This window comes from Pongo pygmaeus, chromosome 11, assembly GCF_028885625.2.
Source record: "Pongo pygmaeus isolate AG05252 chromosome 11, NHGRI_mPonPyg2-v2.0_pri, whole genome shotgun sequence".
Taxonomy (NCBI): Eukaryota; Metazoa; Chordata; class Mammalia; order Primates; family Hominidae; genus Pongo; species Pongo pygmaeus.
Window position 1 is genome coordinate 81693051 of NC_072384.2, and position 1143439 is coordinate 82836489.

At 37.0% G+C, this 1143439-nt stretch overlaps 5 protein-coding genes, 1 long non-coding RNA gene, 2 other non-coding genes and 1 pseudogene across 26 annotated transcripts; 4 read left to right on the forward strand and 5 right to left on the reverse strand.

Annotated features, from left to right (window-relative positions):
* Positions 1-5150: 5150 nt before the first annotated feature.
* On the reverse strand, positions 5151-13331 carry LOC129031580 (keratin, type I cytoskeletal 18-like; annotated as a pseudogene).
* A 23543-nt stretch (positions 13332-36874) lies between these two features.
* PPP1R1C (protein phosphatase 1 regulatory inhibitor subunit 1C) lies at positions 36875-188788 on the forward strand. Of its 3 annotated transcripts, XM_054479003.2 has the most exons (6): positions 36875-38121; positions 39758-39818; positions 113322-113359; positions 115598-115658; positions 174690-174784; positions 186369-188788. In XM_054479003.2, exons 1-5 carry the CDS (start codon positions 38041-38043, stop codon positions 174776-174778), a joined length of 330 nt encoding a protein of 109 aa, XP_054334978.1. In that variant the 5' UTR covers positions 36875-38040; the 3' UTR covers positions 174779-174784; positions 186369-188788. The 3 variants fall into 3 exon arrangements, with proteins under 3 accessions (XP_054334978.1, XP_063503740.1, XP_054334980.1); XM_063647670.1 differs by lacking the exon at positions 186369-188788 and having other exon boundaries at positions 36876-38121; positions 174690-176869; XM_054479005.2 differs by lacking the exons at positions 36875-38121; positions 39758-39818; positions 186369-188788 and adding exons at positions 102542-102717; positions 103197-103243 and having other exon boundaries at positions 174690-176869.
* Positions 188789-197419: 8631 nt separating this feature from the next.
* Positions 197420-676057, reverse strand: PDE1A (phosphodiesterase 1A). Of its 15 annotated transcripts, none has more exons than XM_054478972.1 (16): positions 589698-589887; positions 589357-589467; positions 316710-316823; positions 291777-291959; positions 286100-286166; positions 282687-282803; positions 281678-281818; positions 275529-275629; positions 263218-263343; positions 258991-259092; positions 258738-258858; positions 246378-246459; positions 243864-243984; positions 243292-243479; positions 204449-204565; positions 197420-200399 (listed from the first exon to the last, which is right to left on the reverse strand). In XM_054478972.1, the coding sequence occupies exons 2-15, from the start codon at positions 589455-589457 to the stop codon at positions 204492-204494; spliced, it is 1638 nt and encodes a 545-aa protein (XP_054334947.1). In that variant the 5' UTR covers positions 589458-589467; positions 589698-589887; the 3' UTR covers positions 197420-200399; positions 204449-204491. The 15 variants fall into 15 exon arrangements, with proteins under 15 accessions (XP_054334947.1, XP_054334950.1, XP_054334943.1 ...); XM_054478968.2 differs by lacking the exons at positions 197420-200399; positions 204449-204565; positions 589698-589887 and adding exons at positions 227015-227371; positions 232526-232609; positions 675863-676057; XM_054478970.2 differs by lacking the exons at positions 197420-200399; positions 204449-204565 and adding exons at positions 227015-227371; positions 232526-232609 and having other exon boundaries at positions 589745-589887.
* Positions 676058-786379: 110322 nt separating this feature from the next.
* DNAJC10 (DnaJ heat shock protein family (Hsp40) member C10) lies at positions 786380-850268 on the forward strand. 2 transcript variants are annotated; one of them, XM_054478981.2, is made up of 23 exons: positions 786380-786436; positions 787305-787654; positions 789373-789535; positions 791335-791385; positions 797891-797973; positions 798177-798308; positions 799155-799248; positions 800330-800407; positions 801830-801873; positions 805564-805701; positions 815827-815916; positions 816769-816882; positions 819109-819223; positions 823199-823326; positions 823613-823729; positions 826561-826662; positions 827894-828049; positions 829275-829408; positions 830410-830463; positions 830733-830880; positions 834466-834585; positions 847080-847184; positions 848871-850268. In XM_054478981.2, the coding sequence occupies exons 2-23, from the start codon at positions 787451-787453 to the stop codon at positions 848880-848882; spliced, it is 2382 nt and encodes a 793-aa protein (XP_054334956.1). In that variant the 5' UTR covers positions 786380-786436; positions 787305-787450; the 3' UTR covers positions 848883-850268. The 2 variants fall into 2 exon arrangements, with proteins under 2 accessions (XP_054334956.1, XP_063503744.1); XM_063647674.1 differs by lacking the exons at positions 786380-786436; positions 847080-847184.
* LOC134737698 (uncharacterized) lies at positions 811710-815767 on the forward strand. Its single transcript, XR_010122855.1, has 2 exons — positions 811710-813036; positions 815065-815767. It is a non-coding gene; the product is annotated as an uncharacterized LOC134737698 (long non-coding RNA).
* A 57394-nt stretch (positions 850269-907662) lies between the features above and the next one.
* FRZB (frizzled related protein) lies at positions 907663-941056 on the reverse strand. Its single transcript, XM_054478982.2, has 6 exons — positions 939940-941056; positions 932436-932483; positions 916174-916239; positions 912106-912310; positions 911652-911715; positions 907663-908659 (listed from the first exon to the last, which is right to left on the reverse strand). The coding sequence occupies exons 1-6, from the start codon at positions 940415-940417 to the stop codon at positions 908543-908545; spliced, it is 978 nt and encodes a 325-aa protein (XP_054334957.1). The 5' UTR covers positions 940418-941056; the 3' UTR covers positions 907663-908542.
* A 6645-nt stretch (positions 941057-947701) lies between these two features.
* Positions 947702-947810, forward strand: LOC129032345 (U6 spliceosomal RNA). Its single transcript, XR_008501336.1, has one exon. It is a non-coding gene; the product is annotated as a U6 spliceosomal RNA (small nuclear RNA).
* A 50489-nt stretch (positions 947811-998299) lies between these two features.
* On the reverse strand, positions 998300-1111574 carry NCKAP1 (NCK associated protein 1). Of its 2 annotated transcripts, XM_054478984.2 has the most exons (32): positions 1111100-1111574; positions 1098059-1098076; positions 1096887-1096997; positions 1076392-1076484; positions 1076133-1076189; positions 1075284-1075426; positions 1075110-1075200; positions 1068939-1069076; positions 1068078-1068126; positions 1062238-1062394; positions 1059369-1059425; positions 1056232-1056328; positions 1055767-1055873; positions 1054219-1054351; positions 1051813-1051894; positions 1049875-1049933; positions 1040712-1040857; positions 1038173-1038305; positions 1035646-1035765; positions 1030927-1031066; positions 1029930-1030061; positions 1026551-1026769; positions 1026231-1026361; positions 1025851-1025948; positions 1015433-1015526; positions 1008728-1008810; positions 1008188-1008268; positions 1004155-1004248; positions 1002193-1002309; positions 1001527-1001636; positions 1000222-1000311; positions 998300-999229 (listed from the first exon to the last, which is right to left on the reverse strand). In XM_054478984.2, the coding sequence occupies exons 1-32, from the start codon at positions 1111205-1111207 to the stop codon at positions 999113-999115; spliced, it is 3405 nt and encodes a 1134-aa protein (XP_054334959.1). In that variant the 5' UTR covers positions 1111208-1111574; the 3' UTR covers positions 998300-999112. The 2 variants fall into 2 exon arrangements, with proteins under 2 accessions (XP_054334959.1, XP_054334961.1); XM_054478986.2 differs by lacking the exon at positions 1098059-1098076.
* Positions 1111575-1136880: 25306 nt separating this feature from the next.
* LOC129032271 (small nucleolar RNA SNORA77) lies at positions 1136881-1136992 on the reverse strand. Its single transcript, XR_008501285.1, has one exon. It is a non-coding gene; the product is annotated as a small nucleolar RNA SNORA77 (small nucleolar RNA).
* Positions 1136993-1143439: the final 6447 nt, after the last annotated feature.

The following is a 1143439-nucleotide window of genomic DNA, read 5'->3' on the forward strand; positions in this document are numbered from 1 at the left end:
CTTGAGTCAGCTACTCAACAGTTTCCTTTTATCTCCTCTCTGCCTCTGGCAGGGTCAGCTTCTTCTGAAGCTGGCTCTACTTTGTAGTCACAAAATAGTTGTGTCAACTCTCAGAGCAATGTGGAGAAGCACATCTATGGAGGAAGAAGCTTACAGTCATGGCTGAAGTTGAATGGGGAGCAGGCATGTCTTACACGGCAGGAGCAGGAGCAAGAGAGTGAGTCGGGAGGTGCTACACGTTTTTAAAGGATCATATCTCAGGAGAACTCACTGTTTAGTGCAAGGACAGTATCATGGGGGATGGTGCTAAACCATTCATAAGAAATCTGCCCCCAAGATCCAATCACTTCCCACCAGACCCCACCTCCAACACTGGAGATACAATTCAACATGAGATTTGGGTGGTGACACATATGCAAACCATATCATATGATCTTTGTGTCAGGGACTAGCATATGTGCTAAAGATTCTACATATGTATTTCTGAAATGGTCCAGCATATTACTGCCTTTGTTTGAGAGTTTCCCTTACCAGAGGATGGACTTATTATAGCTTGTTTGTTTGATGAAGTTGATTGGATTAAGAATAGTTATTTGGTCCAGATTAAGCCAATTATCTTCCCTATGATTTTTTTTCACTGTATTTTAAAAATACCGTGTCTAGAAATTTTGAGGTGGGATTCAAACTAGTCAGTTTCTGCTGGTGTGTGGGAGCAGACCAGATATATTCCAAAATAGAACACTAGAAGCTTGGAGTGGCCATTTTTTGTATGTGCACAGAGAAACAGGATGGATTGTGAGCAGAGTTAAGGTAGTATTTGGGCCCAAAGAGGGAAAGACAAAGAAAAGCGTCCTTGGTTCCTGATGACTTTCACATTCATGGTTCAGCTGCACCTTGGGCCCATTATCTGTGCAACAGGTTTTTCAAATGAGGCACAAAGATAAAGAACAGTATAACAGATTCCAAGGAATAATTCTCTCTCCCTACCCAATGCCTCATAAGCTAAAGTGGGGTGCTAGACTGCCTGTGCATGATTTGCTAAGGGATAACAAGATGGTTCTGTCAGCATGGTCATGTACCCCAGCTAGTATAACAGGGAAAATTGGGAGAACAGAGGTTTTTGTGTGAACTTTGAATGGTCTCCTCTGCCCCTCTTCATGGAAATAGCAGGATGCTTTATCTCAGCTCAAGCCAATGAGTGGGGCTTCATGGGGACCGTGAAGAGATTTTGATATCTGTATCCTGGAGATTAATGGACATAGTTAGTAGTGTTTAACTTAAGTCTGAAAAGTCTAAAGTCAAGGGATATAAAAGGAATCCACTGGGGCACTGGGAGTAGGCTGCACTTCCACTCAAATTGGCTCCTGGTAAAAAAAAAAAAAAGAGAGAGAGAGACCCTCTCCTCCCCTAACCCTGCAAAAGAGAGTTGACCTGGGGTTATCTTAAAACAGAAACTCCTAAATGACTACCTCAGTGGGTTGTATACATGAAAAAATAGTGTGTTACTGGGTGCTCGAAATGGAGCTATCCAGAAGAAGGCATTGCCAAGGTCAAAGAAACTGCATAGCAGATCGTTAGTGAGAAGCTTTGAAGAAGCAACAAAAGTGTCCAACCAAGAAACAGTCAGCAATGCATCTGCTGTCCAGAGAGCACCAAAGCCACATTTTATCAGCTGCATAACCCAGCTCCTTCCTCTGGTCCCTCTTTCCTTAGTCTGACTTTGGAGAAGCCAGAGCCGTGGCTTACACAGTGTGGGAGGAAGCAGAGTTAGGAACTTAAGAAACCAGCCACATCCCCACCCCACCTTAAGCCTCCATTCTGGGAATGAGGAAAGCTTGACACTGAATAAGAGTTTAGATATTCTATTTCTTTACTGAACTGAACTCTAGCTTCGGTATTATTAGAGTAGCTGATATGTTTAATGCCAAAACATTACCTAAGAATGAATACACCAACTATGGACTTTATCTATAGTTTTATCTTTAATAGTGAGAAATAATACATCATTTTCTTTTCACATTTTATCACTGATGGAGGTATCATATAATCATATTAATGTATCTGCAGGGTAGATGTTATCTTAGTAGGAATTATTTTCTTCCCTCTGTAATTAAGGAAACTGAGGCTCACAGAGTTTAAGTAAGTTTCCTAAGGTCCCACAACCAACAGTCAAAAGAACAAGGCTATGAAACATGAATGTTTCAGCCAAACAGTCATTCCCTTTCTGCATGCTGCACTGAACCTCAAGGACCAACAAAGAACTTGAGAATTCAAAGTGGGCAAGATTTTATCTAATTCGGGGAAACAAGGAGTGTTCATGCAAGGGGAATGTTTCATGAAATGGACTTTCAGGATGAATAGGTTTTTAGCAAACAGAGATAAGAGGAAAATAATTCTAGGACAGAAGTGACTAAACTAAGAAACTGAGGCTAGATATGGTGTAGTCTACAAACTGTGGTAGTCTAATCTGGATACGTATAAGGTCAAGGAAGGATTAGGGAAAGAGAAGTCTGGAAATACTGTGGGGCAATAGAATGGTAATTCTTTACTTTTTACCTTTCTCTTCTGCAACTGCCTCTTTCTTATTCTTTGAGAAAAAAAGGAATATATCCTTTTCATGTGATTGGAAAGCAGAGATTATGTGCTAACACCTCACTTGGTATAGGGAAAAACTGCAAGAATTTTTTAGAGAGGTGGACCTAGTTTCAAATCCATTACTACTATAAGAATATACTATTTCCGAAACTCAATTTCCTTGTCTGTAGAGTAAAAAAATTACTCCATAGTACCACAGTGGAGGATAAATAAAATAAGATGAATATGATACAGAATTATAAAATAACTGTGTGACCTTAAGCAAATTACAAATGTCATGTCTCTGTCCCTCAGTTTGCCCACCCCATTGTGTTGTCAATGACATGTTATATCACTGTTTGAAGTACTTCACAGGGAAGATTTTTTTTTAAAGCAAAAAAAGGTATTCTTATAAATGCTCAGTAGATGTCAAGCTTAATTTTGTATGTGTCCAAAATTAAACCTTTCATTTTAGTTACATAAAAATGTCCTTTAAGTGAGGGTAAGAGAACATTTAAACTGAAAGTTATATATATTAGGCCTGAAATTTTTAATGGCCTTATTTAAAATGAATATAAAGGTACTTAAGGAAGGTAGTAGTTGTAGGCTTTTCTTAGGAAATCAATACTCATAAAACTCACGGTTGGAAATGAGAATTAAAAACCACAATGAGTTTATTTTAAAACATGTAGTCTGTCATCTTTATTTTCCCTTTGGATTACATAGTGTTTATACCCTGAGGTCTATTTATGTTGCTGCAACTCTTTCACTGACTTTGAAGTGAACTTTGTATGGTGCTAGAATCAGAGCATTAGGGCTTAGAGATCATGTATTCCAACCCTCTCATTTAAAAAGAGTAAATTAAGGTAAGAGAGTAAAGCAAATTTCCTCGATATCTTTGTTTCCTCTGAGATGTAAAAATCTCCTGTTGTTCTCAACCACCAGGCTAAGTTCAGTGACAGCAACAGTCATCCTAGTTCAGCCCCTAATACGGCCCTTGATCCTCCCCTTAACCTAGACAGTGCCTGGCACTTAGCAGACACTCCACTTACAGTTCTGGAAAAAAGCACTTATCTCTGAGCAAAGTATTTTACTCTCATTAGAAACTATCTGGAATTCCTGGTATGGCTTAGGAGACTAATCACTGATAATAAGTAAATAAATAAATAAATAAATGATAAATTCCTGCTGTTCTTCTCCCAAATACATGCCTCATGGAGTTGCCTGCAGGAGAAACAGTTCCACAGCAAATCAACACCTGCAATTTAAAGGATTCTGCTGTTTCTGGGTGTGATGGCTCATGCTTGTAATCTCAGCACTTCGGGAGGCTGGGGTGGGAGGATTGCTTGGGGCCAGGAATTTGAAACCATCCTGGTCAATATAGCAAGACCCTGTCTTTACAAAAAAATTAAAAATTTAGCTAGGCATCGTGTTGCCCACCTGTAGTCCCAGCTACTCAGGTGGCTGAGGCATGAGGATTGCTTGAGGGATTGCTTGAGCCTGGGAGGTCAAGGCGGAAGTGAGCTGTGATCACACCACTGTACTCCAGGCTGGGTGACAGGGTGAGAGCCTCTCTCAAAAACAAACAAACACACAAAAATGAGGATTCTACTCTTGTAACTTCAAACCAACAAAAATAAGGATTCTACTCTTATAACTTCTCACCAGCAGATTCATTTAAAACCATTATTTCTTCTGTCCAGAGCATCCTAATACATGCAACGGCTCTCATCCAACTGGCAAGCACACAGATTTACTATCAAAGTTTAGTACCTGTTGGTCAGAAGACTGCCTATTTCTTCTGGGTATCTCTTCAATGTTCCAGAAAACAAATTTCATTTATTCTTATAAGTCTGACTGTCCCAAACAAAGTTACTGTATGTACAAAAATCTGTGTATTTCTTTTGGTGTGATTCAGATGCAAGCAGAAATTAATTTTATTCATATTGTTGTCTTTAAGACTGTGTGGGTTGGAGAAGGATTCATAGACAACGAAACAGGAAAAGATTAAGTCAAACAAAACAACTTAGTGGTTTTGTAAATTTGGAGGCTTTTGTCTGAAGCGAGATAGCTAAAGCTTGACAAAGGCTTCCTATGAGTGAGTAGAAGAAGAGACAGCTCTTTTCCCTCTTCATTGGGGCAAGCACCATAGTAATTACATTTAAAGGACACCAATAGACTGTTTTATTAGAACCAGATAACTTTCTGGTGTTTCTCAAATGAGAGCAAGGCACCTCCACGGAATCTCTTTCATCCGTTTTCAAATTCTACCAAGCCCAGTTCCTCTGCAAACTTCACCTAATTTATGTGTGATCTACAGCTGTGGTTTACAAACTGAATTCAGGTGGCCAGGCAGGGACCCCTTCCCCCGCGTCCCCCATCCGCTAACCGCCTCCCGAGACACACACACACACACACACACACACACACACACACACACACACACACACACACACACACACACCCCGCGCGCGCGCGCACACACACACACACACACCTCGCCCCACCACCCCGACCTCCACATACATTCCCCCGACCCCCTCCAGCAGTGAAGTCTAAGAGCACCGCGGAGTAATTTAAATTTTCGAGGGGAAGCACAGCGCCATCTGTCGGACATCATGCCAATTACTCTTGTTAAGTTCGGACCTGACGGTTACTTTAGACTTTGAACTGCTAGGTACTCCTTTTGGCCTAAGGACACAGTGAAAAATGTACCGAGACCTTAGAAAGCCACGAACCAAGAAACTTCAGAAACCTCTGATATCTGATCAAGAGTTAAGAGACGTCAGAATCATCACAACTGACAAAAGGTTAGGAAAAAATTCCAAACATTTCTATTTATTTCCTACAGACTTCCCCATTATATTTTTGGCTGCCTAAACAGAAACAGACATCCGTGATCAGGAGCTGGGCTCTGGCAGTTAGCATTTTATTGCCATTTTACTGGTTATGAACTCTTTCTATGATATCTTCGTATTTATATGAATAGATAGATGATATGTACCAGTATGTATGTGTTTAAAAAGAGTTTTTTTTTTCCCTAGGCATGTCTCCATACATAAATATTTTTAAAAGTTAAAAATGTGGGTTCCATGTTTCAAAATGGCTAGGACAGGAGCTGTGGAGTTCTCAAATCCTAATTGAGGGCTGTCTCAGGGAAAGGTGCTGATACAAAAATCAATCTCATCCTAGCTGACCTCTGTCAACTTTATAAGCTCTTTGATGACTTATTAGTCCATTTATAAAACAAAGAGAATAATACAGATGTTATTGAGGTTCGTGTTTATAAAATATTCTAAGATGGCCAGATGAAAAGTGTGACTCACAGGAAATACCAAATCTGAAATAAATCACTCTTCTGAGTCACAGCTAATACCTTTCAATGTGATGGAAACTTGATATTTGAAAACTCCCTTGATTAGATTCCTGTTTTCATCAGCTGTACTTTTCCTATGAAATTTGTTTACATATTTCTTTCCTCTTTACCATGCTTTCAAATTGCTTGACATTTATAACTTGAAAGGGGACCTTTGAACAATTACTTAAGGGAGACCGGCACAAACACAGTTTTTTTTTTCCACCAGGTAAAATCCATGTGCGTGTGTTTAAATGTAATTATCGTTTCCCTTTTGATTTTTGTCAATCAAGGAAATAGATGTTACTAAAATGTTTGGTTGTTTTATCTCATCACTACCAACAAAAACTGTTCCATTAGAATCTGTGAGGCTTTCTATTTTAGAGTGTTTTCTAGGCAATATGTGGTAATTCAAAGAGATCAAAGTAAATGTCTCCACCTCAATTCATGCAAGCCTTGATAATAATATACTTTCAAAACTTGTCCATTCTAAAGTAACATTTGTCTACTAAGCCCTTTTTTGGGGGAAATTTAAATTAGTGGGAGGACCTTATACACTATCTTTTTCATAAATAACATTTTTCTTGATTATTAAGAAGTAAATAAAATGATCTTCAATTCTAGCACACAGAGATAAGCGCCATTGAAACATTAGTGTGCTTTGGTCTAGTCTTTTGTCTATGCATGTTTTAATATTATATACTTTTAAAATTTTATTCATCTCATTTTCTGTTACAGTTTCTTTTTTATTAAGTTGTGCAGGTTTGTTACATAGGTACACATGTGCCATGGTGGTTTGCTGCACCCATCAACCCGTCATCTACATTAGGTATTTCTCCTAATGCTATCCCTCCCCTATCTCTTCCCCACCTGCCCGCCGCCACCCCTGCCGACAGGACTGGTGTGTGAAGTTCCCCTCCCTGTGCCCATATGTTCTCACTTTTCAACTCCCACTTATGAGTGAGAACATGTGGTGTTTGGTTTTCTGTTCTTGTGTTAGTGTGCTGAGAATGATGGTTTCCAGCTTCACCCATGTCCCTGCAAAGGACATGAACTCACTCTTTTTTATGGCTGCATAGTATTCCATGGTGTATATGTGCCACATTTTCTTTATCCAGTCTATCATTGATGGGCATTTGGGTTGGTTCCAAGTCTTTGCTATTGTGAACAGTGCTGCAATAAACATATGTATGCATGTGTCTTTATAGTAGAATGATTAATAATCCTTGGGGTATACACCCAGTAATGGGATTGCTGGGTCAAGTATTTCTAGTTCTAGATCCTTGGGGAATCGCCACACTGTCTGCCACAATGGTTGAACTAATTTACACTCCCACCAACAGTGTAACAGTATTTCTATTTCTCCACATCCTCCCCAGCATCTGTTGTTTCCTGACTTTTTAATGATCGCCATTCTAACTGGTGTGAGATGGTATCTCATTGTGGTTTTGATTTGCATTTCTCTGATGACCAGTGATGATGAGCATTTTTTCATATGTTTTTTGGCCATATAAATGTCTTCTTTTGAAAAGTGTCTGTTCATATCCTTCATGTTACAGTTTCTTTTGGTAATTTTGATTACCACTCACTCCAATTAAGTCAGTCATGTAATATTTAACATATTTTTGCATGTGTTAAAAATGGCAATTTAAGATTATTTTAGATACTGTAAGTAAATTGAAATTGTGAAGTATAGGTTTAAATGTATTATTTTTGAAATTTCCATCTGAAATGTTACATAATTTTGTTTGTTGAGTCACTCTGTAATTAATTCTAAAGCTCAAACCATGAGCTGTTCACACTGTTAAACCTTAAAATTGATTTGGGAACCAGAAAAATTTCATCAGCTGTTTTAATTTAAATAAGTATGCATGTGCTTTGCCACTGGATAATTGTGCTAACTCAGGCCAGGTGCAGTGGCTCACGCCTGTAATCCCACCACTTTGGGAGGCTGAGGTGGGCGGATTATCTGAGGTCAGGAGTTCGAGAACAGCCTGGCCAAAATGATGAAGCTCTGTCTCTACCAAAATTACAAAAATTAGCCAGGCATGGTAGTGCACACCTGTAATCCCAGCCACTCAGGATGCTGAGGCAGAATTGCTTGAACCCGGGAGGTGGAGGTTGTGGTGAGCCGAGGTAGCGCCACTGCACTTCAACCTGGGCGACAGAGTGAGACTCTGTCTTAAAAAGAGAAGAAAATATTGTGCTAACTCTTATCAAGCAAGCCCTTGAAATTCCACTCAATTCATGAAGCCATCTCAGTTTCTTCTGGGACAGGTAGTAATTTACCCATTCTCAACCATTTAGAAATATTGTAAGTCCCTTTAACTTACTGAATCATAACAGATATTCATTCCATTGTTTATACATAAAATTGCTAAATATTAGTTAATGGGTAGTCCTAGATAAAATTTGTGAAGTTAGGGTGTCTTCTGCTCAAAACTGTTTCTGTTTTGAGTATTCTTTATTTTCTTCTTATGCCCAAATAATCAAAATCTGATAATGCCCATAGCATACCTTAGGAATCTGTCTCCCATGCCCCACTCAGCTCCCCTTTCCCGGCAGGGCTTGTACTTTGGACTTTTCTGAACACCACACCTTACCCCATACTCATCAGCCAATGTTGATTCTTCTGGTGGCTGAGGGTCTTGTTGGATGACTGCATTGCTAATCTTGCCATTGCATTTCGCTAAAGTGCAAATAATTGATAAATGATTCATGAGTCATGCCTCCCAGATGTGTACTCATTTAATTAATGGAAGGCTTCGAAGGCTTAATTCCTAAGAGGGACTGAGCAATAATGAAAGTAGATTGAAGTATTTTGAAGGGTAGTGAGGGAAAGAAAGCTACACCCATGTGATAACTGGGTTTCCAATATAGCTGTTTTCAGTCTGATTCTCAGAGGCTGACTTTGATATAAGAACATTTGAGCAGGAGATATGCTAAGGAAGTGCTCCCAAGAAAAATCAGTAGGTGCTTAATGGAAGCAGAACAGGGAAGTGGAAGTAGCTAAGCAAGGACTAATTTCAGGTCAACTCCCTTTCTCAGCCCAATCCTGCAGGGAGTTGTGCAAAGGAAATTACATTTCTGAGTTTGTCCTGGCTTGAGGAAAGGGAGTCATTTTCCATAGCTTTCCCTGTGGTGGCCATAAACTCCCTGGCACTTCCTGCTGTAAGTATGGCCAAAAAGGCTGTAGTAAACCAAGGACAGTCCCCTGAAGATCGAGACTGTGAGCTGTTAGAAGTACAAATACAAAAGCTGGGGATGGGCATAGGAATCATAAGGAGGATCCACAGGGATGTGGATGAAGCACCATCTGTATACACTGCAATGGCATGAACTTGAGAGGGAACAGAGTGGTTGAACAATATCTATGCAGCCATGAGTTGGGCAGTGGGTCCTTCTTCCTGAAGGTAATTACAGCACCAGATCAAGATATAGAATAATACGAGTACCCCAGAAGTCTTTCTTGTACTCACTTCCCATCAATATACCCCTTGAAAAGGTAACCAGTACTCTGATTATACTTAGTTTTGCTTGCTTTGTAGGCTTATGTAAATAAATCATACACTATGTAATCTTCTTTGTCTGTCTTTTATATCTGACTTATTGAGATGCATCCACACTGTAGCATCTAGAGGGTGGTCATTCTTTTTCATTGCTGTGGAGTATTCAATTATATAACTGTTTCACTATTTATTCTACTGCTGATGGGTGTTTGGGCTATTTCCAATTTGGGGCTATTATGAGTAATGCTGTTACAAATTTCTTTTAAGTGTATTTTGAGGCACAAACGTTTGCATTTCTGCAAGAAATGTGTAAATACCTGAGAGTAGAGTTGACTGCATAGACTACACATATGTTAAGCTTTAGTATAATAGATATTGCCATATAGTTTCCCAAAGTGATTATAGCATTTTAACTCCTACTAGCAGTATGTGTGAATTTCAGTTACTCTACATTCTCTACAATACTTGGGAGCCTCAGTCTGTAAATTTTAGTCATTCTAAATGCATAGCTTGTTTTTTAAACTGTCAGTAAATTGAAAACCTACAATTAAGAATTTTGTAGAAATTTCCCTTGATATTAGCAACCTCATTTTAAGAAATGCCAATATTAGTAAATAACTATCCTCCCCACACATATGGTAAGTGCTAAATATTATTATTTATTTACTCAACTGATAAACTTGTTTTTTATTTTTAAGCATTTGGATCTGAATCAACAAGATGTCTCTTATATTGTGTATTGTGAGTAATTAAGGGTTATGTCTATTTAAATTTGCTTTATACAGAGCAAAGTTTCATGCTACATAACCCATCAACTAGTTAATACATATCTTTAAAAAACATTTTAGGTTGGCTAGTCTTTAGCCTAGAACTTTCTAGCTCCAATTTAATATTAAGACATTCCAGCAAAATATGTGGGAATATTTTGACATCTGTGTGTATGTATATAATAGGAAATGAGTCATTTTAGTGTCAGCTGTAAAAAAAAAGCCACATTTTAGGTGTATAAGACTATTTTTAAAAGTTGTAATTTTCTGTAGACTGAAACCTGATAGCAGGTGAGAGAGAGGTGGCTGTCTGTCCATGCATGGACTGTAATTGGAGAAAGCTTTGAGCATTATGCCTGTCCTCCAATATCATTGTCACTATATATCATTTTACTAGTATGACTTTAGCTTTTTAAGTGTTTTAGGACTCTGCAGTATCCAGTTAATAATGTTTTTAACTTAGGTAGTAGCCATGCTGAAAAATAAGAAGCCATTGTAGGAGGCTCCAATGATCTAAAAAAAATTAGGCTTTTATTAGGTGGCAAATTTGTTCAACCATGTGATTTTTGTGTTAATTTTTCTCCTTATAACTAAAAATGTCTTACAAAATAAAAGGTAAATATTGCCTCAAAAATTGTGGATACCTGTATAAAGTATCTGCCCTCAATCCTTATCAGCTAACACCTGCTTTATAAATAAATACCTTATCAGAGATTTGTAGAGTTAGCTACAGAGTAAGTCATTAAGAAGTGGTGGTTTAAAGAAAGAAAACCAAAAATTATAGTGGAGAACTGTCTAGAGGGAAAGAAGATCTGTTCATAAATTACAGAAAACAACAAAAATTTTAAAAATAGGAAGTTTTTCACAATTTTTCCAAAGCCTGCCTCTGCTCATTTTAGGATGAGCACAAACCATATGGCTTCTATCTGGAGGCACTGTGAGATCAATGCTCTGGTGATGTCTGTTGATTTCCAGTATCAAATTTATAGAAGCATACAGTGAGTAAAAGAGAAAGAATCTTGGCAATTTTGTAGTTTTTGTTCTTTCATCCAAATAGGAGACCTGGAGCTCTGCAAAGAGTGAAGAACAACCTCAATGTCACATGAGACGTTTTCCATCCTGCATTTCCACCAATTTCTCCAAACACCTCTCTTTCCCCCTCTCTTCAACAGTTTCTATTAATGTTTTCCATTAACACAAAACTCAGAATTCTCTCTGCCATGGGCCCTTGTGTTTTTCGATGTTTGTGTCCTTGTTTATGCAGTCTCTCCACTTACAGGCAACTGTGTCAGGCAGTGGGGACAGCTGAAATGTTGATGCTGCCATCTGGGAATCACTTTCTTGTGGGGGTCACTCATGTAAACAAAGAACACTTGCTCTAAAGTACAATGTAATCAAATCATGAAAATTATGAAACAAAACATGCTCTAGCTCCCCTTCTGTGCCTGTATGAATTATAGAAATTCCATTGAAATGCGTTGAAATGATAGCAAACATTTTAGTAGACAATTCCGTAACATACCCTGATTTTAAAAGATGGACTCAGACCAGAAATTTTGAGTGATTCTTGGAAGGTAAAGGGCAGATAGAATCACTTTGCTGGAGAAATCAGAAGAGGGACAATTGCAAAATAAAGTCTGTAACAGGAGCGTGTGTCACATCATCATAGCAGTTTTCTTGTCTTCCTTCCCTCCCTTCCTTCCTTCCTTCCTTCCTTCCTTTCACCTCTGAACTTTTTATTGACCTCCTGCTCCCCAAAGGGTACCCTGCTTCTGCTGGCTTGATGTCTTAGAACTTTGGTGTCATTGGTCTCAGACACCACTTTGCCATCCGTTATCAGGTGCGTGGTGGTCTTTGGATGGATTGCATGGGGTTGCTGCTGTCCAGGGCATCACCAAGATTGAAGTCCTCATCATCAAGCAGGCGGTGGTAGATGGCGCTCTCAGCCTCCAGCTTGACCTTGATGTTCAGCAGAGCCGCCTCCTATTCCCCGACCTGGTGCTGTCCCTCTGCCTGGCTCTGTGCCATCTCTGACTCCAGGTGTAGCAGGATCCCGTTGAGCTGCTCCATCTGCAGGGTGTAGCGGGCCTTCACCTCCCTCAGGCTGTTCTCCAAGCTGGCCTTCAGATTTCTCATGGAGTCCAGGTCCATCTTCAAGGACTGGACTGTACATCTCAGCTCTGTGAGTGTCATCTCAGCATCTCCAACCTTGGTGGACTGCGTAGTGACCACTGTGGTGCTCTCCTCGATCTGCTGAGACCAGCACTTGTCCAGCTCCTCTCAGTGCTTTCCAGTCAGCTCATCATATTGGGACCGGATATCTGCTATGATCTTGGCAAGGTCCTGAGATTTGGGGGCATCTACCTCCACGGTCAACTCAGAGCTGGCAATCTGGGCTTGTAGGCCTTTTACTTCCTCTTTGTGGTTCTTCTTCATGAAGAGCAGCTCCTCCTTGAGAGCCTCCATCTCTGTCTCCAGCTGCAGCCAAGTGACATTGGTCATCAGTGACCTTGTGGAGCCCATGGATGTCACTCTCCACAGACTGGTGCATGGCTAGCTCTGTCTCATACTTGACTCTAAAGTCATCGGCAGCAAGACAGGCATTGTCGATCTGCAAAACGATGCCGGCATTGTCCACAGTATTTGCGAAGATCTGAACCCTCAGGTCCTCGATGGTCTTGAAGTAATGACTCCAGTCTCTGACCTGAGTCCCTTCTTCTCCAGGTGCTCCCGGATTTTGCTCTTCAGCTTCTGGTTCTTGGTCTCCAGCCTCCTCACTCTGTCCAGGTAGGAGGCCAGACGGTCGTTCAGGCTTTGCATTGTCTCCTTCTTATTCTGGATGCCTCCCATTCCTGCCAGACCCCCGGCCATCCCCGCGGCCAGGTCCCCGGACCCCATGCCGCCCCGGAAGCTGGTGGAGCGGGACACTGAGATCCTGGAACCAGAGCCCCCGGCGCCTGCATAGACGCTGGCCGCGCAGCTGACCCGCCGGGCGCCGTCATTGGGCACCTGGACAGAGGCCAGGAACAGGTAGTTGGTGGAGAAGATGGAGCGAGTGGTGAAGCTCATGCTGTCCAGGGAGGAGAGTGAGAGGACGGGACTCAGGCTTTGCCGACGACCGGTCATAGCAGTTTTCTAAGGAAGCTGCAGAGAAACATCAAGCTCAGATCCAACAAAGCAAAGAGCGGGAGGGGCCCCTGGGCCAAGTATCAGGGCAATACATTAAAGACTTTATTTGAATAATCTGGGTCCCTCCCTCTAGCCTCAATAAGCAGCTGTTGACCCCAGCAGTGTTTACTCCAGAATGAAGCCTAGAGGGGTGTTTGTTTGATATGCAGTGAGTTTTCCTAGGAGAGTCCCTTTTGTATGAGGCTGTGGCTGGAGATAAAGGAAAGCAGAGCCTGAGCTAACCAGGGTCTTTCACATCCACATGAAGACAGGGGAAGGAAGGAGAATCACTGATTCCCTTTGTCTGCAGGACGCATTTGAGAGGGGGGAACTCTGAAGTAGGAGTTCAGACACAGGATACTCCCAGAGTGGGTAGTATACAGGGTAATATACAACACACAGCAGGGCTGGGGATCCCCAAGACTCTAAATAAAAGTTATTTGTACACCCTGGAGGTTTCTCAGTCTGGCCTCCTATCAAACATTCAAGGCAAGTTTCTATATTCAGAGCTTATATTCAGTGACAATAAAAGAGGGTCTCATTTGATCTGATGAAATACAATACAAACATTATCTAACAATTCCGTTTGATAAAGATCATTATAAATGGCAACCCCCAAACCATAAACTTGCTAAATAAATTTAGGATAAAAGCAAGTCATTAAAAATATTTAAAAGATCCAAAATGTTTCTGAGTAGCATGAATAGAAAAAACATTATCCACATTTAAACATACCCTAATATAATTTCAGAATACCAAGGATAAATACGAAATTCAAAATGTTGGCCGGGCGCAATGGCTTACGCCTGTAATCCCAGCACTTTGGGGGGCCGAGGCGGGTGGACCACGAGGTCAGGAGTTCAAGACCAGCCTGGCCAACATGGTGAAACCCCCTCTCTCCTAAAAATATAAAAATTATCTGGGCATGGTGGTGCTTTCCTGTAATCCCAGCTACTCAGGAGGCTGCTTGAACCGGGACCCGGGAGGCAGAGGTTGCAGTGAGCCAAGATTGGGCCACTGCACTCCAGCCTGGGCTACAGAGCGAAACTCTGTCTCAAAAAACAAACCAACAAACAAAAATCCAAAAGTTTTTCAAGAGAAAAAAAACCCAGATTGCTAATGATAGAGTTCCCGTGTTGAAAGTGAAGGAATAATACTGAAGTTGTGAAAGACAAAAATATTAACTTAGAGTTCTTTTTTGCTTGTTTTTTTAATTTTAATTTAAAAAAAATTTTCATGAGTACACAGTAGGTGTATGTATTTATGAGGTACGTAAGATATTTTGATACAGGCATACAATGCATAATAATAAACTAGGAGTAGATGGGGTATCCATCACTTCAAACATTTATTCTTTTTTTGTGTTAGAAAAAATTCAATTATAACTTTTAGTTATTTTAAATGTATAATGAATTATTGTTGACTGTATTCACCCTGTTGTGCTATCAAATACTAGATCTTATTTATTCTATATAACTATATTTTTGTACACATTAACCAGCCCTACTCCCTCACTCCACAAGTACAGGTCCCAGCCTCTTGTAACCATTATTCTGCTCTCTGTTGCAATGAGTTCAATTGTTTTAATTTTTAGCTCCCACAAAAAATGGAGAACATGCAAAGTTTGTCTTCTGTGCTTGCCTTGTTTCACTTAATTAACGTAATGACTTCCAGTTCCATCCATGCTGTTGCAAATGACAAGATTTCATTCTTTTTCATTGCTGAATAGTGCTCCAAAGAAAATATGCACCACAGTTTCTTTATCCATTGGTTTTTTGATGGACACTTAGGTTGCTTCTAAATCTTGACTATTATGAATAGTGCTACAATAAACATGAGGGAGCATATACCTGTTCAATTTACTGATTTCCTTTCTTTTGGGTATACACTAAGCAGTGGAATTACTGGATCATATGGTAGCTCTATTTTTTAGTTTTTTAAGGAACCTCCATACTATTCTCCATAGTGGCTATACTAATTTACATTCCCACCGATCGGGTACAAAGTTTCCTGTTTTGCTACATCCTCAGTAGGATTTGTTATTATCTGTCTTTTGGGAAAAGAAAGCCATTTTAACTGGGGTGAGATGACATCTCACTGTAGTTTATTTTATTTATTTATTTATTATTTATTGAAACAGAGTCTCACCCTGTTACCCAGGCTGAAGTGCAGTGGTGCAATCTCAGCTCACTACAACATCCGCCTCCCGGATTCAAGAGATTCTCCTGCCACAGCCTCTGGAGTAGCTGGGATTACAAGAGCCTGCCACCATGCCTGGCAAATTTTTGTATTTTTAGTAGAGACAGGGCTTCACCATGTTGGTCTCAAACTCCTGACCTCAAGTCATCCACCCACCTTGGCCTCCCAAAATGCTGGGATTACAGGCATGAGCGATCACACTCGGCCCAACATCTCACTGTAGTTTAGTATGCATATCTCTGATGATCAATGATGTTGAGTGCCTTTTCATATACCTGCTTGCCATTTATACATATATCTTCTTTTTATAAATCTGTATTCAGATCTTTTTTCCATTTTTAAATTGGATTATTAGATTTTTTTTCCTATAGAGTTGTTTGAGCTCCTTATATTTTTGTTATTAATCCCTTGTCATAAGAATAGTTTGCAAATATTTTCTGCCATTTTATGGGTTGTCTTTTTACTTTGTTGATTGTTTCCTCTGCTATGCAGAATCTTTTTAACTTGATGTGATCCTATTTATCCATTTTTGCTTTAGTTGCCTGTGCTTGTCAGATATTACTCAAGAAATCTTTGCCCACTCCAATGTCCTGAAGGATTTCATCAGTGTTTTCTTTTAATGGTTTCATAGTTTGGGGTGCTTGATTTAAGTCTTTAATCCATTTTGATTTGATTTTTGTACATGGCAAGAGATAGAGGTCTAGTTTCATTCTTTTGCATATAAATATTCAGTTTTCTTGGCACCATTTATTGAAGAAACTGTCTTTTCCTCAATGTATGTTCTTGACACCTTTGTTGAAAATGAGTTCAGTGTAAATGTGTATATTTGTTTCTGGGTTCTCAATTTGGTTCCATTGGTCTGTGTCTGTTTTTATGCCAGTAACAAAAACCATGCTGTTTTGGTTACTACAGCTTTAAAGTATAATTTGAAGTCAGGTACTGTGATCCCTTCAGTTTTGTTCTTTTTGCTCGGGATAGCTTTGGCTATTCTGGATCTTTGGTGGTTACATATAAATTTTGGGATAGTTTTTTCTATTTCCATGAAGAATGTCATTGGTATTTGGATAGGGCTTGCACTGAATCTGTAGATTGCTTTAGGGAGTATGGACATTTTAACAATATTAACTCTTCCAATCCATGAAGATGAAATATTTTTGCATTCTTTCATTTCCTCTTTATTTTATTTCCTTAGTGTTTTATAGTTTTCGTTGTAAATATTTCACTTCTTTGGTTAAGCTTATTCCCAGGTATTTTATTTTATTTTGCTTGTAGCAATTGTAAAGGTAATTATTTTTTGATTTCCTTTTCAGATTGTTCACTGTTGGCATATAGAAACACTACTAATTTTTATATGTTAATTTTGTATTCTGCAGCTTTTCCGAATTTGTTTATGAGTTCTAATAGGTTTTTGGTGGAGGCTTTAGGTTTTCACAAATATAAGATTATGTCTTCTGCTGAGAAGGATGATTTGACTTCTTCCTTTCCGATTTGGAGGAACTTTATTTCTTTTTCTTATCTGATTTGTCCCTTGTACTTCCAGTACCACGTTGAATAACAGTGGTGAAAGTGGACATCATGGTCATGTTCCAAATCTTAGAGGAAAGCCTTTCAGTTTTTCCCCATTCAGCATGATACTAGCTGTGGGTATGTCATATATGGCTTTTATTGCATTGAGGTATGTGTCTTCTATACCGAGTTTTTTGAGTGTTTTTTTTTCATCATAAAAGGATATTGAATTTTATCAAATGCGTTTTCAGCATCAGTTGCAATGATCATATGGCTTTTGTCCTTCATTCTGTTAATATGATGTATCACATTCATTGATTTCTGTATGTTGGACCATCCTTGTATTCCTGTGAAAAATCTCTGTTGTTCACGATGAATGATCTTTTTAATGTGTTATTGAATTCAGTTTGCTAGTATTTTGTTAAGGATTTTTGCATCGATATTCAGAGATATTGACCTGTGATTTTCGTTATTTGATGTGTCTGTCTAGTTTTGATTTCAGGGTAATAATACTTGCCTCATAGAATGAGTTTGGAAGTATTTCTTTCTCCTCTATTTTTCAGAATAGTTTGAGTAGGATTGGTATTAGTCCTTCTTTAATTGTTTGGTAACGTTTAGCAGTGAAGCCATGGGGGATGCTTGGCTTTTCCTTACTGGGAGACTTTTTATTATATCACTGATCTTGTTCCTTATTATTGGTCTTTTCAGGTTTTGAACTTCTTCAGTCTTGGTAGGTTATAAGTGTCTAGGAATTTATCCATTTTTTCTAAGTTTTCCAATTTATTGGCATATAGTTGCTCATAGTGGTCTCTAATCATCCTTTGAATTTCTGTGTTATTTGTTGTAATGTCTTCTTTTTTGTCTCTGATTTTATTTATTTGAGTCTTCTCTCTTTTTTTGTTAGTAAGTCTGGCTAAAAGTTTGTTGGTTTTATCTTTTCAAAAAACCAAATTTTCCCTTTATTAATCTCATATTTTTTTGGTTTCAGTTTCATTTATTTCTGCTCTGATACCTGTGGGTTTTTTTTCTTGTACCAATTTTGGGTTTGGTTTGCTCTTGATTTTCTACTTCTTTAACAGGCATTGTAAGGTTGGTCATGTGAAGGTTTTCCACTTTGTTGATGTGGATGCTTATTGCTATAAACTTTCCTCTTAGTACTGTTTTTGCTGTATCCTACAGGTTTTGGTACATTGTGTTCCCATTTTCATTGATTTCAAGAAATTCTTCAACTTCCTTCTTAATTTTTTAATTGATCCGCTGGTCATTCAGGAGCATATTATTTAATTTCCATGTGTTTGTAAAGTCCCAAAGTTTCTGTTTCTGTTGTTATCAATTTTTCTTCCTTCCTTCCTCTGTCCCTCCCTCCTTCTCTCTCTCCTTCCTTTCTTTCTTTCTTTCTTTTGTTTCTCTCTTTCCTTTCTTCCTTTTCTCAGATGGAGTTTTACTCTTGTTGCCCAGGCTGGAGTGCAATGGCACATTCTTGGCTCACTGCAACCTCCTCCTTCCAAGTTCAAGCAATTCTCCTGCCTCAGCCTCCAGAGTAGCTGGGATTACAGGCACGTGCCACCATGCCTTGCTAATTTTGTATTTTTAGTAGAGACGGGGTTTCCTCATGTTGGTCAGGCTGGTCTCAAACTCCCAATCTCAGGTGATCCGCCCGCCTCGGCCTCCCAAAGTGCTGGGATTGCAGGCATGAGCCACCGTGCCCGGCCTGTTATCAATTTCTAGTTTTACTCCATTGTGATCAGAGAAAACACTTGATATGATTCCAGTTATTTTTTTAATTTATTAAAACTTGTTTTGTGGCCTAACATGTTGTCTGATCTTGAGAATGATTCAGGAGCTGAGGAGAAGATTATGTATTCTTTAGTTGTTGGATGAAATGTTTTGTAAATATCTATTGGGACCAATTGATCTGTAGTATAGATTAAGTCCAAAGTTTCTTTGGTGATTTTCTGTTTAGATGTTCTGTCCAGTGCTACATTGGGGTGTTGAAGTCTCCAGCTATTATTATTATTATTATTATTTTTAAGGGTAAATAATTTTTGTTTGGCTAAAAACAAAATAAAAATCTCTAGGATTGTATCTTAAAAAGGGATATTTGCTTGTTAATTATTTAGAAGTTCTTATGAAAAATGAGTCAGTCTACTTTTTAAAAAAAAAAAACTTTTTTTTTTTTTTAGAAATATTAGCATTTTTATTAAAAAATACTCACGGGATTTTCCAGAGGCTAAATAACATGCAATCACATAATTGTTCTGAGGGTTATGGATAATGGAATATGTGCTTGTACATTCTTGTTTTTATTTTTTAATTTTTTAATTTTTCTTTTTATTATTATTATTATTATTATTGTTATTATTATACTTTAGGCTCTATGGTACATGTGCGCAATGTGCAGGTAAGTTACATATGTATATATGTGCCATGCTGGTGCGCTGCACCCACCAACTCGTCATCTAGCATTAGGTATATCTCCCAATGCTATCCCTCTCCCCTCCCCCCACCCCACAACAGTCCCCGAAGTGTGATGTTCCCCTTCCTGTGTCCATGTGTTCTCATTGTTCAGTTCCCACCTATGAGTGAGAATATGCGGTGTTTGGTTTTTTGTTCTTGCGATAGTTTACTGAGAATGATGATTTCCAATTTCATCCATGTCCCTACAAAGGACATGAACTCATCATTTTTTATGGCTGCATAGTATTCCATGGTGTATATGTGCCACATTTTCTTAATCCAGTCTATCATTGTTGGACATTTGGGTTGGTTCCAAGTCTTTGCTATTGTGAATAATGCCGCAATAAACATACGTGTGCATGTGTCTTTATAGCAGCATGATTTATAGTCCTTTGGGTATATACCCAGTAATGGGATGGCTGGGTCAAATGGAATTTCTAGTTCTAGATCCCTGAGGAATCGCCACACTGACTTCCACAAGGGTTGAACTAGTTTACAGTCCCACCAACAGTGTAAAAGTGTTCCTATTTCTCCACATCCTCTCCAGCACCTGTTGTTTCCTGACTTTTTAATGATTGCCATTCTAACTGGTGTGAGATGGTATCTCATTGTGGTTTTGATTTGCATTTCTCTGATGGCCAGTGATGGTGAGCATTTTTTCATGTGTTTTTTGGCTGCATAAATGTCTTCTTTTGAGAAGTGTCTGTTCATGTCCTTCGCCCACTTTTTGACGGGGTTGTTTGTTTTTTTCTTGTAAATTTGTTGGAGTTCATCCATCTCTCTCTTTAACGCTAGTAATATTTGCTTTACATATCTGGATACTCCAGGGTTGGGTTCATACATTGATAGTTGCTATATCCTCTTGCTAAAATGGACTCCTTTTTCATTAGATAATGACCTTTTTGTCCTTTTTATAGTTTTTGTCTTGAAGTCTATTTTGTCTAATATAAGTATAGTTACTCCTATTCTAATTTGGTTTCCATTTACATGGAATGTCTTTTCCCAACCCTTTATTTTCAGTCTATGTGTATTTTTATAGGTGAAGTGTGTTTCCTGTGGGGAACAGATAATTAGGTCTTATTTTGTGATCCATTCAGCCACTCTATGGCTTTTGATTGGAGAGTTCAGTTCTTTTACATTCAATGTTATTATTGATAATGAAGGACTCACTACTGCCATTTTATTATTTGTTTTCTGGTTGTTTTGTGGTCTTCTCCTCTTTCTTTACTTCTTTCCTTTTAGTGAGGGTGATTTTCTCTGGTTTTAAATTAAATTTTCTTTAATTTATTGCTTTTTATTTTTGTGGATCTGTTGTATGTTTTTTGATTTGAGGTTACTTGAGGCTTGTAAATATCATCTTACAACACATTATTTTAAACTGATGAATTCATAATGATTACAAAAACAAACAAGCAAAGAGAAAACTAATAAAATCTGTAGATTTTAACTTGATATCCCCCTGCTTTTTAACTTTTTGTTATTTCTATTTGTGTCTTATTGTACTTCTTATCTTCTTATCCTTCCAACTTTGTTGTAGTTATTATTTTTGATAGGTTTATTGTTTAGTCTTTCTACTCAATATATGAGTAGTTTACACACTACAATTGCAGTATCATAATATTCTGTTTTTCTGTGTACTATTACCAGTGACTTTTATACCTTCAGATAATTTCTTATTGCTATTAATGTCTTTTTATTTCATACTGGAGAACTCCTCCCTTTAGCATTTCTCATAGGACAGGGCTAATGTTGATGAAATCTTTCATCTTTTGTTTGGGAAAGTATTTATTTCTCCTTCATATTTGAAGGATATTTTCTCTGGTTATACTATTCTAAGATACATATTTTTTTTCTTTTAGCACTTTATATATGTCACACCACTCTCTCCTGGCCTATATGCCTGTATGATTTCCATTGAGAAGTCTACTGCCAGATATATTGGAACTTCTTTGTTTGTTATTTGTTGTTTTCTTTTTCCCTCTTGCTACTTTTGGAATCCTTTCTTTATCCTAGACCTTCGGGAGTTTGATTATTAAATATCTTGAGGTAGTCTTATTTGAGTTAAATCTGCTTGGTGTTGCATAACCTTCTTGTACTGGTATCTTGATATCTTTCTCCAGTTTTGGGAAATTTTCTGTTATTTCTTTGAATAAACTTTCTACCCCTGTCTCTCTCTCTACCTTGCCTTACAGCCAAAAACTCTTAGATTTACTATTTGAGGCTATTTTGTAGATCTTGTAGGCATGCTTCATTGTTTTTTATTCTTGTTCTTTTGTCTCCTCTGACTATGTGTTTTCAAACAGCCTGTCTTCAAGTTCATCAATTCTTTCTTCTGCCTGATCAATTCTGCTATTGAGACTCCGATGCATTCTTCATTATGTCAATTGCATTTTTCAAATCCAGAATTTCTGTTTGATTCTGTTTAATTATTCCAATCTCTTTGTTAAATTAATCTGATAAGATTCTGATTCCTTCTTTGTGTTATCTTGAATTTCATTGAAGTTGCTTAAAACAGCTATTTTGAATTCTCTGTCTTGAAAGGTCACATATCACATATCCCTCTGTCTCCAGGATTGGTCCATGGTGTCTTGTGCCTTATTTAGTTTATTTTTTTTTCCTTTGAGGTCATGTTTTCCTGGATGGTCTTGATGCATGTGGTTGTTTATTGGTGTCTGGGCATTGAAGGATTAGGTATTTATTATAGTCTTTGCAGTCTGTTCTTATCTGTACCCATCCTTCTTGAGAAGGTTTTCAGGGTATTTGAAGGGACTTGCATGTTGTGATCTAAGATATTGGTCATTGCAGCCATATCTGCATTAGGGGGCACTCCAAGCCCAGTAATGCTGTGAATCTTCCACACTCAGAGGTACCACCTTGGTGGTCTTGTATAAGATCCTGAAGAATTCTCTGGATTACCAGGCAGAGACTCTTCTTTTCTCTTACATTTCCCCAAACAGAGTTTTTCTCTCCATGCTGAGCTGTGCAAAGCCAGCACAGCCCTGGGTCTTGACCAAGGTCCATGATAACCACTGCTTGGCTATCACCTATGTTTGCTCAAGGGCCTAGGTCTCTACAATCAGCAGGTGGCAAAGCCAGCCAGACTTATGTCTTTTCCTTCACGTGGCAATTTCTCTCTGGCCATGGGTGGGTCCAGAGATGCTGTCCATTAGCCAGGGCCTGGAGTCAGGAAGCTTAGGAATCTACCTAATATTCTATTCTACTGCAAATGAGCTGGCACCCAAGCCATAAGACAAAGTCCTTCCTACTCTTCCATCTCCTTTCCACAAGCAGAGGGGCCCCCTTCTGTGGCCACCACTGCCCCAGTTCATGGAGAGTACTGACTGGCTACCACTGATGTTCACTCAAGACTCAAGGGCTGTTTAGTCAGCTTGTGGTGAATGCTGCCAGGCCTGGGCTTTCCCTTCAGGCCAGTGGGTTCCCCTCTATTTCAGGACAGGTCCAGAAATGCTATCCAGGAGCCAAGGCCTGGAATCAGGAGCCCAAAGAGCCCACCTGGTGATCTACCCCATTGTGACCAGGCTGTTTCCATGCCACAAGACAAAGTCTCCTTTACTCTTCTGTTTCCATTTCTCAAGCAGAATGAGTCTCTCACCACAGCCACGACAGCTGGGAATGTGCTAGTCACACCTGAAGCCAGCATGTCTCTGAGTTACACCCAAGGCCCACAGCAAGTACTGCCTATCACTGCTGATTATTCAGGCCCAAGGGCTCTTTAATCAGCACTTGGTAAATCCTGCCAGGACTGGGTCCATCCCTTCAAGGCAGCAAGTTTCCTTTTCATCAAGGGTGTGTCTAGAAATGTTGTCCAAGAGGTCCTGGAATGGGGGCCTCAGGACTCTGCCCGTGGCCCTATTCTACTGTGGCTGAGCTGATATCCAAGTTGCAAGACAAAGTCCTCTTTAATCTCCCCTCTACTCTCCTCAAACAGAAGGAAGGAGTCTCTTTTGGTGCTACAAGCTGTGCTGCCTGGGGTTGGGGAGTTAACATAAGCACTCCATTGGCCACCCCAGCTGGTGTCTCACTAGGTCACGTTCCCTGCAAGTTCCCTCACTCCACACTTAGCACAGCACCAGACCTTGCCAAGGAATTGCAGTCCTTGAGGCATAGATTGCCTTTCAGGTTTATTTAGGGCCCCAGAGTACTGTAGGCCATGGTCTTGAGGCTTGGTAGAACTCAGGTTCTGACTGCTGGGATGGATGATTCCTTTCTGTCTAGGGCTCATATAAATGCTCCCTCTACAGGTGCCGGCTTAGTTCTGCCTGATGTTGCTTTCTGTTGTGCCAGGGCAACACTGAGTTCCAATGCAGTCCCACAATCCCTTTGCTCTCCTTTCCTCAAGTGCACAGATTCTCTTGCTGCACCACATGGCCACCGCTGGGGGCTGGAGAAGGGATGGTGTCTGCAATTCAAGAGTATCTTTACTACCCTCTTCAGTGCCTCTTCCAGTGACATAAACTTAAAACCAGGTATTGTGATTGCTTACATGATTTTTTGGTTCTCATGAAGGACTTTTGTGTGAATAGTTATTTAATTTGGTGTTTCTGCCAAGGGGACAATTGGTAGAGACTTTTATTTGGCTATCATTCTCTGTCTCCTCTCTCAATCTAGAGTTCTTTACTCAGCCAAATTCACTAATGTGGGAAGGGAAAGAAAGTCATTTTTAGATATTCAAAGTCTTGGAAAGTTCAATACCTATAAATCATTTTTATAAAGCTTACTAAAGAATATACTTCAGTAAATCAGAGAATAAATCCAAGACAAAATGTGTGATGTAGGAAAAATGGCAAACAAATAAGAGATGATTTCACTGTGGCAGATGAATGAAGCCTGTGGAAAAGGTCATGCTGAGCATCTTGTTTCTTTGGAGGTGTATGTGGACAATAAATGTGTGTTCATCCATTATATAAATTATTAGTGTAATTACTTTTTAATAGGACAAAAAAAACAATATATCAACAAAGTCCAGAGGATGGAGCAGCAACACACTTGGAGAACATTTTAGCAGAAGGGACATTTGAACTTTGTCCTAAAAGTAGAGATGTTTGCCAAGTAGCAAACATAGGGTGGAAGGGTGCTCCGAGTCACTGCAAGTGACCATATGTACAAAGTGAAAGGACTTGGGTTATTCAAGAAAAAGTTCAGTGGTGATTACGGGGTGCATGGCCTGAGGTGCACCTAGAAAATAAAGTTTTAATTTCTATTTTCTATAGAGTGCCAGATGATGAGCTAAATTGATTTCCTTATCATACTTTCTTAATTACCTACTCCTATCATTCATTTTGTTCTATGACTCATTATTTGTACTGGAAAATAAAGCTTAGCACATTACAACCTGCTAGAAATTTCATGTTCTTTCTGAATTAAGAATTATCTGTTTGCTTCCAAACTCATTATGCATATATTACACAAGCAGTATAATGAGTCATATGTTACACTTTTTAAAACTGGATCATTAAGAAATCGTAAGAAAAGATGTATAACAGTTCAAAATCTCAAGAAGCAGAGACTATGGGATGGCACTGGTGATCCCCAAGACAGGTTGCTGTGGCATAAATATGATCAGTAATCAACTGTGACTCATAGGCCAGACCAGACCCACCCCAGACCACCATGACCAAGACACAGAGGCAAATGCTCTCAGACAGTCAACATAGAGTTCACGTTCTTACCAAGATATTTGCTTTTACTGGAAGTGACTCATCCTAATCAGGAAATTATTTTATTTTTAATGCTCCGTTATTTGTAGATATGAATAAGCCTACATTCTGCATGGAAACATAGGTAAGTACTCAAGAACAGCTCTTCTGGAGAGTTTACTCAGAGCCAAAAGATTGCTAAACTGAAGCAACATAAGGCCAAAACTTGAAATCATTTATAAAGAACTTATTTTTGTTTAAATAGGGGACAATTGGTAGAGACTTTTATTTGGCTATCGTTCTCTTGTCTCCTTACTCAATCTAGAGTTCTTTACTCAGCCAAATTCACTAATGTGGGAAGGGAAAGAAAGTCATTTTTAGATATTCGAAGTCTTGAAAAGTTTAATACCTATAAATCATTTCTGTAAAGCTTACTAAAGAATATACTTCAGTAAATCAGAGAATAAATCCAAGACAAAATGTGTGATGTAGGAAAAATGTTCTCTGTTAGAACTCAGAGAACATATACAAAGTACTAAATGTGTGTATACCATTTACATAGCAGATAGGGAGGTAAGCAGAAGAAGCAAGACAGGAGAGAGCTGTTTGTCAAGTTTTATAGTGATAATAAAAAAGGCAAAACGATGAATATTTCAGCGTCAACTGAGAGCTGATCATTTGTTGAAGATTAAAGGCAGAAGAAAAGGGACTTTTGGCAAAACAGATCTTTCTGTAACACTGTTAGTACAAAAATCAATTGGCTGCCTTTTGCAGAGATGTTCTAATCAAATACATTTCTTGAAAAAGTAAAGGCATACTCAGGATGAATACAGCATGTAATGTATGGCCCCACTGACATCTACATTCTATGAAACTTTCAAATTATATTTATATTTAATTTAAATTTACATCCCTGTTTTCTTTTTTAAAAAATATTTTGAAAAGGTTGTCTAATCAATCACTGTTAGCACCAACTTTTTATTTCTGGGGATTGATTAATTAGTTTGTGGGTTATGCAGACATTTGATGACTTGTTTTTTCCTTGCATCTTGCCTTTTAAACATTATGTTAAATAGTAGCATTTTACCAAGATTGAGAGATAAGAGTTGAAATTTAAATCAGTCGATTATGCTACCTTGGAGTATTTATAAGGCTTTATATAAGGATGGGTAGAGACTATAAGGTAAAAAAAAAAAATAGGTTAAAAAAATCATTAAGGAAAGAGAAATGGAACCAATATCTAGAGTTGACTTAAATCATGTATTTGCTGTTTGTCCTCTTTCCCACAGGAATCTAAGAGATGGTTGTGAATATTAATTAAAATAACATACAGAAGATTATACTCTGAGAATATTTCTTACTTGATATTTATCTATGTTACATAAATTCCAAATTGGATTCCATAGAGTATATTTGAAGGTGCAAATGAATTGAACAGAAGATGCTGTTAAAACATTTCACAAAACAACCAGAAATTCAATGAAAGTATCTTAACTGCATTTTAATATTATCACAGAATATATATTCTAGTCTTGTCACAAACTGTAATTGGAAAAGACTGTGATCATACTCCCCTGCACAAAGATTTGGTATCCATTCTGAGATTGGATTCTTCTAGAATGAATATGAATCTGAAGCATCTCCATGTCAAACTTATATACAGTGGGCCCTTCCTGGAATTGAGGAACTCAGATTTTCCAATTGTGCTATGTGATTTTCAGAAACAATTTGAGAATGTTCAGGTGTAAAGGCGTGAAATGGAGAAGACAGTCACTTTGGGTTGGAAGACACCCTCTGCCTGAGAACTATAAATCAGAACTCTCACTGGTTTCCAGAGAAAGTGAGAGTAGTTAGGTAGCAGTAGCTGCCTGGAACTACCTGATTTTCCACTAGCTATACCTGAACATCCTTTAAAAGGTTGTACATATTTTAAAGTGCTTCACCATTATTAGGAGTGCAGTCTTTCCTGTCTTCAATCATTTGTAATGTCTCTCAATAAAGGCAGTACCCAAAATGCTTTTCCTGATACCTGCAAAATAAATGAAAGGAGTCCACTAAAATTCTGGTGGCTGTCAAGATTGTGTCAGATATCAATCATATGGGGTTACAAGGCACTGACTTAAGGGACTCTTAAAACCCTGCTTTGAAAAATTATAATATAAAATTTTGGGGGTAATTTAGATCAATGCTCCTGATGAAATGTTTTGAAGAACTAAACTGGAGACAGTATATCAGCCTGGTAGTTATTTGTTGCCTTTTTTTTTTTTTTTTTAGAATGTTTTCTCTCTTCAAGATTCTCTTTTGAAAGACATCTAAAAAGGTAAGACTGGGCAAGACTTTGAGAGGATTTGTTCTTTCAAGTCTTCCCTGATTGATAACTATTGCTAGAATATAGTTCATGCTTTGCCTACATCAGTGATGGTGCATAATACTATTTATATTTTGAATATTTCCTCTGAGTAGAAAATGTGAAGTTCATTCAAAGTTATGGAGCTTCATCTTCGACCGTGTTTATTCTCTCTCTTTTTTCTCTCTCAGACAACACATTCATTTATTCTGTTTTAACTATGTAAAAAAATAAGAATGTGTTGCACTTGTTATCCATAGCTTAAAGAAAGAATTAACAAAGCTAAACCAATAAAATAATAGCTATTTAACAGGAAGCTATAAGAAAACACTCTCCTGGTCCTTTCTTTTTTTATTTTTTATTTTATTATTATTATAATACTTTAAGTTTTAGGGTACATGTGCACAATTATTATTGTAGTTCATTTCCATTGTATTACATATGTCAAGTACAATGCATATTGAAAGGCCCTCTGTGTACCTATAATATTGCTCCTATAGGTAAATGTAAGAATGTTAGGAACAGTGTTCTTTTGCATTAAGTAAGGGAGGTAAATTCAATATGATTTTGGAAATAATGATCTCATCCAAAGTAGCTTGTCCTTCATTAGAAGACAAAGCATGTTTTTTGAAAAAGAGCTCTATTTTAATTTCTCTGATTTAAGAGAGGGTGTGAAAAATCTTTTTCTGCATCGAAATGCAAAAGAACTTTAAAAATATTATTTAAAATTATCTTTGTTATTCTGGCAGTTAATTTTTTATTAAAAAATTCAAATGTGCTCATTGTATAACATAGAAAATCATAAAGAGAAAATATATAACCTATAAACTCACCATCCAGAGACAACCCCATTAACATCTCAGAATATGTTCTTCCAAACATTTTTCGCACATCACACACAAAAGTATAAGTAAGCGTGTATGTATATGTCAGTAGGTGTTTAATGCATGAGCACATGCGTGTGTATATATGGATACAAATCTATAATGAAATTATACTAGATACAGCTATACTATTTAAACATTGTGTGAAATTTTTGAAAATTATTTGGAAACCCTACCAACAACAGCGTTCTAGAAGTTACTCTGAATCCAAACCAAATAAAATCTTATATTATAACATTATTTTCTTCCATTGTATTATCAAACTATTTAAAATGTGAAGAATTTTGCAAATGGGTTATTTATTCATTTATTTATTTATATTGTTGAGTAAGAGGATCATACCTATAATCTCCTACAAAGGCTACTGGCCTACTGTTCAGGAATCCTGAGTAATTCTCCTCACCTTAATATAAATTTTATCTATATATCTGTATATCTATATCTATATCTATATCTATATCTATATCTATCTATTCCTCACTCCTCTCTGTCTCCTGAGTATTTTAAACCTCTTTCCCCACTGGCTACCTCCTTGCAGCCCAGGACATATTCAAGTCTGGTTCATCTATAAAATAAATCTAAAAAGCTCCACTCCACTCTTGCTCTTGCTCTCTACTGTAAGGTCCCATGTTTGAAGGAGGCTTTCTTTTAACTGTCAAGGTGTTTTTTAAAGAACTTGCCTAAATTATGGGCCAGGCACAATGGCTTATGCCTGTAATCCCAGCACTTTGGGATGCTGAGGCAGGTGGATCACTTGAGGCCAGGAGTTCAAGACCAGCCTGGGCAACATAGCGAGACCCTGTCTCTACTAAAAATACAAAAATTATCTGGGCATGGTGACACATGGAGGCTGAGGCATGAGAATCACTTGAACCCAGGTGGAGGTTGCAGTGAGCCGAGATTGTGCCATTTGCACTCCAGCCTGGGCAACAGAGAATCTATGTAAAAAAAAAAAAAGAACTAGACTAATTTTTTTTTCACCTACCTATTTCCCACTCTTTCCCTCAATATAAATACTAGAATTCAATGGATAATTTTTAGATGTTCGTAATTACATCCTCTGTAGTTTTGACATGCTGATCGCATGTTTCCTAAAGAAACTCTCTTCAATCTTTATTTCCATGTTGTTATTCTTTCCGGGTCTTCTTACTCCTCTGATTGTATTTGTGTGTGTGTGTGTTTGTTTCCACTTTGTTCTCTCTTTTCCCCCTTAACATTTGGGTTTATCAGAATTCTATACTTTTTCCTTATCTTTGCATTCCACAAACTGCTTGGATTAATTTATCTATCCCCATGTCTTTTAGGGCTTATTTGACAAGGGCTCATATATTATGTGTATATCTTCAAGACAGACCACTCTTCTGTGTTATAAAATAGAAAACTGTAAGAATAATACTAATGATTTTAAAAGTGCCTAACAGGACATTTTAAAAAGTGTGGTGGCTCATGCCCATAATCTCAGCACTTTGGGGGCCAGCAACCATTTTTTATGTCCGTAGTTTCTGTAGGTCAAGATCCAGGTAAGGCAAAGTGAAGATGACTTGTCTCTGCTCCACTATGTTGAGGGCTTCAGTTGGAACTCTCACAACTGGAGCTGACTCACGTGGCTGGGGACTGGAATTACCTGGAGGCTTCTTCACTCACATGTTTCATGGGGTAGCTGTGATGACTCAAAGTCTGGGCTCCACTGGGGCTGTTGACAGGGATCAGCATGTGACATCTTGTATTAGTCTGTTCTCATGCTGCTAATAAAGACATACCTGAGACTGGGTGGTTTATAAAGGAGAGAGGTTTAATGGACTCACAGTTCCACATGGCTGGGGAGGCCTCACAATCATGGTGGAAGACAAAGAAAGAACAAAGGGATGTCTTACATGGCAGCAGGCAAGGGGGCTTGTGCAGGGGAACTCCCAGTTATAAAACCATCAGATCTTATCAGACTTATTCACTACCACAAGAACAGTATGGCAAAATCACCCCCATGATTCAATTATCTCCACCTGGCCCCGCCCTTAACACATGGGGATTATCACAATTCAGGGTGAGATTTGGTGGGGACACAGCCAAACAATGTCACCTCTGCATGTGACTTGGGCTTTTCACTGCATACCTCCTGGGTTCTGAAAGGCATCATGACAGAACATTTGGAGAGCAGGCAGACGGAGCAATGCTGGACTGTTTTTCTTTGCACCATGATGTCTGGGGCATCAGATCAGAAGATTCAAACAGCTGGAGATGACTTGAATAGCTAGGGATTAGAATGCTTTGGAAGCTTCTTAACTCACATGGCTGACACCTGGGCAAGAATGACTCACAGGTCAGGCTCAGTTGAGGGTGTCCACTGGAGTACTCACGTGTGGTCTCCATGTGGCTTTGCCTTCTTCACAGTGCAGTGGCTGGTTTCTGAGGGGGAGCAGTCCCAGTTGGAGGGACTGGAGAGGGGAGTTACACGGGAACTGAGTGGAATGAGCATGGCCTTTTATGACCCAGCCTAAGTAGTCAGGAAGCATCACCTCCTCCGTGTTCTATAGTTTACAGATGAGTCACTTAGGCCAGCCTAGATTTGAGGGGAATTAGACTCAAGTCCTTGGTGGGAGAGTAGTAAGGGCCATTTCAGAAAAATATGTGGAATGAGAGAGATTGTTTCTTCCATTTTTGCAAAAATAGATACCCCAATACCCCCAACTGAGCCTAGCTTTTGAGTCATTCTTGCCCAGGTGTCAGGCATGTGAGTAAAGAAGCCTCCAGAGCATTCTAATCCCTAGCTACTCAAGTCATCTCCAGCTGTTTGAGTCACAATTATGCGATGTGCTGAACAATTTTCATGAATTACCTGTTGGAATCCTTATATCAATTCTATGAAATAGTTAAGAGTTTTATCCTTATTTTAAATTTTAATGTTCACTAATTTTAACAATGAGAAAATGTAAGGAGTATTCCCATCTAGATGACATACTTGGACGGACCCAAGTTCAGAGTAATTGATTTTTTGTTGTTCTACATATTATCCTTACATTTTATCATTTAGTGAGTGATATAACCCCATATACTAGGCTGCTAAATCTGAATTCATAGTTCATCGTTGTTCCAACTCTCTTCCATTATTATCATCCAATTTCATTAAATAACTATATTCTATCCATCTCCCTCTCCATTTTCACTGCTATTACTTTGTTTGAGGCTTTTTTTCATTTCTTGAGTAGATTTTTATACATCCTCAGATAATCTTGTCTCTGGTCTTGACCCATTCCAATCTACCTCTACATGGGCACCACAGTGATCATTCTTTTAAAAACCTAAATCAAATTACCATACTCTCTTATGTGAATCTCTCTAGTTCCTGTCATTGCCGTCAGAGTAAATCCCGCATTTCTTTGCATGGGCAAGAATGACTCAAAAGCTAGGCTCAGTTGGGGGTATCAACATATCTACTTTTGCAATGAAATGTGCATGGCATGCAATGTTGTCATTTCTTCCTCTAGGTCAGGGATTGAGTGAAGATAACTGGGTGTGAATAGAGTGTACATAGTGTTAGAGGCGATGGAGCCTGTCTCTATGTAAAAATCACTGCTTTGCATAGAGAGGGCAGCTCTGTGACCTTGTGGATATGAGGGCCCAGCTTTGCAAGACTTTCTATTTTATTGAGAAGCTGAATATCTTTATTTTGGTGTATTTTTGTGTATTTTAAACGTGGTAGCAGTTAAAAACAACAACAACACCTGTAGGCAAATAAAAGAATGTCTGTGGCTCACAGTTAGACATCACCCTCCTACCCAGGTCCACTTTCCACTTCCTATAACTCCTTTTGATCATGGCATCACCAGCTCTATGGTGCTTATTTTTATAAGATTCTGCCTTCTTCTGTCAACTGTATGTTCTTCAGAGGTTGGGATCTTATTGTATTTGTGTTTGTATCACTGTGTCTGTCATAGAATGAGATACTCAATAAATATTTGTTGGATGAATAAATAATATTTATGAAAGCATTTTGGAAATGAATATATTTCTAGGTAGACTCAGCAATTACAAGTCCAATTTCATTTAATAATCATCTCTCCAAAACAAAAAGCAGGGAGAGGTTAACATTAAGCTATGGAAATCCATAAAAGTGAAAGTTACCGAAACAAATGAAAAGGGAGACAGGTAGACAAGGGGTGAGAGCGAATTCCAAGTCTTCCTCAAGTTATTCCTGTGCCTTTGATGGACGTGAGCTAAAGTCTTTTTAAAAGTCTTCATGGACTAAAATTTCTAAGGCTCCTTGTCCACACTGGGCTGTGATTGACTTTGTCCCCATGACACTCCTATTCCTGGGCTGTCCATTGAGCTGTTTCCCCAAAGTGGCATCAGTAAAGACCTACAGTGCTTCAGCTCTACAAATCTCTGTAGCTCCCTCTCTCTGATGTCAACTCACTGCTATAGCATCATGGCTAATATGGACTTGCTACAAACTCTTCATGGGTTTATGGCTTTCTTTAGTGAAACTGCTTCAACAACAATAAAGATTAAACATAATTGAGTGACTACTCAGGAAAATTATACATGAAAAAATAGTGTCTGCATGGTTAGAGAAAAAAAACACTGAGTATTTATGTAACACACTAATAATTCTTCAGTTCAATTCAGCACTCATATGCACTCTACTGGTTGATATGAGGATTCTACAGTAAGTCAAAATTGTTAGAGTTAGTGAAGATGAGAACATGCAATCACAAAACAATTAAGGAGAAGTTTTAAAGAACGCAGTAGGCACCAAATAAATGTGGAATGAATGAATCATTGATGTTTGCCTTTAAGCATGATAGAGATTGCAAGTATTTTATACTTAAGTGCTGTGGGAATTCAGATTTTAATATGAGATTGCAATATAGTGAGCTTAGTCTGGTAAGGCTTCTTATAGCTGTAGATCTGAAAAAAATATCATATTTAAAATTGCATGGTTGAACTTATAAGACATTCTAAAAGAGTTAAAATATGGCTAATAATTTCCGTGGGGGAAATTTAATTTAAATGAGTACTTGGAAAGAGTGGTTCATTTCACTTATATTACTGGGATTCGACCACATTTTATAGATAGGCCTCTTTGTCTCAATTAGGTATCAATGGTTCAGTAATAATTTAATATTAATATGAAGGTTTTGGAGTACTGCAACAGTTTACATTGAATATAATTGAGATAATTCTATGAAAGCCCAATAATATTGTCACTCTCCCATGCATCTGTTTTCTTTGCTGGAGGAAATAAATGAAGTTACAGCTAGAATCGAAGGAGGACATGCAAGGGAGTGCATCTGAAATGTGACTGCCAGCATTTAGGTGTTAAATAGAAGAGACAGAAAATCATTGCATTAGGGCTAGAAGTCTTTTCGATGGACTCATATCTAGATGATATTGTATTTTTTCTGCTTTTGTTCATTATCGTACTACCAGCATTTAATGTAGTCATATGTAATAAATATTTGCTTTTATTTTTGATGGCATTTAGTTAGCCAACCAATTGTTAAACAAAGTCATGTCTCATGTATCTGCATATCTTTCAAGATTCATCAATTCAAGATATTTAAAACAAAGCCTTGAATAGAAAATACATTAAAAAGTTTAAAAATTTGCTTTTCCCTCTCCACCCCTCTCCTGTCTTCCCCTTTCTTTCCCTTCTCTTCCCTCAAAGAAAGCACTTGTTAATATCAGGTAACAATTAAAAAACAAGTATTGGCAGTTATCAGATAAAGAAAAATAACTCTAAAAACAGTCATAAGAATTATGTGTCTATGGTATTTGGAGGCAGTTACTATGGCAAGAAATACAGCAAGGTGTAGGGCTTGAAAGGGTGAGCCATAGTCTTTTGGAAAATTCAGTTTATTGGAACACCTTATGTTTCTTGATAGTATTAGATAAAGCCTAATTGGACTTATTTAGTAACTACTAGATGACCAGCATCTTGCTTGTTATGTTTATGTTTAAGATAGGATGGGATTTGCAGTCTAGGAGAAGAGGCAAAAGAAACACATAGGAAATTATTATAGAATAACATTAAAATATATATAATTAAATATCGGGAGAGGAAACAAATTGAGTGATTCTTCTTGTGTAGAGAATCTGAAGATCTCTTTCTAAGGAGGTGGAATTAGAGGATGGATATAATTTGGGTTAAAAAAGGGAGGGGGGAGGCGGGATGGCTTCCGGGAGGTAGGGGAGGCCACAGAAAGGCTGGTGGTGAGGTGAACTGTGGCCTGTGTGAGGGTCTTGAGGAATCACGCAAAGTAGGGCAAGATAGATATGATAGTGTAAAATTAGGAAGGCCTAATGGCCTATTTTCCTAATGTTTTCCCGTCTTTACTCCCGTATCACTTACTTTGAAGAGAGACTATAGTTATTGCTTGCTCTAGAGGCCTTTTTAATCTTTAATGATTGAACCCATTACTTTTAAAGAGCAAGGGAGAGGATTCCTTTTTCAGTCAGTTTGGTGGTACAACATCCAAATTTAGGCTCTCCATTCTATATTGATATCTAATTTGCAATGATTGAGTATCTTGATTAATGGTATCCTAGTCATGCTACTTGCTTCTCTTTCATTCATATACCATGTCATCTTAAGATCTTTTACCATGGAATTGATGTGGTCAGAACCTCTAACCAGTGTGGAGATTCTGTTGACTTCCACTGACTTCTCTACAGGCCTTATATTATAGTGGCCATCATGATGCTGTTGTGATTAAAAGCCCAAGCCCTGTGCAAAATTGTCTGGGTTTGAAACTGGGCTTTGCCATATATGTATATATATATTTTAGCTGGATGACCCTGGACAAATTACCTAAACTCTCTGACTCCCAATTACCTAATTTTAAATTGAAGATAGTAATAATATCTACCTCAAAGAGTTGTTGGAATAAATTAATGCAGATAAAGCACTTAGAATAATTCCTGGCACATGGTATCATATAAGAATTAATTATTACTGTTGTCTCTAATAGGGATTAAAAAAATGTGCACCTAATATTTAGGAAAATTATATCTCCCATGCAAACTCTATATTAACATTTTTTAGATTATTTTAAATTTAAGTTGCATTTTAAGTAGTTCTTGGAGTAACAATTTAGCTTTAAAAGGACTTCAAATACCTTTTATCACAATCTCTCCTCTAGTGCCATAGCAAAAGGCCTGGTGTGGAGTAGACTATAGTATCTACTCAACAGATATTTGCTACGTGAATAAAGTTGCAAAATACTAAACATTCAAAAGACATGTAGGTAGTTGTTATGATAAATAGAGTTATGCTTGGTTCTTTAAGAATACAGAGGTGAGTTTAAACCCAATGTGGAAAACAGTAAATCTACAAAGGCTTCCTAGAAGCAATGATACTTAACTGAATCTTAATGGATACACAGGAGTTGGCCTCATAAAAAACAAGAAGCTTAAAGGATCTAGGTAGCCCATTTACAATATTGTCTCTGATCAACCTATTCAAAATAGGGCAATTAGCTAATGAGAACCATTTTGTTGGTATTCATACCAAACACATATATGAAATTTCACTTTATCACCTATTATTCGAAGTGGAATCAAATTATTCCAAGTAGATAGATATTCTTAGTGATTCTGGTTGAAAATGTGTATGTTTAAGCCTTTTGAAAAATCTGGCTGAAAGAAAAATAATAGCTATCTTTTATTGAGTGATTCCGTGCTGACCTTGTAATGAGCTCTTTTCAGGAACTGAGTAATCTAAACCTCACAAGAAGAAAGTTCTCTTACTGCCCAAACTGATAAACTTGGTAAGTAGCAGAGCTAGAGCTTGAACTCAAGGTTGCCAAGTGCATGTTCTTAATTACTACATTATGTGAAGTTTTGGATTAACTAAAAATACTCTTGTCTTGTTTTCCTTTTATATAATTTGAAGATATATTCAAAGAAATAACTTCATTAATGATATCAATTTAGATTTTATTTCTGGAGACTTTTGTAAACTGTTATATAAAATGTAATTTATAAATTTCCCTTCGACACTACATGGATAAACTCATCACAAGATTTCTTGCTAGTCAGCACTGTTCTCCACTAAAAGTGCTTTCACATCCACATCTTTGCTGTTTCCCCTAGTGAATATAGAAAACTACTTCAATAATGCATATTCCTTTCTATATTCCTTCAACAGAATGTTGCCTATTTAAATCATTAAGATGGATTCCTAGTACAGAATCAGAATTTAAAAAATAAAAACTTCAATTGTAAATACCTGGAATCATAATCAGTGTCTAAATATATTAAGTAAATCCAAAAACATATTTACAAATCTAGTATTCATCACATAATGCCTCTCAAGAAAGCAGAGATCTCAAGTTCTCTTTTCCATTAAAACAGTTTCATTTTCACACTTCCTTCACAAAAGTATTCAAATGCATGAAGGCCATCTGGCTATGTTACTACCTCCCCTTTGACATTAACTAATGTGGCAATCAGGCTAGTGTCCCACTGTTCCCTGACCACTAGCCAATATCAACCCTCTGAACATCATCCACTTCATGCTTTTTTCAAGTCCTTATCTTTGCATACATCTCTACGATTGACAACAAGCCACAATGTTGACTACCATTAGGTTTCTACTAATGTTTTCCAGTCATTTCTGTATTCTTCCAAGTCAGAGAATGTAACTGGCTCCACCAGGAAATAAAATAGAGGTCATTGAAGCAGCAGTGACTTCCAAGCTGTTTGCTAAATTTAGCAGCACAATACTTTCCACTCTAATGAAAACTGTACTACAATTTTAGAATGTTGGAACAGAATGGGACTTTAAAGGTCATTGAGTCCAACCCCCTCATTTTTCTGATGGAAGTGTGGAGGCCTAGACATAGCCAGTAATTTTCTGGAGGCCACAGAGCTTGTTAATTATGAAGATGGAACTCGAACTAAGATCTGCTCAGCCCTGCAGTAATGCTGCCCTCACTACACCACGGATGCTCTGCCTCCTAGGATGAGTTTAAACTAACCAGATCTTATAGCATAAACATAGCTGATATTATTGGTTGTGGCTTACCCTCCATGGCCATTCAACTGTTTCGTGGCTGAATGTGAAATAGCAAAGGTGTCTGACTTATAAGTTGCTGAGAGAAATGATTCCATACCCAAACCCTGCCCCCAACTCTAAAAACTTCCTGCTTGATGTTCATCAATAATGAATGGCCCATCCCTGCAATACTCAGAGGGAGCTTACATTGCACTTTTGAGCAGCCGGTTAGTAATGTACAGTGTATAGAGCCCTTCTTTCAAATCCCAGGGCAGTGGGTCCTTCAAGGCTAGCATTGCATTTTCAATTAGCTGCTGAGTGAATGCTTGGCATGTGTATTAGTGAAGAGGCACACAATTAGCGTATTGTTCCTTTCTGTATTGTGCTGAGAGGATCCAAGGGATTGGTGGGGGAACCGGCAAGCCAGGCACCACCGTGGATGTTGAAGAAGGGGGTTACTCAAACCTCGGCATCTTCACTTGCTTGCTCTGGAATTACAGCTATTTATTACGAAGCACTCTGTGTGGCTTAGTGGAGTGTGTCTGAGGAAACACATCCCGGACACCACTTAGGGTTAGTCTTTCTGAGCTCTTCACATCTCTGACTAATTATCATCATTACCATGGAGCCCAACAGTCCCAAAAAGATACAGTTTGCTGTGCCTGTATTCCAGAGTCAGATTGCACCTGAAGCAGCAGAGCAGGTAAGTGAAATTGCATGGGGAACCATTCCTGTACCTAAGATAATATGAACATGCATTCTTGTTATTAATTGAAGGGTTCTTTACCTTTTGATTTTGCTAACTGTGACTTTCAAGATACATAATCAAGAAATAAGTTGGTTTTTATACATACTTGTATTTCAATTGTATTGGGAGAACTATTGTCTAAAATGTAACACTTCATTTGATACAAAATTAGCACCTCTGAGGGGAAAATGGCTTTGTAAGCAATTCAGATATGGATTCATAAATCTGTTCATTTTTGCTCATTAAAATAACAGTTTCAACATTTAGAGCAACTTTTAAAAATTATCAAAATGAGCAACATTTTATTTCATTTTTTATAAAATAAAATGATTGATTTAGCAATAAAATCATTAAATCCTGCAATAGTTTGAGACTATAGGCCTAATACTTTATTTTCATATGTTTTTTTATTGTGGACACAAAACAATGATTATAAGTTTATATATTACAGCTAGGATTTGTAGCTTTTTGTACAATTTTAAAATCGTTTTGTTCAGACATTACAAACAGTATTTTAGCATTTCCTAGATTCTTTGTCCATGTCTAATATGGGTTTACATCTGTATCACCTTTCATATTCAGATTTACTTAGACTCTTGATGCAGTGGCATCTCTTAGAACTGCAACTGTGAGGAGGCAAAAGCAAAGAAATTTATGAGGACATCAACCTAATCCATTCATTTCTTAAAACTTAAATTATTTTTGAATCCTTTCCCAAGTATTTGATATAAAGTCTTACAAATAATTATTTAATCCATGACTCATAGTGTTTCAGGATGTTTTGAAGTCTGAGGTAGATGCACCTAGACTCAGGCCAGATAAATGTAACCTTGAACATGTGTCTATCCATGCTGAATGGGATGTTGCTTCTATCTTGGACAGAATGTCATTGATAAATTTTATTATCTATCCTACTGACACTTACTTTGGGAATTTACCCATAAATGAATATAATACACAAATAAAGGATATTATATTCAAGGGATTCTGATAATACTATGTTCCTGTAACTCTTAAAATGAAAAAAAAACTTTAGAGTTTGTAATAAGTTACATATTCTCATAAGATCCATATTTATTTATTTGTTTATTTGTTCTCAATATTATACTAGGAAATAAAAAAGTTAACAAAATTAATTGAAATTCAAAGCTTATGCTATTAATTTAACTCTGGTACCTGCTAGAAATAGGTTTCCAAGCTCTTCCTTATCCTGTTTAAAAATAAGAGTAATGGATCTTGAAAGCATCACCAATGTTATAAGGCTCCAAGCGAGCCACTAACATTATCAGGTCAACCCTGCACCTTCACTGTAAATTAATTTTCTGTTGTATCATTCAATTGTATATAATTATTTCTTTTCCGTGGAAATGTAGCTTTTTGGTCAAAGAGGGTGATACTTCTATCAGACAGTTCAATTCTGTGGCTTTCTATTATTTCAAAATAAAATTAGTGAGCACCTTCCATGTGTCCTCCAGAAGTTTGCTTTTGCCTGTGGGGAGAAGATGAGGGTGAGACAGCTTTGCAAGCTGCAGAGTAACCTGGAGAAGTGTCTGATACTCACTGATATTGGCTGGGCTTTTGTCATTCACAGATCAGGAAAAGAAGACCTACACCAGCATCACTTGTGATTCTCAATGAGCATAACCCCCCAGGTAAAGAAGCATGATGTGTTTCACACTGATGGAACAGAATGGAATTGTTTAAAGAACATCAAAGTACATGTCATTACTGAAAAGTTTCAATTTAAGATTCAGTTAGCAATACTCTAAAAAGCTAATCTATAAAACGGATCATAAACAGAATCAGAAATAAATATTACAGGAATCATCCCAAGCAACAGCCTGTATTTCCTCTAGAATATCATGAGTGATGATATGCTATGAAATGTTTTGCTAGCACTGGCTGTCATATGTTCAGGTGTTTGTATGGAACCTGGATCACTGCTTCTTAATGAGGCTGGTGGAAAGCTGTTTAACTAGGTTTTGAAGCTCAAATTACAGCCCTAGAGATGCTTATATCTTTACAGAGTAAGGTTTTTATATGGAAAAGGTTGACATGGGGTGGGCAATGACCCAGCGTTGGCTTCAGCTTTGCTGCTGATGTCATCTCTGAATAATGCAATTGACAAGTAACCAGATCAATTTTCAGCACTGCCTATTTGAGAGCCATTCTGAATGGCTGAATCCATTTGTTGAGGTTTTATTTTCCATTTCCTGTAAAAACAAAAGCTGCATTATTATTCCTGATAAAAGACTATGATCTGTAATCCACAAACATTATTTACTTATTGAGCGGGGTGATTTTTAGTCTCACATTTAAGTGCTGCTTCTGGATATACAAGTAGGATAGGAAAGGTCATGGCATTAATTTGTAACCAGGCAGAACTTGGTGTTGGATTTTTTTGCAGGTATAAACAATAATGGTGGACAAAAGGAGTTTAAACAGTGGAAACATAATATGTCTAATAATAGACTGTAGTGAGTGATCTAAGAATACCAGGGTGAAATAGTCCTTGACTTTTTCAGACTCTTTTCTAATTAGAGAAACATATAAAAAGAAAGTAAACTAATAGACTATTCATCATTTAGCCCAAATCCAAGAAAATTTTCAGGTGATGGAAAATAAATAAGCTAATTTATTTCTGTTGAAAATGAATAATTATAATTTGATCCTATAACTTTAGAGTGCCATTGCATTTAAAATTATTTTCAAATATATTATCTCAATAAATGTTAACTTACTTATATTTGGTTAAATAAGAGGTGCAAATGATATGTAATTATAGTTTTAAAATAAATACAAGTAAGAAGATAATGAAGTCTTCTCGATTTGGGGGGTAATTTTATGGCAATTTTCCATCACTGCCTTGCTCACAGTAGCAGACAGACACTTCTGTAATGTCCTAAAACTTTCCTCCCTATGCCTGCCTTGAGGTGTACTGCACAACTTGATTTCCAGGTGTTATATCTCCTGGAAAGCAGTTTTCAGAGGTCTATAGGCATTGTTGCTGTTTGAACATAGTGAAGTCATTTAAGTGACCTTCATCCTCTCATTTGAACTCCCAAAATAGCAGCTACATTCTCTTGAGTGCCAAAGATGTGCCATTTGGATGAGGAAAGTGTGTATCAGAGAGGTGAAGTGATTTTTGTGGCTATTCCACTAGAAGTGATGGATTCCAGAGACAAATGCAGGTAATTCTGATACTGAAGCCCATACATTTCCACTGGCACTGGCTTTGAAAATATCAGTTTGCACTACATGGTGAAGGCTTTGTAATGTGACTAGTCATTCAGGCCCTATAAACAAACAAATCCAAACAAAGTAAATCCATTTTCTGGACCACTTATCTTAGTAGATTAAGGAATTGTACTTAAATATCCCTGGGAATGAGATTCAGTTTTTCTCTAGAAACCTTTTTCTTCTCAGATCTCCCAATTACTAGATGGCATTGTCCCTTTTCTCTAATTGACCTCATACTTCTCTTTGTTTTTTAAGCACCATTGGAGACAAATTAGATGCAAATAGCATCTCACAGAGAACTACTTTATTTTAGTACATCGCCTGCCTGCATCTTCATCCCCCTTTATGGAAACTAGAATAGTCTACAAAGAATTAGTCAGCTTTTGGCTGTGTATAGGACTTGGATAAGTGTGCATGGCAACTAGAGATTTTGGACTAGTGATGGATTTTTGTAGTAAAACCCTTAAAAGCTTATCGTTTTCCCAGTAAAAATGATCTAGCACCAAGCTTACTGGGGAAATAACTCTGAAGATAAAACAACAACAACAACAAATAAACAAACAGCAAAAAAAAGAACACTAAACCAAAGCAAACTTGGATACTGGGCTTAACTAGCCATGTGATGTGATCTTGGGAAAGGGATATCTCCAAGCTTTCTTTTTTTTTTTTTTTTTTTGAGACGGTGTCTCGCTCTGTCACCCAGGCTGGAGTGCAGTGGCGCGATCTCAGCTCACTGCAAGCTCCGCCTCCCGGGTTCACGCCATTCTCCTGCCTCAGCCTCCCGAGTAGCTGGGACTACAGCCTCCCGCCACCACGCCCGGCTAATTTTTTTGTATTTTTTTTTTAGTAGAGACGGGGTTTCACCGTGTTAGCCGGATGGTCTCGATCTCCTGACCTCGCGATCCGCCCGCCTCGGCCTCCCAAAGGGCTGGGATTACAGGCATGAGCCACAGCGCCCGGCCTCCAAGCTTTATTTTCTCATCTATAAAATAGTGGTCATAGTGTTCTTTCTTTCAACCTCACAGAGTTGTAGTAATGATCAAAAGAGTTACCATGAACATGCCTTGAAAATTGCAAAGTGCAACAAAGATGAGGTGTCATTAATTGATGTGTTCGGGAATACAATATTTGCATGTGATATTTAAGAACACATATATAACAAGAAAAACAGAATCTTCATAATCTCATCTGTTCTAAATATTTCTGCACTATCCAACAGTTTCTTTTCCAAACATTATCTGAACACTCTCTATCAAACAACAAAGCAAATAAGAGTAACAACAAAAACACTCATAAGTGTTAAATGACCATTTTTAAGCAACTGTTTCTCCTGTCCCCCAAAAGCAATATGTTGTTTGAAAAACAAAAACTGGGTGCAGCTGTAAATCCTGGTAAAACTAAACAAATCTCTTCAATTCACTGAAATTGGCCAGGGAATAATTGGCTGTTCTTGGACTCACCTGTCATTAATGCTGTTTAAAATTCAAAACCCTGTAAATCTTTCTTTATTGTCAATTAATAAAGCAAAGAAAATTAAATTCTTCATTATAGAAAGATAAGTAATAAACCATTCCAATTCATATGACAAGATCAGTGTACTGCAATCACTGTTAAATAGATTAGACACAGCTTGCTTTTTTTTTTTTTAAACCTTTGAAGTGTTTGCAGGAAGAGTAAATTATAGGAGTATTTGAAAGAATGATTATATATATTCTGTTTATATTTTGTAGAGGAAAAATAGAAAGATATTTCAAGATGTATATTCAGATTTTTTGTTTGCTAGTTCATCTATGCTGGTCTAAACACATAGATGAGATAAGCACCTAATTAGTTGTATTCTAGGGGCAGCATAGTGTCCCATCAGTTTCTTTCTAACAAATAACTTAGAACTCTCAGCAGTAGAAGCACTATGTAAACAGATAGTTAATCTGTTAAGGATATATCACCCTCTGGCATGGGTTAGTAGATCAGTTTAACTCAAAATAGTGGGAAATGAAACTAAAATTTTTGAATTGAAGGCATGAGTCTAGGAAAGTTTAATAACAAAGGTGTGTCTTTAGGGTAGAAAAAGTAGGAACAATGTATTTGCTCCTAGGAATAACTCTCAACAGTCAGGTGGCAGCAAAAAGATACTGAAAAACTGAGATAGAGGAAGTAGGGAATCGCCAAAGATCCCTATATTTCATCTTTTTCAAATGTTTTCTGGGGCTACCAACATGAGTGACCTTTGTAGCAAACTGCCTGTCTGTACTTTCAGTTCCTCTTCTGATTAAGGGCCTCTTTATGATAAGCTCTCTGAAGCTACACAGGAGAGCATTATTATCTATTCTTATACTGTGTACTGTTTGCTTTTACTTTTGTATAATCTGTAGTGAACTGGTTTGGTTCCTATATTTTTTTTTATCTAGAGAACTGCTTATGCGTAAATCCTCTCTATAGGGAAATAAATGGCAAAGATACTTTCTGTAATTTATTCCATCACATCTATAGATATTTTAAGTCTACTTAAAAACAAGTAATGTCTTAAATAGACTTATGAAAAGACTGTATATCTGGCTACCAGCGTTGAAATCTAGAGTTGGAAAATAATTTCAGAAAATACCTACTTTAACCACACATCTTCATGACAGACATACATAAACCAACCTAAGTCTGTGAGATTCACTCCATTTTATATACCTCAGAGAAGAATCCGTAATTACCTGGGGTTTTCAACTCCAGCTCTGATAATTTCAGATGTTAGAAAATGATTTCTTATACCAAACTTAAATATAAATTCCCCACTTTATTCTAAAATAACTCTTCATTTGTTCTCTGCAATAAAAAGTCATTTTCTCACCTTTTAAAAAATACGAATGAATGATTATTTTCTTTTATTCCCAATCTCCCTAAGGGCTTTAATAAACTCTATCCGAATTCTCCCTATTGCTCTGCCTTTGAAGCCCAGAGCTGGACACAGTCTTCCAGTAAAAAGCCAGCCTAGACCAGGTCTTCTGAATATTAAAGTTTGTGGCATCCATTGTTTTCCATTTACCATTAAGCAGAGACAGTATGGTTACAGTTATATTTAATGGACCTGATGCCTATTAAACATGAGTGAGCTGTATGAGGCCTGGAGATAAGTGCAGATTTGGGTAAGTACCCAGGAGTTTTGATGTCATTTAAAAGCTCACTGTACATCTAAAAAGTGGAATCCGAAACATAAAGTAAAATAGTTTTTTGAGTATATTTATTGAACTTCCTATCATAGCCAAATTTTGGGGAAGTCGACTTTATCTTTGACCCTTTTAGTGTCAAATATCCTTTGAAATCAAGAATAAAAACAAAGGTTGTTCTCACATGCCTCAGGTTCCCAAAAGTTAGTTAATAGGAGACATAAGAGATATATGATACTAAATGTCATACTATCTCCTTTCAAATTTGATAGCAGGCCTGGTCATTAGAGAGAACTGAGATGTGCAATTGCTTTGGCTATTCATTTCCAGAAACTGAAAAAGAAGCCACAGTTTATACTGTATGTAGCATATTACTTTCTAAATGAGGCATGCATTTCAGGATTCTGAAACTAAGTTAAAAAAACTGAGATTTTGAAGCCTCTAGATTGGATTCCTGAGACATTGGATGATAGCTAGAAAATAATGCTGGACTAAGATTGAATTGTTCAAAACACAAGGGGGCTCCAGAAATTTCTGGTGATTATTTTTTAATCCAAAAATAACAGGAAGTTTTTCAGGGTCAACAAAATGAAAGTAGAAATTTATTTCCATTAAGGCATCACATGCACAAAATCTCTTTTCATGGAGACCCTCTATTTTGTAAAATGAATGATTGTGTTGTCAAGAGAAAATTGGGCTCCAGGGATCATACTGAGAAGTTTCTGGGGACTCTTAAAGATAAGTAAGACATTATCAGGCCCAGATCTTGAGGTACCAGCCACCCCCAGGGACCTCCAATTAAATGTATTCAAATAAATGCTATACTGGCCCATTGTCCACATACTTATATTGCATTTTAAATGGTCTCATTTGAATGTGGCTGTAATTCATTTGAATCCACAATCCTTGCTGATTGCTCAGCATTTATTTTGCTTTGTCTGTATTAATGACAATATAATACAAAACAATGGTCCAGTGTTTGAAGATCATTGAAGTGTTAACTAGTATTAATTTTTAAGAAATTGTCAAAAAAACCTATTTATTTCCCTCAGCATTTATTTTTATGAGTTATTGAATGCTGAATGATTTTTTTAAAAGTTACACATGTGGCTTTCAGTGATTCACGTACTGTATAATTAATTGACTTATTTTCCCTTAACTCTTCAGTATGTGCAGCCAAATAGCCCAATCAATAGGAATAATTGTGAGCCAAAGATGAGGTTCCAGTTCTTGATAGTGACAAGGCTTGCTACATTGTAAGTTTTCAAAGTAACTTGTCCAATCTTCAAATTAAATGAAAAAAAAAATGAAAGGAAGCTGCATTTCTTACTCAAAGATGGCCCAGCTTTTTTCTAATCCAGATGATATTAGTCATCGGCAAATAGTTTTCCCAAAAAACAGTAGTAGTGGGTAAGAAAAAAAAAAGATCTGTAGTACCCCCTAATTCATCAGGAGAGGAATATACAATTGTGGAAGTATTATGTATCCTATATTGTAGTGTTGGTTTAAGCATGCCCTGTTTGCCAATATAATTTTTGCGGAATATGAGTTCTTAAGATTTTTTTTAAATAAGCATGCTACTGATGCTTAGGTTTTTCATAAGGTTATGAAAAACATTATTGCAAATAATTGACATATTTGTGGCCAATTTGTGTTTGACCAGAAATGAAATTCATATTCCAACAGTATGTAGAAAGAAAAAAAATTTGAGGATTGAGTATAAAAATCTTTTAGAGATATCTATCAAATACTCTTGTTGCTCAATTTTGATTCCACTCCATTTTTATTCACTTCTTTTCATACATCATCTCTGTTCTATATTCTGGCTAACCTTTATTTATTGAAGCAGTTCTCTTATGCTGACTCTTAAGACTTAGTCTAGACTGACTCACTTGCATAAATCAGTCTCGGTCTTTTTCACAAACTTCTCTTATTTAAATAAACTTCCGCACAAGACTCACTTAAATTGCAAAAGATTTCCCTGAATAATCTGACCCATTGTCTGGTCATGTTAGTCTAATATTCTTCTCTTAGCTTCTACTCTTAAAGCTGTTTATCGGTTTATACATTCAATTTGATTTATTGAGTCCTTATTCTAAATCCTTTGGGAACATGTGGTCTAGGTAACAGAGAATATTATGTCTGGATGTACCATGATACAATTGTAATAACAGAAATCCCTGTTGCTGAAACCACAGTAAAGCTAATTCTGGCCAAGGCATAGAGGCATTTATTTATTATGCTTCCTAGTCTAAAAAGCATTTGCATGACTTATTTTGATCTTTGGGCTTTAAGCTATGAAGGATTGAGGTCAGAGCTAAAATTTTCTGTTTATTCCAACTTACTAGTAGAGTAGATGTTAAATGCCTGTGAACGATTCAAAGTCAATCCTTCAAACTTTTTTGGCACCAACTCTGATTAAAGCACAATGTTACTCTTCTAGGGGATAAAACAGGTAAATTATCAACCTTACCCACATGGAGAAACTTATCTGAGACATATTTACAATCTGACATATGTATTTTTATAGTAAAACCAATAGTGTATGCCAAAAATACAAAATATATTTCATTCAGTAAAGAAGTGTCTGTCACAGGATTTTTAAATGTTAGATTAAAATGTTGTACAGTACACAGACTAGATGCCCGATAAATGACAATGATTATTTTGGGGAGGCAGACATGTAATACTTAAGAGTAGAGGCTTTGGAATCACTCAGGTCTGGATATAAATCTTAGATGGCTGTTTACTGCCTGAGTTTCCTCAGAAAAATAGCGCATCCTCCTAAGGCTCAAGAAGCCACATGAGGTAGTTGGGCTCATGTGTCATCAAAATGCATGTGTTTTCCCACACCACTAAATATAGAATACATTAATTTCAAAGAACTCTAGTCTGAGTCCATTGAATAAATAGGTGTCTGCGTAGTAATAGACACAGATGACGTCATTGTCAGTTGTTCTGGGTAGCTTAACAGTTGTTCAGTTTCAAATCTGATAGAAAAAATTACTAACAGTTCTTTCTAATTGCTTCTAGTTGATAGTCATATTCCACAAGATCATAAATTAGTGGACCTCTAACAATAAATCTAGCTAAGCTGTGTGCTTGATGGAAAAAGATTACTTCTAAATTTTTTTTTTTTTTTGGAATTATTCAGGAGCAAGCCCTGGAGCCTTGGGATTTTTCCATCTTTTCTCTCATCATTTTCTAGGCATCACTTCCACTAAGTAGTGATCTGACACAGTTTCCACAATTCCAGACAGAATTTACCAGGGGCTTAAGCAGAAATGCCCCGGGACCTGGGCAGGTGACATAGATGAGAGCCTGGGCCCTAAGGACAGTAGGCTGTGATGGGGACTGTAGTCTACTTGGAGAATACAAGCTCCATCCAAGGCTTTCAAATTAAACAGATAGAACTACAAAGGACATTGAGAAAGCACTATAACAGGTTGGAACACCTAAGTGGTAAGATTTTAGAGATACTGGAAAGTATCTCCCTAAATTACTTTCCATACTACCTGAAATCTTACCTTTTGCAGTTGTTGCTATAACTTCTAAAACACAAGTACTCTGAAGATATAACACACTGAAAAATTGCCTACTTGGGGCTCAGGAAGGACCTGTGAAAGCCAGAGGTGGAGGGAAAGGCATGTCCTAAAACAAATGTCCCAGCTATGACAATCAGGGGGCTCAGAATTCACCTTCTCCCTCCCAGTCTGTGTGCGGTCTCTGCGCTCTCCATAATCATTCGAGTCCCTTCAGATCTTCCCTAATACTTCAAGGGTTCCCAGCACATGTTGGAAAATGTTACACCTATATCTGTGAGTCTTCTCTGGGCTTGGGTAGAATGTTATCTTTGAATTTAGCTCAGTGACTTTACTTCATTTAGAATAATTTGATATAGTAAAAATTAGTGTTTAACAAAGCCATTTGTGAAATAAGTTGCCAAAATCCACATCATGAAAGACGTATATTGACGATCTGATTAGAACACAATTACAATTTGACCTTGGTAATAATGCTGAGGAAAAAAAGGACTGTGCAAACTAAAAAGCTAGAGAATTTATAATCTTTCATGTTTTTTTTCATTCTCTGGGAGCAATTTTCCATCATTACGGAAAACAATTTTCAGAATTACACTCTTTACATATAAATACATATTGACTTGCTTGTGAAAATAGAACTGGATGCACAACATAGAAGAATGAGAAGTTATTTTGGAATCCAATTTTTAGAATACTTTGCCTCAATGATGCAATATCATTTTATGCTTTTTCCCCTGTCTGATGATAAATAACAGAGTATTACAAGACATATACACAGCCGGGCGTGGTGGCTCACGTCTGTAATCCCAGTACTTTGGGAGGCCGAGGCGGGCAGATCACGAGGTCAGGAGATCGAGACCATCCTGGCTAACATGGTGAAACCCCGTTTCTACTAAAAATACAAAACATTAGCTGGGCGCGGTGGCGAGCGCCTGTAGTCCCAGCTACTCCGGAGGCTGAGGCAGGAGAACGGCGTGAACCCGGGAGGCGGAGCTTGCAGTGAATCGAAATTGCGCCACTGCACTCCAGCCTGGGCGACAGAGCAAGACTCCGTCTCAAAAAAAAAAAAAAAAAAAAAAAGAAGACATATACACAAATATTTACATGCATGAACACACGTACACATGATGCACACAGAGGTAGATATCCAACAGTATGTAAAAAAAGACCCCACGTGGACTGCTTAACCAAGTAATAAATCCATATCCATTACGTAACCTGACTTACAAAAGAGGCCTGAACCTGCCAAAGTGTCTTGAGAAGCTTTGAAAATTCAGGTTTTAAATGGAATAAGCTAATAATAATTTTTTGTTTCTAACATCTTGAATTAAAAACCAATAGATTAGAAGCAAATTGTATTATTTTAAAATCCAACCTTGAATAAAAAACATTGAAATTATTGGCATGGATTCAAGTAATGAAATTGATTAAATTATTTTTTAAAAAGTGAAAAGAGTATTTTAAAGAATAAATTGCATGTATTGAATATTAACAATACTTTAAGATTATATTCTCATTTGAGTAGGTTTCATATGCCCATTTTCATGATTTACAGACAGAAGTATTATAATTAGATGTAGAAATTGAGCTCCTCCAGCTACCACCTGAAAGTCAATGTCTAACTAAGATGCATCATCCGTATTTGAAGACAACTTTTCAACTATTGACTTCAGCATTACAGTTAATTTTATCCCCATTTTTCTAATCACTAAACCACACAATGTTAGGATCATCTCTGGCTCCTCTATCTCTCCTTCATGCCTTAAATATATCAATGTTTTTTCTGTTAACTCTATTCTATAGGTTGAACCTGTCCTATGTGTTTTTATTGTTTCTGCTGTGTCTGTGACACATATTGCTTTATTCTCAACTCACACAGTAACTTTCAAACTAGTTTTCTTTGACTTTAATACTGGGAGGCCATTTTGTGCAGGACTAAGAGCCCTAACCTTAGAATCAGTGAACATGGGTTTCATTCGTGGCATGAGTAAATGTCTGAGTCTTAGTTTCCTCCTCCAGGAAGCAGGGATCCTGGTAACACTGGCATTGGTTGTGGTGCTGGAATCAAATGAGATCATGCATGCTGGCAACACTATTGATGCTAGGCTCAGTCTTTGCCCATTCTGGTTTGTGTGAGAGGCTTTTGGCAGACATAATTATATGATATGTGATCGACTATGGCAGCTTTACTTTCATAATTGATTTGTCATAAGCTCTGCTTTGTAGCCTGTGATTTACCTGCCCTAGCTTGTAATTAGTTAAGATAAGGCACCTGGAGTCTTCTCATGAATAGCTCATCTATTTCATCATAATATACACATCATTCTCATTCCTTCTTTTGAATAAGTCAGCCATTATAGAATCTTATTACACAAATTGTTGACAACTGCACTAAAGCTGAGGCTTGATTAAAAGGAAACGAACAGAAGAAAGGAAGATGATTGTTAGATTATGGTTAATGTTACCATTTAACTTCCTCCTTTGTTTTTGTGGAGGGCTCATAAAGCAGAACACAGGAACCTTGTTTATTTGCCATAGAGAACTTCCTATTTAAAATAATTTTTCAAAATGTGTAAAGATTTCCCATCAACTAGGAACAGGCTTAAGCTGGATTTGCTTCCCAAAACACTTTTAAGAATATCCACTCTTTCTTTGTGAATTTTAAGCACTTCTCACCTGCCTCCAATGGTTAAAAGGTTTTCAAGAAAGAATGCCAGAGACCCACTCACCATCACATTTCAGTGAAGCAAAACAGCATGAATGATTGGACTAAAACGGATCATCTCAATTTCTACCACAGGTCATTTTACTTGGTGAATAGCCCAGAGTTCCTGCTTCACTTAGCCAATAAAGGACAATTTTTTACTTAAGGATCTGGAGATGTCTGCAAATATTTTCACACATTCTAGATCTACAGTACACAGCCATCATTGGAATCAAGACAAACACCAGCTGTACTTTTCATTTAGACAGTTACAGAATAAGCAACATATTCAGAATATATTTTGAAACATGTTTAGGACACAAAAGAGAAAAAATGCCTCTAAGCTGCAAGTAAAATAATTTAAAAAGAAAAACATACCAACTCAAAAGCAAATTTAAAGGGGGTTACAGAAACATGTCTTACTTTTGGTAGATTTATAGTTTGCAAATCCATTTGCTCTATAATACATGTCCTTACAAACTCTATCAAATGAATATTTTAAACTCCATTTTACAGAGAGAGGGTGATGGATGAGCTGTTCAAGGTCAAAAGAGCTATTTCAGTAAGTAGGTCTGTAATGTACACATAGGTTGTGTAACCAAGGTCAATGTACTTCCTACTACATTAATAACATCTTTATTTCTGTAAATAAGCAACACAACACTCTATTTTATTTGTCCTTTTCATGGAATAAAATATAAGCAAGCTCCTCTTTGTAGCTTGGCCACATGAGATTCTGTTTGATATAATATATCCCAATATGTATTTCATCTTTATTCCAAAATGAGTTGGTTTTGAAGTGGTAGTTCTATACTTTTTTTCTTTCTCTTCTTTTGTATTTATTAGTTAAGAAGACTGCTTTGGCGTTGTTAATACTAAATATTTTATTCTATAAGCTAAAAACCAAAAAAAAAAGATAACCACATAGAAAAAAAAATATCATCCATTATTCCCTCTTAGAGTTGAACCCTGTTATTCATTCATCTCTGTGTTTGCTTACCTATATATATCCATTTATTTAAAAAAATCATTATCTTGACTTAAATCATCATTAGTTGCAAGGCTGAGGGACATCTGGATTCTAGTTAACTCAAAACATGACCGATTTGTGCACATACAGTCATCTCCTCTTCCCTTCCATTTTAGTTCTTCTTGTCCTGTGAGACTCAGATCAAATCCCCCTTCCTTCATGAAACCTTTTTGGACCACTCCAGCTAGAAGGTTTTGCACAAGTAAGCATAATACGTCATGATACCAAACCAGGCTTGTTCTGCCAGCTAGCAGTAAGTCAATCATTGTGATGGTGGCCTTTGCAAAACAGAAAAGATTTTATTCACAAGGCTGCTGGGAGAGTAAATGAGAGAACAAATCTCAAACCCACCTCCCTGAAATCAGGGCTTGGTAGTACTTATGGGATAGAAACGGGGTTGGTCTAAAGTGTGGGGAAAGGTGATTGGTGGGTAGGAAAGGTGAGATCATCGGGATTCTGTCCAAGTGTAATCAATCTACATGGCTCTTCATAGGATACATGTTCCAAAAACAGTGGCATTAGCATGATCTGAGGGTGCAGTTTTTGGCCTCCTGACATCAAAAGGTCACGTTTTGGGCAACCAGGCAGGCCAAGTTGGAGGATCGGTAATCTCAACTAATTTGAACTGGACAAGAGTTTGCCCCCTTGCTCCTGAAAAACAACTTTTAGCAACAGTTACCATAGAGACATACACATTAGAGATATTATCTATAAGGAAGCTAATGAAAGTTTAGTTATGTATTATTTGGTTATGTGACTTTTAGCTATCTAGGTTTTAAGACCAACTAGAAGTAAGCCATTAAAAGCAAACAAGGCAGGTTAAGCTTGGTGGGCTTAATCAGGTTAGCCCTCGGTTTCAGTGATTGGATCCATTAATACATTTGCTCCAGTTGATTGCTCAATGCCTTTCTGTCACCTGATAATGCCCTGAAGGAATAGATCTTGGAATTAATAAAATGTAATGTGGATGGAAAGAAGAAAGATCCATGTATATGAGGCCTTATAATTCCTCTCTGGATAGGATGGCTGCAAATAAGGCTCTGAGGATGGAGCAACCCTCACTGTGGAAGGAAAATAGAGGTCATTAAAACTAACCTGAGTGTTCCATGAGGTTTATTCTTGTCCTCCCAGTTCACAGGTACCTACACTTGCTGATGCATAACTCATTGGATTATTATGAGCTCCTACATAAAATATTTATGGGCATAATTTAAAGTGGCCTTTGAAGCACAAAACACAGGCTGAACGAAGTTTTGGAATCATCTCAACAAGAATGAATTTTAGTAGTAGAAGACTTGTGCTGGTTGTTTCACTGTTTTAATATAGATATGCTTTGAGGTAGGCATCACAGGTAATTAGTGACTGCAGATGCATAGACAATTTTGCATAATAATGATTTTGGGACTTCTTGAGTTTTAGAGGACAATTGAAAGACTGAGCGTGTTTTGTTTAATGACCAATTTTATTCTTTTGCTGTCTTTAAATTATTCACATCTGATTTTAAAGTGTCAATAAAATAGTAATGCTGGAAAACTGAATACACAATCAATTTGGCTGCTTTCTTATAAGAGTATAGGAGCTCAAGAGTCCAATTCAATGCCATCAAATAGTAACCATCTCTGTCCTACTGGATGGTCATATACTTTCCTTCTATGTTAACTTGGTATGTGCCCAGATAAATAGGGGCTAGATTTTATTTTCATTTCCTTTGAGTTGTAAAATAAACATTTTATCCAGTAACTGTCCTTAAATTATTTCCTTTGTTAGCAATAAACTATTAGGGAATAGTTAGCAACCCTACAGTCAGTACTGAAAATCAAACAGTTCATTACATATTAAATGCATTTAAAATTATACAACTTCACTCCAAAATCCATTTGATGTGTTTTCTGGTAAGATTTCTATGTAAGCAGAACTTAATGATTGTACGAGAAATCATTTTAGAGTGGACTTTGTACTATATCCTTCCTTTCCCTCACCTTATACACAAGGAATCTATAGAAACAACTTACTTTTACCCTACTGAATTATTTGCAGTCATATATATATATATATAGCTTCACATTACAACATTCCAGCTGCTATATTATTTTCTGACTGAGTCAGATAAGATTATGTTCTACGTATTTCTGTTATCTGGGTGCTTATTAACATGTGTATCATTGTGGACATATTGCTGTTATATTGCATAACAATGAGCTTATAGCAGACACCAGCTCCCTTTCCTCATTTCCAGCTTAGAATGTTGATATTCTTCTTAGCATTTTTTCCTGACATACTAAAACCCACTTTCTATCAAGGTATTTTTTTTTCTTTTCAGTATTAAAATTTTTCTGTGTAGCAGCTAGAGTTTGGAATTGTCTCATTGTTTTTAGAATTATAGGTCTACCTTTCACTCCAGTAAAAAATCTGAGAAACTTTAGTATGAAATTCCTTATGAGGAAATAACTTTTTAAAGATATGATATAAATTTGAAACTGACATAAAATAAATTGAGAAGGAATAAAAAATGATTACTTGCTCCAAATTTTGTACTCTAAGAAATATATGTAAACTGAAACAAAATAATACCAAACAATAACAACATAAACAAACTTTTGTTTCCACAGAAGTTATTGGATTTATGTTTTTATTAATAAAAGTTATTATGTAATAATGAGCAAGATTCCTTGGGCTTAAACTAGAATGTTTGAATCCCGGCTCTTTATTAATAATCTTGGTTAAATGTCTGATAAAGAAAAAAATGGCTAAGACTAATGCACCAAAATGATATTTCAAAGAACTGAAAAACAAAATATTAGAGGCTTTTCATGACATTGTTTATTAATATGCTTCATGATCTAGACTGATTTACAGGCTTTAAAATCTCCAAATTTAAGTACTCTAATACCCTCACGAAATGCCATCAAACGTTTGAGAGCAGAAAGATATATTTGAAATTTGTGTTTATAAGATCACCCCCTAGTATCTGTACATAGTCATTCTCACCTTCGTCTTCCATAGCTGGTAGAATCATACCACCAAGAGTGATGCCATAAAACCCCCCCAAAAAAAACCTGAAATCCCCCAGAACTGTCATCAACTATTATATTGGGAGAAAATTGACCTGTATTCTTTCCCATAGTCAAGCAAACCGCAGGGAGTTTCCTTCAGCAATGGAGGTTAACAACATTCTGCCAAACTATCAACATATAGGGGAAATGGGCCTACTGAATTATAAAGGAGTCACATAAATTGTCCGTTTTTAAACTACTGTGATAAAGATATTTGAAATTTGTGCTTACATTTGAGATCTGCTCTGCATAATCTTGCCTCATCTTTTCCAAACAGTAGTCTTGTATTTCACTATCTTTGCTCACCCATTGCTCCTACAACTGTAATGCTTAGATTTCTTAGCCTGAAGAAATACAAAACCTGTAAATCTACTTTACTTTATTCTTAGGCCTGGATCTGCATCTCTGGCCAGACTGGCTAATTGTCTTCTAACCATTTCTACCTTAAACCTTTGATAGATTTTTTTTTTCTACTTAGAATGCCTTCACAAGTACCCTATTTTACTAAATACTTGCGTTTTTTAAGATACTCAGATTCCATTTTGTTTCATTCATTTTTGGACAAGGACATACAAGAGATACGTTTTCTTGCAGCTCAGAGCTGAAAAAATATCACTAAGTAGAGTACAGTTAGGTAGCAGTTTATATTTCTGAATTTCCTACATTCTACCAAAAGTGGACATAGATCAGTCTTGTAGCATCTCCAAGCTAATAAACTCAATAGTCAGCCTCTATGATTTTTGTTCAATGTGTGTATGTGTGTGTGTGTGTGTGTAGTGTGTGTGTATGTAAAATGGACACTACCATTTGGACTTTGCACAAATTTAATTATTAAAAAAAAATAGTAGCCTCCCAAGCTCCCACTAAAACCATCCCCTTTTCATTAACTTTGAAATAGATTGTTTCATAAACAAATCAGGTACACAGTAAAATTGATAAAAGCTTGAGTAGGAACACATAGCCCAGTTTTGATCTCAGCTCTATGCTGGATTACTTTCCCCAGGAATTTCAACTGATGATTAGTCAGATTCCACTTGACCATTTCCAGTGGTTAGGATTTTGGCTGGTTTTGAAGCACCACGGCTCTGACTGGAGAGCTCTAATTGTTGGAAAGGCGTGCCATATACCTAGTTAAAATATCTTTCCTGAAGCTTTCTCCTGTTAGTCTTGGTCAGTTCTTTTAAAAGATCTCAGAAAAAGTGTAATACTTCTTCCAGTTGAATACCCTTCATGTGTTTAGGGGCAGACATCTCATTTGCTCTCAGTCCTGTCTTATCTAAAATTTGCAGGTATGTTTAACTTTACAATTATGAAATATTTTTAGATGTCTCATTATTCTACTCCCTAGCAATACACAGATTTTCAGTATAGCACCAAAATTTCATTCATTTAACAGATAGTTACTGAGGCCAGGTAATGTGCTGAGTGTGAGGATTCACAATAAAAGGTGATGGAGTTTGTGATGGCAGAAATATAGGATGGTTTAAAAGCACACAGTAGGAACACATAGCCCAGTCAATGATAGGGAAGGTAAGGAAGAGTATGCTGAAATCTTTGGGTGAAGGCAGGGAAGACTATCCAAGACACAAAGAAGAGTAGAGGCAAAAGCCCAGAAACATGACAAGGCATTAGAGATTCAGTGCTATGAATGGAGCCTGTTATGTGTGGCATGGTGTGCCATTAGGTGGAGGGTGGAGATTTGGCAGGTGCCATGTTGGCAGGCATTGTAAACATCTCTAAAGAGTTAGGATTAGGAACCACGAGATCGTTTTCAGCAGGAAGGCTCACAAGCAGGAGGGCTCACATGTTCATTTTTTATTTTAAGAAGGTCCTTGTGGCTGCAGATAAACAAACCTGAGTGCATAGAAATTTAGTGAACTTCATGATTTATTGGATGGCAAAATTGGAGGTGGTGATAAGAAAGAGTACTGGAGTACTGAATTAAAGCTATAGATGCTGGGGCCTTTTCTAACAAGACAGAAGCCATTTGGGAGAGTGGGGATGGTAATGAATTCAGAATGGAACCCATTACTCTAGACATGGTAGATAAAATAGCCCTCATTCTAATCTCATATGAAATATTCATAACATTCCTGGAAGTAATGGCTCAATAATGGAGCTGCTAGCATTATAAACTAATTTACTAGATGTTTTTAGAGTAAGCACAATGTGCTTATTAAAAACAGAGATGTTTACCTAGTAATTATTACTTTCATAACGTTGGCAATATATATACTATAGGCTCAATATAACTATCTTAAAAACAATTGCTGCTCTTAATCATTAAAATAAATTTAATTAGACATGTACATCATTAAGTAATTTAGATTAGTTACTCACATCTACTGATCTGCTGAGGAGTCACTGACATGCTGCCAGAAAATCTGGAGCATGGGGTGTTATCTCCGCTCTGACAACTGCTCCACATATAGGGGTTCTAAGGAATAGCTAATCTTAAAATGTATAGCCTCAGTTCAATATATCCATTCATATTCAAAGTCTAATGGGAGCAACATTTTTCATTCGTCTTTGATGAGTTTTATATCTTTCATTTTCAATTTTTAGGAAAGTGAGCATGTGTGACTGAACAAGTTATCTAAATATGGTTTTGGAATTTTGAAGATTTGTAAGTTAGAAGTAGCAAATTGTTTCTATCTGTAACTAGGGGCATCTGTTGTATACAACATAAACACATATTTTGCATATTTGCGTTATTTATACAATTATTTTCAAGTCTCAAATATAGGCTTACTACACTCTCCATTTTCTTATTCTCTTCAGTGCCAATCTTAGAAAAATTACATTGCTTGCCAGGTAGTGTGGTATAACAGAAGAGGTTAATGTTGGAACCAAAAAGACCTAGGTTTGAATGTCATTTCCTAGGTCTGTCACTTTAAGCAAGCTACCCAATCTTATGAGCTTCAGTTTACTCACATGTAAAATGTAACTAATAATGCCTACTTCATAGGGTAGTTTAAAAGATGAAAATAATAAATAAAAATGTTTGGCATTATGGCATCACAGTATTAGAGCCAAAAGTAGTCACAGTAAATAAAACATTAATAGTTTGGAAGCTGTTGAAACAAAAAGCATATTCTTTTTTCTTTCCTCAGCTGGAGATTCTGCCAATCTCATCATTGCATTTGTTAGTTATGTTTGATGGTGATTTTATGAATTGGGGGATGAAGGGTCCCCAAAGACCAGTAGTTGAAATTAAAGAACTAGCAACTTAAAAGTCAATGAAAGAGAATTTGGGTTAATTTTATGTTATTATCTATGATCTTACTAAATATAGACTTCATGATATATGGAAGTGAGGCTTTGGTTATAAAAGATCAAAGACATACACTTTGATCTTCACTAGAACCTTTGAAGACTCTTAAAAATATTGCCTTTTTATGTCTTAGTCAGAAAATAAGGATTAGATGAGAGAGACTAAATGTGGATTTAAAGTTAATCGGATCTGCATATAAGATATACAGCATTGATGAAACAAGATTTCCTAAGAAGAAAAAGAAGTGATACTTCAGCCAGTTTGTCCATGATTTCTGGTGACACACATTGGTTCTCAGGCCCTAAGGATTAAGTGTTGCTGCTGAATGTGGTTACAATTTTTAGCAAAATCACATGGGTCAATTGAAAAATCTCTAGCCTTGTTTTCTGGCTGATCGGTTCCTTTTTAACAACGGTCTTAAGTTTTAAGCAGTTTCTTCTTGTAAGGCAGATGTGCTGAAACGTGTGTGAAGCCATGTGCCATTAGGATTATAACACAAAGAAGTTGAAACACAACCCTGTACATGAACAATTATTGAAGTATTTGAGTTATTACAAAACAGCAAGAATCCTAAAGTCTTGAGCAATTATCAAAGTGACAATCATGGACATTGTAATGTTAGGATTTCAACTGGTTAATCTGCCTTCTTACTGCTTGTTGATAGCTTTCAGAGTATTCATCATGTTGGTCTTCAAAATGAAGATGTAGTACATATTTCCTTGTATAACTGGTTAGGTTATTTTATATATTCTCATGTTTCAGCTATAAAAATTGTTTATTGGTTTTTGTTTATTTATGCGGAGGACATAAGGGAATACTTAAAAAACTAAAACAATAATAGCTAATCTAGATTTTAATCTCAAGTCCGCCATGATCTAGCTAGATAAAGGGCTAATTGCCTCATGTCTTTAGAGTTTCATTGTCTGAATCTATGAAATTAAGAAGTTTGATGAGATGACATTCTTGATACTTGTGTTGAAATTTAACAATTTTAGTTATTGTTGAACACACACACACACACACACACACACACACACAGGTCTATGTACATATACACTAACGTACCGCATAACTGATTTCTTATGATGTTTCATCATTCTGTGGTTGTATATTATGGCTTGCTTATTTTCTACAATATCAATAACAATACTAACATACTACTAATTCTGTAGTTACATTTTATTCTACATTTAAATTATATTTAATATCCAATTGAAATTCCATTCTAAGCCTAACATTTCAAGACACCACTTGAATGTCGATCCCCAAATCTGTCTTGTACATAGTGCCTTATTTGGAATTCTATGCTTTTGAGAATAACGCCACATTAAGGCATATGGTGGTGGAATAAAAGAGAACTAGATAGTAGTGGATTTTGTCCTGACTTCCACTAACCAAGTAACCTTAGTAAGGCAATTTGTCTTTCTTTTCCCAGGCCGTGTTTTCCCCATTAGGCAACAGAGGCAAAGTGCCTGGAGACTAGGAGTTTTATCTGGACCTATCAAAAAATGTAAGGCCTGAAAATTTTCAGTGCATTCAGTATATGTAAAAATGTATCAAAATAGAAATCAAGGCTGGGCACGGTGGCTCACACCTGTAATCCCAGCACTTTGGGAGGCTGAGGCGGGTGGATCACGAGGTCAGGAGATCGAGACCATCCTGGCTAACACAGTGAAACCCCGTCTCTACTAAAAATAATTCTAAAAAAATTAGCCGGGAGTGGAGGTGGGTGCCTGTAGTCCCAGCTACTCGGGAGGCTGAGGCAGGAGAATGGCGTGAACCTAGAAGGCAGAGCTTGCAGTGAGCTGAGATCGCACCACTGCACTCTGGCCTGGGCGGAAGAGCGGGACTCCGTCTCAAAAAATAAATAAATAAATAAATAAATAAATAAATAAATAAATAAATAAAAATAAAATAAAATAGAAATCAGTGCCTTTGCATAAATGTCTATAAACAGATTACATTTAGTGTGAGGTATAAGTGAATTGTATTATGCTTGATATAATATGGGATAGACCCCTCAAGGTCATTGCCAATGTCTTTGGTTAAGGCAAACTGGTAGAGAGGGACAGACTCAATACTTTCAAAGGACACTCCCATCTTTAACACTTCATCATTATATTCACTGTTTTAAAATAATGCTTTTATTATCATTCTTGATGGCTTACAGTAAAAAAAAAAACAGAAAATGGACTTTTCTGATAACTGTACTTTGAAGGTAGTAATGTAGAGCAAGAAGGTTTTGATGTGAGATAGATGTGGGTTTACATCTCAGTTTTACTACTTAGCCATCGAAGGATCCTACAAAAGCGACATAATTTTTGTGAAATGTAGTTTCTTTTTAGAAATTTTATTTTTATGGGCATAGAGTAGATGTATATATTTATGGGGTACATGGGATATTTTGATACAAGCACACAATGTGTAGTAATCACATCAGGGTTAATAAGGTATCCATCACCTCAAGCATTTATCATTTCTTTGTGTTACAAATATTCTCATTATACCATTTAACTTATTTTAAAATGCACAATAAATTATTGTTGGCTGTTACCACCCTGTTGTGCTATCAAATACTAGCTCTTATTCATTCTCCCTTTAGTCCCCACTATCATTCCTAGTCTCTGGTAACCATCATTCTACTCTCCATCACCATGTGTTTGTTTCAATTTTTAACTCCCACAAATAAGCGGGAACATGTGAAGCTTGTCTTTCTGTGTTTATTTCACTTAACATAATGATGTCCAGTTCTATCCATGTTGTTACAAATGATAGGCCCTCATTCTTTTTTATGGCTGAAGAGTATTCTATTGTGTTTACATACCACATTTTGTTATCCATTCATCTGCTGATGGACACTTAGATTGCTTCCAAATCTTGGCTATTATGAATAATACTACAATAAACATGAGAGTACAGATATCTCTTCAATACACTGATTTCTTTTCTTTTGGTACAAATTATCAATGGGATTACTGGGTCATATGATAGTTCTATTTTTAGTTTTTTTCAGGAACCTCCATACTGTTTTCCAAAGTAGCTGTACAAATTTACATTCCCCCAGCATTGTATGAGGGTTTCCTTTTCTCCACATCCTCACCAGCATTTGTTATTGCCTAACTTTTGGATAAAAGCCACTTTAACTGACATGAGATGATATCTCTTGGTAGTTTTGATTTGCATATCTCTGATGATCAATGACTTTGAGCACCTTTTCATATACCTATTTGCCATTTGTATCTCTTCAGAAATGTCTATTCAGATCTTTCGCCCATTTTTAAATCAGATTATTATGGTGTTTGCTTATACTGTTGCTTGAGTTCCTTATATATTCTGGTTATTATCCCTTTGTCATATGAGTAGTTTTGAATTTTTTCTCCCACTCTGTGGGGGTGTCTATTCACTTTGTTTGTTGTATCCTTTGCTGTGCTTTCTAACTGGATATGATTCTATTTGTCCATTTTTGCTTAGTTGCCTGTGCTTGTGAGGTATCATTCAAGAAATATTTGCTAAGATCAAATCCTGGAGAGTTTCCCCAATGTTTTCTCTTAGTTTCATAATTTGAGACCTTAGATTTCAGTCTTTAATCTATTTTGATTGGATTTTTGTTTATGGTGAGAGATAGTGGTTTAGTTTTATTCTTCTGCACATGGATATCCAGTTTTTCCAGAACTAATTTATTAAAGAGACTGTCCTTCCCTTGTTATACGTTCTTTTCACTTTGGTCAAAAATGAATTCACTGTAGGTGTGTGGATTTGTTTCTGGGTTCTCAATTCTGTTCCATTGGTCTGTGTGTCTGTTTTTATGCTAGGATCATGCTGTTTTGGTTACTATAACTCTGTAGTATAAAGTCAGGTAATGTGATTCCTCCAGTTTTGTTCTTTTTGCTCAGGATTGTTTTGGCTATTCTAGCTCTTTTGTGATTCCTGTAAATTTTAGGATAGTTTTTTTTCTATATCTGTGAAAAGTGTCATTGGTATTTTTATGGGGATTACATTGAATTTGTAGACTGTTTATTTCTTTTTCTTTATTTCTTTTTCTTATCTAATTTCTCTAGCTATGATTTCTAGTACTATGTTAAATAACAATGGTGAAAGTGGTCGGCCTTGTCGTGTTTTAGGTCTAAGAGGAAAGCCTTTCAGTTTTCCCCCATTCAGTATGATACTAGCTGTGGATTTGTCATATATGGCTTTCCTGTGTGGAGGTATGTACCTTCTATTCCCAATTTCTGAGGGTTTTTATCATACAGGGATATTGAATTTTATCAAATGCTTTTTCATCATCAATTGCAATGATCATATGGTATTAGTCCTTTATTTTATTGCTATAATGTATCACATTGTTTGATTCGTGTATGTTGAACCATTCTTGCATCCCTGGGATAAATCCCACTTGGTCATGATGAATAATCTTTTTAATGTGTTATTGAATTCCGTTTGCTTGTATTTTGTTGAGAATTTTTGCATCAATGTTCAGGGATATTGGCCTGTAGTTTTCTTTACTTTGATGTGTCTTTGTGTGGTTTTGGTATCATGGTCCTTCTGGCCTCATAGATGAGTTTGGAAGCATTCCCTCCTCTACTGTTTTTCACAATAGTTTGAGTAGGATCAGTGTTAGTTCTTTAAATGACTGGTAAAATTCAGCAGTGAAGCTATTGGGTGCCAGGCTTTTCTTAGTTGGGAGACTTTTTATAATGGCTTCAATCTCATTACTTGTTATTGCTCCATTCAGGTTTTGGATTTCTTCAGGGCTCTATTTTGGTAGGTTGTATGTGTGTAGGAATTTATCCATTTCTTTAAGGTTTTCAAATTTATTGGCATATAGCCATTCATAGTAGTCTCTAATGATCCTTTGAATTTCTGCCGTATTGGTTATGATGTCTCCATTTTTGTCTCTTATTTATTTGAATCTTCTGTCTGTTTTTCTTCATCTGGCTAAAAGTTTGTTGATTCTGTTTATCTTTTCAAAAACCCAACTTTTCATTTCATTGATCTTTTATTTATTAATTTATTTGTTTCAATTCCATTTTCTACTGCTTTGTTCTTTATGGTTTATTTTCTTGTACTAATTTTAGGTTTGGTTTGCTCTTGCTTTTCTAGTTCCTTAAGATGCATTGTAAGGTTGGTTATTTGAAGTTTTTCTGCTTTGTATGTAGGCACTTATTGCTATAAACTTTCCACTTAGTACTGCTTTTGCTGTATCCCATAGGTTTTGGTATGTTGTGTTTCTATTTTCATTTGTTTCAAGAAATTCTTCAACTTCCTTCTTAATTTCTTCATTGACCCATGGGTCATACAGGAGCATATTATTTAATTCTGATGTGTGTGTGTATAGTTTCCAAAGTTTCTCTTCTTATTGATTTTTAATGTTATTCCACTGTGGTCAGAGAAATATTTGAAATTATTTCATTTTCTTTGAATTTGTTAAGACTTGTTTTGTGGCCTAACATATGGTCTATCCTTGATAATGATCTATCTGCTGAGAAGAAGAAGGTGTATTTTGTGGTGATTGGATAACCTGTAAATATCTATTAGGTCTATTTTATCTATAGTGTAAATTAAGTGTTATGTTTCTTTGTCGATTTTCTGTCTGGATGATCTGTCCAATGCCGAAAGTGGATGTTGATGTCTCCAGGTATTACTGTATTGTGATTTATATCTCTCTTTAATAATATTTCCTTTCTATATCTGTGTGCTTCATGGGTGGGTGCATATATGTTTACAATTGTTAAATTCCCTTGCTAAACTGACCCCTTCATCATTGTATAATGACTCTCTTTGTCTCTTCTTATAGTTTTTCTCTCAAAGTTTGTTTTGTCTGATATAAGTATAGCCTATATTGTATGTCATTTCTGGTTTTTGTTGGCATGGAATATCTTTTTTGATCCCTTTATGTTCAGTCTATGTGTGTCTTTATAGGTGAAGTGTGTTTCTTGTAGGCGACATAGTTGGGTCTTTTTAAAAAAAACCTTTTAGCCACTCTATGTCTTTTGCTTGGAGAGTTTAGTCCATTTACATTTAATGTTATTATTGGCAAGTAAGAACCTGCTATGGCCATTTCATTATTTGTTTTCTGGTTGTTTTGTGGTCTTCCTTCAGTCTTTGTCTTCCTTTCAATGAAGGTGATTTTTCTCTGGTAGTATGCATTAATTCTTGCTTTTTATTTTATGTGTGTCTTTTGTATGTTTTGTGATTTGAGATTATCATGAGGCTTGCCAATAACATCTTATAAGACATTATTTTAAGCTGATGACAATGTCACACTGATTGCAAAAACAAACAACTAAGAAACAGGCAAAGAGAAAACTAATAAAAACTGTAGATTATAACTTCATACACCCCCACCACTTTTTAACTTTTCATTGTTTCTATTTATGTGCTATTGTACTTTCTATGTATTTAAAAATTGTTGTAATTATAGTTTTTGATGGGTGCATCATTTAGTCTTATTACTAAAGATATGAATAGTTTGCACATCATAGTTACAGTGTCATAATATTCTGCATTTTTCTGTGTACTTACTATTTCCAGTAAGTTTTGTACCTTCAGATGATTTCTTATTGCTCATTAATGTTCTTTTCTTTCAGACTGAAGAACTTCCATTAGCATTTCATATAGGACAGATTTGGTGTTGATGACATCTCTCAGCTTTTGTTTGTCAGGGAAAGTCTTTATTTCTCCTTCATGATTGAAGGATTTTTCACTATTCTAGGGTAAAAGTTTTGTGTTTTTTCCCCCTTCAGCACTTTAAATATGTCATGACACTCTCTCCTGGCCTGTAAGGTTTCCACTGAGAAGTCTGCTGCCAGATATATTGTAGCTCTGTTGTACGTTATTTTTTTTTTCTTTTCTCTTGCTGCTTTTAGGATCCTTTCTTTATCCTTGATTTTTGGGAGGTTATTGTCTTGAGATAGTCTTCTTTGGGTTAAATCTGCTTGGTGTTCTATACCCTCCCTATAATTGAATATTGATATCTTTCTCTAGGTCTGGGAAGTTTTCTGTTATTATTACTTTGAATAAATTTTCTATACCTATCTCTTTCATCACCTCCTCTTTAAGGCCATCAACTCTTAGATTTGCCCTTTTGAGGCTATTTTCTAGATCTTGTAGGCATGCTTAATTCTTATCTATTCTTTTTCTTTTGTCTCCCCTGATTGTATATTTTCAAATAGCCTATCTTCAAGTTCACCATTTCTTTCTGCTGCTTGATCAGTTTTGCTATTAAGAGACTCAGATATGTTTTTCAGTATATCAATAGAATTTTTCAGCTCTAGAATTTCTGCTTAATTTTTAAAAATTATTTCAATCTCTTGTTAAATTTATCTGATAGGATTCTGAATTTCTTTTCTGTGTTATCTTGAATTTCTTTGAGCTTGCTCAAAACAAGTATTTTGAATTCTCTGTCTAAAAGTTTACATATTTCTGTCACTCCTGGTTGGTCCCTAGTACCATATTTAGTTAGTTGTCGAGGTCATGTTTTCCTGGATGGTCTTGATGTTTGTTCATATTCTTTGATTTTTGGGCACTGAAGAATCAGGTGTTGATTCTGGTCTTTGTAGTCTAACCTTGTTTGTACCTGTTCTTCTTGAGAAGGCTTTCCAAGTATTCAAAGGGCATTGAGTGTTGTTATCTATTTGGTCACTGTAGCTGCATCTGCATTAGGAGGCACCCAAAGCCCAGTAATTCTGTGATTCTTCAAGACTCATAGAGGTACTGCCTTGGGGGTCTTGTTAAAATCTGAGGGGCTTTCCTAGATTACCTAGCAGAAGCTCTTGTTATCTTTCATTACTTTCCCCCAAACACACAGAGTCTCTCTCTCTCTGTGCTGAGCTGTGTAGAACTCTGGGAGAAGTGACACAGGCATCCTGTGGCCACCACTGGGACTGCACTCTTTCAGACCCAAGCCAGCACAGCACTGAGTCTTGCCCAAGGCCCATGGCAACCACTGCCTGGCTACTGCCAATTGTCACTCAAGGCCCAAGGGCTCTTCAGTCAGTAAGTGGCAAATCCAGCCAGGCTGATGTCCTTCCCTTCATGGTGGCAACCCCTACTCCATCCCAGGGTAGATCTAGAAATGTTGTCTGGGAGCCAGAGCCTAGAACATGGAACCTTAGTAACCCACTTGGTGCTCCTTTCTACCGTGGCTGAGCTAGCACCCTAGCTGCAAGACAAAGTCCTTCCCACTCTTCCATCTCCTTTCCTCAAGCAGAAGGAGACTCTCTTCGTGGCTACCACTTCCCCAGGTCCATAGTGAGTACTGCCTGGCTACCACCAATGTTCACTCAAGGCCCAAGGACTCTTTAGTCAGCTTGTAGTGAATGCTGCCAGGCCTGGGTCTCTCCTTTCAGGGCAGTGTGGGCTCCCATCTTGCTCAGGGCAGGTGCAGAAATGCTGTCCAGAAGCCATAGCTAGAATCAAGGACCATAGAAGTCCTCTTGGTGCTCTACCCCATTGTGACTGAACTGGTACCCAAGCTGCAAGACAAAGTCCCCTTTAGTCTTCCCTCTCCTTTCTTCTAACAGAAGGAATCTGATATGGTTTGGCTGTATCCCCGCCCAAATCTCATCTTGAATTGTAGCTTCCATAATTCCCATATGTTGTGGGAGTGACCCGGTGGGAGATAATTGAATCATGGGGGCAGTTTCCCCTGTACTGTTCTCGTGGTAGTGAATAAGTCTCATGAGATGTGTTGGTTTTATAAGGTTCTCATTCTCTCTTCCCTGCTGCCATGTAAGATGTGACTTGCTCCTTCTTGCCTTCTGCCATAATTGTGAGGCCTCCCTAGCCATGTGGAACTGTGAGTGAATTAAACCTCTTTCCTTTATAATTACCCAGTCTCTGTTATATCTTTATCAGCAGTGTGCAAACGGACTAATACAGAGTCTCTCCCCATAGGCACTGCAGCTGGAATTATGTTGGGTCACACCTGAAGCTGACACAGCACTGGGTCTCACCTAAGGCCCATGGTGAATACTGCTGGCTCCAGCTGATGTTTATTCAATGCCCAAGAAAATGTCAGTCAGCAGGTGATGAATCTTGCTAGTACTGGTTCCTTCCCTTCAAGGCAGTGGGTTCCTTTCTGGCCCAGGGTATGTCTAGAAATGTCATCCAGGAGCTAGGGCCTGGAATGGGGGGTCTTAGGGCTCTGTTTAGTGCCCTGTTCCACTGTGGCTGAGCTGGATCTAAGTCACAAAAAAGTCCTCTTTATTCTATCCTCTCTTCTTCTCAAGCAGAGTAAAGGAGTCTCTCCCAGAGCTGCGAGCTTCACTGCCTGTGGTTAAGGGATGGGTGATGACTCAAGCACTCCTTTGGCTGCCCCAGCTGGTATCTCACTAGGTCATTTGCACCCCATGTGTGCTGGCTCCGAGCCCAGCACAGCACTAGGACTTGCCCAGGAATTGCAGTCTTTGTGGCCTAGATTGCCTTTCAAACATACTTAGGACCCCAGAGTGCTTTAGCCTGTGATGGTGGGGCTAGCTGAGTCTCAGGATTCCAACCACTGGGATGAGTGCTTCCCCTCTGGCTAGGGCTGGTCTAAATGCCCCCTCCATGGGCATCAGCTGACTTTTGCCTTGTGTTGCCTTCTGTTGTGACAGGACAGCGCTAAGTTCCAATGCAAAGACCCACTATCTCTGAACTCTCTCTCTCACAAGCACACAGATTCTCTCTCCCCACCATGTGGTCACTGCTAGAGAATGGGGGAGGGGTGGCATCAGCAATTCAGGCCTGTCTTTTCTACCTTCTTCCATGCCTCTTTCAGTGATATGACATTAAAACCAGAGACTGTGATTGCTCATTTGATTTTTGGTTCTTTCTTATGAAGTTGCTTTCTTGTGTGGATAGTTGTTCAATTTGGTATTCCTACAGGTGGGGAGGGGATGACTGCTAGAGGCTTCTATTTGGCCATCTTGCTCTGCTTCCTCTTGAAATGCAATTTCTTTATCTGGAATATAATGTAGTATTATTCACTTTATGCAAATATTAATATGAAGATTAAATGAAATAATAGTTATTGGCACATGGTAGTTGTCTAATAAAAGTTTTCTTTTTCCTTCCATTTTAAACATGAAAGTCCATTGAACTGGTATTTTTATACAAGTAGTTATGCATATATTTGAAAGACAAACTGATTTCTAGTCTTTTCTAGCTGAACTATGATAATACTACAGCTTCTATAAAACACAGGAACCATTTAGTCAGAATACACATCTAATTTTGTCCTTGTTTCTGATAACAAACTGTGAGTCTGAGTTCCTGATTTTATGGTCAATTGTACTTATCCTCCTGTTAGCAACTTAAAAGTGGTTAGACATCTGTTTAAGTTTTATGTCGTTTTTATAGGGTAGGCCCTAAAGTATCTAATTTGTGTGATTCATAGCCAAATTTCCAATTACAGAAGTAAAGTTTCAATCTTATTTTAATCCATAATCCAAAAGTAATTTTTCCTTGTCATCACAAATTCATGATAGTATATAGTTTACCCATCTTTGAAGAGGTTGAGCCATCTTTGAAGTCTTTGCCAAATACTTGGTAGGCCAACAGGCTTTATAAGTTTCTCCTAACAGTAGACATTCTAAGTGAATCAACTATATCTTTAGTGCATTTATTTATTTATGCATGTATTAAGTATACATTTAGCAATAAGTTAACTGATTATAAAAATTACATTTCTGGAAACACACTCATATATGTATGTATATATATATAAAATCAAAATTTATCAATACATTTTAGAGTTATTAATTTATATTTGGGGACTGGTCTAAGTCCATATTTTAACTCTATAACCACTACCCAGCTACCTTTTCATATTGTTAAATCACTATCACCAGAATTTTTTAATTCACTCTAATTTTTATATAACTTACTTCAAAATTTATACTTATTTCTCCTTGCTCATTGTTTTTGCTTATATGGCTTGAGGTTTGTATTTAAACAAAAAATAAGTGATTTTAGAGTTAGGTAAGAGGCTAGCAGTACAATTGCACAGTAAAATGTTAACATTTAAAGAATATAGAAGTGAATTGAAATAATTTTTCACTTATTCAATCAATTAATAACTATGAAGCACTAACTACATGTTCTAGGTATTGTAGATGCAGTGATAAAGAAAACAATTTATTCTGTGAGTTTGTGTTTTGTCAGCAAGAGAAATAAATTAAAATGTATAGTGCTATATTTGGCAAAATGCATTCATTTACTTCCATGTATTTAATAGGAGTTTACTGCAGAACACGTTGTTTTCATAGAACTGTCATACTATACATCCATTGTTGTCTGAAAAGAGATGTATGATGATAAAGCTCTAGATTTCTGGGATAAGTCAACAAAGGGAAAAATCATACTTTTTTGTTTTGCAATGTAAAACAATGTGCTGTTTATATTGAGGAATGATCATTATTCTAAATTAATGTCAGATAAAAGAACATGGTTATAATTTAAGTTATAGTTTGAGACTTTATGTATTATACATTCAAACTAATCAATAATAATTATTTCTATTGATTTCCTTCAAATTTTATCTTTGTGATCCTGTCTTCTTAAATATTTAAAGCAAAAAATGGACAGTAATGTGAAAAAACTTTATACTATAAAGCTCTCAGCTCTAATGATCTACCTAAACTAAGACCAAATAAAAACATTGAGAGTATAATTCCTAAGTCTAGTTTCTATGCTGGATGTGTTAGGATAAACCAGATCTCTGATTAGTGAGCTTATAAACTAGTTTAAGGAAACAAGACAAGGAAATTAGAACAGCTAACAGAAATGAGAAACAATATAAAGGAGCTGCAATAAGTAGATGATTCATTATTTAATGATGATGTCAACAGTAAATGCTGTAAGTGTTTGGAGGAGTGAGAACTCTAAGAAGATTGATGTTTTTAGAATTGACTTCATGGAAGAGTTGGAGTTACATTCCAGGCATAGCTTGTGGAAAATCATGGAGGGACACCCTACAAAGTTTAGATTGTTCAGGCCAGTTAGACTAGAGCAGATGGTTAACACAGATCAGTGAGCATTTAGGTGTGTGGGGACCAGAGGGTTCAGGATGAATAATTCTGAATTTCTCTTGCAAAATAAAAATTATTGTCATTCTGTGAGCTAGAACATGATGTGATTAAATGAGGTTCAGTCTTGCAGCATGCAATTTGAAATATGGAGTGGCATGAAAGTCAGTTAGGAGACCAGTGGAATAGTGTAGGAACGAATGATAAGAATCTGACTGGGGGATGGGAAAGCAATCGATTGAGAAAGACTAATTTCTGAGGCATTGAGAAAAATGAATCAAATGATGACTTGAATCATTGATTGGCTAATGAGTATAAAATGAGGATGATGAGAGAGTCAAGCAGGACTCTTAAGTTTGGATAATTGGGGAATTAGAAACCTGGAAAAGGAAAATACTTTTGTGGTGAAAATTAAGTTAGTCATTTATGAAAGTATAGTGAACATATATATCTATATTATAACATATTAAACACAGATAGTGAATGCATCATTACATTACTGAGATGTTATTATAAGTATATTTATGCCATGAAAAAATTCTTATACACAACTCAACTTCCAAAATAAGACCAAATATAGACATAATTTGAAAGAGTAAAGGTTTGTATCATTATAGATATAGCTTGAAGTTATCTAAGTCTTGCCAATCTGTGGAGCTAGATGTGGTCTTATTTACAGTAATTCCTGAAGTTTCTTTGCATGGTAGCCATTACCTGCTAATGTGGGCCCTTCAGCCCCATGCAAAGTACTTTCTCTCATCAAATATTTTTGCCATCCCTTGGGTGGAATATCACATGTGTACAATTTCCCATGATTTTTACAGCTCTACTGGGCACAGCTGCTACAACTTCGCACCTTTTCAACCAGAAGGCACGTATTTTCTTAGTTGGTGGCCACCCTCAGCTCTGAGCCTGCTGGTGATACAATGGTACTATGCTGTTTGTTCAAAAATGATTATTCTTTTTATTAACCCTTTAGAAGTGTCCCAAAATACTTAGGGCAAGTTTGTTACAGAGAATGGGTAAGTGTCTCATTCTGTTTTTTACTTATAGCTCTTTTCCCCATTTCTGAAGAGAAAATGAGTTCAGGGAGGTTAAGTAATGAGCCTGATACCATATAACAAATCAGTGGCAGAGCTAGAGTTTGAACTCAGAGATCTGATCACAAATCCAGTGTTCTTAAACACAAAATTTTTATGAAAGACATCCAGTTTCATAAGACAGCATTGAAATAAGCTCCAGGGATCAGATCCAGAAGTTTATCAAATCAGCAAAACATATTAAATAGAAATTCCTGAGCTGAAGCCAAGCTTAGCAACTAATTTGATAAAGTGTTCTTCAGAGTAAGCAGTGGCATATAGATCCATCTCTGTAACAGCGACTTGAGAACATCAGATATACTAAATAAATGAGATGCTTAAGAAATCAGTTCCCTGAAACTGCAACTATTTGAAACTGGTTTCAACCAGTTAGCTATTTGTCTGACATTTAATATTGAAGCTTCATTAGAGACATAATTAGTTTTCAGAGGAGCATGAGATTGCCGATGACTGTAAAGATTTAAAGGACTACAGTGCCCTATGTGTATTTAAATTAAAGTAGATCGTTGTGATTTGGTAAGCTATTTTACTATATTTAAAAATATTCATGCTGTGATTCCTGATAAGAAAGATCTGAGGTAAACAGATTATATGTTTTAATTCACACATTATAACTGCATAGAATTAGATGAAAGAAGAGTAATATCTTAGATAAAATATGTTATTAGACATGTTCATGCATTCTGGAATTGGGGGTTAGAGAATGAGAAGGACTGTGTAACTTGTACTTTCCTATCCCTTTGTCTTTTTGAGAGCCACATGAGGATTCTCTTTGAGCATGAAGGACCTAAGGGTAAAGGTAAATGTTTGCAGAAGCCTAGAGTAGAATAAGTCATTCCCTAGAGGCCCCTCATATTTTAAACACTGTTTTGCATCTGTTTCCCTGACAGCCTCAGAAGAAACCACGACTTTTCTCAACATGAAGTTTCTTCTAATGTTCTTCGATTCTTTTTCTCTTCTCTTTCCATAAGGGTTTTAAATTCCTATCCTTTCTGGTATCCTGATCCTCTCTTTCCCTTCTGCGTTCCTTTCTTCTGCTTTTTAAAGTGAGTAGAAGCCCATATCTTAAGAGGAAGAAAAAGAAAATACTTTTGTTCTGACCTTCCCCAACCTTTTCTATATGGTATTTGATTTCTTTCTGGCTGCTTATAAGTCAGCTTTCCAAAGGTTAGTCTGACTTTGTTTTTGGATTCTCATTAGTCGCTGAACCCACTTCAATTTGGCTTTATCTAAATCTCCTCTCTAGAAGGTCACTTTATCCAAATACACTTGTCTGTGCTTATCTGTCTTGATATCTAAGCTTCTGTTGAAAATGCTGACAGTTTTCTTCTTGAAATTCTCTCCACCCTTTGTTTTCATGATCCCACGCCCTCTTTTTCTGTAATAGCCTGGGTGACTTCTCTTTCTCAATATTGTTGGCTGGTAGACCCTGTCCCTCCTACCCTCTATCATGGGAAAGAATGGGCTGGAGTGTAAATGAATCTTCGGTAATTCAGGCAGAATCTAGATGGTTGTCTCTCACGCATGTGGTAGAAAGAGTCCTTAATTGTTTAGGAAGAAGTGAGGAGTAGACCCTTGTGAAGTTTCTTTGGGGTATAAGAAGCTATTCATATGGCCCAAGTCATCAAATTTTATGGTTATTCTTTCTCTCTCTCTCTCTTTTTTTTTTAAATGGAGTCTCGCTCTGTCACCAGGCTGGAGTGCAGTGGCACAATCTCAGCTCACTGCAAACTCCGCCCCCTGGGTTCACTCAATTCTCCTGCCTCCGCCTCCCGAGTAGCTGGGACTACAGATGCGAGACATCATGCCCGGCTAATTTTTGTATTTTTAGTAGAGACAGGGTTTCACCATGTTGGCCAGGTTGGTCTTTATCTCTTGACCTCGTGATCCTCCCGCCTCAGCCTCCCAAAGTGCTGAGATTACAGGCGTGAGCCCCATACCCAGCCAAAAAAAAACGGTTATTTTCTTAAGATTTTAGATTCCTTAATATAAGAAAGAAGATGATGGTAATTTCTCTCTGCCTTTTAAAAACTGCTCCTGAAAAGAAAAAGTATCAGACAGAAAAGAGCTAAAAAGGTGAAAGGAAGGCAGGTAAAGGAGCAGCTAATACGGTCTGGAAAGTATCAGGATATATTTATCCTTTCCTACACAAAACAGAAAGTGGTCATTTTAAAGAAATGAACTAACACTTTAGACATTACAGCTAATCACCTGACACATTGCTTGATACTTATCTGTGAGGCAGCCAGAAATAACAGGGGGAGGAGAGACCCCAGTAGAAACGCTCTAAGCCAATAGGGCTACAATCAGAGTTAAAAAGCAAGAAAGATTCTAAAATGCATTGGCAATGAACCACTTATGAGTAGATATTTCTTTCAGTCATGATCTAAATTGTATGTTTTCTTAAGAAATGTCAAACTGAATTAGTACCTAGTGTTTACTTAATTTGTGCTATTGTTTAAATTAAACAAATAATTTAATTAAATAAACCACCACATGCTGTAAGACATAAATTGATGAAAATTTTTTGGTTAACACCATCTTCCCCTGAAGTCAATTTGCATTTTCAATTAAATTAAAAAATACTTAGTGAGCATAGGCTAACCACTTTGCAAGGCTCTGGGGGGAAATCAGAGATAAAGCAAAATTCATAAATCTGGGTATAGACAATTTAATAAAGTTGCCTTCATTCTTTGTGAAATTAAAAAAGTAAAACCTGTAGGAAAGTAATAAGATAAAAGCTAGCAGCACCAAAAGAGGCAAACCAGTAAATCTCAATGCCATGAACTTTAAAATGTGGCAGTGAAGGAAAGAAATAGACTCTATCCCAACTCAGAGTGGCTATTTACTCCTACTCCATCCCCACACACATACATAGCACAAAATAATCCTGTGAATTTTTATTTAAAACATCCAATTTGAAAAGACTTTGATTAAAGGTGATTTCTATACAAATTTCCAAATCTTACGGGAGGAACTATTAACCACTACTGTAGAATCTCAGGATCTTAGTAGAAGCCTGAGAGACCATTAGAAATCATCATGGCCAGGCTTCCATAATTAATGAGAAGAATAAGTGTATCTCCCTTATAAATAATGAATGTTGCTAACAGGTGGAGTGAACCCTAATGCAAGAAATTTAACAATATGTTGAAGAAATGTCAGAGCCAAGACCAGTGATGCCCTCCTTCCCCACTCATCCTTAGACATATGCTTAGGTTGTGCAAAAGTGGATGTAGAAATACCCAATTCTCACTTGTAACTTGTGGTAAGAAGATAATAAATTAATGTGGAAATAATATCAAGAATGATCTATAGTTTATCATATCAAAATATAAAGAAACGGAATAGCAACTTTATAAATATAACACATAGAGACAAATGTAAAAAACTACAATGTAGCTTGCTACAGGCAGATTAAGTAGGCAAAATGGAAAAATATATCATGCAAGAAACAGAAAAAAATTTACTCGTCAATCCTCAATGATGCAAAAATACTGAGTAACGACATGACTCTCATGATCCCACAGCTAAAACTTCAGATGATAAGAAGAAACAGTGAAATAAAATGGAGAGAATATACCAAAATGGTACCACTACTGAATTGATAAATAAATTACAAATAAAAAGGAAAATATAATAGGCAAGCTAAAAGTGAAATTACTGATCTGGATGAAAAGCTTGAGTTCATGTGTAGGGAAAAGACATGGAAACAACTTGAAAAAAAGAGTGAGGGCAAAGACAATCCAACATAAGGACAACTGGTGTCACCCTTGACACCCCCGCCACCAAAAGAAAACAACAAAAACAAATCATATAATATCAAATTTTAAATTATAATACTGGAGTTGAAATGACATTGATGATCCAACAACAACTTGCTTAGTGTGCTTAAGATAAAATATTATTATTAAATTATTGAGTTTTTGTTTTGAGACAGGATTTTCCTCTGGTTCCTCAGGCTGCAGTGCAGTGGCACAACCATAACTCACTGCAGCCTTGATCTCCTGGGCTAAAGCAATCTTCTCACCTCAGCTTCTCACGTAGCTGGGACTACAGGCATGCACCATCATGCCTGGCTAATTTTTAATTTATTATTTTTAATTTTTCTTTGTAGAAACCAGGTCTCACTGTTTTGCCAGGCTGGTCTTGAACTCCTGTGCTCAAGCAATCCTCCCACCTTGGCCTCTCAGAGTGCTGGGGTTACAGGTGTGAGTCACTGTTCCCTCCCTGAAATGTAATAATAATTATTCAGATGTACAGGCATAAAAAGCAAATTTCTCCTTCTCATAATAACGCTAAATTACAGAATATGGTAGGAGCAATATCCACACGATTCTAAAGGAAAGTGTGACCCTAAAACCTAAAGTATAATAATAATAATAATAAAAGAAAGAAAAAAAAAAAAAAAAAAAAAAAAAGAAAGTGTGACCCAACATATATTTAAACCAGACAAATTATTTTTGTATTTCAAGGTACAGATATTCTCAAGCATGTAAGAATTAAAAACAGTTTTCTATGAGGCTTTCTAAAAAATAATTAATGATGAAATTCAGCTAAATCTGAGCAAGTTTAAAAAGGACTCAGGATGAAGAAGCTGTGATACAAACAGTATTTGTGAGTATATATCTATCCTTAGAATTAAGGTTAAATAACTATGTTTTGGAAGAGAATGTAAACATTATATCCCAAAATATAAGAATTAGAACCAACAAATTTAAGGGTTACAAAAACAGTTTGAGGAAAAATTAAACTACTAATTTTTAAAATATTTCAGAGCACAGTCAATTGATAACCACTACACTTGAAATATTGTTAAAATAATGTTCTCTATTTTTTTCATAATGTAAAATTATCTTTAAAGAGCTGTTACCTCTTGGTGAAGAAATATTTATTTGAAATTTTCTAACTTCTAGAAATGTACATCCCTATCTTTTTGTTCATTAAGTTGAAAAAGTATTATAGAACCTTTAAAAACTAGCACTATCTTGGGAGGCTGAGGTGGGCAGATTTCCTGGGCTCAGGAGTTCGAGACCAGCCTGCAACACAGTGAAACCTTGTTTCTACTAAAATGCAAAAAACTAGCCAGGCACGGCAGCATGAGCCTGTAGTCCTAGCTACTCGGGAGGTTGAGGCAGGATAATTGCTTGAACCTGGGAGGCAGAGGTTGCAGTGAGCCGAGATCACGCCACTGCACTCCAACCTGGGCAACAGAGCAAGAATCTGTCTCAAAAAACAAGCAAACAAACAACAAACAAACAAACAAAAATACTAGCAATATCGTGGATAGTAGAAATCCATTAAATTAAAAAAGTAATATATTCTTCTATATGTGTTTATGTAACAAGAATTATCTGGCATAAGATTCACCTGATAATGATGATTATATTTGGATAGTAATATTGAGTGGCTTTCTTCACTATAGTGGACTGTTTTGCTTGAATTTTAAGAAGTGGACATTATTTTTATGTGAAGAAAAAAGTCGTTAAGTTGCTAAACATTCGGATAAAAATGTTTGGAGGCAAAAATAAAGTAAAAAAATTTAAATCATTTACTTAGCTTAGTTATAGCCTGGCGAATTTGTATTTATGACTTAGGATATCATCATTTCTTCAAACACATTTTTTAAAAGAATTCAACAATATGTTAAAGGAGAAATCAAAAGCCTTGCTGTAATTACTTAGGCATGATTTGTATTACAATAGCCTCATTTCTTATTTTCTTATCAAATATCATTTTAGTCCCATTGCAATATAAACACTGATACAGCTCTTTGACCACACACATTGTTTTCCCATGATCAACAGCTGGTGAAATGTTTTACTAGAAACTTCACAATTTATAAATTCTATGATTTATGGTTTATATATTCTACTATGAGTAATTCTACTACTTAACCAAACCTACCTAGAAGATTTTGTTAAAAGAAAAAAAGATTGATATTCACTTAGGAAGCATGTATGTATGATAAAGAAATTGTACCATATCTTATTTTTTCCACATTCCAGATCATAGCCCAATCTTAAACTTGGGAGATTGTTGGAGAGAGTTAGAAATTTTGGTGCCCTTTCCTGGGGAAGTCCCGTGGGTATCAGTTTAAAGTTTAGTATTTATTTTTGCATTGGTAGAAGGTAACTTGTTCTTTCTTAAACATTTAAATTTGTGGTTACAGTGATGTAATACACCAACAAATCATAGCAGATAAACATGGAAACTGGCCTTCTGAAATGTTCATAGTTCAGCCAAAACTCAAGGGGGCCATCCCTTTCAACTGAGCTAACCCAATCTAAAGAAGAGTTAACATATTGGTTTCATCAGAACTGAACATCAACTATTGCATTTGTTTCTAGACATGGTCAACTTTTTCACCTCTTTCAAACCTTGCTTTAATGTCAGTCTCTCAATGAGACCTACCCTGACTACCATATTTAATTTGCAAACCCATTACTCTGCTCTACTGATTCGTTTTTCCATAATACTTATTACCATCCAACATACCATATAATTAACTTATTTATTGCGTTTATTGTTTATGTCTCCATTACTAAGGGGAAAAGATCTTTGTCAGGTTTTTGTTCACTGGTATATTCCAGGAGCCTAGAGCGCTTTCTGATACATAGTGGGCCCCACCACATACTTATTTTTGATGAATTTATTTCCATTATGTTCAGTGTCTCCATTCCTGCTGAAAGGCAGTATAGTTAGCAGTGTGGGCTCAAAGTTAGACTGCTTGGGTTCAGGTTCTAGTTCCACTACTTACTAGCTGTGTGAGCTGCCCTGGATTATACAATTCCAGAGCTTCAATTTTCTCATCTATAAAAATGTTAATAATTCCACTACCTATTATGAGGATTAGCATAGCATGACAGGATGAATAATACCCAACATACTAAGTGCTCGATAAATATTAATGCTTTCTCCTTAAGTTAGCAATATATCCAAGTCTCTTATTTTAAAAACAAAACTTCTCTTGAGCTCTCTAGGCATTACCTCATCTTCTGCCCTTCAGAGACAAACTGCTTGAGAGAGTTGTTGCAAATTCTTTATCTGTTATTTCTTTTTAGCCTGTTGCAGTCTGACTTTACCCCCAAATTCACTCCACTACAATTGCTTTGTTAAAAGTTAGTATTAATAATTATCCAATAATTGCCAAATCCAGTAATCATTTTTAAAGTCCTTGATCCCTCTCTACTACTTAACATTGTTAGCTATGTTAACTTTCTTGCAATTCTTTTCTTCCTAGATTTATGTGATGTCCTCCTTTCCTTGCCACATCTTGCTATGCTCCTAAGTTTCCTACCACACAAACACTGATCTTTCTAGAGCTTGTAATACCTATTCTCCTCATGACACCTATACTTACTCTCTTAATTTTATTTACTCTCATAGTCTAAAACTGTCAGTCATATACGGATAACTTTCAAATCAGTGTCTTGAGCCAAAAATATTGCCTGATCTTTAGATGTCCATGTTTAAAAATCAGCTGGATGTTTAACTCTGGGTGTCCCAGAGGCATATCAACTTAACATGTCTAAAAGTGAATTTATGACTTCGTTTAACTTTCCAAACTTGCTACCTGTTATGTATTCTTTATTTTATTTTTTATTTTATTTTATTTATTTTATTTTATTTCATTATTATTACACTTTAAGTTTTAGGGTACATGTGCACACTGTGCAGGTTAGTTTCATATGTATACATGTGCCATGCTGGTGCGCTGCACCCATTAACTTATCATTTAGCATTAGGTATATCTCCTAATGCTATCCCTCCCCCCTCCCCCACCCCACAACAGTCCCCAGAGTGTGATGTTCCCCTTCCTGTGTCCATGTGTTCTCATTGTTCAATTCCCACCTATGAGTGAGAACATGCGGTGTTTGGTTTTTTGTCCTTGCGATAGTTTACTGAGAATGATGATTTCCAATTTCATCCATGGCCTTACAAAGGACATGAACTCATCATTTTTTATGGCTGCATAATATTCCATGGTGTATATGTGCCACATTTTCTTAATCCAGTCTATCTTTGTTGGACATTTGGGTTGGTTCCAAGTCTTTGCTATTGTGAATAGTGCCACAATAAACATACATGTGCATGTGTCTTTATAGCAGCATGATTTTTAGTCCTTTGGGTATATACCCAGTAATGGGATGGCTGGGTCAAATGGTATTTCTAGTTCTAGATCCCTGAGGAATCACCACACTGACTTCCACGATGGTTGAACTAGTTTACAGTCCCACCAACTGTGTCAAAGTGTTCCTATTTCTCCACATCCTCTCCAGCACCTGTTGTTTCCTGACTTTTTAATGATTGCCATTCTAACTGGTGTGAGATGGTATCTCATTGTGGTTTTGATTTGTATTTCTCTGATGGCCAGTGATGGTGAGCATTTCTTCATGTGTTTTTTGGCTGCATAAATGTCTTCTTTTGAGAAGTGTCTGTTCATGTCCTTTGCCCACTTTTTGATGGGGTTGTTTGTTTTTTTCTTGTAAATTTGTTTGAGTTCATTGTAGATTCTGGATATTAGCCCTTTGTCAGATGAGTAATTTGCGAAAATTTTCTTCCATTTTGTAGGTTGCCTGTTCACTCTGATGGTAGTTTCTTTTGCTGTGCAGAAGCTCTTGAGTTTAATTAGATCCCATTTCTCAATTTTGGCTTTTGTTGCCATTGCTTTTGGTGTTTTAGATATGAAGTCCTTCCCCATGCCTATGTCCTGAATGGTAATGCCTAGGTTTTCTCCTAGGGTTTTTATGGTTTTAGGTCTAACGTTTAAGTCTTTAATCCATCTTGAATTAATTTTTGTATAAGGTGTAAGGAAGGGATCCAGTTTCAGCTTTCTACATATGGCTAGCCAGTTTTCCCAGCACCATTTATTAAATAGGGAATCCTTTCCCCATTTCTTGTTTTTGTCAGGTTTGTCAAAGATCAGATAGTTGTAGATATGTGGCATTATTTCTGAGGGCTCTGTTCTGTTCCATTGATCTATATCTCTGTTTTGGTACCAGTACCATGCTGTTTTGGTTACTGTAGCCTTGTAGTACAGTTTGAAGTCAGGTAGCGTGATGCCTCCAGCTTTGTTCTTTTGGCTTAGGATTGACTTGGCGATACGGGCTCTTTTTTGGTTGCATATGAACTTTAAAGTAGTTTTTTCCAATTCTGTGAAGAAAGCCATTGGTAGCTTGATGGAGATGGCGTTGAATCTATAAATTACCTTGGGCAGTATGGCCATTTTCATGATATTGATTCTTCCTACCCATGAGCATGGAATGTTCTTCCATTTGTTTGTATCCTCTTTTATTTCACTGAGCAGTGGTTTGTAGTTCTCCTTGAAGAGGTCCTTCATGTCCCTTATAAGTTGTATTCCTAGGTATTTTATTCTCTTTGAAGCAATTGTGAATGGGAGTTCACTCATGATTTGGCTCTCTGTTTGTCTGTTATTGGTGTATAAGAATGCTTGTGATTTTTGTATATTGATTTTGTATCCTGAGACTTTGCTGAAGTTGCTTATCAGCTTAAGGAGATTTTGGGCTGAGACAGTGGGGTTTTCTAGATATACAATCGTGTCATCTGCAAACAGGGATAATTTGGCTTCCTCTTTTCCTAATTGAATACCCTTTATTTCCTTCTCCTGCCCAATTTCCCTGGCCAGAACTTCCAACATTATGTTGAATAGGAGTGGTGAGAGAGGGCATCCCTGTCTTGTGCCAGTTTTCAAAGGGAATGCTTCCAGTTTTTGCCCATTTGGTAAGATATTGGCTGTGGGTTTGTCATAGATAGCTCTTATTATTTTGAGATATGTCCCATCAATACCTAATTTATTGAGAGTTTTTAGCACGAAGGGTTGTTGAATTTTGTCAAAGGCCTTTTCTGCATCTATTGAGATAATCATGTGGTTTTTGTCTTTGGTTCTGTTTATATGCTGGATTACATTTATTGATTTGTGTATGTTGAACCAGCCTTGCATCCCAGGGATGAAGCCCACTTGATCATGGTGGATAAGCTTTTTGATGTGCTGCTGGATTTGTTTTGCCAGTATTTTATTGAGGATTTTTGCATCAATGTTCATTAAGGATATTGGTCTAAAATTCTCTTTTTTGGTTGTGTCTCTGCCCAGCTTTGGTATCAGGATGATGCTGGCCTCATAAAATGAGTTAGGGAGGATTCCCTCTTTTTCTATTGATGGAATAGTTTCAGAAGGAATGGTACCAGCTCCTCCTTGTACCTCTGGTAGAATTCGGCTGTGAATCCATCTGGTCCTGGACTCTTTTTGGTTGGTAAGCTATTGATTATTGCCACAATTTCAGAGCCTGTTATTGGTCTATTCAGAGATTCAACTTCTTCCTGGTGTAGTCTCGGGAGTGTTTATGTGTCGAGGAATTTATCCATTTCTTCTAGATTTTCTAGTTTATTTGCGTAGAGGTGTTTGTAGTATTCTCTGATGGTAGTTTGTATTTCTGTGGGATCGGTGGTGATATCCCCTTTATTGTTTTTTATTGCGTCTATTTGATTCTTCTCTTTTTTCTTCTTTATTAGTCTTGCTAGCGGTCTATCAATTTTGTTGATCCTTTCAAAAAACCAGCTCCTGGATTCATTAATTTTTTGAAGGGTTTTTTTGTGTCTCTATTTCCTTCAGTTCTGCTCTGATTTTAGTTATTTCTTGCCTTCTGCTAGCTTTTGAATGTGTTTGCTCTTGCTTTTCTAGTTCTTTTAATTGTGATGTTAGGGTGCCAATTTTGGATCTTTCCTGCTTTCTCTTGTGGGTATTTAGTGCTATAAATTTCCCTCTACACACTGCTTTGAATGTGTCCCAGAGATTCTGGTATGTTGTTTCTTTGTTCTCATTGGTTTCAAAGAACATCTTTATTTCTGCCTTCATTTCATTATGTACCCAGTAGTCATTCAGCAGCAGGTTGTCCAGTTTCCATGTAGTTGAGCAGTTTTGAGTGAGTTTCTTAATCCTGAGTTCTAGTTTGATTGCACTGTGGTCTGAGAGACAGTTTGTTATAATTTCTTTTCTTTTACATTTGCTGAGGAGAGCTTTACTTCCAACTATGTGGTCAATTTTGGAATACGTGTGGTGTGGTGCTGAAAAAAATGTATATTCTCTTGATTTGGGGTGGAGAGTTCTGTAGATGTCTATTAGGTCTGCTTGGTGCAGAGCTGAGTTCAATTCCTGGGTATCCTTGTTAACTTTCTGTCTCGTTGATCTGTCTAATGTTGACAGTGGGGTGTTAAAGTTTCCCATTATTATTGTGTGGGAGTCTAAGTCTCTTTGTAGGTCACTCAGGACTTGCTTTATGAATCTGGGTGCTCCTGTATTGGGTGCATACATATTTAGGATAGTTAGCTCTTCTTGTTGAATTAATCACTTTACCATTATGTAATGGCCTTGTCTCTTTTGATCTTTGTTGGTTTAAAGTCTGTTTTATCAGAGACTAGGATTGCAACCCCTGCCTTTTTTTGTTTTCCATTTGCTTGGTAGATCTTCCTCCATCCTTTTATTTTGAGCCTATGTGTGTCTCTGCACATGAGATGGGTTTCCTGAATACAGCACACTGATGGATCTTGACTCTTTATCCAATTTGCCAGTCTGTGTCTTTTAATTGGAGCATTTAGTCCATTTACATTTAAAGTTAATATTGTTATGTGTGAGTTTGATCCTTTCATTATGATGTTAGCTGGTTATTTTGCTTGTTAGTTGATGCAGTTTCTTCCTAGCCTGGATGGTCTTTACAATTTGGCATGATTTTGCAGTGGCTGGTACTGGTTGTTCCTTTCCATGTTTAGTGCTTCCTTCAGGAGCTCTTTTAGGGCAGGCCTGGTGGTGACAAAGTCTCTCAGCATTTGCTTGTCTGTAAAATATTTTATTTCTCCTTCACTTATGAAACTTAGTTTGGCTGGATATGAAATTCTGGGTTGAAAATTCTTTTCTCTAAGAATGTTGAATATTGGCCCCCACTCTCTTCTGGCTTGTAGAGTTTCTGCCGAAAGATCCACTGTTACTCTGATGGGCTTCCCTTTGTGGGTAACCCAACCTTTCTCTCTGGCTGCCCTTAATATTTTTTCCTTCATTTCAACTTTGGTGAATCTGACAATTATGTGTCTTGGAGTTGCTCTTCTCAGGGAGGATCTTTGTGGCATTCTCTGTATTTCCTGAATCTGAATGTTGACCTGCCTTGCTAGATTGGAGAAGTTCTCCTGGATAATATCCTGCAGAGTGTTTTCCAAGTTGGTTCCATTCTCCCTGTCACTTTCAGGTACACCAATCAGACGTAGATTTGGTCTTTTCACATAGTCCCATATTTCTTGGAGGCTTTGCTTGTTTCTTTTTATTCTTTTTTCTCTAAGCTTCCCTTCTCACTTCATTTCATTCATTTCATCTTCCATCACTGATACCCTTTCTTCCAGTTGATCGCATCGGCTCCTGAGACTTCTGCATTCTTCACGTAGTTCTCGAGCCTTGGCTTTCAGCTCCATCAGCTCCTTTAAGCACTTCTCTGTATTGGTTATTCTAGTTATATATTCATCTAAATTTTTTTCGAAGTTTTTGACTTCTTTGCCTTTGGTTTGAATTTCCTCCTGTAGCTCGGAGTAGTTTGATCATCTGAAGTCTTCTTCTCTCAACTTGTCAAAGTCATTCTCCATTCAGCTTTGTTCCGTTGCTGGTGAGGAACTGCATTCCTTTGGAGGAGGAGAGGCACTGTGCTTTTTAGAGTTTCCAGTTTTTCTGCTCTGTTTTTTCCCCATCTTTGTGGTTTTATCTACTTTTGGTCTTTGATGATGGTGATGTACAGATGGGTTTTTGGTGTGGACGTCCTTTCTGTTTGTTGGTTTTCCTTCTAACAGACAGGACCCTCAGCTGCAGGTCTGTTGGAGTTTGCTAGAAGTCCACTCCAGACCCTGTTTGCCTGGGTAACAGCAGTGGTGGCTGCAGAACAGCGGATTTTCGTGAACCGCGAATGCTGCTGTCTGATCGTTCCTCTGGAAGCTTTGTCTCAGAGGAGTACCCAGCTGTGTGAGGTGTCAGTCTGCCCCTACTAGGGGGTGCCTCCCAGTTAGGCTGCTCGGGGGTCAGGGGTCAGGGACCCACTTGAGGAGGCCATCTGCCCTTTCTCAGATCTCCAGCTGTGAGATCTGAGAGAATCACTCTGAGAGCTGGGAGAACCACTGCTCTCTTCAAAGCTGTCAGACAGGGACATTTAAGTCTGTAGAGGTTACTGCTGTCTTTTTGTTTGTCTGTGCCCTGCCCCCAGAGGTGGAGCCTACAGAGGCAGGCAGGCCTCCTTGAGCTGTGGTGGGCTCCACCCAGTTTGAGCTTCCAGGCTGCTTTGTTTACCTAAGCAAGCCTGGGCAATGGCAGGCGCCCCTCCCCCAGCCTCACTGCCGCCTTGCAGTTTGATCTCAGACTGCTGTGCTAGCAATCAGTGAGACTCCGTGGGCGTAGGACCCTCCAAGCCAGTGCAGGATATAATCTCCTGGTGCGCCATTTTTTAAGCCCGTCGGAAAAGCGCAGTATTAGGGTGGGAGTGACCCGATTTTCCAGGTGCCGTCAGTCACCCCTTTCTTTGACTAAGAAAAGGAACTCCCTGACCCCTTGCGCTTCCTGAGTGAGGCAATGCCTCACCCTGCTTCGGCTCGCGCATGGTGCGCTGCACCCACTGTCCCACTCCCACTGTCTGGCACTCCCTAGTGAGATGAACCCAGTACCTCAGATAGAAATGCAGAAATCACCCATCTTCTGCGTCGCTCACGCTGGGAGCTGTAGACCGGAGCTGTTCCTGTTCGGCCATCTTGGCTCTGTTATGTATTCTTTAACAACCAACTAATCTTCAATTTTTGCCCATTTTGTCTCTTAAAATATTTCTCAAATGTGGCCCACATCTCCCTTACGACCACTGCTTAATTCAGGTCCTTATCATCTCCATTCTTTTATGATAACCTTGTCTCACTCTTTGTGCCAACTTTGCTGTTACCCTTCTCTTTTCCAACAGTCACATTCTTAAAATACAAATCTGACCACATTAGTCCTCTATTTATGAAGCCCTTCAAAAATTTTCTAAGAAGTGCAGAAAAAGGTCCAAGCTCATTTGTGTGATATTAAAGACCTGCTACAATATTTCCTACTTACCTTTTCAGTCTCATCCTTACTATAAATCGCTTTGAACTGCTTCTAGGTACCAGGATGCAGAAAAGTTTTAGAAATGTATCATTGTATTCATGATATTCTCTGTTCCTGCAAAACTCTTCTGATATTTCAGTGGCTAATTCCTCCTTTGTCAAGATTCAGGTTTAGAATCAAGAAGGCTTTTTAACTCCAGGCTATAATGTGTGTCTTCTAGAATGTTCTAGAACACGTAGTGTTTTTTGACCCCATAAGCACACCATAATACATTTATTTATTAGTTTATTCAATCAATGAAATATTTTTGAGTGCCTACTATATCTAGGAAACTGCCCTATTCAGAATAGAGGCAAAATCATTTTCTTATACATTGTGCTATTTAGGACAGGAAGACAAAGTTAAATAAATCACTACACAAATGTTTAATTTATGATAATCGTGATAAATGCTATCAAGTTGGATTAAAAGGTGGCATCAGAGTATATAACAAGACAGATGTAGCTTAGTCTAGGTGGTCGAAGAGGGCTTAGTCATGGAATTAATATTTTCAGTGCAAAATAGGGAAGAGGTAGAATGTATATTTTTTAATTAGAAGGAAAAATATGTTCAAAAGCCCTGAGGTGGGAAGAAGAATAACGTGTTTGAGGAACAAAAAGAAGGTCATTGAGACTGGAGAGCAGAGAGGTGGCAGAAAAAGCAGCATGACATGACACATTGATCTTTTTATATTAAAACTGTTTCTCCACAAATAGACTATAAACTTTTAAGGGCAGGACTGGTTTGACTGATGTTTTAATTACTCATACCTATTCGAATTAATTCTGGTCAATTTAAGTAGAAGGCTTAAATTGGAAGGATGTAAGTCAGAAATGTGCGAATGTCAATAAGTGGGCAGGCCACAAGTAGATCCAGGTATCTAAAAGGCAGTCTCATCAAACTTATCCAAAGAGGAAAAATGTAACTCCTCAAAAGTTATTAGTTGCTGTTGGAAAGAAAATAGGAGGGTAGGCCACCAAAATCAGCAAATGTTCACATCATTTATCATGGTCCTAGGCACATATTAGGAATACAATGAAGGTTTTGTGGATTGAACTGTACTCCCGTGCCTCCTTACACACCTTTAATGCACGTTTAATGCACTACATTGTGATTATTTTGGGTCTGTCTCTTTTTGAAAGAAAGGACTGTGTCTGATTGCACTTTTTATTCCCAATACCTAGTCCAGTGCCTGGCACCTCCTTGTTGCTCAATAAATGCTTTGTGAGGGAATGGGAAGTGACTATATGTCCATGTGCACATCTGTTAAATAGTTCTGTAGTCTGACTGTGAATCTGGGCTCTTCATCGCCACATCACCTTGCTTCCTCCCATCCCCATCATTGAATAGAGTGCCCAATTCACAGTGAAAGTTTATAGCATGAATGAATGGCAAAAATGGTTGTTATTATACAAAGTTGGTTTTACATTTAAATGCCTAAGTAAAATATTTTTTCACAATATTTCATCAGCTTTTAGTAACTATTTAATTCTCAATTTTTCAACTGTAAGCCTCTAACGAATCATGTAAGTGCCTTACTTAAAAGAAATTGCCATGAGGAATTATGTATAATTTGTTTCTTCATAGAAAAGGATTTGGCATTTGATATAGTTTGGCTCTGTGTCCCCACCCAAGTCTCATGTTAAGTTGTGATCCAGAGTGTTTGAGGTGAGGCCTGTTGGGAGGTGATTGAATCATGGGGGAGGTTCTAATGTTTTAGCACCATCCCTCAAGTGCTGTCTCATGATAAAGTTCTCATGAGACCTGGTTGTTTGAAAGTGTGTAGCACTTCCCCCTTCACTCTCTCTCTCTCATGCTGGCCAAGTGAAGATGCACTTGCTTCCCCTTTGCCTTCTGCCATGATTGTAAGTTTCCCGAGGCCTCCTTAGCCATGCCTCCTGTGCAGCCTATGGAACTGTGAATCAATTAAACCTCTCTTCTTTATAAATTACCCAGTATCAGGTAGTGCTTTATAGCAGTGTGAGAACAGACTAATACAGTATTCTTGCTACCAACTCTAAATACCCTAAGGGGAAAAAGCTTAATTGTTTCTGACTAATCCTAGAATGGTTATACTATAAAGACTCATGCTATGCATGCTATACTCCCTCATTTCATTGTGCGTTTATACACACACACACACACACACACACAATTTGCTTTTTCACATACAGGGATTGTGACTGAGCAGCAGAAGAGAAAACGGGCTCTCCAAAACAACTCCTTTCAACAAAGTGAGTTAGAAGGCTGAAACTACAAATTCAACCTGAATTTGATTTCAATTTATTTGGTAACACAAAAGGCCCTTTTCCTTCTTACAATCTCTGTAACTCTATTTAGATAGTCTCTCCTCTTGAGGACTCAATTGGTCTGCTTTGAACTGGTTTCAAATCCTGATTTCTCCATTAATTACGTGACTTGCTTCTTGTATTGCCTGTAAATGGAGGCTGATAATAACCACTCAATAGTTTTGTTGAGATTAAATAGAATATAACATGTTAAAATGCTTAGCACAGTCCTGATACAAACTAAGTACTTATTAAATAGTAGTTACTGGATTATTACTATTATTATTTGCTGCTTATTTCATGTATATAACTAAAATGCACAGACATTTTTAAACATGAAATTACTACACAGGTATACTAATACTTAATTCTGTTTTTCTGCATAAATATAATTTTTAGTATTTAGATAGTTAAAATAACTAAAACATTTATCTAGGTGATCTCTAAGGTATCTCTGCATTCTACTATCAACATTTCATAATTCTAAATTTATTGAGAATAGAAACAATGTTATTCTTATAACTTAACCTGATATATACATTCTCTCTGTCTCTCTCTCTCTGTGTATATATATATACACACACACACATTACTTTTAATATGTGTATATATATATATATATATATATATATATATATAAATAAAACGTAATGGAAAATACCACAATTACTTTTGCACCAACCTAGTATGTGTGTGTATGTGTATGTATAATACCTGTACTATTAAATGACACATTTGTAAGTTGTAAGTTGCATTTTCAAGGTGAACTCACTAGAAGCCTGGATTTTTATCCTACCCTTCTGTTATATTAGCATGTTTCAATAAAGATAAGACCTTAGATGTTCAGTTTTTGGAAACAACACAAAGGTAAAAAAAGGAACACATAACAACATGTGAATTTCAAAGAGAGAGTGGGTTTGTAGGAATTGTATTAGAGAGGCTAAATACCAGAACAGATTGAGGCTTGAAAATAACATACCATTAAACATATACATAAAATAGCTTTTAGATTCTCTAGGAGCAAAAGGAAGGGCATTCCCAGTTGCTTTGTTACAATGCCAAAATATTAGATTAAAAACAAAAACAAACAAAAAAGGCAGAGGTCGTTGACTCATATTTCTTTCACAGTTTTCTACAAGAAAAATTCTCCTCCAAGTGAGGATGAAATATAAATATTGTTAAAGAAGACTTGAATCTAAGTTCAGTAATAAAATAAGAGAGCTTGTTATTTAGCTTTCTAGGCTCGGGAAGCACTTTGGGAGGCCAAGGCCAGAGGATCACGAGCTCAAAAGATTGAGGCCATCCTGACCAACATGGTGAAACCCCATCTCTACTAAAAATACAAAAATTAGCTGGGTGTGGTGGTGCATGCCTGTAGTTCCAGCTACTTGGGAGGCTGAGGCAGGAGAATCGCTTGAACCTGGGAGGCAGAAGTTGCAGTGAGCTGAGATCACGCCACTGCACTCCAGCCTGGTGACAGAGCAAGACTCCATCTCAAAAAAAAAAAAAAAAGTGTAACATCAAGCAATTAAAGAATAGCAATTATAATCAACAAGCTATTGATGGCAACCTATAAACGTACAGGTGAAATAAATGAGCTGCAAGTAATCATGACGTTTATGAACAAGAAAACATCAGAGTTTAGAAACTATGAACTGTTAATTTCACCTGAATTTGAAGCAAAATCTATTACAGACATCTCAGTAACCTAAAATGTCATTTCCTAGAAACAAGAGTAGGCTCATTAAAAGCAAATCACTTCCTCACAACTTTATTTCTACACTTTTATTAGATTATTCTATTAATTGATCAAAGTCATGCTGAAACCACATATATATCAGTAAGATATTTGGAAAATATCTCGTGATATCTCTATATTTACTGTGGAGAATAATTAGGTTATAATATTAATATATTCAGGCAATTTATATGTATTTTATTTTATATATATATAGAATATATATATATATTTGAGATAAGGTCTCACTCTGTCGCCCAGGCTGGAGTGCAGTGGCCTGATCATGGCTCACTGCAGCCTCCACTTCCTAGGCTCAATCCATCCTTCTACCTCAGTGTCCCGAGTAGCTGGGACTACAGACACACACTACCATGACCAGCTAATGTTTTGTGGTTTTTGTAGATATGAGGTTTTACCATGTTGGCCAGGCTGGTCTTGAACTTCTGAGCTCAAGCAATCTGCCTGCCTCGGCCTCCCAAAGTGCTGAGATTATAGGCACGAGCCACTGCACCCAGCCTTATTCATAATTTTTAAACTAACTATACCTATAGATTAGTGGATACATGGGCACCTGGAGTAAACTATCTTAGTGGTTTTCTTCTTCTGTCTCAATATTTGCATCCTTATATTTGTTTGATATTTTTTATTGACGACTTTAAGTGAAGTCTTGTTAATGCCCCCAAACTGAAAAGATGTATGTAGGCATTGAATGGCAGGATCAAAGCTGAAGAGACCCTGACAAGCCATTTAGATAGGTTGAAACCCTTCAAGATTAGCTCTATCAGGGAAGAATGTAAGATCCTGTTTTTAACTAGTTAAAGTCGACTGCATACAGAAGAAAGGAAAAGGGTTTTTGTGAATCAAATCCATGGATTTAAAAAGGCAATAGGCTGTGTGTGCCTAATGTGTTTGGCAGCTGATACAGTCCTTCATGACATTAAGAGAGCTATGACACACCCTCATCAGGAATGTAGTGCTCAGTTCTAAGGATCAGCTTTTAAGAGTCATCAACTGCCACAAGTAACAAGGATGTGGGCAGAAGCTCCAGGCAGGTAGATTTTAGCTTAGAATAGAAAATAATTTTCTAATTGTTATTTAATTTCATTTTTTTATAAGAGATTGTTTCAAAAGTCCTTAATTCACTCCCTTTTATTTACACTGTGTAAGCTGTTATTGAAAGTCTGTTAAGACACACAGAAAGGATCCTTGCTTTGAGTACAAGTTTGGAGTAGATGTTCTTTATGTTCTTCCACACAATTCTAAACTTGTATACTCTTTATTTGTCCATAATATTGCAACATTCACTTTTCAATTTATGTAAGTATTGATCTCCTTTTCTATTGTTGCTATTAAGCAGAATAAATATTTCCACTAGGATGAGAAATATGAACTTGTTACTGGCCTATTTTGAATTCCTTTCCTATGTTGTCATCTTCGATTGTTCCATATAATTTTGATTGAAAGTGTCATAGAGGTAATCTGCCAATGGTACTGCTCAAACCAGCTTCCTGTTAGAGATGTCTCATTTTGTAGCTTTTGGAGTATAAGTGGGTTTTGGGTTGTTGTTGTTGTTGTTGTTGTTTGTTTTTTGAGGCAGATCTCACTCTGTCTCCTGGGCTAGAATGCAGTGGTATGATCACGGCTCACTGCAGCCTCGACCTCCCCGACTCAGGTAATTCTCTAACCTCAGCCTCCTAAGTAGCTGGGACTATAGGTGTGTGCCATGATGCCCAGCTAATTTTTTGTGTATTTGTAGAGCTAAGATCTCATTATTTTGCCCAGGCTGGTCTTGAACTCCCAGGCTTAAGTGATCCTCCCACCTTGGCCTCCCAAAACACTGAGATTACAGGTGTGAGCCACCACTCCTGGCACAAGGGGTTTTTGGTTACGTAGACGAATTGTGTAGTCTGAGATTTTAGTGCATTTGACATCAGAGTAGTGTACATTGTAACCAATACGTAGTTTTTAATCCCTCACCCCCCTCATGCTATCCCAATTCTGAGTCTCCAAAGTCCATTATTTCACTCTGTATGCCTTTGTGTACCCATGGCTTATCACCAATTATCAGTGAGAAAGTACAATATTTGTTTTATTCATTCCTGAGTTACTTCATTCAGAATAATGGCCTCTAGTTCCATCCAAGTTGCTGCAAAAGACATTATTTCATTCTTTTTACAGCTGAGTAGTATTCCATGGTGTATATATACCACATTTTCTTCATCCACTCATTAGTTGACGGGCACTTAGGTTGGTACCATATCTTTGCAATTGTGAATTTTGCAACAATAAACATATGCATGTGGGTGCTTTTTGATATATTCACTTCTTTTCCTTTGGGTAGATACGCAGTAGTGAGATTGCTAGATCAAATAATAAATCTACTTTTAGTCCTTTGAGAATACTCTATACTGTTTTCCATAAAGGTTGCACTAGTTTACATCCCCACCAGCAGTTTTTAAGCGTTCCCTTCTCACCACATCCATACCAACATTTATTGTTTTTTGACTTTTTAATAGTGGTCATTCTTGCAGGAGTAAGGTGTATCTCATTGTGGTTTTAATTTGCATTTCCCTGATGATTAGTGATATTGAGCATTTTCTTCATATATTTATTGGCCATCTTTATATCTTCTTTTGAGAGCTGCCTATTCATGTCATTTGCCCACTTTTTAATGGGATTATCTTTTTTTTCTTGCTGATTTGTTTGAGTTCCTTGTAGTTTCTGAATATTGGTCCTTTCTTGGATGCATAGTTTGCAAATATTTTCTCCCATTTCATGGGTTTTCTGTTTATTCCAATGATTATTTATTTTGCCATGTACAAGATTTTTGGTTTAAATAAATCCCTTTTATATATTTTTGTTTTTGTTACATTTGCTTTTGAGGTCTTAGTCATTAATTCTTTGCCTAGGCCAATGTCTTACAGAGTTTTTCCTAGGTTATCTTCTAGAATTTGTACGGCTTCAGGTCTTAGATTTAAGACTCTGATCCATCTTGACTTGATTTTTATATATGGTGAGAGGTAGGGACCCAGTTTTCTCTACATGTGGCTTGCCAGTTTTCCTAGCACCATTTATTGAATAGGGTGTCTTGTCCCTAGTTTACGTTTTTGTATGCTTTGTCAAAGATTATTTGGTTGTAAGTAACTGGCTTTATTTCTGGGTTCTCTATTCTGTTCCATTGGTCTAGGTGTCTACTTTTATACCAGTACCATGTTGTTTTGGTAACTATAGCCTTGTAGAATAATTTTAATTCCTGTAATGCGATACGTCCAGATTTGTTCATTTTGTGTAGGATTGCTTTGGCTCTTCAGGCTCCTTTTTGGTTCCATATGAATTTTAGGGTTGTTGTTTTCTAATTCTGTGAAAAATGATGTTGACATTTTTATAGGAATTGCATTGGATGTGTTTTAATCTAAGTTTCTTCACAATTTTAAAAAATGGAATATGTCATCGACATTAGATATGAACTTCTTATGAAGCACTTCTCTTACTAAAAATTGTTCCAGGCCTGGTGCGGTAGCTCACGCCTGTAATCCCAGCATTTTGGGAGGCCAAGGCAGGTGGATCACCTGAGGTCAGGAGTTTGAGACCAGCCTGGCCAACATGGTAAAATTCTGTCTCTACTAAAAATACGAAAATTAGCCAGGTGTGGCAGCTGCTGCCTGTAATCCCAGCTACTTGGGAGGCTGAGGCAGGAGAATTGCTGGAACCCAGGAGGCAGAGGTTGCAGTGAACTGAAGTCATGCCATTGACTCCAGTCCAGGATGACAACAGCGAGACTCTGTCTCAAAAAAAAAAAAAAATTGTCCCAAATGTAGCCACTTTTGGTATATAAACTGTATGAGCTAAGAAAATGCAATCAAAAAAGGTTAAAAATAAGAAAAGAAAAACAAAAAAATTATCATAGTAGACCAAAGGGGTCATATAACATACGTCCATATGTTCTTTCATGTGTTAATATAGTTGCCCTTTACCCAGCAACAAAATGTTATCATGTTTGCTTCCTTCTCCAAATTGATAACCTCTGTTTATTCTACTTTTGGCAGCTTTATAGTGCTTAAAGTTTAATTTATAATGTATTTATCTACATTCCTTTGATCTAATATGTGGTTATTTCATACATGTGTTTGTATCCCATTTTTCCAACTATTTTTTGAACTTCTGGTAATCTGGGTCAGTCATACTTTTTCCTTTTCTGTGTATGTAACTCCTTCTCTTCCACTTATCTGTCAGTATATGTTGTGTTTAACACATCTTACTCATGCTGAATTGTGATAATTGAATTATGTAGTTGTATTCACTGAAGAAGATTTTCTGGAACAGAATAGAAAGTATGACTCCTTTTTTTACTCTACTTATTTGGTAAAATTTCAATTAACATTAAAGAAGAATAAATACTTCTTGATCTTTGTTCAATGAAGTTCAAGGATGTGTTATTTCATGTCACAGATAAATATGAAAAATGAGTGACTTGAAGTCTCTGGAATGCAGGCACTGGAAAAGGATTTGGATGGAAGTACTTTATCTGGGATGGAATTCCAGAAAGCAAGAATAAGTGAGAGAAGGAGTAAATAAAAGACTCATTATCAAGGTCATTGCTGTGAAATGAAGGCTTGACTATGTTGGGACCTCCTAAGATGCATCTAGCCTACCTTGCTGGGGCTGCCCACCTGAAAACAGGAGGCTGAAGTTTTCACTCACTGGCTTCAGTCCTCTAGTGGTTGTGAACTGTCCCTCAAGAGCATTAACTTCACCTGTACTTGATTCTTCTAGGGTCAGCGAATGCCCTAGGGAGAGAGAGGAAAGATGCACATGGCATGAGGTCGAGGTGGAATGAAGTAAACAAGAACATATTCATCCTCTGCTACAATAGCAGAATTGTAATGCCTTATACCTTGGTCTGGAATGTTGTGTTCAGTTCGATGCACCAGCTTTTAAGAGGTGGCATCAAGTGATGAGACAAACAGGAAAACGTGGTACTGAAACCAAGTCACATTAAAAGGTACCAGGGAAGCTGGAGGTATTAGCTTTAAGAGAAGAACAGAAAATGAGATAGGTTCAGTCAACTAGAGATGATTGTGAGCCTTTCTGGACGCAGGGCATCTGAAATATCTGCTACAATAAGCATCCTTAAAAAACTTGAACAACAATATTTGTTTAAAAACTTTCTCCTTAACCTTAAAAAATATGTAAGCAACTGCAAACAATGAGCCACCAGAAAATTTTTTAAAAATTGACTATTAAAACATAATGGCCAAACATTAGAAAAGCAAAAGAGCACACAACTCAGCATTTTTGCTAGTTCAGTACCACAGAGTTATATTTAGATGAATGTAAAATGCATTTGGTCAACCACTTCGTATTCAAATTCATGTGTGTGGAAGTAAATTTGATCCATCTGTTTCTGAATTGTTTTCTTAAACCACCAAAATTTTATTTTACAAGAACAGATTTCCAAAGAGTCTTGTGATACCCTCAACTTCCTGCCAAACCTCCTCAAAAGGTCTGAAATATGGTTATTATATACTGAACTCAAAATACTTATTTAAAAACTTTAATAAGCAAAATAACAAACAAAAGGACATCTGATTTATCTGCCATAATGTTATTTATGTTGAAATCGAGCATAGAACATGAAAAAAATAGGAGAAAGCTCTATAAAGTATCTATTTTTTTTTTTACCACATATATGCCCAGACATGGTATGACACAAATAATCTATGTAAACAGCACGCCACGTGTAAGCAGTTTACACATGTGCCACCCATGTAAATGTGGAGTAACTGATCCAGGACAACTTCATGCCTACCCTGAAGAATACGCTGACGTTAAGTTGTGTAGGTTACCATGAGGTTTCCCCTGGAATCCTTGGTTTCTCTTGTGTCTTTTTACAGGCCTCTTCCCTGCAGTCTATTCCTTATTTGTTGCTATTACTCAGAGTTGCTACCTTGGCCCTCTGCTTCTCTAGTTCTCCACCCTCTTCCTGGGCATTGTCGTCCTCTCTCATGGCTTTATTGACCACCTAGGTGCTGAAGACTCCTAAATCTGTGTCTTCAGCTCTGCTTTCACTACTGACAGTGACTATATCTGAATTCCACCCACTTGGATAATCAATAACTACCACAATACGAACAATCCCATGAACTCAAAATCTAAGCCAGAAACTGCATGTAATGTTTGACTCACTTTTCCTGTCACCTGTTCCCCCACCCTCACCCATGTCGAGTCAGTGTGCAAGTCGAGTCCATTCTCTCTCTTAAGCATCTCTCGCACCTGGTCCAACCTTCATCATCCATCACCTGAATAACTACAATGTCTTCCTAACTGAGCTACCTGTATCCAGGATGGACTCCTCCAATTCATTCTCCACATAACTGTCAGAATGATCTTTCCACGAAAGAAATCTGGTCATGCCTCTTTCTGCTTAAAACCCTTCATTGGTTTTCCATCACTTTTGGAATAAACTACAAACTTCTTCATACAGTTTCAAATCCCTGAATCATCTAGTCTTACTAAATCTTCAATCCCTTCTCTCTGAACTCAGCCCTGGCATTTTATAGTCCAAATATTTGAGCTTTTTCTAATTTCTAAAAAACGTCATGCTCTCTCACACCTCAGGGACATTCCCACAAGCTGTTTCATCTGATGAAAATCTTTTCTCATCTCCAGTCTTACCCCACCCAACTTCCTTGCCCACTCACCTTTGCTGGCCATCCCAGCAGCAAGCTTATAAAGATTTATTTCCTTTAAGGAAAAAAATGGTAACATAGATGCCCCTGATACATGCTCCTCCCACACTCCGTGCTTCCTCTATTGCAGCCTTTATTTATCATACTGTACTGTGGTTGCTTTTTAATCATCTGTCTTTTTCAATAGAGTTTAAACTCCCCAGGAGGGTTGGACCTCAGTTCCTAAAAGGATGCATAGCACAGAGTATATATGCAATAAATTATTGTTAAAATATTGGGCACATTTTGATCCGTGGTGACAGACAGCCTTATATATAAGACACAGATTATCATAGGCATTAGTCTGCAAACTGCATTTAAATATGTTTTTATTCTATTTTTCTCCTTTATGACCATTATAAGAAAAAAATGGTTAGTTTAAGGCTTATACAAAGATAAAGTTCCTTTTCCTTCATCTTTCTGTCTATCTATAGATATATGTATATTCTGTTTTCCTATCTGAACTTGGTGCCAAACATATTGAGCTGGTATCTTGTTACAGGTCTGTCCTTTCACAGTTCTTCCATATAGCTACTAGAAATAATCACTGCAGTTTAGAACACACTGTGAAACCCTCAAGTAAATTACATTTGAGACAAGAAAACTGAGAAACTGCATGAAGGTTAAGATTTTCGGGATAGGTAAAAATACCAAGAGCTGAAAACAGAATCCAATTACACAGATATTTAATCCTTCAATCTTTAAAACTCAATAAATAAAGCATTGCTTTTATTGAGGCATGTTATTTAGGATGAAAAGTGAATGTTTATTTCAGATGATCAAGTGACAAAAACTAACTTTTATATTTTTCAAGTCGATAAAAAGTTATAGAAAGTGAAATAGGATTTTAAGGGTATTTTTCCATTGACCTCTCTTTCTGTTAGTAACAACAAAAAAAAAAACTTCCATTGATGATAGGATGCCTTCAGTTGATTAAGCCATGAAAAGATTACCACTTTGTTTATAATCATCCGTATGTATTTAATGTGTACAGTAACATCTTGTGATTTTAAGAATAAATTTTCCATCTATAACTAAAAAATAAAAGTTTTCCTCTTGTTATACAGAATTCTAGTTAAAGAGAATGTTGCTTTATTTTATGTTATTTTCATAATGGTTGGTTTACTCATAATAGTGTTACTCGGATACAATTATTTTGAAATTTGCAATGGTTATATCTACACAGTTCAAAATGCAAAAGGGTTTGAAAAAATAAATTATTCATCCATGGAAGATATAAAATAGCATAGCTATAAAATAAGAATATGACATAAATGAGCAATTCTGTGATTTGGCAATTTGATCAAAGCAGAAAAGCTTCAAAATTATCAAATGTCCAATCATATTTGACTTTATAGGAATACACTGAAACCTAATTTTATTTTACCTTTTACTGCATATATATTTAAAATATACAACATGATGTTTTGATATACTTACCTTAATATACATATACATAGTGAAGTGTTTACTACAATCAAGCAAATTAACAAACCAAGTATCTCATATAGTTACTTTTTTCTTTCTCTCCCCTCCTACATTTCTTTCCTTCCTTCCTTCCTTCCTTCCTTCTTCCTTCCTTTCCTCCTTTACTTCATGGTAAGAGTACCTAAAATCTACTCTCTCAGCAAAGTAGCAGTGTGAATACATTATTAACTATAGACCTCCTGTTGTACATTAGTTTTCTAGACTTACTTAACCTATAATGCAACTTTGTACTTTGACCTATATCATCCCATTCCCCCTGCCCTTACCCTGTCCCTAGTAACCACTGTTCCACTCTCTGTGAAACCCAATGTTAAACATAGCTTTGCTTCAGTTTTTCTACATGAATGATAATCCCCAAATTAATCATAGAAATTATTAACTAGCAATTCAAAGGCAAAGTGGCTCACGCCTGTAATCCCAGCACTTTGGGAGGCTGAGGCAGGCAGATCACAAGGTCAAGAGATCGAGACCTTCCTGGCCAACATGGTGAAACCTCGTCTCTACTCAAAAAAAAAAAAAAAAAAAAAAATACTAAAAGTAGCCAACGTGGTGGCATGCGCCTGTGATCCCAGCTACTCGGGAGGCTGAGGCAGGAGAATCACTTGAACCCAGGAGGTGGAGGTTGCAGTGAGCCGAGATTGTGCCACTGCATTCCAGCCTGGCAACAGAGCGAGACTCCATCTCAAGAAAGAAAAAAAAAAAGAAAGAAATACTTTGATAATAATTTTAAGTTGGACAATCATGGCAAGTAATTAAATGTACAATACATAAAGAAATATTTTACAAGTTTACCTTTATATTCCAATATCTTCTCTAGAAATGAAAATCTATTACATGTGCTCTGGCTGACTAATGCAAGTTACAAAGCAGATTTAGTAAGTCACTGTCAATGTTAGCGACCTATGTAAAAAAAAAAGAAAACATTTCTGTGAAGTAAAAAGAGAACTAAATATTTCAAATAGTGGTAAGCAGCTAATTCTATTCCAATTCCAGTGCCTCTCAAAACCATCTTTAAAGTGAATGCTCTCAAAATTTCCTGTCATCATCATTCAAATTGTTAACCTTTGAATAATTTTCTCATGCTCACCTCAATTATTTCCCCTACTTCTACTTGTAAGGAAATTGGTCATAAGACTTTATTTGGGGACTCTGATGGGAATACTTTCGTGATATCTTATGTAGAAAAATGAAATATTAGTGTTTTAAAATGACTAATACCTAAATTATTCAAATCCTATTTAAAGGAATCTATAGATCAAAATGACATAAAAATATATTATTGGGAAAGGATTAAATGCACATTGAATAATTACATCATTAGTTTTCCAACATTGCCTAAAACATCTAATAATTATTTCTAATCTGTGAAAGTTATGTTAAAAGTATGTTTACAATCAGTTCTCTACTCAAAAGAAGATATTTTTTTAAAAAAACTAGAATTACTGGAATAAATATTGCTGTTTAAACTGATGACATCCCCAAAGAAAACCCATCCATTAAGTGAATCAACTTATTTTTCTGGAGCAAACATGGCAAATTCAAACTCCAAGAAGGCAGAAAAAAATGTACCAGTGATTGAAAAATCACAACTGATAAGATGATGCAATAGTTCTTTGGCTCTCATATAAAATGGTTGTGTGGTGGGATAAAATATGTCTTATAAGAGAAACTAAGTTCATAAAAACTGAGAATACTAATGAAAAGCAGACTCTTGAGGTTTCAAATAATCTTCTTTTTCTGCTCTTCTTTTACTGTGCTTGGAAGTGGCAGCAGAAATTATGAAATATAAGCAGAAAGGTAGTTTGGAAGATTTCCAACCTGAATCACAAGACAATTACTAGTTGAGAGTTCTTTTTGAATAAATCAACATAATCCGTCTTGTGTTTTCTTTGTCATTTCCACCACTATTTCCACAGAGAATATCTTATACCAGGTTCTTATTGGCATCCCCTAAAATGGCTCATTTTAGGGGGTTCAGAGAGATAAAAATTTATTAAGTAATGGGTTATGGTCCCACTTTCATCATTTAAAATGGAAAGCTATAAATAATATTGAAAGAAAAATACAGCTGTGTGAATCTTGGCACAACAGAGTAAAACTATTCTTACCATTTTCTTCTTTTCCCCACATTCCCCTTTCCAGTACATATAACTTTATTATTCTGGTGGTTTCAGTTTGGGCCCCAGTTTTGACTAACTCTAAGAACTCAAAGAAAAACACAACTGAAACCACTACCGAGTGGCTTAACGTGAAGCCCTAAATGATAGGCCTTCAACAGAGCCCAGCAAAGGGCTTATAAACAGAGCTCATTTTGGAAAGGAGGAGAGTTTGATAAGTCAGGAAGACAGGCTTCACTGTAGCTGGCTTAGGAGATTTTTCATAGCCCTACTACATTTAGTCTTACTAAAAAGAAATTATAATTCTAATCCTCTGCTATAGGTAAGAAATACATGATAGATTTCTCTGGCATTTTGAACAGATTGATTTTATGCTAGAATGCTAATAACCCAAGGAAATGACAAATATACATGCAAAATGAAATTGAGCTGTGCCTAACAATTTCTTTCATTTCTCTTTGATTTATTTCCATTCAATTCTGAAGGCTCATGGGTCAATGATAGTTTAGAATTAGTAGATCTAAAGCCTTCTATGGAATTTTGTTTTTGTCCCCTCCTTATATTGTTCAACTGTAGATGACCTAGTCAATAGTTGTAATCCAAAGGTCACTGTAAAGAAAGAGATTCTACCTTCAAACATGTTAGATACAGTCTACCGCCCTACCACCCTGAAAGCAACCCATCTCATTTGATCTTGGAAGCTAAGCAGCGTTGGGCCTGGTGAGTAGTTGGATGGGAAACATGTTGGACACAAAAATGGAGAATCTGCTGAAATGTGATAATTGAGATTTCACTGTTGTTTTCAGAGATCTGATGGTAAATTCCTTCGGAGACTGTCAAAGATAGCACCAAAGTCCTTATGATTAAATCTCTGAGGCAGGCCGGGCGTGGAGGCTCATGCCCGTAATCCCAGAACTTTAGGAGGCCGAGGCAGGTGGATCACCTGAGGTCATGAGTTCGACACCAGTCTGGCCAACATGGTGAAACCCCGTCTCTACTAATACAGAAGTGAGCTGGGTGTGGTGGCGGGCGCCTGTAGTCCCAGCTACTCAGGAGGCAGAGGCAGGAGAATCACTTGAGCCTGGGAAGTGGAGGTTGCCATGAGCCAAGATCATGATGCCACCACTGCACTCCAGGCTGGGTAACAGAATAAGACTCCATCTCCAAAAAAAAAAAAAAAAAAAAAAAAAAAAAAAATCTCTCTAGGGCACCTCAAAAAGAGGAACACAAATTGTTTTTCTCTGTTGCTACTTCTCTACAGAATTATTTTTTTCCCACAAAATAGTGCAGGAAAAGATTATAAACAAAAGCTAATGAAAATATACTAAGGTTTTGAATAGTGTCCCAGTTTGCAGCCTTGGCTGAATATAATCCCTTGGCTGCAAACTGGGATACTATTCAACTTATTACACAGAGGGGTGGAACATCAAACTGAGAGATATGCTAAGCATTCTTTCAGGCCCCAAAACATGCAGGGGTTTACCTTTTCCTCTGTGAGGCAGAATAGGAAACTGATCATGTATTCCAATAATAAATTGTGCTAGGAAAGTCCCAATTTTAGTTTTAATACGATTCAGTTTACCTCTGATTTGTATATTTTCTAGGCCTTTCAACTAATGGTCTGTGGTCTTTGTATTTTTTAAATTTACGTTCTGTTTCCAAGAGATTTCCATATTATTTATTCACTTACCCAGTATAGCTTCAGAAACTCTCAAATGTCTTAAGGCAGAGACAAATTGCATGTTTTAATTCCCTGAAGTCTTCAATTTCATCACTCTAGTATTACACAATTGCCAAAATATCTTGTGGATTTTCTGTTCTCCTGTAGTGGGGCTCTGCCAGAGGCCAAATTTGAATAGTGAGCCTCTAGCTCTGAATGTCTCTGCTCTCTGTAGTTTTCTTTGCTTTGTCAGGTCTTGCTGTCTTTTATAATTTATCCTATTTTTATAGTTCTGTTAAGCAATATCATTGGCCTGCTGTAAACCGATCCATACTACTTCAAGCAAAACTTCCAAATTTAATATCAAGGCAAGTTTTTTGTTTGTTTACTTTCCTAGTTTTATATAGATTATCCCCTATAGTTTCTACTCAGTTTTCTAGTAACTATTCTCCTCTCACAGCCAGGCTGTCAGTGGCTGTGTCTCTGATGCTAATGCTTGATTTCATAGAAGTTTATCTTCACCATCTGTTTATACCACCTTGCTATCTTGCACTGTTCTTTAAAAAGCCTAATTTTGGTCTTTAGGACTAAATTATCTCTCAGAACTCCACTCCATCTGCTGACTTTATTTCAGTTTGGATACAAAAGTGCTGCCTCTGCAGCCCACTCTCCACCCTCCAAGCCTCTGCTTGTATATTCTGTTCATGTGTTAATTCTGAACAGCATATCAGGACTACCTGCTCAGATGCCAGCCTTACCTGGATCTCTGATCCTAGTGTCACACTCTAGCAATAAGTCATCCACTGATTTCACAGCCTTGCCTATTTATTTGATTCTTCCAGATCCTAGCCAAATTAAACACTAATCTTACCTCAGTCATATCTGTTCACCTGTCATCCACAAGCCAATACTTAAACTTTGGCAAAAAGCAGAGTATAAAACACATGCAAAACTGACAGGAAATTTCAAAAGAAAAACATTTTAATATAGAAGATTTTTCAACTTCATTTATTAATCTCAGTGTACTCTGCATACATTTCCTAGAGTATGAGTCTCAGAACACATTGTACTACAATTTCATCCAGATTTTTATTACAGCAGTCAACATTTTCTCTTGAGTAACTTTAAAAAGAGAATCAAACACATCCTGCCTTCAGACAAAAACAAAACGACAGCAGCAGCTGAGCCTCTCATGATCCAGTGAGATACACAGGCTGGATGCCTTACCTGAATACTTTGAATTTCATGGAGGAAATTGATGGAGAAAGGTGCGGTATTTGTTTTAAGCACTAACTCAACAGAAGAGTAAAAGAAGTGGGGAAAGAATATATGCATGATTGAGACTTTTATTCTGCAATCTTATTAGTGTTTTTTGTGCAAAATATGTTCTTAGTGCCTCCTGAAAGATAGAAGAAAAACTTAAATGCTAACCAGTGTTTAAAGTCTGTGGAATTGTAGCGATCACTCTCTTGTTACACATTAAAGGAGGTGGAGAGGTAAAGAATCAGCCTCCAGTAATGCTTACCATGACAGATGTAATACTGTAGTTTAATGAATGACTTTTCCAGTACAGGCCTGTACAGGGAGAAGTGATAATATTCATAAGGCTTAGCCATGGTTTTTTCTGTTGGCTAAATATTACCACCACATCAGTTACAGTATTTTCATTGATAGACATTTAAAAAAGAGAGTCACGAAATAACTTTATCACCATACTTCATAAACTTACATGGCCTCTATTTTTCAGTTTAAACTTCAGTGTGAAAAGATGTGGAATTTTCACAGCTGTGCTAGGTGAGTCCCACTGCCTTAGAAAACAATTAGACAACACTTCCTAATCATAAATTTTACTCACACATTAGAGTGAATTGTGATATTGACATAATGACCTCTCTATATTTATTCCCACTCTTTAAATACAGTTAAACCATTTGTTTTTTGATATTAAAGTATATATGAGATGTTTTAGGTTTAGTGGAGATTGAGAGTTAATATTTTACAATACCCTGTTTTAAATTGTGATAATACTGGTGCACATCTGTAATCCCAGCTACTCAGGAGGCTGAGGCGGGAGAATTGCTTGAACCAGGAGGCGGAGGATGCAGTGAGCCGCTGAGATCACGCCGTTGCACTCCAGCCTGGGCGACACAGTGAGACTCTGTCTCAAAAAAAAAAAAAATCATGATAATACAATGATTAATACTTAATATTTTTGACAAAATTATTAAGCATCAATTGTAGATTGATGATTTTTAAAAAATAAATTTGATAGAAGTTAAAAGGTATCAAATACCATTGTATCTAACAAAAATGCTAGCAATATAAATAAAAACTTAGCTTTTAGTTTTTCTTTGTTGCTCCAGGTAATTCAGGAAATTTCTCTAACCTCTTTCCTAGGATTAGTTTTCAAGGACGGAATAAAAGTAAATCATCAGATTTAAAAAGTGTCAATGGAATGGTGAGAAAAACACGTATCATTGAACACAAATCTAGTCTCTGTCATGGAAACAAAAGAATATTGGGAAATCTCAATTTCCTTTCTCCTGTTAGAGCAGACATGCTTGTCTCTATCAGCTAATAGTTATTTTTAGACAATGCCAAAGGAATGCCTTGATAAGTGAAATAATCAAGTTTATTTATTTTGTGTGTCATATCATCCCACACAGCGATGGTAGTTTTGTGAAATTTAATTCGATTTCAGTGAATTCTACCTAACTAACTGGTTTAGGATTGCCCATAATCCTACTTTCTCCTCTGACACTCACCTGCTTATGTATCTCACATTAATATGACAAAAGTGAGGCCATCGCCCCAACACAGCAGGCTGCCACTTCACTGCTCAACTTGCCCTGTTGTAAATTAAGAAAAAGATATTATCCACTTAATCTTAGGATTAGTATTTGTGTTTTAACCTTTTGTTGTAAAATTAATCGAAATCACAAAACATACAATTTTTATTACCATGTTCTAATATTTTTAGTAAAATAAAATCATAATTTATTGACAGATGACTAAAATAGACTGACTTCCTGTCAGCTCATTAGAATAGCTCCCAAATGAGTGAGCCAAGAAAAAAAAACACATATGTTTGAATTCTAAACAAAATGTAGTAATATGTTTCCCTTTTAAAAAGAAATTTTCTGTTTCTTGGTACTCACCAAAAATTCAGAATGAGGAGGAAATTGAAGTTATTTTGGAACCAAGAAAAACAGGCTTAGTACACAAAACAAAAGTGTATGTTTTTAAAAGAAAGGACTTTTAGGTTGATAATTTCGTCCATTCAAGTAAGATATTAGTAAGAAAAACAAACCAATTCTCCTCTTAGAGTAGGATAAAATTAGCTTTGGAAACAATTGTCTGTAGTTTCCTCCATCTTCCATTCTGTTTGAAGATGTATAATCTAGTTGTGGTGAAAAATGTTTTCAGCTAAAGGGTTTATACAATGTACAAATATTTGTTTTATTCACTTTGAGTGAATAGTTGATCTTTTATTTTTAAACACTCTGGAATATATAAATATAAGTTGATCTTATTCATTGATAAAATAAAGGTCATTGTAACTACTGATCTTTTTCAATTGTCTGAAAATGGCTGTATTTTGTCCTTTTTGAATACAACTTAGTGGGTAGAAAAATAGTTTTGTTTACTTCCATGCCTTTGCCTTTGCCATTTGTTATTGCAGGTGAGATTTTTCCACAGTTAATAATTGTCCTTTCTAGCTCTCGTTACCCTCGAGATTTCTCTTTAAATGTGATGTTATAAACTTTTACTTCCATGGTCTGGGCGTAGAGTTGTTTTCATTAAATTTCTTGGCATCTATTTTATTTATATTTATGTATCTCTTCACTTACAAAACATTTTCTAACATTTCTTTTATCCTCTCATTCTAAATCTGCTCTTTTATATGATTTTGCAGATTTTTATTTATTTATTTATTATTTTTATTTATTTATTTTTTTGAGACAGAATTTTGCTCTTGTTGCCTAGGCTGGAGTGCAGTGGTGTGATCTCAGCTCACCACAACCTCCGCCTCCCGGGTTCAAGTGATTCTCCTGCCTCAGCCTTCTGAGTAGCTGGGACTACAGGTGCCTGCCATCACGCCCAGCTAATTTTATATTTTCCTCTGGGATTAGTGCTGGGATTACAGGCGTGAGCCACCGCCCCCGGCCAGATTCTTAATCTCTTCCTTATGTCTGTTTACCTTTGTTTCATGTATTTTATATCTTTATATTTTGGTATTGGATTTGGGTAAATTTCTCAGTAACATTTTTAATTTATTAATTTTCTCTTAAATTATTTCCAATCTTGAATTTTTGTTGTCATAATTTGTTTCTTTTAACTTTTAATTTGGAAATAAAAGATTCACAGAAAGTTTTAAACATAGCCTGGAGAGGTTCCCGGTTCCTTTCACTGAGTTTTCTCTAATGGTAACATTTACAGTACAATAACAAAACCATGAAATTGACATGAGTACAATGTGTGCTTATAGTTTTATGGCATTTTATCACTTATGTAGATTTGTATACCTACTATGGCAATCAAATAGAATTATTCCATCACCACAAAGATCTCCTTCTTGCTACTACCTTATATTTATACTCACTCCTTCCTCCTCTCACTATTCTTGATCCCTGGCAACCACTAATCTCTTCTCCATCTTGAATAACAAAATGTCATTCAAGAATGTTATATGAATTGAATTACACAGTATGTGACCTTTTGAAATTGGCTTTTTTTTTTTTTTCACTCAACATAATGCCCTTGTGTATAGTTAGGTTATTTTGATTTTTATCCACTGTGCCAATGTGTGTGTGTGTGAGTGTGTGTGTGTGTGTGTGTTTCTTTCTTTTTGAGACAGGGTGTTGCTCTGTCACCCAGGCTAGAATGCAGTGGTATGATCTCAGCTCACTGCAGCCTCTGCCTCCTGGGTTCAAGTGACTGTCTGCCTCAGCCTCCTCGGTAGCTGGAAATACAGGTGTGTGCCACCACCCCTAGCTAATTTTCATATTTTTAGTAGAGACAGGGTTTCACCGTGTTGGCTAGGCTGGTCTCGAACTCCTGACCTCAGGTGATCCACCTGCCTTGGCCTTCCAAAGTGCTGGGATTACAGGCATGAGCCACCACACCTGGCCCAGTGTGTTTTTTAATTGGTTTACTTGGACCATTTATATTTAATATAATTACTGCTATGTTAGGACTTACATCTACCATTTTAGTTTTCCAGTTGTCATTTTGTTTTTAGTTTCTGCTTTATTTTTTTTGTCTTTGCCTAGGTTACTTGAACATTTTTATAATTCCATTTTGATGTATCTATAACGTTTTTGAGTGTATCTCTTTGTATGGATTTTTAGCAATTGTGCTATTATGCATACATACTTATTACAGTTTGCTGGTGCCAACTTTTATCAGAGTAAAGTATAGAAACTTCCCTCTAAGTGTCTTTACTTCCCTCTAAGTCTCTTTACCATCTCTTACTTATGTGATTGTCTTAAATATTCCCTCTATATAAGTTGAGAACCATAATTTTTTGTCTGCTTGGCAAACATAATGTAGACAATTCAAGAGAGGTAGCAAAATCTATGATATTTACTCACATATTTGCTTTTTTCATTATTCTTCTTTTCTTCCTGTTGTTCTAAGACTCCTTTTTTCAATCCTTTTTCTTCTGGTTATAGAGGACTTCCTTTGCCATTCATTTAGGGTATATCTGCTAGTGAGGGTATATCTGCTAGTGACAAATTATCTTGGTTTCCTTTGTCTAATGGTGGATAAAGAAAAACTTTATTTCTCTTTCATTCCTAAAGGATGATTTTACTGAATATTGAATTCTACAGTTGATAGTTCATTTTGTTCGGTACTTGAAAACTGTTGTGCTGCTTCCTTCTGGCTTCATGATTTCTCATGAGAAATTATGCTTTCTTCTTCATCTCTTTGTAAGTCCAAAATATATGCATTTTAGAGACATTTTAAAACTGCTCTGATGTTTTCAAATCGCTCTGATGTTTTCATTTCACCTGGAAGAATTCATCTTCCACTTGCTTTTTAAGCGGTATTCCTAAAAAAGAATTTTCCTTTTCTTCTTATGTTTTGAAATTTTAATTTTCAACTCCTTGTGAATGGGAGTTTTCTCTCCTTTATGCTCATTCTTCCTTATTAATGTTCTTGAGTCTTTCTTTATTCAACACTATATACTTTTCATCTAGAATGAGATCCTAATTGGGACATCAAGGACTCCTGTTTTATGATGATACTAGAAGTAAAGCAGAGGCACTTACCTAGCTTGTGGTGGCTTGTTCTAAAATGACCACTTTCTCCCGTCTCGCTAGATACACAGATGAGTGCCTTTCTCACACAGATGAGAGAGCCCTGCTTCCACTTCCGGGCAGCAAGTCTGGCCTTTGTCTTTCACGCGAAGTCAGTTCTGCTGAGAGATTAGAAGTTCTAGTTGCCTCAGTCGACTTCTGGATCTAAAGACTTTCAGACCCCATGGTTTCCAACCTGCTTATTGCATTTTGCTTTTCTTGTATTTATGGTCCTTGGAGATGTTTAACTATTTTTGACTGTGGCTTTATCTTTTTAGTCATCTCTTTTTGTATTTAATCTGCCATTGCTATTGCTTTTGAGCAGAAGAGTCTTCAAAGCATGAACTTACAAGACTGTTTTTATTGCAAACCCTCCAATTTCCACTAAACTGACTTCTTCCCTCACATTTCCAAAATAGCTGCCTAAAATGAAGATTCAAGTGACCCTCTGTTATCTAAATTCATCAAAAGTCTGTATCTTTGAGGTTTAGTCTAAGAAATTGAGTCTCTTCTTACCAAAGCATTCTATATATGGGTCAGTGCTCTTTAGCAGCCAATATCAAGAATAAATCATTCCTTTCCATGGTTTTAGTTATTGTCTAAGGCTAGTTTCTGTAAAATTATATATCTGATTTGACCTTGCCTACCACTTATTTTTAATTTGTCTTATACATATTGTCCTTGAAATAGATATCTTCCCAATCTCTAGAAACCAACAGAAGGAAGTCGTACCTCCTTATTTTTCCTCTAAGATTCCCTTTGAGCCACTTAGGCAATATTTATAAGAATTTGAGTGTCTGTAACATTTGAACCTAGTACATTGATTTTTAAAAATGGAAGTAATGGATTCTGCCTTAAAAAGTTTGCAAACCGAACACTTAAAAATTGTTAAAAGTATTTATTTAGCACCTACTATGAGCAAATAATTGCACTACTATTGTAATTTGGAATGCAGAGAAGCAGAAAACAGATGGTCTGGTTTTATGAAACATAGGCATTAAGATAAATTTATTTGACAGGTTGTTATTGTGTGTCAGCTATGCTATTGTGCTCAGAGATGTGGAAAAATCAAACATAGAGGATAATCCTCATTCTTTTGCTGGTTGCCTGGGGAGATAAAAACACTAATGGACATGATATAGGGTATATGGTGATAAGTTCTATGAGACAGGAGTAAAGGAAGTGCTGTGGGTGTTGGTTGGGGAAGAGATGAGTTCCAGTTGAGCATAGGGGAGACATGGATTGGGAAAGATTTCCCAGAGGAAATGCCATTTGAACAGAACTCTGAGGGATAGCAGTATTTGGTATGAGGGCAGGAGTTTTCTGGATATGGGGAATAAATGCACAGAAGCAGCAAGCTGGGGGATATGTATAATCACACAGATACTAGTGGTATTTTATTTTATACTTTGTTCCATTATCTCCCCACATTCAGTCAGTAAGTAAATCAAGGTAAAGTGCTCCCATTATTATGGGCTTATCTGAAAATTGTTTAACTCCCCATTTTTTCCTCTAACACATTTTTACTTGCATCAGCTTTCAACAACTTCAACTAAACTTTGAAATATTCTCTTTGTAAGCTCACTCTTGCCCTTCCTTATACCTCTTTAATTGGCCCTATATAACACTTTAAAATGATATTTTCATGACCTTGTTTTTAGTTACATTGTCTACTTTCTAATCATGACTCTCTGTTGCTCTTCAAAATACATGCAGAGTTCTGACAGCAAGAACCAAAATGTACTCTTAGGGTGATTTTATTTGTATTTAGTGATTTTTTATTTTTCAAGCTTTTATTAATGGGCTTCATTTTTTCAAAGAGTTTTAGATTTACAGAAAAATTGAACAAAGGGCACATTGAGTCCCATGGAGCACCTTCTTCACACATAGTTTCCCTATTCTTAATATTCTAAGTCATTACTATTTAATTGTTACAATTAATAACCCAATAATGATTTTTTTATTAACTGAAACCCATAGTTTATTGAGATAGTTTTATAATGCCCTTTTTTCTGTTCCAGAATCCCATTTAGGATACCTCATTACATTTAATTATCATGTCTCCTTAGGCTCCTCTTGGCTATGACAGTCTCTCAGACTTTTCTTGTTTTTCATGGCCTTGACAGTTTTGAAGAGTACTGGTCAGCAATCTTGTACAATGCCCTTGTATTGGGATTTATCTGATGTTTTTCTCATGACTAGACTGGGCTTAAGGGGTTTGAGGAGGAAGATCATTAATACAAAGTCTCGTCTTCATAGCATCATAGCAAGGGATCAACACGATTTATGACTTCTGTTGCCCTTGGTCACCTGGCAGAATTAAGTTTCCCACCATAAAGATATTCATTCCCTCCTGCTCCTTTTCCATACTGCACTCTTTGGAAGGAAGTTATAGTCTGTACTTAAGGAGTGGGAAATTGTGCTCTCATTTTTTCATGTTTTTATTCCTCAAAACAAACTTATGAGAAAACGAGGAAGGCAGAGTAAGAATTATTATGCTTCCTCTTTCCCGTTTCACACATGAGGAAAACTCTATAATTCAGGAATTTTACATGGCTTAAGTGTGGTCACGACAGACAAATGGAAGAAACAGTGTTAAATATTATGTATGCTCTACAGTGCTTTCTCCAAGACAGATTTTTCTGCCAGCCTCAACCATGGCTCTTTAGGCTTTCTTCAGTGTTCTGTCTCTGCATTCTGCCCATTTCTTAGTTTTTATAGTTCTCATTCTATTATAGTTCACTTTTCCTTATTTTTTGACCATGTTCTTTTTGTTTCCTTTGCTCTTACACTTCATTTTTGTAGGCACTTAATTTTTTATTACAACTAGTTTTCCAAAATTGAATGAGATCTCATTGACAAAGACGAGACGCTGGGTGTTTGTAGTTCACATGTGTATCCACATGCATTCTCAGTTTGTCCTGTTCCTTTCATGAATTTAAATATCTTAAGAGCATTCTAACTAATCAATACTCAAAACAGAAATTTCTGTTTCTATCTTCATCTTTAATGGTGACAATATTTCTTAAAATGTTATACTTAGATGAGTTTTACATTTTCCTCCTAAACCAAGAAATTTCTTCTTTCAGACTAAGTGGTCCTTGAGAAATGGAGAAATATAGACAAGATATGGCTGGAATAGCTACAAAAGCCTCTTTCAGAAAATTTATAGCTTTTGATTATGGGTAATCTGCTAACACACTGATTTTGTTCAACCCTACTCCAAAATAGTATTTTTTTTTTCTGGTTTGATGAGAGAGCTAAACAATATTTGAAGACAGGGGTATATTCTTATGTTTCATGTGGGATCTAGTTTCCTAAAGACTTCTGGGACTGCCAATGGGGTCAGAATTTGAGGCCCTGAGAAAAAAAAAGGAGACATTATTAAGAACATTTTGATGTTTTTGTGTAAAGAGCTGGCAAGATTTGCATATATTTTGGGAGTCTTCTCCTTTGGCTATAACTTCCTTGGTACAAATTAGAGAGAAACTACATTTGTGGTGGTCTGTTGTCCCATTGCATGTGCTGATGAGCATGGTGTGTGTGTGTGTGTTCATGCGTGTGTGTTTATATGAGGTGCTTGGGAAGCAGAAAACATTAACCTCCCCAATTTAGTAACAATCTATTAAGAAAAATAGAAATATACTTAAATCAGTGAATCTCAAGAAAACTATGATCTGTTATTGGCTTCCCTTGTACTTTTGTCTGAGTCAATTTGACCTGGAAAGTTAGTTATTTAATTTTCACTTTTCAATTTCAAGACAAGAATATACGACTGAATTTTTTTAATCCTTGCCTTCACGACATAAATAATTGATTTAATCAGCAGAACTCAACAACGACAACAACAACAACAACAACAAAACAAGTCTTTTTTCATTGAAATATTTAACAAGTGAAGCCCTCATAATTGCCTTGGGAAAACACTGTTTTAGTGGACGTTTTAGTGAGACAGTAGGGAAAGTAAAAATCTGAATGATCAGATCCCATTGTGTTTCTAAAACATAAAGTTATAGGTCCTGGGTTGGATTTTGTAAACTCCTAATCAAAAGCAAAATATTAAGGAACCCCACTGGCATTTAATCATCCAATGGATCACAGTACATTGTTACAATGGATCATATTTGATATTTAATAATAATGTGATAGCAAAAAAATAGTGCACATTGATAGACAGGATTGTTCAATTTAGTATATTCATAGCTGCCTGAAAACGCCCCACATACTTACAGTTATTGCATCAGACACTTGTGATTGCCATACTAAACTGTCTGTCCTCCCTTAGATAAAGAAAGTACAATTATCAGAAGTTTCCATAACTTTTTAACATTTAGTAAGCAAGATATCAGATTAGAATAAACAATGGTTCCATATACTATTCCCATTCTAGCTGTTTAGCTAGTTTGTCCTCTTACTATATGAAATATCAACTTCAGGCATGGTTGGATTTATAGAGAAATTCTACTACATATATGTATATATTTGTGTGTGTATATATATATATCTCCACATACATATGTATACACTGCTTTTTTGTTATAAAAGTAATACATGCTTGTTATAAAAAGAAAAGCAGTACAGATAGGGATAAAACAGAATGTGTTATTCAATCACCCCAGGATAACTACAGTTAACATATTGGTAGTCGTCTATGCATATATATATCACTCTATCTACATATATCTATCCTTTATTAAATAAAAATACCATTCATTTAGTTTTGAAATGTTTTTCACTTATATAGCACGCATTTTCATGTCAATACAGATCTACATCATTGTCTTTAAGCAGATATTATTTGATGAACTTCTCATTCCGTTTTTGGATCATGGGGTTAGTCTTTGAGCCTTGGGCCTAGCATAAGGATCAGGAAAGAGGAACTAGGTCAAGAAGCCAAGAGGCAGATGCCATACAATGTAGGTGACAAGGTAAAAAAGAAACCCAGCCCAGAACATCTTCCTGCTGTGGAAGGGGCATGTGTAAGCACCTCTTCCTCCACCTCACCGTTCCTCACAACCCTTCATACATAGCACAATCATAAGAAGCCACCCAAGCACTGTCGTAAGAAATATTTGATGGAGCAATTAGTTCTTTCCAGATACATATATAGAGAGGGTACTGCCTTCCTTGTAGTCATGGTGATTGGACTGAGTGGGAAAGGAGATTTGATTTGGGTAGTGACAAACTTGAGGAAATTTGACAAAGGCTTTCATTAATGTATAGTGGCAGAGGAGAGGGGGTTCCTGACACCTTAAGTGTGAGGCTGATGACACCTAACTTTGTTCTAAGAGTCACTTCCCTGGTCCCCTTTCTGGACTCTGGGCTGAAAGTTGAGAAATCTGGGATGTCAAGAGGAAAGGTTTTTCTACACCTTTTTTAAACCTTTGGGAGAAATTTATATCAAAAGGAAACCACCCACCTCTGTCCTCCTCTCCTTCCTAGCTGTAAGTTGTAGTTTTTGTATAAGGCAATTATTAAATCATTTTTATCTGTGTTGTTGAAAATGTTAATATATATATTACAAGAAAAAATATTACATGCCTAATACATTATACCTACTTCTCTTACAGAAATAGATGACAAGAGGGTGCCCAACACACAAGGGGAAGTAAGTTTTTAAAAATATTTTGTATAAATGTGTTCAAATCAATTAAAAATGCAAATATTTGCTTGATTTGATGTGATATAAATAATATGATACAACTATAATAAAACTTTAGATTGCTCCTTCTAACTGAATAAACAGTAATATAGTGTCATTAAAATCTCTGCCTCTCGGTTACTTTTATTCTCTACCTATGTAATGCTAACCCCTGAAAAAACTTTTAAAATAAAACATCACTTTTAATGTCAAAATATGGTATTGACAACTTCAATTTATTGAGTGATTATATATGCACACCACAGGCTAAGCCAAGTAATGCTGGAACCCCAGAGCAAGGAGATGGGGTTGGAAGGATGACACCTCTTACAGGGTCTTCTGGTATGTGGAGCCAAAAGTCTGAGGCCAGAGTCTAGGGAGACTGAAGTCTCCAAAGCCTGAGTAAACAGATCCAAGGGGTTCACCTAGAAATGTACTCAGATTTAAATTCAGCAGGCTGTCTGAACACTGTCACTCTCTATTCCCTCCACATACATGTGTAGGAGTTTATATAGAAAATAGAAACCAGGAGAGGTTAGGAGAGCATATAATATAGAATATATGAAACACAAAGTGAATACATAGTTCCCAGAAATGAAATAAATATTGAATAGGATGCTGTGCAGGGTTACCTAATCAATTCCCTTGATCGCAGGTGTAGGCATACAGCAATACTTAAAGAGAAAAATGTAGAATGGACAAAATATCAAATAGTATATCACAAGACTTTTCTGAAAATTTTGTGAGATAGTAAAAGTGGAAATGCTTTGAAAACTAAACTCTTACATACATATAAATTAGTTTTTATTAGTAACTTTACACTGTGTTACTAAACAACAACAATAAAAAAAATTCTATAGATTTAATTTTCTATTTGATCTTTAAATATGTGTATGGAAGTAAACATTAAAAATCCCTAAACTGATTCCTTCTCAAAACCAGCCAGATGTGACTGAAACAGTAGAAGTGCCCCAGAAATGTCAATCACCCACATATTTAACATTAATGTAGAGTCACCCTGTCTACACCTGTGCATAGTATGTAGGTATCACAAAACTCTATTCTGGAGAAATTTGCTTATACTATTTGCTCATCTGATATAGATTTGGTAACTGTTTTGTTGAAAGGTTTAGTTTTTAATTGATTGCTTTTGCATCAGATAAATAACATCTTGATGATACCTTTGAGGGCAGTTAATCTTTAGCAAGCACAAGGAAAGAGGCCTCAAGCTCTATTTACAACTTTGTAAAACAGTTTCTAGTTTAAACTTTGTACATTATGTTCTTCCTAATGTGCAGAGCAAGCCTGGAACAATCTTCAAAAAGTATGTTGTAGCTATTTACACTTGAGCTTTTCAAAGCAAAAATAATTGCCACAGATGCGAAAACTCATTGATTAAGACCTGTACACTTGCCACATTAAAACATAAATCAACATGCTATTAAAACGGAGTCTTTGGCATTTTCCGATTGGGGGTTAGACCATGTAATTTATTAAATGAATAATATGTATATCCATTATATAGAGCTCTGTATCCTTATCTGTTATTTTGACCCTGAAATAAGTTCTTATTTTTGTCATTTTGAAATGCAAAATCTCTTCAATGACTTTATCCTGATCCAATAATGCTTAGGTAAGAGTGTCACATAACAGTTTTATTAGGAAAGGACTTATCTTTTAAACATATGAAGAATGTTACCTCAACATTATAATTCCAAGTAAATGGAGGTAATAGTTGAACACGTCAATTCAAAAGGGTTATAGATTGCTATTACTTTCCAAGGATCTTCATTGTCCCTCTTGAATCACTCAATAACCCCACGAACAGATACTATTATTCCCTGGACATAGCTTTTGGAATATACTTTGCCATGGAACTCAGACTGTTTTTCTCTCAAATGAAAAGGATTGGTGTCTCTTTTTCTGTTTCTTTTTAAAATAAATTAATGTTATTAGGTGGGAAAGTAAAATGATTTCAAGGCTGCTGTGAATGAAGAATTTTATGATTAAGTAGACCCTACAACTCCATATATCTCTTAAGTCTGTGATATCACTAACATGTGCATAATTTCTCATTAATTAGATTCTATGCATGGCAGGGAGAAATCAGAAAGCTTTTCATAACATGTATTTCCCTCACAGGTCTGATGGCATCGTACTTTGTATCCAAATCTAAGGCTTTTACTTTTTTCTCTTTCTCCACAGTTACAGAATGCATCCCCTAAGCAAAGGAAGCAGAGTGTGTACACACCACCCACCATAAAAGGTACTGTTCAAGTACTGTTTTGGGTTGTCATGAGTGCTGAATCATGGCTGGTCGGCCGTCTGTTCTCTAGGACCACACATCTGATAATAAGCTAGATCCAGTCTCAGCTCTGCAACTTAGTGTGATGTTCAGTGAGACATCTTATCTACTTAAAACTTAGTTTCATCAAGACTAAAATATGGGGTTGAAAAAGAAATAACTAGGGATCTCAGAATTTCAGTCTAGAAATTCAGAGTTTCCAAAATAATGACAAAGATTTTTTTTTACCCTTATTCGCATACTTCCTTAAAGAGATTTTTCCAGAAGCCCTAATTACTCTTGCCAGTGTTGGCAGATGATTACCATTTTTCTCTTGGCTAAAGCAAAGCAGAATAACTTGAATTTCAGGGAGACTGAGGATGAAGTGTTGCCTCATTGTCTTGTGTCAGGAGCAGCTCTAAGAAACTCAATCAAACCAGCTATTCACTGTACATGTAACTACTGTTGAAACAACAACTAAGAACCTAGTTCAGATTCTGAAATTTTCTCCAGAATTGGAACTGCTAAAAGAAGACCTATCAGTATCTTGACCAACATCAGTTCCAGGGAAAGCATCTTTTATTTCTCACACTGAAATGTTCTTGATTTGAGGTAGAGTCTGTCCAGTCTACTCTCTCATGTTTTTTCCAGTCTGGTGCTTGGGCTGTGGGCCCAGTGGTTGATCATGCTCAAATTTGTCCAGCTCAGTTTCAACTGCATGAGAGGCCAACTGAGCAGCTTCCTCTGGGGTTTGGAGAGAGGGCTAAATTGGGAGTGAAATTTCCCACTCTGTATTTGCTCTAGATTTGGGGCCTATTCAGGGAGGCGGGATATAAATGAACACATTAATAGCTACTTTCAGTAAACTTCCTTCCATGCAGCTATAAAACACCATGTTTGCTTGTTCATAAGACTGCAGAACATAATACAATCATCAGCATTGTAGTTTATTCCAGGGTAATTATTGAGACTACTAGGCATCTCTCTCTCTGAAGATAAGTTTAATCATTTTAAAGATATTTTCTGCATTGTAAATGATTTTGTATTTTCAAGACACATCAGTTTTGGCATGAATGGGCAACAAGGAAAAATATATGTTCACTCATGTAATGATTTCCTCTGCTCTATTTTAGGTTCACTCAAACTAAATAAAGTAATACTGTTCTCATGTCCTCAGAGAATAATAGTATTATTTTTAAAGGAAAATCTTAAACTGAAAGTCTCAAGGGCCCATGATGTTCATTATACTTAGTTCTCAAATATCAAAAGAATGTGGGATCCTAACATTTAGAGAAGTTAGTCCTATTACGCATTTTTTGCATAAAGCCTTATACTGTCAAGTCTCCCCGAGATATTCATTTAATGATAATCATTTGTGGTCGTAAGTTAATGGCTTGAGAAAGCACAGTAATTGTTTCAAGAGGATATCAGGGTATTACTACAAGTCACATAGGTTCTCATTTATAATCAGTAAATAACTTTGGAAGTCCCCTGCTTATGATAAAAGAAAAGAGAAAGCTAAATGCAAATACTTTATTTGGTTTACCTGTCCCTAAGAGCTAGAAATAAATATTTTAAGACAAAATGAAGCAATGGTAACATATGGCACCTTGTGAGCATATTAAGAGGCTTCAATTATAAAAAAGATGAAAGAACAAAGGAAATGTTATTAAGATCTTAAATATAATGATACAATTGCTCTGAACTGTATAATTCTTCAAATTGCAGTTGAATGGAACATGCAATTATTGAGTGTAAAAAACATTTGCTGAGGGCACCATGGTACATGCCTGTAGTCTCAGCTACTTGGGAGGCTGAGGTAGGAGGATGGCTTGAGCCCAGGAGTTGGAGGCTATAGGGCACTATGATCATGCCTATGAATAGCCACTGCATGCCAGCCTGGGCAGTATAGTGAGACCCAGTCTCTAAAAAAAATTCTAAAAAGAAAAAAAGAATTTGTACTCACAGATTCTTGTTCTACATCTTGTTGTCATTTGTGAATTTTTAAATGACAGATATCTAAATATTTCAAGATATCTATTAGGTCTTTGTCTCATGCTAAATTTTCTTTTTTCCAGGTTGAAATATCTTGATGTCAGTATTACCTGTTATTTAGTTATTTTGCCTTCATTCTTGATCTTATAATAAGCTCCACTTTGCCTATATCATTCTAGAAGTCCATCATTCAAAATGAACCTAATGGTTAAGTTGTGTTCTGATCAGAAACTTGTGGAGACTTCAATTATGCCTGAAACCTCCTTCAACCCAGATACTTTAATTCTATTAATGCAACCAAAAATCTTATCAGCTTTTTGCGGCAGCATTACACATTGTTGGCAAATAGTGAGCTGACTATAAAATCAAAATGTCCAAGTATTTTACAGGTACAGCTTTCCATATTATTCCCCATACTGATGTCTTAAATTTGTTTATATCAGAAACTAATAGAGTACTGTCATCCCAATTGAATTGCCTATGTTGGAGACAGATTGTTACATTGGCATGTTATATTTTGTATCCTGACTCTATTATTCATTCTATTTTCAGCTATCTCAATTGTGTGTCATCATAGATAAGATAAACCTATTTTGTTATTTTTATCTGATCCATAACAAATGTATGAAACAAAACACAGCTAAAAGAGAGTCCTGCAGCAGCCCATATATCCCCCTCTAATTCACATTGATTCCCTTGTCGCCACCATTTAACTATTTATCAAATAGACTTATTATATCAGGGTTCCATCCCTTCATCAGAGGTTATCATCAGCACTCCTATTAGATAAATTGTTGTATTTCAGATACCTTGTGCTAACCATGAGTCATAAATCTATGATATATATTGTGCATAAAAATGACAGAATTTGAAGTTTGCATAGAAAACAGACTTTTTCATTATCTTGTGTAATATCCTGTTTCATGATTATACACAGAAAGTTCAGATTATCAGAAAAATGACAGCTGATGACTAATACCCATGTACACTTCTCTGGTGTTTATATGGTGGTCAGCCCTGTAATTTACAGAACAGCCAATTAAATTATTGTTGGAGTGCTTGAATCATGTTTTCAGAAAAGTGGATTTGAATGTTAGGACAGGAAATGGCTGACTCATTTCTATCCCCATTTTGTGTGTGTGTGTGTGTGTGTGTGTGTGTGTGTGTGTGTTTTACTGGAATGCAAATGCCTTCTACTGAAGAAAGCAAAGTAAGTGCTATTGATTTAAACAGAAATTTGAACATTAAACGAAGCAGCTGACTTAAAAATGACTTTGTAGAGCAGGGCCTATTAGTATTGCATTACCATTCTTAATGCATAGCCAGCCAGATTTTTCATTTACTTCTGTAAAACATCTTTTTCCTCCCATTCTTCATAATTTCTTGTAAAGACTTCAGTGTCTAGATATTTTTCTTCTAAGTCAAACAGACTTCTGATATGTCAAAAATACATTTGAATGCTTACAGCATTTTAACACTGAAGCCTTTTTTTTTCTCCAAGGATGGCTATGATCTCGATTTTTTTTTTCAACCTCTTCTCATAATAAAGAAATAAATACAAATACAGAATAAATCAGAGAGCAAATCAACCTGGACCGATAAGAAGGCTAACATGGATTTTGGAGGGTGGAAGATGAAAGTGGCAATAATGGCAAGAATAAGACGTACTTCAGATCACCAACTGAAGCATGATCTTCCAATCAGGGAAAACTGCTGATCATGGTGATTTCCTAGAACTCAATATGAAAGGACATGGACTTTGGCAGACAAGCCATCATGGTTCCAACCTCAATGCCACCACTTATTAGCTGTGCAACCTTCAGAAAATCAATGGGTTGTTCACCCCAGAAAACAACAACAAAGAAAAATATATTCAAATATGCTGGATGTATTTGGGAAGTAGAAATGAAGATTATGACCCAAGACGCACAGTTAAGGCAAGCCACATATGCATCTGCAGTGGGAAGGGTAAAGGGAAGTTTTATTGGCACAGATGGAAGTTCATGTAAGCTGCTTGGAAACAGAGTTTATTAGTTTCGGACACTCAGAGCCAGATTTGGCATTAGTTAATTGCCAATATAATTAAATGGCAATTTAATTACATTGCTGGACATACCTGTCCAGTAATGGCTGCAGATGCCATTACTGAACCGGTATTCTTTTGAGAACATCTTATCTGAATTGCAGTAGTCCTAAAGAAAGAATTTCTTGGGAGGTTATTTTAGCAAGTCCTTGAGACAGTCTTTATCTCAGCCATACAAGCATGAACTCCTCCTTTTGGCTTTTTGCTTTAGTGTGTTTGGGCCTGACAAAAAATGATTTCATCCTAGTATCTGCAACTTTCACAGGATTAGCTTGTCTCACTTCTCTCATGGGGAAAATGAAAGTGTTGTTTACCACATAGGATTGCTGTAGGGACTGAATGAAACAAAATGTGTAAAGAAAATGCTTAGATCAGGCACACAATATGTGGAACTATTTTGAATAATTATTTGAGCCCTGAATTGAGAGTAGCGAATACTCCTCCTCTGTTTCTGTTTCACTCTGCAGCATGAAGGAATGATTTTGAGAGAGACAGAGGAGAGGTGAAAGGACTTCCAGGAGAATAAAATAGCTTTGTTCTCATCCCAGTGAGACTTGAAAAGTCAGGTTTAAGATGCCTAGATATAAAATCCATGTGGATTACCACGCTTGCAACATTCACTCCACTTTTATTTAGCACCAAGCCTCAGGTAGGTGTGTGAAGTTTATCTTCAACATTTTGCTTTCTTTTAAACAAATGTGGCTTTTCCCTCATTTCACCTAGCTCCGGTCCTCAGACATCATGTCCCTTATTTTCCAACTATTATAACATTCCTGTAAGAGATACTGATATTTCAATCAATAAGCCTTGCAGTTCAAAAAATCTGAAAAACAAAATGATAGCTGATGTTGACTTTTGGGGTGCTATAGCAGATTATGCAATAAATATTTCTTGCCAGAGGGATGAGAAGGAAATCATCACACCATATAAATGCAGCCTACACTTAGGCAACGTAGGTAAATTAACCATGACTGTATTGTAATGTGACCAGTTCACTCTTCCTGATTTCAAACCTCCTTATAATTACGACTCAAAAAAACTCTCAAAAGGAATAGACCAGCTGTAATATCCTGTTCTCATTACCCGTCGCACATTGAAAATTGAAGGCAGGAAGAGAAGGCAGCAAGATCTCTTAGCTTCTCATCAGGCCATCTCCACCACACTACATTCCTTTTATAAACACTCCTGTCCCTCTGTGGGTGTTCTTCAGGTATTCATCACATTTGCCTTTCTAAATCTTGGCTTTTTTGTTTGTGCTGGCTCAGTTTGTTTACTGTGTAGGGTGGGGCTTATTTATGCAGCTCAAGAAACATTTTGACAGATTTCTAGATAACAAGGAACATTCTAAATATACACAAGTCTTGCTTTCTTTTTTTTTTTTCCCAAGTATGCTCCTATTTCCAGACACACTTCCTTTGCTTCTCTTTAATTTCTTCCACTGAGTTTTATGCTCATCTTTCCTCACATCTTTGGATGTGGAGGGTGGAGTCAGGTTGGAGAAGAAATTTGAGAATGTACCTTTCTTGCAAGTCACTAAGATGTCTTTTTTTTTTGGAGGTCAACATTGAGAGAGAAGGAAGGAGGAGGAAAATACCAGCAAGTATGAGTGAACTTCATCTTTTACGACATTGTCGTGGATTATTAGGTTAAAAGGTCTAAAAGATCTTGAGATAAATAAAATTGAATTGCAAATTTAAAATAGAGTCCAGTAACTTAATTAATCTCATGTGATGCCACTTAAACATTTGAAAAGAAGAGCACCATTTGTCAATATGGTTCCATTCGTCTATATATATATTTACCTATTTTAAAATTAATTAATCTTTTAAATTTATATTTCTCTGTATAAATAACATAACAGCTTTTAAAATTGCTTTCTATTTGAGAAGCAGAGAAAAAGATAAACTTTTGCATTGGGTTTGAATAACTGAATCAAGAATCAGTTTCTTTAAATATTTCCCAAATAAGCAAATAGCAACATTCAATTGTGTAAGTACTAATAACACACTGCCACAATCACATATGAGCCTTTGCCATGTGTGGAACGCTGCATTAAAATGGTGTGGATGCAGAGGTGAAAAGCAGAGCCCTGGCCCTGTGGGACACCAGTCTGGAGGAAGCAACATACATAGATATGCTGGATAGAACATAGCATGGTAAGTCCTTTAATAGGGATTTAGACAAAGACATCTGGAGATGGGAGGAGACTCGCCATAGGCTTACTGGACAGGAGGGTAAGGCCACTTTCAGATCACAGAAGGGACAGTCATATTTACACATAAGTCTGGACAGTAAAATGGACTAGGTCATGGAAAAGCGGAATACATGGCTTATACCATGATCATTCCTCCTGCTCATGCACACTTGTGAAGCATTTAAGATGATGCTGTAATGTGGACAGTTAAATTCTGCATGGACCTCACAAAGAACTTTGCTGCCATGCAAAGACTAAATAGGTCTCATTAATGGGACTATGTAGATAATATCAACTTTCCAAAGCATTTGAAGTCCTTGTTCATTTGATTCCAATTTAAAATTTCTGCTTCACATCTTTGTCTTTCTTCCTCATAATATTACCTTTAAAACAGAATAAATCCCAACCAAAATTACATGTTTTAAAGTTAGATTTTATATTTTAGAACAGGTTTGGATTTGTAGAAAAATTTTGAAGATAGAACAGAGAGTTTTCATATACCCCATATCCAGTTTTCCCTATTATTTATGTCTCGTATTAGTATGGCACAGTTATAATTGGTAAATCAATAGTTGCATGAGACAGTTCTCGCATTGCTATAAAGAAATACCTGAGACTGGGTAATTTATAAAGAAAAGAGGTTTAATTGGCTTATAGTTCCACAGGCTGTACAGGAAGCATGATGCTAGCACCTGCTTGGCTTCTGGGGAGGCCTCAGAAAACTTGCAGTGATGGCAGAAGGTGAAGGGGGAGCCAGCACTTTCCATGGCTGGAGTAGGAGGAAGAGAGGGAGGAGGAGGTGCTACACAATTTTAAACAACCAGATCTCACAATAACTCCCTCACACACAATCAAGAGAACAGCACTGAGGGGGTGGTGGTAACCCATTCATGAAGGATCCACCCCTATGATCCAATCACCTCCCACCAAGCCCCACCTCCAACACTGGAGATTACAATTGAACATGAGATTTGGATGGGGACACAGATCCACGCTTCATCAATATGTACACGTTGTTATTAACTAAAGCCCATATTTTCTTGGTATCTGTTTAGTTTTTTCCTAATGTCTTCTTTTCCGTTCCAGGAATCTATCCAGCATACCACATTATGTGTGGTTTCGTGTCTCCTTAGGCTCCTCTGGGATGTGACAGTTTCTCAGATGTCCTTTGTTTCTGATGACCTTAAACGTTTTGAGGAATACTGATTAGGTATTTTCTAGAATATCCCTGTACTGGGATTTGGCTGATGTTTTTCTCATGATTAGATTGGGGTAATGGGTTTTTGGAAGAAAGACAGCAGAGATAAAATAACATTTCATCCCATGATATGAGGGGCACATACTATCAATATGGCTTATCGCTGTTCATTTTGACCTTGATCACCTAGCAGAGGTAGTAGTTTTGGAGATTCTTCACTGTAAAGTCATCCGTTTTTCACTCCCTTTCCATACTGTACTCTTAGGAAGGAAGTCACTGTGTGTAGTACCCATTTAAAGAGTGTGAAGCTGCACTCTACTTCCTTGAAGGAAATGTCCTGTACACACATAAATCGTTTGAAATTCTTCTGCACGGATTTGTTTCTCCTCCTCCATTGATTTATTTGTTCATTTATTGTCATCATTATGGACACATTGATATTCATTTTATACTTTGGATTATAACTCAATACTATATCACTTATTTTGTTGCTCAAATAGTTCCTGTTTTGGCCTTTGGGAACTTTTTCCATTGACTCATGTGTCCCATTGACATACTCCATTAATGTCAGTGTGTTGGTTTGTTTTAGCATATCTTTACTTTCCGGGACTACAAGATTCTCTAGGCTCATTTTATGTATTTCTTGTCCCAGTCCTAGAATCAGCCTTTTCTCCAAGGAGCTCTCAAATATAATTTTAATTCCTATTTGAGTCAGTATTCTACGAAATGTATGTTTGAATAAGCATGTGGTTGCTAAAAATGGAGAAATCTATCTCCTTGCAAAAATGTGTGTACACCACGTCCATTAATGTAGGCGCTATCAGTATGCTAAGGTGTACGCACTCCACTCATACTAATGCTAATAGGAGTTTCAGGAAGTAAAAACAATTCCTCATTACTAGAATAGGCAGACGCCATTTTTATGGACTTGCTCTCCTTTGTTTTATGCCTAATGGAGTGTTCCCTGATGTTTTCTGAGATGAGATTTGTATTATCCCTTTATAAATGTGGAATTAATAATAGATTGGCAGCCTTGACGCTTAGCTGTTTGCTTTACTTAAATCAAAGATTTTTAAAAAGATGTTTATAATACCTTATAGTTGTGTAGTGTAGTTCTTCAACATTTACAATGTGCTTTTGTATAATTATTTGGCTTTTATAGAAAACTATGAAAGGTAACTAAGATAGTTTATTTTGGAGGAAAGTGTGGATTACAGAGGGGCAGGTTTCCCATGTTAAGTGTCTTTCTCCTTTACAAAACTAAGCCATGGCCTGAACCTTTTTTTAGGGTGTCCTATGAAGTTTTGTTAGAATAGCAACGGGCCTCATTTTTTCCATTTGCCCATCTGTCCTGTTTGCCCTAACTAAAATACAGAGACCATGCAACTTTATAACTTGATGGAAAATTTTTACAAGATCTTTTTATACCAATGTTTTTACAAAATGCTTAGTACCTTTGTTTTTAATAATTTTTGTATTTTAAACTCGTGTTATTGATCCTTATGTAATAACAATTTTGTACTCAAACCAAGCTTGCCTTTAATCTTGTCTCTCTCCAGCTTCTCTCCCTCTCCCAGACAGCTGACCACACAAATCTGACTGTTTTGTTTTAGATTCCTTCAAGGGTTCACTAATTCCTTTAGAGTAAGTCCCTGGAAATGATGTACAGGGCTCTTTATGACCTTGCCTCTTCACTCCTGTCCTGCCTCGCCTCCGGCCACAGCCTTCTTTTTTCCATGCTGCAGCAATGCTGAGCTGCATTCAGTTCTTTGAAAATAATACGTGGTTTCTGCCCTCTATGCTTTTGTTCTGCAGTGTTATTTACATAGAGGCATTTCTTTGTCTGCCTTCCTCCCAGTTCTAAATCCTTTTAGCTGTGCTTCTTTGAGACTGAGAATGCATTTTATATACCTATATAGGTGATATCTGTAATTCCTTCTAGCTAGACTGTGGAGCCCTTGAGGGCAGGGCCCATGTCCTATTTGTCTTCCAGGAGCATTCTGATTTGTCTTCTATTTGAATTTTAGAAGACTCCTAGTCAATGGTGAATCAGTGAGTAAATAATCTTTCTGATTTAAAAATAAGCATACCTTGGCTTAATTTTAGCCACATTGAACAAAATTATAAATTCATTCACTGACTCACACCTTCATTCTAGACTCTAATAAAATGCTTACTGTCTATCTTCCAGGTAATTTATTAGGCTCTTTTAGTTCAAGATAAGCTAATACAGTCCCTGTTTATATGAAAAATGTTGTCAAATGAAAAAGAAAGTTATTTAAAAAATACTTGTAAGTTTCCTGAGATTGATATGGACAACGACATTAGAACACAAAGAAGGAAATAGCTGGCACTTCCTGTCACAGCTAGGGAAGACTGTACAGAAGAAATGAATGGCATCTGTAAGTTGAGGGATGAGTGAGATTTTGCTAGAGAAACATCAGGGGTGGATTCCAGAAAGAGGGTTTGGCAGACCTGAAGGCACAGAATGTGAATGGGCACATGAACTTTGAACACTGTGGGCTGGGGGCAGAACCTGTGGAGGAGAAAACACTGAACAGATGCAGGGGACTTGTCAAAGGTCTCCTGTGTCCTGTGCACAAAAGTTGGGATTGTATCCCAAGACAGTAGAGCACTTTTGGATAATTTTGAAGATTGCTTGACACATTGCCATATTTCTTGTGAGTGCTTTGAAGATTTGGGACCAGGGCAAAACGACAAAGTAGTTAAAAATTCTTTTTTTTTTTTTTTTTTTTTTGAGACGGAGTCTCGCTCTGTCACCCAGGCTGGAGTGCAGTGGCACGATCTCGGCTCACTGCAAGCTCTGTCTCCTGGGTTCACACCATTCTCCTGCCTCAGCCTCCTGAGTAGCTGGGACTACAGGCGCTCGCCACCACGCCCGGCTAATTTTTTGTAGTTTTAGTAGAGATGGGGTTTCACCGTGTTAGCCAGGATGGTCTCCATCTCCTGATCTCATGATCTGCCTGCCTCGGCCTCCCAAAGTGCTAGGGTTACAGGTGTGAGCCACCACGCCCAGCCAAAAATTCTTCTATGATAAGTTGTATTTGCCTCAGTTTATCTGCTTGTTTCCAGTGCTCTTATTTCTACAAGAATGGACAACTGCTAGCAGCAACCTTTCTTTTTCTTTTGTGCAGTTAAACTTTCTAAGTAGTAGCTATGACTTTGATATGCCAAAATACTCATCATATTATCTTCCAGAATAGATCAATTGAAATCCCTGTAAAATGTGTTAAAATATAAAAATGTCAAGATAAATTGAGAAATTGGTTCTTAGTGGGGCAAACTTAAGATAAGATTACATTCTTCACAAACTTGTCCTGGTCTATAAAACTTGTCTAAACATTTTCCCTCCTAAAACTTTATATTCTTGCCTGAAATTCAAAAAGGAGCCTGATCTGCAAGATAATTTTAAGAACAGTTTTATTAATTCCTTTCTCAATAGGTTGTCATGACAAAATACCCAACACTTCAGTTGTGGCAGAACTAGCTGCACTCTTTCTGTTGAGTGTTTTCTGTGGGACAGTAAAAGATACCAGCAATGCTGTCAAACAGTATACAAATATTTATTAAACTTGTACTCTGTGCAACATTCTGAGATCTGTGTTACTTTAAACAAATTAACTACCAAATTCTAAACACCCTAGGTCAAATTTTGAGGAAGGTTTACAGTTTTGGATTTTTCATTAAGAGAAAAATACCAAGTAGGACAAGAATGTTCAAAGGTTAGAGTTTCAGGAAATTACTATGTGCACAATATAAAAAGTATATGATAAGCATTGAATTTATGATCTATATTCTACATTGCATCCTTTCCGGTATAATTACCAATAGGAGCTATGTTGTACTTTCATTATCCTTGGTAGGTATACTGAAGCTATCATTTTATTCTTTTTTATGTATAAATTTGTCACATTTTATTTTCAAAACCAAACTTAAAATTATTTTAATTGACTTCCAACAGGCTATCTTAGGAAAAGATTCTCCCATGCTTTCATCCATGTAATACCCACAAGGCAACTCAGTTCCAAATACAGCTGAAGCTAGAATTGTGATAGAGCCTCTGAGAGCTTGAAATGGCTATCATTTGCCTTCTGAATCTGAGGCCATCAGCAGCCTATTACTAAATATTTAATTCTTAAAAGCCACTTGGTCCTCTTAGACCATGGCAGTCTAAGAACAAATGAAAAGGAAGTAGGAAGTAGAAGTAAGGCACAAGATGGCTGCAGGAGATATGAGAGCAGGCTGCCTGATGAGCAGAGGCGGAAACACATAAAATTTACACACCATCACTGTGTAGGACAAAGATGATCAAAACAATGATTCAGTCACTAAGAAAATAATTGCACTATTTCTATTGTAATGCATATTTTAAAAGGCAGGAAAGTGGTTTGAATCCCACTTTTCAAAAGCATTTTTAAATTCTTCTTGACTATTAACTCTATGCACTACTCTATGTCCATTTCAGGTTAAACTATGAAGTCTGAGCATCTTCAAATTTTGGAGTTTCCTTTTGGGTTTCAATTGATAATCTTGAGATGATAGGCTTTGCCTCAACTTACAGTACTTCTGTGAAAAAATATATTTTATGTATCAAAAATTGTCACTGGATGATAATGCTCACATTATGTAAAAATAGGTCTCAAAACATATTTTTGTATGGCAAAAAAAAAAAAATTAAAGTAGTTTAAGTGTATTTTTTAGTATATACTTATAATGTACTATTTTATCTTTAAGTTTTACATTTAATCCCACAGCTTATTATGTTGATTTTTGTCTTGAAAAAGTTTACTCTGTGATTGTGGGAATTAGTCTGGATCTTTTAGAACAGTTCTTAATATCTCTAAAGTTATCTATAAATCAAGGATTTTGAACGTCTTTTTTTTTTTTTTTTTTTTGAGACGGAGTCTCTCTTTGTCTCCGGGCTCACTGCAAGCTCCGCCTCCCAGGTTCACGCCATTCTCCTGCCTCAGCCTCCTGAGTAGCTGGGACTACAGGCGCCCGCTACCACGCCCGGCTAATTTTTTTTTTGTATGAACTTCTATAATAGAAAAAAGGGACCGAAAGAGAAATCCTCTCCTTCTGTCTGTTCATCTTTTTTAAAAATGCAAGCCAGAAGTACTTGTTCCTGCCTTTGATGTTATTGGAGAAATAATATATGTAAAAATCAGGGGAATGGAAGGAAAGAGCATTGGATCTGTGATTTCGTACACTGCACTCATTTATGCTTTAAGTCCTGAAGGTTAATGAAGTCAATCAGAACCCCCCCCAAACCTCCTAACTCTACCATTATTCCTTGATGTAATTCCCTCTTTGTGCAATAAGTTAATTAGTACTTTTACAATAATTTTCTTCAAAATACTTTTCTATTAATCTTTCTCAATTATGTATGCCTGTAGTATCTTGCTTATGCTATTTTCTTCAACATTTTATTTTTTTCCACTATTAACAAACTTAATTGGATTTTAAATAACACGTCTGTAAATCCTACCACGAAGAAATATGGAAGAGTGTTGTTTGCCAAAGATTCTCAGCCTGTCTGATATTGATCCCTGTATACTCCTTTTTACCAGTCTTACTCATCCTAAACTTTGTAAAAATAATAATGGAATTAGTTTTTCTTTGGGCCTTTCTTAGAAGATGGTAGGCAGTGTCATTTGATTATTATTAATTAATTTTTTACAGTTACTTGGGCATACAAATGTGTCCTAGACATAATGAAAACTTCTAGTCTACTTCAAATTTTTAGAAAAGTACTACGTGAATACTGATTTGTGTAAATGAAAACGAAAACTCTCTTTTATGACCTCAAAGAACCTCAAAGAATGGCAAAATAGGTTTCAAGTTTCAGGTGTTTAAACATTGCTACATTAAACTGTTTGTTTTAAAGTAACATAAAATGTCATAAACTTACTTTTTTTGGATTAAGATACATTTTGTGAGAGCTGAACCATGATAAAAAGGAGAAACACCTGATAGTCTTAATTTTTATGTGAATCAGTTTTAATTAACATATAACTGTTTTGAAAAATATCACAAGGCCTCATTGGCAATGTCAAAGCTTTGTTTCGTTTTGTTAAGATTAATTAATTGGTGAATCACCACATGTCCCATGTTTTACTTATAAGGCCAAACCAAAGAATTCTTTGCATCTATATCAGCATCCTTAGCTTTTCAGACAGGCGTTTTAATCTCTTCTGATCTCTGAGATAAATATATTTTTTCATGTAATTATATAATTACTCAATAGACCAGAGCAGATCCCATGGAGCCACTGCAGTGTGTGCTGTATAAATAATGTTCTGTTCTACCCCTGATAATTGGCCAATAGAGCCTCCTAGGAGAGTTTTTATCCCTTAAATAAACACTACATAGGCAAGGAGGGTTGACTCAGTATTTTCTTCACTGGCCATGAAACCAGAAGCGCTTAACACTCAGTGCTTATTAGATCATTTTAAAAAGAACACAGTGCTTATGACCCTACAGCTCCCTCTGCTGGTTCACAAAGTTTAAAAAGTACAAGTAGAAAATAATGTTTAAGAAGCGGAACCCTTGCCGGGCGTGGTGGCTCACGCCTGTAATGCCAACCCTTTGGGAGGCCAAGGCGGACGGCCTGAGATCAGGAGTTCGAGACCAGCCTGGCTAACATGGTAAAACCCCTATCACTGCTTGAAAATGCAAAAAAAAAATTAGCCGGGTGTGTGGCGCACACGTGTAGTCTCAGCTACTCCGGAGTCTGAGGCAGGAGAATCGCTTGAGCCCGGGTGGCGGAGGTTGCAGTGAGCCGAGACCGTGCCACTGCACTCCAGCCTGGGTGAAAAGAACCAGAGCTCCTTAGGAGAAAAATGTGTCATTTTTGGTATGAAATGGGGTTAAACTAAGGGAATAAGCAAGAGAAAGTCTTCTTATTTTTATGATTATTAAATTGTGAGCCACCTTACTCACCATCTGTCTTTAATCATCCAAGCATTATGTATTCCTGTCGTGTCTTACTTTTTGCAGTAAAAAGCAGGCTCTAGATAGAGCAGGCAGATTTTTTTTTCAGGACAACCCTAACCAAAGTGAGCTTCATGAGTCTATCAGCCCCACATTAACAGCTCTATTCCTTCATAAGGCAAATTATTATTCATAGGGGTCCTTAAGGTACCTTTACTCCATATGAAGGAGTGGCAAATGTAAGACGTAAAGAAAGGAACATCTTCTTCAGACTGACCAGTTAAAATCCTGTGCATCTCATCTTTCTGGTATTGATAACCACCTTCATTTGGTACAGGAAAAATAGCAGAAAGAAGGAGAACTGGAGTAGGAGAAACGTGGGCTTGAATCCCAACTCTGACAGTTCAAATCTGTGTAGTCTTCTTCCAGTTTTTTAACCTTTATAATCTTTCTTGTTCACATCTATAATTTGAAGATAATCTCAGAGAGTCATGTGAGTGAAAAATAAAGTAATATACGTATAGTGCCCAATATGTAGCAGGTGCGTTTTAATTGTAGTAAACACTACTCCTGAGAAATCTGGGTTTCTGCCCCAACCAACAGAATGACACATAGAATGTCAAAGAGAAATCATTTCCCTTCCAAACATTCTGAAAGTATGGCCAGGCAACATACAGTCAATCATATAAAATACATAGTTTTTATTTAAAGAAGTCAATGTGATGTGACTTTTCCATAGTTACACAATCTACAATCAAATTCTATTTATCTTTTGATATGGAGACAAGATCAGAAATATAGTTGACTCTACAGAATTGTAGGTTCCAGAAACCATTAAATCAGGCTATAAAAGAAGCTATGTAAACACTGTATTCTGATGAAGAGGATTTAGATAATGAGTTGTAGAGGTTGTCATAGATTATTACAAATAAATTCATGTCTCTGATAGCTCCCTATTGCTACTTACATAGCAAATGTGTTTATTTTAGTATATTAGGTTTTGACAAGACAGTAAACAATGGTTTTATAATCTAATAACTAGATAAGGGAAAATGGTTTGAGCCTAATGTCTTACATATTCTGAACAACAGTTTGCCTTCAGGTAATGCTGCGCTGTGTCTTGTTCCCTATACACAGGTTAGGTCATTCTTTATTATCAGGTAATAAAAAATAATAGAGGAAGTATAAGTAGTGGCTAAGTGCAAAAATCTGAAGCCCGAGAATCTCAGTTTGAATTCTAGTTCCATTTAACTGTCTGACCTTGAGAGAGTGGGTTGGATGCCTCATCTGTGCTTCATTTTCTTTGCTTCTAAAATGGAGGTAATGAAACTGTGCACTTTGTATCAGTTTTCAAGGACTGCCTTAATAGATTCCCACAAACTTGGTACTTAACAAAAAAGAAATGTTTCCTCTCACAGTTGGTGAAGCTAGGTATCTAAAAATCAAGGTATCAGTATGGCCATGCTCCCACTGAGGGCTGTAGGGAAGATTCCTTCCTTGCCTCTTCCAGTTTCTGGTGGCCCCAGGTGTTCTTCAGCAAGTCCTCAGGTGTTCCTGGGAGTGGAACTCGTTTCTGTCTCACTCCTCACGTGGCCTGCTCTTCTGTGTCTCCGTGTGTTGTTTCCTCTTCCTATAAGTACATCAGTTATTGGATTTAGAATATTGGCTACTTCATCCTGTCGGGCCTCATTTTAATTACATCTGCAAAGGCCTTATTTTCAATTAAGGTCACATTCTGATGTTCCAAGTGCACATGAATTTTTGGAGGACACTATTCAACCCAATACATACCTCACTGGTTTTGAGGATTAAATAGGTTGCTGTACATAAAGCACTAGAACAATGCCTGTTGCAGAAGTTTTAGTTGAGGTGACTTCTAAAATTCCATGTATAGTTCAAGCCATTTCCAGTTTCACCTAAGTTACAGATGTTCCATTGCATATCTTCTCGACAGCACATCCCCCAATAGCCTGCTCTATCTTAAACTTAAGCCATCTAAAACTGCCTTTATGTTCATACCCAAACAAAAACCAGAGGATCCCCCAATTCCTGTAAATGGTATCACTATCCCCCATTTGCTCAGATTCAAAGCCTCAACATCATTTATAACAACTTCATCTTCTTTGTTGCCATAACTAATCAACATTTTGGTCCTGTAGAGTGGATCTTGAGAGAAGTTCACTTGTTATAGTCTCACTTCTCCTTTTCCAGGTCAGGTTCTCTTTAACATTCACCCTGATAAAAAGCAGAATAATACCGTAACACAATACATCACATAATACACATACACACATATTTCAGATAGAAACAGAACTATATTTCCTTTAATTCAGACTATATGTCTATTTAATGACAATGAGAAATATGAAATATCCAGTAAGTTGGCCTTATTTAGTGGCTCTGCATACAAACTGAGTCATTGCAGAAAAGGAGAAGCTTTAAGGGGGAAAAAAAGGAAAATATTAACTGCTTCTAACCCACAAAATTTAAATAAAGCCATTTTAATATGCATTGATTATGTTCAGCCATTTTATAGCTCTGGCCTCAGTTTTCTTATTGGTAAAATACGACCTTGAGAAAATTATTTAAATTCCCTAATCATAAAGATACCTACTCATAAGGTTTTCATAAAAATGAAATGAAAAAACTGTATGTAAAATGCTTCAGTATAGTACTACGTCTCTCATCCATGGTCAAGAAATACTAGTTATTAGATATAATTTTAGCTGATGCTAAATTCTTTGACATCAACTCTTTAAAACTCTTGCACTTATTTGGTTGCTGCTTCATTTGATGATTAACTTCGTTTAAAGCATATTTCCAGGTTTGATAGCATTTTAACAAGAGTGTGCGGTTTGCGCTCAGTGTGTGCAGTTGTTGGGAAGAATTTGGTTTCTACATCTTTAGCTGCTATTGGGCAAATGGAGAGGTAAGTAGTGTACTCTTTCTGAGCATAGTGCCAACTGGTGTCCATATTTATACAAAAGGGGGTTAAAGGGAACGAGAAAGAGCACACAGTAAGCGTTCAACAAATAGCGGCTATCAGTATTATATAATTTTTTTTCAAGTTTCAGTTTCCGGGTGAATACAAATGAGGGCCTTAACCTCTTTTCAGTCTTCTTTCAAAGAGAAGATTCAATACATTGCAGTTGCAGAAGTTATAGGAAGTAGCTAAACAGAGAAGAGTAGAAAATTGTGATAGAAAATTTGAAATCCTTATATTTCTTTTGCTAGATTAATCAACATATATTCAGCACCTATTGAGTGTTGATTCTGAAGAGCATTGATCAGATAAAAGTGATCATTTAGTAAAGCAAATGAGAGAACCTTAATTCTAAAGTACAGCTATCAGAGTTAACTTAGAAATGAACTTTGATAACTTCTGGACATCTTTTGTAAAAAAAAGTATTGTGTCATATTAAAATATGTCATAATAAAAACTCCTGCACTTAGCAGGAATTACATTAACTATGTTTAATGTGTGTGGTTGAAAAGCCACTTCAGCCACTCATCACATACACCTCATATCCTGCCTGCATAAAAGGCTGTGCCCATTTCACTATGGATATAGATTTGTTTATCCTGCATATTACCAATTCCTTATGTCCACATATAAAGTCATAAATATCAGGGAGAAAAGCTTCATGTGCAGAAACTTTGTAGTTAATGGGAAAGCAAATACCAAGTTCTGACTACATACCTCCCTATGCCTATTCTTTTTTTAAAAAAAGTCTTTTTTATTCCTGAAGCTTAAAGAAATAAACAAAAGCTATTACTTTGACAAAGCAGACACCAACATAATGAGATTTGAGCAGGATTATGTATTTCCCTTTATCTACCACTCTGTTTTCCATAAGGGGACACAAAGACATTTTTTGCACTTAATCTTGTAAGCCAGTTAGGAATTCTCACTTCACCCATGCAAAGAATAGAAACAAACTCATAAAGCAACAGATGAATGCATGCATGTGAAATTGGAAGTCATTTGCATTTAAAGTGATAGAACTTAGGTAATCAGAGGGGATGCATTTAGGATAATATTTTCTTTCAGGACTCAAATTTCTCAAAAGAAAATATCTCACCTGGTTTTGAAGCAGGTTTCAAATTATGTTTGACAAACATGGGACATCGTCTCTAAAGCATGTGTGCACGTGTCTAGCATAAAATCAAGGTTGGAAAGTTACCCTGAAGGTCAAACAGGCAAGGTTTTCTGAGTTTCTGCTTGGCCTGGTAAGACAGCCTTGGTTATGGAGGAGGCCTGATTCTGAAGACTGGGTCAATTCTGTCACTCGCATTTGTTTACTGCCCTGCCCTCGCTGGCTCTGCATCTGAGTCGCGGAAAAACATAGACTCAATAAGTACTGAATATATGTTGATTATTCCAGCAATAGAAATATAAGAATTTCAAGATTGATCTATTTTAATAAAAGCACTGTTAAACATTGAAGCCCTAAGTAATATTACTAGAGGATCTCCCTGATCAGCTATAACATACAGACAGAAAGGGCATCCTTTCCTGTGTTGCCCCAGACCACCCTTTGACTTGGTCACAGAAGGATTCCAGTTAACAATACTTTATGGAGCAAAAAGGTACCTGTTGGGAAGCTGCAACACTTGGTGGAGTCTAATAATACCCAGCGGGAGACCACGGTACCCGCTGGGATAGAATCAACACAGCCCAACTGGAATACAGATATTTGGGAACACTGTTAGATATGTATACTCAGAAAAGCCTTGGGACATGACCAGAGCATAATAGATTCTTAAAGGGGCCTTAGGTGAGTCCTAGAGTCAAAAAGAGGTGTGAGGTATTTGTAATATTAGAATCTCATAAATTCTCCAGGCTGCTAAAGTCTAGAAGTCAAGTTACAAAAGAAAGATTAGATTATTGTCATACTTTCAATTGTGTACAAGTTTTTGGTTTGAGTCTTCAAAACAAAGAGTTGAATAATTAGGTTGAAAGTGAATTTTTTCATATATATTTATTTTTATTTCAATAGCTTTAGAAGTACAGGTGGTTTTTGGTTACACGGATGAATTGTACAGTGGTGAAGTCTGAAATTTTGATGCTTCCATCATACAAGTGCTGTATATTGTAACCAATATGTAGTTTTTTAGCTCTCACTCCTCTCTCATCCTCCCCATTTCTGAGTCTCCAATGTCTGTTATACCACTCTGTGGCATAATGTATACCCTTGTGGACCTACAGCTTAGCTCCCTCTTGTAATCAAGAACATATGGTATTTGGCTTCCCATTCCTGAGTCACTTCACTTAGAATAATGGCCTCCAACTACATCCAAGTTGCTGCAAAAGACATTTTTTTCTTTTTTAATGCCTTAGTAGTATTCCAGGGTGTATATACACCACATTTTCTTTATCCGATCATTGGTTGATGGGCAGTTAGTTTTGCTCCGTATCTTTGTAATTGTGAATTTTGTGCTGTGATAAACACGTGTACAGGTGTCTTTTTCCTATAATGACTTATTTTCCTTTGGGTAGATACCCACCAGTAAGATTGCTAGATCAAACGATAGACCTACTATTAGTTCTTCGAGAAATCTCCATACTGTTTTCCATAGAGGTTGTACTAATTAAAATTTCCACCAGCAGTGTATAAGCGTTCTCTTTTACCACATCCACATCAGCATCTGTTACTTTTTAACTTTTTAATAATTACCATTCTGGCTGGGGTGAGGTAGTATTTCATTGCGGTTTTAATCTGCATTTCCCTGATTATTAGTGATGTTGAACATTTTAAAATGTTTGTTAGTCATTTATGTATATCCTCTATTGAGAGCTATCTATTCATGTCATTTGCCCAATTTTTAATGGGATTATTTGTGGTTTTTTTATTTTATTTGTTTGAATTTCTTGCAGAGTCTTGTTACTAGTCCTTTGTTGGAAGCGTAGTTTGCAAGTATTTTCTCCCATCCTGTGGGTTGTCTGTTTACTCTGATAATTATTTCTTTTTCTGTGTAGGAGCTTTTTAGTTTAGTTAGGTCCCATTTATTTATTTTTGTTTTTGTTGCATTTGATTTTAGTGTCTTAGTCATAAATTCTTTGCCTAGGCCAATGTCCAGAAGAGTTTTTCCTAGGTTTTATTTTAAGATTTTTATGATTTCAACTGTTAGATGTAAGTCTTTAATCCAACTTGAGTTGATTTTTGTATGTGGTGAGAGAGAAGGACCCTGTTTCATTCTTCTACATGTGGCTATCCAGTTTTCTCAGCACCATTTGTTAAATAGGGTGTCCTTTCCCCATTTTATGTTTTTGTATGCTTTGTTTAAGATCAGTTGGTTGTATTTGGTTTTATTTCTGGGTTACCTATTCTGTTTTATTGGTCTATGTATCTACTTTTATGCCAATACCATGCTGTTTTGGTTACTATAGCCTTGTAGTATAATGTGAAGTTGGCTTATGTGATGCCTCCAGATTTGTTCATCTTACACAGAGTTACTTTGGCTATTCATTTTCATTCTTATTAATTTAAGGATTGTTTTCTTAATTCTGTGAAAAAATGATGTTGATGTTTTGACAGAAATTGCATTGAGTCTATAGATTGCTTTGGGTAGTACGGCCATTTCACAATATTGATTCTTCTAATTCATGAGCATGAGATGTATTTCCATTTGTTCGTGTCACCTATAATTTTTTTCAACAGTATTTTATAGTTCTTGTAGAGATCTTTTACCTCCTTGGTTAAGTATATTCCTAGGTATTTTATTTTATTTTTTGGCAGCTATTGTTATAGATTAAATTATCGATTTAATTCTGCTTGGTCATTGTTGGTGTGCTACTGATTTGTGTACATTGCACCATATAGTGATACTGATTTGTGTACATTGATTTTGCTGAATTCATATCAATCTAGTATTTTGGATGGATCTTTAGGGTTTTCTAGGTATATGATTATATCATTAGCAAACAGAGATTGTTTGACTTCCTGTTTTCCAATTTGAATGCCCTTTATTTCTTTCCCTTGTCTAATTGCTCTGGCTAGGACTTCCTGAAGGTAAAACTTATTTTTTTTCTTATCTATTTTACTTTGCAAGTTTTCCCTCTGTACATCCATCTGTATACAGATAAACACACACACTAGTCTCTAAAAAAGTAAAATGTTATGAATATTCATCCTTTAATTGTAGAAAATGTGTAGTTACCAATTTTTTCCTTAAATGTTTATCAAAAGTGTAAGTAGCTTTACCCTTCAGCCCCCATTCGAGTATAAACATGAATATGGGTGCCAAAGATGGTACTTCTAGAAGATAATTAAATTCTGGTTCAATTTACTTTAGACAAAATGGGAAATGTCTTGTCTTTTGTTGCCTCTAGCTTTTCACACTAAAAACAAACCCTAAAGAATTTGCTGCATGTAATGTTTTTGCTGCCTAAGGCAACTGTCTGCTCTGGCTGTACGACAGAATCTACTCTAGTTATATTTGTTGAAGTTCAAATATTTGTAGTTTATTTTCAATGAATAAATGACATTGCAACATGCCACGGGGGTAACTTTTAAAACGGGCGGGTGAACAGGGAACAGATAGGAAAGCTGATCACATAACACACATGTTTGTTCTACTTTGCCCTCCAGAATATCTTAGTTTTCTTGTCAAATGGAAGTGTATTGATAAATCCATAAGAAAACCCCTAGATGGATCATAAAGTAAAAAATGTTAAATGATATCACAAAATAACACAGAAGAAATATGGATACTAATCAGATATTAGATCTGGAAATATAAATACATTTACAAAATGTATTTAAAATATAAGTGCAAAGTTAAGATTTTATAAAGAAAAAAACATGAGAAACAGGATTATAGATACCAAGAGAAAAATATTCCAATAGCTAAAACATTATTGAAAGATAAATGACAGACTAGAAAAGAAGTAGAAAAAAAATGTTATCATCATTATATCAAGAGCTGTCATAAGTTAAGGAAAAAAATACTAACACTTTCAAGGAAAGATGAATAAAAGTTGTAAACAGGCAATTTATAGAAAAATGATAGTGTTCTCAAAATAAAAAAGTTAAATCTCATTTATAATTGAAAAAATATAAAGCAAAGCAGTCTACTAATTTAGAATTTTTCTTTAAAAGAATCATACTCAAACTTTGTAAGAGTGTGGTAAAAGATACACTCATACATTGTTACAGAAATGGAAATCGATACCACTTTTTCAAGAAGCAGAAAAACGAATGACCTCTTGTTATAGGATTCTGCATTTATGAATCTGTTATAAATGTGATGTGAGGAAATTGCATACCATAAAACATTAAGTGAAAAAAGCTGGATTCATAATTACCTGTATATTTGTATTATCTGCTGTATGATCTCAATTTTGTAGAGAAAATGGAAGAAAATACAGCAAATATGCACAATAGTTACCAGTATGAGAGACTGTTTGACACTAAGATAGGAACTGAAGAATTAAAACAATAAGGCTCTATATATGTACATTATATTAATGAATACATATATGTATCCATGATATGAAACATATAAATTCATTAATTAACACAGTAACCGTCTATGTAAGACCCGCTGTATGATTGGTCTGACAGAGATCTTAAACTTAATACGTCCCTGACAGAAACCCAGATTTTCGTCTGTCCCCTACCAGTCTCTTCACTACAAGGGAGAAAATACCAAAAAACCCAAAAACACTTCTTTCTCTCAGTTAATGGCCTCTTCATCCTTCTAGTTGCACAGGCCAAACACTTTAGTCTTTTTTATATTTCTTTTTAACTCTCACATTTCACATCCAAGCTACCAGGAAATCCCATTGGCTCTACCCTCAAAAAAATATACAATTACTTCTCACGAAGCCAGCTTTTATCATTGTTGTTTGAGCTGTCGATAGTTTTCACCTGGACTACTGCAGTAACCTCTAAATGGGCCTGTAGTGTACAACTTTGTACGCTGCAGGTTATTCTTAATACATCAGAGTGATTCTTTATAGTTCTCATAATGCCTGCAAGGCCCAGGAGCTACATGTAGCCTGTGACCTGTTTGACCTATTGTCTGCCATTCTCCCACTAGCTTGCTCTACCTGAAGCACCTGGCTTCTTTGTTGTTCCTTAAAAATGCCAGTCACCCACTTGCCTTTAGGGTCTTTGCACAACTGCTGAAATTCCCTTCCTCTGCTCTATATTTTCCCATGCTACTTTCATCTTTTTAACAAATTTTATCATTTACTTATTAATCACATATGATGCTTATTATCTGGACTTTCCCACTAAAAATAAACTCCATAAGGTCAGGAATTATTGTCTTTTTTTGTGTGCATATTCCAGTATACCAAAGCATGCCTGGCACACAGTAGGTACTCAGGAAATATCTATTGAGCGAATGAATGGACTCTGAGTGACTGTGACTATAAGCTCCTTGAAAAAGTGACCATGTCTGTTTTGGTCATTAATGGATCCCCAGATCCCAGCACACTATTTAGCACTTGGCACTGAATAAATGAAGAAGAATTAGACGTAGGTTGTTCAACCATGACACAACTTTTGGTCAGAGTCCATAGTTTATAATATCATGTATTTTTCTTTGTTGCTAAAAATTGGAAATACTTACAAAGCTTTATAAGCTACACAAAGGTAATGCATAATATTTAATGAGCTCTCACAGGGCATAACCATAGGCTAGGAAGTGGGGCGATGGCATTCTAGTGCTGCAAATGATGCAATGAAAATGACCTGATCCAAATGCTGTCACCATCTTCCAGAAGAATGATCTCTTGCTGGCTTTCTTTTAAGTAATAAGATTATTTTTGATAGCTTTCAGTAGTTTTTTTTTTTTAACTTTTGTGGAAGTTTCCCCCCGACTTTTTATTTTGAAAAATTTAAAGCCTACTTCCACTTCTCATCTGCAGACAGACACTGCATGGTATTTAAAGCTTTACAGGTAGATCTCTTAGGTAATTGCCTTGAATGTTTCCCTCTGTGGTTTGCTGAGATACCCGGTGAAGATGCAAGCAAATCTTATAACAATTCTCCATTTCCTACTCAGGCACTTTACTATCAGTAGATTTTGAGCTCAATGGTTTAGGCTATTAAAAACAAATACTTCTAACATGTTCTTGGACCTCTTGCTGTGAAAATCTTCTAGTCAATGATTAAATTTCAAGAGCCTGAACCATCACTAAACTAGTAACCGTTGTTGGATAAATTTGGGAAGAGGTTTGTTGATGCTCATCTAAGCAGCCCCATATGTGGAGTTTATTTTTCTCCTTGGTTGTCAGAGTTTGTGGGTAGCAGTCAAGGCGATGGGGACATAGAATGAGGCTGTAACCAAGGAATACATGTTGGTGACTTCCATGACTGGTAAGAGTTTGGCAGTGAGGCAAGGCTAATGGGGGGTTTGGCAGTTTTCTTATCACTTGATTCTTTTTGCCCTGGAAAGTTGCATCGGTATTCCAACTACATTGACTATTTCTTTTTCTCTACTTCTTAGTAATGTGTTCTTCCCTTAGTCCTATGTGTTTGGTTTAATGTAATTAAGACTAATACAAACAAATTTGCTAATAGGATTACCAGTAGCAAGCACACTATAAATATGCTTAGCCTAAATGAATCACAATCATTCGCTGGTGCACGCAACATTCCTTATTCAACATTCCTTATTCAAATTCATTTACTCTATCTTAATAAAATCCCAGTAGGAACTAGAAACTCTAGGCCTTTTAAACAGAGTCAGATAACCTCAAATGCTAGAGAGGAAGAATAAATAGAAATTTGGACCTTCTTTTATCTAGACAGCCAGGTCAAACTGGCCCTGTGCAGGACCACCATTTATTTCTTGGTTTTGTAAACTAAATCCTGTGATTACAGTGGAAATCCAGCTCTGTTCAAGAATTTTTTTCAAAGGCATGTCCAGCTGGAGCCAGACAATTCTGAAATAGATCCCAGCTGTTTGGATTATCTGAACCCGAGAATAACTAAATACTGCCACTGAAAGCACTATCAGTAATAAATTCTCGTTTGAAGTTGTAGGTAGCTAGAATGCCAAATCCTTAAAGACCACCCCTACTTAGCAGCAGCTTGGAAACGGTAGTAAAAGGAAGAGATTAATTCTTACTTGTGGTTTTAACTGGCCCAACTACCACAATCCATTTGGTATCTAAAATTTGTTCCAAGCATGAGCATGCTTAGATGTGAATATTTCAAAGCTGGAAAAGCTGGCCCTTTTCTAGGAAATCTTCAGATTTTTCGAACTTTGAGTTAAATGTTTCATGTATATCTTCAATAATCGTAATTGTTTATGGATTGTGTATTTTGTGTCAAATTTAACTTCTTTATCTTTTTATAAATGCAAGCAGATATAGATATTTCCATAGCTAAAGTCTCGTTTTCATTACACAGCACAAAACAAGTATTATTTAAAACAACAATATTCAAAGAGTAACATGGTAGATAACTAGAGGGTAGTTTCTTTTATTCACAATAATCATCACTACACTGTTAATTAATCTGATTGTATTTTGTCTCAGTTATATGCTTTGTTACTAATAAGATAAATAACAGTACATATCAATTTCTAAAAATTAGGTTTTATAATTTTGTTCTCCAGGTAAATAAGCCTCGTAAGTTTTACTCTGTACTTATCATTATCTTCTAACGGCACAAATATTTTAAAGCAATTTTAATATATTTAAATATATTCAATTTGTAAATGCTTATAATATATTATCTTTTTATACTTACATATTCATAAGTAATATATTTGTATTTGGTTTTCACCTGATAAGCCTAACCAAAAGCAAATCGTTTCAAATATAAATATTTAGTCTCTCAAGAAATAGATTGATTTTCCTTTAGTATACGTTCTGTATATTTAATTTGTTCATTCCTATCTATGTAGAATTAACAAACCTATCCTACAAAAATACTCTGTGTACAGATGAAGGCTGATTCTAATTGGGCAGCAGTTTGGAACTAAAGCCAAAATTCATTTTATTACCTGATATTATGTCAAACTACAGTTAAACAATTCTCTTGAACTATAAATTGTGTGTGTGTGTGTGTGTGTGTGTATCAGAGAGAGACAGAGAGCAAGACAGAGAGAAAAACTGAGAGAGAGACAGAAAGAGATGAAGCTATGTAGTTTGATATGCCTTCTTAAAATAAGGCTGTGGGGAGGTAATTGGTAAAGAATGTTTTCCCAATCTTAAACAAGTGTAAATTAGGTGATATTTTCTATTTATAACAGGTAAAAACCAGACAAGAATTTCTTTCTGCTACAACTTTCTGAACAGAGCATTTAAAACCTTTGATGACTAATTGAGTTCATTTTCTTTAAATGCTGTGCTTAATATTTAAGCTACATCTTATTTGAAACGTTAGTCTAGGATAAATAAATAAAACATTCCAGATGCAGTCTTCCAGCAATGACATTCCAGCAATTTCCCTGAGAATAAAGTCAGAGAATATTCCAGGTTTTGAATGTCAAGTGTTGTCAGATGATAACTGGTAAGTTTTCCAAAACATCTAAAGTTTCAAACAAAAACTTTTAAAAAGCTTTTTCAAAAAAAGAAAAGAAACCAAACTCTCCATTTACACATGTACAGTCTTCACAGTTGAATGAGAATATAAACCATTGCTTAAAAACATAAAAACTTCAAAGTTTGAGAATAAAATAGACAACCTACTTCCTAGGGCAAGTGGAATTGTCCACAAGTCCTACCTTCCTTTCCCAGAAACAAGTAATCAAAACTGTTAACCAAGACCAGGATTAAAAGAGAATAAATGAGCTAATAGTTTTGGACATGTTGAGTTTATAGTGCCTGTATTGGGGAAGGACTTTTCTTCAACCTTAAAGAAGTAATAAATTACCTTGAGCAAATAATTTCACTTAAATCTAAGTAGGAAAAGCAGAAAAACAGAGCACAAAGGAGACTGAGAAGAAGAATTAATCAAAAGTAGTAGGGAGACTGCCCCACACCCAGAAGAATTATATCTCAGAAGCCAAGGGAAGTCAAATATTCAGGAAAAAGTGAATGCTTAACAGTAGCAAAGACTGAAATATGATGAAATATTAAAATGTAAGAAACACTAGTTGGGTTAAGTGAATCAAAGTCTATCTATAAACAATTTCAGTAAAGAGATTGGGGTGTAAGTCACACTGGATAGGTGGATGAGTGAACAGGCGGTGAGAAAGTGGAGCCAGCTGCAAAGACAGCTGTTTTTCTTAAAAAAAAAAAAAAAAAAAAAAGGTAAATACACTAGTAACAGTAATGTGCAGAGTTAAAGGATGTTTTTATTTGCTTGCTTATTTGTAGGATAGAAGATACTTGAGTTATGTTTTGTAAACTGAAGGGAAGAAGGGAGTAGAGAGGATACAAAGAAGTTCTACAAAACCCTGAGGAGGAGTTAGGATGTATATGGACATCCCACCCGGCACCATCAGCACTTCCAATGCCCCCATGCCCTGCTTGTTTTTCTTTGCTCTGTAGCACTGATTACCTTCAATAGTGCTATATACCTCACCTATTTGTTCCAATTATTCTTTCTCTCACTTACTTTCCACCCTCAATCTCCTTTGGGATATTCTTATTTCCCACCATTTCCACTTACCCTTTAAATGCACCTGACTTCCCAGGCCTTTATAAAGTTCACAGATCTTTGTCTTTTGTTCTTTCATATATTTTAAGCACCTAGAGCATAGTGACACTCAATAATTACGTGTTGAATAAAAATATGTTGGATTGTAGAATTTAAAAAAATATAGGGATGAGTCTGAAAGTCTGCATTTTTTTACCTACAAAGCAGGAATAATTAAGCTGCATGGAAGGAGGGCTAAAGAGAGTGTATCAGTCCATTTTCATGCTGCTGATGAAGACATACCCAAGACTAGGCAATTTACAAAAGAAAGAGGTTTATTGAACTTACAGTTCCACATGGCTGGGGAGGCCTCAGAATCATGGTTAGCAGCAGACAGAAAGAGAACTTGTGCAGAGAAACTCCCATTTTTAAATCCATAAAATCTGTGAGACCCATTCATAATCATGAGAACAACATGGGAGAGACCTGCTCCTATGATTCAACCATCTCCCACCGGGTCTCTCCCACAACATGTGGGAATTATGGGAGATACAAGATGAGATTTGGGTGGGGACACAGAGCCAAATCATATCTTTCAGCCCCTGGCCCCTCCCAAATCTCATTTCTTCACATTTCAAAGCCCATCATGCCTTCCCAACAGTCTCCCAAAGTCTCAACTCATTTCATCATTAACTCCAAAGTCCACAGTCCAAATTCTCATCTGAGATAAGGCAAATCCCTTCCACCTATAAGCCTGTAAAGTCAAAAACAAGTTATATACTTCCTAGATCTAATGGGGGTACAGGCATTGGTAAATACAGCCATTCCAAATGGGAGTAATTGGCCAAAACAAAGGTGCTACAGGCCCAATGCAAGTTCAAAATCCAGCAGGATAGTCAAATCTTAAAGCTCCAAAGTGATCTCCTTTGACTCCATGTCTCACATCTAGGCCACACTGATGCAAGAGGTAGGTTCCCATAGTCTTGGGCAGCTCTGTCCCTGTGGCTTTGCAGGGTACAGCCTCCCTCCTGGCCACTTTCACAGGCTGGCATTGAGTATCTGCAGCTTTTCCAGGCGCACAATGCAAGCTGTCAGTGGATCTACCATTCTGGGGTCTGAAGGACGGTGGCCCTCTTCTGACAGCTCCACTAGTTGATGCCCCAGTAGGGACTCTTTGTGGGGGCTTCGGCCCCACATTTTCCCTCTGCACTGCCCCAGCATAAGTTCTCCATGAGGGTCCTAACCCCTGCAGCAAGCATCTGCCTAGACAACCATGCATTTCCATACATCCTCTAAAATCTAGGTGGAGGTTCCCAAACCACAATTCTTGACTTCTGTACACTATCAGGCTCAACACCATGTAGGAGCTGCCAAGGATTGGGGCTTCCACACTCTGAAGCCACAGCCTGAGCTCTTCCACTCCTTTCAGCCACAGCTGGTGTAGCTGGGACCCAGGGCACCAAGTCCCTAGGCTGCACATAGCATGGAGACCCTGGGCCTGGCCCGTGAAACCACTTTTTGCTCCAGGAAAAAGGCTCCAGGCCTGTGATGGGAAAGTCTGCTGAGAAGACCTCTGACATGTCCTGGAGACATTTTCCCCATTGTATTGGGGATTAACATTCAGCTCCTCATTACTTATGCAAATTTCTCCACCCAGTTTGAATTTCTGTTCAGAAAATGGGATTTTCTTTTCTATTCCATTATGAGGCTGCAAATTTTCCAAACATTTATGCTCTGCTTCCCTTATAAAACTGAATGCTTTTAACAGCACCCGAGTCACCTCTTAAATGCTTTGCTGCTTAGAAATTTCTTCTGCCAGATACCCTAAATCAACTCTCTCAAGGTCAAAGTTCCACAAATCTTTGGCAAAAGCAAAATGCCACCAGTATCTTTGCTAAAACATAATAAGAGTCACCTTTGCTCCAATTCCCAATAAGTTCCTCATTTCCATCTGAGACCACTTGAGCCTGGACATTATTGTCCATATTACTTTCAGCATTTTGTCAAAGCCATTCAACAAGTCTCTAGGAAGTTTCAAATTTTCCACATTTTCCTGTATTTTTCTGAGCCCTTCAAACTGTTCCAACTCCTGCCTGCTACCCAGTTCCAAAGTCTCTTCCACATTTTCTGGTGTCTGTTTAGTGGTGCACCACTCTACTCATACCAATTTATTGTATTAGTCCATTTTCACACTGCTGATAAAGACATACCAGAGACTGGACAATTTACAAAAGAAAGTCATGATCTTCAGTAGGCTAGTCATTATTGGACTTACAGTTCCACATGGCTGGAGAGGCCTCACAATCGTGGTGGAAGGCAAAAAGGAGCAAGTCACATCTTATGTGGATGGTGGCAGGCAAAAAAAGAGCTTGTGCAGAGAAACTCCCATTTTTAAAACTATCAGAGACCCATTTGCTATTACAAGAACAGCATGGGAAAGACCTGCCCCCATAATTCAACCATCTCCTACCGGGTCCCTCCCACAACACGTGGGAATTATGGGAGATACAAGATGAGATTTGGGTGGGGACACAGAGCCATACCATATCAGAGAGATTTCAAATATACTGAAAATTAAACATTCAGTACAGACTGGTCCCCAATATGACAATTTTTCAACTTTAGCATGGTGGGAAAGCTATATGAATTCAGTAGAAAAAGTACTTTAAATTTTGAATTTTGATCTCTTCCCAGGCTAATGACAGGAAGTACGATAGTCTCTTGCGATGCTGGGCAGTGGCAGTGAGCTGCAGCTCTGGGTCAGCCATATGGTCAGGAGGGCAGACAACTGACAGTCTAGAGTGAACTGTGTTGTGATACGACTTTGCCCAACTGTAGGCTAATGTAAGTGTTTATGCTGGAGGTTGCACTTTTTTGAATTGCAGACAAGTAAAAAATCAGACCTCGTGATGACTTTGAGCAGTAGAATATATATAACTCCCACATGCTTAGCGTTCCAATAATGGAACAGTAGGCATAAATGGATTAAGGTAGACCAGGCTAAGCTATGATCTTCAATAGGCTAGGTATATTAGATGCATTGTTGACTAGTGATGTTTCAACTTACTATGGGTTTATCATAATGTATCCCCATTGTAAGCCAAGGAGCATCTATGTATAGATCAAAGGTCATTCGTGGAAGCTCATGAACCCCATTTAAGAAGTGGCATGTTGGCCAGGAGTCGTTGCTCATGCCTGTAATCCCAGCACTTTGGGAGGCTGAGGCAGGTGGATCATGAGGTCAGGAGTTGAAGACCAGCCTGGCCAACATGGTGAAACCCCATCTCTACTAAAAATACAAAAAAAAAAAAAAAAAAAAATCAGCTGGGTGTGGTGGCATGCGCCTGTAGTCCCAGCTGCTGTAGAGGCTGAGGTGGGAGAATCACTTGAACCCCAAAGGCAGAGGTTGCAGTGAGCTGAGATCGTGCCACTGTATTCCAGCCTGGGTGACAGAGCGAGACTCTGTCTCAAATAAAATAAAATAAAATAAAAAAAAGGAGTGACATGGTTTACTTACCCTATATAATCTTTTTTAAATTAGCTGCTATCATTAAACATTATTTAACATGACATTTTAGATATTTGGCTTGTCTCAGAAAGTAAGAAGATGTAGCCATGTGGTCGTCATTTGCAAAGTTCCCACCATTCATTATTGTATCCCTAAACCCTAAGTTTAATGTCAGTTGTCTTTTATTATTAAGCTTGCACTATTGTCTTTTAGTGTGGCTCCTTTATCACTTCTGTCACTCCCTTTGCCTCTTTATGTGGTAGTGTCTATAATCCATAATATTGGTAGTTTTCAATGTATAAATAAGTTGTCTTCCAATGGGGCTGTAGAGGAGAAAAAGTAATATCTTTTCCTCACCCATCAGACGGGTAGTAGCTAGCCAGAAGCAGTGGCTCATGCCTGTAATTCTAGCACCTTGGGAGGCCGAGGCAAAAGGATCCCTTGAAGTCAGGAGTTTGAGACCAGCCTGGCCAACATAGTAAAGCCCCGTCTCTTAGTTGGGCTTGGTGGCCTGTGCCTGTAGTCCCAGCTACTCAGGAAGCTGAAGCAGGAGAATCGCTTGAATCCAGGAGGTGGAGATTACAGTGAGCCAAGATCGCGCCACTGCACTCCAGCCTGGGCGACAGAGCAGGACTCTGTCTCAGACACACACAAAAAAATTCTAAAAAAAAAAAAAAATGGTAGTAGCTGATACCCCATAAGGAAAGACAGATTAAAAAGACAAAAGTGTAATACATTTATTTAAACAAAGTTTTACAAGCCTTCAGAAATGAAACCCAAAATTCTAGAGAAAGCTGTGTATTTTTATGCTGTCTGATGAAAGAAGTAGGTAGTTGTGGGGAAACATAATTGCACAAAAAGGGCTATAATTTAATGGTAAAAACTGGGGGAAATTTAGCAAGGCTTGTTTGTTCAGATTCTTTTTGGCTTCTGGGTATAGGGTGGGACTTCTCTGGATTGAGGGTCATATGACCCTACTTTCAGGCGAGGAAGGTCGGAGAATTTCTTTATGACCATGTTTCAGTGGAGAAAGGCTGGAGAAAGTCAGAGTGACCTTGCTTCTGTGGATTTCTGATTCATTAAGGTGCCATCTTTTGGGGTATTGTATTCTGAGTCCCTACACAGCTTTCCAATGCCCTTAGAAATAGATTAAATTTCTTAGCTTAGCTAATCAGGCCCTACATGATCTGGTGGCTCTGACTCCTGTGACCTCCCTTCGCAAATCTACACCTGGCTTTAAATGCGCTCCTATTTTCTATCTTCAATGGTCCTTTTTCTTGTTCTTAAATAGGCCAAGCAGCTTTCAGCCTTTATATTTTCAGTTCACTTTACTGGGATTCCCTTCCTCCAGATGATTAACATGGCTGGTTCCTTTGTTATCTCCCAACAGTGAGAGTGAAGGCTATAGTTCTCTTTCTGCAAAACCCTGATTCCTGTCCTAATTTTGCCACCCACACACACATTTGTTATCAAGTAGCTCCTTCTGTCAAAATCATGCAAGTTGTTCTGAAATTTCAATACAACTCAGCCTTCTGTCCTTTCAAGTTCTTCTAACTTCCATGAAAAGCTTGCTCAAGAAACAGCTGACAACTTCTTGGTGGCAGGATTAATTTAAACTTTTAGTCAGAATCAGGTGACAAAGACTGCACACAGAACAGATTGGAATCCTAAAACTGGGTTGCGCTCTGAAGAGCATACACTATTTACTAGACTTTAAACCCATTTATGCAAATGCAAGGGTACCCATTCGATATGTCCAGCTAACAGACATATCTCTGATACCACTCATTTCTCCAAAGAAAAATGATGTCTAGCACACTATATGCTAATTAATAAACTTTCTGGTCTTGATTGGAGTTACAAATATTGCTCTTCTGGAGGAGGTTTTTCATTAGAGTCCTTTAAATGTTCACTAACTAGTCCTCGAGTGGTAGTTTTCATTAATGTACTTGAAATATTTACCTACCACCCCTAATGTGCTAGGTTAATACACAGACTCACTCCTGAACACATACACTCACACATCACACATTGTCTCTTCTGATGTGTCTTCAAGTAAGTTATAGAAAACATAACAATTGGGAATCACTCCTGTATAGAACAAATGAGTGAGAATCCTCCCACTGCTACCCCCACCACCAACAACCACATACACACCAGTTCTAAGTGAATTGACAGGGGAATAAAAACAGTTCACTACTGGGATGGGGACTAAGAATCATTGGTTCACCCCTTTAGTCTTTCCATGAAACTGGTGAGATTTAAAGAAATTGTTTCTGGCACCTCCCATTTAACTTGGAATGTATTTCGTTACAGAAACAAGGCCTGTCTTAATTTGGCTTGAAATGGATCTGTTGGTTGTGCATTTCTGTATCTTTATGTGTTAAGTAGCTATTTCAGTCTTCCCAGAATGACTCTCATAAAACCTAGATTATGTTTCTCCACTTCTTCTCTTCCTGCTCTCTCAATAAATCATTGCACACAGGTGTACGTGAGCAATTTATAATATACTGATCATTTTACAGAATAAACTGAAGAGAGGGTTTCATATCAAATACTCCAAACAAACTCTTCTAAAATCATCTTGAGACATCTCTCTTCTTTCAGGTCTCTTTTACCTCCCATGTGATCAAACAAATGTTTTTTTCTTCCTCTTTTCTTCCCCCAGACACTGCTCAGCTTCTGCTCAGTCCTTCTCTTCTTCTCTTCCAAAAGAAGAGATTATTTCACACGTGTAATAATCCTACCATTGTCTCCATATCCCAGATGCCAACTGATAACAGACACCCCCAACCCCTGGCGTCCACCATGAACAAGTTTATTGAAACAGCAAATGTGGGTCTTTCCTTCTAGATGATTTGTATACCAGCAGCCTAGAAAAAAAAAAATCCTCATGTTGTTGCATTTGTACTTGTAGAAATATAGATTGAGTTCTCTACACCACATGTATTTTTGAAGCAGAAACTCATTTTAATTTGGAGATTTCTTGATTAATGGAAACAAAAAATGCTCATTAACTTTGGATTTTCTTCAAATATGATGGACGTGGTTTCTTATGATGGTATTTCATATATAACAAAAAGGCACAAGCTGTTCTGTCTCAACACACACTAATCTAAAGTTATTTATGTAAAGAGTATTAAGAACAAATATCTAAAATAATTAAGAGATCACCACAAGCTTTCTAAAATAATTTTGTTGAAAAAAATGAAAAATGTGATTCTAATAATCTACTTCTTCAACAGATGTAATCTGTCTCCCTACATTCTTCTGGTGATCATATTTTCCAGAAAAAAAATCAGAACTAAGAATATTTGTAATTTTGTAATAATATTGGTGCAAGAAGTAGTTCAGATATTGGAATTCCTGGGACATTTCCATAATGTATGGGAAAAATACTTTAGAACACTTGAAATTAGTACTGTCTTTGAAAAATGTCTGCCTTATTCCAAAGTAAGCCCTACAAATAGAAAACAGGAAGCTATCTAAATATTATGATCTAAGGGACAGTACAAAGTCCTATGCCTTGCATTATCTTTACCTATCATAGTCTTTCTCAATGCCTGGACTAAAATTGCCATTACTTGAACCTTTCTTCTCAGGTATGAGAAAGTAATCTGTATTCTTCAGAAAAATGTTAAAATGTTTACCATTTTTTATGGCAAGGTGATGGAGAAGGTCACCAAATTAGTAATAACTTGTGACTAGAAGAATTAAGATCCTGGCAGAATGATAAATTATACCGTGGGGTGGGGGAAAACCAGATTCGAATTCAGGAACTTTGAGTTCCAGTGCTAGCTGTGACGTTGACTTGCCAAGAGATCATGGGCAACTCATGTAATCTTCAGCAGCCACAATTTCTCCAGTTTTGGAATACAGTTAGTAGCAGTAGTACTTCGCAGTTTGATTTTTGCCTTGAAAAATTGAAAAGTGCTTTAGAATCAGGAAACTAATAGGGGAAGCAGAAGGGAATCGACTTTGGGTTGGCTAATACTAATCATAAATATTGATAATATAGAATGACGGTGCAAAGGAAAGAAAGAGGATGAAATTTCCCAAGTCATTCCTCCTGCCCCCAAAAGACAGGTTAGCTGTCTCATGGGGAGGCTGAGGTAAGTCATGCTTAAACAAAACCTTACTCTTACCTAGAATTGGCTGTGATCATAATGCAAGGATAATTTAGGCAAGTGGGAGAATACAGATAAACAACAACAATAAAAATATGTATGCCATCAAGAATTATAGAATCATGGATCCTGGTTACTTATATTTTCAAAGCCAAATTGAAATAATGTGTTAGATAAGGAGGAAGCTCAAAGACTGATTTATTGGAAGATTTAAACAATTTTTCTTTGCTATGTTTCCCTAGAGATTTTAGGAAATTGCTTTTAAAGTCTTGTGCTATCATGTGTGTCAGTATCTGATACAGTTTTATCCATAATTTACTAAAGGAGTAAATTACTAAAGGAGTAAGTGGCGCAGTGAAAGCTGGCCATAAATGCTTAGGGCTTTGTAGTATTAATATTATCGCCTCAGGAACCAAGGAAAGTATGAAATCAGCTGTGAAGATTTTGACCTCTGACCTGCAAGTCTATGATATATATCCCTCAAAAGGTGCCTTGTCCATAGGGAGACAATTAGTGACTTAAAAAAAAAAGTCCCAAACTTTCTCTATTACCTCAGTTGTGGTACCAAGTCTAATGTTTAGATGTAACTTGAAAGATACTCCTGAGATACAATGAAATATTTCCCATCTCTTTTTCTTAGTTCATCATAAGTGTCATTCAGAGTTAAGGATACAGAAGAAAAAAGTACTTCAGTTGCCTTTCATTTCCCTTTTCTGTCTTCCATCTCAAAAGGAGATTCCAGGGAAGATATAAGACAGAGAGCGGCTGGGCGTAGTGGCTCACCCCGTAGTCCCAGCACTTTGGGAGGCTGAGGCAGGTGAATCACGAGGTCAAGAGATTGAGACCATCCTAGCCAACATGATGAAACCCCATCTCTACTAAAAATACAAAAATTAGCTGGGCGTGGTGGTGCGTGCCTGTAGTCCCAGCTACTTGGGAGGCTGAGGCAGGAGAATCGCTTGAACCTGGGAGGTGGAGGTTGCAGTGAGCCAAGATCTCGCCACTGCACTCCCCGCTAGCAACAGAGCAAGATGCCATCTCAAAAAAAAAAAAAAAAAAAAAGACGGGGAGAATGCAAAAGTTAGGACACTTTGACACATCAAAAATCAAGTACAATTGGCTTAGGCAAAAGGGAAATTTATTGAAAGATTACTTGGTCACTTCCATTATTAAGGGAAAACCAACTTCCAGGAAAGGAAGGAGGCAGCCTGCTGAACCTCAGGAAATAAAGGCTGCCTCTTTCCCATTCCCTTTGTTCCCTTTGTTTGCCTGTCTACTTCAGCCTCCACACCAGCTGCTGCCACCTTCAGTAGGAAACACGGTCATCAGGAGCAAACAATATCTTATACCATCTACAATTCAAAAACTCTGTAATGATGACTTGGTTCTAGACAGCAAGATCATGGAGGAAGGATCGCGATTGTCCCAGTGGTCAGAGGACAAGGCTACATAAGAAGCAGGCAGGGCTGATTGTTTTCCCACGTTTGGGGTCATGAGGAGAGCAGTTCCTGAAAGAAGGGGAGTGGGGAAAGTAATTCCCTATGAGAAAGGGAAGGTGGAGAGCACTGCTGAAAGAACTAAACAGTAGATCGCCATCATAAAGAACAAATTAGGAATATCTAGGGGATAATGTTACTTGGTGAGAAATAAACAATCCTTCCTTAGAAACTTAGAAAATTATACCCTTTATTTCTGCCTACTTCAAATTATGTTCTGGTAGTACCATTGGTGAATTTCCCGAGCAGGCAGCCTCCAATTGTAGAAAAGAATTGTGTTCCCAAAATTGACTTGTAAGGAGTTTGGATCTGAGAATACGTAGAAACAATGCTACCAATGGTGTTTTTGCTTTTAGGTCGGTTTATAGCAGCAGAATCCTTAATATGCCTAAATTATAATACTAACAGTCCATTTCAATGTCACCAAATATCCATAAGAGAATCTTTCTCAAGAGTCCAGCTTCTGAGTACCATGAAATACATTTCACCTCCTAGTGGTGATTTCTTTTTACTGCATCAGGTCATGGTTGGGTAGATGAAGCATGAAAGGGAACTCTGCTGGGACTCCCAGGAAGCAGCAGTTTATTTGCTTTCTGTGTCGCTTTCTGATGCAGAGAATATGGAATAAAAGGCTGACGACCTGTGTTGTAGATTGAGTAACTGCTTCTTGCTCTGTGACTTCAGAAAACAAGACTTGGTTTTCACATCTGTAATATGGTGTTGGTATGTGTACGTGTGCATATATGTGTGCTGGGAGCCAGGTGGACTGCCTTTTAAATTCAGCACTACCTTTTAAAGTTCTTTCCACCCTAAAAAGTCATGCTTCCATGCTGAGAAAAGCACTTTCTCATAGCCCTGTTACTGCTGAAGGGAAGGCTGCCCTCTGGGCCGGTAACTAGGTGGGGAGGAGACTAGAAGAGAGCAGTGCAGGAAAACAGGCTGCACTCCTTCAATGTCTGCTGATCTACATGAAGGCCTCCCTAGTAAAGCCAAGGGGGGTTTCTCACCACTCTCCTTTTTTGAGGTTCCCTGTATTAATAAATGAAGGAATGACAAAATAGGATTGTAAAAATTATGGAATTGTGAATATTTTCATTTGACAAATTAGCACAACAGAAATTATGATATAATTGAGCTACTAAGAATAAACTATAATATTTATAAAAAATCATTTATGGTACAATCTAAAGTAGTTCAGTAATTGGGTGTATGTGTGAAGTTTTATGAGAGACATGGAAAAAATAGTCAATAAATTTGTCTGTTATTGTATATATGAACTCACCTGGAGATAGCATCAAAGACCTAATTTATGGTCACTTTTGTATGAAGCCCTAGTCTAAGGGTCCTTCTAGTAACTTTTGTGAGATGCCCTGTTCCCTCATGTTAGTAAAGTTGTAGACTATTTCTAGTTAGAGTATCAAACCAGAAATAACAGTGCTGCACATTCTCAATGATCTCATTTTCCCTAATCATGTGATTGGTTATCTTATCAATTCGAACTTTTTCTCAGAGTAGTTTCTATCATTTGAGGAAGAAATAAAAGAATAAATATCCAAATAAAGATAACTAGACTAGCTGCACAATTACTTTGGGAAAAAAATTGAAATGATTATAAATCATATGCAGTGTGATAAGTCATGGACACAAGTTCAGGATAATTATTCCTCTCAAATTGTGGATTTAAATGAAATTCAATATGGGATTTTGAAAATACATCAATTTTATCAATGTTTAAAAAATTTTGTAATACAAAGATGATTTTTTTTTGTGAATGTAATGTAATATATGTATGCTGAAAGTAAGGTTGTTTTCCCTATCTAGAGGAGTATTTGAAAATTTAAAAGTAATGATATTTTATTAATTTTCTTATTTTTGAGGCAGAGTCTTGCTATGTTGCCCAGGCTGGAGTGCAGTGGTCCACAATCATAGCTCACTGTACTGCTGGACTCAAGTGAACCTCTCACCTCAGCCTCCCGAGCAGCTGGGACTACAGGTACATGCCACCATGCCTGGCTAATTTATTTTTTTGTAGAGATGGGGTTTTGCCATGTTGCCCAGGCTGGTCTCAAACTCCTGGGCTCAAGCAATCCACCTGCCTTGGCCTCCCAAATTACTGGGATTACAGGTGTGAGCCCCGCTTCTGGCCAAGTCGTGATCTTAAAGCAATTCATTTATAATGTCTAAATGTTGGGTGGAGGTTCAGATTTTGTTATTTAAAAAAAAAAATCTCAAGTTAGTGATACCTGTGTTGAGAAACTAAGTAAATTAAACACATTTTCCCCTAGTTATTAAATTTGAATAGAGTGGAAATAACAAAAAGTTATCATTTTAAGCAAGAATTTTGGTTAACATTTTTTCTCTTTCATGTAATCTGTATGAAATTGCTAGTCCTTATAAAAGTTGAGCAATACATTGCTCCTTTGCTTTAAGTATTCTTCAGAAAATTTTGTAAATAGGAAGAATTAAAGAAAAGGTATTAGCTTATCTATGGAGTTTGTTAAAATCTGTGTAAAAAGAAGAGAGGCTGTGATGTTACATGTGGAAGACAACTAAAACAGACCAACTGTAGGGCAGCAAATGAAAGAAGAAAGTAGGTCAGCGAGCCGCCTGGCGAACAATAAATTGCTATTATTTAAAAGGATGGTCAGAGAGTAAAACTGCCTGTGAACAAGAATGCTTAAGTGGACAATGGTAAATCTGACAGAAAAGCAGAGTCAGAGCAAAACAATTGCAAAGCTCAGAGTGTAAACTGCATGTCCTCAGGTCAAGCAGAGGATGAAAAGCAGAACAATCTCCTCATTCAAGAAACTTCCTGGCGGCCAGCAAGCTGAGTAATGAGAAACAAACTGAGTGGAGGCCTTCCACAGAGAAAGTAGAAGCAAACAGCCTCAGGATATGGAGGGAATCGAGCAGATTTTGAGACTATAAACTCATCAGGATTCACACTTTCAATAAAAGAAAATTTTCAGTAACAGGAGAATCACTGAGGGGAACAAAATACTTAATCAAATCCATTGTCATCACTTACTTGTAAAAGCCATGGACCCGATGGGATTAATTAAGTGTGTTTGGTGATCAGAGAGCATTGTCAGGGAAAGCGCCATTCCTTATTTTCATTTTTAAGATTTATTGTGCTTTTTCTTGCCACTAGGTAAAATTTGAGAATCATAATTGCTATGCAAGTATAGACTGGTAAATTAAAATAGTATAGGAAACCAAGATTAACAAACTAACTCTAGACCAAAACACTCTAACCCTTTTCTATTTATCACAGAAGTACTGTAACCACTCAATGGGCTCATTTTGCCCACTGCCAAGATACAGCTAATTTATCAAGACAGAGGAAGTGCAATAAAGAACTTAATTCACATGGAGCCAGCTGAACAGGATACTGGAAATTTATTATTATTCAAATCAGTCTCCCTAAAATTTTGGAGAATAAAGTTTTTTAAGGATAATTTGGTGGGTAGGGGGCCAGGTAGTAAGGAGTGCTGATTGGTAAGGTTGGGATGAAATCATAAGGAGTTGAAGCTGTCCTCTTGCACTGAGTCAGTTCTTAGGTTGGGGGGCCACAAGACCAGATGAGCCAGTTTATTGGGTGGCACCAGCCGACCCATCAAAGGCAGGATCTGAAAAAATATATTGAGCACCAAATTTAGGTTTTACAATAGTGATGCTATCTCTAAGAGCAATTGGGAAGGTTTATAACCCTGTGTCCTCTAACTGCATGACTCTCACACCGTAATTTCTAATCTTGTGGTTAATTTGTTAGCCCTGCAAAGGCAGTCTGTTACCCAGCTAAGAAGGAGTTTGTTTTGGGAAAGGACTATTATCATCATTGTTTCAAAGTCAAACTATAATGTAAGATCCTCTCAAAGTTAGTTTGGCCTATGCCAAAGAATAAACAAGGATAGCTTGGAGGTCAGAAGTAAAATGGAGTCAGTTAGGTCAGATCTCTTTCACAGTCATGATTTTCTCACTGTTACAATTTTTGCAAATGCAACTTAGTATGATTTAAATTGATTGGGCAAAAGTTCCCTCATCTGAAAAAGGTTTTACCGGGTTGAAATTATTCATACTCTGAATAGGGGATAGCTTTAACGAAAGTGAGACTGAAGTCAGTTCTTAGTTCATTTAAAATGCCTTGAGCATCTACAGGGTTCAGGTATTGATCTAGCCTCTGCTGATCAGTCACTGAATAAAACAATATATTGGCTCTGATTTCATGGTGCAAACATTCAGGGTAGGGGTATGCACACATACCATAAGTCCCCAAATAAGTATAATAACATAAACATAATAAACATAGCAACAGGGAGTGATAAATGCTCTGAAGAAAGGGAAAAAATGAAACAGATCATAATAAGGGGATAGAGAGTAAGGGAAAGAAGCACAGGATGTTTTAGATGGAATTGTCAAGGGAAGCCTCTCTGAAATGGTGACATTTGAGCTGAGACCTGACTGGTTGAATGAGGTGAAGGAAGCCACATGGGTCCCTTGGAGGAGGAGAAACCCAGTAAAGAGCATATAAGAGGACAAGGCTCTGAGACTGGAAGAGATCTTCAGGTAAAAGATCAATGTGGCTAGGCAAGTGAGAGGAGATTTGAAAGGAAATAAAGTCAGGAGACAGAACAAATCATAAAGAATCTTAAAATCTATGATAAGGAGTTTGAATCTCATTCTTCGGACAATGAGAAGTTATCAAAAGTTTTCATCAGGGGATTAATGTAACTTGATTTATTTTTAAAAAAGATTACTCTAGATTGTTTGTGGAATTGACTTTGGGTAGGAGAGAAAGTAGAACACCAGTTAAAAGGCTATTGAGTTTCTCTAGGTGGAGATTAGTGGTGCATTGCACTCAGGTGATAATGCTGGAATTAATGAAAAATTTTAGATTTGGGATATCACTTCGAATGTACAAACTTCAAAATGTGATCATGGATTGGAAGAGAAGTATGAAATGCAAAGAGGACATACATCGGGACTGATAAATTTTGGAGAAGAGTAGGTTAGTAGTGGGCAGGGCCTTGTTTTGTTTGTTAGTTTTTGTTTTTTGTTTTTTGTTTTGAAGAGGGGACAGAATCAAGATCATATTTTGGATACACTAAGTTTGAGATGCCTATTAAACATCTAACTATCAGAATACAGTTTGGCTATTGAATACGTGAATCTGAGTCTAGGTGAAGGATTGGGACTGATGCTATACAACTGGAAGTCACTGCTTTATAGGTTATAGGTGACAGCAAGTTATCTATCAATAATTACTTTAAATGTAAATGGATTAAATTATCCAATTAAAAGACAGAGTGGCAGAATAGATTAAAAAACAAGATCTAAGAATGTACTGCTTACAAGAAACTCACTTTAACCTAAGGAAACACACAGGCTGAATGTAAAGGGATAAAAAAGAAGTTCCATGCAAATGTGAAAAAGAGAGCAGAAGTAGCTGTACTTACATCATACAACATAGGCTTTCAATCAAAATCTATCACAACAGAAAAAGATTACTATACAACAATAAAGGAAAGGGGTGACTTAATCAAGAGGAATATAACAATTGTAGATACATAAATACCTAACATTAGAGCACTGAAATATATAAAGCAAATATTAACAGAACTGACAGAGAAAATAGACAGCAATACAGTATAGTATGGGACTTTTATGCCCCATTTTTAACAAGAAAATCCAGAGAGAATATAAATAATGAAATAGCAGATTTGAATCACACTGTCGACCAAAAGGATCTAACAGATATATAGGGAGCATTCCATCTAATAATAGCAGAATATGTACTCTTCTCAAGTGCACATAGAACATTCTCCAGGATAGATTATATATTGGGTCACAAAATAAGTCTCAACAAAAATTAAAAGATTGAAATAATATCAAGTATCTTTTCTGATCCCAGTGGTATGAAACTAGAAATCAATAGCAGGAGGAATTTTGGAAATTCACAAATATGTGGAAATTAAACAACACATTCCTTAACAACCAGAGGATTAAAGAGGAAATCAAAAAAGAAATAAAAGTGTATCTTGGGACAAACAGAAATGAAAACACAACATGCCAAATTAATGGGATGCAGAAAAAGCAGTTTTAAAAGAGAAATTTATAGCAATAAATGCCTACATTAAGTAAAAAGGAAAAAACATTCAAATAAACAGCTTAACTTTACACCTCAAGGAGCTAGTATAATAAGAATAAACTAAAGCCAAAGTTAGCAGAAGGAATAATATAATAAAGATTAGAGCAGAAATACATGAAATAGAGACTAGAAAGACAATGGTAAAGAGCAACAAAACTAAAAGTTCATTTTGGGAAAAAATAAAATTGACAAACCTTTATCTAGACTAACCAATAAAAAACGAGAGAAGCCTGACATAAATAAAATTATATGTGAAAGAGGAGATATTACAACTGACGCTATGGGAAAAAAATGATCATAAAAGACTATTATGAACAATTATATGCCAGCAAGTTGGCATGTAACTGGATAACTAGAAAAAATAGATAAATTTCTAGAAACCCACCGAGACTGAATCATAAAGAAATAGAAAATCTGAACAGATTAATAACAAGTAAGGCAATTAAGTCAGTAATAAAAAGTCTCCCTTCAAAGAAAAGCCCAGGACATGATGGCTTCATAGCTGAATTCAACCAAGCATTTAGAGAACTAATACCAAACTTTAACAAAATCTTCCAAAATACTGAAGATGAGGGAACACTTCTAAACTCATTTTAAGAGACCAGCATTAACCTTATACCAAAGCCACAAAAGGATGCCACAAGAAAAGAAAATTACAAACCAATATCCTTGATGAACATAGATGCAAAATCCTCACCTAAGTACTAGTAAATCAAATTCAATAGCACATTAAAAGGATCACACATTATGATCAACTGGGATTCATGCCTGGGATGCAAAGATGGTTCAACATATACAAATCAATAAGTGTGATACACCACATTAACTGAATAAAGAATAAAAATCATATGATCACCTCAATAGGTGCAGAAAAAGTATTTGACAAAATTCAACATCATTTCATAATAAATGGATGATAAAACCACTTAACAAATTAGGTATAAAAGGAGTATACCTCAACCTAATAAAGACCATATATGTATGACAACCCCATAGCTAACATCATACTCAATGGAAGACCAGGAACAAGACAAGAGTTCCCACTGTCACCTCTTCTATTCTACATAGTACTGGAAGTCCTAGCTAGAGCAAGTAGGCAAGAAAAAGCAATACAAGTCACACAGATTAGAAAGGAAGAAGTTAAATTGCCCTTGTTTGCAGACAACATGATCTTATATATAAAAAACTCTAAAGACTCCACCAAAAAATTGCTAGAACTAATAAACAAATTTGGTAAAGATGAAGGATACAAAATCAACATATAAAAATTAGTTGTATTTCTATTTACTAGTAGCAAACTATCTGAAAAACAAATTCAGAAAACAATCTCTAACAATAATAAATAAAATAATAAAATACTTAGGAATAAATTTATTCAAGGGAGTCCAATATCTGTACATTGAAAACTATAAGACATTGATTTAAAAAAATTGAAGAAAACACAAATAAATGGAAATATATGCCATGGTCATGGATTGGAAGAATCAAAATTGTTAAAATGTTCATACTACCCAAAGTTATCTAGAGATTTAATCAGCCTCTATCAAAATTCCAAAGACAATATTTACAGAAATAGAAAATACAATCCTAAAATTTGTTTGGAACCACAAATGACTGTGAATAGTCAAAGCAAACTTGAGAAAGAAGAACAAAACTTGAGGCATTACACTTCCTATTTCAACATATATTACAAAGCTAAACAAAACACTATGGTGCTGGCATGAAAACAGACACATAGACAAACAGAAGAGAATAAAGAGCCCAGAAATAAGCCCATGTGTATATGGTCAACTAATATTTGACAAGGGCACCAGGAATACACAATGGGGAAAAGATAGTTTTGTCAGTAAATGATCTGGGGAAAACCAGATATTCACTTGCAGAAGAATGAAACTGAACCGTTATCTTATACCTTGTATAAAAATTACTTCAAAATGGATGAAAGACTCAAGTGTAAGACCTAAAGCAGTAGAATTTATAAAAAAATACAGAGGAAAAAAGCTCCTTGACATTGGCCTTGGCAATGATTGTTTTTGGATTCAACAGTGAAAGCAAAGGCAACAAAAACACACATTAAATAAGTGGGATTACATCAAACTAAAAAGCTTCTGCACAGCAAAAGAAATAATCAACAAAATGAAAAGGCAACCTACAGAATGGAAAAAATATTTTCAAACTATCTATCTAATAAGGAGTTAACATCTAAAATATGTAAGAAACCCATACAACTCAATAGCAAAAACAACCAAATAACCTGATTAAAAAATGAGCACATTTTTTTCAGAGAAGACATACAAAATGGACAACAGGTATCTGAAAAGGTACTCAGCATCACTAATCATCAGGACAATATAAATTATGCCTCAAAAAAGCTGGAAAAAATTATAGATTATATTTAAAGCAATGATACTGGATCAGATCACATAGGGAGTTAGTGTTAATAGATAATACATCCAGTAACCAAGCCCTGGGAATGTTTGACATGAAGGGATAAGAATAATTAAAATTATCAGGCCGGGAGCGGTGGCTCATGCCTGTAATCCCAGCACTTTGGGAGGCTGAGGCGGGCGGATCACAAGGTCAGGAGATAGAGATCATCCCGGCTAACACGGTGAAACCCCATCTCTACTAAAAATACAAAGATATTAGCCGGGCATGGTGGCGGGCACCTGTAGTCCCAGCTACTTGGGAGGCTGAGGCAGGAGAATGGTGTGAACCTGGGAGGCAGAGCTTGCAGTGAGCCGAGATCGCGCCACTGGACTCCAGCCTGGATGAAGAGTGAGACTCTGTCTCAAACAAACAAACAAACAAACAAAAAACAGAAAACAAAAAAGCATGATTAAAATTATCTAGCAGAAAAGACAATGTGTAGCCAATGACATAGGTGGAAAAACAGGATTGTTTGGTCATCTTAAAGTTAGTGTTTCAAGAAAGAGAAGTGTTCAATTGTGATGTAGCTGCCAATAAATGGATGTGAAACTGACCAGTGGATTTCCTTAGATGCATTTTGTTGGAAAATTTAACAAGAACTATTTTAATGGAGTAATAGGCATGGAAGTCTAACTGGGTTGGGTTAAGAAAAGGTTTCAAAGTGACAATCTATTTAGTACACTATAAGGAGTTTTACTATGAAAGGGAGAAGAGGCAGGGGGCAGTGTCTGGAGAGGAACATAGAGTCAAGAGGGTTTCCTGAAATGGGAGATCTTAAAACATGTTTTCGTGGCTTTAGAAATATTTTAGCAGAATGGAAGAAACTGACAATGCAAAAGAGAGTGGCTAAAATTTTAGGAGTATTCTTTGAAAGGGGAAGAGATATTGTAAGAAAAAAATGAGGGGTGGAAAAAAAACGAAGGTTGAATCTTAGGAGATAAGGCAGATATATGGGTGCAGATTCAAATATATTAGTAGATTTGGCCAGGCTGATGTCATTTCTTTAATGATTGCTTTGCTTTACTATGTAAAGTCAGCTGAGTTTGAGGAAGGTATGGGGATGTTGAAGATTTGAGTAGTGAATAGCATTCTGAGACAATTTAAGACTGATTTAAAGAGGGAACTAGAGTAGATTTTTCAGTAAATGTTGAAGCCCACTTAAAAATTGTGGTCAAAAATTTTATGTGACATCAGTCAGCGTAGTTTTAGGCTTTTGTCAGTTGTGCTTCTCCACTGGGGCGCAGGCATTCTATAATTACAGAGAGGTGGATTTTTATCACAATTATAGGTTTGTCAGATGAGTACCACAGAAGAGAGAAGGGCAAAGGTGTGGGAGTCTAGGTAAGGAAGCTTTATAGTGACGGGAGAGGGAATGGGTCATCTTGGGGGAGACTGAAGTCTTCAAGAATGATTTTAGGAGTACTGGTATAAAGAAATTTAGGGAAGTGCTATGATCTCCAGAGAATTTGATATGATCATGAGGTTGGTAGATGACTGCATAAAGGAAAGGAAGATTTGATATAGTCTGATAGCAGGTGCTTCCAAGAAGCTGAATGTTTCATTGGCAGCAGGAGAAACTCAGTGGCTGTGTTTTAAATCCAACTGAGGGTGTATCACAATGGTATTGAGGAGGATGGAAATTTCCTATACACAATTCAACGCTATGGATGTATTAGTTTGCTAGGGTTGCCATCACAATGTGCCATAACAACCACAACTGGGTGGTTGAAGCAACAGAAATGTATTGTCTCACAGTTTTGGAGACCAGAAGCCTGAGACAACGGTGTCCTCAGAGTTTGTTTCCTCTGAGGGCTGAAGGAAAATCTGTGCCATGCCTCTCTCCTAGTGTCTAGTAGCCTCAGATTTTCCTTGGCTTATGGATGGTGTTCTCTGTGTGTTTTCATATCATTTCCTTCTGTACAAAACTGTCTCTGTGTTCAAATTTCTCCCTTTTTTAAGGATACAATTGATACAGGAGTAGGGCAGGAAAGTGCTGGGTAGAGAAGGGCTGTGTCCCTAGCAAGGGCTCTACCCTCAGGCCTGTGCCCAGGGGACCTAAGTGAGGACAGGCACTCCTGCTTTCAAGCCCCAATGTTGCATTTTCGAAGACCACTCTGGCCTGCCACGGCCCCATCTTGTGCCTATAAAAACCCTGAGATCCTAGCGGGCATACAAACAAGCAGCTAGATGTTTAGAGGAGCAGAGGAGCAAAAGAGTGCACGGACAAGCACCAGCAGACGCTGTCAGGACATCGATGATGTAGACACCAAGGGGAATTTGGTTGAGGGTGGTGGTGGGAGGAGAGCCCAGCCACTGAGTGGCCTGACTCCAGGGGAAGATTCCTTCCCACTCCATCCCACTTCTGGCTCCCCATCCATCTGCTGAGAGCTACCTCCACCACTCAATAAAACCTTGAACTCATTCTCCAAGCCCATATGTGATCCGATTTTTTTTTTTTTTTTTTTTTTTTGGTACACTAGGGCAAGAATCCCGGGATACAGAAAGCCCTCTGTCTTTGCCATAAGGCATGGGGCCTAACTGAGCTGATTAACACAAGCCACCTGCAGACAGCAAAACTAAAAAAGCACACTGTAATGTGCACCACTAGGGCTTCAGGAGCTGTAAACACTCAATCCTAGACCCTGATGTGGGGTTGGAGCCCCACGACTTGCCGGCCTGCATGCTCCCCATAGAGGTTTGAGCAGGGGGACACCAGAAGAAGCAAGCCACACCCCCACTGCATGCCCTTCGAGGGGGATAAGGAAAAACTCCTCCCATTTCACAATCATTTTGGACTAGAGCCCAATCTTATGACCTCACTTTAACTTGAGGAACTGTTAAGACACTATTTTCAAATAAAGTCACATTTACAGATACTGAGGGCTATGAATTCAACATCTTTTTGGGGCACACAATTCAATCTATAACAGTGGGCTTTCCTTAAATTCTTCCAATGGTAATACATTGCCAGGGGAAAATGAACTTGCCAGAAACTTTGGTAATCTTTATTAATTTTTAGAATTTGTAATCTTTCAATATGTCATGGTCTGAGCAAAAAATGACTTTTAAATAAAGAGACATCAGAATTTGCATGATTCCAATGAAGTGTTTTTGCCCAGAGTTCTTCTAATCTAGGTATTAGAATGCTTAAAATTCATCAGTTCTTTCAGATTAAACATTGTCCCCATCCTTGCCATTGTTTAAAATTCAAACATTCTTGTCTGAGAGTCATTCCTGCCTTATTTTCCTGGAGATGTCATGGATATGAGAAAAATGTTTATAAAAACACTTTTAAAAATACAAAACATTGTAGAGACGGAATGAAAAACAAATTAACAAGGTTTTACAAGTGGTGAGACCTAGTGTTGGCCTACTCCTCACCTTCTCTTATGCAACTGGACACAGCTGTATTGATGGTCTTATTTTGAACTCATGCCTACAGAACCTCTGGTGGGCACTTAGTACTTTCTGACAGGCACACTACTTTCCTTAGTTCATTCTCTCTTCCACTCTCTGAGATGTCTATTACAGTGTATCCTTTCTCTGCAAACCTCCAACGCATCCTCCTCTTTCTCACTCTTATGTAATGAGCTTGCTTTCTACTTTGAGAAAACCAAAGCCATGGGAAGAGAACTTTCGGACTCCCACCGTGAGGTCTTCTCGCCTACCACATCTGTTCCTTTTCACAGCCTGCCTTTCTGCTTGCTATTATAGGTGAACGTTTTGTGCTTTTCTCTAACAGCAACTCCTTCAGTTGTGCAATATAGCTATCCCCACCTGTATCCTGAAACATTGCTCTAGAAATTTTTCCGTCTGTTCTCTATGTCATAATTTTCCTCCTCTCTATGGGATCATACCCATCAGCATACAAGTATCCTCTATTGTTTCCTACGTTAAAAAATTCCTCTTTGGTTGGAAATGTTTGTTATCTTGCTTGTAGTAATGATGTCATAGATGCTAACATCTGTCAAAACTGATAAAATTGTACACCTTGAATATGTGCATTTTATTGTATTTCAAATATACCTCCATAAAATAGGAAAAAATTCTATTTGACCTCACTGTTCCTATAGCTAATACAGTATTTCTTAGCTCTCTCTTGCAGCAGAACTCCTTGGAGTAGTTGGGTACATTCACTGCTTTCATCTCTTCTCTTTTCATTCTTTAACTTCCTTCCAACTGGGCTTTCATCCCCTATCACTCCACCGACACTGCTTTTGTCTAGGTCACACAGGACTTGATTATTGTTAAATTCAAGAGCCTATTTTCAGTCATCATTTTATTTGGCATCTTAGCAGGTTTTGACACAGTAAGGTCATATCACCTATAAGTATACTCTTTATTTGCTTCATTTGCATGCTCCTACACTCCAGGGTTTTCTCCTGTTCATAAAATGCTCCTGGACAGTCTTCTTTTTCTGTGCCATCCTGTTCTCTTTGCACTCTTAATGTTGGAGTACTCCAGGGCTCAGCTTTTGAACATGTTTTCTTCTTTACTCATTCCCTTTCTCAGTGATCTTCAACTGTTTAACGCTTTTAAATGTTGTCTACATAATGATGACTTCCACATTAATACCCGAGCCCAGAATTCTCTCCTGACTTTCAGACACATAATAACAATATATTCATTTGGGTATAGATTGTAAATATCAAATTTACTATGTTTGGCATCAGATATTCCATATAAAATTTTCTTCATCTAAATCTTCCCCATCTTAGTTAATGATGATTCCATTTTTTCTGTTACCTTGGCCAAAAACTTTGGTAACATACTTGACTGTCTTCTTTTTCTTATAATCCATATCCAGTTTTCCAGCAAATACTATTGATTCTGTCTTCCAAGGTTTTGCAATTATTAATAAAGCTGCTATAAATATCTATGTGCAGGTTTTTGTGTGGACATCTGCTTTTGATTCATTTGGGTAAATACAAAGCAGTGATTTCTGGATTGTATAGTATGTTTACTTTTGTAGGAAATTGCCAAACTCTCTCTCAAAGTGGCTGTACCATTTCTCATTTCTGTTGCTCCCTGTCTTCGCTAGCATTTCTCAGTGTTTTGTCAGTGTTGTCAGTGTTTTGGATTTCAGCCATTCTCATAGGTGTGCAGTAGTATCTCATTGTTTTAATTTGCAGTTCTTAATGAAAGATGATGTTGAACATCTTTTCATATGCTTACTTGCCATCTATGTATCTCCTTGGCTGTTCAGACTTTTTTTTTCCATTCTTAATTGGATTGTTTGTTTCCTTACTGTTGAGTTTTAAGAGTCCTTTGTATGTTTTGGATAGTAGCCCTTTTATCACGTGTGTCTTTTGCAAACATTTTCTCTCAGTCTATGGCTTGTATTCACATCCTTTACATTGTTTTTCACAGAGCAGATGTTTTAATTTTAATGATGAACAGCTTACCAGTTTTTTTCTTTCACGGATTATGTCTTTGGTGTTGAACCTAAAAAGCCATCCCCATATTTAGGGCTATCCAGGTATTCTCCTATATTATTTTCTAGGAGTATCATAAATGTGTGTTTTAAACTGAAGTCCGGATCAATTTGGGTTTTTTTTTGTGAAGAGTGTAGTATCTGAATCTAGATTATTATTTTTTTTTTGCATGTGGATATCCAGTTGTTCAAGTTCCCATTTGTTGGAAAGACTGTCTTTGCTCCATTGTATTCCCTTTTCTCCTTTGTCAAAGATTAGTTGACTACATTTACATGGGTCAGTTTCTGGACTCTCTATGCTGTTCCATTGTTCTCTTTGTCTGTTTTTTCACCACACACTCTCTTCATTACTGTAGTTTTATAGTAAGTCTTAAACTAAAGTAGCATCAGTTCCCCACCTCCAGAGGTCCCTTCAAGTTCCCACCTTAGCTGCTGGCCAGATTCAGCCACTACTGGGCATATTCACAAATTATCTCATTGATGATGACTGAGAATCAGTTGAAGTTGTAATATTTGTGCTCCATAAAAAGCATATTGGGACTGACATATATAACTAGAATGCAAATTTATTAATTCAAAATAAGAAATGTCGTCGTCAGGTGAACATAAGACTAGCCTAGTCAGTGCCTTCTCTCCTAGTAAGCAAGCTGGTGTTCTATTGCCCAGCAAGTTTACTACAATTCATAATAATACAGAGTATACTTCAAGACAGCTAAAAGACAGGATTTTAAATGTTTTTACCACAAATAAATTATTGATAAATATTTGAGGTAATGGATATACTAACTACTCTGATTTGATCATTTCAAAATAAATGTATGTATCAAAATATCACTCTGTACTCCATATTTATATTAAAATTGATAAACAATATTAAATTATATATTATAATTTATATATAATATAATTTATTATATTAAATTTAATTTAATATAATAAATTATATTAAAATTAATAAAAAATAAAATTTAATAAGGTTTATTATTAAAATAAATAATACATTGTTATATGTTAATTAAAATAAAATATAACTTTAAAAACTGATATATAAAACCAGAATGTTAATTTATCAATTCAAAATAAATGACTACTCTCAGGTGAAGACAATATTACTCTAGTCAGAGCCTTCTCTCTTTGTATGCTAGCTCTGTTGCTATCAGAGGTTTTCCTTGGTGAGCTCAGAGTCAGAGCTGGGTGATTGAATTATGTGACTGGGGCATACACTGGCAACAGTCTGTGGAAGCCTGTGGTAACCATTGCTTCAATAGAGAAGTACCCTGCCCGGAGGACAGAGCCTTTAAAATGCCAGCACAGGATGTTATTCTCTGGACACGGTAAAAGAAACACACACAACATTTGCTTCTGTGGCTGTAAATGCAACTCTCTTTTTGTTATTTTATTTTTAATGCTTTCAAGGCTAACCACTGACTCCTGCTGATCGATGCATTCTTTATTTTAGATATGCTATTGTGTTCAATCAATTGCAGTTAAGTCTTGCAGGCTAGGGAGCCATTCTGTCTCTTTCTAAAGTGAAATTGCCTAAACATTGTTTAGCTCCATTATGTGTAGGCTTAGAAATTTAACTCTACTTCTAAATTCATGGGGAATGCATTAGCTTCAGAAGAAAAATGGGTACTAGAGGGGCACATGACTGTGGAGGGCAAAAGTGGCAATCAGTCTATTAAAGTAATTCTCATCCTGGGCCAAGCAGCAGAATCCTTGTGACATTTTTAAAAAGAGAGAGAGAGAGATAATACAGATGTGGGCTCTTTACATTTTGATAAGTGATACCATATTACTTTCCAAAGATATTGTTTGAATTAATATTTCTAATATTAATATGTAATAGTACCCTCTTCCCTACCTTCTTAGTATTTACTGCTAAACCTTTTATCTCAGCTTTGCTATTGGGTAACAGTTTTGGTAAAATATAGGTAAAAATATACAAAACATACTTATGAATATCACATAAACATGTTGTCCCTATTTCCATGGATGATGAAGAGAAAATCATATTGCACGTTTATTCTTCTGCAAAGAAATGATTCCTTAAGTAATGGGGAGTTAAGTGATCATGTGTTGATTTGCAGCTTATATAAATTGGCAAGTCATTATATTAGAACAGAGATTAACTGTGCTGTCTACGTATAATTTACGTCAAATAAAGTAGAAAGGGATACATTTATGGTGAGTTCAGGAAATAATATGCTTTTAATTTTGAAATAAAATCAATATATCCCTTGTTGTCTGTGACCCTCAGGGTATTAATGTATCGTTCTTTATTATAAATGAATGACAAGAGGATTGAACAATTACAATAAATACAAAAGCATTTTGAGAAACGTGAAATCAGAGAGATGGTGGACCTTTACTGAGGGACCTTTCTGTTTTATATTATAGATTAAATATTATAGATTAAATTATATTGAGTCATAAAATTATAAATATATATAACTATACATATAATTATATAGAAATTATATTCCTAGCATCATTTTTGTGATAAACTTTAGAGTGTCAATACTCAAGGAACCCTTAGAAAGCCATCTTTCTAAGCCCACTGAAATCACTCCTTTGTATATAGGAGGATTTCAGAAAACCAATGCCTGTTAAATCTATTTTGCAAAAAGTTTTTGCGATAGGCACCAGGTTTGCTGTTTCCCGTAATCTAATGAGTATATTGCTCAATAAATGACAGTCCAAATTACTATCCATCGACTTGGAGCTCTTCTTTTCATTATCAGAATTTTCCTAATGCATCATTTGTTTTACTGATCCATAGCACTTCTTCACTGAATTAGCTTCATTATATGCACACCATCACCTTTTGGCTGACCTTCTCATCGGATTTGTAGCTATTTCTTTTTCATGCTCAGGACACAGTAGGGGCTTTATGATATTTAATGCATACTGCTTGATGACTATGTCTCATCTCTACAGACTAGACCACAATATTTTTTTCTGTGTTTCCCAGAGTTCAGTCCAGGTTTGGGAACTGATCTAAATGCTATTTCTAACTTGGTTTTATCCTGGGAGTGTTCCTGGGCAAGGTTAAATTCTATTATCTTTCTGACTCCAAATTCTATTTAAAATAATGACAACCACAATAACAAAAGGATTGAAAAGTTATACTGAAATCTACCCATGATGTAAAATCCTCTGATAATGAAAAGGGCCTCATGATCTTGAGTCACCATAGTTTTCTCAAATTCTAAATTTCTAAGAAATCAATAACAGTGGAAGATTAGTTCCTAGGAACCCAGGTAAAGAGCCCCCAATAGGAGTTAAGGGCCAAAGTTTGTGTCCCAGCTCAGCCAATAACCACTGTGGGAATTTAAGCAAGTCATTTTACCATCTGAAACTGTTTCTTCATCTTTAAAGAGATTAGAATTCAAATTCATAACTACTTGCAGATCAGAGACCCCTCTGAGATTCTGCTGAAAACTATTGACCTCCTTCCCTGAAAAAGCACAAAAACACTATAAATAGAATTCTAAGAGGGTCAGAAGCTCTTTAAAATCCACCCATAGATTCCCTAAAGGACTTTAGAATGATTTACAATGGTCTAAAATATCTAGTTGAAAAAATAAAATAAATCTATTTACATTTGCTACTCCCTTTGTGAATTGGTTTTAAAATGTGTGTTTGGGCCATTATGTCATTTGACATTGTAATTACTTTTTTGTAACTTATAGTACTCAAAACAGAGCTAATTTTTCAATAGTACAGAATATTTCCTTTGTGGATTAATAGCATCCTAGGATCTGCAAGGTTACTTGTTCACCCTGCTACTTAATGCAGGAATTATCTATAACCTGCCTCAGAGATAAAACTATAGCTTTGACTTGAACATGTACAGTGATGAGGAACTCACTCATTTGTTTATTTCTGGGCAAACATAAAGAATTTGGAAATTTTCTTTTTTATATTGAGTTATAATCTGCCTATACACATAAATGTCAGCCACTGACCCTATTTCTGCTCTTGGAAGCTACATAGATTAATTTTATTTCCTTTTGCAGTATTTTAGGAATTCAAAGTCAGCCTCTATTGTCCTCTATTAATTTCCTCTGTGCTAAATATTCCAGTTTCTTCTATAATTCCTCCAGAAAAGTGATGTCATAAAACTACCTTTTATCTCAATTCCCTTCTTAAACTAGTCCTCTTAAAATGCAGATGAGAACTAGGCAGCATGTTGCAGGAAAAGTCTGACCAACACGTGGTTAGAGAGCGGTTCCCTTTCTTGTACTGCCAACTTCGCCGCTAGGAATACCACCAACACTGCCAGGAACTCTGTGCCTAGAAACACCAGGTCAGGTGAAATTGTGGTCACCTAAAATCCCTAACTATAATTAATTAAGGTTGCCCTTATACTCTTTTTTTTTTTTTTAGAACTAAATTAACCTTTCTAAAAACAAAAATTCTGTTGAACTCTACCTTAAATGCTTAGGTCATCATTCCAGCTCTTGGAAACCTTTACTGACTTTGCCATTCATGTCGTCTTTTCTTCCAAATTTTGTGTTATCTACAAATGTAATGAGCCTCCTGTCTTTGTCTTCAAATTAATTGATTAAAAATATTGACCTGTGGTTTGCCAAATATAAACCTCCCTCTATGGATTCAGTATTCAAAATTCTTCACTCAGTTACTTCCCAACTTTGTTGAATCCACATTTAACCATTTGATCTACAGAATAGAGAAGAGAATAAGTATTATGTTCTGCTTGGGGTCAAAATTTATTTCTTTTCCTTTTCTTCTTTTATTGTCTGCTTTCTTTTCTTCATTCCTTCACATTTTCATATGGCATATCCTTGTCTTCTACATGGTCTGTTTTCCTGTGTGCTCATTTTGCTTCGAAGAAAAGAACCTTCAATGTGTTTTTTGGGATTCCTTGGCCTTCTGCCCATATGCAGCCCTAGCTGAGTCTGCACTTGCTCCTGAGGCTGATTGCCCTGTGCCAAGCCTCAAACCCTGTGCAGGGGAGGGATTTCCCTGATGCTTATTAGCATCTGGCAGAGGACAAAGCTCTGAGAATTTCAACAACACCCCCAGACCAATTCATTTTCATCCATCTCTAGAATTACATCAAATGTAAGTCTCCTCAAACATCAAATGGGGGTTTAAAGAAAATTAAACACAAATTATATGTGTGTTTTGGGATGCAGGAGATGTGTAGGGAGAAATTATTACATAGTCCTCAGCAGGCTTCTCACTTTAATCTCAGCATTATTGCATCTATAATCAGAAGAATATTGATGACAGGAAAAGAGAGAGATTGTCTTGAAGGCTGCTTCAAAGCACACATCAACCAATCGCTCATTATCCAATTGAAAGATGGTATTAGAGTAAACTGCTTTGGGAATCAAAGAATTTGTGGTAGATATTCTGCTGAACAGCTCTGTGGTAACATGTCACCTGCTCCTGCCTCATCAAAATATTTCACCTGGAAATAGTAACGCCACAATTGTATAGGGCTAACATTTGTCCAAGCGAGTGATTTTACTTTGAAAAAGGTTTGGCTTTTTCATATAACTTTGTGACTATTATTATTATAAAATAAATTAAATGTGGATCAGGGTAAACAAGCAGACCTATTCTCAAGTGTGGAAAGTGGGTGATTAATGGATTAATGAGTTAAACATCTTAATTACTGATTTTTTCCTTTATATTTAATCCCCTCACTTAGACAAATCAATAAGGACATTAGATTATTACCTCTTATTTAAAGAATATTATCTCAAACACAGATTTATTACTCTGTAGTTACCTTGTGAATGAAAAAGATGAGCTCTGGAGTCATTAGAACCTTTGCAAACCTGGCAAGATATAGTCAACCTCAGCTCAGGAAGAAGAGTGGCAGGTGGCTGAATGATTACTGTGTCTTAATATTTCAGAGGGAACCCCAAGACCTTGGTGCCAGGTTAATTGGTACTTCAAACCTATGATAAATCGTAGAGAATGATGGAAAGTTTGAGTCAGCAGCCAAAAAGCTAAAGGTGAAAATGAATCAGTGCCTCTTAATAATGGAACTTTATGACTTACTCATTCATACCCTCATTAATTCATTCAGTATATATTGAGAGACTATGATGTGTCAGAACTTCTCTTAGCATCACAATACTCTTACAACCTTGTACAAATCCTTTATCTTCTCTAATTCTAAATTTTACTAGACAGGTGTTTACCACAAGGAGTTGTGAGGTTTAGTTACTCATGTATGTAAGACTCAAGCAGAGTGACTGGTTGGACACTTAATAAACCCTCTTCCCTTTCCCTGAGCACTGAGACAGAGCTCTTTTTCAGGTAATTTATGATAATGTGAGGTGAATTCCATGTCTTAGCAACAAATTTCTCCCTACAGTCTTAGATCAAGAAGAATTGTGAGTAATGTAAGTTTTCAGATGAAATTAAAGTATTTAAATATTATTACAAGCGATAAAATATTTTTGCAATCCATGAAGTCCAAGGATGTCACTGTTTGTCAAATAGCACTCTGAGGCTTGCTGACAGCTGTACATGCAAACTTACACATTTCTTGAGACTCTTTGTTTTATAGCAAACATGAGGAATGACTTCCTTTCATTTATCAATTCTTACTAGAGTGTTTTTAGTAATACTTAAGAAATCTCATAAACTAATTTTATAAGATACAAAAAAGTGTAAAATTTCCCACATTAACTATCACTATATGCAGAAAGTTTCAGCTACTCTGAAGTCTTAACAGAATAGACTCGAGGGAAATGAAAGATAATTTTGTAGATTGAGTGTGGTTGTTGTAATTGTCTTCTGATTTATACTCTAAATTTGAAATAATTTTGAAAAAAATCTAAAGATAGATTATTGTGGAACTGCCAAATGCATATACCAAATTGTTACTTCATTAATTCAATCAATCATTTAGACAATAAATATTAATGAGTACCTACTGTTTGCTAGGCACTGTGCCTGGGACTCCAAAACGAAATTACATATTTCTCAGCATCGAGGAGTTTTCTCTGATGAGAAAGAGACGTAAACAAATACAGTTCTATAAGGTAATTGACAATAGATGTTCTAAGAGCAGGTGGGAATATGAGAAAGTCTATCTACATGGGGAATTGGGGTAGCCATCAGAGAGGAGGCAAGCTGACACCAGAAAGGTGAGTGGGAGATTATCACGTGTGTGTGTAGGATGAAGATGTCTGGCAATGAGAACAGAATAAGAAAAGTATGAAAGCCTGAGGGAGCCTGGAGTGGCCCGGGAGAAAAGTAGGTTAGTGTTGTTAAGTGTAAATTACCCTGAAAGCAGGAAAGGCTGGTGAGAAATGGTAGAGAGCCCAGATTATAAGAGCCTTGTATAGCAGGCAAATGTATGCCAATGTTTTTCCCACTGTGTAGGTTGTGGGGGAAGTTATTGAAGAATTTTGAATAGAGAAGTTCCATAATCACTTTGGTATGTTTAGGTTCTGAAAGAAGATTCACAATATTGTGATTGTTTTGTTGTTTATAAGTTACAGAAATGGCACGCACACCCTTTTGTTCCTAGGGGTTTCAATAGTTCTCATTGTAATAGAATTGAGGGATGCCAAAAGCAATATTTGAACTAAGTGATACATTAGAATTACAATAAGAATCTGTGAGCAGATTTTTAGTTAACAGGTTTTTAATAGGCTGTGATGCAATCCCTAATGGAGAAGCTTTAATTATGAAAGATAGCCTGCCTCTAATGGAAATTCAGCTGGGTATGTTTTTATTGCTCAGTGAATTAAAAGGTTTATATAGGATTACATTGTTAAGATTCTTGGAGAAAAACATATAAATACCAAATGAAAACTTTCCACTCTTTATCTTTTGCAGGAAAGCGGTTAATATTCCAGAAATGAAAATCATTTAAATTTTGCATAATTTTTATAATTTCAGGGGTTAAGCATCTGAAAGGCCAGAATGAATCAGCGTTCCCTGAAGAAGAAGAAGGCACCAATGAAAGAGAGGAGCAGCGGGACCATTAATTACTGGTCTGCAGCAAGAAGGCTTCTTGGAAATAACTGAACTATTAACTTTTCTGAGTATACCATGGAATTCCACTGCTTGGCTTCCAGAAGCATCCTCCATCTCTGCACCCTGCACTCATACAGTAGCTATGCACATCCTGGAAGTCTCCTTGACTGAACTTTAGAACTAAGTACACATAGTTCCACATCACTTACAATTAAAGAATAAGCATTTATTTTACAGTGATTCTTCTTTTTAACTATGTAAAAATTTGCAGATGTGACTGTTCTAACTTTAATACTGCCAGAGCTTAATCCTTGATGTCTTACTGATAAGGTTTGCATTCTAACAACACATGTAAATAACACCACTTTAAGAGTAAAAAATAAATATTAAACACATTTAGACATAAGTGTGTGTGTGTGTGTGTGTGTGTGTATGTGTGTGTGGGTTTAACTTAAAGAGAAATATCTAATAAAACTTTTAGCTTAAGATTTGCATTGATCATATTTCTGTATCCAGAACAGAACACAATGTTCATTTTTAAAGAAGAAATGCCAGTTTTCTTGATTCAATACACCACAATATTAGATACTAAACATCTTTTTCCCACCAACAACACATTAATGGTTGGCTATAAAACTACAGAATTCTCTTCATTTTCTAAGCTGCAAGGTATATATTTCCCAGCATTTTCTCTAGTTATTAAGAAAGAAGAATGATAAATCCAAAAATCTATGCCAAATCTTCCTACCCCCTTTTTTAGCTATTACTTGAAATTTGAGCCATCTATTTCCTATTGCATTTTGATAAATAATTAGCAGTTTATAAATCTTCCATATCATAAAATAAGAAATTCCATTAATTCATGCATATAGTCATTTATTCATTAATTAAACAAATATCTTTTATGAGCTTATCCCTGGGAAGGTACTATGCTGGGAATTATAAAAATAAAAGAAAGATACTTTTACCCCTATAGAACTGGCAGAAAAGATAAAGCATTAGCATAAAGCAAGATTTTATATGATAGTGTATATTTATTGAATATGGCTTTTTCATAATTTAAAGTTCTGGGCATTTTGAACAATTGTAATTATACATTATTTGTGAAGGCAAAGTATCTAAACTACAAAATTTAGGGGGAATGGAAGAATACTCAATTTGGTTCCTTAATAATATTAATGAAATTCAAATGTATCATGGATAAAAAATAAAAAGATTTCTCAAAAGTCAGTAAAGGACAAATGAAGGCAGGAAGAAAAAATCAAATGTGTAATCCACTGTGGGATCTTAATATCAAGATTCAAATACGTAAAATGATTGCTTTTAATTTTGAATATGAGTTTTGTAATGTAGAAGTTAAGAGAGTTTTATGGAGCTATAAGAGAATGCAGTGAGTTGACAACCATTTTCCTTAGTATTTTTCCCCAAGAAAATAAGTGTGAAACCCATTGATAAGCATACCACATGTATAAATGACTATTCTAGATTCATCTCTCTCTCCTTCCTTTCCTTTCTTCTGTCTTTCTCCCTCCCTCCTTCTCTTCCTTTCTTTCTTCCTTTTCTCTCTCCCTCTCTCCCCTTCTCCCTCTCCTTCTCTGTCTTTCTCCACCCCTCCCCTGACTTTTTCTTTTTTTTTTAATTATACTTTAAGTTTTAGGGTAATGTGCACAACATGCAGGTTAGTTACATATGTATACATGTGCCATGTTGGTGTGCTGCACCCATTAACTCATCATTTAACATTAGGTATATCTCATAATGCTATCCCTCCCCCCACCCCCCACCCCACAGCAGGCCCTGGTGTGTGATGTTCCCCTTCCTGTGTCCGTGTGTTCTCACTGTTCAATTCCCACCTATGAGTGAGAACATGCGGTGTTTGGTTTTTTGTCCTTGCGATAGTTTGCTGAGAATGATGGTTTCCAGCTTCACCCATGTCCCTACAAAGGACATGAACTCATCACTTTTTATGGCTGCATAGTATTCCATGGTGTATATGTGCCACATTTTCTTAATCTAGTCTATCATTGTTGGACATTTGGGTTGGTTCCAAGTCTTTGCTGTTGTGAATAGTGCCGCAATAAACATACATGTGCATGTGTCTTTATAGCAGCATGATTTATAATCCTTTGGGTATACACCCAGTAATGGGATTGCTGGGTCAAATGGTATTTCTAGTTCTAGATCCCTGAGGAATTGCCACACTGACTTCCACAATGGTTACAGTCCCACCAACAGTGTAAAAGTGTTCCTATTTCTCCACAGCCTCTCCAGCACCTGTTGTTTCCTGACTTTTTAATGAATGCCATTCTAACTGGTATGAGATGGTATCTCACTGTGGTTTTGATTTGCAATTCTCTAGTGACCAGTGATGATGAGCATTTTTTCATGTGTCTTTTGGCTGCATAAATGTCTTCTTTTGAGAAGTGTCTGTTCATATCCTTCGGCCGCTTTTTGATGGCGTTGTTTGTTTTTGTCTTGTAAATTTGTTTGAGTTCATTGTAGATTCTGGATATTAGCCCTTTGTCAAATGAGTAGATTGCAAAAATTTTCTCCCATTCTGTAGGTTGCCTGTTCACTCTGACGGTAGTTTCTTTTGCTGTGCAGAAGCTCTTTAGTTTAATTAGATCCCATTTGTCAATTTTGGCTTTTGTTGCCATTGCTTTTGGTGTTTTAGACATGAAGTCCTTGCCCATGCCTATGTCCTGAATGGTAATGCCTAGGTTTTCTTCTAGGGTTTTTATGGTTTTAGGTCTAACATTTGAGTCTTTAATCTATCTTGAGTTAATTTTTGTATAAGGTGTAAGGAAGGGATCCAGTTTCAGCTTTCTACATATGGCTAGCCAGTTTTCCCAGCACCATTTATTAAATAGGAAATCCTTTCCCCATTTCTTGTTTTTGTCAGGTTTGTCAAAGATCGGATGGTTGTAGATATGTGGCATTATTTCTGAGGGCTCTGTTGTGTTCCATTGGTCTATATCTCTGTTTTGGCACCAGTACCAGGCTGTTTTGGTTACTGTAGCCTTGTAGCTGAAGGAAATAGAGACACAAAAAACCCTTCAAAAAATCAATGAATCCAGGAGCTGGTTTTTTGAAAAGATCAACAAAATTTATAGATTGCTAGCAAGACTAATGAAGAAAAGAGAGAAGAATCAAATAGACGCAATAAAAAATGATAAAGGGGATATCACCACCGATCCCCTGACTTTTTCTTTGTTAAGCCAAAACTTTCTGGAATTTCTATACCACCTGCTATGACTCTGTTTATTTCTCAAGTTTCTCGCTACTTAAAACCTGATTAAGGCCCTTATTTGTTTTAAGTGATTTTGAATTACTTGTGTTTGGAAAACATCTCAATGCCCCTTGAGAGTATTTGAGACACCCTGAGGTGCTAAACATAACATTGCCCTTCCGTTTCCTTGAACAGATGCTTTTAAAATGCTTTTTCAAATGGACTCAGGCAAACAAAAAGAAACCAAAGCTTTTGCTGATTTTGTAACATCATTTAGGGTAATATAGAGTATAGCTTCTGATTTTTCTGTTTTGTTCTCCATTTCTAAAAAAAAACACAAAGAAATCAAAATTAAGAGCATAAGTTTTCTTTGGGAAATGGTGGTTTCTTCCATTCTGTTCTCCACTCTCAAAACACAAAGAGAATTAAAAGCTTAAGTTTTCTTTTGAGAAATATGTTGACTTTCTCAGAAATTTGAAGGAAACCAGTTGAGATAATGGCTTTTCACTTTACTTTTCACACAATTATAGTTTTCAAAAACATTTTTTTCTAGAAGCCAACTTGGCTTCAGTTTGGCAGAATGGGCAAAGAAACTGACCAAAGCAAAACAAAACAAAAACTATATTTCCCAGACCACATTTATAGTGTAATTGTTAGTAGCTGGACTTTGAGTCATTCTGACTTGGATTCAACTCCAGGCTCTACCAGATTTCAGACTCAGTTTCTTCATTTGTAAAATGGGTACAATCATACCTAACCTGCTGGGTTGTTGTGAGGCTTAAATGAGATAAGACCTATAAAATACTTAGCCAAGCTTAGTGAGCATTTAATAATTGGTATATATTATTATTATTAGAGTTAGAAAGGACCTCAGAGGCCTTCTATCTTAACTTTATCTACTTCATGATCCTCTTCAACATCATGAACAAGTGATTAATCACCCCACTTATTTTATTTTTTATTTTTATTTATTTATTTATTTTTTGAGATGGAGTCTCGCTCTGTCACCAGGCTGGAGTACAGTGGCACCATCTCGGCTTACTGCAACCTCCACCTCCCGGGTTCAAGTGATTCCCCTGCCTCAGCCTCCCAAGTAGCTGGGACTACAGGTGCCCACCACCACACCCAGCTGATTTTGTTTGTTTGTTTGTTTTGTATTTTAGTAGAGATGGGGTTTCGCCATATTGTCCAGGGTTGTCTCAATATCCTTACCTCATAATCCGCCCGCCTCAGCCTCCCAAAGTGCTGGGATTACAGGCGTGAGCCCCCGTTCCCGGCCTACCCTACTTATTCTTGAATAACTCCAGTTCCAAGCCAACCAAAAGTTCCGATTGTTCTTCTGTGTGTTAAACTCTCCCCTTCTACACGTTTCCTGCTTCTTTGATTCATCTCTGAAAACTCCAGATATTAAAGAACATTCTGATGTCATTTCTTTGATAAAATGTCATCAGTTCCTCCCAAACTTCTCTTCTCCTCCTGGCCACTCACTTTTGGATCCTGTTTAGTTGTTTACACTGACTCTAAGAAAGGCTCTGTCAGGTGAATAAGTTAGGGGTTATTTTTCTATCCTCTTATACGTAAGGAACAGGCAGAGTGTGGCAGAGTCGGGCAGGATTCTTGACTAGAGTTATTTCTATTGGACGATAATTTTGTAACCCTTTATTCTTCCCAGAGTTATCCAAGGTAAGGGTATTTATTAAAAAAATTACTCACTAATTTTTTTACCATTCACTTTGTGTTAATTTAATATATGCCAATGTTTTATACATTATGGAGAACAATATAATTTTAGGTTGGCCAGGAACAAGTTCTTTTTTTTATAGTTACAAATATGATTATAATATGTATTAGAAGAAATACATATCCAGGAACCCCAAATCCATGGTTCCATACCTATTATTGCTTAGGATGAGGCAAGTTTAAAGTGTGAGTATATTTTAGGTTTATTTAAAGAAAAATTTAGTAGAAGTGGTACCCCCAATCAAAAAAGTAATATATAATTGAACGAAAGTTTGGAAGCACTAGTTTTTTTTTTTTTGAGGAAATGATAATTTTATTGGGATTGCTAGCTAACTACTTTGGTTCTGTAGGGACAATGCACCCATTTTAACAGATGGAAGAATAAAATGGCATGATGTGTGAGATTTACTTTTAAATACGTAAGCCAAAACAGACATAAAGCAAGCAAGAAAAAAAAAGAAAAAATATTGTTAGATAAATCAAGTAGGTGAAGTGTTCAAGAAACTAGGTCAGTGGTACTGTGAGATGTCCTACATTCTGGAGTTGTCTCTGTTTTTTCCTGGCACTATTTATTTATTTATTTTAGTTTATTATTATACTCTAAGTTCTGGGATACCTGTGCAGAACCTGCGGGTTTGTTACAGAGGTATACACATGCCATGGTGGTTTGCTGCACCCATCGACCTGTCATCTACATTAGGTATTTCTCCTAATGCTATCCCTCCTCTAGCCCCCCGCCCCTTGACAGGCCCCAGTGTGTGATGTTCCCCTCCCTGTGCCCATATGTTCTCATTGTCTAACTTCCACTTATGAGTGAAAACATGCGGTGTTTGCTTTTCTGTTCCTGTGTTAGTTTGCTCAGAATGATGGTTTCCAGCTTCATCCACGTCCCTGCAAAGGACATGAACTCATTCTTTTTATGGCTGCATAGTATTCCATGGTGTATATGTGCCACATTTTCTTTATCCAGTCAATCATTGATGGACATTTGTGTTGGTTCCAAGTCTTTGCTTTTGTGAATAGTGCCGCAATAAACATACGTGTGCATGTGTCTTTATAGTAGAATGATTTATAATCCTTTAGGTATGTACCCAGAAATGGGATTGCTGGATCAAATGGTATTTCTGGTTCTAGATCCTTGAGAAATCACCACACTGTCTTCCACAATGGTTGAACTAGTTTGCACTCCCATCAACAATGTAAAAGTGTTCCTATTTCTTCACATCCTCTCCAGCATCTATTGTTTCCCAACTTTTTAATGATCACCATTTTAACTGGCCTGAGATGTTATCTCATTGTGGTTTTGATTTGCAATTCTCTAGTGACCAGTGATGATGAGCTTTTTATCATATGTTTGTTGACCGCATAAATATCTTCTTTTGAAAAGTGTCTGTTCGTATCCTCTGCCCACTCTTTGATTGGGTTGTTTTTTTCCTGTAAATTTGTTTAAGTTCCTTATAGATTCTGGATATTAGCCCTTTATCAAATGGATAGATTGCAAAAATGTTCTCCCATTCTGTAGGTTGCCTATTCACTCTGATGGTAGTTTCTTTTGCCGTGCAGAAGCTCTTTAGTTTAATTAGATCCCATTTGTCAATTTTGGCTTTTGTTGCCATTGCTTTTGGTGTTTTACTCATGAAAACTTTGCCCATCCCTATGTCCTGAATGGTATTGCCTAGGTTTTCTTCTAGGATTTTTATGGTTTTAGGTCTAACATTTAAATCTTTAATCCATCTTCATTAATTTTTGTATAAGATTTAAGGAACAGGTCCAGTTTCGGCTTTCTGCATATGGCTAGCCAGTTTTCCCCAACACCATTTATTAAATAGGGAATCCTTTCCACATTGCTTGTTTTTGTCAGGACTGTCAAAGATCAGATAGTTGTAGATGTGTGGCATTATTTCTGAGGCATCTGTTCTGTTCCCTTGGTCTATATATCTGTTTTGGTACCAGTACTATGCTGTTTTGGTTACTGTACCTTTGTAGTATAGTTTGAAGTCAGGTAGTGTTGTGCCTCCAGCTTTGTTCTTTTTGCTTAGGATTGTCTTGGCTATACGGGCTCTTTTTTTGGTTCCATATCAAGTTTAAAGTAGTTTTTTTCTAATTCTGTGAAGAAAGTCAATGGGAGCTTGATGGGAATAGCATTGAATCTATAAATTACTTTGGACAGTATGGCCATTTTCATGATATTGACTCTTCCTGTTCATGAGGATGCAATGTTTTTCCATTTGTTTGTGTCCTCTCTTATTTCCTTGAGCAGTGGTTTGTAGTTCTCCTTAGAGAGGTCCTTCACATCCCTGGTAAGTTGCATTCCTAGGTATTTTACTATCTTTGTAGCAACTGTGAATGGGTGTTCACATGATTTTGCTGTTTGTCTATTACTGGTGTATAGGAATGCTTGTGATTTTTGCAAATTGATTTTGTATCCTGAGACTTCACTGAAGTTGCTTATCAGCTGAAGGGGTTTTTGGGCTGAGATGATGGGATTTTCTAAATATATAATTGTGTCATCTGCAAACAGAGATAATTTGACTCCCCCTCTTCCTATTTTAATACCCTTTATCTTTCTCTTGCCTGATTGCCCTGGCCAGATCTTCCAATACTATGTTGAATAGGAGTGGTGAGAGAGGGCATCCTTGTCTTGCATAAGACAAAGTTTTCAAAGAGAATGGTAGAATTTTGCCCATTCAGTATGATATTGGCTGTGGATTTCTCATAAATAGCTCTTATTGTTTTGAGATAAGTTTCATCAATACATAGTTTATTGAGTGTTTTTAGCATGAAGGAGTGTTGAATTTTATCAAAGGCCTTTTTCTGCATCTATTGAGATAATCGTGTGGTTTTTGTCATTGGTTCTGTTTATGTGATGGATGATGTTTATTGATTTGTGTATGTTGAACCAGCCTTGCATCCTAGGGATGAAGCCCACTTGATCACAGTAGATAAGCTTTTTGCTGCGCTGCTGGATTCCGTTTGGCAGTATTTTATTGAGGGTTTTCACATCGATGTTCATCAGGTATATTGGCCTGAAATTTTCTTTTTTTGTTGTGTCTCTGCCAGGTTCAGTATCATGATGATGCTAGCCTCATAAAATGAGTTAGGGAAGAATCCCTCTTTTTCTATGTTTGGAATAGTTTTAGAAGGAAAGGTACCAGCTCCTCTTTGTACCTCTGGTAGAATTTGGCTGTGAATCCATCTGGTCCTGGGCTTTTTGGTTGGTAGGCTATTAATTACTACCTCAATTTCAGAACTTGTTATTGGTCTATTCAGGGATTTGATTTCTTCCTAGTTTAGTCTTGGGAGAGTGTATATGTCCTAGAATTTATCCATTTCTTCTAGATTTTCTAGTTTATTTGTGTAGAGGTGTTTATAGTATTCTCTGATGATAGTTTATATTTTTGTGGGATCAGTGGTGATATCCCCTTTATAATTTTTTATTGTGTCTATTTGATTCTTCTCTCTTTTCTTCCTTATTAGTCTGGCTAGCAGTCTATCTATTTTATTAATCTTTTCAAAGAACCAGCTCCTGAATTCATTGATTTTTTTGAAAGGATTTTCATGTCTCTATCTCCTTCACTTCTGCTCTGCTATTAGTTGTTTCTTGTCTTCTACAAGCTTTTGAATTTGTTTGTTCTTGCTTCTCTACTTCTTTTAATTGTGATGTTAGGGTGTCAATTTTAGATCTTTCCCACTTTCTAATGTGGGCATTTAGGGAAGCACTGGTTTTAAATATTGTCATAGCAAACAACTTAAGTGTAAGTATTACAGAGTGCATTTAATTGTGATATAGATTTATGCATTCATAAATAAACCATGTATATTGTATTTTTTTAAAGTCTTTATATGTTTTTTTGGCCACTATCAAAAAGCAAACAGTTTAATTGCAAAATGAATAATAGAAAAAGCATGTCTACTTACATTAAAGTGTCTATATACATATACAATTTTTAATATTTGCTTTCTCTGAGTAAGCAGAATGTAAAAGAAATGCCCTTACTTATTCTCTAAGTCAGTGATTCCAAAAACCAGTCCTCAAAGCTCCATTGGTTGCATTAATTAATAAGAAATGTCTATGTTGCAGAAATGTCTATTTTGTCTATGTTAAAATTACATTGTTAGATTTTATAACATCATAACATTTTGAAGAACTATATCAGAGAAGAGCTTTATAAAAATGCTACAGGGAATGTTTGGTTTTAAATGACATTTTAAGTGAGTAAACATCTCATGTAATACGTGAGATGCAAACCTCTCACATAATTCACACAGCAATGCAGCATTGTCCTGTAAATTCTGAAATAATCTACATGAATGATAGGTACCTGATGACATTTTGTAAGGAGGCTACCACTCAACCGTAGGTCTTTCCTTGACATTTATTTTGTGGACACAGACATTGTGTGTAGGGGTGCAGCCACTTCCCCTACTGAATATAATAATATATTTCATGCAGGCAATGGAGACTTGGTCTATAGAGGGAAGATGAACAAGAGAGTGGATTAGAGAGAAAAGTAGGCAAAGGAGGGAATTTGTAACTTGGAGACAAGGGAAAAATTCTTGATGAAGTAAATTAAAATGACATTGGATTCATCTTTGTTTTTAATTTCTTAGGCTATAAACATGACTTAACAGGGTTTTCCCTTTTCTCTGAATTTCAGTAACAGTGAAGCTAATTTGAAGGAACGAACACAGTGAGAATCCCAGCAGTATATAAAATTACCATATTAGAATCCTGAAAGTAACAGAATATTAGAGTATATTCAGCAAATAATTCTCCAGACAAAGTGTTAACTTACAAGGCAGACAGTTACCAGAAGTCCAGCTGAACTTTGGTGACATAAACTTGTAAGGTTTGTGGAGCACATTACCATGACTTTGTTTTCAAGAGGTGAGAGCCGTCTAGAGGCGCTAGCATTTTCTGAGCTGGAAAATGAGTCACAGTTCTGGTCTATGTCCCTCATTTTACAGGTAGAAAAAGTGAGGCCTAGAGAATTTTTCTTCAAATTTACACTTAGAAAGTTCAAAATTGTGTCATGTAGAAAATTATTTGGCAGCAAATAAAAGAAAAACCAGCAAACAATGGTGCAGAGGTATGTTTATGTCAAGAAATAAAATGTCTAGGACTGGAACAGTGAATCAAGACACCAGCAAGCAACAGACAATTTTCATTTTTCTTAACATTCTCAAAGTTGTAAACTCACATCTCAACCAAGCTGCTGCTCCAGGCATCTGTTCGGTCCAAGTAGAAAGAACAGTGGGAAGAAAAGGGGAAGAACCAATAGCAAAGAAGCAAAACTTTTTCAGAAACCTTCAACTAATGTCTCGTGGGCCAGAACTGTGTCACCGGACTATCCCTTGATGCAACGGTGTTGGAGAAAGTAAATATTTTTAACCAGGTGCCTTGCCACATCCCAGCTAAATTAGGGTTCTCATCGTGAAAGTGAGCATAGGTATTTGTTGAACGTTCAGCAGTATCTGATTCCCAAGTGAACAGAGTTTTGGGATTTTCTTCTTCCTTAAGGCATTTAAATGAACCACAGACTATTCATATTTGTCAAGGAGTTAAAAATATTAACATTCTGTAGACATTTTTGCCAATTAAAAATGCATATATTAGGTAATACGGGCTGGATAGAACCAGTCAGATATTATTAACTATTCTATGCTGTTTTTCATAGGATTATTTGGTGAAGTTTTAAAAGGTATCCTTTACAAACACAAGACCAAAATTCTAGTTCATTATTAATAAATATGTATGAATACCTATGACATGCTAAACATTGTTTAAGTGCTGGGGATTCTAGGTATTAATAAGATAGTGAGAGTCCTTAAACTCATAGGTGTATATTTTAGTGTTTGAAGACAGTCAAATACATGTAAACTAATAAAGTAATGAAATCATTTCTGATAATGATAAATTTCTGGAAGGAAATAAAATGGTAATATTGCAAAAGGTAGCGTCTCCTTTTTATCAAAGCTGTGTGACATTGGGCAAGTCTTTTAACCACTCTAGAACTGAGTTTTCTGCTTGGTAAAACGTGGAGAATGATACAATAGAAGATCAGATAATCTTGTCAGGGCTCCTCTGACTCTAAGATCTGTTTCTCCTTTCTAATTTTCTTTCAAGAACTGCAGGCAAGTTGTAAAGGAAAAAAGAAGAGATGGGAATAGACAGAAAGCAGCAGTGTTATGAGAATATGGGCTCAGAAGAGAAAAGATCTGTGTGCTTGTATGACAGCCAACGGAATAAAATTGCTTGAGTTAGAAATGCACGAACACACACATGCATATGTATGTATGTGTGTATGTATGTATGCATGTATGTATGTAATAAAATGAGCATTGTAACCAGTTGATTTCTGTCTTTTAAAATTTCCCTTCAGAAAATGACCTAAATAGTGACGATCAGTTTTTTGCTTGTTGTTTGTTTTTAAAATTTAGAAGTTCTTCCAGGAAAACTTTCCTCTTACGAATCACTAATTGGATAATTGACTCTATCCTAACCCCCAAGCTTTGTTGCTACTAAGTGCTGCATACCAGATTTTTCCCTTTACAGAGATTTACATGACATGGTATTAAATCCTCTGGAAAGTTTCCACTGTGTTCTGAAGTATTTTCTTTTTCTCCTCCAGGTGCAAAATGAGTTGATAACAACCAGAAGTTGACTTGTTAGTGCTGTGCTTCTACTTGAGCTTGGAAAAATCCCAACACAAAACAAACACCACCTCCGATCCCATCATGATGCCACGTTGCTTTCTGCTGGATTACCTCCTGAAGCACTTTAGATATTTTATACATAAGTATTGACATGTTTTTCAGAAGCTGTTTCTTCACTTATTGCTTTTTTCTAATAATTTATATTACACCATTTGCCAAGTTCTTCCCTTTGGTTTTAGTTTATTTCTCTCTACAATTAAAAAAGGGATGTTGAGTTTAGGTAAATTTTAAGTGATTCATTTTTAGTTTTTCTAATTCTGGAATCTGAGCCTTCTCTTACAACAGGGAGTCTTTCAAGCACTTTTTTTTTGTTTCTTTTTCAAATTCCACTGTGTTTATTTATTGCCTTGTTTCTTTTTCAAATTCCATTGGTCTTGATTTAATTTAGTTCCACAGATTTTATTGATAGTCTACTACCTGCCAACTACTGAATTATACAGCAGACTTATAAAAATAAAAAGGCTATTTTATTGTTATTGCCATCCTGCTAGTAAAGATTTATTCAATTATTTATAATTAATTAAGTGGCTTCACCTATGTTTCTCTGTTAATAATCACATTAAATATGTATGACAGGTAGGATTTATGTTATAGATAAGAAAACTAGAGTCCAGAGAAAATAAGTGTCCCCAAATGAACCAATAATCCAACAAACGCTTCCACTAACTAGCTTCTGACCTGTTTGAGTTGTGATAGATTTTAGAATAAAAAAGCCCATCCTCCATAGGAGCCATAGACTTTTATTCTTTCTTATACTCTCTTATATATTGACTTAGAGCTAAACTTCCTCCAATTCAGACATAAAGCATAGGCAGATACTTTTGCTAATGAGGCTAAGCTGGGAAGAAAACCCTGAGTTCTACTTTAATTCTTGGGCACTGACTTCAAACTAAGATGACTTATACGAAATAAAAGAAGTAAATTTGAAACTTTAATAAAAAGAGTATATGGTTCATTTAAAAATGTTTCCTATGTCTAAATCTATATTTTAAAAATAACCTTTATCATGTAAAATGAGAGAATTGCTGAGTTTATGACAATCTTAGGTATAACCTTTTCTTAAAGAATAAGGCATCAATCTTTAATTTGTTTCCCTTTCTTGATTTCTCATAAGTTGCAAAATAAAAATAAAAATAATTTCACAAATTGTTCATTATTATTATCCTCCCTACTTGCCCCAGGATTTAAGTACTAACTTTTACTTCCTACTCTTAGACTTTGTATTGCCAAAGAAATAAAAATAATATGAAAAAGCATAATCACCCAGACCTACATGCGGAATTGTGGATTATGCTGTAGATATTAGATCATTGAAAGGAACAATATGCTACTTAATGAGGAGCCAAAGACAACATTCTACCTGCTGCTCCCTTCAAGCTGAGGAATGAGTTTAATTGACTTCAAAGTCCCATTATTCTCAAAAGTAGCAAAGGTACGACATGGCTTTGCATGAATCAAAGGAAGGGAACAACAAGAACTTAAAAAAATAGTTTGCAGATGGTTGAACATCTCTTTAATAATTAGAGAAGAATATCTTTTCTTTCTTTATTGTTTACAGAGACCAACATTTTTCAAGGCCTTGCAGTAGATGAGTGAGTCTCCTGTTACTTTCTCCTGCAGCATATATTCTGTGAATGTGTTTTCCTAAGCAGACTAATTATATGTTGCTCTCTTCTTTTACCCTAATGAAACATAGATTTTTCTATTTTGAATTTGTCACTTGTTTGTTACATTTGTCAAGTGTTTTAAATATTGCATTGGTCCTTTATTTGCTTTAGAGAACACCCAATAGTTTAAAAATTAAAATGACATGAAGGTCAATTCTAAGACAGGAATTATACTACTAAATCCTGGACTTGCATATGATAACAAGCTTGAGCTACACATTTTTTATTGTCAGAATAAATGGAATATATAGGAAGGAGTTAATTGGAACCAGTTAGTACCTAAATGAGATTTTTCAAAGTAATTTTTTTGTCGTATTGGCAGAACAGTGTTAAAAAATAGACATTGTCATCATAAACACCCACAACTATATCTGTAAAAGATAATTTAATGCAATATTCTGGGGAAAATACAGTTGCCAAAATTAATCTCCTTGTTTTCTTTCATTGTGCAATGTGGAGTGAAATTTTTTTCTATTGAGCAGTGTGTGTGTGTGTGTTTGAGTCTGTAATTTATATATGTGCTTGTATACATCTCTATATACACATGTATGTGTATGCAAAATATGTATATATACACATATATATAAAATGTGCACTAAATATGTATATCTGTATATTCATAAAATGTTTTGCTGTACGGAAATAAAAAAGAAGCTTTCTAAAGGAAAGATAGAGAAGAAATTTAACTTGATTTCTATTAAATTAAGCACAGAGAAATAAAACTTTACTAAAGAGCCAGGTGCGGTGGCTCAAGCCTGTAATCCCAGCACTTTGTGAGGCCAAGTCTGGCAGATCACTTGAGGTCAGGTGTTTGAGAATAGCCTGGCCACATGGTGAAACCCTGTCTCTACTAAAAACAAAAAAATTAGCTGGGCATGGTGGCATGTGCCTTTAGTCCCAGCTACTCAGGAGGCTGAGGCAGGAGAATTATTAGTCCTCAGGGTGGCTAGCAGGGCCTGGGGAAGCTGGAGCTCCTGGGGTGACTGTCCCTGGCAGAGCTGGAGGTTGCAGTGACTGTCCCTGGAGTTGGAGGTTGCAGTGAGCCGATATCACGCCACTCACTCCAGCCTGGGTGACAGAGCGAGACTCCATCTCAAAACAAAACAAAACAAAAACAAAAAAACCCTTTACTAAATAAATACCTCCCAAAGTTATAATTTCCATATTCTTGTCTGTTAGGGAGAAGCCAGGTGAGAACGGAAGAGGACATCCAGAGTAAACTGGACACAGTAACAGAGGTGAGGAGGTCCTCACAAAGGGTGCCTCCGGTGAAAAGAGAAAGATAGCCAGAGGGAGAGGACCCAGGGGAAGGCAAGGCCAGCTCCTTCCCTCTCCCTCTCTGGCCACACAACTTATTCTTAGCAGCTTCCTGTCCACTGCTGCTAAGTCATTTCCACATGAACGCGTCTTTTGCACCACGGGTATTTTCCTTTTGCCCCCATTTCTGTCTGAGGAAAGGTTTGATGGTGATTTCAGTGTTGACTCACTCGACTTTTAGACTGCATCTGACTTACCATGCTTGGTGAATGAGTCTGTTCCTCTCACATGGACAGTTTCCACTTATGAAAAGTCCCTTCGTTTTTCATTTCCTCTGCAGAAAGCTTGTTTTGCTAATGAAGAGTCCGTGAAATTGGGGGAGTTTGCTGCTGTGTGTGTGTGTGTGTGTGTGTGTGTGTACGTGTACATAGTTTTCCTCTTTGAGAAATTGCTATTGTTGCTTCTCAGTGCACCTGGATGTCTGATGATATTTTTTATTTAACAAGCAGTCTAGGAAATACAAAGGTTACTGTTATTTTATCTTTATGTTGATATTTTTCTCTTTAATATTTGCATTAAAATTGTTCCCCCAAATAGAATATCTACATGATATAGCAACCAATGAACAAATCAACATATCTACCTACACATACATATACAAATCTATATATTAATCTCTTTCTGTATCTAATTAATATACACATATAATTTAGCCTTTCCTCTCAAGCAAGGACATAAGTGGTAAATTAATGACAATATAATCTTTACTATGGAATGGCTGGTCTACTCTGCATGGAGCAACCTCTCCATCATGTGGACTTTTAAGATATTGCTACTAAAGTTAAAGCCATGCTATGCTCTTGAAACTGTAAATATCACTTAATTTTAAAAGAAAGGGATGAAGCTCTAGGTAGGTTTTTATTTGTATAGCTCATATTATTTCTGTTTTTCTGTGTGTCAGGTGATATTCTCAGCACCTTATATAGAACATTTCACTTAATCATTCCAAAAGTACCTATGAGATAGGCACTTTTATTATTTCCATTTTATAGATGAAAAAATTTAGGCTTGTCCAAGACCACAGCACTGGTAAATGACAAAGTTAAGTCCAAAATTGAACTGAAGGCCAAATTTCACGAGATATCTTGGGTGAGACATTTCTTGCCTCAAGTCTTCCACATACAATGTAACAAATTTAATGGTATCTGGATAAATACAAAATAATGTTATTTTCCATTCATCAAGGGCCAAACAATGGGTCAGATACTGTCTGGACCCTTTAAATATTCTTTGTCATTATTTTACCATTCTATAAAAGTATTAATGGTTAAGAAATGTCTTCAGATTAGAAAATGTTACAGTTAGCAGCTACCAACCACCAATGACTAAGAATTAGTCATTATTGTTCTAAATCCTGTATGGTTCCCATTATTAATTGTCAAGGCTGTAGGAAATCAACTAGGAAATGTGAACTTTTCTTCTTAGCAAAGTTTAGGATTTGCTGTTATGAACATATCTCTACACCAGCAGACCCATCTCCCCAAGCATACAGACAAGAGAGAGATGAAGAGATCTTACTGTTTCTCTTACATGATTCAGGTTTGCTTTTAGTATGCTGTTAAGAATTAATGCACTCCCCATTTGTCTGCTCTGAGAAAAAAAAACATAAATGGCTTTTGGGATTTTGCAGATCTAAAGTGCTTGAAAAGTGAGTCTTATTTTGACTAAATTAACTGGAGATGTTATCTGAAAAGGACTGACTCAATCACATACCAAGCAAGACAAATAATAATACACTTTTCCTTCCTGACTTCATTCATTTATTCACATCCATTTATTCAACAAATATTTACTGAACATTTACTGTGTGTAAAACTTAGTGCTTTTTTCCCCAAAAATCTAGCAGCAAGTGTATGATAGAGAGCTGCAATTCTCTCGCACAGAGGGATAGCAGATCAGTGTTCATCCAAAGAGGAGATGGAGTTCTGGTTAGAGGAATGAGAAGAGGCTTTGCGAGAGAGAGGGCAAATGCATAGATCCTTAGAGGAAGGAGGGACAGTGACAGGTAAAGATGACAAAGGGAGCAGCAAGACAGGCAGAAGAGGCACTCAGTGCAAAGGCATCAGGAACAGTGAAAACCGTAATGAAGGCTAGACTGAAAATGGGCTGGGTTAGGCTGTGAGGGGCCTTGAAAATTATGCTAAGGAGTATAAGGTTTACCTGCTGGCCAGTGGCTCTCAAAGTGAGATCCCCAGTCTACCAGCATTAGCTTTGCTTCAGGCCCCATCCCAGAACTACTGAATCAGAATCTCTGGGGATGGGGCTTAGACTTCTGTAGTTTAACAAACATTCAAGGCCATGTTGACGCATGCTAAGGGTTGAGAACCAGTGATGTAGCCAGGCCTTCCAAACGGATGTGTGTACTGGGAATGAGTGTTAGGTGTGCTGGAGATAGATAGTGACCTTTGCAGTCCTCAGGGTGGCTAGCAGGGCCTGGGGAAGCTGGAGCTCCTGGGGTGACAGTCTCTGGCAGAAGCAGCCTCATTCTTTTTCCTAGGGCACCAAGTTCTTTGATAGTAGTGCTGTGCAGAGCACGCCTGTGGGCCAAATTTGCCATGTAGCCGGTCTTTGCATGCTCTCTCCCCACCAGCTAAGAATAGTTTACACTTTTAAATGGTTGTGAAGGAGAAAAGGAAGAGAAAGGAGAAGAATCAGAAGAAACAGAAGGAGGAGGAGGAGAAGAAAATGATGAAGGAGGAGGAGAAAGGAAAGGAGAAGAGGGGGAGGAGGAGCAGCAGGATGAAGGTGGTATAATGGTATGTGGCTTCCAAAGCCTAAAATATTTACTATCTGACCCTTTACAGAAAAATTTTGCTGACCTCTGATGTAGACAAGGAGAAATTGTTTTTAAGAAGAGGAGAAATATTTCCAAAGAATTCATTAGGGAGATTTAGCATAATAACTGTATACAGAAAAGACAAAGTAAAAAGAGCTGGAAAGAGAAGCCAAATGTTCAACGCAGGTAAAGTGGGAAAGACTTAAACAATGCAATACTCTTTGATTAGAAAGAAGAAATGAGTCTATAATCCTTATAGAAATTATATGCTTTAACTTTAAATGGACCCAAGCACAATGCCATGGCAAGGTTCTCAACAGCTGAAGAAATCGTAGATTCTGTCAAGTTCAGCAATCTCTTGAAGTTTGGTTTAGTTTTCAAAGAGTAGAACGATGCTGAGGGCATGAACTCTGAAATCAGAATCCCAAGCCTGCATCTTCCAGGATGGAAGACCATGAATGCATTGCTTCTCCTAGCTTTGTCTCAGTCCTCCTCTCTATAAAATGGATATAACAGTAATATTTATCTCTTAGGATTGCTGTGAGAAATAAGTTGGTAGAGACACTTAGAACTTAGCAGACTTATGTAAGCACTCAATGAATTTTAGTGATTACATGTTCAGATATAAAAACTGTAATTACTTTTGCACCAACCTAGTAGGTTTGCATCACATAGCCAGGAACAAATGCCAATATAAATGAACAAAAAATAGCTAACACTAAAGTACATGAATCAATAGGCTCTAAGTTCCTTACCTCCATCAATACACTTACTTCTCGCAACAATCTTAAGAGGTAAACCCCAAAAGACTTCAGGAATATATAGCTGACTTCAGCTTAACAAATTCAATAAAAAACAGTCAGGCTATGTCGTGTGCAAGCTGTGTTAGGCTATGGGAAAACAAAGTAACAAAACATAAACCCCTTGACCCCATGGAATGTCTAGTCTACCTTGCCGACTAAGCGAAGAATGCTATGTAGATGCTATCTGTAACAACAACAAAATGGAGTTTGTTTACAAATAAGAGATTAAATGCATATTACTTTTGTAATCTGAGACAAATATCATTCAAACTATCATTTAAAAGGCACTGTAGCTGTCACTTGCTTCCGTTTCTCAGTGGGAAAATTGTGATTTCAACGAGTGGAGCAGGAGTTAGAAAACAAGGAGTTTAGAAACTTGAAATCTCTAATTTATTTTATGTCTTTTTTTTTTTTTTTTTTTTAATGAAATGGCGTCTCGCCCTGTCACCCAGGCTGGAGTGCAATGGCGCTATCTCCTCTCACTGCAAACTCCGCCTCCCGGATTCAAATGATTCTCCTTCCTCAGCCTCCCCAGTAGCCGGGACTACAGGCACACACCATCAAGCCCGGCTGATTTTTGTATTTTTAGTAGAGGCAGGGTTTCATCATCTTGGCTAGGCTGGTCTCAAACTCCTGACCTCATGATCCGCCCGCCTTGGCCTCTCAAAGTGCTGGGATTACAGGTGTAAGGCATTGCGCCCTTCTGAAATCTCTAATTTAATATTTCATCTGAAACCACCAAGTTTTACATGCCCACACACACACTCATACACACAAACACACACACATGCTAAGGTAAAATTAATCCATGCTTGATGCACAGGTATATTCTTAATTCTAAATAGACATTTTTATTATCACTTGTTCATATGCATGTATGATATTATTCATCAGAAAATCAATTTTTAATAATGAACTCTAGTGCACTTTAATACCTTTTAGAATGAGTACATTAAAAAGGACATATTTTATATCTGTATTTAGGTAATAATTTAGAAATGCTAAGATGGAATGCCAATGAAGTTGAGGGTAAAAGTAAACATTTCATCAACATCCAAAGTCAAGGATTTTGAAAAAAAAATTTTTTTTTTTAGGGAGTATGTGATCTCTAAAAGATAATTTGTAGGATAATATCTATAGAAAAAAAGTTTGACTTGGAAAAAAAATACATTCCTGCTCTTCATATAAACTCTCACTCACTACAGATCTTCATAATATTAATTTTTTCTTCCACATATACGAGATCAGGAAGATTTTATATATATGTGTGTGTTTCTGTGTGTGTGTATACACCTCAGCTGTGTATCTCAAGATATAATATCAGTTAGTGGCTATTACTATTTACCTTCCAGAAATTTATTAATCATGCCTTGGGTCTCTCTGTTATCTTAAAATTTAAAATTACAGCACATAGATTAATACTACAGCCCCTCGGTTTTGTACCTCCTCACAGGCTTAGTCCCCGTTACCTTTGGAGCATCTGACTTCTGAATAGGTTGGTGCATGTCTACCTCTGTGCTTTGAAAGCAAGAAACACCTGAAGGCATGACATTGCCACATTAGCAGGGCTTTCTGAGCCTGGCTTTGCCTAGAGAAAAGCTGAATGTTGTGAGTTTTGTATTTATTTAATTTAAAAGTCCTTCAGGTCAGGGGAGGTTCCTGAGAATCCTATGGGCATGCTTCGGCCTCTTCAAGGTGCAAATCCCAAACAGAAAATAAGACACCCACGCAAGAAACAATTACACTGTCGGTTGGCTTATGATGGGATGTAAATACAGGACTCAAAAAGACAGAAAGTTGTACCATATGCAGAAAAATTTGCCCAACCAAATTCAGTTGCCCAAAGCCAATGCTTCTTCAGGAAACCAAAGAACAAATGTCATCTCACACACTGCCCATCTTTTTCCTTTTCAGTTGTCTCTCATTCCTACTGCCTAATACGAATCTTTTTCTCACTGTGTGGCTCGCCCCACAGTTTCAGATGGAATGAAGTCTCCCAGCTACCCATCCTGCACACTCTCTGGGCTTATATCACTGTGAAAATACACCCAGCTCCCTTTCCTTCTATAAACCAATATCAGCTCCCTGTTTTCTTTTTTTTTCCCTTAGTATGTTTCTGAATTCAGATGGCTTGCTGCTTCCAAAGTGAACACAAACTCTTTTCCTTCCACTCTAGGCTTGGCAATTAGCTCTAATGTTTAATGTCCTCTCCCTCATCCTACCCCATACATTTCAAGCGTATTCGCCATAACTTTTTCTGTATTTTAAGGTTTTTAAAAAAGCTGACAGATAAGAGTGAAACACATCGAACTACGTTTTTAGGTTAACAGTTATGTATTTATCACTTGTGCAAGGTAAAGTTGCCTTTGTACGCTATATAATTCAATTGCAATATTTGATAAGCCAATGAAAACAGGATCAATCAACTATGTTAATGCCTCTTGTAAAGAATTTTGCTTTCAAAGATTTTTTTGCTGTAAAAGCCATATGGTCATGCTCACACATTTAATGTCTTTTTCCAAGACTTAATGTCTTTCCTCCAAGTCCTCCTCTAACTATTCATGTAAGGAACCACATTTCATCAATACAGATATATATACTTCATTAAATGACGCAAGAGCCTGAACCTTTGGCCTTTGTTCCATGATGTTTGCTGATAGATCTGAGGAAGGGTACAGGAGTCAAAAGTCACTTATTAAGAACCTCTACAGTGAAGAAAAACAACCTTGTATTTAAGTGGCTAGTAGGTACTTAGAATTCTCTCCATAGTATGTAATTACTGTCTAGAACAGTGATTTGTATAGAAATCACCTAGTTATCTTTGTAAAATGCCAATTCCAGTTTAATAGAAACCTGAGATTATTTTTAAGAAGTTCACAGGTGTGGACCACATTTTGAGTAGCAAGAGTCTAGAGTGAGGACCAGTGGTTACTTTTGAAAAGGACATTTTACAGTCATATATTAAGTATGGAAAATGGTTTCTCCCATCTGCAGAAATAAAAGACACCTTTTCTACAGTAATACATGGTTAAATTGGTCACCAAAGCACACACAGTCCTGCTGTTGGTCACTGAAAATTTTTCCCTCTCATACTGATAGTTTTTAGGGACAAGAGCCTGCAAAATGGAACAAAGAGTAAAAAAGGAAGGTAATGAAGATCATAAGTAGAAAAAACATGACAGATCCTACTCCGGTGGCCAGAGGCAACCTAGCCTAGTGGTTCTGAGTCAGATTCCCTTAGACTTCAGATCTCGTTCCTCTACTTACTAGTTGCTTGACGTTACACAAATTATTTTACCTTCCTCTGCCACACTTCCTTACCTATAATAAGGAATAACAATACCTTACAGAGTAGTTGTAGGAAGTAAAACAGATAACGTAAGAAAATAATATAATGCACTAGTATGACTACAATAAACTAAAACTACATGATTATACTCTTTAATTGTCAGAGATAAAAATATATCAACTGAGATGCAAAGGAAACTCTCCAACCTTCACACATATTAAGAAAATTATCTAGAAATTAATTAATGTTATTAAGGGATAAAAAACCCCAACTAGAGCTTTAAACATAATGTTGGCCCATATATAGAAAATGTATCTTAAATATTTACAATCACCTCCAAAGAAATAAGATTAATGTAACAATGCAGGACATTATTAGGTGTTTGCTTTTTAGACTCTAAAATATACATTGTCTTTATTGTCTAGGACTTGTATTAAATGGTAGAGAAGCTTTGCCGTATTTAGATAAACATTTAAACAGAGGACAGAAGGCTTAATATAGTATTGCTTCCAAAGGAAATACGTGTTTTATATCTAAATAATATTTCTAAATATAAATATGGACTTTCATATTTAAAATATAGCCTTTGAAAGCTTTTTGATATTAGGTGGAAATTTATCATGTAATCATACTTAAAGTAAAAAATTCAGCTAAGTGTCATATATTTGATGACCAGTTAAGTTTTTACATCTTCTTCTGGAACTCATTGGCTTCATAGAGACACAGCCTAAGGTTTCACACATACCATGCCAGTTACTCTTAATTCAATTAACTGAGACTCACTGGGTCTTCACCTTGACTCAACACTCTTTGCTACTTTATTCTTCTCTGGTGTTGCCTTATTCACGTTGCTCTTCTTCACAGAGCCTTTCCTTCTGCTGTGCTTCTGCCCAGCCCCACGTGGAGGTTGTAGAAAGAAAACAAGGTGCCAGAGAAACATAGAACCAAATCCAGTGTGGAGTCTGCCAATGGAGACCTGCATGGCCTTGGACAAAGCTTTTTCTCTGAGACTTGGTTTCCTTTGTTCATATCAACACCACTTTACTGGATTATTGTGAGGATTTGAGACAATATTGTTAAGCATTTACATGGAGGCCACACATGGAAAATAGGCAATGTTTATAAACTTGTTTTTATTTACTAAATGCCAACTGATGCACCACTTAGTCCTGAAAGCTCTGAAGACAGAAGCAGTTTTTTACCTCCTCAAATATACATAGGTGCATTTTATTTGCAACTGGTTACTTTGTTATGTGGCATTCTAGCTATTATGTATAAATTATAGTCTGTGTAGATTATCTCCTTTATAAGACTTGAAATTTCTAGAGGAAATATTTCCATATTCATATATGCATCATGCTTCCAGCCAGGAGCTTATGAATAATAGGTATAATAATAAGTAATTCAATCAGTATTTATTTAATGGAACAAAAAGCACTTTCTTACCAAACTCATATCAATTTTTAAGTTGGTCTCCTTTGGGTTTCCCCCAATTTCTCCAACTTTTCAATGCCTCACTAAATTGAATTGCATAAAACACCAAATGTTTCACAATGTTTTCCCTCAAATATGATTTATTTAGCAATCACATGTAATAAGAAACACAGAAAAATACAGCATAATAAAAACACAAGAATTGTAGGTTGTCATGTTAAAAATTAAATAAAAGAGGTTTCGGTTAAATGAAAAGGCATATAAACTGCAAGATATATATGTTGGGGAGCTGAGGTTGAAAATGCAAAGCAGGACATTCCCGGTGCAACAGGCTAACCTATCAATCCCTCTCTTCAGATGGCCTCAACAGTAATGTTTGCAGGAAGACATGCACAGATAACCTCCACTCTGACTTTCTACTAATTAGTGCTAAGTAGTAGCTGTCTTACAGAGAGGAAAACAAAGGAAGGAATAAATATGAAAGCTTAAAAGAAAAAGAAAGAAAAGGAGGGAGTGTAGCAGATAGAAAGAGAGAGATGAGGAAAATAAGTACAGCAGTAGCATGACAATTCTTCTGAAGGAGTAAAACTGTTTTTTCTTTTTTTTTTTTCACTCTCTCTGGAAGTTTGGTCACAGTGCTTTATAAGTTGCATAACCTGGAAAATTAGGTTAAAGCCCATATACAGAAATTGATGAATTCTTTATATTCCTCTACTTTTTAGTAATAAGGTCTTATAGATCTTAAAGTATTAATAGAAACAAAGTGGATATGCTTCCTATGACATTTAAGAAGTAGTATTTCTATTTACTTCTTTGAGAGATTCTACAGCTTTACTGAAAGACAACTGGCTCAAATAGGAACAATAGTAATTAGACTCCCCAGATAGATTCTATTTTAAATGCATGATATTTTCTAGCTGGTAAATAGCTTGCTTTAAAAAGACATTAAAAGCAGTAGTTACAGTCTCTCCATAAATAGAAATAAAAAGTCCATTTGAAAGGACAAAAAGTAACCATGATGTACATATCTATAAATGTTTTCCCCAGCACATTATTATAGATCAATCTTACTCCTTACATTTAAAATATCAATTACATCATAATGTCTATAATACAATTCAATTATTTAGCTGTGTTTTGCACAAGAGTCAGGTGAAACTAAAGCTAAGGATCTATTCACAGAACAATTAAAAGCATTTTATACAGCCTACATCCAAATATATCTTAAATTACAATGATGCATACTAAATATGCATATAGAATATGGCTTACACATTAAAAGAGATCTAAGTTGTGAGTTATAAAATCTCACCACTTAGGCTTAAAAGCTTCCGATTGTACCCTTTTCTAAAATATTGCTTAACATTGTGGAACCCAGGAAGGAAGCAGGTGCAGCAGAAAACTCGTTAGGATGGATGGATCCTCCTTTGCATGATTTAATTTATGGCTACTCTTAATTCTTTCCAGCCAATTTTTACCTTTCACAAAGATAAATTCACTGAAGCTCACAATCACTGCAATGCTTGTACAGTGAAAAGTTACAACGTCTAATTGTGCTTGATCTTTCTTGTCAGCTAACAATGCATAAAGGTAGTTTTTCAGCTTTAAGCAAAAGAAAGGCTTTGCACATGCTCAGGCAAAACATGACAAGGAAGCAGGGCCTCTGAGGGCTGCAGTTTGTTTCTGTGTAGTAAAATATAAAAGTCACATCAAATAATGTTATCTGTACAGAAAAGTGTGGGTTTTCATTTTCATAGACATTTTTGAACACACACACACACACATTCTTGTCTCTTATCTCTTGGCTGGTAATATATTTTGTTACATTCTGATGGGATAAACATCCCATTGGCAAATTTCATTTTCCATTCTAGTGTCTGTCTCCACCAATGGTTGACGGTCTTGTTATCATGAACTGTAGATAGCATGTGACTTGCTTGTAACCACACCCATGGAGGTAATGCATTCGTGCTTTGAAACCATGGGGATGGACGCAGGCTGGTCCATGGGTTCAGAAAAAGGTTTCACTGCCATTTCCCGGTATGAGAGTTTACAAAGGTGTTCATCAGGTCACCTAGCTGGGGATCTAATGCTCCATTGTTGGACTGTAGCATTGCTCTGATGCTTCAACCAGCTTCTCAGCATCCCACCTGTCACTCTGTTCCCATGCATTTAAAATAAGAAGGACAATCTAAATAGTCTATTCCCCAGCACAACAAAAAAAATTTTTCCATAATTTTGTTTTTGCTTCCTTTTATTTAAGACCTTGAAAAATTTATAGTTATAGCACTCTGTGTAAAACAGTGCAAGGAAGTAAATTTTAAAATACCTCATCTTCTGCACATGTATTGCACAGTCATTATGACAGGGTTCAAAGCAAGAAAAATTAAAAACTGACTTTTGTCTCAAAAATTTATCTGGCTTGATTGAAGAAGGCCAAATTGTGGAGGGAAAGAAATGGCAGAGGCACTGGCCAAAAACTCTGATAAAAACTTGAGTGTATTTATTTGGCCAGAGTTACTAGCTCAAAATTTATGTTCTTCTTAATTCCTTGTATAGGAGTCAATTAAAATGGCCCAATCCAATTCTATGTTGAAAGAAGAGCCATAGCTTTGTGGAAAGTTGAGAATTTAGGATGTTTTCATGCTGTTTTCATTGTCCTGAAATAAAATCCAAACGAAAATATGGATCAGAGAAGAAAGAGTGGGGAGTGGTTGGGCGCATGCTAGTCAAAGAGTACAAAATTCCAGTTAGATAGGAGGAATCAGTTCAGGGGTCTACTGTAAAACATGGTTACTGTAGTTAAAAACCAATGGATCATATTCTTGAAAACTGCTGCTAAGAGAGATTTTAAATGTTCTCCCCACAAAAAGAGATGAGCATGTGAAGTAATGAATATGTTAATCAGCTTGATTTAGCCATTCCACAATTTCAAAAAAACATGTTGCACACCATTTTTATCTGTGAATTTAAAAATAAATAAATAAAAAGAAAAGAAAACATAGAAACTGAAGGTCATCACTTAGTCATACACAAGTATCAATTACTGTGTGGCAATTCACATTGCACTTTACATACCTTGTCAAAAATAAGGGCTTTCTTTTTTAAAAATTTTTTAATTAATTAATTTATTTTATTTTATTTATTTTTTTTTTTTTGGTGAGACGAGTCTCACTCTGTCGCCCAGGCTGGAGTGTGGTGGTGCGATCTTGGTTCACGGCAAGCTCCGCCTCCCGGGTTCACGCCATTCTCCTGCCTCAGCCTCCTGAGTAGCTAGGACTACAGGTGCCCGCCACTACGCCCGGCTAATTTTTTATATTTTTAGTAGACACGGGGTTTCACCGTGTTAGCCAGGATGGTCTCGATCTCCTGACCTTGTGATCTGCCCACCTTGACCTACCAAAGTGCTGGAATTACAGGCATGAGCCACCGCACTGGTCCTGGCTTTCTTTACTATCTTTCTAATAGATAGTGGTTTTATATCAGTTGGAATTTCTCTTCCTATTTCTGCTCTGGGTGTGTGTGCGTGTGTTTGTATGTGTGTATGTTCAATTCCAGTAACAACTCTGGTTCTCTAGATCAGATAGGCATACGGGCCTGTCAGGTAACGTAAATGAGTTAAGTGGGCCAGTGTGAGTGTAAAACAACTAGACTCACAGGGACTGTAGTCAACTAAAGAACATAAGCCCTACCTAAAGACATTCCAAAAGATATTTTAAATCAGTGTGAAAGTCCAGGCAAGTCTACTGACTAAATACAGCCCACAAATCATCAATATTGATCTCTTGCTGGATAGCACACTCAACGTTAAAGAGTAGACACCAGTGGTGATAGGGAACACTTTCCTCCCAGTGGGTAACAGGTCTGATAGTGGCTTGCTTTGGAAATGCCAGAAATACCTGACATATCTTTCAAGAAAGATAATGTGATAAATGATATGCCATTAGCTTTTTAAATAATAAAGCAGCCTGGGATTATATATCCAACCATTCCATTTTATTTCCTTCAATAAACAAAAACATAAAAGAAAAATTTAAGCAAAACAAAACACTTTCGTGGTCTAAAATCTCTTAGAAATGATGGCGAAATTATACAACAATGTGAAAAGTAGATTTCAAGGGCTTTTTCCTTGTCCTAAGTGTAGTGTTGCACATTGATTTATGAAGTCTCAACACAGCACAGATTTAACTAGAGCTCAATATTTTCTGGGAAATTGCCTCACAGTGGGACCTACACATTGAGAACAAAGCAGGTAATGGCTTTCAGAGACATGGCCAGGCTGCGATAACATCTACATTTTCTGTGATGGCAGCCAGCAAAGAATTAGCTATCAGTCACAAAGAAGGTGTGCTAAATTTGCAACAGAAACCCTGCAAGCCAAATCTGACCCTCAGACTTATTTTTGTCTTGTCCACAAAACATTTCAAAAAACTTTGAGCCAATAGGAAAAATTGGAAGAGTTTACTTTAAGAACTTTCTTAACCACTAGAAACAGCTGGCAACACTGGGCCCTTACTCCTCCAGAGTAAAAATCTGCCAGAGCCAAAGAGTGGCTGGCTGTAGCCTTCAGATTGGGTGTGCTGTGTCCTTTCTGTTTCCAGGACTGATCACTGCCTGTTGTCTCCCAGACACCATGCCTGAGTCACAGTTGCCAATTGTCACCCCTCCTGTTGTTTTTAGACCTTACTCATTTCCCTCATTTAAAAGACCTGCTTGTTTTGCGAAGTTATGTGAATTTCTGTCTGAAGTTTGAGTAAAGATATTCCAACAATTAAACTTTGCACCAATTAACTTTGACATAATTCCTTTAACATATACTGTAGGACTGTATCAACTCAGTTGCAGTAGAATTCTATTGAGGTTACATAATTAGTGAACATACAAAATTTATAAGGTGCTACTGAAGACCACATTTCCTGGAAGACTGTGCACCAAAGGCAGGGCTTTCTCAAACTGAGAAGGAAGCTAAATAATTTAACTGGCCTTGACAGAAAAAAAAAAAAAAATTGCCAAATCATCTGCTCGGGCTTAAATATTATATTTAGTTTGAGCGGGCCGCACACTGTTCTAGCCTTGGGGTTTTTTTAGTTGAAAAATGCAAAAAGGGGCCGGGTGCGGTGGCTCACGCCTGTAATCCTAACACTTTGGGAGGTCAAGGCAGATGGATTGCCTGAGCTCAGGAGTTCAAGACCAGCCTGGACAACACGGTGAAACCCTGTCTCTACTAAAATACAAAAAAATTAGCCAGGCGTGGGGGTGGGCGCCTGTAGTCCCAGATGCTTGCAGGGCTGAGGCAGGAGAATTGCTTGAACCTGGGAGGCAGAGGTTGCAGTGAGCTGAGATTGCGCCACTGCACTCCAGCCTGGGCAACAGAGTGAGACTCGGTCTCCAAAAATAAAAAAAGAAAAATGCAAAAAGGTACTTCATATGCAAGATGTTCACCACAGGGCCTGACACTTTATTGTTGCTATTCATGAAACTATTCTTATGAATAAAAGACAGTCTTACAACTAACTGTCTTTGTAACTCAAGAATATTGAGGAAGAAATTATTTTAAAAGCAAATCACATTTTAACACTTTCATATCTAAAGTAACAGCTGTGGAAGTAATAATAACAACATCTCTAAGGTTTGGAATGGTACCCTAAGCATCTTCTCTTGCCCCAACCCACCACCCCCATAACAGGATGTGTTATAACACTTGGATTTTGTTCTTTACTTCTTATTTTTAGTAGATATTAAGACATCTCCATTGTAAATACACATCCCTCCTTTCTAACTGCCCATATCTCCGCCATTGGTTCAAGACAGTGGTTCTCAATTTTAGTGGACAGAAATATCAACAGACTGGCTTATCAAAAATTCAAATTTTCAAGGCATCACTCCCAGAGTTAATAATTTGGTAGACTGAAAACAAGCCCTAGAAGCTGAATTTTTAAAAAGAGAACCATAGATGCACATGTTCACAGATTTTAACGAACATGATATTTGCTTTATAATATGCACTTGCTTTGTTTTAATTACTGGGTATAAACATATTTTTACATGAAATAAAACAAGAAATCAGTCTAAAACATTTATATTTCTTATATGATGTGGAAAAAGAAAGGAGGATAAAACATCCCCATGAACGTATTTTTTATTATTATTATTATTATTATTATTGTTATTATTTTGAGATGGAGTCTTGCACTGTCACCCTGGCTGGAGTATAGTGGCCTGATCTCGGCTCACTGCAACCTTTGCTTCCCAGGTTCAAGCAGCAATCCTGCCTCAGCCTCCCAAGTAGCTGGGATTATAGGTGCCTGCCACCACACCCAGCTAATTTTTTATATTTTTAGTAGAGACGGGATTTCACTATGTTGGCCAGGCTGGTCTCAAACTCCTGACCTTGTGATTCTCCCGCCTTGGCCTTGCAAAGTGCTGGAACTACAGGCACGAGCCACTGTGCCCGGCCATTTTTAAAATTATTTTTAAAGATTGAAAATTTCAGTTCCAGTAAATGTAATTTTTGTTGATTAACAAATTAAGAACTATTTGAAAAGGTAAATATTTAAAGTTTACCTGTTAAGATTTTGTCTCAAAGGATTGATGATAGAGATTAAAAAAAATCTAGGAGGGCATTTAAATAAGATAATTTCATCTATAATGGTATTCTGCAAACCATTTATTTTAGAAGTTAAGTTTCTGGTCTATAAAATAAAATTACCTGTCATGTTTAAAATGACAGAAGTCTTTAAGGTGTTTCGGGCCTATGAATGTGTCTCATCATCTTTCTCTTCAGCATTTACTAAGTCTTCTGAGTTCTTATGAAGATCAGGTTCACCTAAAAACATAAGGAAACAAAAGCAAAACAAAACAAAATAAGGCTTTGGGAAAAACTAATAAGGTTAGGAGACTGAAGAACTTTGTAAAATGTTGAAGACTGAATTTTACAATGGATTTTGTGGCGCATTTTTTCAAAGATACCAAACATTTTCCTTTCAGCCTGTGGATCTACATAGTATAACAAGCTATCTTCTGTTGGTTACATAACTTTCTCAAGCTGTGATTTAATATGAAAATACAGAAATAAAATAGATGAAACATGTTTAAACATCTATTAAATCCCATGTAAAAAATCATGTTTTTTTCTGAATATTTTTAAATTGGAACAAATTCCTTTAACTAAACCTTCTAACGATCAATGTTTTTTTTAACCATACATTGCTTAGTTGCTATGAATATTTAAAAATGAGTATGAAAGGATAGTAGTGTTTAAGATACCATCTGTCAAGACAAACTAATCTTGGAATCACTCAGTTTCCATATAAACTTTGAAGAAAAATAAAATATTAGCATGGAAAAATCTTTCAACATTTCTGGAGAGGTTGTAGAGAATCTATGAAAATAGAAGTATAAAGCAAAATATTTAGATGAAAGAGTCTTATTACATAAGTAACAAAGTAAACAAAATAAACAGAAATTAATTTTTGAGTCAATTACTTGAAATATCTTGATAGTTCAGGAAATAGTCATATACAATGAAAGGTTCTTTCTGTCTGAAGTTTGAGTAAAGATATTCTAACAATTAAACTTTGCACCAATTAACTTTGTTATGATTCCTTTAACATATATTGTAGCATTGTATCAATTCAGTTGCAGCAGACTTTTGTTGAGGTTATGTAATTAGTGGACATACAGAATTTATAAGGTGCTATTACAAAACAATTTTGTCTTTACAATATGGAGGGTGGGGACTTATCTTCTCAGCCAAGATCAAAATTTCAGGTAGTCTCATTACTTTCCTGATCATTCTTAGAGAACTAAAAACATCCTGTGATCACATTAAGTTGCCAAAATCTCAAATCAGACAATAGAAGGTCTGGTCTCATGTAATACACATCGTCAAACAAAGATAAGACTCCTTTCCCACCTTGTTTGTTACAGAACCCAGAAATGGTGTCTGTGTGTGTGGAGGGGGGTGGGGTGTGTATGGTTGATGTTTCTCTCATTTCTTGTTTGCTTTGCCTCCACTGGCTACTTTGGACTCCTGAGCAGGGGAGAGAAGAAGGCTAAGAGGAGCAGAAGTGTTGTAGGATGGCTTTGCACTCACTAGACCTGGCAGGCATTTACAGCTGCCTTTATTTTCTGTGAGCACAGTCATGGGCTCTTAACAGAATTCTTGCCAAGGACCGTGGCTTTTTACCAGGTTGGTAAGACCCATGAATCTCTGGCTTCTTTACAATGTCCACAGCCCCTGGAAATTTGCTGGTACATTTCCAGCTTGTGTCTGCTGAGGTCCCATCAACTTTCCAAATGTGGGTGGGTACATTTGGTTCACATGACATACTCTTGAGGCATTTGTTTCCATGAATGACTGGAAGAAAAGCTGAAATCTACACAGCCTTCTCTCCTTTGGCTCACCTGCCATCATTTAACTCTTTAGATCTCTCAGGTAAGGAGCTAGATTCCATTCTCAATATCCTCTTAACTTCAATCTCTCCAAGGGTCTTGGTGAAGTTCTCCTCCCTTAGTTTGAGGTGAAGAAGGAAGCATTTCTGCACTTTTCCCAATAGCAGAGAAGTCTTTAAAGAAATCGTCTTCATAAATCTTTTTTTTTCAAGCTCAGTAACCTGACCTTTTCATTTGTTTGAATTGGAAAAGGGTTTTATGCATCTTATTACTGAGTTTTGAATCTTCTTTGAAATTCTTGTCTCAAAAATCAGTTTTTTTTTCTGACATCATGTTAGAGTCTTGGTTTAAATTCTGATTTAATATTCTGTTACTTAAGACTAGATTAGAACAGAACAAAACAGTCTAGAATAGAACAGAACATAGTAAAAAGAACAGACTGAATTACAAGAAAGAAATAGAAGTAATTAACTAATTCACTGATTCTCAAAATTTTTTAGAGAACTTTTCATAATGGGTAAAGGCCATTACTAAGGCCATCCACCACCAAATTATTTATCTTATTTCTAGTGGATAAAGAAATCAGCAGTAATAAAAGAGTAAAAGAAAAAGAAAGCAATCAAATGGTAACAAGGCAGCAATTATAAAAAATAACAAATCCCCAGATGATACACATATTATACCCAATAATAATTCTGTACATGTGATTAGCAACAATTAAAAACCATGATGAACTCAAGAGTTTTGTAGCACTGGAAAAGGGTCTTCCTTGAAAACTAAAATTCCAGTTCTTTTCAGGAGTAGACACACAATTGCCAAGGAATTTCACGACAGCCAGATAGCAGAGTCCTCAGCAAATCCAAATTACATTATTTTAGTTGATAAATCTTTAGTTGTAGGCGCCTTTACAATTAACCTGGGCAGTACTACTTGTTAGTGACCCTTAGTCCTTCATAAAAAAGGAAGTCATTCTGACATATCATTCTCCCATAAAGAGGAAATAATTTGCATTTTCAATCCGTTAAAGATCATCTTAGATGACCTTTATGGCCCAAGAGTGTACCATATAAAGGCTTTGAGAAACACCCATGTACCAAGGTTATGAATGGTTTTGAATCATAGGCCCCTCTTGTAGTCTGGTGAAGCCTACGGCCAGCTTTTCAAAGTACAATTTATAAATAAAATAAAACATATATGATTACTAAGAATTCTACTTAAAATACAGTTATCAATATATTTAGGTAAACCTAGTGATGTGCTATAGTGTTATATATGCTTCATTAATGCATTAAATTAAAAGATCTAATTGAAGGTCTACCTATGTAGTTTTGAAATAATGATATAAAATGATACTTCAAGGTCACTACACTAAATATAAGTGTATAATAAGTATATAATAAATAGATATATAGTTCTATTGATGACAAAAATACCATAAATGTTGATATGTATTCTTTCCTACAAATAAAGAAAATGATAAATTTCAGTTAAAGACTAGTAAAAAGAAATCCCTCTCTAAGTATTCTGACCCTCTCTATACAACCCTGGATTAAAACTTGATCTAGTCTAACTTCATTTTTCAGGCAAGAAATAGGCCCAGAATAATCAGTTGACTTTCTGCAACGCAGATCATAAATAGACAACCTGAAGTCAAGACAGTTGGCTTTTAATTCACTGGTACTTCAAGAAGACCAGTAACGTCACCTTTGAATTTCATTTTACTGAAAGGATTTGCAACGTCATATATATAGAAAGCTGCTCATTAGAAATGAATGCAAGTGGCCTGCTCAAAGAAATTACATATAAACTTGTTTGTCAGCCAGGAAAAACAGTGAAAATAAAGGAACATCAATAATTCTGTTCATTTCAAAGAGTTCATCTCAACCAGTTTCAAAAGTTCAAATCTAACAAAGTAATTTGTAAAATGATAGAAATTTTACGGGTTTGCTTTGTAAATAGAGTCTCAATTCTTCAAGGAGCAGGGAGGGGATAGTTGTTATAGGAGAGACAGACTTACCAAAACCAACAGAAATCCTCTAAATTTAGCTAATCTAGGCTTTTAGATTGCAATTTGAGCTCACTTTTACCATATTAGAATCATAATGTGTTAGACTCCTGGTGCTGTGAATAAGACTTGCAAGGAATTACACCAAACACACTATCAAGTGGATATTAGAGACTTTTATCCTCCAGTCAGGGTCTCACTATCTGAGAAATAACCTGTTAGGATAAATTATCATACAATTGAAAATATACCAATAATAATCAATACTTTGTGAACACCGACTAGGTGGCAGACACTATTCTAAGTGCTTCACTCACCTCACTTCCCTGAATCCTCACAGCAAACTTACTATTATTATTTTTTGAGACAAAGTTTTGCTCTTGTTGTCCAGGCTGGAGGGCAATGGTACGATCTCAGCCCATTGCAACCTCCGCCTCCTGGGTTCAAGCAATTCTCCTGCTCCAGCCTCTCAAGTAGCTGGGACTATAGGCATCTGCCACCACACTCAGCTAATTTTTTTGTTTTTTGTATTTTTCATAGACACGGGTTTCACCATTTTGGCCAAGCTGGTCTTGAACTCCTGACCTTCAGGTGATCCACCTGCCTTGGCCTCCCAAAGTGCTGGGATTACAGGTGTGAGCCACCACGCCCGGCCCCCCTCACAGCAATCTTATAAAGTAAGGTTGAACAATTGTGGAAGCTGAGACATAGCTTGAAAGCTATCTGCCCAAAGTCTTAAAGCCAGCAAGGGGCTGGATCCCTCTGACAAAGGACAACCAGAATCTTGGCCTCTAGTTTGACTGTTTCCCAAGCTACAGTCATGAGTAACCTACCCTCACCAATTCTGCCGTATTCATATGCCACCTATCCTCTCACTTACCTAATATTTTTCTTTAAATAGACTTTAAATATACTCCTTTAAAAAATTAGTTTTGTTCTCAATAGTAATTTTCCTACCACAGAAATAAATTTGTTGTTCTTTTTGTATTTTTCTAATACCTCAAATCCATAATTAAAAGATCATTTCTCATGTAGATATAAAAAACAAAATGATTTAATAGCTTATTTTGCACTCATTATTTTTGACATATCTAGCCCAACAATCCCTGCATGTAAGTGGGAAAATCATCGTTATGATTTTCATTTTAGAGATGAGAAAGACATGATTAGAGGGGTAACTGACTATTCCAACGCAAAATAGCCTAGGTGAATTTGGGAGACAGAATCACAAGCTATTCCTCAGAGCAATGCCCCAGTTAATGTTTTAAATTTAACAGCAATAATAAATGGTGTTTGAAAAATACCACAGAATTGGTTTGTGCAGTCTTTTCAACAGAAATACTAGCTCTGAGTAACACTGCATTCTTATTTTTTCATGAGAAGAATATTACCTTTGCTATGTATAATAGTATTTCCTTAAGCAGGCACATCTCAAAGTTGCTTCAGTTTTACTTTTAGACCATTTATATAGTTTATGTTGCAGATAACTAGAATAAACTGGTGATCAAAGATTAAAGTTACAGTCATTGGAGAAATGTAATGTAGGATAAATCAGATATTCTGATTTTAATTGGTGTTTTGGCATCCATATAATGTAGTTTGCCTTACATGCTGGGAAAAAGAAATCTATTTTAATACCAGGGGAAATACTTTCCCTATTTTTTTCCTCTTTTTTTTTTTTTTTTGAGATAGAGTCTCACTCTTGTTGCCCAGGCTGGAGTGCAATGGCACGATCTTGGCTCACTGCAACCTCTGCCTCCCAGGTTCAAGTGATTCTCCTGCCTCACCCTCTCAAGTAGCTGGGATTACAGGCACCTGCCACCACACCCAGCTAATTTGTGTATTTTTAGTAGAGACGGGGTTTCGCCATGTTGGCCAGGCTGGTCTCGAACTCCTGACCTCAGGTGATCCACCCACCTCAGCCTCCCAAAGTGCTGGGATTACAGGCATGAGCCACTGTGCCCAGCCTATTTTTTTCCTCTTAATTTTAATGCATTTGGAGAAGAAGCAGTTGTATGTGTTCTTTCACTTTGCAGTATGCAAGAAGGCAACAGTAAGAGAAGAGAGGACTGCACACTAGGCAGAAGAAAAAGAAGGCTGTGAAAACAAAATTCCACTTAATTCCCAAATGTGCTAGTTCCAACCCTGTAAAATTAGAGAAAGTAATACCTTAAAGTGTTACATAAGATACAAATCAAGAAATAGGTAAATTACGTATTAGTTCATTAAAGAAAAACAGAAACATCTGATTTCGAGGAAAATACAACAATTTACTTTAGCAAGCTTTAGACTTACACCCAATGCATATGTGCTAGGCATCTAGCTATGTAGAGAGTTTTACAGGTGATCTATGGAAAATGAAAAATTTATATGTATATTCATCTGCAAATCAGTGAAATTATACTCAACTTGGGGAAGCTAATACCTTGTCAGATAGCCAGAAATCTTAGTGCTTAAGTTACACTGAAATAGTTTAACAATGTGGGAGGTAGTTCAGTTGGCTCCTTGAAAGAGTTGTCTAAAATTGGGTCTAAAGGTTGTATATGTTTTGTTGGCACACAGGTAAGAGTATGCTCTTAGTGAAGGGATGAGGAGGTACAGTGGAGTCTGAGCAAAGGCAGGGGGTTGAAAAGAAAAATGATATGCCAGGAAAGAAATGAAGCCCAGTTGAGAAAACTACTGTGAGCTCCTACCCACTGGTTGAAGCAATTATCTCTCCATCAGAGTGTCATTCTTTTAGAGGAAGGCTCTGACACCTATTAAAATGTTATTATTCCTAGAAGGGAACTGTGACTGAATCGCAGATCTTCTTAAAAGAAAGCAGGCTCTGAGAGCAGGGAGATGATAAGAATGCACAGGCATTGATTGAAGGTAGAGAAGTTCGGGTTGGCAACGGAGAGAGAAGCTCTGGAGTAAAGTTAAGACCATTCAAATCACACTTTATCTCTTGTAAAGAGTAGCAGGAATCAGCCGTGGAAATGATCAGATTTGGCTCGTAGAGGCAAGTTGATGTGAAAGGCAACATGGGGCTGCTCTGATTTCTCAATTAGGATGAAAAATGGGATGAAAATTGAGTCTAATGTTGGAGATACTGAAGGGTAGGAGGTTTGGAGGCAGGTAAGGGATGAGAAATTACTTAATGAGTACAATGTACACTATTCGGGTGATGGCTGCCCTCGAGTATGAGAGATGTGCCAAAAATTCACATATTCTTTATCTTTATAGATAGGACAAATTAACTGTAGAATATTGATTTTAACTATCTACCTAAGTGAGTTTCAAAAGCTAAAACTTGGAAAAAATAATCTGTAAAATGATGCAAACATTTTGGCTTTCCTTTAAATAATCTGAATAAACTATTCTGGTTGATTGTTTTCTTTGTAAAGCTGGATTAAGAAAATAAACAAACAACAACAACAACAAAACAAACTTCAATTGCCTTTAGTAAAAATGTCAATACATAAATCCATTTCTGTGCCTGAATGGAGAATGTTGAATATGATTGAATTTGTTTTGATGATGACAATAATGTAAAAACAAAAACAAAAAATCCTGAGGTGCATTGTTCTAAACATAAACCATTAATTTTCACTCTCCTATACATGTACACTAGATATATACATGTCAAATAAACATGTATCATTCATCCTTATTATGAATGGCTCTAGGAAGTTGATATGGTTCGGCTGTGTCCCCACTCATATCTCACCTTGAACTTAATAATCCCCACGTGTCAAGGGCAGGGCCAGGTGAAGATAATTGAATCATGGGGGCAGTTTCCCCATACTGTTCTCATGGTAGTGAATAAGTCTCACGAGATCTGATGGTTTAATAAATGGGAGGTCTCCTGCCTCTTGCCTCTCTTGCCTGCCACCATATAAGCCACGCCTTTGCTTCTCCTTTGCCTTTCCTTTGCCTTCTGCCATGATTGTGATGCCTCCTCAGACATGTGGAGCCGTGAGTCCATTTAACCTCTTTCTTTTATAAATTACCCAGTCTCAAGTACGTCTTTATTAGCAGTGTGAGAACAGACTACTACAGAAATCATTTAAAAATCAATTCTTAAATTTTCTGGTTTGTTACCATTTCTCAATTTACAAGTTAAAAAATTAATTGAAGGATCTACTTTCAATGTGGAATTTTATAACATAATACTACTACTAACAAATTATTTTTCAAGTTGCTCAACTTTAAGAATGTCAGGAAAAAAAAATAAGGCTTTCATATTATGTAATTTTACCACTTATCTGAATTCTCTCACCTATAATTTTTCATTGTTCTTGTTTTTTTAAAATGGGCCCAAACATGAATATAAAAATATGTCAGATTTTAATTCTGCATTTTTTTTTTTTTTTTAAGACAGGGTCCCACTCTGGTTACCCAGGCTGGAGTGCAATGGTGCCATCATGGCTCACTGCAGCCTCCACCTCCTGGGCTCAGTTGATCCTCCCAACTTCAGACTCCCAAGTAGCTGGAACTACACAAGCATGCCACCATGCCCAGGTACTGTTTTATATTTTTTGTAGAGATGGGGTTTTGTCATGTTGCCCAGGCTGGTCTTGAATTCCCGGACTCAAGCAATCTGCTCACCTCGGCCTCCAAAAGTGTTGGGATTACAGGCATGAGCCACCATGTCCACCCGGGAAATTCTGGCTCTTTATGCAATAACCTTAAAATGATGCAATACACAACCACATTTATATTTTAAATTCTTCTATCTGACTAAATATGGACTAGATATATACATGTAGGATAAACATGTATAATTCTTCTTTATAATGAATGGCTCTAGGAAATTGATATGGTTTGGCTGTGTCCCCACCTATATCTCACCTTGAACTATAATAATCCCCACGTGTCAGCCAGGTGCAGTGGCTCACGCCTGTAATCCCAGCACTTTGGGAGGCCGAGCCGGGTGGATCACCTGAGGCCGGGAGTTTTAAATCAGCCTGACCAACACGGAGAAATCCCATCTCTACTAAAAATACAGAAAATTAGCTGGGTGTTGTGGCGCATGCCTGTAATCCCAGCTACTGGGGAGGCTGAGGCAAGAGAATTGCTTGAACCAGGGAGGCAGAGGTTGCAGTGAGCTGAGATCGCACCATTGCACTCCAGCCTGGGCAAGAAGAGAGAAACTCTGTCTCAATAACAATAATAATCCCCACGTCACAAGGGCAGGGCCAGGTGAAGATAATTGAATCATGGTTGCAGTTTCTCCTATGCTGTTCTCCTGGTAGTGAATAAGTCTCATGAGATCTGATGGTTTTATAAATGGGAGCTCCCGTGCACAAGCTCTCTTGCCTGCCGCCATGTAAGCCATGACTTTGCCATAATTGTGAGGCCTCACCAGCCATATCAATAATCTGTCTATATGTATTTTAGCATGAAGTGTTACTATGGCTCAAATTATCTAATCATAAGTTATCTGTGCAGGAAATAGCATAAGAACATAACTTAGGAGGAATAACTTAAGTTTATAATTATTAAGAACAATATTAGTAGCAACAGTGAAAACAATAGTAAACATTCAGAAAATGCTTACTATGTACCAAACACTGTGCTTAGTGCTTCACATATTTTATCATCTTATCAACTTTTTTTTTTTTTTTTACCCAAGGTCATACACCATCTAAGTGACAGAGCTGGGCTTTCAACCCCAGAGCCATGAATTTTATTACTAAATTGAAGAGTTTGGTAACACGGTGCTAAGGCCTTGACTCAAAGGGGAAAGTATCTATTGATTGGAAAGGGCGGGAGCATTCCTAGTCATCTGGAAAAGCACAACAGTGAAGTTTCCAGTTGGGAAATGTGGAGTAAACATGACATTTTTCATCTTCCTTCTCTGACAAGCTACTAGGATTTGAAATTCAGTTCTTCAGGGGTGGCTGAGTAGTGTGGTAGTAAGAAGTGTGAGTAGCATTTGTAAGAAATAAGATTATCTTTTTACTACCATTCTCTGCGATAAAACCAGCAGTAGAAGATAATCTAAAAAGAATCCAGTAGCAAGGCCTGCACAAGTCCTATACCCGTGGGGATTTCAAAGTAAAAGGCTGCTAATACCATAAAGGAGAAATAATAGACATTGGGACTCTAAGAATAATGAGAAGTTATTTTATTTAAAATCTAGTATAAATATATAACTGAAGTAAGTATCTATGCTTAAAAAATCAAAAGATGTAGAGGAGCACAAACCCTGTTATCATTTTTGTTTTGATGAATTTTTTATTTTTTTATTTTTATTATTATTATTTTTATTTTATTTTTTTTTTTGAGACAGAGTCTTGCTCTGTCACCCAGGCTGGAGTGCAATGGTGCGATCTCGGCTCACTGCAACCTCCAGCTCCCGGGTTCAATCGATTCTCCTGGCTCAGCCTTCCCAGTAGCTGGGATTACAGGCACACGCCACCATGTCTGGCTAATTTTTGTATTTTTAGTAGAGACAGGATTTCACCATGTTGGCCAGGCTGGTCTCAAACTCCTGACCTCAGGTGATCCACCTGCCTTGGCCTTCTGAAGTGCTGAGATTACAGGCGTGAGCCACTGTGACCAGCCTATTTTGATGAATTGTGACTCTCCATCCTGAAACACCATGGCTAAGCATCCACTGTAGAACTTAAAAGATCTCAAATTGTGCACACTTTGCATATTCAAACATAGCAAGAGCTATGAACTGTTTCTAACCTAGAGACTGCAAATATCACAAGTTTCCATAGACTCTAAGACCCAATTTTAGTGTTTATAATCAACAAACTCTTCAATGGAGAGCGCACTTCTTTGTATGAGTTTCCATCTAGGGAGGATGCGAGAAGAGTCAGGAAAGTAAGTTTCTTTTGATTTTTGTCTCTTCGTTTTTTTCGTGGAGACTAAACCCACTTACAATCTTTACCAACCTAAATAATATTCACCATGTAAGTATCTGTTACAGAAGAACAAGTCATCAAATGCTGGTGGTATGCATAATCCAAAATTCTAGGAGTCTATAGATATCCCTGATGGTATTCTGTAAACACCGTTCAACAAATTTGTAAACTGAGTTGAATTGGAGCTACCAAATGCCCCCAGAAATAAATGTTTTTCCATCCATCTTTTAGCTTGAAGCCACCAAATGTTTAAGAGGCTTTAGAGAGTTGGTAGTAGCTATGTTGATTGGGCCTAAGAATCAGCCAAGATAGAAATCAATTCCACATATTCAGCTATGCTTTAACCTGGGGTGAGAAAGGCTCTTGGGTTCTTACAAAAGTCTTTCCATGTTATTTCTTTCTCTGCTATGTACATGTCGATACCTAACTTCGGCTGGCTATGATGGGGGGTTATTTAATGGGATATGTGGAGAGAGCTAGCTTCATCTACTTATAGTTTGCGAACGTAGTGGTGGAAGGAATTGCCTCCCTTGGATGTATATGCAAGTTGCTCCTATTGAAGTAAACTTGTAAATTCATGCTTTAAAATAAAAGCACTTTAAGCAATTAGTGACAAAGTACTTTACTGATCTACAACTTTCAGTCAGGACTATGGGAAGCAGTAGAATCTCTAATCTGTAAAGACTCATGTAACAGGTTAACTGTCCTGATGGAGGCAAACTTATTTAATATAAGTTGTGGGTGTTTTATTATCTTACATCAAATTACATCGAAACTATTCTCTTACTCTTGTTGTACTGCCTTTATTTGATGAAGTTTTTGTTTCTTACTGATGTATTTGGGTTTCTCTGAATCAGCAGACATGCCTTCATATTTTATAGAAGTCTCATCTAAGATGGAAGGGTAATGTGGGAACACAGGAGCCTTCTGAATGAATCCCATGTCCAGAGTGATGAGTTAATATCTTTGAGTTGATATTAACTTGACTGAATTTCTATTGCTAACTCTACAAAAATTTCCTGACATGAATCAAAATTAGTGCATGGCTTCCAAGACCACTCACTACCCAGTTGTCTTGCTAAAGAATGGGCCTTGGTTATGTTTTGAAGATGACACTGTAATAAACTTTGAGCATCGGATTCTTGTAGGTTTTCACCATCTTCCCATGAAGACGTACTGAATCCTACCTTAAGAGATCTTTTAGATCACTTTTCCTTACCTTTTCACTTTGCATAATTTTTTCTTTGGAGAAAGAACAAAATACGGAAATTAAATACATATGACAGAGATCAAATACTTTAGTTATACATTTTTTGCATGATTACTGGGAATTTCCTAGATTCCTATCATTAACAAGAGAAAGTTATATTAGCCAAAGACTAAATAGCAGTCCTAGAAGAAGTAAAATTAGGGAAGCTGAAGAGTTTGGGCTGTATACAGTCTAAATCTAGGCATACTTTAAGAGATAAAAATTAAAATGGTAAAAATCCCTTCAGGAAACAATTGAATTGTCATAAACCAAGTTTACTGGATTAGCTAAAGTGTCCTCTTTTTGAGAAAATTTAGGTTTACAGAACATTCCTTTTTAGAATCCTTTTTTCCCCCAAAGGGTTCTGTGACAGGTATATGAAGTGGCAGAATCCTTAACAGAAAGTATTTAGATAAAGATGATCCATTTATAACTATATAGAGTGAGCAGCTGTAGTAACCATTCAGAACAAGCTAATTCCATTGCTTGATTTACTCATCAGAAAACTAGATGGATTTGAGAGATATTTGGGGATAAACTTTATAGACTATCTTGATAGGTTAATTAAGAATGGAAAGGTGATAGAAATCACCTATCAAGATAATTCATCATACAGCAGTTCACTCAACTGACTGATGGACTGCGCCATTGCATGTTTTGTCATGAGTTAAGCATAATCTTATATATATCGAAATCATCTCAAGCAAGGAATATTTTTCCATAGTACACTTCTTTAAGGAAGCTTTCTGTAAAATATCCATTCAGTCTCAAGGAACATATGTGAGCTGAGAAGAGTAAGAATTAATGTAGGCTGAATGCATTGGCTCATGCACTTTGGGAGGCTGAGGAGAGAGGATCACTTGAGTCCAGGAGTTCAAGTCCAGCCTGTGGAACATAGTGAGACCACATCTCTACAAAAGTAAAAATTTAGCCAGGCATGGTAGTGTGTGTCTGTAGTCCTAGCTATTCAGGAGACTGAGGCAGGAGGATTTCTTGAGCCCAGGAGTTTGAGGCTGCAGTGAGCTATGATTATGCCATTGCACTTCAGGCTGGGTGACACAGCGAAACCCTATCTCAAATTAAAAAAAAAGAACTATTGTAGAAAATGCCAAGTTCTTTTTTTTTTTTTTTGAGTTTTCCAATCAATTTATTTAGATATTCTTTTTTTTAGTTATACTTTAAGTTTCAGGGTACATGTGCACAACGTGCAGTTTTGTTACATGTATATACATGTGCCATGTTGGTGTGCTGCACCCATTAACTCATCATTTAACATTAGGTATATCTCCTAATGCTATCCCTCCCCCCTCCCCCCATCCCACAACAGGCCCCGGTGTGTGATGTTCCCCTTCCTGTATCCATGTGTTCTCATTGTTCAATTCCCACCTATGAGTGAGAACATGAGGTGTTTGGTTTTTTGTCCTTGCGATAGTTTGCTGAGAATGATGGTTTCCAGCTTCATCCATGTCCCTACAAAGGACATGAACTCATCATTTTTTATGGCTGCATAGTATTCCATGGTGTATATGTGCCACATTTTCTTTATTTAGGTATCTTTTCTCTAACAAAGTTTTGTAGTTATCCCTGTCAAAGTCTTGTATACCTATTTCTAGATCTATTCTATGTACATTCTTGATGTTTTGATCCTATTGTAAATGATATCGTTTTCATTTACTGTTTGATGTGTTACAGAGAAATACAATTGATTTCGTCTACTGACTTGAGTCTTAGAATCTTACTAAATTCTTGTACTAATTCTAACAGTTCATCATGTATTCTCTTGGATTTTTAAGTACACACAATCAATATTGATTTTCTATGTTCATCTTGGAACTGGCCACCTTACTGAATTTTTTTTATTAGTTCTAGTAATTTGCCTTTCAAAATCTTGAGTTTTCTAGGTTACAAAACCAAAAAAAGCCCTCATATTAACTTATAATTGTGAGGATTCTGTTTCTGGCTGAAGACACTGTTAAGTTAAAGAAGTATGGAGTCACACTACCTGAATTTGAATCCCAGCCCGTTATTTACTATGTAACTTTAAATAATTTGCTTAATCCTCTGTACCTTGGTATAATTAATTATAAGCTGCCTCATAGGGTGGTTGTAAAAATTAAATGAGTTTATACACTTAGAATTGTGCCTGTCAAATAATGAGCACTCAACTTGTGTAAGCTTTTGCCATTTCATTAGTTTCCTAAATTCCTTTATAAATTTTCTTTCTAAATTTTCACTTATTTATTTTTTCTTATTTTATTCTGTTGGCTCCTTTTCTGATATAACATTGAATCATAGTGGTGCTTACACACCTCATCTGAAATTTCAACACTTTGAAACATTTCTTTCTAGTTTTTTTTTATAGGCATGTTGTTTTGTTTTGCTTTTCATGTTTGATGTATCTGAAATCATCTTTGACTGGACTTCCAAATCTGGTGGTAAACTATGCAAGACAGAGACACTTTTCCAAAGGAATGTCTTGTTCAAACTATATTATTCACATAAAGATGAAAAGTAATAATGAAACAATTTGTTTTTAAACATCAAGATTTGTTTGTGAATGGAGACACCGACCCTTTTTCCTTCCTGCAGATTCATTAATGTAGTCTTAACAAAGAGGTGGTCTTCATTCAAGTAATAAAACTTTTTAGGATGTTTGGAATGAGCTCAGGGATATTCGTAGCCACAAAGGGCTGTTGGCCAATTCTTTTTAAAGACAATATCACATTCTTGAGCTTTTAAGTTTGATTAAATTCTTAGTAAGCTAGAGTATGTCTTCAAGTTAGAAAATGCCAAGTTCTAAACACTTTATATGTATTGACTCATTTAATCCTCCTAACAGCTCTTGAGACAGAGACTATTTTTGTGATCCTCACTTTATAAATGAGCAAACTCTGAAACACAAAAAAGATTAAATAAATTGTCCAAGATTACATAACTAATAAGTAAGGAACCAGAATTGAACAAGATAGTCTAGTTCTAGGGTCCTAGATCCTAATTGTATATTATGCCCGCTCCCTGGGTGTAATGTACTGCCTCTTACGTTTTTGGCTTTTCTTAGTGTGATGATTAATTTTAGGTGTCAATTTGATTGGATTGAGGGCTGGTGAGGTACTGATTTTGGGTATGGCTGTGAGGGTATGTCCAGAAGAGACTGACCCATGAGTTAGTGAACTGCGCCACCCTCAATGTGGGCAGGCACCATCCAATCAGTTAGGGATGTGGGTAAAGCAATGCAGGCAGGAGAAGGGAGACATTCGTCTTGCTCAGCTTTCTCTTTTGGCCTCTCTGTCTCTCTCTTCCTGAGTAGACACCTTTTATCCTTTGCCCTTGGACACCAGACTCCAGGTTCTTTGACCCTTAAACTGAGATGCAGTAGCCACCTCCTGGGGCACTCTAAGGCTGTTGGCCTCAGAGTGGGGCTGCATTCTTCGCCTCCTTGGTTTTGAGGCTTTCAGACTCAGATGGTCACACTACCGGCTTCCCTCAAAGCCATGCTACCAACTGCTTCTTCATCTTGCAGACGGCCTATGGTGGTGAGACTTTGCCTTTGTGACAGTGTGAGCCAATTTTCCCTAATAAATTCCCTTTCATATATATTCTATTAGTTCTGTCCCCCTGGAGAACCCTGACTAATACAGACACTGATGCCAGGAATGGTTCTAGAGGAACAGTATTTTTAAAATGAATTTCCTTAATTGGTTTTGGGATTTCTGGAACTGACTCTATAATCTGATTAAACCTAAATAGTCTTTGGCGTGAACTGCTTATAGAGATACACAAAATAAAGGCACTTGATGCTCCTAATTCACCACTTTCAGGAGGTAAGGAGTTTAGTGACTCTATGTATACCTTCAAACTCTTGTGGGAAACCAAGGAATGATAATGAAGTTAGTTGGATGCTCTTAATATCACTGGACAAAGTGAGGAAAGAAAAAGATAAGTTCAGGGATTCCAACTCCCAGCTCCAGATGCACACACATACCCTAAAAGTTTTTAAGTATGTCCTGAAGGAGAGTCTCCTCTTCTTTAGCCATAGGACTTAAACTGCTGAAAATCAAACACAAGCCTTCAGCATGCCATCGGCTGAGTTACAAAGAAAGGTGAACTCTCAGCCTTTACTGGTATCTAGTGTTAAAGTGAGGACGTTTGTTGGGGGAAAAAAAAATGGAATTATCTAAATGGGGATGGGGATATGTGGGATGACCCTGATGGAGCTGGGGGCATTGAGCTCGTAAATTCTGAAGAGTATTTTTTGCCAAGGTGAGTGTCCTCTCCACCCCCAGAGGCAGTGGCACCCCCACCCACAATGGTATCTCTTTTCCACCCCTCTCTGGGATTAACTGCATTGCCGGAAAAAAGAGTAATGGTCTCCCCTGCAGCAGTTGCAGGGCAAGACAATGCTGATTCTCCTTGAGACCCACCCCTACCACCCCTCTTTGCTTCTAAACCTGTAACTAGACTCAAATCCCAGAGGGGAGGTTCAGAGTGTGACCCACAAGGAGGTGCACTATACTCCAAAAGAACTACTTGAGTGTTCTAATTGATACCAGCAGAAATCCAAGAAACATGCGTGGGAATGGACATTAAGGATGTGGGATTGTGGTGGAAGAAACAAAGAATGAGGCCAAATTTATTGATATGAGCCCACTAAGCATATATTCTGCATTTATTATTGCAGCTCAAGGAGTGAAAAAAGGCACTATAAGTTTATTTGGCTGACTGGCTGAAACATGGATCAAAAAATAGCCCACCCCATGAGTGAGCTGGGGATGCCTGATCTACCTTGGTTTCATTTAGAGGAGGGAATTAAAAGGCTTAAGGAATTTGGAATGCTACAGTGGACTTGTTACATAAAACCTACTCACCCACACTGGGAGGGTCCAGAAGATACACCTTTCACTAATATTTTAAGAAATAAATCTGTGAGGGGAGCACCAGCATCCTTAAAGATCTCTGTGATTGCTCTTCTCTGCATTCCAGAACTTACAGTGGGAACTACAATCACTCAATTAGAAAACAAATGCAATGGGAATAATTGGATCCCTGGGTGGCAGGGGCCAAGTGATGGCACTCAAATGTCAAAGGCAAGGTGGGCATAGTTACTGGAATTAACAGCAGAGGCAAAGCAACAATCAGAATAGTCTGACTTGTGTAGACCTCCAGCATTGGCTAATTAATCATGATGTTCCTAGAAGTAAAATAGATGGGAAGCTTACTATGCTCTTACTTGAACTGTAGAAGCACAAAATTTCTGAGTCAAGTGAACAGAAGTCTAACTCGAATCATGACAACAGGGAATCACTGCCCCTCAATCAATTTCTAGACTTGAGCCAGTTTACAGACCCAGAGCCCTTTAAGTGAAGGGGAGACCAGGTCCTGTTGAGGAAAGACCATGGTGCACTACATATAATTTATACTGTCAATCTTTCTCCTATACTTCCCCAAAGGGACCTCTGGCCTTGTATCAGGGAAATGAAAATAATCAGACTTTTCAGGGATGACTGGCCACTGGCTCTGAACTGACATTGATTCCAAGAGACTGAAAACATCACTGTGGCCCTCCACTGCAGTTATAGTAGAGGTTAGGGGAGTCAGGTGATTAGCTCAGGTCCAGTGGTCCCCGAACCCATAATGTAGTTATTTCCCCAGTTCAAAATGCATTATTGGAATAGACAGACTTAGCAGCGGGCAGAATCCCCACATTGGTTCCCTAACTAGTGGGTGAGGATTATTATGATAGGAAAGGCCAAATGGAAGCTATTAGAACTGCCTGTACCTAAGACAATAGTAAATAGAAAACAAGGTAGCATTCTTGAAGAGTTTGCAGAGACTAGTGCAACCGTCAAGGACTTGAAAGATGCAGAGGTGGTGATTTTCATCATATCCCCATTCAACTCTCCTACTTGGCTTGTACAGAAGACAGATGGATCCTGGAGAATGGCAATGGCTTATTGTAAGCTTAACCAATTGGTGACTCTAATTGCAACTGCTATACCCAATGTAGTTTCATTCTTGAACACATTAACACATCTGGTGCCTGTTATGCAGCTATTGTTCTGGTAAATGCTTTTTCTCCATACCTGTCCATAAGGCCCACCAGAAGCAGTTTGGTTCACTGGCAAGGCCAGCAATATACCTTTGCCCTCCTACCTCAGGGGTATACCAACCCTTCAGCCGTATGTCATAATCTATTTTGCAGGGATCTTGATTGCTTTTCCCTTCCACAAGATATCACCCTGTTTACTTCATTGATGACATTATGTTAATTGGACCTAGTGAGCAAGAAGTAACAACCACTATGGATTTATTGGCAAGACATGTGCATTGTCAGGGGGCAAGAAATAAATCCAACTAAACTTCAGGGGCCTTCTATTTCAGTGAAATTTCTAAGGGTCCAGTGGTGCAGGGCCTGTCGAGATAACCCTTCTAAAGTAAACGATGAGTTGTTGCATCTGACACCTCCTACAACTGAGAAAGAAGCACAATTCCTAGTGGACCTATTTGGATTATAAAGGCAACATATTTGGGTGTGTTACCCTAGCCCATTTACTGGGTGACACAAAAAACTTCTAGTTATGAGTGGGGTACAGAACAGGAAAAGACTCTGCAACAGGTCCAGGCTGCTATGCAAACTGCTCTGCCACTTGGGCCATGTGACCCAAGAGCTCCAATGGTCCTTGCTGTATCAGCGGCAGATAGGTATGCTGTTTAGAGTCTTGTGGCAGGGCCCTACAGGTGAATCACAATAGAGGTCTTTAGGATTCTGGAATGAGGCCTGGCATCATCTGCAGATAACTACTCTCCTTTTGAGAGGTAGCTCTTGACCTGCTACTAGGCCTTAGTAAAAGCTGAATGCTTGGCCTTGGGCCAGCAAATTACCATGTGACCTGAACTACCTACCATTAACTGGGTGTTATTTGGCCCATTAAGCCATAAAGTTGGGGAGACACAGCAGTATTCTATCGTCAGATGGTAGTGGTATACACATGATCGGGCTGAAGCAGGTCTTGAAGGCACAAGTAAGTTACATGAAGTAGCCCAAATGCCCATAGTCCTCACTCCTTCTATACTGCCTCCTCTCTCCCAGTTTGTACTATGCCTTCATGGGGAGTTCCCTACAATCAGTTGACAGAGGACAAGAATACATGGTCCAATGGTTTGGCTGGATGGTCAAGGACTTGGAAGGAACATAATTGGAATATTGATAACACAGAAATTTGGGGAAGAGTTATGTGTATAGACCTCTCTGAGTGCGCAAAAAATGTAAAAATATTTGTGTTCCATATGAATACTCACCAAAAGGTGACCTCAGCAGAGGAGGGTGTTAATAATCAAGTGAATAAGATGACCCATTCTGTGGATAGCAGTCAGCCTCCTCCTCAGCTACCATTGTCATTGCCCAATAAACTCATGAACAAAGTGACCATGGTGGTAGGGATAGAGGTGATTCATGGGCTCAGCAACGCGGGCTTCCACTCACCAAGAGTGATCTGGCTACTGCCTCGCCATAGACTGAGCACTCACAGACCAACAGTAAGCACTCAGAGACCAACAGTGAGCCCTAATATGGCACCATTCCACAGGGCAGATTGATTCCATTAGACTACTTCCATCACAGAAGGGGCAGCATTTTGTCCTTACTGGCATAGATACTTACTATGGATATGGATTTGTCTTCCCTGCATACAATGCTATTGCCAAAACTACCATCTCTAGACTTATGTAATGACTTATTCACTGCCATCCTATTCCACACAGCATTGTTTCTGACCAAGGAACTCACTTCACAGGGAAAACGTGCAGCAATCAGCTCATGCTCATAGAATTCACTGGTCTTAGCATGTTTCCCATTATCCTAAAGAAGCTGGCTTCTACAGTACCAGCTAGGTGACAATATTTTCCAGGACTGAGACAGATTTCTCCAGAAGGTTGTATATGTTCTGAATCAGCATCCAATATACGGTACTGTTTCCCCCATAGCCAGGAGTCATAGGTCCGGGAATCAATGGGTAGAAATGGAAGTGGAACTACTTACCATCACCTCTAGTGACCTACTAGCAAAATTTTTTCTCACTGTTTCTGCAACATTATGTTTTTCTGGCCTAGTTCTGCAGGGAACTTTGTTTCAGAGGGAGGAATGCTTCTACTAGGAGACACAAAAATGATTCAACTGAACTGGGATTTAAAACTGTGACTCGGCTGCTTTGGGTTCCTCATGATTCTTGAGTCAACAGGCTAAAAAGGGAGTTAGGGTGTTGGCTAGGGCATTTCATCTAGGCTACTAAGGGCGATTGATTGGCCTACTGCTCCACAATGGAGATAAAGAATAGTATTTCTGGAATACAGAAGGTTCCTTAGAGCAGCTGTTAGTATTACCCTGTCCTGTGATGAAGGTCAATGGGAAACTACAACTACTCAATATAGGCTGGACTATGAATTGCCCAGACTCTTAAGGAATGAAGGTTTGGGTCACCTTGCCAGGCAAAGAACCATGACCAGCTGAGGTGCTTACTGAAGGCAATACAGAATACAGAATGGGTAGTAGAAGACATGTATGAATACCATATACAGCCATGTGGCCAGATACAGAAATGAGGACTGTAATTTTTATAAGTATTTCCTATTTTGTTAAGAATACATTTGTATGTATATTAACATGTCTTAAGCAAGTATCTGTTTTCTTTTTCCTTTATCATGTAACATAAGATTTATTGACTTAATATCAGCATTTGAATATTGTTAATTTTATATCAGATTTGAGTTGCAGGAGATCAGAAGAGTAAACAACACTCATGAATTTTATCCTTTCTTCTGAGGATGGGATTAGTACATGTCAGCTTGTAAACAGGATAGTTTTACCATGTTGGACAGAATTATGACCTTTTTATAGTCTTCATTTGGAGATTAGGTGTGGTTTAAAGAGGTGCATACTGGGTGCCAAGCTGGCAAGGGGTAGACTTGTGATGGGTAATTTTAGGTACCAACTTGACTGGATTGAGGGATGCCTAGATGGCTGGTGAAGCATTGTTTTGGGGTGTGCCTAGGTGACTGTTTCCAGAGAAGATTAACCCATGAGTCAGTGGACTGAGAGAGAAAAAGACCTACCCTGAATATGGGTGGGCACCATCCAATCAGCTGGGGGAGCAGCTGGGACAAAGCAGGTAGAAAAAGGGAGATATTCAGCTTGCTCTGGCTTTCTCTCTCTCCCTTTCCGAGTAGGAAACTTCCGTCACAGAAGGGGCTGTTTATCCTCCTTCCCTTGGACATTCAGCTCCAGGTTCTTCAGCCTTTGGACCCTGAGACTTGTATAAACAGCCTCCCGGGAGGGGGGTGGTCTAAGGCCTTTGGCCTCAGGCTGGGGCTCCACTGTTCACTTTCCTGGTTTCTCAGCTTTTGTATTTGGACTGAGCCAAGCCACCAGCTTTTCTGGCTCTCCAGCTTGCAGATGGCCCATCATAGGACTTTGCCTTTGTGACTGCATGAGGCAATTCTCCCTAATAAATTTCATTTCACATGTATTTCTTATTGTTTCTGTCCCTCTGGAGAACCTTGACTAATCTGATGATATTTTATAGCCAAGTTTTCCACCTCCCGTGAGAAGGCAAGGCGAGATAGATGAAATAAATATACTTATTTGTGAAAATACATTATTCAATACTGGACATCAGCCATTCTTAGCTAATTAATTATTGGAGTGCTTCTACTAGTCTAGCATAGTTAACTATTAAGTAAACTGATAACAGTGAAAGATGATGTAGGAAAGCAGCTCTTAAAAACCAGACTTTTTCCAGGAAGAAATAACTTAGCTAACCTTAAACTGAATTATGTAGAAAACAAGTCAATTTCAAATCCAACAAAAACAGTACAGTAAACCGTTTATGTTCTGAGAGACCAAAATAAATAGCCACTTATTAACTAAGATGAACCCTAAGGTTAAGGAAACAAAAGTTACTTCCAGGTTGAGTGTTGAGAGCTTGACTGTCATGGAAACTTCCTAAATTCCTATGGCTATAAGAAAAACCACATTCTTGCTAAACTCCCTAACAATAGGAGATATCAGAAATATTGCAGACCCTTCCTAACTGATTTATAGCCCACACCACTACAACTTTAAGAAGACTGAGGGCCAATCTTACAAACATTCTTTACCGAGAAGTAACTAAAGATCTCAAGCCAGTTTTGGCCAGTTTACAGAGACTGTCCACAAACTGTCTTTGTATCCTATGTTTCTTTAAAAGAAAGAGCCAAATTCTTCCTCATTTTAATGCTAAATCCTCACCTCAAAATGAACATGGGATGTACATTACATATATGTTTACCCATTAGGCATGTGCTTGACTCTGCTCATAAATATGTATAGCTTTTTCCCCAAACCTGCTAAATATGTATGCCTCTATTGTGTAATACAGACTCTGTGAGGCATAAAAACCCAACTACCCTTTCCCTCTTTGAAGAGAGAGCATCTTTGGTACACACTGGAGACTGTCTCTTCCCAATTTGCAAACTGATATTGCCAGTAAAACTCACCTTTCTACCATTTGGACAACCTGGTGGGTTTTTGGATGATACATTTCATCCCTGCCATTCACTCTCACTATAATATAAACATGTTTTCAAAGGTATCTATCCCTTAGGACAAATGGTAGAATTAATGTAAAAGATAATTTTTTTTTAATTTGCACTACGTTTTTGACGTTTTAGAAAAGGGACAACCTAAGGTGAAAACAGGTGGACCAAGCTTTATTGTAGAAATGACAAAATTAGCAATTAGCTGCTCAAAGAAAATTTATTGGCACTCGGTAAAGACAAATGCCACAAAATGCCATTGAAACAGATATCTGAAAGCACAAGGTGCTGATGTAGCCACTAGATGAATCTGTTTGGTAGCAGTTGAGCCCAGTGAATTAAGGAGTTTACAGCTGTTATTTATGTGGCTCATGATGCTTATTGAGCAATCTGCAAAAATAGATTCCCTGTCTCACACAGGAAAGGGTAGATTTCCAGCAAGCATAATCAAAATCTCCAAGTCTTTTGGTCAAATTAGAGCTGCCACCATGCACGAGGTTTTACTTAAAGGTGTTTACTGATGGATAAACTCACACTTCTGTGAACTGGTTCTTGCTTCTGAAAAAAAAAAAAAGGGTACTTATTTTAATAATTTAGAGAAAATGCTGTAAAGAAGTTATGAAAAAAATGTAATTCTCATTTATAATCAGCCATGATTGTAAAAAATTACTGTGGTAAAATTATGAAAAGAAACATAATTGGCATATTTTCCTTAATTTTTAATATACTTTGCTTTTGCTATTAAAACTTTTGTGATTCTTGTATTCATCAGTGGTGATCTTAAGATGATTCATTTTTCTTTATAACTCAACTTGAATTGTTGCGTGGATTCCTATGGAGTCCAACTCGTTGTTATCAACTAGAGCAGACACTCTCAGAATCTAATGAGAGATTATCTTGAAACCTATTACTATTGTCTGCTAACAAATAGTATGCAAATATTTGGATGTAGAATTTTATTATGTAAAGAAATGATATTCTGTGATTTTATTTTCAAAATAAAAAAGAATAAAATCATGTTTCCTTTTCCTTTATCCACAGAAAATATCTTTCTCTTATTAAAAAATGTTGAAATATGCTAACAACAACAACAAAATTTCTGACTGAATTACAGACCTGGAAGGGCTAATGCTGTCACATAGGTTATAACATGATTTTCAGGTGGAATTGTGCTCTATCATTCCTTAATCTCCTGAAATGGCATGAAGGAAATTATTAAGTCTTGTGTGCTTGTGTGTGTATGTGTATATGTGTGTATATCTGGCAAGTTATAATCATGCCCAATATAATGCTATTTTTTGTAATTTAACATAAATATCATAAATAATTTCTTTAACTCATAAGCATTTGGTAAACTCATAAGCATTAAGATGAACTATAGAAGGACAATTTTGGCTACATGTGGGTTTTAGAACAACTCTAAACTGATTGAAATTAGGTTTCTTCTCTTTACTATTTACCAGACTTTATATTGATTCCATCTCCAGTTTAGTAGAGTTATGGAAATACAGTTTTAAGGAAAGAATATTGTACATTGAAAAAAAACATACTGAAACATAAATGCTGAAAGTTATACCATAAGAATTAGTTATATTTATTTATTTGCACACAAATGTGGCATGGATTTTGTATATCAACACAATAAATGTCATAAGCTCTGAGTGATACAACTAAAATAATAGTAAAGACAGTATTGGCTAAAATTGTTAATCATAACAATGAGATATGACACAGAGAAAGAAAAAAAATCTATAATACTCAATAAGGACCATCTGCTAGGGTTCCCGTTAAACAAATGGGAGGGAAAAATTGCATACCTTGGATGAAGAGGATTGGTGGAATCTTCTGGAAATAACTTCTAATATCCTGACTATATCTAACTATGAGTAAACATCTGAGTTACTCCAGGACAGATGAGCTTCACAGACCACCCCTACTTTCAAATTTAGTAAAGAGTACATCATCTGATAACTCATCTTCCTACCAACCCAGATCCTTTCTTGTCCTAGTCCTGCCCCCCTTGGGAAAACATTTTATCATCACCAAGTCAGCTAATAATCTCTATGGGAATGCAGGCATGCTCCCTCTACCTTCCTTCTTACTTTTGTCGTCCATGCAAATACAGTGGACAGGAGACACACACACACACACACACACTCTCCCTCTCTCTCTCTCTTTTTCATACACACACATACACACACACACACACACACTCACACACACGATATTACTTAAAATATCCTTAAGTTCCGCTGCTGTCAGAATCCTTCCATCAGTAGATTTTGAGCACTTTTTGCTCTGGAGGGAAGTTTAGAGAATTTAACTAAACCAACCCATCATAATTAACTTCTAGAACATGATACAGGTTACTGGTTTTGAATTTGGGCAAAATAGATGAAAAGCCCCACCTTTTCAAAAATTAATTTTGTGACATTAGACAAATAATTTAGGTTCTCTGAGTGAGCTTCACTTTTGTCAGACTAAAATTCTTTCCTTGTAGAGTTAGCTGTAATTTATTTGGTATAGATGGTCAATGGGTGAATAAATGATAAAAAATTTCACTCCCAAATTCATAACTTTCAACATTTAAAAATAAAAATATCTGTGAGATATAACTAATCTTATGAGCACATTTGTAAGCTCATTGGATAAATTGTGCTGAGATTAAACAGAAGTAGATTTGATGAAGCAATTATGCTAGTCTTTGGGGTAAGGTTTCACAGGAAATTCTTTCCTCTTTCTGTCTTTATATCCTACCGCATAGCTATATCCTATGCGCATAGCTATACCATATAATTTTATATCCTACCGCATAGCTATACCATATAATTTTCTGTGTGCTATATGAAACCGTGAAAAGAAATGAGAAAGTTAGATTCATTTGTAATACATGTATACACCTGTGATGCTGGAGACTTACTTCGCTGCCTTAGACCTAAGTTCTCACCTTGGATTTAGATATGATAATATCTAAATTGTAGGATTATTTGTCTGACTACACAGGATAGTGATTTTAATAAAACTCAGTGTATTTCCTGGAACATAAAGATGTAGTGAGTAGAATATGAATCTACATTTGATTTGGCATTAATACCAACATAATTACAAAGATAATTTACCATACATAATATACAATATTGCATTTTAAGATGTTTCAAATATAAACAATATATAAAGTTTAATTAGTGAACTATCATAATATATTAAAATACTATGTTAATCATAAGGCAAATTTGATCTTCTAATAATGTTAATACTTTCCCACCAATTTTAAATGTTTCTCTTACTTCTAGTGAAAAACACTTCTAGTTTTGTTTTTAAATTTTTTAACCAGTGATATAAAACCTATTCCCATTTTTTTGTTTCCTACTGAGAAAATTTATGAGCTTTTCTAGCAAAAACATAATTTAAATAAACCGTAAAATGTTAAAAATATAAGCAACCATCTAACTCAGTAACTCGTGAAATTTTCTAATTACAAATATAGGTCATAGGTACAGTGATTAAGATTTTGAAAAATGTCCTGAGGGTAATGAGGAAATTAAATTTTTATAGGCTTTCTAATGAAATTGAAAATAACAGACAAACCATGATTAACCCAGACAATATGCAGTATTGCATATTATGTATGGTACGTGATTTTTGTTTGAAGAACTATAGATGTCATTTTAGGGAAACCATCAGGCTTTTGCTTTGTTGAATTGATTAATCTTTTGACCAGAACTAAATTGTTCTGAAAAATTGGGAGTATTTTAGAAGCAGAATGAGAAGAGAGATGGATAGAGACCTGGAATCAAGAGGAACGGAAGCCTATAGGTTTTGGAGAGAGAGGAGATGAGTGGTGACAAAAGAAGGGATTTCTGTTTTTCAAGGTGTAAGGTTAAGACAACAGAGCTTCCAATAATTTGGAAGTACTTTCAGTACTTGGAGCTGGGCTAATTATTGGGGGTATACAACAAAGTCTTGAGTCTGTCTTTGGTGTGAGCATTACACTTGAACCCAGTCAAATTCTGGTCACACATCAAACTCCTGCTAGATGACAGCAGCACCAGAATGAGAGAACTGTCTCTGAGAGCTGTTCCATACCTTGTACCCAAAGACTTAGCTTACTCTGCCCCATCATCTCTGTTCGACAGTGCAATGTCCAACCCAATACTCCCTTCCCCATTATTACCTCTACTTCCCAAATTTCCATACTTCTTGTCCCAGAGTTTTCAGAAGCCACAAAACTCCCATGAACTCTTGCATGCATTACTCATATTGCAAAGTACAATTAGAGCAAGTGACTAGGTTTGAGGTATCAGAAAACATAGCAAATGCAGACATAAAACATGAGGAGAAACTTTTGGGGAACAACCCTTAAGTTTAGTTTGCCATTTTGTGACTTATCAGATTTTTAAGGTCATTTAGCTAACAAACAAAAACATAGTACAAAATAGTGGATAATACTATGTCATTTATGTGGACTCACCATTAATATCAGACTTCCACAAAGTGGAGCCAACTTTCCTCTAATCAACACTGACAGAGCTCTTACCTAGCCCTGAGTAGGAGGCACCAGAAATCTGATGCTGAACAGCCCATGAGTTCTGCTCTCAAGAAAAAAAGACGATAGGCATTTGTTTGCACTGGTACATAGGGGGTCCCTGTAAATATTTTTGTAATGACTTAATTAGTGGTTCTCAACCTTTTGTCAAAATCCACAGTTTTTACATTTGTAACATACTCCAATCATATCTCATAATACACAGTGGCTCTCATTGCATAGAGAAATGGTGCACACACCCAAAGCAGAATGCCAGAACCTCGATGAGGCATGTGTAGTTAAATGTCCTCTCCACCTTCACTCTTACTAGAACTCTAATTTGGGTAGGCCTCCTGCAAATGCATTTCTCACTTCTTATTTTGAGAATGCAAGGTAGAATATGATAAGCAGTCTAACTACACTACAGTATGAAAGAGACAGCTATGTTTATAAAACTAAATGATAGGCTTCTTGGAGAAGATGGCATTTTAATTGAATCTTGGAAGACAGGTAGGATTTTAATAAGCAGAATGGAGGAGAGGGCCCAGTAAGAGCATTCTATGAGGAGGGAAGAACAAAAGCAAAGGTAGAGAGATAGGAAAACATAGGCGTAGCTAGACTTCCAGTTGTGTGAAGAGTAACCTTATGTTCCAGGACTAGTCATGACCTTGTCCACTGATCTTCCCAGGAGTAGAGAGCAAACATTCCAGGGTACAACAGTATGAACCAAGATATAGATATCATGCGGGATAGACACAAAGGAACTATCCCATCCCTAGATGGATATAACTACAAAGGTTCCCATTGCCATTTCCTGACTTCAGCCTGCCAAAGTGAAGCTGGCTCAGATTTAGATCTGTATTTGGCTTGTCCTGACCATGAGCTGGTATTTCCTGCTCTTCCCCTACATGTCCCGTTGCACTGATTTAAATGCACAAAAGTGTTCTACCGAGACCTTCCTCTGTGAACTGGAGAAAGCGCATGTTGAACTTTAAAAAAATCAAGTAGTCCAGATGATGCTGATAGGCTGCCCAGGTTGAAAACTTTTGAGTTATACCTTTGTAATAAAGGAATGAGTGAATTAATGGATAACACACAAGCACACACTCACCATTCAAACAATTATTTAAGCTCTTCTAGGGTTAAGTGACTCTGAATATTGCTTCTTAGAACTTCATGATTCTTACCTTCTGAAAGTTCCACTCTATCAAATGCATACTCCTGCTCTATTGTACTGCTAACATGATGTAGAACATGATCTGAAGACAAAGCTGAAGAGGTTAAATTTGAAATAGGAACAATAAAGGAAATATATAATATAATAATTAATTTACTAATAATTTAAAATATATAAAATTACTAACATGATTTCATTTAAACTTCTAATTACATTTTCAACCATAATTAGAGAGAGAATGATAGCAAGCTCTAGTTTTTCTTTCTGAAAGACTTTGTTTTCCTCTGTTTGATTATTTGTCCCTTTTGAAATCTAAAATGTACACGTATATTCTCTCAGAATTGCTTAGGATTCAGTCCTGGGTACTTAGAAGTTATAACGTAAAGTGAGGTATGCTTTACATGAAGGGTTTTGATTAAATTAAAAAGATAGTGGAAAGGAATAGCAAATATTTTAAGAACACATACCTTATAAATACAACTTTTTAAAGTAACTCAATACAAAGTAACATTGACATGTTTTTGTTACTTTCAAAAAATCAATTTTTACTTTCTCTAAGCAACAGATGTGGAAGAGTGATGCCCACTGGTGAGTACTAATAGGCATTGCTGGCAAATAAAAAAATGTGCTCAGAAAGCTCACAGAGACCCGTGAGATAAAACTACAGATAAATACCACAGGGGAATGTAGGTCTTTGAGAGTCACTGCTCTGTAACTAGTTGGGGTGGGGTGCCAAGGCTAACACTGCTATTCATTCTCCTTGAGCAGCTTGTTATCTAGCAGTCCTAAAGGTGATTTGAAAATAGTCACTGAAAAAGCCTCTCTAAGTGTCCACAGAATCAGAGTTTGGGAATGGAGCCTGAAGCCATTCAGCCTTATTTCCTGATGACGTCCATGGACGCAGACCTAGGTTTTTCACAGAGAAGCAAAGGAGGAATATAAAGGTGGTATTCAGATTGATTACTTATTTATTGTTCCAATAACAACTTTTTCACATGCTCTGAAACCAAAAGGAAGACTTGGCTTGATTCAAACTGTGATACTTTCCAGAAGGAGCAAGAGAAACTCTGAGAGTCAATCAGGGGAGGGTAAAACAACTGTTTCTTGCATTTATTTTTAAAGTTCTCTGCATTACACACTGAACAGAAAGAAGGGCAAATTCACTATTTATACTCTGTTACAGTCCTCAAGTTTTTAAGCTGGCTTTTATAATCCTTTAAGTATTTTCTGGGAATAAATAGTTTAAATAATTCAATTAACACCTTACGATTGTCCTACATGTTGCATAAAACAGAACAGGCTATCTCATTTGTTTTTTATTTATTGTATTTTATTTTTATTATACTTTAAGTTCTGGGATACACGTGCAGAATGTGTAGGTTTGTTACAGAGGTATACACGTGCCGTGGTGGTTTGCTGCACCCATCAACCCATCAACTACATTAGATATTTCTCCTAATGCTATTCCTCCCCTAGCCCCCCACCCTCTGACAGGCCCTGGTGTATGATGTTCTCTTCCCTGTGTCCATGTGTTCTCATTATTCAACTCCCACTTATAAGTAAGAACATGCTGTATTTGGTTTTCTGTTCCTGTGTTAGTTTGCTGAGAATGACAGTTTCCAGCTTCATCCATGTCCCTGCCAAGGACATTAACTCATCCTTTTTAATGGCTGTGTAGTATTCTATGGTGTATATGTGCCACAGTTTCTTTATCCAGTCTATCATTGATGAGCATTTGGGTTGGTTCCAAGTCTTTGCTATTGTGAACAGTGCTGCAGTAAACATACGTGTGTATGTATCTTTACAGTAGAATGATTTATAATCCTTTGGGTACATACCCAGTAATGGGAATGCTGGGTCAAATGGTGTTTCTAGTTCTAGATCCTTAAGGAATTGCCACACTGTCTTCCACAATGGTTGAACTAATTTACACTCCCACCAACAGTGTAAAAGCATTCCTATTTCTCCACATCCTCTCTAGCATCTGTTATTTCCTGACTTTTTAATGATGACCATTCTAACTGGTGTGAGATGATATCTCATTGTGGTTTTGGTTTGTGTTTCTCTAATGACCAGTGATGATGAGCATTTTTTCATATGTTTGTTGGCCACATAAATGTCTTCCTCTGAAAAGTGTCTGTTCATATCCTTCACCCACTTTTTGATTTTTTTTTCTTGTAAATTTGTTTAAGTTCTTTGTAGATTCTGGATATTAACCCTTTGCCAGATGGATAGAGTGCAAAAATTTTCTCCCATTCTGTAGGTTGTCTGTTCAGTCTGATGATAGTTTCTTTTGAAGATAGTTTCTTTTGCTGTGTGGAAGCTCTTTAGTTTTGTATAAAATGTAAGGAAGGGGTCCAGTTTCAGTTTTCTGCATATGGCTAGCCAGTTTTCCCAACACTATTTATTAAATAGGGAATCCTTTCCCTATTGCTTGTTTTTGTGAGGGTTGTCAAAGATCAGATGGTTGTAGATGTGTGGCATTATTTCTGAGGCCTCTGTTCTGTTCCATTGGTCTATATATCTGTTTTGGTACCAGTACCATGCTATTTTGGTTACTGTAGCCTTGTAGTATAGTTTGAAGTCAGGTAGCATGATGCCTCCAGCTTTGTTCTTTCATTCGGATTTCCCCATAATAAAAAAATGTCTTTTCTGTTGCTCAGTTTCCTCCTGAAATATGTCTTTGACATTATTAACCATACTGAAACACCTCAATGGATATAAAATTATGCATTTAATTTGTATCACATGATTCAGTTCCATCACACTAAATCACTTAAATTCAAAGAAAAAATAAGCTTCTAATCTTTTTTTTTCTGTAAAGCGATGAAACATACTTGATAAATGTTCTTTGAATAATAGTATTTTAAATACACTTAATTTAGTAATCACATATTGTTTTTCATTTCTCTTCCGAAACAACTACAAAAGCTTATTTTGTGTGTCTTGATGAACTGATACTGTGAATCATTAGCTGATCTGGTTTTGTTTCTACTTGTTTGTTATCACAGGCTCATGCCTATTTAGACAAGGAGACACAGGGGTTGTTACTAAGCTACCCCAGAAACAAAGGCATCTATCCTTTGTCTTCAAATTCAAAAGCCACATCCATGCATGGCTAAAAGGTTTTTGGAAAATACTTAATCAAGTTCTACCTTCCCACCCATACTTCCAGAGGAGATCCAGGTTTCTTACTCCCTGGACATGGATCTAGGTTTTCCCTAAGAGAAGCAAAAAGGGGTATGAAGGTGCCATTCAAATTGGAGGAGGGAAAAGTTTAACTCCTTACCTTTCCAGTGACATATTTTTCACCCCCTATGAAACCAAAAGTAAGGTGTAAGGGAGAAAAGAGTTGGAAGATTCAAGAGACTTAGACAGTTATAGTCTGAGACAGGACCTGCTCTCTGAGTTTGGCCATCCCTGTGCATTTTGAGTTATTTCCGAGGGAAAAGCAAGAAAGAATTCTGAGAAAAAGTCAGGGATCCAGGGGTTAGAGAAGATCTTTGTCATGTTCCCTTATCCAGCATTCTGAACAAGGTGGGTGTTCTCAGCGTGCCAGGAATAGAGGAGGGGTGGCTGTGTAGAATGTCAGGACAGGAGAGCCTGAGAGAGCACCTGCAGTATTCAGTCAACCCCAGTGACTCTGTGATGTGAAGACCAGCCTGTCCTTCAGCTCTGAGAAGTACAATGAGAAGGAGAAGAAAAGAGAGCAAGCAAGCTGTGGAAAGCAAAGATGTGAGGGCCTGCTGTGGGGAAGCAAGGGGTCAGAGTCAGAAGGTGATACAAGCCAAAAACCAATGGGGGCTGTCTGTCTGGAAAGATGAGAAAGAGGCCAGAGGTCAAGCAAGGACCTGATGCTCATCTGAAATCCATTAATACCACAACATTAGTCCCCAGGGACTGCAATGCCATCTAAAGGAGGAGGAAAGAGAGGTCAGAAACCGTGGATTGACCAGGCTTACTCTGATTCAGTCAAAACACTTAAATGATAAGCTTATATTTTCTTCAAACAGGAAGCATGGGGACATAGCTAGAAACTATGTTTGGTCACAGAGAAATAATGACGGGTATATTATTTATGCACCTGATTTGTGGCCTAAGGATATGATGTGTACAGACTTAAACAAAACACTAATATTTAAAAAATATCTGCACAGTATTTGGATTTTTTTTTCTGTCTCATGTTTTCTGCAAGATCCAGAAAACTCCTGCTGAAACAGAACAACATTTGTGTTGTCATGGATAAATTTTAAAAAGCATCTTGTTGAGTGGAAAGCAATTCATAAATGAATATATATGACACAGTTCCATTTATACTGTTTTAAAACAGACAAAACTAAATTATACATTGTTTAAAATTATACAAAGAGGGATAACAGCTAAAAAAAAAAGAGTGATTATCACAAAATTCAAAACAATAATTGGCTCATGGGTGGGAGAGAAGGAAATAAATGATTAGAGAAGGCATAGAGAGAACTCCAAGGGCATGGCAAGATCATATATTTCATATTTTGGGGCCTAGATGGTAGGTTTTCTACCTCTCTCCTTCCTTCTTCCCTTCTCCTCCTTTCTCTACCCCCTCCTCTCTCTTCCTCCCTCTTGCTCTCTCTCTCTCTCTTTCTTCCCCGCCTACTGCAGATAATCATTTGAATTTCTACTTTGTGCCAGTCTCTGTTCAAAGAGCTTGGGATACATCAGCGATGGAAACAAACATCCTTATTTTAATGAACCTTATTTTTAAGGGGGTGAAACAGATAATAAAAATGAAGCATAATAGGTCAACAATCTCTCCCTGCTCTAGGACTAGGGAGACGTTTTTGCAATATCTGTGAAATAGAGCTTAAGGGTTAATATGATGAGCAAACATCTGGAATTCTCTTCAAAGCCCTGATGCTTAATTAATATTCCAAAGCTCTAAACATCATATGACCTGCTTATTTTAATCTCAATGCAATTGTAATAAAGAAACTTTCATCTTCAGCGTATAAGACTAGAAGTGGTAGGTACTGGAAAATTAAAATGGTAATATCTGATACTCAGTGACTTTAAAATTGATCACTATGTTAGTAGATGTATTTTGATAGCTTATCATTGTTTCATTTTTATGCAATATTTCATGTATATGAGTGAATTATAGATGCATATATAAAGCACATGTTAGACATAATCATAATCATAATGATAAAATGAACTTTTGTGTGTCTAGTGCCCAATCTAGGAAGTAAAATTCTACTTATTTCTAATAATATGAAATTTTGGGTTGAAAAATTCTTATCTTTAAGAATGTTGAATATTGAATATTGTATATTGCCCTCACTCTCTTCTAGCTTGTAGGGTTTCTGCTGAGAGATCTGCTGTTAGTCTGATGAGCTTCCCTTTGTAGGTGACCTGACCTTTTTCTCTGGCTGCCCATAACATTTTTTTCCTTTGTTTCAACCTTGGAGAATCTGATAATTACATGTCCTGGCATTGATCTTCTCATGGAGTATCTTAGTGGTGTTCTCTGTATTTCCTGAATTTGAATGTTGGCCTGTCTTGCTAGGTTGGGGAAGTTCTCCTGGATAATATCCTGAAGTGTGTTTTCCAACTCGATTCCATTCTCCCAGACTCTTTCAGGTACTCCAATCAATCGTAGCTTCAGTATCTTCACATAGTCCCACATTTCTCGGAGGTTTTGTTCATTCCTTTTCATTATTTTTTCTCTAATCTTGTCTGCATGCCTTATTTCAGCAAGATGGTCTTCAAACTCTGATATCCTTTATTCTGCTTGATTTATTCAGCTATTGACACTTGTGTATGCTTCACGAAGTTCTTGTGCTGTGTTTTTCATCTCCATCAGGTCATTTATGTTCCTCTCTAAACTGGTTATTCTAGTTAGCAGCTCCTGTAACCTTTTATCAAGGTTCTTAGCTTCTTTGCATTGGGTTAGAACATGCTCCTTTAGCTCAGTGGAGTGTGTTATTATCCACCTTCTGAAGTCTACTTCTGTCAATTAATCCATCTCATTCTCTGTCCAGTCCTGTGTCCTTGCTGGAGAGGTGTTACGATCATTTGGAGGAGAAGAGGCATTCTGGCTTTTGGAATTTTCAGCGTTTTTGCACTGTTTCTTCCTCATCTTCATGGATTTATCTACCTTTGATCTTTGAAGCTGATGACCTTTGGATGGGGTTTTGTGGAAGGTCTTTTTTGTTGATGCTTTTGTTGTTGTTGCTTTCTGTTTGTTAGTTTTTCTTCTAACAGTTAGACCCATCTTCTGCAGGTCTGCTGCAGTTTGATGGGGGTCCACTCCAGACCCTGTCACTTAGGTATCACCAGTGGAGTTTGCAGAACATCAAAGATTGCTGTCTGCTCCTTCCTCTGGAAGCTTCAGCTCTCTTGTATGAGATGTCTATTGACCCCTCTTGGGAGGTCTCTCCCAGTCAAGAGGCACAAGGTCAGGAACCTGCTTGAGGAGGCAGCCTGTCCCTTAGCAGAGCTGGTGCACTCTGCTGGGAGAGTCCCCCTTGTTAGGGTCAGCTGCTCTCTTCAGAGCCTGCAGACAGGAAAGATTAAATCTGCTGAACCTGCGACTGCAGCCGCCTCTCCCTTCAGGTGCTCTGTCCCAGGGAGTTGAGAGTCCTGTCTGTAAGCCCCTGACTGGAGCTGCTGGATTTCCTGCAGAGATGCCCTGCCCAGTGAGGAGGAATCTAGAGAGGCAGCCTGGGCACAGCCGCTTTGCTGCGTTGTGATGCATTTTGCTTAGTCCAAACCTCTCAGTCTCCTTCACACTGTCAGGGGAAAACCGCCTACTAAAGCCCAGCAGTTTGATTATTTTGTGCAACATTGTGTCCTTCATTCCTGTGGTGATTAGTTAAATTTTAACAGTTTTATACTGTTCCATAATATGTACATACTACAGTATATAAATCAATTTTACTGTTTCTTCCACTTTATTTTGCCGTCATGAAAAATGCTGCTATGAATATTTTAGACATGTCTTTGATGCATATGCACAAAAGTCTCTCTGGGGTAAAAATACAGAATCAAAATTGTCGAGAAGTATGGCACATGCATCTTTAAATTTCCTACAGAATGCCAAATTGTTCCATGAAATGATTATATAATTTTACCTATACACAAATAATGTGTAAGAAAACCAAAAAGCCTGGCATCATTCTTGATTCTTCTCTTCACTTTGTTTCCTACATCTAATCTGGTAACAAATCCTATCAGTTCAGCTTTCAAAATATCTGTATATCCAGAATCCAGTCTCTTTTTGCTTACCCTCCTTCTACTCACACATACTGCCACAATCTTTACATATCCAGAAATTATATACCTTCTCAACCATTACTACCTGGTCTAAGCTTCCATGTGTCTCCTGGGTTATGAACAACAGCCTTCTTTCTGATCTCCTTGTTTCTATTTTTACTACCCAAACAAAAGAACATTTTCCATTCTGTAGCAGAGTAATCCTTTTGAAACCTCAGTTCAGATCAATCAACATTTTTTCTCAAAACTCTACATTTGGTTTCCTGTCTTTCTCAGGCCAAAACCAAAGGTCAGGCACCACATTCCCCACCCATCACATTGCCTACATTATTCCCAGTTGTCCAATTTCTTCCTGCTTCAGTGCTCTTCTTGTTGTTTCTGGCATGTCAGGCAAGCTCGGCCTCCTAGATAAAGTGGTAGCCAATCCCATTTAAAAATTTGCTACCCCCCACCCTCCCAGACCTCTCCATCATTCTCTTTCTAACCTCCATTGTGTATTTATTTAAATTATTTCTTCCTCAGTGAAGCCTTTCCTTACCAGTTTACTATATAGAAATTATCCCCAATTTCCATAGTAATTAGATTTTCTTAATATGGAATGTCTTCATTTTTCTTTATTTCCAAATAGTTTTGCTGGATTTAGAATTCAGCATTAGGGACACCCCTAGTTTCTATATAGTAGCCCTGTAACCCTTATTTCTAGAACACATGGCAGAAACATAATAAATAATAGTTATAGTAATAACAGCTAACTCATATAGCGCTTAGTACTCTAGACACTTCTAAGCAAATTATATTAATAAACTCATTTAATTCTCTTAAAACCTATGGTGAAGAGGAATACGTCCTGCTATAATGATGTAAAGAAGTTGAGTTTTTTCTCTTCATAAAAAAACAAGTGTAAAACTGGACAGCATTAATAAAAACAACTATTCGATGACTCTGGAAATCAACCAAAGGGACATAATAATTTGAGAAACATTTATTCTTAAAAAATTTTTGGACATTCAGGTAAAAACAGCAGGAACCTATGACCTTCTTGCCTGAAGTTACTCCCACTCCTCCATCTTCCTCTCCAACTCTGACCTGGGAATGGAAGCAAAAGCCAACTTTCCTGCTGGCTGTGGTAGAATCAACTTGGAATGGGAAGGCGGCAAAGTAATTCTGGTTATTTGAATATAAAATGGTGAATCCACTTAGACTAGATGAGAAAAGCCCCAAGCTTTGTCAGCCTAAGGTTGGGGTCCAAGTTGGAGTAAAGAGTAAACCAGCAAGATTTAACAGAAAAATCCTAGAAATTAGAGAGCCATAGAAAGGCCATTTATACTCAGTTTTAAAATTGATTTCAAAAAATTCAAGTTTTTAAAATATGTTTTTAAAATTAAATAATTTTGAAGAATTAAAGGAAAATATGCTAACAATGAATGAAAATATAAAATATCAACAGAGAAATAGACATTATAAAAAAGAACCAAATGGAAATAATAAAATTGAAAAAAAGTAGCTGAGATAAAAAGTTAATTCAGTGAAATCAATAGTAGGATTGAGATGGCAGAGAAAGAAACAGTAAACTTGAAGATAAATCATTAGAAAGCAGCCAATCAAAAATGAATGAAGAAGGAAGGAAGGAACGAAAGAGGGAAGGAAAGGAAGAGAAAAAAGAAAGAAAGAAAAAAGAAAGAAAGAAAGAACAATTAAAGAAATTGACAGAGATCCAGAGCATCCAGGACAATTTCCAGAATCCTAATTTATGCATAACAGGATCCTCAGAAGGAGAGAACAGAGAGAAAGAGGCAGAAGAAAAACATTGAACAAAATGACAGAAAGCTTCCTAAACTTGATGCAAATTATTAATTTATGGATTTAATAAGCTCAATGAACACTAAGTAGAATATTGAAAAAAAAAGACCTAGATATATCATCATCAAATTGCTGAAAGTCAAAATAAAGTCTAGAAAACAGAAAGAAGAAGATAAGACTCAGTACATGCAAGGAAGCAACAATACAATTTATTTTTGGCCAACACTATCAGAAACTATGGAAGCCAGAGGGAATAGAATTACACATTAAAAGTGCTAAAAGAAAAAAAATCATTCAACAATTCTAAATCAAGTAAAATTATTCATAAATAAAAGTAAGATACAGACATTCCTGGATTAAGAAAATCTAATTGTTTGTCAGCATAACTGTGTTATAAGAAAATACTTAAGGAAGTACTCCAGTGTGAAGAGAAATGACACCAAATAGTAGCTCAGACACACAGGAAGAAATGACGAACATCATAATGGTAAATATGTGAGAACATACAAAAGATTGCATATATGAATGTGTGTGTCTGTCATCTGTCAAGTTCTGCAGGAATTAATGTGTTATTTCTGGCTCTCTAGTCTATTCCTGAGGCCCATCTTATTATCTCTGTATCACAGCCACACTAACTTTATTACTTCAGTATAAGAGTAAATTTCGATATATGGCAAGTGCTCCTCCTTTATTATCCTTCAGGAGTGTCTTGACTATTCTTAGGTATTTGCAATACCATATAGATTTTAGGATCAATTTCTTAAATTCCATGAAAAATGTATTGGAATTTTCACTGGAAACATGTTATATTTATGGTTGACTTTTGGGATAATTGAAAACTTTTCAATATTGTGTCTTTCTGACTATAAAAATGATTTAACACTCTATTTTGATCTTATATTATCCATTTTAAGAAAAATAAGTTTATTCCTGAGTATATTAAAGCTGCAAAAAGCACAAGGAAAAAAATTTCTGGCTGAAAAAATAACTACAAAAACCCTGGAGTATTTTAAGAAACTTCCAAGAGGCCATTGTGCAGGGAGTGTAGTGTATGAGGGAGACAGAGCTGTGGGAATGAGTGTGAGAAGAGGCAGGGGCCAGATCTGGATATGAAAGCTAATTCCTGCATGAAAGATAATAACTGTTTGAATACCGACTCACAAACCTACTAAATGGACTAATTAATTTGAAGCAGCTAATATGTCAGAAATAACTATAGCTACCTTCCCATGTGATTGCTGTGGTGGTTGATTACTAATGAGTTCCCCAATTCCTGTCTAAATTCAGAGTCAAAAAAGCAACTTAGTGAAACAGAAGAAAAACACACCCAAGTCTCTGACATGAAGTGATAATACACTTAATGCAACACAAAAGCCACTTGCCAAGTAAAATCCAGGCTGGAAAGCACCTCTACGAAAGCACAGGAGTTTATATGGTACCACAAAGTTTTGTCACCATTTCATTATCTCATCTTTCAGTATCCAGTTTGCCACCACCCACTGACACACAGATCTGCAGCCCATGTGGCACAAACAAACCAGAACCTCTTCTTATCTAATAAACGAGCCAACTTTCTCATGAATGATCAAAGAGTAACCAAATTCTCAATACCATCAAGGGCTTACATATTCTATAGAAGAAGAAATCTAGAAGAAATAATTCAGACTCTTAGAGGAGAAGTGAAGACAGAGAGAGATGGCAGTAACGCCTCATAAACAACACTACCTTGTGCAGCTAACTCTTTCCACCTCTCTTTGTTCTGCTGAATGATGTCCACCAGGTTGTTCTTGAAGCTCTTCAGGTCCACTGCTGCAAGGGAGTAGTCTGGGGAATAGGACCCATCGCTCATGGAGCCTTTTGTATTTGATCGTCTTAGTGCATCAGCAATGTGTAACCCCACAATGGTGGCTGAGCTAACAGTAACAACCAAAGAAAACAAAAAACACCATCAGGATATGGGGTGAACGAGGAAAACCTGAAAAACTTTACAAAACTGACTAGAAAAGCAAGGTAGTAGATGCTCAGTCCCTGTTCTGAGCACGTGGCAGCTGCTAACCTCCTTTCTCTCCCTCCCCACACTGGATTATCCTTAGTACACACCTTAGTATTTCATATTTTGTGTATTAAACCTCAGTTCTCAAAGGCAGATGCAATATAATATAACGCCACTAGGTGGCAATACTCCCTAATCTTGTGAGAATTCTCTTCCTAGATGTGAGAAATATAGATAATCATTAAGGAAAAGGTTACTAAACACCACAAAGATGAAAAATGATGCAAAAAAGAAAATATCATACCTGCTTGCCACATAGGAAGAAGTTTCGGCTTTTGAGGCTTCCTCTATAAGAGGAATAACAATTTTCTCTGTTGAGTCTGTCAGAAGAGAAAATGTTGGCTCTACTATGAAATCGATGAAACCTACAAAAGCCAAAATGAAAAGACAGAGAGAGAGAGAAATAAATTCAAGTGTTACAATGTCCTGAATTCTGAAATCAAAAATAATGAAGAGCCTCTGACAATCCTGGGATAGCGAGAATCAACTAAAATATTGGTTCTGCTTACCCTTTGTATTGTTTTAATCTAATAACAGTCTTTAGAGATGGTTTAACTGCTCTATAAAATAATACTTGAAGCCACGGAAGTGACACAATTTAAGCTTGCTAACTCAAGTATATTGGCTTTTCTATTTACTATTCAGCCTTATATAATATACTATTGCTAACAATACATTTAGATCCAATGAGAGTGACTATAGTTTCCTCTCTCAACACCAGGGATCATTATCCTTTTTGAAAGCACATCATGTGCATTTTGGATTTCATTATTTACTAACAAGAAATCATATCTAAGCTCCAAAGAAATTAAATAATTGAAGGTTTTTCTCAGGTAACAGGAAGACAATTACTTTTTGTTACTTACTATATCAGCCAGAGCTTTCTGCCAGTGTGTTAATATTTCAAATTGCTGTTTATTATTCTCTGGATGTAAAGTATTAGTTCACAGCATGTGGGTGTGTTCTGTCAAATCAGTGAAGAGAAAAGTAACATCTCTGGGAGACAGCATTAATCCCACCACTTTGAGATGTCAGTACTGAATGAAGACTTTTACATTTAAAGTACTCATCAAGATAGAAAATGACACACAGAGAAAAGGGCATTGTCCTCTGGGAGTATTTTCCATCCCGTGTTTAGGCAGAGGAGGAGACAACAACCTATTCTAAGGTCTGTGTACATGGCAATATCCCAGATCCCAGGACTGCTGTGGGTGCCTCAAGTCAAGAATTGTTGTTGGAAACACAGCTGAGAGCAATGGACTACCACCTGAATATAGGAGACTAGCTGGAGGGAGGCTTTTTAAGTGACAATGTCCTGTAAAGTATGCACATTTAAAGATAGTCCATCAGATGCTTGGATAAAAGTAATTCACATTTCAAGTAACTGGATTACTTATAGTATATAATAAGGCATGTTTTTAATTTAATAAAACTTCAGTAGTTTTAATGGATGCCTTCAAGTTAAATCAGTGTTAATTGACCACCCAGGGTACTATTTTAAGTTCTATGTTCTTTTTTTTTTTTTTTTGGAGATGGAGTCTCACTCTGTTGCCCAGGCTGGAGTGCAGTGGCACGATCTCAGCTCACTGCAACCTCTGCCTACTGGGTTTAAGTGATTCTCGTGCCTCAGCCTCCCGAGTAGCTGGGATTACAGGTGTGTGCCACCATGCCCAGCTAATTTTTTGTATTTTTTAGTAGAGACGGGGTTTCACCGTGTTAGCCAAGATGGTCCCGATCTCCTGACCCCGAGATCCGCCCGCCTCAGCCTCCCAAAGTGCTGGGATTACAGGCATGAGCCACTGCACCCGGCCAGTTCTGTCTATGTTCTTAAATGCCTGAGATGTGTAGACTGTCAACTGGGGCGTCACCTCTACTAACACGGCAGCAATTTGCATTACAGCAACAAGCCTCAGAAACTTCCATTCTTAGCTTGCCACATCAGATCCTTAGCCTGCCACATTTACACTTACTAAGCAAGGACAGGCACCTGTGTCATGGTCTCTAGAAAAACAGCTGTTGAAACTTGGATGGGAAAGGGGGAAAGGGGAAAAGGTCAGAGCAGGCAGCTTTCCCCAAAGCTTTGTGATGGGTGGTGCTGGAGCATAACTACACAGGTAAGAAGTGATCCTTGTGTTTATTGATCATATTGTTCAGTAACAAAAATGCTGGCTCAGGGAATAATTATTACAAGTATTTGAGCCATGCAACACATGTTTTAATAATGGACTGGACTTGAAGTCCCAAACACAAATACAGATGATAAGAATGAATGTGGTTGGGAGCATTACCATTTTGCAAATTTCCTGTTGTTGGTTAATCTATTCACATCATGAGAGAATATTTTTCCAAATGAAATGTGCACTACTATATTAAGCATACCATGGAAACTTAGTGATAGAACAAGTGCACTAATATTTTCATTGAGTTGACCTATATGGAAAGAATTAAATTACAGAAAACAATAATCAGCAACAAAACAACATAAAACAGTCTCCCACACAAGAAAATTTTATATTTTGTAAAAGGATTACGACCATGATAACAATTACATTTACTAATGTTGCTTTATTGAATTCATTTTGTGAAAATGCTTCAATAATTCTTATTCAGCACCATATAGATCTATTTAAAAATCAAATGTATCATGAATATGGAGTGAGGTTTTCATGGAAGTTACCCCTTTGAACAACATCATTTACTCATTTGAAAACTGACAAGCACACACTCACTTTCCACCATCACAAATCATCAGAATTACCTATTTGTGACTGGGCCACCATGGTTGACTTCCGATCACAAAGTGGGGAAAATGGAAGCCCTAATTCAGCTTCTTTATCTCCCTGGAGAAAGAAAAGCATGTTAATATAGACTTGGGTTGGAGTAGCTAAAATAATGAGCAACCTAAGACTTAAAGCCTAGAAAAGCCACATCTTTCATTTCTTAATTAGCAATACTTTTTTCTTATTTATAAAACCGAAAGCTATAGTCCAAGTTTATGTAATTTTTCTTGGATGGTCTCCATTTGGGGACATTTTGCAGGAAGAAAAATGATGAATGTTTTCAGTACCTGGAGACTTTGCTTTGGCATTACAATCCCTTGACTTTTAAGAAACAAATGTTTGCTTTTGAAATTTTCCAGAGTCACCATAAAATACCTAGCCATCTTATGTGTTATCTGACATTTAATTAACAATCCAAGTTAATTTATTTATGCCAAGTATATCAACAGAACTTTAGTATCAAAATTTTGTGACAGAACTGTTTTTCAAAATTAAAAGTATATGATGTGAAACACCTTTCTATCCATTAAGCAAGTTTTATTAAATCTTCCACAACATATAATGAGGAATTTCTTCAACATTCTTACATTCAGTGTGCATAAACTTATTTTAATGTTTTCTTCTCAGAGAAAATTGAAATATCAATTTTTTTAATTATTTGATCTCATCTAAAATAGATTAATTGAGCACACATGTTAAAGAATTCCATTTATATTTGGGTTTTACTTCATGAGAAGTAATTAAATTTTCATCTTCTAAAACAAAGGTTGTTGTTCTGGTCAAACCTTTAATATCACAAGGTTTATTAAACTTTGGTTCTTTCCTTTGCATTAAAGGGGATGTGCTTATGAAAGAAAGAGGAGAGGATGCTTCCTTGTTCTTGTTCATTTCAATTTCCTGGCCATTTGAAAGCACATTTTAGGTTCTATTTTCTCCTAATTTATTGGCTGTATACCTTCATGAGCAACACCAGCCTTGCATCATAAGTCCATAACTTAGGATAAAATACGTAACGACTCCACGTCCTTTCACTCTGTTTCCATTAACATCTTCCTATCCTAATCTTTACAACATCATGTCAACATGTAGCTTTACAACTTTTTGAGAATATCTTCTAGAGTAGTTCCCCTAAACCATGCCTTTGATTATGAGAGTTATAGACAGAAAGTCTGGAATCAGAATTGTTGGGGAAAATCTAGATATGGTCATCAAAGAAGTAGGAAAATTAGTTACAAACACGAACATTTCGCTATGTCATAACTCAGAGAAAAGAAGGAATAAGAATTTCTGTGACCTCTGCCAGTAACTCCCCTAATTCTTCTGGATAATAATAACACTAATTCCATTTGAAACTGTGATTTATACTCAGCTTAAAGGACAGATGGAAGGGAATTATTAATGCCACTAGTCTTAGAGTCAGAAGATACAGTCAGCTGAATCGCTGCTGTCTAGGGGTTATTGCTGTTACTTCAGACATAGCACAGCCTTTGCTGAAATGAATTCTCCTTATCTGTTACCTAATTTTGTGATTTTGATTTACTTGTTTTAGGGATAAAATATAATAGATGTAATAGTATCTATCCTGAAGTTATCTAAGATTATTTATATGAAGCATAAAGAGTGCCTGACACTTAGTAGTCATTAAGTTTAGCTAATAAGAAACATAATTTAGGTCAGGCGCGGTGGCTCACACCTGTAATCCCAGCACTTTGGGAAGCCGAGGCAGGTGGATCACGAAGTCAGGAGATTGAGACCATCCTGGCCAACATGGTGAAACAACATCTCTACTAAAAATACAAAAATTACCTAGGTGTGGTGGCATGTGCCTGCAGTCCCAGCTACTCAGGAGGCTGAGGCAGGGGAATCGCTTGAACCCAAGAGGTGGAGGTTGCAGTGAGCCGAGATTGCATCACTGCACTCCAGCCTGGGTGACAGAGCGAGACTCCATCTCAAAAAATAATAATAATAATAATAATAATAATAACTTATAATAGCAACAATATGAATGCAATATGTACAAATTAAAGGTATTTATGTCTAATGCATACACTGAATAGTTTTAAAACACAGGAAATTGAAGTAGTGCTTAATTTAGCATGTAACAGAGAGGCATCAGCTTTTTCTCCCTCTTTATTTCTAGCAAGGAATTGACAAGAAAGGATTTCCACTTTTGAAAGATTAGTTTGTCTGCAGTATGAGAGATGACTTGGGGTGAGTTGAGGATTACTCCTTGGCTTCCAGTGTGAATGGAAAGGAGGAGTCTGTTGGTGCCACTAATGGAAACCAGATGATCTGGGTGGGGGAAAGATTTGAATACTATTATGGATTTGGTTTCTAACATGTTGAGGATAAGGTGCAAGAATAATGTCATCAATCATTTATGTTAAAATATAAATACTAATATTACTATTGATGAAATAAAATAGAAATAAAGCTACCAATAGGCTTTTGGGAACCTGATATTAGAGATGCTTATTTAACATATGCAGATACAACTGCGTTTTATTCTTTTGTGTATTTGTTAGGTTGGTGCAAAAGTAATTGTGGTTTTTGCAATTAAAATTGTCAGTAGTCTTAGAGTCAGAAGATTCAGTCAGCTGTATCTTTTGCAATTAAAATTGCAAAAACCACAACTACTTTTGCACCACCCTAAATATTACAAGATTGTATCTATTAAATGCTGCTAAGCTACATTTAACTTTTTTTTTTTTTTTTGTCAAGATGCTGCTATCTGGTATTTAAGGACAAAAATGTAATAGATGTATTTTTATACTCTGTGGTACAAGCTCTTTGGCCCCAAAATGGTAACTTTGGCCTGAGAAAGGCATTATGATGATTTACTTTCTTTTTTTAATTTTTTTATTTTTTTGAGACAGAGTTTCGCTCTTGTTGCCCAAGCTGGAGTGCAATGGCGCAATCTCGGTTCACTGTAACCTCTGCCTCCCAGGTTCAAGCAATTCTCCTGCCTTAGCCTCCCGAGTAGCTGGAATTACAGGTGCCTGCCACCATGCTGAGCTAATTTTTTATATTTTTAGTAGAGATGGGGTTTCACCATGTTGGCCAAGGTGGTCTCGATCTCCTGACCTCAGGTAGTCCACCTGCCTCGGCCTCCCAGAGTGCTAGGATTACTGGCGTGAGCCACTGTGCCCGGCCACTTTCTTGAGCTACATTTTATAGAATGTTGAATGGCAACATATTTCCTATAGGGCTTAGGCATTTGACAGATATATGCAGGGATGACCTTCCTACAGATGGAGCAAGAGATTTTATATTCTATTTGCTTCCTGTATCCCACAATTAATTAAGAATATTAAATTTTCACTGTCAAAGCACATTGAATGCTAAAGTACATTAATTATTTAATTTATTTATAAATATTTCAAAGTGTTATTTACTCTTTAGGGTGAATAAAGGCCATGAGTGCAAGATTAGTGGGGGCCCTGTAGGTAAACTATGAAGGAACTAGAACTCTGTATAAAGAGAATGTTAGAATCTCTGAGTATAGATTTGGCCACGTTTATAATTTCCTCATTCTGTCCCAGGACAGGGAATATTTATTTTCCATCAAGGTAAAAGCAGAGGTCATCACAATAAGCACTGTGAAAGAAGAGTTTATATTTTTCTTAGAGGTTTCGCTGTCATTTGAGGATGCTGCCTTCAGGGGGCCAAAATACACTTTTAAAAATGAGGAGTAAGTAGAAAAACTGGCCCCATCGAAATGGAAACTCAAGGCAGCCTGAGGTTCTCAGGCCCCACAACTTGTACCTGTCTTTACAATTCCCTGGAGATCCTTCAGGTTTCTTCTCTGAAAGCCTATAAGAGAACTAGTAATTGTTTTTAAATGCTTTCCTACCATTGTAAAGTGCTCTGACAGCCATTAATAAGGTATGAAATCCATTGACTTAACAGCACCTTTTTGTTGTTGTTGTTTGTTTTTTGCATTTCTCTGAAACCAAAAAAATTTCTACAGTTTTGCTTTGTTTTTGTTTTTGTTTTTTTCTTGAGAGGAGTCTCACTCTGTCGCCCAGGCTGGAGTGCAGTAGCACGATCTCGGCTCACTGCAACCTCTGCCTCCTGGGTTCAAGCGATTCTCCTGCCTCAGCCTCCCGAGTAGCTGGGACTACGGGCACCTGCCACCATGCCCAACTAATTTTTGTATTTTTAGTAGAGACAGGGTTTCACCATATTGGCCAGGTTGGTCTCGAACTCCTGACCTTGTGATCCGTCTGCCCCAGCCTCCCAAAGTGTTGGGAGTACAGGCATGAGCCACCGTGCCCAGCCAGTTTTGTTTTGTTTTGTTTTGTTTTGTTTTAATGAAGAAGATAAGACAGGGTAAAGTACAGAAATCTTGAGAAAACTCTTCACTGAAACTTCAATTTTAGAGAAAGAAGCAACGTCAATAATAAATATGCAGGAAGCCCCTGACCACAGGGACAGGGGCTTAGGTCACACTCCTCCTAAGGACAGCCTTTGGAGACATTCTAAGGCTGAGGGTGAAATCTGACAGACCACTGGTTCTATAGAGAATTTGATTGGGAGAGGAGAGGAGGATGCACTAATTTAGCCTTATTTGGAAAACTTAAGGAATTTAGGCCCTCTAATTACCCTTCTTTACTTCTTCTACAAATGGGCCCTTCTAAATTCGAAGAACACCACGAAAAACATTTAAGCGTTTAATAATTACAGCAACTAATACATTCACTTTTGGTAAAATATTGGTCTGATATAACTGTATTTCTGTGAATGTTATAAATATTTTATGGAATATTAGAACCCCTGGTGTAATCGGTGTTTATAGTGCTTTTATGGCTCTTGAAACTAAAAGCTTCACTTTTTTACATTTAAAGTTATCTTGGCTCATTGCTACAGTTCATTTCTGCAATTTTAGGGGTTATGTTTATGATTTCTTTAAAAAGCCAGATCCTTGGCTGAGAATGGACTAACTAAGTACATTTGTATTACTATGGAAAATGAAATTTATTTTGAAATAACACACTTTATACTACTTCTAGCAACATTTAAAAATAGAGAGGCCTGACTGTATACAATTCAAGGTAAAGTAAATATTTTGACCTTTCCTCCCAAATAACTTGCATTTCTAATTATTTTTTTCTTCTTGGCCAACAAGGTAATAATGATTAATAAATGCAGATTTTGTTCAAATATAGATTTTTTTCGTGTGTCACAAAACAACTAGTTGAAGAAGGGAAAAATTCATGTAGTTATTGTTATTTAGTTTAAAATACAAACACAGTTTGATGGAAGCGACTATTTTTGTAAAAAAATTAACTGCATTGACTTCTTAACTTGCCAACCTGACATGTGTGTTCAAGAGGGGAATAAAAAGCAAAAACCTGTCTTCTTTTACCAATGATTACTTTTTTGGCTGGTATTGATCTCTCTCTCATATCAGTCATAGTTAAAATAAAGCAGCATCCTCCAAATCTACCCATTACTGTCAGTAGAAGCAACTGTGTTGATCTGCGTGAAAACTCGAGGAGACATTAATCGTATTAATAAATATCACAGGCTTGTTGCGAAAATGCCTTGGAAATGAGAACCCGCTCTACTGCCTTTTACCATTAGCGGCTTATTCAAGAGTCAGAAATCAGCGTTTCGCAAGACTGCAAATTCTGGATACAATTCTGATCTCTGGCTAGTTTCTCATGGCTTTAGAGGGTGAAACTAAAGTAGTAGCACTAAAGAATGGGATAACGTTGATGGGATTTTTAAGAATAATACAAATAGCTTGTCTTCCAGAAATACACAGCATTTAAAAAATTCTTAGTGTCTGTTTGAGTCCATTTAAGTAAAATGAGTTTGATAGACAAACTAATAAGAAAATGATTTAGAAGTCAATGTATAACAAAATTTCTCCGCATTTTTCTGAAATATTCACACACACACACACACACACACACACACACACACAGAGGAACTTTTCTTGAAAGGTTGCTCTTGAAAAATTCTAAAAATCAGCTCTTTCCTTTGCTACTTTTCTGATTTTTTGAATTTCTACCCAGGCTCTAATTTTGTTCAAACCAATAGAAGGAATTGCAAGTCTAGCATTACATTCTGCAGAGCAAAAAGGAAAATACTTCTCTTAATTGGCTACTTTTTAAACTTGATGATTGCGTTGGAAATGTGCTTTTAAATTGTGCCCAGATCTTTAGAAATTCAGCGTTAAGTAACTATGAAACAACAAAATACTTCATAAGCAATGGTGTAGTATACTGATAGTTTGCCTTGGAAAGTATAAAGCTTAAGATAGACTAGCAGGATAACAAATACCACCAATTCCTCACATTTGAAGCCCTCTTACTTTTGTTCTATCATTTTGTTCCCCACAATCATCCTGGGAAGTAGGCAGGATGGGAAAAGGTAAGAAGGTATATGGAGACAGGGAAGGGGAAGACTCATGTCTCCCACTACTGGAAGAATGATGAAGCTAGGGCCTACCCTTGAGTTTTCTGAAGTCAAGTCCAATTATCTCTCTAATTTGCATTATTAGGCTTCTTATGTTTGACCAATGTACATAAAATACAGTCTTTAACAAGAAACACAAGATGTTTACATTTAAACTAGCTGAGCACCATGATGAGCTCTGGACAGACCTCCTTTGATTTACCTCAAAATCTCTAGCACAGCCAGTGGAATTTAAGACACAGTATTTAGATTCTTAGTACCTTCCAAAGGAATGAAGACACACATTTGCAAATTGCTTTGTAAAAGTGCTGTTTTCACTGTCTGAGATGAAAAACCCAGTTACCTTGGCTAAATGCATAGCAGAATGGTATCAGTACTGTGGGTCTGATAAAGTGATAGTTTTACAGATGGCTATGTGAGGATGAACAAAAATAAAACATACAAGAACCATTGTAGTCCTGCTAATTTCTAGCACATCTGCATAGATACACAGACACAGTTCAATATCTTACGTCAAATCAGAGCAATGCATACAGCAAGGAGTTTCATGTTCATTGCTTATTTACCTCCAAAGGTGTACATTATGCAGTATGACTAAGAATAAGTGAGAGTAATATGGGATTTATTTAGTTAGTTCAATGCAAGAAAACATTTTACCGGTTGGAATCAATATCATATTTCAGTGTAAGTTTCATAAAGAAAAACTTGTTTTGCTTGAAAGACATATTTGTTGGCAGTACAAACTTATTTTGACCTTTAACACCACATTTTTCTGTTTTGCTGCATATGTTTCTGAAGGGGATTTGAAAATCATTTACTTTTAAAAATCCAGAAATTGGTGAACTTTCAAAAGATCTGAACTCAATTTCATTGAATTCATTAATCTCATGATCCTGTCAGGTATTCTTTGTCTGTTTTGAAATCAGTAAAACAAAAGGATAATACAAATCGTGATATTATTTGGAGATCTAATGGTAATCTTCAGGAGTCTCTGGGATTTTAGTTTTGTTTTTTTTCACAGTAATTTTTTTAGGGTCTTCTTTAAGTCAGAGATGAGCTACCTTCATTATGATATACTCTTTTTAAAAAAATTAAAGGGAAATTTATGTGCAAATCTGAAGTGTATAAACAGGAACACTTGTATAATACTTGATTAAGATATAGAGCATTTCCATTACCCCCAGAAAGTTGCCTTAACCTCGTCCAAGGAATCCTAACCCATATAGGCACCTACTGTTCTGATTTCTATCACCATATATTAATCTTGCCAATTTTTGAACTTCATATAAATTGGTTTATAGTATGTATTATTTTGAGATTTATTGTCATTTGTATCATTAGTCTATTTTTTATTGTTGCTTGATATTCCATTGTATGACTGTACCATGATTTATTTTTTATCCATTTCTATTTTTGATGAATATTTGGACTGTTTCTAGCATTGAGTTTTTGTAAGTAGTATTGTAATGACTACTCCTATATAAGACATTTGGTGGGCATAAACACTCATTTATCTAGGGGTAAAAGTGCTGGGTCGTAAGGGATATTAACTATCCCTTCATATTAACTTCAGTAGATGATATCCAGTAGTTTTCCAGAGTGATTGTAATAATTTATCCTCCCACCTGTGATGTATGTATGATAACTCCAGTAGTTCCTCATTTTTGGTAACACCTTATATTGTCAATTCTTTTAATTTTAGCCATTCTCATGGGGCTATATGATATTTCATTATGGTTTAATTTATAATTCTTTGATAAGTAAAGACAATGAACATACTTGTATGTATGCATTACCTACTTGTACATTTTCTTTTATAAAATATCCGTTCAAATTGGCCTGATTTTCTTTTTACTATTGATTTGTTGAAGTTCTATATGCAATTGGACACAAGTCCTTGGACAGATATTTGTAGTACAAATATTTTCTCTCAGTCTATGGTTTTGCATTTTCTTAACAGTGCATTTGGAAGAACAGAAGTTTTGAGTTTTGCTTTTTTCCACTTCATTTTTTTTTTCTTTTATGGGTAATGCTTTATGTGTCTTCTCTAAGAAATATTTACCTACCCCCAAGATTAGAGAGATCTTCTCTTGTGTTTTCCTCTAAGATCTTTATAGTTTTAGGTTTTGTGTTAAACTCCTTAATTTTGAATTAGTTTTTGTGTTAAGGTGTAGGTAGGGGACCAGTTTCCTTTTCTTCCCATATATTCACTAATTGCTGTTCCATTTCCTTTTGTGGAAAGACTTTGCTTTCCCCATGTAGTTGTTTTGGTGCCTTTGTAAAGATCAAATGACATTATCCATATGAGCCTGTTTCTGAAATCACTCCTCTATTTTAATGATCTATTTGCCTATCCCTATGCCCTATGCCAATTACACAGTGCCGTGATCACTGTAGCTTTATACTAACTCACATAAGGAGGAAGTCTAAGTCCTCCAACTTCTTTAATCTTTTTCAAAATTGTTTTGGCTGCCTTAGACTCTTATATTTCTATACAGATTTTAGAATCAGCCTTTCAACTTCTACAAATAAGCCTGTTACAATTTTTGATAAAGATTATGATAAATTTATTAAAAATTTGGAAGAATTGACATCTTAGAAATACTGAGTCTTTCAGTCATTAACATAATATATCTCTCCATTTATACAGGTCTTAAAATTTCTCTCAACAACATTTTGTGGTTTGCAGTGTGGAGGTTTCATATACATTTAATTAAAGGTTTCCCCGAATATTTTATTATTTTATGGTGTTATAAAGTATACTGTTTTCAATTTTTATCTTCAAATTGTTTGCAGCTTGCATACAGAAACACAATTGATTCTACAACTAATAAGCTCATATATTAATTCTAGTAGCCTTTTGTAGATCTCTTGAGGTTTTCTATGCAGATGCTCATGTTTCTGCAAATAACAGTTTTATTTATTTTTATTCAAAGTATACTTTGTTTTTTATTACCTTCCTACACTGGCTAGAACTTCAGATGCAATGTTGAATAGAAATGGTAAGAGCACCTATAATGATCTTAGAATAAAAATGTTCAATATTTCATCGTGAAGTATCACATTAGCTATAGACCTTTGATCAGGCTGAGAAAGGTCTTCTACTTCTAGTTTACTAACAGTTTTTATAATTAATGTCTGTTGAGTATTGTCAAATGCATTTTGCACATCTATAGGGTTGATAATATATTTTTTCCTTTATTTCCTTTAATATGGTGAATTACCTTAATTTTTTAATATTAAACTGACTCAAGTTATGATATGATATGCACTTTCTTACTAAATTGCTGGATTTGATTTGCTAAAAATTTTAAAAATTAAAAAAAATTTCTCCTTTAGTTTTATGACAGATGTGGATGTGTAATTTTCTTTACTTGAAAAGTCTTTGTCAGGTAATGTCGAGAATTATGCTGTCAAATTTTCCTCTTCCTCTATGTCATAAAAGAATTTGTGTAAAACTGGCATTACTTCTTCCTGAAATGTTTCAGAGAATTCTTTATCTCTCAATTGAATTGAATATTGAGAATTGAAATCAGAAATAAGAATTAAAGTCATCTAAGCCTAGAGTTTTCTTCATAAGAAGAGTTAAGGTACAAATTCAACTTCTGAAACAGATACATGAATATTCAGACTACATGATTTTTTTCTTGTGTCTGTTTTGGTAATTTATATCTGTCAAAAATTTTGACAATTTCATCTAAGTTTTCAATTTTATTGGCATAAACTGTGCATAATATTCCTCATCCTTTTGATGAATATGGGCTCTATAATGATATTCTCTCTTTCATTTATAGTTTTTTTCCTCTTTTTGATCTTGCAAGTAATTTCATTACTTTTTCAGAGAGCCAACTGTTATCTTTATTAACTTTAGTTATTGTTTGTCTTTGTTCTATTTCACTGTTTTTGGCTTTTATATTTATTATATCCTTCCATCAACTTATTTTGATTCAATTTTCTTAACTTCTAGCTTCTTAAGGTGAAACAGATATAACCTACTTTATTACATGTTTGTTTTTTTTCTAATATAAGTATGTAAAGCTATAAAATTTCCCCTAAGCACTGCTTCAGTTGCATCCAACAATTTTCAGATATTATGTTTTCAAAATCATTCAACTTAAGATATTTAAAAATTTCTTCTTAACCTGAAAAATCTTTGTATCTCTTTATGTTTCTGTTTTTGCATCTCTAATGTCACAGGGCTATTCAGAAAGATCTCTGGTTGATTGGTTGAGTATATTATTATAATTTTTAATTGACCATAATAAGCAGTTGACCTTTAGAATTTGGTAGTTTTTTACATTTAGTGTATTTTTTTTTAGCAGAAAGTAAATTATTAAAATATTTTTCAATACTATTTTTAGGACCAAAATATTTGAATTTAGAAGACGCTACTCAGTAACTTTCTATAGGAATATAAATTGCAATATAAAAATGAAACCACACATTATGTCCATCAACAATGGGAGACAGAAACCTGAGTCATCCAAACATAGTAATATATTTGGTGTTTATATCTTCAGAACAGGTATAAAATTAATGAACAAACTTTCAAAATAAAGAACAATTCTGAGAAATGAAATAATCTGAAAATACAGAAATAAAAGAACTTCTCTAAGTGGGACTGTGATATAATAAAACAAAATTATCTGATATTCATTCCCAGTTCTGGCACAGAGCTTCAAAAACCTGTGGAATTTCATGAGTGATAGGAGACTCTATGCTAATGAGGCAACTCTGGGCCTATCCCCTAGATAGTTTCAGCATAAGGCCTGGTCACCAGAAACCAACCACATGATTAGAAAGTTGGAACTTTAAGCCAGCCAGGGGATATCTGGGAAGGAAGCGAGGCTGGAGATTGAGTTCAATCGCAAGTCCAGTGGTTTAATCAACCATGCCTATGTAATGAAACCCTGATAAATACTCTGGACAGGAAAGCTCAGTAGAGCTTCCTGGTTGGTGAAAACATTGACAAGGCAGGGTGGTGGTACTTGCTAACTCCACTGGAAATAGCAAGGAAGCTCTGCATCCAAGACCCTCCCAGACCTTTCCTTATGGGCCTTTTCATTTGGCTCTTCCTGGATTGTATTCTTTATAATAAAATTGTAATTGTAAGGATAGCACTTTTGAAGTTTTGTGAGTCATTCTAGCAAGTTACCAAACCTAGAGAAGGTTGTGGGAACCACTGAACTTGTAACTGGCTGGTCAGAAGTGCTGGTGTCCCACAGCCCCATCTGCAGCTGGCATCTGAAGTAGAGCCAATCTTGTGGAAGACTGAGCCCTTAATTTGTGCAATTTGATGCTAACTCTGAGTGGTTAGCATCACATTTGTATTGCAGTAATCCAGCTTGGATTGTGGGGGTTGCAAAACAGGGACATGTATAAAGAAAAGATGTGTACTTGTGGCAGAGAACACCAGTCACAATCCTTGTCCGGGCTTGTTTCTGACGTAACATTAGATTTTTGTTGTTGTTGTTGTTGCCTATTTCAGTTAGGCATGTGGCCACCCAGCTAAAGCAATATTTCTCGGCCTCCATTAAAATTCTGGCCAACAAGATTTATGCAGGACTGTTATATATCCTCATCTACTCTTTTTATTATGAAAGCTATTTGCTGTCTCTGCTGTGGCACTTACGTCTTAACAGCAGATAACAATTCTTAGCTGCTTTTATTTTTCTTTCCTGAGAGTAGCATCTGAGATCCAAAATTTGAATCCCTTTAAAACATGTATCACAATACATAGACTTAATACATTTTTCTGATAGATTAATACATTTTGCTGAAACCCCCAAGAATGTGTGGTGGCCAGCTGATAATAGTAAGTCACAAGCCCTGGATTCCATACAGAAAAGGTGTACGCTAATATGCACAGTCACTATTTCCAAAAACATTTGCACAGAGTGTGAAAGAGGCACCTGCAGGAAAAACTCCTCCATTAGGGCCATGGTCCACCGATAATGCAGCTTCCAGGATTTGGCTGGGTGGCTGATGTCTGCCGCGTGGAGAATCAGGGACATGGTTTTGGCTCTGTCAATCCTGTCAAACCAAGGACATGCTTATATTATTCAAAACAAAGGAAACAATTACAGTCTTTTCTGAGGCCAAGCCCCTGGAACTTTAACATGACAAAAAAAAAAAAAAAAAAAAAACCCACAAAACAAAACCTACCCTTCAGGCTGCTGCAAACTGTTTCTTATATTTTTAATTTGCTGGAAGTGACCTGACATGTCTGTAGATAAAACCATTTCAATCACTAGGTTCCGAAGATCCCTGCAGAGTCACCAAAAGGAGAAAGGTTCATTCAGCCATTTATTGTTCTGAAGTGGAACATTTCAATAAATAATCACTCACCATGTTTTATTGTTCTCAGTGGATATGAACACAAAAGATGCTACTTTTTAAATGTGAAAGTCCACACACAAGTTTGATATTATTTTACCTTTTAACTGTCATGGATCTAAGAAGTTGCCAGCAGCAAGAATGGCAATGATGTTCACACCTCCCTGAAGAGCTAGTGCTTTCCCTTCTCACTCCCACAACTCTTCTGCAGTCATAATTCCTAAATATTATTATTTTTAATCTGAAAGGAACTTTAGCCATTTTAAAGAAAAACTATTCCAAATACAGTATTATATAGTATTTCAATGCTTTGGGGAAAAAAAGTAGTCCAGTGGGGCCTGAGACTATTCTAAATCCACATGTCAACCAAACTAAAAGGTTTGATGTCTCAGAGAAGAGATAGAGATAAGAAGGGCATGAGATTTCAAGATCCTCTCTGATCCTTCTTCATCTTGCATTTTTAAACAAAACTACTACTATTAATAAAACCAGTGCTATTCATTCAGTATTTATTCAGCAAAGCGCTGAACTGTAAGGATTAAATGTCTTCATATAATACCGATATTAGAATACTTTAGCAACTAGTTGCTTTGTATGTATACAAAGACATTTAATCCTCCTAACAATCCCTGAGGGAGCATTAATATCTCCCCCCAAAGGAGACTGAGTCACCCAGTCACACAGCTGGTACATGGCTCAGATAAGATTCAACCCAAGAGTTCCCACTTCCAAAGCAGACATGTGGACCACTCCTCTGTGCCAAGCTTCCATCATAAGAACCCCAGAGAAACCAAGAAGCTAAAGTGAGTAGTGATTGTCTGTTTAAGCTTTTGGGATCTGACCCCACCTAACATAGATAGAGCCATTGGTATTACTGACTATTTTAACCAAGGCACTGTAAATACAATAACCATGTCACAAAGCCTCACACTTAGTAGAAAATAAGGCACCCCAGCAAAGCCTTGCATGTTCCACAATTCCTTGTTTGCTCTATACAGATAAGTTAAAAAAGTCACTTGTACTGGAAAACATATTTCATTTTCATTGTGTGGTGTGGCCAGTAGGATAAGCCGAACCAAAAGTGTGAAGGAAACTTGAATTATGATCTTGCACACAGATATTTTACTTAAAGATGATATAATCTATTCGATTGTTCTTTTTAAAAAACTACATATTGGCCGGGCATGGTGGCTCACGCCTGTAATCCCAGCACTTTGGGAGGCTGAGGCGGGTGGATCAGGAGGTCAGGAGATCGAGACCATCCTGGCTAACACAGTGAAATCCCATCCCTACTAAAAATACAAAAAAAAAATTAGCCAGGCCTGGTGGCGGGTGCCTGTAGTGCCAGCTACTCGGGAGGCTGAGGCAGGAGAATGGCGTGAACCCAGGAGGCAGAGTTTGCAGTGAGCCGAGATTGTGCCACTGCACTCCAGCCTGGGCGACAGAGCAAGATTCTGTCTGAAAAAAAAAACAAAAACTACATATTGATGGTTCTTGCTGAAAATCATGAGCACTCAACATTTCTATTGAATTTTTAGATGGAAGCCATGAGAATCAATACTTTGCTTACTTACTTTTATTCAAGTAGTAAGGGAAAGGAAACTATTAATAAAATTATTCTCAATTACATTTTTTTCGCTGAAAATATGACAAGACCCATATTTGAAAAGCAACTGAATAAGAACATTTATGTTAGCTAAGGAAAATGAGATTAGAGTTTAAGGAAATCAATAGAATCTAATAGTGTATTGTGCTTTGCATATAAATGATCAGTAAATGCTAGAGGTTATCAATAACCAACTAATAATATGTCAATAATTAGGCAAAATAAGAAAACATTACTTAATTTATAAAATTTTCTTGTGAAAACTTTTAAATTAATGCATTTATTTTTACTGAAAGTGCTTTAAGAAATAAACAGATATGTAAACAGAAAACATCAGTCTTTAAGAAGATATCCATATTTTAATTCTTAGTAAAATGTTATTAAAGGTATAGTATCAAATAGGTATTTTATAGATTTTTGGAAAGTGTTGAATCTACTAAATTCTAAAATGTATATAATATGTACACTATTTGTTAAAACAATTCTATAAAAACATTCAATTAAAATGACTCTGAAGTTACCAAACAGAAACTTAGACAATTACAGCAATAAACTATTAGAATAAAATATTTAAAATGGTAAATAACAAAATATAATAGGAAATAAAATCATACTGAAATAGCAACAAAGTGAACTTTGAGGAAAAAAGGTTTATTTCTTTGAATAACAACAAAAATTAATATTATAAAAATTATCTATGGGAATGGTAATCACTGTTTAAGAAAATAAACTAATACCCTAGATGTAAATAATCTCTCTTAGGCTTTAGGAAATATCTCAGAACTTGTCTGCTTGTTCCTACCTTTGCCCATTCAATCGCTACATAGCCCAACAGTGGTCTCTTTAAAATTCTTTCACAGTTAGATCCTGGCATTTCTAGACTGTAAATCCTCTTGGACTACTATTTCCTGCAGAATACAGTTAACCCTTGAACAACGTAAGTTTGAACTGTGTGGGACCACTTGTACACATATTTTTTCCCCTCTGTCACACCTGAGAAGCAAAACCAATCCCTCCTCTTCCATTCTCCTCCTCAGCCCACTCAACATAAAGACAGACGATGAAGGCCTTTTTGATGACCCACTTCCACTTAATAAATAGTAAATATATTTTCTATTCTTTATGATTTTCTTAATAACATTTTCTTCTCTCTAGTTACTTTATTGTAATAATATTGTATGTAATACACATAACATACAAATTATGTGTTTATCAACTTTTATATTATTGGTAAGGCTTCCTATCCAGAGTGGGCTATTAATAGTTAAGTTTTTGAAGTGTCAAAAGGTATACATGGGTTTTCAGTTGAATGGGGGTGCCCCTAACCCCTGTATTGTTCAAGGGTCAACTGTAAAATGAAAGGCCTGAACTGTGTCTCCAAAAGAAAGTTCCACCTTCCCTCTACCTGACAGCATTTTCTAGAGTTGCAAAAATGAGCCCATATTTCTTGAAAATTTGAAAAAGTGCTCACAGGAGATTTAGGCTTATTTTAGACTCTGATTTTTATCTTTTACGTTTTTTAATGTTTTTATTGTCACTTTCCTTTTGGATATTTCTTTTTACCTTGATTTAAAAAACAAAAATGAAAGCAAAAACCTTTGATATTTACATTCAATTGGAAACCTTTTCTAGTCAATTAAATGACTTTTAATAAGATTGTTGTTAAAGATAAATATAGGCCTTTTTCTGTTCTTATTATAAGTGAGTTCCATAGAATATTAGGGACATATACTAAGAAGATTCTATGATTAATGAAGTTCATATATTGAATTGATTGTCCTTTAGTTTTATTTGTGAAGTCCAGCAACCCTATTGTCAATTGAAGGAGATGATAATGACCAAAGGATCAAGAAAAAGAGAAGAAAGGGTATACAGAGGGATGGGGGTACATCTTGTTATTTTTCCCTACATAGCAACAAGTATCAATATACCATGTAATTTTTTTCAAGCAAACAGATGCTTTGGACAAACATGTAAGATTTCCTCTGCACTTGGGTCATTTTAGTATAGTGGAATTTTTTTCCCACATGTTTAGCTTTTTGCTTTTAAAAAAACCTTAACTCCACATCTTTTAAAAAAACAATATATGAAAGAATGAATATAATGCCAAAATTTTGAATTTATGTAACACCCCATATTGATAAAAATTGAGCAGAGCTCCATTCCAGAGAGTGTGTAATTATGTATATAAAAGTATTTGTTGTGTTGTTGTGGTCTTATTCAGATGTATGGATGTTGAGCTGACCTGGAAATACTTCAGGTCCCTTTAACACAGTCTGGCTCTGAACAAAGTCCCTAAGTACTAATCCTTCTCAGAGTCATCCAGTCGACAGTAATTAAGTTTGTAATATGGGGAATGCATTGACTTTCATCTTTTTTCTTGACTTTAAATCACATAATTTATTCCTTTCCTGAAATTAAATTTCCTCTAGGTTTTCTCTGAAACTCACCTCCAGTCATCTTTGGATAAATTTATCAAGATATTCATTTCTTCTTCTTGCATAAGTCGATAAGCTGCACTCACATGGTGATTCTCAAGGACAGAGCGATCATTATACAAAATGGCAACATCTGACCTAAGAATTAAAAATAAAATGCCCAACAGAGGATTTCTTTAGACATCATGAATATCTAATAAGACTTACTCAAGTATCAAGTCATCTGACTGGTAAACATCCTATAATTGAACAGTGAGAATTATGGAAGTACTTAGTTTCTTTTATTTTTTACTGTATGATATTTTAAAATTTTACATAAACTTTATTTATTAGAGAAGTTTTAGGCTCACAGCAAAATTGAAGTTGGTACAAAATTTCCCATGTACTTTCTTCTTCCACACATGCGTAACCTCCCCCATTGTCAACATCCCCAACAAGAGTGGTATTTTTGTTACAATTGATGAACCTACATAGACACATCATTATCATCCAATGTCCGCAGTTTACATTAGGGTTCACTCTTGCTGTTGTACATTCTATGCATTTAGACAAGTGAAAAATGACATGTATCTACTATTATAGTACCATACAGAGTAGTTTCTCTGCCCCCAAATCCCTCTGTGCTCCACTTCATCCCTTTCTCTCCCCTAACCCTGGCAACCACTGATTTTTTTCACTGTCTCCATAGTTTTGCCTTCTTCAAAATGTTATGTAGATGGAATCATACAGTACATTGCTGATATGGTTTGGCTCTGTGTCCCTACCCAAATCTTATGTTCAATTGTAATCTCCAGTGTTAGGGGAGGGACCTGGTGGGAGGTGATTGGATCTTGGGGGCAGACATCCCCCATGCTGTTCTTGTGATAGTGAGTGAGTTCTCATGAGATCTGGTGGTTTAAAAGTGTGTAGCACTTTCTTCTTTGCACTCTCTCTTGCTACCATGTGAAGATGTGCTTACTTCCTCTTCACCCTACCATCATGATTGTAAGTTTCCTGAGGACTCCCAGCCATGCCTCCTGGATGGCCTGTGGAATTGTGAGTTAATCAAACCTCTTTTCTTTATATGTTACTGAGTCTCAGGTAGTTCTTTATAGCAGTGTGAGAATGGACTAATACAGAAAATTGGTACTGAGCATGGGGTATTGCTATAAAGATACCTAAAAATGTGGAAGCAACTTTGGAACTGGGTAATGGGCAGAAGTTGGAACAGTTTGGAGGGCTCAGAAAAAGAGGAAGATATGGAAAAGTTTGGAACTTCATAGAGACTTGTTGAACGGTTGTGACCAAAATACTCATAGTGATATAGACAGTGAAGACTAGGTTGAGGACGTCTTAGGTAGAGATAAGGAGGTCTTAGGTAGAGATGAGGAACTTATTTGGGACTAGAGTAAAAGTCACTCTGGCTATGCTTTAGCAAAAAGACTGATGGCATTGTGCCCCTGCTCTAGAAATTTGTGGAATTTTGAACTTGAGAGAGATGATTTAGGGTATCCGGTGAAAGCAATGTCTAAGCATCAAAGTGTTCAAGATGTGGTTTGGCTGTTTCTAAAAGCCTATGCTTATTTGCATAAAGAAAGAAATGACCTGAAACTGGAACTTATATTTAAAAGAGAAGCAGAGCATAAAAGTTTAAAATAGTTGCAGCCTGACCATGAGGTAGAAAAGAAAAACCCATTTTCTAGGGAGGAATTCAAGGCTGCAAAAATTTGCATACATAAAGAGAAAGCTAATGTTAATAGCCCAGACAATGGGGAAAATGTCTCCAGGGCATTTCAGAGACCTTCATGGCAGCCCCTCCCATCACGAGCCTGAAAGCCTAGCAGGGAAAAATGGATTCGTGGGCCAGGCCTAGGGCCCCCGCTGCTCTGTGCGTGCATCCTGGACATTGCGCCCTGCATCCCAGCTGCTCCAGCTCCAGTCGTGGCTGAAAGAGGACAAGGTACAGCTTGGGCCATTGCTTCAGAGGGTGAAAGCCCCGAGCCTTGGTGGCTTCTACATGGTATTGGGCCTGTAGGTGTGCAGACAGTAGTAATTGAAGCTTGGGAGCCTTTGCCTAGATTTCAGAGGATGTATGGAAATGCCCGAATGTCCAGGAAGAAGTCTACTGAAGGGGCAGAGGCCTCATGGAGAACCTCTAGTAGGGCAGTGTGGAGGGGAAATGTGGGGTTAGAGCCCCCAAAGTCCTCACTGGGGCACTGCCTAGTGGAGCTGTGAGAAGAGGGCTACTGTATTAGTCCATTTTCACAATGCTATAAAGATAGTACCTGAGGCTGGGTAATTTATAAAGGAAAGAGGTTTAATTGACTCACAGTTCTGCATGGCTGGCGGGGGCGGGGGCCTCAGGAAACTTACAATCATGACAGAAGGCAAAGGGGAAGCAAGGCACATCTTAAATGGCAGCAGGAGGGAGAAAGTGCAGGGGGGAAGCTGCCACTTTTAAACCATCAGATCTCGTGAGAATTCCCTCACTATTATGAGAACAGCATGGGAGAAGCTGTCCCTATGATCCAATTACCTCCCAACAGGTCCCTCCCTCAAAACATGGGGATTACAATCTGAGATGAGATTTGGTGGGGACACGGAGCCAAACCATATCAGCCACTGTCTTTCAGACTCCAGAATGGTAAATCCACCGACAGTTTGCACTGTGCACCTGGAAAAGCCACAGGCACTGGACGCCAGCCAGTGAAAGCAGCCATGGGGACTGTACCCTGCAGAGCCACAGAGGTGGAGTGCCCAAGGCCGTAGGAGCACACCCCCTGCATCAGCATACCCTGAATATGAGACATGGAGTCAAAAAGATTATTTGGGGGCTTTAAGATTAAATAACTGCCCTGCTGGGGTTCAGACTTGCATGGGGCCTATTGTCCTTTTGTTTGGCCCAATTTCTCCCTTTTGGAATAGGAGCATTTACCCAATGCCTGTAACCCCATTATATCTTGGAAGTAACTAACTTGTTTTTCATTTTACAAGCTCATAGGCAGAAGGGACTTGCCTTGTCTCACATGAGACTTTGGAGTTGGACTTTTGAGTTAATGCTGGAGTGAGTTAAGACTTTGGGGACTGTTGGGAAGGTATGATTGGTTTTTTGAAATATGAGCAGGACATGTGATTCAGCAGGGGCCAGAAGTGGAATAATGTATTAGTCCGTTTTCAAGCTGCTGATAGACATACCCAGGACTGGGCAATTTACAAAAGAAAGAGGTTTATTGGACTTACAGTTCCACATGGCTGGGGAGAGGCCTCACAATCACAGTGGAAGGTGAAAGGCAAGTCTCACATGGTGGCAGCAAGAGAGAGAATAAGAACCAAGTGAAACAGGTTTCCCCTTATCAAACCATCAGATCTTGTGAGACTTATTCACTATCACGAGAACCATATAGGGGAAACCGCCCCCATGATTCAATTATCTCCCACTGGGTCTCTCCCACAACACATGGGAATTATGGGATTACAACACAACATGAGATTTGGATGAGAGACACTGAGCCAAACCATATTATGAGCCAAATGTTGATTACAATTCAACATGAGATTTGGGTGGGGGACACAGAGCCAAGCATATTATTTGATATGGTTTGGATCTGTGTCCCCCACCCAAATCTCATATTGAATTGTAATCCCCAGTATTGGTAGAGGGACCTGGTAGGAGGTGACTGGATCATGGGGGTGGGTATCCCGCTTGCTGTTCTCATGATAATGAGTGAGTTCTCATGAGATCTGGTTGCTGAAAAGTGTGCAGCACTTCCCCCTTTACTCCCTCTCCTGCCACCATGTGAAAATATGCTTGCTTCCCCTTCACCCTTCTGCCATGACTGTAAGTTTCCTGAGGCCTCCCAGCCTCCCCAGCCATGACTTCTGTATGGCATCTGGAACTATGAGTCAATTGAACCTCTTTTCTTTATAAGTTATCCATTCTCTGCCAGCTTTTTATAGCAGTGTGAGAAGATAATACGACTGTGTTCTCAAATTGGTTCCTTTCACTTGGTAATATGCATTCATGTTTTCCTTCATGTCTTTTCACCGATTGATAGCTAATTTCCTTGCAGCACTCAACTTTTCTTGTCTGCATATACCACAGTTTATTTATTTAGTCACCTACTGAAGGACATCTTGCTTGCTTCCAAGTTTTGGCAATTATGAATAAAGCTGCTATAAGTATCTGTGCTATAAGTTTTTGTGTGAATGTGTTTGTAATTTTTTTTGAGTAAATACCAAGGAGTGCAATTCGTGGATCATATGATAAGAGTAGTTTCAATTTTGTAATATATTGGTAAACTGTCTTCCGAAATGGCTATACCAGTTTTCATGCCTACCAGCAATGAATGAGAGTTCCTGCTGCTCATTCTCACCAGCTTTTGGTGGTGTTAGTGTTCTGGATTTTGGCCATTTTAATAGATGTGTATTGCCTATTGATCTATTTGGTATCTCATTGTTTCAATTTGGGTTTCTCTGATGACATGATATAGAATATCTTTTCATATGCCTATTTGCCATTTGTATATCTCCTAGCTGAAGTGTCTGGCAAAGTTTTTGGCTCATTTTTAAATTAGGTTATTAGTTTTCTCATTGTTGAGTTTTAAGCATTCTTTGTATATTTTGGATAACAGTGCTTTATCAGATGTTCTTTGCAAATATTTTCTTCCAGTCTGTGGCTTGTCTTTTTAGTCTCTTGATAGTCTTTTGTAGAGCATAAATTTTTAATTTTAATGAAATCCAACTTATCAATTTATTATTTCACATATTGTGCCTTTGATATTATATTTAAAAAGTCATCACCAAATCTAAGGTCATCTAGATTTTTCTTCTATGTAATCTTCTAGGAATTTTGTAGATTTTTCTTTGAAATTTAGGTCTGTGATCCATTTTGAGTTAATTTTGTAAAAGGTATAAGGCCTGTGTCTTCGTGTGTTTTATGCTGATGTGACAGAATACCTGAGGCTGGGTAATTTATCAAAAAAAAAAAAAAAGAAATTTATTTATCACAGTTCTTAACTGGAAAGTCAAAGATCAACATGCTATCATCTCAGGAGGGCCTTCTTGCTGTATCATCAAATGGTGGAAAGCATCACATAGTAGAAAGGCAGAGTGCAAGAGAGCAAACCCTCTCTGGCAAGCCCCATTTTATAATGGCATTAATTTATTTATGAGAATAGAACACTCCTGACCTCAATACCTTCCATTAGGCCCCACCTTCCAACCCTGTCACATTGGGGGTTATGTTTGCAACATATGAATTCTGGGAAACACATTCAAACCATAGCAGTCTGTGTCTAGATTCTTCTTTTCTTTTTGCTTTTGCATGTGGATGTTCAGTCGTGTTAGCACCATTTATTGAAAAGATTATTTTTGCTTCACTGTATTGCTTTTACTCCTTTGTCAAAGATCAGTTGACTATATTTTTTGTAGGTTCATTACTGGGCTCTCTACTCTGTTTTCATTGATCTATTTGTCTGTCCTTTTACCATACTACACTGTCTTGATTACTGTGGTTTTTTTAGCAAGTCTTAAAGTTAGGTAGTGTCAGTCCTCCAACTTTGTGCTTCTCCTTTAAAACTGTGTTAGCTATTATGAGTCTTTTGCCTCTCCATACAAACTTTAGAATCACTTTGTCAGAATCATAAAATAACTTGCTGGTATTTTCATTGGGATTGGATTAAATCTATAGAGGAAGTTGCGAAGAACTGACATCCTGACAATTTTGAGTCTATCCATGAACATGAAATATCTGTCCCTGTATTATTTATTTCATCAAAGTCTTACAGTTTTTCTTATAAAGGTCTTGTATATGTTTTGTTCCATTTATACCTAAATATTTAATTTTGAGTGGTGCTAATGCAAATGACATTTGTGTTTTCAATTTCAAATTACATTTGTTTATTGCTGGCATATAGGAAAGCAATTGAGTTTTGTGTATTAACCTTGTATTTTGCAACCCTGCTATAATCACTTACTAGTTCCAGGAGTTTTTTGGTCAATTCTTTCAGATTTTCTACATGGACAATCATATCAATGCAAACAAAGATAATTTTATTTCTCTCTTCCCAAGATGCATGCCTTTTAATTCCTTTTTCTAGTTGTATTGCATTAGCTAGGACTTCCAGTATGATACAAAAATTAGTTGTGAGAGGGGACATCTTCCCTTGTTCACAATCTTAGTGGGAAAGCTTCAACTTTTTCACCATTAAGTATGATGTTAGTTGTAGGTTTTTTATAAATAGATACTTTTCTGTGAATTATTTACTTTTTAATTGACAATTAAAATTATATATATTTATCATGTACAAGATGATGTCTTGAAACATATATATTTCTCTCTCTATATGTATACATTTATATATATACACACACACACATAGTGGAATGGCTAACTCAGGCTAATTAACATATGTATTACTTCACAATTTACCATTTTTTGAGGTGAGAACACTTAAAATCTACTCTTGGCAATCTTTTAGAATACAACACATTGTTATTAACTCTAGTTGACACATTGTACAATAGATCTCTTGAACTTATTTATCCCATCTAACTGAAATTATGTATCCTTTGACCAACATCTTCCTAAATTTTACCTCCACCCCAGTCCCTCATAACCACAATTCTACTCTAGTATAGATATTCTTTATCAAGTTAAGGAAGGTCCTCTATTCCTACTTAGAGTTTATATCATAAATGTGGGTTGGGATGTTTTGTAAAATGTTTTTTCTGCATTTATTGATAAGATCACGTGATTTTTTTTCCTGTACCCTGTTGATGTGGTAGATTATATTAATTGAATTATGAATGTTGAGCCAGACTTGCATACCTGGGATAAACCCCACTTAGTTGTGGTGCTTAGCTTTCTTTTAATTATCATTATTATAGTTTAAGTGTGTTTATGCCTTTTCCTTCTGATTTATAATCCAGACACCTGCAAAATACTCTAGATATATCAAAGAGAATAAAATTACCTAATGTCTTATTCAGTCAGTGAATGAACAAACTCCTTTGTACCCATTCAAGAGTGTTGATACCATCCCTTTTCCTTTAAACTAAAATTACTTTGGGTAGCAGGTGAAGGGGATGATGAAAATCATTTGATCTATTTATGATTCTAGTTTTTTACTCTCTTATAATGTTGTGATTAAATTTTAATGTTATAGATCCTTTTGCTTTAAAATTAAGATGGAAAACCATTTTTAATGAAAACTTAAAATGTATGCTTCATCACCAATTTAAAAGGAACATTTTATTTTTAAAATGATGAATACATCAAGGGAAGGCTTTTATTTCTCACCTGTCTGTATTTTAATATAATTTCATTATGAAATAAATTGGTATACTTCAAGTTGCATTGATGAATTTGGTATTCTAACTTTAAGCTTGAAATATTTCAAGCATTCTCAGATCTGTGTAATGGAACCTGGGCTTCTCCTTCCTCTATCCTCCTAGGCTGCCAGATCATTATGCAAGTGTGGAATGGAAGCAAAATCACTATCTTTGATCTCTTAAAATGGTGAACTCATTCATATAAGTTGGCAAGTTGAATACTGACAACAACAAATATAGCAAAAAAGAAAGTCAAGTTAAAACTTGTAGCAAGTTTGCTACCACTTACCCAACACCGAGGCTTCTCTCGCTCTCCTATCTCCTGGTAGATACTTAACGCTGTCAAGTGTAAAACTGCCTCACTCCAGACTTACTGTTTCAGGCTTTTCAGTGGGTAAAGTCCTAGTTATAACCTAGCACTGGTCCTGCCACTGAATATTTATGATAGAGTAGACAAGGACAAAATAAAAAACGAAAGTTCCCACTAAAACAACACCACCACCACCACCACACATGGATAGCTATGTGAGATGATGGATACATTAATTTGCTTCTGTATAATAATCATTTTACTATCTATCTGTATCTTATAATATCATGTTATATACCATAAATGTACACAATAAAAACTATTTAATAACAACAGAGAAAACAAAAACTAAAGAAATCTGGCATTTTATACAAGCAGCCTGTTTAAGATCTGTGTCTGATAGTCTGCCAGATAAACCAAGCTTTATTATTCATCCAACATATGATAAATGACCTACCAGGCACTATTACTTTCTTTTTTGTTTCTAGCTCTATCATAAAGATGAAATAACATATATCTTTAATAGCACATATTTCTAAAATAGATTTCCGTTTAATAATCTTAGTTAAGGACTAAAAAGGATTTAATCAATAATTATACCTCAATATACAGAAATATGAACTAGCAAAGCATATGTATAATTCTCATTGAAGAGATAATTGAAGAGATATTTCCCAAGCAAAACACTGTGTGCATTTCTAGAAGTTTGCTGAGATCATGGGGAAAGCTGTGATTTTCCAGTAACATTTGCACTATATGGCACCAAATCTAGCCATAGCAGATTTGTCAGGGTTATTACATGTTATGACTCCAAGTATCACCATCTACTCTTTTAGAAACAAGCTAAAATATGTTTTTGAACCAGATTTAATTGTAGCAAAGTGTGTATGATTTTGTCTCATAAAGCTAACAAGGATGCTGAGAATGCAGCATGGTCTAATGTTTGAGATGGTCTTTGACTGCTAAGAAAAGAACAGACTCTGAGCAACATCCAGTATCCATGGTAACATGTAGCCTGGCATTTTCTTTTCACAAAGAGGAAATTATTTCCATTTATTTACACTTTCAAGGATTTCATGCATTATAATATCTGCATTGAACTCAAATCTAGCCTTGCCCTATGTTCGAAATCGCATTTTAGTCATTTTGTATTATGTAGTAAATTAGTTTCCAGATTGGAAAAAACACTCTCAATCCAAGTAACAATGAATAATATAAAATAAAATAGAATTACTGATATAAATGACATATGACCTTATTTCTTCTTGGATGAAGGCAATATTGAGAGTTAAAAATCATGTTATATTGTTGCATTTTGGTCATTACAACATTTTGGTTCATAGAATTTTCAGGTTCATGTAGAATTAATTCATTAAATGGTTGACCCTGTTAGACAATTTTTTCCCATTTTTATACAGAGTTTTAAAATATAAATTGTAAAAAATATGATTCTGCTTTCTCCTTCTCTGGTTCCATCTACCCTTTCTCGTCCTCCTCTTCCTTGCCATCCCCCTTCTTTCCTCCACCTCCTCCTCCTCCCTCTCCACAGCCAAATGCATAAGTAAACCAGGACTCTTCATCCAGTTGCAGATAAACAGTAAAAGGAGAAAGCTAGAGTGATGATCTAACACTGCTGCTGGAAGAGGCCAGCCCACTGGCCTTTACTTTTCAAAGTCGAAAGGGCAACTGGCATTCACTGATAACAAATCACTTGCTTTCTTCTCAAACCCCTAGAACTGTTTTCCTGTATAGAACTCAGCTCAGTGATGAGTGATCTTTAATTAAAATCCTCCACGTTGTGGATCCAGTGGATGTAGAGAGCCTTTGTTAAGCAAAATGATCTGCATAGTCTTGTTTTCCTTTGACATTAAATACAAATAAAAGCAAAAATCTCCCTATACTCGCAAATATGGGTAGAAAAATAACATTCCTGCTACATAACCAGACTCTGAAGTTTTCCTTTTCCCTCCAAGCTGTATCAATCTCTGGGACCCTGGGGTTTCCTCCATTCCAGGGACAGACAGAATGCCCTCCCCAACACTTCACTGTTTGAATTGCAACTCTTCCTCTGTCTCCATCAAGGGGTTACAATGTGTAAGCCCACCCCATTTCAGGCTTTAACAGGTTGGAATTATCATGTGTCCATCTCTGGCCATGGGAGAAGACTTGTATAAGAAACTGGATTGACAGTGAGTGTCCCTCTCCTCACTCCTCGATTCTGCCACTGCCATCACCTGACCAGGTGCATATAGACAGGTCACTTTACCTCTCGAGGTCTTCATTTTCTATTTTTAGGTGATGGAAATCAGACCAGATGATCTATACTGTGGATCTCACTCATCTTAGGGTCCTTTAAGTTCTAAACTGTCTAATATTTTAATAAACTTGCTATATTCCCCACATCAAACAATAACTCCCACATTTGGAAAATCAGTTGTTAAAAATATGTACATATATATTAAAAAACCAAATGAACTGACCACACAAGAGCCTGCACATGTATGCTTATATCAGTATTATTCATAAGTGCCCAAATTTGGAAACAACCAAGATTTGCTTTAATAGGTGAATAGATAAACAAACTATGGTATGTCCATGCAATGGAATAGTTTTCAGTGATAAGAAATAAGCTGTCAACCACGAAAAGACATGGAGGAACATTAAACACATTCTTCTAAATGAAATAGCCAGTCTGAAAGAACTGTATACTGTATTAGTTCAGCTCTATGACATTTTGGAAAAGGCAAAACTAAAGAGACATTAAAGACACCAGTGGTTGCCAGGGGTAAAGGGGCAGGAAGAGAGGAATGATAAATGAAGCACAGGAGACTTTTAGGGCAGTGAAACTATTGTGTGTGATACTGCAATGGTAGATACATGACATTATACATTTGTCAAAACCCATAGAACCCATAATGCAAAGAGTGAACCTTCATATAAACAATGGACCTTAGTTACTAACAATGTATCAATATTGGTTAATCGATTGTAACAAATATCTCACACCAGTGTAAGATGTTAATAACAATGAAACTTTAGGGTAGCAGGAGGAAGCATATGGAACTCATGCAACTCTGTACTTCCTGTTCAATTTTTCTGTGAATCTAAAACTGCTCTAAGAAATAAAGTCTATTAATTAGAAAAAAAAATCCAAATGTCCAACAATGATAGACTGGATTAAGAAAATGTGGCATATATACACCATGGAATACTATGCAGCCATAAAAAATGATGAGTTCATGTCCTTTGTAGGGACATGGATGAAATTGGAAATCATCATTCTCAGTAAACTATTGCAAGGACAAAAAACCAAACACCACATGTTCTCACTCATAGATGGGAATTGAACAATGAGAACACATGGACACAGGAAGGGGAACATCACACTCTGGGGACTGTTGTGGGGTGGGGGGAGGGGGGAGGGATAGCGTTAGGAGATATACTTAATGCTAAGTGACGAGTTAATGGGTGCAGCACACCAGCATGGCACATGTATACATATGTAACTAACCTGCACATTATGCACATGTACCCTAAAATTTAAAGTATAATAAAAAAAAATCAGATTTAATCTTTCCTCAACAAGAATGGAGATTTATGCAGCGGTTCAAGAGAGACTTCAGCTCTTAACATATATCTCCTTATTAAGCATCCTGACTCGTGAAAGAGCATCCTCTCTAGTGAAAGAGAAATTTCAGGATCCCACACATATAAAGCAAGTTGGATCCTGATGGGGCCTAGAACAAATCCTGCTTCTCAGATACTGACTTCTGTGCCTAACTAAAAAGAGCTTAGGGTAACTCTCCGTTATAGACTGAATTGTGTCTGCCCTAAAATTCATGTGTTGAAGCCCTAACCCTCAGTGTGTCTGTATTTGGAGATAGGGCTATTAAGGGTGTAAATAAAGTTAGTGAAGTAACAAGAGTGGGTCCCAAGTCCATTATGACTGGTGTCCATATAAGAATAGGAAGAGACTAGGGTGCATGTGCTCAGAGAAAAGACCATGTGAAGACACAGCAAGAAGGGTGTTGTCTGTAAGTCAAGAAGAGCAAACTCAGAGGAAACCAAACCAGCTGACACTGTGATCCTGTACTCCCAGCATCCATAATTGTGAAAAAATAAATTCATGTTGTTTAAGCCACCCATTCTGTGGTATTTTGTTATGGCAGCCCTAACAGACTAACATACTTCCACTCTGGTATTTGATTTAAATAACTTCCATTGTAACCATCATCAAATAATTTCATTTTATAGTTATTTTAAATGTAATACTTCATGCTGGCCTGAAAATGAGATTTAATTTTTGGATTTTGTTTTCAGAAGTACAATTTTATTACTTTCAAATACATAATGACACCAAACCGGTACCTTAAGCATTATGTTGCAAGATTTGCCTCAATGAATAGATGTCTGACTTGTGTGGTAGTTCACAGTGTAAGTTCTGGGCAGAGACAGATTGTCTTAAACATTTTTGTGTTCTTTAAATTGCTAGATATGCCACAAAACACTAGACACAAGATTCTTAAAAAATAGTAGTTAATTGATTCAAGTGTTAGCAGCTTAAGAAATTTTGCTAAAAATTCATTAAACCTGTTCTTATTAGAATCTTTATTATTTTTTTAAAATCCTCTTAAGTAAGTGATATGCAGAAAAATAAATTTCAAATTTTAACTAATGAAAGTTAATACTTTTTCAAACTTACCTTGTCTGAATGTGAAAGTTGTTTGTTGTCCCTGTATGCTCATAATCATGAATGGCAGCAGCAAAGACCATTGCTAAAATTTCCAGTTCAGTGAGCCAGTGCTAGTAAATTACAGAAAGAATCCATTATATTCAAGAAGTAGATACCATCTTTCCTTTCTTTGAAAAGGACTTTCAGTGCACCCTGTTTATGTAATCATACAAAATTATTTTTCATTTCTTTTAATTTGTTTCCTATTTTACCTCCACTAATTGTGCAAGATGGATGCTTCATGAGGTCAATGACTGTTTCATGGCATATAAGTTCAAAATTCAGAATATAATTGTCCTTGCTAATTGAAAAAGGAGTAGTTTTCTATGATTTAAAAGGTGAACCCTAACTGGATTTTGAATTTACAGCCATACATGTTTGGGTTCTTCTGAAATCAATTACAGTTTGGTGATTTTTAACATACAGCTCATACATTATTAAAATGTCTTTTAGCCCAATTGTTGTAGAACAATCTACTATGAAAAAAGATTTCATCTAAAAATTAAAAATATTCACTTTCTTACTAGAGAAACTGTACTTCATTTTCATGTTTAGAGATTTAGAAGTTTCTGAAATTCACAAAATTTTCTATTCATAACACATAAAAATGGCCGTGCAATTAACTTCAATAATGCTAAAAGAAAGAATAAATGCTTTCATGTAAAAATCCATGACTATCCGCTTTACATACATTCATCTTTGTTACTATCTAGATGTTTTAACAAAAGTTCCCTGCTATTATTAGTTCATTTAGAAATAATTCAATAGTTTATTCATCACTCACATTTTGTAAAACCCTTATACTATACTACCCAATATGGTAACCACATGTGACTGTTTAAGTTAAAAATAAAGAAAATTAAGTAAAATTAAATTTACTTTCCCAGTTACACTAGCCACATTACATATGCCCATTGGTCACATGTGAGAAGTGGTTACCACATAGAACAGCACAGACACAAAACATTTCCATCACCACAGCCAAGTTCTACTAGAGAACACTATAAATAGATGGCACTTGATGGTAGGAATGCGGAATCCAAAATGCTATGACGCTTACTCTGAGTGGTCTTATTCTATACACTCAAAACAATAAAGGACTTTGCAAAAAACAACAGAAAGAGATCATGTAAACTATATGCACACTTGATAAAAGTTTGCAGAATAAAGATGCAATTTAAGAGCATAGACAGAAAGGCTAATTGGTGGCAGTAGATCTTGGGAAAAGAATGGAAAAAGGTTGATAGTTAAGTGCAAGGATGGAGACAGAAGAATTTTAAATAGAAAGAGCAAATGTAGAATCATACTATAGGGTCTGTATTAAAATAGAATTGTCAATAGTACAATTGTGTTGCAGAATCAAGTGAAGTGTAATTGAAGAATATGGAGAGTATGGAAAGAGTTAATGGATTAATTTGATGAAAATTGATTAATTTAGATTTTGTGTAAAAGGTAAAAGAAAGCCATTGTAGGTCCATGAATCAAAAATGAAGGCAGTGACAATTGTTGAATCTCATAGGTACCAAAGGTATAATCTTATTAATCTTAGCTCCCTTCACATAACCTATCATGATATTTGGCACATATTAGGAACTTAGTATTTGTTTGTTAAATTGCAGTTAGCTAGTTTTGCGTTAGAAAGAGGCAACAGTGGTAAGAGACCATGGAATCAGTCCTGGTTTTAAATCTCTGTTAATCCTCAGGAAACTAAGTTATTTACCCTCTTAGCTACAGTTCTGGTGAAAATGGCATTAGTAATCTTTCCCCTATGGGATTTAAGAAGAAGTTTTGAGTTAATGTATGCACTGCGCCTATCATGTCTTGTCATATGGTAAAATAAAAAATAAATGGCATTTTGCTAGGAACTTACTATGTTAAATGCATTGATTAAGGCATTAAATCTGGGAAACAACAGCTAACATACCATTAGTGATTGTAATTCATGTACAAATGCCTCACAACTGGATGAGTGAAGCAGAAATAATTTTCAGAGCCAAAGGGAGTTAATATAACTAGCTGTTCTGTGTTCATAGACACATTTAATTGTGAGTCATTAAAAGGAAGAAAGTTACCTTATAGAGGTCTGAATTGGGATTGATCCTCCAATGTTCCCAATGAAACTATGGAACTAAACACCATGAAATGAATAGCAATTGAAGTTAAACTAGTTTTGTACCCTAGAAACCCATTGTTTTACTAAAGAAAATGGAAAAAAATCACTTATTTAAATTTTTGAGTGGGTTCAAATTATGTATTTATAAATATAGCTGTGGTTTTAAAAATGGCAGCGTTCATTATCTACTATGATAACACAGAATATAAAGTGTCAATAGTAAAAAGAAATTAAATTAGAAAATCAGAGATGGAATTAATTAGTGATTGACTCATAAATATTTAAAATTATTATCTTGCTAGCTGTGAAAATTTATTATAAATACATTTCCTGTTTTTGGTTCATTTCTGCCTCCCATAAATAGTACTTTCTCCACAAATCCCCCTTACTTATTTCTGCACTATGGACTGTATCATTAAGTTCCACTACAAACTAATAAAAGAAGAGAGAAACACTAAACTTTCACACTTAATTTAAAAACACATCTACTTTGCATTAGCAAAAGTAGAATTCTGGACTGATTGTTAGTTCCTTAGCTGCTGATTCATTTTGTGTGGGTATCAAAAAAAATTCTAACTCAGAAAACAGGTGCTTAAATTCATAGATTTTATAAATGACTCCTGAGGGCAAGCCAGAGAGAATGAGGTTAAATCCTGTCACTCTTCCCAACTACAGCAGTGGTCAATACAAATCCAAGGTTCTTCTGATTCCTAATAGGCAGAAATAAAGGGTTAAGAGGATAAATCATGAGCAATGCAACACTGTATTTCATCAGAACTGTAGGTTATATTTTGTCTGAAGAAATGCTCAGGTTGGCTTACTCTAGAGCGGGCAGTCATCAACTTATAAGGAGGTATTGACTGCTATTAATAACATGTATTATAACAGAAACAAAGGAAGGGAATTAACATTAACTGGACACTTTAGTTAGGTGATCTCATTTAATTCTTGTAACCACTTTATAAGATGGTTATAGGTAAATATTTTTATACCTATGTTGCAGATAACAAAGCTGAATCCTAGAGAAATGGATCAACATGTCAAAGGTCACATACCTATCTAGCGGCAGAGCAGGAATGCAAACCCAAATCTGTCTGATTTCAAAGTTTCTATTTCTTCAACGGATCAAAATAGCATTCATTACATAAAGAAGGCAATATGCTGAACACATTCTTCTAAGGTTTCAAAAGTAGAATTTCTAGCTAATTTTAGTATATGAATGGGTAGAAGCTAATAGTTTTGACTTAGGACTTAAAATGTAATTTTCATGTCTGAATTACTCAGGATGTGTGAGTGTGTGCCTGTGGGATAGAAAAAGTAAATATGTGTATTATACAAAGTATATATGTGTATTATATAAAGGGTGGGGAGAATTTCAAGTCAGAAAATCACATTTATTTCTTGATTCCTTGTGTATCTAAAAACACATAATTAACAACTCTTCTAGCCAGAATCTATGAGGTTTGACGCTATTTTTCTCTATTCCTTTGAATAGGCTGAAGAAGTTTGCTGTAAGTTACCAGTATAGAAAATTGGCATATTACAATTAATTAATTAAGGTATGTTAATAGCTATTATGTTTTAGGCACTAGGTTAGGTGCTTTGCAAATGTTTTATTTACTCCTCATTGCCATCCTATAAGGTGGCTGGTATTATTAACTGCATTTTAGTGACAAGGGAAGCAATGTAGAGCTAGCGAATTAGAAAGTGGTGGGGCATGGTTTTAAACTCGTGTCTGACTGCTTCCTGAGTCCACACTCTCTTTCCTCTACCAAACAGTATCATATTGGAAGCCATTTATAAGAACAGAATTTCCACATAATTTGTAGAAAGATGTAGTGCTAAATGTTCTGTAGACTGATCAGAGAAAAATGCAGTCATTCCAAAGTGTGGAAGACTGTTTCTGTGTAGTCAGTGCACTAAAAATTCCAAAGGAACTAGATTTAAAATCATCTCTCCTCCTTCTACTCCTAGTATTAGAGAGAATGCAGTGCCAGAAGCCCTCTAATGCAAATGTTTTCTGGCTAAGGCCCTTGCATAATTTCATATTCAAAGAGACATTTGAAGGTGGCTTGACAGCACTTTATAAAACATTTGCTCCTTAGCAAATGGACTGAGTTACTGCACATCACTGTCACCATGGCGCAGGACTACAAACGAATCAAGTGACAAAAGGAGAGAGACAGGGGGACAAGCAGGTGTATGAGCATCAACTCTCCTCGGCATTGTCTACTCCCAGACTTGAGGGCGTCCCTTATGACATTAACAAACAGAAGGACAATGGCTTAATTGCAATGCCTTTCAGGAATGGTCCTTAAAACATCTTGCAGATGACAACATGCATTAGTCTCCTGACAGTACTGGGCTGCTACTAGAGTGCTTCATAAATGTCACACAGATAGGGCCATCCTGAAATAGCAGGGCATCAACTAAAACACTAAAGTAGGTGACCCAGTCTTCTTTATATCAAATCTGAGGGGTGAGAAAGAAGTAAAGAGTTTTTCCTAATGAAAATTTCTATAAAGCTTTTTTGTTTCAAAGAACCAACACATTCATATACATGAAATTTAATAGGTAGTCACCTATCACTACTTTTTAATGTAGACAAAACTTGTTAAAATAACTTTCCAAAAATTGTCAAGCTGACAGTGTAACCTAGTTTAGACAAAATAGTCAATACATTCATAAACTCATGTTGTCTTCCCTTTCTCCATCTATGGTAAAATTTCTCATTATTCTCTTTAGTTCAAATGTATTTTCTTGGTTCTGGAAAACACTAAAGGTCTACCACCAGACTATTTTTGTAATGGACAAATTAATTGACGAGTAAAGAGCCCAGTGACACATTTTTGCTAAAGAATGAATAAAATCAGAAAGTTACATTTATATTTGGTAAGTCATAGCTGTCTCAGAAAGTGACTATGTGATCTTTGCTAACAACTTTAACTTTCTAGGAGTCATGCCAGGTTGGGCCAAATTCCCCAGTCCTACAGAGAAGTTGGAATGGCTTATTAGGTCCCACAACAGTCTTCCTTATAATTCTGAGGGTAAAACCACATTGTGGATTTGATTTTCTCTATTTACCAATTAATATGACACCCACATCTCTTCAATGTCACCTTCATACCAGATGTTCTGAAGCTGATATAGGAGACTTTTATTTGGCTTCCTTTACACTTGCAGCAAGTGTAAAAAAAAATGCATTCAAGCAGGAACATTTTTTTTAAATGATGAAATTCTGGTTGCCTCCTAGGCTGAAATGGCATTTTCTCACTGCACTTCACGATTAAAGCAGGTGCTAGGATTTAGAAATCTCACATGGCCTGCTACTTTTTTGAACCCAGCTCAGTTTGGCACCTTCACAGGAAGGTCAGTTCCTCACTTTTTACCTTCTGGGAATCATCCTGAGTTCTAAGACATTACAAAAATTCCCAGCTCTCTCAGAGTTCCTGTCATACACTCACTGTTATTTCAGGATTTGCATCGCTGAATCATTTAGTCACCCATTCACTGATTCATCAAATGCAAAGAAGAGGAAGGAAAATTTGGAAAAATTGACATGAATAATTTCCCCAAATCCCTATTAGAATTTGACTGTGTTTAGTAATACGAGTAAGAGAGCAAAAGTGACTAAGGTCAGGTTAGGAGCACATAATGAGTGAGAAAAGAGTGCTATAACTTTCATTCTAAAGACTTTTTCTCTAGGTCACTTTTTTTCATTGATTCCTATGGAAAAAAGGAATTTACAAACAAAAATGCTTGGTAGTCCAAATTTTGGGAAACATATATTTTTATTTGCCTCTGGTTATCTTTTTTGCACTGACTTAAAGTATTTTTTGAAAAATGTATATTATAACACATTAAGCTTCAAAAATCCAAACAATTATTATTTATAATACTTATTACTTAGAATACCTCTATGGGCATTAAAGAGACAATAGGAACTTACAGGAATGGAAGCTGATGCTTCCAAACTAACAAACCTCAGTTACAAAGACTTTCTTACCATGATACCTGTATGAAGCATTATGTAATGCACAGTTTGAGTGACATCAGCTGCATGAATCAAATTGTGATATGGATTTTTGTACTTGCTGTAACCAACTTCTAAAGCTTCCGCAAAGGTGATTAGGCAAGAAACAGGAATCTGTGGAAAGTAATAATTATAATTATATTTTGACCAAAAAGGTGGTACTAAATCAACTTGAGCACTGTTTGTCATGGAACATATTAGTGAGTCAGATGTGGACAGTAGTTTCTTTATGTCAAATGTAGATTGTTCTGAAAAACCACTTCATGAACATGTTAACTTTCATTCCCAAAAAGAAAGATTGTAACCCCCAAGTATTTGACTAGGACAGATTAAATAATAGCCTTACTTGTACTATAGCCTTGAAATTTTAGAATCTTCCAGAGAGTAGGAAGGCTAATTCTTAGAAGTGTAAATATTTCCAGTTACAATTAGTGGAGTCTAGTTTTTCTATCTTAATACAAAAAGGTTAAAACAGATTATCTCTCAGTACTTCATAGCTCTAAAAATGTGATGATTCTACAGGAAATGATGAAAGTAATAAGCTACAGTCTACTCAGTAGTCTGTATCAACTCTATTGCTTGGATGGTTCTAAATGAAGTTAATTAGAAGCCCCTTCATTCTAATTTAAGAAAAGCTGGCAATAAAGGTTCATTCTGTATTTTAGGAATGCTGGAGTAGTCATATTTCTTTAAGACATAGCTGCCAAACCCTATGTGAGTGTTTTGTGAATAAGTCAGGGGATGTTGGCATCTTGCTGGAATGAGGCTATAGTGGCCTCATGATCTCTAGGTGGATATATAGATGTGTCAGTGAGTTGTGGAGAATGGTTCTGTCACATAAAGACCTCATCCCCTTAATTCTGTGACCTGCTAACTAAAACATCCTAAAATGAATTGCTTAATTACTGAAATATTTTGCATTTTCATTCTTATTCAAATAACCAATTCTAAGAGCATTTCACTTTTGTTCCATGTTTCTGACCTTGAAACGGTTGATAAGATCATATCTGGTAAACAGTTCATAAATCATAAACTTCAGACTATGCTCTCCACTTGCTTCATTTAGGGCAAATACATCGAAAGACCATTTATCAACATCCTGTAGAAAAAAGAATAAATACTTTAGGTGCCAATATCATACTGTTTCTATGAGAATTTATTCAAAAGATAAGGCATTGTATATTTAGCAGGTCATCTTTCAACTTAGCACATCAAACTACACTTTGACCCGTTTCATAGGACAGGACCACTTAGTATCCATGGGTCCACAAAACTGAGGCCATAATGCTTTATAAAGCACCAAAACCTTTTCTTCAATCCCAAAGTTACTAAAATGATTTAATACATTTGATAATAGCATAATACTGCCATTATCTTTAATCTCTCTCCAACTTCCTGCCATAAGTCATTTTCTCAGAGCGGACCTCAAGTTAGGGTGGAATTGCTAGTTACATAGGTGTTGTCAACTGGGAAATACAGAAGAAATAGTCCCGGTTTTTCTTTCTTACTCACTTGCTACATTGCTTGAAATTTCACCATAAGAGTTTGCAGTTTGGCATAAAGTTTTGATATTTACGTCCTGTTTTAAGATGTAAATATCGGCCTGGTGTGGTGGCTCATGCCTATAATCCCAGCACTTTGGGAGGCCGAAATGGGCCGATCACGAGGTCAGGAGTTCGAGGCTAGCCTGACCAACATGGTGAAACCCCATCTCTACAAAAAAATACAAAAATTAGCCAGGTGTGGTGGCGCACGCCTGTAATCCCAGCTAATCAGGAGCCTGAGGCAGGAGAATCGCTTGAACCTGGGAGGCGGAGGTTGCAGTGAGCCGAGATCGTGCTACTGCAGCACTCCAGCCTGGGTGACAGAGTGAGATTCCATCTCCAAAAAGAAAGAAAGAAAGAAAGAAAAATATGTAAATATCATAGTGAGATAGAGTATACACTATCTTTAATTATTAAAAGGTATTTTTTTACAGTACTTTTCACCTATTACTCTTTATCTTTGGCTGACTTACTAATACTTTGCTTGAGGGACAGGTGGTGAGAAAAAGGAAGTGGGACTTTTGATTGAGGAGGAGGATAGTAATACTCGCATTTCATGCAATTCCCTAGGGAAGCAAGCAGGCCAGTAGGGAAAGTGGAAAGTACCCCCTAACAGAGAGAGAGGGCAGTGAGCAGGGATATAAACCACTCCAGCCACCTCATGATTTTGCTTTGAAAATCTATAGAAGCACTGTAGTCCATTCTAATGGTTACCAGAAACTGCTAGCAAGAAGGCCTACTGTTTACAGACACACAGTAGGTTTAGTATTGAACAGTAAGTGGGCAACCGTAAAGCTATGCATTAATTTTCTATTTGAGAAGGCATGTTTCAAATTTCATTCAACACATTTTTCTGGAGGCCAACTCCATGTGCTATAATATGCTAGAACCAAACTAAAAATCTGATAAAAAGTATTCAGTCTCTTTTAAAAATACTTCCTTCAAAAAATAATAGTAAGAGCTCAAATGGTATTTTTAATCACTTGCAAAGAAGCACCAATGAAATAGTTTTTGGTTTGCTTGTATGTCGTTATTAAATTCCTTGCATTTGGCCCTTATTTGATCCCCAAATGCTTGCTTTATCTCTTTATATATTAAAAATTATTATAAGTTCTGTTAGAAGGCATTTTACATCAGTAAATCTCAAAGGAGGCCAATAAATCTTTTATCAAACTCCAAAGCTAACAAACAAGAGTTAGTTCAGACTCTTAGAAGGTTGCTATTTATATTTACAGTTCCAACTTGGGGTTCCCACTGAGTAAAAGGTTAATTCTTTATTTCTTGAGAATTTTTTATAAACCCTGATGATTTACATTTGTAAACTACTGCAGATGCTTGGCTTTTATGTCATCAGATTGAGAACAAACAAGACAAGGAGGCTTCTCAGAAAATAAGAATTATTTAACTAAAACATTCTTTACTTGGTGATATTCCCTCTCTCAACCCGTTAGTTTATATCTTTTTTACTATACGACACTTTAGAAAAAATACTACATTCTCTCATACTAAAATATTTTGTTAGTTGGTTTTTAAGCAAAGATTCTTAAAATAAATAAAAATGAGTAATTTTCTTGCTCATTGTTAAGGAAATAATAGAGAAGGCAAAATCTCTCAAGAACCGAGGAATGATTAATATCCTTTAATGCAATGGTCCTCAGTAGCTTGGCACCAGGGACTAGTTGTGTGGAAGAAAATTTTTCCACAGGCTGAGTTGGGGATGGATGGTTTTGGAATGAAACTGTTCCACCTCATCAGCAGTGCACAACCCTCTCATGCACAGTTCACAGTAGGGTTTGCGCTCCTATCAGAATCTAGTGTCACCTCTGATCTGACAGGAGGCAGAGAAACATAAATATAAAAAAGCACCAAAGAAAAATGAGCTATCTTTTAAACTTAATGAGATTAAAATCTAATATGCAGCAGAGAAAAAACAAATGCAAAGAAGATGCTTAAAATTTTTAAAAACACAAATTTAAAATTAAAAAGGAGTACAATAAGTCAGAAATAAATCAACCCAAGATCTGCTGCTGCCAAAATCCTTTAAATTCTTGGTTAATGCAGAAAAACCAACATGCAGATGTTTTAGGAGACAATGTTAAATTCCTTTCACCAAATTAGGCAATAGAAACAAGGAGTTTAGAAGGATGAGCCTACAAAATGCCTCTGTAGAAATAACATTTAGAAACAAGGCACATGAACACCACACACACACACACACACACACACACACACACACAATGGGGCAAGTATGTGAGCCAACAACTTTACTCACTTCAGAGTTTCAACTCTGACTGTTTCTAACATATGTAGCACTGCAATTGGGCCTTAGAATAGTGTAGCCACAGGAGAAGCCAAAGACAAGAGACAGAAGTTTTTTTTTCTTAATTTTATCTTACATTTTGTATTTTTTCAGACCTACAATCCTAAATAATTTCCTTCTATATGTTTTGTCATTTAAACATAATTGACTAAAACATCTTTTTATAACATGCATTTAATTCTTCCATAATATATTCAGAACAAAATATGTACATTTTGACAAGTACTAGTGCCATTTCAAAATGAATTCAAGATCCGCATAAATAAAATTAAGAAAAAAAACACACGTGTGTGTGCATACAAACATGCATATATATATACGTTGATATAGTTTGTGTAAATCAGTCATTTGAATCTACAATGAATCATGATTTGGAACACAGTTCATTTTTTAAATTGTTAGAATATGTTGAATTTTTAACGTTCTAAGATGTAGGCTGCAGTACAGACCTATTCTCATTTTCTCTTAGCCTTTTTAAGAAAATTTTTTTAAATGACCATTTTATACATGAAAATAATGAAATTATGTCACCTTTAATGTTACGATGACAGCTGCTGGATATGCCAAACCAACCATATGATATGTTTTTCGGTACATCCTAAAAAAGACAAAAATAAGTGTAAATATAAAATTCATTTATTCAAAGTTTTCAACTATTTCTTAAATATAAGGGAAAAGATTACTTTTGACACGTTCACCTCTTATCATTAGTTACAGACTCCCTTTGTGTCAACAATGATAACTATAGTCACCTTTTACTAAACATCTACAATGTGACAATGTAATATATTCTCTATTCACAATCACCCTGCAAAGTTAATGTGACTTTAGATTCCATGTAAAGATATCCTTCCCTGACCTTTATCGTATTAAAAGATGCACTACATTTTGCATATGCAACAACTTTCTAACATGCCACCATATCCCCAAAAGCAGAACATTCTTGTTTTATGTCCATTTATATGCCAAAATTTTTAGTCTGGAAGCTAAATGTCATTAAAATATTTCCTTTATATTTTTATATTAAAATTATAGAGGGGGATATGTAGTATCATCAGAATTTACATAGCTCCCCCTTCTTTTATTTAATGATATTGGGGAAATCATATTGGCAAAAATTGTTTAATTTTGTTCAAATTGTCATTCAATATTAAGAAAGGTTATTCAGAAAGAAAACAATGTTATTTTCATTTCCATAATAGTATCAATAACAAAAGTGGTTTTTTGTTTTTGTTTTGTGTTTCTTTTTTTTTTTTTGAGATGGAGTCTCGCTGTGTTGCCCAAGCTGGAGTGCAGTGGTGTGATCTCTGCTCAATGCAAGCTCCGCCTCCCAGGTTCAAGTGATTCTCCTGCCTCAGCCTCCTGAGTAGCTGGGATTACAGGCATGCGCCACCATGCCCAACTAATTTTTGTATTTTTAGTAGAGACGGGGTTTCACCATGTTGGTCAGGCTGGTCTCAAACTCCTAACCTCGTGATCCGCCCACATTGGCCTCCCAAAGTGCTGGAATTACAGGTGTGAGCCACCACGCCCAGCCAACAAAACTATTTTTAATAATCAGTGATTTGATTTTTTCTGTCTTCTGCTGGGCAACCCAAATAGCATAAACCAAATATAAGAAAGCCCTCCATGAATTCACGTGAGAAAAGAATCAATATGATAGCCTAGCATGTGATATAGCAATAGTGCTTCTATTCGGGACTCTGAAAGAAACATGTTTCCTCCTCCAAGGCCTGGGAAGAAAGAATACAACTGATGATTAATCATGTCCCTTAATTTTTATATCAAGTTAGTCCACAACAAGCTGAATTTCTAGGCTACATGGCTGTAAATTCTCCCTACAAAAGGCCTGGACAACGCCATAGCTTAATTAAATATAACGATAAATATGGTCGATGTAAGAAATGGTCATATGGACAATATTCTACGTCTTTTATAAAACTGCTATAGAAGATACTAAATTTTTTGATTCAATATTCCTTATGTTAAAAATGCATGGGACATATTACTCAGTTTCTATGTAAAAGCCATCATTTGTTAAAGATAATCAAAGCTAAGCAATTTATCATGTTTTCCTTTTAAGTCTTGACTAGTTGGAAGTTCAGAATGAAAATACTGTGTTTAATTACATCTCTAGCCTTAGGCTTTCTTGATGAAGTAACTCTCCATTTTATTCTAGAGACCTTAAGCACAAAGCTTTCATGCTTCCACTTTATGTTTATTTTAAATAGTCATAAATTATTTTTGGATGTGGGTGATTAGGTAGAATAAGAAATTATCCTATATCTATTGAAAGATTTTAGAACAGTTAAAACTAAAAATACTTACATTAATTACTCCATTGATATAGGTATAATTATTCTAATCTTGCAAAGCAAGGAAACTACTAATCATACTATACAAGATCTAGAATAATTACTATCAACGATACTCAGGTGTTTTTTTTTGGAAACAGTCTTTTCCATCTGTTTCTAGTCATTACTATTAATACTAAAAAAATGGAGGTGCAGGGGAAATGGAAGGATGATGAACACGGAAAAGGGTCAATATAAAAATCATTCAGGATTAAGAAATTTTAAAATGTTAATTAACATTAGCTCGACTTGACTTCATGGCACAGAAAGGCAAAGAGCACACATGCTTTGAATCACATGTTAGCCACTCACTGCTGTGTGACCTTTGGAAACTATTTAATGTCATTCATTTGTAAAACGAGAATAAGTATAAGCTTTTTGTGAAGAGTAAATGATTCTCAATACAAGAAAGCCATCATTTTTATTATTATTGTAACTGTTCTCATTACTTTGCAGCCAATATCATTGGTTCAAAATCTTATATCTTTAGAGCTCTCTGGCCTCAACGGGACCTCTGATGCTACTGAGTTTCTTAAACTTCGGATAGGTTGAGAAATGAATACCAATATACTTTCTCATTACATGGAATGTAAAAGAAGACAAAGAGGATTACCCTTCCAAAGAGATAGCAAAACTTTCCCATTATCATACTTTTCTAACTCTATAATCAGGAATAGAATTCTAGGATGGAAAATTAGAAATAGAAAACTAAGATGGAAAATTAAGATGACTCATCCTTGAATTAGAATGAGCATCGGAGATATCTTAACCCAGTTGTCTCACACTTTAGTAAACAGGTGATATATTACAAGTTTCTGAAAAATGATAGTGAATTTCCTGGGCTCCTAAAGGTGGTGAAAGTCTAACTGGAAATGTAGTGGATTATTTTTGGAAGTTTCCATAATAGTTACAAGATATAATTCAAAAACTCTTTAAAAATACTATTTTAAGGCCGGGCGCAGTGACTCACGCCTGTAGTCCCAGAACTTTGGGAGGCCGAGGCAGGTGAATCGCCTGAGGTCACGAGTTAGAGACTAGCCTGACCAACATGGGAAACCCTGCCTCTACTAAAAACACACAAAAAAAATTAGCCGTGCGTGGTGGCATGCGCCTGTAATCCCAGCAGGAGAATCTCTTGAACTCGGGAGGCAGAGGTTGCAGTAAACGGAGATCAAGCCACTGCACTCCAGCCTGGGTGACAGAGCCAGACTCCGTCTCAAAGAAAAACAAAACAAAACAAACACACAAACAAAAAACAACACTATTTATACCAGGCACTCTGCAAGGCAACAGACTTATTTAGTGGAAGGCAAGGGAAATATTGTTGCTATTTCACAGGGCTTATTCCAGTGGTGAGGAGAAACGAGAAATAAGATACAATATATGATTACAAACAGGGATAAGTGCTAGGAGGTAAACCACTGGCTGGGGGCAGCAATAGTGAGGAACAGCATAGAGTGATCTGGGAAGACCTCCGGAACGGTAAAAGGGCAGCCCGCCATGTTGAAGGGTGGGGAGAACCACTTCTGACAGAGAAAATAACAGGATGAATTGCTCCAAGGCAGGAAAGAGCTTAGAAATGTTCTTGAAATTGAAATCAGGCTGGTATAGGTGTTCAGTCAAGGATGAAGGTTGCAGTAGACGAGGCTAGAAAGCAGAAAGGGACCTAACCAGGCTCAAGTGAATTGGGAAACCCTCTGGTGGTTTGAAGCTTAAGAGTGACAGGAACTAGGCCGGGCACGGTGGCTCACGCCTTGTAATCCCAGCACTTTGGGAGGCCTAGGTGGGTGGATCACGAGGTCAGGAGATCGAGACCATTCTGGCTAACACGCTGAAACCCCGTCTCTACTAAAAATACAAAAAAAATTAGCCAGGCATGGTGGAGGGCACCTATAGTCCCAGCTACTCAGGAGGCTAAGGCAGGAGAATGGCGTGAACCCGGGAGGTGGAGCCTGCAGGGAGCCGAGATCGCGCCACTGCACTCCAACCTGGGTGACAGAGTCAGACTCCGTCAAAAAAAAAAAAGAAAAAGGAAAAGAAAAAGAAAAGAATGACAGGAACTAATTTATATTCTAAAAACATCACTGTGGAATGGCTTGGTTGGGGTGGGCAAGTGAGGAGGAGAGGAGCCCAGTTAGAAAGTTACTGTCATATTTCTGAAGGCAGATAGTGGAGGCTTAGATTGTGGTTGCGGGAGTGGAGATGAGGAAGTGAGTGGATTCAGAATGCATTTGGGTAAGTAATTGCCAGGGCTTGCCAGGGAATTGAATCTTGGGAGGAAGCGTTTAAAGGAAGAAGCAACAAGACTTCAAGTAGACTTTTCAGCTGTCAGGATTGAAGATGATTACTTTTGAAAATTTCCAATCAACTTGTCCCACTATTTTTATGCACCTACTAGTGGGGATTCAACAGTGATTAAAAAAAGACTTTATTTCCATATGTTCTTAGCACATTGATTTCTTAAAGACTGCTTACTAATTTAGTTACCTGAAGTACAATTTTATACTTTTATAGGCTACTAAATAAAATGTGTTTTATGTAACATATGAAAAAATTGAAATTTAGCATATTCATATATTTTATATATTATAACCTTCTCTTCAATGGAAATGGAAATTCAGTTGATCTTCCCCCACAGTTTACATTTTTTCCCAGTTTGCCAAGTTCTGTAATATTTTTTTAAACAAAGAAGACAAAATATACATTTCTTTAGCAAATCAAACATACTCTCATGTTTCATCTGTGATTCTCTCACAGATTTTCTGATGTACTATTTAGATATTTTTAATTTGATGCTAGAGAAAAGTCATCTTCTTTAAATTGCACAGTGTATTTAACCATCTTTAAGCTTTATATTTGTTGCCATGCATTCTCTTTTACACTTTTAGAAATTCAAATGTGCTTTCCATTGTCCCTTTAGCAGAAGAAAATTCAAGTTTGTAATGTTTATTAACGGTAATGCCTAGAGATATCAGAAGATGAGAAATTATGCAGTTTCTCTAAAATTTAATTTTAGGCATATTGGCAAAAATTTTGTTTCTCAACTTTGTTAGTTTCTAAAATATTCAAATAATCATTCCACATATAATTTCATGTAATTATTTTTTAATCTAAGGGATTTCTGATAACTACTTTTCAATTTTGTCAAACATAAAATGTCTATTTTGGCGAGTCTTTTGTAGTTTTAGTTCTAGGAAATATCTTGTTTCCTAGATGGAAAAAATAAGCTGTATTCTTAAGGGCTGAAAGAATGTAAAATTGGGTCATATTAACATATGTTTCACATTGAAAACTCTGCTGATATAACTAGGCGTTTCTAGGGGCCATCAAATATCCCTTGCTTCCGTGACAGAAATGTTGAAAAAAAAAACCTATCAAAAGTGAGTACGAGAGAGATTTCCTCTATTATGGAAAGATGGGAAGCAAATGATCTTCTGTCTTTAGGGCAGAGGAAGGCCTAAGTGATCTTGACTGTAGATTGCTACCCAGTGTAGAATGTATTTCATGAAATGTTACATTTTATTCAGGTGAAATTAGTTGTGTAACATATACATGTGACAGAATTGTTTTTAAACAGTTGTTCACAAAGGTTCATTTGAGGAGAAAGGTCATTAAAAATCTTTGCTTTCAGTCTTCATGTCAACTTAAAATAAATAAAAAGAATGCATCCGGGACCAGGTGTTTTTTTTATAGATAAGTTCATCATAAAGTCCCAAATTTGTTCATTCTAGTTATAATTATGATCACAGTTTTCCTCAATAAGTGAAATATAGACTGCTCATACCCTTGATAAAATGAACGTATCTGCTGCCTTTCAAATGTTATTGTCTTGAGATACCAACAATTTCACTTACCTTTCCACAAAAATTCCAGCTTGAACAGCATGCACAATGCTCCGAAATTTTGGTTTTTCCTCAGGTTTCTTTTTTGTCATCCCCATTTTCCGTGTAAAGGTAGAAGCCAACCAGTCCCGGACTTCAGATGGGACTGAGTCAGTCTGAATGTCACTGAGCTCATCTTCAGTATCCAGAAGTCTTCTACAAAAATTTATACAGATTAAACTTTTTTATAAAAAAGTGAAGAAAAACTAATAACAGAAAAACAAGGATTGCAATGGGATTTAAAATACAGCCAATCACTCTCTGATTATTCCTTAATATGTACTCTCTAAAGAAAGAAAAAAAAATCATTAACATTTGGAAAGCTCTTAATTTCTCAAATTGATCGTATGAAGACAACAACGAATAGACTTGAGCATTTGCAGCTTCCCAAACATTTCAGCACAATGATACACCAGTCTAGAGGTACCGACTGTTAATATCTTTAGTGTGCTATTCTAATAATGAATAAAACTAAGGAAAGATAGGGAAGAGAATTCATAAACAGATGTCTGCTATTAAAGGAAGCAACTGGAGTGGGAAGAAAAAAGGGGGATTGAATCTATAATAGTTGTCATATACTTAATAATCTTGTGTGTATCTTAAGTATAGTACATGCTATTTGAATAAGGCTTTGCAATTTATAAAAGTCATTCACAGATGCTGCTTCATTGGATAAGTACCTCTAAATTTTAGGAAAATAACCAATTAAAGCGCTCCCAACGATATCCATTCTATCAATGTCACAGATTTTAAAAGTGAAAAAAAAAATGAAAACACATGATATTAAATAGATTATGTTTAAAGCGCATTTCAGGTGACCAGGGGGTGGAGATCTCATGGGTTTAGAACTGCTGGCTGAGGAAATCAACCCAGTGAGTGAGGTAGTAAACAGGAACTGAAACAATGACTATGCTCTGTATAAGCTCCAGGTAGATAAAATTGACTGGACTGCTGAGTAATAACAGCTGCCATTAAAGAGGAAACTAAGGAAACATCGTTATTTTAAGGCCAGTCAGCTTCAGCAGTCAAGAACTTCCTAAAGGTCTGAACTGGCAACATCCCAGAGGCTCCCCACCAAATACAGAAACAGCTTACAGAACAGTTGAGTTTTGCCTCCAGGAAGAACACAGGCCAGCTCTGCCTGCCATTTGACTGGGTTCTTTCTTTATCTGTGCACCAATCTAAAAACTCTGGCACATGTTAGCTTTAACCTTTGGGTTTCATCTGCTTTTGAAAATCTCTTTGCCCAGACCTAGGCCTAAGGATTATGAGCTGATGTTGGAAGGTGGCCAGAGATGCTTGTACATGCTAATGCCTCAGAAACAAGGCACGGGCCATCTCAAAAATCAGGGACAAAACAAAGGACAAAAAACAGGAGGTCTCCACAAAGAACTCAATCTGACCAAAGAGAGGCTCAAAAGGTAATATGCAGAAGAGGAACTCTTCATGTTCCTTTAAATGACCTCTCATATATGCTGCTGTTTCCTATAAACCTGCAGAAAAGTCATTTGCCAATATTTCTTTTCCATGGTATTAAATAAGCATGAATGTATTTATGAAATACCTTATAAAAAAATAAACATAAGTTCTGGAGTCACAAAGATACGTATATACATATAACGATAAAAAATATTTAGAGTTGAATGTTAATACTGATTAATACTTACTCTATATGATTTTTAACTTTCTTTCTGATCTGACATTTGCATAGTTTTGATTTACCCCTAAAACACTGAACTAGAAAATTAAAGCAAAATAGTTTGTTTATCTTTTTGCCCATTTGAAATTAGATTCCCTAGCCCATTTCAGCAAGTCACTAAACTACATGGCTTGAAAATATCACTGCTTTAAAGATAATGCCATTTCTACTATCTCTTATGCAGTGATCAAGTACAGGGTAGGTAGAACAAGTGGAATAGGAATCATTGTGGTGTAATCTTGTGATGTCACCATGCTCCAAGCATTCCACTGCAGCCTAGTTTTGTCAGCTAATCTCCTTAGAATGACAGAAACCTAGCTGATGGTGCCAATTCCTCCAGAGTAAATTTCATGTTGATGGCTTTAAGGCTATATGTCCTATACTCATAAATGACCCAAGAGAGCTCACCAAACATGACAAAACCAGCATATGGAAGTAATAGTCCACATAGTAGAGTGGTACTTGGGAGGCTGGAAATCCTTAGTCGTGATGCATGAGGTCATCTACTAAGAAGAAAGTGCATATAATTTTAGGGAGAAATAATGATACGGATTAATTAGGGACAAACAAATAAAGGACGACAGTGTGTTAAGGGAAGAGCATGGAATATGCTATTGTATAACTTGAAAAGGGAATCTTGAAAAGTCAACAACTAGCTCTGTGAGGTTTAATTTTATGTGTCACCATAGGTAGGTTATGGTGGCCAGTTGTTTGGTCAAACACCAATTTAAATGTTGCTGTGAAAGTATTTTTTAGAGGTGATTAACATTTAAATCAGTAGACTTTGAGTAAAGCAAATTACCCTCTAAATTATGGGCAAGCCTCATCTAATCAGTTGAAAACCTTAAGAAAAAAGATTAAGGTCCCCCAAAGAGAAAGGAATTCAGCTTCCAGGACGCCTTTGAAATCAAGACTGCAACAATGACTCCTGCCAGGGTTTCCAGCCTGCCAGTTTGCTTTGCAAATTTCAGACTTGCCAGCACCAATAATCACATGAGCCCATTCCTTAAAATACATATCTCGCTCTCTCTCTCCTCTCTCGTCTCCTCCCTCTCTCTCCCTCTCTCTCTCTCCCTCTCTCTCTCTCTCTCGTGTGTGTGTGTGTGTGTGTGTGTGTGTGCGTGCGTGTGTGTTGTGTACCTGTTGGTTTGGATAAGAAATCATCTTTCCATCATTTATGAATGCTGTGTGATAACTACCAGTGTAGGTTATAAATAAAATAGAATATAAATATTCAGTTCTCTATTAATATTCATTTAATAGAACATACCAGTCCTATTTCTCATGTAAAAATCCTATTTGCAATGAAATAAAATGCCTTTTTAGCAATTATAAATCTAAACACCACACTGTTTAAACATTACAGAATTATTGTCAAACTAAATGAAGTGATTAAAAATTGAAAAAATGAGAATGATCCCTTATCAGGTAGAACTTACATTTTAAAAGAAAGACTAAAAATAAAATAAGAATTGTGATATAAGGTTAATTATGAGAGGAAACACTATGTTAGATAAGATGATCAGATAGTTAAGACCCAAACAATGAGAAAGTATTAGATATAGGAAAGTCTGGGGGAAGTCTGTTCTATCTATTCCAGATAGAAAGAAGGGCAAGTACAAAGGCCCGAGGCATGATCAGTATTGGCATGTTTGAGGAACAGGAAGGAGGCCAAATGTGGCTGGAGTATACTGAGTGAGAGAGAGAGTGACTCAAATTGGGAGGCAAACATAGGTATAAGTAAGCTAATATCAGGCCTTGGAAGGATTCTCTCATATTTGCAATGGCAGGTCATTGAATTATTTTAAGCAGGATGTGATATGATTTCTGTATCTAAAAGACCAATGTGCATGCTGTGGGAGGAATAGAAAAAGTTGCAAGAATGGTGTTTTGAGTTTAGTTAGTTTAGTTAACTGAGCACAATTGCAAAAATGGTCTTTTATTTTGGAAGTTCACTACTTTTCAAAGACCGTAATTGGTATTGAGTTGGGCATCATTTTGTCCTGTAAACATATGGCTCAAAGTCTTAATGGTATATTATTTTATTTACTTATTATTATTATTATTATTATTATTATTTTTGAGATGGAGTTTCGCTCTTGTTGCCCAGGCTGGAGTGCAATGGCGTGATCTCGGCTCACCACAACTTCTGCCTCCCGGGTTCAAGTGATTCTCCTGCCTCAGCCTCCTGAGTAGCTGGGATTACAGGCACATGCCACCACGCCTGGCTAATTTTGTATTTTTAGTAGACACGGGGTTTCTCCATGTTGGTCAGGCTGGTCTCAAACTCCCGACCTCAGGTGATCCGCCCGCCTTGGCCTCCCAAAGTGCTGGGATTACAGGTGTGAGCCACCATGCCCAGCCTTAATGGTATATTATTAATGTTTTCTCAGACTATACATTTTTTTCTGTTCCATTTGTTTGGTTCTCTTCTTCAGGGAAATGGATTATGCCTATCAGAGATCTCTTTTATCTAGTTTCCATATCTATCATTTTTCCACTAAACTTTTTTTGAAAAATTAATGTCTTGATCTTATCCTGTTTTGTTTACCTTTTTCTTTTTTTTTTTTTAACCTTTAAAGTATTTTATTTGTCAAACACTCTACTGTGTTTTCCGTAATGTCTCTTTTAAGTTTTGTGGCTTATGGCTTGGCTGTCTCTACAGGGTAGCCTCATTTTCCTCCTTCATTTGCTGACTGAGTTATGTGTACCCATGTTTCACCTCCTTGTATTATCATATTATTTACCTCTTGAAACCTTTTTCTTTGTTTTAATTGTATTATTTTTTCTACAGAATTGATGATTTCATGAAGTTCTTGAGTTCATAGGATGAGCTCACAGTTTTGTACATTCCTCTGGCATGGGTTCTTTGTCATGTGTTTTTCCCTATCTTTTCCACCTTTGTTCTTGTGGTATTTTTTTGTATGGATTCCATGTTGGTTTCTTTTTGAAAATTGTTCATTCTTGTATGAGAGAACTTTCTAAATCAGAAGGTTGAAGAGAAGGACCAGGAGAATGTTTACAGCAGAAAAGAAGTGAATCTGGGTATGAGTTCAGTTGTGTGTCCCTGTGTGTAAGAACTGACTTAACCTTCTCTTCAGCTGACAGAAATAGTAGCTGCAGGTCTGTTTCTCAAAGATTTTTCTCTGCTCTACAGCCCAGTTACAACAATGGCCTTTGAGATCTTCATCTGCCTGTGCATGCATCTCTGCTACTCCAGTGTGTGAAATGAGGGAAGCCTCCATAGCCAGCCAGCATACCTTGACCTTTTTATTCTACTCAAGAAGTTTCTAGTTTTTCCTTTTTGAATGAGCATGATTACCTAGAGAACTCTATACTATGCTATCCCTGCCTGAGAGGCACAATCTCAAGTTCCTTCTTCATTTAGACTTTATTTTTTAGGCTTACAGAAAAATCGAGTGTATAGTACAGAGAACTCCCGTTCATCTCATCTCCACCCCCACCTTCACAGTTCCCATATTATTGACATCTGGTATTATTGTGGTACAGTTATTTCAGTTGATGAGCCAATGTTAATACATAATTATTAATTAACATCCATAGTTTACATGAGGACTCACACTTTCTGTTGTACATTCTATGGGTTTTGATAAATGTATAATGACATATGTCTACCATTATGGTATCATACAGGGAAGTTCCACTACCCTAAAAAAAATCCCTATACTTCATCTATTCAACCTTCCTTCCTTCCCTCACCTCTGGTCCCTGGCAACCACTATCTTTTTGCTGTCTCCTTAGTTTGGCCTTTTCTAGACCATCAGATACTTAGTATCATTTAGTAAAAGGCTAGACTTTTTAATATTGGCTTATTCCACTTAGTAATATGCATTTTTCTCCATGTCTTTTCATGGCTTGATAGCTAATTTCTTTATATTGCTAAATAATATTCTATTGTATGCATAGATAGTTTGTCTATGCATTCTACTATTGAAGGACATCTTGACCACTCCAAGGTTTGGCAATTATGAATAAAGCTCCTATAAACAGGTGCAGCTTTTTTCAACTCATTTGAGTAAATGCCAAGGAACACAATGGCTGGATGGTGTCATAAGTGTTGAGTTTTGCAAAAACTGCCAAACTGTCTTGCTATACCATTTTGTATTCCCACCTGTAATGAATGAGCCAGAGGCCAAGCTGCCATCATCTCTTGCCTGGCCTCCTGTGCGGCCTGCTAACTGGCCTCCCCCTCTTGCTCCTGGCCCCTGTCAGTCTCTTCTTCCCTCTACAGCCAGAATGCCTCTTTTAAAGTTTAAGTCAGACCACAATGCCTTATTCATAAAGCTCCACATAAGTCATCTCAAGCTAAGTCTCCAACCTCACCTTTTAACCAGTTCCCCTTTATTCATTTTGCTCCAGTGACACTAGCCTTGCTGGATACAAAGCTGCCAAGCTTGCTTTTGCTTCAGGGCCTGTGTACTTGCTATTCACTCTACTTAGAATCTTGTACTCAGATATTTGTGTGAATCATTTCCTTACTGCATTTAGGTAGAGAGGGCATCCCTGTGCCTGCCCCCAATAGTAAGCATTTTTCATTTTTATTTTGTCTTTTTATTCTGCTATAGTCTTTTTTCTTTTTTCTTTTCTTTTTTTTTTTTTTTTGGCAGAGTCTCGCTACGTCACTCAGGCTGTAGTGCAGTGGCATGATCTCGGCTCACTGCAGCCTCTGCCTCCCATGTTCAAGTGATTCTCCTGCCTCAGCTTCCCAAGTTGCTGGGATTACAGGCGTGCCACCACGCCCAGCTAATTTTTTGTATTTTTAGTAGAGACAGGGTTGGGGTTCGCCATGTTGGCCAGGCTGGTCTCAAACTCTTGACCTCAAGTGATCTGCCCACCTCAGCCTCCCAAAGTGCTGGGATTGTATACAGGTGTGAGCCACCATGCCCAGCCTTACCCTGTTATAGTCTTCTTAGCACTGACCACTACTAGATGCCATACCATATGTCCACTGGTTGGTTTGTTCATTACGCTTACAGTCTAGCAGCCTGGGCTGCAAAGACCTAGAGAGCAGAGAGTTGGCCTTCTGTTGTACACTGCTGTATCATCAGCTTCTAAAATCATGTGTGACACAGAGCAGGGGGTCAATATCTATCCACTGAATGGCTATAAAATGTCTAGAAATGTTTACATTAGACTAATTGTAACTGATTACCTTCACCAGTGGAGTAAGGATGGAAATGGTAGAAGTTTTAATGTATAATCCTGTGCTATTTGATTGATATAATCAAATTTATTGCTGCTTATGCAGGAACAACATCTTGGGAGCAAATTCACTGCTGCCAATCATCTCCTTCATTGCCTTTAGATTAAGTTGTTCCTGAATAATCATGTTGCATATTATTGAAACAAATTGTGGGGAAACATATATATTTGGTGTAGAAAAAAAAACTAAACATTTCTGATAGCATTTTAAAGTCACAGGAAAGAAAACTTAAAAAAAGTATGCATTGTTTATATGCCTTTAGCCAAGAAACTCAGTATTTCTGTCAAATATTAGCTCTTTTATGCTCATTTATCATGTAGAGAAGAAACTTCTAATGAAGACATAAGTAAGTTTACACAGGTTCATTAAGATAGTTATTCCAGTTTGGAGAGAAGAAAGTTGAAAAACAGGTAGATCAAACCTAAATTTGAATAAATTTTGAAAATAAACTAATAAACCTAAAGACATATTTCTCCCTACTCCCCTCCATTTACCTCTTCTTACTTATTCATTTTCCCTTTCCCTCGTACCCGCCTTGTACTTTGTGTCTTCTTCTGTCTGAGCAACATGAGCAGCTCCTCAAGTTTCATCTGACTACGCTAGACAGTGCAGGAACAAAAACTATAATGTAATATGGACTAGTCATTGTCATCCTGCACTTTTCATGGACAGAGAATTATTATAAGGAATTTTCCTATACATTTATCTAAGACATGAAAATATCTGAATACTTGTATAAGATTATGCCACATGTAAAACATATGACTACATTTTGTCCTCATTTCATTTTTGAAAGAAATTTGTGCAAGGAGGATGATAAAATAGGATCTCAACTATCATAGTTAATTTTGTTTTACAAACATCTAATAGCTTCATTGCTCTTTATTCTAATGTTAAAGGGCAGAGTGTACATAATCATTTACATTGTAAATGCTTTTTAAAAATGAAGACTTTGTTTTTAAGAAACATACAACATGAAAAAATGATGACTGGTACATTTTCCTTAGGAATTCTTAAAATGTGTCAAGACCAGCCTGGCCAACATGGTGAAACCTTTTTTCTACTACAAATACAAAAATGTAGCTGGGCGTGGTGGTGCACGCTTGCAATCTCAGCTACTGGGGAGGCTGAGACAGGAGAATCACTTGAACCCAGAACCAGAGGTTACAGTGAGCCAAGATCACACCACTGCACTCCAGCCTGGGCCACAAGAGCAAGACTGTCAAAAAAAAAAAAAAAAAAGAAAAAAAGAAAAAGAAAAGAAAAAAGCAATTCTTAAAATGTGCCATACAGAAAAAGAAACGATAAGGAATATATGTGTAAAATGTTACCACTGTTTACCTCTGAAAAATGCTCCCACTGGTGTTTGATATAACTTTAGTTTTAGTCCCCGTGGAGTCAATAAAGCATAAAGTCAAGGGTTTCTAAACACGACCTGGGTGCAGATGGCAGCCGGTGAACTGTGAAAACTGACCCTGCATCCAATCTGTGACTCAACTAATCCTTCGGAGCTATTTATAATCATAATTTTCTCTTGAAATCAGATGACATAACTCCCAAAGGGCTTATATTTTGAACTAAAAAGTTTGCAGGGAAGGGAAGTAAAGAAGGAGGCAGCCACGGAAGGAGAGGTCATGGGATTTTGACTCTTACAATTATATGTCAGTGAAAATATTTCTGTCCACAGTGGACTCTTGGAAAATGATTACATTCGTGTACTGATGTGGTTATTTCTGGGCAATTGGTACCCGCAATTACACCTTCTAAGTGCTAAAATTCAAGTGCTAGGTGCGGTTAGGAGATACTGGTTTCTCAAGTTTGAAATGTTCCTTTCCTGCTTTACTATTCTTATAAAGGACATGTTTCACGCAGCAACGTACTCATTCAGTTCTTTCCCCTAACATTTGGTGGGCCCAGGGTAGGAGCATATTTCATCCAAATACCATTTAACTAAGTATTTTAAAGTTATATATCAGGTGACTAAACTGCTATATGTTCTATCCTTCTACCTTTTAATAAGTTTCATAAAAGACAGACAAGTTGGGTGAACTGAAAGTTCTCAGCTCCTGTGTGACAGCGCTGGGCCAGCAACCTGCAGCTCCACTCTGCACCACAGGTGGAAACCTCAGCCCCCAAGTACAGTCTCCATCAACCTACCTCGCTTTGAAAGGAGCTGCTTCTTGGCCACTCCTTGGTTTGAAAGGGTACAAACACCAATAACATCCTGGGTCCCTTGAGAGGAAAGACCTAACAAGAAAGCCCAGTAAGATGTGGGAGACAGGCTTGGGGACCTTTGGGTACAGAATGCTGGGGTCTTCTGCCCAAAATAAGGTAAAGGAACATACTGGGAAGAGCAGGGAATTCCAGGGTCCTATAGTATCTAGAGGGGGAAGAGGGCCATGGGCTTCAGGTTCTTCTTGGTCTTGCAGGGCACACCATGGGGAGAGGAACACCAAAGAGAGCCCTTGTCAGGCCCCCTGAAGTGGGGAATGGTGCTCAGGGAAGCAGCTTCACTGGCCTGGGGCTAAAGGTGGTACTGAACGTTGCAAATATCTTCCAGGACAGCTGGAGGAATTAAGGGTGGTTCATCTTTCCATAGTAGGAATACTCTTGTTGGAGTAAGTGGTTTCCTCCTAGGAGAATCCATTAGTATTATTTCTTTGATTAACCTATGTCTGTGTTCTGAGCTGCTTGTACCCTTCTTCACCCTTACCCCCTAACCCCCCAAAAAACAGAAAACAAACCATAACTCTAAAGGTAACACCAATCCTTCACTCAGGCTTCAGAACTGTTTGAAGATCGATATGGATGATAATGTCAGCTGCTTTATTGCTTTCTTACTAAGAACCAGGCAAGAAACCAAGCTTTAGCTTATTTAATCCTCATAATACCACTACAAGGAAGATCTAATTATTATTGCTACTTCTAGTTTACTGATAAATAGACTGAGGTACAGATGTCTTGAATGATTTGTGCAAAGTCATTCGACCAGGAGTGTCCACATCACATTTTTTGGTCATGTATGTCTGGTTTCAGGGTCTGAGTTACTGATTGATAAGTTATCCTCCACTTTAAATGCATTTTTTTCTTACTGAGTACCCAGACTGCCTTCACATTCAGTCAATGCTAATGCCAGTAATCATTTTCTCTATCTCCTCTCTGCCTTGAAACTTAGGATTAAAAATAATTGATCTTAAAAAGTCTTAAAAGAGTTTGATCTATCAGGAAATCTTTAGTTGGAGGAATCTTGAATTTAATTTCCAATGCTAGTATGTTGAATTGTTTTCTCATAGAGAAATATATCTGGATGACAAAATTTCAGGACACTTTGAAGTACAATAAATTAAATGTCAGGATGGAAGTAAGTAGTACATTTGAAATGCCATATCTACTTGTCAGTAACCTACTTACTAAGTGCTAAATACATTTGAATTATTTCTTTCAGGCCACCACTGAAGCATGTTTATTTATTCCCTGTTTTGTTCCAAAAAGGATTTAAAATGGCAAGCTTACAAATTTATCTCAGTAGCTTTTTTTAAAAAAAAACAGTTTCCTAATAGATTTGCTCAATGTTCCTCTGGTATTGTTAGCCTCTCCCTGACCCAACTTTCTTTTTTTTAACTGTGAGAAGATGACCATTGTATATGAGTGACTATGAAGACTGAACTTTTGGGTGGAGAAGTCAGTTATGCCGACCTTAGCTCAATTCCCAAAAGGCAAATCTTGGCGTAAATGAGGTCAAGTAAGGATAATGTTGAAGTTAGATGTGGCTTTCTCCAAGGTAAGACCTACGGAGTGCTTGGTGCCTTCTCCGTACCCAATCTAGGAAGCAAAGGTGGAGGCAGTGGAGGTCCTGTCCCCCAGGAGAGGCAGAAAGGACCCAAAAAATGTTGAAGGGAAGGGCCTGAGAAAGAGTCAAATTGCTTGGAGAGCTGGGATCAAGATTGTATTTTTGGAGTCATTTGGAGATGGAATTGGGGATAATGGGTGAGGCAGAAAACTGCCCATAGCCTTGCTGATGACTCTTGGCTTCCCACCAGGAAATCCTCTTGGCTCAAAAACATTTTTGAAAATATTCCATTAGGCACAGAGCCTAATGCTCCACTGATTAACAAATTTTGATTAATAAGCATCCTCTGTAGTTAGAAAGACTGCCTCTGGAGTCAAACTCCTGGCTTCATCACCTATTGGCTGTGTAGTTTTGGAAAAAATATTTCATCTGCGTGAGACTTAGTTCTTTTATCAATACAAAAAAAGGCTGGAGTTGGGGGCATTTTAGCACAAAGTTATCTCATTTACAACTTGGAACAACACTTGGGGCATAGTCTTGATAAGACCTTAAATTTCTAACCATCAAATTTCTAATGGTCTCTCTGTTTCTCTTTTGTGTGTGTGTGTGTGTGTGTGTGTGTGTGTGTGTGTGTGGTCTCATTGTGACATCATCTAGAAGAGTACTTTCAAATTGTTGTCACTAGACCAGAAGAATTAGCATCACCTGGGAACTTGTTAGAAATGAAACTTCCTATGCTCTAAGACCTATTGAATCACAAAGTCTGGGAGTGAGGCCCAGCACCCTAGTTTAACAAGCCCTTCAGGTGATTTCAATGACTACTAAGGTTTGCGAACACTGTTCTCCTTCATTCACAGCTTGCCAATTAATGGAAGCTCTATACCAAGAAAATACGATTTACTTATGATACTACTATTAGTATCATCTGATACTAATAGTATGCCTAGTGGTGACGTTGTGAGGATGAAACTGATAAATGCAGAGAAAGCCCTTAGAACAGCATCTGCTCATCTGTTACAAAGCAAGCCCTTGGTAACTTCCCACTACCTACACATCTGCATGAATTAGTCTAAGCAGATTTCCTTTTTCTAACACATAGAACAAGGAGGGCCTCATGGGAATGGAAGTGTTGGAGACATTGTGGGAAGAAGTTGTTCAAAGTGGACTTTGGGGAGTCAAGGAGTAAAGTAAGGATTCTACGGGTTGTGAAGAGGCAATGGGAGAAATCTCCAAAATTAATTTTTACCTACTTGAGGATGTTCCCTAGTGAAGTAGGCAAATTCATAGAGGCATAAAGCAGAATGGCGGTTACCCGGGTCTGAGGGGAGTGGGAAATGGAGAGTTATTGTTCAAGGGATACAGAGTTTCTGTTTTGGATGATAAAGAACTTCTGGAGACAGATGATGATGGTGGTTGCATAACATTGTAAATGTACTTAATTCCACTGAATTTTACACTGAAAAATAGTTAAAATGGTAAATTTTATGTTATGTATATATTTTCACAATAAAACAATATTTTCCTCGTATTGATCTTCTTCCTGCTCCACTTTCCAGAGAATAGATAGGCTGCCTCTTCTAACTAGGGAAATGAGACATAGGAGAAGGGCATTCCATGCTCCATCTGTGTCCTTCCAAGGATTACTAAGAGGGACAGCCTGAAGAAAAAGGGTGGGGCTGCAGCTCCTAGATGAAGCCTAAGGGCCTATGGTTTCCCAGACCTGGGAGAGGTGACCAAACCACGGACCAAATGACAGACCTGGACTCCAAGGAACCCAAGACTTGTTGCCGTGAGGCACTGCTAATCTCCAATTCAGCACCTCTTGCTTATTACCCCTATTTCCTGATGAAATTTCCTGGAGGTTGGAGTGGGGGGCATATTAGCACAAAGTTATCTCATTTACAACTTGGAATGCCACTTGGGACATAGTCTTGATAAGACCTTAAATTTCTAACCATCAAATTTCGAATGTTCCCTCTGTTTCTTTGTGTGTGTGTGGTCTCACTGTGATATCATCTGGTAGAGTAGTTTCAAATTGTGGTCACTAGACCAGAAGAATTAGCATGACCTGGGAACTTGTTAGAAATGAAACTTCCCATGCTCTAAGACCTATTGAATCAGAAAGTCTGGGAGTGAGGCCCAGCACCCTAGTTTAACAAGCCCTTCAGGTGATTTCGATGACTACTAAGGTTTGAGAACACTGTTCTCCTTCATTCACAGCTTCCCAATTAATGGAAGCTCTACACCAAGAAAATACAATTTACTTCTTTTCTATGATGTGTACTGAATGGCACTGCTTATTTCCTCATGCACATAATTTCATCATCAGTGATGAGGCATGTTGGTGAATTATATTGGGAGGAACAGTCAGAAGAGTCCCCATGAAAGTATTTTAATTAATGAATCTTTTATAATGATGTTACAAATGGGAATTATCTGTATGTTACTTGATTGCGAACTAAAAAAGTCAATTTTCAACAGACCATGGGTGGAGAATGTGTCCTTAGTAGAGCAGGGGTATATTTGGAAGACAAGAGTGTAAGAGGAGATAAGGAATATATTTCTTTCTAAACCCATGAGGCCAAAATAGTAGGGATGATGACAACTGGGAGGTAACGGTAGCCAAACAAAACAGCGAAATAAGTATCAGTGTATATAGTGTGTCCTTCATAAATACTTGTTGAATAAATGAATAAAAGTATAAAAAACATAGGCATAGGGTCTCTGGTTTTAGGGATTTTTAAAATATTCAGGTATTTGCACTAGTTAGGTATTAGCCCAGATGAAGAATAAAGTCATTTTTATTTGCTTATTTTGATGCATATGTTGTATATGTCAATGTTTTTAGTCACGTCCTGTTTAATGTAGAAAAAGATATTTTTCATGTGTAAAAATGTTTAAAAAAACAATTTAAAAAGTATTTTCTGTGATCCTGTAACTCTTTGTATATACGGTCAGCCATGAATTCGCTCACTGACTCAAGTTGTAAATGACACACAATAATAACCTGAAGGAGGGAAAAATCCACGTCCCATGGAAGGAAGAGGGACTCAGGAAAAGATAACAGAAGAATATGTGATGAGTCAGAGTAAAGTTTCCATTCCTGTGATTATCCAAAGATACCCCAGATTAACGAAGAGTAGTCAGAAAGGAAGGCAGGAGAGATCCTGAGAAGGAACACTGGATCCTGCGTGACCTCTAATCCAAGACAAACTGTGAGGAGGGTGGGAGCATGCCCCAGAAAAGTTTCCAGGATTCTGCAGCAGAAGCCAGCTGAATGCCCCACCCTATCCCCAGCCCCTACTCCTGGGTGGAGCCTGCAGAATGGCAAGGTCCCTGTGTGGAACTGACTAATGTGTGTCTAGAAAGATAGGCCTGAGACAGCCTCACAGATAATGGTGACTCTAGCTAGACTGATGGGGATGGAAATGAGATAAAAGAGATGGAGAGTAGACAGAAGAAAAATATATTGGGAAGTAGGCTATATAAATATAGTAAAGAATATACAAACATCTTTGTACGTAGAAAAATGTAAGTCCCTTATTTCTAGTACTTGATACTTGCTCAAGAAACACCTATGATACTTGCTTAAGAAACACCTATGTTGTTCCACTCTATGATGGGATCAATGTTTTGAGGGTTACCCTGGAAACTTAACCTATTACCTCGTTTCATGGGAAAATAGATTATGAATTATTAATGGCTAACTTAGAAATCAAACATTTGCATTAGGATTTATTGTTAGGGTAAAGTGACTCCTGGGAAGGATTAGAGATGAAGAACATGAATTTGGAGCAAGTCCAACCTACCTGGCTGTAAGAATGCTGTCAATGACAAGTGACATCAAACCTAAATGAAAGTGGCTCAAATAATATAGAAATTGATTGATTTCCTTAAAAAACAGTTAAAAGTAAGTTGACTCCAGAAAGGGATTTTTTAAAATCAGGAAGTCGATATCACCAAGGACTAAGGTTTCCTTCGTCTTTCTACATGAACTTTAGTATTAGGTTTAGCTTTCTGCTTGAAGCAAGACGGCTGTATTCATCGTAAGTATCAGATGTAGATACACCGCCCAGAAGCATAAGACACCCTTCCTATGAAGAGGAAACCTTTTGCCAACACCCCCTTCATTCTGCCATTTATGCAATTCTTATTGGCCAGAATCATATCATATGTCCAAGCCTAAACTCACTGATTAGTGAACTGGAGAATAATAACTGGTTAATATCAATTAGGAGTCATCCATCCTGAGCCTGGGGCTGATGTTGGTGTCCCCTGAATCACTTGGCCTTAAAAAAGGGAGTAAATAATTAGGAAAAAAAATGGGCTCTGTTGGCTAGGAAAAAAGAGAAAAATAGATGTTTGATATTTTCCATTTAAGTTTGAACTTGTCTCTGATGCTTAATAATTATATAATCCTAAGCAAGTCAATTACTTTCTTTATGCCTTAAATTTTTTAACTTTATAGTAGAAAGAATACAAGTAACTAATTTATAGGCATTTTTGAGAATTATATGGAATCATATATACAAATTGAATAATATGTTGCCTTGGATGTAACTGTCAAACGATTTTCATTATTATTATTATCATTATTAGAAAAGAATAATATTTAAAACATCTTTTTAAAATGCAGGAAATATTCATTTATATTACATTGAATCAAAACATTACTAATAGTCAGATCTTACTCAACACATAGAGCTTTTTTGTTAGGCATTTCTCAAAAGATCTGGTCAGGTTTTTTTCCCCCTTTTCAGGAGTGAGGCTGTTTTTGAAAGTTTGTAGAAAGTAACACACCACAGATGGACAGAAAATAGGAAAACCAACCAAAAAGTATTGCAACTTTTTCTAAGTGATTTTCACACTCCACCTACAGGGTGAGAACAGCCTACAAACACAACACTCCAAACAGCCACCCCTCCCCACAACTCACACCATAAAAATGGAATTCAGAAAAATCATTACTCGATTTTGAATGATTCACTGGGCTCCAGCAACGTCTTAGCACATTTTCCTCAAACTGATTTCCTCAGGGACTTTTCCAAATGGAAATAATTTGAAGAATACAAGAGCCCATATTTATAAATGCTAAGCAAATGATAAGCAGTTTCCTCCTGTCACCCTCCTGGTAGTCAGGGTAATTGAGTCATGAGCAGGTCTTTACAGGGGGACTTTGGAACCATGGATAAAATCACACAATTCCAGAACAAAAAGGGACTGGAGACTTTATCTTCCACGTGAAAAAAACAATGATTAGAGACTAATCATTAGTAGGAGCAAAGCCAAGAAAGGAGTTGCTGAACTGCAATCAAGGTCTTTCCACCACATCCCACACAAACCCCGATCCAGGTCCCCTGCTTGTCACACTAACAGAAACATTTTAGTTTTCACTGCAGAGAGAACACAGTTGTGATTTGAGAAAGCACTCTCCTGCATTCTCAGTTCTTAAGCGTATGACTTAAATAGAGTTGACCACATATCTTTCTCATGGGATGCTTGACCACTGACCTTGTATATTCAACTCCCCTGGACAAGATGACTGGTTGAGGGATAAATATGTTACCTAACTAGAGCCAACGAAACATAAGGATATGCTTATCGGATCCTCTGTGAAAGAAAACTTTCCTCATTCCTGTTGGATTTGATGGTGTGAGGAAGTGAAGCTTGGAAATACTGTCACCATCTTGCTACCAGATAAAATATCAAAAGAGCCATTCCAGAGTAAGCAAAACAGAGGTGGACCTGCTGACATCATTTGTGCCCTAGATCAACCTATGTTTATAGTCACCACTAGCCGTCAATATTTTGGCCATGAAAGCCAGTAAGTTAATCATTTGTTTAAACGGGCTTGGTTGGGTTTCCTATGACTTACAATTGAAATATTACTAAGAGCCGTTCATTAACCCAATCTATTTCTCTTTTTCCTCTCTTATTCTGACTCTAAATGCCAAAGGAGCACACATGAGTGAGTGCCATCATGATGTGCAGGTTGTAGTGATTAAACATAAAAAGTTTGCTCTCCACATCATTCCCCAAGTTTAGCAGCTCATTATTCATACCTTAGCCATAACTATTGCAGCGCATTTACCCATGCTAAGTAGCTGAGTTTAAAATGAAATACCAGTGAATCTTTCTGATTTTACAATGCTACTCATGTTTTGCTTACTTGAAGACCCTTGGCTGTGCACTAGTTAGCTCCAAGTTCATCTACACTTTCTTTTTTTCTTTTCTTTCCTTTTTTTTTTTTTTTTTTTTTCTTTTGAGACAGTCTTGCTCTGTCACCCAGACTGGAGTGCAGTGGCATGGTCTCAGCTCACTGCAACCCCTGCCTCCTGAGTTCAAGCGATTCTCCTGCCTCAGCCTCCCAAGTAGCTGGGACTACAGGTGTGTACCAGCACACCTGGCTAATTTTTGTATTTTTAGTAGAGAGGGAGTTTCACCATATTGGCCAGGCTGATCTTGAACTCCTGACCTTGTGAGCCGCTGACCTCATCATCCACCCACCTCGGCCTCCCAAAGTGCTGGGATTACATGCGTGAGCCACCACACCTGGCCACATCAACATTTTCAACCAATGTTTGGCTATTTCTCTCTTCCTAGATAACTTCCCAAGGATAACTTCTTGACCTAATCATTCTAGGAAGCATTTTTTTTTCTTGTCCTGCTAAATATGTCTTTTAAACTTTTCGTTTCTGGGCTACAGATATCAGCCTTTCATCCTAAAAACAATGTGAACAAAAACATACAAAAAGGATTCCTCACGTATATGTCCAAATCAGTAGATTGGTCTATCTCTGTTTTTTGTACTCTAGCAAATTCTGGAAAAATAGTCTATACTAATTTCTTCACGAAGGCATTCCACATTAATTCCTCATAGTATCATCTTCTGGCTGGTAGCTTTTTCTCTTTGCTGAAACTCTACTTCAGGGCATTAGGAATCTCCCAACTCATCCAGTGGTTTACCCTGTGGCATTTGATTTACCCTTTTCAGTAACCCTGCTTTCTGCTAATTTGGCAATTCATATTTGTCATATATGCCTGTTGCTTTGGTGTCTATTCTTTCTAGTCTCCTCTTTGGTAGCTCCATGCCTTGCCTTAAATACTCATGTTTTCCTTAACTACCTGCCTGTCCTTAACTACCCTCCTGTTCCACACCTCCAATTTTATCCCCTCCCTTGATTTAAATTACTAGGATAACATGGTAGCCTGTTTTGATATGGAATTCCAAGAGTTTTTTAAACCTTAATAGTTGAAAGTGAAAAAACTTTGACATTTGAAAAGTCAAAAAATTGGTTTAGTCTACATAGACAGGCTTTATTTTACCTTCAGTGCAGACTAACTTTTGTTTTATAAAAAATATTTTGAATAGGTCTTTTAGTTACACTAAAAAAAGTAAGGGCTCTCCTCTGGCATTTAGAAGACTGAGACAATGGGATTCCAAGAGGCTAAACATCTCCAGAAAGTAATGCTCAAGCTTGTCTTCACCGTGAGCACAGCTGCATCACTCTCAGGTTCTGTGTCCTTTAGAAAACTGTCATGTTTTTCTAAATGTGAATTTAGACTGCACAGTCTTTTAATATAGGGGTTGATCCTTAGAGATGAATGACATTAATTTTGATTGCCCTCTATCTTTATTTTGGTCACAGAACTTGAGGTCCTGAACTCAGGACAGCAAGACATGTCAAAAGGACTTCTGTAGTGGAAGGTCTCTGTGACATGGGCATCAGGCATTAGAGGTTGCAGCAAGATGCTTGATAAGGGACCTCTATGAAAAGGCTTAAGTTGTAGATTTTGAAAGCATCTATTGGCCGGGCACGGTGGCTGACGCCTGTAATCCCAGCACTTTCGGGGGCCGAGGTGGGCGGATCACGAGGTCAGGAGATCGAGACCATCCTGGCTAACACTGTGAAACCCCGTCTCTACTAAAAATACAAAAAATTAGCCGGGCATGGTGGCGGGCACCTGTAGTCCCAGCTACTCGAGAGGCCAAGGCAGGAGAATGGCGTGAACCTGGGAAGCGGAGATTACAGTGAGCCAAGATTGCGCCACTGCACTCCAGCCTGGGCGACAGAGTGAGACTCTGTCTCAAAAAAAAACAAAAAACAAAAAACAAACAAACAAAAAGAAAGCATCTATCACTAATGTCTTATAGCAATTATAGCTGATTTTAGCTTCAGTTTGGAGAACAGGAGGAAGGGATTGAGCTCATGCTTGGGATCCTGGCTATAGATAGCTGGACTTGAGGAAAAAAATAGGTAAGAAGAAAAAAACGCAAAGGAACAATTTATCAGTCTGAAGCCAGAGAGCTGGCTGCAAAGGAAAGTGACAGCCAGGACAGTCTGGTGAAATAAGTAAACATTCACTGGCCATTCTCAAGAACTTTAGGATGGAGAACATATTCAAATAGTAAAGGAGCTCCAACTATTAAAGGTTAGCATCAAAGTAAAGGTATTTAAAAATTCTGAGACCCTCGAGTTATAATTCACATCTCTAATTGGCACTATATTTCTGAGCTTCCATGCACATATATCTAGCATATTCCAGACATATTTTACCTTTAGTCCTCTTGTTAGAAGCCATGTCTTTAAGAATAGGCAGGGAGAGCTTTGCCAGAGAACAAACTCATTAATACTCAAAAATGCCTGCGAGTCTAGAAGTCTAGACATATCTGGTTTGGAAGTCTGACTCTGTATAAATTCTTACCCAATTCTTACCCCATGTTACTCCCTCTGGTTATCAGTTACTGTTGATACTTGGTGTTTCCTCATTGTAATCTGTCACTGTTGCTTGGGTCTCTCTCTAAATCTCTCTGTTTCTTGTTTGAGCATTTGTTCTTGTGCCTAGGTTTGTCTTCACAATTCTAGACCCATTTCTAGCCACCAACTGCCTGTACAATTTTGCTCCTGATTCTGATTACCAGTGTGTCTAGTATTCATGTCAGGTACTCAACAGGTATTTGTTAAATGAGTGAAGATTCCTTGGAAAGTCCCTCTACTCAGTGATTTCAATGATCTTAGCCTCTAATGTACCCTAAAATGTCACTCAATTTCTTTCTACCAGACTAACTTCTCAAAGTACTGATTGACATCAATGCAGCATCTAACACCAAATTAAGGATCCTTAGATTTAGCAAGATGCAAAAGTCAACTAATGTTTTTACAGAGATAATGTGACTCTATTAAGGGAAAGGCACTCTTTTCCATAATTTTATGCTTTCATTCCTTGGTGACCAGCACCCACCTGTTTTCATTTTCTCAGGATTAAAAACTGCTCTTAGGGAAGCATTTGATACCTTCATTAGAATATGTAAATCATATACCTTCATGTGTTATGTATCCCAGAGTTATTTGCATTTTACCATACATAATAAATAAGAATTTTATTTAAAATAGAAATATCTTGTTATTATTTAAATTTTACTCTTAGGCATTGTTATACATTTAATTCTCATATCAACTTTACGAAATGAACATTGTCCTTACTCTTATTTTGTAGACGATAAAGCCAGGGATGTAAAGTAACTTCCTTAAAGAAAGAGTATTAAGTAGAGAATCCAGACTTTGAACAACCTACTCTTTCTGAATCCAGAGTCTAAGCGCTAATCATCGTAATTATGAGACAGACTGGTGCATGTTAAACAAAGAAAGTTATAAATTGTGTTTTTAGGAGGTATTAGTAAGCACAATACCCATCTTGAAAGTATATCTCTCAGGCAGCTGCCTGCCCTGCTATTCATGAGGCCAAAGATGCTACTTTGCTTGGCAATATCCCAATTCAAATAAGGACAATCGAACATATTTTTTTAGGCTACATGTTTCTGGATTAAAACTTTGTAAGTTTGAAAGACAATAGCCTCTAGAGACACTTCTGAACACAAGACTCATAAAGCATTGGCATCTGCATTTGGAAATGTCTTTTAAAAAATCCAGCAGTCATATTCATTAGGGTATTGTGCTATTATCTCCACTAGGAGTCAGAATTCAGAAACTGTTTTTATTTTTCTCACCAAAATCATCTTTAAAGGGAGATTTTTGTTTTGATTGCTTTCTTAACTGAAATTCTGCAGTCATTAAGGCTCTGTATGTGTGTGTGTTTTAAACCAATTAATAATTTGTGTTTTTACACTGCTTTATTTTGTGCTGACTTTTTTCTTTCAGTACAGCCCAACTTTCAAACAATATCTCTCTGGAATACTCACGGAATCATTTTTTTCTAGAAAGAGAATTTTCTATCAAAAAACATTTCAGAAGTCAAAAGATTTTTAAAGCTTAAAAGCAACTAAATGCTTCTTGGACCTGACTCCTTTTACATAATCTCTGTTTTATTGATAGTTTTAAAGGAAATGGTACTTTAATAATTGTATGGACATCTCAACAGAAACATCCTCAGTTTACTGCTGTGTGTCTTACTAAGTATACAGAAAATCAACCACATAAATTATTATTGTTCTAAAAATTCTTAAGCTGATATTTTGATCATAAAATCACAGCTCTTAGGAGATTTGTAAGAGGTAATCTTAGGTCTGACCTGTGGTATGACGGTATATGTTTAACAACAGACTCTCCAGAAAAAAATAAATTTTGATTTGTAGCATGTTATTTTTCGTGGGTGTGAATACTCCCATAGTAGCCATTTTCAAGCTAGCCACATGAAATTACTGAAGGCAGAATTGGAAAGAGATGCCACACAATCAGTACACCACTGGGGCTGATGATCCTGACAACCTGTGCACTTTCATCAAACTTCAGTGTCTCTGAAGTCACCTTTTCGTCAAATGTTAGAAAAGGGATGAGGATGAGAATTGCACTTCATAGCCCAAGCCCTAGAGTCAGACTGCCAAGGCCTTAATCCAACTCTTCAACTCCCTGTCTTCCCTTTGGTAAGCTGTGTAACTTTTCTGTGATTTAAGTTTTCTCATATACAATCTGGTAATAATAGAGTTTCTATTTCATAGGACTTTTATGATGTTTAAATAAAATGGTACATATAAAATGCTTAGAAGATTTTTTAGCACATAGTAGGCCCTTAATACGTGTTAGCTACACGATTTACAATTCCAGCTATCACAATGTTTTACATGTTGTCATCTAAATCTTTCAGAGGTCATTAAAAACCATTCTGTTTTATAGGAATACTCTGAGAAGAGCCAGGTATAGAGGAAGGAGTACTAAGTAAGAAGTCATGGGTTAGGTTTTAGTCCCAGTTTTGCCAACACTTCCATCCATGACCTGTGTCAAACCATTTTCCTTCTAAGAGCTTTAATTCTCTCATTAGTAAAATGCAGAAAGTAATAATCATCCTGCCAATCACATAGGATTGTGGTGACACTAATGTGAGATAATGAAACTAAGAGCCCTTTGAAGATGATACAAATGTAGGGTATTATTATTAATCCAATTTAAAACTCATGATGCCATGGAAGCATTATAATAAAATAATAAAAATTTGGAGTAAATATTAGGAATAATGTGGTGTTAAGAGATGGAATGTTTTGTTATAAGAAGGAAAAAAATAAATGAATTTCTACCACGAAGCAGGGCAGCATTGTGCTCAACCTCTTTTCCCCGCAAAAGAGCAATTTTCAAATGACAAAGGGCTATACTTTAGGTATAACATACATTTAAATGAGTTAGGGATCATAGGGAACTAAGTTAGCAAATATCCATGGAGTCATACTTTTCAGGGAAAGGAAATGCACCAGAAAAATGCATAAATAAATAAAGCATATAATAATCTATTAAATGACAGACAGGATGCTTAGGCAAACCAGGTAGTTAGCATCATGCCATTAAAAGATGAATAATGAAATCTTCAAATCGTTCTTTGGTTCTTTAAGTTTTATGGATAAATAGAAAAGAAAATATCTGTTCAACGACAGATTGAATAAATCTTAAATCTGTTCAGTCATCTTGTGAACAATAAGAGCACACATAAAAATGAGGGAGCAAGGGAAAAACATCAGGTATTTTTAAAATTTGCACTTTGGATTCTGTTTACTTAGAAGAATCATGTACATTCATACACATTCAGTGAACATTCACCAAGAAAATAATTTCTTTCTCTCTCCTTTCTTTCTTTCTCTTCTTTCTTTCCCTTTCTTTCTTTCCTTTTTCTTTCTTTTTCTTTCTCTCTCTCTTTCTTTCTTCTTTTTTTCTTTCTTCTTTCCTTCTTTTATTCATTTATTTATTGACATGATCTCACTCTGTCACCCAGATTGGAGTGCAGTGGCACAATCTCAGCTCACTGCAACCTCGGCCTCCCTGGCTCAAGTGATCCTCCCATCTCAGCCTCCCAAATAGCTGGGACTACAGACACATGCCACAATGCCTGGCTAATTTTTGTGTTTTCTTGTAGAGATGAGGTTTTGCTATGTTGCACAGGCTGGTTGTGAACTCCTGGGCTCAAAAGTGATCCGCCCACTTCAGCCTCCCAAAATGCTAGGATTATAGGTGTGAGCCACTGTGCCCAGCCTGTTGTCTTTTCCTCAAATAGTTTCTCCAAGCTATGCTTTAGTAGAGGAGTTTCATTCTGCAGACAGAGAAAGAATCGCTTGTGCAACAAAGCTCTCAATATGGCCTCTTCTGCCAGCTATTAGTAAAAATTCTCATTGTCAAATATTTAAAATATCAGAATACAATAAAAGGATACTTTTAAGTTTCCTTTTTCAGTGAAAAAAAGAAGAATGAAAGACTGTTTATGTAGTATACTACCTTCCATGAAAGGATGAGGGAAAAATACAAAATAAAAATATGTAATAAATCACTGGAAAGATGTATAAGAAATTTATGAGAAACAGAGTAGACTGTGACCAGGCTAGAGGCAAGAATTTCATTATGTGAATTTTTTACTTATTGAACAATGTGTGTGTGTGTGTGTGTGTGTGTGTGTATCTGCGTGCCTGTGAAGTCCAGTACACATAGGTAAATAAAAACTAATGTTATTTAGTTGCCCATCCGGTTTAACATTGCTCATGTTCCAAGCTTAGGCCTGGGACAGGCATGGACACCTGCAGAGTGGAAGGGGCCTAGTGGGTGTCCTCACCTCCATATTCCCACTCCCTGCTGCTTCTGGTTGTTTAGCAATGCGGTGCGAGAGGCAGGAAATTACAGGACCAAAGGGTCTGGCTAGACTGGTGGTTTTGCTGTCATCTATGTGACAAATGCCCAAATGCTGCCTATTTTTTTTCTCCTGGGGACCATTTGTGGGTCCTTCAGAGACAACTTGCTAACACCAAGAGAGTACTTTGAATATATATTTTCTACTATTTTAGCTGAATTTTTATAATTCCTACCCTAGCTCTTATACCATCACTTACTCTATGCAGCCTCTTTTTCACTATTTGACTTAAGTAGTCTTTGGTACCTTAAGAGACCTCTATTCTACCTGCTTTATGGCTGTGAAAAAAATTAGCACCTTTTCCATGTCAAATGCTGGAAATGCATGTCTCTCCCCACAGGTTCCCTCTTACCTCTGAATTCACAGGTAGCCCTGATTAGCCTATCACTTTTATCCTTTTTGAGAGGAGAATTAGGAACCAGATATCTTTGAATACCAAGAGACACTGGTCACATCTCCTGGATTTGCCAAATATCCTCCAGGGGGTGAATAGCCTTTTTGAGGGTCATAGCACTAAGCTGGCAACCCTCTTCAAATAAGTCCCCCTTTCCTAATCTCCTTACCACTGCTAATTATGAGGCTAGGTTTGGATGATCAAAAACACACATTTGGGATGCCCCTTAGCAATCCCTGCATAAAGGGCCTGATAGACACATCTCATGAGAATGTGTGGGCATATAACACCCATTTTCCTAAAGGGACTCTGAAATTTGAGATAATAGGGAAAATCCTTACATCAGTGAAAACCAATATAAGCCTACACGTAACTCTGACATTTAAAAGTCTGAGCCCAAGGAGAGTACAGGTGGGGGAAGAGGAGATTTTTTTTTCACTTTAGTGTTTGACTATTTTATGACATTCAAACACTTGGATTAAAATGTGTATTAATTTTAGAGAATCATAGTCCAGTTAATTAGCTACATGAAGAAGAACCTTTCAAATTTTAATAAGATTTGATTTTGGTTTCACAGGAAGATATGCTAAATTCCTGTTTGAGATAAAGTAGGGTCAAGAAAGAGGAAGAAAAAGGGGAGAGAGTCAAAGAAGACAAAAGAGAGAAAGGTTAAAACTTACCTTGTTTCATCGATATAAACTGCTTCCAGCACAGATGCCGCATATTCAATATTCTTCTTTAAGTCAACGACGTTAACGTCACCTCTTTCCAGCTGCTTCACTAAGCATCTTAGTCTATTTCAAAAAAGTAGCCAAAGAGAGAAAGAGCAAGGAATTTATTGTAAGTATATGGAAAATAGTACAGTATTAAATACACTCAGTTAAGATTTTTAACATAGCTATTTCTAGGTCAACAAATAGCATTGTTTTCAGAGATTTTTTTGATATAATTAAGACCAGTCTTTATTATGTAAGGAATTATTATGTATTATATTCAGCTCTCAATAACATTAGGAGTATGGGTAGCTAGTTTAAGTATAATATTTCAGAGATAGTTTTCCTGAAAATTCAAGACAATATAGACATTTTCAGAAAAGTATATTCCTATAATGTATTCTATCGTTTTTCTGTTTTTTCAATGTTGGCACTAGGAGAATATTCAAAGGATGCTCTTCTGAATTCACAGTTGCAAAAATATGGAACCAACCTATGTGCCCATTTACCAATGAGTGGATAAAGAAAATGTGGTATATATATATACCATGGAATACTACTCAGCCATATAAAGGAATAAAATAGTGTCTTTTGCAGCAACTTGGATGGAGCTGGAGGCCATTATTCTAAGTGAGTTGACCCAGGAATGGAAAGCCAAATATAGTATGTTCTCACTTATAAGTGGGAGCTAAACTGTGAGAATGCAAAGGCATCAGAATAATATAATGGACTTTGGGGACTCACAGAGGAAGAGTGGGAGGGGATGTGGGATAAAATACTATATATTGGGTACAGTGTACACTGCTCGGGTGATGGGTGCACAAAAATCCCAGAAATCACCACTAAAGAACTTATCCATGTAACCAGAAACCACCTGTACACCCCAAAAAAACTACTAAATTAAAAATTAAAAAATAAAATTAAAAGAAGACTTCATAAAATAAAAAAACAAAGAGTGCTTTTCTGACTGCTAGATTAGCTGTTATTCACTGTATAAAGCAATAAAGACAGACAAAAGGCAAACATTATTTTAAAAGTTAATTGAGACAACAAAAAATATATGTATGTGTCCTTAGTGTATTTACTGCACTCGTTTTTCACTTGAGGCAAATTTGAAAATATTTTCTCATGTTTGAGTCCTTAGGATGATGTGTCCCAATGCTCTGAGGAATTTTAAAGTATAGGACTCAGCTAGATTCCTGAGTTACAGAAACCATGAGATAATTAATCTTAGTGTGTTAAGCCCCAAGCCTTGAGATAATTGTTATATAGCAATAGGTAGCTAATAAAGTAAGGTGATACAAATTACCTTAACAAGTTTGTAACAGCTTTGGCAACTTCTACGCATTAAATTGTAAGCTGCGTGTTTCTGAAGATACTGCTCTTTACCAAGTACAAAAGGAACATATTCCTTACTCTCTCCATACTATAGATAAGCAATATGAAGACTACTTGTCTATTTTCCTAAGTCATGAGACAGAATTTAATTCCATTCTATTCAGAGGTATTGCAAAAGAGAGTAGATTGCGGCTACTTTTAGGCACTCCCTTAGAGATAATTTAGCAGATTTCCTAGCAATTTATTTTGGATAATTTTCAATGCCAAGGGTGAAGCTACAAAGGCAAGTTAAGAATTTCAGCAAAGGTATTTGACATTTCTCTACCCATAAGAAATAGTTCATTTCTCTATGGGAAAAAAAAGACACACCTAAATGAAAACGTCTTACTCAGGAAGCTGTAAACAATTACTTTTTTTGTGTCATTTACTTTTGTATGATGAAATATCAGCAGGCAGTAACACTGAAAAATAAATTGTATATACCAATAAATAAGTCTTATTAATACAGAATAAGCAAAACAAAGCACAACAAAAAGGCAACCAAAACAGGTTACTTAGAAAGGAAAAATTAAGCCTGGCTTTGAGGCTTGTCTGAAACACCGAATGTGATTATAATGGATCAAGATACAGAGGGTTTTGAGATTTTTGTAATGCTTATGACCCAAGAACATTATTCTTAGTCAAACTGTCCTTTATTTATGAAAGTAGAAGATAGAGTTTTTGTTTTTGTTTTTCCATAGTCCTGCAATGGCTTAGAAATATACTATCATATGTCTTTCTTGTGAAAACTACTTGAGTTCAGCTTGGTTATATAAGACGGTTTAAAAACAATAGTACTTCAAAGGGTTGCCTTCCTTTTCCCTGAAAAACTGCATTCTATTTTTATTTGTTAGCGATTTTCCCACTAAGAACACTACATTGTCTAAGCTCTCTTGAAGCTAGATATGATCACATGACTAAATTCTTGTCACATATGTGCATGGAGGTTGTTGGTGAGACTTTCAGAACAGTTCTTTGGAGAGAGCTAACTGCACTGGAAGGAGTTCTCTTGCTGTCTGGAACGCAGCGGAACTCTCTAAAGGCCAGCAGTCATCTGGGATCATAAATGACCTGGCAAAAGAAAGCCACACACTAAGCATGGTAGGAAAGAAGAAATGGAAGTAGCCTGGATATCATGCTATGGGTCCACCTGAATGAAATCACCCATCTCTGAACTTGTTTCTGATGCAAGAACAACAAAAATTGCATTTAAGCCACAATTATTTTGTGGTTTCTTTTATATGCAGATGAACCCAAAACACACTGATAAATGAATAGAGAATGAAGCAAAATAAGGTAGTCAAGAATGGAGAAATCTTCATTATCAAATGAGATGATGAGTACCCTGGGAGACCATCGCCAAGTGCATTTCCTAACTCACAACAGCCTGTGGTTGTTCCTAGGGGATTCATCCCATCTGCAACTATAACTGATAAGACTTGTGAAAAATCAAGAGGCTCTAATGCTTGCACAATGAACATGCCTTTTCACACAGAGATCTCAATGTGGTTTAAAAACAAAATATGAATTATGTCTTGATAATTCATAATTAGGTATATAAACTTATAATTGGACATAAAACTTCCACTGGGGAAAAACACTTCAGTAAGGTTTTACCACCCAATTAGAAAATGTAATTGCATATAGTTATAACTCAGTAAAACCATATCCCCTCATACACACACACGCACACACACACACACACATGCCCATATTCACTATGCCAACCCCAAAAGACTGGATAGAAATGTATATTGGGGGGTTACTAGGACTCGTTTTTTCTCCTTTGCTTGTTGCACTAAATTTTCATTAATGAGTGCACATTTCTATTTACATAAAAAGGAAAACCTTTATATTATAAAAATATTATTTACAACTAGAACACGAGCTTAATGGAATAATTTATATTATTATTACTATCCTAATTGTAATCATTTATATCATCACTATCCTAATTGCGAATATGCTTTTGTAATCAAATTATATATACAACAATCCTCAACAATCTTATTTCGGCTATTATTTTACTTTCTTGCTAGATAATACAAGGTCAAACATCTTCATGAATAATTTTCAAATGATTGTATGGTCTGTACTGGTGGGTTACAAAGTGTTAAGGCTTTATTGTATATATCTGTACAATTTTTTTTATTTTTAAGATAATCACATCCTATTTACCTAATTCTTAAGCCATCCAATAGGCAAATTCTCAGAGCTGAAAATAAAATATTTTATGCACAAAGTCATGTGCATAAAATAAACAAGTTCCCTTAATTTAGCAAAAATTCTTTTTAATAATGATTTTGCTTCTTTCATCAAGCAGGGTGGGCAAGCTGAGTAGAAAACAATGTTCTTAATTTCTGGCATAGACAGGTTGTTCTGGTTCCCAAAGCTTAGGGTGAGGGCATGTTCTTGATGTTCTAATCTGAGCAGTTTCTGACCCAGAAAATTGTGGATGAGGACGGCTACTGTGTTTGGTAGCAAAACAAGTTAACAGCTGTTGTATCAAGCAGTATAGACAACTTTGCTAAAAAGGTGTTAAAAAACCCAGTTCAGTTAGATAAATGATTATTGGGTATCTATTACTACACCTAGGGCTGTGTAAAAGAATATATATCTATAGATATTAGTACATATATAAGAATATATATGTATACATAAGTGTGTATATATATATATATAAGGATACACACAAAACCACACTGATATATACATATATACATATAAAATGCATGGGTACCTGTGTGTGTGCACAATACCTTCTTCAAGGTATTTGCAATCTCTGAGGGGTGTATGACATGCAAACAATGTGGTCAAATGTCAAACTGCAGGTATTTCCTATTGCTTCTTTTATGCACACCCTAATTTCTAAGCAAACTGGTGTAGTCACTCTTCCTCAAAAACCCTCACATCATCTTAGATTCCAGTGCTTCTCTCTTGCTGAACTCTCTTTCTCCCCTGTTCCTACCATCTGTTACTGTCTTAAATCATGTTTGGCTACCAGGCATATCTGAGATGCTACCTATCTCGTAAGTCCTTTGAAGATGCCTGTTCATTGTGATCACTCCCTATATAGAAACTAAGCCACATTTTATTTGTTTCTCATTAACAACGTTCACATTTCTCTGATTTTCATATAATTTCAACTTTTTTTATATGATAGTTCCCCAACTGGTCTCTCAGCAAATAAAAAATTTTCAGGCATGCAAACAAGCAGGAAAATTCACCCATGATGAGGATAAAAATAAATGAGTTAAAATTAACCCAGATATGACAAAGAAGATAGAATTAGTAGACAAAACTGTTGATTGTTATTATAAAAATAAAATAATATAAACAACATTATGCCAATAAATTCAATAACTTAGATAAAATGAATTATTTTCTTAAAAAACACAAACTAACAAATATCAAGAAGAAACAAATAAATGAAATTTGTAGCTAAAAACCTTTCACATAAGAAAACTCCTGGCCTAGAAGCCTTCTCTGGTAAATTCTGGGAGGCCAAAGCGGGCGGATCACCTGAGGTTGGGAGTTTGAGACCAGCCTGGCCAACATGGAGAAATTCCGTCTCTACAAAAATACAAAATTAGCCGGGTGTGGTGGTGCATGCCTGTAATCCCAGCTACTCAGGAGGCTGAGGCAGGAGAATCACTTGAACCCAGGAGGAGGAGGTTGCGGTGAGCCAAGATCGCCACCATTGCACTCCAGCCTGGGCAACAAGAGTGAAAAATCTGTCTCAAAAAAAGTAAATAAAAATAAAAATTAAAATTAAGGATGTAATAATATTCTATACATACTTTTCCAGAAAATTGATCAACTGTAAATACTTCCTAACTCATTCTAGGTGGCCAAATTATTTTTATAACAAAACTAGATGCAATCATTGAGGAGGAGGAATTCTATTTATATAAAATTTTAGAAAATGCAAATGATCCTAATAGTGACAGAAAGTAGATACTAGTTGTTTAAGAATGGAGAAAGCGAGAATCAGGGAGGAAGAGGTTCAAGGAAACTTTTGAGAGTAATGGATAATGTTAATTTTCTTGTTATATAGTGATGGTTTCGCAAGTGTATACCTGTGTCTGCATTTATCAAATTGCAAATTGCAAGCTAAAATATGTAATCAGTAATTTGAGAAAGAAAAAGGCTATGGGCTAAATAGATGCTATTGGTATATACCTTCATTTTTCATCAATTTTATTAAAATATTTAGAATTCTAAGTTATATTATCAAAGACATGAAAAAAATCTAAAGCATCATTAATGATCTTTTCCCAAAGAGAATGACACAAATCTTTGATAATTCATAAGACTTTAAAAATCAGCCTGAAAATATATGCTGAGCATACTTTGATCTGCTTAGTTTTTAAAGGAAGTTCCTTACCTTCTAATGATCAGGACACATAAAATAAGACAGAAACAAAAATAGCAATACCATCTTTGAAAGCAATTGATTGGCTCTGTGGTTAAATCCAGCAATTGCAGAAGACACATAATTTCTTCTTTTGAACAAAGAGTATTCAGTTGTAGAAAATTATTTAGTATTTTTATTCAAATACAGAACTGCTACATTCCAAATGAAAAGTCACTCAATGTCAAATGATGCAGTTTTTATAACCAAGTACTCTGAATACCTTCTAAGCTATCATTACATAACCAAATCTTGCAGAATGACCACCTACGTAAGTAACAATGTTCTCATATGGAAAAGTCCTGTGTGTCTATGCATGTCTTTTTAAATTTTAGGTTACAAAATATGCAGGATATCCCTCATGTGACAGAGCATGAATAACACATAATAATTAAATAAATAAAATTTATTAAAATTTATAATTATTACATAACTATCAATGTTCCCATTTGTGATCCGATTGAAATACAAAAGTGAAAATGATATAGTTGTAAGAAATCCATACTAAGAATCAGAAGAGCTAAAGTTAAAAGAAATTATATACCTATAATATATATTAATATTAACATTAAAATCTGGCCATAAGCAGAAGTGCATGAAATCGCACAAATAAAAACTGTCAGAACAAGAAGCTACTGTGTCATTTTCAGTAAGTCCTGCTTGACTCTAAAACAATAAAAAATTGATAATAAAATCTGTTAAATAGTGAAGTCTTATCTATTCTGCAGGTCGATGCTCAGGAAGTTAAACCCTAACCTTAGTCTAAAATGCAGGGTTTATGGACGTAAAGACTTTTCCAGTATTTTTTTCATACAGGCAAATATAACTGTAAAGCTCCACGATACCTTTATTTTATAGGATAAATAATTCCCCAAACAATTTCTATAATTGAACACAATGAAAACAAATGGGATCAATGGCATAATGTACAGCATGAGGACTACACTTAATAATATTGCATCGTATACTGGAAATTTGCTAAGAGAGTAGACTTTTAGGTACTTTTACCACCAAAAAAAAAAAAAGCTACCTATGTGAAATGATGGATATGTTAATTTGCTTGAGTGTATTAATCATTTCACTGTATATGTATATAAAACATCATGTTGGTCTACCTTAAATATTTACAACAAAAAACAGTATGGCAAACAGTATTACTCTTAAAAATGTGTTTACAGTCTACATTTAAAGGAGCAAAATAATCCCATTGAGGCAGAGAATATGTGACTGAAAAAACTCTTTTAAGTACAAAGGAATATATAACTATTCTCTCTCTTCCCCAAAAGTCACAATTTAGGTAAACTATTTCTTTACTTCAAGAGGTATTAACTTTTTCTACAAAAATGGACATTATGTAATTTCCAGTTTGTTGAAGAGCTCCTCATAAGTACAGAGATGTAAACATTCAAAGAGTTAGAAATGCTTTCAAGATCAATTTGTTTCTCCTTGAAGATAAGAAAACTGTAAGATCATATCGAGTCTAAACAAGGAACCAATCAAGTGTTTCTGGTCAGTGTTACCTGTCTGAAATAACTGAGTCATATCATTTAACTGTGGTATAATTTTTATATTGTTCGAAAAGAAATAGACAAAAGGGTATTTATGGTTTGCATTAACTCCTGGTAGATTAAAAAATTTCTTTATTGGTACTCACCACTGAAACATTAATATGACTTAATAAATTGAAATAGAGACTGAAAAGAACCATTAAGAAACAAACAAAAAAATTTGAGAAAAGAGATTAATACATGATGCAAAAACATGCTACTTTTTAAATGGACTAAATGGTGATGAAAGGGCTTTTGGAAATTAACACTAATAATTTACATGAAAATGTCAACAGAAGAGGTAGAGGAAAAAGTCTAATTTCTATCCCAGGAAGTGGACAAAAAGACAGCAAGATGGATACTAGAATAATAGAGAAAAAAATTAGAGAGCTGGTTTGGGAGATCTAATACCCAGCTAATTGGGGTTCTACACGTAAGGAATACAGAAGAGAATTAGACAAAATTATCAAAGAGTCACTTTCCCAGAACTTAGAATCTCCATGCTGAAAGGACCTCCCAAGGCCAGCTTCATGGGCATGTACCTGTGCAGTCACTCAGGGCCTTGCACTCGGGAGGGCCCCACACTTTCCTTAGTGCTCTGCTGTCGCTATCTTGAAATTCTTGATAATTTTGAGCAAGAAACTGCATATTTTCATTTTTTCACTGGGTCCTGCATGTTATACAGATGGTCTTAGGTCTGACCCAGAATTCTATACTCAGCCAAACTGTCAATCTAGTTTGAGGAAAGAATAAAGGCATTTTCAAATATTCAACAACTTCAAAAATTTGAATTTTCATGCACTCTTTTTCAAGAAGCCACTGGGGAGATGCATTTAACCAGTACAAGAACATAACAGAAAATCTAAGACAGAGAAGTTGGGAAGGGAAGTCTTACAATAAGAGGTATGTGTCCATCCTAGAAACTAACTAGTCCAGATTGAAGTATGAGTACAGAAGAAAGGAAGCGTGAAAGAAACCTGTAAGGGAGAAAATAGAACTAATGACCAATGGAACTGATAGAATGTCTGGAAATTTGTTTTGGCAGATCAAGCATTTATAAAATTGTGAAATATATGTTTGAAAAAATACAATAATTATGAATCTAGGAGGAAGAAAGAAGTTGTATGAGATAGGAAACAGTCATAGTTCACTATATGATTGACAGTTGAATAATATATACAAAGTCATATTACTATAAACACTAGTAATTTTAAAACAAAATAAGGCACAATATCTCTTTTGAGAAGATTAGAGTAAGGAAGTTGATGAAGTTAATGTACAAGAGTTATTTCCTCTATTATCACTGTGGATGTCCATAAAGTCTGAAATTGATAAATCAAGAAAGACTACAGCATTTTATTTGGAAATATAAATCTTCCTCCAAAAGAAGGAAGGACTAAAAGAGCTAAAACATTGTGATTATTTACTTCTGGGGAATTGATGGATATCTTTTGATAATTAAAAAAAAGAATTTTAATGATGTAGTTCCCTATTTAAGTAAAATGTCCAAGTCACAAGGAAAGTGACTTAACTTAGAAGTCAGGTCCTTTACTTGGTAGTTTTGAAATCACTGACCGTGACAAATTTAAAAGACTGAAAAATAACAAGGTGTCAAAATTCATCTTGAATTTAAAAGATTTTGAAAAAGCACAAAGCATTCAAAGTTGATAGTGATGTTGAGATACAGTTCTAGGCTCTTTTAGGCATATGGTTAAGCCAACGATAAAAAAAATAGATTTAACATAAAATATAGATATATATATATCTTTCTGTCACATATATCATGCTCATCTACTGAACTAACTGAAAACAGGCACATATTTCAGGTTTGAGGTAGACATAAAGAAGAAAATACACATTAAGTGAAAAGAGAAAGAGAAATATGATGAAACAAATTATGATGGCTGAATTTATCTTTTCTTTTTTCTTTTTGCAAAATCAGAGGAAAGAAAAAAGTGTGTTGAGTACTTTTACAAAAATCAAATTAAATTGTGGCTTAGAAAGAATGAAAGTGAGTAGATAAAAGGCTGGCTGGGCAAAGAACTCTGAGATTTGGGTGCTCCTGAAGCACTAAGGGGGTGAAAACCAGTAAAATCTATTAATATATTGGCTGAGCAAAGCAATCTCAGCACCAGTTCCACCAAAAATAACAAAGGAATGGTTAAAAGTGGTATATTAGACCAATTAGGCTGCTATAACAAAATACCATACACTGGGTGGCTTATAAACAAGAGAAATTTCTTTCTCACAGTCCTGGAGGCTGGGAAATCCATGACCGAGGTGTTGGCAGATTCAGTGTCTGGTGAGGGCCTTCTTCCCAGTTCATAGATGGCTGTCTTCTCACTGTAACCTCACATGGTAGAAGGAGCAAACCAGCTCTCTGGGGCCTCTTTTACGAAGACACTAATCCCATTCACGTGAGCTCTGCCCTCATGATCTAATCACCTCCCAAAGGCCCAACTTCCTACCATCATCTTGGAAGGGTTAGAATTTGAACCTATGAATTTTGGGGTGACACAAATATATCAAATGGCTTGGGATATTTATTCTTAATTAATGCAGTACCATGTACCAACACACTTCAAAAATCCACTAGCAGAGAAGGAAATCTTTTAAAAATAGATTTTTACACAAACATGCATACGGAAAAAAGCCACAGAAAGAAAAGTCAACATGATATTTTTCCAATTACAATAGATCACACAACACAAAAATATCTAAAAACAGAAATATTTCCATGGCATATACTATCAGAGAGCAGAGAAGTCCTTCTGTTACTCTTGATACTCAGTGATAGAAAAATTGAGTCATTTAAAGGAGAGTCTCTTGAAAGACCAATTTTTTGGAGGTACAATTTGTGGCATAAAAAGCAATCAAATCGAGTTCAAAAGAATTGATTGAGAAGATAACTTTTATTGTGAAGGTTGTTATATGTATTATAAAAAACATTTTAGACTCTAATTTGATTGATTCTCTCTCTCTCTCTCTTTCTCTCCCTGCCTTCTTTCATGTATCTATGAATACATAAGTTTCAAGACAAAACTAAAGTTGAATGACAAAAAACTCATATTTGGTTTTACAGAATTTCCCTTGCTTCTGTAGAAATGTAGCTTTTGTAGCCATAATCTCTCAGAATCATTGTAAATAGTTCTTTATTTATGATATCTTTGAAGCATTATATTGACATTGACAGAAGTACTTTTGAGAACGCATCATCACTGGTATAAACTTCTGAGTTGCTTAGCAAGGCTTAACAATAAGAATAAAAAATAAAACACTACTAAATAAATTAGTTAAGTTCTAACTAGGAAAACAAAACAACTCTGAACATTTAAAACTAAGTTTAATTCTTGCAATTGATTACTTGGATGATGGGAGATGAGAAAACAACCAGGGAATAGTGAGGATCCCCCAAATAAGCAACTGCAGGAAGCTTTTGGAGGGTCAAAAGAGGGAGGCAGGATCACCAGACCCCAGTGGCTTTGGGAGTTCCTACAGAAGAGAGAAACACCAGTGGGGACTGCCCATGGCAATCCTGAACCACAGAAGAGACACAACTAAGGTAAGAGAGGCTTCCTCAAGGCAGACAGAGAGAGAGAGCAATACCCTGGCTTTTATCTTCCTCCTCACCTATCCTGACTTTATATGCCATTGGCCAGATCCAAGCACAAGCCAGCTGACAGGAACCTGGAAAATTTAGCTATGATTATACACAGCACTGCAGGGCAGGGATAAGACAAGGAATAGATCACAGGTTAGTAGGCCGAGAACCACAATACACAGTACCCAGAAGGTGTCAGAAAGTTTTTCTTGAGATTTGCAAATAAGGCAGAAAGGTAGGTGGCATGTTGTTTCTGTCACATAAAGGCAAAGCCAACCAAAAGGTGTCTAGAATAAGGTATTTAGTTCATCTTACTGTTTGATGTTGATTAAAGGGCCAAGGTTTAGCAATGCTGTTTTGTTAAATTGCAGATTTTGGTCTGGTGTGAATAAAAATAATTTTTATTTGGCAGAATAGGCACCCTTGTAAATTCATAATCTCATTAGACATCAACTAGATTTGCTTCTAACCCAGCCATTTTATTGAAACATTGCCTATGTATATCTAACTTTCTAAATACTCTTTCAACCAATCACAACTTCTTACTGATTCCCTCATTATTAATGATTTAAATAGAAACATTGATATATGCTCAATTTATATTTGCACATTAGTAATACTTTTACCTTTGGAAAATTATATATTAACAAGGCATTACAAATTTTGGTAAAATTAATTTCAACACCTTCAACATATAGGATAATAAATAATGTTCCTAACTCTAGAAAGGAAGGAGGAATCTAAGAGATATAAAATTAATGACCAGAAAAAACATTTCCTTCCTCTCTCCCTTCCTTCCTTGCTTTCTCCCATCCTTCCTTCCTTTTTCCATTCTCTCTCTTTTCTCTGTTTCTTTGTTTCTGGTTTCTTTCAAGAAAACTAATAAAGACATAGTTCTCATGAGTTCCTGGAATGTAGGCAAAAAATGAACAAAAACTGGTCTTAGAAGCTATGCTCCAAATAGCAACTGTTACAGGAAGTCAGGGACCCCGAACGCAGGGACCAGCTGGAGCCATGGCAGAGGAACATAAATTGCGAAGATTTCATTTTAATATGGACAAGTATCAGTTTCCAAAATTAATACTTTTATAATTCCTTACACCTGTCTTTACTTCAATCTCTGAACATAAATTGTAAAGATTTCATGGACATTTATCAGTTCCCAAATAATACTCCTATAATTTCTTACGCCTCTCTTACTTTAATCTCTTAATCCTGTTATCTTCGTAATCTGAGGATGTTCGTCACCTCAGGACCACTATTGTACAAGTTGATTGTAAAACATGTGTGTTTGAACAATATGAAATCAGTGCACCTTGAAAAAGAACAGAATAACAGTGATTTTAGGCAACAAGGTCTGACTGCTTACAGTGTCGGGCAGAATACAGCCATATTTTTCTTCTTGCAGAGAGCCTATAAACAGACGTGCAAGTAGGGAAGATATCACTGAATTCTTTTCCTAGCAAGGAATAGTAATAATTAAGACCCTGGGAAAGTAATGCATTCCTGCAGGGAGGTCTATAAACAGCTGCTCTGGGAGTGTCTATCTTATGCAGTTAAGATAAGGACTGAAATATGCCCCAGTCTCCTGCAGTACCCTCAGGCTTATTAGGGTGGGGAAAAGATCCCACCCTGGTAAATTTGAGGTCAGACTGGTTCTCTGCTCTCAAACCCTGTTTTCTGTTAAGAAGTTTATTAAGACAATACGTGCACAGCTGAACATAGACCCTCATGAGTAATTCTAATTTTGCCCTTTGCCTTGTAATCTTTGCTTTTGTCCTTGCCCTGTTTCCTCAGAAGCATGTGATCTTTGTTCTCTTTTTTTGCCCTTTGAAGCATGTGATCTTTGTGACCTACTCCCTGTTCGTACACCCCCTCCCTTTTTGAAATCCTTAATAGAACTTGCTGGTTTTGTGGCTCAGGTGGGCATCACGGTCCTACATCACGGTCACCCCCGGAGGCCCAGCTGTAAAATTCCTCTCTTTGTACTCTTTCTCTTTATTTCTGAGATCAGCCGACACTTAAGGAAAATAGAAAGAACCTACGTTGAAATATTGGAGGTGGGTTCCCCCGATAAGCAACTCATTTGGGAATGCCATCATCTATTTGAATTTTTGATTTTTAAAAATAAAGATCAAGTGCTGAGCATTTCCCAAGAGACCACCATAGTCTCACTGCATAATCATGACAGAATTCTCCACCTAGTTGGGCTTCTCTTGTAAGTTCATATCTGCCCCTATATGAGGCAAACAAAGCAAGTAACACAGCAAGATGAATTTCTGATCTTAAACATAAAATAATGTACTAAACAACAACAAAAAATTGCCCTAGGTTGTCTTCAAGGAATTCTTAGTGTTCTAGATCCTTGCTAGAGAGCTACTGGGTGCAAGAGAGACACCTGATTCTTAAGTGAAGTTTTTCTCATTCAACTGAGGTAAGTGCAGTTCCATCTATACTGAGATGCACTGAGTTTCAGCAGGTGTTTCAGATGGAATTAAACTGCCCTGTGGAAAAAACAATGTAGTATGTAACACTGTCAGAAAGCTCCTCACCTAGAATGGCTCACACTGTCAATTGGTCTCATCCTACTCTACTGTGTCCCTACCATGACAAGGTTACACTGAATAACTGTCAAGTACCATCCTCCATTACAGTGTATTCAATGTCAATCAATTCGCACTACCAGACAGATATATTTACCATATGTGGTCTGGCCAAGAGATCTTGATGACTTCTTCTTGGAAGATCAAAATTTCTTCATGAAACATATTTAATATAGTGATTAAACAGGGCAATTTCTTAGTAAGTCTTGAATTCTCAACCCTTTCCTGTGTCCCTACAACAGCTCACATCAAGACAAGCACTGGTCTGAAAATGGGCACATTTTCACACTTAAGGATCACATTTAAGGATGCGATTTAACAAGCTTACACAATTGAGTTGAGTCTTCTAATTTCAAAGTCTCTAGTGGATATAACACACACAAAAAAGTGGATATAACACAATCATCAATCTGCAGGAGAAGATGAGCCGGAGCATAAATTTTTGACATTATTTTTCCAGGTATTTAACCATAAACACTAAAAGACTTCAATTCTATGTTTTGGTAGACTAAGGTATAGAGAAAGTTTAGCATTAAAATAGAGTCTTCAAAGAAGTATCATCAGTAAAATTTACATTTCTATCATATGAGAGGTTTATAAGTCATTTTGATTGTTTAGCAGTTCATTCATAGTTTTGATCTAGTGTATAGTGGTAAATAGAGATGTTGTTTATGTATTATGGACTAGACTTCAAAATTATATAGATACTTATCAACACTAAAAAATCTAACTGAAACAGTGATTCATGTTGGTCCAAATGTAAGAGGGGCCTCAGAAGTGAATACCTGTTTGACATTCCAGAAGGAGCCTTCACTCTGGTAAGTTCAACCGTGTTCTCTATAGTAGCCCAGCAATGATTAATTTGGAGGCGAAGAAATTTGACTCTTTCCGTATTTCTTGGATTCTAGAATTGACTAGAATTGACTAACCCAAGAATATGTGAAGTTCTTTTTACAATTTTTAACTTTTTAAAGTAAGTCAAACACAGTTTATACAGATTTGTACAGAGTATTAGGAACAGAAGCATTAATGTAAAAGCTTAAAGTTTAAATTCCAAGATTCAAGTTCATTTCTTTTCCAACTCAGATACCTGACATTGGTAAATGACAGAGACTTTTAGAATTTCTTAGAGACTCTTATAAATTATGTTCTTTTAAACAATAACCAAAATCCTAAACCAAAAAAATAACCAAGGTATAATGAAAATAGGGCATAGAGGCAGGATTCTTAAAAAGTAAATTATCAGTTTTTTAGTTTAGTTTTTAGTCTTATGTAGGCAATTAATGCTCACTGTCAAGAGTTGGAGGATGAGCAGATTTTCAACAACAGCCTGTAGTAGGAGAAAAAATGCCACTCTGTAATTCTCAGACGAGCACAACCTAAATTATCATAATGTACAGAAACTCCAAAAGCATTCCAGCACCATAGAAAATATAGGAATCTCATCAGTCTTCTTTAGGATTTTTTCCCTGGGGAGCCAATGACCATCAAAACAGAATGGCTTTGGTTACTGGTAAGAGCAACCTTCCTTGTAGAATATATATTCATGGACCAGATTTTTAAAATCCTGCTTTCTTTTTCTTTCCACAGTCAATATGCTTGGAAGAATATCAACCCTGAATACCTATCGTGTATCCTTCAGAGCTTCAATTGTATAGGGTCTACATATCTTCAGGAAAATATCTTTGTAAGTCTAAATATTAAAGTTTTCTTTTGTCTTTCTCATTCTTTGAACTTCACTTTTAAAATATCTTTATTGGAGTAAATTATGGACAAAATTAAACAGGCATATTCAATTTACAAATACATATAGTTTTATAATGAAATTAAATATATTTAATTTCTCTTTCTCTCTACTTATCTCTGAAATCTTTTTATAAAAATTAGCAGTTTCTTCATCCACTTAGTCCCACCCTATATTCTGCTCACTGGGACATTTCTTTAAAAATACTTTGATTGTTTTTTTCTGGGATTTTACTCTACATTTTAAAATGGTATGCTTATTCTGCTATCTCTTGGTTTATTGATACTGGATACTACCTATTGGCCTCCTGTTATGGTGAATAAGGACTTAGGTGTTTTTTACATATCTGCTCCATTTTACCTTACCCTAAGTTACCAAAAATACTGTTTTAAAATACTTGTAACATTAATAATCAAGGCTTACATTTTTATGATCAGACATATAGTGTTCATTACATAGCTGAATAGTGTATGAAGATTACATTTCCATGCCTGGGTTTTATTACCCAAAGTAATGAATTACTGCATTTTTTATTAACATTATGTTCTGAATGTCTATCCAAATTTTCCCCCTGAGCCCCATTTACATCTTCCAAATATCAATCAGCATTTCCTCTTTTACGCTGGAAACCTATCTTGGATCTCTATCTCTGGCTCACATTCAAATCTGTTGCTCTCCAGATCTTACACAGCTGTCATCCTGAGGCCGCCCTCGACCACATTCCCTGATGGATCCCGTTTCTGGATTCTATGACCTCACTTCTGAATTTTCTTCTGTTTGCACATCCTCCAGTAGTTTCCAAGAAAGTGTGTATGTGACATAAATGATTGAGTTTCTGAATGCTAAAAATTTTGTTCTTTCTTCCCACTTGATTGATAGTCTGACAGAATATTCTAGATTGAAAAGAATTTTCTCTCAAAATTTAAAGGCTTTTCTTCATTTCTTCTGTTAAGGGGAGTCCTATGCTTAGTGACTCTGCTCCACCAGTTACCACTATTCCTTCTGTTTACATTTTTCAAAAATTTGCTAAAATATCCTATTCTCTAATGCCTTCTCTTTTTTTGCTCTTTGATTTTGTGGGTTTATAAATTTTTATTTTCAATTTTAGGGGGCTTCAAGTTGGAAAAAAAATCAATACATGTGACCATCCATCATCTTATTCAAAAGTAAGAATTTTATTTTCTTGCTGCCTGACTAAATTGGCAAAATGATATTAATAAGGTGGCAGTAAGGTAAAAACTTCTTTTTAATGATGTACCTAAATAACTGCACAAACTAACAACGATGAAACAGATAAGTTACAGGGCTGATGCAAATGGACATTACCCATTTGGTATTGGAAAAATTATAGAGATGTTTTTCACAAATAGAAGATAATCTCTTTGTTTTTTCTGGGACAGAAAGAATAACTGAGGAAATACAAAATAAAGAATTATAACAGAAAGTCTATTTAGATACTAGGGAGAATCAAGTTTGATCTAGAAACTCAAGGGAGTCTGTGTATTCTAAAATGCATGAGTCATTTTCATTTTTTAATTTTAGCATTAATTTTGTGTTTTCATCAGTTACTTCACTTTCCTTTGAAGGTGTTATATTCTGTCAAGTTCTATAACACAGATGCTGGCTTTCTATTGCAATTTGCTTTTAAAATGTCCAGTGGAAAAAAATGCTAAAGAATGTTATAATGAGTGCTTTGTCTTAGTGATGTTTAAAAGAACCTTGCTTCTCAAAGAAACTACTTAAAACAAGCCTGTGGAGCAAATGGTCATGCAACTTTAAAATACTGCCAGTAAAATAGCTAAGTAATCTCAAGAAACCCATCTGAATGCTAACAACCCAGACCAGAAAACTCAATCCAAACTCCAATAATCAACTGCTTCGTGAAAGAGCCAGCTGTTGAAAAGATGTTCCTCCTACTGCTGCTAAGAAAGAAAAAATAACTATGCATACTCTATGTACACCAAATTCAACACGTGCTTTTACAGCCAGAAGAGAACTGAAGAAATCAGTGGAGTGTGTCAAATATCAGTGTGTCCAAAGAAATCAGTTTGTGAAAATTTCATTATTTTTTTAATTTACCCCTCTCAATAGCTGCTTAGATTGCTTTACACTCACTCTGATTAAGCAAGTGAATATTGACTGGAAGGGAAAATATTTTTTAATGCTGCGAATAAGCAAATTGTCAATTTTGCTTGTAACATTAAATGTCTTAGAGTTTAATATTAAATATAGTTAAGAAATTTTAGAAAAATAAACCTGAGACTAAAATGATAAAGAAAATAAACAAATATATTATTGATACCATTTTGTATGTTTATTATTGATCACCCAAATCATTCACCCAATACCTGTGCCTTTCTGTCATCTGGAACAATGTTACCCTCAATGATGTTATTTTAACAGACAGAATGATGAGAGTTTAATCTTGATATGGGAGTAGGCTTATCCAGTTAACTCTGGTTTCTCAACTCACTCACCTCTAACTCTTACAGAAGATATTTAATCATAATCCTAATCTTTTACCACTATTCCACTCACTTATCCTCATTACTTTGTCACTCTTGAACTCTTTCCTCTCTCCACTATCCATGCTCAAGTAGGTCTTGACTATCTTTCTGCTCCAAGAAGAGATGATCATTGTCAGGAAAAGTCACTGTAGCCTCCTTACATACAAGCCTCCTTACATACATTTCAAGTTAGTGACCTGGGTCCTCTGATGTTCTGCCCTAATTTTAGCTATCAAACATCTTCCCTAAGAAAAACTTTCTATGTGAATAAAATTCATCCTTTTGAATTAAGTTCATAGGTGTCATTGTTACTTAACTCAAGATTATGAAAACCTCAGCACCAAAGCATACAGTCTCACCAAATTTCAACTCTCAGCTCTATTGCATTCAACACACTCAAACATCCCAATATTTATATGTAAGGAGACATCCATATCATATTTCATATCCTAATATTGGAGATTTGTGTTAGTTATGTGTAACTATATATAATTCCAAAACTTGGCATTATTTTCTTACATACACCAAGAATTTATTTTTTTGCAATTTATAAATGATTGACTCAATATATAAATATATAGTCTATATGCATGTTTTGTGTCAATAAATCTTTTAGTCCTCAATTATAATTGGCAGTCCAGTTCATTCAATAAGCTATTAAAACTTCCTTAATGTTCACAAAAGCCCTAATGAAATAGTCTCAATTGGGAAATATGGACACTGAGCCTTAAAATTTTAAAGAACCTGTGCATAGCCATACTGTTGAATCATAGAAGAGGCATGTCTAAAACGAGTAAAACTTTCTCAGAATCCATGCTATTTCCATTTATATAAAGCTGGAAATAACACTAAGATTATGGGTAGTAAATTTAGTAAATACCTTAAGTATTAATCAATATTAATAAGCAATACGAAAGAAATATTTTCTTTTCAAATCCTTAAAGTATAAACTGTCAACTCAATGTAATCGTTCCCAAGGACTAGGAAATGTAATGGCAAAGTAAAATCACTGGATACTTGTTGAGTGTCCACATATGTGTGGTCAGGTAAGTTTTACACATAGTAGTAAATGGTCACCTATATGTTATGATTAAGTGATTCTGATGTAATGTTTTGACCACCAAATCTTTCCAAAAATAATAAAACAAGTTGCTTAAACTGGTATATCTCTTTGAATAGTCCACCTTCTCAATATGAGAACGTGGTTTTGGTATAAAGGGTACCTGAGTTACACACACACAGACACACACACACACACTTTATGACTTGGTGGCACCTTCATTAAATGCTATATAACACAAATTATTAGATTTGAGAAAATGACAAAACAATATAGGGCTCTGGGCTTTTGATATTATTTATTTATGAAACTGTTATGAGTTTTTTTAAAAAAAAAATCTTTTCAACTTTCAGCTCAGAAAAAAATGAGTTGAATCTTGAGTTTTACAAAGATACAACCGGAAGTTTTCCTGGAAGGAAACAAAAGATACATTCACCCAGAAGGAAATTAATCATGCTTACGAACTGGGGTCTCTATTTGAAAACAAAAGCCAAAGAACCATCACTACAACTTGACACATTTTGACAAAGATGTAAAGATTATGAAGTGAAAGTTCAAAGGAGGATGCTTTCGATTAAATTAGTGGTTAGCTAGGACTCTGTGAAAAGCGTCGTGGCTTGTAAAAGATTATCCATTATCAAACCTCATTTTAACATCTTTTCTTACAGATAGTGGAAAACTTCAATGACACATGAAGCCTATTGCCACTTAGGATTTCTAGGAGGCAGTTTTTTTAACAGTAAAAGTTATAACAATCAAGTACATACCTTCTTTTTATCAGGGATACAACTGTATTAGGTCCCAGCTTTCAAGCAGCTAGTAACCTGGTAGCCCTTACCTGGCCTATTGCAAGAATCAGTTTGGGAGAACAAGAGGCAGTAAGGAAAGGAAATGGCATATATGAAAGAACAGAAGGATATAACCTGAGGCTCCATTGTCCATGATTTTAAATTCTAGTTTGAGGAGTCTGTGTCTTACAATACATGAAAGATTTTAAGAAATTGTCAGATGAAAGTAGTTTTTGGTAAATTGACTTAGCTTACTTCTTAGCTAGAACAAATGTTAAATGCAAAATAACATTTATACTTATAAATAAATAGCTGCATTAGAGGATTTTTACTAAGATTTTAATAAGATGACTGATAATTAAAATATAAAATTGGAACATAAAACTAAATTGAGCAAACTCACAAATTTGGAGAAGCATTGGCTAATTTATTATTTTCACTATCTTTGCTAAAATGCATATAAGTATATTTTGGAGGGAAATTAGTATAAGTTGAAATTTTATATGTCATTAATTATCAGATACACAACAAATTTATCTTGCTTAAAGGGGGCATGTTGGCTAAAATGATTCAGAAGAAAATAATCGGATTTCTCCCATTTACCTAAATCAATAGAAAATATAGATGGGTGGTAATTTTTTAATAATAAGGACATAATATAAAATCCCCCTAAATGTTTAATCTTTTCTTTATACAAGCCTTTTGTCATCAATATAGGATCATGTTGAATATTTTCCCATTCTGGAAATAAAACAATAATAACTAACATTTATTAAGCACTTTACATATAATAATTCCTTTCATCTCACACTGATTTTATGAAGTAATTTACATTTATCTTCATTTTATGATGAGGAATCTGAGACACCATGAGATTAAGTAACTTGCCTAAGGTCACACAATTAGCTGGTAGTTTCTTAGATAGTTAGCCACGCAGTTTTAACCACTGCACAAGTTAGCTTAGCTATCTTCACTTTCCTCAAGCCAGCATTCTTATACTCTTGTACTTTCTCTTCATAGCAAACTTGCATGCAGATAATCATTTTGCTGCCCCTGATTCCCTCCCCATTGCCTGCCTTCCACCCATCAAAGTGGCACTGCAGCCACTCTTGCTTCTGCCATCCTGACTTCTCCACAGCTATATCTAAGGATACTCCTTGGTTTTTACGTTTCTCAAAGCTCTGCAGCATCTTTCACTTCTGGACACTCTTTAGAGTGTTTTCTTTTCTTGTTTTCTCTGGCATCATCTTATTTTTGTTCGAGCAATAAAGTTGGATTTTTTCCCTCAATTTCCCTTTCTTCCCTCCCTCTGCTAAGGACACTTAAAATGCATGAACCAACCCTTATTTGTACCAAATTTGCTAACCACTAATTTAATCAAAAGGACACTTAGCAGAGGGAGGGAAGGAAGTGGCCAAATCAGATTTACTAAGAAATGATCTGGTCAAATTATGTCTAAGGACACTTAGCAGAGGGAGGGAAGGAAGGGAAATTCAGAAAAAATTGAGTGAGTAGAGTATAACCTTCTTCTCCTAACCATTTCCCATGTGGATGTTGGACTTTGACAATATGAGTTACTTTGGCCAATGGAAAGTCAGCATCTTGAAACAAGTGGCAGCCTTAAATGCAGCAGCTTGGCTTGGCATCTCAGGATTCTGTGACCCACCAGAGTAAGAACATATTCCAAGTAGTAGGTGGCTGAGGACAGTGAGGAAACATGTGGAGCAGACTTGAGTCTAACCTGCAGCCTGGAGCCAGGCCCAGCTGATCTTAGCTGAGTTCAGCAGAGAAACAGCAGACTTGCAGACCCATGAATGATAAATCAAACAAATACTATTATAAATCAATGGAAAGGTACAGATTCAACTCCACTACTTATCATGAAACTTTAATATGGGCAAGTTATTTATCCTCTGTAAGTCTTAGTGTTTTCATCCGTAAAGTTGGAAAATGAATAGTTTGCTTTACTTGATTTGTAGAGAAAATTAAATGAAGTAATATATGTGAAGTGCTTAGCACAATGGCATAGTATGAGCCCAATTAATGCTAATTTAAGCAAAGAATGTTTTCCTTATTTCCAGACTCAAATATGACGCTAGAAAGCTGCTCTGGGAGGGCACTTCGAGAGCTCAAAATCAACAGGTGTCATAATGAACTCATTACATTTCCTCCTCCTCTGATATCTAACATTGTAAATGACAGCCTTTTTTACACAGCTCACAAATGAGCAACTTAGGGGTCCTCCCTGTCTTCTTCCTTACCACTTTTCTCCAATTTTCAATCAAGATTTTTTTTTTATTTTATATCCTGTATATGTTGTCTGTTCATCACCTTTCCTTCATCCTTATAGCCACCATCTAAATCACTTATTTTACTGCATCAATACCTATTTTAGTTAAGGTAAGGCTAAACACTGTAAGAGGTAAAATCCTCAATCCAGTCATTACATAATCAGTTTGCTTCTCACTCATAAGAAATCTCAGTTGTGAGTTCCTGATTAGTGAATGATTTCGGACCTAAGCTCTTTCCATCACATGGTGTCACTATTTTCAATACATGGCTTCTTCCATGGTCGCTGTATTCACATTAAGCCGGTGGAGAGGGAAAGAACACGGACGGTCGTATGTGGAAGGCTTTATGGTTAAGAGTTGGAAGTGGTGATCATAGCTTCCACTCATATTACATTGAGGATAAATCTATCATACAATCACATCTAACTTTAAGGGAGGCTGGAAAAGGCAATCCGACTGTATGCCAAAGAAAAAGAGGTAATAGGTACGATGAACAACTAGCCATACATTGTCCCAGTTCCCTTGGTGGCCTCCATGCTTCCAGCCTAGTCCTTTTACAATTCAGTTCCTACAGGAAGCCAGAGTTTTGTTTGTTTGTTAAACATAAATTGGATCATCTCACTCTTATGTTTAAAATTTCCGATATCTTTCAGTAGGGCATTGACTAAAACCCAAACTCCTTACCTTGACTTTATAATCTTGCCCCTGCTTTACCTTGCTGAACTTGTCTCATTCCAATCTCTTCATCATGCACTATGGTTTACTCACATTGATTTTCTTTCTGTTCCTTGACCATCTGAAACAAACTCTTCCCCTAGCATCTTTATACCAGCTCTTCTTTCCTTCTAGAACACTCTTCCATAACCTGGTATCTTCCTCCCACTAAGACTTCATTTTAAATGACCCCTCTTCAGAAAAACCCTCTCTGACAACCCAGTCGAAAATAATCACCCAGTCACTTTCTACCACATCGATGTATTTTAACGTTCTACATACAACTTATGAGAATTTGGTGGGTTTCTTTCTGTCAGGTAGCTATTTATTTTTTATTCGTCTGTCTATCATCTATCTATCACGTCTATTTACCTATCTATTTATGCCTCCACATGCAGACAGAGATCCTTGAGTGTTTTATTCCCCACTGAACTCTATTACCTAGAATACTAGCCCTGTTTGGCACAGGGCTAGTTGAGTAAAGTTTGACTCACTAATAAAGTTTGCTGAACTTTCTGTGCACTAAGGTAGGTACACTTTCATCCCACCAACCAACTCTACTGAGCTGAAAAAGACAAAACAAGTTTGTTTCTTACTTAGCATTACCAAAGATACCTGTGGCTGAAAGTCAGGTTTACTAAGAAACAAACTGGTCAAATTGTGCCTAAAGAACTGCTTAGCTGACCAATTTACTTGTAACCTTTTCTCTTTCCACTGAGCCTAAGACTCTGAATGTAATGTCTGATGGTAGACAATACATTTTTTCTCACTTAGGCAGGAACCTGTGTTTTTTGTTTCAAGGAAATTTTATGTTTATGTGTAGTAAACCACTTAATTTTTCAGCCAGGAACAAATATCCTCTTTAATTTAATGAATTGAATTGTTCTTGTTTACATTGATAAATCTCAGTTCAAAGGGAGAACAAGTGTATTACATGGCATTTAAAATTAAAAATTAAAAAGAGTTTTACAAGGAAAGCCAAATTATTGGTACTTAAAACAATGAAAGACATTTATTAATATTTGATAAGTGTTTTAGTACAATTTTAGTTTGCAAATGTGGAATGAAGACTTCTATTTTATTTCCTTCCAATAGAATGTTTGTAGTAATAAAATCATAGCAGTTAATAGTTGCTGAGAACTTTTGATATGCCAGTCACTATCCATGCTTACTTTACAAGAACTGTGTGAACTTAGGCAAGTGAGGCCTAAAGAGGTCAAATTACTTTCCTCAAATCAGAAAGCTATCAAAGGTAACCGCCATACACAGTGCAAATGCAATTTACGAATCACAGTGTAATCTCTGTGTCCTGGACTACAAGAAACTGCAGTCAACAGGTTCGTCTATCAACAGGCATTCTGTCTTAAGTTTGAATATCATCATTTTCATAAGGCATACTTTTAAGTTCAGTCTGTAATAATCATCCAGTTCTGCTGGATGATGTAAGGCATAGTAGATTCTGGCAAATCTACCCAGAATTACCTTCATGGCCAGCAATTCAATACTTGCAATAAGAACTACCAATAACATTAGTTTCTGCCTGTGGGAGACACCACAGAAAACGCAAGTACAACTAGCTTGGGGGAAACTTGAACTCTTAAACAGATCACCAATGTAGCATGAATGTCAGACGTGTTATCCGAAAGGAGCTGCCAAACCTGCTTGTGGAATTTCTGTGGATGACTATGCTTGCTTCCCTCTCTGACATTGCCACTTCATCAATCCCTCAGCCCATTCCCTCTTGAATACAATCGAATATTAGAAATGATGCACATTAGAAGTTAAGAAATCAATATGTTCCAGAATTTCAGATTTTGAAAGACTTTTAAAAATAGTACTCTGGTTTAAGGTTTTTCTTTTGACAATGAATCAAACCATTTCAGAGAGATTTGCCATTAGGAGCAGTCAGGACTAGGACTCCAGGCCTCTTGCTCCTGGATTCACATTCCTTTTGCTATACCACTCTTCCTCACCTTGCTACTTCTGGTTGTCCATAATTCTTTAGAGTTCCCTGGACCTTTAGAATCTACATGATTCCCGAAGTTAGAATCCCCGCCCACTCCCTATTACAACACCAATATTTACCTATTCTGTTTCCTTTATTCTCAGTGTTCTCTTTCTGTTTGTTTGGATATTAGAAAATTGCATAAATTAATTTTAATGCCTATATTAATGGAGGCTACAGATTGAAATACTTCTTTCCCTTTCTAGCTAAAATTTTGTTTATTTAAAAACACACCATTGCAATTACTAAGATTTCAGGTAATATAGCAGACCAAGAAGAAAGACATTATGGGCAGGCATTTTTCAGAGCCCCTCACATCACTTGAGGGAGAGCCCAGCTTCACATAAAAGACACAGAAGTGGAGACGCAGTGGTAACATAGCAGTCAGAACAAGTTAAATAACATGGATATAAATATTTTAACTAGGGCTAGACATCACTCCCTGTGTTTTAATATTGTATCTCTCCTTTAATCACAAACTCATCTTTGTTTAGTTTTCTGGTTCAAGAAAAAGCAGATTTCAAGAGGGGCCATTTTAGCTTTTAACAGGAAGGACATTTTCTAGTTATTTTCTCAAATGTAGCAGTTCGTTCAATTTCCTTATTGGATTTCTAGGCCTGAAACTTATTATTGCCTTTTGCCTACTAATGGCAAATGTATGTACTTAATTCTAAAATTCTCATCTTCTCTTTTGATTGTATTATTACTCCTAATCTACGAGTTCCTTTTTTGATGTTTTAAATCAATGTAAATAAAATCAGTGATGATTTTCAAAAATTATAAAAAATATTCAAAGAAAAATAACTAGAAACGTAATCTCATCTTGAGACAGACTCAGCTATGTATGGATCAAACATACTCTGTACTGACATAAACCCCATAGTAGGTTTCCAAAGAAATTTGTTAAAGGTTACATTAAATTACCTTATAAAAATGTTCAATTTTGCTAGAAAAAAATGCATGCCATGTAACATGAAAAATATAAAAAGTAAATAACTCTCAATTGTGTAATTAAATTAAAAAGTTAAAAAGTCTCTTTTACTCCAAAGCAATATGCTCAGTAATTGAGATCATCAGAAAATTAGCTCTGAAGACAATTTTACATATTCTATAGCCTTTTTTGTCCATTAAGGTCAGGAATTACCAAAATTAATTAATGCCAAAACTTGAGAAGAAAAGTATATTAAGTATGCATGTATTAGTATGTTTGTATGCATCTTCTGGGTAAGTCATTTTTTTTCAAAATAAAATAAAATAAGATAAATGTTTAGTAATATCCAAATCTTTTGGTGGAAAGACTCAAAGTCTTCAGGTGTTTACTAATTTCTCTCAACCTTACGGCTATTGTCTAGCAATACTAACTAGGGATAAAATGAAAAAAACAAGGGTAGAACTAGTGGTAACTTTGGTTAATCTTAAAACATGAAAAAACTGTAACAGATGAGTCTCTGCCCTATATACAAAGAATAAAGAATCCAGCCTCCCTCTGCTTGCCTGAAGGGGCCTCCCCATGTCCCTCTTTGAAACTCTGTATTTCTATGGCTTGTATGCCTATCACTGCACTGATTTCTTATTTTGCTCCAATCTACTCCCTCCTTTTTAGAGCCTTTTACTGTTTCCTTTCTCATTCTTCTGCTTATGACAGTGTTGTCGAGGGTTCTATTGTTGCTTCTCTTCTCATTTTAGTCTATATGCCCCTGAAAATATACTGCCACCTATCAGCACCTCCTATTTGAGTTCTCTATTTAGAACTTTAACCAGTAATTTCACCCTCCATAACCCCAGCTGGAGCTCATGAACTTTCCCCCAAATCTGCTCATTCCCACCTACACTGAATTTTATATAAATGGCACCAACATTCGCCCAGTCCTGCGAGCTAGAAATGTGGTTTTCATGTGTTCCGACTTCACACTTACACTAACTCATCACGTACAGTTATACATTAAATGCCACTGATTCTCCATCATAGCTCATCCATTTAAACTTTCCTCTACTTTCCTGCAGCCACAGTGTTAGCTCTGTTCCTGACCATCTCTTGCTTGAACTAGTAATTCAGTCTACTAACTGGCCCACCCTCCTTCTAGACCCTCCAAACCTCTTGTCCTGCGTAGGCAATCCTTCATGTACATTACCACTGATCGTCATAAACCACACATTCAACTAGGATTAAACTCTTCAGGCTTCCTATTGCCTTCAGAGATTTCCAAAAGAAATTTTTCACCATACCTACACCTGGAAACTTGTCAAACTGCTAGTCAGTCTTCAAGAACCAGATCAAATGTTTACTTCTTTGTGAGATCCTTCATGACCTACTGATGCAGAGTTAATCACCCCTTCTGGTAACAGTATTGCACGTAGTGCATATCTCTTTTTTATATTTACCACACTGCTATGATTATGTGTTTACATGACTGTACTGCCTCTGGATTGTCAACTCTTCAAGGCTCTGGTTGTAACTATTTAAATATCTCTGTGGTAGGGACCTTAAGTTTTCTGCAGAAAAAAATATACCAATTCCCTCTGGGAACATGAGAGACTAATAGGATTTGTTTAATTTGGAACATAATCCAGCAACAGTTTAGAGCATAAAGTGGAAGAATGAGTGGAAAACAGGGACCAGGAAACAAGTAGGAAATAAGTTGCTGCAGTACAAACACAGAAGAATGACAAAGTCCTGGATAAAGACAGTGCTGGCGGTCTGCCGTAAGGGCACTGCTGAATTTTGGAGAAAACTATTTGCCTATTCATAGGATTTAAATTCTGACTTTCAAAGAAAATTTTAAAAATTTTGTTTAATAATATTTGTAGGCAATTTGGAGAATAAATATATTCATTGTGTTTCCCCTCCCCTAAATATCCTTTTGCATCATTGGGAGGTGAAACAGATGCTCAGGAAGCATGACTGTTACTTGTAGTTTAAAAAATGACGTATTTCTTAGTTTTAAAAACGAAGACTAGTAGTATAGTATAATCTATAAAACTGTATTGCCAACTTGGAAATAAATGTCTCTATGATAAAGGTAAGAGATATTCTTCTTTTTGAAATATTCATATAATTGGATATGCTTTGTGTGTATAAGGGGCTTCACAAGTGTTCTTTTTATAAGCTTCTGAAAGACCAGAAGCTCTCTCTCTACTAATCCTATCATCTGATTAGAATGCAGATATTTTGGAGAAATTTATTTTTTTGGTTATTTATGTTGACCTTTATTTTATGCCTAAATTTTCAACAATTAAGCTTCTGAGAACCCAGTGTCTATAGATCTAACAATTTTTATGACATTTATAAACAACAAAAAAAATCTTACTAGTTTCTCCATTTTTCATGTTTTCATATTTTAAATAATTTTTAATTAAAATAACACTTCAACATGTTTTAGCCCTAATTTCTGCTTAGGTTATCTGTCACACAGAATTTGATAATTATTTCTTTTTAAAATATGTATTCCACAATAGTGAGACTATTCAATATTCAAGGTATATTCTTGCAGTACATTCAGAATCTATTCTCATCAAAATTATTTATTTCTGAATAATAGTACAAAATTTGCTATTTTTATTTTTTGTAATATTATAATGCAGAAAACAGAAACAAGAAAGTGGAAACCACACATGCAATTGCAACATCTTTCAGGAGAACATAAATTAAATAGTAAAACTCTTTCTCTCTCTCCTCTCTCTTTCTTACCTTTTAAATTAAAAGTCTGATGTTTCTCATTCCACATTTTTCCAGTGGTTATAATAATATGCATCTATACAAATATTTGTATATATAGCATAGCTTTTTGTTATAAAAATGAAGTCATACTGTATACACTATTTTGCAAACTTAAAAAATATTGTCAGCGTATCATTGTGAGGTTTCCAATTCAGTATATCATACAAAAAAAAATGTAACTCCTTTAATTTTTAAAATTGAGGTATAATTTACCTACAGTGAAATGGATACATCTTGAGTGTACAGTTCAATGAATTCCAACAAATGTATAGACGAGTGTAAACATGTACCCTTTTCAATATTTAGAACCTTTCCATTCGTTAGCTGATATTTTAAAGGTATACCATAGAATTGACAGTCATCAGTTATCCTCCGTAAGAATTCTTTAAGAATTACAAGTTGAGAACCCTGGATCCTCTAGAAAGTTGCATCAAATTCTTCCTCAGAAATTTGAAAATAAAAGGATGGAATTTCCAGACAACAAATAACGCAACAACTCTTGTATCATTAAAACTTACCTTCAAGAAAATAAATTAGGAAAAACAGTACCACTTTGATTTTTAAAAAAATCTTCAGAGAACAGCAATTCTGCAACAACATTATTACTCTGAACATTTTAGTTACTTCAGTATTAATGATCTATATTTTTTTCCTCTCACCTGGCACTGATATTGTTCATTTGCTAACACATATTTGAAGGGAAAAAAAAAAACACCTATAACCTTTAATGAGCTAATTATCACATGCAACTTCCACGTACATCATGATAGCATGAATAATACAATAGTGTCCCCTCATTCATGGGGAATGTGTTCCAAAACTCCCAGTGGATGCCTGAAACTACAGAAAGTACCATAAACACAGCCTACATGTGATGACATTTAATTTATAAATTAGAGACATAAGAGATTAACAGCAATAACTAATAATAAAATAGAACAATATAACTGTAAGAGAAGTTATGTGAGTGGTATCTCTCCTTCTCAAAACACCTTATTGTACTGTACTTATCCTTCTTATGATGATGCGAGATGATAAAATGCCTACATGATAAGTGAAGTGAGGTGAATGACATAGGCATTGTGAGGTAGTGTTAGGCTACTAATGACCTTCTGACAATACTCAGAAGGAGGATCACCTGCTTTCGGGGTTCCTGGATCATCAAGCCATGATGATGTCTATGGTGTGATGTTAGGAGCAGATGATATTGATGACTGATGGGTAAGTAGCATATATAGCACAGCTACGCTGGACACAGAAATAATTTATGTCTCTGGCAGGACAAAGTGGAACAACAAAAGATTTCATCACACAAATCAGGATGGCACACAATATAAAAACTACGAATTGTTTATTTCTAGAATTTTCCATTTAGTATTTTTGGAGAGCAGCTGACCACACTTAACTGAAACCTCAGAAAGTGAAACCTTGAATGAGGGGGGAGCTATTGTACAACATAAGTAAACGTTATAAATGTAAATTAATCAGACAGCAATTAATCTGGGCTCATTAATGACAATTTTTCAAAATAACATTGACTTACAGAAAAGTATGTTTTTCGTTTAATTTTAGCTTTTTATTGGAATGAAACACTAATATTTTCATGGCATTGTTATGCTTTTAATAATAATGGCATTAATAACTCATATGAGTTTTATAATTCACAGATTACTTTCATATACAAGATCTCAAGTAAGCATGAAAACACACATATGAGGTAAATGTGCTAGGTAGACATTGACAATGCTGCTCACACATTCTGTTTTAAGAGAAAGTCCAAACTCCCTTCTATACGATCCCTATAGGCAGCCATATTTAATATCACATTACCCTGTGTCTTTCAGCATCAGCTAATTGGGCAAAAGGTGAACACTGATTCAAGGGTGGGAAGTTTATAGAGTATCAAGTACTATATGATGTAGCCTGGCACAAAAGTTAAGCTGGGACCAATAGAGTTTCTCTTTTAAAAAATGTGAATTGAGAAAGAGTAATAATCAAGCAGTTAATAGTGGCAGGTAAAGATGAAAGGGTGTTTACAGAGGTGAGCCATGAGGGCAATCAGCGTCATCAGGTGTGATGACAAATCAAAGTTACAAGGGAACAGAGGGAAACAGAAATGCCAGGAAAGAGAAACCTTTGGCCCATGAGAGGGAGAAGGATAGGTAGTGCCCAGAGCTGAGTGCCCCAGTTTTCCGCAGGTAATTTTAGGTAACTTGGTTAAGTCTCTGTTTATTGCAACCAAAAATGACCAATAAAAATAAAAGGTAATCTTATCCCTACTTTGTAAATCGAATAACAGAAATTCAAAAGAATGGAAATCACCTATCTACTATCAGATGGTCATAAAGTGTTTTAGTTGGTAATGGAAGACAAACCTCTTAAAGTCAAATCAATGTTTTGTTCACAGATGTTTTCTTAAATCTAAAAGGTTGTCAGAATTATTAGGAGAGTTTTACAGCATGCCAGTTTCCAGGCCCTGAATGGTACCTATGGATTCATAGTCTTCACGGATATGACCTTGGGTTAATTTCAGAATTTTAAATGAGTTCCCTGGTATTATTCTGATGATCATTCAGATTGAGAGCTAAAATGTCTACTTTTAAAATAACTTAAAACTTTCCAAATTTGTCTCTTTGTAAAATTAGCTTAAGTCCTATTTTTGAATAAAATATATATATACTGAGAGAGACAGAAAAAAATGTTTGATTTAACATTATTGAACAAGAACTATAAAAATGAAGAAACCTGGATGTTGTTAACTATTGATTCCTTATAAGGAAAAGAAATTCGAATTTATTGGTCACATTTCCAATATTTGAGCATTAGAAAGAAGTCCACCATAGTCTAGTCATACAGATGTGGTTTGCTAGATACTAGAAATTTACTCATTAATTAACTTAAATAGTGGGAATGCAGGCAAAACATAAAACTCTGAATTCACAATTGGTTGAATATTTTAAGCAAGGTAACGCTTTCAAGCTTTCAATTTTAATACCAGTCAGTATACAGAAACTAAAAATATAATCATGGTAAGCTCAAATATAGGCATGTGTAATGCATTAGAGTCCATGGAATGAGGCCAAAAAACACTAACTTAAAGTATACTGCCTTGATTTGACATTTGGCGTTGCTTTTGAGCTCACCTTGGGCTCTCTGGGCTGCTGTGCCCCAATGCCATGCTGTAGATTTCTATCATCTTTTTCTTAGTTTTGATACAACTCCCCCACTGTCATACATATAGGGCAGTGGGGATGAAGTCAAGGCACACATTTGCTTACTTATCAACTAGGGTGAACTGAAGAAAGAAAATACTTTTGGTTTTGCAAATATTTGGATATCTGAGTACATGTGGCTACTACTGGGGAAATCCTACTCATAGATAGATGATATAGATATATAGATATAGACACAGATACAGATATAGGTATAGATACAGATATAGATATAGACCTTTCCCTAAGGGCAAAGCAATGAGTAGCCTATGACCTATTGCCTAAGGAAAATAAGGCTAACTAATAAAGAGGCCACTGATCTTCAAGTGAGGAACACCTAGCAAAATTGCCTTTGGAGGCTCTAAAATCTATCCCACCAGCCACTGGATGTATGTGATGATTAATTTTATATCAACTTGACATAGAGTGCTCAGATTAAACATTATTTCTGGGTATGCTGTGAGAGTGTTTCCCAATTAGATTAGTATTTAAATTTATGGGCCCAGTAAAATAGATTGCCCTCACTCATGTTGAGTAGACATCATCAATCCATTGAAGGCCTCAATAGAACAAAAAGGTGAAAAGAGAAGGAACTCACCCCTTTTCTCTTTCTGCCTTCCTAATTGAGCTGGAACATCAGTCTCCTTCTGTCATTGGTCAAAGATTTATGCCATAGGTTTCTCTGGTTCTCAGGCATTCAGACCTGGACTGGAATTACATCACTGCTTTCTTGGGTCTCCAACTTCCAGAAAGCAGATCTTTGGACTTCTCAGCCTCCATAATCATGTGAGCTATTCCTTATAATAAATCTCTTCCTAAATATGTCCTCTTGGTTCTGTTCTTTGGAGAACACTGACTAATATGATATATTATGATCTATATTCTGCCATTGGATTGGTTAACTATAAAGTAACTTTTGGCAGTTACAGGGTTATAAAAACTGTTACTTATTACACAAAGCTTCCACTGTCTTTTCTTGGTTTTGATCTTTCCCATTAGTGAAAAAAAAAATCCTACTAACCCTCTTTTCCTCTTCCTCCTCCCACCCATTTGCTTATTAAACTCCATTTCCTGAGCTCAATGGAGAAAAAAAACAAGAGCTATTTTTTAATCTTTATCCTTGGGCTGGTCACAAAGAGGAGGTTTGATCATTAAATTGGATTGGGGCTCATTTTTATAAAGCCACTTTTAAGTAAGTGAAAACGAGACAATGTTCCCTAAGGACAAATGTGAAAGTAACAGTCTAATGTAGGATTACTAAAAAAGTCAAAAAGCCTGTGCTCTTGTTTCCATTCTACTTCACATACACTAAGACGTTAGATGTCACTTATAAAAGATGCTATCAGTGCCTTGCCCATATCTGGTCAGCCTTTACCATTTCATTCCATGTCTCCTCTACTTCCAACATCCAGCAGCTAAATCTCTACCTGAGAACTTTCCCTGTATAACAGAGCCCACTCTGCCTATGCATGTACCTATGCTTCCAGGATCACACCTTGATTGGTATATGAATACCCTACCCTCTCACTCCATTTATGGTATAACTCTGAGGTGTGTGTTCCATACTGTTTCCTAGAGTTCCCCAGCAAGCTCCAGCTGCCCAGTGGCAACTTGTTAAATAACACATTATTTCCTCTATTACTTCCCCCTTCCTTACCAATGATCCTGACCAGCAGCTGGTCTGCTTTGAGGAAGCATAAGCAAAGACATTATTGTCTTATATTAAGTAGCAGATACTCAGGATATGTTAGCAGAATTGGGTAACTTGTTAGCCATATGGCAACAAGGATTCCATTGCTGGCTGTAACTGCAGTGGTGATAATCCCTGGTGTACTACAGCACCACAATTGTTATCTCATCTGTGAAGAATTGGGATAAAATACAGATGGAAGAAGATACTTACACATAGCATCTGAGAGCTGTAAAGGCAATGGTAATTATAGGACCTATGAAATTGGGCGGCTATTGATAAGTGCCATTGCAGTGCTTAAAGCAAGAAAATGACAGTGTCAGTTGAGCTCACTGTAAACTCAGGGCAAGGTACGAAGACCAAAAAGTCTCTGTGGCTGTATTTAAACACATCTGTCTTCTCCAGCTGGAGTAATATCTTGCCTTGTTGTGAGAAAGGCTAAAACAGAACCAATAAGTCCTATATGGTGAAGTAAGGCCCTGAGAAGAAAGAATATGACCATGATATGTGGGATGGGGACAATGTGGGTGGATGCATTTGGTAAAACTGAGTCCTCCAATTTTTTAGAACCCCAACAGAAGTGCCTCACCCCCAGTTGTTAGAGGATAGCAGCCTTTCTTTTACTGGAGACTATACAAAGACCTCACCTGAAGCAGATGGCTCACAAGCTAATCTTGCCCCACTTTACCTCATTACTTCCAGATAAATAACTAGAGTTAAGTCTCAGCATGACCCAGCTGGAGAAACAGTCCCTTCTATAAGAGGAAGGTGATTTTTAACCTAATTAACCATAGGATATCAATATTATATATTAGCAAAAACTGAGAGAATATGCCTGAGAAGAAGTCTTGAGGACTCTAGACTTTAAGCGCTGAAATATAAGTAATGGAATATAAGGTTGAATATATACACATAGACACACACATTTAAAAACAGATCAAGATCAGGGGAGCTGAAAAAGCTAATATTTGACTACAGTGGAAACTTACAATCTCTCAGCCAGTGTTCCAGGCAGAAACAGTATTAGATTCAAAACCTATTAACTAGGAAAGCTAGGTCCCCTTGTAGAAGAATCCTGCAACACCATAGCAAATGTATAGAGTATCAGTTCCCCAATATTTTCCCCGAAATACCAGGGTCTCTGTACACTGGGGAAAAATACATATTTTAAGGTGTGTTGGATACCAAGAGACCCTGAATACCATCAAGGCCTGACTGTTATAGGGTATATAGATGCCAGGTAATAAATGGAGGCCTGGCCCAAGTTTGTCTCACAATGGACTTAATATGTCCACGAACTCATCTGGTGATTTTTTCCCTAGTCCTTGAATATAGAATCTGGATTGATATACTTAGCAACCAGCAGAACCTTTCAGTTGGTTCCCTGATCTTTTCAGTAAGAGCCATTATGGTAGGAAAGACCAAGTACAAGTCCTTAATACTGCTTCCTCCTCTCTGGCCAGGGATGTAATTCAAATGCAATGTGGCATCCTAGATGAAATGGCAGAGATTAGTCCCACCACCAATGACTTAAAGGTGCAGGATGGTCATCTCCATCATATTCCCAATTAATTCACCATTCTGGACCTGCAAAAACAGCCTAGAACATGGCACATGGCAGTCAAATACTACAAATTTAATGAAAAGACAGCTCCGTTTACAGTTTCTGTGCTAGATGTGTTATCTGTTCTACAGCAGAGTAAGAAAGCCTCTGATATACAGTATACAACTACTGAATTGATAAATATTTTTTCCATACTCATCAGAAAGAAGGATCAGAAGCAGTTCAGATTCACATGATTGCATAACAATGTGTTCTTGATTATACACCAAGATTGCTAACTTTCTTGTTGTCTAACACAATATAGTCTGAAGGGACCTTGATCATTTCGACATCCTTCAGAAAGTCACACCGGTGCATTGTATTGATGACAGCATGCTATTTAAACTTGAGCAGCAGCTAGCAATAAGGACAACCACACTGTGACATATCTCAGACAGATAGTGGGAGATAAATCTTCCTAATTCAGGGGTGTATCACATTGGTGAAGTTTGTAGTAGTCCAGTTGTCTGGGACATGCTGTCCTATATGCCCCAAGGTAAAGAACAAGTTATCGTACTTTGCACATCCAGCACTAAGAAAGAAACATGACCCTTAACATGGCCTCTTCAGATTTTCAAGTCAGTTCTGCCCCATTTCAGACTATTCACTGATCTGTTCATCAGGTGAGTTGGATGTTAAACAGATAAAGCCTAATATAACAAATACACTGAGAAAATATAAATAAGCTCCAGGAATAGGTAGACTAGACTTCCATGTTTCACTGACACGTTTTTCATACCTATGGCTTCATGGGAGGTTTCATATAACCGGCTGACGGAGCTAGAGTAAAACCTGGACTTGGCTCATTGATAGGCCATTGCGATCAATTGTTGGGAGTTGAAAGCTCTGTACTAGATCCTCACTCTGTGATATCCCTGAAAGACAATAGTATGAACAAACCTTCCCATTGGGCAGAGTTTTGAGCAGTGTATCTAGCCATCAATTGTGCAGGGGGAGAACATATATTTAAGAGAAGGATATATATGGACTACTGAGCAGTTACAAATGACTTGAATGTTTAGTAAGTGGCTTTGGAAAAAGCAAGATTGGAAGACTAAAGATAACAATGTCTAGAGAAGAAATAGTGGAAATAATTATAGAAGTAGGCACAAAGTATGTATATCTTGGCCTCTTGTATAAATGTCCTCTGAATTAGATGCACTGAACAAACAAATGGATAGAATTACACGTCTAGTAGGACAAGTTGTTTTTGTTTTTCTTGGCTACTACACTTGTTGTGTAATGGCCCATGAAATGAATAATTACTGTGACGTGAATGTACGCGATGCATGGGCTCTCTCTTACAAAGTTGTTCAAGCTACTTCCTCTGTCAAATGACTGATTTCTCATAATCAGAGACGAACTTGCAACTTGGTTGCAAGTTGATAATATCTGACATTTTCCTACCTGGAAAGAGTAGTAATTTTTCATTATTGGGATCAATAAATATTTTAGATATGGGTTTAGCTTTTCTAAGTGTCTCATCTAGCAATATTATCCAAGGACTTGGAAAATGGGAGATTTATCTTCCCAAGATGGTATATGATACCTCCTTGAACTAAAGAACCCATATTACAGCAAAGGAAAGATGACAAAATGTAAATGACTGAAATATCACTCATTTTACAATATATTGCATCACCTCAAATCTGCTGGCCTGATAGAATTTTGGATTCATTTCTTAAAGGCACAAATAAACAAACCAGTCTGCGGATGGCACTGTTACTCTGTGGGATTTGGATATTATCCTCTAAATGCCAGTGGCTACTATATGGTGTTGTGTCTCTAACAGGTGGAATACATGGCTCTGAGAACCAAAAAGTCAAACTATAAGTGCCCTTTTATTATCTCTCCAAGTGACCCAGTTGGGTGATGTGTGCTTCCCATGTTCCACTTTCAACTCAGCTGTAAAAAACACACTTGATTTCCAAGGTGTGGCAGTGGTGCAGGGGTGCTTTTACAAGGGAGGATAGAGTAAGGGTTCTACTAAACTATGGCTGCTACCTGATCATTTTGTTATCCTGATCCTGATATATTAGAAGGAAAATATAAAACAGTGAGTATGCTGACACAAATAAATCATAATCATAATGATGAGAAAGAAGTATTGATGCAAAATGATAACGAACAGTATGTCTTAGAATTCAGGGGACTCACTGAGGAGCTCTTGGTGCCCCCAAGCCTAGTGATAACCATGGACAAACAATTACAGTGACCTCTGTCTGAAAAGGTCATAGTAACTAGGGGCTCAAGCCCCTCAGGATGAAAGTCTTTGTTAGGACAAATCTACACCTACAGAACTACTGGCCAAGGATTAGAGGAATCTAGAATGAGTGATAGAGTAGGGGCATGATGATTATTAATTATAGTTTTAGGATTAATTGCAGCAGTAAGGACTACAAAATCTACCATTAACTCTCCCGTACTAAGTTGTTGGGTTTTTAAAAGAAATTGTAATCTCTTGCCACCTAGAAGAATATGTAGCAGGAATGGGGTGAAGTTAATGGAGGCAACAGTGGATATATTAATAGTAGTAGGCTGGATTTTAGCAAACACCCATAATAACTCAGCCCTTAACATATCAATACACGCCAGCCCAACTTTCAACTGCAGTTCTTGCATCTCTTTATCTGACTTTTTTCTCTGGCTATTGAAGCCTCTTCTGCCCTTGCACATGGTAAGATAGATTGCAATAGAATTAATACCCCTACGAGAAACCCTCAATTATCGGCATGCCTCAGAGATACTGTGGGCTTAGTTCCAGACCACTGCAATAGCACAAATGTGAGTTACACAAATTTTTTGTTTCCCGGTACATATAAAAGTTATGTTTGTCCTACACTGTAATCTCTTAAGTGTGCAACAGCATTATGCATAAAAATGTATATAACTTAATTTAAAATACTTCATTGCTAAAAAATGCTAACAATCATCTGAGCCTTTCAGCAAGTTGTAATCTTTTTACTGGTAAAGGGTTCTGCCTCTGTGTTGATGTCTGCTGACTGATCAGGGAGGTAGTCGCTGAAGGTTGAGGTAGCTGTGCCAGTTTCTTAAAAATAAGGCAACAATCAAGTTTATCACACTGATTGACTATGTCTTTCATAAAAGATTTATCTGTAGCATGCAACCCTGTTTGATAGTATTTGATTCACAGTACTTCTTTCAAAATTGAAGTCAGTCCTCTCAAACTCTGCCACTGATTTACCAACTAAGTTTTTTTTTTTTTTACCAACTAAGTTTTTGTAATATTCTAAATACTTTGCTGTTATTTCAACAATGTTCACAGCATCTTCACCAGGAGTAGATTCCATTTCAAGAAACCACTTTCTTTGCTCATGCATAAGAAGCAACTCTTCATCCACTTAAGTTTTAACATGAGATTGCAGCAATTCAGCTACATCTTCAGGCTCTGCTTCTAATTCTAGTTCTCTTACTATTTCTACAACATCTGCAGTAACTTCCTTTACTGAAGTCTTGAACCCCTCAAAGTCATCCTTGAGGGTTGGAATCAATGTCTTCCAATTCCTGCTAATGTTTATGTTTTGACTGCCTTTCGGGAATCATAAATGTCATCTAGAATGGTGAATCTTTTCCAGATGCTTTCAATTTACTTTGCCCAGATCCAACAAAGGAATCACTATCTATGGCAGCTATAGTCTTATGAGATATATTTCTTAGATAATAAGGCTTGAAAGTCAAAATTACTCCTTGATCCATGGGCTGCAGAATGGATGTTTTGTTAGCAGGCATGAAAATAATATTAATTTTATATATCTCCGTTAGAGCTCTTGAGTGACTAGTTACATTGTCAATGAGTAGTGACATTTGAAATGAAATCTTGTTTTCCAAGCAATGGGTCTCAACAGTGTGCTTACAGTATTTATAAACCATGCTGTAAACAGATATGCTGTCATCCAGGCTTGATCGTTCCATTTCTAGAGCACAGGCAGAATAGCTCTGTTATTTTATGCTTAAGGGGCCTGGGATTTTCAGAAGGGTAAATGAGCATTGGCTCTAAGTTAAAGTCACCAGCTGCATTAGCCCCTAACAGTAGAGTCAGCCTGTCCTTTGAGGCTTTGAGAAGTCAATGCCTGGCTTCAAAGCTTGGCATTGACTTCTCCTATTTAGCAATGAAAGTACTAGATGGCATCTTTTCCATTATTAGGCTGATTCATCTTCATTGAAAATCTGTTGTTTAAGGAAACTACCTCATCAATGATCTTACCTCTATCTTCTGGATAAACTGCTGCAGCTTTTACATTAGTATTTGCTGCTTTGTCTTGCCCTTTTATGTTATAGAGATGGCTTCTTTTCTGTTTGTTTGTTTGTTTGTTTGTTTTTTGAGATGGAGTCTTGCTCCGTCGCCAGGCTGGAGTGCAGTGGCAAGATCTCTGCTCACTGCAACCTCCACCTCCCAGGTTCAGGTGATTCTCCTGCCTCAGCCTCCCGAGTAGCTGGGACTACAGGTGTGTGCCACCATGACTGGCTAATTTTTGTATTTTTAGTGGAGACACGGTTTCACCATGTTGGCCCTTGACCTCGTGATCCTCCTGCCTGGGACTCCCAAAGTGCTGGATTACAGGCATGAGCCACCATACCCAGCCGATGGCTTCTTTTCTTAATCCTCATAAACCAGCCTCTGCTAGCTTCAAAATTCTTCTTCTGTAGCTTTCTCACCTCTCTCTGTCTTCATATAATTGAAGAGAGTCAAGGCCTTGCTCTGGATTAGGCTTTGGCTTAAGGGAATATTGTGACTGGTTTGATCTTCTATCCAGACAACTAGAACTTTCTCTGTATCAGCGATAAGACTGTTTTGCTTTCTTATAATTCATGTTTTCACTAGAGTAGCACTGTTAATTTCCTTCAAGAACTTTTCCTTTGCATTAACAACTAGGCTAACTGTTTGGCATAAGAGACATAGCTTTTGTCCTGTCTTGGCTTTCAACTTGCCTTCCTCGTTAAACTTAATCATTTCTAGCTTATGATTTAAAGTGGGAGACATCTGACTTCCTTTTACTTGAACAGTTAGAGGCCATTCTAGGGTTAACTGTCCTAATTTCAATAATATTGTGTCTCAAAGAATAGGAAGGCCAAAGAGAGGGAGAAAGACACGGGAATGGCTGGTTGGTGAAGCAGCCAGAACACACACAACATTTATCAATTGAGTTTGCCATCTTATATGGCATGATTTAGTGGTGCCCCAAAACAATTATAATAGTAACATCAAAGGTCACTGATCACCATAACACATATGATAATAACAATATAGTTTGCAAGAATTACTAAAATATGACACAGAGACATGAAATAAGCATATGCTATTGGAAAAAATGGCACTGATAGACTTGCTTGACGCAGGCAGCGTTGCCATAAACCTCCAATAAAATTAGTATATAAAGACCCCAACTCCATTGTCCCTCAGATGAAATAACTCTAAGGAACATGCATTACATTTTTCCCCAGAGTCCCTCAGTAGGATTGAGTTTCAGTTGTCCACCAAGAAAACACATGAATTAATAACACTTGCCTAATAACACATTATTGCCTTCCTTGTCTCTCTTCTCCAATCTTCTATTGATGTTTGTTGGGATTACTTCCACAATAAACAAACTAAATTCAAATCTTTTTTTCAGAGTCCATTTTTGGGGAAATTCAAAATAAGACAGCAACTAATCTCCAGGTACCTCAACTTCCCCCATTGTTAAGTAAGTTTTTCCTCTACATCATGAATAAGCCATTTTTTTCTATAAAGGGCCAAATACAGGCCTTACAAGGCATACTTTCAGCTTTACCCTTACAGATAATACATAAATAGATGAGCCTGTGTTTCAATAAAACTGTATAAAAAGAGACTGCTGACCAGATTTAGCTCATGAACTATAGTTTGCTGATCCCTGCTCTAAATTAATTCCAAGTTTCTTTCATGGTCTAAAATTCAGTACTGTATGCCTCTGAATTCAGACAACATTTTCAAAATCCTACAAATTGCAAGAGATTATCAGTAGCTCTAAAAAGAGATTATAAAGTTTATAAAAATCCAACAATCTAAAATTGTTGCTAAGCATTAGAATTTCAAAATTTATTCTCTAATGATAAAAGTGATGTATTTATTATTGTTGTTGTTTTTATTATCTTAAAAGTAGATAATTATTTTTATTATATTGTAATGTGACAAATTATAATTGTATATATTTATGAGGTAAAAGTGATATTATGATATAGCTTTACAAAGTGGAATGATTAAATCAAGCTAATTAACATATCCATCACCTCAAACATTTACTATTTTTTGTGATAAGAACATCTGAAATTTACTCTCTTAGCAATTTTAAAATATACAATACACTATTTTGAACTATAGTCATCATACTGTGCAATAGAGTTCAAAAAACTTATTTCTCTTATTTAACTAAAACTTTGTATTCTCTTAACAATATCTCCTTATATCCTCCACCCCCAGCCTCTGGTAACCACCATTCTACTTATCTGTTTCTTTGAGTTCAATTGTTCTAAATTCTATACATAAGTGAGAACATGTAGTATTATTAGTTTTTCCTTGCCTGGCTTATTTTACTTAGCATAATGCTCTCCAGGTTCATCTATTTTGCCACAAATGACAGAATTTTCTTCCTTTTTAAGACTGTGTAGTATGCCACCATGTATATGTACAACATTTTCATTATCCATCCATACAATAATGTACACTTAGGTTGATTCCATAACTTTGCTATTGTGAGTAATGCTAAAGTGAACATGGGAGTGCAGATATCTCTGTGACATACTGATTTCAAATTCTTTGGATACATACACAGAAGTGGAATTGCTGGATTCCATTGTAATTCTCTTTTTAGTTTTTTAAGTAATCTCCATATAGTTTTTTGTTATTCCAACGTCATTTTTCACAGAAATAGGAAAAAATCCAAAAATTCATATGGAACCACACACACACACACACACACACACAAAACCAAGGCAATTTAAGCAAAAAGAACAAATCTGAAGACAGCATACTACCTGATTCCAAACTATAATGTAAATCTACAGTAATTAAAACAGCATGGGACTGGCATAAAAATAGACACATTTGCCAATGGAATAGAAGAAAGAAGCAAGAAATGAACTCAAACATTTACAGTCAATTGATTTTTGATGAAAGTGCAAGAATACAACGGGAAGAAGAAAGTCTCTTCAATAAAAAGTATTGAAAAACATGCAGAAAAAGAATGACATTGGATCCTTATCTCACTCTTTATAGAATAAACTCAAAATGGATTAAAGACTTAAATGTATGACCCGAAACTGCGAAACTACACTGAAAACACAGGGGTGACACTATACAACATTGGTCTGGGTATGGATTTTTTAGATATGACCCCAAAAGCTCATGCAACAAAGGCAAAAGTAGATAAACGGGATTACATCAAACTAAAAAGTTTCTGCGTAGCAAAGCTACAATTAGCAGAGTGAAGAGAGAACCTACCAACTGGGAGAAAATATTTACAAGCATATTATCTGTTAAGTGGTTAATATATATAATATAAAAGGAAATTAAACAACTAAATAGCAAGAAAACAAACAACCTGATTAAAACATGGGCAAGGGGCCTGAATAGATATTTCTCAAAAGAAGACATACAAATTACCAACAGATATATGAAAAAATGCTCAACATTACTGCTATGGTTTGAATGTTTGTCTCCTCCCAAACTCATTTTGAAATTGAATTATCATTATAACAGCATTAGAGGGTGGGACCTTTAAAAGGTGATTAGACCAGGAGAGCTCTGCCTTCATGAATGGATTAATGCTGTTCTCACAGGACTGTGTTTTTGTTGTGGGAGTGGGTTCCTTATAAAGGTGGAATGTGCTTTCACTCTCACCCTCTCTTGCCCTTCCACCATGGGATGATGCAGCAAGAGGTTCCTTGACCGATCCCAGCCTCTTGATTTTTTGTCTTTTGAGCCTCCAAAGCCGCAAGTCAATGAATTTCTGTTCATTATAAATTACTTAGTCTGTGATATTCTGTTATAGCAGCACAAAACAGAGTAAGACAATCACTGATCATCAGGAAAATGAAAGTTAAAACCAAAATGAGATATCACCACAAGCCTGTCAGAATGGCTACTATCAAAAACATGGCAACAGCTTGGGCAACATAGCAAGATCCCATCTCTACAAAAAAAAAATGCTTCTCTGGGAATCATGGCTTACACTTATAGTCCTAGCTACCTGGGAAACTGAGGTGGGGGGACGGCTTGAGACTAGGAGTCTACAGCTACAGTGAGCTATGATTATGCCACTGAACTCTAGCATGAACAACAGATACAGACTGTCTCAAGAAAAAACAAAAACTAAAATAACAAAAGAGATGAAAGATGACAAGTTGTTGGTGAGGGTGTGGAGAAAAGAGAACCCTTGTACACTGCTGGCAGGACTGTAAATTAGTACAATCATTATGGAAAACTATATAGAGCTTCCTCAAGAAAACTAAATATAATTGTTTTTTAATATTTAGCATTAAGACATTGACAGTTATATGAAAATTGAATTTGAAAAATAATGTCCACTGGAGAAATTACTCTTTTTAATATGGCAGGCCTTGTTGACAACATTATTCTGCACAAGTTGAACAATTATAGCCTAAATCAGAACAAAATCACATCCAGCTTAGAGTGCTCAAGGAGAAATACTACACATAACATATATAATAACTAAGAAACATAAAAAGGTTGTTCTTTCAAGTGTAATTCTATAATGAAATCAATTATGTAAGCAATATAAGAGAAATTGCTTTTATTTAACTCCAATAAAGATGGATGTGGTTTGTGCAAATCACTTTTAAATTGCTAAAAATATATTAAATATTGAAGTGCCAAATAAAATACATTGCTGTAAATCTCTTTTTAAGTCCAAAATGTAATTTAAAGTCATTGAGAAATTTATAAAGCAAATCTTGGTATAATAAGCAACTATAAATTAAGTAAATCCATATGTGGATCATGTTTTCTCCCCCTTCATTTTTAACTAGGCAGAATATTTTATAGGATAAAATAAAATAAAATGATCTAGAAATTAGTAAATTGTAATGAAATGTGACATTTGGTCAAGCATAGTTTTTTAAACTTTAAACAATAATGATGTAAAAATTTTTCACTTTCATCCAATTGTATGTTTTTATATCTTTTTTACAGATACAATGTGAGTTATAAAGTATGAACATGTTTCAAACAATCCAAATATTTTTTTATATTTAGTTGAAGGCAAAATATCTGTGCTTCTTTCCTTAGAAAGTGCAGCATGCAACCTATAAATCTCTAAAACTGATTAAAATTCAGCTTAGTCAAAGCAAATATACAGGCTGAGAATTCTGCTATGTTTATTTTTCCTTTTTAAATTGGAATCGTATTTATGCCCTTATCTTACCTATGTCCTTATTTCTACAACTTATCCTAATGCCAGGTAAATATCTATTAGTAAGGTTATGAAATAGCATTAGTCTTGCTTTAAAAAAAAAAGTGACAAAGAAGTTCACACAGGGAAAAAGCAGAGTTTGCAAATTAACCTAAGAAGAGCTTCATGAAATTCAGGTTTTCCTTTTACGTAAAAAGTTGGATATGATTCTTTGTTTCTTTAAGAGACTCAATTGCATTAATTCTGAAAGGAGACAAGACTTATCAACTATCCCTTTATTTTACAGAACCATGTTTTTTCCTTCTAAAGTTGTAAACTTAAGTAAAGAAAAATCAGTGTGTTGTGTTTATATTGAGACGATAAATTGTGACAAAATAGAAAATAACATTGAGCATACCATCCTTATAATTCCACAATCATGGGTAATCACATATACAAAAATATACTTTATTGCACTTACACCTAACCAAAACTTAAGGCATCTCCATTTCTGCCAATAAAATATGGCACCGAGAAAATAAAAATAAAATAAAACAAATAAGTACCCAAAGTGTTAGAAGAAACTTAGAAGGCCAGCTTCCCACTGATGAAGTCACAATTACCTTATAAGAGTATAAAGCATTAACTGTACCCATGATCTCTAATCAAAAAATATCAAAGATGAGAATTTCAGTCAAAATCACATGTGCAGTTGTTTGAAGGGCGAGAAGAATGAATCAATGAAGAAAACCTATTTTTCAGATATATGCAGTCAGGTAAAATATGCATGAAATACAACTGATGGAAAATATCAAAACCACAATTTTAAGAATGTTTCTGACACAAAGACATGGAGAAGTGAAAAAACTGCATGTGATTGATGTGAATAGCTCAAGTATGGTGGAAAAGTTGCCGTGGAACTCAATACAATAGTTAAAATAGGAATCAAAGGCACCAAGAAGGTAATTTAAAAAGAGAGAGAGAGAGAATGCCAATGCAATAAGAAACATCAGATTGGTTTTAGAAGTGACTAGTTGGCAGACAGCCCTAAGGGAAGAGACAGAGTTATCAGAGTAATTGAGGCAAGACACAAGGAACATACTAAAGATAGGCAGGAAATACGGATAAGGCAAAAATGAAATCTGCAGAAAGAAGAGACAAAACCAGGGCTTAATTTCATCTTTTGAAATAAGAGTCTATCATTCACTTCAACATCGCGCACATTATTGTTATTTTTATTAGCACAGATGGTACCACTATATGCTTAGCTATAACATAGCAGGAATCCAAAGAAGTGTTCTAAGAAATCCTGTGGTTTCCTTTCCTTTCCTTTATAGTTAATAACTTATTAATATCTTCTCTTTAGAGGGGAACAAGATAGGCAAAGGAAATAACTATTCCTTCAGGGGGCTATGGAGGAAATAGCAAAGGTCAAAAGTTATGGAAAAACTTTGAACGTTGAAGGGAAATCATTGAAAAAGAAAGAAATGCTTTGCAATTGTAGCAACTTTTTTTTCAGATTAATACAATATGTGTCATATACTCATTTAGTGCTTTATAAACCTTGAGAGACAGCTTGACTATATTACACTATTCCATCCTTAGTATATCTTTGAGTGGTAGGCAAATATTATCCTAGTAAACAAAGATGTATTTAATGCAAATTTATTCCCCCAAAGACAGTATAATTGGCATTTAATGTCCTCCTTTAATTTCTGCCACATTCTCTTACAAATTTTACCAGCTTCCTACAGCCAAACTGAACTCCTCACTGCTCCATGGCTGCATATCTCACTTTCACGTTGCCATACCTGTGGCAGAGACATTGTTATGTGCTCATCAAACTCATTTCCTTCTTCTAGGAACCCAGCTCAAACTATATCTCCCAGTGCTTTTTGCAGATAAACAAGGCTGTGTGACCATGTTCTAGCCAATAGAGTGCAGGCAGAAATGATATACTCAACTTTTATGCCTGTCCTCCAAAATCTCCCACTTGATCTGCCACATAAGCGCTCTGCTTCCATATCTTTCTTCCCCTGTCTGCAGGATAGATACATAAGACACAGTGGAGGATGCCAAGACCTATACTCTCTAGGTTTGAGATCCTGCCTCATCCGTGGGAAGAATGCCTCCTGAATATTGAAGTGAACTGCCATGTGGGCAAGAAATATATCATTCCTCTGTTAAGCTACCAAAATGTTGGATTATTGAATAGCAGTAAGTTTTTCCTAACTCATATTATAACTTCACTCTTCTGCTTTTCATCTATTTAGATAGAAACTCTCTAACCAAACTCAAGTGAACCTACTCCAGAAAAACTTTCCTGACTACTTCAGCATGTCCCGGTTTTCTCTACTATTAATCAGCTCTGTTTACTGTTTCATGTGCATAAATATATTTTTTAAAAATCAGGTTCATTGATGTATAATTTATGTAACAAAAATAATCTTTCTGAAGTGTACAGATCAATAAGTTTTAGCAAATGTATATAGTCATGTTACCATCACTACACTGTAGACACAGAACATTTCCATCACCCCTAAAAGCTGCATCATTGCCTTTTCCCTCAATTCCCTTCCTACTTCTGGTCCTATAGTTTTGCTTTTCTAAAATGTCGTATAAATGGAAGCATACCATCTGTAGCCTTTTGTGACTGGCTTCTTTCCCTGAGCATAATGCTTTTAGGAATAGCTCATGTTATGGCCTCTATCAGAAGTTCGTTCCTTTTTATTGCTGAGTACTATTTTTTTTTGAATGGATGAGCCACAATTTGTTTATTCATTCCCCAGCTGACGGACATTCACGTGTAAGTCTGTGTATCTTGTATGATTTCATTTCTCTTGGATAAATACCTATGAGTGGAAGGGTTGGATTGCATATTAGGTATAAGTTTAACTTTTTAAGAAGCTTCCAAACTTTTTCCCAAAGTGACTGTACTATTTTGTATTCCCAACAGCATTATATAAGTTCTAGTACCTCCACATTATCACCAATGCTTAATATGGTCAGAGTAAAATAAAAATTTAGTCATCCTAATAGATGTGTAGTGGTATCTCACTGTGGTTTTAATTTGCATTTCCCTAGTGATGAATGCTTCTGCTGCTATGAGTTATCTTTTCATGTGCTTACTTGCTATTCATGTATCCTCTTCGATGGAAGTGTCTTTTAAATTTTTTCCCATTTTTAGTTGAATTATTTTTATTTTCTTTTTTCCTTTTATAGAATTTTGAGAGTTCTTTATATATTCTTGATGTAAGATCTTTTTCAGATATATGGTTTGCAAATATTTTTCCCTGTCCATGGCATCTTTTCAATCTCTGTACAATGTCTCTCAAGGAGCAAACCTTTGTGGTTTTTAAATAGTTAATGAAGTCCATCATCTTTTTTTAATTTTGTAGATTATATGTTTTGTGTTATATCTAAACAATATTTGCCTAACTCAAGATCACAAGGCTTTTCTCTTATAATTTCTCCTAGATGTTTTATAGTTTTAGGCTTTACATTTAGACCTATCATTCATTTTGAGTTAATATTTTACATATGATGTGAGATACTGCTAGCAGTTTATTTTATTTCTATATATAGACATCCAATTATTGAGAGCATCATTTGTTGAAAAAGCTATTATTTCTCCACTGAATTGCCTTTGTTCCTTTGTGTAAGAAATAGATTGTCCATATGCATGTGGGTTAATTTGTGGACTCCACTTTATTACATTTCTCTATTATCTACCTAATACCAGTGATGCCACACTATCTTGATTACTGTAGCTTTTAATCAATCTTGAAATCAGGTAGTGTCAGTCTTCTAACTTTGTTCTTCTTTTACAAATTTATTTTGGCTATTACAGGTTCTTGGCATTTTCATATGGATTTTAGAATAAACTTTTTATGTTTTACCAAAAAAAAAAAACCTGCTGGGATTATGACTGGGGTTATATTGAAATTGAACCTATAGAACAATTTAGTGTGAACTGACATCTTGAGTCTTGACCATAAACATAGTATATCTCTCTATTTATTTGTGACTTCTTTAATTTCTTTCTGCAATGCTTTAAAATTTTTAGTACATAGATCTTGCATATCATTTATCAGATTTACTCTAAAAATTTTCGGAATATCTGTTGCTATTATAAATATTAGATATCCTATTATCTTGCTAAACTTACTTATTAGTTCTAGGAGTTTTAAAAAGTAAATTATGGCCAGGCGCAGTAGCTCACGCCTGTAATCCCAGCACTTTGGGAGGCCGAGGCGGACAGATCACGTAAGGTCAGAAGTTCGACAGCAGCCTGGCCAACATGCTGAAACCTCATCTCTACAAAAAACACAAAAATTAGCCAGGTGTCGTGGTGGGCGCGTGTAATCCCAGCTACTCAGGAGGCTGAAGCAGGAGAATCGCTTGAACCCGGGAGACAGAGGCTGCAGTGAGCTGAGATCGTGCCACTGCACCCCAGCCTAGGGGACAGAGCAAGACTCTGTCTCAAAAAAAATAAATAATAAATTATTTCAGGCTTTCTACACAGGCAATCAGATGTTCAGCAAATAACAGTTTTAATCCTTTCTAATTCAGATTTTTCTTTCTTTTTATTGTATTGTTGCATTTCCTAGAATTTCCAGACCACATTGAATAGCAGTAAGAGCAGACAACTTTAACTTGTTCTAGTTGACACCTAATTTTATTTTCATATTTTGCTTTTCATACACTTTGGTATTTCACCTGTATTGATCTGTATTGATGAGCATATTGAGGAATGGTAAGAAGTGTGTGGCTTCTACAAACACTTTAATTTATAAGTTTATTTATTTTGAGTCTTACTTTGCATAAAGGATGAAACATTAGTAGGTTTTTAAGGGAAGATAATATGAAGAAGTCCATTTAAGTACACTTGAGTAATCATCAGTTATGCAAATATGTAATTGATCTAATATTAAAGGGTAACCCATTTAAAGAGACTGGGAATACCTAGTGCTGGCAATGAGGTAGAGCAACTTGAAACATACGTATTGTAGGAATACAAAATGAAGCAGTCACTGTGGAAAACTCAGCATGTTCTACTAAAGGTAAATATGCATTTCTTATACAGTCCAGCAATGCCATTTCTAGATACTTACCCAAAAGTAATGAATACAATATGTTAATACACAGATTTGTACATTAACATTCATAAAAGCTTTATTCTTAATAGCCAGACTAAAAGCAAACCCAAATTTTCATCAACCAATAAAAATATAAATTATGATATACCAATACAGCGGAATACTACTCCAGAGAATAAAAATAAAGGAATAATTGATACACACAGCATCATGAATGAATCTCAAAATAATTACACTGAGTAAAAGAAACCAGAAGCCTAGTAAAGTCAATTCCTGTAGTCCCAGCTACTTGAAGGCTGAGGCAGGAGGATTGCTTGAATCCAGGAATTCTGGGATGCACTATGCCAATAGGGTGACCTCCTGGGAGTGGGAGACCACCAGGTTGTCTAAGGAGGGGTGAACTGGACCAAGTCAGAAACAGGGCAGGTCAAAACTCCTGTGCTGATTAGTAGTAGGATTGCATTTGTGAATAGCCATTGCACTCCAGCCTGTGAAACATAGTGAGACCCTGCTTCTTAAAGAAAAAAGCAGCAGCAGCAGAAGAAGACACCACAGCCACCCAACAAAAAGAATGTCATTTATGTAAAATTCTAGAAAATGGAAATGAATTGATAGTGATCAAAAGCAGATAAGTTGTTGCCTGGGACCAGGAAGCCAGAGAAAAAACAAAGGGAGAAATTTTCAAGGAGCATATGGAAACTTTTTGGGGTATTGTCTATTTTTGTGATCTTGATTGTAGTAGTAATTTGATGAATATATATCAAAGCTTATCAAAATGTATACTTTATGCATGCAATGTATTATATGTTAATTATGCCTCAATAAAACAGTTTTTAAAAAAGAAACCTTGGGGAAAATTACAGTATTTATTCAATTAGATTAACTTGTCTTAGAACTAAATGTCTTCTGAGACTGTCCCAGTTACAAGCATATCAAAACAAAACTGTGTGTAAAGGTGAGGGTTTAGGGGTCTGGAAGGCATGTTTTCTTAGCTAGACCCTGAATTTTCCATAAACACTTTAAACTCAAAAAATCATCATAGAATGGCTTAGTAAAATATCCTGATTAATAATACTCCTTGATTAATTCTTAAATTTTACCTTTTAAATTATAAAACTATTTATACGCCTTCAGAAAAAATGGAATGACATCAAGATTTTTAAGGCCATAATTAAAATGCATTTATATGAATGTGGTCTCTCCAATCATTTTCATTAATAAGTTTGAAACTATTATTACTTTGAGTATATTTTTCAAGCATTTATTTATCCATTCATTCTTCAAGAATTATTTTTTTACCATCTACTATGTGCCAGGTACTGAAGCTATTGACACAGAGTTTCTCTCTCAGAACTTACTTCTAGAAAGCTAGAAGACAAATATTAGTAAATAAATTAAAAGCAAAATGCATATAATTAAAAATTAAATTCTATAGCAGAAAAGAAAAGAAAGCAATGTCTGATTATCCGTTCAAGGAAGCCACACCAGTTTATTTTACATGTATTGGTTGAAAGAAGAAGAGTTACTTCTGGGCTCCTTGTGAGGAGGAGTTGGGATCATGAGGATAAAAAGTGCAAGTTGTGTCTGCCTCAGCTAATGGTCCCCATGCCCAACTTCAAGAACTGACTGTATTAGAGAAAAAGATTACACATCTGGGATATCTATTTTAGTGAGGGACTTTCTGGGACACTGGGGGTACATGTAGGATGCTTTAGTGCCTGCCCAGACTCCCAGCACAGAGTAGGAGAGAGAAATATTCTTCCTATAGTTTCAAGGTCCACTATAGGGTTTTCGCAGAGAGGATCTGGGAAATTCAATATATATTTTGCCCTTAAAGGGTTTGCAGTGTTAAGAGCACCAAGAAAGAGCATCTCCTGGCAAACACATCACCATTTCCACTGGGGACATTGATGATAGGTGTCTGGCAAAGCTCTATTCACATGTGGCTTTACAAACAATAAAAACTGACCAAGAGGTAAGATACCAGAAGAATATGGAAGTTGTTTGTGAACTCAGAGGAGACATCCTGGTATCTCTGAGAAGTAATTGAATAAGACATCCTGGTATCTCTAAATCTGGTTGGAGGACCTTGCTAAGCAGATGCATCTAGGAGTTGAAGATGTACTGCACAGGTTCTAAATGAGCAAGATGCACATCAGATTATTCTAACTCATCCATGTGATCAGTAGGGTAACAGAGGACTTTAACATAAAAATGAGGTAATTTATGTGGTCAAACTTTGAAAGAGTGTAATGTTTTATAAAGTTGTAGTGCATTATACTGATGTATTAAATGATACGTTTAAACTTTTACAAAGATCTTTTACATATTTTTCTCATTTGATTAAGTAAATGTTAATTAAGCAAACAGGAATTATTATCACTATTTTACAGAATAGTGAGCTGAGATTCAAAGGAAATAAGTAATTTGCCCAAGACCATATGTTTGGTAAATGGCCCAGATAAGGGTGGGTCTTTTGAATTCTAATCTAAAGTACTTCACATTCTACAAAGCTCATAGTGTTAAAAATGGATTTGCAATGTCAGTTTTGTTAATAGCTAAAATATTTGTAAAAATATTGTTGGTGTCTTCATTTCTGGTTTGGGATTGAAGAGAAGATATTCAGAGAACCAAGAATGATGACTTTATTTTTTAATTTTTATTCTCTTTTTAAAACTGCATGATAATAAATATTGTATATTGTACTTTACTTTCAATAACTGGTATGTAGACTGTACACTCTGAATATATGAAAACATTTTAAAAATTGTATAAATTGGATATTACTAATTTTTGAAAATCAAAGGTAAAAACATGGACATTTGTCTGATTTGGATATGTGTTGGCTTAGTATTAAGTAAAGAAAATCTGCCAAATTGCTGTTGGATTGACACACTCATTAAAAAGAGTGAAAAGTTACTTACATCCTTTTGTGAGACTTTAAGGACGATCACATTTTCATTGTTCTTCCTCTGACCAGCCTATGATTTGGTTTAAAAGGCTTGTGTTTTGGTTTCATCTTGCTTCCAAATAATACATTTCTGGTTTGCAGTTTAGACAAGTTTACTTATGCAGTGCATCTTCATACACACACTTAAGTATATTCTCATGCAAACCAGATGTTAGCACTCATATGCATTTATACTTTATGACACATGGAGTGATATGTAGCTCCAGAGTTGTTTCAAATATTTTTGCTTAATTTTTTAAGAAAACAGATGCTCTTGGAACATTTCTCACAAACTTTTTTTTTTTTTTTGAGAATAAGAGTACTATTGGATAAAACTATGATTCATTGAGTTAGGACATTCTGCATAGTATCATTCTCTCCACTCAATGCTACCATCATCCACCTTAAAGGACTACAGCCATTACATTAACAAATATATGTTGAACACCCACTATGCACCGAGTATTATGCATGTCGTGGCAAATTCTAAAATGAAACATGCAGTTCTCATTTTTACAGACTAGAAATGCAGATAGGCAAGTACTCTGGCAATCATCGTATAAGATGATGAGTGCTGCAACAAGGAAAAGCAGAGGCATACATAACGATGTGTCTGAAAGCCTGAAGGTATGCAAGAGCAGAAACCCTTCAGCAAACTGCCAATTATTAGAGGCCAGGGACCCTGTCACAACTGATGATTCTGGAAAGCAGGCAGGGACCATCTGCACCATTAAGAAGTTTGGAATTAATATAGAGGCCTATGGGAAAGCCAGTGAATGATTTAAAGCATGGAATAGCACTCCTCCAGTAGCACTCCAGCAGTTTTGCAGTATTGTGAAAGATAAATCTAAGAGGGATGGGAATACAGCACGAAACTTGGAGGATATTTTGTTATCCAAGTGAGGAACATGAGAAGGCAGGCAGGGTGGAGAGCAGAACTTGATGACTAACGGGATGTGGCAGTAACAGAGAGAGAGATGCTTGGGTTTAGGAAAGTGTGGGATTAGTGAGCATCACCATGATAGTGATTATGGGAGAGGAAGGAGCAGGGTGGGCTGAGAGAAATGATGGATCCAATTCTGGGCACCCTGAACTTGTGGTGCTTATGGAACACACAAGAGAACCTGCCCAACAGGAAACAGAGCACTTAGTTCTGGCACTCAGGAAAGAGATTTGAGATGATGGCATAGACTTGAAATTCATCAGAATGCAGGACAGAAGAAGGTCGGGGTCAAGCCCCAAATATGCATGTCTTTTAAGTATCCCTAAGTGATTCTGAAGCAGGTTATTCACAGCCCCTTGTGCAGTAATAAATAGTAGGTAAAACAATTGGTGTGGACTATTGTCTCCAGGAGATGTAATAAAGACAGAAGGAAACAACGATAAAGATGGAACCATAAAAATGACAGTATGTAAAAGGCAGGCAGGAGAAGATGAACTCTGTAAGAAGGGAATAAGAAAAGGAAAGGCAGAGAGGAAGCTGAGGGAGAAAACGTCAAGGAAGAATGTATAAGAATAATTATAGTACTACTGATCCTCAAGATTAGGTGCAGAGAGAAAATCCTGAGAACTACTGATTACATTTGGCAACCAAGGGAATTGGGACCTCAGTGAGACCAGCTTCAGTGGGACGGATGAAGATCAAAGCCAGTTGCAAAAAGGGTGGAGGCTTGACTGCACCATGAGAAAGTAGAGATAATGAATGTGGACCAGAAAGTTTTACTACCAGGAGACAGCCAGTGTGGTAATGGGGCAGGGACCTAGGAACAATGGAGGTGGCTCTCTTTTAGTTTTTAATTGATTCTTGAGTATGCTTAAATTCTGGGTGGGAAAATAAATAGACATGAGAAAGCTAGAAAGAGAAGGTGAGCAAGAGTTAGAAGGAGAAGGGAATAGGTAGACAGGGGAGAAAACAAATCACTTTTTTGTAAATATGTCTACACTTTAAATACTATTGCATTTATATGTCTTAATGCATGGATATGATTATCTAACTCTGAAAATTTGATTATTCCCAATTTACAGATCAATCAAATAAGACTTAGGAAGTATAAGTCAGGTGCCCCAGCATACAACAAGCCAGGCTGATATTCAAATACAGAATTCTCTGGCTATAATACATATTTTCTTTTAAATACACCAGATTCTCAAACATTTAAAACCTTTCTTTACTTTCACAAACATGAAAATTTCGGGCTCACACTTTTAGCTGATTTAATATGTCCCCTCAGTATAGATCACTATAATCTGTATTCTCACTAGCCAAGAATTTCAATCCCTATAGTTTGTAACACAAATCAAATTATATTTGTTATTTCCAAATATAAAACTGCAATGCCAATGATGCATTTTCAACCTACACACACCCTCCGACCCCAGTTGTCCCCTACTGAAAATCACTGCTCACATCATGCTGTTCTCTGGCCTCACCAGTCCTAATGCTTCATATCGAGAAATGATTCCTGCCATTTGTCATTTTCAATATCCTTCATTTAGAAAGATCAACAATGTTATACACATAAGCCCATATAATCAAGAAACAGCTTTCACAGATAGCATTGTTAGGAGCTGCTAAGGATCTTTTGCCGAAAATTAAATGCTGCAATAGTAGCATGCTGGTTTCACACTCTCCCTGGAGCTCTTCATCTTGAGGCCCATATGACAATCATGTGAATAAAAAGAACTTCACCCACAGGACCACAGCTGCTGCCAAATGCTCACTTCAATGCCTTGGAGACTCCAGGAGGAAAGGAATAGCTTTGCCGCAACATGATAATTCTCTGTGACTTCTAAAATTTTGCAGAACACTAGTGGTCCTAATTTTCACTAGAGTCACCCTCACCTGCAATCTATATGATACGAGCTCTTCTTTATTCCTTTCTTTTTTTAAAACCTTTAAAAAGACTTTGTTCAGCCCACATTGATTTCAATATGTCTTAGTATTCTCAGCATGAATTACTCATTATCCTATTTTCTTAGTCATTCTTCCTATGTTTATAAAAATGTGTTGAGAACTGCCTTGGAGAATGAAGATATTCTTTTCATCACCCCCTCTCTCATTTTACCTTTCATGCCTTCATGTTTTGAAAATGCAAAATTATTTCTCATCATGTATTGATTTTCCAACTTCGGTAATTTTTGCTTTTGCCAAAAAAAGAAATTGTGCAATATGCCTCTTATCTCAGGATAAAATGATTCTTTTTGATTTCTGTAAGAGGATCTACTGACTGAAATTCTCACCAGAATTATACAGAGTTAGGAGAAAAACTAATAACACCTATCTTTACATAACCTAAACATGTTCTGTCAGGTCTTTATTGATGTTATTAAACCAACACTGTTAACTTTGACATGGGTGATAAAATGTATAGGGAACAAAAGAGATTTTTAAATTTTTTTTTTTAATCTAAATCCCAGTTTAACCTTTTGTTTTCTGGGCTTAAGTCAACTGAAAACTAAAAAATGCTCATTGTGGTCTGGCCTTAATTTTCTATCTTAAATCTATTCATATTTAGCTGTAAGTGTATCTTTATTTACTCCTATATTTCTAAATGGAAGTTACTTTGCTTGAACAATTAGCATAATATGCATTAATGGGGTGATGTTATGTAGACTTCATCTACTCCTGTGGCAATCTAAGGGATAATTCTCCCCAAACATATTTTCTGAGGTCTCAAAAGGACAATAGAAGTAAGAAGTATGTTTAAGCAATTTTCCTAGCTGGCTCATCAGTATCTGTACAGCTGTTCTTTAGAAGCTGCCCAGAATGACTTCAGCTCCTGCTGACAAGCACAGTAACTCATCAAGAAACATAAAAATTGGTGTGACAAAGTAAATAAAGATGATGCACATTATTTAATTGGCATGTAATGGGATTATTTTCTTCAGAGTTAGACTGTAAGATTCTGAATATTTATTCAGTCTCTCCAGGATTCTAAGACTGTGATAAATCAAGAAGCAGTTTTCCATTTTCACATTTCATTCTTGTTTAGAGTAACATAGACTATGTCAGTGGTCTGCATTCTCTGGTGGATTTAAAGGCTGGTAGGCCCTTTGTTGCCTATATTCAGTGTCTTTCATTCACCAGGACCTATAAAATAAGGGCCAACTGGAAGCTATACAAGTTGTCTTGGCTCATAGTCAAGACTGGACAAATACAGTAACTGTTTAATTAATGAATAATCTAAGTAATGCATGAGGCTAGGTATTGACCCTAATTTTAGTGACAACATAAGCTCAATATAGGATGATACTGTCCAATTCCTTTTATCCTGTGACCCAAGAACATGGCTGGTTGGTTTTGTTGGTTATTTGAGTGGAGGATAATTACCAGAGCATGAGCATACTCATTCAGCAGACAGCTGGTGTAACCTGCCAGATCCTAAGGTGCTGGGGTATGAGGGCTCTGTCTTTGTGTAGGCCGCACTGATCAAGAGGAAATTTGCCAAAGAAGACTTGAGAGAAAAATACAGCTTCACATAGGCTTAAGAAATAATATTTTCTAAATTTACAAAATTTAAAAACTGTAGTATAAATCCAAGTAAAAATAAGAAACAATATTATCTGGAATAGAAAAAACATTTTTGAATAAAATTTATGTTTACCTTTGTTACGTTTATAAGTAGATATTAGCAATAAGTAGATATTTGCTTTGAATTTGCTCTTTTCAGGACTCAGTACAACAAGCTTTTTAAAAGTTAGCTATTAATTTTAGCAATAAATCAGTTTTCCAATGTTCTTAGCTAACTTCAGTTGAATAATTTTCAACGGACTAGTTACAAAAGACCTATGATTAATATAAATTTAGACATGTCATTTGACAGAAGATCTTGATGGTTTATAATAGCAAATTCACTGTTACTTATTTTGTGACTCCTTTGTCTCCATGAGATCTGATTTCCAAGATATACCCTAAACCAAAAATATTCCACATGTAAGCTATTATGCAAATGAAATATTTTGCAAAATATTTTGTCCTATTTCACTAGTAGGTATACAATATGTAATCATTAATTATTTACTAATGTATCTATTTACACATTCAATCTCATGCAATAGGTTCTAATAAAATGCTTAAATAATCTGCTATCAACAAAAAGCAAAAAATAGCGTTTAGGGCAAATAACTGCTAATGACTTGTGAGTGACTATTTATTTAAAGCAGATAGATGTTTTGCATGTTGCATGAGATCTAAAACCAAGATGATCATTAAAAACAGGAGTAATGGCATTTTCCAGAAAGAACATTTACTGGTGCCTTCTGACTGAATTCCAATTCATGAGATCACAGCCAGAATTTTCAAGCTCTCCTGTAGTTTCAATTGGCATACTTCTCTAATTCTTGCTTATTTCTCTGTGAAGGGACATGGTGTTTCATTTTTAATAGTTCACAAGTTCTCCCCAAGGCAATATATGTTAGAACAAGTCTGATGATTAGTTACAAATCAACATGTAGCTATGAAAAATTAACTTTCCTTCCAAAATCTTTGCTTTTTTTTGGTTTTATGAAGTATCAGGCACTGTTAATAATGAGTTTCAACAATTAATGAAAAGAACAAAATACAGTCGGTATCCTCCTACTATATGGATCAAAGATGAGAGAGAGGAGCCACAAAGAAGTGAGTCTATTACTTTGACAAAGAGTAAAATGATCCTTTCATTTTAACTACATTGCTGAACACCTGTTTTTTCACTAATGGAATAAAGATCTTGGCCTTTACAGTGGTTTTGCAAATTATTCCTTTAGGACTTGCATCTGGAAGGATTCTTTGACACTCACCTAGAAAGTACCTCAAGCCGAAAGTTGTACAAACCTTCCCATTGCCCATTCTCTCCTCATAGAGCTCTCCAAATTTGCATGTTTTATAGCTTTAAGCTTCCAGGTAAGATTTTTATATAAGGGAAGAGTTTCATGGCTAGGAACCAATTTATAAACAACCAGGCTAGATATTATTTTAATTTCTCTTCCAGCTTCGCCATTCTAGGATTCTAGGAAATGATGTTTTACTCTGGATTTAAAATTTCAAGGTAATTACCTTTAGAAGGACAGTCTGGTGTTCTGTCCCTAAATCGTTGGAAAGAAGAGCTCCAAAGTCACGTTGCACTTTGAATTCCTTCTCTCCTACTTACAAGCTGTGTAATCTTGAGCAAATGATATTTTCTTTCTAAACCTCTGTCTTCTCTTTTATAGAAAGAGCTAAGAGAAGAATCACCAGGACTGAATTCAATATTGTATGAACATTTCTTAATATGGTATTGGGCACATAGTAAGCCACAGAATCAACTTGAGACTTCATAGATTCCAGACTATTAGAAGCTGATATGGTTTGGCTTTGTCCCTACCCAAATCTCATCTTGAATTGTAGCTCCCATAATCCCCACGTGTTGTGGGAGGGACCCAGTGGGAGGTAACTGAATCATGGAAGTGGGTTTTTCCTGTACTTTTCTGATAATGAATATGTCTCAAGAGATCTGATGGTTTTACAAAGGGCAGTTCCCCTGTACATGCTCTCTTGCCTGCCGCCATGTAAGATATGCCTTTGCTCCTCTTTTACCTCTGCCAAGCCATGTGGAACTGTGAGTCCATTAAACCTCTTTTTCTTTATAAATTACCCAGTCTCAGATATTTCTTCATAGCAGTAGGAAAATAAACTAACACAGAAACTGAATTCACTTCTCATGAGGCAGACTCTGTTACACAATTAAAAAGTTATGTGATTCACCAATAGTTTTCATTTTTATCTTGATGGGCTTTTTACTTAAGACACTCACCACTTTTTACAAAGTTTAGTAAAAGAATTTGTAGAACACTCCAGTGATACAGACAGGTGAAACTATATTCTTTTTATTTTAGAAAATAAATGATAAAGTAGATACGTTAAATGATTTCTCAAAAATAAATAAATAACTAGGCTGTAGACCCAGAAATAAAATCAGAGAGTATATTTCTTGAAAATATCATAATTACATGTTAGTTGATTGTTAAACTACACTTAGTTTCTACAAAATGAGTTCTATCTGAATGTTTTAGAATACTCAATATTCTGAGTGTTATACATAACTATTCTACATCTTGTAAGACTCATCAAAAGTTGTCTGCTGACTTATTACAAAATAAAACAAATGTTATTTTAGCCTTATGAGCTTGAACAAATAAATCTAAAATAAATGGCTTTATAAAAGCCTTTGAACTTGTAAACCAATTAAAGCAGTGGAAAACAACTACATATATATAAAGGACAGAAAAACATACCCGGTTTATCTCTTCTTTGTGACTAACAATTGTGGCTTATTGTCAATGCTGTTTAATATATTTTTTACATTTATGGAAATGAAAACAGACAAACAAAAAACTCCCATTTCTTCTCTCCAAATAAGAGATTAGCTATTTCTATCAATGGGACTGAGTCACAAGAGTTCTAAAGAGAAGTTCATTATTAGAGAAGTAATAACTATAATAAGGAATGTTTTCTCTAAGAAGGAAGAGAGAGACTATTAGGAAGTTGAACACAGGCTGGAGACAGACGAGAAAAAAATGAATTTTTAAGAAACATCTCTACCCCTGCCCTGATGTTTACCAGTTAAGAGCCAAAAGTTTCTTTCAACTTCTTGGAGGCAGGGGAAATTCTTTGGAAGATTTAAGTGCCTGTCAGAAGAGCGCTGAAAAATATCCATCTTCAGCATTAGCACTGCTTGGAGGGTCCTTGTCTGGAGAGGTAGGTCTGGCTATCGTCAGTGAACAGGGCAGGAAGCCCCCAGGAACACAAGGAGGATAGTATCACAAGTATTACATCTCAGGAGCTCTGAGGCACCCTGTTTCTGCCAGAGGTGTGAGACTGCACCAGCTTCCAGGGGATTTCTACCAGAAGCCCGACACCCTGGTAGAGCAGGCTAGTGTGTCAGTGTGTTGCCACACCATCCAGGGCACAACTGTAGGGCCTGACATTGCAGTAGGGCTGTGCAGGCCTTTTCAGGCACAGCATAGATTTTCTCAGTGGGCCAGGGAATCAATCAGAGACTCGCTATACCAGTAGGGAAGACATTTCTGCTTTAATGTCACCATAGGAGAGTGAAAGACAGACCCATAAATATAGGTGGTGCTATTAATTTTTACTGTTTATTTCCTAGCAAGATGCCTGGAAAAATTATTCATTACAAGTTTATATGCTTCATTTCATTTGAACCTCAATATACTACTGTGAGGGAGATAGGAAAAGAAGTATTATTTCAGTTTTGTTGAGGAGGGAATAATACTAACGGTTCTATATCTCAGTGATTAGAGAACAGGGAGGAGAATCTATTCAACCATAATTCCCTCACAAGAATCTTGACTTCATCATTTAATCCACTAAAATTTCCATTTTGGGAACTTGCATACAAGATAATCAATGTATACAATTTCAGGCATATTTTAAAATTCTAATTCTGTTAAATACGAAAATGATGTGCATAAAATCATGTTAATGTCTAAGTTTACGGGATTCCAAAACATAATAACTTAGTTGTCATAACTACCTGTATATGAGAAAATTAAAAACAGATGAATATCAGAGACCTTCTATGTAATCTTAAATATTTAGACTTTCTACCTAATACCAAGCATACTCTATGTTAGAGGTCAAATCTGTTATGTTACTTTTTGCTTGAGGTTTCATATTTTGCCCCAAACCTACCTACAAGAAAATAAGTCACTGTTCTGGGGGTACATTGTGTAGCACACGCTCATCCCATGTCTGTACTCCTTTGTGATGTCTCTTGGAACTCGTTCTTTTTTTGTTCCCCCAGCATAGATGGTTTGTCCCTTCCATCCTCCATTCACTGTACAGTTGACTGCCCTCAATGCAAAACCAAGTCAGCTGAAATTAGTCACACACAAAAAAATCAGTGCTTCAGTCTTGAGCAATAAGTTCAGGAAACATTTAAGTGTTTATTACGTGCCAGTTGCTTTCACAAAGGTTATCACAACAGATTCTGAGGTAGACACTATTACTCCTGCAGCTCAGAAAGGTTCAATGATTTGCTCAGGGTCATGGAACTAGTTATTTCTGGGATTCAATCCAAGATTTTGACTTTGAATTCACTGCCCTTTTTCCTATCCTATTAACACACATCAGGGCTAAAATCCCAGGGTACAAACATACATTTGACTAGTCAACAGGAGCAAAAATGGTAATAAATTCAGGCCATGCTGAGCAATTAGAAATAGGAAGATATAAGTCCCAAGGATGAAAGTAATGGAAAATATAGATTTGTTGGTTAGTAATTAATTTAAAGTTACATAGATATTTTGTCAACCTATAACACTAAATGTGACTAAAAAGCATATGTGCCTTTACCATACAACAGATACAAAAAGTAAAAATGAATCAAAGATCTAACATAAAAGCCAAAACTATAAAAAAATCGTAGAAGGAAACATAAGGGAAAAGCTCTATGATATCAGATTTGGCAACAAATTATTGGATATGACACCAAAAACACAGGTAATGAAACAAAACAATGGAAAAAAATTGAGTTCATTGTAATTAAAAACTTGTACATCAAAGGAGACTATCAACAGAATAAAAAAGCAACTCAAAGAATTGGAGAAAATATTTGTAAATCACATGTCTAATAAGAGATTAAGATCCAGAATACATAAATAACTCCTACAACTTAACAACACCAAAATAAAAACCCAGCTGGGCGTGGTGCCTCATGTCTGTAATCCCAGCAGTTTTGGAGGCCTAGGCAAGTGGACTGCCTGAGCTCAGGAGTTCGCAACCAGCTTGGGCAACATGGTGAAACCCCGTCTCTACTAAAATACAAAAAATTATCCAGGCATGATGGTGCGCACCTGTAGTCTCAGCTACTCAGGAGGCTGAGGCAGGAGAATTGCTTGAACCCAGGAGGCAGAGATTGCAGTGAGCTGAGATCACGCCACTGCACTTCAACCTGGGTGACAGAGCAAGACTCCGTCTCAAAACAAACAAACAACAACAACAACGACAAAAACAAACAAACAAACCAGTTTAAAAACTGGCAAAGAACTTGAATACACATTTCTCCAAAGCTATATAAATGGCAAAGGAACATATGAGAAGACACTTAGCATCACTAATCACTAGGAAAATGCAAATCAAAACCACAATGAAATATCAGTTCACACCAATTAGGATGACTAGTATATATATATTTTTAAAAAAGAACAGAAAATAAGTGTTAGCAAAGATGCAGAGAAATTGGAACACTTGTGCATTACTGGTGAGAATATAAAATGGTGGACCCATATCTACCCACAAGAATTGAATGCAGGGACTAAAAGAGATACTTGTAGACTAATGTTTATAGTGCCATTACTCGTAACAGCCAAATGGGAAAAAATTCAAATGTCCACTGATGAATTTGTGGGGAAACAAAGTATGACATATGCATACAATGAAATATTATTCACCCTTAAAAAGCAAATAAATTCTGGTACATGTTACAACATAGATAAACCTTGAAAATATTACACTATGTAAAATAAGTTAGATGCAAAAAAGATGAACACTGTATGATTCTTAGAATTATACATGAGGTTCCTAGAATAGTCAAATTCACAGAAACAGAAAATAGAACAGTGGTTCTCAGAGAATGGTGAATTATTGTTTAATGGATACAGAGTTTCAGTTTGGAATGAGGAAACAGTTCTGGAGATGGATAGGGGTGATGGTTGTACAACACTGTGAATGTAATTAATACTACAGAATGGTATGCTTACAAATGTTTAAGGTGGTAAATTTTATGTTATTTTATCACATTAATAATTTTTTCTTCAAGACTATCCCTGCAGTTACTTGGTAAGTGTAAGTTAGAAGCCCTGAATAAAAAAGTCCATGTGTGGATTAGGATCAGAGACTGGAGGGAGGCACACACATTATCTTTCTTTGAATATTGGCGATTCAGTCTTTCAATTATTCAACATTTAAAAGCACATGTTAAGGCTCTCATTTATTTGTAATGTAAACAAGATATTATCTCTGTGCTTAAAAAGCTCACAGACTATTTTGAGTAAACATTATCTCAACAGAGATACGTGTGATGCTAAATTGGTTCACTATCTCTCATTCATTCAACAAATAATTATCTAGCTGACCAGGAATTCTTCTAGGTCCTGGGGACACTATGGTATATAAAACAAAGTTCCTGTTTTAATAGAGCTGACATTTCTTTGAACAAGACAGAAAATAGGCAAATGAGTAAATATGTAACGTTAGATGATGATCAATGCTGTGGAAAAATTAATCAGTGTAAGGGAGAGAGGGAATGACTGGTTGGAAGGAGCAAGTCGAAGTATATTGGAAAAAGTGATCATGTGATACTGGAGTAGAGAATGGAGTGAAAGAAAATGTAGGCAATGTGTATAACTGCAGGAAGAGAATTCCAGGCAGAGAAAAATTTATTTTCAGAAGTCAATTACATCCCTCAGATAGGAATACGCTTGAGTGTTGAGGGAAAAGTAAAGAGGTCAGCATGGCTGGAGCAGAGGTTTTTGAAAATACTTTAAATTTTAATGGTAAGGAGATGAGGAAAAATCAACAGAAGTCATTGAGATGGAGTGGCCAACCAGTGAGGTGAGGGTAGAACCAAGTGAAGAAATTATTTCAGAAAGGAGGGAGTATTTCATCACCTCTAAATCTGCTAATAGTTTTTATAAGCAGACTGAGCTATGACCACTGGGTTTAACAACACAAGGTCACTGAAGACTGGCTGGAGACACAGGGACAAAGCCTGATTCCAGTGGGTTTGAGAAGTATGGAGGAAGAGGAAGTAGAGAATGCACTGCAGACAACACATTAGGACTTTGTTATAGATGATGAAGAGTGGGGAGAAATGTGGGTTGAGGAGGGCTTTTTCTAAGTAGAAAAGATAAAAACATGTTTCTGTACTGCAAGCACTAAACCAATAGGACAAACTGATGGAGTGAAGAGAGGGAGCAATGTCTGGAGTAAAGTGAAAGGTGAGAAGGAATGCAATTTAGCACCTAAGTAGAAGCCATGGCTTTAACAGGCAGGCTCTTCTACGTTTATAGGAATGAAGGTAGAATGTGCGAATATAGGTGCCGTTAGGTAGGTAGATGTGTGGGAAATGTCTCAAGTTCTCTTCTGATTGCTTTTATTCTCTCAGTGAAATAAGAAGCAAAGTCACAAAGACTATATCCAAGAGTGACAGGGCAGAGACCAAGAAGGTGTGAAATAGATTCTAAGAGAGTACTTAAGCCTATAGCAGTAGGAAAACATGCAATGATTGCCAGGAAACATTAAGGGATTATTTGAGGTTGATGGTGAATTTAAACACAGAATATTAAGCATGAGTTTGTTTTTATTCAATGACATCACCAAAGTGCTGGTGTGAATCATTTAAAAGTTCATTGTAATATTATTTGGGTTTTGCCAGAAGAATAACATAGAAAGTAATGGAACGAGGACATTGAGAGTACATGGAAGGTCATTATTGCAATGATGGATTATTGAGTATAAGCTGGGGAGAGAAATAAAGGTATAGTTCAGGGACATAGTAAAAAAAGTGGTGAGATGAACAGATTGTAAGTTCTACTATGATCAAGAATTTTTGGAGTTGGAATATGAGAGGCAGGGAACTTGAAGGACGAGATGCAACTTGAAGGCTGGAGACTGAGATGCTAGAACCTGAGATTGTGGAAGGGGTACAGTTATTAGGTCTAGAGGATGACCACGGGAGCAGGTGGTTAAGAGAGTGAGGAGAAAATCTAGAATGAGGAGATCAAGGAACTGAAAGGCCAGAGTTCCATGGGGGAACCACCATGAAATACTTCTAGAGACTGTGACAATAAACCAATGCTAAACTCTTCAAGGACAGGTAAGTAAGGGTTTCTGCATTATTTAGAATCAAAGTAACATTGAAGAATGGTGTTGGATGGCAACTCATCCTCCATAGCAAGAGCTTTTAACCTGGGATCTATGAAAGGGTTTCTAGAGTTCCAAAAACTCTACAAAATTGTAAGCAACTTCTTTTCTTTGTGTAAACATGTGCTTTTCTCTAGGGAAAGAATCCACAGCTTTCATAGGTTCTTAAAGTGGTCTAACTAATAACTTCAAGTATAAACAACTACTAGTAGGGGTAAAAAAATTATACACAATAAAAATAAAAACTGTAATTCACATGTGATCCATTCCTACGGCTGTCTTTACCAGTAGGCATAGTAGATGACTATATATGGCTGTAAAATTTAAATTGCCAACCTCCTATTCCCTGTGCTCTCAAATTTCACTCCAGCCATAGTGGCATCTTAGTTGTTCCTTGAATATGACAAAATCTCAGCACTTGTAGATTGTTGCACTCACTGTTCTTCATCGGAAACTTTTTCTATCTATATATTCATAAAGTTGAGTCTCCGGCTGCCTTGAGATTTATACTCAAATGTCTCTTTATTTAATTATTTTTTTTTGAGGTGGAGTTTCACTCTAGTTGCCCAGGGTGGAGTGCAATGGGGCAATCTCGACTCACTGTAACCTCTGCCTCCCAGGCTCAAGCAATTCTCCTGCCTCAGCCTATCGAGTAGCTGGGATTACAGGCACCCGCCAGCAGCCCCAGGTAATTTTTTGTATTTTCAGTAGAAAGGGGGTTTCACCATGTTGGTCAGGCTGGTCTTGAACTCCTGACATCAGGTGATCCACTGGCCTCAGCCTCCCAAAGTGCTGGGATTACAGGCGTGAGCCACCACGCCTGGCCTGTCTCATTACCAAATAGGGGTTTCTATCTCCTATCTGCAAAGCACCATCACCACTCCAGGGACCACTCCTACTTTCGGATTCCAATTTAGTTTTCTTCATACTAATTATCTCCACTGGACATATTTTCTATCTATTAATTTGCATGCTAACTGTTTATTTTAGATAGACTCCACAATGAAAGTTCCATAAAAGCAGGGTTGTTTTCTGTTTTGTTTTTGCTCTTGTTATATTCCCCACACTTAAAATGGTGTCTGATATATAATGACTACTTAATAAACATTAGTTGTTGAATGAACCTCAAATTACCATCAGTTATTTCTCGGTTGGGCATCGTGGCTCAATGTCGGTAATCCCACGACTTTGGGAGGCTGAGGCAGGTGGATCACCTGAGGTCAGGAGTTCAAGACCAGCCTGGCCAACATGGTGAAACCCCATCTCTACTAAAAATACAACAATTAGCTGGACATGGTGGCACGAACCTGTAATCCCAGCTACTAAGGAGGCTGAGGCAGGAGAATCACTTGAACTCGGGAGGTGGAGGTTGCAGTGAGCCAAGATCATGCCATTGCACTCCAGCCTGGGTGACAACAGCAAAACTCAGCCTTAAAAAAAAAAAATACCATCAGTTATTTCTTGGGTTACAGCATTGAATAATTTATTAAAATGCAAATATTTTCAGAAGGGTTATAAGCCTACTTCTTTCTCCTCTATCTTACTTTATCACTCTCTAGCCTTCTCAATCTCCTTATTATTTCTCTGATCCTTAAATGTTATTAAGAAACACATATAAATGACCTTTATGTGCAAGCCCTTCTCTCAGCCGTTTTCTCTCTGGCTGCAACCATCTCTTTCTGCAAGACTGCTTACTGTCCCCTCTGTCACCCTCCTGCCCTCTCTGCCTCTGAACCCACTGCAATCCCACTGCCATCGCTGCAGCGCTAGAAAGGGGTCTCTCAAAAGGTCAGTGATGACCTCATTGCCAAACATAGTCATCTGATTTTAGTCCTCAGAATATAAAAAGTTATCTTTGGCCTTGCTGGCTAGTTTCTTGGTTTCTCTAGCATCACTCTCTTGGTTCTGCTCCAGTTTCTTGAACCTCTCTCCCACACAGTCCTTTACAGCATCCCTTTCATTTCTGAATATTTCTCCCTTCCCTGGCCCCACAGGGAAATCTTGCTCCACGTGTTCTTCCTGGAGATCTCACTGGGCTTCCACTGGGAGCTGTTAAGTGGCTAGTTTCCAGACATTGTGCTCCACCTTGCCTCTTAAATTCCAGAGGTACCTTTTTACCTGCTCACCGAACATCTCCACCAAGGGGGCTGTGAACTCTTTGAAGCATATCTATTTATTCTGAATCCCCACTGACCTTCTTTACAGATGAGCAGATGGAAGCATAGAGAGGCTTAGTCACTTAGCTGAGATCACACAGTTAGGGAGTGGATGACTATAAACATCACGCTGACTTGAATTTTGATGCTGAGGAAATTACTTAACTTTTCTGTGCCTAAGTTCACTCATCTACAAAAGGAGATTTTTAAAAGTCCCTATGAGTCTTGACTCTTTATCCAATTTGCCAGTCTGTGTCTTTTAATTGGGGCATTTAGCCCATTTACATTTAAGGTTAATATTGTTATGTGTGAATTTGATCCTATCATTACGATGCTAGCTGGTTATTTTGCCCACTAGTTGATGCAGTTTCTTCACAGTGTCGATGGTCTTTACAATCTGGTATGTTTTTGCAGTGGCTGGTACCAGTTTTTCCTTTCCATATTTAGTGCTTCCTTCAGGAGTTCTTGTAAGGCAGACCTGGTGGTGACAAAATCTCTCAGCATTTGCTTGTCTGTAAAAAATTTTATTTCTCCTTTGCTTATGAAGCTTAGTTTCGCTGGATATGAAATTCTGGGTTGAAAGTTCTTTAAGAATGTTGAATACTGTCACCCACTCTCTTCTGGCTTGTAAGGTTTCTGCTGAGAGATCCACTGTTAGTCTGATGGGCTTCCCTTTGTGGGTAACCCGACCTTTCTTTCTGGCTGCCCTTAACATTTTTTCCTTCACTTCAACCTTGGTGAATCTGACAATTATGTGTCTTGGGGTTGCTCTTCTCAAGGAGTATGTTTGTGGTGTTCTCTGTATTTCCTGAATTTGAATGTTGGCCTGCCTTGCTAGGTTGGGGAAGTTCTCCTGGATAATATCCTGAAGAGTGTTTTCTAACTTGGTTCCATTCTCTCCCTCACTTTCAGGTACACCAATCAAACGTAGGTTTGGTCTTTTCACATAGTCTTATATTTCTTGGAGGGTTTGTTCATTCCTTTTCATTCTTTTTTTCTCTAGTCTTGTCTTCACACTTTATTTCATTAAGTTCATCTTCAATCTATGATATCCTTTCTGCTGCTTGATCGATTCAGCTATTGATACTTGTGTATGGTTCACAAAGTTCTTGTGCTGCATTTTTCAGCTCCATCAGGTCATTTATGTTCTTCTCTGAACTAGTTATTCTAGTTAGCAATTCCTCTAACCTTTTTTCAAGGTTCTTAGCTTTCTTGCATTGGGTTAGAACATGCTTCTTTAGCTCAGAGGAGTTTGTTATTACCCTCTTTCTGAAACCTACTTCTGTCAATTCATCAAACTTATTCTCTGTCCAGTTTTGTTCCCTTGCTGGCAAGGAGTTGTAATCCTTTGGAGGAGAAGAGAGGTTCTAGTTTTTGGGAATTCTCAGCCTTTTTGCACTGGTTTTTCCTCATCTTCATGGACTTAACTACCTTTGGTCTTTGATGTTTGTGACCTTTGCATGGGGTTTCTGGGGTTTTTGTGTGGATGTCCTTTTTGTTGATATTGATGCTATTCCTTTTCATTTGTTCATTTTCCTTCTAACAGTCACAGCCCTCTGCTGCAGGTCTGCTGGAGTTTGCTGGGGAGTCACTCCAGACCCTGTTTGCCTGGGTATCACCAGCAGAGGCTGCAGAACAGCAAAGATTGCTGCCTGCTCCTTCCTTTGGAAGCTTCGTCCCAGAGGGGCACTCACCAGATGCCAGCCAGAGCTCTCCTGTATGAGGTGTTTGTTGACCCCTGCTGGGAGGTGCCTCCCAGTCAGGAGGAAAGGTGGTCAGGGACCATTTCACATGGAAAGACACACATAGGCTCAAAATAAAGTAATGGAGAATTATTTACCAAAGAAATGGAAAGCAAGACAAAAAAAGCAGGGATTGCAATCCTAGTGTCTGATAAAACAGACTTTAAGCCAACAAATATCAGCGTAGGCAAAGAAGGGCATTACATAATCGTAAACGAATCAATGCAACAAGAAGAGCTAACTATCCTAAATATATATGCACCCAATACAGGAGCACCCAGATTCATAAAGCAAGTTCTTACAGACATACAAAGAGATGTAGACTCCCACACAATAATAGTGGGAGACTTTAACACTCCACTGTCAATATTAGACAGATCAACGAGACAGAAAATTAACAAGGACATTCAGGACTTGAACTCAGCTCTGCACCAAGCAGACTTAATAGACATCTACAAAACTCTCCACCCCAAATCAACAGAATATGCATTCTTCTCAGCACATCACACTTCTTATAAAATTGACCACATAATTGGAAGTAAAACACTCCTCAGCAAATGCAAAAGGACTGAAATCAAAACAAACAGCCTCTCAGACCACAGTGCAATCAAATTAGAACTCAGGATTAAGAAATTCACCCAAAACTGCACAACTACATGGAAACTGAACAACCTACTCCTGAATGACTATTGGGTAAATAACAAAATTAAGGCAGAAATAAATAAGCTCTTTGAAACCAATGAGAACAAAGACACAATGTACCAGAATCTCTGGGACACAGGTAAAGCAGTGTTTAGAGGGAAATTTATAGCACCAGAGGCCCACAGGAGAAAGCAGAAAGATCTAAAATCGACATCCTAACATCACAATTAAAAGAAGTAGAAAAGCTAGAGAAAACAAATTCAAGAGCTAGCAGAAGACAAGAAATAACAAAGATCAGAGCAGAACTGAAGGAGATAGAGACACGAAAAACCCTTCAAAAAATCAATGAATCCAGGAGCTGGTCTTTTGAAAAGATAAACAAAATAGACAGACCACTAGTCAGACTAATAAAGAAGAAATGAGAGAAGAATCAAATAGCCACAATAAAAAATTATAAAGGGGCTATCACCACTAATCCCACAGAAATAAATAGTACCGCCAGAGAATACTATAAACACCTCTATGCAAATAAACTAGAAAATCTAGAAGAAATGAATAAATTCCTGGACACATACACTATCCCAAGACTAAACCAGAAATAAGTTGAATACCTGAATAGACCAATAACAAGTTCTGAAATTGAGGCAGTAATTAATAGCCTACCAACCAAAAAAACCCCAGGACCAGACAGATTCACAGACGAATTCTACCAGAGGTATGAAGAGGAGCTGGTACCATTCCTTCTGAAACTATTCCAAACAATAGAAAAAGAAGGACTTCTCCCTAACTCATTTTATGAGGCCAGCATAATCCTGATACCAAACCCTGGAAGAGACACACACACACACACACACACACACAAAAGAAAGAAAATTTCAGGCCAATATCCCTGATGAACATCGATGCAAAACTCCTCAATAAAATACTGGCAAACCGAATCCAGCAGCACATCAAAAAGCTTATGCAACACGATCAAGATGGCTTCATCCCTGGGATGCAAGGCTGGTTCAACATATGCAAATCAATAAACGTAATCCATCACATAAACAGAACCAATGACAAAAACCATATGATTATCTCAATAGATGCAGAAAACGCCTTCAATAAAATTCAACATGGCTTCCTGCTGAAAACTCTCAACGAACTAGGTGTTGATGGAATGTATCTCAAAATAATAAGAGCTATTTATGACAAACCTACAGCCAATATTATATTGAATGGGCAAAAGCTGGAAGCATTCCCTTTCAAAACCAGCACAAAAAAAGGATGCCCTCTTTCACCACCCCTATTCAACATAGTTTTGGAAGTTCTGGCCAGAGCAGTCAGGCAAGAGAAAGAAATAAAGAGTATTCAAATAGGAAGAGAGGAAGACAAATTGTCTCTGTTTGCAGGTGACATGATTGTATATTCAGAAAACCCCATTGTCTCAGCCCAAAATCCCCTTAAGCTGATGAGCAACTTCAGCAAAGTCTCAGGATACAAAATCAATGTGCAAAATTCACAAGCATTCCTATACACCAATAATAGACAAACAGAGAGCCAAATCATGAGTGAACCCCCATTTACAATTGCTGCAAGGAGAATAAAATAACTAGGAATACAGCTTATAAGGGATGTGAAGGACCTCTTCAAGGGGAACTACAAACCACTACTCAAGAAAATAAGAGAGGACACAAACAAATGGAAAAACATTCCATGCTCATGGATAGGAAGAATCAATATCATGAAAATGGCCATACTGCCCAAGGTAATTTATAAGTTCAATACTGCCCCCATCAAGCTACCACTGACTTTCTTCACAGAGTTAGAAAAAATGACTTTAAATTTCATACTGAACCAAAAAGGAGCCCATATAGCCAAGACAATCCTAAGCAAAAAGAACAAAGCTGGAGGCATCACAGTACCTGACTTCAAACTATACTACAAGGCTACAGTAACCAAAACAGCATGGTACTGATACCAAAACAGATTTATAAACCAATGGAACAGAACAGAGGCCTCAGAAATAACGCCAACACATCTACAAACTTCTGATCTTTGACAACCCTGACAAAAACAAGCAATGGGGAAAGGATTCCCTATTTAATAAATGGTGTTGGGAAAACTGGCTGGCCATATGCAGAAAACAGAAAGTGGATCCCTTCCTTACACCTTACACAAAAGTTAACTCAAGATGGATTAAAGACTTAAACGTAAGACCTAAAATCATAAAAAACCCTAGAAGAAAACCTAGGCAATACCATTCAGGACATAGGCATGGGCAAAAACTTCATGAGTAAAACATCAAAAGCAATGGCGACAAAAGCCAAAATTGACAAGTGGGATATAATTAAAGAGCTGCTGCATAGCAAAAGAAACTATCATCAGCGTGAACAGGCGACCTATAGAATGGGAGAAAATTTTTGCAATCTATCCACCTGACAATGGGCTAATATTCAGAATCTACAAGGAACTTAAACAAATTTACAAGAAAAAAACAAACAACCCCATCAAAAAGTGGGCAAAGGATATGAAGAGACACTTCTCAAAAGTAGACATTTATCCGCCAACAAACATATGAAAAAAAGCTCATCATCACTGGTCATTAGAGAAATGCAAATCAAAACCACAGTGAGATACCATCTCATGCCAGTTAGAATGGTGATCATTTAAAAGTCAGGAAAAACACATGCTGAAGAGGATGTGAAGAAATAGGAGCACCTTTACGTTGTTGGTGGTAGAGTAGATTAGTTCAACCATTGTGGAAGACAGTGTGGCGATTCCTCAAGGACCTAGAACCAGAAATACAATTTGACCCAGCAATCCCTTTACTGGGTATATACCCAAGAGATTATAAATCATCCTACCATAAAGACACATGCACACATATGTTTATTGTGGCACTATTCACAATAGCAAAGATTTGGAAGCAACCCAAATGCCCATCAATTTTAGACTGGATAAAGAAAATGTGGCACATATGCAACATGGAATACTATGCAGCCATAAAGAAGGATGAGTTCACGTCCTTTGCAGGGACATGGATGAAGCTGGACACCATCATTCTCAGCAAACTAACACAGCAACAGAAAACCAAACACCACATGTTCTCACTCATAAGTGGGAGCTGAACAATGAGAACACATGGACATAAGGAGGGGAACATCACACACCAGGGCCTGTCAGGGGGTAGGTGGCTAGGGGAGGGATAGCACTACGAGAAATACCTAATGTAGATGATGGGTTGATGGGTGCAGCAAACCACCATGGCACGTGTATACCTATGTAACAAAACTGCACGTTTTGCACATGTACCCCAGAACTTAAAGTATATATATTAAAAAAAGTCCCTATGAGAGTTGAACAATGAGAACACATGGACACAGAGAAGGGAACAACACACAATGGGGCCTGTTGGGGGTAGGGTGTGAGGGGAGGGAACTTAGAGGATGGATCAATAGGTGCAGCAAACCACCATGGCACACATAGACCTAAGTAACAAACCTGCAGGTTCTGCACATGTATCCCTCTTTTTTTTTTTTTTTAGAAAAAATAAAGAATAAAAATAAAAGTCCCCATGACACAAAGTGGCTATGAGAATTAAAATAAAATACACATATAAAATAGTATTTAGAAGAGTACATTGTAAGTGGTAAACACTTGATACATAGTAAATGGTAAATACATGTTAGGTTGTATTTTCCTTATCTGGAGTTTAATGTATACACTTTGCCTTATATGTACAGTGTAAAGTGCACAACCTCAAAGGTAGGGAAAGGATTTGAACAGAAAAAGATTGAAAGATTGGGACTTTCACATGAAAGAAATACATACAAAATAAAGCAGAACATTAAATGGAAAGAAAGAAAGAAAATGTCCTACCTGTTAAGAGTTTTACAGTTAATTTCATGTAAACATTATATGAAACATACTTAGTTGACCACATTAGAATACAGAGTTATGTTCAATTTACCATCTAAATGGTAGAGTGTGTGTGGAATCTTCAGAATGTAAATAATTGTCATTTTCAAAGTCATGAAATTATTAATTACCTAAAACTTTTGGTAAATAACATGTCATTTCATCTTCTCCACTGTAAAAATTAGCCCCTAGAATCTAGAAATTAGCTTTTCACTAGAGTTTCCAAATAATTTGGAGAACGGCCTTTTGTACTTTCAGATCCCAGAGCACTTGGGAAGAAACGGAAGCTCATTAGAAAGCTGCTTCATTTCCTTTCCCCATCCATGGTCAATAACCTTCGACAGCTGATCTAAAAAGGTCGCCTATTCTAAGTATCACAGGATAGAGTTATGTCAAATTGGACTTAATGAATGTTGTTACCTTTTGGACAAAAAGCAAAATGATCCTTTTCAGTGCACTAAGGGTAAATATAGGATTTTTTAAAAAAAGAAAGTGTGATGCCCCTCTGTTATTAGTAATGTCTATGTCAAAATATTAGACACTAAACCAAAACTACCTTTGTCAATTTTCATCCTCAATGAGCTACCTGTCACTTGATGTTCTAGAGCCATTAAGTCTATATCACATAGGTATGTTCCTAGTGGATCCTCCATTTTTTAAATGTCCTTCAGCAAGACCTGCACACTATTAGCAAAGTGTGAATTGATTAAAATATTCTAATGCCACCATTTCAGAGGTAAGTCTACAGAGAAGAGGCAGTCATTCAAAGATGCATGACACTTTGGATCCATTGAGTTCATCCTCTTACTGCCTTGAATGAGGCCACAAGAGAAGTGAGGATGCTGGAGCTGGCAGCACCTACATGTGAACCCTGACTCTAACACCCAGTAACTATCTGATGTGGAATTACATAAGCCATCTCTGGGCCTCAGCTTTCTCTTCTGTAAAATAGGCATAATATCACTCACTTCACAGGGACTTCATGAAATGAGCGTGTAAAATGCTTTTAATAAATGTTAGTTCACTTTCTTGATCTAATATGAGAGTTCCTTTCTTGTTGGGTCTGCACTTAGAATTTTAACTTGCATAAGCACCTATGTGATCAAAACCACTTTACTCATCACAATATCAGCCATCACTGATTCCACCCTTCCACTAAGCACATGGTTTTATTTATTTATTTGTTTGTTTGTTTTTGAGACAGTGTCTCATTCTGTCATCCAGGCTGGAGAGTAGTGGTGTGATCTCGGCTCACTGCAACCTCTGCCTCCCAGGTTCAGCCATTCTCCTGCCTCAGCCTCCCAAGTAGCTGGGACTATAGGCACCTGACCCCACGCCTGGCTAATTTTTGTATTTTTAGTAGAGACGGGGTTTCACCATGTTGGCCAGGCTGGTCTCAAACTCCTCACCTCGTGATCTACCTGCCTCGGTCTGCCAAAGTGCTGGAATTACAGGTGTGACCCGCTGTGCCCAGCCGGTTTTATTTTTAACCAGAAGGCAAGGGCTTGAGATGACAGACAAGTAAGTCATCTGTTTTATTTTGCCTGACTGCACCCAATAGTAGCAACCAATATTTCAATGGTAACTAGACTGAATTTAATGAGGTGCTTGAAATTCTTAGCCTTATTTTCACTTGATGATTATCAGTGTGTTTCTGAAGAATATGAATTTTAATTAAATTCTTCCTCATGGATTTGTGCTGAAGATATTATTTTTTTCTATATGTTTACAAAAGGATAACCTTGCCCTAACCTCAAGGCATATTTCCTCTTCTTTGTACCACTGCGTAAAAGAAAATTTTACAGGGTGTGTTACTAGGAGTCCTTTAGTAGAACTAAAAGAGACACAATGAACAGAACCACTTCCACTTGTTTAACAGATTGTGAAGACTTTCAGTGAAATTTGTATTTCTCAAAGGTGCGTTTTTTTACCCTACCTCATTTCATATTACTTTTTTATTTCTCAAGTTGCCTGAGAAAATGTTTAGTATAAACTAGATGCTCTTATCCATGAATTTCCATTCTATAAACAAAAGTATGGCAATAAAAATCTCATTCTTGAAAATTACTTTTTAAAAGAGCTATAAAATTCAAACACAATCTAGATTCAATAAAAATTAAGCTTACTTAATTTGAATAAGATGCTTTCATTACTGTAATAATATGTAACTCAAATAATCATCAGAACATAATTGCTTCGAAAAGTGACTCAATTCAATTCTTTGTGTTAAAATGCTCACATAAAAGTGGCCTGAGTTCTACAAGTCCTGTTCTATCTGCTGGATCCTACTGCACTTCTAAATCTTGAACAATTGGGAGTCAAAAGGCAAGGGCTGGTCCCTCTTTCAGAGGAAATTAAATTAAATATTCTACTTCCATCTATGACAGTGGTTCCAAAACCTGCCCACTCATAATCTCTTGTAGAGCATTTTAAAAATATTAACACTCCATGAAATTTTGATTTACCAGGTCTACTCCATGTAGATTTCATGAAACTTTTGCAATTATTCTTATGTTTTGTGAAAGAGGGAGAAGTTTTCATTTTCTAAAGTCCTAAACCCAATTTACTTAGGGCAGAGGGAATGATAATCATATATTCAATATCCTACTTTATTCTAGAGATGTAAATATGCCTCAAAATAATCCTGATAAAGCAAGCTCCTGCTGCGTAGTTCGGGCATAGATGGCTGAGATTATACTGTAAAATGCAACTTTCATTAAAGAACAATTTATGAGGATTGTTGAATTATGACAAGGCCAAGGTAAACATTAAAATGAAGTATATACAGTCTGTAGATTTATAAAATTGTCAAAAGAGTTTCAAAATAAGCAAATGGCTGCTTTTAAGGTCATTTGTAATATATGCAACTGTACTTCTATTTACTTTCAGGCAAATTATATCCAATTTAAATGTTATTCTTCAGAAAGTATGTCTAATAAAATTCACCACCATAACTTCTGCATGGGTAATGCCTGCTCTCATCACTGAAGACTAGTTTGGTGTCAAAACTTTCAAAGAGCCGCCAAGTGAAATGAATACTGAAGAATAAAGCTTCTAAAGGCTATTTTGCGTTCCGACACCTCCTTTCTCATGTGGCATTAAACTAAGCCAAGGGCACCTTGTCTCATAAAACTCACTTCATGAAATACCTCTTGTAAAATTGCAGAAAATGGGAAGTTTGAAATTAGAAACAGAATACAAAAGAGAAGACAGCCCTTAACTACATCTAGCATCTTCAGATTTTTAAGTAGGAGGAAAAGTGGTTAAGAAAGGGTTTTCTGTGAAAATTGTATGACTATGTTATATATAATTAAATAGCTAGAATGTAAGGGACAATAGCTAGCTTTTCTGTAGCCCTGATGTTAAAACAGAAGGAAGTTAACTGAAATCTGGATATTAAAAATAATTTAATGATGATGAATGTTTTAATAGATCAAATGGATATATTGTAGAGAATTTCTCTTACCTCTCCTTTAGAGTCATGATGCCTGGTTATGCCAGTCTTACTAGTTGTAGAATCATGGATAAATCAAACAGATCTTCTAGGTCTCAGAATTCTCATTTGTAAAATGGAGAGTTTGGATACGTAATTTAACTTCTAAGGTGTCTCTCTGTTCTCTGGACTCTGACTTAAAGTATTATTTCCTCCTAGAAGCTTCAAAAGTGTAAATTGTTTTCTAACATGCTCTGGCATTGTTTAGTATGGTGCTGAGCATACAGGAATTTGGCTGTTCATTAATAATAAAACCTAAGTTTTCAATAGTATGTTACTCCTTCAAAGTACTTTTATAAACATCAACACTTTCAATCCCAATTCTCACAATGTATAGAGAGGAACATGGACATGAATAATTCCCTTCATTTTATTAAGGAGAGAAGCAAAATTCAAGTGATTTGGGATCCTATCTAAATTACAAGACCAAGAAGTAGCCAATCTGGCTCAAGAAGCCAAGTTTTCTAACTCCTCATCCACAGCATCCTATTGATGAAGTCATTTGTATGAGTTGTGCTTGTATATAGAGGCTATTTTTCTAAATTTCTAACTATAAAAACAGCAATATTTGTGGCAATAACTGTTTTAATGGCATCTTTGAAGATGTCCCCATTGTTAATCATCTTTGTTTAGTCCTATGTTGCACTCATATGGGAACTCCAATCTACCACATAGTTCCCTTCCCTGAAGATTCAGAAGCCCCAGAAACTCCAACCTGGCCTGGTCATATATTTTGATAAACAGGTATGACATGCAGTTTTATCTTATCCATCACCCACATATAGCATAAGCTCTTACTTGTGAAATTTTCTTTCTAACTTCACTGAGTAAGCAATTGATAGGGAGAAAGCTATTCTTACTCTGGTGCTTTATTTTGTTCACATGTGACTCTTTCTTTGAATAAACTATAAATTTGTAAAATTTCTTTATCCTCTTTTTTTTGAGATAGGGTCTTGCTCTGTCATGCAGGCTTGGAGTGCAGTGGTGCAATCATGGCTCACTGCAACCTCAAACTTCTGGGCTTAAACAATCCTCCCATCTCAGCCTCTCCAGTAGCTAAGACTACAGACACATGCCACCACACCCAGCTACTTAAAAAAAAAATGTTATTTATTGTAGAGACCAGGCCTCGCTATGTTGCCCAGGCTTATCTGAACTCCTAGCCTCAAGTGACTCTCCCACTTCAGCCTCCCAAAGCACTGGGATTAACAGGCATGAGCCACCACACCCGGCCCTTTTCTTTAGTTATCTTTTATATATTAGCAGAATTTGCTCATATTTGCTCCCAGAAATTTTGCGTCAAATGTTCATTTTATAACTGTTAAACAATCTTTTATGTTTTGGCTGAGAACATTTCACTTCTTTGTACTATACCTGGACCAGACTTGGTGGCCAAATCAGAAAGCGTTGTTGTTGTTTGTTTTTATATAGTATTTTTGCTTCTTAAATTTTAAGTTCAGAGGTATATTTGTAGGTTTGTTACATAGGTAAGCATGTGTCATGAAGGTTTGTTGTAAAGAAAGATTTTTCAAAGATTCCGAAGCAAAATACATCACCTAAACATAGGCCAGGCATGGTGGCTCACGCCTGTAATCCCAGCACCTTGGGAGGCAAAGGAGGGAGAATCACGAGGTCAGGAGATCGAGACCATCCTGGCTAACACGGTGAAACCCCATCTCTACTAAAAACAAAAAAAATTAGACAGGTGTGGTGACATGTGCCTGTAGTCCTAGCTACTCAGGAGGCTGAGGCAGGAGAATCACTTGAACCCGGGAGGTGGAGGTTGCAGTGAGCTGAGATCGCGCCACTGCACTCCAGCCTGGGCAACAGAGCGAGACTCCGTCTCAAAAAAGAAAAACAAAACAAACACACACACAAAAAACTAAGTTAATTTATACTGAGTTTTCTATTTAAAATATACAAATAGTCATCATTTATACGGAACCATATTATATAACATAATTTCATACGGAACTCTTTTGCAAGAAAGTCAATAGACTCTTTCGTACCTATAACTACAGATTCTAATGTGTTATACTGAAGACAGGTTCCGGGCTCCAGAATAATAAGGACTAAAGGACTTTCTCTGTCCTTTAGACTCCTATGCAGGATAAGGTGAATATACAATATGTATATGTACATATATGCGTTCACATATGTTTGTGTGTGAATACATGTACAAACTGCATATGAAGAATAAATGCAACTATAATTATGTTTTATAATTAGACTATGGAGTAGATACATTGTCTCATATACAAATAGGCCCATAATACTCATTGGTTGACACCTGAATGTTCTGCATGAATCAGTTCATCCACTTAGAGTGTGCATAATTCAATTTACAATGTCACCACCTGCAAGGACACAGTCAATTCAGGTATAGTCACAGTTCAAGGTTGTTTTGTTTGGGCATTTTGGTGGAAATTTAACATTAAGCAGGCATGTCTAACTCCTGCTTATTCACTATAAATTAGAGTTAATAGTTATCACCTTATTCCCTGGCTAACATTTAATAGATATACAACACTATATCAGCTAACCACTTCACAGTACATATACATAATTTAAATAGGAAATAATTCTGAAGGTTTTCAGATGCCATAAGCAGCAGATCTAACTAGGTGATCTTTGAATTTTATTCTTACAATATTAGTATAATATGTTTCTTCTAAGATAAGAAAACAACTAGAAAATTTGTCATTAAAATTGCTCCAACCTCTAAAGATTCTTACACTTAAAAAATTTTGCAGCCTAATTGACAAGGTTAGCATTTTATACAGGTCTATGTCTTCTAGACTATTATTGTGCTTTTGCAATATACTTATCAATTAATTGTGATAACAATTAAATTGGGTATTGTGGTACCAGAATTACAATATTACCATTTATGATTTCTTATTTTTAGTAATTAAGATATTAAATGTTTTATCTCTGGCAAGAATATCCAAAGACCATAGGCCATATTTTATCTCTGTCAAGAATATCCAAAGACAACATTACTATGTCCAAAGACATAATTACTATGTCCAAAGACATAGTAATCTCTTAATCTTTCTCTTAATCTTTTTCTTTGTCTTTCTTTTTTTTTTTGAGGCAGAGTCTTACTCTCATGCAGGCTGGAGTGCAGTGGCATGGTCACAGCTCACTGCAGCCTCAACCTCCCTGGGCTCAGGTGATCCTCCCATCTCAGCTTCCCAAGTAGCTGGGACTACAGGCACACACCACCATGCCTGGCTAATTTTTAATATTTTTTGTAGACTCAAAAGTCTCATTATGTTGCCCAGGTTGGTCTCAAACTCCTGGGTTCAAGTAATTCTCCTGTCTTGGCCTCCCAAAGTGCTGGTATTACAGGCATGAGAAATGAAGCCTGGCCTTTTAATCAATATTTTTGAAGCCATCACTGAAATTTAGTTGAAAATATTGTTTATATTTTTGCATCATACTATAAAATATATGAATATAGGGAATCTTATTCATATGCAATAAAATACATATAATGTTTACAAAGAAAATATGAACAAATATTTTAAAATGAAAACTCAGGATTATAAGTATACACAAATACATTGCATGTTGATTTGCTCTTACTAATGGCTGCAAAATTGGCTTCAATCTTCCTAGCTATTGTACTTAATTATAACATAATTTAATTGTCTCCAGACTCCATACTATTTTATACACAATCACTCAGAGCAGAGCACTCAACTCATCTTGACTTTTTTAAGACCTCCACTTGTAGTCATGGCCTCTGCTTTACCATTGTGTGTCAACACTCATGGTTATTTTCTGGACAAAGAAATATTCAGTACCAAAAGTGTATTTATATCTTTACCTTTGCAAGATGGAAAACTGCTTGCATCTTTAAAGTAATAGTGTCTGTATGTACTAGGTTTTTGTTTGTTTTGCTTGTTTTTCTTCTTTTTTTCCTTTCTGTCTCTTTCTCTCTCTCTCTCACACACACACACACACATACACAGTGTGCTCACACACTCACACAAAGATTTCAAAGATTTTAAGAAAGCATCTCATCCAGGCTTCAAGTTCAAAGTGCCAGTTATTTGACTTCCCTGACAGAAGCCCCTGCAGAAAAAAAAGAGCTTGTCCCAAACCCACAATCTGTAAATGGCCACCTCATTCTGAAGTGACCTCAGAGAAAACACCCCAATTCAGTGCACTGTCTTTTCCTTGGTTTTCTACCAGGTCTGCACTCTTCTCTTAGAACCAACCAGGATACCCTAGCTTGTTTTGGGGGCTAAAATGGGATGACTATTTTCAAGTCTTTATTTAGGCTTTATTTGGTTATTTATTTATTTAGGCTTTATTTATAAATGGCTCCCACATTTATATCTTCAGCCTAAAGCTCTCTGTCCCATCACCAACTCCACTTAGATAGTTAATAGACATCTCACACTGAATATGTTGATAAATGACCTGCCAGGGTTTCACCCTCCATTTCTGATGTCCCCATCTTGGTGAATGGTGGCATGTTCTTCAAGGTACTAACCCACACACCTTTCAGTTACCCATGCGTTATCTTTCTCCTTCACCTCACACAGAAATCCAGGACTTAGGACACAATTTCTTGCCTATAGTACACCAATAAATATTATTTCCTGCTTCCTCTCTTAGCTTTCTATCATCTATTCTGAACAGTAGTCAGATTCTCTGCCAAAAACCATCCATGTTTCCCTATCTCACTCAAGGTAAAAACTGAGTTTGTTAATATGACTTAAGAGACTCTACATAGCCTTATCCCAGTTATTACAGACCTCCTCTCCTCCCATGCCTCCTCTTAATCACACTTTCTGCGGCTCCCCTGGCTCCCTTGCTATTCATTGAATACACCAGCATGCTCCTGCTTACAGAGTCTTTGTAATGGTTGCTTCCTCTGCCGGGAATACTCTTCCCCCAGGCTCTGTGTGGCTTGTTCCCTCATCCACTTCAAGTCTTTGCTCCATCTCTTTCTCATCAAGGCCACTCTGACCACCACAGTTAAAGCTGAAGACTCTGCCAGCGCTCTCATGTCCCCTCCCCCGATTGCCTTAGAGTTATTTTCATAGCATACTCCACCATCCAACATACTAAAGAATGTACTTATTTATTACTTTATTGTTTATTATCTGTCTCCTGCAATGTTACCTCTGCAAGGAGAAGGAAATGTGTCTGATTAATTCAAATGAAGTAACACGAGAGTGAGGGTATCAGACACATATATAGTAGACAGCATAAATGTTTCTTAAAGGAATATGTTATCATCAGCCTTTTAGATCTGTATGTCTTACCAAAAACAGACAAGCTATGTTATTAAAGTTTAGATTTTCTAGAAACATAAATATCTTCAGCATTTATCTATTCTAGTTGTTACTAATGTAAACATTTAGTTTTTAAGGTATATTACCCCACCAACAAGAGGCAAAATAAATAAATAAATAACAAAAAACTCAGCAGATTTGAAAATTAATCTTAAATTTTAGCTTACTTTATGGTTAAAAACAATTGCAAAAGGAAAACTCAAAACTTCCCTTAATGGAACACAAGGATAGATCAAGATAAAATACGGTAGAACTAAAAGAGCAGACAGGTTTTCTTATGGATACCAGATCAGGGAGGGTAAGTTGGAGGTAAAACAGAGAAGATGAAGACAACATTTACTGAGTACCATGTCAGGAATTGTGTTAGAAATTTTATTTCATATTGCATTATTTTTCAAATCAAGCAGTTTACTTTTAAAAGAATAATACATGTAATGGTACAATGTTCTAAAGGTATAAAAGAGTATACCCTAAAAAGTAAGTCTCTCTCCCATCTCTTGATACCTACAGCACACCCAGTTCCTCTCCCTGGAGGGAAAAATTGCAACCTGTTTTTCCTGTAACCTTTTAGAGATGATCTATGCACACACAAATGAAGGTATCTGTGCATATTTACATACCTGTACAAAAATGATCATTGATTCCTACTTCAATAATGAGAAAATCAACTCAGAGGGTTTAAATGACAATCCCATGATCACTCAGAGAATAAATAACAGAGCCAGGATTTGAGCTCATACCTGTCTACATCTAAGCCCATACCAAAGAAAAAAATCTCAAGTATTTCACCCAAGACTTCTGAGAAAATTTACTTGTCCTTCATAGAAGCACTTTTCTTTCATTTGGCAGCTGGTAAAGAAGTAGACTATTAAGACACTGTATTATTTTTCAGAAAATTATTTTGAAACCAAAGCTGAGATAAAGGCCTATAAGACAGACCCGATGGTCAAATGGTTAAGTCCTCATCCATGTCAGAAAGAAAGACAAGTTACCAAAAAGCTGAGTTTTGCTTTTCCCTCTGGCCTGTGTGTAAAAGCCATTTAGTCAGAAAATGTTGATTTAAATCCTGATCAGAAAATTTTTAATTTTGTTTAAAACTCCAGATCTCTCTTTGATAAGTACATTGACCTACCATGCTAGTAACTCAAGGAGAAAGAAACATGCACAGAATCTGCTACGAAGAAAGCGATTTCCCTAACTTCAACTATGAGTCTAATTTAAAGGGGTAAACTCAGAAATTAATACTAAAATCTTCGGAGTCTTCAGTATAATAGCTCATTTGTGCTATGTTTCTGTATAACTCATATATTCAGTCCCAATATTAATCTACTTGGGTATCCATTTCATTTATTAAAATTATGTTTCCCTCCCTCGTAATCTCCTTTAATAACATACTTTCTTTGTCTCTGGTACAATCATGGATTGACATCTTTGTTAACTGTAGCATGAATTCTGTCCTTGGAACATTATTTTTTTGTCCACGTATTGAAACTCTCCAATGCATATCAATTGCCTAATTTGAGACAGGTGCCATGCTAGATATTGTGCAGTAAGAATGAATAGGGTGTATGCTCCATTTTCAAAGAAATTGCCAACTGCTAGAAAAGACAAGAATGTATATAAATAATTATAGTGCAAAGCCATAGGAGAGATATAAACAAAGCACTATGTGAGCACAAAGTTTTGAGTATTCATTTTAACAGAGAGGATCAGAGATAGCTTCATGAAGGAGGGGCATAAAAACTGAAAATTAAAAAGGGTTTATGCTAGATGAGGGGAAAAGTATAAGAAAAAAATAGAATGGTAATACAGAGTTGTCTTTGAAAGGAGCAACACATAGTTTTGGGGAAAAAAGATTTGTAATGGTATCCACAAATGAAGTGACACATTTAAGTCAATTACCCTCCTAGAGATTTGAGAAGACTATTGCACTTAAACTCACCCATACTATGCTGATGTAAAACCAGCCACCATTTTTGTCATTTATTTGGGACCTACTACTTAGCTATAATCACAAATCTTTAAGAAAAATAATGTATCTCTTAAATTAAGGACTTCCTTTATGTTAATAGTGTTCAATAAGCCAGTATGGGCAAAGGAAAGTAAACAAAAAGTAGAAAGATGAATCTTCAGGAACTTAGGCAGATTGTTAGACTCTTTCAGTAAGAGGAAATAATCATGCTTAAGAGAGAAGTGGTAGATAGAGAAGGTGAACGGGGCCAATGAACATGCATAGAACAATTCAGTATTCTGTGATCTCTGACTTTAGGGATATCCATTACTTATAGGAATCAGCCCACATCACCTAACACGAAGGCCATAAATTCCCTAGAAAAGATTTCCTCCCATATTCTCTCATGGTTCAGGGAATTTCTCCTGGTTCTTCGCACATGTTCCAGCTATTTTTCCTGTCTTTGACACATCTTACTAAGTTGTATAGATTACATCTATCCAACTGATTATTTGGACTCTACGCTATCCTGTCCATTTCATTTCATTCCATTTCTTTGATCCATAAAGTAGTTCTCAGTTCATCTTAGCTCTATGTTTAGCTACACTCCCAGTTGTATCCCTGGATCTCAAAACCTTACCTTGTGACAGAGCTTTGGGCTACTAGATGTCTGAGAGGGTAACTGAACCTTATTCTAAATTTTTAGTTCAAATTGTTCTGTACTTTCTGCTACTAAAACAGATTGAGCTAGATGGTTTTGTCTGTGGATAGAGGAAAGACCTCAAGACAGAAAAGGCTGTGTAAAGGAGGTGGGACAGTTTGAATTTCTGTAAAAAGTGTTACTATAACACCAAAATAAACTAATCTGTTCTGATAAATGTTATATTAATAGGCATCTCCAATAAGGATCTAGGTAGAATAAAATGTCATTGCTATAGTGATTTCAGTCTCAGGAGAATTGAAAATAACTCAAGGTTACGTACAGACCAGACCTTTGACTGCTAAGTTTATTTAGTTAGAAAGCTCTTTGCTGTGGATGCCAGGAGAAGTATTTCAATATACTGAAGATTACAAAATGGAGGTCACTGAGAAAAAGGGAAGCCTCTGTGGGTGAACAATTTAATTTTTTAAATATCATAAATAAACAGGATAAACATAGAATCTGTCTGAAAAAGACACACTTTCCATTTCTCTTTGCCAAAATCAAATACTGGCCTCCAACTGTGCCAGCATAGGTCAGCAAAGAAACATGGCTGTTGAGTTCTTGGGATCTTAACTACAACAACAAATTGAATGGAAAAGCTTTTCAGTAACAAGCATTTATGTTTAGATTTTCTGTCATGTTTTTTATTTTTCTTGGTCAGAGACCAAATTGGTGGAATTTTTAGTAGTGTTTATGACACTGAAAGGCACGTGAAATTTCTGTAAACCATCAATCTTCTGATTAGAAAGATTAAGATTTGTCAAACTGCATTTCTTCCCAAAGCCATAGCCTTCTAGACATGGTACTTGATCTGAAAATTAAAACACAAACATCGGAGGCTGAGGCAGGAGAATCGCTTGAATCCAGGAGGCAGAGGTTGCAGTGAGCCGAGATTGCACCACTGCACTCCAGCCTGGCGACAGAGTGAGACTCCATCTCAAAACAAAAACAAAAACAAAACCACACAAACATAAAGACGCATGCAAACACAGATTTAAAAGAAAAGATAGCCTAAGCCTCTGGAGGGTAACAGTAGGTGAGTAGCAGTGAATAGAAGAATGCAATATTTTTTTACTACTGTATTTTTTTTCAACTTTTTATTGACATGTAACATACATATAGAAAATGCACAAATCTTAAGTTACAACCTGATGAGCTTTTCTAAATTAACACTGGCTCCCAGATTAAGAAAGAAAATATTATCAGGACCCTAAAAGTTCCATTTATGTCCTCTTTCAGTACTTATCCTGCCCCCACCAAGTGTAACCAATACTGTGACTTCTAACACCACAGTAACTAACACCATAGATTAGTTCTGACTATTTTTAAAATGCATATACATGAAATTACACTGTGTGTACTCTTCTGTATTTGGTTTCTCTGATTCAGCATTATCTTTGGGAGATTAATGTATCTTGTTGTTTGTGGATGTACTCTGTCTCCAGAATTAATTGGGCATTTGGATGACTCTCAGTATTGGGCTATGAGAGATGGCACTTCTGTGAACATTCTTGTACATGGCTTTAGATGAATGTATGCATTTCTATTAGATATTTTCCTTGGAGTGGAATTGCTGGGGATGCTTATATCCTGTGTGCTAGCTATCTTATCTTTATTTGAGAATAAGCAGAAGTAGTTTCTCACAAAGAATGGCTACATACAAGGCCAGTTATAGAATGTACAGGTTACAGTGCAAAATAAAAATGCAAGGCCCCTTTTTAAAAAGCAAGAAAAAAGTGCAGTTCGAGGTATAAAGTTTTTTTTCTTTCTTCCATGATGTTTTTCTTTTGTCATGATGATTTTTAATTGCTATATAATTATATTCTAAGTAAAGAAAGGCTCCAGGTTTCTCATTCATAGTCAAGAAGAGTGGTGTGTTCAGACTCTAGGAGGACATTTCCAGTTATCTCTATGGACTTCTCATCTGTAGAGTGGGGCATGGCCAGAGCAGTGCCAGAGGAGGGACCAAGGTAGAGGCCCCCAGGACCCAGCTGTAGGGACAGTACTGCCCCCACCCTAGCTACTACCAATATCACCCTCACACGCTGACTCACCCACCTATCATTACTCCCTGCCCTACAATGTTCTGCTCCCTGATTCTCTTTATCTCAAAGAAAGGCTCTAGTTGTTACCACTCTGTAACTTTTATAGCTTCTCTTTGTTTTTATGAACTATGATAAATGCAAGTTTGGCTTATGGTAAAAGATGTTTTTGCTTGTTCTTGTTTCAGCAGTATTACCAGAAAGCACACTGAGCAACAGAACGTGTTCTTGGGATAATTTGAAGAAAAATGCTTTTGACATAAGCAGACCCTGTCTTCTAGGGACTCTAGAAATAATTTAATTAAACTCCAACTTTGCCTCGCAGCACTTGAGGACTACAGACAATTTTGTCCTCTTAGTTCATTGCTTCTACAGCTTAACCTGTGTTTCCCAAAGTAGTCATCTAAATTTCCATTTTTTAAATAGACGTAAATGTGGATAAATGCTTACACCTTCTGGTACATTAACAATGGGCACAAGTAAGGGGTAGTTTCTAGTCATTTGTTTTTATCCAAATGTCTCAAACTGATGAAATCCAATTTCTTAGAAGATAACTATGAAAACTGTAGGCTGATTAGACACATTTTGCAGCTATCTTTTAGGACCTGATTATCAAGCTGGAAGTGGGGGAAAATCAGTACCAATTTAGAGTATCAACACTGAAGAAAACATTGAATAAGAGATGAAAATATTCCGACAGGGTGATATCAAAGAATGTCATTTTTCATCACAAATTTGGAATACTTTTCCATGCATGTCACAAACCAATCATTTCAACTGAGGTGTTTCAAGTGTCAGCGTTGGCACTTTACCGTGACATTTGTGATCAATCATAGCAATCTGTACTCACTTCTGAAAGTAAAATCACAGCCAACACTCTATCATCCCTGTTCTGTTGTGCAGACAAACTTTACTGAGCCAAAAAAAGTTATTTTTTAAGGCAATGAATCTGAACCATAATTAATGGATGTTAATAATCCACTTCATGCTGAAGTTCTAGGGCATTATCTGGATTAAGAAAATAGGTAGATGCATATTAATAGTTGACCATATACACATTCGGTTAGTCATATGCCAGAAATGTATAAGAAATATGCACACATACCCACCTAAAATAGAGTCATGCATGTCAAAACATTTGTAATTTTCATACATAAAGATGTTATGAGATACAGACCTTCATGGGTCTCTTCACTCCTACATGTCCTGCTGCGTGTGCACCAAGACTGTGGAACCACAACCACTTTTTACCCAGGCTACTTCTCACATTGTTTGCTTCAAGCCACCTTGAGGGATGAGGTAATGTCTCCCATTGGGACAAAGAGCAGGCTTGCCTACTGTTCACAGTATAAAATGGGTTCCCAAGCTCAGTGTTCCTCAACTGTGATGCAAAGCCACTGCATGAGCAGTGTCCACCTGAGTCTATGTCACGTTGCCCCTGTGGGACTTGAGGACAAGAAGAATCCATGCACATGTTGATACTCATGCTGCTTGCAGTGCTGTGCACAAGAAGAGTTTTGCTTCTGAACCCAGGAGCCTTATGCCTTCTGCCAGCATCCATGATGCCTTAAAATGTTAACTTCTTGGCTTCTAAGTAGGGTTAAATGTATTCTACAAAAATAGGGCTCAAATATAAAAACTGAAACAAAATAAAAATGAAATATTAAAAAATGAAACTAAGAAATGGAAGAAAGAGGAAATAAACCAATAAAGAAAGGAAAGGAATAAACTACTTTATGGACATCAACACAAGGACATCCAATTTACTGGAAAGTGATGTTCACTCTGTTGTTGTTGTTTTTTTTCAGTTAATTTTCCTCTTAATTGCGTGGGCATTCTGCCCATTTGCTAGCTGGACTAAAAGAGTTGCCTACAGTAGCTGACTTGATGTGTGGCAGAAAGCATTCATTTTAGATAAGATTTTGTAAACAAAACACAACTGCTGCATTCAATTAAGCAGTGAATACATTTCATCTTGAGTCAAAGAAACTATCAGCCAATTGTGCTTCTAAACTGAGAACTTGAAAATCATTTAAAAAAAATAAATCAACAATTTGACCTAGTGTATCTCAAATATGTGAGACAAACATAAAAATTCAATACTTTAATATCTCATTTCATTTGGGCTGGGCCTAAGAGTTCAATGAGATAACTATAAAGCAGAGCTAGTTAAATATAAACATCTGGATAAGCAAAGATGTACCTTGACAACTACTATCACAATTACATATGGAAAAGTCATGTATGGATTTTACAGCTGCAAGCTAAAAAACAGACACTTGCTAATGGCAAAGTAGACAGGCCCAGTAAGTTAAATTATGTTGTTTTGTCTGTCTCCTAAAAATTAATGTTAATTGATTATTTGGACCATCAGCACTTATCAATGGCAGCAGCTTTATTGCATTTGCTAAGTCCAGAATTATTTGGTGTGAAATGCATATTAAAAAAAACAAATACAAATATACTTATGAAATGCAAATGTGGGCTCACTTATTGATTGCTCTAAATCTGAATATTATACATGTTCTAACTCTTGCATCTCTATTCTGAGGTATAAACAAAAAACAGTTCACTAACTTGCTAGGAATTTTTCTTTGCTTGGTATTTCACACATTTTGATGCTTTGTTATAGCATTATCTGTGGAAAACAGATAGAAAAATAAGGTAATTTCATAAGTTCCCTTCTAATTCTAAGACACATAATTTTATAGATCTAAATTCATGTCTACAGCATGCACAAATACACATATTGAAAGGAAACAATGAAAATTTTAAATTTAATTAGAATGGGAATTAAAATAAAAGTTTATATTTGTAATACAAAAACCTATCTGTTTCACTTCTGCGAGATCGAGCACAGGGTAAACAGAATAAAATACTCACTACATTAAGATGTCAGTTAATCAGTATGGTTGAAAATTGGAATTTCTGAGTACCTAAATTCTCTGGTTAAATAATGGATCTAATTTTCACTTATTAAACTTAATCTAATTTTAATAAATCTAATTATATGGTGATTCCAAGAAGTAGTATATAGAAACCTGCATTTCAGAAACTCTTCTTGGGTGGCTATAATTATATCAGTAAATCTATGTACTGTATACCTTTGAAAATATATCACTTTGCAACCATAAGACTTTAGTCTGATAACCAAATTGTCAACCACACTTTCACGAATGAGATATCCTGAATATATAAAGTATTCACGTAAAGATGATACACGAAGATGACATGGAGCAGAACCCCCTGCCAATCTTCAACTGATAATTGACACCCAGTTTAAGCAAGAAATAAATTATGTTTTTTAGTCCACTGAACTTTGAAGGCTGTTTGTCACTGCAGCATAATCAGTCCTATCCTGAATACCATAATTCTCATCAGAAACAAATGCCCAGCCATTTTGTACTACATGCAATGTCACACTGGTGACTGTTAGTAGACATTCCACCGCTACAGAATCTACCCATCCAAAATATTTGAAAGCAAGAACAGGGGCACATCCTATCAATCATGTAGTTTCCCCTTAAATTATGAAGATAACAAGCCAGTTTTATTCACAGGAAAATCACGTTTTCTGCCTTAAGGTTGCATTCCAAATCAGGCTTTACTGACAACCATCTGGATGCAAGTCAATCATTAAAAGTTGATTATAGCTATTCATGATTTTTCACAGTAAGTGTCAGAACAACTTGGCAGATAAGGGCACTGTCTTCACTTTAAGAGAAAAACCACAGTGAAAAACATCTATGGTAACAGGTGCTTGAGAAAAGACCTATTCATGAACAAATAAATGTGCTCAGGTTTTTGATGGATAAAGGGGAAAAATTAATGTAGCTTTTAAACACAGAAAAATATTTAAAGGTGGACATTTAATAAATAGGTTATATGTCAGATAACATTCAAATATAAGTACCACTATTACTTTAAAGACCATTTTTAAAAGAACACTGGAACCTTAGACCAGAGGTTCCTAATTATAGGTTTGTTGATCAGCTGTACCAGTATGACTTTAGGGTAAGGGTACTTTTTAAGAATAGGTTCCTGGACCCTGTCCAACATAATAAAGTGAACCAAAGTATTTTTAATAAGGTTCCTAGAGAACTTTTTATCCATAATTAGTGATGATTACTATAGCCAGCATGTATTTGAAGTGTTAATGCACTTCACTTAATGGAGTATTTATTTTACAATTCCCCTGATAAAATAAATAAGTTGAGGCTTTGTATTTTAATGGACATTAATATTTAATATTAGCCAATCTTTCTCATATACACAAGAAAACATAATTAAATAAAAAAGAAATGTATATATGTAAATATTCTATTGTCAGTTATATCAATTGCTGAATTACATTAAAATAAATATGGCTACTATTACCATTAAAACTTAGCAACATATCCCTATCAACAGTTAAAAACAAGTCCATTTCTGAATTTGTCTTGATATTCACAGTATAAAGAAGACAGTAAGTGTAGGTATATAAATATATTTTCAAATGACTCATATTTGTAAAACCTTAGGCAAAATAATTATAATTTAAAAATTTTAAATTTTAAAATATTTAAATTTTATGCTATTTTGATTTTATAAAATAAACCTAAGTTTGAAGATAAAATTGTAACACTAAGAAATACTCAAGATAATACTTCAATCTTATTTATAAATAACTGGATTTTATCTCTATATGTTTGATGTAGCTATTATTACAGCCAGAGTGTGCCATATCTCATCATACATCTGAATTTTACATGTATCCATTAATATAAAAATTATTGCTATTGAATTCTCATTTTCTAAAGCATTTTTTTCCTAAAAATAGTTTCATGGTAAAATTTTTAAAAAGGCTTTTAATTAAGGTAGAGTTTTGGCAGCAATGCTGTTTCTATGACAACTCATAATTCCAGTTTAGCCTTCAATGTAATATTAAAAGTTAACAATTCTAATTGAGAACACATTTAATGAAATTTTAGGCTTTTGATTTAAAATGACTCTTTCCTTTAAAATAATTTGTTTGAAATATTTTCATTTGCAATGAGTTATAGGCACCTGAAGAGAAACTAAGTTTGCCTATAATTTTTGAGTTGTTTATATTCTAGAACAGGAAAGTCTAAGTTGGATAATAGTTTCTAGCATGCAAGTGTTGCACAACTTTCAGGCAGCCACAGGTCAGTTTGATTATAACAAGAGCTTTTGAACTATTCTGCTGAGTGCTGATATTAAAAAACAATTAAACTATACCAAAATGAAAAGATGTTTTGCAATGTTACTAAAATTCCAAAGAAAGAAGACTTTAAGTGGTGTGCAGTGGCTCATGTGCATAATCCCAGCACTTTGGGAGGCTGAGGCAGGAGGATCACTTGAAACCAGGAATTCAAGAAAGAAGACATTAGTAGTGACTAGGGAATACTTCAGTAATCTAGTTAGTGAAAAAAAATCAAAAGATTACATGACCTTGTGTCTATATACTATGTTACAAAACTTTTTCCATCTAAGTTTTAAAAAGTAAAATCATATATTAATAATTTTTATTAATATCAACTAGCAATTATTAATGTGTTAATATTAAAATAGAGATTTCTCATTGCTGTCTTATGATCTAATAATTTTTATGAAAAGTGGTTCTCAGCACTTTGGGAGCCCGAAGCAGGCGGATTAATGGAGCTCAGGAGTTCAAAACCAGCCTGGGCAACATGGAGAAACCCCATCTCCACAGAAAATACAAAAATCAGTGGGGTGTGGTCCCAGCTATGTGGGAGGCTGAGGTGGGAGAATCTCTTGAACCTGGAAGGTGGAGGTTGCAGTGAGCCAAGATGGCGCCACTCCACTCCAGCCTGAACGACAGAGTGAGACTGCCTCAAAAAAAATTAAAAGCACTATTCACAATAGCAAAGACTTGGAACCAACCCAAATGTCCAACAATGATAGACTGGATTAGGAAAATGTGGCACATATACACCATGGAATACTATGCAGCCATAAGAAATGATGAGTTCATGTCCTTTGTAGGGACATGGATGAAGCTGGAAACCATCATTCTCAGCAAACTATCACAAGGACAAAAACCCAAACACCGCATATTGTCACTCATAGGTGGGAATTGAACAATGAGAACACATGGACACAGGAAGGGGAACATCACACACCGGGGACTGTTGTGCGGTGGGGGGAGCGGGGAGGGATAGCATTAGGAGATATAACCAATGTAAATGACGAGTTAATGGGTGCAGCACACCAACATGGCACGTGTATACATATGTAACAAACCTGCACGTTGTACACATGTACCATAAAACTTAAAGTATAATAAAAAAAATTAAAGGAAAAAAGAAAAAAAGAAAAGTGATTCTTAAAAAATAAAGATTCAATGAACTACAGAGAGAGAGAGAGACAGCAAGGAGGAAGGAAAACAAACAAAAACAACAAACAGAGAAATGGGTAAAGAAAAACCAGAAGGGAGAGAGAATAGGACTGGTAGTCTGAACACGTAGATGACATCAATATTTTCAATCATCTCTGAAATCAGTTCATTGCTGTAAATCTTCTTAATGTATAGGGAAAAGCTTAAAAAACAGTATTGCGTGGATAATCACAAATTCACTGACCTTTCTTTAGAGGAGGAAGTCAACCTACAATATTCCGAGACTGAGCTGAACTGGGTTATTATACTGCCAACAGATTTTGAGCATTGCAGAAAGTGTGTTTATTTATTTATTTATTGACTATTAGGATCATTATGATTTAAATAAGAATATCACTATTTCACATATATCAAATCTCAGCAGGAATAATTAACATTAGTAATGTCTGGTGAAAATACTATGAGAAATTTTAACAAAAATGATAAATTTTTAAAATTGTGACTTTGTTACCAATTCTGTCGTATTCTGAATAATATTGGGTTCCAGACTTGATTTTAATTTAAATTGCTCCATAATGCCTTTCAAAGGCAGCTCCACTGAGTTAAGGCACATGCCTCAAAGAAATAAATGGACTTTTATCAGTAGATCATGAAATATATGTTAGATTTACAAGCACTTTGTCCTGAGGTACCATGTGGCTCCACTGATGCCTGCGGATCAAGGTAGGGAAGTCAGCACCCCTTTCCTTGTGATGAGCCGTGTTGCAGTTCTTGCCTCTAAGTGGATGGCTATCTTTTGGTTGGCTCTCAACCATTTCTCAGCCACCTTCCATTTTCCCCTTTATTGCTTGAATTTCCTGGGCTTGTGTTTTGGGTGGACATGATTGCATTCTTCCTCACTTAAAGTTATCTTTTTAGGGACGAATCCGATGATACCACCTTTTCATGTAAATCCTGTAATGGCTTCATAGTGCTCATATGTTAGAATTCTGGAAAGCCATGGATAGCCTGATTCTAATCTTCCTTTCCAGATTTATCTCCCTCTACTCAGCCACTCTCCCTCAAGGCTCACTTAACCAGTCACTACTTTTTAAATTTACCTTGTGTTTTCATGTCCCCATGCCTTTTCTGATGCCCTTACATCTGCATACTTTCTAAATCTTTATATGCATCAGGAAACTTCCTTTTTGAAGTTTTGTCTAACCCAACTAATCAGAATTAATCTTGCCTCCTTTGTGCTGTTCTGCATTTATGTTTTTCATCCCTTATCTATTATCTTCTTTTCCTAGACACCACTGTGTTTTTTTCCATTGGTATCATCTCTGTGCCTCCTCTAGCACTTTGTTCAGATTTATTTCACAATATTTATCATGCTATATTACAGTTGTGTCTGTATCTTGCTGTTTTCCTATTACACTATGAGTTTTTTGGTAGCAACAATATTCAGCTAATAGCTAACATTTTTTGAAGGCTTACTAAGTGACAGGCAGGATCCTAAGCAATTTACATACATAAATCCATTTGATTCTCATAACAGTCCTAGAAGGTTAGACTATTATTATCCCCATGTTACAGATGAGGAAACTGAAGGAGAGGCAAGTTAAGTAATTTCCTCAAGGTTTTGTTTCTTGTTATCAGGAGAGATGGCATTTAAACTGAGGCCATCTGACTCCATAACCCTAGTTATTTAACTAATTTGCTACACTGCTTGTCCTTTTATCTTCCTTCCATTCCCTTTCTTCCTTCCCTTCCTTGCCTTCCTTCCTTCCTTCCTCTGTCCTTTCTTCATTTCTTCCTTTTATTCTTTCTTTCCTTTCTGACTTTACAGTACTTACTATAATTCCTAACTTACTATACTTCCTAACGTGGATGTTTCTTGAACAAGTTAACATTGTTTGAACATGTGTAAGTCTTTGGGAAAGGTAGGCACAGCTTCTTCCCAAGCAAACTCTTTAAAAGTTTAATAAATCTAAGTTAACTTTACATAAACAGTTCTGCTTCCTTAGTTTGAAACTGATAATAACCAGAATCCATTTGAAGCAAAATTTAAGTACACTCTTTTAGAGCACACTAACTCACTTAGTGGATAGTCTCTTAAAAAGCAAACTCAAAATGACCATGTTAAAACTTGTAATAAATAACAGTAATAAATCCCTCCATCCGATTCTTGATAGGTTTTACTGAACGACTTTATAACGTAAAACTGCTTTTAGAGAGGACAAATTTACAAGCTCTTAGCTGACACATCAATGATTTACGTAAATGACTTTTTCAGTTTTAAATCAGTTTCTGGGTCTAAGAATTTGGATGCCTAAGTATACAACTGCACTAATACATTTCCCTTGTTTGAAACATCATTTTCATGCATCAGAAAGATTATTGATGTCATTTTAATGAAGTATTTTTTTGTTTGACATCCACATCAGTATAGTAAATGAGTAGTTAAGATCTGTATGGGATTGTATGTCATAGACACACTTTATGTCACTGAGACTAAAGCTCCCAGCGGTCAAGAAAAGTAACAGGGAAAAGGTTACAGAAGGCATTTTCCCATGAGCTTCTATTCCCTGCATTCATAAACCTTCCTGTCTGAGGAAACTCAGATGATCACACCACACCAAACATTACCCGGCAAAGAAGGGCAGGCTTATCTTGAGATTGCCAAGGAATGACATGTTTATTTAGCTTTGTTTCTTGAAGATGGTCCAATGATTTTATACAGTTCAAACCTGCAATTTCTAAATTCTATAGAGCCCTCAAAATGGAACCCAAATACCATGAAGAAAATGCTACAAAAGTTTTAATGTAGCATTCCTCTTTCTCCCAGTGATTATTCTATGAAAACTACACACTTAAAATGCATGACTCTGGGCTCCTTTTCTTTCCGGATTACACCAACTCCAGACACAGACTTTGACACTGTTTTGGAACATTTAACATAGATATGACTTCTGGAGAAGATGTGATGAATTACTACATTTCCTAGTACACATTTGTTTGTGATTAATCTTAGATTTCATTATCTGACGTGGAAGAATTGTTGTGTTTTACATGTTTTAAAATATTAACTTCTTTATCCCAGACTTTTAAATTTGTATAATCTCATCCATCACTCACAGAGAGTGAGGCAATCGGATTTGGCAAGTGTCCCAGTTTTATCTAACTCAGTTTAGGAGCTAACTATAGTATACTTAGGAAGTCACTGTGAGGGGGGCGGGGAGACTTCACTGGAACACTCTGAATTGCAAGACCAAACATAGGAATAGAAGGATCCCTTATTCATGTTAGGTTTGTCTCCATATGAAGCAGTTAGGTGTTTTTTTTTTCGTAACTTAAGATTGGTTTAACCATTAGACACAGTGGGCATAGTGCCCAGGGCCTATGATGCATGTAGGGACCTGCAAAAAATTCTTATTTTAATTTCCTTGAAAATATGACGACAAAGTGAATATAATAGTAATGTATATATTCAAATCAATCCCATCTGCATTTTTAGAAGTTTTTTTCTCCCCCATGGTGGAAAGGGCCCATGAAGGCAAAAATGTCCATGGCCCAAAAAGTCATAATTCAGCCCTGTACTCAGCTGATCTGCTGTATGGATTCTTGACAAGTTTTAAAATATTACTTGTAAACAAGTCCTGGGTCCTCAAGTTACAAGTTGTGTCTATTGGACAAATCACTTAACCTCCCTGAGCCTCAATTTATTTATCTGTAAACAGGAATAATAATAATAAAGGCTTATTTGTCTGGCACTCTTCTAGATACATTATTAGCATTACCTCATTTAGTCCTCCAACAACTTGGAAAAGGGTTGAGTAAATGAGACAGACACTGCAATCACCATTACACACCAGCCGAAACTAAGGATCAGAGGTCTGATCTGATTCCCCCAAGTACTTACAATTAGTGAGTGATAGTGTAAAGATCTGAATCCAATCTGATTTTAACGCTTGCTTTTTTCTAACATCACTATGAGGATTCTGTTATTAATATGATTATTTGTACATATGTACATAGTACATGTGAAATAATGTTAGATATACGTAATACATAGTGATCAAATCAAGGTATTTGGGGTATCCATACTGTGAGGATTAATAGACAAAAAATGTGATCTCTAAACACCTAAGTATCATTTAAATATAAAGTATTTAATTGCAAATGATGATACTTGCTTTTGCTAACTTTTTTTTCCCCCAAAGGATTTTCAAATCTAAACATGAGAGTTGTATTTAGATGAAACTACTTGTTTGTCTAATAGGTTTTATTCCAATTTATGAAAGGATAGCACACAGCTAAATATTTAGAGGATAAGGAAAAAATATGAATGGCCAGGTTTCCTTTAATTTCTACACACACAGTTCATCCTCATATCTCTGTGTACTTTTTTTTAGTCATAACCACGCACATTTTATGAGGAAATTGATAGTAAATCATCAAATTATGTTTTAAATTGCCCACAAAATAGCTGGATCCCTTAAACATTAATTTAGCAGGGAACACAGCCACTTTAATAGGAAAATGTTTAAGAGCTACATCACACTTTTTTCACACTTTTTATCATGAGGAAATCTTAGCTGGGAAAAGGCAGGTCAGGCACTAACACTGATAACATAAGGGAACCAAAATTCCCTTGACTTTTCTAGATCCAGGGAGGCTCCTGCTTTTCCCCAACTGCCAAGTTCTTTGGTTAAGGACATAGCAGTGGCCAAGCCATCTACCAAGCAAAAGGAACAGTTTCAACTGCAGGTCAGAAGAAACCTCACAGAATCGTACTATCCTAGAATGCTGGTTGTGTAAAGAGTTTGCTTTAGCATCGGTTTTCATTTTATGAAAGAAAAAACAAAGGCCAGGTTGGTGAGGTGAGTTGAGATTAGTGGCAGAATTTGCACTGGAAATCAGTTGTTTGCTAGTCTGGTACTTTCTTCATAATAACATGAAAAGTATTAGCAAGAAGAACATGTATTCATTCTGCAAATCAATCCAGAAGACCAATGAAATTATACCATTTACAGACTTATCAGTTAAAGAAGGATGTCCCCCAGGCCTTTTTGTTGGATAAACATTTGTAATCTTATTAAAAATTACTGGAAACCATAGTAGTGTCATCAGTAGCATAGGAAAAAAGTAGAAATAGAGCAGAAATAAAATAAAATAATGTAGAGTAGCCATCTCACACTAAGACAGGAACAGGTGATTACAAAATTTAAACAACAGTGGATAATTATAAGAATAAAAAGTGACCAACTGTCCTGGCCTGCACAGGGCTGAGAGGGTTCCCAGGACAAAGGATTTTCATGTTAAAACCAAGGAACTCCCATGCAAACTGGCACAAAATGCCTAATATATTGTTTTTCTTTAAATTGTCAATTTACCTTTTATCTTCCTTTTATTTTCAAACTTATCTATAGAAAATGTGGTTGTTGTTGTGGAAGACAATGTAGTGATTCCTCAAAGACCTAAGAAATACCATTCAACCCAGCAATCCCATTACTGGGTATATACCCAAAGGAATATAAACTGTTGTATCATAAAGACACATACATGCTTATGTTCATTGCAGCACTATTCACAATAGCAAAGACATAGAATCAACCTAAATGCCCACCAATGACAGACTGGATAAAGAAAATGTGATACATATACACCATGGGATACTATGCAGCCACAAAAAGGAATGTGATCATGTTCTTTGCAGGAACATGGATGGGCCTGGAGACCATTATCCTTAGCAAACTACACAGAAACAGAAAACCAAATACCACAGGTTCTCACTTACAAGTGGGAGCTAAATGATGAGAACACATGGATACATATTGGGAAACAACACACACTGGGGCCTATTGGAGGATGGAGGGCAGGAGGAGGGAGACGATCAGGAAAAATAACTAAAGGGTACTAAGCTTAATACCTGGGTGACGAAATAATCTGTACAAGAAATCTCCATGACACCCGTTTACCTCTATAACAAACCTGCTCATGTACCCCTGAACCTGAACTTAAAAGTTAAATTTTAAGAAAAGAAAATGTTGTTGTTAACATTTAGTAACTAATAACATGCATATATGTTCCTATACAAAATAGAGAAAATAAAACAAGATAAAAATTCCTACTTCAAAGACATTACGTTCTACTGGAGGAGAAAAGAGAGAACATAAATACAATGAAGTATATAATACATTAGAAGATTCCAAGTGTTACTGAAAAAAAAAATAGAAGAGAGAAACAGAGTTGATCCAGGGCAGCAACTTTAAGTAAGACAGAGAAGACCTTTCTAAGAAGGTGAAATTTGAATTTAGACATGAGGGAGGTAAAAGAATGAGCCATGTGGATGTCTGGGAAAAGTGTGTTCCAGGCAGAGGGAATAACACATGCCAAGATTCTAAGTGGTGAGCAAGCTCTATTTGTTTGAGGAAGAGTGAAAATTTATTGCGGCTGAGGACAGAGTAAAAAGAAAAAAGGCTGCAAAGGGCATTTGAATTCTCCAATACTATTTTCTGCATCATGCAGTGCTGAGTACAGCATTGACTATGGAGTGGTTTCATGAGGAGGGATGAGAAAGTAATGCTACTACATTCTAGAGTTAAGTTTCTAGAATTAGAAATTAACAAGGCAATAGTCTCAATAAAAGATGTGTACCACAAACTATGCATATAAGATTTTAGAGGCTCAGAACTCTGTTGAGTATGTATAGTAACTTTATGATATACACATATCATGAGTTTTACAGATAGAAGAGATGGAACAAGTATCTACTATGTCTAAAAATAAGCAGAGATATATTACTTTGGGAAATAACTGTTCCATATTAAAATGAATAACATCAGCCACGCGCGGAGGCTCACACCTGTAATCCCAGCATTTTGGGAGGTCGAGGCGGGCGGATCACCTGAGGTTAGGAATTCGAGACCAGCCTGACCAACATGGAGAAATCCCATCTCTATTAAAAATACAAAATTAGCCAGGCATGGTGGCGCATGCCTGTAATCCCAGCTACTCGGGAGGCTAAGGCAGGAGAATCGCTTGAACCCAGGAGGTAGAGATTGTGGTGAGCCGAGATCACGCCATTGCATTCCAGCCTGGGCAAGAAGAGTGAAACTCTGTCTCAAAAAAAAAAAAAAAAAAAAAAAAAAAAACCACACATAATTTTATATTAGCTAACAATTTGCCTTGTATCTTAATGAGAGGCAACAGTGATATTAATGAAACACTCTAGTTACATTTCCTGAATATGTGTGAATGTCATCAGTCTTAAATTTTATAATGGGAGCTAAGGTTGGGGAAAATCTTTCTGATCTAACAAATGCAATGACTAAAAAGTCAACACAGAGTTTACAGATTTAAAATCTAAGCCAAAAGATATTTTATAGGTGTGTATGGTATTAGCCAGTATTTTGAATGTGACACGGTAGTGTGAAGAGCTAGAAATGCTGGGCTATTTAGAAATTGGGAGACATGAGACATCCTCAATCACGCCCTAAACAATCTAAGAATCCCACTCTCTACTCCTTGCACCAACCCCTTCCTATTTGGACTGTTGTCATAGCCTGTTAATCTACCTGGTCTTGCTTCTTTCCATTTCTCTCTTGCAAACTTGGCCATGACATTCCCATACTTAAAATTCTTCAAGCGTACTCCTTCAACCTCAGAATTAATTATTATCTTCATTTCAGAGCACAAAATCCATTCATAATTTAATGTGTCTAGGGTTCATTTCCTGATGATTTTTCATGTGGAATCTACATCTACTTTCTCTTTTATCCCCTCAATAATGCCATTTTGTCGAACTGCAATTAATAGGTTTTTTCCTACCCTCATCACAATTCTTCCTCCACCTCTATGAATTCTTGCTCATTCTTCAGCTCCTCTATGAAGCTTTCCTTTACAGTGCCTCCCCATCCCACTCCTCCTCTGCGTCTCCAGAGCAGACCCCTTTAAAGGAGTTACATTGGATTTTAACTGAGACTTTTCCTGTCTGTCTTCCCCTGCAGGCTGAATTATTTCACCATGGGTGCTGAGACTTGTGCATCTTTGTATCACTAGCTTTTAGAACTGTATCTGACATCTAAGTAACATTTGCTAGAAAGATAGATGAATGGACAGTTTGATGAATGATTGAAATAATGAATATGATCTTGGAGAACTCAATTTATTTAAACCATAACTTTTCATCTAAGAAGATATTTTTATTTTGCTATCATTCACTTTAAACTTAAAATTTGAATTTCAGTAAATTTTCATCACTAATATTTTCATCAGGGTTAGGTGCCTGTGTTACATGGTTTGAAATAATGGGCTTATGTCATATTTGCAATTTCTGTAGCATCTTCTTTTCAACCCCCAACAATGTTATAATCAATCATTTCATAATTAATTTAGAATTATAGAATTCCTAATCAAACCAATAAAGTAAAAAACTTCTGCAGCATTGGCTTTCTGATCCTCTCTCTGTCTTTTTTTTTTTTTTTTTTGAGATGGAGTCTCACTCTGTTGCCCAGGCTGGAGTGCAGTGGTGAGATCTCGGCTCACTGCACCCTCTGCCTCCCGGGTTCAAGAGATTCCCCTGGCTCAGCCTCCTGAGTAGCTAGGGTTACAGGCACCCACCATCACGCCTGGCTAATTTTTGTATTTTCAGTAGAGATGGGGTTTCACTATGTTGGCCAGGTTAGTCTTGAACTCCTGAACTCAGGTGATCCACCCACCTTGGCCTCCCAAAGTGCTGGAATTACAGGTATAAGCCACCATGCCCAGCCTCTGATCCTCTTATTAGCACCACTGGAAGACCTTTGTCATACAAGATCTCATACAGAATATACAAAATAGTAGAAGTAGAAATCACAGATATTCAAGTTAAGGCTAAAATGGAGATACTCAGCCTTTCACTCTTAATTTCCCCTCCTTCCTCCCTCTCATGGGGGCTGCAATGTGTATTTGTCATATTACTTAATAACGTTTAATTTTTCTATATAGAAAACAAGAAAAAGAAATGGAATGGATGAAACTCACAAGTATTAAGAATAGATAGTAAGCAAACAATTTCTTGTCAGATACAGTTAAAATTCATAAGACATGTTAATTATAGATAGAAAGTAAATTAGTAACTTGTAATACATGGACAACTATCCTGTGGATAGAGAGAATAAATGGAACATTTAATTTTTTAAATGAATGGAATAAGCAAGAATATCACCTGTAGATGGAAATAGATAGAAAGAACAAGCCATGGTACAGATCATGCCACCTCCAGATTGAAAGGTATATCATCACCAAGTCAGCCACCCATTTGTAATATGCACCATGGTTCCATTTTGGTTCCATTTATGCTCTGCCTCCACATCTGCAGAGAAAACACATGACTATTTAGTAGGTCATATGAAAGCTACAGCAATTACCCAGGTCTTAGCCCTAAATATCTCCAATAGAACAAGGATATGTTGGCTCTAAGTATCTTCCTTCCCTGAGTCCTCTTCTTCAAGGTAACTCTGGTCTTTACAACCATACCTTCAGTAAGAAAGGCTGATGTGGCCAAGAGCCAGGCAGGGCATATTAAGCAAGTGCATTACAGGATTCAGGTAGAGCAGTCCTTCCCCCAGCTTACACCCTATCCCATGTGTGTTAATTTCATATCTTCTCCTTTGTTTCTTGTTGTGTGTTGTGTTGTTTGGTTCAATAAAATGCCTCTCAGTAATCTTAAACTCTATCAATTTTGGTTTAATTTAATATGGCTTTCATAGCATTCTCAGACTATATTAGAACACTTTGGTAAAACAAAACAAAACAAAACAAAACAAACAAACAAAAAACACCTTATTCTGAATTCCTTCCTAGGAATCTTACCCCTTGCAGGAAAAGCTAGTACACAGCTCTGACATTTCAGGACAGCATGGCATTAAAATACATCCAACTTTTCTCTCAACTTCCAATGCTATCCCTCTTATTTTAATATCTTACTATATTTGTAACAAACATATAGTTTAATTTTTATACTTCCTGATGGAGAACTTTTAAGATTTTATAATTTTTTTAAAAAATAGCATGTCACTTTTCAACCATGGAATGTGTTTTTACAACACAATAAACATAAAATAGACTCCCAGGTATTGGTAGACATTGTATTCAGTTAACACAATGACATTTTTGTAGTCTAAAACAGACATTGTATTCAGTTAACAAACTGACACTTTCATACGTCTAAAACAGGCAAATATTGGCACTTTCATATAATTCAAATTAATACATCTGCTGCTCTAACCCTTATCTGGTTTAGGCCTCCTAAAAACTGATAGCTAATAGTTTTTCAGCATCTGATTGAGGACTGCTAGTTTTTCCATTGGTTCTTAAGGCAATGCCTTCCATTACTGGACAAGTTCAATTTGTAGAAGGTTCTCCCTAATTCTGAGTAAAAATCTATATAACTGTAACTTCAATTTATGAGTAGGGTGTTCACATTCTTTATCATGCAAACCAGAACTCTTTAAGAATGAAATAGGATGCTCTTAGTAATTACACAGGGACAGCAGGCGTAAGCTAAGATGATGCCTGGCAAATGTGCAGTTGCAATAGCCTGCACGTAAGTCACAGTGAATATAGGTGATTCCTCTTTTGCAAGCTAACCATTAAAATAACTGATTATTTCTACTATTGCTGTTTTCTCCTGTTTTCATGAAATTAAACACAGCTCCATTTTTTAGATGATTCCTCTGCTGGCATAATTTTGAACCCTATACACTTAACTTAGCAAGTATGAATATATTAAATACATATTACAAAGCAAGGAGAATCAGATTAAACTAAGTCAACTTCTCAGTCACAAAATGGACAAATTATAAAACTAACAGCAATGCCTATCCCCAAGTTAATTATTGGTTGTAAATTGCAGGCTCATCATGTGCTCCTTCTTTCCTTATTTCTATTCATTCTGTGTTCTTCTCCTTATTCCTCTCTCTCTCTTACCAGTGTCTTGGGTCTGCAATGATAGAATTAATATTGTTTAGACTTGATTTTGTTTCTCATCATTAAAAATCTGCTGACCCATCCCAGAATTCTTTTGACTGAACATATGCTAAAAATCTCTACTTGTTAGCCTCCTTGATTAGAAATCTATCCCTCATGTTGTATTGTCCTCTGTGTAACTGAAATCAAACTACAGATGATAAAAGTGACTAAAACTTATTAAAGGGCTTTGTACCCCATAAACACTCAATAAATCAATGGTTCTCACCTATGCTAGGTACCACACCCCTCTGAGGTGTACTGTCAACTGTTAAGAGATGCTAAAAGGAGTGCAATGTGCAGGAATTTGCCTCCTGAGTACTAAGAGATGTTCATCTGGCAATAAACAGTTAAAGTCAGTGACACACTGTTGAAAGGTGATGACATGAATTGTGAGAAACTGTGATTACTTTTATAGGAGCAGGCACTGTGAGAAGTTTCTCTTCTAGAGTCATTTTAAAAATTTAATTATTCCTTATGTGTTCAGTGCTATTTTGACTTTTTTAGTCCTCTCAAGGGTGGTTCCAAAAGTTCCAGTATTAAAGAGTTTGCCTCAAAAAAGGATAAGATCCACTGTAATAAATGTTTGTTTGTAAACAGGTGATTGACCAATATCAGTTAAAAGATGAGAAAAAAGAGATAGAATGAGAAATGTGTTTCCCAACTACCTTTATGGGTGAGGTGACATTTCTGTTAGAGCTGGATCAAAAATCACATTGATCTATCAATTATGATTTGCCTGTTGGATCTCTTAAAGTTCGTCACATAACCTTAAACACCCTAAACTAACCACCTCTCTATAAAATAATCATATCCCCATCCTCATTAATAACCTATTGTTTTTAAATTTGAAAAATGAATTAAATATTCATAAAATTTTAAAAGTACTATGACTAAAACGAGCAATATGGACAATATGAAATTGAAAGCTCATTTCACATGAGGAGACATTTTAACCATGAGAAGCCAGACTGTTTATGTAAAGCTTTATTTTGGGACATTAGCTTTCCCTTTAATAGAACATCATTTCCTCAGACTACATGGGTTACTATGGTATCCTGCTTCTATTTGCTTCTGCTAATGTTCTTCAGTCCATTAATGTTCAATTGTGAAATTGTTTTGACTAGTGGGCTTGGCAGTCGTGGCTAATGTGGAACAATGAGAGCAGATCCTTGAGCAATCAGAGTGGTACAGAAATAAACAGAGTAAAGCATCATCATCATAAGCTTGTATTAAATCATTGTGGGCTTTATTACTATGACAAGATAATCGTAAATCTGACAAAAGTTACAAACAAAAAGCAAGTGAGATTTCAAGTACTTCTTGACCATCTTTCTTCAAATTAACATTGATCACTAATGTAGTGATCACTAATGCAGGCAAAAATATAGTCTGCTTCTTTTGGTCAAAAGTATTAAATGGTTTATAAAATTTTCAAGTTAGAAAAAAAAAGCTTGTTTTTGTTGATTCGTTGATTTAGAAGTCATATGGAAAAGATTTTTTTTAAATGCCAGCTGAGTTTAATATCAAGGCTCTTTTAGGAAAACTATTTCCTATTGAATTATTGTTAATTGTTGCAACTATTTAGTCTGTTATGACTAGAATCACTAGAATCAGATGTAAAAATAATCTGTTCATTTGTTTACAAGAGCATGATATCCATATTACATGATACACTCAGTAAATTTGCTCACATCGTTTGTTTAAACCTTTTATCTTCATATGTTTCAAGTTCAAACCAGCATTAAAAACTTAAAACCTATATTAAACATTAGATAAAAAAACACTCTAATTAATTTTAAAATACAGTGGTGGGAATTTGTTCTCTTAATAAAATGTCAAGTGGAAGAAAAGAACTTCCTTACAACTTGGGTAGTTAATTTCTTGATAGAAGAATCCTGACAAATTAATGTGGCAATGTAGCAAAGCCAATTCAAGCATGAAACTGCATTTGATGGGACAAGTAGCGTTTATAGATTAGTCAGTGAGTTTTAAAAATCCCATTAGTATCTAATACTTTAAAAAATTAATTGAAAAAATAAAATTATATTTTTCCATGCACAGATGCCTTAATATATAATTTTTAAAGTCACATGTAAACATTAACCTGGAAATATCTATCTTATTTTTATTTATTATCTGTCTTTAAAAAAATCCACTTTATTGAGATATAATTGACATACAAAAAGCTGTACATATTTAATGTATAGAACTTGATCATTTGGTAGATAAATATATACCCATGAAACCATCACCACTCTCTGTCTTTCTTTTACTTTTTCTTCTGGAAAATTTAAAACACACACAAAAGAAGAGAGGTTAATATAATGAATTACCATACATCCACCACTCCACTTCAACAATTATCAATAGTTTGCCAATCTTTTCTCATCTATCTCCACCTGCTTATATTTGTAAGAGTATTTTAAAGTAAATCTCACATTTAATATCACCTCACCAGTTTATGCCTCAGTATGGATCATTAACAGATGACACTTTTTCCATAACACTTTCTAATATCATTATCACATTTTACAGCATTATCAACAATTCCTTAGTATCATCAAATATTGAGTTCATGTTCAAATTTTATTATTTTCTCATACATATTTTTTCAGTTTCTTAAGTTCAGAACACCCCAGCGCCATCCCCCCCTCACCCAAAGGCCAGACATTGCATTTGATTGATAAGTTTATGAAGTCTCCTTCAATATATAACATTTTCCCCTTCCCACTCTTTTTTATTCATGCCATTTATCTGTTGAAGGAATCATCTCACTTGTCGTATAGAATGTCTATGTTTCAGGTTTCACTGATTTTCTCCTTATACTTCTCATCACCTTTTTTTTTTTTTTAACAGAAGACTACACTGGGGCTGAGAGAGATTAAATGATTCATCTGTTGTTGCATAAGTAAATAATAAACTTAGGGCTGCAACTCACTCTCCGTTGTTGAATCTAGAGCTTTATGCAATCTCATGAAAAGGCAGAGCAAGAAGTTTGCAGATTGGAAACTTGGGATGGGAGCCCATCCTATTTTCCAGCTGAGTGAACTTGGGCATGTTATCTAAACTCTCTGAGACTCATTTTCCACATCTAAAAAATAAGGATAATAAAACTCTCCTTACAGAATTGGGAGTGATGATTAACAGGTAAATATATAAAATCCCTTCGTTGCCCATAGTGAACACTCATTAAATGGTAGCTGCTTTCACATTATTATTTCAAGATTTATAAACTATCCTTTTGGAAAGGAAAATGTTAGTTTTTATCTAAAGTAGTAACATATTTTGGTTACTCAACCGGCCTAGTTGTAGGGAGTTAGACTTGGATAAAAAATTGTTAAACAGTCACTAAATATTTTTTAATATCAAATCAAGCAGGAACCATTGTATATATCACCTTAGATTACTTCCCCATCTTTCTATCTCAAATTTGATCTGTCTCAGCAAGGCCAATCCATTAGGATATTTAGTATCCCTCTCTATTTCTGCATTCTGTCTGTCTCTAATCACATCCCCAAAAGTCACCTAACAAGCATGCCTAACTCACTGACTCCCTTTCCTCTTTTCACAAGCCCATGCAGTGTACATTCTTATTAAGCTAATCTTCTTGATACATTGTTTTTATATAATAGCTTATCACCACACAGGTTTATTGTTTCATTTTGTTAACATCTATTTAGAAGACATAAAATATAATTATGTGTAGCCTATTTAAAACAGAATTGATTGCTTAAAAGGCAGCTGCAATAAAAATATAAGTAAAGTGGTCTCTTTCCAGTTTGACAAAGCATTTATTGGAAATAAGGGGGAAACGTTTCATTGTAGCTTCATCTTTAACAAGATTACCTCTAGTGAATTTCAGGTCTCTGGGGTGTCATATAAATAAAGTAGCACATTTGCAGAACACTTTGAAGAAGTGGTCAGCAGTGATAAATCCTGAAGCATAAGTCAAGGAAGATGAGAAGAAAAAGAGACTCAGAAAAAAAAAAATTGGCCATCAGGTAATGCCTTCAGACCTTGGAGGAGTTCCATTGATATGGTGAGAACTAAAGCCAAATTGCAGTGTCATAACAAATAAATTCGAAATGAGGAATTAGAAGCAATGCATCAAAACCAAGTGTAGTGCAAACGAAAGGTTAGAGATAAACTCATTACTTGAAATGAAGGTAAGTGTAAAAGAAGCCTTAGAAAGGAGTTTCATTGGCTGGGCGTGATGGCTCACGCCTGTAATCCCAGCGCTTTGGGAGGCCGAGACAGGTGGACCACCTGAGGTCAGGAGATCAAGACCATCCTGGCCAACATGGTGAAACCCTGTCTCTACTAAAAAAATACAAAAATTAGCCGGGCATGGTGGCAGCCACCTGTAATCCTAGCTACTCGGGAGGCAGAGGCATGAGAATCCCTTGAACCTGGGAGGCAGAGGTTGCAGTGAGCTGAGATCACACCACTGCACTCCAGCCTGGGTGACAGAGTGAGACTGTCTCAAAAAAAGAAAAAGAAAAAGGAAAGAAAAATAGAAAGGAGGTTAATCTTTTTCCCTGTGAGATAAGAAAAAAGGAAGAAAGGGTAGCTGATTAATTAGTTAAATTTTGACATGGAGATGAACGAAATTAATAGGTCGCATGCCTAATGGACTCTAGTTCCTTGAAAGGATCATAACAGACAGTTTGCTGAGTGTTAGGCTGAGTGTTTGAGGAAACTTGTAAAGGTTTCAGACAGTTGGTGAGAGAATGTGAGAGACTGATGGGGAATAAAGAAGAGCTGACTGTGCCTGAACTTTTATTTAAGGATGACTGGGAACAATGTCAGGCAATTTTTCTTAAGCACAACCCAGGCAAGGAACAGCTCAGAGGGGGCAGATGATTGATCTGAGATTTGACAAGAACCCAGAACCCAGAGAATGTGGAAAGACTGCTGTTGCTGGTGAGACTGCTATTAGATTTAAAATGAGTTCCAGCCTGGGTAGCAAGAGAAAGCAAGCCAAGAGTGAGTGACAAACTGGAAGGAAGAGATTATGATGAGCTCGTGTGTGTTATAGAAGGACACAGAAAGTGGACTTTTAAAGTTCAAGATCTCAAAGACAGGACCATGTGAGTGTGCTGTTGAAACAGAAAAGTTATGGGATTGTAGGAGATTAGGAGTTTGTTGAATGAATTATCACTGAATATGCTGAAGTTACAATCTTTCAAGAGACTTCAGAAACCTTCTAGCAAAGACCCAGAAAAAAAGAAAAAGGAAAGAAAAACTGCGAAAAGAGGCTCTAAAGTCTTACCACAAGATACAGCAAAAGAGGAGGAAGACTACTCAAATGCAATCAATTAACATGTCTGAGAAATACAAAGAAAAAGTTTTCCCAGAGGTATAGGCTAGGCAGAAAATCTTAGCCCATCCAAAGCAGCAGCTGGATGGAATCACAACTTAATGTCATTTCATTCTAAAATCTTTGAAAAAGATTAGAACAACAGTTCCAAAAAAAGACTACAAAAAAAGTAGTTATAAAATACGCACTATAAACATTTCTTAAATATAGACTTCTTCCATATTAAATTATTCTTTTAATACCTACAGGCATTAGTTTCTATTTAAGATCAAGGCCCTGCCAAATTTTGTTTTATTAACAGAAGAAAACCAGAAGAAACTTCCCCAAGCAATATTTTAATTGAAATGTTATTTTTATAAAATGACTATCAGGTCTCCTGAGACAAAAACTTATTCTGATAAAAGTTTATTGTTAACAGGACTTCAGGAGCTGAGCAAAGGGAGAAGATTGCAACAAGCAATGAAAAGCTCCCAATAAGAGTACAAGCAGACTGCCCCACAATGTTTCAGCAGATAGGCAGAAGAATTGACACATTTACAGTTTTGCCCTAATAGACATTTTTAAAGTTTTTCCCTAACAATTTGCATACTGGAGATCTGGGAGGTCATGGATGCTCTTTAGGATAAAAATGACTCCTCTCAAAGGTGATAGTAATAACCATTTGTTTAGGTGTTCCTAACACATAGTCATGTCTTGCCTCATTAAAAATCATGCATGATTATCTTACTTTTATGATAAATGTTAAAATGACCTACAAAATGAATTAACATTTATTTATTTATTTAGAGACAGGGTCTCACTCTGTCACCAGGCTGGAGTGCAGTGGTGCCATCTTGGCTCACTGCAACCTCCGTTTCCTGGGCTCAAGGGATCCTCCGACCTCAGCCTCCTGAGTAGCTAGGACCACAGGCATGCACCACCACGCTTGGCTTTTTTTAATTTTATTTTTGTATTTTTAGTAGAGATGAAGTCTTGCCACGTTGTCCAAGCTGATCTCAAACTCCTGAGCTCAAGCAATGCGTCCACCTCAGCCTCCCAAAGTGCTGGCATGGGCCACCATGGCTGGCGAACTCTGACATATTTTTATTACTGTTAATTGGCATAATTTTTTTCAAATGTGCATATCTTGACTTGCATACCAAAATGTGAGTTTTCCGAAGATACAGTAAAACTTTGGTTTTACTTTTATTTACATAACTCTTGTATTTATACAACTCATCTACGGCATAACTGCTATGAGGAGGAAGGTATCGTGTTTGACATTACATAGGGAAGAAGCATTGGTAAAAATGTGGAATTTATCTTAACTAAAATGTTAGGTGTATAGCATAAATTCAATAACTGATAAATAAAATAATTGTGATCATTTTATCTATATTTAAGTGGGAATGGGTTTCAATTTTCTCTTTTAAAAGGCATTTTTAAGAAAAACTTTGAACATGTCACAGACCAGGATGTAAAAATAGTGACAACAAAGAATTAAACACGTAACACTGTTATATGCTGATATTACAGCAGTTCCTTAAGTACTTTCTAATTTAGTGAAGAATTCAGAGCTAGACAGGATTGGGACTGGAGAAACAAATTTCACCCCCTAGTCTGACCCTGAAAAGTGAGAAGGTACAATGTCTAAGAGGGTGCTATGCCAGAATCTCAGGTACAAATTCCAAAGTTATTCATACTAGAGAACCAATCTGAGGGGCAATTCAGAACACAGAGAAATTCAGGAACTGGCTGATTGCTCAGGAGTGAGGCAGACCAATGGTTAGCACTGGGAAGTGTTCCCGTAGGAGAAAAGGCTCAAACACCAAGATGAGTCATAAGACAAAATTCCATTTCCTGTACAGAGGGACAGGCTGGAACAAGGCAGCACAGAAAACAGAAATGTCATAAGGACAGTGATTAAGGAACAGTGTGCAGGCCAGGGATCCACTCATGACTTAGGAAATGGGACTAAGACAAAAGCCCAAGCCCTGTGCACTGGGACCCTATGTAGTGACAAGGAGAAATTGTTGAGGCTGAGCAGTTTCACAACCTCACATAATGCCAGTTCTTACCTGTGGTTGTCTGTGAAGAAGAGTAGAATGAAAAAGACATCACAGGGGCTTCAATGATTTACTTGAGTCAGGCATCCTGAATTTTGGGGTTTAGTATCAAACACTGCATTATAACAATGGAAGGGGAACCAATTACTATACAATCTGCCTCTTTTGGAATGGCCTCAGGGGTGGCCTGGGCTGCATGTGGTACTGTCAGGAGAACAACTTCCAACTTCAATAAAATGGTGGAAGGCAAAGCCAAATGACAAGGGACTGCTAAGGAAAGAAGGAGGAAAGAGGGCAGAGAAACCAACAGTGTAAATTACTTCTTCGACAATCTATTAATGTCAGTAAAACCACATACCTTATGTTCAAAAACTGGAAAAAATTAATCATTAAGTGATTTGGTCATGATGGGCTTAAAAACAGAAATTTAAAGGCAGTTCTAAAACTCTAATAAATCATTGTTTTAAAGTTCTCACACAGCTGAAACAGAATAAGGCTATTTCATAAAATTTCCTTGAAGTAAATATTCAAATTTCTCATAGAAAAAGTCACAGATTGCTAGAAATGTATTATAGCACTTCACTTGAGAAACATAGAAGTAAAGGAGTGAAGAAGGAGAAAGGATAGAATTTAGTGACTAGTAAGGCTGAAAAATGAATTTTTTTTTCACATGAGCTTGTTTAAAGGCAGAAGGAGGAATTAAGGCAGGGACAGATTAAAAATGCATGTAACAAGAAATGCTTGGGGGAGATATATGACAAGAAAACAAGAAGAAATGTTATTAATATCACAGGAAAAGAAATCAGATTTTCACATGATGACTTCATTGAGCTGCCAAATCACGTGCAAATGTTGTAAAGGGACTAAAAAGATATGCAGTAAATAGAAAAGGACAAAAACCAATAAATATTAATGGCTTTGCCACAGCAGTCATTCAATTATTTAATCAATAAATTTTTACCAAGTATTTGGTGAATGGTGGAGGAGAAATATTAGATAAAGTACTAATGTTCAAAAAATTAAAATTTAGTCAATCCACATATATGATTAGTCAAAATTTCTTTATAACATTTACTTATTATTTTTTCATATGTGACATTTAAAATTTATATGTACATTTATTCATGGGTCAAATTGAAATAGATAACTCTCAAAGACTGATATGTACATTCTATGATAAATATCATCATGAACACTTGAATATTCATATAGAAAGAATAAACTTTATCCCCCACCTCACACCATAGATAAGAATTATTTCAAGATGAATAAAAAATCTGCACATAAATGATAAAATTATAAAGCTTATAAAAGAAAATATAGGAAAATCTTTGTAACCCCAGCACAAGCAAAAATTTCTTGAGGCACAAAAATACTAACCATAAAAGAAAACTGATAAAGTTAACTTCATCACAATTAATCTTCTGCTATTTAAAAGAGATAGTTTTAAAAATACCATTTAGAAAATAAAAATTCAAGTAACAATTAGAAGAAAAAATTCATCAGGCATATATCTGACATAAGTCCTACATACAGATCATATTAAAATCTTCTACATATAAATAATTAATAGAATAAAAATGAACATAATACTAGAATAAACACTTCACAAAATAAGATACACAAGTGGTGAATAAGCACTTAAAAAGATGTTCAATATCTCTATAGCCAAAAGGGAAATACAAATTAAATCCGATGATTTACCACTTTTGTATTAGTCTGTTTTCATGCTGCTGATAAAGACATACCCAAGACTGGGCAATTTACAAAAGAAAGAGGTTTAACTGAACTTACAGTTCCGTATGGCTGGGGAAGCCTCACAATCATGGCGGAAGGCAAGGAGAAAGTTTCATCTTACATGGATGACAGCAGGCAAACAGAGAATGAGGAAGACGCAAAAGTGGCAACACCACATAAAACCATCAGATCTCGTGAGACTTATTCACTACCACGAGAACAGTATGTGGGAAACCACTCCCATGACTCAATTTATCTTCCACCAGGTCCCTGACACAACACATGGGAATTATGGGAGTACAATTTGAGATGAGACTTGGGTGAGGACACAGAGCCAAACCATATCATTCTGCCCCTGGCTCCTCCAAATCTTATGTCTTCACATTTCAAAACCAATCATGCCTTCCCAGCAGTCCCCCAAAGTCCTAACTCATTTCAGCATTAACCCAAAAGTCCACAGTCCAAAGTCTTATCTGAGACAAGGCAAGTCTCTTCCAACTTTGAGCCTGTAAAATCAAAAGCAAGCTAGTTACTTCCTAGATACAATGGGGGTACAGGTATTGGGTAAATAGAGCTGTTCCAAATGGGAGAAATTGATGAAAATCTGAAATCTTCCAGGACAGTCAAATTTTAAAGCTCCAAAATGATCTCCTTTGACTCCAGGTCTTACATCCAGGTCACACTGATGCAAGAGGTGAGCGTTCATGGTCTTGGGCAGCTCCACCCCTGTGGCTTTGCAGGGTACTCTCTGCCTCCCAGCTGCTTTCACGGGCTGGCATGGGGTGTCTGTGGCTTTTCTAGGCACAAAGTGCAAGCTGTAGGTGCATTCTGGGGTCTGGAGGATGGTGGCCCTCTTCTCGTAGCTCCACTAGGTGGTACCCCAGTAGGGATTCTGTGTGGGGGCTCCAACCCCACATTTCCCTTCTACTCTGCCTTAGCAGAGGTTCTCCATGAGAGCCCCATCCTGCAGCAAACTTCTGCCTGGGCATCCAGGCATTTCCATACATCTTCTGAAATCTAGGTGGAGGTTCCCAAACCCCAATTCTTGACTTCTGTGAACATTCAGGCTCAACACCATGTGGAGGCTGCCAAGGGGTGGCTTGCACCCAATGAAGCCATGGCTCAAGCTCTACGTTTGCCCCTTTCAGCCAAAGCTGGAGTGACTGGGACACCAGGCACCAAGTCCCTAGGCTGCAAGCAGCATGGGGACCCTGGGCCCTACCCATGAAACCATTTTTTCCTCCTAGAACTCCAGGTCTGTAATGGGAGAGACTGCTGCAAAGGTCTCTGATATGTCCTGAAGACATTTTCCCCATTGTCTTGGGGTTTAACATTTGGCTCCTTGTTAATTATGCAAATATCTGCAGCTGGTTTGGATTTCTCCTCAGAAAATGGGATTTTCATTCCTATTGCATTGTCAGGCTGCAAATTTTCTGAACTTTTATACTCTTCTTCCTTTTTAAAATTGAATGCCTTTAACAGCACCCAAGTCACCTCTTCAATGCTTTGCTGCTTAGAAATTTCTTCTGCCAGATTCCCTACATCATCTCTCTCAAGTACAAAGTTCCAAAAAACTCTAGGGAAGGGGCAAAATGCTGCCAGTCTCTTTGCTAAAACATAATAATAGTCACCTTTGCTCCAGTTCTCAACAAGTTCCTCATATCAGCATCTGAGACCACCTCAGCCCAGATTTCATTGTCCATACTATTACCAGCATTTTGGTTAAAGCCATTCAACAAGTCTCTGGGGAGTTCCAAACTTTCCCACATTTTCCTGTCTTCTTCTGAGCCCTCCAAACTGTTCCAACCTCTGCCCATTACCCAGTTTCAAAGTCACTTCCACATTTTCGGGTATCTTTTCAGCAATGCCCAACTCTACTGGTACCAATTTACTGTATTAGTCCATTTTCACACTGCTGATAAAGAGATACCTAAGACTGGGCAATTTACAAAAGAAAGAGGTTTAATTTGACTTACAGTTCCACGTGGCTGGGGAAGCCTCAAAATCATGACAGAAGGCAAGGAGGAGCAAGTCACATCTTATTGGATGGCAGCAGGCAAAGAGAGAATGAGGAGGATACAAAAGTGGAAACACCTGTTAAAACCATCAGATCTCATGAGACTTATTCACTGCCATGAGAATAGTATAGGGGAAACTGCCCCCATGATTCAAATTATCTTCCACAGGGTCCCTGTCACAACACATGAGAATTATGGGAGTACAATTCGAGATGATATTTGGGTGGGGACACAGAGCCAAACCATATCAACTTTTAACCCAAGTGGGTAAAAAAATTATGAAAATGATATTGACATACTTTGGATATTTGTCCCTGCCCAAATCTCATGTTGAATTGTAATCCCCAATGCTGGAAGTGGGGCCTAGTGGGAAGTATTTGGTTCATGAGGGTGGCTCCCTCCTAGCTTGGTGCTGTCTTGGTGATAGTGAGTTCTCATGAGATCTGGTGGCTTAGAAGTGTGTGGCACCTACACCCCCGACCCTTTATCTTTCTCCTGCTCCTGCTCTCGCCATATAATATGCCTGCTTCTGCTTTACCTTCTGACATGATTCAAAGATTCCTGAGGCCTCCTCAGAAGCAGATGTCAGAGCTATGCTTCCTGTACAGCCTGCAGAACCATAAACCTCTTTTCCTATAAATTACCCATTCTCAGGTATTTCTTGATAGTGATGCAAGAACAGATTAATACAGACATTGTCAAGTGTTGACAAGAAAATGAAGCAAGTAGAACTCTCCTAAATTGCTAGTGGAAGTGAAAAATTGTATTACAATTTTGGAAGTTAGTTTGGCAGTTTTTCATAAAGCTGATTATACAATCTCTTTTTGACCCAGCAGTTCCACTCCTTGGTATTTACTCAAGAGAAATGAAAATATGTGTCCACAAGAAGACTTGTACAAATATGTTCATAGTAGCTTTATTCATAACAATCCCAACATGGAAATAAACCACACGTCCACAAATAGAAATTTGATGAACAAATTGTGTTGTATTCATACAGCAAAATGCAATTCAGACAGTTTTTTTTTTTTCTGAGATGGATTCTTGCTGTCGCCCAGGCTGGAGTGCAGTGGCGTGATCTCAGCTCACAGCAGGCTCCACCTCCCGGGGTTCACGCCATTCTCCTGCCTCAGCCTCCCGAGTAGCTGGGACTACAGGTGCCTGCCACCTCGCCCGGCTGATTTTTTGTATTTTTAGTAGAGACGGGGTTTCACTGTGTTAGCCAGGATGGTCTCAATCTTCTGACCTCGTGATCCGCCTGCCTCAGCCTCCCAAAGTGCTGGGATTACAGGCGTGAGCCACCACACCCAGCCCAGACATTTTTTAAAAAGAATCAAATACTGATAACAAAACAACATGAATTATCTCAAAAATATTACATTGAGCTAAAGAAGCCCAACACAAAAGTGTGCATAATGAGTCATTTCATTTTTATGAAGTTCTAGAGCAGGTAAAACTAGGCTACTGTAATACAAATTTGAACAAGATTGCTTCTGGGTGAAGGGGGCGTATCAATATTGACTTGGCCATGAAAAACCTTTTTGGAAAAATAAAAATGTTCAATGTTTTAATTGGTGATGTGTTTGCATACTGTGTCAACAACTGTCAAATTTTATTGAACTAAGTACTTAAGACCTGTGTTATACTGTATATAAATTATACCTCAATTAATTAAAAATTGCGACAAAGTGATTTCTAGGAGTCCCTTTCTACTCTAATACTCTTGTCATCACCATAGTAATTTTCCAAGTATTAGCTGTGATACAAATAATTATTGAAGGAACTCTGTAAGTTATACTTAGACCCATCTGCATGTTACTGTCTTAAAGCTTAACACTATGTAACTGTTTAATGAGGTTCAATATACAACTAATGAACTATCCAAATAAAATGCTACCATATATGACTCATGTTATGTAGTGTATTGTTCAACAGCTGTCAATCTCAAATCTTCTGACTTTACATCCAGTCAGAACTACATTACTATGAAAATCCTGCTGTTTTGTTATTACAGCTTTTTACTACAAAATCTTTGTATTATCCAGTATTTTTGGATTTTTAAAGGTCATTCTTATTTTAACATAGCTTTATCTGTATCAAAACTAGATAGTCCTAATCTAAACATAGCATTTGTTCAGACTCTCAGCATGTCCCCAAGGGCAACATGAAACAAGTTGAATTTTATTTTTGACAAAACTTTTAAAGTTAGTTTTCATGAAGATTATGTTAAGCAATTGAAAAATGAGAATAAGGATGAAATAGTTTTGTGTAAATCCCACTGATACCTACTTTCACAATTTAAAATAACAACTTTCGTTTTATCAGTAGTGTAAAAAAAAATTCCATCCTAGAACTACTTAAATCTTTGCTTCATGCCAAATACTTCACAAGACAGAATAACAACATAATTACAATGTTCTAAAAGGGATTTAGCAAAGCAATCACAAAAGTCCTGCAATGTTAAAAGCCAGATATTAGATGCAATTCCTTCTCACTCTCTCTTCCATCCTGACATAAATTACAAATGTCAGTTTCTTTCAAATGAAACTGTGTGAATATCAAGCCTCTAGGAGAGATCATGAAAGCACATGGCCCTTGCTGACAGGATCTCTGCAGATCTTTTTTCTTCAAACTCAGAAACTACAGAATCCCAGCTGTTCAAATGTCTGATAGAAATAAGGGCTTGGACAAGTTCCATCTGGCTGAACTTTAACAGCACAAACAGGAATAAAGCAGTACTCAAAGGCAAGGATTTTGAATGACTAAATATTCCTGTAAAGGTAAACTGGAACAAAATGTATAGTAATACAACATAAAATAATTTAAGCATAAAATGTTAACAGGATTGTCCTCACTTCAGTATTCCATCTAAAATAAAGATATGCATGTTTATTTATGAAATATGTTTCTTTCTAAAAGTGGGTATTTTTCAGGATCATCTTGCTTAGTCTAAAGCAGTAGGAGAGGTTTCAGTGAGGATGAAGATCTTTTCTATTGTTCTATTCCATCCTTGATGGTCCAGGGACTTGCATGAGCCCCTTACTTTGCAGCAATTCACAGGCAAAGCTGGAAATTCTGGACTACCATCCTGATGATACACTTCTAAACATGGCAGACATAATCTACCAAAATCACATTTTCTTTTAATTTTGTTTTCTCTACCCTTTCCTTAATGCTTACTATGGTCCTTTACTCTATCATGCCTCTCTACATTTACCTATTTTCTCCCTAATTCTCCTCTTAAATACCAAGTCATCTTAGAAGACCCAGCTCCTCCTTTTTTTTTTTTTTTTTTTTGAGACAGAGTCTTGCTCTCTCGCCCACGCTGGGGTGCAGTGGCGCGCTCTCGGCTCACTACAAGCTCCGCCTACTGGGTTCACACCATTCTCCTGCCTCAGCCTCCCGAGTAGCTGCGACTACAGGCACCCACCACCATGTCAGGCTACTTTTTTGTATTTTTTTAGTAGAGACGGGGTTTCACCGTGTTAGCCAGGATGGTCTCGATCTTCTGACCTCGTGATCCGCCCATCTCGGCCTGCCAAAGTGCTGGGATTACAGGCGTGAGCCACGGCGCCCAGCCTCAGCTCCTCTTTAACTGTCCTAGCTTTCTATCTCTCCTGCCCGGGTAAAACAGATCATGCCCTTTGCCCACTCACGGCAATGTGATACATTTTCTTGTTCATTTTGAGAAGAATGGTATATGTGCTAATTTTATAACAAATAAAAACAATTTAAAATTTATCTTAAATGGGATCTTTTGAAAAAGTTATTTTGCAAAAATTTGAAATTTATGTTGCACGTAATCTTATAATTTTTCTCCTTAACTGTCTGTTTTCAATAAACATTTGTAGAATTTTTAATTGGGATAATTATTTCTTCAACTTTAGGATAGTTATAATTAGATAATTATAAGGATTATTATCTTTAGGATAATTATTAGGCATGGACAGTGCCTAATAGAATCCAGTTCACAAGGTAATCAGACTAATAGTTATTTAATAAAGCAATAAATATCACTGAATGAACCTCAGCTGGGCCATGACCAGTTACTATGCTGAAGAGCACTAAAAAATGCACCAGTATCCTAGAAATGAGAAGTCAGATACAGGGCACACTGTAGTGTGTCTGGGAGAAGAATACCTGTTGACTTTGTAGTCAAGATTACTAGCCATGGCAGATGTGATGGTTGTATTTGAGCCAAAGCAGTGATGGACATGGAGAAGTAGTAATGAGCTCTAAGCACTTAGGATCTAGAAGTGGTCAGGACAGGAATGTAGATAGTCAAATTCTATGATTACTCTGATATGATTGTGATAGGTTTTCTCTTTCTTCATGAATGTGTACTTTTTTTTTCTTTTTTTACATTTCTCAGAAGTAGAACTATTGAAGTTGTAACAGATTTTTAGCACAGACTATGTTGTTTTTCATCTAGAATACTGGGAGGAAGGGGAGCTTTCTATCAGCTCCCACTTCATCATCATGCTCTTTCTAGCCCAGTCATGAAACATCTGAATTCACTGTTGGGATATCTAATTAGGCCAAAGTGTGATTTAGAATAGTTGCCAGAGTAGTCAACGAAGCGTTACATTATAAGGCTCATAGGATGGTGGCGAATTGCCCTTTTAAAGGGCCTTTGTTGAATGTATTAGTGTAATGTCATGTGTTGCCCAGAAAGTACAAGTTGCTTATAAATGTTATATTAGGCCAGGCACGGTGGCTCATGCCTATAATCCCAGCACTTTGGGAGGCGGAGGCGAGCAGATCACGAGATCAGGAGTTCGAGACCAGCCTGGCCAACAGGGTGAAACCCCATCTCTACTAAAAATATAAAACTTAGCCAGGCATCGTGGTGCGTACCTGTAATCCCAGCTACTCAGGAGGCTGAGGTGGGAGAATCGCTCGAACCCGGGAGGCAGAGGTTGCAGTGAGCCGAGATGGCACCTCTGCACTCCAGCCTGGGTGACAGAGCGAGACTCTGTCTCAGAAAAAATAATAATAATAATAATAATTATATTAACTGAGTTTAATTTTGTTCCCAAAGAGTAACCATTTAGGTATGTTTTAATTTTTATTTTATTCTTACTGAAACATAGTCATTGTTTCTGGATCACATGTGTTTTTCACTAATCCCTAAATTGTTATCCATTTCTGTAACTATTATTATTTGCAGTGTTTATATTATATATAATATTAAGTTTTGACAATAAACAAATACACATTTTTGGAACGTAGACTTCTAGGAATGACCCCCCAATAACCCTTACCTTTTTATAAGCTCTCCTTTGAGTATAGGTGGAAACTATAACTATGATAAAATATTACTCTGCCATGATTATGTTATATGGTAAAGCTAGACTTAAAATTAGTAGATTATCCAAGTGTTCAAATCTAATCACGAGTCCTTTAAAAGCAGAGTTTCCCTTGAACAGTGATATAAGAAGAAGGCAGAAGAGCAAATAAGAAAGATATAAAGCTAGAGAACATTTTGACAAATGGTTTGAAGATGGAAGGACTCAAGAACAAGGAAGAAGAGCAGCCTGTAGAAGCTAAAAGGTAGCCCCTGACTAACAACCAGCAAGTAAATGGAGACTTCAATCTCACAGCTATGAAAACATGTATACATATGTAACAAACCTGCACATTGTGCACATGTACCCTAAAACTTAAAGTATAATAATAATAAAATAAAAAATAAATAAATAAATAAAAAGAAATGAATTCTGCCAAAATATAATGCACTTGGAGATTTTCCCAAAGCTTCCAGATAAGAGCCCAGCCTAGCTAACACCTTGATTTCATTCTTGTGATACTCCCAGCCTAGTATGCTTGAATTTCTGACCCACAGAACTTTTCACTAATAAATAGGTGTCATAAGCTACTGTTTATAATAACTTGTTACTTAACCAAAGAAAACTAATACAGCATCTGAAATCAAGAGACACACAGCTTAGTTTACTGTTTAGAAAAAAAAAAAAAAACTACATTTTGAGGATATTTTCTTTTAGAGCAAAATATTCCAGAAACACACTACTATTCACTTAACATCTATTTTTTTCTATTTTTATACTCTCATATAGGCTGTACTAGAAGATATAAATAGATATCTTCCAAAATATGAATTACAGCATTTTGTGTAAGTTAATAATTAAAAGTCTGAAAAACATGTATGGAAAACATATTTAAAAGTAAGAAATGGTGCCAGATAAATTTAAAGTTTCTATAGCTAAATAAGTAAAATTGACCAAGATAATCATTAACTACACCTTACCACCAATACATTAAAATCCCAATTAAATATCTCTCTCATTCTGGTCCCAAGTCTTCTCCTTGCCTCATCTGCAATTAATCCCATTCTCCAAGCCTCTCTATAATCTACAAATAGCTTGGGAATTTCTCATGCCATTTTTCTAGTAACCTATTCCTTCCTCACTGTCTGTGCTCTCTTTTCTTCTCTTTCTATCCAATTTCCACACATACTTCAAGACATAGTTAAAGTCCTTCCTGAAGTTCTTGCAACCTTCTCTTGCTGTGAAAATCTTTTTTCAAATTCTCAAGTGCTTCTTATCTGTGCTGAGTTTTTGCTTTTCCATTTTATATATTTCCGTCATCTCAAATATCATCTTGAGCCATTAGTTAACTGATCTTGTCTCTCTATGTAGATTGTAGTTTCATGAAGGACAGAGATAATGTCATAAATACAGGAAATGACCAGTGTACGACAGTTTATCTTAATATTTATACATATGAAAGAAAATTTAAAAATAAATTTAAAACATATAATACAAGGCGAAGGAAAAGTGAATTAGATAACATTTTAGATCTAGTTGGATGCAAGAAAATATGCTGACTGGAGAGAGGTAGGCAGAGCAAGATGGCAGAGTATGACCCTCCAGTAGTTATCCCCTAACAAAAACATCAATTTGAAAACCATTCATGCATGGAAATACCTACACAAGAGCTAAGAAAACCAGGTGAGAGATCACAGTACCTAGCTGTAGCAAAATAATGAGAAAAGATAATACAGAGGATGGGAAGGACAATTTTACATTACTCGCATCATTCTTCCCCCAACCCCAGGCAGTTCAGCATGGAGAGAGATGCCATTTGCTTGGAGGGAAGAGAGAGAAGTGAGCATAGGACTTTGCCTTGGACTCCACCACACGGCTTACCACAGTAAAACTCAGCACTGGGAAGACTTCTATAGTCTCATACTCCATGATGGTACTTGTGGACTAAGCCTGTAGAAATGCCTTGGTGCCAGACTGGAGCACACAGCCCCAGGCTTTAGGCTTCTGTGGTAGACTTGATCTCTAGACCACATAGCCAGCAGGCTGACTTCAGCAGCTCCATGCTCCAGACAATCCTTAGTGACAGGCAGCCCTCAGTGGCTCTGAGCTTCTGGCCCATCCCAGTGCCATACCTGCCACAGGGCTTTCCCAGACAAAGCCAGTTTACAGATACTGAAATGAGTATCTACTTTTTCAAATATGCACACATAGACACACGACCACAAGAATCAAGAACAATTAAGGAAACATCATCAAACAGGCAAAATAAGGTTCCAGTGACTGACCCTAAAAAATGAAATATATAAACCACCTGACAAAAAAAATTCAAAATAACCATTTAAGTACGCTTAGTGAACTTCAGGATATATGAAAAATGATTCAACAAAATGAGAAAAATAATAAATTACCAAAAAGCAAAATTTAATAAAGAGCAAAATAATAATAATAATAATAATAAAATAGAAATCCAGGAGCTGAAAAATACAACAAACAAAATTAAAAATTAAAAATGCTATAGAGACTAAATTAATGAAGTAGATACAAATAACCTGAACTCCAAGACAGGTTATTTGAAAATATGTAGTCAGAAGAGGGAAAAAAATAATAAAAAAGAAATAAAGTTAGCTTACAGGATTTGTGGAACAGCATCAAAAGAGCAAATATTCCAGTCACAGGAGTTCAAAAAGGAAAAGTGAAATATAAAGGGATAGAAAGCTTATTTTATAAAATAGTGGCAGAAAATTTTCTAAACCTGAAGAAAGATGTAAATATTGAAATACAGAAAGGTCAAATATCTCCAATCAAATTCAATTCAAATAAGACTACCCCAGTACATATTATAATCAAGCTGTCAAAAACTCAAAGACAAGGAGAAGATTGAAAGCAGCAAGAGAAAGGAAGGAAATAGCATATAATAGGATTCCAGTACAGCTAGGAGCAGACTTATCAACAGGAGATTTGCAGGCCAGGAGAGGGCAGAATGATAGATTCAAAATCCTAAAGGGACAAACTATCAACCAATAATACTGTACCCAACAAAGCTTTATAAATGAAGGCATGATAACAACTTTCCCAGAAAAACAAAAGCAGAGGGAATCCATCTCCACCAGGCCTGTCTTAGAAGAAACACTAAAGTGAATTATTCAAGTTGAAAGAAAAGGATGCTAATGTGTAACATGAAGACATATGAAAGTACAAATCTCATTGCTAATCACACAGACAAATTCATCATACTCTAATACTATAGTGGTGATACACAAATCACTTATAACTTTAGTGTAAAGGTTAAAAGTCAAAACTATTAAAAATAATAATAATGACAATAATTTGTTAAGAAATATGAAATATAAAAAGATGGAAATTATGACATCAAAAAGTCAAAATGTGAGGGGAGGAATGGAATAAATGTATACTTTTTTGTGGGTTTTTTAAAATCAAAGTTAAGTTTTTATTGGCTTAAAAGAAAGTTATTAGATTTTTTGCAAGCTTCATGTTAATCATAAAGCAAAAATCTATAGTGGATACACAAAAAAATAAAAAGCAAGGAATCAAAACATACCATTAAAGAAAAATGCTCAGACAAAAGAAAGAGAAAGAAAGAAAGAAGAAAAGAAGAAAGAAAGAAGGAAAGGAAGAGAAAGAGAGAAAGAAAGGAAAGAAAGAAAGAAAGAAAAAGAAAGAAAGAGAAAGAAAGAAAGAGAAAGAGAGAGAGAAAGAAAGAAAGAAAAAGAAAGAAAGAAAGAAAGAAAAGAGAGAGAAAGAAAGAAAGAGAGAGGTAGGGTGTGGTGGCTCATGCCTGTAATCCCAGCACTTCGGAAGGCTGAGGTGGGCAGATCTCCTGAGGTCAGGAGTTTGAGACCAGCCTGGCCAATGTGGTGAAACTTCATCTCTGCTAAAAATACAAAATTGGCCAGGTGTGGTGGTGCAAGCCTGTAATCCCAGATACTTGGGAGGCTGACGCATGAGGATTACTTGAACCTGGGAGGTGGAGGTTGCAGTCAGCCAAGATCATACCATTGCACTCCAGCCTGGGTGACGAGTAAAACTGCATCTAAAAAAAAGAAAAAAAAAGAAAGAAAGAAAAAAGAAAGAAAGAAAGAATCACTCTACAAAACAACTAGAAAACAATAAACAAAATGGCAGTAGTAAGTCCTTACCTATCAATAATTACTTTGAATGTAAATGTATTAAATTCTCCAATAGAAAGACACTGAATGGCTGAATGGATAAAAAAAAGACCCAAGTATATGCTGCCTACCACATACTTCAACTGTAAGGAAACACACAGACTCAAAGTGAAGAGATAGAAAAAGATATTCCATGAAAATAGAAACCAAAAAAGAGCAGGAGTAACTATACCTATACAGACAAAATGGGCTTTAAGTAAAACCTATAAAAAGAGACAAAGAAGATCATTATATAATGATGGAGGGGTCAATTAAGCAAGAGAAAGAGACTATAACAGTTATAAATAGATATGAATACAACATTGTAGCACTTAAATATATATGAGGAATATTAATAGATCTGAAGAGAGAGACACACTGCAATACAATAATAGTAGGGGATATCAACACTCCACTTTCAGCAATGAACAGATCATCCAGACAGAAAATCAAGAAGGAAACATCAGAGTTAAACTACAATCTAGGCATAACAGATATATACAGAAAACTTCATCCCCCAACTGCAAAATACACATTCTTCTCAACTGCACATAAAACATTCTCTAGGACTGATTATATGTCAGGCCACAAAATAAGTCTTCATAAATTTAAGAAAATTAAAATTATATGAACTATCTTTTCTGACCACAATGGTATAAAACTAGAAATTAGTAACAGCAAGACTTTCAGAAGATTCATAAATACATGGAAATTAATATGCACCTAAACAGCCAATGATCAATGAAGAAATTTAAAGAAAAATGTAAAAATATTTTGAGACAAATGAAAATAAAAACACAACATATCTATGGGATATAGCAAAAGCAGTTATAAGAGGAAAGTTTACAGCAATAAATACCCACATTAAAAAAAGAAACATCTCAAATAAACAATCTAGCACTGTACCTCAAGAAAGGAGGAAAGCAAGAACAAATTAAGCTTAAAGTTAGTATATGGAAGGAAATAATATAGATCAGAACAAAAATGAAATAAAGACTAGAAAAAATAGAAAAGTTAACAAAATTAAGAGTTGATTTCCTGAAATGATTATTAATATCAACAAACCTATAGCTAGACTAAGAAAAAAAGAGAGAAAACTCAAATAAATACTTTTAAATGAGACATTACAACTGATAAAGCAGACATACAATGCATCATGAGAGACTACTATGAACAATTGTAAAAGATGACTTCAAAAGATTCATGGAAAAATGAAATTAAAAGATAAAAATAAAAATTATAAACTTTAGTTCTCAAAATAAGTTCAATCAAGTTCAAGATACTTTTGTAAGTAATGATACCAACCATTAAGTCCATCCCTAAAGAACTGAGAGTCTTGAGAATTTAACTGTGTCAATGCAGTCTTTTTTACATTATTAACTAAAGAAAAATGAGTGCTTTATACAGATATTTTTAAGATTAGGAAACAAAGCAAAGACAGGAAACTATCAACAGAGTGAACAGACAACCTATAGAACGAGAGAAAATACTTGCAAACTATATATCTGAAAAGGGTGTTTTGAATATATGAGGTTGTGTATATATTCAAAATATACAGGGTACACAAACCATAGCAAGAATACAAATAACCCAATTAAAAAATGGACAAAGGGTATGAATATACATTTCTCAAAGAAGACTTATAAATGATATATTAAAAAATACTTAATATCAGTAATCATCAGGGAAATGCAAATTAAAACCAAATAAAATGCAATAAATAAAATAAAACAAAATAAAAGCAAATAAAATGAGATAACACCTCACAGCTGTTAGAAGAGCTACTATCAAAAAGACGAAAGACAGTGTGATGGTTAATAGTGTTAACTTCATTGGATTGAAGGATCCAAAGTATTGTTCCTGAGTGTGTCTGTGAGGGTGTTGCCAAAGGAGATTAACATTTGAGTGGTGGACTGGGAGAGGTAGACCCACCCTCAATCTGGGTGAGCACCATCTTATCAGCTGTCAGCGCAGACAGAATAAGGCAGGCAAAAGAAGGTGGAAAGAGCAGACTTGCTGAGTTTTCCAGCCTTCATCTTTCTTCTGTGCTGCATGCTTCCTGCCCTTGAATATCGGACTCCAAGTTCTTCAGCTTTTGGACTCTTGGACTTACACGGGCGGTTTGCGAGGGGCTCTTGGGCCATCAGCCACAGACTGAAGGCTGATCTGTCGGCTTCCCTACTTTTGAGGTTTTGGGATTCAGACTGGCTTTCTTGCTCCTGAGCTTGCAGAGGGCCCATTGTATGATTTCACCTTGTGATCACGTGAGTCAGTACTCCTTAATAAACTCATCATATATACATCTATCCCACTAGTTCTGTCCCTCTAGAGAATCCAGACTAACACAGATTTTGGTACCAGGAGTGGTTCTAGAGGAACTGAATTTAAGGATGGATTTCTTTAGTTGGTTTTGGGGTTTCTGGAGTTGGCTTCTTAATCTGATTAAACCCCAAAATGCTAAGGACTCTACTTCTAATAGTATGGAGAACAGTGATAGTCTTTGGCATGAACTGTTTAGAGAGTTATGCAAAATAAATGCATTTGATACTTCTGAATCATCATTTTTGAGGGGCAAGGAGTTTAGTGACTCTATACATAATACCTTCAACCATATGTGGAGAACCAAGGAGTATAATGAAGTTGGCTGGTTGCTCCTAAGTTCACTGGATAAAGTGATGAAAGAAAACAATGAGCTCAGGGATTCTAATTCCTGGCTCCAGAAGCATATACTGAGCCTCAAATCTTCTAAGACTGACCTGAGTGAGTCTTACCTTCTATAGACAAAGGGCTGACATTGTGGAAAATCAGACACAAGCCCTTATCGTGTGAGTGGCTGACCTGCAACGAAAGGCGCACACTCAGCCTCACCAGGTGTCTACTGTTAAAATGAGGGCATTGATTGGAAAAGAATGGGTCCCTGCAACTTGGAATGGGGATGTGTGGGAAGACCCTGATGAGGCTGGAGCCACTGTGCCCAGTAGTGACAACATCCCTACCCGCAACCACACTACCATCAGCCTTCTCACCTTTCTCTGAGGAGAACAACCATGCACTGCCTCAGGCAACAGTGATGGCCTCCCCTGAGGCAGTTGCCATGCCAGACAATGCTGATTCTCCTCAGGACCCACCACAACAGCCCTGTTTGCTTCTAGACCTACAACTAGAATCAAGGGCCAGCAGAATCCTAGAGGTGAGGTTCAGAGTGTGTCTCACAGGAGGTGCACAAAATTCCAAAAGAACTGTTTGAGTTTTCTAATATAAGCAGAAATCTGGAGAACGGCTCTGAAAATGGATATTAAGGGTGTGAGATAATGGTGGAAAGGATATAAAGTTGGTTCAGGCTGATATGGCCTGAAAGATATGGGTCTTCTAAGGAGGGTTCATATCTGCATTTAACGTTGCAGCTCTGGGAGTTACATTGATATGGGCCCTCCTTAGAAGGCCCTCCTCAGAGGGCCCATATCTGCATTTAACGTTGCCAGCTCTGGGAGTTAAAAAAAGGTTCTAATAGTTTATTTGCTTGGTTAACTGAAACATGGACCAAAGATGCCCTACTGTGAGTGAGCTGGAAATGCCTGATCTCCCTTGGCTTAATGTAGAGAAACGGATCCAAAGGTTTAGGGAGATTGAAATGCTAGAGTGGATTAGTCACTTTAGACCTACTCATCCCAGCTGAGAGGGTCCAGAGGACATACCCTTCACCAATACCTTGCAAAACAGATTTGTGAGGGGAGCACCTACATCCTTGAAGAACTCTGTCATTGTTCTTCTCTGTATGCCAAATCTTACAGTCGGAACCACAATCACTCAACTGGAAAACTTAAACACAATGGGAATAATTGGATCCTGAGGTGGCAGGGGCCAAGTGGAGGCACACAACAGTCAAAGGCAAGGTGAGTGTAGTTACCATAACGAACAGCAGAGGCAAAGCAGCAATCAGAATAGTCTGACTCATGTAGAGCTCTTGCATTGGCTAATTAATCACAGTGTTCCTGGAAGTGAAATTGATAGGAGGCCTGCTGTATTCTTACATAATTTGTACATGCAGAAAACTTCCAGGCTGAATGGACAAAAAACTAATTTTAATTATAAAAATAGAGAATCATGACCCCTCAATCAGTTTTCAGACTTGAACCAGTTAACAGAGCCAGAACCCCTTTAATGAAGGGGAGGTCAGGTCCCGTTGAGGAAGAACCCCACAACACTACTGACAATTTACACTGTTAATCTCTCTCCCATCCTTCCCCAGGGAGACATTCAGCCTTTTACCAAGGTGTATCAGTCCATTCTCATGCTGCCAGTAAAGCCATACCCAAGACTGGGCAATTTATAAAGAAAAAAGAGGTTTAATGGACTTACAGTACCATATGGCTGAAGTGGTCTCACAATCATGGCAGAAGACAAAGGAGGAACAAAGGCACCTCTTACATGGTGCCAGGCAAGAGAGAGAGCATGTGCAGGGGAACTACCCTCTATAAAACCATCAGATCTCAAGAGACTTACTCACTGTCACAAGAACAGCATGGGAAAAATCCAACCCCATGATTCAATTACCTCCCACCAGGTCCCTCCCACAACACTTGGGAATTTTGGGAGCTAATATTCAAGATGAGATGTCAGTGGGGACACAGCCAAATCATATCATTCTGCCCCTGACTCCTCCCAAATCTCATGTCCTCACATTTCCAAACCAATCATGCCTTCCCAACAGTCCCCCAAAGTTTTAACTCATTTCAGCATTAATGCAAAAGTCCACAGTCCAAAGTCTCATCTGTGACAAGGCAAGTCCCTTCTGCCTATGAGACTGTGAAATCAAAGGCAAGGTAGTTACTTCCTAGATATAATGAGGGCACAGGCATTGGGTAAATACACCTATACCAAATGGGAGAAATTGGCCAAAATGAAGGGGCCACAGGCCCCATGCAAGTTTGAAATCCAGTGGGCAGTCAAATCTTAAAGCTCCAAAGTGATCTCCTTTGACTCCATTTCTCAATCCAGCTCATGCTGATGCAAGGGGTGGGTTCCCATGGTCTTGGGCATCTCTGCCCCTGTGGCTTTGCAGGGTACAGCCTCCCTCCTGGCTGCTTTCATGAGCTGATGTTGTGTCTGTAGCTTTTCCAGATACACAGTGTAAGCTGTTTGTGGATCTACCATTCTGGGGTCTGGAGAATAGTAGCCTTCTTCTCACAGCTCCACTAGGCAGTGCCTCAGTAGGATTCTGTGTGGGGTCTCCCACCCAACATTTCCCTTCTGAACTGCCCTTGCAGAGGTTCTCCATGAGGACTCTGCCCCTGCAGCACACCTCTGCCTGGACATCCAAGCATTTCCATACATCCTCTGAAATCTAGGCAGAGGTTCCCAAATCTCAGTTCTTGACTTCTGTGCAGCCACAGGCCCAACACCATGTGTAAGCCACCAAGGTTTGGGGCTTGCACCCTCTGAAGCAATGCCCTGAGCTGTACGTTGGCCCCTTTCAGTCACAGCTGGGATGCAGGGCACCAAGTCCCTAGACTGCACACAGCAGCAAGATCTGGACCCTACCCACAGAACCATTTCTTTTTTCCTACTAGGCCTCTGGGCCTGTGATGGGGGCACTGCTGTGAAGGTCTCTGACATGCCTGGAAACATTTTCCCTACTGCCTTGGTGATTAACATTTGGCTCCTCATTGCTTATACAAATTTTTGCAGCCAGCTTGAATTTTTCCTCAGAAAACGGGTTTTTCTTTCCTATTGCATCAGACTGCAAATTTTTCAAACTCTGCTTCCCTTGTAAACATAAGTTATTATTCCAAACCATATTTTTGTGAATAAAAAACTGAATGCTTTTAAGAGCACCCAAGCCATTTCTTTGAACACATTGCTGCTTAGAAATTTTTTCCACCAGATACTCTAGATCATATCTCTTAAGTTCAAAATTCCACAGATCTCCAGGGCAGGGGCAAAATGCCATCAGTCTCTTTGCTAAAACATAAGAGTCACCTTTGCTCCATTTCCCAACAAGTTTCTCATCTCCATCTGAGACCACCTAAGCCTGGACTTCATTGTCCATATCATTATCAGCATTTTAGTTAAAGCCATTCAACAAGTCTCTAGGAAGTTCCACACTTTCCCACATCTTCCTGTCTTCTGAGCTCTCCAAGTCTCCAGGAAGTTCCAAATTTCCCATATTTTCCAGTTCTTCTTCTGAGTCCCCCAAACTGTTCCAACCTCTGCCTGTTACCCAGTTCCAAAGTCGCTTCCTCATTTTCATGTATCTTTAGGGCAGAACCCCAATCTATTATTGCCAATTCACTGTATCAGTCCATTCTCACGCTGCTAATAAAGATATACCCCAAAACTGGATAATTTATAAAGAAAAAGAGGTTTAATGGACTCACAGTTCCACATTAGCTGTTAGGTTAGGGGAGCCTCATAATCATGGCAGGAGTTGAAGGAGAAGTAAAGGCATGTCTTACATGGTGGCAGGCAACAGAGAGCACGCAGGGGAACTACCCTTTATAAAACCATCAGATTTCATGAGACTTATTCACTATCACCAAAACAGCATGGGAAATTCCCACACCCATGATTCAATTACCTCCCACCAAGTCCCTCCCATGACATGTGGGGATTATGGGAGCTACAATTCAAGATGAGATTTGGAAGGGGACACAGCCAAACCAGCCCACAGGGTAACTGCATTGGGGAAAGGGGAATGACCAGACCTTTGAGGGGCTGCTGGACACTGGCTCTGAGCTGACATTGATTCCAGGGGACCCAAAACATCAATATTGGTCCTCCAGTTAAAGTAGGGTTTATGGAGGTCAGGTAATTAATGGACTGTTAGCTCAGGTTTGACTTACAGTGTATCCAATGCATTTCTGGACTCATCTTGCAGTCATTTCCCCAGAGCCAGAATGCATAATAGGCACAGACATACTTAGCTGCTGGCTGAATCCCCACATTGGCTCCCTGACTTATAGGGTGAGGGCTACTATGGTGGAAAAGCCAAATGGAAACCCTTAGAGCTGCCTCCACCTAGAAAAACAGTAAATCAAAAACAATATCACATCCCTGGAGTGGCTGCAGAGATTAGTGCCACCATCAAGGACTTGAAAGACGCAGGGATGGTGATTTCCACAACATCCATATTCAACTCTCCTGGTTCATTGTGCAGAAGACAGATGGATCTTTGAGAATGACCATGGGTTATCATGAGCTTAACCAAGTAGTGACTCCAGCTGTAGCTGCTGTACCAGATGTGGTTTCATTGCTTGAACAAATTAACGTATTTCCTGGTACCTGCTATGCAGCCATTGATCTGGCAAATGCCTTTTTCTCCATTCCTGTTCATAAAGTCTGCTAGAAGCAATTTGCCTCCAGCTGGCAAGACCAGCAATATACCTTTACTTTCCTACCTCAGGGGTATGTCAACTCTCTGGCTTTGTGTCATAATCTCGTTTGCAGAGCCCTTGATTGCTTTTCCTTTTTACAAGATACTGCATTGATCCGTTATATCGATGACAGCATGCTGATTGGATCCAGTGAGCCATAAGTAGCAAACACTGGACTTATTGGTGAGACATTTGTGTGCCAGAGGATAGGAAATAAATCTAACTAAAATTCAGGGACCTTCTACCTCAGGGAAGTTTCTAGAGGTCCAGTGGTGTGCGGCATGTTGATATATTCCTTCTAAGGTGAAAGATAAGCTGCTGCATTTGGCCCCTCCTATGACTATCTGGATTTTGGAGGCAACACCTTCCTCATTTGGGTGTGTTATGCCAGCCCATTTACTGAGCGACCTGAAGGGTGCCAATTTTGAGTGAGGTCCAGAGCCAGGAGCAGGCTCTACAACAGGTCCAGGCTGCTGTGCAAGCTGCTCTGCCACTTGGGCCATATGATCCAGCAGATCCAATGGTGCTTGAGGTGTCAGTGGCAGATAGGGATGCTGTTTGGAGCCTTTGGAAGGCCCCCATAGGCGAATCACAGCAGAGGCCTCTAGGATTTGGGAGCAAGGCCCTGCCATCTTCTCTAGATAACTACTCTCCTTTTGAGAGACAGCTCTTGGCCTGTTACTAGACTTTGGTAGAAACTGAACGTTTGACTAGTGGTCATCAAGTCACCATGAGACCTGAACTTCCTATCATGAACTTGGTGCTTTCTTACCCATCTAGCCATAAAGTGGGTCATGCACAGCAGCATTCAGTCATCAAATGGAAGTGGTATATACATGATCAGGCTTGAGCAGGTCCTGAAGGCACAAGTAAGTTACGTGAGGAAGTGGCTCAAAGGCCCAAGGTCTCCACTCCTGCCACCCTGCCTTCTCTCCCTTAGACTGCCCCGATGGCCTCATGTGGACCTGACAGAAGAAGAGAAGACTAAGGCCTGGTTCACAGACATTTCTGCATGACGTGCAGGCACCACCAAAAAGAGGACAGCTGCAGCACTACAGTCCTTTCCTAGGACATCCCTGAAGGACAGTGGTGAATGGAAATCTTCCCAGTGGGCAGAACTTCGAGCAGTGCACCTGGTTGTGCACTTTGCTTGGAAGGAGAAATGGCCAGATGTGCAATTATATACTATTTCATGGGCTATAGCCAATGGTTTGGCTGGGTGGTCAGGGACTTGGAAGAAGCAGGATTGGAAAATTAGAATACACATGGGTAGAAGAAAGTAGTCATTAATACCAGCTACGACTACGTGACCAGTTGCAGAAATGAGAACTGTAATTGTCATGAGTATTTCCTCCTTATTTTACTAAGAACATGTTCATGCATATATACACTTGTACTAAGAAAATATCTTCATTGGGGGAAGGAGCCAAGATGGCCGAATAGGAACAGCTCCGGTATACAACTCCCAGCGCAAGCAACGCAGAAGACGGGTGATTTCTGCATTTCCATCTGAGGTACCGTGTTCATCTCACTAGGGAGTGCCAGACAGTGGGCGCAGGTCAGTGGGTGAGTGCACCGTGCGCCAGCCGAAGCAGGGGCAAGGCATTGCCTCACTCGGGCAGCGCAAGGGGTCAGGGAGTTCCCTTTCCAGGGGTGACAGACGGCACCTGGAAAATCGGGCCACTCCCACCCAAATACTGTGCTTTTCCGACGGGCTTAGGAAACGGTGCCCCAGGAGAGTATAGCACGCACCTGGCTCAGAGGGTCCTATGCCCACGGAGTCTCGCTGATTGCTAGCACAGCAGTCTGAGATCAAACAGCAAGTCGGCAGCGAGGCTGGGGGAGGGGCACCTGCCATTGCCCAGGCTCGCTTAGGTAAACAAAGCAGCCAGAAGCTTGAACTGGGTGGAGCCCACCACAGCTCTAGGAGGCCTGCCTGCCTCTGTAGGCTTCACCTCTGGGGGCAGGGCACAGACAAACAAAAAGACAGCAGTAACCTCTGCAGACTTAAATGTCCCTGTCTGACAGCTTTGAGGAGAGCAGTGGTTCTCCCAGCACGCAACTGGAGATCTGAGAACGGGCAGACTGCCTCCTCCAGTGGGTCCCTGACCCCTGACCCCCGAGCAGCCTAACTGGGAGGCACCCCCCAGCAGGGGCAGACTGACACCTCACACGGCCGGCCAGGTACTCCAACAGACCTGCAGCTGAGGGTCCTGTCTGTTAGAAGGAAAACTAACAGAAAGGATATCCACACCAAAAACCCATCTCTACATCACCATCATCAAAGACCAAAAGTAGATAAAACCACAAAGATGGGGAAAAAACAGAGCAGAAAAACTGGAAACTCTAAAAAGCAGAGTACCTCTCCTCCTCCAAAGGAACGCAGTTCCTCACCAGCAACGGAACAAAGCTGGACGGAGAATGACTTTGACGAGCTGAGAGAAGAAGGCTTCAGACGATCAAATTACTCCGAGCTACGGGAGGATATTCAAATCAAAGGCAAAGAAGTTGAAAACTTTGAAAAAAATTTAGAAGAATGTATAACTAGGATAACCAATACAGAGAAGTGCTTAAAGGAGCTGATGGAGCTGAAAACCAAGGCTCGAGAACTACGTGAAGAATGCAGAAGCCTCAGGAGCCGATGCGATCAAATGGAAGAAAGGGTATCAGCCCTGGAAGATGAAATGAATGAAATGAAGCGAGAAGGGAAGTTTAGAGAAAAAAGAATAAAAAGAAACGAGCAAAGCCTCCAAGAAATGTGGGACTATGTGAAAAGACCAAATCTACGTCTGATTGGTGTACCTGAAAGTGACGGGGAGAATGGAAACAAGCTGGAAAACACTGTGCAGGATATTATCCAGGAGAACTTCCCCAATCTAGCAAGGCAGGCCAACATTCAGATTCAGGAAATACAGAGAATGCCACAAAGATACTCCTCGAGAAGAGCAACTCCAAGACACATAATTGTCAGATTCACCAAAGTTGAAATGAAGGAAAAAATGTTAAGGGCAGCCAGAGAGAAAGGTCGGGTTACCATCAAAGGGAAGCCCATCAGACTAACAGCGGATCTCTCGGCAGAAACCCTACAAGCCAGAAGAGAGGGGGGCCAATATTCAATATTCTTAGAGAAAAGAATTTTCAACCCAGAGTTTCATATCCAGCCAAACTAAGCTTCATAAGTCAAGGAGAAATAAAATACTTTACAGACAAGCAAATGCTGAGAGATTTTGTCACCACCAGGCCTGCCCTAAAAGAGCTCCTGAAGGAAGCGCTAAACATGGAAAGGCACAACCGGTACCAGCCACTGCAAAATCATACCGAAATGTAAAGACCATTGAGACTAGGAAGAGACTGCATCAACTAACGAGGAAAATAACCAGCTAACATCATAATGACAGGATCACATTCACACATAACAATATTAACTTTAAATGTAAATGGACTAAATGCTCCAATTAAAAGACACAGACTGGCAAATTGGATAAAGACTCAAGACCCATTGGTGTGCTGTATTCAGGAAACCCATCTCACGTGCAGAGACACACATAGGCTCAAAATAAAAGTAGGGAGGAAGATCTACCAAGCAAATGGAAAACAAAAAAAGGCAGGGGTTGCAATCCTAGTCTCTGATAAAACAGACTTTAAACCAACAAAGATCAAAAGAGACAAAGAAGGCCATTACATAATGGTAAAGGGATTAATTCAACAAGAAGAGCTAACTATCCTAAATATATATGCACCCAATACAGGAGCACCCAGATTCATAAAGCAAGTCCTGAGTGACCTACAAAGAGACTTAGACTCCCACACATTAATAATGGGAGATTTTAACACTCCACTGTCAACATTAGACAGATCAACGAGACAGAAAGTCAACAAGGATACCCAGGAATTGAACTCAGCTCTGCACCAAGCGGACCTAATAGACATCTACAGAACTCTCCACCCCAAATCAACAGAATATACATTTTTTTCAGCACCACACCACACCTATTCCAAAATTGACCATATACTTGGAAGTAAAACTCTCCTCAATAAATGTAAAAGAACAGAAATTATAACAAACTATCTCTCAGATCACAGTGCAATCAAGATAGAACTCAGGATTAAGAATCTCACTCAAAACCGCTCAACTACATGGAAACTGAACAACCTGCTCCTGAATGACTACTGGGTACATAACGAAATGAAGGCAGAAATAAAGATGTTCTTTGAAACCAACGAGAACCAAGACACAACATACCAGAATCTCTGGGATGCATTCAAAGCAGTGTGTAGAGGGAAATTTATAGCACTAAATGCCCACAAGAGAAAGCAGGAAAGATCCAAAATTGACACCCTAACATCACAATTAAAAGAACTAGAAAAGCAAGAGCAAACACATTCAAAAGCTGGCAGAAGGCAAGAAATAACTAAAATCAGAGCAGAACTGAAGGAAATAGAGACACAAAAAACCCTTCAAAAAATAAATGAATCCAGGAGCTGGTTTTTTGAAAGGATCAACAAAATTGATAGACTGCTAGCAAGATTAATAAAGAAAAAAAGAGAGAAGAATCAAATAGATGCAATAAAAAATGATAAAGGGGATATCACCACTGATCCCACAGAAATACAAACTACCATCAGAGAATATTACAAACACCTCTACGCAAATAAACTAGAAAATCTAGAAGAAATGGATAAATTCCTCAACACATACACCCTCCCAAGACTAAACCAGGAAGAAGTTGAATCTCTGAATAGACCAATAACAGGAGCTGAAATTGTGGCAATAATCAATAGCTTACCAACCAAAAAAAGTCCAGGACCAGATGGGTTCACAGCCGAATTCTACCAGAGGTACAAGGAGGAGCTGGTACCATTCCTTCTGAAACTATTCCAATCAATAGAAAAAGAGGGAATCCTCCCTAACTCATTTTATGAGGCCAGCATCATCCTGATACCAAAGCCTGGCAGAGACACAACCAAAAAAGAGAATTTTAGACCAATATCCTTGATGAACATTGATGCAAAAATCCTCAATAAAATACTGGCAAACAGAATCCAGCAGCACATCAAAAAGCTTATCCACCATGATCAAGTGGGCTTCATCCCTGGGATGCAAGGCTGGTTCAATATACGCAAATCAATACATGTAATCCAGCATATAAACAGAACCAAAGACAAAAACCACATGATTATCTCAATAGATGCAGAAAAGGCCTTTGACAAAATTCAACAACCCTTCATGCTAAAAACTCTCAATAAATTAGGTATTGATGGGATGTATCTCAAAATAATAAGAGCTATTTTTGACAAACCCACAGCCAATATCATACTGAATGGGCAAAAACTGGAAGCATTCCCTTTGAAAACTGGCACAAGACAGGGATGCCCTCTCTCACCACTTCTATTCAACATAGTGTTGGACGTTCTGGCCAGGGCAATTAGGCAAGAGAAGGAAATCAAGGGTATTCAATTAGGAAAAGAGGAAGTCAAATTGTCCCTGTTTGCAGATGACATGATAGTATATCTAGAAAACCCCATTGTCTCAGCCCAAAATCTCCTTAAGCTGATAAGCAACTTCAGCAAAGTCTCATGATACAAAATCAATGTACAAAAATCACAAGCATTCTTATACATCAATAACAGACAAACGGAGAGCCAAATCATGAGTGAACTCCCATTCACAATTGCTTCAAAGAGAATAAAATACCTAGGAATCCAACTTACAAGGGATGTGAAGGACCTCTTCAAGGAGAACTACAAACCACTGCTCAAGGAAATAAAAGAGGATACAAACAAATGGAAGAACATTCCATGCTCATGGGTAGGAAGAATCAATATCATGAAAATGGCCATCCTTCCCAAGGTAATTTACAGATTCAATGCCATCCCCATCAAGTTACCAATGACTTTCTTCACAGAATTGGAAAAAACTACTTTAAAGTTCATATGGAACCAAAAAAGAGCCCGCATCGCCAAGTCAATCCTAAGCCAAAAGAAGAAAGCTGGAGGCATCACACTACCTGACTTCAAACTATACTACAAGGCTACAGTAACCAAAACAGCATGGTACTGGTACCAAAACAGAGATATAGATCAATGGAACAGAACAGAGCCGTCAGAAATAATGCCACATATCTACAACTATCTGATCTTTGACAAACCTGACAAAAACAAGAAATGGGGAAAGGATTCCCTATTTAATAAATGGTGCTGGGAAAACTGGCTAGCCATATGTAGAAAGCTGAAACTGGATCCCTTCCTTACACCTTATACAAAAATCAATTCAGGATGGATTAAAGACTTAAACGTTAGACCTAAAACCATAAAAACCCTAGAAGAAAACCTAGGCATTACCATTCAGGACATAGGCATGGGCAAGGACTTCATGTCTAAAACACCAAAAGCAATGGCAACAAAAGCCAAAATTGACAAATGGGATCTAATTAAACTAAAGAGCTTCTGCACAGCAAAGGAAACTACCATCAGAGTGAACAGGCAACCTACAAAATGGGAGAAAATTTTTGCAACCTACTCATCTGACAAAGGGCTAATATCCAGAATCTACAATGAACTCAAACAAATTTACAAGAAAAAAACAAACAACCCCATCAAAAAGTGGGCGAAGGACATGAACAGACACTTCTCAAAAGAAGACATTTATGCAGCCAAAAAACACATGAAAAAATGCTCACCATCACTGGCCATCAGAGAAATGCAAATCAAAACCACAATGAGATACCATCTCACACCAGTTAGAATGGCAGTCATTAAAAAGTCAGGAAACAACACGTGCTGGAGAGGATGTGGAGAAATAGGAACACTTTTACACTGTTGGTGGGACTGTAAACTAGTTCAACCCTTGTGGAAGTCAGTGTGGCGATTCCTCAGGATCTAGAACTAGAAATTCCATTTGACCCAGCCATCCCATTACTGGGTATATACCCAAAGGACTATAAATCATGCTGCTATAAAGACACATGCACACGTATGTTTATTGCGGCATTATTCACAATAGCAAAGACTTGGAACCAACCCAAATGTCCAACAATGATAGACTGGATTAAGAAAATGTGGCACATATACACCATGGAATACTATGCAGCCATAAAAAATGATGAGTTCATGTCCTTTGTAGGGACATGGATGAAATTGGAAATCATCATTCTCAGTAAACTATCGCAAGAACAAAAAACCAAACACTGCATATTCTCACTCATAGGTGGGAATTGAACAATGAGAACACATGGACACAGGAAGGGAAACATCACACTTCGGGGACTGTTGTGGGGTGGGGGGAGGAGGGAGGGATAGCATTGGGAGATATACCTAATGCTAGATGACGAGTTGGTGGGTGGAACACACCAGCATGGCACATGTATACATATGTAACTTACCTGCACGTTGCGCACATGTACCATAGAGCCTAAAGTATAATAATAATAATAATAATAAAAAGAAAAACAAAAAAATAAATAAATAAAAAACCTCATACAACTCAAAAAAAAAAAAGAAAGAAAATATCTTCATTTTATTTCTTTTCTTTTTCCTTTATCATGTAACATAAGATTTGTTGACTTCATATCATTATTTAAGTGTTGTTATCTTTATGTAATAGCATTTAGGTTAAGGATTAGTATGCTTAGGTTGTATGCTTAGGTTGTATGAAGGATAGCTGTATTATGTTAGGCATAATTATGACCTTATTATTGTCTTTATTTGAAGATCATGTATGATTTCAGGAGATGTGTATGGGTTTAAGTTGACAAGGGGTGGACTTACGATAGTTAATACTGAGTGTATTCATTCACTTCCAGGTGATCTGGCAACTGCTTTTACCTCTGGTTGTATTGACTGGGAAGTGAAAAGCAGTGTTCTTTTCATGCATCTAAGAAACAACATAGCACAAATTTATCTACTGTGGGTATTTCCCTTTTAAGGCTTCTTCAAGACTTGGTTATGGTTGTGCAAGAAATAGATAATTGAGGTCATTTATCTCATAGGAAATAATCATTACAATGTCGAATATAGGCCTCACTTCTCTGTTCCCATGCCTTTCTGCATGCACTATTACCTTTCATTTCAATGATATATACAGTATATTTGTAGGACATTTTGAGAGGCAGCAATCTCAAAATATGTAGTAACAATAATGCACCTAACATATGTGAGGTGATGGCAAGATGAACAGAAATAACAAAATTTACAAATGGACTGGCTATTATTATTTATTTCTGTTTTTGTAGGTCGAAAACAGTTCAATATTGGCAATTTCATATTGTTTAATCCTATATATCATGATTGCCATATCCCCAAAAGTGATTGTACAACACCATTTATATGACACATGATTTCAGAGACATTACAATGTGGGAAAAAATGTGTAAATCAGAATTTAAAAATGGTATTTTTCAATTAACGCTTTCCCTGAAAAAAAAGTTATATATGATTTTAAGAATTATTAGTGTTAATGTCAGACATGAGAAAAAATTCTGCGATAAGAAAACCAATAAGGAGGATAGTTTCACTGAGTATTTCAAAGACCCATTAGAAGAAATGTCCTCTACCTGTTTCAGCAACACTACAGTGTCTTTTTGGGTTTTTCTATTACGCTATGTCATGTAATGTTTAGTACTGGAGTCACATGTACAGCTTCTTATCTCTTTTACTGGATAAACTCTTTAAGATCAGGGACCAGTTTTTGGTCATCTGTGTGTCTCCTTCACCAGGTAGCATGGAGCTTCATACAGAAAAATGATCAATATCTACCTGATTGAATGAATGGATGCTAGAAAAATGTAAAAGGAGCTTGAAACAGTCTCCGCATGTACAATTTATTTGGGGAAATGAAATTAACTTGCATAAAACTAAGACTATTCTATTCTACGTATAGTAATATTTCAGAAAATAAAAAGAATTCTTTCTAAAGACGTTTACATGAGAGACATGGTATTTCAATTGTGCTGAGAACAGATGAACATGGTTTAGATAGATGAGGCAAGAAATGAAAGACATCATTGGACACTGAAAAAAATGACAAAAAGAGAGAAAATGTCAGAAATAAAAAAAAGCTTCAGTTGGATGAAATAAGAAAATTCTTATTCTACTCTTGTAAAACATTTTTTGTTTAAAATGTGCAGTCTTTAATTATGATCACTTAAGAGGCAGACAGATATTTAATATTCATACTGGAAATAGCCATATCCATGAATTACAATGCAAACTGTCAACGTTAAATATACAACTACTGATCTCTTATGCCACTTGACTCCTATTGACATGAAAAACCCACAGTTCAACATTGTCATAGATGTGGATATAGGGTTACTAAATATATTTTAAATTCATTGTACTTTTTGTACTATGATGACTCACATTAAATCATTTACCATTGACTCTTTATCCTCTAGTATTTCATTAAAAGCTCTTTTACAATAGTATAGGTCATGTTCTTTTGCACAGTTGAATTAAGATTCCTTATAAAAATATATGACCTTATTTTCAGCAACCTCAATTGAATTATAAACAGAGATGATTGTGATAATTACACAACACTAAGTCCACTGAGCCTCCAGGGGTGCTTGGATCAGTACCGACCACAAGTGACTACTTATATATTAGATCTGTTTGATTACTCTTAAAGCGTAGGAGCATACCACTATCTTAAATCTTACTAGTTTTTTCATTTTTGCCTTCTTATAATTAATTCATACAAATGGCTTGAATCCTGTAGATACTTTACTTTTAGAAATCTTAAATTTCTTTTTTAAACTTTATTTTACTTTAAGTTCCAGAATACATGTGGAGAATGTGCAAGTCTGTTACATGGGTTTGAATTTCAACATGAAGTTCTTTTACCTATGTAGTTCTTGGTAAACTACCAAATTCCCCTAAACTTCAGTTTGTTAACTATAAAGCAGGATTAGTAATAATACCTATTGAACTATCCTACTAAATGACATTTTGATGACCATCAAGGATGAAGTGGGCTGAAACTGAAAAATAACCCTAAAGTTTTCAAAATTACGGCCAGTTTTCTCTTTAAAATGTTTTTGTCTCAGTTTAGCCTATAATTAGAATATTTTGGAGGACTATGTTTATTACTCATTTCTTAGTATTTTTTTAAACCCATATTTTTTTTCTTCACTAGTATAGTTTCTTTTAAATTTATATGCTACAAAATAATGCACTTTTTGGTATAAAATTCTATGAATTTTGACATATGCATAGATTAATGTGCCATTACTCACCATCAAAATAGAATATAGAACAGTTCCATCAGCCAAAACTATTCCCTTATGTGACCCCTTTTAGTTAAATCCTGCCCCCTCTGCTTCTAATCCCTGGAAACTCCTGATAATGCTCTCAATTTAATACATTTTACATCATGAAATTAATACATGCTTATCGTAAAAAGTTTTAAAATGGTATATATTAGTATATAAGTTTAAAAATTAGTCTTCTCATTCCTTTTACCAATATCATCCCTCTAAGCTTATCAATTGTAATAGTATATGTATCCTTTTACAATTTTCTCAATGTTCAACTTATACAAGTATTTACAAATGTATCTAAACTTATAGAGTCTCGCTCCTATTTTTTTAAGTGAAATCATTCTAGTATAGAGTTTACACCTTACTTTTTCAATACTAACATATTTGGGGAATACTTCCACATTAATGAAGAACTCTATTTCATTCCTCTTAATAGCTACCTATGTTCCATAGTTTTATCATACTATAATCAATTTAGTCAGTCTCCTGTAATGGCAAGCATTAAGATTGTTTCTAATTTAGGCAGTTACAAACAATGCTGAAATCAAGAGATGGTCCTATATAATGATGTTTTTATTCCTGCATGAAAGACTTCTAAAACAGGATTGCTAGTCTAAAGGTATCTATTTATAATTTTAATAAATATTATAAAGTTATTTCCTCAAGAGATAGTAAAAATTCACACTCTTTCCTTTGCCTACAATGAATGCTATCAGTCTTTAAATTAGTTTCATAGCTAAAAAATGAAATATTGTTTTAATTTGCCTCCCACTGACTACTATTGAAGATTAAGATGTTTACATATTTATTGTCTATTTGATTTTTTTCTTCCCTAAATTCTTTGCCAATATCACTGAACAAATTTCTATTGGGCTATTTTTCCTTTTCCCATGATAAAAGAAGGTTACATGTACTTGACACAGAGCAGATCCTGAGCAAACTGAATTAAAATTTTCCTTTATCTTTTCCCAATTGTTGTCTCAAGTTAGCAACCTTTCTGACATGGTGGCAAGACACTTTCACATATTAGAATACACTTCTGTAAAATGAGAAACAGTTGCTCCATTTACATTATAATAATTTCAAGACAAATCCTTTATGGATAATTCTCCAAGATAATGTGCCTTCGTATATGGCCCCAGAAAGAGCTTTTAGAACACATGTGTTTGTTTTCTCTTCCCTCCTTACATCTTTACCCAAAGGAGCCTCTCAACATCTCCTTAGATGCTGCAACCCTAATTAGCCCTCCAGAAGACTCTCAGGAGTCACTCTCAGGGGAGTTTTCCAACTAAGTAACAAAGGGATCAAGCATAACTGCGTTTTCATTCAAAGGAGCCACTCTCTAAAGGCATGAAGAGAAAGCGGAATGATGTCTTTTGAGTTTAATACAGTGGGAGGAAGGAGAGACTGGGAAAAATATTAGGAATTCAAGGCCAAAGCAGGGTAGGGCAAGAGAAGGATCACTTGCTGGGGTGAACAATGGCAGGTACTATCTTGATTTCCTGCTCTAAACCTGTCACAGAGATTTCTTTCATAAAGTTTAGTAGAAAATACCACCTTTGCCAAAATGTCAGAGCATTTCTCATCTTCAAGTCCAGTTACCAAACATTAATGATTCCTATCAGAGAGGAGTTTTTATTATTCCATTGGTGTTCTCTTTTTTATAAGTCCCTAGTTCTGTTTCATAAAAGTTCTGATTCAATAAAAAAAACCTGTATATCCTCTGAGGCTTCCTCCACTTAAGGAAATAAAGGATTCACAGCTGAATTCTATCAGAAGTATAAAGAGGAGCTAGTACCATTCCTTCTGAAACTATTCCAAACAGTAGAAAAAGAGGGACTCTTCCCTAACTCATTTTATGATGCCAGCATCATCCTGATACCAAAACCCAGGAGGGACACAACACAAAAAGAAAATTTTTGGCCAATATCCCTGATAAACATTGATGCGAAAATCCTCAATAAAATACAGGCAAACTGAATCCAGCAGACATCAAAAAGCTTATCCAACACGATCAAGTTGGCTTCATCCCTGGGATGCAAGGCTGGGTCAACATACGCAAATCAATAAACGTAATCCATCACATAAACAGAACCAATGACAAAAAACACGTGATTATCTCAATAAATGCAGAAAAGGCCTTCAATAAAATTCAATAGCCCTTCATTCTAAAAACTCTCAAAAAACTAGGTACTGATGGAATGTATCTCAAAATATTAAGAGCTATTTATGACAAACCCACAGCCAATATCATACTGAATGGGCAAAAGCTGGAAGCATTCTCATTGAAAACCAGCACAAGACAAGCAAGGATGTCCTCTCTCACCACTCCTATTCAACATAGTGTTGAAAGTTCTGGCCAGGGCAATCAGGCAAAAGAAAGAAAGAAAGTGTATTCAAATAGGAAGAGAGGAAGTCAAATTGTCTCTGTTTGCAGATGACATGACTGTATATTTAGAAAACCTCATCGTCTCAGCTCAAAATCTTCTTAAGCTGATAAGCAACTTCAGCAGTCTCAGAATACAAAATAAATGTACAAAAATCACAAGCATTCCTATACACCAATAACAAACAGCCAAATCATGAGTGAACTCCCATTCACAATTACTACAAAGAGAATAAAATATCTAGAAATACAACTTACAAGAGATGAGAAGGTCCTCTCAAGGAGAGCTACAAACCACTGTTCAAGAAAATAAAAGAGGACACAAACAAATGGATAAACATTCCATGTTCATGAATAGAAAGAATCAATATTGTGAAAATAGCCATACTGCTCAAAGTAATTTATAGATTCAATGCTATCCCCATCAAGCTACCATTGACTTTCTTCAGAGAAGTAGAAAAAAAAATACTTTAAATTTCATATGGAACCAAAAAAGAGCCCACATAGCAAAGACAATACTAAGCAAAAAGAACAAAGCTGGAGGCATTATGCTACCTGACTTCAAACTATACTACAAGGCTACAGTAACCAAAACAGCCTTGTACTGGTACCAAAACAGATTTATAGACCAATGGAACAGAACAGAGGCCTCAGAAATAACACCACAAATCTACAACCATCTGATTTTTGACAAACCTGACAAAAACAAGCAATGGGGAAATGATTCCCTATTTAATAAATGGTATTGGGAAAACTGGCTAGCCATATGTAGAAAACTGAAACTGGACCCCTTCCTTACACCTTATACAGAAATCAACTCAAGATAGATTAAAGACTTAAATGTAAAACCCCAAACCATAAAAACCCTGGAAGAAAACCTAGGCAATACCATTCAGGACACAGACATGGGCAAAGACTTCACGACTAAAACACCAAAAGCAATGGCAACAAAAGCCAACATTGACAAATGGGATCTAACTAAACTAAAGAGCTTCCGCACAGCAAAAGAAACTATCATCAGAGTGAACAGGCAGCCTACAGAATGGGAGAAAATTTTTGCAATCTATCCATCTGACAAAGGGCTAATATCCAGAATCTACAAAAACTTAAACAAATTTATAAGAAAAAACAAACAACCCCATCAAAAAGTGAGTGAAGGATATGAACAGACACATCTCAAAAGAAGACATTTATGCTGCCAACAAACATGAAAAAAGTTGATCATTACTGGTCATTAGAGAGATGCAAATCAAAGCCACAATGAGATACCATCTCACGCCAGTTAGAATGGCAATCATTAAAAAGTCAGGAAACAACAGATGCTGGAGAGGATATGGAGAAATAGGAATGCTTTTACAGTGTTGATGGGAGTTTAAATTAGTTCAACCATTGTGGAAGACAGTGTGGTGCTTCCTCAAGAATCTGGAACCAGAAATACCATTTGACCCAGCAATCCCATTACTGGGTATATACCCAGAGGATTATAAATCATTCTACTACAAAGACACATGCACACGTATATTTATTGCGGCACTGTTTACAATCACAAAGACTTGGAACAAACCCAAATTCCCATCAACGATAGACTGGATCAAGAAAATGTGGCACATATACACCATGGAATATTATGCAGCCATAAAAAGGGATGAGTTTGTGTCCTTTGCAGGGACATGTGTGAAGCTGGAAACCATCATTCTCAGCAAACTAACACAAGAACGGAAAACCATAGACTGCATGTTCTCACTCATAAATGGGAGTTGAATAGGAGAACACATGGAAACGGGGAGGGGAACATCACATACTCGGGCCTGTCAGGGGATGGGGGGCTAGGCAAGGGATAGCATTAGGAGAAATACCTAATGTAGATCATGGGTTGATGGGTGCAGCAAACCACTATGGCACGTGTATACCTATGTAACAAACCTGCACGTTCTGCACATGTACCCCAGAACTTAAAGTATAATAAAAATAAAATAAAATAAAACAAAAGGTCAGTTTAATTTGGGGTATGACTTATGTCAGTAGGAACAAATTTTTTTTAAAAAAGCCATATCCTATAAGAGGAAAAATATGCTTTGGAAATGGTCCTGGTAAATATGAAATAAGCCATGAAGAAACTCTATGCTTCAAACAGGCTGAAAATTCATCCAAGTCCCAAACCTGACAACTCTGCCTTTTTCTTTTTTTTTTTTTTTCTTTGCCTATTAGCCAAGGAGCAGAGAAGAGCAAAGGTGAAATCACTATAGGAAATGGATGAAATTCTTTATATTCCATAGGCCAACTTCTAAGAGAGATGACTCATTCTTTGGCTCTCAAAATGATATCCCAGGATGACCCTTCTACATCAAAAAGGAGAACAGAAGACCAACTTTTTATCTCACCTGACAATTGCAATCTAAATTTTTTCTAACACTTCACTTTACAGCCAAATTTTCAAGTCCCTATATCCAGACATAAGAGTGCAAATATAGATTAAGCATATCCACATGCTATTCTCCTTACCTAAAAACTATCTAGCTCCCATCCTCCTTCATGGCACAAATCATTTTCTGCCTTGTTTACAAAGTCCTCCTTGACTCTTCCACTCAGAGTCACTGATCCCTCATCTCAGTATAAATTCATAGTATTCCTTTAGTATCATTTATTACCAAAGAGTCACCTACTAATTCTTGATGCCTCTTGTCTTGCTGTCTTGTATTATTGTTTGAAGGTTTAGGTATGTTTTAGACTAACCTTGGGAGACAGCATATTCATTTTGCTTGAGAATGGTTTCTTCATATAGTGTCTGGATTCTACGGATAGTTATGCACCACATAATGTATAGGTCAATAGCCTACCACATATACTACAATGGTCCCATAAGACTGTAACACTGTATTTTACTGTGTATTTTCCATGTTTAGAAATGTTTAGACACACAAATACTTATCATTGTGTTGCAATTGCCTACAATATTCAGTAGAGTAACACAGTGTACAGATTTGTAGCCTAGGAGCAATGGGCTATTTCATATAGCCTAGCTGTGTTGTAGGCTACACCATCTAGGTTTGTGTAAGTGCACTCTATGATGTTCACACAACAACAAAATCACCTAATAACACATTTCTTAGAACATACCCCCTTCATTAAGTGATGCATGATGGTAAATTTTTTGTTAAACTAGTCAAAGAAATAAAATAGAACTAAAGCCTTTCTGAAACCTGTAAATCTATGTCTGAAAATAAAATTAAAGCATGCATTACAAACTATGAAAGTGTTCACAGTTCATAGCCAGATTGTTTAACTTGTACATGAAGAGTAGTCAATAGAGAACGCCTGTCTCAATTTATAAAATCAAATTTTTAAATGTTCTCTATGCAATTGATTTATAGCTAGAAATGTGAAAACTGAGCATTTGGTGTTCATCTATTCTGGTGTTTAGTGTCCTCTAATTTATTTCAATCTAACTTCCACTGCAGCTTTAGAAAAGCTAAAAATTCAGGTTTATTATCCTTGGTATTATAGAAGCCTGGCAACAAGTCCTTTGCTACAGTAAATCAACATGATCTACATAATGAATTGAAGCTGGCAAGCAGTCAGGTGTCAGAATACACTACAAAAAAAATGCCATCTTAGATTAGCCTTGTCAATTCTTCTTTTAGATTCTATTTGACTCCCTTATCCCCCAAAAATTATTCAATTAAGACTGAAATAATTAAGGTTTAAATAGTATTTGGACAACTGTTTAAATATCTAATTTGTTTTCAAAGTCCAAAAGATTAAAAATCTGATCATATACTACAACTGCAAATACTGTTCAGTTACTCAACGACTCATTCTTATTTTTAGACATATAATTACAATCCTATTTGAGCTTCCCATTCCATGCCTGTTTTTATATAGACAAAAACTTGACATACACAATGCTAATCTAATTAATTTAGGAGATTTAAATTTAGAAGATAAAAGTCAATGACTCCTGTTTAGTTCAAATCCAAAAAATAAATGAATCACTACAATTAAAAGAATATATAACTTACGAATTGAATTTAAAGTGAGAAAATACAGAGAAAAAAATCTGATGATTATTCTTTATTATTCTAGCTAATAGGGAAGACACTCTCCCTCATACATTATGTGTCCTAGGAAGGTGAATTTCTGAACCAAACATTTCTGGACTAGTACCTGAGTGGACAACTAGGAAGTTACTTGGTGACTTTCCCATTGACTGAAAAATAAAAATAAAACTTGAATTGCAGCAAATTTTTTGAAGCTACAGATATCTCTCCTGTCTAATACACGATGATTTTTAAGTTGATTGTTGAAAAAAGTCAGTCTAAACCTGTTTGGGTTGAAGAGTAATACCTGTGGGTAGGAATAGCATTCCTCTTTTCATTGATTTATTTTGCTTCTATCAACTTATGTTAGCTTTATTTCATCTCCAGTGGACTCTTTATAGTGACTGCCTACTTCTTACCACTGCCTCCTCTTTCTGATTGATTGCTCCACCCCACCTCTGAGATATTTTATAGTAAGTCACTAAATTAATTACCAATAGCTAGAGGGGGAAAAAGTATTAGCTTTCGCTTTGGTCCCAGTTTCCTTCCCTGTGACTTGAAGGGTCAGAGTATTATGATCTCTGGTAACTTTTCTGGTGGCATGCTGGAGCCAGCTCCTGCCAGCTCTTGAGATTTCACTGTGCTCATCTCTTCCCAACTCCAAGTCCAGTGACAGGTGACAACACATCACAGCTTGAAATTGACTATGATGGAAATATTTACACTATGGAAATTGGCAAATGCTACAAATCAGGGCTTTTACAATCGCTTTTCATAGATCCAGTTTGCCAGCACACCACTGCTTGTAGCTCTATTTGTAAAAATAAGCTAAGTCCCCTTTTGAGAAGTGTCTGTTCATATCCTCCACCTACTTTTTGATGGGGTGGTTTTTTTCTTGTAAATTTTTTTAAGTTCCTTCTAGACTCTGGATATTAGACCTTTGTCAGATGGATAGATTGCAAAACTTTTCTCCCATCTGTAGGTTGCCTATTCACTCTGATGACAGTTTCTTTTGCTGTGCAGAAGCTCTTTAATTTAATTAGATCCCATTTGACAATTTTGGCTTTTGTTGCCATTGCTTTGATATTTTGGTCATGAAGTCTTTACCCATGTCTATGTCCTGAATGGTATTGCCTAGGTTTTCTTTCAGGGTTTTTATGGTTTGGGGTTTCACATTTAAGTCTTTAATCCATCTTGAGTTAATTTTTGTATAAGGTGTAAGGAAGGGGTCCAGTTTCTGTTTTTTTTGCGTATGGCTAGCCAGTTTTCCCAGGACCGTTTATTAAATAGGGAATTCTTTCCCCATCGCTTGTTTTTGTCAGGTTTGTCGAAGATCAGATGGTTATAGATATGTGATGTTATTTCTGAGGTCTCTGTGCTGTTCCATTGGTCTATGTATCTGTTTGGTACCAGTACAAGGCTGTTTTGGTTACTGTAGCCTTGCAGTATAGTTTGAAGTCAGGTAGCATAATGCCTCCAGCTTTGTTCTTTTTGTTTAGGATTGTCTTTGCTATGCGGACTCTTTTTTGGATCCATATGAAATTTGAAGGTATTTTTTTTTCTACTTCTCTGAAGAAAGTCAATGGTAGCTTGATGGGGATAGCATTGAATCTATAAATTACTTTGGGCAGTATGGCTATTTTCACGATATTAATTCTTCCTATCCACGAGCATGGAATTTTTTTTTCCATTTGTTTGTGTACTTTCTTATTTCCTTGAGCTGAAGTTTGTAGTTCTCCTTGAAGAGGTCCTTCACATCCTTTGTAAGTTGTATTTCTAGGTATTTTATTCTCTTTGTAGTAACTGTGAATGGGAGTTTACTCATGATTTGGCTCTCTGCTTGTCTATTGTTGGTGTATAGGAATGCTTGTGATTTTTGCATATTGATTTTGTATTCTGAGACTTTGCTGAAGTTGCTTATAAGCTTAAGGCGATTTTGGGCTGAGACGATGAGGTTTTCTAAATATGCAATCATGTCATCTGGAAACAAAGACAATTTGACTTCCTCTCTTCCTATTTGAATACCCTTTATTTCTTTCTCTTGCCTGATTGCCCTGGCCAGAACTTCTAATACTATGTTGAAAAGAAGTGGTGAGAGAGGGCCTAGGACACTACTGTACACTACTGGACACTTTATAAACCCTGTACACGTAGGCTACACTAAATTTGTTTTCTAAGTGTTTCTTTCTTCAATAAACAAATTAACTTTTTCTTACTGTAACTGTTTCATTTTACAAACTTTTAAATTAAAAACATTTTTGACTCTTTTGTAGTAATACTTAGCACAAACACATTGTACTGTTGTACAAAAATATTTTCTTTATGTCCTTATTCTATAAGATGTTCTGTATTTTTTAAACCTGTATTTTTTTTTTACTTTTTAAATATTTTGTGTAAAAACTAAGATACAAACACACACATTACCCTAGGGCCACACGAGTTCAGGGTAATATCACTGTCTTCCTCCTCCATATCTTGCCCCCATGGAAGTTCTTTGGGGGCAATACTACGCATGGACCTGTCATCTCCTTTGTTAACAATGCATTCTTTTGAAATACCTCCTGAACGATCTCCATGAGGCTGTTTTACAGTTAACTTATTAAAAATATAAGTAGAAGGAATACTCTGTAAAATAACAATAAAAAGTATAGTATAACAATACACATACCAGTAACACAGTCATTTATTGTCAAGTATTATGTACTGTACATAATTATATGTGCTCTACTTTTATACAACTGGCAGTGCAGTAGGTTTGTTTACACCAGCATCACTACAAACACGTGAGTAATGCATTGTGCTATCACATATGATGGCTACAATGTCACTAAGCAATAGGATTTTTCAGTTCCATTTTAATATTATGGGATCACTATCATTGTATATGCCATCCATTGTTGACTGAAATGTTATATAGCATGTGACTGTACATATATGACTCAGTGGCAAAGCCCTTCCCTAGGATAACATGAGGAATATAAAGGAAACCAAAGATTTAAATTTATTGTCACTCTTCTACTTTCTCTGGGGTCATTTATATAAGAAGAACAAGAAGACACAGCTGCTATTGAAAGGAGGCTTATTGCCATCTAATACTGCATGGTGCCCCCAGGGTCAGTGAACTGTAGTTCACAATGCTAAGTTCTGAATAGGATTTTATCAAGTGGTCCTGACATAAACTTCACTTGCAGGAAACTACAAATATGCATCTCATAGGATATTTTGCTCCTTTTATCCACTGTGGTTTTTATTCCTTCAATTTTCATCATTTCTGGCTTTCATTTAATTCTGTCAAAAACTACACTCACCAAATCCTTGTACCCTAAAAATTTTAAGAATAAAATATTGGGTGGAGGGGGCTGCTGGAAAAATGTTGGTCAAAGGGTACAAAGTTTCAGTTAGACAAAAGGAATACATTTTTTAAGACCTTCTGCATGGCATAGTCACTGTAGTTAATAAGGTGTATTTCAAAATTTCTGAGAGTAAAGTTCAAATAGTCTCACCACAAAAAAATAAGTATTTGAGGTGATGGATATCTTAATGAGATAAATTTGATCATTCCACATTATGTACATATATCATAACATCACATTGTACCCATAAATATATGCAATTATCATTTGTCAACTAAAAGTAAAAATAATTTTTAAAATAAAATATTACTAATAAAAAGAATAACATATTGCTCTACAAGTATTTTCTCCTCAATTTGAAAGCTTTATGGATCCATCTTAGGTCAAAGAAATTTTACCAAAAAAAATTAAATTTCCTATTTGATAATAATAGCTATCATTTATCAAATGCTTAGAATATTTTGAGCATGCTGTTAAGCACTTTCTATATATTACTTCATTTTATTCTCACTTCAACCGTATATAGCTCTATTATTATTATTCCCATTTTACAGGTGAAATAAAAGTTCAAACAATGCCTAAAATTACAAACCATTTTTACAGATATTTAGGGGACCAAGGCTTAAGCATTCTGAAATTTACTATATTTATTTAGTCGTTCTCATCTTTAGCATAAACCTGACAGAGTAGTTTTGTGGATTTGATTAGCAGTCAATTTATTTTTAGGTTTTTTGGCTCACAGTAAAAAAAAAAAAATGTAGATTTCCAGTAATACTAGCAGACCAAGCATGACACATTTTAGGCATTTGCTTATTATTCATTCGTCATCTGTTCTTTCATTCAACAAGTATAAATTATCAACTGCTGTGCTCAGAACTCTGGTGGACACAAAGAAATAAGAAGCTATTTCCCACAATCATCCAAGAAGATTTACAGAAATAACCCTTAGTTTTAGCTACTGGCATAGTTAGCATATTGGATACTGGAGTAGATCATTTTTTAACATTCCTTTTTTATGTTTAAAAAATTATTATCAGAAATAATCATGAAATGAGATAATAATAACAGCTAGAAAAGAAATGCAGGCAGTAAACATTTTCTTTAGTTGAAATTGCGCTGGTATACCAGTTTGAAAAAACAAATAATTTTTTAAAACTGCGGATATTACAAGAAATGAAAAAAAGCATTGATTTTTTAAATTATATTAATAAATTATTTTATTTATACAAAAGTGAAAAGGTATACCTTCTTGTTGCTCTGTCACAGTAATCAATACTATCTCAGTTTCTGTTTTTAATTGTAAATCCTGCATATTTTTCAATGATGTTGTCTAAATTGATCTTCTTTAAATATTCATGTTCAGTAGATAGTATTGCAAGATTTATCAATCTATTTTCCACGAGAGTACTTCAAAGAGTTTGTTTTAATCAATTTACTTTCAAAATGTTTTCTTCACATGAAGCAACAGATATAAAAGTGGATAGGAAATGTCTTAAATATAAGTTTGGCAGAGATTTATGAAATCCCATTTCATAATTAAATGCTGTTCATGTCTTTGTTTCTGCAGATTGATTCTAACAGCTTTCAAATGTCTCTGCCATAAGAAAAAAATGCTACTAAAAAATCTTCATCAAAAAAGTCAGCATACATGTGTATTATACTTGGTAAACATTTCCAAAGTTTATAATTGTTCAGGATAATTTCAGTTTGCTTTAAGTACAGTTTTTGCATTCTTTCCTTCAACATACTTTATTTATTATTTTTTTTTTTATTTTTTGAGATGGAGTCTCACTCTATTGCCCAGGCTGGAGTACAGTGGTGCCATCTCAGCTCACTGCAACCTCCACCTCCCAGGTTCAAGTGATTCTCTTGCCTCAGTCTCTGGAGTAGCTGGGACTACAGGTTCCCGCCATCACACCTGGTTAATTTTTGTGTTTTTAGTAGAGACAGGGTTTCACCATGTTGGCCAGGCTGGTCTCAAACCCCTGGCCTCAAGTGATCCACAGCCTGGGCCTCCCAAAGTGCTGGGATTAGAGATGTGAGCCACTGTGCCCGGCCAACATACTTTAAGTAGTGTATTTGCAACAAATGCTACCACAGTGACCAAAAAACAGAACTTGACCAACCACTTATTCTTGAAGCAAATGTATGTAGTTAAGTCTTCACATGTTGGGAGACTAGCCAATAATTGGAAATGCCCTGAAAGTTTCTCCCATGAAGAATACAATGTTTCTTAAAGAATAAGTCCCATGTACATGTATGTATATGTTATATATGTATGTGTATACTATATATACATACATATTCTATATGAATATAGATAAGTAGATAATTTAAACTCAACAGCATCCACAGCAATTCTTTAGGAGTTAGAGAAACACAGAACTTTTGAGGAGTATTTTATTGCTGATGTTGTTTAGAATTGCTGGCACATGATGATAATAAAAAGTAGACCAGGGAGATCTTACCCCACTGCCCCACACATAGCTAATCACTGGTGTAAGTCACCGGAGTTTAGTCAATCAATTTATGCAAAATTATTTTTTAAAAGTATCTGCCAAAAAAAAAAAAAAGCAGTGGCTACCTAAATCCCTCCCACCTTTTATTTTCCCACACTATTACTCCAAGCTATTTGGAAATGATATGACATACCTGGACTACCCATGGATTTTGTAGTTTGACAGATGTGGTTTTGAATCTTGGCTCTGCTACTTTCTAGCTGTATTACCTTAAACAAGTTAGCTAACACCTCAGAGCTTCACTTTTAATTTCTCAAATGTGAACAATACTTACTAGAATGACATACATTTCATAAATAACAAATGAAAAGCACCTTCACATATCAAGTGCTTATTAAATGGTAACTATCATGATTATCCCTTAGCCATGGCCCTGACCTATCACCTGCTACAGACCCTTAAATATTTCAGGGTCCTTGGGCAGTAATTACCTGTGATAAAGGGTGGACTAAACGAAGATGTTAATTTTTTCCCTAAAAGATCGTGTTAAATTAGCGTGCAGTGTCTTCTGCACTACCAACTTAGCTTCTCATAAACTGTTTAAATAAACGATCTACACCTACTGCTCTCTCTATCACTACCCAGTGTTCATAAACTGCTCATTTTCTTCCATTCTTTTAAAGATGGGGCTTAAATGTTACCAACAAAAAACATCAACACCATGACCTTTCCTCACTCTCACAGAAACTTTTCACAAAATTCAGGGACTGCAAAATCCACTAGAAGGAAACTGGGGGATCTGCTAGAAGCCAATCCATTCACCTTGCAGAGAGAAAACTGATTCTCGGTATGGTGAAGTGATTTGTTCCACCAGCTAGTGGCTGAGCAGGGACCCAGTAAGGCTGACCAGAGCCACAGGTCTTCTGCCTCCACAGTAGCTCCTTGGGCTCCAGCTTCATTATTGGTCACTTCCTGCTCCGAAACTCTCCGTTCTTTCTTCATTCTTCTGTAATTCCTCTCTCCCCTAATAATGCTGGGCATTTCCCTTGATTCATTTTTCAATCCTCTTCCCTTCTCCTTTTACATGCTCTTCCTTAAAATCGAATCCTTTTTCCCCTTCAACTAGCACCTTTCTCAGTGTCTCCTAACTCTCACTTCAGTTCCACTCCTTGACTGTGAATAGCCTGCTAGAAATTTCTACCTGAACGGAATAATGACTTCAATGATGAATCTCAAATATTGGATACAAACTTAATTAGATAACCAATTAAATAAGGCCCAAGCCTTTAAAGGAAATTTAATGTTATTTGTTATTCAACAAATATTTATCTAGCACCTATTAGGTAGGAGGTACTGTGCAAAGTATTGGAGATACAATATGTACAAACCCAGTCTCCATTCTGTGAATACAGAACATACATTCTAGTGGAGAGGTCAGAAACTAAGCAGATTGTAAAAGTAAATGTATAGCTAAAAACCATGAAAAAGCCTTCAAACAAGTTACAGGTGCTATGAAATAACCACATTCTTATTTCCTGAATGGGCCTGTGGATGCCTGTTTGCTTACTCTTCCATTCACAGCAATTGAATGAATGGGAGGGTCACTGGGTACACGACAGGCATAAGGGAAGTCAAAATGTCTTTTTCTAGGTGAACCTCCAGTCTCATTGATCTCATTCAAGTGCAGAGGTCAGGAACATTAAAATTATATGTACCATATGGTCTATTAGTAAAAAATATTAATATAAATTAAATGTGATGTTTCTTCTTTCATGATAAAGACATTTATATCACATAGTTTATATAGCCAAGTCATAATCAATAGTAAGAATAATAATTTTAATATAAAGAGCTCAAAATCAAATGTGTTTTGCTGCTTTTTTCCACCTTCAGAGTAGGTATTTCATAAGATGTCTTCTAAAAATGGTTTATAAATGCACACTTTATAGAAATAAATGTATAAAAAATGTCAAAAAATTGTATAATGAACAGTTCAGTTAATTTACTGTTTTAAAATGTATCCACAGGCCAGACATGGTGGCTCATGCTTGTAATCCCAGCACTTTGGGAGGCTAAGGCGAGAGGATCACTTAAGCCCAGGAGTTCAAGAACAGTTTGGGCAACATAGTGGGACCCTGTTTCTACAATTTAAAAAAAAAAAAATTTTTTTTTAATTAGCTAGGCATGGTGGTGCACACCTGCAGTCCCAGCTACTTGAGAGGCTGAGGCACGAGGATCACTTTAGCCTAGGAAGTCAAGGTTGTAATGAGTCATGACCATGCTGCTGCACCCCAGCCTGGGTAACAGAGTAAGACCTTGTCTCAAAATAAATAAATAAATAAATGAAAAAAATGCACCTACAGTTTGAAACTATGAATAAACATTCATCAGAGTGTGACTTATTTTAAAGTAAATACGCGTATTGTATGAATTCTTTCCAACTATAACAATGATAAGCAATCTAAATATCTAATGTGAGAGTCTCTCTAATGTACATATGCGAATTGTAGTATAATTAATAAATGGCTGTGTTAAGAAAAATACAGCTGGGCTCACATGATCAGTGTCATTCTGTGCAAAGAATTTCTGTCTCAAACTCAACCTCATCAAGAAATAATTACTTTCATTAGCAATGTAGAATAATAAAACTTGGAAGATATCTGCGTAAACATAAAGGACTGAAAAATTAATGTCTTCCCATCAAGCTTTAACTGTTCTTCACGGTTGTTATTTTTTGACAGATTTCCATTGACAAGACACAGAAAATAAGTACCATCCATTCCCTTTGTGCCTATCCATGCCACACTAAGGCCATTTACAAAGTGTCTCCTCAATGTCACTCTAATACCACCATCAGGTTTTCCCTGGAGCTTCATTTGTAATTGGTTAATTTGGGAAGTTTGTGTCTTCTCCCAAATAGAATCTGCTCCAGTTTTTTCCCTAACTTTTTGCTAAGGTGTAACATTCATACTGAAAACTACACAAATAATAATTTTCATAAATTAAACACATCCATGTAAGTAGAAGCAAGATCAAAGAAACATGTTCGTTGCCAACACCCTAGAAGACCCTTTCATGTTCACTTTAAGTGGTTCCAAGGATAACCACTGTCCTACATTAGTGTTGCATACTCTGTTTTTTCTTCAGATTATATAAATCTTTCACTTTTTACTATATTAGTGTTGTCTGTTGCTGAACCCTAAAAAAATGGAATCACACTATATATTTTTTGTCTGCCTCCTTCCATTCAATATTGTGTTTGCGATATTTGCACACACTGTTGCATGTATTTTTGGTTCCTCTTTTCTCATTGCTGTATAGCATTCCACACAATTTACTTACCTATTCTACTGTTGATGAACATTTGGGTGGTATTTTTGTTTGAGGTTATTATGAATAGTGCCTCTAAGAACATGCTTGTACAGGTCTTTGATGACAATGGGGTATGTATTTACTTCTGTTTGGCTTGGAATTTCTGGATATACCTATGTTCACCTTTAGTAGATACTACAAACAGTTTTTCAAGTTGTACCTCCTTTCAGTCCCATCGGACATGTATGAGAGTTCCAATTGCTCTAAATCAATAGTTCTCAATTGGTCATAATTTCACAAATGTCCAGGAACATTTGGCAATGCCTGGGGACATTTTTGGTCTTTACAACTAAAAGGATGCTACTGGAATCTTGTGGGTAGAGACCAGTGATGTTGCTCAACATCTTACAATGCACAAAACGGCCCCAACAACACGCCTGTAATCTCAGCACTTTGGGAGGCTGAGGCGAACAGATCACAAGGTCAGGAGTTCAAGACTAGCCTGGCCAACATAGTGAAACCCAGGCTCTACTAAAAATACAAAAATTAGCCAGGTGTGGTGGCATGTGCCTGTAATCCCAGCTACTCGGGAGGCTGAGGCAGGAGAATTGCTTGAACCTGGGAGGCAGAGATTGCAGTGAGTCAACACTGCACCATTGCACTCCAGCCTGGGCAACGGAGTGAGACTCCATCTCAGAAAGAAAAAAAAAAAGATTATCTATTCCAAAATGTTAAGTGTTGGAGTCGAGAAATTCTGCTTTAAACTCTCACCAACCTGGGTAAATTTTTGACTTCTATATTTAGCCATTTCAGAAAGCATATAAATGTATTGCATTGTGGTTTCAATTTGCACTTCCCTGACAATTAAATATAATCATTTTGAAGGCTGAGATTTGTTTCTTAGACAGCTATCCAAATTTTTAGTTTCCAGAAATGACTACTCCAAGATCCCACCCTAAACAGTAGACAGTTCTGTTTATTCATTCAATATCTGACTCTAGAGCATAGTTGCTGAAATCAAGTGGACCTCGCTTTGACTCCAAATTCTTCTACCCAGCAAAGTTATTTAAGCTCACTGAAATTCAGTTTCTTTATCCATAATACGGGGATACTAATGCCCATACTTCAGTATTACTGTTATAATTAGATATAATGTAGGTAAGATCCCTGGCATGTAGTGGATGCTCAATGGTTATTACTGCCACGGGCTATAAGAACAAGAGGCACAAATAAATTAGACTAGAAACAGCACAGGCTTGAGAGTTGATGTGTGTTCTAGTACTGACTCTACCACTAACTAGCTGTGAGGACTTAGTCAAAATACTTAATGTCTTAGAGTTTTTCATTTATCTATGAAATAAGACAGTTACACTAGATACAAGGTCTTTCTAACTTGATTATTATCTAATTCTACGGATATGACAAGGTTTTAGCCATCAAGTTTACACTAAGAAGGGGAAATAGGACATGCATTAAACAATGACACAAATTTCTGAGAAATATACTCAGAAATTCAGAGCTACAAATAAAGTACTACTGCCATGGCAAGTTCAAAGGAATAAAAGCTTATTCTGGTTGGAAGAATCAGGGAGCCCTTCATAAAGACAGTGGGATTTGAACTAGGACTTGAAGCATGGACAAGGACAGAGACCAGTTCAGACAAAAGAGAGAGAAGCATAAAAGCAGACAAAGCAGAGTAGACAAAGGCTTAGGAAGGGAAGTGTAAGACAGGTCCTAGGAGCAATAAGTCACCCAGAATGACCGTAGCATAAGAGTTGTGAAAGGAGGAAAGAGATGGAATAGATGGAGAGTAGGTATAAAGTGCATGCAATCTCAGAAGAATCCATGTTTCACTTGGTAGAAAATAAAGGGCCATGGCAAATTACAAACGAAAGGAGTGACATAACCATGACAAAGTTTAAAGACTAATCTGATAACTTGAGAACCAAGGAACTGTGGAAGAGGGGCTGAAGATTAGAAGATTAATTTTTAAATATCATAAAATTTTAAATGGGAGGCTAGGGGGCTTTGAAGTGGAGAAGCACAAAGAAAAGAGTAGAGAAAGAAATTTTCTAAGGACAGAAATGAAAGGACTTAATAATTGTTTTGTTAAGAATGATAAGAAGCAGAGAAGCATGAAAAATAACAGACATTTGAAATCTAAATGACAAGAGGATTAAAAGTACAGGGAAGTGTTTTATGCTTTCCTTAATAGCTATCAACAAAGAGGCTCAAAGCAGCTAGCCTAAGCTGTTCCTCTAAGCAATATTTCTGAAACAACAATTTACTGAAGACTTTCATATGTTTATAGATATTTGGCACAAAGAAAGTTCCACTGTCAATTTAGGAAACACTAAATATCATATCTTTGCCTTAAATATTTACATTTAACATAAACATTATAAAGTTCTGGGAAATCCTCTTGTAATCCTGTGTCTGTACGTGTCTGTGTGTTTATGTTAGTGTGCACATATGTGTGTGTGATAAATCTATTAAATCTCATGGTGCACTAGTGTTACAAGGGACAAGGTTTGGAGAGATAAGCATGTGCTTCTGAACTTATTATTATTGTTACTATACAAGCATTATAAATCTCTTTCAGATAGATTAGTATTGGTAGTATTGGGTATCAGGAGGTCATCAGGTGGACATGTTTAAGAAATGTAAAGAAATGTGAGTTGCCACTCAGAGTAGAGTTGAGATCTGCATATGTAAATTTGAGGATCACCTAACAGAAGACAGTTGAGATTAAGAGAAGAGGTGTATTCACAAAGGACTGAAGAAGTTAATGGGAAGACATGGAAGCAGAGGACGATTCCTGGTCTACATTTTGAAGATAAATGAATGGAAGGAAGAGATTGAATTGTAACTAGATGGAGTAGATAAGAGGAAATTATTTTAGAATGGATAGAATGAACATCTGCAAGCAACTCAATAAGTTATGAAGATATCACCTAAGCATTCTAGTCTGAGTCTTAAATGTGGAATTCCAGACCCCCCAGGGGTCTCATTCTTTAAGGGAAAACCCAGAAACAACATCTACCTAGCAGTCCTAAGGCCACTATCTGCTCAGATATAAACTCACAGATCTAAGGTGGCCTTCAATGTCCTAATGTTTGTTTACAGAGGTAGGTAGAACTCCTCAGGATTACATAGTAACTGGCATAAACACTTGTTTTCTGGATATGCAGCAAGTTGTTCTCACATAGAAAATATTAGGCATTCTGGTTTCTGTCAAGGGAGAAAAGATGAAAGAAAAGAGAGGGCAGTGGGAAGGGGCAGCATCATATTGTTATCTAGACATCTAAATGAGGAAAAAAAGAAAGATTCAAGCGAAGGTCCTTCATTAGCTCCGTGTTGACATTGCTTCCATTAAATGGATGAGTGAGCTAAATTCCAACTGAGCTAGTAGGGAGAGTGGGAAATGATGCATTGGTAGGCAGGAAGAAGGATAAAGCAGAACACATTATCCAGATTAAACACACCGATCAAAATTTTTCAACTTTAGCAGCTCAAATTCTACATCAATTTATCTAAAAACTGGTACAAAAGAATTGAAAAGAAATTTTACATAATGTTTAGCTCAGTGGTCATTTGGTACAACTGTTCAGCTCCTTAGACTGGAGTCAGAAAGTATTTTCCATTTTTTAAGTAAGCACCAATTTGGGATAGATTATTATTGAAGTAAACACCATGAAATAATGGTTCTACCCTAGAGATAGAAGCATTTTAAAAACAATTCTGTCTTTACCACTCTGTACCACATAAAATATATTGCCTTCAATAAAGACTTTCTAAATATTTTATTCCTAAAAGAGAGAAAATAGCCTTCTGAGGGCTTTGTGTTGTTTGCCTAGCCAACTGTGGAATATGTTTTCTCTTCAGAAAATAAATTCTCGGTATATTTCAGAAAATCACAATAAGTAAAATATTTTAAAATAACAAAACATGCAAGCTTCATAGGATCCAAGAATGGTCTCAAATACATTAAAATAAAACACAATTAAAACAATGAATTTTTAGCATTTTGGATACTAGGAAATTGATGGAAAACAATGTCTGAAAATATAGATTAATAGGATGGCTGTCAAATTATATTTTAATCATTTCTATTAATGAAATCATAACAAAATCCATTTCTAGTCTTGTACAACCTAGAAGTCACATCCTTCAAGATCTACATCTTTCTGCTGCCTAGGAAAATGTTATTTATATTATGATAGCAACAAATCTCTTCTGTTTAGAAACACTTTCAAAGCAACTGCCTGAACTTTATTTCTTTCCCTCCTGTCTTTACTTCTTCTAGAGACAGTTCTTTATGTCCTAAATTTTCTAGTAAGTGTATCATATGTGATATGTTAAATCTATATTTGTGCAGTCATCACAGTAAATCATATGACACTGAAAACATATAATTTACTTATCTCAACTTTTTTTCTCTCTCCATGTCTAGAAAAGAAAACTTGCATGGAAATCATGGGTATTAAATAACTCTAAGTAGCTAAAAACAACGTTTAAGGACATTCAAATCACTTCCTTGGCTACTGAGAATGGGTTATACCTCAAAGAAGAACCATATGGCTGGCCTGGCATACACACTAAGTTCTCCTAACATATTTGTTATAAAAACTAAATCTGTAATGGCAAGCCACACTTAATCTGCCTGTTCTTAATGTCAGTGTCCTGTGTCTCTTTCTCTAACTTCCTGTGACCATTTGAACTTCAATTTCTTCATCTATGAAATGGGGAGCCATATGGTTTCATTTTACAGGGCAAATGTGTGAGCAAATAGTATAACAGATGTATAAAATTAAAAAATATAAACTAAATATGGGATTCTACACACCTACAAATTATCATTATTCAACATGGCATTATTCGTAGATTTTTAACTGTCTATTTCTCACTAAGTGTGAATTTCAGGGCGATGATTTTTTAAAAATCTCTCCAGGATGAAGCAAGGGAAAAGACACAAAGGCAAGTTAAAATGCTGCCAAATGGGTGTACAGTGACACCTGGGTGTGATAATCCACACATAACTTCCATCTGTTATTTCTTAATTTACGCTCAGCTGTTTCAATAATGTGACATTGTTCATTCTCTCCCAATCTTTTCAAAATATTTCTTCTTCCTTTTTTTAAACTCACATCATCACAGTTATGTAATAAAACATTAACTATTCCTTCAACTAGGCAACATTTTTTTGCCTGACTTCTCTAAGAGGAGATGAAAAACGTTAACTATGGAGAAGTTTCTTGAGGACAGGCTATCTTCCAGAAAACATAAATAAGAAAATAAATAATAATTAAAGGAGGAGAAAAGACTAGCTGAAGCACAGTGAATTTCAGAAAAATAAGGAAGGTATGTTTTCGAGAAATTTAGGAAAACTAAAATATTTTTCTTTGGAACACTACTTTCTGGGGATATTAATAAGCATTATACACAAATAGAGTGTTTGGGAAAATATTAGAGTAAACGAGTTTTACTACGAAACTTCTAACATGCTTTGTAAATCTCTAAGAGGGAAAGGAGTGTGACTGGAAGTAATTCCCAAACTCATTTGATGCTTTTGTTCAGAGTATCTCAGGGGAATGGTGTCCTACGACCAAACGGTATTTTGGAAATGCTGAGCTCAAGATTCAGTTCATTGGATTTGTCAGTTTCAACATCATGCCACATGGGTGACAATATACAGTCACAAAATAGACACACACTGTATGGCCCTGGACTCTCTAGCCCAAACCAAATTGAGTCACGCATCCCTCCACATGCAGATGCTCAGCACTTGGCTGGCCAATGAAGAATGCTCCCTATTCCTGAGACTTTCACAAACACTTTATGCACTTTTAGATTCCCATGCCTTAGCTGATGACATACCACTTTGCTGATGTTCTTTCCTTCTTCCAGTTGCCTGTCAGAATCCTATTCACCCTTCAGTGCTCACCTGCAAGTGTTTACCCTTCAGTGCTCACCTGCAAGTGTTTTCCCTTCTTCTGTCACTGTACTTTATGTGTGCTTCTCTTTAGGTCTGTGGTTTTCAAGTGTGGCTTAGGGAATTTAAGAAAAACACTGATTCCTGGGTTTTACCCAGAGATTTTGATATAGTAGGTCTGAAATACCACCTAATTTTGGGGATTTTTTTAAATTCCCCAGTGAGTGCAAGACACAGCCAATATTGAGAACCATTGCTTTGAAGTTCACGGTAGTTTGTCTCTGTTCTATATCCTAAAAAAGCATTGAAGATTTTTTAGAGGAGAAATTTATCCTTCTTCATATTCAGAAGTCCACTGTACCCAACAGAGATTTTTCATAAAAAATGAAAGAAAAAAATAGCTTATATTTCCAATTATGATGTTAATCTTATCAAAATGTTTTACAAATTATTTTGCCTTTCCATTCCTAGTGTAAATTATATCATTAAGGAAATGGGTCCCAAATCTAGCAATGAATCAGACAGCTTGTAGGAATACATCAAACCTTTCTACCCCCAGAGTTAACGAATCAAAATCTCTGGTTACAAATGCAGAGGTTTGTTGTGTTTTGTTTTTGTTTTGTAAACTGCAAGTCTAATGTCAATTTTAAAAAAATTCATTTTGTGAATCACTGTTTCAAAATAAACATTATACAATTTGCAGGTTTTACAAAAATATTTACCTATTATAGTGGTGTTTAGGAGGGTTCAAAATAGAAAACGTTACCATAAATCTATCCCATGAAAAAATTTTAAGATAATAAATTTAAGTCCCAAGAGAATACACATTATGGCTAGAACTCAAATTAGATTCAAATGCATAAGGAAGCTTTGTTTTATTATTGCTATTTCCAAAGCCTCCTTTCCCTGTCATAGTTTTAGTGTATTTGGAACGGAATTGTCCAAAATTATGTAATTAATTATGTTCAGCTTCTATTAAAATAATTAATTTCACCAAGTCGGCTAGCATGACACTTGGTAAAAATCAATTATTGAAAAAGAACTGGGAAAATGTGGGCAGTCATTATGGGTGTAATAGCTCATGTTTTAGGGCAATTAGGTGAAACGTTTTTACTTTTTAACTTTTTAAAACTTCTTAAACCAGGAATCTCAGGCATGCTATAACCCTGGAGTCAGGTGAACCATGTTTGACCCTTGGGTCACATGAGAGTCATCCGGACTACACTGCTTCATTCATATATTTTTTTTTCCTATCCTCACTGGTCACTTAGACCACTTAACAACATGAAATAAAGATCAAACTACGTGCTTTTTCTTCAACGGCGGAATGAACTGCAGATGGAGTAAGGGAAAGAAGAATCAAAAAAAGCATAAGCGTTTTAAGAGCAGAATAATCGCATTAACTGACCCAAATGTAAATGCTTCCTCATATCTACACCCTTTGGTTATGCCCTGGGCTTGGCCACGTGGCTTTTTTATTGTTTTTTAAATGGGACAGTAACAACTTAACTCAATCAAACTTAATCACAACCTTGAAAAAGTTTGTGAGTTTCCTCTTCCTCTTAAGCCGGCCCACAGAAAACCCACCATCTGGCCACAGATGCATGGAAAAGCCCCACTGATATCAACCAAGCCTGGCACAAATCAGCAGAAACATTCAGCTGACCCACAAGCGCAGATCATTTTAAGCCACTATGCTTTAGGAAGATTTACAAACTGCAATCACTGATACAATTGTCTTCAATGTTTAAAGAGCTAAACTATGGAAGACAGAGTTTAAATCCTTCTTGTGCCAGTTCCACTAAAAGAGAAAAAAAACCATTGTACTGATAGGAAGACAGACTTCAACTTAAGAAAGTATTTTCTAACAAGTTAACTTCAAATTTGAAATGCCTACAGGCAATGAATTTCCTGACACTGGAATAATTCAAGTTGGTGCTAACACAAATGCATTTTATTCATTCAAGAATTATATACTTCATCTATTCTTTTAATGCTACAAAATTATATACAAGTTATCAGTACAGTTATGCTGTAGAGTATATTGATTTTCTCATTCTTTTTTTTTTCTTTTTTTTTTTTTTGAGATAGAGTCTCACTCTGTCGCCCAGGCTGGAGTGCAGTGGCACAATCTCGGCTCACTGCAACCCCCACCTCCTGGATTCAAGCAATTCTCCTGCCTTAGCCTCCCGAGTAGCTGGGACTACAGGCGTGTGCCACCACATCCAGCTAATTTGATTTTCTCATTCTTTAATAAGGGTTAGAAACAAGAACCAAGTACTCATCCTCCTAGTATACCTCTTGGATGTAACTGCCAGAATTTTCAGCTAAGCTCTACTGGCCATTTGTTCACCCTAACAATAGAGAGAAGACCACTGTATGGACCTAACAGAACAAACTTTTCATTCTATCATTGATTCATTCATTTCAAGGGGCACCAGCTAGCAGTCTGCAGCTAGATCCTGTTTAGTGTTTTAGTGTTTTTTAAAATGTCAAACTACATGCCTTTTGTTTCGTACCCACTACATTCCCACCATATCCTACTTCACACATTTACAATACCAGTGTGGTGGTCCCTGTAGGTATTTAAGTTGAAGACTTGGGTGAATGCTTACTTATAAAATACATTCTACTAAAAGTTATGAGAAATACAAAGATGAATTCAGTATTGATTCTAGCCTCAGGGATCTTATAGTTTCATAGGGGAGCTGATCCCCTTACTTAATTAATTATAATAGAATTATAATAATTATAATAGTATAGTATAATTAATACTAATTAATTACTTAATTATAATAGAATGAGAGAGATGCACAGCAGAAGAGGTGCGGATAAAATGCCACTGCGCTGTTATAAATAATAATCGGATGCAGCTGGACTGAGCAGTAAATGCCTAATGGGTCCAAAAATTAGCAAAAGTCTCTTTTTTTCTGTTTTCTGTTTTGTTCTGTTTTTTTTTTTTTTCACAGAAACATCACTATTAGAATAGATATAAGTCTTTGGCATCTTTGTTAGTGATCTCTAACAAACAGGTGGGCCCAGATCATCACATATCCCTATTTTCATCCAAATTTAATTTAATGATATAACTTAAAAGTGACTTGACCTGGTGGGGATTTTCTTTTCCTACCTCAGTTGGAACTGACATAACTGCCACTTTTATATGACAAAGATACAGCCCTACTGTTTTTCATTACCATTGGCTTCTAATCAATTTGTTCCAAGCTCTTTGATCCTTAAAAAACTCAAATTAAGTATTAATATTTTAAAGCTGAAGCGATGGTTTTCATAATAAAAGCACATAACTTTTCAAGCCTATAAGCAGCTGGTTAATACATATACAATTAATATTTAAATATCTGTTTTGGTTTAATGTAAAAACTCTTCTAAAAATAATATCCTAAAATCCTAAAGGCTGGAGACACCAAAACACTAAACGTGGATACCAACTGACTCAGAACTAATGCTTCTACGCAACAAAACGTAAGGCTTCAGTGCAGCCAGCTTGGATATTACAAAGATAATAAATCTGGAAGTATTATCTTCTATTCCTTCAAATGCACTGGAACTTGCCCCGTACACTTCCAGCAGCTCCAACTCAGGAAATGTTGAATTTTCCTCAATTATAACTTGTGTTCAAGTGGCCGTAATCAAATACATAAATAAACTGAAGCTTTCCCATGAGAACTGTCAAAACTACATTATGTCCAGTCACAGAACTGAGGAGACTAGGTTCAAAAATACTGCAGACTTCTTTAAACTTATTCCATCTCTACATACCTACAGGTCATCTTTTAAACAAGTATCCATCAGTATGACTGTTTCTTTTTTTCATTGCTTTTTACCTAAACACTATGTGAAGTAGTCTGACTACTATAAATGTAAAATTTTCCAGATGGTATAAAATCACTAACAATCCCAGTAGATTGTTTTACCCGCATAATCTTAACTTTCCTTATTTTGATCATTCCAAATCTTTGAAAAGCCATTTCTAAATCTTACCAATGTCTAAGATAAATGTACATGTCATCAAGCTGCTCTAGCTGAGAAAACGACATTTGTGTAGCTCCTGAGTGGGAGACACCTCCCCACATTTTAATCGTACCCTGTTCCTGACTCTATACCCAAAATTATTAATTGTAGATTTAATACTGCCTCATGGAGTTATCCAAAAGATTACACGCATATAGCTTGCCTAAAAATACACCAAGTTTTCTATGAATTTTCCTTCTTGGTGTTAATATCAATACTTGCTACTGCTGCTGATAATTATGATGCTAGTTTATTGGAGATAATTTAAATTGTGCTGACTGTGGGTGAAATAATACCAGCAGGAATAAACGCCTGGCATTAAATTTACTTCCTGCTATTAAAATGTATAACAAATCATAGTTTATCTATTAGTGATGACCTCTTAAAAATTAGAGCTACTTTTATCACAACTGGAAAAATAACAAGACACTATAATGTCTGAAATTTTCTTTCATGGTAAACATTATCTGCCTTACATTCAAATGTGTTTGTTTTCCTTTGATCTTGGTAATACATTTCAAAAATCGGTAAGTTACTAACAGCAATAGGTATTAACCATACCCATTAGGTCCACAAACAAAATTAGGATGTGCTTTTCTTTTTCTAGGCTTTCCTATTTCATCCCACTGTTTTCTCCATTATTAAATGAAGAAAATATGCCTGCCAAATACACACTCAGAACTCCTCTGCTAACAGATACTTGTGAAAATAAAGCTTCTGAGAAGACGTAAAGAGAAGAAACAGTGTGATCTAAATGCTGTGAAGATCCCAATATGACGTTCACTAGTCTTGAAACCTGGCTGCCTTTAGTGTCTTTGATCCTGGATGTACAGACTTGTTCTCAATTACAGGCCTAATAAGGAACTATTTGCATGATTTTGTTTGTGGCTTTTAAATTTTATTTCTAATGGAAAATTACCACAAAAGTGACCTAATCACTTTTGAACCATAAAAGAGCTTCAAAAGGTTGTCAGTTCCAAAGAACACTAAAGTTTAACATATAAGAATCATTTCAATTTACTTTTTAAATTCATTTTTTCACTGCCTACTTCTGGAAAGAATTCAGAGAGACAAATGGGGAAAATGCACATATAATAGAATTTGATAAAACAAAATATCAAGTAAGAGAAAATAATTGTAACAAAAGCCCAGGCTTAAATGGTTTGAGGCAGTGAAATTCAGAAAAATACTTTTACTGGTGCAATTTTACTAGAAGAAACAGATTTTTCTTGGCATCATAGTCTACGGTTGATTTATCACAAGGGAATATAGAAAGTTTACTAAGCAAGATGAGTATGCAATAAGGTGGAAATGTCTTCAACAATTATTTTACTAAAGTTACATAAAGATCCTTCATTTGAATGTTACATCATTTAATATTAAAACACAAATTAATGAATATAGTCATATAAAATTATTATAATTACCAGAGATAAAGATCTCTGGGAATATAGAAACAAAGGTTTTCAAAAGCCTAAAGGAATGTATCTATGTGAGGTCTCATATATGAAGTGTTGATTCACATCTTGGACTTTAAAGATACATGTACAGTAATTTGTTACATGCTGAGGAACTTAGTATTATTGATTGAAAATATATTAATATACTTTTGTGATTGTGTTTTCTTTCCGGAAAATTATACAACTCAAAGTATTTCTCTTGAGGAAAAGGAGCATCGTGTTTTCTCAATACCAGTCTGAGCTGGAAGAGCCTGTGCAGGCAGAATCACAGTGTGCCCAAAAGGCACTCACCATGCACACATGCTCAGGGCTAGATAGTCTCATTGATGCCACACTTCCACATGATAGCCATAAAGGAGATAATATAAACTCCTGCCTTGGCCATAAAAGAAACTTAGCATTTCTTCCTTCCCTCATTGACGTGATATGAAAATATATACCTAAAATTTCCAAGGAAATTTTAAAAAAAATAGATTTGATAACCTCATGATATGAAAATATGACCTAAAATTTCCAAGGAAATTTTTTTAAAAATAGATTTGATAACCTAACTACAGGAAATGATTTGGAATCTTTACTGTAGGAGCCCCAGACATTCTTAGAGGCAGGATCTAAATAATATGTAAGATTCCTCCCAAGCCTCCTAATATCGTAGCCAGCTACAAAATTTCAATGTTCACCATCTACTCCAAAACCTCTCAGTAACTTTTTCCACTTGATGGATGACTTTTACTTTCTGAAATTTAGGATGATTGTGCTGATGAAAAACTGATTTTAATTAAATCTTGAAAATTAAATTGGAAAAAAAGCTCTTGCTCTCATATATTTCAGGTCACTTAGGTGTTTAGAATGAGTCATTCCTGAAATCTGTCTCTTCCATTTCAATCTCCCAGGATGTTATCACCTCCTTTATGGCACCCATTGCCTGCCTGTAGCACATTTATCTAGGTATATCCTCAATGATATGTCATGTGAGGGCACATAAGTATTTTTCTCCCCATATCTGAACTCTCAAGCACCATGAACTCAGAAGTGGACACTTGTAGTCAATCAGTGAAGGCCAGGTGACTAGAATTAAAGCTGGAGCTTCAATTATAGGGGAAACTAGCCTGTATATAGAAATTTGAAACTATGTCAATGAGCCAAATATTTCCAAAAAAAATCCTGGATTAACCTGTCTTTTTTTTTTTTTTTTTTTTTTTTTTTTTTTTTGATGGGGTCTCACTCTATAGCCCAACCTGGAGTGCAGTGGCACAATCTCAGCTCACTGCAACCTCCGCCTCCAGAGCTCAAGCGATTCTCATGCCTCAGCCTCCCAAGTAGCTGGGACTACAGGTGCACACCACCACACCTGGCTAATTTTTTGTATTTTAGTAGAGACGGGGTTTCACCATGTTGCCCAGGGTAGTCTCAAACTCCTGAACTCAGGCGATCCACTCACCTTGGCCTCCCAAAGTGCTGGGATTACAGGCATGAGCCACGGCACCCGGCCAAATATTTCTTAATGACTGAAATTTTAAATGAATTACTTTTAAACAGCCAAGACACTATTTTCATAAAATGTCCATTAAGCTTATAACTGGCCCCACTAGCACATAAAATACACTGGCACAGATTTGCCTGTCAAGTGGATTGAGATCCAGTGTGCAATGCCCCTAGGAAGTGGGGTGCAGTTACAAGTACGTACTGAGAAGGAAAGGTCTGGTACATGGGTCTCTGAAAAGTCAGGCTTGAGAAAGATGTCTCAATGTGAGACGCCAGACAGCCTAGGAAAAGCCTAAGAGAACAAGGTGCCTAAGAAAGGAGGCTGACAAAGAAAACAAAGTGAGGCATGAGATAAGAAGCAATGCATCAAAAGCAAGCTTAACCCACTGCCAGCTTCCCTAAAAGTACAACTAGCTATTGGGAAGTCTGTGTTACGGAAATCAGCCCCAAACTTTCTCTGTGCAATTAAGCCTAGTTATTTGAATCTTTTAAGATATTCTCCATCTCCCTTTTCCCTAATCACAATCATAACCTGGTAAAAGCAATGCCAACTGTCAATGTGCCAGATGACCAATAAATCCTGCTCTCACATATAGCTTTGATCTGTTATCAGTCAAAGACCCATTTCTAGACTTACTCGTAACAATTCCCTGGTGAAAGTATGAGAGCACAAGGATCATGAAGCAAATCACTTGAATTTAACAAATTTTATTCTAATTATCTGGGCAAAGAATCTCAGCTTCCACAAAGTTCTATTCTTTATATAAATAAGCACAGAAGTGCAGTTAAGTTGCAATCCACCTTCCCCGTAGCACCTAAGCGTATAATTAATTAATTAATTAGGAAGAAATGAGGATTTGGCATAAATCAGTGGTGAAAACCACCTGCTCCCCACAGCTCTCCAAAGGGCTAATACAATAAAGATGATGGCTAGGTGGATCTGATTTTATCCAACACAACCTTGCCTTTCCAAACTGCTGTGGGTGCCCTCTGGGAGCTGTGCCTCACTGGTGTTGAGTTTAGAATCATCTGGGCAACTATCATGCCTTTTTGAAGTCGCACGTGCACTTGGGAGAATATAGATACTACATACAATTGGAAGAACTTTTTAGGAAATATGGTAGGTGAATATATTTTGGGGGTCATTTTAGATTTTTGGTTATTTACCAACATCATTGCATAAGACACAAAAACATATTTAAGTAGATGGGGATAGTAATATTAAATCCATATATATGAATTTAAATATAATTTATGTTCAAAGAAAGACTTTAAAACAGATTCAAGCTAACATCTTGTTTTAAGCATTACAAAAGTATAATGTTGCTATTAATAATTCAGTAATAATGTTTAATCAATAAAAATGGCCACATTTTATATAATTATGTTCCTCGAGGTCTACTCATTCATTATGTAGAAACCACAGAGAAATTTTGCTCATACGTTTTATCATCCTGTATTTAATTCCAGACAAAAACCAGTGGTTGCAACTGACTTTAACATTGCTAACATGTAGTATCTCTGCTTTATTTAGAATATTATTTTGTGGAAAAACAAAACTGATATATAACTGACTTTCTTAAAAATCTTCTGTTTTAAGGGGCAAAAATAGGGTTCAATTTCTAGATACTTTTAAATTATTTTTTATTTTAAATTCTAAAGTACATAATAGGTAACTAAAGAATCCAGAATTAAAGAGTCAATGAAGAAACAGCTGCTTTCTTAGAGAAAGGGTGTACCTCCCTCCAAAATTAAACTTTAGCTCAATCCATTATACTGTATCTACATTTTGCCTGGTCACAGATTCCACCACAGTGTAAAATTTTTCCTATCACCCTGTTGTTTCTTTAACTGCTGGTCTGATATTCCTGAACAAGCTGTAAAATGTGCACTCTAGTAAAGTAGCTATCAAGTTCAAATTTATCTCCCGACACTTAACTCCAGAAAGGTGTAGTATTCACAGCACTGAAACACTGCCCTTGCCTGTAATCAATTGAAAGAACTAAGCACAACGTTTCCTATTTAGAGGGCTGTGCAACAGCCTACAGAAACAGCTAGAGATTGCATAACGTTTCCAAAGTTTTTCCAGTACTATGTCATTTATGTGCTTGAATAGTTAAGATTTTTTTAAATGTATTTTCAGGAGTTGATAAGAGTTTGTGCACAAAGTTTCAGAAAATAGAAAATAAAAAGGCTCCCTCAGTATGCCTGAAGTTAAACTTTAAGCACTCTTGATTGCTCTGCTATAGCTTAGTGGCAGAATCCCCAAATTAAGGATGAAGGGAGAAACTATTGTTCCTGACAGCCCTAGAGCCACCTGGGATGTAGCATTACTTACCTAAAGATGGGTCTTTGGAGATGTTTCTTCCTGATTGTGACATGGTCATCCATTTAAAGGTGAAGGTTTAACTTCTTCCTGGAAACCACTCCAGAAACTCCAGAGAGGAAATGTGGAAGCTTATCCTGATCTATTGTGCTGCAAGGAGCCCAGAAAGAAAAAGTAGTTTCCTCTTTCTCTTTTTGGGTGTTGGGAGAAAACTTCCCTGCTCTCTGCCAGCTGAGCAGTGTGTCCATAGAGGCCACATAAGACAGGCACGTTGGGGCACTCCCCCACAGAGCAGGGTGTGCAAAAACCACCAAGAGTCACGTTGATTCAGGCAAGAGAAGTGCACGGGACCCTCCGAAACAGAACAAAACAAACAGAAAACTTCCTACCCCAGTGTCATCCAGGTAGGAACTCCCTAAGTTATTGCAGCCATGAGAGCTCTCCTTCCACATGCTGGTCAAGCTCCGAAAGGCTAAGTCCCTCCCTGTCTTTAAAACAGACTGTTCTGAGGCTCAACTTTTTTTCTTCAAAATAAAAGTTGTACAGCTGGTTCAGCAGCCCCATGTGAGTACCCTCTGAAAGTTTGTTCTCTTAAAATAAGAACTGTATACAAATTAATGAAGAAAGATAGGCTCCGGTTGCATGGCTGGCTCTGCTTCAGATTATAATTATTTTACAATGTTGCTTGTATTCATGCTGGCTGAAGTGTGGAGACGACTCATCATTTTTAGCACTTATAATCTAATAACCTCCTCTTGGCTGAAGTTGAAGACGCCATATCAACTGATAGAAGCCCATGTGAAGCTGACCAGAGCTACAAAAGTTAGAAAAACAAAAATTGCTAATTTCTACTGGTGACATTATACCCAGATGTCTGTACCCAAATGTGGTTTCCAACTAAGAGGAAACATCTCTTGCAAAAAAAGAGATGGAAACACACACACATCCACATGCTTTTTTTTTTAACAAAAAGCCCCTCCAAAGTGCCCAGGAGCCTACGGTTTATATATTATGTGATGAAATTTGGATTTATAAAAGTAAAAGGAAAGAAAAGAAGGTGTAAAAGAATTTGTGAACAGCTGAAAATAAATGATATTAAAAATTGTTTTCTTTTAGAAGACAGATTTACACTGCGGGAACTCTTATTCTAGCTCCAGATAAAGGGAATGCTCATATTTTAATGTAACTTATTTTGGAGACCTTCCTGTATCTGAATTACTAACAAAGTTCCTATTCAGTCAATAATGTCATAAGATTCCAGTCAGAGATTTGTAATAAACTAAATCATTTCAAAGCATGATTAGAATGTTTTTAATATATACATGTAATAAAAAGGGAAAAATGAGTAATGTGCATGCCTTTAGTTGAATGATCCATAAAAATAAAGATCAAATGTCACAAAGGAGGATAAAATCTGTAGTTATTGGCACTCTCCAAATACTTCCAGGGAGAAAGATCACCTTTTTATTTTCCTCCCTGAGGAGAGATAAGGAAGGAGAAGAGAGTTATAAGGGAATCATGGATTTTATTGAGCCGTTCTAATCCAAACTAGGAAATGTAATCATTCTGAGAGCATTGAACTAAAAATAAAATAAACGGTTTCTAGTCCTAGTTCTATTGTAAATATGCCGGGCCATTATGGGCAAATTTCTTGACCTGTCTGAGACCATTTTCTTGTTTGTAAAATGAAATTATAATATTAATTGAATTCTATACTTCTTTCCAGCTTTAATGGTACTATCACATTATTTCTAAATCTGATTAGTCTGCTTCTTGCAAAGAAACTGCCATAGAAGTTATGATGCCTGATACTTCAAAAACTACACAGTTATTATGTACTGTTATAAATAAATAAGGAAGCTATAAATAAAAAGATGATTTTATATTATGTATAACATATTTATATAGATATTACATAGTTATATAGTGACATCTATGTCACTGTTCTCTTTATGATCAATAAGTACCAATGATAAATTCACATGTGTGCTATACAGCAGTTAAATATACAGACCATGTATAAACAAACTTAGATACAGATCTTTGAAGCGGATGCTTTATTATTACCATATGCTTCGGCTTTCTTTGTATTTAGGAAAGCACATAAGTAATAACACATTGTACAGGTCTTCTGGGAGGGATTTTGCATTTGTGGGTAGCATTCAATTTCTGTAGTCATGGTTTACCTACATTACCATTAATATAGCATAAATCTTCCTCCTGAGGGACAATTCAAGAAAATAATAGCCCATCAACTTTTAAAAATTAACTTTCATTTTGTCTTCTTTTGCATTGGAAATGTGAGACAATTTCTACATGAACACAATGGAGGGAACTCAACATAAATACTAATAAACATCTAGCCAAGGTACAGTTCAAACGGCAAGCAAGTATGAAATATAGCTTGAAATCCAAAGGCTTGATTACCAGCTGAAGAATCTGAAAGTTGTTAATCATAGGAAATCCATAACATACTTCATTACCTTAGGTTTATATTCTTTTTTTTTCTGTGATTAAGTTAGAAAGTTTAGATTCACTTTATGGAAAGCACTATATTTAAAACCAATCTTAGACCCTATAAAGCATTCAGATGATACCAGTAAATTAAATATTCACTGGGCACAAAGAAAAATATGTATTGCTTAAATGTTTTTATTACCTTTTTCTCAAAGAGCATTTAAATTTAACATTGGAAAAAAGTTGGCTTTATCAACTTATTCAACTTTAATGTAGTATTCAATAAGATATAAAGATTTCATGATTATTAATTAAATTACAAAAATATACTCCATACATTAACACAACTGTAGTGTGCAAAATCCTAAAATATATGGCATAAATAAAAAGGCCAGGTCTCCTATACAATAGACTATAATTTATTATGAATAGTTTTTTTCCTGAGGGGGGTCAGAAAGGGTGTTTTTATTTTTCCTGTTGTGGAAAAACAAAGTCAGGCTGACTTTGTCTAACATGTTCACACACATACCCTACCCGACTCAGTGCTGTTAGAAACTGTCCTAACTGGTGCTCAATAAATATGTTAATTTTCTAAAACACAAATCAGCTGAAACACACCAAGAATTCCATCTAACCAACTCATTTTGTGTGACAAAACACATAGATCAACCCATGTGACTTTTCCAACCAAAAGGACCCTAAGAGTGTCATGGTATTTTCCATTAAGCATCATGACAAAAGGTAAGCTTTTCTTTTCCTGATTTTCTTCATTGTTATAGTCTGGCTGTGTTTGTAATACACAAGTGCCAAAGTATGCAATGGCAGAAAGGTCATCTGATATTATGCCATCCCAAGCACTGGAAAATGCATGGGTCTGCAGGTTATCAGTTTAACCATGTAAGTCTAGTCAAATAGCATGTGAGACCACATGTGTGTCCTTTTTGTTAAACAACATTTAACTAAACACAATGTTACAAGTTATATATTTTAATGAGCTTCAAATTAAGTGCAGGAGGGAAAAGAAAATGCAAGAAAGAAAGGATTAGATGGCATTTTAGGTTTTATCATGACACATATACGATATTATCTTAATTTAAAAAAACACAACACTGCTTCTTTTACTCTTCCTTCTCTACCATTCACCAAAATTAAAGCTAGCCTTGTGTATGATTAGAGTACCTCACACACCTAAACTCCAGTTCAGTTGTTGCCAATCTTTTCTCTTTTTTTGACATATCATACATGAAAGATAAAGTGTGCATGTGATCCCCCCCCCAGGAAAGTTCCAAGGTCTTGCTAAAACCATGAAGAGTAAAACATGGGCATTAAATGCAAACACTACTATAATTTTCATTTGTCATAACTAGGAATATCACATCAGTAAAGCGGAACACCACTTGGTCAACTATACCATGAGATAAATGGCAAGGTATAAATTCTTCCTCATAAACTAACCATAACTCTACCCCTTTACCTCTAGAGGAAAAACTACTGCATATAAGTTAGTGAGAGCAGAATCATTTTCGAGGTAACTTAAATCTGATTTATTCTTCCAAGGTAAGTCATTCACAACTCTCAGCATTTTGTTCATTCTTTATAACACATTTCTTGTTACAAGTTTTACAACTGACTAAGAAGCTAGTAGATACATGATAGAGCTGGGATTTGAACTCAGATGTCTCATTCCTGAGCCCAAGCTTTTACTCCTTACAGTAGGCTGTCATCTTGGCAAGCACTCTGTCTCTGGGGTCACTCAGGATCTTTCTGGGCTGTACTTAACATTCTATCAGGAAAAAGAAGAAACAACTTACCACTCTAGAGAGTTTCTATTCTTCTTCTAACCGCCTACCCTACTCAAGTGTCATAACACTGCCAATTATGTTCCCAATACCTATAAACACCAGCCCTAGAAACATTTCCAAAGGGCCCTGATTCACTTGATATCAAGGTGAATTGAATAGGCTTATAGATTATCTCCTGCTAAGATATGAATGAAAGTTCTGTTCTATTATAAAGATCCCTAGACTAAAGTCAAAGAACATATATTTAAACGCCAGCTTTAGTGGCAAGTGTCCCTTCAACTCCCTGTATGTCAGTTTCCTCACTAGTCAAACTAAGAGGTTGGACCAGATGACCTCTAAGATCCTTTCCAGCTCTAAAATTCTGTACCTCTCTGACTAACCCTATGATAAAATGTCAAGTTATTTAAATTTAGTGTCCAACCAAGAATAAACTCTGTAGTCATTTTTAACTTTCCTTAACCACAACAAGGTCATGCATACCACCAGAATACTTTTCATCCCCATTGTTGTAGGATTAAAAATACAGCACACTACTCATATGTGAAAATAAATTAAAGCATCTTTTTTTAAATTGAGCTGTTGTTTGTTGTTGTTGTTGTTGTTTTCCTTATAGCTTCAACCAGGAACTACCCTCACTAAGCTCTGGAAAGTCAGGGATTAGTGTCTGTTGTATTCCCTATGCATAGTATATAAAAGATGCTCACTGGTTATTTGTTAAGTGAATGAATACATGAACAAAGTGATCATTAATGCTATCTCATCATCTTTTTATATAAATACATATTCTTTTTCTAAAAACTCAGTCATATCTGTTAAATGTGTAATCTTTCATATTTCCTCCAGCCAATTGTTTTTCTTCAAGGAGACACCAGAGTTTATAAGGAAGAGGGTTTCTATGACCTTGAGGTGGCAGGAAAGAGGTGGTCTCAGCCCCAAACCTGCAGGTCCCTGATCTCCTTTGTGTCCTCTGGTCTCTGCAACTATGTGCCTTGTCTGTCTTGTCACTTGGTTCCCTGCACACATCTACAGCGAAAATCCATGGCTTCTCTGATCAATTGCCTCAGTTTGGGAACCTTGGTCATTTGTCATGGATTGAGCCAATCTCAGCTTTCCTAGTTGCTTCAATATCCTCTAAGTCTCATCCACATCCTCCACTTGGATCTCTATTGAGGCTATTAAACCTTTGGCATCTGTCTAGGACCCCCCAGCCTCCTGCTGTGGTCATGGCAGGCTCATGACAGATACACTGCCCCATCTCAGCTAGCTTTTGACATCCTCACAGGGCTGACAGAACTTCCTGAGACTCCATCCCACACAGGCACTGAGGAAGACTTGGGATTGGCCACACCATATCACCATTTTTACTCTGTCATAGCTAACTCACTAAATCACAGCAAAATTCACTCTGCTTTAGCTTTTCACTTTCAACCAAACCTGCTCCTCCTCTGGGATTTCAGCTTATAGGAAAGAAGTCAAAATACTTCGACCATTTACACAAAACACCTTCTTTTGGGGATTCTCTTTTCTATACTTCATCAGGGCAGAAGAGATGCTTTCCCTATCTTACGTGGCAGAAAATATCTTAGTTTATCTCCTGCGCGCCTTTCATCCATGGTCTATAACAGACCCAATGTTCAAGTCTACAGGCCTTGATCATGTATATCAGGTAGAGCTTCAGGGATTTGAGAAATGATTTTTGGTGTGAACAAAGTCTGGCTTTCAGAAATATTGTCTTAAAGGGGCTCAAAATTTCCATTTAGGTTTTCAAAACTGGTCCACACCCATGCTTCTGGTCATACATATCAAAATGGAAGATAGACAAATACATTATCACTATATATGATGAATCTTTCTTATTCATTTTATTGGGTGCATAATGAGTACAGCATACCACAATATCCACATTCTGCCTGATCTGGCCCTCGTGTACCTGTACCCCTCATCTCAAAACCCTGACCTTTGGCTCATTCCCCACTAGCTGTGCTGGCATTTTGTGCCTCGAACACTTCATGCTCTTATCCTGCTGTTTCTGTACATACTGCTCCTTCTGTTTGAAACGCTTTTCATCCTGCTCATTGCTCAGATATCATTGCAGTGTCCCTCTTCAGAGATGTGACTCTCCTGACAACTCTATTTGAATTTCGTGTACCTGTACCTGCACTGTTTTTCCTCCCTCAGCAAGTATCATAATCTGTGTGCATCATAATCTGTTGAATTTTTTATTCACAAATGTATCTGTTCAATGCATGAATAAATCCATTCTGCAGGATGCAATAACTGAGGAAAAGATCAGAACATGTAACTTACCCTGACTACTATAAAAATAAACCTAGTCAAGTTATACCAAAAATATATTTTTTCTCATATATTTCTCAAAAATAGACTCACCGATCTCTTGTAATGCTTCAAAACATTTTGTAAAACTTACATTCGTGTTTCATATTTGCCATTACACTTCTTCAAATCTGGAACTTTACACAAACGAGAGCAAATACAATGGCATCTTGGTCCATGTTGTTCTGCTGTAACAGAATACTTGAGACTAGGTAATTTATAAAGAACAGAAATTAATTTCCTCACAGTTATAGAAGCTGGGAAGTCCAATATCAAGGTGTCAACCTCTGGTTTAGTGAGGGCCTTTTTACTACATCCTCAGATAGGCAGAAGGCAGAAAGGAAAGCTAATTGAAAATGAAGCCTTTTTTTTTCCTGAAAGGGCCTTAATCCCCTTAAGTGAGGAGCAGCCCTCCTGACCTAATCACCTCTTAAAAGTCCCCACCTCTACTACCACACTGAAATCACCTGAATTTTGGAGAGGACACATTCAAACCACAGCAAAGAGAACTGTAAAATTAACAACACAACTGAAAATCACTTTGAAAATGGTTCTCAACCTCACCAGAAATGTTTTCTACCTCAGGGGAAAATTTTCTATTCACTCAATAGCTTTATACTAGATTCCCTTGACTGGTGTATCAGACTCAGTTCATTGGCCACATATTCAATAGCAAAATACACAAGAATTATTATTTTCTTAGATTAATTAATAATAGTGTTCATATTTATAATTTCTAGTGACAGAAAAGCTGTTCCCCAAATTGGCTAACTCCCTGGTCATTTAAATCCATCAGAAACAAGGCTTTCTATGTCACAAAGTAGAAGAAATTCCTCTTTGTCACTGAAGTGTAGGAGCAGGTCGGTTAAAGTTTGATTGGCTCTAATTACCACTCCCACCAGTTCTCACAGCCTTAAGTGCTGCCCATCAAAAAACTTCCTATAAGTAGTGTAACATTCTATGAAAACATCAACAACAACATGGAAATAATTTAAAACAGATTCTCATAGCCATACATCCATTGCTCAGCATGTAATCAACGAACATATAAATCTACTATTAAAGGAAATGGCTTTTGTATAGTAGGTAGTTAAAGGAACATTGCAAAAAGAAGTCTCCTTAATATAAAATTCTCTTGAGTCAGAGGTTTAAAAAGGAGATGGTTGAACAGGGGTTTGAAGGATGAATAGATATTCAACTAGCAGAATAAGAAGAAGAGCAAGCAGAGTGTTTCATAAGCCCTAAGTACCATGCAATAATACGTGATTTCGAGTGCACATGGTGGGTGAAGCAGTGTGGTGTCACTCATGCGGCATTCGCCTGCAGAGTTACAGAGGCTCACACCATCACATAAAAAGAGGGGTTGTAATTAGGGAAGTGATCCATGTGATATCAAAGTTTAAAAGCATGTGATTCAGAGGTTTCCATTACTCCCCAAACATGCCAAAGATATTCTTATCTGCAATTCTTCAGGCAGTGGAAAGCTGTTCAAAAGTAGCTGCATACTGAGACTTGGTTAGTTTCTCTGAAACTCTGAAGTCCACCACAAAATCAACAACCTAACTTCAGTATTGAGTCCTCCTTACCAGCTTTCCTCCATATTTTAAGTTTGGCTTCAATATGATGCTAAATTGGATTAGCAATTTTTTTTAAGTCTGCTTAAGCTTTCAGTAATGCTTATGAATAAATGTTCAGAGCTACAAGCAAGAAATGAATTGAATCAATGTCAGTAATGGAAAATTCCTAAATGCTAAACTGTTGGCTTCTCTAAGCTTTGAGAATTAGACAGCAATAGAGATAATCATGACTCATACTGACTGAGTACAACCGTCCACTGACTTTGCCAGACTTCCAATAGTGTGTTTGGTAAGGTTCTGTGTAAATAATCCAAATGTATAGAAATAGGTTACAACACTTATTACCTTTCTAAAATAAAAATGAGTTATTAACAGAGAAAATAAATACCACATATATTTGTACCCTCACTCTTTAAAAAACTCATTCTAGTTTCAGCTTTTCTCTTTGCTTCTATGGAATACTCCCTCCAATCCAAATGCACTGTAATAATCTATCCTTGGCGATCTCATCTTTGGAATTACTATCTTCTTTTGAATATCAATGTATCATTACTATTAATTGTTCTATGACATGCCACAGTTACCATAATTTTTTTGTACTTTTATTTTATTAAACTCGAAATTCAAATTCCATACAGGATTTAAACTGGTCAGTAGTGCTTTCCCAAGCCCCATACTGGACACATTATTTATTGCATCATCTATTGCATGGCTCGATACCAGAATAGAATACTGGAAATCAAGTCTATCTTAGAAATGCTGCATCTTTTTCAACATTATGAACCCTCATCTTGCTCTATGGTACTAGAAAATAATAATTTTCCCTCATCTGCTGTTTACATGACCCAATGGAAAATGTTGAGGGAGGAAAGTTGGCAGTCATTTACTATGTGTCAGGTACTATACTTTATATGCCCTGTTTCAGTTAATTCTACATAACACACCCAAAAGGTAGAATCTCATATCTTCATTTCACACTCAAGGCAACTAGACTTTAGAAAACTTATATAATTTGCCAAAGACTGTATAGTTGGCATATTACAGTAATAGGATTTGAATCCAGTCTTTCTGATGCTGACCTCTTTGTTCTTACTAACATATTGCACTGCCTCTCCATGATCATATTCTTAGTTTTAATAGCAGCCTTAAAAAAGCACCTTGGCCAACCATGTTTTTAAAATTATAATTCTCTGATAATTTAAATTAAGTTGAACCCTAGCAGGAATTGAGACTTGATTTCAGAGACACATTTATCTGGTTTGGGTCAATCTCACAATAAAAGCCTTACATGTGGATGGATCAATGAACCATGAAAAGCAGAAGACTAAATATTTGGAGGCTTTAAAGTTTAAATTTTGCCATTTGTTTGCTGTATAATCTTCATTGAACAAAAGTGGATAAACAAAATTTCTGGTCAAAACATCACTGAGAAACTCATGAGGAAGAAATCAGATTAGTAAATGTGCAAATGAAGTTGTAATGTATATCCCCAACATACAGAATGGGTCTCCAACACAAAGTTGTGTCTGTAAGGTAATTTTCTCTTTGAAATCATATTTGCAACCACCCAAATCATAAAAATAATTAACTGATTAATTAAAACTCTCTACCTTTTTTCTAAATCACTTCATAAGATGTTCCACCTTCACTGAAAAGGCTAGATAGGCTCCATTCATAGACTTGTAAAGCTAAGAGTTACCTATGAGATTACCTAGCCCCTATATCCAATAAAAGAGCTGTTGCCATTATAGAGCACATATGTACCAGGCACTGCTGAGGATTCTACAGAACCTATTACACTGAATTCCCCAGATGACAATATGGGATAACACTAGTATCCTAATTTTAGAGATAGCTAATATTGTACAGCTGGGACTGACAAAGCAAAGGTTTGAACCTGGGACTGCTTTTCACCAGAGTCCACAGAATTAATTACTAGTGCCTTGTAAGGTTGGGTCCATCTAATATGATTCACTTGGATTCTTTCTCTCTGTTTCTTATAATCATTTAATATTTTTATCTTCACTCTGTTCTTTTGCTCTGTTTCATAAATAATTTTCTTTTCCAGTGATAAGCATCAAGTGTATTATTAACTAGTTCTTACCTTAAATTTATGGAGATTCTGAATTCACTTCTCTTGGTTGTTCTGCAAATACAGAACATTGCTGCTGTTTTGAATGTACACATTGTTTCAATATAGTTCATGAACATCAATTTTTTGACCTTGAGGTAATGAGTTATTTGTTATAAATAGAATCATAGACTTCTGGAATCTGGAGGGGTTTTCAAGGTCGAGTTATTCACCTTCCTAGCCATTACAGAATTCCTCTTGTTTGTCCAGAGAGCACTTACCTCTCAAGTATCCCTGAGCTGGTAAAAGTAAATCTACTCTTCCCCTGATCTCCAAATTTAAGACCTCTCATAATATGAGCATTTCATCTTGTTAAATGCTACTTGTATTTAAAGATAGAAACTTCTTATACCAAGTTATTTAGCCAATACACAATCAAAAAACAACAATCTACTCCAAGAATGGAGGGAAAACTGGCTGTGTTCAGCTTACTAAGAAGTCCTATGTTGGTCTCCAATGGGGCCACTTCTAAGGCATATGAAAAGGTAAATTTTGGTTTTAATTTTTAAATTTTGAAATATAATCTATTTTTAAAAGTAATTTTAATACAATTAAGTGCATTCATAAAATAAAAGGAACAAAAGAGGCAAAGAAGGGAGAGAAAGGAAGACTCACAGAGGAAATTATGCTGTTTTAGCAAGGTTTAGCCAGTGCTTGGAAGTTCATCAGGGGAAAATTATTTACTAGAAAGACAATGTAGGGAAAGAAAGTTCAGTCAAAAAATGGCAGAAAGTAATGCAGAGGCATGAAACGCCATAGTATTCAGGAAGATATCCTGGCATGACTTAAAGGTAAAAATATGAGGAGAAATTACAGGAGATGAATCTGAAAAATTATAGAGACCAAATTATATATGCCATACTGAAGAGCTGAGACTATATCCAATAGACAATGGGGAGCCACTAGTGCGCTACCATCAGAGAAATGATACCTTCTACTTTGCAGTTTTGGAAGATCTCACTGAACAGTGTAGAAAATATTTTTTAGGATTACAAGTATGGGTATAGGGATATCAGTAAAAAGCATGTTAGAGTAGTCTAGGTGAAAGATGACTGTGACTTGAAGTAAGGCAAAGGCATTAATTGCAAAAGAGAGTGTATTCAAGAGATATTAACAGGGATAGTACATAGGTTGTAGTGCATAATAAGGTGTACTGAATGAAAAAGAAAAAGGATTCTAAGATAATAATTAGATTTCTGATTTGTTATCTGGGAGGATGGTGTAAGAAGACCCAGATTGGTAATAAGAAGAAAGAAGTATAATGGTAAGTTTATTGGTCACACATAGTGAATTTGTGATGCCAAAAGATGGTTCAAGTGAAGATATTTAACGGGCAATTAGATATTTGAATGGTGCAGGGGGGTAGTGTGATGAAAGAGGAAAGAAGACAGTTATGGAGATAAAATGTGGGGGAGGGGAGTTGCATAAATATAAAATTATGAATGTGGATGGTCTTTCTCAGAGAGAACATTTAGATTACAGAAGTAAAGTACCAAGAACAAAACTCTGGCAATTGAGGAGATGGACAGGGACGAGTATTCAGCAAAGATGTCAGAGAGAATTGGGAGTCAGGAGGAGAAGTTTGTCCTACAACAGAAGTGGAGAGGGCGTCAAGTGGAAGAAAGATGTCACTGGTACCAAAGCTGCAGAGCAGTCAGAAAGATTAGTGGAACATTTCCACTAAACATTTCCAGTAAAGTTGGCAGCATGGAAGCCACTGGTGTCCTTAATTAAGGCAGTTTCTGTGCTGGAACAATCCCATATTCAGTAAGACAAAAAGTTCTGAAACCAAGAAAACCTTTAAGATTGGGAGAATTTTTCTGATTAGGCACACAAAAAAAGCACTTCAGTTAATTGTTTCTATGGAAATAATAAATATGAAAGGAAGATATGGGCTAACTGTACAAATATTTGAAGTCACAGAAAAAGTACATATGGCTATCTGTACATGACAACATTTTACTTCGAGGAAGTTGTTGTTTCCTACCTTAATGCCTTGATTTAAAGTTTCTGAGGATATTTTCTTTTGGGAGGACATGTGTAGGAAAACAACAGAAACATAAACCAAAAGAAAAGTTGCCCTAATTGTGTCTTCCTCAGTTGGAATTCACTTGAATAATCTTTTTTGGTTATGGTATACGTAGAAAGGGTGACACTGTTGTCCCAGAGCATATAATTTACGCAAACACAGATCATCTCATATATCCTCCTCTTCCTTTCAGGAATCATTTCCAGAATCCCAGTGCTCTCATTTTAATTTCTGGAACTTCAAGTCTCAAACTGAAGAAATCATCTAGGGTTAATAGTCTACATATTTTCTTCCCATTTTGATTTCTATAGAAACTCGCATATTCTGTGTTTCATTGGCTCAAAATGGTACTCTGAGCCCGCTGACTCGAGGAAGAAAGGAAATCTGCCAATATATTAAGAGATGACAAATTCCTCTTATTACATTCTGGGACACGATTATCAAAAACTCTAACAGAAAGTAACTGTGGCAGATCAATGGGATGCTACTTAGTTATAGGCATGCCTTTAAATCATACCACATAGCTGTCTATTCTTCCTGACTATATGCAGACATCATATACTTCCACTCAACTGCAGTAAATGCCTATTGTGTTTTCATTTATGAAGAAATAATAAATGCTCGACATATTTCTGCATTATTGAAACAAGATATATTCTAAATAAAATACTTTTCTATTGAGAAATGAATTAACAGTACATAAAACTTAAGGCATATTCTCAATATTATAATTGGATTTTTCCAAATTATCCAAAATGCTTATTATCCCCATAATATGTGTTTAAAATATTCTTTATTTTCTCTTCCACTTTAAAATGTTACTTTTATTATGCATTTAATTTTCATGGGTTTTTTTTTTTTTTTGCTTTATTTCTCTTCTTTTCTGTTGATTTTTCTGCTCAAGCACCAAACTGGTTCAATTAGTGTAGCTTTTAGTATGCCTAAACATTGAATAATAACAGTCTTCCTTCAGTTTATTTTTCCCCTTACCACGAAAATTTTTTGGATACTAATGCATGTGTGCTAGTCCATTCTCGTGCTACTAATAAAGACATATCTTAGACTGGGTAATTTATAAAGGAAAGAGGTTTAATGAACTCACAGCTCCACATGGCTGGGGAGGCCTCATAATCATGGCAGAAGACAAAGGAAGAGCCAAGGGTCATCTTACATGGCAGCAGGCAAAATGGCTTGTGCAGGAGAACGCCCATTTATAAAACCATCAGCTCTCATGGGACTTATTCACTACACAAGAACTGTATGGGTGAAACCACCCCCATGATTCAATTATCTCCACCTGGCCCCATCCTTGACACGTGGGGATTATCACAATTCAAGGTGAGATTTGGGTGGGGACAAAGCCAAACCATATCAGCATGTTTATTCTTCTCCATAAATTTATTTTTACATATAATAATTTTATATGTATAAATCTCCTATTTATTTGAGCAAAAGAATATTGAGGATAATAGGAGCCAGGTTGTTCATGATTGGAGATGGAATTTCACATATGGAAAGGGGAAGAACTAAAATAGGTACTATGGCATTGGCTAGAAGTTAGAGGTACTGGTATAAACTATAGGTTTTATAAATATAATATATACAACCCTAGCTATGTCCAGTGAGAGGAGCAAGAAACAACGCTACAACAGTAGCAATTAGCACACCTAACACCCAAATTTTGTTTTCTATATATGATTCACTACTGAAAGTGATCAAGATTCCTCATAAAATAGGCTGAATCCAGGGCTGGGAAGAGAGAAAGTATAAGATAAATCTGGAATACATCACACTAGAAAGTAAGGATGCATTCAAAGAATGATGGTAGCATATCAAAAGAACATGCAAATGAGCTTGAAGAGGCTTCATTGATCAAATCTGGGACAATCTGAGCATCAAAACTAATGATAGCAATGTTTTATGTCTTATTGCCCACTGAATAAAAACAGAATCCATGAGTCATTTGTGATAAAAAATAAATGAATGAATACATTAGGAATAAAGGTCTTCCTACTGGAAAACACCAACTGATAAATACCAAAGGAATGACAGAGCTAGAAAATCAGTGAATAGTAAAACCATTGGGTGAAAATTTGGTGAGAAAGAAGCAGGATATTTATACAGCCTCAAAATATCATTCTATAAATTTCTAATTAATTCAAAAATTAAAAATGGGAATATTACTGGTATTGCATCACTATTAGGACAAACCAGGATTAATTATGTGCCTCCTGACCCAATATCACAAAAACAAATCTACTCATTTTTGTAGAAATAAAAATTTCTAATTCTTTTCATGGAAATACCAAACATAACCAAAGTGAGGGAAAGTCTATAAATGGCCTGTACTCTAAAAATGTCAAGGTCAAAAAACACAAGGAAAGGTTGAAGAACCACTCCAAATTAAAAGACCCAAGAGAACTGACAACTAAATGCAATGTATCATCTTAGATTTCCTTCTACATTAGGAATGACATAGATATAAAAGATTATTGGGACAAAGACAAAACTTGAAAAAGAACTGCAGATTAAACAGTATTTTACCTGTATTAAATTCTTTGATTTCAATTGTGCTATATATGTGCAAATGTGTGATAAAAATTATACATTTTTATCATTACATAATTATTTTATCATTACATAAAAATTATACATTTTATCATTACATAATTATACATTATGTAATACATATTTAATTTTATTCTATTCATATAATAAACAATATTTATATGCATGTTTAATTATACATGAATAAAGAGAATAAAGACAATGATAAATGGGGCAAAACATAAACAATTGTTCCTGGACTTCCTTGTACTATTCTTACAACTTTAAAATTATATTAAATTTGAAAATTTTTTTAAAACTTGTTGCAACTTTAATTTTTAAATTATACAGAAATTATAGATTTTAAAAGGTCAAAGGAAATGTATAATTTAGCATCATCTTGAAATGTTGCATCTTACAATAAATTTTGCTACATCAAAACTTTGTGATGCCATATTTCAGAAGCAAGGTTAACAACTTTGGGAGAATGACATCTGTGTATTGTCTCTATTCACAGTGATTTACAAACAAAACAAAACAATCAGTAATAAATAAGATGGGTAATCTGTGAATATGTTGAGTATTAAGCCCAGCCAAAATATTCCCCCTTCACCCTCAAGGGGGTTCAGGTAAATCCCCCTTCTGAGGTTTACCTGAATTCTTCAAGTAGAACTAATCATACAACTCTTAACTCACATGCCATTGTTTTTCTAATTTTCCTAGGACAAATAAAACTTTCTACCTTGGATAATAATTATGTATACACACATTATCTTTGAGAATCAACTAAAAAAAAAAACCCTTAAGGATAGAACTCCCATTTGCTTAAAAATTTTTCAGTGGCTCCCAGATGCCCTTAAAATGGTCAAACTGTTTAATTTATATTACATAAAATATTATATATTTAAGCTTCATAAATCACATATATATAATATAGTGATATGGTTTGGCTATGATATGGTTTGGCTCTGTGTGCCCACTCAAATCTCAGGTTGAATTGTAATTCTCATTGTTGGAGGAGGTACCTGGTGGGAGGTTATTTGATCACGGGGGCGGATCTCCCCCTTGCTGGTCTCGAGATAGTGAGTGTGTTCTCATATATGATGGTTTAAAAGCATGTGACACTTCCTCCTTTGCTCTCTCTTTCTCCTGTCAACATGTGAAGATATGCTTGCTTCCCCTTCGCCTTTCACCCTGATTGTAAGTTTCTTAAAGCCTCCCCAGCCATACCTCCTCTACAGCCTGTGCAAATGTGAGTCAATTAAACTTCTTTTATTTTCTTTTTTACTTTTTTTTTTTTTTTTGGAGACAGAATTTCACTCTTGTTGCCCAGGCTGGAGTTTAATGCCACGATCTCAGCTCACTGCAACCTCTGCCTCCTGGGTTCAAGCGATTCTCCTGCCTCAGCCTCCCGAGTAGCTGGGATTACAGGCATGTGCCACTATGCCTGGCTAATTTTGTATTTTTAGTAGAGACGAGGTTTCTCCATGTTGGTCGGGTTGGTCTTGAACTCCTGACCTCAGATGATCTGCCCACCTTGGCCTCCCAAAGTGCTGAGATTTCAGGCATGAGCCACCGCGCCTGGTCAAACTTCTTTTCTTTATAAACTGTCAAGTCTCAGGTACTTATGTATAGCAATATGAGAACAGACTAATATACGCTAGGTCTCTCAAAATCTCCCTACCCACTCATTCACTAAATAGACACATGGTCCCAGCTTTGGCAATATTGGACGACTTTCAGTTCACCTAAATCCCTACATTTTCCCTCCAAGAAGTTTTAAGTTCCTTTGCCTAGAATATGCTTCCTTCAAATTCTTCCCCCAGCCATTTCTGGCTTCATGTTTAACCCTCAGTATGGGTATGGGTATCTCTTGCTTCTAGAAGTCTTCCTTGAGAATCACATCTGAGATAGATGTCCCTTCTTTGTGGCTGTGTATTTTTACTTCCAGTTTCAAATCATCAGTAGCATGATTACAATAGCACTTATACTTCTTTTCATTAATCATTAACTATAACTTTCCTGTCTCATTTTGTACAGTATTGAGGGAATAACTCATCTTTGTATTCCATATATTTCTTTAATACTGTCTTGTATAAAGTAGCTTGGCAATTAATAAATGCATATCTATATTGTACTTGAGCAAAATGCTACTGATGAATTTTGAGTTTGAAGAGAAATCTATCTGTCTGTCAATACATCTCTCTCTCTCTTTCTCTCTCTCTTTCTTGCTCAGACCACTAAGAAGGCTTAGAAATAATGGCAGCTCAGTAGTAATGGGCATACCTAGCACCAAGACCTTAGCTTCTATATATCATTATCTACTAAAAAAGAAATCATCATCTATCCACACTTACATGTATGCATATATAGCTGAATAACTTATGTTTCCCAAAAGAATGTACTTCAGTACTTAATTTAGTACTCTTATTCTTCTTTTTGAATAGAACAAGGAAAAAGAACTCTTCAAAAAGAGTGGAAAAGATAGCTAATCCTCTGGGGTTTTATGTGCTAAAACAGTCCTGAGATACACAAGTTAAACTTGGCATACTTTGGATCTGGGCCAAAAATTGTTTTTATTGGCTGTAGAAAATGGAATTTTAGACCATGTTGAGCCATACTATAATTATGTTTGGAAATGCATGATGTGATGGTTGAGCATTCAGTGCGACTAAATGAGTTTATATCTTCTGGAAAGTGATTGATCATATTTTTCTCAGCATTTAAGCCTTATGCAGGCAAAAAGAAAAGAAGTTTTACTTCTTAACACCATTTACTGAAAATATAGAAACACAAATATTTCCAAAAGACAATGAGGAATTATAAAGGAACTTTCTTCTAAATATAGTTATCAAGATCTCAACAGGGTTAATATAAGCCTAAAGTCAGCTTTTTATTGATAGAAAAACAACAGTAAAACAAATCATTTAGAATAAATAGTTTATGCCTTGAGCTATCGCCTCAAAATAAACATTCCATTTTCCCACTTGACATTGACTCAAATGACATTGTTTTGCTTCTAAACAGGATTATTTTTTCTAGGTTCCACGGATGTTGGTGATTTCCTTCAGGAGAGTTGAAACTGATAAATATTGTTTTAGAGAGCTGATCTGGGAGTTGAAAGGAAAATATTTTATGCCAATAAAAATTAAATTAGCTTCAACGTGAAAGCTATACAAAAGAGGAAAATACATAACACAAGAATATAATTCAATGATTTAGGCAATGTTAAGAGCTGAAATACCATATAGCTTTTAATACTATTATTTGGAAAAGTTTCTGCCTAGGGCAATACCAATGTAAACATTTCCGGTTTCATCCCTGCCAAATATTGTTGTTTTTTCCATTATTGAAGCTTAAAAATACTTGGGCTGTTTTAAAGATTAGTGTGTTGGCATAAAACCGCACATGCTTCCTAAAAGTATTTTCTTTAGCCCTCAATCATGACATTTAAAAACATTTTTCATGATATTTAAATATTGTCAAGGTACTTTGGCATCTAAACAGAATTTCACCAATTCTCATTAGGCAATTAGTTATGATAGAAATGAGGTAACATGCTGAGCCATGAATATTCAGTATTTATCACTACTTAAAATGCTAATATGCAAGATAAAAATGCCAAGTACACTTTTTTGGATTCATTTAAACTTAAATCGTAGGGATGGCATTGTGTTTTCATCATCTCAGCTTTTATCATTATATTAAGATTTTAAATATAATAGCCAGAATATATTAATTACAAAGCAAAGTGGTTAGCAATGGTTTCCCAGGGTTATTTTGTAGTATCTTAAAATGCTGGCCAGATGAAAAGCATGCACAATTACCGCATCTCCTGCCTAGAAGAGATTGTGGACCACTCAGCTCTGTTAGAACAGCATACCAGTGAAGTCAAAGCTCTCACAAGGTTCAATTAACATAGGACAAAGATAAACTTATCTTAGCCATTGATATCATAAAGGTATGCTGTTTACCCCAAATAAAATCAGCTTAGAGGATAGAGATAAATTTTACCGCCATTAAACATTTGTTAAATTGAGTGCAGTCTCCTGTTTTGGTCAGGAGTGGCTACTACAACATACCTCGACTGGGACTAAGTATTCTGTGTCTAAAATGTCAGATTTAAGAACTGAGGACAGATATCTATTTGCCTTGAAGCAAAGAACATGTATTCAGATTGAAAATTTGCTTTGTAAATGGAAATGAAGGAGAGAACAATTAACAAATTTGCTAATATTGTCATTTGGTTAATTAACTTACCTACATTACACATGTGGACTGTTTAGTTCAAATGATTAAATATTAAGTTTATGTGCCCTTCAATGATTAAGCAGCCTTCTCTGGTAGAGAATAAAAAGCATGAACTCTGGAATGGCCTGCTTTGGTTAGAATCCCAGCTCCTCATCTAACAAGGTATGTGACCCCCAGAAAATTTTTTAAAATAGTTAAGGTTAAATTTCCTCATCTTCAAAGAAGGGAAAATCATCATCACCACCATATGGGATTTCTGTGTTTTTTAAGTGAGATTATATATATATATATAGATCACATAGACAAATGCCTGATACATAGTAAACCTGCACAAAATCTTTTGTTTTGTCATTTTAATCTATACATGAAACTCCAGAATTACACTTACAAGTTGGTTAGGTTCAAAAGGACGGCCACTGGGAAAATGTTTACTTTGAGAACTTTTTTTTCACTTACACACACACACACACACACAAACACACATACTCTATTCATATTTTACATATCACTGTTTATTATATTTCCCTTTATAAATTTTCATGTTCCTCGTTATTCCTAGATAATGTTGCACTTAGTTTTGACGTCCTAATATCTCATGTCATCTATGAGCAATCATTTCCAAGCAGATGAAGCTGCGACATGGCCACATAAGACCGTATCAGAATCAACTGAGAGATTTTCCAGACTGTAAACACACCGGACCCTCTACTTCCCATTCTTGCCAAATTCTGACACTTTCCAGTGACCTTCCTGATTACCAGTTCAGTTCATGAGGAGCCCTTTTTGCTGATGGCAATGTGTGCCACAAGTAAAAAGGAATAGAAGAAACAGGCTGTAGACCACCACCAAGTAAGGGTCCTCACACTTCCCAGTAAGGATGATGCTATTGTAGGCCTGGAGACTAAGGGATCCCTTCTATGAGGCACGCATGCCTACCATGTAAAGCCCATCTCAAAGGCTGTATTTTCAACCTTATTTTCACTGGTGCTCTCTGCTCTTTCCCTCTGAACAACCATAAATCTATCTATACTTTCTTATGGTATGGCTCACTTTCTACTATGTATTATAGTTTCTTATGTCCATGACACATTTCCCTACTAGGCTTCTGTGCATTACAGATAATAAGTGATTTCTGAATTAATGAATGAATTAGTTAACTAATTAATATCAAATGTCTCCCTTTGAACTGTGCCTAAACTGTTTAAACAGGCTTGCGTTTCAGAGTTTCATCCATAGTCTGTCATATGGATGTTTCTGATGAGCACAAACATTGGTCAACTTTTTGACATTATGGGGCTAGAACACAAACTTCTTGGAGCCCTGGCTTTATCTCCTTAACTATGTGATCTTGCTTCACAACGCTGACGTTAACTGCTATTTTCCCAGATCCCAGTCATGCCTTATGATGACAAGCTGCATTTTTAACATTTTAGTGCTATGGGATAAGCTCAGTGAACCTTCTTTTAATTTGCAAATCTTTGGCTTTCCTAACATTTCAAGATTCTAACACTCATGCTTGGCACCTTGGGTGTGCTCAGTAACTTTTGATTTTATTTCTTACATTCTCCCTTCCTTTTCTCACTCCTTTCTTCTTTATTTTAAACCATTTTGGAGCATATGTTTCTAATCAATAAACAAAATCACATCATTTGCTTAGTCTTATCATTTAGATATTTTTTTGTTCTTGTGTTAAAGCAGATTTTAAAGACTGGTAGTTTAGAATTGCCTTTGAATTATTCTTTTAACTTATGTTTCCCTTGTTGAAGTCTGATTTACACATACCCCGAAACTCCACAATTGTAAAGTATATGTGATGTTTCAGAACCCAACAGAAATGTTGGGTTATGGACCATTCTGCTGTGAAAATTGTGAAGAATCTCAGATATTTAGAACTGAAATAAAAAACTTCAAAGGCATTCCAAAACAGCTCCCTGTTCTTTCCACATTACATCCAAAAAAACTATCACCCACTGCTAATGACTGTGCATGCCAGCCAATTTTCATCTACCAACAAAGGTATTCACTTTCAACAGAGTTCCAAATTGGTTTAATTTAGTGCAGTTTGATGGATAAAATCTAAATGATCTTTTTTATTTAAAAACTAACACTACAGAGTTGTCTTAATCTACTGTGATTCCGTTTTTAGCAGATACAAACGTAAGTTATGGTGTTGGTGTGGAAAGGTACTATAGAGATTATTTGGTTCAGACTCTATTTTCCTCTGGGGAAACTGAGACCACAAGACATACTAAAGCAATATCCTTTTCCTCTAGCCTACAAATTTAAAATTGATTCTTCTCTATCTTTAAAGATATACATTTAAATTTAAAATAAAAACTATTGGAGATTAACAGAATTGTACTACTACAGGATCACATCATACACATACACACACACACACACACACACACACACACACACACACACAAAACCCAGGAAATCCTTCTAAATCTTCTTAGGATAGTCTTTAATTAATTCAACTTTACCAAAAATGAAAAAGAGAAAGAGACAGAGAGAGAGAGAGGAAGGAAGGAAGGAAGGAAGGAAGGAAGGAAGGAAGGAAGGAAGGAAGGAAGGAAGGAAGGAAGGAAGGAAGGAAGGAAGGAAGGACGGAAGGAAGGAAGGAAGGAAGGAAGGAAGGAAGGAAGGAAGGAAGGAAGGAAGGAAGGGCAAAATAACACAAAATAACAGCTCCATGGAAAAATTCATTCTGTATCATGAGTAGTGAAAAAAATGAGGAGAGGCTATAAGAATAACCTCCCTCACCTCATTACCTCTTCCTATAGTCCTTCACCAAAGGAGGGTGTTTGTAGTTCAGATATTGTCAACAACATTTCAAGTTGAAAGAAGAAAGTGCCTTTGTCTGATTTTTATGCCACACAGGCTTATTTTCCACATTCTCTGAGAGACACTAAACATTCACTCTTTGGCATTTTTACCTTTATTTCTATTTCTATTTCTATAATTCTACAAAATCATAAAGTCCTAGTATTCATAAAATCAGATGTGAAAAAGACCCATATTTGAATATTGGTTACATTACCTACTTGCTATTCGACACTGGATAATTTTCTGAATATCTGTCTGCCTCACTTTCATATTACTAAAATAGGCTTGAGAATAATAACTACTACTACTACATATAATAACTGAAGAGAATCAGAGTGAATTTTGACCCCTGTATAGTATATGTAGCATTTAAATTTAAATTTTTTTAATGACTAGACTTCAGTTATTATACCAAACTAAATTACACCAACTTGGATCATCCATGTAAAGCATTTATAATGCTACAACATAAAATGTGCTAGCTAAAATTATTTTTAGGTTGTTGTCAAGATTAAATAAAACAAAAGAAATATATTAATTTCTAAGCATAGAACCTGGCACACAGTAAATGGCACTCAATAAATGTTGGCTTTTTAATCATCATCATCATCATCACTGGTATTATCTTTAATTCCTCCTACTGCCAACTGCCTTCTCTTTTATTCAATACCGAAGGAAACAAAAGCACCATCAAGCACATATCACATTTTCAAAAGGCTGTGACACCAACAGAATTTACTAACCAGAGAGAAAGACAGAATGGACGAAGGAAAAGAATGGAAGAAATGAAGACATAAAGTGCCACATTGAGCCAGAAAGTCTCCAACTGAAAAAATAAGCTATGAAATCTTCCATGAATAGAATTCAGGGCTGGCCAATCTATGACTCCACCTGATGTCATGTGCCTCTGTTAGCCCAGAGGCCAAAATGTAAGCATTTGCCCATGAAAGTGAATTTATTGGCTCATGGTAGGAAACAATATACCAATGACATTAAGCTAGTTCTCAAAAATGTTTTCATAAAAAAAAAACCCAACATCACTAGGGCAATGAAAATTCCCTGCAGTTTGATTAAATCAAGACTGGTTAAGATCAAATCAGACTTGTTGCTTTTAAGGCTATTGTTTTCTTTTTCAAATTTCCAAAGAGCCATGCTTTGGAAATTATAATTTCTTCATCAGAGAGATGTTACATGAATATCACTGTATGACTTGGTAGCTTTTCACTATGTATAAAAAAGACACAAAGAAAAAAAAGAATTTCTCACATTTGCAAAAATTAATGTATACTGACTATAAAGGGAAAAAAGTAGCTATTTACAGCTGGCACTGTTTGTTGTATCGGTTTCTGAAACAATAGAGAATATCAAAACTATGTGAATCACCATATGCAAGTTCTTTCCTTCTGACAAATCTAATTTACAAATAACTTAAGCCTGTATTCTGCAATTCCCATTGAAGTTAGTGCAAGTTGGGTTCTGAGTCTCATTTAGATGACCAATGCTATGGAAATACATGCTTGAAAGATATTTTTCTTTTTATTAAAAATATTTTAACTATACAAATGCATAAAGTATTAGTATGTATATGGACATATGAAAAGACAAAACTATGCACACTCCCCAGATCTATTTCTGTTATTAACTGGCATCATCAGAAAATGCTGTACCTTACTGAACTGTGTAAGTAACTCTTTAAGCCTTTTTTAAAATGTTAATTTTTTTATAAAAATTCATCTGAAATTTATTATACACTTTTACCAGTAAGAATTCTGCTATTCTTTCAAGCCATAATCAGGGACCTGAGCTCACATGTCAATGCAAACTTGCATAACCTATACTCTAGTTGCTTAAACTTTTGATGGCACCAAGAACACCGAAAGAGAAGCAAACTGAGGATGCTTAGAGTAGTGCAGTACCGCTGCCCGTGCAGCTCTGAGCTGCCCCGCTCTCCTACTGCCTCCATGGCTTTGTCTTTCTCACTACTTCTGCTCTGCACTGCTTTCCTCCAAGCACCTCTGCTTTCCTTTTTTCCGTTTTCTCTCATTCACCATTCAGTGCCAAACATGAGCTAGAACTTCTGCTGGGCACTGGTTCCATAGCAGCAAACAAGACAGACACATTTTCTTTTTTTTTTTTTTTATATCTGAGTTTGTTTATTGTTCTGATTTACTGAAACTTAAAATATTCCATTAAATTATCCAGGAAAATCCACGTGGCAGAAATATATAATATGTCCATTTCATCAAGAGGTCTCGAATAAATTTTAAAAGGCCAGAAAATGATATATACTATGCTATTTTTTTTCAAAGTGGAAACTTGGAAAACCATTATCTAATTTATGCAATTTAATTATAAAATTTAAAGAAAAAAAAAATCAGTTATATCTTCTGTACTTAAGAACTCAAGTACAGAAATAAACTGTGGTGCTAAGGTAACATTGTAACCCGCTCCCAACATGACTGCATAGGTGTCTAAGGTTAAGTGTGAAGATTACTGTGAGGTCTCAAGTTATTTGACTGATCAGTCCCATGAATTTCAATCCAAGCAGCATATTTTACATGCACCTGAAGGAAATATCTTCAATGTGTTCATGTGTGTGTTTATGTGCACATATGTGTAGGGGATGACTGAACAACATTGATAAGTGCATGCTAGAAGTCTGCTGTCCTAACAAAGATTAAATTCCTGTCTCATTTGCATATGTCCTTGAAGCTTTTGTTTTGTTTTCTTTGTTGTTCATGATTTGTTCAGTTTAACTTCCAGCACCCTGATTCTGTGATCACCACTAATCCACAAAATATTTTTTCTACTCAGTGAACAATGCCACACATTTTACTGGAACAGACTGTTGCAATGAAGTATTTACCATCTCAGTTTCTACTGAAGCCCCAAGCAAAAAAGGTGACAACTTGCCTCATGTTTCACAGTGAGCTGGAGACCCATCAAAGTAAGACTTGCAGAAGAAGAGTTCAACAGCCAGTAACCTTCAAATGTGCTCCATTTAATTCTGCTAAAGCCCTGCAATGCCAGTGTTTAATCACCATGGCAAAACCAGAATAATCAAGGGATAACTTTCCTGCCATTACCTTTTTCTTCCCACCCCACATCCAGTCAAGCAAACACGAAGCAGCCCTGTAAATAGGTACTAGCCAAGAAAAAAGAACAGATGGTGACTGCACTTTCACTTTTTTATTTTGCCATGGACAGTCTGCACAAACGGATCCAAGCTGACCCATTAGAAAATCTTTTACCTTAAATGAAGACAGATACTTTATTTCATTCAACTAGGCATATCGTTACTGAGACTATTTTTTCGTGTGACCAGAAGTGACTTGATGCATTTTTATGGCCTAAAAATGATCAGATAAATTATAGTTTCTGCTCAAGTTTTCATTGCCCACCTCAGCAAAGCCTGGTGGTAGCAAGACTCCTCATTAGGGTAATTCCTTTGTTTTGGCACTATCATTATTAGTCGTTCATTATAAAGCTGATATGGTGATGAAAGAGCTCAAAAAGCTTTTTGGGATACCACCTGATGCAGGCCGTTTTTTTTCTCAGTCCTGGAAAAAGTCAACAAGACAACTCCATAGCCAAATTGGACACATGATGCCCGATTTAGTCTACTTCTTTTCCAAAAGAATTGTGAACTTCTTCATTTAAAAAAATCTGTGCGCAGGAAATTACTTTAACAGAAGAATTTGCAATATCCTTGATGCACATTGATGCAAAAATCCTCAATAAAATACTGGCAAAGCGAATCCAGCAGCACATCAGAAAGCTTATCCACCATGATCAAGTGGGCTTCATCCCTGGGATGCAAGGCTGGTTCAACATACACAAATCAATAAATGTAATCCAGCATATAAACAGAACCAAAGACAAAAATCACATGATTATCTCAATAGATGCAGAAAAGGCCTTTGACAAAATTCAACAACTCTTCATGCTAAAAACTCTCAATAAATTAGGTATTGATGGGACGTATCTCAAAATAATAAGAGCTATCTATGACAAACCCACAGCCAATATCATACTGAATGGGCAAACACTGGAAGCATTCCCTTTGAAAACTGGCACAAGACAGGGATGCCCTCTCTCACCACTCCTATTCAACATAGTGTTGGAAGTTCTGGCCAGGGAAATTAGGCAGGAGAAGGAAATAAAAGGTATTCAATTAGGAAAAGAGGAAGTCAAATTGTCCCGGTTTGCAGATGACATGATTGTATATCTAGAAAACTCCATTGTCTCAACCCAAAATCTCCTTAAGCTGATAAGCAACTTCAGCAAAGTCTCAGTATACAAAATCAATGTACAAAAATCACAAGCATTCTTATACACCAATAACAGACAAACAGAGAGCCAAATCATGAGTGAACTCCCATTCACAATTGCTTCAAAGAGAATAAAATACCTAGGAATCCAGCTTACAAGGGACGTGAAGGACCTCTTCAAGGAGAACTACAAACCACTGCTCAATGAAATAAAAGAGGATACAAACAAATGGAAGAACATTCCATGCTCACGGGTAGGAAGAATCAATATCGTGAAAATGGCCATACTGCCCAAGGTAATTTATAGATTCAATGCCATCCCCATCAAGCTACCAATGACTTTCTTCACAGAATTGGAAAAAACTACTTTCAAGTTCATATGGAACCAAAAAAGAGCCCGCATCGCCAAGTCAATCTTAAGCCAAAAGAACAAAGCTGGAGGCATCACGCTACCTGACTTCAAACTCTACTACAAGGCTACAGTAACCAAACAGCATGGTACTGGTACCAAAACAGAGATATAGATCAATGGAACAGAACAGAACCCTCAGAAATAATGCTGCATATCTGCAACCATCTGATCTTTGACAAACCTGACAAAAACAAGGAATGGGGAAAGGAGTCCCTATTTAATAAATGATGCTGGGAAAACTGGCTAGCCATATGTAGAAAGCTGAAACTGGATCCCTTCCTTACACCTTATACAAAAATTAATTCAAGATGGATTAAAGACTTACATGTTAGACCTAAAACCATAAAAACCCTAGAAGAAAACCTAGGCAATACCATTCAGGACATAGGCATGGGCAAGGACTTCATGTCTAAAACACCAAAAGCAATGGCAGCAAAAGCCAAAATTGACAAATGGGATCTAATTAAACTAAACAGCTTCTGCACAGCAAAAGAAACTACCATCAGAGTGAACAGGCAACCTACAAAATGGGAGAAAATTTTCGCAACCTACTCATCTGACAAAGGGCTAATATCCAGAATCTACAATGAACTCAAACAAATTTACAAGAAAAAAACAAACAACCCCATCAAAAAGTGGGTAAAGGAATGAAGAGACACTTCTCAAGACATTTATGCAGCCAAAAAACACATGAAAAAATGCTCATCATCACTGGCCATCAGAGAAATGCAAATGAAAACACAATGAGACACCATCTCACACCAGTTAGAATGGCAATCATTAAAAAGTCAGGAAACAACAGGTGCTGGAGAGGATGTGGAGAAATAGGAACACTTTTACACTGTTAGTGGGACTGTAAACTAGTTCAACCATTGTGGAAGTCAGTGTGGCGATTCCTCAGGGATCTAGAACTAGAAATACCATTTGACCCAGCCATCCCATTACTGGGTATATACCCAAAGGATTATAAATCATGCTGCTATAAAGACACAAGCACATGTATGTTTATCGCAGCACTATTCACAATAGCAAAGACTTGGAACCAACCCAAATGTCCAACAATGATAGACTGGATTAAGAAAATGTGGCACATATACATGATGGAATACTATGTAGCCATAAAAAATGATGAGTTCACGTCCTTTGTAGGGACATGGATGAAACTGGAAACCATCATGCTCAGCAAACTATCGCAAGGACAAAAAACCAAACACCACATGTTCTCACTCATAGGTGGGAATTGAACAATGAGAACACATGGACACAAGAAGGGGAACATCACACTCTGGGGACTGTTGTGGGGTGGGGGGAGTGGGGAGGGAAAGCATTAGGAGATATACCTAATGCTAAATGACGAGTTAATGGGTGCAGCACACCAACTTGGCACATGTATACATATGTAACAAACCTGCACTTTGTGCACATGTACCCTAAAACTTAAAAGTATAATAATAATAAAAAGGTTAAGAGAAAAAGAAAAGAATTTGCTAACAAGTATGTGTGTGTGCTGATTGTTCAAAGTAAATTATATTTAGATTATTTTCAACATATTAAACTTATGCATTTATTCAAATTAACTCAAGAAAATTCAGATCTAATTCATATCTTTGAAACCACATAGATGTGAACTCAATGTGGATGTAAAATGCTGCCCAGCTAGTCATCAGGGTTACCTAGCTCTAATCGGGTTCTCTAACATATTATACTAGTTCTTTCAGAGTGTGGTCCCTGGATCAGTAGCATCCACATTACCAGGGAACTTATCAGCCATGCAAACAATCAGCCCCCCTTCCCAAGCCTACTGAAGTAGAAACTGTTGGGGGTGGTGGTGCTAGGGGCAGCAATATGGATCTTAACAAGACCTTCTAGAGACTCCGATGCACACCAGTTTCAAAGTCACTGTATTGACACAAAGATCTTTTAAATAACAACTATTTCATAGTGCTCCCCTTATTAGCCTAAATTTTATAAATGACATAACTTACCCATATAAATTTTTGAATCAATATAATACCTTAGCTGTGTAATGCCTAAATAAAAGTAGTACAATAAAATAATATTAATTTCTCTATATTAGCATTCAGGCATGATGACACTTAGAGATTCTGAAATATTGAAACAATTGAACCAATCACCGTGAGCACAACAGCTACACATGCAGAGAAGGAGGGCAGTGAAGGATTCTTGACAAAAATATCATGATCACATTAGTGATGTGATACAACTGAGTAACTCTGGGAAATTTTAAACTACACAGAAATACAATCCTCAATCTTTTATCAATATGTACAATAGTAGCACTTCTGGAAAATCAGTGTATACTACAACTGCCAAAAAATGTGCGTGTGTGTTTATATATAAAATCAAATTAGTCTCTAGGCTCCAATTAATATAAACAGGTTTTCTCCAACACAAATGTCTGGTGAGGAATTTAAAATTCTTGCAGGAAAAATACAATGTTTTATATTGTAGGATGGATAGCATCTCACACACTAAATGCCTGTGGTTAATCATTGGAACAAGCATAAAAACATCCCCCAGCATTTTTAAACATTTCCTAACAGTAAGTATGAATGCCTTTGAGAACACTGAAAACCAGTCAGTCTGGACTGATTAAGTTGGTACACGTTCCCTTTCTTGTTAGGATGCATACATGTTTCCAGGCGAGGTGTGCTCCATCTCAAGAAACAATTCCACTTTCTTAGTAGAGGAGAAACTTACTGATTCAGACAATATAAGGAATTTTCTGCCCTGCTGGATTCTTTTTGCAAAATTTTTATACTCTAAAATATTCCTAAATATTAGCTGGTGGCCTCTTATTTTATTGACCTTGCCATGAAATTACCTGCATATAATATAGTAGGCCATTTTTCTCAATTATCATATATGTTTATATTAAGCACTTAGTTAAACAGGTAGAAAACTGTAAATAAGCAAGATTTCTTCAGCCATCTGCCTGCAAACAATTAAATCTGTGTGTAAACAAAAAAATTAGATAAAAATCTCAGGAAAAGAATTAAGTTTGTAGATGGTAATTAAGCATTCTAGATTCTTCAAGTCAACTTCCAACTCTGAAAGTGTACAGTTCTATGAAAAGGTCCTTTGGACAGTATAATGCCAAAGTAGATTAATGCTGACGTATGGTTTTGGTAGTGATGATTAGAATAGTGTGATGACTGGCAAACCTCAAAATAGAAAGTCTTCATTCTGATGATGTAAGTAAATTATCTTACAAAAAAGCATGTACAGACAAGGAGTACTTAGCAGAAATAACTCCAGGAAGTGCTTTAGACTTATATATTGTTTTTGATATTGCGTGAAGGACCATTTCTCCACATACAATAACTGGATAAATAACAGCTATGGTAAAGGGAAGAAATTTAAAATGGTTACAGTAAGAATAGGTTTGGTTTAATGAGGGGATAAATACCGAGCATTAACAATTCATTAGATTCTATCTAAGATGTAGCTTTATTTATGACTTGTGTTGGGCAAAGTAAAATTTATGCTTAGGTTCAAGCCAAAATTTCTATACATCCTCTATTGATAAGGGAAACACTCCTCTATAAAGCATCAATACTAGCAAATGTACATAAAAAATACATGATATTGAGATACATATTTACAACAGTAGTTACAGCAAGTAGCTTGAATGAAAATTTTAGGAGAATGCCACTTGTCTTGTCTTGAGATAATGTATAATAACCATAGTACAATGGGAAACAAACTAAGATCATCAATCAAATATGAGAAGGCTTCCTCAAATCCAGCACTTTGAGACTAACCCCAATCTGTAACAAGCCTCCCAAGGAAGGCATTCATAATAAAAAACAAAAAAAGCAATATTTTCATTCCTTATTACCTAAATTGTATTCAGCGCATCGTCTGTGGCAGGCACTGCCATGTGCTTTTGAAAAAAAAAGAAGTTAACAAAATGTGTAAAGTCCCTGTGTCCATGGAGCTTCCATTCTAACTCAGGATGGGAAAAAATCAGTAATAGGTCAGGTACAATAAGAACTGTAGGAATTAACAGGCTATGTGAGGGGGATATAGAGTGACCAGAGTGATATTTTATAGCTGGTGTTAATTAAATCTTCCCAATAATGCTCTAAAGCAAATAAAGAGGGTTCATTTGAGTGTAATCGAGAAAACTAAAGCTCAGAGATGATTACAGGAAGTAGCAGACTCAAGACTAAGTCCCAGCATTCCCAACTCAATCTTATACTCATTTTATTTTATCACCCTGCCTCTGATTGGGAAATTATGCTTATCTGAAGAGTTTTTCTTAACAAAGCAAAATGTGGGGGAGGTCAAAGCTGTAGGCAACCACTTTTAAAAACACTGGACAGCAAAAACAACTTAAGCCATCATAAATTCCCACTAATTAAAATGTTGCTAAGTGCTCTGATAATTACACAGATAACTGTGCCAATCCACTCTTCTAGCCATTTGTGGTCCAGCTTTTCATCTATCATATTCTAAAGATTACTCCTTAAGCTTATCAATGTCTTCTCTTGTTCTTTTTTTATTCTTACACAATATAGTAAAAGCATTTCACATTAACATAATAAACACAATAGCAATCTGTTGCCTGAACTCATGAAGTATTTTATGATTTTAATACATTTGGTTTATCACAATTTTTATTCATCTCTAAGAGAAATAATACCTACACCTATTACTGGCTGTTAAATTAATCTCAACAAACAGGTAGAGGGTTCTTGTAAAAGATTAATATTTAGTTAATGAAAATTTGAAGCACCAACATCAAAGACAGAAGTCCTAATACAAAGCACTAAATGCTTAACATCTTAAGAGAGAAGTTCAGAGAATCTATAAAATCTAAGTTCTCAGAGGAGGGAATGTTATAAGCCTCCCCCTTGGGAAGGCTCCCTCCAGTGCATATTGAGAGGAAGTTGGACCATAAGAATTTCCTTCAATTCTAACAGCAAGCTTTAAAGTTCTCCCTTTCTTATTCTCCTAAATCAAGTTTTTATGTTCTGCCTTGAATTCATTAATGCCTGTGTTTATATCTGTCAGGTGAAACTTGGTCAGAAAAGGAATTTACTAAAAGGATACTGGGTGGTTGCACTCTTAATCCACAAATGATCTCTAACTACTCAGTGCCTTCCCATCAGTAACTTCACATTCTGAATCTGCTCAAGAGCATCAGTTGACTAAGCCTAGGTCCCTAAAGGAACTCTAGCTGCCAGGAAGTGAAGAAGGAGAGGGAATATCTGGCCACCTTTAGCTTCCATAACAGGAATAACTACCAACATTCAATAGGGAATGCTACAAAGGGGGTTGAATGTGAGCAGCCAAAAAAACCCTAACAAATATCCACTGTAGTATGCATAGTATTTCAGTATTTTTTTCTCAAAACTCTGAGATTCTAGAGAATACTAATCTTCCCCATTGTGCTTAGCACCTTACCTAGCACAAACGGGAGCTCAATAAATACTTAGCTGCTTTTATCATATTATTCCACTTTAAACCCTTAAGGTCAAATAACCCACTTCTTAGCCACCTCAATCTCCATTCACTGACAACTGCCAAGTCATCTTTTGTTCTTCCTTCTTCCTCACTCCTGTTATTTAGTCCATGGCCACAATTGATACTACCTCTTTCAACATCTTGCTCATTCATTCCAATCCCTCTTCCAACCTACCACAAGAGTGACTTTCCTAAAAATACAAATCTGCATAAAATCCATCAATCCAGCCATTGTTATCTTTGTCCCTCAGAGGCAAGAGAATATCTCATACCTTGAAGCCTTCAGTCACAGGTCCTCTCGTTTTCAATACTCCCAGCAGCCTCTTCGGTGACAGGTGCACATTCAACCCTCAAGATAGGTCAAGCCTCACTTCCCCAGTGTTACTTCCCATCACCAGTTCGACCTTTCATTCAAAAACAGTAAAAGCCCTCTGATCCCATGGAATACTGAAACCCATATGTAACACATTTTTAAGAGATGGGGTGTCACTATGTTGCCCAGGCTTGCCTCTAACTCCTGGGCTCAAAGAATCCTCCTGCTTCAGCCTCCCAAGTATCTGAGACTAACTACAGATGTGCACCACCGCACCCTGATTGCAACCTGTATGTAACTTTAATATTGCATTTGCCTTTTTTTTTTTTTGCTCTACTAAAGATGACTTTTCTTTCATGTATGAAACCAGAGTTCAAGTAAAACTGTTAGTAGATAGAATTGGATTAAGTATGCACAAACAAGAGTAACTAAAAAGAATAGAGCCTCTAATGTTCAATTGTATTTGAACAAAAGGAATAAGCCATTCTGCTGAATAACTATAACTACAAATTACAAAATATCAGGTTTTCAATGAGAGAGAATGTTTTCATTGTATTAGGTTGGTGCAAAAGTAATTGTAGTTTTTGTTATTGCTTTTAATGGCAAAAACTGCAATGACTTTTGTATCAACCTAAGAGTAGCATTCTTATTTAACCCACTCTCCTCCACTTGGTATTACAAAGAAAAGAAAAGATAGAGGGCTAAGAGGGAAGAGAATTCATGATCAAATGAACTAAGGAAAAATAAATAAGCTTCTTTACTATTTGCCAAAGTTTTTAATATACTAAAGTACCCTATGAGTGGTCAGAAGGTGACCTCATATGCAGCATTTCACAGACTTATTTGGCCATGGAATCTTTTTCTCATGAAGTGTTTGTGAGCCTGGAGTTCTGAGGTGTATTCGTTAGCAAATATTATTCTACAGCATAGAACTATAGGAATCTGAAAGGAATATGAAAAACTAAAAGTTCAACCACTTCCACTCTGGCACATATGACTTCATTACATGAAATAATATATTGTACAGCCATTAAAAAATATTTGAATACTGTCAACTAAATTGTTTCCATTGAAAAATTTTAAAAACCTTGGGCCAGATTATTCACGATAAAGCATGGATGTCTGATGCACCTATACAGTTTTACAACCAGGAATATTGAATCTGCCCTGCTATTCACTTTGACTCTCCCATCTCTCTCCCATATAAGGTATCCAAGAGTGATAAGTTTGGGAATAAAAACCAAATAGGAAACAAAATATCCCATCATTATTAGTTGAGCCAGAAACCCATAATCCCTCACCAACCATATCATAACTCATGATGGAGTGCACAATCTAACTCTCCTACATTCCCCTGTAACAGCGTCCTGTATGTTGCAAGTGACAGAAATAGACCTCAACCTGACTTAAAGAAAGATGGGAAATACATAGGACCTATAAATGAAGATTCCAGTGCTGGTGTTTTCTTCAGCTATGGTTTGCTTACGAATTTCAAATAATATCATCAAGATTTGTTTCCTCTGTGTATCTCAGCTGTCCTTTCCCCGGTGAGTAAGCCTCATCCTCACAGTGGATCTCCTTGGCAGCAAAAAGGTTATTCTCACCTCTTCACACTCACAAATACAGTAGAAGAAAGATCTAAACTAGTTTTTCCCAGAAGCCCCAGACAAATTTCTCTTGTGTCTTATAGCTTTGATTGGGTTGCATGCACATCTGTTAATCCAGCGAGATTGACAATGCTTGCTGGATTAAACCAAGGGGGCTCATTCTCTTTAAAAAGTATTCTCAGCAAACTATCGCAAGAACAAAAAACCAAACACCTCATAGGTGGGAACTGAACAATGAGAACACTTGGACACAGGAAGAGGAAGGCCTGTTGTGGGGTGGGGGGAGGGGGGAGGGAAAGCATTAGGAGATACACCTAATGTAAATGACGAGTTAATGGGTGCAGCACACAAACATGGCACATGTATACATATGTAACAAACCTGCACGTTGTGCACATGTACCCTAGAACTTAAAGTATAATTTAAAAAAAGAATAGACATATTAAAAAGTATATATATATATATATATATATATATATATATATACATCTTAAAAGCAGGACTGAGTTCCGATCAGCACCCTCAAACCAAACTCTTGGTATTTAAGTCTGTTAGGTTTAGGCTTGATTCTGGAGAGGGACAAGTGACAAGGACAGCCACATTTAGGCTAACCTACTCATTCTGTGCATGAAGAAGGGAAAAAGAAGGAACAGAGAGCATGGGCCCTGCCTTTTAGCATGCAGTGGTTCTCAACAATTTTCTTAGATATTGACTAGTCAAATTAACATATTTCCACCTTAAGAGAAGGATAAGGAAAAAAAAAGGGTATAAGCAGGGAGCCTTAGAGGCAGTACTGCAGTGACAGGGGACACATATGTCCCCTCCCCAATAAGAAATACTAGGATTATTTTTCTCTACTGATTTTTTAAAAATTCAGAATAAAAATATCAAAACCTTGAAACATTTTATTTTTTGAAATTTTAAAATAAACCCCATTGTCTCAGCCCAAAATCTCCTTAAGCTGATAAGCAACTTCAGCAAAGTCTCAGTATACAAAATCAACGTACAAAAATCACAAGCATTCTTACACACCAATAACAGACAAACAGAGAGCCAAATCATGAGTGAACTCCCATTCACAGTTGCTTCAAAGAGAATAAAATACTTAGGAATCCAACTTACAAGGGACGTGAAGGACCTCTTCAAGGAGAACCATAAACCACTGCTCAATGAAATAAAAGAGGATACAAACAAATGGAAGAACATTCCATGCTCATGGGTAGGAAGAATCAATATCATGAAAATGGCCATACTGCCCAAGGTAATTTATAGATTCAATGCCATCCCCATCAAGCTACCAATGACTTTCTTCACAGAATTGGAAAAAACTACTTTCAAGTTCATATGGAACCAAAAAAGAGCCTGCATCGCCAAGTCAATCCTAAGCCAAAAGAACCAAGCTGGAGACATCACGCTACCTGACTTCAAACTATACCACAAGGCTACAGTAACCAAAACAGCATGGTACTGGTACCAAGACAGAGATATAGATCAATGGAACAGAACAGAGCCCTCAGTAATAACGCCACATGTCTACAACTATCTGATCTTTGACAAACCTGAGAAAAACAAGCAATGGGGAAAGGATTCCCTATTTAATAAATGGTGCTGGGAAAACTGGCTAGCCATATGTAGAAAGCTGAAACTGGATCCCTTCCTTACACCTTATACAAAAAATTAATTCAAGATGGATTAAAGACTTAAACGTTAGACCTAAAACCATAAAAACTCTAGAAGAAAACCTAGGCATTACCAATCAGGACATAGGCATGGGCAAGGACTTCATGTCTAAAACACCAAAAGCAATGGCAACAAAAGCCAAAATTGACAAATGGGATCTAATTAAACTAAAGAGCTTCTGCACAGCAAAAGAAACTACCATCAGAGTGAACAGGCAACCTACAAAATGGGAGAAAATTTTCACAACCTACTCATCTGACAAAGGGCTAATATCCAGAATCTACAATGAACTCAAACAAATTTACAAGAAAAAAACAAACAACCCCATCAAAAAGTGGGTGAAGGATATGAAACAGACACTTCTCAAAAGAAGACATTTATGCAGCCAAAAAACACATGAAAAAATGCGCATCATCACTGGCCATCAGAGAAATGCAAATCAAAACCACAATGAGATACCATCTCACACCAGTTGGAATGGCAATCATTAAAAAGTCAGGAAACAACAGGTGCTGGAGAGGATGTGGAGAAACAGGAACACTTTTACACTGTTGGTGGGACTGTAAACTAGTTCAACCATTGTGGAAGTCAGTGTGGCGATTCCTCAGGGATCTAGAACTAGAAATACCATTTGACCCAGCCATCCCATTACTGGGTATATATCCAAAGGACTATAAATCATGCTGCTATAAAGACACATGCACACGTATGTTTATTGTGGCACTATTCACAATAGCAAAGACTTGGAACCAACTCAAATGTCCAACAATGATAGACTGGAATAAGAAAATGTGGCAAATATACACCATGGAATACTATGCAGCCATAAAAAATGATAAGTTCATGTCCTTTGTAGGGACATGCATGAAATTGGAAATCATCATTCTCAGTAAACTATCGCAAGGACAAAAAACCAAACACCGCATGTTCTCACTCATAGATGGGAATTGAACAATGAGAACACATGGACACAGGAAGGGGAACATCACACTCTGGGGACTGTTGTGGGGTGGGGGGAGGGGGGAGGGATAGCATTAGGAGATATACCTAATGCTAAATGATGAGTTAATGGGTGCAGCACACCAGCATGGCACATGTATACATATGTAACTAACCTGCACATTGTGCACATGTACCCTAAAACTTAAAGTATAATAATAATAATAAAAAAGAAGTAAAAAGGGATGATGTTATTCACAATCTGTTTTATGAGTTTTAAAGTCAAATGCTAATTATATTTTTCTTATGACTAATTTTCTGCATTGTATTAATAAAATGACCACAATTCTAAGGGTAGGCTGGGTGCGGTGGCTCACACCTGTAATCCCAGTACTTTGGGAGGCCAAGGTGGGAGGATCACTTGAGGCCGGAGTTCGAGACCAGCCTGGCCAATAGGGAGAAACCCCATCTCTACTAAAAATACAACAATTAGCCAGGCGTGGTGGCATGCGCCTATAGTACCAGCTACTCGGGAGGCTGAGGCGAGAATCCCTTGAACCCAGGAGGTGGAGGTTGCAGTGAGCTGAGAGTGTGCCACTGCACTCCAGCCTGGGTGACAAAGCGAGTCTCCATCTCAAAAAATAAAAATAAATAAATAAAATAAAATAAAATAATAAAAATAAAAATAAAAAATCTAAGGGTCTCAATGTCTCTGAAAACATTAGTTAATTAAAAAAAACAGGTATGTATTGCAAAGTTAGACTCTCACCCCCTGGAATGGTACGGTATTCACAGCACAACAAATATACTATGCACATGTTATCCCTCAGCCTTCAACCCTTAGATTTAGAAAGCAAGCCCACTCTGATTTAAACTTCTTTGTGTGAAAGAAGAGAATATTTATGCTGCATTGTACTTCAACTAGAAAAGAAATCACCTGCTGCAATTTTGATAGCCTCAAATAAGAATGGTTACCATAAGAAAAGAGTTGTGGAAGACACACTTTTATTTTCTTCTGTCAAGAAGAGCAGGAACAATTCAAGATCTTTCCACTCACATATGGCTCTACAAGAGAAAGAACAAGTACCTTTCGCAAGGCAAAAATTTTATGTTTTGTTAATATTGATTAACAAATCTATAAAAGATAATTGGTGTCCAAGTCCCTGTAAGGTTAAAATAATATGCAAAATATGTACCACTTATTACAAATTCAGAGTTAATTTTCAAAATCATAGACAAGGACAAGCTGTGGAAAAGCATAAGCATGAAATCAGATTCACCCAGGTCTGCCAAAGAACACTTCTAGGAGCCCATGGTAACAGAATTATCTCCTGGCAAAGAAACTTCTGGCAAGGATATGAAGCTGGTAATGACGAGGGAAGAACTGCTTCTATGCCAGCCCCACTTCTCACTCTATCTGTTAGATAGGTGAATGGGTATTCAGAGCCACAGTGATGGCTATGCTACTCTGTGAAAGCTCTCTCCCCCATCCTGACCTGGTCACCTATATCAAGCCATGCCAAGAATCTAGAACTCCCAAAATTTTCTATGTTTTCTTTAGGCTACTGATGTCATGGAGATTCTACAATTGTTCACCTGAAATTCTGAGTAGTGTTAATGAAAAAATTATTCAATGACACTTGTTAAAGCATGGTAAGAAAGACTTTACTTAGGACCATTGTGACAGGCATAGGGACCACTGCAACAGGGTCTTGCAGTGGGGTATAAGGCAAATACCCTATTCCAAACTCCAAAAACAGCAGAGATGAGTGAAAATTTAGGGCCAAAAAGCAGAGGGCAGGTCAATACGTGAGAAACTAGTAAAAAGGAAATATTAGGGGTAAGGAGAATTCTGCCTAAACTGACGAAATACCTCTCAGTAGGAGTTTTGGCCACCCTATCTAAAATAGACTATGCATCAACCTCTTATTTCTATTCTATAGCTGATTTATTTTCTTTGTCAAAGAAAAACCAGAGCTGGATAGCAGTTAACATGGTAAAAATAATAATAATAAAATATTTAATTTATAACAATTGCAGTAGAGAGAAAAGAAACATCAATATAGAATCAGGCTCAATTCTGAATACAGCATAGGCAAGTGGGAATTCATAGTCAAGGATCAGGTTCAGGGTGGTCAGTGAATAGAAAATCACTGAAGGGAAACATCAGCAGTAAGGAGGGATTCGGGCTAAACCAACTTAATAGGAATCTTGCTCAAGTCAGACCAGGGTTCTGAGACCACCAGAACGAAAGCACCATTGAGCATAGACCCTTCAGCTTTTTTCATCGCTATGTGCCTCACGCTAAGCAGAATTACTGATACATGGTGAACACTCAATCAATGTTTTTGAATGAATATTTAATTAAAGAGTGAGACTTAAAGACTACTAAAAAATATTAACTGTATGTTAAAATATAACAATATTAAAGTATGTTTTTCTACTTCTATTTTGTTAACTTGACATTACCTCAGTTTTTTTAATTTGACTTAATCCTTTACAATTATAAAAAATAAACTGTGATGGCTAGCGAAATGAACAGTGCCTTTATTTAATAAGGACTGCAGTAATAATAATTTAATGGGAGATGACAACCAAATGTTTAAAATCTAACCTAAAGTTTACTTTTCAAATCACAGTGGAATAACTAGCTTTGCTTTCATGCAATAATATTGTAAATGTCTATGCCTAAGAATTTTTACAATTTTCCTTTCCAAACATACATACAAAAGAATTGGAATTTGAGAACCTCTGTTTACTTTGATTCAAAAAACAATTCAGAGTAGTGTCTCAAAAAATTTTTTAATTTTTTAAAAAAATTTGTTCATGTCCTTCGCCCACTTTTTGATGGGGTTGTTTGTTTTTTTCTTGTAAATTTGTTGGAGTTCATTGTAGATTCTGGATATTAGCCCTTTGTCAGATGAGTAGGTTGCGAAAATTTTCTCCCATTTTGTAGGTTGCCTGTTCACTCTGATGGTAGTTTCCTTTGCTGTGCAGAAGCTCTTTAGTTTAATTAGATCCCATTTGTCAATTTTGGCTTTTGTTGCCATTGCTTTTGGTGTTTTAGACATGAAGTCCTTGCCCATGCCTATGTCCTGAATGGTATTGCCTAGGTTTTCTTCTAGGGTTTTTATGGTTTTAGGTCTAACATTTAAGTCTTTAATCCATCTTGAATTGATTTTTGTATAAGGTGTAAGGAAGGGATCCAGTTTCAGCTTTCTACATATGGCTAGCCAGTTTTCCCAGCACCATTTATTAAATAGGGAATCCTTTCCCCATTGCTTGTTTTTCTCAGGTTTGTCAAAGATCAGATGGTTGTAGATATGTGGCATTATTTCTGACGGCTCTGTTCTGTTCCATTGATCTATATCTCTGTTTTGGTACCAGTACCATGCTGTTTTGGTTACTGTAGCCTTGTAGTATAGTTTGAAGTCAGGTAGCGTGATGCCTCCAGCTTTGTTCTTTTGGCTTAGGATTGACTTGGTGATGCAGGCTCTTTTTTGGTTCCATATGAACTTTAAAGTAGTTTTTTCCAATTCTGTGAAGAAAGTCATTGGTAGCTTGATGGGGATGGCATTGAATCTGTAAATTACCTTGGGAAGGATGGTCATTTTCATGATATTGATTCTTCCTACCCATGAGCATGGAATGTTCTTCCATTTGTTTGTATCCTCTTTTATTTCATTGAGCAGTGGTTTGTAGTTCTCCTTGAAGAGGTCTTTCACATCCCTTGTAAGTTGGATTCCTAGGTATTTTATTCTCTTTGAAGCAATTGTGAATGGGAGTTCACTCATGATTTGGCTCTCTGTTTGTCTGTTATTGATGTATAAGAATGCTTGTGATTTTTGCACATTGATTTTGTATCCTGAGACTTTGCTGAAGTTGCTTATCAGCTTAAGGAGATTTTGGGCTGAGACAATGGGGTTTTCTAGATATACTATCATGTCATCTGCAGTGGGTGAAGGACATGAACAGACACTTCTCAAAAGAAGACATTTATGCAGCCAAAAAACACATGAAAAAATGCTCACCATCACTGGCCATCAGAGAAATGCAAATCAAAACCACAATGAGATACCATCTCACACCAGTTAGAATGGCAATCATTAAAAAGTCAGGAAACAACAGGTGCTGGAGAGGATGTGGAGAAATAGGAACACTTTTACACTGTTGGTGGGACTGTAAACTAGTTCAACCCTTGTGGAAGTCAGTGTGGCGATTCCTCAGGGATCTAGAACTAGAAATTCCATTCGACCCAGCCATCCCATTACTGGGTATATACCCAAAGGACTATAAATCATGCTGCTATAAAGACACATGCACACGTATGTTTATTGCGGCATTATTCACAATAGCAAAGACTTGGAACCAACCCAAATGTCCAACAATGATAGACTGGATTAAGAAAATGTGGCACATATACACCATGGAATACTATGCAGCCATAAAAAATGATGAGTTCATGTCCTTTGTAGGGACATGGATGAAATTGGAAATCATCATTCTCAGTAAACTATCGCAAGAACAAAAAACCAAACACCGCATATTCTCACTCATAGGTGGGCATTGAACAATGAGAACACATGGACACAGGAAGGGGAACATCACACTTCGGGGACTGTTGTGGGTTGGGGGGAGGGGGGAGGGATAGCATTGGGAGATATACCTAATGCTAGATGACGAGTTGGTGGGTGCTGCGCACCAGCATGGCACATGTATACATATGTAACTTACCTGCACATTGGGCACATGTACCATAAAACCTAAAGTATAATAATAATAATAATAATAATAATAATAATAAAAGAAAAAGAAAAAAAAGAAAAAAAAAATTTGATACATTCAATCAATTATGTTGATACATTCAATTAAGAGTTGTATAATTCCTAATGAACCACAGGAATTACAAATTTTCTTAAGTAGAAAATAAGATACTCTTCGGTTTAGAAAGCATTTATTTTCTTTATTCTGTCCTTTGGCAAGTATAATGTTTGAGAATAGCACTATCTAAATTACTCCATAAAATATTAACCTTAAAATATGTTTGATGCAGTTTAAAGCAATAATTTTTGTCCAGTAGACACAAATATTTACTGACTTCATGTCTGCTGAATTTAGTTATCCACAGACAAACATGGAAGATATTTCTTAATATCCCCCAAATCAGGATTATTACTTCATCTTTTAAAAATAACTATGCAGAATCAATTTTTTCTAAAAGGCTTAATAAAATTTTGGCATATCCATTTTGATGATGAGAACATGTCAATTCATTAAAAAAACAGTTTACTTTTGTGGCCCCAGTGTCTAGAGTGATGCCAGAAAAGGGTAGTATTCAAAAAATATTTGTAAAAATAAATAAAATTACATAAATATTTACTATACCAAACAATATGATACAGTTTAAGGTAATCTAAATAAAGAATTTTAAGATGTTGCCTACACTTTTGTGTGTGTGTGTATAACCTGCCAGTTCTTTATTCCTAAGGTCTTGAATGTGTTTGTCACTTGTTTTCTTCATAATGTCTTTAAATGCATACGTTTCTCTTTGTCCCACAACCTCTGAACTAACCTGAATACCTCAATCCTCTTTGCTCTTGTACTTATCACAAGTTTCATCTTCTATCGTACTATTTAAAGATTATTGAGTTCATCTTTCCCAGACCACATTTTCTTCCTAAGAGTTATCTTCCCAAGAACCTAAAAGGCATCCTATTTCTCACCAGATTAAAATCAAACTCTTAGAGCTAGGAAAGAAAAACCCTACATTTGTCTTCTTTTCTCATTCTCTCAAATAAAATGTTTGTCATTGATCAACTTCTGCCACCTCTCTGGGCTTTAGTTCTCCTAGAAAATGTAGAGAAATTAGAAATTGGGGAAATTGAGGAGTGGGATGGTCCTACAAATGTGAAGGCATAGTAACATAAATCCACGAAATATGTTGGCAAAATACTAAACCATCTCACCTGGAGAGGTGAGGATGGAAACAGTGAAATAGAACATTGGAAAGCTGGGAAGACCAGAGAGAAGAGGACTTAGAATACTAGACAGAGAGCTATGTACTCTGGTCTATAAACAGTAAGATCTTCAAAGAAGAGGTGTTACTCATATTCATCACTCCATTCTCAGGAGTAGGGGGTCTTGACTGAAGCATCCAAAGATAGCACACAAATGGATCATTATACAGGAGGTGGAACTGTTGGTTAGAGTTGTGAAGTAAACCAAAGTTCTATTCTTCTTCCTAACTAGTGCCTTCTTTCTTCTCAAGGGAATCCTTATTTTTGAAAAGGCAACAGGGCATGGACACAGTTTTGCTGAATAGAAGCCTAGAGAAAAATCAACTCTGCTCTTTCCATACGGGTGAAACTAAGAGGAGCTCTTAAGATTTGTCTTTTGAGCTGCTAGGCTCACCAGACTAAAAGGGCAGCTAGAGATTAAAGTGTATGCATAGCTTATATCTTGGGAAGGAGAAAGAAAGAAAAGGAACAGATAAAGGAAAAGAAAAGATGGAAAGAAATAAGGAAGAAGAAAAGAGGAATGAAAGAAGGGAGGGAGAGAGGAAGGGAGGGGAGGAAGGGAAAGAGGGAGAGAGGAAAGAAAATTACCAATATCAGGAATGAAAGAGACCACCTCACTACAGATTTTACGGACAGTAAAAGGAAAATAAGGAAATTGCAGGATATGAAGAAGATATTACACACAACTTTGTGCCAATAAATTTTGCACCTAAATGAAATGGGAAATTACTAAAAATCACATGAAGAACATTTTTAAAAATTGAGCAGTTTTATATTAAATTTAAAAATTTTAGTTTGTAATTAAAACCTTCCCAAAAGGAAAACATTGGACCCAGATAGCTTCAGTGGGGAATTATATTAAACATTTCATGAAAAAATAGTAACTGTCATCCACAAACTCTTTCAGAGACTAGAGTATTAGAGAAAACTTCCCAATTTATTTTATTAAGCCAGAATTATCCTGATTCCAAAGCCAGACAAAGATAACACCAGAGAACTGCAGACCAATATCACTTGAAAACAGAGATTAAAACTGTAAAAAAAATTCGCAAATCAAATTGAGCATTATGTAAAAAGGATTATACATCATTACCAAAGAGATGTTTGTCCTAGGAATGTAAGATTTATTTAACATCTGAAAATTAATCAATGTAATTAGCCATATTACTTGAACAAAGAGAGAAAACCATAGATAGGCATACCTCAGAAACATTGCAGGTTCAGTTCCAGTCCACCACAATAAAGCTAACATCCCAATAAAGTGAGTTACACAAATTTTCTGGTTTTGCACTATGTATAAAAGTTATGTTTACACTCTATGGCAATTTATGAAGTGTGAAATAATATTATGCCTAAAAAACAACATAGATACCTTAATTTAAAAATTATTTTTTTATTTTATTTTATTATTATACTTTAAGTTTTAGGGTACATGTGCACAAAGTGCAGGTTAGTTACATATGTATACATGTGCCATGCTTGTGTGCTGCACCCATTAACTCGTCATTTAGCATTAGGTATATCTACTAAAGCTATCCCTCCCCGCTCCCCCACACCACAACAGTCCCCAGAGTGTGATGTTCCCCTTCCTGTGTCCATGTGTTCTCATTGTTCAATTCCCATCTATGGGTGAGAACAAGCGGTGTTTGGTTTTTTGTGCTTGCAATAGTTTACTGAGAATGATGATTTCCAATTTCATCCATGTCCCTACAAAGGACATGAACTCATCATTTTTTATGGCTACGTAGTATTCCATGGTGTGTATGTGCCACATTTTCTCATTCCAGTCTATCATTGTTGGACATTTGGGTTGGTTCCAAGTCTTTGCTATCGTGAATAGTGCTGCAATAAACATTCGTGTGCGTGTGTCTTTATAGCAGTATGATTTATGGTCCTTTGGGTATATACCCAGTAATGGGATGGCTGGGTCAAATGGTATTTCTAGTTCTAGATCGCTGAGGAATCGCCACACTGACTTCCACAATGGTTGAACTAGTTTACAGTCCCACCAACAGTGTAAAAGTGTTCCTATTTCTCCACATCCTCTCCAGCACCTGTTGTTTCCTGACTTTTTAATGATTGCCATTCTAACTGGTGTGACATGGTATCTCATTGTGGTTTTGATTTGCATTTCTCTGATGGCCAGTGATGATGCGCATTTTTTCATGTGTCTTTTGGCTGCATAAATGTCTTCTTTTGAGAAGTGTCTGTTCATGTCCTTTGCCGACTTTTTGACGGGGTTGTTTTTTTCTTGTAAATTTGTTTGAGTTCATTGTAGATTCTGGATATTAGCCCTTTGTCAGATGAGTAGGTTGTGAAAATTTTCTCCCATTTTGTAGGTTGCCTGTTCACTCTGATGGTAGTTTCTTTTGCTGTGCAGAAGCTCTTTAGTTTAATTAGATCCCATTTGTCAATTTTGGCTTTTGTTGCCACTGCTTTTGGTGTTTTAGACATGAAGTCCTTGCCCAAAAATTCTTTATTGCTAAAACATACTAACGATGATCTGAGTCTTCAGTGAATCATACTCTTTTTCCCGGTAGAGAATCCTTCTTCAGTGTGATGGTTGCTGAGTGATCAGGGTGGTGGTTGCTGAAAGTTGGGGTGGTTGTGGCAATTTCATAAAATAAGACAAGAATGAAGTTTGCTGCATCAATGGACTCCTCTTTTCACAAAAGATATCTCTGTAGCACGTGATGCTGTTTGATAGCATTTGACTGACAGTAGAACTTCTTTTGAAATTGAAGTCAATCCTCTCAAACTCTGCCATTGCTTTCTCAACTAAGTTTATGTACAAGTTTATATCTGTTGTTGTCATTTCAACAATGTTCATAGCATCTTCACCAGAAGTAGATTCCATCTCAATAAACCATTTCCTTTGCTCATCCATAAAAAGCAACTCCACATCCATTGAAATATTATTACAAGATTGAATTAATTTGGCCACATCTTCAGACTCTATTTTTAATTCTAGTTCTCTAGCTATTTTCACCACATCTGCAGTCACTTTCTCCACTAATGTCTTAAACCCCTCAAAGTCATCCATGAGTGTTGGAGTCAACTTCTGAACTCCTTATGTGAATGTTGATATTTTGGCCTCCTCCCATGAAACACAAATGTTCTTAATGGGATTTGGAATAGCAAATCCTATCCAGAAGGTTTTCAATTTACTTTGCTCAGATCCATCAGAAGAATCACTATCTGTGGCAGCTATAGCCTCATGAAATGTATTTCTTAAATAATAAGACTTGAAAGTCAAAATTACTCCTTGGTCCATGGCTTCAGAATGGATGTTGTTTGAGCAGGCACAAAAACAGCATTAATCTCCTTTTACATCACTAGCAGAGCTCCTGGGTGACCAGATGCATTGTTAATGAACAGTAATATTTTGAAATGAATCCTTTTCTCTGAGCAGTAGGTCTTAACAGTGGGCTTAAAATTTTCAGTAAACCTTGCTGTAAACAGATGTACTGTTATCCAGCTTCATTGTTGCATTTCTAGAATAGAAGCAGAGTAGATTTAGCAAAATTCTTCAGTGCTCTGGGATTTTCAGAATGGTAAATGAGCACTGGCTCTTAGTCACCACCTTCATCAGCTCCTGACAGGGGAGTTACCCAGGCCTTTGAAACTTTGAAGTCAGGCATTGACTTTTCTTCTCTAGCTATGAAAGTCCTAGATGGCAACTTCGTCCAATAGAAATCTGTGTCATCTACACTGAAAATCCGTTGTTTAGTGTAGCCACCTTCATCAATAATCTTAGCCAGATCTTCTGGAAAACTTGATGCAGCTTCTCCATCTGCATTTGCTGCTTCATCTTGCACTTTTATGTTAGGAAGACAGCTTCTTTCCTTAAACCTCAGGAACCAACCTCTGCTAGCTTCAGACTTTTCTTCTCCAGCTTCCTCACCTCTCTCAGACTTCATAGAATTGAAGAGGATTAGGGCCTTGTTCCAAATTAGGCTTTGGCTAAAGGGAATGTTGTGGCTGGTTTGATCGACTATCCAGACCACTAAAACTTTCTCCATATCAGCAATAAGGCTGTTTGGCTTTCTTATAATTCATATGTTCACTAGGATAGCATTTTTAATTTTCATCGATAACTTTTCCTTTGTGTTTACAACTTGGCTTACTGTTTGGTGCAAGAGGACAAGCTTTCAGCCTATCTCGGCTTTCACTGTGCCTTCTTCAATAAACTTCATCATTTCTAACTTTTGATTTAAAGTGAGAAACATGCAACTCTTTCTTTCACTTGAACATTTAGAGGTCTTAGAGGCCATAGAGGCCATTGAAAGGTTACTAATTGGTCTAATTTCAACATTGTTTCAGGGAAGAGGGAGGCTAAGGAAAGGAAGAGAGAGAGGGAACAGCTGGCCAGTAGGAGCAATCAGAACACACATAACATTTATTAAGTTCTCTGTCTTATTTGCAAGTGGCTGGTGCCCCACAACAATTACAATAGTAACAACAAAGATCATTGATCACAGATCACCTTAGTAAATATAATAATAATGAAAAAGTTTGAAATAGTGCAAGAATTATCAGAATGTGAGAAAGACATTAAGTGAAAACATGCTGTTAGAAAAATGGCACTGGTAGACTTGGTCAACAGAGGGTTCCCACAAACTTTTAATTTATAAAAAGTACAATATCTGTGAAGTACAGTAAAGCAAAGTGTAATGAAATGAGGTGCTTATGCAATCATTTCAGTAAATTTAGTGAAAGAATTTGACAAAATAGACCAACATTTCATAATAAAAGCTAAGAAATCTAGAGCTTAGCAGGAATATCCTTAACCTGATTAAGTGCAGCTATGAAAAACTACAGCTAACATCAAACTCAATGGTGTAAGTCTCAATGCTTTCTAGCATTCTAAATATTCAGTTTAATTGAATTCTCCAAATACTAATTCAACAGCTATTCTCTAGCAAAAGCTATTATAGAAATAGCTATTTAACAGTAAACAAGAAGACAGTTCTTCCTCTCTTCTCTCTAGGAACTTATAGTTTAGTAAGAGAGAGAAATAAGAAATTTCAATAAAGACATGATAACACTGTGAAGTCAGTAAATACACACAGGAAGCTGTATATTCAAAGTGGAGGGTTCTCCACTACTGTCTTGCAATCCAGGATTTATTCCGAAAACAGATTTCTATACATTGAGATCTTAAGAATGGGAAGAAGTCATCCTGTGAAATGAGGGTAGATGCAAGAGACAGTATGCACTGTTCATGAAACAGCAAATAGGTACTATATACTAACACAGTCATGGAGTGACGAGAATCTCTATTGTGTTATAGAACACTTAGAAGAAAGGTTTTGCACAAGGAGCATTAGGCTCAATACAGTGGGAGATGACATTTGACTTCACATTTTTATAGAGATACTATGACTATTTTGATATAGCAATTTGTTTTTCATGAATTACCTTGTCTGTGTTCTAAGTGATTTTTGTGCTTAACTACTGCATGTAGGTGGAATAACATTTCAAATAGTTAAAATTATATACACTTATCTAAAAAACAGAGAGTAGGCAAATGACAATCTTCAAAATTTAGTGAACTAAATTTTTTAAGTGGTAACATGAAAGTCAACTTGCTCTACAGACCAATACATTTATTATCTAGAGCAAAAATATTATCTAAAGCCATCAGCTATAATCCATAGTCATGTGGCTTTAGAACACTTAGAAGTTATAAAGAAGAGATACATTTCAATAACTGTTTATTTAATAAAATGGATAACATATCACAAAGGTATTATATGTCAGGCAGATGAAAAATATGAACAAGAAGCTTTCCTTATGCCTACCACAGAATTGACCTCACCTAGTCCCACAATCATTAGATGTTCTGAAGAACATTTTATACACAGTACAATTATTGATGTTCTCACAAGAAGCCCAATTAAAATAAAGCAAAATACAGAAGTCTCTTGAATTATGATTCTCAAATTTTGACTAAAACGAAACTAGTTTTTGAGTGTAGGATAGAAGGTAAGGTAAAAGTTTTCTAAGTGTTTCTTCTCCAAGATACACCAACCCAATTCCTTTTACACATTAAGATGCTATGTACTACACACCACTTTATTACACTGTGCTTTGGAAAGAGAATTTTTACATTATCATTTCCTTCTTTTTTAAGAATTTTTTTGTAGAAAACTTTCTTGAATAGGAAAAGTGTTCCAACTCTTCAGTGAATGTCAACAAGAAAGTCAATGGTTCAGCAATACGGTGGCTAAAAGAGTTTCATAAGACACTCTTCCTCTAAACTTTTTTATTTTAAAATCCATCTAGAAAGAGAAAATATTTCCAACACGGGACTAATATCCAGAATGTATAAGGAACTCAAACAACTCAACAATAACAAAAAAGTTCCCAAATAATCCCATTTAAAAGTGGGCTAGGGCGATGAACAGACTATATTTTTAAAGAAGACAAATGTCCAACAAGCATATGAAAAAATGTTCAACATCACTAATAATCAGATGAATGCAAATTAATACCACAATTAGATACCATCTTACACTAATGAGAATGGCTAATATTAAAAAGACAAAAAGTAACATGTTGGAGAGGATGTGGAAAGAAAGGAACTTAATACACTGTTGGTGAGAATGTAAATTAGTACCACCTTTATGGAAAACAGTATGGAGATTTCTCAAAGAATTAAAGATGGAATGACCATATGATTCAGCAATCTCACTACTTGGTATCTACCCAAAGGAAAAGAAAAATCATTATATCAAAAAGATATCTGTACTTGTCTATTTATCACAGAACTATTCACAAAAGCAAAATATGAAATCAACCTAAGTGTCCATCAATGGATAACTGGATAAAGAAAATGTGGTATATATACACAATGAAATACTATTCAGCCACAAAAAAAGAATAAAATCACGTCTTTTGCAGCAACATGGGTGGAACTGGAGACCATTATCCTAAGTGAAACAACTCAAACACAAAGACAAATACTGCACATTCTCCTCATAAGTGGGAGCTAAATAATGTGTACACATAGAAACAGAGTGTGGAATGGTGGACAATGAAGACTTCAAAGGGTATGAGGGATGAGGAGGGGTGAATGATGGGAGGTTGCTTGGTGGGTACAATGTGCATTACTCCAGTTATGGATGCACTGAAGACTCTGACTTCATGACAGTGAAGTACATCAATGTAGCAAAATTGCGCTTGTACCCGTGAATATATACAAATAAGAAAGCTAATTTCCACATAATCAACTCTAGCTCAACTGCTATTAAATTCACATGGCTTCTAAACAAAATCTGATTTGTCATTTCTCACAGTAAAGATTTTCTTTAGGCAAAAAACAAAAACAAAACATCTTTTTAAATAAATACATTTAGAACCTGAGAACTTCTTTAACATAAAAACCTACCTTTATTATCCAGACTCATACATAAGCTTTTTAAAAATTTTATTAATTTTTTCCTTTTTTCTTTTTTTATACTTTTATTTTAAGTTCAGGGGTACATGTGCAGGTTTGTTACATAGGTAAACGTGTGTCATGGCGGTTTGTTGTATACGTCATTTCATCACCCAGGTATTAAGCCTAGTATCATTAGTTATTTTTCCCGATCCTCACCCTCCTCCTACCTTCCACCCTCTGATAGGCCTCAGTGTGTGTTGTTTCCCTCTATGTGTCCATGTTGTTCTCATAATTTAGCCCCACTTATAAGTAAGAACATCAGGTATTTGCTTTTCTGTTCCTGCATTAGTTTGCTAAGGATAATGGCCTTCAGCTCCATCCATGTTCCTGCAAAGAACATGATCTCATTCTTTTTCATGGGTGTATAGTATTCCATGGTATATATATGCCACCTTTTCTTTATCCTGTCTATCATGATGGGCATTTAGGTTGATTCTATGTCTTTGCTATTGCAAAAAGTGCTACAATGAACATACATGTGCATGTATCTCTATAGTAGAATGATTTATATTACTTTGGGTATATACCCAGTAATGTGGTTGCTGTGTCAAATGGTATTTCTGCCTTTAAGACTCTGAGGTATCACCACGCTGTCTTCCACAATGGTTGAACTAATTTACAATCCCACCAACAGTATATAAGCATTCTTTAAATTCAATATGAACATTTTTTGGTGTGTATATATTATGAACCTACTTTGTGTAAAGTGATGGATAACCATGAAGAGTAAATATTTACTTGGGTGTAGGTATTTTACTATGATGAAAGTTTTACTCTTTCACTTCAGCTAAGAAAGGCTCTTTCTGAGTGAGAAAAAAAAAAAGTTATTTGTAAACATGTTTATCAAATGAAAGGACCAACAGGAATGCCTCAGGCATTATGTGCAGCAGCAAAGTAGGCTATTCAGTAGTGGAGAAGTCATTTACTCAAGGAGGCCAAAAGCTGCCCTAGAAGTAGAGGATGCACTTTGGGGTCCAACAAAATGCACCAAAATTGAGCATGGACTCCATTCATAATTAGCATGTGATCTTGATCAAGCCACTTAACTCCTCTGAACCTTGATATTTTTTAACCTATAAAATGCACATTCCTGATTTTTAAGGATCTTGTGAGAATTAAATGAGATAATTATAAAGCACATAGTAGGTGCTTATTAGGTTAGTCCTCTTGATATAGACAAGTTCTATCAGGTTACTGCTTTTCCTCAATAATAAAGAAAAAAGAATATGAGGACAATTATATATACATAAACCCTAATAAAACTCCTTGGCTTACTCTTTCAAAAAAAGAGTAAGGAGAAGAAGACCAAGAACACTCAACTGCCCAAGTTGATGCTATAAAATTCTACTTACATGAAGACATCATAGAATTCCAAGAGAAAAATAAAAGTTATTTAGGAAACTGGGCTCAGACACACAGAAATTAAAACTCCTCACAAAAGGGAAGATAAACACTGCCACAGTCTCTCTCTAAATGGGAAATGGATCATGTCTGACAGAAAAGAGTCAGTGTGGCTCGACATCATTCTGGGGTATCCCTTGTCACAGCACTTTTAGAGGTAGCTCTCTGTGTTTCTCTTTAGATAGCTTCTTCGCTCATCTCAAGGACGTGTCTATACCTTCTTGAAAAGGTAAAGTAAAAGCTTAGACACTTTCAGGAGCCAAGTAAGAAGTTAGAGCCTTCCACTACTTCAACAAGTATGGCAACAATGGACTTCAGGAATGGGATGTCTTCCACATCAGTGCTGTCAAGATGAGACTCAGGAAAAAAGACCAAGATCAGTGCCATCTGGGACAGCAGCAACAGGTGCAGACTGAGGCCATCAGGTAATACAGTGTTGATAGCCCCACTAATGGAGGCAAGACAGGGAAAGAAAAGTGAAGAAATTGAGGGTCTCCCCATTCCTCTGCCCATACTCTTCAAATCAGGCATTGTGTTTTATATACAGTATCTCACTGAGGGGAATAAATTTGCAAACTGAGAAGTGATTTGTCTTCCAAGAAGCTCCAAAAGGCTGGAATCCACAGCCAGACTATATTGCTTTACCATTCTCATTATTACTTTAATAGTTTGTATTACCAATATATTCTGGGAGAGCTAGGGTTATATTTTTTGTAACTGAAATTATCTCTTAGGAAACAAACATGGGCTATTCATTCTTTCTTCCAACATTAAGGACCACGAAAGACTTCTCAAACATACCAGATCTTTTTCTCAACTCTCTTGCCTTTAATGAAGTTAATATACAACTTCATTTTATTTCACTCATTAAAACTGTTTTATCAGTTTCCTTAGGCCATGTACTCAGCAAAAAGTACTAGAATGGAAATGCAGCCCTTTCAAAATCCCTAACTGCTTGTTTACCAAAATGTTATACAATGAATTTCTGTTTATTGGTTTTTGAGATAACATAGTTTTTAACATTGTTTTTAAGATAACACAGTAAAAGTTTTGAGGAGGTAGGATGTTGATAAAAATTTAAAACTAGGTGCACTTAAGGCTATATGAGAAAAGAACAAATTTTTAAATTTTGTCTCCAAAAGAACATTTTATACACGAGCTAAATTTTATACATGAGCACAAAAAGAAATACTATATTAATTTTAAAATGGTTATTTTTATATTGTGACCAATTTTCTTTTAAAGGTGAAATATTCACAATAATAAATATGTATGTTCTGTATCCACAGGTTGGTTAACTATTAATTAGAAATAATTATACTTTTAAAATTAAGGTTGGACAGGGTGGTTCACACCTGTAATCCCAGCACTTTGAGAGGCCGAGATGGGTGGATCACTTGAGGTCAGGAATTCAACACCAGCCTATTCAACACAACAAAACCCCATCTCTACCAAAAACACAAAAATTAGCCAGGTGTGGTGGCACATGCCTGTAATCCCAGCTTCTTGGAGACTGAGGCAGGAGAATCACTTGAACCCGGGAGGCAGAGGTTTCAGTGAGCTGAGATCCCCACTGCACTCAAACCTGGGCAACAAAGCGAGACTCTGTCTCAAATAAATAAATAAATACAATAAAAAATAGTGCTATCCATCTTAGCATTTCATTTCATAATGCACACATTATTTTGATTAATAGAGAGTACATTGCTTTGCTGATTAGGACATTTACTTGAGTCTCCAAATTAATTCTGATTTAATAAAATTAATGCAAAATGTTGCAGGACAGCAAAAGTAGAATCAAAGCTATCAGAATTAAATAACATTATTTTTCTAGTTTTCTAATTTTCAGTGATCCATTTATTTAAAAAGGAGCTTGGGCAAGTTTACCATAAAAATGAAGATACAGAACTGGAATATAGTAACATAAAAATGAAAGAATAAAAGACCAATAATAAAGGTGACCAGGAAGCAACAATTATATAAGAAGGTTTCCATTTTTAACATGGCTAAAGTTTTGTAAAAAAAAAAAAAAAAAAAAAAATCTCTGAGCTTCCTGACAGACAAAGTAAAGAGGGAAATGCTGTGCATTATACATGACACATTTTGCCTCATGAAAGAAGATACAACAGTAAATCAAAAGCAAGATTTTTTTCTAATATTTAAATTCTGTTAAGACTTTGTCATATGGGTTATGACATCAAAAAACAAAATAAACAGCATAATAATTCATAAGTCAAAGGCATTCATGGATTTCCATCACTTCAAAAGAACATCAATAAAAAGCCAATATATCATATATTGAGAACCTATAGCAGTAAGTATACTGCGGGGTAATGCAAAATAATTCATATATGTAGCCTTCTGATTATCTGACTCATGTTGACGGTAAAAGAGAAAAATGTAGGCTGGTTAGCATGTCTTGGATTATAACTTTCATTAAGTCAACTAGTATTTATTGATTATAATAGCTGCCATTAATTGACTATTTACTGGGAACAAGTGACTATGCCAGCTGCTTTAAACACTTGACAATTTAATTATAACAGTCCATTTCAATCAAGGCAAATGAAGAAATTGAGGCTTAGAAGGGTCAAGGAAAGTTCCTTGAGTCACATAGCGAATGGTGAAATTGAGATGTGAATCTGGTGTGCTTGGCTTCAAAGACAATGCTTTCAACTTCTCTGCTGTCCTGCCCCCACATATGGTAAGTGCCATGTTCTAGAAAACACAGTGTGTAGGGTTGAAGGTTAACTGGCATTTGTTTGAAACTGCACACAAATTTTCACATATTTAATTTCATGCCACAAAACAAATCCTAGACATAGCATTATCACAGTGATCTCCATTTTGCAGATAAGAAAACTGAATCCAAAGATGTGTAAGATTGCATAGTTACAGTAAACTACACAAAGACTCACTCAAAGTTTGAAAACCCAGAGCGCTTTCATGCTTTTGACAGAAGCTGTATGACATAGTTCACAATCCAATCACAAAAACATCATTCAGGTGATGCATGTCTCTTTTGTGGAGGACTAGGGGATCTTCATTCTCTAGATTCCAGGTGTGTAGGAAGAAAAGGTGGGATTTTATTGCAGAAGCCATGGAGCCTGACTCACATTCTTACCATGACAAAGGACAGCTGCATGTCAACATGGAGTAGAGCTGAAAGAGTAACTGCAGGCAGAGAAGAAACTCATCTCAAAAAGAAGCGGCTCAAACCAGTGTACACCAATGTGAAAATGATCCATTGCTAAACTTTTTTTGTTTCTTTGATGAGTGTTTCTTTTCAGTAGAATTTTGAAAATAAACAGATAGGAGATATACCTAATGCTAAATGACGAGTTAATGAGTGCAGCACACCAACATGGCACATGTATACATATGTAACAAACCTGCACGTTGTGCACATGTACCCTAAAACTTAAAGTATAATAATAATAAAATTAAAAAAAACAAAATTAATAATATTAAAAAAAGAAAATAAACAGATAACTCTAAAGATGTATTTATTTGTGTCTCGATACTTGCTATAATCCCCAAAACACCAATGGAATTTTATAAATTTTCAACCATCTTATTCAATACATTTATGATAAAACATCCATTAGGTATTTCTGAGTCAAATACTGAGCTAGTTATTCCTGCTATGCAGAAAAAAAAAAAAAAGTGCTCTTTCATTCTCTTGTATTGGCAATGAATTCCTGGAGCACTGCATTGAGGACCATATCCAGCCTCAGTAGGACAAGGTGCTATAATAGATGAACAATATCTTACCTGGGCTGAGAGTGGGGAAACTACATATGCCAGCCACATATATACCACTCTTATTTCAGAAGCACCTCCATACCTACTGTATTTCCTCATGTCATTTATCCCTGCAAATACCTTTTAGTTCAGACCAGGTTTTAACTGGAAAAATCACAACACAAGAGTCAAACATAGTACCTGGACTGATCATGTCTGGATGTCACTGCCAATGCATTTGTCCTGCTGCCTCCAAAATTTTGTGCAATTTCTTAGCTAGCACAAACTCTTTTCTTAGTGTGTAAAAGTTGACATTTTTCTATATAACTTTTCATGCCCCAGATCCCATTTGGAGGCTAATAGAGTGAACACTTCACATCTCTCATCATGCAAGAAATGAAGGGGTTATAAATCTAGGTTATGACTTTAAAAAGGTTACTAGACCCCTTAATCTGGCCTTGGGTAACTTGACTATAACAACATTCTCTTCTCAAAACTAAAATTATAATGATACAATGTCTGAAAAATGACTCCTGTCCTGTTGTATTATTTTATATACACCATCTTGCTTCAAAACACAATAGATATGATTGATGACATTTCCTTTAAATTGAAGCTACTGAAACCATGCATATATATTACTTCCCATTAATCCTGTTTAGTTAGAAGTGAGGAAAAAGGATAAAAGCCTTACATATCTCAAATGCAAACATATGTGAATATTAATCCTACAAATGGATAATCCTTTTAGATAATGTTTATAGAGCAATCTATATAGAAAGTGTTAGGATTTTCTTAGACAAACTCAAATCATGAAAAGTGAACTTTACTTCTATAAAAATCAGCAATTGTAGGCATCTTAAGGATGCATAAAAGCAATATGCCTGTCATTACATTTACTCCCACTCAAAAGTTCATCCAAAAGATAGTTATGTTGACAGCTTACCGCATTGGCAATCATAACAATTCTTGGATAAATGTGGGCATTACAAGTTATGTTGAAATGTGAAAGCTCTAATTTAACCCCTAATTGACAGAATCATTGATTTCAAACTCACAGATATAATTTTACCCTCTTCTTCATAAAAAGGAAAAATAGGGAAGAAAGGCAGGCAGGCAAGAAGGAAGGGAGGAAGGAAGACAGGCAGGAAGGAAGACAGCCAGACTTAGGACACATGACTGATTTTGATCTAGTCCTAAAGGATAAAAATGCGTTAATGTGCAGATAGTGACAACACTAAAGACTGTAAAAAAAATTAAAAGATAAATATATACAGCATTTCAGTCTTTATCATATTCTTGTTGAGCACATAATAAAGTATAAATCATACATAATAGAAATAGTAATTATTGTACTATATAAATACATATCTTGCATTACAGTTTCTTGCTTTTACTTATTTTATTATCAAAGGTCCTGGTAAAAGACTTTACCTGCAGAAGTCATTTGATTCTATACATACATAGGAAGAAAAGACTAAGTATGAGTTCTGTCCTGTTGTCAATGATAAGCTGTTGAAAATTATTCTATCATATCTGTTTCATATGGAGAACAAAACTTCCTAAAATATCATAGTGCCAATTATTTTCCTCTCTCAAATACAAGAGACTTTTTCTATTAAACATTCAGCACTGTTACGGTGAAGAACAGTAATCACAAAAACAAATAAAGGGACAAAAAAGCTTTACCATCTTGATCAACGGTGTTTTCATGTATGACTAAGTCAAAGAAAAGTTTGTTTATGACAAAAACAACAATTTTCTACCAAAGAGAATCCAGTATCATATTCTCCCCCAATTACAAAAATCTGCTACTAACTCATATATGGTCAAATAACACTCATTTTATTTAACTCCTAAAACACAATGGTATTAAGTGCCAGAAACTGTACATGGTGATTAAAACCTACAGTTGCAAGCAAAAGCATCATATATGAAGAACATATTTAAAGTTCAGAGAGCCCTGCCTGTTAGAGATAGCCACCTCCTTGAAAGGCTTTCTGAAAAATGGTCAGTTAACAGAATCAGAAATACAATCAGCCTACTGTATCTCTGGGTTCTGCCTCTGTGGATTCAACCAACTGTGGATGGAAAATATTTGGGAAAAATTTCCACAGGGTTCCAAATAACAAAATTTTAATTTTCCACCTGTGGAGTACTACACTTAATCCATGCAAATGAAGTGATGTGTAGGCATTGTATTGGATATTATAAGTAACTAGAGATGATTTAAAGTATACAGGAGAATGGGTGTAGGTTATATGCAAATACTATGACACTTTATATAATGGACTTGAGCATCTTCTGAGGTCCTGAAACCAATCCCCCACGATAATGAGGGATGACTGTACTGCCACACATGTGCATGTACATACACAAACACACTCCCACCTACTAAAAAGATGATTGATAGGAAGAAGAAGGAAGCTACGCTTTAGGGAGGCTGCATTCATGGAAGGGATATTTCCTCTCTTCCCTCCCTGCTGGAGTCAAAACGGGTACTTTGTAGCCACTTCCAGAAACCTTTACCTCCTCTGTCCTCTCTCCAGGTTCCAAGGATCCGGTGCTGGGAAGGAAGGTGGGACAAAAATAGAGAAGACTGCTCCTTCCATTCTTGCACTTCGGGTTTGCAGAGGGATGTGAAGAGTTTTACACCGGATATAAGGTTCATACTTTAAAATAAACTGGATGAAGTTTTAAAGAAACAAAAAGAATCAAACTAATAAACAAAAGCGATTGAAAAGTTTTGAAACAAGACTGGTTTTTTTAAAGGGGGGCACTACTTTGTGTGAAAAGGAGTGTAATAACGTAACTAGGGACAATTGTAAAAAAGCAGTTTTATGTTTAGGCCTCAAGAAACCACTTACATATCCATTATTGTTAAAATACAATAGCATTTATCATGGTCTTCGACAAGTGTGTACATGTATATGTGTATCTAACTTTTTACCTAGACTTTTCCACTAGAATATAAGCTCCATGAACGTCAAAACGTATGTATTTACTGCTATATTCCCAGCATCTAGTGCAGTATCTCACATGTAGTAGGTAATCAGTAAATATCTGTTGAATTAACTCAGTCAATATATAGCAGCCATTATTGATCAAATGTTCTACTAAGTGTCAAGTACTGCCTTAAGAGCTTGATGTATATTGTTTAATTTATTCCTTGTAACAACCCCTGTTATCATTAGCCCCACTTATAGATGAGAAAATGAAAACAGGGACAAACGACCTTTTCTTGGTCACTCAGCTGCCAAGGGATCGAGCTGATTCAAACCCAAGTTCACCTGATTCTAAAGTCAGTGCTCTTATCCAACTAGTAGATGCCTCTTATCATTAGTATGGGATTTTCTCATTCTGATTTACTGTAACTTAATAGACCGCTGGGGCCATGTGCCATCTGCTCTGCAGGGACAAAATCTAAAAGAAAAGAGAGGAGATTGGACTATAAGGCAATGTTGGTGCTTTTCTGTACCTTCCCCCACATATTCATTTTTCTTGCATTCCAGGACACCCTCAGTCACTAGCTATTTCCACAATCTGGGATTTTTGTACTGTGCTTTAAATCAGGTCCTTCCTCCACAAGAACAGAAACTTCCAACCTATAAATTCCTTCATGTTTCTCTATGATGATCAAATCAGTCATTACCATTTTGAGTTAATGGAAATTCTTTCCTTTTTCTAAAGTTAGAATGAAATATTTTCAGCATTTGGGAGATTTTTTCATTTCAGACTTCATAGTCAAATGTTAGAGCTATTCAAAAAAATGGATTAAACTTCATCAGTATGCTAGTGAGCTCTACACGAATGGAGGTATTCAAGCACAGGTTCCATGACAGAGAGGTTCATTTAGACATTCCTATCTCAGCTACAGAACTGGAGATACACAATACCTTTACATTCTGAGATCCCCTGATTCTAACATATAGTCTCTGTCTTTTCCTTCCCTTCACTATCTATCCACAAGAAAGTGAAATTTACACATTGTCACTATTTTCTTATTAACAGTCTGTATATCTTTAATTCCATGGTAAATTTAGAGTCTGACAAAATTGATTAAGCACAATGGCAAAATAAAATCACTCCATTAATAAATGTAGGAAATGAAAAGTAGAGATTTAAAAAACCTGAGACTTTATAAGATTTATATAACTTTTAGGTTATCACCTAGTTTTTGCTATAAGACAAACAATCTATCAGTATTGAGAAAAATTTATAGTTCCAAAAACCTTTAACTTAATTTTTAAAGTCTAGTTAAAGTATAAGAGAAAATATGATTATGGAGTTTTTAAGTTATCATTTTTCATTTGTCGAAAAAAGAAAGGCCACGTTTCATCAAAATATTTCATCAAATTCAAAATGTTAGAGACTTCTGAACATGAAGGAGTAAAAGGATCACAAACATTCTCCACAAAAAAAAAATGAAAATAGCTATACAACTGGATCACATTGTCAGGACAATACTTCCAGGCTCTAGAAATCAACCACGGGCAAACAGCAAATTGAGAAGCATGTATTCACCAGAAACTATGGAATATCAGTTAACAGTAGGAGTCTGTGGAATTCCAGCCTGAAGCTATTATCCCCATCCACTGCCCTAGCTGGGTCAACATGGACATTTTACAGTAGTAGGACTGGTCTTGAAACCAGCAGCTTCATTGCTGGAGGTAGCTGACTTGATTTGGAACAGAGCATAGAGTTCAGAAAGCATGTGAGTTAGAGAAAGCAAACAGCAACATGACAGATTCCAACCATGTCAATTAGCTGTAACTAGACTTAAACACTACAATCAAAAGGCAGATTATCAGACTGCACACAAAGACCAGATCCAACCAAATGCTATCTATAAGAGATACACTTTAGATACAAAGACATAAACAGGTGAAAATAAAAGGATGGAAAAAGCTATACTGTATAACCATCAGGGAACTGATGTGGCTGTATTAATATCATACAAAAATACTTTGAAACAATATATGTAACTAGAGATAAAGAGGATCATTCATAATGGTCAGAGGGCCAATACATCAGGACGATATAGCAATCATAGCTGTATACTTACACACAGAGACAGAAAATACCCAAAGCTAAAACTGACAGAATTTAAAGGTGAAACAGGCAATTAAACAATTATAGTTGTATATTTTAATACTGTATTCTCAATATTTGATAGAAAAACTAGACAGAAAAGATACAGGGGTATAGAAGACTTGAACAACACAATCAACTAGACCTGACATTCAGAGAGCACTCCATCCAACAACAGCGAAATACACATTATTTTCAAATGCAAACATAATACATGCTAAACCAAAGAATACATCTCAATAAATTTAAAATTATTGAAATGATTCAGGTATTGTCCACAACCACAACAATAATCAATTAGAAATTGACAACATAAAGAAATTTAGGGACTCCACAAATATATAAAAAACAAACAACATACTCTAAATAATTCACAGATAAATGGAGTTATAATGGAAATTACAATACATTTTGAACTTAACAAAAACACAACTCATCAATGTATGAGATATACCTAAAGCAGTATTTTAAAGAAAATATAGCTCTCAATGTAAATACTAAAAAAATTTTTCAAATAAATAATCCAAGCTTCTACTTTAAGAGCCTAGAAAAGAAAAGCCTAAGCAAGCAAAATGAAGGAAAAACTAAAGATCCCAGAAATCAATTACATAGATAACATAAAACAATAGAGAAAATCAATGAAACCAAAAGTTAGCTCATTGAAAAGATCAACAAAATTATTTTACCTGTAGCTATGTTAACCAAGAAAAAATACAATTGTCAAACTCAAGAATGAAAGAGTAGACATCACTATGAACACTTCAGAAATTAAAAGAACTACAAGAGAATATTTTGAACAACTCTATGCCAAAAAATTGGACAACTTAGATGAAATGGACAAATTCATTAAAAGATCTAAATCACTACAAAAGACTCATAAACAAAAATCTGAATAGACCAATAAGTAAATAATTGAATTAGTAATTTAAAATCTTCCCACAGAGGAAAATTCAGGCCCAGGTGTCTTCCCTAGTGAACTCTATAAATGTTTTTGAAAGGAAATAATACTAATCCTACACAACCTTTTTCATCAACTAGAATTTCCCAACTCTTTGCATAAATTCAAACCCAAAGATACCACAAGAAAAGAAAACTATAAAACAATACTTTTCATGAACATATACCAAAAAATCATTACTAAAATAGTAGCAAACATTATATAAAAATCAACTCAAGATGGATTACAGACATAAATGTAAAACCCAAAACTATAAAAACTCTGGAAGATAATCTAGGCAATACCATCCTGGATACAGGAACACACAAAGACTTCATGACAAAGATACCAAAAGCAATCGCAACAAAACAAAAATTGACAAGTGGGATCTAATTAAATTGAAAAGCTTCTGCACAGCCAAAGGAACTATTGACAGAGTAAACAGACAACCTAGAAAATGGAAGAAAATATTTGCAAACTATGCATCTGACAAAGGACTAACATCCAGCATCTATAAGGAACTTTAATTTGCAAGAGAAAAACAAACAACCCCATTAAAAAGTGGGCAAAGGACATGAACAAATACTTTTCAAAAGAAGACATATATGCAGCCAACAAGCATGTGGAAAAAAAAGCTCAAAATCACTGATTATTACAGAATGCAAATCAAAACCACAATGAGATACCATCTCACACCAGTCAGAATGGATACTATTATAACGTCAAAAAATAACAGATGCTGGCGAGGTTGTGGAGTAAAGAGAACGTTTATACACTGTTTGTAGGAATGTAAATTAGTTCAACCAATGTGAAAGACAGTGTGGCGATCCCTCCAAGAACTAAAAGCAGGCCTACCATTCAACCCAGCAATCCCATTACTAGGTATAAACCCAGAGGAATATAAATCATTCCACTATAAAGACACTGGCATGCAAATGTTCACTGTAGCACTATTCATAATAGCAAAGATACGTAATTAACCTAAATGCCTATCAGTGACAGATTGGATAAAGAAAATGTGGTACATATATACCATGGCATACTATGCAGCCATAAAAAGAATGAGATCATGTCTTTTGCAGGAACACGGATGCAGCTGGAGACCATTAGCCTTGGCAAACTAACACAGGAACAGAAAGCCAAATATCACGTGTTCTCACTTACAAGCGGGAGCTAAAAGATAAGAACTCATGAACACAAAGAAGGAAACAACAGACACTGGGGTCTACCTGAGGGCAATGGGTGGGAGGAGAGGGAGGAGCAGAAAAGATACCTATTGCGTACTGGGCTTAATACCTGGGTGATGAAATAATCTGTACAACAAACCCCCGTGACACAAGTTTACCTACGTAACTTTCACACGTACCCCCAAACCTAAAATAAAAGTTTTTTTAAAAACCTATAGTATCAAATATAAATTAAAGCAGTAAAATACACCACTTTTTGTGAAAGATGCAGAAAACAAAATAGTAGCAAACCAAATCTAACAACATATAAAAGAATGATACAACACATCCAAGTGAGATTTATCCCAGGAACGCAAGACAAGTTTAAAATATAAAAATTAATTAATACAATTCATCACATTAATAGAATAAAGGACAGAAAAGCATATCATTGTCCTAATAGATGCAGAAAAACTATTTGACAAAATCTAATACATATTCATGATTTTAAAAAATTCAACAAACAAAGCATAGAAAGAAACTTCATCAACAAGGGCATCTAAGAGAAGCATTGGACAACCCCCACTTAAGACAGAACTAAGGCAAGGGCATCTGCCTGCTTCACTACTATTTATTATCAAACTGGAAGGTCTACCCACTACACACTTAGACAAATCAGAGCAATTACAGGCGTACAAATTAGAAAGGAAGAAGAAAAACTCTATTCACAGACTACAGATTCTTTAGGTAGAAAAACCTAAAGAATCTATAAAAGGAAAACATACTAGATAGTATTAAACGAATATAGCAAGTTTGCACAATTCATGATCAATATTAAAAAAATTCAAATGTATTTCTATATAATAGCAACTAAAAATTCAAAAATGAAAATAAGAAATTCTATTCAAAAATCATCAAAAAGTGTAAAATTCTTAGCAATGGGTTAATAAAAGAAGTGTAAAATTTGTATACTGAAAGTAATAAAATATTACTGAGAGAAATTAAAGAATATAAAAGTAGATGGACATTGTATGTTTATGATGAAGACTTAATATCGGTTAACAAGAAAATTCCCGAGAACTGACCTACAGAAACAATAATATTTCTATCAAAACCCCACCAGGCTTTTTTTGTAGAAGTTGGAAATATGCTTCTAAACTTGAGAGGGAATTATAAAGGTTCTAGAATAGCCAGAACAATTTTTTAAAAGAACAAAGTTGGAGGATTTACACTTTGAAGTTACAAACTTACTACAAAGCTACAGTAATCAAGACAGTTGGTACTAGCATAAATTGACATATAGACAAACAGAACAGAATTGAAAGACCAGAAATAAATCCTTAGATTTTTGATCAATTGATTTTTAACAAAGCTACCATTGGGAAATGGATGATCTTTTCAACAAATGTTTCCAGGTCAATTAGATATCCATATGCAAAAATATGACTTTAGGCCCTTACCTCAAACCATACACAAAGATTAACTCAAATAGGATTATAGACCTAGATGTAAGAGCTAATATTACAGACTTCTAGTAGAAAACAGGAGAGAATTTTTGTGACCTTGGATTAGGCAAAGATTAAGACACTAAAAGCATAATCCATAAGGGAAAATGATAAATTTGACTTCATTAAAATTAAAAACCTTTATTCTTCAAAAGATGCCATTAAGAAAATGAAGGACAAGTAATAAACTGAGAAAAAATATTTGTAAATCATCTATTGGACAAAGCACTTGTGACCAGAATTGATAAAGGACTCTTAAAACTCAAAATATGGATTTAATTCATCTTAAAAATTGCCAAAAGAAATGAATAGATATTCTATCAAAGAGGCTGTACAAAGGACAAATAAGCACATGAAAAGATGTTCACCATCATCAGTCATTAGAGAAATGTAATTTAAAACTACAGTGAGATACAATTCCACACCTGCTAGAAGGATTCTCATTTTTTAAAACTGCCGTACCAGGTGCCAGCGAGAAAGTGAAGAAGCTGGAACTCTCATACACTGCTGGGGAGACTATAAAGTTGTATGCCTGCTCTGGAAGATTAGCAGCTTATGAATGGATTAAACCAACACTTACTTTTGGATCTAACAATTCCATTCTTAGGAATCTACTCAAAGGAGTTAAAAACATATATTTACACAATCTTGTCAACTGGTGTTCACAGCAGCATTATTTGTGATAAACAAAACCTGTCAATCCACTGGTTATTTAATAATCAAAATATGACATCTATAAAATTGAAAACTATTCAGATATAAAAATGAATTTCAAAGGAATGAAGTTCTGATATTCATTACAAAAACACTGAGAACTGCATATTGCCTGATAGATCATTTACCTGTGGTTGGGGTGTGGGGATGGGTAGGAGTGGGCCATGACTGCACACTGACACAAGGGAACTTTTAAGGATTGCATAACTCTAAAAATTTTTTGAAAATCACTGAATCATATATTTAAAAGGATAAATTTTATGATATGTAAATTATGCCTTAACAAATCTGTTTAAAACTGTCATTATTAAACCAAAAACTTTTATTTGGAGCTGACTTCCTAAGAAAGTTTGTAATGAAAGATATTCTGCAGCAGAAAGACTCATGCATAATATGTTCAAAAGGGGTTCATTAATGTCAGAAAAAATATCAAATAATTATTCAATGCATGTGTCAAGATCTGAATATACCACTGTTTATAGTTTTCTTTTATAATAAGTAAATCTTATCAGAGTGGTTTACAATACTGAACAAAAAAGTGTAAGTTGAATAGAACACTCATAATTTTGGATTTACATAATGTGTGTAGTTTCACAGTTTTTACTAATATTTTTTTCTTAAAAGTTCTCAAAACCAGTTACATCACATTGATATGTTTTAATAAATCAGAAAGTTATAACTAGGGTACAATTCACAATTTGTAATCTGTCAATATTAAAATGTGATTAACCAGTTTGGTTCAATTAAAATGACTATAGCACTTGAAAATGTTTCTCTTTTTCCCTGTGTCAAAATTTAATTTACCAAGGGCTACAGTGGATTCTTCACAATTGCGACCTTCTGAATATACTGACTCAAGATAAAAGCAAAGAAGTGATTACAAATAAACTAGATAATGATATCTGGGAGGCAATATACGAAAAAGAAAATCATATAATAAAAGTTCAGATACCCACTTTATTTGGCAAATTAGATATTTCAAAGTGTTTTGTTATGCCTTATTTCCATTTAGATATTGTACTGTAGTGTTGATTCACATGTTAACACTACACTATTACTAAAACAATGATAAATACATGTCTATCTACTGAAGCCTTCTGCAAAATTAAGTTTTTGAAAATTGTAAATACATGAAATGTGAAGATGAAGGAAGAATATATAAGTAATCAAAAATATTCTATTGTATTTTGCCCACCAAATTAGCAAAAATTAAAACTAATATCCAATGCCTATAAGTGTGCAATGAAACTGGCCCTCACAGAAATTATGTAACACACAATTTGATGATATGATTCAACAATTTGAATGTATAGATGCTATTTATTTGTCTAGTCAACGAAAAATGGTGGATGTCAACCAGGTATTGCAGGAATGATTCAGGCCCTGGAAAGAGAGCATGATCAAAAGCAGAGTAAAAGTGCCTGCTTTTATGAAGTTTGCTTTCTAATGGGCATGGGCAATTAAGCAAATAAATAGTATGTCAGAAGGTGAAAAGTTTATAAATAAAACTAAAATAGAATAAAAATGTACAGACTGATATTGGGGGAGCTATTTTATAAAAAGTGGTCAAAGAGAGCTTTTCTGAGAGATGACATTTGAGTTGAGCCCTAAAGGAGGTGAGAGGGGTGCACTATGAATGTATCTCAGACAAGAGTGTACCAGGAAGAGCAAAGGGCAGATTCACAAGCCCTAGGGCCTGAGCATGCCTCAAGTTTAGAAGGAGAAGCAAGAAAGCCAGTGTGGATGGAGCCAGTGTGTGAGAAAAGAAAAGGACATGAAGTTAAAAAGATGGAAGAGAAGGGCCGAATTACAAAGAATAAGGATGTTTGATTTTACTCTGAGATAAAGGGCCAATGAAAGCTCTCAAACAGAGAAGTGACATGATCTAGCTTCCTCTGTAAAAGGATCACTGACACCGTGTGGAAAAGAGCAGAGGTGGAAGAGTGGATTAGGGAGACCATAGCAGGCCATGGCAGGTGGGAGTATTCCAGGTGAGAGATGACAGCAGCTCAGACCAGGGAGGTTGCATTGGATGTGGTAAGAAGTGATTGGATTCTAGATATATTTTGAAGGTAGACTCCACAAGATTTCCTGATGAATTGGATGTGGCTGTGAGTGAAAGTCTCTCAAGCTTTTAGAAGCTTCTGGTACAAGAAAATGACAGAATGGAGTTGTCATTGACCTAGAGGAGGAAGTCTACAGGAAGAGACAGTTTTCCAGAAGGACAAAAGGGGAAAATTGAATTTGGTTTTGGAAATGTTCAGTCTGAGCAACAAGAGGTGTTGGATAAACTGTGGTTTTTAAAGTCTGGAGAGGTCCAGGCTGCAGATATAAATGTGGCACTAATTGGTAGAGTATGATAGATTGATAGAATATAGCACCATGATGCTGGATGTTATCACACAGGGCAGTAGCACAGATAAAGACAATTAATCTGAGAACTGAGCACTGGGACATTCCAAAATTCCGATGTATAAAAATAAGGAGAAATCATCAAAGAAAACTGAGGAGTAGCAGCCAATGAAATAGATGGAGAACCAATAAAGTGTTATTCTGGAAGCAGTAAAGAAAGTGTTTCAAAAAGAAACTTTAAGCTAAATGTTGCTAATGGGCCAAGAGAGATAAAGATGGAGAAGCGAACATTTGATTTGGCAATATGGAGGCCATCAATGACTTTTAACAACAGCAGTTTCGGTGTGGAAAGGGAGATATAAAAAAATTATTAGTGTGGATTCAAAAATTATTATAGTGGATCAGATGGAAAGAGAGCAAGTGAAAACCATGAGTAGTCAACTTTTAAGGAGTTTTACTGTAAAGGAGAACTTTGACTTACAGGAGGGTGACATAGGTTAAAATATTTTTATTTTTATTTATTTATTTATTTATTTATTTATTTATTTATTTTTTATTTTTTATTTTTTGAGACGGAGTCTCGCTCTTTCGCCCAGGCTGGAGTGCAATGGCTGGACCTCGGCTCACTGCAAACTCTGCCTCCTGGGTTCACGCAATTCTCCTGCCTCAGCCTCCCAAGTAGCTGGGACTGCAAGCGCCCGCCACCACGCCCCGCTGGTTTTGTTTTTCTATTTTTAGTAGAGATGGGGTTTCACTGTGTTAGCCAGGATGGTCTCGATCTCCTGACCTCATGATCTGCCCGCCTCGGACTCCCAAAGTGCTGGGATTATAGGCATGAGCCACCACGCCCAGCCAAGATTTTTATTTTTTTAACCTGAAAATATTATGGTACACTTATAGGCTGATCAGAATTATACGCTAGAGAGGGAAAATAATGCAAGCTAAAGCAGGCACAATTTTAAGAGTGATGTCCTTGAATGACAATATATTTTAGTATACAAGTAGGGGATGGTCTTAGACAGGAGCACTGACATGTCGTTCACTGACTATAGCAGAAAAGAAGGCAAAGTGTAGGAAGAGATATGTGGGGCTGTAGACATGGTAGGGAAGGGCTCTTTTTAGTGATTCACTTGCTCAACGAAGTAGGAAGCAGGGGGGAAGGAAGTGTCTGAGGTTTCAGGAGGCAGGAAAAGACTTAAAATAATCATTCATGGTTATATTTAGGTTGATGGGAACGTAATTGCAGTTTTCGCCATTACTTTTAATGATTTTAGTTACTTTTAAAACCACAATTACGTTAGCACCAACCTAATAGGAAATGCAGAGATTGGCGGACAACAAATAGGGTGCACTTGCAGTTTGTGGTCATATGTTTAGGGTAAGAGCAGTCAGTATAATAGTGTGTTTTTCTCCAACCGCAATCAGCTACATGAACACAGCATGAAATGATCAGAGTGTAATTTAACCAGGAATAAGATTTTTCTGGAAGTCTATACATGAGAGGGACAAGGGAGTTTAGTGAGTATGCAAGTGAGGGATATAATAATGGACTGTGGCATTTAAGCTTGTTAGGGGGACGTGAGCACTTGGGAGGAGCAGAGAGGAATGAAAGAGGCAGTGTGAAGGTACAATGAATAGGAGGTCCCAGTAGGGGAGAAAAACTACTGTAGTTGAGGTGCTACAAGGACTACACTGGAAAATAGGAGGCAGTGATTGAAAAGTTGGTCACTTGAAATTTAGATTTGACCCAGCATACTTACTTCTGGACATTTGTCCTAAGAAGAAAGAAAAAATAAGGGAAAGCTGTTTCCTAGTGTTTATAATAGCCCTAAACGATCTACAGCCATACCACTCTCAATACACCTGATCTTGTCTGCTGTGGTTTTATGAGATAGAATGTTATTTTTCCCAAACACTTTATATTTTCCTACTACCTTGCATATTCTCACACTGCATCTTTTTCCTTGACTATCATTCTCCGTATTGCTATTTAATAAAATTCTTCAAGATACCAGGTAAATGCCACTTTTCCTACCAGTTGTCTCTCATTTCTCTATGCACTTGCAGAGGACCACCCAGGCTTTTTATCTCATTCTACATTGTACATTCAGATGTCCAACAGTAACATTAAGATTCCTTGCTTAAGAGTTGGCATATGCTCAGCCCATTAAACTCCATGCACTCATGACTTTTATTATTATTGCCATGACCTGATGCCCCACTGCTTGATTATTGCTTTTAGAGGCTAGTCTGATCATCTCCTATCATCTTGCTTTGCCTTGCCAATATCAATACAGTTGCCCCATGACCAAATCCCTTTAGATGTGTGAATTTTTTTGTCCAGTGGGATAATTTCCAGTCTTGACTACAAAACTTCAGGCTTATTCTCCTCTGCCTATTTCATACTACATTGGACTACACTATAATTATTTATACCAATATCTAATTATGTATGTGATTATTTGTGTCAAAGTCTAACTCTCATACTAGCTTTTAAGTGCTCGACTTCTTAAGGTTTACAACTATCTTTTTATCCATCTAAAAAAGAAAGCATCAAGCTCTAAATATAATAGAAGCTCAGTACATTTTATTTTGAACAGGTGAGTGAGTTTGTGAATGAGTGAACTGATGGATGATAAATGGATCTGTTTATACTTTTGGCTTTCAAATCTAAACATCACATAAAATTTTTAATAATAGCAAGATTCTATCAAACTTCCTGAAATTCTGAGCTTAGCTCCAACCTATTGATGAAAATTATTTACGGTTATAGAATCATCTTATAAATTATCACTTTTGCCTATATGACCTTAAAACAACTCTGGATGAAGAGTAAAATATTCACCTTGTGAATTAGTTTCACATAGAGAAGAATCAACTTTTCTGTCATGAGCTTTTGTGAACCATAAACTTTTGTTTATTGTTATATTTTTAAAACAAGGCTAACTAAATTTTTTTGATCCAGTGAAACATGTTTTTGTAAAGTCTGATTCTCAGACAGATTCTGTGACAAGAGATATCCACATACCAAAAAGTCATTGGCACTTCCTTTGCTATGCACATACTAAAACGTGTGGGGAATTACACAGTTTCCAGGCTTAGAATCAGTGTCAGTGTAATGCCCACATGTACAATTATGGCGGCAAAAAAAAAAAAAAAGGGCAGGGACCAGCAGGCTTTTCAACCACACTTCTTTTATTGCATAAAACATCTACTCTGTGCTTACATCATCCTAGTCATTACAACAGCTGTAAGACCCTAAACAACAAAACACTACCAGAAACTTATAAAACAAAAACTTTAACAATTAGTCAAAGCATGCCTTGCTATACATAGTTTTTAAATCACCCCTTAACTGCATAAATTTTAATCGGCAAGGGGACTTTCTGGACTTTTTTTTTTTTTTGGAGAGACAGTGTCTTACTATACTGGTTAGGCTGGTCTTTTTTTTTTTGTATATATATACTTTAAGTTCTAGGGTACATGTGCACAATGTGCAGGTTTGTTACATATGTATCCATGTGCCGTGGTGGTGTGCTGCACCCATTAACTCGTCATTTACATTAGGTATATCTCCTAATGCTATCCTTCCCCTGCACCCCCACCCCGTGACAGGCCCCAGTGTGTGATGTTCCCCTTTCTGTGTCCAAGTGTTCTCATCGTTCAATTCCCACCTATGAGTGAGAACATGCGGTGTTAGAACTAGAAGTACCATTTGACCCAGCAATCCCATTACTGGGTATATACCCAAAGGATTATAAATCATGCTGCTATAAAGACATATGCACACATATGTTTATTGAGGCACTATTCACAATAGCAAAGATTTGGAACCAACCCAAATGTCCATCAATGATAGACTGGATTAAGAAAATGTGGCACATATACATGATCAAATACTATGCAGCCATAAAAAAGGATGAGTTCATGTCCTTTGTAGGGACATGGATGGAGCTGGAAACCATCATTCTCAACAAACTATTGCAAGGACAGGAAACCAAACACCACATGTTAGGCTGGTCTTGAACTCCTGGCCTCAGGTGATCCTCCTGCCTCAACCTCCCAAAGTGCTGGGATTACATGGGTGAACCACCGAGCCCAGGCATGGACTATATTTTGCAATGCATTCTTTACCACTATTTGAGGAAATTCCAGATCATGGCATGTGAACAATTATATAAACAGAGAATGATAATGTTCCTTAATTTGGTGGCTTTGTTAAGTCCTTCAGAAATGTACATCCAAAACAATCAATTGAGGTAGGCTTTAAAGGAGCATTCAAAATCATTAACTGAGTCTTCAACTGAGTCATTTATTATCATTTGAAGAAGGTTGAACGGTCTTTACTGGGATGTCTCTTGAGCAAAGGTAACCATTTATCATCTACATATCTAAAAGCCTTAGAACTGTCAATTTTGTTCACTCATCTAAATGTGTAGTAAACTTATAAGATCATTTGGATTCTACAAAAAATAAAAGAAAAAGAAACAGACTATGGACTACACAGAAAGACTTATACCTTCTGTTACTTAATATAATTGATCATACTTTCCATATCCAGTGCTCAGCCCCTCTGCCCAACCGCCATCCCTTAGCCCAGAGAATACAAATGGCGAGCCCACAGTTTTGGCTTGCAGACATGAGTAACTGTTTAAGAAACATACTGATGTCAGCATTGTGTCTTTTATGGTTTTCTTCCCATTGTCCCTTCACACTCTCTGGATTTCTTTGTCTCCACCCCTGGATGAAATCCACCTCCCACAGACATTCTGGCTCCTTTTAGTCACAAGATGGTTCTCATCTCAGAAGTCAAAATGCCCAACATCCAATGTAATAATCAGAATTCCATATTTTTTCAAAGCGAAGCATTTGAAAAGCCTTACCCTCCCTCCCAAGCCCAGGCCTGCTTCCGGTTGGAATTTTCTTCCTCTCCAACTCTCCAACTTACTAGGCTCCAGGGGAAAGGAATTAGGAGAAATAGCACAGTTTTACATAGCAGATGCAATTGGCTCCTTGTGTTGGTTCCTTCTAGATGCTGAATTTGTCTCTTGTGAGATTCCCTTCTCCCAACAGAATTCTTGGATTTCTTTAGCTCTTTCCTCTGTGGTCTTCTCACTGCGGTTTCTAAGGCTATCCTCTACCTGACCATTAAGGACTCCCTTTCTCATCCCTAGCTTCAGTGGTCCACTGTTGGGGCTGCTCGGCACTTCCAGGCAGTCATCTTAGGCAGGATCTCTTGAATTAGTCCAGGTTGACTTCTTTCTAAGGTGCACTTGGCCGGCAGAAGGACACATGCCCCTGACATTAGTACAAGCCCATTGGATCTTCTTTCTCCTTGCTGACGAAGGTAACTCCAGTCACAGTCTCTTGGCTTTAGCCTTTTCCTTGGGGTGGTAAGGGTACCTGCACACTGACAGAGCTCACTTCAAATAAATCCTGAAATCCTCCCTTTCGGTATCTTATTCGATACAGACCAGAGGAGGCCTATCTCCAATGCTAGAGAACCCATTTTGCACTCACTTAGCTATCCTCTATGGGTGGTCCAGCATGTAGAATCTGGCTTTGGTTGGCACCTTTTGAAATTTTCTTGGCCTTCAGTGCTTCAGCCAGAGCTAAAATGGAACCAATTCCATTTTAACATGTTGTAACACATGGGTTTTATTTAGTCTTCATAGTGTTGACCCAATCAGTGATTTTTAACGCTGTGATTTGTTTGCTAACATTTTTAAATCAAAGGATTATATATTTTAAAATATGGACCTTTAACTTTTCTCTAAAAGAGAAAGTAAAGGCCTCTTCGCCTCCTGCCCCAAGAGGCAACAGGTGGTCTCTGAGCTGCTACAGTCAGCACCCATACCCCCTCCTTCAAGTATGGCCCCTGACAGAATTTGAGTTTGAGACGCCTGTCCTATCCCTCTCTCCATCCAAATCCTACCCTTCATTAAGATTCATCTGAAATCTCCTAGAGAGACAGACTGATATAAAAGAAAGAGCAAAAATATTTAAATCCCACTCTATAGTCCAATGTCAGTATAATTTCGTGAAGTTATCTAATCTGAAGTGTCAATGCACTGTTCTTCAAAATGGCAAAGGCAATATTACTTTACAAGGCTTGTATGGAGATTTAGTGGGATAACAAATATAAAGTTGCTGACATACAACAGATATAAGTCCTCTCAACCGTAAAGAAAAACACATACCTTCCAAATTTTATAATGCACCCCCAATTAATAGGAATTTGTTTTATCTACCCTATTAGAGGAAAGACTGTCTTTTATTTTTGTATCTCTTAAGTAACCTAGTTTAATATTACACATGTAATACAGGTTCATACACTCACTGCAGAGATATTACTTAAGAGATAATATTAAACTAGGCTACAAAATATTGTCCAGCATTTAAATACTACCAAAGACTGCTAGGAAAAAAAGCCTTAAAAGGAAAACATGTTGATCACATTGTTATTGTATTTTAGATAATCATTCCATTTGGAAAACAAATTGTAATGTGGTTATGTATCTTTTTTATTATTATTTTCTTAATGAAAAGAAGCAGTAGAAATAAAAATACTGAAAGTGACAAAATCTGGGATCTGGTTATAGCTCTGTCACAAACCAACTGTTATTATGATAGATAATTTAGGTTGACTCATTCTATTTGGAGAGATTTGAAAGCTAAAATCTATATCCCTGGGCCATTTTAGCTAGGCTTCTAACGTGAATTAGGTACTGCCAATTGAAAGGGGCCTGAAAGCATTTGGAAGGCAAAGTGAGGAAGAGCCATCTTTCTGCTGCTATTCTGGCTGACAAACAAGGTCATGAGACAATTGTATTGGCTGGACTTTGCCTTTGCATGTCCAGCCACTGGCTCCATAGGTATCTAGAGGCAGCGGAGTGATAGCAGTAGTGATGGCAGCCCAGAGGCAGTAGCTTCCTGACTGAATCACAGCTAAGCTTTTAACTTGCTAATCCAGTAGTGGCCCTGACTTCTGGCTCCTATAGACATTCCTGTGATTTTGTAAGCATCTAATTCCTGTATTGAATCCCTTTCTGTTTCAAATACCAGTGGGTTTTCTTTCCTGCACTGAACCCTATATGATACAATTACTTTAACGTTACTTATTTCGGCTTCCTTATATGATAAATGGAGTTAGTATATGGTCTTACTTCACAGTTTTCCAGATAATTAAAGTGAAAAAAAAAATTTAATTTATTTTAAATTATTGAAAAACTTTAGTGCATCTCTTTTAACCATGGCCAATTGAATACAGGTGTTTATCATTGTTATCTCCTAAAACTCCACTAACATGACAGTAAAAACAAAACATGTTATAAATCCCTCAAAAGGACAGTGTGAATAGGAAAGAAGTAACAAAATCCAAGAGAATCAATTCATTTTTCGGAGTGTGGAAACTAGGTGGAGGGGTAGAAACCTTAGCAAAGGATGACAGCAGAAACAAGGGTTTCACCCTAAAGATCCCTGAAAAGATGCAGGAATTGAAGGCAGCAGGTATCACAGCAGTTAGGAAGCAGAGTGGTGCTGAAAGTGGGGTTTTGGATATGTAAAGACAAGGTAAGTCCTTAATTTCCTCCTCATTACCTGGTAACTATTGTTCCCATGTCGCTTTGGGAAACAAGACGTTTGTTTTCTTGTAAAATTAAACCACAGAGGTGAGAGAGGTTAAATTTCTATTCTTAATAAGTAAAAACTACATAATGAATGTTATGGCCCCAACGTTTTTCCTCACTCAGTTCTAGAATAGACACAAAAAGGCTTAAACATACTAGACAGGATATTAGATTATTTTCCCTTATAGAAAATACATAGCTCCAAAGAAAGACCTGTGGACACAGGTACCGGCATTTGGTAACCACCCAATTAAAAGACTGAGCACCCAGCCGGGCGCGGTGGCTCACGCCTGTAATCCCAGCACTTTGGGAGGCGGGGGCCGGCGGATCACGAGGTCAGGAAATTGAGTCCATCCTGGCTAACATGGTGAAACGCCGTCTCTACTTAAAAAATACAAAAAAATCAGCCGGGCGCGGTGGCGGGCACCTGTAGTCCCAGCTACTAGGGAGGCTGAGGCAGGAGAATGGCGTGAACCCGGGAGGCGGAGCTTGCAGTGAGCCGAGATCGCGCCACTGCACTCCAGCCTGTGCGACAGAGCGTCTCAGAAAAAAAAAAAAAGACTGAGCACCCACCACGCTGTTATGAAGCCCACTGTCCATTCACACTGAGTGTCAATGAGCTCTGCAATGTCTCACTGCAATGTGAGAAGGCAGCCAAGAATCACCAAACCTCTGAGGAACGCCTTTAACATGAAAGATACACTGAAGTGAACACAAAGAAAGTGGCAACTCCAGAGAAAAAGTCTATTCATATAGAAGAATTGTTAATCAACTAAAACAATTTCAGAGCTATAAAAATTATATACATAGCAAAAGAATGGAATGCTACAAATAAGAATCAAAGTAAGAATGTTATCAGGTCTCAGAAAAGTATTAGAAAGGCTGAGAGATAAATGTTAAAGTTTTGAATTTTTTAAAAAAGGCAAAAATTAGCAAGAGGAGAAAAAATGTAAGAAAATTTCAGGCTTAATCCAGGAGGTGCAAACTAAAAATCCCAGAAAGAAAAAAGAAAAAAGTTATCAAATTAAAAAAATAAAATATTCTCCATACTGAAAGGCATGTATTTCCAGACTGAAAGGACCAGTCAATTTCCCAGTATCAAAATTACCCTAAGGCTGGGCGCAGTGGCTGATGCCTGTAATTCCAGCACTTTGGGAGGCCGAGGCGGGCAGATCATGAGGTTAGGAGATCGAGACCATCCTGGCTAACACGGTGAAACCCCATCTTTACTAAAAATACAAAAAATTAGCCGGACGCGGTGGCGGGCGCCTGTAGTCCCAGCTACTTGGGAGGCTGAGGCAGGAGAATGGCGTGAACCCGGGAGGCGGAGTTTGCAGTGAGCGGAGATGCGCCACTGCACTCCAGCCTGGGAAACAGAGCAAGACTCCATCTCAAAAAAAAAAAAAAAAAAAAAATGACCCTACTAAGGTTTTTTTGGTTTTTGGTTTTTGGTTTTTTGAAATGGAGTCTTGCTCTGTCACCCAGGCTGGAGTGCAATGGTGCAATCTCAGCTCACTGCAACCTCCGCCTCCTGGATTCAGGCAATTCTCCTGCCTCAGCCTTCCAAGTAGCTGGGATTACAGGCATGCACCACCATGCTAAATTTTTTTTTTTTTTTTTTTTGAGACGAGTCTTGCTCTGTCACCGAGGCTGGAGTGCTGTGGCGCGATCTTGGCTCACTGCAAGCTCCGCCTCCCGGGTTCACGCCATTCTCCTGCTTCAGCCTCCCAAGTAGCTGGGACTACAGGCGCCTGCCACCGCGCTCAGCTAATTTTTTGTATTTTCAGTAGAGACAGGGTTTCACTATGTTAGCCATAATTTTTGTATTTTTAGTAGAGACAGGATTTTACCATGTTGACCAGGCTAGTCTCAAACTCCTGACCTCAAATGAGCCACCCCCCTTGGCCTCCCAAAGGGCTGGGATTACAGACATGGGCCACTGCACCCAGGCTAAGGTTATTATCACGAAATTCCAGAACAGCAGAAATAAGAAAAATTCCTGGCTTATGAGGGTTGAGAAGAACATCACACAAAAAGAAGACTGAAAGGCATCAGGCTCCTTGATAGCAATACCGAGGGTTAAAAGGCAATGAACTGGTATCTGCAAAATTCTGAGAGAAAGTATCTTTTACTTATGTTTGAACTAATTAATCTGTATCAAAATAAATATATCTTCACATATGAATTCATTTTTACACATGTATTTCTCAAGTGCCCTATCTCAGGAACTATTGGAGAAGCTCATCCCCTGAATAGGGTAAACAAGAAAGGATGGGATCCAGGAAACAGCAGACCCAATTCATGAGAGTGCTGGAGGGATTTGCCAGAATGAAAGCAAAGGGCAGTCCCAGGGGATGGCTGTGTCTCCAGCTTTAGCTAGTCCCAGTTGGAGCTGGGGGACAAAGATTTGAAAAACAATACCAATTAAAAACAACAAAAACAAAATGTCTCTAAGGAAAAGAGTGGGACAGAAGAAGCACATGATGGTAATATATTGAAGGGTTTTGCAGTTCTTTTGGTGAACTCAGAAAGAATTAGTGATAGGTTTGCAGTAATCAAGTCCAACAAACTAACAATTAAAATGAGATATTTATTAATTCCAGGAAAAACAAGAAGTTATACTCCATAGGAACATATTCATACTTTACTACTTGGCTCAGAAGTGAAGCCAATTCAGTCATAAGACTACAAACCTCAAATACTGATTCACTGAAGTGGTCATAGAACTACACTGGGAGGAGGGTCAGTCAGGAGGGGGTGGCAGGAGCTTGGTCTAAAAATGCTCAATTTTCATCCATGTTATATGAAATCAGTAAAGAATATTTAAAATAGATAAATCAAAAAACAACTATATTAAATTATTATTTAAAAATAAAGAAAAGCAGAAAAAGGATCTCCAGGAGCTGAGAAGGAAGATTAATCTATCAACCAAAAAATGCAAAGTATTACTGATGGGAACATCTCACTAAGGGTCCAAGAATTACAAGAATTACTTTGGGATAAGCAGCCTGACACTAAACTTCAAATAAGAGCCACCCTCCAATGCCAAATAAGAAATTCAACCAAAACTTCAAAATATTTTTTTAAATATTGACATAACTCACATATAATTATCCCCAAATTAGCTTATTGCATGAAAACAGAAGATTCCATTTCCAAAAAGCCAAAAGTAGATGTAAAATCTATCCAGTGACCTCAACATGGCAGTCTTACAACTGTTTAACATTGTGACCCACCAAATTCTATATATAATGACACTAATTGTGACAAAAATCAAAATAAACAATGACTTTCACTTCTCCTCACACCTGATCGACACTGTATTGTAGTTAGTGAATAGCAGTTGCATTTACATCAATGTACATAATTTTGTATCATTATTTTATGTGTATATGTGTGTATGTATGTGTGTACCTATTTTGTTATAAAATTTCAACCAAAACGAACTTCAGTCTTGGTAACAAAATCATCAGAAAAAGGAACAATTAATTGCTTGCTGAGCATGTGCAAATTTACAAAACAATTTGGCTTTTCAGATGGAATTTGAAGGCCTGAATTATTTAAGTCAACTGAAACTACTACTACTGGAAATAGAGGCACAACGACCCTTATATAGTGACACAATCATCACATCCTTCTGGTTAATAACATATTTCACGGCAGTCCTTCATTGCATGCTTGGCCTGTTGCTACTGATCCATACTTTAAATTTGCCATCCACCACCATCAACACCACAAAGAGTAAAGCTCAGTCACTAAAGCAAGGTGAAGGAAAAACCCTGTTATGAGTTTTGATGACACTGTTCAAGTGTAACTTCTATTGCGTATAGGCAATATTTTAAAAGCTGTGGTCAAGGAAAAGCATCCTAAAAATTAGATCTGCCTGCTTTGTTTTCTTTTCAGGAATAGCCTGCTTTCAAACAGCCTCTTCTATTTTGAAGAGAAAGCCTCCTAATGAGATGTAAAGGTGCTCACAGAGGTCTTCTACAGAGGAAAATAAAATCTCCTACCATATATTCATTTCACAAATTATATTTCTTGTGTAAGCTTGTCTAATTCAATATGTGTTTATATATCATTTTGTGCCTTTAAGAAGAAAAGGTCACTGATTCTAGTGCCCTATTCTAGCAATTCATTACCCTCTTCTCTACCACCAATTCATTGACCTCACCCACTTTCTCCCTGTCCATACTTCCTCCCATGTCCTCATTTCTCTCCCTACCCAACTTAGATCTCATGGTCAATCTAGGTTTAACACCCTGTCCTTTAAAGAGGCCCTCAAGCCCCAGTTTTCCCTCTCTTCATCCATCACACTTACGTTTTCTGGCAAAATATGAACTCTGTAAACCTAGTTCTGAATCTGCCCTGAGCCTCTGAGCCTGCATGGAAACAGCTGAACTGAATGTAACAGGAAAAAAGGCACACAGGGAGACAGATCTGACTTTAAACACGACACCACTGGTGGGCCCTCAGACTGCTTGCCCTGTCCACCTCCTGTCCTCAGCCACACTCCTCTCAGGTGACTCCACTCCTCCTTCTTCAAATGCCTCTTCAAATAGCCTCTTCTTTCATTTCGCTGAGTAAATAAAAGTAACCAGAGTTTTCACCTATTTGCAAATGTTCCCAAACATTCTGTCTTCCCTCTTGCTGTCACAGATAAGCTGCCCTGCTCCTAGACTTAAGTGACTGCTGAAAGAGGTAAAGACCTAAGTCCCTTTACTGCTCACCTACTCTCTCTCGTGTGTGTTTGTGTGTGTGTCTGTGTGTGTCTGCATGTCTGTGTATCTGTATCTGTGTCTCCATTGTTTTTCTCACTCTCTACAGACCTGTAAATGTTGGAGTGCCAGAAAGCCCTCGATCCTCTTCTCACTTATACCAACTTTCACTCCCTGAACGTTCTCATTGAGTCCTATGATTTTAAATACATCCATATATCAACAACTCCAAAATGTATGTGTTCAGCCCTGACCCCCCATCTGTTCAGCTATGTATGTATTTGTTAAGGCCACTTGAGCATCTAATGGGCATCCCAAAAGCATGGGTTTAAAGAGGTTTTTATTTCCACTGCCATCTTCCCCATTTCAGAAAATAGTACAGGTTAACAATCCCTTTTCCACACTGAAAATTCAAAAACCCTAAAAATCAGACTTTTTTCATTTGGCAGCAAAACTTGGCCAGACCTGAGCTCATTTGACAGCAAAACCTGACCTGAACTGACAGGAGAGCATGTATTATCTTTAAGTGAATACTTACATGTTTTGTTGCAGATTTGTGCTTATGGAGCTACCCCAAACCCCACTGGGAATATGTGATAATTTTTGAAATAGGCACATTATTACCTTTCTAAAATTTGGAAAGTTGTTAATTTGGTTCACATCGGGGCCCAAAGGTTTCAGGTAAGGAACTGTAGACCCAGTTGTTCAAGTTCTCTCTCTCTCTCTCTTTCTCTCTCTCTCTCTCCCCATCCCCATTCTTTCTTACACACACACACACAGCATTGTGCCTCATTCTCTTCCATCCTTTAACCCCATATCCATTTCATCAGTGCATTCTGTCAGCTCTAATCTCAAATACGTCCCAAATCTTCTTACTTCTTACCACCTCCAAAGGCACCAATCTCACCAAAGCTACAGAACCTCCACCTGGACAAAGGCCAGAGCCTCGCGACACATCCTCCTATTTTTAATTTTGTCCTTCCTTGCCTCTCCACTTCTTAGCTTTATTTTCCACAAAATGGTCAGAGAAGTCTTCTTAAAACATAAATCAAATCTGCCACCCACCCTGATGCTCCTAAGGTGAAAGGGCTTCCCATCATGCAGGAAATAAAATCTTGACTTCTTATCAAGGCTTCCTGGGTCTTGGGTCATCTGACTTCTACCCATCTCTCCACATTCAATTATTCCACTCTTTCTCCTACCTGTACTCCAGCCCTTCTGCTCTTACTGGTTTTCTTCAAACAGGCCAAGCGCACCCTGCTTGGAGTGTGTGCCCTTGCTTCCCTCCGCACACCAAGGCCAGTGCTTCAGGCCTTGGTGTCACTTGCTACTCACTTCATTAAGGTCTCTCTTCACAAGTCACCATCACGAGAAGCTCTTTACTGACCACTCTGGTCTAAAATACAGACTTTTGAAACTCCCAAGAGTTTGTTGCTGTACCCTGTTTTATTAAAATTACATTATATTCTTTTGCCTGATTATGCAACCCCACCATCAAAATATATACTTCAGGCAGGTAGGGATTGTATCTAGACTGTTTATTGTTATATCCCTGGTTCCTAGAGTAATGCTGGAACTGTCCATGTGCCAGTGAATGAATATTTGTAGAATGAACAAATAATTAAGTTGTATTAATAAGTCAACAGAGTTGAGTTAATAAAAGAATATTAACCCTACTTTCCAAAGTATCTCAATGTTTTTTAAAGTATCAGTGTAGTCTGGATGAATTTGGCTATAACTTTCTTTTTTTCTGAATGACACTCATTCTTAAGATAGTTCTAACCAGTGGCTAAGATTACCATAGTGTGACTCACACTGTATACATTAGTGTTTACTGCTATACCTACAAGACATACACTTAACAAAACAATCTGAATTCATCAAGGACAGCCTTTTCTTTTAATTCTTTGCTTTTATTGTGAGCTTAATTTCTCTTTCTAAGGAATTTAAGATTACTTAGCAATATGTTTCTAATTCCAAGGTGCTCTAAAGTGATTCCATGTGATTTCTTGTTTCCCAGGTAATATTGGTAGATACAACCAAATTATCTAATTACAGAAAGTGTATATTAAGCAAATTTAGCATAGAATTAGGAATTTTAAAAACGTAAGAATCGAGATAAACAAGAAATCATTTTTAGTATTTTATCATTTTTTATTTAGTAAAGATACAATTTACAGTAAGGAATTTTAAAAATTATTGCCTTATGTAAAATAATTGGAAAGTATATATAATAAAGTCGTTTGGGGACTAATGCTGGGAATATTTTAATCTCTTAAACTGGGTATTATTATTTCAGTTGTGAATTTCATTTTGGAACGCTCTCAGTTATTAAGCACATATGATTAAGCATATATGATCTCCTTTTGGATAGATGAGTTAACTTTTAGAGAGAGGCATCTTCTGATAAACATTGTACAAGTATTTATCCCTAACTGAAATTTGGTTCACATGATAGGATAAAGTCTGAGAACAAAAATTAAGTGACAGCTTCAAAATGGTGACTATTGTCCAAGCTTCATCACACACCTTGGACTTGAATGTCTGGTAAAAAATGAAACTTGAGAAATATTAAAATTGTTCAATTACATTGGAAAAGTTCAAGATTACCTTGCTTTGTAAGTTTCTTTTTAAGGACCCATGTGAAGAGAAGACTATTTAGTCTTCAACTCAGTAGCAAACAACACGTTGTAGCCTGCAAGCCAATTCTAAAGTATTTAGCCTGATTGCCTCCAAATTCAGTCAGCTTATCTCCCCGTCTGACTCACTGCAATTGGGAAACTTCAGCAGGCAATTTTCTCTCACAGGACACACAGCCGTCTCCACTCACCAAGAATTCTCCAGGCTGCAAGGCCACATGAGGCCAGAACATTCACTAATCACTGAAAGATACTGTCAACATAATCCTAATTATTCAGCTATATCATGAAACAGAAATTTCAGTTTTCCTGGTATATGTGTGGTGGAGAACTTAGGAAATTAGAACCTTGGACTATAAGAAATTCATTAATTCAGTCAGTGTTTAAATCTCTTCTGCCTCCTACCCACTATGTAGTTATCTAGAGTCGACTTTTACCTCAATCTTAACATTTGGCAGAGGAACGGGGAAAAACAAACACATTGTTTCCCACATAGATATACCAAAAAAGTAATTTACAGTAACAGCTATCATTTGTAGATGCTTATTCTGGGCCAGACACAGGGCCTGGGCACTTTGATTTTATTACTTTATCCCTCACAATTTTGAGAAAGTTGGGTAGTCCTCACTCACACGTCCGGTGGTTAACTGTTTGGTTTAGAGGGGCCTCAGCTGGAGTGGTTTATATCTACCCCAAATGCCCATCCTCCAATAGGTCTCACCAGGCTTCTTCACACGCCAGTCTGAGGGTTCCAGAGAGCTTAAACTCCAGTGCATAAGCCCTTTCTAAGCCTTTGATTGTGTCACATTTGGTAAGGCCCCACTGGCTAAAACAAGGTGTATGGCCAAGAGTAAGTATGAGAGAGATTATTCAAGAGAATGGATACAGCGAGTCATGAATAAATTGGGCCATTACTGCAACAGTAAACAACGACATGATAGAATTCCTGGAAAATAAATAAATAATGTCTTTGGAAAACTCAAGATATTGAAGCCGAGATTTGCTCGGAAATGAAGTATCAAACGGCCACACATAAAGATGCTTGTTCATACTGCAACCAGTGGGAAGTACTGGAAATTTTTCAAATTCTAAAAGTTAGAAAGGAACCCCTTAATCCATATGCTAGCCATCTCTAAGTGCAATGCATAACTAAATATCAGAAAATGATGTTATGCTATACAAGTTTTTATCAACTGAATTCCCAATTCTATACAAAATTTTTCATTTTTCATTCTTAGCCTTTTCTTTCCTTCGTCATTCATCTTTTCTTTCACGTAGAGTTCGTAAGAAAGCAATCCGATCAAATTCTTTTTTTCCTCCTGTTTCTCTTTGTTCCCTATGCAACTGGTTTGATTATAAGAAGGAAATACCATTTGTCTTTACAACTTATATCTTATTTTAAAATAAGACCAAATAAACAGCCATTTTATAGATGTGACTTCTTGTGATGACTCCTTAAAAATTTTAAAGGCTAACTAGTATGGCTAATGGACACATACCCCAAATCAGCTCTCAGCTGCTAAACTGTTCTTATAATATTAATGCTTCTCTGGTTTCCACAATTTATTCTCATTACTATTTTGATTCTCTCTCTCTCATTTTTTCTTATCATTTACTCCTCTGAACTAATCAAATATTAGCAAATGTTTCAGAGCTTATGAATGTAAAAATTGAAGTCACTATTTCCTGCCCCCCTCTTACATCTGGAAAGATAATCTTATACTGGAATGGTTCAGATAATAGAAGAAATATGTAGGTGGGGAGGAACAAGATGCAACATCACTTTCTTCTTTGTCTTTGTGGTTGCAAAGAGGAGGCCTAGAAGACTGGGAACTGGGCCTTCCCATGCCCTGTATGACCTGTTGTCAGGGCAACAGGATGTGTGGGGAGCCCTGGTCTTTCTAGTGCCTGTTGCCAGGGTAACAGGATATGAACCATCTTCTTTTATGCAACTATGCAGTTTCCCTGCTTTACTGTATGCTTCTCTTCTATTTGGTGGGAAATTACATTTGTTCACAGAAATCTAAGAGCGATATGAGTTCAGTACACAGCTGCTGAAGGAGCATGTACTGGAAGAAATATTTTATGTGGACACATGCCATTGATGGTGTTGCTGGTGAAAATAATATGTAGATGAATTTTATTAGACTATCTTTCTAAAAAGAGAGACCTCAATGTTTATTTTCGCAAGCTCTAAAATATTTACTAATTGGCTATTAGTTCAAAGAAATAAATGATAGTAGATGATAAGAAAGTAGTAACCACAGTAATAGGTAGAAAAAAAAAACTTTAGAAACCAGAGAATTATGTGAAAAATTCAGAAGCTAAGAGATCATTGTGGGTGCATATCAACTAGCTTTTGTTGTGCAACAAAACACCGACAACTTAGTGGCCAACAATAATAAACATTTATTGTTTTCTCACAATTTTGAGAAAGTTGGGTAGTCCTCACTCACACGTCCGGTGGTTAGCTGTTTGGTTTAGAGGGGCCTCAGCTGGAGTGGTTTATATCTACCCCACACGCCCATCCTCCAATAGGTCTCACCAGGCTTCTTCACACGCCAGTCTGAGGGTTCCAGAAAGCTTAAACTCCAGTGCATAAGCCCTTTCTAAGCCTTTGATTGTGTCACATTTGGTAAGGCCCCACTGGCTAAAACAAGGTGTATGGCCAAGAGTAAGTATGAGAGAGATTATTCAAGAGAATGGATACAGGAAGTCATGAATAAATTGGGCCATTACTGCAACAGCAAACAACAACATGATAGAATTTCTGGAAAATAAATAAATAATGTCTTTGGAAAACTCAAGATATTGAAGCAGAGATTTGCTAGGAAATGAAGTATTGAATAGCCACACATAAAGATGCTTGTTCATACTGCAACCAGTGGGAAGTACTGGAAAATTTTCAAGTTCTAAAAGTTAGAAAGGAACCCCTTAATCCATATACTAGCCATCTTTAAGTGCAATCTAAGAATGCTTGAAAAAAATACTGTGTAGTTTAAGTTCTGTTTGGGAAATAAGGCAGAATAAACTATATTAAGATTATTTTTCTGAAATAAACAGAAGACTACTCATTTGACTTCAGGGAAGAGCATTCTTATGTGCTTTAGTTTTGTTATAACAAGAATAGAGTAGTAGCTTACACAAAAATAAAGTACCTAGATTTAATGATTAGAATTCTTGAATTTATTTTCATTGGTTAAAAAAAAATCTTCTGAAATGGGCACCCAGACATTACTGTGCAGGGTTTTCTTGGTTGGCTGGCGTACCAAAGGCCAAATAAGTTAAAGTGATTTCACAAAGGTCCAAGCCCTAAGGAGGTAAAAGAGTTTAGAAAACATCAAATTCTCTTGTAGCTAGTAGCTAGGATCATTGTTTAAATAAATTAATTTAAAAGGTAATGGTAGCACATGTCCTAGAGCAGAGAAACAAAACTGGGGAGTTTCTGACATCCAAACCATATGCCACATGATAACTCCCTTTGGTATTCAGCTTTGAGTATGCAAAACTAGACAAACAGATGGCAGGACTGTGGAAAAAATCAAAACAAGAGAACAGTTTTTAATTCCTGAAATGTCAGGTTTTATGCTGAGCCTTGAGTATTAAGTAGAATTGTCTAAGTCAGTGTTCAATGGAATAAGTATGGGCCTTAGAGTCTGGCCCTCCCCTTACTAACTGTGAAATAGTGGCCAAGTGGTTTAATATCTTGGAGGTTCAATTTTCTCATCCAAAAGACTGAAGATAATTGTGCTGAGCCATACAGATAAAAAGTAAAATCTGTCAGAAAGTATCAGGCAGAAACAATTATAAAGTATGATTACTACTATGATTCAATTTTGAGGTGATTTTTTAACAATTTAAGGTAACCAGAAATGTAGTTGATACCAAAGTTGTTCAGCTTTTTCTTATCTTGCTCCAAATACAGCTTATTTTGAACCAACTCTTAGAAAGTCCAGTTTTAAATGGACCAGAATTAGTACATTATTGTTCTTCTAATAAGTTCATTTTTATTTTCTTTTAAATTATCTACAACTTGTTTTAAAAGAATCCCTTGAACATCCATACTTATGCAGAGTTTAGTTAATGTTGACCTCAGGTTTCTTCTCCTGGAGACTCTGGTGCTTAGAGATTTTACTATTTTTTTCATGACTCATTATAAACATATTTGAATAACTATAAATATCAAAAATTTGCCTATCAAAAATTATCTGCACGACTGAGTTTTTCTCGGCCTATTTAGTAAAAGTCCACGTTTTTAAATATTTTATAAAATATAAGATAAAATTTGATCTTTTTAAAAAGCTTCAAGAAAGTGTAGCTGAAAGGAGAAACCAACCAAAGGGTCATAATATTTCATATATATGCCTCTAATGAGCTATTATCATTGTTATGCCTTCCTTAACTATAGTCATTCATGCCTGAAACTTGCTTAGACTGGATATGTGGAATAGTGTGATTCTCATGAGACTTTAACGCTATCATCTGTTCAATAATGTTAATTAAGAGTTTCTTTCATATCCAAAAGGCCTATTGCATAGTCCTTTACCAGATGATAATCAAACTTGCTCACATATTACATTTGACTAGCTAATTGAAACATGTTAAATGACAAAATCTGATAACGTACTGGAAATACAGCATTTTCTAAAATGAGTCAGCAAGGGGATGGACATGGGACATGACAGCAATTACCTAGAAGTCAAGTCTGTTGTGAACCAGGCCCAGGTTATAACAAGAAAAGGCCTAAAGAATAGTTTTCAAGCCAGAGTGACTCAGGAAAATAAGTCTAGCCCTGAGATAAACATGATTATAGAGACCTAAAATCCACTATAAGGCTACCTCAAGATGTTGACTTAAAGATGCCATCAAGACAATTCTTCTATCAGTGAAACTCTCAAAGCCCACTTCTCCTCAGGTCTCTCTCCTTATACACCCTAGTTCCTGGCTCCGGGGAAACACAAATCCTTATATAGTCATTCTGGTGAAGAGAAACCTGGGGAGTGAGAATACTTCCATTGAGCTAAAAGAAAGTTGTCTTTCTGCATCTTGACAACCCTACTCTGTGCATTGATTCTGATAAGAAAAGTACATGAAAATATATAGAATTGTGTTTCTGCATTTACTATTAGCAATAATAATGATTGACAAAAGCTAGGATTTCTTGAATCTGGATACTTTTCTAAATAATTTATGTGTTAATTTAATTAATTCTCTCAACACCTATGAGATAGGTAATGATATTATTTCCATTTACAGATAAGAAAATTGAGGAATTGAAAAATCAATCAAGAGGGAAAGAGTCAAGATGGTCAACTAGATGTAGCCAGGAAAACCTTCTCTCACCAAGAGACCAGACCATCAAAAAGACCGGCACGCTCCTAGCAGATCTTCAGAAGGGCATTGAGAGTGGACAGAGGAAACAGACCCTGAGCTGAAGAGAAAGAAGGCTGCGAAGGCTGCATGGGATTGCCAAGCACCAGGACTCATTCCTGGCCCAGAGGAGCTCCTGGGGCCAGGGTGAGTAAAATAGGTGTGGAGTGGCCCACTCTCACCACAGACCTCCAGAATCCTAGCTGCAGAAGACCCCATGACACATACTGACTTTTGGGCTGGCAGGGAGAGCTTCTTAGAGAGTTGATAGGGGTGGGACTTAAGCCTGCACAGAGCCCAGAGGGTTTAGTGTGGGAACAGCTACAGTGGAGCACAGCCAGGGATGCCCATCTCCCAAGGCCTGCCATGCTATGCTAGCAGACTTTGGCTTGTGTTAACTCAAATATAGACAGAACAGGGCTATTTTCCCCATGAGACAGAGCCAATCTGATCTGGGAGCCCCCCTGTTTGCCAGCCTCTCCCCAGAGTCCTTGCCTGGACACACCCATTTGCAGTGCAACCACAGATACAGAACTTGGGTGCTTCCCAGTGGCCACTACCACAGCTCCTTCCCCAACAGACCCTGTCTGACCATCAGAGAGCTTCTGCAGATGGGCCCCTGCCAGTGCACACCCATCTGCCGCTTCCCTTACCACCTTGCCAACACATGTGCACAAATGTGTCCTGCAGCTGCCCAACATATATGCGTGGACCACACTGCCCCACCACCACTAGTGCACAGGCAGATCCCACCACTGCTGCTGCCAGTGCATGTGTGCAAACCTCCTCACACCACCATCCCATTGTCACTGGTGAATGTGCACACAGAGCCCACCACCTCACCACTACCCTACCACCACTATTGCACATGTGCACATGCAAACCCCACTGCTACAACCTCAATAAAGTCCTTTTTCCAGCACCTTTCTCCCCATCAGAGTGTTGTTGCCGGTGAACTGGAAACACCTCAGCCCCTCCAGTGCAGCAGGTGCTTAACCTCAAGGGGCCATAAAACAAAGTCATGGGCCTGGTCCCAGGCCCCAGTGTTAGAGCATGCAGCCCAGGAGTGCTGAGCTGAGACTTGGCCCCCTGAAATAATCCAAAAACAAAGCCAGTCAACTCAACCCAACTTATACCACAGTCAAACCCTCAAGTGCATAGAAGAATATAAAAGCAAAAAGCCCCATCCAAAGGACAGCAACTTCAAAGATTAAAGGAACATCAGCCTACACAGATAAGAAACAATGCAAGAACTCTGGCAACTCACAAATCTAGTGTCTTTTACCTCCAAATGACTATAACAGCTACCCAGCAATGTTTTTTTACCAGACAAAATAGTTGAAATGACAGACACAGAGTTCAGAATCTGGATGGCATGGAAAATTATTGCAATTCAAGAGAAACTTGAAACCCAATTCAAAGAATCTAAGAAATCTATTAAAATGATTCAAGAGCTGAGAGACAAAATAGCCATTTTAAGAAAGAACCAAACTGTTCTAATAGAGCCGAAAAACTCACTACAAGAACATCATAATACAATCACAAGTATTAATAGCAGAATAGACCAAGCTGAGGAAAGAATCTCACAGCTCAAAGTCCGATTCCTTGAATCACCTCAGTGAGACAAAAATAATGAAAAAACAATTTTAAAATGAACAAAATCTCCAAAAAATATGAGATTATTTAGAAACCAAACCCATAACTCAATGGCAGCCCTGAAAGAGAGGGAGAGAGAGCAAGCAACTTGGAAAACATATTTGAGAATATTGCTCACAAAATTTTTCCCAACCTCACTAGAGAGGTCGACCTTCAAATTCAGGAAATCAGAAAACCCCTGTGAGATACTATACAAGATGACCATCCCTAAGACACATGGGCATCAGAGTCTCAAAGGTCAATGTAAAAGAAAAAATATTAAAGGCAGCTAGAAAGAAGGGCAGGCTGCCTACAAAGAGAACTCCCTTAGGCTAATAGCAGACCTTTCAACAAAAACTCTACAAGCCAGAAGAGATTGGGGGCCTATATTCAGCATCCTTACAGGAAAAAAATTCCAACCAAGAATTTCATATCCAGCCAAACTAAGCTTCATAAAACAAGGAAAAATAAAATCTTTTCAGACAAGCAAATGCTAAGGGAATTTGTTACCACCATACCTGCTTTACAAGAGGTCCTTAAGGGAGTGCTAAACATAGCAACAAAAAACTGTTACCAGCCACCACAAAAGCACACTTAAGTACATAGACCATTGACACTATAAAGCATGTACACAATCAAGTCTATATAACAACCAGCTAACATGTCAGGATGAAATCTGCACATATCGATGTTAACCTTGGACGTAAACAGGCTAAACACCCCACTTAAAAAGCACAAAGCGGCAAGTTGGATAAAGAAGCAAGGCCCAACATGTATGCTGTATTCAAGAGACTCATCTCACATGTGATGACAACCATAGGCTCAAAGTAAAGGGATGGAGTAAGATCTATCAAGCAAACAGAAAACAAAAAAGAGCAGAGATTGCTATTCTAATTCAGACAAAACAGAAATTAAGCCAACAATGATCAAAAAGGACAAAGAAGGGCATTACATAATGATGAATGTTTCAATTCAGTAAGAAGACTTAACTTTTCTAAATATATGCACCCAATGCTGGAGCATCCAGATTCATAAAACAAGTGCTTAGAGACCTACAAAAAGACTTAGATAACCACACAATAATAGTGTAAGACTGCAACACCCCACAGCATTTCTATACACCAGTAACATCCAAGCTGAGAGCCAAATCAGAGATGCAATCCCATTCACAATAGCCACAGAAAGAATAAAATACCTAGAAATACTACTAACCAGGAAAGTAAAAGATTTCTACAACAAGAATTACAAAACACTGCTTAAAGAAATCAGAGATGACACAAATAAATGGAAAAACATTCCATGCTCATGGGTAGGAAGAATCAACATTGTTAAAATGTCCATACTGCCCAAAGCAATTTATAGATTCAATGTTATTCCTATCAAACTACCAATGAAATTTTTCACAGAATTAGAAAACACTATTTTAAAATTTATATTGAATCAAAAAAGAGCATGAACAGTCAAAGCAATCCTAAGCAAGAAGAACAAAGCCAGAGGCAGCACACTACCCAGCTTCAAACTATAGTGCAAAGCTATAACCAAAACAGCATGGCACTGGTACAAAAATGGACACATAGACCCATGGAACAGAATAGAGAACCCCAAAATAAAGTTATAACCATCTGATCTCCAACAAAGTCAACGATAACAAACAATGAGGAAAGGACTCCCTATTCAATAAACGATGCTGAGATAACTGGCTAGTCATATGCAGAATATTTAAACTGGACCCTTTCTTTTCACCATATACAAAAATCAACTCGAGATTGATTAAAGACTTAAATGTAAAACCTAAACTATAAAATCCCTAAAAGAAAACCTAGAAAATACCACTCTGGAAATAGACCCTGGCAAAGATTTCATGAGGAAGACTCCAAAAGCAATTGCAACAAAAACACAAATAGACAAGTGGAACCTAATTAAACTAAAGAGCTTCTGCACAGCAAAAGAAACTATCAACAGAATCAACAGAAAGTTTATTTTGTTCTATATTTTTGCAGTTTTGAAGGTTAAGTTGGATTCAAAGGAATTCTGGTTTATTTAGCCGCACACCCAAACCATGTTCTTCCATGCAAGTTTAATCTGCAATAAAGCTGATATTTTGATTTTCATCTATGGGACTCCTAAACCTATCTCTCTCTTAATTCTGAACTTGGGCAGGAATTAGGGGTATCATTCATTAGCACTTCCTCTCACCCTAGCATCTTATGAGGTAGGTATCAGTTTTGTCCATGTCTCAGCTGAAAAATAACCTAAAAGAAGTCATCCCTGAATATTCAAAATACTTTCCCAAAATAACTTGATCACATCAAGTTATTTGGTGCATTTTCTTCTGGTCACTTCTTACTCCATATTAACTTGCTTTTTATAATTCACTTTTTTGTTGTTTGTCTCCTCTACAGGAACAGTAGCTTCTGTGTCTAACATTGTACCTGACACAGTATACAATCAGAGTATATTTATTGAATGAGTAAATGAATGATCAACTCAATTAATGGATTTTGCAAATAAGAAAAGTGAAGTTTGGGTAAATTAATAACTTTCCCATGGACACTCAGCTAAAAAGCAGATAGTGTTGTAATATTAGAAAATATCTGATTAACTCTAGAGTTCAATTTCTAAGCCACCTAATCTGTAAGGTATTCCACCTTAATAATGTTAATTCTATAAACTATAACATAATGTTATGTAGGACTGAATATTAAGACTATGTCTACACATCAAAATGAGTTTTGATGAAGTGGTTTTCTTCAAAACAAATTATGATTATGATTAAAAGACAGATTTTTAATAACTGATTTGCCTGATTAATCCATCAAAACAGTCACATACTGAACAACGTACAGACTTATCAACAATTTCCAAGGAAGATCACATTCTCTTTTGACATTTGAAATGAATCCAGTAAATACCCTCCATCTCAGAGTTTGGTGAGGAAACTGGTGTTTTGGGCATGCAAGTCAGGGTTAGATGGAGGTACAGTGAGTTGTTTCATGGCTAAGAATAAAGAGTATCCGAATCCAATGTGCCATAGAGTGAGTCAGGGCTTCACCACTAGGGATCATGTGTGTGTGAGTGTGTGTGTGTGTGTGTGTGTGTGTGTGTTTCTGTGTGTGTGTGTATGTGTGTGTTGGGTGAGGACAGGAATGGTCATGTTGATGTGTTCTTCTGGTATAGAAAGCACGTATTAGATTTTTATTGCTACCGTAACAAATTTACCACAAACTCAGTGGCTTGAAATAAATGAATTATCTTCAGTTCTGTAGCTCAGAAATCTGGTGCAAATTTCCCTGAGTTCTAGTATCAGCAGGACTGTATTCTTTCCAGAAGCTCTAGGCAGAATCTGTTTTATCATCTTTTCAAGTTTCTAGAGGTTGCCCTTGGCTCGCGACCCACTTCCACCATCTTCAATAGTAGCACAGACGAGTTAAATCCTTGTCACTCACTCCTACTTTCTCTTCTGCCTCTCTCTTCCACTTTTCGAGCCTTTGTGATTGGCCAGGCATGGTGGCTCACACCTGCAATCCTAGCACTTTGGGAGGCTGAGGCCAGTGAATCACTTGAGCCCAAGCATTCAAGACCAGCCTGGGCAACATGGCAAAAACCCATCTCTACTAGAAGTATAAAAAAATTAGCCAGGTGTGGTGGCACATGCCTGTAGTTCTTGCTACCTGGGAGGCTGAGGTGGGAGGATCACCTGAGCCTGGGAGGTCAAGGCTGCAGTGAGCAGAGATCACACCACTGCACCAGAGTGAGATCCTATCTGAAAAAGAAAGAGAGAGAAAGAGAGAAAGAAGGGAAAGAGGGAAGGGAGGCAGGGAGGGAAGGAGGGAAGGGAGGGAGGGAGGGAGGAAGGAAGGAAGGAAGGAAGGAAGGAAGGAAGGAAGGAAGGAAGGAAGGAAGGAAGGAAGGAAGGAAAAGAAAGAAAGAAAGAAAGACAGACAGACAGACAGAAAGAAAGAAAGAAAGAAAGAAAGAAAGAAAGAAAGAAAGAAAGAAAGAAAGAAAAAGAAAGAAAGAAAGAGGAAGAGAGAGAAAGGAAGGAAGGAAAGAAAGGAAGGAAGGAAGGGAGGGAGGGAGGGAGGAAGATGAACCTTTGTGATTACATTAGGCTCACCTGGGTAATCCAGGGTACTCTCCCTATTTTAAAGTCAGCTGATTAGCAATTTTAACTCCATCTGCTCCTTTAATTCTCCTTTTCCAATAAAGTAACATATCCTTTGGTTCAGGGATTAAGACATGGACATTTCTGGAGGGTGATAAGTCTGCCTACCCCAAGCCTGGGAATTGAATTTTAAGGAGCACCGCTGTAGGTCCTTTTCCGGTGTCTTTTGGGTAAGCATTCTGAGACTGTCATCTTTTTTGTATTGGAAGCAAGATAAATATGTTAGAGCTAGGTAGATCTATGTTTAAACCCATGTTCTACCAGATACTAGCTGCATAACTACTTAAGATACTTATGTTTTTAAGAACACTGGTGGGGAGTAAGAATACAAATATGTTATATCTGCACAATTCTAACAATATGATGATAAAGATGATAAAGCAAACACCCTTCCATCTTCTCCTTTTTTATTCCAGCTGTGAATCTATCTCCAATCCTCCCACCTGGTTTTAGTCCCTATTTTGGCAGCCTGGCTGATCTAATTTTCTAGTTACAGCCAGTATAAGATTCAGAATTTTATTCATTCATTGATTTAAAATATTAATTGCATTATCTCCTATGTGCTAAGTACTGTGCTATGTGCTGGAATCCAAGAGCAAATCCAATGAAGTGAGCATAGCTCTTGCACTCAAAAGCTGTGGTTGAATAGGGAAGGTGGATTTTGTTACGAGAAGAGAAATTCAGGTTATTTATGAGCTGAAAATAAAAAACTAATCTAGTCTGGAAGGTCAGGAAGAATTTCCTTTGCAAGTGAAATTTAAGCAGCAATCTTTGCGCATTTTTTAATAGGATATCTATCAGAATTTTGAGTGGGACAACTCCTCCTGATAAGGAAATGCCCTGAGCTCTGTAGGACATTTAGCCTACCAGGACCCTGCTGCCCACTAAATGCAGAAACACCTTGCCATCACTGCAACCACCAGAAACTTCCCTATGCAACTCCAAAACCTTCGTATAGAACAAGAGCAACCCTGGCTGAAAGGAAAACGGAGGAACAATTGCCTCCAGAAGAGAAAAGAAAATGAGCAAAGGAAAAGGGGTGGTAAGCAATGTTTCTTTTGGGTGACTCCAGGTCTGAAGAGGAGGCATGTCACAGAAGGAGAGGAATCAGAGGAGAATCCAAAGATCAAACTGGTATGCAGTGACCCTGTGAAGGATGCAAAGCTTTTTTTTTTTTTTTTATCAGAAAAGACACTGCAAACAAATTTATTAAGCAAAGTGTATGAACAATTTAAAGCAAATTTGAAAATGCATATGAAATGAAAAATTATCTAAAACAATGTAACTGATAAAAACCAATAGATATATAAATGAGAAACTTTAATTGATATTTAGACTTCACAAATTAGAAACTTTAATATACTTGAATAGAAATATTTACCCACCAAGAAATCATAAACCTGAACCAGTTTGTTTTTCAAAATACTTTCATAATAACTTATACCAATGCTATATATTATCTTCTAGTAGAAAACACCTTAAAATACACTTTGTAAGCATTACAATAATATAAAAACCACAGACTTTCAGAAGACAAGAAAATTATAGGCCTATCTAATTTAACATGAGAATTTTAAGCAAACTAACAGCAACTGAATCCATTCACATATCAGCAAGAGACCACCTCTTCAGACCTTAACAACAACAAAAAGCAAGATAATTGGTGAAACCTAAATGAGACCCGAGGATTAGATGTTATTGATAGTTCAGTGTTAACTTCATGATGTTGTTTGTTGTCTTTAAAGGTGTTTAAGCAGAGAGTAAAAGGATCAAATTTGTGTCTTATCTAGAATGCAGCTTCATCCTGAAGTATGGTTCCAATTTGGGAATATGATGCTAATAGCTCCTGTCACTTCCATGTTTTTTTGCTAATTTTTATTCTAAATGTATATTTCTGCTACATCCTCTTGGTGATAAAGGCCTGGACAACTCCATCTGAGAACTACACAACATACTGCCCTCTTCAACAATAACAGCTGCTTAGAATTAAAGGATTACCATCTAATTCTTCTCTCCTTCACTTTTTGCTTCTAAACATTTTGTCCTTCACTATTGATAGTCATGTTCACTACCCTACCAATCACAGAGAAAAAAAAGACAACGAAGCATAACTTAACGTCTTTCAAGCATCGCATTCACAATTCCAAGTCTTAAAATTAATATCTGGACATTTGTCAGGATGGGGGAGATAAGGAGGTATGTGTCGAGACGTGTAAAATTAGCGATCAGATATAAAGTTACCTTCTAACTGAAATTGTGATAGATTCTAGTACTATGTTTATAAAAACTGAAGGAACTGGGGCAATAAGTACTATGAAGTGGTGAGTATTACATTTTTGTCAGTAGTTTATGGTTTCTGGCAGTTCATACTTTCTTCTCTTCTGTTGAATGCCTGAGTAAGATAATACTTTGTTTTAGATTTTTCCCTATAACTTCATGTCGTTTTCACTGAATTTTCTACCTGAAAAATGCTCATTTTCAGTTTTCTGAAAATGCTGCCACCTCTTAGATTGAATTCTTATAGCAATGTCACTAACTGGAAAGAGCAACACCAGTGTTTTTTAAATATGTTTAATTTTTTAATAAAATCCACAGTTGTGGAACTCTTTGTATGTTCCACATACAAAGAGAAAAAAAAAGCAACAGTACATGACACAAAAAGGCATTTATCTTTCAAATGAAAAGAAACACAATGCATAGGTGAAATACTGTAAAATCTTCAAACCAACTTTCCACATGGAAATCAATGAAACTGACAATCTTTGAAAGACTATCAATAGCTGTTTTCTTAGTATGTAGGAAGAAGTCTAGGTCCCAAATTCATAAGAAACTTCTGAATCAGAAATTTCATTTGGTGTTGAGATGGCAAAGAAATAGGAAGTGTTTTCCAGCCCTAAACAATTGATAACTTATGGCCAAGTATATAATTCTTTTTAAATCTAATTTATGAAAGACCTGATGCCATAGTTATTTGCCCATATTTCCACCATCATAGATGATGACTTGTAGTGTAGAATCTAAATTGTTGTACTGAGTAGCAAATTAGTGGTTGAATGTGGAAAAAGCTAAATAAAAAGATTGTAAATATAAGAAGAAAATTAATAGACTAGTGCAGAAAAGTCTACATCAGAATGGGAGTAAGAAACTGTTTCACCTTTCTTGTCACAAAAGAAAAAGAGATTTCTTGGCACATAACTTTATATGGTGGGTCAAATATTATATGAAGATAATTTAGAAGAAGCTCAATAAAAGAAAACAAAAATGGTAGACAAGCATTGATATTTTAATTTAGTTACCAATGTTTTCCACATGTGTTCCAAAATTTAAAAATTATTTCTATGGACTCAAAAGACTCTCTAAAATGTTATGTTATATAACAATCCCTATAAGATATTTTCTCTAAATATCTACCTGTAATGGTTCATGATTTCTATATTTAAGGCATAATTGAATAAACATTATTTTACTTTCAACTTTGCCTCTATTTTTATTTAACCTTAAAATTTACATATTGGAAGCTCAATTAAAAACAGTATATTATGCCAAAATAAGTCAATATATTTATAAAGTACAAGATTTTAAAAATCACTTTCTAAACAAATATCTAAAGGTCTTTAGTCTATTTTAGCAAAAATAAGAAAACTATTGCACAATTGTTTGATAGGTTTAATGAGTAGCATGATTTTAATTGCCAAAACTTAAGTGTAGAATTCTAGTACTAGCAATTTTGATAAGCTAAAATTCTGTTTGAATCAATATTGCATTTTAAATAGACAAGACAATTTCAGCAATGGAATAGGGAGTCCCTCATATCACCGCTCTGAATGCAAACTATACAAAAGACCATAATTAAACAATTTGGTTGTGATTAGTCATGCAGATTTTAGATTTAGAGTTTCTCGCTTTGACAATTCTAAGCCTTGAACACTGAAAATGTACTAAGTCAAAGTACAAGTTAAAGTGATAGTACCAAAATGCAATTTCTTCTTTATTCAATGAAAAAGCAGTCATTTTAGTCAGTTAGATAATGATTTTTAAAAGAAAGAAAGAAACTTGGTTAATGATTATTTAGTAGCTCTAAATAAACACAACTCAAAATTAATTTTGCATGTACATATTTTCACATATCCTTGTATCAGTTCATGAAGATCTACTGTTGAATGACTCCATCACCCTTTTCTGAAATAAAATGACAGATTGATCTCTGAGACCAACTGATACAGTGAGTCAGTAACTTTGCCCTAAAGCATCAAATAAACACAAAATCACTTTTCAAATTTCTTAAAGACATATGCATAAATCCACCAGCATACATCTTCATACATTCAAGTAACTACAGGAAACTAGAAAAATGCAAACAAAACAAAATAAGCAAAACATCCTTCTAAGGAGAAGAAAATCTAAAATAGGTTGTAATGAGAGACATAATTTTCCCGGTACTAATGTTCATCCACTCATTAGGCTAAAACACAAATCATCTGCTGACTGCTAATGTTTAATTTGCATCTATGCTAATTAATTTTGAGAGCTGTTATTTGCTTTGATAGGATTACTTGTTCCCCTAGAGAACAACCTCACCAAAAAGCTGTAATTTCTAAATCTTCAATGGATCTTAGAAACAGATTTCTAGCTCATCCAAATAATGTAAAGATGGCTTCCTTTTTAAAAGTTATTCTCTGCTATATGTTCTTTGCATTATTGTGCTCTTACACTAATGCACTGTAAATCCATGTATTACTTCAAGAAGTAAGAAAATATACAAAGAACAATATTTAAATACATAAACATCATTAAATACAATCAAATGGAGGAAAGTAGAAGGAATTTTTACCTCTAAACAAAGTTTGATGTAATTTTCTTTAAAAAAATATCAAACAGGGACATCAAATTTACTCAGGTACTGAATTTTTAAAAATAGTGTGTAAATACAGCATTAGAGATATAAATCTTAGAAAATCTCTATTTTGCAAAGTGTAGGATTCTGTCAGCTGTTATTATAGAAAGGCAAATATACTAATATTTTCATTTGAGATCTGCAAATATACTAAGCAATTACAATGGCCTGTAAAATTCATATTCATATTTCTCATTATTATCCAAATGTTAAATCTGATTTTTAAATTATGACAATTAAGATAAAGCATATAAACAGTGTGGTGCTGAAACACTAAACAGGAACTAGTAGCACACACAGCTAAAAAAATGTAAGGGTGTAAATATCAAGGTGAATAGCACTGCAATTAACGTTTGACTTAGGTAATTACATCCCATGTTTGACATAAACGCATAATTCTTGACCCATTTTACTAAGGGCTATTATGTACTATGGACTATTCTGTACTCTCAAGAGAAGTGAACTGTGAACTGATTAATTTAAAGCCAAAACTCTCCAATAAGTTTGATATGCTGTTAATATTTTTATCACGTAAACATTTTTTTCTTATAGAAATATCATTTAAGCAAAAAGAAGCACAATAAAGTATATTTATTTATTATCATATTAATCCTCTCATTGCTTTTCCAAATCTAATCACAGAGAAAGAAGTATCAGTCTTATTTCTCTCTCTGCTTACCTGAGGGAAATTTTATTTGGGGCAGTATCCCAGCAAATGGTTTTCTTAGTTACCTTTCTGCATATCTGAACCACATATCTAAACAGCACATACAGAATGCGTAGAAGAAACCATGTAATATGACAGTAAAGTGACTTCTCCAGAAGTTACCTTACTTTAATAAAATGTGCAAGTACAAAAAAATCATTCATCTTTCAACAAGTTGTTAGCTGAGGTAGGCACATTTATTTTTCAAGAGAAAATCTTTCTAAAGGAAACTAGCCCACAAAGGCGGATAGCACCAACAATTAGTCACGTTAATAATCAAATCCTTCGGGGGAAATAAAAAGCAAAGAGCATACTCACATTCCTTTCAGGCGCTGCCACATTTTTTCAGTCTGTTCTCCTGTAAGATACTTAAAAGTGGTGTTTTCCAATTCTTCAATTTCCGTGGCACTAGACCCCATGATGATGCTCCTAAGACAATACAGTTACAGTCAGTTTCAGCAGCTAGAACAAGCATTCCTCAGTCCATTACAAATCTTACACACTTATACAGCAGCCTCTCTCATCTATCAAAATAGTGCTGATGTACAAAGCTGAGGGAAGACTCTCACAGATTTGTACTGACTTTGACAGGCATATATCCACTGCTCACCACCTCACCAACCCCCTAAGCAGACAGCAGTATAAACAGATGCTCTGACCTCACAAGAACAATCCGTACATGTAAGCCTGCTACTGTACTACTGACCGACTGAGTACTCAAGCTCTCCCCAAAAGCAGCTCATCTGTTACTGTTCTGTGCACTGAAGCACATCAGAATTCCTACAGTTTACGAGCTCTATTATGCACAAGAGAAACGTGAATGACTTTCGCGCTCCCGAAGAAGCTGAATTCCTCTCTACCAACAGAACAAGGGCAGAATGTAATAAGGAAACAGATGGTAAGAGCCAGTATCAGCAGCACCACCCTGAGAAAAAAAAGTGCCTGCTTAAATGCCAAGGTTTTTTTCTCTAAATTGATCTGAAACTAACACTTAAAAATGTATCATCATCTAACAACAAATGCAACAAATATTAATGATAACAAAGAGAAAATAACATCTAAAGCCATACAGAAGAACACAGCTCCACAGGTTGTTATTGCAAGAATATGTGCATCAATTGATGCTGTAATCATGCTTATTCACCTTCTCCTAGCAACTCCACACAGTAGGTAACTGCCAATTTAACCAGTGGAAAATACGGCAGCTGCACACAGCCTGCTCTATGAATCCTTTGGGGATTAAAAAATAAAATGAAACTAGTATAAACGCACGTGTGTGTGTGTGTGTGTGTGTTTTGAAGGAAAAGGGAATACGTTTGTGTGTGTGTGTTTATGAGAGAGAGAAGGAGAGAGGGAGAGAGGGGAAAGAGAGAAATTGATGGTTTGCTGCTTGTGCATTTTAGAAGAAAAATGAGAGAGAGTGGACATAAAAGGAATCAGAACTGAGTTGTCTGCCAAGCTCCTAACACATGGAGAGCTTTCTTTGAAACAAGCACAGACCTTAAGTATGAGCACCATAACAGCTCTTGCTATCTGCAAGCTGCTATAGAAAATATACTTATAAACAATATTTCTTCTTGTTTGTTTGAAAACCCAGATGTAGTTTTATTTCTTCTTGCAAGAAAACTTGCCTGTTACTATGAGTTTTAAAGTAGAGACATTCAAAGATTGGTAATAACATCCAGTATTTGTTGAATATTTCTGATGTTTCAGACAATGTTCTCAGTACCTATTACATATTACCTTTTTAAATTCTTACAAGAAGCCTGTGAGATAGGCAATACTCCTGTTCAACAGTTGAGAAAACTGAGAAACAGGGACATTCTCCAGATTTAAAGCTAATTCTTAAAAATGGGAACTATTATTAACAATTAGTCTTCCAATATAAAATTACTATGTCTATCCAAATGACACTGATGCTATCTAGTAGTCAGTTATAATGTGTACGTAAAAAGCACCTTTGCAAAATGTTATAGAAAATGGCTTCTGATTTGCAAATTATAAGAGGGTAAATCAAGTGAGGCTTCCATTTTCCTTTCTCAGACAAGATATTTCCAGAATTCAATCTGAATGTAATGTCTTTAGCTAGCAGACAGCTTTGTGAAATTAAAACTTCATTCCTATAAGCATTTACCAGAGTTGTCAGAAATAAGTTAATCTTTGCTCTGAAAGTACCAATTTTACCCTCACTGTGCCTTCATTTGTAATCTTAGCTATATTCATGTAATAAACTATTACCTGATATTTCTTTAATGAAATAGTGAACAAACATCTATATTCTGCTTTCAAAGAAATATTGCAGCCAAAAATCTCCATAGATAGCAAGTACTCTATTATTTTATGAATCAAGATACCTAAGTCCTTGAGGCTATACAGATGATTTTCTAAATATGACATGAAATGTCAAGTCCTCACATTGACCAGCTTACCAATAACATTGCAAAGTAAATAAAGAATGAGAACTATTCTACTTAAGTATATGTCTAAGAATCTTGTTTCAATACTACAATTCATTTGCCCTTTGCTTTCACTATGTAACTTCTATCACACATTGATATTTAAGACCTCAAGGTACACTAATTCGGTCACTTACTAGAAAAAAATCCTTAATCATTTCATTAAATGTTTCATAAAATAAAATTTTGAATAATAAACTAGATAAAATAGCTTATTATTTAAATCCTTGACCAAGATAATCTTCATCCTTGGGAAGTTATCAAAAAGTTACTTCTGTTAACGTAGAGAATTCAAACCATTTTTCTTTGTTAGTTTACAAAAAAAAATTCAATATAAGTTCTGCAAGGGAAAATTGAGAAAATAGTCACAAAAATACAGTAAAAAATGATCCAATTTGTATGTCCTTCATCTCTCATAGTTTCCATTTATTTTGCTTTAACTCTACAGTCAGGTAAATTATCTCTATTAGAATAAGTAGTTCCTTCATTCCTGTTTACCTAATATTTTATTAGGAATGGTGACAAAAATGTTTAGAATGAATTCAGTATCTACTAATGCCAAAATGTCATATAACATATACTCTAAATCTAGACTACCTGGGTTTGAATCTTTATTCTTTCACTGAAAGAATTATGTGATTTTTTACAAGTTACAATTTTTGTGTGTTTCTTCATGTATAAAATGAGCAAAATAATAACATCTCCTCATAGTGTTCATGCATTGAATGAGTTAATACAGGTAAAGATATTAAAACAGTACCTGGCACATAATAATTGCTTAATAATTATTAGTTCTTATAATTATTGATAATATTACATGATTTTTTCCTTTTCATTATAGTGTAATTATTCAATAGATTTTAGTGACAATTATTTCCCAAATCATTTGTAATCATTGTTTTTATGCATTGCTGGTGTTCCTTTTGTTTAGAAACTACATCGTTATTTATAAGCAAAATCGTTCTAAGTATTTGTGTCACTAGGTTTATTGGTTTTCATATTAAGGCTATATTGGCTGATGTAGTTTGGATCTGTGTCCACACTCAAATCTCATGTTAAAATGTAAGCCCCAGTTCTGGAGGTGGGGCCTGGTGGGAGGTGATTGGATCATGCGGGTGATTTCTAGTGGTTTAGCACCATCCTCCTGCTCTGGTCATGTAAGATGTGCCTGCTTCTCCTTCACCTTCCACCAAGATTGAAAGTTTCCTGAGGCCTCCCCAGAAGCAGCTATGCTTCCTTTACAGCCTGCAGAACCATGAGCCAATTAAACCTCTTTTCTTTATAAATTACCCAGTCTCAGGTATTTCTTTATAGCAATGCAAGAATGACTAATACATTGGCACCATGTAACAAATGGTAAAGAAAATAATTTTAATTCTTTAGCCAGTAAGCCATCACTCAATGACAAAGACAAATGATGACACATTCAGAAACACCAAATTCAGAAAGCATACCATTCAAATACTCGTTAAAAATAATTACATGAGTTAATATACCTGAAAAAAGAAAAAAAATTAATGAGAAAAATCAGAAACATATACCTAACCTAGCAACGGAAATTCATAGACAAAATCCCAAGTTAGCATCTGTGAAGAAGGGCTAGGAAGAAATCAATTCAGGTGAGAACAAGAAATCATAGGGATCAAAAAGACGGCTTCAAGAAAAAATGGATTAAATTCATCAAGAATATTTAAAAACTAAAAATACTGTTTTATTGATAATAAAAGTACATTATGTTTTCATTGACAAGAAAATAATTTAGAAAATATCTTAATTTCTGAACAATATGGCAGACTAAGGTACTCTTAAAACTTCCAGACCAAAAATAATTTTCAAATATTGGAAAAATTCTAATAAATATTATTTTGAATGCATAACTGAACCTATATAAAACGAAGTCCAAAATGAACAGGGACAAAAAAATTAGAATTGTAAGGACATTTATCAAACATAGTAATCTACAGCCTTGTATTATAATCAGTATATAGGAAACAGAAAATAACGGTTTGAGCCTGTAGAGTATGAAGACTTGAAACCAAGGTCCTCCCAGAAAGATAGAAACCATAAAAGGCTACCCATGTAGTCAATTTGTGGACAAGAAAGCGTTAAGTGTGGCCAAGAGATACCTGAAAAAATGTTCTCTCTCAGCTTAGTCTCTAGGAGAGGAAAAACAAAATGAAAGCATTCTTTCATAGATTTTAACAATGGAACTGCCATCTATGAGTTTGATTAAACTTAAACTACCAGCTTTGTCTGAGAAACAGCAAAACTTAAAGTGATCTTGGGTTAGTGGTATCCAAGGTTACCTAGAATAAGAAAAGCAAATTTCTTTGGAGGAATGAATCCTGAAGCACACCTCTTAAAATTCTTACAGATAAATCTAGTCAAATATGAGCTTACAATTCAAAATTATAAAACACATAGTTAATCAAGTCATCACTAGTGAGAGTCACTAGACAAAAACTAATAGAACCACACCCTCAAGGACGTTAGGTATTGTAATTACCTAATAAGTTATAATAATGTTCAAATTTTAAATAAATAGAAAAAATTACTGGTCAAAACATGACCAATAAAAGATATTCTATTTTTTTAAAGGACCATTCAGGAAAAGTAAGTAAAAAGAATTTTTTTTAATTAAAAAAGAACCATTGAAATTATATATTCAATGTACAAGGTAAGAACAGAAACAGAATTAGCTAATAAGAAAAATATGAAGAGGCCGGGAGCCATGAGTCATGCACATAAACCCAGCACTTTGGGAGGCCAAAGCAGGCAGATCACTTGAGCTCAGGAGTTCAAGATTAGCCTGGACAATATGGTGAAACCCTGTCTCTACCAAAAAAAAAAAAAATATATATATATATATATATATATATATACATACAAAAATTAGCAAGGCATGGTAGTGTGTGCCTGTAGTCCCTGCTACTTGGGGGGCTGAGGTGGGAGGATCACTTGAGCCCAGGAAGTTGAGGCTGCAGTGAGCCTTGTTCATGCCACTGCACTCCAGCATGGGTGACAGAGAGACCCCATGTCAAAAAAAGAAAAAAAGAAAAGAAAAATCTGAAGAAATTGCCCAAAATGTACAGATAGACACAGAAGTGAGATTATGAAAAAATAACTTAGAAGTCAAGAAAGACAAAAAAGTTCCTAATGTACATGTCTAATATGGTTTGACTGTGTTCCCATCCAAATCTCATTTTGAATTGTAGCTCCCATAATTCCTATGTGTTGTGGGAGGAACATGGTGGGAGACAATTGAATCATGGGGGTGGTTTCCCTTACACTGTTCTTGTTGTAGTGAATAAGTCTCATGAGATCTGATAGTTTCGTAAGCCTTTTGCTTGGCTCTCATTCTCTCATCTGCCACCATGTAAGATGTGACTTTCACCTTCCACCATGATTGTAAGACCTCCCCAGCCATGTGGAACTGTGAGTCCATTAAACCTCTTTTTCTTTATAAATTACCCAGTCTCAGGTATGTCTTCATCAGCAGCATGAAAATGGACTAATACAGTAAATTGGTACCAGTAGAGTGGGGCACTGCTGTAAAGATACCCAAAAAGTGAAAGCAACTTTGGAACTGGGTAACAAGCAGAGGTTGGAACACTTTGGAGAGCTCAGAAGAAGACAGGAAAAGGTGGGAAAGTTTGGAACTTTCTAGAGACTTGTTAAATGGCTTTGACCAAAATGCTGATAGTGATATGAACAATGAAATCCAGGCTGAGGTGGTCTCAAATAGAGATGAGGAACTTGTTGGGAACTGCAGTAAAGGTGACTCTTGCTATGTTTTAGCAAAGAGACTGGTGGCATTTTGCCCCTGCCCTAGAGATTTGTGGAATTTGGAAATTGAGGGAGATGAGGTAGGGTATTTAGCAGAAGAAATGTGTAAGCAGCAAAGCATTCAAGAAGTGACTTGGGTACTGTTAAAAGCATTCAGTTTTAAAAGGGAAACAGCATAAAAGTTTGGAATATTTGCAGCCTGAGGATGCGATAGAAAGGAAAAGCACATTTTCTGAGTAGAAACTCAAGCCGGCTACAGAAATTTGCATAAGTAATGAGGAGCCAAATGATAATCACCAAGACAATGGGGGAAATGCCTCCACAGCATGTCAGAGACCTTTGTGGCAGCCCCTGCCATCACAAGCCTGGAGGTCTAGGAGGAAAAATGTTTTTGTGGGCCAGGCCCAGGGCCCCCGTGCTGTGTACAGCCTAGGGACTTTGTGCGCTGTATCCCAGCCAGTCTAGCCATGGCTAAAAGGGGCCAAGGTACAGCTCAGGCCATGGCTTCACAGGGTGCAAGCCCCAAGCTTTGGCAGCTTCCAGGTGGTGTTGAGCCTGCAAGTGCACAGAAGTCAAGAACTGAAGTTTGGGAACCTTCACCTAGATTTCAGAGGATGTATGGAAATATCTGGATGTCCAGACAGAAGTTTGCTGCTGGGGTGGGGCCCTCATGGAGAACCTCTGCTTGGGCAGTGTGGAAGGGAAATGTGGGGTTGAAGCCTCCACACAGAGTCCCCACTTGGATACTACCTAGTGGAGCTGTGAGAAGAGGGCCACCATCCTCCAGACCCCAGAATAGCAGATCTACAAACAGCTTGCACCATGCACGTGGATAGGTGCCACAGACTCTCAATGCCAGTGCATGAAAGCAGCTGGAAGGGAGGCTATAACCTGCAAAGCCACAGGGGCAGGGCTGCCAAAGATCATGGGAACCTACCTCTTGCATCAATATGACCTGTATGTGAGACATGGAGTCAAAGGAGATCATTTTGGAGCTTTAAGATTTGACTGTCCCACTGGATTTCTAACTTGATAGGGCCTGTAGCTCTTTTGGCCAATTTCTCCCATTTGGAACAGCTATATTTACCCAATGCCCATACCCCCATCATGTCTAGAAAGTAACTAGCTTGCCTTTTATTTTACAGACTCATAGGCAGAAAGACTTGCCTTGTCTCAGATGAGACTTTGGACTGTGGACTTTTGAGTTAATGCTGAAATGAGTTAATACTTTGGGGGACTGTTGAGAAGGCATGATCGATTTTGAAAAGTGAGACCATGAGGTTTGGGAGGGGGCCAGGGTCGGAATGATATGTGTGTCTCCACCCAAATCTCATTTTGAATTGTAGCTCCTATAATTCCCACATGTTGTGGGTAGGACCACTGGCAGATAATTGAATCATGGGAGCTGACTTCCCCATACTGTCTCCATGGTAGTGAATAAGTCTCAAGAAACTTGGCTCTCATTCTCTCTTCTCTGCCACCATATAAGATGTGACTTGATTTCCACCATGATTGTGAGGCCTCCCTAACCAAGTGGAACTGTGAGTCCATTAAACCTCTTTTTCTTCATAAATTACCCAGTCTCGGTATGTCTTTATCAGCAGCATGAAAACGAACTAACACAATCTCTTTGGATTTTCAGAAGTGTAAAATAGATTGAATACAGAAGCAGAAAAATATGAAAAGGAAGCAATTAAGACGATTCCAGAATCAGTGGAAAACAAGAAAATTCAAATTCAGGAAGCAAAACACATTGCAAACTCTTACTAAAAAGAAATTCAGACTTCTGCTTCCAAACAAGATTGAGTAATTAGGACCATCTAAATTAGCCAGAAAGCAGACAAAATATATTGTTTTCAAGCCATTAGCCATCAGGCAACAAGGGACAGTATCCTTAAGAGATGAGAAACAAACAGAATAAACTGTATAGTTGCCCCAGATAAGCACCTTTGAGAGAAATTTTAAACCACAATGAAGGTAATGAGGACCCCAGGTGAAAAGAATAAAGAGAGCAGGGGGGTGGGAAAACTCAAAGAAATAATAAATAAAAGCTTTCCAAATTTGGCAAGAGACATAAACCTAGAGACTCAGGATGAATGGATCTCAAATAGGGTAAACCCAAAGAAATCCACACCAAGACATATCGTAGTGAAGATTCTGAAAACTAAAGACAAGGAAAAAATGTTGAAAGCAGTGAGAGAAAAATTCTTACCTATAGAGAAAAAACATTTACAGTGACAATGGATTTTTCATCAGAAACCATAGAGGGCAGAAAGATGTGGCACAGCTTTTTTCAAGTCCTACAAGAAAAGATCTGTCAAATTTGAAATCCATATTCAGTGAAAATATTCTTCAGAAATGAAGGTGAAACTAAGACAATAACAGATAAAGAAAAACTAAAAGAATTTGTCACCAAAATACCTTCTTTAAAACAATAGCTAAAGGAAATTCTCCAAACAGAAAGAAAATAATAAAATGAAACTTGAAACATCAGGAAAAAACAAAAAGCACAGTAAGCAAAAATGCAGGTAAATATCATAGCCTTTCTTCATCCTCTTGAGTTTTATAAATTCTGTTTAAAAGTTGAAGCAAAAATTATATCATCTGATATGGTTCTAAGTGTATACAGTGGAATATATAGAGTTATTACAAATGGGAGAGAGTAAAGGGACATAAATGAGGTGAGAGTTCTATACTTCTCTCAAACTGATAAAATAATGACATATCAGTAGATTTTGATAAGCTATGCATAGATAATGATATCGAAAGGAACTATTAAAAATAGCTATTTAAACAAATACACTTAAAAATATAGATATAGATGAATCAAAATAAAATTCTAAAAAAAAAATGCTCAAGTAACCGTTAGGAAGACAAGAAAAAATAAACAAACAAAAAACAGAAGAAAAAACAAGAAAGCAAAAAATCAAGACTTAAATCCTAACATGTTAATAATTACATTAAATGTAAATGATCTAAATGCTGGTCTATAATAAAAGCATTTCAAATGTAAAAACTCAAATGGATTAAAAGTAAAAAGGTAGTAAAAAAAAAAAATACCATAATAATACTAACCAAATGAACACAGGAGTCATTATAGGAATATCAGAAAATGTAGATTTTAAAGCAAAAATTATTAAAAGAAATAAAAAGGGCATAGCCTAATGATAAAGAGTTTAACTTCCTTAAGAAGATATAAAAATCCCAAATGTTTATGCACATAAAAATCGAGTTTCCAAACACATAAAGCAAAAATAATACATAAAAGAGATTTCATGTATTCTACAAGATTTTCATGTATTGTTCATGTATTTTCTTCTATAAGGAGAAGCAAACAAGTTCACATTGTAGTCACATAATCTAATATTTGTGGGTTTTTTAATATACTTTCAGTTCTAGGGTACATGTGCACAATGTGCAGGTTTGTTACATAGGTAAACATGTGCCATATTGGTTTGCTGCACCCATTAACTCATCATTTACATTAGGTATATCTCCTAATACTATCCCTCCCCCCGGCCCCCACCCACCGACGGGCCCCGGTGTGTAATGTTCCCCGCCCTGTGTCCATGTGTTCGCATTGTTCAACTCCCTATGAGTGAGAACATGCAGTATTTGGTTTTCTGTCCATGTGATAGTTTGCTAAGAATAATGGTTTCCAGCTTCATCCATGACCCTGCAAAGGACATGAACTCATCCTTTTTTGTGGCTGCAGTAAAAAGGTATTTAATACTGATGTATACTACAACATGTATAAATCTTAACACCATTTTGGTAAAAAAAAAATTTTTTTAAAGGATACAAATGTATACTTAGAAGAAATAAATTCTAGTGTTCTATAACGCTGTAGTATGACTATAATCAACAATAATGTATTGCACAGTTTCAAAGAGCTAGAAGAAGGATATTAAATATACCCAATACAAAGAAATGATCAATGTTTGACATAATGGATATGCTAATTACCCTGATGTAGAGTACACGCTCTATGTATCACAACATCACTATGTATCCAATAAATATGTACATGGTGTCAATTTAAGAATGTTTAATTTTTTTAATTAAAAACTTTTTTAAAATTATAAAAAGCCAGACACAAGAGATCACATATTGTATGATTCCAATTATATGAAATGCAGAAAAGGCAAATCTAGAGAGTCATGAAGTAGATTAGTGGTTTCCAGGGGCTGGGGGTAGGAAAGGGGATTAACTGTAAATGGACATAAGGATCTTACTGGGGTAATGAAAATGTGAAACTGTTCGAAAACTCAATTGTGATGATAATTGCATCACCTCATATGTTTACTAAAAACCTTTGAATTATATACTTAAAAATCAATGAATTTGCCAGGCGCAGTGGCTCACGCCTGTAATCCCAGCACTTTGGGAGGCCGAGGCGGGCAGATCACGAGGTCAGGACATCGAGACGACAGTGAAACCCCGTCTCTACTAAAAATACAAAAAATTAGATGGGTGCGGTGGTGGGCGCCTGTAGTCCCAGCTACTCGGGAGGCTGAGGCAGGAGAATGGCGTGAACCCCGGGAGGTGGACCTTGGAGTGAGTCGAGATCGCGCCACTGCACTCCAGCCTGGGGGACACAGAGAGACTCCGTCTCAAAAAAAAAAAAAATGCATTTTGTATTATACCTCAATAAAGTTGTTAAAAAGCAAAGAAGAGGCCAGGCGCGGCTCAGTCCTGTAAACCCAGCACTTTGGGAGGCCAAAGCCGGTGGATCATTTGAAGTCAAGAGTTCGAGACAAGCCTGGCCAACACGGCAAAACCGCATCTCTACTAAAATACAAAAATTAGCTGGGCGTAGTGGCAGATGCCTGTAATTCCAGCTATTTGGCAGGCTGAGGTGGGAGGATCACCTGAGCCCGTGGGGTGGAGAGCGCAGTGAGCCAAGATCACACCACTGCACTCCAGACTGGGTGACAGAGTGAGACCTTGTCTCAAAAAAAAAGCAAAGAAGAAAGAATTACATTTTTTCCAATGGATTTCAAATATGCGGTATGTTCTATTGATATATCAATAACTTTTACATAATCACAATATTATCAATTCCTGTTTGATAATCTTCTGAATCTTAGTAAAACTGATGGAATAGCTGCCAGATAATGGGAGAAAAATGAGGATGGGAAGTGGAGGGAAGTTTACGATTACTGACATTCTCAGCTCATATTATGGAAAATTAAATGATACTGTTTAAAGTTGAAAAATCAAGATATAGAGACTTGAAGTTGAAAAATCCAGATACAGAAGTTTAATAGATTAGAATTATTATCAATAGATATAAAAGTATAAGTATAATTGATTAGAATCATTATCAATGGAATATCAAAAAATAATTCAACTTAAAAATTAGGAGGAGAGGACCACAAATTTCTGGTCTTTCAGGGTATTGAGACATCATATGAAGTTTAATGTTGATAGATCAAGGTATCAAAATTTGAGCTCCATGGATATGGATTGGATCACCAGATTAAATAAAAATGAAAATAATTGAAGAGGTAAAACTCTTTCTTTCTCTGCACTTTTCTAGATATCTTTATTTATATAATTGAGGCCATCTGCATGTGTATTTCATGGTTTAACTCATTTAATATGATATCAATGGCAACATTTTATATTTTTTTCTAACTACAAAATACATATTATTGTAGAGAATTTGAACCAGTATCAAAAAACGCAAAGTAAAAAAATGAAAGTCACTCATAACCCCTGAGAGGAAATAACAACTACAAATTAGATTATGAGGTAGAGGCATATAAAAGTATATACTCCTTTATCCTTTTAAAATTGTATTATGCACATTTTCCCATTCCCTTAACTTCTCTTCAAAATTGTACATCTAATGGCTGCATAGTATATCATCATTTGTTGTATCATGATTTAGCCAACCCCTGTTTTTTTTCCAATTTTCCTTTATTATAAAGAATTCTCTAATGAATAGTTTTGCATCTCAGTGCTTTTCCACATCTCTATTTCTTAAGAACAAATTTGCATAGAAAACATATTGGGTCGAGGGTTATAAATCTAATATAAGATCTTTAATATTTACTCCAATTTATTTCCTAATCTGCAATGTCTGAACATTCACGTTTCAGAGGACACTAACTAATAATGGATATTAAATTTTTTCTTTCAAATTATTTACCAGTTTGATAAGCCAAAAAGTCTTTAATTTAAATTTATTACTAATGAGAATTAATGTATTTTTTGAATTTTTGTACCACTTTAAAAAAAATACCTGCTGCAATTTTTAATCTTTTTTTTCTTTTCTAGGGTTCACAATGTTTATTATTAATTTGTAAAGATTATTTTATATTAATTACTTATATTAATTTTTGGCCTATCATGTATGATGCAAATACCTTTTTTCTCATCATTTGTAATTCAATTTTTATTGAATTTTTCATGTTACACCTAACTTTTTATGTAGTTAAATTTGTCGAATTCTTCTCTGTGTTTCTGCTATTGCTCTTTTGCCTTAGAGGTTTTTCCTAAAGTCAATATCCAATACGTATTGACCCAAATTTTATTCTAATTTACATGCAGCTTTATTTTATTTACTTAATGCTCTAGTTTACATGAAATTTACCTGTGTTTAAATAAACAACACACATCTAGCTATTTTTTTCCAAAGATTAAATGATGGTCCAGAACCATTTACTAAAATTTTTCTGCTGCCTTCATTGGTTTGAATTGTGGCCCTTATCAAACAGTATCTTTTTATATATAAGTACTGTATTTGTCCCTGAAGCACCTCTACTATTTCATTGCCCCATCAGTCTATTTTTATGTAAGTCCTACAGTTTTAGTAATAAGGTTTTGATGCATTTTAAATTACATTTAATAGATACTATTTTGAAGTGCTTTTTCCAGGCACACATTATCTGTTAATCTCACATTAATATTACATTCATTTTATAGATGAGGAATAGTGAACTCAAGGAGATTAACCTCCTGTCTAGTACAAGACAGAGTCAGGATTTAAACCTAGACGTGTCTAATTCCAAAACCTGTACTCTTAAATACTTTGTCTTTTACTTATTCCTTTATATCTTGTCATCAGTCCTAAGTATATTATATTGTATGGCTATTATGCTTTCTTATTTTTCCATTCTGTCTTCTAATCATTGCTGTTTATAAGAAAACTAGTGGTATTTTTATATTATTTTCTATCCAATTAACTTATTGAATTTAATTTTTAGTTAATTATCTTGGAGTTTTAGTTAGGTAATCCTGCTGTCAGCTGTGAAAAATGATCTTTTGCTTTCTCTTTTGCGAAGTCTTTTTAAATGTATGTACATTTGACGGGGGTATATAATTAATTTCTCAACCATTCTACTAATTGTGAATATTTAGATTGTTTTCAGTAGGAATGAAAAATCACCCATTTCTCTGTTCTTCTGATTGTCATGTCCTTGAGGGCTATTATTAAGAGGGCAACCTTAATGCATATCCCCATGTTTGTGTCACAAAACACTACACTGTGCATTATGGAAAATGGGTTTTAAACGAACATTTCTTGGCTTTAGAAAATTGCCATTCTTTCATTGAAGATCCAAGGAATACTTTTTCCCTTCTGATTATAAACAGTCTGCCTTAAAAGAAGCAGAAATTTAGGCACACTGAACACGGTAAAGTGAACAGTCCGAAATGGTGAGTAGGGTCACTGCACCACACAGCTCAGCTTCACTGATATAGCATGAGCTACATTATGGCATTTGTATGGCTGTGACTGACACACTATTTACAATGTTATAATCTGTGCACATGAGCAGATTACAATCTAAACTCACACTTCTCAACTTCTGTGATTTGTATCAACTGAGAACTCAGGAAGTGTGATGTTAAAAAGCTACAGTTTTTCCAAAATGTTATGCAGGAAGCATGTACTTTCTTTTTTCTACTTAGGTACATGTCATAAAAACCAATTCACATTTAGGAAAATTTTAGTATATTCTATCCTCTTATTGTGTTTCTGGAACAGTTTATGGAATATTATAAAACTTTCTTTCATTTCTAAAACACTAGTTTTCATAATACTTCTATTGTTTCATAGATCATTAATTCAGGAAATATTTATTCATTCAATAGCAGAAATTGTTGAGTGCCTACCATATGCCAATCATTGACCTATGTAGCAAAACCTGATTGATCAGCAGTAAAGAAGACTATAAAAGCTTTGCCTTTATAGGGCTTATATTCTAGTGATGAAAATAGAAAATAAATAGAGCAAAGTCTGCACTGGAGAAAAAAAAAGGAATGTGGAAGATTATATTTTCCAAACATGGAGAATATATTTATATATACCATTACACATGTTCTTACAATGTCACGTTTCCCTCCTCCCTTGAAGCTGGGTTAACCTTTGTAACTCCCTCAACTAAGAATGCAGCAGAAGTGATACTCAACTGACTTTCCAAGACTAGATCATAAATGGTGGTATGGCTTCTACATGGCTAACTCTCTCCCTCAGGACATTTCCCTTTGGAGCCTTGAGCCACCATGCAAGAATTCTGATTACCCTAAAGCCACCATGCTGGACAGTCCCTACAGAGAAAGATGACTAAGGAGACCCACGTGTTCTAGTCCCCAGCTTCTTTAGTCTTCCCAGACCAGGTGCCAAACATGTAAGTGAAGGTTAAGAGATGATCCCAGCCACAGCCACGGCATGAATGCAATATCATAAAACACCCAGAGCCAGAGCCACTTAGTTGAACCATTTTCAAATTCCTGACCTCACAGAAACTGTGAGAAATAATAGTTATTGCTATTTTAAGCAACTAAGCTTTGGTGTAACTGCTTACATAGCCATACCAACTGGAAGAAGCAGAGTAAAGGAATATTGAGGGAGAGGAGGTTGTTAGATTTTACATTGATATTGAAGGTAGGCTTCTCTAAGGTTTTAAAATTTGAGCAGAGAAAGAAAATGTGGCACATATACACCATGGAATATTATGTAGTCATAAAAAAGAATGAGTTCATGTCCTTTGCAGGGACATGGATGAAGCTGGAAACCATTATTCACAGAAAACTAACATAGGAACAGAAAACCAAACACCGCATGTTCTCGCTCATAACTGGGAGTTGAACAATGAGAACATATGGACACAGGGAGGAGAACATCACACACTGGGACCTGTCGGGGGGTTGGGGGTGAGGGGAAGGATAGCATTAGGAGACATACGTAATGTAGATGACAGGTTGATGGGTGCAGCAAACCACCATGGCACGTATATACCTATGTAACAAACCTGCACGTTATGCACATGTATCCCAGAACTTAAAAGTATCATAAAAAAATGAAAATGAACAAGAAAAATTAAGAAGTCCTGTATATATCCATGGAAAGAAAATTTCAAGCAGAGGGAGCAGCAGATAAAAAATTCCTGAGGCTGGAGATACATGGCATATTAGACAATCAGCAAGGTGTGTTGCTGGTAGGAGGTAATCAGAAGAAAAGTGGGTGAGTGGATGGGAGAAGTCATGTCATACAGAGCCTTAGAGGCCCCTGAAAAGTCCTGGGATTTTGTTCTAGGTGTAATGGGAAGCTCTTGAAGGATTTTGAACAAGAGATTGAAGCTCTTCAAGACTGAAGCTCTTGAAGGTTTTGAGCTCTGATTTATGTGTCAAAAGCACCCTTCTGTATGACTTCTTCCCCTGCACTCTCTTTCCCACTGATTTGGCCCAGCCACACCGGCCTTTTTTCTATTCCTTCAACATACAAAACTCTTTCCGGAGTTAGGTCTTTGAGACTACTGTTCCCTCTGCCAGCACCTGCCTCGTCATATCCTGGCGATATGACATATCATATGTTTGGTTCATGGATGCTGAACCAAACATTCCTTGGTCTGTTTATCCATCCTAAAATATCAGGCCACATCAGGTGATACTTCCAATCACATTTCCCTGTTTTTACTTGTTTATGGTGTGTTGATTCTTCTCAAATATAAACTCCCATGGCAAGACAGACTGTGTCTCTCTTGCTTTTTGATACATGTACAGAAATGTAGAACAGTGTTTGAAATAAAGTAAGTGCTCTATCAATATTTGCCAGATAAATGCATGAACAACAATATCTTCTGTAGATATTATGAGAAGGAAGAAATACAAGGTATGAAAAGATATTGGCATGCACCATTTAGAGAATTTTATAGTGTATTTTTTCTCCAGTTATTTTTGCTTTTTTTTGCTGGACTCTATATTCTTATTAGCCTCATGCAATATAAGGAAAATATCTTCATTTGTTTGACTATACATATTTCACTTTTAATTATAAAATTATGTAAATATTTATCTTATGAATAGATTCTAAACAAGAGAAAAACTTCAATAAATATTCATAGAGATTTTTAAATCTAAATATCTTTGGAAATATTTTAGGTCTAGTAGTCCTCTACTATATTCCATGACATTTGTTAAAATTGGGTGAATCAAATACATATGGTGTCAGATTTTGTAAAACTCTTGATTTTAAGTGGTAAAAAGTACTCATTCAGTAAAAACAAACATCAACATTATATGAATTAAGCCTACGGTAGTAATGAGTTATGGCCTGACCCAACATTCATGTCTCTGCCCTTTGCTACCTCAGGTCCATACCTAAGGTTATGTCAAAATCAATCTATTGTGTTAGAAATTGCCAGCACATCCACACTATCTTTAAAGGATCTCATCTGCAAGATCTTGAAGGTTTTGAGCTCTGATTTTTGTGTCAATAGTACCTTTCTGTATGACTTTTTCCCCACACTCTCTTTCCCACTGATTTGGTCCAGCCACACTGGCCTTTTTCCATTCCTTCAACATATAAAATTCCTTCCTGACTTAGAATCAGGTAGGGTTTCATAGAAATAGGGTTTCACAAACATGGTTTATTTTACTCATAGTAAATTTCCAAGTTATCTGAATCAAACTTAAATTCTGTGAAATTCATATCATAAAAGATTATAAGCAAAAGAGGCTCTCGAGCCATCACAAATCCTTGGGAGCTTTCAAGATTTTCTCTGTCCTCCCACTAGCTGCGAGGTCAAGTGGTGGGCTTGCATTATTAGTTTTATTTTGAGTCCCCAGAGCAAACAGTGAGCTTTCAGAGACAGCCCAGGATTTATAAACCAAAGTTCTGAATATCAACCCCAAAAAGGAACATTTGTGAGCATAACTCCACTAGCTTTCAAAGCAATTGAATAAAAACCAATAGTTTCTATCCTAACTTAAAGCTATCTATGGGAATATTTGGTTCATTGTTTGTTAGCTAGAAAAAGCTATAATTTTATTTTGTTATATACATCACATCCCATACTAAAAGTCTTCATTTTGCCAGGAAAAAAAGGTTGTGTTACTCCACTACTGTACATGTCATAGATTATTTAGTGCCAAGCTCATCTTATAGTTTAGTATGAATAGCCTAACTGTAGTTTCAGTGCAATGGACATTGAATGACAATGAAATGCATTGTTAATAAACACTTGTAAAAACACCTATCAAATGATTTGTTGATTTCATTGTCAGTTTTATGCAGATATGGAGTAAAGTTCATTCTGCTATGCTCAAGAAGTCATTTCTTTCCCTTCAAATACGTCTCCTACTTGCTTGATAATTACTGAAATTATATTTAGAAGAAAGCTTTTTATTGTAGCATTACTTAGAAATATCAAAATGCAAATAACTCTTGGAGAAATAAGACATTGACCTAAAGTTCCACAAAGGCATAAATTGCTGACATCAAATCATTTATCGAAAGAAGTAGGAAGTGGCTGGGTGCGATGGCTCACACCTGTAATCCAGCACTTTGGGAGGCTGAGGCAGGCAGATCATTTGAGGTCAGGAGTTCAAAACCAGCCTGGCCAACACGGTGAAACACTGTCTCTACTAAAAATGCAAAACTTAGCTGGGCGTGGTGGTGGGCCCCTGTAATCCCAGCTACTCGGGAGCCTGAGGCAGGAGAATCACTTGAGCCCAGGAGGCAGAGGTTGCAATGAGCTGAGACACACCACTGCACTCCAGCCAGGCAACAGAGAGACACCCTGTCTCGAAAAAAAAAAAAAAGAAGAAGAAGAAGAAGCAGGAAGTCAGGAGAGGTCATGAGTACTTTAGTGCATGAAGAAGGAGACAAGGGATACAGAAAAGGGAAGCTATTTTGCAAGGGACTAACCTCTCCCACTTTAAAATCTTGCCAAATTATTAAATTGGCCACACACTGATGTAGAATAACTACTTCTTAAAACAAATAGTGTCTGAGTTAACCAAATTCTCTATATTTAAAAAATTTTAAGTTAGTTATTTCTTGATTTAAGTAAAGCCATATTTTTTACATTCAAAATTATATATAATCTTGACTTACACAGTTTTACCTTTCTTCATATGTACACAGTTTGTCGAAAACTGGTATAAAATTTTCCATTCACTTATGTAGTTTTAATAAATATAATGAACATAAATACATATTTATTTATATTGCTTTTAATTCACATTGACACAAATACATGACTATGTACTTGCATTACTATATGTTAATATACATGCATAGGACCTCCCCCAACTGAAAGGCTCCATAAAATACTAAATATTCGTTACCTAATTGTATATTTATGCTTATTCCATGCAATAAAACCCAAGTGCTTTCCCTATTACCATTAGCTAAAACCCCCAATATAATTGCAGCAATTATCTTGGAAGGAAGGAAAGATCCAAGAAAGGAAGGATGGCTGATTGGCTACAATATCAGAAATCAAAGAAACAAGATATATTTATATGTAAGAGGATAGAGTTCAAAACATATACAACAATATCTAATCTAAACATACTGAAAGTCACTACTAACCTCACATGATTTAAATGAAAAAATTATATTTATAAAGACCCTTACAATAATTTGGCACACCATGGTGATGGAGTAGAATCAGTGCTGGATTTGGATTCACAGGAACTGGGTTCAGGTTCTGGCCCTACTCCTTGCTAATGATCTAAACACTTAAGCTCTCTATATTTCAGTTTCTTCATCTATAAATAAAAAGCCAAAAGAGATTAAGATAAGCTTAGATCTATTCCCAGTCTTACCACTTTCTAACTCAGTAACCTGGCAGAAACTGCTTAATATTTCTAGTTTCCTCTGACATAAAGGACTAATCACAGAACTTCCTTCACTAGGTTGTCATGAGGTTTCAGAGAGGAAATACATGTAACATGGTGACCATGGGTCTTGGTGGAAGGAAACATTCAATAAATGCAATGTATCATTATGCTATTGAAGGGCTATGAGAAAAGCTGCCCTGCTAACCTTAGAGTTTTCTTGTGAGGCTCAATCTCTAATAAGGTTTAGAAAAACCTGTTACACATGTAACTATTTTAAAACCCATTACAGATTGACCATTAGGTCTATATTTGTTCATATTTAAGTTAATTGAACTGATAATGGAGTATTAATGCTCTGAACGTAGAAAATTTGAAAATGTGTTGTTAGCCATGCATGTTTGCAGGCAAATCTGCTTGTGACTTAATTACCTTTACATGTTAGAAAAGGAAATATTAAGTTTAAAAATTCCAAATTAACTATTGTAAAGAAGCTTTATGTGTGACTTGAGCAGGAAAGACTGGCTTAAGGGGAGGCCCAAATATTAAAATTCCTTTTCCAACTAATAAACCTATCAATTCCAAATCCAAAGCATGAAAATTAAAATCAACCTGGTAATTTAATGTCAGGAATTTAGAAACATTTGCTGAAAATATCTTAATTAACCTATTTTAATAATTTTATGTGATTATAAAATACATTGCTTTTATTAGATTATTTTAAAATCAAGCATTGCCTTTTCAAATTAGTTATTATTTTATACATCTATACCTATGCGATTTCAAAGAAAATATATACTTTAAGTTAAAAATCTAACCTTAAATATTTCAAAATGTTATATATTCTGTGAATTTTCTAAACTATGCTCAATTTCACAAAAAAGATGTATTTGATCTTTTATTTGACAGCTATCTCTATGTATGTTCTTTAAGGCCAAATTACTTTTAACATTAGAGACAGGGCCCAGATTTTCTGAACTGCTAACCAGTAGATGTTCCAAATAAATTTGGGTAAAAACATCACTGAAGATGTATGAAAATATCTAGCATTCTGTATGAATTAAACATTTGTGTAAGTTTAATGAATATATTAAATTACATATAGTATCTAATATATTCCAAGTATTGAATGTCTTGAATTATTTTATTTGTATTTCTAGTTTTTAAATTTTTTATAAATCTCATTTTATCCTTCATACCATGTTCTATTATTTTATTAGGCAATAAAATAGTAATACCTATTTAGGGAATAGAAATCTCTTGGTTCCATGGCATATCATTAGAATTTCTACACTATGGGTTTACGTCAATGAATGATAAATTTTTGGTTAAGATGTCCAACTGGCGTATAAATTGTCCAATTTATCTTGACAATAAGTCCAATTGTCAAGATAATAACTTGGATGTTTCTCAGTGTTCACATTTGTTTTGATTTCTCTGCCAAAATCATATCTTTATCTCTTAGGGGGAAATCATGTTAATGAAAATAAGCATATGTCTTCATGTCCAAAAGCCAGAACTCACAATGCAATGATAAAGGAAATCAGAGTGTATGTACACTTATAAGCACTATCATTGATGTACCCTGCTTCCATATCTTGTTTTTCCTTTGACTTTTTTAAGAGGCTGTGTTTTTGTGAGTGTACTCTGAGCGAGTCAGCTCAAGGCAGCTGCTCTATTTCCCTGAAGTTACAAATCCAGGAAGCAGTGGGCACAGGAAAGGGTAGCCATCAGAGAAGACCGCTCAAATCATGCTTTGTAACTGCACTATATATGAAATATTGATAGTGTACCTAGCTCAGATATAGAAATATAAATAAGATTGTGGAAAATAAAGTCCATTTTCTCTTAAGTTTATTTATTAATGTTTTCCCAAAAATGCCCTGGAAATGAAATAAAACATACAGATTTGTATGATTAATTCTAAGTAGCCGACTATTCTACTCATTGTAAGACGAAACCCTAATGTACCACTGACCATTGTTATAAGCCACTACAACTTGCTATTGTAGCTATATTTCATTAGATAAACCAGATTACAAGATTCTTAAGGGCAGGGACTGAGATTTGTTTGGGTAGTCCAACCCAGGGTTTAAAATTAGGACTCACAGCTTTGTACATCAAACTATAAAAGGAACAGGGGATGCCTCAATTATGGGTAACAGTGTTTTGGTGGATTTTGTTTTTTACATTTTGGGTTATTTTATTTTGAACATTAAAATTAAACTTTAACCTTATTTTAATCAAAGACATGTAATCTTTATGTCCTTGACAAATTAAACATTGGAAACAGTTCTTTTAGAAATTTTTTCATTAAAAAAAATAGATGTCTCAATTTATCTTTCAAGGTCAGTCTATATTACACTCCAGATACTCCTGGAAAATTCTTGTGAATTATAATGTGAGATTTATAATTTAACTGAAATGCTCTTCTTAATAGGGTTTATTTTTAATAGGATGTAGACTAAAACTATATGGCAATTGAGCAGAGCATTATGAAGCACCATATGGGCTTCTAAACTGAGAAGATGATACACATGGGTCCTGCCAACTCTTCCTCTCTGTCTCTCCTTCCCCACCTGCCAGTCTCCCTCCACATCCTGAATTCTGTCATGATATTGAATGTCTTTGGTGAAAAATTACTTAAGTAGTGGTCTCTGTATTTTTCAATTAACTTCTCTTAGTAATAAGCAGGAGAAAATAAAAAGAATCCTAACCTTCTTAAAAATAAGTGACCTGGTTCAAGTTGCAGGACTATCAACATATAAACTTTCCCAAATGAGGTTAAGAGGTGACCAAGCAATTAATGACCTGAGCATAATTGGCAACCAAGACTGGGTGATAAACAGATACTACTGAAATTAAAGCAGGGCAACTTGCTCAGAGTAGCAGCAGGACTAGCCCTGACAGATAGTGGTAAACAAAAGTAATTGAAGTACAATACAGCTGTCTGGTTTCCCTCCTCTGTTTATGGTCAAGTTTTATTATCTTCTCTACAGCATGCTTTCTTTTGCTGCTTTTGCTTCCTTCTGCTGTCCAAACTTAGACTTTTGAGTCTAGATGAGTTTAAGTCACAAGGAAAAAGTTGTCTAAAATATTCATAAAAACATGGGATTTGCGACATACCACCAGCTCAGAGAGCTAAACATGTGGCACCTGCTCTGGTGACAAGAAATCAAGGTCAGCCTAAAGGAAAGTGATGTCGTGGAGGGAGAATTTGTTTGAAATATTCTTTTCCACTCACCTTCCCAGTCCCTCCTCCTTCCTCTCATTTGAATGAGGAAGCTGCCCATTAAAATGTAGTATGCATAGCATCATTTCAAAACTTTATCATTACAGTTACTGGCCTTGCTTTTCTGCCTCGATTTGTCTGTTTTTCTTGATTCTCTCCACATTGGCTTCTCTGATGCTTCCACTTGCCTTCCCCTTTTTTCCTGTCTCATCTTTCTGGTTCATCTCCTTCTTTATTTATCTCCTTCTCATGTGGTGGAAAGAAACAAAGAGGTAAAATTACTGTAAAAGTTGTGATGAGGATGAAAGGGAATAAACAGTACAATAATCATGTCTCATTTTATCATTTACTATTTGTGTAATTATTATTTTTATAATAATTAAATAAATACCGGTCTTACTGGAAGTGTGCTTCCTTTTATCCTTTAAATATGCCCCTTTAGAGTTTAGTTATTAGATGTGCCATGTGTTTTCTTAGTTCGTAGCCATTGCATTCACTAGGAAAATTCAGAAAGGAAAGATAGACACAAGTGTAAGAATACCAGACAGGATGAAGGAAGAAACCAGATACTACTCCCTGTCTCTGCTGTGGCTGGCTTCTCTGATAATGGCTGCACCTTCTTCAGGGCTCCGGATCCCACTGGACAATCCCATCCCCTGTGGTCCTAGCTTCTCCCAAGCAGCCCCTTCCCTGGTCCTAGACCCCACCCCATGGGCTCCAGTGACACACTCAAGCGCTAGGAATAGTAGCAGCTCCCTGCACTTGCTGTCCTCTGAGTTATTGCCCTCTTCCCAGCTCAATGTCTTCTTTCTTACATTTCCAGTGTAACAAATTCTCTCTAATAAATTCCTTCCATTTGAAATATCCAGAGTGGTTTCTATTTTTTTAATAACTCTGATGGATACAAATACTATAGTGGAAAAGACATGAGATGAGAAAGCCTGATTTCATGTCTTAACTGTGACTAAGTAGCTAGAAAGTTCCAGTCAGGTCATTCAACCTAGGGTTCATAACGTTGCTTTATGGCTCAGAGCTCAAAGTTTAAAGTGAAAGCTCTCTAACTCACCTTATGAACAGACCTGTCATATTAAAACTCTCTGTTCCTCTGTAAAACATACTGACTGACTTCCGCAGCACAGTGAAAGGCCAAATCTGTGATCTTTTTTCCAGGAGTTTTTACTTCTGTTTCTACACCATAATTTATGTTCTTACCAGCAGTCGGTTATACTTATTCCAAGGTTTATTCATGCCAGTTGTTAGTATAATTACATAATGTAATTAGTAAGTGACAGAGGCCAAACTTGTTTAGTGACTTTTATCATACAGAGTTTTAAGAGGACTTTTACTATATGGAGAAGCAAGATGAAAGTGACCTTTTCGAGTACTATAGAGTTAGTGGAGAACAACCCATTGCTCCCTTCATCCCCTCTGTGGCTGAGGAAAGTTATTTGAATCGGTTCTCCAGCTCTGGTCTCTCAACCAAAAGTGTCTCCCCTTGTTACTGAAGCAAGTGTTGGTAATCATCTCTTGCCTGAAAGTGGCAGAGCTCCTGATAAGCAAAATACCAAGAAGAAGCAGGAGACAAGGGGCAGATCAGGAGCATGAAGTGCCAAGAGTCCAGCCTGCATTCCCATTGTGCTGTTGCTAAGATGCACCAGGGTGTCTGATACACACCTAGACAAAGGAGAAGGTAGCAAAGTTAAAGCCATTTTGCTTACATCCATTCCAAGAGACCACTCACTGGATGGATGTACCCCAAGAGCAAGGCATTCTTGGTGGTCCATCTGCTGTGGGAGGAAAGAAGGTAAAGATAAAGCTGAGACTAAGATGGATACCCCCTATCAGAGGGCTGTGCATCAAAAGGCCCCTATAAGGCCCTGTGAGGAAGCAACAACTGGGGAAGGGTGATAGCATTTGAAAGCCACATGGATAACGAAGCATTGATCACTCACAAAGGAACGGCAACTTCATCACCACCCGTGAGGAGTGGTTCTCATCCAAGAACAAGAGTTACAATCAACCAAAGAGATTCCAGCCAACTTGCTGTGTGTCGTTGCCCTGTTGTTGGTTCCTCAAAGGGCAGATCCTTTCATTCCCTCTTCTTCCTTGCCAAACCAATACCAGAGGAACAAGTCTGGAGAACAAGAAAGGATTCACCTAAATGAAACATTTTATTAACTCTAAATGACAGGATGTTATAGAATTGAACTGAAATAATCTCAAGGAAGCTTACTACTACAGAGCGGAAGATATGGTTAACTTGAAAGAACTACCACTTAAAGGACAATAGAAGTTATTAAAAAGTTCAATCATTTCCTGTTTTTACCTCCAAGCTGCTATTTCATCAAAATGGTTACTTTCACATTATTTTTTATGGAATCAAAAAAATGATTAAGAGGCACTCGCAGCTAACTGAAGTTAGTGCTCCTTCAGTAGATGAACTCGCTTTACAATTTTTTAAAAATAAAATTGAAAGTATATTAGTGATTATTAGGGGTAAATACATCTAAAAATAGGATTTAACAAAAAGAGCCTTCATTAAAAGCCCTAGTTAATAACTGCATTTGCAAAATACAAAAAGAGGCATTTGCACATCCTGGGTGCTGGGTTTCCATCTCGTTGTTGGGTTCCTGTTCTAAACGATCAGCCTACCCTTTCTGATCTAGCACCCTTTTGCTGTCCATATGTGTCTAGCAGAACTGTCATCTCCTAAAATAAATCTACCCCCACAAAAAAGAGAACCAAAGAGAATTCTTAGGAAACCAACCAAAGTTGATGTTTTAACCCTCCATCTTATGCCTTCCTGCCTTTGATGATGAGCATAAGATATTTTCTTGATGAAAAGACTCCAGACAGGAACTAATTAATCAACAACATCAGAATTTATTTCGTGTAAGTTGTTTTTATTAATCAGGCCAGGTTAACCAACAGTACTCAGTAAATACTAATTAAAACACATAAGCCATGCAGACACTTGACACATTCTTCATAATGCATAGGAAGTGTGCATAGGCAAATATCCTTTAAAAAAATACATCTACATTAATTTGCACTCAGGCAGACAAGGCTGATGCCTTTGTAATGTAATTTGGCAGTTACCAGAAGGCCCACTCTGACCAAAAATCTCTCAGAAATGTCCTGTGAAAGAGCCAGAAATTTCTATGACTAGAATAAATACTAATATATTTATCAATTATTACTCTTAATGGCATCATGTGAATTAATTGATAAAGTAATTATTTCCCAGTTCTCTGAGAGGTTAGTACGTAAGACAAGTAAGTTTTGAAGAAAAGTTAAATAGCCATTTTTATTGCAACAATATCGAGAAACCGAGAAGTAGGGTCTGAGAGAGATGTGTAGATATGGGAATTGCTTATCCTAAAATAAAAATCACCATTTTTTCTGGGACTGGAATTCAGTACCATTTAATTCCTATCACAAGTTTAAAATAAACACCTCCTTTCCCAAGTTTGTGCTTTTTCCCAAAGAACTGGAAGATGGAAAAAGATTTGCTTTTATTCTCAAGTCAGTGAATATAATATGTGCTCAGACACCAGAGGTGAAACAGTGGACAGTAGATCAGCGCCTAAAGAAACCTGTGTTCCAGATTCAGCTGTTACTAACAGGAAACAGCTGGTTTTGCCTTTTTTCCCAAGACCTCCTGAATAGTTCCCTGACTTTCAATTTTTGTTTTTAAAGTACCTGAGCCAAAACAACGGCAAGCTTGATTTTTAAAATAGGATCAGTGACAAATACTGAAATGCCAAGTCAAAACGCACAGGATACGACCAAGCAAAATGCAAGAAGGAATCTGGAAGGCAGATTAGGGGAATGTGGATCCCAATCTGTGCCTGACAACTGCTCTCAATAAACTGTGCCGAGGTCAAAGAAACATTTGGGAGTTTATTCAAAAACACATACAGACCAAGGAGACAGATGCTGCTTTTCCACAGATTTTAAAGAATTTTTTTCGTTTTTAAATAAGGGGGCTAGAGCACTTCCCAAAATTATGGATTTCTACCATTCTTTGTGGGTGAGATTTTTTTCTCCCATTGCCTAAACCTTTATCTGGGGTAGGTTAGGTCCCTTTGGTAATTCCCTAGTTCATGCAACACTAGTATATTTTCCCCACTTGGAACCAGATTCCACTCATGCTTCTGCGTTCCCTCAGATAGGTCATGCTAAGGTCAAACAGCAATTCCACAATGGAAAAACTGACCACTGCATGTCCTCTAAATGTGTGCAGATCAGTCCTAAAGAATGTTCCATGTGGATAATCAATTAAGTATTTTTGATAATCACAATTTGTAAGACTAACAGGAAGCAGAGATGTGTTTAAGACGTTAAGTCCAGCTAATAAAGCTTAGAGTATGCAGTGAAGGTAAATGTATATTAGTATGTATACATCATAAAAGAAATTAATATTTATAAACTAACTTGAAGTTCTCAAGTATAATTCACTTTGGATTATAGAAGTTTTGAATCCCTCAATCATCAATGTTTCCATTTCCCTTGGAAAAAAATCACTTTTATGGAGAAAATATTTCAACAAATATTTGAGATATATTTGAATAGCCAAAAAATCTTGAAAAAAAATAACAAGCACAATCGATTTCTATTGCATGTTTCATAGAAGATAAAGTTAAAGTCTTCTACTTTAACTTGCAAACCAGAATTATGTTTCTATTAATTTAGATTTTGTCTCTTTCAAATTACAAGTATTGATTATGCGAAAAGGCACAAAACCAATAATTCTAAAAGAACATAGGAAATTAAAAAGTCATGAGTTACACATAAATCAGGAGTTAATGGTAATATGATCAGCAATATAGTATTGTATTATGCATACAATGTATAGCATACTGAAGAAGGAAAGAGTGAATTAGGAAATATGATTTGCAGACCTCTGGAAAATATCTCCAAATTTGAACAAATTGTGTACTTAAATAGGAAACCAATGCCTTTTTCTGTCTAGATTATATTTTGTTACACGCCATTCACTATAAGTAAAGGGAACTCTCTTCCAATTTAAATACACATGTAATACAGAAGACAGAAGCAACGTTATTATTCTAAGTACATATTTTTTTCATTCCTTCACCAAGTTATTAGGGTTCTTACAATGAGATAGTGTTTTTTGACATATTTGTGTGTGTATATGTTTATATTAATTATAGGCAGGGTTATTAAATAGTTTTTACTATCTGTATTGTTTAATTTCTTTTTATAAATAGTAACATTTGGTTAAGGTAAATTGATATACAAATGAAATCAAGCAGAAAATCTGATTATTCTCAATTTAGCTATTATCTTTATGTCTTACTTAGCTTTTCCCTAAGACATTTTTATTTTCACCTTCACAGTCATTCAAAGTTATTAGATTTTTCTAGCCATCGCTGAAGAAAAAGAGGAACATTTTCTCTTGGAGATTCCTAGCAAAGAAGCAGCAAAGTTCTGACCCCAGATATCCAAAATAATCAAGACCAGCATTAGAATCCAGGTTCTACCTCTGTTTAGCCTACTAGAGAATTCTTCCTATAAATAAAGAAAGTAAATGTGAGAATGACACATAACGAGTTGAATTTGTCTTTTCCCAGTCCAGCAAAAATTCCTTGAACTCTAAACAAAGGTGTTAAATACCATGAAATAAATAATTAGTTTCAAACTTAGTCTGGAATAGATTAATTTATAGGGCACTTCGCTAGCCTTTCTATTTGGTTATTATAGCTGTAATAAAACCCCATTCTCCAGGGAAATCATGCTCTGGGCAACTATTATACCTCTCTGGCACAGATCATCAGAATTCAGGGCAATTCCAGCCAAGCCAGACTCTTTGTTAGCCTTAGTCTACTACTAAGTTCTGAAATACTGGTTAAGCAAGTACTGGTGATTTTAAGACCTTTAATTCCGTTATACTGAAGAAAAAAAGGAATAATATGTTAATGAACAATTACCACGCTCCAGTCACAGTTCTAGGTGCATGAGACACATTATTGTATTATTCAGGATGGCCTCACTGTTATAACAGACAATCCAATAGTTTTCATGCCTTAACAATAGGATTCTATACCTCTGTGCCAGGTAAAAGATCAATGAGTGTGTTTGGTGGGCAGCTATCAGGAGTTGACTCAGGAATCCAGAATTGTTTCCATCTTGTGGTTCCACTATCCTGTAGAGAGCATGAGAGTCTTCTGTTGGATCTTCTGTGTCCATATGGCAAATGGAGGAAAAAGGAGCATAGGGGCAAGACCTCAAAATGGTATGTAAGTTCTGTTCACATTCCTTTAACCAGAAACAAATCACAAGGATATACCAAACAGGAAGGGAGCCTGGAAATATAGTCTACCAGTGTACCCAGGAAAAAAAGAAACAGATTTGGAGAATAATTGGCCAATGTTTCCTACAATCAGCAAATACAAAAAAAAAAAAAATCCCTGACCTTTAGGAACTTACATTCTATCTGGGGGAAACAAATGACTAGAAATAGGCATAATAAATTATAAATTGCATAATCTATTATAAAATAATAGCTACAACTGGGGGGCGCAGAGAAAGCTCAGAGCTAGGTAAAAGGGAGAGGTATTTTTTGACAATAGCTATAGGTGGCTGTGGCAGGGTAGAAGATGGATCACTGTTGAAGAGTCAATCAAAGGAATGAGAGGCCAATTGTTGGAGGAATCATCTTTGCCAATAATGGGATAATGTTGGAGAGAGTGATGGTGATCCAGAAGCTAAAATCAGAGCGAAGTGGGGGCTTGGGGTTGTCCCATGAGTAAGTTGATAACAGTAATAGAGAAAAGCAGTGGGTGTCACGGAATTTGGAATTTTACAGGAAAGAAAAAGAATGATCTGAAAGCAACAATGAGGAGAAAAGAGAATGCCTACTCCCAACTTCAGGTCCAGCTATGTAAGAGTTGTGGAATTAAAAGCAGACACCACTTGAGAGGGCTGCAAAGAAGGAATGCCCTCTTGTGAGAGACCAGTTCCCCCTAGAAAGCATTCTTACAGAAAGAATGTCAATGATATCAGGATTTTAGGAAATCTGGGACTTTCTGTGGTGACCGGTATGAATAGAGATAAGTGGCATACTGAGATTTGTCCTGGTGGAGTCAGACTGAAACGGTGGCAAGCCTACAAGTGTCCAGGACAGTAAGGAGTGAGGATTGGCAACTCACTCTTGACCCCTGCTAAAAAATCAAGGTAGATAGAAGGCTTAGGATTAGGTTTTCTTAAACTCAGTACTTGACTTCAATCTGGACCTCTTTCAAGAAGGGTGAGTTTATGCCAAACACAGTGTCTATTTCTACACCCAGAGAAGCTAGAGATTACTCTGGATGAAAAGGTAAAAGTCACAGGAGTGTGTGGTCTTGGTCCAGAATGTGGCCAATTTTTGACTTCCAATGATCACTACCAGCCAGCCATCACATACAACTCTTTGAAACCTTTAAAAAATATTTTAAAAGATATGCTATTTGTGTTACTATTTCATTTTTATCAAATAATGAACCCAAATCTTCTCATTACCTCTCCAATAAGTCATATTGGGCCTGAGTATCACTTCAGTTTTTTCACATATAATGCCTTTCCAAACCTATAACATATCTTTCCAGGGCTCTCAAAAACAGGGAGAAAAATAGATTCTAAAGAAAGCATGTTAGCATAAGCAACTCCCCAAATTTTCAGCTCTTCCTTCACATGCTCTTCCTTGACACAGCATTCAGCTAGTCACTCAACAAGGAATTGTGAGCAGCTATTGTACCGGGAACTGCAGTAGGCAATTGTTTGTAAAACAAAAGCTATACAAAGATTTTTTTTTTTTTTTTTTGAAACAGAGTCTCGCTCTGTCACCCAGGCTGGAGGGTGGTGGCGTGATCTCAGCTCACTGCAACTGAGAGACAGGACTAGCTGGATTTCCTAGGCTGACTAAGAATCCCTAAGCCTAGCTGGGAAGGTGACACATCCACCTTTAAACACCGGGCTTGCAACTTAGCTCATGCCCAACCAATCAGAGAGCTCACTAAAATTCTAATTAGGCAAAAACAGGAGGTAAAGAAATAGCCAATCATCTATTGCCTGAGAGCACAGTGGGAGGGACAAGGATCGGGATATAAACCCAGGCATTCCAGCCAGCAATGGCTACCCCCTTTGGGTCCCCTCCCTTTGTATGGGAGCTCTGTTTTCACTCTATTTCACTCTATTAATCTTGCAACTGCACTCTTCTGGTCCATGTTTGTTACGACTCGAGTTGAGCTTTTGCTCGCCGTCTACCACAGCTGTTTGCCGCCATCACAGACCCGCCACTGACTCCTATCCCTCCAGATCCAGCAGGGTGTCCGCTGTGCTCCTGATCCAGCAAGGGACCCATTGCCACTCCCGATCCGGGCTAAAGGCTTGCCATTGTTCCTGCACGGCTAAGTGCCTGGGTTCATCCTAATCGAGCTGAACACTGGTCACTGGGTTCCACAGTTCTCTTCCATGACCCACAGCTTCTAATAGAGCTATAACACTCACCGCATAGCCCAAGATGCCATTCCTTGGAATCTGTGAGGCCAAGAACCCCAGGTCAGAGAACACGAGGCTTGCCACCATCTTGGAAGCGGCCTGCCACCATCTTGGAAGTGGCTCGCCACCATCTTGGGAGCTCTGTGAGCAAGGAACCCCCAGTAACACAACCTCTGCCTCCCAGGTTCAAGTGATTCTCCTGCCTCAGCCTCCTGAGTAGCTGGGATTACAGGTGCATACCACTACACCCGGCTGATATTTGTATTTTTAGTAGAGACAGGGTTTCACCATGTTGGCTGGGCTGGTCTCGAGCTCCTGACCTCAGGTGATCCACCTGCCTCGGTCTCCCAAAATGCTGGGATTACAGGCATGAACCACCATGCCCGGCATACAAAGATTTTTTTAAATAAAATGTTGTCATTCTCCTCGAGGAACTAACTCATAGTTTGGAGCATGTGGAGATATGATTACAGTTCAAGGTGTTAAAACGAAAATATGTACCAAATGCACTGGAGGAATTGTGAAAAGAATAATTAACTTGCCTGGGAGGAGTTGAGAGACTTCTCACAGGAGGTTTCATTTAAACTGGAACTGAAACTATGAGTAGGCATTTTCTAGATGGAAAATGAGAAGACAAGCATTCAGTCAGAGGTACAAATGCACACACAGAAGTGCAGAGCAACCTGCATGACAGAGTTATGTATATCTCTATAACAGATTTAGGGGCTATAAAGAATCCCTGTATGTCTGGAATGGTGGGTGCATGCCGAAAAGTATCAGGAGACTTTAGAGAGTCAAGGCCAAAGCCTTGAGCACTGAAGTAAAAAAATGACAATGGAAATCATCACAGAGTGTTTTACGCACAGGGGTTATGGGATCAGGTTTGTATTTCAGTAGATAACTCAACTTTATAGTGGAGAGTTTATTACAAGGCACAAAACTCCAGGCAGGTAGACCAGTAGAGAAAGGACTATAATACTTAGATGAGACATGAGGGCCTGAAGGAAGGCATCTCTCAAAGGAGTCACACCATTTTCCTCGACTAAATTTAACCTACAATTCGAAGAGATCATTTGTTTGGAAACCAAATTTTCTAAACTATTTCATATTCCATTTTAGTGCTTTAAATTAAAACTAATTTTAAATCCATCTTTGATGAAACTCCAGTCACGATTCCCCTTCTGAAGTCTAAAGGTACATAAAAATACATTTCTTACTGATATAAACATAGAATCACAGATTCTCAGGGCTTGAAAGTTTTACTTCACTTGGTTCACCATCCATCTGATGTTGGAAGCCTTTCTAAGCTCTCTTTGCCAAGCCATCTTCTGGACCAGTCTTGATCATCTCCAGGAACGAAGTATCTAGTGAGGTGGTGAAGGTGTGGGTTCTGAAATTAAGCAGACCTAGATTTGAGTTCCTATTTCATCGCTTCTACTTGTGTGAACTTTGGCGAGTTAGTTAACTTTTTTTCTCAAAGCTTTATAATCTGTAAAATGAATATAATATTATTTAACTCATAGAGTTATACAAAGGAAATAATGCATGCACAGCCTTCAAAAATGTTTTATAATGTTATCATTATTTTTAGTCATGTCATTATTATTATTAGTTTCCAAGGCATTCATCTTCTAATGTTGGATAGCTACCTTAGAAATGTCTTCATTCTGCCAGTTCATGGAAAAATATGGTTTCATAATATAATTTAGCAAAATAAAGTCAGTATTTCATTAGTTGTAATTCACCATAAAATTTGGAGGAAACTCTTTGAAAAGGATTTGCACAATCTCATCGATATCTTCTCAGGATTTCAAGACATCATTTCAAAAGTGTAAACAGAGAAATAGTTGAAATATTGAATCTATAAAGCCCTGTCAGTAATATCTGTCTCATAATACTCATATAAACTAAGAGATGTGAACAAACGTAATCCGTTACCTGACATCACTCCTGGGCAATGACTCAAATGGCAAATTTAATTACAGTAGCACTCACAGTAAACATTCCCTGACTTCAGAGCTTTCCATTGACAGAGGCACTCTAGACAATAAACAGAATCTTAACCAAAAAAGGATTTTATGAAGCTTTTCTTAAATTCACAACAGCTTTCCATGCTACCTGAGTTAATTACATCATTCAAACACATTGTCGGCGAATGTTTTTGTCAAGATACTCCGAGCGTTTGATAATAGAAGTAAGATAATAGAATCAAGATTTCAGGAGCTACAATAAAATAACTTCTAATTGGTGTGGATGCCATCTGCCATAACTAGTAAATCCTGATATATGTAAATGAACCTCTTTTTTCATGTAAATTAACCAATTCTTTTTTCAAATGTCTTTTATATTATAGTGCAGTGAAAAAAGTCAACTATCTTAAAAATCACATAACCCTTTCTTCACATTAAAGAATATGTACTAAGAATGCATAATTTTACACTGAGAAAATTTTGCCCAGAACATATTCTCAGAAAATGTTTGAAATGTCATTATTAATTATCAGGAATTTTTTAAGATAATATTCTTTAAGAATGTCATTATTGGCTGGGCGTGGTGGGTCACGCCTATAATACCAGCACTTTGGGAGGCCGAGGCAGGCGAATCACCTGAGGTCAGGAGTTGGATACCAGCCTGGCCAACATGATGAAATCCCCGTCTCTACTAAAAATACAAAAATTAGCCAGGTATGGTGGCAGGCACCTGCAATCCCAGCTACTCAGGAGGCTGAGGCAGGAGAATCGCTTGGACCCGGGAGGCAGTGGTTGCAGTGAGCCAAGATGTCGCCACTGCACTCCAGCCTGGAGACAGTAGTAAACTCCATCTCAAAAAAAAAAAAAAAAAGAGTGGCATTGTTTTGACTTAAGATAATCTACTCTTGGATGGATAATTAGAACCGTGTGCATTGGTGAATTGAAGAGGGAAACAAAAAAATTCATTGGAAGAAAATCAACAATAAAAATGAAGGGAGTGATGTACATAAGATCTGACAAAAGAAAATCAGAACTGACCATATTGAAATTATTTGAGATGGTAGCTACAAACATGGAGCAAGAAAAACCTTTGGAAATAACTGTTTAAACCACCTAAAATTTCCCACCAAAGATCCACCAAAGAAAACATGGCAATGAGGCTGAGATGTGAAAGATAATTTGGCTGTTGGGGTGGTGAGAGAGGAAGAGAGAGCCACAGGCAGCCAGGATATTGTGACTTTTCAGCTTACTTATAAGCAGTTAAATTGGTTTACAAATTATTCTATATAATGTTAACTAAACTTATCCTCAGAAAATGCACAAGTGTCTTAAAAATACTCCTATAAATAAATTAAATATTAAAGACAGTGTAATAATGATGCAAGCACCAGCAAACAATCAGAAACCAAGGAAGCTAACCCTCCTATTAGGAAATGTTCCTCAATGGCCATACTGGGAATTGAAAGCAATGAGTCCAATGAGCCCTTTAAACTTTTTGAAATTATGGAGACTATAAAATAAATTTACATGAACTTTCATTTACGATGAATGCACTGCCCTAATTTTATTTCTTAAAATATTGTCTAATGTGCTTAACAAGCCATAACTAGAAAGATGACATTTTAAAATATTTTCATGCCATCTTCATCTTAGCCTTTTCAGTTTCTGTTTCTCCATTTATTTTATAACATATTAGGTACTTCATATAGTAAGCCTGGTACTTAAACACTAGGACCATAGTACATGTATATTGTTAACGAATAAATAAATATTGGTGATGCAGTGAATACACATTTTCACTGAAAGCTGAATGCTAGAATTGATATTTACCCAAAGCCAAGTATTATCATCATGGAGAGAACACCTGGAACTAGAATAAACAAGGCTGGGCACGGTGGCTCATGCCTTTAATCCCAGCACTTTGGGAGGCCGAGGCGGGTGGATCACCTGAGGTCAGGAGTTCAAGACCAGCCTGGCCAACATGGCAAAACCCTGTCTCTACTAAAAATACAAAAATTAGCCAGGAGAATCGCTTGATCCCAAGTGGTGGAGGTTGCAGTGAGTGGAGATCGCACCACTGCACTCCAGCCTGGGTGACAGAGTGACTGTGTATCAAAAACAAAAAAAAAAGAATACATTAAATTTTATCAAAAATATTTATTTCAGATCATTAAAAATTCTAGTGCTTGCTTTTCTAAATTTTTATATTATTGTCTGAATATAATTTCTCAGCACTGTCATCTCTAGATTATTTCGGCAATCACTGTTTATAGATTCTGGCCCATTTAAAAATGTCTCTAGGCTGGCACAGTGGCTCACACCTGTAATCTTAGCACTTTGGGAGGCCAAGGTGGGCAGATCGCTTGAGCCTAGGAGTTCAAGACCAGCCTGGGGAACATGGTGAGACCCCATCTATACAAAAAATACAAAACTAAGCCAGGTGTGGTGTCATGCACTGGTAGTCCCAGCTACTTGGGAGGCTGAAGTGGGAAGATGGCTTGAACCTGGGAGGCAAAGATTTCAGTGAGCCAAAATCGTGCCACTGCACTCTAGCCTAGGCAACAGAGCAAGACCCTGTCTCAAAAAAAAATAATAAAACAAAAATAAATAAATAAAATAAAAAGTCTCTAAATTTCTCCATGCACAGAAGAATATTATTCAGAAAACAACTTTCAGTAGCATATTTCCTAGAGATAATTTTATAAAACATCCATAGCTTGAGCAAATCTTACAAATCTTTCATCATCAACTACTGAAAGTAGCTGGCAGCTATAGCAATCATAAGTCTTCTCTTAAAATTTTAACTGCCATAGCCACAAAACTTTAAGAACTTATTTTTATAAATTGTTATACAATCTGTTATTTCGAAGTTTAATTAGTAAGTACAAAATGTGTTCGGGGTAATCCATTCTTCTCCTAACATAGTTCTTCATATTCTTATAATAATTTGAGTTGAAAATAATTTATCATTGATGTATATAATTTCGTAGGATTTTCTTTCCTGTAAATTTTGAGAAGACAAGTTTGGCATCCTTCTGTTATTTCATTCTCACTGGATGTGCAGGATTCTCAAGAAACATTACAACAATTTGACAACTCTTTTTTTTTAATAAGGCAAGTACACCAAAAGAGCCTACAAATATTTGAATTATGATATAATCTAATATATATTATGGCATTAAGATTTAAGATTTATTAACATTGTCACAAAAAATAAGTTGATCTTCCCAAATTTATGTAATATTCTCATTTAATATACATATTAATGGCTACTCCATATCTCTATTTAGCCCTTTGACAGTTTGTAATAATACAAAATAAAACACAATTAAAGCTTTTACAATCATTATTTTACTTCCAGCATAATATGCTACAGCCATAATGGCCTTTAATCTATGTAAAACCAGGACTGTAATAAGAAGTGAAAGGTACAAGATCATGTCAGTTTTTTCCTTTCAACAAATATATGTCAACTGCAATTTTAAAACAACTGACAATGGAAACTGTAAAAGTGAAACAGCTAACAATTCTTTCATAGTGCATGACAAGAGTGATTTATAAAAGCCATGCCAAAGAGAAAGGATTTGCAAAAATAATAAATGTGCTTTCCATTTCTCAATAAATCATAGTGTACAGTATTTAAACTGTCAGTACTCAAATCATGCAGTCTTCCATAAAAGAAAATGTACTCTTCCTCCTAGCTCTGTTTGGGAAAGAAATGTCTGCAGATCAGAATGTGGGCTCGAATCAATGTCAACATGTATTCAATCTCAGTGATTCCAAAAGGCTGTTGAGGAACGTTTTTTCTCCTCCTTGCCAGGAAACATATTCTTTGATCATCGCTAATATCAAAGCCTAAGCCTAAATCCAAAGGGAAAACAAAATAGTGATTTTAAAGGACTTACTGTTCTCAAACTTTGAGAATACCTCAACCAAAGAGAGCTTTTCAAATCATATCACCTTAATTTATCTTGACTCCTTATATTTGCCCAGTGATCAATTTTTTAAAAAACCATTATAACATTAAAAATTAAAGGCTGAATAAGTAAAAAGGTAAGACAAAAACCTAATGCAAAATTTCCAAAGTTAACTTTGAAAAGAAGTAAAGGCTGCAGATCTGGAATCCAGAGAACAAGGGAGACTGATATAAAGTGGAATCAGGAATAAGCAGTGGCTAGATTATACAGAGGTCTGTAAAGTATGATAAGAAGCTTGGATTTTATCCTAGGTTAAATTAGAAGCCATGGGAGAGTGTTTTTAAAACAGAAAAGATATAATCATGATTTTAAACCATCACTCTGACCACAAAACATCCATCAGCACAGCTAAAATTACAAATACTGACAACAGTAAATGTTGACAAGGGTATAGAGCAACGAGAATTCTCTGACATTGCTTGTAGAAATGTAAATGGATAAAATCACTTTGAAAACTACTTTATGGTACCTACTAAAGCTGAACATAGGTATACCCCATGGCCCAGAAATTCTCTCCTACGTATATTTCCAGTAGAAATGCGTACATATGTTCAATAACAAGATACTTAATAGAATGCTTGTTATAGCATTATTCAAATAGCATCACACTGGAAACTACCCAAATGCTCATCAACAGTGCAATAAAGTGTATCATATTCACACAATGAAGCACTATGTACAGCAATTAGAATTAATCATTTACAACTAAACAAAACAGGATGAATCGCACAAGTATCATCAAGCAAAACCCAGTTACAAAAGAATGCTATTGAATGAATCCATTTAAATTTTTAAAAAACAGGCAAAGCTAACCTATATTTGTAAGAGACAGGATAAGGGTTACCCTCGGTGTGGGTAGGGAGCAGCCAGTGACTGGAAGGTAGTTTGTGAGGGAAGAGAAGCAGTAAACACATTTTCTTGGTGGCAGAGGGATGGATGAAGAAGAGATAGGGATTGTCTTGACTGGTGATGTGTACACGAAAAGCACAGAATCAGAGTCCTACTTTGCAGCCATCCATTACAATCTGCCTTTGACATCTGGTTGAACCACTGGTGATGAGAAACACAATTTATAAGGGAGACTGTTCTTTTTTGGAAGAAAAAAAAAGAATCTAATGACTCACATGAGTCAAAATTTTTTCTAGTTATTCTCTCTGAAACATGAAACAATCCGCTTGAATTTCTAGTACAATTTCTTCCAGGAATTGAACACAGCAAACTTACTTTGCCCTTAGTTTTTTTTCCAGGTTAAACAACTCAGCTCCTTGATCCACTCTTCGTAGAAATTATCACAGACACTGACCCATCACCATCACTACCCTGGTAAGCTCTCATTTGCTAATATTACTAAGAAAAAGAAGAAAGAGATAGGGAGTGACTTGGATCAAACACGTAGACACGGAATACAAAATATATGGAATTGTGAGTTCAGGGAGCCTCAGAGCTCAGTGATTTGAGTGAAATGCAAGAGATTTCGAGGGTGGTTCAAGGTAGCTTCCAGATATTCTGCTTGACATTCTTATTCTAATTCACTTACTTGTTTTCACATAGGCCATTAATTCTCTCTCATCTACAAGCCTTCCTTCACGTGTCACAACTATGTTCTCCCTCCATTGAACCATAACAAACCTTGGTCAGAACCTTAGGTTAAACTTCTCCTGTTTTAAATCAATTCATTTCCCATATCTATCTACCTGCCATACTTTTGACCTTACACCTTCTAATACTGTAATTTTTAAGTTATATTTCATATAAAACTGGTAAACTTCTTAGTCATCAATATTTCAAAATAACAATGAAGATTAAAAAGAAAAGAAAGAAGACAGGAAATAATGGAGGGGAAGATTTCAGTAATTTTACATTCCAAATATATATGACTTAATACCATATGCTATGCATAATATAAATTATATAATATATATTTATTATACATCCTATGAATCAGGAAATAAGTAAATTAGATTTTAAATATTTCTTTCTAATTTCTCAAGATGTAGTTTCTAGCATGGAACTGGAAAAGGCTTCAGTGTTAGTTATTTATCTGATAATATGTCTTTAAAGTTCTGAAGTTTATATTTGAATCCAAACTTCTGTAAAGCTAGGAAGCTGATCCTAGTGAGAGTGAATTTGCCAAGTTTTCTTTCCTTCCTTTCTTAACATTCTAAGACCATCTACCAGTTGTGAGTTGATTTTTCATCTTCTGTAAATAGCAACACTGCTATGGAAATATTTTTTATAAACTTAGCTTTGCATAACATCTTCAAGCAATCCAAATTTTTAAATTTATTCCTGTGAATACCTAGATTTAGTTTACTGTTTACTCTTGCTTTGTAACATAGAGATAATTCATGATAACCTTACATATTCTGTTTCTTATAGAATTATAATTTAGAATAAACAATTTGAAGTGCTAAAAGCCTGGATAAGTCTAACTTGATTAGTTACTTTATTTATTAGTAATAACATTTTTTATATACTTTAAGTTTTAGGGTACATGTGCACAATGTGCAGGTTAGTTACATATGTATACATGTGCCATGCTGGTGTGCTGCACCCATTAACTCGTCATTTAGCATTAGGTATATCTCCTAACGCTATCCCTTCCCCCTCCCCAGAGTGTGATGTTCCCCTTCCTGTGTCCATGTGTTCTCACTGTTCAATTCCCACCTGCAGAACGTTTTTGCTGCCATAACCAAATTTAGCTGTATGATATTCTAAATCACTCTGTAATGCCATCTCATAACAATTTGCTATAACATTACCATGAGAGAACATTACCAAGAATTAGGAAATCAGCAAGAAAACTACCTGATTACCACAAAAGGTTTGCTTCCAATTGGATGACTATGAAACTTCGTTTTCCTGGCATATTTGTGTTTGATATCTCTCCCAGCTGGTGACCTAATGCTCTAAGGTAATTCTTCAGAAAGGGAAGAAGATTTTATAGCAGAAGTACTATTCATTTACTTTTCTGGCACCTGCAGAAGAAACCTGGAATGATATACCTGGCTTTAAAACAAAGAGTCAAATAGTTACGAAAAGGAAAATCTTTACTTATTTAGATATGAAATACCACCAAATTGGGAAACTTCAAAAATATGTCTTCTCGTCTTCCTTCCATTTACAACAAATAAAATCTCTTTAATAGGTTTTCTAAAGCAAATACAGTGATTTCTAATTGCTCAACAAAAATGTTTTAACAACTAATCATAAATTTCAGCTTGCAATATCGCAAATTGAAAAAATAATATTCATTTTGATTTTTTTACATTCTTGGTTGAAATAAAATCTAATTTCCCTGATAATGAGTTTTTAATATCTTTTATATAACGAATAAATCATTTTAAGGTTTATGGTTTTTTTTCTTTCTTTTTTCTTTTCTTTTTTTTTTTTTTCTGAGATGGAGTCTTGTACTGTTGCCAGGACTAGTGTGTAGTGGCATGATTTTGACTCACTGCAACCTCTGCCTCCTGGGTTCAAGCGATTCTCCTGCCTCAGCCTCCTGAGTAGCTGGGATTAGAGGCACCTGCCACCGCGCCCAGCTAATTTTTGTATTTTTAGTAGAGATAGTGTTTCACTATGTTGGCCAGGCTGGTCTTGAACTCTTGACCTCGTGATTCACCTGCCTCGGCCTCCCAAAGTGCTAAGATTACAGGTGCAAGTCACCACACCCAGCAATGTTTAAGTTTTCTAAATAACTTTTTGTATAGCCTTTTTTGTAGCGTTTCCTTTAGTTAAATTTAAATTTAAAATGTAACAGTATTGTTAAAATTTTTGGCTTTTAATCTGTTCTTTAATAACTAGTTATTAAAGTTTATATTTATAAAATTAAGAAAAAAACATTTTTCATTGAACTCGTATTTCTGATTTCCTTAGCTGTTATTAAAACTTTGAACACAAAAATTATTTTAAATTTATCTTCTATCCTTTTATAAAATGTTTTTATAGTAATAGTAAACACAAAGACTGGGCACGGTGGCTCACATCTGTAATCCCAGCACTTTGGGAGGCCGAGGCGGGCAGATCACTACGACAGGAGATCGAGACCAAGGTGAAACCCCATCTCTACTAAAAATACAGAAAGTTAGCCAGGCACAGTGGCGGGCGCCTGTAGTCCCAGCTACTCGGGAGGCTGAGGCAGGAGAATGGCATGAACCCAGGAGGGGAGCTTGCAGTGAGCCGAGATCACGCCACTGCCCTCCAGCCTGGGCGACAGAGTGAGATGCCGTCTCAATAAATAAATAAATAAATAAATAAATAACACAGAGTAGGTACATATTCCTGTATTTATCATCAATACAAATATGCTCAGTTGGTATACAACATGTAATTGCACTCAAAAAATTCATACAAGTTTAATTAGCTGAATAAAATGGCTTAGAAACTTTTTCTCGAAAAATCACATATGTGATCATATATATTTATTTCCTATAGGCCAGGCACGGTGGCTCACACCTGTAATGTTTTAATAGATTAATCACCAATCTCATCTTGCAAAGATGCAAATTGAAAAAAAAATAATAATATTCATCTTGATATTTTTTACATTCTTGCTTGAAATAAAATCTAATTTCAGCCCTTTGGGAGTCCAAGACGGGTAAGATCACTTGAGCTCAGAAGTTCAAAACCAGCCTGGGCAACATGACAAAACCATATCTCTAAAAAAATTTTAAAGTTAACTGCGTGTGACTGGCACATGCCTGTAGTCGCAGCTACTTGGCGGGGCTGACGTGGGAGGATCGCTTGGCCCAAGAGGTCAAGGCTGCAGTGAGCCGAGATTGTGCCACTGCACTTCAACCTGAGTGACAGAGTGATACCCTGTCTCAAAAAATATATATATATTTCCTATTGTAATAAAATAAAGCTCATAATTGTTTGCTGAACATTAGCTCTGACCTACAATTTTTCATTATGCTCTGTATAAATTCTCTACTCTAGCTAAATGGTTTTATAACGAAGGCATTATATTCAGCTATGGTCAACCTGCTCCCAGCATTCTGCTCCATCATTCTGAGTGTCCTCTTTATCCTCACGGTCTAAGATGCTCATTGAGCTCCTTGGGCGTCAAGCAGTAGGAAGGTAGAAGGAGAAAAGAAGAGCAAACTTCCTCTCTTTAATGAGACTTTCTCCAAGTCCCACAGAATGACACAACACTTTGTGCTTATATTTCACTGGCAAAAGCAGATTACTTTGATTAACCTGGTTTCAAAGTAGAAATGGAAAACATAGTCTTTTATCTGATTACATGGCTGCTCTGAAATAAAACTGAAGTTCAGCAATTGAGGGAGAGATGAGAATGGATGTTGGAGCTGACAACTAACAATCTTCTGCCATTGTTATTTGAATAAACCAGATTCCCATTAATATCTTGGTTCAATACATTTTCCTTTCTTAAAAACCTTCCTCCTTTCGATACTACTCTTACTGAAGTTCTAGCCTTTCTTCAATGGCCAGTGTAGTTTCTAGTTCTTCTTAAGTGTTTTCCAACTGTCCCAGACCTCATGCAAAACTCCTACAGCATTTTTTTAATCTATACCACTTGTGATATTCCCAAGGTGAATTTGTTTCTGCATCCTGTGCTGTATTCCCAATCATGTCTGAGCTTCCTAAAATCAGAGACCATGCCTTTTGCTTCCTTGCTTCCCTGGAGTTTGGGGACACAAAATTGTCTCTATCTTATTCTACAAGAGATTTGAGGTGGTTTACGTAAAACATTGAAAGGGGTGATAAAATGTTAGTAAAAATCTGGAGCAGGGAAAATACAAACTGAAATAGGAAGCCAAGACATAAAGAGAAGGGAAGTAGAGAGTATAAAATAGAAAAATAAAACATAAAAATGCAGACTGTAAGAACTTACTTTAAAACATTTTTAATACTGAGATACATATTTGACTCTAAGACACATATTTGACTAAACTAAATATGTTATTCCTGGTAACCAAAGTGAAAAGAGAAATAGAGACAGTTGTAAATGACTGTTGAAAAAGGCACGGAGATTATCAGTGAGAGCAAATCCCTTTCTTATCACTAAATTTTAAAAGATGTTCTTCACTCAGGTCTTTACAATGTGAGACTAAGTAATACAGTAGACAAAGCCCTCAGTAGCATTCTCATGTCAAATACAGCGACAAATCTCTGAAGTTGTTTCTTAGAGCATCCACCAATAAAAGAAAGGCCTGGCATCAGACACATTAATGAAGTCTATTTTAGAAAGGGTCAGTGTTCAATATGATCATTTTCTTATTGTTTGAAATAGGGTAAAAAGGAAACCTAAAATAATTGGAGCAATATATGTCCTTCAGTCATTAACACCTAATGCTTTCTTGATCTTGCTTCTGAGCTGGGCCAGATAGTGGAGAGCTTAAGGATTTTTGTATCCATATATTAGACATAAAAAGCTGTATGAGAAAATGGCATAGGATAGAGGTAACGGTACTTGTTGACTGTGGAGCACTGGGTAAGTCATTTGACATCTCTTCGCTTTAATTTCCTCATGTGTAAAATGAGACTAATAATTGTACCTAGCTCATTGAGTTGATATGGATATTACAACAAAATCATTGGTAAGGTTCTTAGAGCAAGAGCTGGCAACAGCAACTGCTATAAAAGAAGTGGCTAATTCATTTTAAGTAGATGCTAACGTTGAAATACTCATATGAAGATTAGAAAGCTGACTGGGGGTTTTATTTTAATGGGTGCCAACAATTTATCCTTGAATGCTTCCTGATTATGAGAAGAATGGTAAGAGCTATTTTCATGGATGAAACTGAAATTTTTAGTTTGTAATTCAAAACTTTAGCATCATGTTTTTCATATGCTTTCTTTTAAAATAGGGGTCATTGAAATATCACCAAGAGGAAGAGAATGAAAAAAGAATAATGTAAATATCCTCATTATTATTCTACCAATCAAATCATAGAAGAGATGATAGGACTGGACAAAGAGAATTTCAAGAAAATAGCATAAAATGATTACCACAAACTTTGAGACTTTGGAGGTTTGTTAAGCCTCTTATTTTCTAATTCTTTGTCTAAAGTGAGTATGGATCTATGAAGGCAAATGTCATGAGTTATAAGGAAGCTGATGTCTCTCTCTACATCATTGTTAAAATTAAAAATTGGTAAAATACAAGAACTGCTTATTGCTGGATTAAAGATAATATTCAATGGCACTTTCCTGTTATGTGAGAGCAAAATAGGATGCTAACTACTAAATTAAAAACAATAAGTTTATATTTAAAAATAATAATAATAATAATAATGTCAATCATAGAAAATGTTTTAAATGCCAGTAAATCTGATTTCTGAGAGTAGCAAAAAAAGCCCAAGTAACTTTCAGGTCTCTGGTGTAGTAGCAACTTTTCAAAAATGGTATCATGATCCATTATGCCAGCAGAATTCTAAATCTACAACACAGCAGTCACTCAACCATGTCTCATTATCCAGAAAAGGTCCTTTTAAAAATTGACCTTACTCTGTGTTCACTTCCTAAGAAAGGCTAACCATGTGGCAAAGTCATCTTTGTGATGACCTCATGACAGTCCACAGCTTATTTCTCTTAGAACTGAAGTGTCAGCTAACTCCCCTTAGAAAGATGTTTTCTAACCAAACTATAATTCCTGAGAGGCAGAGACTTTTTACTGGGTGGTTTTATGTCTCTATAGATCCAGGAACTGACACTGTGCCTGACATTGAGCAAATGTTCAATATTTGTTTGTTATTGAAAGAACGGAAGTTGGGAGAATGTCTTCTTAGGAGTGTGTTTTATGTGCTTATACGAAGCCCATTTTGCATGAACTGGTGAGGTAGAAGACAAGGGAAGGAAGAGCTTTCACCAAAGAATTCAGGAGAAAATTCATACAATAATCTCTCCTGGCAATCTAGGAGAACACTCTTCTGATATAACTCTGCAGGAAAACAGGTACAGGAGGAAGGAAAGAGAAGAAAATCATCCACTATTCCTTTAAACAAACTGGCTCTTTCTTCTCATGGTTCCAAGTTTGTTATCTTAAATCACAATCACTATAAACCAGTTTAGAAAAGTACGACAATAATTACTATACAATTCCTATCAGCCCTGGACTTGGCTAGGAAATTTTCTACTTCATTGTAAAACCTCTTGCTAAACATTTATACGGCCTACAGTGTTTTAAAAGTGAAAGATAGGCCAGGCGCGGTGGCTCACGCCAGTAATCCCAGCACTTTGGGAGGCCAAGGCAGGCAGATCACGAGGTCAGGAGATTGAGACCATCCTGGCTAACACGGTGAAACCCCATCTCTACTAAAAATACAAAAAGTTAGCTGGACGTGGTGGTGGCGCCTGTAGTCCCAGCTACTCGGGAGGCTGAGGCAGGAGAATGGCGTGAACCCGGGAGGCAGAGCTTGCAGTGAGCCAAGATTGCGCCACTGCACTCCAGCCTGGGCGACAGAGTGAGACTCTGTCTCAAAAAAAAAAAAAAAAAAAGTGAAAGATAAATCTTATTTGCCACCACTAGAGGAGACAACGGTGCCCAATCTTTACTCTAGAAAGTGATAACTAAAAGGAAAGAATTCAACATCTAACTTTCCTTTTTAGAGGAATTCTAATTCATCCCTGTTTTTAAATCCCCAATGAAATAATGATTTAATTAAAGACCAAAGAATGCTAAAGCCATTTGGGGTAAGGCTGGTGAGAAATGGGCTCTGCCTCGCACGTTATTCCATAGACTGCTTGGCAAATACCTGATACCGTTTACAATGTAGTTTATGACTACATTGTAATGACCGTCTCTTAACCCACTGATCAAGCTTAGCAAACTGTGGGAGGAAAACCTGCTTTCATGTAACTGTTGGGTGTAAAATATAAAGACATCACTGATCCTGTCAAAAATGTTTCATCTGAACCTCACTGAGGCTTTGGGACTAACTTCCAGATTGACAGAAATAGAGGACAGAGAGAAACAAGCTGAACCACGCCATAAGGAAATCATTTTTTTTTAAAAATACAGAATGTGGGACATTTCTCAAGACAGCTATACTGGTCTCTTCAAAAAGCTAATTTCACAGGGAAAAACAAACGAGGGGCTATCACTAAACTAGGACAGAATCTAAAGGGACTCAACAACAAAATGCAATGCAGGAATCTTAATAGATCCTGGTTTGAAAAATTTGTCTATTAAAGACATTTAGGGGACAGATGATGATATTCACATATTAGTGAGGAATATATGACATTAGCAAATCATTAGTAACTTCTTAGTTATAATGGAATTGTAACTATGTATAATTTTGTTCTTAGGAAATGCATGCTAGAATATTTAGGTAAAAGGTAATGATCTCTGCAATTTATTTTAAACAATTCAGCAAAAATATACTTTTGTATAATATATAAAATTCTAGTAATATCAGTCAGGGGTTCTCTAAAGGGACAGAATAGGATATATATATATTTACATATATTTATATATATAAATACACACACACACACGTATATATGGAGTTTATTAAGTGTTAACTTACAAGGTCCCACGATACGCTGTCTGCAAGCTGAGGAACAACGAAAGCCAATCCAAGTCCCCAAGCTGAAGAACGTGGAGTCTGATGTGTGAGGGCAGGAAGCATCCAGCATGGGAGAAAGATGTAGGCTGGGAGGCTAGGCCAGTCTCTCCTTTTCATGTTTTTCTGCCTGCTTTATATCCGCTGGCAGCTGATTAAAAGGTGCCCATCTAGATTAAGGGTGGGTTTGCCTTCTCCAGTCTACTGACTCAAATGTCAATCTCCTTTGGCAACACCCTCACAGACACACTCAGGGTCGATGCTTTACATCCTTCAATCCAATCAAGTTGACACTCAGTATTAACAACCACAAGTCCAACCCTTGTCAACTTGAACCCATACATATCTCCTGAGATCATACATAATCTTCAAATAAAGACAATAATAAAGTCATAATTACACCTCACATAATACAACTACCCTTTGCACAACCAGAAACGCACCAATCCCCAACCCAAATACTATTACATAAAGTTAACAATACTTAAATGCTGATATGAAGTTGATAAATCTTATGTCAAATGATAAAGAAAAAAATATTTTCTTAGTACAAGTGTATACATGCACAAACATGTTTTTAACAATAGAAGGAGGAAATATTCACGACAATCACAGTCTCTGTTTTTTTTGTTTGTTTTGTTTTTTGAGACAGAGTCTCTCTGTTGCCTAGGCTGGAGTGCACTGGCGCAATCTCGGCTCACTGAAAGCTCTGCCTCCAGTTTCAAGTGATTCTCCTGCCTCAGCCTCCCAAGTAGCTGGGACTACAGGTGCACACCACCATGCCCGGCTAATTTTTGTACTTTTTAGTAGAGATGGGGTTTCACTATGTTGGCCAGGCTGGTCTTGAACTCCTGACCTCATGATCTGCCCACCTTGGCCTCGCAAAGTGCTGGAATTACAAGCATGAGCCACCGCGCCTGGCCTGAGCCACCACTGTGCCCAGCCTACAGTCTCTGTTTCTGCAACTGGTCACGTGGTTGTAGCTGGTATTGATGACTACCTTCTTCTACGACCCATTCTGTATTCCCTTTGCTTTAAGCAAGCACCTCAGCAGGTCATGGTTTTTTTCCTGGTGGAATGATCCAAACCTTCATTCCTGAGGGATCTGAGCCATTTGTGGTCCTGCCTGGATTGGGCTGTTGTCGTTTCCATTGACCTTAATCACAGGGTATGATAATACTAAAAGACACCCTAATTGATCTCCTGTATTCCACACATTCTCTTCCTTACCTCCATTGTGGAGGAGTAGACTGATTTCATACTGATAGTCTGGGTCAATCACCCCAGCCAACACTGTAACTCCCTTCTTAGCCTGTTGACTTAAAGGTAGGAGGAGCCCAAAGTGTCCAGGTGGCAATCTTAACTTCTAGTTTAATGGAATAATTGTTGTGACTCCTGGTGGCAATGTTCCTCCCTCTGGAACTAAGACCTCTAGGCCAGCAGAACATAATGCTGCAGGAACAGGAAGCAAAAATTTTGCTAGGGGGTGATGGTGAGTGGTGCCACTTCCACTTCTGCCCCTTGATTCCTGGACCCATGAATCCTGGCTATGGGAGAAACAATACCAGGGTCTGCCAGCCTAGAGGTCTTAGTTCCAGGGGGAGGAATGCTGCCACCAGGAGACACAACAATTATTCCATTATATATCTATATCTATATATATATCTATATATATATATGGAATTATATATATTATTCCATATATGGAATTATTCCATATATAAAGTTAATATTATATATAGTATTAATAATATATTATATATTATAATATATTAATATATTATATATCATGATATATTAATATATTATATATCATGATATATAATATATTATAATTATTAATAATTAGTATTATTAATTATTAATTACTTAGTCTTTGCTCCTCATCCTGCAGACAGCCTATTGTGGGACCTTGTGATCATATAAGTTAATACTTTATATATATATATAAAGTTAATACTATATATATAGTATTATATTATCATACTATATAGTATTAATATATTATATATTAATACTAATACTAATTAATTAATTAGTACTATATTAAGAACACACTAGGTGCTGTATATACATTATCTGATTTGCTTTTTAAAAATTGTGATAAAATGCACATAACAAACTTTTTTATCTTAACTACTTTTAAGCGTACAGTTCAGTGGCCTTAATAAATTCATATTGTCATATAATCGTTACCACCATTCATCTACAGAACTCTTTTCATCTTGCAAAACTGAAACTCTAGACCCATGAATCCAAAAGTCTCCATTCCTCTTTCCCCTAAGCACCTAGTAACCACCCTTCTACTTTACGTCTCTATGAATTTGACTACTGTAGGTACCTCTTATAAGTAGAATGGCACCATATTTGTCTTTTTATGACTGCTTATTTCACTTAGCAAAATGTTCTCAAGATTCGTCCTTGTTGTAGAATATGTTAGTATTCATTTCTTTTAAGACTGAATCATATTCCTTTGTATGTATAGGCCACATTTTTCTTATTCATTCATCTACCACTAAACACTGGTGTGGCTTCCACCTTTTTGGCTATTGTGAATAATGTGGCTACGAACATTAGTGTACAAATATTTCTTCAAGATCTTGCTTTCAACTCTTGTGTGTATATAAACAGAAGTGAAATTGCTGGATTATATGGTACTTCTAATTTTAATTTTTTGAGGAACCACTATATTGTTTTCCACAGTGGCTACACCATTTTATATCCTGACCAACAGTACACAGGGGTTCCAATTTCTCTAAATCTTGCCAAAATCTGTTATTTTGTTTTGTGTTTTTTATAGCAGCCATCCCAATTAAAGCCATTAAAACCACTGATATCACCAGCAGGTAGAAGGTGATATCAGTGGTTTTTATGACTTTAATTGACATTTCTGTAATGATTAGTGATCATAAGCATCTTTTCATATATATCTTAATTAGAAAAATGTCTCTTCAAGTTTTTGCCCATTTTTATTTGGTTGTTTGCTCTTTGTCCTTGCATTATAAAGGTTATTTATATATTCTGAATATTAACCATATCAGATATACGATTTGCAAATATTTTTCCAATTCCATGACTTGCTTTCTCTATTGATTGTATTATTTGATGCACAGAAGTTTTTAATTTCAATGTAGTTTAATTGATCATTTTTTCTTTTGCTACTTGATTTACTTTTCATATTACTTTAAGAGATGTATATTTTAGCCCAATTTTATACAGAAAGAATCTGAAGCTTAGAATATAATTAACTTGGCCAAGTCTACACTACCATTATGAGGTGAAGCCAAGTTTCAAATTCAGTTCCATCTGACATCTCTACTAAGCCATGCTGCAGTACTAATTTAAATATTTATATTGTTACCAAATTCAGAATAATTAATTAGAATAAACTTTCAGTCCCATCCTGAATTTGCAGATTTGTCAGTTCTACAAACATAGAGTCTGATTAAATTGATTAAGAGAAACTCTTTCCCCCAGATGGCAAGGCTTGGACAGCCAAATGTCTTAGATATTGTTTTCTTTGACATGTGAACTGCTTAGAAACAGAGAAAGATAAATAGTCACACAAAACTTCTGACAGAATGTCACTGTTTAGAATAACTAAAGCAAGAGGTGAAGGGGTCAAACATTATGATAATCAGGGAATGCTGACTGTGGCAGCAGGTCCGATGTGTGAGATCATCTCTAAAATTGTACTCATAGAATTGCACTCATAAAATTGCACTTACAGAATTGCCAAAGAGAGTTGGTAGAACCTTCTCAATAGATAAGAGCAAGCCTGGCCAACATAAGCAAAACCCCGTCTCTATTAAAAATACAAAAATTAGCTAGGTGTGGTGGCCCGCGCCTGTAATCCCAGCTACTCAGGAGGCTGAGGCAGGAGAATCTCTTGAACCTGGGAGGCAGAGGTTGCAGTGAGCCAAGATCTCACCACTGCACTCCAGTCTGGGCGACAGAGCAAGACTTCGTCAAAAGAAAGAAAGAAAAAGGAAGGAAGGAAGGGAGGGAGGGAGGAAGGGAGGAAGGAAGGAAGAAAGGAAAGAAGGAAGGGAGGGAGGAAGGGAGGGAGGGAGGGGAAAGAGCAAGGAAGAATTAGTTAAAATTTAAAAATTAAAAAGTGTCTTTGCACAAGGACCAGAAAGAAGGCTTTTCTTTTTCCATTTTCTGAACCATGAGCTTTGGTCTAGAAGAAGCCCGAAGTCATGAGCCAGCCTAAATCATGGAACCTCTATAATAAAGCATAACATGGATCTCTTTCCTTCTAAACTCCCTTCTACTCTTTGGCAGGAAGCAAATTTAAGGGTCCTCTTTTATACCTTATGTATCTATTAAGCTTATCATCTGAGTTTCTTACAAATTTTATTCTGAACATAGGAAACAAAATAGAGACTTAAAGCTTCTAACATCAAAAAAGCAATATTTTATGATTTCAAAAAGAAAGTCTATATTATTATGGTTTAAATTAGTAAAGTTTTGAATAATGTGATCTGGCAACATCTATTTTAAAATATTCATGTACTTTGACCAACAGATTCATTTTTTCATAAGCTTATCATTTAACAGCAAAGAGGACAGGGGCCCTGGAAACAAACCAAAGTTCATTAGTAAGGGAATGGTTGAATAAGTACATTTATACAATAGAAAAGCATACTGCTATTTAAAAAATAAGCTAGCTTTTTTATATGAACCTGAAAGAATGATATTTCCACTCCATGCAAACAGTAAGTTGTAGCAGTGTACATAGTTTTGCCCTATTGTGAGCTCAGGAAAGGGCAAGGAATGGTAGACAGAGGTGCTAACATGGGTTACTTTAGGCCTGAAGGAAGGTTGAAAGGAGTATTATCAGCCTCTTCTTAGATCTCACATTGTGACCTTGTTGCAATAACAAAGTACTACTATATAATTTTTTAATCTAGTAAAGACAAAATTCTGAAGTTCTGCTCAACAAATACAATTTGTAAAGTCAAGTTTTAGGCAATGGAATTGCTACTCTTTCTTTTTCCTAAAAGGCACTTAGTTATCTATTCACACAAAAGGGAAAAACAAATGTTTTCACCTTGAGTGAAGTGAATAAACAACCTGAAAACAGTTTTGAAAGCTCAGAGCCACTTAATTCTAACTTGATTATAAGAGGAAAACAGTGAGCTTAATGTATCTCAAAATAAACATGCTACCATGGATTTAAGAAATACTTATTAGTTGACCATCTCTGCTGCTGAATGGGGCTGACCCCAGCTCTGGAGTCAGACTGCCTGGATTCAAATTCTGTCTGCTACTCACTTGCTTGCTATGTAGCATCTGACTCCTTATTTATTCTCTCTGTTGGCCTCCATTTGCTCATCTATAAAGTGGGAGGTCACTCCCTTAGCAAGGTGGCAGGCATATAATACATGGACAATAAATGTTAGGAGTTAGGCACTCTGCTATAGAGTTCAGTCCCTGCCCTTAAGTAGCTCATAGCAAAGCAGAGAGACAAATATCTAAAAATTAGCAAGAAACACAGCTAACGAAGATTTCTTCTGCGAGGGATCAGAATCATTTTTAGTTCTCCCCAAGTGGCATGGTCTGCAGCAGCTTGAAGATCAGCCAAGGGCTATGAGTATATAGAGCCACTTTGACTGTCATTGTTGGCATAAGTCTGAAAGGAGAACAAGTTTGAAAGAAGGGGATAACTGTTTTCCATCATACCTAGAAGCAAGTACATGGTATGCCCAAAAAAAGGAGAAATGAGCATTTTAAATCTAAATTACTTTCACATAAATTATTATAATAAAGTGGTATACACTTGTATAATTTGGACAAAAGAATGGTAATTATAGGACTAGAAGAAACACGAATGGAAGGCATGAATTCCATGAGAACAAGAAGCAGTGAAAGAATGTCTAGCTAACTCTTCTTGTCTCCAAAAATGCTATCAGCACATATTTCACTATAGCTGATCATGAGCAATGTGACTTCATTAAATGCAGATAAATACACAGACCCTGTTTCCACTTCATTCAAGCTAACAAATCTTCAAAACAAACCATAACCACTCCTTTGATAACTAAAATAAACACACAAATTAATCATTTGAATTTCCTAAATTTGCCTTCCTTAACAAGGAATTCACTGTATCACAGAGAACTTCTTATGGTTGGATTGTGTCAGCCAAAATGATATATTGATGTCCTAACCCTCAGTACCTCAGAATGTGACCTTATATTAATTAGTAGTTTGCTGGGAGTACCATAACAAAGTACCACAGACCAGGTAGGAAGTTTAAACAACAGAAATTTTATTTCCCCACTGTTCTGAAGGCTAGAAATCTGAGATCCAGTTTGGATTCTTCTGAGGCTTCTCTCATTGGCTTATGGGTAGCTGTCTTCTCACTGAGTCTTTACATGCTCTGCCTGCTGTGCCTGTCTGTGTCCAAATTTTCTCTTCTTGTAGGGATACCTGTCATATTAGATTAGTGCCCATCTGATCACTTCATTTTATCTCTTTAAAGACTTTACTTCCAAATATAGTCACAATCTGAAATGCTGCAGGTTAGAACTTCAGCACTGAATTTGGGGGTGGAGAGCCAGGGGAAACAACTCAGCCCATAGCAAGGTTGAGAAAGAATTTACTATAACTAAATGGAAGACTGGATTTCAGTCAATCCATTTTCAATGTACTTAGTGCCACTGTAAGTAGCAGGAATAATGTAGGTTTTTAATTAAAATGTATTACTAAGAGCCAAGGGATATTTAATAAAGGTGCACTTTCTTTTAACAGCATTTGTAAACATCCTCTGCTTGACACCGCTCAACAATGGCCTTAGTCACAAAACTTCATTATTTATCTTTTGGGAAGATAAGTAATTTTTGTCCCTTTTTTCCCATTATTCCATACAAATTACATGCCTTGCAAAAAATGATCTCCCAGCTGTAAAATACATATGCCTCTTTTCTATATCTTGTCACTCTTACTCTCCCAGTCTGAAGTACCTTACCATCCTACAGCTTTCAGTATTGCTGACAATATCAGATAACATCTAATAAGATAACCATGGCTGTTGACCACACAGGCAGTCATCATTTTCTTCATAAACTGAGTCTGATGACAATAAAACAAGTGATTTAAAGCTGTACCTACTAGCTAGTTTTAATTATACCAAAGCAAATTTTAGTCCCTGGAAGATACCTATTTTCATAATTGTTGCACAAAGTCAGTGAAGACCACCCTAGCTTCCCAAAAGACCTGGTAAAGAAAAACTAAGGATTGTTGGGGTAGACTCACACGTTTAATTCTTCAAGTGTAGACTCAGACAAGAACAGAATTGGGTACAAACCTCAAAGGGCCTTAGGCAGACTCTCTCTTGCCAAAGAAAAAGCTGCAGACTCGCTCAGCATGCAAAAAGGCTCTGTGCATTCAAAAGACGGCACCGGCTAAGCAAACATATTCTCCAATGAAGAGCCTTTGCACACAAACACCCCTGTGTGTGAGCCCTCCAGCATGCTTCTCATTTTTACCTAAAGTAATAATTGGGAGACCTGCACCCAACATCAGAAATCAAATCGATCTATTATTTCTATGTTATAATTCTCTATATCTCACATTGGTTAACTGTCAGTCTTCCCTGTTATGTAGAAATCAAAGAAAATATCAGATTGAGAAATCAGAACCAAGTTAGTATAGGATACCCAAAAAGAAAAACCTGTACTTGGAAAACCTTAGACTATTTTATCTGGACAGAAACAGCTGAAGAAACAGAAGCCTAGGGCAGTGAAATAACAGGGCTAGCAACTGGAGAGCTCACTAGAGACTCAACCAGAACATAAGCTGATCTCAATCCAGTCGAGGGCAGCTTCCATATTAACCCCCCTTCTATATCACCTGGGGGAGGCAGAATAGTTTTGTTATCTGTCTTGAGATACTAAGAAAAATAGAAATCCTATGCGTTTTTAAAATACAATACTAAAGCAAGCTCTCCAACTGCTGCAGGTAAAACTAAAAATGACAATAAGGAAATATTGAATTACATACCAAAGCATGTAATTTTATGTAGTAGAATTTTAAAATGTTTAGCTTAATATTAAAAACAAAGCAAATTACCTGACAGCCCCCTCCCACCCTAACCATCCACTTGCACCTCAGGATTTCATTTTATAGGCCTTCCTGGCTTTAAATGCAAAGGTGGCAATGATCGAAATGTCTGGTTAGATGGATACTTCCAAGGAGTTGGAAATATAAAGCAATGAACTGGGCAAGAATCTTCAAAGTTGTGTCAGTTGGCATGAAAATGTGGACATCTTCTCCAAAAGGGCATAAAAATTGATCAATGTAATTTAGCAAAAAGCTTTTGAATGCCTGGTATGTGCTTGTTGCTATGCTACATGTAGATGGTCATTAAGATGTAGACTCTGCTTCCAAGGAACCCAGGCCTAACAAAGGGGATAGATACCAGATTAAAAAATGACACAGTATAACTGAAATTTTTAAATAATATCAAAAACACTACAGAAACAGGAAAGCAATTAATTTTGTGGAAGTCTGAAACACTAAGAATTGATCAATATGTGAGAACTCAAGAATGAGTAAGGATATATGGACAAAAGAGATGGGAGAGTGCCACTTGGGCCAAGGGGAACAGCTTGTACAATGACGCACAAATGCAAAATCTCAGATGTCTTCAGGGAAGAGAGTGCCCTAGTGGGGCTAAGGTCTATATCACAGAACACATAGGAGAAACTTGAGTTGAGATCAAAGGGAGAGACCCAGTTTTAAGAAACTTACTACTAAGCTAGCGGACAGAGCCTATGGGACTTGGAAAAACACTAGTGACCATAGGATCAGAGATGTACCCTGTGTTAAGTCAGATCATTTTTGTTTCCCACATTTTTCTGTGCTTGTATCCTTATTTCTGTGGTTCTGTGTTTGGCTGATATTTGAATATTTCATGCTATATTAATTGTAATAAAAAGAACTGAAAATGGGGTTCCTTTTTGCGCTTGAACCAGACATTTAAAATAACTACAGCATAGCCCCAGAGAATGGTTTGATGATGGTGGGAGTGATTAGAACAGAAGAACCCCAAGACAAAGATAAATCCAGGAGAACAAAGAAGTACCTCCTCATTCACCTGCTCTCCTCTTCATAAATCATCACCTTCCAGTGGTAAAATCCATGGAGCTTCTGGGTTTTGTTTTTAATAAGAGAGGCTGTTCTTTTTTCAATAGCTGACATTATATGATTCAGCTATTACGCATTTAATAAGAATTGAAAGAGAACAGCAAAATATCAATAATCAAAGAAAATTCAATAATTGAGGAAATTATCAGAATAATATATGCAAACTAACCACTTAAAATTATTATAAAGATATAGTAGAAATCTGTTTCACTATTTATCTGAAACATCTGGCTTTTCTTTCTGCAAATGCAGACGTAAGAGCAAAATGCGTTTCTCAAGGAGCTGGAAGCCATCCATCCAAAATGCAATCATCATCATCCATGGATGCCTTGCTCTAAGTTGTAAACCTGCCTCCTGTCATGAAGATATGGAAAGTTTACTTTTCCTTTGGGTAAGTCCAATAAGCAAACAGAGGTAACCTATGATTCTCCTCACTCCGGCTCTTAAAAACTCTCCAAGCCCTTTGTTTTGGGGAAGTTGAGTTCAATTTCTCTCCTCTATTGAAATAGCCTCGAATAAAGTCTTCCTTGCCTGTTTAACTTTTCCCAGTGCAATTTTTCTGCATTATTCACATCAAAAAAACAGTCACATATTTCTGCTATACTGTATTGCCAATCAGTGACACGTCTTTGCCTTCATTATACAATGTTTAACATGAATTTAAAAATCACCTATTGGGGGAGGAGCCAAGATGGCCGAATAGGAACACCTCTGGTCTACAGCTCCCAGCGTGAGTGACGCAGAAGATGTGTGATTTCTGCATTTCCATCTGAGGTACCGGGTTCATCTCACTAGGGAGTGCCAGAGAGTGTGCGCAGGACAGTGGGTGCAGCGCACTGTGCGCCAGCCGAAGCAGGGCGAGGCATTGCCTCACTCCGGAAGTGCAAGGGGTCAGGGAGTTCCCTTTCCTGGTCAAGGAAAGGGGTGACAGAGGGCATCTGGAAAATCAGACCACTCCCACCCCAATACTGCGCTTTTCCGACGGGCTTAGGAAGCGGCGCATCAGTAGATTATATCCCGCACCTGGCTCGGAGGGTCCTACTCCCACGGAGTCTCACTGATTGCTAGCACAGCAGTCTGAGATCAAACAGCAAGGCAGCAGCGAGGCTGGGGGAGGGGCACCCGCCATTGCCCAGGCTCCCTTAGGTAAACAAAGCAGCCAGAAGCTCGAACTGGGTGGAGCCCACCACAGCTCAAGGAGGCCTGCCTGCCCCTGTAGGCTCCACCTCTGGGGGCAGGGCACAGACAAATAAAGAGACAGCAGTAACCTCTGCAGACTTAAATGTCCCTGTCTGACAGCTTTGAGGAGAGCAGTGGTTCTCCCAGCACGCAGCTGGAGATCTGAGACTGGGCAGACTGCCTCCTTAAGTGGGTCCCTGACCCCTGACCCCCGAGCAGCCTAACTGGGAGGCACCCCCCAGTAGGGGCAGACTGACACCTCACACGGCCCGGTACTCCTCTGAGACAAAACTTCCAGAGGAACGATCAGACAGCAGCATTCGCAGATCACGAAAATCCGCAGACACCGCTGCTGATACCCAGGCAAACAGGGTCTGGAATGGACCTCTAGCAAACTCCTACCAATCTGCAGCTGAGGTCCTGTCTGTTAGAAGGAAAACTAACAAACAGAAAGGACATCCACACCAAAAATCCATCTGTACAACACCATCATCAAAGACCAAAAGTAGTTAAAACCACAAGATGGGGAAAAAACAAAGCAGAAAAACTGGAAACTCTAAAAAGCAGAGCGCCTCTCCTCCTCCAAAGGAACGCAGTTCCTCACCAGCAATGGAACAAAGCTGGATGGAGAATGACTTTGACGGGTTGAGAGAAGGAGGCTTCAGATGATCAAACCACTCTGAACTACAGGAGGAAATTCAAACCAAAGGCAAAGAAGCTGAAAACTTTGAAAAAAACTTTAGACGAATGTATAACTAGAATAACCAATACAGAGAAGTGCTTAAAGGAGCTGATGGAGCTGAAAGCCAAGGCTCGAGAACTATGTGAAGAATGCAGAAGCCTCAGGAGCAGATGCGATCAAATGGAAGAAAGGGTATCAGTGATGGAAGATGAAATGAATGAAATGAAGCCAGAAGGGAAGTTTAGAGAAAAAAGAATAAAAAGAAATGAACAAAGCCTCCAAAAAATATGGGACTATGTGAAAAGACCAAATCTACGTTTGATTGGTGTACCTGAAAGTGACGGGGAGAATGGAACCAAGTTGGAAAACACTCTGCAGGATATTAGCCAGGAGAACTTCCCCAATCTAGCAAGGCAGGCCAACATTCAGATTCAGGAAATACAGAGAACACCGCAAAGATACTCCTCAAGAAGAGCAACTCCAAGACACATAATTGTCACATTCACCAAAGTTGAAATGAAGGAAAAAATGTTAAGGGCAGCCAGAGAGAAAGGTCGGGTTACCCACAAAGGGAAGCCCATCAGACTAACAGCGGATCTCTCAGCAGAAACTCTACAAGCCAGAAGAGAGTGGGGGCCAATATTCAACATTCTTAAAGAAAAGAATTTTCAACCCAGAATTTCATATCCAGCCAAACTAAGCTTCATAAGTGAAGGAGAAATAAAATACTTTACACACAAGCAAATGCTGAGAGATTTTTTCACCACCAGGCCTGCCCTACAAGAGCTCCTGAAGGAAGCACTAACCATGGAAAGGAACAACAGGTACCAGCCACTGCAAAATCATGCCAAAATGTAAAGACCATCGAGACTAGGAAGAAACTGCATCAACTAACCAGCAAAATAACCAGCTAACATCATAATGACAGGATCAAATTCACACATAACAACATTAACTTTAAATGTAAATGGGCTAAATACTCCAATTAAAAGACACAGACTGGCAAATTGGATAAAGAGTCAAGACACATCAGTGTGCTGTATTCAGGAAACCTATCCCACGTGCAGAGACACACATAGGCTCAAAATAAAAGGAGGGAGGAAGATCTACCAAGCAAATGGAAAACAAAAAAAGCAGGGGTTGCAATCCTAGTCTCTGATAAAACAGACTTTAAACCAACAAAGATCAAAAGAGACAAAGAAGGCCATTACATAATGGTAAAGGGATCAATTCAACAAGAAGAGCTAACTATCCTAAATATATATGCACCCAATACAGGAGCACCCAGATTCATAAAGCAAGTCCTGAGTGACCTACAAAGAGACTTAGACTCCCACACAACAATAATGGGAGACTTTAACACCCCACTGTCAACATTAGACAGATCAATGAGACAGAAAGTTACAAGGATACCCAGGAACTGAACTCAGCTCTGCACCAAGCGGAGCTAATAGACATCTACAGAACTCTCCACCCCAAATCAACAGAATATACATTTTTTTCAGCACCACACCACACCTATTCCAAAATTGACCACATAGTTGGAAGTAAAGCTCTCCTCAGCAAATGTAAAAGAACAGAAATTATAACAAACTGTCTCTCAGACCATAGTGCAATCAAACTAGAACTCAGGATTAAGAAACTCACTCAAAACCGCTCAACTACATGGAAACTGAACAACCTGCTCCTGAATGACTACTGGGTACATAACAAAATGAAGGCAGAAATAAAGATGTTCTTTGAAACCAACGAGAACAAAGACACAACGTACCAGAATTTCTGGGACACATTCAAAGCAGTGTGTAGAGGGAAATTTATAGCACTAAATACCCACAAGAGAAAGCAGGAAAGATCCAAAATTGACACCCTAACATCACAATTAAAAGAACTAGAAAAGCAAGAGCAAACACATTCAAAAGCTGGCAGAAGGCAAGAAATAACTAAAATCAGAGCAGAACTGAAGGAAATAGAGACAAAAAAAAACCCTTCAAAAAATTATTGAATCCAGGAGCTGGTTTTTTGAAAGGATCAACAAAATTGATACACCACTAGCAAGACTAATAAAGAAAAAAAGAGAGAAGAATCAAATAGATGCAATAAAAAATGATAAAGGGGATATCACCACTGATCCCACAGAAATACAAACTACCATCAGAGAATACTACAAACACCTCTACACAAATAAACTAGAAAATCTAGAAGAAATGGATAAATATCTCGACACATACACTCTCCCAAGACTAAACCAGGAAGAAGTTGAATCTCTGAATAGACCAATAAGGGGCTCTGAAATTGTGGCAATAATCAATAGCTTACCAACCAAAAAGAGTCCAGGACCAGATGGATTCACAGCCGAATTCTACCAGAGGTACAAGGAGGAACTGGTACCATTCCTTCTGAAACTATTCCAATCAATAGAAAAAGAGGGAATCCTCCCTAACTCATTTTATGAGGCCAGCATCATCCTGATACCAAAGCCGGGCAGAGACACAACAAAAAAAGAGAATTTTAGACCAATATCCTTGATGAACATTGATGCAAAAATCCTCAATAAAATACTGGCAAACCGAATCCAGCAGCACATCAAAAAGCTTATCTACCATGATCAAGTGGGCTTCATCCCTGAGATGCAAGGCTGGTTCAATATACGCAAATCAATAAATGTAATCCAGCATATAAACAGAACCAAAGACAAAAACCACATGATTATCTCAATAGATGCAGAAAAGGCCTTTGACAAAATTCAACAACTCTTCATGCTAAAAACGCTCAATAAATTAGGTATTGATGGGACGTATCTCAAAATAATAAGAGCTATCTATGACAAACCCACAGCCAATATCATACTGAATGGGCAAAAACTGGAAGCATTCCCTTTGAAAACTGGCACGAAACAGGGAGGCCCTCTCTCACCACTCCTATTCAACATAGTGTTGGAAGTTCTGGACAGGGCAATTAGGCAGGAGAAGGAAATAAAGGGTATTCAATTAGGAAAAGAGGAAATCAAATTGTCCCTGTTTGCAGACGACATGATTGTATATCTAGAAAACCCCATTGTCTCAGCCCAAAATCTCCTTAAGCTGATAAGCAACTTCAGCAAAGTCTCAGGATACAAAATCAATGTACAAAAATCACAAGCATTCTTATATTACCAATAACAGACAAACAGAGAGCCAAATCATGAGTGAACTCCCATTCACAATTGCTTCAAAGAGAATAAAATACTTAGGAATCCAACTTACAAGGGACGTGAAGGACCTCTTCAAGGAGAACTATAAACCACTGATCAGTGAAATAAAAAAGGATATAAACAAATGGAAGAACATTCCATGCTCATGGGTAGGAAGAATCAATATCATGAAAATGGCCATACTGCCCAAGGTAATTTATAGATTCAATGCCATCCCCATCAAGCTACCAATGACTTTTTTCACAGAATTGGAAAAAACTACTTTCAAGTTCATATGGAACCAAAAAAGAGCCCGCATCGCCAAGTCAATCTTAAGCCAAAAGAACAAAGCTGGAGGCATCACGCTACCTGACTTCAAACTATACTACAAGGCTATAGTAACTAAAACAGCATGGTACTGGTACCAAAACAGAGATATAGATCAATGGAACAGAACAGAGCCCTCAGAAATAACGCCGCATATCTACAACTATCTGATCTTTGACAAACCTGAGAAAAACAAGGAATGGGGAAAGGATTCCCTATTTAATAAATGGTGCTGGGAAAACTGGCTAGCCATATGTAGAAAGCTGAAACTGGATCCCTTCCTTACACCTTATACAAAAATTAATTCAAGATGGATTAAAGACTTAAACGTTAGACCTAAAACCATACAAACCCTAGAAGAAAACCTAGGCATTACCATTCAGGACATAGGCATGGGCAAGGACTTCATGTCTAAAACACCAAAAGCAATGGCAACAGAAGCCAAAATTGACAAATGGGATCTAATCAAACTAAAGAGCTTCTGCACAGCAAAAGAAACTACCATCAGAGTGAACAGGCAACCTAGAAAATGGGAAAAAATTTTCACAACCTACTCATATGACAAACGGCTAATATCCAGAATCTACAATGAACTCAAACTAATTTACAAGAAAAAAACAAACAACCCCATCAAAAAGGGGGCAAAGGACATGAACAGACACTTCTCAAAAGAAGACATTTATGCAGCCAAAAAACACATGAAAAAATGCTCACCATCACTGGCCATCAGAGAAATGCAAATCAAAACCACAATGAGATACCATCTCACGCCAGTTAGAATGGCAATCATTAAAAAGTCAGGAAACAACAGGTGCTGGAGAGGATGTAGAGAAATAGGAACACTTTTACACTGTTGGTGGGACTGTAAACTAGTTCAACCATTGTGGAAGTCAGTGTGGCGATTCCTCAGGTATCTAGAACTAGAAATACCATTTGACCCAGCCATCCCATTACTGGGTATATACCCAAATGACTATAAATCATGCTGCTGTAAAGACACATGCACACGTATGTTTATTGCGGCACTATTCACAATAGCAAAGACTTGGAACCAACCCAAATGTCCAACAATGATAGACTGGATTAAGAAAATGTGGCACATATACACCATGGAATACTATGCAGCCATAAAAAATGATGAGTTCATGTCCTTTGTAGGGACATGGATGAAATTGGAAATCATCATTCTCAGTAAACTATCGCAAGGACAAAAAACCAAACACCGCATGTTCTCACTCATAGATGGGAATTGAACAATGAGAACACACGGACACAGGAAGGGGAACATCACACTCTGGGGACTGTTGTGGGGTGGGGGGAGGGGGGAGGGATAGCATTAGGAGATATACCTAATGCTAAATGGCGAGTTAATGGGTGCAGCACACCAGCATGGCACATGTATACATATGTAACTAACCTGCACATTGTGCACATGTACCCTAAAACTTAAAGTATAATAATAATAATAAATAAAATAAATAAAAATAAAAATAAATAAAAATAAAAATCACCTATTAAGTGTTCCACAGAAGACCCACCTGAGGTAAGCATATTGTGGTGATTAAATTTTTGCACAGAAGAAGTTGAAATTGGGATGATTTAAAACTTGGAACTCAAAATTAACAAGAATTGGGTCACAATTCCTATCAAGAGATTCAATAATATTACTAAATCCTTCAACCTCTGATTTCCTGGTCAGAAATCAGAGATATTACGTGATCTCATTTGGAAAGCTGGCCAATGCTACTTTCTCTTATTAGTTAAAAAGGCAGCTCTAGAGATCTTGCAAGGAGCCACAAGGAGTTGCAGAGAGAGAACATAGCAGTGTTGGACTTAGAGAGACTTCAATTTGAATTCTAGCTCTACTTCTGACTATCACTGTTAGTTAAAAAGGCAGCTCTAGAGATCTTGCAAGGAGCCACAAGGAGTTGCAGAGAGAAAGCACAGCAGTGTTGGACTTAGAGAGACTTCGGTTTGAATTCTAGCTCTACTGCTGATTATCTCTGTGACTTTACAGGCAAACTACTTAACTTAAAGACTCAGATTCCTTGTCTTTAAAAAGAAGATAATAATAATCACTTGGACATCGTGCTGTAAGTCATATGTGAGATGATGTGTGTAAGTGAGACAGACGGTGGCTGTCGTCACCTCCTCAGGCCACTAGTGTCTGAGAGAGCTGTGCAATGCTCACCAACTAAAAGGGAATTGACAGGATGTGCCAGAGAAGAGTCAGAGACTTCTCCAAAGTGAACTCTGCCCTCTTGGGGTGATGGGAGTCTCTTGCCAGCAACTGTCAGCACTTGTGGTTGAGGCTCACCTCTCAGCAGAAAGCCTGGGCATTGGCTCTCCTCTGTCCTCACCCAAGAGCAAGTGCCTCAAGCTATCTTGAGCACAGGAGGAAAACCCAGCCCAATCATTAACTCCACAAACAGAACAGACTCAATCCACTGTGAAAGGTGATATGAGAAAAGCTTTGTTTTTGAGCTGGTTCTACAAAAACAAAAATACACAAAACAAAATCAAACAATAAACCTGACGTAAAAAAAGTAAGAGCGTTCTTCAACTTCTTGATTTTTTGAAAAATGTTATAAAGCAAAAGCTTTTAAAACCTAAATAGAGGAACACAGTAATGTTTTAACTTCAGTAGGAGAATAAGAACTGCATATAAATTGGGAGGAATTGCATTTCAGCTCTAACTCTCATGTATATCCCATTTAGTCTTTAATATTTGGCGACAATCACCTGGAAAGAACTGACATCTTCCAGGAAATTTCATCACACTAGAGATCCTGATGAAAACTAGATTCGTGATAGCAACGTGTTCCATAAAGTATCTCATTCAAAAATTCATGGCATGTTATTTTTATGAAGTGTCTTTTGGAAGTCTCAACTCCTATTTGGGAAATTTTTATTCTTCAGTGTCCTCAATCAGAGATTTCTCCATTAAAATTCACATATAAAAATTTGTATATGAACCACAGAAAGTGATCATATTCATGAGTCAAATAATAGATTTGTCTTAAGAACTACTTAGGTTTGAACACTTGTATTTCCTCATTCAGAAAGCGATTCAGAACTCTTAAAAAAATTGATAGTCTATAACCACCTTTAAGAAAGTGGGTTTTCAGTCCACTTTCTTAATCTTACATTTTCTATTCCCCACCCACATGACTTTGCTTTTCTCCTGGCAAAAATAGATAATAACACAAGGAAAACAAGAAGGGCAATATCTGTGCTGATTATTCAGAGAAGCAAAATATTTCTCATCTTTGTATATTCGTTGGTGGCAAAAATAATTTTCCTCTTTGTTCCCATAGATACAGTAAGTCTGATTAGTAATCAGAATAATAGATCATAAATCACAAAGCCAGTTAAATATCATCTGTCCTTATGTAATATTTTAAACATATTCTTGTTTTACTAATTGGTCCCATTTGTTACAATAACATGATTTTGAAGGGTGATTTGATTGAAATTTAGATGCATTTCATATATACATGTAGAAAAAAATGGTCTTACCATGCTTGACCACGTGTAAACTGTGATCGAAAAGATATTATATAGATGATATAGAATAATGTATACCTATTTCTAAGACAGGTCAAAATACTGAATGTTTTCTCATTTCCCATATTAGAAGCACTTTCGGTTCTATCTCCCTCATCTTTCTCCTATAAATTATGAGGTATTCATTTTCAGTATTCATCCCGAGTAAATAATCTATAATATTCAAATAGAATATTATTTTTTTAAACTTCAAAATTGAGTGACAAAAATATCTTACGGACATTAAGGAGAAGTCAAGGCAATGTAAAAGAGCAATTAACTAGAAGGGATAAGAAAAGGACAATAAATATTTTAGAGAACACATCCCAGCCTGAACCTTGTGCACTACTCCACTCAGCCCACCATGCAGACTACCACTATCAAGGAAGATTGGCGCCTCTTGCTCTCCATGACTTTGCTTCTGAATCACGCTTCTTGTTCCTTGTCTTAAACTGCTTCCAAACCTCCCAATTATCTACTTTGACTGTCTATTTTTTCTACTACTTTCCTCCGAGGACAACTTTGCATTGCCTGTTACATGTTACACTGAACATGGTATTATTTGTAGCTAGGTTTCTCAATCTCAGCATTATTGACATTTTGGACCAGACAAGCCTTTTTTATGCATTATAGGATGTTTACATCCTACAGTGGCCTCTACTGACGAGATACTGCCAACACCACCCCTCTCAAATATGGTCAATCAAAAACATCTTCAGACATTGCTGAATATACCCTAGTAGGCAAGATCAATGACCCCTAGATGAAAATCACTATTTTACACTGACATTTATTTATTTATGCATTCATCCATTTGATAAATGTTTATCAGATGCATATTATGTGTCAAATACTGGACTACAATAGTAAGAAAGATACAGTGGTTGCCCTATCCTAAAGTCTGGTTCTAAGTGTGGACAAGTAATCTGTTAATTATAATTTAGTATATGAAGAGATAAAAACAAAGCACTACTAAAGCATAATGAAAGGGCACGTAACCCAGTTTGGCAGGGGTTGGGGGTGTAAAGCTTTTCACAAAGGAAAAGGCACTTAAGCACATACAAGAAAGATGAGTGGTAATTAGCTCAGTGAAAAATTTAAAAGGCACAGAGTGCTCCAGACAAAGAGACCAAGTAGGCAAATGCCTGCAGGTCAGCATTATCGGGGCACTGAGAACAGTAAGCAGGAACCAGGTCACACAAGGTCTTGTGTTTCATATTATGGAGTTTGACTTTATTCTGAGGATAATGATGAGCTATGACCTTGCTCCTCAGGACAATGCTAGGTGGGGTCCCCTGCCCTGACTCTTATAACTTGAAATAAATGTCCTTCTAACATACGTCAGTCCTTGGGTACTTCCATGACAGCCTAGAACCTCTCCAACACAGCACTCTTTTCAAGCTTTATCCACTCTTTTAACAGGTCCAATACAGAGACCATCAATCTTCCAGGTCTAACCATAAAAGAATGAGAAATTCTCTCTACAATTTAAACTAAAATGATTCGACATTTTTCACTATTGCACAAATAACTAAATTCTAAAGTTATTCCACATGGTTATAACTGAGTGGGGTACCAACTTTTCTGTGCACTAACTAAGAATTAGTTCTTTAAGAATATAAAGAAAGTTAATTGTCATTTACAGATGAAACTAAGAAAAAATCAAATCGATGGCTGATCGGGTTTAGACAAGTTCTACTGACTTCCCCTTTCCTAGTCTTCATGTTATATCTAGTTATATTTGTCTAGAGTTCACTGGGGAATTTCTGAGCCACAATAACTCAATTTTTAAAAAATTACATGTCTAATACATTCATTACATAAGCAATGGATTTAATCTTTGTGTGAATTAAAAACACTAAATATGCAGGCAATGTTTGTTTAATATACTACACAACTAAAGAAGACATTTAGCATGAGAGAGAAAACAACTTGATGTGACTTTGAATAACATCTGAGTCACAAGGAAGAAAATCAAATAAATGCTCAACATATTGGGAGAATGTTTTTAACCAAGCAGTGACTGTGTTTTAACAGAATGTGGTTTTGATAGTATCAGTTTGGAATGTGAAGGATGAAAAATTGGTAGCATTGCTTTGCAATTAAGTATCCTTACTCAAACCAAAGCTTTGTGGAATATGTCTACTTGCAAGTAAGTAAGTTTGAATTCATTTCCTTCTCATCATCTGTTCACTACAGCATAAAACAGGGAAAAAGAGAGCGCTGGGTAAAATAAAACCAGAGTTGAGCTTTTCTCTCTCCAGTTTTGTAAAGATTCATCTTTTCATCTGGAGTAAGTGGCTCAGGGATCTTTACTTTTGATCTTTAGCACATTTCAAAGTGATTCTTGTCCATTGATCTTTCTCTCACAGGTGAACAAAAAGTTCCTGGAGTTTTAAATTTCCATAAATTCTGCTACATTTTAAATTTTGAATATTTAGAAAGACTCTAAAGTGCTGGAGAAATTAACCTTCCCCTGAAACTCTTAGTACTTCTGTCTAAATTTTCTCAGCAAAAATACACTTAAATATCACTGCAGGTCTTAAAAATGAACAACCATATGACCCTTTTTCATATTATCTGTCACCTAGTATTTAAAAAGTATCTCATCCTTTCTAAGTGGTCATATCTGAATGTCTAATTAAGATTATAAAACCTATTAAAGGAGGTTAGAACTGAATTCTTTTTTCCTAATAGTATTTAAATTTTAAAAGATATTCAACAAAAGGTAATCATTAGGTAATAATTTTAAATAATAATTTTTAGCCAGGCGCTATGGCTTACGCCTGTAATCCCAGCGCTTTGGGAGGCCGAGGCGGGCAGATCACCCAAGGTCAGGAGTTCAAGGCCAGTTTGGCCAACATGGTGAAACCCCATCTTTACAAAAATACAGAAATTAGCCAGGCATGATGGCAGGTGCCTGTAATCCCAGCTACTTGGGAGGCTGAGGTGGGAGAATCACATGAACCTGGGAGGCAGAGGTTGCACTGAGCCGAGATGGCACCATTGCACTCCAGCCTGGGCGACAGAGTAAGACTCTGTCTCAAAATAATAATAATAATAATAATAATTTTAATGATCTTTTGACACAATTATAATTTTTTTTAACTTAGCAAGATTGGGCCTGAAAGAGAAAACAGAAGGAAAGATAGCAGAGGAAGAAAGGAAAAAGGAAAGGGAAGAGGGAAAGAAAGAGAAAGAAAAGAAAAAAAGGGGAAAAAAAGAAAATGAAGGGAGGGAGGAAGGGAGGGAGGAAGGGAGAGAGGGAGGAAGGAAGGAAGGAAGGAAGGAGAAAAGAGGTATGATTGATGTAATTCATAGAAACTACAGTGTGACAATCTCCACTGAGATTTAGAATCAATGAATAGTGTGAAAGTGTAGAGATTCCCTAGCCCAAAAGATCAAATCCAATGTTAATGAATATAATAATACCCTTAAAGAAAGATGTCCATTATGACTTGGTGGAAGATATGAAAAAGCAGGGGTATTCTGTCATAAAATCATCTAAAATGAAAATTCAAGGAGAAAAAGAAAACTAGAAGTGCCCATCCAAGCCTCATCCAGGAAAGAAAGCATTTTAGCCAACTGTACTTAGAGTAATGCAATCCCATGAAAAATGCTCTTCCTGTCAGGGAAACAAGGACATTAGGCTAAAGAAATTTGTATCTGTCTAAATCTCACTGCTCTGATTCTGATTTCAGATGGATGTGCCTACAAATCGAGAATACTCTCATTTAAGAATGCTCATAAATATTGATATATTAAAATTTCTATTCCATACATCAGTCCCACAAGCCTGGTCAATGGAAGTCCATCATACCAGTGGTTAACATACCCACCTAGAGTTACTATACCAGATTTAGGATAACATACACTTACTAGGATAATAATCAGCCAGGCTTCCTCCAGTGGACATCCTAACCATGCTATTAGCTTTTGGTGCTCTCCATTTGAAATTTCTACAACTAAAACTCGTCCATTTCTTGTCAACATTAAGCAATATGTACAAACCATAAAGACAAGTTATAGGTGTCCTTTCTGGATGTTCTTCCATCATACATAACTCTCTCTGTGTGCTAGATTCTTTAGTAAGTAGTGGAGACATAGCATACCCACCTTGATATAGCTCACAACCTGGCAGAGGAGACAGAAATGTGTATAAACGTGGTTAGGCATGGTGGCTCATGCCTATAATCTCATCAATTTAAGAGGCCGAGGCAGAGGGGATTGCTTGAGCCCAGGAGTTCAAGACTAGCCTGAAGAACAAAGTGAGACCCCCATCTCTGCAAAAAATTTAAAAGTTAGCCAAGCATGGTGGTGCCCGCCCATAGTCCCAGCTACTCAGTAGACTGAGATGGAAGGATGTCTTCCACCCAGGAGTTCAGGGCTGCAGTGAGCTATGACTATGCCACTGCACTCCAGCCTGGGCAACAAAGCCAGACCCTGTCTCAAAAAAAAAAAAATGTGTGTGGACATGATATAGTATGAAAAACACTATAATGGTGCTTTGTGGGAGTGAAATTGAAGCAAGTGGAGGGAGAACTTAATTCTGCATGCAACTCAGTTGAGAGGGATCAGTTCTACAATTTAAATAACCAAGAGACTTTACCAAACATTCATCATTTTTTTTCATAAAATAAAAGCAATGATTGCAGAATTTGTACTTATAGATGTTCTAACTCATGAATGGCTACCCCAGATATTTTATATGCAAAGATTTCCATTAAATATAGGGAAAACCTAGTTCTGAGAGGAAAATGTATCTGTTACGTAAAATTGAGAAAAGCATGTGACTCCCATAGTCCCATTTATTTGCACCCACTGATTTGCACTGGAAATGACTTGCCTACTAGCGAAACAACTCAGTTGTGTTCACAATTGGATCTAACATATATTTCTAGTATCACCCACAGTAAGCAAGCCTTGTGTCTATTTTTGCTCATCATTATGTCCACAGGAACTATAACAATGCCTCATACATAGAAGATGCTCAGTATAACCTACTGAATATACAAAACAAATATTTAAGAATGCCAATAGTTCCTTAAGATACTGGGTGGGTCATCAATGTGTTAAAAGGTTGAAACTGGACCTATTCTTTTTAGAACTAACCTAAACAAAATTAGTCATGCACAATCATTAGGATATTTTGATAAATATAAATACTCCCTAATAATGAGGGGTAGATAAGGGCCATAGGTCTTCATTCTCAAAATTTCTTAGTCTACCAGGTGTTCTATTACAATAAGTGTAAGTCTCAGATCTAATTCTGTAATACACTCAAACATATATTAGCAAGCAGGCACAAAAACAGTTAAGTCCCAGTTATTTGACCTCTTGGAAACTCCAACTATCGTGTTCCATCAAAGATTCACTTGAGGGAATTGCAGCAGTATTCTGGCAGCAAGAGTCAGCTAAATTTCTAGTCAGAACCAGGTGACAGAATCCTCAGTTAATGGCTACACATGGGACTAAATAGCATCCTAGACCTGGGATACCACCCTGATGGGTCTAGGCTAGGGTTTCTCTACCTTGGCACTACCAATATTCTGGGTTGTATAATTCTTCATTGCGGGTGAGTGATGAGATTTTATACATTGTAGGGTTTTCCACAACGCCCTGGGTATCTACCCACTAGATGTCAGTAGCAGCCTCTCCCCCAAGCTGTGACATCCAAAAATGTCTCCAGACATTGCTAAATATTTTGGGACAGGAGGTTGAGAGGCAAAATCATCCTAGTCAAGAACCACTAGTCAAGCCACTGGTTCACTGGAAATTTAGTCTCTTTTTAAGTTAAGTCAGTTGTGCCTATGCAACATTTCTAACCAATTCTTACATCTTGAGCATTCTCATTCCACCAGTGAAGAATCATTTCTAACATTGCTTACAACATAATTAGGACACCTACCAGTGCTCATCAGAAAGCAAGATATGAGAGTGCTAGTAGCAGGTGCCTCTGGAGAGTGCACTCCTGATTAGATTCTTTCAAATGCTAACTAACTGCTTGTGGTGGGTGTATGCCTGATTAGAGTATTTCAAATGTTAACTAACCATCCTCTGACTTCAAATCAAATAAACAATTTTTCTCTAATTTTGATGCCAGCTTGGTAGTGCCCCCAAGCACCTCAGAGAAGCAACCACTGGAAAGCTTAAGGCTAAACTCTCAGGAAAAAAGTGATAAAGCTGATAGCAATAATGCAAATACCTTAAACACAAACATACATGCTGTAATCCTACTGGTAGAACAACTGAGATGTGGCATGCTCTACAGTTTCTCTCCAAGTTTTATCCAACAAAAATGATTTTGCTCATGCACAAGCATATTCATCATAGCAGGTGTTCAGTTCAAAGAATGAATTATGGGCAAAAGTTTTGCAAGTATATAAAGTAAATATTTGAGTATTAAGATTTAAATGGTGCTAGATTCCTATATCCACATGGGGTGCATTTACACTTGAACTTGGTTACATATCTTCCCAACACCAGCTTCCATGACTGAAAATTAAGAGGTGGTTTTAGATTATTTCAATTTTGAACTGAGTAAAAGTATGATTATGCTGACAAAAGACAGCTACTCCCCATCCAGGACTGGATATTCTGGAGATGTTTTCTGCATACAAAATACAGGAAAAAAAATAAGGACAGGGCAAATCAATGAATCCAATGAAATAATCACAGCCACATGGAGGTGTTTTGGATAAATTATACTCCTGGTCAGGGTGGCAGAGGTTTTATGCCTGACACAGAAAGAAAAAGAAAGAGTGAATCAGAAAACAAGTCAAAAAAGGAAAAAAGGTAGTTGATACATTTGTCAAAACAGACATCTCTTTCACACACACTGTTCTGCCTCTCTGGACAGTGTACTTGAATCTGCTAATCCACCCAGTTAGGAACTGAAAGCATAAAAGGACGAGGTGACCCAGAGGCCTTACCCCTAAAGATAACTGTGAATGCCAGGGATGGTGCCCACCTAGAAGGAGGTTCAGTTGACCCTCTCGGGAGAAACAGGAATAAATTCTACCCAATAATTAAACGTATCTACACACAACACCATTAATGTACACTGATTGCTTAGGGGATAGTGAGAGTTCTATGCCCCTGAGAGTCTTCCAGGGAAAAAGACTGGGCACAAGTGTTGTTAAAAACATAGAAGGTATTATCTACCCAGAAGTGTTAAAATCATTACTGTACTTGCAGTGTCATCCCCAAACAATCACAAATAGGTTAGCTCTTTTTGACTTCCCTATCACCTGCTGGTGGAATTTGGGATCAAACCTAGGGATTAAACTGGGCAAGTCTGCACTTGAATCCAGTTATAGTTTCCTTTCATTACTAAAGAATCAGAGAACAGATATTGTCAAGAATACTAACAGAAGAGCACTGCAGGTGAATCAGAAAATTGGGAGAGATTGGCAGAGATCATATAGAAGCCCCATCAATCTACTACTGTATGAATTAAGTACTCAGGAAATCTAGACTAGTAGATAGGATAATGTGGTTCCACTTAACATAAGGACAGAATAATCCCTTCTGATGAGTCAGACCCGTGGGAGGGAATTTGTGTTGGATTTGAAAAAACTCCTTTGGAGTTTCTGCCAAGCAGCATCTTATACTAAAAAGATATATAATTATGTAGAGTGACTAATTTACTTTTGCAGACCCCTTACGTGTTACATGAAATAAAGTCTTCTGTTTACCTGTTTGTCTCTACCACTGGGACCATGTCTTACAGGACAGGGACTGTGTCATCTGCATTCTTTTGTCTCTGTAGTGTAACACAATGTGAACACCCAATAAAGGTTTTTTGAGTGTTGAATAAATAGGCAGGCAAGTCTTTATGCAGAAAAACTAATAGCATCTGCACATTTGAGTATTCCCTTGTGTGATTCCAGGCCATTTCTGAAACTTCAAATAAAACTGTCTTGAAAATACATGGGAGTCACTTTTTCTATCCAGAAGTAATTTTTATCTGTTCCCTTTGTTACTTACATCTGTTTATTAGTAATTAAACTTATGAAAGGGCCCTTAAATCTAGAAATCTAATATAACCATAGATTCTTTTTACTTTATAAACAAAAAGACCTGCTGAAATAATACGGTGAGATTAATTCTTTTCAAAGCCTATATTATGGTTTATGATCTAAATATATTTTAAACAACTTAGTCCTAAATTTATTTTTCATTTACTTTTAACACTCATGTGCATTAAATATAACCCAAATGATTTATTTATTTCTAGATTGCCAAATGTGAAGATAATACCATAAGCTTACAACTCTCTAATCTAAAATGTGGATCATCTCTAGATAGAGTCTAAGTATGGCACTTTGCACAAAGTATTTCTTGGTAAAGATTTAAGCAATTGTTGAAGATCTGTGCTGTCTCCTTTCTAGTCCTCACAGCAACTCCTACACAGTGACTACTGAGTAGTACTCCTTTGTGTTAGCAGCTGGCTTCCTTATTTCAATATATTTTAAGAAACCTCTAAGTTGCAAACTAAAGCCCTATTAAGGTATTCTTCAAATTCTTTTTGACTAATCTAAGATCTAGTTTCAACATGACATAACTTTTCTTTGTCATATACAAATCAGATATTAAATGAACACAAAATGAATTTCCAAAAATAACTTATAAAAGATATTGGCATTTCTATAGGACCACTTCTTGTATAAAGGTATTTAATTAGACCTATAATATGTAACAGCAGGATTTTTTAAAAGTTGTTTTTAAGCAGGCACAGAGTCCAACTTATTTAATAACTCATTTAGCACAGAGATCTACCATTCAGAATGGATGCTGGTGGTCCTAACACTGGACCAGGTCCTGAACTGCTCCTTCATGCTCCTTATTAGTTTCTGGATAATGGGAGGCCTGGGTGAATTGCAGGGATTCAATGGAATGGTAGTAGGGGGCACTCAGGTAATCGAGGCAATGGCTATTTATCAACAGATAGATTTTTGCAATAATTTAACAACTGTGCATAGTTAGTAGTACACGTTCATATAAAATAAGCCCTGTGGTAAGCCTTTTTGTTACTTTTTTTCTTCTAGAAAAGAAATGGACGATAAAGACAATTGAACTAAGAGCCATTTCACTTTGAGGAAGAGAGTACCTATCCTATTTCATAGTGTTCTCAGGGATTAGACATAATCAATTTAAGCAAGGCCTGAAGCTTCTGCAATTGAGGAAGAAAATGCTTTTTAAGAAAAAAAACATATTTCTTGTGCAAATTTTACAAAAAAACAATAGGACTATATGAACACATTTCTAGAGTTCCTCCCAGAGGACCTAAAGCTCCAACTTCATTATCATCACTAAATCCTCCTCTGCTGATTGTCCGAAAGAAATTGCATAACTGATTGACTCTTTGAAAGATTCTCCTGTGCCCAATATAAATTTTAACCCTAGCAAACTGAGAAATTTATTAAAATCCAGAATTAACATTACATGTGACATTAACTGTGTTTTTATATAGTAAACAGGAAAATAAATAGGTCAAGGCTGAAAATGAGATAATATATGCTTATTTTCTGATCCTACTCAATCCTTTTCAACTTGGCTAAAGATTATTCTTATAGCTTAGAATGGGGAACTCTATAGCGCCCATAAGGCTGTCTCTTTCTCCCTCTGAAGTCTGTGTTTGAAATTCTTTCCTTATACAAATTGCTATGGACTCACTTCAAGCACCAAACTAAAATTCAGCTTTCTCTGGCCATCAGGTGGATCTCTTGATATGACTTGCTGGTGGGTGAGGGTGATTTGTCTGCTTTCATCTGAAGGAGGAGGACTACCATTTTGACATCCAGAATAAAGATTAGGAGGGTGAGGAGATGACTGTAACATTGGCCTCCTGTCAACGCTTATAAAATAGAAGTTCTCAACCCTCACAGCACAGCAGAATCAACTGATGCTGGGGCCCATCCAGACAGATGAAACCAAAATCTTTGGGGTTGAGGCAGCAGCACTTTCAAAGGAGTAACTTAAAGTAGGTGATTCAAGGTGAGAAAAACCACTATAAATTTATAGTACAAGCAAATAAAGTCAAAAGCTAAAACAGCAACAACAACAACCAACCTTTGTTTCATAAGGGAGTATTTGAGACAGAACAGGCATAAGGAGTGTTACTTAAGTCTCTAAAACAAAGTCTAACCAAGTAAGGTACATTCTTTGGTACGCTGGACCAGGCAGCTATGAAAGGTCAAAGAGAGTGAACACATGGAGTGAGCATGGGTGTTTTGCAGCAAGCAGCTGCAGGCAGAGCACTGACAAGCAGCCCTTCAGGCAAAGGGGAATCCGAAGAGCACAGAGGGATCAAGACAGTGTTCAGGGCATGCACCCACAGACTCTTTTGAGGCACACATGAGACATACCTTCCCCCAGGGAGGCTGAAGACTTAGGTGAGAATTTGCAGGGTCTTAAAAGTGCCAGCCACATCACAAGGGGAGAAGGAAAGCCAGTGAAATTTGAGCTATTGATCCTGTTACCAAAGTGGTGATACTCTTCAATAATTGGTTTATACTTTAAATACTTTTATATCTTTAACGTAATATTCACTATGTGCAGGTAACTCCATTGAAAAACAAATAAGGCTATCAAAGTTGAGGGCCATCGGTAACTATGAGGCTACTGTATAATATGAGCTGTCTGCATGAATAATAAACTGGATGGATGGATGGATGGATGGATGGATGGATGGATGGATGGATGGATGGATGGATGGATGGGAAAAATGCCAGAATTTGGGCAAGGACAAAGAGATAAGGCAAGAATCAACAGCTGCAATGAAAGCTGTAGAGTAACTAGAAAGCTGTTTTTTAAAAAATAGAAGCAATGAGGTGTGAGGCATAGAACTTTCATATAAAGAATCTAAACACACTGCCAGGCGCAATGGCTCATACCTGTAATCCTAGCACTTTGGGAGGCTGACTGAGGCAGGTGAATCTGTAGAGCCCAGGAATTAAGAGTCCAGCCTGGGCAACATGGCAAAACCCCATCTCTACTAAAAATACAAAAATTAGGTGGGCACAGTGTTGAACACCTGCAGTCCCAGCTGCTCAAGAGGCTGAGGTGGGAAGATCACCTGAGCCTGGGGAGACTGAGGCTGAGGTGAGCCATGATCATGCCACTGCATTCCAGCCAGGGCAACAGAGTGAGACCCCATCTCAAAAATTTAAAAAAAAAAATTTTTTAAGAATCTAAACACATTATCTAAAAATGATTTGGAGTTTCAGACTTAAGAGCAATTATGAGAAATGAGTTTGACATCAAAATCTTAGAATTGCTGAGGAATTTTAATTCATGGAGACAATGGAATGTACCAGGATAGGTATATGACTTATTCTGGAAGATACAGACTATGTGGTTGCTATGCCTCACTAAGGGGAAATACATCTGAATGGTACATGTGAAGGAGCCATCAGTAGGTTCAAAGGCAAGACTGGAGGAAACAGAGAAGCCAGCGCTTGCAGGCTATTGCAGAGGAAGAGAGGAACTGGTGGGCCAGGACAGGGCATGAGAGCTGAGGGGTCCTGGGAAGGTCCTGAGAGGTGTGGGGGAAAGGGAGTAAAGAAAGTAAAGAATACAGGGGTAGAGAGACCGTTTCCACAATACCCACCTCATAATTTTGCCCAAAGTCCACTTCTAAATTAAGAAGTGTACTTTTTCACATGTAAATAGAAATCTCTAGATGTTAACTTTATTTTGAGTAATATAAGACATCCTTTGAATTACAAACTTTTCAGGCATTGTCAAGTCCCCAGGGAAAATGACGCAACCTTCAATATCTTCCCTACAACAACTGTGGATGGTGAAGCTCAGAAAAAATCCTTCCACAAATAGAGACAACATAGTTTCTTTTGCATTTATCTTTGGTCATTCAGCAGTTTGGAGACTTCTCAAAAGGCACTGAGGCGTTAAGAAAATCCTCTTTTCATCAAATTGCTCTGTTCTCCCATGAAACTTTTCTGTTCTTTTAGAACACTTTAAAATTTCCTTGTTTCAGCATGTTAAAGAATGTGAAATTTAAGAGACTAAGTCAGCCTACTGGGTCACCAATGCAAAATTACTGCAATCTGTTTCTCAGTTTATCAGGCTCCCTAAAGACCATTAAGTCCTATGCACAGCCATAACAGCTTCATCTTCAAATGCTCAGAAACATAGCCCAGAAATTAAAATGGGAGTTTAATTTACTCCTTCTTCTGTTCAACCCTTAATCTTTTTTCCAGTGCTTTTGCAAGCTGATTTACTTTAAATTGCAATTATCCTAAGAAGAAAATTGTAAAGGAAAAAGAACAAGGTTCTCAACCGGGCGCAGTGGATCACGCCTGTAATTCCAGCATATTGGGAGGCCGAGGCGGACGGATCACCTAAGGCCAGGAGTTCAAGACCAGTCTAGCCAACATGGGGAAACCCTGTCTCTACTAAAAATCCAAAAATTAGCTGGGCATGGTGGTGGGCACCTGTAATCCCAGATACCTGGGAGGCTGAGGCATGAGAATCGCTTGAAATCTGGGAGGCGGAGGTTGCAGTGAGCTGTAATGCACTCCAGCCTGTGTGATGGAGCGCAACTCTGTCTCAAAAAAAAAAAAAAAAACAAGGATCTTTGCCATTAATTCTGCTTTCACGCTCTCCCTTTCTCATATCGCATGTTCTATACTCCCTATCAAGCTCTGCCTTTTTGAGTGTGGGGACAGGGCAGAGTAGGGGAATCCTCGCCCTACCAAAGCCTCTGATGACTACTTCTTCCACTAAGCTCCTGCACCACTGATTATTTTAACCATTCACTTTATACTGAGCATGTGTATTACAGTTGCTATTACTGCATAACAAATAACCACAAAACTTTGTGGCTTAAAACCACTTTACTATGCTCCTGGATTCTGTAGGTCAAGAATTAAGATAGCACACAGCTTATCTGTGCTCCACAATGCCTGGACTTCTGCTGGGAATTACTCATGGGATGGAGGCTGGAGTTCTCCAGACAGCACAACCGCTGCCGTCATGCTGGCTGCAGCAGAGAGACACAGCTGGGGCTTCATGCTCCATGGAGCCAGTGAGAGCTCTGCCCCTTCTGAGTTGGGGCAGGAGCTCCCCAGGTGTCGCTGCAACTACCCAAACCGTGGCTGCAGACTCACGCATCCTGCACTCTTGGGGGCCCAGGAAGGCCCCCACTACCCTCACAGGCTCAGAAGTGACTGCGCCCACTGCCTGGCTTCTCCCTGCTATGGGTGCCTGCTCCCATGACTGGTGGTGGATGCTGGCTCTGCCTCAGTGGGACTTGAGCTGGGGCTGTCAACTAAAGCAGCTGCTTGAGCTCTCCATGTGGCCTGGGCTCCCTTATACCATGGTGGCCTTAGTGTAGTCTTTTTCTTTCCTGGGCGCTCATCTGCAAAAGCAAGACAGAAGCTACAATGCCTTTTATGACCTAGCCTCCATAGCTATGCAGGCATTTCCTCTGCATCTATTGGTTACAAGTGAATCATTAAATCCAATCAGATTTAAAAGAAAGGACATACATCCCACCTCTCAATGGAGTGCCAGAGAACTTGTGGATATGTTTTAAATCCACCACAATGTGCTTCCTTGTGTTATTATTTCTCATGTTATGTCCTGGCTTTTAAGCTTTATATTGTTTAAACTGATAAAATTTTCAGAAATAACAAATAAAAATACAGAATGCCCCCCACTAGATTTGAATTTCAGATGAATAGGACATTCTTTTACTATTAAAAAAAATTATTTGTTGTCTATCTGAAACTTAATTTTAACTGGATGACCCATCTTTTATCAGACAATCCAACCCAAGCACATATCCCTGTGCTATAGGCATCAGAGAGGTTTAATTATGCCAGTTATTGACCCAAATGTAATATCTGATTAGATTGCTAAATAATTACATGTACCAGATCTCTAGACTCTACTCCCTCCATTGCAATCATAAAAGTAAAATCCGATATTCCACCTCCAGATCTTCAGGTTGCTACTTCAACATGACAGGAAAGTCCCTTGAAGCCTGGTCTAGGAGCACAGTCCTACTTTACGCCCAGGATAAAAATAAATCCTTAAGTAAAAATTTTCAGGTTTTAGAGTTTCCATCATTGTTAATTAGATTTGAACACTCTACAGCAAAGTTCTCTTTGGTTTTGAAAATAAAATTGGGTAGTTTTATAAGAGCTGATTATTAAAAAAATAAGTAATGCTATTTCAAAATGCTCCTGCTTTTTTTGTCATCATCAACACATTTCTCTTTCTGTACCAGTCTGTTGCAGAATATTCATTTTCTGAAAGGTTTTTTTCAGGTTGCTTACTACAAAATTTTCAACAACAGAGGACCCATAGAGAGGACTCAAAATTATTGTAAGTTGTTTAGACATCCCAAGCCTTGTTTATGCACTGAATACATAAAAGTATTATTACTGTTTTGTGGGAATTCACATTTTAATCTTCATATTTATGTAGCTGAAAGAAAAATATTGAGTTGTCCACTGGATCTCCTTTACGGAGAGAGCTGTTTTACTCATAAACATATCTTCAGGTTTGTTTACAAAAATTAGGACTTTGGGGGATGGATTTAGATGACAAAGAAGAGTTTTAAAAGAAAAGTGCTCATAAAATGAAGAAACAAAATCAGAGGTTGAGCATGATTGAGTTACTGAGACAGGGTGAAAAGAAAAAAGTTCAGAAGAGAAGTTAGCCCAGCCATGCACTGAAATACATGTCCCCTAAAAGAAAAGATGACCACTTTTTAAAAATACATAAAATGTTAAACAACATGTGGTAGATTGTTTGCAAGTTGGCTCAATAATTCTTCTTCCTATAACCTTTTCCTTGATTATCCCCTACCCAACACTGATTCTGGGCTGGGCCTTCAGTCTTTCCTTGATCAATGGCAAATCTGACACAGGCAGAGATTTTTTAAGTGCTCACGTATTAAGAACATGTCTCTTGCTACTTTTCAGAACTTTGTGGGTGCTATCACGTTAAAAGCCAAGGCTAGTCTGCTAAATAATAAAAGAATATGGTCCAGTTGTTACGGGATCTTTGGGGTGTCACTTTTCTGGCCGGAAACCTCTGGCTGGTGGTGCCTTTGCCCACCTTTTGCTCAGGCCCAGCTTCTTCCACCCACTCGGCCTAGCAGGCTGCACTTGGATCACACTACCAGCATGGATCCCACATCTGCCAAGGGTGAGCCAAGCATGGAGCCGCAAGGGGTGTGTGAGCGACTGAGTATAGGGTCCGCCCACTGCACACAGTCATACTGGCTGCTGCAGTGTGGCAGGCAGCTCCAGGCGCTGGCACAGGTGCCAGCTCTCTGCGAGGCTGCAGCTGGACCAGCTATACTGCAAGCAGCTTTCCCAGCTGGCACCAGGGAATGCAGCAGCACCCAGAAGCTCAGAGATTCCAAAAACCATAGGGCTTCAAAGAGGGAGTCACGGCCCTGAATCAGGGAGCTCCCATGTCTAGGCTCCCCAAAGGGCCTCAGCTCTTCTCTTCACCAGCAATGTGGTGGCCAAGGGGTATGTTTCTGTCCTGTGTCTGTTACAGATCTTCTAGACTTGCCATTTGGTGGGCCCCAAATTCTTGTCCTGTGACCAGGAAGAATGAGGCACACAGACAAATGGAGGGTGAGCAAGATGAAGAGGAGCTTTTTTCAGCAGTAGAATAGCTCAGAGACCTGCTGTGGGTAGCTCCTTTCTGCAGCCAGGATGTTCCAACGAGTGTTCAGCCTTCAGCAGAGAGGAGGAGGCCCTGGGGTGGGTGGCTCCTCTCTGCTGGCAGCTCGTCCTATCCTCTCTGCAGCTCTTAGCAAAGTGGAGACCCTGGAGTGGGAAGCTTCTCTCTGCTGCTGGTCATTCCATCATCTGCTCATCTCTGGCTGAGCCCGGGACTTTTATGGGTCCCAGAGGGGATGAAGTCGCACCAATTGGTCCATGGGCAGCCATGGGTGGGCCCAGAGAAAGCACCACAAGTTCCCACTCCACTCCATGGGACTGGCAGCCCAGCCCCCAGCCTTCAGGCCCTCCCTGGCCTAAAGGTAGGGTCTCACTGGGGACCTTCCCCCTTCCACCCAGGAATCTGCCTGCCTCCTGCTGCCATTCATGGTGCCCAGGTTCAGCCCCAAATTTGCTCCAAGATGGGAGCAGGCACTGATAGCAGGGAGAATCCAGGCAGAGGGAGCAGGCACTTCCGAGCCTATGAGGGCAGGGCCCCCATGAGTACAGGATGTGTGAGTCTGCAGCCACGGCTTGGGCAGCTGCAGCAACATCTGGGGAGCTTCTGCCCCAACTCAGAAGGGGCAGGGCTCTCACTGGCTCCATGGAGCATGAAGCCCCAGCCGTGTCTCTCTGCTGGGGTTGTGCTGTCTGGAGTGGCCACTGCCATCAGTCATCCCTATCACCCCAGTCAACTTCCAACACCAACTGGTCAAATTAAAAGTAAAGCCATTCTAGAATAATCAGCCCTCAGATGGACATGGAACAACTTGGTCAACCCACAGATTCAGGAACAGTAACAAAATGATTTTTAGCTTAAATTTCTCGAGTGGTTTCTCATGAAGCAAAAGCTAACAGATGCAAATATCTATTATCCAATTTTAAACTGTACACTGTACTATGACACACTCTTATTTTTTTGGTCCCACATATCCAATAAAAATTTTCTAGACAATCAGCCCATGTTTGGTGGTAATTTGGATGCAGAATAAAATTGGACAATGGCAGTAATTTAAAGATAGAATAGTGGGAGAACAGGCATGAGAAAGGAATTAATAGAGGAGAAGATAAATGGTACAATAGACAAAGAGGATAAAACAACATTAGAAACTCAGGCCAAGAATAAGTGGCTTTCATGAAACTGAAGATATCAGAAGAGACATTGGGTTAGAGGTTGTAGCCAATTACGTTAAATGTAAGAATACGATATGAACTCTGTTGACCTAGGGAACATCTAAGAAGCTGACACTAGGGTTGCCCTAAAATACATAACACATACATACATACATATATACATACATACATACTAGCTTGGTGGGGAAAGCTGATATACACTCTCTCTATGTGGTCATCTTTGACATTAATTTGAAAGGCAACTTGGCCAGAATTAAAGATGAACCCAGTTCATAGAATGACAAAAGTCCTGGCTATAAGTTAGGTGTGTTCTTTTATTGTTTCTAGAAATTCTCTCACCTTTCTTGTCTGTAAATAATTGTTTAGGAAAATATTATTAGTTTTGCTGATATTCACGCCCTAAAAATGGTATAACTGAGACAACATTGATTACTACTGGAGGTTAGCACAGAAGAGGTGAGTTGAAGTTTTTTGTTTTTTGTTTTTGTTTTTGTTTTTGGAGATGGAGTCTCATTCTTTCACCCAGGCTGGAATGCAGTGGCGCCATCTCAGTTCACTGCAACCTCCACCTCCCAGGTTCAAGCAATTCTCCTTGCCTCAGCCTCTTAAATAGCTTGGATTACAGGCACCCACCACCACACCCCAGCAAATTTTGGTATTTTTTAGTAGAGACAGGGTTTTGCCATGTTGGCCAGGCTGGTCTTGAACTCCTGACCTCAGATGATTCGCCCACCTCGGCCTCCCAAAGTGAGTTGAAGTTTATTAATAGTTGCAGAATGCAGGTAAGAAGCTCAAGTAAAATGCGGACTGTGAGAGCAGCAAAATATAAAGTTAATTCTTTGGATGTTTACATTGAAATTTTAGTTTTCTCAACAAGATGTGGTATTAAGTTAAATTCCTTTTTAAAAAAAAAGAACTCAGGTCAACAAGAAACATTATCAAAAAATGTAAACTTTATACAAAGAAAGAGCCAGAATATTAATAATTTTAAAATTGCAGCAATTTAAACTCCTATAATTTCACAGAGTGATGTTTAGATTCCTCTTTCACTCTGAAATATCTCAACCTACTAATACTTCATTGGGTGATATTTTATAAAATAAATTATATACTATTCCTAGAAATTTAGTTTTTAAAAAAAATTTCATACACTTTTCCTAAAGTATACATGACCAGAACTATGCAGGAAGTATTTACAAATTATGAAGATCTTACTGGAATATAAAGGAATAAGAATGTTAATTATATCTGAAAGCAATTATAATGAAATGTAAATAAAATTTTATTTTAATTTTTCATTTGGAATAATTCTGGTTAATTTCTAGTGTCTGTGCACTAAAATAGATATTCCATTTACATAGAGCAGTGCTTAGATAACCAGTCTAATTATTTGGGAGTTATCAGCACTTTAAGCCATTCCTAAACTAGCAATATAAATTTAATACATTACACAAAACATTTCAAGAGGAAATTTGCTATTTCTTGAACATTGCTTAGAATACTAACCGAATGATCTTAATTTTAAACATGCTGTCAATCATTATAATCACAGAAGACAGTCATATTCAGAGAAAAGTAAAAAAGTACTTCCCATGAAGAACTACTTAAAATGACAAAAGTAATCATTCGCTCAGTCCAAGGATATGGAGAATACAGTGGAAAGTGTATTGAAAAAGACAATCAATGAAAGAAGTTATAGGTTTTCAGAAATCAAAGCTTTTAAAAGATAGTCTATAGGTATCTTATTATTATCCCTAAGCATGCTACTACTGATTAATTCTAATTTCTGCATTTGTTGCTAATTGATGAGGAAAATGCATGCCGTATACATAAAATAGCCATTCCTGGTAAGAATTCACAGCATTCTAAGAAATTTAACCCAAGACGGTTTTGAAAGCCAGGTTATATTGGTTTTTTAAGTGTTCCATGATTGTTACTCTTTTTTTTACTCATAAAAGATTTACCAAGTGTTTAGTATTATATGTCAGGTACCCTCAAAGAGTTTTTTCCACTCTAATGAAGAGAATAGAAAAGTGAACCAAAGAAAGATATTTTCTTTCTAACGTTTCTTAAAGTGTGACTTGGTGGCCAGCTTGAGAATCACTTCATCAGTCTCTGGGTGGGGGCCTGAGAGGAGTGGATTTTTTTTTTTTTAATCATGTTCCTTGGTGGATATTTTTCCTCACTAAGATTTTAAAACCACTCACCTAAAACTGACAGCATTTGACCTTAACAATTCATTTCAAGCCCGTCTCTGCCCTGGGCCCTGCCCTGGTCCAATTAGGCCTACTGATGACAAGAGGCCCCTCCAATGCAGAAGGTGACCTCAAGCCCAACCTATCTGTGGTACTACCCATCAGGGCTGCTAATCAAATATTTCTGGTGCTTTCCTCTTCCTACACTACCTGTTCCCTGACAGCTAGTTGTGACCCTGTGATTAGTAGTGGCATATGAGATGTAAACAGAAGTCATTCCAGGCAGAGGTGTCATTCCAGCCAGAGGCTTTAAAAGCTAAAGCATGAGTTTCCATACCCTTTTCTAAATTCCTTCATAACTGTGGAAACACAGGGATGGATTCTCCCTCAGTCCTTGAGTAAGGACAATGTAGAGCACATCTCCAATGGATGGCCTCGTGAAATATGGGTAAGAAATAAACCTGTTTTTTAAGTCATTAAGACATTTAAGTTTGCTTGTTTCCACTATCCTGATAGCTACATAACCACACCAGCTACATAAAGTACAAAAAGTCATCAATCCATTGATCCAGAGTAAAGGGAGAACTTTCAAACCTCTATGTTATACCCTCCTAAATTTCACCCAAGCATCATAGTCAAATTGTGTCCCTGAGTATTCCACAAATCCAGAGCTGCTCACCAAGGGTGGAGTAAAAAGAGAGGAAGGAGTAGCGTTGAACTAAATGTTAATGTGAACTGTACTTATGATGGGAATTATATTTTAGAATCAAAATTCCAATTAAACACACCTGCACATACACACACCAAAACATCTCAAGGATGTCACATCTTCCAGTTCTCATATTTTTTAATGCTTCCAAGGCCTATCTGATTTTCAGACTTACCTCCTTGACTTTCTCAATAGGATATCATGCCATTACTGTTCAATAGGATATCATGCCATTACTGTCACTTAATGACATTTGACTTTATTACAATGACTGTGGAAGATAGGTATGAAATATAACTCTATAGCACTGTCACAGACAGAATAAATTACTCCCCAAGGGATGTATGTATGTATGTAGTTATTTATTTATTTATTTTTGAGATGGAGTCTCGCCCTATTGCCCAGGCTGGAATGCAATGGCGCAATCTCAGCTCACTGCAACCTCCGCCTCCCGGGTTCAAGCGACTCTTCTGCCTCAACCTCCCGAGTAGCTGGGATTACAGGCACATGCCACCATGCCTGGCTAATTTTTTGTATCTTTAGTAGCGACGGGGTTTCACCATGTTGGCCAGGCTGGTCTCGAACTCCTGACCTCGTGATCCACCCGCCTTGGCCTCCCAAAGTGCTGGGATTACAGGTGTGAGCCACTGTGCCCGGCCTCCTCAAGGTATTTATATAATGAAAATTCAAAACCAGTTTTTTTCATTCATTCAATTATTTAACAAATATTTGTAGCTACTGAGGATACAGCAATGAACAAAAGAGACAAAAATCCATGCCCTGTGGAGGTTATAATATAGAAAAAGAAGACAGGAAATAAACAAATAAGCTTATCATATAACATACCAGCAGGTCATAAATACAATGAAATTAATAAAACAAAAATTGTATATCTAAGTTTTCAGAGTGAAGGTGTCTTGCATTTCTAAATAGAGTGGAAAAGGAAAGTATTCATGAGAAAATGGCACTGAAGGAATGGAAGGCCACATACTGACAGCGGAGGGGAAGCTTTTCAGGAAAAAGGGAGAGCAAGTACAAAGGTGTCACCAAAATGCCAGGGATTCAGTCCAGGTCCTGCTGCTCACTGTGCAGAAAGCCTGTCACTGAGACAATAAGTATTGCCAGAGAAGAAGGTGCTGCAGCTGAGGAGATGGGAGACCAGTCTCAAATCCATCTCCCTGATGGTCTAGAATTAAGGGTTTAAATGGCAGAGAAGAAATGTAACTATACGTGGGGGGGAAAAAAAAAAAGACAGGATTTAGGGATGAGTAAGGAAGAGGAATTGGTCAACCAGAAGCAGGTGGTTAGTTAGGCAATTATGATGGGTGTTTGGTCTAGTGTCTCATCGTCCAGATGTGGTGATCTGGTAAGTTTCAGTTCCTTGATACTATCTGGGAAGCCTGATGGTTGGTTTTCTGAGAAAGCAACTCACATAAGATAATTGTAACTTTCTCAAGTTTTAAGATTGGGAGGGCCAATTTCTATGTTTATTCAAAATAAACCATAAATATCAGTTCTATAGGACAATTGGGCCGGTTTCAAAGGCAGGAAACCCAAAGTATGCCTAGATTGTTCGAGGAATAGCACTTTAAGTACACTTAAAATGAGTGCATTTCACTATACAGTTGTCTCTCAGTATAGTGGGGGATTGGTTCCAGAACCCCCGTGTATACCAAAATTCATGCAAACTCAAGGCCCAAGGTCAGAACTGCAGAACCCACATACATGTGAATAGTCAACCCTCCCTATACTGGAGTTTCACATCAATGAATACTGTATTTTCCATCCACGTTTGGTTGAAAAAAGTCTATGTACAAGACCCATGAAATTCAAGCCCATGTTGTTCGGGGGTCAACTGCGTGTAAATTTACCTTTATGTAAATAAAGCTGATGTTTTTAAAATAAAATAAAAGGTTCATATTACAGGATGAGTTCTCATAAAAAGCAGATTCTAACAAGCACTTTACAGCACATGATGTTACTTAGGAAGTGACCTTGGGAACAGCACCTATGGAAGGGGGAGGAACTAAGTGGGAGTGAATAAAGGGAGAAGGCACAATGGGACTTCAGGCCAAAATACAGCCTCTGCAGACTCCATGGGGACTAACAAGACCCTTCAGAGTTATCGTACATTTGGCAAAAATGACCAGGCCTTTATACCTCCACCTGTATCAGTCACTCAGCATGGGCTGAGTCCAGGGAAGGTGGTATTAGGACTAAGAAAACAATATCCCCAAAAGATGCCTTCAAAAACAGCCTCAGAAGCAAGAGTTTCCTCTGACCTTCTCCTGTCCTCCTGTCTCTCAGTCCCATTCTCCCCTGAGGCTAGCCATAGAAACTAGAATCCCTCTTCTCCAAAAGGGGTGGGGGTTGTGGGGTTATAGAAACCAGGACCCCTTTTCCTTGAAAATCTAAAAATATTACTGTAACTTTTCTGCCACTTTTCTGTGGAAAAACTTACCATAAAGAAATTATCTGACCTACCTTGTTTGACTGTAGGTCATCATGAGAGGTGACACCCGGGCTTGCTCTCGGCGCCTCCTCGGCCTTGGCGCCCACTCTGGCTTCAGCCGGCAGCTGCACTGTGGGAGCCCCTTTCTGGGCTGGCCAAGGCCGGAGCCGGCTCCCTCAGCTTGCGAGGAGGTGCGGCGGGAGAGGCGCGGGTGGGAACCCGGGCTGTGCCCTGCGCTTGCGGGCCAGCGCAAGTTCCGGGTGGGCGTGGGCTCGGCGGCCCGGCACTCAGAGCGCCGCCGCACCGGGCAATGAGGGGCTTAGCACCTGGGTCAGCAGCTGCTGCGCTCGATTTCTCGCCGGGCCTTAGAGGGGCTTAGCACCTGGGCCAGCAGCTGCTGTGCTCGATTTCTCGCGGGGCCTTAGCTGCCTCCCCACAGGGCAGGGCTCGGGACCTGCAGCCGGCCATGCCTGAGCCTCTGCCATGGGCTCCTGCGCCCCCCGGAGCCTCCCCGAGGAGCGCCGCCCCCTGCTCCAGGGCGCCCAGTCCCATCAACCGCCCAGGGGCTGAGGAGTGCGGCCGCAGGGCGTAGGACTAACAGGCACCTCCACCTGCCCCCAGGTGCGGGATCCACTGGGTGAAGCCAGCTGGGCTCGTTAGTCTGGTGGGGACTTGGAGAATCTTTATGTCCAGCTAAGGGATTGTAAATACACCAATCAGCACTCTGTATCTAGCTCAAGGTTTGTAAACACACCAATCAGCACCCTGTGTCTAGCTGAGGGTTTGTGAATGCACGAATCGGCACTCTGTCTCTAGTTAATCTGGTGGGGACTTGGAGAACTTTTATGGCTAGCTAAGGGATTGTAAATACACCAATCAGCACTCTATCTAGCTCAGGGTTTGTAAATGCACCAATCAGCACTCTGTGTGTAGTTCAGGGTTTGTAAATACACCACCGGACACTCTGTATCTAACTAATCTAGTGGGGAGGTGGAGAACTTTTGTGTCTAGCTCAGGGATTGTAAACGTGCCAGTCAGCACCCTGTCAAAACGGACCAATCAGCTCTCTGTAAAACAGACCAATCGGCTCTCAGTAAAATGGACCAATCAGCAGGATGTGGGTGGGGCCAGATAAGAGAATAAAAGCAGTCTGCCCCAACCAGCCTGGCAATAGGCTGGAGTCCCTTTCTACACTGTGGAAGCTTTGTTGTTTTGTTCTTTGCGATAAATGTTGCTGTTGCTCACTCTTTGGGTCTACACTGCCTTTGTGAGCCATAACGTTTACCATGAAGGTCTGCAGCTTCACTCCTGAAGCCAGCAAGACCATGAACCCACTGGGAGGAATGAACAACTCCAGACGCGCCGCCTTAAGAGCTGTAACACTCACCACAAAGGTCTGCAGCTTCACTCCTGAGCCAGTGAGACCACGAACCCACCAGAAGGAAAAAACTCCAAACACATCCGAACATCAGAAGGAACAAACTCTGGACACACTGCCTTTAAGAACTGTAACACTCACTGTGAGGGTCCATGGCTTCATTCTTGAAGTCAGTGACACCAAGAACCCACCAATTCCAGAGTGGGTCCCACCCTATTCCTAGGAAAAAGAAATGGATGGGGCGTGGTGGTTCATGCCTGTAATCCCAGCACTTTGGGAGGCCGAGGCAGGTGGATCATCTGAGGTCAGGAGTTCGAGACCAGCCTGGCCAACATGGCGAAACCCCATTTCTACTGAAAATACAAAAATTAGCTGGGTGTAGTGGCACAGGCCTGTATTCCCAGCTACTTGGGAGGCTGAGGTAGGAGAATCGCTTGAACCCAGGAGGCGGAGGTTGCAGTTAGCCAAGATTATGCCACTGCACACCAGCTTGGGAGACAGAGTAAGACTCTATCTCAAAAAAAAAAGAAAAGAAATGCATGCTCAGAGGAGCCAACAAGAGTCTGGACCGATAGGCCTTGCTGGGTTTCCCCACTCAGCCTATTAGCATTAGACCATACCCTTTTTGTCCAATCCTATTTCTATACAGCTCTTCATGCTTTGTCAAACCTAAGCATAAACATTGACAATTTCTCCTATATCTTTGGGTCTTCCTTCTGAAGGAAGGAAGATTCTCCAGTAAATCTGGCTTTTGTGAGCTGATTTTTCAGTGAACTATCAGAGGGCAAAGGGAAAGTCCTCCCTCAGCTCCTACAGCTGTAATCATGGAGGTGGTGCTCTCTGCCCTTGAGGCAATCCCTGAAGTAACTGACCAAGCTGAAACTGACCAAACTGAAACCTTCCTCGAAAATCTTCTGTGGGTTAAAGTCAGATTTAAAAAGCATGGCAATGTTTTAAAGGATTACGTTGTAAAATTATTTTTAAAACTGCTTTAAAATAGTAAATTAAAACAGTTGAAAATCTTTTATTTAAGTCAGGAAATAAAAGCTAGGGTTAAACAAAAAAAAGAGAATAAAAAGTATGTCAGACAAAAGCAATAGCTCAAAATTTAATAGGATTGGATAAAACTAAATTATAACAAATTTATAAAACTTTTTGAAAAAAGAGAGAAGAAAATAAAATTGAAAAATAAAAGTAAAATTAAGTATCCCAAAAACAAGAAAATAAAAGGCAAATATAAACTTGAATTATTAACAATATAAGCTATTATTGCTGTAAACTTTAAGAGAATAAAGTATATAACAGTGGTTACAAAGTATTTTACATACAAAATGTAAAAAACACAAAGTGCAAGCCAAGTGCAGAATATGTCCAGAGGTTCTGCTTTTTTGACTCCTCATTTGTCGTCTGAAAATTTAAAGTTCTTTGAAAGGATATCCAGGTAAATTCTTCAGATGAAAAGCAGAAGCTCAGGTAATCAGAGCTGTTGCCTTACAGGGCCCAGTTTCTTCTCTGTCTCCCTGAACCTCTGGTTCTCCCAGTCCCTAAACTACAATACGTAAGTGAGTGATTCAGCCCACTTCCAATTCCATGCACTGCCATATGGAGGTGCTGGATAACACAGCAACACTCAGCACCTGAGCCACACAGAACTCCAAGCGTTTACCACTTGAGGAGCGCAGGAGAAACAAGGAAAAATGGACTTCAAAATAGCAATAGAAAAAAGTGATTTCAAAGAGAACAAACCACCCCTCCCCAAAATGTATCTCAAATATATATGCCAAAAAGGTAGCATGAATATAAACAAAAGAATCCCAAGGCACAGTATTTCCTCTTTGCTACACTTTTCACCAAACTAATCTTCTTAACCAGTATAGACAGTCTGTAAATTTAAACTTCAACTCATCTTCCATTTTGCTTGAAGTAGCAGATTTCAGAACCCTGGAATTCATAGACTCTTAGGAAAGTATGCAATTTTAACCTTCTGCCTTAACTTACGACCTAAAATAATCCCAGAAAAACTGTCTTACTGGTAAAGATTCCAAAGATGGTGCTTTTACAGCATTCTTTAGTAATTATTTAAACATTTAACAATTTATATTGCCAGGAAATATATATTGAAGAAAGAATGAAAAAAAAAGAAAAAAAACATCATGTCTATTTGAAAGCAAAAGAATTGCAAAGCACAAAAATAAGCAAATAAAGAACAATAATATTTGAAACTGATGACCGGCTTTAAATAACAAAGTTGAATATAAGTAAATGAAGATGTTTGGTCAAATAACTACTTTTCCTAAAACAAGAACAGCTAGGCCAGCTGCTTCAACACCTTCCGTGCCCTGCTGACAAAATCTCAACCTCAACACTGAACTCTGTCAAACCAACAGCTCCATTTTTTCCAGGTGCCCTAGTCAGATGACAAAGTGTCAACTCAAATATACTTTGCAGCACAAAGGACTCCAGCCCAGTACTAATTTCCTGCAAAACAAATATACACAATATTTTAATATTCAGAAAAATCTACAAATTAATCTGTCAAAATAATTTCATTTATAGGAATTTTATATTCTTAATGAACATAATATTTAACAATTTAGTCATTTTGAATCATGTATTAAAGGCTAATCAGGTTGCTTAGACAAAGATATCAATTTCACAGGTATTCAAGACAAAAAAGGTCTGAGTGGAGGAATTTCATGGATTGAAATAACTTCATAGACTATTGTTCAGAAACAGATTGGAGTCAAAAATGAACATTCTCTAATACCTAATTCTCATATATCCAGCATGTTTATTCTTCCAGTATGTAAGTTCTCATTACACAAATGCATCAGTAGAAATTTATTTGGGTTTGAGCACCCTAGGCTATGACACTGAAATCTTCTGTTTCTGCAATTAAGTGATATTGAAGTATGAAAACAGGAAAAAACAATGTCAACAAAAAACACCTTGTATCGTAAAGGCCACACGTATTTCACACCAATCTATATGTAAATTAATTGTCTTGCAAGGCAAGTATGAAAATGGCTTTCACTATACACTATTTTTTTTTCCATTGGGGCCTCTATAAAGATGGGGAAAAGCAAAAAAGTAGGCGCATGATATTTTCTGTTCCTATTTGCCAAAATGTCAACTGACTTATAAAAAACGAAGCAGGACCCATATGAATATTTAGGTAGAAATTAAATTGAACAGATACGAGATTATTTTATAAACTTTTCCTCTAAGATAAATCATGGACCTCTATTTGGGGGAGATGGGAATAACCATTTGCGAGATCAGCCTCCTCCATAAGCCACCAATCTTATTCATTTCTGCAGTTTTATTATCTTTTCATGAGTTTTTTGAATATGAGCTCTTTTACTCACACTGAATCTGCAGGACAAGAAATTTTTTTAAATGCACAACTTTGTAGTTATACAAATTTTACATGAGAATTCAACATTTAAAATTTGTAGCAAATTGGATAGTCCTGATTTAAATGTAATATAAAAGATTGAAGCATTTTTATCTCTGTTATCAGAGAAAAATACCATGCATGACACTATTTTTTATATTTGTCAAATTGTTTTCATGAGTTTTTAAAATTATATTATTGAAGAACAATTGTCAAGGATTCATTTATTTCTTCTATACATAACTTCAAATAACATCATTAAATAGGGGGCCGGGCACGGTGGATCACGCCTGTAATCCCAGAACTTTGGGAGGCCTAGGCGGGTGGATCACGAGGTCAGGAGATCGAGAACATCCTGGCTAACATGGTGAAACCCCGTAAAAATACAAAAAAATTAGCCGGGCATGGTGATGGGCACCTGTAGTCCCAGCTACTTCGGAGGCTGAGGCAGGAGAATCGCGTGAACCCAGGAGGCAGAGCTTGCAGTTGGCCGAGATCGCTCCACTGCACTCCAGCCTGGGCGACAGAGTGAGACTCCATCTCAAAAAAGAAAAAAAAAAAAAAAATCATTAAATAATGTTTTCATAGACTTTGTTTTTATACAGGGTTCCATTGAATGGTACGGTGGTAAAGTCTTAGTCAATAAAAGATCAACTATCTTCAGTTATTAAGACATTTTGAATGCATAAATGCACTATGGTTTCAAATCCTAACTTCAACACTTATTAGCTGTTCATTTTGAGAAATTTTTAACCATGAGTTTCCCAAACTGTTTGCCAAGGAATTCCAAGGAGTGCCATGGGATATTTTAGGTTTTCAAGAGTAACACAGTGATACTCAACATCTTTTCAATACAGTGCAAACAGGGTCAATATTAGATCATGCCACACTCCTTCAATGATGGCATATTTTTGCAAAGCTGGGTTTTCAGAAATTAGTATGATAAGCAAGTGCCACCTCAAATTCGATGTAAAACACGAAATTGGGGTGGAGCTATCCTATCTGATGTAAAGTTTGCAAAGCTGTGCAGTGCCCAAAAGGCACATACATCCTGTTAGTAATTGTGGTTAAGAATGAAGTAAAAATAAACTTAGTTTCAATTTATGTATATTTTATTTTCCAATGGCTACTAAGTTGTTAGAACCTACGTACTTATTAAGGTTTTAGAACTAATAACTTAGTCAAGGAAACTTTTAGGAATACCTTTAGGCAGAGTGGTGTGAAAAATTACTGAGATGCTAAGAACATTGTGCGGTGAAAAAGTTTGACAACCTAGGAGTATCCCTCTGAGAGGCATTTTCTTTATCTATAAAATGAACATAATAGCTAGCTCATAGAGCTATTCTGAGAGTCAGAGTTTATAATGAATGTAAAACTGTCTAATATAAAGAGCATATAAACTCTATAAATTTTAATTCTTTATCTTTTCAAGTGACTTAGGTTTTCAGTTTTGAAGATTATTATATGAAAACATTTTTCTTTGCTACGTTTATGTAAGTTATCACTTTATCACATAATATTTAAAGTAACTGGCATATCTATTTTTTTTTTTTTTTGAGACAGAGTCTCACTCTGTCTTACCCAGGCTGGAGTGCAGTGGTGCGATCTCAGCTCACTGCAGCCTCCGCCTCCTGGGTTCAAGCAATTCTCCTGTCTCAGCCTCCTGAGTAGCTGAGACTACAGGCATGTGCCACCACACCCAGTCAATTTTGTATTTTTAGTAGAGACAGGATTTCACCATTTTGGCCAGGCTGGTCTCGAACTCCTGACATCAGGTCATCCACCTGCCTCGGCCTCCCAAAGTGCTGGGATTACAGGCGCGAGCCATTGTGCCCAGCCTATCTATTGTTATTATACCTGAGGAGATGCTCACAATTCTTATCCCAAACCTTAGCATGAAACAAAAATGATTTATGAATTATCAAACATAAAGTAAAATATGTCCTGTATAGTTTTAATATTGATGATACTTTTAGAATAAATAATTCCTATACACTCTGTTAATCAGAATATTTCATAAATTAGAATATTCTATTTTCCTGAAAATTCATTTGTAATTGAATCCAAATGCATGCCATTTTCACCACTTCCTAAGACTATGTAACTATGACAGATGATTTGAGAATGTGTGGCATTGTTACATAAATTTCGTTTCATTTCTACTTCCATGGGAGTAAGGTCCAGTGAAAGCCTCCTGAATAAAAGTAGGCTGCAGTTCTGTTCAGACACCAATGAGTAATTTTGAATCATTTGACTCCTCCTGGTATATGATGGCATATCTTTGCAAAGCTGGGTTTTCAGCTGTAAAACCCAGCTAAAATGACAAGATCAGTCCTGCTCCAAAAGCAGTAAGAGATACAAAAAAATATAAGTGCTAGTTATTTATATCTTATTGGAACCATACAATTAAAATATTATTGGGAAGATAAAACTGCAACACTTAGGAAAAACCCAGAAACAATATAAGACCATATGTCATTAGATGCTAAATTAGCAATTTCCCTACTAAGATTAAATATAATTATCTCGACATGTGTTATTAGTAGCATTACTAATAAAATAACCCATTGCTATTGTCTATTTTTTGTTGCTGTAATAGAATACCTAAGACTGGGTAATTTATAAAGGTCAGGAACTTATTTCTGAAGTTCTGGAGGTTGGGAAGTTCAATATCAAGGGTCCCACACCTGATAAGGCGCTTGGTGCTGCATCATACCATGGTGGACGGTAGAAGGGTAAGAGAGCATGCATGTGCACACGTGAGAGGGCAAGAAAGAGACAGAAGGAGAGGGAGAAGGAAGAGGGGCTCAAACTCATCCTTTTATCAGAAACCCACTCCCACGTTAGTCAACCCAGGACCGTGATAATGGCATTAATCCATTCATTAGGGTGGAGCCCTCAAGACCCAATCACCTCTTTAAGGTCTCAATTCTCAACACTGTTGCCTTGGGGGTTAAGTTTCCAACACATTAACTTTGGAGGTCACATTCAAACCATAGCACTTATGAACAATAATGAATAAATTGTTTAACATTTTTTAAGTCTTAGCTTCTCAGCTATGAAATAAAAATTATAATGGCATTTACTTCATAGGAATGTTGTAAGAATTAAGTTCTTACAACTTCATTCTTAATTTATTAAATTAATTCTTAATTTATTAATTCTTAATTCTTAATTTATTAAATTCATAAATTTAATAAATTAAATTTATGGGTTAAGGTCAGCAATTTGGCACAGTGGCTAGAATAAGGCTTCAATCACCTACCTCAGTGAGATGCTGAGGATCACACTGCTGGCACTTTTGGAGCCTATAACAAAAGTTAAACACTAAAGTTTACATAATCTTACAGCAAGTTATGAGGTATCTCCTATTATCCCCATTTTACCAGTGAGGTAGCTAGGGCTCAAAGAATTACGTAATCTGCCTCAGAAGGTGAGAGGCGAAGGCCAGAGTAATAGGTAAACTCATTCATGTGGCACACCACAAGGACAGGTTACTTCAGATGGAAGATACCCACTGTAAGGATATAATATGTCCAGAAAATCAACCTAGCAATAGTTGAGTAAAGTCTCATGACATGCCTGTCTGGATACCTCAGCAACTCCAATAGAAAATCATTTTCTTGATTCAGCTTCTCTGTTTATGCTTCTTCTCCTGAGACTACATCGTTATCTACGCCCACTGCTGGAGCCAATTATTTGTCTTAGTCAGACTCCCCAGGAGAGGACATCACACTCCAGAGAGCATCTTTGCTAGGCAGAGTTTTCCCAGCTACTTCATGAAGTGGTTCTCAATGTTGACCATGAATTAGAATTATCTGCAGATCTTTTAAAACATACCAATCCTGGACCTGCCCCAGACTAATTAAATCAGAATCTCTGGGGACAGCGGGTATGGGCTAAAACATCAGCAACATTAATTATCCCTATGTAAGCCTAATGTGCAGCCAGGTTGAGATCCATTAAACCTCAGTGTAAGTCTTTGAGTCAAGAACTGACCTCAGGTCCAGGGAGTGATGCCTTATGCCAGACTTCCTCCAAAGGAAATATGACTGGAATTTAAAAGTTTTGTGGTGTGTGACAAAGAATTAATCTTGCCCAAACAGAGGTTTGACCTTTGCCTTCCATTCCTGGGAGGTAACCTCTATGTCCTTGGAAGGTCCTGCCTAATACATTTTCTTTTGTAGCTTGCAGTCTTGGACCATGCCAAATATCCTACACTAACAATGTGATTTAGTGTTGGGTCCTTGATATACATGATATCAACTTGACCTGTGAACGGGCTGGAGTCTAAAATCAGCCATATGGGTGGTCAATCACGTCTATATGGCCACACTTCAATAAAACTGGACACCAAGGCTTGCGTAAACTTCCCTGTGTCAACACCCCACACATGTTGTCACACATCATTTCACGGAAATATTAGCACTGTTTGCAAGGCTCTACCAGGGAAGGATAACTGGAAGCTCATGCCTGGATTTCTCCTGGCCCCTGCTCTATGGACCTCTTTCTTTGGCTGATTTGAATCTATATCCTTTGTTGTAATAAACTGTAACCATGAGAACAACAGCTTTGCTGAGTTCTATGAACACTTCTAGTGAATTATTGAACCTAAGAGTGGTCTTGGGGATCCCAGAATTTGCAGTTTATGTCAGAAATTAGGATGATCTTAGGGATCCCCTGAACTTTGCACGTGGCCTATTCAGTTCACCCAGTGCAGATGGCCTCCTCTCTGAAGAACATAACAACTCCCATTCTGGATAATTCTCCATCTGAGTCATAGAAGCATCCTCTCATATCTCCGTGCCTTTGCATCGGCTTCTTCCTGTTCTTGGAATGTCTTTAATCATCTTCATCATCAAGTCACTCCTTCTCATTCAATGTACTTTTCTCAGGTGTCACTTGCCCCCAGAAACCTGCACACCCCATCTGGATTACATGTTAGCCCTTTATGTTCTCTTAAGACCTTACACCCATTTCTAACATAATCTTATCATAGTGTAACTCTCATACCTAAAGCTTGTTATTTTTGTTTTCTTTCAATCTCAAACATCCTTGATCGAACTTTGGCCAAGTTCAATTTTAGCAGCAAAGAAACTCCAATATTTCATTCATCCTCTTTTCTTTCTCATTTACTGCTATGCTGCCTGCTTAATGTTCTAATGTCATGGACATTGTGTTGTTACATTTGAGTTTTATTATTTGTGAGAAATTACAGGAAAACTGAAAATAAATGCCACCAAGAGAAAGAACTAGACAGACAGAAAGAAGGAGAAAAGACTGCAAATTTCACACATCAGTAATATTTCCCCTCAATTTGGGAGAACTATTGTAGTGTCATAAATTTTCGATTTGGCCAAGTAAGCATATTAACAAAGCTAACCTATTATAATACTCCATTCTTATCACATTGAATAAGTAGATATTTTAACAAGATATGAACAGAGAAATTATAATAGCAAGAATTAAGAATGTAGAATTAATTTACCCTTAGGATGAACTCGTTATAGTATCTTTTGGTTCAAAGTGGAGGTGGAGGAAGTAAAAGAGTTTGACAAGGAAGGCGAGCAACACAATGGCATTCAAAGAACAATAGGGCTGAAGAATCTACACTAAGAATCATTATTGAGCTTTGATTCTGCTTGCAAAAAAAAAAAAAGAATAGATGTACATGAGAATTTAATAAAGATAAAATTGACAGTTTTCTCTGCATACTGGCAATAGGTTTACTGCTTTAAAAGATGGCATGCATTGCATTTCTCTCTTTTGTGTCTTTGATATACATGGTTATTTCCGGGAACATGAGTCAGTGACAACAAGATTCAACTGAAAAATTATCTGTTTACAGATTGTGAGTTTCATGAGGCAGAGACTTTTATCTTTATGTTCCTGGCACAGAGCACAAGGCTGGCTTGTGTTTGTTAAATAAATGAATGCCCTACAAAGAGAAGACAACCTCAAAGAAAGTCTCTGTTCTGACACCACGTTAGGATTATAGACAGCATTAAAGCTGGCCAGAATAAACGGCAAAATCTATGGCAGTGACTCCCAAATTTCAGTCCTTCGTCCAGTGCCAGTTAGTGATTAAGTTGTCATTGACTCCTTTGCAAAAAAAAAAAAAACAAAAATAGGCGGGTGAAGGGGAGCAGGGTTGGAAAATACTACAAGTTCATCCTAAGGCTCAATTAATTCTACATTCTTAATTCTTGCAATTATAATTTCCCTATTTACATCTTATTAAAATATCCATGTATTCAATGTGATAAGAATGGAGTATTATAATTGGTTAGCTTTATTAATATGCTTACTTGGCCAAATAGAAAATTTACAACACTATAATAATTCCCCCAAATTGAGGGGAAATATTACTGATGTGTGAAATTTAAAAACCTGAGAACGCCCAGAAAAATGCTATAGATCCCTCAGAAGATGAGGAAAGAGCAAAAGCTCTGAGAAGATATTGTGTGACCCATACAAGCAGAGGGCTGTGCAGCCAGTCATGCCTCAAAATGACCAGAAGAGCAGAGTAACATGAGCAAACCATGGCAGCAGAGCAAAATACAGCAGAATTTGTCAGAGCCACTCACGGAGTGAGTGCCTACATGGATATATTTCTTATTCAGAGAGGTTTTTGACATGGGGAAATACTCATTGTGAAACATTGAGATTCTAAGACACTGGCGGATTTTATATCACTTTGAATTACCTATTAAATAAGACAAGATTTTTTTCTTTTATCAAAATTTCCTTTTGACACATAAGTGTTATTAGACATGCAAGTTCAGGAGTTTCATACCACTGAGTTTTCATGGTGTCAGTCTGTTTTGTGTTGCTATAACAGACCACAGACTAGGTAATTTACAAAGAAAAGGCATGTATTGCTCACAGTTCTGGAGACTGGAAAGTCCTAGGGCATGGTACCAGCACCTTGCAAGGGCCTTTGTGCTGCATCATCACATGGCAGAAGGCAGAAGCGCAAGAGAACACACTGGGGAGCAAGAGAGAACTCACTTCCAAAAGTTTTTTTTTAAGGCATCAAACCCATCCGTGAGGGCAGAATCTTTGTGGCCTAATCACCTCTTAAAGGCCTCACATCCCAATATTGTTACAATGGCAGTTACATTTCAACATGAGTTTTGGAGGGGATGAACATTCAAACCGTGACACATAGTCTACTGGGATTTTTGGTGGAAATTAAGCCAAGTATAGAATCTCATAAAATAAAGAAGTTATTAACTTTAAAATGTATTTCTTTCTTTAGTTATTTAATAAATAACAATTAATTGAGTCAATTTGAGCCTCTGGGAACACAACTATTAACACATTTCTATATTAATATGAATTTCAGTTATTTGATTTTTAAAGCTTAAAATGATTTCACAAATAGTCATTCAATCTTTGTTTATTGCTTTCAGACATCTGATTGAAATCTATTATTCCATGCACTTTTTCAAGTTTGATTATAGCATCTATAAATTTGTCCAGATATATGTGTGGAATTATCCTGCCAAAAATATAAGTTGGCACCTTCCTCTAAGAACAAAATTATCTTCTATTGTTATCCCCCATCCAAACTGGGTCATGCTGAACTAGAATAAAGAGTAAGAACAAGGATTTGAAAAAGAGAAAATACATTTTATAAAGCTCTTAAAACAGGAAATAGAGGCTAGAATGCTATGAATCCAAGCCTTTTTCAGTCACAAGATTTTTTAATGCCATTAGAAGAACAAGAATAATAAGATTTATGGTTTTCATGTTCCTTTTCAGTTGTCTTATGTAATGCTATGGATTTAATTCCACAAAGCTACATATACACAAATATAATTTTCTTTCTTTCCTCAAATTCAGTTTCTACTTTAAGCACCATTTCACCAGGATGGCAAACTTTAATCTTAGCTCATTTGAGTTCGCAACTCCAGTTTTTCTGGGGCTCTAAATTCTGGGTGTCTACATACTGCCAGAGGATTAAGGAGAACACATTTTGTCCTCAATGCATATGATTCTTCAGATATCCAGTATGCTGTCCACCAGCCCATCCAATTATCAGCCCACACAAGACATTGCGGAGACAATTCGCATTCCTGCCTACATGGCCCGTTAAGGGTCAGCAGTTCATCTACTCCCTGGATATACTCCTAGTGACACAGAAATTATCTCTGGAAGGTTCTCTGTGCCCCTTCTGCCAAGATGCATAAAGCAGCCCTCTCCTCTCTGAAGCTCCGCCACATCCCAAGACTCTAAGTCTGAGAATTGGGAGCAGATCCCTTTCTATCTTGGGTTCTACAAACTTCTCATATCTTTCCACGTCTCCAGGTAATATCTTAGAAGCAGGGCTATCCGTCCTTCTCTCTGTGACTCAAAAACCTTCATAACTAGGAGAATCTTTTACTATCTTCAGTTGACACTCCCCACTCCCTTAACCTTGCTTTGAGAGTGGAAGAATTACTTTCTCTATCAAATGTTTTTCCTTCAAAGAGCACCTAATATAATCTCCTCCCAGGGGCTGAGCCTTTTGGAAACACAAAAGCCAGAGACTCCATCCTTTTTACTCTCCAACCTATCACACTCTCCTCAGGAGGAATAATACCCGTTAAATATCCTTAAAACTGAGGTCTGTTGTGTTCTATAACATCAATTGTTTTTCAACCATTTACAATAACTTTAAAAAAAAAATTTTTTTTGGTTATCATTATACAAATAATTCCTTGTTTTTCTCTCCCTTTGAATGTGTTGTCATACTTTTTGGTTTCCAAAAGAAATTTTTTAGAACTTGATTTTTGTGAATATAGCAAAATGTTTATTGTTTTTTCTAACATTTATACAATTCCTGAGGGTTTCAAAGTATTTAACTCCTATATAATTAAGTGAATGACAGTAGACAAGAAGAATACAGCATTATATCCTGAAGAAAAATGAGCTTTCTGATTTAGTATGAAATTTACAGGATGTGAATTACAGTTCATGCATATTCCTTTGGTTTGCTAATTTATAATGCATTTACTTAATAATGGAAATAGCCTCAAGAGAGAATTACACATTTTCATGACTTTGGAGAATGAGATTTGAAAATCTAATTAATGGCTTCATTTGTAAACTACAGAACATTATAGACTGGTTATCTCATTTCCAGATGTGCAAAATACGCCATCTTAGAGAGGAATTGAGGGTTAAGTATGCTCTAAATACTTTTATTCATAAAAAGAATGACTGGAAAGAAATGAGACTATTTAGTATGACATAGAACCACTATTTAAAATTAGGTAGCAAGTGATTGTTTTGATACAGTCCTCTAATCCAAGTGGTTCTAAGCCCTAGCTGCATATTAAACACACCTGGAAAGATTGTTTTTAGTGTCCATGTCCTGGAACCATCTATAGAAATACTGATTTAATTTATCAGAATTGAGTGGGGTATATTTTTAAAAACTACTCAAGGTAATGTAAAATGTGCAGCCAGAGCTGAGCACCACTGCTGTCTCATTAGGTCAGAGAATAAACACGAGAAGGAAAACTGTGCAGTGATAGTTTCCCAAATGAGTAAGATAAACTATCCTGAAGCAAGTTCTTAGCAAGCCAAGTAGTCTTCTGTAAGTCTTGGAAGCAGACTTCCAAGCAGTCTTCCAAATTTTTTTGCCATAAAGAAAAATAAATGCCCTTTATGTGGGGTCTACACAGAAATGATAGGAATGAATGTATATTAATTTTACAAATCGGTTCATACCATCCTACATCCAAGCTGCCGATTATCCACTCCCACGTCAGTAGGAAGCAAAGGTACTGACCTAAGCTGAGATCTCAGAAGGCTGAGCTAGATTTGATAGTAGCCAAGACTGCCCCAGAAATTAGGGACTCTGAGAGCCTGGTGAAACACAACATAAGTATAGGTCCAAAATGAGAAGAAAACTAGAACAATAAGCACAGAGTCAACAGCAAGAAAGACACAAATTCAAGGACATATTCAGAGATGGAGTCTCAAAAAACAATCTTTAGTGGATGGAAGCATTTTTGTAATAGCAGAGTCTGTGGATAGGGAGCACAGTTAGAACAACAACACCCAAAAGAGGATATGGCTTAATTTACAATAAATGGCACTCAACAACATTATTATTATTGAAATGCAGTATTTTACTTGATCCACACTGAACTGCAGTTTGCACAATAGGTTGAACTAAAACTCTGCCATTATCTATGTGCATGAGTTGACATCTATAAATGCTTTGGGGTCTGGCAAGAAGAAAGAGGAAAAGATATGAATAGGTAGGCATATGCATACGCTAAGCTGGGAATCTAATGAGAGGAAAGAAATGAGGATGGAGGTGACAGCACAATTACCATCCTTTCTACCCAGCCAACAGACTGGTGTAGACATTGCATGTAGAAAGAAGTTTAAAAGCAGAAAGACGTAGTATACTTCTCTAGGATAGCCTGTGTTCCATTTCAGGCACAAGGAGTCTCAAGAAGTCTTGTCACAGGGCCCAAAAGACAGAAAAAAAACATTAAAGCAGTTGATATTTTACCTGCTCTTCCACAGACTAGGGTCATGGCCTGGGATGCAGGGTTGTTAACAGCAACCTGACTTCTAATGCACAGAAGAGAGTGTCCTCATAGCAGATAATAGCAGAAGAGCCATTAGTGAAGGCACACTAGTGAGGGGGCACAGAGACCCCTGAATACCTACAAGACGTCTTCAGAAGACATGTAGATATAAAGAGAGAGCCTTAGGAGTGGAGGGCAGGTCTTGCATAAGCAGGCTGTAACTACAAAAAACTGTCTTCATTTGGAAGTTAATATCATTGACTTCATTTCTGCCCATAGGCTACAGCCTAGGTTATTTGGATTACATTATTATTTAATGAAACACCGTGGCATAAGCTTTTTCAACCATCAGCTTGCTTGAACATTATACAAACCCTTTAGATAAGAAGACAGGCTGGGCGCGGTGGCTCACGCCTGTAATCCCAGCACTCTGGGAGGCCGAGACGGGCGGATCACGAGGTCAGGAGATTGAGACCATCCTGGCTAACACCGTGAAACCCCGTCTCTACGAAAAAATACAAAAAATTAGCTGGGCGTGTTGGCGGGCGCCTGTAGCCCCACCTACTCGGGAGGCTGAGGCAGGCGAATGGCGTGAACCCGCGAGGCGGAGCTTGCAGTGAGCCGAGATCGCACCACTGCACTCCAGCCTGGGGCACAGAGCGAGACTCCGTCTCAAAAAAAAAAAAGAAGACAGGTTTTATTCCCACTTTACACTGAAATCCAAAAAAGATAAATGCCTGCTCAATATCAGCCACAAAAATTTAACTTTGTGTCTCCTGATTTAAAATACGTAATAAGCCTCCTGCTAGCTACTACGCTCAAGGCACAGGTGGGCACCTCTACTCCTGGCTGCAGCTGCTTATTGAAAAGGTCTGTACTCAAAATGAGAAACAGAAGCCACCGCATTTGTTAGCCAATAATCAGATGCTCACATACCAGTGGATTCAGAAACATTTGTCAATAGTACTAGATGCTAAGAGGAATTTATATGGTAAGTCTTTACACTGATATCATGGGGACCAATGAACACTATTTCCAATAGCACTTTTTAAAAGATGCAGAAACCTTTCTTTTATGGCCAGCCCTTATACCAACCCCTAATGAAAGCTGGGTCATATGAAATCTGTTCCTGGCAACCATGAGCAATATAATTTTTTGTAAATTTCTGTCTTGAGCCAGTTTTGAGGCCCTGGCTAGAGGCCTGTCGGTCCCCTTCTTGAGCAGCTGATTATTAAGTCTATACCTCAACCACATTTCTTACTGGGCTCTCAGAACCTGGGCCACTATGCACGTGTCCTAATTGCCCTGGGGCCAGATACCAGACAACCAAGAACAGTTCTATGCCCCAGAGACTGAGAAACTATTCAAATTAGCCAGTCCACAGGGAGCCCAGCAAACCTAGCTAACCCCAACCCTCTTTCCCTACTTCAGCTGCCTCCTACCATTCCACCTTAATATTACCCTTGCAACCCCCTGCTTGTGTCCCCGGAATTTCATATGTTGAAGCTGTAATCCCCAGTGTAATGGTATAAAAAAGTGGAGCCTTTGGGGGGTGATTAGATAGATTTGGTTGAGATCGTGAGAGTGGTAGAGCACTTATGATGGGATTAGCGATGAGAAGGAGAGACACCAGAGCTGCTTCTCTCTGCCATGTGAAGATACTGCAAGAAGGTGGCTGTCTGCAAGCTAGAAAGTGATCCCTCACTAGATCCTGACCATGCCAGTAGCCTGGACTTTCCAGCATCCAAAACTGTGAGAAATGAATTGTTGTTTAACATCCACTCTATGGTATTTTGTTATAGCAACCTGAGCACAGACAAAATCTTATAAAACACCATATAATGACAATGAGGTGAGATGGTCCTCCCAGGAGTACAAGATGTTCTGGTGCTCGGACTTGACACAGGTACAGAGATTGGAGAAATAGGTAGTTAGTTTAACTTTTTCTGACTATTTCTTCCAAATATTTGTTATCTCTTCTAGACTCTTAACAATTGATATTAAGTTCAGGCACTTGCCTACATGCAGAGACCATACCTTGAAGAAATCTCTCTGCTTTAGGGAACAGGACAGAGGTAGTACCAATTTATGCTAGGTTAGGAAAATAACTCTTGGCTGAATGGATGGATACAAGACCATCTCACTGGTCCTGACAGAGTCTAAATTTCCTTTCAGGTTTCATGTGGGAACAGACTTGGTAACAGAAAAATGTGAAAATTTGAGTTCAGTTTACATTACTTTTAAGTTGTCAGTATCATATGATAGCCTAAAGCCAATATGTACTTTTGAGGGGTGCAGGGCTAAAAGGCCAAATGATCACATACTTCTAGCTCAAAGGAAAAGAAGCTCAAACCTTGATGTCTTCTAATAAAGACATCCCTCCTCATGTACAGCAACATATGCCATAACACTGGCATCTACTGTTGCCTGTGTGTGAGAAAAACAAAAGGGAAGACAGGGAATTAAAAAGATTTACAAAGATAAAATTCAAGCAATGCCTATGATCAAAGACAAAGCCAGAGACAGAGGAAAAAAACACATCAGAATGGTAACGCTGACAAAGCAGGAACAGGTAGCTGATCCTGCTCACCTGCTGCTCTCTGCGGCCTTTGAAATCTGCAGGGCTTCACATATTGGAAGTGCAGGAAGTGACTGAAAATGAGACTGTAGCTTGACACTTGCCTGATTTGCTCCCATGAATTTCCAAAACAAAAAGCAAACTTAAACACCAGATAGCTATATCTTCAGCTCACTTTGAAACAGCAAATGTGAATAGATTTTGAGAGTTCTAGTTAAAGCTTTTTACCGGTGAAAACTAGAATAACACCCAATTGAATATGAATTCAGTTTCAGAGAACGGTTAGTGAGAAACTTTAAAATCCACAAAATATTTCAGGGAAGCAAAGGACACCTGAATTTTTATTAAAAAGCCCAAGGATATATTTTAAAATGTTATCTGTTTAAAATGCTATTTTAAAGGCCATTGCTTTTGAAAATTCTGATTATTTCAAACACATGTTAAACATATTAAACTAATTTTAGAGTTTGTGATATTAATCCTCACACTGGTATGAAAAAAAAACCATGATGATTGCCTTCATTCTAGAGAACATTATATAAATACATAAACTTTTAGCAACAACCTGTAGAACCAATAAGAAAAAAATGTTTCCTAATATGCAATTGCCTTTGAGAAAAAAAAAAGACCAAAGGACGAATGTCTCTCTCTATATATATACATATATACACATATATATACGTATATATTTAAAATTTATTATATATAATATATTTATATATAATATTTAAATATATAATATATTTAAATATTATATATAATATAATATACATTTTTATATTATATATTACATATATTACATATTATATGTTATATATAAATATATACATATATTTCTATATAATATATATTATATAATATATAATATAGATAATATAGATAATTATATAAATATATATTATATAAATGTATATATTATATATATTTAATATATATTAAATATATAATTTTTAAATATATATAAATATATAAAAATATATATAAATATATAAATAAATATATAATTATATATTATGTATAATATATTATATATTATATATTATATATTAATATATTATATAGTATATTATACATAATATATAATATATTATATATTATAAATTATATATTATATATTATATTAATATTATATATTATTATATATTATATATATTCTATAATATATTATCATATATAATATATAATAATATATATAATATAATATAATCATATATAATATATAATATATAATATTAATATATATTAATATTATATATTATATTATTATATATTATTATATATTTATATATATTTATATACTTATATATAAATATATATAAATATACATAAATATATGTAAATATATATAAATATATAAATATAATATATAAATAAATATAAATAAATATAAATATATAAATATATATAAATATATAAATATATATAAATAAATATGTAAAAATATATAAATATTTTATATTTATATTTTTTATATTTATATAAATATATATTTTATATATTTATATCTTTATATTTTAATATATTATATATAACTAGATAAATAAATATATAAATAAATATATATAAATATATAAATAAATATATATAAATAAATATATATAATATATAATTAAATATATAATATTTATACATATATATAATCTCTTTCAAGTAAATCATTGAGTCACTTTCAGTGCATTCAAGATTGCTCCAACAAATAGCTTATTTAAAATAGCTTTTCAAGTTTGATTAGCATTCATTTTGTCTAAGGAAAAACATTGCTCACACATGATATTATAATTATGTCTATTTGCTGTGCTTACCTAAAAAAAAATTTCCAGACATCTGCAGCTGAAAGTTAAAAATTAATTCAAATTGCTGGGTGCAGTGGCTCATGCCTGTAATCCCAGCAGTTTGGGAGGCTGAGGCCTGAGGCAGGCAGATCATCTGAAGTCAGGAGTTTGAGACCAGGCTGGCCAACCTTGTGAGACCCCATCTGTACTAAAAATACAAAAAATTAGCCAGGCGTGGTGGTGCACTCCTGTAGTCCCAGCTACTCGGAAGGCTGAGGCAGGAGAATCGCTTGAACCCGGGAGGTGGAGGTTGCAGTGAGCCGAGATCATGCCACTGCACTCCAGCCTGGGCAACAGAGTGAGACTCCATCTCAAAAAAAAAAAAAGAAAAAAGAAAAGAAAGAAAAAATTAATTCAAATTATTTGTAATGCTATTTTCACCTCTAACAGTGCTTCTATGAAAAAAGTGAAAAAGTGTATGTGCACACACACACACACACACAGAGTTTGCATTTTTTGACTTGAAAATGGAACCCTAGTGACCTAGAAGCACTGACTGCCTTCAGAGGACTTTGCTTATCCTTGCTTGGCCAGAATCCGATTATTGTTATTCCTAATTTTCATTTTAGAGAAATAGAAGGATGTGAAGTAAGCAATGTCTGAGAAAAGGGAGGTATCCCATTGGGATCTAAAAATCTCCAGCAGGAAAACTAGAGAGCTTTCTGGAGGGAAAAATACACTCAAGTAGTTTCATCAAATCTAAGACAAACATATTTTCACATTTTAACATTTTTTAAGTTGGCATATACCTCATAATTAATTTGCTAAGCAAGCCTAGTTTAACTAGAGTTCTTTTCCTTTAATTGTAATACATAAAATAATAATCCTCTGACAATTAACACCATGTTAGAATGGATGAAATATAGAAGCAAAGTCTGAAGAAAAACAACCAAATCCAAGAGGACATTCATTATGAAGAACTCAAGAAAGTACATGATATTGTATCAATGTATAGTACTAGTAATCTCAGAAGAGCTTGTGCAAATATGTATTACTAATGGTCTGAGGCATAGAAGTAATTTTCTCTTATTAGTGTCTGGTTTTTTTTAATTACTCAACACATAGATGTAATTTTATGTAATAAGATCGTGTTAATCATTTCTGGTTTTTATTTGGCTTTGGTCTTTTTAAAATACTGTTTTCATTGTTTGCTTGGCCATCTGTAACAGACACACCCTACTCTTGACCCCCCAGTGATCCATGTTCTCGTAATCATCTCCAGTCCTTGGATAAGTGGGACATGCAACTTTCTTCTAGCCAACAGAATATGGCAAAAATGATGGTATGGGATGTCACTCTTGTGATTGTATTTCATTTTGTAAGACTCCATCTTAGCTGATTTAGCAGCAGGAGATCGCCTGCTGGCACTGAAGAAGCAAACAGATATGCCAGGACTGCCTATGGAGAGGGCCATGTGACAAGAAATTGCAGGTGGCCTCTGAGACACAAGGGTGGCCTCCGGCCAACAGCCGGTAAGAAGCCAGGGCCATCAGGCAGGCAGTCCCAAGGAAATTAATTCTACCAACAACAACGCAAGCTTGGAAAAGGATCCTGAGCTCCAGAAGGGAGTTCAGTCCTGCCAACACCTTGATTGTAGATTTAGAAGATCCTGAGCAGAGGATTCAGCTAAGCTGTGCCCAGACTCAACCCGTGGAAACAGAAAATAAGTGTATGTCATTTTAAACTTCTGAATTTGTGTGAATTTGTTACACAACAGGAGAAAACAAGAACATTCCCCTTCTCTTTTCTCTTCCTCCCCTCTATTGACATTACCACCACCACCACCACCACCACCACTCAGATAACAGGTGATGAAGTTCCTTTGATTATAAAATTACAAATATTTACAAAATACACATACACTTATAGTGGGAGGATCTTACTTATGTTTCAAAACTGGGCTATTACACAATTTATCAGCATCCTGCTTTTCTCACTCAACCATACCTCATGGAAATCCCTCCAAGTTTCCTACTATCTTTCTAACACAGTCTTTTTGATGGCTACAAAATAGCCCATAGTATTAATGTGCTATTATGGGCATTCACTTTGTTTCCAGTTCTTATAATCAACATTATGTATACATGTTCATTGGTGCTATTATTTTTACTAGTTAGATTCCTAAGGGTGACAGTGCTAGATCAAAGCATCCTATGCATTTATTTCTTCTAATAGATGTTACAAGATTACGTTCCAAAAAGGATGCTAAAATGTAAGTTACTATATTTTTGTTAGAAATATCTGAAACTACCATTGCCTATCCATTCTTTGGCAGAAAGTGGTGCTTTCCTTCTTTTTAGGTTTGGCCAATGTGTGAGATATATAAATGTTAGTTTAATTTGTACTTGCCTGCCTATAAGAAGTTTGATCTTTTTGGGATTAACTCTTCTATGATTTGCCTATTTTTCTCTTTTGCCCACTTTTCTATTGGATAATCCCCTTATCATTTGTAAGAACTCTTTGTCTATTATAGTATTAATCTTCTGTGTCCTGCATTCAAACATTTTTTTCCAAATCTATTGTTTTTTCTATTCACTTTTTTAAATGGCCCTCTTTTCCCCCTAGTTTATACTTGTAATCTTGTAGATTTTCCTGTAGGTGTTTCCTGTTATGTTGCTAACTTTAATATTTAATTCATCCCAAATTTATCTATATTGTATAAGTCAGTGATACAATTTTATTTACTTCCTGATGGATTAGCCAATTGGGCTAACACCATATGTTGCAGGAAACCGTGATTTTCCCAATGAGTTAAAATACCACCTTGGCTGTATGTTAAATTCTCATCCATACCAGGATCTATTTTCAGATTCTGGATTCTTTTCCACTGATCTGTTCTGATGCCAATGCCATATTGATTCAAATACAATAAATTACAGCATGTTCTCACATGGTAAGGAGAGCTCCCTTTCTTTAATCCTCTTTTAAAAAAAAAAATTCTTACCTGATTTCAGCCATTTATTCCTTCATAAAAATTTTTAAACATTTCATCAGTTTGATGGTTCTAGTTTAAAATGAATTTCATTTTTATATAAACATTTAGAAGATTCATAATGTTATTAATCTTTTCATCCAAAAATGTATTCTAGCTCTTTATTTATATCTCATGTTCTTCAATACAAATCTATAGTTTTCCACACAGGGATGAATCCAGCATCAGCTCTCCCTTCAGGACTCTGGCAAGATCCAGGTGCTCACTAGAACACAGACATCATAAACACAACAAAATTTCTTTTTTCCTTCTTTCCCTTCCATTTTCTTACTTCAATTTAATATTTATTTACTTAATGAGAATTTGACTTCTGTATTAATTATGGTTCTCCAGAAAACAGAACTAACCTAATGTACATATAAGTTGTGTGTGTATATATATATATATATATATATGTATGTATACACACACACACATACAAATACAGAAAGAAATATTTATTATAAGGTATTGGCTCACACAATTGTGGAAGCTGAGAAGTCCTACAATCTGCTGTCTGCAAGCTGGAGACCCAAGAAAGTCAGTGGTATAATTTAAAAACCTGACAGCCAGAAAGCCAATGGTGTACATTCTAATCCAAATCTGAAGCCCTTAGAACCAGGTGTACTAAGGGCAGAAGATCGATATCCCAGTTCAAGAATTCAGGCAAAGGAAGGGTGACTCCAGTCTGCCTTTGCCTTCTTGTTCTAATCAGGCTCTCAATGGATTGTACAATGCCACATTAGGGAAAGCCATCTGCTTTACTCAGTTCACCAATTCAAACGCTAATCTCTTCAGGAAAACACCTTCACAGGCGTACCCCCCAGAAACAATGTTTCACCAGCTATCTGGGCACAATGAACCAGTCAAATTAATACATAAAATCAACCATTACAGCTTCCTACAGTTGCAAAGCACTTTCATATGATGGGATACTATATAGTTTGTAATTTCTATTTAACAGGCATTAACTTAGTTAAAAATTAACTGTATATTAGACAAATAAATGCTTTTGTCACAATTTACTTTTCTTCCTCTCTGACATTGTTTTCACATGGAAGTATTCCTCTGCATCTCTTTCAAGTATAATGCTAGGAAATTGTCAAAATTTACATCTTGCTGTTCTCAAACACGTAAGTGGAACTCAGAGTCCAGCTGAAACAGCAATAATTACCATTTGTTTTAGAAATTCTCATAAATAAAAAAGCATTATTAATCAAATTAGTGGAATGAGATACAGCTGAATCAGATACACTGATACTAAATTATAGTTACTATTTTCTTTTTCCCTTTTTCATACCGATTTTAAACAACTTTCAAAGGCTTTTATTCTCTTCCAGACTGAAGTATATAGAGGGTGAGAGACGGTTAGTCTGGAGATGTGTGGAAAAGGAAGAAAACCTTTAGGATACATAAACACACACTCAGAGAGACAGAGAGAGAGATTTTTTCCAAACAAATATTTCATCAGATTTAAAGTCAGACAAAAATACAGTATGCTTTCATTAACTGTACCACCATTAAAAATACAATTTTAAGTTACCAGTATATTTTAATGAGTATATTTTAACCACTTTTACCTTAGCAATCAAATAAATAAAATTGATGATGTTTTACAATCGTTCTATGTAAGATTTAGCATCCACCTGAGTAAATGAAAGAATAACTGCAAATGTAAATCTTCCTTTTTAAACATTTGATAATGAATTCAAAGATCAGCATAATACTACTTCTCATTTTTTTTTCTTTGTAAGTATGTCTCCTACTCCTCCAGTTGCCTTCTCTCTCCCCTAGCAAGAAGATAGCACTATTAGATACTGCAAGAAGAAATACTCTCTTTCTACCTTGAAAATCATACCTTCTTCTTTCCTCCACTGTTACCATGCCCCACTGGGTTCTAGACTTATGAAAATGTCCTGGTTTTTACAAAAATAGGAGATAATTTTTAAGCATCTCTATAAATGAAAACAAATAGACTACACCATAGAATTGTTTATAAAAGTTCAAATCATATTTTGAAAAGATTATTATTCTTATAAATACACGTTTACTTAGCCTCCCACGATTTTAAATAAAAGTTTCAAGTTCAGAATATTATAAAACAATCTCAAATTATGACTACTATAAGGTGGCAACGCTGCTTTGTTTCTCTGTTTCTTAATTTACTCAATAAAAAGCATAATTATTTCCCAAAAGCCTAAGAAAAAGGAAAATGATTTTAGGACTTCATGGTAAACTCAAAGCACCTAATCCGGTAGCATTCAGATTATGCTGTATCCATTTAGGTCTTAGAGACTTCCCTTCAAATCATGCGATATGACAAATAAAGATGAATCTCATGTTGGCTCCATTTGCTCCAACCAAAACAAAGTAAGATAAAATGGCATGATGAATGGATTTACTCAGATACATTTAGGATGGAGATGTCAGTGTCACAGCAGGTCAGCATAAACTGGGTGAATAGCACAACATGAATAAGATTTTCAGTTGCTTAGGTCAACAATATGACAACGATTGCATGGACAATCTGAAAATCAAAAACAACTTTATCTGTGTAGTCAAATAGATTTTCCTCAAGCCATGCTAAATTAAAAAGGTCCACCCTGTTGCATTCTGCCCCAGGCTGGTATTTGTGCTTTTCTTCCTGTTTCCTACCTACATTATTCTCCGCAGACTCCCCACTAGTCTCAGTCACTTACATTTAGCCTGAAAACTCACTCACACCAAAATAGAAATGGCTGGTGTTATGTCCAATTATTTGCACTTGGAATATCCTTAATATTGGCACGGAAGGCTTACCTCTTATTAAAGGAAACTATTGGGAAGGAGGAGCGTTGTTAATCTGTGACCTGAGTCATGGATTTCTTCTAGCAGAAATAGGAATCATGCGACTTCTGGACCCACGGCGTTCTCATTTTGTTCCCACTCTTCATTTCATCCTGCCCCTATCTCAGATATTCTCTTAAATATTTCTAATCATTTGGCCTGCATCCTAAGAGAACATTACATTCTTCCAAAAACAGACTTCCACCTATCTCACAACATGTAAGTTCAAACTGAGTGATTAAAAGGATAACCAGGCCGGATGCAGTGGCTCATGACAGTAATCCCAGCACTTTGGCAGGCCAAGGCAGGCAGATCCCATGAGCCCAGGAGTTCAAGACCAGCCTGGTCAACATGGCGAAACCCTGCTCTACCTAAAAGAAAAAAATTAGCCAGGAGTGGTGGTGCGCGCCTGTAGTCCCAGCCACTGAAGAAGCTGAGTCGAGAGGATGCTTTGAACCCAGGAGGGAGAGGTTGCAGCGAACCAAAATCACACCACTGTACTCTAAGCCTGGATGGCAAAGCAAGACTCTGTCTCAAAAAACAAAACAAAAAAAAGATAGCCCCTCAAGTTCAGTAGCAATCCTTTTATCTCACACATCAGCACTGGTTATATCATCAACTAATCAAAAATAAAAAGTATTATACATTCTTTAAACATTCCATCTGTATTTAAAATGTACAAGTGTACATTTATTTTCTAGTTTTTTTCATGTAGAGCCAAAACATCTCCAAGTATGGGGACTCAGCTGATGAGTTTTGAACTATATCTAGTGTGAACCACACATAATGCAGTCTAGTGTTTCCAATTTTTATGTTTTAATGTGAAGAGAAAAAAGCTTTCTATCTCCAAATGTTTATAATACTAAGATTAAAAGTAGAGAAAATGAAAACTCCAGGAACAAGGCAGACCAAAGAGCACACAGACAGTTGAAATAAACCAAGCAATAGCAGGGGAGTCCTGCTTTGCCAAAAGAGGTTTGCAACCATCATTTTTGGAGCATGAAATTGATCCTATTAGCATTTTCTGAGATGCTAATGATTGCAGGTGTCACTATTATTCACTAAATAATGTTACCCTCGCCTTGAAATGCAAAATCTTTCTTTCACATGGGGAGCATTGTGCAGTACTCAGAGAAAAAAACAAGTTTCTAATGTGAACACTGAAAATAAAGGTCTACATGAGGACTTGATGAAATGCAAATGAATTGTTTTAATAGCAATTTGCACTGGCAAATATTAAAATGATCAAAATTCACACAGCATATATGGATGATGATTCATCTTTAGTCAAAGCTTAATTACTACATTCATCCTAATGATTGGAACCTGTTCCAGAAATATTGAAAACAGGTGCAAAATAAAAGGTAGTATAAAATGTCACTCACTGTGAAATAAACTGCAGTTGCAATTATTATAAGTAATGTCATGCAGCTTATGGATCTCAAAAGCATAATCTGAATTTTAGAATTATAGGACAATAAATCAATTGGATACCGCTCATTATAAAAAATGTGTTCTCATACTCTGCGGAAAAAGGGGAATTGGGTACATAGCCACATTGTAAATGGAAAAAAAAAAGCTGATTTTTAAAAATTTGATCAATACTAAGTTTCTGTATTTTTTCTTTAGAATTTTTTGATGTTGCTTTTAACACCATTGATTTAATGTAATAATAGATAATTCACATGACTCAAAAATTACAAAGTTCAAAAAGATACACAGTGAAGACTCCTTCCAAGATAATTCCCATCTGCCCATTCCCAACTATTGCCTTCCCAGTAACAATTGTTTATATATATCATGAATACTATATATTGATGTTTCCAGTTTATGCTAATAGTAGTATATCATAGTTTCCTGGACCTTTTTGTTTAATATATCTTAGAAATCTTTCAAAATTAGTACATAGAATACTTCCTTGTTTGTTTTTATCAAATGAAAAATATTTCATTGTATGAAAAACCATAATTTATTTAACCAATACATCCTATGGTCTTGTACAGGTTTAGGAGAGTTTCTGTCACCAGTCCAGCTTATCACCAGCTGTTTCCACATCTTCTGTTGGCCAACTTTTCATTTTAATCATTTATGGATCACTTTAAGAGTATCTCTCTCTCTCTCTCTCTCTTTCTCTCTCTCCATATATATGGAACTTCTTTTTAACTTCAAAGAGTGTCCTTCATATGGGAGGTGAATTTTTTTGGTTTTCTTTTTCCAGCTTTATTGAGGTATAATTAACAAATAAAAATTGTATATATTTAAGGTATAAGGAGGTAAATTTTGATTAATGTTTTCTGAGGTCTGCTGCCACTGAATTCTCTCACTGCTCTGAGTCCTTATTTTTCTTTATTTCCGTCAATAAAGCTTCTGCTCAATCTCACTGGTTTTTTTTTTTTTTTTTTTTTTTTTTTTTTTTTGAGACGGAGTCTTGCTCTTTCGCCCAGGCTGGACTGCAGTGGCGCCATCTCAGTTCACTGCAAGCTCCACCTCCCGGGTTCACGCCATTCTCCTGCTTCAGCCTCCCGAGTAGCTGGGACTACAGGTGCCCGCCACAGCGCCCAGCTAATTTTTTTTGTATTTTTAGTAGAGACGGGGTTTCACCGTGTTAGCCAGGATGGTCTCGATCTCCTGACCTCGTGATCCGCCCGCCTCAGCCTCCCAAAGTGCTGGGATTACAGGCGTGAGACACCGCGCCCGGCCTCACCTGTATTTTTTAGCCTTAAAGTAATTTTTAGCCTGCTGATTAATAGCTGTCTCCTAGTTCCAACAAAAATGGAATTCACTGGGTTTTTTTTTTCTTTGTTAATTCTGTCTTTAACTTTTGGATAATTTCCAGAAGCAAAACAGCATAATCCTGATTTACCTTCGTTAGGTTTGCACGGGAAGTTCACAAACGCTGCTTTCAAGTGATAAAAGATGATTTACATTACCCAAAAGGTGATTAAGTCACCCAGTTTCCCTTCATCATGTAATTTTTCACAATGAGGAAAAACCCATTTAGCACTATTTTTATTTCAAACAAACGTATTTCACTTTCATCGGTACACGTATTCCCTAATCAGCAAAGCAAACTTTCCCCCATGTATTATAATAGTTTATAATTGCTTCTTAGAGGTGTAAAACAATACAAATTGATTATCTTACAGTTCTATAGTTGAGAAGTCTGTCAGACCCTGCTTAGAGTCTCACAGGGTGCCGATGAGGCTGTGCTCCTTACTGGACACTCTAGGGAAGAATATGCCTCCCAGCTCAGTCAGGTTGCTGGCTAAGTTCAGTTTCTTGCGTTTGTAGCATTAAGGTCCCTATTTCCCTGCTGGCTGTCAGCAGGGGGCGTTGCTCCTAGAGGCTGTGCACATTCTTCTCATGCTTTTCATGAGCCCCCTCCAGCAATGGCGGGTTGAATACCTCTGGCAATAAAATATCTCTGACTTGTCTTTCTGCCACATCTCTCTAACTCCACCTGAAAAAAAATTATTTACTTTTAAAGGCTCATGTAATTAAGCTAGTTCCAGCAGGACAACCCAGGATAATCTTCCTATTTTAATGTCCGTAACATTAATCACATCTGCAAAATTCCTTTTATCATGTAACATCTTCATAGGTCTGGTGTTAGGGCATGAGAATTTAAAAGAGGTCATTATTCTTCCTAGACATCCTATAACTGCATCCAGCATTTGAGACATAGCAAAATAAATTTTACCAAAGATATACTACTCCATTGATTAGCTAATATAATCTCCTAGTTCTACCCTTTGGCAGACTGAAAATCCCACAGCAATCCAGAAAAAGTTGATGAACTGAATTGTGAAGAACCAAGTTGATTAGTGGCTAATCCATACAGATGCCAAATATGGTGAAGATTAGAATCTAAGCATAAGAATCTGAATTTTTAAATATTCCTCAAGTTGTCAAAAAATGAAGCTAATAAAATGGAAATATGAAAGACCAATTAAAGAAAAGAGCTCGTATCAATATGGCTAATATAAGAAAATACCAATTATGAAGATTAGAATCTTAGCATAGGAGCCTGAATTTTCTTACCGAAGAATCAGTACTCTTCCAAAATGTCAAAGTCAGGCCGGGCACTGTGGCTCACACCTGTAATTCCTGCACTTTGGGAGGCTGAGGTGGGCGGATCACTTGAGGCCAAGAGTTCAAGACCAGGCTCCCAACGTGATGAAACCCCGTCTCTACTAAAAATACAAAAATTAGCCAGGCATGGTGGTACGTGCCTGTAATCCCAGCTACTCAGGAGGCTGAGGCAGGAGAATCACTTGAACCCTAGGAGGCAGAGGTTGCAGTGAGTTGAGATCATGCTACTGCACTCCAGCCTGGGCAACAGAGCGAGACTTTGTCTCAAAAAAACAAAAAGTCAAAGTCATACAAAAAAGGAAAAGACCAGGGAACTATCACAGACTGGAAGAAACAATGGAGAAATAAAAACGAAATGCAATGTGAAATCCTGGATAAATTCTGAAAGAGAAAAGAAACATTATCAAGGAAATTTATGAAATTCTAATGGAATCTCTTAATTAATATTGTACAAATATTAATTTCCTGTTCTTGATAATTATCCTTTGGGAGTGTAAGATGTTAAATAGAGGAAAAAGGATGAAGGATTGCTCATGCATTTATTCTATAAGTCTAAAATTAGTTTAAACTAAATAATTAAAATAAAAATCAGGCATACAGCCGGGCGCAGTGGCTCACACCTGTAATCCCAGCACTTTGGGAGGCCAAGGCAGGTGGATCACCTGAGGTCAGAAGTTCAAGACCAGCCTGGCCAACATGGTGAACATCTGTACTAAAAATAACAAAAATTAGCCAGGTGTGATGGCAGGTGCCTGTAATCCCAGCTACTCAGCAGACTGAGGCAGGAGAATCACTTGAACCCAGGAGGCGGAGGTTGCAGTGAGCTGAGATCGCACCCCTGCACTCCAGCCTGGGCGACAGAGTGGGACTCCATCTCAAAAAGAAAGAAAAAAAAATTCAGGCATACAAAAAATGGCTTTCTCTTCTCCTCCTGAATGTCACACAAAGGTATCAGGGTAAATGGGAAAAAGCCCGTTATTTTCAGCAAAAAACATTAGATATAATCTGCATAAAAATTTTAGCAAAAGCAGCTAAAATCATGACAAAGTGACAAAGTTGCACAGGAAGATTACAACAGAAGCAGTAAAAAGAAAAGTAAATGACAAGCCAGCCTAGCACTTCTGGTAGGCTAGGGGCTCACACTGAGATGATAAAACTGTCACCTATCCACACAAGAGATTCCAGATGAGGAGGGAACCAGATAGAGACTGAATAAACAGAAGCTATGTGGTGAGGAAAGTGTAGCAAAGATACTCAGAATTTCAGTGGTGAGAACTCAGAAAATGTCAGTCCAGACTCTGAAGACACCTCCTTTCAACAGCAGGGTCAAGGAAATCTAACTCATGACATTTTGAAAGATCTGACAGTGCTGATACAAAATTTCAGTATGAGAAACAGAAAGAGCAGGAAAACTTACCAAAAGAGGAACATACATCATAAGTAGATAAAAACTTGGATTAAACATTTTGCCATGAATTTCAGAACTTAATAAAGCAATTGCTCTCTGAATCTAAATCAGAAAGCGAAAATACAAGAAGGCAAAAGAGAAATGGTAAGAAAACCTAAGCAGAGAGTAAGAAAACAGAAGAAGATGAAACATGACCTGAGAGAACTCAAGAAAGAAAGTGAGGATTAAAATAAATTTGCCTGTAATCCCCACACTTTGGGAGGCCAAGCGAGGCAGATCTCTTGAAGCCAGGAGTTTGAGACCAGCCTGGCCAACGGGCAAAAACCCGTCTCTTACAAAAATACAAAAATTAGCTGGGCAGGGTGGCACACACCTGTAATCACAGCTGCTCGGGAGGTCGAGGCAGGAGAATCACTTGAACCCAAGAGGCGGAGGTTGCAGTGAGCCAAGATCATGCCACTGCACTCCAGCCTGCATGACAGAGTACAATTCTCTTAGAAAAATAAAAAATAATTAAAAACTATCATCTAAATTAAAATAAAATCGAAAAAGAGAGAAATCCTGTGAAAAATACGTAAGAGATATTGACATATTTAGGCCAAAAAGAAGAGTAAGCAACATGAAATGAAAACAAAATTTAAAAGAATTAGAAAATATTAGATACAGAAGATAAGCAAAAGAGATCCATCATACATGTAACTGGAATCCTGAGAGAATAAAACAAATACAATGGAATAGAACAAATATATAAAGATATCAATCATAAAACAGCTCTGAAACATATATATAATTTATATAAATATATATTTATTATATATATGCATAGATAATCTATATATTATAATAAAAGGACACATTATTCACAAAAAATTAAATCAAAATGCTCAACAATATGGTCTATTTCTGCTTGAAGGATGTTGAAAAAAATGGTGAAGTCTAGCAAGAACTTTAAATAATTTCTTGGGGAAAATAATTCAGGCTGTATTCATATAACTCCTCAATGTCTTATAATACTAGAGGACAGTAAAGCAATACTTACAGGGTTCACAAAAACCAAAGCATAGGCTAAGGATTTTATATCTTGCCAAGCTGTTATTCAAGTGTGAAGGTTGTGTATACAAGAACTCAGGAATGTTGGTCCCACAAGCCTTCTTGAGGAAAATATTAAAATACGAACTTTACCCAAGCAAAGTCAGGAAAACTGCAGCAAAGAGACCATAAATGAGGACTGAAATATATTTCTCTTAGAACTGACACTGAATAAAAGTGGGGATAATGGTGAACAATCAGAATGTAAACATTATATGCTCTGAAGTTATTGAAATGATACAACCCATCAAAACAGGAAGGGCATTAAGGAAAGAGGTAGAAAGTAAATAAATATTCTGATTGTCCTACCTGTAACAGCTGGGAATAAAAATATTTGAAGCTGACAAATCAATTAATAGAAACATACGTATATTTAAGAATATAAGAGTAAATAAATACTAAAATGATTTTATTTTCTAATATCAAATGGTGGAAGAAGGAGGGTGCATGGAAGAAGATAAAATGCTAATTTTATCATTTCTCTTAGTAGGATCGATACTGTAAGACACAGGGTATAATACACAATTATATTCATGAAAGCAACCACTAGAAGGAAAAAAAGAATTCTTAATTATCAGAAAATATACAGGCCGGGTACAGTGGCTCATGCCTGTAATCCCAGCACTTTGGGAGGCCAAGGCAGGCAGATCACTTGAGGTCAGGAGTTCAAGACCAGACGTCAACATAGTAAAACCTCGTTTCTACTAAAAATACCGAAATTAGCCAGACATGGTGGCACACACCTGTAATCCCAGCCACTTGGGAGGCTGAGGCAGGAGAATCGCTTGAACCTGGTAGGTGAAGGTTGCAGTGAGCCAAGATCATGCTACTGCACTTCAGCCTGGGCAACAAAGTGAGACTCCGTCTCAAAAAAAAAAAAAAAAGAAGATATAGAAGGAATACAAAGCAAGAGAACAAACCATGTAGTAAGTTTTCAAACATGTGAAAAATGAAAGAACATTAAGATTCTAGGTACACATTTTTGTAGATGCATAAAGAAACTCTGAAAGGATATAGTTTACATTAAAAAACTAAAAAGATGGTTGCCTATGTAAGAGGAGAAGTGGGAAGAAGAATGTAGGGAAAGTACTAGGCATATGGGGGAAAAGGATGAGACAGACTTTTCACCATTGTTTTTATTTTAGTTTAGGATTACCTAACCAGAAAATCAAATAAAATAATGTAAAAAAATTTTCAATCGTTAAAAACTCGGCCCATTTTTTACCTGTTGTCATGGTTAAGCTATTCCCCATATTTCATAACTAATACAAAGAGTGATCATTAGATATTTGTCCAAAACTCTGGGTATTTCAACATTTTTCCCAAGAAAGCAGTTATAAATTGAAATTTTTTAACTAGCAAACCACTAATCCAAATGAGTTTTTTGGACTTTTATTCATCTCATTTATAAAATTAATCATGATGATGAAAAAGAAGATAATGAATTTATAATTAACAAGTTACTATGGTTTCATGTTGAGAACGTTAGTCTTCTTTCACATCTTCACATAATAAGTTAATTTTACAACCCGAATAATGACTAAAGACCTCTACAAAGTTTTTCTGAGGTTACAAACAATTTATTGTTTTTGTAACATATTTATTGTTACTATTCTTAGGCAGGATAATCATTTGGAAATTTGAGCATGTCAGTATAGCTGCTCTCCCAGGTACATGAGACAATATATGTCTTCACAGTTGACATTTAAGCAATCTTCAATTGTCGAAAGATGCATCCAAGAAAAGCTATATGCACACTTTTCTAATTTACTATGGCATACCTCCTAAGATCATCTGAGGCCTATTATTTAAAGTCACTAGAAACTTTCTTTCCTAACCAATTGCATTTAATCATAAAGACAAAGACCTATGAGAAAAGTTTTCATGGAAAGGTTTTATAGGACAAACTTAACGATTATTTCTAAAGCAAACACTTCAGCAGGGGCTACACATGATATGGAATCCTGCAAATTATTTGTAGTCTAAAATATTTATTTTACTTTTGCTTCACTAAATTATAAATTATGTAATATAATAAGAAATATTTGGGGCTCAAAGCTTTGGAAACTGTATAAGCCAGAACATTTTCAGCATCAAGTGACAGAAAAATGTAAGTGAGAGATCATAAAAGATAAATTTCCTGTTAAATCCAGGAATTTAAACAACATCATAAGAACTCTGTTCTCTCTCCTCCTTGACTTTGGTTCTGCTTTCCATTGCTTTGCCTCAGATCAGACAGGATGCGAAATGGCTGCAGGTATCCCTAAGACCATATGGATTAGAGATGTCATAAACCTGAGGACTCTGAATTTGCCCACTGTGAGTTACATGCTCATCCCCATAGCAATCACTGAGGTCAGCGGGATGCAGCACTCTGACTGGTCAGGCCTGGAGGGTGTGCTATGGAGGATTAGGAAACATAAATATGCAGCCAGGCCACACCAGTTGTTATGAAATTGGGGAAGAGATGGCTCCCATCTCTTAAAAGGAATTGGGGAAGAGATGCTGAAGAAGTTTATCTATACATTTTCTTTTTCACTTACCTCTGATGCTAAGATAGCTAACCTAGTAGAATGAACTTTAGAAGTTCTGAAAAGTGTGTCTTTGAAGCCTTCCATAATCACATTTTAGAACCCTAAGTTATTTTAGGGAACATTGTCTGGCTTAAATCCTGAAAATTGGGTCTTCCAGTGACACTTTAGATTTCCCAGTGACAACCATTTACTCCCTTTAATTGGCTCCAGAAATGCCTTCCTTCTGGAGGCAGAAACAAACACAAGTCGACACCCTTAAACTGAGTGTCAGGGACAGGCATGTGCCCAAGCATGGAAAATCAGAGGTTACAAAGAGACCTGATGCCCATCATTTCTCTTAGCCACATCCTCCTCTTAGAGAATATTCCCTGCCTAGTGCAGCCCTCCAGGTGAGGCAGCCTTAACCTTTACTTCAGGCCCAAAGACAACTACTGCTGGGTCCTGGTCGTCAGGAGCCTGAGTCCTGCTCAATTCCTGGTTGCTTCCTGCTGCTCCTCCAGCTCCGTATTAGCCAGTTACAAGTTACCAAGCACATTCAAATACTTGTAAACCTCCTTTGAGGCAGGGTTTAGTTCTCATTTTATACAGATTAAAAATTAGTGCTGAGAGGTTAATTAATTGCCTGGCACAGCACAGGTAAGCAGGGAGGCAGGTCTTCTGCCTAGGTCTCATGTTTTTCTCCCTATATCCAGCTTCCAGCTTCTCTCTGGATCTGGCTCATCTTATGCCTGGTCTTGGGTACTGCTCTCAGTCTTACCTTGTCTTTTCTCATCTTGCGTTCTCATCTCAGCTTCCTGCCCAACTGTTAAACATTGCATAACTTTCTTCCCAATGTGTTTGCTCTACAACAAATGGTATTATTTTTGGAGTGAGTTATTTTTTGTTATTGTTCTAAGAAGTGAAGGCATGTAGAAGTAGATAAGAGGCGTCATGAAAGAGACAGCTCTCTCACCAGAACTATTAGCATTGCTCTTTGTCTTCAGGAAGAGAAAGAAAAGGTTTAAAAATGGAGGTCCAGAAACAATGGCTACTGTTCAGGGGGACACTACAACAACAAAAAGAGAGAGAAACTCAGTGTCAGATCTTTAAATGAAAGAATTGACATGAAGGACATTTGCTTTGGCACATCTAGAAAAATATGAGCAAATAATATATTGTAATTTATTTGCAACATATTTAAGCTGCTTATGTGGATGGCTTATTAATTAGGCCAGGAATTCAGCCAAGTCCCATTGATTTATACAACCAAACTTCTTTGTTTAGCTTATGATGGATGATACATAAATGCTGATGATTAATCTCTTGTAAGTTTTCCCTTTTTTTTAATTCCCAGAAGACTACAGTTTGCCTCAAGTGAGTTGTTGCTCTTCATAGCCTAATTGTCATATTTAATTTGTTAAGTCAGAGATACTTTCTCTCTAATCAATGATTACACACACACACACACACACACACAGAGCTTTGTAATGAGCTTCTACACCTGAGGATTTAACAACCACCAAAAATGACTTAAATCTGGGCTTTTACTTCCGATATCTCCAGGTCAAAGTCTTAAGACTCTGTGGGTGGGTGGGTGTGTGTGTGTGTATGTGTGTATATAAAGTCATGTATGAAACCCAAAGTTGTTATTAGATCCAAACCATGGAGTTTGGGATGGTGGTTTCTAGAGCTAATGGATCAAAAATAGTTAAGTTCAAACATTCATCAGGTTTGAAATAAACTGTAATGCTCTTCTAATACAGTAAAAGGATCCTAGCAAAAATTCTACATTAGAAGGTAATAATTATAACTCTCCAAGTGCATGTTGTTATATAGTTGAAGAAGTATAATCCATGGTGTGGAATGAGTTACTAAACTAGAAGATTGAGCTTCTGACACCAATTCTGCTGAAGTTACTAATACTGTGACCTTTGGCAAGGACTTCATCTCTCTGAGCCTCATTTTCACATCTATGAGTGGGAAGGATACAACCTGTTCAGAGGACTGTGGTGATGAAAAACTGTGACAAAGGAGGTAGCATAAGAGACAGAATGACTAGCACATGGTTCCTTCTTCTTTCCCAATTCTATTTAAGATCAGTGAAACAGGATCAGTGAAACCCACCAAAATGTTGGAGCATAAGTAGAGTCTGGAAAAAAAACCATAATATAAACACATATATTTGAAAAATAGATAATAGCATTAAATTATTTCAATTTTGAAAAGTATAGTAATTCAAAATGAAATTAATTATTCTGTTTCCTCAAGCATGCCCATGTCTTCTGTTTTTTTTGAGACTGAGTCTCACTCTGTGCCCCAGGCTGGAGTGCAGTGGCGCAATCTCGACTCACTGCAAGCTCAGCCTCCTGGGTTTACACCATTCTCCTGCCTCAGCCTCCCGAGTAGCTGGGACTACAGGTGCCCGCCACCACGCCCAGCTAATTTTTTGTATTTTTTAGTAGAGATGGAGTTTCGCTATGTTAGCCAGGATGATCTCGATCTCCTGACCTCGTGATCCGCCCGCCTCGGCCTCCCAAAGGGCTGGGATTACAGGCGTGAGCCACCGTGCCCAGCCCTCTTCTGTATTTTTGCAGCTACTTTCTGTTATGGATATTTGTTTTAATATAAATATTCCTTTTAACCTGATGAAATATTTCTGTGAGGGCATTCTTTCTAATAAAATTGTCACTTATTATAAAATCATCACTGGCAATCGGTCTTTTTACACATTTTCTTCATCCTTACTAAGCCATTCAAGCATGGTTGGCATTTCTTATTCAAAACACATCAATAACATTGGAGGCCAGAGAACACTTATCTTTTTTTGTCAAATTGAAGTCAGCTATTGTACTATTTGGAATGTTAATGGAGAGCTTGTCAGATATTCAGATAATAATGAAACATGTTTATCAAAATCATTATGCTCAAAAAAACAAAAGTTCAAGATTTCTAAAGTAAACGAAAAACAAAAATTTTTGCAGATTATCTTAAGTCTACAATTTCTAATGAAAAGAAAAAAAAATTAATATATGGCCACTACAGAACAAAATATACTAAATCCAGGTACAACATAATTGTTAATTTGAAAAGGTAAAACAGTGAAGGTTATACCAGCTTCTTTTTCCATAGTTAAGAAAAATCCATGTTTTAAATATTACCTCCCTCCTCAACAAGGTAAATTATTATTCATGTTAAATGTCATCCAAAGTAAAGAATTTGCCTAAAATATATTTTCTCTTTTTCTAAATATGCTCAATTAGTGATTCGTATCTTCCCCATTTGGGGAAGGAAATGTCATATTTTGGTTGAAAATAACTTCCAATAGGCTACATGGGGATATAGAAGATAAATTTTTAAAAGGGTATAGTGAAAAAAAGAAAAAGAAAGAAAAAACCTTCAGCCACTCTTCTACAGAGTTAGATGGATAAGAATATAAGTTGGATTGGTCATGGCTAATTACATTAAGAATTAAGCAAAATGTGCAGGGCATGTTGGCTCATGCCTGTAATCCCAGCACTTTCGGAGGCCAAGGCAGGTAGATCACCTGAGGTCAGGAGTTTGAGACCAACCTGGCCAACGTGGTGAAACCCCATCTTTACTAAAAATACATTAAAAAAAAAACGGGCATAGTGGTGCGCACCTGTAGTCCCAGCTACTCGGGAGGCTGTGGCAGGAGAATCATTTGAACCCAGGAGGCGAAGATTCAAAAAAAAAAAAAAAAGCCATACATGGTGGCTCACACCTGTAATCCCAGTACTTTGGGAGGCCGAGGTGGGCAGATCACAAGGTCAGGAGTTCGAGACCAGCCTGGCCAAAACAGTGAAATCATGTCTCTACTAAAAATACAAAAATTATCTGGGCGTGGTGGCAGGCGCCAGTAATTCCAGCTATTCGGAGGCTGAGGCAGGAGAATCGCTTGAACCCGGGAGGCGGAGGTTGCAGTGAGCCGAGATCGCGCCACTGCACTCCAGCCTGGGCGACAGAGCTAGACTCCGTCTAGGAAAAAAAAAAAAAAAAAGAATTAAGCAAAGTCACCCAAATAGCACAATTCCCGTCAGTGAAACATAAGTATAACTCAATTAAAGGTAGGAAAATTGCTGAAGAAATTATGTATTAAGCAGAATGAAAGATAGATCAGCTAAAAAATCATAGGAGATTCTTTTGAAAACATTGGCAGTGCCTACACAGATGGTGTCAAGAAAAAGCAGTAAATTTAGCCATCAGGCTCTCTGGTAATAAATTGGTTTCCATCTAGGCCTGCGTGGAGACAAAGCAGATCTGGTCATGCTGATAATTGGATTCCAGTTCTTATCACACAGATAATGGTAAAGTAATAGATTGGCACGATGATTTTTTGCATTAGTTTTAGGAATTTATTGGGAGTTTTTTGTTTCTTTGTTTTTAACAATGTTGAACCCACCTGTGGAACTGAAGGAATTAGGATATTTAAGGCTGTCCAGCTGAGGACCAGCCCCTCAGCACAACAAATCCTCCAAAATGACTTCACCCCAGGAAGTCTCTTCTCTCAGGGGACAACACTGCGTGTGCTCACCTGTGTCCCTGTACCTTTCCATATGCTCTATTAGGGTGATGCTTGCACAGATGAAGGATCTTGACAAGATAGATTACTGAATGGATGGATCAGCAGTTTTCAAGATCAGAATTTATTTCTGGTATTTTTCCAATAAAGCACAGTTAGATTAGACTGGATTGTACACCTTCCCAGAACAACTTAATACAATAACGATTATATAATTTGTCATTTTTCCTATGGTATCTTTATGTGCTTTGTTTTTATAATTTGCCAAGAGCCTCATGGAATTTAATTTAAGGGTTATTGAGGTAGTCTATTAAGAGTTATTCAGATAGTTATTGAGACAGACTATCGAGATAATCTAGCAGCTTCTGCAGGGATAAAATGGAGTCACTTAGGGAAAGACATGTCACCTTTTTCTGAGCAGATAAGACTTAAGTTGAACACCATCTGGTTCCAAAACCCTTTCATTAGTATATGGCTTTTAAAGATACAATGCTACAGTAAAGACTAAATCATCTTGGTGGCTACAATTTCAGAATCATTTACTCCAATTCAATTTAGCATAAGAAGCCTCTGTAGAACAATTGGCTTTCCAAACCCAAATTACATAGTGAGCTGATAAACAATTAAACAAAATTCCGTCATTGACAGGAGAAGCTAGGCACAGGAGGACAAAAAAGGGAGAGAAAGATGCCCAAATTTACTGAGGAAAAAAAGGCACAGGAAAGGAAGTGAGTATCGGCAGGTTAACCTCACATCCTTCTGAGAGACTTTCCCCTAGGAAGCTGATTTTCAAATTTGCTTGAAGATAAGAACTGACTAGAACACTTGTTTAAGAAACTCTCAGGCCTCAGCCCAGACCTACTAAACCATAGTATATTGGAAAAACCATAGTATATTGGAAAAGAAACCTGGTAACCTGGCAGTCTGTGCATATAACAAGTGCCTCACGTGATCCTCATCAGGTAAGTTTGAGCTAGCACTGTAGCTAAAAAGATGTTTCTATGGGCTTGTTGGGACATTCTGAGCCTTGGGAGTAGTAAGCCTCATTCTTAATAAGACGGTCCAGTTGTTGGAGTCAGAATAGGAGCTCTGATTCAGATGAGCAGAACAAAAACATTAAGGCCTCACAGTTTGTGGCAAGAGCTTAAGTAGATGCAGTAATAAGTCCAGGCTGGGCACAGTGGCTCACACCTGTAATCCCAGCATTTAGGAATCTGAGGCTGGAGGATCCCTTGTGGCCAGGAGTTTGAGACCAGCCTGGACAACAGAGCAAGCAAGACCCTGTCCCCACACACACAAAAAAATTTTTTAATTACCTGGTTATAGTGGTACACTGGTGCATGCCTGGAGTCCTAGATGCTTGGGAGGCTGAGGCAGGAGGATCACTTGATCCCAGGAGATTGAGGCTGCAGTGAGTCGTAATCATGCTACTGCACTCAGCCTGGGTGGCAGAGCAAGACCCTGTCTCTTTAAAAAAAAAAAAAAAAAAAAAAAATTCAAGACAAGGCAGTTAAAGCCAGTTGCAATTAATTTAAATAAACAACAACAAAGCATCCTAATACCTGTAATATGAAGACATGGGTGCAAATCCCAACTCTTTCAGTCACATTTTTATCATCTATACAAAAGAAGTGATGATATCCAGTTTATAGATGTTATTATCAGAGCTGGTGTTTGAAAGCGCCACCTAAATGTGAGCAATTATTGCTACTAGGTAAAAGGTACGAGAGCAACTGCTAGTATCAGGACAGTCAAACAAGATGTGTCCCTACAAGTGGGTGGAGAAACACTGCAATGGAAATGTAGAATGGAAAAATTGTGAGGTGTGTGTAAGTGGCAGCAGGTAGCAGGCCCCTCTAGTGGCCTAGAATTCACCTGAGACTATCATCTTTAGGCATAGAAAGAAGAAAATGAGATGTGAGTTAGTTGAAAAGAAACTGGATAGCTGAGAGGTTACCAAGATAAGATTCAGACATATTGAAAACAATCTTGGTACCCACTGCCTGGCAACAGGGTATGCGGTAGTAGCTTTTTGCAACATAAGTTATTAGCACAGAAACCAAAATCAGAATAGGAAAAGCAACATGAGCTATTCCTAACACTTCAGTTCCCCTTGGTCAGATGTAGGAAAGTTGAGCCTACAAATAGGAATAAAGTCCCAGCCGTAGAACATAGAGAGATGCAGGAAGCTAAGGAGGTTTTTTCAGGGGGCAGGTAAACCTTATTCAATCATGAAATGATGTTCAAGAGAGACATCTACTGGCCGGGAGCAGTGGCTGACAATTGTAATTCCAGCACTTTGGGAGGCCAAGGTGGGAGGGTCTCTTGAGCCCAGTAGTTCGAGACCAGCCTGGGTAACATACCAAGACCCCGCTCTATACAAAAAAAAAAAAAAAAAATTTGAGATGGAGTCTCGCTTTTTCACCCAGGCTTGAGTGCAGGGGCACAATCTCAGCTCACTGCAACCTCCACCTCCCAGGTTTAGGCAATTATTTGCCTCAGCCTCCCAAGTAGCTGGGATTACAGGTGCCTGCCACCATGTCCGGCTAATTTTTGTATTTTTAGTAGAGACAGGGTTTCACCATCTTGGCCAGGCTGGTCTTGAACTCCTGACCTCGTGATCCACACGCCTCGGCCTCCCAAAGTGCTGGGATTACAGGTGCGAGCCACTGTGCCCGGCCTACAAAAAAATTTTTTTTTAATTAGCCAGACATGGTAGCTCATGCTTGTAGTCTCAGCTACTCAGAAGGCTGAGATAAGAGGATCACTTGAGGAGGGAGGAGCCAAGATGGCCGAATAGGAACAGCTCCGGTCTACAGCTCCCAGCGCGAGCGACGCAGAAGACGGGTGATTTCTGCATTTCCATCTGAGGTACCGTGTTCATCTCACTAGGGAGTGCCAGACAGTGGGCGCAGGTCAGTGGGTGAGCGCACCGTGCGCCAGCCGAAGCAGGGGCGAGGCATTGCCTCACTCGGGAAGCGCAAGGGGTCAGGGAGTTCCCTTTCCAGGGGTGACAAACGGCACCTGGAAAATCGGGCCACTCCCACCCGAATACTGTGCTTTTCCGACGGGCTTAGGAAACGGTGCCCCAGGAGAGTATAGCCCGCACCTGGCTCAGAGGGTCCTACGCCCACGGAGTCTCGCTGATTGCTAGCACAGCAGTCAGAGACCAAACAGCAAGTCGGCAGCGAGGCTGGGGGAGGGGCGCCCGCCATTGCCCAGGCTCGCTTAGGTAAACAAAGCAGCCTGGAAGCTTGAACTGGGTGGAGCCCACCACAGCTCAAGGAGGCCTGCCTGCCTCTGTAGGCTCCACCTCTGGGGGCAGGGCACAGACAAACAGACAGCAGTAACCTCTGCAGACTTAAATGTCCCTGTCTGACAGCTTTGAGGAGAGCAGTGGTTCTCCCAGCACGCAGCTGGAGATCTGAGAACGGGCTGACTGCCTCCTCAAGTGGGTCCCTGACCCCTGACCCCCGAGCAGCCTAACTGGGAGGCACCCCCCAGCAGGGGCAGACTGACACCTCACACGGCTGGCCAGGTACTCCAACAGACCTGCAGCTGAGGGTCCTGTCTGTTAGAAGGAAAACTAGCAGAAAGGACATCCACACCAAAAACCCATCTGTACATCACCATCATCAAAGACCAAAAGTAGATAAAACCACAAAGATGGGGAAAAAACAGAGCAGAAAAACTGGAAACTCTAAAATGCAGAGCACCTCTCCTCCTCCAAAGGAATGCAGTTCCTCACCAGCAACGGAACAAAGCTGGACGGAGAATGACTTTGACGAGCTGAGAGAAGAAGGCTTCAGACGATCAAATTACTCCGAGCTACGGGAGGATATTCAAACCAAAGGCAAAGAAGTTGAAAACTTTGAAAAAAATTTAGAAGAATGTATAACTAGAATAACCAATACAGAGAAGTGCTTAAAGGAGCTGATGGAGCTGAAAACCAAGGCTCAAGAACTACGTGAAGAATGCAGAAGCCTCAGGAGCCGATGCGATCAAATGGAAGAAAGGGTATCAGCCCTGGAAGATGAAATGAATGAAATGAAGCGAGAAGGGAAGTTTAAAGAAAAAAGAATAAAAAGAAATGAGCAAAGCCTCCAAGAAATGTGGGACTATGTGAAAAGACCAAATCTACGTCTGATTGGTGTACCTGAAAGTGACGGGGAGAATGGAAACAAGTTGGAAAACATTCTGCAGGATATTATCCAGGAGAACTTCCCCAATCTAGCAAGGCAGGCCAACATTCAGATTCAGGAAATACAGAGAACGCCACAGAGATACTCCTCGAGAAGAGCAACTCCAAGACACATAATTGTCAGATTCACCAAAGTTGAAATGAAGGAAAAAATGTTAAGGGCAGCCAGAGAGAAAGGTCGGGTTACCATCAAAGGGAAGCCCATCAGACTAACAGCGGATCTCTCGGCAGAAACCCTACAAGCCAGAAGAGAGTGGGGGCCAATATTCAACATTCTTAAAGAAAAGAATTTTCAACCCAGAATTTCATATCCTGCCAAACTAAGCTTCATAAGTGAAGGAGAAATAAAATACTTTACAGACAAGCAAATGCTAAGAGATTTTGTCACCACCAGGCCTGCCCTAAAAGAGCTCCTGAAGGAAGCGCTAAACATGGAAAGGCACAACCGGTACCAGCCACTGCAAAATCATACCGAATTGTAAAGACCATCGAGACTAGGAAGGGACTGCATCAACTAACAAGCAAAATAACCAGCTAACGTCATAATGACAGGATCAGATTCACACATAACAATATTAACTTTAAATGTAAATGGACTAAATGCTCCAATTAAAAGACACAGACTGGCAAATTGGATAAAGAGTCAAGACCCATCAGTGTGCTGTATTCAGGAAACCCATCTCACGTGCAGAGACACACATAGGCTCAAAATAAAAGGATGGAGGAAGATCTACCAAGCAAATGGAAAACAAAAAAAGGCAGGGGTTGCAATCCTAGTCTCTGATAAAACAGACTTTAAACCAACAAAGATCAAAAGAGACAAAGAAGGCCATTACATAATGGTAAAGGGATTAATTCAACAAGAAGAGCTAACTATCCTAAATATATATGCACCCAATACAGGAGCACCCAGATTCATAAAGCAAGTCCTGAGTGACCTACAAAGAGACTTAGACTCCCAAACATTAATAATGGGAGACTTTAACACCCCACTGTCAACATTAGACAGATCAACGAGACAGAAAATCAACAAGGATACCCAGGAATTGAACTCAGCTCTGCACCAAGCAGACCTAATAGACATCTACAGAACTCTCCACCCCAAATCAACAGAATATACATTTTTTTCAGCACCACACCACACCTATTCCAAAATTGACCATATACGTGGAAGTAAAGCTCTCCTCAATAAATGTAAAAGAACAGAAATTATAACAAACTATCTCTCAGATCACAGTGCAATCAAGCTAGAACTCAGGATTAAGAATCTCACTCAAAACCGCTCAACTACATGGAAACTGAACAACCTGCTCCTGAATGACTACTGGGTACATAACGAAATGAAGGCAGAAATAAAGATGTTCTTTGAAACCAACGAGAACCAAGACACAACATACCAGAATCTCTGGGATGCATTCAAAGCAGTGTGTAGAGGGAAATTTATAGCACTAAATGCCCACAAGAGAAAGCAGGAAAGATCCAAAATTGACACCCTAACATCACAATTAAAAGAACTAGAAAAGCAAGAGCAAACACATTCAAAAGCTAGCAGAAGGCAAGAAATAACTAAAATCAGAGCAGAACTGAAGGAAATAGAGACACAAAAAACCCTTCAAAAAATAAATGAATCCAGGAGCTGGTTTTTTGAGAGGATCAACAAAATTGATAGACCACTAGCAAGATTAATAAAGAAAAAAAGAGAGAAGAATCAAATAGATGCAATAAAAAATGATAAAGGGGATATCACCACTGATCGCACAGAAATACAAACTACCATCAGAGAATATTACAAACACCTCTACGCAAATAAACTAGAAAATCTAGAAGAAATGGATAAATTCCTCAACACATACACCCTCCCAAGACTAAACCAGGAAGAAGTTGAATCTCTGAATAGACCAATAACAGGATCTGAAATTGTGGCAATAATCAATAGCTTACCAACCAAAAAAAGTCCAGGACCAGATGGGTTCACAGCCGAATTCTACCAGAGGTACAAGGAGGAGCTGGTACCATTCCTTCTGAAACTATTCCAATCAATAGAAAAAGAGGGAATCCTCCCTAACTCATTTTATGAGGCCAGCATCATCCTGATACCAAAGCCTGGCAGAGACACAACAAAAAAAGAGAATTTTAGACCAATATCCTTGATGAACATTGATGCAAAAATCCTCAATAAAATACTGGCAAACAGAATCCAGCAGCACATCAAAAAGCTTATCCACCATGATCAAGTGGGCTTCATCCCTGGGATGCAAGGCTGGTTCAATATACGCAAATCAATAAATGTAATCCAGCATATAAACAGAACCAAAGTCAAAAACCACATGATTATCTCAATAGATGCAGAAAAGGCCTTTGACAAAATTCAACAACCCTTCATGCTAAAAACTCTCAATAAATTAGGTATTGATGGGACGTATCTCAAAATAATAAGAGCTATTTATGACAAACCCACAGCCAATATCATACTGAATGGGCAAAAACTGGAAGCATTCCCTTTGAAAACTGGCACAAGACAGGGATGCCCTCTCTCACCACTTCTATTCAACATAGTGTTGGAAGTTCTGGCCAGGGCAATTAGGCAAGAGAAGGAAATCAAGGGTATTCAATTAGGAAAAGAGGAAGTCAAATTGTCCCTGTTTGCAGATGACATGATAGTATATCTAGAAAACCCCATTGTCTCAGCCCAAAATCTCCTTAAGCTGATAAGCAACTTCAGCAAAGTCTCAGGATACAAAATCAATGTACAAAAATCACAAGCATTCTTATACATCAATAACAGACAAACAGAGAGCCAAATCATGAGTGAACTCCCATTCACAATTGCTTCAAAGAGAATAAAATACCTAGGAATCCAACTTACAAGGGATGTGAAGGACCTCTTCAAGGAGAACTACAAACCACTGCTCAAGGAAATAAAAGAGGATACAAACAAATGGAAGAACATTCCATGCTCATGGGTAGGAAGAATCAATATCATGAAAATGGCCATCCTTCCCAAGGTAATTTACAGATTCAATGCCATCCCCATCAAGTTACCAATGACTTTCTTCACAGAATTGGAAAAAACTACTTTAAAGTTCATATGGAACCAAAAAAGAGCCCGCATCGCCAAGTCAATCCTAAGCCAAAAGAACAAAGCTGGAGGCATCACGCTACCTGACTTCAAACTATACTACAAGGCTACAGTAACCAAAACAGCATGGTACTGGTACCAAAACAGAGATATAGATCAATGGAACAGAACAGAGCCCTCAGAAATAACGCCACATATCTACAACTATCTGATCTTTGACAAACCTGAGAAAAACAAGCAATGGGGAAAGGATTCCCTATTTAATAAATGGTGCTGGGAAAACTGGCTAGCAATATGTAGAAAGCTGAAACTGGATCCCTTCCTTACACCTTATACAAAAATTAATTCAAGATGGATTAAAGACTTAAATGTTAGACCTAAAACCATAAAAACCCTAGAAGAAAACCTAGGCAATACCATTCAGGACATAGGCATGGGCAAGGACTTCATGTCTAAAACTCCAAAAGCAATGGCAACAAAAGCCAAAATTGACAAATGGGATCTAATTAAACTAAAGAGCTTCTGCACAGCAAAGGAAACTACCATCAGAGTGAACAGGCAACCTACAAAATGGGAGAAAATTTTCGCAACCTACTCATCTGACAAAGGGCTAGTATCCAGAATCTACAATGAACTCCAACAAATTTACAAGAAAAAAACAAACAACCCCATCAAAAAGTGGGCAAAGGACATGAACAGACACTTCTCAAAAGAAGACATTTATGCAGCCAAAAAACACATGAAAAAATGCTCACCATCACTGGCCATCAGAGAAATGCAAATCAAAACCACAATGAGATACCATCTCACACCAGTTAGAATGGCAATCATTAAAAAGTCAGGAAACAACAGGTGCTGGAGAGGATGTGGAGAAATAGGAACACTTTTACACTGTTGGTGGGACTGTAAACTAGTTCAACCCTTGTGGAAGTCAGTGTGGCAATTCCTCAGGGATCTAGAACTAGAAATTCCATTTGACCCAGCCATCCCATTACTGGGTATATACCCAGAGGACTATAAATCATGCTGCTATAAAGACACATGCACACGTATGTTTATTGCGGCATTATTCACAATAGCAAAGACTTGGAAGCAACCCAAATGTCCAACAATGATAGACTGGATTAAGAAAATGTGGCACATATACACCATGGAATACTATGCAGCCATAAAAAATGATGAGTTCACGTCCTTTGTAGGGACATGGATGAAATTGGAAATCATCATTCTCAGTAAACTATCGCAAGAACAAAAAACCAAACACCGCATATTCTCACTCATAGGTGGGAATTGAACAATGAGAACACATGGACACAGGAAGGGGAACATCACACTTCGGGGACTGTTGTGGGGTGGGGGGAGGGGGGAGGGATAGCATTGGGAGATATACCTAATGCTAGATGACGAGTTGGTGGGTGCAGCGCACCAGCATGGCACATGTATACATATGTAACTTACCTGCACGTTGTGCACATGTACCATAGAGCCTAAAGTATAATAATAATAATAATAATAATAATTAATAATAATAATAATAATAATAATAATAATAAAAAAAAAAAGAGGATCACTTGAGCCCAGGAGTTTGAGGCTGCAGTGAGCCATGATCATACCTAGGTGTGATCGTACTCCAGCCTAGGTGATAGAGCGAGACTCTCTCTCCAAAAAAGAGAGAGAGAGACATCTGCTGCCAGCAAAAAGATCGTAGATCTATCCATAGGTTTAAAACACACATGGCTTTAAGGTGCCAGGTAGATGAGGAAATGTATAAGGGCACAGGGTCTCAGACAATGGGAAAATGCAAGTATTGTTTAGTATTTAGAATGCAATCACTGAAATGCAGTCTAACTCAGATTTTTAAAAACCTACTAACAAGAAAAACTGGTCTCTGGGCTAAATAAAATCCCAGGAGACCAGGTTCTTACCATGAATTGCCCAGAGAAGAGAGTACAGATACAAATATGTAGTGTGATGTATTCAATAATATTAAAAGTTATTTTTTTAACTTCAGATTCAGACTTAAGGAACATTCAGTTAGCACCTACTATAACCCAGGAATGAGGCCCTCCTATATACATTTCATGTGCATGGAAATGGGGAAGAACCAGGCTACTTGAATCAAAACACTTTGGTAATTTTATTCCCCAGAAAGCATCTCAAAATTCTGATTTCATGTCTACAATAATGATAATAATGACAGTAGTAGTAATAACAATTATACAAGGTAATTAAGTAAAATGTCATAAAGTAATTAGGGATAACAATTATACCTATACATTGTAACTCTAACTTTTTTAATATAAGTATACTCTCTTGAGAAATTAATTGTATCCTAGGCATTAAAGAACTTAAACCACCCCAACTGAAAACACTTAAAAGAGAACAGGAAAATCCCACTGCTCCATGCTGACAACTGATATTCAAGATCTTGCGTAAGAATTCTAATCTTCTTGGAAGTATTCACAATGACTTAAATATCTGCCTTCATGTTACATTTAAAAAGACTTCTTGAAAAACAATGGGAGTAGAGTGCCCTCTAGAGTCTTATTTGTGTTTTGTTTTTTGGGTTTTTGTTTTGTTTTGTTTTGTTTTGTTTTTTTCCAGATGGAGTTTCGCTCTTGTTGCCCAGACTGGAGTGCAATGGCATGATCTTTACTCACTGCAACCTCTGCCTCCCGGGTTCAGGCAATTCTCCTGCCTCAGACTCCTGAGTAGCTGGGATTACAGGCACCTGCCATCACACCCAGCCAATTTTTGTATTTTTCGTAGAGATAGGGGTTTCACCGTGCTGGCCAGCCTGGTCTTGAACTCCTGACCTCAAGTGGTCCGCCCACCTTGGCCTCCCAAAGTGTTAGGATTACAGGCATGAGCCACCACACCTGGCCTTGTATTTTTAATGCCAAATTAGGGGGGTAGATATTTTTATCATTTCTGGCTGCGGTCATTGAAATTGAGAAACGTGACAAATTTGACTATTGCTGCTACAAAAGTGTATCTCTTTACAAAATTTAGTATGATCTTTTTCCTCCCAAGAGAAATGTCTTTGAACATTACCTATCCACATAGTTAGAACAGACAAAAACATTTAAGATTTGTATTGAAAATGTGTTAATTTGTATTCTACTTTCTGTGTCCTACACATACAAATTTATTCAAAGGAATTCTAATATCAGTATGACTATTTCATCTTTTGTGTGCAATTTTTTAAACCTTATACATTCATTTCAGTTCATAAGTTACCAAAAGGGAAACAATATTTGTTAATCTAACATTTGAGGCTTCTACCTAAAATTTATACAATGCATTTGGGTAACTAATAAATGCTTTTACACATAGGTGCATTAACATACACTGATTAAAATAAAGGCATAGTTAGAAATGTCCTTGCCCCGCTTAAGACATACAGATCATCACAAGGCTGTGATGGCAGGCCTAATAGGAATATGTGAAGCCTAAAGCTGCAAACTTGGAATCTGCAGTTTAACAAGAGATAGGCTTTGCTTTAACATCTAGCACTCCACTATTTATCCAGGAAGTCAGGGATCCAACAAACTTAGCTCTAAAATGGGATAATATTGATAGCTGAGCTTATTATATATTTTTAATGTATCAATTGTAAAAACTTATAGAAGGGCTGTTTAAATCATAAATAGCGATGCATATAAGGTATTTTTTCTGTTTTTAACATAAAATGGAGAGTTCAGTCAAGTTAGGTCATCCTTGAATAAAAACATGAAGCATTCTCCCAGTATTATTGCAGACTGCTCTTCAAGATTCTTTGCCAATGTTTTCTCCTCACATATATATTACCTGTCCCTTGACTATAAGTGTTTTAAATATTCTTTGGGACTCTTCCCTATGACCTGTCTAATTTCAATGTTGAAATTCTCTCTAGAGAAATTTTTCCCTCCCAGGTCTTTAGATTCCTTCTGCAGTCTAGAAACACACTTACCTCTCCAGATCAACCTCCTACGATCTGGATCCCGATTTCAACTGCCTATTTTACACCTCCTTCATCCTCATCGTCAGAGGAACCCTAGGCCTGAGGTCAAAGATATACAACAGAGATCTGAGGCAAGATGTTGTCACTGCAAAATGAGTCAAAACATGCATGGAACTGTCCTCCCCAGCCACAGCTGGATACAAAGGTATAGCTCAGAGGATGTGAGGTGGGGCACATCCTCTTGATCCAGTCCACGCCTGGTACCATTGAGACCCACTTGTACCCTATATTAAATGCAATTCATCACTGAGTGTTCAAGCTGGTGGCCTCTTCAAAAAGCTTCATATACAACAGTTATAGGTAGAAACTACAAACGCTGCAACTGGTACCCAAATCATAATTCATATTCATATTTCACTTCTCTATTACACTTTGTAATTTCTCTCTCCCTTTTGTCCATCAGGTTGTTCAGTCCCTCTTTTGCTAATATAGGTTGCTTGCCTAATGGAATCACCTAAACCTTCAGCTGATTCTGAGTTCTTAGTTGTTTTGTTCTTACCATGCTACGGTCACTGCAATTGCTGGTTCATCATCGTCACCAGACATGGACACACAAGTGCATCTCGTGAGTTCTACTGTGTAGTAGCAACTCTAGCTCTTCAGGATCATGGGGCTCATTTCCCCCAGGAATATACTTCTTTTTTGGCTGCCATTCTGCTGGCATGAGGAGCCCATAACATAGGAATCACTTTTGACCCTTTTGAAGCAGTCACAATTGCAGGTTTAGTGGGCACTTACCATATTGCTGAGTGCAAATATTCTCCTAATATAGCAGAGCTAATTTATTTTAAAAAGGTAAACATGAATTCCATCCTGAGGTGGACCTCAGGAAGACAGGGAGAGGAACCAATTCTGTTTCCATGTCTTGCTTCCTGGATCTGTATATTTTAGCCATGAGAGACACCTCGCTATATATCACTAATGATTTAAGGCAATTCTGAAGGACATTGACTAAACCACTCCATAATTTTAATCATCTGGTTTTTTTCGAGGGGATGTGGTGTGTGGCAGGACCAGAAGACTATTTGGCCACACACTTGCTTACTCACCTCTTTCTCTATGAAATTAGGCTCTTGTTCTGACAGGATGTTTACAATATTGCATTTGTAAATCATACATTCTGCAAGTGCTTGAATGAGGTGTTGCAGAAACCCTGTTATCAAAGAAGGAAGCCCATATCTAGAAAAGATAGCAATTGAAGAATCACTTTCATCTTCAGGATGGACGGGGACTGATGTGATCAACTCGCCATCAAGTGATTAGTTAATCTCCTTGAGGGATGGGAACATATCATTGATCTCTGCTTCTGATAGGCCCAGCATTCAGCAGCACTAGTAGCCCACTCATCCTGGCTGATCTGGCTCAGATACGAGTCTTCACCTCCACCATCATTGCTACTCTGAAACTCTGAAACTTTATAGGGTCTTTCTCCCAGCTTCTGACACAAATGTGCCTTACTGGGGCAACTGGGGTACTCTCTTCTTCCTGCACATCAGATCCATCGTCGTCACCACACATGGACCAGTTGGCACAATGGCATCAATGTAGTGGACAAATGAAATGATCTGTGAAATATTAAAATAGTCAGAGTCCCTGCAGACTATATTTTTATAGACAATAAGAGTGTTAATAATACCTGTGGAAAATAGTGACTGTATACTACTGTCCATCTAACATAAAAGTGAATTAATTATGAAACTCTTGATTGATAGAGATTGAAAACTGCATTTGTTAGATCAATACCAAGTACCAGAGGCTATATTAGTTGATTCTAATGGAAATAAAATACCTGACACCACTGCAGTTGCGCCCACCACTTGGTTAAGTTTGTGGTAGTCCACTACTATCTACCAAAATTCGTATTGTTGTTGCTTGGGTCAAACAGGTGAATTGAAATATAATGTGTTGGAAGCAACCCTGCATTCTTTAAGTCTTTGGGAGTAGCACTAACCTCTGCAATTTCTCCCAGGTTGCAGCTTCACTTTGGATTCTTTTTCTTGGTGTTGGGAGCTGGACTCACTGTAAGATATATTTAGGTCAGGACTCCATTTAGCATCTGCTCTTCCAAGGTGTCACTTTAACTAGGGATCATAGTAATATTCCCGTTTAAAATGTCCCCTATTTTAAGTGCCAGCTCAGATAATTTATCCAAAGCCCTTTGAAAGGCCTTTTTTTCGACATGTAATCTGATATATGCTTTAAGTCCTTTTGGGGCAGGAATGGAGACATATTTATGGCATACACATGGAGTAACCAACTTCTCAGGGTCCCTTCTCAAGTGAACCCAGGCTTCCCTTCAATGAATGGGCTCTGGCTCTGTGAACTAGCTCAGATCTCTCTAGCTCAGTCTGGAATCTATTCTTCATTGTCCATCATCCCATCTGACATCAGTCTTCTGTTCACAACTCTTTTTTTTTCCACTCGTTGAAGTTAACAGGCTGTACCCCTAATGGGCTTTCCATGTTTCTTCTGTTGGGAACATCATGATGTGTGAACCCTTGCCACAGGTCCCAGTGGGTCAAGGCCTCCTGGTTATTCATCTGGCCTTTTTGCCCATTTATTATGTCTAAGGTACCACCATTTGGCCTCAGAAATTCTGGAATCCTATCATTCCCATTTTGTCTAGGCAACCACAGATGCCAATCCCCAACTCTCAACCATAGCGTAAAGAGGACAGTAACTACAGAGCTTCTCGAAGATGCCAATGTCTGCCTCAAGGTGCATTCCTTATTGCTTTAGTGAATGAAGTGTCATCAGGGCTTTCCCTGGGAACAGAGGCGGGAATGAGAGTTTTCTAGTCTCCCATAATAAATCCATTCCAACATGCCCACTTCCCTGAGCTTCTAACTCCATTCCTCAATACTCTGTCTAAAGGTTCTGGCTTCTCTAACTAGCTTCAAAGAGCCATCCTAGCAGGGCATTATGATGGACTCCAGGTGTTTTCACTAGGATGTTAAAACTTGAGTCATGGGAAGGTGAACCCAAGTCAATAAACTCTCCACTTACCAGCCTTATATTCTGCACCAAGCCTCTGGCTAATGGCCACAAGATCTACTTCCACACCTGTTTACCTAGTTCCTGTTGGTACAGCCTATCCAGATCCTGCAATCCTTTAAAGAGTAAACTATTTCCCCCAGACTTTTCTCCTCCAGGAATGCTCAGATTTGACCCTTATTTCTAGCCTCTAGACAATGAGAGAAGGAAGGAAAACATGCATTATTTTGCAAGGCATTTGCCTGTGTTGAGTTCTTTCATGCAGAGTTTTCTTTTTCCCAGGCAAGGAGAGGATACTCTCCTCTAGCCAGTAGGTGGGGGTCACCTCTGACAGCACAGGAGAATAAAGGGTTCAAAATTCTCTGGCACATCCACCAAATGTCTTCATTCCAGTTCTCAAGTTTCCGTGATCTGAGCCCTGAATCTAATTTAGGAAACCTGCCAAGGCTTCTCACTCCATCTCCCTTGCATCTTGACCACCCTCACCATTAAATTCCAGTCTCAGTCTATTCTCTGGCTGCAGGAGATAAAGATCACTTCAAAAACGGCCTTGAAGGCCTGCTGGGTTTCACAGTGTCCTGATTGACGGTTGGCTGACCTGACCCTGTGGTTATCCTTCATCAAGCCTTTTAAAGCAGTTAGCAAAGGCCAGACAATTATACAGTCCTTATTATTTCCCCCACATCAGTCTATTACTGTAGCTGCCAGTATTTTACCTTCTACCTGTTGCAAATGCAATCCACTACAGGTAAGATTCTTAGCCATCATGATACCACATTATCCCAGGAGTTATCATCATTCCACTGAGCACCAACACATCAGTTTTCTTCCAAAAGACCTCTGAGACACATGAAGTACAGACTTAGAAATGAAGTACAGATCTATATTTGATAATAATGAAAATAACATTCATTACAATCAAAACCTCTAAAAATCTGAGTGGTTTGACTCTATCTTACTTTTGTCAAGCAGCCAACCTGTGATTTAGCTATAATGCACATTCTATGATAATTTCACTTTGAAACTATAAAAATGGAAAGATGGGAAAAGCAAAAGAAAATAATCACTTTCATCACTTAGCTATACTGGATGAGGTCAGTATCATGAATACAGACTGATGACCAATAAAGTAAGACAGACTCTACTCTAAGCCCTGGGATGAGATTTTAAGTCTGCAGAAAATGAAAAAGAATCTTTAAAATGTCCTTTTACTTAGTCTTCAATGAGTAGCTGCATCTAAAACACGAAAAGCCTATTTGCAGAAATTCAAATAATCATTAAACTGTATTAGGCATACCATATTTGTATTCCTTCATTTATTTTTATTTTATTTGAAAACTTTCCAATAGTTCAAAACGATATGCTGGTATTATCCCATTTAATTTTTAAGTATTCATACAATATGTCCTGAAAACACATACTGAAATATAGCTTTGCCAGACTTAGGATGGTGTAATTAGTCCTTTTCTTCTTTTCTCTTATCTATGTTTTCTAAATTTCTTACAGTAGAAATGTATTCTATGCAGAATAAAACACAACTGGCCGGGCACGGTGGCTCATGCCTGTAATCCCAGTACTTTGGGAGGCCAAGGTGGGCAGATCACAAGGTCAAGAAATCAAGACCATCCTGGCCAACATGGTGAAATCCCCTCTCTACTAAAAACGCAAAAATTAGCTGGGCTTGGTGGTGCATGCCTGTAGTCCCAGCTACTTGGGAGGCTGAGGCAGGAGAATCGCTTGAGCCCGGGAGGTGGCGATTGCAGTGAGCCAAGGTCACGCCACTGCACTCCAGCCTGGTGACAGATCGAGACTCCATCTCAAAAAAAAACTCAAAACAAACAACACAACTATATTACATTAAATTTTTTCAACCGCATTTAGAATATCAAACAGTTGCTTGAGCCAAATAATATGTCAGACATAAATTTTATTGTCCTACCTCTACCAAATATTCCAACTTAGTCCTTATATTTAATACTATTACAAATATAAATCTCCAGTGAAGATGATGTCAGCCCTAACAACAAAAGTGATTAAGGATAAACAAATATATAAGAAATATTTGCCAGACCTTAGCAAAATCCTAAAGTGGGTAGGATTTATTTTATATTGCTACTCTATCTTCTCTTTCTATACCTTTCACTAATCCATGCCCATCTCTTCACCATGTACCCAACGGTCTTAAGCTGTAGAGCTTCTGTGACATCAGAAAAAAATAACAAAAACACCTGATAAATTTATGTTTCCATGGGCATATGTTATTTCTTCTAGGAATATTTACATTGTAAAAATAAATGTTAATAATGAAAAATAGTGAAATTTTAGACATTGGTAGGAGGTATATTTTTTGCTTCCAATTCTCCTAAAATCAACCATGTGGGAAGCCCCAGGTGGCTAAAAACATCTCTAAGTTTAGCTGTCCCTTTGTAGATGAGAGATCATCAGCAGTAATATGTTATAATGGCTTCTTTATCAGATAGAGACCATTTACCGTGTAACTTTGGAAAACTTATTTAAGACTTCTCAGGCTGAGGTTTTGTAGCTATAAAATGGGAATAATATCTACCCTGCAAGGCAGTTGTGAGAAAAACAGTAATGACATAATGTGTGTATCGCATAGTACCTAGCACATAAACAGCTTCTCAGTAAAAAAAAAAAAAAAAAAAAAAAAAAGTTTTCCTCCTGCCTTTCCTCCTGTGTTAGTTTCCTAGGGCTGCCATAACAAAGTACCACAAACTACATGGCTTAAAATATCAGAAAAATATTCTCCCATTTCTAGAGGCTAGACATCCAAAGTCAAAGAATCAGCAAGGCTGGTTTCCTTTGAAGGCTCTACATATGAATCTGTTCCATGATTTTCTCCTAGATTCTGGTGATCACTGGCAGTCCCTGATGTTCTTTGCCTTGCAATTGTAACACTCCAATCTCTGTCCCAGCCATCATATGGTATTTTTCTGTGTGCACCTTTGCCTTCATATGGCCTTATTAGAAGGACACTAGTCATTATATTTAGAGCCTACTCCAATCTTAACCTCATCTTAATTTGATTATATGTGCGAAGATGCTGTTTCAAAACTAAGGTCACATTCACAAGTTCCAGAGGTTTGCACTTCAACATATCTTTTTAAGTGATGCAATTCTATCCACAGCATCGTGATTCTATAATGACATAGCATAGGTGGATTCCAGTGTAACTGAGAGACTAACCCTAGTAAAGATGATTGAAGGAGTGGTACTCTATTAATAAGCGTAACAAGAACATGGTAGAAGCAGCTCAGTAAGTGAGAAATGTTTGTCATTTTGTGCTGAATATAGCAGTCATGTACACAAACAGTATAAGCTCTCTCAGTCATTCAACATTGTATCAGTTCAAGGGCAAAATTCTTTTGGATATGAGATGTCCAGAAGTTTTTCTTTGTATGCATACAAATGCACTTTACTGCCATTTCCCACTCCTTCTTAAATTCTATTACTTTCAAACACTGGCAAATCTTTTTTCCCATTTTGAAAAAAGATGAAATTTCTGCAAATTCTCACTGCAAGCCATCATACTACTGACAGGGACTGGAACACGGAATTGAAAGAAAAACTCATTTCTTACTACACTCTTTTTACCTATTTGAATTTATAATCTGCCTATACTACCTATTTAAAATAATTGAATTTTAAAAGTTACCTGATATCGACACACTTATACCATCCATCTCTCTATTTGTAACTTCCATCTACTTAACAAAAGCCTCTTGCTAAGCAGAATGTCTTCATCAATCTCCAAACCTCATGAATATTTCTATTCTGAATATTTTTTCATTCTTTCTTAGGAAATTTGTCTCTAGACAATGAAATGTTGTTAAGGAATAGTCTAAGTGTGAAAGGCTGAGAAATCCTTGAATAAATCTGTTAACTGGACTATTTTACATTTGTTCCCTTTATAAATAAGATTTACAGCCTCATAAAAATACAAGAAAAACATGAAGCAGACAAGAATCATATGCCAAATTATAAATGATAGGGCATAATAGAAATAAAACCAATTCATAAAGAGTTGTACATAAATCTCGAGGTAAATGAAATAGTCCTTCTTTGAAATGAGTTCAGAGTTGCACAAAATAAGATGATATCCCTCCAATTCTATAAAGTCATGTCTCTATTATTTTATGAAAACATGAGATATATTTATAAACTCTTTCTACTCATATGGTAGTGAAAAGGTTATATGAAAGAGCTTGAACTCAAAATTCCTTGGTTGGATTCCCAGTTCTACCCAATTCTACCTGCATGATTTGAGGAATCACCAACCTTGGTATTCCTTTCCTCACTTATAACACTGCTGCTAAGCATTATGAGATACATATGTAGCATGATGCCTTGTAAACTATAAATGTAGGTATTACTAATAAACAGAAATGTAGGTATTAATAATAAAAACCACATCTCTCAAAGGTAAAACAAAATACTATGAAAATGTTTTTTCTGTCACTTTAGGATTCTCTAATGCTGTCATAATTTTGTAAACACTCTAACATATTCAAACTGCAAAAGAATAAAATTATACCAGAAATTATTGCTGACTAACAGCAAGACATTAGTAAAACTTTACAATAAGTTACCAAATATATCATGGGCATGGCTGGATGTGTGTGTATACATGTGGCTTTGAATATAACCGAAACATCAGGTGTAAACCAGTGAAACTCAGAAGCTCTTGGATTAAAATTCACAAATTATCCAGCTACTGAAGGGCACCTGAAAAAGATGGTCCTCAGCCTTACCTAAAACATGAGGCTGAAACCAAACTATCAATGTAAGGCATTTGGCAGTTCAAGGTATATGCAAATATTTAGAAAAGAGAAAGATTCATTGACACCTTAAGATGATGCCACGAAACAAGAAAGAAAATGCTTCTCTGAGAGAGTGGAAGAAAGAGGAGAGTGACACTCTGCATATATGCAGGATCTGTGATAATCAGAATCCTAAAATGATCCCATTGCCCCTCACCCTGCATAACCCTATTCCCTTGTGTGTGGGGAGAACCTATGAATATAAGATTCCACTCCAGTGATTGTTACATTGCATGACAAAAGAGATTTTGCAGCTATAATCAAGGTCCCAAATCTGTTAACTGAGTAAATCAAAAGGTAGGTTACCTTAGTTGTTCTGACCTAATCAGGTGATCTCTTCAAAGCAAGAATTTTCTCTGGTTGGCTTAAGAGAAGGAAAGCAAATACTGTAGCCATGTTGCAAGCTGTCTACAGAGAGGGGTGGCCTTTAATTGCTTAGAGAGGTGCCCAGACAACAGCTAGTAAGAAAACATGGACATTGGTCCTGGAGCTGCAAGAAATTAAAATCTGCCAACAACCTGAATGAACTTGTAAAAGGTCCCCAAACCCAGGTAAGAACCACAGCAAAGCTGACACTGGGATTGCGGCCCTTAAGACTCAGAGAGTTCAGCTAACCCGTACCCAGACTCCTCACCCTGGAAACCCTGGGATAATAAATTAGCAGTGTTATAAGCTTCTCACTTTGTGATAATTTGTTACATAGCAATAGAAAACTAAGACAGTAGCAGAACTGCGGAATCTGACTTCCCTCTCCAAATGCCTAGTATTGGTTTTTGTTTTTGAAGAAGGCATACACAAAAACGTAGCTTCTGAATGACATGTTTGACATTTGAATGTTTACGCCTAGTGAGTTGACATTAACAGATGTTTAAAAACGACAATTTTGTCATAAATCAATTCTCCTCAGTTGCAGAGTAATTTCTTCCTGTTTATCACAGAGATTAAAAAGATTCTTAAATATTCAAGTTGACATCTCCTCTGGATAATTTAAGATGCTACACCAGATTGTAAGCTTTAATCACTGTGCATTTAGGCATATAATTTTCTGAGATTTTTATGCCTGACAGAAATGCCCATATACTAGAAAGAATAATAGAATTTAAATCAATAATTATTCAATGGGCACCTTCTATGTATCAGATACCAGGTTAGGTGCTGGAATCAGAGACAAATTCCCAACCACTGATTACAAGCAAAGACTATGGTTAATGGTGAACTGTTAGAAACATTGCCATTAAAAGCAGATACAGAGGTGAACAACATACACTGAGGCCTGTCAGCAGGGAGGGAGAGCATCAGGATAAATAGCTAATGCATGCAAGGCTTAATTCCTAGGTGATGGGTTGATAGGTGCAGCAAACCACCATGTCACATGCTTACCTAAGTAACAAACCTGCACATCCTGCACATGTACCCCAGAACTTAAAATTAAAATTAAATTTTAAAAAATCCCCCCCCAAAAATGTACATGCTTTAATTAATAAACACACATAAATTTGGCTTAATGAATTAAAGATTACTACATTTTTTAAAAAATCATAGACAAGGGGCTGGGTGTGGTGGCTCACGTCTGTAATCCCAGCACTTTGGGAGGCCAAGGTGGGTGGATTACCTGAGGTCGGGAGTTCGAGACCAGCCTGACCAACATGGTGAAACCCCATCAATACAAAATTAGCCAGGCGTGGTGGCGCATGCCTGTAATCCCAGCTACTCAGGAGGCTGAGGTAGGAGAATCGCTTGAACCCGGGAGGCAGAGGCTGCAGTGAGCCGAGATCATGCCATTGCACTCCAGCCTGGGAAACAACAGCAAAACTCTGTCTCAAAAAAAAAATTACAGACAATAACACACTCAAAGGGGTAAAGCTTGACAAGGTAGCAAGAAGCAGAGATTTTGCCAATTGCCAAGTATGTCTATTCCAACTCTACATTCAGGAACCAGGGAAGAAATCACCAGCTAACTTCTACCTCTATCTAAGCCTTTGTCTATCACCTGGCCACCATAAGCTCCCATTTGACTGGTACAGTATAGCGGGTTTGGAGTGCCCAGGAATAGCATCAGTTCATATTAAGTGTCTAGGAATATCTGAAAAGTCTGAGTATTTCCTTTTTCCCAGTACACAGTCACGGTGTAGGTATTTCCTTTTTCCCAGTGCACAGTCCTGCTAGTAAGTCACCCTTTGGGAAAGAATCTGGGGAAATTTTACATTCTATATTTGGTTCTGCTGTAGCATCCTTCTTCAAAAGAACCTGGCCTCCCCTTCAATCAGGGGGTTCTAACCTGTGAACTGGTTTAGCTCTAAAAACTAGGTAGAAATCCATCACTCTCCACTGGGTGGCTCAAGTCAGGTTTTTAGGCGCCAGACCTGCAGTTTCTGTTTTATAAATTAAGCAGCGTTTTAGTAGGCTGCTCATCATTTTCATTTCTGGTAATTACATGGTCAATTAGTCACTACCAAAAATTCCTGCAGGTCTAAATAGTCTGATTACCTTTACAGTAATCAGAATCTGCCGGCCTTTATAACAAGTATGGCTGCTTTATCTTTGGCAGTTAAGTATTGTCCACTGGCCTCTGCTCTTTCAGGGTCCCATCATCCCTATTGGAATCAGGGAACCCATCACAATGGTGGTATTTCCCACCATCATATGTGGCTTACATATGAGGGCCGCTACAGTGCTCTTCATAATGTGGGTGTTCCCCTCACTAATGTGTTTCTCACTGCTTTCAAGGGAGTATCCTCTGAGTCTCCTTAGACAATAAAGTTGAGGGTAGAGGGACACAGTACCCATATAACAAATCATTCCTGTTCGAAGTCTTTGGAGTCCTAAACTTTTAGATTCCTTTCTGCACATCTGAAGTCAACAAACATTTTCTGTAAAGGACCAGATTGTAAATATTTTAGGCTTTGTGAGTCAACAGTCCAAACAGAAGAGATTCTGTCACAGAGGGATTAGAATTGCTATATCTGGAAAAGACAGAACAATGTCAGTGTTTAACTTCCAAAACTGCAACCCAGAATGAGAGATTTTATAAGTTCCAAAATCTCTTTCTTTCGAATGAAAAGTAAACCCTTGGGATCTGAAAATAGGGCTTTATTAGAAGCCATAGTGTAAAGAATACTTGAGATATAATATCAAGGAAGTCCCACCAGAGATATTAGAGTCTGCTAAGGGAAGGATTGAAGGAGGGAAGTGGGATGGTGCTGATGAAGATGCAACACCCTTCCCAACCCCTGGACTTTAGTCAAAGGGAAAAGAGATTCCTAAATGGGTGGAGAAGGAATCCAAAATTATCTGGGAGGCTGCTCTGTCCTTCTCAGTGTAGCATGGCTGAGAGGTATTACTCCATAATCAGAGAGCAGTGAGTATTTAAGAGTAGCCTGAGGTAGCACCAATTCTCCACAGCTGACATGATTCCCAAGGGCTCAGAGACATGGGATTTGTAGGGGTGCTGAGAAGGATGCTGGACAACTAGAGATCTGCAGTCAACACAGGAGATATGGGGCAGGCACATCACAACAGTGACAAATGGTAGGAACCATGGACTTAGGCAGAGGGCACTTACACATGAGTGTTATAAGCATACCTCTGCAAGACTAGACCAGACCAATCAACTTCACTTCAGTGGAGACTAGCATCAGACCGAAAAAAAAGGCAAAAAAAAAAAAAAACAATAGAGGCCACCAAGAGTAACTGTAAGCCACACACACGTGCACACCCCTAGACAGTCTCTAGAAATGGAGGAAAGGGAAGAGAGGCGTCAGGTTTGAGCCCAAACTGAGGTTCAAAGGGGGAGTTGGTGGATGAGTGGTAGGTAGTTGAAAGAACACTCAGGAGGCTGCAGTCAGGTGAAATATGGCTTTATTCTCTCTCTGGGCACGAGCCTTTGTCTCGGCTGCCTGCTCCTGCCACAGCCCTTCTCAGCAGCCAGCTCTTCGGCTCCTGCTGCCCCAATGCCTACAGCTGCACACCCTAGAGCACTCACCATTTCCTGACTCCCCGCTGTCTGCCTGCAAGGTGGTCAGCTCTGGCTCTCTCTTAGAGTCAGCAGCTTTACTCTCTCTCTCTCCTGCCTCGTGCGAGCCAGCGGCAGCAGGGCAGTTACACTCCTTACAGACAACAGTGGCTCAGAGCCAAGTATGAGCTTAACAAACAGGTTACATAATGCATGGGATTGTGCACCTGTGTTCCAATCCCACTCATCATGCTGTACTGGATGGTTATCTTGGCCTATTCTTGACCACAGCATATCCATTTTCCTTACAAGAAGTCTTTGATAGAGGAGAGAAACAGCCTTTCAGGAAGGTTGAACTTTGAATTAACTGTTCCCCCCAAAGAAGCTGTTCTAGACTGAAGAGACCAAATAACTTTTAATAAGGCAAGATTAAGTGTACTGATCCTTCACTCACCCCAGACACACTATTTACAGGACTCCAAAGATCATTCCTCAAAACAAAGGGATACTACTTGTTTTGGCCCATTTTGTTTGTTAGATGTGACTTTTAATACAACAGCCCAGTAGGGTCAGGTGTTACTTAATTAAAGTGATGGGAATTATTGTTCTGACAAAGTCAAAGACTGTTCCCAGATGTGGGTTTTTAACCTATCTTTTAATAAATATTCCCACCAGTCAAGGAAAATTTGTTGAATTTTGCTATAGTTTCCATGTATTAAAAGTTGGAAGTTTGTTTTGTTTTCTATTTTCAGTCTCTTCTCTGACTTTACCTTTTGTTAAGATCTCACCTTCTTTAAAACAGCAACCTTCACTATTTTTCCCTATTAAGCATGTTATTTCTTTCCCATCTTCTTGATTAAAGATTTTTAATGAACTCCCCATCACCCATATTTTCATCATTAATTCTGTTTATAATCCCTTGTATTTTACATTCTATTTGCACAGCTCTTGACTGCCTTATCATAGGTGGTTCCCACACTTCTTAACTCTCTCCTTTGAATCCACCTTTTACACCATGTGTATGGTAAACACCCTGATAGCAATGACATAAGCATACCCTGAAAATGCTCCCGTATGGCAGATGTACCTGCATGTGTGTTCTGAGCTAAGGAATCCGGGAGTGGCCAACCCAGAGATTCATTCCTTGTCTATTAGAAACATCTGAGCCCTCTGAGCATCCCATGGGAACATGGGCCACACACGGGCCCATTTGGATCAAATGAAGGTTGCCAGGTGCAGGTCATTAAGGGATGATGGTGTTAAGTAAAAATGCTATATAAACCACATGCCGTTTGCAAGCAGTTATGGTTTTCCTGGCCAGCTCGCTGCCACAGGGCCATGCAGATATCTTGTCCAGCCCACCACCACTGGATTCTCTCTCCCCTGTATATAAGTGCCCAGTACAACGCCATGTCTCATTTGCTGGCTCTGGGTCTCTTTTTGGCTTCTTGAATCAAAAGGTATTCAGGGGGCTTACCCTACACCTGTTTAGAGAAAAAATTCCAAGGTCTTCAGTTGTTCCCACCTAAACCATTTAACTGTTTTACAAGGACTAGTATTTCTCAATCCTTGATTGCACATTAAAGACTCCTAGGAAGCTTGAAAAATTAATATAGAGTCCTGAGCTCTACAACAGGGCAAGTAAATCAGAATATCTCAGAGTGAGGCCCAGCTATCAATAGCTTTTAAAAGCTCTCCAAGCTATTCTCATGTGCAGTCAAGGTTGAGAATCACTTATCTAGAACTAGATCAAGTCAAAGTTGGGATCGATTGTCCTAAGCCTAGGGCAATGATGCATCACAGTCACCTGGGAGATCTTGTTAATATTCCTGGATTTCAGACCAATTGAATTTAAATCTCTAGTGATGGGTGCCGAAGCCTCTTTTTAACAAGCTCTCCAGACATTCTTATTTAGCCAAATGGTCCTGGTGTGGTGATCAGTATTTGGGAAACCAATCACCTACCAATGTTTCTCAAGCTTTAATGCACATAAGAATCACCTGAGAAATCTTGTTGCTGTGGAAGTTTTAATTCAGTAGGACTATGGTGGAACCTGAGATTCACTATTTCTTTTGGAGGGGAGGCAGGTGGTGGATGGAGTCTTGCTCTGTCGCCCTGGTTGGAGTGCAGTGGCGTGATCTCGGCTCACTGTAACCTTTGCCTCCTGGGTTCAGCCTTCCGAGTAGCTGGTTTTACAGGCATGCACCACCAAGCCCAGCTAATTTTTGTATTTTTAGTAGAGAGGGGGTTTCACGATGTTGGCCAGGTTGGTCTCCAACTCCCGACCCCAAGTGATCCGCCCACTTTGGCCTCCCAAAGTGCTGGTATTACAGGCATCCAGCCACTGAGCCCGGCCATACTATTTCTAATAAGCTCCCAGGTGATGGTTATGCTGCAAGTCTATGGATCACACTTTTTTTTTCTTTTGAGACAGTGTTCTCGCTTTGTCGCCCAGGCTGGAGTGCAGTGGCGCGATCTCGGCTCACTGCAAGCTCCGCCTCCAGGGTTCACGCCATTCTCCTGCCTCAGCATCCCGAGTAGCTCGGACTACAGGTGCCTGCCACCACGACTGGCTAATTTTTCTTTTTTTGTATTTTTAGTAGAGACGGGGTTTCATCGCGTTAGATAGGATGGTCTCGATTTCCTGACCTCGTCATCCACCCGTCTCAACCTCCCAAAGTGCTGAGATTACAGGCGTGAGCCACCACGCCCGGCCTGGATCACACTTTTGAGTGGCCAGCACTCAAACTACACAAACCCCATTTTCCCAATAGGTACATTTCTTGACTCTTCCTTACTAGCATCATTTGCAGCTTTGCTATGGTGGGGTGGTTGTGACTTTCTTTTCTTTTCTTTTTTTTTTTTTTTTTTGAGACAAGTCTCGCTCTATCGCCCAGGCTGGAGTGCAGTGGCTCGATCTCGGCTCACTGCAAGCTCCGCCTCCCGGGTTCACGCCATTCTCCTGCCTCAGCCTCCCGAGTAGCTGGTACTACAGGCGCCTGCCACCACGCCCGGCTAATTTTTTGTATTTTTAGTATAGATGGGGTTTCACCGTGTTAGCCAGGATGGTCTCAATCTTCTGACCTCATGATTCGCCCACCTCAGCCTCCCAAAGTGCTGGGATTACAGGCTTGAGCCACCGCGCCCGGCCGTGACTTTCTAAAATGCCCTCTCCTTTCTTGGTGACCATACACCCCACAATATTCCTCTTACTCCAGCTCCACCTCGAATTCTGCCCGCTAAACCTCTCCTCTAAATTGCTAGAACATTTAGTGTCCAAACTAATTTTTCATGCAAATAGCGTACTTACCTATTATTTTTAAATGGTATGTTTTTCTTGGATCCCTAGTTTTCTTCAGTGACTATACTGAGGATGTAGTAGGTATTTTTAAAATACTGGCTAGTTAAACACTTGAATAGTTAAAAGGTAATTGTTCCCATTGTTACCTATTGGTTGAGAAAATACACATTAAAAAATTACTATCAATTTATTAATGTTTTTATATAAACATATTTTACTTGAAAAAACAGCATGTATGCACCTTAAAATAGTATTACTTTACCATTACTTTTAATGCAAAAACTGCAATTACTTTTCACCAGCCTAATATTATAAAAGTGTAAGATATCATGAATTTGGACTGTTGACAAATAACTCAGAAACCTTTAGTTAGTATTCACACAAAATGTTACTGACATAAAAGAGAGTCAGTCATTAAACAGTTGTCAACAAATATAACAAAAACAGAATTTATAAAAGAAAGAGACAGGGTAGAAAAAACACACATAGACTATCTGAGAGCAGTGTGTTTTGTTTGACTTTTCTTTGAGTAAGCTGATTGGCTGGAAGCCATCAAAAAGACAAATGTGGGCAGCCTTTCCTGGAGCAGGTTGACCAGCCATTAGTAACAACTATTGTAGTGACTTCTGGATTCTCTGAGAAGGTAAGCTGAGTAGCATTCATGATAAGCTGCCTCTGTAGGATGCCTGCCAGGTCCTTCTGTTAACATTTCCACTTTAGTTGGGCTAAACTTACACCATATGCCCCTTCAAATCTTCAGCAATTCTTAATCTTCCTTTTAATTTGTAATAAGAATTTTGTGGCTCATCATGTCTTCCTATCTCAGATTGAGAATCCCCATTCTAAGGCACCATCCTCGTCATATTCTCATGTGCACATCCAGTAGTTATCAAGTGACTCATAGACTTGGCATTCTGCTACTCACGTCACTCCAGGATTCACTCTTAGAAAACAGCAGAGTAATTTTTCCAGTGTAAAAGAATGACAATACAACAGAAAAAGGATCCTCATATGTTTTTGTGGCAATCCAGTTGCTACCAAATATTAGTGAAGATATGCCATTATATCATTAGCCACATGCCATTTTAGACATATCATTGCCTAAGCCACTATGGTGACTTCTAGACTTCTATAATTCTGATTGTTTCAGATTGATGACTTTGTAATCAATATGTTAGGCTGAGCTTAAAATTTCAAGTTTTGATAGTCTTCATCTGAACATGTGAGTTATTAAAATTAATCAAAATAAATGTGTTATTATCGAAAGGTATAAGTGTTGAAAGACAATGTTCCATGGATCTCTTATGTTTCTGCACCTCTTATGAAGCACAAAAAGGTAAGAAATATGACTCCACTTCTTTTTACTGGTGTCTACCTTTTAGTTCAATACGTCTAGATGTAGACAATAGCATGCTGAGAAAAGTTAAACAATAAAAAATCATGAGAGAATTATTTTTCAGAAAATGTGTCACTTAAAATATATAGTATAATGGGACAGCATTTCAATATAATATTAAAAATTTTAAATAAGTAATTTTTGAATATATTGTAATCTAATTCCATTTAAGATTTTGTTTTAATTTTGTATAAATTAAAATAGTCATGTATAAACATGACTATCTCAGACTTTTTAAATAGAATTGCCTCAAATATGTTGCTTATTCAACCCAAATTTCTAAGATATGCTCTGCTATAATAAAAGCCAAGAATACTATAATAGGAAACCTTAAGTATAAGAAAAACACCCTAAATTCTTGCTTATATAAATGAGCTCATCTGTATTTTCTAAGCTGATCACCCTAAAAAGTGGTCATAAACAGGAACATCCAGCCTTCAAACTAGGGAGAACTTACCATCCAATAAAAATAGTGATTCTTATAGAGTACTTATGATGTCATAGGTAATATAACTTCTTATATATATGAATTGATTTAAGCCTGATGGTAAAATACGAGGTAGAAATTAACATCCCTGTTTTTATGGATGATAAAGCTAAGGAATAGAAAATGTATAGAATTTGACCATGATAGCAATTAGTAAGTGGTATAGCCAGGAATTGAACTTAAATCTGGCACCAAAAAAATCTATGTACTAAAACACTGTGCTGTGCTATACACTAAACCACTATATGACACAACTGCAGTTGCATTGCTTTCAAACTTGCCTCATGATTCAGTCCTTTCTATACACTGATATTTAGTAAAGTGCCCATAGTGCCTTCTGTTAGGTACCATAGACAAACACAATGAAACAGGGTCCCAGCCTCCAGGAAACTTTTCCCCAATTATCTCATTAAATTGCTGTTTATTTAATCTGTGTTCTTATCTTAAATTTATAATAATCTGATAGCTGTTTATGTAGAACTGGCAAATAAAAAGCCAGTATCATCCCTACCAAGATGAAATCTTAGGATGCAGGGCCTAGGACAAAATAAAATTATACATTGAATCACATTTATTAATACCATTCATAGATACATATATATACCCCACCACCCCATCCACTCCTGTCCCACAAACAGACTCCTTCTGAATCTATTCAGAATTGCCACCTCTGATCATAGTGATCAATGGTAGATTCAAAGGCATGTGCCTGAAGAAGTTCCATTTTCACAACTGTTTATAAGAAGTTCAAGAGGAATACTTTCTACTTACCTTTCTTCTGTACATCCTTTTTGTTTTGATTTTTGTTTCAATGATTTTATTAACGTGCATAATAATCCTAGCACACAACATATATTCAACCAATGTTAATCAGTTCCCTAGGCTGCAACCCCATGATGTAATGGGCCATTCGATTTTCTTTTTTAAAAATTTTTTGGTGTTTTTATTTATTTATTTATTTATTTTTAACTTTATTTTAGGCTCAGAGGTACATGTGCAGGTTTGTTACATAGGTAAACTTGTGTCATGGGTGTTTGTTGTACAGATTATTTTGTCACCCAGCTACCAAGCCTAGTACCCAATAGTTATTTTTTCTGCTCCTCTTCCTCCTCTCACCCTCCACCCTCAAGCAGGACCCAATGTTTGTTGTTCCCTTCTTTGTGTTCATGAGTTCTCCTTATTTAGCTTCCACTTATAAGTGAGAACATGAAGTATTTGGTTTTCTGTTCCTACATTAGATTGCTAATAATAATGGCCTCCAGCTCCATCCATGTTCCTGCAAAAGATATAATCTCGTTTTTTATGGCTGCATAGTATTCTATGGTGTATATGTACCACATTTTCTTTATCCAATCTGTCATAGATGGGCATTTAGGTTGACTCCATGTCTTTCCTATTGTGAATAGTGCTACAATGAATATTCACATGAATGTGTCTTATGGTGGAATGATTTATATTCTTTTGGGTATATACCCAATAATGAGATTGCTGGGTCAAATGGTAGTTCTGTTTTTAGGTCTTTGAGGAATTGCCATGCTGCTTTCAACAATGGTTGAACTAATTTACACTCCCACCAACAGTGTATAAGTTTTCCCTTTTCTCTGTAACTTCTCCAGCATCTGTTATTTTTTGACTTTTTAATAATAGCCATTCTGACTGGTATTAGCTGGTATAACACTGTGGTTTTGATTTGCATTTCCCTAATGATAACTGATGTTGAGCTTTTTTTCATATACTTGTTGATCACATGTATGTCTTCTTCTGAGAAGTGTCTGTTCATGTTTTTTGTCCACTTGTTAATGGGGTTGTTTTTCTCTTGTAATTTGTTTAAGTTCCTTATAGATGCTGGATATTAGACCTTTGTCAGATGCACAGTTTACAAAAATATTCTCCCATTCTGTAGGTTGTCCTTTTACTCTGTTGATAATTTCTTTTGCTGTGCAGAAGTTATTTAGTTTAATTAGATCCCATTTGTCAATTTTTGCTTTTGTTGCAATTGGTTTTGGCATCTTTCTCATGAAATCTGTGCCCATTCCTATGTTCAGGATGGTATTGAGTAGGTTGTCTTCCAGGGTTTTTATACTTTTTGGTTTTACATTTAAGTCTTTAATTCAGACAAAAAAAAAAACCATTCAAAAGATAAATGAATCCAGGAGTCGGCTTTTTGAAAAAATTAACTAGTAAAGAAGAAAAGAGAGCAGATCCAAATAAACACAATTAGAAATGACAAAGGGGACGTTACTGCTGACCTCACAGAAATAAAAAATAAACACCAAAAACTACTACAAACACCTCTACACACAAAAATTAGAAAACCTAGGAGAGATGGATATATTTCTGGACACATACACCCTCCAAAGACTGAACGAGGGAGAAACTGATTCCCTGAACAGATCAATAATGAGCTCTGAAATTAAATCAGTAATAAATAGCCTACCAACCAAAAAAAAAAAAAAAAAAAAAAAGCCAGTACCAGATGAATTCACAGCCGAATTCTACCAGATGTACAAAAAAGAGCTGGTACCATACCTACTAAAACTATTCCAAAAATTGAGGAGGAGGGACTCCTCCCCAACTCATTGGGAGGCCAGCATCATCCTGATACCAAAATCTGACAAAGACACAACAGAAAAAGAAAATTTCAGGCCAATATCATTAATGAACATTGATATAAAAATCATCAACAAAATACTTGCCAGCCGAATTCAGCAGCACATCAAAAAGTTAACCCACCATGAGCAAGTAGGCTTCCTCCCCAAGATGCAATGTTGGTTCATCATATGCAAATCAGTAAATGTAATTTATCACATAAAGAGACCTAAAGACAAAAACCAAATAATTATCTCAATAGATGCAGAAAAGGCTTTCAATAGAATTCAACATCCATTCATGTTAAAAACTTTCAATAAACTAGGTATAGAAGGAACATACCTCAAAATAATAAGAGCCATCTATGACAGACCCACAGCCAACATCATACTGAATGGGCAAAAGCTGGAAACATTCCCCTTGAAAACTGGCACAAGACAAGGATGCTCTCTCACCACTCCTATTCAACGTAGTATTGGAAGTATTGGCCAGTGCAATCAGGCAAGAGAAAGAAATAAAGGGTATACAAATAGGAAGAGAGGAAGTCAAACTATCCCTGTTTGCAGACAATATGATTTGATATCAAGAAAACCCCATAGTCTTGGCCAAAAGCTCCTGCAGCTGATAAACAATGTCAGCAAAGCTTCAGGATACAAAATCAATGTACAAAGATCACTAACATTCCTATACACCACCAACAGCCAAGCTGAGAGTCAAATCAATTCCCATTCACGATTGCTATAAAAAGAATAAAATACCCAGGAATACAGCTAACCAAGGAGGTGACAGATTTCTACAATAAGAATTACAAACCACTGCTCAGACAAATCAGAGATAACACAAACAAATGGAAAAACATTCCATGTTCATGTATAAGAAGAATTAATATCATTAAAATGGCCATTCTGCCCAAATGATTCAATACTATTCCTATCAAAGTACTGATGACATTCCTCACAGAGCTAGACAAAAACTATCTTAAAATTCTTATGGAACCAAAAAGGAGCCGGAATACCCAAGACAATGCTGAAGGCATCACGCTACCTGACTTCAAACGATGCTACAGGGCTACAGACAGCATGGTACTGGTACAAACACAGACACATAGACCAATGGAACAGAATAGAGAGCCCATAAATATGGCCACACACCTACAACCATCTGATCTTTGACAAAGCTGATGAAAACAAGCAATGGGAAAAGGACTCCCTATTCAATAAATGGTGCTGGGATAACTGGCTAGCCATATGCAGAAGATTGAAACTGGACCCCTTCCTTACAACATACACAAAAATCAATTTTTCTATACATCTTTGACTGCCCATTTTATCAAATAACCTCAGTTCAACCCAGGAATTCTATACTCCTTCCTAATAAAATACTCAATAAAATAGGAATAGATAGAAACTTTCTTAATATATCTCAGCACAAAGCCAAGAGCATATAATAAGGAAATACCAGAAGCACCCCTTTTAAAGGCAAGAATGAGAGAAGGAAAACTACTATCACAAGTACTATTTCAGATTGTATAGGATGTATTAGTTGTAATGCCATTAAGAAAGAGAAAATATGACTGGGCACAGTGGCTCACGCCTGTAATCCCAGCACTTGGTGAGGCCAAGGCAGGCGGATCATGAGGTCAGGAGTTCGAGACGAGTCTGGCCAACATGGCAAAACCCTGTCTCTACTAAAAATACAAAAATTAGCCAGGCATGGTGGTGGGTGCCTGTAATCCCAGCTACTCAGGAGGCTGAGGCAGGAGAATCGCTTAAACCTGGGAGGCGGAGGTTGCAGTGAGCCGATATCATGCCATTGCACTCTAGCCTGGGGGACAAGAGCAAGGCTCTGTCTCAGGAAAAAAAAAAAAAAAGAAAGAGAGACAAACTATTTAGGGCCTGTGAATTGAAAAATGTCCTAACTGCTTTCCATTGCTTAATAACATAAAAATCATATCATATGGTGTATGCTGCATGTGCCAAAAAAATTAATGGGAAAAACAACTACAAATAATAAGATTTCAGGTATATTATTTGGGTAGCAGAATATAAAATTAATATACAGAAATACATAGAATTTATCAAAACAACAACCAGTTAAATGATATAATGGAAACTAGGATGTTGTTTACTGTAACAGGAAAAATATAAAATGCTAAAAATATACTTAATAAAAAGTTGATCTCATACAAGTAGAGAATAGTGGTTACCAGAGGCTGCAAAGAGGAGGGGGAGGGGGAATGGAGAGGTTGGTCAACAAGTAGAAAGTTATAGTTAAATAAGAGGATTACTTTCTAGTGTCTCATTACACAGTATGGTAATTATAGTTAACAGTATATTGTATATTTCATAATAGCTAAAGAGAGAATTTTACATGTTGTCACCACAAAGAAATGATAAATGTCTGAGATGAAGGATATGCTAATTACTCTCACTTTGGTTTCTTTTTTTTTTTTTTGAGTCAGAGTCTCACTCTGTCACCTAGGCTGGAGTGCAGTGATGTGATCTCGGCTCACTGCAACCTCTACCTCCTGGGTTCAAGTGATTCTCATGCCTCAGCCTCCTGAGTAGCTGGGACTACAGGCACATGCCACCATGCCTGGAAATTATTATTATTATTATTATTATTATTATTATTATTATTATTATTTTTGAGACGAAGTCTTGCTCAGTCGCCCAGGCTGGAGTGCAGTGGCGCAATCTCAGCTCACTGCAAGCTCCGCCTCCCGGGTTCACGTCATTCTCCAGACTTAGCCTCCCGAGTAGCTGGGCGCCCGCCACCATGCCCAGCTAATTTTTTTTTTTTTTTTTTTTTTTTTGTATTTTTAGTAGAGACGGGGTTTCACCGTGTTAGCCGGGCTGGTCTTGAAATCCTAACCTCAGGTGATCCACCCGCCTCAGCCTCCCAAAGTGCTGAGATTACAGGCGTGAGCCACCGCACCGGGCTCTAATTACCCTAATTTGATCATTACGCATTGTACACATGTATTGAAACGTCGCACTGTACCCATAAATATGTACAATTATTACGTGTCAATTACAAATAAGATAAAACTTTTTAAAAAAGGATATGTAAAATCCTCCGTGAGAAAAAGATCATTAAAACCCTTCTGAAAAAAACATAAATATAGACTTAAACAAATTTCTAGAGCCATTTCATGAAGAAGCAGACTCAGTATCACAAAGATGTCAGTTCTTTCTGTGTTAATTCACAGATTTAATGTGATTTTATTTAAATAATCAACAACTTTTTTCCTAGAGCTAATAAAATTGATTCTAAAGTCCATATGGAAAAATAGGGAAGTCAAATAGAACAGGAAACCCCTGAAATATAGAAATGGTGGGTAGGGGGAAGATGGGAGGAAGAAGCACTACCTCTACCAGATATTACAACATTATCAAGCCTCAAAAATTAAAATAATATGGCATTGGCATATGAGTAGTCAGACCATGAAACAAAATTGAATGTCCAGAAATAGAAAAAGTACACGTAGAAACATAATAAAACATAAAGCAGCATTTTGAATCAAGATAAAATATGGTCAGTCAGTTCTGCTAAAATGGCAAATAACCATTCTTACAAATTACGCCATTATGTAAAGTCATACAATAAAAACCACAGGGCATATAGGGGTCAACATTCAAAAACTTTATCAGTGACTTTTTTTTTTTTTTTTTTGAAACAGGGTCTTGCTCTGTCACCTAGGCTAGAGTGCAGTGGCATGCTTACAGCTCACTGCAGCCTCAACCTGGACTCAAGCAATCCTCCCACCTCAGCTTCCCAAGTAGCTGGGACTACAGGGATGCATCAACACACCTGGCTAATTTTTATTTTTTTGTACAGAATTTACAAAAATTAAATTTTGTACAAGATTACAGAGTTTCACCATGTTGCCCAGGCTGGGACTTTTTTTTTTAAGATGGGAATTTAATAAAAAGCATAGCATAGTTTTATACATGTTAAATAGTTAAGAAATACATAGATACTATTTTTTAAATGGCACTTAATCTTAAAAAAGACCTGAAATTTGCTTGTGAAAGTATATGTAGGAAAGATTGCAGCTTGTGAGTTACTAGGAAGTGGTACAAGGAGGATTCTCACAGTTTGTGATGTTTCACAGCTTTAAATCCTTTTGATGCAGGGAAGGCAAGTCTCAAAGTTGGGATTTAGCCCAGGAAGTTTCTTGGCTTCACCCAGGAAAGAATTCAAGTGTGAACCAGTGGTAGAAGAAAACAGCTTTATTGAGGCAGCAGCATTACAGCTCCATGACTGCTCCTGCAGGGCAGGGCTACCTCATAGGCAGTGTATAGACAGTAACAGCTCAGGGATAGTTCTGCAGTCTTATTTATACCTACTTTCAATTACATGTAAATTAATGAGCAGATTATTCAGAAATTTCTAGAAAAGGAGTGGTAACTTCCAGGTTGCTGCCGTGGAAAAGGGCAGTAACTTTCAGGTGTTGCTATGGCAATGATAAACTGTCATGGGGCTGAAGGGTGTATCTTATGGAGAGGTACTTTTGGTGCCTCTTCCTTTCTTCAGCCAGTCTTCAATCTGGTCTGGAATCAAGTCCTACCTCCTACTTCACTGGGGCCTGTTTTGTTTTGTTTGTTTGTTTGTTTTGTGCCTTTGAGATGTAGATCCTTCAAGAGATACATTTTCAATAACAGCTGTTTCCTCAAAACTGTAGTTTGATACAATATATATCCTAGCTCTTCAATTCACATGTGTTTCACTGCTGGAAATTATTTTTTAATTATTTAATTATTTATTTTAGAGAGAGAGAGTCTTGCTCTGTTGCCCAGGCTGGAGTGCAGTGCTGTAATCAGAGTTCATTGCACCCTCAGACTCCTGGGCTCAAGCCATCCTCCTGCCTCACCCTCCCAAAGTGCTCGGATTACAGGCATGAGCCACCACACCTATCTGGAAATTATTTGTGGCTTTTTTGTACACAAAAAAAAGCCTGACAGCTGAAGACTTTGAAAACTACAGTGATGTTTAAAATTGCCAAACCAGCACCTCTAAATTAAAAAAAAAAAAAAAGTTATTCAGGATTTGTCAATATCTACTTAAGGTCTTTGCTTTGTATATAGATTACTCTTTCTCTTTGTTTTTTTGTTTTGAGATGGAGTATCGCTCTGTCACTGAGCAGCGGCACGATCTGGGCTCACTGCAAGCTCCACCTCCCAGGTTCCCACCATTCTCCTGCCTCAGCCTCCCGAGTAGCTGGGACTACAGTCGCCCGCCACCTCGCCCAGCTAATTTTTTGTATTTTTAGTAGAGATGGGGTTTCACCGTGTTAGCCAGGATGGTCTCGATCTCCTGACCTCGTGATCCGCCCACCTCGGCCTCTCAAAGTGCTGGGATTACAGGCGTGAGTGAGCCACCACACCCGGCCTACTCTTTCTCTTTGATTATAAGAAAGGCTGTTCTCAACACACTTTGGTCTTCAATCTATATTCCACAATTTTTCCATTTCTTCTATTTCTTGAGACCTTTTCTTATTGACTTCACAGCACTTGAACTTGTTTCAGCCACGATGTTTCTTTTATTTTGTGTAGTTTCTGACTGTCTACAATGTGAACTTCCATATGCCTTTTACCTGAGAGAGATTGTTACGGAATACCAGGCATTGGGTCTAGGTCCAGTTGCTTGCCACACAGAAGGCCAATCACTGAGATGAGCATTGCCAGAGAAGACTTTAATCGGGAGCTGTGTCTGAGGAGATGGGTGATCAGTTTCAAATCTATCTTCCTGACCAACTAAACGTAGGGGTTTATATAGCAGGGAAGAAATGTAAACATGTGTGGGAAAACAGTAATTAGGCAGGGGTAAGGAAGAAATGTTGCTCACCAGGAAGCAGGTAGTTGGTTAGGCAGTCATGATGGATAAAGGTCTGGTGTCTTATTTTCCAGATGCAATGATCTAGTAAGTTTCAGTTCCTTGATACTATCTGGGACTCCTGAGAGTTCATTTCCTGAGAAAGGAACTCAGATAAGACAATTATAACTTTCTTAAGTTCTAAGACTGGGAAGCTTGATTTCTATGTTTAATCAAAGAAGCTCTAAATATCAGCTCTATGGAATAATTGGGCTGGTTTCAATATCACATATTTTCTCATTTCCATCAAAACTTTTACTATGTCAAGACTTTACCCAATATTTAGTTTTTCTTTTTTGTGCACTGCTTAGCATTTTGAACCAGCCTGCTTAGGGATGTTTGGGAAGTTAAATGAGTGTTGTTGTTATTGTTGCTGTTGTTTAACATAGAAAAGTTTACAAATGTGTAAAATAATAGCAAAACACAACCTTATCAGATAAGATTGCAGTGAACTGAGGTAGATGTCTGAGGACTGTGTGTGTGTAGGGGTGTGTCTGTGCATGTTGTACTCCTCCATAGGGTAGCCCAGTTAAGCTGGGTACAGTTTTTTGCGTGAGTTTTATGTTTCTAACATAAAATTGTGCATAAGAAAATGCAAATTTAGTGTTATGATCAAACATATATGAATTGCATTGGAATATATGAATTGCATTGGAACAACTTGTGTTTTCTTTTTTTTTTGAGATGGAGTCTCGCTCTGTTGCCCAGGCTGGAGTGCAATGGTGCGATCTCGGCTCACTGCAACCTCCGCCCCCCAGGTTCAAGCGATTCTCCTGCCTCACCTCCTGAGTAGCTGGGATTACAGGCGTACTGTAATTTTTGTACTTTTAGTAGAGACAGGATTTCACCATCTTGGCCAGGCTGGTCTTGAACTCCTGACCTCATGATCCACCCGCCTCGGCCTCCCAAAGTGCTGGGATTACAGGAGTGAGCCATCGTGCCTGGCCAACAACTTGTGTTTTCAAAACAAGTATAATAGCGGAACTGACTGCACTTTCTAAATGTGGAAAAAGATAAAATTGAGTCCAAAAAATAAACTCCAAATGGATCAAAGATCCAAAGGTAAAAAATGAAACTATACAAGTACGGGAAGAAGACAAGTACAAGACTAGAATTTCTATACATCCTACAAGTGGAGAAAGTTTTCTAACCCCAAATACAAACTACAGAAACAATAAAAGATTTACAAATTTGACTATATCAAAAACTGTTTAAATCATGACCGATAAAAATAAAACAAAAGCAAAGTCAATGAAGAAAAATAACAAGTAGGAAAAAAAGCTTGCAGCTTTTCACTAGCAAAGGGCTTAACTACTTTTTAGGTAAAGACCTGAAAATCAAGAAATATGATAACAGCATCTATTGGTAAGGCTTTGAGGAAACAAACTGCTGATAGAAATGCAAAATGGGGCTGGGAGCAGTGGCTCACGTCTGTAATTCCAACACTTTGGGAGGCCAAGGCAGGAGGATGACCTGAGGTTAGGAGATCGAGACCAGCCAGACCAACATAGAGAAACCCCATTTCTACTAGAAATACAAAAAAATTAGCTGGGTGTGGTGGCGCATGCCTGTAATCCCAGCTACCTTGGAGGCTGAGGCAGGGGAATTGCTTGAACCTGGGAGGCAGAGGTTGCAGTGAGCTGAGATCACGCCATTGCACTCCAGCCTGGGCAACAAGAGCAAAACTCCGTCTCAAAAAAAAAAAAAAGAAATGCAAAATGGTTCAACAGAGGATCATTTTGTAATACCTAAAAAAAATTATATAAAAATGGTACACCAAAACTATTTCTAAAGCTTCATTCCAAAAATAAACTGCCAAAAATACTAAGAAAATTTACTTGACAATACCATATGTAATATATGTACATTGTGTATTATATATAGTATACATTTTATTGTATTTTCTAGCCTATACAGGCTGCTAATTAAATAGCTGAGAAAAAATAAGCTACATAAATATTTAAACTAAACAATTTTCACCAAGAAAGAATTCACTAGTTTATTTCTTACTCTGCTTTGAAGTAGAGACTACAAATCCAAACTGCAAGCCTTATGTAAGTAATCACGTCAAGAACAGACTTTCCTGAAGAAGAAAATTCTACAAGCTTTTAAAGATGCAAAACATATAATTTTTTTTTTTTGAGATGGAGTCTTCCTGTGTCACCCAGGCTGGAGTGCAGTGGCACAATCTCAGCTCACTGCAACTTCCGCATCCCGGATTCAAGTGATTCTCCTGCCTCAGCCTCCCAAGTAGCTCGGATTACAGGCGTGCGCCACCATGCCCAGCTATTTTTTGTATTTTTAGTAGAGACGGGATTTTGCCATGTTGGCCAGGCTGGTCTCGAACTCCTGATCTCAAAACATATAATTTTTAATTGACCATATAACATATAATTTTTAATTGACCATATAAATGTTAAAATTATTAATTTCTTAAATGCCATATTAGGTTATATTGGTGTTATTCGTATATACTTATATAAATGACCCATTCATACATTCCCAATGAGAAAGGGAGGGGTAGATTCAGAGAGACAGCAGAAAGAAGAGGAGATTTAGCATTTAAGAAGCACCTTGCATGGTGCAAGCTTTTGACAAGCATTTTAATAATAGCAGCACTTTGGTTATTCTGAATATATATAAATATTCAGAGTATATATATATATCCTATATATATATGTTACATATATAGGATATATATATATACATACAGAGAGAGAGAGACAGAGAACAGATAGATATATCTACACAAAGTAACTTTGTAAAACCTTGACTATCGAAAGAGAAACAGATGGCTTGCCTGCTTTTAATGCCCAATTAAACTTATATATACTAAAGAAATAAAATAATCCCCACTGCTTATTGTTAGTCTTTGTAGTTAACAAAAGGACATTCTCTGCTTTCGAAGCTCACTGAAGTTTTTAGTAAATCAACTAATGATGTATTTGTATGCTATGTATAACATGTTTATGTAATACTCATATTCTCATTATTGAAAAAGTGGCATAGATGTCTACTCTTTTCTTTAATTATTTCAGTGGAAACAACACTGACTTTGGAGTCATACAAACTTGGAATTAAAATTTGGCATAGCATTTTGATAGATGAGTCACTTTGTGCAAGTTATTTAACCTCTCTAAAATTCAGTCTCCTCATCTATAAATTGTGAATAATCAGTGCTTGCTATTATTAAAACGCCTGTCAAAAGTTAGGACCATGGGAGGGACGGCTTGAGTGCTAAATCTCCTCTCCTGTCTGCACTCTGTCTGAGTGTGCCCTTCCCTTTCTTGCTGGTCTCTGTGATTAGAGCACAGACATTCAAGGCTCACCCTAAACCAAAGTGTTACATCAGCAAAATTGATCAAAGTGCTTTTGCTTTTTGATCATGCACCTTCCACCCCACCTTATGTGTCCAATATTTTCTTTCCACTTCCCTAACAAAAGTCTCCTCTGCTAATTGGCAAGTGAAGCTGAATATATTATCCCTGCCAAGATAATTTGCATTTTAGTAAGACAAAAAATCTATTCTACTAGTCATTAGAGCAATCTTAATCATCATATATCATATAATGATTCTGTACCACATAATGAGCTTGATTTGAACCAAGTTGAACAGGCTTAACAGCCTGCTCTTCTAGAAAAATTGAAAAATATTTTATATACCCTTCTTCTCCTTCCCCTCCAATAGGCAAGTTTATGGACTGGAAAATTTTCTGATCACTCCAGAAGTCATCTGCAAAGTAGGAAGAGAGCTGAACTAAAATACACCTTCCAAATATATACAACAATAACAAAAATGAAAAAATCTATTAATATAATTATATGATTTTTCTTCTTTAATCTGCTATGGTAATGACTTATATGAATAGATTTCCTAGGGTTAAACTATCTTTCAACCTTGAAATGCAAAAAAGTACTTGTTTATGGTTTATTTCTCTTGTAATACATTGTTAAATTTAATTTGCTAATATTTTATTTAGATATGTATATCTATTCATGTATATTTTTGTTTGAACTATCCTTACTAGTATTCAGAATTAAGGTTGCCTTTAAAAAATTAAATATGGCCTTTTTGCATCCATTTTTGGTCTGAAATAGCAAGTAATAGAGGAATTATATGTTATTTGAAAGTTAGGTTGACAGGCGGTTCCAAGATGGCCGAATAGGAACAGCTCCAGTCTACAGCTCCCAGCGTGAGGGACACAGAAGACGGGTGATTTCTGCATTTCCAACTGAGGTACCGGGTTCATCTCACTGGGGCTTGTCAGACAGTGGGTGCAGGACAGTGGGTGCAGCCCACCGAGCGTGAGCCAAAGCAGGGCGAGGCGTCACCTCACCTGGGAAATGCAAGGGCTCAGGGAATTCCCTTTCATAGCCAAGCAAAGCTGTGACAGATGGCACCCGGAAAATTGGGTCACTCCCACACTAATACTGCGCTTTTCCAATGGTCTTAGCAAATGGCACACCAGGAGATTATATCCCACGCCTGCCTCAGAGGGTCCCACGCCCACAGAGCCTCACTCAGTGCTAGCACAGCAGTCTGAGATCAAACTTTAAGGTGGCAGCCAGGCTGGGGGAGGGGCGCCCGCCATTGCTGAGGCTTGAGTAGGTAAACAAAACAGCCCGCTGGGAAGCTCAAACTGGGTGGAGCCCACCGCAGCTCAAGGAGGCCTGCCTGCCTCTGTAGGTTCCACCTCTGAGGGCAGGGCATAGCTGAACAAAAGGCAGCAGAAACCTCTGCAGACTTAAATGTCCCTGTCTGACAGCTTTGAAGAGAGTAGTGGTTCTCCCAGCATGGAGTTTGAGATCTAAGAATGGACAGACTGCCTCCTCAAGTGGGTCCCTGACCCCCGAGTAGCCTATCTGGGAGGCACCCTCCAGTAGGGGCAGACTGACACCACACAGGGCTGGGTACCCCTCTGAGATGAAACCTCCAGAAGAATAATCAGACAGCAACATCTGCTGTTCAGCAATATTCGCTGTTCTGCAGCCTCCACTGCTGATACCCAGGCAAACAGGATCTGGAGTGAACCTCCAGCAAACTCCAACAGACCTGTAGCTGAGGGTCCTGACTGTTAAAAGGAAAACTAACAAACAGAAAGGACATCCACACCAAAACCCATCTGTACGTCACCAATATCAAAGACCAAAGGTAGATAATGCCACAAAGATGGGGAAAAAACAGAATAGAAAAACTGAAAATTCTAAAAATCAGAGCACCTCTCCTCTTCCAAAGGAACACAGCTCCTCACCAGCAATGGAACAAAGCTGGACGGAGAATGACTTTGATGAGTTGAGAGAAGAAGGCTTCAGACGACCAAACTTCTCCAAGCTGAAGGAGGAAGTTCGAACCCATTGCAAACAAGTTAAAAACCTTGAAAAAAGATTAGATGAATGGCTAACTAGAACAACCAATGCAGAGAAGTCCTTAAAGGACCTGAGGGAGCTAAAATCCATGGCACAAGAACTACGTGACGAATGCACAAGCTTCGTAGCCGATTTGATCAACTGGATAAAAGGGTATCAGTGATTGAAGATCAAATGAATGAAATGAAGCGAGAAGTTTAGAGAAAAAAGAATAAAAAGAAATGAACAAAGCCTCCAAGAAATATGGGACTATGTGAAAAGACCAAATCTACGTCTGATTGGTGTACCTGAAAGTGACGGGGAGAATGGAACCAAGTTGGAAAACACTTTGCAGGATATTATCCAGGAGAACTTCCCCACCCTAGCAAGGCAGGCCAACATTCAGATTCAGGAAATACAGAGAACACAACAAAGATACTCCTCGAGAAGAGCAACTCCAACACACATAATTGTCAGATTCACCAAATTGGAAATGAAGGAAGAAATATTAAGGGGAGCCAGAGAGAAAGGTCGGGTTACCCACAAAGGGAAGCCCATCAGACTAACAGCTGATCTCTGGGCAGAAACTCTACAAGCCAGAAAAGAGTGGGGGCCAACAATATTCAACATTCTTAAAGAAAAGAATTTTCAACCCAGAATTTCATATCCAGCCAAACTAAGCTTCATAAGGGAATGAGAAATAAAATACTTTACAGACAAGCAAATGCTGAGAGATTTTTTCACCACCAGGCCTGCCCTACAAGAGCTCCTGAAGGAAGCACTAAACATGGGAAGGAACAACTGGTATCAGCCACTGCAAAAACATGCCAAATTGTAAAGGCTAGGAAGAAACTGCATCAACTAACGAGCAAAATAACCAGCTAACATCATAATGACAGGATCAAATTCACACATAACAATATTAACCTTAAGTGTAAATAAGCTAAATGCTCCAATGAAAAGACACAGACTGGCAAATTGGATAAAGAGTCAAGACCCACCCATCAGTGTGCTGTATTCAGGAAACCCATCTCACATGCAGAGACACACATGGTTTCAAAATAAAGGGATGGAGGAAGACCTACCAAGCAATTGGAAAACAAACAAAGGCAGGGATTGCAATCCTAGTCTCTAATAAAACAGACTTTAAACCAATAAAGATCAAAAGAGACAAAGAAGGCCATTACATAATGGTAAAGGGATCAATTCAACAAGAAGAGCTAACTATCCTAAATATATATGCACCCAATACAGGAGCACCCAGATTCATAAAGCAAGTCCTTAGAGAACTACAAAGAGACTTAGACTCCCACACAATAATAATGGGAGACTTTAACACCCTACTGTCAACATTAGACAGATCAATGAGACAGAGAGTTAACAAGGATATCCAGGAACTGAACTCAGCTCTGCACTAAGCGGACCTAATAGATATCTATAGAACTGTCCACCCCAAATCAACAGAATATACATTCTTCTCAGCACCACACCGCACTTATTCCAAAATTGACCACATAGTTGGAAGTAAAGCTCTCCTCAGCAAATGTAAAAGAACAGAAATTATAACAAACTGTCTCTCAGACCACAGTGCAATCAAACTAGAACTCAGGATGAAGGAACTCACTCAAAACCGCTCAACTACATGGAAACTGAACAACCTGCTCCTGAATGACTACTGGGTACATAACAAAATGAAGGCAGAAATAAAGATGTTCTTTGAAACCAATAAGAACAAAGACACGATGTACCAGAATCTCTGGGATGCATTCAAAGCAGTGTGTAGAGGGAAATTTATAGCACTAAATGCCCACAAGAGAAAGCAGGAAAGATCTAAAATTGACACCCTAACATCACAATTAAAAGAACTAGAGATGCAAGAGCAAACACATTCAAAAGTTAGCCGAAGGCAAGAAATAACTAAGATCAGAGCAGAACTGAAGGAGATACAGACATAAAAAAACCTTCAAAAAATTAATGAATCCAGGAGCTGGTTTTTTGAAAAGATCAACAAAATTGATAGACTGCTAGCAAGACTAATAAAGAAGAAAAGACAGAAGAATCAAATAGATGCAATAAAAAATGATAAAGGGGATATCACCACCGCTCCCACAGAAATACAAACTACCATCAGAGAATACTATAAACACCTCTATGCAAATAAACTAGAAAATTTAGAAGAAATGGATAAATTCCTCGACACATACACCATCCAAGACTAAACCAGGAAGAAGTTGAATCTCTTAATAGACCAATAACAGGATCTGAAATTGAGGCAATAATTAACAGCTTCCCAACCAAAAAAAGTCCAGGACCAGACAGATTCACAGCTGAATTCTACCAGAGGTACAAGGAGGAACTGGTACCATTACTTCTGAAACTATTCCAATCAATAGAAAAAGAGGGAATCCTCCCTAACTCATTTTATGAGGCCAGTATCATCCTGATACCAAAGCCGGGCAGAGACACAACAAAAAAAGAGAATTTTAGACCAATATCCCTGATGAACATTGATGCAAAAATTCTCAAGAAAATACTGGCAAACGGAATCCAGCAGCACATCAAAAAGCTTATCCACCATGATCAAGTGGGCTTCATCCCTGGGATGCAAGGCTGGTTCAACATAAGCAAATCAATAAACATAATCCAGCATATAAATAGAACCAAAGACAAAAATCACATGATTATCTCAATAGATGCAGAAAATGCCTTCGACAAAATTCAACAGCCCTTCATGCTAAAAACTCTCAATAAATTAGGTATTGATAGGACGTATCTAAAAATAATAAGAGCTATTTATGACAAACCCACAGCCAATAGCGTACTGAATAGGCAAAGACTGGAAGCATTCCCTTTGAAAACTGGCACAACACAGGGATGCCCTCTCTTACCACTCCTATTCAACATAGTGTTGGAAGTTCTGGCCAGGGAAATCAGGCATGAGAAAGAAATAAAGGGTATTCAATTAGGAAAAGAGGAAGTCAAATTGTCCCTGTTTGCAGATGACATGATTGTATATCTAGAAAAACCCATCGTTGCAGCCCAAAATCTCCTTAAGCTGATAAGCAACTTCAGCAAAGTCTCAGGATACAAAATCAATGTGCAAAAATCACAAGCATTCTTATACACCAATAACAGACAAACAGAGAGCCAAATCATGAGTGAAATCCCATTCACAATTGCTTCAAAGAGAATAAAATACCTAGGAATACAACTTACAAGGGACGTGAAGCACCTCTTCAAGGAGAACTACAAACCACTGCTCAACGAAACAAAAGAGGACACAAACAAAAGAACATTCCATGCTCATGGACAGGAAGAATCAATATCATGAAAATGGCCATACAGCCCAAGGTAATTTATAGATTCAATGCCATCCCCATCAAGCTACCAATGACTTTCTTCACAGAATTGGAATAAACTACTTTAAAGTTTATATGGAACCAAAAAAGAGCCCACATTGCCAAGTCAATCCTAAGCCAAAAGAACAAAGCTGGAGGCATCACGCTACCTGACTTCAAACTATACTACAAGGCTACAGTAACTAAAACAGCATGGTACTTGTACCAAAACAGAGATATAGACCAATGGAATAGAACAGAGCCCTCGGAAATAATACCACACATCTACAACCATCTGACCTTTGACAAACCTGACAAAAACAAGAAATGGGGAAAGTATTCCCTATTTAACAAATGGTGCTGAGAAAACTGGCTAGCCATATGTAGAAAGCTGAAACTGGATCCCTTCCTTAAACCTTATACAAAAATTAATTCAAGATGGATTAAAGACTTACATGTTAGACCTAAAACCATAAAAACCCTAGAAGAAAACCTAGGCAATACCATTCAGGACATAGGCATGTGCAAGGACTTCATGTCTAAAACACCAAAAGCAATGGCAACAAAAGCCAAAATTGACAAATGGGATCTAATTAAACTAAAGGGCTTCTGCACAGCAAAAGAAACTACCATCAGAGTGGACAGGCAACCTACAGAATGGGAGAAAATTTTTACAAACTACTCATCTGACAAAGGGCTAATATCCAGAATCTACAAAGAACTCAAACAAATTTACAAGAAAAAAAAAACCCCATCAAAAAGTGGGCAAAGGATATGAACAGACACTTCTCAAAAGAAGACATTTATGCAGCCAAAAGACACATGAAAAAATGCTCATCATCACTGGCCATCAGAGAAATGCAAATCAAAACCACAATGAGATACCATCTCACACCAGTTAGAATGGCGATCATTAAAAAGTCAGGAAACAACAGGTGCTGGAGAGGATGTGGAGATATAGGAACACTTTTACACTGTTGGTAGGACTGTAAACTAGTTCAACCATTGTAGAAGACAGTGTGGCGATTCCTCAGGGATCTAGAACTAGAAATACCATTTGACCCAGCAATCCCATTACTGGGTATATACCCAAAGGAATATAAATCATATATTCCTTTATATACTATATAAATCAAATTATATAGTATATAAAGATATACTATATAAAGATATAGTATATCTTCATATACTATAAAGACACTTGCACACATATGTTTATTGTGGCACTACTCACTTGGAACCAACCCAAGTGTCCAACAATGATAGACTGGATTAAGAAAATGTGGCACATATACACCATGGAATACTATGCAGCCATAAAAAATGATGAGTTCCTGTCCTTTGTAGGGACATGGATGAAGCTGGAAACCATCATTCTCAGCAAACTATCGCAAGGACAAAAAACCAAACACCGCATGTTGTCACTCATAGGTGGGAATTGAACAATGAGAACACTTAGACACAGGAAGGGGAACATCACACACTGGGGCCTGTTGTGGGGTGGGGGGAGGGGGGAGGGATAGCATTAGGAGTTATACCTAATGCTAAATGACGAGTTAATGGGTGCAGCACACCAACATGGCACACGTATACATATGTAACAAACCTGCATGTTGTGCACATGTACCCTAGAATTTAAAGTATAATTTAAAAAAAAAATATATATATATATATAAAAAAGAAAGTTAGGTTGAATTCAGATATAAAACAATCTGGACTTGAAAACTTTATATGGTTATCTTTAAGAACCTTTCCTAGTTCTTACACAGTAATCTGTGTATACATGTCTGCCTCCTCTTGGGTCATTTCAGATAATTTATATGTTTCACTAGATATCTGTGATTATGTTTTATTTTATCAGTGGTTACATAATTTATTGATTTTAAAAATAAATCTATTTTCCATTTTTATTGTCCCAATTATTTGGCACCTTTAGTCCTAGCTACTTGGGAGGCTTAGTTGGCATGATGGCTTGAGCCCATGAGTTTGAGGTTGCAGTGAGCTATGATCATGCAACTGCACTCCAGCCTGGGTGACAGAGAGAGACCTTGTCTCCAAAAAATATAAAAATAAAAAAGATAAGCAACTAGGAACTCAACAATTAAAATAATTTCCTAGAAACCTATGAACCTCTGTTTCAAATTTCAAATATATATAAAATCAGCAAAGAGTATAGTGAACTCCCATTTATCTATATTACCCAACTTCAACAAGTATCAATTTTGGTCACTTATATTCCTTTAACTTCTACCCAATTCTCCCCATCCCATATTATTTTGAAGCAAATCACAAATATCATATCATTTCATCATAAATAATTGTATTCCTTATTTAATAAGGAATCTCTTTTAACATAACCACAATACTGTATTATTTGTATTTTCGTAGCAGCTAATAATGTGGAGCAGCCTTTTATGTGCTTGCAGGTCATTTGCATAACTTCTTTGCATAAACGTCTTTGGCCATTTTTAACAATTGGGTTACTTGGTTGATGTTGAATTATAAGAGTTTTTAAATATATTCTGGACACTAGACCCTTATCAGACATATGTTTTTCAAGTATTTTCTTCCTTGCGGTGTGTTGTCTGGTCACTTTCTAGATATTGTTCTTTTTTTTTTTTTTCTTTTTGAGATGGAGTCTCACACTGTCGCCCAGGTTGGAGTGCAATGGTGGAAACTCGGCTCACTGCAGCCCCCACCCCCCAGATTTAAATGATTCTCCTGTCTCAGCCTCCGGAGCAGCTGGGATTACAGGCACCCACCACCACACCCAACTAATTTTTGTATTTTTAGTAGAGACAGCGTTTTGCCATGTTGGCCAGGCTGGTCTCAAACTCCTGACCTCAAGTGATCCACCCGCCTTAGCCTCCCAAAGTTCTGGGATTACAGGCATGAGCCACTGCACCTGGCCTCTTGACAGTGTTCTTCCAAAAACAAAGCTGTTTAATTCTGATGAAGCCTGTTTTATTTATTTCTTCTTTGGTTGTTTCTATCTTTGGTATTATATCTAAATATCTAAGAGACCACTGCCTAATCCAAAATCATGAAGATTTGCACCTGTATTTTCTTCTTAGATAGATATATTTATGTCATTGATTCATTCTGACTTAATTTTTGTATGTGGTGTGAATAGAGACCCAAATTCATTCTTTACCATGTGGATATCCAGGTGTCCTAGCACCATTTGTTGAAAACACTTCTTTCCCACTAAATTGTTTTGGCTTCTTTGTTGAAAATCAATTGACCACAAATGTATGGGTTTGTTTCCAGACTCTTAGTTCTATTGAGATATATTGATACATATGTCTGTTTTTATGCCAGTACTGCAGAGTCTTGATGATGCAATGGGCTCAGATGGATTCTGTGCATGCAGTGAGTTTGTGCTGCACTTGAAAACACTGAGCATGGGCAATCCACTCCATCTACAGAAGCGGTAACGAAGCCTACTCTCGTCTGAGAAATGATCCACGTAAAAGGGCAGTCAGGTTTGACACACCCAGAAGACATGTAGGAATACAAGAGATCCATGAAGAGCTCTCTTCTGACAGGGGGAAGGGTCTTTACTTAGAGTTGGAAAGAACAGATCTGTGTTAGAACAAATGTTTACAGAAAAAGGCACATATCCTTGACTAATACAGCATGTTCATATGCTAAAAAATAACCCAGAAAGAAGAAAAATTCAAGAGAAGAAGAATAATTGATGGAAGCAGACTCCTGAGAAAATGGATTATGGAACCCAGCACTCCGGTTCCAGTGGAAGAATTGAAAGACTGTTGATATTACATAGAGGGGAAAAAAAAGGTAGGGGGGGAAACAGTTGTTTGTTTTGTTTTTTTTTGTAAAAAAAAAAAAAGACAAGAAATAGAAAAGAAATTATAAAAGTGATTGTTTATGATGATGGGATTATTGATGATATTTCTACTTAATATACTATCCCATTTTTTGGAAAGTAACATCTTATTTTTATAATCTAAAAAATGGTTACCATTGTAAAATTTTTTTAATTCACAAAATCATTTAGATTACAAAATTAAAGAATTTAGAAACTATAATTGGTGAGTATTCCTATTGTTTTCTTTGAAAGGCATATTTTAAATTTTTATTCCTCGCATTATTTAAAAGCCAAGCATGGCTAGCCTGACATGTAAGGGGCTTGGAAGTCACCACTGCATCCTAACAACAAGTAAAAGGCTGAGAAAACTGAAAAATCAACAACTCTTCTTAAATTCATAAGAGAAGAGAGGTCAGAGGGCAAACCACTGCCCCCAAAATTGAGTCACATGTACCAAACCAGAAAACATCAAGCAGAACCTTTCATGGGAACCAGCACGGAAGTCGGAAAACTTAAACTATAATTGCAAATTGCAGGAGGTTCAGTGTGGACGTGTCTGAGAGTTTAAAACTCATTAAAATTTAAAATTTCTGCTCTGCAAAAGAGAATGAAAAGATAAGCCATGCTGGCTAACACGGTGAAACTCTGTCTCTACTAAAACTACAAAAAATTAGCCAGGCGGGGTGGCTGGCGCCTGTAGTCCCAGCTACTCGAGAGGCTGAGGCAAGAGAATGGCGTGAACCCGGGAGGCGGAGCTTGCAGTGAGCCGAGATCGCGCCACTGCACTCCAGCCTGGGCGACAGAGCGAGACTCCGTCTCAAAAAAAAAAAGAAAAAGAAAAAAAGAAAAGATAAGCCACAACTGGGAGGAAATATCTGCAAACAATATATCTCATAGAGGACTGTTACCAAAATATACAATTAAGAAATTGGCCAAAGACCTTAACAGACACCTCTTGAAAGAAAATACACAGATGGCAAGTAAGCATATGAAAAGATGTTCCATGTCATGTGTCAATAAGGAAATCCAAATTAAAACAAGATACTACTACATACCTATTAGAATGGCCAAAATCCAGAACACTGACAACACCAAATGCTAGCAAGTATGTGGAACAACAGGAACCCTCATTCATTGCTGGTGAGAAGGCAAAATGACACAGCCACTTTGGAAGACAGTTTGGCAGTTTCTTACAAAACCAGACATACTCTTGTCATAAGATCCAGCAATTGCACTCCTTGGTATTTACTCAAAGGAATTGAAAACTTATGTCCACACAAAAACCTACACACAGATATTTACAGAAACTTTATTCATAATTGCCAAAATGTAGATGCAACCAAAATGTCCTTTAGTAGATGAATGGGGAAATAAACTATAGTACATCCAGACAACGGGATATTATTTACTGCTTAAAGGAAATGAATTATCAAGCCATGAAAAGACATTGAAGAAACTTAAATGTACATTACTAAGGGAGAGAAGGCATTCCGTAAAGATAACATACTGTATGATTCCAACTACATGACATTCTGAAAAGGCAAATCTATGGAGATAGTAGAAAGGTCAGTGGTTCCCAGGAATTAGGAGGAAGGAGAGATTAGTAGGGAGGAATGAGTAGGCAGAGTGCAGAGGATGTTTAGGACAGTGAGACTACTCTGTATGACACTATAATGGTGGACATATGTCATTATACATTTGTTCAAACCTATAGAATGTACAACACCAACAGTGTACCCTAATGGGCTTTGGGTAGTAATGATATGTCAATGCAGGTTCATTAATTGTAACAAATCTACCACTATGGGAGGGGATCTTGACAATGCGGGAGGATGTGCATGTGTGGGGACAGGTGGAATACGTGAAACCTCTGTACCTTCCACTCCATTTTGCTATAAACCTAAGACTGCTTTAAAATAAAGTCTATTTTCAAAAATTTCCTATGAAATGTATGAAGCGTGAAGCAATATAATTTGTTACAGATCATTAGGTCATAAAGTCTAATGTTTTAAGTTTAAATCATATAACTACATAACAATAAAAAGACTCATAAGTATTTCTCAGGACAAAATTTCTCTTAGATTCTAATCATTGATTTTTATCTCTCAGTTTTTTCTATCTTGAGCTTGAGCTGATCACTATATCAATTCTAAATGTTACATATAAGCTTATCATTTGAGAAATGTCAAAAAGCCAAATTGCACCAAATCTCAACCCCTCTGATATACCAAGATGGCTGAAATTGCCACCATGAGAGTCATTCCCATCTTTCAAGTGATTATGTCTGCAGAAAGCCTGTACTAAAATACAAATGTACTTGGGGGAGGTGGGGCTCATGAAGGCAGGAGCACTCAATGGTACAATGGAAAGAACATGGACCTTGGGGTCTCACACACCGAAGTTTGAATGTCAACTCAGCCACTTGCCACTTAACTGTGTGACCTTAGGAAATTGCTTAACATATCTAAATCTCAGCTTCCTTACCTACAAATATGATTCTAATTCTCACAGTATTCTTTCAAAGACTATTTGTGATAATTTGGAGGAGTGAGGGATCTGAATCCTAGATCTCTTCCTCAGTTTCCATGAGGACACTGCTTCCCTGTCCCAGTCCTTCCCCAGGGGAGGAGAAGTGGCTGACCTAATTGGATGTACAGAGAGGCCCGTCTCCATAGAACTATGTTGACCAGAAGGCAAAATACCACACTGCCAGGTGGACAGGTGATAGTCTCTCTTTCATTCTCTCAGGCCTGCCTGCTTACACAGTGAGTACCTGTGTTTTTAATTTTTATGTGAGAAGCAGACCAAGAGAGGCCTACTTTGTCAACCCCAGCTTCTCTGCTATAGGCAGGTAGATAAATCAGTGACACTTGGATTCCAAAGTCTAGGCTTGGAGGGAATTAGGAGGCATTTCACATACCTCAACCCAGCTTTAGCAGTATGGCTAAGACATTGGGCCCTGTTTGACTCCATTCTGCAGCTATACTCTGTTGATCAGAAAACCCTGTTGGGGAAAATAGATGAGTGCTACAATTCAGGCAACAAATCCCACTATGTAATTCCAATAATAATAAATTTGAAATAACAATCACTGCGCCTGGAGCCAAATAGGCACTCAATAAATGTTAGTCCCTCTCTCTCTTCTTGAGAAATTCATCAAGTTGAAAATATGTTCAATTTTCTTTTAAACTCCTCTCAAGCATCAGAAGAGCAGCATTGAAGGTTAGCATTTTCTCCTAGCTGTGCTGCTGCTAAGATAACAAATATAAGTAACAGAATACCAGCTCCCATATACAGTTCTGACATGCCCTGTTGCCATTCCTAAAATATGGCTCCTCAGTCCAGCCTTCAAACACCAGATTTTAAAGAGCTGATTAGGATTTTATTAGGAGAAAGTGGTTCTTCATCATCTACTAAAAAAAATCCTGCAGGAATCTATCTTAGGCTCTTGGACCCTAAAATTCAGCTCTTGGGAGTGTATCTTAAGGTAAGAAATCTGAAATAGCAAAGGCTGATATTATATCAGCAGAATGATATTTACATCAGCACTATTTGTGTGAGCAAAGGAAAACATGGAAACAACTTTAAAAACTAAAAATAACTAAAGAGTAGTTAAATAAATTATGCTAACTCCATTGGTAAAATATTATATACTATAGCATTATTAAACATGCTTATAAAGATTATGTTATAACATGGAAAATATTTATTATGATTTTGAATAGAACGAGCAGAATAAAAAATAATTTTTCATTATTTTACAGATTTGTAAAAACTGAATGATGGACATAAAAGTGCTCATAGTAATTATATTACTGTGGTGAATAAAAACACTTTTTTTTCCTTTTTCTACTATTCTTTTTTACTGCCTATTCTTATGGAAAAAATATTTCTTTTTAAAGCCCAGAGACATTTGCAGGTAGTGAGCACAAAACATAGTTTATCACCAAGGCAAAGGGATAAAACTGCCTGGCTATGACTTCATTCCCCCCTTGAAGGCTGTTCTTAATGTTCTTTTCAAGCTGATTTCATCTCTAAATGCACTCATGTGGGAGAACATAAGAACACAGTGCATTTGGCCCTGAGACCTCTAGTTCCCAAGGAATGGCTATAGTCACTCGGCAATATTTGTCAACTAACATGAGGATCAGGCAGTAACACTGTTATTCTTAAGCATTAAAGACTTCACGTCTATCCCTGAGGTAGCCCTTTATCAGTAAAAATAAATGCTGTATTGACCCCTGTTTAACTCAGATCTCTTTTTATCATAACCCAAGGTAAAAAGGGATAGATGGTAATATTCTCACTCCATAAAAGAAACAGGGTAGGAATTGTTTTCATCAAAGTAACTAATGCTTCTAGGCAAAGCACTGCACTAATAAACTGACTATTCATACCTTCAGAAAGCAAGTCGTTCTATTGCTTTTCCCAGTAAAGAAATGGGTACAACTAGCTGATTGTTTGAGGTTCACTAAGTGTCACATTTTGGTAAATACACCAAATTTCAGAACCAAATTTTTCTTACTTTTTGGTTTCTGAAAACTGATTTTATCAGCTCACTGAAGAATAAAGCGCTGACGATTTTGATACAAATAACATATTTTACAATAAACTTTAGCATGCATAAATAGTAATCGTTTATTTTATAAGAATGAAGATGTATTTTTTCTTTTGTAAGATATTTGTTATTGGATTTGAGTTAATTCCTCTTCAAAAAAAAATTGACTATAGGAGGCTAGTTAGAGTACGTAGAATTTTAGATGACAGTTACAGGCTCTTAAGAAATATTTCCACCATGCCAAAATAGCATGATAAGATGCCATTCTGAGCTGTAAAAATATTTCTGTATGAAGAACAAGTTTGTTTGTTTTTCTTTGATGTTACCATTTGTTGAATGCTTACGGTGTACCAGTCTTTCTAAAAACATGTTTTTTTTTAAAAATAATTCTCAAAGCAATTTTGGGAGATAAACAGAATTATTATGACTGTTTTACAAAGAAGGAGACAAGAGGTTAACCAATTTGTCCAGAGTTAAAGTGGCACAGCTAGGATTCCAACCAGGCCTGCCTCTTTTTCCTGTAATCGCTGCTCTTGACCATGAGGCTCAGCTGGCTACTGGTGCTACTGTCATCTAACCTGTTTCTCTTCTCTTGGAAAAAAAAATGGACAAGACCTTATTCTCCAGCTTTCCTTTCTCTATGAAAATGATTCTAATGAGGAAAACCACTTTCTCATTGCCTCTGTCATTGTACCACTTTTCTTGACATTAATACAAGTGCTTTCATAGTAGGTCACATTTCCCAAGAATAAAAACCAGTGATTTACTCTCATGTTGGCTGAATTGTAAGAACATCTTACTCTAATGGCTTAACTGTTTTCGAAATACAACATACAGCAAATTTGTTCTAAAATTTCCCATTTAAAAAAATATGTAGGCTGGGCGCGGTGGCTCACGCCTGTAAACCCAACACTTTGGCAGGCTGAGGTGGGTGGATCACCTGAGATCAGGAGTTTGAGACTAGCCTGGCCAACATGGCGAAACCCATCTCTACTAAAAATACAAAAGAAATTAGCTGGGTGTTGGTGGGGCGCAGTGGTTCATGCATGTAATCCCAGCACTTTGGGAGGCTGAGAGGCAGGCGGCTCATGAGGTCAGGAGATCGAGACCATCCTGGCCAACATGGTGAAACCCCATCTCTACTAAAAATATAAAAATTAGCCGGGTGTGGTGGCAGGCACCTGTAATCCCAGCTACTTGGGAGGCTAACACAGGAGAATCGCTTGAATGCGGGAGGCAGAGCTTGCAGTGGGCTGAGATTGTGCCACTGCACTCCAGCCTGGGCGACAGAGCAAGACTCTATCTCAAAAAAAAAAAAACAGAAAGAAGAGAAAAAGAAAAAGAAATTAGCTGGGCGTGTTGGCAGGCACCTGTAATCCCAGCTACTTGGGAGGCTGAGGAGAGAAAATTGCTTGAACTCGGGAGGCGGAGGTTGCAAGGAGCTGAGACCACACCACTGCACTCCAGCCTGAGTGACAGAGGGAGATTATATCACCAAAAAAAAAAAAAAGTAATTCATTAAATGCATGTCCTAATTAGTTTTCATTTAAAAAAAAAAAACCTTTCCTGAATGAATATGAATATTCTGTTTACTTCCTGACTTTCTGTTTTTTGTTTTTGTTGTTGTTGTTGTTTTGAGATGGAGTCTCGCTCTGTTGCCCAAGCTAGAGCGCAGTGGCTCGATCTCGGCTCACTGCAAGCTGCGCCTTCCAGGTTCACGCCATTCTCCTGCCTCAGCCTCCCAAGTAGCTGAGACTACAGGCACCCACCACCACGGCCGGCTAATTTTTTTGTATTTTTAGTAGAGACGGGGTTTCACCGTGTTAGCCAGAATGGTCTCGATCTCCTGATCTCATGATCCACCCGCCTCGGCCTCCCAAAGTGCTGGGATTACAGGTGTGAGCCACCGTGCCCGGTCAACCTTCTGTTTTAGTAATATTTTCTTTTATCCTAAATTTTAAGGTTTGCTTAACTTTTTTTTTTTTTTTGAGGTTTTGCTGTGTTGCTCAGGCTGGAGTGCAGTGGCGCCATCTCAGCTCAATGCAACCTGCACCTCCCAGGTTCAAGCGATTCTCCTGCCTTAGCCTCCCAAGTAACTGGGATTACAGATGCGAGCCACCACGCCAGTCTAATTTTTGTATTTTATAGTAGAGACGGGGTTTTGCCATGTTGGTCAGGCTGGTCTTGAACTCCCGGCCTCAAGTGATCCACCCACCTCGGACTCCCAAAGTGCTGAGATTACAGGTGTGAGCCACTGTGTCCGGGCTGGCTTGCTGTACTTTTAAACCTGTGTCCAAATGACTAAAGTACCAGATTTGTCCCAAACCACTGATTCACTATCACCCTCTTGTGATTCTAGGTAGTCTTCAAAGACATGAGAGAGGAGGTGTGGTCTCTAGGATCTGCTATAAAAGCACAGAGCTTTTATTCCAGCAAAACTAACTGACTGAGACAATGCTAACAAGATCAATTTTAATCATTGTTTAGCTAATGCCTGCCTTTAATGTTAACACTCATTTAAAGAATACAAATAAACAAAATTTAAGGAAGACTCAGCTAAATTTGGGGCTCCAGATTCTAGGTTTCTCTTAAAGAAACCAATTTATAGAATTTAATTTGTAGAATTAAGATTAAAATTGTGAGAAAAACTTTAGCATGCATAAACAGTAATAATTTATGCATATTACTTATTTATTTATTTATTTTTGAGTGGAGTCTCGCTCTGTCGCCCAGGCTGGAGTGCAGTGGCAAGATCTTGACTCACTGCAACCTCTGCCTCCTGGGTTCAAGCAATTCTCTTGCCTCAGCCTCCCAAGTAGCTGGGATTGCAGGCATGCACCACCACACCCGGCTAATTTTTTATGTTTTTGGTAGAGACAGGGTTTCACCATGTTGCCAGCTGGTCTCGAACTCCTGACCTAAAGTGATCCACCCACCTCGGCCTTCCAAAGTGCTGGGATTACAGGTGTGAGCCACCTCGCCTGGCCTATTCATATGGCTATTTATTGGCTACAGAATATGCAAAGCAGGGTGCTGCTTTTGGTGAAGGACCCAGTGATGAATAACAGATTCTCTACCTTTAGGAGTGTGCATTCTAGTGAGGGAGAGGAGAAATGCACACAGAAGCTGGTATGTGATGCACTTCATAAAATATGCACAATGAATTAATATAAGGGGTCAGAGAAAGACACTGTCTTATTTTTCATAATTATAAAAGTTATGAAAAAAGGTATTTCGCACAGAAAACATGAAGAATATTGAATCACAGCAATACTTTTAAAAGCTATTTTCTAATTATTTAGAACTCTGATACATTTACCACATATCACCTTCATAATTTTTGCTCTGAGTCAATCTAAACTCTTTATTAGAAAAGTGGCTAGTGTTGCTTCTCCTCTCACATTGATATGATTGGGTTAAATTCAAGTCTTTTTTGTTAGAAGTGAAATGAATAAATAGGTGACAGTTAAAATATATCAGTTTGGATTTGTGCAAATTATCACTGTCTTTCTTGTGATCTTTCAGATAGGAAAATCACACAAAGTACTTTCTGAAAGAATAACCATTACTTTTAAAGACTTCAAGTTATAATGGCACATAGAGATGAAAGTTAATGATATGAACCTGTTCATGTACTTAAGCTGATAGTTAAAATGGAACGCAACCAACCAAATTGGTCTAGATAACTTAATGAAAGCATGATAAAATTTCTTTCAGGAGCAGGTATGGGTAAGTAGTCAAGTTATATATTTAATGTTACATAAAAATCCTACTTGTGACTTGATCTTTATTTCTAACAACTCTTCAATATCTAGTGGCAATTTATTTTGAAGTTCCTGTTAGATTAATTTCAATTTACATTCCAGAAGAAACAGGCCTATCTTTACTCATTAATTTTCGCAGCCATTGAAAGGTCAGTGATTCTCCATGCTGAAAGAGCTCTGATTCTAATGTAGAGCATACAGTTATGAGTATAGGCAATGATTAGAAATTCCAATTCTGATCAGGTTGCTGAAAGGCATAAGGGAAAGGGGGAAGAATCCTAAAAGAGCTAAGCAGGACCCAGCTTCTGGGTTGGGTAAAATTTATGCCTCCACTCTACAAAAATAGAGAATGTTAAACATGTTTTATAGTCCTGACCCTCCCAAGTCAAAACTCTAAAGAAGAAAAAATGTCATAAAGGGAATTGAAAGGCACCTTCTCCTCTCATAGCCTGGGATCTAATCAGTCCAGGCTGAGAATCCCAACTCTGCCAATTAGCTGTGTCATCTTGAACAAATCATTTCACTTTTCTGAACCTAGGTCTCCTCATCCATGAAATGGATTCTTCTTCTTCAATTTCAGAGAAGCCACAAGGATTAAAAATAAAACACATAAAGTACCTAATAGAATGTAAGGCATATTTCAGACCATCCATAAATAAGGTTCCGGCTCTGGTCAGTTCTTGTGGCCATGGTTACAGCAATGTGAAATTATAAGAGAAATATTTATAAAAACTCCATTCTGGCTGGGCGCGATGGCTCACGCCTGTAATCCCAGCATTTTGGGAGGCTGAGGCGGGAGGATTTCCTTAGGTCAGGAGTTCGAGACAAGCCTGGCCAACATGGTGAAACCCTGTCTCTACTAAAAATTAAAAAAAAAAAAAAACTTATCCGGGCATGGTGGCAGGCACCTGTAGTCCCAGCTACTCAGGAGGCTGAGGCAGGAGAATTGCTTGAATCCGGGAGGCAGAAGTTGCAGACAGCCGAGATCATACCACTGCACTCCAGTCTCAGCAAGAGAGACTCCGTCTGGAGAAAAACAAAACAAAACAAAACAAAAAAAAAACCAACTCAGTTTTTTAAAGCTCCCTGTTCCTACTCATAGCTCCTCACTCATACCTCTCCGATAGTTTTGCCTCTCAAGTCACAAAGTTGCTGCAGCTATTTAGGGTTCTGTGAAAGTCAGAATTCAAGGTAATTGATCTGGCAGTGAATCTGTGGCTAGGGGGAAAAGGCATAATAAGATCCATGAACTAAAAATGGAGTTAAGGTTGTTCAAATGTATTAGGAAGTTAGGCAAAAATCTAAATATACCATTCTTGAGAGAGGAAGGTCAAAGTAAGAATTTTCTTTGTAATCTTTGTTTATATGTACTGTGTCTACTAATATTTACCATATTAGAAATTAAAACATAAATTTAAAATGTTTATTACTTTATTTAAAAATAATCCATTACATATTAACATATATATTTGTGAAAAATTTTCCCCAAAATTAATGAGTAAGATGGCAGCATTTTACCTTTCTGCAAATCTCTTAATGTTTGGCTTTATAAAGGTCAACTAGATTTTCATATCTGTGTCTACATTCAATCTACTGTGGTATCACACAACATCACGTAGTCTGTGAAAAACTTCATTGTATATATAAGAATGAAAGTGGATAAAAGAATTATCATGAAAGTAGTTTTAACCTCACAAAGCCCTGGAAAGAATTCGGGGGTCCCCAACAGTCCCTAGATCATACTCTATGGACTCCTGGATTAGATATCTACACGTTTGTCCTAGTGATTGACTAAAGTATTTAAAAACAATATTTTTTTTAATTCTTAGATAGATCCTGGAGAATGTGGCAAACCACAACCTATAGCTCTCTTACTTCTGCAACTGTCAGATTGATAAAGTAGAAACAAAATCAAATAAAAGGTTTAACTTTGAAAATGTACAATGTAAAAACCTCCAGGTGTGCTGAAGGGCCAAATCTCATGTATGATAACTTTTTAAACAAAAATTCTATATGATGTGGAGTCTTTCTCCCTTTTCTTTCCCAGTATAAATATGGCAGCTCACGTAGCCTAATTAATAGTGGGTGGCATCTTCTGCTGGCTCAGTGGCATTTTTACAAAGTGAACAAAAACAATTATTGAACATAAGTAGACAAGCATAGTGACAATATGTTTGCTGCCATCGACTTGGTGGCAATCTACCCTTTACTTTATTTAACTAATTAATATGCTAATTAAGAAAACCAAAGCCATTGATGAAAACATTTTTACAATGAGTAGATTAGGTCTTTGGGCTATAAATTAATCTTCATGAGGGCTAGGTCTTTTTTTTTTTTTTTTTTTTTTGGGATGGAATCTCGCTCTGTCACCAAGGCTGGAGTGGAATGTAGTTGTGTGATCTTCTCAGCTCACTGCAACTGATGCCTCCTAGGTTCAAGCAATTCTCCTGCCTCAGCTTCCCAACTAGCTGGGGTTACAGGCATGTGCCACCAAGCCCAGCTAATTTTTGTATTTTTCATAGAGACCGGGTTTTGCCAGGTTGACAAGGCTAGTCTTGGACTCTTGACCTCAAATGATCCACCTGCCTTCGTCTCCTAAAGTGTTGGGATTACAGGCATGAGCCACTGCACCCGGCTGAGGGCTAAGTCTTTAAAAACAAAAAAGTTCATGACAGTAGAGTTAAACAGTTATATTTAGTTGCAGAATATTATTGATTTCATTATGATGCAATGAAAATTTCTTACAAATGGAATAACTACCTTAAATGATTTACTGCTAGTGACAGGAGACCTACAAGATTTTGTGGTCAGTTATGCCAACAGAATTGTTAAATCTAAATCTGACTATTAGAGAAATTAAAACCTTTAAATGGAGAATAGAATAGAAGCCTATAGTCAAATGTGAGATGTTGACTATCAGGTATAACAAATCCAAAAGCCATCAGCAGGTCAGGCATTTGTACCTAGATCTAGACACACGGAAACAGTGGTTCAGTGTCTTTAAACCTCAAAGAGCCTCTTAGCGCCTACTCCCTTCTCTGAAATTCTATTCCCTCCTTTAGGGACAGAGAATGCTTGTCCTATTTATTTAGCATGTCCATTCAACATTGAGTAGGATTCTCAGCATATTAGCCTGAAGTTGAAATTTGAAATTTTTATTTCATCTTACTTTTGATTATGTTAATTTGGGCAAAGACACATTCAATTCTGTTTGATGTTTTACAATGTTGAGGAGGAAAATCCCCCTGGAAAGAGCATTTAGTAAATAAATTCCTTTAGGTCTAAAACATGCTAACCAAGAAGGAGTGAATCATATAACTTGAAACTGGTTGAAATGAGTAATATATTTCAAGGTGACCAAAGTAAACAAACAAGTTGTTTTGTATTGTTTTATTGTTAACACCCAACCCATGTTCTTTCTTTGTTTTCATGTTCTGGCTACAAAATCTGAAAAGGCACATGGCTTCCAAAGCAAGCAGAAGTCGCAAAAAACAAATCATGGTTCCACAGTGTCTGGTTAATCAAAGAGACCAATTACATGCTAGGAATGTGCAAAAGCCTGGGCATTCTGATTTCACACTGCTAGTAACAAAGGAGTATGAAAGAGTAAGCAGTAACTTAAATATGTTCCACGGTTTATAGCAGCAGAGGTAACAGAAAATTCTGTTTTGTCTTTAAAGCAGAATGAAGAAACCCAAAAGTAAAATTGGCAGTGAAAACAATGGCTGATGCATAGTGGTAATGGTCAGGCACTGTTCTGAAAGCACTTCACTTCTACAATAATCCACTGTTCATTGTGCCCCACAGGATTCTTTGAGGGAGGTACTAGTTTATTCCCCCTGTTATATTTCAATAACCCATGGCGAAAGAAGAATTACAAGGGAAATTTGAAAATATTGTGAACCGAATCAGAATAAAAACACAAAGCATCAGGATTTATGGGATGCCACTAAAACAGTACTTAGAAATTTATAACTTTAAATGTTTATACCAGAAAAGAAGAAATATCCAAAATCAGTAACTTAAATTTCCATCTTAAAAGGCAAAAAATTTAAAAGAAGATTAAACCCAACATAAGCAGGAAAAAGGAAATAAAGATAAAACAATCAAACTAGAAAAGAGAAAAATAAAAATCAATTAAATCAAAAGCAGATTATTTGAAAAGATCCATAAAATGGATCAGTCAATAGTTTGATTAAGAAAAATGAGAAAGAGCAGAAACAACCAATGTCAAGAATGAAACAGGAACATCACTACAGATTCCCCAGATGCTAAAAGATAATAAAGGAACTGTGTGAACAATTTTATAGTAATAAATATGACAACTTAGATGAAATAGACAAATTACTTAAAAGACATAAATTACTAACACTGACTTAAAAAGAAATAGAAAATCTGAATGGCCCTATATCTAGCAAAGAAATTACATACATAATTTATAAGTCATATAAAAACCTTCCCAGGAAGAAAACTCCAGGTGGATTCACCATGGATTCTATCAAATACTTAAGGGAAAAATAAAATAAATCTCTCTCTGCAAGTACAGGAGAAGAGTACACTTCTTGACTCATTTTATGAGGCCAGCATTACTCCCATATCAAAAGTACAGTCTAGGTAGAAGTAGCAATTAAACTGTGGTTACTAGAGGCTGGAAAGGGTAGCAGGGAGGAGAGAATAAGGAGAGGTTGGGTAAGAGACGCAAAGTTACAGCTAGGTAGGATGACTAACTTCTAATGTTCTATGGCACTGTAGAGTGACTATAGTTAACAATAATTTATTGCATATTTTCAAATAACTGGAAGAGAAGATTTTGAATGTTCCCAACACAAAGAAATAATAAATGTTTAAGGTGATGGATATGCTATTTACCTTGATTTGATCACTACATATTATATATATGTACCAAAATATCACTCTGTACCCCATAAATATGTACAATTATTACATGTTAATTAAAAATACACAGTTTAGGACTAGGCTCCCCAGATTCAAATTCCAGTTCTGCCCCTACTAGCTTTGCAACCTGCCCCCATGATTCAATTATCTCCTACCGGGTCCCTCCCACAACACGTGGGAATTTTGGGAGCTACGATTCAAGATGAGATTTGGGTAGGGACACAGCCAAACCATAATAATAAGTTATTATGTTATTATGAAAAAATTCTATGAAAATAATGCCTCTGCTAACTTAAGTGCTGTCACAAATATTTCAGTTAACTAATTTTGGTATTCTTTGTGGACCCCAGATCTACACTGCCTGTATTAGTTTTCACACTGCTCTAAAGAACTTCCCTGAGACTGGGTAATTTATAAAGGAAGGAAGTTTGACTCACAGTTCTGCATGGCTGGAATGTGAAGGAGAAGCAAGCACCTTCTTCAGAAGCTCATCAGATCTCCGAGAACTCACTATCACAGAACAGCATGAGGGAAACCACCCCCATGATCCAATCACTCCCTATCAGGTCCCTCCCTCAACACATGGGGATTACAGTTCGAGATGAGATTTGAGTGGGGACACAGAGCCAAACTATATTACTACCTATGTTGGAATCCAAATTCTACCACTTTCTAACAGTGTGACATTGGCAAGTGGCTAAACCTTTCTTTGTGTCAGCTTCTTCACAGTAAAATTGACTTAATAACAGCATTTACCTCATAAGGCTGTTGTGACAATTAAATGTATTACTATAACTAAAGTGCTTAAAATAGTATCTGAGAATTATAAAGCAGATGTAAGTTTTGGTTATTTTGATGATCATTATTTCATACTGGTCAAAAAAAACAGGAACCACAGGTTATGTTCCTATGTCATCTATTTACATTTGAATGTCTTTAGGCAAGTCACTCATCAGTCTTCCTGAGCCTCAGTTTCCTCCTCTATGAATTGAAGGAACAGACTTCATGACCTCAAAGATTGTACCTAGTTCTAAAATTCCAAATCTTTTGAGGAATTCTTTTTCTTAAAAAAAAAAAATTTTAGAAACACCCATACTTTCCTCTAATTCTCTAAGCACTTCAGCCCCAAATTAAGTCTTTTGGGACCATATTGTTCATATAATTCATTTTCAAATATTTTTACATATCAATTGTTTGTTCTTCACCTACTCCCACGAGGCCAGACATAATCACTTTAGGAACAAAGGTCCACTCTTACTTCTTTGTACATAATAAACATTTATCCTTCATTTAATCCTAATGCATGTATTGAATACATGCCAAGCACTGTTCTAGCTAGGCATTGAAGGAAAGATAAACAAAACCAGATTCCTGATCTCAATGAATTCAGTATAGTAGACCAACCAATGAAACGTAATTATAATATATTGTGATAAATGCAATAGTAAAGGATGGAGTGATCAAATATGCTTAGCTGGAGCTTACAAAATGATTTTTCAGAAGAAGCATGAACTAGATCTTGAAAGATGAGTAGCATTTCTCCAAATGAAACTAAAAAAATGAAATGAAATGCTTTCTTTGTAATAACATATCTCATACATATATCATGGTGCTGTTGTATTGAGTTTTGATTTATTATACTGAGACTGGCAAGGCCTTGGTTTCCCAAGCAAGTGGACATCCTTGACGTCAATTATCTGAAGTAGAGATGTGTCTTCAAACATCTTTCTCTTCCCCATCATGACCAATTTATCACCAAATCCTACCTATTGCCTTCTCTTTTTTTTGTTTGCTTGTTTTTGTTTTTGAGACAGAGTCTTGCTCTGTTGTGAGGCTGGAGTGCAGTGGCGTGATCTTGGCTCACCACAACCTCCGACTCCCTGGTCCAAGCGATTCTCCTGCCTCAGACTCCCGAGTAGCTGGGATTACAGGCACACGCCACCACGCCCAGTTAAGTTTTGTATTTTTAGTAGAGATAGGGTTTCATCATGTTGGCCAGGATGGTCTCGATCTCCTGACCTTATGATCCGCAAACCTTGGCCTCCCAAAGTGCTGGGATTAGAGGCGTGAGCCACCGCGCCTGGCCCATATTACCTTCTACATTTTTTTAATTTTAAAATATTTAATTGACAAATAAAAACTGTGTATATTCAACATCTACAACGTGATTGGATATTTATTCTATACTGATCACCACAGTTGAATGAATTAACACATCCATCACCACTCAGTTACGTGTGTGTACATGTGTGTGTGGTGAGGACACTGAAAATCTGCTCTCTTACCAAATTATAGGAGATAAGATATTATTAACTATAGTCACTAGGCTGTACATTAGATCCCCAGAACATATTCATCTTACAACTTAAAGTTTGTTCTTTTTGACCACCATCTCTCCTTTTCCCCTCCACCACATCCCCTGGCAAGCACTGTTCACCTCTCTACTTCTATGAGTTTTACTCTTTAGATTCTACAGATAAGTAAGATTATACAATGTTTGCCTTTCTGTATTTTTATTATTTCACTTAGCATATGCAATGTCTTCCACATTTATCTATGTTGTCACAAATAGCAGGGTTTCCTTCTTTCTTATGGCTGAATAATATTCCATGGTATATGTACCACATTTTCTTTATCTATTCATCTGTCAATGGATACTTAAGTTGTCTTCATACCGTGGCTCTTATGAATATTGCTGCAGTGAACATGAGTTCCACATTTTTCTCGATTCTGTTTATTTCTCCACATCTATGCTAACTCTACCCTAGTTCAAGCCATTGTCATCTCTCACCTGGGCTATTTCAGTAGTATCCTAGCCAGTTTTCCTCTATCTTTTGTTGCTCTCCTCCAACATATTCTTCAAACTTTAGCTAAAACAATTATTACACAATAATCATGCCCTTCCCCATCTTGAATAATTAACACCAAAGCCATGAGAAGAGACGCTGAGCAGTGTCAGAACCCAAGCAGTGTGAGGACAGTGTTCATATAAGGCGGTGAGGGTGAGTCACTGTGTATTGGAACCCTTTGAGAATGAGATGTGTGTCCCTGCCAGAGAACAGCCTGGAATAGGTTGGAACCTGAGTGGAGTAAACAGAGCATCTGCTCAGGTGAGCAATCCAGTACAAGGTAGCGGGGCAATCACACAGGGGAGGATGGGGAGCATCAGCAATAGAAGATTGGTTATGTATACATACTCATTCAGTGATAATGAGAACCAGTTTTCTTATTGTCAGACAGAAGAGCTACATTTATGGAAAGGAAATAATAAAATAAATCTGACACCTGTGATATTACATTGCAATTGGAAATATTGGTGTAAACTCACAGTTTTATACATATGTAAATGTGGAGGTGTATATGTGTGAGTATGTGTGTATATGTATATAAATATACATATACATATATTCTCTACCTTTGTCCACCAAGAAGACCTGGAAGCAACAGCAGCCCCAGATTATGATACATGCCTAGGACCTAGATCTTGCCACGTAAATATCATTCTTCCAAAGAACCAAGGCTTCTTAGAGAAATGGCTAGTATAATGGCTGAGCCAGGAAAAGTCCTGGATGAGCCTTGAACATCTTACTGTGCACTAAAATAAGCATACCCAAAGAACGATGGGATTGTCAAAACGACACATAAGCCAGCTTGAAAGGATTCCCACTGGTCCAATCTAGAACTACTTAAACATCTAAATAAATAGTAACAATGGATTTTAACCCATTGAATAAAAATCCATGAATCCATAATAATATAAATTAATGAATAAATTGGAAGTTTGATGAGGAATAGAATATGTTCATAGAGTCTCAAAGCACCTCCAATAAAGGACTTATTAATTACAAAAGGAAAAATGTAATATTGCAGTAGAAAAGCCTCTCAGACATCGCTATAATGAAGCCATTTAAGTTAAAACTATCAACAATGAGACGAATCAAAATTTGGGGCCTGCAATGGATAGAACATAGGGTCAGTTCTGTTAGATTCTTCCCAAATACATAACCTAAATCTAATCGTGAGGAAACATCAGACAAACTGACACAGAAAGACATCTACAAAATAATTGGCCTATATTCTTCACAAATGTCAAAGTCTTAAAAGTCAAGGAAAAACCGAAGAACTGTTTCCAACTGAGGGAGCCTGAAATATCAGGACACTAAATTGAAACAAGTAGTTGCTAGGTAGATCTTTGTACCGCAAAGATGTTATTGGGACAATTGGCAAGACCTAAATGGGGTCTGAGGATTAGATGGTAATAAGACATTAATGTAAATTTCTGGATTTTGATGATTGTGTTTTGGTTATGAAGGAGAATGTCCTTGTTTGTTAAAAAATATAAACCAGTTTTGGGAGATAATGGGACAAGAAGTTAACAACTTACTCACAAGTGGTTGAGGAAACAAAATTACTTTTTCTATACATTTAACATTCTTGTAACTTTGAAATTCTTTTCCATTTTTTTTTCTTCTTTTTTTTTGAGATGGAGTCTTGCTCTGTTGCCCAAGCTGGAGTGCAGTGGCCTGATCTCGGCTCACTGCAAGCTCCGCCTCCCAGGTTCATGCCATTCTCCTGCCTCAGCCTCCTGAGTAACTGGGACTACAGGCGCCCACCACCACGCCTGGCTAATTTTTTGTATTTTTAGTAGAGATGGGGTTTCACTGTGTTAGCCAGGATGGTCTCAATCTCCCGACCTCGTGATCTGCCCGCCTCGGCCTCCCAAAGTGCTGGGATTACAGGTATGAGCCACCGCGCCTGGCTCAGTTTTTTTAAATTAAATAATTCAATACTGTAATGACATTCCATTGTTTAAACACTTCTGTGGCTTCCCACTGTTCATAGGAAAAGAACCAAATTCCTTAAAATAAACTACATCTTGTCCCTGTCTACTTTTACATTCCCATTTTGCTGACTCTCTCCTTTTGGCTTGCTACATTGTGATCTTTTTGTTCCTTTAACACCCATGCTCTTTTGAAGTACAAGAGCTATGCACTTGCTGCTCAATCTGACTATAATATTCCCTAATTTTTTGCCATATACGTTAAATTTCTTCTTTTTTATTTTTATTTTTGGTAAAACCTTTGACAAATCTTTGCCCCTAGAGTAGGTCACAACATCACAACACTCTGTATTCTTCCTTCATAATTACAGATTTATTTGAATAATTGATGTGTCCTCTATTATCCTACTTACAAAGGGCAGAGCTATGTCCTTGCTCACCACAGTAACCCTAATGACCTAGCCCAGAGAACAGTAGACTATTTTAATTAATTAATTAAATGTGCGCTTTGGGAAGCCGAGGTGGGAAGATCACCTGAGGTCAGGAGTTGGAGACCAGCCTGACCAATATGATGAAACCCCGTTTCTACTAAAAATACAAAAATTATTTAGGCGTGGTGGCATGTGCCTGTAATCTCCACTACTCGGGAGGCTGAGACAGGAGAATCGCTTGAACCTGGGAGGCAGAGGTTGCAGTGAGCCAAGATCGCGCCACTGCACTCCAGCCTGGACAATAAGAGCGAAACTCCATCTCAAAAAATTATACTAAATAAATAAATGAACTGTGTAAGATTAATCAATCCATCTGTGCTCCTGACTCCATCCCTCTCATATCTGTGGCCTCTTTCTTTTTTGGCTTCTACTCAGCTTATAAACTTGCTCAAGTCTTTCCAAGCCTAAAGCATTTCCTCTTTGGAATCCACATCCTCTTCTAGTTACATGAGTTTCCTTCCTCTTTTCACCCAAACTTTGAACAGAGTATATGTACTTGCTATTTCCATTTCCTCAGCTCCTAGCCAATCTTTAGTCTACTACAATCTAACTTCCAGCCTTACCATCCACCAAAATTGTGCTTACTAAGGTCCCTATAATCTCCTAATTGCCAAACCTAATTAACAAGTTGCAGTCAGTATCTTATCTGACTCACTCTAACTTCCTTGATGTTTAGTTCCTTTTGCCCATCTCAGATCATCTCTTTTTTACATCCTGTATGGGTTCTTCTTCTTCAGCCTATTTCTCAAATTAATGTTTATTCATTCAAAAAATATTTATGTAGTACCTACCATATAGTAAGAACAGCTGGAGCCATAACAGTAAATAAAATGAACAAAAATCCACCTTCATGAAGCTTAGATTCTTTTTCTGTGTGTGCTTTCATTCTTGATGTTAGAATTCCCCAAGGTTTTAATCCTTGGTCCACAACGTTACTTATTCTGCACACTTTCTTTGGGTGATCTAATGATTTTTCTACTATTTTTTCTCCAATCTAGACATCACCTATGAGTTTTATGCAGGGTATATTCACTAAGATATGATCTAGGAACCTTGAACTAGATATGTCCAAGTTAGAATCCTTTATCTTTTCCCTAAACAGATCTTCATTCAGTGGGTAGTATTCAGCCATGTGAAGTCAGAAGTTAACCTTAAATCTTTCCTTTATCTCCCATATCCAACCAATCACCATCTCTTACTTTTTTTTCCCCCCCAAGACAAGAGTCTTGCTCTGTCACCCAGGCTGGAATGCAGTGGTGTGATCTTGGCTCACTGCAACCTCTGTCTCCCGGGTTCAAGCGATTCTCTTGACTCCCGAGTAGCTGGGATTACAGGGGTGCGCCACCATGCCTGCCTTATTTTTGTGTTTTTAGTAGAGATGGGATTTCACCATGTTGGCCAGGCTGGTCTCGACCTCTTGACCTCAAGTGATTCACCCACCTCGGCCTCCCAAAGTTCTGCGATTACAAGCGTGAGCCACCACACCCGGCCCACCACCTCTTAAAGCATTTACCCTATTTGTCTAACATTCTCCTGTTCTTTCTCCAGTTTTGTATGCTTTGCATCCTCTCTCCAATAGCTGCCAGGATGATCTAAAATACAATCTCAGTCTCTTTTTTAAAAGCTTCCTCATCACCTAAGAGATAGAAATCTGTGTCTTCATCTTGGCATAAAAACCTGTCTGTGATCTGGTCCCTGCTTCATCTTCCAGTTTTCTGTTTGCTTTTCAATTTACTTTTAAGATTTTGTTACAGTGTGTAACAAAATGGTTACACACTGTGTCATAATGCTTAACATCACAGTCTCTGAAGCCAGGTTGCTTAGATGTGAATCTCAGCTCTCAAATATTTGCCTCAGTTTCCTCAAATGGGAAATAGATATGGTAGCCACTATCTTGTAAGATTATTTGGAGGACTAAATGAGTTACTACTTGTGTGCTTAGACCAGTTCCTGAGACATATTAACTACTATTATATCAGGCTGCTTCTAATGTTTGCCTTTGTTCATTCTACTTCCTCTTCTTTCCTACCACGTATTAGCTTAGCCATAGATCCTGTATAGTCTTCCAAGTTTTTAGAAGCTGACACTTGATTTACTCCCCGAAACTGTTACCAATCACAACTTATTTCATGTTAGGGTTGATGTTATAAGCAGGTATCCTCTAGGCTCGGTTTTCTCTTTTAAATATAGAAAATGTAGTAAATATAACCACTTCAATTGTTATATTGCTGTGGCACAAAATGCAGTTTCTGTACCGTAGCAGTAGGATATCAAGGTAAGAGAGGAGAACAACGATAACTCCCCAGTTTCTAGCTTGTATGACTCAGAATCCAGAAAATATTGTAGAAGTCTCAAATGCTCGTTGATACACACGCTTACACAAAATTGTAAATGTTTTAATTTCCTTCAAGTTTCCTACTGCCTCTTCACTCCGCTAGCCTGATACTGCAATCAGTGTCGCTTCAGGCAAGTTCTCCTTTCTCCGCCAAATTTCGCCTTTCGGCCTCACCCACCCATCACCCATACAAATCCTCCAAAGCTCCGTCTTCCCTTTAAAAGACTCTCAGGGAGCTCAACCCCAAAACCCGCCCTCTGGGTTTCCCCGTCACCCTGGCAACGGAAGCAGGAAGAGGCGGGCTTCGCCATCCACCGTCCCCGCCCGCGGCAGGCGCCGGCTGCATTGGTGAGGGGGCGCGGGCTGCTTGGCCAGGGCACTTCGCTCAGCTCCGCGTTGGAGCCGGAGCCGGAGCCGGAGCCGGATCCCGCGCACACCGCCACGTCAACCTAAACCTACACCGCCCTCTCCACCCCGCCGCCGCCGCCGCCGCCGCGCCCGTTAGGCCCGCAGCGGGTCTCCCAGGCAGCGTCCTCCACGCCTTTCCCACAATGCTCCGCGCCAGGCTCCGCCCCGGCTCGCCGTGGAGACCGGCGCGTGAGGAGCCGACCGGTGCCGGCCGCGCGCTAGTAGTCGCTGGTGTGGCTGGACCTTACCCATCCCGTGCGCCGCGGCTGGGCGGTCGGAGAGTGCGTGTGCTTCTCTCCCGCACGCGGTGCTTGGGCTCGGCCAGGCGGGGTCCGCCGCCAGGGTTTGAGGATGGGGGAGTAGCTACAGGAAGCGACCCCGCGATGGCAAGGTGGGCATGGGCCCGGGGCCAGGGCTTTGCTGGAGCTGGTGGTGGCCTGGGCCCTCCGGTCAGGGAGGGGCGGAGTGGCTGAGCGCCTGAACCTCCCTTCCTGTGCGCTCTTAGACCTGGGCATTGTGTTCTCGCTCCGCACCTTCCTCCTCCCTGTTATCCATACCACCCTTCCTCTGCCCAGCGATTCCCTCTCAGTTACTTACACTTTCTCCCTGAGTCCGACCTGAGACTTCAGACACCAGCAACACTTGACAGCCCCGTTCCCCCTTGTCTTCATCTTTCCCCCTCTCCCCTGTCCCACTCGGCAGTGATGGCAACGCAAAAGCTTGCGCCTTGCATTTACCTGGCGCTTCCACCTGCCCCGTAGCTCGGGCCACGGGCAGTTCGGCCACACCCACGCTGAGAACAACCCCTGGGCGAGAAACATCTTATCCCGAAGTGTTAATTGAGACTATGCCCTCTCTTTTTCTGATGGTTGTTTTCTGGTTTGGATACTTGTTAATCTCTACATCATTATATTTTTCAAAGGTATATATTTGTGGAATGAAAAGGAAGTATTAGAAATGAGCTGAAGACCATTCACAGGTAAAGAGAAAAATTTTAAAATAGACATTTAGGATTAAATGAAAAACAGAAATGAGGTGCAAGGAGCGTTAGATTTTTCAAAGCGTTACGAGATCTTTGGAAGTAAAATACAGTGGTTGAAATGTGATATGATAAAGTAATGATTGTTTTTGCCCTGCAGAGAGTATGTCTAAATAACCGATTCCCTTCTCTTTTTGTGTTTTGTTTCTACTTACACCAAACATGAACTTTGCAATAAAATTACACTGGTAACTTACAATTATTTTTCTACTATTTTTAAAAAATGGCCTCTACTTAAATTCAGTATAAGCACCTTCTGAGAAAACTCCGGGAAAAAGATCGACTGCTGTGTAGATTGTCTGTTATAACAATATACTTCACTGTCATTTCTGGTAGGGTTATATGAGAAGTAAAGAACCCTATGTTTCCTTCTAGTCCCTCCCAAGGACATTTCCTACAAGTGAATTCTGCTGAAAATGAAAATTAGACAGCTTTAGGAGGTAAAGAAGTAGCTAAAAGGAAGAGGTATTAAAGGCAACGCTATAACTGGGTAGAAAGAGGAAGGACATGTAGCTTATTGCCACCTTTATGTTCTGATGCTTGTCAGAGGTCTTTTCTCAGTGTATAAATTGCCGAGGGTGTGTGTGCGAGCTACTTACTACAACTCATGACCTTTTATCTTCTGTCCTCAGTGATTTCACAAATCTAGCTACATGGATGTAGAAAGAGTGAAAAATAGAACGTGGGGCATTCACACTGATTTGCCATTTAATGGAGATTGTATTGCTGACCATGTTCTTTGATAAATAAATTGTGCTATTATTGTTTAGTTCAAAATGTATTTTAACTGCCTGCTTTTCTTTTTTAGATTAATATTTTTGGGGACAGATTTGTGATGCTTGATTCACCCTTGAAGTAATGTGGACAGAAGTTCTCAAATTTGCATATTACATCAACTGGAACCAACAGTGAATCTTAATGTTCACTTAAATCAGAACTTGCATAAGAAAGAGAATGGGAGTCTGGTTAAGTAAAGATGACTATATCAGAGACTTGAAAAGGATCATTCTCTGTTTTCTGATAGTGTATATGGCCATTTTAGTGGGCACAGAGCAGGATTTTTACAGTTTACTTGGAGTATCCAAAACTGCAAGCAGTAGAGAAATAAGACAAGCTTTCAAGAAATTGGCATTGAAGTTACATCCTGATAAAAACCCGGTAGGTAAACGTTTGTTTTTAAAAATATTTGATTATATTTTTGGTACATTTTGATATTTATTTAAATTGCTTTAAATGATCAAATGCTTAAGAATAATCACATGTCAAAATTATAATTCAACTTGTATGCTAGAAACAAAAGCACCAAAATGTTCTGGATTATTTAGGATCCCGTGAAGGAATGTCAGTACCAAAAATTCAGTTCCCTCTTAATTTGTAGACGATTTTCCAACAATTCTATTAAAGACATTAACCCCAAAAATGATAATATCCGTGAAGTAGTTGAAGTAGGTTTTGTATTAAAGTAGGTTAAGATCAAGTATTTTAGAACAGGAACAAAAAATATTTTTTTAAAACTCAGAGGGTATGACTTGCTAAAAATAGAAGTAATAGCTAATAATAGCATGTTTTAACTTTGACTGTTTTCTTCTGTGCACAAGTCCACAAACCAGAGAAAGTTTTATGAATTAATACTTGACAGCAGCTGAATATAATGCCAGTCATAAATATTTATGTACCTATTAATGTAAACCTTTCAAAACTAAGTTCATTTTAATTTTATGGTGTTTTTGTAATTTATTTGATTATTTCTTAATGAGATTTAGCGTTCATCATTAACAAGGAGAAGCCATAGTTAAGATTTTCTCTTTTCTAGGTAGAAGTTTTAAAATAGGATTATTTTATTTCATTGCATAAAGCTGAGCAAGAGAAACAATATTTCTTTAAATATTGTTTAGTTGATTATCTTTTCCTGAGATCCACATTCTGTTTAAGATTTTTATTTTTTTAATTTTTCTTTAAAATTTCAAATAATGATTTTTAAATTTCCATATAAAAGATAGTAGACCTTCTACCATCCGAGTATTATTTAAATGAAAGCATCCTTCAGAAACAAATTTTATGAAACACAGTAACAAGGAAGAAATATTTCTGATCCAATTTTGGATTGTTTTCTTTTTTTTTTTTTTTTTTTTTTTGAGATAGGGTCTCCACTGTCTTGCCCAGACTGGAGTGCAGTGATGCCATCTCAGCTTCCTGCAACTTCTGCCTCCCAGGCTTAAGCAGTTCCCCTGCTTCACCCTCCTGAGTAGCTGGGATTACAGGCGTGCGTCACTACTGCCCAGCTAGTTTTTGTGTTTTTAGTAGAAACGGGGCTTCACTATGTTGGCCAGGCTGGTCTCAATCTCCTGACCTCAAATGATCCACCCTCCTCGGTCTCCCAAAGTACTGGGATCGATTTTGGGGTGTTTTCTGATACTGGCTTTTATGTAATTATCTGATAGATTGGGGCACATCCTTTTTTTAATTAAGTTGATTTTACCTCAAATAGAAAAATAACCTACAAATGTATTGATTTATAATTGTTAAAAGAGTAATAAATATTTATGAAATTAAGAGTTTCAACAGGCTTATTAGTTTCAGCTGCATTTTTTAGGAAGAATAACTCACATGGTCTGATAACGTCTGTCAACCTTTTGAAGAGTCAATTATTTCATTACTTTTCTTACTCTCTTTTGTTGTTGCTGTTGAAGATTATAGTTTCTTAAAAAATACTTCATTTCAACCCATGGTAACTCATGTCATGTTGTATTACCCCTCCTCATGATGGTATGTGGTCTCCCAGAAGTTACTAGATTAATTAAACCTACATATATGTTCTGAAGAAACTTGGATTGTGTATCTGAAATAATTGTATTATATCTAATATTTTTTAACAGAATAACCCAAGTGCACATGGCGATTTTTTAAAAATAAATAGAGCATATGAAGTACTCAAAGATGAAGATCTACGGAAAAAGTATGACAAATATGGAGAAAAGGGACTTGAGGATAATCAAGGTGGCCAGTATGAAAGCTGGAACTATTATCGTTATGATTTTGGTGAGGTGATACGATATTACTTATGAAATATTTTTTATCTGAGTAAAAGAAAAGTGAATTCTGTTTCACCACTTAGCTTATATATTTAAGATGCGTCACTTTGATTAGCTCCTTTTAATTTGCTGTGGGAGTGAAATTTAAAAGGAAAGTCAGTTGGTATACAGAGATGATCTGTACAGATACGAAGCTGTATTGGTCAAATCTTGTTAAATACTTTTAAAATAAGGATTGCTATTTAATAAAAAATATGCCTTCATGGACTGCATAATGACATTTCACTTAACAATGGATTGTATGTAGGACATTGGTCCCATGAAATTATAATACCATATTTTTACTGTACCTTTTCTATGTTTAAATACAAAGATACTTAGCATTGTGTTACAGTTGCCTACGCTATTCAGCAGTAACATGCTGTACAGGTTTGTAGCCAAGGTGTGTAGTAAGCTATACTATCTAGGTTTGTGTAAGTACACTCATGTGATGTTTTTGCAACAACAAAATTCCCTAACAACACATTTCTCAGAATGTGTCCCCGTTAGTAAGTGATGTATGACTATATATTTGCATTAGGGGTAGTTAAATATTTCTTTCAGTATTTTTTAGTATTGAATAATATTAATTTCTTTCAATATATTTTAGAGCATCACATTTTCCAAGAAAGGATGTTATTGATGTTTTAAGGTGTTTTGGCCTTCGGTTGACATTAAGGTCAATACCTTGAAACATTATCAATAAAGGTTCCATATGAGAAGGACGAAGGGTGTTTTTTTTCTTAAACATGAAGGAAAAAGTAAGGTGGAAGGAGGAAACAAAGTAAAGGAACCAAGGAAGAGAGATTGTAAACACACAGGTATCAAGGCAGGAAGGTGTGTTCAGAGACTCAGTGTTTCTCCTAGTCATGAATTAACTGAAAATGCAGGCTAAGAACTGGATATGCTTCTGTATTAGACTAAATAAAGTATTTTAAATTTATATCTGGAGGATTTGCTTTTAGTAAATATAATTTTTTTTTTCAAAATAGTATTTTCAAGTATATTCTCTACACCTTGATAGTCTATATCAAGGGTTAGCAGACTGCATTTCATAGGCCACATCTGGCTTGCCATTTGCTTTTATAAATAAGTTTTATTGGAATGGAATTACGTTCATTTGTTTACATAATATATATGACTTCTTTCACACTTCGAGAGCAGAGTTGAGAAGTTGTGACAGAAGCCATACATCCCACAAAGCCTAAAAAATTTATATTTACTAAATATTTGTGTCTGCCTCTGCAAATACTCTAAGCTTTTTAGCAGAAGGTATTCTAACATGATACCATGTATTAAAGACCATATAATCTGAAAATTGAATGAGGTCTGTAGTCTAGTTAACAGTGTACCACTCTCAATTTCCTGGTTTTTGATATTGTACTATAGCTGCATAACATGTCACCATTAGAGGAAGGTGAGTAAAAGGTACACAAGAGTCTATATTTTTGCACCTTGCTGAATCTGTAATTATTTTTAAAACCATAATATAAATTTTATATGGATGTAAAATTATGTGAATATTAGGAACTACCACATACACATCTATGAGAGTCCATATCAGAATTCTAATATCTTTAGATCACCCTAAATATATTGATAGTATTATTTACTTTTTTTTCACTTAGGTTGTTGCATATTTTCTAAGTTTGAGATTTAATATAGTAGTTAGATTTTTTTGATGATTAAAATGAGTAATCTATTTTTATGTGGCAATTTATATGGTGAAGTTTTGATTTTATAATTTTTATATACTTTTAAAATTAGGTATTTATGATGATGATCCTGAAATCATAACATTGGAAAGAAGAGAATTTGGTAAGTTTGTGGGCTTAAGGTTTTATAAAACTAATACAAGTTCGATCTCATCTAAAACTCTTGGGGATATATATATGTTTGAAATTTAGAAATCTTGGATTTTCGAACAGTAATAATATAATATACTGTATCTTAAATATTTCTAGCAGAATGTGGGGAAGTGTACCATAATAGAAACATTAATATTTCTGTAGCAAAATGTGTAAGTATATATACTAAATAAAAGAAATTTAAAAATCAGTTCAGATCAGGTTTGGATGCCAAGTGAGCTTGCTACAAACTTACAGCAAAACTTCTCAGAGCTTTTTGATTTTAGAGTTTTGGATAAAGGTATAGTTATTTTGGAAGTAGATTTAATTTGATTGGCAACTTTGTGTGAAAATGGCCATAAAAATACAGTTCTGCATTTTCCATTGCATTTTAGAAAATTGTATACCAGAATAGATTCTTATATTTTCATCCTTTATACAGTAATAATAGGTTTATTTTTTCTGCTTCAAAGCAATAAATTAAACTTCAAATCAAATTTCAATTTTATATTGCTTTATCACAATTGTATTTAATTTAGAAAACTAAAATACGGCCGGGTGCGGTGGCTCACACCTGTATAATCCCAGCACTTTGGGAGGCCAAGGCGGGTGGATCAGTTGAGATCAGGAGTTAGAAACCAGCCTGGCCAACATGGGGAAAACCCGTCTCTACTAAAAATACAAAAATTAGCTGGGCGTGGTGGCACGCACCTGTAATCCCAGCTACTTGGGAGACTGAGGCACAAGAATCGCGTGAATCTGGGAGGCTGATACTGCAGTGAGCCATGATGGCACCACAAAAAAAAAAAAGAAAGCTAAAATAGCATACCAGTCGCAAAAAATACGTATAAATCTATATAAAGTTTTTCATTTATTATTATCGTTAAAAATTTATTACAGCTACTTGATTTTATACAGTTTGTTCCTTCTAAGCAAGGGTGGCTTTTTTTTTGTTTTTTTTTTTTTTTGAGACGGAGTCTTGCTTTGTTGCCCAGACCAGAGTGCAGTGGCACGATCTTGGCTGACTGCAACCTCTGTCCCCTGGGTTCAAGCGATTCTCCTGCCTCAGCCTCCCGAGTAGCTGGGATTACAGGTGCCCGCTACCACGCCCAGCTAATTTTTGTATTTGTATTTTTAGTAGAGACAGGGTTTCACCATCTTGTCCAGGCTGATCTTGAACTCCTGACCTCAGGCGATCCACCCACCTTGGCCTCCCAAAGTGCCAGGATTACAGGCATGAGCCACCACATCTGGCCAAGGGTGGCATTTTAATCTTATTTTCTACATCATGCTGGTGAGCTCCACATACAAAATAGCTGTTCAATGTGTTACTTTGTTAAAAGCCTTCTAGGTGAACACTTGAACATGTTCTAAGTGAATAGAAAATATATCTTCCCTATATTCTGCAAATAAAATAAGACAATTTGATTCATTTGGATTGTTAATACAATTAATGCTCATGTCACAAGCTGGTAGAATCATAATTCTCTTGTGTGAGTTATATAAACCTATAGCTGTTCCTGTGTGGTTTTTATTGTCTCTCATCTCCTAATACATCAGTAAGTGTTTTGTGTACCAATGGTTCAGAAAACATCGGAATTACAGATAGAGAAACTGAACAAAACTTGCAAGCTTACTAATCCATGAGTCTACCTAGAATGAGACTTCACTGATAGTTACATTATATATGGGTTCACACTTTTTCAGATGTGTCACTATGCAGAAAAGCTTAAGAACAGTTAATAATTCATATAGAACCCCAAATGGTAGTTCAAGATAAATTGCAGCCACAAAACTGCAGAGATAATTCATAAATAATTAACCTTGCTTGATGAGAGGAATGAGCAGGAGCATTGTTGTGATAGAGAAGGACCTTCTAGTAAGCTTTCCCAGGCATTTTTCTGCTAAGCAGATGTTATCATTTCTGGCTCTCTAGAAAGTCAACAAGCAAATGCCTTCTAAGCTCTTCTATTATATGCAGCATAGGTTAAGTAGGTTTAGTCAATTCTGACAGCTACTGTAAACTCTGAAAGAATAAAATGAGAGACCTACATAATATAGTAAGGATTGTGGGAATTAAATTTAATATAAGCCCTAAATAAGACATTACCTTGGAAAATCACTCTATTTGAAAAGATTGAGTTTTTTTTTTTTAACAATTCAAAACATTAATACATACTTGCTAAAATTGTAGATTTGAACATGTGATATCTAGCCAATAGTACATTTTTTATTTTATCTGTAAAATGACCTGATGCAAATTACAAATTTTACTCCCTTAAAAAATTTAACATTGTAAAAATGTGCTATCATATTCAAGATAAAAAGACGAGAATAATTTGCTTTTGATTAAAGGATTTCCATATAATTCCATGTTAAAATTTGTTATTATTTTAAAATAAAAATTTCAGAAATTACAGTAAGACATTAAAACATACATGGTATTCTAAATACGTGCAACTAATTCAGGCTAATTAGAAACAGGTACAGGACTCAGTGTTCACCTACATTTCAAGTATAAGATAGACCTGTGGGAAAACAGTTGATCTGTACATTACAGGCAAAGTAATTACATTTTACTTTGCTAACAGAAGCTGTTAACTGGAGTTGTATGTATATTAACAGACAGTAGCTGTAGTTGTATAGTTTAGAAGTGGAAAGTTGCATTTTGAAATGTAATTATTTTGGGTCACTGTTAGGCACAACATCCCATTGAGCTGTGATGATACAGTATTAAAAATATTTTAACTTTATTCTTATTACTCAGCAATCATTGGGAACTTGGCAAATAAGAGAAGTGCTCTGTGAAGACAAAGTACAGGTGTACCTCATTTTATTACATTTTGCTTTATTGCACTTCATAGATAATGCCCTTTTTTTTCTTAACAAATTGAAGATTTTTAGCAACCCTATGTCAAGCGAGTCTGTCAGCTGAACGTGTTTCCAATAGCATGTGCTCACTTCATGTCTCTTTGTCACATTTTGGTATCCAAACTTTTTCATTATTATTCTGTCTGTTACGGTGATCTGCAGTCAGTGATCTTTGATGTTACTATTATAATCGTTTTGGAGTGTGCCCATAGGATGGCATACTTAATTTTTGTGTCTACTCTGACTGGTCCCTCTTCCTTCTCCCTTTTCTCTCCCTCTTCTTGGGAATCCCTACTCCCTGAGATACAACATTACTGAAATTAAGCCAATTAATAACTACAGTGACCTCTAAGTGTTGAAGTGGAAGAGATGCACATTTCTCATTTTAAATCAGAAGCTAGAAATGATTAAGCTTAGTGAGGGAGGCATATCAAAACCCAAGACAGGCTAAAAGGTAGGCCTCTTTTGCTAGTTAAATTATAAATGCAAAGGAAAAGTTCTTCATGGAAAGTAAACGTGCTACTCCAGTGAACACACCAATGATAAGAACACAAAACAGCCATATTACTAACATAGAGAATGTCTTAGTGGTCTGGGTAGATCAAATCATCCACAACATCCCCTTAGCGAAAGGCTAACCAGAGAAAGGCCCTAATTCTTTTCAATTTTATGGAGGCTGAGAGAGATGAAGAAGCTGCAGAAAAAAGTTTGAAGCTAGAAGAGGTTGGTTCATGAGGTTTAAAGAAAACAGCCATCTCCATAACATCAAAATACAAGATGAAGCAGCAAGTCCTGACATAGAAGCTGCAGCAAGTTTTCCAGAAGATCTAGCTAAGATCATTGATGAAGGTGGCTATACTAAACAACAAATTCTGTATGTAAATGAGACAGCCTTCCATTGGAAGAAGATGCTATCTGGGACTTTTTTTTCATGCCTGCTAACACCATATCCATTCTGCAGCCCATAAATCAAGGAGTAATTTCGACTTCAAGTCATATTATCTAAGAAATACATTTCATAAGGCTCTACCTGCCATAGGTAGTGATTCCTCTGATGGATCCAGGCAAAGTAAATTGGAAACCTTCTGGAAAGGAGTCACCATTCTAGTGTCATTAAGAACATCTGTGATTCATGGAAGGAGGTCAAAATATCAGTGTTACAGGAGTTGGGAAGAAGTTCATTCCAGCCTTCATGGATGACTTTGAGGGGTTCAAGGCTTCAGTGGAGGATGCAACTGTAGATGTGATAGAAGTAGCAGGAGAACTAGAATTAGAAGTGGAGCCTGATTATGTGACTGAATTGCTGCAATCTCATTATAATGATCTAATTATAATATAATTATCTCATTATAATAATCTCACCGTGGGGCGGTGAGGAGTTGTTTCTTATGGATGAGCAGAGAAAGTGGTTTCCTGAGATGGAACCTACTCCTGGTGAAGATCCTGTAAACAATGTTGATATGACAACAAAGGATTTAGAATATTACATAAACTTGGTTGATAAAACAGCAGCAGGGTTTGAGGCCAGTTTTGACTCCAGTTTTGAAAGAAGTTCTACTGTGGGTCAAATGCCATCAAACAGCATTGCATGCCTCAGAGAAAATCTTTCAGGAAAGGAGACATCAATCAGTGTGGCAAACTTCATTGTCATCTCATTTTAAGAAATTGCCACAGCCACCCCAGCCTTACACAACTACCACCCTGATCAGTCAGCACCCATCAACATCACAACATGCGTGACTTGCTGAAAGGCTCAAATGACTGTTAGTGTTAGCATTTTTTACCAATAAAGTTATTTTTTGTTCCTTGGTTTGTTTGTCACCCCAGCTGGAGAGTGCAGCAGCAGGATCATAGCTCACCACAGCCTTGAACTCCTGGGCTCAAGCGATCCTGCTACCTCAGTCTCCCGACTAGCTGAGACTGCAAGCATGTGCCACCATGTCCAGCTATTTTTATAGAGACAGGGTCTTGCTGTGTTGCCCAGGCTGGTCTCAAACTCCTGGGCTCAAGTGATCCTCCTGCCTCAGCCTCCCAAAATGCTAGGATGACAAGCATGAGCCACTGCGCCCAGCCTATTTTCTAATTATGTACATTCTTTTGGTTTTTTTTAGACATAATGCTATTACATAATACAGTATAGTATAGTGTAAATATAACTTTTATATGCACAGGAAAACCAGAAAATTTGTGTGACTCCTTTATAGTGATATATGGTGTGATTTGGAAACAAACCTGCAATATCTGAGGTATGCCAGTTACCAGGGTAGGAGACATTTTTGCTACGAGCAAGGTTTTGTGTCAAATACCATTCAAATTTGTTTTACAGCATATTTTTATTTAAGACTTATGAACAGTAATACCTTGTGTAATTATTGCTATTTTTATATAAAAATAACTACCTCATTACTTGTTTATAGCTGTTAAGATAATCCCTTCTTTCATTAAAGTTTGCATTAATTCTGTTAATATTTTTACCTAAATTTGTACTGGTTTCTGGTCTAAACCAATATGGCAATTTTTTTGACAACCTCTATAGAATGGTCATTTGCCAGACTTTGAAAACATTGCCAAAGAACAGCTGATAGTCCTGAATTACACACTTTGCCTGTATAGATTAACTGTTTTCCCACAGGTCTGTCTTATACTTGAAATGTAGGTGAACACTGAGTCCTGCACCTGTTTCTAATTAGCCTGAATTAGTTGCACATATTTAGAATACCATGTATGATTTAATGTCTTACTGTAATTTCTGAAATTTTTATTTTAAAATAATAACAAATTTTAACATGGAATTACATGGAAATCCTTTAACCAAAAGCAGATTACCCTCGCCTTTTTATCTTGAATGTGAAAGCACATTTTTACAATGTTAAATTTTTTAAGGGAGTAAAATTTGTAATTTGCATCAGGTCATTTTACAGATAAAATATAAAATGTACTATTGGCTAAATATTATGTGTTGTTCAAATCTGTAATTTTAGCAAATATGTATTAATGTTTTGAATTGTTAAAAACCTCAACCTTTTCAAACAAAATGATTTTCCAAGGTAATGTCTTATTTAGGGCTTAGATTAAATTTAATCCCCTCAATCCTTACTGTATTATGTAGGTCTCTTATTTTATTCTTTCAGAGTTTAAAGTAGCTGTCAGAATTGACTAAACCTACTTAACCTATGCTGCATATAATAGAAGAGCTTAAATCTCAGTCACTCTCACTATTTGTCTTCTTTATTTCTTTCATGCACACAAACTCTTATGTGAGGTTTGGCTGCTATTTCTTGTGCCGTCACTTTTTACAACTTTATGGCCATATTTATCTTGCAGTTTGAGGCTGCTTCTTTTTTAAGTATGGGCGTAGGAGAGTTTTTTTAAAAAGCTATTGTTGGTTTGACATTTGAAATATTTCTTTTGGAAAAAAGATTTTTAATTTTTTAAGAATGTCATTTATGTAGAAGATATAGAAAAAATTGCACAGAAAATGAGAAAGACAATATGAAAATTTTATGACTTTTTAAAATTCTGATCTCCACAAAAAGTTTTTAACTAAAATATGCATGAACCTTTAGTAAATAATTCTAAGTTGTTTGCATTTTATGTATTTTTAGATGCTGCTGTTAATTCTGGAGAACTGTGGTTTGTAAATTTTTACTCCCCAGGCTGTTCACACTGCCATGATTTAGCTCCCACAGTACGTATTTTTCACATCCTCATTACTAATTTTATTTCTAATTGATCTGCAATTTATATGTTAGAATTTTTTTTCTATGAATAGTAATCAAAAATAATTATCAAATACTTTAAATGTCTGGTTTAAAAATGTATAGCTTGGAGTGTGTTCAAGGGAAGAAAAGTGGTCTTATCAGAGAAATATGTTTTCTTTTTCTGTCATAGTGGAGAGACTTTGCTAAAGAAGTGGATGGGTTACTTCGAATTGGAGCTGTTAACTGTGGTGATGATAGAATGCTTTGCCGAATGAAAGGAGTCAACAGCTATCCCAGTCTCTTCATTTTTCGGTCTGGAATGGTAAGGGATAAAGTTAGCATTTTTTAAATTTGTGAAACATTATGACAAGTTAAATACTAGAGAAAATAATAGTATGTGGAATTTGCAGAACATTTTAAGTCTTGGTTTAGGTGCCATCTCACTAGTCTTCTGTAATAATAAACATTTTGGATTATGAATTTTTTTTTTTTTTGAGACCGAGTCTCACTCTGTTGCCCAGGCTGGAGTGCAAGGGCGCGATCTCGGCTCACTGCAACCTCTGCCTCCTGGGTTCAAGCAATTCTCCTGCCTCAGCCTCCCGAGTAGCTGGGACTACAGGCACCCGCTCCCATGCCTAGCTAATTTTTGTATTTTTAGTAGAGACAGGGTTTCGCCATGTTGGCCAGGCTGGTCTTGAACTCCTGACCTCAGGTGATCTGCCCACCTCAGCCTCCCACAGTGCTGGGATTACAGGCGTGAGCCACGGTGCCTGGCCAAACACCATTGACTTTGCTATATTTTAAAATTAAATGTTTGCCAATTTCAGTTTCTGTCTTAAGGAACATAATTTATACAATATGTATATTGTATTTGGTAGTTTACAAAGTATTTTACAAGTGTTGTCTCATTGAATGTAAAGCTCTGATATCTTTTTTCTTAGTTTCCAGTGATGAACCTGAAACTATTATAAATGGTATTATTAAAATGTGTTCCATAGAATCTGTACTGTCAAGATTATCAGGATATCATTTGGAAATACATTCTGCTATTGAGAAATAGAACTTTGCTACATTATTCAAGATAATGTAAAAAACTCTTTGGTATTATTTTTATTGAGTTTTAAAAAGAAAAAGTAAAAGATGTTTCTCTTCTTACAAAAACCAATAGGCCCCAGTGAAATATCATGGAGACAGATCAAAGGAGAGTTTAGTGAGTTTTGCAATGCAGCATGTTAGAAGTACAGTGACAGAACTTTGGACAGGTAATTATATTTTCTTAATTTGCTTGATTTTCAGGGTATTTTGAAATCAGTACTTTGTTTTTAATGACAATATTAACATTTTGGTCATGGTATTGAAATTTTAAAGTGTCTTTTCCATGTTTCTTAGAAGGGAATTGTGTCATTTACTCTGAACTCTGTTGAATTTAACAAACTAGTTAAATTTGTACAGAAACTTGAACTATCGAGATATGGGAAATGGATATGAGATAGGGCTAGGGTAAAAAGGCATCTCTCAAAGTGCAAAAAATGTTTTGTAATACAAGTGTTTTATTGCTTTTTTAAATATGCTTATCAGTCAGTAAATTCAAACCTATTCTGTTTAATTTTAAAGTTTAAAAATGCTTCTAATCTTAGGCTTTTAACTCATTAACTGCCTTTAAGCAGATTAAGCTAATAATAGTATTCGTGGCTCAAGATGTTCATTTTATTCATTGAGTAAAGTTACATGTCAGAAACTATTAAATAGTAGGGCTGCAGTAATAAAATATATAATCCCTGCCATCAGTGACTTCATTAGTGAGGAAAACATTAGTAAACAATTAAAATGCAATATAGTAACTATTATTATAGAGCTTAAGGAAGCATAAGATACGTAAAACAACCCAGTTGGGGAAAAGAGAGTTAGAAAATACTTCTTGAAAGAAGTCATATCCAATCTGTCATGAAAATGAATAGGAAGCCTTAGGAGATCACTGTGTATTTGGGGAACTGGCACTGCTTCATGAATCTGACAATAAGATGAATAATTGGGTCAAGTGGTGTGGGGAAATATAATATAGCTGGCTAAATAGGTAGACAAAGCTCAAGTCACAGGGGCCTAACTTGCCAATTTGAGTTTTTTTCTTAATGAAATAATGAATTTAGGTTTTATATGATGAAAAAATTGGAGAGCCATTGAAGGAATTTGTCATACCCAAGAGTATCTTTGGAAAGATAACTGGTAAAACTCAGAGTGGATTAGAAGAGGGTGAGATTAGAAAGGAAAAATTACTTAGAAGACTGTTTCCATTAGTAAAGGAGTAATAGGTGATCAGAATTTGCTTTTTTTCTTTTTTTTAAGGAAATTTTGTTAACTCCATACAAACTGCTTTTGCTGCTGGTATTGGCTGGCTGATCACTTTTTGTTCAAAAGGAGGAGGTAATACTATTTTTTAATTTTGTTGGAATGAAGAGAACATGACATTTAAATTTTTGGTGACAGATTTAAGTATGCTACTGTAATTGATTATTAAGTATTAGAAACTACAATTTATGCCCAAGATTACAATTTTTTTACTTAATGAATATTTGTTAAAATTTTTTTACTTAATGAATATTTGCCTCTTTCATTACTTTACATATGAGGTTATTATTCATTTTTTAATGTATTCTTTATGTTTTTATGTTCAGTGGACCAGTTTTTCAGCTTAAATAGACTCATGATAAATTCTACCTTCAGATAGTCACAGATGTTATTTGACAATTTGCAAAAATAACTAGTTGTTTACAGCTCTAACCCCTCCCAAAATAATAATTTTTTGGAAATATGGACTTTGCTTCATGCTTATATATATCTCTCAAACATACATAGATTTGCCTCATACAATTATATATTTGAAGATGACAGCTTCTTCTAGGAACCTTTCCTTGAATAAATTAAGTGGAAAATTCAGTACTCTGCATAGCAAGCCACAAACTGTAAACTGTGTTCAAACAATGTGGTTGGTTAAAAATTGGTCTAAGATAACAAAATATAACTCAATGTATTTGCATGTATTTAATCCCAACATGAGTCTTTTCCCCACATTTCATCTCTCAGCCTTCATGCTGCTATATCACAAAGGTACTGCCTTGTAACTAAAATCAACCCGTTACCCCATCCTGTAAGGCCTATGCTAGGACTGCCTTGCAGCAAAACGTCAGCCTTAAACTTAACTAATCACCAAGGGATTTTGTCTCATTTTGGCCTATTGCCCAAATTTCTGTTCATCCACACATGAACAAAAGTTCTTACATTCTCTGAGATTCTTTTACTTCTCACCTCAGGTAAATTGCTTCTCCCTGTCTTTGTAGGCTCTGTGATGCTACAGCTCTCTTTCTTCTAAAACTTCTCTCATTGTATTCTAGTGTTCATATTTACAGAACTTTCATAAAAATAGTGAAGGCACTATTTAAAGATTTTATTGTATTTTGAGGATCCTTTATATACTTTTATCAAATATCTGTTACATTTTATTTCCCCCAATTTTGAGATCTTGGGTAAAAGGGATTGTTGATAGGAGGAGAGATTGAGAGTATTAACCTAAAGAGAGAAAATTACTTTTTCTCTGTAGCTAGACATCCTAGAAATTAAAAGGAGAGAAAGAAAGAGAGAGGGAGGGAACGAGGGAGTGTGTATGTGTTTGTGTGTGTGTGTGTGTGTGTGTGTGTGTGTGTAGAAGAATTTCCATATCTATCAATAGAGTCCAGCTCAATTAATTGCGTTCGAATGAACATGGTAATTTGGGGGAAAGGCAAATGCAAGTATTTTCATTAGGCTTAATAAAGGTAAAACCACCTCATAAGGTTTTTTTGTCCCCAGATTGTTTGACTTCACAGACACGACTCAGGCTTAGTGGCATGTTGGTAAGCATCAATCATTTTGTAAAAGTATATCACCATGTAAAGAAACACGTTTAGAAATTGATTTGAAACATTTTCTTCCCTTATTTCTTGAACATTTAACTCACCTATTTGTAATCTTATTTTCTGATGACTGTATTCATAGCTATGTGTTTTTTCCTGAATAATTAGCTACGTTCAATAAATTTTGACATGGTATCAATTCTAAGTGTCATTTACTTTTTAAGTATTCTGTAGTTTATAAGTTCCTCTTCAACTGAAGTTACATGTTAGTGTTTTTGTCATTTCCCAACTTTATCTTTTGTTGTTTTCTTTTTTAGTCATTTTTAAATGTATATAGCTCTCATGTTATGGCTGGGAAGTAGTCTGAGTGATGTTGATTTTTTAACACCATTGAAATACCCTTTGTGGCTTTGTGGCTTGACAAAGCCACACAAATTGTCAGTTGTGAAAATTGTGGAAATTCTTTGTGAGCTTGAATATAATAATATCCTCTATGTTAGGTGTAATATTACATTTATTAGATCAGATATATTAATCATGTTATTTGTTTTTGGACTACATGATCTATATTTCTAAGAGGGATGTATTAAAATCTCTACTATCAATCATTGATTTATCTATTTCTTATATTTCTGTCCTTTACATATTTTGACATTGTTGGCAGCAGTATGATCATTATATACTTTGGTGGCTATTTATTTCTCTTTGTGCATTATGGATTTGTTTACACAAATTCTGTTTTATTTGATATTAAAATTACTAACTTAGTATGCTTTTGTTTCATTCAGTTTCCTTATTTCACCCTATGCCTAGGCCTTTAGTTTTTCAACACCACACATTAGAATCACCTGAGGAGCTTTTAAAAATAATAAAAAAACAAAACCAGGTCCCCCAGATCAATTAAATCAAAATATTTGAGGGTGAGGACTGAGCATTAGTATCTTTTTTTTTTTTTTTAATATTTGGTGATCAGAGTGATTGGCCTATATTTTTCCTTTCCAGTAAAGTCTGTGCACTTTTAGCATGAAAGTTAGGCTGGCCTTTAAATGTATTGGAAAGTATTCTCTCTTTTTCTCTTCTTTGGAAACAGTTTCTGTGCAACTGGTGTTATTTCTTTCTCAATTTTTTTTTTTTTTTGGTAGAATTTATCAGGAAACCATCTGGGTCTGGAGTTGTCTTTGAATCCATATTACAGACTTTTCTCCAATCTCTCTCGATAGATAGGTAGATAGATAGATACACAGATAGATAGATTGATTGATTTTCTACTTCCTCTATTTGGTAAATTCTGTTTTTCTAAGACTTCGTTCTTTGAAGCAAATGTGTAAATGTATTGCTATAAAATTGTACATGATATCCTATTTTTTTATATCTGTAGTATCTATAGTGATGTTCTTTCTTACTTTCTGATCATATTTTGTGTGTGTGTCTCATCTCTGTTTTTATTCTTATTCTGTCCAAGGAGAGGTTTTTTTAAGCTTTGTAAGTCTTTTCAAAGTCTCAAGTTTTAGATTTATTGATTTTTTTTTTTTTTACTGCCAGTTTCTTGATTTCATTGACCTAAGTACTATATTTCCTTCCCTCTACTTTTTTATGATTTAATTTGCTGTTCTTGAATGATTAGTTCATTGATCTTCAGGCTTTCCTTTCTAATATATGAATTTAGATTATAAATTAGTGACTACAGCTTTAGGTACATCTTCTGTTTTGATATATATATATAGTATTTTGATTATCAGTTCAAAATATTTTTTAATCTTCCATTTTTATTTCTCTTTGAATCACAGATTCTGTATTTTTTGTTCCTAATCATAAAGGGTATTTTTAAAAGTAATTTTGTTATTTTTGGCTAGCTTGATTCTACTGTGGATAATGAACATGGAATCAGTTTTTTGAAGTTGTTAAGCCTTGTTTCATGGCCCAACATATGGTAAATTTTTATAAATGTTTCATATGCATTTGAAAATGAATCCTGTAATTCACAGGTACACATTTCTATAAAATCAGTTGGGTCCAATTTGTTAGCTATGTTAATCAAATCCTCTAGATCTTAATAATTTTATTGTCTGCCTATTCTATCAATAACTGAGAGAGTGTCTTAATATCCTCCACTACTTTGTGGTTATTTCTATTTCCTTTGTTTCTGTCAATTTTTATTATCTATTTTGATGCTTTGTTACTAGATGGATATTAATTCAGAATTGTATGTTTTCTTGGTGATTTGAATCTCTAACCTGATGAAATAACCCTCTTTATCTCCTTTCATGCCTTTTGCCTCCAAGTCTACCTTGACTGATGCTAATATAACTACACGAGCTTTGTTTTGTTTAATGTTGGCATTTTTCCATTTTTTACTGTCACCCTGACTGTATCCTTGTATTTATTGCCTGCAATCAGCATGTAATTAGATTTTGTATTTATCTAGTAGCCATTTTTTATCTTAGTCCATTTACATTTAATGTTATTCTTGATATATTTGGCTCTATGCTTCCATCTTGTTAGTTTTATATTTGTCCTACCTGTTTTATAGTCCTTTTTTCTTTCCTTTTTGCTTCTTTTGGATTAATCAAGTGATTTTTAAAATTTCATTTCCCATCACTACTAGCTCTTTGGTTACCCATCCTTTTACTGTTCATTTAATGGGTACCCTAGAAATTTTGTACATGTATCCTGACTTACTCATTTGCTACCTAACTCAAGAGTACTAAACAGAAATTATTTTACTACCTCTGAAACTTTGCTGTTATGTATTTTAATCAAATATGTTTTTTTCTAAGTTCTGTCTTAAATGCAGTAAAGTGAATACATCTTAAGTGTACAACTTAATTTTTACATATATATGCTCCCATGTAACACCACCTAGATCAAGATCTATTCTTTCTTAGCTTTTAATTGTTTGTGATTTTCTGAAGTTTCATTATGATATACATAGATCTGAGTTTCTTATTTATCCTGATTGAGATTAACTGGACTTCTTGATCACTATAGGTTAATATCTTTCATCAGTTGTGGAAACCTGTCAGCTGGTATTTCACTTTTTGTTTCTGTCTCATTCTCCCTTATCTTTCCGAGATCCCAGTTGAATGTATGTTAGAACTCTATTTGTTTACTAACTTGCCCAGTCCAGAAATTTTTTTCAGTAACTTAAGGTTATGAGGAATGTATTTTTCGTACAGGATTTTTGGAGCTCACTAAAGGATTAGCTTAGCCACTGTAGATGAAAACTGGGAAGGTTTTCTAATTAATTTAAATGCAAATTGTAGACACATACAGAGAATGTCTCATAAACTGTGTAATTATTAAAAGGATAGCCATAATGAAAAGTCTTAAACAGTAGTTTGGTTTATTTTCTTTAACCTGAAAGACTATTGGACAGCTCACTTTCTATAAAAATTGTAAATGTAGTTTTTTGTGGATTCATAGAAAGAATTATAAAAAGTAGATTTCTACTATTAGGGAAAAACTATTTCTCAAGTTACTAAGTACAATTTTTTGCACTTGATATTTCTAAATTTATTAATAAGTAATTTATAATATTAGAAATCTATTTTTTAACTTTGCTGTAGAACTAAGGCATGAAGTTTTAATTTTATGGTAGAAAAATTGTGTTTTTAGCTAAGTAAAGCTCTAAATTCCTTTAACTTTTTGCCTTCCATTTACAACATGGTTTTTTGTTTCTTTCCATTTTAGGATGGTCTTGTTAATGTAGGATGGATGGACTGTGCCACCCAGGAGAACCTTTGTAAAAGCTTAGATATTACAACAAGTACTACTGCTTATTTTCCTCCTGGAGCCACTTTAAATAACAAAGAGAAAAACAGTATTTTGGTATGAATCACTTTAAACTAATTTCTTTACATATAATGTACAAACACCCTCAAAAATAATACATTATTTTTGTAAGCAGTGAGCAAAGAAATGAACAATTTATATTGTCTGACTGTGGAACCCTTATTTAGAACAGATACTTAATTTCTGAGATTCTTTTTAATACATGCTTCAAATTATAAAATTTAAGGATTATTTTTATTTTTTTTTTTTAATATAATATGTTTATTATTTAATTAACTTTATTTTCAGATGATGTTTAGGTATGTAACTGTAAGAATACAATGCAGAATTTTTTTTTTGGGGAGGATTTCTTTTTTTTTATTATTATTATACTTTTAAGTTTTAGAGTACATGTGCACAATGTGCAGGTTAGTTGCATATGTATACATGTGCCATGCTGGTGTGCTGCACCCATTAACTCATCATTTAGCATTAGTTATATCTCCTAATGCTATCCCTCCCCCTCCCCCCACCCCACAACAGTCCCCAGAGTGTGATGTTCCCCTTCCTGTGTCCCTGTGTTCTCATTGTTCAATTCCCATCTATGAGTGAGAACATGCGGTGTTTGGTTTTTTGTCCTTGCGATAGTTTACTGAGAATGATGATTTCCAATTTCATCCATGTCCCTACAAAGGACATGAACTCATCATTTTTTATGGCTGCATAATATTCCATGGTGTATATGTGCCACATTTTCTTATTCCAGTCTATCATTGTTGGACATTTGGGTTGGTTCCAAGTCTTTGCTATTGTGAATAGTGCCGCAATAAACATACGTGTGCATGTGTCTTTATAGCAGCATGATTTATAGTCCTTTGGGTATATACCCAGTAATGGGATGGCTAGGTCAAATGGTATTTCTAGTTCTAGATCCCTGAGGAATTGCCACACTGACTTCCACAATGGTTGAACTAGTTTACAGTCCCACCAACAGTGTAAAAGTGTTCCTATTTCTCCACATCCTCTCCAGCACCTGTTGTTTCCTGACTTTTTAATGATTGCCATTCTAACTGGTGTGATGGTGTCTCATTGTGGTTTTGATTTGCATTTCTCTAATTGCCAGTGATGATGAGCATTTTTTCATGTGTCTTTTGGCTGCATAAATGTCTTCTTTTGAGAAGTGTCTGTTTCATATCCTTCACCCACTTTTTGATGGGGTTGTTTGTTTTTTTCTTGTAAATTTGTTTGAGTTCATTGTAGATTCTGGATATTAGCCCTTTGTCTGATGAGTAGGTTGTGAAAATTTTCTCCCATTTTGTAGGTTGCCTGGTTCACTCTGATGGTAGTTTCTTTTGCTGTGCAGAAGCTCTTTAGTTCAATTAGACCCCATTTGTCAATTTTGGCTTTTGTTGCCATTGCTTTTGGTGTTTTAGACATGAAGTTCTTGCCCATGCCTATGTCCTGAATGGTAATGCCTAGGTTTTCTTCTAGGGTTTTTATGGTTTTAGGTCTAACGTTTAAGTCTTTAATCCATCTTGAATTAATTTTTGTATAAGGTGTAAGGAAGGGATCCAGTTTCAGCTTTCTACATATGGCTAGCCAGTTTTCCCAGCACCATTTATTAAATAGGGACTCCTTTCCCCATTGCTTGTTTTTGTCAGGTTTGTCAAAGATCAGATAGTTGTAGATATGCAGCGTTATTTCTGAAGGCTCTGTTCTGTTCCATTGGTCTATATCTCTGTTTTGGTACCAGTACCATGCTGTTTTGGTTACTGTAGCCTTGTAGTATAGTTTGAAGTCAGGTAGTGTGATGCCTCCAGCTTTGTTCTTTTGGCTTAGGATTGACTTGGCGATGCGGGCTCTTTTTTGGTTCCATATGAACTTTAAAGTCGTTTTTTCCAATTCTATGAAGAAAGTCATTGGTAGCTTGATGGGGATGGCATTGAATCTGTAAATTGCCTTGGGCAGTATGGCCATTTTCACGATACTGATTCTTCCTACCCATGAGCATGGAATGTTCTTCCATTTGTTTGTATCCTCTTTTATTTCATTCAGCAGTGGTTTGTAGTTCTCCTTGAAGAGGTCTTTCACGTCCCTTGTAAGTTGGATTCCTAGGTATTTTATTCTCTTTGAAGCAATTGTGAATGGGAGTTCACTCATGATTTGGCTCTCTGTTTGTCTGTTATTGGTGTATAAGAATGCTTGTGATTTTTGTACATTGATTTTGTATCCTGAGACTTTGCTGAAGTTGCTTATCAGCTTAAGGAGATTTTGGGCTGAGACAATGGGGTTTTCTAGATATACAGTCATGTCGTCTGCAAACAGGGACAATTTGACTTCCTCTTTTCCTAATTGAATACCCTTTATTTCCTTTTCCTGCCTAATTGCCCTGGCCAGAACTTCCAACACTATGTTGAATAGGAGTGGTGAGAGAGGGCATCCCTGTCTTGTGCCAGTTTTCAAAGGGAACGCTTCCAGTTTTTGCCTATTCAGTATGATATTGACTGTGGGTTTGTCATAGATAGCTGTTATTATTTTGAGATATGTCCCATCAATACCTAATTTATTGAGCGTTTTTAGCATGAAGGGTTGTTGAATTTTGTCCAAGGCCTTTTCTGCATCTATTGAGATAATCATGTGGTTTTTGTCTTTGGTTCTGTTTATATGCTGGATTACATTTATTGATTTGCATATATTGAACCAGCCTTGCATCCCAGGGATGAAGCCCTCTTGATCATGGTGGATAAGCTTTTTGATGTGCTGCTGGATTTGGTTTGCCAGTATTTTATTGAGGATGTTTGCATCAGTGTTCATGAAGGATATTGGTCTAAAATTCTCTTTTTTGGTTGTGTCTCTGCCCAGCTTTGGTATCAGGATGATGCTGTCGTCATAAAATGAGTTAGGGAGGATTCCCTCTTTTTCTATTGATTGGGATAGTTTCAGAAGGAATGGTACCAGTTCCTCCTTGTACCTCTGGTAGAATTCGGCTGTGAATCCATCTGGTCCTGGACTCTTTTTGGTTGGTAGGCTATTGATTATTGCCACAATTTCAGAGCCTGTTATTGGTCTATTCAGAGATTCAACTTCTTCCTGGTTTAGTCTTGGGAGAGTGTATGTGTCGAGGAATTTATCCATTTCTTCTAGATTTTCTAGTTTATTTGCGTAGAGGTGTTTGTAGTATTCTCTGATGGTAGTTTGTATTTCTGTGGGATCGGTGGTGATATCCCCTTTATCATTTTTTATTGCATCTATTTGATTCTTCTCTCTTTTTTTCTTTATTAATCTTGCTAGCGGTCTATCAATTTTGTTGATCCTTTCAAAAAACCAGCTCCTGGATTCATTAATTTTTTGAAGGGTTTTTTGTGTCTCTATTTCCTTCAGTTCTGCTCTGATTTTAGTTATTTCTTGCCTTCTGCCAGCTTTTGAATGTGTTTGCTCTTGCTTTTCTAGTTCTTTTAATTGTGATGTTAGGGTGTCAATTTTGGATCTTTCCTGCTTTCTCCTGTGGGCATTTAGTGCTATAAATTTCCCTCTACACACTGCTTTGAATGTGTCCCAGAGATTCTGGTATGTTGTGTCTTTGTTCTCATTGGTTTCAAAGAACATTTTTATTTCTGCCTTCAGTTTGTTATGTACCCAGTAGTCATTCAGGAGCAGGTTGTTCAGTTTCCATGTAGTTGAGCGGTTTTGAGTGAGTTTCTTAATCCTGAGTTCTAGTTTGATTGCACTGTGGTCTGAGAGACAGTTTGTTATAATTTCTGTTCTTTTACATTTGCTGAGGAGAGCTTTACTTCCAACTACGTGGTCAGTTTTGGAATAGGTGTGGTGTGGTGCTGAAAAAAATGTATATTCTGTTAATTTGGGGTGGAGAGTTCTGTAGATGTCTGTTAGCTCTGCTTGGTGTAGAGCTCAGTTCAATTCCTGGGTATCCTTATTAACTTTCTGTCTTGTTGATCTGTCTAATGTTGACAGTGGGGTGTTAAAGTCTCCCATTATTATTGTGTGGGAGTCTAAGTCTCTTTGTAGGTCACTCAGGACTTGCTTTATGAATCTGGGTGCTCCTGTATTGGGTGCATATATATTTAGGATAGTTAGCTCTTCTTGTTGAATTGATCCCTTTACCATTATGTAATGGCCTTCTTTGTCTCTTTTGATCTTTGTTGGTTTAAAGTCTGTTTTATCAGAGACTAGGATTGCAACCCCTGCCTTTTTTTGTTTTCCATTTGCTTGGTAGATCTTCCTCCATCCTTTTATTTTGAGCCTGTGTGTCTCTACACGTGAGATGGGTTTCCTGAATACAGCACACTGATGGGTCTTGACTCTTTATCCAATTTGCCCGTCTGTGTCTTTTAATTGGAGCATTTAGTCCATTTACATTTAAAGTTAATGTTGTTATGTGTGAATTTGATCCTGTCATTATGATGTTAGCTGGTTATTTTGCTGGTTAGTTGATGCAGTTTCTTGCTAGTCTTGGTGGTCTTTACATTTTGGCATGATTTTGCAGCGGCTGGTACCTGTTGTTCCTTTCCACGTTTAGTGCTTCCTTCAGGAGCTGTTTTAGGGCAGGCCTGGTGGTGACAGAATCTCTCAGCATTTGCTTGTGTGTAAAGTATTTTGTTTCTCCTTCACTTATGAAGCTTAGTTTGGCTGGATATGAAAATTCTTTTCTTTAAGAATGTTGAATATTGGCCCCCACTCTCTTCTGGCTTGTAGAGTTTCTGCTGAGAGATCCGCTGTTAGTCTGATGGGCTTCCCTTTGTGGGTAACCCGACCTTTCTCTCTGGCTGCCCTTAACATTTTTTCCTTCATTTCAACTTTGGTGAATCTGACAATTATGTGTCTTGGAGTTGCTCTTCTTGAGGAGTATCTTTGTTGCGTTCTCTGTATTTCCTGAATCTGAACGTTGGCCTGCCTTGCTAGATTGGGGAAGTTCTCCTGGCTAATATCCCGCAGAGTGTTTTCCAACTTGGTTCCATTCTCCTCGTCACTTTCAGGTACACCAATCAGACGTAGATTTGGTCTTTTCACATAGTCCCATATTTCTTGGAGGCTTTGTTCATTTCTTTTTATTCTTTTTTCTTTAAACTTCCCTTCTCGCTTCATTTCATTTATTTCGTCTTCCATCACTGATACCCTTTCTTCCATTTGATCGCATCGGCTCCTGAGGCTTCTGCATTCTTCACATAGTTCTCGAGCCTTGGCTTTCAGCTCCCTCAGCTCCTTTAAGCACTTCTCTGTATTGGTTATTCTAGTTATACATTCGTCTAAATTTTTTTCAAAGTTTTCAACTTCTTTGCCTTTGCTTTGAATTTCCTCCTGTAGTTCAGAGTAGTTTGATCGTCTGAAGCCTTCTTCTCTCGTCAAAGTCATTCTCCGTCCAGCTTTGTTCCGTTGCTGGTGAGGAACTATGTTCCTTTGGAGGAGGAGAGGCGCTCTGCTTTTTAGAGTTTCCAGTTTTTGTGCTCTGTTTTTTCCCCATCTTTGTGGTTTTATCTACTTTTGGTCTTTGATGATGGTGATGTACAGATGGGTTTTTGGTGTGGATGTCCTTTCTGTTTGTTAGTTTTCCTTCTAACAGACAGGACCCTCAGCTGCAGGTCTGTTGGAGTTTGCTAGAGGTCCACTCCAGACCCTGTTTGCCTGGCTATCAGCAGCGGTGTCTGCAGAACAGCGGATTTTCGTGAACCACGAATGCTGCTGTCTGATCGTTCCTCTTGAAATTTTGTCTCAGAGGAGTACCCGGCTGTGTGAGGTGTCAGTCTGCCCCTACTGGGGGGTGCCTCCCAGTTAGGCTGCTCAGGGGTCAGGGACCCACTTGAGGAGGCAGTCTGCCCGTTCTCATATCTCCACCTCCATGCTGGGAGAACCACTGCTCTTTTCAAAGCTGTCAGACAGGGACATTTAAGTCTGCAGAGGTTACTGCTGTCTTTTTGTTTGTCTGTGCCCTGCCCCAGAGGTGGAGCCTATAGAGGCAGGCAGGCCTCCTTGAGCTGTGGTGGGCTCCACCCAGTTCGAGCTTCCCAGCTGCTTTGTTTACCTAAGCAAGCCTGGGCAATGGCGGGCGCCCCTCCCCCAGCCTCGCTGCCGCCTTGCAGTCTGATCTCAGACTGCTGTGCTAGCAATCAGCGAGACTCCGTGGGCGTAGGACCCTCCGAGCCAGGTGCAGGATATAATCTCCTGGTGTGCTGTTTCCTAAGCCCGTCGGAAAAGTGCAGTATTAGGGTGGAAGTGACCCGATTTTCCAGGTGCCGTCTGTCACCCCTTTCCTTGATCAGGAAAGGGAACTCCCTGACCCCTTGTGCTTCCCGAGTGAGGCAATGCCTCGCCCTGCTTCGGCTCGTGCACGGTACGCTGCACCCACTGTCCTGCGCCCACTGTCTGGCACTCCCTAGTGAGATGAACCCGGTACCTCAGATGCAAATGCCAAAATCACCGGTCTGTGTCGCTCACGCTGGGAGCTGTAGACTGGAGCTCTTCCTATTCGGCCATCTTGGCTCCTCCCCAGGATTATTTTTAAACTGATGATTACATTTCATTTAAAGTCATTACATCTTTACATTTAAAATTACCCTACATTTAAAACCATTATATTTTTAAACCCCAAAAGTATGGAGTACATTTCTAGGTTATACAAAAGAGCATTTATACCATGAGTTTTCATTGTTTTCTATTTAATTGTGTATTTTCTTTTTTTTGAGATGGAATCTTGCTCTTGTCGCCCAGGCTGTAGTGCAGTGGCGTGATCTTGGCTCAGTGCAACTTCTGTCTCCTGGGTTCAAGTGATTCTTCTGCCTCAGCCTCCTGAGTAGCTGGGATTACAGGTGCCTGCCATCATGCCTGGCTAATTTTTGTACTTTTAGTAGAGACGGGGTTTCGCCATGTTGGCCAGGCTGGTCTTGAACTCCCGATGTCAGATGATCCGCCCACCTAGGCCTCCCAGAGAGCTGGGATTACAGGCGTGAGTCACCACGCCCAACCTAATTGTTTATTTTCTAATGTTAAAAATATAGATCAGTGGTAGTTTTGGCTGGGGCCTAAGTATTTTTCTAAAGCACCCCTTGGGATTCTGGTGTAAACTCAGTTTTGACATCTTGTAATGTGGTATACCTCCTTAAGTTTGAGTGAGGAAACTGAGGCTCAATCTAGTTTTCAAGGAGCTGAGATAAATAGTGGGATATTGGATGGGTCACTGCGGAATCCCAAAAGAAAATAAACACTCTGATAAGACAAATCTCCCTTAGTTTTCCCTCTGTACTTTAATTCTGCTTTTTTAGATGTTGATAAAGATAACATATACTCATTTCAGAAATTCATATATGGCACAGAGCTGTAAAAGAAGATGCAAAATTCCCTGAAACCAAATCACTAATAGACAGCCACCATCAAATCTTGGTAAATACCCATCCAGATCTCTACTGAAATATATATGCAATTACGACTTTGTGCCAGCAATTCTCTAGTTTATATCTGTGACTCAAACCTCTGTTCTGCACTCCAGATGTATTATATACGTGCACCTATACATATATGTGTGGATGTGTGTGTGTGTGCTTGTGTATGTATATGTATGTGTGTATGTATGTATATATCACTGCTCATTCACTGTCTCCCCTGGGATGTTAGTCAGTGTCTCAAATTTAAATGCCTATAACCATATTCCCAATATCCCCCCATAAATCTGCTTCATCCAGTTTTTTCCCGTATTATTTGATGAAAACTCTGTCCTTTTATTATTCAAGCCAAATGCCCTGGAGTTATTCTTGATTTCTCTTTTTCTCATACCTTATAACCAATTCATCAAGAAAATCTATGGCTTTATCTTTAAAACGTGTTTATACACATCAAATGGATGGATGGATACAGATATGTAATTTTTCATAAATGGGATCATATAGTAGATTCTATTTTGTAATCTAGTTTTTTCACTCAGTGTATCAGGAAAATCCTTTCTTATTTAAAAAATGGACATTTTATAAATGAATATGTATACATTATCCTTGAAGTAATGAATGATCCCTGGATGGTAAGTCACTGAATACTTAGTTTAATCAGTTCATTCTTGGTGTGTTTCTACTTTCTCAGGATGATAAGCAATGTTGTAATGAGCAATCTTGTATCTTTTTCCTTGTGCACTTTTTCAGTTATCTGTTTAGAATGGGAGCACTGTGGCCATTTTAAACTCAATTGGTATTGCCAGATTGCCCTCCAGAAAAGTTGTACTAGTTTATTCTGTGCCATCAGTCCACAAGGATTGCCTACACCCTGTCCAACAATAGAGCCTCTTGCCTTGAGTATTATAATCTCTGGGCTTCATGATAGAAAATTACAAGGTCAAAGGCTGTCTGAGACAGGAAACAGAAATGAGTGACTCTGGAAATGTAATAACAGGGAGTGGTGAATTAAACACTACTTGTCCCTCCCCAAAAGCCTTCAGGCTGTTTTTGTTTTTTTTTTTTTTTTTTTTTTTTCTTTTGAGACAGAGTCTTGCTATGTCTCCCAGGCTGGAGTGCAGTGGCGCAGTCTCCGCTCACTGCAAGCTCCACCTCACGGGTTCACACCATTCTCCTGCCTCAGCCTCCCGAGTAGCTGGGACTACAGGTGCATGCCGCCACACCCAGCTAATTTTTTGTATTTTTAGCAGAGACGGGGTTTCACCGTGTTAGCCAGGATGGTCTCGATCTCCTGACCTTGTGATCCACCGGCCTCGGCCTCCCAAAGTGCTGGGATTACAGGCGTGAGCCACCGCGTCCGGCCGCATTGAGGTTTTAAAAAATACAAAACAGTATGCCAGCTAAATGTATCTGGTAGGTGGAATTTAGAGGCTAGATAAGACAGCAATCCTTTATGGGTGTAACTAACAAATTCTCCTCTAACAGAAACAGGTTTATAATGAGATTCCAGTAGATTAATCACTGCAAGTTTATATAGGCTGTGTAATAGGCATTTTAGTAAAAGTCTTCATAGTGAATAGAACTAAAGTGAGTAAGATATGGAACTGAGGCGTGAAAGATTTGTTTTGGCATTTTAAGCTCTTTGATAGCAGGAACTATTTCATATAGACCTCTAAGAATGTTTATGCTATATATATATATATATATAAAAAATTATATATATATTTTTTTATTTTTATTTTTATTTTTTTATTTTTAAGAAAAGAATCTTAGGAAAAAAACCTGAATTTTTATTCTTATGTTGTACCTATTATTTTTAGCCATGTGTTTGTTCTCATGTCTAGCATGATTAAGCTGTGGATTCCATGATTGTTCGTACAAGTTTTTAGTGAATTTTAGATCTTTCAAGTAATACTTAAACTGTTAAACATAGATGGTTCATAATTAAAGACATATATTAAACTCTGTTTTGTCAACTTTCATATACATTTTCTTGATGTAACCATTGCTGCATTCTTTATAATAACAGCTGCTTCATTGAGAGAATCAGACCAGCAGAGAGAGAGAGTTACATGACAAAGTATGCTGAGGATAAAATATTGACAGAAATAAAGAAGATGTGTTAGAAGGGCCTTTTATACTCATTTGTGTTTTAAATAAGAGACTCGGGCCGAAAACAAGTTTAAGATAAGATCTGTATCATTATATTTTACTCTAAAAACTCCTAAGTGGTTTGGTTTTTAGATGAAAACCTCTATGATGAGCAATAAGTCCATTCCAATTTTCCACTTCTAAGTTCCTCTTAATTAATCTTAATTATTGGTTGGGGAATGAAGTGTCTTTGATAGTCTGTTATTCTTCCTTCTAGTGTCATAAAAATTATTAAGTGAATGTGTAAAACATTGGCATTCTGTAAAACATGGTTAGCATTAAAATTAAGCTAAACATAATGTGGTTTTTCTTGATGATTGGGAGGTCACTCAGGATTATTCTGAGGATTTTTATAGAATACACATCATAGTTAATTAAAAATTCCAGTTAATGCAACACCTTATAATGGAATTTATTGTATATCACTGTTTAAGAAACAGCTTAGTTATATAATATTTTTGATAATTGCCAAAATACACTTTTTTTTGAAAAAAGACATTTGGAATTATTTGAAAAACTATTTACCTTCTATAATCGTTTTCCTAAAAATACTACATTGGAAATTGAAAAAACAAAATAAAGATATCAAATATAATGAATATTTATTCAAAAAGATTACAATGTGATTTTCTTTTTCTAGTTTCTTAACTCATTGGATGCTAAAGAAATATATTTGGAAGTAATACATAATCTTCCAGATTTTGAACTACTTTCGGCACACACACTAGAGGTAATGTTTTTATTAATAAAGATAAGTAGCAATGAATGTTCGTAACATTTCAAGTCTTAACATTTTAAAATCAGCATTTGTTTTATTCATCTCTAGAGAGAATTTAAAGTAGCAGTTTCAAAGGATTATATATTAGTCAATTGTAGGTTAAATTCTAATTGGAGATCTGGTGTTGCTAATTCAGGATGGATCTGTAGTTCTGGAAAACCTACTCAGTCCTGAAGGTGGGCTTCAAAAGGAACATCAGAAAAGGCAGAATTTTAATCAGAGCAACTTTGGCTCTGATTCATAACTTTTTGTTCTTGCTTACAGAATGGATTATATTGATTACTAAGAAGAAGTATTCAGTTTATGGATAGAATGCTGAGAAATATTGCTTGTGGTAGAATCAGTTTTTTTCTGTTAGGTTGGTGCAAAAGTAATTGCAGTTTTTGCCATTTAAAAGTAGTGACAAAAACCACAGTTACTTTTGCACAAAACGAGATACTTCCTAGCCACAGATCTTTTGAAGTCTGTATCACTACCAGATCTTATGTGCTAAGCCTGAAAAAGCTGACAACTTTGCCACCCAACTTTTTAGCTATATGCTGTTAAAATCATGTATTTGTTTTTGGCAGTCATCTACTTTAAGATTTTATAATTTAGTGACTAACCCTCCTGTAATATTTGTTTATTTTACATACCATTATTCTAAGTAAACTACAAAATAAGAGAATGAGTGGGTCCGAATTTTAGATAGTATTTTGAAGTAATGGGTAGGGGAGCTAAAACTAACTTCAAGTCATAGGAATGAAGATTAGAACCCTTAGAATTTCCCATCTCTGACATTTCCTTTTCTTTATCACTTTTAAGGATCGTTTGGCTCATCATCGGTGGCTCTTATTTTTTCATTTTGGAAAAAATGAAAATTCAAATGATCCTGAGTTGAAAAAACTAAAAACTCTACTTAAAAATGATCATATTCAAGTAAGAAAAATGTATTCTGCCTAGCCTTCTGCTGGTGTACTTTGTTGTTAATTTAATACATATAATTAAATTTTAAATAACATAAAAACTCTTATTTGAAATTATAAGAAGCCTATAAGTGCTTTTAGTCTTGGTTTGTGCTTTCTTTTCCTCTTTTTTATTAAAAGTTTATATGTAATCTGAAAGTGGTTAATTTTCATTTATTTTGGCATTTGATAAACCTGTATCACACAACTTTTCTGGAATGCATACGGTACGAGGTTATCTTTCCATTTTTTTTAATTCTTATTTCTTTATATAAATAATTCTTGGTCATTGTTTAAAAATCAGGACAATAAATAAGTACAAAAATAAAGCAATTATCTAAAAAAATCACCCGTACTCCTAACATTGTTCATAACCCTGCTACGTATTTACTCTATATAACCATTTAAACATTTTGTGAGTGCCCATATGCGTATGTAGGCATATGTATATGTGTGCACATGCATACATATTGTAATGGCCATTGTAATAGACATACACATGTAAATTTATATGTCTGTGTTTTAATCAAAATGGATTCACTATATGCTTTTTTTTTAACTTTTGTCGTACAACAATATCATAAACTTTTTCACAGACATGTAAAAATGCATATATATTTATATGGATATAAAATCTCTATATCCATGTACACATGTATAGCCTCCTTATTCCCTAAAGGCTACATAGTGGCTTACTATATGGTTATGCCATAATTGTTTAGGAAATCCTCTCTTACTGATTTTATGTTGTTTCCTTTATTTTTTATATCAAATGATGCAGAACTTGTCTTTAGTATGGAAAATTTTCTTTTCTTTTCTTTTGAGACAGAGTCATTCTGTCACCCAGGCTGGAGTGCAGTGGCGTGCTCTTGACTCACTGCAACCTCAGCCTCACGGGTTCAAGTGATTCCGAGTTCCAGTGATTCCCTCCTGAGTAGCTGGGACTACAGGCGCATGCCACCAAGTCCGGCTGATTTTTGTACTTTTAATAGAGACTGGGATTCTCCATGTTGGCCAAGCTGGCCTCGAACTCCTGACCTCAGGTGATCCTCCCACCTCAGCCTCCCAAAGTGCTGGGATTACAGGCGTGAGCCACCACACCTGGCCATATGGGAAATTTTCAACTCAAGGTTATGTTTTCTTAAATGGTTTTTATTCTCATTACTAGAGTCCTTCAGAAAGTTTTCTCACTGACAGCACGTGAGTGGCCATTTCTCCACGCTGTGCCCACCATGGTACTATCGTTCTTTATAATCTTCACAATTCCGATAGGCCATAAGTGATATGTTAACAATATTCACTTTCATTTAATTGCTTTCAACTGGTCGGGGGAAGAATACTTTTTCATGATTATTAACAAATCATAATTGTTCTCTAGTTAATTTTCTCTTTATATCTGTGGCCCATTTTCTTTTTTCTGATGGGATGTTTGTCCAGCTTTTTCTTTTTTTTCTTTTTTTTTAATGCAATGTAGTGTCACTCTGTCAGCCAGGCTGGAGTGTAGTGGTGCGATCTCGGCTCACTGCAACCTCCACCTCCCAGATTCAAGCAGTTCTGCTGCCTCAGCCTCCCAAGTAGCTGGGACTACAGGTGCAAGCCACCATGCCTGGCTAATTTTTGTATTTTTAGTAGAGACGTGGTTTCACCATATTGGTCAGGCTGATCTCAAACTCCTGACCTCAGGCGATTCAGCTACCTCAGCCTCCTCAAGTGCTGGGATTATAGGCATGAGCCAATGCGCGTGGCCCATCTTGTTTCTTAATGGATTTTCTGTCTTAAATGCCACAAATTTGTTCCCGGTTTATCATTTGGCTGTTGTGCTTACGCTCTTCTTTTTCACGCTGTTTGAAAACATCACTTTTTTCTTCATTATTTCTGCTTCTGAAAGTGATCTCTCCTCTATCTCAAGATTATATAAACATTCTCTACATCTTCAAAAAGTAGGTTTCTGGAATAACTTCATATTTTCTTGGGAATTCCTCAGGATTTTTTAACTCTCTAGGAAGCATTTTTTAACTAAATTGAGTCTTAGTATTGAATGTAAATGAATTATTTCTGTCTCTTATTTTCATAGCCTATTAGCTTCTGTTTAAAAACTGTGTCATTAGGGCAATGCCATTTTTAGATTATCATAAATATTTACAAATCAAATGGATAAGACAGTATTTTTATCAAATTTGACCTTCTTTTTCTCCTTTAGGTTGGCAGGTTTGACTGTTCCTCTGCACCAGACATCTGTAGTAATCTGTATGTTTTTCAGCCGTCTCTAGCAGTATTTAAAGGACAAGGAACCAAAGAATATGAAATTCATCATGGTAAGAATGGAAAAAATGATAGAAAACTTAGCTTCATTTTCAAATAGAAGTTTTCTAATTGTGCTTTTTAAACTTATTTTGTATGGACATGCTTATTGTAAATAACTTCTCTCAGTAAATATCAGGACAGATATTTTGAATTATATGTAGTCATTTTATTCTCTTTACCCTTCTTTTTAACATAAATGCCTTTTCTCTATTCAGTATTTTGATCAGGGTTTCTGGTGATAAATCAAGCTAATGAGAAATTTAAGCCCTCCTTGTTCGCAAAAGTAAGCAACACCTGCAGTTTATATTCCAGCTTGCCGTGTGTATCATCTCAGCCATTATAGGCAATTTCCAGACATTCTTTTGGATTTTTCTCCCACTAGACTTCCAGACTTCTCCATTAACTGCCTTGTTATCTTTCTTGCATTTATAATTTTATTTCAGCATATTTAGGACTTTAGCTCTGCATTCATGTGAGTGCAGTCTCAATTCCAAGAGTTTGGACTACAGCAGAGTCCTTGTCCTGAAAGAGGTCAAATATAGCAAAAGAAACACACAGACTACCAACTACCATACAGTTAAGTGAATAACAGATACCGATGAAATGCCCATTAGCACCTAGCACTGCTTTCAATGTTGAGGATATAAATTTGTAAGACATGAACTCCTTCAAGAAGTTTAAAATAGTGTAGTAGGGAACGGAGGAGGGAGATCCATAAGAAAACATAAAAAATACTTTAATGATCATTGTATATTAACTACAACAAGATCAAATAGACTTCTGCATAGTAGAGGTCAAGAAGTGGTATTTGAATTGAGCATAAAGTGCTCAATTTCCCCAAGCAACTATAGGGGAAAAAGAAGTGAGACCTCTAGGCTGGAGGAACTTTGTGAGCAAAGGCTTGGGGTAAGATAACCCTTACAGTAACTACTGTTTGTTCACTGCTGTCTACAAGTCAGACATTCTGCCAAAAGCCTTGCATACGTGATTCATTTTTATCTTTACAACAGCCCAGTGAAGGAGAAAATGGAGACTCAGAAAGGTTAAGTAACTTGCCCTATGACAGACAACTAGAAACTAGCCATGGTAGATTTTGAATCCAAATTTGTCTGACTCCAAAACCTAGGCTTATAGCCATTAAACTATACCATGCACTAAAAGTGCTAGAAATGACTAAGTTTTAATAATGGAATGATACTCTTTTTTATCTCTAAAATAGTTCTCAGACCCCCCCTCTTCTCTGTGCTTACTGCTTTGTTTCAGGCCCATCATCTCCTTCATCTATTATAATATCCTCTGGGAGGATTGCTTATCTCCTAGCCTTTCTTCCTTAAAATCGATTCCTTGTTTTGTTTGCATTTATTATCCATTCTTGTGTCACTTTTCTGCCTTGACTTTCCTTATTTCTTATAGCATAAGCTTCAGATTCCTTAGCATAGAAGCAATAATCATGTCTGTTTTGCTCACTGCTCTATCTCCAGCACCTAGAATGGTGCCTGGCACATAGTAAGAACTCAGGAAATGTTTGTTAAGTGGATAGGGTATGTTCACAGTCTGGCTCTGCCAGTTTTTCCAGTCTTAATTCCCACTGCTGCCCCTCCAGATAGTCTTAGCTCCAGCTACCTTTGGATCTTTGTGAATGCCGTGTTCTTTTCACTCCTCTGTGCCTTCACACATGATTTTTCCTCCTGCATTGTAATCACTCCTTCGTGTTCCACAGAATATTTAGCAAACTCCAAATTGCCTTTCAAAACTTAAAGCAGCTTCTTCCCTGGGAAATATATTATGAATCTCCAAGCACTTCCTTTTATGTGCTCTTACTAACTTTGTAATAGAACTTACATTGTTTCTTTGGATTAAAATAGTTATTGAGCATCTGCATGTACCAGGTACAGTACTGAGGAACAGGAAAAAATGTGAACTAAGTAATCTCTAATACAAAGAACATTGTGGACTATTAGGGAAAACAGACAAGTAAATGGACAAATTTTTATTTTTTTATTTTTTTTATGGACAAGTTTTTAAAAATGTTTGCAGTGGACAGTATTTATTGTCTATTGCTTAGTAGTAAATTACCCCAAAACTCAGTGGTTTAAAACAAACATGTATTAATTCACAGTTTTTGGTGGTCAGGAATCTGAGAAAAGTTTAGCTGGGTAGTTACAGACACGGATTTTCTCAGGAGGTTGCATTCAAAATACGCAAGGTCTGTGGTCATCTGAAGGCTAGACTGGCTACAGGGTCTGGTTCCAAGCTTACTCCTGTGATTGTCAGGAGGCCTCATATGTCAGGAGGCCTAAGTTCCTCGCTGGGTGTTGGCAGAGGCCTCAGTTCCTCATCATGTGGGCCTTTGTAGGGCTGCTTCAATATGGTAGCTAGCTTCTCGGATAGTAACAGAGATGAAGAGAAGTAGATTTGTAAAAGACCAAGAATGCAAAATCAGTATTACTTGGTGACTGTTGAGATGTGTGGGAGGTCAAGAGAGAGAGGAGAGTCAAGAATAATACCTATGTTTCTGACTTGACGAAATTGCAGTTGAGTGATTGTACTGTTCAATGTAAGTGGACTGTGGTAGCAACGTAGAAAATGGATTAGTTAAGGAAGGCTGGGTGAAGAAACTAGCTAGGTTATTGCAGAAGGCCACACTGAGTTCAGGCAGTAGCAATGGGTTGGAAATGGTAAGAGATGGAATGGATAGAATTATTATGATACAGAGCAGAGAAAGAAGTCAAGGTTCACTCTTTGGAATTATATTTAGGCACCTAGTGGATAATTATGTTGTTGCCAAGATAAGGATGGTGAGAAAAGGAGCAGGTTTGGAGGAAAATAACACAGCCTCAATTTGAATATATTGCCATGTGTCAATGACAGAGACGTCTTCTGAGAAATGTGTCATTAGGTGATTTCATTGTTGTGCAAACATCAGAGAGTGTACTTAAAAAAAGCTAGATGGTATAGTCCACTACACATCTAGGCTATACAGTATAGCCTATTGCTCCTAGGCTACATCTGTACAATGTGTTACAGTGTACTGAATACCATAAGCAACTGTAACACAGCGGTAAGAGTTTGTGTATCTAAATGTATCTAAACATAGAAAAGGGGTAATGTGTTGCATTACAGAATTACAACAGCAACACCATCACTGAGCCATAGGAATTTTTCAGCTCCATTATAATCTTATGGGACCCCATCATATATGTGGTCCACCATTGCCTGAAATATCATTATGCAGGAGTGTATTGTGTTTGACGTGTTTATGTGATATCCAAGTACAACTTTTCACTGGGCAGTTGGTAATATGGGTTTTGAATTCATAAGAGAAGTCTAGGTTGTAGAAAACGATTTAGGAGTTAGGCCATAGTAATCACTGAAGTAAGCATAAATAATTTAAAGAATCCTATAAAAAAGTCATTATTCTACCTCTGAAGATAAGGGAACATTTCAAAGAGATTTTGATTTTTTTTTTTTTTTTTTTTTTGAGATGGAGTCTCACTCTGTCACCAGGCTGGAGTGCAGTGGCGAGATCACTGCTCACTGCAACCTCCACCTCCCAGGTTCAAGCAATTCTTCTGCCTCAGCCTCCTGAGTAGCTAGCACTACAGGCATGCGCCACCACGCCCAGCTAATTTTTTGTATTTTTAGTAGAGACGGGGGTTTCACCATGTTGGCCAGGATGGTCTCGATCTCTTGACCTTGTGATCCGCCCACCTCGGCCTCCCAAAGTGCTGGGATTACAGGCGTGAGCCACCGCACCTGGCCAATTTTGACATTTTTAACTAGTCCAGGAAACAGGAGAGTGTGCAAGAAAAGAGTGCTTCTATCAGAGCTAAGCCCTGTATAGTATACAGAACACTAAAACCTCACCAAAATCAATTTGTTCATAATGTATCTTCTTTAGTATTTTGAGTATTAAAACTTTGAAATGTCTCTGTGCATACAAAAAGCAGAATTTGGATTTTAATTTCTCTCATTCACTTTGAAAGGAAAGAAGATTCTATATGATATACTTGCCTTTGCCAAAGAAAGTGTGAATTCTCATGTTACCACGCTTGGACCTCAAAATTTTCCTGCCAATGACAAAGAACCATGGCTTGTTGATTTCTTTGCCCCTGTAAGTTATTTTTATCTGTCAAATTCTAACATTGTCAGATTTTCTCCTGTTATGGCAAAAAGACATTTTCTAGATAACTTTGAATCATTAGTACAAGAACTGTGTCATTCCATTATGGCCACTGATGCATATTGCTTTTAAATGAGTGCTAACATAATTACTCCTCCAGGGAAGGTTTGCCACTAAATACAGTTTGTCTTACTTAGCATATTACTTGTTGCAGAAATGATGGGGGGTTTTTTTGTGTCATTTGGCTCGGTGCTTATGAATATTTTTTCTTTCCTAGTGGTGTCCACCGTGTCGAGCTTTACTACCAGAGTTACGAAGAGCATCAAATCTTCTTTATGGTCAGCTTAAGTTTGGTACGCTAGATTGTACAGTTCATGAGGGACTCTGTAACATGGTAAGGCAAAGTATCAAAAATTATTCTAATTAATTTTATAAAATGGAGACCTTTTGACTGTTTATTATTAAAACATGAAAATAACTTAGAAATAATACATCTTCTATTTAGAGGAGTAACAAATTATTTAAACAAATAATTTTTTTAGAAAATGGTATCAAATATGATTGGATTAAACCATGAATAGCTAATCAATGGACTGAATGTAAATAAGGTCTTATTTATCAAACTCAGGCAACTATTTTCATTAACTTGATAAAATGCTTGTATGATTTTCCAATTAAGATCATTATATTTCTTTAATATTTTTGACATTTTATAATTTTTTTCCTTTGGCTTTCCTCATACTTCCAAGTATATTTGCTGGAAAGAAGTTAAAACAATGAACAAGCCTTTTGAAATCTTTGTTTAAATGAAAATATTTTCTCAGGTAAATATTCACTCCTCAGTTGCAGGAAGAACTAAAAATTATGTACTATAGAATGAAAGTACGTAATATCACCTATAAAATTACTCTTGGCAAAAAAAAAAAAAAAAAAAAAAAAATCAATCCTATAGTAGATCTATCTCCAGATCTATTAGTCTTTAGGAAATTGAATGACAGGGGAGCATATTAAGTGACACCGTGGGTATGAAATCTGCACTTCCCAGCATGGGAGAACTTTACAGGACAAACACCCAGTTTATTGGCCAAATACATTGTATATAGTGGAGGAGAGATTAAAAAGACTTAAAAGACTATCAGTCAAATACAACATTTAGACTTTGTTTGGATGCAATTTAAACAAACCAAGTGCAAAAAAAGAGATAATTGGGGAAATGTGAACACTGACAAGATATCTGATGATTTCAGGTAATTATTGTTAGTTTTTGACAACAAAAATGATACTGTGGTTGTATGGAGGGGAATCCTTACATTTTAAATATACTGAAATATTTGTGGATGAAATTATAGATCATCTGAAATTTGCTTTAAAATAATCTTGGGAGTAGACTAGAAAGGGAGTATAAGTGAAATAAAAGTAGCCATGAGTCAGTGATTATTGTAGCTATATGAATATGTGAGAGTTTGTTGCTCTCTACTTTTGTGAATGTTTTAAATAACTCATAAAAAACAAAATTTTTTTAAAAAACATAGATGGAGAAAAGATAAAAGGAAAAAAGAAATGGGAAGAGGAAGGAAAACAAAAGAAAGCCATGCATTTTTAGAACATCATAGAAGTTTAAGCCAGCAGCAGTGGCACATGCCTATAGAAAATTCATTAAAATACATTTTTATAAAAGGAAATAAATAAGGCCTTTGGTTTTGAATGTTTTCTCTGTAACTTTGAAAGAAATGCCAACCAAAGATGCAAAATGGATGTGATAAACAATAATTATCTTAATTTTAATTTCTTTAGTTTTTTTTTTGTTGTTGTTGATGTTGTTGTTGAGATGGAGTCTCGCTCTATTGCCCAGGCTGGAGTGCAATGGCGCAGTCTCAGCTCACTGCAAGCTCTGCCCCCCGGGTTCATGCCATTCTCCTCCCTCAGCCTCCCGAGTAGCTGCAATTACAGGCACCTGCCACCACGCCTGGCCAATTTTTTGTACTTTTAGTAGAGACAGGGTTTTACAATGTTAGCCAGGATGGTCTTGATCTCCTGACCTCGTGATCCTCCTGCCTCGGCCTCCCAAAGTGCTGGGATTACAGGCGTGGGCCACTGCGCCCAGCCATTTTCTTTAGTTTTTCTACTTTTCATCTTAGCTCGTTAAACATATGTGAGTTCAGTGTAAGGGTTTAGAACTATGATATCCGATTTACCTGGAATAGAGGCCAAGATTCACTACTCCCCAATTAGTTGCCACTCACCAATTGGTTGACTTTGACCAAGTTACTTAGCCTCTCAGTAACTTAGTTTCCTAATTTATACAGTGGGTTTTATAATTTTAGCAATTAAGTATAATTGTTGTGAAGAATAAGAAACTACATGTTAAATGCTAAAATAATGCTCAACACAGTTAAATTTTAGCTATAATTGCTTTGTTGATCAGTGAATTATTTGAATTTGCACACATTTTTCAAGACTAATATAAATGTTTCCACTGTTTTTTCAAAAATTATTTTTGAATTCTGGTCAAAGATTCCAATTTGCTAATGAGTACTTAAAACTTTAAGAGTGTGAAGTTCAGCTACGGCAAATCCACAGACAAGGATCTCTTTATAACTGTTTAAAAAATAAAAATAAAAGCTTTAGAGAGATGCTTCCTGGGCTGGTGCCCATTTTAATTCTGTGAGAAGGAAATTAAGCATTTCCTCCTATAAAGGCTATCTTGAAGAAAGAATGAAAAGGGATTACATTCATAGGGCATGATTCGTAATCCTTTAACCTAAAATGTAATCATGTGCCCCCTAATTATTTGTGTCTTTATTCTTGCTGTTTTGTTTCCTGATCATCATCTATTTCTAGAAAAAGTATTTATTGTGGTTTAAAAGAAAGACTCAAGCTAGAGATATAGCCTGTTGTTTATAGCCTCTTCTTACCTTGGTTCAGGAGAGTAAAAAGGGACCATTCGTGTAATTACCCATGCCGATTTCTCAATGTTTCAATGCCTATGGTTTTCATGGGTAATGGAGCTGCTATAAATAAGGATCAGGTATTCATCAGTATTTAGCAGTATTCATCGCAATGAGTCCTTTGCTAAATTTGATGAGACTAAAATTTTTGTCACCAGAAATTTAGAAATGGGTTTTTAAAATCTTGTTCTTGTTACTTAAAGGCAAACTTGTTATAAATTTGTAACAAATAGGTGAAATCTATAAAATCTTTAATTTGTATTCTCCTTCCTATCAGTATAACATTCAGGCTTATCCAACAACAGTGGTATTCAACCAGTCCAACATTCATGAGTATGAAGGACATCACTCTGCTGAACAAATCTTGGAGTTCATAGAGGTATTTCAAATTATAGACCATGTTGCTAGAAATTTGTCTGTTTATGTGTAAACCCTGTATGAATATTTCATATGTTTAATAGGCTTTATTCTTTTCATGCCCAAACTATTTTCTGACAAAATGATTTTTAAAGAATTTTTCTAATGTCTTACTCTTATTATATACTTGTCTGTAAACTCAAAGTAAATCTGTGTTTTATTTGTTACCTGGTATGTACAGTGCCTTATATACAAATGGACACAATTATTTATTGAACATATGCAATATATTTTCACCTTGTCACCCCTTTGCACTGTTTTCTCTGAAAACAAGTGTCCGGCATCTACAGCATCTTTTTTTGTTGTTGTTTTGTTTTTTTGTTTTTTCTCAGTAACACTCTTGATTGAAATACTTACAGGGGCCTCCTAGAAAAAAAATGAAAATTTCTAGTTTATTATTATCCGTTTGATGAGCCTCCAACCCTGTCCTACTCATCTGTTCCTCCTCCTCTAACATAATGTTTTGTGTTGTTTTCCCAATTAAGCTATCCTCTTCATCAGTATTACCTGATTGTTGTAGGCTGAAGCTTTGTTAAAATATCATTTGGAACAAAGAATCTGTAGAAAGGTGTAGTATCTCCAGTCAGAATGTCAGAAAAATGAGATAGTAGGCTTTCCATTAGTAATTAAAGAATCATTTCTAAGCCAGTCATTCTTCGTTCTAGAATAGAACTTTAGGGCCTCTGTAGACATCCAGGCAGCCCTTGAAACTCTTGTATTATCCACGCAGAAACTTAAAGTTGCCTCTTTTCCCTGCCTGTTATGATTTTAGTGATACATAGAGATAAAGGATAAATAGACCTTGATTTTTTACAAAACTGATAAGCAAAATCCAAACTTAAGAAATCTAAGTTAGGTTTATTTTCATTTTTTAAGATAATTCACATTGGATTTCTTTTAGCTATCCTTAAGCATCTTTTGGTTTCTCAAAAATGGGAACTTTCTAAAGGACATACAGAGACTGAGCACCCCTAATCCAAAAATCTAAAATCTGAAATGCTCCAAAGTCTGAATTTCATGTTTAGACTTGGGTTTCATTCCCAAGATATATGCAAATATTCCAAAATTCAAAATTCACAATACTTCCAAGTATTTTGGATAAGAGATACTCAACCTGTACCAACAATTTGCCAGGAATATATGAACAGCTATGCTTTATATATATGTTATAATGGAAGCTATATTCTCTTCAGGATCTTATGAATCCCTCAGTGGTCTCCCTTACACCCACCACCTTCAACGAACTAGTTACCCAAAGAAAACACAACGAAGTCTGGATGGTTGATTTCTATTCTCCGTGGTGTCATCCTTGTCAAGTCTTAATGCCAGAATGGAAAAGAATGGCCCGGGTATAGTAAAAATCGTTTATTTTAAATCTTAACGTTTACTAAGAATGTTTATTTAACAGAATTATTTTGAAACTGATGTGAATGAACCCACAACTAAATTATTACTTAATAACAGTACTGATCATACCACTTTGATTCCAGCTCTGTTTCTGTCTGGTGTGTGAATGGTATAGCCTACCCTTTTTGTGTGTATAGCATCTGGTACACTTTTTTTTTTTGGTCGGGTGGCGGGGACAGAGTCTCACTCTGGAGTGCAGTGGCGCAATCTCGGCTCACTGCAACCTCAGCCACCCTAGTAGCTGGGATTACAGGCATGTGCCACCACACCTAGCTAATTTTTGTATTTTTAGTAGAAACAGGGTTTTGCCATGTTGGCCAGGCTGATCTTGAACTCCTGGCCTCAAGTAATCTGCCCACCTCTGCCTTTCAAAGTGCTAGGATTACAAACATGAGCCTCCGTGCCCAGTATATCTGGTACTTTTGACTAAACTGTTGCCAACAACAACCCAAAAATTTACCTCATATTTGTTTCAATTTTTTCTAATTTTTTTTTCTGCTTTATTTTTAGAGCTTAAAAATATCATTTCCTGACATACCGTAGGGCTTAAAAGTAAGAAAAAAAAGCTTTCAGCATGTGTATTTAGAAAATTTCCTGAAGATAGGCACCATGTTTTAAGTTGTAGAAGATTGGAAACAAATCACTTAAGTACCAGAATGGAAAATGCAATTACTACTTCACATTTATTTACAAGATAAAAAACTAAATCTGAGTTAAAGTGATTTCTAGTATCTTAACATTTAGGATTACATATTTTTGTGCTCTTTTCAATAAAATTTTTAAGTTCAGGTGTGAGTCAGTATAACACATTAGACACCTACAATGCTTGTTTTCATTGGAAAGAATAATTCTTTGAAATATTGCGAAGACTTTCATTAGTTTCTAGCACTTTGAATTTTAGAAGTACATAGTTTTTTCTCATGTAACAGATAAATGAAGTAAATTGTTTAATCTGCAATAATTTTAGTAAGTACTTCATTACAAAATTAGATTACAAATTCACTAGTATAAATGGTCTATTATATGTTAAACCCTTATCCATTTTTATTGGGTGAAAGTCACTGATAAATAATATAATAATTATTTCACCATAATAATATAATGCTTATTTCTTTATTGCAAACATATGTAAAAAGTTGTGGAGGTAATCCGTTTTTTCTTTTACAGACATTAACTGGACTGATCAATGTGGGCAGTATAGATTGCCAACAGTATCATTCTTTTTGTGCCCAGGAAAACGTTCAAAGATACCCTGAGATAAGATTTTTTCCCCCAAAATCAAATAAAGCTTATCAGTATCAGTAAGTATTCTCTCATATTTGAAGACTTTATTATAATTATTTAATTATACACTTAACAGTTAAGTTACCTGAACAAAATAAAAGTTAACCCGACAAGTATTTATTGGGAGCCCACTATGTAAAGATAGTGTGTTAATGAACATTTCAGAAGATGAAAAGAGAGTATTGAACAGTCTCACTGTGCATAAAGCTTATAGTCTAGAAAAAAAGATAAGGAAAGGAAGAGCTAACATTTATTAAGTCCTTATTTGGTTTCAGGTACTATATTAGATACTTTACTCACCTTATTTCCAATAATCCTCACATATGCTCTGTGAACTAGGAATTACTACCCCTCCTACTATTATAGAGAAGTAAACTGTGATTCTCAGATCCTAGAATCCAAGATCTAAGAGTTATCTAAGGCTTAGATAACTTCCCCAAGTCACACAGCTGCTAAGTTGAAGTTGAGGTTTGAACCCAAGTCTGTCTCAGAACCCATGCTGTTTCCACAGCACCATGTGGTATTTCAGGTAGAAAACTCAAATGTAAGGTACATATGATGAATGTTATTAAACAAGTAAAAATGAACCATGGATTTCAAGGGAGGAAAGGGTCACAACTATGAGGAAATTACGAAAGGCTGCATTTTGTAGGTAGTTTATGACATGTGTCTTTAAAAATGGGTAGGAATTTGACAGACAGTAATAACTTGAATAAAGATTCAGAAACTAAAACCCTTGGACATTCTGAGTTTTGCAATTCCCATAGGTCTACAGGAGATGTCCAGTAGACAGCTAGACATTCTGGGCTGTCTGGGGCACAAAGATACCAAGACTAGAGAAAAATACATTTGTGAGGCCTTATAACCAGAATTTGTAGCTAGGTATATGTGAGAAGAGAGATGCCAGATGAAATCAATCAATATAACTTATTTTTTAAATTGCTGCAATAAGATTGTTTTCTGAATACATCCAATAATAGAGAATCCTATTTACAACTAACATTTTTTCTTCTCTCAGCAGTTACAATGGTTGGAATAGGGATGCTTATTCCCTGAGAATCTGGGGTCTAGGGTGAGTAATTAAAATATATATCATTGTATAAAATAGATTCAAAGCCATTTACCCCCCTTTTATATCAATAGTTAAATTTACTGTGGGTTAAGGTTCTAGCATTTTAAATTACTTAGTAAAGGATTATATTAACCAAGATAGTACTGTACTTTATTACATTGCCATTCCTTGACATCATTTTTAACTTAGAAAGTATTACAATATTATTACATTTTATATGTTTGCTTTGGTTTTATATAATGAAAAATGATTTTGATCCTTTGCCACAGATTTTTACCTCAAGTATCCACAGGTCTAACACCTCAGACTTTCAGTGAAAAAGTTCTACAAGGGAAAAATCACTGGGTGATTGATTTCTATGCTCCTTGGTGTGGACCTTGCCAGAATTTTGCTCCAGAATTTGAGCTCTTGGCTAGGGTGAGTCATACCTGTCTTAAATAAGTTGTAGCCACATTCGTGTTTTAGTAATTTAGATAAAACATTGTAAATATATAATTTTTAGGTTTTTTTCTTAAATGTTTCCTCTGAATTTAAAAATAGCTATTATATTTCTATGACTGTAATCATTGTAGTAGATTTCCTCTTTCTTTGTTAAAGCTTTTAGCTAACATCTTCTCTATCTTGGTAGACATCATCATCTACTAGCCATAAAAGCCAGAAACTTCTCTTTCTTCTCCCTCTTGCCTACTTTCTCCTCCCCACCCCAGTACTCTGTTGCCCTCCAGGCAGTTACTAGATTCTGTCAGTTTTATCTCCTAAATGTCTTTCAAATGTCATTTCTTACTCATCTCTACTGCTAACCTGTTTCTTCAACCCTTTATCATTTCTTGTCTAGACTTAACCATATTTGCCTTTTATGTACAGTCTTCCCTTGGTATACTGAGGGGATTGGTTCCAGGAACCCCCATTCTATACCAAAATCTGTGCAGCTCAGGCCTCACAGTGGGCCCTCTGTATGCAGGGTTTCACATCCTGTGAATATTCTGTTTTCCATCTGCAATTGCTTGAAAAAAAAAATTCCCAATTCAAGCAGTTTAACACAGTTCAAGGCTTAGTTGTTCAAGAGTCAGCTATAGTATCATACTGTCTACCTTTGTCAGTGCTGCCCTGGTGATCTTCTAAAATATTTCCCTCTCTGACTTACTAAGTTTCTTAATATGCATACATTGACTTCAGGTGTCTGATATGAGCTCTATCTCTGTTGTCCACCTCATACCTTAGATTCCAGTGTAACAGAGTACTCCAGGTTCTCTGAACATGTGTCGTTATTTACATGGCGCTCCCTCTCTCTAAAATGCTCTGTCCTTAACCTTGGTCATCTGTATTTTTTCTCCTCTTCCTACAAAACTCAGCTCTGATGGCACTGCTGTATTCTCTGCACTTCTCAGTTAATCAGTGTCACCTGGATATGTTATCAAGTGTACTGATACAGTGCATATTAATTCTTTATTTATTATTACTTGAAAGATATTTAATTTGACCAGAAATAAAAGGAGCTGGATACTGATGGAAATATTTAGTTGTAGCAATTTTGAGTTTTGTTTGTTTGGTTGGTTTTGTTTATTTTTCGGTATAGCATTGTCCATCTTCCTTTGTAAATGGCTGTCTCTTCCTGAGGGCAAAGTCCATGTTTTATTTATTTTTATATCCCCAGGGCCTAACTCAGTAAATGCTTACATAAAATTAAACTGAATACATACCCTCAATGCATTCTGGGTTTTTGGTGTTTCTTTCTGCCATAACAGTCTTATTAGTGACCTAATCCAGATTGATAGCTTTCTTGCCTCCATAACTCAAGGAACTTGAGTTATGCCACTAAGTGTTGGTATAAAACACTCAACTAGAATGAGAAAGTCAGCTCCATTTCCACCAGTTCACACTAAAGCTTAGCATCCCAGGCCATGGGAATTTTTTAGCAGAGGGATTTTAAAGGTCTTACTAGCTATGAAAGATTATTTTTGTTATTAGCTGGTGCATCAGATAAGAGGTTTATTCTTTCCATTTATTCTAATCTTCTTATGCTTCCTTCTGTAATAATTCTGCTTTACTCCATTTCTCATGTACTAAAAACTTTACTTAGTTATAAACTTTGTAATGCAACTCTGTATTGTATCTAGTAGAAAATTATTAAACATGAGAAAGACCACTCATTCAACAAATTTTAAGTACCAAGTGAAAAGCAATTATGCTATGTAGTAGGGCCATATAACTCCACATGAAAGAAAAGGAAGATGAAAAGAAAGAAATTCCATGTCTTTAAGGAGATTTTAATCTAGTGGAAAGGGAAAATGGAAATAAATATAAGTAATACAGGATAATTGCTACAGTAAAATTAGAATAAAGCTGGAACATGGGCAGAAGGGTGTCAGTAATGCCAGAGAAGGATGTTTAGAGCACCAAAAACATTATGGTGCCATCTCATAAGTAACTGGAAAACAAGTAAGCAAATATACAAACATTTTGTAAATGACATAGAAACTTATGAAAATAACATTTCTACATTTTTCTTTCACTATGCAAGTGTGTGTGTGTGTGTGTGTGTGTGTGTGTGTGTATGTGTGTGCCTACATGCTTGTGCCCTAACACAAGTTAGTCTGCATATTAGTAAACCCCTGCCTTGGGGACGAAACTAGAGGCAGCAAAGATATTTTAATTGTCCTGAAGTGAGAGGTGATAACTTTAATCAGGATTAGGGCAGTGGTGATAGAAAGAAGGGGACAAATACAAAAGAGAGGTAAGAATAAATAGGATTGAATGTGATAGATGAAGGATAGAGAGGAGTCTGGATGAGCCTAATTTCTGGCTTGAACTGAATTAATAGGACAGGAGGAAGAGTGGGTTCAGGGGACATGCTGTGTTTGGGTGCTTATGCGGCATTCACCCAAAGCAGGCCAATGCGTGGTTAGATATGAAATCGAAGAGAGTGATTGGGGTACATCAGCATATAGATATGTAAAACCACCTTGGGCAACTGTTCACAGTGAAAAGATTGTTGATCAAAGATGGAACTCTGATTGGATATTATAACTTGAGGGGCAGGTAAAGGACATCCTCATGCTGGAAAAAGGAAGAACAGTCAGAGGGGTAAGAAAGCCGAGAGAATAGTGATAAATGCTAAAAAAGAAAAAAGAAAGGAGTGGTCAGCCTCGCACAGTCCTTCTGAGATTGTTAAGCAGATTACTTCCATCAGTATTGAGCCAGGAGTTGAGGTGGAAGTCACCATTGCAGATGCTAAAGTCAACTGGTAATAAATTGATTACCAATTGTCTAAAAAAAAAAAAAAAAAGGAGTGGTCAGCAGTAAACATCAGTTGCACAGTAAGAAGACCCAAAAGTGCCCAGTTTGGTCAGGCAGTCACTGGTGAACTTACAGCAGTTTCAGTGGAGGGAGCAGTAAGCACAGAAGACAGACTAAAATGTTGCCAAATAAGCAGACAATGGGAAGCAGTGAAACAGTAGACTGCTGCTCAGGGGGAAAAAAAAAAAAAAAAGAGAGAGAGAGCATGAGAAGCATGATGGCAGAGGAACCATAATCCAGGAAGGAATCCTTTTGTGATTATATACATCTTCACTGGAGAATATGTGTTCTGACATGGAGGGACTGGAGAATACAGGTGGAGTAAGTCAGCCTTCACAAGACAAAGAGTGCCCAAAGAGTCCTACCACAGCACACCCCCAGTGAAAGGAGAAAAAGATAGAAACAGAAACATGTTTATGGTATGATGTGCCAGTTGTGGGTGGCAGTAAGAAGTTGAGACATTGCAGGATAAAGCCACTCAGTTTTCTTGATGAGGCAAAGGAGGGTTTATTTGCTATTGGAGAGGTGGTGCTAGGTGAATAGGGGCTTAAAGGGATAATGTGGAAATAATCTTGTTTGAGTAGGAAGAATTAAAGTTTTTTAAATAAATTCTTAGATTCAAAATGTTTTATATCCTATTGCTTTGTTGTTGCCAAAATAGTTTATGCCAAACAGAAAATGGCAAACTGTGTTTTTCTTTTTCAGATGATTAAAGGAAAAGTGAAAGCTGGAAAAGTAGACTGTCAGGCTTATGCTCAGACATGCCAGAAAGCTGGGATCAGGGCCTATCCAACTGTTAAATTTTATTTCTACGAAAGAGCAAAGGTATGTCCAGACTTTCCTCTGTTCCTTCCCTTAGTAGGCCAAGCTCAAAAGATGTGCTTTAGTCTGAGTAATGTTTTTTTTCTATTTTCTGATCCTTGTTATTTTTTTATATTATTACATATTACTGATCCAAGTTTTTAAAATTTACGTGTATACCAAGCGATCTCAAAAGGTTTTTTGTCTCATGGTTGATACAGACTCAATTGCCTTAACATTTTTATACTAATGAGTAGGAAAACTACTAGAAAGAGACAAAAAGAGTATTATTCGTGATTATCTTTGGGTGCTGGAATTCAAGGTAGTTTTCTACTTTCTGTGAAAGGTTATGGTGACTGTTGAGGTCACTAAGAATACTCTATAATACACACTGCTGCTTGGAATAATATTTCCTTACTATGTTTCTATTCAGTATACTTTTTACTGAATAAGTTTCAAAGTAATGAGCTTCCTTTGTGGGGAGGAAAGAACAATGATAAACTAAAGTATTTGCCATGTAGTAATGTTTTCTGGTAAAACATTAAAAATAGATAATTTCAAATATTTTTATACTTTTTATGCAGAGCTTATAGCTGGTAGTGAATGCCAAGAATGAGTTCTCAGACAATTCCAGCTGAACGGGGGCAAGATAGCTCTTCTAAGAGAGTCCACCCCAGCATTCATCCGCCAAGTATTTATTGAAAGGGTTTGTTAAACCACAAACATCCACTAGATGGCTTGAGGTCCGGTCGTGAGACATCTGTGGCCTTGTAAAAGCACTCAAACTGCATTCTCAGGAGGCTGTTTTCAGCGTTCCTTATCACACCACACACTCCACTCCTTGTCCTGTATTCAGAGTCAAGGAGTTTCATTCTCATGCACAAATAACGTACACACAGTGCCTCAGTATTTTTCCATGCCCCAACCTCAAATGCCATGTACGTAAGTTTGAATATATTGCCATGCTCCGCCGACGTCTCCCCCTTCTTTAATTCTTAGCACATGCTGGTCATCCAATGCAAGGTAAATTTCTGTTGTTCTTCCTTGGTCATAGATACGTTGGGTGGCAGCACAGAGCCGTCTGCAAATGCCTAGCAAACGATAAAAAAAAGAATAAGTACAACGGCCATCACCTAAATGCATATGTTTAACCCAGACAACCAAGTGTTCGGGTTTAACCACTGAAAACCTTCTTGTAATTGCTGAAGGGTACTTGTTTGTAGTTGCTGTGACTATTCTTCAAGTTGTTTCTTTAATTTACACTGAAGAGTGGAAATTTGAGAAGACAAATAATCATGATAAGCCCCTTGCAGATGTGCTTTCACTCTCTCCCAAGCATATTGGGAGCTATTATATGGCAGAGGTGTGACACAGAATTATATTGCCAATCACAATGTAAATTTTGACGGGTAATGAATGCCTGCTGCTGATCCCCTAGCCATTCAACAGCGGCTTCAAGGGTCTCTAGGTGAGACAAAATAGTTTTATCAATATTTACCTATTCCTGAAATTCATGGGTTACATTATATACCATGTGGCTTATCACTGAGACTGTGTGAATAGATTCTGTCAGAGAAGCAGTTGCAGTAGCGGCAGTTGCTAATATAATAATAGCTGAGACTAAAAAGGCAATTGAAGTGACCAGAAATCTTATTTTTCAAGTATGAGACAATGCTTTTCTAAATAGCTGCAGGGTGGAATCCTCTTCCTAGCTCCAAGTTAAATTTACAGGCAGCCACCATTCTGCACGCCATTTTAAGATCATGACACAGGTTATATTTAATTATGTAACGTTTTGATGAGAGAAGCACGTAGCATACCAACTACTGGAAGAGACTTTAATACTATAAAAGGATTGATTCTGCTCTATGTTAGGAACACCTTGCCTAAACAAAAGTATATAAGGGTGCATACTACAAATCAAGACTGTGTCGGTAACATTATTATGCAAAGAGAGGGTATAGTTGCCACCGCTAGTAATATACTCACCATGGGAAAGAACCCATTCAAAAAAAGGAAGTCCTAATCTCCAAATCTGGGTGTGAGCAGGGCTTAAAGCTTGTTTCCCTTTTACTTATAATATTGGTCCTGAAAGCCCATACTCTGACCAGATAATAGAACTATTGGAGGGACTCCTAAATCCAATAGTCTGATCTGCAGACATAAGATTACCATGGGGACCCTAGTCAGGTAAGGTGTCATTATCAAACAGGCTGTTGACGCAGCGCAGGCTGTTTGCATGGCGACCACTGGATGGCCTCACACTTATATCGCCATTCCCTACTCGGACAGCATATAGGAAGATCAGGCACTTGTGTAGCTTCACTAGAGACCTCAGTAAGAATAGTGCTAACAGCAGACATAAAGATCAAGTTTGCAAACTTAGTATCCCTTTGGGGCTGGTAGTAAAGATACTCCTGAAGAATGAGAGTAACACACTTATCATGTGCTATTATGGAAAAACAAAGGAGGATTACTAGACAATAAAATCAAGTAGTAATTAAGTTTAATCCATCCCAAATTTTCAGTTAAGGGGTAAGACAGGGGCATCCATCAACCTCCTGTCCAAAAAGTATCATTAGATGACAAAGGCAGGTCAGCATCCCACCGTGTAATAACATTAAAAACGGGGATTTAAAACATGACTCCAATAAACATGTTCTTGAGCTGATCCCACTTGGCAAAGGACAAGAATTACCAGCCACCCCAACATCCATGTCTGTCTTACTTTCTCAGAAGTTTCCCCAGTTACCGCCAGATACATAAGAAACCAATTCTCTGCGGTTGCGGGGGCTTCCACAGCTGCAAGCCAAATAGATGCCTGTTGATCCAATTTCTTTAGCTGTCCCTAGGTAGTGTTAGGTGCCTTCCAAGTCATCACCATCATTGTTGTGGTCGATTCTCTAACAACAGGTCCCGTTCTCGAAAAGAGAGCCCCTTATTCCCCCTTTTTTGTTTAAGATATACATTAAGAGTTTGATAAGCTTGTTTAACAATGGCTTGACTAGTTGAGGTGTAAGGAATACTAGTTTTGTGTTGTATGTGCTGAAGTTGCAATGCATATGCAAATCGAGCACTAAGATAGCAAGGTCTCATCAGTTTTTATAGTTTGTGGAAGGTTTAAAGTTATAATGGATTCAAATAAATGACCAATTGCATCTTTAGTTTTTTTTCTGGTCTAGGGGTAGCATGTATTAGTGTATAAGTGTCCACAGTAACGTGGAGAAATTTAAAACGTCTAAAGGGTGGATACTGAGTAATATCAGTTTGCCAGATAGCATTAGGCACCAGACCTTGTAGGTTAGCACCAAGCCTTAAGGAAAAAGGGGAAAGAGAATGCTGTTGGCAATCAGGACAAGTTTTAATAATCATGCGAGCTTGAGCAAGTGTCAAACTGTTGTTTAAGAATCCAGGTGTTCTGATGAAAAAAATCATGATCAGGGAGAGCTTGCAAAAAAGCAGGAGAATCTGCAGACCACATCTATGGTCATACTAGAGCATTAGCTCAAGCATTCTTTTCTGATAAGGGACCAGAGAATAAGCTTAGAATGAGAGTGAATATGTGTGATGTAAAGAGGGTGATGACGGGACCGAGGAGCTCTTGTGCTAGAAGAAACAAAGCTAGTAGGGGTTCATTAGTAATGCCCTTCACATGTGCAAGATTTAGATGAGTAATACTATATACCACGTAAGCAGAATCACTAACTATATTTATTTCTTGGTGAGGAAAAGTTGGTTGCATGCTGCCTCCTAGGTTTTATCCCAGATAGCTCTGGCTTTCTTGCTACCCACAGAGGCCTGGGGCAGGAGAGTTGGTAAGATGCAACTAACTTTTCCTTATACTCCAGGGAAGCAGAAAAAAGACACGGCCAGGAAGGCTGATGCTGGAAGTAGGAAATGAGAACTTGCATATTAGGAAGACAATCATAATCAGCCACTTTCCTTCCCTCCTGTAGGCACCCCTCCAGCAGGGAAGTTTGCTGAGGAGACGCAGCCACCTAATCATACAGATGTTCACTGACCAGGGGTATAATCTAAGAACTGTCCCTTGGGCGGCCTCTAATCTCCTTAAGGGGGATGGGAGGTGCTGTTGGCTGAACGGGGCCAACAGATGCAGGTCCCTTTAAGGTTGGAGGAGAGAAAGGCAATGGCTTTTCTATAGGGGGAGGAAAAGGCTCTGGTCCGTCCTTATCCTCACTAGAAAAAATATCCTCCTTATGCCCTACAGAAGGGAATGAAGTAGAGAGAGGAGCACCCCCGTGCTGTTCTGGTTCCTGTTTTTCCTCACTAGAAAAAAATCTCTTCCTTATTCCCCATAGAAGGGAATGGAGCGGAGAGAGGAATCTCTCCCTTTAAATCTTCCAAATTCCTTTCAGGTGGAGATAATGGGCGATCTGGCAGATAAAAAGGATACCACGCAGAGCGTACCAGCACCCAGGTGGCCAAAATAGTAACATTAGTAAAATGACCTTGCTCATTTCCTCTTTTCAGGCAGCAACCTACCTGCTTCCATAACCCTAAATCTAAGGTTCCTTGATCAGGAAATGAAGGGCATTTCTGCCAATTAAAAGCATAAGCTTGTGTAGAGCTCCAGGCTCTACAGTGCACTGGATAGCCTTAAGTAGCTGTTGCACTGTTTTAAAAAATACTTTCTGTTCTTTGGTCATTTCCTGACCCATGATAACCCAACCCCTGGTATTTTACGAGTGGGTCCCATCCTCCTGATGGGAGTCAGGACTGTCCCTTACTGGGATTCCCCTAAAATTGATGAGCTCTCCTCCTTCACGTGTAACTTCAAGGTGATCACGTCGAGGGCACCACTTGCAGAGCTTATAGCTTTCAGTGAATGCCAAGAATGAGTTCTCAGACAATTTCAGCTGAGCAGGGCCAGTGGGGGGCAGCTCTTCTAGGAGAGTCCACCCCAGCATCATCCATCCACCAAGTATTTATTGAAAGGGCTTGTTAAACCACAGATATCCACTAGATGGCTTTTTTGAGGTCTGGTCGTGAGACACCTGTGGCCTTGTAAAAATGCCCAAACTGCATTCTCAGGAGGCTGTTTTCAGCATTCCTTATAACACCACACACTCCACTCCCTGTCCTGTTTTTAGAGTCAAGGAGTTACATTCTCATGCACAAATAACATACACACAGTGCCTCAATATTTTTCCATGCCTCAACCTCAAATGCCATGTACATACGTATGAATATGTTGCAATGCGCCCCACACATTTTGAGGGAGAATTAGGTTAAGATCTGATGTTATTTATTGGTAGTTACATTTTGAGATGAGTAGGGCTAAATTAAGAAATTGGATGATGAATTTCAGAAATCTAGAATTGCCACACATCTAGATTTTTCAGTGAAGGTTTTTGATTTGTCAAGAATCTGTCTCTGTCTTAAGAACAATGTAGAGCAAGCAGAACTTGATGGAGGTGAGAGGCAGCTTATACCAGAGCCTGAGTCTTCATTTCTTTGAATCAACAGCTCTATTTCTCAGTTTTCAGAATAGCTGAGAGATGGGTGACATAAATAGGGATCTTCTTCAGATAATATCAGAGAAGCATCAGTTTAATGAGCAGTTACAAGAGTTAACCATACCATAGACAGAGCTGTTTGAAAAGATGTTGCCATGTGTCCAGAGGAGTCCAGGGGACAAAGTTAGGAACCAAACATCCCTGTCCAAATTGAAAGACAAGGGTAGCATTCAGCCATTGAGGCCAGACAGGAAGGCCAAAGCAGAATAATGGTTGGAGTAAAGAGAAATACAAACCACACAAAACAAAATCCTAGCACATAGTTGGGGATTAGAGTTCACACCAAGATTAAGACAACAGGTGGCCCCAGATCTAAATAAGCAGGTCAGGATATGTTGACCTGTTCCTTCCCTTGCTTTTCAGCCACCTTCCTGCTGTGTGCAGATGAAAACTAGGAGATACATGTTGCTTTCCATTACTGTTGTTGGTCATGGTTGGGCAGTGCTAATGATTGTATTAGAGTGGAATGAGTTCGGTCCTCTGGAAACATTTTTTTGTTTGTTTTAATTATACTTTAAGTTCTAGTGTACATGTGCACAATGTGCAGGTTTGATACATAGGTATACATGTGCCATGTTGGTTTGCTGCACCCATCAACTCATCATTTACATTAGGTATTTCTCCTAATGCTATCCCTCCCCCAGCCCCCAACTCCCCAACAGGCCCCAGTATGTGATGTTCCCCCCACTGTGTCCAAGTGATCTCATTGTTCAATTCCCATCTATGAGTGAGAACATGCGGTGTTTGGTTTTCTATCCTTGTGATAGTTTGCTGAGAATGATGGTTTCCAGCTACATTCATTTCCAGCTACATTCATGTCCCTGCAAAGGACATGAACTCATCATTTTTTATGGCTGCATAGTATTCCATGGTGTATATGTGCCACATTTTCTTAATCCAGTCTATCATTGATGTACTTTTGGGGTGGTTCCAGGTCTTTGCTATTGTGAATAGTGCTGCAGTAAAGATACGTGTGCATGTGTCTTTATAGTAGCATGATTTATAATCCTTTGGGTGTATACTCAGTAATGGGATTGCTGGGTAAAATGGTAATTCTAGTTCTAGATCCTTGAGGACTTGCCACACTGTCTTACACAATGGTTGAACTAATTAACACTCCCACCAACAGTGTAAAAGTGTTCCCGTTTCTCCACATCCTCTCCAGCATCTGTTGTTTCCTGACTTTTTAATGATCGCCATTCTAACTGGTGTGAGATGGTATCTCATTGTGGTTTTGATTTGCATTTCTCTGATGACCAGTGATGATGAGCTTTTTTTCATGTGTCTGTTGGCTGCATAGATGTCTTCTTTTGAGAATTGTTTGTTCATATCCTTTGCCCACTTTTTGATGGGTTTTTTTTTTATTGTAAATTTGTTTGAGTTCTTTGTAGATTCTGGATATTAGCCCTTTGTCAGATGGGTAGATTGCCAAAATTTTCTCCCATTCTGTAGGTTGCCTTTCACTCTGATGATAGTTTCTTTTGCTGTGCAGAGCTTAAGTTTAATTAGTTTAATTAGTTTAATTAGATCCCATTTGTCTATTTTGGCTTTTGTTGCCGTTGCTTTTGGTGTTTTAGTCATGAAGTCCTTGCCCATGCCTGTGTCCTGAATGGTATTGCCCAGGTTTTCTTCTAGGGTTTTTATGGTTTTAGATCTTACATTTAGGTCTTTAATCCATCTTGAATTAATTTTTGTGTAAGGTGTAAGGAAGGGATCCAGTTTCACCTTTCTACATGTGGCTAGCCAGTTTTCTCAGCACCATTTATTATATATAGGGTATCCCCATTGCTTGTTTTTGTCAGGTTTGTCAAAGATCAGATGGTTGTAGATGTGTGGTGTTATTTCTGAGAGCTCTGTTCTGTTCCATTGGTCTATATATCTGTTTTGGTACCAGTACCATGCTGTTTCGGTTACTGTAGCCTTGTAGTATAGTTTGAAGAAAGGTACTGTGATGCCTCCACCTTTGTTCTTTTTGCTTAGGATTGTCTTGGCAATACGGGCTCTTTTTTGGTTCCATATGAAATTTAAAGTAGTTTTTTTCAATTCTGTGAGGAAAGTCATTGGTAGCTTGATGGGGATGAAATTGAATCTATAAATTACTTTGGGCAGTATGGCCATTTTCATGCTATTGATCCTTCCTATCCATGAGCATGGAATATTCTTCCATTTGTTTGTGTCCTCTTTTATTTCATTGAGGAGTGGTTAGTAGTTCTCCTTGAAGACGTCCTTCACATCCCTTGTAAGTTGGATTCCTAGGTATTTTTTTCTCTTTGTAGCAATTGTGAATGGGAGTTCACTCATGATTTGGCTCTCTGTCTGTTAATGGTGTATAGGAATGCTTGTGATTTTTGCACATTGATTTTGTATCCTGAGACTTTGCTGAAGTTGCTTATCAGCTTAAGGAGATTTTGGACTGAGATGATGGGGTTTTCTAAATATACAATCATGTTATCTGCAAACAAGGACAATTTGACTTCCTCATTTCCTAATTGAATACCCTTTATTTCTTTCTCTTGCCTAATTGCCCTGGCCAGAACTTCCAATACCATGTTGAATAGGAGTGGTGAGAGAGGGCATCCTTGTCTTGTGCTGGTTTTCAAAGGGAATGCTTCCAACCTTTGCCCATTCAGTATGATATTGGCTGTGGGTTTGTCATGAATAGCTCTTATTATTTTGAGATACATTCCATCAGTACCTAGTTTATTGAGAGTTTTTAGCATGAAGGGCTGTTGAATTTGGTCAAAGGCCTTTTCTGCATCTACTGAGATAATCATGTGGTTTTTGACTTTGGTTCTATTTATGTGAAGGATTACATTTCTTGATTTGCTTATGTTGAACCAGCCTTGCATCCCAGGGATGAAGTTGACTTTATCGTGGTGGATAAGCTTTTGGATGTGCTGTTGGATTCGGTTTGCCAGTATTTTATTGAGGATTTTCACATCAATATTGAGGATTTTTGCATCGATGTTCATCAGAGATATTGGTCTAAAATTCCCTTTTTTTGTTGTGTTTCTGCCAGCCTTTGCTATCAGGATGATGTTGGCCTCATAAAATGAGTTAGGGAGGATTCCCTCTGTTTCTATTGATTGGAATAGTTTCAGAAGGAATGGTACCAGCTCCTCTTTGTAGCTCTGGTAGAATTCAGCTGTGAATCCTTCTGATCCTGGACTTTTTTGGTTGATAGGCTATTAATTATTGCCTCAATTTCAGAGCCTGTTATTGGTCTATTCAGAAATTCGTCTTCTTCCTGGTTTAGTCTTGGGAGAGTGTATGTGTCGAGGAATTTATCCATTTTTTCTAGCTTTTCTAGTTTATTTGCGTAGAGGTGTTTGTAGTATTCTCTGATGGTAGTTTGTATTTCTGTGGGATTGGTAGTGATATCCCCTTTATCATATTTTATTGCGTCTATTTGATTTGTCTCTCTTTTCTTGTTTATTAGTCTCGCTAGCAGCCTATCAATTTTGTTGATCTTTTCAAAAAACCAGCTCCTAGATTCATTGATTTTTTTTTGAAGGGTTTTTTTGTGTCTCCCTTTCAGTTCTGCTCTGATTTTAGTTATTTCTTGCCTTCTGCTAGCCTTTGAATGTATTCGCTCTTGCTTCTCTAGTTCTTTTAATTGTGATGTTAGGGTGTCGATTTTAGATCTTTCCTCATTTCTCCTGTGGGCATTTAGTGCTATAAATTTCCCTCTAAACACTGCTTTAGCTGTGTCCCAGAGATTCTGGTACGTTGTGTCTTTGTTCCCATTGGTTTCAAAGAACATCTTTATTTCTGCCTTCATTTCATTATTTACCCAGTAGTCATTCAGGAGCAAGTTGTTCAGTTTCCATGTAGTTGTGCGGTTTTGAGTGAGTTTCTTAATCCTGAGTTCTAATTTGATTGCACTGTGGTCTGAGAGACAATTTGTTGCGATTTCTGTTCTTTTACATTTGCTGAGGAGTGTTTTCCTTCCAATTATGTTGTCAATTTTAGAATAAGTGCAGTGTGGTTCTGAGAAGAATGTATATTCTGTTGATTTGGGGTGGAGAGTTCTGTAGATGTCTATTAGGTCTGCTTGTTGCAGAGCTGAGTTCAAGTCCTGGATATCCTTGTTAACCTTGTGTCTCATTGATCTAATATTAACATTAGGGTGTTAAAGTCTCCCATTATTATTGTGTGGGAGTCTAAGTGTCTTTGTAGGTTTCTAAGGACTTGATTTATGAATCTGGGTGCTCCTGTATTGGGTGCATATATATATTTAGGATAGTTAGCTCTTCTTGTGGAATTGATCTCTTTACCATTATGTAATAGCCTTGTCTCTTTTGATCTTTGTTGGTTTAAAATCTGTTTTATCAGAGACTAGGATTGCAACCCGTTTTTTTTTTTTTTTTTGGTTTCCATTTGCTTGGTAGATCTTCCTCCATCCCTTTATTTTGAGCCTGTGTGCATCTTTGCACATGAGATGGGTCTCCTGAATACAGCACACTGATGGGTCTTGACTCTTTATCAAATTTGCCAACCTGTGTCTTTTAATTGGTGCATTTACATTTAAGGTTAATATGGTTATGTGTGAATTTGATCCTGTCATTATGATGTTAGCTGGTTATTTTGCCTGTTAATTGATGTAGTTTCTTCATAGCATCAATGGTCTTTACCATTTGGCATGTTTTTGCAATGGCTGATACCGGTTGTTTCTTCCCAAGTTTAGTGCTTCCTTCAGGAGCTCTTGTAAGGCAGGCCTGGTGGTGACAAAATCGGCATTTGCTTGTCTGTAAAGGATTTTATTTCTCCTTCACTTATGAAGCTTTGTTTGCCTGGATATGAAATTCTGGGTTTAAAATTCTTTTAAGAATGTTGAATATTGGCCCCCACTCTCTTCTGGCTTGTAGGGTGTCTGCTGAGAGATCTGCTGTTAGTCTGATGGGCTTCCCTTTGAGGGTAACTCGACCTCTCTCTCTGCCTGCCCTCAACATTTTTCCTTCATTTCAACCTTGGTGGATCTGACAATTATGTGTCTTGGGGTTGCTTGTCTTGAGGAGTATCTTTGTGGTGTTCTCTGTATTTCCTGAATTTGAATGTTGGCCTGCCTTGCTAGGTTGAGGAAGTTCTCCTGGATAATATCCTGAAGAGTGTTTTCCAGCTTGGTTCCATTCTCCCTGTCACTTTCAGGTACACCAGTCAAACATAGATTTGGTCTTTTCACAGTCCCATATTTCTTGGAGGTTTTGTTCATTTCTTTTTACTCTTTTTTTCTCTAAACTTTTCTTCTCGCTTTATTTCATTAATTTGATCTTCAATCACTGATACCCTTTCTTCCACTTGATCGAATGGGCTATTGAAGCTTGTGCATGCGTCACCAAGTTCTTGTGCCATGGTTTTCAGCTTCTTCAGGTCCTTTAAGTTCTTCTCTACACTGTTTATTCTAGTTAGCCATTTGTCTAATCTTTTTTCAAGGTTTTTAGCTTCCTTGCGATGGGTTCAAACATCCTCCTTTAGCTCAGAGAAGTTTGTTATTACCGACCTTCTGAAGCCTAATTCTGTCAACTCATCAAAGTCATTCTCCGTCCAGCTTTGTTCCGTTGCTGGCAAGGAGCTGCGATCCTTTGGAGGAGAAGAGGCGCTCTGATTTTTAGAATTTTTAGCTTTTCTGCTCTGGTTTCTCCCTATCTTTGTGGTTTTATCTACCTTTGGTCTTTGATGTTGGTGACCTACAGATGGGGTTTTGGTGTAGATGACCTTTTTGTTGATGTTGATGCTATTCCTTTCTGTTTGTTAGTTTTCCTTCTGACAGGTCCCTCAGCTGCAGGTCTGTTGGAGTTTGCTGGAGGTCTACTCCAGACCCTGTTTGCCTGGGTATCACCAGCGGAGGCTGCAGAACAGCAAATATTGCTGCCTGATGCTTCCTCTGGAAGCTTTGTCCCAGAAGGGCAGCTGCCTATATGAGGTGTCTGTCGACCCCTACTGGAAGGTGTCTCCCAGTTGGGCTACATGGGGTCAGGGACCCACTTGAAGAGGCAGTCTGTCCGTTCTCAGAGCTCAAACGCCGTGCTGGGAGAACCACCACTCTCTTCAGAGCTGTCAGACAGGGACACTTAAGTCTGCAGAAGTTGTCTGCTGCCTTTTGTTCAGCTATGCCCTGCCCACAGAGGTGGAGTCTAAAGGCCAAAGGCCTTGTTGAGCTGCAGTGGGCTCTGCCCAGTTCGAGCTTCCCTGTCCACTTTGTTTACCTTCTCAAGCTTCCACAATGGCAGACACCCCTTCCCCAGCCAGGCTACCACCTCACAGTTCAATCTTAGACTGCTGCACTAGCAGTGAACAAGGCTCCATGGGTGTGGGACCCGCTGAGCCAGGCACGGGAGAGAATCTCCTTGTCTGCCGATTGCTAAGACTTTGGGAAAAGTGCAGTATTTGGGTGAGAGTGTTGTTTTTTTTCAGGTAGTCTGTCATGGTTTCCCTTGGCTAGGAAAGGGAAATCCCCCAACCCTTTGCACTTCCCGGGTAAGGCAACACCCCCCCATCCCCGCCCCGGCTTCTTGCCCGCTGTGGGCTGCACCCACTGTCCAACCAGTCCCAGTGAGAAGAACCAGGTACCTCAGTTGGAAGTGCAGAAATCACCTGTCTTCTGCGTCGATCACACTAGGAGCTGCAGACCGGAGCTGTTCCTACTCAGCCATCTTGGAATGCCCTTTCAAACTTTATTCGAGAACATCTCTTCTTGCACAGTTTCGATGTTTTGAGGCTTTTGGAGTCAGTGATGCTTTTTTTTTTTTTTTTTTAACGAAGAATTGTTTCATGTTTCCATGACACTATTATTTGTATTTATTTTAGGTACATTATGGGTTAACTTTTGCAGCATTATTTCCTTGAAGAGAATAACTTTGAATTTCAAACACTTCAAGTTTTGGAACAAAAGAACTTGAAAGCATATTTAATCAAGTTTCTTAGGTGGAAATGTTATGTTTTGATTAAATACTTAAACGATAACAAGTGTTTTTAATTTAGAGAACTTTTCAAGAAGAGCAGATAAATATCAGAGATGCAAAAGCAATTGCTGCCTTAATAAATGAAAAATTGGAAACGCTCCAAAATCAAGGCAAGAGGAATAAGGTATGGACTAAGCCTAGAGTTGACTTTGGCAAAAGTTAGCAAAATTTATTTTTCCTATACATTACATGCATCCAGAGACAAGCACAATGAGGCATCAAAAAATAGTAAGATAGCTGAAAATTCTACTTTAGGAAATAGGACAATCAAAATGTAGCCTAGACACTGAAATGCTTTTAAAATTTTGGGCAAGTAAAACCACTTAACAAAAAATAGTGGCTGTGGTCCGTGCAAAAACATGTATACAAATATTTATAGCAGTATCATTCATAATAGCAAAAAAAATGAAACCAAATGTCTGTCAGCTGACAGATAAATGAAATGTGGTGTATCCATTCAATAGAATATTTTCAGCCATAAAAGGAATGAAGTACTGACCTATGCTACAACATGGATGAACTCTGGAAAATGTTTAGTGAATGAAGCCAGTCACAAACGCCAAATATTATATAATACTATTGATGTAAAATATCTAGAATAATCCATAGAGACAGAACGTAGGTTAATGGTTGCCTAGGGCTGAAGTGTAGTGGGATAGAAAAGAGCACAAATGGGGTAACTGCTAATGGGTAGTAAGGAGTTTATTTTGGGAATATGGAAAATGTTTTAAAATTAGATTGTAATGACAGTTGGACAACTCTGAATATACGAAAAACCACTAAACTCCTTTAAATGTGGGAATTTTATGGTATGTGAAATATATCTCAACAAAGCCATAAAAAAATAGTGACTGTGGCCATAATTTAAATTTTGTTCAAATGTAAATAAAGCATTGAATTGTTAGGAATAAATATACTGGAGCCTCATAACACGTTTTGGATAGCAAATTTTCTTTTGTTCTTGGTGTAATCAGAACGTATTGAAACCCATATTTGTGTTGGCCCCTCTTTGAATCTTTAATCTGTCAAGAAGCAGCACAACCTTTTTCCTGTTACTCTTCAGAAGGCAGTTCAGTTTTACCTTTTTCAAATCCGTGTTACTGTAGATCATACTTAAAAACAGAACAAAGAGTCTATGACTGTTGTAGTGCTTTTAAAATGGAATTTAATACAATCACATAAGGTATCTCGGATTCTTTCCCTATGAGGCGAAAGGAGAACAAAATAGCTCAGCTTCTGGAAAGGGCTAGAGAAGTCTGGCTTTATAGCACCATGTTAGACAATAGGTTCTACTGTAATCCAGTTCAAACTGCAGACCCCAATAGACAAAGCCTTACAACCTACCTCAAGAATATTTTTTACAAATCTGAAAGGTAGGAAAGAGTTATGAGTCTGTATTTTCTTGGTTCCACTGAACAAACATGTTTTTCTAGTGTTCTGCTATATTAGTTTTCTCAAGATATTTTATTTTGAAAGGTATAACTTTTATCTTGTTAAATATTTAAAATTTAAAAATTGTCATAATCTAGAATATCATACCTGAAATTAAGTTAAAGAGCATACCCAATATGCTTGAAATTATGTAAATCTATATAGTTAGTAATATCTGCTGTGGGCAGTTAAGAACTAGGAGATATTCTTTTCTTTTTTATTGTTATATTTTGGCAAAGTATATTTCATGTCATGATCCATTAAGTAAGAATATTATTTCTGAAAAAGTAAAATATTGGTTTGTGGTATTTCACCTTATTTTTAACATTACCAACTCATATTTTCTCCTTTCTCTATCGCCTTTACATTATTATTATAGGATGAACTTTGATAATGTTGAAGATGAAGAAAAAGTTTAAAAGAAATTCTGACAGATGACATCAGAAGACACCTATTTAGAATGTTACATTTATGATGGGAATGAATGAACATTATCTTAGACTTGCAGTTGTACTGCCAGAATTATCTACAGCACTGGTGTAAAAGAAGGGTCTGCAAACTTTTTCTGTAAAGGACCGGTTTATAAATATTTTAGACTTTGCAGGCTATAATATGTGGTTCACACATGAGAACAAGAATAGAGTCATCATGTATTCTTCTCTGTTATTTGCTTTTAACAACTCTTTAAAAAATATTAAAATGATTCTTAGCTCAGAGCCATACAAAAGTAGGCCAGATTCAGTCCATGGACCATAGATTGCTGTCCCCCTCTACGGACTTATGATGTTTCAGGTGGCTGACTTGAACATGAGTCTGCTGTGCTATTATCTACATAAATGTCTAAGTTGTATAAAGTCCACTTTCCTTTCACGTTTTTTGGCTGGCCTGAAAAGAGGTAACTTAGTTTTTGGTCACTTGTTCTCCTAAAAATGCTATCCCTGACCATATATTTATATTTCATTTTAAAAACACCCATGATGCGGCACAGTAAACAAACCCTGTTATGCTATATTATTATGAAGAGATTCTTCATTGTTTTCTTTCCTTCTCAAAGGTTGAAAAAATGCTTTTAATTTTTCACAGCTGAGAAACAGTGCAGCAGTATATGTGCACACAGTAAGTACACAAATTTGAGCAACAGTAAGTGCACAAATTCTTTAGATTGCTGTATCATCCAGGAAAACCTGAAGGGAAAAAAATATATAGCAATTAACTGGGCATTGTAGAGTATCCTAAATATGTTATCAAGTATTTAGAGTTCTATATTTTAAAGATATATGTGTTCATGTATTTTCTGAAATTGCTTTCATAGAAATTTTCCCACTGATAGTTGATTTTTGAGGCATCTGATATTTGCATATTTGCCTTCTGAACTTTGTTTTCACCTGTATCCTTATTTACATTGGGTTTTTCTTTCATAGTTTTGGTTTTTCCCTCCTGTCTAGTCTATTTATTATTCAAATAGGAAAAATTACTTTACAGGTTGTTTTACTGTAGCTCATAATGATACTGTAGTTTTCCAGTTACTAGTTTACTGTCAGAGGGCTGCCTTTTTCAGATAAATATTGACATAATAACTGAAGTTATTTTTATAAGAAAATCAAGTATATAAATCTAGGAAAGGGATCTTTTAGTTTCTGTGTTTAGACTCAAAGAATCACAAATTTGTCAGTAACATGTAGTTGTTTAGTTATAATTTGGAGTGTACAGAATGGTAAAAATTCCAATCAGTCAAAAGAGGTCAATGAATTAAAAGGCTTGCAATTTTTTTCAAAAACCTGTTAGAATATGCTTTATTGTGTTTTGAAGAGTTTTCCTTTTTTTCTTTTCAATATCACTTTATCCTGCTCACCAATATTTCCTCATAAAGGTTATTATAGCCATAATTAATGTTAAAATAGACTTTGTTCTTCATATTCTCCCATCTTTTTCTCTACTATATACTCAACTCTGTCTGGATTCTTCTGTATGCCTGTGGGCATATATGGAACAGTCACCACTTGTCACACTTAACACCAGCTTTTTGAATTATGATAAGTAATGGCAAGAGCCTTTCATTCTCAAATGTTTAAAGCCTAGGAGTTCTACAAAATTGGCTTGTTTCTACAAGAATCCCAAAATGGAATGCCTAAAGAAGTCTTACTTGGGTAAATACTTACTAAAATATACTGATTATGTGCATATCACCACACTGGACACTGAGGAGTGTACAAAAGGAATCTAAGACATGATCCCCATCTCCCAACTGTCTGTAATTCACTGTTTTGTCACTGAGCTCATAAGGTACTTACATTACTACCTATAAATGTTTCCTACACTTGTGAGTTGAGAAACATTTTAGGCAGTAAATAAAATAGTAAATGTTAGGTTTCCTATAATTTGACCTAAGCTATGTGCCTTTGGAATCAGCTCTAAGCCAGGGCCCCCGGGAGTCATGTTAAGAAACACGTATCATAAAGTGACATACATCAAGTTACCTTATACAGTCGTAACAGTATTACTGGGTCTTTCAAAAACAGCTGGCAGATTGAGCTTTTAATGGCTATAATGATGCAGTAGATAGAGGACCTCTAAGGAGTACCAGGTATAATGTGCCATTTCTCTCAGCAGCACCATTTTTGTATGCAGCTAACCCTCTAACATGGTATCAATTCTGGCTGACCAAAGCACATTCTATCAGGCAGGCAGCCTTGGAAATTAGGTCCATTTAAAGTATGTGGCTTACAGTCCGGTATGGTGGTGTGCGCCTGTTGTCCCATCTACTGGAGAGGCTGAGTCAGGAGGGATTGCTTGGGCTCAGGATTTCGAATCCAGCCTGGGCAACATAGCAAGACCCCATCTCTAATAAATAAATTAGGTTTTGGGCATGAATGATGTTTGTCTATTCTAATTTCTCAAATTTTATTTAGGTCTTTCATAGCTTTTTTATTTAAAGGTATATGATTAAGATAAAGGAAAAGTGAAATGGTTATGTAATAACTTTTTATATTCTCAAAATTTTCTTTAAATTTGCTCTGTTTTCTGACAGTGCTCAAAGTGGGAATTTTTTTAGAAGTACAGTTATCAAAAAAACACATTTCCTGTGGGACACACATTTCAAATATGTTTAGTATGATAAAATTTTTAGTAAAAGGGTAGCACCTGTAAGTCATTTGAATAGAATCTTTGTGTAATATTTAGTCTAGTGTTAGTCCTTAAATCTGCCAACAAAACCAGATAGATGTCTTAAATTAGGCACATTTATTCCATTGTGATTGTTAAGAAATAATAAAAGATTAAATTAACAAAATGCATTTTAAATTTTTATACCTATAGAATAAAAATTGATAATGAAGATGAAAAGTAAATAACCTTTCTGATAATATTCTACTTTACACATATACTGAAAACTTACATATACCCAAATTCTTCTAGTGAAGAAGTTTGTAATGTGGTTTGGGTATTTGTCCCCTCCAAATCTCATGTTGAAATATGATCCCCAATGTTGGATATGGGGCCTGGTGGGAGGTGTTTGGGTGATGGGGGCTGATCCCTCATAAATGGCTTTGTGCCTTCCCCAGTGGTAATGAGTTCCTGCCATGTTTATTCTTGCAAGAGCTGGTTGTTAAAAGGAACCTGGCACCACCACCTCCTCTCTTTCTCGCTCCCTCTCTGTGTGACATTCCTTCTCCCCACTGTGCCTTCTGCCATGAGTAAAAGCTCCCTGAGACCTCACCAGAAGCTGAGCAGATGCTAGTGCCATGTTTTTACAGCCTGCAGAACTACAAGTCAAATAAACCTTTTCTTTATAAGGTAACCAGTCCCAGGTATTCCTTCATTGCAACGCAAAACAGACTAATACAGTTTCTTTTCAGTATGAATTACAAAATTTAGGCCAATGACCAAGCTGAGTATAAATTACTAATCATACACAAAAATGTAAGTGTTTCACTGGCTTGAGTCATTTTTCTGTTTAACACTGAATTTACACTTAGATTCTTGTACTGTCACTGAGTCCCTTTGTAAACAGCTAGGTATATTTTGTGAATGGAAACTAGCCAAAAATATAGCCAAAGTCTCATGCCAAACTGGTCTATATCAGTATGGACTCCAGAAATGCATCTTTCAACCACTTGATTGCATTAAGTAGTCATTTGAGTGTATCACCTAGTGGCCTGTGGTCCTGAAAGTTAGTAATCATCCCCAAAAAGGTCTGTGTTAATTACTGATAGACAATCTTCATTAAGCAACTGCTATTTCTTTTTTTTTTAAATACTTCAAGTTCTGCAATACATGTGCAGAACGTGCAGGTTTGTTACATAGGTATACATGTGCCATGGTGGTTTGCTGCACCCATCACCCTGTCATCTACATTAGGTGTTTCTCCTAATTTTGTCCTTCCCCTTGCCCCCTACCCCACCAACAGGCCCCAGTGTTGATGTTCACCTCCCTGTGTCCATATGTTCTCATTGTTCAACTCCCGCTTATGAGTGACAACATATGGTGCTTGGTTTTCTGTTCCTGTGTTAGTTTGCTGAGAATGATGGTTTCTGGCTTCATCCCTGTCCCTGCAAAGGACATGAACGCATCCTTTTTTATGGCTGCATAGTATTCCATGGTGAGTTTGTACCAATTTCTTTATCCAGTCTAACATTGATGGGCATTTGGGTTGGTTCCAAGTCTTTCGTATTGTGAATAGTGCTCCAGTAAACATATGTGTGCATGTGTCTTTATAGTAAAATTATTTATAATCCTTTAGGTATATACCCAATAATGGGATCGCTGGGTCAAATGGTATTTCTAGTTCTAGATCCTTGAGGAATCGCCACACTGTCTTCCACAATGGTTGAACAAATTTACACTCCCACTAACAGTGTAAAAGCATTCCTATTTCTCCACATCCTCTCCAGCGTCTGTTGTTTCCTGACTTTTTAATGATTGCCATTCTAACTGATGTGACATGGTATCTCATTGTGTTTTTGATTTGCATTTCTCTAATGACCACTGATGATGAGCTTTTTTTCATATCTTTGTTGGCCACCTAAATGTCTTCTTTTGAGAAGTGTCTGTTCTTATCCTTCGCCCACTTTTAATGGGATTTTTTTTCTTGTAAATTTAAGTTCCTTGTAGATTCTGGATATTAGCCCTTTGTCAGATGGATAGATTGCAAAAACTTTCTCCCATTCTGTAGGTTGCCTGTTCACTCTGATCATAGTTTCTTTTGCCGTGCAGAAGCTCTTTAATTAGATCCCATTTGTCTGTTTTGGCTTTTGTTGCCATTGCTTTTGGTGTTTTAGTCATGAAGTCTTTGCCCATGCCTATGTCCTGAATGGTGTTGCCCAGGTTTTCTTCTAGGTTTTTTATGGTTTCAGATCTTACATTTAAGTCTTTAATCTATCTTGAGTTAATTTTTATATAAGGTGTAAGGAAGGGATCCAGTTTCAGTTTTCTACATATGGCTAGCCTGTTTTCCCAACATCATTTATTAAATAGGGAATCCTTTCCCCATTGCTTGTTTTTGTCAGGTTTGTCAAAGATCAGATGGTTGTAGATGTGCGGTGTTATTTCTGAGGCCTCTGTTCTGTTCCATTGGTCTCTATCTCTGTTTTGGTACCAGCACCATGCTGTTTTGGTTACTGAACCTTGTAGTATAGTTTATTCTTTTTGCTTAGGATTGCCTTGGCTATATGGGCTCTTTTTTTTGTTTCCATATGAAATTTAAAGTAGTTTTTTCCAATTCTGTGAAGAAAGGCAGTGGTAGCTTGATGGGAATAGCATTGAATCTATAAATTACTTTGGACAGTATGGCCATTTCACGATATTAATTCTTCCTATCCATGAGCATGGAATGTTTTTTCCATTTGTTTCTGTCCTCTCTCATTTCGTTGAGCAGTGGTTTGTAGTTCTTGAAGAGGTCTTTCACATCCGTTGTAAGTTGTATTCCTAGGTATTTAATTCTCTTTGTAGCAACTGTGAATGGGAGTTCACTCATGACTTGGCTGTCTATTATTGGTGTATAGGAATGCTTGTGATTTTTGAACATTAATTTTGTATCCTGAGACTTTGCTGAAGTTGCTTATCAGCTTAAGGAGTTTTTGGGCTGAGATGATGGAGTTTTCTAAATATACAATTACATCATCTGCAAACAGAGATAATTTGACTTTCTCTCTTCCTGTTTGAATACACTTTCTTTCTTTTGCCTGATTGCCCTGGCCAGAACTTCCAATACATAGGAGTGGTGAGAGAGGGCATCCTCGTCTTGTGCCGATTTTCAAAGGGAATGCTTCCAGCTTTTGCCTATTCAGTATGATATTGGCTGTGGTTTTGTCATAAATAGCTCTAATTATTTTGAGATACATTCCATCAATATCTAGTTTTTTGAGTGTTTTTAGCATGAAAGGGTGTTGAATTTCATCGAAGGCCTTTTCTGCATTTATTGAGATAATCATGTTTTTGTCATGACTGCTATTTCAAACGTTTGGAGGAAGTAAAATGTCTTTAAAAGAATAAGTGTTGATTTTTGGAAAATATGAAATTAGAAACAGAAAACTTGAATTCTAAGTGGCTATTTATATTACCAAGTGGTAAAACATTGGCTAACTAAAACTTGCTTCTGAAGCCAGTTAACTAGCAAAAAGTCCCACCTATGCATTGAAATATCTTTCCCAGGTCATTAGATAAAGTATATGGCGCTAAGGCAAAAAATACATATACACACAGCGCACAAAATATTTCAGCAGCCACTGCCAACTGAAAGTAATAAAATGAAACAATTTGTTGGCTTTAATGTATTTAGGAAAAATCATTTATTTACAAAACATCTTCCCTTTCTTAAGTTATCATGAAAATTATGAAGGTAAGGTAAAGTCTGTACCATTTTTCCTCTATTTTTGAGAAACCTTAGATTTATCTTTACTAGTCGTAACCCAGCTTTCTTGTTTTATATTTTAAATATACTTTCTATTTTGTGACAGGAGTGAAAAAATGTTTAATGATTTTAAACATGTTTATATGTATTTTTCAGACTTAGAACAGCAGTATCTCATGTTTTACTATAAAAACTTGGGTATATTACTTGAAGATCAACTATATTGTTATTTTTAGTATGTTTAGTATGTTAGCAATTCATCCGTCAATAATCACTAAAGAACTCAAGAATGAATAACATGATCTATCAAAAGGCCTATAATCTCAATCATCATGTTAAGACTTTGGAAAGTTAATTTGTATTAATTAACTAATTGTAAATTAATCCTATCAAGTTAATTTGTAATAAATTCAAGATGCAAAAAGAAAACCTATTTCACTACAGAGATTAAGTAAACTTTAAAATTCATTTTGTTGGCTGGGTGCAGTAGCTCACGCCTGTAATCCCAGCACTTTGGGAGGCCAAGTGGAAGGATCACTTAAGGCCAGGAGTTCAAGACCAGCCTAGCCAACATAGTGAAATCCCATCTCTACTAAAAATACAAAAACTAGCTGGGCATGGAGGTGTGTGCCTGTAATCATCTACCCAAGAGGCTGAGACAGGAGAATTGCATGAATCCAGAGGCGAAGGTTGCAGTGAGCAGAGATCACACCACTGCCCTCCAGCCTGGGTGACGGAGCAAGACCCTGTCTAAAAAAAAAAAAACAATAACAAAAAAATCATTTTGTTGGTATTTTATATAAACTTAAAATTAAGAAACCTCCCCACACAAACACATACAGCCATACTGTCATCTTTGAAGATAGCAGCCACATGTGTCTTATTCCTTGCAGTGTTGGCAGAACCTAGCACATTGTTGACCCGTAGAAGCACAGTGTGTATTTCAATTGACAAACTGCCAGAAGTATTATACTGTTGACTGTGTTTAAAATTAATTTGCCAGAGTTCTACTGTGGTTAGAATTTCTGACTAGAAATTATAAATTCATTGTTTTATGCCTTAAAAATTATAAATAATGGTAAGTTTAATTTGCAGCCCTTATAGCTTAGAGGCATTGTAGTTCATATTATAGTAACCTTTTTAGAGGTTAGTAACTTTTATTGTAAAATTTAAGGTAGCTCTACCTATTAAAGTAGCACCTATTCTTTTGAAAGGAACTTTCTCAAAGGATTTTTAGGGCTTCGTAATTTCTTGTTGCTCTGTGTAAGTCCCTCTGATAGGCTTCCCTGAAGGATTTTAAGCAGAAATAACATCAGGTACCAGTAGATGGCAGTGAAAAATAAGCAGACACATTTCATCATTTTGATAAAATGCCATTTCTACCTCAGTACTGGACAAGAATCACACAGCCTAGTTGGCCTTTGTGTTTTCACTAAAAATATCCTGAATTATCAGTCACTTATGTTTGACTATGAGAAATTGCAAAAAAGTTAAAACTATTTTGTATCCAAAAGTTTGTGATCTAGTGTAATAAATAGGACAAATACTCAAACTGTATGAATGGTATGACAATAAATTTAGAAAATCATACAGGCACACACACTGCTATAGACATGTAAAGATACATACATGTATTGGAGCTCAGCAGATTCCCATTCATGAAGAATGGTGCCTGTGTAACAGTATAAATGGATCACTTTTAATAAGTAAAACATAAAAGTGGACTAATAGCTTAATTTTTTTTTTCAATTCAAAAATCTCAGGGTTTTCTGGGGCTTTTAGTACTCCTTTGTGAAATAAGAGACATAGTCTTCAGGTGAAAAGAGCTCTTGGTCACAGAAATGGGTTTACTGAATTCTCGCCCTGTAGTCAAGTACTTACTATGAGTTTGGAAAAATTGCTGACTTCATATCTCTGTACCCTAATTAACTCATTTGTTAAGTGGAAAATATATTTCAGTAGGTAGTCATATAAATAAGATGAGATAATGTGTTTAGAAAAACAAATCAATGTGCAGGCAAGAATCAGGAATGTGGGAAATTTCGTAGGACAAATGGTATGATTTCTTTAATGAAAAAGACAGGGAAAGGTATCATATAGCTTAAAAGGAAAAAGAAAGGCTTTTCACTCATACGAGCCAAATGCAGTATGTGGGCTATATTTGCATCTTGATTTGAACAGACTGTTATATATATTTATATATAGAGAGAGAGAGAGATCTATAGGATATATTTCATATATATATATATATGAAACAGTTGGGGAAATCAGAATATTTGAATTTGATATTAACTAAGAATTGTTTGCAGGGGATGTTGTTACGTATTCTAATGACTTTTTTTTAATAATAAAAATGTTTGGCATTTGCTTTAAAATAATCCAGTAACCAGGATCTGAGAGAAACCAAAAAAAAGGGGGGAGATAATAATCCGGGGACTTTGGGTAGTTGTTAAATGGATGGCTGTATCATAAGTATTGAAGCAGATAAAGGATAGATAGGGGTTGATTATATATTTGTTTTGCTGGAACATGTTCCATAATACAGTTTTAATAACTAAGTTTTAATTTCAAAAATGCAAAATATTGTTTTTACAACTAAGATAACATTGAAATTTATACAGAACCCCAAATGACAAGTGTATAATCAACTCTGCCAGGAAATCAGTTTACCAGTTAGAGGTAGAAAAATTACAGGATAACAATGGAATTGGTTGGCACTAAGTAGGACCACTTTCGAAGAGAATAGGTAGAATTCATTTTCTTTTCATTACTTCCTTTCAGCTTGGAGCCTGAGCATCATTTCACCATTTTGAGCCTCAAGCTCTCAATATACTGGAAAATTATAATCCTGTTCCCTTCACTGAGGTCATAATACTGAATTCTGAAATGGAAATAATTGACTAGAGATTGTCTAGTCAAACTAGACTGATGAGGTCTCACCATTTTCTTCAAGGAAGATCAACTGAACCTGCCTGAAGGTACAGGGTACACCATCTTCCTAAGGTGTGACCTCCTGTTCCCAAAGGAATAGACCTAGGTGACCAACCAGCAGCACCTAGCTTTTGCCAGCTACGCAGCTTTGAATAGCCTTCCACCCTTGTGTCCTTCAAACCCCATTCTTGCCAAAGCCAAGTTCTCTCCCTCTCAACAGATTTCTCAGCACACATCAGATTTCACGCCAATCTATGAAAAACTATTTTTAGAGATTACTATGGTCCGAATGTTTATATCCCCTCCTGCTCTCCCTAAAATTATGTTGAAATCCTAACCCCCAAGGTGATGGTATTAGGGATGTGAGGCCTTTGGGAAGGGATTAAGTCATGAAGGCAGAGACCTCATTTTTGAGATTGGTACCCTTATAAAAGAGACCCCAGTCTCTTGCTCGTCCCTTCTGCCATGGGAGAACATGGTGAGAGCGAGCCATCTATAAACCAAAAAACAAGGCCCTCACCCGGCACTCAATCTGCCAGCACTTTGATAGTGGACTTCCCAGCCTCCAGAACTATGAGAAATAAATGTGTTGTTTTAAGCCACCCAGTTCATTCTGTTATAGCAGACTGGACAGACAATATATTGAAAAAAATTAGTTTTACAGTTCCACTGGTCATGTGAATGCCAGAGGAGCTGATCCACAGTCATAGGCGTTAACTTTTGGAAACTATACTGGCTTGACAATCTCCCCATACTGATTCAGACTCCGGCAAGGTGTACATCACTGGCTAGTCATTGTGGCTTCTGCTGCTTTAAGGCTCTGGAATTATGGGAGAAAATAGGGTGGGCTTACTGTCTCTTCCTGTTTACCTGGTGTTTTGATTCTGAATAGTTTATAAGCTCTGCTATTCAAGAAGTTTATACAAACCCATAATCTACTACCAAACCGTTCATTCATTATGACAAAACTGCCTACCAAAGCCACAGACTTTAAGTCTTTGCAGGACTACCACTGAAAGTTCACATGCTTGGTTAGCAGTCTTAACCTCTAACCAAGCGAACAAATCAAAGACATTTAATTTAGTCAAAATAGGTATGGGAATGAAAGTGAGACTTAGAGGCAAAGAATGAGGCCAGGTGCGGTGGCTCACACCTGTAATTCCAGCACTTTGCAAGGCCCAGGCAGAAGGATTCCTACAGACCAGGATTTCAAGACCAGCCTGGACAACCTGGCGAAACCTCCTCTCTACAACAAAATTCAAAAATTAGCCAGGCGTGGTAGGGTATGCCTGTAGTCCCAGCTACTTGGGAGGCTGAGGTGGGAGGATTGCTTGAGCCCAGGAGGTCCAGGCTGCAGTGAGCTGTGGTCACACCACTGCATTCCAGCCTGGGAGACAGAGGAAGACCCTGTCTCAAAAAACAAAAGGCAAAGAATGATTTTAGGAGTTAGGTGTCTCTAAATTGAAGTAATGCTCACGTAGAAAAATTAAGGCATATTATTTTACTGTACTCTCAGAAATATGTTTAACAAATACTTTAAGAGCCACTATTTAAGATAAATGAGAGTCCTTTCCAGTTTGAGCCTCGCAGAGTGGTTCCTACAGAGAACGGTGGCAAGAAGGGCTGTTCTGCCATCAATGAGGTGGTGACCCGAGAATATGCCATCAGCGTCCACAAGCCCATCCATGGAGTGGGATTCAAGAAGCATACCCCTCAGAGCACTCAAAGAGATCCGGAAGTGTGCCACAAAGGAAATGCACATTGATACCAGCCTCTACAAAGCTGTCGGGGCCAGGCTAATAAAGGATGTCCCATATCTTATCCATAAGCAGTAGTCCAGAAAACTTAGCGAGGATGAAGATTCACCAAACGAGCTCTTATACTTCGGTTATCTATGTACCTGTTACCACTTGCAGAAATCAACAGACAAGGTGGATGAGACCTGTAAATCAAATAAGTTATAAAACCACCAAAAAATAGGAGAAAATGGGAGTAAAAACAAAGTATATGAATAAAAAGTATTAAAATTTGAAAAATATCTTGGAAATAAGGATGGAGAGTTTAAATACTTATCTCAAAAGGAAAAATGTTAGCAATGGGTTGTAGCAATAAGTCCATCTGTAAGTGATGGTCATATTTGTGTTCTTTTGTCCCAGAGAACAAAAGGAAGTGAGCTTATCCCATAGCACAAGCAATGTTTATCTCAGAGGAAATCCAGGGAAGTTCCTTCCTGGGAAAACGGAAAGGTAGACTATTCAGAAGTTTTCTAAAATGGACTTCAAGCTCTATGACTTTATGATCACTTAGTATGTCTACGGATTTTTGTGGGGAAGAGAGATTCCAAGTTAAAGGTCATTTTGTGTCTTCTTTAAAACTCTTGATTCCTTTTAGAGTTTTTTAAATTGTGATAAAGTACATGTAACAAAATTTATTAATCATTTTTAAGTAGCATACAGTTCAGTAATGTTAAGTAATTTCACATTGTTCAACCAATCTCCGTGACTTTATCTTGCAGAACTGAAATTTTATATCCATAAAGCAAAACCTTTTTATTTACCAATGCTGCTAGACCCTGACAACCACCACCCTACTTTCTATCGATATGACTACCATAGATATTTAATGTAAGTGAAATCATACACCATTTGTCTTTTTGTGATTGCTTATTTTACTTAGCATAAGTCCTCGAGACTCATCCATGTTGTAGCATGTGTCATAATTTTCTTGTTTTGAGACAGAGTCTCACTCTGGCCCCCTGGCTGGAGTGCAGTGGTGTGATCTCAGCTCACTGCAACCTCCACCTCCCAGGTTCAAACGATTCTCCTGCCTCAGCCTCCCAAGCAGCTGGGACTGCAGGCATGTGCCACCACGCTGGCTAATTTTTGTATGTTTAATAGAGACAAGGTTTTACCGTGTTGGCCAGGCTGGTCTCGAACTCTTGACCACAGGTGATCCGCCTGCCTTGGTCTCCCAAAGTGCTGGGATTACAGGCGTGAGCCACCGCACCCAGCTGATTTTCTTCCTTTTTAAGGCTGAATAATATTCAATTATATATACATTCTACATTTTGTTATTTGTCCGTTGATAGGCTGCCTTCACCCTTTGGCCATTGTAAATAACGCTGCTATAAACATGGGTGTACAAATATCGGAGACCCTGCTTTCAGTTCTTTCAGCTATATACCTAGAAGTGGAAGTCTATATCATAGTAATTCTATTTTTAATATGGGGGTACCTCCATACTGTTTTTCATAGCAGCTGCACCATTTTACATTCCCACCAATAGTGCACAAGAGTTCTGATTTTTCCACATCCTCACCAACACTCATTTTTTTAAAATAGTAGGTATCCCAATGAGTGTGCGTTGATATCCCTTTGGAGTTTTGATTTGTACTTTTAGAGTCTTTGAATTATTACTTTTTCCATATCAAAGTACTTTGTGGGAAGTTGGTTATTTTACATTCTCATACCATGCTTTGTATTACTTTCCCATTTGGATGCCCTTTTCATCGTTCACCTCATCCTGTAAACCCAAAATCTAACTTAAATCCCAAATCCAACTTCCACTGTAAAGTCTTTGCTGACTTCTTTACTTCACATTGATTTCTGAATTTCTAAAAGTTCCTCATTGTCTACCACAAAACTATTTGTTTATAAGAAAAAGTTTTATTTAGTCCTATATTATTCTCTAATTATTCCATATGTTATCTTCCAAACTAGATTGTTATGTCTTCAAGAGCAGAAGAAATTTATTTTATACTTATAAACTTCAAGATTTGCTGAAGTACTTTGGGTGCTAAATGCTTCTAGCTTATTCATTTAGTTTACATGACTTTCTGCATGTGAAACTTGAGAAAACTGCAAATCGAATACCTTGGTCTTACAGAGCTGAACAATACTTAAATGTGTTTAAACCTGCTATATAAAATGTCAGACGTAAAAGCCAATATCTGATGAAGCACCTTTTCCCTTTTCTAAAATTCAGTAGTAATGGCCGGGCACAGTGGCTCATGCCTGAAATCCCAGCGCTTTGGGAGGCCAAGGCGGGTGGATCCCTTGAGGTCAAGAGTTCGAGACCAGCCTGTCCAACATGGTGAAATGCCGTCTCTACTAAAAATACAAAAAAAAAAAATGGCCAGGCATGGTGGTGCATGCCTGTAATCCCAGCTACTTCAGAGTCTGAGACAGGAAAATCACTTGAACCCGGGAGGCAGAGGTTACAGTGAGCCGAGATCACGTCACTGCACTCCAACCTGGGCAACAAGAGTGAAACTCTATCTCAAAAAAAAAAAAAAAAAATACAATAGTAATAATTATGCCTTCTAACACTAAAATCAAATAACCTTACTTATCAGTTACATTGCCTACTAAGCTGACTTATTTTCTGACTTTTCCTTTGCTTTATTCTCTTATTTCTTCCAAGTAACCATACTCTGTTTTACCCTCCTGTTCAACTGTCTATGCTCTTTCTCTCTTTGTTCACTATTTTGATATTTAAATGTTATGACTTATTTTCAAGTAAATTTTTTTAAGTTCTTCATTTGGGATAAAATATTCACTACATAAATTTAGTGGATAAATACCCCCACACAGATTGACCCTGCATGAAATGTGTTCCCTCAGAAGTAAGGCAATTCATTCGTTACGAGATCAAGCCATAAAATTTAAATCCAAGCAGTAATTCTCCAATTAAAGTAACTCTAGAGCTTAGTTTTCAGTCCTCCTGAATCATAACTAGTTGGCAACAAAAACTAGTATGCCTTGGTGTGAATAAACCTTAACATAAAAACTTACCCAGCCTCAAAAGTTAAAAATTAAGAGAGATATGTATTCAGGTGGCCATTTATACACAATATTTTTGAATACTATTCTGGCCAAATTAGTATCAAATGAGTTACTGTAAAATGAAATTTTAAAAGTATATAAACATCTTAAACTTTAAAAGTTCAGCCCAGCTAGAAGTCAATGTGTGTTTCTGAAACTGTGCTGGGGAAAGTAGCTCTGTCCATAATGATTATATAGTTGTTAGCAAAATATTGGTCAAAACTTTTTCAGTTTAATGAGTTTGAAGATATTCTTCAAACTGGCCTCTGTGAACTCTTTCTTGACAAGTGAAACCTGGCTCCAACAATGACTACTTTATTCTACCTCTCATTTATTTTCTGTTTAATAAATCCAGTATTTGGGCATACAAACTGTATACAACGTTTTATAACACTCTAATGTGGATAACACACCTCAAAAACAGGAGTTTAGTCATTTCAGTCACATATTTCTAATATGTGATAAGATTTTCAGTTGTAGTTATTGTTCAATTAATTGCAGTATGGAAATAGATACTAAAAAATCTAAATTGCATCTTACATTTCAACAATGGATGTTTAAAGTGTTTATAAATTATGTTTTGCATTTAGAAAATATTGAAGATACACATTTTAAATTTAACTCTAAACAATGCAATAATCTAGAGAATCAGAGAATTGGATTCTAAAACACCTTATAAGTTCAGTCCTGTTGATTAGTCTGTTTCCCTGTCCTAGAGTACATGAACTTTCAAAGCCAGGACACAATCTTGTTCACTTTTCATGCCATCATCTTGACACTCAATACATGTTCAAAGAGTAAATTAAAGAAAAAAGAGATGCTCAAGTCAATTTATAAGTAATCCTCACAATTGCTTGCATACTATCAATGAACAATTATTTTTTAATCTCTATGCTATAATCTTGCACAAGTTTCATTAGAATTAAATGCACTAGCTGAAGTCTATGTTTATTCAATGAGGATTACAGTAGTTGGTTATCTTTGTGAGGGGTTTTGAGGGTTGTGGAACAGGATAACATTTTGAGGTACAAAAAATAAGAGGATATATTCCAATTTCTTTCTTTCCCCAAGGCTTTTCATTACAGCTGTTATAAACCCTGGTAGAATTGATTGGTTTCCTTTTCAGCTTCCTGTTTTGTCCCTCAATGTTCACAAAAGTCCCATCTGATAAATGTATTGTTTAACCTCTCATTGTTTGAAAGAACAACTCTTTGCTCCCCACGGATTATAGACCTATTGGCTTAAGCAGTCCATCTAAATGCATGCCAGTTTCTTTCTTGATAAATTAGAGGCCTATAACCTCAAACCAGTTTATCTGCAAGAGAAGTGTGTGATGTTAGACTCAATTCTTCCACTAATGGAACATCGTAATCCTCCTTGTCATCTTTCCTTTGGCCTTCCTGAATAGAAATCATTTATGAGCTAGTTACATGAGCTCAACATGAGCCCCATGTCACTCAGCAAACATTTGTTTGAGTACTTACAATGTGCTAGGCTTTGTTCTATGTATTTAAGATAGTGCATTAAATGTATTGACCTCATGAAGATTCTATTCTCGTAGTGGGAAGACAGACAATAAACAATTAATATAAGTAAATGTTAAGTGTGTTAGAAGTATGTTAGAAGATGTGCTGTGAAATAAAGAAAAAGGTAGACTAGGGTATGAGGGACTAGGAGTGTGGGGGCAGCAGCAGGAGGGTTGCAGTATTAAATAGGGTGGGCAGGGCAGGTCTCCTGGAGAAGATGCCATTGAAGGAGGTGGAAAAAATGTAGCCACTAAGTGGGCTGAGGGTAGAGCGTATGAACAGAGAGGCCAGAAGACGGGCTCTAAGGCATGCTTGGCAGGTTCAAGGAACAGCAGGGAGGCTCATGTGGCTGGAATGGAGTGAGCTAGCAGGAGAGAAGATGAAGTTAGGGGGAGAGAGAAAGTGGGGAACCAGATCATAGAGGGCTTTGCAGGTCATTGTAAGGACTTTAACTTTCTAATTTTTGTAAGGACTTCAACTACTCACAGTGAAATTGTGAAATTCCAGAACCAAAAAGAAGATCCTGGTAAAAGAAAAACTTTCAGCAAAATACATTTAACAGTTTATTTGAGTAAAGAACAATTCATCTGTCAGGCAGCACTGAGAACCAGAAGACATTCAGAGAGCTCTGCTTTGCGAGGTATGCAGTGAACATTCATAGACAGAAAACAAAAATTAAGTACAGAAATAGCTTGATCGGTTACAGATAGGCATTTGCCTTATTTGGACATGGTCTGCTCCAAATAAGGCAAGTTGGCAGCATGCGATTGGCTGTGACCTATCTGTTACAAAACTATATCTATATAATCCTAAATTAGGTTTCAGTTTATTTAAATACTAAGTTAGGTTACAGTTTATTACATTGGAACTCAAAGTCTGGAGACAGCCTCAGGCCAAGGTCCTCTTGCTTATTTAATTTAGCAATCCTAAAATTTTCCAGAGAGGAAACACATCACACACACACACACACACACACACACACGTACATTACCTACAAAAAAATAACAATTAGAAAGTAATTGGAGCTGGAAGTATTCTAGAAGACTTTGAAGGAAAGCCTTCTAAATTCTGAGAGGAAAATATTTTTAACCTAGGATTCTATTCATACCTACCCAGACTAACTAAAGTAGCAGGTAGATGATAAATATATTTTTAGGTGGTTAGGTGATGAAACACCTCCTCCAAATGAAGGCATAAACAAAAATGCATGGGGATCCAAGAAACAATGACTCCAACCTAAGAGAGCAGTGAACAAATCCACAGGACAGCAGCTAAGCAGGAGGCCTAAACATGACCTGGGGCAGATGGAGGCGAGAGAGCAGAGAGCTTGGGAAACAAGTCTCTGAGGAGGAAGGAGGAGGCAGTAGGTAAGATCCGTATTTGTGGACTTCAGAAAAATTTGAGTACATAGGAAACAATAGATGAAAGATAGAAATAAAGAATCCATTCAGATTCTCTCCTTTGCGTGATGACCACATTAAACTTATAGAGTAAGAAATGTCATTCTAGATTTGATTCTACTGTTTGTCTTTGCAGTGAGCTATGTTCTTTTATAACATGTAGAAGTGAAATAAACTTGTCACAAAAATGCAAATGCTGTCACAAATTTTCAGCTTAACAACATAAAAATAAATATGCACTGACCCAGGTTAAGGACAGGTAGAAGCATGAATGTCCTTATCTTCCAGAGTGAAGTGAGGCTGTAGTCAGGCATTGCAAACTCACATAGTTAAGGGTGTTTGGCAGGCAAAGTACATGATGGTAGTTAGTGCATGCACTATTTTAAAAAGGCAGTAGTTTCTCTGCTCCAAAAGAGTATTGTCATGAAGAAAGAGACCCAGATATTCCAGTTTACCCAGAATTTACCCCAATCCGGGTTTTTATGTAAAATATTTCAAATGTTCACAACTACTTAAGACATTTAAATATATGAGGGTCAAACAATACCATATCCAGCCTGGGGTTTCCAGTTTGTGACACTGCTATAGCAGATGGATAAGAAAATGAAGTAAGGTGTTTGAATGTATGAAATTAACCAGTACAGATGTTAAACTGGCAGCAGCAGCTTTAGAGTATGTAAGGGCCATCTGGTCAAAGTCAAGGTGAGGGGAATTTTTTTAAAGCTGTGTTGGCATTGCAAGGATATTATTTGCATTTATTGGGGAGGAGGGTAGGGAGAATTGGGGAGCTAAAATCCTTTCCCCCAACACTTGGAGAGCAGTGATAAAACTGTTGGGAAGGAAGATGTAAGGAAGAAGAGAAAAAGTGTAGTGTGCTAAATCCTCACCTATCATAATAAGAAATCAAATGCCAATATCTAAATTAATATATTCTTAAAGTACTATAAACATGTTATTTAAATACTAAAAAATGAAAAATTAGTAAAAATGCCTGTCTCAGGAAACAACAAAACTACTTCTGCATTTATCCCTTGCCTAGCAATCCTATTTTTAAGAACCTACACAGAAGATATACCTCAACAATTTGAAAATACATATATACAAAACTTCATTGTGGCATTATTTGTAATTTAAAAATACTATTAACAACTTAAATGTTTATAAATAGGAGATGAGTTTTATAAATTATAGTATATATACTCAATAGAATACTAGGTGTGAATTTTTTCATTTTTTAAGAGAAAGAGCTATATAAACTGATATGGAGTGATTTCTAGGATGTGTTATTAAGTTAACAATACAAACTTCAAAAGAATATCTAGTATGGTACCTCTTTTTGTAAAGAGAAACACATGAAGGATAAATGAGAAATTAACAAAATTGGAGACTACAAGGGTATGGTAGGATGGGGTAAAAGGATAAAGGAGAGAGCAACACTCATCCAGGTATACCTTTTTGTACTATTGGAATCATGTTAATGTTCTACATACTCAAAAAATAAAATTAAGTCAACAAAAATGTGAAAAAAACTCTGAAACTGAATGCAAACAAATAGAAATGAACTCAATTTTATTTCAAATGAAACATAACAAGGGAAAGGGAAACTCATCCATGGAACTATGAAAAACTAATTTGACTGTATGTGTGCAGTCTAGGGAAAATGCAAATAAATCTTGAACTCTTTTTCATAGTTTTTTTTTTAAATTATGATATGGGGGTAGCAGTTCCTAAATTATTCACTGTATACCATGGAACTGAGCAAATGAGTTAATATGTTGATGTTGTTGAGAGCTGGGATTCTCATTATGGAGGAAAAGAAGTTCAAATGCAGAATGAATGAAGTCAAGAAAGTGGAGTTGGATTGAAATTGGGGGGGTAAGCCAACAGGGAAGGTAGGTGTGTGCATGGATGGATGGGCAGACATAGTGGTGTGCTGGAGCTTAATCCTATTGGCTCATTAGACACAATTATGCATCTTTTCCCAAATCTGCATTTAGTGACCTCACATTAGTAGCTTGAAACCAGCCACAGTGGCAGTACTTACACCATGGAAATTGGCAAATACTGGAAATTAGGTCTTCCTGGCCCCTTCCCCCAGACCTAGTTGTTAAACTTTTCCAACTCACCACTGGATAGATAGGTTTTGTAGCTCTATCTGCTTAAAAGGTCTAAAAGCAATTACACCTCAGCAGAGAACCTCAGCATGTAATGTCCAGATCTTAGCTTCTAAATTTCATTCCTTGGTTGGAAAAATTACTAATTTCAGGACTGCCATAGAAAAGGTACAGGTGGGGCTACAACATTTTTTTATGACAGAAAGTAAAGATCCACTCAAAAGCTACAACAGCTATGTCATAAGGACACACAAGGCAGCTTGAAAGGACATCCTCTGTCCAAATCTCAGACATCAATATAAGGTCAGTAATAAATTATAACCCATTGAATAAAATAGGAATCCCTGAGGCCATACTGATGATAGAATGAGAAAGGGAGGGGGGATATAAAAGGGGAGGGAAGGAAAGACAGAGAAGCCAAACAAAGGCACCATGTAAACTGATAAATGAAGGAGTGCTGGAGTTATTTTAAAAAAAAAAAAAATCAACATTTTGTGATGATACTAGCAAAAATTGGTTCAGAAAAAACGTAATCCAAAAAAATGGATGCTAAATTGGGGAAATTCAATAAGGAGTGGAAGCATTTCTGTGGTCTCAAAGTGTCTCTCTACAGACTTTATTAGTTACAAGGGGGAAAAGAGTAACTATAGAGTAGAAAGATGATTACACCTCAACCAGGTGATCGTATTACCAATGGGGAGCAAAGGGATAAAGTGTATCTCCAGATATAATGTCCTGAGAAGGAAATATTACTTTTATGATATTCCAGCTGGGTGTGTATAACCTGAATCTAATAAAGAGGGAACATCAGAGAACCCTAAATTGAGAAACATTTAAGAATATCAATATCAAAAACATCTTTGAAAAGACACCACCAAAGAAAATACAGACAATAAACACATAAAGTATGCTCAAGATAATTAGTCATTAGGGAAATGCAAATTACAACCATAATAAGATACTACTACACAATTGCTAGAATCATTATAATTAAAGATTGGCCATTGTAAATATTGGCTAGAAAATGGAAGATCTGGCCAGGTGTGGTGGCTCATGCCTGTAATCCCAGCACTTTGGGAGGCCAAGGCAGGTGGACCATCTGAGGTCAGGAGTTCAAGACCAGCCTGGCCAACATAGCAAAACCCTGTCTCTACTAAAAATATAAAAATTACCTGGGTGTGGTGGCAGGCGCCTGTAATCTCAGCTACTTGGGAGGCTGAGGCAAGAGAATCACTTGAACCTGGGAGGCGGAAGTTGCAGTGAGCCAAGATCGTGCCACTGCACTCCAGCCTGGGCGACAAGAGTGAAACTCCTTCTCAAAAAAAAAAAAAAGAAAAGAAAATGGAAGATCTGGAACTCTCATATAACGCTGTTGGAATACAAAATTGTACAACCACTTTAGAAGTTTAACAGTGTAAGTTAAACATACACCTATCATATAATCCAGACATTTCCTTATAGGTATTTACCTAGAAGGTACATAAGTCTATACAAAGACTTGCTCATAACTATTCATGGTTTCATATGTAACAGCCATGGAAACAACCCAAATGTCCATCAACAGGTGAATGGATAAATAATCCACGATATATCCATACAAAATAATACTTCTCAATAGAAATGAATGAGGCTGAGCACAGTGGCTCATGCATATAATCCTAGCACTTTGAGAGACTAAGGTGGGAGGATCACTTGAGTCCAGAAGTTTGAGAGAAGCCTGGGCAACATAGCAAGACCCCAACTCTAAAAACAACGAAAAGTTTTAATTAGCCAGGTGTGATGATGTGCACCTGTAGTCTTAGCTACTTTGGAAGCCGAGGTGAAAGAATCACTTGAGCCTAGGAGTTTGAGGCTGCAGTGAGTTGTGATCGCACCACTACACTCCAGCCTGGGCAACCAAGAGAGACGCCATCTCTGATAAATAAAATAATAACATAAAATAGATAAAATTTAAAAATGAAACACTGATACATGCAACAACATAAATGACTCAAAATAGTTATGCTGAAAGAAAAAAACTACATACTTTGTCATTTCATTTATATAAAATTCTAAAAACAGTGATGGAAAGCACATTAGTGGTTGCATGGGAAATGAGAAAAGAGTGAGTGGCTGGAAGAAGTTACAAAAGAACAAGAGGAAACATTTGGTGGTGAAGAATATATTTCTTATCTTGATGATGCTGATTGTTTCACAGATGTATACACATTTAAAATGTATCACACTGTGTAATTATCTACTGTACAATTTATCATAATTTTATCTCAATAAAGCTTTCTTAAAAAGTGAGAGTGTTTTAGTGTGTTAATATTGTGAAAGACAGAAAAAGTCTAAAAAATTACTCCAGAATAAAGGAGATTAAGATGAGTAACAAATGCAGCTCCAGGACCCCCCCGGCCCCAACGGGTACCAAAATTTGCAGATGCTCAAGCCCCTGCTATAAAATGTCATAGCATGTGTATATAAGCTCTGCATATCTTCCAGTATACTTTAAATCATCTCTAGAGTACTTATACTACCTAATATAATGTAAATGCTATGTAAATAGTCATTGTACTGTATTTTTTAGGGAATGATGACAAGAAAAAAAATTGCACATATTCAGTATGGACACAATTATTTCTTTTCTGAATATTCTGGATCTGCAGTTGGTTGAATCCTTGAATTTGGAAACTGGATACAGGGGGCTGACTGTTAATACAATACTTAATCCTGAACTGGATTTAGCAATAAAGGATAATAAATCCTCTAACAGACACGACTGAGTCAGTTGAGAAAATTGGAATACAAACTACAGATTAGATACAATATTGAACTGTTTAGTCTCCTGGATTTAACAGTTGTACTTAGATTATATAAAAGAATATTCAACTTGTGCTTAGGAAATACATTTCTGAAGTATTTAATGGTAAAGGGCCATGATGTATGCAATTCAATTCTATACTATAATTCAATACTAATTCAAAACATTCAAAAATTAATCATATGTATGTATATAAAGTGAGAAAATGGTAGTATAAATATGGCAAAATATTAAAAACTGGTGACTGGATAAAATGTAAAAAAACAAAAAATATTTAAGTGGTGGCATCTGAGTGAAACGAGAGAAGAAGGTCGATGCGAAGGATTATTGCTTTTTCATTTAGCATTTTTATGCTACTTTATTTTTAAAATAATGTTGATATGTTTATTAGTTTGGTTTTATTTTTAAGTTTAAAAATTCTAGGAGTCCTTTATTGAGACTTAAAAAATCATCAAGGTTGCACCTGCTTTAGAATTCAGGATGGAGTGCTCTATGGGGAACTTTTTGATCACAAAAAGCCACAGAGTCACTTTGGCTCCATGTATTTTGAGGGCAGTCAAGGGCTCAGGTTCAGTTTCACTGAATGTGGCCCTATAGAGACTGGGTGGCCCTCTATTCAAACAGCATCCTTGCAGTTCCTCAGCTTTTACAAGAATATCATCCTTCCCCCATCAGTTGACTACTAAAGCTAAAGCTCCACATTTAAACAGCACCATAGAAGAGCTGCACTCCAGGTGCTGGCCAGTAAACAACCTCAAATTCACTACCACTCAAAGATCTACAAAAGCCCAATTGAGAGGAATAATAGTTACAGATGGTGGCCTGTAGGATCTACAGTTCATTCTTCCCTCTAAATAGCCTAAAATGTTTTCCTACAGTAAGCCAGACCAGCAGAGATCCACAAACCTGACCACATCTTCTGAAATCCCCACCCCTCCTGGATTGCCTTTTACTGAATTTGGCTTTGGTGTTTGTCATACATTATGACACAGTGAGGGATGTTGTAAGAAGCAGCCCTATGAAAATCTGTTGGACTTAACTGGAGAATAGTGTCCACTTCATCACATAGTGACTTCTTTGTGAGATTTACAAGAGAAATTTCTTTCTGGTCTCCCAACCAGAAATAATTTTGCTACTCTTGAGCAACCAGCTTGTTTTTATCTTCTGAACACTGTGAATCATTTAACTGATCATTTTTCCTTCTCAATTTTCTTGGCCAAAAATCTTAGAGGCAAATTTGTGGTTCGTCTCTAGCAGAACCATAGGACCTTACAATTTCTGTTTTGTATATTAACCTTATTCCCAGCTTCATTGTTGAGTCAGTAACATATGATAGAGCAGAGGGCTTGGCCAGGTTTGAACCTCAGAGCTCTACCACTTACTATTTGTATGGTTTTAATCATGTATCTGTGATTCAGTTACCTTATCTGTAAAATGGAGATGATAATACAGGTTGAGTATCCCTTATCCAAAATGCTTGGGACCAGAATTGTTTCAGATTTTAGAGTTTTTACGATTATGAAACAGTTGTATATATGTATATAATGATCTGTCTTGGGGATGGGATCCAAGTCTAAACGTGAAAGTCATTTGTGTTTCATATACACCTTATACATGGAGACTGAAGGAAATTTTATACAATATTTTAAATAATTTTGTACATGAAACAAATTTTGTGTCAAGTACTTATGTGTAGAATTTTTCACTTATGGTGTCATGTCCATGCTCAAAAGGTATTTTGAAGCTTCCCAGAGATTTCCAGATTAGGGATGCTCAGCCTGTAGTATTGTTCCCATGAAGCTGTTGTCAGGACTGAATGAATTCATATACACAAGGTGCTTAGAATAGTGCCGTTCATATAGCAAACTGTCTCTGTTTAGGCACTATTGTCCTCATCTCACCTTTCCTACTCTCACTTTTCCTTGATGTCGTTCTCCTGTCCCACCAATTTTTAATGTAATCTTTTTTCTTGTTATGTATATACATTAAGCCATCTTAAATGGTTCCTGGAATAAGACTGGGAAAAAACAAAAGCAAGGAGTGCAAAAATACCAAAATGTGCGTGGCAAGCAAGAATAAATCAGGAGTAACCAAATGAAGATACTAATTTTTATTTAAAAAAAAAAACTTACACAATAGCTACAATATGGACCATCATCTTGCTAGACCTTAATCTGGTACTTGCATCTGTAGAAGATACTAGAAGTCTGATCATGTGCTGATTTGCTCCCAATTATAATTTGTCCCGATGATGGGTTCTGTGAGAAAAGCTCATTATACCAAATAGCTGTTCAAAAATTGCCACCGTGAAACTACCTGAAACTCTTTATCAATTGACAGGATAAACCTGGAAGAAAGGCATTTCTCTGCTTCATCTTTGATTAGCTGAGGGTCTGAGCCTCTAAGGAAGCATCCGATTACTTGGCAAAGGCAACGCCTCCTTTTTTTGTGTGTCTGGAAAGCATTTATTCAGATAAAATAAAAGTCAGCTGCAAGACACAAGGAACGATATAAAATAGAAAAGGATACTGTTTAAAAAGCATTGAAAAGTTTTACTCTGATATTAAATATACTTTAATTAAAATAAAACTTTGTGTTTTACTTCTCTACAATTCAAGCAGCATTGATGATGTGCATTATACAATGTCTATTTCTCTCTACTTTTCTTCTCTCACTCCCTGTCTCTGGTGATAGCTATTGGAAGGGCTGACCTTGGTGTTAGGTCAGAGATCATCAAAGGAATCCCTTGCTGTGCAAAAATACTTTCTCCAAATATGAGTTGCTATGAATTAGAGCTTCACTCCTTTGATTTAAATCACAGCAAGGTTTCTCCTATTCTAATGAAAGTAGCCCAAAGAGAACATCTGGTATTGAGCCTTCTCAGCCTTGAGATATTGGATACTTAACTAAAAGTAAGTTTTAATAAACGAGGAAATTTAGTCAACAAATGTTTACTCAGCACCCACTATGGGCTCAATAGGGATTGGAATTAACAACAATACAGTGTTCAGTCATGGGTCATCCTAATGAAGAGATATCAGAAATAACGTGACAGATGATACGAGCAAAAAAATTATAAAGCTGGGAAGGGAAAAGAGTGATGGCAGAGGTGGGATGGAGATAGAGGGATACTGCTTAGATAGGAAGGTCAGGGAAGATCTCACTGATGAGAGAAGAGCTATCACAAGAGGGCTGTGGTGAGGGAACGGGTTATACTAAGGTAAGGAGGGAAGGAAAAGCACCCAGCAATGGAAGAGTAGGGGTCCCAGACTTAGTTTTGCTGGTTGCTGAACAGGAGTCAAGTTCTGAGTCCTCATCTTGGCTCTGTCAACTCCCTGCCATGCTTGACCTCATCTTTCAGATGAGAGTAATAATGCTTGTCCTGTCTGTACCTTGGAGCTGCTGATGTTTGAGATCATATTAGGAGAAGATTTTGAGCTCTACAGGCAGAAAATACTAGGAAAGTGCAAGGTACAATTATGTTGTTTTCCTTGTATTTTTCTCCCGTCTTTTTCAGTTTGGCTGCTCTTTTATTAAAAACAAACAAACAGAGCTAGTGACCTATTCCTCCCTCTCTGTAAGCCAACCTCATCTGTCAGTTTAAATGTGTCTCATCTAGCCATGGCAGGCCTGAGATCCTTCTCCATACTGAAAGGTCAAGGTCAATATGAAACTAAAAAGAAAATGTTCTACCATTAAAGCTAGACTTGGAGTGTAAGGGTTAACCCTACAAGGAGGATTCCCATATAGAATGTATTCTCAGAAGAGCAAACAAACACAGGATGTCACTGAATCCTTGAGGGAGGAAAGAGTTTTGTAGATTAACTCTCTGGCAACAGCTCACTTATTTAGCATTTTGATGGTACTGGAGAGGTAGCAGAATCTTACAAGACATAAAGTACTTTTTCTAGGTTTACAAAGTTCAATTAACTTCTTACAGCCCTCAGATTTTGTTCTAACTTCCTTTCATTTTCTTTTAGCTATAACAGTAGAACAGGGTAAAGCAGGAGAAAACAAGATAAAGGAAGAGAAAAAATGGGAAAATTTCTAGTCAAGTACTAAGATTCATTGGGAGCAGCAAAAGTTCGTGAAAATTTTTGGAACTCAAGTTCTTAAATACTCATAATGGTATTAAAAAAAAAACCCTCTACCATAGAAAATGCCAAACATATACAGAAAGAGAGAAAATAGTTGAGTGAACCTCAAGTACCCATCATGTAACTTGAGAAACTTTCAACTCATTGCCCATTTGTTTCATCTGTGCTGGATCAAATTCCCTATGCCTCCATGGATTTTTTATTTTTATTATTTTTATTTTTTTGAGATGGAGTCTTGCTCTGTCACCCAGGCTGGAGTGCAATGGTGTGATCTCGGCTCACTGCAGACTCTGCCTCCCAGGTTCAAGTGATTCTCCTGCCTCAGCCTCCTGAGTAGCTGGGATATTAGGCACGCACCACCATGCCCAGCTAGGTTTTATATTTTCAGTAGAGACAGGGTTTCACCATGTTGGCCAGGCTGGTCTCAAACTCCTGACCTCATGATCTGCCCACCTCAGCCTCCCAAAGTGCTGGGATTATAGGTGTGAGCCACTGCACCGGGCCTCCATGGATTATTTTTAAGCAAACTCCATCATATCACTTCATCAGTAAGTACAGTTGATTATAATTATTCTTGGAAGTTGTGTTCTATAGAGTCATCACAAACACAATTCAAGCAGATACTAAACCACTCCTCCTAGGGGAAATAAGAGGGTAAGTTCCTACAAGCCTCTGGTCACATTTTTGTCAGCTGGTCAATACATAACCTTGTTTTATGTGTGTTTCTGTTTAGACACCTGATTCAACATGTGTTGTTGACTTACTAACATTGAAGTAATGGCCAACAGCACTGTAACTCATGCCTGATTGAAGCATATTTAACACGCGTATTTTCTGTGTAAAGCAATCACAGCCTTGCGTATAGAAACCCTAGACAGCACTTTAGCACTTGCTTGGGGGCCACTGTAAACAATACAATTACCAACAACGAAAAGCACAAAAATGTGATAAACACAGCACTAAATAGCCCATGAGAAGGACACTCGTTTACAATCTGAGGGCTGAACCGAGAAAGCAGCGTTCCACTTTGCTCAACCTCAGCTAGGAATGTGTACTTCAGGTCACTCAAATTTTTCCCACCCTGCACATATCTATAAGTGACCATGAAAGCACCATGAGTATTGATTTTGGGGTTAGAAATACATTTTAGTGAGTAGGCAAACTTATAAATATGAAGCCACAAACAAAGCCCAACTGTATTTTGTCATATATTTCATGTAAAGATTGATTTTTAGTAACATAAACACAATACCATTTTTTTCACTGAGGATTAGCACTCAAAGATGGGTATTTTTATTTATTTATTTACTTTTAAGCTTTTATTTAAATTTGTGGGGACATGTGTAGATTTGTTACCTGGGTGTATTATGTGATGCTTGAGGTTTGGGGTACGAACGATTCTGTCGCCCAGGTACTGAGCATAGTACCCAACAGTTAGTTTTCCAACCCTTTCTCCACTCCCTCCCTCCTCTAGTAGTCCCCAGTTTCTATTGTTGCCATCTTTATGTGCATGAGTACCAAATGTTTAGCTCCCACTCATAAGTGAGAACATGTGGTATTTGGTTTCCTCTTCCTGCATTAGTTCACTTAGGATAATAGTCTCCAGCTGCATCCATGTTGCTGTAAAAGTTATGATTTTGTTATTTTAAAAAACTGGTGTTTTTAAGTGACATTTGTCATTCACACATTAATTCAAACATTAAGTACCTACTGCATGCTTTAATATTGGTTGTGACTTAGCTTTGTTAAAGGCAAAGCTAGAATAGTAATTAGGTAATGTCCCATCTCAAATATGATAGTATAGGTATCCTTCATTATTAATGGAAAAATGGTTCTAGGACCTCTTACAGATACTAAAATCCACAGATGCTCAAGTCCCTTATATAAATTGACACAGTATTTGAAATAACCTACTCGCATCCTCCTATATATTTAAATCATCTCTAAATTACTTATAATACCTAATATGATGAAAATGTGTGTAAATAGTTGTTATACCATCTGTCATTTTTTATTGTTGTATTGTTATTGGTTTTTTCTGAATACTTTTGATCCATTGTTGGTTGAATCTGGGGATGTAAAACCCATGAATATAGGGGACTAACTATAATTGAAGGTCTATCAAGGGTTTTGAAAAATTTTTTCTAAATTTGAGGGCAAGATTTCCGGTCAGCATGAGGCGTCATTCAATATTATTAATATTATTACGTAGAAAGTACTCTTTAACTGCCCACATCCTTAAATAGTTGTTAGCTAATCAGCTACTGTGCTATTCACTTTTATATTTCTGTTTTTGTCTTGCTATATAAAAAGTGCCCTTAATAGAACTTGTTAGTTGTTTAGTGTTTACTTAGCAAATGTCCATTTTAACATGGCCAAGATCCTGACTTATAATGGCAATTTTATTTTTCACAGGTAGCAAAATACAAGAGTTCCAGCAATATGATTTATCCAGGAGAATTATCTCTGAAATGTGCGCAAAGCACTTTAAAATGTGGAAAGAAAGTTTCCTACTGGCAATCTTGGTGGCACTTCTCTCAAAGCACCCTAGCTCAATTTTTAGTTTATCAGCACATGAATGGCTGGATCTATACACAACAGGGAACACATTAAATGAAACACACAACAAGACTGTTTCAGTCCAGAGCCCCCAATGAAAGAAGTTGGAAAATAAATTTCCTTTTAGACTGTCATTTCCAGAACACTTCAACAATGTCACATAACATTCATCCATTTATTGATAAGTGAAGTATTACAGATCCAAAACATTATTTTCTAAACAGTGAAATTACAGTTCTCAATCTAACCCCTCAATTTTCATTTACAATGATGATTGTAATGAAAACTGCACAATTTTAAGTAATTGCATTTGATTAGTCCTATTTGGTCATAGAAAAACCACACTGTGGGACCGCCATATTTGAACATGTGTTTATATGTCTTACACTCAAAAGTACTAGAGATTTAAAAATTAAGCCATTCAAAAAACTTGTGTTCAGATGTGAATAACTCCAAACTAAAACCGAGGTTGCTAGTAGAAGTTTAAAGAGGTTTTTCTAATATGACTAACAAATTCTTCCTTGAATCTTTAGCTGCAATATATATTTCAGAAGAAATATTCCAATTTATTTAAGATATAATAAAACCTTGATTAAGCCCCAAACCCACTCAAAGCTCTCAGTTAACTGGATAGTTCTTGCTCTTCACCTTTATTTTAGAAAACTAAATTATAAACTATGCTGATACTAATGCAGTATTTGTGTTTGTGTGTATTAAACAGTAAACTTATAGTATTAATCCTGGGATGTATACAAATTTAGATTAATCTTGCATAATTTTCCAAAATGATTATATATTATCAGATTAATATGGGGATACTGAAAAAATCTAAATAATGTGAAATTAAAATATCTATACTGCATAGTTCTTAATAAAGTAGGATAGTAGATTAATACGCTTAGGGATTCCTTTATAAAGTAAAAGCTGAAGCAAGGAGAGATAGTCTGATTAACTCAAGGATACTCAAATAATTCTTTTTTCCTTCACATTCAGTTCATCTCTCAGTTCAGTCTTTAATCTCTCACAAATCCTTATCCCTTCTAGACACACTGATACTGTCTTTATTCAGGCTCTTTCATCTTTCTCCTAAAGCTTTATTCTTAGCCAATTTGTCCTCCTTAATGCTGCCAAAACTATGCTTCTGGAATAATATGATATGTATTTAAGCTCTCAATGGTTCCCCTTTGTCTACAGCACAAAATACAGAATCTTTATAGTTTAGTATACAAGATGTTTTTAGATCTGCCCCATCTCCCCATGCAACTTCACCTCCACTCTTTCCTATTTTCTTCCCCCCTCATTCTCCCTCTCATGCTACACATTTTGGCCATGTTCAACTAATGCCAGTTTGTGAATGGTCATTCCACTTTTAAATGTCTCTATGCCTTTGTACATACTATTCTCTCACATAAGCCCTCAATAGTAGTGACCATTATTAGCTATAAAAAAGAACTGTAGCAATAACACAAGCAGCAAAGTATGTCAGGGCCAAGTTGAAGCGCTCACCCTCAAAATCTGGACCATGTCCATTCTAAAGCTGCTCTCCTCCAGGTCATCGATAACCTCCATTCTAGTGTCTTTGTTCTGCCTGCCACTTACTTGACCCCTTCACCACATTGATCATTCTCTAGTAAAGGAAGCTGCTCTCCCAGCTTCAAGGACATACTGTCCTGGTTTTCCCCTCACTGTGCATGCCTGACTAGTCTGCTTGCGTCTCTCCTGTTTGACCTCTAAACAATAGAGTAATCCAGCACTCCGTTGTCAGCTCTCTTTTTCTCTGCTCTTCTCTATCTACATTCACTTGTTTCTACGTTCACTCAGTCTTCAGTATCTCAGTGATATGTCTTCACAGTTGCTCTTGTCAAAATCCTAAAAGTAATCTCAGATACCTTTATTTGCCTCACCCTCCATAACTAGCTCATCAGCAAGTCCTGTAGATGCCACCTCCAAAATATATCCTGACTTCTCCTCCTCCCTCAAACTCCCCAGGCACTACCCTGTCTGTAGCCCTCACCCTCTCTTGCCTGTATTACTGCACAGCCTCCTAGCTGGACACTATATTTGCACTCTTCCTCTTCCACAATTAGTTATTCATAGAGCAAAAGTGAGTTTTATAAAGTATAAATTCAACATCATTCTCCAGCTGAACAGTCCCTCAGTAGCATCCCATTGTACTTAGAATAACAAGAAGCCTTCCCCATAATTGCCAGCAGTCTTGATGATGTAACCCCTGCAGATTCCTCAGGCTCATCTGGGATTCCTCCCCTCCGCCTGCTACCACCGGCTACACTGGTCTTTCTCTTCTGTTGACTGCTTAAAATCACTCTTCACCTCTGGGCCTTTGTACTTTCTGTTCCGTCTGCCAAAAATACTCTGTCACATATGTGATTGGCTCTTTCTTGTCATTTAAATCTCAATTCAAATCGTACCTATATAAGCCAGTTCTTGAAAATCTTGCTGCTCTTATTTACAACAGCCTGATTTAGGTGATTAAGTGCACGGTGGTTCTCAAAAATAAGACAGGAAACACACAAAGAAGAACCAGTGTTGGAGAAAATGTGTTCAATTCAGGACCTGTTTGAGTTGGAGATAGAATGCCCACCAGGCAGCTGAATAGATGGAACTGATCCCCAGGAAAGACAAATGGTTGGCTATGCAATTATCAGTGCACAGATAGTAGCTGAATACATGAAAATAGCTAGATTTGCCTCAGGAAATGAGAGGTGAAAAAGTATAAAAGAGCTGAGAACAGAACACTATGAAATGTTGCCCATTTATTTTATTTTATTTTTTTTTTGAGACAGAGTCTCACTGTTACCCAGGCTGGAGTGCAATAGCGCAATCTTGGCTCACTGCAACCTCTGCCTCCCGGGTTCAAGCAATTCTCCTGCCTCAGCCTCCTGAGTAGCTGGAATTACAGGCGCATGCCACCATGCCCGGCTGATTTTTGTATTTTAGTAGAGATGGGGTTTCACCATGTTTGTCAGGCTGGTCTTGAACCTCTGACCTCGTGATCTTCCCATCTAACCCTCCCAAAGTGCTGGGATTACAGGCATGAGCCACCGCACCCAGTCGAACTGTTTCCCATTTAATTGATGGGTATAGGAAAAGAAACCACAAGACCCAGGAGATAAAATGGAGTAAGAAAACCAGTGAAGAAGAATGAAGACAGAAAGCAAGGAGAAAGAAGCTTCCAGAAGAATGAAGTGATAAACTCCAATAGGAATTTTAAAATGTGGAAAAAAATGAAAAGGGTTCATTGCTTTTGGAACTGAGAGGTCAACGACGGCCTGGGCTAGAGCTTCAAGGCCAATTGCAACAAAGTGGAGGTAAGAGAAGAAGGAATGACAGTCCATGGCGTATTTATCAAATGCCTGTCTTCTTCACCAGATTATAATCCCCACAAGGACATAGCCCAATCTTTTCAGTATTTCATGTTTCCCTTAGCTCAGTAAAGTGCTGGACAGATGGTGGGCACTCCTCTCCCCAGCATATTTGACCAATGAATGAATGAATGGGAGAAGGTGGGGAGGTAGAGGGAAAAAGAAGAGGGGAGATGAGAAAGAAAAAAAGGAGAGAGATGAAGAAAGAAAGGGAAGAAAGAAAACAAAGGGAAACAATGATACAGCAGTATCTAATTGTATCAAACATACAGGAGGACCTAATTGTTTTCAGGATGGGAACATCTTGAGCACATGTGTATGTACAGGCAGAGGTAATCCAATGGGGAGGGTTTTAAGACACAGAAAAGAGAAAGACAAATAGAATGAGAAACTTCTGTGAGACAGCAGGAGATGGAATCAGGAACTAGTAGAAGGATGAAGTTCATATTGGTAGTTCAATGAAAATTAAGTTTCAGTAAGACTTAATGCCATTGATAAGCCACAAATGATCTACAAGGGTGATTTAAATTATTTCTGATACTATCATTTGCTTAATTGGTTTAATAATGAAATTATATAAAATGGATGTTTATATCCAATTTTATATTCTTGACTGCATCCTTAAAAACCCAGTTATTATAACCATTCCTTGGTTATAATTTGTAATTGTTCCATCAGAGTTTTCAGAACAACTTTCCACTTTTGCCATAAAACATTACTACTGAAGGTGAGGTAGAAATAAGACAAAGAATAAAGAAAAATATGCTTAATTTTCACATAGTATAAATGGCTGAATCTCATCTTTTTTTAAAAAAGGTTGTTCTGGTTTGTCAATATCAAAACCAATAGAGGGTGAAAGGAGAAACAGAAATAAGATCTGTTGTTTGTTATAAAAAAGATTCCAGGCTAAGTTTAATACATTTTAATCCATGTCCTTTGAGGGATGTAAATCTCTCTCCACCTCCAAAAAAGAAAAAAAATAACAACGGAATAGTCATTAAATTCTATTGCAGTGCTGCACTGCTGTTGCCAAATTTCTTGTTTACTAAAATTGAACTGTCGTAACATTTGTCCCGTATGCTCCTACCTTGAGACCTTGAGGACAAGGCTCTACTGATTTCTTTGTGCCTTTTTAAGACCTTATTTTGGCCTCAGCCCCAAACCCAAGGAAACAAATTTGAGTTTTACCTAATTTGAATATTTGTTAAAGATAGGTAGTATTATGCTTCAAAAACTAGGTTCCTAACTAGGACCTAACATCAGATTCTTCACCTCTGTTTCTTAGGATGTTTGTCAGATCTGACCTTAGAGATAATCATTTTGTAAGATGACATTTGTAGCTCAGGAAATAGGGATGGCTGGACTACACACCACTAGTCATGGATAAAGCTAGACAAACTATCCATGAGGTGACCTTTCAAAGTGGCTGATGACCAAACAAATTAGGGAGTCCCATTTGATTCTTCTAAAATAAGTTTGAATCTAGCTTCTTCTCTGTCTCAATTGTACCCACTTTCCCTAATTCAGAAGACAGCTATTGTGGCCTTTGATAACCAGAACCCATGTTTCCATTTTGCTTTGGGGTCTTTGTATTGCTCATTAAAGTCTCTTACAGTGAGGATGGGCACTATAACCAAAGGGGAAGCTTGCTTTGGTCTAGTTGGTTAATTTGCAGAACTAGTAAAAGGTATAACTAAAGACAACTTTGAAACAAGTGGCTTAGATAGGATTTTGTGGCTGTTGGGTTTTTTTTTTTTTTTTTTTAAGGGTAGATTCCTGTCACGAGCAATTGAAAGTTCTATAGTAAACACTCTTGGCCACTCCACCAGCATCCATGTCCCCTCCTCCTTGACCGAATCACACTCCTCTCTGCACTACCTTAGAGCCCCTCAGTGCCCACCATGTCCTGTCCCAGCACTGTGTGGTTGCTGACAACTCCATGCAGGGGCAGCCTGCTGTGCCTCCACCTGAGGCACCTGCCAATCTTCTTCACCTGCTGGACATCTCTTCACTCCTATCCTCCCTCCCTGCCCTGCAACACAACTGAAGTGCAGGGGGCTTCCACACCCCAGGATTCCTTTGGACCAATGAGAGATTGGAGCCATTGGATAAATACTTCACGTTTCACTCCACCCTCAACATAGCCCTGAACTCAGTCTCTCCTAGACTCAGGCAAATCCCTTTTTCCCTCTACCCCAATAATTTAGTCTTTTGAATCTTTGAAACCCCATTTTTTTTTGAGATGGAGTTTTGCTCTTGTTGCCCAGGCTAGAGTGCAATGGCACAACCTCAGCTCACTGCAACCTCTGCCTCCCAGGTTCAAGTGATTCTCCTGCCTCAGCCTCCCACGTAGCTAGGATTACAGGCACCCACCACCATGCCTAGCTAATTTTTTGTATTTTTAGTAGGGATAGGATTTCACCACACTGGCCAGGCTGGTCTCAAACTCCTGACCTCAGGAGATCTGCCTGCCTCGGCCTCCCAAAGTTCCAGGATTACAGGCATGAGCCACCACACCCAGCCAAAACCCCATTTTTCTCTAACTCTTGTTTCTTAGTGAGTTTTCCGAGTTAGGTTGTTGTGGTTTTTCTAGGGAGGAGAAAAATGAAGGGGAAAAAAAAGTGAGGAATGCTTACAAAAGCCTGATACCTGTGGTTCATTCCAGAAAGGTGTGGCACTGATCATGAGTGACACGACCAAAAACTACATTCATTCATTCATTCATTTAGAGACCAGGTCTCATTCTGTCACCTAGGCTGGAATGCAGTGGTGCAATCATATCTCACTGCAGCCTCGAACCCCCAGGCTCAAGCAATCCTCTCACCTAGCCTCCCAAGTAGCTGGGACTACAGGCAGGAACCACTACACCAGACTAATTATTTAATTTTTTTGTAGAGATTGGGTCTCACTGTGCTGTCCAGGCTATTAAGCAATCCTCCTACCTCAGTTTCCAAAAGTGCTGAGATTACAGGCATGAGGTGCTACACTAGGCCCAAACCATCTTTTAATTATATTTCTTTAACACACTGAGGGAGACACAGAGACCCCCCCCCAACAATACTTCTTTAAAATTTCCTTTAAATTCTCTTACATTCTTAAAGTGCCCCCTAGTTTTCTCTCCTTCAACTTCTCTGCCCAGCCTGTACTTTTAAAATTCAAAACCTCCTCTCTTCAGTCTTTATAACATTCTCATGTTAACTTTTTTCTTAAAGTCCCTTTCCTCCACTTCCTGCTCCCGTGGCACTGACTCTATGCCCCTTCTCCAAATTTCAACCATAAACAACAATAACACTTCTGTAAGTTTTCTAGGAGTGAAAATACCTTAGGAGGTGTCAAATGACTCAGGATTCGTTTTATAGCAGTGGTTCTTGAAGTGTGGTCCCAGAGCAGCATCCATAAGCACTAGAACTTAGCAGTGGAAATTCTAGGGCCCCGCCCCAGACTTCCTGAATCAGAAACTCTAGGAGTGGAGCCCAGCTCTCTGGTTTCACAAGCCCTTCAGGTGATCCTGATGCAAGTGTTATAGTAACCATTGCCACGTGGTTCTCATTCAGCCCTCACTGTATATTAGAATCACCGGAGGAGCATTTAGCCTTACAGATTCTTGAGCCCTAACCCCAGGGATTCCATTTCAGTTGGACTAGGGTGGGGCCCAGGCTTCCAAGGTGATTTTGCTGTTCCACCAGGGTTTGAAACACTGCGCTATCCTTAAATAAGAACGAAGTAAAACCAACATTTTTTCTATTTTGGAGGGTTAGGGAGAGGGGTAGAAGATGGTGCAGGTTTCCTGGTTTTCCTGATTTGGAATATTTAGGTATATTTGTAATCTTAATTCTAACATAGTCATTACCATGAGTATAAAGCAAGACTGCATGTCCAATTTTTTAAAATTTGGTTCATTAAAATATATAAATGGTCTTTAGAATTTTGGAGGCACACACATGGTAGAACTGCTTAAAGTAAGCAGAACTATTCCAAGCATCGTGGACACTGAGATTGGCGACCGGGTACCTGTGGTTCGTTGATGGCTGGCTGGGTGCCTTCCCCTCTTCACAAATTTAGCAACCCTTTAGGTTGGTGCCCTGGGCAACCGGCCTTCTCACACCTTCCCCTCTGCCCCCAGTCCTTTGGAACACGACTACAATTCTGCTAATGTCTTCAGACAAAGGCATCATTTTATTCAGCTTTTATTAATAGCAGCAAGTGTTAGAGACTCTGTAGACTGAATCCTGTGGGGGAGAAAAGTTAGAGACCGGGTGTGAATTTAAGCATCACCACCACCTCATCAGGCCACATTTCCATGTTCTTTCCATAAGAACCAAAATAGACAATGGAAAATGCACCAATTACAATTTTCCTAATGGAAATGAGACACTGCTTTGGGGGTTCACTAGTGAAGTTTATGTTTAAATAACATGCACAATCACACAAACCTCTCTTTTTTTGCTTAATCGGCCTCCATTTATCACCAGCTGATCTGACTTAGGGATTTTCTTTCAATTTAATTCATCATATGGCATGTAGTTGTAAGTAGTACAACGTTCCTCTTTTAAGAAAATTAAGGTTGACCAATATATTCAAGTTTCAATATTTCCATCTTGTTTGCTTGAACTACCTTGATTTTCTCATAACAATAAAATTAGCCAAAAATCCAGTGTTATCTAGTTACCACGGGAACAATCACCAAACTCTAGTTCAGCAAAAATTACAAAAGCATGTGGTATTTATAAGAAACTTGAGTGCCAGCTTGTCTCCATGCCCAGCAACAATAAAATGTGAATATCTATTCTGTGCTTGCAGTATGGTAAGTGAGCATAAAGGAAAGACGTAAGACAGGCACTGTGATTCTCCTCCAAGTAACAGTGCATCTGTTCTTTTGCTCATGACATTCTAAACTGTGCTAGGAATGGCTACTCACTGTAAAAAAACTACCTACCAAGAATTCCACAATATCTTGAATCTTGTCTGAAGTTATCTGCAAAATTCAGACAAAATAAAAGTTGAAGGAAATACAAGAGACAATCTGAGGACTTGTCCAAGTCAGACACATATTATTGTATTTCCTAATGCGTAGGTGTCATTAAGTTGTGTTATTAGACATGCAGTGGTGGAGTGCTCAAGGAGGTGGAACCTGGACTTTTCTCTCACAAACTACTGATGTGCAGAGTCTGAAGGCAGCTGGGGAGATAAATTTTCATGAGGACATCCCAATCCCTTCTGAGCTTTCAAGTGATTGACACCTATCAGAGGACCCAAGAGGACTGGACCGACCAGCAGCGGCAAAGGGCAAAGCTCCCGACGTTAAAACACGCACGGTGGTGGTAGAAAAGCCGGGCGAGGAACGTGGTGCACCTCAGAGGCTCACCAAATGGAGAGGGGGCGTCTGGGCCCTGGTTGTGGGCAGATCCCAATCCCTGACCTGGCCCAAAGATGCAACCATTGTGAGAAGGCTTCTTGGCTAGGATGGTACCGAGGTAGATATTTTTAGCCCTCACACATGCAGGAACCACCACAGTTAGGGCAGGGGAATTCTTTAGGCTTGGTAAGAACCACGCAGGATGTTTAGCACTTAGACCACCTTCTGAGGCACAACCAAAGGACCTGCAAACTCTAAGCGAGCACTTCAGCTTCCCAGGTATCTGCTGGGACACTCTCTCTCTGATGTGGGCATGCAGGGGTCCACTGAGGCGATTCCAGCCTGTGGAGGTGCACCTTGGACCCTACTCATGTGGTGAGTCCAGAGCCAACTGGACTGATTCTTTGGACTGGAGCAAACAACCGTGGGATGGAAGCACATTCTTTCGATAGACAAACTGAGAGCTTGAGCTACTTAATTGACTTTTAAAAGGAGTCTCTACTAAGCAATATATTTTGTTTGGTTTTCTCAAGTGGACCAAATGTACACAGGAAACTCAAAGATTTAGTGCCCACTTACTCCTTTTTTGAGCCAGTATCACTAGTGAAATTACAACTAGGAGGAGCCACGAGGTAGTAAAATTTGAGATTTAAAATATAACGGGCTTTTAAAGATTCTCTCTTGAAGACAGATGATAATAACACTCCCAGAATGTGAAACACAAACTTTAGCCTCAGCCCTTTACCATCTTCTGATTAGTCTGTGGATTAGTCAGATATATTAAGTCAAAGTTAAAACTAGACTTCTTATGCTTAAAAATTACATAAAAAAAGAAACATTACATGAAGATTCACAAGGAAATGATGATGTCAATTTTAGTGGAATTTAACTGCAAAAAGCAGAATCCAGAGAAGACGAGGCTTGAGTCCATCTTAAAAGTTATATGTAAACCAGCCAGTTTAAGAAAGGGCAGAATTGCTAGACCCTGATGGGCAGCTAAAGAGAATGCCCTGGAATTTTTATCATAGACAATCAGAAATATTGTGTGCCCACAAAAGGATCTTAGAAATGTTGCTTATATATTTTATTATAAAAATAAAACCTATGGATTGTAGTTGATAGCTTAAAAGATACAAAGTATAGGCATTGTAAAACTCATACAAACAGAACTCTGATGGAACTGTTACCAGTGGCCGGGCGGTGCGTTCAGTGCTCTCACTTGACTGCAGTGGTCCTGTTAGGCAGGTAATGTCATTACTCCCCCTTAAAGATGAGAAAGCTGAGATCTGACATATTTGATGCTGGATTTATGACTAGCACCTGAGGTTGCTCTCCCACCATAAAGTGATTATATGGCCTCGTCTTTATTACCCCTTCCAAAGATAACAGGCATATTTAGGTCCCCAGGAATGTTTACGGGACATTCACGTATGTAGTATGGGAATTAATTTATTGGCACAAGTTGTGAAATTGGATGCTGGGCTCTCAGATCCCTCTATTTTTTGCTGTTTGTTGTTTGTTCAGTTGGGTTTTTGGGTTTTGTTTTTTTTTTTTTTTTTGGTTCTTAACAATTTTTGATTCTTTTTCTTTTTCATTTTTGAGGCAGGGACTTGCTCCATCACCCAGGCGGGAGTGCACAGCTCACTGCAGCCTTGTCCTCCTGGGCTCAATCAATCCTCCCACCTCAGCCTCCCCAGCTAGCTGTGACTACAGGTATGTGCCACTACACCTGGCTAATTTTTTCTTTTTTTTGGCAGAGACGGGGTTTCACCATATTGCCCAGGCCGTTTTCGAACTTCTGGGCTCAAGCAATCTGCCCACCTTGTCCTCCCAAAGTGCTGGGGTTAGAGGTATGAGCCACTGCACCTGGCATTTTTTATTCTTTTAATACATTTTCTCCCTCTGCATCCTCAAATCATATGCAGACTACCAAATGCACTTTTTGAAACAGTTGGTTGCAAAAAAGATATTCTTTTTTTTAATTGTTAGTACACTTTATTTTTATTTTTTTTGTTTTTTATTATTATTATACTTTAAGTTTTAGGGTACATGTGCACAATGTGCAGGTTAGTTACATATGTATACATGTGCCATGCTGGTGTGCCACACCCATTAACTCGTCATTTAGCATTAGGTATATCTCCTAATGCTATCCCTCCCCCCTCCCCCCCACCCCAGGACAGTCCCCGGTGTGTGATGTTCCCCTTCCTGTGTCCATGTGTTCTCATTGTTCAATTCCCATCTATGAGTGAGAACATGCGGTGTTTGGTTTTTTGTCTTTGCGATAGTTTACTGAGAATGATGATTTCCAATTTCATCCATGTCCCTAACAAAGGACATGAACTCATCATTTTTTATGGCTGCATAGTATTCCATGGTGTATATGTGCCACATTTTCTTAATCCAGTCTATCATTGTTGGACATTTGGGTTGGTTCCAAGTCTTTGCTATTGCGAATAGTGCTGCAATAAACATACGTGTGCATGTGTCTTTATAGCAACATGATTTATATTCCTTTGGGTATATACCCAGTAATGGGATGGCTAGGTCAAATGGTATTTCTAGTTCTAGATCCCTGAGGAATCACCACACTGACTTCCACAATGGCTGAACTAGTATACAGTCCCACCAACAGCGTAAAAGTGTTCCTATTTCTCCACATCCTCTCCAGCACCTGTTGTTTCCTGACTTTTTAATGATTGCCATTCTAACTGGTGTGAGATGGTATCTCATTGTGGTTTTGATTTGCATTTCTCTGATGGCCAGTGATGGTGAGCATTTTTTCATGTGTCTTTTGGCTGCATAAACATCTTCTTTTGAGAAGTGTCTGTTCATATCCTTTGCCCACTTTTTGATGGGGTTGTTTTTTTCTTGTAAATTAGTTTGAGTTCATTGTAGATTCTGGATATTAGCCCTTTGTCAGATGAGTAGGTTGCGAAAATTTTCTCCCATTTTGTAGGTTGCCTGATGGTAGTTTCTTTTGCTGTGCAGAAGCTCTTTAGTTTAATTAGATCCCATTTGTCAATTTTGGCTTTTGTTGCCACTGCTTTTGGTGTTTTAGACATGAAGTCCTTGCCCATGCCTATCAGCAAAGTCTCAGGATACAAAATCAATGTACAAAAATCACAAGCATTCTTATACACCAAAAACAGACAAACAGAGAGCCAAATCATGAGTGAACTCCCATTCACAATTGCTTCAAAGAGAATAAAATACCTAGGAATCCAACTTACAAGGGACGTGAAGGACCTCTTCAAGGAGAACTACAAACCACTGCTCAATGAAATAAAAGAGGATACAAACAAATGGAAGAACATTCCATGCTCATGGGTAGGAAGAATCAATATCGTGAAAATGGCCATACTGCCCAAGGTAATTTATAGATTCAATGCCATCCCCATCAAGCTACCAATGACTTTCTTCACAGAATTGGAAAAAACGACTTTAAAGTTCATATGGAACGAAAAAAGAGCCCACATCGCCAAGTCAATCCTAAGCCAAAAGAACCAAGCTGGAGACATCACGCTACCTGACTTCAAACTATACTGCAAGGCTACAGTAACCAAAACAGCATGGTAGTGGTACCAAAACAGAGATATAGATCAATGGAACAGAACAGAGCCCTCAGAAATAATGCTGCATATCTACAACTATCTGATCTTTGACAAACCTGAGAAAAACAAGCAATGGGGAAAGGATTCCCTATTTAATAAATGGTGCTGGGAAAACTGGCTAGCCATATGTAGAAAGCTGAAACTGGATCCCTTCCTTACACCTTATACAAAAATTAATTCAAGGTGGATTAAAGACTTACATGTTAGACCTAAAACCATAAAAACCCTAGAAGAAAACCTAGGCATTACCATTCAGATATTTTCATATTTTAGCATTTTTAACCTCACATTTTTTATGCAATTGTGATCTTTATATACACAACTTTTGAGTCCTCCTTTATTCATTTATATTCTATTGTAGGCATTTTTTACATCTTTAAACAGTCTTCACAAAAATATTTACTAGTTGATACTATTCTATCAAGTGGCTAAATCACTTAACCAATCCTGTCATGTGATATGAAGCTAAATTTAAGTATAAAAGTTAACCTTACTTTAGCCCTTGAGGTCTAGAAACTAATCAGCAGATTCCACTCTCAGAGTTAGTACCTAAAAGGCTATTGCAATCAGTAAATTACATAGCATGTCACACTTGATCAATTTTTAACCATATTAACAGTGATTACACGTTTCTCAAGTTTCACAAGGAAATCAAATAATTGACCACAGCTGGCAGTATTTTATTTTACATGGAACACCACAGCTGGAGGAATTCCAGCCTAACCTTGAACAGGGCTTTAATTGACTGCGTTTAAGGGCGATGTCTTGTGCTGACTGATTTTCTCTTCTTTGCTAACCTTTCATTTTGTGTCTGAATATTTTCGGGAGTACTCACAGGAGTTACATAGCTTTCACTGAGGCCCAGGGAAAACCCAGGAGCCCAGCAAGCTTTGTTCCAAGAATGAAAAAATAATAATAATAACTTCCTAAACATGTAGGATCTAACATAGACATTTCTACCCAGAAATGTTTTGAAACTCACTTGATCCCCTCAATTTCACAGCTGTTTCAAATTGATAAGCAGTGACAGTAACTTTAGAGAATATGTTCTGAATACCAGTCATTCTTGCCACAGGATTTTTATAATAAGCAAGGATGAAATAAAAATGAGAAGAGCAAAAGAGAAATAAAAACTTTTCCTGCCACTTAGGTTTACAACCTCTTACTGATAATCACCACATTTTACCTGAATCAATTGATTAAACATAGAAGTGCTCTATGAGTATGTGTTCATGTGATATGCAGCTTTATCAATATCTTGTTTATCCATTCTGCAGGAATGTCACTATGTAGTTGCAACAGTTTTGACATTTGAAAGAGATGTAAAATCTGTTCACAAAATTCGAATCAATATGTGTGATTTAGACTTTAATTTTCCTAAAGATGTTTAGTTTTCATTGAGTACTGTTAGAAAAAGGGGGAAAAATGGCCAAAGAAGCATTTTCTAGGATTGTCCTTGACTAACTAAAAATAGAAACACAGAAGCAAAGAATCCAATCTTATTACAGCTGCATTTTACTTGACAGAACAAAGAATGCTGCTGTCTACAGTAAAAGCACTTTAAGGTCAACACTTGAAATAACAAAAATAATCCTTAAAAAATTAAATAACTGCAATATTTCATACTCCAATCTTAAAAATATAATTAAGGATCAATTGGAATCACCTGGAAGAAAATATTTTCACTTCTAATAAACAGCTGTGTGTATATAATGTACACCTCCTATAAGCTCTGGTCTTCTATAATATAATGTTAATTTTAAAACTTTGATCAACATTTTAAAGTTTGTATGTATTTTAACAACAACATAAGAATGACTATAAATTATTTTCAATTTTAAGATGTAGACTTAAAAGGTCTTTTCATGGGGAACAATTTTTTAAATTATTCTATTTTTAGCAACATTCAACCTTTTACTTTCAGTATTTTCAAAATCTTATTTTTAAGAAAACATTGACCAGCAACTTTAAATACGCCTCCATATTTAAAAAAAAAGCTATGGACCATTTTCCATGGCTTTTCCTGGGTTAACACGGACATTACTGTTGCACACACTATGCCACCAGCGATCAGCCTTAGGGGTATAAGATGTCCCATAGGTACATTATCCCACAAATTATTTCAATAACATTTAAAACCAAGATGTCATTTGGAGCTTACAACAGTTTATAAATTTTTTTAGTGGCAAAGTACATGTCAAAATTGTAAGCTATTAGTAACAAGAGAATAACTCTACTCAATTTTAAAAGCAAGTAACTTAAGTTTATGTTACCACGGTACATCTCACTGTCAACAAATGCAGCCTGTATTTTATTTTTTTAACTCAGCCTAAATGCTTCCAGTCCTTTCCTTCCACGGTGTCAGATGGAGCTGTTGTGCAGGCAAAGTGTCTTTTGTCCCGTCACGTGTGGGAATTTAGTAACCTTTTCACCATGACAATTAGAAATAACAAAGGGGTATCTATTCATTCAGTATAAATTCTTAGCATTAATAGTTGGCCCAGGACTGGTAAAGTTATTAGACTGGTTCATATCTGGTTCATTGTGTTTCTGCCTTGGTAAAATAAGCATTCAGCTAGGGTTCTCATGCTTAAGGCTAGACACCAGTTAACAGGGCAAAAGGTAACAGGGCAATTTAACTTTTAGTTAAGTGTTTTTCCATTAATTGGGCCACACATTCTTACAAGCACAAGTGCACACAGTTTGGTCCTGAGAAGATTTGCAAGCATTTTGTGTGTCTTTTGTTAGTTCCAATATACAGCTTATCCTTGATTTCGCAGACTACAGTTATACAAGACTTTTCTTAATTGCTTTTCATGCATAGTTGGGAGAAACAGCAGGCAGCCTTTAAGCTAAGATTTTGTGGCCCAAAATGGTAGCTTCAAGTGCCTCCTTCCCAGTGTTTATTGTTGACAATTCAATTAGCATGCCAAAGCAGCTGTGTGCTGTAGCAGGCAGGGTCAACCAGACTGCACAGAAACTAATTTTACTAACAGAGGGGCAAAATTCGCTGTGCTGCATTTATCTTATGCATTTACTAAAGAGCACGACAGGAGAAAGCTAGCCAGCTCTCCCCAATTTAAATTAATCTTGTGGAAAGTCACACATGTAAGCCATTTTTGTTCCATTAGTGGCTGATGAAAAGCTATTCATTTTCTCACTCTTCAAGCTTTAATAAAAGCCACACTTGGCAACAATGAGATAAATACCTCATATTCATGGGAAGTTTTATTTTAGTGAAAAGTGACTTTTTTTTTTTTTTTTTTTTTTGACATGGAGTCTCACTCTTGTCACCCAGGCTGGTTGCAGTGGCACAGTCTTGGCTCACTGCAACCTCTGCCTCCCGGGTCAAGTAATTCTCCTACCCTAGCCTTCCCAGTAGCTGGGACTACAGGTGTGTGCTACCAGGCCCAGCTAATTTTTGTATTTTTCGGTAGAGACAGGGTTTCATCATGTTGGCCAGGCTGGTCTCGAACTCCTGGCCTCAAGCCATCCACCGGCCTTGGCCTCCCAAAATGCTGGGATTCCAAGTGTGAACCCACTGCGCCCGGCCTAAAAGTGTATTTCTTAACCAAAGAAAGCCAAACAGAATAAGGCTCATATAAGGGTATTTTATAGATAATGCAGTCAACAAAGATATTTTGGGGTACCACAAGCATACTGAATGATTTAGTCTCTCCTGGTAGTTCAAATGTAATTGGTGAGAGACAACCCATGGTGCGGGGACATGTAGGTAAGCTGAAGGGACTCAAGGGCCAGATGGGAGAAGCTCCTTAGGGTCGGATCTGGCTCTGTAGGTGATTTGGGGGCAGCTCTCAAGCAGGTGCTCCATGTTCTGCGGGTGCAGCTGCGCTCTGGAGCCATGTGCCACTGGTTCCTGGGGGTGCATGTTAGAGCTCTGAGGTGACTGCTGGTTCTCCGAGAGTTCAGCCGTGAGATTGGACACAGCAGCACACGTGACAACAGGTCTCTTATGTGTCCCAGCCAGAAGTGGGGAGGGAAGTCACTCCTGATTCCCTGTTCAACACTGTTGACTTCTCAGGTGCTAACATTTAATTTTTTTTTTTTTTTTTTTTTTGAGACAGGGTCTCTGTCACCCAGGCTGGAGTGGAATGATGCAATCAATAGTTCACTGTAGCCCTGACCTCCCGGGTTCAAGCCATCCTTGCACCTCAGCCTCCTGAGTAGCTGGGACTACAGTTATGCACCATCATGCCTGTTTTGTTTCGTTTTGTTTTTTTGTAGAAATGGGATCACACTATGTTGCCCAGGCTGGTCTTGAACCCCTGGCCTCAAGTGATCCTCCAATCTCCACCTCCAAAAATGCTGAGATTACAGGCATGAGCCACCATACCAGGCCTAACACTTACTTTTTAATAACGTAGGTTAGACTTTGGACATCATCTTTGACTGACGGCTACAGAAAGTCTGAGTTGGAGGCAGAGATGATAAAGGATGTAACCTCACAAGGAAATAGCATGAGGTGGCTATCTACCTGACCTATTCAATTTTCATACCTAAAATTCTACAAACAGGCAGAATTTGAAAGTTGCTCTATTTTTCTATTGTAGCACTATTTGCAAGGTTTCCTGAATCATTTTATTTTCATCTTTTCACTGTAACCACCTAACAAGTCCACTTTGCCCGCTGCCTAAACAGAGCCAATTTATTAAAACAGAGGAATTGCAGCCAAGTGCAGTGGCTCACACCTGTAATCCCAGCACTTTGGGAGGCTGAGGCAGGCGGATCACAAGGTCAAGAGATCAAGACCATACTGGTCAACTACTAAAAATATAAAACCCCGTCTCTACTAAAAATATAAAAATTAGCTGGGTGTGGTGGCGGGCACCTATAATCCCAGCTACTCAGGAGGCTGAGGCAGGAGAATCACTTGAACCTGGGAGGCAGAGGTTGCAGTGAGCTGAGATCATGCCACTGCACTCCAGCCTGGGGACAGAGTGAGACTCCATCTCAAAAGCAAACAAACAAAATCAAAAAACAAAAAACAAAAAAACAGGGAAATTACAATAGAGAAAGAGTTTAATTCATGCAGAGCTGGCTGTATGGGAGATGGGAAGTGAGGAGTGCTGATTGGTCAGGTCAGAGATGAAATCATAGGGAGTTGAAGCTGTCCTCTTGTGATGAGTCAATTCCTGGGTGGGGACCATAAGACCAGATGAGCCAGTTTATCCATCTAAGTGGTATCAGCTGATCCATCGAGTACAGGGTCTCCAAAATATCTCAAGAACTGATTTTAATATTTACAATAGTGATATTATCCTCAGGAGCAATTTGGGGAAGTTTAGAATCTTGCAGCCTCTAGCTGCATGACTCCTAAACCATAATTTCTAATCTTGTGACTAATTTGTTAGTCCTGCAAAAGCAATCTAGTCCTCAGGCAGAAAGGGGGGTTGTTTTGGGAAACGGCTATTATAATCTTTGTTTCAAAGTTAAACTATAAACTGAATTCCTCCTAAAGTTAGTTCGGCCTAGGCCCTGGAATGAACAAGGACAGCTTGGAGGTTAGAAGCAAAATGGAGTTGGTTAGGTCAGATCTCTTTCACTGTCATAATTTTCTCAGTTGTAATTTTTGCAAAGGCAGTTTCATCATCATTCTTGCTCCTTTTCCAGCCTTTCTTTAAAATGTTTTTATCTTACCATTAATTTGTCCTTTTTTAGGGTTTAACATTCTAGTGCTAAGCAACCCCAAAATTATTATTTTCACCCCCAAATTTCTTAAGTTGGCTTGCCTGTGGGCTTATATTTTTATTATTTTCTGTAAATTCCTCATTCTACCTTTTTTTCTTTTTTTCTGGATTAGACTTCCAGTCAAATGCTACCAGCCTTCAGAATAAACATTTCAGGAATTTTGTGTATGAGAGGGTACAGGATAGAAGTCCCACACAAAGATGAGATCCCCAAACTTTTAGATTAGCAGCTCTCATAAAGAAAATAGAGAATTGGAAGAAATGAGTTCTGAAATAAGATGGAAATTCATTTATACAAAATCCACTCATGGAAAACTTCACATAGACTTGAATATTGAGATGACTGGCCTTCTTCGCGTTGCAAAGTGACAGATGGCATCTCCTAAGAAGCTTTGTAGCCTCATGATCTCCTTCTTAATTCCAAATTATTTAAATACCATATAGTCTCTAAAAGCCTAATGAAAACTTTGTTTTAGAATAATACAACTTTTACTGTGTTTTTATCTACTCATTATGTATACTAATCTGTATATTCCCTAGGAAAAGTAAGAATTTTTTGGAATATCAGCATAACAAATGACTTCTTTCTTATGAAAGATTATCTCTATTCCAAAACTTTTCAAAATGGTCTCTAATGCTTACACTATACACACATATGGATTTGTCAGGATCCCATGTCCCCAGATCATAGTTAATTATAGCTGACACTTGGAAATTTGGTATACTTGAAAGAAATTAAAACACCAGATTAGCCAAGACTTCTCTTACTTGCTTATTTGCAAAAATATATTTTTAACTCTGGGAAAACATCTCCTAACTGAAACCTCCTAAAGTCAAGGTCTTAATCCACAGGCAACACAATATTTCACACATGCTTTTAAAGTCTGGTGTCTTCATCAATTAGAATGATTCAGTGGCGGTCGTTTAATTATTTCTCCCAGGCCACTGAGAAATGTAAACAAACTCAAATAACAAAGTTAAAGTCTGATTTATTAAGGTGGTATACATATTTCACATACCTAACTCATTCCTGCACTCTTGAGCGGGATTAAGTGATGCATAATCATGGCTAAATCCGTAATCTTGCTTTTATGTCACCTTCAAACAGAGGTCAACACTGACATATTTACACCTATATAAAGCCATATCCATTATATTATTAAATGCCCTCCTAAATATTCCTAATAGAACTTTTTATGATGATTGCAACCCCCTGGAGACACTTCTACCCAGCCTTCAACATATTTTTACTAAGATCCTGTAGTTCCACATGAAAGTAACTTTTCAATTTAGCATTTCTACTTAATCCAATTTAAAGGCTTTGTCCTGTCTCAATTAACTTACGGAATGAGATACCAGTAATAAGAACAGAAATAGGAACTTTATATAGTTTTAAAATATGTTATATTTACCAAATACATGTTGGTGACTCTCAAATTTTTACATATAGCTCTCCCCTAAGTTACAGACTCCTATCTACTCAACATTTTCCTGCTGAGTAACTAATAAGTATCTTAAACTTATCACAACCAAATTAGAATTCCTTATCCACTCCTGACCCAATTTTTCTCTTTTTCTAGGCTTTCCTCCCGCTAGATGATAGTTGCACCACCATCAAACCAGTGGCTCAAGTCTGAAAAGTTGCTCCAAGTCATCTTTGAATGTTTTCCCAGCTCCCTACATCCAACTCATCAGCTAGTCCAATGATTTCAAAGTCTAATAGGTATCTTAAATCTATCCACTTTGCTCTATAATGGCACTGCCACCAGCCTGATCCAAACCACCATCTTCTCTCACCTTTACTACAAGAGCCTCCTTTCTCTAATCATGCCTTAACCCCAGATCAGTTCTTCCTTTGGAGTCTGAGTAATCTTTTAATAACATATATCTGAGCATGTCATTCTGTTGCTTAGAACACTCCAGTGGTTTTACATATCACTTTGCTACAACCCAACTCCCTACTATGGCTACATGGCCCTTCACTTTTATTCCCACCAATTTCTCCAACTTTACCTCCTACCTTTCTCTCCATTCCCCAGCTGCTGCATGCTCACGTCCTCTGATTGGCAAGGCAATTTCCAGCTTCAGAATTTTCAAACGGTCCTTCAACCCACCTGAACTGCTGTCCCCACATCAAGCATGGCAAGTTCCTTCTTATCCTGTGAAAATCAACTGAAATCTCTCCTCCTCCTAGAAGTCTTCCCTAGCTACTAAGTGTGAATCCAGATTTTGTGAACCCTGAAGCTTATACAACTTGGTAGAAACGTTTTTATAGAAAAATAATGTATTAAAACCTTAAATGTGCATACTTTGCAAAAACACATGATCACGGAAATACTCAGGGCCTTAGAAGAGGCCAGTACAAGTGAAGGACACTTAAGCTTTGCCTCATGAACTTTACAATGATTCTAACTCTGTCACTACCCTTATTAAGCAGGTTTTCTCCACCTGCCACCTCTATCTCTCATATTCTTTATTGCATCTTATTAAAAATAATGGCAAAAACCGCAATTGCTTTTGCACCAACCTAATATTTATCTTTCTTAGCACTTCTCAGTTTGTCACCTGTGTGCCATCTGCCTCTTGCATTTGTCACCTGTGTGCTGTTTGGCTCTGCCTTTGTGTACATTGCAGCAGGGTAGATACTGCGAGTCCACCCACTACCATAGCTGGCATTTGACACAGTAGCACTCAGTTAAGACTTGTCATTGAATGAATAACAACATGTCCTTTGAGATTAATTGTGCTAGATAAAAGCAAATAACTATTAAACATTTTAAAGTTGTCATGTCATTAAAGCAGCTTTTTTTCCTTCCCTTTCTATCTTAAGAAGCTGACAGTGTGACACAATTTCTGGTGCAGGGGAAACTATTGTTATACCCTATCTACTCCAAGCCTCAGGAATTTTTAAAGCCACAACCTAATTTCAGAGACAAATAAGCAGTTGTTCATGAGGGTTCAGCCTAGTTACCTGGTCAAAATAACCATGCTCGGTGTTTAGAGGAAGAGCTCTGCTTCAAACTGGCTTCTGGCCGTGGTGACGCTAGACTGGGGCTAGGGCGCCAGCAGCCACCCCGGAGCCCAAGACGCTTCCTGGGCTCAGGCCTACCCTCTCCGGATACATTGGTGCACCTGTTCCCTCTTATCTGATTTTTTTTAATCAGCCTGGTCTCATCACTGCAAGATGTTTCCCCACTTTCTGGGCTGTGGCTCTCAAAAGGGGATCAGGCAAGGGGCCTGTAGTTTGTCTAACCCCTCCCAAGGAGAGCTAACACCTGCACACAGACAGGTAGAGGTGTTATTTGAAGCTAATTCCTTTCTTCCCGAACCCAAAGGAGAAAACCAGCGTGATATTTTACTAAGACTTGCTAGGATGATATTCATTATAAATTTGAAGTACTTTCAAATTTGGCTTTTTAAGTTAAAGGGCTGAACAAATACTTGGGGAAAATTATAACATCTATAATTGTAGCAAAATGTTTCACGTAATTTGACATCTTGTGCTAAAATCTGCACTGTAAATTGCCAGTAGCAGAAATTATTAAATTCTAGAACTATCTACAAATGGAGATTATTAAATGTCTTCCAGCGCACTTTTAAAAAATGGGATGGTTGGGAGGCCAAGGTGGGTGGACCACTTGAGGCCAGGAGTTCAATATCAGTCTGGCCAATATAGCAAAACCTCATCTCTACTAAAAATACAAAAATTAGCCAGGTGTGGTGGTGCACACCTGTAGTCCCAGCTACTCAGGAGGCTGAGGCAGGGGAATCGCTTGAACCTGGGAGGTAGAGGTTGCAGTGAGCTGAGACCAGGCTCCTGGACTCCAGCCTGGGCAACAGAGCAAGACTCTGCCTCAAAAAAAAAAAAAAAAAAGGAGGCGGGGTGGAATGAATAAGCCACTATCTTACATGGTTTGTATTTGTTTTTACTTGGACTAGATAAGACTTAGTCGGGTATCAGGTCGAGAATGCTACAAAAATCCTGTTTGCCTTCCACTGAAAATCCCTTAAAATCCTCAACAACAACAAAAAAAGCTACACAAATTTAGAAATGAACTCAAGTTTCTTTTGTATTTATATGAAAAACTGCATTTCGTTTGTTGAGTGGCTCAGGATCTATACCGTTCATTTATTTGGGACAGGTTAAACAGTCAGTCAGAGTGTATATTTTATGGTTAAATGAACCTGAGCTAGGTTAATTATGGTAGCAACTGACTCTCAATCCTATTCCTTGCATATTGACCTTAGTATGGTGATATTTAACTCTAAGCTGCAGTATATTAAACACAAACTTCTGATTGGAAGCAGTTTCAGAATCAATTTGCATTCAAATAAAAAGCCACTTCAGTGAGAGGCACATTAAGATGTTTAAATTATGAGGCATGTGGGATTCATCAAGCAAAGAAAGCAGTTGTAAATCAAGCTTATGGTGAATAGGTTAAACATACAAGAGGGTTTTAGTGCTACAGCAACACTTCCTAAGATCTTTTAGCTTTAGCAACTAAAATGAAAATTTTTAAGAAAACAGTGAAGGGTAGATAGATTTTCAAAAAATGACAACTACCAATCATATTTATAATTTTTCACTGTCTCTGGCATGCCAGCCTTAAAAACGTGATCATTAGCGCTAGGACTACATTTCAATACATCATACTAGAATGAATGGGAGGGTGGGTAAAAGAGAAATGAGACCAGCAGTTTAAGGAATTTGTTTTAAAAGAATGGCCCTTTGTTCTTCTTTCTTTTGTAGACTCCACCATCTTGTATTACATGCAGATTTTTCTCTGCTGGATCATCTTATTTTACTTCTTACTTTCAATTCCTAGCACTGAGCCTTGCAGCAAAATAGGTGTTTGTTGAATGGGTGTGCAAGAACCAAGTGGGTACTCTCTGTCTGGACACGAGCGCTCATTCACGCAGGACTTTATTTCTAAAGAATGAGCCTTTGCAGAAACAAAATAATATTACTGGGAGACCATTGGGTCCTATGAATAATTGTTTCAGTTGGGAGGGTCAGGGGAAGGCTAAAATCTCTCTCGTGTGCGTCTTTCTCCCCTTTCAGTCCCCATTTCCCTGCTCTAGGCACTCTGTTCTCTCAGGCAGCTTCTAGAGCCCCTTTCAGCCCCAGTTATTTAATAAGCTAATTGTTACTAAGGAATAGGGACCAATATATTTCATATGCCTTTGCATTTTAAGTGGATTCATGACGACAACAATGATTGACCTAGAAGACTGAATCTTTGATAGTAAGATTGCAGTTAACCTTTGTTAGTAGTTAAGTTTCTAATGCTACCAAACCACAATTTCATTAAGTTCCAAGAATGATAAAATAATTCAAGCTAGTTAGGAAACATTTTATTAGGCACACACAAGAGGAGGCAAACCACAACCCAACAGCCAAATTCAGCCCACTGCCTGCTTTTATGAATAAAGTTTTATTGGAACACAGCCATGCCCGTTCACATATATAATATGGTCTGTCTGTTTTTGAGCCTCAATGGCAGAGCTGAGTAGCTGCCACAGAAACTGCATGGCCTGCAAAATCTTAAAATATTTACTATGGGACCCTTTACAGAAAAGTTTGTCAACCCCTGGATTAGTTTCTTCCTTTTGCAGCTGGGTTTTTGGTTATCGTCTGTTTTTCTAAAAGGGACTAGTCCAAGGCCTTTATGAGTTGTCCTTACTTCCCAGTTTCAGTAAAAGCTGCCTCTGTTTTGAGAACCCTCAGTGTGTAGCCTGGAATGCAGAGCCTGCACTTTTGAAATATAAACACTTTGTCTCGATATAATTTTAGTACTTCTGGAACTCCCTAGGAAATGAAAAACACCAAGAAGATCCTCTGACAAAAATTCAGCTCTTATTGAGAACACATATATTTTCAAGGGGTCTCTGCTTGCTGACATAAACTATGAATAATAACTTTTTTGGAGAGCCAAACTTTTATAAATAACATTCAGAGAAAATTGTTTTCTTTACTTTGCTCTTTTATATAAAGTAACCTATTACTTACAATGGATAATAGTAAAGTATAAAAACGTGATTCCACTTGAAAGTTCAAGGAATAAATGAATTAATCTGGAAGTTAACATCTCCATAGAAATAACCAGCATGAGGACATTAAAATTCCTATAGGTTTACCATTCTCTATATTTAAAAATGTTTGGAGGCTGGTCCTAGTGCCTTGGTATTTACAGCTCATTGATCACTACCAGTTACAGACTTTTTTTCTTCCTTCTTCACCCCCATTGCTTGACTAGCCTTAAAAAATAATAATTATTAAAAAAACATGGTTGCAGAAGTCTTTTGGTTCTTTGGTTGCCAAAATAAATGAAAGTATTTGGAATGAAAAATACATTTGTATTAGTGATATATTTGTAGATTTGAGTACTTACATGGTTTTTCCATAATCTTTTCTCCAGTCTCTTGATCATGCTGCATTTTAAGCACACCTGCCTCACTGGAGGGAAAGGAAAAGAACTTTAATCTTCAATTTGAGGAAAAATTGAGAATTTTTTGAGTCCAGCATCTTAAAGATGGAGAACAGAGAACAGGCAGGAGGTGTGATCTCTCGAAAGCCACTTTTCTTCTGGGCTTAGTGAGCACTCACTAGAACCCTGTTAGAGAACTGTGTACTTCATAGAGAGGAGCTGGGAGTAAAAGGTGGAATGATTCTGATTCCTATTAAGCACTTATCATGCTCCAGGCACTGCCTAACAGAATCCATCCAGCTCATCTCTCCTAATCTTGAAGCTTGGAAATAAGGCTAAACAGCCAATGAGTTGCAAAGTGAGAATTTGAATCCAAGTGCCCTAACTCCAAAGCTCTTCTCAAGGTATGGTGAGGGAACCATTTTGAATGATTGAATGTCTCCAAATGTTGTCCCTAAGAAAGGAGTGTGGGCAGCTGTGGTTCCAGGCATCGTGTAGGCAAGAAAACCTCAGGACAAGACTGCCTGAGCTGATGACCTGAAAGGAATCGAAATGAGCATCATGGATATTGATCAATGGATTTAAAGAATATCAGATAGTTCTATTTGCATCATGCCTGATCTTCTAGCAATTCTGAAAATATTCCTGTAGGTATGTGTTTGATTTAATTAGCCAAGCAATATGAGGAAAAGCAGAATAGGCGAGAATGGCCAGGAGGGAAAGAGATGAATGTGAGCAGACAGGACAATTCAGTATTTGTGGGTATAATATTTTCTGAGCATCACGGTTTGTTTTTTTCTGTTTTTGGTTTGTTTTGTTTGTTTTTCTTATCTTAGGCCATGTTTTATTAGAAAGAGCTGGCTGGTTAGATCACTTACAAAACACCATATCTTGAATTTTCAAAGAAAGAGAAACCTTCACAGAGCAAGGGACTCATGGCAATTCCAGTAATTAATGCGAAGGAAAGAAAAGGCCAAATTTAAACATGTTTGTTTGTTTTTTTTTGGCAGAAGACTTCACCTGGAGCATCATGCATCTTTTAAAGCTTTCATATATTGCTTGAGTTTTAGGTCCTAGAGAAAGTTTTCCAATAGGAATTTTGTTCATATTGATCTCTCCTTTTGCCAAGTTGTCCCACAGTTCAACTCAAATTCTGCTTTTCAGTGCTGGGACAGGGATAGCATCTCTGGGAAGCCATGATTCCCTCAGAATCACCAAAATAATGTAGAAATAAAGACATTAGAGTGAACTGGATCTGCTTTATTTATTGGATTTACCACCCAGTATAAACAAGAAATCCTTTGTTCCCTGTTTCACTGACTTCTTAACATCTCAGAGCTATCCTATGTTTCAGACATCACCCGACCCACCCTTGCTGAGGCCACAGACTATCCTAAGTCCAGCCCTGCAATCATAACATCAATCTCACATCATGATGCTAAGTGTGTGGGGAGGGAGGTGGTGGCTGTTTGCAAGAGTGGCCACAGTACCACTGTGTAATGAGTGGGGTCATTCCCCTCCACATCCCTGTGGTTAGTAGAAAATTCTTTCTGCATTTTCTTTCATTTCTGTGTCAGTTTCCTCAAGAGCCCACAATTCCTTTTTTTTTTTTTTTGGACAAATTTCCTTGAGCACAACCTTTCCTTCTTCGTGGGACAACTCCTCAAGTTCTCAACAACCACCTAAGTAGAAACATGACAAACGTTTGCATTTCATCGGAAGAAAAACATATTTAGTTGTCTTGTATTAACATGTTGAATCCCTGTCATAGTGAAAATACTTAATGAATGAAAAGCAGGGGGAATTAGGTCAGGTGGAATAGTTTTTCTAGATTATAGAGGACTCTGGTGGTGGGAAAAATAGGGGGCATAATCTGAAAAGGAGAAATGAGAGTTCCCAGTGGAAGTAGTCATTCTCGCTCTATTTGTAATAATTATCAAGTTTTAATTTCAACTTTCTTCCAGGTGTTGTTGAATACAATTAACTGTTTACTTTTCTCCAAATTCAAGGGAAAACAGAAACTTTGAAAAATGCTTTTCTAACTGAGAGTCACATATTTTTAAACAACTAATGCCCCCAAAATTACTTAATTCACCTACCCATCCTGTATGGAAATAATTCTACTGAAATTCTGATTTCATAAGGGAGGACACCTGAATAGGTGAAGTGACAGTATCTTGGATTAGAGTTGGGACTATATTATATAGGCTTTCTAACATAGTTGGTAGACCTCAGTTTAAGAAAAAATATCTATTGTTGTATTTATATTATTATTTATTATAATCCAATAATAGCAATAGCTACCACTATATGCCTGACACTATGCTTTTTTTTTTACAATGCTAGGATGCATTTACCTTTTTGTCAGAAATTGCAGTGGTGGAAAACATATAATTTGGGAAATAAGATTATGAGGATCTAAGGCCCAGCTCTACTACTTACAGAACTCTGAAGTTCTAAATCCTCATTTAAAAAAAAATCTGTTATATGGGAATAAAACATCTACTTCAACAACTTTCAAGGAATAAGTGAGGTAACATATGCACAAGTGTTTCGTATAGAGTTCTAGCCACTGTTAGATGTTATTACCCCAAACAGATAATTATGAAAGGTATGACTATACTGTTTTTGTTAATATTGATACATCTGGGTACCATACTTTTAAATTTTATAGGCTGTATTTCAGTAACATCATATTAGAAGTCTCTGCTTTATTTTTACCATCTTCATGAATTTTTGTATATTAAAATATGTTAAAACTCAGTGCTAAATGTCAATCTTGAAATACCTTTAGTCATTTTACTTGTTGAAATGTAATAGCAAATAATTTCTTGCAGAAGGCAATAGGTAGTGCTATTTGCTCACAGTGATTACAACTTTTGTATTTGCCTTCTTAATGTATAACAGATGTGGAAAGACAGAGTTTGTCTCACCCCATCCCTGAATGCTGGGTGCAACATATGGCACTGAATCAGATTACATTGTATGTGACACAGTAAATACGTATCCATGAAAAGAGAATCCATGTTTGCTGCTATTTAAATATTTGCTACTTTATTCAGCATGCATCTGACTTTTATTTGGCTAAGAAAATTAAAACCCTAAAGGTGAATAAAATTTTTTAAAGAAATATAAATTTTATCAATCTCAAGGTTACTGACAAGGATGCATGTATATTAAATTTTTAGTGGCTTTAAAAGTTACTATCTGCAAGAAAACCCTACAGAGAGGCATTAACAAGGTATCTTGTACTATGGCAACTAGAGTAGAAATGGTTTTGCAGTCTGATGGGAAACGTGACCATCATGATAAATCATGCCATCCTCCCAAAAGAGGTCTGCACAGTTTATTAATGAAGATATTGTAGCTATCAAACTGAAAAACCAAATGTACTTTATTCATGGGCTTTATACCATTAGAAATGTTTAAACAGCTCACAGAAGCCTCATATAGATGAGCAAAATCAAACATTGCCACTATAGATGGTAGTGGTAAAAGAGTAGGTTGTAAAATGGCACCAAATGGAAGGTGGTTTAAAAAAAAAAAAGCTGCTGAATCTAAGAATCTGGCCATGTTTTGTTTATATTAAGCATAAAGTGTGTCAAATTCCTACACAGAAACTGATCGTACCCCCTTTACCCAACCCCCACCCCCCAAAAAAGCTGCAGAAGCTGGAAACATCTGCAGCTTTTATACATCAAAAGAGATCCTTACTTAACATTGCTTACTGTGCTTTGAGAGAGTTGACGTTTGTGGATTTGAGATAACAGTTCCTTTAAACCTCTCCTGTACTCAATTCTTGTCCTTCTTTACAGAGTTAACGCGAGAAAGCCTGAGGAAAACAGGCTAAGGCATCAGCACTACTTTCCACCCCTCTGTCCTCAGGCTCAAGTTGAGGCTTACATACCAGGAAGAGAGATTCTCAGGGGCAGTCCCTCCACAGTGGCACTTCATTACTCCCCAGTGACACCCAACTCACCTTTTAAGGCTAGGACATCAGCACCTCAAAAGAGATGTCCTTGCCATCTGAGAATATAGCAACAATGGGCAGATGGCAAGCCCTTTGGAAGTGGTCTTTTGGAAGCTCAAAAGACTATGCAGTCCTATAGGCAAAGGTGGGAATGTTTTCTTCTGGGGCTGGGGAAATTGTTGGCTTTGGAGAGTCAATCAGAAGGCAGGAATGTTCCTTTACTCTGTCACCTTTAAATATAGAGAGAGAAATCTCCAAGTAAAGGGTTTATTTGGGAATATAAGAATTAGAATTGTAATTCTGGGCATGCAAACCAGTGTAGCCTCTAGTTGTGTTCAAAGAACAAAGAGAAACGCTGGGGTTTTATTGGGGAAGAGAGGAAGGTGATCTAAATGGTTTTGAACGAAAGTTCGCTGGAGCCAGGCATGTCTTGTAGGATCTAGCACGTTCTGATTGGTGAGTGGCAGCAGCTACTAGGTAACTTTATCTTAAGGTTAGAGTTAGGTCTTCATGATTTTTCTGTTGAACTGCAAAAACGGTTCCTTGAACAGGGACCTGGGTGCCTTTCCCCATGGCCTCCCGACTCCATTTCAGTTGGGTATGACATGAGTGACTCCAATTTGTAGAATCAACTTTCACACTTCTGTTGTTGTTACAGAGACAGGGTCATGCTCTATCGCCTGTGCTGGAGTGCAGTGGCCACAATCATAGCTTACTGCAGCTTCAACCTCATGGGCTCTCGCCGTCTTCCTTCCTCAGCCTCCCAAGTAGTGGGGATTACAGGTGCACCCACCACACCCAGCTCACACTTTTAAAATAGAACATTTGGATAGATGATTATTTACCATTTTAGGAAACTTTTGTTCAAGAATGAATTTCATCCTTGCTTGATTATCCTTGTAGAAGGAAACATAGCACGATTTTTGCTTCATAAGCATTTTATTTTCAGCATGCCACAGCTTAGAAATTTGGTTCTACTAATAGCACACATGTAAATGGCAGAGAATGAAGCTTTCAAATAATTGGCACAGGCTCTAAGGAACTCTGCCAGAGGAGGGAAGTACAGATGCTCCTCCATTTACGATGGGGTTACATCTGGATAAACCCATTCTAAATTGAAAATATCGTAAGTTGAAATGCATTGGGTTACATCCTGATAAACCCATTGTAAGTCAAAAAATTGTTAAATTGAAGCATTGTAAATTGAATCATTGTAAGCTAGGGACCATCTATAAAAGCATCATTTGTTCACCACAGCCCCTGGGATCTTACCACAGCTTGGATAATGAGAAATGTGCAATTGGTTCAAAAGTCGAAATAACCTCTCTCCTGACAACCACAATTCATTTTACTAGACATTTTTCACTGAGCATTAAGCAGCACAAATCCAAATGATGAAGTGCAGGCCAGTTTGCAGGCCTGTATTTTAATCCACCTTGGGTGTGAGTGCAAGGACACACATGTACACAAATACAGATACACACACACCAGAAAAAAAAAAAAAAACTCTGCACATTTCATCATTCTGTAATCTACAGCATTTTTATAGAGCCATGTACTTTTAAAAACTAACACCCTGGTGCATGTGCATACATAATCATTTCCTGGTCAATACGGCAATTCTGATTTATTTTAAAAGAAGAGAAAAAAAAGACTTTCACCAATGGGTTTATTTAAAAGGAAGCAAATTAAACAAAACTATGGTGATAACAGCAGATGTCTAGTTATAATTCATTTATCTAATGCTGATTAATATATTCATGAACAAATCAAATGTATTGCCAAAAGAAGAATGCTACCATTAACACCCCAGCGGCTACTGGTTTCAGTTGTGCTTCTCAATCAGGCAAAATGTTCTTTCTTAAGCTCCTATTTATTTTACTTCCTGACAATCTCAAAAATAATTCATCTTGTGTGTTGTTTCCTCATAAACACTTCCTGGTGCTTGATTGCTTTGCCTATGTGACATTTGACTTCAAACTGCCATTTTACCTTTATAAACATTTGGAACTTTCTAAGCATGAGGAGAATGCCCAAAAGGCATACAAAAATAAGGTTGTAATTAGATCGGCAGAGTATGTTTTAAGGCATATCTAGCTTTCTGTGAATACCAGAAACCTCTCTTTTCATCCAATATTGCATTCCCAATTGAGGTGCAGAAAGTAAATTAACATCTGGGGACTCCAGCCAAGGGTCTCTGGTAACAGCATGTTTAATTTATTATTATTGCAAAAGAACAGTTTTTCTCATGATTAGTGAAATAGAAAACTCACAGTATATTTAAGAGTCTGCCCCCAAACCATTACAAAGGGGTTGAGAGAAGAGAAAAGCAGAAACCAAAAGAGAAACAGAAGTAATAATCAGTTATCACATGATTTTTATAGTAAACAATAGAATATGATGTGCAATAGTGCAATTTTCCTTTGCTAGTCCAGCAATGCAAGTAAGTCTTAATAGGAAGTCCACTGATGTTACTTTTTGTATTTCGGGATTTAGTTGCGTGCTTGCCGGGGGTTCGAGTTCCTGCCAGACTTCTGACTCTGAGTGGAATCACTATTGCTAGAATCACTTTTACTGAGTCCAAGATGACGAAGCTTCATATCCCAGCGCTGTGAAATTTAACATAGAAAATAGTCACAAGCACATATCACCAGGGTCATTATTTCCATCATTCTAACAACTGGGTCAGACTGCAAGGTCAGATCTCTGAAGCATTTTGCTACTTTTCCAAAAGTATAAATCTATTTCCCAGGGTAACAAGAAAATTGATGCAATATGAACATTATTCTCTGATTTTAACAAGCACAAAGCTGCCCATCTATAATATATTTAGTAATGCTTTCTTATCAAACCTTAAACGTAAAATGTCCATGTCTGTAAATGATGACAGAAATAGCTCCCTATATCTCTGGGTATTTCCTGAGGTAACATACAGGAGGCTAGTGCTTCACAGGTACTCAACAAATGGAAGATTTACACACAGAATTTGAAGGGAAGGCTATTTTTCAACATCCTCTCTTAATACACATAAGAACATAGCCTTTTAAAATCTATGTGATTTGAGCACTGAAAAAAAAATGGAAATTTTTTTGAGGGATGGGGGGGGTCTCAAAAATATTTTTCTAAGTGATATCCACTAAGTACAGTGAATAAAACAGATAAGGTCCTGCCCTTGTTCTAAGAGTTACAAAGCAGGCATTAGCAATGTTTTTAATAAACACAATCAAGTTTAGTAATATTTCATATTAACAATGTCAATAATATTTTCATGTAATTTAAGTTAAATGGAAGTAATATTACATGAGGATAGGTAGGGAATACGAACTACAGCTGTACCTCCCAAACTTCAAACATGGATATCATATGGAGAATTTGTTAAAATTGCAAATTTTCATTCAGTAGGTCTGAGACAGGGCCCAAGATTTTCATTACTCACAAGCTCCCAGGTGATACCTATGTTGCTGGTCCAGCGACCACACTTTAAAGAGCAAGGACCATCAGATCCTTGGGTCAGATGGCCCAGGTTCAAATTCTAACTCCACCACTTACTGTGTGAAGTTTCTTGAACTTACTAGACCTCATTTTCATCATGTATATGTTGGAACTGATAATAGAAGCTACTTATAAGAAGTAGATACATCTGAAGATTAATAAAAATATAAAGTGCTTAGCACATAGTAAATTTGTTATTGTTTTTCTGTTACCGAAAGTAATTCTTCATTTTAGTATACTTTACTCCACAATCTTGTCTTCATATTTTAAAAACAGTCTGATTCTCAACTTCCCAAGGAAGTCCAAACATCTTGAATTGTCTGCTATAACAGACTTAGGTAAACAACCATTTGCATGAAAAAACCATAATAATGTTTCTTATAAAATTATTGATTTATCCACTGAGAGCAAAACTCAGCTAACAGCAAATCTGATTGAAAAAATAACATCCTCCATAAAACTCTTTTTACACATCTTCAAATTGACTGGAAAACTAAAATAGGAATCTCAATAATTCTGGCCAAAGGAGATTTTCTACCCAAACTCTTTAGACCTCAATATCTGCATATGAATTTAAAATTGTTCAAATTATTGGTTTCTTTCCTTTAGAATATTTAAATCCAGACTGAGAATATAAATGAATTTACAGTAATAACTCTGCAAGTCCCCTGCAGAAAACAATGGGAAATATTGCAGAAAGCAATGGGAAACAGGACAAACAAGCCATGTGTCCTGTCAACAACACAATGGTATTGTTTTGGTACCAAAAGAGGAGCAGTAAGCCTTGTTACATGCTTTGCAGCAGGGATATTGAAAGCTCTTCCAACTGGTACAGGAATTTAGGACAAATTCCAGTTCTGCATTAGCAAGCAGAAAACCAAATTAAAAGGACAGTAAGAGATTCCAACATACTGAACAAGAGCCACTTTTTTCTTTAATAAATACCAAACTAATTGAAGAGAGATGCAGACAGAATGCCCACAAGTCTGAACTTGAAATGCATCTCCCTTCTGACAAATCTACTGAAGGGGAGAACTTACTGGAGGGTAGTTTCTCCTTACAAAATAATGCCCTCTACATTTTTGTAGGTCACTTAAACCCAAACGTGTCTGCCGTGTCAAGTGCCAGATGTATAAGATAAACCGCCCAGGGGTGTTTAACTTACCATGTAAATGTTTCCCAAGCCTTCAAACTTGCAGAAGGAAGAGGATGTATTATGTTTGGTACAGTTCCCACTCCCCCCACCCACCCACACATCCTTTGAGATTTTTTTGTCCCCCTCTGCATTCCCCTACCCCATTCTTTTCTTTAAAACAGATTTGCTTAGTGCAGTAAGAAGAAACAAAACCTTCTATAATACAGTAATGTACTATGTGATTTTAAAAAATGTATCAATTCCACAATCTAAGAGTTATTTGGCTTAAAAATAAGGCTACATTACTGCGCTAAGGACCTAATTTGTTCAGATCTCTTCTATACAGATGAATGTAGCTACACTTTGTACATAGGAATTGGCATTTATTCATTGGACATCATTGTTTATTTTCCTTCCCATCATTTATTCTCCCTTTCTCACAAACTGCAGTTTGTTCAAAGAAGCAATATCCCCAGGTTTAAAAAGACTACATTTTCTAGCCTGTTTTGCAGCTAAGTAAAAATTGCTTGATGAGGCTCTTAGAAATCCCTTTTACCTCCTCTTTTTCCCACCTGAAATGTACACGTGATATTAGAGGCAGAGCAGCCATCTTGTGACCTCCAGGTGAACATGAGTATGAAAGTGATGCCTTTAAAAATGGTAGAGTGATAAGCTAGAAGGAGCCTGACAACATGAAACCACCCTACCAGGACTGGACTACAGCGAGACTCCTTGTGAAGAGACATTAGGGCAACTGTAGTTAGATCTTTGATACACAGACAGGGAACTCATTCCTTAAATAAAACAGACATTAAAGACAAATTCAGCTCTTGGACTACATAAATATATGCATACTAGATTTTAATATTCCTCATATGGTTGAAGGCAGCTATTTCATTTCAATGACAGATGGCTGGTTTTCTACTTTTGTTTTGTTTTCTGTGTATTACTTCAAACATAAAATACAGGCTTACCTTAACTTTTTTACCAAGTCGATCCTTCCATTTCTCAGCTATAGAGCCTTCCACCAAGAGTAATCTGTATTTTTAAAAGAAGCAACCATTTTTGAAAAATTAAAACCTGTTACTGAAAAGTACAAGGAAACAGTGCCAAGAAAGACTTACATGTTTATTCTTGAATAGGACAGCTAAGATTTAGAACAGTAATTATTAACCATTTGTAAGTCACAGACCCCTTTAAGAAACAAATGAAGTTATGGTCCCTCTCCCAAGAAAAACGTAAACCTATAAACTACACACATACACCCATTCCATATATGAAATCAAGAAACCCAGCTAAAACTTATCTGCAATCCCCAAGAAGGTAGACAGATCCCAATGTAAAAATGCGAGGGTATGATCTCTAGAGACAAATGCAACGAGTAGGATAAGCAAAGTAGTTATTCTGTATCCTTAAAGAGTGAATTACCTGGAACGTTCCTCATCTTCATAGCCCATGATGATATATTCCTCATTAACATTAAGTGGAGGGCAGAGGCAGCCAGAGCTGGTATAGAGGTTCACAGTATCCCGTGGAATGTTTACCAGAGAAGACTTTAGAATCTCCTTCACCTCCACTACTGCAGTCACATCATGGCACTTAGTCTTTATCTCTTTAACTTTAGCCCGAATGACTGGGATAAAAGACAAGAAAAGCTGATAATAATATGACACATAATAGGTGCCCCATTCAAAAAAAGCCAAAGTAGGCTTCTCTTTAGTTAATTCTTATCCACTTGATATTCAATGAACGGAACAGAAAAGTCAGCCAGATATTTTCGCCTTAGATTGTAGTGTGTGACATAAAACAACACACTCGACCTCCTAATGCTCAGCCCTGCTCCCTTTCCAGTTTGTGGCTATGTATATATTCGCATGTATTTATGCATGTGTGTGCATGTGCTTTTGAGAAATCCATTTAGAGAATCAAAGATTGAGTCAACAATCTGATACAATTTTTCTCTAAAATTCCATTTTGGATGTGTATATATGCATGTGCAGTTCCAATTGCTGCCAACAGGAATTTAAACTATGTTAATTTTACTATATGAAAAGACCTAGTACTTAAATATGCTTTATTCCTTGTCGACACTGTTTTGTCAGGTCTATTAACAGGTTTTCTCAAGTGGTGAGCCTCTTTAGTGTTATAAAATTGTCCTGCTCAATAGTGTTCCCAAACTGGTTCTGCAATCTTTTCACCTTCCTCATCTTGGCTCGCTGTTCAGATATTAGCTCCTTTCTTTCTTTGTGGTCAGTACAGATTATCTTTTATATTCTCCTTTAGGTGGGCTACTTTTTCTTCTTTGTTCAGATATTAGGTCCTTTTTTCCTTTGTGTTCAGTACAGATTGTCTTTTATATTCTCCTCTAAGTGGGCTATATTTACTTCTTGAATAAAAATTGTCACCACCAGATCTTATTTCCTCCATCTGCTTTGAAGTCAGACACTCCAACATTCCTTCTCCTCACGTACTATGGAATATATTCTCACATGTCAATGGCATTATTCTACCTCTCTTGATGGATATATTGGCACCCAATTTATCTCACAAGAGTTGCTTTACTTATCAGTGTAACAACAAATTGCCTTCAGTTGCAAAGTTAAAGTATGTGACTCAGAATCTAGAAAGTACAGATCTGCTTCTTTTCTGTATCTCTCCCCTTTAAAAAGTCAAGTTGTTTAGATTCCTGCTTCTAGTAAATGAGTTTTAAAAAGAGAAGTTTTAAAACACCAAGAAAGAAGTAAAAATATCAGTTAGTAAAAAGCCAGTGGCATTTCTCCCAGTACCCTCATTGTTCCAGTTCACTATCCATGGACATTATATAGAGGAAAACACCGTTTATCCAAATGAGTCAACATTTCAAAAACTTCTTAGGCACATAATTGCAAACCACTTTAATCTGAGTACCTTCCCACATATTTTAGAGGTTTTGGACTATAAAGGATTAGAAGAAAGTAATCCTTGAAAAATATAAAACCAGCTAATCAACGATTCCCCCCATTAATGCTCCAATTTCATCACACAAACTTATTCTACCAGTACAACACACAAGACAGAAATTAGTTACTAATGAATTCTAAAAGCTTCACATTTCAGTCTTCAGAGAATTAGTTGCCTCAAGTATGAGAATGTGTAGCAAACAAACTGTAACTACCCAACTGTCCTCGGTTGGTTTGACTGGCAAGTGGAGCCCCTTTTTGTTCATGTTCTCCCTATTCTGCATTTAACAAAAGATAAGACTGCCCTTTTTGAAATGCCATTTGGGAGAATCAGATGAGAAATTCACAACCCCAGCTAGCAGGCATTTTTGTGTGTCCTGGCTTAAGTGAACGTGCTTCATAGCATCCATCAACTATTAGAGATTAGTGAACTGTGCAAATGTTCTCAAACTAATGATTTATTTACCCAGTGTCTACTATTTTCATTAGAAATTTTTAGCACATGTACCCACTCCAAAATAAATATCTTTCTACAAGACCTACTTTTTCACTCAAGTAATTTGGTTAACACTTAAGGAGTTTTTCCCAGAATTAATCTAAATGAAGTAGAGGTTTTGTCTGAATTTCCAACTGCTCCCACCTTGACATGCAGATACAGAAGACAAAAATATTTTGGAAGTAAAATATACTTCCTTTTCAGAGTTCTTCCTTCTATTTAATCATCTGAGTGCCTCCCTTCCCCAAAGAAACTGTAAGAAATCCCAGACAAATGGCAATCCTGAAACTATGATCAACTTAGCTATTACTCGGCTACAAAATAGAAATTATCTGCTCCTTTCCATTAATTATAATCCATATCTCATTTTATTTTATGATATTCATTCAGCTACCTTCTCTAAGACCTTCACTTTCCATGACTTGGAAACTTTTAACAAAAATAACAGCAACAACCATTGCAGCACTAAAGAAGCTAGATAAAATAAAACTTGATAATAGGATACATAAAATAAATATAAATAATTACATTTCCCTGATATAAAATTGATATGTTTTTGTTCTTAGTGTTACAGTATATAAAAGTTCATATAGCATTTTTCAATCTTAACAAGCTAATCTCCTAGAAATTAAGGCCTCCCTTTTCCCTAGGATTCTTCACATCAATCTGTAAAGAAGCGGGTTCTTAGATAAGCAGCCCAGCATTTGACTACTTACATAAACATAACCTTACAAACTTAGAAAGAGCATCCATCATTGACTAAGAAAAGCTACATTCCTCTTAAGAGGAGTAGCAGGCAAAACATAGAAAGTAATTCCATTGAAGAAAAATTTGGGAAACAAGGTGGATTTGTTTTAAAGAGATTTAGCTAAACCAAAAATTTTCAACTTTATATTTTTTAATACACTGCATTTTGAAAGATATTGAAGTTAACTTTTACAGTCTTATTCATTTCTCTCCTTTCAATTCCCAAAAGTATAGAAGAAATAAATCTGCCATATATATCCTATATATTTTGAAATAGTGTACATAAATGCAATAATAAAACTCTTATTTTAATAAGGTTCACTGTAAAAGTCTGTTTAATCTCCATGTTTACTCATTGACTCAACATCAATAGTCTTATGCAGAGATAGCAACATACATTTATTAATACCATAGATATTAGAAAAAATCAAAATGCCTATGGAATACAGTAAATATCAGTCCCTTATGTATCAACGGGAAAGCTCTGTTAATTGCCATTTCTAAATATGACTGTATAAATGAATTTATGACTCTAAAATATACACCAACATCCAAAGTACATTGTGAACAATCAAAGAAGGGACAATTTAGGTTCAAAAATCATTGATAAAATCAAGATGGTAATATATCTCATTGGGCAGCTGAGAAAATTAAAGATAATGTATGGAAATCACTTAGCACAGTCCCTGGCGCAAAAATGGTAGGCTTTTTAATCCTTCAGTTAAGTTTGTCAGCTGCATTTGGATTGGTGGCTCTTCAATTAATATTTAGTTTATTAGAATGTCGGATTTTAAGTCAAGCTAGATAACAACACATTTCCTTAGCTGAATACCAACAACTTCTACAAGTGTTACTTTCCAAATCTGTCAGTGTTTTTCATGGGATAGTCTGACTGAAGAAGACAAGTTTGAGTCTTTTAACAGTTCCTTATGCATCAAAGTGCTCTGCTGTTCACCCAGTGAAGCACAACTGATGGCCTATGCAACCCAACTTGAGCTCTAATCCTCCTTCAGCCTCCAGGTAGGGAAGAGTCCCATGTATCTTGACACTTATCTCTGTGTACTTAAGTGCATGGCTCTAAGATGACAATACTGCTTGATGTGCTTCAACATCAACCAAATGTTAAGCATGTTGCCCATGTGAGACATTTTAATTGGTTGGGGCAGAGGGACTATGCTCCTAAAAATTGTCCTTCTGTTCTTAAGCCTTATTCTTAAATGGCTCCACTCATTTACATGTGCACATCCTCATGGGTGCACCCACACACCTCTCTTAACACAGCAGTTTATACATCAACCATGAAGTTTTCCTTACCATAGTTGTAATTGTTCCGGAAATAGGTCTTCTGTGTAGCTCTAATAGGCTTACATTTACAGCGTTCTGAAAAACACATTTTAGTTATAAGCACATTTCCAATATTAGCTTTCTTTTGTTTACTCACATTTTTGGCTCAGACTAGATCTCAATTTGGTGGTGAGAAGGCTCTTGTCAATTCTGTGTGTCCGATCTTTTTCTCCTGGAACTACATTCATGTTTATTCTACCTACATGTCCTCTTATTCAATGTCAGTATGCTCATGAGAACGAGTTTCCATTCTCAACAAACCACCCAAATCCTGAGGAAATGCTGTTCACCCCCATGCATGAGAAGAGCATGACCCCTTAATCCTGAAAAAGGTATGCTTTATGCTTATGGAAGTATTAATATTATGAATACCAACTGGGAGGCAATTTTCTGCCTATGCTCAGGTAGCTGGTTTACCCTGTGGACTATCACCTAATGTTCATATGCTTTTGACAGACGACACAGTACTCCTCCTACTATTAGCTCCTAGATCTGAAAGCAACTCAAAGAGATAAGCAAGTGTTATTACAACCCAGCGAACCTGGTGAAGTTCTTAAGAGGGGCAGTGAGCCCCTTATAGGTAAAATAGCTACCATTCAACTCAATGGTATTTTTGTGCTTGTTGGAGGAAATTATGCATGTATTTTGAAAAGAGAAATTTCATGTTTTAAAAATATTTGGTGAGTAGTGACCAGAATGCATATTTTATGTATATATTAGGTTGGTACAAAAGGAGTTGTGGTTTTGGCCATCATAATAATAACAATTCTAATTATCTCAAAGTGTTTCATCTATAGGGTAGATTCATTTGACATCTTGAAGAGTAGATTGTTATACCTTTTATAGAAGAGCTACACAGCTAATATTACTTAGCTAAGAAATATACATCATAAGCATGGCAAATTGTCAGGAATTAATGTCAACATAAAAGCAGAAAATAATACACAATTATCTTAAAATATTTAATTATATGTAAAGATTTCTTTAAATAATGCCCCTGAGAAAGCTTTATTAAAAATTAAATGGTATGTGCTTCTCTTTTGACACAGAAAGGAAATAAGAACACATAAATTAGAGAAAGGACATCAACAAAAAAAGTTTCACTTAAAAGACATTTTATGGCTGGGCACAAGAGCTCACGCCTGTAATCCCAGCACTCACTTTGGGAGGCCAACATGGTGGGGCGGTAGGTGGGGGAAAATAAAATTGCTTTAGCCCAGGAGTTCAAGACCAGTCTGGGCAACGTGGCAAAACCCCGTCTCTACAAAAAATGCAAAAATCAGCTGGTGTGGTGGAGTGTGCCTATAGTTTCAGCTATTCAGGAGACTGAGTTGGGAGGATCACTTGAGCCCTGGAAGTCAAAGCTGCAGTGAGCCAAGATCACGCCACTGCACTCCAGACTGGGTGACAGAGTAAGACCCCACCTCAAAAAAAAAAAAGTTATTTTATGTTAACATGGGGAACAATAAAAGGCAGAAGCTTTTGTTGACCACTTGTATTTTCTAATGAAAATAAATTTCATTTCCAGTTGAACTTGTCGATAATACACTTTAAAATAGCAGTCCCGAAAAGAGTATCACCCTTCCTGCCAGAGAAATAAGTATCTCTACTGGGGATAGGTAGCAGCAGCAACTGTTGCTCTTGCCCATGACAGAAATGAGAATTCCTCAATACCACACACAGCTCCTTCCCTTGTTCTCCTGATAATTTTTAGCACACAATTTCTGTGAAGATCTCAACCAATAAACAATGAGTAACATTAGTGCTTGTTGCTATTTTGACAAAAACTATTCCAAAAATAACTTTATTAGCCAAATGATTGTATTATCATTTAAAAGAGAACAAAAAGTTACCTAGTTTTTGGCATTCTGTATTTTATTCTGTATTAAAATGTTATATGTATTTTAAAGAGATATTCGTGAGATGCGAATATTTCTGAAGACATAAATTTTATGGTATTAGGTTTATAAATTAGCTTCATCCGTATATAGACTTGTGATTTTTCTACTTAAAAATAAATATCTACCAAAAATGTCATGTAAATAAATTACACATTTGTAATTCTTCAGAAATTTGCATGTGCTCAAATAAAAAATTTTGGCAAAAACTATAGCAACTGTCACTGAATTGAGTCTAATTTGATGTTGTTACTTACATATCTTTGCTTGGAGCATAAACAAATGGATTCCATAAAACTTTCCAGGCAGGGATTTTTTAAAATTATATTATAAAATGATTTAGTAATATTTCAAGTAGGCATTTACAAAGCTATGCATACAACTACATATACATAGCTAGACTATTACCTAACAGCTAATGAGCTAAGCAAATATTCTCGGGACTAAATTTTGCTCATCTGCAATATACTTCTTATTTCTGCTGGTCTCGAAGGTGACAATGCCATACTAAATATATATTTTAAATATTTATATGGGACAATATGCCCCAATCCCTAGCTCTTGCCATAAGCAAATTATCTGTCTAGTTCAAGTAGCTTGATAAAATAACAGTAATAAGAAGCTGAGTTTATATCCACAAAGCTCAAATATGAAAGAACCTCCTCTCATTTATGCTTACTCAACCCAAAAATTCATATCTTAGGTTATTCATGAAAAGGGTATCTTAGATCAATAGATCTGAAACATAATCCTCATCTAAATTATGTTTACACACATCAACATATACATCCCCACAAGCCCAAGAACTGTGAAACTGTGAAGAATCATAGAGAGGTATGTTGCATGCATTAGCTGTCACCTTTTTTGTGCCTGCTACCCTAAATCAGATGTAACAGTTTATTTTTATTACCAATAGTTGATTTCTTGATACTCTTTTAGGGGGCCTGTAGCATTACCATCATTTCTTGTTTAATTGCTAGTAATCTTCCTCTCCCAACTTCCTAATGGCACAAGCTTTTTAGAATGGAAAATGAAATCTATTATTTACTGAGCTTTGCACAAAAACCATTAGATATTGATTTTTCTGTATTTCACTGTTGAGAAGAAAAGCTTATAAATGAATTAGCGTCTGCCTTGGTGCTTTATGTAAGGAAAAAAATATTTTAAAAGTTAAAGGAGTTGGTTTTGACAAAATAGGCTAAGAAGTGACAGAGATCTTCAAACATGGGCAGTTTTAACATTAGCAATTCATTTACCTCAAAGCCTGGAATTAATACCTTCAATTGTGGGACAGAGTTCAGTGCTACATTTACGAGCAGCCATGGAAAGGGCAGAAAACTATTTTCAGCTTAGTTCTTCCTCACATTCCCTCCACTCCTCTTGCTTGATTTTTCTAGTGACTCTCTTAATACTAATGATCTCCTACATATCTGCTAATGAACCTGGAGACTCTTTATTTCATAGAACCATGAGTTTATCACTCTAGTAGAAATCTGAGTTTGCAAAGTTAACATGCCCAGTAGTTCGCAGAAGTTAGTCTGCAGCTCAGGGGAAATGCCCCATGATACACGCAGTGCCTGAGCGGTGAACAGCCTTGCTGCCTCAGAGTAGCTTCTTATAAAAATCAAAATAGTTCAGAGGAGACAAGAATCTTAGCCTTCTTTATTCAGTTTTGCTCATACAAATATGCTCATTTATTTTTTAAAAACATAAGGATACTAGTATTTTTGATATGATCTTAGAAGATCTAAAGAAGTCTAAGTCCCTGATACAGCTATGAAATATGATATTCACTGGACCGTCACTATTTAATGCAACCTTGTTTGAGTTCAAGCTTAAGTGTGATAAAACTTTCTAACTATCCCTGACCTTTGTTTGAAATGGAATGCTTTTGGGTCTTATCCAGAGCTGTAAGACTATAATTAACTTCATCAGATCCCCAAACTCTCATAACCTTTCATGTACCATGACTTTGGAGGCCTACTATGTTTGAGTGGATATTTTTCTGTTTTTTCTAGGAAAAAAAAACCCTTAGATCTGTGCTCAGGATTTATTGTCAAAAACTATGGGGAAGGAGAGAAGAAAATACAATTGTATTTGTGTTACAATCTCCTTTATAACTTTTTCAAGACTGACCCTTTCTAATCAGATCAGAGTTTAAATCATTTTAATTTTTACCAGATGCACTGTATGTCTCATATCCTGGCATTTGACCCCTGAAACCCAATTGTCCTCTTTTCCTCCATTTTAAAACACATAGGAGCAAAACACAACACATTTTAAAAGATATAAAAAATAAAATTTTATAATTTGAAGATCCAAGGTCCTTAACTATGACTTTTTTACTGAGCTCTAGATCTATATTTCCAACTGCCTGTACAAGGTGTCTATGAGCAGTTCCAAAATTTTTAACAGTTCCATAATTTTTAACATCTGGCAACATCCATCACACCATGAATTTGTCTTTCTTCTATAGAATTGATAGTAGTATCCTCTGACTCCACAACTCTGGTGTATCCATGCTTCTGTAAATATGAGATGAGAAAGGGAAAGAGAACCAACATTTGTTGAACCCTTTCAGTCACTTACATATGAATTCATACATTGTGCAAATATTGGGCATCTGCTACATTCCAGGCTCTGTGATAGGCATGTAGGACACATGATGGGCACTACAGTCAATCCAGAAGAGGATAAAGACATTGAACAAAGAAATTACACAGAAAATAATTTGTCATATGTGATACATGATATGAAATTAAAACACAATGTATATGTGTAATAAGAACATATAACTTAATGACCTAAACTAGTCTGGTCTCCAATATACTGTGAGAAAATGATATTTAAAGCTTGAAACCTGAAAAGTGAGTTATAGTTCTCTAGGCAGGAACTACATCTTTATATATAAGACAGAGAATATGAAGTCCATAAAGGAGACTGAGGAGCATCCAGTGATGTGGAAGGAAATATAGGAGAGTGTGGAATTGAAAAAGGGTCTTCCAAAATAAAAGCAGGGTAGTCCTCTGTGTCAAATGACCCTCAGAGCTAAAATGAGTTCAGAGAGAAAAGGGTCCACTAAATTCAACTGGCAATGTGATGACTGGACCCTGAGCAACAGAGAGAATAGGACTTTGAAAGCTAGAAGACTTTATCCACTACACACGAAGGAAAAGGAGAGAAAGGTACTGATATTGACAAGTTTATAAATTGGTTGGTGGAATAATGAGGGTGTTCTTTCCAATGGCTTTTACCTTCTCATTGAAGAATGAAGTGAAGTCCTCAGCTATGGGGAATGAGGGGCTACGAAAAGCAGGATGTGGCCATGTAAGTAAAGAAAGTATAAAGCAGTTATTTCATCAAATAGAAAGGCAAACCTTATAGTGGGTAAGAATGCTTGGCAATCTTGATTGTCTATTTGAATTTTCTATCTTGAATTTAAAGTGAAACCAGTCACCTCAATTGAGTAATTTTCTCAAATAACTGGAGTTGGGATTTGCCAGATGAGTATGGAAGAGGAAGAGAAAGCAAAGAAATTGAGGGTATTTTCAAGGGTATCAGTATTGCAGTAGACAAGAAGGCCAGAGGCTTAGCGGATAGTAAGCGGTGCTGATGGATAGGTAATCTCAACATGGTTAAAAAAAAAAAAAAAAAAAAAAAAAAAAAGCAGCAGTAATGATACTGCAACAAATCATCTGGAATGAAAAGAGGCAGCAGGCAAAGAATGAGATTCTTAGAATTAATATTACAATGCTAGCACCACTGCTAGTACCACTGAAAGGCCCTGAACTGCTCATGGAAGTGAGTGGCTGGGGTAGAATCGACAAGCAGGTTAGTAAAGTGAAGAAATCAATGCACTAGATGGATCATCTACCTTATCATCGCAGCTATCAAAACAGCAGCAGGAATGGATGCCATTGTGGAACTTGTTCAGATAGCCCTTAAAACAGAAGTTGGGCAATATACCACTTGGCCATTCAGGAGGTCAATTCCACTATCCTTCTAGAAACAAGGCGATGGTAAAACATCCCTAGATTCCACCCCACGGAACACATTCCCTCTTCCCAAAATTGCAAGTCATCAAATGGACACTTAATGGAAAACCGACAGGGTCTTATTGTTCCTAGGGCATTAACAAACAAACAAAACACCAGAACCCTAGAGTCCTGGTGTCAATGATGAAAGGGAAAAAAACGAACAACAACAACAACACAACTCCTGCAGATTCAGAAATCAACTATATTAAGCTAGGAACCATATAGAAGTCATATTGGTATTATGCTCATACAAGGGTGTACTTTTACACAATTAGAAATAAAATAAAATGATGCACAGAACTCAAAGTCTCAAAAATGCCATGGTATGCCAAAGCAGCCAGTCCCAAGTGTGTACAGTATGCTTCCATTTATGTGAAGCTGAATAACGACACCAATCTACGGCAATGAAAATCAGAACTGTGCTTGCCTCAGGGCAGAATGGGTGATAGGACACCAGACAATTTAAAGAAATGTTCTTTAGGCCGGGGTGGGGTGGCTCACGTCTGTAATCCCAGCACTTTGGGAGGCCAAGGCGGGTGGATCACGAGGTCAGGAGATCGAGACCATCCTGGCTAACACGGTGAAATCCCGTCTCTACGAAAAATACAATAAATTAGCCAGGCGTGGTGGCCGGTGCCTGTAGTTCCAGCTACTCGGGAGGCTGAGGCAGGAGAATGGCGTGAACCCGGGAGGTGGAGCTTGCAGTGAGCTGAGATCACGCCACTGCACTCCAGCCTGGGTGACACAGCAAGACTCCATCTCAAAATAAATAAATAAATAAATAAATAAATAAATAAATAAATGTTCTTTATCTTGATCTGGATGATGGTTACATAAGTATATACATTTGTCAAAATTTAAATGCAGCATACACTTAAGATTTGTAGTATTTTACTGTAAATAGATTATACCTTAATAAAGTCCTATTAACATAAAAAATAAGACACTTATTTCATTTTTTTATAAAAGAAAGTGTGTCTTGACTTAGTAACCATTCATTACCTATGTAAAACAATATTTATTTCCTACACCTATACACAGGGCAAAGAATATCATATTAAATTTTATTTTGGATTACACCGGTATATGGAAAATGTGATGAAGTTGACTGGTGAACCTAGGCGATATAATAAGGCTTTATAAAGTAAAAGTAACATTTGCTCAACTTAGCTATAAAAACAAACCTCAAATATTGTAATAAAGGACTCAATTCACAGTAATTTGCACTTTGTAAAAGAAATTGTTTAAGACTGACAGAACTAATGCTACATTAATAAGAAAAGGAAATTCAGTTTATTCCTTTTTGTCTTTGGAAAATTTCAAATAAACTGCCTTTCACAAGTTTTCTGCACCCAAGAGTTATTCAGAATATCCAAAATATAGAAAGAGTCAATACAATTATTCTTGTTTTCCCTCATGACTTCTGAAGTGTTGTTTTGTGATAGACTCTAAAGAAGTCAATTAACAAAAAGAAAAGGGGGCTTCACAGCCTTTAGAAGATCATGGTCCACTCAATGCCAAGTATTGAAAAGAGGTGAAAGAAAAGGGAATGCCAGTCACCTATTTGCTCTTTCGTTCCATGTCATTGGCACATATTGTGCCTGATACAAGTAAGTGTCCCTTACATTTTTTATTAATACATAATAGATGGACATATTTTCAGGGTACATTGATATTTTCATACATTCACTTAATGTGTAAATATCAAGTTAGGGTAATAGCCACCACATTAAACATTCCTCTTTATGCTATGAACATGTGAATTATTGTACATATTGAAATGTACAAATAGATTATTGTTAACTATAGTCTCCATACTGATCTATCAAACACTAGGTCTTCTTCCTAACTGTATATTTGTCCTCATTAATCATCCTCTCTTCATTCCCTTCTCCACACTACCCTTCTCAGCCTCTGGTAACCACAAATCTACTCTCCAGCTCCATGAGATTCACTTTTTTTTTGTTTTTAGCTCCCACATGTGAATGAGAACATGTGATATTTGTCTTTCTGGTCTTGGCTTATTTCACTTAACATAATGACCTCCAGTTCCATTTTCCTTCAAATGACAAGATTTCACTTTTTTTTTTTAATACCTGAACAATATGTCATTGTGTATATACACCATATTTTCTTTATTCATTCATCCACTAATCAGCACTTAGGTTGATTCTACATTTTGGCTACTGTGAATAGCGCTGCAGTAAACATTGGAGTACAGATATTCTTCAATGTATTAATTCCCTTTCTTTTGGATATATACCCAGTAATGAAATTGCTGGATCATATGGTAGTTCTATTTTTAGTTTTTTGAAGAACTCCCTATTGTTTTCCATAGTGGCTATACTAATTTACATTCCCACCAACAGTGTACTAGAGTTCCCCTTTTTCCACATCCTTGCTAGCATCCATTGTTCCATCTTTTTGATAAAAGCCATTCAAACTGGGGTGAGATATCTCATTGTGGTTTTGATTTGCATTTATCTAATTAGTGATGTTGAAAATATTTTTGTATACCTGTTGGCCATTTGTAAGTCTTCTTTTGAGAAATGTCTACTCAGATCTTTTGCCTGTTTTTAGATTATTTGTTGTTTTTTGTTTTGTTTTTGCTATTGAATTGTCTGAGTTGCTTATATATTCTGGTTACTAAGCTCTTGCCAGATAGTTTGCAAATATTTTCCCTCATTCTATGGATTGTCTCTTCACTTTTTTGATTGTTCCCTTTGATGTGCAGAAGCTTTTCAGCAGGACTAGTCATTACATTTCTAATGAATGGTGAGATCGATGGACTAAAACCAAATAAAGTTTCAGTACTAGGGACTTAGAAAAGCAACGGTGTCACATACTTAAATGAGAAAGTTTTAATTAAAAGATTACTTCAGGGCTGGGCGCGGTGGCTCATGCCTGTAATCCCACCACTCTGGGAGGCTGAGGCGGTTGGATCACCTGAGATCAGGAGTTAGAGACCAGCCTGGCCAACATGGCGAAACCCCGTCTCTATTAAAAATACAAAAATTAGCCAGGTGTGGTGGTGGTTGCCTGTAATCACAGCTACTTGGGAGGCTAAGACAGGAGAATTGCTTGAACCCAAGACTTGGAGGTTGCAGTGAGCTGAGATCATGCTATTGCATTCCAGCCTGAGCAACAGAGTGAGACTCCATCTCAAAAAAAAAAAAACTTCAGTAATTAAATACATTATTTTTGAAGTACCCAAAGAGTACCCAGGTAGAAGTGTTACTGGAGGGAAACGTGGTCCTGGAGAGTAATCACAACTAGAGTCATAAAAGTGATAATTCAGACTATGTAGCTTGATGAACTCCAACATGATGAATCCCTATGAGGAGAGAGGAACAGAAGCCAAGCACAGAGCCTCAGACAGCTGAGGGATAGGTGGAGAAGAACTAGGACAATTTGGGTAATAGCTCAAGGAGAGAAATGCTTAGGAAAGAGAACTGGTCAAAAGTATCAGTTGTTGCAGAGTAATGGGGAAAAAAAATCCTACAGTTTTAAGCTACTGTATAATCACAAAAATACTATTTGTCTATCCTTTTTTTCCCAATAAGGTGTGGAAGTTGGCTCTACAGTCAGTAAACATTTGTACCAAAGAAAAAAACTGAATTCCTTCCCAAAATTGGTAGTAAGCCAAAAGGGAGGAAAGAAGTGTAAAAGAAAGAAAGAGAGGGAATGGGTCTATACTACCCAAGCTAAGCATAAATCATGTCAGCAAAAGAGGGAGTGGCTGGGCAGGCCTGGCAGCTGCAGTCACCAGGAATCTCCAGTTGCTCAGTGGCCACCAGGCAGCTACCTAGAGGAGCTTCTCTGGAGCACCTTTGGAACAGGGCCAAGAAGAGGTTAGTGAAAACTCTGGGAGAGTATCTGACTTACACTAATGTTTCCTTAATTTAAGATAAATCAGAAGGGAACTCAGATCAATACAATCTGATTTTATATTAGGAAACAGTCCCCGAGAAATAATTTGGTCACACTTATATATTTAGTGTCAGAATTTACCAACTCTATCTCCGCTCTGGAGAAATTTGCGTTTTTCAAATGTAAAAGTTCATAAATTGGTCACCATCACAAAGCAGAAAATTGGAAGGATTACTTTTTGGAATTATTTTAATTTAAAAAAAAAACCTTTACATTGGACCACTTGAATATCTGCCTTAATTTTCTGTGTGCTGATTTGATAGATCAAGTGACTAGGTGAAATAGAACAAAAATTGTTTTCCTCCATATTACACGCTATGGAAATAAAGAGCATCTATTCCTTATTACAATAGTGGATTTGCAACAGTAAAACATACAGTTGGATGCTGTTCAGAGTCACTATCTCAAAAAAAGAAAAAGAAAAAATTGTTAAGCTTTGAGGCAAAGAATACATTAACTAGATTGAAAGAATTTCTTTTCCAAATTCCAGACAGAAACAGCTTGACACTTTGGAAAGAGGTCCTTATGTGGGTTATAGTGTTTTCATGCCTTCCTCATTTCCTGTTTTATCATGATCAACCTCAGCTGTTATATTTCTCCAAAGCATAAATTTTTGAGTGTGAACAAATTATATTTTCTTTTCAGAACATGTGAATATGTTAGTGTTTTTTTCACAAACAGAATGAGCTTTGGTTTTGCCTATTTGTTTTCATCACTCTTATTATACCAGAGAACTGGAAAACATTTTTAAAAGACGAACAGTAAACACTGACTCTGAGAACATCACATTTGTTCTAGGTAGTTTTACATGTTGAACTGTTTTTTGTATATTGTTGATAGTGTTGTTGATGTGTTTTCTTTCTTTCACACATTGAAGTGCTATATTACTCTAACCATAACTTTGGAACAAATTGGTAACATATACATGTCCTTGGCCAGAAATTTTGACTCACCAATTGCAGTTTTATACAAATGAGCTTTTCAGTTCGGGTTGAGAAAACATAATAGAAGGAGTGACCCTTCAAATAGCAACATTACTGGACAGCAATGATTTCCAATTGATTTTATGATATTGAAAAACATTATCAATTACATAAAGTAACAAAACAATTCTAAAATAATTTTAATTTACTTATGTTTTTAATGGGATCAATATTTGTTGGGACACCTTTGGTAGACATTCCCTCAGATTAAACATATCACCATGGTAAGATTCAGTGGAAGTCAACACAGAAGACTGTCCCAATGTAATGAAAGTTGATATTTCAAACTTATTTACAACTTAATAAAATATATGTTTCATTTCCACAGATAAGATACCTTATAAGGCAGGACATACTCACCAAAATCAGTGCAAAATATTAGAGGAAAGTGAAATGGAATATATGGTACTCATCGCAGCTATCATATTGTAGAAACAAATGCAGCGTTAGTCATAGTAACAAAAACTGAAAACAACCCAAATATCCAGGAACATTAGAATGAATAAAGTGTACCACATTCAATGATAGAATACAATATAGCAATTAACGTGAAAAACTACTGCTATACACAGCCTAATGAAAAGCAAAGTCACATGCATACACAAAAATACATACTGTAGAATTCCATTTATATAAAGTTCAAGATCAGGCAAAATGAATCTATGGTACTAGAATTCCTGGGAGTAGTTACCTTTGAAAAGAAGGGTGGGGGTAGTGACTTGGAGGCTTCTGGAGTGCTGGTAATGTTACATATCTTGGTTGCAGAGAGTGGTTACTTTGTGAAAATACACATTTATGATTTGTGCACTTTTCTGCATGCATGTTATACTTTAATGGTTTATTTTATGGTAAGATGGAATAAGTAGATCCCATCTTGTTTCTCCCACTGAAAGCAGATCTGAAACCTGAACAGTGCATGAAGCAGCAACATAAGAACTCTAAAACGTAATACAAGCATAACAGGAAGACTAGAGGGAGAAAATAATACCATAAAACTGATAGAGGGCTCATCATTTTTTCCCTCTGGTATCCACCAGTCTGGTGTCAACACAGCCTGTATCCTAGAGGTAAGCATTTTGCAGACAGAGTACACTCCAGGAAAAGCCCTCTAGTTCTAACTCAAGAAGTGGAAAGGATCTCTAACATATCAGCCTCTTGCATTCCATTCCTCAAGGCATCCTGGGACTGTGGTAACAGCAACAGCTGCAACAAGGGAGACCCTCAGGAGCCCAAAACTTTGATGAAGGAGAAAACCTTACTCTCTGATTGGACGACTTGTAGTTCCAAAAGACTGGGGCAAATCCCCATTACTTTGTCTCTCTCTCTCTTTCTCTGTCCTCCCACCACTTGGCCCCATAGGAAGGAGCAGTCACAAGAAGCAAATCACAGAGTGGGATAAAGCTTTCTAGCCAAAGGACTAAAACGGGGGAATTCCAAGGAACTGAAAAGTGCTAGGGAGATCAGAGAGATAAAGGAGCCTGGGAAAGGATTTTGTAAAGTTGTTTATGAACTACTGAAGTCACCCCTGGGCATGTGTGACTCTGACATAAAACAGTGTATCACAGATTTCAAAAACTGCCCTGTAGGATAAAGTATTGCTCTGACCTCATACTGGCCACTGAGTGGTGTACACATTGGATAGATATGGAAGGTACTTCAAAGGCTTTGGAAATGGAACTGACATTGAAATCACAACCCACAGAAGACTAGTCAGAATTTGCAGCCTAATCCTAACTAGGTTAACTGTTGCTAAAATTAAAAAAAAAAATCAACATTTTCCATACAACTTTAAGTAAACAGGACCCAAAGCTTTATTGCATGATATTCGAAATGTCCAGGATTCAACCCAAAATTACTCTACACATGAAGAATTAGGAAAAAAAACATTGACTTGAGTAGGACAAGACAATTAGACGACACAGATGACTTTACGGTAGCTATCATTAAAATGCCTCACAAATTAAGGGTGAATACCCTTGAAATAAATGGAAGGAGAGAAAGTCTTACCAAATAAATAAAAAATATAATGAAGAATCAAATGGAACTTTTAACTTTGAAAAATATACTAACAAATAAAAACTATCTGGATGTGCTTCAGACAGTAGGAGATTAAACAAGACCAATGAAAGAGTCAATGAACTTGTAGCTAGGCCAATAGAAATTACCTAATCTAAACAAGAGAGAAAAAAGATTAGGAGAAAAAATTAACAGAGCCTCTGGGGCCTGTGGAACAATATCAGAAGATCTAACATTCATATCATCATAGAAGAGACTGTTGTGTAAAAAGCAAGTATTTGAAGAAACAATTCCTAAGCACTTCTCAAATTTGGCTAACATTATAAATTTATAGATTCAAGAAGCTCAGTTAACCCTAAACAAGGTAAGCTCAAAGGAATCAATGCCCAGACATGTAATAATTAAAGTGCTAGAAACTAAAGACACAGAAAAAAAATATCAAATGCAACCAAAGAAAACTGATGTATTACTTACAGGGAAACAATTATTTGCAAGACTGCCAATTTCCCATGAGAAACATTGAAGCCAGAAGGAAGTGGAATATTTTTTATGTGCTAAATGTACTGCAAAACTTGAATTCTGTATGCAGTGAAAATATCCTTTAGGAATGAAGGTGAAATGAGGATATTTTCAGGTAAAGGATAAAAGAAGTTTTTGCCAGCAGAACTGCTTTAAAACAAGTACAAAAAATACTTAAGAAGGTTCTTCAGACAGAAGTTCTGTCTGAAGAACAGAAGAGAAAGAATACCAGAAGGAAGCGTGGGATGTTGGAAAAGAAGGAAGAATAATAGAAATTAAAACATCTGTATAAATACAGTAGGCTACTATTCTCCTCAAGTTGTTTAAAAGATACGTAATTGTTGAAAGAAAAAATATAGAATTATCTCACAAGGATATACATATATATCTCACATACGTGTGTGTGTGTGTGTGTGTGTGTGAGAGAGAGAGAGAGAGAGAGAGATTCAATCCAAAAGAAAGAAGAGAATGTGAATAAAAAAGAGAGGGCACAAACAGAAAATAAAACAGTAGATCTAAATACAAATATTAATAATTACATTAGCTGCAAATGGTCAAAACATACCAATCAAAAGACAAAGATCAACAGTATGGATTTTTTTAAAAAGACCCAATTATATGATGTCTACAAGAAATGTATTTAAAACACAATGACTTAAGCATGTTAAAAGTAGGATAGAAAAAGATACGCCCTGCAAACACTAATCAAATGACAGCTGAAATAGCTATAGCAATATCAGAAAAAATAGAATTTAGAACAGAGAAAATTACTAAGGATAAAAGGACACTACATAATGAAAATATCAATTCACCAATAAGACATGAAAAATATTAAACAAGTATGTACCAAACAGAGCTTCAAAATACATGAAGCAAAACTGACAGACTGAAAAAAGAAATAGAAAAATCCACAATATTTGGAGACCTAATCACCCTTCTCTCAGTAATCAATAGATCTAGTAGACAGAAAATCAGCAAGAATATAAAAGAACTAAATAACAGTATTATTAATCAACTAAATTGAATTGACATTTAAAGGACATTCCACCCAACAGCAAAATACTCTTTTTTCTAAGTGTACATGGAACATTCACCAAGACAGATTATATCCTGGATCAGAGAATAAACCTTAATAAATCTAAAAAGTTTGAAATCACACAAAGTATATTCTTCAACAGTAGAATTAGAAAAATAGCAAAGATAATGGGAAAATCCTCAAAAAGCAACAAATTAAACAGCATAATCCCAAATGATGCACAAGTCAAAGGAAATATCAAGGAAAAATATAAAGTATTTTGAACTGAAGAAAAATGAAACTATCAAAATTTGTGAGATGCAACTAAAATCATTCTTAGGTGGGTATTTATAGCATTACCTTATATTAGAAGAAAGGTCTTGGCTGGGCATGGTGGCTCACATGTGTAATCCCAGCACTCTGTAAGGCCAAGGTGGGTGGATCACCTGAGATCAGGAGTTAGAGACCAGCTGGCCAACATGGTGAAATCTTGTCTCTACTAATAATACAAAAATTAGCTGGGTGTGGTGGTGCACACCTGTAATCCTAGCTAGTTGGGAGGCTGAGGCATAAGAATTGCTTGAACCCAGGAGGTGGAGGTTACGGTGAGCTGAGATTGCATCACGGCACTCCAGCCTGGGCAACAGAGCAAGACTCCATCTCAAAAAAAAAAAAAAAAAAAAAAAAGTCTCAAAACACAATATAAGCTTCTACTCTAAGAAACAAAAGAAAAAGCAAAATAAACCTCTAAAGCAAGCAAGCAGAAGGAAAGAATCAATAAAACTGAAAACAGTAAAACAATAGAGAAAATGAATAAAACCAAAAGATGTTTTTTGTATCCAGAATATGTAAAGAACCCTCAGAACTCATTAAGAAAACAACCCAATTTAAAATGGGCAAAAGAATTGAACATTTTACCAAAAAGGATATATGTGGATAGCAAATAAACACATGAAAATGTATTCAGCATCATTAGCCATTAGGGAAATGCAAATTAAAACCATGATGAGCTATTATCACATACCTATTAAAATGGCTAACAATAAAATATATTGATAATACCAAGGGCTCGCAAGGATATGGAACAACTGGAACTCTTATACATTACTAGCACAAAATTGAACAGCCATCTTGGAAACAGTTTGGCACGTTTTTACAAAGTTAAACATATACTTACCATATAACCCAGCGATCCTATTCCTACATATTTAGCCTAGAGAAATGAAAACTTTCATTCCCACAAAAACCTGTACTGGAATGTTTATAGTAGCTCAATTCGCGATTGCTCCAAACTGGAGACAACCCAAATTTCCTTGAAGGAGTGAATGGGTGAACAAATGGTCATACATCCAAGTAATAAAATATTCTGTAATAAAAAGGAGTGCACCATTGATACATGCAACAATTGGATAAGTCTCAAAAGCATACTGTCAGTCTGTCTATATGGACAATCCAATCTCAAATAGACAAAACTATAGTGATACAAGATGAGTGATTGCCAGTGGATGAAGATAGGGGAAACTTGTAATTGTAAAGGGATACAGCTTGAAGGAGTTTTGGGAGGTGATGGAATTGTTCTGTATCCTGATGTGGTGGTGGTTACATAAATCTATACATAATATTAAAATTCATGTGTACCAAACTATATGTCAAAATAAAAGGCCAATTTTACTATGTGTTAATTTTAAAAATAAAATTAATATAAATGAGGGAATTTTAAAAAGTTTACTTGTAAAATGTAGGGCACAAGCTTCCCCAAGAATGACTTGAGTATCTAAATTACATGAGTGACTAATCTGACCACAAATGAAAACCAGGAAGATGATATACTCACCACTGCTTGCCCCTCTACAGTTTCCGTTACTAGAATCCATAGGAAAATCTGAAAGGTGACAGAAAAAAGAACCATAACATATTTATTTCAAGAATTCCTAAAGATAAAAATCTAACTCAGTCACAAGTTTGATTTGGGTAAGAATCCAATTGTCTGAAGGAAGTAGATTTTTATTAATGTCATGAGGTCGGCATTCTTATCATTCGTGGGTTGAGTATGGATGAGACCTATTTTTTCATGTGGTTATAAGGGAATACTCTTCTGAATACTCAAATGTGCATAAAATTTTAGAATTTAATAATTTATTTGAATTTCACAAAATTTGTAAATGATAAGCATCCTATCATAATAAAGCCTATGCAAATATTAGGCACTCATCCAACACTTATGACTTGATGACAAAAAAAAAAACCAAACGCATCTTCAATAAATAGACATATCACACTGAATTGGTATATATTTAAATCCTTAGTTCCTAAATGAACACTCAGAAATCATTCTCATGTCCTTTAACTGCAGGCTAAATAGTTCTTCAACAGAAAAGAAACATACTATTCAGGGACAATTCAAGCCAGTGCAATTAATAGATGAGACAATAATTAGAAATTGCTATTGATTCTTCTTAGGATGCCATAATCCCAGAAAATGGTAATGATAAAGGTTTCCTGTGTTCTAATTAAGAAAGCAGCCTCTAATGAATAACACTTAGTGCGCCAGCAGAACACCATGCTGAGAGATGCTGTACCTAGCAATATATCCTTATCGACACTCCAATTTAGTACTTTTATATAAGAGTTTTACATTTGTAGTAACACTTTATGCTAAACTAATTTAATGTCTCCATTTATTCTAAGAGAAAATAGTATTCTTCCTTTGTCCTTTTTGTTTATAGGTCCTATCAGGAATAAATTAAACGAGGGGTTAATACTATTTTAGGACAATAACACCCACAATTACAATTAATGAATTACTTTCCCAGGTTTAGTAATCATCAGCAAGTATTTAAAAAGCAATATCCAAGAAAAGATAGCAGTCAGCAAACAAACAGATAAGCAGGTAACAAACACTAATTCTAAAACATTTGACTCAACTTGGGCATAAACTATTAATCACTAATACTTTCATTATATTCAAACATTTATTCATGATAAATGTACCCAAGTATTACAGTAACGTGCCAGTGGTTTTTCTATTTCTGAATAATCATGTGATAAACTACATACAAAAATAATGTCTTCATAAAGGAAGAAATTATATTGGCCCACATTTGAAATGTTTATTGTTCAAAGGTAGAAATAAGAGTGAAAAATAAAACTTTGCTTGGTAAAAGGGAATCACTTTAGAATAGCTAAGCCAAGGAGAGTGTTTTACTTCTTTCATTCTTATTCAAAGGAAAACGTTTCTACACTTTTACAAATGCTTAGAAGTCAATTATTAGAACTGTAAGACAGAAAACAAAAATTTTCTAATTATTGATCAAAAAATTATTGTCAGAAAGTTAAACTTAGGAATTCTAACAACAAATCACCCTAAATGAAAATAGATATTATTAGTAAGTTTTATGCCCCAGGATTTCTAGTGGAGGTCACAGAGATTTCCAGAGGAGTCCTAAGGAGTTAGGAAATGTAGGGAGAGTTTTCCAGATAGAGAGTAGCATTGGAAAGGTACTGGGGTGAGATGCCTGCAAACGTGGCCGAAACGAGAGCAGTGTAAGCAGAGAGAAACAAGCTAGAGAAGTCAGAAGGGTGAGATCACCCAGGCCAGAGGCAGTTACCCAAAGATTTTAAGCAAAAGATTTGCATTTCAGAAAAAATATCTATTGGAATATGGAGGGGAAATGCTGGAGATAAGAGAGACCATTATCATCCTATGGCCATAATCCCGGTGAGAAACGGTGAGGTCCAAACTAAGAAAGTAGCATTAGAGAAGGAGGGAAGGGAATTTGAGTCAGAGTAGACCCAACAGCATGTGATACCTATTGAGTGAGGGGAATGAGGAAAAAGGTAGAATCAAGACTGCTTCCCACAGCCAGGTGTGGTGGCTCACACCTGTAATCTCAGCACTGCAAGGCCAAGACAGGCAGATCATCTGAGGTCAGGAGTTTGAGACCAGCCTGGCCAACATGGCGAAAACCCGTCTCTAACAGAAATACAAAAATTAGCTGGGCGTGGTGGCACGCACCTGTAGTCCCAGCTACTCAGGAGGCTGAGGCAGGAGAATTGCCTGAACCTGGTTGCAGTGAGCAGAGATCGCGCCACTGCACTCCAGCCTGGGTGACAGAGCAAGACTGTCTCAAAAAAAAATAAAATAAAATAAAAAGACTGCCTCCCAGGCCTGGACTACTAGGGTATGGTGGTACCTTTCAACAATATAGAAAATACTAGAAAGAAACAAGTGTATGATGATGGGGAAATGATGAGTTCACGCTGGGGCATGCCGAGACCGAGAGACTAGGGACATGAGAATCTGGAATGTATAATCCCTACTATCTCAAAATTGCAGTGAAGTCAGAATCTCTTATCTCTTTGAATCCATTGTCTAGAAGCCACCTTTTATTCTCTTAATCCATAGATAAGTGAGCTTCAAAATACAGTGAGTAAACCTTTGTTCCTTTAACTGCAATCTGCTAGGCAAAAAATAACAGGTTCTCTGGAAAGTTAGGAATTACCTTTCTTAAGGGAGGAAGTGTAGTGTAGAACAGGCTCTGCTTTGAATTCTCTTTTTCTTACTAGCTCTGCTAACTTGGACAGTCACTTAGCTTCTCTATATGCCTTGGCTTCCTGTTCTCCAAAATGGGAATAATAGTGAATGTGCAAAATGCACTCAGGACAGCACCTAGAACATAAGTGTTGGTTGCTTTTATTGTGTTGCTAATGGGTCCTGTCCTGAGGATGACACGTCCTCTCCCCAATGACGCTGTTGTTAAACATTTATATTGTGCTTTACCATTTATCAGTAACTTCATATTACTATTTCTTTTGTTCTTCACAATCCCTAATGAATGTCAATGTCAAGTGACTAGTTCAGTGTACAAAATTAATGGCAAATCTAGAATTCCAACTAAGGGCCTGTAACTCTAAAACTGTGGTTTTCTCTAAATTGAGGAGATGTAGCCAATTCTTAATTATTCAAAACTATGTGTATCTGTTGGCTCTTGGTCTCCTCATTCTAGGACACACCAAGTAGAACTAGAAGAGCTAAATATAACCTAGTCAGTTTTGCAATTTGTGGCAACAACTATTTGAAGGTTTAGTGGGAATGAGATAAAAAGTAAATTATTAAAATAAGATATGGAGACTACATAAGATTACATTATTCCTGATAGTGGGGGTTGCTCTAAATAAAGTTAAATACTACTATCATAACACTGAGATACTCTTCCCTAACTCATCCAGAGTGCCTTTCAGTATTTTACACAATGAAGGATCCTCAGAAGCATGTTTTCCCTTTAATTCTAATCTAAAATTCCCATTTCTCCTTTCCATTTTCCTCCTCATATCACACTAAGTAATTCTTCCTTCTTGGTACTCGGCCCCTCAAATATTTGTAGACCAGGGCTAAAGAAAAGACTGCCTGTTTCTCTGAGAGTGGAGAAATGATTAAATGGCAGCTCCTGCATACGAAAGTTGGCACGGCTCTGCCAGGAGAGAGAAGGGCTGCAGAAATGTGTTGAGCAAGAGCTGGGGAGAAAAGTTAACACTGCCACAGAAGCCAGAACTGACTGAGGAATGATTATAAAGCTCTTGGCACGGCAAACTGTAGGTGTTGTGGAAATAGCTGTGAAATATCATACCATAAATTTTCTTAACTGCTTGATTCCTGGGTTTCTGAGATAAATTATTTGTAATTAACTCCTCCACCAGACTCATTCTTTTTTCTGTCGCTCCCAAAAGGGATCTGCTCTTGAGCCTGAGGTCTAGGTCAATTTGTGTAAAATGAAATACTAACTTTATATATTTAGAAGAAATAAGATTTGTTTTTCCAGTTAGGTCCCAGTGTAAAGCTTTTTTGTTTTGTTTTTCCCCAGAGATGAACTAATAAAAGTTCTAGGCTGCATCTGCATTTACCAACATAACCATTTCAAAAACAAAATAGAAAATGTTAGTCAATTTGTTATAACAGTGATAACAGTAAAACAGCAGCAGCACTTTTTTCAGTGCTTACTAGGTACTAAAGCAATGCTTTATATGCTGTTTAATTTCTTTTCTTTGCTTTGCTCTTTTTTTGAAACAGAGTCTGGCTCTGCCGCTCAGTCTGGAGTGCAGTGGCGCCATCTCAGGTCACTGCAACCTCCGCCTCCGGAGTTCAAGTGAGTCTCTTGCCTCAGTTTCCTGGAGCAGCTGGGACTACAGGCATGCACCACCATCCCAGGCTAATTTTTGTATTTTTAGTAGAGACAGGGTTTCACCATGTTGGCCAGGCTAGTCTCCAACTCCTGACCTCAAGTGATCCACCTGCCTTGGCCTCCCAAAGTGCTGAGATTACAGGAGTGAGCCACTGCACCAGCTTTAATTTCATCTTTACCATGCCCTTGGGATGTAGATAGTTTTGTCCTGATTTTACAGATAAGAAAACTTTGAATTACAGAGGTCATATAATTTTCCTATAACAATAGTTGATGTGGGGGCAGAGTCATTCAACACCTGGTCTGCCCCACTCCAAGCCTATCCTCTTTACTCACCACACAATATTAAAGATATGACTGAATGTCATCACTAACTTGCTGAATGACTAAACTGAGCTGAGTTTTCAGATAATCAGTTGTACATGCAGTCACACTATAGCAAATATAAAATGTGTAAGATGAATAATAATGGTCAGGATGGAACGTGTTCTTTTCAAAAATATGTTTACCCTTAGTATTTTGAAAGCAAAAAGTAGTTTCAAGCATCACTCCATCTCAATGAGACTGCTTTGTAAAAGGTCCTAAGCTTGTTTGTGGAGTCATGATATACTATGAGAGAACAGATACCCATGAATGGGTAGTATTTGAAAATCCTCTTGGCATCAAAAGAATGTGAAAGATTGTCCTATTTTATTCAGGGAGACCTCATTTTTATATCTAGTTGGACAGATACTAGTCAAAAGACACAGGGATTCTGTTTATACCCAACTGAACAAGAAAAAAACCTTGCTTTGTGAACTATCACTTCCCACTGAACCAAAGAGTATATTGGATATTGCATGGTAAATTACACTGGCCACATGTGGTAGTTCCTAAGTAATTCCAGGTGTCTGACAGTTTGACCCAGCATAGGGAATGTAATTTTCAACAAGCTGGCCCTGGAAGCCAGGAGACCCTTCAGGCTACAATCTACCCACTTCATTCCCAATCTCCACCTCCCCCCACCTTTCAGCTCCCCCTGCCATCACAGCCTCTGGTTCACACTGAAGCTTATGGAAGGGAGCAGGGACGCCATCACTAACTATGATTCCAACTACCACCTATTTTTCTAGCAAGGATGCTGTCAGTAAAGCAAATATTCTGGCATTTTAAAGAAGCTTAGAAATCAGGTCCCGTGAACTGACAAATTGTTTCCATGCATGTCCTATTTGAGTGCTTCAATGAGGCAACTGTTTCCATGTTTGTTCCACAGTGATTGGTAACTCAGGGACACTTAATGAAACTGCTTCCCATCCATATTGACTATGGCTTTTTGAGAGCCATTAACCTTGCCAAACCTCACTCACTCTAGGTCCACCTCTAAGGGAGGTTTAAGAGCAAGTTTTGTGCTTTACGGGGAGGAATGCATTTCAGCCTGAACCACTGCCACCTCATTCCTAGCCCTTGGCCTGAGAGGAGCACCTGCATTTAACTGATTCTAAGTGCCTGGCAAACCAGAGCGGCAACTGCACTGAGCACTTCCAGACTCTGCAGTCTGTGACTTTAGTGAGTACGAAGCTCTTTTAGCAAAGATTAATAAGGAATACATTTCTGTGATGATTTTACACAACTAGCTTTTGGTTCTTGATTAAAATCAAGAAGACAATAGGTATATTCAAAAAGTGATAAACTAAGTGAAGTCACCATTAAAAAGTTCTTGAAATTTTTCTGTTCATTTTTTTTCCTTCAGCTATTTTTACAATTACTTCTCCTCCTCTCACTTTGTTAAATGAGTCAACGTGCACAGAAAGTAATTTTTCCAAATCAATTTCCTGATAACTAAGAATTACTACCTGGAAATGGATTGGGGACATGCGCCTAGACTGTGCAAGTTGAAAGAGGAAGGAAAGTTGATGCCCAAGAAATAAACAGACGGAGGCAACCAAGTCAACACATCTAAGAACAGAGTTGTTGGGGGGTGGGGGGTGTGGTATGAAAGAAGACCACTCATGAAAAAAAATTGCCTTCTTTATAAAATATATGAAGGGTAAAATTTGAGGTTTGGGTTAGTTGGTAGAAGTAATACTAAGTTAGAATTAAATGGACCATAATGAAGTAGGTTTAGTTGGGGTCTTAAAGTTACAAATGTCATAATTAGACTAAACACTAGTGAGAAAACAACTTGTGATTGACTCCATTAAATTTAGAGCTGCAATAAAGTTTAATGGTAGGGAAAGATTGAAATGACTGTGGTTGGTGCACACACGGAAAAGGAGCATGAAATAAGGTATTAAAGACAATTTTTTTGCAAAATATGAGAGTGGAATAAGGGGTGAGATTTAAAATAACATTATGTGAGTGTATGATAACACCCCTTAAATATAACTCCTTTCATCTGTATGCCACTTATAAAATGACTTGAAGGCATGTGGACATGTGAAAAGAGCTCAGTAATTTCAGTCTGCCAGCTCTATGATAAGCCACAGAAGCTAATTAACAGTGCATAGCAATGTTTGACAGTTGTTTCATTCCGGAATGGAAGAACAATTTATCTCATTGAAAGGAGGGGGAAATTTAAGGTGAAGGTAATTGCTCAAATTGGATCTTGAGCAAACACATACTCCTAACATCTGTCGGTTAGAGTAAGGTTATTGAAGTTATCTTGGCATTTTTAATTAGAAGAAAATGGGGCTTCAGTTTTCTGTTTCCTCCATACAATCTTAACAATCATCTAAGACACTAAAGATACAGAAACCTGATGACTGAGATTGCCTGAGAATCAGCAAAGAAAACCCAATGATTATAAACAAATTTTAAAAGAAAAAGAGCATCCCTTTACAAAATGTCTCTACTTGCACATGCAAAGAGTTGAAGTGAAGGATTCCTGTGGAGTAGAAGTGTGATGGGTTTGGAATGCATGGATTGTTTTAGAAAGATCGCCTATTGGAACAGAGTGCCAGAGTGCATCAGTTTGGAAGGTGATAAGGTGAAGGTTTTTTTGTTTTTGTTTTTGAAAAAAGAAGAAGAAAGAAGAAGGGTCTTTGATAGAGGAGCAGTTGTGGGAGAGATTAAGTGATCCGAAGATAAAAAAAAAAATTAGAGAGTAAAGGCTAGTAACAAGGACTCCAAGAAGTGAGGAGGCTGTAGGGTAAGGGAAGAGTGGGCCGTGTCAAAACTCACCAGCTCCGTCCGCAGTAACGATGGCCTCGGGAGAGATGCACACGCCCCTGTCGTACACTGGCAGCTCCTCGCAGGCCAGGTTCTCCGGCCACGAGTGGCGGTACTTGATGAGTATGGGCTCGCAGCCCTGCCGGGCCCGCTCGCACACAGACTTACAGGGCTTGATGGGCTCGTGCTGGAAGTCAATGGTGCAGATGGGCGCGTACATGGCACAGAGGAAGAAGAGCAGATCGGGGCTGCAGTGGGTGCCCAGCAGACCTTCGAACTGCTCGATGGCCAGGATGGCGTTGGCCTGAGTGCTGTGGTGCAGGTGGTTGGGCATCTTGGTCATGTTCCAGGGCAGGGACTTGCACAGGGGGATGCGGACGGGCTCACAGGCTGCAGCCCGAGCCCCGGGCACCCGGAGCAGGCAGAGAGCAGCCAGGGCAAGCAGCCCAGCCCGCAGCAGCAGCATCCCTCCCGGGCTGCCGCAGACCATGATCCCGGCAGGATGGGGCAGGGTGCAGCCGCGCAGTGGACGCCGAAAGGCCCGCTCCGCCGTCTCCGCCTCCCGCTCTGCAAGTGGACACAAGGATCTGGGAGCTTCTCCTCCCCCAGCAATCACCGCTTCCTTGGATCAAATTCCCCCAATGGGGTCCCACGAGCTTTACCGAGCTCCAGCCACCGCCCCTGCCGCCCAGGCTGCTCTTTCCCAACGTCTAAGCCTTCGGAGGCAGTAACATCTATTTATTCCTCTCCCTCTGGCAGAAGCATCAGACTTCGCAGATCAGTCAGATAAGAGGGACACGAGAGGAGGGGAGGAAGACATAAAAACAAAAGTAGAATTCAGCTGAGAGATACTTGGAGCTCTGTGGTGTCTCCTCCTCTAGATCACGCACACAAAAAGATGCTAAAGAAAGCATTAAATTCCCCAAAGTGAGGAGGACAGAGGGGTTGGGGGGAAGGAGGGAGGAAAAGCTCCTAATGGGAGAGAAGGGTGTAGTAAGAGTTTGCCAGTCCTGTGTAGGCTAAGAGCTGCGGCCGCCGCTGCGGCTGCGACCCTGGCTGGCAGGAGGGACGCTCGGGAGGAGCCTCGCCGGGAGGTCTGTGCCTCTGCCCCGGCGGCTCTGCACTTTCCTACCTCCTGCCCCAGAGGGAGCTCCGCCCCTGGGGCAGCCTCTGCCCTCCAGTGCCGGCTGCTCTTCCCGAGAATGGAGTGGGCGTCCGGGGAAGAGAAGGCCTGGAGGTCGCAGGCGGTGGGGCGCGAAGCCGTGCGAGTGCGAAACCCCAAGACAGCGCCTAGTCGAGCCGCACCCTCACACTAGGCAACCCGTCTTTGGCCCAAGAAACGAGCCCCTAGCCCCTCACTGAAGAGCCCACCCCAATTCCCTACGGAAAAGTCCCCCTAGTTCCCCACTTGGGAACCCACCCGAGACCCTCCTTCCTGGAGGTATTTCCCTTAAGCAAACTACAGCTTTTCCTCTGCAATCACTGGCTCTGCAGAAAGTCAGACCTGGTGGGGGGAAAGGCTTAAGCAATGTCACTTTGTCCAAGTAGCGGAAAACACAGACCCCTGCGAGCAGCGGTGAAGCCATATCAACCCAGAGCTAGTGACTACAGAGGTCTCCATTTTCAATAACTGCGGGGGAGGAGGTGGGGGGAGGATTGCCTTTCAAAAAAAAAAAAAAAAGAGAGAGAGAAAGAAAGAAATGCTGTGCATGATTACAAATAGGCCACCAGAAGCAAGGAACAGGGTTTTTTTCCTTCTATTCCCGCCCACCCCCCTCGCCCCAGTGGAATTAGAACTTTTGAGCTTTGCTCCTTAAGGGTTAATGTGGAAACTAACAGCTCTAACGCACTTGGACTTTTTCTTTTCTGATTTTGCTCACGAATAACATGGCAGATATTATTTCTTATTCTCAGCAACAATTTTGCCCGACACTTAAAAAAAAAGTGCAGGAAAACGACATCACGCAGGTAATAATGATGATTATAACAACAATCAAACCCTTTCCATCCAGATGAGTTCAATCTGGAGGAGAAAATGGAAAACAGATCCCCTCCTGGTCTGCTCCTTCCACTAATGAGCTCCCTCTTCCCCCCACGCCCGCCCCACCCTACCCTTTCAGCTTATATTGTAAATGGAATGACCTGCAGAGGCCTTCACACTATGCCCTCTCAATGGGAAATCACTGAGCAAAAGGATTGCCGAATGTCAGAAAACACAGCCTTCATTGAGAGGAGAAGGAAACAAAACCTGAAACAAAACAGGAAGTCACCTTTGCTCTGCATCACTGAAATATTTCTCTGCTTTAATTTAGCCATCTCTCACCGTCCATAACAAGCAGAGAAATATGTCCCCACTTCAGAGCACACAGTGAGATACTCATTTCCATTCCCTAGAGTGACTTGACAGCACTTATAAAATGTCAACGCTAACTTGAGTTATGGAATTTTATCTCTAAAATGATCATAAACAGCAGTTTGTGACTGCAGTAAATTTTTTTGGAAGGAAGTTTGTTCCACTTATGGTGGCGGGGGCAGGGAACACCAGATGGTAGACAGGGAGTCAGTTAGTATACAAACTTTGCTTGGTCTACAGTTATCTAGTGTCATGTAAGAGAACAAATTCAAAAATTGTACAAACGAATTTAAAATGATTTATCAAGTAAAATTTAGAGGAAAAACAACTTTAAAAGACAGTCAACATTAGAACATTTTGGGGCTATTTTGTATAAGAAAAATATAGCTGAGATTTTCAATAAATTAGAAGAAAAAAATCAGAAGTAGATGTAGTAGATTGTTTGCTAAATACATTTTTCTGTTCATCTGAAGTCTTACAGTGTGAGAAGAAATGGGCCAATAGTTTTAAAGGTTCTACAAATATTTGAAACAAAGTCTGTTTTCCTTCCCCTGCACAAAAGTCAGCTATCTTCTTTTTCTAATAGGTCCCCTTACAACTTTAATCTAAATTTGTTTTTATAAAAGCCCAAAATAAACGTCACTGTCTTGAGGAAGCCCTTTTGAATACCTTGTCTAGTTGTGTTCATTTTTCTGGTTAGTTACCCTTGAATAGTGTTTGTTTTTACAAATTGTTCCTTTATTATTATTATTATTTTGAGATGCAGTTTTGCTCTTGTTGCCCAGGCTGGAGTGCAGTGGCACTATCCTGGCTCACTGCAACCTCCACCTCCCGGATTCAAGAGATTCTCCTGCCTCAGCCTCCCTAGTAGACTCACAAGCTCCCTACTTGTGAGTCTCCAAAGTCTATTATACCACTCAAAGATATGCCTTCTTGTACCCATAGCTTTGCTCTCATTTATAAGTGAGAACATACAGTATTTCATTTTCCATTCCTGAGTTACATCACCTAGTATAATGGCCTCCAGCTCCATCCAAACTGCTGCAAAATACATTATTTCATTCTTTCTTATGGCTGGGTAGTATTCCATGGTGTATATATACCACATTTTCTTTATCCATTCATCATTTGATGGACATGGACACTTAGTTTAATTCCATATTTTTGGTTGATGGGCACTTAGTTTGGTTCCATATCTTTGCAATTGTGAATTGTGTTGCAATAAACATATGCATGCAGTTGTCCTTTTGACAAATTGATGTCGTTTCACTTGGGTAGATACCCAGTAGTGGGATTGCTGGATCAAACTGTAGATCCAGTTTAGTTCTTTGAGAAATCTTCACACTGTTTTTCATAAAGGTTGTACTAATTTACATTTCCACCAGCAGTGTATAAGCATTCCCTTTCACCACATCCACACAAACATCTATTGTTTTTGTTTTGCTGAGACGGAATCTTGCTGTGTCACCCAGCCTGGAGTGCAGTGACGTGATCTCAGCTCACTGCAACCTCCACCTCCCAGGTTCAAGTGATTCTCCTGCCTCAGCCTCCTGAGTAGCTGAGACTACAGGCACGCACCACCATGCCCAGCTAATTTTTGTATTTTTAGTAGAGACAGGGCTCACTATGTTGGCCAGGCTGGTCTCGAACCCCTGATCTCACTCAGGTGACCCACCCACCTTGGCCTCTCAAAGTGCTGGAATTACAGGTGTGAGCCACGGAGCCCAGCCAAGTTTTGCCATGTTTCCCAGGCTGGTCTCAAACTCCTGGGCTCAAATGATCTGCCCACCTTGGCTCAAATGATCTGCCCACTTACAGGTGTGAGCCCCCACCAAATTATTAATACACTAATACTCTGCTGGAAACAAAAAATCTATGGACACCAGATTCAAGGACTTCAAAGGGCTCCACACAATGCATATCCAGGTTATGATATGCATTGGTTATGATAGCCAGAGGACACCTGGCTGTCTGAGAGCTGCAGCATAGCGCCCCCTAGCACCTAGTTGGGACTATGGGTTAATTCTAGGCTCAACCACTGCTTAGGAAGGGCACCCAGACCCAGTGATGGCCAGTCAAGCTTCTTAGGATGAGTAATGATACCATGATCATTGACATTTGGTTTAACTTCCTGACAGGTAGGTGTTCCTGTGGCAATGTCAAGAAAAAGATCATGCTAGAGTATATTACTTTGATATAGCCATATTACCAAAATTCAAATTTGGCCCATTTCCCCCTCCCTGCCCCAATTTTGCAATGTCTTATTTTGTCAGTAATTTAAATATTCACATTATTTTTTCATCTGTTTAAATAAACTGTAAATCTATCCTAGGTTTGTGTTAATAAGTCTACCCACATCTTTCCCATAAGAAAATGTGTTTGCAAAAAATAAGACAATATTCTTACATTTTCACAAGCAGAGCTGATATGTAAAATAGTTAAAAACTGATACAGTTGAACACCAGTGAGTCAGAATGGCTGTGGCCAGACCCATTCTGTACTATCAGAGTATCAAGGAGCAAGGAATTAGTGTTTATTGAGTACTTGCGAGTACTTTATGTGAGGTACATAAACCACTTTTTAAGCACATAAACTGCTCAAGGTATTAGTTCCAAAGATGAAGAAAATAAGGCTCCATAAGATGAAGTTTCCCAAAGTTCTCACAGATAGATAAGGGCCTGGCAGAGTGGGATTTGAATCCATGCTCTTTTAACAATTCCAATCATCTGCTTCATAGGCAGAAAAGAGCCAGGGAAAGGGAAATACCAGGGATCTCTGTGAGCTTGGGTCTCAGCCTCCACCCTGACCACACCAACTGTCAGACACTGGCTCTATCTTCTTAAGAATAGAAAGATGTCGGCCGGGTGCGCTGGCTCACACCTGTAATCACAGCACTTTGGGAGGGCGAGGCAGGTGGATCACGAGGTCAGGAGTTCGAGACCAGCCTGAACAACATGCTGAAACCCCTGTCTCTACTAAAAAAAAAAAAAAAAAAAAAATAGCCGGGCGTGGTGGCGCATGCCTGTAATCCCAGCTACTCAGGAGGCTGAGGCAGGAGAATTGCTTGAACCTGAGAGGCGGAGGTTGTAGTGAGCAGAGATCGAGCCACTGCACTCCAGCCTGGGTGACAGAGGGAGATCCAGTCTCAAAAAAAAAAAAAAGAATAAAAAGATGTCAAGATGTCAAGCCCAATGAGAAGCTTTGGATTTCAGATGGGGAGACCTCCTTGCTCACAGCCTCTCCCTGAGGTATTCTGCAGACCTAGTAATTCCTTGAGTTCTGCCTTAGGAAGAAGATCTTACCGTTTCCCATCTCCACACAAACCAATAAAAGCTTCCCAGCTGTTCAATGCAGCAACATTAGGGCAATGATTCTCAAACTGAATCATGCAGCAGAATCCCCTGGAAGGCTCCTGAAAACACAGGTTGCTGGGCTTCATCCAGAATTTCTGATAAGGTAGGTCTGAGAATTTGCATTTCAAATAAGTTATCAGGTGATCCTAATACTGCTGTCCAAGAACAACACTTTAAAATCACTCTTTTGAACTAGATATTAAGCTCTGATTTACCCCAAGTAAATGCTTTTCATGCTATAAAGATTTCATGATTTTATCTCCTTTTATCTTTTCTCATAGGAAAATTGGAAACAAAATTTTAATAAAGCAACCTAACAGCTATATGACTCTCTAAAGTTTGTCTAGATAACTCTACCACTCAAAGGTCATAATAATAGCCCCAGTGAGACTCGGCCTTACAATCAGCTGGCCCTCTGACCTTTATGTACTGCCCTAAGGGTCACAGCATCACTCTACCTCCATTGTAGAAGAAGAACGATAGATCCAGCTTCAAAGAAGTTCCAGAAGAAATCTTAATATCTTAGTGGTGGAATGAACCTCAACAATCTAATCCACCCACCTCTTTCACCTCTGCAACCTCCTAGCCCTCCCCTCCATACCTTAATTTGAAAAGAAGACTCGAGATAAAATCGCTTACCCAAAATCATGAAGTTAATGGCACGTATGGCAGACGTACCTACCAGCAGCAATAGCTCAACTTAAGCATACCCTGAGAATGACCCTACGGTCTAAAAACAATGTGTGCTCAGAGCTGCGAGGTAAGGAATTCAAAAGTGACCAATCCAGAGATTAATTCATTATGTATGAGGAACATATGAACCCCCAGCCCATCCCATGGAATGCAGGCCATACAGGGTATTCAGGCTGTTTGTTTTGGGTTAAATGAATGTTGTTAGGTAGGAGTTCCTAAGGAGAGGGTGCCAAGTGAGAATTCTGTATAAACAGCGTGCTTTCTACACATGGTAGTGGTTCTGCTGTCCAACCTACTGCCACTGGACTACCCTGTATGTAAGTTCCCTCAATAAACTCCGTGTCTCATTTGCTGGCTCTGGGTCCCTTCTTCAGCTTCTTGAACATGGTACCATCCTTACTGAAGTCAATAGGGGCCTGGCGTGACACGGCAACTCATATGGTTTGGCTGTGTCCCCTCTGTCCCCAGCAAATCTCACCATGAATTGTAATCCCCATAACCCCTATGTGTCAAGGGCAGGAGCAGGTGGAAGTAATTGGATCATGGGGGCAGTTTCCCCCATGCTGTTCTCATGATAGTGAGTGAGTCCCGTGAGATCTGATGGCATTTCCCCTGCTTGTGCTCATTCCATCCTGCCGCCTTGTGAAGAAGGTGCCTGCTTCTCCTTTGCTTTCCGCCAAGATTGTAAGTTTTCTGAGGCCTCCCCAGCAATGCAGAACTGTGAGTCAAGTGCTGGGATTACAGTAAATTCTATTTAATTTTCTAAAACTATCTGCATTTATTATTTTGACTAAAACATAAATATTGCCCCCACCATAACTAGAGACCACTCAATGGTACCATAGCTAATCTGATGAGATTAAATAAAATTTTGGTGACTAATTAAAAACAGGATTATCCTAGATTATCCAAATAGGCCCATCATAACCAACAAGGTCCTTAAAAGACTCATGAAGTAAACCTAACAACACCATAAGTGTGACATTTTGGGATGAGGGAGAAATGTCAAGAGGCATTTTAGGCAACTTTCTATGTGATGTGTGCTATGTAAAACTTAGTCTGGCCAGGCACAGTGGCTCATGCCTGTAATCCCAGCACTTTGGGAGGCCGAGGTGGGCAGATCACCTGAGGTTGGGAGTTCAAGACCAGCCTGACCAACATGGAAAAAACCTGTCTCTACTAAAAATACAAAAATTAGCCGGGCGTGGTGGTGCATGCCTGTAATCCCAGCTACTCAATAGGGCTGAGGCAGAAGAATCGCTTGAACCCGGGAGGCAGAGGTTGTGGTGAGCCAAGATTGCACCATTGCACTCCAGCCTGGGCAACAAGAGTGAAACTCCATCTCAAAAAAAAAAAAAAAAAAATTACCCAGCTTTGTGCTCGCTTCACCAGCACATTATACTAAAATTGGAACAATACAGAGAAGATTAGCATGGCCCCTGGGCAAGGATGACACGCAAATTTGAGAAGCCTTTCATATTTTTATGAACAGAAAGGAACAGCATCAACATCAACAAAAAGGATGTCCACACAAAAACCCCATCTGAAGGTCACCAGCATCAAAGACCAAAGGTAGATAAATCCACAAAGATGAGAAAAAACCAGCGCAAAAAGGCTGAAAATTCCAAAAACCAGAATGCCTCTTCTCCTCCAAAGGATCACAACTCCTCGCCAGCAAGGGGAAAAAAACGGGACGCAGACTGAGTTTGATGAATTAACAGAAGTAGGCTTCAGAAGGTGGGTAATAAAAAAACTCCTCCAAGGCATCATGCTACCTGACTTCAAACTATACTACAAGGCTACAGTAACCAAAAGAGCATGGTACTGGTACCAAAACAGAGATATAGACCAATGGAACAGAACAGAGCCCTCAGAAATAATGCCACATATCTACAACTAACTGATCTTTGACAAACCTGACAAAAACAAGCAATGGGGAAAGTATTCCCTATTTAACAAATGGTGCTGGGAAAACTGGCTAGCCAGTAGAAAGCTGAAACTGGATCCCTTCCTTACACCTTACACAAAAATTAATTCAAGGTGGATTAAAGACTTACATGTTAGACCTAAAATCATAAAAACTGTAGAAGAAAATCTAGGCAATACCATTCAGGACACAGGCATGGGCAAGGACTTCATGTCTAAAACACCAAAAGCAATGGCAACAAAAGCCAGAATTGACAAATGGGATCTAATTAAACTCAAGAGCTTCTGCACCACAAAAGAAACCACCATCAGAGTGAACAGGCAACCTACAGAACGGGAGAAAATTTTCACAACCTACTCAACTGACAAAGGGCTAATATCCAGAATCTACAATGAACTCCAACAAATTTACAAGAAAAAAACAACCCCATCAAAAAGTGGGCAAAGGATATGAACAGACACTTCTCAAAAGAAGACATTTATGCAGCCAAAAAACACATGAAAAAATGGTCATCATCACTGGCCATCAGAGAAATGCAAATCAAAACCACAATGAGATACCATCTCACACCAGTTAGAATGGTGATCATTAAAAAGTCAGGAAACAACAGGTGCTGGAGAAGATGTGGAGAAATAGGAACACTTTTACACTGTTTGTGGGACGTAAACTAGTTCAACCGTTGTGGAAGTCAGTGTGGCGATTCCTCAGGGATCTAGAACTAGAAATACCATTTGACCGAGCCATCCCATTTACTGGGTATATACCCAAAGGATTATAAATCGTGCTGCTATAAAGACACATGCACACGTATGTTTATTGCGGCACTATTCACAATAGCAAAGACTTGGAACCAACCCAAATGTCCAACAATGATAGACTGGATTAAGAAAATGTGGCACATATACACCATGGAATACTATGCAGCCATAAGAAATGATGACTTCATGTCCTTTGTAGGGACATGGATGAAGCTGGAAACCATCATTCTCAGCAAACTATCGCAAGGACAAAAAATCCAAACACCGCATGTTTTCACTCATAGGTGGGAATTGAACAATGAGAACACATGGACACAGGAAGGGGAACATCATACACTGGGGACTGTTGTGGGGTGGGAGCACGGGGGAGGGATAGCATTAGGAGATATACCTAATGCTAAATGACGAGTTAATGGCTGCAGCACACCAACATGGCACATGTATACATATGTAACAAACCTGCACATTGGGCACATGTACCCTACAACTTAAAGTATAAAAAAAAAAAAACAAAAAAAAACCCTCCAAGCTAAAGGAACATGGTCTAACCCAATGCAAGGAAGCTAAGAACTTTGAAAAAAGGTTAGAGGAATTGCTAACTAGAATAACCAGTTTAGAGAAGAAAATAAATGACCTGAAGGAGCTGAAAAACACAGCAGGAGCACTTCGTGAAACATACACAAGTATCAATAGCCAAATCCATCAAGCAGAAGAAAGGATATCAGAGATTGAAGATCAAATTAATTAAGTAAAGCATGAAGACAAGACTAGAGAAAAAAGAATGAAAAGGAACAAACAAAACCTTCAAGAAATATGGTACTACGTGAAAAGATCAAACCTACGTTTGATTGGTGTACCTGAAAGTGACGGGGAGAATGCAACCAAGTTGGAAATCACTCTTCAGGATATTTTCCAGGAGAACTTCCCCAACCTAGCAAGACAGGCCAACATTCAAATTCAGGAAATATAGAGAACACCACAAAGATATTCCTTGAGAAGAGCAACTCGAAGACCCATAATTGTCAGATTCACCAAGGTTGAAATGAAGGAAAAAATGTTAAGGGCAGCCAGAGAGAAAGGTCGGGTTAAACCCAAAGGGAAGCCTATCAGACTAACAGTGGATCTCTCTGCAGAAACCCTACAAGCCAGAAGAGAGTGGGGGCCAATAGCCAACATTCTTAAAGGAAGGAATTTTCAACCTAGAATTTCATATCCAGCCAAACTAAGCTTCATAAGTGAAGGAGAAATAAAATCCTTTACAGACAAGCAAATGCTCAGAGATTTTGTCACCACCAGGCCTGCCTTACAAAAGCTCCTGAAGGAAGCACTAAACATGGAATGGAAAAACTGGTACCAGCCACTGCAAAAACATAAAAAATTGTAAAGATCATCAACACTATGAAGAAGCTGGATCAACTAATGAGCAAAATAACCAGCTAGTATCATAAGGACAGGATCAAATTCATACATACAATATTAACTTTAAATGTAAATTGGCTAAATCCCCCAATTAAAAGACACAGACTGGCAAATTGGATAAAGTATCAAGACCCATTGGTGTGCTGTATTCAGGAGACCCATCTCACATTCAAAGACACACATAGGCTCAAAATAAAGGGATGGAGGAATATTTACCAAGCAAATGGAAACGGGAAAAAAAAAAAAGCTGTGGTTGCAATCCTAGTCTCTGATAAAACAGACTTTAAACCAACCAAGATCAGAAAAGACAAATAAGGGCATTGCATAATGGTAAAGGGATCAATGCAACCAGAAGAGCTAAATATCCTAAATATATATGCACCCAATACAGATGCACCCAGATTCATAAAGTAAGTTCTTGCAGACCTACAAAGAGACTTGGACTCCCACACAATAATAGTGGGAGACTTTAACACCCCACTGTCAATATTAGACAGATAAATGAGACAGAAAATTAACAGGGATATTCAGGACTTGAACTCAGCTCTGGACCAAATGGACCTAATAGACATCTACAGAACTCTCCACCCTAAATCAACAGAATATACATTCTTCTCAGAACCACACTGCACTTATTCTAAAACTGACAACATAATTGGAAGCAAAACTCTCCTCAGCAAATGCAAAAGAACAGAAATCATAACAAACAGTCTCTCAGAGCACAGTGCAACCAAATTAGAACTCAGGATTAAGAAACTCACTCAAAACCACACAACTACATGGAAACTGAACAACCTGCTCCCGAATGACTACTGGGTAAATAACGAAATGAAGGCAGAAATGAAGAAGTTATTTGAAACCAATGAGAGCAAAGACACAATGTACCAGAATTTCTGTGACACAGCTAAAGCAGTGTTTAGAGGGAAATGTATAGCACTAAATGCCCACAGGAGAAAATGGGAAAGATCTAAAATCAACATCATAACATCACAACTAAAAGAACTAGAGAAGCAAGAGCAAACAAATTCAAAAGCTAGCAGAAGACAAGAAATAACTAAGATCAGAGAAGAACTGAAGGAGATAGAGACACAAAAAAACCTTCAAAAAATTAGTCAATCCAGGAGCTGGTTTTTTGAAAAGACTAACAAAATAGACCACTAGCCAGACTAATAAAGAAGAAAAGAGAGAAGAATCGAATAGACACAATAAAAAAATGATAAAAGGGATATCACCACTGATCCCACAGAAATACAAACTACCATCAGAGAATACTATATGCGCCTCTACGCAACTAAACTAGAAAATCTAGAAGAAATAGGTAAATTTCTGGACACATACACCCTCCCAAGACTAAACCAGGAAGAAGTTGAATCCCTGAAAAGACCAATAACAAGTTCTGAAATTGAGGCAGTAATTAATAGCCTACCAACCAAAAAAAGCCCAGGACCAGACGGATTCCCAGCCGAATTCTACCAGCGGTACAAAGAGGAGCTGGTACCATTCCTTCTGAAACTATTCCAAACAACAGAAGAAGAGGGACTCCTCCTTAGCTCATTTTATGAGGCCAGCATCATCCTGATACCAAAACCTAGCAGGGACACAGCCAAAAAAGAAAATTTCAGGCCAATATGCCTGATGAACATCGATGCAAAAATCCTCAATAAAAACAGAATCCAGCAGCACATCAAAAAGCTTTTCCACCATAATCAAGTCAGATTCATCCCTGGGATGCAAGGCTGGTTCAACATACACAAATCAATAAATGTAATCCATCACATAAACAGAACCAATGACAAAAAAACAGATGATTATCTCAATAGATGCAGAAAAGGCCTTCGATGAAATTCAACACCCCTTCATGCTAAACACTCTCAATAAACTAGGTATTGATGGAACGTATCTCAAAATAATAAGAGCTATTTATGATATCATACTGAATGAGCAAAAGCTGGAAGCATTCCCTTCGAAAACCGGCACAAGACAAGGATGCCCTCTCTCACCACCCCTATTCAACATAGTATTGGAAGTTCTGGCCAAGGCAATCAGGCAAGAGAAAGAAATAAAGAGTATTCAAATAGGAAGAGAGGTAGTCAAATTGTCTCTGTTTGCAGATGACATGATTGTATATTTAGAAAATGCCATCGTCTCAGCCCAAATACTCCTTAAGCTATAAGCAACTTCAGCAAAATCTCAGGATACAAAATCCATGTGCCAAAATAACAAACATTCCTATACACCAATAATATACAAACAGAGAGCCAAATCATGAGTGAACTCCCATTCACAATTGCTACAAAGAGAATAAAATACCTAGGAATACAACTTACAAGGGACGTGAAAGACCTCTTCAAGGAGAACTACAAACCACTGCTTAAGGAAATAAGAGAGGACACAAACAAATGGAAAAACATTCCATGCTCATGGATAGGAAGAATCAATATCGTGAAAATGGCCATACTGCCAAAATGAATTTATAGATTCAATGCTATCCCCATCAAGCTACCATTGACTTTCTTCACAGAATTAGAAAAACTACTTTAAATTTCATATGGAACCAAAAAAGAGCCCATATAGCCAAGACAATCCTAAGCAAAAGGAACAAAGCTGGAGGCATCACACTACCTGACTTCAAACTATACTATAAGGCTGCAGTAACCAAAACAGCATGGTACTGGTACCAAAACAGATATATAGACCAATGGAACAGAAAAGAGGTCTCAGAAATAACACCACACATCTACAACCATCTGATCTTTGACAAACCTGACAAAAACAAGGAATGGGGAAGGATTCCCTATTTAATAAATGGTGTTGGGAAAACTGGCTAGCTATATGCAGAAAACTGGAACTGGACCCCTTCCTTACACCTTACACAAAAATTAACTCAAGATGGATTAAAGACTTAAACCTAAGACCTAAAACCATAAAAACCCTAGAAGAAAACCTAGGCAATACCATTCAGGACATAGGCATGGGCAAAGACTTCATGACTAAAACACAAAAAGCAATGACAAAAGAAGCCAAGATTGACAAATGGGATCTGATTAAACTAAAGAGCTTCTGCAGAGCAAAAGAAACCATCATCAGAGTGAACAAGCAACGTACCGAATGGGAGAAAATTTTTGCAATCTATCCATCTGACAAAGGGCTAATATCCAGAATCTACAAGGAACTTAAACAAATTTACAAGAAAAAAAAAACTCCATCAAAAAGTGGGCGAAAGATATGAACAGACACTTCTCAAAAGAAGAAATTTATGTGGCCAGCAAACATATGAAGAAAAGCTCATCATCACTGGTCGTTATAGAAATGCAACTCAAAATCACAATGAGATACCATCTCACACCAGTTAGAATGGCGATTATTAAAAAGTCAGGAAACAACAGATGCTGGAGAGGATGTGGAGAAACAGGAGTGCTTTTACACTGTAGGTGGGAGTGTAAATTAGTTCAACCATTGTTGAAGACAGTGTGGCAATTCCTCAAGGATCTAGAACCAGAAATACCATGTGACCCAGCAGTCCCATTATTGGGTATATACCCAAAGGATTATAAATCATTCTACTATGAAGACACAAGCACATGTATGTTTATTGCAGCACTATTCACAATAACAAAGACTTGGAACCAACCCAAATGCCAATCAATGATAGACTGGATAAAGAAAATGTGGCACATACACACCATGGAATACTATGCAGCCATAAAAAAGGATGACTTCATGTCCTTTGCAGGAACATAGATGAAGCTGGAAACCTTTATTCTCAGCAAACTAACACAGGAACAGAAAACCAAACACCACATGTTCTCACTCATAAGTGGGAGTTGAACAATGAGAACACATGGACACAGGGAGGGGAACATCACACACTGGGGCCTTTTGAGTGGGGTGGAGGGCTAGGGGAGGGATAGCATTAGGAGAAATACCTAATGCAGATGACGAGTTGATGGGTGCAGCAAACCACCATGACACGTGTATATCTATGTAACAAACCTGCACGTTCTGCATATGTATCCCAGAACTTAAAGTATAATAAAATAACTTACATTTTATTTAATTCTTTACTAAAAAAAATCAAGTCCATATAAAACAAAAAAAAGAAAAAGAAAATAAAAACAAAAATTACCCAGCTTTGGGTATTTCTTCATAGCAGTGTAAAAATGAACTAATACAGTAGTTAAGTGTGTTTGCTAGTTTGATCTATTTACACAATTCTCCTTCTCTATTGGTATTGTGTGTTTTTCTTATACACCTGGAAATGGAAAATGCCTATAGAAATGTATCTGATAATTAACATAATGGTATTCAGTTTATGTAATACCTTAAAATAATCTAGACTTTTCAAGCAGTCCAAAAGGTTTTCAGGGTCTGGAAGGGGAAGTGTGGGGCACATCCAAGAACCCACACTGTAGGCTCTCCCCATGTCAGTTGAAACCCCGATGATTCTGAATTTCTGTCTAATCTCCCTTTGACAAGATATAATTACGGATAATTCCTAAAACACCCTTTCTATCATCTTACTCTAGAATAGACCTACATGTTTTGCCACATCTTTTGTATTATCATACCTTTTAAAGCCTTATTTTATTGCTCATTTCTCCTTATGGTAACAGAGGAGCAACCAAGTAGCATACAGGTCATTCCAACATGAGTTTTATGCCTCAGTTATAATGTAGACACCTAAACAACACATTGTGACCAAGGCCTAATTAGAAACTAGCCTTAAAATGATCCCTCACAAGACTATAAATCCAACAGAACAATCAAAAGGGCTGGGCATGGTGGCTCACGCCTGTAATCCCAGCACTTTGGGAGGCCAAGGCAGGCGGATTACTTGAGGTCCAGAGTTCAAGACCAGCCTGGCTAACATGGTGAAGCTCCATCTCCATAAAAATACAAAAATTAGCGGGGCGTGGTGGCATGCACCTGTAATCCCAGCTTCTTGGGAGACTGAGGCAGGAGAATCACTTGAACCCAGGAGGCAGAGGTTGCAGTGAGCTGAGATTGCACCACTGCACTCCAGCCTGGGCAACAGACCAAGCCTCCATCTCAAAAAAAAAAAAAAAAAAAAAGCAATAACCAGGTTAATCCTCATTCATCTATGATTTGTTAAATGTGAGTCATACATCTTACGTTTAATCTGGAAGGCTAATCAGTCTCTTTCATTGATATATAAACAATGATAAAACTAACCTGCCAACCTGCCAACCACATAAAGTATTAAATCCAATGCATTTTTTTAAATCTAAACTTTTGTCCTCAGTCTTGAAGAATAAATGCTAATCAGAATGTCAGAAGTGCCTATTGAAAGATTTTTAGGGGTAAAGTGAGACATTTCAAAATAAATTAGCCAATGTAAAGGACCTACATCTTAAGATGGATCCTCCTAGTGCTCACAGAAACCTCCCTGGGAATAGCTTTAGTACTACTATATCACTAATCAACAAATTGGCCCCACCTGGGAATCCTGACCTGCTGCTCCTCTTGCTAACCCAAGAACACTAACCATCCTATGCAATTTTTCCTCCAAGATATTTTCTAATTGAGGCCCTGATCCTCAAGGTGGCTCTCAGCTATCCATCTCACTCTTCCCATCACTGGGTAATAACTTTACCTCTGGCTAATAATCTTTCAATCTTTCTGTCCATTCTTCCATCACAAGGAACTGAATTATTATAATTTAACTCAGGCCAGAAAAGTGGGATCCACTCAATGCTAATATCCTTAGTAACTCAATAGTTAATTTAGTAGCTAGAGAATTTCCTAATTATAAGTCTCAAAAGGTGAATGCAGACATCTTGACTTTTTCTTGGGGTATATTTACTCATATTTCACAGATACAAGATAATAATTCTTAAAATGTAGCTGTATGAGAAGGCAAATACAAATATTTTATTCTTCCTCTGTATTTTATTATCTCTCTGAAATCTACTCCTTAGAAATCCATTTTTCCTTATTAAAATTTTGGCTCCTTTTTTTCATGTGATTACTCACTCATTTGGAAACAGAAAGAGTTGAAATTAAGTCAGCTCCAGAGGGTTATGCTTTGAATTTGGTAGCCTGTATATTAACAGCAAATACTTATATATTTAGGTTGGTGCAAAAGTAATTGTGGTAAAAGTAATGAGAAAAAAAACGCAATTACTTTTGCACCGACCTAATAGCATTACTATGATTTATTATGTACCAGGCCCTGTTAAAGCTTATATTTAATCACCACAACTCTAAAACATAGTACCATTATTATTATTCCCATTTTGTGAATGAGGACACTAGGCTGCAGAATAATTTTCCCAAGATCCCATGACTTAATAAGAGGTCATGTCAGGATTAAAATCCAGACAATCTGGCTGCAAATTCTGCGCTCCCCGTCACAACACTGCATTTCCTCTGCATGGAAATTTACTCCTTCAGTCTTAACCCAGTGCCCACTAGAAAAAGTCTGGCATGCTTTAGTATAAGTGCCTCACCTACTAAATTGCTGCCAATCCCTCAGATATCTTTTTTTATAACAGCTGCATTGAGACAGAATTTGATTTCCATAAAGTTTACCCTTTTAAAGTATATGATTCAGTGGTTCTTTGTTTATTCACATAGTTGTATAATCATCACCACATACAATTTCAGAACATTTTTATCATCCCCAAAATGAAACCTCATACCCATTAGCAGTCACTCCCATTTCTCCCCCGTACCTCCAGCCCTAGACAGCCATTTATCTATCTCTATGGACTTGCCTATTCTGGACATATATATATGCCTATTTATATGAAGAGACCCATACAATTTGTTGTCTTTGTAAATAGCTTCTTTCACTTTACATAATGCTTTTAGGTTCATCTATGTTGTAGCGTATATCGGTACTTAATTTCTTTCTATTGCTAAATAAATTCTACTGAATGGATATATCTCATTTTGCTTATCCATTTATCAATTGATAGACATTTGGTTTGTTTCTACCTTTATGGCTATTATGAATAATGCTGGCATGAACATTTGTGTACAAGTTTTTGCATTAATATATACTTTCATTTCTCTTGGGTATATACCTAGGAGTGAAATTGCTGGATCACATGTTGACCCTATTTTAACATTTTTAGGAACTCTCAAACTGTTTTCAAGGTGATTGTGCCATTTTGTAGTCCTACTAGCAAAATATAAAAGTTCCAATTTCTCCACATCCTTGTCAACACTTATAGATACAACATTTATATAATCTTTTTTTTATTATAGCCATTCTAGTGGGTGTAAAGTGGCATTTCATTGTGCTTTTGATTTGCAGTTTCTTAATGACGGATGATGTTGAATATTTTTTCAAATGCTCATTGGCTATTTGTACAACTTCCTTGGGGAAATTGCTATTCAAATCCTTTGCCACTTTTTCTTCTTTTTGGTCTGTGTTATTGCTAATACCTTTGCCACTTTTTAATTGAGTTACTTGTCTTGTTTTTGAGTTTTAAGAGTTCTTTATATATTCCACATACAAGTCCCTTATTAGATATATGATTAGAAAATATATTTTATCATTTTATGGGTTGTCTTTTCATTTTATTAATGGTATCTTTTGAAGCACAAAAGTTTTTAATATGGGTGAAGTCCAATTTATCTTTTTTTCTTTTTTCTCTTGTGCTTTTAGTGTCATATCTAAGAAGCCAAGGTCACAAAGATTGGCTCCTTTGTTTTCTTCTAAGAATTTTTAATAGTTTCAGCTCTTATCTTTAGGTCTATAATCCATTTTGGGTGAGTTTTTATGCATGATGTAAGGAAGTGATTCCACTTCATTCTTTTACATGCTACTGTCTAGTTGTCTCAGCACTTACTTGTTCGAATATTGTTTCCCTTATTTCATTGTCTTGGCACCATTGTCAAAAATCAGTTTACAGGCCAGAAATGGTGCCTCACACCTGTAATCCATGCATTTTGGGAGGCTGAAGCAGGCTGATCGATTGAGTCCAGGAGTTCAAGACCAGCCTAGACAACATGGTGAAACCCTGTCTCTACAAAAAATACATAGAAATTAGCTAGGCATGGTGATGCGTGCCTGTAGTCCCAGGTACTTAGGGGGCTGAGGTTGGAGGATTGCTTGAGCCCGGGAGGTGGAGGTTGCAAGGAGCCAATATCATGCCACTGCACTCCAGCCTGGGGACACAGAGGGACCCTGTGTCAAAAAAAAAATCAGTTGAACGTATTTTTGGACTTTCAATTCCATTCCATTAATTCCCTAAATATCTTAATTCAATCTGATGATAATTCGTAAAGACCTTAACACCAGGATAGGTTTGATCTTAGTAAATGTGTCTTGCAAAGCCTGTCACCCTTGAGCAATCTCTCAGGAAAGGAAAGGAAAGATAGGAAGATTGCAATTTCCAAATTCTACCTTGAACATATGACTGATATGAGATCAATGCAATATTATTAACTGAATGTAACAATAAATAATTTCTTGAGCCTAAAGGAAAAATATCTGGTCAAACTGTTTAATTACTACATTATGATGTTATGGAATACGTCTAGGAGAGGATTATATCTTCCATCTTTAAATAAAAATCTGCTTTTACTTATTTCCTTCATAAGAGATAGTTTCCAAGGCTCTCTAGAAAATTATATCCATGACTATAATTTATAATAAATATTTGTTTTGATCCTCAATCTTGGCTGTCAGTCTGATTATTACAATGTTGAGTTTGACAGAATAAAGACAGTAAGGACAAGTGAGAGTCTCAATTCTTTAATTGACTTGATGAGTCTTAGAATTTGATAGGACTTTGCACATAGGTCTTCTGAGAAACCTCCCCCTTCCCCCACAGTAACATGTCATGTAAAAGACAGAATAATAGGAGAGATTCCCAGAGAGAAAATCAGGAAAGAACGTTACCTGGAGTGACATCACTCAATTATTCTTTCTGAGGTGGAAAGAGAGATGGGGACAGAACATCAACCATCCTTTCTCTTGGCCTGATAAAGATAGAACCTGGCAAAGCTTTGAAAATAACACCCACATGAAGGTAAGTTAAGGCCATACAGATTCTTTCAAAGTGACTGTGCCATTTTGTAGTCCTACTAGCAACATATAAAAGTTCCAACTTCTCCACATCCTTGTCAACACTTAAAGATACAACATTTATATAGTCTTTTTTATTATAGCCATCCTAGTGGGTGTATACTGGGATTTCATTGTGCTTTTGATTTGCATTTCTTTTGCACTTTGAAGGCCATACACAATTCCTTTTTTTTTTCCTTTCTTTCTTTCCTTTTTTTTTTAAGATGGAGTCTCACTTTGTCACCCAGGCTGGAGTGCAATGGCACAATCTCGGCTCACTGCAACCTCCGCCTCCTAGGTTCAAGCAATTCTCCTGCCCTAGCCTTCTGAGTAACTGTGATTACAGGTGCACGCCACCACACCCAGCTGATTTTTGTATTTTTAGGAGAGACGGAGTTTCACCATGTTGGCCAGCTGATCTCAAACTCCTGACCTCACGTGATCCACCCCCTCCACCTCCCAAAGTGCTGGGATTACAGGCATGAGCCACTGCACCCAGCCTGTAGTACACAATTTCTATAAATTCTTCATCTTTTGATAGAAGTTCCAATGTTGACATATCACTAGTAATTGCCAAACAAAAACAATTTGAATTTTTTATATATTTTGCAAGAGTAAGAAATAGCATGTCTTTTTTTAGATTTTCTTTTTTCCAGTTTTGAAACTAGAACAAATTTAATTTGTAAGTAAAATATAATCTGCTTTGAATGAAAACATTCAAAGGTCTCCCAAGAGGGCATTGGAGTGGAACATCCACTGGAGTCCATTTATACTGTTTTGTTTTAATGTTTCTGATGATGATAATCATGGTGATTAACACAATGAAAATACAGCTATTAAGGTCTAGAATACTGTGTCTAGTAGGACCAAACTGGACAGGATACAGAAGAAACTATGAAGCCTCTTTGGGGAAGGAAGTGGAATATAATATCTGAGGAAGGTTTAAAATAATATTGTTATTCTGAAAAAGATAATTCACCCAATTCATTCATTGAACATTTATTGCTCACCTTCTAATTACCAGACAATTTTAGGTTGCTGAGATAATGCAATAAACAAAGCAGGGTCTGGGCCATCATAAAACTTAAACTCTAATAAGTTTACTTTACAAGATGGAAAGAACTATAAACAGGTCGGTCCTATATCTTAACTGAGGGAAAACTAAGTTACGACGTTGTTTATGTTACAGTGGAGAAGATTTACACCAGATTTGAAGAATGTTCTAGTGTAGAGGTTGGCAAATTCCTGAACTTGATTTTTTAAAAATTAAGTTATGTAGAATGAGAGAACACTTTTCTCTTCAAAGGGTTTAGACGACACCACCCTGTGAGAGCCAGGCCATATATATCAGTTTTCTTCAGAAAGGCCATAAACCTAATGTGCAAGGAGGGAGGTTGGGAGACAGGGCTTTAGAAGAACTGGCAGGTGGAATACAACTAATTGGGCATTTCTGATAGTGCCTATAAACTGCTTTTGAAAAACTGCTTACATTTCACCAACATATGTCAATGTTGGCATATATTTATTTAGTCATTTTTCATTTAGTAAGAGCCTAAATGTGTATATTTGAAATAATTATTTGTCCTGCAGGTGACACATTTGATGTTTCATTTCACCGAGTTACAGGTCCATATTTTCATTTTATTTTTGTTTCTCATCTCACATTATCCATGAACACGCATTTTGCAGAAAATTACATTTTCCTTTTCTAGGTATAAACAATTTTTAACTGCAAGTAACTGTAAAACCACTATTGCCAGGTTTGCATAGGCTTCAAGGAACTCTCTGTCACTTGGTGCCACATCAACGATTGGTGCTACCTAGTGTTAAAAATATCATTTCTGGTGGAAGGTTTGGTGGGGAACTCTACAGTGCTTTACACCTGCTGTGCATTTTGTTTTCGAGCCTGTTTTTCTCTGAAGAATGGGGTAAAGCCAACAACAGGCTAAAATTTTCCCTAAAGTATTTAAGAAGAACCAAACAGAAGGCTGGAAAATTATAACACTTAATTCACAGTAAGACTATGACAAAGGAACTAAAAGCAGTCAAGAAACGACTTTACATAGAAAAGGGTTTGGTCACATGCAGAAAATAAAAAATTATGCAAATAGACTGCCAATCAATTGCTTCTATCTAGCTATGACCAGCTCCAGGTTCTGTTTATAAATGAATTTATTCTACCTTTTTAATAAATGTAATGTTCCTTAGGTATTCACACATTCCATGTTTCAACCTAAATGCAAATTTACTTTTTCTTTCCTGAATACAGAGAATGACGATTTGTTTCATTTCACATATAGATCTAAAAATATATAAATTACATATTTTCTTTGCTCTGGTAAGTGGGTGTAACCAATATTACTATATATCACTATGATTACTATGTATGATTGAAATAAATTATTAAGAAAAAGGGCAGAGAAAAATGTTTGATGGCTTCCCATGATCAATACAGTATGAACCTCCAAGACAGAGAAAGACAGATGTGGAAAGAACAAAGGAAATGAAAAGAAGTGTAGCAAAACAAGATTGAAGGATGCTAGGGATGAGCTTAACGTTAATGGGGAAACAAGAATGTATTTCCACAGAGAGGAGGAAACATCCACTCTTCTCCCCAGGGCTAAAAACAACACGGGAGGAACCTGAATGGAGGTTTTTTCAGACCTGTAAATCTGAGCGAAGGAAGACATCTGGGTTTTCCTCTCTCCTTTGGAACTCTTCAACACTTTTCAGGTGCCCTGTGTGGTCACTTCTAGGGGTGGCTCAGCCTGCAGAGGAGCCCTGCAGTGGTCCCGCAAACCCATGACTGGGTACTTAATTCTTATGAATCCTGGGATCAAAAATTAGCAAGACCCGTTAGTCACCTATCTAAAGCCACATTCTCCAACCAACTTTATATTAGTAGTAATATCAATCAGTTAATCTGCTGTGACTTTTGTTTCAATTAGTTTTTAATTTGGATTGGTAAAAGAGGTGTTTGTTTACTGGGCCCCTTCAAGATTTACCAGGAATCTAATTTCATCCTGTTGCCCTCAGGGACCGCTTCGTACCCCTAGAGTCTAGTTCCTCTACACTGTGGATGGTAATGAGACCTCTGTGCAGGTAATGAGGCTCTGTGCAAGCCCTCTTAGGGAGACAGCACCAAAAAGAATACAATTCCAAAGAGATGCTGTGCTCCTAAAGTACTACCCTTTACAATAATATTGATTACTTTTTCTGAATTTTATTTTTAATTGACAAATAATAATTGTATATATTTAGGGTAAAATGTGATGTTTTGATATGGATATACGTTGTGGAATGATCAAATCAGGCTAAGTAATATATCCATCACCTCAAATACTTATCATTTCTTTGTGGCGAGAACATTTCAAATGCATTCTTTTAGCAATTTTAAAGTATACAATGCATTATTATTATTAACAATAGCCACCAGCTGTGTAATAGATCACGAAAACCTATTTCTCTTGTCTCACTAAACTTTGTACCCTTAGACCAAGTGCTCCCCTTTCCCATCTACACCCGCCTCCCCAGTCTCTGGTAGCCACCATTGTGCTCTATACTATTATGAGATCGACGTTTTTAGGTTCCACATATAAGTGAGATCATATGGCATTCGTCTGTCTGTACCTGTCTTATTTCACCTAACATAATGTCCTGTAGGCCCATCCATGTTGCCGCCAATGACAGAATTTCCAGTTTTTTAAAGGCTGAATAGTATTTCATCGTGTGTGTGTGTGTATATATATATATATATATATATATATCACATTTTTAATCCTTTCATCTGTTGATGAGCACTTTGGTTGTTACCATATCTCGGCTGTTCTGAATAATGCTGCAATGAACATGGTAGTTCAGACATGTCTATGACATACTGATTTCAGTTCCTTTGGATATATGGCCAGAAGTGGAATTGCTGGATCCCTAGTGGTTATTTTTATAAATAGTATCACAAAGAACAAATAAGTCACAGAGTAATAGAATATAAAATACTGTTTACTAGGGCATCAACTCTCACAATTTTTTTTTCTCTCATGTATGCCATGACCCCTCCCCAACCAATTTTCCTCTCTTATTACCTGTTCTTTGCTTTTCTGTAGACAAAAATGCCCTGGAGATTAAGTGCTACATACATATAAGACAAAACAGATGGTGCACTGAATAGCCCCCATTCCCTTCATCCCTCAGAAAACCCAGGACTAAAGTTGCTTTTGACATACTGTATGTTTTTTATAAGGCCAAAGGTGTACTACACATTTTTATAATATGATTATTGTTGGGAACCTGATATGTACTGTGGTTAATGCCATAAAATATTCTAAGATTCTGAGGCAAGGTCCATGAAAACGGCTGAGCGTTTCAGTGAATCTGCTTGTAATTCAGCATGCGTCCTTCCAGGTTTGTAATACTGTCACCAAGACTCTCCTGCTTGTTTTAATTGCAACTCCCCACTGATAAAAGCAATGAATTCCAAGAATGTTCACATGAGCCTGTGAACCAAGACTTAAGTCATAAATATGTTCCCTGGTGATATGGAACGGTTACAAAATTGTTATGTTTTGGGGTAAAAATGTCTATATACCTCCATTATTAATTAGTATTATACAATGTTTGTGAAGATTTATATCTGGGTAATCACTAACTGATTTCTCCCAATTTCTTTTTTTTTTAAGAGCGTGTCTACACATAAATATGTATTTACTAGGTAACAATAACATGTAATCCCAAAGGGAGTGGTGATTAGCATTAAGGCATTCTAAAATCCCTCATTGTTTGAAAGGATTATTTGCTTGTCTAATTATTGACATTAGACTGTGTGAGGTGAAATATGTCCTTCAAAATGTGTCTCAAGTAGCCACTACAAAAACAATAGCGCACATAACTTAAACTAATAAAGGAGAACATACCCGAGGAGCAGAGAAAAACTGAAAGTAAAAACCTCAAAATGAATCTTTTTTCTTGAGAGTGGGCATGGTCTGGAAATGATTTACACTTGCAAATGTTCCAGAGGTTGCAAAAGCCCTCCACCCTTGTGACCTTTGAACCCCATTTGCTCACCAAACCCAAGGTTTCTCTCTCTCTCTCCTCTTTCTTCTTTTTATCTCACTATGCATACATATATATATATACAGATCTATATACTCAGTTCTTTTTATGGTCTCTACTTATTTTTAGATCAATACTATATCTACATTTTAAGTTCTTAAAAGACAGAAACAATTTACCTATTTCTATGATTGAATCTACATACTAATAAAGAAATTTGACTAGTTATCAAAAAGCTAAGCTGAATATAACTGCATTTTGACCTACCTGGTTGTTTGCACATAGTGTTAGGATTTTAAAAATCTATTTTTAGTGGTAAACCAACTCTCAATGAAATTTTTGTAGCTTAAATCACTATTTGATCAGAAGTATATATTCATTTTTTCATCGGTGATAATTTAGGGTAGAAAGAGGAAGGAGAAAAAAGGCAGGTCATGGAGACATAGAGAAACTGTCCGGGATTGGGAATTAGTTTGCAGCAGGAACAAGGAGAAGGTAAGAGCCTTCCCAGCCAGTTTCATCAGCTATTTATCAACACTACCTTCTTCCTTCTTTCTAACTCTTATTAGATGGTCCTGATTTGACAAGGATTAGATTCCATGTCTCATTACTATGGCCTCTAGGAAAGACAAGACAGTCTATACTTGTGAATGATGCAATAAACCATAGCTAATATCTGCCTGTAGCCTTTATTTATGAAGCACAGCTTGATAGGAAGAGAAGACAGGAGCTTTAAAATTGAATTAAACGAGCAAAAACAACTCTTTAGACAGGCGTTCTATTCTAGAGAAAAAGATTTTTAATGTTTAATTTATAAAACTCTTCAAACTCTGTGACTATCCAGCAACAAATTTTATACCTATTTGATTGATTTAAAGTAAATTAATTAGAAAAGCTTTAGACTTAGACTTCCCATTGCAGTATGATTAATTTACCAATCTAAATTTAAGATTCTGTAATAAATTATTCACATTAAGTATTTCCCCAAAACCCATTAAATACTACGTTGACTTGAAAATTCTCCTAGACTGCCGTTTTGTTTAACATGCCATATTTTTGTGTATGGAATGAATGCTCTTTGGTGGATACATATTATGCAGTTTTTTTTTCACATAGACATAAAATATCGAATGGCTAAACTTAAGTAAAACCTGATTGCTACCAATTAAATGTTCCTTAGTGTAAGGTTTTGAAAATATTCTAGAATTTACAACCTCTGAAAAAATAAGCTTTTTGCCAAAGTCAGTATTGCTGAATTTGCCTAGTCCTAAAGGGATAATGTAGGGGTTATCTCCCTAAAGAATCAGAAGGCAAACAAACAAAAATTTAGATTAATTATACCAGAAGTTCTGGAGCTCATTCATTTCCTTTTAGTTTTGTTGGGTGGCAAAGACATGAAGTGAATGTTAAAATTTATTAAAACAGTCATAGGGTTTATCTTTTTTATGTGAGAGCAATTATGACACTTCAGATACGTTCTGATGTTCAGCTTAATCTTTCCAAAAAAAGGCTTTTGGAAGAAAATCTAACGCTGCTAATAATGAAATCAGATGCTTTGACTAGAAGAGTCTTAAAATGACCTATTCCACCAAATGCCTTATGCTCCTTTCCTGCTCAATGGAACACATCACTTGTTATTGGAATAAAATTATAACTAAATAACTCTAACACTAGGATTTTCTGTAGATCTTTATCCTTAGGATAAGCACATGGACAATTTCAGCCCTGTAACTGACTGCAATAGAAAGAACAATTTGGGCCGGGTGCGGTGGCTCATGCCTGTAATCCCAGCACTTTGGGAGGCTGAGGTGGGTGGATCATAAGGTCAGGAGTTCAAGACCAGGCTGACCAAGATGGTGAAACCCCGTCTCTACTAAAAATACAAAAATTAACCTGGCATAGTGGCAGGTGCCTGTAATCCCAGCTACTCGGGAGGCTGAGGCAGGAGAATCGCTTGAACCCAGGGGGCAGAGTTTGCAGTGAGCTGAGATCGCGCCACTGCACTCCAGCCTGGGCGACACAGTAAGACTCTGTCTCAAAATAAATAAATAAGTAACTATTTGGCTTATTTAACAAAGTGTTTGGTCATTACTTTCTCCTTTGAGGCACACAGGAGCAGAGAGTAGCTGTATAAAACTGAACCCACTCTTTGAGGTTATGAAAAATGAATGTGATGGGACACATACCCTAATGATTTTTATTTTCCTGCAAGTGATAGGATGGAGACAGGAGACAGACACATTCCTAGGTAGGCAAGGACAGGTTCCTGGTGAAACTCAACATTCAAGTTAAACAGAGTCTGAAGCTGGAAAACCGAGCTGCCAGTTTCGGGTGGAATACACCACTAGAGTGAGAATTTCCTCCATGCCTTTTAGCCAATGGAATGGTGCTTTTTCCAGGCCTGCCCATGGACCAATCAGCACGCACTCCCCCATTCTGAACCCATAAAAACCCTAGACTCAGCCTCACAGATGGCTACCTGCTTTCCGGTTTCCTCTCACACAGAGGTCTACCCACTTCAGGTGCCCTCTCATGTCAAGAGCTTTTCTGTTGCTCAATAAAATTCTTCTCTGCCTTGCTCACTCTCTGGTGTCCACATACCTCATTCCTCTTGTTTGTGGGAAAAGAACTCGGAACTGCTGCATGGCAGATGCAAAAAGAGCTGTAACACGCATTCCTGTTCCCCAAGCTAGGAACTGGAAAAACCACTGGGCACCACGCGTCCCCATTCACCAAGCAGTGGGTGGCAGGAACAAACGAGCTGTAACACACCCCCATCCGCCAAGCTGTGGGCATCAGAGAGAGCTGTAACACACCCCCGTTTGCCTAGCTGTGGCATAAAGAAGTGAAGCAGTTGGGCTCCATTCCCTCCTGGCTGGCTTGCCAAACTACAAAATCCACATTTCTTGGGGGCTCAGACCTCAGGACTCCCTGAGCGAGAGGTGTGACACCCACTGGAGCTCTGTGGTTGCTGGCATCTCTGAGTTTTCAGGTGCCACCACATTCCCTGCATCTAGACTTTTGCACCCAATGTGAAAGCCACCCATGGCACATCTAGTCCAGCTGAGGGCTGAGGGCAGAGTCCCTGTTTGGATGCGGGATCTGGGCAGGGGCACAAGCTGAGCACAGCCTGCGGGCCGAGTGGGTAGAGTGAGCCCCAGGCGCCGAGTGAGGCCCTGAGCAGAGGTCACAGCAGCTGCAGAGATTTCTGGCTGGTGAAGTGGCACTGAAGGAATCCTGTAATACCAGGAAGTGTTCCAACCATAACATAACATGATGTGAGCACCAAGTCAGGGACCTTCAGAGAAAGGAGAGACTGAACTCCATCTATCTTGTTTCTTCAGTATGGTACCTTAAATACCATGGATGTTCAATAAGTGTAGATTGTAAGAATGAGTGAATGAGAATTAGTGAGTGAATGAAAAAATAGAACATGTGCCTTTTGTTTTTTTAGTTTAGCAACTTTTGTTCTTTCAGAATATTTTGAGATAAAAAATAATGCTTTTTAAAATTTCACAGCACATTTTCCTAGTGAGGTCAAATCCAAGGTAAAGGGAAGAAATAAAGCAGCCCTTGGAAATCACCGTCTGTGCCCTTCATAGCGCTTCAGAGAGGACCCAGAAGGTCAGAGGGGCTGCTCAGACCCAATCTCCTGCATTAGGAGGTACCCAGAGTCTTGGTGTCCAGTCCCCAAACTCATGCTTCTTCAAAGAGGCATAAGAAGTGGGCTGGGGCTGAGACTTATTTTTTGAAGTTTTAATTAAAGCCCTGTAGAGAGTTGGCTCAGGATCCTCAGATCCCTAACATTCTTTCCCTGTTTAATCCATGCTCCCCAACCACCACCATCACACCAAGGGTCCTTCTGCTCTTGGACTGTATGCCCCTTCCATAGAACCCATTCTATTCTTCCCTCCAAGCCAACACACAGCTGTTTCTCAATACTGCTAAATTAAACTAAATTTGGCCAAGGCCACCTCCTTACTTTGTTTCTGCCTCCTTACTTTGTTTCTGCCTCCTTACTGTGTTTCTCTGCAGCAAACTGCGGCCTAACAGCACATAAACAAAATGCAGGCTAACGCTTGAGTAGCAAGTAGCTGAATCTCAGCAAATCATAGTAGCCAAACTTCAGCCAATTACAGGCTGCCAACTAATCAGTCCATGCCCAAATAAGGCAAATGCCAAGCTGTAACCAATCAAGCTGTTTCTGTACATTATTTCCTTTTTCTATGTATAAATATTGCCTGCCACGTTGTTCCACATTGCTGGATAGAGCTCTCTGAATCTCCTGGAAATCCTCATCTCTATGATCTCTAATTTTTTTTTTTTTTTTTTTGGGACAAAGTTTTGCTCTTGTTGCCCAGGCTGGAATGCAATGGAATGATCTCAGCTCACTGCAACCTCTGTCTCCCGGGTTCAAGCAATTCTCCTGCCTCAGCTTCCCAAGTAGCTGGGAGTACAGGCATGCACCACCACGCCCAGCTAATTTTGTATTTTTAGTAGAGATGGGGTTTCTCCACGTTGGTCAGGCTGGTCTCGAACTCCGCATCTCAGGTGATCCGCCTGCCTCGGCCTCCCAAAGTGCTAGGATTACAGGTGTGAGCCACCGTGCCCGGCCCAGGATTTCTTAATGTTGAAGGGCCTCATGGTTCAGTCCTGGTTCTGAATGCTGTCCAATTCATGAATCATTGCTCAAAAAAACTCTGCTAAATTTAATTTGTCTAAAGATTTTCTTTTAACAACACACACTCTCTGCTCTGGCCAAGCTGATAGATAAGCATGATCTTCATGAACTCTTCCCCAGCCCTGGCAGCCTGCAGTAACTACACTTATCACAGCTATGTTACTTAATCATATTAACCCTTAATGTGTATGCATATATTAATTTCTCGTGCTTCAAGGTTGAGGGCCATACCCTAACTCTTTATGTCCCACTATTCTTTGCAGTGTTTTGTTCTCATAGTAGCTTATTCATATTTGTAATCGAAATGAGAATATATTCTTTTCCTCTGGAACTGCCTTCTGTATCTTTTTTATTTGAGGCATGTTAATTCAGAGCAAAGACTTTCTGAAACATTATGTGATAGTTGTAGAACAAGAGGTAGCCTCCTTGTTATGCGGAAGAGTCAGCTAAGTAATTTCTCCACCCAGAAAATTCACCACTCTCATAGATATGAAGGAGGTCAAGTGTAAATTTTCTCTGTAAAACACAATTACAACAAATCCAGTTCACATAACCAACATCACATAACAGTCATGTGGTCATGGAGGTGATGATGATGGTGGTGGTGGTGATGGCAGACCATTTGGATACCCTAGAAGATGACCCTCAAAATCCTCATCTCCATAATTTCTTAATGTTGGAAAGCCTCAGAGTTCAGTCTTTGATATGCTTCTTTTCTCTATACTCACTCCCTTGGTGACTTCATCCAGTCTCACAGCTTTATATTCTATCTAAAATCTGTTAACGTCCAGATTTATGTCTCTAGCCCAGATCTTGCCCCTGAACTCTACTCCACATTTCCACTTGGATATCTAATAAACATCTTAAATGTAACATGCCCTAAACTGTGCTCCTGATCTTTCACCACCACTTCTACCCCAAAACAAAATAATGAAAAATTTAAAAACTGGCCCACTAACAATCTTTCCAATCTCAGTTATGGTAGTTCCTTCCTTTCAGTTGTTCAGGATGAAATCCTTGGAGTCATTCTTCCTTTTAACTCCACCTTCAAAATATGTAAAATTCTGGCCATCTGGCCATCTCTCCGTCTCTCATTACTCCATGTTAGCCCAGTGGTTCAAATCTAGATTGTTGCAGTAGCCTTCTGACTAGTCTCCCTGCTTCCATTTTCAGCTCCTTACAGACTAAATCTCAACACAGAAGTCAAATTGATACTTTAAAAACATAAATTAGATCAATGTGACTCCTTCAATGTCCTTTACTTTCACTTAAAGCAAACATCAAAGTCTACAGTGGCCCACAAGACTCTACATGATCTATCTCTTCCCTCTGTTCTCTGACTTCGCCCCCACTACCCGTCCCCTCATTCATTCCACCTTAGCACATATGTTTCTGGCTGTCTTTTGAACACATTGGGAATGAGAATGCTCCTGAGTCATTGATTTTTCCCTTGCTGATCCCTCGGTCTGCAGTACTCTTTCTCCAGATGTCCATGTGACTCATCCCTATACCTCTTTAATGTTTTCACTTAAATGTTAACTTCTCAATGGAACCTACCTTGACTGCCCTATTTGAAAAGGTAAACGCCCAATCCCTTGGCCCTCTTTATCCCTCCTCTTCCACTAATTTATTTTTCTCCATAACTCTCATCACCTTCTACATAATTCATGTATTTAATTTATTGTCTACTTTCTTCCCCTAGAATGTAAATTCAAATGAAGACAGTGATACATCCATTTTGTTCTTGTGCCTATGAAAGAGCCAGGCACCTTACAGGCATTCAAAAAATATATGTAGCAAGAATTAATTAATGAATGGCCGAGTCATTCATTAATTAGGTCATAATACAGTCTTAATTAAGTCATAATACAGTCTTCACTCACTGTAACATAAAGGAACAGCAACATTAGAAGTTACTCAAAACTCCACCAAATATATAACATCTTGACCTTGGGTAAATCATTGAACTTCTCTGACCCTCAGTGTTCTCATCTGTAAAACAGACATAATAGTCCTTTCTCATTCTATATCAAAAGGCTGTTTTGAGGGTAAAATAAGATAAATGGTAAGATGAAAATGGTATAAACCTTAGGTAAGTTCTAGCCTTAACAATGTCAAACAAGTAATTTTAATAATAAAATTCCAGGGATAAGTCAACTCAATTCCTGAATTTCTTTACTGAACTTATTGTCTGTTTGACTTACTTAGCATTTTATCACATAATAGTCTAAAAAATTTCCATTAATTTCATTTATGTTTACTCCTTCAACTTTTCAAGCTTGTCCATTAAAATGAGATTTTTATTATTGCCTTTATTGTCTTATTATAGTAATAGTAAAATTTCTGAAGGACAAATTTTGTGATATATATTTTTATACTTCTCTTTTATATAGGTTGTCATATACATTTGATTGTTACATTTTTGTCAAGTGAACTTATTAAATAGATCCCTAGAAAAGTGAGTCGTGGTGAAGGTGGCTCATAAATATTGGCTTGCAGAACTCAGGTCCAACTGACTTAGACTGCAGATACACAGCAATATATAATTAACATTATAATATTACATAATTATTTATTATAATTATATAATTAACTATAAATGGAAATAGAATATCAAACTGGTTATAATCTTACATATTATTTTATCTTGCCTTGAAGCAACACTGTGTTCAAACAATCATAAGACTAGTAAAAATATAATGAAAGATCATTATGTTTTTATAGCCCTGGGTAGACCAAGACGTACAGTTATATCAAGTTAATTACATATACGAGACTTACTTGATAATTATCTTGCTCTAATTCGCCCATAATTTACAGGAGAAAATGTAGCGTTTTGATCTTTGTAATTATTTTCTGTCAGTTTTCAGGACAATGGCTTTGCACAACTAATGCTTATCCATAAAAATCATAGAAAAAATTAAATTATCTTTCATTAAACCCAGTCTTAGCAACACTTCAGAAGCAAGTCTAGGGGAAGCAGCTGCTTCTGTTAGGCCAAACTACCCAGGTTGGGAGTGGCGGCAGGGGTGGGCAGAGACCTGGAGGTGCTGTGGCCACAAGACAGGAAATCACACCTTCTTCTTAGTGACAACATAAAAACACAAATCTAGGAAACGTAGCCTAGGAGCTTCCAAAATCTGAACATCTTCAGAAAAGAATGTTCCACACCCTCCTTCAGTAATGACTAGGGTTTGTTCCACAATTTAAATAGTCTGCATTTCCTGGAATTATCTGCTTATCTGCAAGACTTCCATGTACGCCGAAACCTGTGCTCTGTGGGACCCTAGGGACACAGCCATCATCCCTGACCTATTTCTTGGTCCCAAGTTCTATTCTCTTCATTATCCCCAGAAATAAGCACCCAAGCTCTTTTCACTTAAAATGTGGTAAAGAGAATTTTTACAGGGAAATTGAGAAGAATGATGAGGATAGACAACATGGGAGGTAACAAAGTTGGCAAACTGCACAAAGTCACACTCCCAGGGGTGAGCTTCTGACTCCTTTTGGAATGGAAGCAGATGCCTGCTAGGATTTTAGACCTCCTTTTTTTTTTTTTTTTTTCCTGAGGCTGGGACTCACTAAATTGGTTCCATTTCCCTTCCCCATCATTAGAGAAGGCTACAAGCTCTGTGTGTGACTTGAGCAAGTGTCTTACCCTTTCTCAGTCTCAGTTTTCTTCCCTATAAAATGACAGTGATAAAGCTACTAGACCCCATGAGGTTGTTGTGAAGATTAAATGTGTTAATACATGTAAACGCTTAGAAACAGTGCCTGGCACATAGTAAAGCCCGGCAAGTGTTAGCTATTATTATTATTATGTGTCCTGGCAAGGATCTCTTCCCACCCTAAAAAAAAGTACTGCATCTCTTTGTCACATGGGTGTACACTGCCTGTCCAAGCATGCCAGGTTTCATGGCATCCAATGTATAGGGCCTCTGCTCCAGCCAGACACAACACAATATCTCCCTCATCTGCCCCATTCTTATATGAGCTCATAACTTATATTTTCTCGTCAAAGGAAATGGGTAATTAGTAGTTGCCCATCCTCCACTGGAAATTTAGGGAACTAGCTACAGATCTTTTCCAGACAGTAATAGTTCTGGTGACTCTCAATGAGGCCATTTCTGCCTTTGAATGAGACAGCCTGACCAACAGTATGCTTCATAACTAAGGAGACCATCATCATTCTGGTTTCTACAAAGAGTGTGTGGAGGAATTTGCACAGCTACGCTGAAAATTCTCACTCAAAGACTGTCCACTCTTTGCTTCTCCTGAATTGCAAAGGGTAGGCAGACCTGTGGGCCATGCTCCAGGTGCTTTCAGCTACCCTCCCCAGTACAAGATTCCTGAAAAGCCAGGTCAGCTCTACCCTTTCTGTGGGCCTTCAGTCACGTGTTACCATGACAGACGAAGAGAGTTCCGCATCTGTTTTAAAACATGGAAAACAGAGATAATGTGACCTGTCTTTGAGAAAGTAATACATTTATTTGTTCAACAAATATTTACAAAGTATTTACTGTTCTAAGCCTTGAGTTTATAGCAATGAAGAGAACACACATGAGAATCATGCTGTGGCACTTGGAATGCAATGAATCCATGCCGTAATTAGAAAGTTACTGTATATGGCTGGGGGTGGTGGCTCACGCCTGTAATCCCAGCACTTTGGGAGGCCGAGGCGGGCAGATCACGAGGTCAGGAGATCGAGACCACCCTGGCCAACATGGAGAAACCTCATCTCTACTAAAATACAAAAAATTAGCCAGGTGTGGTGGCGGGTGCCTGTAGTCCCAGCTACTCGGGAGGCTGAGGCAGGGGAATTGCTTGAACCCGGGAGGTGGAGGTTGCAGTGAGCCAAGGTCACGCCACTGCACTCCAGCCCAGGCAACAGAGTGAGACTCTGTCGCAAAAAAAAAGAAAGTTACTGGGTATGTGATTCACCTCCTATTTCCAGGCCCTACTCCTTCTACAGTGAATATTAAATAAACCCTTAGTAGGGCCTAGAGTCTCTCACACAGCACATCTCCCTCCCTTCTTCCCTTTTCCCTTTTTTTCTCCTTCCTTCCTTTCTTCCCTTCCTTCCACCTTCTCTCCTTGACTTTCCTCCTCAGTACTGTTTTTTACTCTACTTCTGTCTTACTAACACCACCTAATAATTTGCCCCCTCAATCTACTTTTTTTCTAACAAGTTCTAAATGAATCAGTCTTTCTTAGCTCTAGCATAAATAACTGAGCTGATGAGCTCTGCCAACATAGGATTTAGGCAGCAGGGGTGGAGCTGTCCTTACTATATGGTAGAAATGCTGGTCTTCAACAAATACTGATAGGTTATAGCTTATTAGATTTAGAAATACCTGCCATTTTGTTTTTCCTTTCAAGGAAGGTAAAATACAAGGATATTTTAGTAGTCAGACAACATCAAGAAAATCAGAATAGGTGTCAGAATAGGAGAGTAGTTGTCGAAGCCATGGGTTTTGCAGACGGTGAAGGTTGGTTTTTGAGTGCTAAGGAGTATATACATGTCGTCTTTCTTTCTTTTTTTTTTTTTTTTTTGAGACGGCGTCTCACTCTGTCACCCAAGCTGGAATGCAGTGGTGTGATCTCAGCTCTCTGCAACCTCTGCCTCCTGGATTCAAGTCATTCTCCTGCCTTAGCCTCCCATGTAGCTGGGATTACAGGCACCCACCATCATACCCGGCTAATTTTTGATTTTTAGTAGAGACGGGGTTTCACCATGTTGGCCAGGCTGGTCTCGAACTCCTGACTTCAGGAGATTCACCCACCTTGGCCTCCCAAAGTGCTGGGATTACAGTTGTGAGCCACCACGCCCAGCCTAAATGTCGTCTTTCATATAAAATGTTCTAAACTATTTTGGGCCTGAGGCGAGTAAGATACCTACAAGATTATTTAAAATGCCAAGTGCATCCAAAGCTCAAAGGAAAGGCTCAGCTAGACACAAAAAAGGAAAGCATCTCCTCTCCAATCCCCACAGGCCCTGCCTCTGCAGCACACCTAGGGCCTCCTGCTGCTGTGTAGGTGCACGTCCTATGCAGATAGACACACACGCACACTCGCACAGGCAGACACAGGCGTACACACTGGCACGCCTTCCAGACTACCTGTTCCAACAGCAGGTCTCCAGCATTTGAGTTGCTGGGAACTGAGCCTTCGTGAGGCATTCCCAGAATGGCCCTCTGCCAGTGGGCTCAGCTGGGGCAGACAGCGGTCTCTCCATCTGACCGTCATCACATCTTCCGCCCCTTCTATGTTGGAGTGAATTAAACCTTCCATTCTATCTTACAAAGATCGCCTGCCCTGTTTTTTTTTTTTTTGTTTTTTTTTTTTTTTTGAGACTTTTCTTCTTGGGAACTGAATCTGTTCAGTTTTCCAGTATGCTCACAGAACTCAGGGGAACACATTTTAATGCCTTATTACATAGTAAAGGATATGATAAAGAATACAGATTGGCAGGCAGATGGAGAAGTATTATACGTAGGAAGAGATTTGAAAGGGATGAAAGCTCAGGAACTTCTGTCCCATGAAGTTGAGGTGCACCACCCTCCTGGCTCATGGATGTGAGTTGGAAACTCTCCAAACCTGATACTTTAAAAGCTTCTGTCCTGTGGAGTTGGGGTGCACTGCCCTCCTGGCTCACGGCTGTGGAGTTGAAAACTCTCCAAACCCCATACTTTGGGGACTTTTTTTTTTTTTTTTTTTGAGATAGAGTCTCACTCTGTCACCAGGACTGGAGTACAGTGGTGCAATCTCAGCTCACAGCAACCTCCGCCTCCCGGGTTCAAGCGATTCTCCTGCCTCAGCCTCCTGAGTAGCTGGGATTACAGGTGCCCACCACTACTTCCAGCTAATTTTTGGTATTTTTAGTAGAGATAGAGTTTCACCATGTTGGCCAGGCTGGTCTCGAACTGCTGACCTCGAGTGATCCGCCCACCTTGGCCTCCCAAAGTGCTGGGATTGTAGGCGTGAGCCACGGCACCCGGCCTAGGGACTTTTATGAAGGCTTCCTTATGTAGGCATGGTTGATTATTAACTCAATCTGGAGCCCCCCTTCCTTCCCAGAGGCTCAGGGCTGAAAGTTCCGAGCTTCTAATCTTGGCTTGGTGTTTCTGGTGAACATGCAGGAGGAGCCCACCAAGTCTTGCCTCGTTAGAACAAAAGATGCTCCCCATCACCCAGGAACTTCCAAGTGACTTAGGAGCTCTGTGTCAGGAACTGGGGTCAAATATCAAATACGTAATTTTATTATGCCGCATTATTATATGATAATATAGCAAAAATTGGGGATGAGTAAATTCTGGAATATTGTAGACTTGGCAGAAACTTTAGGCTATTTTTTCCAACGTTTTGTGTTTACCAGAATGCTTTTGCAACCAGTACAATTCCTTGAAGTCAATGAGTATTATCAGAAAATTTCATCTATATTTTACAAATTAATTTATGTTTTACTCACCAGTTCCATTTCAAAGGAGATTTTGATATCAAGGAATTTATTTCAGTTTCTTTTTACAGGTCTCTTTTAAAACTTATTTTCTTCTGGTGACAGGAAATCGCCCGGGCAGCACTGAACTCTAGTAGATTAGAATTTGTTAGAAACCCTGAACCGAAGAAATTTCTGAACAGCGTGACAAAATTAACCAGGCCACCGTTAACCAAAATGACAGTTATCTTATTATATAGTTAAATGAAATTTTGGCAATATAGCTAAAATAAAAAGAACTGGAAAGTCAGCTGACCAGGAATCAATTCTTGATCTCTGCTTAACCCAATCTTAGTTTCTTACTTCAGCCAAATAGTTAGTATTTTACAATACACCAAGCATAACAACCCTTTTCACTCTCCTGCCTAATATAGAAAACATTGTTCAGTGGATGTCTGTGTGGCACTTTGAGCTGTTCAGATTTAAAAAGCTGCCTGGAAAAACTTAAGTAATGTTTGGTGTGAGGCAAGAAAGCAGGCCCTGTCAAATCCTACGGGGGGAAGTAGAAACAGGAACAGACTGTCTGGAAGACAAAGTGTCACTGAGCGGCAGAATCCTTGTAATTTTGACTCATAATTCTAGTTCTCCAAATTTATTCTAATAAATAATAGGGTATTGGTAAAATTATGCTATGTGGAATACTATACATTAAACCATTAAAAATGATTTAGTAGACTGTACAATAGAAGAAGAAAATGGCATGGAAAAATATGCATGATATGTCAAGTTTTTAAAAGTTATCAAACAGTGGGTATGGCATGATGGCATGTAAATGTATATATAGATATAAACACTGAGAGAGAGGTCGGGTGCGGTGGCTCACATCTGTAATCCCAGCACTTTGGGAGGCCGAAGTGGGTGGATCACTTAAGGTCAGGAGTTCAAGACCAGCCTGGGCAACATCGTGAAACCCCATCTCTACTAAAAATACAAAAATTAGACGGGCATGGTCGTGGTGGCAGTGCCTGTAATTCCAGCTACTCGGGAGGCAGAGACAGAATTGCTTGAACCTGGGAAGCAGAGGTTGCAGTGAGCTGAGATTGTGCCACTGCACTCCAGCCTGGGCAACAGAGTGAGACTCTGTCTCAAAAAATAACAAAATAAATAAATAAATAAAAAATAAATACTGAGAAAGAAAATTAGAGAGCTAGATGTATATATAAAGATAGATGTAGATGTAGTTGTAGATATAGATGCAAATATAGCCATAGAAATACATATGGCTCTAGAACATATATATATGTATGCATGTATATCATACATAGATACAGATATAGATTTCAATGGTTTAATGCATAGTATTCCATATTGCATACTTTTACATATAGATATAAATATGATGCTAAAATGTTAATAAAGACTTTCAAAGGTATGAGATTTGGGGTGATTTTTACTTTTTTTGCTTATTTCTATTTTTTTCTGAATAAACATGGATTTTCTCCAATAAACATGTAAGTTTTCTTCAATAAATATTTTGAAGAACTATTTTATCACATAAAAAATCATTTAAGTGAATGGCACTAGGAAAAAATAACATATATAAATTAATTACTAGACTGTACCATACTTACTTTAAAAGAAACAAGCAAATTATTATGCATATTTTTATGTACTCATACTTTTCAAGGTCAAATTCTACAGATGTCAATTTTTGCCCTTTGGCTTTATTGCAGGCAGGAGCTGTCTCTCCTGAGCCATATCACCAGGTGATAAGGGAAGTGCATCACAGCCACCATCCCAGGCCACAGTCTCAAAATTACTCGAGACAACTGCACCAGCAGCTTTGATCTAGGGCTTCTTGAGGTATAGCTGAATTTTCACACAAATTCTAGGTTACTAGGTCACCCATCATCTGAAACATGATAAGTCATTTAATGGCTGCTTGAATGTACTCTAAATTCATTTGGGAACTATATTCAGATTTTCAAAGTAAAGAGGAAAGTAAGTCCACACTGAACTTTTATTTAGCAAACAAAATGGGATCCAATTTATTAGCCAAAGTACTAATAGTTGGGTAGCACGAGGAACAGGAAAATTTATTCTGGCATCCAACTCCTTCTTGTTTTATCCATCTGGGACTCCCTCCCCAGTTTAATAACAAAGAAGGAAATGTGGTCACCTCCACCAGGGAATATCACCTAGGAGTCAAATACTTCTGGTATAATATCCTCTCTAGAATGCTGGCTCTTAAGCAAAATGATTAAAGAAATAAATATGGAAATTTTCTTTTTTGGCTTTAGAAGACTGGTATTCAACCTAAGACATGACAGAAGGCCTAGATGTTGTGCACAAAAACATACAAATGAACAATTACTGGTATCTTTCCATTCTTATTTAAGCTACAGTAGAGTCTCTTTAGAAAAGAGCACATGGAATAGACACATATATATGCTAAAAGGTTCAGTGCAGAGTTCTCACAGGGGAGGATTCTTTCATATTTTTAAATTTTCTTGAATCTGGTTTGTGGCATGGAAAAATAGATTGTTTCTTCTTTGCTTTCTGATTTAAAAGTTAGCTTTCTGGTAACAATAATTAAAGAACAACTCTATCAAATTTCTCTTTTTTTTTTTTGAGATGGAGTCTCGCTCTGTCACCCAGGCTGGAGTGCAGTGGCGCAATCTCAGCTCACTGCAAGCTCTGCCTCCCGGGTTCACACCATTCTCCTGCCTCAGCCTCCCGAGTAGCTGGGACTACAGGCGCCCGCCACCATGCCCGGCTAATTTTTTGTTTTTCTAGTAGAGACAGGGTTTCACCGTGTTAGCCAGGATGGTCTCGATCTCCTGACCTCATGATCCGCCCTCCCTGGCCTCCCAAAGTGCTGGGATTACAGGCCTGAGCCACCGTGCCCAGCCTTCAAATTTCTCTCAAATCAGCTGAAAGAAACACATCATTCAGAGCACTGGGTATCTCTTCCTAATCTCCAGCCTCAGAAATTAGAGACTCCTTAAAAAAAAAAAAAGTTAAGCTAATGAAACATATTCCTGAAAGATCCAGTTTTTGAGTCACCGATTTTTTTCTCTTCAAACTAATAAAATACGATAAATCTTTGTTGTCTAATTTGCTCAATAGGAAACTCCATTGCATATAACCTTTCACATGCTCAGTGTCAAATGCGTCTTTTCTCTTCATTTCAATATCACAGTTGATTAACTGCTATGTACAGTGCAGACACAAGCTGTTTTTACTAAAAGGTGTTAAATATACAAAACAGGTTATTATTCAGCAGAGGCTATTTAGAAATACATAACAAAATTTAATTTACTTGTTTCTCTTACAAGAGGCTATTGCAAACACCATAAAATATATTCACTTACAGTCAGAAAAGGGGGATTTATTGTACATTTCCTGTTTCCACTGAGGTCTGGTTATAGTTCCCACAGGTAGACAAAACACAAGAGAATTTTAACTTCCTTTAATAATTGCTCAAACTGACTTTAGTTAATATAGAAGGAAATGGAAACAGGTTTTCAAAAATATGCTTGGACCTGAAAATTTGCTTTTTTCTTTTTTTCTTTTCTTTTTGCTTGTAGCTATATTGTACCTTCTGGATGGTTGGGAACCTCTGGTTTGTATTTCTAAGTTGGTATTTTATCCTTTAGGTTTTTTTTTTTTTTTTTTCAGTTGTTAATTGTGAGCTTTCTTTTCCTAAGGAAAAAAAAATCAGCTACCTTATTAAATTTTGCATAATATATTGAACTATAGCATCAAAGCTAGATTTCCTAAGCTACATTTTAGATTCTTTTCTCAGCAATGCACACTTTTAAAAAAATAATTAAAAAAATAATAAAAATCCTTTTCCCAAGCACCCCCGTCTAATGTTACAGCTGTATTTGGTTACTCTTTGGAGAGGAAGGACGGTTGCCTTTCTTCTTGGCTTCCAAGCCTTGTTTCTGAATCCTTTCCACACACACAACTCTTATTTCAAAGAGAAACCCCACTGGGAGACTGGAAGACAGGACTGTGAGAGAAGGAAGTTATGTTAATTCCCCAACCCCAAAGACACCAGTGAGCACTTCAAATACTTAGGGAGAAAAAAAAAGAAGCTTCCTTCTAGATTGATTAAAAGTTTGGTTATCACATTTGCAAGTTTTCACAGCTCCACCATTACATCCCTCCTCCCCCACCGCACCAGTCACTTGCTTAGTCACAGATAGTGTCGCTGCTTAAGGAGCCAAGTAAGGCTGAAGGTGACCCCTGTTTCCCCACGGCAGCCTAGGCTCCAAGGTAATTGAAGACATGACGGCTGTTGATTTTGGCTGAGGCTCAGCAAGGACTTAATGTTTGGGGAAATCAGTGTCACCACAGTAGGCCACAACCCAACCAAGTAGCTTCTCCAGCCTTGAGGAGTACTTTTGCCTCTCAAACTTGAGAGATTCCAAAAAAAGGGAAAAGGAAGCGATAAGAAACGATTTTTAAAATATTTACACATCTGACAATAAAACAACAGACTCTTTGTTAACTGGAAGTTACTAATGGAAAAATCTTTCAAGAAGAGGTGTTATATAGAGATTGAAAGAAATCTTTGAAGAGGAAATACAGTCTCCTGCAAGCATTCATTCAACAAATATTTTACACGTCATGCAATGCAACTATTCTTAATTTTTTCCCTTCCATTTGACAATCCAATAAACAATAGAAACTATTTCCCCAGGAAAAAGCACACATGTATATAAATACTAGACCTAGGCCGGGTGCAGTGGCTCATGTCTGTAATCCCAGCACTTTGGGAGGCCCAGGTGGGAAGATCACTTGCACCCAGGAACACAAGACCAGATGAGGCAACATGGTGAGACCCCATCTCTACAAATAAAAAATAAAAAAATAAAAATTAGTTGGTGGTGGCGCACGCCTATAGTAACACCTACTTGAGGGGCTGATGGGGGAGGATCATTGAGCCCAAGAAGTCGAGGCTGCAGTGAGCCGACCATGACATGCACTCCAGCCTGGGGACAGAGAAAGACCCTTTCTCAGGAAAAAAAAAAAAAAAAAAAAAGAATAAAACCCACATGGGGAATTTTTTTTTTTTTTTTTTTTTTTTTTTTTTTTTTTTTTTTTTTTTTTTGAGACAGAGTCTCGCTCTGTTAGCCCAGGCTGGAGTACAGCGGCACAATCTCGGCTCGCTGCAAGCTCCGCCTCCCGGTTTCATGCCATTCTCCTGCCTCAGCCTCCTGAGTAGCTGGGGCGGCAGGTGCCCGCCACCACGCCCAGCTAATTTTTTGTATTTTTAGTAGAGACAGGGTTTCACCGTGTTAGCCAGGATGGTCTCGATCTCCTGACCTCGTGATCCACCTGCCTTAGCCTCCCAAAATGCTGGGATTACAGGCGTGAGCCACTGCACCTGACCAACATGGGGAATTTTTTTAATCTTGAAAAACTGGATATAGTTCGTCAGCCTAACTATTTAAAAGTTCCGTATGGCTAAAAAAAAGTAAAGACAAATGATAAGTTTAGAAAACATTTGCCAAATATATGATAGACAAAAACAATTTCATTAATATGTGCGCATTTTTGTTAATAAGTGACTTCTTACAAGTAAATAAACATACAAAAAGGATGTTCAACCTCACTCAGACAATATTTTTCATCTATCCAATTGACAGAGGTTAAAAAATTGGATAATATCCATTGCTGGACCATGAGGACACAGGGATCATACACTGCAGATGGTACAATGTACAACTGGTACAACTGTTATTTGATAATGTACCATATTTCTGGGACTTTTTAAAGCATATATATTTATCCAAGTGCCCAAATATATATATTCAGATGTTCACTACTGTATTTTTTTAAAGAATGTAATCAGACTGTTCAATAGGACACATAACACATTTAGGCTATTTCAAGATAATGGTTTATTTTGACACCACCAAAAGGAATGTAGATCTCTCTGTTTTGATCTGGAAATAGGTTCAATACACATTATATACAATTTACTGTTTTAACCATTTTTAAGCATACAGTTCTGTGGTATTAAGTACATTCATGTTGCTGTGCAACAACCACCATCATCCACTGTCAGAACTTTTTCATCTTCCCCAACTGAAACTCTGTTCCCTTCATACACCTTCTCTTCATTTCCCTCTCCTTGCCAGCCCCTGGCAACCACCATTCTATTTTCTATCAATTTGACTATTTTAGGTACCTAATATAAGAGGAATTATACAATATCTGTTCTTTTTGTGGCTGGCTTATTTCACTCAGCATAATTAATGTCTTCAAGATTTATTCATATTGTCTCATTTGTCAAAATTTCTTTCCTTTTTAAGGCTGAATAATATGCCACTGTACATATATATCTCATTTGTTTTTTGATTCATTTGTTGATGGACGCTTGGATTTACTGCCTTTTCTTGTATGTTGTTGTTTTATTTGTTTAAGTAAACAATCACTTTTAAAGCCAAGGTTTCCTTGAGAAGATATTTAGGGCACAGGGCACCAAAACACAAATAAGTCAACTAGAAATGAGAATTTTCTGTGCTCCATTTTGAATTTGATTTGTAGTTCTCAGAATAGAACAGGGAGCCCAACCTGAGCTGAGGTTCAAAATGAGCTTCTTGGGTACTCCTAAGAAAAACCCTTCCCTGGAATCCGTTCTCAGCCACTGATTTAGATAAGGGCCAAATAGCCTCCTGATCCAAGGCCACAAATTCTGTCACATTTGGTGTTCAGACATGTATAACCAAGTCTGTTGGAATGGATGGGATGGGAATTCAGTGAAGGCCAAAATACAAAAGAAAATGATAGGGTTGCAGACAGAAAGTTTTATTCTAAGGAGCTCAACCGCTGAGCCCTAGAGTTAAGGAGAAACAGTGGTTTCTGCAAAGCTGTGGTAGCTGGCTCTTTATCTGGTTCAGACTCTACTATCTTGGAGGCTTACCGGTGCCCTGATAGCCAAAAGGACTCTAAGTTCAAACTCAAAGAGCTGCCTCACTAAATTCTACATCATCTTGGAGTCCAAGTAAACCTGCTGTGGGACAACCCTCACCACCTCACTCAAGCTACAGTTTTTGATTGAGTAGGAAAGCCAGCATGATTTGTGTTTCTGCCTCCAGGCAAATGTACTAAAATTCTTTGAGGAATGAGAGGAAATATTTTTTCAGAAGCTTGGAGGTCTGAGTACACATGTGGGGAAAACAGTGATTATAAATTGGGCATGGATGTTAATGTATCCTCATATGTGCCCACAACAGTTGGAGCCTTGGGAACAAGAAGTTACACTTCCTCGGCAAAGAAAGTGCTTTTCTCCACTGGACCTGCAAAGGAGAATCTCAGCTCTAGGAGAGCCTCAGGCCATTCAGGATTCAGAACCTAGGTAGATGATGCTGTGAGGGCTGTGGCTGTGCTCTGCACTTCTGTGTACATCGAACAAGACAATGGATGTGAAAGAGCAACCCTGAAGTTAGTCCATGTTTGGTGGAAAGGGGTCCTCACCATCCTCACAGGTCATGCATCCTCAAAACCTTTTCTTCTAGGAAACTCCTGGCAATGCAATCTAATTTCTTCACTCCTCATCTTGAAGGGTAAGTGGGCAAACATCAAGAACATTGGCTTGTCAGCAACCTTCAGAGAAAGTTACTGAGAAGAAGGTGATTGCTAAGTATTTACAGATTAAAGACTCAACCTGTATTCATGCTCTGATGGTCCAACATTGTAACTTGGAAATAAAAATAAAATCCTAAGCCCCCCCATCTGACTAAATAGACCCTCTCCTGGCCAAGAGGACTTCAGGGAAACCTTAAAAACTGAGTTCCCGGCCATGATGGGATGGGAGGTTGGGCACATCTCATTATACCCCCTCCTCACTAACTGCCATTAGGTGTTCTTTCCTAAGAGTTAAACAGAAACCAGCCCTTTGGAAAGACCTGTTGCACCTCTGATTACAACCAACCTCATGACTACCCCTCCCTTTTTGCTCTTTGACAACTGACCAGCATTCCTTCCTATTAAGAGAGTCCACTACCATGGAGTGGTTCTGGCCAGTCTAGAGAAGATGCAGTGAGGGTTTTTGTGTCCTCTGCTTCACCTTTTGATGTCAGAGGGCTGAAAATCCCACCCTCGGATCATGCTAACACCACCAAGCCTTACATAGTGAATTCAAACACATGGGAAGGGGATTAATTCACAAAACAGCCTATACTATATGAATAAGACCAAAAAATGGCCATCAGTTCATGACTTTATTAACTTACATAGTTAATACATGTTTTATATACTGTTATAAACAGACTATGTGAAAAAATTTGACATATAAACTCTTAAACCATGAAGATATAAGTCAATATTCTGCTACTTCAGATGTTAAATATTTCAGTCATCTATGAACGGCCATGATAATGATTTGAAGCTAGCAAAGTTATCAGTTAGGTTTGCTACATCCTTTTTTTTCTCCCAAGCTGTTTGAGCTTTTATGTTAACACCTATACTACTACAATGAGAAAACAGATTGCTGTTGATGGGAATTATTAAAAAAAACAAAACAAACAAAACAGCTTTTAGGAGAAACTTGCCCATATATACTCTCTTATAATTGCCTCAACAAATTCAAGATGGTTATACTTTTTAAAAAAGTTTCTCATGATTTTACTAGAAAGCAGTAACTGCATTTCTGGTAGGCCTTTCTGATAGGTCACTTGAGAATGACTTTTGCATTATTCATGCATTTTCCACAATAGACACTTCATGTCTTTGAATTCTTTTAGTTGGAGTAGGAAATGCAAACAAATTGGCAAATGGACTTAGCCCTTGAAAGCTTATGTCCAGCTGAGTAGTTATGATATCAATCACATCATGAAAAATTCCTTTTACCTAAAAAACTGCTGAAGTTCAGAGGTTGTAATTTTTTTTTCTCAGCATAGGACAGACTGAATAAGAAAATGAAGACCATCTTAAAATATCTTTGGATATTGGCAAAATTTAGGGAGCTTTTTGATATGAGAAAAATATGCTTTTGCCTTTAAGGCAACATGTTGCCCATTACGTATTAATAAACTGGATTCAACAAAGACTTTCTTACCCATTGCTAAAAATCAACTAACTATAAACAGTCACCACAGTTCTGTTTTTGCCAGTGTCAAAAAGATTTCCAAATCTTTTCAGCTAAAAAGCCAGCAAAGATCAAAGAGTTTTCACATGAGCTCTCTATGTGGCAATGAGATACAAGTGCCATCTTTTAGCACATTATAATAATCCTGTTGTGCAGTACTCCTTTCCAATGACCTGTAAAAATAATATATTCAGAAAGGCATTTTTCTCAGCAAAAGGGAAAAAGTATGAATTAGGAAAGGTACATTTAACAAGCTCAATGATCTATTATAAGTTAATACACTTTTTCCCCATTCTGTGGAGTTCAGAATTATAAATGCTTGGCTAGTTAGGCATAATAAAAATGGAATTTGAATGTTACAGTGCAACCTGACAAAATGATTTATTACTCCTTCATCATTGAAAAAATACATGTTCTAACCTTTATAGCTTTTCACTTACTCTGTTATGCACGCCTTGCACCAAATTAAAATATGCACACTAGCACAATACTATAGCCAGATCTCAAAACCAAAGAAAGATAGAGGAAGAAAGGAAGAAAAGAAGGAAGGAAGGAAGGAAGGAATTCAGCCAGATGAACTTTAGTTAAGTGCAATTTATTTTTTTGCTAATGGTATCATACTAATTTTCCAATGCATTCACCTATCCATTGGCCATGGTTACTATCATTGAAACTTTCTCTTGAGCCTCTGTTCAGTTTTGACATTACCATGTTGAATAGTCGTTATTTGTTTTACTGTCTGCCTCCTTCATCAGATGATGAGTAGTGACCCTAGTTTTACAGTCAAGATCAAATATGTAAAGTCAGTCTCCTCCACTATATTATAAGCTCTGTGACATCAAGGACCAAATCCAGTTCGTTTACATGCCAAGCATTTAGGACACTATGTCCTGTGTATTCATTGATTCAACAAATTTTATTGAGGACTGTTGTGGCTTCAATGTGTCCCCCAAAAGTTCATGCGTTGGAAATTTGGTCCCCAGTGCAGCAGTGTTGAGAGGTGGGACTTCTGGGAGGTGACTGGTTCACAAGAGCTCTGCCCTCATGAGTGAATGAATTTACTTCTAGATTAATGGATTGATGGGCTATCGAGGGAGTGGGTTAGTTACCACAAAAGTGAGTCTGTTACAAAAGTCAGTTTGGCTCTCTCTGGTGAATCCCACCCCCACACCATGTGATGCTCTGTGTTACCTCAGGACTCTACAGAGACCCCACTAGCAAGAAGGCCCTCACTAGATGAGAACCCTTGACCTTGTACTTCCCAGCATCTAAAATGGTAAGCAATAAATTTCTTTTCTTTATAAATTACCCAGTCTTGGGTATTCAGCTATAGCAACAAAAAATGAACGAAGATAAGGACCTTCTCTGCACAGGGCCCTTTTGATTGCAAGAAATATAATCTAGTCAAATTAATTGAAATGAAAAAAGAGTCTATTTCCTAATTCTCATCCTCTTGTGCTTCTTTGCTTCTCTGTGTGCATCTGCCCCATTCTTTTTTCCTGATCAGCACTCTCTGATGCTCTCTGCCCCCATAGGCTGCGGAAATACAGGAAACTTCACAATGGTGCATAGTCCATACTACATGAAACTTTCCGCTTAAGTAGCCCCCACAACCCTCAGCCTCTTGGTTCTAACTTAGTGAGAAAACTCTGATAAGAACCCACCATTTACAAGCCATTGGACTAACTCCCCTTGGATCAGTTTTCTTCCCTCATTTAATCAGTTGTAGCCAGGGAGAAGTCACATATTGGTATCAGAGTGTGCAGTCACAGAAGGAACTCCCTTTAGCAGTATCTCCCCTTAAATGAAGTTATAGGTAGGGCAGGTAATCGTAGACAAGACTAGTTAAACTGTGTTTTTAATTAGCTTTGTTTTGTATTTTATCATTCTGTCCTCAGTATCTAGCACATAGTAGGTATTTTAAAAACTATATTCATTGAACTGATGTTAGGATATGACATAATATATTATTTCTAACTTTTATAGTTTATGTGAAATGGGGAAGGCAAGTGGAGGCAGCTGATGTTTTGGACGCTGGACAGATACAATACATACCTGCTGCCAGGATGAATAGATTAAAGCGGGCAGTTTCTATTTCTTTAACTTTCCTACTCAAGCATTGTTTTTAAATGAAAACTAACTCAGCATATCAAGCTTTAAAAAACCAATTAAAAGAGGAAATGGAGATACTCTAGTATACAATTTATATGAAACCCATTGCCCACTATAACCATCTTTGAGGACACTCTGCATTTTAGAAGTGCCACAATAGCATATTCTCTCCTTTTCTGATTCCCTTTAAAACTTAAGTCACTTAGAATGACATGAGGGGTTCTCTTACTAATTTTAAGAGTAAAAAGCAAAGGAACAAATTCCCCTCTAATAAATTACCCCCACAGAAAATATGCTGTGAGGTGGGAAAGGCTGATGGCTAGACCGACACTGCAGAGTTCCATTGGTAGAGATGCGCTTTGTGTAATGTTGGGAGCAAGTAATGATTTTTCCTCTTTGTTCTTGTGGAGGGATGCTTTGGGTGCTCAGAGGAGCATTGACTACCTTTTCCATCCCTTCCCTTTAAAGAAATCAGATTTTGTAAACAGTGAAAAAACCAAGAGCAGATGTGATCATTTAAGCTGGGAATGCAGCCACACCAAGTGTCAGAGCATGTTGTGAGCACCTCTACCTGGGTGTCCCCCCTAGGGCTACAGCTGCTCTCAAGGTCACCTCCTCTCATACAGACAGGCAGTGAAACTCATGCTGAGGACTCATCTTCTGTACACACTTTTAAGAACTTCTACTTCCAAAGATACAATGAAGTTAATAAATGAAGCAAAGCAGATTTCTAGAATAGGCCTCACATAGGGTGGCTTGCAGCATTTAGAAGCATTTCTCTAGACACCACACCTATTTTCCAACTGTAATATTCTGTATAGAATGCAAATGTTCAGACTTTGCTTTTCAAAAACGTTGTATGGTTCACAGCTGAAGAGAGAATAGTTGAGAGTTGAGTGATCTATCCTTCAAACTAGAGGCATGATATTCCTTCACTTGCCAGCAACCCTTGGACCTCTGCAAGGATGTGACAGGAATAGCACAACTCACTAGAGCAGGTATCAGCTGCTCCCTCTAGTCACTTTCTGGGTGCTGTGACCTCCAGCAGCAGAGGCATTCATTCTCCAAGGGTGTTCTATGAGCCTTATTCGTCCTCCCTGTATGATCAGCTGCCAAAGAATTGCCAGTGCAATCTTGAGACTAGATGAGGAGTTACACTGACAGGATAAAATTTCAAGGCTTGCTAATCCTTGTGCATGATGACATGAGATCATCAGACCAGCTTGACTATAGGAGGCATTTCTGTAAAGGGGTAAGATTACAGTTAAGTGTCTCACAGCTCCTGTCTTTTCTACGAAGTACTGACTCTAGCTAGGGGTGAGTCACCAGAATAAAATGATCATTTATTTCAGGACAATGACCTGAGTAGTCATTTTGAAATTTTTCTGATGGCCTCTCTTCTTTGCTCTTGGCATTTCACTTAAATTTTCAGATTTAAAAATTATTTTTCTGCTATGTGGAATGCCTTTTTGATCTATTGCCAATGCTTTCACCTTTTGTCTATTTATACAAGGGGCTCAGATTCTGCATCTTCTCCCCCTGACATCCCAGACAAGTGATTTGTCTCACTGGGAGAAATCTTAGAAACTATGTCTTCGGGGTGGTTTCCTCTCCCTCCCCGTCTCCCTGCTCCTGCTCCTCCTTCTCCTCCTCCCCCACTTCAACTCTCCCTTTCCCTCTGCCATGTAAGAAGTACCTTGCTTCCCCTTTGCCTTCTGTCAAAAAAAAAAAAAAAAAAAAAGAAACATGTCTCTGTGTCATCATTGAGCTGCTACTATTACAGGTGTAGAAATCCCCAGCTGCCTGTATCTCTGATGCTTCTCCACAGGAACAAAAAGAAACAGAACCACTTGTTCCCAACATGAAGCTAAGGGCATCTGCACCAATGGAGGTCTGTAGCATCTGTCCAGCCACCGGCCTTTCCTACCTTAAAGTAAGATCCTGAGAGTTAAACAGGGTAGGAAATTTGACTAAACAGACAGAAAGATGAAATAAACCTAGACCGTGACCTCAAGGCAGTCCCAGAATCAAAGGAGTCAGAGATAAATAATAATTACATTATGATTCAATATGTACTATAATAAAGGCATTTATAAGGTTTAGAAGAAACAGGATGGCATGGTAAGGAAAGGGCAAGTGATGTTTGAGCTTACTGTTTACATTATGATCAGGAGTTTGCCAGCCAGAATAAGAGAACATTCCATTCCAGAGATAGGAAACAGCATGTGGAAAAGTACAGAAGCTTCCAAGAGCAATTGTCGCAATTGTTCTGGATACTGCAATAACATTTGAAAACACAAGCTTTACATCTTATACATTTTTGTCTATAGTATATACAAATATAGTATAACATACATATAGTATAGAGCAGTCTTAAAATTAATTTTAGCATCGTTTTCTGTTAAAGTTACATGAGGGGGAAAATAATCTTTCCCATTTAAGATAAAGACTCCGATCAGAGCTATAGAATAGACTAACACAAAAATGTCACATTTTCATGAATGGAAGTTCTGATATAATACTCATAAAAACCATGAAAAAACTCTGTGAAGGCAATTTTATAAGTGAAATCAAATAGCCTAGTAATACTGGAGAAACTACTACCATTTACACTGAATGCCTTCTTTGTGGCAGCCTCTTCTTCCCCACCATCTCATCAATTTATATGAATGATCTTATTTTAATGCTTACAACAGCCCTTTAAAGTAGATATCATCCACATTCTACACTTAGGGAAACAAACTTGGAGAAGTTAAGTAATTTGTCCATAAGTGACAGAGCTGGGATTCAAACCCCAGATTTGTTTGAGGCTGTGGCATCATACTTCAACTCATATCCACCTCCAAAATCCTACCAGGAACCAGTAGCTGTTTATTATTATGAAGACTATTACTGCATAAATATAAGATCGGCATATATGCGGCAACACAGCACAGTAGAAGGAACACTATATGAGCACATCGCCACATATGTTAATTTGGTTAAATTACCTAGCTCTCGAATAGGTTGAACCAGATAATCTCTAAGGCTCTTCCAGTTACAAATGACTAAAATGCTCCATTATTACAATCATTGATACATAATAGGTTGACCATTAAAGAATTAGCTATTATCTTGAAAATAAGTTCATCTTTCATAAAGGCAGAATTAATCAATCAATCACATTTAGAGAGCTCTTGGCACTAATTTTAATATTAGACCAAGCGTTGTATGTTCCAGTGTAGGATCTCACTTCAACAGCTGCGTTACCTTCAGAAAATAGGAAAAACCATTTTTGTTGACATAGAAAGTACTGTGTGAGCTTGAGATTTAAAACTAAAACAAATATTTTTAAAATTCACAAATATGTGACATACGATCTACTATATATGTGGGATAAGACAGACTAGGAAAGAAATCTGATTTACTAGAGATTAATCTGAGCAGGATCAGAGAGAAAAAGTAAAGCAGCAAAGAAGCAACTTAGAACCATGAAGGACATAAAGTGGGATAGTGTCCCCAAGCTCACAGTCATTTACCCAGGAAATGTTTTTTAGTGCTTTGGGAAAGAATATGATACAGTAGAAAAAATATGGGCTGGAAATCCTAGAGCCTTAGGTTTTAATCTCAGCACTGTCACTCAAACTCAGTAATTTTATGACACTGGGGCAAGGAATTTAAAGTTTTATGAGCTGGTTTCCACATTCATTTACAAAAATCAAGAAAACAATCCCTACTGAGTAATTTGGTTGTGGAGTTTAACTGAAGTAATGGATATGAAAATGTCTAGTATCAAGAGTAGCATAATGTAAGCCCTCAGTGTTATTTTTTTGTCCCTCATTGTTAATGTAAAGCAGTTTCAAATGCTACTGGATAGAATTTGATCCAGCAATCCTACTACTGGGTATCTACCCAAAGGAAGTCAATATATCAAAAAAAATCTGCATGTGTATATTTATTGCAGCACAATTCATAATTGCAAAGATACGGAACCAACCTAAGTGCCCACTGACCAATGAGTGGACAAAGAAAGTGTGGTATATATACACACCATGGAATACTGTTCAGCCATAAAAAAGAAACAATGTCTTTTTGCAGCAACTTTGATGGAGCTAGAGGCCCTTATTCTAAGCAAAGTAACTCAGGAACAGAAAACCAAATACCGTATGTTCTCACTTATAAGTGGGAGCTAAGCTATGTGTATGCAAAGGCATACAGAGTGGTATCATGGACTTTGGAGACTCAGAAGTGGGAGGATGGGAATGGGTCTAGGGATAAAAAACTACATATTGGGTACAATGCATACTACCTAGGTGACAGGTACACTAAAACCTCAGACTTCACCAATGCATGATTCATCCATGTAAACAAAAACCTACTGTACCCTAAAAGCTATTCAAATTTTTAAAACATTAATTAAAAAATGCTATTGGTTAGAAAAGTCCACACTCACATTTGAGAGATCTGAGACACAGTTTAATGAGAAGAACACAGCTCTGGGGCCAGATTTAAATGTTGGCCTCTGCTACTTCCTTGTAGTGTGAGTTTGTAAGAACTGCTTTGTCTTTCCTGAGCTTCAGTTTCCATATCAATAAATCGGGGTCATCATGATATAGGGTTACTGTGAAGACTAAAAGAGCAATATTTAGAGGTTTGAATTAGAGAAAACTTAAGAGTATCTGGTACGCAATGGGCTTTCAATAAACTTTAGCTCTCATTATTATTCTAGTCAGCATTTTTGGCCTGATAAAACCACAACTATCAGTTAAGGTCAAATTTTCCCCTCCCAGGCATCACAAGTTTGCCATCTGGGCCTTGCTTCAGACTGCGAAGACCCTTGTACATTTTGGCTGAAGGTAAGAATTCAGAATAAATTGACATTCAGCATTAACCTGTAAAGTTGTGTACTACCTGCTCCTCAGCTTCAGCTTCAACCTTTGCAAGATCTAACAGTTAAATGGTTAAATGACTACCTACTTCAATGTGCTTTCTGGCAGCCAGAATTTGCATGCAATCTATGACCATGTGACTACATAAGTTATGGTCATACCTAATTAGTATGGCATTCTAATTATTAACTGGATATTTCCTCTCAAATAAAGATAAACATTCTATATGTAACTTGGAGTGAAACCCTATGAGTTTTATACATTGAATGCGATCCATCAGTTCAAGGGTGAATATGCCTTCAGAATGCAAGTGTTTTCTTTTTTCAAATGTATTATCATTTTTTTTTTTTTTTTGAGACAGAGTCTTGTTCTGTTGCCCAGGCTGGAGTGCAGTGGCACGATCTCGGCTCACTGCAACCTCTGCCTCCTGGGTTCAAGCAATTCTTCCGCCTCAGCCTCCTGAGTAGCTGGGATTACAGGCGCGAGCCACAAAGCCCAGCCAATTTTTGTATTTTTAGTAGGGACAGGGTTTTACCATGTTGGCCAGGTTGGTCTCAATCTCTTGACCTCAGGTGATCCACACACCTTGGCCTCCCAAAGTGCTGGGATCACAGGAGCGAGCCACCACGTCTGGCCTTAATTGAGACCGGCTCTTGCTCTGTCACCTAGGCTGGAGCGCACTGGTATAATCATGGCTCACTGCAGCCTCGAACCACCCACCGCCGCCAACCCTCCCCTTGGGCTCAAGCAATCCTGCCACCTCAGCTTCTCAAGTTGCTGGGACTACAGTTGTACACAATCACACCCGGCTTTTTCATTTTTGTATTTTTTTTGTAGAGATGGGGCTTAGACATATTTCCCAGGCTGATCTCGAACTTCTAGGCTCAAATGATCCCTCTGGCTCCGCCTCTCAAAGTGTTGGGATTACAGGCGTGAACCACTGTGCCTGGCCACCAGTACTTCTTACATAATACTTGCTGTAGAGAATCTCTTTCCACTCAAGGGAAGATGCTAAAACTGGTGTTCATGCAATTAAAGATGATATGAACATAGACATTCAGAAGCAATACTGTCATCTTGAGAGCCACATCATTCCAGTGTCACATTTCTAGAACCAAAATATGAGTCCGTGTGGGCTGCTATAACAAAATTTCTTAGTCTGGTTTATAAAGTTTATAAGCAAGAACCGTGAACAATAAATTTGTTACTATAAAAAAACTTCTTGCTAATAGTTCTGGAGGCTGGGAAGCCAATCAGTGTGCTGGCATATTTGGTGTTTGTGAAGGGTCTGCTTTCTGGTTCATAAACAGTGGCTTCTTGCTTTGTCCTCACGTGGTGGTTGGGGCAAGTCGGCTGTCTGGGGCCCCTTTTATGAGGGCATTAATCCCATTCATGAAGGCACCATTCTCATGACCTAATCACCTCCTAAAGGCCCCACATCCTGTCACACTGATGATCAGATTTCAACATATGAATTTTGTGGCCAGGGGGACACGAACATTCAGACCACAGCACAAAGGTTAGGGACAATTTCTTAAGTAATTGTGTGATGCAGCAAACACATGCAAAAAAAAAAAAAAGATCAGAAATAATGAAAGTAAACAACGGCAACATTATCTTAGGTTTGTTTCTGAAAACATTCAGGACGCATCACTGAGTAGTGCACAGAATTTTAGTCTGTGAGCATGCTTCAGTGAAATTATATCACCACTGACCACAAAATCTTCAAATCCGAGAGTTGAAGAAATACTTTTAGTCAGTTACTAATGGAGAAAAAACAAATATAATTTGGTTGCAACCTCGTAAGTTGCTTTCTGTTCTATAATTTAAAATAACTATCTTAAATTAGTAGTTTAATGAGTGAGCAATTTAGCACCTGATAATGCTGAGAAATTAATGACTGCACTGCATTAAATTTAAAAAATGAGCTTTAATAAAATTACAGTAAATTTTAAATATGATTTCCTACTTATTCATGGATTCTAGAAGCTTATTTTATGATGGTAATCTTCAGTTTAGGTCTTGGCGAAATAATTTCAAACCTTAGCCATTGGCATTTTGTCAGTATGTGTATGTAAGTGTACTATGAATGTGACTCAGCCATATACGACAACTGAGACAAGGCAATCACCAAGGTCACATACCTAGTACAGCCCCATCTCCAGGCCACCCATTTACCAAGTTTGTGGCCCTCATGTAAGAGGTGACCAAGATGCACCTGCACCAAGAGCACCAAGAGGATTGTCTCAATCCTTAAGAGAAAGAAGAAGGTATGGGCTGGGGATGAGGGGTGCACTTAAACCAGAAATGAGACATGGCCCTCTGTGGCTAGGATCCTAACTTCAGATTGCTAATTTATCCCATTTTACTTAGGCCAAAATGACAGGCTGAATACTTTTATTGGAAATGAAACATTCCAGAGTTAGACATGTTTACTCTGGACAGTCAAGGACAACAATATGTATGGAAAGTTTGGTTCATGCAAAAATGAATGAAATTTTAATACACTTAAAGTTACTTCCCCCTCTGAAAATAATACCAAAGTAGAGTCAATAAATATTAATTTCCTTCCAATTCCACAGGACCAATTAACGAAAAACATAATTTTTGTACTAGAGAATAAAAAATTTAAAATCTCAAATACTTTTTCCCAAAGGCAGAGGTCATGGCAAATCTTCAGAGAAAGAGAGCATTTTGTCTATTTGAAAATTCAGGCTCAGGCCTTCAAATGAAATGATGGTTCATGCTGTCATTTCAAGTGACTACAAAGAAGAAATGAAAGAAAGATATAAGGAGTCACTACTTTAAGGATTATTCACAAAAGTCTTAGGAATAATACAGGTGAAGTCTCAGAAAGGCAAGTCATTATAACAGAATGGGCATGGATCATGTACTAATCAGTAGGTTACAGTTCACTACCTTACAGAATTTGGGCTTCATTTAGAAGGCCTGATGATGTACAACAGACTTTACATTTTCACATTAATGCAAGAGCCTATCAGTGAATTCAAGTTCATTTCCTTTATTAACCAGCCTATGTTAGATTTGATTTGTGAACTCTGGCTATATAAGCAAAGAAGAAAGCAAGCAAGCAAGTGATCAGAAGAGAAAAAGAGCTAGCTAGCCCATAAGGCTCCTAGAGGGAACTTGAGCACTCCTCATGACAGAGACACAGATGACACACTTCTAACTTCTCAAACATGCCAAGTTTGTGCTTGCCTTCTGGGTCTTTGCCTTTATTATTCCTCCCCTCAGCCCACTTGTGGTTCCTTCTAATCCTTCATGTACCAGCTCAAATGTTTTCTCTTACACAGATGACACTTTCTAAATTAGTTTCACCACTGCCTCCCCACATTATCCTGTATACTTTCCTGTCACCATCAGAAGTTTGCTCATGGCTAGGCATGGTGGCTCATGCCTGTAATCCCAGCACTTTGGGAGGCTGAGGTGGGTGGATCATCCCAGTTCAGGAGTTCCAGACCAGCCTGGCCAACATGGTAAAACCCCATCTCTACTTAAAATACCAAAAATTAACTGGGCATAGTGGCGGGCGCCTGTAATCTCAGTTACTCAGGAGGCTGAGATGGGAGAATTGCTTGAACCTGGGAGGCGGAGGTTGCAGTGAGCCGAGATCAGGCCATTGCCCATTTCCTGGGCAACAAGAGTGAAACTCCGTCTCAAAAAAAAAAAAAAAAAAAAAAAGGAAGAAGCTGGTTCATTTATTGTATACCATCATTAAAATCCAAGCTCAACTATAAAAAGGTCACCTTTTTGCTCACCATTACATCCAGGCATCTAAAAATACTTGCTTAAATAAATGAATGAAAAAGCAGTAGAAAGGAAGCAATTTTACTTCTGAAAAATTATTCTAAAAAAATAACAGGTCAACTTTACCAAGATATAGATATACATTTATAATAACGAAAAGAAATTGTCTAAAAATCTATCCAATCTATCCAAATGAGTATTTTCTCTTTTTTTGAGACAGTCTCATTCTGTCACCCAGGCTGGAGTGCAGTGGTGTGATCTCAGCTCACTGCAACCTCCTCCTTCCGGGTTCAAACAATTCTCCCACCTCAGCCTCCCATGTAGCCAGGATGATAAGTGTGCACCATCATATCTGGGTAATTTTTGTGTTTTTAGTAGTGTCAGGATTTTGCCATGTTGGCCAGGCTGGTGTCGAACTCCTGGTCTCAAGTGATCCATCTGCCTTGGCCTCCCAAAGTGCTGAAATAGGCGTGTGCCACTACGCCCCGCCATGAAATTGTTAAATTAGTTATGGTATCTATAAAGGTATTAAAAAGAATATCAAAGACATTTTTTCTACTATTGAGTGAAATAAGCAGATTACAGGCCAGTATGTATGGTATGATCACATTAATGTAGAGAAAACAACAAAAATAGTATGTTGTTGTATAAGTTTAGAAGAAAATAAAAGAAAACAAACAAGATATTAAGAATAGTAGTTGTCAATTTACTTTTAACTTTTTCCTCCAAGTTACCTTTGCCACGCCTCCTCCCCCGCCTTTGCTGTATGAGAAAAAATTTGGACAAAAACAACTTCAGGTGACTATGAGGAGCGATTTTTTTCTCAGCCTAGCAGTGGTAGAGAATGCCTTATTTTCATCCTTATGCCCTTTCACATATGATTCCAAAGTGTACATATCCAAATGCCTACTTTACTTCTCAAGATATCACTGCCAACAAAGTTATTACCCCTCTAAGAACCTAGTATTTCAAAACAAACGGCATTAAATCTTAGTTTTGACTGTTCACTGTGTAAATCAGACTATTTCAGGTCTGAACTATGCCATTTTAAAATTTCCCTTTTTAAAAAATCTTTATGGAACAAGTACAATTTTTCGACAGATAGTGACAACTACTCCCTACTTTAAATATAGGCTGGACAAATCATACACAAAATAACAGTATAATCTCATAGTACTTCAATTTCATTCTACTCTCTATGTTTGAAGAAAGAGAAACATTATAACTGAGTTTACAGCAGCCTTCTTTTATCTTAACACAAGTTACCAGTGTATACATAAGAAGCTGTGAACAGAAGCTCTTTATGATATTCAGATACAAAGCTGTTGAGAAACAGTCTCAACAATGCCAATCAAAGAGCAAAACATCGGGTTAGTTTTCAAACTAAATGAGCTGCTTTGCCCTCCATGCCAACTACTAAGCAATAGGCCCTTTTATGTCTTTCCCATTCATTACTGACTAATGTAGCAGTTCTCAACATTCTCACTAGTCCCATGATCACTCAATTTTTTTCCCTATTCTTTTAAATAACTCTATTTGGTTACAGATAAAATGAGCAAGTTGACAGCATACAAGTTTTCTTTAAGTTCTTAATTTATAAGAAGTATTGTATAACTTTATTTTCTAATTTTGGTATTTTTTTCAATAAAATGTTTTTCAAAACATTTAAACAAATCATATAATAGGTGACCTGGTATCGAATGCTGTACTTAGACATTCCTAAACCGTTATTTTTTATATTTCAAACTAAGTTTAAACAAAAACTTTTTTATTATTGAACGAATATTCAAGGATCTTAAAGAAATCAAAGTGTGATACAGTCTAGTGTTTATTTTATGTTATGGCAGGTACACTTGAATTTCAAAAATTTAAAACATATAAAAAGTGGTTAGGGACTAACATTTGTATCAACAGTTGATAAATGTCTAAGATTGTTTATTATACAGCAGGGTACAATGGTAGTGCTAATGCCAACAGGGCACCATGGAAGTTAGTCTAAAAATTATCGCTAGGCTTTATACAAGCAACAACATATGCTGCTGTTTTTAGAATTTTGGGAAATGATCTGCTTCTAATACTAAGCAGTTCTTCATCGTTTTAAAATGTTATACAGTGTTACAGTATTTAGTTTGGCAAATGTTTCAAAATAAAGTAGAAATGGATTCATAACATCACAGAAATGCACATCCAATTTTGTTTTCAATAAGAACCATAGGTACAGATCAGAACTCTTCCCTATATGAAATAATTTACACACAGATGAATGCTATAATATCACTATCTAAAATAATCACTAAATACAATTCTTTTTCAGAAATAAACAAGCAAAGATTTCTTTCATTATCAAATACCAAAAACATGTTGATAATGTATGTTTTTCAAATAAATGATACTTCAAAATTATAGGAATAATCTCAGTGAATTCAGTGAATGTGCAACCTAAATCAACCAAGTATACTGTAGTACAACCATATTAAGAAACCAATGATCAGAAAATACAACCGTATGAAAGAAATTTATAATCCACAAAACTTTTTCAGGTCTTAAGGTAAAATAGTTCCACAGTCTACAGGTAAAACCAAGGCAACAAAAATGCGTGCTTGTCTTGAGTAAGTAGGTAATTTTATGCAGAAGATGTAACACTTTGTTTGTAGACAGCATGGTATGCATTTCTCAGCAAGACATAAGGAAAACAAGATTCCAAAAGATCCATTGTAAGGAACGGGGATTCTTGTACAATCTGTAAAATTCAAAAAATGCATCAAAACAAGTTATTTATAACTTGTTTATAAACAAAAATTATAAGTTATTTATAATGGGAATATTTATTGACAACCAGTAAGGCATAATTTCTATATTGTTATTATTAGCAATAGACACAAATTATTTTCCTTTTACTTAATCTAAAATGTAAATGTGCCACAGTGAATGTATATCAAAATGTTTAAAAAGTGCTACTTTTCAATTAAATTTATTTAATCAACAGGAATATATTGAGCACTTTCATTTTCCTCACTGATATACTAGAAATAAAAGACAATACAAAATTTTTTTTTTTTTTGTACCATCAACTCTACCTGGCAATCCAAGACTAAGCTAGGAAGCAAAACCAAACGTAAGACCAACTATAATTAAATGGAAAGCTGTAAATTCTATAAGAATTCAAAACAGAAGAAAGATTAATGTAGGCCAAAGTAATCAAGAAAGACTATCTGGAAAAAGATCTGAGCTGTGGGATGTGCTAAGTCATTAGGATAAATCCAACTTCTGCAGGTAAGGAAAATAACTCTAAGTGGGGAAAGAGCCACGTGGTAGAAACAAGCAAGAGCTGGTTCACAGACACTGCAGAGAGGGAAGTGACTAGGCACAGAGAATTATAGACAATTACGAGAAATGGGCAGAATAGAGTTAGAATGTAGAAAACTCAGAAAACTGGAAGAAAGCTGACACCAATACACTAGAAAAACACTAGGCCTAAGTGTTTTCCAACAGGTTGAAAAACTGTTCATAAAAGAATACCCATAGTTAATGCTAACTTTTGATTTTGTTATCTTCTGATATTACCGAAATGATAAAATATGAGTGATGTCAGTCTTCTCTGCAAATTTTAGAAAGGTGTGGCTTACGTGAAGTGAACAAAAGGGATCAAAAAAATGACTAAGATGCCAAGAAAAGATTCTCAGGAATGCCTGGAACTTTTTTATTGTTAGTAAAAATTAAAATGAGACTTACCATATCTAGCAGTAAATAAACTGATTCTCTATTTCTTGTTGTAGTTTTATCTGTCTCCTGGCCAATTTTCAGTAGACTGGAGGATGCAAGCTTAAAAGTATACATACACATAAAGTGAGTTTGTTAAATAAAAGGTTCATCGGTTACTTATTTTAGGTATGCTTCAACTTCCAACACATTTCAATCATTCAGTGCTAAACATAAAATAATGAGCAATTAAATAATAAGATGAGCTTAGATACCCTACATTCAAGCAGTAATGTAGAGAGTAATTAAGGCACAAAGAGACACTAACATAATAAATGTAATCAAATATTCTTACTGGTCTTTAAAACTGATTTTTTCAGAACAAGTCTGCTTTATAAAATGATTCAAATTATTTTCTCTTATCCCATCCCACTATCTATACTGACTGTATTTCTTAGTTCCCAAGGAAGAAGACAGTTTCACACTGGATTTGACTTCACAGAAACACTGTAAGATTAAGACATTAAACCCTGAGTGAAGGAATTATTTGCAAATGGAAAGAAACAGTTAAAAATTTTAATAGTGTTTTCCTTGAAATAGAAGTTATTTTCTCCCCAAGTTAGTACTATATTTGCATTTGTAATTTAAAAATATTTTTTTAAAAAAGCTGACAGGATTTATAACTGAAAAAGTAAATGTTCTAGAGTTCAGTATGCCATGGTATATCTTTCGTTTAAATAAAATATGGAAAAGGTTATATTAATAAAGAAAAGAAAGAACTACATTGATAGAGAAACTAAAAACCATGTTTCATGAGGCTACATTTAGCACTCCTCTCTTTTGGTAGTGAGTAGTATTTTTAATGATGAATTTATCACCATTAATGGTCTTTCTCCAAAGAAATGGAAAAAAGTAAAATATGTCTTTTTAGAGGGAACAGCCTCTCTCTTGGCCTCAATTTTCCTTTGTTTTTTTCTCTTTCAAGCCTAGGAAAATTTCTAGGGCAGTCCAAACATCAGCTTGGGGAAAAAAGGTCATATTGCAGAACTCTAAAGTTGGGAAAGAGACTTTCGAGTCTAAGGGAAATAACAGACTGCTCCTCGATTTTAATGCCCCACCTTCACCTGTTTCTCCCTCCAAAAAAGAAAATAAATAAACAAATAAAAATAAAAGGAGACTGAAATTCATATACCTGAGAAAATAATTTGAAAGCAAAATGCTATTAGAGGACACTAAATAAAATGTAAAAATAAAGAGAATTTATTCTTACATTTCGTGGTTGTGAATTTTAGTTTTCTTTATAAAATGTCATGAGTTTTGTTATTTGATTATACATACCGCCAGAAATTCTTTAAGACGGTCTTCAATGCTTCCTTTGTGAATTGTAAACAAAGCTGCAGCAATCTGGTTGATGGCTTTGGCCAAGCAATGTATGTTGTTGCAATGCCCTGAGAAAATGCAAATAGGGTTGTGTAGACCCCAAAATAGCAAATAATACATAGAAGGCAAATCTTTAATGACTTCACAATCTGCATAAATAGTGGCATAATTAAGAGTAGAGTGGGGACATGACCGGATTTGCTCTCCTTTGACTTTCATGAATACTGATGTTTTTAAAACTAGTGTAACAGGAGAGTAACAAACGATCGTGTATATGTTAAACAGGCAAACACTTCTGAAAACATCTAAAAGAAATCACACATCAGTTTTATAGTAGCTCGGAAATAAAAAGGAAGTGCTTAGCTGCTTTACAACATTTTATCATTCAATCCTTAAAATAATCCTATGAGTTGGATACTCCCTCACCGACCTCTACACACATTCAGGCACACATGAGCTTACTTACAGACATTTCATATATCAGGAAACTGCAGTTTAGGAAAAGGGAAACAGACTACCCCATGTTCCACTGCCAGTTAGTGGCAGAACTTAACTCATATTTTATTATAAAATACCAAAACCCATTATTTTTCCATCGCCAAAACAATTTTAAACCACTATTACCTTCTATAGCAGGGCTGTACTGAGACATCACATTACTGGCCAGTGTAGGCAAAGAAACTGCCACAAACACCATGAGAAGGCAGGCAATTTTATATTCTTCTTCTGGACTAATGTTTTCTAAGAGACAAAAATTAAGAATAAAATCAAGGTATTTCTTCAAGATTAGTTAAGATTTGATAATCTAAACTAAACAGATTTTTATTTTAAAAATGGTTTACTTTTTTTTTGAAATAGTAAAATATTTTACTAGCATTCTATAGAACTGGTCACAATTTTGTTATAAAAATATAAAGTAGAAACAGTTTATATTACAATTGACTATTATCAACTACTTAGGCATGTTTCAAGGACGTCTGATAAAACAGTAAGGTAAGATTTTATTTTTCTTAATTGTAAGATTATAGAACAAAAAATACAGTTAGGATAACTGCAATCCTACAATTTCCTAATTGAAAACTAATGAGGAATTATTACTTTATGAGACAGTTCTATTTACAATTTAGAAAATTTACCTCATAAATTATTCTGCAAAAATCACCAAAAAAAATCTTAATTACTTTTTGAAAGAGATATGAATATAATTTGAAATTTACTATTTAAAAGACATAAATGTGGAAAGTGGAATGGGTTTTCAACCTCTCTATTTTAGAAGACAGAAGAAACTAGTCATGAATAAAAGAAGACAGAAGACAGAAGAAACTAGTCATGAATAAAAATACGTAGCATTGCTCTAAAGCTTTCAAGATATAACCCTTTCTAAAACATTTATTGTGATATGCACTCAAATTGTGGGTTATTTAGGCTACTAATCACCATTAGATATAATTAAGAATTGAATGTAAGAAAAAAGCTGAAATATGTTTTAAAGATTTGGTTGACTACAAAAAATACAGCTGTAGCAAATCAAGTAATAATTATAATTATCCGTGTGACTAAATGTAACATACTGTATGAATGAGGAAACAAAATTGCATTGTTAAATGAAATTGCACTGTTAAATGAAAATTGCATTGTTAAATGAAAAAAAAAAAACAACTGATGAACTCAAACACCATGCTGCTGCCTCAAGGGGGCAGAAGGGGCATTTTAGTAGTAGAAATAGATGAAATGCTATATTTACTTTGTAGACAAATCAAGAAATATCTACAGGATTCTGAGTACTGCATTTCTAAGGGCTGGTCTTAAAAATTTCTAAATGTTTTATATAACACTGTACAAACTCTTGATGGTGAATAACTCTAGTCCAATAAAAACAGAATACCCTTTTCTAGATCTCAATTTTTTGCTATCTACTGGACCATCTGCCATTAGCATACAAATGCTGTAATCTCCCCCATCTTAAAAAATCCTTCTCTTGTCTTTGCTCTTGCCTCCAGCTGCTGAGATTTTATTTCTTTGCTCCCCTATACAACAGAACTCTTTGAGTTGTCTTATAGTTATTTCCAAATCCTTTTCCTCCTATTCTCCCTTAATCTCCCTTACTCACTAATCAGCCTTTTGCCCATAAAACCTCACTGACACTCATCTTGTTAGTACCACCAATTAACTCTACATAGCTGATCATGTCCTTTCTATCTTCCTGGAAGCTACTCTTTCCTGGTTTTTCTTCTACTTCATTGGTCTTTTCTTCTCAATTTCTCTAAATTTCTTTTTTGGTGGTTTTTCCTTTTCTCCCTGAGCTCTTAAATCTTAGAATGGCTCAAGGCTCAGACCTGGATCCTCTTCACTGCTGCATCTATATACACTAAATGGCCCAGTAATCTCATCCAATCTTAAGTTCCAGAAGGGGGATGTTTTGTGTTTTATGCACTGATATAGTCCAAGTACCAGCAATAACAATAACAAATTTAAAAAGCTGAACACAAAGCAGGCATTTGAATATATGGTTAAATATCATACCTATACCTATGCTGCCCTGGTAACTTTAACTAAGAGTATTAAATATTTACTAATGCATTTTACCTGATTTTTGTGAAGAAAGAGCTACGACCAATGCAGGATCAATCTCACAAGGTAATCCAGCAGCTGATGATAACTCATACACATTCATTGCAACCTGATAAAAACAAAAGAATTACAGAGCAATAAATAGTCTAACAAATTTCTGAGAAAGTTCACTGTTTATTAGAGTCTGCCTAGAAGAACACCAGAGAATTTCGGAAACTTGGCTGAAGCAGAAACTACAGCATAACTAAGTATACTGAACAACTGATTCAATGTAGGTTGAATACTGTGAGGTGTTGCTGGTTCTAACTTCCTACTGCTAGGCCAAACAAAACTTGTATACTTTCTGTGGCACATTCCAACAGGATAATTCTAAAGTTATCACTTTGCTTGGAAGCATGAATATAAAATATCAAGTCAGAAAAGATGAATAAATGAACAAAGTGAATCAATATTACTAGACCTGTGTTTATGTCCATAGTAGTTTAATGAAAAATTATAGTGGTTCAATGTCTAATCATATCATATCTATAAATACAGCAAATTACTTATGATAGGTTTTTTAAGGAGTATTCATTTAAAAATCTGATAAGGGAATTTCTAATAATGAAAGTAATTTTTCTGTATCACATATAGATTTCAAATATTCAAGGCATTCTGACTGCTCAATAACCTCAGAAGAGAACTGTCTATATAACTGGTTACCTCTGATATTGTGACAAAAAACCTTAGTATAAAATATGAAGTAAAATAGTATAGCTTAGAAAAACTGGGAACATGGCAGGGATTAAGTTCTAGATTAAAATGTTTGTAATCTATTACTTCACACACAAAAATTAACTCAAAATGAATCATAAACCTAAATGTAAGAGCTAAAACTATAAAACGCTTAGAAAAAAACATAGGCACAAATCATCATAACACTGCATTAGGCAATGGTTTCTTAGACTGACACCAAAAGCACAAACAAACCCCCAAAAACAGATAAAATGGACTTCTTTGAAACTAAAAGACATCATCAACCTATAGAACTAGAGAAAAGATTTGCAAATCATGAATTTGTTAATGGACTTGTATCCAAAATATATGAAGAATTCACAAATAGAAAAAGACAACCCAATTTAAAATGTCAAAGGCTTTGAATAGTTATTTCTCCAAAGAAGATATAGAAATAACCAGTAAACATATGAAAACATGTTCAACATAATTTGCCATCAGGAAAATGCAAATATAAACAATGAGATGCCACTTCACACTCATTAGATGGCTATGAATAAGAACACAGACAATTACAAGTATTAGTGAAGATGCAGAAAAAGTGAAACCCTCATACAAGGCTGGTAGGAATGCAAAATGACACACCCAATTTGAAAACAGTTTAGCAGTTCCTCAAAAGGCTAAACATACAGTTTTCATATGACCCAGCAATTCTCTCCTGGTATATACTCAAGAGAAATAATACACGTTCACACAAAAACTTGTACACGGATGTTCACAGTAGCAGTGTTTCTAATAGCTAAGAAGTGGAAACAACCCAGATGTCCATCAATTGATGTGAATAAACAAAATGTGGTATACCCATACAATGAAACATTATTCAACAATCATTGAAAAAAAAGTACTGATATATGCTGTAATATGTATGAATCCTGAAAATATGCTAAGTGAAAGAAGCCAGTATCAGAAGACTACACATGATGATTTATGTAAGTGTCCAACGTAGGCTAATTTAAACAGAAAGTAGATTAGTCGTTGCCTCAGGCTGGGGATGGGGGAGAAGAGGTGGAATGGGGAGTGACTGCTAATGGGTACAAGGCTTCTTTTTGGGGATAATGAAAATGTTCTAAAATTGACTTTAGTGATGGGTGAACAACTCTGTCACTACACTAAAAACCACTGAATCTTGCATTTTAAATGAGTAAATTTTCTGATAGGTGAGTCATAACTCAATAAAGCTGTTTAAAAACATTTTTTTTTTTTAAAGTTAAGTTCTATTGAAAGTTTGCTGGAAACCAAACATGATTATATCAGGTGAAAACTGAATGATTGCCCAGAATATTAATTAGAATTCTTATAATTCTGCACATCAGTGTCTTCTCAAGAACTGATTAGTTTTTGTCTCCTTAACTTTATTTTTTCTGCAGTGTTTCCACTTAGGAAATCATTTTGAGCTATTTGTACATAGTTTTCAATCATAGAATCACAAGACAATCACTGATTTCAAATGTTTATTCTGTACAAAACACTGTAAGAGAAACAACAGCAACAACACCAAAAAAACAAAGTCTGGGTCTTCAAGATATATACCATTTGGTATAAATATAAGTAGAAAAATATAATTATAATACAAGGCAGATTATATTCAACTCCACAGGAGATAAACAAGTTCTCTGATAACACTAAGAAAAAAGAAGTTCTTTATCACTGGAGAATCTAGGAATGGTTTTTAGAAAATGGCAATTGAATCAGGCCTTAAAATACAGGCAGGATTTCAAAAGGCAGAAAGAGAAAAGGCTGGTATTTTCAAGTAGAATAAATTAGAAGGTAAAAGAGATAGATGTGAGAATGCAACAGAAAGATCTAGTTAGCTCACAGAATACCATATAAAAAGAGGGGCAGAGTAAGAAAGAGAGTGAGAGAAGGAAGAAAGAAGTGGTAGAAGATAAGCCTCAAAAAGTTTGAGTGGCACCAATTTTTTTTTTTTTTTTTGGAGATGGGAGTTTTGCTCCTGTTGCCCAGGCTGGAGTGCAATGGCGCAATCTCAGCTCACCACAACCTGCACCTTCTGGGTTCAAGAGATTCTCCTGCCTCAGCCTCCCGAGTAGCTGGGATTACAGGCATGTCCTGTCACGCCCGGCTAATTTTGTATTTTTAGTAGAGATGGGGTTTCTTCATGTTGGTCGGGCTGGTCTCGAACTCCTGACCTCAGGTGATCCACCCACCTTGCTCAGGTGATCTGCCCACCTAGGCCTCCCAAAGTGCTGGGATTAGAGTCTTGAGCCACCATGCCCAGCCTGAGTGGCACCAATTTTAGAAGAGTCTTGGTGTCATACAAAGGAGTTTAGACATTATTTTTGTCAGTCGGTGTTTTTCAAGATATGTGAAACAGAAACAATCTCTCTAAGAAGTGTGTCAGCTTAGAAAACACAAATGTAAACCCTGATATATCACTTACTAGATGTATAACCACTGGTCAATCATTACTAGGATTAGATCAATAGTTGGATTTCATGGCTCAATCGATTTTCAAAACAAAAACTGTAAGCTCACAGAAGGCTGCCAACCTGCTGTTTTACATATATTACATATAATAGAATACTAAAAATCTTTTTAAAATTACAGCCTACAATTACATCCTTTTATAAGAAATGACTTAACATCTATCTTAAACTTATTGAATTTCATTGTATTTAAAATGACTATTATTTCATTGCTTCATTTTTCTTTTTTTTTTGAGACGGAGTCTCACTCTGTTGCCCAGGCTGGAGTGCAGTGGCAAGGTCTTGGCTCGCTACATGCTCCGCCTCCCAGGTTCATGCCATTCTCCTGTCTCAGCCTCCCAAGTAGCTGGGACTACAGGTGCCCGCCACCATGCCTGGCTAATTTTTTTTTTTTTTTTTTTTTTTTAAGTAGAGATGGGGTTTCACCGTGTTAGCCAGGATGGTCTCGATCTCCTGACCCCGTGATCTGCCAGCCTCGGCCTCCCAACGTGCTGGGATTACAGGCGTGAGCCACCATGCCTGGCCACCTCATCTTTCTTAATTTTCTTTATCACCATGTATAAACAGCTATCCATTTAAGGAAAAAAAAAATATATTTTTAGTCAATTTTGCATTGCTATAGGTGATCAAAGAAGACTGACTTTCAAAATGCCTAGGTAGTATTTTGGTGCTGAGCTCTCAAAGATTCAATTACAAAGGCAAGCATGCTAACTAACCACTCTAAAATAGGAACTTTATAGTAGTTTAGGATTTATTACATTTTATTCCATATGTAATTTAAATATTTCGCTTTAGAGACTGTAAACCCCAACTATAAATTATATTATTACCTTCATATCAGTTTCCCTTGGAATGTGATCCTTAAAATCTTCAATTGAACTTACAAGAAAAGGAATGTGGTAGGATAAGACCTAGGCAGGATAACAAATAAGAATACAAATTATTTTTCAACGGCAACCCCTAAACTTACAAAATATTACCAATTGATTAATTTTAGTTTCCATAAAAATTATTTTACTTTATTTACTTTCAGTGATTTTTCAAAAATTTCAAGACATATGAAAGTTAAATGCATTCAAAAGTATTCAATATTAAAGCCAGTATAGTCAAAATTGAAAATACTCTACTGATAATGAAGAGCACTGAAAAAGTAGTGCAATAACCACACAAGTTATACTCTGCAAGCAGCAGTACCAAAACAAAAAATGAGCTTAAATAACTAATTTTATGTATGTTATTTTCTGTAACTACTAAAACTGGAATTTTAATTATATCATTGCTAAGTATGAATCTGAAATGTAACTTTAAATTTCTGAGAAATTAAAAGGGATTGTTTGGATACCGAGTATATACTTGTAATGGTTTCTTACATCTCTAAGTGCTTCTTGTGCCAATGATCGGAAGGATAAAATTACACCAATTATTGTCATCCTCTTCAAGACACTGTCAACAGCTAAATTCAAAGAAACAGAAGGAGAAGAGAATAAAAAAGTGTGAACTGGATTCTTTCTTAACCTTGGAAAAGAATCTAAATATATTAAAGTAATAAAATTCCTATGATAAAAGGCACAATTAACAGTAATTTGATTACAATAATGATTAAAGAGAGAAAGATATTGATAGCTGATATTTAAACTGGTTAAACTTTTAAGTAACTATAGTTTCCATCAAATGGAGTACATTGTGTTCTTTTAAATGGGTTAGATGGTTCACAAGTAGCTAACTATAAATTATATTTATAATATAACTTTATATAAATTATATTACTACCTTCTGAAACCCTATTTCAGAAAAGGTAGGGGCAGAAAGAAGGGAAGAAAGACTAGGTGAGAAAGAAGCTGATCAGAGCGAACAGGAGTTAAATCCTCAAGCGGCCCAGGAACTCAGCAGTGCTAAATTCTTAAATTGTTAAGGTCTTGAGTTAAGAAACAAAATATGCCTGTTGAGAACACATGCAGTTTTGGCAGGACCAGTTTGCTGAAGCTGAACAGATTTGATCACTTACATATTGGTTAGAGAGCATTATTCTAAAAATTATTAATAGATTTTCAAGGCTGAGCATGGTGGTTCACATCTGTAATCCTAGCATTTTAGGAGGCTGAGCTGGGAAGATTGCTTGAGCCCAGGAGTTCACAAACAGCCTGGGCAACATAGCAAGACCCTGTCTCTACAAAAAATTAAAAAAAAATCAGTCGAGTGTGGGGGCATGAGCCTGTGGTCCTAGTACTCGGGAGGCTAAGATGGGAGGATCCTTTGAGTTCAGGAATCAGAGGTTGCAGTGATCATGCCACTGCACATCAGTCTGGGTAAAGGAGCAAGACCCCATCTCTAAAAAAAAATAAAACTCTGTTAACAAAGTAGGATTGGAAGGGTCAATATGATGGTTCAATACCTTCACATTTTATAAAGCCAAAACAAACATTTATTGCACGCCATATACAAAGCCTTACACTGTGTAGTAAAAGAAGAAATATAAACAGAATAATGATCTAGACCTCAAATAGCAGAGAATCTAAATGAGCTGTCATGAAAACTAAGAAATATAATTCCATTTATGTAAACTAAAAAAGATATATATACAGACCTATATTTGTATATACATAAGAAATTTCTGGAAAGAGATGTATATACTACAGTAACGGTTAGAGTTACTAGTTGCGGAGTAGGGATAGAGAGAAGTGTTTTATTTTTGACTTTCTACCTTCTGTGTAGCTTGTTTAAACTTTGACCATAACATCTTTTACTAAACCATACAAATAGGCCTAATATAAGCCAAATATGAATTAAAAGTCATGTTAACAAAATGATATAAGGCGCAAATTTATTAAAAATTCCATGTGAGCAGGAACTACTCTTAATCTTTTCATCTACCTGTAGCACTCAGCACAGTGTCTGATACCCAGATGACCAGTAGATATTCAATTAAATGGTAATTCAAGATGAGACTAGGTTGGGTGGCTGAGGCGGGTGGATCACTTGAGCTCAGGAGTTCAAGACCAGCCTGGGCAACATGGTGAAACCCCAACTCTACTAAACATACAAAAATTAGCCAAGCCTGGTGGCACGTGCTTGTAGTCCCAGCTACTCGGGAGACTGAGGCAGGAGAATCGCTTGAACCCAGGAGGTGGAGGCTGCAGTGAGCCGAGATCTCGCCACTGCACTCGAGCCTAGGCAACAGAGCAAGACTCTGTCTCAAAAAAAAAAAAAAAAAGATTCACACTAGAAATAACAATAGACAAGATTCACTGTGATATAGCCATATATTTTCCAAAGTATGTTACCCAGAAATTAATCAAGTTCTCAAAGACTATACCCTACAACCTCATCTTGAATGTGTGCAATAATGACACATTAAAAGTTCTAAGATACTTCACAGTAAGAAACACTGCTTAATGTATTGTGTAATGGATTATTTGCCAAACCATTTGACCACTGGCACTTCCCTTCACCCCACATAACGTCCACTAACTTCCCAAGGAACTAACTCTAGAACAGAGGCTATGTGGGTCTTGGATCAGGCAAACAAATAGGTAGTGGGGGACAGGAAGAGAGGTAATGCCGGTCAATTATTTCATTAATCCAAATAATAGCTTTTGAATGTCATGCTAAGGAGTTTATACTATATCCTTCAAGCAATGAGGGTGTTGTTCAGGGTTTTCAAAATATAAAGAGTTATATGAAAAGAACTGTTTAAAAATGACTCTTCCCATTTTAAAAATAATGACCCAAATTAAAAAAAAATTTAATGTAGCATAGGGCCAAACAATGTATACCTCTGGACCAAATGTGACACACCAATTTGTAAGCTCTCATCTATAAGACATAGCTACTGCACATGGAATATGAGGAGTGAAAGAATCAGAGAGGATGCCCAAGTTTTCCAGTGTGAGTCACTGGATAGATGGTGAGAGAGGTAACAAAATAGTCAATAAAGAAAACATCAGGTTTTTTCTCCCCACCTACTTATACCTGCCATGGAAGAGATACTTCCCATTCCAGGGACGTTGTGAAAAACCTGTGGGTCATATAGCTGAAAATATTTAACATAATGTTTCTAAACTTTTGTATGATTCCAAATGACCCCGAGGACTTGTTAAAACACAGACTGCTGGGCCTCAGCCCCAGAGATCTGAGTCAGCAGGTCTGAGGTGGGGCCCAATAATTTACACGCTTAACAAATTCCCAGGTGGTGCTGTTACATGTCCCTGGGTTATACTTTGAGAAGCCCCGGTCAAACTAGTACTTGGTATTAAACATCTGGAGATCAACAGAAGAGAGTTAAGGCTGAACATAAATATTGGATAAGGGAAGAGAAAATCTGGGATAAAATTTTTCCAATAGGATTGCAGAGTAAAAATGGAAGAGTAAGATATCACAAGCTGACACTACATAAAAGATGAACCTGCAAAAACGACGAAGAGTAGAGATAAAAGTATTGGCAAATAAAGAAAATAAAGCTTTAATAAAAAGGAGAATAAAAGAGATAAACACTACAGAGAAATAAACAGAATGAGAGTTGAGGAAAAAGCACCAAATCTTGCAAATGAGTAGTCACCAACAAACTTTCAGAAAGGTTTCAGGAAAGTGGACATATTACAGCACACCAAGAGTAGACAGGTAGGACGATCAAACAGTGCATACAAACTAGTCAAAAAGTTTCAAAGTAAGACAGGTGGTAAGATGAAAAAGAGGCCAGTTTAACAACAGACTTAAAAAGTGTTATTTCACAAGCAGTACTTGGCTTTCAGGGTGCAGGAGACTTTCTAGGGATCAGGAAAACTGCTCTGTGGGAATGAATGTAGCAAAAACTCAAGGGTATGACAGCATAAGGGAGAATGCACTAACCAAATTTCATAGTCCAGAATGGATAAAATACGTAAAGCCAGGAATAGGTGATCAGGAAAGCTGAGAGGCATAAAAGTTTTAATGAGCTAGAACTAGGAGTTCAATAGGTGTAAAGGAATGGGAGAGCTAGAAGACGTGGCTATGATCTGAGAGTTGAATTTCAAAGTTCAAGATTTTTACTGTTGGAACAATTTCAGGAAATAATAACATCCAAAGTACTGCTAAAGTGAAGATCTTCAGAAGCAACTTATAGGTTTGTAGATGATGGCAGAAAGGTATAAGTGAATAGAATGAGTTTTCAAAAGAAAAAATTGCTGTAGGAAAACTAGAAATATTTTTAGTTTGGAATCAGGGAGTCAGTAAAGCGATGAACCTAGTCCCAAGAAACAGAACGTCAGAGAATAAAAAAATATGAAGCAGAGACATAAGGAGATTTGCCCAAGTCACAGAGAAGTCTTAAAACTGATAATAAGGCCAGGCACGGTGGCTCACGCCTGTAATCCCAACACTCTAGGAGGTCGAGGCGGGTGGATCACTTGAGGTCAGGAGTTCGAGACCAGCCTGGACAACACTGTGAAGCCCCATCTTACTAAAATTACAAAAATTAGCCGAGTGTGGTAGCACATGCCTGTAGTCCTAGTTACTTGGGAGGCTGATGCAGTAGAATTGGTTGAACCAGGAGGTGGAGGTTGCAGTGAGCTGAGATTGTGTCATTACACTTCAGCCTGGGCGCCAGAGCAAGGCTCCGTCTCAAAAAAAAATAAAAATAGATAAAATAAATTAAAAATAAACTAATAAATTCCAGATTGCCTCCCAATTCAGACCTACTTTTAATAAATCATAATGCTTTATCTTTTAAAAAGAATGTGCTTGTTGACTGTGAAAAACTCCTTCAAAAACACATTGACTTCTGGATATGGACATGGGGAGAAGGAAGCACAAAAGAATAAAAAGAAAGAGAATGTTTTGGAAAACAGTTCAATTGCTGAAAAAATAGTTCTCTCTACTCTCCTAAATGAGTCACTCTCAAGTGAATCTTTTCTTTTTACAAATTATAAAAAAGATTTAATAAATTCTATTTAAAGACAAATTTGATATATATGGGTCACTAATATTCAACGATTTAGATTTTGGTTTTGGCCAATTCCAAAATGGCCAATGAGTTAGAGGTAATGAGTCACCACTAACTATTATACACAAAATTCAAGTAAGCAGAATCTTGACAAACGACTATATGAATTTTATTTTGAAAACCTGCAAATTCTGTTTGGAATTTTAACAAATTCCACTGTTTCAATTCCACAAATGAGAGTTAAATAAAGTACTGAACACTGCAGCGGATTATTTGCTTCTAATTAGATGGTACAGTCAAAAGATTGTTAGTAGGAAAGTAAATAGGGTTAAGGCCAATGGGGTTGTCAAATGAGTATTAAAAAATGGGAGAAAACATGAAAAAAATAAAACTAATAAGAATAAAGGAGTAGAAAATATAAGTAGCTAGTAAACCAATGTACAATAACAAAAGAAAGATCAGGAGAGTTTTAAAAACTAATTTCCTACTTATTCATACTCCTTCTCCCTATAATGCTACCACGTCTATTTTTTTGTTTTTTAAAGTATCATATAATAAAAATGACCTTTTCTTTTCCTTTTGGTATACAGCTCCATTTTTTTTTCTTTGAAATAGAGTTTTGCTCTTGTCGCCCAGGCTGTAGTGCAATGGTGCTATCTCAGCTGACTGCAACCTCCATCTCCCGGGTTCAAGCAATTCTCCTACCTCAGCCTCCTGAGTAGCTGGGATTATAAGCAAGTGCCACCATGCCTGGCTAATTTTTGTATTTTTAGTAGAGACAGGGTTTCAACATGTTGGCCAGGCTGGTCTGGAATTCCTGATCTCAAGTGATGTGCCTGCCTTGGCTCCCAATGTGCTGGGATTACAGGCCTGGGCCACCACACCCAGCCCCAAATGTATGTGTCGTATGATAGATTTGTATCACCACTATGGTGAACAGGTTCATCACCCTAAAAATCTCCCTCACTGCTTTCCCTTTATAGTCCTGGCAACCACGGATCTGTCCTATAAGGTAATCTTTAATTTTTATTCAATAAGAATTAAGTAAGTTTTACAGGATAAAATAGCCTAAGAAAGTGATTCTCTAAAGCATTTAAGAGAAAAATGTCAAATGTGAAGTATGTTAAATACATGTACGGCTTTAGTTTTCTTCTGGATTATTTTTTGTTTAGGAACATAAACTTGTTCTCTGGCTTTCTCAAATACAAAGAATATTTTATTTGGGATTCCATTTTTTTTTTAGTGTTGAGAAGGCTTTTAAATTAATCAAGAAGTATGACTTAAATTTTTCATTATAACTTTAACAGTTCAAGTAAAAAAAGCAAAAGAAAATAACATTAGATCAAGTATATCTAAAACAATTATCTGGCTGAACACATTTTAATACTTAGGATTCACTGTGATTTCACAATATACCTCCCACAAATAATCAATGTCAAGAAGACATTACAATTTTTTTTAAAGTTGTAGGTTCAGGTTTTCATCAATCTTAGCTAATAACAAAAAGAAACAAATTACTGATCACTTAACAACATGGATGAATAAATCTCAAAAACATTATGCTAAGTGAAAGAAGCCAGACACAAATTTAATCTATAGTGACAGAAATAAGATCAGTGGGTGTTTGGCCTGGGGCCAGAGACTGGGGTAGGAGACCAACTACAAAGAGATAGCAAACAATTTTTCAAACTGATGGAACTGTTCTATATGTAGACTGTGGCAATGGTTATATGAATGTATCCATCTGTCAAAATCCAAAATATCGTTTGCTTAAATGGTACATTTTATTGTATGTAACTTATACATATAAAGTTGATTTTTAGAAAGTTAACAGGCTCAGAAGCTAATCCTTTTAGTCTAAATTAATGTAGATTTACTGTAGTAAATTTAATGGGTTCAAAACCAAATTGATACTGGTAATATTCATGAACTAGTGACACATAGTAGACTAAGAGTATGGTTAAGAAAAATTGTGAAACAGATAAGCCACACACACACTTATATGATCCTTTGACTGCAAAAATGTTCTAGTTCTCTTCATAAGCTAAAGAGTACTTTTCATAATTTACTACTTGTATTTATGTTACAAATTTTGAGCCAAAGCTAAATACTGAGTATCAAGATCTTATGTTTATAAAAAGTATCATGAGTTACCCACATGATAATCGTTTAAAGAGTGCAGCCATCTGGTCTGGTTTGTCAAAGCTGGTCCTCATTTGTGTTAACACATCAACATTCTCCACCACAAGTTTCTAAAAAAAAGAAAGATCCTAGGTCAGGCACAGACCTCTTTGTGTTAATGAGATAAGAGCATGCTTGGAAATTACAATCTGGCAAGTAGGAAACACAATTCATGAAATCCAGATGCTCTATGCTACATATATTTTTTTGTTGTTTCAATAAAAGAATCTGAAAATTATTTATATAAGCTTAGTGTTTCCCTTCAGTTTACAAATTCAAGAAGGAAGGAGTTCAGGAAAAGCAACAAAGTAGTAGGATAAAGAATCATCTTATGCTTACTGAGACGTTGAACCGCATCAATAATAAAAAGTAGACACCAAAATGGACATAGCAACAAATTCCAACTGAAACAAAAGAACTTGCTAAAGTTAAACCTGGCCAAAGGCAGGCTAGACTATGCCTGTAGACAATGAGTATTACTGGATACATACAATCAGAGGGAGAATGACTTGTTATGGTATGGTAACACTTGATGGGGATTATATAATAGTAATGTTTCCCAACAAAAATTATAAAATGGAAGTATAAACTATCTATTCCTCTTTCACAGACCACTGAGAAAAGGGAAGAGAAAAGAAGGAAGAGATATAAATAAGGGAAGGGTGTGAAGGATGACCATTCAAGAAAAGTATAACTCATTGAAGAATGTTCTCAAAAGAAACATTACAAAGTAATTTAGTTTAAAAATTATAACACAAATGTAATTAATTTCATTCTGTCAGAGAAAAGCCTAGACAACAATAAACGGAGTTTCTAAAACAACGAAGAAAGAAGTGAGAGAGACATTCTGCTCCTTGTTGCACTGTTAACCTGTGCAGTCTGCTTTCACCACTACTTTCACCACTAAAGTTCACCACTACCACACTTCCCAGTTCTTCCACAATGTAAGTGAAGTTTATAATTTAACTTCTGATCTCTATATCTCTACAAAGTTCTTGTACATCAGAATTTTCTTTACTTTTGTTCTCTATAATGGTTCTCAGCCCTTGTACACATCACAATCACCTGTGGTGCTCTTTCCAAATACACATATCCATGCTTCATTCTTGGTTATTTCAATTCAGCAGACCTGGCTGGGAAGGTGCAGCAAGCATATAAAGTGCCATGGTGGTTTTTTACAAACGAAAGGTTGATAACATCTGATTTAAGGGAAAAAAACTACGCAGAAAATCCATAAAAATAATTTTTTTTAAAACATTAGTATAAGTTTTGTTTAGGTTGCTTGATGTTATTACTTCAGATTGTTTCTTATTATGCTGCTAATCAGAAGTTAAGCTCTAGTCACATTTATTTGCTGAATTTAACTTCTATGGTCTCTGATTAGGCTGCCTGCTCTCTCTGGGCCAAAACAAAACTCTCCAAACCTAAAACTGGATTCAATACACACTCAAACTCTATGCCCAAGCCTGATAGTGACCATGCACTTTAAACATAGTATCACCTATCAGCGAATCAACACCATTGAATTTAAAGTGCACCTTATTCTACGTGTCACTAAAAGGAAAAAAAAAAACAAACAACTACTAACACTATAAGATACATATCATTTCAGAAATATTGATATATGTTTAATAATATGAGCAATTATAACCATTTGTTAAGCTCTTATACAAGGTAATTTATAATCATATTTACTATAATCCAATTAAGGGAGGTAATATTCCAAGTTTACAGCTGAGGAAACTAAGGTCAGAGAAGTTGGATAACTTGCCCGAAGTTACAGTGATATTCAACAGTTAATTTGGAATTTGAATTCAGGTATGTCTCATTTTAAAATCCATGTTCTTAATCCCTAAAGAAATGGTTCCCCATCTTTTGTGCACATAAAAATTCTCTAGAGGACTCCTTACAAACACACATTGCTGGGTCCCAGCCCCAAAATTTCTGATTTAGCAGGTCTGAGACACAGAACAAAAACCTGCATTTTTAACCAGCTCCAAAGTAATGCTTCTTCTGCTGGTCTGAGAAGTAAAATTTGTGAACCATTACCCTAAATTATTTGCTGGCTTACTATTCTTTGCTCTCTATAAAGTTATTGATTAATCTCACTGACGAATAAACTGAAAGCTGGCAGTAATAATAGGAATTACCAATGAAATGGTTTAGAATAAGTTTAGACAAAGCAAGTGAAATAAATCAAGACTTTTTAAAAAAATGTTTGATATAATTTACTTGGTATTGTGTTAAAAAGAAAGTGTTAAAATTCTTGGCAAAATTCATATTTAAATTTCCTACTTCATTTCAAAAAATGTCCTTTAGGATCCCATGAAGAACTAGAAGAACTGATCTGTAAAATGCCAAAACAATTCTTTTGGCAGACTGGAAGGAGAAATGGATTCAACGGGCACAACCCCAAATAAAACACCCAAGAATTTTAGTAGAAAAAAAGATGGTTGCTTTCTTCTCCTGAAAGGAATAAACATGTTTCACCATTAAGTACATGTACATAGTGTTGATTACGTCTGACACACAATTTATTCACAACCATCAAATATAAAAAAGCTCTACTTCTTTAATTAGCACACAAATTACCCTATAAAACAAAAAGGTCATCAGCTAAAACAGGAACTAAAATAATTACGGTCACCTTTAAGATAAAAAGAAAAAGATACAATCAAATGATATTTAGTTTATATCAGTTTAGATGAAATATTTTAAAAACGGAAATAAAAGCAAAGAAGTGGCCAGGCATGGTGACTCACACCTGTAATCCTAGCACTTTGGGAGGCCAAGGTGGATGGATCACCTGAAGCCAAGAGTTTGAGACCAGCCTGGGCAACACAGCAATATTTCGTCTCTACAAAAAATTTTAAAAGGCTGGGCGCGGTGGCTCACACCTGTAATCTCAGCACTTCAGGAGGCTGAGGTGGGCGGATCACCTGAGGTCAGGAGTTCGAAACTAGCCTGTCCAACATGGTGAAACACTATCTCTACTAAAAATACAAAAATTAGCAAGGCGTGGTGGCAGGCGCCTGTAATCCCAGCTACTCAGGAGGCTGAGGCAGGAGAATCGCCTGAACCCGGGAGGCAGAGGTTGTAGTGAGCTGAGATTGCGCCATTGCACTCCAGACAGAGCGAGACTCTGTCTCAAAAAATAAAAAACAAAAAAAAGCTTTAAAAAAAAAGTAGGCACAGTGGTACACGCCTATATTTCTCAGCTACTCAGGAGGGTGGGCCCAGGGGTTGAAGGCTGCAGTGAGCTATGAACATGCAACTGCACTCCAGACCAGGTGACAGGGAAACCCTGTCTCTTAAAAAAGAAAGAAAAAAAAAAACGAGCAAAGAAATTACAGAATGATCTTTAAAATATTACAATTCCCTTCAAAACACAAAACACTGTATATACTAACTCCAAAAAGACTAAGATGCTATTAGAGATATCACAATGTTCTGCTGAGGAGAGTGTGAACTACAATATTTTCAGAGGGATGTTTGGTAATATCAAAAAAAATTAAGGTTCATATTCTTTGATCCACTTTTAGAAACGTTTCCTATCAAAATGCTCAAACATGCTGGTGAGGTTGCAGAGAAAAAGAAATGCTTATGCACTGCTGATGGGAATGTAAATTAGTCCAGCCACTGTGAAAAGCAGTTTGCAGATTTCTCAAAGACTTAAAACAGAATTACTACTCAACCCAGCAATCTCATTACTGGGTATATACCCAAAGGAATATAAATCATTCTAACATAAAGACCCACGCATGTGTATGTTCACTGCAGCACTATTCACAACAACAACAAAAAGACATGGAATCAACCTAAACGCCCATCGACAATAGACTCAATAAAGAAAACGTGGTACATATATATCATAAACTACTACACAATCATAAATAAGAATGAGATCATGTCCTTTGCAGCAACATGGATAGAGCTGGAGGCCATTATCCTAAGGGAATTAACACAGAAAGAGAAAACCAAACATCTCACTTAAAAGTGGGAGCTTTCCACTTAAAAGTGGGAAAGCTTTTCCACTTAAAAGTGGGAGCTAAACATCAAGTACACATGGATAGCGCAGTGGCTCACGCCTGTAATCTCAGCACTTTGGGAGGCTGAGGTGGGTGGATCACGAGGTGAGGAGATTGAGACCATCCTGGCTAACACAGTGAAATCCCGTCTCTACTAAAAATACAAAAAATTAGCCAGGCGTGGCAGTGGGCGCCTGTAGTCCCAACTATTCAGGAGGCTGAGCCAGGAGAATGGCGTGAACCTGGAAGGCAGAGCTTGCAGTGAACTGAGATCACGCCACTGCACGCCTAGCCTGGACGACAGAGCGAGACTCTGTTTCCAAAAAAAAAAAAAAAAAAAAAAAGAAGCAACACACACCAGGGCCTACTGGAAGGTAGAGGGTGGGAGGAGGTTAAGGGTCAAAACACTACCTATTGGGTACTTATGCTTACTACCCAGGTGACAAAATAATATGTATGCCAAACCCATGACATGTCATTCGCCCATATAACAAACCTGCATATGCACACCCGAACGTAAAACAGAAGTTGGAAAGAAAAAAAAATGCTCAAACAAGTATGTAAACTATGTAGAAGTGCTGATTAAATGTAGAGAATTTTAAATGTCTAAAACTGCTCCTTTCAGAAATCCACTCAAGTCAGAGGTAAAAAAATAAAGGCATAAACCTACCAAAAAAAAAAAAGGAAAACAGCAGAAAAAACAAGATCAAAGGAGAAAAGTCAACAAATTTCTGGAAGATGGAAACTAGAGCAAAGAATAAGGAGAGGTGAGAAATTTGATTAGCAAGTTCTTATAATGGAGATAAAATGTAGAAGCAAGTTAAACCACACCTCAAGTGGGAGGAAAGGAGGAAGGGATCAGAAATTGAAGGCAATGGCACAGAAAGGAAGGCTTGAGGCTGAAAACAAGACAATAATTTAATCATGGCAGCCTGCCAGACATATAAAACCTCCTACCTCCACCCTGCACTAATCTCCAAAAGACTTCCACTCTCCAGCTGAAGGTCATGTACTTGATGAATTATTTGCAGGAATCATCTGAAGCCTAGGATGAGGATACCTTTCTCCAGAGAAGATCTGTGTTAGCTTCTGCTAAGTACATTGGGGCACTACCAACCTAGGACCACATTAATCCAGGTCCAAGGATTGAGATGCCTTAGACAAAGCATACAACATAAACAGGGCTGCAAATCCTGGGGAGGGGTGACTCATTTCCAGTTCATCCTTACCCTGAAGTTAGACAGTGTCTATGTAAAGAGGGTTGGGGAGAAATTATGCAGACTTCCCATGCCCTACTTTGAGAAGGCTTTACTCTAGGTTTTTGACTACTGACACCCTTGTTCCACAAGGCCACCAGAATTCAGCTTAGTTTTACAAATGTTACTTCTGCTTCAGTACACATGCCTGGGTGAAAAGTGGCTTCCAAAGCTGGGCTTATGTCTCTGATTTCCCAGGTTCTCCTTGGCGTTAGCCTAGAAATACTTCACTATCTTTTTAGTTCTTCTTGAAAGAAGATATATATATCTCCAGCTTTTTAAGTTGTTCTTTGGAAATAAGGAGGTCTGAATTACCTAGACTACCAATACTGGAAGCAAAAATCTGTAAGTTCTTTTGTTCCTATAATTTCAAAAATTAGGTTATTCTAAGGAAATTTTATAGGATGCTAAAAAAATTAGAATCACCACTGACAGAATAACTTTTAGAGATTTATTTCAGTGAGACAGACTAGTATACAACACACTGAATTTATCTATATGAAACATCATTATGATCTGTAGGATTTCTTATGTAATAAAATACAAGAATACGTATGAAGTATGCCTCAGTACACAGAGGCTGAGAAAACAAAGTCACAAATAAACACCTTCTCAAGTTCTTAATAATACACAAGTAGTTGAATACTAAACAATCTGGATTACATCTTGAGGTTATTAGGAGAGAACTCAAATAAAATCACTATAAAACATTATACAATTCCAGAAAATGGAATCCTTACAACTAACCTTGTTTTGAAGAACTAAATGATGAAGGCACAATATTAAAAATATAAATATTTCATAGGAAGCCTTCTGAAAAACATAACCCTTAAGTAAGTCAGGATTTAGTATTTGAAGCAAAAAAGTAAAAACAAATACCAAAAAATAATAATTACTACAATATTAAATCATTAATAAAATATGGAAGTTATTATGAAGGTAAAATGAAAAGTCAAGTAAGAAAAGAATCACATAGGAGATTACTAGAAAGCTAACATCAAAAGTTTTCAAGAAAAAATGTTTTAACATCCTTAACCATCTTGGTTAAGGATATTAAAAAGTCAACATTGTTTACAGTAGTTCCGCATTCCCCTAACTTTAAATTTTAATATCTGAGAGAGAATACAGCCACTCCAAAATATGAGAGAAATGTTAAAACATAAGCACCTTCCATTTCTTCTCAAGAATGAGAATATATTTGATAACATTCATACTTAGAGACAAGGCTAAAATAGTTAAGCTTATAAAATAATTGTTAAAATACTAGGATAAAATCTGTACTCAAAAAAAGACCCTAGAATAATGGACAATACCTAACAAGATAAACTTTACTAAGAAAAACTACAAAGCACACACTCAGGTCTAAAAATTTCACAAAGTATAAGATGTGGAAAGCCATGGTTTAAGGTTAGCATAAGTGAAAGAAAGAGACAATTCATCTGATTGCAAGTTGATTGCGAAAACAGTATGGCATAGCTACCAAATGTGTTCATGCTATCTTAAACTGTGTCGGTAAGTACAGTATCCAGAATAGATAAATATACTCTCACTCATCACACCTTATCTGAAACTCATTCTTGGTTCAGGGCACTATTCTCTAAGAGTGACAACAAAAAAAACAGAGTTTGTACAGAGGAAGGAGTGACAAAGATGGCAAAGAGACTGAATATGAATATATTCCACACAAGGAAGAGAAACATGATACATGAAGGGAAGCAGTTTTTAAATACGTGAAGGGTGATCTCGTCAAAGGCAATCCCTGCCTCTTGATGTAAGAATAAGGACCAATAAAAAATTACTACTTAGATACTAAATCAACATAAACTAGAGATGTACAGTAATTGATAAAATGGCTTCATTTTCAAAAAGACCAGATAATACATCTAGAAAAATGCAACATGTGCTCCTTCATCAGATAAGAGTAGGTTAGATGACTGCTGAGATCCCTCTCAGTTCTACAGGCAGTGTAGCATGGTACTAGCATAATCTGTGGTGCTAGACAGACTGAGTTCAAATTTCAGTTTCACCACTTACTAAAATGTGAGCGTGCATAAGTTATTTAATCCTTCTTGGCCTCACTTTCCTAATTTGTAAAATAAGGAAAACACCTCTTTTAAAAATGTAAAGGAGTTAATAAGATAAGTGAAGATCTTAGAAAAGTCCTTGAATAAAACACAGTTAAGAAAGCTGGGGCCAGGCACAGTGGCTCGTGCTTGTAATCCCAGCACTTTGAGGCTGAGGTGGGTGGACCATTTGAACCCAGGAGTTAGAGACCAGCTTGGGCAATATGGCGAAACCCTGTCTCTACAAAAAACCAGCTGTATTTGCTGGCACATGCCTGTAGTCCCAGCTACTCAGGAGGCTGAGGTGACAGAATCGCCTGAGCCCAGGGGGGCCAAGCTGGCAGTGAGTCATGATCACACCACTGCACTCCAGCCTGGGTGACACAGCAAGACTCTGTCTCCAACAAATAAACAAACAAAGCTAGCTATTTTTATTTTTGCATCCAACAAATATTTACTAAGTGCCTACTATGTGTTAGGTCTGCAGCAAGGTTTTAACAGAGTTTTCTGCAGCAAGGTTTTAACAGAGTTTAGAACTGCATTTATACTCTAGTGAGAGTGACATAAACAAATACACTGCATGAGAGGTCACAATTAAGATACACATACAGCTGAATGAGGAGAATAAAAAGTGATGTTTGCTATTTTAGAAAGCTTGGTCAGGAAGGACATTCTGATACCGTGACATTTGAAAAATACATCAATGTCATGAACAGGCAAGTCATGACCATGTCTTAGTGAAGGGTAGTTTGAAATGACACAACAGCAATCAGGCCAGCCACGCTGGAAAAGTGAAGGAGAAGGAAAAGCAGAAGGCCAGATCCTCGCAGTATTAAGGAACTGTTCATATAAATGAATTCAGAGAGACTCAAAATAGGCTAATTTTTATTACCGTACCATGATACTGTATCCATCAAATTAAATAACAAAAAAGCAAAAAATAATACAGATAATTCTAGAAGTGCCTAGTTTATTCAGTCTGAAATAAAAAATAGCTGGCTAAAGTAAAATTTCAGAGCCATAATTCTTCTATTATCTCATACTGAAGGAACACAAGAAAAAAAATTGGAGATGAGAAATTTGTTATTTGAGAACAGTAGGATAGAAAAAAATTATGTATTTACAAGAGAATCAGTCTAATAAATAAGAATGATACTGCTTGTAAAGAACCAAGACTAGCATTTCAATGTTTGTATACTTACAACCATATAAAGTTTATAAACTTTATATTTTAAGGCATCTAAAAGTTGACTTTTATACAATAATTGCAGAAAACTTTAAAAATAACAATGAGAGGATAATGATATGATGAATACTAAAATAACAGACATTATGCTGAGTACCTAAAAGCTTGACATGCATGATCTCATAAAATTCTCTCAAAGTAAAAGCTTAAACATTTGCCCAAAATCAAAGCTTGTAAGTGATAGGTCTGAAATTCAGGAAAGCCTAACTTGAAAGCTTGAGTTTTTTCTTTTTTTCTTTTTTTTTTTTTTTTTTTTTTGAGACAGAGTCTCATTCTGTCATGCAGGCTTGAGTGCAGTGGTGCGATCTCAGCTTACTGCAACCTCCGCCTCCTGGGTTCAAGTGATTCTCCTGCCTCAGCCTCCCTAGTAGCTGGGATTACAAGTGCCCACCACCACACCTAGCTAATTTTTGTATTTTCAGTAAAGGGGGGATTTCACCATGTTGGCCAGGCTGGTCTTGAACTCCTAACCTCAGGCAATCCACCCACCTCGGCCTCCCAAAGTGCTGGATTACAGGCATGAGCCACTGCGCCTGGCTGAAAGCTTGAGTTCTTAACCAATGGGTGATATTGCCTCTCCTTAAATCTTTGACTGTACTAAGCTTTCAGTCACACTGACTCTTGCTATTTATTTACTCAGCAAAATACTATTAAGTTTGTGGAAATTAACTTGTTCTATATATTTGCTCAATTTTCAGTAAATCAGATTAACCACATTTAGAACTCTATGTGCTACATCTGAACTGTAAGCTACTTACCAGTACTGTCTATCATTTTCTTAAGAAACTAAAAATTAGCCAGGCATGGTGGCTCGTGCCTGTAATCCCAGCACTTTGGGAGGCCAAGGTGGGCGGATCTCTTGAGGTCAGGAGTTCGAGACCAGCCTGGCCAACACGGTGAAACACCATCTCTACTAAAAATACAAAAATAAGCCAGGCTTGGTGGTGCGTGCCTGTAGTCCCAGCTACTTCGGAGGCGGAAGTTGCAGTGAGTTGAGATTGTGCCACCGTACCGTAGCCTGGGCAACAGAGTGAGACTCCATCTCAAAAAAAAAAATAAATAAAAATAAAAAATCAAGACTCAAGTAACCACCAAAAAGCTTTTACAAAGAAAATGTTTATTTTAAAACATGACTTCTCTATTCTGCTTGTAAGTTCAAAAGTTTTGGTGGCCCAAGTTCAAATTCTTTCAAAAACTACATAGTTATTATATATACAGATTCATTCAATATAAATCACCTTAGCTCTACGATATTTCTAAAAGGCTAAAAAAAGGTATTTAAAATGTTGTTGCTTCAGTTCCTTTACATCTTTACTGAAACGTTAAGCATTCTAAAGACATTTTTCATTCAACTTAGAGGGCATAAGATAATTTAAAAGATTACCTAAGAAAAAGCACTAAGCCCAATAATTTTTGTATTATAATCTATGGAAAGCAAATACATTCAAACTGCAAGTGTGAACAAATTTTTAACTTTGGCTGGAATTTTGAAGCTGGTATTTCAAAGAAAACATCATGATTCAATACTATGAAGGCTTGACCACAAGCCAAAGACCCTGAGGTTCTGTCCCCTTTACCAAGTCAATTCACCTATTCTGGCTTTCCATTTTCTCACCTACAAAATAGAGAAAACTAAACTAAGATGCCATAAAAAGGCCTTGCTAGCTATTTAATTTTCATTTTCATATTAGTACTTTCATGTTGGATTAAAATAATTAACATTGTAGGCTTGTTGCTCATATTCCTCAAATGTTTTTCAGGAATTAATGTTTAAAAGCTAAAATTAATAAAGACTGTATTACCTTAAGTTCAGCAACTTGTGATGAAATATGCCACATAAGGCTTTCACTTAGAAACTTCATACCATATGGGCCTAGTAGTTCTGATAATGACCTCATTTCTGAAAGAAAACGTACTTAATTTTATACTTCTGACAGAGCAAATACTTTAAGAAAATGAACATTAACACATCTCATTATAAAAACTAATGTAAAATCCTGATAAAAGTCTCTAGAATGAAAGAGAGAATACAAAATGCAAAAGTAATTCTAAGATACAATATGCAGTTATGCATATAATTGAATGAAATAGTCACAACAGAATCAAAAGTCAAAAGAATCAAGACACTAGCAAAAGAATTAAGTGTTCTTCATTCTCTAAACTGTGGTATAGTACTATTCACCTGATATGTCAGAATATTCCTCTGCATTGAATGTTAATTCATTTTCTGTAGGTAAGTTGACAAATGCTTTCATTGCAGGAAAATATGCTATATGGCCATTGCTGACTTGTCGTAACAAAGTTTCCAAATACCTAAGGAGAAACGTAAACTTATAACCGGAAGAAACTGCTTAATTCAGGATGTATCATGATATACATTCCTGCATATAATTTTAAGTTGACTGATAATATGAATAAGTACTTATTCACAAAAAAATTAATTTTCCTAAGTACTTCATTACAAACTTTCTGCTACTACAAATTTCTAAATGCATTCCTTACCAATTTGTGTATAGACTTGTAATGGTTGGCTCTCCATGACTGTCTAAATGTTGTGTTTGTTGAAGAAGCACATTATTAAATACTCTTGTAATATCAATCTGCACATAGTTTTCTATTGACTGGAGTACAGTCATGTATGCTCTTACACTTGTTAGAAGTTCTGAAGGTTTTGCGATTTCCTGTGTGGCTTGATTATACATAGTCATCCCAACAATTGACCTGGGGAGAAGGAGTAGAAGAATAAGAAAAGCCTCTGACTTTTCCATTCAAGTAAAATAAACCACTCAACCTACTGTTATCTAATATTAAACAAGCAATAAAATTAACTTCAAAAATAATTTATTACAAAGCTGTAAAATTACTGTCATTCTCTTCCCAGGAAACAACGTAAAAAAAGAATGAAGGCCGGGCATGGTGGTTCACGCCTATTGTAATCCCAGAATTTTGGGAGGCCGAGGCAGGCAGATCACTTGAAGTCAGGAGTTCGAGACCATCCTGGCCAACATGGTGAACCCTTGTCTCCACTAAAAATACAAAAATTAGCTGGGCCTGGCACACGCCTGTAATCCTGGCTACTTGGGAGGTTGAGACAAGAGAATCGCTTGAACCCAGCAGGCAGAGGTTGCAGTGAGCTGAGATTGCACCACTGCACTCCAGCCTGGGCAACAGAGTGAAACTGCCTTTAAAAAAAAAAAAAGAAAAAAGAAAACTTAAAAACTACAATGAAATGTGAATACAAATGATTAAAACCATTCTATGTATACCAGTAACAAAAGTGATTTAAGTATAAAGAGGGTTTTACAAATTGCTTTAACATGGTAAGTTGTTTGTAGCAAGCACAGTGAACTATTTAGTCTACAGCTTGAATTTATTTGACACTGTTAGGTGCCAGTAGTTTTTGAGGCTTTATATAAATTACCTACAATCCTTACATTTAATAAACACCTACAATGCACTTATCACTATATTTCCTAGAGGACAAAAATAAAGCTCAGGACTCACATAAATTGATAAGGTTTTGTTGGGAAGTGGTTATGACTAGGATTTGACCACAGATCTGCCTGACTTAGTGCTGCCTCTAAACAAACTGTATGACAGTCAAACAAAATAAGGCAACAAACAACTTTATTTTCTTTAATCACTCATAGCACATAAAACACAGTTCTGTTTATATCTCAAGAAACTGTATAAGACTAAAAAGGAAACACAAATTTTGAAAATACTTCCCTAAATGATCTTATCCTACACTGGCCACCCCTATTTCACTTTCTTTAAAACTCCTTGAGCATTAGATCTATAAAGATCTTAGACTTGTATTTGTAAGGATGAATCCTTAAAAGACAACCGACAAATCCCATCACTAGAAACAGGCCAAGAAGAGTCAACTCAAGACGAAAACTGCTATCCTAGTGTATAATCCCTAAGTCCTAAGACTGTGCTCAGTTGATTGACAAAAACCAACCCACTAATATTCACAAGCTATCTGGCTGGCCAATATGGCGAAACCCCATCTTTAGTAAAAATACAAAAATTAGCCAGGCATGGTGGCACACGCCTGTAGTCCCAGCTACTCGGGAGGCTGAGGCAGGAGAATTGCTTGAACTCGGGAGATGGAGGTTGCAGTGAGCTGAGATTGTGCCACTGCACTCCAGCCTGGATGAAAGAACAAAACTCCGTCTCAAAATAAATAAATAAATAAATAAATAAATAAATAAATAAATAAATAAAATAAAATAAAAAATATTTCCAAGGTAAACAAGCTGTTCCCCTTGCCTTGATCATAATCACTAAGTAGATGTTTGGTTAAAAAAAAAAATTGCTTCTCTGTGGATTAACAACGCAGACTGTTTACAAGGAAAACAAGGGAGCTGTACACTGAACTCTCCCTTCCACCCACCAATCTCCCACCTCTAACCCACTTGAGAATAATAAACACCACAAGGCACAATGTCCCTTTGGTCTAAGTTCTAGGGCATTCTGGGTTTTACTGCCAGGATGCCTGACTTACTAAGGAGAACAAAAGATAGTTCATCGCCAGACTCTTCTCAAGTCAACTGATAATTTAACACTCAACTTAGTGCCAATTTATATACTGTCATATTCTGTTCTCTAATTCTTTTAGTCATCTCACCAGCTACAGTTCTATCTTTATCTCATTATTACCTAGAGTACTTAACACAATGTTAAGCATATAGTGCAAATACAAACACCACCTGTTAATGACTACAGAAACTTTGAAAACCTTTTGGCAAAATTTTGTTTTATAAATTGCTTCAAGGCTTTGAAGAAAAAACTGTCAAATAAATAAAAATTTTCATGAATAAATATTAATAAGTATGTAACTTCAGAAAAAGGTTAAAACAATATCTATAAAGTTGAAAGGTTTCTGACTTATCAATGCACTATTTCATATACATACATAAAATATATATTCATATTTAACAGGAAATTCTAATTAGAATTGAGAATTCAAGAATCTAGAATTCTATTAGCTTATTTAACAGCAACATGTGAATTCAGAAAACACGTAAGGGTTCATCTAGTCCTCAGGTCTTCAAACATTTTACTGTGACCTACTGCATGACACGCATCTTAACACTGCAAGTCAATACACATGCATACATGTAACTGAAACATTTCATGAAGCAATATACATATTTAATGCACACAGTGCACTGGGGTTTTTTTTCCTATTTTTTTCTTCCTCTTGTCCTTTCTTTCCCTCCCACTTCTTTCTCTAAACTTTGACTACAACCTAATAAACTGATTTCATGAACCTACTGGGTTGCCACCTGCAAGATGAAATACACTGATTTGCTCCAATATTCTCACTTTGTATATAAGGAAGCTATGACTCAGAGATATTAACTGGTTTGCCTGGTGTTACTAGTTAATACTAATAGGTATGAGAAAAGAACCTGGGTATCTTAAGTAATTTTCAGTTCACTATTCTTTGCATTTCCCAGTTCATTATTCTTGAGACAGAGTCTTGCTCTGTCACCCAGGCTGGAGTGCAGTGGCACGATCTGGCTCACTGCAAGTCTGTCTCCCGGGTTCACGCCATTCTCTTGCCTCAGCCTCCCGAGTAGCTGGGACTACAGGCGCCCACCACCACGCCCAGCTAATTTTTTGTATTTTTAGTAGAGACGGGGTTTCACCGTGTTAGCCAGGATGGTCTCGATCTCCTGACCTCGTGATCTGCCCGCCTCGGCCTCCCAAAGTGCTGGGATTATAGGCGTGAGCCACCACACCTGGCCTGGTTCATTATTCTTAACACTAATCCAGTTCTACTAATGCTTTTCCTTATAAAACACTGTATAATTAAATAACAAACTCATTACTGAGTCAACAAACAAAAACAGTTAATATTCTTTCTTACTTGGTAAAGCGTATTTCCAGATGAGAAGTCAAATATTCTCGTGGGGTAAAGGTATGTTCCCATACCACCATGTTTGGTACATAATTTATAGAGAAGCATAACTCAGAAAGTGCAGTGTGCAATTTATCAAGGCTGAAAAAAACATTAATGAACAGTTAAAATGTTCAACATGTCATCATAGGCAATACAAAATTAATTTTATAAATATATCAACCTTATTTGGAGATAATGCTTAGAGAATTTGACTTTTTAATCTCCTAAACTGAGAAAGTTCAAAATCTTTAAGGTTATAACTAACACATAAGAGCAATATTCTAAAGATGGCGTCATTTGTTTCTACCTTTAGGTAGTAATGAATATACTGACTTAATATACAAAGGTAGAATTTATTCTGCACTCATGAAGATAATCACATCCAATTCCTGAAGTACTTTCTGTTATGAGAGAAGGAAAGTTGTCTATAAAAGGGCAATGGCTTGCTCAATTTAGCAAGAAAGTAGGAACTATACTTTAAACAAAAAATATTTACCCAATTATTACCCACCTACACCTCCCCTCCAAACAATGAAGCAAGCAAAGATCCCTGAATGCTACCTGGTCTGTTATTTCTGTTTTATAATAATGACATTGGGTATGTTCTAATATAAAACAAACATGCCAAAATAAAGTCTTCACTATCTAATTTTAAATAAATTAAAAATTACAGATTGCTTATAATGTACCACACAAAAATTTTTAAACATATAATTGGCCTTCAGTACTTAGTATAAAAAGACAAATATCATCTATTATATATATTTTCTTCTAAAGGCCAAAATCTGTATTTTGAGATGAAATACGCAACTAACAGGTTAATTAAGCTCAGAAATATTTTTTAAAATGGCTGGAAAATGAAGAATATACAATTATTAGCATTTCCTCAGTACTAATGTCATAGAAAAAAATGAAACAAATATTTTACCTGGAGCAAAAAGGTATAATATAAGTGGACACTTACTTGGTCACAACCAGCCTGTTTTTCCTCATGCTCTCAACACCTGGTTTCTCCCTTTCAGGTTCCCCTTTCTTACCGGTCTGCTTTTTTGATTTCTTATTCACTGCTTGACTGATAGTTTTGGCACAATGCTTGGGCAGCAACTAAATTTAGAAAAGAATGAAATCTTACATTACACCAATTACTCTGAAAACATACTAACTATTCAAGCAAACATTAGCTGAATCCAGGCTATGTTGCAAATATCACAATATTAAAAGACAGAAATATAAGTGAGATACAGAGCTTACATAGCTAGCTTGGGTAATGCACATAGTTTGGTGGAAAACAGAAACAGGTAAATCTTGGGTAAATCTTTTGTGAAGAAACACATCATAGAGTAAATTCATAGACGCTTATTTAAATTACTATTAAAAAGACAAGTAAAAACATACCAGGCAAGCAAGGAATGAAAAAGAACATTTCACTGGAAGGATTAAATGGCCTTTGGAAAAAAACTATGTAAAGATATGATGGTTCAGAGCTGTAGTTAGAACTACTTACTATGTGGTGGAGCATAACGTGTAAGGTAAAGTACAGAGGTTTCAACTATTAGGAAGGGCCTTGAATGCCAAGCTAGAGGTTGGATTGTAAACTGCAGGCAAAAAGACAGCGACAATTTTTTAAATTAGCCACAGCATGAGGAGACATTTTCTTTTCTTTTCTTTTTTTTTGAGACGGAATTTCACTCTTGTTGCCCAGGCTGGAGTGCAATGGCACGATCTCGGCTCACTGCAACCTCTGCCTCCTGGGTTCTCCTGCCTCAGCCTCCTGAGGTGCTGGGACTACAGGCGACTGCCACCACACCCAGATAATTTTATTTTTATATTTTTAGTACAGATGGGGTTTCGCCATGTTGGCCAGGCTGGTCTTGAACTCCTGACCTCAGGAGATCTGCCTGCCTCAGCCTCCCAAAGTGCTGGGATTACAAGCGAGAGCCACCATGCCTGGCCACGAAGAGGTATTTTCTAAGGATAACTCTGATACTGGCAGAAGAAAACACTGAAAAAGGAAAATTGTAACAGAGCTGCTAGAAATAGTTCAGACAAGGCATGAAAAAGGGATATGAAATAGGCAAGTGTAATAAAAAAAATTTTAATGGGCAGATCTGAGACAGACTTCTGAGAAAAAATTGGAAGGATTCAGTAACTTAGATGTGTGAGAGAAGCAGGAATCAAGTATGACACAGAGGTTTCTACCTAACACATTGTTAAGACCAATAATTTTTAAAAAAAACCACACAGGTACAAACGAGAAATAATTGATTTCACTTGACAGGTAACAAAGCAGGCAAATGAGAAATGAGAAATAACATTTTAGGTAGAAGGAGAGCTTCACTGTACATTACAGTAGCCACATGTGAAACGTGCCCACTCCAAATTCAGCTGTGTTATAAGATAAACACCAGATTTCAAAGATTTAGTATAAAAACTATACAATATTTCATTCTTATGATTACATGCTGAAATAATAACATTTTGGGGTATATCAGGTTGAATCAATGCTTTTAAAATTAGCTTTACCTGTTTCTTTCTAAGTTTTGTGTATGGCTACTACAAAATTTTAAATTACATATGTGGTTTGCATAATATCTCCATTGGACAGTGCTGGGCCAAGGAAAGTTATTTAGTCATTATACCTAGATATTAACTAAAGCCATGGGATTGGTATTTGGGGAAAAAAATGCATAAGAAATTACACTGCATTTGTATTGTGACAAAGGAGTTCCTTCCTAAAATGAAAATTTCTATGGACATTTGCAACTTCAACAATATTAAAGAGACCAGAGTGTTGAATATCTATAACACTCTTCATAAGAGACAGAGCTACGAGAAAGGCTGGTACATCTTGTCACACCAGATAACAAGAAAGCTCTCAAATGACTATAAGGACTCCCACAAGCCGGGCTTCATCCCTGGGATGCAAGGCTGGTTCAACATATGCAAATCAATAAACGTAATCCAGCATATAAACAGAACCAACGACAAAAACCACATGATTATCTCAATAGATGCAGAAAAGGCCTTTGACAAAATTCAACAACCCTTCATGCTAAAAACTCTCAATAAATTAGGTATTGATGGGACGTATCTCAAAATAATAAGAGCTATCTATGACAAACCCACAGCCAATATCATACTGAATGGGCAAAAACTGGAAGCATTCCCTTTGAAAACTGGCACAAGACAGGGATGCCCTCTCTCACCACTCCTATTCAACACAGTGTTGGAAGTTCTGGCCAGGGCAATTAGGCAGGAGAAGAAAATGAAGGGTATTCAATTAGGAAAAGAGAAAGTCAAATTGTCCCTGTTTGCAGATGACATGATTGTGTATCTAGAAAACCCCATCCTCTCAGCCCAGAATCTCAAGCTGATAGGCAACTTCAGCAAAGTCTGAGGATACAAAATCAATGTACAAAAATCACAAGCATTCTTATACACCAATAACAGACAAACAGAGAGCCAAATCATGAGTGAACTCCCATTCACAATTGCTTCAAAGAGAATAAAATACCTAGGAATCCAACTTACAAGGGACGTGAAGGACCTCTTCAAGGAGAACTACAAACCACTGCTCAATGAAATAAAAGAGGATACAAACAAATGGAAGAACATTCCATGCTCATGGGTAGGAAGAATCAATATTGTGAAAATGGCCACACTGCCAAAGGTAATTTATAGATTCAATGCCATCCCCATCAAGCTACCAATGACTTTCTTCACAGAATTGGAAAAAACTACTTTCAAGTTCATATGGAACCAAAAAAGAGCCCGCATCGCCAAGTCAATCCTAAGGCAAAAGAACAAAGCTGGAGGCATCATGCTACCTGACTTCAAACTATATTACAAAGCTACAGTAACCAAAACAGCATGGTACTGGTACCAAAACAGAGATATAGACCAATGGAACAGAACACAACCCTCAGAAATAATGCCGCATATCTACAACCATCTGATCTTTGACAAACCTGAGAAAAACAAGCAATGGGGAAAGGAGTCCCTATTTAATAAATGGTGCTGGGAAAACTGGCTAGCCATATGCAGAAAGGTGAAACTGGATCCCTTCCTTATACCTTACACAAAAATTAATTCAAGATGGATTAAAGACTTAAACGTTAGACCTAAAACCATAAAAACCCTAGAAGAAAGCCTAGGCAATACCATTCAGGACATAGGCATGGGCAAGGACTTCATGTCTAAAACACCAAAAGAAATAGCAACAAAAGCCAGAATTGACAAATGGGATCTAATTAAACTAAAGAGCTTCTGCACAGCAAAAGAAACTACCATCAGAGTGAACAGGCAACCTAAAGAATGGGAGAAAATTTTTGCAATCTACTCACCTGACAAAGGGCTAATATCCAGAATCTACAATGAACTCAAACAAATTTACAAGAAAAAAACAAACAACCCCATCAAAAAGTGGGCGAAGCATATGAACAGACACTTCTCAAAAGAAGACATTATGCAGCCAAAAGACACATGAAAAAATGCTCATCATCACTGGCCATCAGAGAAATGCAAATCAAAACCACAATGAGATACCATCTTACACCAGTTAGAATGGCAATCATTAAAAAGTCAGGAAACAAAAGGTGCTGGAGAAGATGTGGAGAAATAGGAACACTTTTACACTGTTGGTGGGACTGTAAACTAAGTTCAACCATTGTGGAAGTCAGTGTGGTGATTCCTCAGGGATCTAGAACTAGAAATACCATTTGACCCAGCCATCCCATTACTGGGTATATACCCAAAGGATTATAAATCATGCTGCTATAAAGACACATGCACACGTATGTCTACTGCGGCACTATTCACAATAGCAAAGACTTGGAACCAACCCAAAGGTCCAACAATGATAGACTGGATTACGAAAATGTGGCACATACACACCATGGAACACTATGCAGCCATAAAAAATGATGAGTTCATGTCCTTTGTAGGGACATGGATGAAGCTGGAAACCATCATTCTCAGCAAACTATCCCAAGGACAAAAAACCAACCACCACATGTTCTCACTCATAGGTGGGAATTGAAAAATGAGAACACATGGACACAGGGAGGGGAACATCACACACTGGGGCCTATTGTGGGGTGGGGGGCGGGGCGGGAGGGATAGCATTTCGAGATATACCTAATGTTAAATGACGAGTTAATGGGTGCAGCACACCAGCGTGGCATATGCATACATATGTAACTAACCTGCACATTGTGCACATGTACCCTAAAACTTAAAGTATAATTAAAAAAAATAAATAAATAAATAAATAAATAAATGCTTAAAGTTGGAAAGAAAAAAAAAAGGGCTCCCACTAGCCAATGACGGGGCAATCTGAGCTTCAATCTGAATTATAAGTACAGTGGATTGAAAATCACCAAATATGCTTAATTCCAGTTCTTTTGCAACTTTCAATGAAATAGCAGAATCAGGTGCTAACACTACACACACATAAAAACTACACGTGACTCCTGATTAAAGAACACAAATAGTATGTAGAGTCTTGCCAAAAAGTTTACATCTAAGAAATTATACCTGTTAATGGAGTTTCACAGCAGAGGTATAAGGTTTACTAACAGTGTGGGAACTAAAGAATGGAAAGTAAAACAACAACTGGCTAAAAGCACATTTTCTGGCCTTCACACACAAATTTCCTATCTGTTGAAAACATTTAAATCATTACCTGGTCACTAAGGGTACACTGTTCTGTGCAAATATCAGTGATGAGATTTCGAGCTTGTTTGGCCATTTCATCTAGGAACATATTACATAAGGAAAGACTGCGATCTCCAATATGATGTCGCTGTGAAGGCAGAATAATAATAATAATACAAGTTATTAAGAAAGTATGCTGAATTAAAAAGACTTCTAAATAGACATGGAAAATTAGGCTATAGGTACATTCCGCAATAAGAAGTGAGGGTGGGAGATGTTAAAAATTGCTTTTGCCTCTTGTAACAACTAACTCACCATACTGTATTTGAACATAAATGACAAAGTATTTGGTGATTATGAAAGCAATATATAACTGGGAGGAGTCTTGACAAATCAGTATTTTGCTTAACATGAAAAACTATGTATTTAATTTTCAAATTCCACAAAGTCCTATATCCAGTTCTTAAATGTTAAGATATTAAACATATAATGTGAAAGGAAACGGATTTAGAGTACTGTTTCCAATCTTATTTCATTTAAAATCTATGTCTCTATAAATGTATAAATTGTGACATAACTTTGTATAAACAGGAAAGAAGAGCTCAAATATTTAAATAAAATGGTGAGAAATCAATTTGGTAACAGAAAGTCCAAGGCATTCAAATGTCTAAAATCAAACCCCATTGCTCCCAGGAAGAAAAAAAAAAAAAAAGCTGATCATGTATCCACCTCTACAGGATTCTCTTTTTAGTTTCAGTGGGTTGCAATCATGTGATGGTTTTTTTCTTGTCTATGGTAACCAGAATGTTGAGTACAAAACACTGTAAATTTTTGCACTATACATTTGTAATACTTTACAAAGAAATAAAATTTTTAACAGTTTTCCTGCCCTGACCTTCCATAATCATATATGTAGAGCTTACATACAGTATTTCTATGATGAAATAAATGTAAAATACATAAAATATAAAAATACTTGAGCATAGAAAATAACTTTTCCTAGATCTATGATGATATCTAACGTATTTTATTTAAAATGCCCTGTAAAACTTTAATAGAAAGTCATATCAAAAAAAAGATTTACAACCTGATATAATTAAATATTGGTTCACCTTAGGAAAGATTTCAATTAATAAACACTTAGTGTTTTGTTTAATCAAATTCTGACTCCTGAAAGACATAAATCTTCTAGTATTAATTCTTCCTGAAAAAAGAATACTGAATTAAGACTGCTCAAATTTGTTCTTTACAGATACTAACTTACTTAAAATACAAATCTGATTTCACTACTCCCTTTCAATAGCTCAGAAATGCTGAGATGGAGAAAAATTAAGGTTTAACATGTCATACAAATCTCTCTATTATCCAACCTCTGCCTTTGGCTACGGTGCCAAGAATAAAGTTTGGGAGAACAATGGCAGAAGCAAAGAGACCACTTGGGTAATCCAGGCAAAGATGAACTCCATTTAGAGTACATATGAAGAGTATCGTAAATCTGAACTGTAATAATGACAACAGCAATGGAAAGTAGAGGATGGATTCAAGACATGACATATAAATAAAATTAGAAGGATTTTATGGGTAATTTAATGAAAAGAAATTTGATGGTAAGGAAACAAGTTAATAATACATCTCAGGTGTCAAGTTTGGGAGAAAAAATCTATTAAATCTAAAAAATTCATAAATCTATTAAAATTGGTGGTATTAATATCCTCATAGGTAGAAATTCTGAAAGTATTCCCTAATAAACTTCCTGTAAGCTAACTTCTGTCTCAAAGTTGGCTTCCCCTGGAATACTGGCATACAATCTGCAACAGATGTTGTCTAATGCTTAAAGAAACTGACCATGTTCCTGCTATCTCTAAGTTTGTTTTCTACAAGTTCTGCAATTTTAAGTAAAGGGACTAAACACTAAGTTAAATTATAATAAAGAAATATATTATTTAATCTTTAAATTCTTATCACACTTAGAAAATATTTCTTCTTTAAAGATTAGAAGAAACACTGAGTACATTTTTCACAGATACTTGGCATCAACAAAACTATCAAGCAGTTCAATTACTCTGCAACTGTGTGTGTGTATGCACATGCATGTATGTATCCCACAAGTATCAGCAAATCTGGATTTTGCTTAATATATTAATTAACAATTTAGTAATAATAAGTGAATCTCTCTTTGACTTGTTTATGTTTATTCAGTAATCCATAAATTTAATTTTCGAGTCCTTTCCATGACAGTTTAAGAGGAAAATTAAGTATACAAAATCAATTACTATATAAATCTTTTCCACAGATATTAATACCTGACCCACCATTTATCTTAAAAAAAGGTAATTCCAAGTGACTTTATGGTATGTTCTTATTATATTTATGTTTATTTATCTATCTATATATTAAACCTATGTATCTGTTCAAGCACTTTTCTGATTCTGCATAGAGATGTATTCGATGGGAAGCTAAGTTAGGTAATCATGACTGTAAATACTTGGTTGGCTACGGGTTTGATCTAGTTTACTTTGCATACCATATAACTCACAGTAGTACACTATAATTACCTCTTCTGGACACAGTTCATGCGTGCAACTCATAAAATGAGTGCAAAGTAGTGGAAATGCAATTGAGTATCTTGATTGAGAAGGTAACTCCAAACACTGTTGAAACATCTTCTCAAAAGCACGACTATAAAAACTATATAAACAAAAATCAGAATCACAATTTTTACATTTAAAGTAAGTTTTCTGATATAGTACTTTACAGTTAATTTGATTCAAGTGAATGAATAACTGGTAGCACTGATTTAAGAAGAGAATATTTTTCCCCCAAAGTATCTTTTACACACCAATAATTATCCCAGAGTAATAAAAACATTATTTATATAACATTAACAACATTTTAAAAAATAATAAACCATAATCTATGGCCTCCTACATAATCAAATTTCATCAAAGCTAAGTCACTATAAATAGGAAAAAATACCATTATTATGGCTGGGTGTGGTGGCTCATACCTATAATCTCAGCACTTTGGGAGGCCAAGGCAGGTGGATCACTTGAAGCCCAGGAGTTTGAGACCAGCCTGGGCAACGTGGTGAAACCCTGTCTCTATTTTTAAAAAATAAATTTAAAAAAAAGAGAAATATTATTTTATGAACCACTAAGAAAAAAAAAAAACATTGCCAATTAAATAATCACATGCCATCAATTTTATTTTTTTTAAACTTTTTTTAGACGGAGGACACTTTGTTGCCCAGGCTGGAGTCCAGTGGCACAATCACAGTTCACTGCATCCTTAAACTCTTGGGCTCAAGCAATCCTCCATCTCGGCCTCTCATGGTGCTGAAATTACGGGCGTGAGCCATGGCACCCAGCCTGCCATCAGTTTTAATTTGCATCCACATTTAAAGATGTTAAATCTAAATGTAAAAGAATGTGAGTCAATAAAACACTATATATCTTAGAGTAATAAGACAAACAGAAGTAGTAAACATTTCTTTATTTTGGATGTGACAGGCAAAAATAGAAAGCAACTATGAAAAAATATAAATAAAATTTAGGTATGACTGAAAATTACAAATTTCAAACATTATTCAAAGTGCTTTTAGTTCCAAGAAAGGGGATAGGACTTTCTAATTGTTGTATTCTTCTTTTGGAATAGGATCCTTTGCATAGCTAAAAATATCTAAACATACAATGTTTCATGTTCTACCTAAGGTAGACTTTGTGCCAGATAGACAGTAGTCCTGGGCTCCAAATAAACTTAAAAATTCTTGCAAATTTGACCTGTGATGTGCCTAAATCTAAAAAGTATACTTCCTAATGTGTTTCATTATTTCCTTTAAGAGGCATGGTTTCTCCACCTGGTGATTTGAATTTCTTCTGCAATACTGCTAATTCAAGCTTTCCTAACAAACTGCCAAAATCAACACAGATTATACTATTTTCCAAAATAAATGCAGTGAGAAGCTTTTCATGATGATCTCTATCCAATACATAGAAACTACTATTACCATCCACTGAGATCATTTCAGCATTTTAGAAATCAAGAGACATACTAGGTTATTCCAGTCCTCTTCCCTAAAGGAAAAAAAAGGGCCAAGAAGCAGAAAATAGAGTTGATATTATACAGCTTGAGGCGAGAATACTTGAGTTTTAATCCTAGCCCCACTGTTATGTACTTATTTACGAGACGTCTCACTCTGTCACTGAGACTGGAGTGCAGTGGCGTGATCTCGACTCACTGCAACCTCTGCCTCCTAGGTTCAGGCGATTCTCCTGCTTCAAGCCTCCCAAGTAGCTGGGACTACAGACACGTACCACCACGTCTGACTAATTTTTGTATTTTCAGTAGAGATGGGGTTTCACTATGTTGACCAGGCTGGTCTCAAACTCCTGACCTCAGGTGATTCACCCACCTCGGCCTCCCAAGTGTTGAGATTATAGGTGTGAGCCACTGCGCCTGGCCACCACACTGTTTATTAATCTGATCCCAACCAAGTTGACTTATTCATTCAAAGATTTACTAAACAACTACTACGACAGACACTAACAAAACAAATGATAGCCATTAAGGACCACATTTTCTGGGAGGAAGAGAGGGAAGAAAAATAAACTAAGTATAACAAAAAGACTCTAACAGAAAAAGAGGAGAATGAAGCACAATGCAGGAAGTAGTCACCACATCATCTTAATATTAATGTTTAATTTAACATCATAGAAGTGAAGTTACCAGGCATTTAATTTCCAACATTTGCTCTATTTGACCTTGATCTACAACATTTCTTTCCCTTTAGTCTAATCATGCAAAGAAGGGCCTTAAGGTAATTTGGAGTGACTGTTTTCAACTCCTCAAAAAAATGTAAGAAACAAAAGTCACATCAGTAAGTTGCTCTTTTAGAGAATTAAAAATAGACATAAAATCCCAACTTGGTTAAACTTCTTTTTGTTGGCACATTTTAATAAAAGTCCACTATTCCCTTTATTCTTAAGGGTCTATTACTGAACTGTCTTAAGGACTATGCTAACACAAAAACAATCAAGAAACATATATCACATACTAAAACTTTCAAATCCAGATTTAGAGAAAATTACAACATACCAAAATATGGAGAGATCTGATGTTTCCACCAACATTTCCACCAAGGAATCTACCATTTTTGTATGAAAAATTATTGTATTCATCATCTTTCCAAGTTCTCTGTGATCTGCAAGGCCAAGTGAAGCCTTAGAGACACTAGTATATGCCTATAAAGTACAGAAAAAACAAAAGTAGTTTAGGTAGACATAAATGACTTTGGACTTGTCATTTTACAGGGGGAAAAAGCATCATTGAAAGATACTTAAACTATCTACTGTGACACTGACAGTAACATCTATTGTGTTAGTTGTCTGTAGTGACCCTACCTTGAAATTCCTATCAAGAATTTATTTAGTAAACTGAAATACTAATGTCCATAAAACAGTGTCTAATATATGAGTCATTCACACTGAACCCCAAAGGAACTGAAGTTACAATATCAAAAGTGTAAAACAATTAATTGTCATATTAACCATACCAAAAGAAATCTTCAACCTAATTTAAGAGACAAAACACACACAGGAAGCAATCAGATAAAACTAAATACTGCATATGTTGATTCAATGAGGTTTTAGAGTATAGTGATTCACTAAAAACTGGATCACATAATACACTGTATTAATTTGACAAACTCTAGAAAAGTACTGAAGATAGTAAAAATTGGTGTAGTTTGGCCAAAAAAGTGATAGAACTAAACGAAAATCATTAAGATAGGTTGTGGGGGAAAAAAATTCTATAACTGGGATACCAAATCACAAAAAGCAGATCATGTCCATGGATAGGGGACATTTCAGAAGGGCCGAGAATAAGAATAGAAGGGGTGCCTACAGAATAAATACTGTTTGTTACGGCTAGAGTTTGAGTACAAAGAAGAGAAGGGAAATAGTAAAACATGAGATTCAACCAGATCGTGAACAGCCTGTATACCACGTTAAAGAATTTAAACTTTTTAGTGAAGCACTAAGGGTTCTATGTGGTGGCCAGTTTTTGTTTTAGAAAGATTACTCTGTATAGTGAGGAAAATAGGGAAGCATGACTGGGAAGGGAAAGGAAGCAGAAATCTATTAGAAGGCAGTAGTGGCAATAAGACGGCATTACAATGGTCTGGTTTTGAGTAATCGTAGTTTAAAAGAGTTTACTCTGGGAAATAATTACATATAGTGGGAAATAGAAGAATTATAGATGATGGTCAGGATTTTGGCTGTTGGGAGATACTCCTGCATGCATCTCATGCTCCCACACATCTTGCTGGGTATGTCAAGAAGGCAAGGCCTGAGCCACTCATTCTCTAGGCCATTTCTTAGGGTTATACTTGCAGCTATCAAATTTGAGGGATGAGGTAATGTCTCCCTTGGAACAAAGAGCAAGTATGCTTACGGCTGATGATAAAATAGAGGCTTCCTCAAATTTAGTGTTCCTTATCTGCAACACAAACAGACTACATGCACAGAATTCATTTTGGCTCCTCTGTATCACACCTGCAGAGCTTAGGGAAATAGCAGAAATAATGCATATACATTGATGCCTATGCTGCTTTCTGTGCAGTGAATGAAGTATTTTGTCTTTTGTCGCTGACCCGGGAGTCCCATATCTTCTTGCCAGCATCCATGAAACAGTAAGAGTGTAAATTATCACCTTGTAAGTAGGATAAAAATTAAACCTTAAACCCTACCATGGCAAGGGACCAATAGGTGGATGATGTTACTATTCAATGAGACAGTGACACCACAAAGGAGACTTTTGTATTTTGTTGTTTTTGTCTACCAGAAAAGAAGAAGGAATGAGGAAGAATGATGTCAATATTCTGACGACAAAATATACTTGACATTTACCACAAACTAAGCCTAAGGAGTTTTACTTACCATTTATCAGCTTTAGAGTACAAACAGGAATTAGCTATAGCTGTGGCCATGAATTCAATAAAGAGTTCCATTAACTGTCCCACATTTTTAAAAAGCAGAATTTATTCTTCTCATCAGAACATGGGATATTCTCCAGGAGAGACCATATGTTAGGCCACAAAACAAAGTTCAACAAATTCAAAAAATTGAAATCATATCAAGTATCTTCTCTGACCACAGTGCAATAAAACTAGAAATCAACAAGAGGAACTTCGGAAACACATGGAAATTAAACAATATGCTCCTGAACAATGTAGAAATTAAGGAAATAAAAAATTTATTGAAAGAAATAAAAACAAAAACATGATATACCAAAACCTATGGGATACAGCAAAAGCAGTAATAAGAGGAAAGTTTATAGCAATAAACACCTATATTAATAAAGTAGAAAGACCAAATAACCTAATAATGTACCTTAAAGAACTAGAAAAGCAAGAATAAACCAAACCCAAAGTTAGCAGAAGGAGATAAGTAATAAAGATTAGAGCAGAAATAAAGAAAATTCAGACTAAAAAGAATACAAAAGATCAACAAAATAAAAAGTTAGTTCTTTGGAAAAATAAAATTGACAAACCTTTAGCTAAATTAAGTAAGAAAAAAAGAAAGAAGACCCCAAAAAAATCAGAAATAGAAAAGGAGACATTAGAACTGATACCAAAAACTTCCAAGGATTAGAGATTATGAGCAACTATATGTCAAAGAACTGGAAAACCGACATGAAATGGATACATTCCTAGACACATACATCCTACCAAGAAGAAACAGAAAACCTGAAAGGACCAGTAATAAATAATGAGATAGAAGCAGTAATAAAAAGTCTCCCATGAGAGAAAAGCCTGGGACCTGATGGTTTCACTGCTGAATTCCAGCAAATATTTAAAGAACTAATACCAATTCTACTCAAACTGTTCCAAATAATTGAGGAGGAAGGAATACTTTCAAATACTCATTCTACGAGGCCAGCATTACCCTGATACAAAAACCAGACAAAGACACAAAACTACAGGAAAAGAAACTACAGGCCATCATCACTTATGAACACAGATGCAAAAATGCTGAACAAAATACTAGCACACAGAATTCAAGAACACACTGAAAAGATCATGATCCAGTGAGATAAATACAAGATGGTTCAACATATGCACATGAATAAGGACAAAACTGTATAATTTTAATAGATGCTGAAAATGCATTCGATAAAATTCAACATCTCTTCATAATAAAAACTCTTAACAAACTAGGTATGGAAGAAAACATAGCTCTTAAAAAACTAGGTATGGAAGAAAACATACCTCTTAACAAACTAGGTATGGAAGAAAACAATAAAGGCCATAGATGATGAACCCGCAGCTAGCAATACAGTGAATCAGGGAAAACTGAAAGCATTTCCTCTGAGATTTGGAACAATACAAGGATGCCTGCTTTCAACACTTTTATTCAACACAGGACTGGAAGTCCTAGCCAAAGCAATTAGACAAAAGACATAAATAAAAGGCATCCGAACTCGAAAAGAAGTCATCAAATTGTCCTTATCTGAAGAAAATATGATATTATATTTACAAAAACCTAAAGACTCTATTAAAACTGATCAACCAATTCAGTTTCATGAAATAAACTCAACATACAAAAATCAGAGGCACTTCCATGTGTCAACAGCAAACACATTGAAAAAGAAATCAAGAAATCTCATTTACAATAGCTACCAAAAAAAAAGCCTACGAATAAACTTAACCAAAAAGTGAAAGATCTCTACAATGAAAGCTATAAACATTGATGAAGGAAACTGAAGAAGACACAAAGAGATAAAAAGATATCTCATGTTCATGAATTGGAAGAATTGATATTGCTAAACATACCACCCAAAGTGATCTACAGATTCAATGAATTATCTATCTAAATACCAATGACATTCTTTACAGAAACAGAAAAAATAAATCCTAAAATTCATATGGAACAAACAACAACAAAAAAACTAGAAGAGCCAAATCAATCCTGAAAAGTACAATCCAAAAAGTACAAAGCAGGAGGAATCACATTACTGATCGCAAAATCTACTACAAAGCTATAGTAATCAAAACAGTATGGTGTTGGCATAAAAGCTGATACAAATATCAATGAAACAGAACCCAGAACCCAGAAATAAATCCACACGTTTACTATTAGCTCATTTCCAACAAAAGTGCCAAGAATATACACTGGGGAAAGGACAGTCTCTTCAATAAATTGTGCTGAGAAAACTGGATATCCACATGTAAAAGAATGAAACTAGACCTCTCTCATCATATAAAAAAATCAAATGAAAATGAATTAAAGACTTAAATGTAAGACCTGAAACTATGACACTACTAGAAGAAAACACTGGTGAAACATGCCAGAATATTGGTCTGGTCAAAGATTTCTTGAGTTAGACCTCAAAAGCCACAGTGAACAAAAGCAAAAAAATGGATAAATAGGATCACATTAAGCTAAAAACCTCCTGCACAACAAAGAAGGAAACAATCAGCACAGTGAAGAGACAACCTATAGAATGAGAGAAAATATCTACAAACTATTCAACAGACAAGGCATTAACAATCAGAATATATAAGGAACTCAAACAGCTTAATAGCAAAAAAAACTGATTTAAAAAATGGACAAAAGAGCTAAACAGACATTTCTCAAAAGAAGACATACAGGTATATTTTTAAACCACTCACCATCGAGAAATGCAAATTAAAACCACAATGAGACATCATCTCACCCCAGTTAAAATGGCTATTATCAAAAAAACAGAAAATAAATGCTAACAAGGATGTGGAGACAGGGGAACTCTCATATACTGCAGGTGGGAATGTGAATTAGTAGAGCCGCTATTGAAAACAGTAGTGTCTGAGGTTCCTCAAAAATTTAAAAACAGATCCAGCAATCACACTGCTGGGTATATACCCAAAAGAGAGGAAATCAACATACTGAAGAAGCATTTGCACTCCCATGTTTATTGCAGCAATATTCACAATCGACAATATATGGAACCCAACCCAGGTGTCTATCAATAGATAAATGGTAAATATATACACAATGGAATATTATTATGCCATAAAAAAATGAAATCCTGTCTGTTGCAACAACATAGATGGAACTGGAAGTAATTATGTTAAGTGAAATAAGCCAGGCACAGAAAAACAAATGTCACATGTTCTTACTCCTAAGTGGACGCTAAATAAATTGATCTCATGGACGCAGAGAGTAGTATGATGGTTATAAGAGGCTGAGTAGGGAAGGGAGGAAGTGGGAATAAAGAAGGATTGGTTAATGGGTACAAAAGTACAGTTAGGAGGAATAAGAACTAGTATAGCACAATGGGGCAACCATAGTTAATAATTTTCTGCACCTTTCAAAATAACCAGAAGAGTAGATTTGGAATGTTTCCAATATGATGATATGTGTTTGAGGTGATGAAATATTCCCACTACCCAGATTTGTTCATTATACACTGTATGCTTGTATCAAAATATCACATGTACCCCATAAATATGTACAACTATTATGTATTCATAAAAATTTAAAATTAAAAAAATTAAATCAGAATTGAAATAACATTGTGAAAATAAATTCAGAAGAAATGGATGGTAACAAAACAAGATAATGATTTAACTGCTTCACAACAATGGGGGGAGAAACATGTTACTAAAAAAGAATAGGTTTAAGTAAAAGAATATGAACGACTTGAATATATTAGAAGACAGATGAGAAAAGATATTTGAAAGAGCAACTAAAAATGCTTAAGGGACTGATGGAATACACAACAGAATGAGATCACTTAGAAAGTAGAAAAGAATGACAAAAATACAAACAGAATTCTTAAGAGTAGGAAAAGGACAGAGAAAGATGAAAGTGACCTGTAAAAAAGCAATGACCTTAGAACCAAACTAAATAGGACACCAGTGAAGGCACAAAGTACACTACTAAAATTCTCCCAAAGGCTTATTCTTCTGGTCTGCTCTACTCAACCACTACTGGCTATCTATAGAACTCTTCACCACTCTCTGGCCATGTGCTTTTACCTAACAATTCTTGCACTTCTACCTGAAACCAAAGGTCAGTGATCAAAGTCAGATCATTCATAGTTCTTGTGAATATTTTCCCCTTCTTACAGTAATACTTTATACTCAAAAGTCTCTTTACTTGCTCTTTACTCATTGTTTGTCCTTTTCTTTTTCCTATTCAAAGCAATTTTAACTTGAAAAATGCTTTATCCCTTCTAAGACTGAAATTAACTGATAAACATATTCTGTCTATGACATCTCCTAATCTTTCAGATTTTCAGCTGCTATTTTTTACATTTTTTATGCTTTGTCTCCATAGCTAGATTATAAAATCCTCAAAAGATGAACGTGCTATTTTTCTACAGAGTATTTAATACTGCTCAGTATTTTATCTTCTGTATCCTACAGTCTAATCTGTAGGCTTGGAACTTTCACCTTTGAGCTGCTCTTCAACACCTATGTAAACTTTCCAGATTCTGGACCCTGCCTGCTGCCTTGCACTTTTGTTCTCTACTTCTAGCGAACACTTCTCTGGCTTAGTGTTATGTCCCATTCTTTCCTTCCTTTGTATGCATTGTCCTGTTGTCACTAAAAAAAAAAAAAAAAAAAAAAAAAAAAAAGGTCTGTATGCAGTAGAAAGGGGTCTGAGTGACTGCATGTTCTAAACATGGTTAACAGCAATGTTATGCATTGAATTGTATCCCCGAAAAAAAGATGTGCCTAAATCCTAACCCCCAGTACCTCAGAATGTGACCTTATTTGGAATTAGGGTCTTTACAGAGCTAAGCACATAAAAATGAGGTCATCTGAATGGGACCTAATCAAATATAACTGGTAGCCCTATAAAAAGGGAAAATTTGAACATGAAATATGCAAAGAGGAAAAATGATGTGAAGACACACAGGGAGAATGCCTTTAGAGTAATGCAACTACAAGCAAGGAACAACAAAGATTACCAGCAAATCACCAGAAGCTAGGAGAGAGAGATGAAGAGGTTCTCCCTTGCAGTCCTTGAAACAAACCAACCCTGCCAACACCTTGCTTTCAGACTGCCAGCCTTCAGAACTATGAAACAATACATTTCTATTGTTTAAGCCATCTAGTTGGTACTTTGTTATGGCAGCCCTAGGAAACTAATACAAGTAGGTATAGATTACATGAAAAAAAAAATCAGATAGCTAGCTAAAAATGCTCTTATAAAAATCTTAAGAAACTTAAAAAATCTACACATAGGAATAATCAGGTCTACATTCTTCATGTTCACTCAATGCTTTTTATTTTGCTGTGATTGAAAAAGGCTAAAATTCTCATATGAATAATTCAAATGTAAAGGTGCATCTGAAACGCATCTAAATCTCTGAAATTCTCTGAGCCCAAGTATTGGTTTAGGCACTCCTATAAACCGAGAATGGGAGATTGAAGCAGTTCAAGCTTTGTGACAATGACTTTCAAACTTTTAAACATGTATATCCTTTGGCAGAGGAAATTCCACTCCTTTTCTTACATTACAAGTTCTACTTCTGTATTGTTTCATTGCCTTTTTAAAAACAAAGAGGTGTCAATTTTAAAACTTTATTTGTAATAAGAAAATAACCTATAATATATACACATTTAACATTTTGGGATGTTGGTATTTCGAGTGTACTTCCCTGATCTCCCACTAACTGGTAAGTTATTTAATGCTTTTATTTATAAAAGTCTTCATTTCTAAAAATAAGCTCCCTAGAGAATATAGAACAAAAAAGAGAAAAGTGCTCATGCATTTTGAGGTTGGAAGGAAAGAACCTAAGAAAAGCAAAAGCACCTCAGAGTACTAAGCAGACCGCCAGAAAAGTATGGTCATCCTGAGAGTCATTCCTGAGACTGTATCCATCTAAAAATAGCTTCCACAAACAAATATTTCTTATATTTTCTCTTTTTAATTAAACAAATAGAAATTTTATTTATTTATTTTTAATAGCAAAACAGTCCAGGCACTATGGCTCATGCCTGTAATCCCAGCACTTTGGGAGGCTGAGGTGAGAAGATCACTGAGGCCAGGAGTCTGAGATCAGCCTGGACAACATAGCAAAATTCAGTCTCTAAAAATTTTTTTTTAATTAGCTGGGTGTGGTGGCTTGCACCTACAGTCCCATCTATTCAGGAGGCTGACGTGGGAGTACTGCCTGAACGTACGAGCCTGAGGTTACAGTGAGCTATAACCATACCACTGCACTCTAGCCTGGGTGACAGGGCAAGACCCTGCCTCTAAAATATAAATAAATAAGTAAATATTTTTAAAAAAAGACAAAAATAAATGGCAAAACAGTACATAGTACTATCTAATTTACTTGTTTGAACATCTAAAAAAATATAGGCCAGTTATTAAAAGTGAGTATTTCTGGAGAATGAAACTGGGAAAGGGGCAAACTGAATGTTTTGACTTCACGAGTCAAATGACTATATTATGATATAATGACTATTATCATTTAAAAATATATGGATTTTTAAAACATGCAGATTATTGAGAACACTGGGCCATTTTCCCATAATTACTTAAAATATTTACAGGGCAACTAATTTTTATCATTAAGGTTACAGTATACACCAAGGTGTTAGGCTTGCATTCTTAATGCCTTTAGGAACTATTTATATGAGACTTATATATTAAATGAGCACTCTAAGTCTAATAATATTTATTTGTTTTTCAGAAAATGGAAGTTTTTGGTACAGATCGTGGTGGTAAACTATGGCCTGTGGGGCACCTGCTTGTTTTTATAAATAGTTTTACTGGAATACAGCCATGCCCATTAAGTTATGTATTGTCTATAGGTGCTCTCACACTGCAATGGCAGAGTGCAATCATGATGACGGAGACTATATGGCTGCAAGCCTAAAATTTTTTATCAGCTGTTCCTTTATTAAAAAAAGTTTGCTGATGCCCACAGTAGATTTTAAATATTTTCTCAGAAGAGATTTTGTGCTTTCACTTTAGAATTAAATATTTGAATCAGGATAATCAAGAGAGAGATTGGTATTTAAATTTTTAGATATTTTAAAATTATAATAATCTATTCAAAAACTCTTATATATTGGCTTAAGTTATTAATATATTTATCCAAGTTTAATAATTAGTACAAAATGTTTCTTTTATGGTTAATTATACAAAAGAAATATTTTCAGTAGGTATATAACAATGAATATTTTATAGTTCTGTTATAAAATTTTTCATGTTAACTAAAATAACAAAACAGAATGACAATAAAAGGTTATTCTTACCTGTAACCTAAACCAATCTAATCTCATTCCTCTGAAATCAAATACTTCCCCATCTTCAACTGTAGTAATAGAAAAAAAAAAAAGATTACAAAGCAAATTAATGTTTTCACAATCTATAAGCACATTTTAAATTTTAAGAGCTAAGACAATTCTACTTCTGAGTATAGCTAAAAGAATTAAAGCCAGGGTCTTAAAGAGATATATGTACACCCATGTTCACAGAAGAATTATTCAAAAACAGTCAAAGGTAGAAGCAACTTAAATTTCCATTGATAAATGAATGAATAAACAAAATGTAGTATCTAAATACAATGGAGGCCGGGAGCAGTGTCTCATGCCTATAATCCCAGCACTTTGGGAAGCCGAGGCAGGTGGGTCACCTAAGGGTCAGTAGTTTGAGACTTGCCTGGCCAACGTGGTGAAACCCCATCTCTACTAAAAATACAAAAATTAGCTGGGTGTGGTGGTGTGTGCCTGTAGTCCCAGCTACTCGGGAGACTAAGGTGGGACAATTGCTTGAACCTGGGAGGCGGAGGTTGCAGTGAGCCGAGATTGCACCACAGCACTCCAGCCTGGGCAACAGAGTGGGACTGGGTCTCAAAAATAAAATAAATAAATATCATGGACTATTATTCTGCTAAAAAAGAAAGGAAATTCTGACACATGCTGCTATGGCTGAACTTGAGGACATTAAGCCTAGTGAAATTAGCCAGTCACAGCAAGACAAATACTCTGTGATTCCACTTATATGAGGTATTTAGAGTAGTCATGCTCACAGAAACAGAAAGTCGAATGGAGGTTGCCAGGGGCTAGCAGGAAAGGGAAATGGTGCACTGCTGTTCAATAATCATTAGAAGAATTTGTTTTGCAAGATGAAAATGTTTTGGAGATTGGTTGTACAACAATATGAATATACTTAACACTACTGAACTATACACTCAAAAATAGTTAAGATGGTCAATTTTATGTGTATTTTACAATTAAAAAATAAAAACATTTTAAAATTTAAGAGTGAAGACAGTGAAACAATTCTCAAATCCTGTAAAGACGATGATAAAGGAGACAGTTGTGCTAAGGGAAGTAAAGGCTTTTCTCCTAAGCTCTCTGATTCTTGGTGTGCTTACATGTCAATTTACAGGAGTTTGAATAGAATGTGAGAGACCCTACGAATAGAAACTTTGGACAGCATGCTGAAGTTCCATAAAATAACTCTATATAAACCAAATATCACCAGAAAAAATTATTTTAGTTTCATTACTTAGATGTGGTAGCAATAAAGATTGAACTAAGAAAAATGTTTATACATTTATTACTCAGAAGTTTTCAAGGTTTCTGATATCCTTTATCAAAAGACTATAAAACTAAAACACACTATCAATCCACTAGAATGGAGTGTCAAATAATGGCAAGGTGATTATATGACATCAATTTTTGAGACTGACAGATTTGAGCTCAAATTCCTACTCTTGCTTAATAGCTATTACAGCTTGGCAAATTATGTTCAATAACAGCGAGGTTAACCCTCAAACCCAGAGTTTCCAACTCTGTCAAAAGTAGTAACAGTGTTGAAAAAAGAATGTGGAGTAAATGGGATAATATACACGTAAAGTGCCTGGCACAGACTAAACATTTTATAAATGGCATTAAATATTGTTATTGGTATGCTTGGACCAAATACATGATTTGCTACAAAATGCAAATGTCTTATCGTTTTTGTTACAAAATGCTTTTTTTCCTGCTTAATAATTAGAAATATAAAACTGTAATTATTACTTTTGTAAATAGCATCACAAATCCATTTTGGAAATCTTTGCTTCAGAGAACAAAATTAAAAGATAATAGATCATTAGCCAAATTAATTGGTAAATTATCTCCTTAATAATCAAGTTTGAAAATCTAATTAGAAGAAAATATGCTTTTATTTAAAAGGCTTATTACCTTGTTTTACACTTAGGGAAGTCATAGTGTTAACAAACGAGGACATGATGATTGATTCATCTTCAGGGCAAACAGAAAGATTCTGAAAAACAAACAAAAAGTAATGTTAAAACATCTATAGTTGGGAAACAACTCAGGTCTATCAATTAGTGGATGGATAAACAAACTGGTATTATACCCATACTACAGAATATTTTTCAGTAAAAAAAAAGAAATGAAATTTTAACACACACCGTAACACGAATCTCAAAACCATTACATTAAGTGAAAGAAATAAAAAATAAATGATTTTGTGTAAAAAAGTACTTTTTTCATACACTATATAGGAAAATTTATATGAAAAAGTATTTTTAAGGCGACAGTATAGTGACAAACACCAGTTGCTGTCAGGGGCTTATGAAAGAATGATGAAGGTATACCATAAGGGTGTATAAGTAAACTTTTAAAGGTGTTGGAGAAGTTCTGTCTTGAATATGGTGATGGTAATAGTTGCATAAATGCATACAGCTACCAAAATTTACAACATGCACTAAAATGAATGATTTTTGTTGTGTGTATGTTAGGCCTCAACAAAATTAAGACCTAAAAACCCTTTTCAATCTAGCTTAAAAAATGAATATTTGATAAACTGTATTTAAAGTGGATGCTAAAAAATAAATTCCTTTTAAAAAGTGGATGCTTAGCTTACAAACTATAAATAAAACACATTTTCAAAACTTTACGATGTGAGTGAACTGTACACTTAAAAATCATGAAAATGGTAAATTTTGTTACATATATTTTACCACAATAAAATATTAACACCTATTGCAATCAACTATGCTAACAGGTTTACAACCTTAGTTCTAAATTTATATGCTAGCATATGGTGAAAAACATTGTGAATATACTTTGCAACAGAAGAGGGTGGTAAAATGTTCAGGCTTTGGAGTCAAAACTTGAGTATGACTACCGGCTTTATTACTTATGAGCTGTATTGGTGATAAGGAGCAAATTACATAAGGCATTTCTTCTTCAACAAATAATGATAACTATATCCACTCTCACAGAGGTTTTCTACAGATTTGGTAAGATACACTATCAAGAAATCTGGCAATTACTAATATCAGTATGACTGCTGCTGATACTATACTATTACTATAATTCCAGAAGAAATGCTAAGAATTAATCTTCTCAGTATTAGTAAACTCCACTTTATATAAAAATACATTAAGTAATTCAGGAATTCTGGTTTACTTTTTAAACTGTATGCTAGTATGAATAAATAATAAACAGTAACAAAAGCTTCTAGCTTATCTGTTAAGTAATAACTATTCAAATAAAATTATAGTAAGGCAATAATACCCCAGGTTTTCTGTTCCTTTTTTAAATGACCATGGAAAGGAAGTATCTGAGCTCCATCTAGTGGATAAAAGAAGAAATAAACTATAGAGTTTAGAATACTAGCTTGTAACAGCATATAATTCAAGGTAAAAAAAATTACATGAACAATTTTTTTCCTTATTATATTTTTAGGTTGATTTAAAATATGAGAACTTCAAAGTATGGTTATTTCTCTGGAAAACTAGCAGCTTTAGAGTAGTCTTTATATAAAGAGGATTCTTAACTGTTCTTTCTTTATACTATATATTAGCTTACAGTCATTTGAAACATGTAATTCTATAAAGTGAAGCAAAATAAAATATTATTTCCTTAGGGTCAGTTTATTTGGAATAAAAAATTTTTTAAATTTAAATAAAGATGAAAAATATTGAATAAATAAATTATGGAAAGCAAAAAAAGGCTAAAAACCAATTAAGGAAAAAAAATTGGACATTTAAATGGGAATGTCTATACGAAATCTTTATTTACTGGCCATCCTCTAACAATCTTCTTCAAAAAGATTTTTATTCTACTTCCCCTCTAATACTTAATTATCAATTATATTGTCTCTATCATCTCTTCTGAATCTCCATAGCTACTGCCCAAGTTCAGACTCTCATCACCTCTCATCTAGCCTACTGCAGTCATTTTTCTTCTGGTCTCTCTGCCTCCTCATTTGGTTCCCAGCAATCTATCATTCACACTGAACCAGGGTGATCTTTTTAAGTAGTACACCTGATTTATGACTAACCTCCTCTTTCCCAAGGCCCTCTGTAATTTGGTTAGCATACACCTCCATCTTCGGGATAAATAATTGTGTCTTTCCTTATGTTCATTCTGAGCTTTATATACACTTGATGCACAACACCTATCACATTGGACTACAACTAACTGTTTCTTCCCTTCTAGGTAATGATCTCCAAAATATAAACATGATTTATCGCTTGGCACATGATATTTCATAAACGCTTGAACAAACAAATCAAATACTATCAAAGGTGGGAAGGAAGGAACAAAAGGGAAATAGTATGAGATAGTTTTTACCTGCACGAGTTCATTGAGGACAACAGCATCAAAGCCAGAAAGGTACTGCACGTAATACCTCTGCATTACAGGTCCATATTTTCTCACATGTGCTCTAAGCTCTTCCATGTAAAATATTAATTCAGCAATGTGCCTTTTTTAAAAGTTTAAGAAAAATATTTCAAATAATAAATTCATCATTATTAAAGAATATATTAGATGCCCTTAATCTTATTTCTAAAAGCATTTTTCTTATAAAGGGCATTGTTTAATACTTAATGTCAATTACTTCCTTTTTAAATCATTTCATGAATAAAGAAATCATGGAAAGCAAAGAAAAAAAGTTAAGGCTAAAAATCAATAGCAGAAAACCCAAACTGAAAATAAGCAGGGCTGGGCACAGTGGCTCACGACTGTAATTATAGCACTTTGGGAGGCCAAGGCAGGTTGATCACTTGAGGTCAGGGGTTCAAGACCAGCCTGGCTAACATGGTAAAATCCCATCTCTACTAAAAATACAAAAATTAGCTGGGCATGGTGGTGGGTGCCTGTAATCCCAGCTACTTGGGTGGCTGAGACAGGAGAATCGCTTGAACCCAGGAGGTTGAGGTTGCAGTGAGCCAAGATGGCATCACTGCCCTCCAGCCTGGGTGACAGAGTAAAACTCCATCTCAAAAAAAAAAAAAAAAATTAAATTAAAAAAACAGGACATGTCATAAATACATCATCAAAAAATCTCAAATAAAAGAGGATTAGCAAGAAATAAAATTTTTCTGTATGCTCTTATTTCTCTGCTCCATTTTTCTAACTCTTATTGAGAGACTGAACTAAATAAGACAGACGTTTTAATGACACACTGAGTTGCAACTCTACAAACAGGATTTTTATTTAAATGTTTTGTGTAGTAAATAGTTTTAAAAAATGAATTCCATAAGAAATATTACTGAGCATAGCAAGAAAACAAAAACTTTATCACCACAAAGCATACTACGAGAAAAGCCCTAATTTAAAACTAAATTTGACTTTGCAGTCTAATTAATATCATCTAATGATACATTACAAACATTCCAAGCTCTTCAAAATAATTTTGCTTCAAATATAAGTCTCCAGATTCCCCAGCCCATAAATCAGAATACAGATGGTGCACAACTTACAGTGATTTGGATGTACTATCTTTCTAATTTACAATGGTGCAGAAGCGATACACATTTAGTACAAATTGTACTCTGAATTTTGACTTTTTTCCAGGCTAGCAATAGGCAGTATGATACTCTCTCATGATGCTGCCGCAGTTCCCAGTCAACTATGTGATCAGAAAGATAAACAACCTATACTCTTCAGTGTACTATGTTGCCAGATAATTTTGCCCAACTGTAGGCTAATAAAAGTGTTCTGAGAACATTTAAGGTAGGCTAGGCTAATCTCTAATGTTCAGTATAATAGGTGTACTAAATGCATTTCAACTTAACAATATTTTCAACTTACAATGGGTGTATCAGGACATAACCCCATTGTAAATCAAGAAGCATCTATATACAGAAAATAATTTTTTAAATGTTGCTAACTTACTTATCTATAAAGTCATCTGCACTCTTCTTTGGCATGTTATCTGCATGACGAAGTAGCCAGATGATTTCATCACGGGCAAAGGATAATGCCATAAAAACAAAAAGTGCCTGTTTAAAAAAAAGTAAGTGTTTATTCTTATTCAAAGATTAAAAACAAAACTGGTAATCTCTTTCTATGTGAAAAGTCATTGGCAAGAAGTGATAATATCAATTCAAAAGAGTGAAGAGACTAACAGGAGAGGACACAAGAGAACCTGTAAGTACGTATGAGAGAGAGCATGCATATAAGGGAGAAGAATGCAGGGAGGTACGATGTATGAATGTCAAGTCAGCAAATTCATTCTCCACTAAATATAAAAATCCTTTTATGTAGTCCCTGGCTCAAATTTCAGTAAAATTTCATTTAGAAATGTTTTTTAAAATTTTAATATGGCACAATTATTGAAATAATAATTAAATGAATTACCTTGGGACCTAGCAATCCAGGCTGATCAGAGAGGACAGTAGCCAATTCCTTCAGTGCAGATCTTAAAAACTTGCGTCTTTCTCTGTGCATTGAACCGCTACGGGGAAAGACACCATAATAGTTTATCTGCTTCTACTAAAATTATTATTGGCAATTAAAGTAACTAGCATTACAGGTTCAACTTCCAAAGTCTTTTTTTAGGAAGCCAAAGTTCCTATAAAAATCATCTTCTATGTGTCTATCGTTAAGTGAGTTTCTAATCTTACATTTATCCTGCCTTTCTTATGTTGCTTTTTAAACTATGTTTCTTCTGTTATTCTCCATCTATCAAAATCCTACCCAACCTTCAAGACCAGTCCTTCAAGAAGCATTTCCCAACATCTAGCTATTTATTTATGAATAATTTATCCAATTTTAGTACCATATAGTTTTAAGCACTTTATAGACTATGAAATTCTTGACGGTGACCAGGCACAGTGGCCCATGCCTGTAATCCCAGCACTTTGGGAGGCCAACTTGGGCAGATTGCCTGAGCTCAGGAGTTTGAGATCAGCCTGGGCAGCATGACAAAACCCCGTCTCTACTAAAAATACAAAAAATTAGCCAGGTGTGGTGGGTGCCTGTAATCCCAGCGACTTGGGAGGCTGAGGCAGGAGAATCACTTGAGCCCAGGAGGCAGAGGTTGCAGCGAGCTGAGATCATGCCACTGTACTCCAGCCTGGGTGACAGAGCAAGACTCCACCTCAAAAAAAAAAAAAAAAAAAAGAAAGAAATCCTTGAAGGCAAAAACTAACTGTATAAATTTTTGTCACTTCCATATAGAAATTAATAAATATAACTTAAATATCTGGTTATCTACATTCTTATTGTTATATTCCTATTAAATATACAAAACTGAATACACAAGAGCTATAGTCAATAAAGGTATTGGGATGAGATCTACTTGGCACTCTTGTTCAAAAATAGAAAGATGGGGAAAGGAAGGGATAATCATAAATATTCATATACTACTTATTTTAAAATTAAGATTAGAAAACATTCTCACACATTAACAGAAGAAAAAAAATCATAAAATGTTTTAAGTATTCCAACTCCTCATACTACACAAAATATACACTGCTCCAAGAAAGTTTTAGAATTTAGATGGGTGTGTGTGTGTGTGTGTGTGTGTGTGTGTGTGTAGATGGGGGTGTGTGTAGATGGGGGTGTGTGTGTGTGTGTGTGTGTGTGTGTGTGTGTGTTCCAAGAAAGTTTTAGAATTTAGATGGGGGGGGTGTGTGTGTGTGTGTGTGTGTGTATGAATGATGCCTATGCCAAAAACGTGGGTGGGTGTGTGTGTGTGTGTGTTCCAAGAAAGTTTTAGAATTTAGATAGGGGGGTGTGTGCGTGTGTGTGTGTGTGTATGAATGATGCCTATGCCAAAAACCCAAGTATAACGAATACACAACACTAGTAATTTCGCTGTGACACAATAGATCAGTTTCAGAGGACTCAAAATCCATCCTCTCCCTGCATGACCTTAGGTTCCAACTCTAAGTTTCAGTTTTTCATCTGTAGAATAAGTATGATGACATCTGTCTCAAAAGATGCACAATCTTTCATGATGTCTGATATATAGTGCTTCTGTTACTTAATTTCAATGACAAGCTCTTTTTACTGACAATAACAAAGTCATCGTGTCATTTCCAAGAAGAAAATGAACAAATGTTATTTTGATTATTTTACTTCACAGGATTACTGTGAGGAGTCTGTAATGGTTATTGGGAGAAAATGTCTATAAAGTACTTGGGCCTGGCACATGGTAATGAGTCCTAGAAGTTACCACTGCTTACTACTTATAATTATTTTATTTAATAAACAGAAGAAGGAAAATAAAAATACCTTACTTGTAAAAGATCTTTATAAAAGATAGCTATGCCTATATGTCTGCCTATAGTAGGGTCTATCCCACGAAGAAATAATAATCATGTGCATTTCTGCAAATCTAGAGAGGAATTCTAACAAACTCCAAAGTACGTTATCTGCACTAGAAATCATTTTTGAAAAATTAAGCACATGTACTTCATTCAAGTAAATAAAATATGCATGAGGAATGATATAGCACAAATACGATGAGTAAAGATGGTTTAAATTCCCAATATCTACCCTTATAGCCTAAACTGAAATTCTAAAACTTCCTGTGGTTTTATAGTTTTCTCTATGGAGTGATGCTTGTCTTCTCTCTGCCTTATATAGAAATATTGATAGATCAAATAATATTATCTGTATATAGTACCTAAGTTCACTGGAGAAAATATTCTACATTAAGTATATCATATACATAACAAAGTGAAATATCAAATTATTTAGAATTATTTTATGAGAAAACTGGAAAGTTGTTCAAAGATTTAAAATATACTAATTTCTCACTTAGGATATCTATATATTTACTAATATAAGAAACTAAAATTGGGAAAGAGGTGTACTCTTAAAAGTAAATATTTGCCGGGCACAGTGGCTCATGCCTGTAATGCCAGCACTTTGGGAGGCCAAGGCAGGCTGATCACTGAGGTCAGGAGTTCAAGACCAGCCTAGCCAACACGGTGAAAACTTGTCTCTACTAAAAATACAAAAATTAGCTGGGAATGTACGGCGGGTGCCTGTAATCCCAGCGATGCAGGAGGCTGAGGCAGGAGAATTGCTTGAACCCGGGAGGTGGAGACTGCAGTGAGCCGAGATGGCATCACTGCACTCCAGCCTGGGTGACAGAGTGAGACTGTCTCAAAAAAAAAAAAAAAAAAAAAAAAGTAAATATTATCTGTAAGAGTTATAAAGATATATTAATTTTCATGTAGTAGTACAAAAATCATATTGGTATGCAGAGCATAGTGGCAGTGAGATTATACCCAAAGTAAGAGTCCTTTGTGTGATACTTCCTTATAGCATTTTATCAACACTTCAAAAACATTTAAAATCTGACTTCACTAATTCCAAGGTTCTACATATTGAGGAAATATACTTAATACTTCTCATTGACTGAAAGTCCCCCCTTCTACTACCATATCTTGCATACTATTAATCTGTACTCACTTCAACAAAATGATGCTTTAAGAATTTTTCTTGATTAAAGCTACCACAGATAAAATAAAACTACTTACGCATGTGACACGGCTGCCTCCTTGCATTCTCTTATGTCATTAATACGTTTATTATAGCTAGGTGCAAAAACAAATTAGAACGTTAGTTTAATTTGATCAATAACTGTCAAAATGAGTAAGTCTAATACTAGAAGTCAATTAAAAATGACATTATCAATTTAGAAACTGGCCCTCAAACTGGAAGTGCATGGAAGAATCTACCCACACTTTTTCCTAGCACTTAGATGTCCAGTCAAGCCTTCCTAAAAAAAAAAGTAACATTATATTAAATCCAACAATAAAATTAAACTTCACAATATAGATTTTCATTTTATTAAATGTTATTACTTCCTTAAGCCCCAATGGAGACACTGAAATTATACTTCTGATGTAATTAACATCAGAAGTGATTTCCAAAAATCTAAAGTACTGACAAAGCTATCATTTCTGACTTTTTAATCAAGTCTACCTTTAAGCATGAAAAAATTCTGAAAGGATATATATTAGTGATCAAAAGTAGTGACTGTTTGGATAAAAAGGTTTTGTGAAGGAGAAAACTGAGGCAGAAAAGCATTTGCCGACTTCAAATTATTTTAAGAGAACTATATATGATTTTAAGCTATGTATTTTTTTTAAAAAACTTATTTTTCAAATAAAAAAACATTTAATTAACATCAGCTTAAAGATGCTACCATAAAAACAAATGCTAATAAATAATTTCATGAATAATAGATATAAAAACTCAAAATTCCTGAAATGTTAAAGAAAAAATATCTTCCTGACAACCTCTCTAAAAATCTCTTACACTATGGCTGGGTACGGTGGCTCACACCTGTAATCCCAGCACTTTGGGAGGCCAAGGTGGGTGGATCACTTGAGGGCAGGAGTTCAAGACCAGCTTGGCCAACATGGTGAAACCCCGTCTCTACTAAAAATACAAAAATTAGTCGGGCATGGTGGCGGGCACCTATAATCCTAACTACTCGGGAGGCTGAGGCAGGAGAATCACTTGATGCCGTGAGGCGGAGGTTGCGGTGAGCCAAGATCACACCACTGCACTTCAGCCTGGGTGACAGAGTGAAACTCTGTCTCAAAAACAAATAAAAAAATAAGTAAATAAATGAAAATCTCTTACACTAAAATGAACTCCAACTTCTATATTTAAGTGGTCTAAGATTTATTTATGTATTCTTTGAGCAAATTTCCAAAATATAATAATTCTGTAATCATCACCCTCTATAATTAATACTTTTATACTTATGGTTTGATTATGATAATTCATATTTTAAACTGGATGATCATTCACAATTAAATTAAAAATGGAAACGTCTCACAATTTTAAATAGAGATTCTCAAATGATAAATTTATTATTAATAAAGCATAACAAAGACAACTGGTTTCACTATGCCATTAAATTTACTTGCACCATACGTAAGTTCACTCAATATACAGAGGCTAACTGGTTTTAAATGTTTACATATATTTAAATATGATTCTACAATAAGTTTGTCAGTATGCTAGTACATGATATTAATATAAGTTTCATGATTTTCAATCTAAATCAATTAGAAAGTGACAAAGCCCATCTTGCATATAATATTTCAGGGTATTCCACCATCTAAAATAAGAGCTGAAAAGTACATAGGGCACTATTTATCATATGACTGACAGGTCACTGGCATAAGAATATCAGTATGGTGACAGAAATCAGAACAGTAGTCACTTGAGAAAGGAGTGGGGGGAGTGGGGACTAGGCATGGCAGTACTGACCAGAAAGAAGCACAAAAGAATGCTCCAGAGATGATGGAAATGTTCGTACATCTTGATTTAAGTGGTGATGACGCCAGAGTTTTCATATGCAAAGTCACTGAGTTATACAACTAAGATGTATGTATTTTTCTGTTTGTATTTTCTCTCAAAAAAGTACTCAGGAAGAAAAGGGCAGATTCCTTTAACCTCTCCAAGATACAGATAGAGGAGGTTAGAGGTGATGCTCAGGAACCTGGATTTCAATCCAGGGTAATTTGCATTTCAGGGTAATTTTTATGTACACTAAAATGTGGGATATATTGGCTTACATTTAGTGTCCGACATATACATTCAAATATCTAGAAGTTTTATTTCATTTCAATGTCATTAAGTCATTATTCAACTGGATGTGAAATAAATACAGGCAAATTTCATTGTTATTTGAAGCTAGGAAGCCCAACATAAATATTCAAAGTAAGTACAGCAGATCCTATTTTTAAAAGATTTCACAATTGCCACCAAGTCTGAGTTCAATTTGGTTTTTATACATTGGCTACAGAATCTCAAGTGGAGAGAAATAAAGTTATTAAAAATTTCAAAGAAACACATTTCAGATAATTATCTGCTGAACTGGAAATAAATGAAAATAAATCATGTGGAATACTTTCTATTATTTAAATAAAAACAACATGATTTCCTACATGCAGTGATATGAATTCTGTAATGGTTATAATTAATCCAATTAACTATTTTTTATTGCTTCATATACTTTTACAAGTACATCCTATTCTAAAATAACACTTAAAAAATTTTAAACCTCTAAAATGTATATGGTACTTTCGCATTTAAAATCATATATGACTTGCAAAAGAAGACGTATTTTCCTTCTCCTATATTACATGTTTTGAAAGGTCAGGTAACCTCAGTTTTTTTTTAATATGTGAAGTTCCCTGTAAAAAATATGATTATTAACTATCAGGATGACCATTAAAAACAACTTCCTGGGATCCAAGTCAGATGGTATAGGCTGTATCTTCCTGCACAGTGAGTGTGACTACTCCTTTATCCCCAAAACTTCAGTAAAGATAACTCACTCACCACCCTTCTCCAAAAAAGACAAAATAAATGAAAATGCCATACCCTCGTATGTTTACAAATAAGTCTTCTGCAGCTTTGTGAATGTGGAAAACTTCATCCCGAAACAGAGAGAGGCAAGAGCTACTTTGAAGAGCTAGTTTCCAAAGGTTCAGTGCTGTAGCGTCAGTATTTAGGATCCCATGGCACAAAATAAAGCCAACTTTAAATAAAAAGAAAGCAAATACAAATGTAAATGTAAAAGTATTCCAAAGTTTGGTGACAGTGTAGCTTTTGAAAAATACAGAAACGTAACCACGATCACTAAATTCAGGCTTCTGAGTGACAGTAACAATACATATGTATAAACCATGGTAACAACATGATTCTTTTCCAATTATAATTTTCTGTATTCTGCAAAACCAGTTATTTGAACCTGCACTGACAAAACGGGAAAAATGTCACTTCTGGGTTATGAACCAAGTCATTTTAATAAAAGTAACATTTATAAAATATTTTCAACCAAAGTTCAGAAATTTCTAACTAACATATAATGCAGTAATCATTACGGTTGTTATAATAACTTAAAAATAAAGCTTGTCTTGGGGCCCGGTGCTGTGGCTCACGCCTTTAATCCCAGCACTGTGGGAGGCTGAAGTGTGAGGATTGCTTGAGCCCAGGAGGCAGAGGTTGCAGTGAGCTGAGTTGCGCCACTGCACTCCAGCCTAGGTGACAGACCCTGTCTCAAAAAAAAATTTTTTAATGGCCGGGTGCTCATGCCTGTAATCCCAGCATTTTGGGAGGCCAAGGCAGGCAGATCATGAGGTTAGGAGTTCGAGACCAGCCTGACCAACATGGTGAAATCCCGTCTCTACTAAAAATACAAAAATTAGCCAGGAGTGTTGGCACGCCCAGCTATCCAGGAGGCTGAGGCAGGAAAGTCTCTTGAACCCGGGAGGTGGAAGTTGCAGTGAGCCGAGATCATGCCACTGCACTCCAGCCTGGGTGACAGAGCAAGACTCTGTCTCAAAAAATACATATATAATTTATATATATATATAATATGCATACATACATAAAGAGAATCTACTTTCCTAATCATGAGAATAAATCATAGCATCTCACATTTTAATAGCATCCTCACATTTTTAATAGCAATTTATAGTTTATTAAGTCTTCTCATATATATTATTTCAAATGATTATCCTGTGTAGTAGACAAGACAGGTGGTATTCTTTCTTTTTTTTTCTCTTTTTGGTAGAGATGGGGTCTTGTCATGTTGACCAGGCTGGTCTCAATCTTGTGGTCTCAGGCCATCCTTCCACCTCAATCTCCCCAAGAACTGGGATTACAGGTATGAGCAACTGCACCTGGTCCATATGCTTCTTATAGTTGAAGAAGTGAAGGGTCATTGACTTTACTAAAATACTATTAAAGTAGTAAAGCTAGGACTTAGCCCCAATTATTCATGCTTAAAGTCCAATACTTTCAATATATTAAGCTGCTCTTTATTATATGAATTCTAAATATCTTTTTTACCTTTTGTTATCTAATCTGGAAATCCTATATAAATGTATAATTTTATACATGCTGACTGATATCCTCTCTAGTCTTCTATACTAGGACGTAAGACCTCATCTTTCATTCACTGAACATTTACTCAGTGTCTACTATATACAAGGTTCTGTAGTGGGCCAGTTAGAAACCAATCCCATTTTCTTTGAGACTTCCCTATGATTCTCAATAATCACTCCGATGTTTAAACTCCTATTATAGCTGTACAACTATCTTGACACTTTAACATAAAACTTGCCATTTATCTTTTGATTCTTAGCTCAAGCTTCCTTCTTGGGTCACTAGAGAAGCAAGCTAACTCTGTAAGTAGGCATATATTGTAGAGTCATACACACATATTTAACTTCTTTGACTTGAACTCTACAAAAATATTTTTCATACAACAGGGCCCCTAAAACAAGCCAATTATTCAATCTGGCACACAATCAAAGAAACAGAATACATGTATGAAAGATTAAAGAGCCCTCAAGAGAAATTTTGTTTATAAAACATTATCCTCTTATGTACTTGACTTTCCACCCTAATATCAAGTGAAATCAGATTTCACTTAGTGTCTTACACCTCTTTGTACATTAACACTTACGAAATACTTGCTACTACTAATACAAAGTTTCTCTGAAAATTTTTATCCCTTACAAGTTAAAAGTGTTTGTTTTTAACATACGTGTTATGAGTTAAAGTATATTTATTTGTTTAAATTGGACCAAAAAAGGCAAATAAATTTAAAATAGATTGCCCAGGCTGGGCGTGGTGGCTCACACTTGTAATCCCAACACTATGGGAGGCCAAGATGGACGGATCACTTGAGGTCAGGAGTTTGAGACTAGTTTAGCCAACATGGTGAAAACCCCATCTCTACTAAAAATACAAAAATTAGCCAAGCATGGTGGTGGGCACCTATAACCCCAACTATTCGGGAGGGTGAGGCAAGAGAAATGCTTGAACTCGGGAGGTGGAGGGTACAGTGAGCTGAGATCATGCCACTGCACTCCAGCCTGGGTGATAGAAAAGACTCAAGTCTCAAAAAAATAAAATAAAATAAAATAGATTGCCCAAGATTAGGGGGATGACTTATTAACTAAACTACACATCAATCTCCTTTACCAAAATTAGGATGAAAGGACAAAAAAAAAAATTTAAAAGTAGCTCTTAAAACAGAAGACCAAGTCTTGACAAGAAAGTTGAAGAAAATCTTTGAAGGCAGAAAACAGATAAAATTGGATTATAAATATAAAAAACAAGGCAGAAATTAGTAATCCAAAACTCTGGAGACAGGAAAAAAAATCTTTCCTAAGGAGTCTCCCAAATCCAGTCAATAGACCCAAAAATGAACCCTAATACGTATCAGGATAATTAATTTTACAACTGTACTCCAAATGCTGGGTCCTCAATATTCTAGGTCCTGCACAACTCTTAGCATCGGGCTATAATCTAGAGCAGTGATTCTTAAACTTTAGCTTGCATCAGAATCACTGAGAAAGTACATTAAACAGATTGTTAAGACCCATCTGCAGAGTTTCTGTTTAGTAGGTCTTGGGTAGGGACCAAGATTCTGCATATCTAAGAAGTTCCTAGGTGTTGCTGATGTTGCTGATCCAGGAACCACACTTTGAACTAATCCGGAACAAAGCTCCAAAGAAAGTAGACTACCTACTGAAGAAAAATCCTAGTCTGGGTAGTAGTTCCAAAAAGAGAAGTGCAGAATTTGAGGCAACTCCTAACCTCCATATTAGCTCTACTCAGGGTTCAAATACATGAAAGAAGCAAAATTCATTCTGTATCTTGGCAACTGTGGTTATCCCAAATCTGCCTTCTCCATGCCCATATATTCCCCATTAGGGTAACCTGCTTCCTGATCGACTTACCGGCTCATTACACAAACTCATGCCATCAGCATTCCCGTTTAAAATAAAGACCAGTGGGAAGCAAAATCCAGAGGTCACTAATGACAGCTAACTCTACTAATTAACTCAATTATTCAGCCGTACATCCATAAGCACAAAACAACTAACAATTACCACACAACTGAGCAAGATCAAAACTCTGAAAGCTGTTTTTCTAAATAAACTATGAGACAAAGCGTGAAAATTTCATTTATCTTTATAGAAGAAAATATAAATATCACAAACCTGGTCAATGTAAAAAATAATATAATTAATAAAAATAGCTAAGGCCAGATAATATTGTTAAATTTCCCCTCTTTCATACTAAAAACAACACTACTCAAAATATCAGTCCAAAATGAGACTAAGTATTGGAACAGGGTATTTAGAAATTTTCATAAATATTTCACAGTGATTTTGGAGTAGAAACCTAATAATCTGTTAGACTGAATCTAGTAATAAAAACTATGAGCTTGTATTTTATGTCTTTATTACTTCGTTTTTCTGGTAATTCTAGTAATTCATTTTCTTTATTTTATTAAAGGATCAATCCAAAAAATATTAAAGAAGAAAAACTAGTCCTTCGCCATAGTTTGAGAAACACTGTAATAAAAAGTCAACAAATACAGTCATCTCTCAATGTAGGGGATTGGTTCCAGGACCATCAACGGATACCAAAATCTGTGGATGCTGAAGTTCCTTATATAAAATGGTGTAGTATTTACATATAACCTACATACTTCCTCCTGCGTAATTTAAATCACCTCCAGATTACTTGTAATACCTAATACAATACCTACACATCACTTCATTTGCATGAACTCAATGTAATACTCATTATGCAGTAAGTTTTGCTTTTTGGACCTTTGTGAAATTTTTTCCCTTATTTTAATTGGCTGTTGACTGAATCTCTGGATGCAGAACCCCAGGATATAAAGGGCCAACTCTATTCTCTAAAGGTTAATAAATCAAAAACAAAACCTATAAGAATGAAAAAACACAAACACTTCAAAATTATTCCCGTGTGGCAGTGAGCCTAGGGGTGAGCAGGAGGAATTTATCTATATTACAGAAATTCTCATTCTGTATTAAACCTATGTGTCTCCACGGAATAGTACACAGCCATAAAAAAAAATGAATTCATATCCTTTTCAGTAACATGGACAGAGATGGGGGTCACTATCCTTAGGAAACTAAGGCAGAAACAGAAAACCATATACTACATGTTCTTACTTATAAGTGGGAGCTAAACACTTGAGTATACATGGGCACAAAGAAAGGAACAATAGACACCAGGGCCTACCTGAAGGTTGGGATAAAAAAAACGACCTATCAGGTACTATGCTTATTACCTAGGTGACAAAATAATCTGTACACCAAACCCCCATGACATGCAATTTACCTATATAACAAACCTGCACATGTACCCATGAACCTAAAAGTTTAAATAAATAAAATCTCTTTTGAAGCTGATAAACAAACAGCTTAAAAGCAAATACAACAAGCTATTAGAAGTCATAGAAACTTGGTGGTAGATTTATGCATGTTCACTCTACAATTATTTCAACTTTCTTGATGTTCACAATAAAATGAAGGAAAACAAAACAAAACAAAAAAACAAAAAAAAACCCTTGTGTCTATTTCTCTCATAGTTTGTAAGCTTCTTAGAAACAGAAACTAGTACTTTTATCTCCTATGCATCTAAAAAACTGCCAAACATACGAGTAATTTATTAAACTGAAGTGAATTAAAACCAAAAACTTTAAGTGAACAGATGTGATATTTAAATAATCATTAAAAGCAAAACCAAAATTTAGTTTTGAAGGTTATGTTGAAAGGCAATATAATGTAGCCCATAAGCCTTGGAGTTAGGCTGGGTTCTTATCTTGTCTTTGTCACTTACTAGCTGTGTGGCCTAAGCTTTAGATTCCCCAGCTTTAAAACAGACTACCTGGCCGGGTGCAGTGGCTCACACCTATAATCTCAGCACTGCGGGAGGCCGAGGCGGGCAGATCACCTGAGGTCAGGAGTTCGAGATCAGCCTGACCAATATGGAGAAACCCCCATAAAATACAAAAATTAGCCAGGCGTGGTAGCGTGTGCCTGTTGTCCCAGCTACTCGGGAGGCTGAGACAGGAGAACTGCTTGAACCCAGGAGGCGGAGGTTGCAGTGAGCCGAGATTGTGCCACTGCACTCCACCCTTGGTGACAGAGCAAGACCTCATCTCAAAAAAAAAAAAAAAAAAAAAAAAAAGAAACAAAAGAAAAAAAAAAAACCACAAACAGACTATCTACTCTGATAGGATCAATATGAGGACTGAAAGAGGTAATGGACATAGATGGGTTAGCACAATGCTAAGCACAGAGGTAGTAACCATGTCACCTGCTATTTTTCTCTAAAACATAAAGCCTGGGGGAGTAATCATAACACTAACCCATTTTACTTACAGATAATCCACTTTTCCATTGCATCCAAAGAGAGGTATTCACAAGGCATCTTAAAAAGAGAATACATACATTTGCAGTTAAAAGAAATTCTAAAAAATATTCCATATTGAGCCACTCTCCTCCCTTTCTCCTGATAACTTACTACCCAATTCTTCACCCAAATACTACCACAACAAATTTGAAGAGTTGGATAAAAGTTTTATTACCTATACTGAAACTTGCAGTCAATAAATAACAATGACAGGTGTGCCCCTTTCACATCTGCATACCCTCAAACCTCTCTTTAAAAAATATTTTTGCTAATTATCTTTAATCCAGTAAATGACAACTTATCAATTTCTCAAGCCTATTTCAAAGTTTACAATATTCCAAAAGATAAAATTTTAGTCAAGTTAAAAGACATTTATATGTCTGAATGCTCACTGTCTCACCAAAATCAGTAGCTATGTGTGTGTATTCTCCATATGTGTGACACCTATGTTCATAAACACAGAGAATCGACTGAAAAAAATATAATGGAATACAACAATGATTTTGTCTACTTGGTTCTACTTGGTGAGATTTGGGGTGATTTTTGTTTTTGCTTTATACTTCAAATTTTTCTACCATGATAAAGCAAAACAAACTTTTAAACTTTAAAGAAAAAAGTACTCATACTATTCACCATATTAATTTATCACCAGTTTTCATTAAGACTCTAAAGCTAAAAAATCTGAACAATATGACAAGTAATGAACATTTTATAATGAACTTCAACTAATAAGCTAATGCTAATTAGAAACAAACTGCAACAGCATTGCTGAACTATTATTTTTTAGAAGTCACTTTATTTTCATTCAAAAGAGAAAAATAGAACCATACAGTGTCGGACTGCGCTGGATTAAGCATTGTACTAGGTGCACTGATGAGGCTCAATAACTGGGCATTTCTCCATTGGTCAGCTGAAAGATTCCTTCGAGGATACACCATTTGAAGAGAAATTAGTGCATCTGAAAGAGACTAATTAAAATACGAAAAAAAAGCTGAAGAATAATTTTCTTTCCTTTTCTGTTTACATTGCAGCTATAATTGCTGTGTGTTTCTAACTATACCATCATAAAACAACACAGCCTAATTATAGCCATGCTCCTTATAATATCTGAGTTGGGTTGTGGCTCCTCTCCTCTAGAATTTTTTTGCTAACGTTATAAAAGCTACACAGATTCTGCGTTTTTGAGCAAAAGCTTAGGTCAGAAACTCATGTTATTTTCTTAAAGGTTAAAATACGTGGCAATCTTGGGAACTTTATTCCAAAAGGGATAGACAGCCCACTGTCATCTTTTTGTCAATACAAGTTTCCATTCTGATAGTTTCTGATAGTTCCAAAAGAAAAAGACTTCAGGGTTATATGACTAAGTGTTAATAAAACTCAACATGCTTTATATTTCTCTAAAGAATGTCTTATAAAAATAATACACTGTACCTCATCTTAATAAATTACTTAACTTCTCTTTATCGAGTTTGATTACAGCTTTATCATCAAGGTATTTAACATTTCATCTCAACTGTTTCTTTCTTGCTTTCATAAATGTCTTTTGCTATTAATCCCTGCTTCCTAAAAACAGGAGTCTCGCTCTTTTGCCCAAGCTAGAGTGCAGTGGTGCGATCTCAGCTCACTGCAAGCTCTGCCTCCCAGGTTCACGCCATTCTCCTGCCTCAGCCTCCGGAGTAGCTGGAACTACAGGCGCCCGCCACCACGCTCAGCTAATTTTTGTATTTTTAGTAGAGACGGGGTTTCACCGTGTTAGCCAGGATGGTCTCGATCTCCTGACCTCGTGATCCGCCTGCGTCGGCCTCCCAAAGTGTTGGGATTACAGGCGTGAGCCACCGCGCCTGGCTGTAAGAATGATTCTTTAATCTGACTGCACACAGAATGCCAGAGAAGTCTGTTCTGAATACAGAATACAGGGCTCCAACTGAAATTTAGTGAACCTGAACCTCTGGAAACAGAACCCCACAATCTACCATTTTATTAAGCTACACAAAGTGATTCTGATGTAGCCAATTAAGAATGTTTTTAAAATTAAATAATGTAATTTTTTAAATCCTGGGAAATTTGGGAGGTTGTATGTTATGGGAATTTACCACTTCCTCTAGATTTTCTAGTTTGTGTGTACAGAGATGTTCCTAGTAGTCTCTGATAATCTTTTGTATTTCCGTGGGATTGGTTGTGATATTACCTTTCTCATTTGATTGTGGTTATTTGCATCTTCTCTCTTTTTTCCTTGTTAATCTAGCTAAGAGTCTGTCAACCTTATTGGCAATCCTTTCAAAGAACTAACTTTTTGTTTCGTTCATCCTTTGTATGGTTTTTGGGTCTCAATTTCATTTAGCTCTGCTGTGATTTTGGTTATTTATTTTCATTGCAGGCTTTAGGTTTAGTTCATTCTTCTTTTTCTAGTTCTTGTAAGTGCAAGGTTAGGTTGTTAATTTGAGCTATTTTTATCATCTTTTTAGTGCCATAAACTTTCCTCTTAACACTGCTTTTGCCACATTCCAGAGGTTTCAGTATGTTGTGTCGCTATTTTCATTTGTTTCAAAGAATGTTTTTATTTCTGCCTTAATTTCATTATTTACCCAAGTCATTCAGCATAAAATTGCTTAGTTTCCAAGTATTTGTGTGGATTTGAGAATTCCTCTTGGTATTGACTTCTATTTTTACTCCAGTATGGTCTGAGAAGATGCTTGGCATGATTTTAATTTATTGAGATTTGCTTTATGAAACCAGGAATAAACAGAAATCCTGAACAGACCAATAATGAGTAATTAAATTGAATCAGTAATAAAATCCCTACCAATCAGAAAAAGCCATGGGCCGCACAGATTCACAGCTGAACTCTACCAGACATACAATCCTATCGAAATTATTTCAAAAAGTTGAGGGGGAGGGGCTCCTCCTTATCATCCTATGAGTCCAATATCATCCTGGTACCAAAATCTCGCAAAAATACAACAATAAAAAAAGAAAACTACAGGCCAATATCCCTGATGAACACAGACACAAAAATCCTCAACAAAATACTCACAAACCAAATCCAGCAGGACATCAAAAAGTTAATTCACCATGATTAAGTGGGCTTTATTCCTGGGATGCAAGGTTGGTTCAACATAAGCACATCAATAAATGTGATTAACCACATAAACAAAAATTTTTAAAACACCATATGATCATCTCAATAGAGGCACAAAAAGCATTCGATAAAATCCAATATCCCTTCACGATAAAACTTTCAACTAACTAGGCATCAAAGGAACACACCTCAAAACAAGCAGTGCCATCTATGACAAACCCATAGACAATATACGGAATGGGCAAAAGCTAGAAGCTTTCCCCTAAGAACTGGAACAAGACAAGGGTGTCTGTACTCCTACCACTTCTATTCAACATAGTACTGAAAGCCCTAGCCAGAGCAATCAAGCAAGAGAAAGAAATAAAAGGCATCCAAATAGAAAAAAAGGAAGTCAAATTATCTTTGTTCATTGACAATATAATTCTATACCTAGAAAACTAAATGACTTTGGCAAAGTCTCAGGATACAAAAATCAACATACAAAAATTAGCAGTATTTCTATACACTAATAACATCAAGCTGAGGACTCAAGAATACAATCCTGGCCAGGCACAGTGGCTCACACCTATAATCTCAGCACTTTGGGAGGCCAAGGCAGGCTGATTACCTGAGGTCTGGAGTTTGAGACAAGCCTGGTCAACATGATGAAACCCCATCTCTACCAAAAATACAAAAATTAGGTGGGCGTGGTGACAGGCACCTGTAATCCCAGCTACTGAGGAGGCAAAAGCAGGAGAATTGCTTGAACCCAGGAGGTGGGGGTTGCGGTGAGCCAAGAGCCAAGACGGCACCACTGCACTCCAGCCTGGGTGACAGAGTAAGACGCCAACAAAAAAAAAAAGGAAGGAAGGGCAAGCAATCCCACTTACTAATAGCCACAAAAAAATAAAATAACTAGGAATACACCTAACCAAGGAGGTGATACCTCTCTAAGAGAACTAGAAAACGGTGCTGAAAGAAATCACAGATAACACAAATAAATGGAAAAGCAATCTATGCTCATGGGCTGGAGGAATCAATATCATTAAAATGACAATAATGCCCAAAGCAATTTAAAGATTCAACACTATTCCAATCAAATTACTGTCATTTTTCACAGAATTAGAAAAATCTATTCTAAAATATATATGTAACCAAAAAACAGCCTGAATAGCAAAGGCAAAATAGACAACGTACAGAATGAGAGAAAATAATTGCAAACTATGTACCCAACATAGGACTAATATCCAGAATCTATAAGGAACTTAAATCAACAAGAAAAAATCAAACCACCCCACTAAAATGTGGGCAAAGGACGTGAATAAACACTTCTCAAAAGAATACATATAACCACCCAACAAACATATGAAAAAATGCTCAACATCACTAATCATCAGAGAGATGCAAATCAAAACCACTGGTAAAATGGGATACCATCTTACACCAGTCAGAATGGCAATTATTAAAAAGTCAAAAAAATAACAGATGTTGGCAAGGCTACTGGAGAAAAGGAAATGCTTATACACTGTTGGTGGTAATGCAAATTAATTCAAACCCTGTGGAAAGCAGTTTGATGACTTCTGAAAGAACCAAAAATAGAATTACCATTCAACCCAGCAATTTCATTACTGGGTAGATGCTCAAAGGAAAATAAACTGTTCTACCAAAAACACACTTGCACTCGTATGTTCACTGCAGCTCTATTCACAATAGCAAAGACATGGAATCAACCCAGGTGCCCATCAACACTGGACTGGATAAAGAGAGTGTGGTATATATGCACCACGGAACACTATGCAGCCATAAAAAGGAACAAAATCATGTCTTTCTGCAGCAACATGGATGGAACTGGAGGCCATTATCAAAAGAGATTTAATGAAGAAACGGAAAACCAAATACTGACTGCACTCACTTATAAGGGGAAGCTAAGCATTGGGTACACATGGACACAAAGAAACAACAGACACTGGGGACTCCAAAAGTGGGAAGTAGGGGGATAAGAACTGAAAAACTACCTATTGGGTACCATGTTCACTACTTTGGCAACGGGATCATTAGAAGCCCAAACCCAGCATCACACAATATACTCATTTAACAAACCTGAACATGTACCCCATGAATCTAAACAAGGAACAGAAAAACAAACCCTGGCAAATAAACAATAGTGTTTTATCAAAATTCTAAGGTATCATGAAATATTAGAAAAAAATCAAGATTGGAAAATAAGTGGTCTAAATTTGAATGAATTATCCTATGTAATTATCAATAACCTACTATATACTGAATATGTTAATGTGCTAATGACTATATAGAACTTAAAAAGATAGCCGAGAGCCTAGCTTGGAATTTTCAAGAGCCTGTCAAGGAAATTTTCAACACCTAAGTGGAGAAAGAACCAAATCTAAAATAGCTAAATAAAAACAAGACCATACATGATTAGGGAAAAATCCTAAATGGATCCAGAGAGAAAAAAGGAGAGGAATAGAAAAGACAGTTCCGGGTAGGGAAAAACCACTACTGATATTAGAGATAGGAGATGACCATGATATGTGCAGCATTTTGAGGAATTCTGATACTTCCATCTAAAATGCTGATTTTTTAAAATTTCAAAACTGATGCCATCTACTAGCTTCTTGCAAACTAATGATTCAACCAATTCCAAGACAGAAAACCTATATCAATTTGTGTATAATGCAGCTATGCAAATCTGGAAAAAATTCTTCAGAATTTTCATGGGAATAAAAAAATTCAAAGAAAACTATTGGTGTTAACTGTATGTCAAGAAAAAAGCACAGTGGCCAGGCGCAGTGGCTCATGCCTGTAAGCCTAGCACTTCGGGAAGCGGAGGTGGGTGGATTGCCTGAACTCAGGAGTTCGAGACCAGCCAGGGAAATATGGCGAAACCCTGTCACTACTAAAAATACAAAAAATTAGCCAGGCGTGGTAGCGCATGCCTGTAATCCCAGCTACTCTCGAGGCAGGGGCAGGAGAATCATGAGCCCGGGAGGTGGAAGCTCCAGTGAGCTGAGATTGCACCACTGCATTCCGGCTGGGGCGACAGAGCGAGACGCTGTCTCAAAGAAAGAAAAAAGCACAGACTTACACAAGGTAAATAGTTTAACTTCTATGATTCAAAGACAACAATGTAGACCAAGATTCTAGTATCCTGGGCTTCAGTTCTAGTTTTGCCACTATTGTTACCAAATGACTTACCTTGTCATGATACTGCTCCAGCCCTTAATCCTTAGCTATAAATAATGAGATTGGATGAGATACCTATGAACTTCCTTGAAGTGTTCAGAAACTACCATTCTGTGAATCAGCCCTTCTGCAGAGAATCCATAATGACAAGACTACTTACAACCAAAATTATTTCATTAAGAACTATTTTTAATATCTCTTAAAAGATAGTCATTTCAAATTATTTTCATAAAACCCGTCATTTTTTTATTAAGAGACTATAATAAAGTTAAAATTTATCAAACAGTGTATTTTTTAATGAAGTAATTCATTTAATTCTCATAAGAACCATATGAAATAAGTGCTATTATTATTCCATTTTTACTGATAAGAAAACTGAGGTATCGTCAGGTTAGTTAAGTAACTCAACAAATATTATACTATAATTTGCAGAATTGCTATTAAAACCCCATTAGTGTGAGAACAGACCCTCTCAAATACCATATGGTAAATCCTATTGTTGAGTGCTACATTAAAATCTAAAAAACTACAATGAAACCAATCAATATATTCTTGAATCTCTATACACTATTCTGAATCTCATTAATTAGTTCCCTGTCTATAATTAGATAAAGCACACATAACTATTACTTATATCCCATTATAGTATTTTTCAAAAAGAAGATTATCCCTTTATCCAACCATCCATCCTCATACTATGTTATATGCCCATTCTCTCATATGCCTAACAACTGCCTCTTACCTTGCTATGGGGTACAAATTCTTCCATCATCTTCTTTAAAGGGTTTTCATAATCCACAATCATCTGGCCAAGGCGTGGGTATTCTCTGTCACTTAAAACAGACATATCAAATTTCAATGAGTTGTAATCCATCAAACTGAGCATTTTAGAAAGACTTTTATAATACAAATCTACCTTGCTCCATGAGTCATTTCATGGGCATAGTTGTATAATCCAATGATTGCCTTCCTTTCTTCAATTCGAGACAGCAGTATCATTAGTGTTGTATAGGTTATAATTAAATCTAAGTAGTTCTTTGTTAAATCAAAGTTTACAGTCTAGGAGAAAAAAAAATCAAGTTCAACTACTTCCTATTTCTTAAAATTTTAAACACACACAAAATCTTCATAGAAGCTATTAAGAGCTAATAATTTTCTGTATTTATTTTATCCCCATTCCAAAATGCTAATTTCTTTCACTAAAAGCACATCTAAAATTTGACAGTTACAGATAACAGTTTTGTGTTTGACACAATTTTATGGATGAAAGAAAAAGAGCTTGTGATCACTATATTCAAACTGGTAACAGTTCAAAAGAATAAAAGCCAGAACAATAAGGAACACTGGTGCCAATCTCACGAAAGAGGAAAAAAATTATTCTTTTTAAAGTTCACCATTAAGTAAATGGAGACAATTTTCACTTTGACTTCTTGTATCTAAAAATTATCATACTAAGAAAGAGTCCATCAAGTATGCCTTTTACAGAGAAAATATTATCCACTTAACTTTTCAAAATTGGGCCTATTAAATAAAATACTAAAGTTAACGTGTATTTCCCAATATGTACAAGACTTATACTCAGTGACAATCAAAACAAATAAAAAGAATACACACTTTACTTTTTAAAAAAGCTATAAAACAAGCCAAATTAATAATGCTAAAACCTTATATGCTAGTTACATAATCTAGCTAAAGAAAAGCAATTGGTCCCCTGAGCTCTTCTGGAAACAGAATAATCGGACATTTTTCTGAAAATGATACTTACAATATCAAAGAAGACTTGGCAAACGTCAATAGTATTCAGCAATTCACAAACATGATCCTGAAAAGAAATACTTATTTTAATCTTTTATCGGTATAGATCTGTTTAAATTCAGAAAACACAAACAAATAAGGTATGTTTTAAACTTCAGTTCTGGAAGAATTTCAATTTTATTATTTACAAGTGACACAGCAATTCACACAATTAATAAACATTTAAATCTACTTCTGAAATGTTAAATATTATATATTAAAATACATACCTTAAATTCCATAACATCTACAAATGTGAAGTAATATAATGCCAGATTTTTCAGAATCTCTGATTTTTCTTTCTGTAGTTGTGCAAGCTGTTGCTGTAAAAACAAAATTAGAATGCATTGCTCATAGAGAACAAAAGAATTTAATTTTACTATAAACTATCTTCTTTTATGACTGCTATATGGAAGCACAAGCTTTTAGAATATTTCTAGATGATTACGGCTTTTTAAAAAACCAAAGTACTCGAGACAGCAACTGCTAATAGTGATCAGCAACTGACAGTGTGAGGCTATAAAACAAATCAAAGCATATTAGTACCAAATTGCGCTACTATTAAGGAAAATCTGAAAGTGTTAGGAAAAAAAGTATCAAATGAACTCTTAAAAAATTAAAAACAAGTCATGAGCATGATCACATTACTAGAAGTGGGAGAAAAGAAGGTGAAAAACATTACAACTCATACTACAAAAAAACAATATGCTATATAAATTTGGAACTTACCAAAAAGAACATCCAGGTAAAGCCACGTTACGCATGCAAAATAAAATGTAGATACAAACATAAAATACGGTAACGGTTCCCTGACCAGATCCACAAAACACAATAATATTTTAAACAAAAGCAAAAACCACAACAAAAAAGAAATGAGAAAGAAGCAAAACTAGAGTTAAGACATGAAAGAGGGAAATGTGAAAGACAAATAGTATTTTAATCAACTGTATAATTAAATTTACAAAAGTCCCAATTTTTCTTTTAAAATCAACTATTGATATAATTTCTAAAAGAATCTAGCTATTTTTAATGCCCTATAAGATTCTCAGAATTCTAATAAATGATCTAGAACCTTGACACTCGAGTGTAGTTTATTGAATAGCCACTCCCACATCATTTAGGAGCTTGTTAGAAAAGCAGAATCTCAGGCCTACCTCAGATCTACTGAATCTGAATCTGCCTTTTAACAAGATACCCAGGTGTTGTAAACATACATTAAATGTGTGAGAAGTTTATTCAGAACATGAGAAAACTGGAAGATATAAGTGGCTCAAAATAGCAGATTTGCTATCAAAGCCCATACAATGCTGAGGCCTCCATATAGTTCTGAATTACACTCAGGAACATTGGGGGGAAGATGCATCCATACATAATTGTACTGAACCACTATGATAAGTCAGAAAATTTACAGCAGTTAGCCTAACATCAGAGGAATATATATATATTTTTAACTACGAAAAGCCTTTTTAAAACAGTAAGCACAGCAGTCTGGTAGACCCTACTATTATAGGGTAAACCACCCTAAATATTGCATTCCCTGAAGACATTTAAAGAAGTAATTCTATCTAGAAGATATTCACACTCAAGCCTGTAATCCCAGCACTTCGGAAGGCCAAGATGGGTGGATCACCTGAGGTCAGCAGTTCGAGACCAGCCTGATCAACATGGTGAAACCCTGTCTCTACTAAAAATACAAAAATTAGCTGGGCGTGGTGGCACATGCCTGTAATCCCAGCTACTCAGGAGGCTGAGACAGGAGAATCGCTTGAACTCAGGAGGAGGAGGCTGCAGTAAGCCTAGATCGAGCCACTGCACTCCAGCCTGGGTGACAGAGATGAGACTCCATCTCAAAAAAAAAAAAAAAAAAAAAGAAAATATTCACAAATGAAATATTTCATTACTACCCCTAAATACCAGACAAATTAAGATATATACTTCTAGTGACTATTTTTAGCTTCATCTATGAGAGTAGCTGACTCTATTTTGCACAACATAATCTGTTTCAGAACGATTCCATGTTTATATGCACATTTTAATCATTACTACTCCAAAAACATCAAGTGGATACTTATTACCTTATTTGACAACATTAAACATTTAGAATTGATGTCTTAGTCCTTTTTCCTGCTTTTCAGTACTTTAAACTTGAGTTTCAAAATAAAACAGGTGAAAGTACATTCATAATAATAAGATATGAAGGGTATAATTTGGTTTATATTGGGCTTAATAATCGCAATTTATTTTAGTTGCCCTAGTGTAATTTTACTAATTGTGTCCCCTTTCCTTCCAACTTCAGTGTCCTAGTCTGAACAATAAATAATATGGTCACCATCTTACTATGAGCCTTAAATGGTCTTAAATACAAACCTCATTTTCCATATTAAGAACCTAAGACCTACAGACCTTAAAAGAACCTTCTTAAAGTTACAACTACTTAATGACAGAGCCAAGATTGGAAATCTCATCTCTTTACTTCTGAAAGTGTTCTTTCTACCATTCTACATGCCCATCATCTCCCTTTTTGATAAAATCTCACAGGCTAAATTTCTCATTCAACTTTATTTCCCCCAAAGCCATATATAACTAGACTCTACTTAGCTACAAACATTTATCAAACAACTACTAGATGCCTAAATTCAAAACAGTCTAGCTTTCAAGGCCCTCCACAATCTGGCCCTAACTTACTTTTCCAATCTACATTTCCCCTACATGTATTCACATACTACATACGGTGGCCAAAACAATCTATTCACTATTTTCTATACACACGTCCTGCTTTCTTACTGTTTCCTCTACTGGAATGTCAGAATCCCACCATTTAAACGTGTCCAAACCCCACTATTCCTAAAGCACTTAGTTTAAATGCTAATCCCATTTTCAGAAAACCACACCTGATTGCACTCCTTCCCTGAAATGCTAACATCTCCCTCCTCTAAACATGTATAATGTCTAACAGCAGCTATCACTTTCTATCTTCTATTATAGCTATCTCCAGCACAATTAGACAGTGTACCAAACTCAAGTTTTAATTTCCCCAGTCCATATCATACAGTTCTGGACACAGGAAGTATCCAATGCAAACATCTATCAGATAAGGGATTATAATGACAAACTTCAAAGACTATCAGTGTCAGATGATATGTTTTGGTAGGTGATGCTAGAAAGCACACCTTATTATGCAACCATGGCTAAATGACTTAACATCTCTAGCCTAATACCCTCCTCATCAAAATGGAAGCTGATGCGGACAATTAACCAAGATAATGTACATAAGAATATGTAGCAATGCCTCACAGCCAGAAGCTGTACATTAAATATTAAGTGAATAACAAAGGAAGCTTGCAGATCACTTCTTCAAAATAAGTATAATAAAACTTTAATATTCCCCAATATTACCCATAGTATTTCTAATAAGAGCTGATATTTACTGAGCATACATTATGTGTCAGGCATCGATTGATCCAAACATTTTACAGGTCTCTCACACAACCCTCTCAATATCTCTATGCAATCACGTTCCCCATTTTAGTGAAAATAAATTCCATAAAGCCTGGGTGAAAGAGGTCAACTACAACAATGAAGAACAAAAGTGTCTACAACTCTCTTGCTTCAACTACAAAAAAATGCTACATTTTAGTTCTGAAAGTGAAGGAGAGTAGATACTACCAAAAATTATTAATATCTAGAACAAAGTTTTCTTAATTCAATCTCATTGTTTTATAGAAAATAAAAAGCAGAAAATGGCCTAAGAACATAGGTAACACATTGTTTGAAGTTATACAACAGAACATTAGAAAAGTACTACTGTGAGAAAAAAAAAATTGATTCTATTCACTACACTAATATTTTATTTATTTATTTTTGGGATGGAGTCTTGTTCTATTGCCCAGGCTGGAGTGTAGTGGTGTGATGTCGGCTCACTGCAATCTCTGCCTTCCGAGTTCAAGCAATTCTTCTGCCTCACCCTCCCAAGTAGCTGGGACTACAGGCAGGCACCATACATCCAGCTAATTTCTTTGTATTTTTAGTAGAGGCGGGGTTTCACCATGTTGGTCAGGCTGGTCTCAAATTCCTAATCTTAGGTGATCCTCCCACCTCAGCCTCCCAAAGTGCTGGGATTACAAGCATGAGCTACTGTACCCGGCCTCAATACGCTAATACTTATAAAAGCATATTCATGTGATACATGCAAATATTTTAGCAAAGAATTTGTATAATGCTTTCCTTAAACTTTCTAGCTATGGGTCATTATTCTAAATATTCAAGGAAAATATGTAAAAACTGGAAATAAATAGGATAAATATCAGGCATGCTTACGGCAAAGAACCTATCTCCATACTGAAAAATCCTGGTAATTAATCTTTGTTCAATTAAGAAGCATTTTCCACACAAATATAAGTATCTAGAAAATTGGTTGAAATTTATTATTTATTCTAAATCCTAAAGTATTTCATTCTTCCAAAGAAAAAGCAATGGCAAATTACCATAAGGAATCAGTGCCTACAGAGCTAAACCACTGAATACTAAGGAACGTAGGTATAGTTTTTATTCACTCATTTCAGTTATTACCTTCTATTGTTATTGAAACTGCTTATTCATACATTATTTTTCTTAATCTAAGTTTTGCTAGTATTTTGTTCCTCTTAAAAAACAACCAAATTCAGAAGTTTGGTTTCAAGGAATGCTTTGTTCAAATTCTTAGTATGATATTCTAGGCCAGGCTGTTTAAAGTAAGAGTGTACTGAGATGCTATTTGGGTAAATCTCTGCCTAAACTGTCCCAGCTACCACCCTAGTCATCAACTCTCATGTGGACTCCTACGGTAGCATCCTAACTGGTCTCTGTACTTCTGCTCGTGCCTCTTCAATCTTCTCCACATAGCAGCAGCACAGTGAAGGTTTTTTGTTTTTGTTTCTTTTTTTTTGAGACGGAGTTTGGCTCTTGTTGCCCAGGCTGGAGTGCAATGGCACAATCTCGGCTCACCGCAACCTCTGCTTACCAGGTTCGAGCAATTCTCCTGCCTCAGCCTCTCGAGTAGCTGGGATTACAGGCATGCGCCAGCACACCCAGTTAATTTTGTATTTTTAGTAGAGACGGGGTTTCTCCATGTTGGTCAGGCTGGCCTCGAACTCCCAACTGCAGGTGATCCGCCCGCCTCGGCCTCCCAAAGTGCTGGGATTACAGGCGTGAGCCACCACGCCCAGCCACAGTGAACATTTTAAAGCACCACACTACCCTAAAAAAACTGATTCCACTGATGTTATGCAAGATGTTAACAGCATGTGAAGAATATAAGAGAATTCTCTATACTATTTTTGCAAATTTTGTATAAGTCTAACATTATTTCAATACAAAAATCATTTTTTAATTCCAACAGTTTCACCTCACAATTAGAATAAAATACAAAATCTTTACCAGTGCCTCAGAATAATGTCTAAATCAAAGCCCTTGTCTATCTCTAAGACCTCATCTTCTTTCATGCTCCTCCACCCTCACTCAGTATAGTTATCATATTGGTCTTCCTGCTGTGTTTGCATTCACTAAGTATGCTCCCACCGCAGAGCCTTTGCATTTGTTCTTTCTCATGTCTGGGGTGCTCTTCAACATTTCTTAGCATAGCTTACTCCCTCACCTCACTTCTCTTCAGTGAGGGAGAATAGATACTACCAATTTTAAAATTTCATTGCTAGTCATAAATGAATTTGACAGTAGGTATAAATTCATGTCTCAAATGAGTTTCTAAATTGATTTAATCCCTTGAATAAAATCCCCAAAGTTGGGTAAAATACTTCACATTATGTCCTTCCAGCAAAGGAAAGCATAAAAGAAATGAGTGGCAACCATAGAGACTGACATATGCATATCAAATATAAGCAAATCTCTTAAGATTACCTAAAAATTCTAATTAACACAAAGAATAGTCATGTTTTAAAAGAACCTTAGAATCCTACTTAAAATCTTTTGTAGTGTATTTCTCTTTTCATATACAAACTGATTTTACTGGCAGTAAATATTTCAAAAATGCATTTTTCTGAGGAAACGGTAGTAAACACATTTTAGGAAAATGTATCCAGGCCAGGTGCGGAGGATCACGCCTGTAATCCCAGCACTTCGGGAGGCCGAGATGGGCGGATCACCTGAGGTCAGGAGTTCAAGACCAGCCTGGACAACATGGCGAAACTCCATCTCTACTAAAAATACAAAAATTAGCCGGGCATGGCAGGTTAGCCACCTGTGGTCCCAGCTACTCTGGAGGCTGAGGTAAGAGAATCACTTGAACCTGGGAGATGGAAGCTGCAGTGAGCCAAGATTGTGCCACTGTACTCCAGCCTGGGCAACAAGGGGAGGGGAAGGGAGGAGGAAAGGTGGGGGGGGAGAGGGGAAGGAGGGAAGGGAAGGAAGGAAGGAAGGAAGCAAGCAAGCAAGCAAGGTTGGTTATCCTAACAGTAGCCTAGTAAAATATGCATTACTGAATTACTGAGTGTTTAAGATGTATACTAAATTGAATCCTGTTAATACTTTTTCAAGGTATATTACTTTTTTGTGGTAAAATACACATAACATAAAATTTGCCATTTTAACCTTTTCAAAGTGTGCAGTTCAGTGACTTTAAGCACATTTGCACTGCTGTGCAACCATCAGCACCATCCATCTCCAGATGGTTTTCATCTTCTCAATCAAAATACATTTTAATCCTCATTTTCCAGATATAGAAACAGACCAGAAAAGGGTAAGATGCCAATCCGGGTCTGTGAGATTCCAAAACTTGAAACACTTCTTCAATACACTTCAACATTCAAGTTGCTATACAATGACATTAAAGTAGTGTAGGGACAAGCTAAAAAAACATTTGTATTTAATTATACTATAATCAATTACACAGACTTAAACTTCTAAAAAATCTAATTCAACCCTTTCACTTTGTAATTCAGGTTATGTTTCTCTAAGTTCACATTGCTAGTCTTCTGTTTAAATTAATTCTGCAATGTACAAAGAGTTTTCTATTAAAGAACTGAAAGGCAAACAAAAAAACTTAAAATTTGTGTCCATACCTCCTTGCAATAGAACTCTACTGCCTCTCCCATTAAGCACTGTTGTCTACTTTCCCCACCCTTCCCATCTTGGCTGGCCTTGTGACTTGCTTTGACCAATAGAAAGCACCACAAACAACAATGAGTCACTTCTAAGTCTAGGGCAAGGTCTTATAACTTCTGATTTTGCTCTTTTGGAACACTGCCCTGACGTGCTGTATGTGAGGAAGCCTGAGATATCGTATCACATAAAGGGCACTTCAGCATCCCTGCTGTTTCAGCTGGGCCCATCCCCTAGAATGCACCAGTGGAATGCACTGCGGTAACCTAAAACCAGTGAGACCAGCAGAGGAATTGCCCAGTCAACCCACAGAATCATAAGAAACAAGCTGCTGTCGTTTTAAGCCACGAAATTTAGAGGTGACCTGTTATGCAGCAATAGGTAACTGACACAACTAATATCAAGTTCAGCAATATAGATTAAAATATTTTCTATTTCACCACCTGAGCACATTAATGTGCCTCAGCTAAAACTTTTGGAAATTTAAGATTCTGACTATAGATGGTCAAACTAAAGCAAACTTGAAATTAATTTTATCATCAGTACTACAAAAATCACTAACTATATACCGTGGTATAGTGGGGTTGGTCAAGTGTAACATTTTTGTATAAAAGGTATCACATTGCATTAATGATAATACAATTTACCTCATTTGATGGCACTATTTTCCATTACAAATAGAAATATAAATAGGTTAGTTCCTTTACATTCAATTTTAATAATTTTTAAAAATCTTTCTAATATGTGATTAACTTACTTTCAAAACCAGTAGACCAGGCATAAATCAAGCTTTTCTTACTGATTAGATGTCCTCATTGTAATTGATAATTATACAGATTTATTTATGTCAAGATGGCCTCAGATGCTACTGACTTGTACAAGATAATCTGACATTAAATGGTCCTTGCCTGCTATACTTAAGAGTTTTTATTTCTCTATCAATTATCATTTGCTCCTGATGAGAGTTCCTTTTAATGTACAGTGTGTTAGAAAATATACTTGTTACAATTTTGCCTAACCGGACTCAACAAGTTTGGTCATAGGAGAACCAAAATGTTTTTCTCTGAATAAACTTCATTTATTCTAGAATACATTTCTAGTTGTTCAAAATCATTTGTTTTTTTACAGCTTTATTAAGGTACAGTTTACTTACCATGAAATTTACCCATCATAAGTGAAAAATAATTTTAGTAAATTAGAGTTGTGAAACTATTCACTCTATCCAGCTTTAGAACATTTTCATCATCCCAAACCCTTGTGCCCATTTACAGTTAATCCTGCTGTTACTCCCAAGCCCTAGGCAACTACTGATTTGCTCTCTGTATCAATAAGCTTGCCTTTTCTAGACATTTCCTATAAAAGAGAATCAGACAATATGCAGCTTTTTACATCTGGCTTCACTTATTCATGTTATAGTGTTTATCGTAGTTTGTTCCTTTTAATTGGTGAGTAGTATTCTGTTAAATGTACACACTACATTTTGTTTATTCATTCATCAGTTAATAGGCATTTGAATTGTTTCCAATTCGGGGCTATCATGAATAACAAATTCTGCTATGAACATGTCTTTGGGTAGACATATTTTCATTTCTCTTCGGGTAAGTCCCAGAAGTGGAATTGCTTTCTTCCTAACTCTGAGATGTGATTCAGAGAGGCGAGTGACATGAAAAGTACAGATAAGTGAAGAGTTACCGTAATAACATATTATTCATTTAGACAACAAATATCTTAACCTATTATATTACCAGGCATTGTGGGAGAAGCTGAGAAAAACTATGAATAAAGTATTGACCCTGCCCTAAACAAGCTCATTGTCTAGTGAGGGATGTGTATATAGGTGTGCAGGGAACTCCCAATTGTTTTTTGTTTTTGGTTTGGTTGGCTTTTTTGTTCTTTTTAAGGTAAATATCCAGTTTTTGAAGCTGATTAACTTCTAGGTGCAAGGTTTAAAGATGGTGAAAAACTACTATGATCAATTCCCATATTCCCTTCAAGACAAAGGTTTTCACCAACTGGCAATAACATGAAAAGGGTAACAACAAAAACAAAATCTACACATTAGTGTGATAAAGACCACAATAAGAAAGGTCAGCGCTCCTAAGAGTGGTGAAAATGCTGAGCAAAACAGGGAAGTTAAAGGAGAGGCTGCACTGAGTAGGTACCCATGAATGATTTTTGGTACATGAATACATACTGACAGAGGGCATGACAGCTGATGTTAAGTTTTCTCAAGCCTGTAAACAGGAATAAAGTTGATGTTTAAATTATCCTGGCTTCTGTCTGGCCTTTTTGGACATCTGTTGTTCTTGGGAGATTTGGAGACAAAGTGAGGTGGCATCACTGGGAGAATAATTCCCACTTAAAATCTCTAATACTCTGCCTCCACAAATTCTTTCAACACAGAGGGACCTCCTATCCATTCAGTCTACCATCTTTTTACTGTCACTCATCCTCTTATGCCGCTTTTTTTTTTTTTTTTTTTTTTTAGACAGAGTTTCACTCTGTCCCAGAGTGTAGTGGCATGATCTTGGCTTACTGCAGCCTCTGCCTCCCAGGTTCAAGTGATTCTCGTGCCTCAGCCTCCCCAAGTAGCTGGGAAAACATGCGCACGCCACCACACCTGGCTATTCTTTTTTTTTTTTTTTGTATTCTTTAGTAGAGACAGGGTTTCACCATGTTGGTCAGGCTGGTCTCGAACTCCTGACCTCAAGTGATCCACTCACCTCAGTCTCCCAAAGTGCTATTACAGGCATGAGCCACTGTGCCCAGGCCCCCTACTTTCTTATCCATCTTAACTTTAAATGGCCCATCATTATAATTACTGCCTTGCCCTTCCCTCCCTCTTTTGTAAATGTCTGATAAAACCTACAGTAGCAGAAAAGCATATACTTTGCTGACTCTGATTTCAACCTGATTTCATGATCATTGACCATAACTGAGTAGCAATACTACTCAAATTTTTCTGTCAATTCATTTTCCTACTGTCCTAGATGATTATTCCATTCCTTTCTCTCTCTCTCAAATCCCTCAATAATCTTCTTCAACTTGTCAGCTTAAACCTAACCTGAGATCTAGATTCATATAAACAATTGGCTATTTAATATCTCCACTCAGATTTCCAGTAAGCCTCTCAAACTTAACATGTCTAATATTGAGCTACTGGGTACTTCCCCCACTGCATTCACTGTACTACTCCCACTGCACTACCCCAAACCTATTTCTCCTGTTCTCTCACCCCATTATATCTTGACATGTGTTCAAGCCAAAAACCTTGAAGTCTTATTTCTCACTGTCCATACACCCAACACCCAATTCATCAGCAAATACTATAGGTTCTGTCTTCAAAAATATATCCAGAATCTGAACATTTCTCACCTCAACCACCCTAGTCCAAGCCACCATCAGCTCTCATCTCAATGATGGCAAATTTCCTAACTATTCTCCCTATTTTCACCTTTGCTCTCCTGCAGACTATTCTCTACCGAGTAGCCATAGCGATCACAGTCATATCACTTCATTCCCCTACTACTCCCCTCCTATGGCATCTCAACACACTCAGGGTATTTAGCTAAGGTCCTCACTATGGTCCAGAAAGCCCTATATGATCTGCCTATTCATTACAACCACTGGCACTTCATGTCCTACCACCGTCCCCTTCAATCATCTACGCTGCTCATAATGCCCTCCTTGCTCCTGAACATGCCAGGCATGCACCCACCTGAGCCTTTGGAACTGCGGTTCCTTCAGCACACAATGCTCCTTCCCTAGCTAAACTCACTCCCTCATATCTTCAAATCTCTGCCCTAATGCTTTCTTCTCAGTGAGGCCTTTCCTGGTCACCCTAAGTAAATTATATCTGCCAGGCATTAGTCTTATGCGTTTACCCTGCTTTGTTCTTCCTAGAACTCTTTACCTGGTATTACATTCTTATTTGTTCATTATTTATTTCTGTTCAACATAATATAAGCTCTATAAGAACAGAGACTTCTGTTTGTTCACTGCTGGAATCTTCTCTTCCAGAACAGAACTTGGCTCATAGAAGGCGCTCAATAAAGGACTTAAATAAATAAATGAATAATCAGTGGAGAATGTGATGGAAACACACATATGCAGAACTTAAACTAATTTGGAAAGGTCAGGGAAAGCTTCTCTGAATGATGACATCTAAGCACAGACCTGAAAGACAAGTTAGCCTAGTGAAAGAACATGGGAAAGAGAGACTATTCCAGATAGTAAAAAAAAAGTCCAGAGGCAAAAGAAACATGGCCATTTGTTCAATGAAAGTATAAACATACTTTCCCCAAATACAACACTCCTTTAAAAAAATAAAGCAAGCAAATATATTTTCCTTAGGTTCTACATTCTATCCTACACTAGACAATGGGAACTAACATAGTATACTAGCCTGCATACTCTTGGCCAGGGACCATTAATGTACCTATTTAAAATATTCTTGGCCAAGATGAGTACTACGAAGAATAAAAGAAAGTAAGTACTCTGCAACATGTGTTACTTATTCCACTGTAGCTTTTACTGTGTTATTTTCAATCTTGGCAATTAACTTTAGATCTGACAAAAGGTAGTACTGAACCTGACATGAAGAAACAATGAGAAGATAACATGCTAAAGGTACTTAAAAGGTACAAGGTTAAAAGTGGCTAAATGCCCCAAAGAAATGACCAAGGAAACCAAAGTTAAAGGTCAATAGGTGATTAGGTAGTGAAAATGTCCTCTGCTACTATGAAGGGCATCAAAATCACCACTGCAGCAAAATGGACTAACAACTGTTTGAAAGCTGAAAAACTAACACTTAGAGGCAAGATATAACTTCAGGAAATTTGAAGAGTATGGAAAAATGACTACGGATGCCAGAAATGTACATACTTGAAGGCTATGCTATGGAACCCCAGTGTAATGCTCATTGGCAGCCTCATTTCCAGGAAAGCAGAAAGTCTCTTTGAGTTGAAGAGGTTATGAATATAGTTTAGTATGACAAAAATATATAAAACATAAGATGCACAAAATAATATTTTGAAACCACAGGTAATTATATAAAAAGGATAAGAAAGGACATGTTTTAAAATAGATGTGTTTTGGGATCATAAGGACCACCCTTGAGAATATGAAAAAAAGCTTAATAATTCATTCACACACAAATTCTATATGTAACTTTAGGGGATTCTCAAACTCATGAAAATTCAGTGGAAAAGCGCAGGTAAAATCATTACACTGAAGACAAAAATATAACCCATAATGAAAGCTACACAGCAGGCTTTTACAAATTATCTAGATTGATGTTAGAAAGAAGGTTAGAGGAGAGTAGGCTCCAGGAAAAAAAAAAAAATTATAAAAAGGTGACATGATTATCAGGCCAAATAAATTTAAAGAAAGTAAAAAGGCTTATAACTATAATTTCAGAAAGTCGTGGTATAACTATGAAACTAAAATAATTTTAAGTAAATGACAGAATTTAGAAGAGAGATTCCTTTTCTCTTTAAGGCTAAATATATTATTCATCTTACAGCCGAAAGTGTGACAATGGAATGAAGAAATGCAAACCAAGCACTCAGGCCTTTACTAATATTTAATTTTTTTCAACCAACATATAATAAATATAGTATCAGAACACTGTATAATTACAGAACCAAAAAAAAAGCATTAACAATTTTGACAACATGAAAACAAAAGGATAAATGGATAAATAACCAAGGGTGAGGATATTAAAAAAAAAACTATATTAAAGTTAAAAAAGGAAGTAATCAATGATCCAAAAATACTAACAAAAAACACTGGGAAAAAGGCTTGAGAGGGGAAGTAAGGGGAAGTAAACTGAGCAAGCTAAATCCTCATTTTTGTTGCATAGGAGAGAGACTGTCTAAAGTTGGTAACTGAAGTTATAAGGGAATAAGCATATTTGTTATAGTTCTAGCAGTAACCTGTAGAACTTCTAAAAATAGAAGGCCCCTCTGAGGAATATGACTAGGGTGGGAAAAAGTAAACTAGGAGATATTCACTTTTCATCCTAAATTCTTCTGGACTATTCATTATCATGTATTCATGTTCTTTGGGCAAAAATAAAAAACAAAAAATTTAAATCACTTTAGGTAGGTCACCAGTGCTGACGCAATTCCCTGCCACTATTTGACCTATTTCAATTACTTTCCAAATATATCAAAGCAAGGCTTACTTGCATCTCCTGAGGAGTTCTTTTATTTATTGTTTGTTCAAGATAGAATTAAAGACTTTTACATGTCTAAGAGTCATTAACAACTCAATACTGATGATACCTTTTTAAAAGAACATTGACATTTCAGTTAATTCTCATTGTATCAAAATTCCTTAAATCCTGGCAATGTTTAATTGGTCAGGACCAAATATTCCTTTGAGTTTCCATTAGGGCATATATATTTATTCATGATGAAGTATGCTGTTACAACTCCCAGTTACATTATTTTACAGTAAGGTGATTCCTTCTAAACCAAACTCTTATTTGTTGGCCTACTACATGCCAGTCAACAGGGATTCAAAGATGAGTGCGTGGTCCAGGAAGATGCAGATGTGGGGTACCACAGAGAAAGTGATTGTTTTTTGTTTTGTTCTGCTTCCCCTGGTTTTTTGTTTTGTTCTGCTTCCCCTGGTGGAGGTTGGAGGGAGGGACGAAGGGAGGGCGAAAGTAGGAGAGACTGGATGGCATAAAAATCAATGTTTGGATTAACATGGCATTTGTCCCAGCAGGAAATGTAGACCTGAAGGGGATAAATTCAAATGACACTATAGCGGGGAACCCGGACAAGTCGTAAATGACCAGTTTGATATTTTTTACAAGTCAAAAGGGATTCTGAAGGTTCTAGTTTAAATAACCAAGTGGATGGTGGCAGCTCAAGGGGGGAAACACAAAAGAGAAAAAAAAGGTAGGATAATCACATGTTCCATATTGGATAAAAAGTTTTCTGTTTAGCTTGTGGAGCTGTCCAAAGGGGTAGCTAGAATTCAGTTCTAGAGCAGCAGTCCCCAACCTTTTTAGCACCAGGGACCAGTTTCATGGAAGACAATTTTTCCATGTACTGGGGCGGAGGGGTGGAGGGTGGTTTGGGGTGACTAAAGCACATTACATTTATTGAGCACTTTATTTCTATTATTACATTATAATATGTAATGAAATAATTACACAACTCATCATAATGTAGAAGCAGTGGAAGCCCTGAGCTTGCTTTCCTGCAACTTCATGATCCCATCTAGGGGTGATGGGAGACAGTGACAGATCATCAGGCATTAGATTCTCCTAAGGAGCTCGCAACCTAGATACCTCATGTGCACAGTTCACAATAGGGTTCACACTCCTATGAGAATCTAATGCCACTGCTAATATGACAGGAGAAAGAGCTCAGGCAGTAATGTGAGTGATGGGGAGTGGCTGTAAATACAGATGAAGCTTAGTATACTACCACTCACCTCCTGCTGGGCAGCCGGGTTCCTAACAGGCCACAGACTGGTACCTGTCAGTGGCCTGGGGGTTGGGGACCCTGATCTAGAGCACAGAATATAGGAGATCATATATGTACTTAGTTGAAGCTACAGCAGTAAGTGTTTTCATACATATACACTACGGGGGGAGAAGTCATTTAGGAATACCCACATTTAAAGGGTACCCAGAAGAAAAGCCAGCAAAGTAGACCAAAAAGTCAATGAGGTAAATGTTAACAGCTTCCATTCTTCAAGAGCAATTTGTCACACATTGTACTAAGTGCTTTAGGAAACAATGAACTACTCCTTGAGATTGGTATTATCACCATTTTAGAAATAAGAATAATGATACCTGGCCGGGTGCGGTGGCTCATGCCTGTAATCCAGCACTTTGGGAGGCTGAGGCGGACGGATTGCCTGAGGTCAGGAGTTTGAGACCAGCCTGGCCAGCATGGTGAAACCTGTCTCTACTAAAAATAGAAAATTAGCCGGGCGTGGTTGCAGGCACCTGTAATCCCAGCTACTCGGGAAGCTGAGGCAGGAGAATCGCTTGAATCCGGGAGGCAGAGGTTGCAGTGAGCCAAGATCATGCCATTGCACTCCAGCCTGGGCAACAGAGCGAGACTCCGTCTCAAAAAAACAAAACAAAAAAGAACAATGATACCTTAAGATGTTAAATAATTTGCCCAAAATCATCCAGCTAATAAGTGGAAAGACCAGAACTCAAATTCTGGTTTACTGAATCCAGAGTCCATCCTCTTAACCAGTATGTTACTATCTTAATAGGAGTTATGACAAAACAAGGAATGCCCTCTTAAAGACAAGTTAAGGAGTTAAATATGCCTACCGTTTCCTTCTAAGTCCGTACCAAACCACAGTGCATGCATGTGTCAAGGGCCTCCCTACACCTATCACCAATTCCACCACCCCACCCCTAAAACACATTTATGTTTTTAGGAGCTGAGACTCTTGCTCTATTTCTGGGTTACTTTCAATAATACCGTTAATACGATATATTTGAATAGTTCTACTAAAAAGTATGATCTTTTTTTAGCTAAAATTAACTCCATAACTTTTAAAAAGTGTGGATAAGTTCAGGTCCTGACATAAATCTAAGGCAATGTTTGAATACAAGTGAAAACTGGTTATGTTAGAGTGTATCAAATAGTTCCATTCATTAATGGGACATTTATTTAGTGCCTCTTATGTATCAGGCGCTAGGGATAAAACATTTTTAAAAGGCTCTATTGCTACGCCTCTGAACCAACTTTACTGCTGATTGTTACACTTAGAGTTGCTTTGTCTTTCCTAGAGTAACTTTATAAGCTACTTAAATAAAAAATGTTTTACATAACATCTTATAATTCTATGTTCCTTGGGAGAGGGGATAAATAATATCTATAACATAAAAGATTCCTCTAACTTAGGAAAACATAATTTTCAAATTATTTCAACAACAGCCTGTGTCCTAGTCTAGAATCCCTATATCACTCTTGTGGCACTCTACTCGCCAGCAACGTCCCTATTCTTAAAGACTTCAAGATCTAACTCAACATACATAGGATAGTAATTTTTATCATTTCCTCATTAATTTGGAAATCAAATCCAAAATTTTACATTAAAATGTGCAATAGGCTAATTCCATAACAACACTATTGTGCCAGATAATATTTTTACTGTTGTAAAAAACACAAACTACCTTTTAGGTGTAATGCAATATAGGAAAGAGAAAAAAAATTTTTTTAAATATTGGAAAAAAATTAGAAAAGTTTTTATACCTGAACATTTGCTTACATTGCCTTTTAGGTTTCCTGAGCCAAATAATCTTTATGTGTTAATAAAATAAGAAAGGAGTTTCTACTATCTTCTTCATCCAGAAAAATAACAGATTCCCCTCCATGTACCCTTAAGAAACCTACGAGAAACAAATTTCATTTGAGAGTTACACTTTCAAAATAATGAAAGCATTTATATTATAGATAAATTAGATAATCTTTCAGCTCAAAAATACTTTGCTTAATCTGAAATTAAATGAGCAACTCTATTAATACACATAACCTGGCATACATTAGATAACAAGTGGCTGCTATAATTATAAAACTGGTATGGCTTTTATTCATTTTGAATTTCATTTAATCAGCTTGCTTTGAAGCATATGAGGCATTTAGTTTAACATCATGACCCAAGGAAAAAACTTCATCCCTTGGTCCTAGATTTTCCCTAAATCCAGAATTGGAAATATAAAACTTGTTACAACTGGTCACAAACAAGAAAGTAAAAATGACTCAACAGAGTCCAACATCATCACTGTAGAAGTCATGTTATGTACCAATCCTGCTACCTGTCAGCAGTGCCTTCCTTTGTTGCATATCAAATAATTATGTGCTCAAGGATTCTAAAGGGATTAAAAAGTATGGAGGTGAGGGCAGTTACTAAAAAAAAAAAAACAAAAACAAACAACAAACAAAACAAAATAAAAAATGAACAATTTTTTAGCTGCAAGATAAGAGCAGAATTTTGCAAGAATCCATTTTAGAAACTTCAAAAAAAAAAATATTTTGAGGCTGGGCGTGGTGGCTCAAGCCTGTAATCCCAGCACTTTGGGAGGCCAATCTGGGAGGATCACTTGAGCCCACAAGTTTGAGACCAGCCTGGGCAACACAGCAAGACCCCATGTCTACAAAATATACAAAAAGTTAGCCAGGTGTGGTGGTTGTGCCCCTGTAGTTCCAACTTCTTGGGAGGCTGAGGCAGAAGGATTGCTTGAGACCAGGAGGTGGAGGTTGTAGTGGACTGAGATTGCTCCACTGCACTCCAGTCTGGGCAACAAAGCAGGACCATGTCTCAAAAAAAAAAAAAAAAAAAAAAATTGCATTTTCACCAGAAATCTGTTTTTATGAGTACCTTTTCTGAAATTGGGGGACATGTGTTACTTGTAAGACGTGAATCAGAGTAGAAATAGTAATAACCTAGGTCCCTAAGAAAAAGTAAGCATGTTCTGTTTCACATATTTACATAATAATCCAAAGCACAAGAATAAGAAAAAAAGAAAGAAAAGACTCTGATATCAATACCACTTCTACAGTGCACTTAGTAGCCAGAAATCTGCAGCCTCCTATCAATCCCAGACGCTACTATCTTTTCCAGTCTTTAAGCTCCATCAACTAATTCAATAAGTTAAAAAATAATAATAAAACTGAAACCTCACATGTCCTGATCCAAGCTAGCTAGGAACTTCTCACCAAAATTTTAGCAGACCCAGATCAAAACTGAGATCACAAGACTTTATATATGCCCAATACATAGTACTTCAGCAGGTAAAAAAAACAACAGAGTAGCATTACAAAGAATAGTTGTAAAGGTAATATGAAAAAACTCAGGCTTTGCAAACAAAAAAAAGTAAATACTACAAGTAAGTCATAACATTCAACAACATTGTACAATCAATTTTATAGGTTAAGCACAGAATTACCACACCACCCAGCAATTCTTTCACAGGTTTATAAAGCCAAGAGAAATGAAAACATATCCATATAAAAACTTTCACATAAATGTTTATAGCAACATTATTCATAATAGGCAAAAAAGTAGAAACAATCCAAACATCCATCAACTCATGAATGAATAAAATATATATCCACACAATGGAGTATTATTTGGCAATAAAAAGAAATGAAGATTGGGCACAGCAGCTCACAGCTGTAATCTCAGCGCTTTGGGAGGTCAAAGTGGGAAGACTGCTTGAGCCCAGGAGTTTGAGACCTACCTGGGCAACATAGCCAGACCACATCTGGATAAAAAATTTTAAAAAATTTTTAAAAATAGCTGAGCATGGTGGTGCGCACCTGTGGCCCTAGCTACTCAGGAGGCTAAGGTGAGAACATCATTTTGGTCTAGGAGTTCGGTGTTACAGTGAGCTATGATGGCACCACTGCATTCTACCCTGGGTGACAGAGTGAAACCCTGTCTCTTAAAACAAAAACAAAATACTGATACATGCTACAAGTTGGATAAACCTTGAAAATATTACATTAAATGACAGAAACCAGTCACAGAAGACCACATATTATATTATTCCTGATGAAATCTTCAGAATAGGCACAGAGACAGAAAAAGTACATCAGTGGTTGCCTTAGGGCAGGGGTGTTGGCAGGAAATCAGGGGTAACTGCTAATGGGCATGAAGTTTCTTTGGGTGGTGATGAAAATGTTCTAAAATTAACTGTGGTACTGGATGCACAACTCTGAATGTACTAAAAAACACTGAAACTGTACACTTTGAATGGGTGAATTATATGGTATGTGAATTATATCTCAATAAAACTATTATTAAAAATATCGATTTTGTGCTTCAAAAGTTAGAGAAGTAAAACTATTAAAAAACAAAAAACAACAGCATGATAATAAACAGTTTGCCCGGCATATCAAGAACAGCAGATGCTCAATTGGTCTTTTAACAGACAATTTTACTGTTGTTTCACCAGATATTTCTAATTCTAAGGAAAGATCTAATATTAAGGAACAATGCATATTCTCACATATAAGTTTACACACAAACACATATGTAAACTAAGCTTCAAAGATTCTCTGAAGAGCTTATGTCAGAAATTTTATGAGCTGTAAGAAAAAGTGTATATAAAATTAAGACAGATTTTCATAACAAAATCTCTCTTTTAGAGTGAGTATATAATCTCTCAGATGAGGTAGCCAATTAATGTCAGTAACTAAAAAAGAGTTCTCCACACAAATAAAAGTGTTAAGAAGTGCCAGTTTTGAATCACCTATTTTGCAATCAGGAACTAATTATAATGCTTTAATATACTGATATAATTATAAAACAATATTTCTGGCTGGGCACAGCAGCTCATGTCTGTAATTTCAGCACTTTAAGAGGTCGAAGCAGAAGGATCCCTTGAGCCCAGGAGTTCAAGACCAGCCTGGACAACATAGTGAGATCTCGTCTCTACAAAAACAATCTTTTATGAAACCTCTACTAACCTGTACTCCCCAAAAACACAACTTGATTTTTTTTAAAAAATGCCTTAAAAAGCACTTTATCTGACTTATTTTTATTATGCTAGTTCTTACTAGCTAGTTCTTACTAGCATTTTCTTTCTACATGGAAGTGTTTTTAAGTAAAAGTATCAACAGGCTAAATACAAATCTTCAACGAACATACATGATTTGAGAAAACAAAAAGGTGACAATGTATCTTTTTATTTTTAAACTAGTCAAGTGCAGTAGCGAGAAGGGGGCAAAGAGTAGAACAAGGAGCTGGATCTGTAACTGATGCGAACAATCAATTGAGATAACTCACTATTTTTGGACCAGCTGACGATATATCTTTTCAACAGAGCTTCTCAAAATTATGAAGATCATATGTGAGAGGAAATTTCTAAACTACATTTGTATGTAAAGCAAAAGAGGCAGCAAAGATAGTAACAAGAAAATATCAGAGAAAAAAATAAAAAGAGAAGACAGGCAGAAAGATTCTGAGTCAAAATTTATATAAAAATGCCACACTGAGGCAAAAAATAACTCTAATTTCCCAAAAGTAGTTATTCATAAAAATTACTATAAAGATGTGTAAACATATCAGGAAGACTCTGAATATGACCATTCTTCAGTATACTAAGAAAAAACTTTCCCACATGAAAAGTAATATGGGGATAATAAATACCCTAACACAATCATTTACTTGTACTATTTAATCTTTAGAAATCATTCTGTCAATTATGAAAATACTAGAAAAAACAACTACATTTTAAAACTAAATACAGCTAACTACTTAAAACAACAGAAGCTCTATGCAGACATTTACTAACTTCAACAGGAAGTTTATGACTATAAGAAACAAAAATATCCCAAGTATTCACACAAGAATTTGGAATATATACATATCTATTACCTTACTCTTGTTGCAATTTGAAAGGGAATAAATATATAGGAATCTAAGATCTTTGCTGTAATAAAGTGGCAATGTCGCTAAGAGTTATTTTTTTCCGGTCTCAGACATAAGAATATTGTCTCAAAAAAACCCTTAAGGTATATAATCTGTATATCAAAATGTTAAAAATTAGGTAAATAAGAGCTACTATAAGCACTGTGTTGAACACTGTTTCTCTAAAAGATGGTTAAAATCAAGTAATAGAAAAATTTAGATAACTTACATTGTTGTTGCGGGTTTCTACAGCAGGGAATTTTCTGACTATGAATTTCACAGCAGATTCCAGGTTTTTGTCGATAAGGTAGGATGGTTTTGCCTTGGGGTCTCCACATGCCTATAAAACAACAGTAATAAAAAAAAGTGAAATGCACCCTTCTTCTAAAATCAAAAATAGCAAATCTGCAATTAGAAATTAAAGAGATATTTATTGTTTTTGGTGAGCAGGTGATAAAATGAATAGGCAAAGTGCAGGGATTGTCACAGCTGAAATATGCAATGGGAGACAGTACAGAGATGTTCTTCTACTGAAAAAAATGCATGGAAAGTTTCAAAGCAGTTAGCGCAGAACAGCAGTGAAGGAAAAAGCTCAAACCTAAAAAAAAGAAAAAGAAAAAAAATTCTTGGTTTGAGGTAGGATTGTATTCATCTGAAGCTAATAAAATATTACAAAATTAAATATTCAGTAGAGTACTAGACATGTTTCTTTCTAAGTGTTATAAAATAAAAGCTTATGTTTAAATGTTTTTTCCAAAATGTTTTCCTCATGCACTTTAAACATTTTAATACAAGAGCCCTAGTTCAAAAAAACTGGAAGCTGCTAAAATTGTCTTTATAGTGCTAAGGTGTGTTGCCTCATTCCCTGAACATCTGAGTTACAACACTGTTCTCCATCATACCAGCAGCACTTCAAACAATGAATCTACATCTGTTCTATATATCATAAGCACAGAACAAATGGATATGTTTACGTTTTGACCGTATCAGCAGTACAGCATTCTCTGCAGTAAACTGTAAGGCACTATACAAATGTAAGATATTATTATTAGAAAGAACTTTCTACCTGAACTATTACAATACAGAATATAATCTTGAATACTGTTCCTGTTTCATTATGTGACATTTAATTAACTGCTTGCTAGCGAGATGTTATTCCTTAGGGAATTACTAAAATTATAACATTTCTATTTAACTTCTTTTTATTGCATTTTAAAAAGGATGTGTCCTTTGAAAAGTTACATCTGTCTGCCATGTGTGAGGAAATACACTACTGCAATTTTATAGTTTTCCATTGTTTACTATGGCTATGTTGTGGATTGCAGAAAGAGAAGTTATGAAACATGAAACTGATCTGAAAGCGGGCAAGCGGGCAGAGGGAAGGTGAAAAGCTTTGCAAACCTTCCAAACTTGTCCTTGCTGGGGAAGCATTGTAATAAAAAGAGAGAAAATTACGTGTAAACAATGATTGTCAAACTATGATATACGTTTCAGAAGAAAACTTATGCACTGCAGACTACGAATAACAGAACAAGATTAGAATTATATGGTGCTACAATTTTAAAGGTATTCTAAGTAGCGAGTTTTAGTATAAAATAAATTTATAGAGTTTATACTGTTCATATAAATACTACTGTGTACGTGTACAATCAGGTCAGTTTCTTGGTGCTCTTTCTAAACCAACTTAAAATAATACTAGAAAGAAGGAAAATAAAGACTACATGCAGCTATAAAAACAGGAGCAAAACCATCAGTGAAATTTTACATACCTTAAAAAGAAACGGTAGCCGAGAATAAAAATAAATCGTTATTGGATGACTTTTGTATTTTAGCTCAAATTGCAACTATTTTTCAAACATCACCTAACTTCCTACCATGCCAAAGTATAAAAATCAATGTTAACATTCCTATATTTTCCAAATGGAAATAGGAATGCAGTAAGAAATCTCTTAATTCTCAAATATAATTAAATAAAACAAAATCTTAAGAAATTTAGAACTTCATAATCTTTAACCAGATTGACATTACTACTATGTAAATTCCATTTCAACATCATAAATATTAACATAAATCCAACTTTCCTTGAGTAGACTATCATTTCTTTAAAATATTCTTAAAATCTTCCCATTTATATTCTTCTCCCCAAATATTATATAATGGCTAAGATAATAATCACATACTAAAAATTTGCCCAAACACAAATAGCTATAGATTAGCATTGCCTTACACAATCACATAATAAAAATCTAGTGTCATAAACATGCTTGAGGTAGTGCAAAATCCTAAAGTGATTCCAAATTATGTTCAGTTTTTTCATATGTATTGTCTTTCATATTCTAACTATTGAAAAATTTAGCTATCCATTCCTCTATTAGGGACTATCACATATAATGAAAATGACAGATCACCATACCCATTTCCCACAATCACAAATTTTACTGTTTAAGAATGTAAACATATAAACAACTTCTTTGGTTGATAACCAAACAAGGGTGTGTATGCGTGTGTGTGTATACACACATACACATATATAAATGAGCAGCTCTTCCTTCTTACAATGAAAACAGAAAGAACAGAATTTCATTTTGTCCAAGTACAGTGGCTCACGCCTGTAATTACAGAAATGGGGGTACGGGGCCTGAGCCAGAAGTTGGAGACCAGCCTGGACAACATAGCATGACCCTGTCTCTACAAAAAAATGTTTTAAATTAGCTCGTGGAGAAGTAAGCTCAGGGCTTTAAGAGAAAAAAAAATTATAAGGATGTGGTGGTGCACAACTGTACTCCTAGCTACTTGGGAAGCTGAGGGAGAAGATCACTTGAGCTCAGGAGTTCAAGGCTACAGAGCTCTAATCACACCACTGTACCACAGCCTGAGCCACAGAGTGAAGCTCTGTCTCTTAAAACTAAAAACTAAAAAAAAAAAAAAATTTCAGAAAAAAATAAAGGACTATATAATCTGCTTTCCCTGGAATTGATTTACCTTTTCCACACTGCTCAGTGGACCTTATCTAACATACTTAATTGGGAGGCAGTATGTCTCAAAGGTTAAAAACAAATATTCTGGAATAAAACTGGCTGAGTTTCAATTTTCATGACTTACTAGCCATGGGACCTGAAATATATTACAAAATATCTCCTAATCTATGTTTCTTCGTCTGTAAAATGGGGAAATTAGTACTTACCTCACAGGGTTATTATAAGGATTAGAAGAGAGATAAAGAAACCATGTAAAGCATTTAGCAAAATGATAAGCACATAAGTGCTGTAAAAATGCTAGCTGCTTTTTAATAATAGCTATAATGATGATAATTATCCAAGTCTAATATGAATAGTAATCACAGTAGTAACAGTCTTTATCATAATATATATAGAACTAGCAAGTTAGTGTTAACTTCCTTATGCAACTATTAAATACAATCCCCTCTCTCAATCAAGTATTTTCTTTATTCACTTTAAGCCTAAACATCTAAATATAGCCTAAATACAGCCTAAAGTCTACATTTGTTGTAACTGTACAGAGTTTAACCTAATTGTTAAGAACCTGAGTTTCAAGACAGGCTGTCCATGTTTAAAATCTTGGCTCCTTCACTTAACAGCTGTGTACCCATGAGCAAGCCATTCTCCCTATCTGTGCCTCAGTTTCTTCAACTGTTAAACAGATAATAATTACAACCTATGCTAAAAAGTTTTTACGCTCACTACATGAAAGTGTTATCTGTAGACTTTACAAGAGTATTTGGCATATCAAGAGCTCCCAAAAAATGCCAATTAAAAATAAGAGGTTAATATATACAGAAGTACTGGGCCCCATCTTATCTTTTTCTAAAATCCACTTACTTGATTTATTTGCTTAATAACAAGAGAGACACTTGTATGGGGAATACTTAAGCAAAAAAGAAGAAGTATATGAAAAAAATAAACTGACATGACTAAAAGTTATCAGCTAGGTAAAATATATCCTGGCAAAGAACCATAACAAATAATTCAGGTAAGAAGGCTGATTGGGCATGGTGGCTCACAACTGTAATCCTGGCACTTTGGGAGGCTCAGGTGGGAGGATCACTTGAGGACAGAAACTAGAGACCAGCCTGGGCAACATAGCAAGATCCTATCTCTACAAAAAACATTTTAAAAAAACTCTAAGGTTTCCTACTATACTAAAACAGTATAGCAAAATTCCAACTAACCAGAAGTTATAGTTTATAAAAATTCATCTTATTCCCCACCCAAACTCAAAAAACTTTCATTTTGAGGATAAGAAAATCACAACTTGCATTTTCAGAAAACAGCCTGCTATTGGTATACTTGAAACCATGTATCTTCCTATTACATCTACAATATTACACAAAATTAATCCTTAACTCAAAGTTATCACCTTTTGAAGTATCAAATTTTTAAAAACTAAATACACAATTAAACTTAGTTATCAAAACATTTTAGACTAATATATTTCTGAAAGGCTTACCAGAAAGACGTAATCAAAAGATTTAACAAATTACCAATTCAATTAAACATTTGAGCACTTCTATCCCCCCATACTCCCAAAAATAGAAAAAAAGGAAAGGTGAATACAGTGTAAAATGATGTCTAAATCCCTGAATTTTATAGCCCTACCAAAAAAAAGCTTTTTCAGAGAATTGACTAAAAGAGGTATTTCACTACACAGAAAGAAAACTATGTATAAACTACAGAACTGAAAAAACAAAAACTCCCCCAAGTACCCTGTTTTACTTTATCTTGAGTCAGCATATATTTTCATAAAACATAAAATACTATAATTTCAAATTTCAGAAGATCTAAAATAAATTTAAATATTTATATACTTAAATTTCCAGTTCTCAGAATTGGAACTTTATTCTCCAGGAATATTCTAATTATAATATTTTAAAAGTCAGGATTATTTTATGTGGCAGATAAAATTACAGTGATGTTAAAGGATATACTTAAACATAGTAATTAAAACCCTTGTCTCTTGGGTCAAGTGGATAATAGCGTATATGACCTTAGGCAAATTGCCTAACCTCTCAGCCTCAGTTACCTAACCCATAAATTGAAGATATTATTACTCCCTACTGCATAGGGTACACTGTTAAAATATTTAAAAGATAAGATACACATAAACTGTTTATTTTGGTGCCTGGCACATATGTAGTTAATAAATAAGTTCCAAATAATTTTTTAAATAAAACTTCTTTATATACATGGATATACATAGTGAGTTCTCAATTATGGAAACAAGATTTTCCATAAAAACAATTCTAGGCTGGGCTCAGTGGCTCATGCCTGTAATCCCAGCACTTTGGGAGGCCGAGGTGGGCAGATCACGAGGTCAGGAGTTCAAGACCAGCCTAGCCAACACAGTGAAACCCCGTTTCTACTAAAAATACAAAAAAAAAAAACAAAACCAGGCGTGGTCTGGCGCCTGTAATCCCAGCTACTCGGGAGGCTGAGGCAGGAGAATCGCTTGAACCCGGAAGGCGCAGGTTGCAGTGAGCCAAGATCGCGCCACTGCACTCCAGCCTGCGCAACAAGAGTGAAACTCTGTCTCAAAAAAAAAAAAAAAAAAAAATTATAGGTCAGTAGTCAATTCAATATCTCTAAGTTCCTTTTAAAACACAAATCCGATGTTATTAGTAAAAATAAAGGACAAAGATGTTTCAGAAAACTACACAATATACTATCCGGGCCACAAAAGAAACATCTTTGATTAGAAACATCAAGCCTAGACCCTATGCCATTTTAAAGTATGACTTTAAAACAAATCTTTCTGCCACTCTACCACAAACCCCCGTACTGAGGCCTTTACTCAAGCTGTTACAGCATAGGATTACATACCACAGCTCAACTTTACATGGTTAATGTTACTATTTTTCCAAGAACTTGCCATGATGACAAAAAAAAAAAAAAATACAGATTTTTAAAATTCCTCTATCTATTCACAAGAGATGAAGCAACAATCAAGACACAAAAAAACCAGACTGCTCGGTAGCTCACACCTACAATCCCAGCACGCGGGGAGGCCAAGGCAGAATTGCTGGAGCCCACAAGTTTGAGACCACCTCGGGCAAGAGGGAGACCCCGTCTCTACAAAATATTTAAAAATTAGCCAAACGTGGTGGTAAATATCTGTGGTCCCAGCTACTGGTGGGCTAAGATGGAAGGACTGCTTGAGCCAGGGAGGTTGAGTCTACAGTGAGCCCTGTTCACAATCACTGCAAACTCCAGCCTAGGCAAGAGTGAGACCCTGACTCAAAAAAAAAAAAAAAAAAAAAGAGAGAAGGGAAAAAACAACAAAATAATCAAGATACAAAAGGTGTTGGAAGTAAAAAGAACATTTACTGTGCAATTATTGTGTGCAAAACACCTGTGCTTTAGAAATTATCTAAACTATCACTCAACAGAAAGGAAAGGAGCTTCTGAAAAATTAAGTAACTTGATCAAGATTTCACAACTACTGACAGGACCTACAGAGAAATTCATACCTGATTCCAAAACACTATCTAAAAATATATGTCCCCTCCCAAAAATAATGTTTAAAACATGCTCCACTTATTCAAAACCTCAGCTGCTTAAAACTCAGGAAGCAGTTGCTATCACGGTAAAAATCTGATCAGTTCAATCCATTTTATTTTTTTGAGACAGCATCTTGCTATATTGCCCAGGCTGGACTTGAACTCCTGGTCTCAAGAGATCCTTCTGCCTCAGCCTCCTAAGTACCTGGGATTACAAGCACGCACTACTACTGTGCCTAGCTTCAGTTTTATTTTTTAATTTCTATTCTAACTCAGGAATAAAACACATTCCTTTGCTAAAATATGGAAGAACAATTATTTTCTAGTACAATAATTGGAAAAAATGCCAAAATAGGGAAGAACAAAATGATTTTCTAGTACAATGAATTAATTGAAAAAATATGAACAATATCTCAGAAGTCAGAGTGAGAATGCTATTCGTGAGGGCACAGAAACCAGCCCCATCTGAATAATGTCAAGGATGAGGAGAAAAATACAAAATTTGGCCAATTTATACTAGAAAGAGGAATTTGACTTAATAACCAAGAAACACCACACGTTTTGCAAAATTGAAGGAATAAAGGGACAAAGATTCTTCCCTGAGTTTTCAACACATTGAAATTAATACCTAGAGGAAGAATAGACATTACCTGAAATTATGGAATGTAAAAGTAATATATACCTGTGATTATTTTATGTTCCAATTTTTTAAATAATGAAAATATTACAGTATGAAAATTGTCCCTAAGTACTGGAAAACCTTATATCGAGAGCAAAATAAGACTCAAATTCATCAGTAGTTAGCTTTCTGATTATTTTTTTCCTCCTGTGTTATGATGTATATTTTGGCCAACCGACCTGCTTTAAGCTAGCCCTTTCCCTCTATCTTAGGTAGGTGAAAAGAAAAGAGAGCAATCTACTGCTAGTAATTTGGATTAAGAGGCTTGATAACAAAGTACACTGAAATTATTGGAAATGCTTTCAAATTAATGTAATTTTATCAATAACTACCTCTTAATTGGAGCCAATAATGAAGATCTAAAAATACAGAAATCACAGTTATTGTCCTTTAGACACAAGTTCTGAGAAAGTCATGAACTTGAAAAGCTTCAACCCATTATACCTTTCAAAATTATTAAAAATTTTAGTGATTCAAAAAAAAGAAAAAAATTTAGTGATTCAAATGAGTTATTAATTACCATTCCATTTACAAGAAGATATATATGTCACTGTTGCCTTTAAACAGTTTTCAGCTTCCAATATACAGGATCATCTCAGTTTATGAAGCAAAGGTGTTTTTGCAGTTTTTTAAAGTATATATATTGTCACACCTTTGCGGTTAAAAAGAAATTGTTATTTAAAGGACTACTGTGGAACACATACTTCTGAAATACAAATAATTATTTTGTCTTAGCAGTAAGTAGATATCAAACTGTATCTGGCAGTAAAATAGAATAGTGAGGAATGTTTCCTAAAAGGTAGTCTTGAGCTTAATTTAATCTGGGGGCGGGGGGAATGAACATTTATTAAGTGTCCACTATGTTCCAAGCCCCAGAAACAGAACTAGTAACAACAGCCACCATTTACTCAGCTCTTATGCTTGTTACAAGGCACTGTACTAATACTTCCTATGGATTACCTCATTTAATTCTCCTCTTAACCTATGAGGTTAATAAAAGCATATTCCAAAAACGTGAGATAACTGGAATATCTGTTTAAGATTACAAGAGTTAGAATCAATAAGACTAAGCTTTTTGGCAAAGCTTAGAAAACCAAAAAATACAGCTTGAAGCATAACAGAAGCTGAGAGCAAATAAGTACCACGGAGCTGGTTTTGCTAGTAGAGAGCCAATGTGCAGCCTTCCAGAAATTTAGTTATAACCCAGACAACTAAATTAAATCACTACAGTTAATAATTAGCAGGAAAAGAAATTACAGGTATTTAAGAACTTACATTTCACTTATTTCAGTAGTTAACATTGGAACAATTTCAGGGATTTTTTTCTGTTCAAGTTTGGGTCAGGATCCAGATGTATGGAATTTGTAAAAACCTTCCAAGATGATTCTATTATGTATCCCCGGCTAAGAACCACTGATATCCTCACTTCGTAAGTAAACTACAGCCCAGAAAGGTTAAATAACTTGTTCAAACTAAAAAAAAGTATCAGAGCATTATCTAGAATCTACCTCTCTCAACTCACAGAATATTCTGCAGGTACGGAAAATGTTTAGAAAATAAGTGAAGTTTAGAGGTCATATGCCTGCAAGAAGAGCATTACTATTTTATACTCTAACACAGTCATGCATTGCTTAATGTCATCAGATGATTTCGTCGTTGTGTGAACATCAGAGTGTACTTACATAAACTTAGATGGTATAGCCTACTATACACCCAGTGTACATGGGATATAGCCTACTGCTTTCATGCTACAAACCTGTACAACGAGAATACTGCAGGCAATTGCAACATAATGGTATGTACTTCTGTATCTAAATGTATCTAAACATAAAAAAAAACAGTAAGAATACAGTATTATCTTATGGGACTACTGTGTATATGCAGTCCATCATTTAAGTGTTATGTGAAATATCATTATGCAGAATGACTGTATTTTGTTATCTTTATACAGATGCTCCTCAACTTAACAATAGGGATACATTCCAATAAACCTATCTTTAATTGAAAATATCATAAATCAGCCAGGTGCGGTAGCTCACACCTGTAATCCCAGTACTTTGGGAGGCTGAAGCGAGTGGATTGCTCGACCCCAGGAGATAGAGACCAGCCTGGGCAACACGGTGAAACCCCAACTCTTATCAAAAAAAAATACAAAAATTAGCCAGGCATGGTGGCATGTGCCTATAGTCCCAGCTACTCGGAAGGCTGAGGTGGGAGGATTGCCTGAGCCAGGAGGCAGAGGCTGCAGTGAGCTGAAATCGTGCCACTGTACTCCAGTTTGTATGACAGAGCTAGACCCTGTCTCCAAAAAAAGAGAAGAAAATGCATTTAACACACCTAACCTACCTAACATCATAGTTCAGCCTAGCCTACCTTAAACACTTACATTAGACTACAGTTGAGTAAATTATCTGGTAATACAGTACACTGCAGAGTATCAGATCACAAGAAAGTATCATACCACTTCCTACTGCATGCCATAGCTTTCGTGCCAACAAGAAGTCAACAAATTGTTAAGTCAAACCATCACAAGTTGGGGACCCTCTGTATATTCTACTGAATAAAAACTCTGCAATCTGAAATAGTAACTAGTTAGTTTCTGTCAGTGCCTGCCTGAAGTTTCTATTCATACTTCAAAACCAAGTACAAATGTCACTCTCCTCTTTACCATCTCTCCCAGATTATAATCTTTAATTGCCTTCTCAAGACTCCCACAATCCTACTTACACACTGCATTTTAGTTAAATATCTATACATCTCTCTCCCCACTAAGACACTAATTTCTTGGCACTAGAGACTTCGTCTTAATTTACCTCTATTTCCCTCATGCCAGGGAACACATTCAATAAACGAAGAGTAAATGAATAAATTAAAAGGGAAAACCTCAATATTTGAGAGTAACTGAAAGAACAGCTCATATGATGGCTTATAAAACAGTTTTAAAGATGCAATTTTATTACTATCTAAAATAATCAACTATGCAATAACAAAGCATTTTCCAGTATAGGTTCTTCTACTTATAACAAGAGAATCATTTCAAACTGGCACATATACAACCCTACCTACAAACTAACAATTCAGTAGCTTATAAAGTTATAAAGATGGGCAGACAGTGAATTTTTGAAGTCACTCATTTATGTTATGTTTGAGTTTTTGACAATAAACATATATTCCTCTGGTAATCATTAAAAAATTTTAAAGTTACTTAACAATTCCATAAAGGAAACAAAAGATGGATTATTTATCATTGCTACTTAAAAATTAAAAATAATTATTTTTCCTAAGCATCTCTGGAACATGCTTCTGCATCTGATTGACCAAAAAAGAAAATAACGCCCTAAGTAGAAACAAATACAATACTGAAAGGGAAGACTAAAACCAGTTCCCCTCCCTTTACCCTGCACTGCTCCCTTCACAAACATCTTTTCTTCTCCCACTAAATAAGCAGATACCATCTAAAGACTTTCAATTTTACAATGCTATTCCTGTTAAATTTTTCCTTAGAAAATAAATTTATCCAAAATAATGAGAAATGGATAGGGAAAAAAAGAAAAATATTCCTCTAATGTTTTTAAAGCAGTAAAACTGCATTTAAACCACCACAATACTCCATTATAAAAAGTTTGTAATAGTTGTACGTGTTTTTTTTTTTTTTCTCATTCTCTGTCCTTTACAGTACAGGCAAAAATTTAACAGGAGGAAAAGACGCAAGTATTAACTAAGATCTTTTTAATACAGAGATCAATCTCATGTTGATAATGGTGGAGGAAAAGAAAGAAGAAGGAAAAAAAGAGAGAGTAAACCACACACACAAAAATTTAACTGAGCAAAATGTTTTCTTTGGGTATTTGGCAGTTTTGTTAAACAGTTATACAATTTCAGAAAAACAATGTTGCCCAAAAAAGATGCTCAGATTTCTAAATACTGTTTTCACATATTACCATCCTCTATCTTCAGAAGCAATTATGTGAAGTAGGTAGGGCAGGCATAAATTATGCTCCCTACATTACAGAAAACTAAACTGAGTTCAGTTATTGTTTAAAATGAAACATAATTTCTACTCTACTACTTCACCATAAACTCATAAAGATAGAGCTGGAATAGACTTTACTGTTCCTTTTACAGTTAATTTTCCCCATTTTACAGATGAGGAAAAGTGAAGCTCAAGAAAGTCAAATTACTAACCAATGTTAGAGAACTCTCAGTGACAGAATGAAGACTGGAATGCAAGTCTCTTAACTTCGGGCCCAGTGCTCTTAATCCCACCACCACACAAGTTGCCACGCTGGAACCTTTAAAAATGTTACAAATCTCTACATAAGTGAGTCACATTATTAGGTCTGGAAAGGGGAAACCATATATTAAAAAAAAAAAAAGGAATTAAGCAACAAGTAAATTTAAATGTAAAGCTACCAATAACCTTCAAGTCTTTTCCCTAAAATCCGCTTTTATGTGTTCTTACATCCTCCATCAAACTACAAGTTCCCTAAAATTCCCATAAATTGTAAATATTAAGATCTCAAAATTTTTGACTGATGAAATTAAAAAAAAAAAAATTCTTCAGTAATCATGCTCCAACTTCCCCAATAAGCGTCAAAGCATATTATTGACAATAGTAAGTTATTTTACTTAACTATTTTTCATTGTATACATTCACTAAAATATCATTTCCACTGTATACTTCCAATTGAAACAGAGTAATTAGATCTGGTAGACAATCTAATGCACATGCATTAATGAAAATGTGATAATTGATTGGCAAACATGTATTATGAGGTGGAAGGTTTTTTTTTAGGACTAGAAGAGGTTGAGATTGAAAAGATTATGTGGTTTATAATGCAGTAAGAATGCAGACAGCATGAACCTAATAAACACATGGTGAACAGATCTTACTCACTTCTTTGGCAAGATATTTGAACAAATGTTTCAATTCCTAGCCAGCTGGGAAGATATGCCAGACTCACAGACAATTCTATAGGCTGAAAGATCCAAAATCTTATCTGATTCATTTACATGCAAAATTACACAAAGGGAGCAAACCCAAGGGTATTATTATTAAAACTAGAGCACACAGGTTTTGAGAGAGAGGAGGGAAGTAATTCATTCATTTCAACCTGGCCTAACTTGAAGGCCTCGAGTATCAGATAAGGCCCTAAATACTCTAGTATTTCAAAAATTACACTGTCCCTGCCCAGAAAAAATTCACACTCAAGCAAGGTAAGCAATGCATTTCTTAAGAAACTAAAAATATAAGGCAAGTGCTAAAATATGATGTTTCAATAAATCAAAATATTTGACATGGATATAATAATGATCACATTCAACGCATTTTAACTTTCACAAGTTCAATAATACAAGAGGCTGAAGCTTCCCAAAACAGGAAGTGAAAAAAACAGTGCTTTTGAGAAAAGGCAATGAACTGGAATTATAAGAGTTCAAATGCCCAGAATTTCATTTAATCTTATTTATGAAGGTGGGATATTAAAGTTTGATTGCATTTATCCTACAAAAATGTTTAATAAATGCTTAGAAAAGGTATTTTGCCCAAATACCCAAATCACTTTTGATGTTACTCTCACTTCCTCTTTTAGAAACCATCATAACCATTTCCTTTAAACCACAATACCACAGTCTAGTAACTTTCATAATATTTGACTTGCTCGTTTTTGGACAAAAGTCATATAGGAATAAATTTCCAAGTTTTTTAAGCAGCATAATCTCCCCAAACAGTTCAAGTCAATGCAACCTCTAAGTAATACTATTTAAAACTGAATTACTCCTAATCTATATAAATTTATAACCTAGGCTCCTTGGTAAATGCAGAGGGGCTTCTTTGTCATGACACTGAGCTCCTGCCACATAAAAGGTAACAAACTGAGTAAGCATGTTGCAGTTACTCTCCAGATAGCACTGGGTTTAGAGTAATAAATCCTTGCAATTAGGTGAGCAACCAGATTTTGTCCTTATCCAAAATTTATCATCATTAAACCAGGACACTCTTTAGAATTAGTGTCTACATCAAATTGTAAAAAATAAATCAATTTTACACTCAAACGCTTGGAAATGAATTTCAAAAAAAAAAAAACTTTCTTCAGAAGCCCTCTCAACCTACAATCTATTGCTGTGATTAAACTAAAAGGTAACATTCACGAGATATTAAAAAGCCAACAAATAGTTATGAAGATATGACATCAAAGACACATTGGAAACTCAATGGATCTAAATTTTCCAAATATCTCTTTTTCTCTTTATCAAATTGTTTAAAACTTACCAACCTTGCCTTAAGGGGAGAGATTTTGTTGTTTTGTCCTAGGATAATGAATGTAATTATTTGTTCTAGCTTTACATGGACTTTTCTAAACTTCAGTGGTCTTCCACTCCTTACTGTACCGAGGACATGTAAAAGCCTTTAAATGGGTCTATTAGCTATAGTTGCTCAAATTATCAGACTATGCTATAAATCAGCAGTAATTGCAACATTTTTACGGTTTTTATTTTGTACAGACACAGAACTTTAAGAAATGGTATTGGAAAATCTAACATGAGGAGGAGTACAGGGGAAAGAGTAGAAGGTTGTTGTTCCAGTTCTAGTGACTCACAGCCTAGAAGTATTTCAGAAAATTGGTTCCACCCTCACTTCCCCCTCCTCTCCACCTTCAAAATGAAATAATCCCAAATCGTCAACACACTCTCAATGGCTTTTTATTTAGCAATCTAAAATAAAGTGGCAAAGTGGAGGGGATACGGGATTCATCCAATCAGCCCTTCTCTACCCACATTCCCACACCAAAAAATGGGGATGTGGGGTGTAATCCCTGTTCACTGCTGCCATCTCCGTAAGAATATGGAACACTCAAGTTTTCCTACCCACCTAGAATTTCGCCCACCCACCACCCTCCCTTTCCTATGGGCCCCGTCATGGGGGCGGGGGCGCCGAGGAGGGGACAGCTCCCAGCTCCCGGCTCCCAGCGGCGCCCCCACCCCGTGTGAGGCCCAGCGCCGGATCCCGCCGCCGGGAGCCGGGAAATGGCTTCTCTGCCTTCGGCCGGCCGGCGAACCACAGGGAGAGGCGCCTGGGACTCCGCATTAGGCCGCGGCGCATCCAGGCGACCCCGGGCCGGGCCCCGGGCGGCAACGCGGAGATTTCTGCACCCGGCGCCTCCCGCCGCCCCCACCCCACCGCCTCCCTTGCCCTTCATCCCTCCCGGGCCCGCCCGCCTCCGCCGCGGCCTCCCCGGCCCGTGCGCACCTTCTTGATGTTGTAGAGGCGGGTGAGCATGCCGACGCCCCGGTCGTTGAGGATGGTGAGCTTCTCCGCCAGCTTCTGCTGACTGGGCTGCAGCACTGAGCGCGACATGGTGGTGGTGCCGCCGCCGCCGCCGCCGCCGGCCGCCTCGCGCCCAGTCACTGGCCCGCGGCCTTCGCAGCAGCCTCTGTCGGGCCTCCTCCCCTCCCGCCCGCGACCTCCGCCTTAGGAGAGCGCGCCCATGGCCCTCGCGCCCCAATCCCGCGCCGGCGACAGAGCGAGCCGCGGCGGTCGCCTCGGAGCCCCTTCTCCCGCAGCAGCCCGCGCCCCGGCAGCCTCCTGCCTTCCGCCCGCCGCCCTTCCGCCCCCACCCCCGGCGCTCTCCGCCCCAGCCCCCAACGAGCCGCCTTCCCTGGCTGCTCCACTAGGTGTGGCGGCGGCGGCGGCGGCGGCGGCGGCGGCGTCTCCGGCGGCTGAGAACGAGGCCGCTTCCCGCAGCCCCGGACGGGCCCTCGGTCACCTGATCGGCAGCGCCGGCGCCCCCGCGAGGCCGGACGGGGAACTGCGGCCTACGGGCCCTCGGCCTGGCCTCGCCGCCGCCGCTCTGGCCCTGGCCCTGGCCCGGACCGCCCACTACGCCTGATGCCGGGATGGGAGTCCCAAACGGGGACTGAGTGGGGTCGCGTTCTGTGCTTTTTCCACTTCGCCTCACACCCCACTCCTTCAAGTTCCCAAAAGTTGCCTTTCCGCACCACCCTCCTAAAGAAACCGGCAGAAACTCTGCTGGGAGGCGGGGTGTTTTCCAGGCGAGTTTCGCTTAAGAGTGGGCTAGTGGCTCCAAGCGCTTTTTCCTCCCACTGCTTGACGGGCGCTCGCCGCAGAACACAGCAGATGTTGTGCTCTGCGAGGACGGGATCGCCTCTGCCAGCCTCCCCAGCCCATCCTCAGTCTCCCCGCCTGGAGCCAGTTTGTGAGAGAGGAGGTCGGAAGTGAGGGTAACTCAAGTCCTTGAGATAATCACAGTCTAGACTTTGTCGGCGAGGAGCACCCATCCGGAGGAGACGCAGTAGGTCCTGGCATGTGGAAGGCAAAAAATAAATGTTTGTTCAATGCATAAAGGAACCGCTCCCATTTTTTTCCAGCCTCCACCCTAAATCCCACTTCTTCTTGGAAACATTCTTCTTTGCCATCTCATTTTTCCTGATCAGTTTCTTCTTAGCGACACTCCAAGGCTACTCCCTTGTCAAATGTATTAGACACGATTCCAAAAGTGAACTAATTGAGGACTTACGTAATTGGGGTGAGAAACTTCAGCCAAGAGTTCTCAGGCCTCTAATATTTTTGGCTTTGCCTTTTCTCGATATGTTAATTTTTTATATTGTATTCATTAATTTAAAGTCAGTAACAAAATGTCCCGCCACATTCAGTAAGACATTCTAAGAGTAATAAGCCATCACTGGATTTATCAAAACTCTTAAAGAAAAGGAAATTGTAATGAATAGCTTTAAAATATTTTTTAAAGCTACTATATCTACTATTCGTAAGGAAATCTTCATTTTAATATTCCAACAAGAAAGGAGTGGACTGAATGGATTTAATCTAAGGGGCATTTAAAAGAGTTCTGTTCCCACCAAAAAAAGTCATAATCATACCTGCCAGTGTGCCTGAAATTCTATACACAAAGCTGCAGTACCTTGAATGAATGCTTTGTACCTAAACAGTCTTAAGAATACAAACACTTCAGAGAGATCATCTACCGAGCTATTACTAGTCATTAACTGGTCAAGGAATTTAATTTATCTGGTTACTTCTCAGCCTGATAGTTAACATTTTAATTTAGAGGAGGCAAGGTTGTGGGGCCTGCAATAGTAAGGCAGACCTGAGAAGGGGAGGCTGCAAGAAGGGGTTTGGGGTAGCCAGATAAGAAAATTTAAAAATGCTGAACATTGGGGGAAATATGTGCTCCTTTAGGGAGACTACAAATAACTAATTCTAGACGCAGAATTACAGAGTGCTACCAATAAAAGATTGTCTCATTTTCTAGTTTTTAAAAACTGCTGTATAGAAAGAACAAGAAAATGGCACTGTATTATAAATTTGAACACAACTCTTACTCCCCAAGAAAAACTATCATGTTGCCATATGAACTTGAATACTAGTAGCTGCTTATAACTCAGGGAGTACCCAATAGGAGAATGCTGTAGATAGTAGTCTCATTATTCAATATTTATTGTCACTAATTCATAGACATACTGGCCCTAGACTGTAATGAAATGTATCTATTTGTGTAAAAGAGATTAGATGTAGATGAATTACAATTTTTGTCTTTGTCTACATTTTGCATTAAAAAGAATAAGTGTATGGGAATTTTTCTTAAACTTTTTAACTTTTTTGTAGAGACAGGGTCTCCCTATGATGTCCAGGCTGGTCTTCAACTGCTAGGCTCAAGCTCCATCACACCTGTAACCCCCACAATTTGGGAGGCCAAGGCAAGAGGATTGTTTGAGTCCCGAAGTTCAAGACAAGCCTCGGCAACATAGGGAGACCCCCATATCTACAAAAATTTAAAAATTAGCTGGGGGTGGTGGTGTGCCTGTGGTCCCAACTTCTCTGGAGGCTGAGGTGGGAGGATCACTTGAACCCAGAAGGTAGAGGCTGCAGTGAGCTGTGATCACACCACTGTACTCCAGTCTGAGTGACAGAGCAAGACCCTGTCTCAAAAAGAAAGAGAGAAAGAAAGAAAGAGAGAGAGAAAGGAAGGAAGGAAGCAAAGGAGGGAGGGAAGGAGGAGGAGAGGGAGGAGGGGAAGGGAGGGGAGAAAGGAAAGAAGGAAGGGAGGGAGGGAGGAAGGAAAGGAAGGAAGGAGAGACGAAAGAAAGAAAGAACGAAAGAGAGAAATTGAGGCCAGGAGCGCTGGCTGACTCCTGTAATCCCAGCACTTTGGGAAGCCAAGGTGGATGGCTCACCTGAGGTCAGGAGTTTGAGACCAGCCTGGCCAACATGGTGAAACCCATCTCTACTAAAAATACAGAAATTAGCCGGGCATGGTGATGCGTGCCTGTAATCCCAGCTACTTGGGAGGCTGAAGCAGGACAATCACTTGAACCCAGGAGGAGGAGGTTGTAGTGAGCCCTGTGATTGCACCACTGCACTCCAGCCTGGGTGACAGAGTGAGACTCTGTCTCAAAAAAAAAATAAAAAAAAAGAAAAGAAAAGTACATCCGTCATCCAGCCTCCCTTGCAGCTTATGTTCTGACCAGTAAGATATAAGCTGTCAAGAACCTTCCTAAAGAGACTGCTCCTGCTCTCCATTTGCCAGTTCTTCCTCACTTCCTTCATTCTGCCACACCTAACAAGGATGCAATGACCACTATCTTAAACGAGGAAGACAACAGCCACTCAGTAAGGATGACAAAACATAAAAATGGAAGGTGTATGTGGGCTTCTTAGAACACAACAGCCATGTCAAACTTGGCCTGTCTAGACCTGGTTTTGCATGAAAGAGAAATAAACTTTTAGCTTTTTTTATTTGTTTTTTTTTAAATTACTTACAGCCAAACATGATCCTCAATACTAAGCTTCTGTGGCCAACTTTATAATATCTCTAATAGGAATAAAATAAGGGATGATAACTAGATTTAATAGTTATGGTTTTTGCACTGTGTCAGATGTGGTTACAATTTGAGCTACATTTTCTCATTTAACTTCTTTCTAAAACCTTTAGAGATATTATCATCTTTAATTTTACAAATGAGAAAACTGAAATGCAGACAGTTTTTTTTTAATTGCCAAAGATCACACCCATAGAAAATGGTAAAGCTGGTATTGGGTCCCTTATCAGTCTGACTCCAAAGTTCATGCACTGCTGTGACAAGACAGTTGGATGGCACTACATTTTTCATGCATCCAGTGAACATGATTCTATAGTTTCCTCTAGAGTCCTATAACCCTACTCAAACCTTCATAAACAGTTCCTTCACTTAACTTTCTTCAATTCACGGTTAAGAGTCTGCCATATTTTTCCTGACCGATACATCAGCTCTTTTAGGTGGCTTTCTTTAGCTTTGCTTTCTCCAGAAACTAGCATGAGAATTATTTCTGTAATGTCTTTTGCTAATCGTAAAGAATGTTTATGCGTTCTTTTTCCAGAATCACTTAGTTGGCCCAACCCAGTGTTGCTTCTCTATATAAGGCAAGAAGTGAGAAAAATTGATTAAGGGTATCTCTATGGGTTCTTAGAATAAACCCCTTTGATTAGGAGGTCTGCCATCAAAGGCAGTGTTCCACTTGATCTTAAAGACAAATATAATGTTTTTCCTCCCATTAAACTTCAGTGTTCCACATGATCTTAAAGACAAATATAATGTTTTTCCTCCCATTAAACTTCCAGCCACGTATTACTAACTAAGTATGACTAGAAATGTATGAACAAATTTCTCTTTGAAATAGCCTGGGAATTGAGAAGTAGACATAGTAATTTTGTTTGTCCTTCAACCCTTCCTTTGGGAAGCCGCCACCTTCTGACAAAATTGAATACAGAAAGAAAAAGGGCCCAAGCTGTGGGAAGAGTCAGACATAAGTGAATAACAAATTAATAGACCTTTTCAAGGAAGTGCCATTCTAAAAAGTTGCATTTGGTGAGACCATAATGCAGAGAAACCAACTCTGGGTGAACAACAGTGGAAAAGGACAATAGATTTCCCTGTGGTTTAACAGTAATTCAAGTCCTGTTCTTCTGCCTGGCAAAGACCACAAGGTATGACATTTATTCCCCAAAAATTTATTAAGAAAGAGAATGAGGAAAAGACGGCAACAATGAGGAAAGGACAGGGCAACAGTATCCATAGTAAATGAAGGAAGGAGTTAAGACTTAGCCAGAGATTGCAACTCAGTAGAGTAGAAGAGTAACTGAGACCAGCCTAAAGAAACATGAGGTATCTCCAGTAGTCAGTAGAAGAGATGCCAGAAATACAGCTGATCTGAAAAGTTAAAAAAATAAAATAAAATAATTAATTACAGGCTTGATCTTGACCACTCACATCCAATTAGATTCATCTTATAGTCTGCCTAATCTTTGGTAATATAACTCACACATGTTTATTTGCACCTGCTCTACAAAACTATAGATTTAGCTTTCTTTTTTGTTGTTTTTGCTTTTTGTTTTTTTGTTTTAGATATTTATCAGGCTAGACTTGTGCATGAATAGTATATTATGGAATATATATCAGTGAGTACAAATATTGGTTGATCATTTTAGGTTTATAATTTTTTAATGTTAAAATGCTACATGGAAAATAGGCAATATCAATGGTAGAACAAAACCAGTTAGAATACAGAGTTAGCATTTTGATGATACAAACTTTCAGCTGAACAAAAATAATCTATTTACATTTTTACATTTACATCAAATGTAAAAATTCCAGAGGTGAATATTCTTTCAAAAATTTGAAAATATATTGAATCTATTGAACTGGACCTCCAAGGGGAGGCCTAGCATACAAATTTGAAGTTATCAGAATTTGGGTATTATTTGTAGCCATGGGAATAAATTGAGATACTTTTTGGAGAGTATTTTTTTAAAAAGGAAAATAGCGTGTAATAGAAAGAAAGAAAAAGAAAAAAGAAAGAAAGAAGAAAGAAAGGAAGGAAGGAAGGAAAGGAAAGGAAAGGAAAGGTGTTAGACCTCTGAGCCCAAGCCTGCATGTATTCATCCAGATGGCCTGAAGCAAGTGAAGAATCACAAAAGAAGTGAAAATGGCTGATTCTTGCCTTAACTGATGACATTACCTTGTGAAATTCCTTCTCCTGGCTCATCCTGGCTCAAAAGCTCACCCACTGAGCACCTTGTGACGCCCACCCCTGCCATCCAGAGAAAACCCCCTTTGACTATAATTTTCCACTACCTACCCAAATCCTATAAAACGGCCCCACCCCTATGTCCCTTTGCTGACTCTCTTTTCGGGTTCAGCCCTTCTGCACCTAGGTGATTAAAAAGCTTTATTGCTCACACAAAGCCTGTTTGGTGGTCTCTTCACACGGACGTGCGTGAAATTTGGTGCTATGACTCGGATCAGGGGACTTCCCTTGGGAGAACAATCCCCTGTCCTGCTCTTTGCTCCGTGAGAAAGATCCACCTATGACCTCTCGTCCTCAGACCAACCAGCCCAAGGAACATCTCACCAATTTTAAATCAGGTAAGCAGCCACTCTTTACTCTCTTCTCCAACCTCTCTCACTATCCCTCAACCACTTTCTCCTTTCAATCTTGGCACCATCCATCAATCTCTCCCTTCTCTTAATTTCAGTTCCTTTCCTTTTCTGGCAGAGACAGAGAAGACACGTTTTATCTGTCAACCCAAAACTCCGGTGCTGGTCACAGACTTGGGAAGACAGTCTTCGCTTGGGGTTTAATCACTGTGGGGATGCCTGCTTGATTATTCACTCACGTTTCAGAGGCGTCTGATCACCACAAGGATGCCCACCATGATCCTTCACCCTTAGTGGCAAGCACCACTTTTTGGGGGGCAAGCACCCCCCAACCCCTTCTCTCCATGCCTCTACCCTCCCTTTTCTCTCCACTTTCCTGGGGGGCAAGCACCCCCCACCCCTTCTCCACTTTCCTGGGGGGCAAACACTCTCCACCCCTTCTCTCTATGTCTCTACCCTCTCTTTTCTCTGGACTTGCCTCCTTTACTATAGGCAACTTTCCACCCTCCATTCCTCCTTCTTCTCCCTTAGCCTGTGTTCTCAAGAACTTAAAACCTCTTCAACTCACACCTGACCTAAAACCTAAACACCTTATTTTCTTCTGCAATGCCACTTAACCCCAATACAAATTTGACAATGGTTCCAAATAGCCAGAAAACAGCACTTTTGATTTTTCCATCCTACAAGATCTAGATAATTCTCATTGTAAAATGGGCAAATGGTCTGAGATACCTGACGTCCAGGCATTCTTTTACACATTGGTCCCTCCCTAGTCTCTTTTCCCAATGCAACTCGTCCCAAATCTTCCTTCTTTCCCTCCCACCTGTCCCCTCAGTCCCAACCCCAAGTGTTGCTGAGTCTTTTCAATCTTCCTTTTTTACAGACCCATCTGACCTCTCCCCTCCTCCCCAGGCTGCTCCTTGCCAGGCTGAGCCAGGTCCCAATTCTTCCTCAGCCTCCGCTCTCCCACCCTATAATCCTTTTTTCGCTTCCCTTCCTCACACCCAGTCCGACTTACAGTTTCATTCCATGACTAGCCCTCCCCCACCTGCCCAACAATTTCCTCTTAAAGAGGTGGCTGGAGCTAAAGGCATAGTCAAGGTTAAAGCTCTCCCAAATCACTTAGCGTTTAGGCTCTTTTTCATCAAATATGAAAAACCCAGCCCAGTTCATGGCCCGTTTGGCAGCAACCCTGAGACGCATTACAGCCCTAGACCCAAAACGCTATCTTATTCTCAATATGCATTTTATCACCCAGTCAGCTCCTGACATAAAAAAAAAAAAAAGCTCCAGAAATTAGATTCCGGCCCTCAAACCCCACAACAGGACTTAATTAACCTAGCCTTCAAGGTGTACAATAATAGAGTAGAAACAGCCAAGTAGCAATGTATTTCTGAGTTGCAATTCCTTACGTCCACTGTGAGAGAAACCCCAGCCACATCTCCAGCACACAGGAACTTCAAAATGCCTAATTCGCGGAAGTCAAGCATTCCTACAGGACCTTCTCCATCAGGATCTTGCTTCAAGTGCCAGAAATCTGGCCACTGGGCCAAGGAATACCCACAGCCTGGGATTCCTCCTAAGCCTTGTCCCATCTGTGCAGGACTCCACTGGAAATCGGACTGTTCAGCTCACCCGGCAGCCACTCCCAGAGCCCCTGGAACTCTGGCCTGAGGCTCTCTAACTGACTCCTTCCCAGATCTTCTCAGCTTAGCGTCTGAAGACTGATGCTGCCCAATTGTCTCAGAAGCTTCCTGGACCATCATAGACACTTTGGGTAACTCTTACAGTGGAGGTTAAGTCCATCCCCTTCTTAATCAATACAGAGGCTAGCCACTCCACATTACCTTCTTTTCAAGGGCCTGTTTCCCTTGCCTCCATAACTGTTGTGGGTATTGATGGCCAGGCTTCTAAACCTCTTAAAACTCCCCAACTCTGATGCCAACTTGGACAATATTCTTTTATGCACTCCTTTTTAGTTATCCCCATATACCTAGTTTCCTTATTAGGCCGAGACATTTTAACTAAATTATCTGCTTCCCTGACTATTCCTAGGCTACAGCCACACCTCATTGCTGCCCTTTTCCCCAGTTCAAAGCATCCTTCACATCCTCCCCTTGCATCTCCCTACCTTAATCCACAAGTATAGGACACCTCTACTCCCTCCTTGGTGACCGATCATGCACCCCTTACCATCCCATTAAAACCTAATCACCCTTACCCAACTCAATGCCAATATTCCATTCCACAGCATGCTTTAAAAGGATTAAAAGCCAGTTATCACTCGCCTGTTACAGCATGGCCTTTTAAAGCCTATAAACTCTCCTTACAATTCCCCCATTTTACCTGTCCAAAAACCAGACAAGTCTTACAGGTTAGTTCAAGATCTGCACCTTATCAACCAAATTGTTTTGCCTATCCACCCCATGGTGCCAAACCCATATACTCTCCTATCCTCAATACCTCCCTCCACAACCCATTATTCTGTTCTGGATTTCAAACATGCTTTCTTTACTATTCCTTTGCACCGTTCATCCCAGCCTCTCTTCACTTTCACTTGGACTGACCCTGACACCCATCAGGCTCAGCAAATTACCTGGGCTGTACTGCCACAAGGCTTCATGGACAGCCCTCATTACATCAGTCAAGCCCAAATTTCTTCCTCATCCTTTACCTATCTCAACATAATTCTTCATGAAAATACACATGCTCTCCTTACTGATCATGTCTGGCTAATCTCCCAAACCCCAACTCCTTCTACAAAGCAACAACTCCTTTTCTTCCTAGGCATGGTTAGATACTCCGCCTTTGGATACCTAGTTTTACCACCCTGACTAAACCATTATGTAAACTCACAAAAGCAAACCTAGCTGACTCCATAGATCCTAAATCCTTTTGCCACTCCTCTTTCCACTCCTTAAAAACAGCCCTAGAAGCTGCTCCCACACTAGCTTTCCCTAACTCCTCCCAACCCTTTTTCATCACACACAGCCAAAGTGCAGGGCCGTGTGGTCAGAATTCTTACACAAGAGCTGGGACTGCACGCTGTAGCCTTTTTATCCTAGCCCTCATGTCTGCATGCAGCGGCTGCTGCTGCCTTAATACTTTTAGAGGCCCTCAAAATCACAAACTATGCCCAACTCACTCTCTACAGTTTTCATAACTTCCAAAACCATTTTCTTCCTCACCCCGATGCATACACTTTCTGCCTCCCTCCACTACCTCTCAGCAAGTCAAACTCATTGCCTTAACTCAAGCTCTCACTCTTGCAAAAGGACTACGTGTTAATATTTATACTGACTCTAAATGTGCTTTCCATATCCTGCACCACCATGCTGTTATATGGGCAAAAAGGGGTTTCCTCACTACACAAGGGTCCTCCATCATTAATTCCTCTTTAATAAAAACTGTCATCAAGGCCGCTTTACTTCCAAAGGAAGCTGGAGTCATTCACTCCAAGGGCCATCAAAAGGCATCAGGTCCATTGCTCTGGGCAATGCTTATGCTGATAAGGTAGGTAAAGAAGCAGCTAGCATTCCAACTTCTGTCTCTCATGGCCAGTTTTTCTCCTTCTCATTGGTCACTCCCACCTACTCCCCCACTGAAACTTCCACCTATGAATCTTTTCCCACACAAGGCAAATAGTTCTTGGACCAAGGAAAATATCTCCTTCCAGCCTCACAGGCCCATTATATTCTGTCGTCATTTCATAACCTCTTCCATGTAAGTTACAAGCCACTAGCCCATCTCTTAGAACCTCTCATTTCCTTTCCATCGTGGAAATCTATCCTTAAGGAAATCACTTCTGAGTGTTCCATCTGTTATTCTACTACCCCTCAGGGATTGTTCAGGCCTCCTCTCATTCCTACACATCAAGCTTGGGGATTTGCCCCTGCCCAGGACTAGCAAATTGACTTTACCCACATGCCCCGAGTCAGGAAACTAAAATACCTCTTGGTCTGGGTAGGCACTTTCACTGGATGGGAGAGGACTTTCCCACAGGGTCTGAGAAGGCCACTGTGATCATTTCTTCCCTTCTGTCAGACACAATTTCTCAGTTTGCCCTTCCAATCTCTATACAGTCCAATTACAGACTGGCCTTTACTAGTCAAATCACCCAAGCAGTTTATAAGGCTCTTGGTATTCAGTGGAACCTTCATACCCCTTACCATCCTCAGTCTTCAGGAAAGGTAAAATGGACTAATGGTCTTTTCCCAAAAACTCACCAACCAAGCAAGTAATTTCACTGAACCCCCTTAGGCACTCTCTAATTGGATGTCCTGGGTCCTCCCAATTCTTAGTCCTTTAATACCTATTTCTCTCCTTCTTTTATTTGGACTTTGTATCTTCTGTTTAGTTTCTCAATTCATACAAAACTGTATCCAGGCCATCACCAATCATTCTATACGACAAATGTTTCTTCTAACAACCCCACAATATCACCCTTTACCACAAAATCTTCCTTCACCTTAATCTCTCCCACTCTAGGTTCCCATGCCACCCCTAATCCTGCTCAAAGCAGCCCTGAGAAACATCGCCCATTATCTCTCCATACCACCTCCAAAAATTTTCACCGCCCCAACATTTCAACACTATTTTGTTTCATTTTTCTTATTAATATAAGAAGACAGGAATGTCAGGCCTCTGAGCCCAAGCCTGCACATATTCATCCAGATGGCCTGAAGCAAGTGAAGAATCACAAAAGAAGTGAAAATGGCTGGTTCCTGCCTTAACTGATGACATTACCTTGTGAAATTCCTTCTCCTGGCTCATCCTGGCTCAAAAGCTCCCCCACTGAGCACCCTGTGACGCCCGCCCCTGCCAGCCAGAGAACAACCTCCTTTGACTGTAATTTTCCACTACCTACCCAAATCCTATAAAACAGCTCCACCCCATCTCCTTTCACTGACTCTCTTTTTGGACTCAGCCCACCTGCACCCAGGTGATTAAAATGCTTTATTGCTCACACAAAGCCTGTTTGGTGGTCTCTTCACACGGACATGTGTGAAAGGAGGTAGGAGCAAATCATAAGTAAATGGCATCTCAGGAGCCAGGGGAAGAAAGTGTTCCAAGACGATGTGGTCAACTGAGTTGACTACTGCTGAGAAATGGAATAAGAAGTAAACTAAACAGAAAAGTACTCATTGAATTCAGCAACCTGTAAGTTTTTGGTACTTTGAGAAGAACAGTTTCAGCAGAATGGTAGAGATTAATTAAGTATAGAATGGGAGAAAGGGATGTGAAAATAACATATGTAAATAAGCCTTTTGAGACTTTTGATTGTGAAGGGAAAAAGAGATGGGCAGTAACTAGAGGGTTAAGGGAAGGTTTTTGTTTATTTTCAATGAAAGTTGCCAGATTATCCAGTAGAGAGGGAGAGGTTTATGATTCAATAGAGAAAGAAGGAATAAGCGAAGGAGCCGAGGCCCTGATAGAACAAGGAAGAGAGATGAATGGGAAGCAGATGATATATGTCCAGACTGATTTTTGATTGGTTTCGGGGGGAATTGCAGGGAGGAGACAAGATATGATATTAGCTAACACCTATTGATCACTTTCAATGTGTCATGTCCTGTCCAAGTGTCTTAACATATATTAATATGTTTCATCTTCATAACAAACTCTTAAAGTAGTGCTGAGACCAGCTCGGTCGGGGAGACACTCACCCAGTGATGCTAGAGAAATTAAAGACACACAGAAATATAGAGGTGTGGAGTGGGAAATCAGGGGTCTCATAGCCTTCAGAGCTGAGAGCCTTGAACAGAGATTTACCCACATATTTATTGACAGCAAGTCAGTGATAAGCATTGTTTTTATAGATTATAGATTAACTAAAAGTATTCCTTACAGGAAACGAAGGGATGGGTCAAAATAAAAGGATGGGTTTGGCTAGTTATCTGCAGCAGGAGCATGTCCTTAAGGCACAGATCATTCATGCTATTGTTTGTGCTTTAAGAACGCCTTTAAGCAGTTTTCCACCCTGGGTGGGCCAGGTGTTCTTTGCCCTCATTCTGGTAAACCCACAACCTTCCAGTGTGGGCATCATGGCCACCTTGAACATGTCACAGTGCTGCAGAGATTTTGTTTATGGCCAGTTCTGGGGCCAGTTTATGGCCAGATATTGGGGGGCCTGTTCCCAACATGTCCTCCTTTTTGATTTGCAAAGTGATAAAAGCAAAAGCAGCTTTGTCACGGTTAGCTACTTCTTGCGGGAATCTGGATCTGCATCTGCAGGCTATACAAAGAGAAATAACACAGATTAAAAGCACAATCATCATTGAAATCACAGAGCTTCTAAGAGTTTTTATCCATTTTAATGGGTTACTAGCTTCTAATCTGTCTGCAGCTCCTTCAAGCACTCCAGTTCCCGGCATTAAGGTCAGGTGTGCCGGGGATGCTTTAAATATTTGTTCTTTTAATTTTGCAATATCCAAAGACAAGTTTGTAGAGTGTCCTTCTAGATGCTTTTTTATTCTTTCCCAAATTTTGATCCTATTAAGAGCTATTAATAGTTTCCACAAATCCTTATGTGTAGCTTCTACAATGGGCCATATCATTTGAGGTTGAGGTACCACTATACAGCCATGATTCCAGATATAGGAACTCTTGCCGTACTTCTTATCATTTCTACCATCTGACCATTTTGTTCAGACCAGCTGAGCATAGTGTGACCATGGCACGCAGACTGAGAGGTGCAATTCAAGCTAAACATCCCCTTAGGGGACCAATCAATAATGATTCCATAGGAATCATTGTGCAGCACTTCTGCCTGTTCTGCAATGCAGTCTTCCTAAACAAGTACATTCATTTTTTCTGACTGGGTCCAATCCTGTTTACAAATAGGTTTTTGAGGACGGTATGCCTCAATTATAGGAGCAGATTTATTATGGTAAATACTGAGATCAGAAAGCATGTGTAACTGTGTCATAGAGTGATTACATCCAGGCATTATTGCCAGCCAAGATTGATAAATATGCCCAATAAGTATAATTGTTCTCTGTGTCAGCCCTTGTTGAAGGAATACACACAGCAGTGGTGATCACTGCTATCATAGCTACCATTAAATTACTCATTGTGACTGGTTGAACTGCTTTCCTCAGGTTTTCTTCTGCCATCTGTGACAGTTTCTTGATCTGTCCTCAGGTGGGTGGCTGTGTTTGACAGGTGTTGCTCATGACGGGTGTTGCTCATGACAGTTAGGGTCCTCCTCATGGCTGCAACCGGGAGGGGTCCTCGGATTTCTCCCGGAATCTCTTCCTCGGATAATTGCTCTGGAATTAGAATGTGTGCTCCCCATTCTTGTAATAAATCTCTCCCCCATGAATTTATAGGTACAGAAGTTATAATTGGTTGAATAGTCCCAGGTTGTCCATCAGGCCCTTCACATTGCAAAACATAACACTTTGATATACTTCAGGGGTTTACCAACTCCAACTATGTTAAATTGAGCAGGTTGAATGGGTCATGCACATGACCAGTGCTGTAGAGAAATGACTGAAATGTCTGCCCCTGTATCTACCAAAACTTTAAATTTCTTTCCCTGAATAGTTATTTCACAGGTAGGACATTTATCAGTAATTTGATTTACCCAATAAGCTGCTTTGCCTTGTTTATTTGTGCTTCCAAATCCTCCTGTTAGTTTAATTTCACTTTTCCCCATTTCCACATACGGCACAATCAGGAGCTGTGCTATGTGCTCTCCTGGCTCTGCTTTCCAGGGAACAGAAGTAGATATAACAATTTGAATTTCCCCATTGTAATCTGAATCAATGACTCCTGTTTGTATTTGTACCCCTTTTAAATTTAAACTAGACCTTCCTAGAAGTAATCCTATCATCCCCGCTGGCAAGGGTCCACAGACTCCTGTTGGGACCTTTTGTGGGGGTTCCCCAGGCAGAAGGCTCACAGGTTTTGTGCAGCATAAATCTACTGCGGCACTACTGGCTGTGGTGGGGGACAGACATTGTACAGGGATGAGGGAATGGCCTGGGCTGGAAATGCTCCGGTTTGGAATGGGGCCCGAGATGGGCCCCTCATGGTGTTTCCCGAATTTAAAAGGAAAGGGCTCAAATGTAGCTATAATATTCCCCTGTTGATCTGAGGGGTGTATTCTAACAGGGAACTGCCAAGCCTCTATATCACCCTCTCTTCTAGCTTGCTGGATTCCTGCCTGAATAGAACTGAGAGCGGTCACTGGAGGCGCTGCTCAAATAGTCACTGGGGCAACTACTTTTCACCCAGTGTCCTCTGGAAAAGAAACATCTGGAGGGTCAGGCCACTCTTTTTCTTCAAAATAAGGATGGGGTGCAGAAGGGTAAGGATGAACCTCTCCCTCTTTTGCCTCTTTAGCTTTAGCTGGCAAACAAACCTGCTCTGTAACCTCTTCTGTTACTTCGTTATACTCCCCTTCCTCCTCCTCATCAGTGTGAAAAGGTTCCAAGGTGGAATGAACCAGAGTCCACACTTGTCCCATTGTTACCTTGATGCTTCTGAGCTCCCCTTCTTACTCACCATGGGGATTGCTTTAAGAGTACTCGGGTGTCCTCCAGCTTAGTTCCACATTCTCCAACTGTTGCTCCAGTGACCCTTCAACCTGGATTTGAGCCCCCACATATGGGCGCTGCTTGCTGAGACCAGCTTGCTCAGGGAGACACTAACCCAGCGGTGCTAGAGGAATTAAAGACACACACACAGAAATATAGAGGCGTGGAGTGGGAAGTCAGGGGTGTCACAGCCTTCAGAGCTGAGAGCTTCGAACCGAGATTTACCCACATATTTACTGACAGCAAGTCAGTGATAAGCATTGTGTTTATAGATTATAGATTAACTAAAAGTATTCCTTACAGGAAACAAAGGGATGGGTCAAAATAAAAGAATGGGTTTAGCTAGTTATCTGCAGCAGGAGAATGTCCTTAAGGCACAGATCGCTCATGCTATTGTTTGTGGTTTAAGAACACCTTTAAATGGTTTTCTGCCCTGGGTAGGCCAGGTGTTGCTTGCCCTCATTCTGGTAAACCCACAACCTTCTAGTGTGGGCATCATGGCCATCATGAACATTTCACAGTGCTGCAGAGATTTTGTTTATGGCCAGTTTTGGGGCCAGTTTATGGCCAGATTTTGCGGGGCCTGTTCCCAACAAAGTAGGTACCCATAATCATTCCTGTTAAACAGATGAGTGTCTGAGGTCACAACTGGTAAGGGGAAGAGCTCCACTGGAGTGCACTGATGTAGGTCAGTAGAATTGCTTTTGAGAAGATGAGAATTTCCCATTTTCTCATATCTTCTATTTCTCCAATGAAATAGAAATACTTCATAATCCTAAGAGGGAGGTCATACATCAGAAAATGTTAAATATTCATTTGTGCTTGGTGTCATGTACTTAAATGGTTAGCAGAAAAAAAGCCTAGAGTCGGGTCAGATTAACAGAGTTGAAAACCTGGCTTTGCTACTTACAGTAGTGTGACTTTGGACATATGAATAAAGCTCTCTAATCCTCGGATTTTCACCATAAATGGGGATAATTGTACCTACCTCACTAGATTGTCATGAGGAATATATGAGATAATTTTTAGCGTTGTCTCTTGTGCGGTTATACTAGCTATAAATGTTGCCTTTTATTACTACTCTTAAAGTTATTGTTATTATTATTATCACTCCACTCTGCCATTTTGTGATTTTCTATGTTGGTACATGGCTTCAGGCCCAGAAAAGATAGAGGGTTATGGATTTTTCTTTTTTTAGATGAGTGTAATGGAGGGAGAGAGTGGCAAAGAAATGAGAGTAGTGACTAGAGAATAATGGTCTACTTTAAATAGCCAACACATTGTGTTTTAGCATTCAACCAAAAGAGAACTAAAAATCTACCTAATTGTATTAAATTGCTGTGCTTGACAAACTCCTATTTCAAAGTAATAACTTCCAAAAATGACATTTTCACTATTTCGCGTTAAGTACACACCATAATTGTTATACTTCTAAGCCTTGATTATGTGCAAATGTTAAGGACTTTTTTCTTATTATAAAAATATATACTATGTTAAAGTATTATAAACTCATTTTAAGATTATTTTCCCCAGTAAGACATTGCTGAAATCTAAATGTTTACAATAAGTCAGTTGTTCACTGATGTTTAAATTCAACTTTGTAGTCCCACTTAAATTAAAATCCAGGCCAAGTGTTTAGGCTCACACCTGCAATCCCAACTCTTTGTGAGGCAGAGGCAGAAGGATCACATGAGGCCAGGGGTTTGAGACCAGCTTGGGCAACATAACAAGATCCCCTCTCTATGAAAGAATAGTAATGATAATTTTAAAAATTAAAATTCTGGCCAGGTACAGTGGCTCACACCTGTAATGCCAGCACTTTGGGAGGTCGAGTTGGGCAGATTGCCTGAGCTCAGGAGTTCAAGACCATCCTGGGCAACATGGCGAAAGATTGTCTCTATTAAAAATACAAAAGAAAAAATTAGCTGGGCGTGGTGGCACGTGCCCATGATCCCAGCTACCTGGGAGGCTGAGGTGAGAGAATAGCTTCAGCCTGGGAGGTAGAGGCTGCAGTGGGCTGAGATCACACCACTGCACTTCACCCTAGGTGACAAAGTGAGACCCTGTCTCAAAAAAAAAAAAAAAAAAGCCAGTGTTACTTAAGTACAGTCATACAAACTAAGCTGCTACTATAAAATCATGTTTTTCTTTAAAACTATGAACATACACTGCCCCACCTGGATTGTTTGCACATTAAAGTTTTACCATTTCATAGATTATTTTTAATTGCTTCAACTCATTACTCTTTGCACAAACCTTTAGAATCAGAATTCATTCACATTTTCTACAACTACTTTTTACATTTCTTATATTCCCAATGATCTTCATTTGTGCTATATTTGAAATGAAAGGATGAACAAGTTACTTTTAGTTTGTGAAGAGAGGAAACCCACATTTCCTAGCTAGTGTCCAATTTATTTATATAGTTTATTCTACATGTAAAATATTAGGAACACATTAAAGCAAACTTTAGCATTACATATGTATGTATACTTTCTTATGTCACATTTTAATTATAGAATTGTTTTACTTGAGCAGAAAACATTTGTAAGTTGATTTAAATAAAAATATATTATCTAATATATTAGCCAAAAGTGCTAGTAGTTCTGTTATATACTATATTGGCTAAAAATGCACCTGCTACTACATTACAGACTATGGGACTTCCAAACATCGGAAGAGAACTTTGGCTGTGCAATTCTGGAAATAACAGAATTAGCTTAGAGCACCCTCCTGTTTTAAAAGACAGTGAAAGACTTAAAGCCCATGAACTGAATCAGAAGAAAGGAATGAAGTGAGCCACTCATCTTTATTCATTTTCCCCATGGAGTCAAAGAAGAAATAAAAACAAAGCTGAAATCATTTTTTCTTTATGCTAGTATTGGCCAAATTAACTTTTGGTTACAAGGTTTCTAATTAGCTTTTTTAAATTTTTTTGGCAGAGTCTTGCTCTGTCACCAAGCTGGAGGGCAGTGCCACGATCTCAGCTCACTGCAATCTCCGCCTCCCGGGTTCAAACAATTCCCCTGCCTCAGCCTCCCGAGTAGCTGGGACTACAGGCGTGTGCCACCACTCGCAGCTAATTTTTTGTGTTTTTAGTAGAGACAGGGTTTCACCATGTTGGCCAGGATGGTCTCGAGATCTCTTGACCTCCTGATCCATCTGATTTGGCCTCCCAAAGTGCTGGGATTACAGGCGTGAGCCACTGCACCCGGCCTCTAATTAGCTTTGAGTAATGGATCCCCCTGCTGAAGCTGTGCATCCTATCCATAAAATGTATACAAACATTGTAGTACAATTTTAAATAGTTTATGGTTTCATTAAGACTATATAAAGCTCCAGAGACCCTAGATTTGAAACCACTATGCATTGTAATGAGTCTATCAAAAATGGCATAATAGGAGCGATTGTATACCCTGGTAATCATGTGCTAAGCATCCAGGTTTAACCTGACATAAATGTTAAAAAGAAAACTTTTTATGCCAGGGGCGGTGGCTCATGCCTGTAATGCCAGAACTTTGGGAGGCTGAGGCGGGTGGATAACCCAAGATCAGGAGTTTGAGACGAGCCTGGCCAACACGGTGAAACCGTGTCTCTACTAAAAATACAAAAATTAGCTGGGCATGGTAGCGGGCACCAGTAATCCAGCTACTCAGGAGGCTGAGACATGAGAATTGCTTGAACCTGGGAGGTGGAGGTTGCAGGGAGCAGAGATCACGCCACTGCTCTCCAGCAAGGGCAACAGAGTGAGACTCCGTCTCAAAACAAACAAACACAAAAAAACCTAAAACTTTTTAGAATGTCATCTGGACCTGTAAAACAGCCTCTTTCCCAATGAGTTCAATGCATTACCCTATGGCAATCCTTCCATGACAGTAACAGGGTAGCCTCTGTTATCAACATTTTATCAGGACTAAATATTCCACTGTAGATCATTTACTCAAGTTCTCTCTTTATCTGCCTCCCTCTGGTTGCCTAGACCTTTGGCACCTCCAACAGAAGGTGGGAAGGAGAACTGAAAACATGAGACTCAAATTGTTTTGTTTTGCTTTCATTTGAACACCTTAACTAAACAGTTTCGTATAAAAGAAGAAATGGAAACTGCTGATTACCAAAAAGTCTTTTAATGGTCTGCAAGTTATCATTTGTCTACATATCCCTTTTTCTTATTGTTATAAGTAATAAAGGGTTGGATGTTTCCTTAATGAAATGTACAGTGTTTTAAAGAAATCCTGTGGCTTCTGCACATTACATAAGCCATAGTTAGTCTGCCTCAGAATGATTGCAGAAATATTGTAAATTTAGTCTCAGAAACTAGCTGCTAATGTAGGCCCAGCCAGCTTTTCAGCTTTCAAGACTGCTCTGTGTAAAATAGCACATTTGGAAATCTGTTGCTGCTACACCCTATTCATACCATACTCTGTTCCTAAGAAGTAAAACTTAACATGAAGAAGAAGCATAAGGTATGTGAAAGGGTCACAAAAATGGAAGAAGCAACAGGTTCTAAAAATATTTGGTATTGGTTCAGCATTCAAATACCTAGACATTAATGTCTTTGAGTGTTGACAATATTCTCTCATTAGCAAAATACCTCTTCTCTTGATTTCAGTGCTAGCTGGCAAACTCCCATTCCACGGATGTACAACTGGCGTCTGTTTCATACTGCTTTTGTTTTTGTGAGGAAAAAGTTAATATAAGGTAAATATCACCACCACCACCACCATCATTATTTAATGTTAAATATCAGTTTGACACAAAGCAATGGACTTCACTACAATTATCAGAGTTGGTTAAGCTGCCTCAGATTTTTTGTGGAATGAGGTGATGTGAAAATATAATCAAACACTGTACTGGAAATAAGGAAATTTTTTCCTTCTCTCCACGGGAGACAGATTAGCTTAATTCATGTGAAACTGTTTCTTTTTCTCTTACGTCCTTTTCATTTCAAGAGGTATTCCTACCTTTAGTGGGAAGGGTATTTTTTTTTTTTTTTAATTTTGTTTTGTTTTGAGACGGAGTCTGCCTCTGTCTCCCAGGCTGGAGTGCAGTGGCACGATCTGCGCTCACTGCAACCTCTACCTCCTGGGTTCAAACAATTCTCCTGCCACAGCTTCCTAAGTTGCTGGGACTACAGGCACCTGCACCACCCTGCCTGGCTAATTTTTGTATTTCTAGTAGGGGCGGGTTTGAGATGGCCAGGCTGGTCTCAAACTCCTGACCTCAGATGATCCGCCCGCCTCGGCCTCCCAAAGTGCTGGGATTACAGGCATAAGCCATTGCATCCGGCCTTTTAAAAAACATTTTATGTGAAATCTCATCTCTATTAAAAACACAAAAAATTAGCCAGGTGTAGTGGCAGGCGCCTGTAGTCCCAGCTACTTGGGAGGCTGAGGCAGGAGAATGGCATGAACCCGGGAGGCAGAACTTGCAGTCAAAAACACAAACAAACAAAAAAAACCTTTTTATTACAGAGAATTTCAAACATGAAAAGAGTAAATAGAGGAGTATATTAACTTCCCATGTAGTGATCACCCAGCTTTGACACTTGATGACATTTTTCCAAACCTGAATGTAAAGGGTTTGTCCATAATCTAAACCAGAACTCTTATTTATGCTAAAATAATACATTAGAATAAAAAATAATATAAGTAATAGTTAGAAACTCTTTTTGTTTTTGGTTTTTTTTTGTTTTTTTTTTTTGAGACAGAATCTCACTCTGTCCCCCAAATTGGAGTGCAGTGGTGTGATCTCAGCTCACTGCAACCTCCACCTGCCAGGTTCAAGAGATGCTGGTGCCTCAGCTTCCCGAGTAGCTGGGACTACAAATGCACAGCACCACTCCTGGAGCAATTTTTTTTTTTTTTTGAGACGAAGTCTTGCTCTGTCGCCCTGGTTGGAGTGCAGTGGCTAGAGTGCAGTGGCGAGATCTTGGCTCACTGCAACCTCCACCTCTCGGGTTAAAGCGATTCCCCTGCCTCAGCCTCCTGAGCAGCTGAGATTATAGGTGCACGCCACCATGCCCAGCTAATTTTTGTATTTTTAGTAAAGATATGGTTTCACCATGTTGGTCAGGCTGGTTTCGAACTCCTGACCTTGTGATCCGCCCGCCTCTGTCTCCCAAAGTGCTGAGATTACAGGCGTGACCCACCGCGCCCGGCCAATTTTTTTTTTTTTTTTTAAAGACAGGGCCTTGCTATGTTGCCCAGTCTGGAATACACTGGCTATTCACAGGCTCACTGTAGCCTTGAATTCCTAGCCAGAAGCAGTCCTCCCTCCTCAGCCTCCCAAATAGTTGGGACTACAGGTGTTGCAAGCTAGACATTTTCACATTTCTTAATGGTAATTTTTATCAACATTTTAAAAAGAGGAGATGGTAAGAATAAATATCAAAGTGACACTCTTGGCAATAGCCAAACCAAGGGGTAAAATATGTTTATCAAACTGAACCTAAGCTAACAGCATGTGATATCATAATTATATGAGTAGTGCTTCCTAAATCCTGGTTTCTTCGAGACGTAAGTGAAGAATGTACCCAATGCTTTCATTTTGCTTAGTCACCATGTGGAAAGAGAGAAAAATCAACCACTTACTGAATGAATCACTTTGTTTTTCTTCTAAGTAATTTACTCTTCTTTAAGAACTGACAAGCATGAAGCTACCAGGACTTGTGCTACCTGTCTTGTCAACAATAATACTCACCCAGGGATTACAGAAATGCTTTTAATAATAACATAGAGTAGACACCATCTAAATTCTCATAATAGGAAAGAGTTACAGGAGTTATAGTACACCTACACCAAGAAATTTCGAAGAAATTATATGCCAATGAAAGAAAATGTAGGTAGGCAGGTCTTAGTAATGTATATCTGCCTCTTTAAAGTGTTCTAGGGTCATAACCAAAAAGATTATGTAATTCAGACAAATGGGCCTTCTGAGAGGTATATCCGTTCTTGGTCTGACAAGGGATCAGGACAAGACAGGCATAGTGATCTCAAGTCCCACTTGGCCTGTGGACAATGACTGATGGGGTTGGACATTTGAGGTACAAAATCCAGACTAATTTATGGGAACCAAAATGAAGTTGCACTTGAGCTGTTTTACATCTTCTGTGGCACTTTGATGGAAACCATGCACCGAAGAGCCCATTGCCTAAACCATCCCATTCATAGGCATTCTGCGGTGCTGTTCTACTGTTTTAAAGTCCCTAACATTCTTTGCTTTAGCCAAAAAATGTAGTGGCACTGACTGCAGAGGGTGGCTTTTTAAATATGCTTATGTCCAAAAGGTAGATGCAAATGCTCCAGACCCCCCTTTCCCTTTGTTAGCACGGATTAGGTCGGTAGGCAGCCTTGTATCGAGGAGGAAGGTGTAAGAGGAGTTAGCCTGTTTGGGGGTGGGTCTGGTGGGTCTGGGGTTGGGAAAAGAATAACAGTGGTAGTCTTGGTCTGGCCAGAATGTGCTGTAAGAAGTTCCCTATGCCCTGATAAGAGAAGGAGGAAGTTCTCTGTAAGATCTTCTGAGCTGGTGGCACCATGGTCGAGCCATCGTTGACATTCCCCCGCCCTTGTGATAATGTACTTTGTGATATTCCCCATCCTTGTGAATGTACTTTGTAACATTCCTCCCCAGGCTTGTGACAATACACCCTCCCGGCCCTTGAGAATGTACTTTGTAACATCCATCCCCTGCCCGCAAATAATTGCTCCTGACTCCACTGCCTATCCCAAACCTGTAAGAACCAACGATAATCCCACCACCCTTTGCTGACTCCTTTCTTGGACTCAGCCCACTTACACCCAAGTGAATAAATAGCCTTGTTGCTCACACTAAGCCTGCTCAGGTGGTCTCTTATACGGACAGGCACAACATTCTCCTTCCATGAAGAGAGCAGAAGGAGAGAACTTATCAGCATTCAGGAATGCTGTGAGAGAAGATGTGGCACTCCAAAGGCAGGAAACCATTTCAAAGAAATGTACTCAGAGTTGGGTGGTCAATAAGGATTGCTTTCAAAGGAAAAAGATGGTGTCACAATTCTGCCAAAGGCTGCTCTGAAAAAAGGTTTACCCTTATAAAAATAAAGGGGCTGGGCGTGGTGGCTCACGCCTGTAATCCCAGTACTTTGGGAGGCTGAGGTGGGTGGATCATGAGGTCAGGAGATCAAGACCATCCTGGCCAACATGTTGAAACCCTGTCTTTACTAATAATACAAAAAATTATCCAGGTGTGGTGGTGCACACCTGTAGTCCCAGCTACTCAGGAGGCTGAGGCAGGGGAATCGCTTGAACCTGGGAGGCAGCGATTGCAGTGAGCTGAGATAACGCCACTGCACTCCAGCCTGGAGACAGAACAAGACTCCGTCTCAAAATAATAATAATAATAATAATAATAAAATACAATTTTTTAAAAAAGGGCCTATCTTCTCCCTATCCCTCTAAATCTTGGAACATAGATAATTTAATGGCACTGGGAGTTGCAGTGTTAGGGGGAGTGATAGAGCTACCAAACCCAAGTAGTCAGCTTTCCATTTCCCAGGAGCTGAAGAGGGCTGGGTAGAATCAGCCCTGCTTTTTACCATTCTCTTCATTGACATCTATTCTGCCCCTGTTCATTTGAGGTTCACAAAGGCTTTCCTGCTTTCTTAGAGGAGTCTGACATCAAAACCCCAGCAGAGCCAATGTGGAGGGGTATGTGAAGGATGAGCATCTTTAAAATTACAGAAAGGGGTTTCCCCCATTGTGAGAACACTTTTCAATCTATTCTCACTGGGAAAATTAAGATATTCTAAACTTTAAGAAAATGCTGTCAACTTTAATAGGAAAAAAAGACTAAAATTATTTGGAATTTATGGGAATGCAATCCAGTTGTGATGGTGAATAGTTTTATTTGTTTTTTTTTTTTTTTTTTTTTGAGACAAAGTCCCACTCTTTTCACCCAGGCTGGAGTGCAATGGAGCGATCTCGGTTCACTGCCACGTCCGCCTCCCGGGTTCAAGCAATTCTCCTGCCTCAGCCTCCTGAGTAGCTAGGATTACAGGCATGTGCCACCACGCCCAGCTAATTTTGTATTTTTAGTAGAGATGGGGGGTTTTCACCATGTTGGCCAGGCTGGTCTCAAACTCCTGGCCTCAGTCGATCCACCCACCTCGGCCTCCTAAAGTGCTGGGATTACAGGCGTGAGCCACCATGCCCGGCCCAGTAAATAGTTTTAAAAGTCTCTTTTATTTAACCTAACAAGGGGCAAAGATTGCCTAACTTAAGTTTCAGTTGTTTTTATTTCCCCTGCTTCCCTTCTCATAATGGTTTGAGTGGAGAAATCATAAAATCATAAGTTTAGACCTAAAAAAGGCCTTGGAGATAATTTCTTCCCCTTCATTTTACAGATAAGAAATCTCAGGCCTGACAAGGTGGCTCACACCTATAATCTCAATGCTTTGGGAGGCCAAGATAAAAGGATCATTTAAGCCCAGGAGTTGGAGACCAGACTGGGCAACATAGTAAGACCCCCATTTCTAAAAATTTTTTTAAAAAAAGAAATTTGCCAGGCACAGTTGTGTGCACCGATAGTCCCCGTTACTTAGGAGGCTGAGACAGGAGAATCCCTTGAGCCTGGGAGTTAAAGGTTGCAATGAGCTATGATCTTGCCACTGCACTCCAGCCTAGGTGACAGTGAGACCCTGTCTCAGAAAAAAAGAAAAAAAAGAAAAGAAATCTCAGAATGGATAAATAGCTAAATGTAGGAAGTCAAAAAGTTGCAGGAGAGACATTAAATATAGATAATTCATAAAATAAAAATCAGATCCACGAAATCCTGAGTTTGTTGTAGAAAATGTCATTACATTTAACCATATTTTCTCTGCAGATCTGGATGTGTTTGTTGTCTCTATTTTTGTTGGTTAAAGAATGGATCAAGGTTTTCCAAAATTGTTTTTTGCTGCCACAGTGGAAATCTACAAAAATGGGTAATAGGTTATTTTGGGACCATTGTTCAGAAGTGCATTTATCTTAGAAATGGTTACCATGGAGATGAGCACACGTTGTGTGACTCTACAGCTTGCAAGTTAGAGTCATCTATGCTACTAAGACATAAATAGCTATATTACACACAGATGCACAAGAGCTCATGCACACATGCACAATAAAGTTATGTTGTTCCTCTTTTTGTAAAATAATAATAAAATTCCATGTAGTGCTGACCGACCTTTGGTGGTGGAAGGGCCTGCACATCTTAGACATTTTAAAATGTAATATTGTATGATGATATAAAAACCACTTTTTAAAAACATCATAAAGTAGTCTGAATCAAGTTTAAAGAGTAACAACATACTTAACAAGTAAAATAAATGAGAGCATGTTTCTTAGACATCATTGCTTCTTAAAGTAGAAATATAAAAATCAAAATGTAAAAAACAAACTCAGAAAATATTACAAAAAGTTCTTGAGTTATTTTTCCCAAAGCACTCAATATTGGGCATAGGTATTTACCTAGTTTCTCTCTCCCTCTCTAGCTAGTTAGGTACTTTCTCTTTCTTTCTTTCTTTCTTTCCTTCTTTCTTTCTTTCTTTCTTTCTTTCTTTCTTTCTTTCTTTCTTTCTTTCTTTCTTTTTCTTTCTTTCTTTCTTTTTCTTTTCTTTTCTTTCTCCCTTCCCTTCCCCTTCCTTCTTTTCTTCCTTCCTTCCTTCTTTCTTTTGTTTCCTTTTTTTTTTTTTTTTTTGAGGCAGTCTCGCTCTGTCTCCCAGGCTGGAGTGCAGTGGCGTGATCTTGGCTCACTGCAACCTCCCCACCTCCTGGGTTCAAGTGATTCTCCTGCCTCAGCCTCCCAAGTAGCTGGGACTACAGGCATCTGCCACCATGCCTGGCTAATTTTTTGTATTTTTACGGGGTTTCACCCTGTTAGCCAGGATGGTCTCGATCTCCTGACCTCGTGATCCACCCGCCTTGGCCTCCCAAAGTGTTGGGATTACAGGCGTGAGCCACCGCGCCTGGCCTTGTTTCCTTTTTCCGCTTGGACTTTTCTTTTTCTTCAGGAATTTTTTACCCTCTGTGTCCCCAGGCAGCTGCATCACCCTAGAGAGGTCAAAATGGTCACAGCACCATGGAATGCTCACTGGCAGACTGAAAAAGCACCCGCTGGATGCTGAGGGAGTCTGCAAAGAAAATAAATGTTTTAACATGCATAAATTCCCAAGAGACTAGCTACTTTCAGTGATCATTTGCGGAGATCACAAAGGCATATATTCTAATAAAATTAATTTGCTTTAATATTTTTACCTTTTCCTTTACATTTTATAATGGATGTTTTCAAATTTTCAAACAAAAAATGAAAGGATAGTAAAATTAAGCTCTCTCCCAGGTACCCGTCACCCAGCTTCAATACTTATCAACACATGGCTTATTCTGTTTGGTTTACAACCCTCCTTCCCCCATCGTTTTAAATCAAATGCAAAACATCATAATAACAATTCTTTTGAATAATTGAGCTAGTCAATAAGAAACCTTTTTTCCTCCACAATTTGGAGTTTTTTTCTATTTTCCTTGGAAACTTCAAAGGCTTCATTGTCTATAGGGTGCAATGCGGGGTACTGAATTCAGTAGCATAAGTAATAATAACTATAACAATAATAATAATAATAATAATGCTTTCTCCATCATGCAAGTGATTAAATACACCAATGATTTAGCCACATTTAGCTTTGAAGCTACATGCCATCATTCATCTATTTCTTTTCTTGTGTGAAAAGAAATCTTTTCTCGTGCACCAGAGTTAATTTTTTCAAGACTAATTACTGCATATGTATTTAAACACATCTTTAAAGTAAGCCATGTACTTTGACTTGTTTTATAGAATCACAAGAAATATACATAAAATAAACAAAATACATGTTTTCTGCTTTTTTTTAGACAGCGATTTTAACACATCTGATTAGTAAACAAACACCCTATAATAGCTAAAGAGTACACAAAAAGTACAACTATAAAACAGCTAATCATCTTTCACAATCTTTTCATTAAAAATAGCCATGTATGGGATGGGTGTGGTGGCTCACACTTGTAATCCCAGAGCTCTGGGAGGCCGAGGTGGGCGGATCACTTGAGGCCGGGAGTTTGAGACCATCCTGGCCAACATGATGAAAGCCTGCCCTGTCTCTACTAAAAATACAAAAATTAGCCCGGGGTGGTGTCACGCGCCTGTAATCCCAGCTACTCAGGAGCTCAGGAGACTGAGACAGGAGAATCGCTTGAACCCGGGAGGCGGAGGTTGCAGTGAAACGAGATCACACAACTGCACTCCAGCCTGGGTGACAGAGTGAGACTCTGCCTCAAAAAAAAAAAAAAAATTCACGTATGATTTCTCAGTATTTGCTGCCATTTTCAAACTTAGGCATCATGTAGTTTTAGAGATAAAATCAACAAAATACAAAACCTAGGTCAGCAAAAAAGCTGATTATATAACCTTTATTTGCTTTCATTTTAGTACTCTTATCACATTGCCTTCTAGAATTTTGGTACTGAATAACTTCTGAAGTTTTTCCCCCAAATTTGTCCATCAAATATGGCTTATTCTCAAATGAAATATTATTTATCAATGTATTAATAATTAGATCCAAGCCTGTAAAAATACATATAAAGTTTTAAAATCTTAATCGTTTAAATCTGTCTCAGGAAGTAAAAGATTTTTAATGTAGAATGAGAAACCCCTCAGAAATCAGAAAAAACATCTTTTCACTCTACATAGCCTCATCTAGGTTAATTAATATGTCTTTAAATAACCATTGTTTGAAAAGAGTTAGCATTTCACCTTTATGTATAGCTCTAGTGCTTCTAGCATTTAACTATTCATTGTTATAAAATATCTACATAAATACTTCCAGGAAAATATACAGGTTTTTAGGAATATTTCCAAGATAAAAGTTACAGGGGACTCCTGACTCAATTGAAAAAGAAAGGATTGAAGATTAAAAAAGAGACATGTCATATTGTATTGGACCAGTTGATTATTCTAAAGAATACTGACACTACAATAAATTTTGAGGTAACGTGCTACAGCTTTCTAATTCATCAATTACAAATCCAGAAATAGGGATGCTTTCCTTAATCAACTGGATCAGTTGATGTATAATCCAAACATCTTCTCAGCTTGTTGGATGCTATTCGGTTGTTGTCTCTACCAGTACATAAGACAATGCATTCAATAACTTCATTACCCACCATATCTTTTTAGTTGACATAAAAGTACTTCTTTTAAACTTCAAGATACATTACCTATTATTTTTAATATCCTAGGATTTTATCAATTTAGTTCACATTATCCGTATTTTTCCTGATTCTTTAAAATAATTTGATCATATTTCTTCCCAGCTTTTCATTATTTTAAATTAAAAAGTCATATATGTTTTATATAAATAAATATTATTAAAAATAGCATTTTAAAGAAGGAGGATAGATTCCTAGAAGAAGGTAGGGAGGTCAACATTATCTGAAAATGACACTCTGGAAGTGAATTTTCCATCATGGACAGTCTAGCACTTTCCAGACACAACCTCCAGCTGCCTCTAGTTATATGCCATCGTATCTTTTCAAGCTCTTTAATTTGGCAGCTCTTCTACCACCCTATTGAAGCTGTTCTATGAAAAATCATCAGCCGATCTCATTATATCATGTCAATTTAACTTGTCTTCATTCTCTGTATTCTGACTTCTCTGTAACTTTTTACACCATTGAATAACTTTTCTTTTTCTTTTTTTTTGAAATTCTATTTACCTTTGAATACATGGTCCAGGCTTTCACTGGTTTCTATAACTTCTCTTTATCTGGTTTTTTTTTTTTTTTTTTTTCACATTTCATTTGTTTTCCAGACTCCAAATTTTGTTCCCTAAACCATTGTCCTTTCCTGGGCTTTCTGTAAGCTGGCTCCTTTGAGAAGTTCATATCTTCTCATTCAACCATCATCTTTATGTGAATGACCTCAACTCAACTCAGATATCCTGGCTTTATCACTCACTCATCCATCCATCCATGAAATATTTATTGAAGGCTTACAATGTGGCAAGCACTAAATAGATAAGTTGGGCTCCTCAGCACCCTAGAAAAACACAGCTCATAGTCCTTGTAACACTAGTGTCCAAATTTCCCTAGCTAGAAATTGTCAAGTCATTTTTGATGAGCCTTTTTCTTTAATCCCTAAATAAATTTTTTAAAATAAGTTCTCATTTATTTTATTAAAAATTGGCTTTTGGTTGGGCCTGGTGACTCAGGCCTGTAATCCCAGCATTTTGGGAGGCTGAGGCAGGAGGATCACTTGAGGCTAGGAGTTAGACACTAGCAAGGGGAAACACTGTGAGATCTTGTCTTTACAAAAAATTTTTTAAATTGTATTTTTTTTTTTTTTTTTGAGACAGAGTCTTGCTCTGTCACCCAGGCTGGAGTGCAGTGGTGCGATCTCGGCTCACTGCAAGCTCCGCCTCCCAGGTTCACGCCATTCTCCTGCCTTAGCCTCCCAGGTAGCTGGGACTACAGGCACGCACTACCATGCCCGGCTAATTTTTGTATTTTTAGTAGAGACGGGGTTTCACCATGTTAGCCAGGATGGTCTTGATCTTCTGACCTTGTGATCCGCCCGCCTCGGCCTCCCAAAGTGCTGGGATTACAGGCATGAGCCACTGCACCCGGCCAAAAATTGTATTTTTTAAAAGTACTTTATAGGTCATCATTCTTATGGGCTTCGACATGATTCAAGTTGTCAAATCCCTTGTACCTGCATTACTATCTTAGTTTCCTGATTGGTCCTCTGACTTATTTTCTTCAGCTTGTATAATATTTTTTATCATGTTATTCTTAATGTTTATAAAACACCATAAGCCCAAAAATCTCCATCTGGTTTTTGAAGCTTACATAATCTAGATCTACCATGCTGTGTAAATTTTATTTCCAACATGCACCCTTCTTAAAGCTCAGATGTTTCCCCACAAGCATGTGTTATTTTTAACTTCTATACTTTGCTAATACCTGTGACTTTTTTTTTCTGGGTTGATTTTTTTCCTCTTCCAAATGGAATTGTAAACACTTGAATGTCAGAATCTATTTTTAATTGTTGAATTGTATCAATTCTAAAATGCACATTTCTTACATTATTAACGTCCTGAAAATGAGGGTGTATCTTTTAATCAATAATGTCTTAAACATTTTAATACAGTTCAATTGGTAATGTTTATTTATTTATTTTTTCGTGGTACATAAAATAGTAGTGTCTCATAATCAATGGCATTTTAAATTCAATGAAATGCCTTTTTTTTTTTTTTGCACCTTGATAGTCTTTGATGGAGTATTTAGCTCATTGCAGATACTCCAGAAATGTTTGTTGGTTGATTGTATGGTTTTAAAGCATAAGTGGCTGCAATAAAGATAACCTGCATGTCTAGCATATACCTAATTTGAAAATTCAATTTTAAAATGATTTGTTTTTTGAAGTGAAGTAGAAAAATAATTAGATAAATATTGATGGCAGCAATGGCCCATGTGGAGCAGCAGCTGTAAAGATGCTGGCTGCAGGAGGGATAGAGGGTGGTGGCTGGGGTTGTGTGTTCTGTGGGGCAGCCTGAGCCAGGAACAGGTGTAAGCTCTGCCCTCTACTAAGTTGGCAAGGCAGGAGCCCTGCACTCCCAGGCACAGCTGCAGCTGCGCAGCTGTGGCTCTGAATCCAGAAAGGGTTCTTACAAGTTCAGAAGTGCCTGCTGTCTGGCCTCCTATTGTCTGGCCTCTGTCTGCTCCTGGTGCCCACTCTAGTGCAAGCCTGGGTGCTGTCACAGCCCAGCCAGGTGTGCATGTGCTCAGGCCAGTGCTGACATGCCAGCCCCCTGCCACTTTAGCCCTCTTGGGACTTTGGGCACTGACAATCATGGGAAGGAGGTCAGGGGTGCTGAGGGAAGCTTGGCGTGGGCCTGCAGGCACCACTGGGCACTAACAGCCTGGGCACTGTGGATAGCATGTTGATGGTGGAAGGCAGACAGGTTCCTGGGTGGAAAGGGGCAGGTCCCTGGTGAAGCTCCACCTTCAAGCCAGGGGCCCCCTGAAGCATGAGGGCTGGGCTGTCAGTTCCAGGTAGAGTCTGCAGCCTGGAGTGAGAACTTACAGTGCATTTTCTGGTCCCACCCATGGCTGCCCATGGACCAATCAGCATGCACTTCCTCCCTTCTGAAGCTCATAAAAACCCCAGGACTCAGCCAGACTCTCAGAGACAGGATGACCTGTCTGTGAATAAGAGCTACCCATTCTGGGTCTCATCTCTGCTAAGGGCTGCAGACTCAATGGGACAACCTGCCTGCAGAAAGGAGTTACCCACTTCAGGTCTCCTGAGAGCTTAATGTTGCTCAATAAAGCACCTCTTTGCCTTGCTCACCCTTCAATTGTCCATGTACCTCATTCTTCCTGGACATAGGACAAGAACTCAGGACCCACCAAATGGTGGGACTGAAAGAGCTATAACACAAACAGGGCCGAAACACTACTGCCTGCTTGCCAAGTTGTGGGTGACAAGAAGGGGAGAAGATTTGCCGCCCTTTGGGGTGTTCAGACCTAGGGTGTCCCCAAGCCAGGGCTGTGACACCCTCTTTGGGGCTCTGTAATTTTGGGCATCTTCAAGCTTATGGGCACCACCGCATTCCCCCCATCCTCAGGTGCCCACAGTGGAAACTGCTTGTGATGCATCTGATCCAGCCGCAGGCTTGCATGAAGCCAGAGTCTGTGCTGGCATCTGGAGCTGACTACCCCACTGCAGCAGCCGATGTGCCTGGCTGTGCACAGTGGCCTGACCCCCTACTTGCTCACTGACGCATCCCTCACTGCTCTGTGCCTGGCTCCAGTCTCTTCCGAGGCATGGGATCCAGTCTGGTAGCATGAGCTGAGCACAGCCTGCCAGGTCAAGTGGGCAGAATGAGTCCGGCAGGCCAGAGAAAAACTTGGGCAAAGGCATCAGCGGCCACAGAGGTTTACAGCTGGAAGAGCGACGCTCTAAGGATCCTGTGACAGTATGTGGAGACTACTTTTTAAAAATACCATATATCACAATGAATAGAACTATAAATTTCTGAATTTAGAAATTCTAAATTTCTGGATTTAAAAATTTAGAATTCTATTTATTGTGATCTAAGGAATTTTTAAAAAGTAGAAATAGAGCGCATCCCATGCTCCATTTCACTGAGCTTGAAAAATATCTCACTTGTTTTGGGAAATGTGAGATTCTTAAATATTAGCACAGACATGCAAGGAATTGATATTTGAAAGGAAATGCAGAGAGTTTCTATAGCTCGACTGGGCGCGGAAGCTCATGCCTATAATCCCAGCACTTTGGGAGGCTGAGGTGGGTGGATCACAAGGTCAGGAGTTCAAGACCAGCCTGGTCAGCGTGGTGAAACCCTGTCTCTACTAAAAATCCAAAAAATTAGCCAGGCATGGTGGTGCATGCCTGTAGTCCCAGCTACTCAGGAGGCTGAGGCAGGAGAATCGCTTGAACCCAGGAGGCAGAGGCTGCAGTGAGCCGAGATCACACCACTGCATTCCAGCCTGAGCGACACAGCGAGACTCCGTCTCAAAAAAAAAAAA

Excerpts from the sequence above, each read along its gene's own strand:
- FRZB (XM_054478982.2), bottom strand. The coding sequence starts at position 940,417 with ATGGTCTGCGGCAGCCCGGGAGGGATGCTGCTGCTGCGGGCTGGGCTG. Across the intron at positions 916,240-932,435 it reads CTGTAGAGGGGCAAGCAGTG|AACGCTGTAAATGTAAGCCT; the intron begins GTGAGTATATCA and ends TGTGTTTTTCAG. Across the intron at positions 908,660-911,651 it reads GACTTGGTAAAAAAGTTAAG|CGCTGGGATATGAAGCTTCG; the intron begins GTAAGCCTGTAT and ends TAAATTTCACAG.
- DNAJC10 (XM_054478981.2), top strand. The coding sequence starts at position 787,451 with ATGGGAGTCTGGTTAAGTAAAGATGACTATATCAGAGACTTGAAAAGG. Across the intron at positions 823,327-823,612 it reads TTGTTGATTTCTTTGCCCCT|TGGTGTCCACCGTGTCGAGC; the intron begins GTAAGTTATTTT and ends TTTCTTTCCTAG. Across the intron at positions 829,409-830,409 it reads AATAAAGCTTATCAGTATCA|CAGTTACAATGGTTGGAATA; the intron begins GTAAGTATTCTC and ends TTCTTCTCTCAG.
- PPP1R1C (XM_054479003.2), top strand. The coding sequence starts at position 38,041 with ATGGAGCCCAACAGTCCCAAAAAGATACAGTTTGCTGTGCCTGTATTC. Across the intron at positions 113,360-115,597 it reads TGCCCAACACACAAGGGGAA|TTACAGAATGCATCCCCTAA; the intron begins GTAAGTTTTTAA and ends CTTTCTCCACAG. Across the intron at positions 115,659-174,689 it reads CACACCACCCACCATAAAAG|GGGTTAAGCATCTGAAAGGC; the intron begins GTACTGTTCAAG and ends TTATAATTTCAG.
- NCKAP1 (XM_054478984.2), bottom strand. The coding sequence starts at position 1,111,207 with ATGTCGCGCTCAGTGCTGCAGCCCAGTCAGCAGAAGCTGGCGGAGAAG. Across the intron at positions 1,075,427-1,076,132 it reads GCCAAGTCTTCTTTGATATT|ACTGTAAACTTTGATTTAAC; the intron begins GTAAGTATCATT and ends TTTTTCTCCTAG. Across the intron at positions 1,015,527-1,025,850 it reads CACAAGTTGCTGAACTTAAG|AAACTTGTGGTGGAGAATGT; the intron begins GTAATACAGTCT and ends TCTTTTTTTTAG.
- PDE1A (XM_054478968.2), bottom strand. The coding sequence starts at position 675,885 with ATGATGACCTACAGTCAAACAAG. Across the intron at positions 275,630-281,677 it reads TGCTTCATACAGGTATCATG|CACTGGCTCACTGAACTGGA; the intron begins GTAAGAAAGTCT and ends GTAATTTACTAG. Across the intron at positions 243,985-246,377 it reads GGTGGCCCAGTCACAAATAG|GTTTCATCGATTTCATAGTA; the intron begins GTAATTCTGATG and ends TGGCTTTTGTAG.